At 38.4% G+C, this 1,153,433-nt stretch overlaps 48 protein-coding genes and 2 long non-coding RNA genes across 73 annotated transcripts; 23 read left to right on the top strand and 27 right to left on the bottom strand.

Moving 5' to 3' along the window:
- Positions 1-12,728: 12,728 nt before the first annotated feature.
- Positions 12,729-17,933, bottom strand: LOC126367167 (uncharacterized). Of its 3 annotated transcripts, XR_007566470.1 has the most exons (4): positions 17,801-17,933; positions 17,357-17,583; positions 12,979-17,071; positions 12,729-12,870 (listed from the first exon to the last, which is right to left on the bottom strand). XR_007566470.1 is itself a non-coding variant. In XM_050010617.1 (3 exons), the coding sequence occupies exons 2-3, from the start codon at positions 17,579-17,581 to the stop codon at positions 16,787-16,789; spliced, it is 510 nt and encodes a 169-aa protein (XP_049866574.1). In that variant the 5' UTR covers positions 17,582-17,583; positions 17,801-17,933; the 3' UTR covers positions 12,729-16,786. The 3 variants fall into 3 exon arrangements, 2 of the variants coding, with proteins under 2 accessions (XP_049866574.1, XP_049866638.1); XM_050010617.1 differs by having other exon boundaries at positions 12,729-17,071; XM_050010681.1 differs by having other exon boundaries at positions 12,729-17,071; positions 17,733-17,898.
- Positions 17,934-121,801: 103,868 nt separating this feature from the next.
- On the bottom strand, positions 121,802-123,027 carry LOC126367540 (piggyBac transposable element-derived protein 3-like). Its single transcript, XM_050011154.1, has 2 exons — positions 122,433-123,027; positions 121,802-122,324 (listed from the first exon to the last, which is right to left on the bottom strand). The coding sequence occupies exons 1-2, from the start codon at positions 122,617-122,619 to the stop codon at positions 122,095-122,097; spliced, it is 417 nt and encodes a 138-aa protein (XP_049867111.1). The 5' UTR covers positions 122,620-123,027; the 3' UTR covers positions 121,802-122,094.
- A 97,406-nt stretch (positions 123,028-220,433) lies between these two features.
- On the top strand, positions 220,434-222,979 carry LOC126366200 (transcription factor Sox-14). Its single transcript, XM_050009243.1, has one exon. The coding sequence runs from the start codon at positions 220,566-220,568 to the stop codon at positions 221,676-221,678; it is 1,113 nt and encodes a 370-aa protein (XP_049865200.1). The 5' UTR covers positions 220,434-220,565; the 3' UTR covers positions 221,679-222,979.
- Positions 222,980-335,094: 112,115 nt separating this feature from the next.
- On the bottom strand, positions 335,095-339,073 carry LOC126367327 (uncharacterized). Of its 2 annotated transcripts, none has more exons than XM_050010916.1 (4): positions 338,868-339,073; positions 337,912-337,995; positions 336,420-336,549; positions 335,095-335,375 (listed from the first exon to the last, which is right to left on the bottom strand). In XM_050010916.1, exons 1-4 carry the CDS (start codon positions 338,943-338,945, stop codon positions 335,245-335,247), a joined length of 423 nt encoding a protein of 140 aa, XP_049866873.1. In that variant the 5' UTR covers positions 338,946-339,073; the 3' UTR covers positions 335,095-335,244. The 2 variants fall into 2 exon arrangements, with proteins under 2 accessions (XP_049866873.1, XP_049866801.1); XM_050010844.1 differs by having other exon boundaries at positions 337,831-337,995; positions 338,868-339,069.
- A 1,283-nt stretch (positions 339,074-340,356) lies between these two features.
- On the top strand, positions 340,357-343,053 carry LOC126366518 (protein l(2)37Cc). The gene is made up of 6 exons (XM_050009693.1): positions 340,357-340,511; positions 341,107-341,196; positions 341,559-341,720; positions 341,844-342,025; positions 342,297-342,521; positions 342,674-343,053. The coding sequence occupies exons 2-6, from the start codon at positions 341,109-341,111 to the stop codon at positions 342,839-342,841; spliced, it is 825 nt and encodes a 274-aa protein (XP_049865650.1). The 5' UTR covers positions 340,357-340,511; positions 341,107-341,108; the 3' UTR covers positions 342,842-343,053.
- A 96-nt stretch (positions 343,054-343,149) lies between these two features.
- On the bottom strand, positions 343,150-344,918 carry LOC126382410 (inactive peptidyl-prolyl cis-trans isomerase shutdown-like). The gene is made up of 4 exons (XM_050008874.1): positions 344,757-344,918; positions 344,375-344,678; positions 344,063-344,259; positions 343,150-343,986 (listed from the first exon to the last, which is right to left on the bottom strand). Exons 1-4 carry the CDS (start codon positions 344,801-344,803, stop codon positions 343,191-343,193), a joined length of 1,344 nt encoding a protein of 447 aa, XP_049864831.1. The 5' UTR covers positions 344,804-344,918; the 3' UTR covers positions 343,150-343,190.
- Positions 344,919-345,584: 666 nt separating this feature from the next.
- Positions 345,585-356,041, bottom strand: LOC126366018 (myosin-VIIa-like). The gene is made up of 11 exons (XM_050012670.1): positions 355,850-356,041; positions 354,668-354,925; positions 353,458-353,642; positions 351,887-353,094; positions 351,565-351,809; positions 350,648-351,487; positions 350,229-350,567; positions 349,930-350,150; positions 347,521-349,850; positions 346,900-347,396; positions 345,585-346,674 (listed from the first exon to the last, which is right to left on the bottom strand). The coding sequence occupies exons 1-11, from the start codon at positions 355,871-355,873 to the stop codon at positions 346,468-346,470; spliced, it is 6,354 nt and encodes a 2,117-aa protein (XP_049868627.1). The 5' UTR covers positions 355,874-356,041; the 3' UTR covers positions 345,585-346,467.
- A 487-nt stretch (positions 356,042-356,528) lies between these two features.
- On the bottom strand, positions 356,529-358,081 carry LOC126366435 (26S proteasome non-ATPase regulatory subunit 7). The gene is made up of 2 exons (XM_050009574.1): positions 357,721-358,081; positions 356,529-357,411 (listed from the first exon to the last, which is right to left on the bottom strand). Exons 1-2 carry the CDS (start codon positions 357,893-357,895, stop codon positions 356,603-356,605), a joined length of 984 nt encoding a protein of 327 aa, XP_049865531.1. The 5' UTR covers positions 357,896-358,081; the 3' UTR covers positions 356,529-356,602.
- A 346-nt stretch (positions 358,082-358,427) lies between these two features.
- LOC126366821 (inosine triphosphate pyrophosphatase) lies at positions 358,428-359,273 on the top strand. The gene has a single exon (XM_050010149.1). It carries the CDS (start codon positions 358,474-358,476, stop codon positions 359,194-359,196), a length of 723 nt encoding a protein of 240 aa, XP_049866106.1. The 5' UTR covers positions 358,428-358,473; the 3' UTR covers positions 359,197-359,273.
- Positions 359,261-371,416, bottom strand: LOC126373834 (protein artichoke). Of its 4 annotated transcripts, none has more exons than XM_050023882.1 (4): positions 371,294-371,416; positions 363,753-363,964; positions 360,982-363,605; positions 359,261-360,903 (listed from the first exon to the last, which is right to left on the bottom strand). In XM_050023882.1, the coding sequence occupies exons 2-4, from the start codon at positions 363,893-363,895 to the stop codon at positions 359,375-359,377; spliced, it is 4,296 nt and encodes a 1,431-aa protein (XP_049879839.1). In that variant the 5' UTR covers positions 363,896-363,964; positions 371,294-371,416; the 3' UTR covers positions 359,261-359,374. The 4 variants fall into 4 exon arrangements, with proteins under 4 accessions (XP_049879839.1, XP_049886861.1, XP_049865245.1 ...); XM_050030904.1 differs by lacking the exon at positions 371,294-371,416 and adding an exon at positions 370,245-370,385; XM_050009288.1 differs by lacking the exon at positions 371,294-371,416 and adding an exon at positions 369,726-369,747.
- Positions 371,417-376,080: 4,664 nt separating this feature from the next.
- On the top strand, positions 376,081-383,472 carry LOC126366261 (L-threonine 3-dehydrogenase, mitochondrial). Its single transcript, XM_050009370.1, has 4 exons — positions 376,081-376,298; positions 379,883-380,407; positions 381,730-381,996; positions 382,463-383,472. The coding sequence occupies exons 1-4, from the start codon at positions 376,199-376,201 to the stop codon at positions 382,597-382,599; spliced, it is 1,029 nt and encodes a 342-aa protein (XP_049865327.1). The 5' UTR covers positions 376,081-376,198; the 3' UTR covers positions 382,600-383,472.
- Positions 383,473-385,754: 2,282 nt separating this feature from the next.
- On the bottom strand, positions 385,755-396,718 carry LOC126367471 (transmembrane protein 18). Its single transcript, XM_050011031.1, has 4 exons — positions 396,492-396,718; positions 394,744-394,861; positions 390,805-390,953; positions 385,755-390,067 (listed from the first exon to the last, which is right to left on the bottom strand). The coding sequence occupies exons 1-4, from the start codon at positions 396,546-396,548 to the stop codon at positions 389,948-389,950; spliced, it is 444 nt and encodes a 147-aa protein (XP_049866988.1). The 5' UTR covers positions 396,549-396,718; the 3' UTR covers positions 385,755-389,947.
- A 209-nt stretch (positions 396,719-396,927) lies between these two features.
- On the top strand, positions 396,928-401,289 carry LOC126370194 (Golgi apparatus protein 1). 2 transcript variants are annotated; one of them, XM_050015298.1, is made up of 7 exons: positions 396,928-397,886; positions 398,039-399,735; positions 399,822-399,969; positions 400,046-400,272; positions 400,499-400,682; positions 400,863-400,969; positions 401,070-401,289. In XM_050015298.1, the coding sequence occupies exons 1-7, from the start codon at positions 397,118-397,120 to the stop codon at positions 401,232-401,234; spliced, it is 3,297 nt and encodes a 1,098-aa protein (XP_049871255.1). In that variant the 5' UTR covers positions 396,928-397,117; the 3' UTR covers positions 401,235-401,289. The 2 variants fall into 2 exon arrangements, with proteins under 2 accessions (XP_049871255.1, XP_049872033.1); XM_050016076.1 differs by having other exon boundaries at positions 400,863-400,973.
- On the bottom strand, positions 401,278-403,103 carry LOC126382114 (DNA primase large subunit-like). Its single transcript, XM_050031907.1, has 2 exons — positions 401,737-403,103; positions 401,278-401,594 (listed from the first exon to the last, which is right to left on the bottom strand). Exons 1-2 carry the CDS (start codon positions 402,965-402,967, stop codon positions 401,338-401,340), a joined length of 1,488 nt encoding a protein of 495 aa, XP_049887864.1. The 5' UTR covers positions 402,968-403,103; the 3' UTR covers positions 401,278-401,337.
- A 971-nt stretch (positions 403,104-404,074) lies between these two features.
- LOC126369414 (endoplasmic reticulum transmembrane helix translocase) lies at positions 404,075-412,108 on the top strand. The gene is made up of 10 exons (XM_050014218.1): positions 404,075-404,526; positions 404,607-404,696; positions 404,774-404,980; positions 405,248-407,197; positions 407,820-408,072; positions 408,314-408,510; positions 408,817-408,959; positions 409,383-409,515; positions 409,757-409,900; positions 411,385-412,108. The coding sequence occupies exons 1-10, from the start codon at positions 404,272-404,274 to the stop codon at positions 411,487-411,489; spliced, it is 3,477 nt and encodes a 1,158-aa protein (XP_049870175.1). The 5' UTR covers positions 404,075-404,271; the 3' UTR covers positions 411,490-412,108.
- Positions 412,109-412,138: 30 nt separating this feature from the next.
- Positions 412,139-414,226, bottom strand: LOC126367075 (adult-specific cuticular protein ACP-20-like). Its single transcript, XM_050010515.1, has 3 exons — positions 414,025-414,226; positions 413,031-413,120; positions 412,139-412,641 (listed from the first exon to the last, which is right to left on the bottom strand). The coding sequence occupies exons 1-3, from the start codon at positions 414,040-414,042 to the stop codon at positions 412,222-412,224; spliced, it is 528 nt and encodes a 175-aa protein (XP_049866472.1). The 5' UTR covers positions 414,043-414,226; the 3' UTR covers positions 412,139-412,221.
- Positions 414,227-430,245: 16,019 nt separating this feature from the next.
- On the bottom strand, positions 430,246-598,639 carry LOC126366887 (LIM domain transcription factor LMO4). 3 transcript variants are annotated; one of them, XM_050010323.1, is made up of 5 exons: positions 598,412-598,639; positions 498,502-498,866; positions 464,318-464,476; positions 463,863-464,061; positions 430,246-431,055 (listed from the first exon to the last, which is right to left on the bottom strand). In XM_050010323.1, exons 2-4 carry the CDS (start codon positions 498,792-498,794, stop codon positions 463,932-463,934), a joined length of 582 nt encoding a protein of 193 aa, XP_049866280.1. In that variant the 5' UTR covers positions 498,795-498,866; positions 598,412-598,639; the 3' UTR covers positions 430,246-431,055; positions 463,863-463,931. The 3 variants fall into 3 exon arrangements, with proteins under 3 accessions (XP_049866280.1, XP_049866347.1, XP_049866220.1); XM_050010390.1 differs by having other exon boundaries at positions 598,416-598,639; XM_050010263.1 differs by lacking the exon at positions 598,412-598,639 and adding an exon at positions 533,464-533,765.
- Positions 461,625-464,280, top strand: LOC126367754 (uncharacterized). Its single transcript, XR_007566510.1, has 2 exons — positions 461,625-462,020; positions 464,087-464,280. It is a non-coding gene; the product is annotated as an uncharacterized LOC126367754 (long non-coding RNA).
- A 20,179-nt stretch (positions 598,640-618,818) lies between the features above and the next one.
- On the bottom strand, positions 618,819-645,294 carry LOC126381889 (sodium-dependent multivitamin transporter-like). 2 transcript variants are annotated; one of them, XM_050031486.1, is made up of 13 exons: positions 644,846-645,292; positions 639,012-639,233; positions 633,303-633,462; positions 629,890-629,955; positions 624,671-624,722; positions 624,416-624,483; positions 623,553-623,707; positions 622,690-622,830; positions 621,894-622,118; positions 621,458-621,639; positions 620,242-620,483; positions 619,655-619,930; positions 618,819-619,068 (listed from the first exon to the last, which is right to left on the bottom strand). In XM_050031486.1, the coding sequence occupies exons 2-13, from the start codon at positions 639,209-639,211 to the stop codon at positions 619,039-619,041; spliced, it is 1,797 nt and encodes a 598-aa protein (XP_049887443.1). In that variant the 5' UTR covers positions 639,212-639,233; positions 644,846-645,292; the 3' UTR covers positions 618,819-619,038. The 2 variants fall into 2 exon arrangements, with proteins under 2 accessions (XP_049887443.1, XP_049887531.1); XM_050031574.1 differs by lacking the exon at positions 633,303-633,462 and having other exon boundaries at positions 644,846-645,294.
- A 47-nt stretch (positions 645,295-645,341) lies between these two features.
- On the top strand, positions 645,342-650,648 carry LOC126381994 (uncharacterized). 2 transcript variants are annotated; one of them, XM_050031780.1, is made up of 10 exons: positions 645,342-645,529; positions 645,820-645,927; positions 646,236-646,624; positions 646,988-647,201; positions 647,481-647,581; positions 647,981-648,172; positions 648,605-648,785; positions 649,142-649,359; positions 649,808-650,002; positions 650,512-650,648. In XM_050031780.1, the coding sequence occupies exons 2-10, from the start codon at positions 645,831-645,833 to the stop codon at positions 650,638-650,640; spliced, it is 1,716 nt and encodes a 571-aa protein (XP_049887737.1). In that variant the 5' UTR covers positions 645,342-645,529; positions 645,820-645,830; the 3' UTR covers positions 650,641-650,648. The 2 variants fall into 2 exon arrangements, with proteins under 2 accessions (XP_049887737.1, XP_049887659.1); XM_050031702.1 differs by having other exon boundaries at positions 647,433-647,581.
- Positions 650,649-650,902: 254 nt separating this feature from the next.
- On the top strand, positions 650,903-656,876 carry LOC126367370 (sodium- and chloride-dependent glycine transporter 1-like). The gene is made up of 13 exons (XM_050010873.1): positions 650,903-651,198; positions 651,280-651,411; positions 651,496-651,650; positions 651,726-651,793; positions 651,979-652,111; positions 652,246-652,380; positions 652,717-652,820; positions 653,207-653,318; positions 653,622-653,747; positions 653,978-654,106; positions 655,404-655,604; positions 655,951-656,079; positions 656,757-656,876. Exons 1-13 carry the CDS (start codon positions 651,075-651,077, stop codon positions 656,874-656,876), a joined length of 1,668 nt encoding a protein of 555 aa, XP_049866830.1. The 5' UTR covers positions 650,903-651,074.
- Positions 656,877-668,219: 11,343 nt separating this feature from the next.
- LOC126367621 (uncharacterized) lies at positions 668,220-669,063 on the bottom strand. The gene is made up of 2 exons (XM_050011271.1): positions 668,579-669,063; positions 668,220-668,492 (listed from the first exon to the last, which is right to left on the bottom strand). The coding sequence occupies exons 1-2, from the start codon at positions 668,893-668,895 to the stop codon at positions 668,465-668,467; spliced, it is 345 nt and encodes a 114-aa protein (XP_049867228.1). The 5' UTR covers positions 668,896-669,063; the 3' UTR covers positions 668,220-668,464.
- A 3,203-nt stretch (positions 669,064-672,266) lies between these two features.
- LOC126366672 (uncharacterized) lies at positions 672,267-695,410 on the top strand. Its single transcript, XM_050009906.1, has 5 exons — positions 672,267-672,475; positions 686,328-686,478; positions 689,075-689,266; positions 690,395-690,595; positions 695,166-695,410. Exons 1-5 carry the CDS (start codon positions 672,327-672,329, stop codon positions 695,220-695,222), a joined length of 750 nt encoding a protein of 249 aa, XP_049865863.1. The 5' UTR covers positions 672,267-672,326; the 3' UTR covers positions 695,223-695,410.
- Positions 695,411-696,064: 654 nt separating this feature from the next.
- Positions 696,065-700,292, bottom strand: LOC126366337 (uricase). Its single transcript, XM_050009485.1, has 5 exons — positions 700,137-700,292; positions 699,545-700,053; positions 699,192-699,315; positions 698,721-698,907; positions 696,065-696,890 (listed from the first exon to the last, which is right to left on the bottom strand). Exons 1-5 carry the CDS (start codon positions 700,157-700,159, stop codon positions 696,717-696,719), a joined length of 1,017 nt encoding a protein of 338 aa, XP_049865442.1. The 5' UTR covers positions 700,160-700,292; the 3' UTR covers positions 696,065-696,716.
- Positions 700,293-705,821: 5,529 nt separating this feature from the next.
- On the top strand, positions 705,822-728,705 carry LOC126381187 (protein PALS2). 4 transcript variants are annotated; one of them, XM_050030905.1, is made up of 12 exons: positions 705,822-706,021; positions 709,914-710,011; positions 710,776-710,925; positions 711,376-711,570; positions 716,085-716,315; positions 716,504-716,602; positions 716,709-716,867; positions 720,782-720,992; positions 722,385-722,555; positions 723,064-723,209; positions 724,827-724,901; positions 725,927-728,705. In XM_050030905.1, exons 1-12 carry the CDS (start codon positions 705,937-705,939, stop codon positions 726,101-726,103), a joined length of 1,797 nt encoding a protein of 598 aa, XP_049886862.1. In that variant the 5' UTR covers positions 705,822-705,936; the 3' UTR covers positions 726,104-728,705. The 4 variants fall into 4 exon arrangements, with proteins under 4 accessions (XP_049886862.1, XP_049887244.1, XP_049887166.1 ...); XM_050031287.1 differs by lacking the exons at positions 705,822-706,021; positions 709,914-710,011 and adding an exon at positions 710,504-710,621; XM_050031209.1 differs by lacking the exons at positions 705,822-706,021; positions 709,914-710,011 and adding an exon at positions 710,504-710,633.
- Positions 728,706-728,737: 32 nt separating this feature from the next.
- Positions 728,738-732,324, bottom strand: LOC126367695 (tubulin polyglutamylase complex subunit 2). Its single transcript, XM_050011387.1, has 5 exons — positions 732,101-732,324; positions 729,746-729,905; positions 729,483-729,669; positions 729,235-729,408; positions 728,738-728,900 (listed from the first exon to the last, which is right to left on the bottom strand). Exons 1-5 carry the CDS (start codon positions 732,174-732,176, stop codon positions 728,739-728,741), a joined length of 759 nt encoding a protein of 252 aa, XP_049867344.1. The 5' UTR covers positions 732,177-732,324; the 3' UTR covers position 728,738.
- On the top strand, positions 730,044-732,106 carry LOC126380452 (tRNA-dihydrouridine(47) synthase [NAD(P)(+)]-like). The gene has a single exon (XM_050030271.1). It carries the CDS (start codon positions 730,168-730,170, stop codon positions 732,025-732,027), a length of 1,860 nt encoding a protein of 619 aa, XP_049886228.1. The 5' UTR covers positions 730,044-730,167; the 3' UTR covers positions 732,028-732,106.
- Positions 732,325-732,691: 367 nt separating the features above from the next.
- LOC126368614 (uncharacterized) lies at positions 732,692-738,672 on the bottom strand. Of its 2 annotated transcripts, none has more exons than XM_050012677.1 (7): positions 738,492-738,672; positions 737,258-738,388; positions 737,110-737,171; positions 735,775-735,834; positions 735,429-735,662; positions 733,890-735,308; positions 732,692-733,700 (listed from the first exon to the last, which is right to left on the bottom strand). In XM_050012677.1, the coding sequence occupies exons 1-6, from the start codon at positions 738,503-738,505 to the stop codon at positions 733,897-733,899; spliced, it is 2,913 nt and encodes a 970-aa protein (XP_049868634.1). In that variant the 5' UTR covers positions 738,506-738,672; the 3' UTR covers positions 732,692-733,700; positions 733,890-733,896. The 2 variants fall into 2 exon arrangements, with proteins under 2 accessions (XP_049868634.1, XP_049868640.1); XM_050012683.1 differs by having other exon boundaries at positions 735,105-735,308; positions 738,492-738,671.
- Positions 738,673-738,960: 288 nt separating this feature from the next.
- Positions 738,961-746,424, top strand: LOC126368601 (polycomb protein Asx). The gene is made up of 7 exons (XM_050012671.1): positions 738,961-741,223; positions 741,308-741,376; positions 741,507-741,580; positions 741,748-742,175; positions 742,529-742,748; positions 743,142-743,249; positions 743,830-746,424. The coding sequence occupies exons 1-7, from the start codon at positions 739,222-739,224 to the stop codon at positions 743,974-743,976; spliced, it is 3,048 nt and encodes a 1,015-aa protein (XP_049868628.1). The 5' UTR covers positions 738,961-739,221; the 3' UTR covers positions 743,977-746,424.
- Positions 746,425-747,217: 793 nt separating this feature from the next.
- LOC126368632 (abhydrolase domain-containing protein 2) lies at positions 747,218-767,461 on the top strand. Its single transcript, XM_050012708.1, has 7 exons — positions 747,218-747,513; positions 749,867-750,039; positions 758,112-758,279; positions 761,866-762,049; positions 762,587-762,781; positions 763,445-763,599; positions 764,108-767,461. The coding sequence occupies exons 1-7, from the start codon at positions 747,359-747,361 to the stop codon at positions 764,392-764,394; spliced, it is 1,317 nt and encodes a 438-aa protein (XP_049868665.1). The 5' UTR covers positions 747,218-747,358; the 3' UTR covers positions 764,395-767,461.
- Positions 767,462-767,475: 14 nt separating this feature from the next.
- On the bottom strand, positions 767,476-774,460 carry LOC126368624 (plexin-B). Its single transcript, XM_050012695.1, has one exon. It carries the CDS (start codon positions 774,340-774,342, stop codon positions 768,658-768,660), a length of 5,685 nt encoding a protein of 1,894 aa, XP_049868652.1. The 5' UTR covers positions 774,343-774,460; the 3' UTR covers positions 767,476-768,657.
- A 268-nt stretch (positions 774,461-774,728) lies between these two features.
- LOC126368748 (transcription-associated protein 1) lies at positions 774,729-803,161 on the top strand. 2 transcript variants are annotated; one of them, XM_050012903.1, is made up of 48 exons: positions 774,729-775,100; positions 775,256-775,561; positions 775,759-775,953; positions 777,964-778,130; positions 778,320-778,555; positions 778,940-779,144; positions 779,759-779,950; positions 780,333-780,600; positions 780,760-780,978; positions 781,057-782,865; positions 782,948-783,146; positions 783,364-783,599; positions 783,716-783,956; positions 784,333-784,534; positions 784,833-785,166; positions 785,454-785,615; positions 786,113-786,364; positions 786,493-786,692; positions 787,273-787,343; positions 787,693-787,898; positions 788,248-788,418; positions 788,731-788,925; positions 789,372-789,521; positions 789,892-790,140; positions 790,301-790,612; positions 790,967-791,080; positions 791,279-791,478; positions 791,811-792,049; positions 792,386-792,617; positions 792,813-792,999; positions 793,279-793,409; positions 793,669-793,819; positions 794,062-794,205; positions 794,479-794,749; positions 794,938-795,149; positions 795,516-795,731; positions 796,084-796,363; positions 796,710-796,918; positions 797,582-797,746; positions 798,178-798,315; positions 798,665-798,829; positions 799,499-799,679; positions 800,173-800,359; positions 800,594-801,034; positions 801,116-801,224; positions 801,346-801,580; positions 802,214-802,353; positions 802,544-803,161. In XM_050012903.1, the coding sequence occupies exons 1-48, from the start codon at positions 774,954-774,956 to the stop codon at positions 802,838-802,840; spliced, it is 11,568 nt and encodes a 3,855-aa protein (XP_049868860.1). In that variant the 5' UTR covers positions 774,729-774,953; the 3' UTR covers positions 802,841-803,161. The 2 variants fall into 2 exon arrangements, with proteins under 2 accessions (XP_049868860.1, XP_049868852.1); XM_050012895.1 differs by having other exon boundaries at positions 800,134-800,359.
- Positions 803,162-803,799: 638 nt separating this feature from the next.
- LOC126368086 (fibronectin type-III domain-containing protein 3a) lies at positions 803,800-863,797 on the top strand. 2 transcript variants are annotated; one of them, XM_050011973.1, is made up of 10 exons: positions 803,800-804,106; positions 844,305-844,546; positions 849,654-849,841; positions 858,235-858,433; positions 859,936-860,129; positions 860,376-860,536; positions 860,618-862,568; positions 862,657-862,899; positions 863,241-863,447; positions 863,622-863,797. In XM_050011973.1, the coding sequence occupies exons 2-10, from the start codon at positions 844,384-844,386 to the stop codon at positions 863,706-863,708; spliced, it is 3,393 nt and encodes a 1,130-aa protein (XP_049867930.1). In that variant the 5' UTR covers positions 803,800-804,106; positions 844,305-844,383; the 3' UTR covers positions 863,709-863,797. The 2 variants fall into 2 exon arrangements, with proteins under 2 accessions (XP_049867930.1, XP_049867938.1); XM_050011981.1 differs by lacking the exons at positions 803,800-804,106; positions 844,305-844,546; positions 849,654-849,841 and adding an exon at positions 856,462-857,160.
- Positions 819,141-820,794, bottom strand: LOC126368104 (uncharacterized). Its single transcript, XR_007566529.1, has 3 exons — positions 820,364-820,794; positions 819,737-819,867; positions 819,141-819,609 (listed from the first exon to the last, which is right to left on the bottom strand). It is a non-coding gene; the product is annotated as an uncharacterized LOC126368104 (long non-coding RNA).
- Positions 863,798-866,268: 2,471 nt separating the features above from the next.
- Positions 866,269-879,756, bottom strand: LOC126367361 (protein eyes shut). Its single transcript, XM_050010860.1, has 21 exons — positions 879,570-879,756; positions 878,551-878,699; positions 877,587-877,817; positions 876,604-876,717; positions 875,706-875,874; positions 874,200-875,109; positions 873,803-874,116; positions 873,265-873,454; positions 872,925-873,076; positions 872,669-872,805; positions 872,233-872,484; positions 871,781-871,954; positions 871,408-871,621; positions 870,928-871,085; positions 870,218-870,418; positions 869,693-869,878; positions 869,084-869,212; positions 868,521-868,793; positions 868,057-868,235; positions 867,603-867,903; positions 866,269-866,671 (listed from the first exon to the last, which is right to left on the bottom strand). The coding sequence occupies exons 1-21, from the start codon at positions 879,698-879,700 to the stop codon at positions 866,514-866,516; spliced, it is 4,722 nt and encodes a 1,573-aa protein (XP_049866817.1). The 5' UTR covers positions 879,701-879,756; the 3' UTR covers positions 866,269-866,513.
- A 2,358-nt stretch (positions 879,757-882,114) lies between these two features.
- On the bottom strand, positions 882,115-891,831 carry LOC126368914 (uncharacterized). Of its 3 annotated transcripts, none has more exons than XM_050013159.1 (3): positions 891,562-891,831; positions 891,022-891,336; positions 882,115-883,000 (listed from the first exon to the last, which is right to left on the bottom strand). In XM_050013159.1, the coding sequence occupies exons 2-3, from the start codon at positions 891,289-891,291 to the stop codon at positions 882,470-882,472; spliced, it is 801 nt and encodes a 266-aa protein (XP_049869116.1). In that variant the 5' UTR covers positions 891,292-891,336; positions 891,562-891,831; the 3' UTR covers positions 882,115-882,469. The 3 variants fall into 3 exon arrangements, 1 of the variants encoding a protein (XP_049869116.1); XR_007566641.1 differs by lacking the exon at positions 882,115-883,000 and adding an exon at positions 883,050-883,090; XR_007566642.1 differs by lacking the exon at positions 882,115-883,000 and adding an exon at positions 883,050-883,090 and having other exon boundaries at positions 891,202-891,336.
- On the top strand, positions 886,280-891,960 carry LOC126368907 (uncharacterized). The gene is made up of 2 exons (XM_050013146.1): positions 886,280-890,532; positions 891,825-891,960. Exon 1 carries the CDS (start codon positions 886,301-886,303, stop codon positions 888,563-888,565), a length of 2,265 nt encoding a protein of 754 aa, XP_049869103.1. The 5' UTR covers positions 886,280-886,300; the 3' UTR covers positions 888,566-890,532; positions 891,825-891,960.
- Positions 891,961-893,815: 1,855 nt separating this feature from the next.
- LOC126369105 (MKRN2 opposite strand protein) lies at positions 893,816-896,765 on the top strand. The gene is made up of 4 exons (XM_050013400.1): positions 893,816-894,143; positions 894,227-894,304; positions 894,560-894,767; positions 895,389-896,765. The coding sequence occupies exons 1-4, from the start codon at positions 894,019-894,021 to the stop codon at positions 895,620-895,622; spliced, it is 645 nt and encodes a 214-aa protein (XP_049869357.1). The 5' UTR covers positions 893,816-894,018; the 3' UTR covers positions 895,623-896,765.
- Positions 896,766-896,806: 41 nt separating this feature from the next.
- Positions 896,807-910,723, bottom strand: LOC126369115 (putative defense protein Hdd11). The gene is made up of 5 exons (XM_050013410.1): positions 910,627-910,723; positions 905,162-905,334; positions 904,219-904,386; positions 898,035-898,135; positions 896,807-897,082 (listed from the first exon to the last, which is right to left on the bottom strand). The coding sequence occupies exons 2-5, from the start codon at positions 905,318-905,320 to the stop codon at positions 897,010-897,012; spliced, it is 501 nt and encodes a 166-aa protein (XP_049869367.1). The 5' UTR covers positions 905,321-905,334; positions 910,627-910,723; the 3' UTR covers positions 896,807-897,009.
- A 6,017-nt stretch (positions 910,724-916,740) lies between these two features.
- On the top strand, positions 916,741-918,233 carry LOC126368543 (transcription elongation factor S-II). The gene is made up of 2 exons (XM_050012557.1): positions 916,741-916,930; positions 917,220-918,233. Exons 1-2 carry the CDS (start codon positions 916,862-916,864, stop codon positions 918,015-918,017), a joined length of 867 nt encoding a protein of 288 aa, XP_049868514.1. The 5' UTR covers positions 916,741-916,861; the 3' UTR covers positions 918,018-918,233.
- Positions 918,234-918,269: 36 nt separating this feature from the next.
- LOC126368530 (zinc finger protein 91-like) lies at positions 918,270-945,175 on the bottom strand. The gene is made up of 5 exons (XM_050012549.1): positions 945,074-945,175; positions 924,422-925,309; positions 921,876-923,296; positions 921,624-921,789; positions 918,270-921,512 (listed from the first exon to the last, which is right to left on the bottom strand). The coding sequence occupies exons 2-5, from the start codon at positions 925,301-925,303 to the stop codon at positions 918,993-918,995; spliced, it is 4,989 nt and encodes a 1,662-aa protein (XP_049868506.1). The 5' UTR covers positions 925,304-925,309; positions 945,074-945,175; the 3' UTR covers positions 918,270-918,992.
- Positions 945,176-947,518: 2,343 nt separating this feature from the next.
- Positions 947,519-952,472, top strand: LOC126368880 (uncharacterized). 2 transcript variants are annotated; one of them, XM_050013096.1, is made up of 6 exons: positions 947,519-947,739; positions 947,925-948,125; positions 948,205-948,351; positions 949,200-949,311; positions 949,835-950,053; positions 950,572-952,472. In XM_050013096.1, the coding sequence occupies exons 1-6, from the start codon at positions 947,593-947,595 to the stop codon at positions 950,664-950,666; spliced, it is 921 nt and encodes a 306-aa protein (XP_049869053.1). In that variant the 5' UTR covers positions 947,519-947,592; the 3' UTR covers positions 950,667-952,472. The 2 variants fall into 2 exon arrangements, with proteins under 2 accessions (XP_049869053.1, XP_049869044.1); XM_050013087.1 differs by having other exon boundaries at positions 949,835-952,472.
- On the bottom strand, positions 952,467-983,024 carry LOC126368892 (uncharacterized). The gene is made up of 5 exons (XM_050013111.1): positions 982,918-983,024; positions 971,054-971,162; positions 954,439-954,618; positions 953,884-954,020; positions 952,467-953,157 (listed from the first exon to the last, which is right to left on the bottom strand). The coding sequence occupies exons 2-5, from the start codon at positions 971,160-971,162 to the stop codon at positions 952,912-952,914; spliced, it is 672 nt and encodes a 223-aa protein (XP_049869068.1). The 5' UTR covers positions 982,918-983,024; the 3' UTR covers positions 952,467-952,911.
- Positions 983,025-997,032: 14,008 nt separating this feature from the next.
- On the bottom strand, positions 997,033-1,004,833 carry LOC126371239 (NHL repeat-containing protein 2). The gene is made up of 11 exons (XM_050016517.1): positions 1,004,546-1,004,833; positions 1,004,290-1,004,456; positions 1,003,479-1,003,638; positions 1,002,689-1,002,867; positions 1,002,045-1,002,192; positions 1,001,376-1,001,543; positions 1,000,655-1,000,837; positions 1,000,087-1,000,212; positions 999,655-999,759; positions 998,453-998,562; positions 997,033-998,043 (listed from the first exon to the last, which is right to left on the bottom strand). Exons 1-11 carry the CDS (start codon positions 1,004,700-1,004,702, stop codon positions 997,261-997,263), a joined length of 2,286 nt encoding a protein of 761 aa, XP_049872474.1. The 5' UTR covers positions 1,004,703-1,004,833; the 3' UTR covers positions 997,033-997,260.
- A 418-nt stretch (positions 1,004,834-1,005,251) lies between these two features.
- LOC126368844 (cysteine protease ATG4B) lies at positions 1,005,252-1,013,661 on the top strand. The gene is made up of 9 exons (XM_050013014.1): positions 1,005,252-1,005,516; positions 1,005,624-1,005,819; positions 1,006,150-1,006,296; positions 1,007,150-1,007,229; positions 1,008,233-1,008,381; positions 1,008,785-1,008,919; positions 1,009,330-1,009,428; positions 1,009,945-1,010,110; positions 1,012,288-1,013,661. Exons 1-9 carry the CDS (start codon positions 1,005,396-1,005,398, stop codon positions 1,012,344-1,012,346), a joined length of 1,152 nt encoding a protein of 383 aa, XP_049868971.1. The 5' UTR covers positions 1,005,252-1,005,395; the 3' UTR covers positions 1,012,347-1,013,661.
- A 62-nt stretch (positions 1,013,662-1,013,723) lies between these two features.
- LOC126368836 (uncharacterized) lies at positions 1,013,724-1,017,978 on the bottom strand. The gene is made up of 3 exons (XM_050013001.1): positions 1,017,861-1,017,978; positions 1,016,305-1,017,434; positions 1,013,724-1,015,917 (listed from the first exon to the last, which is right to left on the bottom strand). Exons 2-3 carry the CDS (start codon positions 1,017,313-1,017,315, stop codon positions 1,015,531-1,015,533), a joined length of 1,398 nt encoding a protein of 465 aa, XP_049868958.1. The 5' UTR covers positions 1,017,316-1,017,434; positions 1,017,861-1,017,978; the 3' UTR covers positions 1,013,724-1,015,530.
- Positions 1,017,979-1,018,767: 789 nt separating this feature from the next.
- On the bottom strand, positions 1,018,768-1,079,054 carry LOC126370717 (dedicator of cytokinesis protein 9). Its single transcript, XM_050015780.1, has 32 exons — positions 1,078,871-1,079,054; positions 1,078,152-1,078,271; positions 1,074,414-1,074,586; positions 1,072,235-1,072,529; positions 1,071,804-1,071,978; positions 1,070,711-1,070,918; positions 1,068,670-1,068,973; positions 1,068,102-1,068,319; positions 1,067,688-1,067,878; positions 1,067,169-1,067,413; positions 1,066,561-1,066,760; positions 1,065,954-1,066,074; positions 1,065,264-1,065,536; positions 1,064,905-1,065,021; positions 1,064,183-1,064,365; positions 1,051,450-1,051,587; positions 1,050,806-1,051,072; positions 1,050,143-1,050,302; positions 1,049,408-1,049,647; positions 1,048,996-1,049,116; positions 1,048,349-1,048,492; positions 1,047,713-1,047,930; positions 1,047,088-1,047,324; positions 1,046,448-1,046,608; positions 1,045,944-1,046,160; positions 1,045,561-1,045,691; positions 1,044,834-1,044,975; positions 1,029,066-1,029,478; positions 1,026,616-1,026,832; positions 1,023,811-1,023,976; positions 1,021,631-1,021,756; positions 1,018,768-1,020,945 (listed from the first exon to the last, which is right to left on the bottom strand). The coding sequence occupies exons 1-32, from the start codon at positions 1,078,916-1,078,918 to the stop codon at positions 1,020,732-1,020,734; spliced, it is 6,183 nt and encodes a 2,060-aa protein (XP_049871737.1). The 5' UTR covers positions 1,078,919-1,079,054; the 3' UTR covers positions 1,018,768-1,020,731.
- LOC126373401 (venom acid phosphatase Acph-1-like) lies at positions 1,029,898-1,035,642 on the top strand. The gene is made up of 7 exons (XM_050019595.1): positions 1,029,898-1,030,187; positions 1,030,858-1,030,965; positions 1,031,550-1,031,789; positions 1,032,412-1,032,594; positions 1,032,670-1,032,790; positions 1,033,160-1,033,368; positions 1,035,291-1,035,642. Exons 1-7 carry the CDS (start codon positions 1,030,041-1,030,043, stop codon positions 1,035,453-1,035,455), a joined length of 1,173 nt encoding a protein of 390 aa, XP_049875552.1. The 5' UTR covers positions 1,029,898-1,030,040; the 3' UTR covers positions 1,035,456-1,035,642.
- Positions 1,035,913-1,044,190, top strand: LOC126373231 (venom acid phosphatase Acph-1-like). Of its 3 annotated transcripts, none has more exons than XM_050019317.1 (10): positions 1,035,913-1,036,013; positions 1,037,880-1,037,995; positions 1,038,480-1,038,547; positions 1,039,082-1,039,189; positions 1,040,919-1,041,000; positions 1,041,377-1,041,534; positions 1,041,851-1,042,033; positions 1,042,270-1,042,390; positions 1,042,547-1,042,794; positions 1,043,933-1,044,190. In XM_050019317.1, exons 1-10 carry the CDS (start codon positions 1,035,985-1,035,987, stop codon positions 1,044,077-1,044,079), a joined length of 1,260 nt encoding a protein of 419 aa, XP_049875274.1. In that variant the 5' UTR covers positions 1,035,913-1,035,984; the 3' UTR covers positions 1,044,080-1,044,190. The 3 variants fall into 3 exon arrangements, with proteins under 3 accessions (XP_049875274.1, XP_049875444.1, XP_049875362.1); XM_050019487.1 differs by having other exon boundaries at positions 1,035,916-1,035,987; XM_050019405.1 differs by lacking the exon at positions 1,035,913-1,036,013 and adding an exon at positions 1,036,045-1,036,634.
- Positions 1,079,055-1,085,259: 6,205 nt separating the features above from the next.
- On the bottom strand, positions 1,085,260-1,139,823 carry LOC126372117 (tyrosine-protein kinase transmembrane receptor Ror-like). 2 transcript variants are annotated; one of them, XM_050017740.1, is made up of 8 exons: positions 1,139,468-1,139,823; positions 1,092,188-1,092,266; positions 1,091,417-1,091,560; positions 1,090,242-1,090,330; positions 1,088,091-1,088,297; positions 1,087,306-1,087,522; positions 1,086,939-1,087,097; positions 1,085,260-1,086,845 (listed from the first exon to the last, which is right to left on the bottom strand). In XM_050017740.1, exons 1-8 carry the CDS (start codon positions 1,139,522-1,139,524, stop codon positions 1,086,076-1,086,078), a joined length of 1,722 nt encoding a protein of 573 aa, XP_049873697.1. In that variant the 5' UTR covers positions 1,139,525-1,139,823; the 3' UTR covers positions 1,085,260-1,086,075. The 2 variants fall into 2 exon arrangements, with proteins under 2 accessions (XP_049873697.1, XP_049873784.1); XM_050017827.1 differs by having other exon boundaries at positions 1,087,306-1,087,468.
- Positions 1,139,824-1,153,433: the final 13,610 nt, after the last annotated feature.

Here is a 1,153,433-nt window from a genome sequence, read left to right as displayed (position 1 = left end):
TATTTCGAAAAAACTAATATCTTCATTTTAATATGGATTATTTCTACTAATTTTGAAAGATTACTGTTAAAGCATTGTTGAAAAGATGGCAACATTGAAAATCATTGGATGTGATTTGTTGTGTGAACTTAGCGTGAAGTGAACGTTACTTTGCCTAATTGAACAAAACGTCAAACAATAAAAATTAAGTAATATGATCAATTGATGACAGGTTTAAAAGGCGACTAGGACAGAGCAGTTCGAGTGACAAGCACAGTGGTTGTGAATAAAATATCGGCTGTTAGTTGGAAGGTTGAGCATTTGTTCACACACGGTAAGAAATGTCTGTTAAACACCTTGAACGCTAAACCAGTTGGAATCCCGATCGCATCAGTTTAACCACAAAGGAAAACATTTCAAGAAAACTTAATGCCCGATAAAAGTATTTTAGGAAACATTTCATCCTACCCTATAATAAGATTTTGTCTCAGATCAGATGCACAGAACAGAAATGGACGGCTAGTAGTTTCTATAAACATGTATTATAATGGCCCCGATTCCTGGAGACACCGCCTAATTTTATTTTAAGTTATATCCGTCATTTTCATATCCGTCGAAAAGGAAAGGGACGGATGATTCACAGCTCTTAATTTTAGGAAGAATGAGTAAATTAATGTGTCGGGTTATTGACTGACGTAAAATTTTTAGACGGTTGGTTTAGATTTGTGCTTAAAATTGACGTGTGTTCCATAAATTTTATGCTTGTCGATTACCCGTCCCTTTCCTTTTCGGCGGATAAGAAAATGACAGATATAACTTAAAATAAAATTAGATGGTATTTACAGGAATTAGCACCAGTGACTTTTATTTAATGGATAAAAAATTACATTAACAGACTATGAAAACCATTACCAATAACAAAAACTGTACGCAAATTGCATATTACGGCTACTATACGAATGTACTATCAGCGAATCGAAATCATAACCGTTGAAATTCAATTTTAATATTGCAGTCGCGGTGAGAGATTGAATTTTGATACGTTCGGCCAGGGCGGCATTCAACGCCGCCCGAGCGTGTTGCACAGTGGGCTCATCGCGGACTTTTGTGGTCAAAATTGCGTTTTATTCGTGAAAATAATTCATTACATTTATCGACCGATAGAGTTGTGGAATTATTCAATTCTTAAAAACATTTATAAGTACCTAATGTGTTTTCTTTACTTCTCGGACAACTTGATCGTCTAATTTTTGTCTATTTACTTATTTATTCAACAGCTTAATCTGCCGTATAGTAATCCATGTAATGACGATAATCCATTGTTATTTCGCTAAACAAACACAAGTATCCCATCTTAGGCAATGAAATACATTTTTTACTGATTTTCTTTAACTAACCCCTTAGTGTTGCTCATTTGTCTGACCAAGTTGCGGATTCTAACCAAGGCAAATCTAGAAAAAGTCATGCCAAAAATTCGCCAAAAAATATTTGCCCCGTGAGAACGACAACGCACCCACTGTGCAGTTCGCCACGGGGTCTGTAGAGAGAAATCATAAAGGCGAGAGATCAAACGACTGACTTGCGGCCGATAACGAAATGATACTCTTTGCAGTATGGTGGGTGACCACGCTCAATGTGATTAGCGACGTAGTTATACGTCCTCGAATAAGTGGACCTAAGTGTACTTATGTCAGACTCTTGTAATGTACTCGTATATTCTTATATACGAGATATTTAGGTATTTGTAATAGGGATAAACTAATGAGGATTACTTATGCTACACAGGGTGTTAGTGACATCGTAACGAATACTGAGGGAGATAATTCAGACCATGACTCTGAGTTAATATCAAGTGGAATTTTCCGTCGCAGAATTCATGTTTTTTAGTTTTTTTTTAAACTTAGAATTGAAAATTTCTATACTTTTGCAATGGAAAATTCCACTTGATATTAACTTAGTGATATCAAGCGGAATTCCCTGTCGAAAATACGTGAAAATTTTAGTGTCTTTTTAAATTAATTTCAGTTCCATACTTTTGCGAGGGAAAATTCCACTTGATATCAACTCAGTATCATGGTGTGAAATATAATTTTCATGTATATTTTCATGTTTAATTTTAATATATAATTTTCTTCTTTTTTTACGATTCAAAAGGAGTAAATAGGTTGTAGTAACAGTGATTGCGGTTTACAATGGATGATAAATAAATTTGATTTTGGTTCCTGGCCATACAACGTATATCTGCTGCTTGCGGGCTATGTATTTTAATGAGATGTAATGTAATATTTTTAACAAATGTGTTATATTGTTGCAGATTTGACGGAGCATCTTGGTAAGTTACTGTCAATAAATCTTGTTATTTTACTCTATACTTAAGGAGTATTAAGTATACTCGCCATCGAAAATATGTGTAGATTTTGTAATGAAAGTTCACTGTAAATATGGAGTTTTACCTACTTATGTAAAAGTGTAATAAATTCGTCACTACCTATGTAGTGACGAATTTATATACACTGAGGCGACATGTAGATTGTCTTGATTGACATATTGTCTTCTTAAAGACACAATGAAGTGTTGTTGTGAAATAAGAACTACGTTGAGTTTCTCTGAACTGAAATAAAGAGTTTTTATTAACTCATTTCTTTTATAAGTAATTAAATTATTTCTATACTTAATAACTAAATCTCACCTGAAATAGATAAACAACATTCGAAGCAAATAATTTCATATTCAGAATCTATCTAGTTTTACATAACCTCTTCTAGAAAATAATTGTATATGTGTGTTGTGGTTTGTCCGATATAATCGTTTTTTATTATTATTTGTATGTCGTTTGTATGTCGTTTCCATATCTCGGATATGTGGAGTCCCGGACTTTTGGAAGGCCTGTGTGGGGCCGAACTGAACACGTAGAGGCCGTTAAGATAATGTAATCTATTTAAATGTTATTATTATATTATATTAGTACGAGTATTAATAAAATTCTTCAAAGTCGTATTGAAAAACGGTCTCTTAGTATTTCCTGCGTATGCAATAAGGTTTTAGCTATGTTATGTTACGTTGAAAGGTTAAGAATATGAATTGACTTTACTTTAGTAATAAGTGCCTAGTAGTAAGTGTGAATCAAAAGTCCAGCCCACTTAGCCGGCCAGCTAGCCGCAGCATCCTAGTGACGTCACAAAGCCGCAGCCGTCACCATGTCAAGTTCGTACCACGTACATATTTCGCTAAAGCGCTGCTACAGTAACAATAATGGCTCAGTCTCTATTGTTTGGGCCCGTGGCACATTACGCTTTTGTCTCTGCCCTCCTCCGTTCCTCACAATGCGGCCAGGAAACAAGTGAGCCTTTATTTCGCCTCTTTTTGTCTCGGAGTATCGCTGCTTATTGTCTTCATTCGATTGTTCGGGGCTCTTCACAGGGCACATTGTTGTGGACTCCAGTTACTGCTGAGTCGGCGGATGTGCATGTACCCCTAACATTTTGTTGGACACTGCAGTTTTTGTTTGACGGCCGAACTGGTGTATAAGTTTTTTATGATGACGTAATAATTCTAATATAATCTTATCTTCTCTAGCCTATTTTTATCCCACAACTTACATCTATAACAATAAAAGAAGAAGAATATACGTGTCTTATTTGATTAGAATCAAGTAGTGGTTTCCAATTATAATATCAAAGTATTTATTTCAATATTCGATGATATCATTATCAAAAGATTATTTAAATTAAATGATCGTAGAATACACATACACACATAACCAGCCTATATACGTCCCACTGCTGGGCACAGGCCTCCCCTCAGTCAACCCGGGGGGATCGTAGAATATCTATTTGGAAATCACAAAAAAATAATATTGTAATTTTATTTTATTAAAATAAAATAATATTTTCAAAATGTGAACAACTTGCACCTTACGCAGATCCTGCCGTGTTTCGCACCCCAATTTTGGAGTACGCTTCCTATTGTAGTGGCTGTTATAAGAGTTGCAGCGGGCACAAGACTGCATGTTTGACCCTATCGATCCTCTTTATCTGCAAATGATACAAGTTGCATCTCCTCTAGTTAGCATTGTTCGCGCGGGCCCATTGTATGGGCTCTTTGTCCCGGCACGCCCCGTTTTTTCCTTTTCGCTTTCGAAGCGATATGGCGCCTGAAAACTAAGGGCCCGTCTTACAAGGGCTGCCATGTAGCTCTTTGTTTACATCTTGCGGCTTAATTTTCTTTAAAATGAAAATAAAGGATATAAACTGAATTTGTTACTTGAGCCCTTTTCCTCATCAACAGGGAAAGCGCAGAATCTACAGCATTGTGCTGTCAGTTGCTCTACCGTGCGACGGTGGAATATTTGAAAATGTACCGGTCTTACATTTCTTCTCGTAATCTTTCCCTTTGTATTAAAATGCATATTTTTTAAAGGAAACTGTAAATAAAACAGTGTCATAGACCCCTTACAGGATTCAAACCTGCACTGTAAAGCACGCAGTCTACCACTGAGCCATTACCTACGTCTTTTCTTCGCTTCAATACGTGACAGAATGAAAAGTTAGCAGCGTTACACGTGAAAGAAACGAGAAAGTCGCTTTGATTTCCATGCGGTAAAAGCAAACAGTGGACTAAGTTAAATATTTCTTTAGAATTCTATTCATATTCTTCGCTATAAACGCATGCACATCGCTAAAATATTCTTGGAGCGTCGTCGTCGGCGGAGGTCTTTTGAAAATCGCCCTCGCGCGTCCCTTTCGCGGCCCGTTCATATTTCCCGCATTTTCCATACACAATATTGCGACTGAGGCGCTCCTCAAGTCTCCAAATAGTCCATTGACGAGCGCCGAGCAAACTCGCTATAGCGAATTAACACTATTCATGGGAAGTTTTCAAAGAGGACTACTCTCATACAATTTGGTGGCATTCATAAAGATTCACTCCTTAGCTAGCTCGATGAATGGCTTTATGAATAACGCTCCGTTTTAGCTAGAGCGTTGATGTATTCTCGTATTGAAGATTTAATTTCAAAGACTACTAATTTCTCATTCGTGTTCACAGGCGGTTTTCATAAGGCGTCGACCGGCGAGCCCTTTATTAGTATCTATAGATATTGCGAAAGATATTGTTTAATGTTTCTAAGCGAGAGAGATTGTGAAATAAGAAATAAGGGTAAGTACCTACGAGTAGTAATAGGATTTCGATAAATGATTAACGATTATAAAAGTAATTTCGTTCGTGATTAAATGTATGGGCACGATGTTCGTATTTGTTTGACATGGCAATACAAAGCTGAATAAAGTATTAGAATTATACATTACTTAGTAGTTTCAGTTATATTGTAGAATAAATGTTTGATAATATAGCATAGTAATAAATTATTAACAACTTATGACGCGTTGCCAGATCACCCGCTATCACCTAGTGTCGTAATTGAATGCTCTAAACAGGGTGTTAGTGAACGAAAACTTTGAGGGATGATTCAGATCATGATTCTGAGTTGATATCATGTAGATGTCACTACACCAACCACTACACCCTGTACAAAAAAACGATAGATATGATATATGAAGTAAGTACTATAAAATAATAACCACCGTACTTCAAATTACCGACAAGAGCACAGTACAGCACTTTATTTACAACACCGAATTACAGTGCCATTAGCTAGCCCTCGACGAGGCTAGGAACAATTACATCGCGACAATACCGCGGCGGCGCGGGCGCGTGTCGTAAGCACAAGAGCAAGTACATAACTAGCAGGAAGCTATCTTCAGAGAACGGCAGACTCGGCTTGTTTTTGGGTTAATTCTTTCACTTACGCTTATGCAGTGCTCCCGACGAACAGATTATTCTAGCCATAGCGGCTAATCACCTCGCGACAACAAACACTTCAGAAATCCCGATGCGGACCCCGCCGGCGTGGTCGACGATTTCCTCCATTCAGCGCTTCGGCCTCTAGGGTCGATTAAATCTTTCACATATAATCCTCTCAGATGACGCCCTCAGCCGAGGTTCGCGCCCAACTGGGCACCCTGTTGTCTTAAATTTGTACCGGGTGAGAGCCCTCAGCGCTCCTCATTAGTCCGGCTAAGTAGTTAATGCCATTTACGGAAAATCTACAATAAAGTAAAAAAGCTTACGCACTGCATTAAGCCTTTCAACACCGTAGTAAGTAGGTACCTATGTATTTCGACCACGAATGTTTTTGCCTGTAATACAACTATGGTCAAATTGGCTAATCAATCTGAGGAAAAATATCTACTGACTGCTATTAGTGATGTACTAATCAACAAAACTCCAGCAGGTAGTGAACTGGGGGCGAACTAGATTGCATCTTATCACTACGCGTGAGTAGCTATTTCTCTAAATGTGTTTATTCTGTATGAAAGTAGGTACGATTAGAACTCTAACATAAGCAACCGCTTGCTCCAACAGTGCCCTAACTTGCTAATAAGTGAGTCTAGTTTAGTGATATTTGCGAGTGCACTGACTCTGTTGCTGCTTCTCATCTGTACTGCCGGCCCTCCTAGACCGAGATATTGAGCTGTTGTACATACGCAAACACACGCAACCTGTATTCAGTAATGTCCTACGAAGATAGCTTACTTGTCTTTAGTAGGCAGTCGCTTCCGAAACAGTTGTTACAGCCGATGAAAGAACTCGCCGAACAAAAGCGTCCAATTGTGTTACTACCCAGCTTTGTCTCCCCACGAATAGGGAAATGCCTTGAATTAAGAGTAGGACGGTTTATAGTTGACATATTTTTCCATATTTTGTGGCTATAGGTATCAATCCGGCTACCACGATTTGCGGGTAACAAAAAAACGACGCGATCTTTCAGTTTCTAACCTCAATTGCCTCTAGTTTAATTATACAAACCCATTTCAACAAAAATATTGTCGATTCACTATAAAACTTCCCACCGCTAAGGTTTCACTATAGAGCACCTTCGAAAGAAGGCTAACGAGCCCGTACAAGCTTTTCAACGGAGTAAGATTCATGAATTCACATCCTTAATAACAAATCATAGTCACAGGACCTTTCAGCCATCTTTCAGGCATCTGAATGGTGTTAATTTACTGCTGAATTGGCACAACTCCCGGGTGTAAGCCTTCAATGGGAGATTCGGTCGACACAGGCACGAAATTGTATATGGAAAATGTGGAAAACATAAATAGAGGCTGCGAAAGCTCTAAAGGAGGGTGATTTTGTAAAGGCTTCAGCTGTTTTCAATGGCCCACTGTTTAACATTGCTCATTGAGCGATATTTTCTGTTCCCTTTTGAAAACACGGGACTATAGCCACTCTAGGCAAGGGAACTTTTTAAACATCTTCACTTGCCGAATAAACTTGTTGTTTTCCATTTGAAAGAAAACGAAATCTTACTTTTGAATGGAATTCTCGACAAAAAGTGCACAACCAGAAAGGTTTGAACTTTTCGGATTTCAAAGCCATTGTGCTACCACTTTGTGTTTTATGACTAGGATTTTTTTTTTCATTTTTTTATATTCAACTCCATGATTGAACTCAACCTTGAATAGAATGAAATTGTGAAGAAAACTTTATATTTTTTATAAAATCTATGGAAAGTGGTTATGGTAAAAAAATATTATGGTTCAAAAATTTGACAGCATCCTTTTATACTTACAATCAAAGGTTAAACTTACAATAACAAATCTTTTATTCAAAAAGCATTCACGACATTTTTGGTGTTATCATGAATTTGAATGGCGGTGTTTCTAAAACGATATACAGTTATTAGTTTATCACTCCTGGGCAATCAGGTAAGGTGGTCAAAATAGGCTGGCCTCATAAAGTTGAAATACAAGTGATAATCGTCAATGAAGTTTAAAAACGTACTGAGGCCGACACCGCCACCGCCGCCTCCACCGCCTTTACCTGTTAGAGACTACAAAAGTTCCAAGATGCCATATTTAGGCAAGAGGCCTTTTAAAGCGAAATTGCCTTTTAAATTCAAAAACCCTAGGCGTGTGGAACCTCCTATAATATACAACGAGATAGCATACACATTGGAGCCTAAGCGCTTCGACTGCAGATCCTGCTTTAAACACATAACTGCCAAATGTGTAATAAAAGTGGTAGCAATTACGGCTTTTGTGCTTCTTCAGATAATTGTCATTACAATGTTCGTCAGCGCAGGCGACTACAAGGTGTTGACTCTTACACCAGAACTGGAATTTTCATTTTGAAACTGTTTATAATAAAGTCGATCAGCTGATTGTGATGTTTTAATTTCGGAAAGCGCACAATTCTGTTTTGTAGTGCGTTTGACACGATTTGGTTAGGAACAATCTTTTATCATCGTTCTTACTGAGGATAGATAAGCATCACGCATGTTTCTCCGAAAGGGTAGGCAAAGATGTACATAAAGTCGTATTCAGTGGTTCCGAATTAACCAACTAATGTTGGGAATTTATATTATTATGCTAAATTGTAGACCAAAGATAGCATAAAGTCACGGTAGTCAAGAAGAGAGTCAAGAAGTCACGGTACATCCATCGCAAGATGAACTGAGTACCCACGCTTCACCAAGCTTTAGAACCCAAGCCAGGATCCAAACCTGTGACTCTAACTATGACACGGATTCTATTGGTCTGGTTTTGTAGCCACAACTGATCTTGATAAACCTAGTCATCATCTTTTCACAGAAGCGACTGCCTGTCTGATCTTACAACCCGCGAAGGGAAAACCATCACATACCTCCGAAATGCATTTCTCGGGAATGTAGGTTTCCTCACGATGTTTTCCTTCACCGCTGAGCGCGTGATAATCATTTATGATCCATACATGAATTCGAAAACAAATTCGACAATCATTGGTTTAGGCCTGTGCTGGATTCGAACCTGCGACCTCAAGATGCCTCTTGAGGTTGCAGGTTCGAAGCGTTCTACCAAACTGGGCTTCCACGGCTTGATGTTGATAAAGCTAGTGGTGACCAATATATTGCTTTGTATTAGTGAGAACTTAGTATTTGGACTCGTACGTTTTGGGGTAGATTTTATTAAATACATGTCCAGTTTTCCTTGCAGCTAGTTTTTCTTAGCTATACGAGTTGTGAGAAGCTGCAGCAGCTTTAGGCATATGAGACGTTAAGTAAAAGTTGACGATTCAAAGTGTAACGTTACCAACTGAATAAAGATATTTCTGAATTTGAATTTTTGAATAAGCAACGGAAGGCGTTCATGTTTATAAGTAATAAGTGTAGTATTGCAACTGATGAGTGTCTCATATCTGATAGAATAAGCTGCGCTCATGAATGTCAATAGCAAGCGCCTTCAATTTCTGCCCATTCAGCCGTTTTGCCTACAGTATCGCCAATCGCCATGCTGTATCATTTCCGAATCCGACGCGTGATGCCTGTTCGAATTTCATAAATTAAGTGTAGGCACGAAAAAAAGGTGCGGAATAGGTGTATATTATACAGGTTGTTACTGACATCGTAACGAAAACTTTGAGAGATGATTCAGACAATGATTCTGAGTTAATATCAAGTGAAATTTTCCGTCCCAAAGGAATGGAACTGAAAATAATTTAAAAATGCACAAACATCGTCATGAAATTTCCGTACGGAAATTCTACTTGATATCAATCATGGTCTGAATCATCCCCCTCAGTATTCGTTGCAGTGTCACCCTGTATACTATACACTTCTGCCTATCCCTTTGGCGACACACATGTCGTTGTGTTGTGTAAATACCAATAATAATTTGCAATGAGTCCCTTTTTATTATAGTGTTGAAAAAATAGAAAGCTTTTTTGGGATGGGTGGTTTAGTTTTAACGGCAATGGGGTAGTAACCTAGTACTAGTTTATCATGTCAAACTTCACAAGACATCAGCCAATAGTGACTGCTAATTTGAATCTTTATTAAATTCTTTTGACTTCACTCTCAGCTCCACCCACCTCAGCAAGGGATTGAGTAGATATACAGCGTGTTAGTGGTATCGTAACGAAAACTTTGAGGGATGATTCAGACCATGATTCTGAGTTAATATCAAGTGGAATTTTCCGTCACAAAATTCATGTTCTTTTTTTGTGTTTAAATTATTTTCAATTCTATACTTTTGCGATGGGAAATTCCACTTGATATTAACTCAGAAAAGTGTATCGTATACGTTAGGATGTCACTTACACCTCGTACAAGTACGTACAGGTAGTCATACATGTGCGTATGAGTGTTAGTGACACTGTAATAAATACTGACCATGATTCTGAGTTGATAATATCATGTGGAATTTCCTGTCGGTAAATTCATGAAATTTTGTTAGTGACTTTTTATTTATTTTCAGTTTCATACTTTTGCGACGGGAAATTCCACTTGATATCAACTCAGAATCATGGTCTGAATCATCACCCTCAGTATTCGTTACGATGTCACTAACATCCTGTATACTCGTGTACCTAATTTACGCATATTGAATTAATATTCCCTATGGAATACACAACATCAAAAAATAAATAAAAAACAGCAACAAAGATGTCCCGAAAGGAATTTGTAATTCTTCAATCCTAAAGGAATGATAAATGGAAATAAAGCTTTCAGCACATTGTATCTATTCAACAATAAAAATATCAAACAATAGAATCAAAATCGCGTCTTTATTTTACACTGTAGCACAGCGGTCGGTGAATTCGTAATTTCTTTGATTCCCGCCCATTGTGCGACTGATAAAAGCGACACTTTCAGTCGCTCCCGTCTGAATGAACACCATTATACCGACACAAAAGTGGATATTCCAAACAAAAACATCATTGCCGCAGTTATTACGCCGCGTAAAAAACAATTCGGACTATATTCCATTATGATTCGGAACAATGTAGTTGGTGGAAATGTATTTTGTCGCAAATATCGCGGGATGCCGGCTTTGTTCACCCCTGACGAATTGAAGACAACAAAATTACCTTTCAGTACTCATAAAAACTTGGAAAAAGTAAAGCTAGGAACGTGAAAGCTTTACATCAGCAACATACAATAATGATATTTGAATCTAAGCAAAATACATATGGAGAAGTAATTATAAACTATTGCTCTAGTACTAATATTTCTCAAAGGAAGAATAAATTAAGTAATGCGTGTATGATTTTTCAGCAAGTAGTTCAAATTAAAATTTAAATTCAAAAATATCTTTATTCAATAGGTAACATAGTTACACTTTGAATCGTCAATTTTTACATAACGAACGTCTCATCCGCCTAAAACTACTGCAGCTTCTCACAACTTGTAGTAATTATAGTATTCTAAAATGTCGTGACAATAAACTTGACAAAGGCAACTTATCTTTACATGACATAAACAGCCTAAGACGTCCTACTGCTGGGCACAGGCCTCCTCTCAATCACCCCGAGGACTTATGGAGCATAATATTCCACCACGCTCCACTGTGGGTTAGAGTAGTAGAGTTACCTTTACTTCATATAAAAGACATCAACGGGATATTTTTCCTTATACGCTAAATGTAGAGTAAATAATTGCAAAACTTATGTAATGTATTACTATGAGCTTATAATTAATTAATTATTAGGAAGACAAATTAGTGAAATCCAAAAATTACACGCTTTATTTCACTTCATTAGTTCTACACATACAGCAACACGGGCATCAGCTTAAGTGTTCAAAAACAATGACAGATTGGTAGGTAAGTCCAGAGTAGGTCCAGAGGTTGTTTGTAATCCAGTACCTAATAAAAAGCTTTTAGGGTGGTATTAATAAACGAATCTCAGCTGAGACTGCCCTCAAGATCATGCTCAAGTCTTTGTTTTTATATGAGAACTGTCACAATGACATGATCTTGAGGGCAGTCTTGAAGCTGAGATTAGTTTATTAATACCACCCTTAGTAAAGTTCAATGTGGTGAATTTATACTTTTTTTTCACGCGGGTAGCGCCATCTAGTACAGATTTTCAGGTCTATTTAGTTCCCTTTAAGACCACTAGGTGGCGAGTTGTAGCCATCCATTCGTACTGTTCGGCTCCGGTGAACCAAAATTGTGAAGGAAGTTTTAGTTGAGGAATACAGATGGCGCTTTTGGCAATTTTCCTCTTGTATTTTATCTAGTCCAAATCTACCATCTTTATCCATCCGCCGCCAATTTGATAGGTTTTATTTTGTTTATTATAGGTGCCTACCTTAATTATGAATCTTTTAAAAGATTAATGTGATAATTGTTATTAGAATTTATTAACCTACGTAAGAAATGGCAAAGGGCAATGACATTGTAAATACCTACCTACTTGTTCGATATTCACGTAGGTCGTGCGTAGGTATTGTCTACTCGATCGTATAATAAACAATTTATATACTTACCTACTAGGTACCTGGATAATCAAAAGATTGTTGATTTTCCTTCTCTAATATAGCGGTCTCATTTGCGTTTTATGCAATCTTGGCTGCAAGTTTTACTAACTACCTACCTATTAGCGACAGGTCAATTTGCTATTTATCAAAGATCGTAGGTAACCAATTCCTTTGTTTTTGGCATGACGCCCGCAACCAAAATTGTTTTCGACACGAAAACGTGACGCGATCAACTTTATTATTTACCGCCGTGTTGCTGACAAAATTATCACAAACACTTCGCAGGCAGGACTAAAAACGTTGTCTATTTTTATTTTTTTACAACTCACGAGTTATTTCCAGTCAACAAGTAGGCGTTTATTACTTGCTGTGTTGTTCGAAGCATGATTAGCACGTTAGTTAACTCGCTTCTTTGTGGAATGGAAATGTTTTGAAATAAAAGAGCTTTCTACATATAAAAATATTTTATTAAAAACATTTTGGTAACATTTAATAAGAACACTTAGGTAAAAATAAATCGACCTCAAAATTATTTCAAAAGAACAGCCTGGACTGGAAGTTCACGGAGGAAGCCGGAACAGCAAAAACTAAAATAAATAAAAACAATGATAACACTCTAGGCAGAGACATGTCTAATTGACAACCAGAATTAAGGCATCGCAAGAATAATTATTTAAGTACGATAAAATACCTACGGCTATTATTATAATTACAACAAATAAACGTCTAGTGTGTATCGTTCAGTTGCGTGTGCACCGCAGCCGCGGCCGCAGCCGCAGCGGCGCACACTGTCGCGACCCTGTGCACTGTACACGTCTCTTGGCAGGGGGCTTACATCGAGTATTATTGCCACTAACATTATTCACGTCACTCACGAGACAGTTGCTTGCCACTACGCCGTTATTATACACTACTAAATACTAAAACATCCCAATTATACGAAGCTATGTTAAAATTTTACCTAACTAATAATAATATTAACATCTTCGGCTAATTTTGATACTAGAATGATATAACATCATCTCATATTGTACTCTTAAAATTACGCTGGATTAAACTGAGGAATTAACTCGTTATACATAATATTGCAAGCATTACTGAGATTGTGCACGTTACGTGAATTCATTAAATAAAGTAACAATTTAAACTTAAGTGTTAGGAGGAAGATTGCTTATACTGAAGTAAACAGTAGTAGTAGGAGGTGAGCGGGCGCCGAGTGGGGCCGCTCTCACATTATGTAGCTACGATAAAGGAACAGTCATAAAGATTAAATTACGAGCATTGGCACTTCATATTAAATCTTAATTACACTCTCGAAATAGCACTGCATATCAATAACCAACTTAAAAACTAAATTCAGATCAGTCATTTATGATATCACATCAAAATAAACAGGGAAATACATAATTATGTGATTATCGATTGGATATACTATATCATATATATTATATTCTTTTCAAAAGAGGTAATTTTCTTAAGGGTTACTAAAAATATTGAGCTCTGCGCCGCATGCGGCGCACTATATCACGATAATACGAGAACAACATTGAACCAATAAGTTTTGGTACTGGAGTTCGTCTCCGAGTTAATCTATTTCGCTAAACCTACATAATGCTTATCAGATATACATAATACACTCAGGACGCGCGGCCGGGCCGCCGCGGCCAGGGCGGCGGCGGTAGGGACGCCTCGTCTAGGCAAAAAACCCTCATTCCTATACAATTTTCTTTATAAAAATACTGTCATTTGACTACAGTTCATGAGAAAAAAAATATATCATAAATATGAATGAACAATAGATAAAATACAACATATAATATTATGTATAATATCGTGTATATGATTTGACTAAACAAAATAAAATGCATAAAATTGAAATGATTTAAACATTGTAAAATCACTTGAAGACACTTATCAATGGAAGGTACTAAATTGATATTTTAGAAAATTTTGTTAAATAAATAGCACAACAACCAAAATATTTGGCAATGTGGATTAAATAAACATTAACAACTACTACCCTCGGCTGCTAACTTAACACAAAACTGGAATGCAAGTATTGCATCGCACCTCGGCCTGTGAGTGGCTCGGGCTCCCACGCGGCCGCGCGAGCAGGGCCAGCGGGTTCACTATATTTTAGGAGACGTTCACAACAAGAGCTACTCGTAGTCTATAAAACTGTGCGTATCGCTCCGAATACTTTCTTTGAACTACATTCGATTGCAGCTTTGTCATAATATTAAATCTTAGTAAACTAAAAATAATCTGAATGCAACATTTGATTTTAAATAACCAATAACAACCATTTTGTGAGTATGTGTGACTGAGGATATAGCACACTTGTAGGCATTTGAAGACACCTCTCAGTATATTGTTCGACCTTGTGGGGTGTCTCCGTCACAGGCAACATAGAATCATAAATAGCTGCATTCTGAGATCCATGCTATATGTTCAGTCATAAGTATAACCCACTGAATCATAAATACATAAATAATAATTCTGTAAATATTTACCTAATTGATTACGTTTTGTGTTCATAGCCCAGAAAATTGATAACAGACAAACAGAAAAGTTGTGGCGATGACTAAAGATAAAGCGGTTGATAAAATGCAATGTAAATTTAGATCACGATAAACGCACCGGTTGGAGGTGACACAAGCTATTGACAAACAATATTGCAACAAATCAAACGTGGATGTTGGTCCCTTCCAAAATTTGCCAAACCTTAAGCGAATTCCGTATCAATATAAAGGAAATTTTGAAAACTACATACTGTATTGTCTCATATCAACATTATTTTATAAAAATAACTTTGTGGGAAATATGTCAACATTATTGTGTACAAATACTCCAGTTCCAATTTAAAGCTGATCACAACGTAGCAGAACTAAAGTTGCACAAAAGGACAGTATCAATTGTTATAGTTAGTAGTATGTTATACATTACTTACACATATCCAAGAGACTCATACTATTAAATATCTTGACTAAATTAAGAGACCACGAATATTACATTTTATATATGCACATAGATAGAGATATTGCCAGTCTGTTAACGACACTTACTATAATTTCACTAGAAACCCAGCATCTGGGCATATCAATGACTCAAACGTTTTAAAACGGTCTGTAACAACTACAAATACCTTACAATATCTAATCACTGCATTAATTTGTGATGATATGCACTGATAACCCACGTTGACTATGTTCCATATGGGCTCGTCGTATAATTAAATGAGTTGTTCTTGCCTTCGCGTTCGATCTATAGAAGTTCAATTTTTGGGCAATGTGTCAAGATTGTATCCTCTAGATTATATGTCATCACTATTATTATGTAATGCTCGGACGGTACATCCAACAATCATATTTATACCTTAAAATTATCCTACAGCTTGGCTTTAAATTCGTGCCTGTCTCGTCAAATCGTAAATTTAAATAACATCCGAGAAGCAGCCTTTTGGTTCAAACAATGACGATCCTACTGATAAATGACTGTGGAATATATCTAACTTATTATTTCTACAGACTAAAGAATATCATAAAACAATATTTAAATAGTTACTGTTACGATGTAATGTAATGGTGGGAAGAACTAGTTCATTATTTCTAAGTAATTGTCCATAATTTAAATATTGCTTTAAACTGTAACATAAAATGCAAGCTCCAAAATGATCAATCACTTGCATTTTACAGGTACTACATTATGATATATTGTGTAAACTAACATTAAAGTTAAATATGCACATTATACAAAGATTCTTTGGATAACAAACATTATCAAGTCTAAGAGGAACTAAGTGTAGCATAATATTTTACTTGTAATGGTCTTTAGTTTCACTAAATAAGTAATTGTCGACTCAGTCAATTTTAGAATGCTTTTCGTTCGAATCGTCGTTTCTTTTTCGATTAGGACCTAGAAATGCTGATTTGGAATAAGTCTGCAATTTTATGGCATTGCAAATTATGTAATAATTAAGCCTAAATTTATCACACAAAATAAATTAAAACAAAAACGAAATTAAATATCGTCACGCATGACATTCACAGAATTTGTCAAAAATTGCCTTGATTAAATTAAGATCACAGTATTAAGTCACGTTAAAATGTAACTCTACGAATGCGCGAGACGATAGCCACATAAATATTCCACAGTCATCTGTAGAACTGGGCCACAACAGGGAAACATACTTTATGTGGAATCTGCCTTGGCCAAAGTACCTACTCTTTTATTTGTAAATAATTTTTTATTTTAAGTAATAATCTATGTTAAAATAAAATAGGATTAACTATTGAGTGGAGAATTAATAATATTTGTACCTTAATACTTTTTGTGAAGATTACAAAGTTACTGTTTAAGTCATCAGCTTGCTTGTTAACTTATGATGCAAGCACCTTATTGTGATAGTTGGATTGGATTAGGTGTTGATATGCACCCTGATGTGTCCCAGTCGTACCTTTTCAATGTTAATTTGTTCAGAGTTTATGCTGACACATTGTCACATCAATCTGTGGCAGCAACAACCCATGAGAATCCGCATGTGCGGCAAGTATCCTTTACGTACTGTGTGCGAGTCCCATATGGTCCCAGCCGATGGTACTGGGAGCGGTTGGCAAAGAACAGTGCAGGGTTGTTCGGCGGCAGCACTGTGGCACGGTAGCTCCATCGCGGATCCGTGAGGTTAGCCATCAGGTTGAGGACATCACGTCCCTCATAGGACACTTTAGTGTCATCAAATGACTTTTCCTTCGGACGTGGCTGCGGCTGCACCACCGGTTCAAATATTTTCTGAAAATAATCAATACAATTTTAGACTGAATAAAATACTGCATTATGTTCACAGATATCTTATCTACTTAATCTATTTTGGTAACAACCTTTGTTTTTATTTGCAGTTAGTTGCTAATTGTGCGAAATCATAACACATGTGGCTCAAAATTTCCATTATCACACGTCAATATTGTACACAACATTGATAGCGTAAGACATTCGCCATTACGGAATATTATGAAAATAGCGAGGTCAAGGCCAGGACGAACGCAAACAAATGCGATTTTAGTGATATTAACTCACCTTCTCTGTTGTTTGAGGACTAGACGGGAGGGAGTCACTGTTGACTGACTCCGACTTGAGCGAACCCAGCGAGCCGATACCGCTAGATTCACTGGAGACAGACGGACTCGGGCTCGACTGAGACTGCGAAAGCCCCGCTATGTCTATGATATGCCCGAACGAGCTGAACGAGTTGAAGTTATCTGTCTCCAAGCCCGCTAGAGGTAGAGCAACGCTCAAAGCCATGTCTGCAAATGGAAAATCACAATTTAACTTCAATTACACGTGCATAATAACGCCACTGCGTGTGAACATTTATTAGCTATGTTGACAGAATCAAACGCGCCAAATTTCGGTCAATTATGATCACTTCACAGTCACTGATCGCAACACTCACCTCGCAATTAGAATTCGAATCAAAAATTACAAAACGACACTGAATGCAATGAGAAAAACAATAATTACCGAAAAGCGTAATCCCAAAAAGTACAAGCCTCGACGTAGTTGTAAAAGATCGAACATTTATGAAGTGAAGTTAGCTGTAAATTCTCGTTTGCGTGTGCGTGATGTCGGCGAGCGGCAACCGGAAACTGCTCCGTCGATAAAGCAGTTTACTGCGCAACAAACAAACAATGATAAAAATTAGGTAATTTTGTTGGATTTTCAATAAAATCATTATTTAAAAATAATACAGCATATGTAAAGCAAATATAGACAGTAATTATTTGCGATCTTCAATTTTGATATAAAAAGTATTGTGACCATTTTGACCTCTAACAGCGCCACCTGTACATCGTCATAAATAACAAGTTACGTTCAAAACTTGTTAATAGATGGCAGCACAAATTGTATGAGTTCCAGTGAAAAACATTAGATGGCGCTTTAAAGACTGTTGGCAGTTTCAACATGTTAGAACTACATCTAGTTCTAAAAAAAGTTGTAGATGGCGCTTTTTAAAAATGTTTAATCTACCAGTCAAATTTCATCTTGTTTGCGGTTTTATGAGTGGAAAACTGTAACAAATTATTCTTTGTTCTTTCAAAATGAAATAACCATTATTGTTATTTCTTGTTGCGAAGGAACTGTGGCTAGCCGTTTGCCTACTTCTTTCTCCCTCTTCATAAACTGCAAGGTAGAACAAAGGTAGCAGTGTCGCAACTAAAATATTAGTCAATCAATAGTTGGGAAACAAACGACTTTAGATGCCCAGCAATATCCTATCACATGAAGTTTCTAAACGGGCCCCATAACCACCCATCCAATTATAGGCCGCCCCGAATTTATTGAGCCTACCTGTCTTTGGATTCTTTAGAATAAAATTTTACAATGCTCGGGAAAGATGTAATCTTCTTCAATATTAATAATATAGATAATTAGAAAGGCTAAAAAATTTGTATTACTGGGGTTATGTAGGTACCTAAGCACCTAGAAGTCACCACTTAAATAAAACTATACTAAAAAATAGCGTTTTGTTCGATATTGTGGAGGTACTATTAGTGTATAGTAGATTAGTGTAATCAGTACTACTAATCAAATCAGTTACTTTTTACTAAACGTCAAAACACGAAATTACTATGGAATTTGTATGACAGAGCACACTGTGACGTCATAGAAACACGTGATAAAATGTCTGACATCACAAATTAGTTAAGTACCTAGTTAAAAGAAAATGTTTTTCGTAGTTTCAGATCTGTCTTTATTTAGTAAAATCAGAATTTCATAATTTATCTTGTACACGACCCAATTGTCCGTATTCTGCATGGTGCTGTTGATCCCGGCTACTATTTAAGTATTTACTTAAATATCTGCGTAGCCATTACAATGGGCACGCCATAGACCCTGTGGTGACTCAATAATAACCCGAGGAGGAGTCCAGAAATAACACGTACAATCAAAGAGCGAAGTGTAGTCACTGAGCCCAGTGAATTATTTGTAAACAGTAGTGAAATTATGAACCATTAGTTATGTTGTCATAATTATAAAATTTATGTTTTTGTAGGTGTTTTTGGTCTGTTACAGACACAGAAACGACATGTAACCAGGAGGTCTTAAGTGCAACTAGTTAATTTATTACTTTGCAAGACACTGATTGGACTTTTGCACCTTATCGTGCATTCGTTGGTCGCTGCCTACTCTAAATGTTAGTAAAGGCGTGTTCTTAGTATATGTAACTTATTTACCTCAACGGACAAACGAATGGACAACAAAGTGATCCTATAGGGTTACGGTTTTCCATTCGAGGTTCGGTACCTTAAAAACACTTTGTAGGACTGTCCCTTGAGGTCAGGACATTACAAGCTGAAATCAATTGATTATATTATCCGAATAATAAGATGATTCTGTGCTTCGGAAGGCACGCTAAGCTGGCTACTAGGTAGGTATTATTGAAGTAAGTTTAATGTCAGACTTACTATTATTAAACAGAATGACCAGTTCAGTATAATTATTAATTATATTTCAATAAGATAACATTTTACAATCGTCTCAATGCGCGGTAAGAATAAGATCTTTTAAAGTACGTAAGCTAGTGTAGTGAGGTTCATTAGCATAGTGATGTATCAGTCGATATTAGGCCGATCGATTATTTTCTATCTGACACCATAGATACAGATCATACAGCTGTGGAGCAGCGAAAGGATCCTGACTTGGCTCATTTATTTATTTATTATTTATAATATGGTAACATTTGTCTATGGTGTTATAAATATACCCACTCTTAAATCTTAATTTAACATACATAATTATAACACTTAGTAAATAATAAATAAACATAAAATAATTTATTATAAAACAAATAGATTGAAATTCAAAGCAATAGGCATATTTAGTATTTACATCCTGTTAGAAAAGAATCAATCAACATAATATCGATTGATAGGTACATCCCTATGCTAATGAACGTCACAACACTAGCGTATTTTGACAGATCTAAATGTTACCGCGCATTCGAGACGATTGTAAAATGTTATCTATATTGAAATATATAATCAATCTTCTTCTATCGTGTGGTTTGTGAGGTGGAGTACCAATCTCATCAACCCTGGTGTCAGGGTTAGGTACTATTGAGCCGCCAAAGGTCCCTAACATGGCTCATGTAACGACTAGGTACCTAAACACTTATTGTACTGAACTGGTAGTTATGTTTAATAATACTTAGGTAGGTATGTAAGTATTGGTTACTTTGACGATTCTTTTTTAGAATTTACTATAGCTCAATGGTAAATATAGGTAACCAGGTGCCTGCCGGTGAAGGTCCGAAATGAACGATTAATGAAAAACAATTTGCGGACTTTTGAATGAATGAATTATTTTTATTTCCGATCTAATTCTTTTACCATCACCACTTTTAGCTTTTACAGTAGGGGCCTACATAAGTACACATTGAAAAGAGTGGCTTCCATGAACTTTTTTAAATTAGGTGAGTTAGGGATTTATAGATTTTACTCACCCGATCTATAGGTAGGTACCTACTCATTGGAACAAAGAAAGTTAAGCTATAATAATAGAAAGAAATAGACGATTAGTTTCTTGTTAGTATGATGATGCAAACGACCAAAACATTAATTCGTATTCGAAAGTAATATAGTCAAAAACATATTGATAGATAAAATCTTTATTACTTACGTATAATAATATATTATTAACTATCAAAATAATCTAAAGATACTTAGGTAAACCTGCCTGTAGTCATTATAGGTACCCTACCTACTAGGTAGGTAGTTAATAGTAAATAAGTTACAGAAACCATAAACCTACCTGTTTATTCAAAGAAGATTCTTCTTAGAAGAAAAAGATTTATACCCAATTATATAGGTAGGTAGTTAGTTCCTAAATCTAATAGATAATAAAAGGTCTAATATGCCTTACTGGGTAAATGAACTTAAAGAATTTTACACTTAAATAAAATTAAATAAAGCCTAATAAGCGTAGGTGATCTAGGTAATTAGGTAGGTACCTAATAAATTGGTAGGTACTAAATAAGCGGTAAGTTAGTATGATCTTACAGCGCTCTGTTCTAAAGCTCGGAGGGTCGCGCTGGGTGAAAGACACTAGAGGTGTGCTAGATGCCTGTGACTTGTAAATACTTCTTATTCGTCACTTAACGGCGTCCGTTCAATAAAATAATAATAGTAAACAAGCGTGCAAATGGCCGGCGGGCGCGGGAGGGGCGCGGCGGCGGCGGGGGGCGGGCAGGTTATCGATTCGCGCGCGCGCGACACACTGTATCTATCCTCTCATCGATGCCCGGTGGCTGGCCCCACAGAGAAAGAGATAGGTTTCGCCGACTTTGATCCTTTTGTTTTTGGGCAGCGTCCGGCGTCGGGCGGGGGCTGAAAAATGTGAAGGGCTGCTGATTGGCCGCGCCGGGCCCGCCCTCCCCCGGCCCGCGCAGGCTTCGCGGCGCCGAGCCTCAGTTCAAGGGCGGTTGCCGACGAACACGCCGATTTGTTTGGGTTCCGTCTATTTATAAACCTAATAAATCCAAAGAATACGGCGATCTATGATTGCTCTCTGGCTCGTTTGCTTCACGATCACTGAATGTTCTATTTGGTGATGTAAACAAACCTTTAACAATAAGAGCTTTCTGTAATTGTATGAACTAAACCTTGTAACAAAAAATGTTAAGCCATATAAAATCGTTTTCATGAAAAATTTCAGCTGGAAAACTTTGAACTTTCGAACAATTTGTATGAAAACAATTAGGTAAATACTTTTGTACTTACTTTAAGATTTTAACTGAAATAATGCGGTTATTAGTCGTTTCATTTAATTTATTTATTAAGTATTTGAATAACGATAGCAGCTGATCAAAATATGTGGAGGTATACCTAACTTTTAGGATGACTTATTTGATATTGTTGCTTTATTCCTAAAAGGGTAGACTAGACACTCTTATATTTATAAAATTTATCTTTATAAGTAGTACCTAAGTGAATAAATTATTTTAGACCCATCGATCTAAAATGACCTTAACGCGACTCATCGGGTGCGATGCGTCGGGACGTATGGTGGCAGGGTACATAGGGTGTGCGGGACGATTTAGACATACCTATAGGTATATTTTTTACTTTTATGGTGTGGGTTGTGAGGTGAATTACCAACTTCATCAATCCTGGTGTCAGGGTTATTATTGAGCCGCCAAAGGCTCATGTAACGACTACTTACTTAACTCAACTTAACTTACTCAGTAAGTAGTAGGGGCGTAACGTGCCTTCCGAAGCACGGATCATCTTACTTTTTGGACAATCAGGTGATCAGCCTGTAATGTCCTAACCAAACTAGGGATCACAACGTGATTTTTGTGAATACGTCCCCACCGGGATTCGAAGCCGGGGCCTCCGGATCGTGAGCCCAACGCTCAACCACTGGACCACGGAGGCCGTATTTTTTACTTACACCGACGCATTGTGCGAATTATAAATCGCATAATGTAATAAGGCATTAAATCCACTATGACTCAAAGATTACCCGTTATACTCACAGAACCGACAATAGTTAGGTACATACTTACCTACCTATTTAGTAACAAAAAAAAACAAAGTATATTTTATGGCAGTGTGCTCGACTTGCCGGCTAGTGTACAGTTAGTCAAGTTCAGGTCATTGGTTCATGTGGATGAGTTGTGAACACTATGACAAGCGGAGCGGGAGCGGGGGCGATTTTAAAAATATTTTGAGGGGTCAGAGTAAAGCCATCGCAAGGTGAACTAAGTATCCACACCTCACTAAGCTTTCTGCTAAACGATGAGCTAGGTATATTATACTTAGTGCTACTGTCCTGTACTTGAAAAATGTTAAGCAAAAACATATAGGTAATACGTTGATCTGCTTATTATCTTGAATATGTCTTGGCATTGGCCTGCGCGATTTACACGAAAAATATCTACTTAATGCATAAACATAAATGTTTGTTTATATTATGATTTCAAAGGTAAAGATTACAGAAAATATTACAGGGAGAATATATATTACGCAGAAGTTAAATATGACAACTGAACGCGGTTGTAACGTGGTTCCGCGTTGAAATTGCTCCCACGTTGCTTTTAACCTGCTTCTACTTTCTAGTTGTGCCGAAAGCCTTAAAAGCGAGTTGTTTCTGTCTGTTTGCATCATGTTTGCAACTTGTCTACCTTATTAATCGCCTAATTTTTTCCGCTACGCTTTTTCATTTCCGCTTCTCGATGTTCTGTATATCCCCTTGTTTATATTTTTTTAAACACATAGGTGTGGTGTAGAGTATTATACACATAAGCTGCATATAAAAAAGTGTGTGCATTGTGCGCGTATCGTAGCATTGTTGATAGTGTTGTGGTAGTTTAGGCCGTTCGTTGGCTTAGCTTGATTTTTAGTCGTAGTGTGAGCAAGCAAGCAAGACCGTGCACGCTCTTATACTCCGGACTTAAGTATCTCTCATGGCGAGGTAAATCAAGCTCCCTCCAAGCTCTTATTGGTGTTCGGCGGAGTGTCCAATGTCCATCTAGTATTACTTATTGTTTATTCTATGCTTAAGCACAAGACACGCAGAGGAAATAAAGGCAGCATTTTGGATCAGGAAGCGAGATTTGTATGAAACCGTTGCATCGCGCCCATATTACCTACTAAGCGTATACTAACATTAAAGTAGTAAGAAAAACTCCCTCTTGAAACGAATTCCCGGTTCCGCCTATGAGTGTCTAAGGAAACTTGTTTCCATAAACTTTTGAATTGAAATCCTTAGCTTTCGTTTTTTAATATTTTAAGACATTGAATTACTTATACTCCTGTGTTTTTGGATGTTGAAATATATTTGAGGTAATTGTTTCAATAGTCAGAATATTTGAGGTAATTGTTGTGTAGTTGTAGTACATATGACAGTCTCGTGTCATTTATGTAAAGAATTTATATACTTCGATAGAAATTCGCAAATCTGATCTTATGTAGAGATTAACATTATAATTGGTAAGTACTTTATACGTTTATCTATGGGCTTTATCTTTACAATCGGGAGTTGCGCGTAGTTTTCATGGTTTAAAACAAAAGAAAAATCTAATTTTCAACTGACGTCATTGATTGTCATCTTATCTGTCAGACAAACGTTTCGAATTGCGCAAGGAAAAAACCGACAACATATTTGTTTGCTATACACTTTGAATGTATTATGCATGTCAGTCAGATAACCTTAGCTGATTACTGTGGTATAAAATACAAAGGAGCAAACACGTTTAGTTTATTTATAGTTTCAGTAGTTACGTACCTATATCGTGTATGTTGTATCGATACCACGACACCATTAGCCCGTGAAGCTCGGTCGCTAAACGACGAAATATTTAAATAGGTATTCGCGGCTATCTTCAGATAAAACGCCCCAATTCACATGCGTGAGTCCGGTGATGGATGAGTCCAGCGATCAAACCCTTGTGCCCGTCCCTCGCAAATTTGCCTTCCCCTCACCCCCGCGGCGCCTGCGCCCACACCCCGGCCTAAGTCCTGTAGGTGATCCATTACACTGGCATTTTTACGTAATCCCCGTTTATAAATATGAAATTGAAGGAAGACCTAGTGATGCTTAATCGACTGGAGGTCGGGGTCAGTCGGCCCTCTGTTGCGAATAATTTATGTGCTGAAAAAATTTATGGCCGCAATGTGTTTTCGTTTTTTCAAGCCTATAAATCTTGCGTGTTTATGCTTGGTAAACAAAAGTTGTATGATGTTTTGTGTTAGGGCTAAGGATTGGTAGCCATTTAATAGCTGTGGTGTCAGGAGACTCGGCGAGGTTCCTCAACGCGATGCAATTTGTGCGATATCCGAACAAATGACGATTTGACTGTGTAGGGTAGATGACAGCTGGATGTGACCTATCTACTTTTTATAAATTGTCAAAAATGTCTGTGAAACTTTTATGAAATAATCAATTATAACGTCATCAAAAATAGGTATAGGTACTTGCTTACCCTAAAATCGCGCATGCTTGCGATATCTTATCCCGATCTGCTTTAGTTTCTAAACTGACATTTGAATCACGATGTTACAAAAGCGATTGAGTTTTCAGTTATTTGAAACGCCCGTGAAACTGTAAGTTTAGAGGTATATAATTCATGTCAATAGAGTTGACAATGGAGTGGATTTTAAAAGAAACAAGTATGTCAAATTATTATTTTACGAGGTGATTTATTATACATGTGTTTTGGCAGAATTTGAACTTTAAGTTGTATACAAATAATATATACGCATATGCCTAGCGCAGCAGAGAGACATAAATACAGACAGTTCACATAATTACAAATAAAAGTAATGCCTGATTCCGGTTGCAATCACTACCCACTACCCATACGCAAATCAGTAATTTTGATTATAGACGGGGTGTATTCTGATTATAGATAATTATAGTTAGGGGAGGGCCTCTGTCGGCCTCTGATGAGCGATTTGGGTATTATTTGCGCTTTATTTGGGTATTTATTGCGCTCGAATGACGGCGCAGATATTGTGCGCGTAACGTGCGCTCCCCTGAGCCTGTACCCTTCTGATGTTGACGTTAATTCGGTCATATTTTGAATTTAGTATCACGATATTTGATTTAAGAATATACTTTTAAAATCAACTCGATTTTAAATTGCTAACAAGATATTTATTTTCGTATTTAGGTAATATTTTGAAGTAAATAAATACATTTTAGTGCAACTATGTCACTAACAAGGCAACTTGCTATCAGTTCTGATTGAGATTTTGCTTCTTTTTCTCTCGTGAGGATCGTGAGATCAATAGCCGACCGCATCAACTCAGTGTCACTGTTACTACTCCTGTTACGACGATATATTTACTTTTAAGTTAATAGTAATCTGTAGGGCTGACATGCACAATGTGATAAAATGTCACAGTGATTTTGTCGATTGGTGCTAATATGTGAATCTAAATAAGTCATGTCGTTCTGTCAAAATACGAACAACATCACAAATTTATCGAGTTCGACAAAATTTATTGAATCGATCGATAATTTTATCACGTTGCGCATGTTAGCCCTGCTGTACCGACTGTTTAACGTGCCCTCCAAAGCACGGATCCTTACTTTCAGACAGTCGGGTAGTTCTAGTATTTATTTATTTAAGTATTTTTCTTTATTTGGGATAACAACAGCATAATTTATTTTAGGTACAATCAGTAGATTACAGTTATTTGCCAAAAAAGTTATCCACTTAAAAAACAAACATGAATGAGAGCAGCAGCGTTACAGTTACAACATGTTTTGATGCTTATACAAGTACCTAGTTAAGAGTCTTTGGTAAATATTTCCTTTTATATTGGTGCAATAAAGTACATTTGTATTGTATTGTAAATCTGTCTGCAATGTCTTAACCAAACTGGGGATCTCGAAGTGATTTTTAAGATATGTTACCACCGCGATTCAAACCCAGTACATCTGAACCGCGAGTCCAATGCTCAACTACTGCACCACGGAGGCTGTTAGTGAGTAGTACGGCCTCCGTGGTCCAGTGGTTAAGCGTTAAGCTCACTATCCGGAGGTCCCGGGTTCGAATCCCGGTGGGGAAATACCACAAAAAATACTTTGTGATCCCTAGTTTGGTTAGGACATTACAGGCTGATCACCTGGTTGTCCGAAAGTAAGATGATTTGTGCTTCGAAAGGCACGTTAACCCGTTGGTCCCGGTTACTACTAACTGATGTAAGTAAGTAGTCTTTATATGAGTCATGTCAGGGGCCATCGGCGGCTCAATAGTAACCCTGACACCAGGGTTGATGAGGTTGGTAATCCACCTCACAACCCATACGAGAGAAGATGAAGTGAGTAGTATATAATCTACCTACCGAGATATTTCTGTATCAAAATATATTTTTTTTATTATTTTTTGTTACACAATATTGTTGACTAATGGTATCTAATCTAATCAACAAGATCCCACTATTGGGTTTGCCCAACAAAAAGCCAACAACAAGACAAGTGATAGTTTGTCTTAAATCAGTTGTTTTTTGTTTTTAAATGTTCTTTATTTCATCATAAATACAACTTAATTTGATAACATGACACTGTCTTGTTAGCAAAAATATTAAATAATTAACAACGTTTTTCAGGCTAATAACACATATTAAAACTTATACTATGAATGTTATCAATACATTTACGATGTTGTGGTTTCTAAATTTAAGGAAGACAAATTAAGGGATTTGCTAACATAAGCATTTCAGATAATGTAATGTCTGTAAATAGTAGTAATATAGGTAATAACAGGCAAATCAGAATGTTAACCGTTGCTATGCGACCCCATCTCCACGGTTCTCCACCGCTCCCCACCGCAACAATTATCAAGATTACGTCAATTCGACCATCGTACCGAGTACACAATCAAAATGTATCGTATAACTACATCACTTTATTGCTAGCACTCGGGTTGTGAATATTTTCGAAAAAAGTGAAAATTTATTTAATTTAATAAAAAAATATTAAGTAATAATTTATTTAAAAAGTGTAGTTTTAACTGCTTTTTTAGAATAAAAAATAGTGCCCGTTGATGTCTTTTGTTTTTAGAATTTATTAAAGTATTTTTTTTCTCTAAAAATGCCATAAATGTAAATATTATCTACACAATATTTGTTTTTTCACATGAGTTATTTATTGGTTTAGCTTTTTCTGTTGGTGCAATAAAGTATACACTATACTTGTATTTATAAATACACTTAGAACTTTGGTTTGTTTTGTTTTTGTCGTGACTTATTCTAAATTTGCCGGCGGTGGCATTATCTACTTGGCCGGACAAATGGGGAGCGCTGAGGGCACCCGGCTCGTACAGCTAGATTTGAATACGCAAATCATTTTGACTACACGTCACCAGTTTGAAGTAGCAGTGGTACAGTACCTGGGGCAGTATTATATTCATTAGCCACAATCTCTCCGCCCACGGGGATCAGTCCGCTCAGGCGGCGGTAATCGCTTGTTTGGGGGCCACACTTCTTTCTCTGCAAGGGCCTGCGCATACCTATCGATAAAAATATACGTCCCACTGCTGGCACAGGCCTCCCCTCAATCAACCGGACGGGTATGGAGTATGGACCGAATACTCCACCACGCTGCTCCACTGCGGGTTGCTGGAAATGTAACTATTACTGATCTGGTTGACTCAGGCCATGATTCTGAGTTAATATAAAATGGAATTTTTCGTCGCAAAATTCATGTTTTTTTTTATTAGTGCCAATTCTATACTTTTGCGATGGAAAATTCCACTTGATATTAACTCAGAATAATGAGCTGAATTATTCCCCTCAGTATTTGTTACAATTTCACTTACACTCTGTACAAGTACATAGGGTGAAAGAAGGCTGGAAGAGATTGCTACTATTATTTCTCTTTTGTTTTGTATTTAGTTTTTTCCTGTTTGTGCAATAAAGTATTTCTTATGTTATGTTATAGGATGTTAATGACATCGTAAGAAATACTGAGGGGGATGATTCAGACCATAATTCTGAGTTAATATAAAGTGGATTTTCCTGTCGGAAATTCATGAAAATTTTAGTGTTTTTTAAATTATTTTCAGTTATGGAACTGTGTATGGAAGTCCATACTTTTACGACGGAAAATTCCTCTTGATATCAACTGAGAACCATGGTCTGAACTATCCCTCAAATTTTCGTTGCAATGTCACTAAGACCCTGATACAAAATATCACGCATTTTTTCCCGTTGGGGTTCTTCCCGGAATTCCCGGAATTCCACTTAGGTACTACGATCATATTTATTATTTATCACATCACTTTCACTTTTTCCATTCTCATCAAAGGTCGGTTTTGTGTTTGTAGTTATTTGTGGTTTACATATTTATTTTACTTTTTAAATGCACGCAAGGTCTGCGGGGACCCTAACTTGCTTGTTTGATAGCCACACTTCTCCAGTAATGCCAATTATTTTAGACAATATTGCGGATTCGCCCTCCTGTCGGATATCGTTATAGACTCACCCATGCGGAAGTGGCAAAGGGTGATACTGAGGTTTTTTGATAATTAGTTGCATTTGTGAAACTGATATTTAGTTTTTTAATTGGTTGCGTTAGGTACTTATTGTGTTTTATTGGTTTATGTTACACGCGATGTCTTCTTTTTTCTTGAGCAAAGTAATCTAAATCATTCATGTATCAATCAATTAACAATCAATGATAATACATTACTTTAGTACCTATTTAAACTTCGTATGCCTGCTATCATCTTGGAGTTAGTTTGAAGCTCCCTGGCGGGACCAATTTTTGACGTTCAATAAGCGTCAAGCGTAAGCTATGTACTTAATTCAATTAAGAAGAATAAATATATTTGATTTTTTTTTAACTTTCTAGACCACGTTCTTTAAAAAGATAAAGATATTGGCGTTGTTCATATTTAACGCGATAATTTCCTAAGTTCTCATTGTTCGGGGTACATAATTATTCAAAAATATAATGTAATGACAGAGGTATATATAAAAATAATTGTTGCTTGATATTGGAACAAATACGTTTAGAATTATGTTGCTACCTATATATCTTCACTTTATTTTGATCAGAATAATAACTGGTGGAAGATATGTTGCGCATGGGTGTAATAACAAGGGTATATTTATACCCAAAAACAAAGATAGAAGTTGCTTATGTTGGTTATCCATGAAATTAGAAGGTTAAACGCAGGAAAATGGCGCCACCTATATTTCATATAGGCGAACAACCGGACAGAATTAAGTTGACAGCACACGTCAAACGGGTTGAATATGAGCGAGATGCCTATTTTATTCGGCCGGGTTATTCAGTCATTTTAAAATTAACAGTTGTCAATCATCCATCACTGTTTCAATACGCAGACAAAAACTACCAATGTGAAGCCAAACAAACCTCTAAAATTTTATTGGGATAAATATTTTTTTTAAATAGATAGTAAGTATGAAAGTTTGTATGTAAGTGGAGGAATCTTTTGCCCAGCAGTGGGATCAAGCAGGCCAGATAAGGTAAGATCAGCGGGCTTAGCACCGTAAGTGCGCGACTCTTTCTCGCCTCGACATATGTCACCCGCCACTCTCACAGTACTGCACAGAAAGAGACAGTAGATCTCGGTCGGGGCGAGAAAGAGTCGCGTGATTACGACGCTAAGCCCGCAGAAGTATTTATAACACATTCCTGCCACAATGCATTTTCGGAGATATGTGACCTAACCTGTATTCGGCCGGTTTTCTTCTCGCGCGAAAGTCAGACAGGCAGTCGCTTCTGTAATAAAACCGGACCTGTCAAATCTTCAGGTTCGGTAAGCGGACCATGTTAAATCAGAATAATGCTAGGGAGATGATGACACCTCAATGGATAAAGGAGTGATTCTATTTGTGTTGTTATAATGTAAAACAGTGGTTTTAGATATTCCTATAGACTGTTTATATTATGATCCTACTCAAATCAGGAGTTATCAGTTCTTTGTTGCATCGAGCAACATATATCACTATACTAATCTGACGTACATGATGGATGGTTCAGCCTCCGTTCCTTTTTTACGATACAAGTGCGTATTCTCACGATTTTCTAAAACATTCTCCGTATTAATAATTGCGTTATATCGTGTTGAATAAGTATTAATGTAACTAGGGGACCACCCTTCTGTTTAATTAGAGAATCTCGTTTGTCAAAACCTGATGGTAGTTTGAGTTATAACGCTAATTTATCGTTATCTCGATTGGGATCGATAAAACTAAAGTGGTAATTTGTAAATAAGTTGATTATGTGAAGACTCTGCGTCGAGCGGCCGTCCCGAACGGTCGTTTGTTCAGAGGTCCCGAGCTGCGCCCCGCAGCTCCCCGCGCTGCGCCCCGCAGCCCCCCGCCGCGCGCCCCGCGCCCCGTGCCGCCATTGTCTGCCGGCTACCTGCTGGCGTGACCCTGCCGCCATTCATTGAGTCAACAATAGTTCTTCTCAGAACTTGCTGGCTTATCTAAGTTTCAAGGATAAAATAACGACTGTTATTTTACAGTTGCATCGATTTTAATTTTAAAACCACAGTTTCGTGGTCCTCAGTGGATACCTTGCGGTGTTAACTAAGCTGAGTGGGACGTGGCCCTGGGGCGTCCGCTTGCCTCACTTTGAGGCAGGCACATTACCCGGACGGGGCTAGAACCACCGGCCTTGGGGTCTACCCTAGTCGACCCTAGCTGTCACCCGGGGTAGAGTGACCAATCTCTACCCCTTATATTTTTCTCTTCGTGTTTCGGGGTGTAAAAACCCTCCGCACTTAGAGCATAGGAACCCTCTTGCACAATAAGATCGGCAAAGGGATACCAGCTTAGGGCACACCATAAGCACACATCTTCTTTGTTAACCCCAAGCAAAGAGGCAAAACTCACTCTTACACACCCTCGAGCAATCCCACTCGAGTTGCGAAAGTTAGCCAGCGATCGCCTCAGAGTTTCTTGCGCCGCTTATTCTCTGAGGAACGCTTTTGCGAAGCGGTAGTAATTATTATATAGCAGATTGGCCGTCCCTTAAAAATGGCCGACAGCTCCGAGCTGTGGGCCGAAATCGGTAAAATCATTTTGACGCATATCCTAGCGGATAAAAGCAGCGCGCTTTACGCTGAGATATGTCGATTAGTACCGCAAGTTGCGGCGTTAACCTTGCCTTCCGCGCCCCGCATTGATAGTGCTCGTGCCGACCGCGCGTCGTCACCCTGTCTCCCCGCGACCCCCGGCCCCGCCGCGTCCCTCGCTTCGCTTCCCGGCACTGACCGGCCTACTGCGTCTGCCCACCCCACCGCGTCTATTGCATTGTCCCAATCGCGCGCTTCTTCCCCTTCCCCTGCTACCCTCCTCACCGGTGACGATGAGGAATCGTGCGATGTTCTTATGGACGTTGCCGAGTCCGATTCGTCGTCGGAGTGTGTGGAGTCGTCCTCTTCGGAGGACATATTCACGCTCGTGGAGGGCCGTAAGGGAAAACGAGCCCGCCGTCACCGCGAATCTGAGCCTGCTAAGGTCCAGAAGACGTCCTCGGGAACGTCGATTCCCTCTGCCATCCCCGAGGCCCGTAAGGCCCCTTCCAGCCCTTCTAAGGCTCCCAATGGTAAGAGTGCCATCAGCGGCACTCAAGTACAAAAAGGTCCCACCCCTCCGCCCTTGTATATGAGGGACAAAAATAGGTGGAACGAAGTCTCCCTTCGGGCGAAAGAGGAGAACATCGTAATCACCAGCGCCCGCACGACCCAAGATGGGATCAAAATTCAAGTCCCGTCATCTTCTGAGCATAGAAAGCTCACTACAATTCTGAAAGGTAGAGGAATACAATTCCATACCTACGCCCTCCCGGAGGAACGTATCCTCCGTATCATCATAAAGGGAATCCCTAAGGAGTGGGAAACCACTCTTGTTAAGGAGGACCTTGTTAACAACGGTTTTCCGGTGCTTGAGGTGCACCGTATGCATCGCGGTCGTGGCCAGGTCCCGTATGACATGGTCACAGTCATATTAGAAAGGACGGATGAGGGCAAGAAGATCTTCAACCTGAAGACTTGTTGCGGTCTATCTGGCCTTAAAGTCGAAACTCCCCATAAGGGAGGCCCCCCAACGCAGTGTCATAGATGCCAACTTTACGGGCATTCTAGTAGGCATTGCCATGCCAAGCCTAGGTGCGTAAAGTGCCTAGGGGATCACGCTACCTCGGATTGCCTTAGAGGCAAAAACGAGGTAGAACCCCCTAGTTGTGTGCTGTGTGGTCAGCAAGGTCATCCTGCGAACTATCGCGGATGCACCAAGGCTCCACGCACCCACCACAAGGTAGCCCAACGAAGGGCAGCCCGAGCTGCAGCTTCCCAACCCGGTCCCACTAAAGCCCATATGGCCCCTTCCTCGCACTCTACTCGCGATTTCCCGGCTCTGCCACTCACGCAGACCAAACTCGCGCCGCAGCGTCCATCCGCATGGACTCGTCCCCCGTCAATCGTCCGACCCACAAATCCGCCCCGCGCCCAACCTAGTAGCAATTTAGGTATTCCTGCAGCCTCTCTCGCGCCTCGTCCGGTTCCTGCGATGGCCCCTCAGGCCTCTGCATTTCCTGTCAACCAGTTTAGGGAATTTAGTATTCTCTTTAAGTCGGCCCTTAGTCAACTTGACAGTTTATTAGACTCCCTGTCCCAATTTAAAGCCTAATAATGGATTGTACGAATAAAAGTAGAGTCAAACCGCGTTCCCTTACAATAGGTTTTTTCAATGCTGATGGCATCTTAGGTCAACGTGCAGAGATTCACGAGTTTGTAAAACATCATCAGGTAGATATTTTATTAGTGCAGGAATCTTTCCTCAAACCCTCAAACCGCGACCCCAAGATGGCAAATTATAATCTAGTGCGAAACGACAGGACCTGCGCGCCCAAAGGGGGCACTCTCATTTATTATAAAAAGTCACTTCACTGTATCCCCATAGACCCACCTGCCCTCACTGACATTGAGGCTTCGATCTGTCGAGTAGGCATGACAGGACATCAGCCGATCACATTAGTGTCGGCTTATCTATCTCCTAATAACTCTAAGAGGTTACTTAGAAGTGACCTCGAAGCCCTCTTTAATCTCAGTAATTCAGTCATAATTGCAGGCGATCTTAACGCTAAACATCTTTCTTGGAGTTGCTTAACAACAAACACAAGAGGCAGGGTATTAGAAACTCTAGCCGAGCCCCTCTATTATGATATAATAACACCATTGCAGCCCACTAGATATCCCCCTGACTTGAACCACAGACCAGAAATACTCGACTTGGCGCTTCTAAAGAACATAAACTTACGTTTATGTTCTATAGAAGTACTACACGAGTTACAATCCGACCACCGACCTGTTATATTAAAACTAGGCTCCCGTTTAGACGCCCCTGATAATCCAGCACCCCCTAAGACAGTGCTGGACTGGGAGAAGGTGGCCGAAGGCCTCCAGTCTTCCAGTTCAGTGTACTTAGATAGTATCCCAGTAGAAATAACCTCCTTAGAGGAGGCCTCGACAGCTATTAACTCCCTCACGGATCACGTGAGGTCGGTTTTGAACGAAAGTTCAAAACAGGTTCCGGAGATGGAAGACCATCGCTGGAAACTGCCTACCGACATCCGTGATCTGCTAACGGAGAAAAACGCAGCCACCCGCGCATATGATTCCAATCGCACCGAGGAATGTCGCCGTCATTTGCGTCTCTTGCAGCATACTGTAAGAAAACGTATTAATGACATGCGACAGAATCGGTGGGACAATCTTTTGAGCGGCATTGAGCCCCACCACCAGGCCATCTGGCAGCTGTCTAGGTCTCTTCAAAAGGATACGGTTGTTCCTACTCCTCCTCTCAATAGGCCTAACCAACCCCCCGCTTTCGACGATGACGAAAAAGCCGAATGCCTTGCCGACAGTCTCGAAGCCCAATGCTCGCCCAGCACTCTCCCTATCGATCGTAGGCACCTCTCGACGGTGAACTCTGAAGTTCAGCGTAGGGCTTCTGTACCTCCCACCGATCCTCCTCTTCCACAGGTAACTGAGGAAGAGGTCCTAGGTATTATCAAAAGATTTCATACCCGAAAAGCCCCTGGCTCAGACGGTATCACGAATCGTGTCCTTAAAAACTTCGGTGCTCCCCTCATCTGCTTACTAACGGCAATATTCAACGTCGCCTTGAGCAACTGCGTCTTTCCACAGCAGTGGAAAGAAGCAATTGTAATTGGTATACCAAAGCCTGGGAAACCTAAAAACGAACCTTCGAGTTACCGCCCCATAAGTCTCCTCAATTCCATGGGGAAGGTTTATGAGCGGCTCATATTTGCTAGATTACGGGACTACGCCGAATCCAATAGTCTTATTCCACCAGAGCAGTTTGGTTTTAGAACCAAACACTCCTGCGTTCAACAAGTGCACCGTATTGTTGAACATATCTCTAGTAGATTAAACTTAAAAAAACCTGTCGCTACGGGAGCGCTCTTCTTCGATGTGGCGAAAGCGTTCGACAAAGTCTGGCACAACGGCTTGATCTACAAGCTTTATTCACTGGGAGTGCCAGACCGTCTCGTGCACATCATACGAGACTTCCTCTCAAATCGAACCTTTCGCTACCGCGTGGAGGGGACGCTCTCGTCACCGCACCCGATACATGCCGGAGTCCCACAAGGCTCCGTCCTCTCCCCTTTACTATTTTCATTATATACTAGTGACATTCCCAAATCCCCTAATACCGAATTAGCTTTATTTGCGGATGATACAGCCATCTATTCTTCGTGCCGTGGTCGAGTTATGATGACCGGAATCCTCCAACGCGCGGCCAATGCCTTGGGCAAGTGGTTTCGCAAATGGAGAATCGAGGTAAACCCGGAGAAAAGTGCAGCGGTGTACTTTTCAAAGGGCTATTATAACACGACACGGTCACGCCGTCAACTTAAAGTCATTACGATGTTTGGCAAGCCGATCCCTTGGGAGGAGCAAGTCAAATATCTCGGCGTAGTCTTAGATAGACGTCTTACTTTCAAGGCCCATATCAAACGAGTGCGCGATCGCGCCGCGTTTGTAATGGGCCGTCTTCATTGTCTCCTTAACAAGCGAAGTAAATTGTCCCTTAGGAATAAGGTGAAAATCTACACGACTTGCATCCGTCCGATCATGACCTATGCAGGGGTAGTTTTCGCTCACGCGAGCCCCTCTCAAATTCACCGTCTACAGGTAATACAAAATCGTTTCATGCGGAAAGCCACGGGAGCTCCGTGGTTCCTTCGCAATGAAAATCTGCACATTGACCTAGGTCTGCCAACCATTGCCCAATGGCTCAAATTAGCTTCCAAACGTTTTTTCGATTCTGCTCCGCACCACCCAAATCCCCTGGTAGTTGCGGCTTCCGAATACATCCCGCTTAGGGACGGTACTGAAAAGTATCGGCGTCCGAAGGACGTAATATACGATCCCGACGACCCGATTACCCTAGCCATAGAGGCAGCCAATCAGCTCGCGACACCAAACACTTCAGGACCCCGATACCGACCCCGCCGGCGTGGTCGACGATTTCCCTCATTCAGCGCTTATCGCTATCGACCCACTAGGGTCGATTAATTCTTTCAAATATTTTTCCTCTCAGACGACGCCCTGAGCCGAGGTTCGCGCCCAACTGGGCACCCTCAGGCCTGTTGTCTTAAACGTTGTACCGGGTGAGAGCCTTCAGCGCTCCCCATTTGTCCGGCCAAGTAGTTAATGCCATCTGCGGCAAATCTACAATAAGTCACGTCAAAAAAAAAAAAAACAAAAAAAAAAAAAAAAAAAAAAAAAAAAAAAAAGATTATGTGAAGTTGTTCAACTAATGTCTATGCTTGACTCTCACTGTGATATCTCTCACGGTAGCAGGTTCGAATGCAGCATGTGCCTTAAACCAATATTTTTTTTTTAAATTCAAGTTTAGATCATACCTAATTGTTATTACGTGCACCGCGGCGAAGGAAAACACCGTAAGGAAACTCACATTTTCAAGAAATGCGACCTAACTTGTATTGGGCTGGATTTCCCTTACCGGGTTGGAAGGTCAGGCTAGCAGTTGCTTCTGTAAAAAACCGGACCTGTCAAACTTCAGGGTAGGTAAGCGGACTTGTGATAACCGGATAACGTTAGGACGGTGACGTCAGTCGTTTTAAAACATCGCTTGCTAATTTCATAATGCGACTGTCTGTGTTTGTTTGGATGGTAATCGCAACACGACGGGTTTGTATTCCCAGTGGGCAGCGACTGGCGAGTCCGGGGGGACAGGCATTTTCACGACCCACTGCCTGGCCTTTCTGCCTGCAAGGCTCGGGGGCTTTAGGACAGGCCCGCTGAGGGGCCCAGGCCCCGCTGTCTAGTATTTAACTCTAACCGGTAATCTCTACTGCCATTAATAATTTATTATAATATTATAGTAGTTTAGAGGCCGAGTCGTGATTCGAGCCCGTGACCATACGATGTAAGATGTAATTCACGCATGTCTCGTGTGATCGCTGCCGTTGGCTCGTAAAAACACCTTCTTCAACCCGCAGAGGAGCAGCGTGTTGGGGATATTCCATACCCCCTCCGGTTGATTGAGGGGAGGCCTGTACCCAGAACGTAAATAGGCTGTTTATGTTTAGTCTAACAGGACAGCTGTAGAGATCTACGTGACAGAAAACTATGACTCAGATTCTTTTTACAGATTATCCTTAAATGCCCCCCATCTTGTGAAGAAGGGGATATCGCAATTTGTTCTTGTTATTATTAAAATATGTGTTAAGTACTATTATTATTTGTATCATCATCATCCTAGCATTGCCCCGTTTTTCACAGGGTCCGCTTACCTAACCTGAAGATTTGACAGGACCGTGTTTTTACTGAAGCGACTGCCAGTCTAACCTTCCAACCTGCGAAGGGAAAACCAGCTCAATACAGGTTAGGTCACATACCTCCGAAAATGCAAAAGCAAATTAATTTCTCGGGAATGTGGGTTTCCTCACGATGTTTTCATTCACCGCTGAGCACGTGATAATCATTTACGATCCCAATATGAATTCGAAAACAAATTCGACATGCACTGGTTTTAGGTCTGTGCTCAGATTCGAATCTGCAACCTCGAAGTGAGAGGCAAGCGTTCTACCAACTAACTGGGCTACCTATATCACGGCTTCATTATTATTATTTGTATGTCGTTTCCATATCTCGAGTCTATGGAGTCCCGACTCTGTCCTCATTCATAAAATAACAATTTTAATTCGTTATACATGTGAACATTGAATTATTATTATTATTATTAAAAATAAAATAATCTTTTTTATTTATAATAATATTTTTTACCACAATATGACCTGATGGTAAGATGTTGACTACAGCGGCAAACGCTTACCTAGTATAGGTAACATATTTTTCTGTTAGTATAAAAGAGGGTCCCAAATGCCCCTAGAACCGGCCCCGTGTTGGGACTGTCCGGGGACCACGCGAAATGCCATCATGTTTTCATTTTTTCCGTCGCTCGACTCGACGACACTCGATTAATTTTTCACGGTACGCTTGTCAAAATGTGATTTAATATCGCGAGGGTTGCGCTGCGGAGTTGCTTTGACGTGTGATGCGTGCTGCGCCCGCGTCCGTGGACGGTCGGACGCAGGGATCTGCGGGTAGTGGTAAAGTCAATCTTTTGTCTATTTATGAGCAGTTAGCGAAAAAAGTAACAGACATTTTAGACTGTCATTAAAACTAAGAGAATTTTTGACGTAACTTAAATACTTGTAATAATAGTTGTACTTGTAATACTTGTTAATAGTTTTCACTAATACAGTTTTCAATATATAAATAAAGCTTAATGCTTTTGTCATAAAACTTACATATGACGTACCTGACGTGCGGGGCGGAAGGCAAGAGGGAAACCACTGCCCTATTTTCCCCTAAACAAGTAGCATGGAAAATGCTGCACCGACAAGAGCGTGGCTCTTAAATTGATGATGATGACCTACTGAATCTACTACTATGTCGCACGACCAATCTACTAAGTATAGTACTAGATCTACTTGACCACGTGTATAGTGCAATTCATTATTAATGAGTTATTAATTTATCTTAAGTGCAGTTTTCACTAACGCAGTTGGCCCGACCATTATAGACGCAGCGCTGAAGGTACCCACCCGGTGTCCCTTAACCTCTTGCGGCCGAGATTTCCAGACACAGTAGTTAAACAATGTAGTTTGGATTTTAAAAGGACATTCGGTATCACGACTTTAAGCAGTTCACGTAAAAAACTACTTGTAAAAAAAAGTTATTTAGATACCTGTCTATTTGTATCGTAGTTATATGCTATATACATGTTTGTATGTTCAGTTTGCGAGCAATAAAGTATGTTTTATTTAATATAAACTCACCTCTGTATGCTAGTTGGGGTAGTCAGAAGTATTTTTTATTCAAAAACTTTTATTTATACTTAAAACTTACTTACTTTTTTACGTTTTTCAGCGTGGTGGATTATGCTCCATGCCCCCTCCGGTTGATTAAATGGAGGTATGTGCCCAGCAGTGGGACGCGTATAGACTGTTTATGTTCTGTTTATGTTATACTTAAAAGAATTCCAGACACAATAGTTTACAATGGGGGATTTTAAAGCAATATTACTTTAACGTAGGTCCTCGGCGGTAACTAGATATCCCAGTCATACATTGATCCACTTCGCATCCCATCTTCGTGCTCGTAAGTGGCATTACTTATCAATATCGCCCAAAAATAGGTACCGCAATTTCCAATTTGCCGCGTCACTCCGGATTCCAATAGGAAGCGCGAATAAATGGAGTCACATTCCAATATGTCACCGAGCGGGGCCATTCGGCTTTTCGGCATTCGGATGTTCGGATATTCGGCATTTCGGTCCGCACGTGCATTCGTTGGATATCGCATACCGGACCCGAACCTAAATGAGATTCTAAATGTTTGCTTGTTGAATTGATTAATTAATAATTATTAAGGTAAATTACATACGTACCAATAATTTATCTTATTATGTTGTTAGTTTTGATGGCTTATTAGAAGTTTACGTTTTTGAAAATAAAACACATTATCCCTATCGTCGTACTGACGTAGGTACGTCTCTGTAAGTTATGTAACTATACATTTGAAGAAAAGGCTAATTTCCTGTTAGTCACTTACTCTTCACTATCAGTTACAAATCAGTTACTTTTCACTAAACGTCAAAACACAAAATTACTATGGAATTTGTATGAATAAGCACACTGTGACGTCATAGAAAAACATGATAAAATGTCGGACTTTTTATTACGTTTTCATTATTAAAATTCATAAATAAGTTAAATAGAAAAAAAGGAAAAGTTTTACGTTAGTATTCGATCTGTCTTTTTTTATGCTTGTTGATTACCAGTCCCTTTCTTTTTTGGCGGATAAGAAAATGACAGACATAACTTACAATAAAATTAGATGGTGATTTCAGGAATTAGCACCATTAGCACCACAAGTATGTATGTTAGTAGGCATTTGTTCAAAAACCTTTCTTACAATCGTGTATCACGTATTCGCGACCTGTACTGGCTTCACCAAAACACAGACGTAATAAATAGGGCGAGAGGCCGAGTGAGCGGCATTCACCGTCACATTAGGCAGTCGGCACACGGTGCATGCGTGTCACGTCAATCGTTATTGCCTGTATACGGCATAGCCGCGCTGATTTGAAATATTTCCACGGAACCACTTATTCGCACCTCGGAAACAGGAGGATGGGTGCGTCTTGATCGACTCCCCGGCGAAATTTCGAGTGACAAAATGAGGATGAAGTTTGTTATGTAAAAAAAAACGAGTAAAAGGTCTTAGAGTATTTATTTTGAGAACATACTCGTACGTATTAATCAATTTTGTAACATGAATTGTAATTCAGTTGAATCAAAGACAAAAATATAAGTATCTTCAATCATCACCAGCCCATTAACGTCCCCACTGCTGGGGCACGTGCCTTCCCTATGGATGGATAGGGAGATCGGGCTTTAAACCACCACGCGGGCCCAGTGCGGATTGGTGGTTATTAACGACTGCTAATGCAGCCGGGACCAACGGCTTAACGTGCCTTCCGAAGCACGGAGGAGTTCGAGATGAAAACTTTTTTTTTTGTGGTCACCCATCCTATGACCGGCCTTTGCGAAAGTTGCTTAACTTCAACAATCTCAGACCGAGCGCGTTAACCGCTGCGCCACCGAGCTCCTCTTCAAATTTTTCAAAGTATCTTCAAATCTTGGAGTATTATACTCGACTGCGGCGAGGCAAAAAGGAGAGTTATGTGTTTGACCGCTGTGTATGTATGTCTGCATGTCTGTTCCAATCTAACTTCTATACCACCTGTCAGAATTTAACAAATGAGGTGTCACTAGAAGCGTCTTAATTGTCCGGTGGTTATAGGCTATGTGACGTCACGCTAAATTCAATGTGGCGACCTCTAGAGGACATAAAGTGAGGTTTTTTTTTGAAATGTTATTGTGTTGGGTGTCAAATGAAAGGGCTAATTCGCACATGTCTTAAGATAGCCGTGGTCGTATGCCAATTTGTCATAAGGGTTTGTAAACACTAATATTCGGACGAAATTCAGAGAAATTTAACTATTTTTCTTTGTTTCATACTTTTCTTCTTCTAAAACTGCCATCCGCCACCGCAAAGTCTTCCCCATTCTGAGCCAATCTGGAGAGCGCGGCTGCGTCCCTATTTTCAGTCCATTTCTTAATATACTTACTACTTAATATACTTAATATACTTTTCAGAGCGTGATTTTTCCGTAGTCTGGATATTACGCGCGCTGGATGTACCTAAGTATCTTAACATCGTTGAACAGCATTAGTGCTGTTCCGACAGAAGGATCAAGTAAAACAGATCAGGCTACAGCCGCGATATTCACGAATCCACGGCATGCGAGTCTCAGAGAGGGTAATCGTCCTGTAGTGGCGCGTTTTGTCCCGCATTGTGCGACCCGATGCGAGGCAATCGCGGTCGCGCATTCCCGTCGCGTACCCATTCTAATGGGGTACACCGGTACACAACTGTCACGTATACCCTACAGCAAGCACTCGAAGCAATCAGAATCCTTCACGCGTTATTATAAATGTGACTTTTAAATCATATGCGAATGTCGTGAATATATTATTAGAATGACTGACGCGCTTTGACGGTGAAATGATGTCAATTTTCATATTAGATTTTCAGGTGCTTTGAAATGTGTATTTTGTGTTATTTTTTTACAAGGCTTTCCTTTCAATAGCTTAGACGTTTCCTTCGAAGTTATTTTATATGTACCGCGTATGTTTGATACGCTTGATAGTAAACATGACGCCTTAAAACTTTAGTGTAAATAGACATTTGTCGCATAAATGCTATCATGAAGTGATAGTGATATATATGAAGTGTAAATTTTCCGTTAAAAGAAAAAACAGACAGCTGCTAGCGCCCCGGGAAGCCGTTAGATTGGCGCGAAATACCTAAGGAACTGTCATCATTTCGGTCGAAAAAAAACGATTAAAATCTTGCGCAAGCCGACACAGCGTTTTTGTGTTGGCAGATGCGCGCGTGCGCCGCTCACCTGCCTCACGTGGGCAAAGATAATGGCGACTATTGGCGACTACAAAAGACCCCGAACTTGGCCATTGTTGTGCATAGATTTAAGACGTCATCCCGAGACGTTATGGTTATGATACCAGTGACACCTGTCCGTGATTGAATGCGATGACATTGTCTCGAATCTGCGGATTTTTTGTTTCGTGTACTTGGGGTACTTTTGTGTTAAAGTCCAGCTGGTATAGAAAAAAGTATATAATTAATAATGTTCGACCATATAAGTTGTTTTCCAGCCAAGTAGTGCCACCCGAGGCAAACCTACAATAAATCACGTTGAAAAAGAAAACATGTAAGTTGACGCTCTGACTAGTCAAATCAGTAACTTTTTACTAAACGTCAAAACACGAAATTACTATGGAATTTGTATGAAAAAGCAACCTGTGACGTCATAGAAAACCGTGACAAAATGTTGCGACATTACATATTTCTTTATTAAAATTCCTAAATAAGTTAAATAGACGAATTAAAAGGTTTTTTTCACCTCTAGATCTGGCTTTATTTAGTAATCAGAATTTCGTAATTTATCTTTGACCTAGCGAAGTATCATTTGCCCTGTTCTGTGTTAACACAGATATTTTAATATTAATATTATGAATCATTAAACATTTTAGAAAACCATGTTAAATGTAAGTACGATGATATCTCTCATGTACTTAGTCAACTAATTTAAGAGTCACGATCTTGTCGGTGTATCATTCTCTATTTTTGTCTATCAAAGGCCAATTCCTTATAACTTCCTTATAAGACACGACGTTCACCTTCTTCTTGATCAGTTCCATGTAAGCTCTTCTTGGTCTTCCCCTTCGTCTCTTTGTTTGTAGCTTTCCTTCTATGATGTACATACTACTCGTAGTATTTTAATAATTCATGCCACTCATTATTCAAGTCTACAAAATGATTACAAAACTAGTTAACAATCACACTCAGCCGGAGGTATACCCAAAGCCAATGAAATATTGCACAAAATTGGGAATTCTACCGCATTGATACCTGAAACTCATTCATACGTCACGCTTAGCGACAAAGCACCGTCCTCTTTACATTAGTTTGTACATTTACCTGCTAATGATTTATAAGTAAGTGCCCTACAAAATTAGGAATACCCTTTAAGAACCCTTATTACAACGGCACAAGTTTCAGTAACATGCTTTTTTAATTTGGTCATATTAAAAAGAGCGAAGACCATTCGACAATTGCCCTACAATTGAACATCTCTCGATGTCGTATTTCAAAGATTTTACGATATGTCGTATTTTAAGCGATTTCCATTCAATTTTAGAGACAAATTAAAGTTGAGAGTAACAGTTTAGTAGCGTTAGTTGAGTCTTTCAAGGTGACTGCGGATCAAAAGAAGAAATTGATTTATGTGTACTCTTGATAGCCTTCTGCGTATTCAAATGAGTTTTCCAATTTGGTATCGATGCAAGTTTATGATTCGATTCTAGAAGTGAAATTACTACGACGTTGTCTATTGAAGAGTTGATTGAAAAGTTTAAGTACGTTCTTATATGTGGAGTACATTATGACTTTCTCAAGTTACAATCAGATATCGCATGGTTGTGCAATTTTAGGGTTTTAGGACACAATAATAGACGTTTGACCATTTTTTGATGAAGTTTTAAAGACATTGTTTAGATAATTAGTAATAAGTGTATCTTCTAGGTTGTCATCTATCTTGCACTCGAATCGTGTCGCGTCATGAGAAAGCTTGCAAACTTTTTTTTACTTGTTATTGTATTTTTATGCAAAAAACCTGATATGTCATAGTTTTAACGACATGATAAGCAGGATGAAATATTGTATCTATTCTTTTTCATCCCTGCACGGAAAGAAATTTCACTCCAGTTTGGGTAAAACCATGTCAAGTTTGACTCCGTATTTTATGTCACAGTTCTGGTAAGTACGTGTAATTTTTACCGACTTCAAAAAAGGAGGAGGTTCTCAATTCGACCGTATATTTTTTTTTTTTTTTTTTTTTTTTTATGTTTGTTCGGGCATATCTTCGTCGTATATGAACCGATTTTGATAATTCTTTTTTTGTTTGAAAGGAGATATACCCAAGGGGGTCCCATGTCAAGGAAGTCAGGATCTGATGATGGAAGACCAGAGAAATCGAGGGGAATTTTCAAAAATCGTAGGAGCGACTAGTGCGTTTGTAAAGTCATATTGATCGGATCGATCTTTAAGCTTCGGGAAAACTTCCCGACCTTCGAAAACTGGTCAGCATCAGGGAGATACCCTATGGCCTGGCAAAACTATACAACCTGGAGCAATTTTTCTTTCACGAAACGTATTTAAATCTTGATCAAATTCAATCGCCGGTGCAAAAAAACAAAATGGCGGAAAAAAAAGATGGCCGCCATACAAAATTTTGTCGATTTTGGAAGAAGCCCGTTTGGGTAAAAATAATGTATGGGGCGCTTACTCAAAACGTCATGTAGAGTACGGAAATACTTTCTGGTCACCAAAAACTGCTCCGCATCAGAGAGATACTCTACGGCCTGGCAAAACTATCGCACGTGAACCAATATTTCTTTCAGAGCACTTATTTAAATCTTGGTCAAATTCCATAGCGCGTAAAAAAAAAACAAAATGGCGGAAAAACAAGATGGCCGCCATACACAATTTTGTTTTTTCAGAAAATGTCTCGGGATATAAAATATATATCGGGGTTGTGATTGGATCGTCATGTTAAGTATGGAAATACTTCCTGATTTTCGAAAACTGCTCCGCATCAGGGTGACACCCTACGGCCTGGCGAAACTATCACACCTGAACCAATTTTTCTTTCACGAAACCTATTTAAATCTTGGTCGAATTTAATGGCCGGTGAAAAAAATACAAAATGGCGAAAAAACAAGATGGCCGCCATACAAAATTTTGTTTTTCCAGAAAATGTCTTGGGGGTAAAAATGATGTATAGGGGTGTGATCGGAACGTCATCTTTGAAAACTGCTCCCAATCAGGGAGACATCCTACGGTCTGGCAAACCTATTGCACCTGGATTTTGTTTGTTTCCACGACACCCATTTAAATCTTGGTCAAATTCTGTCGCCGGTGAAAAAAAACAAAATGGCTGAAAAACAAGATGGCCGCCATACGAAGAGGGACAGTTTCGAATAAACAGGACACGCGAGCTGCTTTAGCAGCGAGCGAACCACGCGAAATCTACTGTATCTATATGTATGCGTGAGTGTGTATGATAGCAGCTTCCACTGACAACCACATGTGTGTATGTACACATACACATGTGTGTGTGTGTGTGTGCGTGTGTGTGCGCGCGCGCGCGCGTGTGTGTGTGTGTGTGTGTGTGTGTGTGTGCGTGTGTCTGTGTGTGTGCGTGTATCTGTGTGTGTGCGTGTGTACGTGCGCGTGTGCTCGTGTGCGTTAGCGCGTGTGTGAGTGTGTGTGTAAACATGTTCATCAATAATAATTGTGATCACTACTAATAATATATTATATTATTATATATGAATATAAATCAGAAAATCTGTCTGTCTGCATCCTTGCTCGGTCTAACCATCACTTAAAATCGTAAAATAAAATAAAATTTTTAACAAAAAAAAACCGACTTCAAACGCAAAACTAAAAAGCAATAAATAAATTTACTTCGCACAAAGTAATTAGTACGTATTTTCAATTAGTTAATTAATTTATAATTCTGAAGTCGGTGCCAAGTAAATGCTACAACAACCCTACTACAATATCAAATTACTATGTACACACAATATTGTTTAATACCTATATCAAAGCAATTACAAAACAATGTCAAACAAAATATTACAAAACAATCAGTATTGAAAAATATATGAATCGGTACTTCGTTGTAGCATTTCCTTGGCACCGGCTTCAGAATTATAAATTAATTAACTAATTGAAAATACGTACTAATTACTTTGTGCGAAGTAAATTTATTTATTGCTTTTTAGTTTTGCGTTTGAAGTCGGTTTTTTTTTGTTAAAAATTTTATAGAGTTACCATAAATCGCGGCGGCCCAGGCAGGTAGGCTTGCAAGCGCCGCCGGCTCACTACGCAGAACTACAACAATGCATGTCAATTTTTTTCTCAAATCCAACTTAAAGCGCAGTTTTTCGGTGCAAATTCCAAAAGGACACCTGGTCGGAAACGGCCCCCGGGGGTCCTCTGATTGATAGACCCGAGGCCCCGTCGATTTTCGTAGGACAATAACCAGAAAAATCAAGCTTTGACTCGAATCGGGCGGCGTCGCGGAGTCTGTGTCTGTTTAAAACAATCAATGATCGAGATTTGTGAATGGATCGTGAAACAATATCTTTTTGTGTAGACGTAGTGGGTGGCAGGACGTCAGGTGGATTGGAGGTACACGACGACAATGGGCGCATAGGAGCATGGAGTTTGACGCTTCAATGATTCACTTCTAAGTCAAGTATAACTGATTGAGAATGATGCCTATGGGCAATATTAGTTCACTTTATTGCTGTTTAAGTAATCTATACGAGTGGCGGAACTAGTCCTATTTGCATTCACTTGATATTGACACCCTGAATCACTCTTAGTCATGACCGATGAGAAGTAAAGTGGCAGTGGTGACATGTAACCTGGAACCTTAACCAAGTTGCAAACGATTACGGAAAACTACAGAGTTATCGAACAAATAGTGTACGTATAGGAATAAACAGTAGATTAACATAAAGTGACATATCGTTTACATTGTTGTTTTTGGTAATCGTTTGCTTGGCTAAGGCCCAGCCTATCCCTTTAATTGATCCTCATACATACATTAAGATCACGCATATTTGCTCCCCGATACCGACCCCGCCGGCGTGGTCGACGATTTCCCTCATTCAGCGCTTATCGCTATCGACCCACTAGGGTCGATTAATTCTTTCAAATATTTTTCCTCTCAGACGACGCCCTGAGCCGAGGTTCGCGCCCAACTGGGCACCCTCAGGCCTGTTGTCTTAAACGTTGTACCGGGTGAGAGCCTTCAGCGCTCCCCATTTGTCCGGCCAAGTAGTTAATGCCATCTGCGGCAAATCTACAATAAGTCACGTCAAAAAAAAAAGCATATTTGCCGTTGGAGTAAGAAGACGCACCTAATTAATCCACCTTCTTAACTTTCGTTTCTAAAATATACGAAACCAATTCCGATCAAGAATGTTTATACCATGCAAGAAGCTAATGAACTCAACATCCATTACTCAACCTAACCGCGACCAAATCCACAACACATTTTAATCCCGCGTTCGAAATCCAGATTTATGCTCACGAGATCTCGACGCGTTGAGAGAACAATTTGATTGATCTCTTAATGAATATGCAGATATGTTAAGTGATGATAAGGCTCCGCAAATAAAGCCATTCCCTAAGGAGTGATTGCCGGCGCCTCCTGCGCGTAGGCACCTGATTTTAATCTCAGATAACTGGAACGAGCTCAGAACAGTTTACATAAATTCCGACTTAGCACCTTGTTAACAAAGTGCACCGTTTGATTATGAGATTGCTTGATAAAGTGCGTGTCCTGGGTTGTTGTTTTATGGTTGTTGGGGTCTGTACTTTTTTTGGGGTTTTGCCGTGGCCAGTGCTGGGTTGGCTTGAAAATATCATTTTTGCGAGTCGCAAAGGTTTGGTAGACGATTTCGTTCAGACTACAGAAATAATTATAGTACGTATAGAATAGTTACTCTTCGCCCCGCACCAATTCGTATTGGCCGTCGACGCCCCCCCCCCCTGATTATTAATTTAGACTTAAATGCGGCTAGGGAGGAAGGGGGTGAACGCGAACTAACTGTCTTGCTTGTACTTACGCGTTAGGCGGTACACGGTAAGAATACAATTTATTTTAAGGATTATTAGGGGCTGATTAAAGGGAATTTTCGATGGGTATGGATTACTACTAAATTGTCACAGGGTTATACGTTTTTCTTCCCTAACTATTTATGGCGTTGCGTGGCCCATTCCAATTCTTCTTGGATGTGCCTTAAGGTACGACTAGAAAGCCTACCTACTTTCTTTGTTCCTCCACGTTCATCAATCGTTTCAACCATGCACGCCGCCGGTTCAAAGTAGACCGATAATTGTAATAACTTCTGAAATAAATTAATGATATCCTGTTCTCTTCACTTAAAATAACACAGTAGTACTATTTGTGTTGCTATACTTTAGTTTATAAGGTTCTATAACTTTAAATTACACCTAACAATGATATTTTTTGTTGGTGCATTGTTTGTGTAATACATATTATCCAGGTTTGTGTAATACAAATGATGCATCTGTTAATTTGGGTTTTGTTGTTGTGTAACTTGTATAACTAGATGCCGCAACAAACATTCCGTATAAGCTTCGTCCCATTTGGGTAAGCTGGCACACGTATCTTGTGCTGAGATCTAGTTGAAAACAATTATTTTGTACCTATTTTTAATGTTGTAAAAAAATAAGATAAAGATCGTACTAAGCACTTTTTTTTAGGACATCCCCAATTTAGTCGATGTACGTCTTTCTAGCAGCCCTAGCTTCCTCTACCAGCCGTTAAAGTTACGTTATTTTATGAAGAATAAAATTCTACTAACGGCAATTGAATAATGTATTTGTTACTTATTGAACTAATAAACCCTAAAGTAATCTAGGTATTCAATGGTCCACGTAATTTAACTCACGCAATTTACCTCGACTTTTCCGTCCGCTACTCTCTTGGAGTTTACGAACTCGAAAAATGGGAAAGTTGTCGACACAAAAAAGGGTGAAAAGTAAAAAAGGAGAGAAGAAATAATGAAATATCTTCATCCAACCCTTCTAATTAATGGCCATCACTGTCTCTTCCACTCGCGAGGGTTGACAACGCGACAATTTTACAGTTATAGGGTTCCGCATGTAAAATCAAATCAAATATCAAAAGTTTGAAAACAAACTACAGTACGAATAGGCGACCTCACTTCTCTGAAGTAATCAAAATGGCAAATACCTAGGTACCTAAACCTTGTGGCTGTTTGTTCAAATATCTGTGTAAATAGTAGAGAATAATATATAAAAAAAACTACCACAATAAATATATTTCATTTCATTTCAACTAAATTATGAATTAAATATATTTATATTTCATTGCAACTAAATTATGAATTAACGAGTACCTTTAAGTAGAGGCACTAACCACAAGTAACTTGGTTACTGTGCTCTGTGTTAGCGAATATACCTTAGTACAGTGGGTACGGCAGCTCATTTATTAGGTACATTATTTTAAGTATGGAACCCTAAGCGTGTAAGTCTGATTCTCACTTGGGCAGTTTTGTAATATCCTTCCTCACCTCGCAAAACAGAAAGGATAATAGGTTTTTTCCTCCATGTTTTGAGTTTTCCCCTGGCGTTAATCTCGCAACAATTAGACAAGTTGCCTAATGTTTCGACTGACTATTTTTAGACGGAAGTATTTACATTGTTTTTGGCAAATTTTGTAAGATAATTAGTTAGATTTTAGGTAGGAAAGAGACAAAAATATTTTTTTCTCACTTTATGGTAAGTGTTATCTGTTCTAAGAGAGATAGATGGCAAATATAATTTTAAAAAATCGGAGTGGTGATGTCCACAACCTGCCTCACTATAGGTTGGTGTTACCTCACTAATTATGGTAGGTAAAATTTTTCATAATATGTGTTTTGATGTCATGGTTTACTCTAAGTACCTACTTATCTAATTGAAACTACAGCAACACATTATAATGTACAGTCATGAGCAATATCATGTACCCACTTTAGAACCCTATCGCACTAACATGTTTGACAATTAGTGAGACTTACAGTTCAATTTGTCAAAAAAGTTAATGTGACATGGTTTCAAAGTGTATAAATATTAGTACTCCTGACTGTATACCATATATACGTATTATTATACCGAGTACCATCTTGGAACTACAGCAACACATTACAATGTATACAATATACATTATTATCCCTAGTACCTTCTTCATCTCAATCAACTTTTTCCTCGTCCAGTTCGTCATATTCGCCAAAAAAATAAAGAGAAGCTAACACAATAGATCTCATAAGACTTGCGGTATCGCCGCAATAACTGCTTGTACGGATCAGGGTGAGATAAAAAACCCAGTCCCGGCAATCCTTTTGGCCTGAAAATTGAATAGTTGGATTACCCGACCTACGGGGGCCGTAGGGGTGACACAATTTTATTTTTAAAAAAGATTAGATGTAGATTTATAATTTATTGTAGAAATAAGATACTTCAGTTTTACTAGTTTGTTCTAAATACAGCGTGTTATTTATTTATTTATTTTGTTAGTGTTAGTGACATCATAACGAAAACTTTGTGTGATAATTGAGACCATGATGCCGAGTTGATATCAGGTGGAATTTTCCGTCGAACTGAAAATAATTTAAAAAACAATAACATTTTCATGAATTTTCCTAAGATGATTCCGTGCTTCGAAAGGCACGCTAAGCCGTTGGTCCCGGCTATTAGCCGTAAAAACACCTCAACCAACCCGCATAGGAGCAGCGTGGTGGAGTATGCTCCATACCCCCTTCGGTTGATTGAGGGGAGGCCTGTGCCCAGCAGGGGGAACGTATATAGGCTGTTTATGTTATGTTATGTACTACTAAATATACAATTTATCAATGCCCTGCAAAACTGTTTAAAAAATAAAATAAACTGTTTAAACAGTTTGTCTGTAGGAAAGAGTCTCTACTAATAACAAATACATGTAATAGTAATTTGTACGTATATCACAATTAAATAAATTAACCAAATAAACAATTAGTAGCATGAATTAGCCAGGACACGAATCTAAAAGCTATTGTTTAAGTAGTTTTTAAACTTTTGTTTGGTTCGAGACGGATGTTCTTAGGCAAACTATTTAGTATGTAGGGTAGTCTCTTTTTTTAAGATCTATCGCCATAATAATTATTTACTCTAAGTTATATTATTTACTGTACTATTCAGATGTTAGTCTTCGTTAAAGTAAATAAATAAATAGACCACCAATTGCAATGAAGGACTGTCAACAAACTCAAGAAAAATCCGGGTCCTGACAACCCTACTGCGTACAGGGTATATTGTTGGTCTCGCGGGCTGATTACGTGGACCATTGTGTGGACATAGTACGCAATTAAGTATTAGCCAGTTCATATACAGATTATACTTGTATCTGAAGTATCTCCATGCTTATAGGGTAGCACCAAGGATTTGTGTTTGTTATGATTTAGCTTTATTTGAATTAGTCGAATGAAAGTGAGTAAAAGTTTAAATATTACGTCACGAATGTGCAGTAATTATAAGTACTCTTTAATAATAATAGCCCACTGCAAGCCACAGGATGATGGCTTGTTCGGTGACTGGATGTAGCTATTGACTACTTATATAATTTAATTATGTATATTATGCCAGGCCACTTTTTTATGTGACTTATTGTAGATTTGTCGCACAAGGCATTCAATATTGGCCGGGCATAAGGGGAGCGTTGAGGGCTTTCTGACTATAATGACACTGATGAGGACAGCAGTTTTAAATAATTCCTTATAAATATAAACTTAATCAGTTTAAGTTGTAAACCTCTAAAACTAGACTAGAAAGACAATAATATGTAGCAAACTTATTCGGTTTATTAATATTTTTTACCAACAAACACAGAAATGAGAACCACTTTCCAACTAGAAATTTTAATAAGAAAATTCCCCACAAAAATAGAAGATAAGTAAGTGCAACTAACAGGTGTATCGCGGCACTTAAGTGGTAAATTCGAGGAAGTCGCACTGCGGCGTGGAGTGGTCTGCTAACGAACACGCGTGTCAAAGCGAACACTTCATTAGAGCGACACCCTCACGGCTCTACTACCCTGGTACTCCTTCGCTGATTCTACGGGGTGAATTTGGTTTTTCTATGTACACCAATTTGGTTTTTAGTACAATTTCGTTTTTAAAAGTAGAATTTATACGGTTTCCCCCGATTGGCTACCTAAATAGTTGGATAGTTTTTATAAAACCTATGCTATCATGTAAACGTCTTGAAGGCATGGAGCTGTCTACTTCGTGTCTACTAACGAACACTTCATTAGACGAGGACACTCTCGCAGCTCTGTCGCCCTGGTACTTCGCTAATTCTAAGGTTTGGATTTGGTACTCTGTACCGATTTTTTACATTTTGACGTAAAATAGCATCACGCTCTTATCCTTGAAAGGGTAGACAGGGTATATACACTACTTGTTAGCTATATTTAAGTCCTATATAATTAAGAGGCGATGCGGGTCATAGGTTTTTCTAATACTTACCGACGCACAAGTGATGTAAGTTGTAGACTACTTCATAATATCAGACATACCATATTTATAATATGGAGTATAGTTTAGTATGTTCTCGTGTTAAACCCGCATATAAGTATTGATTCAATAATTTCCACACCAAATATAGAAGTAATTCACACCCAGATCTGTCGACTTTCATTAGGAAATTAATTGGTACGATTTGCCGGCGTGACACACAGTTAGCGAGCAGAAATCCTAGGTATTCCACAAAGCATGGCCTCCCCATTCACTCGTCTGTTTAGTGGCGTCTTACTGCGCGCTAATTAGACCAGCCCGACTCTCTTCTCATTAGTGGCGAAATTATGCAGTTTGCGCGATCCGGGTTAAATACCAGCTTGACTGCGACTTTCCAGAAAAAATACTGAATCGCCACGAATATTTTACACGTACAACCGTCCTTAAGGAAAGTTCCCCAGAATAATTATTTCGGACATCCCCAATTTTCCTGGAAGCATCAATTAGCACCAGGATAATATTTTGCAATTAAATGTAGCTAATTAAAATTTGAAGCAACAAAAGTGTGTTCGCAAAAGCGAGCGATAAAAACCCCACGCATTTTAGGGAAATGGGCGAAACCAGCATATTTGTAAGTGGGGCCCGTCTTTCGGGCAAACAACGTTTATCTACAGTACATTGGGTTAATGAATGGGGGAGAATGAAGTAGGCATTATTTTAATTAGGAAAAATGCTGCGGAACTCACCTAGGGGCTCGTGGGGGAGCGAATGGGATTGTAGGTAGGCGGCGGACGAGGCATGTAGCACCGAACAACTCGTAAATTGCCCCTGATTAGACTCATCGCGCACGCCTACTTCTGGGTAATCAATGTGTTTACGCTCCAATCATTACGCGCAAAGTACCTACCAAATAAACTAGTGAAACACTTTTCAGGCTAAGAAATATCGGGAACGCAGCAACCTGTCCAGTAGATAATAAATAAACACAACAAAGTGCGAAATTTAGCTGCGTTAACGTCGCTCCGCCCACCTCCAACAAAAGGCCGCAAGGTAGCGCGCGAAAACGCCGCATCATACTCAAATCATTTACGGAATATTGACAACAATAAACGATTGCCCTGTGCCGAGGACTTTAAAAAATGCCTGTTATTAATATTTGCTTTTTTTTCGGTTAGGACCACGTGTCCCCACACCTGAGCTCTGCGAATGACATTGCCGAAAAAAAATTGCAAAAAATATCCGACGCTTAGGTGGAAAAGAGCAGAGGCGCAAACAGACAACAGGCAGTTTGAATGATTGCTTCCCTGGAAGAGCGGCAAGTCCATTTTTCACAAGTGCCATTCACCGCTTTCATGTTGCGTACTGTGTATCTTTATATATTTTTTATTTATCGGACGGGTCCCCCCCCTCCTCGCCCCGTCGCGTTGCCAAATTGATATTCGCCGAATGCGAATTTACGGGGCTCGGATTCCTCACTGTTTTATTCATTTAGTGATTTCGTGATGGTAAACACGCAGGTAGGTGTGTTTAATTTGGAAATGAATGTTTATTGCCGCGTTTCCGTTTCGTTTCCAATGATGCATTCGTTGTCTGTGAGTGGGGATGTTTTCTGACTGCGATGCACAATACATGGACCACATGGATTGTTTTTATATACTTACCAAATCAAATCAAATGTACTTTATTGCACACAAACATTTACAAAACATTTAGCAACGGTAAAAATGGGCGTCCTTATTGTTCTGAAGCAAGAGCTTATACATATATGTGTTTATATTATATATGAAGACGTGAATTTACGGTTTTCATTGTGGAGTATAGAGGTAGTTCTTTTTCAATATATAAAAAAACTCTTCTACTTAGTCCGAGTTACAATTACTTACTACGTAAACGCATTAAAGCAATAAATCTAGAAAATCAAATGAAATCCAGTAATCTGTATTTTAAAATAAATCTTTCACTTCTTAAATCATAATCAAGAATGCGACCATAATAAATACATGAAATCAATATACAAACTCTACCACAAACAAAAAAAAGAAAAATGTTACGTTCGAAACTCAAAAGTCAATAATGACAGCACATTCAATAAAGTATGGGGTATTTTCCCGAGTCATAAGGCACGCTCCACACTGGCGGATGGCGGCGATAGAACGATGCGGTAACCGCTATAACTGATCTACCCTGATCCACCCGATGTCTAATGACGTAAAAAGTATGTCCCCGCCGTAATGCCGGGGATGTGAAGAGTAGGTGAGTTACAGACGTGACAAAAGGCTGGTTAAATGCCTACTACCTACTTGATAATTTATAATCGGGTAAAAAAATCGTTGTGTTGTAAGTACATATTAGTTCCATTTTTGTATCTGTTAGAAATGGTGGATACATTGTATTATATTTCTAAGTTGCCTTTTATAGGGTAATAAAGATTAAACATTATTATTGTTTCTAAAGTATTTTTGGTTAATGTAGTACTTAACTCTTACGATCTACAAACACTATATAGACATAGGTAAAGTGTAAATTAGTGCGTCTCTCAGAGGCTTCTACTCTTTAGGCACAATGTAATTTATACATATCTCTCCTAATCGGTGTCCTTCGGCCATAGACAAGCCAGGGGTCGCGAAAGCACGCCGTCATCGGTTGGCAATTTGAATGAGCGCTTAGCCGTTGACGTCCGTTATGACTGATGAGGGAAGGGTACCGATCGTGCCATCATGCCATTTTGCATGTCGTCTATGTCCGACATGGGGTTATGGTTATTAATAGATATTAATATTAATATTTTGCGCGCAGGTGGAATCTTGTCTCGTAGTGGCGTATCTGTTTCGTGCTTAATCTATTTGCATTTTATATTTTGTTATTAACATAATTATATGGTGTTAGTAATGTAAATAAAGGGTGGAATTATAGTGTTTGTTGCTCGTGTACCATCACCTACAGAAAGTAGTGCTGCTCGTTGGTTGAGAAACACGAGTAGTTGCGCGCCAATTAGAAAAGTTACGAATTGTTTTACATGTTGATAAGTCTTATTTGTTCGGGAAATTGACCGGTCGTAAATCATACTTTGGATTAATGTATAGCATGTCCTGTCCTTGATCACATCGTCACTTAACATCAGGTGAGATTGTAGTCCAAAGCTTACCTCATCATCTCCCTAGCATTATCCCGATTTCCACAGGGTCCGCTAACCTAACCTGAAGATTTGACAGGTCCGGTTCTTTACAGAAGCGACTGCCTGTCTCACCCTGCCACCTGCGAAGGAAAAACCAGCCCTTAGGTCTTAACCTATATGTGACCTATCACATATCTCAGAAAATGCATTTCTCGTTAATGTGGGTTTCTTCACGATGTTTTCCTTCACCGTTGAGCACGTGATAATCATTTATGATCCAAACATGTATTCGAAAACATATTCGACAATCATTGGTTTAGGCATATGCTGGAACCTGCGACCTCAAAGTGAGTAGCAAGCGTTCTACTAACTGGGCTGCCACGGCTACAAAAAGCTTACCTATCATCACTAAAAAATGAAATACGTAACAAAATTAATAATCTTGAAAAGTTAATAGGCCAGTGACCTCAGTTAGATCAGTTAAATCCTATAAGCGTAGAGCATGCGTATCCGGTGCTGAAATCATAAGTTGGAGTCTAAAATATTTTTTTTTTCATAAGGGGGATTAATAAAATATTCACTCATATAGATGTGGTTTACGACTGTGTAAATACTGTCAGGTCTTCAGAAGCCAATTTGCTTAATCTTTGTCTTAGCGTCATAAAATGGATGTTGATGTGGGGTGTAAAAATTACCACACAGATTTTTTTTTTGACGTGACTTATTGTAGATTTGCCGCAGATGGCATTAACTACTTGGCCGGACAAATGGGGAGCGCTGACGGCTCTAACCCGTTTAAGACAACAGGCCTGAGGGTGCCCCGTTGGGCGCGAACCTCGGCTCACGGCGTCGTCTGAGAGGAAAAATATTTGAGAGAATTAATCGACCCTAGTGGGTCGATAGCGATAAGCGCTGAATGAGGGAAATCGTCGACCACGCCGGCGGGGTCGGTATCGGGGTCCTTACCACACTGAAGCAATTTATCTATAAAAGCAATATTGCTATTTTGTTTGTTGGCATTGAGCATTTATTTTTATAAGCCAATTTGTCAAATTACAATATTGCTGTTTAGATTAATGTATTAAATGTGGCCTTTTTAAACTCCCTGTATGATGTCATTGCTTGTAATTAGTCTTCTTTAATCCGCTTCTTCGTTTCCCAGAACCTAAAAATACATTTATTCTGGGTATATTTATTTATACTTCCATTTTAACGTTTAATACGTCTCTTTCAAGACGGCCTTACGCTTGCTGTCGAAACATTTACCAAACCAATCTGGTGCTATTTGAATGCTTTGTGGACTCAATCTGTATTTCCAAGAAGTGTCGAGATTGGCCGCAAATATATACAGGGTCGCGAATTTGCGAGCGCCGTTGAATCGGCAATGAGTCGTGCCGACAATCGGTCGCGTCCGACCATCGGCGGCACAGCCTCTAGACTCCTAATAACATACAAATGACATCTGTGTAATACATTTGTTAAACAGGACAGACATAGATAGATAGATAAAATACTTTATTAAGCACAATGTACACAATATAATAGGACAACATATACAGAAAAGCACAACAGGCGGCCTTATAGACATAGTTCGGCCAATCGCGACTGCTTCCGTGACCTTTCGAGGACTTGGATTTTTAATGAGCCAATTAACGCAATTCCCTACACCTCGGCAAATTGACAGAATTAATTCTAGTCACTTTTAAAGATGCACCCATGTATTTTATACATACTTAGTAAATTAAAAATGAAGTAATTGATTGTTTTTTCATTTAATAAAATGATATTTTTTGTTCATTAGTAATATAAATATTTACAAAAACTTAACAATAAACTAAGCTACTAAAACTAAAAAAAAAAGAAACAAAAGTACATAACTACAGACCAATTGCTTTTAGTTTATCTTATTTTTAATCACGCATCACGCAAAATAGTTTACTAAGAAGTAATTCTATGCGGAAAATCAAACAAGGCATCTATTTGGTTGGGTCATCGATGCGTCCGACTGTGTCGACGGCATTTCGCATTCATTCATGGGCCATTGCCGCCGACGGTGCAGCCAACACTGGAATTTAGAACAAATGTGGAACGTATTTTAGACACCCTGTATTGCGCAGTGAATTGATGTCGGTGTATTCTTGTTATGCTGTTGCGAGCCTATTTGGTAGTGGCTTTAGTAATAGACGAATTCATATTTAATTATAGTATGGTATTTAGAATATGCAACACTCAAAGTGTCAACTTCGAGAGTCGCATTCGATCACAAATATTAATCGACTTCGTTGTACGGAAACATCACGGGTAGTCGTGCAACTTCTTGGGAAATCTTGAGTTCGGAGTGTTTTGAAGTATCTGTTTTCTCCGTTTATAAATAAAAACACGATAAAATTTACATTTAAGTAATTTAGGAATCCAACGCGAGCCAAAAAGCCAAGAAAAGCACAAGCGAGACTCATCGCCGCGATTTCCTTCCATTACACCGTTATTATCTAACTAAATATTAACGCGCAAAATTTCGCCAAGGAAATAAATTAAAAACGCAACAACAAGCTTGTAACGAGGGCGAACAAAGCCGTCCAATAAATCAAGGAAGGCAGGTGAGGCAGAGTGGTGTTTGTGCATTAAGAACGCCAGGTTTCCCTCGGCCTCGGCCTTTCTCCCGCCTTTCTTCGCGTTTTAAAAAGGAGTCGACGCTCGATATTTTCGCCAGTCATCGACAACACATAAATATTGGAAATGGGCCGCCCCTTTCTTGTCTCGGCGAATAATTAATGCGGTATCGCTTGTGTCGCGACTTGTTTTGTTGTTTAAGGAAATTGCGTACTGCCAGGTCCGCGGTATTAGTATGCGCAGCTCGTTTCGTAAGTTGGACGAGTGAAAATGTTTTCAAAATTTTCAGAAGTCACGGTGGTTCACGTCAGAGTACTGCCGGGTGGAAGGCAAAAGGGAAACCACTGCTCTATTTTTCCTTAGAAATGTACCATGGAGAATGCTACATCGACAAGAGAGTGGCTATAAAATTAGTGATGAAGAAAAAGTGGTAAATGTTTCTTTGGGGTAGTAGCCTTCTTTTATCGTATGGGTTGTGAGTTGAATTACCAATCTCATCAGCCCTGGTGTCATGGTTATTATTTAGCCGCCAAAGGCCCCTGATATGACTCATGTAACGACTACTTACTTACATCAGTAAGTAATAACCGGGACCAACGGCTTAACGTGCCTTCCGACGCAGGGATCATCTTATTTTCGGACAATCAGGTGATCCTATATATATGTCCCCATCATCGATATGTCCCCATCTGGATTCGAACCCGGGACCTCCGGATCGTGAGTCCAACGCTCAACCACTGGACCACGGAGGCCGCTAGTTAGAAAGTTTTTGGGGTAGTTAGACAGTTTTGATAACTAGGTTAAGGGCTTGTTTAAACACGTAGTTATACCTCTAGAACAGTTGAGTAGCAATATGGCGTATGCTGTTTAAATTATCTGGTCCCAAAAATAGTTCATCTGATTGTATGATACTTGTACGGATTTAAAAGAACATCTACATACATATATGGATAATTCAGTAGTGATGATTTGCGTTTCATGTATATTACGATTCATGACTACAAACCTTAAAAGTCTTGGTGAAAGTTTCGTAGTAACTATTTATTTACCTGCGATAAATGTGGCGTTTTCATACTATTGGTATCTCTGCTTTTCAGAACTCGTTTTAGAACTCTGTTCTCTTTAGAACTCTTACCTTTTCAGAATAGGTTGCAAGCATATGTTTATCAATGTACGCAACAGCTATACTTATAACACGTAGTCACTGAAACTGTATCGCAAATTCGAAAGTGAGAAACTTTGGCAAAGTTGTCTACAGAGACTTACGTCGCCGTTCTAGGCAGAACAGATAATGAAGTCGTCAACTTCTGAAAACCATACTAAGTAATATTATAAATTCGTAAGTAACTTTGTCGGTCTGTATGTTACCTTTTTACGCTTAAACCGCTTAACTGATGTAAATAAAGTTCCATATGGCGATAATTTGATATCCAAAAAAAACATAAGATATTTTTTATCTCCGAAATCATACCTTAACGGGATGAAAGGAGGGTGGGAAAGCACGTTTAGCTAGTTTTCTCAATAATGGATCATCATCATCATCAATTTAAGAGCCACGCTCTTGACGGTGTAGCATTTAATGCAATAATGGATACAATTCGTAAAATCCGACACAGGGATCCTTTCTAACATGATGGTCAATTGTTATATGTGATAAGTCGATGCCCTCACCATAATGTTTATCATTCTATCTTAGGATTTCATATCAACAGTGCCTGCAAATTGTCTTTGATTATTTGTGTTTTCTTTTTAAATGAAATAGGGTCGCGTATAACCACAATCTTACCTGATGGTAAATGATGATGTGGTCTGTGGTGTGAGTAAATATATTTTCTAAGCTTGTGTTATAACATCAGACACAACAATTTAAAGTGGATATTAGGACCTTGCGGGACAAACTTATAATAAACTCGTAGAGCGTCCGACATGAAACTAACATTTAAATAAGTTGACGGTAGACTGGACACTACCTGCCAACCGCCAACTTTCAACGGGACACTCTCTTTTTGTCTCTATCTATTATGAACAGCGATAACTGGCGAATGAGTTGGCTAATAGCATACCCCGGACACTCCATACAAAAATATCATTACTATGTGCCGCCTAACGCATAAATACAAGCGAGACACAAACAGCGTGCTATCCTTCTTACTCCTTAGCAGCTTAGGGCCTTATAAGACTAAAGTAAGACCCAAACGGCAATACAGGACGAAAGAAGCGAGTCACAGGGGATGTAACCTGGAACCTGATAGCGGGCAGCAGTAACTGTCGGTACTATTCAGAGGCGGAGGACAGGAGTCCTATTACGACTTTAAAATATACTACTCTAAGCGCCATCTCGCGTCAGACAGAATACTGCGGGGCGGAAGGCAGGAGGGAAACCACTGCCCTATTTTTCCCTAAAAAGTAGCATGGAAAATGCTACATCGACAAGAGCGTGGCTCTTAAATTAGTGATGAAGATCCAAACGGGGTAAGGTAAATTTAGGTCGGCATACGAATCGAATGGTGCGGAACGAGGAGTTACCATTCTATACGCGCAGTATTATTTTTTAATTGTTATCTAAATTAAAAGAGATTTTGTAATTTATTGTAATATTGTTTATTTAGGTAATGTTTTTATCATACCAATATCCATTTTATAACGAAATCCCATTTTGGCTTATCTACCCAAACAGAAATTAACTTTACGCTTCAAAAAAGTTATCTTCAACGAATTTCTTTTGGAACGAGGAAACGTCAAAAACAAAGAGCCATGGCCAAAAAATCAACGTCTTTTCTTTAAAAAAGTGTGTATTGAACATATCTATGATATGGTTCCGTAGCTTTTATAAGTGCGTTTGTTTAAAACTTAATGTTTTAATTAGTTATAATCTTAAATTGTAAGTTTATCGTTTAAACTTGACAATAGGTAATTGGTATATTAAGAATTTCGTATAGACACGTTGAACCAATAAAACGAGTTAGAAAAGATTTTTCAATAGTTACTATTTATGGTAGCAAACGTACATAGCAGGGGAAGAATAAAATTATTTTTTAAAGCGGCTATGCGGGTCTACAAAAAGCCGGAAATTATATAAGATTTCTTTCAGCAATTTTCAGAGCAGAACCCTAAAAAACGGGCTTATCTCACACACGCAATTTGCGTCGGCAATTTCGGGCGCTTCCTCTCATTACCCGTCGTGATATATTTGCGTGTTTATTACTGCAATTACTTAGAGTAAATCTCACGTCCGTCCCTCCCCGCGCCGGGAGGGTCGCGCCCTCACCGCCATGCGCCATTTTACCCTCCTTCCGGACGGCCCAGCCCTTAAGTCTTATATACCTCGTAAGTTTCTTACGGACTCGCTAGCCGGATTCAAATTGGGGCGAATTTACTAGCAATTAATTACAAAGCGGGAAATATTCGAGGCCAATGTTCCTCGACCCGCGCTCCTAATTAATAAATTACGAATAATCTTTGATTTAGTACTCCGACCGACGTTTAGTGTTCGCCGGAATTTACTAGTTCAAACTAGATTAGGTAATTTCAACTCTCGTTTTAGTTTATGGTAGTTATTGAGTTGGTGCGCTAGTTTATCGGAATCAGTTTTACTCAACTAAATTTTATTACTTAAACACACTAAAGTACTATAAAAATTATAACACTCATAATAATTTTAATAACGCCCAAGACAGCTACATAGCGGCAGTGCAATATTAAATTGGCACATAGCGCTATATAAGGCAGTACCCTCGCAGTCGACTTGGCTGTAATTAATTAACGAGCTTAGTTTAAAAGCAGGGCCGTAAGACACCCCCAACCACCCCTAGGAGGCACTGGGCATTCTTCAAGGAAGGGGGGTCCGTGAAGAAATTTGGGGAAAGTTTATCATATTTAGGCGCAAAATGGCGAATCCAGCGCTTGCAAGATTAATATCTGGGTTTAACTCGCGCGATGAATTTTGTTGTGAGTAATGCTGATGTAACTTTGCGATTTAAGTACGTTTGCGGTTTGGTTTATGGTGGTTTTTAGTTTATGCTAAAAGGAATAGACGTTTGTCGGGTTGGTATTTTCGATTATGTTTTTAGAGTTTTGTTTTTTTTTAGATTTGGTTGGATATAGGGTGGTATTAATAAACTAATCTCAGCTTCGAGATTGCCCTCAAGATCATGTCAATGTAACAGTTCTCATATAAAACAGAGAATTGAGCATGATCTTGAGGGCAGTCTTCCCTTCCCTTAGTTAGACTTTTGATATGGTTTAGAATTTATTGATGAAATGAATTAAGCTTCAAATATCAACATTTCCACAACATTGAGCTCATGGCGTGACGGTACATGTTCACTAACATGTGACATCATGATTCGTGTAACACGCGTGCAAACGCCACGTCCCCGCCACGTGAAGTGTAGTACGTGGCATACGTGCTAGTTCGTGCCGAGTACTTGACAACTTGACGGCACGTCGAAGTGACTCGTTTCACATGAATATGTTAAGTTTTAACAGCTCTAGTGAGTGTTTGGTTTGTATATGGTTATGTATAATTGTTGAAAGAGAAAAAATAGAGAATTTTCCACATTTTCAATTGTTTATTAAATGTTTTTTTAGTCTGAAAGAGCTCGACGAAAAACGCCAAACACGCGAGAATCGTCCCAAACCCATCTATAGCTACACTTTCAACTTGGATGGATAGCTATTCTGCCTCCAATGTGACCGGGTTTTCAGAACAAAGTTTGGCTTTGTCAGTCACATTCGAGCACACGAGCGAAGAGACTGAGATCGCCGTTGTCGGATACGACAAGGACTGAATATAATGTTGTTGTTATGTTTTTTTTTTAATGAACATTTTCCACATTCTATAATATTATTACAATCCCCATCGTAGTTGATTATTGCGCGCGTGAGTTATGTCTAGCTATATGTGTGTGTGGTATGTATGTGTGACGTATTTAAAAAGAGAATGTTCGACAGAACATCTGTTCCGACAGCCATCTCGAGTCAAGTTTCAGTATGAGTCCGTGTTTCAGCGCCGCGGTAATAAACGTTACATGAGCGGTACATATGTCGCGATCTGCCCGAGGTAACAGCGCCTCCCTTCGTGTTCTCATGTTGTACTACATTTTTATCCCTGCCAAATGTTGTTGGGAATATAATAATATATTTCATGTGTGAACACAATTTCTTAAATATGCATGCATTATCGTGAATATTCATAATAATATTATAGTTTTAAAACTCGCTACGTATTCATAACTTAGAATAAACAAATAAAAAGAAACTATTTACGTTTGTAAATTATGTCTATGATAATTATAAGAGTTAAAAGCGAATTTTTTTCGTATTAATTCGTAACTAACTGCAGAATCGTATACATGATACGTCTGAAAAGTTGGCGAAAATACAGCAATTTCACTGTGAGACTACGGCGTAGCTATGCTACGAGCGTCTACGTCGCGTAGTAACGCCAGCGGCTACGGCTAAAATATGAAATATCTCAGAAATTACGCCCCGCGCCCCGGGCGCAGCGCCTACGCCGTGTTATTTTATTTTTCGCTCTCTTGAACGCAAATCGCGTTGTATTTTATTTTATTTTTATTTTTAAACTGGTTCACGAGTTGTTGGGTTTTGTTTTATGTATGTATACTCGCACGTAATGGAGGGGTTGGAATATGTTTGGGATAGACAGCTTGTTTTGCATAATGGATGCCATTTTGCTTTCATTCCATATATCTAATGGAATAAGTGTACTGAGTGGATTAGTTTTGTGTCTTGGCGGACCGCGACGCAAAGGTGAATGAATGGAATAATACAGAGAACGACTTCATGGAAGGGTCATTAATACCTGTAGGTGTTTAGCAACAATTAACTAAAATACGTATGGACGCAAATAGAGTGTGTGTGAATGAAAGGTTGTCCGAACATAATGTCAGTGCCCCTGTGACCTCCGGATCACTTTCCATTGTGCGGTACATAGTAGCAGAACTTGCACTGGCAAGGCTGCCCCACTGTTATGTATTATGAGCCAAATAAGGCGAGAATTGTTTCTTAGAAGCCTGACACGTGTGCCGGCGAGATTAAACAACAAAATTTTGTCGCAAAGGAAAAGTTTTCCCAAAATTATTCTCTAAATTTATTTAACACGTCTTTGCTTCTAGCGGTATTATGATTGGAATATTAATAATTGTGAGCTGAGACTTAATGACACGTCACGCAAGTTTTAATGAAACTCGCCTCTGAGAAGTTGGAATTGAAGTTTATTTTGCAAAATGTATTTCGTTCTGCTAAAGGTCATGACTTTCTAGGAAAAATGATTTTTGAAGGTGTTGTAAGTATTGTTGAATTTGGAATTCGTGAAATGTTTTTTGTTTAAATGGCATTTTATTGTAATGTGTGCACGTTCATCTTTTTATGTCGTGGTTACTTATTTACTTATATACAAACTTTGTAAGTATATAGGTTTTTTCTTCATCCAATGTGCTTATGATTCTAAACATGGCCGTATAAATCATTAAGTTTACTTACCTATGATAGTACATTTTGTATGAGGGACAAAAAATATATTTGAGATTTGAAATTATGGTTTCTTGTTGTTCAGAACCATTGATACGAGCAAAGCGAAGATTCCAAATCAATATTTTGATTTCGATTCACCTAAATTCCTTCTTGTGATTCTGTAGCTTCCTTTGTGTGACAGACGTACGCACTCGCAGCAAACATGTTATGCCGAAATGTATTTTGCATCAATATTTTGACTTCTAAGACTTTCTTAACATACATAAACTCACGCCGAGGTAAGCAGAGTCTATAGCATTCAGCAATCAGGCATTCATAATTTTACACATTTTTTAATTAGACACTAAAACTTTTTTAAGGACATCCCCAATCATCATCATCAGCCCATTAACGTCCCCACTGCTGGGACACGGGCTTTCCCTATGGATGAATAGGGAGATCGGGCCTTAAACCATCACGCGGGCCCAGTGCGGATTGATGGTTATTAACGACTGCTAATGCAGCCGGGACCAACGGCTTAACGTGCCTTCCGAAGCACGGAGGAGCTCGAGATGAAAACTTTTTTTATTGTGGTCACCCATCCTATGACCGACCTTTGCGAAACTTGCTTTACTTCAACAATCGCAGACCGAGCGCGTTTACCGCTGCGCCACCGAGCTCCTCAAGACATCCCCAATATAAAGACAATTTTAAGACTTACTTAAATCTCCTTCTTTCCTCGATCCTCCTAAATTCCTCAATTTCTCCGCCTGCGCTACTGCTTCCGTTGCGTGCCGGACGACGGACGGCCCCGGACGCACGCAGGAAACCTATTACGCCCAAATGAATTCCGCGCCGTTTCCGGACGGCGACAAATCCGACCCGCACTCCCCGCCTGCGTCTCTACACCTCAGGCCCTTCTTATTTCACAGGGCTGCTAGGTAAAAAATACTATTTGAAATTTAATAACAAAAAAAATATGTGAATCAATACATACAATCTAAGAAGATCCGAGCTTTGGAAGGCACGTTAAGCCATTGGTCTCGTCTAGTATGCAATGGTTGCATGAGCTACGTCAGGAGCGTTTGGCGGCTCAATAAAGGGTAGCTGAGCTTGCTAATCTTCCTCACAACTCACATATTAGAAGAAGAACAGTTGTTAAACCAAGTCTAAACTTTAGTTTGCTTTTATTTATTTCTTGCTGCACCATCCCGCGTCCAAGTTTAGTAAATGTTTGTTTCCTGGTAGTGGTTGTCTGGAAGAAATTGCTCTGGATTAATGAGGCCGCCCAAATTGTACTGTATTCATGTATTACGTCTGATTGTTAAAATTAAGTTCTATGCTATAGAGTGTATTTGATTTGATGTGATCGAAGGCATGTAGGTAGGTATCTTGACATAGTTATAAATAGGTATTTACCCCAAACACGCAATGAGACCAGGGATATACAGTCCACTGAGTAAATATATTTTTTTTATTCTCAGTATTGTCACAACATGACTACTATGGTCGAACACTGCTTTCTAAGGCACAGGTAAACCTAGTTTAACGGGGGCAAAGCGTATCTTTTGTAATGTCAAAATGTAGTAAGAAATTCTGTAACTTGTTATTTTTGGTCAAATAAACATTTATTATTATTATATCCAGTGGCAACCCTATGAATCGCCTTCGGACTTGACGAAGCGGAATTTTAATGAAATTTCTAGAAATTATTTTCTCGTCATCGTATTAATATGACGTGTAAATAAAATTACTAATGTTAAGCTAAGATTTTACATCTGTCTGGCTAATAATGTACAAGTATTTTGTGGAAGAAGTTTAAGAGGTGATTTCGCTTATTAACTGAACAAAAATAAATTTTAAAATTATAACAGTGGACCACAGAAAAACCTCACTGAAAAATGAGTAATTTTTGAGTCTTTTTGTAATAATTCTTTTTATTTTGGTGCAATAAAGTATATTTGTATTTGTAGTACTTATGTACTTCGCAAGAGTTTTTCTAAGAGGAAGCTCGGTAAGTTTCACTTAGTTCATCTAGCGATGGATGTACCTTTGACTACCCCGATTGGGATGTAGTCATCCGTAAGCTTATGTCTTTTATGAGTTTTATTACTTGTTTGGAGAAATCACGGGGAATTATACCTATGTTTACAATACAATGAGGAGCTCGGTGGCGCAGCGGTTAACGCGCTCGGTCTGCGATTGTTGAAGTAAAGCAACTTTCGCAAAGGCCGGTCATAGGATGGGTGACCACAAAAAAAAAGTTTTCATCTCGAGCTCCTCCGTGCTTCGGAAGGCACGTTAAGCCGTTGGTCCCGGCTGCATTAGCAGTCGTTAATAACCATCAATCCGCACTGGGCCCGCGTGATGGTTTAAGGCCCGATCTCCCTATCCATCCATAGGGAAGGCCCGTGCCCCAGCAGTGGGGACGTTAATGGGCTGGTGATGATTACAATACAATACAATACAAAAACTCTTTATTGAACTTATAATAAATATTAAAAATAAACAATTATAATCAATTAGATAACGACCTCCGTAGTCCAGTGGTTCAGCGTTGGCCTCACGATCCGGAGGTCCCGGGTTCGATTCCCGGTGGGAATCAGAAACATTACTTTGTGGTCCCTAGTTTGCTTAGGACATTACTGGATGATCACCTGATTGTCCGAAAGTAAGATGATCCGTGCTTCGGAAGGCACGTTAAGCCGTTGGTCCCGGTTACTACTTTCTGATGTATACTAACATCGTTACATGGGCCATGTCAGGGGCCTTTGGCGGCTCAATAGTAACCCTGACACAAGGGTTGATGAGGTTGGTACTCCACCTCAAAACCCACATGATAGAAGAAGATCAGTTAGATAGTATAACAGGCGGCCTTATTGCTAAGGTAGCAATCTCTTCCAGGCAACCTTTAGGTATAGGAAAAGAATGTCTAGTGTCAGGCTGTTTTATATATAGACCTTTGGTATTTAATATCGATATTTATCGTTTACATTGAAGATCTGTCTGTAGCGATACAATGGCTCAGCATTCAGCAGGTCGGGCGGGGCCGTGACGTCATCCTATTGTCACTCGCTCGCTCACAAATCAAATCGTTTCCCTTTCGGTCGGCGCATCAATCTTGCCGATATGATTTATCGAATGCTGTTAAATATGGCCGTGGCTGCCCTCTCATTAATTGTGCCAACAGGTACAAAATGTCACCGAAGTCGAATTGAGTTTTTTAAAAAGTGATTTGTGGGATGAAGTAGGCTGGTCGTGTTTAATGACGTAGCAGCCAGTTTAGTCACTTTTTTGTTCTTCTTTTCACTTTATTTTATTTTTAAGTTAAGTATTTATATATTGTAACCCTCAGAAGCAGCGTGGTCACTCCCAATACGAGCATATTAAATTGCTTACTGGGAGGGCCACAATTTCGATATTGTAAAATACTGGAGAAAAAATAAAAAATATTTTATTTTATTTTTTTATCTACCTAGTTGCCTGTATCACTGTATGTTGAATAATAATTATATTCTTACTGAGCTAAGGATACCAGCTATCTAAAAGTTAAGAAAAAATGTCTATGTTCAAGGGCGCGATCAGCAATTATAATCTAAATACCGGCCGAAAGAGTAACAAACGTCCAAACATCCATACTCACAAACTTGCATACATACATAGATACATACATAAACTCACGCCTATTTCCCACCGGGTTAAGCAGAGACTATACAATTCCATAAATAAATAAATTCCATTTGCTTCGACCAAACAAAACTTCGATAAACTTTCACATTTATAATATTAGTAAGATACATTGAAGATTATAAAGTTACAGGCTTGTTCACTTCACTTCACTTTTTAAAGTTTATGGCTGCATCGTTTAGAAACGATGATTCTGCCAACGTCAAGGTACCGAAGAAAAAAAACAGTAAAAAAAAATTAAATAAATAAAAAATATAAAAATAGTCGGTAGGTACATTTAAATTATACTGAATACCAGGGCTCGTATCAATCTCATCTTGGTTTTGATACCGATTCCTCGTTTCTTCCAGACGTTGTTTAAACGGTTCATAGCATCCTTTGCCATAAATTTAGTCGAGATCAATAAGTTTTTTCCCCTACATGCATACTACGTGATTTTGTTCGTATTTTGACAGAACGACATGACTTATTTGAGTTCACATATTAGCACCAAACGATGAAGCGACATAATTATATCGCCAATATCGATAAAATGATCGTATTTTTTTTATCACGTTGCGCATGTTAGCCTTACAGAACATGCCTTTGTGAGTTATATTTTGTGTTCTAGGAAAACGTGTGAATGCCACGTCTAGATGGATGAACAAAAAGCCGATAGAATTACGAAGTGGCAAGAAAGACCAATAATTCTGATGATCTTATTTACATAACCATAACGTATATGAAATCGTACCTTTGTTACAGGTGTTAAAGGCTTTAAAATTGATTCGTCGACATCAATATCGTTTATTAAAACGTTGCGTTTTATTTTAACGATCGGCCGGAGAGCTTGCGTTGCTATGGTAACAGAGGGGAGGCATTGTCGGTAGGCTATTATAAGTACATATTTATGATATATATCTATTATGAAAGCTGTGATTGCTTCCATATTATTGTATACTAGTGAGGAGGAACAAAAGAAATATATTATGACGTTCGTATTGAAAAAATCGTTTAAGAAATTCGATTTTGGACATTGGCCTGAAAAACAAGTGTGTCTCGTAAATTCGACTTTATGAGTTTGGATTCATGTTTCGACCATAGATAATTCTTCTTCTATTGTGTGGGTTGTGAGATAGATGACCAACCTCACCAACCCTGGTGAACCCTGGGCTATTATTGAGCCGCCAAAGGCCCCTTACATAACTCAAGTAACGACCATGTACTAATTACAAATAGATAGATAATTGATACCACGTGTTTTCCAGAATTATGTGCTCGATTAATGGCAGTAAAGTCGCGAGGCGTGGCGAGGAGTTGGAGTATATACCATAAACCTTTACCTATGCTATGTTATGTTGTTCCTAAAAATAATTAAACAAATATAAGTAAAATAAGTATTTACTTATAGGCTTTATATTCTGACAGCGAGCAAAACAACTCATGTACAAAAACGATTATTGGCTCGATCAAATCGAAAATCGTTTTCCTGGCATGAAACGTAAAAATCCGCTTATTGGCAATCTTGAATTTTAATACAATTGCTTTAAAGGCATTCATTGCTGCTTAATAGGAAAACTTGATGTGAAGAAAACCATTTCCATAAGCCCACTTAGAGTGGCAGGTGACAGAAAAATAAATAGGTATTACTGTAGAAGGAATCGACAGTTTGTAATTTGTTCTCCGGCGAGTGAAAATATCAAATGAGTGGATACGGCACCGGTACGATTGGATTGTGGCAGGGAGGGTGTTAGGGTTCAGCGGGTCATGTGGTGGGTAAGAGCATGGCCTCATAAAGAGGACCTTCTTTGTAGCCATACACTGAGTATTTGAATGTTCAGCCAAATGTTGTTATTTAAATTTAGAACATACCGAATCCAATTTATAAGGAAATCAATTATAGGGTTACGCAAAATCTTCATTCGATTTCTTAGATCCACAACCTTCGATATATTACCGCGGGTTGGTGCTTGGGTTAGTAGCCAACTCATTCGCTAGAGTTTATAAGTTGTTGGTCTAGGCTACTACTTACTGATGTAAGTAAGTAATCGTTACATGAGCCATGTCAGGGGTCTTTGGCGGCTCAATAGTAGCCCTGACATCAGGTGGGTTGGTGGGGTTGATAACCCACACGATAGGAGAAGATAAGCCACTTGAATTGGCTTAACATGTATTTCGTTACCTTCTTCGCGATCGACTATTTTCGTTACGATTTACACGCGGACATTCTCGAAATTAATATACTATACGGTCACTCATCCAATGGGTGACCGATCCCAACATTGTTTGACTTTGTCGATCGGTATCAATCAACACGCACCACTGGGCTACGGATTCCATCATCCACCCACTGATAATATATTACTTACTTACTTTATTTAAATTTGGAATCAGCGATAGCCCTGTTCAGAGAACAGTGACTTACAACTTGGTGTAACGTGTACGAATCCCGGCTCGGGCCACTGAAATCGACTTTCTAAGTGTGAATTTATGTTTCTATTATGGATACTGCGTGGTTTCAAGGATTTGTGTCTGGTTAAAGGCAATAGGGTCGCCCCCTATTACATCTTCTCTCGTGTGGGTTGAGAGGTGGACTACCAACCTCATCAACCCTGGTGCCAAAGGCCCCTGACTTACTTACATCGGTAAGTAGTAACCGAAATCAACGGATTGACGTGCCTTCATCAAGCACGGATCATCTTACATTCGGACAATCAGGTGATCAACCTGTAATGTCCTAACCAAACTAGGGATCACAAAGTATTTTTTGTGATATTTCCCCACCGGGATTCGAACCCATATTATAATGAGACTTAAATATAGCTATGTTATACTATACACTTCTGCCGTATCCCCAAAGCCGTGATGCTGTAGATGTTATTTTACATTTGCAACTAAATCTAAGTCCCACAAGTCCGTCCCTGTATTGAACCTTTTCATGCGGGCAAATTGGTTTTCTTTTTTGGCCGTCGCTGCCTCGGCTGACGAGGTGGCCGACTATTTTTTCCCACTTGTTTCCTTTTCACGTCGCTCTCTCGTTTTATGGGTCATACGACTATGTGCGACTATTTTTAATGGACCCAACAGTTTTCATTTTTCCCCCGGTGATAAATTGACTCCACTCTCAGGATGGATGGCCAGCCTTTCGAAATTGAAGTGATAATATTTTCAGGTGGGGTTTCTGTCTTGCTTAGACCTTTGTGTTTGAAAGCTTAGTTTTTTGTAAGAAAGTGGGGGTTTGTGGTGTTCCCAATTAGCCTAATGATACTAGAAGATATCAATGAAAGTTTCTAGAAGACTAGTTCAGTACGGTTAGTGTTTATTGATAACATTTTATAATAGCTTCAATGTGCGGTACGAATTAGATCTGTCAGAGTACAAAAGCCAATGTTGTGACGTTTGTTTGTCCGTTTGTAAACTCTTTATTGCTTTAAAATATAAAGGACACATAATATTTATCTTAAGAGGCAAATATTGAGAGTTATTGAGGACAGAGGAGGCAAGATGATTGGACACTTAATAAGACACGACGAATTTATTAAAAACATCATAGAAGGAAAGCGATAAGGAAAGAGAGGAAGGGGAAGACCAAGAAGAGCTTACATGGAACAGATCAAAGAGAAGGTGAATGTCGTGTCTTATAAGGAAGTGAAGGAATTGGCCTTTGATAGAAAAGAATGGAGACTGCTACACCGACAAGAGCGTGGCTATTAAATTACTAATGATGAATATTTATCTTAACATAGAGCATAGGCGAGTTTATCCCTAGTTGAGATTTCTTCCAGCATAGTTTATTGGCATAGTGATGTATCAGTAGAAATTCTTTTGACGTGTTCAATAGTCACTAGGTTACCACTAGGTGAAAAATAAACTACCCATTTTTGACCCTTCTTATACAACTGTTGCATAAAATACTTATGCAACAGTTGTATAAGAAGGGTCAAAAAATGCGAGTGGCGTGAGTTGCGATGTGAGCCTTGGCGAACATCGCAATAAGAGACGCCACGAGCATTTTTTGACCTAGTTATACAACGTTGCATACAATACTTTTTCTACGACGACGTAATTTTAAATGAAACAAAAATTATACAAAGAAAAATTTTATTTATAAAAATTATTTTCCAACGCGCGGGAAAATGGCGGCAAATGTATACTTTTTTTTTATAGTATATCTATGGCACCAAACAAAGTAAAGGTGCCAGTTTCCAGGTCAAAAAAAAAAAACAACAACAATGCTTTTTTGGCGACATTATAGTACAGTTACACTTTGTAAACAATGCTTTTATAGGCCATAGAGCGTACACTTTTTCAAAGAGTTTAATTATGTATGTACTTATATTAGACTTTTTGGTTATTTAAATGCCAGATTAAAGTAGAGGAGTAGAAAAAAGTATTTAAGACACCATCAATCAACTAAAAACTTCCTTAAGTCATTAATGTCATCTACGGTTAAGTGACGTCAGAAAAGGACGTGAGAGTATGTATACACATAGACTACAGTAAGCCTCAGAGAGTACTTACACGCTAGCACAATTTTGTCTCCAATTCATATGCAACAGTTGCAATCCGTATGCGCCGGTAGCTCCTTCCGATTTATTAGTTTAGCGCTAGTGATTGGACGCCGGGGCCACTCCGGGGCTACGTGAGGGAACTACCAAATAGAACACTACCGGGTGCTAATGCTATGTCTTCGTAAAAGGGTTTCGTTTAGTCCACGGACATGAGTGGAATTTTCCGCGCTGAATAATGCTCGGGTATTTTTTACTTTTACAATTCGGATGAGATTTTTTTGGGTTTGCGTAGTCGAATTGTCGGGTGCAAAGTAAAACATTATCACATAGTTCTGTTAACAGAACTAGTGGGAGAAAAGTCCCTTATCCACTCGCTTGTGGAAGTCAAAGTGGCGATAATAGTATGTATTGCACACATATTACTAAATACTTAGTAGTGTTGCAACTTTACTACGCGGCCTAATGAGAGACTTTCCAGGCTTCGTTCACCAAAAACAATATAGATGGCGTTGTTCAATTTAAACGTGATAATTACCTATTTCCTCATTACTCGGGTACATACTTATTCCAAAATACAATGTACTTTTTCTACTCCTCTACTTTAATCTGGCATTTAAATAACCAAAAAGTCTAATATAAGTACATACATAATTAAACTCTTTGAAAAAGTGTACGCTCTATGGCCTATAAAAGCATTGTTTACAAAGTGTAACTGTACTATAATGTCGCCAAAAAAGCATTGTTGTTGTTTTTTTTTTTGACCTGGAAACTGGCACCTTTACTTTGTTTGGTGCCATAGATATACTATAAAAAAAAAGTATACATTTGCCGCCATTTTCCCGCGCGTTGGAAAATAAATTGGACAAAATACCGATCTACATATCAACACTGCAGTAAAACCTACCAATGTACCCAATATTACCATATCACACAATACCATTCAAAATTTACATCTTCATTTTTATAAATAAAATTTTTCTTTGTATAATTTTTGTTTCATTTAAAATTACGTCGTCGTAGAAAAAGTATTGTATGCAACGTTGTATAACTAGGTCAAAAAATGCTCCTAGCTAGCTATGCTTTTTGACCTAGTTATACAACGTTGCATACAATACTTTTTCTACGACGACGTAATTTTAAATGAAACAAAAATTATACAAAGAAAAATTTTATTTATAAATTTATTTTCCAACGCGCGGGAAAATGGCGGCAAATGTATACTTTTTTTTATAGTATATCTATGGCACCAAACAAAGTAAAGGTGCCAGTTTCCAGGTCAAAAAAAAAAAAAAACAACAACAATGCTTTTTTGGCGACATTATAGTACAGTTACACTTTGTAAACAATGCTTTTATAGGCCATAGAGCGTACACTTTTTCAAAGAGTTTAATTATGTATGTACTTATATTAGACTTTTTGGTTATTTAAATGCCAGATTAAAGTAGAGGAGTAGAAAAAATACTATAATAGCAGCATATATAAAAATAATTGTTGCTTGATATTTGGATCACATTGTGCGTGATATAGAAGCAACGATGATAATATTCACAAGGCTATAGTAACCCTGATACTAAAGTTGATGGGGTTGGTATTCCACCTCACAACCCACACGATAAGAAGAAGAAGGCCATAATAATAACACGAAACACAATTTCATTCACATAACTTCAAAACCAACCCTGCTGTACATTTGAGGAGCATCTCCCTACACACATTATCTCGCTGAGTACACGCGATCTTCCCTACTCGAAGCAATTGTAAAGACTATCTGTAGCGGTGTCCTGCAAATTGATAAGATCAACGAGGGTCGGGATCCCGCTGTTTTATTCCGCCATCACCTCTAGTACAGGAGCTGGTATTTTGGTATTAGTTCCTGGGAGTGAATTGTAAGGAAGGTAGAAGGCGGAAGAACAATAGTCATTGCCACAGAAGACGGGATTGGAAGTCATAGTAATTAAACTGTAAACCATAAGGTAATAAAAACGGCAAAGTTCTGTGGATAAATCTGTTCCAATCTATTTGTTAACCAAAAATACAAAATATTCAATTGCAGAGTACGCTAAAGTTGGAAATCACACCTTGAATATATTTCTTGTTGCGTCGTGGTATTATTTTGTCATGCTAATACTACTTTATCTAGTACAATATTACCTGTACATCGGTTCCAACTTTCGCCCCTCTATATGAACTCGCGATTTGTTCGTGGTTTGTACGACTGTCTTGCACCAGCCTACAGCCCGCAAACTTGCCGGCGTTATGGCAAATTTATGTCAGGTATTAATTTACGTAGTTGTCGCCTCAAGTTTCCAAGTCCCGCCCCCCGCCGATGTGCCCGGTGTAAGTTTCTAGACGTGCCGCTGACGGTTTCTTTACTCGGATTAAATATTTATTCGACTTTCAAGAGTGGCTCGGAGTTGAGCTGTCACTGTAACTTGCAGTTGAATGTCACTCGAAGCTTTGTCCCGGATTTGTTATCAACTCGCAAGTTTATATTTCGTAATTTGTTCCCGGATTTGTGAACACCAAATCTGTTTTACTCGCAACTTTGGTGTCGTGGAACTACTAACAAGCTCCTGATATCACGTAGGTGGGGGATGCGCTCGAGGGGTTATTAGCTAAATAAATTTGCTCACCCAATATGCTCGGTAACTCGATTTAATGGCGATAGAATTGATTCATTCAATTATGAGGAATTTTTAGTGCCCCACAGAGGGGTTACTTTGTTCTGGGGGAGCGCGGGATTGTTTTCTCACGAAACTCTCTGCTTATTGATTTATTATCTTTTTTGGATTGTTTATTTATTTTCGCATCACGCGTTGGGTTTCCCCTTGAGTGTGAATCAGAATGTGTCGAGGAGTACCAACTTGTTTTCATAACATATTTTACGACTACTTGTGGAAAATAGTAATATGTGAATACACTTAACTTGTCTATTTCTTTTTACATGTGGTGAAAATATTTTATCGTAAGACAAATACAAGCTTATGTATAATTTTTATTTGACAAAATTTACATAGTTCTATGAGACATTTCTTATTGAACTAAACACATTTTCATCAGATTCGAAATAATTACCCGAACACGTGCCCATAAATACGTATACATTATACCAACCGCAAGGAGCCGCCTGACTATACATCTAGGCTACAGGCCCGTCCCAAATTTGACAGAAATTTATGTGTTACGTCACCGGCCACAGCCATTTAGTGCTACTAATGCCCCCATTACGGGGAGGGGGCCCCCCACGGCATCTGTCGCTTGTTTTACGTAATTTATGGGCCACAGGGCCCCACCCAAAGGTGAGAGTAGAACTGGCTGGAAGAGGAATTCTTGTTTAAAATATTTTGCGATCGTCTTTACAATATCTGTGGGATATTTTGTTTAAATGTCCTGGGGCTTACCCTGGATTCTGAAAAGGTTTTTTCACGTTTGTAATCTTATTAGGTTCTGATTTGATAGGACTATTAGATATGTTCTATTTGCATGCACTAGAGTGTATGATTTGAGTTAATTTTGCCACAGAATTTGCATTTTTTATTACTCTTAAATACGTTAGGTTAGGTTACTAACTAATTGAGAGAAGTTTCAACTTTTCCTTAGTGTGAGACTACTTATAGTTAAATCCAACTTTTTTGTAATAATTAGCGGTGCTAATTCATTTTGTAACTCAAAATTCACAACAGTTACTTCCAGTATTCTACACATTTGTAAGGGCAATCCTTTCATCGGATCGTTCGGGTACGTGATATATGTAGGCCGTAGTACGTGTGGCTTGTGATAAATACCGTACATGTGCCAAGTGATGAATACCACACGTGGAGCGATAAATACTGAGCCTGCGATAAATACGGTGGGCGATGAATACAATACGTGCTGTATTTTGGAAGTTTGACGTGTTTTGGTAAGTTTCGTTTATTTGGATGGTTAAGTTTATGGCGCCGCCCCTAAGTAGTACTACTGACGATAAATAAAAAAAAATATTTTTAATGAGTACTAAGACAACTGCGACAGATACGAACTCAGATACCTGCCCTATCCGTAAAGGAACATTGAAGAGGAGTACGCTTTATATTATTTTCAGTGAAAAGTATAATAATTGGGAGGTTCCTCTTGAGACAAGCATTAATTAAAGATTATTGTGTAAGGTTTCAACAGACAAAAATAATACTTTTATAAAAAAACAAGACATGTGGGAGTGAATGTAGTTGGCAACTTTACACCTCTGCCTACCCTACCCCTTTGGGGATATAACCGTGATGCTATTTAATGGTATGTTGTAAAAAACAAGAATTTTGTAATCTTCTCGTTAACAACCCAACATAGCACATCTAAAACGGGAACCCGTCCAGGGCCGCACTTAGGAAGTTTTATTTTTCAATTACAATTGTTAACGGCATAATCAGGAGATATCGCGGACAATCGCAGCGGGGCCGGCTAATCCAGATTTATACGAACAGGGCCGGATTAAGGTGGCGTGAATTACACGTTTATAGGCCATAAAGAGTGATCCGGTGGCGTGTTGTACCTGTCGCGAGAATATAGTTATGACGGGGATTTGCGCTGGCTTCACCTCTACAGGGTGTTTCTGTCTTCAAGATATTACATGTAAAGGCACTCATCATTGGCAGCTTCACGATTGTGATCGTCAGATGACCTATTTATTCATGGTAGGCGTAGGTAATTGGCGAAGGATATATCGAATGATAACAATAGACCGTCTGTTTACCATTTTACTTCACTTAGTATAGGATTCCCTTTGGTCTTGGTTCCATACAAAACCATCAATTCTTTTTCTTTCTTTCTTTCTTTCAATTCCTGTTCAGCGCGTTCTTGTCGAGGGGTGGGGGGACTTGCGTCAGACAGAGTACTGTGGGGTGGAAGGCAAGAGGGAAACCACTGCCCTATTTTTGTCTAAAACAAATGCTGCACCGACAAGAGCGTGGTTCTTAAATTGATGAGTATAGGATTCAGTTTGTCAACAATAACTTTTTTTATATTATTTAAATAATAATAAATAAATAATAAAAATTCTTTATTACTCAAACAAGGTACAATTTAAACATTTTAACAGCGAGCCCTGCACTAGTTGGCTCGATCATTATAAACGGCGATACGGCCGATCACGCTGGTCAAACAGAAAGCTCGATGAGGTGTGGATACTTAGTTTACCTTACGATGGATGTACCTCTGACTACACCAATTGGGATATAGTCGTGAGCTTAAGTTATTGTAGATTTGCGCGTATGGCGTTAACTATTTGGCCGGACAAATAGAGAGAGATAATTATGAAAACTTCTTCAGTCTTTGTCAGAGACAACTACTAACGGCCTCCGTAGTTATGTGGTTGAGCGTTGTGCTCACGATCCGAAGGTCCCGGGTTCGAATCCCGGTGGGGACATATTCCAAAAATCCTTTTGTGATCTCCAGTTTGGTCAGGACATTATCAGGACACCTGATTGTCCAAAAGTAAGATGATCCGTACGTCGGAAGGCACGTTAAGCCGTTGGGCCCGGTTATTACTTACTGATGTAAGTATGTACGTAGTCGTTACATGAGTCATGTTAGGGGCCTATGGCGGCTCAATACTAACCCTGGCACCAGGGTTTTGGGGTTGGTAATCCACCTCACAACCTATACGATAGAAGAAGAAGAGGCTACTACTTAGCTCACGTTGATTGGAGGTAGGTATAAGTTTGTTTGCTACTGCTTAAGCGGTTATTGTACCACCCAATCCAACCTCCACAACGCGTATGTCACGGGCGCACCAAGATCGGGAAAATTGATGCTATTGGGCTCGCTCCAGATCGTGGTTAACACGGTTACGCCAACCAATTTGCTATTAGACTACACGATTCCGAACACCGAGCACATGATCTTGACGCTTTGGGCAGGATGGATAAAAGGTAATGACCGCTTTACTTACCTTTTATCGCGAGTATTCTCTGACCACCCTGTACCGGCTAGTTAGCAGTGCGTGCGGCGCGTGTCGTTGTGCGCGAGTTATGTGCCGCCCACTCGCGCCGGCGCCCGCGCCGTAACCTGCGCGATGAATGACATTCACAGTCCGATCCCGGCGCTCTTGTCCTGGTCATTATGATAATTGATAACGTTTCTAGGTTTTGGAAAGTATACCCATTTGGAGTTAAAAAGGCCACATTGGAGCGATTCATAGAAAAAGAAATATTGCTATTTGGTATTTGTTCACATAGCATAGCGCGCTTGCGCTTTAGATGTGTAAATGTCAAATTGCCTCCTAGTACACTATTATTATTATTGCGTATGGAAAAAGAAAATCCTGCGTGGATCATATATCTAGCTTAAGCTCGCTCAACCAAGTTTCTGCTGCATCCGTCACACGATGCAGCTCGGCTATGCCACCTGGGATATTTAGCCGCAGATAGTCCTTCCACGTGTATACACCACACCACGGCTAGTAGGTACACTAAAAGATACACCTACATACTTACCTAAAGTCACGACTGTAATCCATCACGGGGTTGGCAGAGTCTTCTGTAGAATAACCCGCAGCCACTCCTCTCTGTCATATTTTGTTCTTGTGGATATTTTTATATTCCATATAAACTCATACGATGCGAAGCAATTTTGGTCTGTTTTTGGACACATGCTCAATTTACAAAAAAACTGCCAAACACTAAGCTGGTTTTCATACCTCCATACTGCCAGGTCCTCATCAATAACCCGTGTAAAGACCAATAAACCCGGTGTAGCGTGCAAGCAAGGCTACTGCAGAAGCGAAGACATATTTATGCTCTCATATACAATGCTGTCTCCGACCAATGTTGACCGAGTATCGATAGTACAAATATCGATAGTTGAGTTTGAAAATTATTTAAGTACAATATCTATAGTCTCCCCCCTCCCCGGTGGATTAAGGGGAGGCGTGTGCCCAACGGTGGGGCGTATAGTACAAGCTGTTCTTACATAATGTATCGATACATAAACATGGTATTTGGTATACCTATATAATTATATATATAGTATTACACAGGAATACTATCGAATCCTCCGAGTTATACTGTCTTTTCTACTGTCTGATATTGTCTGCACGATCGATAGTATTAACAATATTAATTTGTTCCTTTAAATATTTGATAGTATAAAATAAATATAAACTTGTAAGTATATTCCCAACAGGGGTTGTAGGTACAGCTATAGCATGAGGAACTAAATACCTGCGATATCAATTGTTTTATATCAATACTATCGATAACTATAAAAGAATTATCGACACTATTATTTTCGTCTCGATTATCGATAGACTTTCAGTAGTGGAGAATGGTCAGTACTACCTCTGACCATCAGCATTTATTTATCCACCATCGTCACGCTCAGTCCATTATGGATGTCGGTAATGTAATCTTAATCGCCTCGGTCGAACATTATTTATTTTTAATAACCTCACGGCTATGTAATGAACATCGATGAGCGCCACGGTTTAATGAGTTGATTAAAATTTAATTTATTGTTCTTTCTTGCAAGGACGTTCAGTATTTGGTCAGCTGTTTACGATTCCGAGCATTGACATAGGTGAGTGAGAATCTCTGTGTATGTACTTAAAGATAGAAATGTCTCCTTAAATAAAATTTAAGTACTTTATTATGACACGAGCAGTAGGAGTCTGCTCGTTGTCAGCTTAGAGTCATGTCACGTCTGAATCAATTTGTGTAGTCTTTTTCTAAGTAAATAATAGAGTGACCAAGAATATTTTTGTATTGAGATATATCCTGTTTTACGAGCCAATATTGTATGGTGCACAAAACATTTTACTGAATTCTATTTCCATAATATCGGTACCGTCCGTGGGAGGGGGCTTGCTCGAATCTCCGGCCAACGAGGAAAAATAAAGAAGTAAAAATGACAAGACGTTATTTGCATCCCGCTAATGGCCACCGCCGTCGTAATGCGGGGGTAGATGAACAAATATTGCTTTATCCAGTCGCACAATTTATTCTTACTCGGCTTTATCCGCCGCCATTCCAACGCCACAAGTCGGAGGGAAGCCGGCGAACGGTGGCATTTGGATTTTTAAGTGATTCGCAAATCATTCCGCTTAATCGATTAACCTTATTTGTTCGGGGATTTTCCTTGTTTTCCTTCCTATTACCGATGCCAATTTCACTTTACAAGAAATGTCGTAAACTCACGAGTTTGTAGACTTCCAAGAAAATATCACAAAATACGCTTAAGTTCTTATCGACGGGAGGGAGTGGGGTCACGAGAATGCCCTTATCTAAATAGCGTGACCGCGCGATACCAGGCTCACCTGCTGACTTTATGCCTTTCCTGGGGAAGACTAGCGCCGCATACAAACGACCTCCACTCTCGACGCCGTCCATCTAATACTCGTATTTTTTTCTAAAACGAACACGTCGCGATTTATCTTGAAGAATGCCACACAGTTTTCCCGAATTATACGAAAAATGCAAATTAAAATAACTCTCAAATCCCAACTCAACCGTGTCGGAGCTTAATCCGCGAAGTGACAACGGCATTCTGACGAGGCGCCGGAGCTGGGAATTATTAAAACGAACGCCAACTTTTTCACTAAGCCCCGTCGCAAAGCCGTTTCAATTGCGCTGCGCTGAAGATAATTCCGACTGACGTCATCTTTTTTCAAATTCTCGACTCTGCTACGTTCTCTGTGCAGCAATTATAACATTTCCAGCGACTAGGAAAACAGAAACACGTGGAGGAGAGAGCGCGTCGAATCGTGCCGTTCGTAATTTAAATTTAGATGGAAATTTAATGATGCATTCACAAAGGGCGCTCATAAAGTTGGTTGCGAGATATTTTTTACGAGGATCTCGCGAACTATTGCGCGCTTAACGACTCCGAAGCAAGATCGCCCTCGGGTTTAATGAGGGCCTGATAAACGTGCTAACTGCCTCGACCTTATTTTTATGCCGATGTAAAATTGTTGGAAAACGGATTCATTACTCTGATTGCGGGAAAGTGGTGTTATTATATTTGTTTGCTACGTTATCTTTAGATGTTGATCAAGTGTTTTTCTCATACTTATATATTGAAGTGGAAAGTTTCCAATGTATTCACTGACTTACTACATGAACGTAGTGTACATAAGACAATAAGCGCATTTGCCGTATTCTTCAAATAGTAATATTGTGTACTAAGGTATATTAACAATGAAGGAGACAGTATAAAGTAGTTTCCATAGCGTCGTAGTGGGTCCAACACAGCCTTAAGCTAAGGTGCACTGTTTCTAGCAGCATGTATATAGAAGCAGGTAAGGTGGGCAATGTTTAATATATGAGGGCAGGCGACGCAGAGCGGGTAAACACGAACCTTGGGCCCAATGTTTGCCCACCGCTCTGGTCTCATGAGAAAATATGTTTGCATTGCATACCTAACCGCTTGGCTTGTGAACGGGCCCTGTTTTTCTTGACATGTTTCCATAGAGGCTTTAAATATTACGTGCGGTGCGGTATATTAATCTTTGCGTTTCTGAAATATTGAATGTGTTAAAGCTATTTTTGGGATATTGGTTGATTGCGCTGAACTTATTAAGTTGAAAAGTTACCTTTGCGTTTATTTTAGATATGTTTGTTATCTTCTTCCTTGTTTTTAAATCAGTTTAAAATCATGTACTTATACGTATTCAGAATATTATTTATATCAATTTTTTTTTCTTTCTTTATTACCACAAACTGATCTTATGAAATACGCAGCAAAATAATTATTTTAGTTTGTGGTAATAAAAAAGTATTGGAAAAGATAATTATGTCAATTTTCGTATACAAAGAAAACAGGACGAGAAAGGCAAATAAATATACAGCATCGATTACCAAAATTCCCAATGAAGATTAGGGGCTTTCTTCTAAATATTCTTTTTCACTTTTACATGGTACGTTAGAACGTAAAACTCATGTCAAACTTATCAAAATATCTACTCGAAAGTTACTAATCTAGGGACAAAATAAGGTACGGTTGCTACAGTTATCATTATCACCCATTTTACTTACACAATAAAGTCGTTAAAATTCCGGAATCGATATTAAAAATCATAAGCAATGTTTGTTATAGTGCTGAGCTGCAGGCCATAATCCTCTCGCTGCACTTAACAGTGGTATAAATAATATTCACCGGGGGAACATATTCGAGGGTCGCTCGGGGTAGTTTGACTGCGTAACGAATCGAAAAACCAAATCATCGAGTGGCACCCCTACTCGCGCCGCTATGTGATAGTTTACAGAGTGCGATGTAGAGTCGCTGTTTGTAGTAAAGATTTTGTATTTTTAATTGCCATTTTTATTGTTTGGTTTTGTTATTTAAGTTATAATTGAAATTTAATTTTCTTTTCATTTTAAAAAAGTTTCTCGATTTTAGGATATTGTTTTTTATTTTAAGAACATAAGAATGTGTAACATATTTAATTATCAATGAAATAATTGTTTGTATAATGGGTAACTTTATACTTAATAGTATTATTTACTTATATTGTAGTTTATTTATATTTCGTGTATTTAAAATAACATGTCGACTCTACGCATTTCGACACTGTTAAATCTGTAGGGCTGCCCCTCAGCGGTCTGTCGAGTGTGCTCATGGTTTTTTATATATTTTAATTTTAATTTCATATCGGGCGCTAATGGCAGTGCAGCCCTGCGTGTCGAATCGGGCAAATGTATTCATGCCGTAATAAAACCCAATGTAGCGAGTGAACTAATATTGTCTTATTCAATATTTAATTTTCAAATATTTTAAGCAATTTTTGCGTATCATAAATTTTATTAAAGGAAAGGGACTGGGGGTCTGAATTTTAAGAGATGTTTCCGCCCTGTTTTTTCTTTCTTGAATATTTAATTCCCAACTCTTTGAAGATTATAGATTTATGATTTTATCGCGTAGGAAGTGTTTGTCGTCTTTCAAGAAGGTTTATTTAACATTGTTGTAAGATAAGCCGCTTTGGATATCTTAGTATTCTTTTCTTCTTCTATTTCTAGCTTGACCCTTCTTTGCATTTGCGCAGGCCTTTCAAGTACAGAATGAATGCGAATGCGACACAAGTGTAGCTCTATACTTACGTGTTTGTTTTGGAACTCTAGTTGTGTGTGTTGTGTATAGACGCGATGTTAGTCCGATACTGTTTGAAATAACCTTTAAGCCCCCTTCATGTGCTGAACAAACAGTTGAAGTCAAATCAGCGCCAAGTTAATCCGTTTAGGTGCGCGAGCCCACTTGATTAAGTTTAATTTATTTTAAAAATCAGCGCGAGCGTCGCCTCGGGCGCGCGTCCCTCCAAATACATTATTCAGTGTTTTAGAATAATTTTCAAATTCGATTACATAGGCCGACCCTCGGTGAGTGGGTGGGCCGGGCGCGGCGGAGTATTTAGCCAACATGGGGGTCTCGCCGCGTGCGATTCTGATTTGAATATACCCCGCACGTGGCTGCGCCCTCGGGACTCCGCCGATCATATTTCAAACGTCACCAGCGATGTCTCACTCAGATACTATCGCCGATAAACGACGAGATACCACCGGCAAGGGTGGAAATAGTTCGCGGAGAGGTCTGGGAGCTATTTTTTACCCCGCGATTATCGCCTGCAGTTGACACCTAAATATTACTTTTCGCTCGGCGGCGTGTTCGCTATACAGGCATTTTGCAGTTACCTCGCGAGAGTACTTGAGGTTTATTGGCATGACACTTTACCTAGTGAATTTCCCCGAGCTTATTATGATCGTGTGGTATGAGGAAAATGCTTTCTCACCTGAGGCTGTGATGCGTCGAGTGCTCCCGACAACAGTCGAGCGTGATTGAGCAGATAAAGTTCCCGAGATAATATATTCATGGTTGACATTATTTGTTAATCCTCTTCCTTTTTAGACATTATATGCGGAATAATGTAAAGCTATGTATTTAGGCACGCGTCAAACGTGGGCACGCGCTTTTGTACACGATTTCTGTTGTAGCTTCATTGGATTAGCAGTTTTGCGTGATTTCTGAAACATAAAATAGCTTTTACGCTGCTAGAGGATGGATACTCATTCACAAACTGACCACGTAGGTATAATGTACAATCAAAGATCAAAAGTGTAGTCACTGAGCCCAGCGAATTATTTGTAAACAGTAGTGAAATTATCAACCATTAGTTGTCATAATTATAAAAATTGTGTTTTTGGTCTATTACAGAAACGAAATGTAACCAGGAGGTCTTAAGTGCAATCAGACTTTCGCAATACTTAATTTAAATTCGCAAATAGGCGAATACTTTAAGTTTATAATGATTAAACTTTTGCAAAAAATTCTCACGTGGTGGCAGCGTATAATCGGTGGGAGTGTGCGCGTGCGGCGTGCGCGGGCGCAGCGCGTGCCGCGCGTGTCCGGCACGTGCCGGCACCGGCACTCCATTACCGCGACACCGCCGCTCCTGAACTCATGTGCCAAAACACGAGCAAAGAATAACGAGAAATGGTAGATTCGACATTCAGCTTCGCTTTTGTGGTATTTTGTAGATTTGCCATGGACAACAGGTAGGTAGGACAGTGATGGGTTATATAAATAGTTATTGCCTTGTGTACGGAATTAGCAAACCCTTAGAATATTGTCAAAAATTTAAAATTTATAATGTTTTGGGCGATAATTATAAGAGAGAAAAGAAAAATACAGTGTAAGTTACATTTTATAATAAATCTTATAAACATCAACGGCAGTTAAATAAAGCAAAATTTAACAGCATAAATATCAGCTATGCAATAAAGCATCTCTGCTGGATGCAACTGGTGGCTACCAATTCGCGATTTCATCGGCGCGGCTGATCTGTGCTCGTTCTACAAGCTTAGTCTATGCCAAACGTCGGCCAAATTTGATGCGATTGCATTGGCAGTAGCAAATCGCTACCTAATCCGCTACTTATATCGCCAAATCGAGATATGACGGAATTAATTTGGACCGCTTGCTTGGTAATTGAATGCGAAGACCTAGCGTGACAGATGTAAGCCAGATTGAACTCAGCTTAAGATCGGAGATAAAAAATTCATTGACTAAAAAACGGGGCTGATTAAATGACCCGGTTGTGAAGGTCAATGAAATGTGCGTCCCAAATGACGTGATATTTTGCCAGTGAGTTGATCAGGAATATTTTAATAAGTAAAATAAAAATAAAATGAGTTTATTTCGGACATGATCCATAGAGGTCAGTGCCACAATAAACAACTTAATCTAGTGTTAGTAATAGAACAAATAAGGTTGACATATACGCACGACACTTTCCAATAACAGCAAAACATAACCTACCTTATCAACTCTGACTATGTAACGATTACATACTTACTTAAGTAAATAGTAACCTGGACCGACTGCAGAATTTATTTTTCGGACAACCAGGTGATTTCAGCTTGCAATTTACTAGCCAAACCAAGGGACAGTCTCAAATGATTTTCTTAAGCGTGTCCCTACTGGGATCGTGAGCACAACTCTCACCAATTAGACCACAGAGGCCGTTCATTAATAACATATAGGTTTAGTAATAGACACAATAAAATATGAGCTTAAAATAAAAATATAAGTTTAATAACTAATACCCGACTACGGAAAAACGACGCTCTAAAAAGTAGGTACTCTAGAGGGCGCCATATTGAATTTGCCGTGATGTCTCAAAGCCTATAACCACCGGATAATCAAGACTCATTCATTAAATTAATCACCTCATTTATGAAATTCTGACAGGTGGTTAAGAAGTTAGGTTGGAACAGACGTGCATAGCGATCAAACACATAACCCTTCTTTCTGTTTTGCCGCAGTCGGGTAAAAGTACTAAACCATCGCGCAAATTTTAATCGCAAACAGGATCTTCTACGTACTTAGGTATACAATTATGAATAATAATAATAATTGCCGAAATAAGTTATTTGTAAAAAAACACTGTGGACCTGTAGTACGGTCACGAGCATTAATATGTATTTTGGTACTTTGGTACCATGTCACATTAACTTTTTTGACAAATTGAACTGTAAGTCTCACTAAATGTCAAATATGTTAGTGCGAGTCCTAAAGTGGGTACATTTTACTGCTCATGACTGTACACCGACTGACTTCTCAAACGGGGAGCCCCGGACTTGCACCAATGAGTTATTAGTTTAGTGCAGTCATCACTATCGTTGGCTCGACCATTATATACGGCGATACGGCTCACCACCTATCACGTTGGTCTAACAGAAAGCTCGGTGAGGTGTGGGTACTTAGGTCTTGCGATGGATATACCTCTGATTACCCCGTTTGGGATATAGTCAGATGCTTTGTCCAGAACAAGCGTGGGTAAACTGGAGTCCTATTTGTGCACCAATGCGTATTGACATTCCCCATAGGATATGCGATCGAACGGCTGCCCCTCGTCTATTTTATAGCGATTCGAGACATGGACTCGAAACAATACGTTCTTTTGAACTAATACTTTGTTACGGTATTTAAGTACGAATTATTTCTTGAAAATAATATACTTGTAGAATAATATCAGAATAGGACGCTTATCTATTTACAAGTAATTCAGACTTGTTATTTTTATTTTCAAAACATAAATAAATATTGTTACAATAAAAGTTTGACCAAGCTAAAAAGGGCGAGTGGAATCTATTGAATTATTCAAATTGTGATTGAGCAACAAACCAAATGAAGACAAATCAAAAATTCAAAGAAATTCAATAACCGTCTACGATTCTTTGGATTGTCACCCCAACACAGGGAATGCTTTTGCCAGACTAATTCTGCGATTGATAAACTTGAGAGAAGCTCTTGTAGGTAAGGAGTTAGGGTTTATTTTCCCATGATTTTTAGTAGAGAAAACGCAATAGCAAGGTTTTATAAGTACAAATCCGGGAGATTGAGTACGGGACATCGCCGAGGGTTCGATTATTACTGGAGTTGCGATCGCGGTACTCGAACCAACGGGAGCTGCAGTCGAGTGCAGTGCTCAGTAGCCGCTGCCGACTTCTCCACTGACAAATCTGCTGACAAATCCGTTAACAAGTCCAACTGGAACACAGTTCGCAGTTCGAAAGCCAGTCAATGGACTGCTAGAGTGTTGTTTTTGTTGGAACTTGTACGGTTATTATGCAACAAATATGAGCTAAGCTTATCGTTACGTGTTCAATACGTCTAAGTTTAGTTTGGAATGGGCTTTGTTTCTTGTTTTTTTTAATTGTGATTTATGCATAATTATTTAAATTATCCTCAAATCGCAAAATATGGTGCTTTAACTATCCATACAAATATAACTAAACACAAATCCAAATATCAGTGATTAATACATTTTGGACTATAGTAAAGCAGCAAATATTCGTCGGTACAAAATCCGCCAACTAGTCGTGCAATTCGTACCCTACCAAGAGCAATCCTCGAGCGTCTGTCTTGTGCCATATGTTGCGTCGAATTCATTATTTTATTATGTTTTTATTTACTTAATATCCGCCGAGACGAGTGTTTAAGCCGTCGTTTATGATATTCTCCTGTGGTTTCCATCGAGGGTGAAGTTGCGTTGATGCGCCATTGTTTCTTCCCACCCCTGTTATGCCAAGTTGATTCAATGTCTAACTTGGTTCATCAATTTTATTGTAGGTATGTGTCTTTGGAAAGTTGGTTTGTGTGACGCGCTCTGTAATTAAATTCACGCGTGGATTTATATTTGTACATAGCAAAGTTGGTAAGTAGAAAAGCTTTGCGAATGTTTCTAGGATTGCAATGTGAAGTGAATTACTTATTATTATTAATAGTGTCCCTTTCCAGGGCAAGGGTTCTTTCTTTGTCTCTCGTTTTCTTTCCTTTTTCCTCTTTCCGGTTTTTTTTTATTCAGTGCATTCGGTTCTGCAAACACAGGATCAACTATTAAAATGCTAATAACTGAATGCTCTATATTTTACTGCTCTACTCGTATTTTGTGTACATCTTGGGAAAGTCTCTTCTTTTATCGTGTGGGTTGTGAGGTGGAGTACCAACCTCATCAACCTTGGTGTCAGGGTTACTATTGAGCCGCCAAAGGCCCCTGACGTGGCTCATGTAACGACTACTTACTTACATCAGTAAGTAGTAACCGGGACCAACGGCTTAACGTGCCTTCTAAAACACGTATCATCTTACTTTCGGAAAATCTGGTGAGCAGCCAGTAATGTCCTAACCAAACTAGGGACCACAAAGTAATTTTTGTGATATGTCCCCATCGGGAATCGAACCCGGGACCTCCGGATCGTGAACCCAGCGCTCAACCACTGGACGACGGAGGTCGGAGGTATCTTGGGAAAGTGAAATCATTTTAAGAATACAAATTGATTATTACTATGTTACCAAAAAGATAGTCAACTCAACATGTAATATGCAGTCTCCAAATATCTTTGGCCAGAGCAATATCGATCCTGGACTCAGTACTCTTCCAACCAATACATTTATGATTGCTGCTAGGTAAACTTTAAACTGTTTTCAATATCGCAAATCGTTGCCATTGTTATGAAACAGATGGAGATATTGTGGAGTGCATCTCCGATGATCCGCGGCTGGCTCGATATTATTTCCGAGGTTGCTTGTATGTAGGTGAGGTTAGAGATAGGTTCTTTCGTAGTTATACCAAGTTACGAGTATCATGCTAGGTATCATAGTGATACCTAGTGATAACACCGTAACGAAAGTTTGAGGGATGATTCAGACCATGATTGTGAGTTGATGTCAAGTGGAATTATCCATCGCCAAAGTATGAAACTGAAATTAATTAAATTAAAACACTAAGGGTGGTATTAATAAATGAATCTCAGCTTCGAGACTGCCTTCAAGACCATGCTCAAGTCCCTGTTTTTAAACAAATACAAAAGCATGGTGTTATAGGTGATAGGCTCATCTCGTGTCACCATAAGGTTTAACGTATCTTCCATCTCTCTCCATTTTGGGTTGATAAATTGTAAATTACGTTGTTCGACTTGTCACCGACGAGACGAAAGAAGAAGAAGGGATAACGAGTGTGAGATAATTAATGTATGTATCCATATCAGAAAGCATTTTAGAGAGCGTAGGTGGGTGTTCTGTCCAATCAATTGGTATATTTTGATAACAGCTATCCAATTTATTCAAAATATATATGAAATACTTGGTGTCTGCATTAACTTAATCGTCTATTTTTTGTTCCTATGTAGAACAAAAAAATGTTCTTGACAGCCATGTAGGTAATGACCGACAGAAAGATCCATAGTTTTGGAACCAAAGACAAACCAAAGATTTACAAAGCATTTGCGCTCACCTAATCTGCTCTTCACAACACGGGCTCTATCTGAAACTTTCAAACATTTTTTTTAATAATGAGAGTTTCATTACAAAGCCCCATACTGTTAAAGGGCTGAGTAACCAAAGAAATCATAGGGCTGTCATAAGCAAAATTGGTAGGAAGAATATATTCATTTGATGATTGACGCGGGCTGCGCTGAGCGGCCGGCACAGCAGGGTTGCTCAAGGGTTATTGAAAAAACTACTGCCACCGACCCGCCTTGTTTTACCGCAGATTGGGGTGGATGTGATTTACACCCCACTACGGGTTAAGAGGTACAGGATAATATTATACTGGCCAGTTTTAGTTCTTATTTTAAAAACAATTTTGTGCGCTGTCATTGATATTGGTTTGTTATTTTAAATCTGGAATGTTTTATTATTATAAACCGAGTTCTTACGGTTTACCGTGTAGTAGTCAGTCGACGGAATCTATATTTAAAATAAGAACATGAAACTGTTTCTTGCTTAATAAAAATGCGTACTTAAGTAATGTCTTAAACCGTATTTTGGTTAAAATAAATAGCTTTGTATTTTGGTACCTATTAAATTATAGAGAAATTTTAATGATCTGAAATTGAATATCAATGGGTTACGCTTTTTGGTAAGATTGTGAATCGTGACATTTAAAACTGAATATCTGCCGAAATTCAAAGTCGTACGTTATAAAGCGAGCCTAAATCCGCGTAGGGTCGACATAGGAGGGTCTTACAGATGGAAGTGATAGATAATGGAACAAAACATGTCGCCGTGCTGTTAATAGACGAAGCCTTATTTGAATACCGCCGATTGGCGGGGGGTAGCAAATTAAATTCTACCTACTGAGAAGGTATGCATATTGCATCCGCTTTTAGGTATAGATTTAAGTAAATATCGTTAATAGCTGTCATTTGGAGTTTAGAAACCTTATCTGTGTGATGGATGACTGGAATGAATTTTGTTTGGATAATAACATTTTAGAGGAAAGTAACTAATAATCTGCCTATGTAATGCATTAGAATAAATAAAATCATTCGTTATTAAAACTTGACTACAATTCGACTTTTCAGTCAGCTAGGTCGTGTTGACACGTCGTTTTAGAGATAAGGTTTAACCCTTGTTATTATTTTCACTGCTCATAATTAGAAATCAGAATCATTTATTCAACATAATTATCATGGATAAACTTGTTGAAGGTCAATGTAACATTTTGGAATTTGCACTGTGTATCTACTTATATCAAAAATAAATCATTTCATTCTTCCTTCTTTTAGTTACTGTAATTAGATAAGTCATCATCTCCATTATCCCGTTTTACAAGCCATCCGCTTATGATTGACAAGTTTGTTTTTACGGAAGCTACTAAAGCTACTAAAATCAGCCCAAATACAGGTTAGGTAACATATCCCCGAAACTCAGGTTTCCTCACGATGTTTTCCGTCACCGCTCAACATGTTCTTTATAGTCAAAACATAAATTTAAAAAAAAACTTTTTGGAGAATCATTGATTTAAGTGCGTGATGGTTTCGAACCCGCTACGTCACAATGAGAGTCAAGCGTTCTTCCATCTGGGCTACGACGGCTCACTGTTATGAAATAAATTTTGTAGTAGTGAAGAAACTGTGTGTGTCACCAAAATGTTTGTCGGTCACTATCTCAAATTCACAAAATCTACATTCCACTAAACCGCGCGTAGTACCCGTCAAATCCGACATTATTATAAAGGGCGGTGTACACCGCGCGGGTAGAGTGAAAAATGAGCGGTCGCCGGCGATAGCGTGCGCGCAGCCTAATGAACTAGAAGCGCGATAGCGTGACCTGTGTGAACGCGGCTTTACATCGCGATGCACACTGAATTAGTTCAGTGAAAAAAACAAAGAGCAGTTTGTTTGTTTAGTACGCTGTGCTTATGTAATGGAAACGTCAGATAGAAAAGTAAGTAAGTATTGTACAGGTAGTTATATAAGATTCGTTTGAAAGGATAAGTGTATAGAGGGCAGTCAATGTGAACAGGCTGATCAAATCAAATCAAATGATATATTCTTTATTGCACAGAACTAAATTTCAACAATCAGACATAACACATGAATACAGTACAATTTGGGCGGCCTTACTGATCTGAAGATTAATGAGATACCCCTACTTAAATGGAAAAAGCGAAAAAACAGAAAGCTAAGAAAAGTTTTTGAAATATTGGTACGTGGTAGGATAATGTTGAAGATATTTGACAAACGAAAAAGCAAAGAACAACGGAAAAGCAACGGAAGACATGTTAGTTGGTCCTTTGTACGAATTCTCACTAATAAATGGAAAGAAATATATTTATTTAATGATAAAATACAGTAAATAAATAATTATTTAATTGTCTCTCAATGAACAGTTGTGTCATAACAATATAAAACCAATGTAAGTAATTATGTAGGTTAAATACAGTCCATACTATGAAGCAAGTATTTGGTTACATAAATAAAATGGTCCTTTCCCCCGAGCTTTTAAAGCATTTGTATAAAGCTCTCCACGTGCACAAAAACACCTTTAAAGTAGGTTAAAACTTTACTAAAACAAACCTGAAAAGAGAACCACTCCAAAAGTAATTTGGCTAGAAATGGCCGATTAATGAAATGGAAAGAGTAGCGGACAGGGAAAAAGTTGTCAAAATTAAAGCGCACATGAGCCAATAAACCAAATTGAAATACCTCATACCTTTCAAAGTAATTGGTTGACGGGGTTTGCGATTAGGGATGCCATGAGACGTCCTTACCACTGAACGAGTGGGTGTTTCTAGTAATAACGATTTTCTGTGTCTATGACACAGAAAATTGTGCTAATTAGTATCCTGGTTTGCTTGGCTTGATAAGCGGGCCCGATGAAAACGGGATGACGCTAGGGATATGAAGATGATGTTTATCTTGGTTTGTAGTTCATTATATCAAAAAATGCTAAAAAGTGATTTATGTCGCGTGCTGCAGTGTATGAATAAATCGATTACTTATAATAATTTTCAGGCTTTGCTAAGATATTCATCGTGTAATAGTCAAGCGGATTGTTTGAGATTTTTTGTTATCCTTCTCTCATGTGGGTTGTGAGAGCAATGACCTACCTCATAACCCTGACAGGGTTACTATTTAGCCGCCACCTCTGATATGGCTCATATAAAGACTACACTGACAACTTAAAGTATAACATGCTTAACGTATACGGTGTGTTTTTTGAAATTTAGAAGATGAATATAATATTTTTTTTCATTCCAACTATCGACAGCAACATCGACATTCGGCCATCCCGACATTCCCGACTCATTCGGGACTCCTCCACTCGGTCGTCGATTTGAATAGAAATACCTAACATTAAAAATATAGGGGCTTTGAATGGCAAGGACAGCGCAGTCCGGTATTCATTCGCTAAGTGAACTCCGAGATCGTTCTAACTCACGAGTGAATCATGATTCAACTTGAAAAGGTGAACTTTTTGAACACGTGTCTTTCCGCTTTGTAATGAACTCCCTCACGTTTGTAGGTTATCTTGTTTTTTACTTGTAAAGTTGTTCAAGTGAGGAGATCGTACGTTTGTGCGATTAAAAGTACATCGGATATCTTATGCTTTTATAACGCTTTTGTACGATGTTAGTGTGAGAGTGACAGAAGAAGCATTTATTTATATGCAACTTCTTAATAGAATGCTGTAGAAATAACAACGCTGAAGGAAAAATTAAAAGATAACGGTATATTATAACTTTAATTAAAAATACATTAAAAAGTCACGTCAGTAATGCCTAACGGAGGGGGTAGAGTCTAATGATTATATTATGTAATGTCATTGGTTGGTACTTAGATGACAACGTGCATGAGAAGTGTTGCATGTTAGACTATTGATGAGACCCTATCTATCGGGTCGATAAGTGATTAAAGGTAAAACAATTATGTACCTTTTTAATTTGTTTTTCGCGGCGTTTCGGCTGCAATGCAGCGACAGTGGTCACGGGATTACTGGTTAGGTTTGGCCAAAATAGTTTACTATGTATAAAGTACGGCCTCTGCGGTCCAGTAGTTGAGCGTTGAGCTCACGATCCGGAGGTTCCGGGTTCGAATCCCGGTGAGGACATATCACAAATATCATCTTTGTGATCCCCAGTTTGGTTAGGACATTACAGGTTGGTCATTTGATTGTTTGAAAGTAAGATGATCCGTGCTTCGCAAGCCATGTCAGGGGCCTTTGGCGGCTCAGTAATAACCCTGACACCAGGGTTGATGAGTTTAGTAATTCACCTCAAATCCCACATGATAGAAGATTTATAAAGTGCGTGCATCTTTACAAGTGACATTTACACTATGTTCCGAACAAGTCGCGATTTGTGTTCTAATGCGTACGAGACATAATACCCTCGAATATGGGTAAGCGCACATTAGAAAGGACAATACAATTAATTCTTTTTCGATGCCATCGAACTGATTGAAAGCCATACGAGGGTGAGCAGTGAAGCATGCTCCCGACGTGACGTGACGCTTCATCACGCCATGTCACATATGGGTGAGCACAGGCCTTCGGGCGACGATTATCATGAACAAGTCATTACAGAATTTGAGAGCGACTGCTATTAGATTCTTTCAGTCAATTGTCGATTGGTACCTACCTACCGTGTTTTTATTTTCATTTCGACTTGTTGTAAGGGGTCTACGATTTTTTAAGATTTAGGTAATCTCTCTACATAGCCCTGGGCGAGTGGGAGTTAGAGAATAAATTGTAGCCTTTTTGGGTAAAGTGTATTGTAGATTTGCCGCAGATGGCATTAACTACTTGGCCGGACAAATGGGGAGCGCTGAAGGCTCTCACCCGGTACAACGTTGTCTTAAGACAACAGGCCTGAGGATATACAGTTGGGCGCGAACCTCGGCTCAGGGCGTCTGAGAGGAAGAATATTTGAAAGAATTAATCGACCCTAGTGGGTCGATAGCGATAAGTGCTGAATGAGGGAAATCGTCGTAGGTTTTGTCCCTATAAGGTTTCTTTGAATTCTAATGCAAACAACCTATGGGCGACGGGCTGATGACTTGTCACAATACGGTTCAGATATGATGAATTATATCTATTGCTGCAACTTAGTCAAAAAGTCTAATATGAAGTACAATTAAGATGAAGTAAAAACCAACAGTTTTTCAACAGCATAAAAAAAACTACAAACAACACACACAACAAATTACAAACTTGTTTGTAGTTGGCAAACTAATCGCGACAGTCTTAAACTATTAAGAACAGCCGCCATAGTCTGTCTACCTTTTTAGAGGTGTCAGAGAAACACAAAAATAATAATTTTTTTTTTCGGATTTTTAAGTACACATTCGTACTAATAACATTCTAAATAACCAACCAAGCAGCTCAACCTCGCACTTTTCCTCAATATCTGTACTTGATTAACTCCATCGTAATTATTCCCCGGATCGCCCGGGGGATTTGTATAATCCTGATTGGGTACGTATTGCGAACCGATGGAGTGTACTGTCGCACGTGCCGCGACGCTGGGGATGGTGGATAGTAGAAATGGTGACTTTTGGTGGGGATGATGGTGACTTTTAGTGGGGGTCACCGCTCCAAGCATTGATGTATATATATAATAATATGTTACTCTCTTCTTCTCATCGTGTGGATAGTAAGACCGATTATCCACCTTACCCACCCTGGTGTCAGGGTTATTATTGAGCCGCCTAAGGCCCCAAAACCCCTTACCCCATATGTTATTCAAAATCCAATTGAAAAGATTAAATTTAATATGGACATATTTTAATATTGTTGTACTGTATATAGTAAGTTGTGTTTTGCTAGATTAGTAGGAGTGGTGACTTTTAATGGAGATGGTGGTAATGCCACTTGGTGGGGAGAGTAACGATAGGTGGCAATGTGATTTTGTGTGGAATAACTGAGAAAAAGTATAAAATATTATTTTAGAAGCATTTTATTGCGCTTTATTTGTAGTAAATGCAAAAAAGACGAATAAGTATATTTTCTTATTCAGATTTTGCAACAAGTAAAAGTAATTTACCGGTTTTATTATTAAACTATTAATACTTGTACCTAAGTACTGAAAGTTTTATAAAACATTTATTAAGGCCTTTATAAGGCTTTCAGTCTTATTAAAAGTGCCATAGCATTTTCTACAAAATAAAATAATTTAACGAAGTAAAAAAAAAACCTGTCCATTTGTTTGTTTAAATGTTTTCACAATAAAGTCTTCGCTCAAAATAAATGAACTTTCAATTTATTGTCTAGCAAAGGTAACTAAGGTAAAATCTAGAACAAATTAAAAATTCGCCTAGTAGACGGGAATTAAAGTTGCCTGTCGACATTCTTCCTGGCGGGGCATTCCTGTTTCCACCATCATGTAACTTTATTTATTTTTAGTACAACATTGTACAATATGACAAAGAATTGAACTGACCAGCTGCAGGAGTTGCATGACATTAGTCCCACAAATTAAAAATCAAATTCAAATTTTCAGTAGGTATCATACTTTACACTTTGAATCGTCATTTTTAAATAGCGAAAGTTTCATCCGCCTAAAACTACTGTAGCTTCAACCTGTATAGCCGGGGAAAAGAAGCTTCAAGAAAAACCTCAGCGCGGGGCCTTAGACGTTGTTTTTAAACTCAAATCTTTTTTGATGACAATTGCCCATCTTGTTTAAAACCCCGCTAGATAAATTATATTATATTATTATCTGTAGTGAAGTGAGTGATGGATATGAATATATGAAAGTAGCTTGACAGCACACTTGTATATCATTGTATAGATATTCGTGTGCTAGCAATTGCTGGTTTTGGTGTTTTATGTTCGACTATAACTACTGTACTTCTGTGCCGGATTAGCAATAACTTGCTAGTGAACTGAAAAGCCCACGAATCCTAACCATAATGTAAAGCTTCAATCTCTCTTGTACAATCTCTCTGTTGTAGCTGTGTGCACCTTAATAGGGAATACGGATTATTATTTTATAATACAAGTACATAATATCTTGTAAATGTGCTTTACATTTAGGAATTAAAGAGTAAAATAAGTGCAGTAGAGAGTCACCCGAGCCGTCTGCGAGTGGAGCCGGGCGATAACGTCACAATAGGAATTTGCAGTTCGCACCCACTGCCCAGGCCCAACTAATTACCACTCACTGCCCCGGTGATAAGGCCCATAATTACCTGACGGCTGCCTCTAATTTCTTTCAAAACGTTTCCAAGAAAACTCCGCGATTTACCTTCTTATTTCACTTCTGGGTGATTTTGAAATTCGAATTTGTGATGTAATTAATGAATTTGCCCTAGGCAGACACAACTCACGCTTGTGATTTCTATTGGGGTGGATAAACCATGAGTTACCAGGAGACAAGTTCCTGCCTAAAGTACACCCCAGATACTTCATACCAAACACATTAAACTCTATGTAGATGATAGGCTGATTAAAACGCGAAAACTTTAGGAAAACCGAAAATCGCTGGTGCGAGCGGTAAGCCAACCCGACGGCGGATATTGACATAAAAAAAAGTATTCGAGGGTTATTAAACAAAAAATATTATGTGTTGGCTGTAGCTACCCACAAACGATTTTATAAATTTATTTCAAAACAAATACACTAGATGGCGTTACATGTACCAAAAATACTATAATAGGTTTGCAACATAACATAAGATCACGGCCATTCCCAACCAGGGCAGCCAATCGTGATATTTTAATTTTAGTGAGTAAATAATTAATGTGCGTCGCCTACATTCCACCCCCTTAGTGATGACTAGTCATCACTACAACCCTCAGGCGTGAGGAGGGCGACGCGAGTGGCGGGCCGCCGCAGCGTGCCAGTGCGAGTGCGCACATCTACCACGCGGATGCGCCCGTCATCACCGGAGTGTGTCGCACTCACTATACCGTGCCGCCATGTTCCACGTTCTATGTTTGGGTCTACTATTAACACGTAGTCTCCTACGCGTAAGGACCTATGCTCCCTAGTCCATTTCTGTCGCGGTAACAAAGTGGGTAAATACTCCCTAAGCCATCGCGACCAGAACATATCCGTCAGACGTTGCGCAATTCGCCACTGCTTCCTTAAGTTGAGATCCACGTCCTCGTATTTTCCAAAAAGTGACCCATTTGAGGAAGTGCCAATCAGAAAATGATTGGGCGTCAACGCCTCAGGGTAATTTGGGTCTGTTGACACGTGGGTTATGGGCCGACTGTTGACGAGGGCTTCTACCTCGGCCATGAAGGTTGAGAGAGTTTCGGTGCGGGGCGCACGTTCCTTCAGTACAACACGTAATGCTGTTTTAACTGTGCGCACCATTCTCTCCCAGGCTCCTCCCATTTCAGGCGCGCCTGGGGGTATGAATCGCCACTCAATTCCTCTCACTAGGCCATCAGCGCGCAAAGCGTCTGCGTCGAGGTCAGCAATGCTGCGTTTCAGTTCGGTATCTGCTCCCCTGAGGTTCGTTCCATTGTCGGAGTAGATCACGGCGGGTGCTCCTCTTCTGGCTATCATTCTACTCAAACCCATGATGGTGGAGTCAGTGGTGAGCGTCTCTGTTATTTCAACGTGCACAGCTCGAACCGTTAAACACGTAAATAACATGCCGTAACGTTTGTGCCTTCTTCGACCTATTGTGACCTCTATGGGACCGAAGAAATCAACACCAGTAAATGTAAATGGACGACGGCTGTGCTGCAGGCGGGCTGATGGCAGGTCGGCCATGCGCTGCGGTTGCGGTGCTGCACGGCGATGTCTACAGAACAGACAACGTGCTGCTACCGCTCGTACGGTTGGTCGCAGTCGTAAAATCCAGTAGTTCTGTCTCAATTCGTTAACTACTAGCTCATGAGCTCCATGGAGGGCTCGTCTGTGGTAGTACTGTACGAGCAATATGGTCGTTTTATGCTTACCGTCGAGGATGATAGGTCTCTTGACAGGCCCGTGTACTCCTTCAATTTTATTAATACGGCCTCCAACTCGCAGTAAGCCAGCACCGTCAAGATAAGGGGTTAATGATAACAAACGACTATTTTTATCCAATGGTTTGTTTTGCTGTAAACAGACAATCTCATTAGAAAAAGAATCATATTGACTCTTTTTTATCAATATCTCCTCTGCGGTTTTTAATAATTCCGTATTAATGTACATATTTTTACGCTGACATTTTTTAATAAACAATAAAACACGTGCAGTTGTCATGAGCAATCGAATCCATGATGAAAATCGAGATTCATCAGGTGCCGGTGACTCATTACGGTCCGCCGACGATATAACATTAACATGTTTTTGTTCACATGTTACGTCACCGAAGGACTTTGAACTTTTCAAATCTTTAGGCCATTTATTTTCAGATTCATATAAAAAGCTAGGTCCCTGAAACCATGCATCCTTGAAGTTCAGCGGGGGTGATTCCTCGCGGGTCGCCACGTCGGCCACGTTTAAGCCGGATGGCACGTGCCGCCACTCCGATATAGCTGTCAGCTCATCAATCTCGCCAAGTCGGTGGGCTACGTACGGCTTATAATTTCTAGGGTCGCTGCGAATCCACTGCAGCACTGTATTCGAATCGGTCCAGAAGTATCTCTTGGCAGGCTTTATATCTTTATGTTCGTCCTGAACCATATGGGCGAGTCGAGCAGCAAGTACGGCTCCCTGTAGTTCGAGTCGCGGTATCGATACAGGGCGCAAAGGCGTAACTCTGCTTTTGCTCGATACAAAACATATTAATATTTTGCCATCGGAACGGATAAAACGCCAGTACACAACTGCGGCAAAAGCCTTTATGCTTGCGTCACAAAATGTATGCAATTCGGTTGTGATGATGGTAGGCTCGATTCCCTGGTTCTCCGTAATGTCATAACATTGTGTCCAAACTCCTGCGTTCGCATAGCAACGTGGTATACGCAATGAGTTTAAAAGTTTTAACTCGTCAAGCCACTTTAACCATTGTGCGTGTTCGCTAGGTTGGATGCGGCAGTTCCAATCAATGCCACTTCGATGGACATTCTGAAAAATAATTTTACTCTTTATAATAAGAGGTGACAAAAAACCATGAATATCATAAACAGACATGATTACACTTAGCATTTTTGCTTTAGTAGGGGACTCTGAACCATTTAATATAGCTTCGGATACGCGATTAAACGACACCTTGAAACCAAACGTATCATCTGTAGGATGCCATATCAAACCTAATGTGCGCTCAGTTGTATTCATAGCTCCGTCCTTGAATTGCACAGCGGACTGTGCGAGCGCATCGGGATCTATGTTACGTAACACTTGTTTGTCATTACTGGACCAACCTCTTATTTCGAACCCGCCGTGTTTATGTATTTGAGTAATTTCTTTTATTAATTTAATTGCATTGTTAGCGTCGGGGGTCGAATATAAGCAGTCGTCCATATAATGATTATTTACAATAACTTGTACCGCTTCTGGATATAAATCTTCATACTTTGATGCATTTTTATTTTTAATATATTGAGCAATGAAAGGCGAACATGTTGCGCCGAATATTAAACTTTGCATCGCGCATGATTTAATTGGTGTGTCAGGTGATTCCTGCCATAAAAACCTAAGAACATGTTGATCTTGATGCCTGATTTTAATCCTTAAAAACATGTCCCTAATATCGCCAATAATAACCACTTCATGTTCCCGGAATCTCAGCATAATTCCCAAAAGTGAATTATACAAGTCCGGACCTGTTAATAAATAGTCATTCAAAGATGAACCCCGTACCTTTGCTGCGGCGTCAAATACAAGTCGCAACTTACCCGGTTTGTTTGGATTATGCACACCAAAGTGCGGAAGATACCATATGTGGTCAGCGGAGGGTTCATTTTCCCGTAGTTCTCGCGCATAACCACTGGCAAACAATTTGTCTACCTCGTTTCTATACCGATCTGCGTATGCGTCATCTTTTATGAATTTACGCATTAATGTCTGCAGCCGAGAAAGTGCAGGTTCGTGTGAATCAGGCATAGTAAATACGACATTCTTGAATGGCAAGCCGACCTCCCATTGATTTCCGATAAGACGTGACGTATTATCTAATATTTGTATCGCTCTTAAATGATCGCTATTCTCTCGACGTAAAGTTGAAATTCCTATCGAGTCCAATGAAAAATATTTTTTACATTGTTCGTTTAATTCGTGAATATCGACATCATTAGAGTGAGCGAGATGGAACACATTGGCAACATTAGAGTGAGTGCGACCACAATAACCGTGAATAAACCAACCCAATATACATCGTGATGCATAAGGTTCATTTTTATTTCCGTTAATTATCTCAAGGGGTGCAATTAAACAATAATTATCCTCGCCGATAAGTAACCGGGGAACTATACGACTTTTACACACATATTGCTTAATATCAGATAAATGTTTACAATCCAAATGATTAATAACAGACAAGTTCTGTTCCGGTAAACGTAACTTAGACAATTTACGTAGTTTAATATCGTGATAATCATTATAGTTCTGTCCACTTATCTTAACATGTACGGTCGGCGTATCCGATTGAAATACCTCCAGTCCGAACGCGTCGATGAACTTTATGTCACTTGATTGTTCACACTTGACACCTAGTTCGTTGGCTAGTTCTGCGTCGATGATTGACACCGAGGCCGCATCGTCTAATAGTGCGTAGGTTTTCACTGTGCCGTTAGGTCCACGTAAGTTCACTGCAACCACCTTTAACATGACATGATCCGTAAATGTGTGTTCATCACTAGTATCACCATTAGATACGACGTGTGCCACGGTGCTGTACTCCGACGGCTCGGGCGGCGACGACGGCGGCGCTGTTCGCGATGACGACTCATCGGCCGGCTCAGCTGATTGTGATGACGTAGGCTTTGTCCAGTGTAGCATCTTGTGGTGTGCTAGACCGCAACCATCTATGTCGCACACAGGCGCACTGCATGCGTTTCTATCGTGTCGTGATGTTAAACAACAATAACATAACTTGTGTAGTTTTATAAACCTCCATCTGTCGCGACGCATTGCTCGTTTAAACATGCGACATTCCGGTAGCGGATGATTAGCCTTTTTACAAAATGGACATAGTTTACTCTCTTCTACAGTAGCTGTTGCAAGTATAGGCCTATTAGTACGGAATTTATTGTCATCCGTCCGTTTCACCGGTGCTGATAACTCCGTCGGTCTCCGTTGGTCGCGTATATTTGGTATGCCAATCAAAGATAGCATTTCTGCCTCGTGCTTAAGAAAAGCTCCGATTATTTCCAACTTTGGCTTGCTATCTGTCCATTTTTGGTAGGCAAAATCGGTCCATTTACCAATCAGGGTGCTCGGTAACTTTGATAAAATAATAGATACGAGCTCGGGGCTACGAAGATAATCCTCTTGTTTTAGTGCGCGTATAGCGGCTATGCTGTTATTAATTTTAATTGAAAAATTAATAAGGTCGTACTGGTACGAAGCAGGTAACACGGGTAACTTTTTCAGTTGACTTGTCAGATTGATTATGATAGTGTCTGGACGACCAAATCTCAATTCAAGGGCTTCCATAACGACCGCAGGCGCGGTGTTACCGATAAGCAGGTCGGTGACTGCCTCCTTCGCATCGCCTCGCAGTGCTTTACGTAATCTCCACAGGTTTTCAGACTCACTGAATTTACAGACTTGTGTGGATTCGTCGTAAGCACACTTGAAGTGCAACCACTCAACACAATCGCCACTGAAGAAAGGTAACTCACGAGGCGTAGACATGCGACTGAGTAGACGGCTCTCCTGCTGGGTGGAAGAGGTCATCATCATGTCCTTTAAGGTAAGCGCTAGTTGCTGAATACTGTCACTAGAAACACCAACATTAGCAGCGGGCTGCTGGCTACTTAATGGCGCTGCTGGCTGCTGTAGATGGATGTGGGTGCGTTCCGAGTGACCTTGATTTAGCCATTCCTCGACGTGAGATTGCACTTGGTTACGAGAGTGGCCAGTAGCTACACTGCCGTCTTCACTCTGGGACTCTTCAGCATCTACTTGTGCCAGGTCAGCTTCCAGCTTCTTATCTATAAGTGCCAGCTGAATCTGTGCTTTAGCTTCAGCGGCCTCAAGTTCCAGTAGCTTACGTTTAGCGATTGATGACGATGTAGATCGCTTTGATTTCGCTGACGTAACAGATTCACTTTTCACAGATGCAAACGGAGTCGATCTAATTCCAGTTTCCACCTGCAATCCTTTAGCGTCCTTCGACTGTGTTTGACTATAGGTGCCGAGGACTGAATCTTTCACTATAGGTTCCGCAAGATTGTTGGCAGACGTGCTCGCTGCCATCTTCAAGTCGATTTCCCTTTGTTGACGGCGCGTTATTATATTTCGCGGCGGCGTTGAATACATCCCGCCAGTCGCGATCTGGCTCGAGGGACCAAACTTTTGTAGATGATAGGCTGATTAAAACGCGAAAACTTTAGGAAAACCGAAAATCGCTGGTGCGAGCGGTAAGCCAACCCGACGGCGGATATTGACATAAAAAAAAAGTATTCGAGGGTTATTAAACAAAAAATATTATGTGTTGGCTGTAGCTACCCACAAACGATTTTATAAATTTATTTCAAAACAAATACACTAGATGGCGTTACATGTACCAAAAATACTATAATAGGTTTGCAACATAACATAAGATCACGGCCATTCCCAACCAGGGCAGCCAATCGTGATATTTTAATTTTAGTGAGTAAATAATTAATGTGCGTCGCCTACACTCTACATGTTCACGTTATCAATCAATCAATAATTATTTATTGCACAAAGACATAAGTATAGGACATGTACAAACAAATAAAAATAAGAACAATAGGCGGTTTCATTGCTAAACAACAATTAGCAGCTATTTCATGAAATATGACCATTTCATGTAATGATCGAGCACATCATGAAATGTTCAATTCTAATATCTGACCACGACATATATATATATATATATATATATATATATATATATATATATATATATATATATATATATGCGGATTGCACGTCCGAGACAAAATTAACCACGACTGCAGTACATGTCTACAAAAAAATAAAATTAAAAACTCCGATTTAAAAATCTTTATATCTTAGCAGCCAGCAGCACAAGTATCGTAAAAATCAGCATTATCGAAATCGATACTTATATTATCTCTAACAGTGATGTGGCGTTCCTGTGGACGTTTTCAAATTAGGAATGTTTCCGTTATAAAAACTCTTTAATAGTAAGGACACTGGCTGATGGTTTTCTTTTTCAAACTGTTCGTTCTTGTGCTCTGGTCTTATCTGCGCAAAGGTTAGGTAATAAAGCCCTGTTTAAATAAGTTTTACGTCTTTTTACTGGACATTACTGTCTCTAACACGATGGAACACGATTCGGCTTCTCATATCTTGGGATTCCAATACCATACGTCTGGTGATAGGGCGTTTGTAGTAGACATTTAGGATAGATAATACAGGTACTTGATAAAGCATTTAGCTCTAACAACTCACAACATAACACCAACACCCTAATGAGAAGCCGGAGTTTCATGCCCTATGACTTTGGCAAACAATTTCTGACCTTTCTTGTACCCTCTGAAAGGTCAATAATTATATGTGTTTTCTTGGTTTCCTCATTGTTACAAGTTTCACTGTAGATGGCTTCAACCGGTTTAGCTCGGTGTGTTAAGTAAGCAAGATTATTATATTACATACTCATATAGATACGTGTACAAAAATCCATGCCCTTAATCCATGTAGGGCGGGCAGTTCATCTAGTCGTCTAATAAAAACATACTAACTCTTTATACATATTAGTATCAGAATTGAGCTATTCATTCATCAGTATGAGAATCTATTATGAGAAATTGTTTAATAAGAAAGCCTTTACCACCATATCGTTGTTATTAAGTAGTCCGAGCCCGAAGCGTAAAATAAAGAATAACAATAATACGTACACGGACATTCTCCCCCCGCACCAAGTCGTATCGGTGCCGAGCTAGATTTACCTCGCCTCCCCAATATGTCTCAATTTAGTCTCAATGGCTGTATGCAAGGAGTGCGAGAGCGTGAGCGGACCGTCTGTCTCGCTCTCACTTACGTGTTAGGTAGCACGTGGTAACAACGAGGTTTTTGTATGAACTGTCCGCGCTGGGCCCTAAGTTAACTCCAAATCCATGCTCATAGAACTTTCTTTTTATTTTAAACTCTGACCATATATGAAACGTTACCACCACAAACTAAGGAAGATCGCTTCAAAAGGTTTACTCTACACCAAACTTACTTGACATTAAAACAACCCTATTACCCCTTAAGGTTATTGTGCACCGCAATGGTGAGCGGCCTTTAGGACAGAGGCGGAAACGACAGCAATGCGCCTGTCCGCAACACCCCGGACACTTCATACAAGAAACATTGACGTTATCGTTCCCGCGCATCTTTGTGGGTGACGTCTGATGCCCATACGATTGGAGACTAAAGTAAGACTGAGGGGGGGGATGAGGTAAATCTAGCTGAGCCGCTGGTGGGGAGCGGAGAGCTGCCGTTCTATACGTAGTTTTATTCTTTATTCTATGCCTGAGCGCTCCTATTTGTCCGGCTAAGTAGTTAATGCCATATGCGGCAATCTACGATAAGTCCCGTAAATCAACGGGTGCATAAAAAAAAATACAAAAATCCGCGCCTCTGGAACGGTACCGCCACAGCCGCTGTGTGCATTGCGGTTTATTCCTAGGTAGACTTATCGAGTAAACTCTTCCTGTGCTCACTGGGGTAAAACAGAACCCATTTATTTTTCCTTCCATTAGCTGCGAGGGTTATGCCTGTTGCCTGTGTCTTTTAATTTTATTGCTTATGAGGATTAATTAACTTTTTTATTTCGTATTTAATCAGGTGTGATGCTCGAGTTTTATTTTTCTTGTTTATTGGTTTATTTTATTACGGGTGGATTATTATATTATTTTGTTTGTAGATGCTGTCTTTTTTGAGGTATCTAAGAAGGTCGGAGTGATAATTTTGAAAGCAATGTTGGAATACTAAATAGGCGGTAAGGTACATACATAAACTCACACCTATTTCCCGCCGCGGTAAGCACAGAATATTGAATTTCATTTGCTTCAATCCAGACACACTTCTCTTGCTTTCTCCTCATTTATTAATTACGCGGTAAGGTACTTATTGAATAAAAAAAATGAGAATTCTTTGGCTTTGGTATGTCTGGTCACTAGATTACTGATTACAGTGACCATAACATAACTATATTTCCAATTAGGGCTTATTCAAAGGTGCTATCATCGCATAACGAAATAAGTACAATCTCACAGAGCATTTTAAGCTCGAATAAAATTTATTATAAACTGTCCCTAGTAGTATTTTCTCATTAATTTTCCATGCTGAGATTATGTGCTATACCCTCCACGGGAGTAATCAGTGCTCGATGCGCCCCCTTGCGGTCGTCAAAAACACTTCTCTCCCTTTCCCTGTCCAAATGAAAACGTACAATCAAACCACTAATTATTAGACCCTGTCAAACAAATAATTATAACCCTGATTGTACTAATACGTTCCAAGTATTGATGTTGATGTCAAAAATGGAATGTTAGAATGTTTCACGAAAGTGGCGCTGCATGATAAATGTGTCGCCATTTTAATGGACAAAGGAATTTCCTGACTTGATCAGTATTCGTCAGACCTTAGGACTCTACGCTTTTTTTCTAGTATGGGTTGTGAAACCAATGACCGAGGACTACTATTGAACCGCCAAAGGCCCCTGACAAGGCCTATGTAATGATTACACAGTTATTTAAGTAAATAGTAGCCGGGAGCGACTGCTTAACGCGCCGTCTGAAGCCCGGATCATATTACTTTCCGACAATCGGGTGACGAGCCTGCAACTGTAACAATAAGCTGATAATTCATGATACTATTATTTACATATATAATTATCATCATCAGACCTCATACATCTTTTCTAGATGATAATAAAATATGCCTAGCATGCATTGCATGACAAAAGTGCCTAGCTCAGCACTTTTTTCATGACAGAGGGACAAATCTACCACATTATTATGTCTATATTTATACAGACACGTTAACTTTGTTTAGCTGCACGCGGTGCGACCAAAGAGATGCAAAGTATTGTACGCAACATAATGCGTGCATAAAGTGCCATGCACGCAGTCGCACGGGCTGGTTCCAAGAATCGACACAACCTCTCCACGACTCGCTGATTTCAAACACCGTTTACATAAAACCCGTAATACGTAATGGAGCAGGGCAGAGGCACAAGTAATTTGAAGACTTCTCGCATTCTATTCGGTACTAAGATCGATATAAATTGATCTGATGAACCATATTGATGACAGACATAACGGACCGGACCGGTTATCTCAGTCCACTTTTTCGACCTACTACGGGGTCGTATCGGCAGGTCGTATAAACACTTTTCTGCTAGCAGAAAAGTCTATATACTTAATTTTTAAGTAAAACTCTACACTATACCTCCCCTCAGATCCAACTAACTGAATTACACGAACTATTTGCAATCGAAACTAGAAACGAGACTTCAATAAAGTGAACGAGGCGCTCGGAAACATTTTCTTTCGTTTGTTTCCTTTCACATTATCGTAGAAAGGGGATGAGGCGCGCGCCGGCCGTACGGGTTTCGCATTTAAAAGCGATATAAAAAACTTGGGCCTTTATTTCGCAGGATGACCTAAGTGGCCGGTCGGACCGTACAAAAACCCCTCTTGGACTTACCTGTATTTTTCCACTTATTTATCCAACGTTTTTTACATTCGCACTGTCTGTTGGTACCGGCCGCTTTGTCTGTTCGGGAAGATCTTGTTTTTTAACGAGTACTTAGGGCCTAATTAAAAGGAAAGCTCCGCACGGACATTCGAGGCCTTTTGATGCCTACTGTTATTACGTCCGTGTATGAATTTAATTTGGCTGGATGGATCCTCGAGTGGGTAGCCCTATTTTGTTATTTTTTACGATGTGTTATTCAACATTGTCGAGTGGTTTATTTTTTGGGTTTGATAGGAAGGGAACACGTTGCTCTTATTTAAAATTTTCAGTTGGGTAAACTTGGCTCGACAATTATCGTACGATCTACAACTATACTTGAGTGTGTACCTAAGTATGTTCAAGGATAATCCGCAGAGACACGGCTGTGATGCGGAACGACGGCAAGGTCAGTGCGTGTGCGCACATCGCCACACTGAATTAGACGCCCGTTCCAGGCCCGCGTTAATGATCGCATACATCGCGACGTGGAAAATTAAAATCCAGGAAATGTACTCATCATAAAAATCGAGATTTAAGGCCCCACCAAGTTATTTGCAAGCATTAAAATTTTCAAGTGAATATCAAGCATATTGGAATTGTCCGTAATTTCCGATGTTATTCGCTTATTATTGCCGTACCTATAAATATTTATGGAAAGTATCTTAACATCTGAGTGGTCGGTAATGAGGAAAGCAGGCATTAACAGTAACTCCTCGCCTCGTGGACTGTAAATGTCAGCGGAGAATGACGACCTACGAGACTCCTGCGCAGCCTACATTACCAGTTTTATCTCCTGTATGACAGATGGTGCTATAAAATTTATTTATTTTAAATTAAGGACTGGGAATAACTTCAATAATGAGAGAGAGCACGTGTCCTTCGGGATCATTATTGCATTGCGCTCGATTCGGCCGAGATAGCTGTTTGATTTACTGCCTGACTTTTGAGCGCACTAAATCATTTTTGTATAGAACTCGAGAAAACTATTAGCTATTATTATTGGCGAACTACGAGCCCCTTTGTGTCTCCGGCCCGTCTCGCACTCGGCGCTGGCCACTTTTTATGGGGATTCTTATGATTTGCGTGGAGAAAGATGAATGTTCAAAACCATTTATATAAGTTGTGAACTATAATTTATGGCAAAATGTTTTTATAATGGCCAAAAGGCTGCGTCATTGCAAGTTTTCTGTTACTTGAAGTTTTCTATGAATTTATGCTATCCGCAAAGTAATCGGTTGACATTTCTATTATTACAACCGCGTAGTAGGAATAAATTGCGCAGTGGTGTGAGGTACAACGTATTTCATACTCTAATGTTTATATTTTGTGTTTTCCACGAAATAAGACTATTTGATACTTTTTCTGTTCGGCCTCAAAGCTCTACCACGGATTACCCGCGTAGGTTTACTTATGTTTAAGTTGGGGATCAACCAGGTAGTTCATGACATCTGCAGCAAACAAAAAAAAAAAACAAAAATATATGACTTATGTATCCGTGTATACTAAGTTTTCACTACAACTTATCTCAATGCTTATAAACAAATTAATAAATGTAAATGTAGGTACCCAAAATATTATTAGAACTTAATCAATCCGCCAATTCCGCCATAAAAAAGTAAAATATGAATATCCGAATGTTTCGCAAATTAACACGTCTACTCTTTTATCTCGCTCTATTGTGTCGAAAACGAAAGAATGCAAAGGCAATATCGCGCGTTTTTGTATCTTTTGGGATAATATTTACGATGCCCATTAATTATGAGAGGTCAAGATTGCAATGTTAGCGCAAACGTTGGGCCAACGCTCTTGAATGGAGCCTCTTTGTTTCAAAACCATTGGCGATAGTTGGGCCAACATGTTCCCAGATGTAAAGATACGAGGTGCCAAGCAGTCTAGCCGTGTGAGGTCCGGTGATCGATTATAGACTTTTTATGGCAAACATTTTGGAATTTATTATGATCGTTATAGAATTGGAATGTTTGGGAAAAAATAGGTGTGGATAGTTTTTTGGAGGGCGAACGCCCATCTTGTTAATATTTGAGGCTAGGACTTTTGATGGTGACTGCTGTTAAGGATGTCGGTATATGTCTATGATTGTAAGCATTCATATTGCATACAACGGTAGGTATTTTTTTTAATATGATGTTGACTTAAGCAAGATCATTATTTGATATTTTTAAACAGAAAGCTTAAACGCGAACCATGGTAGCCCAGTTGGTAGAACGCTTGCCTCTCACATTGAGGACGCAGGTTCGAATCTAGTAGGCCTAAAACAATGATTGTCGAGTTTTTTTTCAAATTCATGTTTGGATCATAAATGATTATCACGTGCTCAGGTGAAGGGAAACATCGTGGAAGAAACCCACATTCCCGAGAAATGCATTTTCGGAGGTATGTGATCTAACCTGTATTGGGCTGGTTTTTCCTTCGCAGGTTGGAAGTTCAGACAGGCAATAGCTTCTGTAAAAAACCAGACCTGTCAAATCTTCAGGTTAGGTAAGCGGACCCCGTGAAAACGGGCTAATTCTAGGGAGGTGATGGAATAGAACACTTAAAATTATAAATGTAAAATACGTTACTTGTAACTATGTTAAGTTTATACTGTTGTAATGTAACTCATCGTAGAAGAAACATAGATTATTAGCACACTCACAAACCCACATACCTAACTGCATCAATGCTGCTATTGCGAAACAAAGGAGGTTAAACAAAACACGGCTCTGCGTTTATTTTTTTTAATTGGTGCATAGAGGGCAACTGCGGGCCATGCGTAATTACAGAGGTCATTGACCTCACTACAATCAACGAACAAACAAATCTATGTTGATGTTGAACTTGTAGTGATTGTATGCGTCACCAATGTATGACGTAAACTGTTCTTGAACTTATTATTGGCTCTTCTACGTCATACGGGGTGGGTTGTTTGTGACTTTTGTGAGGTGATAAGGTTTGATTGATTGAGTAATGAATGATATGAATGACAGTCGTCTGATGCTGATGATTAATTGTGACTAGAACAGTTGGTTATGTATCTATAAGCCTTTTAATACAGCGCTCCATATTAAAAGGCTTAAGTTTGAGATTCGGTTGGACAAGTAAATCACTCAATAATAATGCATGTGTTTTTGATAGTCTTTCTCTGTTATTTTTGACGTGACTTTTTCTAGGTTTGAATCAGATGCCACTAACTACTTGGCCGGACAAATGGGCCTCACCCTCTTTTACAATACAATACAAAAACGCTTTATTGCACATAAAAACACAACATTAAAACAAATACAAAAGTGACAAGAGAAGCACGATCGGCGTCCTTATTGCTAAATAGCAATTTCTTCCAGGAAACCTTAGGGTGAAAGAACTTGCTATATATTGAAGTCGGGGACGGTGCAATACAGGTATAAGTAAATAATGCAATATAACTTAAAACTTAACTTTCTTTTGTATCTTATCTTATCACACATACTCAGGATACAGGAAATTCTAATGTCTTAATGTGCCGTCAAAGGTGTGCTAGTTATCTTAATTTAGTCGACGATATAAAGTAAGGTAAGAAACCATAAAATTAGTACCTAATCCATTTTGACAAGGAAAGTTTAATCCCATCTAAGCCTCTTATAGTCGTTAACAAATAATCAACGGACCACGACTCACCACGACTCCCAACAAAGTGACAAAGTAAAGAAACCCACCCACGACCATAACCCATTCACCATTGTAAACGTTTATGTTCCCTATCGAATTACAAATATGCCCAATAAAACTCCAGCATTTCATTATCAATAATTTACTACACTGTGCCGACGAATGTAGAAATGAAATTAAAAACAAACCATTAAACCATTTTATAGGAGAATCCCTAACAAGGACGCTTCCCTTAACCGGATCGGGAGCACACCTGGGTACTCGAAATTGCCCTAAAAGGTCCCAAACGACAACGGTCCCAAACTTTAAAAAAACGTAAGTTACATTTTCTGTTTTTGGAATGACGTTCTAGTAGAGATGCGCATAGGATTGTAAATCGTGGATCGTTTAAGTTCGGTGTTGGTAGCGATTGGACATAAGTCGTTCCGGAAGCAAGGAGTGCCGAGATGGTAGATTTTAAAAATGGAACGTTTGATTTGCATTTGAATAAGAGCCCCCGGCGACCCAGGTGCGCGCGGGTACAGTCGCCGGCAAAAGTTTCACGTGTCCATACATTTTTTTACACACATTTTTTTACACACATTTTTTGCCCGTTGGTGCGAGTACGAAAATGTATATGAATGGCCACTGGCAATGGGTTGGTATAATTAGCATACGTGTTAAAGTTAGATGTGAAATGTAAAACAGTAGGTAACTGATTCAGAAAGTTTTTAAAACTGGTGGAAATCACTTTTTATTTTCATGCACAGGCGGACGCATTACAAGTATTCTGTAAATTGGAGCTCTCCTCGGTTGTTTGTCTATAAATAAAATAGTAATTCAAAGTCAAGAGTAGTTCGTATTATCACAACACTCTTGAAGTCTAAGATTCTATTCTTCAATCCCATTACTCACTAGAATAGTTCGCGTAGTGTATATTATTATTGTTAATGGTGAGATAAATAGCGCGGCGGTTTTTGACAAATTCCTAATTATATGATTGCCTCAAAGAAAATTGGCAATATCGTTCGTTCTATAAGAAGAAACATACATACATAAACTCACGCTTATTTCCCACCGGGGTAAACAGAGACTTTGGAATTCCATTTGCTTCGATCCTGACATATATCACACATATATATATCCTTCTCTTGCTTCCTCCACATTCATCAATCGTTTCATACATGCACGCCGGTTCAGAGTACGGACTTTTCTAAGGACATCCAATTTGGTCAATGTACGTCCTTCTAGATGTTTCTGCGCCAGCCCTACCACCAACCTTCGCTTAATATACTGCTTTCGATCCTATAAGAAGAAAATACCTTGAAATTTTTTTGGTATTTTTTTAGATATTGTCACCTCTTTTGCGTTTTATATATGCCAGTACATTCATTAGGTCTGGCTCCATGTGATTTTTACGCACGTAACGAAACGTAGAGGGTGACACAATGTCCGTGTACTCACTTATTTGAATACCAGCACTTAGGTTTCTTAGGTCCTGAGGTAATCTCCTTCGAGTTACGTTGAATTACGCAGCCTATTTGAATGATCACAGGTGTTATTATGAAGGGGTGAAGGTAGGTAACGGTCGAAGTTTTTGGTAGGTACGTTACCTACTATAGTAAACTAATCTGATTCTTATAGGTAGTAACTTGACTTTCTGTTTCCTTTGTGTGCAATAAAGTATCTGTTATGTAAGGATTATTAGGCTATTACTACCACCACCAGGACTTCATAGTTTTTAATTGTCATTTTGTTTTAAGTTTTTGTAATGTTACTGTGCGTCAACACACATCCTCTTCATCATCAGCCGTATGCCGCCCACTGCTGGGCATAGGCCTCCCCCAAGGATCTCCACGACGATCGGTCCTGCGCTGCCCGCATCCAGCGGCTTCCCTGTAACAAATAATTTACTTACTTATATATATTTTTTACTTCCGATTGAGAATCGATGTCACCTCTAGTTTAGTGTTAAAAGCTGTCTTGTCAATACGGCATAGATACCGTGAAAACCCAGAGTCCATAAACCCATAGTCTATAAACCCACAGTCCATAAACCAATTAATCAGCGTTTGGAGTACCTCCGTACGTTCTGAGAGCGATGCTGCAGAAGTCTGGAATACATAGTGTTTATGTTCTTGTATATGTTAAAAAACAACCAAAACACAGCCCAGGCTGGGAACGTAATAAGTAAAACGAGTCCAATACACGATATTTTTTATCTGTGGAGTGGTTAAGCTTCCATTGTCTGAGTTTTTATTACTCGGCCGACAATACGCGTAAGCGGGTAGCAAGTTATCGGGCCTTCTGATCAAACTTATGCCATCTTATGTTTTTTTAATTATAGTTTTTTGTCTGAAAGCGGAGACGCATTGTGCGCGAGCGATACGCGATACGTTTCGCGCTTCGTTGTAAAGCTCGTGTTCCTGCCGATTGTCAGATTAATTTCGTGGGAATACTTTAGCTTTAGAATAGAAAAGTGTAAGTATGTAGGTATACAGGGTGTTAGTGACATCTTATCGAATACTGAGGGGGATGATTTAGACCATAATTCTGAGTTGATATCATGTCGAAATTTTTCGTTCTTTTTAAATTATTTTCAGTTCCATACTTTTGCGACGGAAAATTCCACTTGATATTAACTCAGGATCACGGTTTGAATCATCCCTCAAACATTTTCTTTACGATGTCACTAACACCCTGTATGCTAATAAGCATCAAACTTTTCATAGTAAAGTAAACATAAAAAGAGCTTACTTTGTTTAGATGTATATTACAGATGGTGGTAGTGGATGGTTAAACTAATATAAGTCGCTTTTTTCTCGAACGGGGAGCGCCCGGTTCGATCCCGTATCTTCTGTCTTACTCAGTTGGTAATATACTCGTGTGCTTATGTTAAATAACGTAGAATTATCTACTAAGATAGTAAGGATCCTATATCACTAGGACACCATAGTATAAACACTACGCGGTGCCAAGTCCTGTATAAGATAATCAACGATATTTTCGAGTAGTATTATTCGATCAACTTTTTTTTTGACATGACTTATTGTAGATTTACTGCAGATGGCATTAACTACTTGGCCGGACAGATGGGGAGCGCTGAAGGCTCTCACCCGGTACAACGTTTAAGACAACAGGCCTGAGGGTGCCCAGTTGGGCGCGAATCCTGAAGTGTTTGGTGTCGCGAGCTGATTGGCTGCCTCTATGTCTAGATTCGATCAACTATGAGTAAGAGTTTGAAAGGAAAGTAGAGTGATATACATGTGAAAGTAGATTGCTTTCACCGCTTTCCCTTGAAGTTTAAAAACTATATTCGTCTGTGGTCAGTTCTAGCTCTCGAAGTCTTCTTCTTATCGTGTGGGTTGTGAGGTGACGTACCAACCTCATCAACCCTGGTGTCAGGGTTACTATTGAGCCGCCAAAGGCCCCTGACATGACTCATGTAACGACTACTTACTTACATCAGTAAGTAGTAACCGGGACCAACAGCTTAACGTGCCTTCCGAAGCACGGATCATCTTACTTTCGGACAATCAGGTGATCAGCCTGTAATGTCCTAACCAAACTAGGGATCACAAAGTGATTTTTGTGATATGTCCCCACCGGGATTCGAACCCGGGGCCTCCGGATCGTGAGTCCAACGCTCAACCACTGGACCACAGAGGCCGCTCTCGAAGTGTTCTGATACAAGCGTAACTTATATAGTATTGTTTTGTTGTTTATATGGATTCATCATCGTCATTATCATAGATTAAATTTTATCTGCTGGCAAATTGTTTTTTTTTTTAGAATTTTCCATAGATCTATAATGTCGTTAATATGTACTCTGTAGTCTTCTGTTGATTTTCTCTGCTGACCCCAATAGGGATTAAAACAACACAAAATCGCAAGTTTATAGAGGTATATGTAAGGCGGGTATCAAACGGCGCGGTCGACCGCGCGGTCGTCGGTGCGGTAAGGTGGTTCTCGTGTGTTAAGAATCATGGGTTTACATACTTACAACTCAATACTATCTTGCCGAACGCTTCACCGCTAACCGCGACCGCGCCTGCAGCGTGTGATAACCGCCTAAATACATCTTTCAAAACTTCACCTACAACTCACGAGTTCACATTGCACATTTAATTACAGTAAACAGCGACGAACAATTAAAACACAGCGATAGAGACGTCCTACACTATTGACCTCATTAGCGGTAACAACCTGCAACCCGCGGTAAAACAACCACCGACAACCTCGGCACAAAACCACTTGTCTCGCGCCTTTTCCTCTCAAATATAAGCGACCTTCCCCACAACGCGACGCGATTCGTTTGATTAAACAACCAACATTTGAATATAGGGTAAATGAACTAAAATTCCTTGCTTAAGTATATCTTTTTAGCACTTAAATACACTTTATCGACGCGATTCGTGCAGTATTGAAACTAGATATAGGTCCCTTTTTGGGGTGATTTGTTGTATATTTGCCATATAAGACATTAACTACTAGATTGGAAAAATGGGGAGAGGGTTCCTATCCAGTGAACGTCAGAACGTGTGCATAGAATTTATACGAAATAATGATTTATGTATGATTTTATCAAAAAATGGTCAAACGTCTAACCTAGCCAACTTGGCTCAGCGTTTGGATCGGGCGAATCAGAGGAGTAATAATGACATCTCACAGGTATGCAAGTAAGGTGTTCATTTAATTTGGACGGGTTATGCGCGCAACCGACTCGTTCGTTCGAAATGTTAGCAACTTGGCTATGGCTCCTTGATACCTACTAGGAAGGTCTTACCCTAGCCTATAAATTACTGCACAGTAATTTCAGTAACTCACACGAGTTACTGAAATAAATCTCTAGCCATACAGGTAGCCTCTAAACATAGAGGCAGCCTATCAGCTCGCGACACCAAACACTTCAGGACCCCGATACCGACCCCGCCGGCGTGGTCGACGATGTCCCTCATTCAGCGCTTATCGCTATCGACCCGCTAGGGTCGATTGATTCTTTCAAATATTTTCCTCTCAGACGTCGTCCTGAGCCGAGGTTCGCACCCAACTGGGCACCTTCAGGCCTGTGTGGCCATCTGCGGCAAATCTACAATAAGTCACGTCAAAAAAAAACTGAAATAAACATTTTTTTACCTTATCCTAACATCGCAGATCTATGCGATATCGTATCGTGCGGTGAGGAAGATCACTTACTCATCGTGGTTTTTCAGCCGGTGTCATTAATTCCACCGGCTTTGTGGCCTCGTTGCGCGGGTGATCTACTCTTGTTTTTTACCTCATTAACAAATGCCGAGTCGAAAGGTCGGAAGATCGATTGGAGAAATAAAACTAATTTTCGTATTCCCGCTTCTGCATAGCACTCTTTTGCTGTTAGTGCTCTAACTAATAAATAAAATGAAATATGAATGTATGGATTATTGTCCGAGGCATGTTGTTATAGAATATACTGAGTATTTTACTGGTGATGGTGTTTCGGTGTGGTTACAGAGCATTTTATAATGTTTTATAGAATAGAATATAATACAATTGTTTTACTTTAAAAAGACGCCACACACAAAGACAAGACAATAACATCACTTAAAAGTTGTTTTCAGAAACAAAGTGTTTTTGTTACGAGTACTAGGCGCGCACAGTTAATAAGCACACACAGACACAGTCACAGTCACAGTTAGTGATATAATTATGTGTAATGAATAATTATTAATGCTATATTGTTATTGATAAATAACATAAATATTTTATTCAGTAGACCACAGTGCCATTTGAATATATAATATTTTTACCTAGTGCGAATTTATTGTTTATTTTAATCGACGTCTACATGATCAATCTTCAAAATTAGTGTGGCATAGAGTTTGTTTTCCTATATTATATATTCATTTCCTACATCGTGCCAAATACTGAGGGGAGTGATTTTGACCATGATTCTGAGTTAATATCAAGTGGAATTTTCCGTCGCAACATTCAAGATTTGTTTGTCTTTTTGTACATTATTTTGCAGTTCCATACTTTTGCGATGGAAATTTCCACTAGATATCAACTCAGAATCATGGTCTGAATCACCCGTCAAATTTTTCGTTGCGATGTCACTAACAGCCTATATACCCTCCAGTGAAATTCATAATAAAAAGGGACAAAATATAATTTCGATTTCCTCAGGGTTTCGCCCTCGGGACTCCGGTCTTTAATTACTCCCGGGATACTCGCCGCGTCCGTTCCAGCCTTCATAATTACTAATGAGCTTTACTTAAATACACACGAACCAAGGAAAATACGTCCAGTAATTAAAAAATAATTATGTACAGTTTTTCCAGTCAAGCATCTATCTGAGGCGTAAAAATGGGAAAGGAACATAAGATGTGGTTCTTTCAGGTTGGTACATATTATTGTTACAATATTTACGAGTGTGTACGCGGATGTTTTCTTGTTTATGTCGTAAAAAAATACTTGGGAGATAATGGCATTCCATAGTCTCTGCTTACCTCGGTGGGAAATAGGCGTGAGTTTATGTATGTATGTTGGTGATAAGCGTATTTAAAATTGATAAAATCCACGTATTAAGTAGGTGAATAACAAGGCTCTTGGGTAAATACATTCAATAGATTATGACTCAAGATCGTTCTAAAGTCAATTTAAATAAATGATGCTTATGTGTACCAGTGTTTATTATATTTACAGTATGCTATAAATACGTAGTACACATTACATTACTTTTTATATAAATCCACCTTTTTTAATAAACGCACTCTAATTTAAGACGCTGCCGTCGTCGGGGGCAACGGAAAAATAAGAAAAATTCCCGGTAGCAAATTAGAGGCCGTGGTTCCGTAATAAGAGTGGACCCAGAGAGGCCTGATACCGAGGCCCATATTGTTGTATTATTTCTCATCTTGCCAGCCAGATATTTTGCGTTCCGTTTCCGACGCCGGAAAATGCGGGACGGAATTTTGCGTTAGCAAATCGGGTCGCTCATTAGATGAGGAAAATACCCGTATTTTGGGGTGATACGTTTGGGAGAAAGTTAATCTGCTAAATGAATGGGCCCTCCAGAATTGAAATACAATTTCAGTAATTATTGTTCCAGCCAAACTTGAAACAGACCAACCGAAAGTTTTTAACGCGCCAAAGTTCTTACGGCCGTAACTCATCGATCGGGCACTTCACATTAATTTCGTGGCAATTATTAAATACGAGCAATTCGACAATTAATTGGTGCAAAAAGCGCCGGGGCCCCGGCGTGGAATCGCAACGGAATCGCGACGGGATCGCAGTAAATCACGCGCGCACAATGCGGCAGGTGGCGGCGGCGGCGCGCGATAATGCTCGCGTTTAATTACGCGGAATAATTAGTGAACGGAATATTTTCCGGGCCCTAACTATCTCCGCCGTCTTCCGGCGATAACTAGGCGGTAATTGCGGATTAACCTCGCATTCAGAATTTAATAGGTGCTCGAATAAACGCCTATACGAGCCCCACCAGAACCCCAATGACGCTATTTGTTTAGTGACGCCGAATTAATTGTTTACCGGTAAACATGCCGCCGACACGTCGTGTCGTATTATTTGCTTATTCATTTCGTGCCATCTGGGAGTTTACACGTGTTGAATTACACGTTTCAGTCGATGGAAAAATTTGAAACAATAGCCGGAATTTGTAGTGGATCGCGCTTTAATCGTTTTAATGTAGCGAGTTGGTTTCCAATATTTTAAAATTCAGCTCGGGTGGCGATTGTTTAGAGTGCTCGGCCCGCGGGACGCAATATTGCAGGCACGTGTTGCGATGTAATTTGCGATTTATGGCACGTGAATAATTCGCGATAATCCCGCTCGCCCCGCGCCCGGCGTCCCCGAGCGCCTTGGCAACCTTTGATCTCCGTAATACAAGGTGAAAAATAATAATATAAGCGCATTTGCTCAGGTGCTCGCTGTGTAGTTATTGCGACCTGCCCCCGGGGTGGCTAGTTGAGCGTGAACTTTTGATATCGCGCGAAATATTAATTTCCCGTCACCAATAAACAGCCAGCGCACGTAATGCTGGCAAATTAAAATGAGTGCCTTCAATATTACTCTGTTGGGAAATTTTAATTATAAAGCAATATTCTTCTTTAGACAACGTTTATAAGAATTATTATTTATCAATGTTACCTGTATGTTTATAAAAATACATTAATGCTTTCACATTTTTACGTTTGTTACTTTTTCATTTTAATTTATGAAACCTGAATAAAGGTGGATTAATTTTGCGACGGATTTTTTTTTACAAAATCATGATGTGAGATAATTGCAAACACTATGGAATTAATATATTATAAGTGAAAAATGTTGATATAAAACTCAGGCATCAAATTATTTAGAACGCTAAGTACTCGTTTTTCTTTGGATAATTAACATTAAGTAATCTTTCATTCGTATTACAACAATAACCATTGGAATATTGTTACCTTATTTATGTATATTGTCGGTAATGTCCCTAAAATAGGTCTCGCCTCCACCAAAATCAGGGAATCGTAAGACAACCTCACACAAACCTACATTTCCCGTATACCTATCTGAACAAAATACCTACAGACTATTCCATTTCCGTGATGATGAGAATCAATTACCGATATTGCGCGCACGACGCCAGATGGCGGGGCGCACAAAAATCACTGCACATTGTTCCCGGGAACTAATTGCAAGGGGCTATGGACTCCCGTACTCTCGGACTAAATCATTCTCTAATGCGAACCCTCCTTTAGCACTGATTAATTTTTATTTCGCCAAAAATTATTGGGTTAGCAGTTAATTGGAGTTTATATGAGTAGTTTGTGACGCAAATGCTTTGGAAAAGGGGGTTGAGATTATTATTATTTTTGTTGGTGGTTTATTAAATTAGACTTTTTTTGCAAATTAATGTTATTTTGAGTAACGTATCTGAGTCTATATTCTTAGTGTAGTCTTTATGTTTCTGGGGTAGTCCGTATGTCACGGTTTTGAACTGTGGCAATAAGTGGGCCCATATTACCATGTGACTTAAACATAGCTAGCATGTAGTGGGTATATATACTATACCTACTTCTTCAGGCATGATGTTATGTTGTGTGTTATAATATATGCTATATTGACAGTATTTGTACCTAACAAAGGCGTGGGTCTTTTTTGTACCTGACTTGTTGAAATTTCCCAATCATAATATACTTTATAATACTTTATTGCACTTAACAATTAGTTACACCACAAACAAGAAATGGACGTTTACAAGGGTGGACTTATCTCTAAGAGAGATCTCTTTCAGCCAATCCAGAGGTAGTATTAGAATAACTGCGGAAGAATAGGTGCAATATATTAAATACATTATAATAATTATATCTACATAATAATAATCATATCATCTTGATAGTAAATCTTTAGCCCGAATCTTGAAGTCAAACTATTCTATTATATATTTTTTTATCATTATTTTCATATATATTTATATAATGTATATTAAAGACAGGTTAATGTACTTGTTTCATATACTTAGGTAGTTCTTTTAATTATTTATTATGTTAGAATGCACTAACCCGCTTCTATTAATATTTTTTCAATTTTTTCCTGTATCCAAAGATTGCCTGGAAGAAATTGCTGCATGAGCAATAAGGCCGCCCGTTGTGCCTTTCTGTATCTGTTGTCCTTATATCTGTATCTTGTGTTCATTGTGCTCAATAAAGTATTTTATCTATATATAACTAGACCTTATAATTTAACCCAGTTACTCCTGAAACTATTTATGGTCTCCGGATTTCGTAATTTTTCAATATGTGTTTTATTGTGGTGCCAAAGTCTTCGGAAAAATAGTGAATAAAATCTATCTCTTCTGGGAAAGCGGGAAAATCATGGCCGTTTAAACGCCCAGTAGGAATATCCACTACTAACATACACAAGGAAATATAGCTGTATTAAAATACAATTTAAGCTTTCTTGCGCACTTTTATTTGCAACATAAACATTTTAACTGTAATATGATAATATTTCTACTATTCGGCAGTGTGATGTGTAAGAAAACATGCTTTGGGGTGCAGAGAAACAGTACATTTTTTACAAAAATAATTAGTTTTTTTCTTGCATACAGCACACCTCAGCTGATTTTCTTTATATTCCACCAGATGCGCTCCATTCTGTCATAACGGGACGTTTCACGGTAGTTTCTTGACGTTGGACGTGGACCACGCTTTTCCGTTTTTTGATACGTCACCAGAGTTCTCCAGTAAGCTTCTTGCTACCGCCCTGCGATAAGTCAGATGATAATATTCGCCACTATCAGCCTTGTACAACTGCCAAGCATTGTGAACAGCCATGTCGAGGCAATGACACAGCAATGGAAAATACCATTTTCCCCCCTGATGCTGGTCCTATATTTTGGTCAGCTCAATCTCGATTTTTTGCCCCTCTAGGAATCTATGTGCATTGTGACGATTCCTTCACTGATATTTTTGATTACGTGGCACTGTCACGGCTATAAGAGGTGTATCACATTCGGTAGGTGCAGTGACATTTGATATAGTCTGTTCCGGGGGATCCGCAGCTTCATCAATAGATACAATGCCTGTACATCTTCTTTTGGCTATCGTAGACAAAGGCAATTCATGTTCAATGTCAAAAGATTCGTCGTCTGAATAGATCAGGTCCGCTTGAGCTTTCAGCTGAGAACCTGAAAAACCCAACAATTTGAATCAATATATAAAAACTAATAAATAACTGTGTAATGGTAATAAATGTATTATGAACAAATGTATAACTATTTCGCTTACTAGCTTACCTAGAAGATTATGCCAAGTTACAACTTCTTCGCCTCCAGAATCCTCATCAGTTACATCAGCGTTCGCATTTTCAGGTGGTAAAATAGCTACGCCACTTGGTAATTGATCGTTATCGTCAATACACTCCAGCTCTTCGATAATTTCAATCAATCTCAACGGTTTCATATAGCGCGGCCTGAAAAACATAACAGACGTTGATTCTCCTACTGGGCGTTTAAACGACCATAAACTTTCAAGATCAAAATTGATATAAAAAACTCTTGTAAGATACTTTATTTTCCATTTCTTGACTAATATGTACTTACGTCTCAATAAAGCTATAAGTAATAAACAATAATATCTCGAAAAACTAATAAAAACTTACCTCTTAGAAGCCATATTTCGAAATATTTTATTAACTGTCACTTAAAACCGCAAAATTAATTGAAAATAGGCACACAAATAGCATTAACAAGTTACTGTCATGAAGTTTAATTAACACTAAGGAGAATAACGCAGAGATAACTAGGGTAGAAAACATTAATTCTACAAATAATCGAGGGTAGATTTGATAAGTATTGGCGGGCGTTTAAAAGGCCAGTAGGGGAATCTGGGTTAATGTCTAAACTTTGCTTATTTACTAATAAGACGATTTTATTGTTCACAGGAATGGATTTACTATCAACAGTAATTAAAATCATTTGGGTAAGCTTTCAGAAATATATATAACAATTTTATTCTCTAGGTAATACAAAAAGTACACTCAACGAAATAAATCCATGTAATTATGCAAAGTACAGTGAGCGTAGTTAAAACTGACCATGACTCGACCGAGAGTCACAATGGCGCTGGCGGTCTCAATTGAATCAATGTCCTACTTCCTGTATATCAGATTCATTTCCTTTTGATACACTTGTGCAACTGCTGGCGAGAAGTGACTTACATACTAGAGCACAGGATAATAAATTATTTCATTCTTATTCTTATTTTAAAGAAAGGGGTGGCAAATTCGAGGACCTAGACAAAATGCGTTTTACTTTCGAGACCGCTATAAGCTACATATAATATTATGCGATTAATTAAGCAACTAAAATCCATATATTTGTATTCTATTCGAAGGGTTATAATGGATATCTTTATTACTTAGTTAAAAAAAGACCATTTCATGTTTCTAGTAGTTTCATTGCGTTATTGTCATAAGTTTTTCATATCTGAATTTAGTAAATGCTATTCGAACCCTCAGAAGCTTGGTAGCCAAATCGCTAGTCGCTCCACGCCAGCAGTCGCACGGACGGTTTGCTTATTGATGCTCATTTGTCAACTTTTCGGCTCACACGCCCAGAGACGGTTAATTCAACGATTGATGTTAATATTGTCGAGTGTACTTCATGTTATTACGTATAATGAGTAGTATTGACGAGTATTGAAAGATTGAACTAGTTACTATTACAATAAATATTAAGTACTTACTATTGAAGTACAATTAGGGATTATAATATTTCAATATAGATAACATTTAACAATCGTCTCAATGCGCGGTAAGAATAAGATCTGTCGAATTACCTACGTAAGCTAGTGTTGTGATGTGTATTAGCATATGATAGCAGTCGATAATAACAGTAGTTAATTTTATAAATCTGTGATTCTGTAGTGGCTATCGCCATTTCATAGTTTCAGTATTTCTATGGTGGAAAGACGAGAATGGCGTGAGTTAACTAACTATTTATTAGTTACACCATCAACAACCCACAGTGGAGTAGCGTGGTGGAGTATGCTCCATTCCCTCTCCGTTTGATTGAGGGGAGGCTAGTGCCCAGCAGTGAAAAATATATAGCAGCTGTTTATGTATGTATGTTGTAGCATTTACCTCGGGTCTAGATAAGACAATATTTTAGAGGGTTTAGAATAAGTCAAATTAAGTGTTTCGGTTACGTTTTCGATGGAACAGGTATGGGATTGACATAAGCTGACAAAATGACAACAGATTCGCTTATCTTAATGCCATACTTACTTTTATCAATCGATTCATTCGCCCTAGCTTAGCTGGCACTCTTTATAGAAAACATTTAAAAAATATAAGCGTGTTATTATAATATTATAAATAATTGTGTAAAATAATTTAATTAAAAATGTCATGTCTTTCATAAAGTAACATAATGGGTACTTTCGTTTCTGCTTCCACAATAATAAAATTACAATGTCGGGACAAACATGGTAGAGAATTTTTAAAGAGTGTCTTGTGTCATGTGTGTGTGTGTGTGTGTGTGTGTGTGTGTGTGTGTGCGTGTGTGTGTGTGCGGTTTAATGAATTTGTATTGAAAATATGATATAAACAAATGAAACAATATTAATTTGTCACTTTTAATGTCTGTTGATTCATTAAGATTAGTAACTACTTAGTTACTAATCATTTTTAATCAACAGATGTAAGTACTTCGCCATTAAAACTTTCGAAGTACCTGGCAGCTAATAAAATAATCGATGTTTGCCATTTAACGCCTTAACTGTTCGATCGACTTAGATGAAAACTGACACATATATAAATCAAAATTCTAGTCGGACAAAGTCGCTGGTGGAAATCTAGAACTCAACATAAGCTGACGATTATTATGCCTACAGGTAGTCAGAGTAGGTACGTTCATCGCATGATGAACTAAGTACCCACACCTCACCGAGCTTTCTGTGTGTGTGGGCTTTGTGTGAATTTAGAACTCAATATAAAAATAAATGTATGACCACACATTTCCACTCCATAAATGATTACAGGCCATTTCCGCGCGACAAATCTGTGTTCCTGCTGACCATCTCAAGATAATTTACCATCTAGATAGTACGTATGGTTAGAAATTTCCACTCAGCTTCCGCGCCATCGCCGTCCGAACGGTTTTTTAGCCAAAAAGCTTTATCACTTCCGTAGGGATGTGGAGCCGTGGACGGTGGGCAGGTTACACGGATGAGGGTGCTTCTAGAAGTGGTTAACGGTGATAGGTGCGCTCAGATTTAAAAGAATGCTCAATTGTAAGTTACAAAACGTAACAACTTCACGCTCGAGGCGTCAGAATATACATATTTTTAAAGCTTTCTTAATTTTTGATTAATGGCCTTGTACTTAACTAATAATTATTTACTAATTGCTAATAAAAATATTCTGAGGGGCGGAATTCAGGAGGGAAACCACTGCTCTATTTTACCCTGAAAAGTAGCATGGAGAATGCTATAACGACAAGAGCGTGGCTCTTAAATTAGTGATGATGATGAATAAAAATATTCTATGCTATTCAATTCTACCATTGTGTTTTTAACCATTTTTGTAACAGTTTCAATTTCATTTGCAGCTTGCTTATTCTTGGTTATTTGAGTTAAATTTTAGACACGTATTACTACTTAACAAAAAAATATTTTTTAGGATTAAGCGGTTTTTTCATGTCTCTTCCAGGACTCAATATATATGTATCTTCGCATGAGGACCGTGAGTAACGCTGCAGAATGCAGCAGTGGATCACTTTTATGGCCGGACGCCGTAAAATAAATGTCGTGGCCCATCGTGTCTGGCTAATGATATCCTACACGTTATACCGTAGTAAACATGCCCCTATATCGAGGGAGAATGAGGAAAAAATCCTGGTAGTTTCTTTGATATTTGATGCACTGGTCAATTGTAGAGGTACGGTCATATCAGTATTGATTTTTATCTTGGCCAGTGGTTCTTAATTAATACTTTCTACGCACTTGGTCTGGCTAAACTTTTACTTAAGGCCTACTAGGTATTACAATTTCCATGGAGATACCCTTTAAGGAAACAGTTTAAGTTTTAAAGAATATCGTAGACACAACTTATTGTGGTGGTGGCAGTAGGTTTGTAACTGTCACAATTTGCTACAACTTTAATGTAACAAGCTACATTTTTTTTTACGTGTCATCAAATACTTGGCAGGAGTTATAAAATTAGCTTGTCAACATCGAAAGTGTCACGTCTATAAGCGATTTGTTTGGTTTTAACTAATAGTTCTTTTCATACATACGTACATAAGATCACGGCATTTCCCGTTGGGATAGGCATGAGATCACGCATATAGACCACAGATAGGCAGAGACAGTTCGTTTTTGAAATTTCCTCAGTAGATAGAGAGAGAAAGACAATTATCCGTACACAAATCACCGTGGTTTCTGTTGAGGGCACACGCGCCTTATCGTCCGGTATTTACGGTGTCCGAGATCGCAATATATCGCCGATTTCCGTCCGTGCTGGCGAGTAATACGCTTCCGTTTTCGGAATGCCCCGCCCTCTAAGCGTTACGCGTACAGTATGCGTTATATTTAATCCGGAAAAAAGGAAAATCGTAATAAAATTTGTGGAGACGACTTTGTAATTACAATGATTTAAAACTGTCATGATAATTTAGTGAAGTCTATAGTCAACATTAGAGGTAAACTCTTAACTATGTAAGTAGTTACAGTTTAGTCGACGAAGTACCTACAAACGTATGTGGTAGCAAAAAACTACCACTTGATGGAACACAAAACCTAATTGGGGTAGTCAGACGTACATCCATCGCAAGATGAAGTACCCATATCTCACCTAGCTTTCTTTTAGACCAACGGAAAACGACGACTTCGGGAACGGGACGGGACTTTTTTGAAATATAAGGTGTATCGGTAAAAAATATTCGCCACTCAGAGTACACTGTAAGTTGTGAACCTACTAATAACAATATTTATTTTCATTCTATCGTGTGGGTTGTGAGGTGGATTACCAACCCCATCAACCCTGGTGTAAGGGTTACTATTGAGCCGCCAAAGGCCCCTGACATGGTTCATGTAACGGCTACTAACTTGCATTAGTAAGTAGTAACCGGGACCAACGGTCTAACGTGAAGCACGGATCATCTTACTTTCGGACAATCAGGTGATCAGCCTGTAATATCCTATCCAAAGTAGGGATCACAAGGTGATTTTTGTGATATGTCCCCGCCGGGATTTGAACCCGGGACCTCCGGACCGTGAGCCCAACGCTCAAACCACTGGACCACGGAGGCCGTTCAATATTTATTTAAATATCAATATTAAAATGACGAGCACGTGAATAAGATATTCCGTAAACATCGTAAAGGCCTTGACATCTTTAGCATTATACCTATTAGGTAAAGCGTCCACATATATTCTCTACGCACAATAACCAAAATATTATGAAAACTGAAACCGGACCTCAACAAAACACGCCTTGCGGGCACAAATTACGTATGTACATAATATAATACCGGAGCCTGCCACAGTCGTCCGTAGTCTACCGTGGTCACACACACTCGTACAATAGTCAAAAGAAAACAGCAGGTACAAAAATCTGATTAAAATCTAAAGCCAACACACGAGCGTAGGCGCGTGTAACACACGATAATAATATAATAATATAACATACCTACAGGGTTGTACAGGACTTTTAGTCACCAGAAATCAACTAATGTCACCTCTTTGATGTAATTTAATATCGTGACGATATTACCGAGCGAATCAAAGCTGACCAACTCATTATTAACTCATAATAAAGAGTAAAGAACACAAAATTATGATAATATAAAAATCCTTACTTGACGCCCCCATATGGCAACGGGGGTTGCCAGATCTGACGCCAACAGATGTCACTGTGCCCTTGCAAGGCATCACACTATTTACCACCTTACAATAAATAATTATGAATATGAGAACCTGTAAGCCATACTTGGTAGTTATGTCCTAAAATGGGTAAAAGGAATTTAGTAATTTTCTGGGAACACGCTGACTTTGACATGTTCGAGATGATGAGCAGCTGAACGCAATTTACTTGGTTTCTCCAACCCATTCTAGTAGAATAACGCTTGTATGTAGGTAACTTAGTCTACTGTTATATTTTTACTACGGCGTGGGTTTGTCCAAAGTCATTTTTCACAGGACACATTAACCGTCGACCGACGGAACCCTAAATAAATACATTCCACGCTTAATCGACGGTGAATTCGAGCAATGAGGGTTTGGACTCATTTGGCTCGCGAAGAAAAACAAAGTGGAAATATGAGGCGGGAGTTGGGCAGGAAAATAAGTTGAGTACCTACTTAGCGGCACGTGGAAAATAAAAGGTTCTTTTAGAGATCACGTTATCGCTTTTGAATCTGTGTGTTTTGGGAAGGCGTAACTGTGTTTTTTTTTAAATGTTTTGGGTAGATACATAATTAGTTGTGTATGTTTATAAAAAGAAAGGTTCAAGTTGACAATATCGATATAATGAGTCCCGCTTGAAGTTACGATTGGTACAACATCAATATCCCAGTGAATAATGTACTTTATATTTAAATTTACAGAGTTCTTCTCAAAGTTTTGTTGTGAATAAATACCTACCTACATTTCGGTCCATGGTTACTATATTCGATACAAAATAACCGGCCTACAACACTTGAGTCGGCCTAATTTTCCGGCGTGCATAGCGCTGGCGGTGTCACGCCGTGCCTTGAGCGTGACTCGCAGTCCTCGCAATTTCCGCTCGCCTATTAATCATTTTTAGCCAGTCTTTCTATCCATTACTTCATTTTCATTAGCTCCTCCATCTGTTTACACTAAAAGGTTTAAAATATTGAAACACCCGAGTCATTTGTTTGATGGAAAATTCTAACCGTTTCGTTTCGAGTCGTGCAGAAGTGAAAATTGATTTGAGCATGCCATTGATATCGGTAATGTAGGCGTGTTTGATTAATTTGTGAAAATGTAATACGGCATATTGAATTGGACTCTAATTAAATATATGTAATGATTGTAAGAAAACTTGTTCAAAATCATTACATTATATTTAATTACTTACAATAGATAGGTAATTGCGTGAATTTAAAAGATACAGTAAATTGAAAAGAAACAAAAATAAACTCAAACATAATATTTATGATTTTCCCTTTAAATAAACTCCAAAATATGAGCATTTTCCACACCAAAAATATTCGTTTAGGACCAGTATCCTTGTCAAGCTACAATTAGCTATATAAGGGTAGGCACGTGTACCCTCGAGAACTTTCACTACTGACCATCGCCTGCAGGTTCTATGTATAGTTACGGAGAGAAAGAAGCATCTAGAATGTTAAGTAATAGAACATAATGCTACTATATTCCCAATTGACGTAGTCAGAGGTCATCCATCGCATGATGATCTAAATAATTAGTGCTTGTAGTAAGTGTATGCGGTAAGTGTAGATGTAGTAAGTGTATGTGGTAAGTGTAGATGTGGCAAATGTAGATGTAGTAAGTGTATGTTGTATGGGTAGATGTGGTAAGTGTGGATGTGGTAAGTGAAGATATGGTAAGTGTAGTAGTGGTAAGTTTAGGTGTAGTAAGTGTATGTGGAAAGTGTAGTTGTTGTAAGTAAATAGGTTGCCTAGTTAAATGCTGCTTTCGCCCCGAATGTCGAATGTGTAGAAACTGCCTAAGGGATAACGTCCTGTCTAATGTATTGGTCTAATTACTTCACTTTAGACTTAATCACTTCGTTCATAAGACGTCAATGTCAAAAGAAGCTGCAAGCTGAAATCTAGTTACTGGGTTTCCAAATACAGGTTTCAAGCTTGAGTTTTGTCTACGTATTCACAGTAAGGTTTTCAAACAATATTCGTCCCAATTATTTCGGCCAGCAGTAGTGCAGCTACAATTAGCGGTATAAGGGCGGACACGTGTACGCTCTAGAACTCTAACTACCCTCACTGGCCATGACGACGCCTGCGGTTCTTAATTGCCCTATTGATTATTGCATGCACTTAGTTTTATCACTAACAGCTACGCGGATAAATCTGTGTTTACTTCTTTAGCGCTTATTATCCCGGCCAGGTAGTGAATAAGTTGAAAAAAAAAACGTAATCCTTAATGGGGTGGGCAGAGCCAAAAGTAATCAAGGATGACTTTTAGCCATTGTTGTATACGAAGTTCTAAGACGGATATGATGAAGGATATGGTGACAAGGGATCAGCCCAAATCACCATGCTATTTTATTTATTTATTATTTTAATAATATATCGTACACACAAGACACGACAACACGGATTACGAATGTAGTATATAAAGCGAAGGTTGGTGGTAGGGCTGGCAGAGGAAAACCTAGAAGGACGTACATTGACCTTAGCAAAACGTTCAGTACGATCTACTCTGAACCCGCGTGCGTTTATGGAACAATTGATGAATATACAGTTTCAGGACCGAAGCAATTGGAATTCCATAGTCTCTGCTTACTCCGGTGGGAAATAGGCGTGAGTTTATACATGTATGTATCGTACACAGCAGAACACAGAAACAGAGTATAACAGCAAAAAGTGATAAAAGGCACTTATTTCTTACAGAACTTTCTTCCAGTGGGTATTTATCTCCTAAACATCAACTCAACACCCTATAACAATTCGTAATGTTAATAACAAAAAGACCGACGCGGTATAGCTTACCATCGCTTTACTATGATTGATCGCAAGCCAGATGATCGTGCGGACGCGAGTGATCCACAAAAAAAAATACTTCCTACCACAGACTATGAAATAAACGAGCCGCGTAGAATAGCCAAATGTTACAGCGATAAATATGTTACAGTTTAGGCACCGACTACTGTGTTGAATTCGGTTGAATGTAATGAAGCACATAATAACGAGTTCTTACCGCGTTTAAATGGGACTCCCATAGGGAGTCTCATATCCCCCCGTATCGAACCCGTTATTATGTGCTTTAATTATGATAATAACCGCGTAAACTTAAAACAATGTATGAATGTAATGAAAACCATAGTTGAATAAATATAAGTTTTATGTCGGTGAGGTACGTACTTAGTTGATCTTGCGATGGATACCTTTGTCTGGGATGTAGTCGTGAGCTTACGTTATGTTACTTTTATATTTATTGGAGACACAAATGTCACTATTTAACAAATCGTAAGGTTGGTAATGTAACGTAGTCTAAACAAATCCAGAAAAGCCTATCTCATCGTCTTCACAAACATACAATTTCAAAAAGCTTCAACTTTATCGGTTACAGATTTTTGACGCAATAAGCTTATTTTATAGGACACACCTCCTAATTTTATTTTAAATTATAAGTAAGTACCTGTCATTTTCTTATCCGCCGAAAAGAGAAGGATGATTAACAATTGTTAATTTTAAAATGAATGAGTGAATAAATGAAAAACCCAGGCGAATAAGATAGGCATCTCGCTTATATGCAATCCAATTGACGTATGCTATCAACATAATTCTGTCGGGTAATTGGCCAATGTATCATTTTGGAAGGGTTGTTTAAACTTACACTTAAAATTTACATGTGTTCCATAAATTTATGCCTGTCGATTACCCGTCTCTTTCCTTTTCGGCGGATAAGAAAATGACAGGTATAACTTAAAATTCTATGATGTATACTGGAATCAGCACCAGCAAGAAAGAACAAGAAAAAAAGTAGTACAGTGATGCATTCCAAGAGAAAAATCAATGTATTTTATAATAAATACTTGCTACCCACCCCTATCCTATCTCATAACAGTTTATCGTTTTATTTGACACTACTAGCAGTTTTTACCTAACCTACAGTTTCTATTTCTTTCGTAGCTTCTAATGACGTCTTTTAAAATAAAAAATATACCCTGCATCACGTCGTCACCTCCACAGGGTAATGGAGTCGATATGTTACCTGCATCAATCGTCTATTCTGCTCACGTCGCTAGGCGGCATCTAATTAATTATAGTAATTAAACAGCTTGATATACGCGGACGTGTGAATACCCACGCGATTGAGTTTAGCGGCTCTGTAGATAGGCAGTGTGACATTGGGACGATATTTACGGATATCCCTCGTGACTTAGTAAAATACGTTGTTGAATTTCAAGAAAAAAAAAGAATTGAACAACTGAACAACGGAATTTGGCAGGCAGTTTAGCTAACCGTTAGACACAGGCTAGACAACATCCAATTTAGTAATAATCGTCCTCGTATAGAAGAATTACTTCTGGATCTGCATTTCCAGCTAAATTTATAAAATTAATGAATTGCAGATTTGCCGCAAATGGCATTAACCACTTGGCCGGACAAAAGGGGAGCGCTGATGGCTACAAAATTTAAGTCAACAGGCCTGAGGGTGCCCAGTTGGGCGATCCTGGGCTCAGGGTGTCGTCTGAGAGTATAATTGAAAGAATAAATTGACCCTAGTGGTTCGATAGCGATAACCGCTAAATGAGGGAAATCGTCGACCACGCCCGCGGGGTCAGTATCGAGGTTAATTCCAATGTATGTATGTAAAGGAAAGGAGTTAGTAAGCAAGTCCAAGCTAGTACGGTGCGATCCTCTTTCACGTTTCAAGATGGTCTAAAATGGAAGCAGTCAGCGATTTGTACATTGCTATTTATTTTTGACATACATTTTCCTTAGGCGGTATCTACTACTTCCAATGCAATCATACACATGAAATATCACTCTAAAGACATATCTTTACATGGCATACCATGGTTACTCGCTTTAGTTAAAGTTATATCCTTTTAAATAAATGTAAGGCTTCTTACAAACGAGCAGCACTTGCAGTCGACTTTGCTGTCGCGTCAAACGTCAACTACAGGAGTCGACTATTGTCGACAATTATTAGAATTATATTCTTCTAACAGCTGTCGCTGAACCTGCTATTTCACCTATACCCCTCTGCCTACCGCTTCAGGGATACAGGCGTGATGTTATGTTATGTTGTTATCTATAGAGCCTAATACTTCAATATATTTTGTGCTGATAATGATGATCGTGTAAATGTTCTGAAGTAGGCTATCGAAAACCAGAATTTTCGGTATTGAGTCAATATCTAAAGCCGTTATTTTCAGTAATTACTGGAGTACCGAAAAGCACGGTTTCTCGACACTATCCCGAAGTAGGTAAGTATATTTTGTGCCATCAAAACTACATCTCTTTAGGTTATCGGGATGAGATGGTTTAGGGGACCATGTTCACTGCTTTTTATCCATCATCGTAATTCTAATAGTCACAGATTACTTAATATGTGAATAATGCGGTTGATTGTACATGTACTTATGTGAAAATATTCTACATCTATTGTTAACATATCATGTATATTTGTTTATTATCCCGTGAAAATAAATGAATTACGATATTCAGTTTAGCAGGAATTCAGTCTAAAAATCAGCATAAATTGTCATAAAATTTTCTTTTTTTTTTGCACGTCGCTTTAGCTGTAACATTTGTGCCACATCAACACATTCCTGACGAAGAATGATGCTTTCGGCTGCTCGCGCGAGTAGGTAGTGCTTTGTTCGAGTGATTAAGTGGCTCGCACGGCGTTCCTAAGCCCTTCAGCTAATGACTTGAGAGTCAGTATTAATCATTGGATGACGAACGGTCCGACTGACGGACACTCGTGGGTGGTTGCGGTTTCAAATGGGCTTACATTAGACTAGAGGTAAATGTGACAGTCGTCAAAGAGACTAAGGGAACCGAAGTTAGTTTTCGGGGAAAATTCGATTACGAATCTGTCTGTCTGTTGGTTGTTTAATGTTATTAGCTTAGCTAGTCTTACTCGAAATCATTACAAAAAACATTATAGACTCCGTAATTATCTTTCTATTCAAATTCTATGAAGAAGTAAATCTTATGCCGGCGCGTTTCTCGCTCCAGCGATCAAAATCAAATTGTCATTAGTTCACGCGTGGAGAGCTAATATCTTTGGTAAAGTGCGCATTGAATACGTCGAGACGTGTTGCCCGCCGACACACGCGGATGACTGATCCGTCGCGCAAACTAATGTTCCTTTTTTAAATCCTTTTTATTTTTTCCGCCGCACAAAAGGCAACCCATGAGTTATGCCGACTTGTAGTTTTTACGATACACTTTAACTTGGATTAAATATTTATGCATTTTTATTCCTTTTAGACGAGGCTCAGCCGGGGTACGTGACGGCATGTGACATTAAAATGACAAATTGGCTAATTATTCTTAATCCGTTGAATGCTTTGATCGCAGTCCGTGGAGTGATGGGCCGTCACGCCGACGTCGTCGCTTATTTGATCGCTTGATACTTACTGGCTCGGGGTCATTGCCATTAGGCACTGCAAAAAAGATTCCATTGCCTCACATGAACTTTGAAAACTCGAAAGTTTTGTTACTACCCACACGAGTTGACTTGCTTCAACTTTAGACATGAGGACACTGAATTGCTGAAATACTTTATCATTATAAATGTCGTTGTGAATACCCTGGATGCTCGAGTTGGTAGGAGAATGGCTGCGGATGGGTACGCGAAAAATTGCGGGTTCCACGATTTTTTGCCGTGTCGGGTCTGTGCACATTATTATGATAATAACGAGCAGCATTACCCGTTTAGCCTGCCACGGATGCGCTTATTTTTCGCTGCAGCCGAACCGGGGGCGAACTGGGGGCGGCTACCGCGACCGACTTCCCTTCATACTAGCTTCTATTTCATAGGATAAAGATAGAACAATTGAAAGAAGCATATAAATATTTTTTTAATTACTTTGCGCATTGGCTGTTAAGATTCCGAAGACTGTGGTTTGAGCCGTTGTAGATGAATAATTCATTTTATCAGCCAATTCGCAGTGGAGTTGGGTGGTGGTATTGATAAGACCACAGAACAGAAAAGGTAGGTTTCTTGGAATAGAACGGTTATGAACCGGAGCAGGTGTCGCCGATAACTGTACCACATAAATCTCGAAGACATACAAAGCTAGTAAAAATATCCGTCTTAATTCCGCAGTTTTGCCCAATTTTGCTATCTTCTTCCCCTTAAGTTAAAACACACCATCTACTATGAATAGGACTCTACATAGACCTAGTGCGAAAGTTCTTTACGTTTACATCTGAAGTACTTAATACTGCGAATAAGTTAATTTTAGGTCTGCATTGTACCATGAGTACGAGTATCAAGACTGAAACCAATCCGCTAATTAATACATTTATGTAGAAATAGGAACAAAGTGTAAGTACACATAAAAAATATAACCTCTAACGAGGTGAGCAGAGCTGCAAATCAATAATACAAAACGCAGCCATTCTTGATATTCAATGATTGTGACAGAGCGCATCTTGACAGCGTAACTATTTAGTATACAAAAAAAACTAAAGTATCAAAACCGTTAAATCTGAGTGTAGTCGCATACAATAGATAGGTACAAACATCAAAACAGTCGAGGAGAATCCACGTCATCTCGGGAAGTTGCCTCGGAAAAAATCTTCGCAAATATGAGCATAATTTGAGATGCAAGTTTAACTAAATATTTCCTTGCAATTTTTATTTACTTGCAATTTGTACAGTCTACATTAACATAAAGAAATATAGGATAAACGTGATTATCAAATGATATACTTAATTAGGTATTAAGTATATTATTTACTTCTCTAGCACGACAACGGTGGTTCACGCGCGTGGAACAGTGAGAAAAAATGCATAGTAGCGTAAATTGCGCTATTGTCTTAAAAAAGTCAATATTTAAAACAGATACTAGTAAACGTCAATTTAACATCACTTACTTAAATTTAATATGTTTGGTATTAAGTACTAACATAAAAATGATACTTTTAAAATACCTAACAAACAAAATAAACTTATAAAACAAAATGGCGCGAATCAAATTTCAATAGTTTTTTTTTTCAGTATTAGGTTATTTGAACTATTTTGCGGCCAGTTATGAGGACAGTTGTCTCCAAAAGTGTTGAGAAAACAGGTCTGTAATGCTAAAATATGTAGTTGTAACCTTGTGTGATTCATACATTTCCCATTGGTGAAATAGCACATATTTTATATATTCCTACCAAAATAAAACCAAATACTTACCTACCAGCTAAAATCTCCATCCAGTATCCTACAAAACCAAGCCTACTTCCCAAGATAGTCATATAAGCACAGTCTACAATGGCATGCATTAGGTAGCTATTAATTAATCGCTGTACGGTAATTATACAACACGAGTGCCTACACGACCGGCCAACTACACAAAGGGCCACAACCACCCCGATATACCCAATGTATGGGTGAAGTGGCTTGTGGTGTACGAGATATAAGAAATTGATTTAATTTTCATTTGATTTAATAATTAAAAGCACCTGCGTTCAAAATAGAAGTCCAGGAGAGAAGGAACTGCCAGTCCAGCGGATCAGTAAAATAAAAATCAACATGTGTCAGTGCCGAGCTAGATTTACCTCACCCCCCGCCGGGTTTCACTTTGGTCTAAATGGCCGTAAGCCGTTAAAGAGTAAGGGAGCGCGCGCGAACAGTTTGTCTTGCTCACACGCGTTAGACGGCACACAGTATGAACGAGATTTTTGTATGGAGTGTCTGGGCTGTGCTATTACATAAATCTCCAAAACCGCGGTCACTAACAGCACCACTTCCCTTACAGACAACATACGTTGTTTTGCTCGCACAACGGGTCATACATCACATGGGCGGTATTGACGCCCACGTAGGTATTGAAGACATTGATCTTCAGGCACAATGCTTTGTCCTCTGGTCACTAACTGGTGAATGGCCTGGCTCAATAGGAACTTGCATACACAACTGTATTTCTGAAACAAAATTACAAACAATTCACGTTACATATACATGAATATTCGCAGGAGCGAGCCGTGCGCATAATTAGGGAGTCGAATCCTATATTTTGTTTTCGTTTTAGGGGTATTACAAATGAACACTGAACTGTAAGTCAATAGGTGCAAATATAACTACAACTTGAATTTAGTTTTTGTGTTTAGACGGAATTATAACTGTCTGCATCGGATTTTTTTACCAATTGTTTGTGAACGTCAGGACCGCGTATGTAGTATCACAAAAAATAATGCAGAAAGATAGTACGCATTTTGTGCTGAAATGTGTTTTAGAATATGAAGATTTGTACTTAAAAGCTTCGAGCGCTAAATGGTATATCTCATACACCTTTAGGCGTTCATTGTCTACAGTGTACTACACAGTGTGACCTGGGGCCTGTTTAATAAAACTTACAATTGTAAATTACAATGATTTATTTATAATTCAGGCAGGCATTATTTATAATTCTATTGATAATTACTAACTACCATTTAACAATATGTAATTAGGTATGTATTTTAAGCCGAATAAATATTTTCTTTCTTCTTTCTTTCGTCTGTAATAACCCTAAAAAGTTTCCAAGAAATTGCAAGTTTGACTAATTAGACATTAATAGACATGTTTAACATACTCTAGAACTTCACGCGAGTTGAAACGTCTCATTCATTTCAATTTTGTACTGCTTGCTCTATGCATGTGAATGCATATTGTTCTTTCTTTAGAAGCACATAGTAATATAAATTTCGGCCAAGTCATCAATATCGTTGGAGGTGTAACCTATACCAAACATGTAAATAGATAATCTTCAAGATTTCAATGCTAGAGCAGAATATTTAAAAAAGAAAGAAACATTTGTAATTGAAATACGCCACACTACATAGTGCTCAATATCAAAGACACACAGAAAACTAGGTACTACTGGTATTTCCCGGGAACATTCCCGAAGTGGAAATGTTTACGTTGTAAAACTCTTTAATGGTACGGACACTAGCTGCTTTCCTTTTTCAAAATGTTCTTTCTTGTACTTTGTTCTTATCTGCTTAAAGGTTAGCTAAAAAAGTTCCTTTTACATAAGTTTTGCGTCATTTTATTGCCGGGAACAGCATATTAGTGGTAGTAACAAGTAATTTGTCACACTTTCAATATCTTATATGTATAGGTAGACCTGCCTACCGACATAATTCCATTTCTTTATACGGTGGAAACGTGTCATTGGTTTAGTTTCTAAGTATGGTTGTTCGTTGTAGTTTTTAACCTCGTAAGAACCGGATTTCCAGAGACAATAGTCAAACAATGGGATTTGAATTTTAAAAGGAATCTGGCCCTCAGGAGGTTAAGAACTGTTGATCCCCCAAATATTAGATAAATAAATAAGTCTACACAGAACTATAAAAACAATTGACCTCTCAATTATTGCCAGTAGTCCTACAGAGCCGCCAGGCAGCAATAAAGATCCACAAGTCGTAATAAAGTCGTAATCCGGGCACGGGCCTGTTAATTCAGAGACACCCAAACAAACGCTTTGTCAGATTCACCTGTTGTTGGCTCAATAGGTCAATGTTACACTGTTACAGCACAAGGAGTTTAGCAAAACAGACTTTTGTGGCCGCTGAATGGCGTAGAGCCGGCATTGTACCCGGACAAAGGGACGTATGCGCGATCCAATCGTCTGGTTCGATGCGACTTGCGATTTAAACGGAGCTATGCTGTAAACGCGTTTGGATGAATACGAATTGACTGTATCCGTTTATTGGTGAGCTGAGGTAAGAGTTGGGGAATAAAAGATCTAATGGTGAACATTGGATGGGTTTGTTTTCTAACCTACTCCATTATAGGTATATACCTTAGCAATACGGTTTTGGTTAAGATGAATTTGTTAAAATGGATATTATTTTGTCGATATAGATTTAGATATATAACACAGGTATAGTTCGCAAGCGATTTAAGAGTCCTGCAGCTTCAAAATGCAGCAAAAGAATATTGATTTTAATCTAAATAAATATTCGTCACACTGCAATAATGTTAGATCAAACCAAACATACATCGCTATTATTCCCACGAATTTGTTGTAAATATTCTCAACACAAACATTTACCAAGAAAATACGCTACTGGATATCCGGACAATGGTTCTATGGTTCCCTCAAAACCACTTAACATGGGCCTGACAGGTTAGTTCAATCACTATTATACGCCCCGGGCCAAATATCCCAGATTATTTTTTCCCTCATTTTTTCTAATTCAGAAAGTCATCGGCAAGAATTTCTCACGGCACAATTGCAACAATACATTATAAAAGCCATAAAACATTATGAAAGCCAAACAAACGTATTCCTTTCACCAATGTTTGAAAGTTATTACCTAAGTTAAAAAAATACAGCTAAGCAATAAACAAAAGTCCTGTAAATAAAAGGTTAAACTTGTTGAAATAAAAACGTGACGTTCGAGACTCGTATCGTAACCAAATGCTGATGAAAATAACCGAGTTGTTCCGAAATGAGTACAAAGGGTGTGGAGTTGGGCTCGAGCAATGAGGAAAACGCAACCGTTAGGTATAAAACGCGCGACGTCACGGGAAGGCCGGCTAATCGATCGCGAGAACAATGTGACGTAATAGAGGGGGGCGCGGTTCTGAGTCCTGCGGGAGAAGGGCGGCCAAATATTTGCCCCGGCATATGTTTGGTTTCTTTTCCTTCGCCTCATATATTTTTACTTTGATCCCGTAATGGCCCCGGAGGCGGCCCGATTTGTCCGAGATTAATTTCCTCGCTCCGGTGATGTAACAATCGTCAGCCAAATAAACTGTTTTGAGGCCAAACTTATGGTGCAATATGAGGCTACTTACTTAATTTAAATGTATTTGTGACTCTTTCAGTGTTTAGCAACTTTCACATTGGCAGTGGAAAAATTACATTTGAATGCTGAAATCTTTGTTACTTTCTTTGAAATTGTGTAATACTGTTTCTGTTAATAAACTCGTTTATTAATGTAACATAAAACAAATACAAGAATACTTTTTGTTTTAAGTTTTCGCGGTTATTATCATAATTAAGAGTCTCATATCCCCATTTAAACGCGGTAAGAACCCGTTATTATGTGCTTTAATCAAGAATAATTTTATTAAATAACAAGTTCAGTTGTCTTTTGATGACTTGATTCTTTATTTACCCAAATTAATCTTATATGAGCAGGTTACCTTTAGAAAGTGCTCAAATCGTTGTAATAAACCTAAGCCCTTGTCCACTTAGATAGTTACTATATTTGTTGTAAAACTAAGGACGTAATATACGATCCCGACGACCCGATTACTTTAGCCATAGAGGCAGCCAATCAGCTCGCGACACCAAACACTTCAGGACCCCGATACCGACCCCGCCGGCGTGGTCGACGATTTCCCTCATTCAGCGCTTATCGCTATCGACCCACTAGGGTCGATTAATCCTTTCAATATTCTTCCTCTCAGATGACGCCCTGAGCCGAGGTTCGCGCCCAACTGGGCACCCTCAGGCCTGTTGTCTTAAACGTTGTACCGGGTGAGAGCCTTCAGCGCTCCCCATTTGTCCGGCAAAGTAGTTAATGCCATTTGCGGCAAATCTACAATAAGTCAAGTCAAAAAAAAATAAAAAAATGTTGTAAAACTTGTAGTTGTATTTTTTTGATACTACTAAAGGTAGTTTTTCCTTTTTTCTACTCACAAAGGAATCACTTCCGATGTCAGGGTAGATGTTGATGCAAAGTATTCGCTGGGGGCGAGGGCAGTGCACTTGAATTGCACGTTTAATGAATTGCATTAATATTGCATTAACTGGTAACTAGCCGTCCTCCCAGTAAACAATCATTAGACGCCCCTGTGCTGTTTGCCCCGCCGGATTTGTTTGTGAATACAAATTGATATTAACGTGTTTGACAAGTCACTCGACGCAGTCTCTTTGCAACGTTTTTCTTGCAAACTGGAAAGAACTTTTCAATACAGGAAACTATTTCCCGTTTCTCGTTTAGCTTTAGAGCTTTATAAATAAAGCGTTTAGCTTTTTAAGTTCTTTTGGCGATTATGAATTCAGTGTAGAAACAGGTAGCCCGTCAGTTGCCAGGCGTCCTCTGTCCAACTAATGCCGGCCGTCGCAACCGGAAAATTGGACAACGCCGTCTGCCCAATCATACGCGACACTCAACGCAGATTAGCACGCTCGACCACAGCCCAGTTTACCTCTCACTACAAAACCCCCTCACAATCACGAAGCTCCACTTCCATACACATTCCATTGAATTCTAAACTCGCCATTCTACGCGACATTCGTAAACCAACGCAGAATTGTACATTGTAATCAGACACACTCGAAACTGACGCCGAGCATAGAGCGTAGGTATTGAAACCATATACGCCTTTCCGACCCTCTGACTGTTCTGAAATGATATTAGTGAGCACCCTCGTTCATCGGTCTTTCAGCGCATACAAACAGATTTGTTTTATGTCTGCGTTTATCCTGTAGCTCCAAAATTTCAAACAAGAAACTAATAAAGTAATCGTTACAAAGCGTGTGAGATTGTGATCATAGAGCTCATTAATCGATTCCACTTCAGACTGAAAGGAAGTCTCCAAGCACGTTCGACTTTCAAACCAAAAAAATATCCCACAGACGTGACACGGCTAAGTCGACATCGTGTTGCGGAGAGCGCTCCCCGCCATTCAAATCTTTACTTAGCATTCCAAGTACTGTCGGCGGCTTTAATTTTTGAGGCTCACTACAACGCCCATCCGTATTCAGCTCGCGTTCCCACCACACTTACAGATATGTACCTAGCTAATGGTGGCTCGCGCCGCGAGATCCGTAAGTCGTATCTCGTCTACTAGACGGTGACCGCATTTTATGCCCTGAATGGGAGGTGATAAAGTTTAGATTTTATTGAGGGATGCCAGCAGATAGATTGTTATGTGTAGCGGTTGCGTAGAGCGAAGTAGTTTGCATAGTTATGTGTGCGTTTATCTAAGCTATATCGGTGGATAAAGACGACGTGGACCCGGCACGTCGACCCACAGTTTACGGCTTAACAAATGTCTGAAACAGCAATCGGCTTAGAAATCTATAACTACGCATGTAAGGAGAACTATTGACAGAAATCGATCAATAACACGCAAACAGAAGGATTACGCAGCGCTTGCCTAACGGGCTGCGTAGTTACTAAACTAATTACTCAATCAAAGGTCTAACTTCGCGAAAATTATACAATGTCGTGCTTTGTGAGTTGAATATATTAGAAGCCATTTAATGGTGTTCGCGGTTTGGTCCTCTGTACAGATCACTTGGCAATATCCAATCAAATTTATATAACGTTAAATCCTACTAGAAAGCGGATACCAAAACTTTGTATACATACAACATACAGCGTTTTTCTTTTACAAGAGGCGGCGTTACAAAGTTTCATACTGGTAAAGTTACAGACTTATTAACACACACATTGTAGCTAATCTCCGAACAAGAAGTAAACTTACATCGGGTACATACAAATTAAGGAGGCTGGTCGTATTTACTCCGTTACCCGCAGCAGGCGGTGGTATCAACTATTTATAGTGTTTGAGGCGCTTCATAAATATGCGGCGGCAACTCGCCTTGCCGACACCAGCTATTCAGCTACTAGTGTTGCGACTCTAGGTGGAAGAGGTAGCGAAAATATTTTTTGGATAAATAGGTTTTATTGTTAGCTAAATGATAACTTTGCAAAACGAAAGCAGCCCAAGAAAAACGATTTCTTCCAGACATGTTATCGTGCGCCGGAATGCACGGTAAGCTTTTCGCGACGGCTCATAATCTCCGTTTCACGGGGTCCGATTACCGAACCTGAAGATTTGACAGGTCAGGTTACTAACTGAAATGTACTTAGTTATTATATGAGTCAAGTTCAGAGGCCTCTTGGTGGGTTAATAATAACTTGTACACGGATGGTAAAAATATCGGGCTGACAAAATGTCAAAATATGTAAACATAGTTATGTGATAATATAAGAAGTGGAGTCCCTATTACATTGGACTTAAACATGGCGAGGAGTGGTTGTACTAGACGCCTCTGCCTACCCCTTCGGGATACAGGCGTGATGCTATGATATGTTATGAAAGAAGTGGAATGTCCTATTATTATCAGTGTTCAGAGGGGTTAAAATGGCCACATCGAAGCAATTCATCTAAAAAAAGCATTATTGTCATTTGACGTTTGCTTGCATTGCGCACTTACTTATATATGCGCAAATGTCAAATTGCAATATTGCTTTTTTAGATGAATTGTTTCGATGTGACCTTTTTAATACCCAGTTCGTAACTTGGCCCGTTTCCTTAGCTCTACGGTTGGTTAGTTGCAACGCTCCGTGCGTTACCTCACTTTCAACGGAAACTTCGCGATGTATTTTCCAGTGCATTTTTTAGAGTATCGCTTTTGTAGGCTTTGCTTGTTTTAAAACACTGAAGCTGAGTTTTTACGATGCTACCACTAACAAAGGCATTACATGTATTTTATTTTGCTTAAGCTTAGATTGTAAGTCGAATTGCCTTTTGAAATAAGTGAAACAAAAATTCTGACTGAAAGTTTTCTGAAAAACTTGTGATATACTTAGCGGAATATGTTTTTTTTGGTTATGTACAGTCATGAGCAATATAATGTACCCACTTTAGGACTCTGTCGCACTAACATATTTGACATTTAGTGAGACTTACAGTGCAATTTGTCAAAAAAGTTAATGTGACATAGTACCAACATACACACACATACATAAACTCACGCCTATTTCCCACCGGGGTAAGCAGAGACTATAGAATTCCATTTGCTTCGATCCTGACACACTTCTCTTGCTTCCTCCACATTCATCAATCGCTTCATACACGCACGCCGGTTTAGAGTAGATCGTATTAAACCTTTTCTAAGGACATCTCCAATTTGGTCATCGTAAGTCCTTCTCGGTCTTCCTCTGCCAGCCCAAAGTACCAAAAGTGCATACCGTAAGTATGGAATTTTAAACACTATTAGGTACAGAATAAATAAGGTCGATTTTTGTTTAGTTTATTTAGAAAAAATCTGTGCGTAATGTCAATTAAGGTACACTGGGTGACATCCTATTTTTCCAAATAAACAAATTAATAGTCGACCTTATTTTTTCTGAGATAGTGATAATAATTCCATTTTCCAAGAATCTGTATCTTCTTTCAGCATTAGTTCCTTGCATACTATTCAATTTCTAATTTAAAGAATATGATAAGTAGCACGATACGATTATGTTCATATTTATTTCAAAGATGGTGTTCAGACACCAAAAGTAGGGGCGTGAGTTTATACAGGGTGTGAGTGAGATTGTAACGAAAACTTCGAGAGATGATTCTGACCATGTTTCTGAGTTGATATGAAGCAAAATTTTCCGCCGCAACGAATGGAACTCAAAATAATTTTAAAAAATCATGAATTTTCTAACAGGACTATCCACTAGATATCAACACAGAATCATGAGCTGAATCATCCCTTTCAGTATTCGTTACGATGTCACTAACACTCTGTATAAGTGCGGTACATAACTGAATATGTAATTTTTTCTTAAATATCATATCTCATCTAGCCCTTCGTAACCCACAACTGGGCTGATGCTGCTGCAACAATTTCTCCACGACTGGAAAATCTAATATCTCTAGTTGTTGATGTATAAATTCTTAAATAGTAATAAAGTTCTAGGTTGTTAGTGAGGGATATGTTGCTACCATTGAGCGTGTCTACAATTCTCTACTTACGCCGTTCAGCGGTCACCTCATCTGTCTTACGTCAAGATTCAAAATGGCCGCCTCGTTCGTTACTACAGAGCACCAGTTCCACTCGACAATCTTACCATGAGAACATCTCATTATTTTTGTAATTAAAAAAATATTTCACATGTATTCTATGCTTCGAAAAGTATATTTTTGGTATGTAATACTTTTACACGCACAAAAAATGTAAGAAAAAGGCATATTGACCGGATAAAAATCATGTTTGTACTAAACAACCACACAATACGCGGTAAAAGGGCTACCTGTACCTACCTCTTTAGATTAACAAAGAGTTTAACAAGCACCCACTATCTTATCGGGTCAACTTACATAATGCTCCCTAAACTATTGAGTCAACGTCACTCCATTCATGCGGTTGACATCTCACCTGTCAGTAACCTCAGCCTTCCACGATAATCATCTAAAAATCCATTCACAAACCACCAATTGTTCACAACCCGCCCCCGAAATCTAAAGGGTTGATAAACATATCAAAAGCACTTTTTTATATTTAACTTTTATTTCATGCGACACCTGTTTTTTAAATATCGAACAATGTACGTCACCGAGTGCATTGTGATAGCACAATCGAGCACAAATATCGATAATCATTCGATATCGATTGTGTACATCTTCATCGATTTCACAAAGACCTCCCGTGAGTTGCGACGCGACAATGGCAGGATGACGGAGTGAATTGATGTAGAGCGATTTAGAAGTAAATAGGCTATGATAGCGCACCTCGCGCCGCTGCAATATTTTTTTTTATTTATTTATTTATTCATTCATTACAAAAGATATTATAAAATTCTTACATTACGACACTGAAACCCATAATGGGTTTAAGATGTGTCAAATTCACGTCAGGCAGTACAGGTATAAATTAACCCTTAACACAATAAATTTAAGGTTGAAAAAGTAATATAGGTACAATACGAATGTATCCGCGGGTAGTAACTCGGTAATCAATTAACAAAATATAGTTGGACGGTCGGACCGGTATATTGGTAGGCACAGGCGAGTGCAAGTGAGTTTTACATTCGCCTGTCCTTTACATAGTGCTTTGGTGATAAGACATACAGGAGGCTCCTTCTTTGAGAAAAGATTTTATTTTATTATTAAATTTTGCAGTACCGAATTGTGTTCTTATATTATGAGGTAGTTTATTTAGCAATTTAGGTAAGATAATTTTGGCAGTCCTTGTTCCGTAGTAGTTGGTGCAGGTAGGAACAATGTATTTTTGTGCAGTCATAGCGCGGGTGGTTATCCTATGGGATATTTTATTCAGATGAACGTTACTGGCAGAGTTGTTATTATATTGTTTTAACAGTGTTAATTCAAATTGTTCCGTTATTGGTAAAGTGTTGAAATGATGAAAAAGTTTATCGGGATTATTTTTATATTTATTTAAAAGACTCAACGGTGAAATAGTTTTAAGTACTAAGTTTTAAGTAATAGTTTTAAGTAATAGTTTTAATACTATAACCAGTCTATAAAGTTGTATCAACATTTTCCTTTACCAACAGTTTTGTTTTTAAAGACATAACTTACAAACAACCAAGTGGTATTTCAGTCGCGTAACCTTTTATTTCGAGTCAGCATTACGATATTTAGCGAAATGTCCCTGATATTAAAAACATTTCGTAACGTTTACCTAAAACTAAGAGCTCGCTTCCAAGTAATGTCGCAACGTGTCAAAAATACTCCTTAACTTCAAATGGAGAAACTCAATTAAAAGTTAAAAATGTTTACGAATGGTTCACGTGAATTATGTAATGAGATTTCTGATTAGGTAAGTTTACGTTATGAATTCACTTTGTAATCCTGGTCAGGGTTCGAAATTAAAGGCTGTTTCGACATTTGTATTTTTCCCATTGAAATTCATTGTTTACACTAATTGGATTTTGTCCAATGACATTGGTATTCAAAGGCTATGAATTACCTGCCTAGTTGTATTTGTGAGGTAGGGTTATTTTTATAGGTAAGGTATTTTATTTAAAAATATCTTACAAATTATACTAAGCTTTGCCTGAAGCGTTATTGATCTCTTCTTGTTAGTCACGGGCATTCAACGCCACATTCTTTAGTACAGAAAAAACATTATTATAAGTACAAAACAACATTTATTGAAAACAGGTAAAGGAATGGAAGGTAAGTTATTGAAAAGCCCACCTTAATACCAATACTAGTTGTCACTTTTTTACCGACTTCAAAAAAGGAGGAGGTTCTCAATTCGACCGTATATATTTTTTTTTTTTTTTTTTTTTTTATGTTTGTTCGGGCATATCTTCGTCGTATATGAACCGATTTTGATAATTCTTTTTTTGTTTGAAAGGAGATATACCCAAGGGGGTCCCATGTCAAGGAAGTCAGGATCTGATGATGGAAGACCAGAGAAATCGAGGGGAACTTTCAAAAATCGTAGGAGCGACTAGTGCGTTTGTAAAGTCATATTGATCGGATCGATCTTTAGGCTTCGGGAAAACTTCCCGGCCTTCGCAAACTGGTCAGCATCAGGGAGATACCCTATGGCCTGGCAAAACTATACAACCTGGAGCAATTTTTCTTTCACGAAACGTATTTAAATCTTGATCAAATCCAATCGCCGGTGCAAAAAAACAAAATGGCGGAAAAAAAAGATGGCCGCCATACAAAATTTTGTCGATTTTGGAAGAAGCCCGTTTGGGTAAAAATAATGTATGGGGCGCTTACTCAAAACGTCATGTAGAGTACGGAAATACTTTCTGATCACCAAAAACTGCTCCGCATCAGAGAGATACTCTACGGCCTGGCAAAACTATCGCACGTGAACCAATATTTCTTTGAGAGCACTTATTTAAATCTTGGTCAAATTCCATAGCGCGTAAAAAAAAAACAAAATGGCGGAAAAACAAGATGGCCGCCATACACAATTTTGTTTTTTCAGAAAATGTCTCGGGATATAAAATATATATCGGGGTTGTGGTCGGATCGTCATGTTAAGTATGGAAATACTTCCCGATTTTCGAAAACTGCTCCGCATCAGGGTGACACCCTACGGCCTGGCGAAACTATCACACCTGAACCAATTTTTCTTTCACGAAACCTATTTAAATCTTGGTCGAATTTAATGGCCGGTGAAAAAAATACAAAATGGCGAAAAAACAAGATGGCCGCCATACAAAATTTTGTTTTTCCAGAAAATGTCTTGGGGGTAAAAATGATGTATAGGCGTGTGATCGGAACGTCATCTTTGAAAACTGCTCCCAATCAGGGAGACATCCTACGGCCTGGCAAACCTATTGCACCTGGATTTTGTTTGTTTCCACGACACCCATTTAAATCTTGGTCAAATTCTGTCGCCGGTGAAAAAGAACAAAGTGGCGGAAAAAGAAGATGGCCGCCATACGAAGAGGGACAGTTTCGAATAAACAGGACACGCGAGCTGCTTTAGCAGCGAGCGAACCACGCGAAATCTACTGTATCTATATGTATGCGTGAGTGTGTATGATAGCAGCTTCCACTGACAACCACATGTGTGTATGTACACATACACATGTGTGTGTGTGCGTGTGTGTGTGTGTGTGTGTGTGCGAGCGAACCACGCGAAATCTACTGTATCTATATGTATGCGTGAGTGTGTATGATAGCAGCTTCCACTGACAACCACATGTGTGTATGTACACATACACATGTGTGTGTGTGTGCGTGTGTGTGCGCGCGTGTGTGTGTGTGTGTGTGTGTGTGTGTGTGTGTGTGTGTGTGTGTGTGCGTGTGTACGTGCGCGTGTGCTCGTGTGCGTTAGCGCGTGTGTGAGTGTGTGTGTGTAAACATGTTCATCAATAATAATTGTGATCACTACTAATAATATATTATATTATTATATATGAATATAAATCAGAAAATCTGTCTGTCTGCATCCTTGCTCGGTCTAACCATCACTTAAAATCGTAAAATAAAATAAAATTTTTAACAAAAAAAAACCGACTTCAAACGCAAAACTAAAAAGCAATAAATAAATTTACTTCGCACAAAGTAATTAGTACGTATTTTCAATTAGTTAATTATTTTATAATTCTGAAGTCGGTGCCAAGTAAATGCTACAACAACCCTACTACAATATCAAATTACTATGTACACACAATATTGTTTAATACCTATATCAAAGCAATTACAAAACAATGTCAAACAAAAAATTACAAAACAATCAGTATTGAAAAATATATGAATCGGTACTTCGTTGTAGCATTTCCTTGGCACCGGCTTCAGAATTATAAAATAATTAACTAATTGAAAATACGTACTAATTACTTTGTGCGAAGTAAATTTATTTATTGCTTTTTAGTTTTGCGTTTGAAGTCGGTTTTTTTTTGTTAAAAATTTTATTATGATTGATACATTTGATGACTAAATACTTATAATTAAATTTTTCAGATATTTAGTACACTTATTAAGATAATAAAGTTTCCGGCCAAGTAGGTAATGCCATCTGCGGCAAATCTACAATAAGTCACGTCAAAAAACAGAAAACAAACAAAAGATAAAAATGTTCCCATTTTTAAATAAGTAATCTTTGAAGATAATAAGAAAGTACCAACTTGGCAAAGCTAAATTTTCTTAAGTGTCATTACCTACTATTAATAATATTGTAAATACCAACTACTTTTATTGTTACCTATAGTGAATTAGCATTTAAATACTTGCAATATTATTGTAAAATAGCATTTAAATGAAGCAATGAAGTGAGGGTGTGTACCGGGGTGGCTTCACCGCAGCACGTGGCATGGTCTGGCGGTGACAGGGTGATGGAGTGCGATTAGCCAGTTCAGCCAATTGGATGTTATGTCACTACCGGAGAGCCCTCGGCGCTCCCTGGGCCAGCCAAGTAGTGCAAATGTTCATCAAAGCTAAAAAAAAACAAAAAATAACTTTTTTTTCTACGTCACTTAGCCAGTATTAGTATCTTGGGATAAAGTAGGTCCAGAAACTTTTAAATGCCTCTCAAACGTCTGCGAATTAAAATGTCAATATTAAATTACATTACACAAATAAGCTAAAAGTAACTAGAAATTAAGAAACTATGGAAAATAATTAATAAGACGAACGGCGTACTTACACAATAATAAAAATCTACTTTTTACAGTAAAAATAAAAGTAAAATAAAATTGTAAATAGTCCAACTGCTAATAGGATTTATTTACAAAAAATCAGTGTAGGATTGTTATACGAAGAGAAAGCATATTCTGAGAAACAATTAGGTATAATTTTAATTTGTAATGCGATTTGCGTTTTTGTACGCATGCAATATTATTGCTAGTAGGTAGATAGAGTAAAAGATTATAATATCGGAAACAAACAATGTTTGGTACCGTATTACAAGTAGGTACAGATTAAAATAAGTAGGTAGTCGTTTTCCTTAGTGTATTTTTTCTGCTTTCCTCGACCCTTTAATACTCGTAGTATTATTGATGGTCTTTTCTTGTAGATAATTGTGTTGCAATAACATTTTCGAGAGCGAAATATTCCATATACTTAGGTAACTATTGTAAGAACATAACAGCGTAGATTTTTCTATGCTACTCATCATTTTACCAATTTTCTTTATTTAGGTAGGTATATTTTTATTTGAAATAGCTGATGAAAACTGACTGCAGACTAAGGCAAAACACGCCTGAATACGTGTAATTCTTGGCAATACCTTCTCAGGTACAGCAATATAATGTACCCACTTTAGGACTCTGTCGCACTAACATATTTGACATTTAGTGAGACTTACAGTTCAATTTGTCAAAAAAGTTTATGTGACATAGTACCAAAGTGTATACATACATATTAATGCTCGTGACTGTACACCTGACATTGAATTAGTTACCTACAACTAATTCAGTTTTATTACAAAACCAAGTCTAAAGGTAAAATATATACGAGGTTTAAATCCGCATCACGAAAGAAGTCGACGGATTTTAATGAAACTAATTGACAAGTCATAATAGTTCTATCCAGAATCTGCGACAGTAGCGCCGCGGCTGGGGGCTTGTTTTGTGACACGAACTATATTTTAAAGTTTGTCTAAAGTCTGTATTTTGTAATAACACTTATTGTATTTTTAGATGCATTGCGATGCCTTGACCATTTTAGGCTCTAGTTGCTGGGGACTGGCATTTTTTGTATGGAAATCGGTAGCGGCAACTGACCACACGTTTTCGCGAGCAGGGATTTATTTCACATTTATTTGTATTAAATAATTGTATTGTATTTAATTGTATCGTCTCATCGAGGTTTGGGGGGATGCAAGGCCTGGTAGTTATTTTTGTCAAAGAGTAAGTCTGGCAATTCAGAGAGGCAATGCTGCCAGCTTGTTGGGTTCTTTGCCTCGATATGACACATTGGAGGAGGTGTTTTATTTAAAGTTATGCGTTTGTTTTGTTATCAATTAGTTGAAATATTTTTTTTATTTATTTGATTATATTAAAATAAAATATTCATTGGAACTAGGATCGCACACAATAGATATGTTGACGCAGCGTCTTTTACATATTAATATATTATTTTGATATATCACTTATTGCATTTTGTATATTCATATACGGTAAGTATATTATGGTTATTACCTGCAAACAATGGCTCGCTAATTTGGACTTAAATGTTAAGCTTCTATACTACAGATTCATTTAGCTAAAGGACTAAACACACCGGTACACCTGTGCTGGTGACAGTTGCGATGGAGTGAGATTAGCCTGTCGCTGCCTGCCGCGTGTTGTCACGTTGAGTTGCTCACAGCCTGCAGTCAGGCACAGACCTACCCTCTCTACTAGATATACCTAGGTAGAGCCGACAGAGGGATAGCGGTTTCTAATGTAAATAAACTCACGCCCTCCTATCCTCATCGGGTGGGTAGAGCCTTAGCAATAATGTCTGTTTAATTTTTATAATCAGAAGACCACTTTTTATTATGAAATTTAGCAGCTGAATGCGTTCTGTTTTTTTTTTGCAGTTTGGCATAGATGTGACTTGTTTGATTACCAATCAGCACAGCTCGGATACTTCATATAAAAATCTTTCGTTTTCGTTGCGGCGTAGTGTCACCTAGAGGGGGTAAGGTAATCCCAGCTCAGCACCAACATGAATTAGTGCGGGGCGGAGAGTGTCCGGTCTATACGTAGTAGGTATTCCATAGCATTAGGTATTCTTTATTATAATTATGCTTTAGTGACAGTGAAAATGGCCATTAAATTCCATTTAGGAATACGGGCGTAGTTATGGAAGTATGTATATGTATTTATATACCTAGGAAGAATAACAAATGACTAACTAATTTATTGCTCTCAACTTACATACCTATCTGATTAATCTATATTCAATCAATATTTTTTGAGTGAAATCTGTTATTGATGGATTTAAAATGTGTCGATTAACTAAGGCTATGTAGAGCATTATGACATCATAGAATAACTAATAGCTAATAGTAATAACTTAATTAACACGCAAAACTGATATTGACAAATATTTGGTTTGTTATGTAACTCTATGATAGTTTTGCCATATGAAGTTTCTTGTTGTTTTACCTACATCCTCCCCTACCCGGCAAATACATATAATTCGATAAAATCAAAATTCCGGACGACCAACTCCGAGCGAAACAATTTGCAAACTCGCGGCAACTCACGAAATAGTTTATCTTAGACGAGCGCCGCACAAACATAGTGAACGAGCAAAACAAGCAACTCTGACACCTACCTACCGTTTTACACACAGGGATCCGTATCCTTAACTACACACTTCAGTAGCTGCGTCTCTCTCACGCTAAGAAAATGAAACGGACCAATGAGGGGGTGGGGTGACACGCATTTCCGGGCCCGGCTCCAATCAGCTGCTAGAACAAAGGAGTCGCGATAGCTACTTACCTACAAGTAGCTACAGGCAAGGGTCGAGTATAAGCGGTGCTGTGTTTGTTCACACACGTGCGCTCGACACACACAGCAAGCATTTTTTACCTGCGGACGAGTTTTTGTGGGCGTACGTCTGTTTGTGTGGCGGCGTCTAGCCGGTGATCACTTGGCGAAGTAAGTTTGCGTAAGTCGCGGGTGTAATGGCTAGAATATATCGGCTTTGAGCAGTCCCTCGAGACGCTTTTGTGGCTGCATCGACATCAGAACGCGCGTTCCATTGAGTAGCGGGTTAAAATAGGAGGTAGTACCAGTAAAAAGTTCAAGGATACTCATACGATCGTATGATATATTATGTTATGTTTCTTATACGCATACAGGTACTACTTATATTATCTATCAATAAAAACCCTACTAATTCTAATGAAAGAATCTATCCTGAACATAGGATTATATTATGACATCATAGGCTTAGGTAACTTCTGAAAAGAAAATAAAACGAATGGGGCATTATCCTGAACGACATCCTGTTACGGCTTATTTCTTCTCTCGACTCTCAGAATCCTCACGTCGTCGTTAAAGGTACATTTTTCTTTTGCAGTCCTCATGTGACGTACCTGCCGGATCCCAAGGACCCTTCCTTGGGGCTCCGTAACGCAAATGATGCCTTATCCCTTCAGTAACACAGTTTCAAATGTAATGATTTAATAGTAACACACCCAGTAAGACTACAATTTGACTATCGCGAATTTCCTGTATGTATGCGGCTCCGAAACGGTTGATGGGGAGGTGTTGTTATGAGCCGAAATGGAGCCTACGCACGTTGTAAAGAGTTTAATTTGGATTGGAAGGGATCGAGACGGTGAGAAACAAATCTGCGTAAGGCACGGGTGTCGAGTAACTCGTGTTCTTACCCTCTCTCCTTTGTTCGGGCCGGAAGAGTGCGCTAGAATTACATGCTCGAGTCTGATGTGCGCTTATTTTTTACGGCGCGATATTGTGTTTCATTCTCATATAGTTATGCAGTTCAACGACTGAAGAAACGAGAGGGTGTTTGAGGGAGTAAACAAACATGTTTACCGTTTTGATTTACAGAAGCTTTGCGGCTTCGTCACAGAAATGAAACTCTAAACAATGGATACTCACCTATGTGGCCATTCACATCGGGAGGACCGTTGTGTAGTTTTGGGTGAGAGCCGGTATGTAATGACATAGCCCTTATGTTATGACATAAGAGGCAAAAATGCTGTGTCAAGGGCGTGTACGTATACATTGTTCGCACACTAATCTACATATACATTTTAATAAGCAACAAGGGACTTTAAATAAACAAATACCCGAATCTCCACTCCTCCAGTACACAGCTCGCGCAGTATTCGTCTCTTGCCGACCTCATTGGCTCGCGGGGCTCGTCGGCGTTCGCGCGCCGCATACTGATATCTGGATTAAATTACTCTCCGAACTATTTTACACAAAACCAGGAGCCATAATTAAAGTCCCGGCGAAAATGGGGGAAATCAAACGTCTTATCTGACCAGCGAGAAATAGCGTTTCTTCCCTGAATAGTTTCCACCGAGTCGGATGGCGAGTGAGCGGAATAAATAATTATTGCTGCAATCTAAAGTTGCCGGTTGCGGCCACCGCCTCTGCGGAGATAACTAATGAACATAGTTTATATTGGCTTGCTTTTGTGATCTTCTGTATCTCAACTGTTTAGTTGGAAGTCTACTTTATCCTCTATAACTTGTATCCGTCGTTTCAGGGTGCTACAAACAGATGTTTATGGGATTAACGTCAACATTTCCATTCAACACTACATTGGTATCTAAAATACGAATATTACACAGTACCAAACATTCAACTACATAATCTACTCCAAAACTATAGCATAGAACGGAAATCATAATCATAATAATCACACGAGGTACGTGAGCGATCCCGATTCTGACCCGAGACAAGGTACTCCATAAAATCAATAGCATAAGGAAATACAATTCACTTTCACGGTGTCTGAAATAAACCATTCTTTGCATTGAAAGGGGAATAATCTCGCGGTACCAGCGGGGGCTTAATCAAAATCGGTGAATTGCTTTAAATCGGGGAAAACGCAGGAAATATCCTTTGTGTAGGCAATTGCGTGCGTGGTGGGACCGAACCATCGGCGGTAATGACTTCCTTAATTAATTCGCAATATTGCCTCCAAGCCTTCCGCACTACTTGTGTTGGGGAACACCTTCGGAGCTGGAATGAATGATGGGTAGGTTTTACATGAGGCTCAAGACGCGAGTTTTTCGGGTTCATAGGATTATTTTTGGCAATAAAATGTAGTCTAAGTATTAATAATAATTCCTTTAAAATTTTAATATGGGTGATATACATTTTATGAGTTAGTTTTGTAGATTAGCTGGACTAAGTATATGAACTGTCTGTTATTCTTTGTTTTATTCGCTTATTTGTCCTACTGTGAATATACATAACTATTTTATACATAGCATACATAGCATTTTTTTTATTAATTTATTTGATCCATAAATTATACATTTTTGCACATAACATTCTCTCGCCAGACTGACACCAGTTTGTTGGCAAGTACGCTCTAGCAATGTTTGATTATACTATGTACGGCCACGAGCATTAATATGTATACACTTTGGTAACATGTCACATTAACTTTTTTAACAAATTGAACTGTAAGTCTCACTAAATGTCAAATATGTTAGTGCGACAGAGTCCTAAAGTGGGTACATTATATTGCTAACCATTTTATATCTTGGTTACAACATATTAAAAATGCCTGCGCATACCTATATGAGAAACTATGAATACCCACTTTATCACTCCCAAAGTATAACAACCACTCTCTAAAACATACCCTCAAGTAGCCCCTAATTTTACATAAGCAAGCTGTAGGTACGACGCGCAATAACCGATCGAAAGAGGAAGCCGGGTACCTTGGTCGCTATGGCACCGGAGGCAGTAAGAAGTTATTTTAGGGGGATATTACGCGACATCAGAGGCTTATCTTTACGGCAGGTGTTACCCCACCCCCGGCGGACAAATTTACGAAATACGTCCCGACTTATGCGGATCAAGCTACGTATAGCTCGGTTTATGGTGCACCTCTAATGGAAGATGCTTCTGGCGAAGGTTTTAGAAGCTGGAGCAATATGGTCGTGCTATATATTTTGGAATTTCATACTTAAAGGAGTTTTGATTCGTCGCTCTTACGCTTTTGTCCATTAGCGTTCGAAAATTTTCGAAAATCGTCTTCTCTGCAGTCGTGTAAATTGTGAGGTCAATGATCGACTTGTTCGATCCTAGTGTTAGGGTTAAAGGGCCGCCAAAGATCCCTCGCATGGCTTATGTAATGATTACGTACTTACTTAAGTGAGTAATAGCTGGGACCGACTGCTTAAAGTGCCCTCTGAAACACGGATCATGTTTCTGTTAATATGTGATTTTGTGTAAGTTTTTTTTTCTACTGTGTTTGTATTGTTACTGTGGCGTCCTCTAATAATAAATACTTTCTTTCTTTCTTTTTTTCTTTCTTTATTTCGTGTCGAGGTTTAAAATGATCATGTTAATTTATTTTCTATTAAAATATTTTAGGCATAATGTAGTAAATAATAGATAGGTATTATTAAAAATAATAAGTGTTCAGTGTAAGTATTTTATAAGAACAATTACGAAACAATGACCCGCCAATACTCCCGCCATCGCGAACAGGTTAAACGAACAGGTTTTTATCTGGAATTATAGGGGTCTGGGTTATCGTTTATTATCGGGTTCAAATCGCGGTGGTATCACAAAATCACTTTGTAATCCCTAGTTTGGTTAAGACATTACAGGTTGATCACCTGATTGTCCGAATGTAAGATGATCCCTGCTTCGGAAGGCACGTTAAACCGTTGGTCCCGGTTACTATTTACTGATGTAAGTGAATAATCGTAACAGGGGCCGTTGGCGGCAGAATTGATGGGGTTGGTAATCCACCTCACAACCCACACGACAGAAGAAGAAGATCTAGAATTTTGTTTCCGGTCATGAAATTAATTTCCCACAACATTTCGTGAAACGGTGACGGATGTTCGAGTAGGTACGTGTAATGGTATGTAAGACTTTGCCGAATGCTTAACGCATGTCACGGCACCCCTGATCAAAGCCACGAGGCAATTCTCATTACTCGTAACCCTCTCACAACGCTAATAAGCAATTAAATAGATTAATAAAGATATTTACGTCATTCTGCCAATTTACCATTGAAGCTATAGATTTCAATAAACCTTTGATCTGCTCTCGCGTGCCGATTTGTAATAATTGTTTGACAGTTCTAAGACACTGAGCAACGAGTTCGATTGTGTTGCGAATGTTACTCGGCAATGAATTATTGTCGGAATAATAATCGGCCTATAAGGATTGTATTGGAAAAAAAATCGAACAAAAACTTTTTGACATGAGAATTTATTGCTATTTTACTACTTGCTAGTGCCTGTTCAGAATGCCTCAGGTTTTATTTCGATAGTATTTAGGCTAGTTTTCATGATATAACAAGCCCATACGTACTATACCTTTGAGTGTTCCATTCATAAAATAGGATTCCACAAATATAACAAGGCATTTAGGTTTTATGAAGATAATAATGGCGTTTCGTTTCATGACAATAAACACGTCCTTAACAGAAGTATACAAATAAACTGTTGCTCTCGTCTCAGTTAAATAAAAATTACGCGCGGTCTGGAGGGAGCGTCATTGTGCAGTCACAATGAGCGTTCCTGATTGGCGGAAGGATGTTCTCACTAAATAAAAATATCGACGCGTCATTTCGCGCAAATTTCGACGAATTTTCAAACGATAAAACCTGTCATTTCGCTGTTGACGCGCCTATAAAATATTCATGCAGGCGGGCGAGAGATGAGCGATTTTTTCTTCGATTTACGCCTCCAAATAAGATGTCATTTTCCGTGTCATTAGCGAGAGCTCGCGCCGCGACGCCACTATTTATACGCAAATACGATAAAAATGATGCCCAACCAATCGACTGTTTGACGCGCCATTGATAAATTGCGACCTTTTCAAATTTCTTATCTTTCTTGACGTTTTTTATTCCATTTCGTACAATATAGATAACATTTTTAGGGTTCTTTTAAATATCTCGTCGGCATTTGAGTGATGATGTCGTAATGATAAAGAATTTTATGTCATTTGGGTAATTTATGTTTTATTTACACGTTTTTATTGTTGGTGATGTGGTCTGTTTAGGAATTTAGTACAAGATAATATAAAGGGTAAATAGACTTACAGCAAACGGTAGCTAGGTGATATTTTCATAGCTAGTTGAATTCGATTGGGAAGAAACTCCGATAGAGCCGGTGTTGAGCCCTCTCTTTTGCGGCGAATCGCTTGAAGCAGTATATCTCGCCGCTTGCGAACTGTCGACAAAGGAATCTGCTATGATAATCTGAAGATTTACTCGATAAACATCAAAGTATTTTTAAACTTGGAGCAATTTTTAAGGATAGAAATAAACAGACCCATGCTGGGCGCCAGTTTTGGGAAGTAACAAGAAAAATATAACATTATTCAATGGACTCTACACGTCTGCAAAAAAAGTAGACCAAATAACATAGGTATTCAAAAGTTACATGTACAAGAAAACGAAAGCTGATTCAGACTAAACATAAAGCACTTGAATTATCACACCTACCTCTGAAATTGCAAAATTTCCTAGATCCTGTAATCTCAGCTAAAAACGTATATAAAGCGAAAGTAGTGTCCTGCAGAAGGTCGGCTTATGACCGGCCCCGCGCTGGGCGCCACTGACAATATTGCGCCGCTCCGTGTCCCGACTAATCCCTGGATTCATTTATTTTTGACAACGCAATACGATTTTATCTCCCGGCTTCTGATGCTGTTTGCCTCCAGTTATTATGCCCCTGCCATATTCGGCCACTTATTTATTTATTTAGCGTCCCCTTATTGGGGTGATTTGACTTTTAATGTGCCGCTTTTAGTAGCTGATTTTATTTGGCGACGAATTTTAGGACGATTTACAGAAGTAATTATGTTTGGAACTGATAAGTTAAATGAGTTTCTTTTTTGGTTTATGTAATACCGGCACCGCACTTAATTAATATTTAAGTTCAACACACGCAGAGGCTAGGAGCTATCAAGAGACGGTGAGGTTTGTAATGTTTGAGGTTGGTCGATGAGTTGCAGTGTACAGAAAAACCTGTCGATAGGTTTATGAGACACTGTTTGAATAAAAAAAAAGTATGTGGGAGCTTGCATGCTTTTGTATGACGTACCTCAGAGCATTAAGTACTTGGCCGGAGAAAAGAGTTTGCATGCGTTCACACAAGAATCTTGGCTCTTCCCAGCCCGTAACGCTTTCCGCCTCTGTGTACATTAAGCTTTAGTTTTTCAAATAAAAACAACGCTCTAACTGTACGTATATAGATTCTGTACTGGAATCTACGAGTGAAGATTTCACGACTCAAGTGTAAGCCCACCTTTGTACCTATTTTTAAACCGACTTCAAAAAAGAAGGAGGTTGTCAATTTGTGCATTGTTTATTTTAGTAATGTGTGTACAATAAAGAGTTTAAAGAGTCGATCTAGATTGTCAGACGGCCTACCGTATTGAAGCTGTTTAAAAAAGATGACCTTTAAACATACGGGTACTTACAACGCGTTTTCCCCTAATTTTTGCTACGTGTGTACCTACAAATCTTTGTCTGAAATCTGTGACCTCCTTGGTTAAACGTCTGCCAAACAAACACGTGTACGGTAAGCCTATTCATTGCGTCTGCTTCCTATACAGACTTTGTAATAAAATAAATACACGATATAACATGATACCTACGAACGTCTGGATATTTGAATACAATGTACAAGGTCATAAGGCTCAGATACATTATGATAACGCTTAACATCGGTAAGAACTAGATTTAACCCTAGGATGGTAACAGGGGTGACTCAACACCCCACGCGAACAATCACGTGCCGATTTATTGAAAATTATTAGCTATCCCGCTCTAGCATTTTGTGTATTCTTTTGTTTTACTGTCAGTCATCAGTAGCCGTTGCGCGGTGGGTGCGGCAGCACGCCAATTTCGTTCTGCAGGTATGTGTGGGGTGATGCGTCACCCCTGTTACTATTTACGTAGGTATTTTGTTTTGTTCAAAGGTGAACAAATCGGAGATATTGCTATCTACTATGCACAATAAGGAAGAAGTTAATCCCACAACGCACAAGCCAATTATAATTGAGGACTACAATGCGATATACCTTTGACAAGATGATGCACAATTATACGACTGCAAGGGGTACTCGACGCTGGCCTCTTAGATTTTTCTTTGGCATGTTAGATCAAGCAGGGATCAATTCTATGATTCTCTATCTAGAAGTTAAGCATCCGAATACGCCAGCTAACAAATTCAGAAACAATTTCCTGAAAAAACTAGCAATACAGCTAGCCGAGCCGCACATGAAACGACGTTTGGAGTCAAATTTACCTCGACTACTATCGGGAAATATAAGGGCTATTCTAAATGTTCCCGAAGAAGTTCCAGCAAGCGAACCCCCCGCCAAATTGCCAAAGCAAGCTCGATGTGCATTGTGTCCTCGAAAAAATGACAAAAAAGTAAAGATTTTTTGTTCCAAATGTAAAAGACCTGCGTGCCCCGAACATCGCTTGGAAATTTGTCTTAATTGTGTTTAAGTTAGCAAAAAATTTTTTTTTCTAATATAATTTCGTCTAGTTACTGATAGATCTCAAGAAAAGTGTTCCTTTAGTTTGTTTTAATAATAAAAAGTTTTATTTTTCATTAAACAAAAGTTTTTTACTCATTTAATAACACGCGTAGTAGCAGGGGTGACGTGGCACCCCTGTTACTATGCGTGGTCATTTAAATTATGTTACCATCCTAGGGTTAAAACACATTTTTGAGTGTTTTTGCTACTACTTATTCAGATAGAAGACAAAAAATATTTAGATGGGTAAATTAAACTTTATATACTTACCATAAGTATACAATACTCATTACGCTACATAAAAAACCAGCAGCTTTTGATTCATTTATTTTGCAGAAAGCTCGGAGAAGTGTGGATACTTAGTCTTTTCATCTTCATCTTTCTCAGACTACCCCAATTGGGATATAGTCGTGAGCTTCATCATTATCAGCCGTACGACGCCCACTGCTGGGCATTGATCTCCACGACGATCGGCCCTGCGCTGCCCGCGTCCAGCGGCTTCCCGCGACTTTCACCAGATCGTCGGTCCACCTTGTAGCGGACCTACCCACTGAGCGTCGACCGACACGTGGTCGCCATTCGAGAACCTTTCCGCCCCAGCGGCCATCGATTCTCCTCGCTATGTGTCCTGCCCACTGCCACTATCGCGCTAGGTACGCGTAAGTAGCAAAATTGAATTTGCCAATACATAAAATAAATCTAAGCAGTAAAACAGAGGCGGTATAACTCACGTGGTCGCGTTCCCCACTCCATTCAAGTGATAGAACTGGAAGTGACAGACGCCGGTTAGTTACGACGTTTTAATTAATTTTATGCCTATAGCCTCGAACATGGATGTAGGAATAATATCATCATCTCCCTAGCATTGTCCCGTTTTCACCGGGACCACTTACCTAACCTGAAGATTTGACAGGACCGATTTTTTACAAAAGCGACTACTTGTTTGACCTTCCAACCCGCGAAGGGAAAACCAGTCCAATACAGGTTAGGTCACATACCTCCGAAAATGCATTCCGGGAATGTAGGTTTCTTTCCTTCACCGCTAAGCACGTGATAATCATTTAAGATCCAAACATAAATTGATTGCTCGTAGGAATAATATTGTTTTTGCCTACATATATTGGTTAATCGACTACGAGTTAAAAGGTTGGTGGCTAAGCATAAAGATACATAGACTACTTTTCTACTGTAAAGCATTGAAGGGATATGAAAGATATTCCACTACGCTACTACAAAGACAGAAAGAAAACAAAAATATTTTTAGTAATTAAATTGACCCGAACTAATTATATATAATATTTTGTGGTTTGTGCACTTATTACACCGATAGGTCGTTTTAAACGCCATTGCAGGACCAATTAAAGGCTACATGGAAAATTAAACAAAAAAGTATAAGTATAAACAGAAAAGAAAAAAAACAATAACTTAAAAATACAGGTAAATAAAAAGAAGCGGTTCAGTTTTCCAGCGATTGTTAGCAGCCCGACGTTTGACAGTCACCGCGTGTCACTAGAATTTGCATATCTTATTAAAAACGTCGACGGCGAAGATAAAAATGAAAATGAGACACGTCAAAGAAAAAAATAACGGACAAAATGCTCACGAGACAATGGATATTTTGGCGATACGAAAAAACGAAGGTTTTGTCATGGAAATTTCGGGTGGACGTTTTGCATTTTCTTTATTTCCCCCATTCCTTGGAGAAATCTGTTTTTTTAATTATCGTGTTTGGTAATTAGTTTGGGGAAACGATCTTTCTCTCGACTTCCTCGGGCGAAGGCAACTTGTCTCGGTTAATGAGCTAATTTATAGTCTAAATATACGTACTATCTTTGAATTCCTGAAAATGAATTAACTTTGAAACTGCGTTTAAAGGTGCTCTGCGGATAAGTAGGACTTTGCAGGCTACACGAATGTACGTAAGCATAAAGACATAATTAAGTACATAATTATGACATATACTCAGAGTACCTAGACGCTGTCGAGTACCCCGAGTGTTACGTAGTCATACGATGCATCTATTGGTCGAAGTCTTTATCGTAATTATCGCGTTAAAGGTTCTGAGGTAATGAGAATGTGGTCAATCAAACTAGCATTAAGTTAATATTGCAATCCCGGACCATACATAGTAGGCTTTATCGTCGAAAATTAAAGAAGCCAGGTTCTAACAAGCTCTTTGGATGTGGGCAAACAAATTGTATAGGCAATTGACAGGATTCTCTGTCCCCAAATCTCTAAACGACACGGGGACACTGTGTGGATTATATCGATTGAAGCCCACGCAGTATTTACGCAAAAAAATGATTGCGGATTAGTTTGATTGCTTGCATCTGTATGTTCTATTTGTTTCGGTTTCTGTGGAACATTTTATTGAATTTGGGAGGTTTTATCGGTGTTTTATGAAGAACTGTCTTGAACTTGACCCATGATTTATATTTCTTTACATACCCACATTGTTTTGACGTGAAATATTGTAGATTTTCCCTGCCATCATACTCGCGTCAGACAAAGTACTGTGGGTGGAAGGCAAGAGGGAAACCACTGCCCTATTTGTCCCTAAAAAGTAACACGGAGCACGACAAGAGCGTGGCTTTTAAATTAGTGATGATGATATACTTTCATATAATGGCACTTAAACATACATCAAGATCATTACTACAAAAGTCATATACGACTATTCCATATTAACTTTGTTCTTATCAATAAATCATTTTACATAGCGCATATCATCGCACGAACAATCAATCTTACTAAACCAATAACGCATGAATTTAAATTCGCAATAAAACCCGTAAGTAGTGTGATACATTGACCTCAACCCCAGCTATTAGCGACGAAATGTATCACAGATGCTTCAAGTGAGGAACTCTGAACTATAGGGCCGGGGTACTGACACGATTGAGCTATAGAACCATAGTCCACCCTCTTGTTTTTTACCAAGGGTCCTCTAATCCGCGAGACATAAGCACGCCTTTAATGCCAAGTAATTTCGGCCCCGGGTGTTTGTGGCGTCGGCCTCCCACAGGCTTAGTGCACGGTGTAAAATACACGTGACATGTGGTTTAAAGTGTTAACGGAAAGGGACACTTTAAATTGAATATTAGATATTACAATGTGCACGTTGAAACTTGTATTCTTATTATGAAAATATTGTAGGCATCATAATTACCCTTGCATGTTTCTTTCATCATAAGTATCCTAAACTTTTTTAAATATTCATTACTCTTTCGAAGTTTTCGTTGATATATAAGGTAATGTCTATAATCATGTTTTTTAATGTTCTAAATTCAAGTCATAATGATATTATTTCGTTGAATACTTGAAAAGTCTTTCTAGATTATTACGTACGTTTTCATTGCGCGATAATGTCTCTCGGCCCCAAATCAAGGAAATTAAAATTCCCGAGCGGGGCAGTTTCAACAAATCTCAGCACTAAAACTCCTATATATCCCGGCGAATGTTGTAAAAAATCATTGCCTCCGTCTACCCTCGGCCCTCGGTGAGGGGAAAAATCTAATCTGTGCATTTTTTGCGGGACCGCGATGCCACAAAGAATTTCATTTCCCACTGTTCATCTATCTCTATTTCACTGACGTCTCTTGTTCTTCGCTCCCCTCCTCGGCCGGCTCTCAAACCCCCTCAGCCGTTTTTTAAGACTTCCTCGATCGCAGATAAGGTTAAGCGAGCTCTTCTTATTAGTGGTTTGTACGCGACATTCCCAGCCTCATTTTAATTTATTATGGTCGTATCATTCCTCTCCGCCTTTGTCCCTTATTTTACCCTGATTATTTCACAAATGTGAAATCCTCGTCGGCATTAGTTTTCTCCCGAAATTGCAAGGCGTTTTTTGTTGGCCTTAATTTGAAATATCGATAACGGAAGCCAGGGATTCAATTGATTGACAATACCCCGATGTCATGTTTATCATAATAATGAATGTAACAAAGGAATGAGACGGGCGAAAGTCAACTTATAATTGTATTACTAGTGTCACAATCAAAATGAGCCTCCACGAATCCAAAATTACACAATTGTGTACAATTGACATTCAAATCTGTGGACATTGCCGCTTTGTGCTTTTATTGCCACTTATTGACGCGTAATTGTCAATAAATTCCTACGGGATCGGAGTTTAATGTGGGTTTGGGTGGAAAAAGTTATGTTTTATTAATATTTTTACGAGAACGTTTAGGACGGACGATAAGATCTGCCGTTTGGGAAGTTTTTTCTTTCAATTTCCGTCACGATTTGTAGAGTCATTATTGGTGCGTCGATGGGGGCGATAGGGGCAGTGGTCGCATGCCATCGGCGGCGATACTATCGGCGCTCTTAGCGACTTTCATCGGGGCTTTCGATTGTCCCCGGCCCCCCCTCACCACTTGTGAAACATGATTTCAATGACGTCGCCCGCGCCGTTCGTTATGATTTATTTCCGAGGAAATTTATTATACAACGCCGTTCCATGTAAGACAAATTCGTGACTTAATCATTGTAGATTTAGCTTTGATAAATGGTGTTTACCGCTAGGTAAAAGTAAAGTGTTAGGTACTTTCACATGAGAGTCGGAGCACTCGTAAGTCTTCGCGTGTTGGTATCGTTGACTTGTGAAGTTCAAAGTCACATTCGAAAAGTTATTTCAAGATGATTATATTGTTGTAAAGCATCTGTAAGTTTTGTTTTTGATCATGTTGTTTGATAAAGTAATTCTTATTTGATTGTATTGATAATTCCTCCATTCATTGTCAATTTATAGATGTGATATACAAAATTTATCATTGGATTATGGTAAAAGGTTACTAGCCGAGCTATAGGACATTTTAATTCATTTTACCTTTTTCAATTACACCTAAAATCAAATCAAAAATATGTATTTTGATAATGTAAATTTATTGTAGGTAAGTCACGTGGAAACACATGAACGTCGGAGTTGAATCAGTCGCCGTAGCCGAAATCGGCTGGATCATATCATCATCATTTTATTGTATATATATTCATTATATATTATAAATATATCATTATATATTCGATGTACGTGTATGAAACGATTGATGAACGTGGAGGAGGCAAGAGAAGTGTGTTAGGATCGAAGCAAATGGAATTTATAGTCTCTGCTTACCCCGGTGAGAAATATGTTTATATAAGTCTCTCTCTCTCTATTTAAGAGCTGCGCTCTTGTCGGTGGAGTAATCGCCATTCCTCTCTTCTTCCCGCCTAATCCTTCACCTCCTGATACGACACGACCTGCACCTTTTTATTTGTATATATGTATGTATGTGTATTCAAATCTATATACATTCATTTTTCTTGCCACGTAAGTAATTCGTAACTGCCTCTCGCGCAGGGGTATTGTGATGTCACATAGATGAATTAATTCATTTCACGTCGCCTGGTATCAGATCTCGGGTTCCGTAGGGTCGAGAACTTTGATACTCAGTTATTGTTTTCCCGTCTGTGTCTAGGAGGTGTAGGTGCTTATAACAAAATAATAATTTGAATGTTTCGATTGTTTGAGCTGAAAATAGACCTGAATTTGGTATCTAAATATACATGTCTGGTAACCTTCTTAACATTATAAGCTCTACGTTGTCTCTGAGTCGTATACAAATATACACACACATATATGGGTAAATAAACTCCAGGACACGTGATTAGTCGTTAGGGCCTCATGAAAAACCTCTTAGGACTATAATAAGTCTGTTTCAGCCAGAGAAGCTTCCATCGTCCCTGCTCCACACAGCGCTGCTAGTAACAGCCACCGTCGTCGAAAATAACTTTGTGAGACAGTCTTTTGTTTGGATAGGACATTGCAGGCTGCTTCACCGGTTGTCCGAAAAAGTAAGATGATGATGATTGAAGGGACGCGTCAAGGCGTTGGATACTAGCCGGCGTGCTTCAACCAACCCTAGTGGAGCAGCGTGTTCGAGCATGCTCCATACCCCTCCGGCTGATTGAGGGAAGCCTGTGACCAGTAGTGGGACGTGTAAAGGATGTTTATGTTAGATATGTATACATGCTACGGAAAGACGAGCTAAAATATTGTTTTAAATTCTTTACTAACAAGCTATAGGTACACACTTCAATAGATATTTGTGTACTGATAACTAGTATTCAGTTTGCGGTCGACATAAGACAAGATAACGCTTATTAAACACGTCAGTCAGTGACACTATCTACCCCACATCAGCGCTAGCGCGGGGGTGGAAAAATATTCTGACGTCATTACACATGTAGATCTTAGTTGGTTGAAAAGAAAAGAGAAGGAAGATTTTTGATGAAACAGTCGTGGATTTAAGATTACGTGAGACGGGATGTGTTTGAGAATACCGGTGTGTTGTGTGAAGGAGATAGGAAAATGATTCGGAACTCTTTCTAGCGAGAAACATTCTAGTGCAAAATACTTACAAAATGTATATAGGCACCTATTCTCAAACTCAAACTCGTAGGTGAATTCAAAAGCGTCACTCCCGCTTGTCCACACGAAGCCTCACGACATCAAAAAGTCCGGATTTTTTGCAATCATCAAATTGATCTGCCCGTACGCCATCTGGCCCGTGAGTAAAAGGCTTTCGGAAGCCCTCAGCCGAAGAATTAATTCATATAAAACACACATCGTTTCGACTAGGGGGTCGATTGCGTTGCGTACTTACCAGTGACAACGCCGGAAAGTAGTTTTCTTAAAGTTTATTTTCAAATTCATATCAAAGTATGGGCCTTTTTGGTATTGGACTATGCTCTTAAAAAAAATACAAAAATAAAAGATTTATGGCATACAAAATCAATGCACTCGGTAATAGGTCAACTCACTGGGACCACGGGTAAACAGGGCATTTAAATAAAATAGTAGACATGATGTTAAAAGTTTGACAATAATTTTCGTACACTATAGGTAATATACTAAATATAACTATGTATTATTCTCATCGACTGATTTTGTAGTTGGTCCTCTACCTATATTCGTTTCCAGGTGAAGGCGCAGATCAAAGCGAGCATCGACAGTAGAAATAAGTTGTTAACTTTCACATACAGAGATAGGTTATATTGGAAACAAGGGATGGAAAAAGGTTTAAAGGGACCGATAGAGCTCTACTTAACAGGATTTACACTACAGTGATCATTTCAATCCGACTGACACACATATTCTGTTAAGGTCAATGTATAATGGCCGTTTAGGGAACAGGAAAATACAAGTTTTCAAACGATTTTCACAATGTTTGAAAACTTGTATTTTCTAAACATCAAAATATGTAAACACCAAAGTTCTCCCGGAAAATTCATTGTGCGTGAAAACGGTAGTTTTTGCGAAACATTTTTAACAGTAAGCTTCAAAACATTTTCATATTGTAGCTGAAAATTGTTACTTTTCCCGGCGCACGGTCGCGGCGCGCGGTACGTAGCGCAGGGCGGGATACGTGCGCTCATCAACTAATGGTCCGTGCGCGGCAGTTGAACCGAGCCTACACTTACAAAACCTGCACTAGCCGAGCTTTCGGCGCAAAATTATAACGTGTAAAACACGGCCGCTCCTTGCATTCCGCGCGGATTTTTATGAATGCCACGATTATTATTCGCATTTTAAACTCGAATACAAGTCCATTCTCCGAGACGTACAGTAGGTATAAGTAATATTCGTAACGAGTTTCTCGGCGCTACCTAATTTCATGTAGAGTGAAGTGGCACAGCGTCGTATGTACTTGTAGTATGGCAGTACGGAGTCTGTAGTCCACTTGTCCCGAGTAGGGTAAACGTGCCGATTGTCGACGCTGGAATCGAACGCGATTGCAAATTTATTAGCGGCGGTCGCGGCGGCCGGCTGGGCGGCAGGGCGCGCGGCGGCGCGCACCGGCGGCCGCGCAGTTGTTTTTACTCTTCGCGTATTTTTTTCTCCGCGAGGCTCGGTCTCCCCTTTTGTTCTCAAGTGGACCAGCTGTCATTATACGCCATGTTACTGTTATTTTTTTCGACGTTTTTATAGAGTTTTGCGTGGAGAGGGCGTTCCGTTCGGAAAAATGTTCGTTTTGCGTGCGTCCTGGAGAGTTTGCGTGTCGAATGATGTCGACGCCGCCGATTGAGAATGAATTATGGAATTTTGTTTCAGTTCTCGCTCTAGTTGCATTTCAGACCAGGTATAGTTTGTTTTGTAATGTTACCTTATTGTTGCTGAATGTTTTAATTATCTGTTACCAATATACCAATACCAACTGTCTTTTGTTTATGTTTATGACTGATCTATATCAGACATCATTATTATGAATGGAGTTCAGGTACGGATTATAAAAGTTCAATCACTTCATATTTGGGTGTCATCTCTCCCTATTGGGCCAGCCCAGACCCCAGTAGATAATTTACGAACTTCTTATACGACTATTACGAACAAAAATGACATCAGTAAACAAAGAATGTATTTTTTTTTACTGAGCTATTATTTGTGCAATGTAAACGAATAGTTATATACTTTTAAATGAAAACTTAGTTCTGAATCGAATATAACTCCAACCTTTGCAAGTGACAATCTATATTGAATAAACTACTACAAATCGAAAAGTTCGAGAATATCACACGGTAGCCGACTAGATATTAGTAAAGCAACTAGTCAACCAACCAGTCGTGCGACTACGCAATCATTCCGAAATGTTAACATGTGTCATTGCAGTTTTCAAGTGGCTTCTGTTTGATAATTTGAACGAACCCTTTCAGCTTTCCCCTGAGTGGAAGATCAATGAGAGATATAGTTTGCCCACATTTGCATTACGCTCTGCTTAACGTCAAATTTGTCAAAGAGGCCACATTAAAAAAGTTATTTACTTACTAATAAGTAATAGCTGTTAACCAAAAAGTTTTATATAGAAACACTGTCCATTTTTGGGAAAAGAACTGCAGAAAATGCCATTAATGTTTTCTTTTTTATTATTTTTCTTTTTACTGTAATGGCTATTTCAAAAGTTTTTGAGAATATGTGTCCAGTGCAGTGTCTTACTCTATCGAATATTTAATCCATTTTTTTCGTCTAATAATGTTCAGCTAATGTACATGTTCTTTTTTAATTTTTGAAATTCGTCGAATGGACTTAAATATCTTTAGTTGATGAATGTAATTTTAAAATACTTCTAGGTTCTTTTTGAGGTAAAACATTAATATTGCCTTCTTTTGCAAAAAATAATATTATTATGCCTTATAGAACTAAACCAAGCTACCCGTCTGAGAATCTCGTACAGCGTAATACTCTCGACAACAAGATGTTCCTGCTATCATTATTAGTCAGATAAGACGGTTCGAGAGGCCTCAGACAATCCGTGCAGTTGCAATATTACTGGAATACCACTGGTCTAGACGGCGCTACAATGGGGCTTGAGCGTTTCATAGTGAACAGTGCGCGGGTATAGCCAGACGTATTTGTACGTTATGTTGACGTGTATACACTACAGCTGTGTACTGGTACATCTCTTAGTAGTAACTCACATTTGTATCGGAAGAAAAATATTCAGATTAGAAGAATAAAAAACTTGAGTAATAGAATAAGAAACAGTGTGATGTAAAAGATGATGTAGTGCCTAAAATAGAGATGAGAATGAAGACCTCATAGAACGTATATTGACCAAATTAGGGAAGTTCTTAGGAAAAGGTTTCGTACGATCTAATATGAATCGGGTGGAGAAAACAAGAGAAGCCAATAACGAAGCAATTCCACTGTCTCTGCTGACTCTCAGATCCTTACCCTTGTAGAAAATAGACGATAGTATGTATGTAAAAACTTAGCTGCTCGAAAAACCAACCAAAAAATTATGGCCTCTACAATACAACACATTTCCTTCGTAAACAGCTTCTACAGACTGTTTATGAGAGAGATACTTAAATTGGTAGTGTGTCACCTACATAAACTATCTAAGACTTCATTATCAAGTTGCCCGTTGATGACATTTGGCCCTGGTAGAAATATGTTTGCCTCCTCGGCGAAACGGAATATTTTTTCAAACACAGTATCTACTTACCTATGTTTTTGGTTTGGATCCTTGATTTACCCAAAGGCAAAACGTCTCTACATTTCAAAATAAAATAAACTCAGTAGGTACTATACTAAATAAATCCAACCCTTCAGCCGTATTTCTCCCATCTGACCCGACTGTAATAAACTAAATTGACGTCCCTGTGAAAACTACTCAAATCTACCCGAACGTACACCTGTCCCGTCTCAATCCACTGCATTTTAGGAAATTATTTCTCCATCACATTAAGAGCGTATTTGTGTGCCTTCGAGCGCGCCCTCTGCCCGTGCGTGAGGGAATTTGGACCCCTCCCCCCACCCCTTTAAGCAATAGTGTCACTCATCTTCCCGAGTACCTTACCTTACCTACCAACTCATCTATCTATATACTAACCTACCAACCTCCTACCCGGATGCTCGGATTTTCCGACAAATTGTATAGACGTCCGAAAATGACAAGAACAGAATGACGGCTTTCAGCTAACAACTAATTTAATAGTTATTGGAAAGGGAATTACGTACTTCGTCATTCCGAGATGGCGTAGTAATAAGTATTATGATGTTTTATTTATAAAAATTCTTAGTATCTGTCGAGTATAATACTCGCTTATCAATGACGCATTATTATAAAAAGCTTTTTAATATCGCATTAAAATTAATGTGTCTCGTTTTTTATTTTCCTCTCGACAAAATTAACACCAAAATTGTTTATAATATCTACACAAAAGATAACATAAGCACGCGAGTATATAAGACTATCACTGTGCGACACTCATGTCCACCAGGGCGTGAAGTAATGGTAGAGCTCCCAACTAGTTCATTCGGAGATATTATGAGCGTGACCCTGATTCGGAGAACTGACCACTGGGTTCGGAACACATAATATGCTTTTCTACTATATTTACAGGTTGGGATATATACGTGTTAGACCGATTGAACCCTTTATTGTAAGGATGAGCGGTTTGTAATTTTGAAAGGTTTAGAACTGGTGAATTGTAGTGTTGGATGCCAAAACTGAAAAAGGAAGCTATTTTCGGCATAGAAAATTTAAATATGCAATTTTACACACATCACATCTAGAATGAGTCACGTCAAAATGGTGGCTGTATTATGCCGTATTAGCTATTTATGAGAGTACAATTTCGGTGCGTTTTCATGTTATGTTTTGTTGGAACAATCCGTCATAGATAACTGGAAAGATAATACCAAAATATCGCTGAAGTTTTTATCTGCTTCTTCTCGTGTGGATTGTGAGGCCACCAGCCTCACCAACCCTGGTGTCAGGGTTATTATTGAGCCGCCAAAGGCCCTGACATGGCGTGTAACGACTACATACTTACATCAGTAAGTAGTAACCGGGACCAACGGGTTAACAATCATCTGAAGCACGGAACGGCTGAAGTTTTTATGAGATAATATCAAAGATATAAGTTACACCTTACCTACCTATAGTCAGATATATACTTACACGTAGACTGGAAACATTTTGCGTTTGAGACATACCTCAGCGTGTACGAGAGGCGTTCTACACTATGGATTGCGAAATACACAGACATATACACAGATTATAGCATATACATAATAGTATATTGGTCAAAGGTGTCTCTTGCAAGCTGATGCGATTACGTCGTGCCGAGACGTGCTGGTTCCTCAGCTTAGACGTGTCCGCTACTAGAGTACCGTATGTGATAAGTTATAGGTAGATTTTTAGCTATATAAATACTTTCAGAACTTATTTACAATACACAAGTAAGTAAAGTTTTGTCCACATCTGATAAAATAATGTTAAGCTTTCCATGATTACCGCTGTGGTAATATACTATACGATACGATATGCCTATGAAAAGTATGAAACGTACCTTTGAACACTAACGAACTATGTTTTACTAGAAATAGATTTCTTTCCCTTGCAGCAACGTAGTACCTAACGGCCTTCGCGTTGGGCTCACGATCCGGAGGTCCGGGTTCGAATCGCCGTGGGAGCGTGTTACAAAAATCACTTTGTGAGTCCTGGTTTGGTTTGGACATTACAGGCTGAACACCCGATTTTCCGACGTGAGTACGTAATCGTTACCGTCAGGGACCTTTGGCGGCTCAATAATAACCATGACACTGAAGTTGCTGAGGTTGGTAATCCACCTCACAACCTTTTTTTTACGTGACTTATTGTAGATTTGCCGCAGATGGCTTTAACTACTTGGCCGGAAAAATGGGGAGCGCTGAAGGCTCTCACTCGGTACAACGTTTAACACAACAGGCCTAAGGGTGCCCAGTTGGGCGCGAACCTCGGCTCAGGGCGTCGTCTGAGAGGAAAAATATTTGAAAGAATTAATCGACCCTAGTGGGTCGATAGCGATAAGCGCTGATTGAGGAAAGTCACCGACCACGCCGGCGGGGTCGGTATCCACCTCACAACCGTCACAGTAGAAGAAGTACGCCAACCAGCACATTCGTTGTAACCAGTAACAGAATGACAGTTCACTGCCCTACCGAGTATCTGAAAACATAGGTCAATAACAGTCTCAACATGTCGTTTCACGTCCGTCACTAATACGAGTCGTAAGTGGAACATTATACGGCGGGTGATGTCCGTGCGCTCCGCATACTGATGACTGACTTGCCTGAGTCACTCTTCACGCGCCACTAAGTACTAATTTATGTTAATTGTGCCCCAACGTATAAGTATGTGCTGCACGTACTAGGCTCGCTTGGAAGACCTGTCACCTGATTGGCTGAGACGTTCCATTGCTACTCTGTAAGATCTTCGAAGATTATCCCGTATATATGACATGTATCATAAACTATGTAATGCTTCCCTGTTAGTTATCGCTTTAGTTTCATAAAGCTATTTAAAAGATAAGTTTTTCGCTAAAGCACAGCCCGGGTACTCAATACAATAATCTCGTTCATACACAGAGACACTTTGTGCTGCCTTACCTCGCGTGTGCGAGCGATTCAAACAATCAGCGCGAACTTCCTTACTCCTTAATGACTTACGGCTTAAATAGACTAAAGTTGGTCACTTCAGTCTATTTCTTTACCCAAACGGGGGATGAAAAGTCACTAGTACTAGTTGGAAACTAGTCAAATCAGTTACTTTTTACTAAACATCAAAACACGAAATTACTATGAAATTTGTATGAAATAGCACACTGTGACGTCATAGAAAAACGTGATAAAATGTCGGACTTATTATTAAGTTTTTCTTGATTAAAATGTATAAATAAGTTAAAATGAAAGAATAAAAAAAATGTTGTCGTTAGTTTTAGATCTGTCTTTCTTCAGTAATCTGAATTTCATAATTTACCTTGACCCAATTGAAACTCGTATGGCGGCGGCGGAGAGTGTCCTTCTGTACATAGTATTTATTACCGTTTATTATATGGCTAAAGAAAAGCACCCTAACTAATATCGCTTAAGCAGATGATAAAGTAGAGCTCACGTCTATAAAATCAAATTACACACAGGATCATTGTGATCGAGGCCGACACGCAACACGCGACGCTACCCCATTCACGACGTATTTGTCCACGCTCGTGACGTAGTGACGTAAGTTGGTACCTATGTAGCTAGCTGACGATAGAGCGTGAGTTTTAGGACTACGATTTTCCACATCTCAGACAGTGTAGTGTCAGTAATACAATGGAGCATTCCCGTCGAGTGGGTGGCTCTTATCGATCTACGGGAACGTCATCGGGCGATAGCGACGCAAAAAGCGTGTCACTGTGGCGGCTACAAAGCCTTTGTGGCGGACCGGACGCCGCTCGCCGCCGTCGCTAGCTTTGTTTGCTGTTTAGTGCTCGCTCGGCACTAAAAGTGGCGATTTTAGTGTCCGTAAAGTCTGTTAGTCCAACTTATTTGGAGGAGCGCTAATGGCTCGCCGGTGTCGCGGTGGTCGTTCGGATAATCTGCAGTTTGTTGAGATTATGCGCGTATGTGACCTACGCTGTTTTTGTAGGAAGTGACTTGTATACAATAATTGCTTTTGCAATTACCTGTAACTGACTAATAATTATAATTACGTAAACTTAATTGATGAAATATTTAGATTCTGAGCAGTGGTGTTTTTCTAACCCGAAGGCGAACTCGGTGCGACAAAACTCGAAGATGTTTTCACTCAAAATAATAAGTTCCGAATATATTTTTTTTGCGAAACTCGGTGTAATGGATTGTTGGGAAGTTCGATAACTTTCGGAAGTTGCTCTTCGATTTTATTTTGCTAAGGAATTTTTTAGCCAATTTCTCCCGGGAAAGTTAGAAATCTTCCAGTCACCCCTCAGTAAACATCGCCTGCGGAGGGGTTCGGAAATATTTATTAGAAAACTCATAATTTAACCGCAAATTTCTGAATTTCATCCATCATTACGTTCTTGCTTAAAAAAATCAAACAAAAAAAAACTACTGACCTTGGTGAAATGCACGCTTTTTAGTAGAATTCTTGTTACCAGTATGGACCCGACATGGGGTAGAGAAAACAGTCTTTATACATTTCTTTACTTACACAGACAACATTACCTATAATGCAATTACGTATTCAAACCAACTAGAAATAAACACTTTAATGAGTAAAACAAATAGGGAACAAAATACCGTGTCACGCACATCCAGAGTAATCAGTCATACAACCGCTAGTGCGGCGGCGGCGGCGCGGGCGCGGGTGCCCTCGACAATTTCTGTCCGTGGCACTTTGATGACGCGTAAAACAAATACTACAACACTCCATCCGTCAGGGGGCGAAAGTTAATAAAATTCATGTATCGGAAACTTATAGCCGTGAAACATTGTTTGCGGCAGCGTGAGGAGGGCGCAACCCTTCGGCTTCTTGCGAGAAATCAAATTATTTCAAGATTTTTGAAGTTTTATTAGCTTAGAATAACTTACGCTTAGGTGTTTTACTGTTGCCCTGTTCGTCATATTCATAATTAAGTATCTACATATTTTTCTCTAATAGAACCTAAAGCTTAGGAAAAATGCTTTTCATTACCGCTGGCAAATAAAATTAAAATGCGTATCACCATTACGTTAGTAAATGTCAATCGCATACATTTTACTTTTTTTAATGTAAGCAAAAAAGACTACGATAGGCCCTCGAGGCAATAGCAGCTTATTTACAGCCTTATAGCCTAAGGTAAAATAGCGGTCAGTATTTACTCGTAAGGAAACGTAACGCAGTTGAAAGTTTACGTTCAGCGATAGGGTGTCCAGAAGATTAGTCAGGAGTCGAGACACGGCGGCACCGGTCGCATCAGCATTAAAATAAAAATAAGGACGGCCATAAATAGCCGCGGACAAAGACAAGATATACGGTTATAGCGACTGCTGGACCGCGCTGGAACTTACCACAGATTATGTAGGAACGAACGCAGCCGCAAGAATTACACACTTGCTTACACGGGAAATTAATACTCATGTGAAATGTCTGGCGAAGGAAATATATAAATAATAGTCTGTGTTAAAATATTAATGAGACAAAACTTTATTCATTTTGGATAATTCGCAGTTACAATAATTATAATGTAACGAATACCGTATCTGTGCTGCCAGTCGACATACGTCAGGATTAAAACATTTTTTAACCAATTTCTACAATATTGTTATAATAAAAATAGTAGCTTTTCTTAATGTTTCCGAGCATACTTAGAGTTGTAAGCAGTATATAGTAAACCATAAAGCAACATCTTCACCAGCGTAACCTAAAGCCGACGTCACATCAGACACACATCGCAAACTTCATTTTTATCACCGACCTCTCAACAGAAGGTCTGTAAAAACATACTCATAAAAAAATCACTAAAGCCAAGTTACCTGCCCTATCGGTCATCGTAACCCTCAGTTCCCTGCAAAGGTCACCCCATATTCTGGAGGGCCGAGGAATAAATAAAGAAAGGCTTCAATCGCTTGCCAGTCCTGCCACCCTTTAAAAGCCAAATGATAGATGAACGTTGTTTGTTATGGTGGCAGCATTGACGGTGACTCGTTCAGCCAGGTGATGTCCGAAGAGTGATATTTTCTGTTGAAAATTTTCTTTACGTAATGTTATATTGAAAACAGTGAACATAGCTTTTCAATTTAAGTACAATTACGAAAAATAACAATAAGTAAGTGTATTTTAAATCTGCTTTTGTACTGATAGGGAAATATTCTTATCACCTGTCTAACTAAACATATATTATTTTATTTTATGTCAAATGTGAAACATAATTCATTATTATTATTTCGTCTTCACATAATTTTCACATTTTAATAAATCCACTTGTCCCTCCAACGCGAAAATAATTAAGTAAATAAATAATATTTAAAAATGAACTCTCTGTATTAATTTTAAACAGTTTAAAATTAAATAAATGTTAAACATTGGAATAAAATTTAAATTGCTAATTGAAACATCCCCGCGGAGCTGTCGGTCTAACCCCTTGTTCCGAGTCCAAATGGATATTCCGTGTCGTATGAAAGTCAGTTTCCGCAGACAAGGATCGACCGGAGGAATGCGTTATTGTGATGCAATGTTTGGGGTTTCATGTTTATTTATTTTTATGATTCATATTCAACTTTATTTTATCGAGTTTGGTTGCTATTTGCGCGTTTGGTGAATTATTTTATTAGGTTTCTCGGAATAGCCGCTTTTAAAAAGGAAGACTAATTAATTTATTATAACGTCTTTGTAATATTAATTATTTCCGTAGTTAAAATTAAAAATGAGTAAGTACCTAAAATTTGTTACTCATAAAAATGGGAATGAAAACTTTGACTACGTACGACTACAACTTAAAATGAAATAAAAAAAATGTATAAAGTACTCGTAACTTCTTCTGTATCCATCCAAAATCCTTTACCGCCAGTAAATTCGGTGGTGTAACTACTAAAGACTATTACCACAAGTGGTGCACTCCAAGTCTAGTCATTAGGGCACTTACACAAGAGTCCTGTAAAAACGCGGCGCTTCACTAATCGTCGGAAATTGCTACAATCATCGGCGCACTCGCTCCAACTAAAATTATTATTGTTCACGCTAAAAGTAGCCATTTAGCTGCCGATTGCTGAGTGGTCAGCGCAGGTTTCCTTGAAAGTATCCTATTGAATTGTTACTGTGGAAAATTTCAGCAGGAACTCACGAGAGTACTTGTAAGGAAATAACAGAGAACGAAACTTAAGTAAGAGAAAAGAGACAAATTTTTTATGTTTAGTTTTCTATTTTGAGAAAAAATATAGAACAGCATATTGTTCTCGTCTCGGGCATGTTGAAGAAGTCAGATATAGTACGTCCTTGTTATGAATTTATGCTTTATGAGTCTTGAACACACACGACGAATTTATTAAAAACATCATAGAAGGAAAGCTAGAAGGAAAGAGAGGAAGGGGAAGACCAAGAGGAGCTTAAATAAAATTAAATAAAAGGTTAACGTCGTGTCTTATAGGGAAGTCAAGAAATTGGCCTTTGACTGGAATGTAAAATGCTACACCGACAAGAGCGTGGCTCTTAAATTGATGATGATGAGTCTTGAACATAGACGTACACATAAAACTGTAAGTGAATTTAATATTTTTGCTCATACCTGCCTTTGCAAAGAATACACGAGAAGAGTCAGATACGCAAAGTATCACGTATATCAACAAAAGGAAAAAGACGGAAAACATAAGGTCACCTCAGTAATGAGGGCGAGCTTCATCAAGAGATGTTATTAAAAATTCCAACTGGGCACGTGCAATCAGGGCCGCGGGAAGAAACTTAAATATACCTCGCAGTTGACATTACCCTCCGTCCTCCAGCCCTCGGCATCCGGTTATCGCAACACAAAGAGGACCCTCCCGCCCCGCGCAGGAACCGGAAATACTACCCTTCTATCGCAAGGTCTACCCGCGTCACTCTGATTTACTGACGAATTTTAAAAGTATTTTTTAGTGCTCCTTCAAATATGGCAATGACAAATTGTCCGGACGGTCTCGTCACACTGTTTTAAGACATTCTTTCTGCGTTACTTGAATACTAATTTGAGGAGATCTTGGAACCAATTTGTTTATAAAACATGACCTTACCAACTAATATGTTGTAGTCATTTTCATGCTTCGTACTTATCAAGTCTTATTTCGTTCGTTATTTATCTAGTGGTCAGTATTTCTCTACATACATGAATAATATGATGACTCGTATTTACTACAGGGTTAGATAAAGATCAGATACCTAAATGCACTTAAATTTTTCTACATATTTGGTCATTCTACTACTACAAAAACGAACATTAATACCCCAAATGACCAGAACATTATATCCTGCTATTTCCATCAAGACTTATTCTCCCTAATGCTTAAATATTTGCTCCTTCAGTAAGTGCGTATGGAAGTGAATGCTCCCCGGAAACGGTGCTAATGCATCCGAATGCACCGGCGCCCCTGCACGCGATCAATTCATTAGCTATGCATTGTGCGAGTATCTTTACGGGAGCTAAATATTAGCTTTATTTTTTCTTTTTATTTTTGAATAATTTCGGACAGTAATCGAAGGTAATTTGAAATTGGAATTGCCTATTTGGATTTACTGATGAACCTACCGTGCTTGCACCAATGAGTTAGTATTTATATATTATAGTTATTATTACATTTAGTTCCGTCGTTATAGACGGCGATAAGGCAAGCTATCACGTTGATCTAACAGGAAGGTTAGGTGAAGCGTGAGTACTTGGTTCATCTTGCATTTTATGTAATATTTAAGTTGTGCACTGTATTTAGAACAGATACAAATACAGGTCTACTTTAAATCTGTCAACAAGTACCCTGGTATTATGTTCATAGTATAATTGAAAGCTGCGATGTCGCACGTAGAACAAAATGTCCGCTGGCGTACAACTCGTCAGCCGTGGTTGGTGATGTAGGTACCTTGATGTGTCGATAAGTTGACGTTTTAACAAATGAGCCAACTGACATAATATTACCTCCGGCCAAGTAGTAAATGACATTTAAAAAATAATGTAAGCATACAATACCAGTACAAATACCTATGTATAATTAAATAGAAAACAGTTTACTACACATAGTACAATTTTAAAATGACGTGACGAAAAAATGGAAAGCATAACGGAGGTCTTCGTGTTCAAAGTAGCAATTTATTTCTGACAACCTTCGGGCATAGGATCCTTTACATCTTTTTTAAAATGTGCTGTAATATTTTTATGACAACGGAAAAGTGCAATAAGTCAACATTAAACAATATGTTTATAAATAAAATATTTAGAAGCACTATCATTCTCAGATAAAATATTTTTAGGAGTTGTAAGACAGTTAATGTTGGGGTGTGAGTTGCCCCTATAGAGGTTGTCTTATAATGAGATATTAGTTTCCCAGGGCGTGGAAATAGGCACCTAACTCAGAGAATAGGGGGAGAATAAGATTAGAATGTTGGGCGCCGTATAGAAGATCCCCTCCTATTACAAACAAAGCCAAGGTATTGGAAATAATAAAGATTTCACTTTTAACAATGGTATATTTGGTTCAACAATTTCACAATAAAATAATATGAAGTCAGTCGGTTACAAACCATCCTAATGTAAATTAAGAAATAAATCTATTACTATAACATGATATCTTAACTTAGTATTATTCCTATGAGGAAAAGTAAAGTGTCAGGACGGCAGGTCCTGACAAAAGGCATGGAGTATGTACTGAGGATAAATACTCCATGTATTAGTAGAATACACCTTGAGAGAAAGGGCACTATCCATAATAAGTTAAATTAATCATGAAGAAGAGATATCTAGATGGTATCCAGAGACTTTAACACCAAACTGGAATTATGTACATTCATGACCGCAGCAGGAACTGACCCTGACGGCAAAAGCAGATCATGAACACAAATGGTAGTCATGGCTGGGGAGCTAGACCCTGAAGAAAAGCCTTGAAGTTGATTTTTGAAGTTAGACTTTACAGTTGATCATTCTAGATGAACTTTGACACTGGACTCTGCCGGTGGACTTTGACCCCTGTAACAAAATGACATGTTACAGCTCTGTCAACCCCGTTACGACGCGGAATTATAGGTAAAAACACTCACCACATCACGTGGGACGATATTATAACAGCATTCCCCCTAGTCGATGGACTAAACCATTGTTTTTATACTGAAAGAAAGAACGTGAGGTTAGGTCATTGTCATGAACATATGAAGCTCATAATTGCCAACGTTCCACGATAATAACCATCAAAACACTCACCAGAAGACTTCACCATCCTTTCATCATTATATATGTGGCTTATACACCACTTTAAAGAAATAATCGCGACGGGACTAAATTGCCATCGTCATCGCGTAAACGAAATGTCAAACGAACATAACTTTTTCCCGGCGCGTAGGCACACACCTGTATGCCATACAGCCAAGTGGGAAGTGTAAAAAAAAAACGTGTTACAGTTCCGTTTTAGTTGAGGAAGAAAAATTTTATTTAAAAATTTTAAATTTTTAAATAAAATTTTTCGCTACACTCTAGTAACGAAAGAGAAATAACAAGCGACTCCTGATGAGTTAACTTGTTATGAACGTACATTTACCTTACAAAGGTAAAAGAATGGAAAGAAATAAACATGATCACCATGTATCAAACTTGAAAACACATCTCCTATAATCCAAGGGGAAAAGGATTAGTACATTCCGCACTAGCCTTGTGCTTACCAGAGTTAAAATTTGGGGATTCTCCCAAGAAAACACATTGCACATAGGCAACATATGTTTGAAACAAATCAAAGAAACACCCTGGTGGTGTCAGACGACAACTCAAAGAATTAAATCTAACACTGCTTAACCTTACATAAACATACAAACATCTTGAATATGGTCAAGTTAAAGGAAAACCTACCTAACTTTTAAATTTAAAATAACAGATTAAACCTTATGCCTACGTTTTACTTAGTCATGGCCATGACACTAAACTTATACCAAGTAAAAACTACTTAAGTACTAAAAAAAACTTAATCTATTTTCTTTTTATTTAATAAGAGTGAATATCCTTGGCGTCATTTGGGTGGCAATCAAACGCACACCAAATGCATAAACAAGGCCTACGGATGTTACTCGAACGAGGGAAACCTCATCAAATGGATCACCTTCCTATAGGGATGACCACTTAACAGGTAATGTCCTTGAACACAACCTTGAAAGTGAGAGAAGACCTAAACTTCCTCACTAGGACCTCGAACAACAAGATCTTTAATGTGGAAGGAACCCAAAGGTTTACCTTCTAAGGTTTTCAATGAATAAACTACCTTACCTAGCTTTTTATGCACTACACATTTTTCAAACTTAGGGGCTAGTTTAGCAGAAAAGTGCTTGGGAGCGTTGGACAAAGGAAAACATCTTTTATAAATAATTTGACCTTCCCGCAATTCCAAAGGACGCTTCCTAAGATTATAATATTTCACATTGTGTTGATATGCCTTCTTAAGGTGACATTCAACTTTCTTGAAGACTTCAGCCATACGAGGCAACCGAGAAGCAAAAGTTTGGGTATCTACTACTATGGTAGACCCATCACAAGGTGAAGAATCTTTTGTATAAGTAGCACCATCGATGACCATCTCTCTACCATGATTTAGATAAAAGGCAGTATATTTTGTACTTTCGTGGACCGAAGTATTGAGCGCACACTGGATTTCCTGAATGTTCTGATCCCATTTACGATGATCAGAACGCACGAGGGAAGCAATGGCACGAACAACATCACGATTCACGCGTTCAGTTTGATTACACTGAGGATGGTATCGAGGATTATAAAATATATGAGGTACTCCGAATGAAGTTAAAGAATCTCTAAATTCTTTAGAAGTGAATTGAGGACCGTTGTCGGTATACAGGATACGACATACGCCATGGACTAGAAAAACATGTTTCTCAAGACATTTCACAATGGCCTTAGAAGTTGCACTACGCAAAGGGAATAAAAGAACATACTTACTGAAATAATCAGAGACCACGAATAAGTATTGATTGCGAGAATAAGAAGAAGGGAAAGGACCTAATATATCGCATGATATAGCCTCCCAAGGTTTAGTAACTTGACGGGGGTTACCCATCAGACCAGGCCTAGCAGTATTGACCGGCTTGTATGAACGACATACCTCACAATTGTCAACATATGATTTTACATCTTTAAATAAGGAAGGCCAGAAATATATGGAAGAAATTTTCTTGTGGGTCTTAGCCACACCGAAATGACCGGAAGAAGGCTCATCATGATATTTTCGAAGAACTTCTACATATTTTTCACGGGGAACAACGATTTTCCAATCGTGTTGAGAAATAAGATGATATTTATTTTTAGATAAACGACATAGTTTACCATTTACTACCGAGAAATTAGGATAACGACGAGGATTTTTAGTACAACCGTTAAAGACTTTAATATACCAAGGATCAGAAATAGTGTAGGGATCAATCTCAATTGAGCCAATCTTGATTCTAGATAAAGCATCAGGTATCACATGTTCTTTACCTTTCCTGTGAATTATATCAAAATCGAACTGACTCAAACGACATGCCCATCTATTTAGACGACCACTCGGATTACTAAGATTCTGAAACCATTGCAACGAGGCATGATCGGTTATAATATAACATTTGCTACCCTCAACATAAGGACGGTATAACTCCAGAGAATAAATCACAGCTAACAGTTCTCTTTCTGTCGCTGAGTAATTGATTTCTTGGGCGTTTAATGTTCTGCTACAATAAGCGATAGGGTGATCAATACCATCGACCCTTTGAGTTAAAACAGCACCAATAGCAAACGAGGAAGCATCCGTATGGATGTAAAATGGCTGAGAGAAATCAGGACATTGTAGAATAGGTGACGAGATAAGAGCAGATTTAAGTTGGGTGAAAGCTTCTTCAGCTTCCGGAGACCATGTGAAAGGTACCTTCTTACTAGTAAGTCGAGACAAAGGTCTAGCAACATGAGAGAAATTTTGGATAAAACGACGGTACCAACCCGCCATTCCCAAGAAACGTTTAACTGACTTCGCGTCAGTTGGCGTTGGAAAATTTGCAATAACATCTACTTTAGAAGGATCGGTCCTAAGACCATATCGATCAACTACGAAACCGAGATATTTAAGTTCAGATCGGCAGAAAAATGACTTTTTCATGTTAACAGTGAGATTAGCGAATCTTAGTTTTTCATAGACCGCCTTTAGAATTTTCACGTGTTCTTCAAAAGAACTGGTACAGATAATGATGTCGTCAATGAAACAAAACACTTTGTTATCAAATTGAGAGGAGAAAAGATTATCCATTAGCCTTTGCATAGTAGCGGAGGCTCCTACAAGACCAAAACACATGACCTTGTAATGAAATAGCCCACGGCCAGGAACCGTGAAAGCTGTTTTCTCTTTCGAAGAAGTAGAGAGAGGAATCTGATGATACGCAGCACTCAAGTCAAGAGAAGTTAAGTATTTAGCATCGCGAAGATTGTCCATAATATAATTAATATATGGCAATGGATAGGCATCAGGTTTTGACACTGAATTTAACCTTCTACTATCTAAACACAGACGAATATCACCATTGGCTTTAGGTACCATGGTTACTGGAGAATTCCAAGGAGAGAAAGATGGTTCAACAATATCATGTTGGAGCATTCGGTTTAACTCGCCGTCTAGAAGTTTAAGTTTTTCAGGACTAATACGATAATATTTTTGTTTTATGGGTTTCGCATCACCTGTTTCTATAACATGTTCTATTAAATGAGTACGACCAAGGCCGACTAACTCTGAATCAATATTAGAGAAAAGTTGTTTAACGTTATCAATTTCTTGTTTTTGAAAATCCGAAAGAGAATCTAAATTGCGCAAGCCATTTTCTTTGACACTTGCTACATTGTATAAATCGACAGGCTCTATTGCAGGTAGACACGCCAGAACTTCTGGGGCTAAGTTAAATGATTTCCAGAAATTAATTCCGAAATGTAATGGAAGTTTGATTTCGGGTTGAATGTAAAATTGAATGAGCTTAACCTCATTGTTATATTCAATAGGAATATCCATGTAAAATTGGCACATGTATTCGTGACCACTCGCCACTTTCAAAAATACAGGGGACTTTAAATTACACAATGGGATACCAAGATTTTTAAAGAATTTATGAGCATTGTTTCCTAAAATAGAACAAGCGGCTCCACAGTCGAGTAGACCAGAAATTTTAATACCATAGACTTTAACAGTTAAATAAGGGCGAAAGTCTGTAGAATTAGGATTAAATATCGCCTCCCTGCAGGATTCAGATCCCAGAGAGACTAAGCAATCTAGTTTTTTGAATTAGAATGAGGATTACAATTTGGGCAAAGAGGAGTCTTTACCCCCTTCTTACCACATTTAAAACAAACTACTTCCTTAGATGCATTACACCGATTTGTGGAATGATTCGTTCCACCACAGCGAAAGCAAGTCGAAGAACGATTAACAGAAGCGACAGGAATGTTTTTAGAAAAATCCCTAGAGGATTTAGGTTTGCATTTAAAGTTGAAATCCGGAGCTACGGAATTTTTAGAGAAATTTGGTTCTATAAAGTTGTCAATCCTATGTTTTGACAATTCCAAACGTTTACCTATCTGTTGTAATTGTTGGATGGTAGTGACATCAATCATCCGAATTTCCCTACTATATTCAGGACGAATATTCCGCAAGATGATGTCGAGTTTATCGCTCTCAGAAAGCTCTTTACTCAAACGAGACATCATACCTAGTATGATGGACAAATATATGACAATGGATTCATCTTTCGCTTGTGTTCGCGAACGAATCTCTTCAAGAAGACGAAAGTCGTAGTCAGGTAAATCAAAATCTGATTTCAAAGCAGAAACCAGTTCACTATAGTTAGAAAAACGACATTTATTGGCGCGGTACCAGCATAAAGCGGGACCATCCACCAAGTCAGTAAAACCAGTGTAAATATCATCAACAAGAATGTTCCGTGCCGAACACAGCTCCTCCAAGCGAGCCAGGAAAACGCGAACACAGGAATCACCCTTAAATTTCAAATTCAACGAGTTGAGGTTATATTTCTTTTCATGAGAAATAATAGTTTCATATTTGTTAATACACGACGGACGGTTTAATTCATGCTCGGAATCTGAAGATGAATCGGAAGTGATATCATTATTGGCCAATGATAACAATAAAGAAGTTTTCAATTTTTCAAGGTCATCGGTCGGACGTTCTATGCGAGACAACCGCCAAAGCAAATACTGAGCACGGCCTAGAATACGCTGATGGGCCGAAGGAGATTTGTCAGGACTCGATAAACAAGAGATGATTTCATTTATTTTTGATGTCAAAGTTTTATGTTCATCATCAAGATCACACTCAAAACCCTCAGATGGTACAACTATACTGCCGCGACGGGCTTGTTTACAAGTTTGTCTAAATAATTTTCGTAATTGCTCAACAGTATTATCCCGGTCAACCTTTACATTCCGAATAGAAAGTTCATAAATAAGTTCATCTTTCAACAAGAAGTTAATATTAGCATTGAATTCCGCCATTCTGAGTAAACAAAGTAAGAACAGTATATCAGATAAGTGAAGAAGAACTATGGTTATGACACTAATGTATGTGAATACAGTTATAGTACTCTAAGTACTAACAAAATGTAATGAAGAAAAAAAAAATTATAAGTAACACCCCTATAGAGTACTTATCTACTATGGTCCTATGTATCAAATTTATGAATACTATGTTCCTATGTAACCACTGACAAATAAAATAAGATAAAAACCCACAGTCTATTACTATGTCTATGTAAGAACTTCTATGTGCTCTGAGTCACTATGTTTATAATTGTATAAATTACTAGAAAAAGGAATTGTGTCACTATAGTCCTATGTGATATTAAAAGTATATGACTATGGCCCTATGTAAACTAACTCAGCTTAAAATAAGAAAAAGAAAACTGAGAGATACTATGGTCCTGTCAATAAAATTATCACTATGTCCCTATGCAACAACAACTGGAGATATGCTAAATTTCAAGTTTAAACCATACCTACTTATAAATAGAAAAGTAAAGTCATAAATGAGTACCTATTAAAAGAAAACACACCCTATTTGCTATAAAGTTACACCATGTGCTTATAACTAGGTTATGTTACAAAGAACAAAGAAAGTGAAATACCTACTAATTTCCAACCTTGCTTTTCTGAGCCAAACGTTGGGCGCTTACTGTAAGACAGTTAATGTTGGGGTGTGAGTTGCCCCTATAGAGGTTGTCTTATAATGAGATATTAGTTTCCCAGGGCGTGGAAATAGGCACCTAACTCAGAGAATAGGGGGAGAATAAGATTAGAATGTTGGGCGCCGTATAGAAGATCCCCTCCTATTACAAACAAAGCCAAGGTATTGGAAATAATAAAGATTTCACTTTTAACAATGGTATATTTGGTTCAACAATTTCACAATAAAATAATATGAAGTCAGTCGGTTACAAACCATCCTAATGTAAATTAAGAAATAAATCTATTACTATAACATGATATCTTAACTTAGTATTATTCCTATGAGGAAAAGTAAAGTGTCAGGACGGCAGGTCCTGACAAAAGGCATGGAGTATGTACTGAGGATAAATACTCCATGTATTAGTAGAATACACCTTGAGAGAAAGGGCACTATCCATAATAAGTTAAATTAATCATGAAGAAGAGATATCTAGATGGTATCCAGAGACTTTAACACCAAACTGGAATTATGTACATTCATGACCGCAGCAGGAACTGACCCTGACGGCAAAAGCAGATCATGAACACAAATGGTAGTCATGGCTGGGGAGCTAGACCCTGAAGAAAAGCCTTGAAGTTGATTTTTGAAGTTAGACTTTACAGTTGATCATTCTAGATGAACTTTGACACTGGACTCTGCCGGTGGACTTTGACCCCTGTAACAAAATGACATGTTACAGCTCTGTCAACCCCGTTACGACGCGGAATTATAGGTAAAAACACTCACCACATCACGTGGGACGATATTATAACAGCATTCCCCCTAGTCGATGGACTAAACCATTGTTTTTATACTGAAAGAAAGAACGTGAGGTTAGGTCATTGTCATGAACATATGAAGCTCATAATTGCCAACGTTCCACGATAATAACCATCAAAACACTCACCAGAAGACTTCACCATCCTTTCATCATTATATATGTGGCTTATACACCACTTTAAAGAAATAATCGCGACGGGACTAAATTGCCATCGTCATCGCGTAAACGAAATGTCAAACGAACATAACTTTTTCCCGGCGCGTAGGCACACACCTGTATGCCAGACAGCCAAGTGGGAAGTGTAAAAAAAAAACGTGTTACAGAGTTTATGTAACGATATTTTACACTAATATTCAAGCATCGATACGTCGAAAGCTCATCCCTCGGCACGCATCCGAAGCGGGGCTGCGTTTTGATAAATATTTGCAATTTATTTTATTCCAGGAGCCATTTTTTGAGAACGGCCGTAAAGAGGCAGAATGGCGGCAGTGCTCACCAGAGCGTCACTGAAGTTTCGGCGGGAAAATAAAAACGCGTTTAACTTTGTGTTAATATTATATTGTGCCATTATTGCGCCATTTATTATAATCCCACTGAAGGGATGGGGTTGAGTTCGTTTAATGTGCGTTTTGTTTGGTGGAAAACAATTTTTAACCAGTCTAACGTTTTCGGGTAAACCTTTTGGAAGGGAGATTTTTCTGGGTATTTTATGCACACGTGTAATCTGCATTTTGACGAGTTTTGTTTTGATGACTGGAACGAATTGAGGACAGGAGGGAGAAGAAAAAAATTACGGACGTTTTTAGATAAAAACACAGATGTGCATACAATGATATTAGACTGTTTGTTTAAGTAGGTACTTATAATATTTATTTACGCCTAATTTTCCGATGTTTTAGCCAGAGAATTGAGCAGCAATTTTTAGACTTTCCAAGTTTAAACCACATTAAAAAAATGAAAAATGTTAATGTACTCAACGACAAGATTATTCCGCGTTAGGTACCTACAGTACGAAAAATTATTACATAAATGTCAGCAAAAAGTGTATATATTTGTAGCTATGTCTCTGTCCTTTAGGGAAGTCCTGTCTTTTAGGAAAGAATCGCAGACGTAGAGCACATGTGATGTTATTAACTTATGTGGAAAAATAGAAACAAGAACTATTTTTTGCCCTACGCATGACCTTATCTCGTATATCTAGTTTACCTTAATGAAGATACTCGCGCTCTAACTGTAGGCGCAGTATAGACAGCGCACAGGCATGAATAGTGATGGGCAGGGAAAGAAAAAATTGGGTGGGAAAGAAAAAATATCGGGAAAATATGGGAAAATAAAATAAACACCCGAAAAATTCCCGAATCATGGGAAAATATTTTTTATTTAATTATTTTTAATCTTATTATTATTTGTATCTCGTTTCCATGTCTCGGGTCGGGTCTGTCATGGAGTCCCGGACTTTTGGAAGGCGTGCGTGGGGCCGAAGCCAACACGTAGAGGCCCCTTAAGACAATTTACTCTAAATGTGTTGTGACACCAACCGGCGATTATCCCTGTATGCACTATGGGAGTGCACCCAAAGACAATCCCTGGTTCGTGTAGGACTATTGCAGATTATGGGAACAAAAGGAACTGGGCTATTGGGTTGGGGGTTAGTGAACCGGGATACTGGGGCTATGGGGGACTATGGCGCCTGCTCGACCAATGTTAATAACAGAGATATATTGGGCAGGCGGTGACTCGTCACTCACTGGTTGGGCCACCTATCTAGCCGACGCGACTGGACGGCAAGGCAGCAACATGGTTGTGAGCATCTCTGGGTGTCAAGAGGTGTACACCGCTTTCTGCGAGGCGGTTTACCCGCCTTATCAACTCGCGACTTATGCATCTTTCACTTCCACCCTGCGAGCGTATAGCTCTAACGCCCCACTCTGGCTGGCCAATGAAGGCAAGCCAGAGGTGAGAGTCCTGCGGCCCCCGCTAAGGTCCACTCCGGCCAGCCAGTACTGTCACCATCTTTGTTGCTCTTCTTTGGACTCTCTCTAGTAGTGCAATGTCCTTCCTATAGTAAAGTCTCCATATTTGAAACCCATGTTCTAACAGCCATCTGACGTAAGTAAGTTTTGTAAAGCCTAAGAAACAATTCCGTATCTATATGATAAAAAGCTTTTCTAATTATGTATAAGAGGGAGTTATCCTTCTTAGTGATTCCAATAATGTGTTCGTCCCACTTTAGATTATGTGTTATCGTTATGCCAAGGTCATTTTGTTTTTTAACACACTCGAGAGGTTTTGAGTCAATGGTGTAACTCAACGTGGGGTGGTTACTGCCAACATGCAACACAGTGCATTTGTCTACGTTTAATGTGATTAGCCAATCTCGGGTCCAAGCAATTACTCTATCAAGATCATCTTGGATTATATTATGGCTAATAAGTGGATTCCCCGTTATTTTCGTATCATCTGCAAAGAGTGATATATCAGACATGATACCATGTTTAAGATCTGTAAGGTAGATACTGAATAAAATAGGTCCTAACACCGATCCCTGCGGCACACAGCTGAGGACTTTTCTGGGAACAGAGTATGATTCTCCGATGCGCACAGAGAATATGCGATTTGACAGGAAGTCTAATCCACTTCACGACATTGCCTCTAATTCCAAAGGGCTCTAATTTAGCAATCAATCGTGTGACAGGAACTCGATCAAAAGCTTGTTCATAGTCCAAGTAAATAATATCTGTAGGTATTCGTGCCTCCCAATTTCTTGCACAAAACCATGTTGCTCCTCGATGATGACATTCTCTCGTGCCAAAAGCACCCTATATATCCTATAATATGTAGATATCTTTGCATGGAATTATTAAAATTGAACATTCCATTCAAAATATATTACAAAGGAGATCGTCGGCTTTCCATACTTTGGCCGGCCCAAATTTGAAAGTGCCGGTCAGAGAAAAAAAATGTGTCAAACTTTTCGAGTAGATTGTTCTGAACATTTTTTACTATGACACCAGACGTGTATGACCATTAGTTTGGCTTTAATTGGATTTTAAAAATCTCGATTTTTCATACATTTTGTAAAAAATAATATTATGTCCGTTGGGAAAAAGAGGTATACAGGCGTATTACAAAGGACCGTTAGAACATTTATTAGTATAGCGCCAAACTTCTATGACCATTATTTTGACTTTTATTGGAATTTACGTTTTAGTTCAAATGTGAAAAATGCCGACCAGCAAAAATATCATGTTGAGAGTATCGAGTAGATGCCTGTTAACATTTTTTTCTATAGCGCCAAACTTGTATGACCATTAGTTTGGCTTTTAGTGTATTTTAAAAATCTTCATTTCTTATTTATTTTGTATGAAAATAAAGTGCTTTGGGTAAAAAATGCGGTACGGCGGATTAAAAAGGGCCTTTGGAACATTTAATAATCTGGCGCAAAACATTTTTGACCGTTATCTTGACTTTTTATTCGTCTCTCTTTCCGTTTTGGTTCAAATGGGAAAATGTCAGCCAGCGAAACAAAATAAGTCAAATCTTTTGGTAAACGACTTGAAACGTATTTTTACTATACTACCAAATGTCGACTTTGGCTTTTATTGGACTTTTTAAAAAAACTTTTTTCTATACATTTTAACAATGACAACAAGCAGAGCTTTCCCAATGACTAGTTATTAGTCAGATAAATACTTTGTGTTTTTGTTTTGAGTGTTGTTAGGTGAACTTCTATATTAATATTATCTGATTTTAGATATGACGTTGGCTGTAGTTTTTGCATTCGACTCAACGTTACGGCCTAAGTTTAGGTTGAATTATGGTATTGATTCACCTTGACCGTAAATGGTTACCACCCTCCAAAGATAAGCTTGCCATCTAGTGACGAAACTCGTATTTTGGCATGACGTCTGAAGTATCTGTTAGGGAAAACAGGAGTCGGGTAGTTGTACTTTGCAAGTATGCCTATCACAATGTCCTGGTGCTACTCGGCCGATAACATAGTACCTCTATCACCCCACTGTTTATTCCTTGTTTACACTTTTCTTTAAAAAAAAGTAGCTTCTTAAGCGTGTATCACCATCAGGTAATGTAGTGGTCAAACGCAAACCTATTTTTCAAAAGACGACCACCATATTACGCCTTTAGCAAGATAGTTCCATTATCACTAGATAAAACTTTTTTTTTATTTTTGAAAAATCGAATTAAGTTCAAAATATTGGTCATAGTCGTTTAATGCCATAGTAATAAACATTCTGACGATCCTTTAAATAACGCGCCTGTTATATTTTATTTTGAATTATACAAAATGAAACAAAATTCAAGTTTTTTTTTAAATCCAACAAAAGCCAAACTAATTAATGGTCATACATGTTTTTGTCATAGTGAATAATGTTTACAGGTATCTTCTCGATAGCTTTGACATGTGTTTTTTGCTGACCGGCACTTTTCACACAGAAACTATAACGTAAAGTCCAAAAAAGTCAAAATAATGGTCATAGACGTTTGGTGCCCTAATAATAAATGGTCAAATGGATAAGTTCTAACGGGATATACAAATATTGTTCCATGGCCGGCACTTCACATTTTCACCAAAAATGTATGAAAATTCAGTTTTTTTTTAATTCGAATAAAACCGAAAATATTGACCCTACAGCTTTGGTGCCATAGTAATAAATGCTCAGACGGATAAGTTCTAAGGATAATACCATTATTGTTACTTGGCCGGCACTTTACATTTTCACCATAAATGTATGAAAAATACAGTTTTTTAAAATCGAATAAAACCGAAGATATTGACCCTACAGCTTTGGTGCCATAGTAATAAATGCTCATACGGATAAGATCTAACGGAATATAGCAATATTATTTTTTGGCCGGCACTTTGACTTCTGGGCCGAAATCCGATGATCTCCTTTTAGTTTTTTAAGAGTTCATACGACACTACGACAGAAAATAAATTGGGCATAAGTAGGCATACATTATATTTAAATGGTCTTTGTTGGAAATCCTTACTTTTAATACAAATATATGCGATAAAAAATATTTTCCCTTGAAATGGGAATTTTTCGGGTTTTTTCCCTCAGAATTGGGAAAATTCCCAAAACGCGGGAATTTTCCGGGTAAGAACCCAACACTAGGCATGAATGTGCTGCGATGGCCCTCCACCGACTCGAGAGAGCGTCGAGCACCATCCAGAGACGAGAGCAGACGTGTCAATGTCGCCAGTCCCCACTGGACACGGGAAGGTTATAGCGGTAGTTGACTTACTGCCTGTATCTGTATGATGCAAAATAGAATGAAATTAAAATTGTTCGAAATTTAAATTATTTATAAATATTTTTTATACGAATTTAGTGTAGGGGGCTAAAATGGCCACATCGAAGCAATTCATCTAAGAAAGCAATACTGCAATTTGACATTTGAATTTGCGCATATAAAAGTAAGTGCGCAATGCAAACAAACGACAAATAGCAATATTGCTTTCTTAGATGAATTGCGTCAATGTGGCCTTTTTAACCCCCCAGCGCTCTGTATTAGAACTCAATAATGTTTAGTATCATGAAGGTTAAGTAATAATTCATTAGAACAGGGGGGTTAAAATGGCCACATCGAAGCAATTCATCTAAGAAAGCAATATTGCTATTTGACGTTTGTTTACATTGCACACTTACTTTTATATGTGCAAATGTCAAATTTCAATACTTCTTTCTGAGATGAATTGCTTCGATGCGGCCTTTTTAACCCCCCTGTTTTCCTCGTAGGTGTAGTGTAAGTACCTACTATAAGTACCTAATATATATCACTCGAAAGAAACTACGATTCTCAACTCGTGCAGACTAGGTTCTCGGTGTACGGTATTATTTTAATTATTTTTTTTATATTGCTTTTTCAAAAATTTGACTATGAGTAAATTTATTTTTAGAGAAGCTGGAACCGAATGCTTAACGTACCCTCCTTAGCAAGGTTCATCTTAATTTCGGACATACGGGTGATTAGCAATACCCTAACGAAACTCGGGAACATAAAGTGATTTTTGTGATACGTCCACCGAGATGCGAACCCGGTACCTCCGGATCATGGTTGGACAATAATGAACGGGTAAGGGTTAGGTAGGTATAGATAATAGTTTTTATACAACAAACCACAAACTAGGGCACAAACTTGTGGATATAGTTTTTGGCAGTAAGTATATTTTTTGTAGCACAACTGTTGCCTTTATTGTAATGTACCTATGTACGTATCTATAGTTCTATATCAGTGACGTCCTACTATAATAAGTGATTCGTGTTTTTTTTCTTTAAATTGTGAGCTAAGTGAGAAGAGTGAAATACCAAAAACTTATACGTATATGCTGTTATTTATGTAATACACATATAATACCTAATAACTCAACATACAACTTATCTACAAAACACAAGTTCAAAATCAAAACAGCTTGAACATTTCGAAGCTGGGGTGTCGGCTAGAAAATAAACAAATGAACGTCGGGAGTCTCTATCGAGACGTGTAGCGGCTAAGCTAATTCATCGGGGTTGCGATCTCGAGTAGCCGACAAGATAAAGGATGCCTCCCACCGCCGAACACTCCCCTCACACCCCTCACTCACCCCCACACCCGTCACCTGCGGAGTCGTTAATTGAATAATCCCACTCATTAATCATAGCCCCTCGTCTGGAGGTGAACTTGAATTATTTTCAGTCACAAGGAGTGACTGCTGGATCGACAATTCCAAGCGAAAGTTGCTGATTGACTGCGTTGCGTATTTAATGAAACATTATAAATAATACTGTGAATACATAATTATAATATTCCGGTAAAGTATTCGATTGCTATTAAAGTAAAATAAAGGGTCAAATGAAGCCTAAGGCTATATGTTGTTGATTCCGTTACACATCATCTAATTTTATTTTAGATCATTTTCTTATCCGCCGAAAAGGAAAATGACGGGTAATCGACAGGCATAAAATTTATGGAAGACATGTCAATTTTAGGCAGAAATTTAAAAAATCCCTTCCTAAATTTTATATTGGCCAATAACCCGTCAGAATTAAGTTGACAGCACAAATCAAACGGATTGCGTATGAGCGAGATGCCTATTTTATACGCCCGGGTTATTCATTCATTTAAAATTAACAGTTGTCAATAATCCGTTCCTTTCCTTTTCGGCGGATAAGAAAAGGACAGGTAGATATCTTACAAAAAAAAAATAGGAGGTGTGTGCAGGAATCGGGGCCACTACCTGCCTGAATAGGCAGGTAAAATCTGTAAAACTGTAAAATCTTGGAAAGTAACTACCTCTACCTACCGTTTACATTTATATCATAATATTTATTCATTTATTTAAGTACACATACACTATTTAATATTCACAAGGACCTAAAAACCATTAACTCACGTCTTCAACCAACATTCACTTTACAAGCCATCCTAAAAGAAAAAAAATGTCCCACTTTTTCTCTTTAAAGGAAGACTCAATATTCAATTAAGGTGAAGTGAACCCTATGTATCTACATACGGCGAAGAAAAAATAAGCAGTCCACTCCTTACATACACGAGGCGAACCTACATCAAAATCAGAATCCCGGGCACGTAGGTACCTACGGCACTACCCACATGACCCCGGCCCACGTTCACCTTGTACATTCACCCCCACAAGTCGGAACACGCCTTTATAAAACAAGACAGCGGCTTAAGAAAACCTAGTGACAGACATTTTCTTGCCCGTTTCCGTAATTAGTTTTATAATTATTACTACTACTTTGGAGCGTAAATCTGAATTCGTAATTCTTATAAATATTGTACCTGCCTACTGAATTTAAAATAGTTTCGTCCTTGACTGTACTTACATGCTAACAGGAAGCCCCGGCTCCTTAACACACACTACTAAGACAAAACATACACACAAACTAAATAGCACTCACACATTAAATCGCCCCTTTGTCTTAGCTAAGTGTCAACCAATAAAAACAAAGGATTCGAAAATGGAACAAAAAGAGTCGGCCAATCGCGAGGCGCGTCACGCGTGTTGATGCGCGGCTATTGGTTTAAAAAAATCCGTTTAGCTCCGATGACTCCGGCTAGACGCCGAGATTGATGCCACCGGTTGACTTTATATTTACCTCCAAGTATTTACATAAGAAATCGTTCTACAAGTTCAATAGAGAAACCAGCACGAGGAAAACTTTGATGCTCTAAATAGAATTCAAACTTCGTTTTGAATGTTTAATCTCAAAGTCATGTCTAGACAACAAGCTTTTATTTCAGCTGAAAATTACAGAAGTTGTAAAGTTAAAAACTTAGACTGCTCGTAAAACTTATGACCAGTTTCGAAGTATCTCAAAACTAGTTAGTGCTAGGTAGAGTTTGAGCTCGTGCTTATAGAGAGCTGTATTAACTTTGCACGTTTACGATATCAATATTCGTCACGAGTTCTTTCGCCATTGAAGCGGTTATCACTTCTCGGCATTCACGGCGTAGACTTAAGTAGATATCCAGAATGAGGAGAATACCTCACGGCGTGTGTTCACGTGTGAAGGGGGTGCGGCGGGGGGCGGGGGCGTTCAGAGGGTCATTTATCATTCATATCATCTTCGCTCCACTTCGCTCGCCGCACCGCCGTAAATAAATAAGAACAAACTCATCTTTTACAGCCGCTTACGATGTCCACAGGGGAATAACTCCACTACTATGTATAGCAGAGAGGTGCTTATGTCTTGCGGTCAACGTTGGTGGTTGTTACGTTTTGGTTTGTTTGTATTCAGCTAGTGTGCGTGTGGAGGTAACTATGCATGTGTTTTAGATGTGTGTAGATGATAGAAGCTCGGCTATATAGGTACCTGTGCTGCATAAATATAAACTTATTTGTCACTTTCAGATTCAAGTCACATGCCCGATGAAGATTATTAGGCCCATATTTTTTTTGTACTTTAAGTTGTAGGTATGTAGCAAGGAAACTTATGATATTCTGTGTTTTGTGAACACCTAGTAGTCACAAAGTTAATCAAAGTACACTTATGAAAACTCATTAATAAATACAATCATGTTCGTTTAGATTAAAGATCTTATCATGCAACTTCGTTAAGTTTTTTCTGACAATCTTCTCTTCTTCTTCTATCGTGTGGGTTGTGATGTTATTTATTCTCTGCCAATTAAGTACGTATACTAGCTAGCTTAAGTAACATAAATATCCAGGAGAGAGGCATGATAGGCTGTAATACAAGTATTCTTATACTTAATCATCTATGGTACCTACCTAAAATGAAAGAATTATACCCACTTTTTTAGCAATAAAATATTATTATTTTTATTATTTAAATATTCTAATAAGAACTAATTAGTTCGTTATAAACATTTATTTGGTTTTTTCTTTCTTGCTCTATATCCACAAGAACCAAAAGATCCGGATGTAAAAACATAACAAATCACGCCTTTATCCCCATAGGTGTATAGTTTATACACTCACTCCTCCCGACCTATGTTTAAGTCCCATGTTTAAGTCCCATGTAATAGGTAGCGAGCCTATTTCCATTAACAGAGCAGAAATCATGGAAACCACGCGAGCTTAGATCTCAATGAATCGAGTCGAATTCAGTGGTTTAAAGCCCGAACCGGACTTCGAACCCGTGAGTCATTCGCTACCCCAAAAAGTATCTCCAACTCCAACTAGTTAAGAACCACAATTTCCCATACATATTCCTTTCATCTTCCAATAAGCTTGATATTCCAGTACAATATATCGTACACGTGACAGGGCCGAACAATTGCGAAACCTTTTATTATCTAAGCATATTAGGTGGTTAGATTCCAAATGATTCCGGCTCTAAGAAGATTAAGAGCGATTGGATGTTCTCAGAAGGTCGACCACATAATGGAGGACAGAGTATATAGTACAGGCTTAGCGAATGTCAATCTGAACACACTTCGCAGATCGATGGCTGACCGTCCGGGTTTTAGGAAAATTGTGTGTAAAGTAGTTTTTTATATTAGGTTTTAGGATTTCGAGGGTAAGGTGGGAATTTTAGGTCAGGGAAGTAAACTACTTATAGCTACTACTTATAAACTTACTTGGATAGAAAGGAAATAAATGGTATGATAGTTATCGCTCCGCCAGTTAGTAGGCAGACAGGTAGTAGGTAATGTTAGTCAGTGCTCTGCGGTGAAGGAAACCCACATTCCCGAGAAATGCATTTTCGGAGTGTGACCTAACCTGTATTGGGCTGGTTTTCCCTTCGCGGATTGGAAGGTCAGACAGGCAGTCGCTTCTGTAAAAAACCGGATCTGTCAAATCTCCAGGTTAGGTAAGCGGACCCTGTGAAAACGGGATGATGCTAGGGAGATGATGATAACTACCAAGTTATCGCTCTCTTTTAGGTCAGCTGAAAAGAAATATCCTTGAAATGATCTGTAGTTTTTGACTGTATTTTTATGTGCAAAATAAACGAATATTATGCGTTATCTTCCTAATTGTGACTTCATGCGTTCAATCAATTCAATCTAAATTGTTCTAAGTTCAATGTTGTATAGAGACTGTCGTGTCAGAACTTCTGGTCTCGTTGCTTTGTAAACGAGCACCCGTCTCACGTGGACGTCCCAAACTCAATTCCGATAGTTTGTAAGTCAGTAATTGAAAGGTTGTATCCGACCATTTGTTTAGTGTGTCATAATTGCTCGGCTGCACCTCCGCTGACGAGTCTCGGCACAAAAACTCCTAAATCCAGTTCATTAGGGCTCTATTCACGGGCTCCCCTGGCTCAGATACGCGGTGATTACTGCAACCGCTCCCGACGGCTCACGAATAAAGACTGCATCATAATTTCACCAGATACACCCTCCACGCAACCCCAAAGGAACGCCAACTCTACTTCTGTCACATAAAGTCACTTTTTCAGCCATATCGCGGCATGTCACTTGCACAATGACATGTAAAAATAATGAACAAACTTGGCTGCGAGTCGGAGGAAGTGAAGTCTTATGTTGAATGAGTAGGATTCATAATGCTGTGTGTGGATTTAGCGGAGATGTTTTGTAAATTAATAGGAGGTAAGTTTGTTCGCACCGGCGGCACGGCAAGACTGTCGCAGTTGTGATTCAATTTGGACGCTAATTTAATGACGTTGTCGCCAAGGCAAACAAATTGATATTCATATGGGACCTTTGCTGGTTTGCTGTTATTTATATTTTGGCTTCACGCTGATTTTGCTTATTAGTTGTGAAAATATGTTAAAGGTACTTTAATGGTGGTTGAGATTTATTCTGCGGTGGTGACGGAGTTGTTGAACGTGGTCTGATGTCGAATTTCGAGTGAGTGCGTTGGGTGCATTATTAATTATAATCTAGGTGGGTATATTCGTTTATCTGTGGAGTATTTTTCATTCTCTCTCTCTCTCTTTCTTTAAAAGCTGCGCTCTTGTGGGTGGAGTAATCGCCATTGCTGTCTTCTTCCCGCCTAATCCTTCACCTCCTAATACGACACGACCTACACCTTCTCTTTTATTTGTTTCATAAATGTTCTCCTAGGTCTACCCCTTCTCTCTTCCCTTCAATTTTTCCTTCTATGATGTTTGTCATAAATGAATCGTGTCGTATCAGGTGGCCAATCATATTTCCTCTCCGGTTCTCTATAGTCTTCATTATGGTTCTCCTTTCTTCAACTCTTAAATTTTTCATTAATCATAGCGTTATTAACAGCTATCGTAGCTGTGACTACTAAACTAAAAATACATATTTACATACACTCACGCCTATTTCCCACTTTGGTAAGCACAGACTATGTACCTCCAAAACACTAAACTAATAACTATTACTAAAATGAAAGTAACGGAAAATATACCAAAACCGTTCTAAAACTCCCGAAAAACAGTACCTAGTTATAGAGTAAACATCAAAGCTTGGAAGACACGTTGTACCATGAGAGGCGTGTGCATTCAGGAGGTATTTAGGGCTGAGCCGTGCTGTAAGGTGCAGATAAACCGTCCCGCAGTAATCCTCTTTGTGTAAAAATGTCCCCTCACCCGGGACTTTATTAAAAAGCAAGTAATCCCCACTAGTGGACTGGGTAACGCGATTACAGCAACAACTCAATACTGCCGTGATATGAAATTGAATTTAAATCCGGCTGTGTTGAGTTGATGACTGGTCGATGTCGCTTAATGTAATTCTCGCGTTAATAGTCGCGAATCAGTCTTGTGTTAAAACTGAAATTAGTTTTGGTTGGCAGTGTTTACGGTTTACGGTTGTATATTATACATATACAACCTATACAATATTACACATGTAGTTTTCATAGCTTCCGGTACTAATCAGTTTTTCTAAAGATTTTGATGAAGACTAAATTCCAATATTTTTAAACTTAAATGTAGAGACTTTACATTTTTGGGGAAAATTGTTTACTTACCTACTAACAATATCTTTTTTTTTGGTGGGGTTGGAACAAATGTACCTAATAGGTAGGTATTAGGGAATGCAATCCCGATCTCGCTGGATCCCGACCTGGCAAAATTTCGTCAAATTTTTCGGGATCAATCCCGAAGCATAATATGACGAGATCCCATTCGAGATTGACGGGATTGGGCGAATATCCTTGAGTTGTACTTTTTGTTTTGATTATGCTGATTTCCAAAGAAAACTTCATTATTTAGTTAGTAATATTGAAGAATAAAGGCTTTTGTTTTCTTTCAAAAAATATTTTGTGTTAATTAACCTCACTATCACAAACAAGCAGTTTTCAGCCATCCTAACTTTACCTTTTATTTATGAATTAGACGAGATCCCGAAAATTCCGGTATCTCGCGGGATTGATATTTCCAATCCCGCGGGTCGGGATTGCTTTCCCTAGTAGGTACCCTTAATTTGCCAATGCTGTCTTTTTCTGCTTTCACTCCCTTCATAACTTTCCAAGAAAGAACCACACATACCTAAAAACTCAAGGATAGTAGGTAGATTAGCCTCAATTCGTGAACGAAACAAGGCACGTCTTGGACTGCGCGGGCGCAATTGTTGAATTGGATAACGAGGGTGAACCGACACCAACAATAAGACGGGTGCAATCATCTCGTTGTGGCGTCGCTGGGAACAAGTGGGGTGCGCGAATGTTGACCTACAACTCTATATGGCAAACATACGTCGCATACTTATGTGTTGCTTATTTATATATTTATAAAGTACAGCCACATCATATACATTTCAAACATTTTTAAATATAGCAGGTTACGGTATTGTGACTAATATCACAATTACGGCGTACATAACTTATACAATTAAGCGTAAACTCAAGTATTTAAAAATAAAGTAAAATTAAAACACGTTAATATACAATAACAGTAAACTTAAAAATTAAAAAGTAATAAGGTAATTACAAGCTGCTTCTTCTTCTTACCATGCGGGTTGTAAGGTAGAATACCAGCTTCATCAACCCTGGTGTCAGGGGGTTATTTTGAGCCGTTAAAGGCGAAACGGTACAATTATTCACTTACATTAGTAAGTAGTAACCGGGACCAACGGCTTAACGTTCCTTCCGAAGCACGGATCATCTTACAACTACAAGCTGCTAAATATTAATATAGTTTAGGCGTTTTTTTACGTGACTTATTGTAGATTTGCCGCAGATGGCATTAACTACTTGGCCGGAGTATAGTATAGGCAATTTATTTATTTATTTGTTTTTTGTATGAAGACCCCAAGCTTAAAACCTCAGTCGCTGAAATTGTGCTAGGTTATAATATAGCATTAGCTGAAACCTGTATATAAATATAATAATATAAATATGCGGAAGTTAGGTATTTATACCTAAAAATACAAATACCTCAACAGAGGTCCACTACCTTCCTTTCCTACACTAAATAGCTTTTAGGCTGGAGTTAGAGCGAACAAAAACCTTTGTAGGCACGCGTTCAGCTGCTAATGCCTGTTGTCGCAGGTTAGATTCCCAGCACAGGCTTAATAATAATATAATCTTTATTTCCAGGCCTATATTTTAAAATAGTCACAGAACAAGTCACAGAAAAAGGACATCGCAAACATAGTAAATGTAAAAGGGAAATTACACGCACAACACCCAAAGTAAATTTAAAACTATATACGCGACAATACAAACATTTGAAGTTTTATTTTTGGTTCTCGTGCTGATACACTGAAATTCAGTGCCACAAAATTCTGTTCTTATGTATATCGCCTGATATAAGCACATCAGCAGCAAAAGAAACATATTATATTCTGCGCTAGCAAAATCCTGCCACGCGCCTGTGTACAGGTTACACTGTAACTTAAACCAATGATGTACGAATTTTATTTGATGTTTAACAGGTATAGAAATGATTATCACATGCACAGTGGTGAAGGAAAACAACGTGAAGAAACATACATTACTGGACACAGACAGAACAGGGCAATTACGGAATTACAATCACGGCATGCAATTTATGCTCGGGAAACATTATACAGAGACATATACATAAAGGGGTGTTCCCACCGTACAAACAGGAGGTTGTCACGTCTGTCTCCAGTGACACGGCGGCGGAGGCTCCACCGTGGCACACTTCATTACTCGCACATCAAACAATCGCCCGCCATCTTGCCGGAAGTGACGTCAGAGCGCGATCGCTTTGATCCCTTGCAAAAATAACTTCGCTTCAAACATTTGTTCTTTGATTCGACGCTGCGCGCAATGTTTTATGTGTAATAAGTAATTAAGTTGGGTACATGTAATATTTAGATAGCTACCAAAATAAAATGTAGGTACTTAACGTAAGATAATTATAAAGTATTCACAGACTGCAGTGGAATTATTGTATCTATACGCAAATCATCATCTCCTTAGAGTGTATACTGTTTTCCTTCCAGAGAACTAATGTGCTAGATGACTGGGTTAAAGATAAATTATATAATGCTAATATAGAAAAAGAAGCCAGCCTAGGACGTTTTATCTACGTGAAAATATCTTAAATTTTGTGTAGAACGCAAAAAGTAACTTCATTAATTTGATTTCTTATTACAAATTAATAGTAACTAAATAGATACGATTTCCAAACTTTCATGTTGAAATAGGAGCCTTCTACTCCTACTCTCGGCCCCTATAGTTAGCAACAACAATTCCATAATCAGTGTAAATATGATTTGTCTCGTAATAACCGACGTTTACAATATAGTTTTATGCAATAAACGCAAATAATTTCATTGGGGAGAATATCGAATTACAGCAAAAATCAAAACACCCGGCGTCGTTTCATCTCTCGAGGGTCTATTTTCATAGAAACAAGAAACGACATGTCGACTACTGTGGGTTGTAACCAACGAAAAAAGTCCTTTGATACCTTTTTATTAAAACCAAAAACTTTTTACCAAAACCACAAGACCGTCTTATTCAATTAAATAAAAAATCTTGACACCAATAAATCGCCAAAACAAGGGACGAGGCTAGTAAATCATGTTACTATTCAAAACTTTGGTGAATACTTTTTAAAATGTCTCATGATCCGTCAGAAGACAAAGGGTGATTCTTAATTGACGTTAAAAACGGGTGGAGAGTACAAAGGCGTTAGATGTCATGCCTTATCAACGGCATTAAGGGCACATTATGTCCGATGAAAGGATTACACAGGTGTCCTGTGGCGCGTCGTGTTACGAGAAAAACGTGACCATCTTTGGCGATAGTATTTTGACTTTATCAGGATTTATAGCGGCTGCTTTGTTTCTCAATTCTACCAATGAATATTTTATTTTCTTCAGTAACATTAGTATCTATATCCTCCGTGGTCCAGAGGTTGAGCGTTGGGCTCACGATCCGGAGGTCCCGGGTTCGAATCCCATGGGAACATATCACAAAAAAGTTACTTTGTGATCCCTAGTTTGGTTAGGACATTACAGGCTGATCACCTGATTGACCAAGAAGTACGATGATCCGTGCTTCGGAAGGCACGTTAAACCGTTCGTCCCGGTTACTACTTACTGATGTAAGTAAGTAGTCGTTACATGAGCCATGTCAGGGGCCTTTGGCGGCTCTAGTGCCAATAGTAACCCTGACACCAGGGTTGATGAGGTTGGTACTCCACCTCACAACCCACACGATAGAAGAAGAAGAGTATCTACATTGTTCTTACTTCTCTCAAATTTATTCCATGACCACATGTTGAATTTTCAAACATTATATTCTTACTTTTTATTCCCAATAAGAAAATCAACCATTCAATATTTCATAGAAGCTATGTTTGTATGACATATTAGTATCGCCACAGCTTCCCTCGCCCTCGCAGTTAATGTAACCAGGTACCATTAACCTCAGTCTGGCTCCACGCATGTCGTGCGATGCACTTTGTCTCGCATCTCACATTACCTGTCACTGCCAGCTATTAGTCCTGACCTCGCGTTCCTACCCTCTGAAACTTACCCCACGTCTTGGCAATACGCCAACGCCATTGACCACTCGGAAAATTCTTCACACCCTTAACCGATCAGATACAAAGCTGCTTTTCGATAAAATTTACAGTCAGAAATGGTAAACACAAATTGGTAAGACCACGTAGTGACCCAAAACTTCTCATTTGCTCCGTGATTACTCGCACCACTCGATCTGACAGTTGACAGTCGACATCAGTTATTATTTATTGGCAAGTTTCAGTGACTGTCGTCGATTTCTCGCTGTTTGAGTCTGCCATACTCGCTCGCAACCCCACTTATTGATTCTCCTGTCATGTTACGTTCCACTCGGTTATGAAGAAAGGTGTTTCCTTGTGTACACTGAAAATGGTTCCACACTGATTGAAGATTACACTGTGCATTATTCTGAAGATTCACCCCGAGGGAGCTTCACTCGTTGACTTTGATTTGACGTTGCCGTCGCTCATATTTGTGAAATATGTCACGACGCGACGATAATGAGAGACTCGGAAACTATTAAACACCCGGAGCGCACTCATTTGCGTCATTTAAGTCACGTGTAATCGACGGGAAAGTGTTGAAAAAGTCCAGAATTCTTTTTTAAGCGACACGTCGGCCTGTGCAATTCCAATAACAATAATTCGTGGCTCTTTATGTTGCTTGCCGCAGGAAATGACAATTATTTTTGGTCCAATCCTTAGGGCGAAGAGAATGGCTCCTCTTTCACACGCGCAAAATACCTTGAAGGACTCTTTTGTATGCGCGGACACGGCGAGACAAAAAAATGTCCATTCACAAAAATAGGTTAGTCGCGAAACCCATGCCGCTTGCATATTTGAAAAGAAGCTTAAAGTCATATGCAATTTACATTACATTTTAGTCTTTATTCCAAATAGCTTCAATTGGAAATAACACATTTGTTGTAACGTTTCTAAATCCTTTTAGGAATGTGCGTTAATATACGTAGTGAAATTAATTTCCAACCAAGATGTCATATTGATTCATTGACAGTCACAGGTAGACTCTCGGCTCATAAAGCTACATGTGTTAAACTAACATAAACTGGCATTCTTCGGAATCTATTACAAGCACTTTATATCTAATAACCATTATTAAACTTCACTCCAATCACGATCATAATGAACGTGAAAATCTGTTAATAACCTAATTCGACCCTATAAATTAGTGGAGCCGTAAGCGATTAAAATTGTAATAAGTAGGTGTAGGATATAATGGTATGGTACACAGAAGACTTTCACGTTGGTTTGAGGCGTTCAAAATTGAAAAAAAAAATGTGAGTAAAGGAACAATGCCACGCTGTCTGGCGGACAGGTATATGACGGGCACATTTTATTGGTTTTCCGAAACATTCCCTGGCCTATTAATAAATGAGCGAGGGAAAAAAGCCGTAGAATCCATTTGTCAGGAGCGCCGTGATTTATGAGTAAGGACTTTCGGGAATTCCTAGAAGAAGGACGTTTTGTTCTATTTGCTTACCTGTCAACTTGATTTAGATGGGTAATGGCCCCCGGCCTTCATCCCAGTTTTAGGAGTAAACCATATACCTAGTTACCACACCTTAAATAACCACATGATAAATTTATGCTTTGCCCTGTTTGTCACGAATTCAAATTCAAAGTCATTATTGTTTATATTTAAAGTTTCACGGCGCATTGGCGCCTCTGCACTGTAAAGTCGTGAAATAAATTATTGGTCCTCACATTTACTACACATATTACTTGGTATACAGACTCACGATTCTTTGATACCATTTATAAATTATGGAACAGCATTTGTTTTATTGTTTTGCTACTCTTAGTAGGTACCTACGCAATCGTGTTAGATATGCGTTTGTGCGATTTGTTGTTTGTAGTATCCCAATTTCTAATTATACAAAAACAATTATACTTAATCTGAATTGATATTATTTTATCGATGTTCTTCATTGTCAGCGCGTATCGTCTTCCATTTCATTCTTCAGCATCTTGTTTTATAGATCTAGCAAATTTGTAAGTTCTATAAACTCATCTGTTATTTCGCATTCTTTTTTCAACGTCAACTAATTTAGTAAGCTATAAATTCCAAGCATACTTTCCAGGTAGCATCATGACATAAAAACTGTGGCTTGGCATACCTCGCATACTATCGACACCGACAGAATGACTCGTCGGAATGTTGACGAATGCATTATTGTTATTTATTAGGTTATCTATTTATCTTTCTTACTGTTGTGTCGTAATTAATTTATAATTAATAAGCAAAATGTGTTTTGGCAGGGTACGTATGGAAAACCAATTGTTCTTTGTAGACGTGTAAATTGCTGTTTTGGTTTTGTAAGTTTTGATAATTTTTAATAATGCAATAGTTATATTAAATTATTAAAGATGAGTAACAAAAAATATATACTTAATTTCAAATTAATCACTCACATACATGTTACATTTGCTTTAGTTACACAAACATTGGATGAAATGATGCTTATGTTCAATGAAAATTAAATATGATTCACGTAATCCGTATTCTTTGTCAAACAAGTTAAAAATATCAGCAGACTCAAATATCTCAACTCAAGTATCGAGATGATTTGCTTTTATCCCGCCATAGACCAATCGGCGTCATACCGTCTCTATGTACATAATACCTTAAAAAGCGCTTTACGATCGCGTCTATTCCAAAAGCAAAAGCGGCGAGGCGCTCAAACGCTTTTTTAAAAACAAACCCAATAATGACAGGTCCGATATGAAATTCCCTTTCTTCATAAAACGTGGTGTTCATGACTGTTCGAATTACGGATATCGTCGATATCGCCTCGTCACTGCGATACGATCGATGCTGGTATCACACTGCGATCGCGCCGCCAATTCTGCTGACCTCACCTAGGTGTTAGTTGTCGGTTCAGAATACACCTTCCGCCGCGGAATTTTGATTGCTCGCTAAAATTGGACCGGTACAGTTCGATTGGTTTTCGTGTGCGCTAATCCTATTTTAGAGTAGGGTATTTGACTGGGTCAAAGAAAAATTATGAAATTCTGATTGCTAAATAAAGACTTTTCTTTTGCTATTTAACTTATTTTTTAATTTTAATCACGAAACACGTAATAATAAGTCCGCCATTTCATCACAATTTTCTATGACATCACAATGTGCTACATACAAATTCCATAGTAATTTCGTATTTTGATGTTTAGTAAAAAGTAACTGATTTGACTACTTGGAAACTAGCTTATTGTTAGTGCGTATGTTTGGAATTTTTAAGTTTTACCTGTCTTATCCACCGGAAAGGAAAGGGACGGATGATTGACAGCTGTTAATTTTAAAACTAATGAGTGGTTGAAACAATAACCCGGAGGAATAGAATATGCATCTCACTGGTATGCAACCCGTTTGAAATGTGCTGTCAACTTAATTCTGTCGTGATATACGAAAATATTATTTTTTTGATAGGTTTGTTAAAAAATTTACAGGTGCTCTATAAATTTTTCGTCAATAGAAGAGATGGACCCTTCCTTTCCTTTTTGGCGAAATAGAAAATGACAGGTATAACTTAAAATAAAATAAGGAGGTATCTGTTCGAATCAGCGCTATTGTGCTATATTAGGTATACAATAAAGAGTAGTGAGTTTTCAGAACTGGTTGTAGTAAGTGTAGGTACAGTGGATTATGACAGTTCCCAAGAAAAACTTGATCTCAGCTTATCTCCAAACGCAATATCTCGAGAGCAACAGTCCCCGGAAGCCCATTGTTCGCGAACCCAAAAATATATCTGGATGCGCCAAATCTCTCGTTAAATCGAAAACGTTTCACATTTTGCACTAAAAAAATTGCTAAAGCTAATCCGCGGCTTCTTTGATTTCAATATTAGGATAGAATATTTGTTTCCGAAGGCATATCTTAAAAAGTTCGGATTATTGATTCTGGGAAAGTCGGTGGGCCATGGATAATGTTCCCTTACGGGCCGGGAACGAATTACTCGCTCAGGGATAAACTCACCTTTAATTTTAGCAAAAATATCGGGATCTCGTGTTCGGTTATCCGAGAAGAAATTACCTGGAGTAGGCGCGCTTAATCTTTGTTCGAATCATTATCACAATCTCAACCAATTCCAAAAAGATGTGGCTCGATCAAAAGTTGAAAAATGAAATGTGGCATCATTACAAACTGCACAATTAATTAATGCGATACGAACAAAAATCTAACACGGGTCCTAATGAAATAAGACGGTGCGTGATCGATCAAAATAATAATTAATAATAGATCGGCGCTCCGACTGTGATGGATCCCCGCACTTAGTCATCGCGTTTAATTAAAAATGGCGGCGTAAATTAACGGTTACGTTTGAAATCTTAAACGCCATCTTGTCATTAACGTGTTATTTTATTCCTAGCGTTCGTTGGTGAGGCTTGCTCAACGTCTATCGTGTCAGTGGCATCGATTTGCTCGGACAATCGATATTGCGTATTTTTAACCATTAATCAAGTGAATGTTAACATCTATCGTATGCCTGCACCGGTTGACGTATTGATGAGTTTCGATATCGGAATAATGAAAGTTGACAAATCCCGCGCGATCATAATTAAAGTTCACATCTAGGTACATTTGCCGTGTTCCATTGTAGTCGTTTTGCAATAATGTGGATATTTTACATTTATCTACTTGAGTAATGTCTATTTGCGTAGTAGATGTATAGCTAGAATATAATTATATTATAACTTCAGACCAATTTTGCAATCACACCAACGTCAGGACGGTAATAAATTGAAGTTCAGTAATAAACATATCATTATATCGCTATTACTTGATATATAAACAATTTACGATTTCTATGAAATTAACTTTTAGATCCGCTTCGATCAATGTCACGAGTCGTTTTCTCTGCAATGTAATCAAATTAAGAATTACGGAACGATTTGTCACTAAGTTTTCTATCAGTCAATTATCGATTAAAGACAAGTGCGATGGGAGTTGCATAATTGGATTAGTAGATGGCGCGATAGGAGTTTAATTGCGGTGCGCCCGCGCAGCGTGATCGACGCCGCTGCGGGGGACTTGTGCGCGCGCGCCGCCCAATTATATCCACCTCACATAAGCTGGATAAGACTATAGACATGCAATGCAATACTATTATCAAGTGGATATCACTTATTATGATACTGTTTTCCGAATAGGAAATATAGGGAAACGAATAGTTTCATTAGCAACGATCTGTTCTAGTAAGAACATTTTTGTTTATCTTTTGATAGCGTCATTCCTACTGAATAAAGATATTTTTGAATTTTGAATTTGAATTCGTCATCAACGTCACAGAAAATTATACAGTAGTTAGCTATACTTAGGTATTTTATTAATCATTCAAATTCAAAATTATCTTTATTCAGTAGGTAACATAGTTACACTTCAAATCGTAATTTTTTTACATAACGAATACGTCTCATCCGCCTAAAACTACTACAGCTTTTCACAACCTGTATAGCCAGAGAATAGTAGCTGCGAGACAGCCTCAGCACAGGGCCCTAGACGTTTTTTTTTTTAAAACTTAAAATATTGTTATAAGTACAATTTACTAATATTCTGTAATATCAGTTCCCAGACAGTATATCCCATGCCTTCAAATCTTTTTAATAACCACTAACCTATTGGTTGACGGAAATATCGGTGAACATACATAAAAAAAATATACATATAAACAAATTGAGAACCTCTTCCTTTTTTGAAGTCGGTTAAAAACAAAATTACACTGACCTGCAAAATTAGGTATCTACTACACTTTTAGTTACACAAGATAAACTTTCGAAATAAAAGGTACAGGTGTTACTAATGTTACAAAGAAAGTTGTAAAAATTATCTATAAAACAAAAAAAAATGTAAGTATATTAGTTAAGAAAAAAATAAAATTTTAAAAGCCAGTGTAGAAGTAGCGAGGTAATATCCATAGTAAGAGAATGGCGGCAAGCAATCTATACGTCGGCGGGAGGTGTGATCCGTCCGATGATAACGTAGAGGATTATTACATTAAACCCGATGTTTTATCGACCGCCACTTCACACCTCAAATGGCGAAATTTAGCTCGCCGCCGTATGAATCTCAGGCTCTGATGGTCTTTTTATTGAACAGGTATGGATTTTATTATGGGAATAAGAAAAATTGTCACGTTTCGCACATGAAACCTATAAAGCTAATCTATGTCAAGAAGAAATTTCTATGAAACAGTCAGTTCACATTTCTTCTCTCTTTACCAGGTGAGAACCCTCACCAGTTGTCTGGCCAACTTGTCAAAGCCATATGCGGCAAATCAATAAATACAAGTCACCTCAAAAAAAGTTATCTCGTGTGTTGTTGAGATAGCAATGACTGACCTCATCAACCCTGGTGTCAAGGTTACTGTTGAGCCGCACTAGGCCCCTAACATGCCTGGTGTATCGACTATATATTTACTTAGGTAAACAGTAGCTGGGACCGATTGCTTAACGTGCCCTCCGAAGCACGGAAGGCAGTTCACTAATATACAGGGTTCCTTACGAGTATGTCAGGACACTAGCTTTACAACAACTCATCTAATGTGCAGTTAAGCAGTTGTTCCTGTATAAGCCCTAAAATATTCACCGAGAGAGATCGTCAAACTTGTCTCTCGTATGCAAAGCATGCATCTTAAGATAAAAATGATTTTATTCGCTGTCCATGGGGATAGCGAGTACAATAGTGTCCTTTTGTTGTTTACCTAAAACGGCGTCAACGGATCAAATAGTATTTACTAGTATACTAGTGCGGTGGCAACAATGTAATAAAATGACATTTTTTTGTAAAATTATGTCATTTCGTTATAAGCTGAAAGAGTTTAACGACCTGTACAAACTTTATTACATCTAGATTGACGTTGAAACTCGCTCACAGACAAGGACAATGTCCGACGCTGTCAGCCGCGTACTGCGGAATGAGCCTTAAGTCTATTCAAATTGGAGTGTTCCTGTCCATAAGTCTGAAAATATTGGAGAGAATCGTAGTTGATTAGCGTCGCGGCGGCGATGAATGGAGAGGGCGTCTTGGCGGGGCCGAGGCCCACAAAGGCTCACGCACGCCATCCGCAGACAATCCGCCTGTATCGATCTCTCGCGACCCTTCGAACGAACGCCGAGGCTAGCACAATGCCGCGGCTCTTTATTATAGCATCTCACATTGTTGTCATTGTTATTATTATGATTCTTTACCGCTTTCCATTGTCGGTCGTCGTTGTGGCGGTGCTTTTTCACGGCCCGCGTTTAGTCTGGGCATTGGGAGCGCGACGCTCGCACGTTTAGTCGCGGAAAACGCGTGTTTTCCCCGCGGAAATTTTGTCAGTTTTGTGCTTTTTCGCGTGCTGTGCGATGCGCGCGCACGGTGTCGGCCGCGGCTGCTCCGGAGGCTGGGTGCAGCCAGCTGACCGTGATATAACCGCCTGACTGTGTGCTTCTACTCTTATACATATACATGTTATGTATACATCGTGGCTGTGACTGTGACGCGACGGTTAGTTCCAGACCGAACACGTTGAGTTATGTGGACTTGTTAAGGATTTTAAGTGTTTAAAGGTTATGTAGTGTGTAAGGTTCAAGTATGTACAAATATGTTCTTGCATAAGTCGATGTCTGTAGTAAAATGACGCACAAATCTAATTTTAGATTTTTGTAACAGTAGAATAAGAGTTCACTAAGCCGTCGCTTCAGTATGAAGCATTCTGGTTAGAATAACTGATATATTCAATTCCAATTAGAAATTACGCACTAGCTCTTTAAATCCGAACCTAATCTGATAGAAAATCTACTAGGAGCATACCTATTTACTATCTAAAAACATTTTTAATTATTACGAATTCAGTTGTATTGTCAAAATGTTAATCTGTTGACTGACACAACGGTATTTTATAACAGTTTTAATAAATATGTTTATACATTTATGTCTGGTGATGGCTTTATCCAATAAGTATCGACAAAGAGTATAATTGGCGGTGTCAAAGGTCCAGGTTTGATTCTCAGACGTGAACTTAAAAGCAAGTTCGTAATTACCGCTTTCTTGTTTTGTTCTAGTGTCATACAATTAATGTAATTATAATAATATAATAAATTAGCACAAAATGGAACATTATGACAATGGGTATTTAAAAAAAATAGTTTCGTAGTATAGTTTAAAGAAATTTATTTACATACCTAATATATATTTTTCCATCGTCATTATTGCAAAAATAGGGCGTGTAGAAAGATGGTTGGCCTAATCGCCTTTCGTCCCGCAGTACACCGACCAATTTCTCAATCGTCGATGTTTTAGCTAGAACCCTACCAGAATCCATTTCTTCGGCCTCCAACCAGTATTGATACCGCCGCTGCCCGCCATCAGGGGGACGCTTTTGAAGCGGCGCCTACTCGCTACGACACAAGATCGTCATAGAACCTAAGGAGCATTTTATTTCTCTATAGATACCTACCAGTTAAATACGATCTAGTATATCATCTCCACGACGATCGGTCCTGCGCGCGCGCGTTTGATCTAGTATATATTAGCTACTTACATAGATATTTCTGATTCTATTCAGTATAGTATAGATCATTGTAAGTTTCAACTATCCGATTGATAAAATCGATTATATCTTTAAAATAATAAACTACATAAATTTATAATATTTATGAATTACAAAGTATCAAGTTCAATTGTGTCAAAATCACACAAGTAGACAATATTCCATCATTCCAATTTGGCTATCCAAGACTCCATTTATGGTTGTTACATAAGGGTATGTGCCGACAGAAGCGGCCGTACGTTACTATTTAATTTGCGGGCGGCTCGCTTCCAAGATAGGCCTGATGAGACGGAGACAGCGGACGGAAGTGGACCCACCCCCCGGGTGTCACCCCCACACCACCTACATGTGTACTAGGCCTATTCAAGTGTGACGATCGAGTGTTCAAAGTGCCCGAAGTTTGAACAGGTTCCATTTATTTTTAGTTTCGGACGAAGTTTATGTATGTTTAATGAGATGGAATTCTGTTTAAAAAGTTTAGGTTAGATATTCGTGTACTTATATTTATATTAAGTTTTAAATTTTAAAAATGCGTTAGAATAAATGCTGATGTAATTACGAACTTAATTTAGGGGAGAACAATATTTTAATACAAAAAACTGGAAATATTTCTGCTCTTAAAAATAGATACTTCCTATTATTCTTCCTATTATTATTAGTACGTAAAATAAGCATAATAATATATTTTTTAATATTAATACTAAGTAGTATCTTATCCCTGTACTATTCTAAGGCTTATCGATGTCTACAGGGGGAGGTAAGACCCCCCAAGGAGATGTGATGATAGCTCTCACATATGCGGTCTTGTTTGTGTCCATCCAGGCCAGCCTACCCCCCAACTCCCACTGCCTAATACTGCCTTTCAATATGATGCACAGCCTCTGTACCTTCCGTCTTCTGACGTATGCATTCCCTGAATATGTACAATATGTGAGACATTCGTGAAGTTATTGTGTGTTATTTTGATTAAGCATTAAGGAGGCGGTGAAGGAAAACATCGTGAAGAAACTCAAATACCCGAGAAATGCGTTTCGGAGGTATGATTCTAACCTGTATTGGGATGGTTTTCTGTAAAAAACCGAACCTGTCGATTCTTCAGGTTAGGTAAACGAACTCTGAGAAAATTCAACAACGCTAACAAAAAAATAAATAAATAAAAACATTAAATAAATAAATAAAAATTGACAATGAAATAACATACATATTTAAAAATATGTTTTTGTAATTAAACTCGAATACGAAAAAACCAAACTGGGGTCTAAAATATTGATTTTTAAATGAATCGATTGAATGTGGCGTTTCTAGGCCCCTTGAAATCTGTAGGTACTTAGTTCTAAAGCTTTTCAAGGTAATAGGGAGTAAAGAGTGTGACGCTCCCCGGCCGGAAACCTTAGATTTGTTTATATTAAAATAAATATTACAGTTTACTTAAATAAAAACACGAAAATAGAAGATACTGAAATAGCAGAATTATTTGAATATACAAACAATACTATTTTTTTTGTTTGAAATTATGAGGGTTAGGTTAGAAAAAAAAACTTCTTATTAAAGCTTAGATGAATAAGGTTGAAGTATAGGATATACTTCGTAAATGAGTAGACTTTCCACATTTTTTTCTATGTCCTTATTGCTTGAATACATACTGTAATCTCTGAGACTCAAGGTGGCGCGGCTGGGGAGAAATACTCCCTGGTCGGCCCTTTTAACATCATTTTCTTTTAATGTTTTGATGTACTATTTATTTCTTGGTGTACACGTGAAGGTACATATTAGGTAGATTTCATTGATATACTTAATAAAAAAATGTGTACTGAATAGTGGTCCGACCGGGGAGCACCACACTAAAGATAATGAGAAAGAAATTCAATTGTCACTAGGAAAATATTTTCAAATTGGTGTTTTACGCGTTGGTTACCTTAGAAATAATACCTTTATGTTTCTTGTATATTGTAACTCAGTCAACTGATTTTGCCGTAAAGATAATTTATTGTAAGTACATTTCATCGATCACAATTTACTCTAACATGTTTACATACAAATGTCTAGAATTCCTAGTACCAAAGACACTTAGCACAACAATTATCATCCCCATGCAATAAACAGATATCATCAAATTGTACTAGCGATATTCGCGCCAACACCGCCGCCATGTTGCGAGTTGCGACGTCACTGTGTTGCCAGGCACGATAATTAATAAATCCGCGCGTTCCCGCCATCATTAGCAACACCGACACCTCCGCCAATTACGGAGCCTAGACTGTTTGATGCGCACTTTTTATTTAACGCAAGCATTACACCGGCATTTATTTGATGACTCCCGATGTGTAGTGCCATTGTACGGAAGTGCGAGAGGATGACATCGCGACACTTTGAATTTTACGGGTTGCGAACATATTTAACAACTAAACTTACCTAGTGTGGAACTTTTCGACTCTGAACAAAAGTACCTCAATCTTTATGTTGAGTAAAAGATACAAATATATAGTTATAATAATAATATAGATCTAAGTATATAAAGTTTATCTCTTACTTCTATATAATATCTTTAACAGTAAGCATTGGTAAGGCCAAATAAAAATGCTGTTGGGACAAATTAGGAAGTTAGGTACTTACTTCAAGAATATGTTATTCTAATTATGGGTAATATGGCATAAGCTCACGACTATATCCCTATTGGAATAGTGAGAGGTGAAGATGCATCGCAAGATGATCTAAGTACCCACACCTCACCGAGCTTTCTGTTATCTAGGTAGGTATATATTATCTAGGTACTATTGTAGCACACCCTGGAGTCTTCATACAAATAACCTTGTTTTGTACAGACACTACACATTGACGTTATCGTACATGCACAATTGCGTGTTTGACGTCTGAGGGCTGCCAATTACAATACCTAATTTAACCGTCATTACGTACTTAGGTAGGTAGTAATACTTACGAAAGGAGCTTTTACAATCATGAGTTAATATTTATTTATTTATTTACCTACACAAACCATAATTAAAAAAAATCAAGGTCCACAATATAAATATATAGGCTTTACACTTGACTTCAAAATTCACAGAACGAATTAATTGCATTCACATTATTTCTACATTAAGCCCTTGAACTAGGTTTACTTTTATTGCAAATTATAAGCATGGTTTGTTGAACAATCACCATGAAAAATAAATATTTATAGGCGCCACCCAGGCGCACCGACGCGCACAATTACTATAAGATCAAATATTCAAATTACACGAAAGAACGTCGGCGTCCAAATCAAAATTCGAATATATAAACTTTACAATTCCAGTATAAAGATGTCCGAGGGGGGTGAGGTAAACCAAGCTCAGACGCTGGTGGGGAGCGGAGAGTTACCTTTATATACGTAGTATTATTCCTTATTCTGTACTTGTAGTACAAATAAATTAGACTCAAGATTTCAAGAAGTCTAAAAGGTTTATGAGTTTGGTGAAACCGTTGGCTGTAATAATAACTCTTTTGTTATCAAGTACCCATCTAGATGAATTCTGTTGGGTTTAGTACCTACCCAGAGATCAGCCGAGAGCGTCGGGGGCATATTTAACGCAATACCGGAATTCATTAAATAGAAACTGGAGCAAAATGGCGTCGACGAAGGCAGAACCGTTTCGTGCTCTGCCAGTTTTGTTGTCTCAATGTGGACTGGACCTAACCTATCTACGATCTTCGTAAAAGGTGACTGCGAATTTCAGCCCGAATTTTGTTAGGACGCTTGATTTGGGCAGGTGACGACTGGGGAATGATTATTAAAGAAGATAAAATATAGATATCAATATTAAGTTAAAGCATGTGTATGCAATAATAGTGTACATATAGATAAGGTCCCATATGTACCTCTACGAAATTTTAAACCAACACAATGCTTAGCCAAGAGTATCAAAACTCATGATTTCAGTTATGTGACTTAAGTACATATATATAATTACTATGGCTATAATTTATGTAATGTATAATTTATCTGCCAAACCATGTCAGTTCCGTACTCTCTCCAATCAATGAGGGCCTATGCCCTTTTATTCTCTCATTATGTTTATTGATGAAGAGCCAACTAATACCAGTTACCTATAATTGGGTATGTAAGGTATTTTTTTAATAATTTAAAATAAATGTTATGCTATTATAGTATTTTATGCAACAGTTGTATAAGAAGGGTCAAAAAATGCGAGTGGCGTGAGTTGCGATGTGAGCCTTGGCGAACATCGCAATAAGAGACGCCACGAGCATTTTTTGACCTAGTTATACAACGTTGCATACAATACTTTTTCTACGACGACGTAATTTTAAATGAAACAAAAATTTTCCAATTTATTTTCCAACGCGCGGGAAAATGGCGGCAAATGTATACTTTTTTTTATAGTATATCTATGGCACCAAACACAAACAAAGTAAAGGTGCCAGTTTCCAGGTCAAAAAAAAAAAAACAACAACAATGCTTTTTTGGCGACATTATAGTACAGTTACACTTTGTAAACAATGCTTTTATAGGCCATAGAGCGTACACTTTTTCAAAGAGTTTAATTATGTATGTACTTATATTAGACTTTTTGGTTATTTAAATGCCAGATTAGAGGAGTAGAAAAAAAAATAATTTGCACTTTTTTCAATTAAAAAAAAAATATATATCTCCTAAGTATAGTAAGCTGAATGTCGTTTTACCTTTGCCTTTGCTTAGTTTGTATTAAAATTTCAATATTGACATTTTGTTAGGGTAATATGCCCAAATTGTGGGCGGTCCCTAAGAGTACTCAAGCGTAATAAATTGAAATAACAATTTGTATTTTTTCATTTCATTAATTAAGTTTGTGTAATTTATGCTTCTAATGAACATGATGGGGTTTAGTGATGCTCATTAAGTCATTTCAAAAAGCTTGTTAACCGCAAACTCGTAGGATACCTTACCGTAGTGATGACTATAGATTCTATTAAATTCTATTTATTATAAACGACGTTTGGCAACGACAATCTAGGTAAACAGAGACCTTTAGAGGTCTTTGAACTTCATGTTCAAATAAATACACAATTATTGCTAAAATAAAAATAAAGCTAATTAAGACGAAATCTCGAAATGGTTTTAGAATTAAGTAGCGTTTTATTTTCCCCTTACATACTGAATTGTAATGAGAATAGGTACAATTATACGTATATTTAAATATCAATTATAAGTTTCAAATATTTTATTTTGCACACATGTTATTCTCATTAACTAATAATTAAACCTTTACGTTAATATTGTTTTGTATTAACTAATGTAATGCACTTGTTAAGTACCTGTACAAATAAAGATTTATGATGCATATTTGTTAATATGTTTGTTATGTCCATTATTTATTAAAAAAGAATATTAAATGTCATTACAACATAATATATGTTTAATTAATTATCACACCCCTTCAACCCAATAAGTGTATCCATTTTATCATCACTAATTTAAGAGCCACGCTCTTGTCAGTAGGTATAGCATTCTCCATGCTACTTTTTTAGGGAAAAATGGTGCAGTGGTTTCCCTCTTGCCTTCTACCCCATCCATTACCGTATTCATTTATGTAATTTAAATTATAAACAGAAAATTACCTATGAAAATAGGATCAACAACAGTTAAAAAAACAATTATTTTAAATTGTCCTCAGCGGGAATCAAACCTAAGTGTTAACCGCTACATCACTGAATAAACACCACGATATAATAAGCAGAAAGAACTGCTTCTCAACCACATAACAATGACATAGAAAAAGCCCATACAATAGTAAAATCTAGGGCAATAAACTAAAAAAAGAAATGGCCTAAGAACAATGGGTACCCGAGGGCCTAGCTTATCAGTCTTAAGGGTAAAACAAAACATTCCTCGAAATCTACCTGGGAAACAGACTGACATTGTTCCTTATTTCAAAGCGGCTTAATTTGTTGAAAGTTCGACTAAGTTTATTCGTAGAAAAAAAGGCACGCTGCACGCTGAGAAAAATATAAATTATGTCACTAACCCGTAAATATATAATTATCATTCTATATTTGGTAAGTACCTAAACATCTTAAATAGGTATGTAACATCCTTCACTGTTATTGAATGTAATAAAATATTCTTTAACTTTTCTGGAGGTATTTTTTATTCTGGTGTTTTATTAGATACTATTATTCCATCCAAATGAATAGAGGTTTTCCTGTAAGCTGTAGGTACTTAATTATCTTATAGGCATGCCTTATATACCTACGTATACTTCTTTACTGAACTGAAATTAAAGATTAAACATTTAGGGTTTAAACATTTTTGTACAATCATTCACCACTTATAATATTAAACCAAACAGCATGACTTACTTTATTAAAACAGATCACTTTTTGTCGAAAAGAATTTATGTTGCACTTGTGTGGTCTCTGCTCAAACACTGATATAGGTAGGTACCTAATATAACACTGACACAGAAACTGATAATAAGGATAAATATAAATAATCTTCTTTCCAAAAATACCTATATCCTTTTATTCCCTAGTTATATATTTCCTAGATGTGGATCAATGTTTAAAAATGCGCATCAAACAAGACATAAGCTTAATAAATATCCCATAACGAAATAAGTGTTATAAGTATATTTAAAGAAAAAAAGAAACACTTATTACTCCCAGACACCACAGACACAGACAGACAGGTACATTACATTCAACACAGGACAGAAACCACACGGAAATCAGTACACAAATAAAATCAAAACAAAAAGAAAAACAAACCAAAATCACAATTTTCTTTTTCATATTTTCAATGCCCTAAATATAAGGAATTATCATAGATACTAGGTAGGTACTCATTCTAAAACTAGGCATCATTTATTCTGTGAAGACAATACAAATGAATTTTACTGATTTATGTAAATAAATAATTGGAAAAAAATATATAAATATTTGATTTAACAAGCAGTTTCAGTTGTATATAACTCCTGTTTTATAGATTCAACAATATTACTGATAAATTATTTTCAATTAGCAGGTACCTATAGTACGGTCACGAGCATTAATATGTATACACTTTGGTACCATGTCACATTAACTTTTTTGACAAATTGAACTATAAGTCTCACTAAATGTCAAATATGTTAGTGCGACAGAGTCCTAAAGTGGGTACATTATATTGCTCATGACTGTACCTGCCTAATTTACTTTAATAGTTTAGATAGGTATATTACGAATATAAACACAAAGATATTTGAAATGGTAGGTACCTACTACAGATTAACATTCATGCTAAAATTAATGAATATAACATATTATATATAACATTTCTGCAAATATCATACCTAATAGATATTAGTAAAATAAAAAAACATGATATTACTATCGTTTATAACTTGTTGACACACATGAAATCGAAATTGTTATCCATAACCCGGAACATTATGGCTATTGTCTTTCATATAAACACGTACCTACTTATATATCCCACTTATTTATAGCATGCTTTCGGTATTGTTATACAGTTAGCTCTAGTCAATTACTGTTGCTAACAGAGAGTGTAAAGATATGATCATTAACTGTTTCATATGAATTGTTAGCGGTTTTCTTTAGCACACACCATTGTGAGGGGGCCTTGAACTTATGTAGGTAGGTACACCAGCTGAACAAACTCTGAGGATGCTACGCAGGAGCTGAATGGTTTGTATGAGAACACTTAAAGATACTTAATATTTGAAGAAAATTGTGTTGATTATGCTTCCAGCAATCTATGTTCCTGATGCAGGGATGTATGTAGGTACCTATTTCATGAGAAATAATTAAAATATGTAAAGTATAAAGACGTATAGTGGGTTATACGAGAATATGAAAAGGTGAGGCACCTATTGTAGGTACCCAAGCATACGTTGTTTACCTAGAACATAAACTATGACCGAGGTGAACTAAGGTGCAAGCACCGTCGGCAAACAAAATTGAGATTTCCATGAGGCGGCGGCGGCGAGGAGCACGCTCGGCTCGCTTGCCACGCGATTAAAAATGCAGGGCTGTGCGGGTGGGAGCGCGCGGGCGGGGCGGGGCCGGGCGCCGCGCCGCCATTGGCCACCGCCACACCGCGCCGCCCCGCGGGGGGGGGGGGGGGGGGAGCGCGCCAGCCGCCGCGCCCGGACGCCGAGCCTCCTCACAACGCACGTAGCCTCCGCGCCGTACGGTCCCGCGAGACGTTACTCTGACGCGAACCGTCGCGAGTCCATGTGAGCGACCGATAGTTCTCTTGTTGTGTACGGTGAACGAAGGAACGGCAAGCTGTACGCGCCGCAGGAAGACGACATGCTGACGATGGAGACGGACCTGAAGGGCGGCAGCTTGCACGCCACGGTGCCGCCGCACCACGCGCTGCAGCACGGCTACGGCTCGCTGGGCGCGCTGGGTGGCATGATGGCGCTGCCACAGCAGCAGCCGCTGCAGCACCAGTCGCTGCAGCAGCACCACCACCAGCCGCTGCCGCAGCACCACCCCCAGCCGCAGCAGCAGCATCACCAGCCACCCAATAATAACAACAACACCACCAACAAAAACTCCAACACAGATCGTGTCAAGCGTCCCATGAACGCGTTCATGGTGTGGTCGCGAGGGCAACGCAGGAAAATGGCCTCCGATAACCCTAAGATGCACAACTCCGAAATATCGAAACGTCTTGGTGCACAGTGGAAAGACCTCTCGGAATCCGAGAAACGACCGTTCATCGACGAAGCTAAGAGACTTCGGGCCGTTCATATGAAGGAACATCCGGATTACAAATACAGACCCAGGAGGAAAACGAAGACTCTCGCCAAAAAGCAAGAAAAGTACCCGCTCGGTGGAGGCTCGTTACTGGGTGCGAGCGACGCACAGCGGGCGTCAGCGCCGTCGGCACAACAGCCGCGCGATGTTTACCAGATGACTCCTAACGGATACATGCCCAACGGGTACATGATGCACGACCCAAGTGCCTACCAGCAGCAGGCGTACGGATACCCACGTTACGACGTGTCACAGATGCAGCAGGGCGGATACGGCGGGGGCTACTACGGTGGCGGCGGGCAAGGTTCACCGTACCTGCCGCAGCCGCCGTCGCCTTCCGCCTACGGGCTGGGCCCTGGCTCGCCGGGCGGATACGCGCTGCCTCCTTCCTGCGCTTCACACTCTCCCAGTGGTTCCTCGGCAAAATCGGAGCCTGTATCACCCGGCCCGCCGGGCATGAAACGCGAATACGTGCCGCACGAACCGGCGGCCCAGCTGAAGCGCGAGTTCACGCCGCACGCGCACGCACACGCACACGAGCAGCTCGCCATGAAGCGCGAGTATGGCCAGCAGGACCTAAGCCACATCATCAACATGTACCACGTGCCGGATGAACAGCGGTACGCGGCAGCCAACGAACGCGCCATGCCGCTCATCTGAGAGTCGCCGTTCGCGTGCGATATCGACATCCCGCCACTATGAGGTGTTGCTGTGTCGCGCGCCCGGGCCACAGGAGCCCGTCAGTGACTCTATGCTAGGACAGTGATCGTTATCTGCAGCCGTACATACTGCTGGGTATGTCCATTTATTTGTTTTGTCCGCGGCTCGCCCGCGCCTGTTAGTGTTACGCGAACTGTTGACTTTAGCGTGTTCTCGGCTCGCCGACGGCGATGCCGAACGTTCAATTAATGTTGTTGATGAATTTTCTGTATTATATTACAATTATTGTATTTTTTCATGGTTTAAGTTAAATATTCTAAGTTGTGTCGTGCGGAAGTATGAAAGATGTGGCGTGAGGCTGTCATGGAAGATGACGAGTGGTTGCGGTAATTTGAATACCAAAAAAATTTGAACAATTTGTAAATATAGTGTTAAAGACTAGAGTTGAAGTTGGAGTTAGTCGATAAACGTAGATAGATAGCATAAGCTGTGCCACGGCGCCACACTCGTACACGTCGTGCGTTGTACAAAAATATTTGTTATATGGAAACGAAAAAGTTATAATAAAGCCTCGAAAGACTAAATATTGTAATACGAAAATGTACAGTGAGTGTTATATAGTCAGTGGACACAAAAATATATTGAAGAGAAAGATGAAGTTATCAATAAACGACGCGTTAAAATTGTATATGCTGTTTTGTTCCAAATACCCCACAAAAATTAGGTAACCTACCCCAAAGTGCAATCAATCTATGGCAAATTGTTTGGTCTTTATCAATTTGAGTTAGGAATTCGCCTGAGCTTATCTGTAATATTTGACCGGTGACTCATTGTCATTTAATGTTGGATTATCAAATTTTGGTTTTAAAAGGTTGAACAGGAAGTGTTGATAAGAAATACATGGAAATGTCTTAAAAGAAAGCCAACCGATGACTAACTTCCGTGATTTAAATATTTTCATACAAAAGACATCAACGTGTAACACACTTGTAATTTTGATTTGTAAAAAATAAACATACGAAAATGTGTAACTTTAACGTTCTTGTGTTTATTTGAATGTTTAAATACCTATTGAATTATATTGTATTAAAAAAATACAATATTCCGATTTCGGAATCCAAGTCGTAAAATGTATAATCTAAGCTGATGTATCTGCTGTATTCATATTTTTATCACTGCTTCTTGACAAATGTTAAGTATTTTTGATTGAGACAATTGAGACACTTCTTGTTAACAAATAAACGATGTATTTAATTTTCGTTATGAAAGGACAATTTAAATAAAACACAATTCAAAAATTACCCAATAATCTTTTTCTATTTTTCCTCAAAAAAAAATACACTTATTATCAGTAAACATTATGAACAATTTTGAAAAAAGTAGCTTCAGCCATAATTATTAGAATTACCTATAAAGGCTACTATTCACTATTTTTATTATGATCCTTTAGAACACATGTAATTTAACAAAAGCATTACCTTTACCTATGTTACTTGTAAAACATAAATACTCCTTGCGATTTGATTTACCATCATCGTGAAATTACATTATAAAACATATGTTCACATTTAACAATAGAAACACAACAGAACACACACACACACAACTAAGACACACACACACAACAAAAATACAAAGCCTAACAGAAAGCTCGGTGAGGCGTGGGTACTTAGTTCATCTTGCGATAGATGTACTTCTGACTACCCCAATTGGATATAGTCGTGAGCTTATGTCATGTTATTAAAATTAAATAGATCACCAAATATTAAACGCGCCACCACATTTCAATTCTCACAAAAAGGTCAAATCTTTAACCGTGGCACCTACATAATACCTACCATCTACAAAGTTTTGTTGCTTTGAAGCTGGTATCTCAATCAATTACTGTCAACACGTAAGGGTGAATTTAATCAAATGGGCACAGTAATAGAGTTCTTTCCTCCCAAGAGGGCCGGGGTTCAATCCCGCCCCAGTGTTTAAGTTGCGTTCATTTAAACACTATTTTCACTTATTGCGTGTTGGGGGATTTTGACAGGAATGCCGGATTAGTAAATTTAAAAGGACTTTTGCAATTAAATCAGACTGAATTAGATATGAGAAAAAAGATTTTAGACAAGTTATACACAAATAAATTAAAAGACCACCAAATACAAGAAATATATCAAAATAATGAGTACTTGTATAATGAGAAAGGTGTAATAGGTAAAATAACACAAACATGTAACTGAGGGGGAATGGAGCATATTCCACCAGACAGTTTTACTGTGGGACAAATACTCACACTCAAGACAATTTATAACATTTAATTTCCTAAAAAGACCGAAATCGACTTTGGAACTTTTGCGTTTCAGAAGTCAACCTATATCACAATTGAATATTATCTCTAATTTCAAACATAGACCAGAAATATATATCCCACTGAAACAAAGGAACGCGAGCGGAGTCCCCTTTGACCTCACAAAAAATATTATTAATTCTACATTCCGGATGTAGGAGCGATCATTTCGCACCCGCCGTTCCGCGCTGTGCCCGGGTCAGACCGACCTCAGTGCCAGGGTGCAATCACGTGTTCCCACGCACGACTCTCACGGTTCGCGACATGTCATTGCTCTGATTGTATGCTACCGCTTTCTAATCATATATTGCCTGAGACAAAAGATTACGTTCAAGATTCTCTTGCTGTCATAAGAAAGGAAAAAGAGAAGTCTGAAAATAATGTCTCATAATTCGATGAAATAATGATAAGGATATGAATAAAAGGAATTTATTACCAATAATAGTTTTATTTTTTCTTTAAGAACTAATCCCATTTATATTATTAATACGGGCAAAATGATCAGGGCGACTTTTTGAATATGCCTTGTTATTACAGTAGCGCAATTTCTTTTATAATTATAAATCTACTGTGGATACCTTTTTATCGGTCGAAGCGAATGGCGTATGATACCCTTATTTAGACAATACTTTAAAGAAATATTTTGCAAAATATACGCCACCGAAATTAGTCAATTTCAATAATTCACGACATACCATTAAGAACGACATTTCAAAAGTTAAACACCATTCAACAAATCAAATCAAAACCAATTTTTTTTTATTACTTATCAAAAATAATTCAGTAAATAAAGAAGGCACATGAGTGAGGTAAAGTACATAAGGTAAGTATACAATTTTGGACATAGGTGTTATTACATCTAGAAGAATGTATTTACAGTGAGTTGGATGACACGGAAATCACAAGTCATAAAATATAGATTTTCTAAACAGGTGTATGGCTTTTAATAGTAAAACACGGTCCTTTACAGTTCCCCATGTAGTTCCTCATATCAGCTTAGGACGCTAATTTCAATAATTTGTGCAAATTTGTTAATAGTCTTTAAAGACTAAGTCGCGACTTGCGAAATGAGTAGTCAACTTATTTTACTAAAAACAAACCTTAAAAATACAAGAAAAAGTATAGAATGCAAATGACGTATTTTGTCTCGGTGCACAGGGAAAGTCACTACATAACACTCTATACATACGAAATTTAAAACAAAAATTTCTACATTGTTATTAAGAAATCCGGGAAAAGATGTTTTGTATATTTTAAAAAATCTTATGGATAGTCGACGAAATAAAACACGAATGCAAAAAGCTTAACACTAGCACTTTTTGATCAATATTTTTTATTTTATTACGAGTTATGTTATATTCTTCGTCGGTGGAAGAAAATATAATCTTGCTTATGTACAGGGTACCCAACACTTTCTTGGCAGACAGTGAGGAAAATTGTGCCAACTGTGCTCCATTATATGCACCCGGTATATGTTGAGAGCAAATATATTCTGTTTTAGTTTATGATATATCACTCTGTAATACCTAGTATAATATAAATATCACTTACAAGAAATATCTATTATAAAAATTATTATATTCACATACAAAATACATTTATATATAAATGTATTTTTGTTACAGTAATATTTCAAATTTAATTTTGTGTCAACCAATGAAATGAATGACTTTTGCGGTTTTCTAAAATCTATCCATGTTAGAATACCTATATATTTAAATTACTGCATACATTATTTTGCAAATATTCAGTAAGATTGCTTTAATAATACTAACTTGCTCATCGAAATAACTACCTAGTTTTAACTTTTCTTTATTATACTTTTTTTTTTCAAAAATAATCCATATCGAATTGCAAACAGCCTGGGAAAGCATGAGTTTCGCATCTGCCAACCAACCCACCGGATCACATCCGCCGACGCTGGGCCATTTTTTCCACCGTGTCGCAATTTACCAAACTCCAGTATACTACACGACAAACAAACTAAAGTTGTCACGTAATTCGTTCGTCAAACATTGGTGTTTGTTCTTGGGATTGACACCAGCCCGCCCCTGCGCGGCCCTTTTGTTTTTATGTCGCACGGCGTCAATATTTGGGCCCATTTGTCACTGAGTTTAAACGCCGATTCGTCGGTCTTGAAGCTAAAAGTGGGTGGTGCGATGTATGGGATTTACACATATGTAGGGACCTTAATCTATTAGCGTAGCCCTCTAGTCAGAAAAAATCTATGTAAACAACAGTGTGCTATGCACCCGCTTTTAATATTTTATGTCTTAGGATATATGGTCGATATATGGTGAAACTGCAAAAAAAAGCTAAAAGCATACTTACCAACAGTTTTTGGCATCGTACATCACTATCACAGAACTGATACGATCGATATTTCTTTTGTTTATTTGAAAACTCTGATGACGTCATCAGAAACATTTGGCGCGTAATGTTTCTGAATTTCTCAAATTAAAAAAGTGTGCTGTAAAGTACTATGTGGTAGGTTTCAAATCTATTAAAACTACTATATTAGATAAACGTAATGAATTATGAAAAAGTTTCATTTTCTGATAAACAATATTGTTAAAGGAATCGCCCCACTAAAAATGATTACCACGGAGATCTTATCACAAGCTTAATCTCAATTCACAGTGTAGGATTTCAGATAGCTAAACACGTAAAAATAAATAATAAACGTAATATACAAATACATACATAAAACATATAAGCACCCATACCGCTTCCGCTGAGTGAACTTTGCCTTCGAAATTTAAATAGGCATCGAGACATCTTATCGCATGAATATTTGATCTGTCGCTGAAGAGAACAGCGCTCATGAAACTTATTACCTATACAGCATAATGCGTGAGCATGGGGCCACAGGTTCACTTGGAAAGATTAATAGCTATTTTAATAGTTATTTTAACAAGCACGGAGCGATATTGAAACGAATGAGTAGATAACTACTTATATAAAGATTTTCTTTTTGAAGCAATAATAAAAATTAACGTTTTGTGATTTATTTTTGAAGTAGACAATGTTTTGAGGTAAAAAAATAAATATTGTTTTTAAATATATCCTATCGTTAAATATTTAGAAAGAAAATCTATCAGTAGATTTCCTCTAACCAAAAATGCATTTCTACTATCTTACCAACTAAATACCGAAAAATACCTACATAGACACAAACTGAACTAGCTTCTTCGCCACCCCGTAGTACCGAGAAAAAATGCAGCCTTGGCGAGAAGTCCGAGTGGCGGAGCGGACGAAGCAAAAAAATAAATGGAATTTTAGCTTATTTTACTGCGCATGACCTTCTAAGAATCGTTAGTTGTAACGGTACTTGCGCCGACTCCCTCAGGTAAGCCTGGGCTGGCCACATTGCCCCTCGCCTCACCACATTTACAAAATTGTTAGTACCATAACGAACTCGGTACATTTTGTAGGTTACAAACTATTTATATTTACTGCCTGCACCAACATTTTATTACGTACTAGGCTTACTTTGTTTTCAGACGCATCAAAATAGGTATGCATGTGTTCCCAACCACAGGAACAAAGATTTCAGCACCTTATTTTAGGAATAATAATCTCGATGGTTTAATTAACTTTAGTAATTAATAACTTCTTTTGTTGTCCTACTTTAATTTTTTTAATTCACATAAATAAGTCTTCCATATATATAGATAGTTAAGACACTACCATTCAAAATGATCTAGGTGTAGATCTAGGCTAGTTTTCAACTAGTCTCATCAGTTACCTACTTTTTACCTAACGTCAAAAGACGAAATTACTATGGATTTTGTATGAAACGCTCACTGTGACGTCATAGAAAAATCGTGGTAAAATGTCGGAGTTATTATTACGTTTTTCTTGATTAAAATTTATAAATAAGTTAAATAGAAAAAAGAAAATGTTTTCGTTAGTTTTAGATCTGTATTTGGTAATCAAAATCTCATAATTTATCTTGAACCTAGTGCACAACCCAAATTACTTATCACCCTTAAAATCCTTAAAGTATTTCTTCCCATAATTTCAACACGTGTGAGAACCAAATATTAGCAGTCCTTTGTGAAAATAAATAAAAATAAAGCAAAGCAGTGAAGCGGTAGTCGTTTGAAAAAAAAGCCGAGGTTGTAAAATGTTTTGGGAAAGTTATATGACTGTAAAGGGGTACCCAGACGGCAATGGTAAAACAATTACCTTTGGGTCGTTTATGACCCAAAGTGTTATCTGTACCTAACTGTAATAAGTCCTGTGTATCGGCTCGAGAAACTATCATGTTTTTGTGTCGCCAGCCGTTATTACTTTCGTTTTTCTCTTAATATGTTTTTATGTAAACATAAAATAGCCTACGATCCGCTTCTGAGGCCTCCCCTCAATCAGTCGGAATTATGAGGCATACTCCACCATCCTGTTCCATTGCAGGTTGGTGAAAGTGTTCAACGGCGAAATATTTTTTTTAATATTTTTTTAATGGTTATTTTTTTACCCTCTTACTATCCAGTGGTCAAGATAAAACGCTCTAATCTGTGCAAAGCAGCGTTAAATATCACTCACCTAGAACAAACCAGGCAAAAGTCTATCACCAGACCAACCTCTTACAGGCCTTTAAGCTTAGTTTGGGGATCAGAGTTCAACAATTAAGTTCTACTTATATTATTTATTTGTCTTCTGTTTAATCTATGTCTACACACTTGTACAAATCTGTTTGGAAATAAATGATTTTTATTATTTATTATTACTCTTATATTGTTTCATATTCAGATATTCTTTTGTCGAATTTGATCCAACCTCAGCCCAACTGCGGCATTTGTAGCTAAAGTATAAACATATAGGCTCTCACCGGAATGCTAAAAGTATGCCAAATATTTATTATAAATATTTCAAAATATACCTGTTCAAAATACGAAAACTTATCAGGTAAAAATTCCCAAAAGATTATCGTACAATTGATCGATAAGCTTTGTTTTAACGATAACGTTATCAGGAAGTGACTCCAGTAAATTATCCCATAGTCTGCCAATCTTAATGGTATTTATGCAAGTATATTGTTAGACAAAATTATGGAAGGAATATTATGGCAATATTATGGAAGGAATTATTAAGAAACCACAAATAAAATACAGAAAAAATACTATCTTCCGCATATTTTTTGCGGTATTTCCGTTTTTTAACATTGATAGGTATCCCGGTATCTCAGTTTCGTAAAACGTAATTAATACTTTAATAATTTTATTTTAATAAGGTCGCCTTCTTTACTATTAGTACTGTTGCTGTGTTTTATAAATGTTTGTATGCTTTGTTTGTGTACAATAAAGTATATATTTGATTTGATTTATTAAACTCAATAATGGAAAATGGAACCTAAGGTATCTCAAAACATGGTCTTATCACAACAATCACCTTCCCAGCCAAAAGCTAAACTACCCTAAGCCTTTAAAAAAGAAAATTCGTTGCGCGCGTATCTTTGGAAGAATTTAAAAAAAGTGATAATTGTCTGTTAAACCATCGTCGCATGAAAAACACATAGAAAAGTTCATCATCAGGCTCCAGAGTATCCCGGAGTAGGAGAATGACAACTACGGAAGTAATCCTGTAAGTATCCTTTCCTTTAATCGGTAATTTAATCAAAAGACAGAAATTTGGGTGGAAAACTTCACTAAACCTTTCCAACAAAACTAAACTAGGGTACCCTGGAAAACAATAGACATAATGGCAAATTTTATTATCACGATATCAAATTATGATATGTCAGCGACCCGACGAAGACGTAATATTAGTAGCAATTATAATCTAAAATAGCAAAATTCATTAGAAATATCAAGAAAATCGGAACGCGCCCAAAAATTTACTATCCGCTAGCTTTTGCTATCATGAACGTAAAACTGGAAAGTTTGGTAGGTTTTGCTACCAGTGACATGTCAATAAAGACAAATAAATGTCAAGAACCATCAAAAGTGGCTGCAAGTTGCTAGTTATCTTCCGATTACTTACATGTATATACGTAGTTAGTTAGTCATAATGCTATTTAGACTATTTGAGACCAACCCTTGAGTGTGAGTTTACTTGTCTATGATGGATGTACCTCTAAATAAAAGGCCACGAGCCGTCCGAGGTAGGTTGTTGAAAAAAAAAATAGGTTAACCAAGTTAACCTCTCAGGTTGCAGTTCCGTCCAACGCACGGCAGGTTGCGCGTGCAACCAGCTTTTGTTCTCGGGGAAAGTCGTTACTAGTTTTCGCAGAAGTTACGCGACTGTGACGTGGTGAGTGGCAGATATGTTCCACCCGGTCGTCGGTTGTTTGGAAACCTACAAAATTGAACAGTTACATACCTATGTAACGGTACAGTAGGTTTCCAACTGTGTCATACTGATGAGATATAAACTGCAGCAACAGTTTCTTTTGAAATAAATGGCTAGTGATTTCAGAGTCAGCAGCCTATCATGTTTATGTCCGCCATTGTAGACCGGATGCTAACCAATGAGACTAAGCTACTCTGTCGTGTTTGAGGCTCAATACAAAATATTTAAAAAAGTAACTAATGGACTATACGTCTCACTGCTGAGTTCCGGCCAAGTAGCTAATGCCATCTACGGCAAATCTACAATAAGTCACGTCAAAAAAAGCACTGCTAACCACGTCCCCTAAATTAACTAAGCATACTTACTGCACTACTTTGTTCCAGTGAGGGGTGGTGGAAGCGTTCGGGCTAGTAGCCTGACTGACTTCCGAAGCACGGAATCATCTCACTTTTTCAGACAATCAGACGATTCAGTCTGCAATGTCCTCGCCAAATAAAGGCAGTCCATAACACATAAACAAATATAACCTAGTTAAGAAAAAAATACATAATAATCACGACCGTATCCCCGAAGGGGTAGGCAGAGTCATATAAGCATATTAATGTACACCCACACCTGCCTGCTATGTTTAAAAAAATACATCTATCAAAAAATTAACACGAGGCTAGTGATACAACGTTTTTTGTTCCGATAAGATCTTTCTAATTTTATGGCCGCATAATAACCATTAAATTGACCGAAAACGCGTAATTTTGAAAACCAACGTTGTACCTTCTCAATCAACCACCAAGTAGGTGGGTTGCTGGTAGAAAAAACAAAGGGCCGAGGGGCACTCGTAAATCGCTCGCGATAGAGTCATTAGCCGAGGGCGGACTCGACGCTGAATAATTAAAAACAAATAAACTCGACACGGATTACGGTATCGCCACTACGATCTTGATGCTCGCTTGTTTTTGTAGCTAGCCGTAACTGCTGTGAGCTTACATGGATATCGAGATTTTGGGGAGTCCCACACACGAGTGAATGAATCACGACTCACGACACGTGTTTTTGTTACTAGCGACCCGCCCGGCTTCGTTCGGGTGTAATGCTGAGGAAAAAATGAAATTATTTATGACATCACATTAAAAACCTCAAATGTAACAGTATATCTCCACTATTTAATGGATGTCATTATATAAACCTTCCCCTTGAATCATTCGATGTATTAAAAAAAAACCGTATCAAAATCCGTTGCGTAGTTTTAAAGATTTGAGCGTACATAGAGTTATAGGGACAGAAAAAGCGACTTTGTTTTATACTATGTTGTGATTTACGCTCGTGACACACCCCGGACACTTCATAGAAAACACCTCGTTTTACACAGACACTACACATTTACATTATCGTACGCGCACCTGTGTGTGTGACGTTACACGCCATAAGCTTCAAGTCTTTAAATAGACTCCGCACACAGGTTGGCCGAAGTAAAGACAACCTGTCCAGGTGGGGTTTTCTCATCGGGTCGGATCTGAGCTGCGTGTGTGGTGTTACGCCACAGACTATGGCTCATCTGATAACTTGCCCCGCGTGCCCTGATACCTGCACGCGAGAGGGACTGATGAGTGCCACCGAGGATGCTGTTCGAGTGGCGGAATACTGGGCTGAAGAAATCTAATGCCATCGAAACGACAAGAAGAAGAAGCTTCAAGTCCGGGGTGAGGTACACCTAGCTCAGACGCTGGTGGGGAGTGGAGAGTTGCCGTTCTATACCCCATCAACCCTGGTGCCAGGGTTATTACTGAGCCGCCATAGGCCCCTGACATGACTCATGTAACGACTACTAATTTACATCAGTAAGTAGTAACCGGGACCAACGGCTTAACGTGCCTTCCGAAGCACGGATCATCTTACTTTTTGGACAATCAGGTGATCAGCCTGTAACGTCCTAACCAAACTAGGGATCACAAAAGTGATTTGTCCCCCCAGGATTCGCACCCAGGACCTCCGGATCGTGAGCACAACGCTCAACTACTGGACCACGAAGGCCGTTAGTATTATACGTAGTATTCCTTGTTCTATGCTCGGGAGTAATTATGTTTCTGGTAGATTCTATATCACACATGTAAACACTATGTAGCTCTGACTACCCCAATTAGGATATAGTCGTGAGCTTATGTTATGTAAGAAATTGGGACAGACCCGGCTCTCGATAGAGGTGGCCGTGTCTCGCATCTGACAAACGAGTGTTTGTTCAATTTATACGAGGCCGAGTGAAGGACCCTCCAGTCTGTGGACAGACACGCAGGCGCCATCTCTGGCAACAGTTTTTATTTTTAATTCCTTCTAACACTCCTAACATGATGGATTAATATGGGCAATACATTAGAATAGAATCCCCTGAGTTGGCAGTGCTGCTAGGAATTAAAAAAAACCTATCACCTATTACTTGTCACGTGGCTTCATAATAAAATTTGCACGGGTAAGTAACATAACATAAACAGCTTGTATACGCCCCACTGCTGGGCACAGGTCTTCCCTCAATCCACTGGAAAGGGCATGGAGAATACTCCACCACGCTGCTTCACTGCGGGTTGCATAGGTAAGTACATACGTAAACAGCCTATATACGTCCCACTGCTGGGCACAGGCCTCTCTTCTATCAACCGGAGGGGGTATGGACCATACTCCAACACGCTGCTAAACTACGGGTTGGTGAGGTGTTTTAACGGCTAATAGCCGGGACCAACGGCTTATCGTGCCTCAATCAATGAATCAATCAATCTTATTTTTTCAGACAATCAGGTGATTCACGCCTGTAAAGTCCTTACCAAACAAAGGACAGCCTCCCAAAATGACTTCGACAATGTCCCCATCGGAAAACGAACCCGGACCTCCAGATCATAAGCCTAACGCTCTAACCACTTGACCACGGAGGCTGTATTGGTAAGTATTAGATATTAATTTCAATTTTATAGCTCCACACGTGCTCGAGAAAAAGGGTCTTGACAGACGGACGGACGGACAACAATGTGACCCTATAAGGGTTCCGTTTTTCCTGTTGAGGTTTGGAACCTTAAAACACGCCATAGCACGTAATAATATTAGAAGTTTCCTACCGCGGTTCTCTACCAACATGTCACATCATCATCAATTTAAGAGCCACGCTCTAGGGCAGTGGTTTCCCTCTTGCCTTCCGCCCCACAGTACTCTGTCTGACGCAAGGTGGATGGCGCCCAGAGTAGTCTATTACAAAGCCAACATGTACGTTTGACAAAATTAATTTATAGAACGGTCCGTCCTAACGGTTTGACTAGACACTTCTTGGTCTCACCGACTATATCGAACTACATGACCCATAAAAACTCCCTACGAAAGTAACTTCTATTTATAAAACCATAAGAACCTTTTTGTTCGAACAACAATTCCACATCAGTCCTTTAAGACTAAGAACTGATAGGTAAATAAACAGTTGATACGACAACGCATCATTACATGAAAGAGATGAATGGATTGTTTAACGACAATGCACTTCACCGTGATAAAAATAGGTGCTAAAATTAAGTGGCGTTTTTAGTTTCATCACAGTGGGTTAGTGGTTAACACACACATAGTTCCAGTCAAGGTTTCAAAGTTGCGAAGTCACATACAAAATCAACTTTGAAATGATAAACAGCTTCTAAACGTCCTTCTGCTGTGCACAAAGTTATATTTCTGAGGGTATAATCCACCATACTAGTAGAGTAGTCTTTATTTTGACGAGGAACAGAAAACAATTGAGAACCTAAAGTTCGTTTTTCAAAATTTAGGTACCTACTTACCCACCTACCATAATGGAATTGATCCCGGACTTCTCTTAAGTGGCTCCTTAGTCTATTTGATAAGTGATAGCTTCATTTACAAGAACATACATAGAAACTAAAAAAAATAGAAAAATAAGTTGCTCTTTCAACACTATTTAGTTCCGTCAACGCTATCTGCTTGAAGTTTTATATAAGTGTACTTAGTTTGTTTATTTTTCATTAAGAGTAATAGGAAAACATTGGATGACAGAATACCTATTACAAAAGTTTACATTGCAAGTACGAGTCATAACTGAGTATTTTACCAGGTAAGTAAGTATTTTGTTGCACGACGTGCAAAGATAAATAACTCAAAGTAATCCAAGCTTTAATTGTCAATTAAGTATAAAAGTTGTCGAGTCAGCCACCGCGGCAGATCTCAGCCTTGCTGCCTGATTCAATTACATTACAGTGACAAAAACTCGTAAAGAACAATGTAAAATTATGAGAACAACGAACCGTAAAGCCAGATTGTTGCTATCGTTTAACAAAACAACTCGGAAGCATCTTCGGATCAAACCCAAAAATAATCGCCCATCAATCAACCGTCCGAATCTATACAAAAAACTCTTTGTGGCAGCAAAGCCGCCCATAATTGGTGGAGGGAAAAAACAAAAGTAGAAATTTTCTAACGAGACGAAACTCCCAAATCATTCTGTTTAGTGCAAAATTATAGCGTTTTGAACGAGGCGTTTAGGTGATTTGTACGTCTGTAATGGCGGGGTATTACGTAACGCCGCGCCTCGGGACGGAAAAGTGCGCTGCAATCTATTAGCCGAACAAAAAGTGAGCTTAATTTCACACCTGTTTACCTTTAATTCCATAATGATGCGGGAGCAATGGGCTTTTTGCACGCGTCTCTGCGATCGCTATCGCTTATTTGTATGAAATTCAGACGGGAAATTCATTAATACGAATCACGAGTCAACGGTTCTTTTGTTGATTCGAAAAAAATACTCATTTTGGGTCACCGTAAACTATTTTAGTGACAAAAAGAGATTACACACTCCCAGGTGAGGTTGCACGCGTCGATAAGTTAACAGTTAATGTAACTGAATTACATTCCTAACCTAGATACCTTATTACATCTCGCTAAGACTGAAATTGGAATAAATTTAAATAGACTAGATTGATTCTAGGAATTAGATTGATTATATTTACGTACTACATACTAGATGATTTATAATTAAATTTGAAGTCATTTTTTTAGAATTTATGGTATTACTACTCGATCCTAATGATACTATAGTATATCAGTAACAAAGTAGAATATGCATACTAGATGTATTCATGTAAATACGAGTAAACAAGTTATGCTATATGATGCTACCTATCTGATTCACTAATACAGATATATATTTTGCCTGAAAAAAGGCAATACATATTAATTACTATATATCTTAGAATACATTTTAAATTATATTTATACCTGACATATATTTTGCAAAAATATGCGCATATTAATCGAGGTTTTCCATCATGTAATAATACCTATTCAAAAGTTTTCAGGCAGTATTGCCAATCTTTTTCACTTCGTTCATAACATTGTGTCTATTTCTGGTTGTTTTATTTTTATAGGTAAGTACATTGTAAATTATTCTTTTGATAATTAAATATCATGCATATTTCGTTTTTTCGTTAATTTTTTGACCTGCTTTTTCTCTCGTGGCACGCGCATAATTAATACTTGCGTAGGTTCAGGTTTTATAATAGTTTTTTCTTTATTTTATGACTATTTTATATTCACCTCGGATACTACTTAGCTAGACAAATGGGTAGCACTGAGGGCTGATTCTTAATAAGTACCATATTTTAGCTTATTCAGAAATCAGAAATCGGAATCATTTATTAAACGTAATTATCATGGATAAACTTGTTGAAGGTCAATGTAACATTTTTGAATTTACGTCATTTCGCAAGGTGTTATGGCTGAGGAGAAGAAATGACAAGAAATTCGTAGTTTCAAGCAGTGTTCATCGTACCTAGTAGTCTGATCAGAGGCTGCAATTGCCGAGGGTCGGTGCGGGGAGGGGGGAGGGGGGTCGTGACGTCACGGCGTGGGTGCCGACACGTCCGCGTCACGCTCCACAAACAGCGAGGTTAGCGCAGCCTTGACGCCGCCCCACATTGCGCACCGGCAGAGAACAAGGCGATTTTTTGATCTAACTCGCCGACCGATGGTCAGTGCAGAACAATTCATCTGAGTCTTCCGGAACCACTATTAGAACTGGTGACATTAATTATGCAGATTTTTTGGCCGGTTTGAAATCATTGGTCGTAACTAATAGTATCTACAAATGAACGATGTCAGAATCATCCGTTTATTATAAACCGCAAATTCTGTTTTGGAAACAGTGGGTGTTGATCACCTAATTCACAGATAAAATATATCAAAAATTCTGGATCCAGAGGGGGTTTGAACCTGCAAGTCAATTCTTCGATCTTGCCTCTTTGTAAGAAAGTACTATAAACAAAAATAATTTACTACTAAAACACGGCGAATTTACTTACTTACATCGAAATATGGCACTTGGCGACAATACAAACGTATACTATGTCGGTCCCATAAACGGCAACAATATATAAAGTAACACCACCCACCAAACGTTCCAACCTTTTTTGTTTTCCAGCAAATTGAATTGTCAAAAAGCAGTTACGCCAAATCTTGTGTTTGAAAGGACGCCTTGGAGTCCTGCGAAGGCATGGCTAATCAGTCCCGAGACGTGAGACAATGGTATCAGCGTGAAAGCCCATAAAACTACGAGCCACACTTGGGCTTGTAAAACCCTGTCCAAAATATTTACAACGCGTGACAAACTGAGGGTATTGTCTCGCGAGATGTCTCGCGATTCGATGCGCCATATCTCGGGTTAGAGACACATCGATATAGGTATGTATGTAGGTACTTACCTACACTTCAACCACGTCCGAGACATAGAAGCAGGCAATCTTCGTCGAACGGTATCGAACGTGCTGTGTACGTGTCAACCACAAATGGAAAAAAAATCACACTTATTTGCACTGGCTGTGGTGCGACTAGGCCCAAACCTCACCTAACAATTTTCTACCATGGCAAAATTCGGGTTGACTAGTTGATATATTGGGTGTTATTTTTACATTTGTATGACTTCAGATAGGCTTACGAATTAAGTTTTCTGAACCGAGCTATCTCAGAAGGCAACAAATTAAAAAAAAAATTGGTACCTAGTTTAACACGTCAGTAGAAGGGCAAAATACGAAGCTTTTTATTGACTATTTACGTCTTTATCCATCCTTATCAGGAAAAAAATCAATTAAAAAAAACGCTGTTTTAATCGTCAGTATCTACGTATTATAATACGTAAGTAACAAGTCGTCCTAAGACTGTACCCACTGTTTATAATACCATCCTAAGACAGATTATAGCCAACTTTATTTTATAATAATGTTTCCACCCCAGCACCTGTCAACTAGCCAAACTCTAATGCAACGATATTACGGAGATTTTAAACAGCATCATAGAATAAAGAATAATATTACGTAAGTACCTATAAAACCCCTACTTACTCTCCACTCCGCATCTATTAGTATTGGTGTCCACCTAGAAGTATTCATTTTCATCCCTGTCGAATCAAATCAAATATACTTTATTGCACAGAACTAAATTTCAACAATCAGACATAACACATGAATACAGTCCAATTTGGACGGTACCTGTCCATGCAAGGAACGATAAAAGTCACAAATATATCGTGGTTCATCTATTAAAAGTAAAACCCCTAATAGTAAGGACGAAGAAGCGTCTCGTCCTATATACAGTACATCGATTCATAACACTATCTGACAATATAATAAACAGGATTTCTAAAAGTTTTTAAAATTTCGCTTAGGATAACATACCTAATTGATTTATAACTAATGATTTATCGCAACCGGTCGGCGAACGCAGATGGCAAACATTCTTTACTGGTTTCGACTGCGTTACGGATATTTATCCATTCATATAATAACTCAATTTAGTGTTATTCCAAACCCGTTTCTTGTAGCAATCTTAATGCTCTAAGTATCAAAATATCCGCTAGACGTGCTAAGTTAAATTCTCGAATACATAATGGATAGCAAGGAAGCGCATCGCCTTTACGATGGTGTAATGTGTAGATAACAATTAAGAAATCGTCCGATATAAACGTTCAATAGCACGTGCCGACGCACAAAATGATTATTACATTAAAGTGCAAGTATGGCTCGCTAACAAAACCCTGCGTCTGTCGTTGTGAGCTATAAACCCGCGCGGGCGCATCTGGTCGATAACTGTGAAAGTTCACACAACAATTCAGAGTTTTAACACCACACTGCTGGGTTCTCATTAGCCGACCACGGGCCAAGTCCCAACATGTCGCTAATCATTTTACTGGCATCTCGAATTAAAGGAAAAATTATAAGACGTGTCAAGCATCTGGAAAATATTTATGAGCCAATCCCAGACGATGAAGCTGGAATTCCAGTTGGGTCTAATCAAAGAACAGACACATAATATAACGTAATAGAGTTACATTAAAAATAAGAAGACGCTTACGATCATTTAGATTAGGAAAAAGATGTTTAACACTATCATACCACATCATATCGAGTGGATAACAAAATTACACAATAACACGACAACAACTTTTGATTTCATAAGGTTCTTTTGATCACCTCAAGAATTCAAACAGCTGACTATTTAAAACTAGACATACAAAAGGCGTTGTTAATCTAAAGTAACAGGCAGAAACAAATAACACACATGCTTACACGCACACACATACGCACACGTATCAAAATTAAATTCGAAACTCAAAATGGCAATGATAATGATCATTATGAATACCTACAAATGAAGTTCGACGACCTATAAATAAACTACACACAATACCGGAGTAAATAAAATTATTATTGCTCATGGTTAGTGTAATAATCGGCATACTATATTCAGCGTGTTTCATTCATAGTGTTTAATGTCTTCCCCGCTCCATTGTGCTGAGGCTATTTCTTGATTAATCAATTGGACAGCTGATTGTTGACTGTACGAGTATTAAATGAATACGGTGCAACTTAGTTTCCGCATAAAGTTACAGTTGTATTATCATTATTATCAATATTTTTGGAAGTGCCAGCAGCTTTGTTTGTTAGACAGTTATTCGACCGACTAGTCGGTTGATATAAGTTCTAAACTAAACAAATGGTCTAATATATTTTTTGCTTCTTTATGTGTTTAGAAATCTGCGATAAGTACCTACTTATTTTTTTTTACATATTTCTAATTAATACTGTATCCTTCTTCTTTTTCTCCTCGACGTATTATACAGCAAGATTAAAAATATCATGCTACTAGTACAGTTACTTCTAATTGTCCTATCTAACACACCATACGTTGTGACTTTAGAACACCTGAGCTTGTCCAAAAACCTGTGGTGCCTGTCAATTATCTATCGAAACTAAATACTCTATCGGCTACAATTTTCCATCTACTGGTAAAAAAACGGCCTCCATCTCGAATGTCATTTGCACGGCGTGCCGTAGAAAAAGTAATTCTTTCAATATCGGCCCGCGTCGCCGCGGCACCCAACAGATGACAAAAAGTGGCCATCGCACGCGCACCGTGACTGACCGACAAGAAAGTTTGAGGAGACGCGAGGACTACAGAGATAGATGGTGATGGAAGTGATGTAAGTATTGTAAAAGAAAAATTACAATGTATAGGGAAAAGTGTATTCAAAAAGTAAATCAAGTCAGAAAGATTGAAATATGGTACACATGCTCCCAATACTGTGTGGAACCAATGGTACCAATGATTTGTGGGTTAATGTTTAATTATTTAATTGAAAATCAGATTCAATTTAGGAAGACACTAAAGGAACCCTGTACAAATCTACACGTGGATGTTGCGTCTGGATTCGATCCGTTACGTTTGAGTAAGGTCTCAAACCACAATAAATAGTAATAAAGGAATAAAACCAGGCAAAACATCAGCGTCGGTTTCCACTCTGCTGCCTGGCACAAGCACAGACAATCGAAACAAAGAGGCTCTAAACTTGTTTCCGCTGATCAATTATGTTTTTATTCTATAAAAAAAGTAAACGTCTCTCGCAAGGTTTACTGGCCGATTAGACACGTATAAAATCAAATAATTTTTACACGTTACAAACCGCAAAATATTTTTGTCGTAATCTATCGCTTGCAACACTTGCATTTTCAAAACATGCATTTTGCTGATTGCTATTTAAAATTAAATAATGTACCTACTTTCCTATTCAATTGGCATAAATCTTGCAATTACACATCCTATTTATAGTAACACACTCTGTCCTCAGTCTTCTTCAATTACTGAATCGATTTCCTGTATTATTACTTTTTTCATTTCATCCATACATGTCTTTGCCAAATTTAAAACCTCGCTCGGCTGCCGCGTAAGATCAGAACCGTATTAAAACATGAAAAAAATACATAGGACTAAAATATTTCAATATATATATTTTTATGACATTCTATTTTTGAATCACTGTCAAGCGTTTCTTCGTCCTTATTTCGTTGGAAACAAGCGTGTAGTAGTGCGGGCTCTTTTTGTGGAGTGGCAAACATTTGTGACTGTCACTCGAGTGACAATGCAGACATCGAGTGGTCAGCCGCTCGTTGCCTCTACCATTTGTCCACTCGCATGAAGATCAGCTGTCATGGAGTGGAAATCGTTTACAATTGTTTTCACGGATTTTACCACAAGTTAATAATAGTCCGATAATCGAACCACGTGACTTATCGTGTAACTCAGATTCTATATAGACAAACAGAAATCCTATCCTGTGATTGGTTGAAACTGACAGCTTCTGTTAATTCATTGATATTTTAGCCAATCATAGGATAGTAATTTATCTGTCATCTGTCAGTTATACGAACACCCCCCAGAATAAGCTTACTAAATTTGTCAAATAGTAGAACTCCTGTCAGACATTTAACCATCAGATAGGTTATCTGTCGGATTCCTAACAAAGTCTCTTGCCTAATAAAGGATAACGGAAGATGTCGTGCCTCATCGTTTCACAATCTTGTTAATGATTGAGTTAATTCGATAGAAAGTCAAATGCTAAAGGATATAACCTACCGCCACGAAATTGAAGAATAAAAAAACATAAGAATTGTCATAAAAATCATAACATAATAATAATATTATCAGATACATTTCACAATTCGATTTTATACGACAATGAACTCTAGAACGAACATGAAAAGTTTCCACTAAAACTGGCTGATGGTAGGACCGCCACGTAACGGTACGGATTGCAAGTGTGTCGACCGCCAATCACGAGTGTCGCGTTCGACTTCTATGTGCTTTAGAAAGTACGCGGTGCCAACTTATGACCGTTGACACTACGCACTGCCTCTTTACCAGCACAAATTGATTTCGCATGTAGGTAATGTTAAAATTGTTAAAAAGTGTCTTCTGAGAATGGACTCGGAGATCAACATTTTATATTTAAAGCATTGCTTAGAACATTTTTTTCGTCTAAGAGTGTTGCAGTTAGAAAACAAATTATCTTTCCTTCATACTGGATAATGACGTCAATTCTTCTTTTTTTTAAGTAAGTACTCTTTTATCCAACATTGTCCCTTATTCTCTTCCTTCATTTGAGCAAACAAAGTTTCTGGTATTTGGATCACACATACTTGTGAATAAGTACTGGTATCTTGTTAATGAACTAGACTGGTCTTCTTCTTATCGTGTGACAGGTGGAATACCAACCATATCAACCCTGGTGTTAGGGTTATTGTTGAGCCACCAAAGGCCCCTGACATGGCTCATGTAACGACTTCTTACTTGCATCAGTAAGTAATAACCATGACCAACGGCTTAACATGCCTTCCGAAGTACGGATCATCTTACTTTCGAACAATCAGGTGATCAGCCTGTATTGTCCTAACCAAACTAGGGATCACAAAGTGATTTTTGTGATATTTCCTCACCGGGATTCGAACCCTCCGGATCGTGAGCCCAACGCTCAAACCACTGGACCACGGAGGCCGTTACTAGACTGGATAGAATACTCTATCCTACGGCACAGTATTAAAATCCTCAACATGTTGCACGTTTCTGATATACTAATAAGTCTTGCTTCAACAATGGAATAAAGCAAGCATCTTAATCATAGGTCAATTCACAAATTATGAAATCGCAAAAAACCTTAAAAAACGCGAAATGTTTGTCAACAATAATGCAGAATGCAGATTCCGAAAACGTGTCAAAATGTCTATACCGACATCAAAGGTCAACTTAGACATTTTTAAATACATAGTTCGTAGTCAGCTGGCAAATAACCGTCGATGTGAAAAAGCAAAATGGTAGGTAAATACGGCAATAAAGTGGTTGTGGAGTTAAATCGCTGTCACCTCAAGAGAAACCGGCAGACGTCGAACGCTGGAATATGATAAATGTTGCTACAAGCATTATGATGCGATAACCATCGATGTTGTACACTGGATAGGTAATCGAATTTTATGAAGTAAAAATTTAAGCATTTTCTTTATTATACGTAGTGATGAATAAGCAAAAGAACAAATCGTTAAAAAACTATTGGAGTTCCAAGATTTACAGCTAAGTGATGTAATATTTACCTGTGATTAATCTACCATGTTAGACCTAACAAAAGCAGAATGAAATCAAGTTTTCCTTTCCATGCTGAAGAAATTCATCTAAGAAAGCAATATTGCAATTTGACATTTGCGCATATAAAAGTAAGTGCGCAATGCAAACATAGGTATGTCAAATAGCAATATTGCTTTCTTAGATGAATTGCTCCAATGTGGCCATTTTAACCCCGCTGTATCTAACAACGGGACATGTGTCAGCTAATTATGTGTGATTAGTATGTATGTATCTATGCCTAGTCGAAACGTTGTCGTATGATATTTTCAAAAGCTACTACCACAAACATTTCTTTTTGTTTTGGTTTTCCCTGAAGGGCAAGGCAAAGGGAACTATGCCCATACAGCCATGTCTTGTGTATTTTTTTTATCTTGATGATTATTAATGAAATGATGAAAGGTGATGACGATGAATGATGAAACCTAAGCCCCCACCCTCGGAGCAGACTCCTACTCCGAACCCTTAACGAATTAACTCAAAAGTCCGCGTAAACTTTCGAGTTATGAAGCGGCTTGTTGGCTCGAAGCGAAAATAGATAGGTACACTTTGTTTATTGAATATTCCGATATAATAGCACTATCTCGAATGTTTTTCGCCAAACTTAATGCGATCATTAACCACAAAACACCACGTCGTATTAATTATTTAGATTATTCAATGAAGCAGCCGTCTGGTTTCCGTTCCCGCCAAAAAGTCCCCCTACCACAAACAAGAATATCCAGTGTATAACATATCATGCGGCTGCCAATCAGACGCGTTGCAGGTCTGACAGCGAGGTTAGAGCTTGCCGATTCCTTAATTGCCGTGACGTTTTGGTGTCGCGTCACATTCCAGTGTGTACGCTACCTAAAGTAGTAGCGTGTATACTTGCCTTTACTTTCGAACGTTTAGTCAGATCAGTGCGAGGTTTTCGAAGTAGGCAAGTAAGTGTAGGTAACTTTTTTCATGCTCTTTTGAGACAGGGAAAATACAAGTCTGTTTTCTTTGTACCTACCCCCACTTCCCGGGTTTAGATAATATACCTGAACACTTGATTTTAGTAACCAAGAGATTATTCAAAACAATATGATGTCGTAACAGAAGAAAACAAATCTAGAAACCTTTCATTTTTTTCCAGTACATTTTTTTGGTATTTAACAAGTTATTCACACAAAGAGAAAATAAAATCGAAACAAAATTCTGACTCGCACGGGATTTGAACCCACAGCGCTTGTCAAGCCGGGACGAGTGTGTTAACTATTACACTACTCACACAAATTTACAATTGAATGCTAGGGAGTATTCCCTAGACATGCATACACTGAACATCAAGGATTAGATAGATACCTCCGTCCAGCCTCTGTACACCCATCAAGTATCAAGATTATGGAGCTGTATTGTTTTTTTTTTTGGTTTGGTTTTCCCCGAAGGGTAAGGCAAAGGGAACTATGCCCATACAGCCATGTCTGACGTATTTTTTTTCTTGATGATTAATGAAATGATGAAAGGTGATGATGATGAAACCTAAGCCCCCACCCTCGGAGTAGACTCCTACTCCGAACCCCAAACGAATTAACTCAAAAGTCCGCATAAACTTTTGAGTTATGAAGCGGCTTCCTGACACGAAGCGAAAATAGGCAGATACACTTTGTTTATTGAATACTCCAATATAATAACACTCGCGAATGTCTTCCGACTAACTTAATGCGATCATTAACCACAAAACACCACTTCGTATTAATTATTTAGATTATTCAATGAAGAAAGCAACTGTCCCGTTCCCGCCTCCCGCCAAAAAGCCTGGAGCTGTATTGTATACATCGAGCATAGATTTGTACTGTTTGAGTTCGATCATGGTAGATCGAACGTTCGTCTCCATTCCTTGTCTACAGGCTTACAAATTGAAGATGGAAATTTTCTTAGATTATTACCCATGCTGACGTTGAATATATATTTAGTATCTGTGCCTAATATATATTTAGTATAAGACGATCAATTTTTAAAAGACAGACCGTCCCTGTCGACATTTTGACCCAATGACACTAGCATGAATTTAAAAGCTATTGTGTTTACGTTTGCTGTGCTGAAAAGTGTTTTCTTTTAGTTTTGTTTTTATATTTTATTGGATTTTCAGCAAACTAAATTCGACTATCATTAGAAAAATAAATTAAAACAATGTAATGCTAATTTACTGTTAACTTTTTACCTTACCTTTGAATTTTGTTACAAATTCAAAGTTAAGGCCTATGCCTTAACTTGATTTGTCTATACAAATCTACATTCATAGAAGTTGTTCAGTTTTATTAATTTCAATTCAGGTTGTGTTTATTTAAGACCCAGTCAACGAGACCAGCTAAAGAGGGTCTAAAATCTAAATATAAATTATGTCAGAATCTATAAAACGTATTTCAAAACAAAATTATTTAGAAAAGGGTTACCTCATTCACACATTAGTGACGCTACTCGCCGCGACAGACGGCAATTATTAAAAAGTTACGTCCATGGCTCCTTTATTTTTTTATGATAATTTATTTTCTTTTTTTGTAATTTTTAAATTTGGAGTGTCGTGAGCGTTAAGTAGTATTTATGCGATCCCCAGCGGCGCGGAGGCGGTTTGGCCGCAAAACTAACTTTGTATGCAACCTTAAATGAGCACGGGTAACTTTTTTAAGTACTCCAGCAAATTATTTTTGAGATATACCAGGATTTATTGGCAAATCACTTCTAGAATGCAGTCTCTTCAAAAAAAATAAATATTTTTGAATACTTTCGTAAAAACTTTTTCTTTTATATTGCCAGAATTATTAAATTATTGGGTCTACACAAAACCCTAGATGGAAGCCAGGGTACATAACGTCCAAACTAGTGTGACAAAGAAGGCCATTACAAAATACTTAAAAAGAAAAAAATATCTAAGTACATCTCTGCACTGGCCAGTGATATAAATTCTGAGTGGACAGTTGGGAGCGGATCGCTAAAGCTAATTCTGTTGTGATTAATGCTCCTTGCACATTTCCACGACAATAAATACCACGATGACCCACAAAACAAGCCATTTTAGACATTAGAGCTAAAGAATAAAGGCACTGGTACAAGACTTCGCGGTTCATAAAAACCATAGGTGCATATTTCTAATTTCGGAAAGTATTTAAAGAAAATGTATCGAATTTCATCCTTCCTCCTTTGTGATAGGAGCTGAATGAGATAAAAATGCGTGAAAATAAAATTGGTCACGTTTAAAGTTCGCGCTACTGCGTTCGCGTTTCTCACGCAACTACTATAAGTAATAACGAATATAAGGGGAGGTGTTATAATATTAAAACAGTAGTAAAGATTTATTGTAAGTATTTTGTTTGCTATAATGTGTGGACTAGATTACTTCTTTTCCCCGGCTATACAGGTTGTGAGAAGCTGCAGTAGTTTTAGGCGGATGAGACGTTCGTTATGTAAAAATTGACGATTCAATGTGTAACTATGTTACCAACTGAATAAAGATATTTTTGAATTTGAATTTGTAGGAGAGGTTTAGAAGATATTTCAATAGATAATCATTGAAGCTACTAATATCGTTACGAAACAACTTTAATATTACAGTGGAATGCCTGAAAATTTACTTTCTGTCTATGTCTATTAACTTCTTTACCCAAAGGTTGCCTGGAAGAGAGTGCTACTTAGCAACCAGGCTACCTGTTTTACTCTTCATGTCTCTTTTGTTTTGTAACTTTTGTTACCTCTTTTCAGAACGATTATACTGACTCAACAACTAGAAATAGAAGTAGGTAATATCGATATTTGTATAAGTATGTCTGTTATTTATACATATTATAGTTGTTTCTATATATTTCCCTGTCTCCAATATAAATAATAGATACTCGTATCGAAATTCCTCAACCTATTTTTTCCGAACTCCAGCATTTTCAAACCATCAGACTGTGATGACTTGACTTTTTTAACATTTTATATATTTTTTAGTAATGACGATTGAAAACAATTATTATCACCCAAAAAATATGCTTAAAATAACAGATATGAACAATTAAACTTATAAAATAAATACATAAATATTTACTGAAATAAATCAACATGTCCATTGTACCGCGCCCAACACTAACAGAAACTAATTCAAAAGCTTCCTGTGCAAATCAAACCACTTAAGTCAATTTACACCTGTAAATCAAAGGAAACTATTTGCATAAGTATGGAAATTATAATTGTAAGCCATGCCCTATTATGTAAGGCCGTTAACAAGCGTGCGCCCCACAGCCAGCGACGAAGCGATTTCAAATTCAATCAAAAACTTCATTTCAGGAGGGACGCTACATGAGGTCAATAGTGCTATTTATGGTATTTATAATAATTTATTATTTTATTAAAATTATTATATTTTTTGCAAGTCATAAATAGTATAAATACTTATAATTAAAGGATTTTACAAACCTGTATAACCGCTAAAAGTGTGATATGCAAAGTAAACTATTTTTAACGGGTCGATAACTGATTAAATGTTAAATAACGAAAAAAAAACCTCATTAATTTAAGCTGACTCGATTTTTGATCCATTAAAAATAGTTTAATGCTTATGCATAAAGTGCATGAATCTTTAAAAGTGACTAAATAGCAACCAATAAGTAGTGACTTCAACCATATTAAAAAAATACAAAAAAAAAAAATAAGTGAGCTCAGGAAGCGATTGAAGCGTGTGTTTTTAAAATGACTCAAACCTTGTTTCTAGGTTTTCATCAAATCGCTTATCGCGTATTGTGGAACGGATACCGTGCAGGGGACAGCGATCTTACGATAACACAAAATACTAGGGTACGAATAATGAAATTATTAGCGATACTGTCGCGTTTTGTTTCATTAATGAGTAAAAATCAAGTCATTAAGTTTAAAAAGAAATTCGTGAAGGGTTCGCGGGGTATGCAATCTTTTTCGTTAAGTTATTGCTGACTGGTTGGATTTTTAAAACTATCTCGGTCATATTGGGAGTATTTTAAATAACCATGATGATTGAAAAAGGGCGGGAAACGTCGAACTTGGCGGTCACGGTTTTTTCATTTCTCTATTTTTATTAATTTTATAACTTGTTTTGGATCAGTTAGGTAGTTAGTGTATATATAGTATATCTATTAGTGTGTATATAAATTAGTTTGAGTGTATATATTCCGGGATATCTCGGTAAGTGAACTTTTTCTTTTTTCTCTACAATGGATCCCCCCGAAGACCCGGGGGGAACTGCTCCCGATATTGCTCTCACAGTAACAATATCTAATAATGAGGCTAGTATGGATACTGATTGCTCCCTCACACAAAACACTGGTGGACGTAAGAGAGCTTCTGCTCGTAGAATGTGCAAACATTGTAATAAAAGACGTAGAAAGCATCATGAAGGTAAGAAGGTCAGGGAAAGTGACTGTCATTGCACAGTAGCTTCCTCCCTCCCTCAAACATCACCAAGTACGAGCGCTCACGACCATGGCTTTGATGATAGCATATCTATTACTCCCAATGTTGAGAATATTGAAAAAATAAATTCTTCCCCTCCTCAGCCCTCAGTGGCAAGATTGGTTTATCAATCATCAGATGCGGCTCCTTTTGTCATTCACGTTCAGAAAAAACAAACATTACCAGACGATAACACCTCCTTACATCCAGTCACCTTTGGTCGTTTTCTGAAAAGAAACGCAATCAATAACCTTATAAATGGTAGCCTCAAGAGAATAGGAAGAAATAGGCTTTCAGTCTCTTTCTCAAATTTTCAAGATGCTAATTCTTTCTTAAACAATCCCAATATTGAGTCTGAAAATTATAAGGCATTTATTCCTTCATTCAATGTCACACGTATGGGAATAGTTAGAGGTGTCCCTGCTGAATGGTCAGATGAGGAAGTACAGGAAAATATTTCTGTCCCAATAGGTTGTGGCAAAATTCTTAAAATAAGAAGGCTAAAAAGAAAGATAGAGGTTGACGGTAAAAGTCAACTTAAAACTACTGAATCAGTTGTGGTTACATTTGATGGTCAAGTTTTACCAAAGCGAATATTCATGTGCTATACATCATTAACGGTAGATCTTTATATATACCCAACTATTCAATGCTATAATTGCTGTCGATTTGGTCATGTGAAGGCTCAATGCCGGTCCAAGCCCAGATGTTACAAGTGTGGCCAAGGTCATACTGGTGATACTTGTCATATTCAGGAGGATGATTATAGTTGTTGCCTTTGCAAAGGTTCACATTTTGCCATTAGTAAAAAGTGCCTGGAATTGGAAAGACAAAAAGCTATTAAAGAAACTATGGCAAAAAGCTGTGTATCCTATGCGGAGGCATCAAAGTTTCATCCGCCTATTTCTCGTAAGTCATATGCTGATGCTTTGCTCACTTCCTCTAATGTATCCTCTTCTACTACAGCCTCTCAAAATGAATTCCTGAACACCAGTCATTCTATTGCAAATTCAACTCAGCAGACATCTTATAAAAAAACCGTTTTTATAAAACCCAAATCGCCTCCTAAACAATCACATGGCTATGACCGAACTGCTCATGAAGCTCTGATTAAAGATTATAATGTACCAGAACCATCTAATGGTTGTGCCCTAAATTATAAAGATGACTCATCAAATGTTATTGCACTTAACAACTAGTTACATCACAAACAAGAAATGGACGTTTACAAGGGTGGACTTATCTCTAAGAGAGATCTCTTCCAGCCAACCCAGAGGTAGTATTAGAGTAACTGCGGAAGAATAAAAAGAGGTGCAATATATTAAATACATTATAATAATTATATCTACATATAAAACCGTTTAAAAAAATATATATACACAAACATATGCCTAAGCCTCTATAAATATATACACATATAAAATATACTATACCTACATACATACCTATTATATATATAACAATATACTTAGACTACGAATACTCTATGGATAAAAAGTGCTCTTTGACTCTCTTCTTAAAAATTAGGTAAGAGGAACTCTCCTGAACTACCCTCGGCAGCCTATTCCAGAGCATGGCTGCACGGACGGAAAATGAGTGAAAGCCAAAATTGGTATTGGTCCTAGGCATCTCCAGCATCTTAGTAATACATGGACGCCTAGAGCGTGAGGGAGGGGGCAGGAGGTGGAAGCGGGACCGTAGATAGGAAGGGGTACCAGGATCATAGAGAATTTTGTAAAGGAAGGAAAGGATGTGCACATCACGGCGAAGTCGGATAGGGAGCCATTTTAACGACGCACGAAACTCAGAAATATGGTCATACTTGCGTAAGCCGAAGATGAAACGTATCGCCAAATTTTGAAGACGCTCGAGTTTGTTAAGCAGCTCCTCGGTTACATCCAAGTAACAGACGTCCGCGTAGTCGAGAATCGGGAGCAGGAGAGATTGCGCCAGCATAATCTTGGTGTGAAAAGGGAGGAAGAATTGGAGACGCTTGAGAGAGTGAAACGTGAAGTGCATACGCTTGCTCAGCTCATTAATATGAGAAGACCAAGACATATGACAATCCATTATAAGCCCCAAATTTTTCGCCTTCTCAGAATAGGCAATAGGGATCCCGTCGTAGACAAGCGGAGGAAAAGACTTCCAGTCAAGCATACTTCTGAGTCTACTGCTACCCACGATCAACGCCTGTGATTTAGCGGGATTGACAAGGAGACCAAAAGTAGTTGCCCACGATTTAATGGCTGATAGGTCAGAATTTAATGCGTCAATCGCTTCAGAGGCATCGCAATCCAAACGAAAACGATTGTTAGTAATATACTTGATTTGATTTTATCTCTTATTAACTCTCTGTTTCAATCTAACGTTTTATCACCGTCCCACGCTGCCCCTGTAATTAATGCAATCACTCAGTTTTTCAACAAACACAATAATGGACAAAATCCTTCAGTGGAATTGCCGCAGTGTAACATCTAAAAAATCTGATTTAATATACTTAATTAATAAATATAAGCCTCGTATTCTTGCCTTACAAGAAACTTGGCTTAAGCCAAGTTATTCATTCCGAATTCCTGGTTATGCCTGTCTTAGGGAAGATCGCTCTGATGGGTATAATGGAGTTGCTTTGCTTGTCAAACATGCACTTCCTTTTACACATTTTCCTATCCCTAATCATTCTAATGAATTCTCAGTTATTGCAGTTTCCATAGACAACATTTGTTTTGTGTCTATTTACATCCCACACCCTTCAGCCCACATTATTCAAGAAGTAGTGGACATTTTCTTAACCCTTCCTAAGCCCTTTATTATATTAGGTGACTTTAATTGTCACCACCAGGCATGGGGAAGTTCACTATGTAATAGCGTAGGTAATTTACTTTTAGACCTTCTTGATTTTCAAAATCTATGTATTCTTAATTCAGGTTCTCCTACACGTCGTTCAGATCCAGGACAGTCAATTAGCGCTCCTGACTTGTCCATTTGTTCCTCCAGTTTAGCACCCTTATTCACTTGGGAAACACTTTCTCTTACCTATGGAAGTGACCACTTCCCAATTATACTGTCATTTACATTCAATTTCTCTATTAATAAACCATATCCTAAAAAGAAACCACGTTTAAAATATTGTCTGACCGACGCTGATTGGCGTCTTTTTGGTGAGCGTTTGGAAAGCAGAGCTACTGATTTCCCCAATTTAAATCAGGGCGATGAATCTTTCTGTGCTGAAGCTCTGGCTAAGGCAATTATTGAGGTAGCTGATGAAACGTTTCCTCATAAAAAAGAGATGACGGATTTTATTCCATCTCCTCCATGGTGGGATAGTGAATGCACGATTGCGGTCAGGAGGAGAAAGGAGGCTGAATTGAGATATTGTGAATGTTCTACTACGGAAAATTTTAATTTGCTTTCTGAAATAATGTCAAATACTCGTAAACTTTTTAAGACCAAAAAATTTGAGAGCTGGAAATTATTTTGTTTATCCATATCTCCTAGTGTTAATCCATCTCTTGTATGGCGGAATATTAGGAGATTTAGATACGGTTTCAAGGAAACGTCATCTACTTTCCTTCCTCCTTCCTTGACTGATCCTTTTTTAAATAGATTGGCTCCACCATCTGTCCCTGAGAAAATAATAATTCCAATGTCCCTTCCTGTTGAAATTATTTCCAATCCTATTGGTCTTAATAGTCCATTTTCATTATCGGAACTAAAAGGAGTGTTGGAGAACGTAAAGGATTCAGCCCCAGGGTTAGACGGAATCCCTTATTCCTTTATTGCTCACCTCAGTGATGATACCCTGTCCTATTTTTTAAGTTTAATTAATTCTATAATGGTAACGGGTAATATTCCTACTTCATGGAAAACCCAGCTGATTATTCCCATACTTAAACCCAACAAAAATCCCTCTGATTGTTTCTCTTATCGCCCAATAGCCCTCTCTTCTGTTTTAATGAAAATCAGTGAACATTTAGTTAAAGATCGGTTGGAATGGTTCATTGAAAGCAATCAATTGCTCAGTGAAAGTCAATTTGGATTTAGGAAGAGCAAAAGCACTATTGATAGCATTAGTATTTTTGTCACTGATATCCGTATAGCATTTTCTAAAAATCATTCTTTAGTTGCAGCATTTCTTGATATAAATGCTGCTTATGATAATGTTATTGTGAGTATTTTAAAAAATAGGCTTAATGATTTAAACGTTCCGATAATGCTGTGTAACTTTATTGTAAACATGTTATCAGAGAGATTTGTTAATATTTCCTTAGAAGATGGTGGCACCAAGTCTAGATATGTTTGGAAGGGTCTGCCTCAAGGATCTGTTCTCAGCCCATTATTATACAATATTTATACTTCAAACTTGGAGTCAGCTTTGGATAGTAATGTACAAATATTACAATACGCTGACGATTTATTATTATACTATACACATCAATCCGTGCAAAAAGCTTGTTCTTCTTTATCTTGTTCATTAAACCTGTTAAAGAAATGGTTGGATAGTAACGGTCTAGAATTATCCCCTACCAAAAGTTCAGTAGTACTGTTTTCTAGAATGCGATTACCGCCGCCAATATCCGTTTATTATAATAATACTGAAATTCCTGTTAAGACCAACGTCAAATTCCTAGGTGTTATACTAGATTCCAAAATGACTGGCATTCCCCACTGCGAGTATATTGTAAACAAATGTGAACGCTTACTGAATATTCTAAGGTGTCTTTCAGGAGTTTGGTGGGGGGCCCATCCATTCTGTATGAAACTACTTTACAATGCTTTAATAAGGAGTTTACTGGATTACGGTACTTTTTTGTTGGAACCTGGTAGTACAGTCGCATTCAAAAAACTAGACTCTATCCAATCAAAAGCTCTTAGACTAGTCTCTGGTGCCATGAAATCAAGTCCTATTAATGCTCTCCAGGTAGAGTGTGTAGATCCCCCTTTACAACTTCGACGACAGTATCTTTCCGATTCCTTTTTATTTCGTTCCTTTCAGTTCTCCAGTCATCCTCTTCATTCTAAGCTCAGATTACTGTCTGACTATGCTTCATCTGCCAGTTATTGGTTACACAAATCTATACCGTGTCTCGTTAACAGTTTTAGGAAATTTATTAATTTTCAGGCTCCTACCCATCAGTTTCCTTCTTCCCCACTTTTCTGTACAAATTTTGAGGCATTAATAATTTCCCCGGATGTTCGTTTAGATTTAGGAATAGCAAAGGATGACCCATTTGCTAACATTACTTTTAATAATCTGTTAGAAGAAAATTGGCCGGATTGTCATTACATATTCACTGATGCCTCTAAACATTCCTCTACTGGCTGTGTAGGGGTGGGTGTTTTTCATTCTCAATATGATATTGTACAAAGAGTAAAACTTCCTCCTGAATCTTCTGTGTTTACAGGCGAGTGTTATGCCATATTTAAAGCCCTTGAATATATCTTAATTTTTAAACTAACTAAATCAGTAATATTTTCCGATGCTAGGAGTGCTTTGCAAGCTCTAATTAGGTTCCCTTTTCGATCTAAATCTTTCCCTATAATCATTGATATTCGGGACAAATTGTTTAAATGTCAACAATTAGGATATTCAGTTTCTTTTGCATGGATTCCTGGCCACAATAACATTCCTGGTAATATAAAAGCAGATCAACTAGCCAATAGGGCTGTTGACGATGGTGACTTGTTTCCCTATAAGAATTACTGCCACGACCTGGGTTCTCTGCCAAGGGTATATCTCCGAGATCAGTGGAAGCAATCTTGGATAAGGAGCTCTGAGTCAAAAGGAAAATATTACTTCTCTATTCAAAGAGACATTCCTGCTAAACCCTGGTTTTTTAAATTGAAGTTGTGCAAACGTGCTACTAGTACAATCATTAGAATGCGATTGGGTCATGTTTGTTCTCCAGCTCATCTTGCCAGACTTCAGATAATTCAGAGCGATGCTTGTGAGTGCGGTACAGGTGTAGGTGATATTAATCATCTATTTCTTTCGTGTCCTCTCCTTGACCATACCCCTTTATATACATTTCTCCATTCTTTAAAAGTTCCTCTTCCTACTTCCATCCCTGTTCTGTTGCACAGTATGAATCCAGATATATACAAATATTTATCTATATGTATTATTAATAATGACCTTAAACTATAAATATCTCCATTATTTTATTCTAATTATTTATATAGAATTCCTGTTATATTTATTTTATCCTCCACCTTTCTGATCCTTTTTCTTTCCAAATTCCGTTCCTTGTTTTTCCTACGAATCCGTTTCCCTATCTTTGTCTGTGGCAAATGCGCAAGCCGCGCGAAGCCAAAACTTAAGAAAAAAAAAAAAAAAAACCATGATGATCTTGTTTTAAAAGGTGTTGAAAGAAATTAATATTTTTTCCTGATCTTTTAGCATTTTTTAATAAGAGGTACTTTGCTTTTGTTGCAATAATAGTCGAGTCATTAATTTGATCGTCATTAAGCTGGTAGCCGAGTTTTCCAGGAGATTTGAAACCTGCTCTTTCCGAATTTCAGTATAGTTTTTGCCAATATCTAATTAATTTTAAAATAACCGACCTTGAAGCGAATAAAAGAGTTGTATTATCACATCTAAAAATTTTGTGTGTAAATCGTTTCGTATGCGGCCGAAAGGTACGGGCTCTTTTTTTCATTCTTTGAAAGGTTGCATTTTTTGAGCCGTAGTAGGTGTGCAGTTGTAATTTTCACACACACTATGACCGACCGAAATTAAAAGTACTTATACAAAAAAAAAACAATATTTTTCCACAATTTTTGTTTTGTTTTTTTTAACAAATAATAAAATATCAAGAAAAAATGCGTTACAACGTGAATTATTTTCGTATTAAGCAGTTAGGAACAGACAAATGGTCCAATCATTAGCATAGCCGCGTCGCGTTGATTGCCTAAATCAAATATTTACAATCGATCCAGCGATATCATTTCTGAGGTGATTATGACGCAATCGATCATTCAATCTCGGCACATATCAGTCGCATTTATCTGCCTAATCGAATAGAAAACGAACATTTATCAAAAGCGCCCTTCGGCATCCCTTCGGCCGAAGTTTCACATAATTTCATATAAATTACTTAAAATCAAAAGGGAAATTAACTCTAATGCTCGATTCGCATGACGAACAGTCGCCTTTACCACAATGTTATAATATACATGCAGTGTGGCCACTAAATATTGGTTCATCAACAATAAATACTGACTGACTATTACAATAACACCTGTCAGTATAATTTAATCATATTTACTGACATACACATACGCACGTCTGTATCGTCCCTATCGGGAGAAACAGGTCGGCAGAGCTATATAATCCGCAGACATTCGCCACAAGATGAATATGATGAACCATATCTTAACAGGTTATAGGCATTTGTGGGACAAAAATCAATGCTAGCTAAGTATGAAACTCTGAGTGGGTACAACGTGTACCGCGAAGTTAACAGGTATGTACTTCGAAGTGCTGCGTTCAGTGTTTCATTCTCTTATTGCATAGAGTAAGGAATAATACTACGTATAAAACGGCAACTCTCCGCTCTCCACCAGCGTCTGAGCTAGGTTTACCTCACCCCCCCTCGAACATAGTTTAGACTTGAATCGTATGGCGTCATACGTCACACGCGCAGATGCGCATATACGATAATGTCAATGTGTAGTGTCTGTGTAAAACGAGGTTGTTTGTATGAAGCGTCCGGGGTGTGCTTATAGTGATTATGACTTCGAGTACCTAACATAGCATACTGCTTGTATTTACACATTTTATCTTTATGTAACTTATTATTTTATTCGATATTCTCCCCCATAGTGGGCGGTGTGCGTTTAAACGGGTAACGTCAACGCAGGGATGGTTAGGTTGAGGTAATCGTTTTTGTAATTATCAGAACTTAATGACCGAGTGTGGGATAGTGGCCTAGTTCACACACTGGTCTGAGACCTAAATGTACTTGGAATGACAAAAAAGTTAAATGAGGATGTCAAAGACGAAGACAAAGTGTTTTCGTTCCTAGACGTGTTAATGTGCAGACTTACATTGCTCCTTAAATAGGTCCTAGAACAATCCTATCGGCTATAAGAAGATATATATGCATATAAAGGTAAACCACCTAATTTTATTTCGAATGTTTCAAAGTGATATCTCCATTTACCATTGACATATCATAATTCGATTCAATGTATTCAATTTTTTTCTGCGGTTCATAGCGTTCAACTTTTGACTCGCAATTAAAAGGGTAGGTACATAAAAACAAAATCAATGCAGTAGGTGTACTCCAAACACTTGGTTTCATCATTTATTTATGTCATTATTTCTCATTCGATTACCAATCTCTGTATCGCATCGCATGCCGAACAGATGTAAGGTAAGCTGCACACGATGTGCCTATTTAAACTCGAAACGATTGCGACTAAACTAGCTTCACTCTATGATGGCCGTCTTGACATTAATTTACTTATGTCCCATTATTGATGAAGAGCTACATAATAAGCAATAAAATTTAGTAAATAAGTTATAATAGTTATTCATGTTTCAATCATAACTGATTATCACGTGCTCAGCGGTGAAGGAAAGCATCGTGAAGAAATCCACATTCCCGATAAATGCATTTTCGGAGGTATGTGACCTAACCTGTATTGGGCTGGTTTTCCCTTCGCGGGTTGGAAAGTCAAACAGGCAGTCGCTTCTGTAAAAAACCGGACCTGTCAAATCTTCAGGTTAGGTAAGCGGACCCTGTGAAAAACGAGATAATGCTGTGAAAAACTAGGGAGATGATGATGAGTAATTAATAGCTACATTAATCTTTTAGCTTTCAATACTTGCTTCTGCAAATACATGTACTTTATTGTGTCAAAACGGGTCGTAGCGTAGTGGACACATTCACAAATCGCCGACAAAATTACATACAATCAAGGCATACATAATTAAATTTTTAATTATCACATTACAGGGCATAGGCTTTCTCTTCATTTCTTCACTCTTCACGGTATTTTCTTGTTCGGAATACACGGTGGCTCGAAGATTGCCTCGCCATACTACCGTTTGTTAATGGAATGATATTGTCATCAATATTACTATTGTAAACAGCTTATAGACGTTCCATTACTTGACAGAAGCCTCCCATCAATCATCAATCTAGTAGTGGTTTGAGGCACGATCCGTCGACCAACAGAATTATGACACAGAACTGCAATTTCCATACGCAATTATGTTATTAAAAATGCAGCTTTTTACGTGACTTGTAGATTTGCTATATGACATTGACTACTTAGCCGGACAAATGCGGAACGACGAAGGCTTTCACCCGATAAAACAATATGAGGTATATGTTCACACTCTATAAATGAAAAAGCTCTCTCTCAATCCTCAATTCAATTTCCTGTGTGCAGAGGACCTAACCCCGCAGTGCGCCCGCGCGTGATTGACGTCCGATTTGGAACGCGTGCGCAGCTACTAATGTAATTACGCTAACGGAATCTTAATAGACAATACTCCACGAATGGACCCGTCACTGTTTCTCGTTTGCTCTGTATTTGTACCGGTATTATCAGATTTACAGGATTGTATCGTGCTTGATAACGTGATAGGCATAAGCCTAAGTTCTGTACTATTAAAACAATAGGTGATGGGCTGAACACCTCATCATCTCCGTTGCCATATCCAGTTTTCACGGGGTCCACTTACGTAACCTGATTTATCTATAACAAAGAAAAAATAAATCAAAACATCTGACTCGAACGGGACTCTTTCGATTTCATTTTCGTTGTGAGTTTCCCAAAGCACAAGTGGGTGCTGTAAAAACAAGTCTCATCTAAGGTCGTCATTACCAAAAGTGACAACGTAAAATAGAAACTATTTTTTTAAAGTTTGCTTTACTTTTATTAATATCTAATTGAAATTGTAATTTAAATATATTAGAATTAAAATTGTACACCTAGACTGGTATGCTGCTGTGGATGTATGTATTATTGTTTAAGACCTTCTTGACCTGTAGCAATGCAATAAATACATTTGATTTTTTTTTTTAAATACTAACTATTATTGCGCGCTTAAAACATATATTATTAAAATAAAAGTACATTATTATAATTTAATAGGTAGTACAACAGGCGGCCTTATTGCTAAGATAGCAATCTTACCCACGACGAAATAAAGTGTGTTTTTTATATAAATTGTAATATCTAAAATACACTGTTAAATAAACAGATAAGTGACGATAACAATTAACGCAAAGGGGAACTTACGCAAATACCAATACAATCGAAAGTTTGACCACTTCTTTCAAAAGACCACCCTTTGCCATTTTTCTTCTCATAAACTACCATTCACGAATCTATAATTATTTAAACCCAAATATAACGGTAAGTACACTAATACATATTCAAAATCATTACGCCAATTTTACCTTCAATCATTTAAATACAAAAGAAAATATTAAGAAAATACGTGGTGTTATTTACAAGAACGTAAAGTATACTTTCGTTGGGAATAATATTCGCAATATCATTGCTGGTAGAAATGCAAGCAATTTGAAGGACAATGGAGGTTGAAAAAAGTTGACTACCTGGTCATACCTTCCTAGAACACGGTAATAGGGAACTCGGTAATCCTCTTCCATGAAACATGCGATCGCCAAAAGATAACTTGATAATTTCTAACCGCGCATAGGGTTGCCACTTACGCCACATTTATGATTGATATTTTCTATTGTTATATTTTCTTGTTTCAGGTAATTATGATGTAGTATTTAGTAAGCATCAAATAATTAAAATCAGTCTTAACCATGTGTTGCTGATAAAAAAAACATTATTTGCTCTTTTTTGAGTTTTAGCTAATATACCTAAATTACATACATATATATTGAGGAGCCCGGTGGCGCAGCGGTAAACGCGCTCGGTCTGCGATTGTCGAAGTTAAGCAACTTTCGCAAAGGCCGGTCATAGGATGGGTGACCACAAAAAAAGTTTTCATCTCGAGTTCCTCCGTGCTTCTGAAGGCACGTTAAGCCGTTGGCCCCGGCTGCATTAGCAGTCGTTAATAACCATCAATCCGCACTGGGCCCGCGTGATGGTTTAAGGCCCGATCTCCCTATCCATCCATAGGGAAGGCCCGTGCCCCAGCAGTGGGGACATTAATGGGCTGATGATGACATACAACTTTAACTAAAAAGTATGTATTCCTACCTCTGAAACTATTGTCCTAAATATACACACGAAACTGCAAAAAGTACAAAAATGATTCTCTGTCACCACAATATCAGGTATCTAACACCAAAAGAAAACACAATTAATATTATATTATGGCCCCGATTCCTGCAGACACATCTTCATTTTCATTTTCTTATCCACCGAAAAGAAAAGGGACGGATAATTGAAAACTGTTAATTTTAAAATTAGAGAATAACCCGGACGAATAAAATAGACATCTCGCTTATATGCAGCACATTTGACGTGTGCTGTCAACTGAATTCTGTCGGGTAATAACCCGACCCAATTGGCCAATAGGCCAATATAAAATTTAGGAAGGGCTTTTTAATTTCTTTTTCATAAAATTTAAGCCTGTCGGTTACCCGTCCCTTTCTTTTTTAGCGGATAAGAAAATGACAAGTAGTATAACTTACTATAAAATTAGGTGGTGTGTACAGGAATCAGCAACTCCCAACCCTAGCCCGAACAAATCTCTTTGTCCCACCGCCATCGTTCACCAATCACCACGCGGGCTGCGCGGGCGTCGATAGGTCTGCCGAAATGATGCCGCGCAGCCGGAAGGATTACTGCCGCTTTCGGCTTAACACGGTTCTATTTACCTGGCACATGAGAAGGTGGTGTTTGCTTACTTTTGTAGTTACGATTGAAAGATAAAGTGAGTTTTAGTTGACATTTACCCAAGTCCATGATTCGTGGCCTGTGCCGAGGTTTTTCTTGCAGCTAGTTCTCCTCAGCTAAACAGGAGCAGCTGCAGTAGCTTTAGATGGATGAGACGTTCGACAAAAATCCTATATTTTATAAAAAAAAAAAATGGTTTAGGGAGACATGGCCTATGATCCTAAGACCACTTTATCAATATTCGGTAATGAAATAATGTTTTCAAACACAAACCTGTCGAAAAAGAAATAGAAACAAAGTATTTTAGTGTAGCAACTGGATGACGAACGAATTATCATACCTGAATTCCATAGTACCCACCTACTTTATTGTGTTACATAATAATATATGTAACATACATAAGTACCAACTATTCTTACCTATAAATTATATTTTCGTGTATCTTTTCACTTTAAAGTAACTAACCAGTTGATCAAATATATTAACAGTAATACTATCTGTGTTGTCACGAGATACAGAAATGGCCGGAATATTTTCGATATCTCTGTAATTCTATTATCGGCCATGCTTTTCAATGTAACTTTATTGTCCCCGTTGAAAGAATACAATTAATTCGCCAATATTGATATAAATTGGCTATGTCAAATAATTTGACGCATTATCCGGATGTAACTGGTTTTATATGCAAATTCATTTACTTTATGAAGTCAGTTGTTTACCGTTTTACCTGCCTACATAAGTACCTTGTTAAGCAGGTTGCGTTAGTTTCCATGACAACCACATATGAAAATTAACAGTTTCATATCAAATCAAATGTACTTTATTGCTCATAAACAAAACATACAAATATGTTTAAAACATTTAGCAACAGTACAGATCCGCGGCCTTATTGCTCTGAAGCAATTTCTTCCAGGCAACCACCACCAGGAGGAATCAGCCATAAAAAACTTGGATGCGAGACGGTGCAACAACAACGCGTATAAACTACAGTTAATATTTATACAAATACACTACACATAATAATACATACTCAATATTAATACATATTAACCTAATAATACCTAACCATACTATAGATAAAATAATAAACTATACAAAGACACAATAGAATAAGTAGGGTAATATATAGAATACATCATAATAGTAAATACACTAAAAATAACTACATTGATATTCATAATGAGCTCAACGGAATTTATGGAAAGAAAAAATAATTACAACTTCAGACAAAATAGTTTTCAATAATTTGGTACCAAAATGTGCAAAATCTTGTATTGTATACTAATATAAGTTCTTCAATACAAGTTATAAGTAAATAATTAACATGAAAAAAGCAACATTCAATAAATAAATTATAAACTGATTTTATCTATCTTAGGACAGTATTTTCCTTCAGATTAATTTTTGTTTTTGTTTTTGATTATTTTTTGTTTTTATTTGTTTTTTGTTATATCCTTTTTAATCAGTTTTTGTTATAAAAGTTTCTTTTTAGTATATACTAATTCTTAAATATCTTAATTAGTCACGTAGCGCGAACGGACGTCACAACATGAAATGCGCATGTTATTCGCAAACACAATTTAAATGACAAACACGTTGGAAAACACTTGAAATCATAAGCCAAGTATACAAATAACTGCTATGCAAATTATTTGTATACCTGCTAAAACATGCTATATTCCTCGGTAGAACGTTAGGGAAATTCAAAGTTATGAAATAAGGAATAGTATAGTAGATAGCTTCGTTCTGAACGGGGGTTAAAATGGCCACATCTTTTTTTTTTTTTTTACGTGACTTATTGTAGATTTGCCGCAGATGGCATTAACTACTTGGCCGGACAAATGGGGAGCGCTGAAGGCTCTCACCCGGTACAACGTTTAAGACAACAGGCCTGAGGGTGCCCAGTTGGGCGCGAACCTCGGCTCAGGGCGTCGTCTGAGAGGAAAAATATTTGAAAGAATTAATCGACCCTAGTGGGTCGATAGCGATAAGCGCTGAATGAGGGAAATCGTCGACCACGCCGGCGGGGTCGGTATCGGGGTCCTGAAGTGTTTGGTGTCGCGAGCTGATTGGCTGCCTCTATGGCTAGAGTAATCGGGTCGTCGGGAAATGGCCACATCGAAGCAATTCATCTAAGAAAGCAATATTGCTATTTGACATTTGCTTGCATTGCGCATTTACTTTTATATGCGCAAATGTTAAATTGCAATATTGCTTTCTTAGATGAATTGCTTCGATGTGGCCATTTTAACCCCCTAAAGTGAAACCTGGAATTCCGTAATTTCGTTTCTAACATCATACATAACATCCATAATGAAAAAGTCGATAACAAATAATTAAGAAATTTAGTTTAAAACCGTTCCGTTTTAAAAAAAGATCTCAGCGGACCCACATATAATTACTTATTGGTGCAAGCAAGAACATGTCAAACTCATTATTACCTTCGTGGTCTTTCCCAACTGATGAGACGTGTTAGTTTGAAGTCTTCTAGAATTGGCAAATAGCTCGTATGCTGTTTTACTGACAGCATCCGAGGGCCAATGAACTCTCAAACAAATTGGCTAAACCTCAGGTTTTAAGCAGCTGTTTTGGCTTGTCATTCTGACATCCAATTCAACATCATAACATTCAAGTTTCCATTAAATATACTTACAGATGTGCAGGTATGTAACTACATAATATTATAATATGAATATTACAATATTTGTGTTTTTTTTTTAAGAACGTCTTGGGCCCTCTACCGAGGTTTTTCTTGCAGTTTCTCTTTCTTGCTGGTTGTGGAGAAGCTGCAGTAGTTTTAGGTGGATGAGACGTTCGTTATGTAAATATGTTATCTCACGTCATCACTAATCTAAGAGCCACGCTCTTGTCGGTGTAGCATTCTCCGTACTTCCTACTGTTTAGGGAAAAATACGGCAGTGGTTTCCCTCTTAATACTCTGTCTGACGTGAGTGGGATGGCTTTGTTACCTACTGAATAAATATATTTTTTTGAATTTGAATTTACTAAACCAAACGAAATATGTAGTTCCACCTCTCGACGACATTGTGGGCTGGTACAAGTACAAATGACAAGATAGTGACCAATTACAACTCTCGCGCAGTTGTTTATCGCGGCAAGCTTACTCATCGCGCGCTCAATTCACACCATCATCTCACAAGTGTCGGGGACGGACGTCGGCGTCGTTTTTTAAAGCACTGCTGCAAGTCACAAGCTTAGGCACAAAATGGAAATTACAAAAATAGGCTGTCGAAGTATAGAAAGGTAGAAAACCTCCCATCGAAAAGTCATTAGTCAGTCTTCTTCTATCGTATGGGTTGTAAGGTGATTACCAACCCCATCAACCCTGGTGTCAGGGTTACTATTGAGCCGCCATAGGCTCCTGACATGACTCATGTAACGACTACGTACATACATCAGTAAGTAAGTAGTAACCGCGACTAACGGCTTAACGTGCCTTCCGAAGCACGGATCATCTTAATTTTGGACAATCAGGTGATCAGCCTGTAATGTCCTAACCAAACTAGGGATCACAATGTGATTTTTGTGATTTGTCCCCACCGGGAATCGAACCCGGGACCTCCGGATCGTGAGCACATCGCTCAACCAATGGACCATAGAGGCCGTCAGTCTTAATGCATGTATGACAATAAAATTCCTGAATGGTAGTCGAATCAAACGGAAACGACCCAAGACCGACAGGTCTGGTGACGCATAATTAACCGGAGACAGAGATAATCTTTATTATGTCATCTATAGAAATGCCGTGTAATTAATAGTAATTCTGCAATTCTATAAGCGACGTATCAACCCTCGAACCTCCAATCCTTGGACCGCAAGATGTCTGTGGTTGTCGTTTTGTTCGCTATCGGACGGTGTCGAACGTCGGCGCGCATCAAAGCAGAGGCCTGCGCCCGCGCCGGTGACTCGGCGATTTGCTCTTGAGTACCCGCCACGAGCACCAGAGGTTTTCCTCGTCCCAACACTATTTTTATTGGAGATATAAGTTTAATTTCGAAGGGTCCGACTTTATTGACATCGGTAAAAAGTGACATGGATGTTCGGACATGGAGTATTTTTACCTTTGCTTGATTATCTTGGAGATCCGTAACGTTATTGCTTCTTCAATGCTGGACATTGGCTATGGAATAGTATATTTTCAATCAAGTTATGAAACACACAATTCTACGGATTTTATTCGAAATCAACGGTGTATTGAAGGAATGAAAGTCGTGCAGTGCACAAATCAGCCCAAAAATTGGTGGCCCATTCCCTTTGAGTCTCCATTAAAGCGTGAAAATGAATATATTGCTTCAAATATAACTATTATTACCTTTGCATCTGACTTCAAAACTTGGACTTCAAACATGAATATTTTTCTATCGTAAACGGCATGAGAGTGTTCCACTAATCCGTGATAGCTCTGTTCGCACTTGCATCGTGATGCCATGGGCTTGGTCTCCCGGCTCTAAATGACTGAATTCGACTTTATGAGCCCAAATTCATATTTCGATCATAGTTAATTGATATCACGTGGTTCCAAGATTTGTGCCCGGTTAATAGCAATAGGCTCGCCAGGAGTGAGTGTACTTATACACTATATACCTCAACAATGCTATGTTATGTTAGGTTAAATAATGATCGCAAGTAATCAGGAAATAAAAACAAAATAACGATCACGCTCAGTTCCAGTTCCATTTCAGGGAATATTCCCGTTGATACTGTAGATTTTTTTTAACGTGACTTATTGTAGATTTGCCGCAGATGGCATTAACTACTTGGCCGGACAAATAGGGAGTGCTGATGGCTCTCACCCGGTACAACGTTTAAGACAGGCCTCAGGGTGCCCAGTAAACTCTCTAGCAGAAACTCTTAAATAACAAGGACACTGGCTGCTATTCTTTTAAAAAATGTTCATTCTTGTACGGTCACGAGCATTAATATGTATATATTTTGGTACCATGTCACATTAACTTTTTTGACAAATTGAACAGTAAGTCTCACTAAATGTCAAATATGTTAGTGCGACAGAGTCCTAACTAACCCGGTTATTCCCGGTTCCCGGGAATATTCCCGAAATGGGAATATTCCGACGGCACATCACTGATCACGCTCACATCGCAATAATAATTTCACCCATACCCTACCTGATCCGTATTTAAGACATCCGTTCGGATATCCTAACACAATAATAGGCAACTTCCTACCGTTACAAACCAACCTTCAAGGATCAAAAAACACAACCTATTATTACCTCTAATCTAAAGACACAGATTCGGGAGCGGGTTGAGTTTCCGCCCTTTTGTACCCGGATTTACTTAGTAATACAAATCCTTAGCCGAAGTCTAACTTACATTTGAAAGTACCTCTTATCTCTATCTTTGATAAATACTTTTCTTGCTTAAAAACAAATAAATTGCGTTTCATGTATTGTTAAATATTCTATGTAATATTCATAACATCATATTACGTATGACTATAAACATATAAGCCATAAAAAATGGGTAAAGGAATACTTACTCTAACTAGAGGATTGGTTATTTTATTCAAAGTCCCTTATACGTGCGTACGTACTTTTTCAACTGGCCGAAAGTCTGTATCTTGATACGTACTTTGTATGTAAGTACATAAAGTACGTACTGTACATGCCTTCGGCAAAGCAGATAACATGAAACATAAGCTAGCTAATTGTGGTGACTAAAACTGATGTCCAAAGAAGACAAATACACATATTCACCCTTTTATATCATAATACCGATACACAAATATAAGTACTTATCTACATAATAATATATTTAACGTCTAAACATATGCCGTAGGTATATAAGATATACGAAGCGAGTTTCCCGCAAGTGTGAGCAGTACACACGTGCAGGCCGGTGTAGACTTTCAGCCGGTAACCGGACCCCGCCCCGGCGGCTGCGCCCGCGCAGCTCAGGCAAAAAATACCGGTAACATTATACCGGTGGGGGGAATAGCAAATAGGGGATTTGGTATGTAAAATGTTTGTGTGAAATTTTGACATAATGTAAAGCTGTGAAATTGGCGGCAAAACTGTTTTAAAAACAAAATTCGGGTTCTATTTTCTTTATTTTTTGTAGCTAAATAGATACGTATAGTATTCTTTTTCGTCTAATATAGCTATATTAAAACAACTTCACTAAGTTCACGTGGGATGATGCAATATACATAATATAATAGCTATGTGTAGTGGTAGCTACTTCCCATGTAAATATAAAAGTAATAGATTAGCAACAAATTCATGCATTAGCATCTTACTACTAATGAGGGAGTTCCCAGCCTACGTTCCCCAAAACAAATATAGATGGCGTTGTACAGTGTTGCCTTCGTTTAGCCATATAACAGATAACAGATATATGCATCTTTGTTTTTGGTTATAAATAATGACCCATTATTATTCTGATCAAAATATTAAGCAACAATTGTTTTTGTATATACCTCTGCCAAAACATTATATTTTTGATAATTATGTACCCGAGCAATGAAAAGTAAGTAGGTAATTGGCCCCGATTCCTGCAGACACCGCCTAATTTTATTTTAAGTTATATCCGTCATTTTCATATCCGTCGAAAAGAAAGGGACGGGTGATTCACAGCTCTTAATTTTAGGAAGAATGAGGAAATGAATGAATAACCCGGGCGAATCAAAAAGGTATGTCGCTGGTATGCAATCCGTTTGACGTGCTGTCTACTTACCTCTGTCGGGTTATTGACTGATGTAAAATTTTTAGACGGTTGGTTTAGATTTGTGCTTAAAATTGACGTGTGTTCCATAAATTTTATGCTTGTCGATTACCCGTCCCTTTCCTTTTCGGCGGATAAGAAAGTGACAGATATAACTTAAAATAAAATTAGATGGTATTTACAGGAATTAGCACCATTATCACGTTAAATCTGTACAACGCCATCTATCGTGTGTTTGGGGAAGGTCCATTGGAAACTCCCTCATTAACAGAATCATCAAACCCATTATGTTTACAACTCTAACTCCTTATTTAACCTCCCACTATTGTTTTATTATAACTACAGTCAAATTGAATGATTCGAATCAAATTATTCTAATAAAACCATACAGCCTATTGTACAGTGACCGCATGTTTGCCATACAATAATTACATTAATCGGCCTCACAAAAGTACACACTGCTGACAAAAAGTCCGCGACTATTGATATTACAACAATATCATGCTTTAGAACCTATCCAGCTATTCTTGACCTCCCTCGCCCCTCGGCAAACCAACTAAAGAATACCACGGAAGGGTGTTTGATTTGAGTACAGTAGGTCTTTTTAAATCGGCTGTATCATAAAGAGCTATCGCGTGAATCGTACACTTGTAAACTCGCTTTGTTAAGCGGCGCCTGTTATTGTACACAGACAATACAACTTGTAAGAAACGTTTTTTAGGAATCCTCCATTCATGAAACTGTTAGATGCGTCGGTTTTGTGGCAAAAGCTCTGATAGTAACCTGTTGATCGAATTCAATGAAAGTGAGTTGAATACAGCCATACAATATTCTGATTCTTCACAAAAATGTTTAGGAATGTGTCTTCCTCCATTTTGTACCTTTAAATAGTTTAAATTTTTACGATGGCTTTAATGTCTTCAATAGTAACGTATGCGCATACATTTATTGACACCACACATCACAATTCTGTTATGATGAATGAATTTGGAAACATACACAATATCAAAGCTTTGTGATTTATTAAACGTCTCTTCTATCGTGTGGGTTAGGTGGATTACGAGTACCAACTTCAGCAACCCAGCAGTAGCAGTAGGCTTATTTCCAACTAGTCAAATCAATTACTTTTTACTAAAGGTCAAAACAAGAAATTACTATGGAACTGGTATGAAAAAGCACGCTGTGACGTCATAGAAAAACATGTAAAATGTTGGTCCTTTTATTAAGTTTTTCTTGATTAAAATCCATAAATAAGTTAAATAGAAAAAATAAAATGTTTTTTGTTAGTTTTAGATCTGTCTTTATTTTGTAATCAGAATTTCATAATTCATTTTGATCCTATTACACGACCCAGTTGATTATTAGTGAATAAGAAAAATATAACGACACTGAAAAATCATAATTTTTTTTTTCTTTTGAGTGCATTTAATTCATCTATAACGTTGCTATGAAGGAAATTTCTGATGATGATAATTTCCAAGCTTTTCTTCACTTCAATGTTAGTAAGCTTGTACGAAGGTAACTTCCTTCTTCCGTAATGTAAGTTCCTCTTAAACCTAATCAAAACTAATAAATTTCATAACATATCGACTCTTAAGTTGAACGTAAATATAAAACGCTCAATTTAAACTCAATTTCTAGATTCATCATGCAACGTGCGCTTATAGTCACTGTGTAGTAAGCTATTCGTATGTTGGTACATTATCACACGTAATTTGCACCTACTGTACATAACGGTTAGATTATATAGGTACAATAACGTGCACAAGTCGTACATTAGATTATATAGTACTCCGTACGCTCAAGTGTGTGTATATGTGTGAGTGTGTGCGCATGTTCACGCATGCGCGGCGAGGAAGCTGCGCGTGAGATTTGCCCGCGCGCAGCTGCGTCGGCCAGGTGTGCGCTCCCCTGCCGCTCAGACCCCACCACTCCCCGCCCTGTGGGACAGTCAAGCGCATACGGTGCTGAGATTTATTTAAAAAAATCTACTTGCTAATATTTTGGCATTAAAATAAAACGTTCTTAATTCCCTCTTCACTCTCATGGGTTATATTATTATATATCTTAAATTTAATAAAATATTTATAAAAAACAATATTTACTTAGTTAAGTATTATAAAAATAAGTCAGTACTTACAAGAAATAAAAGCCAAAAATAATGTGTTTAATCGGTATAAAAACGTGATAATTTTCGTATTTTAACAAAAGTTTTAGAATGCTCACGCAGAAACCGCCTTTGTCAACAAATCCAAACAATAAACCATTTCTGTGTGCGCCAGTACATGCTACCCCATCGAAATCTGTGAATGCTTGCGCAAACCCGCTTCCATGACATAAACAGTCCATCAAGTACCATGTTCTTGCCATTGCAAGGCCTTAACAATACCATTTGTGAAACTCCATACTTTATGGGCGAAGCCCTTATGGGGCCAGCTCCCTGCGAGTAATTATCCTACATGTTTTTATATCTGATTTTTAGTGGATTATTATTCACGGTTTCGGACGATTCTGTACTGGTATTACAATTATTCGATCCTTACCATATGTTGGTATTTTATTTAGATATACTTACCTACCCTTTAGTACTGTTAGATCTGATTAAAGATAAACACTGTATTTGGTTGCAGGGTTAAATTGAAAATATCAATTATTAATTTTAAATACTTATTCGAAAATTTCCGTGGACCACAATATGATAACTTAAATTTGGGATAAGCTCCAAAATTTTCTTCTACTTTCAAGTTTCAATTGACTATTTTTCTGATTTTCAACTTCTACAAAACATAATTTTCACATAACATTTATGTTTCATATTTCAAATAAATTGAACCAGCAAAACAAGTTGTAATCAACAAAGATCTGTATTAACCTTTAAAACCCATCTTTATCTTTAACACCGAACTAGCAAATTGCGTAATTCCCATTCTCCAATAAACTTTTATACAGCACCACGATAACTAAAGCACATTATATCATTATCATATAAATTCGATTTTTAAACGGACCTTTTTCTAAAAATAATACTGTAATGAGAGGTCGGTCGCGAGGTGACAACTATGACAAAAGAGTCGTGACTTCTGCGCGTGAGTCGCGACTTTCCAAACACGAGGAGTGACGGTAACGGGCGCTTCGGTGGAATTTCATTTTTTGTTCATTTCTTCCTTTATCTGTAAAGCTGGTTGAGCGGCAAATTTTTGCTTGAAAAGGTTCCGTGAGAAATGAGAAACTTTATTCCACTTAATTTTCAGTCACATCTACTTTGTAAGCCGGAGCACGTCAATAACTGAGCTACTTGTGAAGAACTTGCTATGAAGAGAAATTATGAATTGCTTTAAAAATGTACGAATATAATTATGAAATTCAAGTTGCCAATAGGAGTAAATTATATTGTCAATATACAATCGTTAAATACCCAAAAATAATGATTATACCAGTCTAATAGCTTCTAAAGCGAGATTCTAACAAACGCGAATCGACAAATCTGAATAATTTCAAGTATTTATATCTTGTAAAAATCTAAAAACCTACATAAAGAACTATAGAACCCTGTAGCATCGACTTGTATATTATTCGACTTTTCCGTCAATGTTCCAAATACTTACTTACTTAAAGAGAAAATGTTCCAAATTATTGTGGAGGCAATAATTTTTTACTTAAATACTTATTAGTTATATTTAGTAAGTGTATTTTATTTAAGTATACCTATTAAAATATACATAAGCTAAAAAACAGCAAATAAAACCTCCAACCAGAACTCAACAGCACAGGTCAGCTCTACTTTCTACATAATTTCACTCTGGGCTGCGCGGGCGGCGCGCGGTGACATTAACGCTTTATTTGTGTAATTATTGCAGAAGCCCTAATCCTCAGAGCGATTAGGAGCGTGTGAGTGACCATCCGTACTGGTCACACATGCTAGCTTTCGTGGACATTAGAGGCTTTTTACAACGGACGATTTTTGGCTTTGCAACAATTTTTAGGCAGTATAACATCGCGAGAAGCGTCAAACGTCGAAAATTTCGCGTGAACGTGATGAGGTCGAAAATCCGGTGGCGTAATGGTTAATGCGCTCGTCCAGGCTTTACAAGAGTGAAGAAGACTCACTTCAAGTCCCAAGTTAGATTTTTCGTATTTTTTTTTCTTTGTATAGGATAAGTCGTAGGTAGATAAGTCGTGAAAACGGGATAACGCTAGGAAAGATTATGCCGTCAAACTTGAAATACGAAGTTGTGAGCCATAGAACTCTATTGAGACAAAACGTATCTTGCACTCTAAAGTCGTAGTGAGCTCATTACCTGAACTTGTTTGTTCTTCTCTGAACTTGTTTTCGGATTTATAGATCTTTGAAATTGCAAGGGCGCTCGTGGTAAAGGATGTCGCTCTCTTTTATATAAAAATATGAACTGCTACTCTTACCTTCATGAAAGACTCGGGGTTAGAGCGTTGGGCTCATGATCTGAGGGTCAGGGGACATAGTCCATATCACTTTGTGAGACTGTCCTTTGTTTGTGGGCACGTTAAGCCGTCGGTCGCGGCGTAAACACCCCCACCAATCCGCAGTAGAGCAGCGTGGTGGAGTATGCTACATACCTCCTCCAGTTGATTGAGGGAAGGACTGTGCCTAGCAGTGAAACTTATATAAGTAGTCTGTTTATGTTACGTTAACTTCATAGCATCTTTGATACCATGCCGTCTTCGTTGTTGTAAAAGTTGGAATTATAATTAGGTTTTAGACTTCCGAAGTCAACGACACTTTCTCATCTCTGTAAAATCGTAAAGCCTAAACCACCCCTTAGTAAACCACGGCAGTGCGATGCGCGGACGCACGGCGATTTGCCGGATTTCACGGCGCGGCCGCGGGTCACGCCGAGAGGTCACGCCCTGGTGTCACGCCGCTTTCCATCGACCACGGAACGAAAGTTTCGGCACTCACAACACGACTGCTACAGTTTCCAATTACATTTCCACGCGCCTAATTAACCTCGATCCAGCGCGATGATTTCGGGGATTTTAGGATTCAATTTTCCAAAAGTTGCCATAATAAATCAGAATCATTTATTCAATGTTACCTAATTATCATGCATAAACTTGTTGCAGGTCAATTTTTACATACTCACTTTGAATCTACGTCATTTCGCAAAGTGTACGCCAAACTATCTCAAGAAAACTGAAATTTCTTTAAAAAATGGTAAATTACTTTTTTAAACTTACTTTTTTAAAAAAAGTAGAAACTTAGTCCTTCTAAAACGTAGCAATTTCTTTTAAACCGTGTTACGGTGGATCTCCTCTCATAACCCATTTCAGAACTAACATATTCATCACAGAATATATAAAAAAATAATTTAAAATAACAGATACTTCGTTAAGTAGCAATAACAAAAACACATTAGCTCATACGGTGGGTACTGGTCCAGCCCAGCAATCTAACGTGGATCCGTTTTCCACAGCTGAGCGCGCGAACGCGCCCGTGACTTCCGTTTCCGGCGGCGCGCCCGCGCAGCGTCCGTAGCCACCAGACCGGCGCGGCTCGATACTGTGATGTGAGTATGCTCCACTTTCAGCTAATTTACTAACACTACATACATACATAAACACACGCCTGTAATCCCAGGTGAGGTAAGCAACCTGAAGGTAGTTTTGATATGTCCTCAGATGGATACGATGTCGTGAATCTTATAGTCATAAGTGATCAGACTAAACGAAATAGACATTGACCGGCGTGCATGTATGAAACGATTGATGAATGTGAAGGAAGCAAGAGAAGTGTGTCAGGATCGAAGCAAATGGAATTCCATAGTCTCTGCTAACCCCGGTAGAAATAGGCATGTGATTATGTATTTAAATAGCCATTTTTTTATGTGAGCCACAAGCAAACAGAAGCTGTCGTCTGTCTTTGCGGCTGTCATTTTGAATAGCAATGACACTATGATATTGACTTCTTGTGTTCTGGAACCCACCTTTGCAGGTCCATCGTGGTAGAAAGGATTGGAAAAGAATCCCTTGGCGGTTCTCATGACATGCCTCGTAAAAGTCTCCCAGATGTGATCAGATCGATGCCAACTGAGCTTGTTAACTCTCTCAGCTAAATATGTCAAAATAATATAAGCTCACGAATAGTCGTTTAAAATACTTATTGAGGTATAGATCCCAATTGGGGCAGTCAGATGTACATCCATCGCAATATGAGGCACCCTCTGGGCGAGCGAGCTTCATCTTAGGCCTCGTCAATGCCTTGCGGCGAGTCTGGGGCCAAGAGCAAACCCATCAACATACATACATACATACATAAACTCACGCCCGTAATCCCTAATGGGGTGGGCAGAGCCACAAGTAATCAAAGACAACTTGCAGCCACTGTTGATACGAAGTCCAAAGATGGATATGATGAACCTTATGGTGATAAGGGATCAGCCTATCGCCCATAGCATTAATCCATCATGTTAGAGGACACAATCCCTCTGTCGGTTAAACCCATCAAAGGTAAAAAAAGATGAACTAAGTACCCACACCACACCGAGCTTTCTGTTAGACCACCGCGATAGGTGGTGACGAGCCGTATCACCGTCTAATAATGGTCGAGTTAGCTGTGTTGGTGTATATCAAAATATGTCACATAATCGTAGCAATTTTGCAGTCTTATGCAAGGAAACATAAGCAAATTAGTATGACACAACAAGTGCATAATCTTTTAACAATTTGTGTCGACTGTGACATGTTGCGTAACAAAGGATTAGCTCGTGAGGGAGATATAAATGCAGTCATAAATTACGGCTTCAAAATCAGCGTTAGATGTAAAATAAAGTTATATTAGTTATAGGTAAATATACTTTAAGCAGGAATATAACAAAAAAGAAAGTTATTGGACACCCTAAAGATGATGAAGAAATAAAACTGGCGTAATATGTAACTTGCTAATCTTGCTGAAAAATGTAGTTTTAAGGTACTTAATCAAAATAAAATCAATCATTAGCTATCTTTTATCTTCCAAAATGATAATGAAAAGCCACATACCTAGTATTTGAAAACTGCCAAAAATGTCAAAAACAATACAGAAATATTTAAATTAAAATACCAATTTGATACTCAGGTAACAGATACAAAACAGAAATATTAGCCGCAAAGTACACACTCACCACGATTACCACGGCTCGAATCACCACCTATCATCACATTGGTCTAACAGAAAGGTCGTTGAGGTGTGGGTACTTAGTTCATCTTGCGATGGGTGTACCTCTGCCTATCCCATTGGCATATAGTCGTAGGCTTATGTTATGTTAAGTACTCTCTTTACTTACCACAACTCCCTCCCCGCCAACTTCTTAGCTCTCCGCGCATGTCAAAGGTTCTGCAACTGCAGGCGCGCGGGCGCACCGTGACGTCAGCTTGCGTCGGAAACTGCCATTACGGCCGTCCGCGCCGACGCATCCGGCACCGACACGGAACGCGAAACAATGTCGCGATACGTTGTGTTTATTGTTATTATTATTTTTGAGTAATTTTAACGTAGCATTCAACAATTAGGCAAAAATATATTTTGAATGACAGCAGTTAATATTGACCGACGAATTATAAAAGGAATACAACTTATCGCGCGAACTCTTTATGTACCTACATCCTTACTCTATCACCATTATTACCTGTTATAATAACCCTGACACCAAGGTTGATGGGGTTGATAATTCACCTCACAACCTACAAGATAGATAGATAGATTGCTGATACTACACTTATCATCATCAACCTCACCGTTATCATATTTTAAAACCCGCTCTATCCGAAAACTATATTGATAAGTTAATAGCTCTAAAAGAATTAACTTAGCATTTTCAATGACAGAGATCAACCAAAACGTAGACATTGCAAATTTTACTTGATAATGTTCCTTTTTATCCAACTTCAAAGAAGAAGGGTTATCAACTTGGCCCGTAATATTGTTAAAATTGCACAATAATGGTATATGTTAGAATACTTATATATGTTTCTAAACACGTGTGACAAATTTCACAGATATGTATGTGTATGCGACATACCTAATAGGCTACCATTTATGGTCAGTCACATCTCTAGTGCGAGCAAACCAACGCGTCAATGTTTGGATCTTGTAATTTAATATAATATCCTAAGTAATACAGTTCATTCAAATATTTGTCTGCGGCTTTATTATAATTACCAGCGCTCCCTACAGTATGTTTGTCCACGCATTTCTCTAAAACTACAAGTTTTGGATTTAGTATCATCCAACTTAGGGAATAGCTCAAGTACCATCAAAATCGCCTCAGTAGTTTTAAAGTTATGGTCAAAAAATAATTGTTATGGAACAATAACAATTAACTCGTTGATGTCTTTTGTATGAAGGAAGCCCTTATTAGTGTTAGTAGATAATATTGAGCCGTTAGATGATAGGATGTCAATTAATAAATTTTAATACTTAGTAGGTATGTATTTCAATAACAATTTTACTGATCGATTAACTATTATTCTGTACTATATCATTTACTTGGGTAATAATTTTGACGATTCAAAGTGTAACTATATTACCTATTGAATAAAGATAATTTTGAATTTGAATTAGAATTTGAATGCGAGTTTTATCAAAACTGGTTTCGGTATTTCATGTTAAGGGTCAAAAAACGATAAAAATTGGTGTGTCGGACGCATTGAATGAATTATAAGGCCTGTTATATTTTAGTGTCTTTGATAACGTACCTAAGTACCTGGTTATTGACGTAATAATATTTTGTCACCTACTCAAGTTTACATTGACTACAGACATATCCTAACATTGTATTTAACAAAATATTATTTCTTACTTTATATTAGGCAGACTTTGAAGTCGGTATTTTTTTCGAATTACTTTTATCTTCTAATAATTGTAACCAACAATCTAACTCTCGTAGATACAGCTGGTACAAAACAGTTAATTAAATAGAAACCTCGAAAGAAAATAGCCACAAAAGGTCATTACCACCTACCACACGAGCCAGTAAGAGGATCTATCATAGCGGTGAGCTACCTGCCCAGTGCCCACGCGCCGCATCCTGCGCGAGATGAGACGCGCCTTCCTGCGTATGCGCACCCGATGCCGCGATGGTTGCACGCACCGTCGAGCGCGACCGGGGACCACGGGGGAATTCATACCACAGTTGGATAATTAATTAGGAATTGCTGTGTTTCATTTTGTTTGTAAATTAATATCGTCTTTGCCCAGCAGTACAAGCTATTGAGGCGCAACTTGCATATTCCATTCAAATGCCCGAGATGATAAACAGATAAACACATTGTATGACTGCTTCTTAAAAAAAACACATCTTACTCTTACTCTTTAGCGGCTTACAGCGATAAGACCCAGAGGGGGTGAGGTCGTCTCACCCAATACGAATAGGTGCGGGGCGAGGAGTTACCGTTCTGTATCAGAAGGAGAAAAGGCAAGTAGTTAAGAAGTCAAAAAATATTTTAAAAAATACTTTAAAACAATAAACCATAGTGTTCCATTTAACCTGCTAGTCCCCCACGTGCGCGCCCGCGCCGGTAGGTATTATATTTCGACCTGCGCTGCGGCCGGACATCGCAATCTGGTCGTCATCTACTCTATTAATTGTTTACACTGGCCACGTTAGTACGTATTTGATGTAAGCAGTAAGTACCTATTCATATTTTGCGATGATTACCTACTTGCTTTTTTAATCGGGAGGATAAAGAAGTTTGTGTTGGTGTTAATGTATTTCGTCTAAGGTCCAAAATATTTTGATTTGATAATATACTAAGCTACTGGTTATCCCTAGCATGTCGCAAAATAACAGAATGTCCACTGAAACGCGGTGGAGTAATCACCTGTCACTATTAGTATATCCATCAAGGACTCTCTCTCTTAACGTGTAGATTGTGAGGTGGAATACCAGCCTCATCAACCCTGGTGTCAGGGTTATGATAGAGCCGCCAAAGGCCCCTGATATGACTCATGTAACGACTACATACTTACAACAGTAAATAGTAACCGGGACCAACGGATTAACGTGCCTTCCGAACCATCATCTTACTTTCGGACAATCAGGTGATCAGCCTGTAATGTCCTAACCTAACTAGGGATCACAAAGTGATTGTTGTGATATGTCCCCACCGGGGTTCGAACTCGGGGCCTCCGAATCGTGAGCCCAACGCTCAACCACTGGACTACGGAGGCCGTTAAGGAGTTTTATATCAAAAGTAGCTGCACATTGTCTTCTGATTACTTGTGGCTCTGCTCACTCCTCTTCAGGGATCACGAGCTAGATTGTCATATATATATTATAATATAAATATATATGTAATTACAGTAGCCTATTTCAGTACAGATTCATACTTCCATTACTACTCTTCCTATACTCTATTTCGAAAGTTCTCCCGTCGATGTTTTTACAACTGTCAAGTGACTACTCAAAAACAAAAGGGACCTGGACCCAAAGGGACCTGGCGACACTCGGTTCATGGGAGCAAGCTACAGAGGGTGCAAAAGATTACGAGGAGTGGAAATCTGTTATTCGAACGCTACATCCCAGGGGATAAAATGATTAGAAGAAGAAGAAGAAATTACTTCTATTTACCTGACTACATTATTTCATAATCTGCACATCTTTGTTTAGTATCTATTTTCCTAGGCTTCAAGCTGTTACTGTTGGTAATGTTATGCTATAGTTGCATTAAAGCAGAAGAAGTAAATAATAATTTAGAATTATTAAAATCTAGGGGTTAGAATGGCCACATCGAATCAATTCATCTAAGAAAGCAATATTGCTATTTGACATTTGTTTGCTATGCGCACTTACTTTTATATGCGCAAAATGTCAAATTGCAACACTGCTTTCTTAGATAAATTGCTTCGATGTGGCCATTTTAACCCCCCTGTTCATTACAAATCATCATCGAGCAAGGAAGTTATCTTCCTTCTCTTGACTCTAACATCTATTCTTTTTCTTTCCTCATGTGGGTTGTAAGATCAGAGTCCCAGACGACTAACGACTACATTACGAGTCTTTGAACTAAATTTTACCCGGGATCATCTTACTTTCGGACAATCAGGTGATCAGCCTGTAACGTCCCAACCAAACATTTATTTACCTATACAAATACATCTACATATCTATTGAGTAAAGTTGCTTTTATCGACTGTAAAGATGCATTTAAGACCCGTCGCAATATGACATAACATTATACAGTTCCAATACAATCGATGACGAATGTTAAGCTCGTGTCAACAGTTTGATTGAGAGGAAAATAAGCTTAAGTTCCATTTTATGTTAATTTCTATAAGCACGCGCCTTAAGAATGAACCACTCCATAGAATCGCTGCCATCTTTCCATTCATATCTATTATGATATAAAAATTTACACATAAATGTGACAAATCCAATAGATATGCAAAATTTTATTTCACCTGACGATATTCAAATGTATCATCGTTTTATAATGGCGGTCACTGAACTTTATATTATGTACAATCGATGACAAAAATGATAGAAGTAGTTAATTAAATATCATTCTTGACGTTTTCGCTTTTTGTCACTCAGCTTTAGAAATTAGATACAAGGTCCTAAAAATGAATAAAAATAGTGACAATATTGGTTTCTTGACCTTGTTAATGAAAGACGTTACTATTTTCTACGAATTAGCTTTTTAATCCAAAAGCATGACGAGTTCAACACTCCGTAATTAAGTGAGACAATAAACAGAAACCTAGCTTATTGTTCCTTACATTAGCCGTGAAAAGATCAACAGGTGATTCACAGACTCTCAAAGGGTCATTGACATCATAGCCGACGCATTTACGTGCACGGCTGTACAAAACACTGTTCTTTTCAAATACAGCATTGAAAAAAGCCGTAGTATTGTATCTGGTGTAAAGTATTCAAGATAAATACAACGTTTGGCCGCGCGGCTTTGTTCGCGGCTATTATGATTGCCTCTGATTATCATAAGATGGTGATACTGAAAGGTTTTTATGTAGTCATTGTTGGTTAATTAAGACGTCGTTTGAAGTGTTTTATTAGTTCTGTGGGTCACCAGGCGAGTGGGCGTGTCTGTTTGGGTGTCTCATTGTTGTTCAACGCTTTTGTAACGAATGCTCTTGATCATTGAATGTAATTACAGCGATTTACGTAACGGATTGAAATTGGAGTTCGGTCGAGCTTTTGTTGCTCCTTGCGTAGCCGTTTATTTTTTGACGTAAGGTAAATATAGCGCTTTTATGTATGAGGAAATCAATATTATGTATCTTAAAGCTAGGTGTATCGCGGTCGAAGCTAGTGAAAGTGTAGTATGGATTTAAGACACCCTTTTCGTTAAAGAAACAATATTTTGCGGTCACTTTACGATCTTGTATATTGCGTAAGCGTATGGCGCTTCAGCGATATCCAAGGGTACAAATGAGTACAAGTAAGTACCTACCCATAAAGCACTCGCTCGATAAAACGTAACTGCAATGTTTTATGTATTTTAAATCCCGACACATAATAAGAAGGGCTGTTCCACCGTAAAAACACGTGCACGGGTTTCGCAACTGACAGTCCGAAAATAATAAATAAATTCCGACGCGCACCGAATTATTTCTGCCCTGAATAATTTTATACGCATTTTAAAATATCTTTTCACAATAAACGTGGGATTTACGATCGTGAAACCCGTTCGAAGGGTGGTCCGCCCTTGCGAGGGGTCTTGTAGACGTACCGTCATTCGTTTTCTTACAATTTTTTTTCGTCTTGACAAACCCCAGCTGCTATAATACGACATGTTATAAATAAAATCGCGATTTTGACCCGTCACGCGGATAAGGGATGCTCGATAGATTGGCGCTGGTTACTTTGCCGTTAGTACCCAACAACCGTCTCTCATATTTCTACTGCATAAAGTTTAGATTTCTTTAAATTAGTTGAATGTAAATAGAAAAACTAAACTTGTGTATATGATTTCGATTCGACACAGGACGTCCTGTCTGTTTTGCAGCAATTATTATTACACCGAAGTGGAACTGTTTGAATACTTCGGCTTCAAGTAGACACGCATGATTTTGACGAATTGAATGTTGACTATACAATTGATAATATTGATGATTATTAAGTCACATAAGCACAATTTTAAGGTACTTATTGAATCTTGCGGCTTTTGTGATGCATTTCACGAGTAATTTGGATTTAAATTAGGAAGTTACACGTAAACTACTTTCATTTCCTTTTAGAAAGGAATATGTGTATTTTAATAGTTCCATCCATACTTCATGTTACCTATACGTAGTAATAAATAATGATAAATAAAATGTTAGCCTTGAAAGTTTTAGTTAGCCAATCATAGTGCATTGAGTCACAATAGAGCAAGAAGTGACCCAGCAAATCAGTGTTTTTTACAAATACAACACAATATTGCACTGTGTAGAAAATCTACTTACTTATAACTTAAAAACTAAGAATACTTATCTTAAAACAACATTTATAATTCGTACAATCCTAAGTTATAAAATCCGTATGATCTCTGTTTATAATTAGTCTATTATATCTATTATTTTAACACATACATACATACATAAACTCACGCCCGTAATCCCTAATGGGGTGGGCAGAGCCACAAGTAATCAAAGACAACTTGCAGCCACTGTTGATACGAAGTCCAAAGATGGATATTATTACTATTACTACTATTACTATTATTTTAAATTATTCCATAATTTGCTTTTGATTCTATAATTTAATTATTTTGCGGGTTTTTAATACTCTTTCGTAAAACATACTTCGTAAATACAGTTCTAAACTGATGGCGTAAGCTCAAAAACCTTTCTGTATTACTTAACAAGCTTTGCTTACCTTCGGAAGGAACTCTAAGCCGCTGGTCTCGCAGTGGAGCAGCGTGGTGGAGTATGCTCCATACCCCCTCCAGTTGATTAAGGGGTCTGTGCCCAGCAGTGGGGCGTATATAGACTGTTTAGGTTATGTTTATAATGTTGCTTACCTATGGAAACGGAAAGGGGTCTTTGAAGATTTCTGGTATATAAACAAATGCTGGATATATCAAAAGTGATATGAAACAAATGCTGGATAGATTAACGTGTCCTAGCCCTCAACGTCTCAAGGCCTACCTAGGTAACTTAGTACTTGTAGTAACACGTGAAGTCGTGCAACAAACCGCAGGCTACCCCACCGTGGGAACTACCCCCCGCCCCGCACCCCTCTTTGCCCCCACATACCCCATATAAGCGATTCGCCATGTTCCTCATGAATGTCGATACACGCGCAATTGAGTATGTTGAGTTTTAATTTATAACTTCTTGCGACTTTGATTGAAATGTTCACTGATTTTCGATAGTTTATTTGTGTGAGGAAGGGGTGATGCTATTGATATACAGGGTGTTAGTGACATCGTAACGAAACTTTGAGGGATGCGTCAGACAATGATTCTGAGTTGATATCAAGTGGAATTTTCAATAGTGAAAATATATATAATTAAAATAATTTAAAAAAACTAAAAAACATGAATTTTGCGACGGAAAATTCCACTTGTTATTAACCCAGAATCATGGTCTGAATCATCCCCTGAGTATTAGTTACGATGGCACTAACAACCTGCATGTGTGACACAATTAATGGGACTTTTTAGTTGCAAATTATGAGTCCTGGCGTCTTTAAGCGCTCATGCGTAAGCTATTACGACCTTACGGCTAATGAAAGTTGTAAAACTTAATTATTTTAAGGCAAATAAAATTTATAAAAATAAAATCTCATACCAAATCGATCTACACAGTTTATTTAGTTTATTTATTCAATCATTCGCAAATGTTATTACCTGCCATTGCAACAAGACCATCGCACAGTCGATCAAGTGTGAAATCAAATGTACGGCACAAAATTAACAATTATTACGCAACATCTCCGTTACCGTAGCCGGAGTAACGACAGGCGTTACAAAACGTTAGTGCAATAACGACAACGTAACGACGCTAACGGAAATGTAATGTTACATAAAATATCGTATCACAGAAAAAAGTTGCGTTTCACAGAATAGTGTAACGAATCATAAAAGATACGCTCAAAATAAATAGAAACTATTTCTTGTACCGTCTGATTCGAAAAAATACTCATTCAAGTTTTGATAGGATAACTTTGTACAGTAGCTAAATAAAGTTGCTGAAAGCTTTCTAGTCTAATTGAAAGCCCAGAAACGTTTAGCAACTTTTGTTACCGACTGTATTTGCTGCAAATTCGAAACACAAACTTCATCTTTTGTAAAACTGTGTACTTGTAAAACTGATTGTGTATTGCACTTCCTAGTCACATAATTATTCTGCAAAATGCAAAATTACAGTTAAATAGAACACAAAACTGTCATTAAGTCTCATCTTAGTCAATATTAAATCAAATATACCTTATTGCACAATTACAGAAATATACAATAACACATTTGGGCATATTCGGTCAAGAGCTGGTAAAAGGAAGCATTCTTAATTGAGCCTTTAGTTATGTACTTACTTTTGTTTTAGTTTAGTTTTAATTATTTGTAATGTTAAGTTTAAGAATATTTAATTGTTGAGTTTTTGTTAATAAGTAAAAGTAAGTGTAAATAAGTATATTTACACATCACAGATAAATGTGGTAAAATTATGGTAGAAATTAAAAACAGAAAACAACATCAAATTTAGAGAGTTGTTTTACGAAAATTGACGTATGTCCCATAAATTGTATGTCTGTCGATTACCCGTCCCTTTATTTCAGTGGATAAGAAAATGACAGGTATAATTTAAAATAAAATTAGGCGGTGTCTACAGGAATTAGCACCATTAGCATACCTAATAATACATAACCTAGGGGTGGATAATGATATCAGCTGGTTTGACATCAAAAGCTCCTAAGGTGAATGACCATTGCTCTTTTCCTGCGAAGTCATCGCGAGATACTGCTTTCAATCAGAAATAAGATTCCCTTTTATCCTGATATTTAAATTCGATCAAAGCCATCGCACCTACCAACGGTCACTACTGGTTATACAAGTTTTGTTTGCAAAATTATTGTAATTTAATAACCCGAAGCTCCCTTTACAAGTCATTCACTTGCGAAATAGCACAATTGATCACTTGTCAACCATTGTGCTACTGAAACGATATGCAAATTCTTAGGGATAGTCCATTTAATACGTGACGCCGTTCCCAGAGTCCGAAAATGGGGGTTATTGATTGTTTGGTCCTTGTACTTGTGCATATGACCAAAATTTTATAAAAACCACAATAAAAAGAAAGTATGTAATTCTTATACCTCCACCCGCACTGGAGAAGCGTGGTGGAGTATGCTCCATACTCCCTCCGGTTGATTGAGGGAGCCCTGTGCTCATCTGTAGGTAACGTATAGGCTGTTCATGTTTATGTATGTATTTAATTCGTTTACCTTATTTTATAAACGGCTTATTTAAGTTTTTTAGCTTCTACACAGCATGCATAAGATTTAGAAAATACTTTTGAAGAGAAAATCAGCGTAATCTACTTAATTTTTACATGCTCTTTGAAAATATAAAGGACTTGTGTTACCGATGCTATTTCATAGAGCCCAACCTTTAATTTGAGGAAAGATACTCGTTGAAATAACTTAAATCTAAAATGTCAAGCTTTAAAATCCTCCCCTCTTCAGTTGCAATTAGGTATTATTTATTTCCTATACCATAACATTAGTCACCATACACCATAAGACACCAATCACCATACCCCAGCACGTAGTAACTAACCGTACCCTTCCGTCATAACTTTACACCCGTGGAAAAATATTTTGGCTCGTAAATTCCTGTTCTTTTCACGACTTCAAAATATATGTAGATGCATATCGGAATCGCTACACGTGATCACACCTTTATGTCTGTCATACCATAGACATAAACTATGTAGATGCATTCTTTGTCTTCGTAGATACTGGCTAAAGGGTTGTAATAGCTGGTAGTGGCTTGTTTAACTTGATAATCGTTCAGGTTGTTTGATACAAGATAAGGCACCCGAAACACCTGTCTATGATATTTATTTTTCTCTTCAGACTTTTAGGGACATAGAGACACTTACTTTCTTTATTCATATGCTTTCATTTACATAGGTAATAAACAGGTTATGTGTTTACCTTGTATTTGCATCGGTAGAAAATTTTAATCGACTTCTGAGTCTATCACAAGATGAAACACATATTTTTATATTTATAAATGCTTACACAAACCGCCAATTTTCCACCGGAGTAAGCAGAGGCTATGGAATTCCATTTGCTTCGATGCGGACATACTTGTCTTGCTTTCTCAAGATTCAGGAATAATTTTAATATATCGTATTAAACCTTTTTTTAGGACATCCTCAATTTATTTAGGTATTTCCATATTTTAGATTTTGTACAAAATATATATCTGTAAAACAATACGCTACTATTTTTTACGGGTTCCAAGAAACAGGCTCCGCCTAGTTTGGAAACCTCTTTTCATTTGGTTATATTTTTAATATAATTAGGTACCCACCCTACTTTATCTGCCTTATTGTATTGTTTTCTGATAAAAAAACATTTTTTTTTTCATACAAACTTATTAGAAATGCAAAAGAAATTCTGGATTTTAAGTATTATCTTTACGGATCATGAAACCCCGTTAGCATAGCCTACTAGGTCATTATATATCTCGGGCAGATGATTCCTCCGAAAGGGTACAACGAACTTATGAAGGTCACGCTGAATAGAACATATGATAGCACAAAGGAATGACCTTGTATGATAAAAAAGGTTCATTTACACTGCAACTGTTCGCCTCTATTGTGCGAAGCGCCCACATGACGGGGCACAGGTGGTGCATTGTTACATGCAAATTACACTTTCGCTCTTAAACTGAACTGTTTTAGGGCTAGGTTGGTGACGCGGAGCGAATTAGCGCTGCGACAAAACAAAACTACGTGATTTATTCTTCTCACGTGTGGGTTGTGAGGTGGATGAACAACCTCAGCAACCTTGGTGTCAGTGTTATTATTGAGCCCCCAAAGCTCCATGAAATGGCTCATGTAACGACTACGTTCCATCAGTAAGTAGTAACCGGGACTTACCGCTTAACGTGCCTTCCGAAGCTCAGCCGCGACTCAGTGTAGCTTTGCCTCAGATGATTGTAGTAACTACTTGGCTGGATGTGTGGCCTGCATATGCCTAGGTATAACAAGGTAAGCTTACGTTATTTTCCTGGTTTGCTGTAATTGTATGAAGTAACAGCTCTGAATTCTGTTCGCGTGATTTTCAATTCATTTTCAGCATTATCTTTGCACATGCCTGCAATAACATAAGTACATCTTATAACAAGTGTAACGGTCAAATATCGTAAAATAATTTATACGTGTTTTTCTTTTCACATTGTTCTGTTAGTAAGTACTTCATGGTTTGAATTGCACGGTCTGTTGTTTCTACGTATTTCAGTTTTAAAATTAAGGACGATATCTTTTAAACACTTTTTACTTCCCTACCTAACAAAACTTATACTTTAAGTATGTATAGAAACTAATCAAAATAACTAGCACAAGTGTGATAGCTTCAATTTGTTACATATAAGCAGATCTACATATACCAGAATCTTCTTATATTGTGGTGATTAATAACATTGCCAAGTTATGAGGTCTAGACCCGATTCCCATTTCTAAGTAAATACAGTTAGGTCCCGTTTCAGTTGACGATAGCTCAATGAGCAACTGTTCCTTGTCGTTTGTACCGACTTCGAACAAAGGACAGAACCAGCTTGAAGACGAGTGGGTCATAGATCAGGCCCAGGAACCAGTCTGAGTCAAAACTAGTCGTGAAAGGAATGACAAACGGCTTGTTAATAGCCTTTGTGAACCGTAACACAGTACGTGCGAACTATCGAATTAAAGGGATTCGAATGGATTCGAAGATTACGAATATTCGCAACACACTTACATAGAACTTCCCAAAGGGTCAATCTAGTCGAACCGCTGAATAGTAGCAAATGAATGATTCTATTCAAAAACTGGAAGGTCAAACACCAGCCATTAAATGTAGTGGACTAAGTGACAATTTTGCATTTTTTGCAAACCGTTACAACATCAGATAGCATTGTGTGGATGAAAAATGCCGTTGTAATTTTTAAAATGCTATAGTGAAATGACGGTGAATGATTATTTTAAACATCGTCATATGTTATTGCAAATGTAAAGCGCAAAGATAGGAAAAGGATTAATAGGTTTAGATACTTATCTGAACTTATTAATCCTTTTTCTTTGGGTACATACCCAGTTGAATGTTTGAACCGTTTCTCCTATTATTGCAATGGTTACAAGACATTTCCTACCTAAACAAAACCTACCTTAGACTACCTACCAACTTTTACAAATACAAACTCCAAGGATAAAGTAATAAATTATATTTTTATTAAATACCTATGAATTCCTCTACAGTTCTTACCCGACTGCGGCGAAGCAAAAAGAGGGTTATGTGTTCACCGCTATGTATGTATAGTGACGACCACGGCTATCACCTAAACATCACTATTCGGAAGAATTTCTGAGTTATATACCTATTTTCTTGTTTCATAATTTTTAGAGCGTGATTCTTCCCAAACTCGGGTTTTAGTTTTGAAACTTACATTTTTTACTTGCTACTGTGATGAACCTTATTGACTGAAATCTTTAAGATAAAGCTACCTAAACTGTATAACATGTATAGATAAAAAACATTCTAACCTCTACATCAAGCAATTGCCAAATTAAAATTATATAAAGCAAAGAAAATTATATAAAAATATTCGACAAACATGCGTATGCGTTTGGAAACGTCCTAGTGACGTCATCAGTTGGTTCAGGTGCGCTCCACATACACTATGTTTGTTCTTTGATGATGTTATGCTGCATGCTGACAACAAGATATGCCTAGTTCTGTTATACCAGACAGAAATGGAACACGTCAATATTTTACGCCTAGAAAATTCTTTGAAATACTTCTACGCTGGATTGAAAGCGAATAAAAACGTAATAGATGTTCATCTGTTTATCCTCCTTGGAAAGGTATTGGTGTCCTTTCTGAAAAGTCAATTATTATGGTAGATGGGCTGACCAGCTGTTATCATACGGATCATCATACCCATCTTAGAACTTGGTATCAAACATGGCTGCAAATTTTATTCTGATCGTTTGGCTCTGGTGATTCCATTAAGGATCACGAGTGTGAGTTTATGTATATAAACTTGCATATTAAATCGTTCACTACAGATACCTTCTTCTATCGTGTCGGTTGCGATGTGAAGGCTTAACTTGCCTTCCGAAGCACGGATAATCTTACTTTTTTGGACAATCAGGTGATCAGCCTGTAATGTCGTAACCAAACTACGGATCACAAAGTTATTTTTGTGGTATGTCCCCACCGGGATTCAAACCCGGGACCTCCGGATCGTGAGCCTAACGCTCAACCACTGGACCACGGAGGCCGCAACTAGGTACAGGTACCTAATGATAGGGACTATAAACAGAACTATTATAAACATTTAGCAAGAGAAACCGAATCGCTATTAAAACTCATCTCCAGTGTGCTTCGTCATTGTTCTACGTATCATACGGAGTCAAAATTTCACGAACGTCAATTAATATTAATAGACACCTAAGCCAAAAAACCGCGTGATCGACACAGCGGCTCGGCTTGTTTTTTATTTTTTGGGTTCCGCTGATCGAAATGCAAAAACGAAGCCGTGCTATTCATTGTACGCTAGCTGTGAACTGATTACCAACGCTTTAATACCACAAATAAGTAATGGAATTTAAAGCCGTAACAAATAAGCGTACGTTTGTAAATAAATTGTTTATCTACGGAATTCTTGAGCTTGTTTTAGGAATGCAATGTGCGCGAGGAGCATCGAACACCTTTCAAAGTGATGGTCTGGATGTGACCTCGAGCGCGCGGTCGACGAATCCTCGAAATAAATTAAAAAATGCTCACTCACCATCAATCAAACTGGTCGATTCCATCGATATAATTTACTTTTTGTAGTTTTTACCCAAAAGCACCCTCCGTGACTCGCAAGTTGAGTGCCTCTGCCCGCCAGGCACCGATTCAGTTTCGACTAACCTAAAATACTCGTAATTATTCCAAATATACTTTAGAAATGTCTACATATGTCGCATGGTTCTTTCAGGTTGCCCATTTAGTAATTGATTTCATACAATAGATACAGTTGAATCCACATGTCGACTGCCGCGTGAAAAGAAATTAATTTTTATTTGCTAGATAGTGAAAGTGTTAAACATGTTCAAAATCATTTTACGTAAAAAAGCGTTCTTAACATCTAATTAGTCACTCATGTCACATGTCATATTATCCTAGATAATGTGGCCTGAAACCCGACAGATATCCCAATTACAAGTTAAGTAACATAATGCGCCACCAGAAATATTTTTGAATTATTTTACAACGTTTTCCTTCACCGTTCAGTAGGTATCAAATTATGATCCCTACTACAACTTGAATATAACATAACAGACACATATTATGTGTCTGTAGGAATCATATATATAGTGCCTCAGGTGATCAGCCTGTAATATCCTAACCAAACCAGGCTCACAAAGTGATAAGTCCCCACCGAGATTCAAACCAGCTATGTCTGTTTAAGTCCTATGTAATAGAGGGCGAGCCTGTTGCCATCCCGGCCACAAATCCTGGTAGACCCGCGATATCTATCTACGATTCAAATATTCAAAGTAGTAAAATCAAATTCTGTGGTTATGAGCTCGAACCGAGATTCAAACCTCTGACACTACGATGAAAGTCGCGCGTGCTTCTGAACTTCATGAACCTGAAATAATTCGAATTCAATAGTATCTCTTGACCAGGGATTCAAACCCACAGCCTTCGAAGTTGAGGGTGCGTTTCCACTATTCTATCACGCACGACACTCATGCACATACAGATATTTGTAGAAACTAAAAGTACATAGAAACACCTCACGGCAACAGTGTCTAATGCGTTGTAAACACATTATATATGCACAGCGTGGAGGTACAAAGGTATGTTTGCATAAAGCGGTATTCTTATTAAAACTAGGATGGAGAATGATTAAAGTACTGCAGCGTTGGCTCGTGAAACGACTTCTAGATAATAATTGAAATCGCCGTCTGGTCACGACCGTAGCACGTACAGTCGCGAAGGAAGTTGTTTACGCGCTTTATCTTATTAAATTCTAACACCCGTATCTACTATCTCCACTCGACTCCACCTCAGCTGTGCATTTTGGCATTGTAAATTGACATTTATATCCTCGACTTGAGGACTTTACTCACTGGAGTCCAACATATCGTACTGCCAACATAATAATACGAAAATAATGACGTCATGTCTCACTGGAGAAAACTCAAGGTAAGGTTGAGGCGCCGTCTAAGATACGATTACCGATTTTTAAGCTGAGTTCGAGGTTTTCCTTATTAGTCAATGTAATAATAATATGCCCACCATGTTTGTATGCGTGAGTTATCGTAAAATTTCCTCAATGGTATTGTAATGGTATATATTACTACTTGGCCGGACAGATGAGGAGCGCTGGCTCTCACCCGGTACAAAATTTATGATGACAGGTCTGAGAAAAGGCACAGAAGATTATATTTGCAAGAATCAATCTAGCCTAGTGGGCCGATAGCGATAAGCACTGAAAGTGGGAAAACATCGCCCACGCCGGCGGGGTCGACGTCGAGGTCCTGATGTGTTTGTTGTCCAACTCACCGTGGGCGACGAGTCTGGTATTAGTAAACTGTTTCACTCAATAACTCAACTGTTCAACCGTAATACTTACTATAGAGTAATACGCATAAAAACTCAAGTCTCCGCTCTCCACCAGCGGCTGAGCTAAGTTTACCTCACCCCCTCGGTCTTACCTTAGTCTTCAATCGTATGGGCATCAGACGTCATACACACAGATGCGCGTGTACGATAACGTCAATGTGTAGTGTCTGTGCAAACGAGGTTTTTTTCTATGAAGTATCCGGGGTGTGCTTTTACTGACTGGCTCTGAACCACCTAATTACGTGCGTAAGTAAAAAGTGTCTGTAACCAAGCAACCTCGAGCGAACATAGCGTTTTAAAATTGCCATTTTAAGACTCGGTATCGGTTTTGTAATTCGAATATCGAATAAATATTCGATTTGGCACTGTGTCAGCCACTATGCAAGTATTGGCTTGTGTAGACGAGCGTCCAGTGGGCCGGGCGTGCTGACGCCGGCGCGTCTAATCGCCGTTTATTGGAGAAAACCGATTACTGCGCCACGGCCGACACCGTTTCGACATGTCACCACACCACGGCCCGGGAACGCTTACCACTTCACTAACAGCTGATTGGAAATAGACCACGATCAGAATACATGCATAAACTCACGGCCCTAAACGCTAATAGGGTGAGCAGAGCCACAACTTGCAGCATGATTTTCTTCACCGCCGAGCATATGATAGTCATTTATGATCCAAACATGAATTCGAAAACCATTTGTACTGGATTCGAACCTGCGACCTCATAGTGAGATTCGAGCATTTATTCAACTGGCCTATCACGGCTCACATAATAAAATGATTTTAATATTATGAAATCAAATAAAACAGTAACAGAAAAAACCGTAATTGAAAACGCGAGATTCCACGTACATGTAACCGTTAATTAAAAACGTATTTTTAAACTATGATGCAACACAAATGTCACAAAATTAACATCCCACGGACTATGTTTACACACTATATTAAAATAAAAAGAATATTTCTACTTTACACCTCATCGTGGTGTAAAAAACACAACATTCCATCTGTCTTCTCTAAGCCTTCCAAAACGATAAATAAACACTAGACCAACTCGTGTGGAGTAAGTTCGAAGGCGACTATTCTTATATCACTCGAAACAGTCCCTCGAAATTGTATCTATTCGAATTTAGTTGATATACATATTTGATCATTTTTTTATTATATAAAGACTGGAGACAGATGTAAGTCATACTTTAACTAGAGAGCGTTATTTTATTGGGTATCCTTTTACAGCAAATTCAGCAAGAATCTACATCCACCATACTTGTTAGTGTCTTGCCAGTCTTCCATAACTGCAAAACATTGCGTAAAGCTATACCAGAAAGAGCGTTGTCAAGAATAGTCCCCGCGTTTGGTAGTTGTGTCGGACTAGCGCAGCCGAGTCGGCCCGAGGTGACGGCGCGACTCAAAGCTTCGACAGCCGTCCAATGCGGCTCATAATTAAGAACGGTGACTGTTGAAAAATGGCCGCCGCCCCCGGCCCGCCGTGAATAATCGACGTAATTACGATTCGGAATAATTTCCAGCCAGTCATAGCGATGCTATCTAGAGGTGTTGACGAGCGCTCGTTACGCGCACGCATCGACAAAACTCACTTTTGTGGAAATTGCAATTCCTATTTCCTATTTTAGTTCGTTAAAAACATACAGAAAGATCCATGAGGTGTGGGTACTTGTTCATCTTGCGATGGATGTAGGTACCTCTGACTAGCCCAAGATATTGTCGTGAGTAATCGTTACATGACATATGTCAGGGGTCTGTATTGATGAGATCGGTCATTGATCTAACAACCCGCACGAGAGAAATTGGTTAAGTAGAAAAATATGTTGTTAAGTCCAAGAACCTCCACTGGTGAGACTTGCGTGAAATGAAAGCTTTCTTTCCCTATGATTCTGAAATCTTCTTTATCTAGACTTAGTTATTCAGCAATAAACTTGAGTCGATTTTTGTTCACTAATGTAAGTAGGTACGTATTCACATTTATAATCAGGCCAAAAATGACTGTAGAAAATGAACCCCGGGACAGAATTTGATAGAATTTTACCAGAATCATAGGGAAAGCACTGGCTTTCTCATTCTCAGTCTCATCAGAGGAGGTTCTTCGACCAAGTTCCATACATTTTTGCCCATTGTCATTTCAGATCCAAAAGTAGAAAGCTAAAACCAGGAAAATGCTCTCGGCCTTGCCAAGAAATTAGCAATGAAATCTTCCAGTTTTCGACTTCATCTAGTTCTAAACCAATTCTACCGCTATTCGAAATTTGAAGCGCATATTCTTAGCTATGTAATAGGTAGTGTAGAAGGTACCCATGATGCGCGAGTACGACGCACACTTGACCAGTATTTTAAATCTAAAGAATATCACCACATCACAATATATCACATGTTACCAGCTGATCTCCGAATACTCTAACACTTAAAAACTTTAAAATATGCCAGGAATTAACTCAAATAATCTTATTTTGAAGACATCTGTACTCCGCAAAATCTAATAATCAGCTTAATGCAGGTATCAATCCTTTCTCTTAATTAAAATAACGTAAGCCTCACGGAGGCGTGCCGCTTGCGCCATCTATGTGGGTTATGGGCTATGTGGTTATTTAATTAGTTGTAAATACTTTTTTTTTGCGGTTGCATCAGTGCTCTACGGCGGCGCCTCTACGGCGGGATTTTTACACTTTACGAAGTTTAAAAGGTGCCTTGGTTTTGTTTCTTGGCAAAGATTCTTAAGATTGTAAGTTTTTCGACTAAGTCAGCTTTGTTGAAGATTTTACCTTGAGGTGTTTTCCCGCAAAATACACATAGGACAGGGGGATTTATAACAGAAAGCTCGGTGAGGCGGCGGTACTTAGTTCATCATGCGATGGATGTACCTACTTACCTATGATATTTTCTTGGCGTTTTATCTACTTTTATTTATTTACAGATTTAGGTGACCTGTAAAAAGTAGGTAAGTATATTATAATTGAATAATTGGTAATTATTGGTTATTATATTATTGGTTATTGGTAATTATATTACCTAGTTCTTAAGATAGTTAAAAAAAAACTGTTAGGTAAATTAATAGTGAATATAAACTGCTACAATGTTACACTCTCAATAGATTAGATTGTTGCTTTTTGTGACGATTGTTGTTTTCACTTACTTGTAATTTGCTTACTCATTAGTACTGTCTCTATTCAGTTTAATTATGTCTTTAACTAATGTTATAATGTGCATAGCCGTAAATGATCCCTTAAATAAATAAATAAAAGCTTTACACGGTCGACTCTCTGAGGTATTATTAAGAAAAAACAATATCGGTCCACTCATACAACGTTTTTATTTCAATCATGTTTCATAACGTAGTATCACGCCGTGGCCCTGAAGGATTAGGCAGAGGTATTCACAACATACATACACATCTGTATACATACATATCTGTAGAGGAGTGAATTGGCTTTTGCATTGGGCACAAATCCTGGAAACCACTCATGAAGTCAGTCCAGTCGTTTAGAGCTCGCGCCGGGGTTCGAAGCCGGGTTTATCACGAATGACGGATCATTTTTCAATTCACACTTTTTTTTATCTTACCAACATAATAAAGAAAGGCAGTATAATCTTAAATACCTAAACTACTAGTAGCTTATCACAACATATCGTATCGTTTTTTAGTCGAATGATATAAACAATCGGCTCCAAACAGCGAAAGATAATTAGTTAGTGAGTATGTACCTACAGACCTCGACGGACAAGTTAATGACCCTGTAAAAGCATAGCCTAATGGACTCAGTTCGTATTACGTGTATACCTAAACAGTTCATACCTGAACTATATTTGTGACAGACTGTAGGCGTTTGCTTATTTTGTTAATAGTTGTAGCCTAATTTACAAATCTGGGGGGTTAAAATGGCCACATCGACGCAATTCATCTAAGAAAGCAATATTGCTATTTGACATAATTTGTTTGCATTGCGCACTTACTTTTATATGCGCAAATGTCAAATTGCAATATTGCTTTATTAAATGAATTGAAACCCCCCTGGTTTGATGATATTTACTAACATCAATGAGGGAAGTCCCGGAAAGTAGGCTACGTTCACCAAAAATAATATAGACGGCGCTGTACAGGTTTTCCTTCGTTTAACTCATTAAACCAGGTACAACGGTATTAAAATTTACTTCGTCAGGTAAAACTACTTACGTGTACAATTACCTGGTGTAAGATACGAGAACATTATATTCTAAAGAACGCAGTATCACTAGCTTCTGTACTTTGACACATTAAATCGTACCGCGCGTTAAAGTTATAGTAAAACTTTAGGTATAATGAAATATAATCATTAATTGTACTGGACTAGACGACCTATTTAATACTAGTGATTGTAAGGAAATAATATCCACAGAAATAATAATAGATGCGGTGTCACACCACATTTAGATTAAATTGTCTTAAGGGGCCTCTACGTATTGGCTTCGGCCCCACGCAAGTCCGGGACTCCATAGTCCTGAGATATAGAAACGACATACAATAATAATAAAAATAAATCTTGTATACTTTGCGTTTTCTCTCCTTCAGGGCTTGACATTATCGGCCCACTTCGGACCGTCACTCTCAGACATCGGGCACCCGAAGAGGTCCTAACTAGGACACCATGGTGCTAGTCGCGCCACCAACAAATACAACAAAATGTATCAGTTGCCAGCTGGTGTCTTGTTGGTTGCGCAATCAACACCCAGGTGAAGTAGCGTATATCACCCGTGGTTGCGCCGAAATAGGACCCTTAGGCATAAATAGGTTATATATACTACACGAATTTTCAGCAGAACTAAGCGACTGTAATTATTAGCAAAGTGAAAACAACTAATTAGTATCGCGGAGAGAACACATTAGATGGAAATAATAACAGTAGCGTATTAAATTACAAGTCTTCATAAAGACGTCATATTTATTAGCAAGCCTGTACCTAAGGTACATGTTAATAGGTATTTAGTATTTCATAAATCATGACTACGTATAGAGTCTAAAATACAATTTTATAATATGATGAATGAGACAACTAAACGTCCACAGTCATCGCTGGAACTACTCAAAACGTATAATTTACGACATTTCATTAGTTATTCGTGTCTATTCTCGATCCTCATAATCAGAGCTGTTAAGTTTTTTAAAAAGAAGATTTAAAATTGAGCTGGAAATGATATTGTATGTTTTAGTAGACCTTCCGAAGTATACAATTTTGCTTAGATAATAGTCTAATATTGAATACAATATTGTTCATTGTAAGTACCTGTTTTGTCGTAACCCCATCAACCCTGGTGTCAGGGTTACTATAGAGCCAGAGACCTGTGACATGGCTCATGTAACGACTGCTTACTTACATCAATAAGTAGTAACCGGGACCAACAGCTTAACGTGCCTTCCGAAACACGGATCATCTTACTTTCGGACAATCAGGTGATCAGCCTGTAATGTCCTAACCAAACTAGGGATCACAAAGTGATTTTTGTGACATGTCCCCACCGGGATTTGAACCCGGGACCTCCGAACCGAGAGCCCAACGCTCAAACCACTGGACCACGGAGGCCGTCATGACCAATGATGAATCTTTAAGTAAGTACCAGGGTTACAACTTACAAGAACCCCACAAATTTCATGTCGCATCTAGAAAAGCAAACATTCTGTTTCCAAAAATGAGGTAGCGGTGGACGGCGCGTGTTATTAAGCTGGTAATTTAAAATGGACTCTGGATTTAATTGAGTTATACCCGTGTTATGACCATATACGCGCCCATTACCATCGGCAGTATAATGTTCTGGTAACCAGTGGGCTTCCGTGAAACAAATTGCTTGTATAAGCGATACCATGATTCTTGGGCGTTAGTTGGTGTTAGTAAGGTTAGCTCGCTTTAATGTTTCTGTCAATCAACATTACGTGGTAGTATTTTCATGTCGAAGGTCGCAATCAACTACAAAGTCTAACATCGTCTGTTTTAAACTTGGTAGATGATGCTTGGGTTTGCGTAAGTGTTGGTAATATTTCGTCTCCAAAACAGAATCTATGAGTTGGGCCTTTTGGTTCTAAAAGGAAGCTAATATTAACCCTAAATAGGTGCGTACGTATACCTATTATCTACTATATTTGTGTCGTTGCGGACCTCGAACCAAAGGACGAGTGATTATTTATCATTATGCCTCGTTGATTGCTGGATATTGACACCTCCCAACACAGTAATCTTTATCATCAGCCATTAACGTCCCCACTGCTGGGGCACGGGCTTCCCTAAGGATGGATAGGGAGATCGGGCCTTAAACCATCACGCGGGCCCAGTGCGAATTGATGGTTATTAACGACTGCTAATGCAGCCGGGACCAACAGCTTAACGTGCCTTCCGAAGCACGGAGGAGCTCGAGATGAAAACTTTTTTTTTTGTGGTCACCCATCCTATGACCGGCCTTTGCGAAAGTTGCTTAACTTCAACAATCGCAGACCGAGCGCGTTTACCGCTGCGCCACCGAGCTCCTCACACCACAACCTCCTCCTCCCAACAAAGTAATAGAAACATACATAATTTACAAACATACGTCTCCAATCTTACTGAACTATATATAACTATGAACTCTATTTTATATGAACTTATTGTATTAATTGGCTATAAGTACCCAAAAATGTACGCAATTCAGGAATATTGGTAGATCGTTCGGCATCAATTATAGCTCTAACCTGATCTTTGGTTTTGTGTAAGCCATCCTTGTCAATAGTACGTCGGAGGTACTTGATACTTTTTTGAAGTTACATTTCTCTTTGTTCAGGTTCAAGTTGCTTTCTTTCAATCTCTATATACGTAACAATCTCAGTCCTCCCCTGATCGATCACAACGAGCATACCTGTTCCACCACGCTCCACTACATCCTGGAAGAAAACACCTAGAGCAACTTTAGCCAAGTTCTTTACTTAAATTGAATTGATCGAACCCGTTAAGTGTACCTCGGATATGATTTTTTCAGCCCCGTTACCATCCGATACTGTCGACCTGACCGGATCCCTCAAACTATCAATTACACCAAGACAGCATAATATCAAGCCTGATGTTTTACATGTCGCTAATATCCCAGATTACATGTCACCCAGACAATGGTTCTCACGGGATAATGTACGTGAATTTCGGCGTATGTGTAATAATTTAATGATATTCCACTCATTGTGAAGAAAGTGTGTCCTTCCCACGGAAGATGGTGGGTTAAAAAGTATGATATTAATATTTAATGCCAAGTATTTTGAATTGGAATGGCAGGGTTGTTGGTGGTTGGAGGACGTAGGCTAGGATGTGATGACGTAGCGCTATTTGAGAAAAAATGAGCCTGAATCCTGGATTATCGATGCGTTGCCGCATACTGAGTCGCAATCGCAACGCATCGTGTGGCATGTTCTGTGATTTGTATGTACAACGACGGAACTCCGAAGGCGCAAGAGCGGCTACGCCCGTACGTGTGGCATCTTTCTATTGATTACTTGTAAAGTATATAATTGGACACTAATCAAACTCAGTAGCAAATTGACAGACAAAAAACCAAAAAGTACCTTCTGTAAACAAATAAAGGACAGATTGTTGTGAACGCTTTATACCTATGCAATTATCATAATGATTTTGCAAGCAACAGAACATTCATTAATTGTCATCAAAAACTCAACTTCCTTTGTCCCTTAGCAATATTCAACCCCGTAAATTGCAATAGTATTCTATCTCCAAAGCCGTCGAATAGTAATTTTGCAAATAAGTCACGTCGCCAAAATATCAGCGGACAGTCGAATAGCGACGAATGGCGACCTCGCTTCCGAAAGCCATCAGACGCAGCGCGCTGGAGACAAAAAGGTGCCCCGACTGCACTTCCGATTGCAATGCCAGCGGTGAAAAATTACGAGGGCACCCCTAACACGGTACCAGTAAATTACAAACACCCCCACCAAATTTGGCTGGGTTGTTTTGCGACAAAATTATGCTGGACCTGTTTTTACGCGACGGTTTTTTAGATCAAGATCTATCTTTTACAAGTTGACTTTTATATTGAGACGGCTTTTCCTGCGGTGTATAAGTAATGAGGTTTCCAAATAATAACAGGTATTAAATGCAATAAGAAACAGACGTTCACGATAATGTTCCCAATTTTTCACGGACCACTAATAAGTCGGCGTCAACATTGTAAATAATGTCCAAACCCTAATGAGTTGCGCTCGACAAATGTTCCTTGTAATGCACTAATTTTTTACAGCCTCCGCTCACCTTCGGAACGTCCTTCGACCTTCCGAGAATCACTGACGCATTGTTCTAAAAAAAATTGACGACAATTACAACTTTGTTGTGGAAACGTCCGGGGAACGGGACGACGACTTTCTTTTGTTTTGACCCAGTTGTCCCGCAGCGCGCCGAATCAACGCGGCGACACTATTTGTTTTTATACAGCACATGTTTTGACAATGTCGCTGTTGGCAACATCTTTTTTCTAAAACCACTCGAGTTTATCGCAAATTGTATCTTCGAGCCATAAAACGCGCCTGTTAACAACTTAACAAGCTAATAAAGTATAATATCGAATACAATAGTAACTAGTAATAAGTACTCGGACCTGTGCATTATTGCTGTCGCTAGTAACGTATGTTATTATATCGAATGCCAACATTGTAACGCATGTAAATACTGAGGACTAATGCCGATGGTAAAACATTTAACAGTCAGCTATAACAGCGTTGGGCATTTTTAATGCCTCCCAATTACAGCTTGCACTCGGTTAACGATTTCGCCGAGCATTAACTATTCCAATTTTATGTTCGTGACGGTCGAAATGCGAAATTCTTGGAGCTACCAATGTATTATCGGTTTTCTGAAATCAATTTATAAGTTTAAAATCTGGAGTAAGTACTAAATTCGCAATCGAGATTGTCATCCTTATCGACCTAATGTGCAGATACTTACATGTTTTTTTTGAATTTATTTTGTTTGCATTATATTAGTTGCATGGTCTACAGAAGCAGTATAGCGCGCTCGCAGGCTACCGTTTCCGCGGCGATTTAGTGCGAGTGCAACCATGTATCCTCGACGCACATAATCCTCGACGAGCCCTGCCTCGCCGTCGCACTTTTGTCTCGGTCTTGGTGACTTACCAATTTTATTATCTATGGCTTAGAATGATATATGACCGCTCTTAACTGGAGAATCATAAAATATTTTCTGTTTGTGAAATATTTCTGAGGCAATAAAGCAATAATTCACTACGAGACTACGGAGATGGCGAGCTTTATTTGCCGTCATAAACGGACTGTTTATGATGTACTTTTTTGCTGTTTCTTGCCCGTAGAGACCGCTTCGTACGCGCTTGCACATAAACTTTGCTTTTATCATTACTGTGATTGAGCAACTCGTCCTCCGTTCACCGGCAGAAATTATTTTACCTCGCTCGGTATATCTGTGACCTCTGTCGCCTGCCTTTCAGAGGCCATCTATTTACTTCTTTTATGCCTATAAGTACATTTCAAAGACCATCTACGTACCCTATTCGTTTCAAATCTTCATTCTCCTCGTATGTTCAATTGAACTTTTAGGCTTACAACACCGATGTCATTCAACATTGCTATTTCTATTAGCTTATATCAAACCTTCAAAAATACTTTATAACCCGATGTAACTTCCGAAAAATCATCAAACAACCCGTTTAAGCCAAGGCTTGATACACAACAGTGGGTGTTGTAATTGATAAGCATATTAATCACAAAGCAGATCATTCGTTCTCGTCAGCTAAATCAGGGCTGGCGGGAGACGTCGGCGCAGTTAGGTAGACATGTCGGCGATTCACACGAACGCACGGACACACGAGTGTGAAACTTTGGAAGTGACGACGGGGGGTTCCATTAGTCAATGTGATTAGTTCTCGAGAGCGTTAATGTTTCAATGAGATGAATAATCGCCGGCTACAGTGACAAATGCGCGTCAGTCGTTGCGTGCGCGCACCTGACTCCCCCCACAAACGCGCCGCGCCATCACTCAGGCTCGCGAGGCGTTATACGTGGTAGATGAAGAGATTTATATTTATTATTGCTCTGGTGGCCACGGGTTTTTACAGTTTCAAGACGTGCTAAATCTGTACTCCACGAGTTAATTCCTGTTTTATTCCAATTGAAGCTAAGTCTTTTGTATGAAAATCTGTTTCTTACGTTGAAGTTATAGGAAACTCTATATTCAGTAAACTTGAACTGTCCATACGAATGTGTCTACTCATGACCAGACCCTATGGTCACCCTGGCACTTGATAAATGACTCAGCTTACGTATTCAGAGTCAAGGGTTAAAGTCGGCCGCGATCTAGTGTCGGAATCTTTTTCACATTCTCGACTCACGCCTTCGATTTTTTTCGACATCAAAATGGGCGCCCGACATGTATCGACGTGTGTCACGAATGCTATGATTTAGCATTGATTGCATCCTTTGAGATCGACCGCGGTGCGCCGGCGCATGATTTACAACCACTGCAATAGCTACCGCCCGTTATTGCAGGCATTTCAAGACTTTCAGACAAGAATAAGCACAGATGCACATTTTCTTAGAACTCTAACGTTAAGTCCTTGCCGAAGAAATTATAGCGGGCTTATGTTTACCCTAGTGCGTAGGATGGATGCAAGAAAGGTTTGCGTACGTTTTAAACTTATATTTTGATATTTTTCGCCTTGAATTTTGCCTGTAATTAGGGACTTTCCTAAGCTACGTTCCTTAAAAATAATATAGATGGCGCTGTACAGAATTTCATCGAAAACAGACATATTTATGCATCTTTTATCTTTGGTTTTGGATATTACACCCAGGCATAATTACATCTTCCATCCATTATTATTCTGATCAAAATAGAGAGGAACAATATAGACAGCAACATAATCTTATCTTTAAATATATAAAAGAAGAAACTGACTGACTGACATATCTACGCACAGCCTAAACAGCTAAACGTAAGCACTTGAAATTTGGAAGGAACGTAGCTTAGGTACCGTAGAGGTGCACTAAGAATGAAATTCCCAGAATTCCCACGGGAACGGGAATTAGCGGGAAAATCCTTTTGTATGAAAAATCTAAACCGCTTAAGTTAGACGCTTGAAATTTGGCATGCAGGTACCTTAGTTAACTTAAAGCTTAGTTGCAACATGATATTGCAAAATTCCCACGGGAACGGGAGTTAGCGGGAAAAAACATTTGTATGAAAAAATCTAAACCGCGTAAGATAGATACACGCGACGCGGACGAAGTCGCGGGCTTAAGCTAGTGTTATACAAAATGTGATCCAAATATGAAGCAACAATTATTTTTAATGCTTCTGCAATTACATTGCTATTTGGAATAAATACCCGAGTACTCGTAATGAGAAAATAGGTAATTATCACGTTAAAACTTTACAACGCCATCTACAGGGTGTTAGTGACATCGTAACGAATACTCAGGGGGATGATTCAGGCCATGATTCTGAGTTAATATCAAGTGGAATTTTTCGTCGCAAAATTCATGTTTTTTTTTAGTCTTTTTAATTATTTTCAATTCTATACTTTTGCGATGAAAAATTCCACTTGATATTAACTCAGAATAATCAGCTGAATCATCCCCCTCAGTATTCGTTACGATGTCACTTACACCCCACACAAGTACATACGGTAGCCATACAAGTAGGTATGGGTGACACCGTAACGAATACTGAGGGGGATGGTTCAGACCATGATTCTGAGTTGATATCAAGTGGAATTTTCAGTCTGAATATTCCTGAAAATTTTTGTGTTTTTTTTAATTATTTTCAATTCCATACTTTTGCGACCGAAAATTCCACTTGATATCATCTCAGGATCATGGCCTCAATCACCCCTCAAAGTTTTCGTTACGATGTCACTAACACCCTGTAACACCCTGTATATTGTTTTTGGTGAACGTAAACTTGAAAATCCCTCGTTATGATTGAATGAAACGTAATGTTTATGTATTTTTGTTTGTGTCTAAAGAATATGTTTTTTTTATTATCTTTACCTTTTTAATAATAATAAAAATAACCTATTCCACTTCGATCATTTCTAACCAAATTACAGAAGAAGCTACTAATTCCACCAGATGACTATTCAAACAACCAAGGAACGAGCTTCGAAGGCATGCCAATGAGACAGACGGACGGACGGCCAGTGACTGGACGTCCATAAATCAAAACATTTGAGTTGTAGCTATTAATCACACCCGACGAACACCGATGTACAGTCATAAGTACGAAATCTAGTTAAGAAAATAGTTTTACAAAAATATTATAATGTTGAAGTAAGACAGAATAAAGAATAATACTACCTGATTGTCCGAAAAAGTAAGATGATTTCGTGCTTCGGAGGGCACGTTAAGCCGTTGGTCCCGGCTATTAGCCGTAAAAAATACCTCCATCAACCCGTATTGGAGCAGCGTGCTGGAGTATGCATATTTATTTCTTTCTACGTTCTTACTTACAGAACATGTTGAGCTGCTTGTCTTCCCGAGATTGAGGGATTGTGTCCTTTATGGGCGATGGACTGACTTTTAGATAGTGTTATATGCATTAAATTGGATATTTCATACAAGGATGCTCGCCGCGCGTGATTCTATTTATATCGAGGGCTTGGACCAATGGACGCAGCGAATGCTACCTACGTGGATAAAAATCGTAATGCTATTTGTTGCTCTGTCCATCCCATTAGATTGCGAGCGTGAGTTTATAGTATGTATGTGCCTTTGCCAACCTCGATAAGGCTGTGTCTGTCAGAATATGATTCCATAGCTTGTGGTCAATACTCAGACCGTCATCGTTAGAGCACCGCCGCACGCGCACCACAGTGCGATGATGTGGCGTTTTCAGCCGCGGTCTCATTTATAAGTCTGTGTTTTGTTCCCTTTGCGTATCAATAAATATTTTTATGATACATTTCTCAGTGCCAGGGTCGCTTGCCATCGAAGGCTGTCCCACTTTGATTTGCATTTTTGTTTTTGTCCTTTAAATAACAACCAGGTATTACATCTTTTTTTCATAAGGCCTACCTAACATACACATTAACAGCTCCGTGTGAGAGTATTTGTCCGGCCAAGTAGTTAATGCTATTTCACTACAATGGTGTCGATTCGGGCAACCATCAACTTAATGTGTAAAGACTAAAAGTAGCTGCGTCTCTTTTTTCTCGTATTGTAAGGAAAGGACGGCACTAATTTAAGAACTGTCAAACTAAAATTAGGGACCCGAAAAGGGACCATTGTAGATAATGTCTAGTGATAGGCTATCACGCTATCAGCCCATATAACAATACATTTTATACATGCATCTTATGCTAAATTTCTCTAATGTGAATGTGTAATGTGGTTTCTGTAATGTATTCCAAGTTCAGCGCCGTCTATCCAGCAGCTAGGAAAAACAGAATAATATTAATTACACAAAGGTACAAATAACTTCTGAAGTAACTTTTTTTAGGTCTTTTTAGAAGAAAACTTAAGCCTTCAAATTACTTAGTCGCGTTGCAACGCATCTGTCGCGGGAAGGTCGCGCTGCGGAAAAGCGTCAAATTTAAAGGCGCTCTACTTTGCAAAGATATTTTGCTCTGCATTCATAATTGAGCAACAAAATCCATACGAGGACACGAAACAAGAATATTTTCTTTCTTCGTAAACAGTATGAATGGATTAAAAAGTTTATTTAAATACAAAACTAAATTTATCTTTGACAAACAATCTCAAAATAGATCCGTTAATACGGTTAGATATGACTTACCAATTTGTAGGTAAACATGACTCTTAATGCAACGAAAAAACCATATTTTTTTATTGTGAATTAACATGTTTATACTGAGCTTCATTTGGCCAGTGGTCTTGTCCAAGTGGTTTTTTACTTCGCATTCTTGAAGGTAAGCTGGTTTAAAGTAAGTTTTATTCTTAAAGGTATAAGAAAGAGTATTGTCTGCGGTTGGTTATAAGCTCAAGTTAGGTTCAAGCAGTCTGGATGTCAAAGTTATGACGTGTTAGATTGATTATCGGATGGATGTTAAAATTCGTTTTATGACTTTTTATGGCAAGCTTGCGGTGTAAAACCGCCTTAACAGATTCGTTTGTGGTCGTAGGGGTTATGCCCGTCGAGAGGATCACAAGTACGTTAATAAGTTTATAGGAAAATGCACTTAGCTAACTGTAGCTTAAATGTGTGTGTGTGTGAATGTTGCAATTAAAATTAAATAACAACATAATGACTATATTCCTACACTGTACGCATATAAGACCAAGGAACCATGGTCTCAATGAATAAATGAATTCTGTTCAGCGGTTGAGTATCTCATTTGACATGGTATATCTGCCAGCTGCCCGATAAATACCTCTTTTTAATTAGTCTTTTTCTGTTGGAGAATCAGTTACAAAGTGATGACCCTATATCATAGAACTAGCTGAAATTCAAACTGGATAGGACTTGAATCCTAAGAATCCGCTCTAACTTTAAATATGGATTGACTTAGTACTAAGGTACCTATTACAGACAGACAAAATAAGATCGACTAAATTCAATTATAGCAAAGGGCAAAAGTAAAAAGGTAACAATAATGATAGTAAAATTACACAAATGACGATTAATCCTATCCATTCGAATGTTCAACACCATCAAGTGTCGATAAAGACTTTATATTCATTCTAAATTATGTACCTACTCAATTTGTAATCACCGACAACTCTCTACTAAACTCCAGTACACCTGTTAACACAAAAGAGCAGTGTGAAAATATGTCCAACTTACCTGAATATCGCGTGCAGCATGGTACAGTTCACCCTACAAATCTGGCTGGCTGGTAGCGTGACCAGTACCTGTCACACATCCGGAACAATTACGAGGGTTCATTGCTCGGGGGCGGCGGGCCGGAACGCCAAAACATCGTCTCTCATAATGTGACTGACCAGTCGATTGACAATTAAATGACCGAGCCATGTTGCAAATGTTCCTATTGCTATTAATTACGACGCCTCGCTGGTCGTCATCACACATCGCCCTCGAAGGTGTTCAATTAAATTAGAAAGTATTGTAGATACAGACATTGTAGACACAAAAAGAAGGTAAACTAAATTCTCCTGGCGAAAGCCTTTAGCGCTCCCCAATCGCAATGTAGTAAATGCCATATTATCCGAGGCAAAACTACAACCACGTGTGTGTATGACTTCTTGCCTGAAAAGTTATTAAATTTCCACATCTACGAATCAAATGCAAAACAGAAGAAGTCCAATTCGAATAAGTCTGACTATTTATATTTCCTGCCTCTGTGTGTAGGTATCAACTACTTCTAATATTTAGGAAATAAACCCCAAAAAGAGAACATTCTAGGTAACCAAGTACCTACTCCAACCTCGTATAATAACCATTTGTTTCAAACCTCAAAATAAAATTACGAAAATATTTCGAGTTAACATACCGTCACGGTAGAGCGTCCCTCCAAATTACTGGCGTAGCAAGTGTGTCAGGTCGGAAGCGGAAGCTGCTCCCACACAGGGGGAGGGAGGAGGGGGAGGGTGCGCTGGCGCAGGTCCGGCTGATCTCCATGCGTGATGTCACTTCCTGCGCGGCATGAGGTAACGGTGAACACCTGTGATTTACGATGAAAGATTTGCAATTTGTTTGTTGCAAGTGTCGTTGCGACTGCGACGTACAAATTGTCTTTCACGAGATGAAGTAGTAATTAAACCGTTAATGTGTGTGTGTGTGTGTGAGAGAGAGAGAGAGTCTTTTTCCATACCAAAGAATATATTTAATAATTAATAAATAAATATTAAAGTTAGGTAAAATTGATTTCACAGGCTAGAAACGAAATACTTCCACAAATGTACAGTAAAAGCGTTCGGTAGCAGTCATAAACATTAAAAAAGTGAAGAGTGTTATTGACACAGAAATCCAAAATTAATTTCCTGCATGTCTACCTGTCAATCTCATCAGTGTTTACCCAATTCGTTGCCGTGTCGTGTCTACGAAATATTTACGTTGTCTCCAACCTACGCGTCAAGCCGAACTTTCTGCTGCCCACGACTCGACTCACAATCAAACGCCATTGTTCATCTAATTACAGCTTGTCTTAAGCGTAATATAATTAAACGTTTCGACTTACGCCGACGCGCATCCATCTCACGTAAACGATACCAATTCATTTTCTCCACAGGTACTTAATGCCCACTAAATGACGTACAACAATTTCCAGTAATGATTCTTGTTATCTTGAAACTTAAGCTTTTCGGAAACTCTCACGTAATGCACAACTAAATGATGTAAACGCACGAATTAGTATAATGAGCAATAACCAATTGCACGAAGCTCACGTCGGCTTAACTCGTTCAATTTTCGAACGTTTTAAACTTGAACGGAACCACAATGACTCGTATTAGCCGCCAAATGGCGCGGGACGATCGGGGGAAAAAATCTAATTACAATAACGATGCACGCTATAGCTACCGATAATAAATACTCAAATAACGGGTTGCGTCTAATTTATAACAGGGAAATTGTAGGATGCCCCGTGTGGCGTATACCGTGTCATTAGATCGGGCCCACCTTATAAATTATGTTTGGTCAAGTTTGTTCAATGCTGATTATATAAATTAGTGTCCCTGATCAGTCAGCCGGATGTAGTGTAGATTCCTATTTTAAACCGTATTCATTATGTGGTATTCAATAATTTCTTCCGTAAGTAGATATTTTTTTTACTTATGTACAGCCTTATAGAACTTTTAACGTATGGACTTGAATGACGGCTTCCAATTTTGATTTTGGTTAGACTAAGCCATAAAGATAAATTAGGCAATAAATTTAAATAAATAGAACGCCGATTGGTGTAGAACCCATAATGAAACTCTTATAAAAGTATTATTGTTTTTCAATAAAGAAAAAACTTCGGAATTCTCATGGTTGTTTTATGTTACTTACATACTTACAAGTGCGTTGGTGTATTTTGGGAATATTGTGTGGGTGGAAACTTGTTATAACGAAATGTAGGATTCAAGCTTCGAATACCTGTGATTTGACTTCCTGTATTGAAACAACGCAGAACCTTAGCACCAAGAAACAACCAACTTCAGAAATCGACATGTTTTAGTTGTGTTAATTCCACATTATCAGTTATACTTATGCCACAGATCACATAAAAGTCACTTGGTGTATCTCACCAACTCATTTATTCAGTAACCTTATCCTAAATATTAGATACTTCATCACTTAAACACAGCAACTAGAAAGTCGTGCTGTGTTTATTATTTAGGGAATTCTTCTTCTATCGTGTAGGTTGTGAGATGGATTACTGGCCTCACCAACCCTGGTGTCAGGGGTATTATGGAGCCGCTTTTTTGCCGACGAGGGTTTGCTGCCGCCAAAGGATGATGTAGGGCATTGAAAATATACTTTAAAGTAGGTAGGTGTACCTTCAAGATACTTTCGCAGATTGCTTAGACTACGCCAGATGTATCGCCGATATCTATTAGCAGTATTCATGACTATTACTGGAACTCTAAAAACCAATTACCGACCATCGAGTGCCAATTTTGCCTAAGAACTTTAGAAATGGAAATCTGGACTCAACTTGAGGATATCTAAAAGGTTTTTGTGTTTTAAAGCACTTACCCGTGCCCGTGTGAGTTCCCCCACAAAAAGAGAAAATTTAAATCGAAACAAAAATTCTGTCTCGGACGGGAATTGAACCCGCAGCTCTTGTCAAGCCGGGACGAGCGAGTTGACCATGACACCACCGGGTCCTCCTCCTGTCCATAGGAAAGTGAGGATATCTTCAATCAAGTCGCAGTTTTGGTCATCGAATCCCCAGATCACATGTCGCGCTAGACACAGCGTCTAGCCTTCCAACATCGATCGCTGGTCCAGGTATCAGGTAGGCATGAATGGGCCGGCGCCCCGCTGCTCGTGAGTTATGTGCGCCCCCGCGGCGCGCGCGCTGCCTTCACACCTCCGCCCGCGTGTGGTCTGCGCTTTACGAGCCGGCTGCTGCGCGCGCGCTTGTCCGCTCTATGCGAGATCATGCCAGGAATGCCTTTAATTCCTGTATGGATATATGGAGATAATGCCCTTGTGTCTTGATGAAAGTTGCCTCTGATTTGTTATAAAAGATGAGCATTTTTATAATATGTAGTAGTGTAACCTACTGCATATGAATTCAATCTTGTCGGTATTCTGCTAATCATAGCATGCTCGGGTAGGGCGTCCGCCATTGTAGTCATCAAGAGGCTAATCTTTAATTAGTTTAAGCCAGGTATTAAGGTCTTCTAACACTTAATGGTAAATGTTAAGCGTATCATAAGAAAGGGCATCCCAATTGAGTGCAACGTGTGATATTTAAAGAATATTTTTAATTGGATATTCAATAATTGCTAAACTTCTTTTAACCGAAAACCTTTGCATTAGAGTTTAAAAGATCACAAATGTAAAAGTTCATGGTACAATAACTATCCATAAGTATTAATATTATAAATGGTAAAGTGTGTGTATGTGTGTGTGTGTGTATGTTTGTTTGTTTGTCCGTCGTTCACGGCAAAATGGTATGACAAATCGACGTGATTTTTAAGTGGAGATAGTTGAAAGGATGGACATAGGCTACTTTTTGTCTCTTTCTAACCCCACCCCGCACTTCCCTAAAATGGGGAGTGGATGTTTGTATGGAGTATTCCGCCATTTACAAGGTAGAAAGCTAAAAATTGGTTTACAGACTATTTGAGACTAACAAGAAAATCGACAACATTTTTTTTTTAAACAGGCTTCTTGGCTTATTATGGCACATCTAACCAGAAGGTAATTTATGCCAGGATATTGGCTGTAGGTATTTAGATAGGACATAAACAGCCATTGGAACCACACTGCTCCCACTGCGGATAGCTGCGGGTTAAGATAATTAGAAAGTTTTGAACGAATCTCTTTCATTTTATATTCTTGGCTACTTCCTACATAGCCGCATCCGTGGACGACACCTAAATCTCCCGGCGTTGCTAGTAGATGTCCTGCGTGCAAGATATTATAATATTAGTCACATTAGTGTGTGTATTTCACTCGGAAATTATTTTATTCGTTAGACTTATTACGACCTGCCTGCCCGCAACATACGATACGGTCGCCTCCGTTTTTATTGGACAGGAAGGAAATTCTAACGTTTAATATATTCTAACTTAAACAGTTGAAGTTTATTTTATACTGAACAAGTGCTGCCGGCTGGTTCGGATTTCGAAAGGTTGTGTATCGCACGGAACAGATGGTATTACTCAGAACTTTACTTGACTGTGATTCTTCAAGCCGCACTGGAGTGAAATGGATTATGCTCCACATTTGTTCGGCCAAATCGTGAGTGCTATCCAAGGGTAATCCATACTAGTTGTTATAAAGTAACTCTGTCTGTCTGTTACCGCCGCTACACTAGTTCGACATCCAGAAAAGAACAGTATTATTTTTATTATCTCCGTAACTTAGGTACTCACTACTTGTAATCTCTCTCTCTTTATTTAAGAGCTGCGCTCTTGTCGGTGGAGTAATCGCCTTCATTACTCCATAGATAGGGCGTGTAGTAAGGTAGTTGCCCCAATCGTCTTCCGTTCCGCAGCACACCTACCAATTTCTCAATCGGTGATGTTCTAGCTAGAACCGCTGCTGCCCGGCATCAGGGGTGCGCTTTTGAAGTAGCAGCGCCTACTTGCTACGTCACAAGATCGTCATAGAACCTAAGTAGCATTTTATACGTTAGCCCGTCCCAGTGAGCTACCCACTACGTTCTGCTAATCCTGTCGCTGTTTGGTCGGGGACTGCTTATTTTTATATTCGCAGCTAACCATCATATATGATGGCCGTTCCACTATCCGCCACATGTGGACCCCGTAGATGGCCTACAGCTCAGCCTACTACAACTACTTGTAAAACTAATTCTAAATCCAATAACTTACAGATACTAGTCGCATAACTATGTTTATTATCTCTTCTACTTTGTTTATTATGATATCATCCGAAACTAATTCTTTTCCGTGTCTTTTCTGCTAATTTTATATCCGTGTTTCCCTAACTTTGATGATTGAAAAAAAAACTTCTTCTGGAATGTGTCAAAATTACCATCACAACATGGTACTACATACGTTCGATTTCTACTGCTTACCAAGGAATGATGAGCATTATGAAGCATTCATAAAATTAATGAAATGCCACATAGTTATCATACCCACAGTTTTAGTCGAAAACCAGAATTCCCGCAATAATGATCACGGGCGCGTGAATTTATGTATGTATGTAAGCATCTACATGTAGTAGTCGTGTTAGCACATATAATTTCGTATAACCGGAGGCCTCCCGGCAGCCGGTGAGCCTGATTATTTATCGCCGTCCCACTGCCCAGGAGATTTATACATCCACCCGTTGCCATGACAACGCTTTTTATTATTAAGTACGGTGGACATTATTCCACTGCAGTCGCTGGAAAATAGTAGCTTTGCTAATGAAGCCACGGAGTAATGTCTGTTTATTATATATATGTCATTTTGTGCAACAAGGACAAGGGAGTACCTAGTCATACGCAGGCAAAACTACTCCGTATCCTAGCAAACTGTTTCTATCCGAGCGACGGACCTTATCACGGAGCGATAGTGTATAGTTTTGTAGATAGTTAGCGATAGAAAAGAATCTACATATACAAATATATAGCCTTGCCGATTGTACACGAAATCACACAAAAATTAAAGTGTTAAAAAATTAATAAATAATACCTAAATAAGTAACAACCATTTATCGTCATATTTTAATTTCCCAAAACGACAATTAGAATTTATCGATAAATGTTTCTATCAACTGTTGATATACCAAAGTGACGTATCGTTAATCGTTACCAATAAAAAACATCAAGTCAAAGAATAAATAATATATTAGTAATACGTATAGAAAGGATCACAGAGTTCTTATTACTGTGATCTATGGAAGGGGCACTGTCTGCCCCGCTCTAATACGAGCTTGGAGCGAGCTTGATTTACCATACACACATAAACTCACGCCTATTTCCTACCAGAGTAAGTAGAGATTATGGAATTCCATCTGCTTCGATCCTGACACACTTCTCTTGTTTCCTCCACATTCGTTTCATATACGCAAGCTTGTTCAGAGTAGATCGTACTGAACCTTTTCTAAGTACATCACACCATACCCCTCACTAAACATTAAACAATAAAGGAATTGTTATCAGGACTCGTCACGTAACTTACGTAATAAACACACAAGATAAAAATTGAATTCTTACGTAAAATATTCTATTTTTAAACAAATCGATGAAAACTAAAACAAAGGCTCCCAAGATGAATGAAAACGTGACGGTTATATAATTTGGTTACAAAAATGTAAACAAAATATTGGGAACGAAACGCAATGTTTCGCGAAGAAATAGGGTTGTCATAATCTGAAGGGAAGTATATCAATAGGGAGGTATATCGTAGGCATATCATGATCTGAACAGTTTTTATCTCTAAACTTTGCCTAAAATATTATTATTATGCAATTCAGAGCAATTCTTATAAAAATTGTATCAAAGTAAGCTTGGTGAGATGTGGATACTTAGTTCATCTTGCGATGGATATACCTATGACTACCCCAATTGGGATATACGCGTGAGGTTGATGTGTTATGTTATGTTATATCAAAGCAAAGCCGGGTCGCATATTAACCTAGAAATCCTACTCCAGTTCGTCAGTGTCCAGGGCGTATTGAAGTAGGGTTTACGCGCGTTCTGCGCTTGGGAATTCTACTCCAGTTCATCTCGGCCGGCGCGGCGGGTACGTATTGAACTAGCATTTCTAAATTCGCAGCCGCGTCTAATCACTCTTCGTATCGTACATGAACTTACGCTCCAGAAATAATATCTGCTCACTGCCGATTTTGTAAACCTGATGCCCATTTGATTTCTACATAAGTTGAACATAATTATGAACATTCTATAAATGTCATGTTCAAACTTTTTTTTATTTGACAACCCTTAGCAAAACATTCCTATTTCGAAACGGACTTAAGTTCGTTAAGTCCCAACTTCGTTTTTAGGGTTTCGTACCTCAAAAATAAAAACGGAACCCTTATGAGGATCACGTTGCTGTCCGTCTGTCTGTCCCTCTGTCTGCCAAGACCCTTTTTATCGGGAACGCGTGGAGATATCAAGTTGAAACTAACAAATATTTATGTCTGCGGTCCTTTGAAGCTGCAAAACACAAAGCTACTAAACCAACCGAAGATACGGCCATTTGATACGGCCTGTGAAGTGTTAGAAATCAAGGGATAAGGAGGAAGATTTCGGTAAAATGTCCTCCACTAACGAGACCTACCTATTTACGGAAATCTTACTTATCTTACAGGATATTATCTTTGTTAATTTACAGTTACAGCAGTTTGTACGGAACCCTCAGCGCGCGAGTCCGACTTCCTTAGCAAATAATTTCTAATAAAACATTATAATTTCAAAACGGACTTAACACAAGATCATTAAGGGTCGTTGAAAACATAAATTATGTAACCAAACCTGAAATAATGTGAAGTATATATAATCACAAACTCGGAATTACCAACTGAAGTTTATTTCTTTGCAACTTTTTTGGTAACATTTACTTATAAATAACTGAAACAATACCTGTTTCAAGTTGTTACATTTTTCGCCGAGTACTTCAGATGATAACTTCTGTTTACGCGTAACGTTATGAAACCTTTAAAGAATACTTAATTATTACCTAACACAACCATATTCTCACGCCTGGATTTTTTGTTGTGTAAGCAACTAAAGTACTTGGTTCAATTGTGTAGGTATTTAATTTATATAGATATATTTGTTTCGTAGTTTGTCTGAAATTAACCTTTTCATTATTGTTATTAAGCAAACGAGTCGCTAGACACCTAACTAGCAGCTGTTTTCAGTAATAATATCATAAGGTTCTCTCACAAGACGTAAGGATAGGCAAGCCCCAATTTCCTCTAAGACGACACCATGAGCTGAGATTCGCATCTACGTAGGCCCTTCCGGCATGTCGTCTTAAAAATACCGGGTGAGAGCCCTTAGCGCTTTTCATTTATTCGGCCAATTAGTCAATGCCATGCGTAAAAAAATACGCATTCCTACTTACTGAATATATTATATATATCAAAAATATGAATTGTATTCTTAAATATGAATTATTTTTAAATAAATATGAGTTTACAAATATAATGTCACAGCAGTAACCAATCCAAAGCTTGAACATTTTTTAAGTTCTAAACTTTATTGATCGTTTCAAATCATTGTACTTATATAAAATACTTTCAAATCGACAATCATAATGCGTGTGTATGTGACCATCTCGTCTAGAACAATAAATCGCAGTAGTTTTTCAAATTATGCCGATGAAGATATAACTTCGTCTTAGCCGGTAGCCCCCCAGATCGGGTTTGTGATAAATGGACGCCGCTGGTGTCGGAACACTGGATATGTGTGACCAATACAGCAATCATTTCTGATATAACGTTTACGTTTTTTATGCTTCCAATAATACTATTTAGATATAGACTTGGAAACATCACTAAACTTATAATCTGCATTGGTTACACTCTCTGAGGGAGCTGTTTAAAGAAATTAATATACTAACTGTCACCATCTAATTTTATTTTAAGTTATACCTGTCTTTTTCTTATCCGCTGAAAAGGAAAGGGACTGGTGATGGATAGACATAAAATTTATGGAACACGCGTCCATTTTAGGCAGAAATAAAAATAAAATATTGGCCAATAACACGACAGAATAAAATCGACAGCACTCATCAAACGGGTTGCATATCAGCGAGATGCATATTTGATTCGCCCGGGATTTTATTCACTCATTCATTTTAATTTTTTCAGCTCTCGGACTGATGACTATCCGTCTCTTTCCTTTTCAACGGATAAGAAAATGACTGGTGAAACTTAAAATAAAATTAGGAGGTGTCTCCAGGAATCAGGGCCATCATGTTCTTTTGTACGTAAAAATATATCCCTCCTTCCGAGAAACTGTGAAAGACATACAATATAAGGAATAAAAATAAAATTGGCTTCTAAAATTATATATTAAGCAAATTAAATTCGTCTTTTTTTGGGTCTATGTACGTATAGGTATATACGTTTTTACAATAAGATTCCAGACAATATTTTGAACTTATCAGCTTAAAGCTCATTTAAAGCTTACTATATCTAAAAAACTTATAATAAGATTAATTGCCTAAATGATAAAAATGACTGGCATTAAATGTGTTCCACTAATTCTTTTAATAACTTGTAATGTATACCCTCATTGATTTAAAAGATGACGTGTTGCTGTTGCAGTTTCTTGTCATTTCTTCTCCTCGGCCATTACAACTTGCGAAATGACGTAGATTCAAAAATGTTAAATTGTCCTTCAACAAGTTTAAATATCTATGATAATTACGTTACATAAATGATTTTGGATTCTGATACTTATTACAAAAAATCCGGACAAGTGCGACTCCGAATCGTGCACCAAGGGTTCCGCAAAAAACTGCCGTAAATTACCAAAGATAATCTAAGGGAGTCTTTGATTTTGCCGTTGAAAAACTATTGTATCCGCAGTTTACCAACTGCAAATCAGTTTGTAATCACACTAACAGCAAAGTGATCCTATAAGGGTTCCGTTTTTCCTTTTGAAGTTCGGAACCCTTGTAACTGGACCTCCAAAATGGAGTCCACAGATTCGACATCCAGTCGGTTCAATTTAGACGATTAGCTTTTTATTGATTATATCACAGTTATAAGAAAAAATAATATTTATTGTGTACATCAAATAACTCGTCACAATTATAAATTAAAGCTTTGGGCGTTTCTCCACTAAAACATAACAATATGATGAAGTCTGCTCCATTCCATACTGTAGGTGAGGGGAGACTTTTGCTCAGTAGTTTTGCTTTTATACATATAATAGAGTAAACAGCCTCTACTAAAAATGTACCTGTTACGAGAGTAAGTTGAAATTTGTATACAGGGTGTTAGTGACATCGTAACGAAAACTTTCAGGGATGATTCAGGCCACGATTCTGAGGTGATACTCGTATCAAGAGGAATTTTCCGTCACAAAAGTATGGAACTGAAAAAAATATTAAAAAACCACTAACGACGACAACTCTAACGACAGGAAATTCCACTTGATATCAACTCAGAAACATGGTCTGAATCATTCCCCTCACTATTCGTTACAGTGTCACTAACAGCCATACTTACTTGTATGGCTACCTGTATGTACAGTCATGAGCAATATAATGTACCCACTTTAGGACTCTTGTCACATTAACTTATTTGACATTTAGTGAGACTTACAGTTCAATTTGTCAAAAAAGTTAATGTGACATGGTACCAAAGTGTATACATATTAATGCTGTACTTGTACGGGGTGTATGTGACATCGTAACAAATACTGAGAGGTATGATTCAGCTCATTAGTCTGAGTTAATATCAAACTTAAATCTCATGAATTTTGCGACGGAAAGTTCCACTTGATATCAACTCGGAATCATGGTCTGAATCATCTCTCCTAGTTTTCGTTACGATGTCACTAAGACCCTGTATAGGTTATGTTCTTAGCATGGGTTGGTTGTGTTAGGTTATGTATATAAAGCACAATATTCCAGGATTCTCAACGAGATTAAGCAGAGCCACCTCTAAGTACATCGTTTATCCGCATTTCACTTTCAAGAAATATGGCGCGCGCGCAGCTAAGTACTACTATGTCCAGTTGCGGGGGCGTCGATTGTCCGAGATTTATTGAACGGCTACCGGACGGCGACGGTGGATGTTGGACGGTACACGGTCAAGCCATATTTATTCTGCGTTCGAAAATAATTACAGCTTATTATTGTGACTTACAGCGCCAGTGGGCGACGGAGCGAGTCAACATTAAATCGAGTTATTCGCAACTTTAGACACAACAGATTATTCATTCTACAACTAAATTCGTGTAGGTATTACCTATTTTTCATTCGTGTAGTATACATTGTTTTAAGTTTACGCGGTTATTATCATAATTAAAGCACATAATAACGGGTTCTTACCGCGTTTAAATGGGGATATATGAGACTCCCGATATTTCGACACTGTTGCAAGTGCCATGATCACGGGATGACTGATCATGGCACCATGTCATCCCGTGATCATGGCACTTGCAACAGTGTCGAAATATCGGGAGTCTCATATATCCCCATTTAAACGCGGTAAGAACCCGTTATTATGTGCTTTAATTCGTGTAGTAGTCAGAAAGCGTTGAAGCGCGTTTGACTAGATATTTCCTAGAAAATATGGGTAAAATTGAGGAGCTCGGTGGCGCAGCGGTAAACGCGCTCGGTCTACGATTGTTAAAGTTAAGCATTTTTCGCAAAGGCCGGTCATGGGATGGGTGACCACAAAAAAAAAGTTTTCATCTTGAGCTCCTCCGTGCTTCGGAAGGCACGGTAAGCCGTTGGTACCGGCTGCATTAGTAGTCGTTAACAACCATCAATCCTCACTGGGCCCGCGTGATGGTGCAAGGCCCGATCTGCCTATCCATCCATAGGGAAGGCCCGTGCCCCAGCAGTGGGGACGTTAATGGGCTGATGATGTGATAGGTAAATTAGTTAGTTCTTAAGAGGCATTCAGGCAACTTTTCTTATTGGCTCAGTTACTGTTAACACGTCTGTTTGCAAACCGTTCCTCCCATTAAAGTATAAAAAAAGAAAAACGAAATATAAATTAAAACGACACTGACAACACTCGGTTGCAGGTAATAAGCATAATCACTCCGAAACCCCATTACGATGCGAATGAGTTATAAGTTTTGAAATGTCATTCCAGCTAATTACTAATTTGCACCTCACATGTATTTTTATTGGAATTGTGAAATTAAAGTTATTGCCATTTAAACGAAAATTCTTTCAAAAATACAATTAAAAAATTGTACGTCTATTACATAATTAGCTCATAGTATCATCATTACAATTTCAGAACGGATTATTAGAGTCTATATTAGAGTCTATCTGGGAAAAGTGATTTTTGAATGAATACACACCTATAAATACCTATATGCGTCCCACTGCTGGGCACAGGACTCTCCTCAATCAAGAGGAGGGGGTATGGAGCATACTCCACCACGCTGCTTATTAAATATTTAATATTATTTATCATTCGACAATCGTGTCATCAGTTCTACTGAAGTTTTAACATTACAACACCGATACCAAATATCTCGCCTCTGATTTTCAGCTGTGGAAGCTCAGTTGAAAGAAAGTTTGACTCTCACTGTGTGGTCTCAGGTTCTAATCCCAGCACCTGCCTAAATCAATGTATTTCGGATCCATATTTGAGTCAATGATTACCACGTGCTCAGCGATGAAGGAAAATATCGTGAGGAAACCCATATTCCCAAGTAAGGCGATTCGGAGGTTGTGACTTAACCTGATGGGCTGGTTTACCCTTCGCCGGTTGGAAGGTCAGACAGGCAGTCGCTTCTGTAAAAAGTCGGACCTGTCAAAGCTTCAGGGTAGGTTAGGTTAGGTTACGGACTCTGTAAAAACAGGATAACGTTAGGGAGATATTCTGTTCCTAATTCTTTCAAGCAACAAATCCCTCTTCATATCATAACCTCATTATCTACCACTACAATCCGACCTAAAGTTTCGCTACCAGTTTCGTTTTGATTAGCTCCTATCGATTTCAATACCGCTACCTTTGGTTTAATGAGATACAAATTGATTCGTGATTGATATCAAACGTTACTTAGTTATAAAGTACATTAAGCTACGTAGGTATCGAAGTCAGACATTTTATTTTTGATATGTAATTATTAGATAAAAGTTTGGGGTAGGTACTTTGGTAGAGTTGTGCAAAGTCCGGTTTGTACCGTAACTCTTTTGTTTTGTTTATGACTCAACTCAGGATAAGCATGCACCTAGCACGATTATATTAGTTACAAGTCACAAATAATAAATAAAATATAAATAATATATAAAGGTAACAGGGGTTTAAAATGGCCACATCGAAGCAATTCATGTAAGAAAGCAATATTGCAATTTGACATTTGCGCATATAAAAGTAAGTGTGCAATGCAAACAAGTTTTAGTTTAGTACTTGAGCATATCCCCGAAATCTTCACACAAAAATCTCATTCTTACCGTTTGCCGCCTTACCCCGAAAGTGCAAGTGAGACAGAGAGTCCGCGGGCGCTCCTCCTTACTGCCTACCAGCTTACGGTCATTTAGGCTAATTTGAAATGCTAGCTGTCAGTTTTGAGCATACCTGATCTTTTTATACCATGAGGTAAAGTAAGACTCAGAGGGGGTGAGGTAAATCGTCGCCTGATACCAATGGGTGGTGGGCGGAGAGTTACGTTATTCTGTATCCTATGCCTAGGATCCCTTTTTGAAGATTTGGATCAGACAATTATCCTAATTTCTTTCAAAAGATTCTTCGAACACATCTAAGCGTTCAATGACGCATAGGACCAACAAAACCCCAGGTTTCCAGCCCAAATTGATGACTACCGACTTGATAAAGACTGAACTTGCAAATATGCAAACCCTTACGAAACATGCCCACACATTCTGCACGAGCCCTAACATGACGGAGAGCGCTGTCGAGTAAATAAACTGCAAATATTATGATTCGTCTGGATATCTGCGGTGTAAGTTTACACAATTATTTTTAATATATTTCCGTATATCTTCATTCTGGTTGTTCATACTTATGATATTTCTGTAAAATAAAAGAATACGTGTCCTGTCCTATTCTTAGTAAGTACGAAGTATGTCTTGTAAATTTGTAACTGCTTTTGGAATGAAATAGAAAATTGTATCAAGAAATAGAGAGATACTTTCCCAAAAATAATTTAATTGGCTGAAACATTTTTATAATACGAGCTTATATGATTAGAAGTATAGCATCTGCGATTAATTTTAAAAATAAACCTTTGGGATTTATTTTGTCTTGTGACGTCATTGAGTCACAGTGATGTCTAATAACTACTTATAGAAAAAAATAGACCCAGTACTTTTTGGTTTTCGTGGTCTAAAATGACATAAAAATCTAAACATGTGTTCTCCATTAAGTTTCATCGTCAGTTTTTGATGAGGCCAAAATACAAAAAACAAATCAATGTGTAATAGGTAGTGTAGTAATGTATAAATGAACTAAATTGATGTGTGATAGAATTTTATGAACATGTTTATGTCTTTATGTAAGCAAATTAAACATGTTATTATGTTCTAATATGTTTTATCTACTTACTACGTATATTTAAAAGTTGAAAATAGAAATTGACGTCATTTCGACTAGATACCTATCTATAGAAACGATCATTTTATTCCACATAACGATAACGTGGGTATTACAATTTGGCCCACTGAACGACTGTAACAAATCGTACTACAAGGAAACAAGTTTCCTCGTAACTGCGGTAGGCTGTGGCATATCGTGTTAAGACATTAAGCTACTGTAGGCGAATAACTGGGTGCGCGGGCGCAGCAGATCCAATCTGGACGGGAACAAATCGCGGCGAGCCCGGCACTGCGATTGAGTTATTATATCTTCCTGTTAGGCTACTTGTTTTTGTGGCTCCCGTGTGTTTTTATTAATTACAAGCGATAAATAATAAATATTTTATGTGTAATGTGATACCATACAGGTTGCTCATGCGCCGATGCGGTCGCGATACCCGAGGTATCCAGTGTACAGTTATTATTCTTCGAAGACTTTTTATTGTTTCTCTCGGAAATTAATGTTCTTTTGTTAGTATCACACATTTATTACGATGGTCAGATTGTTTACATGGTATTTGTTGTCAGATGTTTAGCTACCGAATTGACCTAAATTATTAACAATAATGGCCGGTCACGTGAGAAAATGGACAAGATTTCTTTATAAATTTTCATTTTTGATTAATTGACTATCACTTTGTGACCTCTATGGGGCCTGTTTATTATAATGTAACTACTTGCCTAAATATCAAGGCGTAGATTTTATTGTAAAATTTGGCGATTACATCTTCCATATGATGAACTATTTATATGGGCGATGGCCTAGTTTAGTTACCTGTTACTGTGATGGGCAGGGAAAGAAAAAATTGGGTGGGAAAGAAAAAATATCGGGAAAATATGGGAAAATAAAATAAACACCCGAAAAATTCCCGAATCATGGGAAAATATTTTTTATTTAATTATTTTTAATCTTATTATTATTTGTATCTCGTTTCCATGTCTCGGGTCGGGTCTGTCATGGAGTCCCGGACTTTTGGAAGGCGTGCGTGGGGCCGAAGCCAACACGTAGAGGCCCCTTAAGACAATTTACTCTAAATGTGTTGTGACACCAACCGGCGATTATCCCTGTATGCACTATGGGAGTGCACCCAAAGACAATCCCTGGTTCGTGTAGGACTATTGCAGATTATGGGAACAAAAGGAACTGGGCTATTGGGTTGGGGGTTAGTGAACCGGGATACTGGGGCTATGGGGGACTATGGCGCCTGCTCGACCAATGTTAATAACAGAGATATATTGGGCAGGCGGTGACTCGTCACTCACTGGTTGGGCCACCTATCTAGCCGACGCGACTGGACGGCAAGGCAGCAACATGGTTGTGAGCATCTCTGGGTGTCAAGAGGTGTACACCGCTTTCTGCGAGGCGGTTTACCCGCCTTATCAACTCGCGACTTATGCATCTTTCACTTCCACCCTGCGAGCGTATAGCTCTAACGCCCCACTCTGGCTGGCCAATGAAGGCAAGCCAGAGGTGAGAGTCCTGCGGCCCCCGCTAAGGTCCACTCCGGCCAGCCAGTACTGTCACCATCTTTGTTGCTCTTCTTTGGACTCTCTCTAGTAGTGCAATGTCCTTCCTATAGTAAAGTCTCCATATTTGAAACCCATGTTCTAACAGCCATCTGACGTAAGTAAGTTTTGTAAAGCCTAAGAAACAATTCCGTATCTATATGATAAAAAGCTTTTCTAATTATGTATAAGAGGGAGTTATCCTTCTTAGTGATTCCAATAATGTGTTCGTCCCACTTTAGATTATGTGTTATCGTTATGCCAAGGTCATTTTGTTTTTTAACACACTCGAGAGGTTTTGAGTCAATGGTGTAACTCAACGTGGGGTGGTTACTGCCAACATGCAACACAGTGCATTTGTCTACGTTTAATGTGATTAGCCAATCTCGGGTCCAAGCAATTACTCTATCAAGATCATCTTGGATTATATTATGGCTAATAAGTGGATTCCCCGTTATTTTCGTATCATCTGCAAAGAGTGATATATCAGACATGATACCATGTTTAAGATCTGTAAGGTAGATACTGAATAAAATAGGTCCTAACACCGATCCCTGCGGCACACAGCTGAGGACTTTTCTGGGAACAGAGTATGATTCTCCGATGCGCACAGAGAATATGCGATTTGACAGGAAGTCTAATCCACTTCACGACATTGCCTCTGATTCCAAAGGGCTCTAATTTAGCAATCAATCGTGTGACAGGAACTCGATCAAAAGCTTGTTCATAGTCCAAGTAAATAATATCTGTAGGTATTCGTGCCTCCCAATTTCTTGCACAAAACCATGTTGCTCCTCGATGATGACATTCTCTCGTGCCAAAAGCATCCTATATATCCTATAATATGTAGATATCTTTGCATGGAATTATTAAAATTGAACATTCCATTCAAAATATATTACAAAGGAGATCGTCGGCTTTCCATACTTTGGCCGGCCCAAATTTGAAAGTGCCGGTCAGAGAAAAAAAATGTGTCAAACTTTTCGAGTAGATTGTTCTGAACATTTTTTACTATGACACCAGACGTGTATGACCATTAGTTTGGCTTTAATTGGATTTTAAAAATCTCGATTTTTCATACATTTTGTAAAAAATAATATTATGTCCGTTGGGAAAAAGAGGTATACAGGCGTATTACAAAGGACCGTTAAAACATTTATTAGTATAGCGCCAAACTTCTATGACCATTATTTTGACTTTTATTGGAATTTACGTTTTAGTTCAAATGTGAAAAATGCCGACCAGCAAAAATATCATGTTGAGAGTATCGAGTAGATGCCTGTTAACATTTTTTTCTATAGCGCCAAACTTGTATGACCATTAGTTTGGCTTTTAGTGTATTTTAAAAATCTTCATTTCTTATTTATTTTGTATGAAAATAAAGTGCTTTGGGTAAAAAATGCGGTACGGCGGATTAAAAAGGGCCTTTAGAACATTTAATAATCTGGCGCAAAACATTTTTGACCGTTATCTTGACTTTTTATTCGTCTCTCTTTCCGTTTTGGTTCAAATGGGAAAATGTCAGCCAGCGAAACAAAATAAGTCAAATCTTTTGGTAAACGACTTGAAACGTATTTTTACTATACTACCAAATGTCGACTTTGGCTTTTATTGGACTTTTTAAAAAAACTTTTTTCTATACATTTTAACAATGACAACAAGCAGAGCTTTCCCAATGACTAGTTATTAGTCAGATAAATACTTTGTGTTTTTGTTTTGAGTGTTGTTAGGTGAACTTCTATATTAATACTATCTGATTTTAGATATGACGTTGGCTGTAGTTTTTGCATTCGACTCAACGTTACGGCCTAAGTTTAGGTTGAATTATGGTATTGATTCACCTTGACCGTAAATGGTTACCACCCTCCAAAGATAAGCTTGCCATCTAGTGACGAAACTCGTATTTTGGCATGACGTCTGAAGTATCTGTTAGGGAAAACAGGAGTCGGGTAGTTGTACTTTGCAAGTATGCCTATCACAATGTCCTGGTGCTACTCGGCCGATAACATAGTACCTCTATCACCCCACTGTTTATTCCTTGTTTACACTTTTCTTTAAAAAAAAGTAGCTTCTTAAGCGTGTATCACCATCAGGTAATGTAGTGGTCAAACGCAAACCTATTTTTCAAAAGACGACCACCATATTACGCCTTTAGCAAGATAGTTCCATTATCACTAGATAAAACTTTTTTTTTATTTTTGAAAAATCGAATTAAGTTCAAAATATTGGTCATAGTCGTTTAATGCCATAGTAATAAACATTCTGACGATCCTTTAAATAACGCGCCTGTTATATTTTATTTTGAATTATACAAAATGAAACAAAATTCAAGTTTTTTTTTAAATCCAACAAAAGCCAAACTAATTAATGGTCATACATGTTTTTGTCATAGTGAATAATGTTTACAGGTATCTTCTCGATAGCTTTGACATGTGTTTTTTGGTGACCGGCACTTTTCACACAGAAACTATAACGTAAAGTCCAAAAAAAGTCAAAATAATGGTCATAGACGTTTGGTGCCCTAATAATAAATGGTCAAATGGATAAGTTCTAACGGGATATACAAATATTGTTCCATGGCCGGCACTTCACATTTTCACCAAAAATGTATGAAAATTCAGTTTTTTTTTAATTCGAATAAAACCGAAAATATTGACCCTACAGCTTTGGTGCCATAGTAATAAATGCTCAGACGGATAAGTTCTAAGGGTAATACCATTATTGTTACTTGGCCGGCACTTTACATTTTCACCATAAATGTATGAAAAATACAGTTTTTTAAAATCGAATAAAACCGAAAATATTGACCCTACAGCTTTGGTGCCATAGTAATAAATGCTCATACGGATAAGATCTAACGGAATATAGCAATATTATTTTTTGGCCGGCACTTTGACTTCTGGGCCGAAATCCGATGATCTCCTTTTAGTTTTTTAAGAGTTCATACGACACTACGACAGAAAATAAATTGGGCATAAGTAGGCATACATTATATATAAATGGTCTTTGTTGGAAATCCTTACTTTTAATACAAATATATGCGATAAAAAATATTTTCCCTTGAAATGGGAATTTTTCGGGTTTTTTCCCTCAGAATTGGGAAAATTCCCAAAACGCGGGAATTTTCCGGGTAAGAACCCAACACTACCTGTTACCTATCTGTTGTATCTAATCGAGAGTCATTTCTTCATGTCCTTTATCAAGTTTATTTATGTGTTACTTGACTACAGACCCCTCATTCCGGCTCGGTACCTCGTATACGTACTGCGATAGGAGGCGTGGAACATGACTGCGCGGAATCCGACGCACGCGCAACCTAGAACCTCAATTATACGTATTACCAGCACAAGCCCATCTCGCACTTTCTTATCACATTATTAGAGAGAGCAAACAGCGAATAAATTAGTATGGATAATTATCTTCAAAGTACCCTTTGAATGTATTGAAAGTGTAAAGAAAATGTAATTGCAAATTACTTAGATCAAAATGAAGTTCGCTACGTAGCTTAGCCTTTGATTGATTGCGGTTTTCACTTGACATACACCAGCCGGGTCTGTATGACAACCGCGAATTATATCGAGAGCTTGAACCAATAAACGATACGAATGCTGTCTACGTAGATGGACGTCAAACGGCTATTGGTCGAAGGTCTCGATATAATTCGCGCCGCGCTCGGCGCGGTTGTCGTGCAGAGCCTACTGGAAGGGCTAGCAGCGGTCAACAATGCGATTCTCTAGGGCAATTCTTACACGACACCGCACTCCGAAGCGGTTGGTGATGAGGCCACCACGAATCCTCCCGGTGAGTGACCGCCATTAGAGTCCACAAACGATCAGCTGTTTAATATTTATTAGCTGTTTTTTATTTAATGGTATATGCATTCCGATCTTCTTCTATCGTGTAGGTTGTGAGGTGAATTACCAGCCTCGTCAACCCTGGTATCAGCCGCCAAAGGCCCCTGACGTGGCTCATGTAACGACTACTTACTTACATCAGTAAGTAGTAACCGGGACCAACGGCTTAACGTGCCTTCCGAAGCACGGAGCATCTTCCTTTTTTGGACAATCAGGTGATCAGCCTGTAGTGTCCTAACCAAACTAGGGATCACAAAGCGATTTTTGTGATATGTCCCCGGGAATCGAACCCGGGAGCTCCGGATCGTGAGCCCAACGCTCAACCACTGGACCACAGAGGCCGTTAGTGCATTCCGATGGTGCGCGTAGACTTGCAGGCGCTTGTTACAGGTCGTGACTGGCAATCTGCAGACTCGTTATTCACATCCTTTAAGATAATCGGCGTTATGTTTAACAGACCTTTGGTTACGCCCTCTAAGACTAGGAAGAGCTCGAATCGACAAATAATAGGTAAACGGGTATGTGCATATTTTATTTATTTACAACTCTTTCTATTTCTCCGCACGTAGAGTTCAGAAATTTCTTCGAAACAGAGAAAACAAATCATTTAAGTAGCAGTAGTGAGTGACGTTTGCGCGCGGCCGAAGGCGCCGCCTTGAACATCGCTAAAATGACGATAATTTAACGTTATTTATGCCATTAAAACTCATTACAACCACTAGTAGCACACGACACACGACCAAAATTGTTTCACCAAGCTGCCAAGCCGTCGGCTAAATGACTTAAGTTATGCCAGAAATGTAAAAATTGCGTGCTGTCGCGAGAAAAATGTTCACGACTAAGTGATTTGTTTATTACACACCTTAACCGAATTGGTGGAACAATTTGTCATATTTTCATCAAACCAGTCACGTGTGCTTCTTGAATGTTATTCGTTTCATATGAATTAATTTAAAGCCTATATGAATAATCATTCCATTTGATTTAATTTGCTTTTCCGTTTTTTTATTAAACTCGAATTGTTTCTAGATTCGTCACAAGTACCTACGTACTATACGACAAAAGAAGAACCTTGTAAAACCTTGTTTGGTCTCTCATAAAACTGACTTACTTGTCCAGTTAAAGATAAAAACTTGAATAGATATTCGGCGTTTAAGTAAAGCGTATAACATCTTGACCAGGCCCTCTGCACTTGCGGCACGGAAGGCTTTAAAGGATAGACGCAGCGAATGCTATCTACATTGATAAACGTATGTTGGTTATATCTATTGGTTAGGTTATCGCTATTGGCTGAAGCGGAATCCGCGGGCACGGGAGTAGCGATTCCATGTAAACCCTTATGGTGCGTAAGTATCACTGGCACTTCTAATAGACTAGGCAGGATCTAACGAAGAAATAGACATAACAATGTTAAAATAAACATTCATCACAACCACATCGAACTCATTAATTATCAAAGGATCTACTCGTATTAGGCACGTCGCATTAGAACGGGAAGAGGCCGGAAATCCAAATCGTATCATAACTAACATACTTATGTCGATTTCAATCGTCCTTCGCGTTCACGGCTCAATCCCCCCCCCCCCCCCTTCCTCTTGATTACTCTTTTGATTTTGTAATCGTAAATTAAAACGAAGGCGTAGAATAAGGGATAGAACGGTAACTCTCCGAACCACACCAATTCGCGGGGCGCCGACCTTATCCCCTCTTACTTTAGTCGTACCCCGGACACTTCATACAAACAACCTCGTTTTACACAGACACCACACATTGAAGTTATCGTACAAATGCATAAGTGTGGACGTCTGACGCCATACGATTCAAGTCTAAACTATGTTCGAGGGGGGTGAGGTAAACCTAGCTCAGACACTGCTGGGGAGCGGAGAGTTGCCATTCTATACGTAGTATTATTCCTTATTCTATGTTTTACATACATACATACATACATAAACTCACGCCCGTTATCCCTAATGGGGTAGGCAGAGCCACAAGTAATCAAAGACAACTTGCAGCCACTGTTGATACGATGTCGTAAGCTGGATATGATGAACCTTATGGTGTTATTCTATGTTTTAGTTTTAAATATCCGTAAGCCGCTAAGGAGTAAGGGGGAGCACGTGAAACGTTTGTCTCCCTCGCACTTACACGTTTTAGACAAAATACGTGGTTTGGCCGTTTCGCTACCATCACATGAGCCATAAAAGGTGAAAAAAAACTATTTTGTTTCTATCACGTGAGCGTAAGGCAATAAATTTACTCACTGTTCATTGTCATTCTATTACATACTTCTTGTAGCAACGAAACGTGCAAGGTCCATATTTTGCCTGACGTGTAGAGTTTGTGAACTTAGTGTTTGTATAGTTAGGGCCTGTAGAGTTAGTAGCTGGTCTCTACATGAGATCTGAACTTTTTGACATTGCGATCGATATGATCTCGCCTTGACAACATTTTACATGAAAATGTTCTTATTGGAATTATATTTATATAAGTATAGTTATTTGTCTTCAAGTGAACGGAAATTTTCGTTCCCGGTATCATATTTTTTTGGATTTAAGGGCCATTTTCCACAAGTTTCGTCCCAGCCGCCAGCAAACCAGAGGACATTCGTCAAACAATTAGTCGCGGTGGTGTTTTGTCTCAGGCTCGCCAGTATCGCTTCATCACCCTTTGTCAGCCATATCACGTACGATGACGGCAAATGACGTAAAAACAAAATAACTAATACCGCACTTCGTCACGCCTGTCGTCGGCACGCCTATTTATTTTAAGTTTGTAATAAATTAGCCTGTTGTTTGTGGGAAATTGAAACAGCAGACCCTTAGGATTGGACAAAAAATGCTAAAACAAGGATAGCTCATCGCCTAGGAAAAAATGATTTATAGAGAATGCTGTGAGACGAATCTCTCTTCGTAGGTGCGTGATCCAAGTGTTTTTTTTTTTTTTGACGTGACTTATCGTAGTTTTTCCGCAAATGGTGTTAACTACTCGGCTGAAGATCCAAGATTATTACCTGTAGCAACCAGGGGTTCCTAACGTTACCAAGAATCGTTGAAAATAAATTGACTTAAGGTCACTGTCGTAAAGTTACCATGGTAACGATAAAATAAATACCGGTAATTTAGTAACGTAACGATAAGGTAACAATAATAAAATTAACGATACTATTTACTACGTTGCCACTTTTCCACTGTCTTTTGAAACGTTTAAGTAATACTTATGTTCGTTTGGAATCTATACTTATTTATGTCAACTAAGGCCGACTAAGGTCTCCTACCCGAAAATATACACCACAATACTGGCTATCTAGACACGCGGGAGCGTGTCAAGCCAAGTTCAAGAAACAGAACTGGCGATCTCACTTCTTTTGTCGTTGAAGTCAACAACCAAGGCATTTATCATAATATTGAACTAGGCTCTCATTTTACATTTATGTTTTTAATTGGATAGAATACCTACAGACATAAGTTACGAAAACGTACCAAAACGTCACAACCGCACTTAAATCTAAATAAACACTTACTTGTCTTTATTTTTGTTTCAGGTATCTGTATACATTTGCGGATTAGACCCTGGGAAGCTATCGTGATTAACGGCAAATGAATAGATATTAATAAATAATAAATATTTTAAACTCAAATTGTCATTATCTTTAACAATAAACATATAAACAAGTAAATTGAGCTTTTCTCTTTAATCCTATAGGATTAATTAATTCAACATTCATTCATTTTCTTTAAAAAAATATGAGAAAATAGGAAAATAAAATGGTTAAAACTCGACAGCGCCATCTATACTATCTTTGGAGAACGTAGCCTGGAAAGTCGCTCATTATGCCATTCGTTTAAGAAATTAATATTACTGCTCAGAGCATGTCCTTCGGTATAAGTACCTATTAAAACTTCACACATGTTACGTAGTAGCTTGATCAAAAAACAAGGGCTTTTTAAAAATGGCGTCGTGGACTATTAACGATACTAGGTATGTAACTGCTACTGTTTGACTAAAAAGTATAATTTGTAAGTATGTCAGGATCGAAGCAAATGGAATTCTATGTTCTCTGCTTACCCCAGAGGGAAATAATAGAGTTAATGTATGTGTTAATGTAATATAATGTATGCATGGGATTAACTGCCTCGAAACTAATATTAGGCAGCCAAATTACTAAATTGTAAGTATAACAATATTTAATGTTTATCTTTAAAAGAAGTTTTTCTTGCAGCTTCTTTTCCCCGGCCATACAGGTTGTGAGAAGCTGCAGTAGTTTTAGGCGGATGAGACGTTCGTTATGTAAAAAACTATTCAGAGTTTAACTATGTTACCTACTGAACAAAGATATTTATAAAATTGAATTAAAACTCCGACGTTACATGTTTTCTCCTTTTTCTGTGTCCCATATAAATATATTTAGCATTTGCTTAAACATACATTTTAGATTGAACTCCTGTCGGGGCAAATATTCAATTTAGTCGAAACAATATTTTTTGTAATTTTCCGAACGCATTTTTCTAGTTAATTTAGAGTTTGTAGTTACTAATATAATTCTTCTTCTGGAATTCAAATGAAATTCCATAGTCTGCTTACCACGATAGGAAATAGGCGTGAGTTTACGTATTTATGTATTGTATGTACTTACTTCCATCACAATGTATGACCACATTTACTACAATAAATATTTCATTTGAAAAAATACCTGTAATATCAATGTCCATCAATGTACTTATACGATGAGGAATCGCGTCCATAACGCCCACAAAGAACACACCTATCTGCCAGGAAACTAAACCCAGAACCTTGCATGGTGCCATGCATACCATAAGTTGTATCGTGGTTGTAACCATAAGTTGTGGATTGGAAGCACCGTCTTAGTAAAAGGATGCGTTGCGTGCGCCCTCGCCCCTGAGCTGATGTGGCGGCGTGGTCTGGCCGACATATGGACATGACGTCAGGTGGCAAGGCACCTGTCAATATTATGAAATTGTAGTGTTCAGTAGATCTGCTGTTCTACGCCGGCAGCAACCCTACGGAGCTAGTAAGTGTAAACTCGTACGGTCATGAACAATAATAGGTAAGTAAACACTTTAGGACAGCCTCCGTGGTCTAGTGGTTAGAGCGTTAGGCTCACGATCTGGAGGTCCGGGTTCGATTCCCGACGGGGACATTGTCGAAATCACTTTGTGAGACTGTCCTTTGTTTGGTAAGGACTTTTCAGGCTTGAATCACCTGATTGTGCGAAAAAGTAAGATGATTCCGTGCTTCGGAGGGCACGTTAAGCCGTTGGTCCCGGCTATTAGCCGTAAAAACACCTCCACCAACCCGCATTGGAGCAGCGTGGTGGAGTATGCTCCATATCCCCTCCGGTTGATTGAGGGGAGGCCTGTGCCCAGCAGTGGGACGTATATAGGCTGTTTATGTTTGTAAACACTTTAGTACCATGTCACATTAACCTTTTTGACATATTGAACAGTAAGTCTCACTAAAATGTCAAATATGGTAATGGCACAGGATCTTAAAGTGAAAATGTACAAGCACCCGTAATTAATAAGGCTGCCCATATCGCACCTTCAAATACCTCACCAGAAGACAATTTGCACCCACTTTTCACAAAAAAAAAAAAAACAAAACACAAAACTCTTTTGATTTTTTGACTTTTGATACGAATCATGATGCACTTAATGGTGACAGGTCATCAGTCCATCAGAGGTCCATTGTAATAACACGGAATAGAAAGAGGTTGGAAAGGCGCGCATTTTGTAAGAGAACCGCTTTCGCCGGATGAACCTAACTCTGTTTTACTACTACTCCTGCAACCAGATAACTACGATAGCTCTACTGCTTCTTAAATTCCATAGCGATTTTACCGAAAATTTATATTTATCAGATAGGCTGCAATTTTATCATTGCTTTTCGTAAAATACTGCACACAAAAGTATTTTTTTGATAAATTGCCGATTATACTAAGATTTTTAGCTCTCCTAAGCTGTGGACCTCCTTGCAGAGATTCCAGAGATCCAAGCATAAACTACAGAAAGTTAAAATAAAGATTAACCGATGTCGCAAAAGTTTACATAGTGGTCACTCGACTCCTGTCCGCCAACGAAATATGTACGTTTACTTTCTCAGTAAGATAAGGACGTCTCTCACACGGACACATGCTTTCAATTGTCGCGAACGAATTCATTCCGCTAAACTCATCTTGTGACGGCAACGACTGACATTACACGGATATTTACAAATGGACACGTGAAGAGACAAGAATTAAGATTTTTAAAAAAAGAACGATTTCTTTTTTAAAACGATGCCACACACACAGTAACAATACAAAAATCATAATTATCATCATCATTTTTGACGTGACTTATTGTAGATTTCCCGCACATGGCATAACTTTTTGGCAGGACTAAAACGGAGTGCTGAGGGCTGTCACCCGGTACAAAATTTAAGACAACAGGCCTGAGGGTGCCCAGTTGGAGAGAAAAAGAAAATCTTTCTTCTTTTGCAATTTTAAAATTAGAACAATCGTAGGTTCAGCATCAGATTCAGATGTCAATTCTAAAAGTTCTCTGTTTAATACAGATACCTAATTAGACATTGAAATCACTCGGAGAGAGAATCCTGGAACAAAAAGAAGGGAGGCCTTTGCCCAGCAGTGGGACACCTTAGGCTAGACAAGACAAGAAAACAATTAAACACTAAAATATGGCCTACTTAAATAATAATACCACTCATCACATGATGAACTTATCTAGCAAATGTAAGTCGGCGGAAACTGCGGCGGCGACGCACGCCCGGAAGCGTCACGGCCGCGTGAAGACCGGAAATGGGCAGGATGACCGGATCCTATCTCCGCTGCTACCTGGCCGCCATGTTGTGACGTCACCCTCGCTGCCCGCACAATATCAGATCGGGATTTCGGACGTTGACGCAGTGTTGTTTTCTTAAGTTTTCCATAATATATGTAATTTTTACGCTAATACTTATAATTAGATAGTATAAGTTTCGAGTTATTCCAAAGTTCGTATTCACGCAACTAAAAAAGCATATAGCGTAGATCAGTATGACCTTAGTAGCATAGATCGATAGCTAGGAAATAGCAATCAACAAAGTTAAGCAAATAACAACACTACAGTGTGGAATCCATAAAATTAGTAAACGAAAATGGTCACTAAAATCATACTTCCTGAAACTCTAACTCTGAAAATTAGGATATATTTGTTCGTAATACAAGATTTAGGTTATTATATATACCTACATAAGGGACAAACGATTTTCTATACTAACATAAAATACGTTTGGCATCACGAAATATACGGCCACATTCATGTAAACACGATATCCCGCCAAATACTCAGTTCAAAAACCCATCTCCTCAAGACTCGTCAGCTGAGCACGTATTTATCTCCACCCGAGTTTGCCTAGCTAGAACATCCGCCAGTTATCATTGCGAGAGTATATAATTGTTGGCAATTTCGCGTTTCCATTCATTCCGTGAATGGCAACCATTAGGTAGAACTCTCAGCGCGCCCTTGCTAGCTAATAAGTGCATTTTACCAGGACTTTTCCTTGCCTTGGTTCCAACGTTGTAGAAAAAAAAACCGCGCGCCGCCATTTGCGGAATATTCGCATCTGTTTAATTGTCGTTATTAAGCAATTTTGTTAATTAATAAGTGCGAAATGGTCTCAATTTTGTTCTTTAATTATTTCCTGAGGCATTACTTTTTTAATAACACTTTTTCTTTGTTTGGACTATTTTAAATAAGGTTGTAATGACGCGTAAATAATGAGAGCATGTGTATTCAATGTGGTACTTATTACTTATTAGGATACAATTAATAATAAGGAGTATATTTTTAGAGTTAATAAAAAGCTTAAAAAACATACATTAATATAATTCATCAAAACTGTATGGTAAGGCATAAAATAGTATTTGACGTGTTTTCATTTTTGGCGTCAAAACCCTGTTAATTAATGATTAAAAACTAAGATATTGTTACACTGCATTGTTGTTGCTGAACATTTTCAACAGTGTATATCAAACCATCATAAAATAACAAAGGAAGCGCAAACCTGCAGGTGGATTTAAAAAAAATACATTAAGTATTTAACAAAAAATAGCATTCCTCAATATTCCTCATGCTGTCCTTCAACAGTTCTCGTGGTCTTGCCCCACCCACTGTACTTCTGTGGCTTTTCACGCTTTTCTCATTCGCACACCATCTGTGCTCGTACACACATACACAGGGCGCATACCAACATACATAAATATCGTCTGTGGCCATCGGTTGATGTTTGTACTACCAAATTACAGTAATAAACCTCACTTATTACCGATGCATTGAAATTAAGTATAATAATTATAATTATTAGTCTTATATTTCTGACTTTTTTTGTATATAATTATGAGGTACGTACATAAAGTTTGTTTTACTCATACTCAAGCCCGTAATGTCGAATGGGTCGGGAAACTTGCAGCGACTTTTAATACTTTTTTTAAAACATTGAGTTTCAGAAGATATTACCTCGGGCATCACGTAAAACCTGCCTCAGGAATGGAATATCAATCAATATATTACACAACATAACATAACATAGCATTAGTAGGCGAAGGAAAACAGGGTGAGGAAACCCACATTTCCGAGAAACGTGTCTTCGGAGGTATGTGGTCTAACATGTATTAGGCTGGTTTTCCCTTCACCTCACAACCCACACGATAGAAGAAGAAAAAGGAGAGGAATATGAAAATAACAGTTGCGTATCATATATCTCGTGAGATCTGCTTAACACAATAATCAGTCGCGTGAATGCTCTAATTGTGTAAAAATTACTTATTTTGTTCGAATGGCATTCTGAAAGCACTCAAAGAGCCGCGGGCGCACGATCAGAGCGCGGTAATGGTGCCGAATTATTTAAAAAAGCCTGGTCAAGTGCGAGAGGGAATCCTGACCAAGGGTTCCGTGCGCCAAATACGATCATAAGGAAAGTGTGAGCAAAACTTCCAATTAGTCACATGATCACATCAGCTGGTTGCAATTCACCTTCACAAACCATTGTGAGAAAGTAGGTACATTAGTTGTAGACGGATGATACGTTCGTTATATAAAAATGACGATTCAAAGTGTTATTTACTGTATACAGATATTTTTGAATTTGATTTTTTTGAATTCAAGATCTTCTAAACAACTTTCCATCGTCATCAAACTGTAATTGTTTTACAATTGATAAGTCTACTTCTTGAAGTAAGAGTTATTAATTGAGCTGCCATTTTAGCCCCCACTACAAGTCTTGTACCGAAACAACACCGTGACGCCTTGCGAAGCACGGAATCATACTTTTGGACAATCACAAAGTGTATTTGACATGTATGTACTCCAACCACCAGATATCGTCGAGAATGTCGAGATAGAACGTTAGAACGTACTATACATAAAACTCAAACCTAGAATCCCTAATGGGGTGGACAGAGCCACAAGCAATGAAAACAACTTGCTGCCACTTGCTGAACTTGTCGAACCTTAAGGTGATAAGGGATCATCAACCTATAACCCATAACAATTGTCTATCATGCATTGTTAGAACGCAATCCCTCTGTCTGATTTTACGACAAAGAACTGAATGTGTTCTATGTTTTTAATTTACTCCCTGTCCAGCAAAGAAGCTAGACGGCCTCCGAAAGTAAGATGATCCGTGCTTTGGAAAGCACATTAAGCCGTTCGTTCCGGTTACTACTTACTGATATAAGCACGTAGTCGTTACATGAGTCATGTCTATATTGCCTATGTCAGGGGCCTTTGGCTGCTCAATAATACTCTGATATACCAGGGTTGATGAGGTTGGGTAATCCTCCTCATAACCCACACGATAGAAGAAGATAGAATCTACATAAATCTCGACATAGGGAAAGTGAGCTTATAGGCCATTTTTTTTTGACGTGACTTATTGTAGTTTTGCCGCAGGTGGCATTAACTACTTGGCCGGACAAATGGGGAGCACTGAAGGCTCTCACCCGGTACAACGTTTAAGACAACAGCCTGAGGATGTCCAGTGGGGCGCGAACCTCGGCTCAGGGCGTCGTCTGAGAGGAAAAATATTTGAAAGAATTAATCGACCCTAGTGGGTCGATAGCGATAAGCGCTGAATGAGGAAAGCTTTTAGGCCAGGAACTCTAAAAATGTAAAGAAAAGAATGATATAATTTCCACGTAAGTGAACCTACTTCCTCGGACGCAGGTGGGTGCCTTCGGGACACCGAGTCGTGACTTACTCCTCGGCCGTCTTTGTCCAGCATGTTCATTGAAATAATATGGAGCACGGCTTAAGTGGAAACAGATATTGTGCTCCAAATTGGCAATTACAGAACCGCGGTATTTGCAAAAGGACGATGAATGGACATTGATTTTGTATGTATATTTTAGGGATGTGAGATAATTCTATCAGAAACATAATTATGATAGGTAAACACACCTATTGGATATTGTTTTGCATTAATGAAGTATAGTCATGAGTCCTGAGCAATATAAAGTACCCACTTTAGGACTCTGTCGCACTAACATATTTGACATTTGGTGAGACTTACAGTTCAATTTGTCAAAAAAGTTAATGTGACATAGTACCAAAGTATATACATATTAGTAATGCTCGTGAGCGTACTTACCTCTAGTACTGACAATGTATTTGTATGTGCTTATTATTCTGAAGATTGCCGCCTAATAAAATATGACTTAGGTACGTAGTTATCGTTGGTCATTCATATTTTTTATACTTTTTAATGACCATCTCGGCCATTTCAATACGTGGTCATTTTAAATGTCAAAATAATTATAACATGTAAGTAAATAACCTTTTTATAAACTTTATTTAACAGTAAAAATAGTTATCAATATAAATTAATTACTCCTCAGGAATTAATGTTAATTATGTTTTGCCGAATAAAAATTTTTCTTCCTTTCTCTCTTAAATATGTTAGAGTAAGTATTATAATTAATAAAAAATATTTTAATTAACATTATCATATCTCTAATGAGGACTTGTGTTAGAGAAATATCATCATTATATCAGCGAATCTCGATCAGGCACATCAATTTGCTCCGCAGTAGAGGTATCTTGACCACGTCTGGCTGCCTTCGACTTCAGTTTCAGGATCGTACTTCTAACCAGCACTACGACGTAGCATTGCATCACTAAGGACAGAAATAAAAGACGAAATTATTTTAGATAATAAATCTTCTTCTTCTTTCAGTATTAAAATATACCTCATCATCATCATCAGCCCATTAACGTCCCCACTGCTGGGGCACGGACCTTCCCAATGGATGGATAGGGAGATCGGGCCTTAACCATCACGCAGGCCCAGTGCGGATTGATGGTTATTAACGACCGCTAATGCAGCTGGGACCAACGGCTTAACGTGCCTTCCTTTTTTTTAAAACATACCTAAATGGTGGTTTTTCGTTGGCTGTGTTAGCACTCGTGAACAGTTTTCGTAGTACATTCCTTTGAATGTATTTACTCCTCTTCATGCAATGCATCCAGTGGGTCAGGTTGATAAATGAAAGCCTACTCCCAATAGTCAATCATTCGTATCTCACCAACTCTAGTGTCAGGGGAAAAGTTATAATTGAGCCGCCAGGCTCTTAAAATGGCTAAGAAAATCCAATGGTAGTGGTATATTGTTGTTGTCTTCCCGATGTCGTAAAATCCGACAGAGGGATGTTCTTTCTAACATGATGGACAATTGTTATAGGCTGTTCCCTAGTTTACCATAAGGTTCATCATATCCATCTTAGGACTTCGTACCAACAGTAGCTGCAAGTTGTCTTCGACTGTGGATCAGCCCAAACAGATATAGGCGTGAGTTTATGTGTGTCAAAAATTCAAAATTCAAAAATATTTTTATTCAGTAGGTAACATAGTTACACTTTGATTCGTCAATTTTTACATAACGAACGTCTCATCCGCCTAAAACTACTGCAGCTTCTCACAACCTGTATAGTCGGGGAAAAGAAGCTGCAAGAAAAACCTCGGCACAGGGACCTAGACGTTCTTTAAAAAAATAAATAAAGATAAAATATTGTTATACAATTGAGTAATTTAGCTGCCTAATATCAGTTTTCAGACAGTTAATCCCATGCATTCATATCTTCTAAATAATCACTAATAACCTTTTTTGTAAAGTTTCTGTTCAACTACTGTCTTAAAACAGTTATGTTTATGTGTACTAGTACCGATAGCAAAAGCGGCTGCACATACAGCAGCAACTTGCAGCCGCGACAGCAGAATGAAGGTGGGCACCAGAGAAGCGACGATAGTGGCTGCTGCGTAGTAATTATAAAGCCTCAGCATACTGATGTCTTTCTGGAATTAAAATGAAGGTGATGTTAGGCTGGGTGAAATCGATCGACTTGGGACATCACTATTTTTTGTCACGTCTACATCACATCACTAAACGTGTGTTTGACAGGACAGGTCTACCGCTTAGTATTGAAGTTGTTGCAGAAGGCGGTGAGCCTAACAGGATAACGTTGGTCTAACAGGAAGCTCGGTGAGGTATGGTATTAGTTCATCTTGCGATGGATGTACCTCTATTCGTGAGCTTATGTTATGTGTAAAATATATCATAATATTGTTATGAATAAGAATAAAATAAATTTATTGCCAGTAACAATTTACATTTGCTATATAAACTAAGTAATTATGAATATTGCGAATACGGGCAAAAGGAAATGGCTCAGCTTGTGCTGCGATGGAGCCATGTTATGGCGCCATCCAGCGCTGGTTTTCAGTCATTTCCTCTTCCTGAGATATTGTGCGGAAGTAATTGTTATAATGTAATATGGTAATCTTAGATAGGTAAACTCAATTTACCAATTTGAGAAAAATATCAAGAAAACTTACAGCCACTTACTGCTTTACAAATAAAAAATAAAAAAAAGCAGCGAACATGTGTATATACAGCCAAGCAAATTTAAATCGAGTTATTTGATAAGTAATTGGCTTCAATTTTGATTGGCTGGAAAATACTTAACACACGTTTACCACTTGTTTATTTTTTATTGGTTAGATAGGTAGTATTGATGTCCTATAGATATGTTGAACTACCTATCACCCAATATGTTTGTCGTCACTAATCATGGCCTTGGCCAGACAAATAGGTAGTGAAGAACGCTCTTACCCGTCTTGAGCATTCTAAACATGCAATATTAGGGTCATAAATACACCATGTTCTATATTTATATCGTACAACAATCCAGTAGATAAGTACTAAGATAGACTAGAATATCAAGTAGATAAAATACCAGATAATATTTTAAATTTGTCAGAGAATAAATTTAAAGCTGACGTGAAGCTTACTTAATGTAAAAAAGCTTATTATAAGATTAATGATTACCTAAATGATAAAAATGTCTGGTATTGAATATGTTCCTCTAGTTATTAAATAACTTGTAATGTACCCTCATTGATTTAAAAGATGTGTTGCTGTTGCAGTTGCTTATCATTTCTTCTCCTCAGCCATAACACCTTGCGAAATGACGTAAATTCAAAAATGTTACATTGACCTTCAACAAGTTTATCCATGATAATTACGTTGAATAAATGATTCTGATTTCTAAGTGATATTGCTATAATGACACGAACATGGTACCCAGCAAACAGAAGCATGACGTTCAGAACCACTCCCATTCCCAGGATAGTGAAGAGCACGGTAGCCGTAATGACCTCCAGGGACGCTTCTCCAGTGATCTTCGACTTGTGCAGCTCCGTGGTCACCACCAGGCATGCCATTGCGATTAGGAAGAATACCTTTAAAAAGAATAACACGCATAAATTACGCACGAGCATTAGGTAACATTAACTTTTATGACAAAAACTATGTGTAAGCATAGAATAAGGAATAATACTGCGTATAGAACACCAACTCTCCGCTCCCCACCAGCGTTTGAGCTAGGTTTACCTCATAAGTTATTTGTTTATTTTAAATATTAAATGTGTTAATAAGAGGGTTCTAAAGTAGGTAACTAAGTACATGATATTGCTCATGACTGTACATAAATAAACTTAAGGCTGTAATACCTAGGGCAGAGCCAGAAGAAGCAATCGTTATATAAATTGCAGATACAGTTGGATAAGACAAAACCGCACGCCTGTCGCCATATTATAATGGTCCAACACAATTCCGGGAAGATAAAACAGCTGAACACGTTGTTCGTGTATTATATAAAGATAGGATAAAATGCATTAAAAGATGTCTAGTGATCGCGGTCGGTCGCGAACAGATTGACTACCTCTACGGTCCAGAGAAAATGGATCTTCAGAAGGACTAATATTGATAGAGTTGTCGTAGCCATCTCATAAACAGACACGGCATTTTCCTCTAACGACTGCGTTTTTGGTTCGAATGCAATTGTATGCCTTTGTACGTTAATTAGGTACTTTCTATGGGTCTTATTAGGGTTTCGTTCGTGAATATAATTAATAAGTGCACTGAGTTTCTGAAAATGTAGATATTGCAACGGAATAAGCGACTTGCAGCATAATATTAACTAATTATATTTTAAAGCTGAACCGACTAAACCAGCTTCTATAAACCGATTTTTAAATAGGTACCTCGCATTCCGCAATTAAGCAGTCGTACTCAAACAATTAAAAGTTCACAACTGAAAATTACCACTCACCACATTAATATACGCAAACAAAATTATTCCCCACCGAAGCGAACAACAAAAACAACACTTATTCACTTTACAATGCATTTTTAAAACTTTATTTTTTATTTCACAATTGCTCGATGCGACTTAATCGCTGAGAATAAATTGAACCGATCAAGTCACTGCAAATATAAACATTTTTATTGATAACGGTTATAAACTTGGCATAATACTCCAATGTCAGAGCAATTCATTGACTTCTCATCCGAAAGCGCATTTAGATATGACTAATTCATCGATGTGCTAGTAGACTAATATTCAGTTATTGAGGACAGAAGAGGCAAGATGATTGGACACTTAATAAAAACTAGAAGGAAAGAGAGGAAGGAGAAGGCAGGAAGAGCTTAAAAGAAACAAATTAAAGGGAAGGCGAACGTCGTGTATTATTTAGTGAAAGAATTGGTCTTTGATAGACAAGAATGGAGAATGCTACACCGAACAGCGTGGCTCTTAAAGTAATGATGATGAATTCATCGACATCGAATTGTCTCCTACAAGATATCAAAGCCATTAGCATTACTCGTGTAGTAAGCAGGCAGGTTTGTGTGTAGTAAGCATTACTCGTGTAGTAGTAGGTAAGCAGAGACGGTAGAATAGAATCTTAATGCTTCGTACAACGTTGGCCTAGGTAGGTACCATCGTCATTCGGGAAGGGAAGTCGGCCACCAGTAGTAGAAACTATGGGTGGACGTATCCTTGTAAGTAATATCTGTTATCAAAGGATTTACCGCCAAACAGTAGCAGCAATACGAATACGACCCATCATAATCATATCGAGAGTAATCAATTCATTGCACGTTTATTTGTTGAATCCGCTGTACACCGAGTCATTACAAATGGTAAATACTAATGTTGGTTATAAAATGCTACTTTACGAGATAATGAGTCGGTTATTGGCAGTTATTGCATAATTGAGCGCGCCACCCAGCACGACCCTCAGCAGACACCGATTATCCCCTCGCTTGTTGTTTATTTTTCATTCAATTACCATCTGTTTCCCGCCATGCGGTATGTTTGCTGATTTGCCTAATAGACTGCTGTTTACATACGCATCGGCCGTTTCAAAATCTGGATGAAATGTTTTGGGGTATCTACGTGGAATATTTAAACCATTGCAGTGCAACAAACTAGAATATCAAACACTTTCGATCTCGTTTTCGAATACCTCGGAAAATAGTTTCTATCATCCTGCAAAAATATTTCTGGCCAAGTTTCGTCAAAGACGATCTGTAAATTGCCTTATATTTATGACAGGCGCGGAAAAAAGAAATAATCACGTTCCATTTTAGGATCACAAGCACAATTCACGGATTTCATAATAAATATCGCTATATTTATTCGAATATTATATTTTTTTAATAATCATTTTAAATTACAAAGGTTATTTAAAAATTAATTAAAACACTTATTATGATAATTTTTGACCGTATGTTTGGTGAATCCAGAAACTTGTATTACGCGTTTGCTTGAAACAGAACGTTCCATGCCGCTTTATCTTTCTTTTTATAATCTGTGTATTCGTCCCCGATCGTGAGGATTTTTTTGCCGCTTACACAACAATTACAACAAATTAGAGTGATAAATACGACAATATTTTAATAAAATAATAAGGTAAATATTTGTATTGTTGATACCAAACGATTATATTCAAGATATTCCATTCCTAGTGTCAAGTATTTTTTTAGGTTAGTTAACATAATCATGCTACTTAGATCAAGAAATTTTATCTTTTTCTTGTATTTTTATGACAAAATAGATATAATTTTACTTTTGCTGCTAACTTTAGTATAATGTTCACCTAAAATTTACTGCTAAGAACATCACTTCGAGTTTCCGAAATGTTGCAATGATTTCATACTATTAACACCTCTTCATGTGTTATCCCATCAGTATTCAAGTTAAGTCTAGATAGCATTTAGCATTCAATAAGTCATTCTGATTTTATTACGGAAATCTTTTTAAGTGAACTTTATATTTCCTAGATCATAATTCTAACCTTCGTAATTATGATAAGGTGATAAATGGGTTTTATGCTTCTTAAGCATGGTGACCATTATAGAAAATATCCTTGAATTTGCGATATAATATTTTATAACACCTTTTCATTCAGCTAAAGCAGTTAATTGCTGATAGTGAATGGTCCCTCAAAAATTTATCATTATTAATTTCCAAACCATTAATTTATGTTTCTTTTTTTTTTTTTCAGAAATGGCGGCGCAGCTTTTCAATCGTATTGGTCAAGTTGGTTTGGGAGTAGCACTTGTGGGAGGTGTTGTCAACTCTGCTCTATACAATGGTAATATTAAAACAGGCATAAAGATAATAAAAACCCTTAGTAGTAAGAAATCATAAATATAAATAATTTTCTCACTGCAAGTTCCAATTACAAACACATATTTTGCTCAAACTTACTATGTGGGTACCTACCTATTTTGTTCAACTTATTTTAAGTAAATATACTCTCAGGCATAACCTTTCCCTTGAAGCAGAAACCCCAAGACAGCAACTTTTGGTTAGACTTGTTGAAATGTTCAAGTATTTGTTGCGAAAACTTTTTGATTGATATCATATAAAATAAAGCTTAAAGAAAGAAGCCTATCTATTAAATGAACACAGCTCAAAAGATATAATATATTTAGTACTCACTTTCCCTTTCAGTTGACGGTGGTCACAGAGCAGTCATTTTCGACAGATTTCAAGGTGTCAAAAATTTGGTGGTTGGTGAGGGCACCCATTTCTTCGTTCCTTGGGTACAAAGGCCCATCATCTTTGACATAAGGTCTCGGCCCAGAAACGTTCCCACTATCACGGGAAGCAAAGGTATGTGTTAATTATAATAAATGTGTATAGAAACAAAATAATTTTAAAACATTTTCAAACCTATTGTTCATGTTACAGAAGATTGATATTAGAACCTAATAAATTAATTTCTGTAATTTCCAGATCTCCAGAATGTAAACATCACACTACGTATCCTGTTCAGACCAGTGCCAGACCAGCTGCCCAAGATCTACACAATCCTTGGTGTAGACTATGATGAAAGAGTACTTCCATCAATCACAGCTGAAGTACTAAAGGCAGTTGTTGCACAGTTTGACGCTGGCGAGCTTATTACGCAGAGAGAGGTACATATTGAGATATTATATCAACACAGCATCACACTTGTATCTTTGACTATACTATATATCATTATCAAATTGCTTGTTTATGTATAATTTACTTTTCAATGCAGTTCCTTTGTAATGTGGGTAATCCTTACCAAATGAAAGGTAGCTCTAATTCATAGGAAGACAATGACTATCCTGTAGCCACTATTCACTGATGGATAGTGGCAGTTTACCACCTCATTATACTTTGTGATCAGTTATTTTAAATATATTTAATTATTCTTTCCAGGTTGTGTCACAGAAAGTGAATGAGAGTCTGACAGAGCGAGCGGGCCAGTTCGGTCTTATCTTGGATGACATTTCCATCACTCACTTGACATTTGGCAAAGAGTTCACACAGGCCGTCGAGTTGAAGCAGGTGGCACAACAGGAGGCTGAGAAGGCCAGATTCCTGGTTGAGAAAGCTGAGCAGCAGAAGAAGGCTGCTGTTATTGCGGCTGAGGGTGATGCACAGGTGAATATAGATATAGAATCTGAGCTATAACTTAAGGTTGTCTATATAGCATCAGCTGCTTTCTATACTTGAGCCAAATTTTAGAGAAAAGGAAGAAATTTATATATTTGTTGCATAAATCTGATGATTATAAATTATGTTTTTGTTTTCAGGCGGCTGTTCTTCTGGCCAAGTCGTTCGGCAGTGCCGGCGAGGGTCTCGTCGAACTGCGTCGTATCGAAGCCGCGGAAGACATTGCCTACCAACTATCCAAATCCCGCAACGTTACTTACCTACCCCAAGGACAAAATGTCCTCTTAAACCTCCCCACGCAAAACTAAAATGCCGTTCAAATATAACTGAAATTATTGGATAATGTACAGTAAGATAGGGGTTGGTTTGGTTCCGTGCAATTGCATTTTTACTTCCACAAAATAATTTAAGTATGTTGCATTTCCAAGACTAATGGTATGGTTCCACCAATAGATAGTAGTCATTTATTAGTTTTATGAAAAATTGTAATTACACATTACTATACTTTTGTTGAAAACAATTTGTTTTTATTTCAATTCAACTAACCATATTCCCCATTCATTTGTGTCCTTACTGTTGCAACTATTATTATTATTGCTTTAATTAAATACTCAACTTATAACAAATTGATTATATTTATAATTAGTCTTACAAGTCTCAACTCTTGAGTTCTAATTTCTCAACGTCTCTACCTAATTCATCATACAATTTGTCTTCATTAGAATCTTGTGTTGTGTCCTCACTAGCTTCGCTGGTCCTCTCTTCTTTATCTAAAGCATAATCCTTATTAACTTTATTAAAAAGTAAATGTTCTCTCACACAAGCTTCTCTTATATAATCTTTTTCAGCATCATTAAGACTGCCTGGAATAGTTAATTTAAATAATTCAGAGTTTTCTTTGAAATTCTTAATGAGATTGTCAACTTCCCTTTTAAACTCATGACTTGCTTCTTCCTTTTGATTACTTATATTTTTCATGATTAATTTAGATTGATTACAAGATTCTCGGGTCTTTTGTATAAGTTGTAATTCTTCTTCTAATTCTCTCCTATCTGGACACAGTTTCATTGCCCTTCGTAACCTCTTTTCTGCGCCATCAAATTCCCCAATCATTCTTAAAGCTTTGGCATTTTGGAATAACACTTTTCCATTATTCCACAGATTGTTTAACCTATTTAGTTCATTGCAAGCTATACAAGCTTTTTGTGGCTGTTTTATTATGTTGTAGCAAACAGCCAAATTAGTGTATAATTTTAGAAGCATCTTTTCCTGCTTTTGCTCTTCATTTTCATCAGCTAGACGACATTTGTGCAGCATAAATATAGCCTTTCGGAACAGTTGTATAGCTGCTGGAAAATTCTTTGATTTATATAATACAGCTCCTGATGCATACAGCATTTTAACCTCATGGTACACCCTATCAAAGACATTTGGTTCCCGTAAGTCAAGCTTCCTGAAAAAAATTATAACACATTAGAGTACTGGGAATAAAAACAATAAGTTAATGAAAATGGTCATAATATGCATACTCTTTCGGTGTCACTGTGCTTTTGATCAATTTGACGTAGAATACACAGTTTGCTTTAGGTTTGATTCGTGGAGGAATCCCTAACTCTCCATACATAACCAAATATGTGAGGAGAAACACTGACATTTCCCCCACTAGCATTGATTCTATTGCCATCTGTAGACCAGGTAACAGCCCACTGTCATTCATATCCACTATCTGAAATAATAAAAAGACAAGTAAAATTATACTGTGGTATAGGTTTAAATTTAGATAAAGCAAAAATAATAGTGATTAATAAAATAAAAACTATTGAAAGTTAGCATCAACTTACCAAGGGTTTATCAGATTTCGTCACATCAAACGGTTCTGGATCATTCTCCCAGTACCCAGAAAACGCAACATGCACTGTGCAGCCTCTGTGGAGTGGAAAACCGCCACCTTCTTCTAGTATTTTCTTTTTGACGAATCCAGCTGCATCCACTGGGGTCAACTGCTTTTCCAACTCGGCGAAAGATTTCACAGGGCACCCGATAAAATCAACTGTTTTAGCTCCACATCTATCCGGTTCTAGTTGAATTTCTGACTCGTCATAATCAGCGTTAATTTTGAGAGTGGAACCAGTGGTAAGTATTTGCCTAAAAGGAAAATAAATCATAAAAACTTTGCCTCGATTAAACTTGATTTTGAAACAGGTAGGTACCTTAGACACTCACTTCAAGTCTAAACCATCTTCTAATGCGATTGATGGCTTTAAATCCATATTTTAGATCCAATCTATGCGTATATAAACAAATTTAAAATATGTTTTTCTCAAAGAAAAATAATGAAATGAAACAACAATAAACTTCTTATTTTGCAAGCGAAAAAAAGTTAAAAGTGAAATATGAATGAATGAGGAATGAACAGTGTTGCCAACTTTATTTTTACCAGCCCACCAAATGCGGCCGTGCAAACCACCAGAAACCACTAAAACAGCGGTCTCTCAAACCACCAGAATTTCACTAGATAAACCAAAGCCGAATCAGTGCGGTCAGATCGTGGGATGTTTTTTCCCTCTCTTTAGCACCGCGTCGTATGTAAAGACGTGATAGAGATAGAGACGGGGTAAATTATTCAATTATTATTAATAATGATTCCTTAATAATATACCGCATAATTTGCACTTAGCAACTGGACCACCAGTGCTTACGACTATTTGCAACCAATCCTTTAAAACTGGGTCACGTAACCAACAATCACGAAACTTTTGGGTATACTGTGGCTTAGGCATCTTGATCTTACTCAATATGAAACTCAATTGTATGTATTACTAATAAATAAACTTTATATTGGTTCTTTCGCTCAAGTAACTCATAAACCATATTCGGTTGTGTTAGTGGTTAAATTCGTCACTTACCGCTAACTGAAATGACTCTAATCCACAAAAAAATCCACTAGCCACTAAAACTAATGTTTTTTCGCCGAACCACATGTCTAAACCAACAGATTTAGTGGAAAATCCACTAAGTTGGCAACACTGGGAATGAATGATAAAACAAACATCAATTCCATTTTTTTTATTATTATAAGTTCCAACAACAATTCACTAAGAACTCGGATACACATCCAGTCACGCTTAACTTTTATATTTCTGGCGGGAATTCAAGACGAAATGTTATAGGTTTGTTCTATTTATTATTTGGTCCATTGCGGTATGTAGCGTAAGGTTTATTCGTTACAGAGTCATCATCATCTCTCTAGCATTATTCCGCTTTTCACAGGATCCGCTTACCTAACCTGAAGATTTGGCAGGTCATGTTTTTTTACAGAAGCGACTACCTGTCTGACCTTCCAACCCACGAAGAGAAAACCAGCCCAATACAACTTTATTCGTTACAGAGTACCTATTCTAAATTCATATAAATTTTACGCTTTTTAGTATCTTTAACAAAGTGGGCAAAGCCACAAAAACGGGTACATACACTCACTTTACCACATTGCTAAAGGTTGGGCTAAGCCATAAGGTTAAGGGTATTTCTTGCAACCTACTCCGATTCTTCTTCAATCCGTAGGGTAGCTTGTAGTAACTACTGTCCGTCTTTCTGTCCTAACTGGTAACATATTGTCTCGGTAGCTGTGATAAATGTAGTACCTACAAGTTACATATTGATTGGATCCTCTCTGCAGCCACCTACCCGTAATACCTATATTAATTAAATCTTCATACATCATAAACAGACTCGATTTACTTACTTAAGTATCTTATAATAATTAAAGATTTTTATAAATTATTTTTTATTGCTCGATTTAAACTAAAGATTTTTATAAATTATTTTATATTGCTCGATTTAAACTATTTAGTTTCAAGTATACCTATACAAATCAATATTATTCATGCTGTTTTAATTTTGCTAATTATATCCAAATATACACAAGGACTAAAACTTATAATCTCTCTTGTCGCGATTTCTCTCTCATGTTTTGCCGAAGTACTGCAATGTAGGAAGATATGAGATCGTCCATTTTGTATCCCAGAGAGGTTTCACAGAGGATCTTCGTGCCTCGCAGTACATTGCCCATGGTCATATGGAAGAATGTATTGCCTGACGACCAGTTCGACAATTGAGAGAATGGATGCGTCACTAACACGTCCTGAAACAAGATATTTAGGATTTAAAAAGGGCGTATGGTATATTATACACAAACTATATTTGGACTACCGGAATGTGCAATAATTTTTGGCGAGTTTGACGCTTCTAGCATAAGAAAAATATGATTAAGTAGACGAAATCTTATGATGCTTTCATTTCATTATATTCTCACTTCCGAATGCCGTAACGTACCTTCATAATTAAATGTGATATAATAGCTACTTACTCTACTCTGAGGGTGTATCACACTAACGCCATTTTTATTAATCCCAATAACGACCATCTCTGGGTACGAAGGATCAGAAGTCTGCTTGACTTCAAAGAATGCAGTACCAAATGTCGGTAGTTCGTATATTTTCTTCAAAAATCTTTCCTTTGCTTCCTCTTCAGTCATAATTCCGTGTTTCATGTATGCTGCACTGATGGACGATTTCCATAAAGAATTTGACTGTATTCTGAGCATGTCTGGAGGAATGAAGTCTTCAAGCATTTGTGGAATTTCAGGCAGTAAAGATTGATTATTGCCAAATCTTGCTCTGTAAATAAGAGCGGCTAATTCGATTAGATCTTGCTTGGACGTCTTGTGGTAACCACGTAAGTATTTTGGCAACTCCTGGGGGAAATAAAATATTTGGTCCGCATTCTTGTCTCTACCGGGAACGGCGTTTATCCAAAGTTTCTTCATGAAGAATATTTGGTAGTTCATTTGCAATTGGCTGCCAGCTGAAAAAAGAAGGAAAATTGTAGGATATTATTATAATGATTAGTAGGTAATAGTAATACATAGTGGTAACCAGGTATGTTTTTGAAACTCCTGGAGGAAATAAAATATAGAATTTAAACTTACCTCCACGTAACGGTCGCGTTTGTTTCATCCATTCTACAAGTTCGTGAATGAAATCGAAGAAGTAGTACGTTTCAGGGACGGAGAATACTTTGTCAGCAATCTTTACGAACAAGCTGAAACCGTCACTGTTCTTCAAATTCAATCTGCCAGTTATTTGCTCACATAGGTCCCTTGCTTTAGTAGACGACTCAACTTCAAACGCTTCATCGGTGTCGTCAGGGAAGTATACCTTGTGATAAATCTGCATACTTCTGTGCTGTATAGCTTCCACTTCAACGACATAGGGAGCGTATATTCTTGAGCCGCTCTTCTGTATCCTAAAGACGCGCTTCAAGCATTCTTTAGCGATGGGATGAGGCCGTGTCTTAAGGAATTCTACTAATTCCTTCATCAGTAACTGACCACAAGCAAACACGCCGGTCGCCAACCACATCAGTTCCCAGCCTCTTTCCTCGCTGAGTTGTATTCTGTTATTCGTCAGTTGTTTCATGATCTGACAATATATTTCGTCTCGCAAAGTGGGCTCAGTTACAGCAGCTCTAAATATCTCGTCCGTATATTCTGTTACTGATCTTGCCTTTGGTGCTGGCATATCTCCCATGTATTTCAGGATTGCGAAGAATGCAGCGACCGCGTTCTTACCAAGTTTCTCGTCACCTTGAAGTTTTTTTAGTAACGGTTTACGGATCGGATCACGAGTGTGAGCCCACAGATCTCCTGATACAGATTTTTTTGCTGTGACTAAAGTGGACTTCCTTGATACAGAAGAGTTCATATCGTAATCTTTGTCCCTGAAGAATTCTTTTGCGAATTTCTCCAACGTGTACATTCGTTTTCTCTGAATAGTGTTGTATTTTGAATTGTTTTTCTTGTCATTACTAATATTACTTTTCTTGAAGCTTTCCAGAATAGCACTTGATGGTACAGTCATAGTTGGCAGAATGTATACCTGCTCTGTGGGGAATAGTCCTTCTTGCCCGTTACATTGGCCATGACCCCATGTAGAGTTCAGTAGGGTTTCACCCGTGCAATCTTGTAAGAGGGTAATAAGATCGCCTTTTTTATATTGCAAGAAAGATGAAGCGTCACTATACCCTTGTGAATCCATCTGGGCCACAACGTAAATTGATCGCCTTTTCAGTCCATCAATGAGGTATATGACCAGCGAAGTCATTTCACGAGCGTCTACACTTTGGAACACAAACTCCTCCTGTTGTATTGTTCTAATAGTTATTCTACCGACGTTATCAAATTCTTCATCTTCACTGTATGCGACGTAAGTTACTTCAGCGAATGACATTTCAAGTAGAATGTGCTCTAGTTGGTCCACAAAATATATTCCAGTCCAGTTCACAGCGATTATGATAAGGTCTTTATTTATAGTATCACCTTTAATTTTCATCGCTTCAAAGAATTTTGAAAACAGCATAGGCCACTTTAGTTTTGCAAATATGACAATATCCTCTTTACACCTCATGGGGTCCACTTTTGACTGTATACTTGAAGACTTTTCAAACGCCTTTGTCACTAGATGCTCCCACTTCGTTAGAGCAGCGTCATTTGATTGAATGAATTGATTTGGTATATAGTTTACGATTACCTTTCGCAATACATTGGGTTCAAGACGTGGGCCATATTCGATATAGTGTTGTTGAGCTGCAATCATAGCCAAGTCCCTTTCTGCGTCACATCGATACTCGCCGAATTTCACTCCCTTTGCAACCTGGTGATATATTAAATTGGTCGCCACATTATCTTCAGTTGGATTATGCCACGGAGTAAACACTTCTTTACGATAGAACAATCTCCACGGAGCACTTTTCTCTGGAGTGCCTTGTTCCTTAGCAAATTGTTCGCATTGTGAAATTGCATCCATAATATGTTCTCCATCACTCCCCAGCGAAAGAACTTTATCGTATAGAGTTATGTACAGTGAAAATCCAAACATATCGGTCAAACTGATACTATCTGCAATCTGTTGGCATATTTCTTCGGCAGTAGTTGCTGAGTCTGATTGTATAGTTTTCATTGATTCATCCATTAATGTGACGGTTAAGAGGACGGGCTTTTTAGTTTTTGTGGCTTGTAGTTCTAACCAGCTGGGTGGTTGAGTTCTTGGACCATTTTTGAAAGTCCTGACAAGTCTACCTTCACAATATGGAGCATATCCTGGTGGGCCACTGCGCAGGAACGCGCGCAAGTATTTCACAAATCTTTCTGAAGGAGGGAAACACCCAACACAGAGAGATAGCAATATCCAACCACGTGCATGTGATGCCTTTGAAGGATTGTTAGTAAGCTGCTTACACAACTGGCAGAAGATTTCGTCTCTGTGAAAAGAAATAACAGTTAGATAGGTACATTTCGAACGATGAAGATAGTTTTAGATAAAAAATATCTAAAATTTACCGTAGCTCTTTCCTTATCAATCCATGTCCAATTATGAAATGAAGCTTTTCCAAATTAGTGCTTCGTCTTTCATTAAGCCAACTGTTGTACATTTCATTTGTCGTTTCATCATTCACGAGGTTTCTCACTAGTTCTTCGTTTAACTTTGTTTGACGTTTCAAGGTCTTCTGTATCATTTTCTGCTTACTGCCCTGGTAATTGTTGTTGTTTGCTAAAAGTTCCTATCAAAATAGAATATTTATCATAAAATCGTACATCATAACATAAAACTGTTTCAGGAATAAAAGCACTAAACATACCTCAAATTCCTTACTCTTCTGGAAAGCGCGACCGACAGTATCAGTCAGTTTGGTCATAACAGGTACATTGTCAATCTTATCATCCACATATTTAGGTTCTGCCATATCTCCCATGAACCTTAATATAGTGATCCACAAAGCCTGAGCTGCAACAGTATCCATGAAAGAGGGTAGTTCCAACAGGGACTGTTTTAAAGGTTTCCTCGAATATTGGTGACTTGTGTTGCCAAGGAAATAGGTTGCAGCGAATTTCCTGAAGTTATATTCGTCGAAAGTTTCTTCTTCTGCGTCTTGTGGTATTGGTATTACGGAAGACAACTGAGGTTTCGCGGTTGTAGTCTGAAAGAATTTAAGCAGTTCACTGAGTTAGCTAACGCAACATTCTACAGTATATAGATGGTTATTGAAATGTAACTCACCACTCCGAAACCTGTTCCGCGTACCGTGCCAGCCGGCGTCGCAGTGTCTTTTAGGAATCCAAAAACGTCGTCCACGTATCGGTCGTCTATAACAGATATGTTCTGTTCGTTATTTGGTGGCGCTACTGCCTCTTTAACGATCCATATAGACCTCATCAGTTCAGTTACTTGCTTCTCATAATTCTCTTCCACAGCTTTAAGATCTTCACCCGAACGCAAAAGCTCTTCTCTCTCCTTTTTGAATTGAGCAAATTTTGCTTTCATAATGTGACCTTTCTCTTTTATTAACTTCCTGACTAGGTAACCTTTGCACTGAGCTTGAAATTTTCTGAAGAAAATTCTCAAATTCACAAATGTTTTTTTCAACTCTCTAGATCGGATGACTGCTTGTAAGCGCAGGTAACCTCTCCTCATGACCAGGTATCTGTTTCTGAAGCCACGCGCGCGGTAATGTTTCTGTACTGTAATTGCAGCAGCTCTCATTCTCAAGAACCTCCTCCGCAAAATAAACCTTCGCGCATTCGCTTGTACTTTGATTACGGCTGTTATGAGCACTTTATGTCGGAGCTCCTCCAGGATGGCGTCATGAGTGTCTTTCAAGAATACTTTTGTGTGTCCGAGGCGGAATTCTTGATCCTTTAAAACTCGTGTACAGATTTTCTTCGTAGCTTCTTTGCAATCTGTCTTCTCTGCTGGAGGAATGTCTGGTACCACAAGCCGATACCGATATACAAACTCGGCATACGAGTAACGTATTGGATATCCAGCCTGTCGAATTTTTGCTGTTTCCATTAAACCGGCGTAACGCAATTGACGCACACATAAGGCGCGGTCTAGAAGCTGCAATACAATAATATTATTAGTGAGGATCAATTAACTGGCAGTTTGGATTTGAAAAATAGTTCTGACTTAGATACCTTAGGTTTTTTGAACTCATTGGGCTTAATACATCGCACAAAGAAGGGATGTCTCGCATACAAAGTTTTCATAAGAGCCTCTAAAGAGGTCTTGAACTGGTGACTCAATGAAACAGTTTTCCTAGTTCCACTCGGTGACGGAGCTGCTTCAGTCGAAAACAAATCTTTCAAAAATCCGTTGCTGGATTCCATAATCATTTCCTTGACGTCGACTGTTAACATGTCTCTGTTTTTGTCAAGGAAACCTGAAATTTAAATCTTGTTATACTTACTTTTGTTATATCACTTAGAAAATGTGTGCGATTAACAAAAAAGTACTTACCTTTAACTTCGTAAAATACGTCCCCAGCAAAGTGTTTCACACCGAACCGGTGCTCGTGGGTAGACTTCGGTGTGATGTAACAACCCTTGTTTGAGTGGTTGTTGTGCAATTTCGACAATAATGTTATGTCAGTGCCTTTAGGGAACTTCGACTCTTCGTCAATAAGTGACAGAAGGTTCATCGGTTTCAATCCTATTACGTCGAGGTTTTCCTGGTTGTCTATGTAATTTATATTGGTCCAGGTGATACCTTCCTTCTCATACTGCTCTTGCTCAAGCTTGAAAATATGTCTCACGAAGAACTGCTGCAAGTTCTCATTTGCATAATTAATACACAACTGCTCGAAACTATTGCTGTCGAAATTTTCAAATCCAAATATATCCAATATTCCAACAGAACCACTGGAGAGATGTTGGTCTTTGTACAAAGTTTTGTTGATCATCTCAACGATGTATTCGAATATGTGCCCATAAATCGCTTTGACAAGAGCATCTCTCCCTTCGACAGCTGCTGCCGGAGTGATTGTGGAGACGACCTTGTCCCCTTGTACAACTAAAGTTTTTCTAGTCAAAGCCTCACAAAACTTTGTTTTGTTAACCCCCAACAGATTTGCTATTCTGTTAGCGTTGGTGGCGTCGGCCACTTCAGAAGATTCGATGTTATTGAAATTGTACGACTTGAATTTTAGGTTTCCTAAATGCAGAATTGCTGCCAGAAGACTGAATATCCCCCAGACGTCATTGTCGGAGAAATTGAGAACCTTGAAAGCCGATCGTATATCGGCAAACTCTAAACCATCATTTCTTCCATCGCATGTGAGCATGTTGCCCGAGTTTAGATAAGCGTAGTCAGCTGGGTGTGTTAACTCCAGCTTCCTTTTTTCCTCAGCTGATAAGCCAGCGACCACCGAGTAGAAAATGTGATAGTTCCTTTCTCCTTTGTTTTGGAAAACAATACGGGATTTCTCCAGAAGATATTGTTCTATGTTTCCTCCCTCTATAACTCCTTTTTTACTAAAGTAAATGTTGATGTACTTTCCGAATCTGGACGAATTGTCGTTCCTCACAGTCTTAGCGTTGCCGAACGCTTCCAAGACTGGATTTGTTTCCTGAATTTGTTGTTCAATCCATGAATGTTTGCCGCTTGCCGCTGCCAGGTATTGAAGAAGCAACTTGGTGCTTTCTGTTTTTCCAGCACCACTTTCGCCACTGAAAATTAAATATTTTTTACATACATTCCTTTCCGACGTCAAAATAATACAGCGTGTTAAATTATTGTACAAGATATAGATATCAACTCATGCCGTTAATCCCTAATGGGGTAGGCAGAGCTACGAGTAATCTGAAGACAACTTTTACGATCGTTGAAGATGAACAACATGTATGGTAAGATCAATTCCATAATGGTGCATCAAATTTTTCGTCATCCGTCTGTCGGTTTTACGACAAGCGGGAAAATAAGCAGCTGAAGGTGTTATATGATGTACAGCATAAAAGATCTCTTTTACATGCTGAACTCCTCTCCTTTTCTCCTCCTCTCCTACACATCTTTATAGGATATCTACAACATACCTGATGACTATGCACTGGTTGGAAGTTGTGTCCATCAATTCCCTGTACGAACTTTCTCCGATAGCGAATATGTGAGGCGGCATATCCGACACATTTTTATCTTGATAGAAATGTATTTGGTCCATGGTGTAAATGGGTAGTATTTCGTAGGGATTAATCGCAATCAACATGGAGCCTGTGTATGTCTGTAAAATAATCGAAATAATTACATACGTATATAAGATCACGCCTATTTCCCGTTGGGGTAGGCAGAGAGAGACTTTCGCTTCTTCCACTCTCATCAAAACACTTCATGCATGCGCGTCAGTTTTGAGTAACCTGGACCAAGCCTTTCTTTAAAAATGGATCGGATCGCAGCATGTACGCCTATGCCTTCCTCTTCCAAACCAAAACTTATATCCGTATCATAAATCTTTTAAAGAAATCAATGATATGTATGTTCTAATAAACGAATGATAGGTATGTAATGAAATGGGTTTCAGTCTATGTTGTCGATACAGATTCAAAATACCTAATCATATATTTTTTTTAATACACAATTAAACATTCTATAATGTCCCACCCACTGGGTCATAGCTAGGTCGTACCGTCTTTAAACGAATGGCCTCGCGGAGCGTACTCAACCACTGCGGGTTGGTATAAGTGTAAGAAGTAGGACAGTCAACACAGTGATGGCCTGCCAGTCAAAGGGGGTAAAAACAAGAAGAACCCCTCCCCCCTTCAGCTTATAGGCAAAATCTATTAAGCGCCTTTTTGAAAAATCATTCATTCAATAAAGATTTTATCTATCTACCAAACAAAACGCTACTTTCATTCAAGGTAAATTCTGAGACTACCTACCTACTTTAGATTGAAACTACCGTAGACACGCCGCGAGGTTTTATTAACAAAAATCACAGTATGAGCATGTGGTTTTTTTTTTTTTCAAAAAGACGCTTGCGAGATGTTCACTATATGGCGACGATGGAGGTACAATCAAAGAGCAATAATTCAGTCACTGAGCCCAGCGAATTATTTGTAAACAGTGGTAAAATTATGAACCATGTTGTCATATAATTATAAAATTATGTTTTTGGTCTATTACAGAAACGATGTGTAACCAGTTAATTTATTACTTTGCAAGAAACTGATTGGACTTTTGCAGCTTATCGTACCTATATTATTATGTTGAATCTTCTTATAACTTTTGTAAATACGACAAATAACTTACGTAAATCAACTGCTTGAGGTATCGTATGTGAAGATTTCGCAGGATAGTGTACTCCTGCAGTTCTCCCAACGTGATCATGTCTTCCACTCCATTAATGGAGGTAACGTGAAGCGGTTTGATCACATTTTGTATCGATGTAGAGTATACCTTCCCGTCATCATCTTGGACTTGTATCAAGTTACCTGAACTGTTTAGCACTTTCACTGCCACTGGGATGTCGAATTCCGACTTCCCTTCTGGCTTTAGCCAGATTAAATCCTGAAATAAAAGAAAGTATTTCAAAAACTGTGGGTTTGGGATACCCCCTAACTATATTTTATACGCAAAATAAAGATAAGGGATAACATGAAGTTCTTTATTACTAACTGATTATTGTTGCTTGGTTCAATGTAGGTAATAAATAAGGGCTGGGTTTCCAATAATAGAATGTAATATTGCAAGTTCCTACTAAAATGTTAAAAGTGGAAATATAAAGTAGGTAATGTAGTAATCATAGTCATAGTACTTACCTACTCTTTCAATTTAGGCTTACATACTACTTATCTATTCATAATTCTTATGAATCACTGATTCAATTTGATTTCATTTTTATTAGCAACTACAAAATAAACAGCATCAATCTAAAAATAAATCCTAACCGGAAACGGAAATATTATTGTAAATAATCGTCAAATTGGTTAGTTGACCTAGGTCAAAGATAAATTATGAAATTCTAATAACTAAATAAAGAGAGATCTAAAGGTGACAGAAACGTTTTTTTTTCTATTTAACTCTTTATGAATTTTAATAAAGAAAAATGTAATAATAAGTGCGACATTTTGTCACGTTTTCTATGACGTCACAGGTTGCATTTTTATACAAATACAAGTTTTGACGTTTAGTAAAAAGTAACTGATTTGACTAGTTTGAATTGAGTTTGAAACTACTCTATTCATTCAAAGTTTGAAATCTTTCTCGAACCATATTTTAGCTCTCGCGGACAACTGGTTGAGAATCTATGATAAAATATATCTAAGCAGGTACTTACACAATTAAGTAGGTTGTAATCCTTCAATAGGCATTATTAACTACAGCATAGAACATGTGAAAAGATAAGGGTGCGCAAGTACCTACCTACCATACATAAATAATAATCTTTTATAAGATCATCAATTTACACTAATTAATTAAAACAAGACTCACCGCTAAGCGGACTTTATCAGCCATTTTGAACCACTTTTGAGATTCACCTCACAAAATACCAAACTCTTTCACTCTACATTCTACATGTAAAAACAGTGTAGCAATCATGTCAGTACTGTAGCAGGTTATCAATATTAACAACGTCTTATCACAACTCGATAGATACAAATACACCTTATCACAAATATTTCCAGATAATTGTATTGTATGTGTTCGAATTTCCGCTATTACCACCACAGATATATTAATAATGCACACTAATAGACTAAATATGTAATCTGATTAACTATGTCAAATGAATTTTATTGTAAATCTGATAAACTTATATAGAAGGCATGAATTCCAATTATTGATTAGGTGGGTTTTTATTATAGGTACAGTTTTCTTGTTCTTTGTGAATTTTGTATGATAGTGTATTTTTTTGTGAGAGCCAGCTTCAAGTACAAAATGAAATGTATAAAAATTTATGCTTCTTTTGTTTCAAGATAATGAAACTCCAATTTTAGAAAGGATATTGCATAAAGACAAATTTAACAGAAGATGCATATTACCTATGGAGGCAGTCTCCATTCACCAAACCTGACTATTAAATATCTAAAGATTTGTTATCAAGAGCTATCAGGCCAGGATAAAAAACCTGGATTCAATTTTGAGGTACAAATACAATTCATACAGTCAATTGAAGTTAGTAAATACAATTTATTTAAAAATAATTCAGCATTACAAACAACTTAAACTAATGACGATTCTAAATTACTTTTTCTTCTCATCTTTTTCTTTCTTTTCAGCTTTCACTTTGTCTTCTGTTTTCTTGTCATCTTTGTCGTCTTTTTTATCTTTCTTATCTTTTGCTTCTTCTTTCTTGCCTTCTTCAGCATCTCTGTTTGTAATCTTATTGTTAATGAGGTTGTGGAGGGCTATGATGGACCGGACAAGAGCTGCCAGGTACACAACAAGAGACTGATCATTAGTCTTGATGTACAGGTTGTCAATAAAGTTGTCACTGGCAATGTCAGGCAGTAAATTGAAGATATCCTGCAGCTGGTAGATGATCTGGTGGTTCATTGGCAAGGAGCCCTGGCCTACTTGGATAAGGTAGTCTCTGATTTCACTCAGCTGTGAGTGCAAGCCTCGCAGACCAAGCAGCTGGTTGGTGATGCGCTGGGAGAGGCTGCCAACCGTCGTGTCCTTGATATCTCTCAACAAATGTTCTACACCAACTTCCTCTGCCTCCTCAGCACCAATCTCACTCGGTACATGCTCAAAAGTCCTAGTGGTTGGACTGCCATCATCATGGACCTCTTCAACAGCTCGGTAAGCCTCAGTGGGCAAGCCAAGGTCCTTAGGCTTGGCATCAATTATGACAAGGACAGAGTTAGGGCAGTAGCGTCTGATCAGCTCATTAATGGCCACATCATTCTGGTGGAGTTTAGGACCGGTGTGGTACCAGCCCACAACCTTCTCCCGGGCATTCACTTTCTTGAACATGCCATACATGTTTTCTAAGTAATCGTGATCCAAGAACCACACACTTTTGTCTTTGTCATCCTCATCAAATGGTACTGAAATGAGAAAAAACATGGTTGAATGAACAGAATAGGAGTAAGAAAGTTAGACACACAGTAACCTCATATTTGATCTATATGTGGAGTTAGTACACAGTTAGACAACAAACATGATTGTTGTATTTCTTTCTAAATTACTTTAATGTCACTGACCTCCATTGTTATTCAACACCTGCAGTAATCATGACAAGGAGTTTCTGTATATTAATTTCACATTTCACTGGAATTTGCACTAATTATGCGCTACCTTTATAGCTCACTTACATCATAAAAGTACGATTAAACTTAGAATGTATAGTAACTAACCTGCAAAACTGTTTGACACGTCTAAAACTCCTTTAGCTCTCCAGCAGCCTAGAAGAACTCCCACAACTCGCTTCTGGTTGCCAATTTTGCCCATCCGATTGAAATGGTCCACGACGCTAAGTAGAACCAATGGATGAACCACTACTTTCGTAGTCACTACCTCTTGACTAGGCATTGTTAGATCGGTGCTAAATAGATTACTTCTAAATAAAACTACTAAACTCTAATTGAAGACACTACAGATAAACTAAATTACCACCAGAAATATGTTTAATTTATTACAAGTTTCTACAATAACGAAGTTAGATTCGCCGATCAAAATCGAAACCAAAACTAAAATTTGACAGTCATTTTCTGTCTATGATCGTGTAAGAAGTAAAATGCGTTTTACTTTCATCACATGCTACCGAGTTAAAATGAGTACACAACAGGTATTTTATATAGCATTTTCTCTTTCACTCTTATTTTTATAGCAAAAGTGAATTCAACGAAAACACTTTGTATTGTCTATGAAAGAATTTCTACGTTGTTTCTACGTGTATCGGTGTATCCGTCGGATACACCGATACACGTAGAAATGTATCCGTCGGATACCATGTTCGGATACTATCCGAACATCCGAACGTTTCCAATCATACAATGGCCTAAAGGTCTTTGTAACCAGGCCAAAAATTAAAAAAATGATAATCAAACAATCATTCGTTCAATTGCATTCAATAATTCGTTCTTTTGTCATATTCAAAATATTGTTGAATGACAAATTTACCAAAATTCAAAAGTTTTGTGGTTAAGTTAATGCTAAAAACCACGATAAAATGCTCACAGTCTCGCATTTTTACATCATTTGCTAATAGTTGTCACTTCAATTTGTACGTCTCACAGAGAACTATACCAAAAATGTCTGATAAGTGTCATGATATAACCTTCGTTACTGGTAATGCAAGGAAGTTAGAAGAGCTGCGAGCCATTGTGGGGAACACCTTTCCGTTTCAAATAATTAGTCACAAGTTAGATTTACCGGAGCTCCAGGGAGACCTTGAGGAGGTTTCTGTGAAGAAGTGCCAAGAAGCGGCGCGGCGTCTGAAAAGTCGCGTTCTCGTGGAAGATACTGCGCTATGCTTCAACGCTATGCAAGGCTTGCCTGGCCCTTACATCAAATGGTTCCTAGAAAAGTTGCAGCCAGAGGGAGTTCATAGAATGTTGTCAGGCTGGGAGGATAAAAGTGCTGAAGCAGTGTGCACATTCGCATACTGTGATGGAACATGTGATGATGACAATGTTATGTTGTTCCAAGGGAGAACGAAGGGTACCATCGTGTCTCCGAGAGGCTGCACGGATTTCGGCTGGGACTGCATATTCCAGCCAGAAGGCTATGACAAAACATACGGTGAACTACCAAAGGAAGAGAAAAATAAAATATCTCATAGATACAGAGCTTTGGAGAAGTTAAAAAAACATTTTGAAAATTGTAAGTAGGTAGTTAATTTACTATTTATGTAATGTTGTTGAATTGTCTTCTGACTGGTGAATAAAAAAATAGTAAGTTTATATAACACATTTATTTTAATTCAAACCCATTCTAAAAGTCAAACATACCTACTGCACTAAGGATTGTTTACAGTACATTAACTCATGTGATAATGTATTATTCTGTTTATATAAATCTACAAATTATATAACAGATCATATGATATAATATAACAGCTGATTTATTAATCTGAAAGCTTCTATTGGTGGTGTGCACCCCAGGGGCAATGTAAGGCTCTAAATTAGAATTATTATAATTTTTGTAATACCAGTCTTTTCCATCGGATTGTTTCGTTCTTGTGTTCACGGGGTTTAAAGGTTCTGTAAATCTAGTTTTCGCTTCTCTGTTTATCACTGGTGAGTAGTTATCTCTTAAATCATAATGCTCTACATGAGGCATGTTTACTTTGGTGATAGTAGCTGGTCTCTTACTGTAGTTTCTTCTTATTAATTCTTCATTATTTGGCACCAGAACAGCTGATAATGCTGTAGGCTGGTTCTCAATGTTATCCACATGTTTTTTGATAGGAGGCTTAGAAGTCACTGGAGTGGAAGATCCATATGACACAGTACTAGTCTCCATCCATGCTTGTAATGACATATCATGGCTTGTGTCTGTAGTAATCAGTATTCCTTCCTTCTCTGTCACCTGAGTTATAGTAAGGTTTGACTCCATCATATTGTATTTGCTCAAGTTGATAGGATCACTCTTCTGTTCTTCTACATTTTTAGTTCTGTTGTAGGCAATATGTGTACTGTTATCGTCGTCCAGATAAGCCTGAAGTTCGTGGATTTCGCTCTTCATCTTTTGATGAGTTGTGTTACTTTGTACTATTTTGACTGGTGGTTTTGAAGAGTCCACTGCTATACTCTGCTGAACATTTCCTCCCATGCTATAATTACTTCCACCTTGACTGTTAAGAATGTTGTGTGTCATATTAATGGCAGGGTTCAATATTGGTGTGAACCCACCAGCTGTCGTTGGTAGTACTGGTTCAAAACCTCCAGTTTCGAACTTAGGTGTATCTGGTGTATGGTATTTATTTCCGTTTTGGTTCTTGTTTTCAGTCCAGTCTGCTTTGCGACCAGTATTCAACAGCTTCCCCATGTCAATGGAAGGTAAAGGCATGCCGAAGAATGTGAATCCTCCAGTAGGAGGCTTGCTAGTGGTCGCGACTGTGTTTTTATTTCCCATATTATTCTTCATACCGGCATAGATTGTAGGAGTTTGTCCAAGAGTTTGCGATCGATTCGTATTCTGTATCTGATTGACTTCGTTGTTAAGACCATCGATTAATGTCTCGTTGTAAGGATAATCGACGTACTCGTCATAGAAATACTCGGATTCTTCAGGTGATGGTCTATTCGTAATTTTATTAATCTGATAGTTATTTCTGATTTGCGTTGCATAGTCTTTTATCTTATCCAATGATGAAAATACTTGCGACGTTGCCAAGTTGGGGAGCAGTGCTTCATTTTCGTGTGTTACGCACGACCTTAAGTCTTCATTACTAACTGGTGCATTTACACAATCGTCTCTTGAAAATGGCATTCCTTTAACGTAGGTTCCATCCGCACATTTCGGTCCAATAGACGATGATTCAGACAGCCAAGATTTCAGCCATATTATTCTGCAGTTGCACACGAGAGGATTGCCTGTTAACAAAATAACAAATGTTAATTAACAAAAAGTGAGAACAATAATTTATTTACGAAATAATATAAATCACTCACCATCCATGTCCAAAATGGCGATGTTATTTCGCAACTTCGCAAAAGTTGGCTCAGACACCGTTGTTAATTTGTTATTACGTAGTGACAAAACTTTTAGTCTTGGCATAAAATCGAATGGCTGACCACCAACATGACAAATGTGGTTGTTATCTAAATTCAATTCTACCAACCACTCCATGTATTGGAATGTGGCTCTCGTTATTTGCGTCAGTCTGTTAAGACTCAGATCTAACACTTCCAAAGATGACAATTGCCTTAATCCCGAGCTATCGATGTTAGTCAGCTGATTATTGCTTAAATTCATGTACTGAACCAATGGAATGTTCTCGAAAGCTCGAACTGATATAAACTGCAGTCGGTTGCCTTGCATCTCTATTATCCTCAACTTAGGCAGATTAGAAAACACGCGGTCAGGCAAGTCAACGATGTGGTTTCGACTCAGATGAATTGCCACCAAGTTTGGAAGATTTTCAATCGCTTTTGCGTGAATAATTTCAATTTGATTATTGTCTAAATCAATCGTTTCTAGATCTCTCAGATCTCTGAAAGTACCAGTGCGTATCTCAGTCAACTTGTTGTTAGGCATTTTTATACCTGTTAAAGAATGTATGTTGTTTATCGTGTTTCCATCAAATCGCTTAATATGATTGTAACTGGCATCTAAAATCTTCAATTTAGGCAGCATATTTAATGTCACGGGTAATTCGTTGAGATGATTTGATGAAATATTTAAGACTTCGACATCTAAAGCTTTGTTTACAATATTTGGACTGATGCTCTTCAGTTTGTTTTTACTGAAGTCTAAAGTTGATAACACAGCATTATCTTTAATCGCAACAAAGTCAAAGTTTTCTATTGTATTCCCATGTAAATTTACTTGCTTTAAATTTGCCATGTTACTGAAGCTTTTAGGGTGAATCGAAATTATTTGGTTATCGCTCAAATCTAGTACTTCTAACTGGCCTAAGTCCGAGAACGTTGTGACGTCGATTTGCCTTAAACCATTTCGTTTCATATAAAATCTGCGTAGGTTATGAAGTGTTTTCATACTATTGTGTGGCACTTTTTGAATTCCATTGTTTGAAATATCTAAAGTTCTTAAAGAAGGCAGATCTAGGTCTGGTGATGGTGGCATGGGCAAGTTTGTTATTTGATTCTTCTGTAAATAAAGTTTTTCTAATCCTCTAGGCAAACCAGGAACAAATTCTACTAGTCTGTTCGAACTAACATCCAATTCGTAGAGATTCTCCAAGTTTCTAAATGTCGCTGGATGTGTAGAAACGAGAGCATTTGAAGAAATATTGATAAACTCTAACAACGGTGTTTGCATGAATGTTATGGGGTCTATAATGGCCAGCTGATTGTTACTAAAGTTAATTCGCCGTAGAGATGGCAGGTTGAATAACAGTTTGGGTTGTAATCGTTGGAATAAATTGTAAGACAAATCTAAACCTTTTAATGCTGGCAGATTCCAAAATGGACCTTCAATCATGTCAGTGAGCGAATTATTTCTCAAGTGTAACTCTCGCAACGCAGGCATAGTCATAAACGCGTCTGCTTGGATGAATTTAATGTTGTTTTTGTTCAAGTGTAACCGCTCTAAATTCGGATGGCCTCGTAGAGCGCCTCTAGGAATTTCTTGCAACAAGTTATCGCTCATATCAAGAAATCGCAAGCGAGGTAATGCATCAAGTAACGCTCGAAATTCTGAAATATGCATAATTTGGTTCCCGATCAGAGTAAGCTCTTCTACGCCACTACCGGATTGCTGTAAAAATGATTCAGGGTGTATTTGACTAATTTGGTTATAATTAAGGTCAACAATTCTGAGTTTAGGGACTCTATGAAATGCTCCATGGTGTATAATATTTATGTTGTTGTTTGATAGATATAGTTTCTCCAGCATAGGCTGATCGACAAAAGCTCCTTCGTTTAGTTTATCAATAAGATTATGATTGAGATTTAGAAGTGTGAGATTTGGCAAGTCTCTCGTAGCACGGCCGACCATTGTAGCATCGTTAATTTTATTGTTACTCAACGATAGTTCCGATAATGTAGGCAGTAGAGACAGAGCCCTCATGTGTATAAGATTGATGCCACAGTCTGTTATTTCAAGTCTACGCAGTTTAGGTAAGTTATACAGCGCATTTTCCTTCAGAATTCTAAGGTTTGGACTTCCCCTTATAAACAACCTTTCCAGAATTGGTAGATTTTCAAATGTATGCTCATTTACAGCAATCAAACTTTCCGACTGTATGTTCACATATCTTAGTTTTGGCATGTTTAGTAGAGCTGGTATCCGTTTCAGATTTTGTGATTCGATCGTAACTGCTTGTAGATTTTGTAGTTTCATTAGGCTCTCAGCGGGTACATTTCTCAAATCATTTTCGACTATGTATATTTCTACCAAGTTTGCTTCTTGCGTTTCCAACCATGCTGCGGATACTCTTTCGAGACCATTGTGACGTAACATCAAGCGGAGTATTTTCACATTTTGGAATATCTTCCCTGGTAGCGATGGGAGGTAATTATTTTCAATTATGAGTTCATCTATTGGCTTTCTGATGTAATCTCCAACTTTCTGGACTCCCTTGACAACTTGCGGCAAATCGCTGTGTGTGCACCTATAACAAAACATTAAAGGTATAGTTAGGTAATTATAAAAAGTACGTAAGTAAAATTGCTGTCGTGTCCGTGAACAGCTGGAAACACGACATATACTTTGTTATTGGCCATGTCTAAAATTTAATCAAGTAATGGGTTTCAAATACCATATCTGAATATCTTCGTTTCTGTTCGTGCATATGCATGGAAGTATCGTTTCCGGAATCGGGCATATTGTGGATTGTGCTGTCACAAGTGCATTTATCACGAGAATGAGCCATAGGAGCGTCGTTTCCACTTTGAAATCCATTCCTCTGCTTCGTCTGAGACAGTCATTGTAGCATGCTCAATTAGGAGATTGCCTTCTCCGATGGTACACCTGAAAATTAATGTTTCTATTTTAGAACATTTCGGTATTTTTGTGTCTAAAAGAAAGCTCGGTGAGGTGTGGGTTAGTTCATCTTACGATGGATGTACCTCTGTACAGCTTAGAACGTGGACTTATGTTGTTATTATTTTATGGTACCTCGTTTGTTGCTGATGAGTGTTACTTTTGGACGAGGTCTAAAAAGAATAATAGTTCGGCGGTAGGTAAATCTTGTCTCCTTAATAAACCGATTGCCAAAATGTAGTGCAGAACGGCTAAACTGCCGATGTTTTTCTTCTAGTTCATCGTCCGTAGGGAAATTGAGCTCAATCTTCGCTTGTGCTTACAACTTCAAAAAGGTGTTTTATTTTTACCTATATCTAATCTAACTACTTTCCCCACATCAACACAGCAATAACTACAATCAAAACAGCGGCTTCTTCAAAATCGATTATCGACACTTTCGTTCGAAATATCTAGTGTTAATTGACGTTACTAATTAATAGGGAAGCCGGGATTCTAATCGTGATCCGGTTGCGTCAAGGACCAGTAAAACAATGACTCCACAACAATAGAGGAGGCACAACGGTCCGGTGGTTAGGTTGCACTTTCACTCACTCCCATTGTTCCTATTGGCGATTTATTGTACTCCATGCAACGTTATTTGCGTCATTGTCTTAGATGTTACACAATCTCGTTTATTTTTGGAGGTTTTTGGGTCCTGTTATGTAGGTCATTATAAACAAGCGTATTGGTGAGGGTACGCTATAGTCTAAGGTAGTTTAATAGTATTTACATTCGATAATTCTTTGATAATGAAAAACTTAGTGTGGCTGTAAAATGTGTTCTGGGGACTTCTCGTTCAGCTCTAATAGGGATTACCAGCGCAACTCCAGCAGGCTTTCCGATTAGTGATTACGTGGCTACGTAAAATCTAAGTCAAAGAAAACTTCATAATAGTAAAGTAACAATGTATCTGAATCGTTTAGGTAATTTGCACATATTTTTCACAGTTACTTAATGATATTCTTTCTTAATTGAATTATAAACTTTGTAATTGTAACACCCGGCAATTAGGTACTTAGAAATAAAGCTATGTGATCTAATATTCAGATTACGTACCTACTAACCTGCATTATATTAGTATGGTGAAATATTGCGTTCCATAAAATCACCGCTTAAGACACCTAACATACCATAACATCACGCCTGCATCCCTGACGGGATAGGCAGAGGCGTAGTATACTTATACTAGTTATATTCCCACTCCTCACCAGCGAAGTACCATGTAATAAGGAGCGAGTTAACCGGGGACAAACCCTGGAAACCACGTGACATCAGTTATCTATGGTCCAAATATGAATTCAAACTCATAAAGTCGAATTCAGCGGTTTACCCCCAGCCGGGATTGGAAACCGTGACTCTGATATACCTAATTCATGCGTTCTCCGAATAGGACTATCAGGAGTTCTGATACGTATCTAATACTACTTTTTCGAATAATTTACTTAGGTAAAACATACATACATACATAAACTCACGCCTATTTCCCACCGGGGGAAGCAGAGAAGAATTCCATTTGCTTCGATCCTAACACACTTGTCTTGCATCCTCCACATTCATCAATCGCTCCATACACGCGCGCCGGTTCAGAGTAGATCGTATTCAACTTTTTCTAAGGACATCTCCAATTTGGTCAATTGAGGAGCTCGGTGGCGCAGTGGTAAACGCGCTCGGTCTGCGATTGTTAAAGTTAAGCAACTTTCGCAAAGGCCGGTCATAGGATGGGTGACCACAAAAAAAAAGTTTTCATCTCGAGCTCCTCCATGCTTCGGAAGGCACGTTAAGCCGTTGGTCCCGGCTGCATTAGCAGTCGTTAATAACCATCAATCCGCACTGGGCCCGCGTGACGGTTTAAGGCCCGATCTCCCTATCCATCCATAGGGAAGGCCCGTGCCCCAGCAGTGGGGACGTTAATGGGCTGATGATGATGAAGTCCTTGTAGGTCTTCCTCTGTCAGCCCTACCATCAACTTTCGCTTAAAACAAAACAATAATTATGTTTAGGTAAAACAGATGGTGAATAAATAAACAATCCCGGATGTAGCACTATTTTAGAACTGTCAAATACAATGATGTGCGGTTTGGGAACGTTCCCTGCAGTAAAAAGCGAAAAACTTAAGTATAAAGAGCATTGTTACCTAACTTTTAGGCAGATAAGACCAGAGTACAAAAAAGAACAAATTGAAAAAGGAAAGCGGTGAGGGTCCTTTATTAAAGAGTTTTTACAACGGCAACATTCCTACTGGGAACATAGAGAAATGCACATCACTGTCAAATAACACCACATTTTCTCTGTCCCCCGATTGTACCTATGTCAAACCAAGTCCAATTCCAACCAAAGTATGGAAGTACTTCTATCAACGGAAGCACCCATCGAAACGGTTATCATTATGGTACAGTTACACACTTATCTGTAACTGTCGCTGTGTCATCCTGTTCCAACTCGCTACGGAGGTAGGCCAACCTCATCTACTTGAGATACTGTGTCTATATACCGTGACGTTGTGGTAGGTAAGGTACCAACGATCTTCTAGAGCCTAAAAAGCAAGTCTAAAATTTAGGCGGTAGTATGAGTAGTAGGTATACGAAGATCGAGCGGTTTGAGGTCGCAGGTTCGAATCCAGCACAGGCCTAAACCTAAACCTATGATTGTTGAATTTGTTTTCGAATTCATGTTTGGATTATAAATGATTATCACGTGTTCAGCGGTGAAAGAAAACATCGTGAGGAAACCGATATTCCCGAGAAATGCATTTTTGGAGGTATGTGACCTAACCTGTATTGGGCTGGTTTTCCCTTCGCGGGTTAGAATGTCAGACAGACAATTGGTTCTGTAAAAAACCGGACCTGTCAAATCTTCAGGTTAGGTAAGCGGACCCTGTGAAAAACGGGATAATGCTAGGGAGATGATGATGGGATAAAATAGGAGGTATGTCTTCAAAGTACGAGTAATAGGTACAATTATTATGATAATGTATTGTCGCTTTCAGTCGAAACGACGACATTCAACTGCAATTTTATCTAGCGTTAAATAATAAATAGGTATTTATGATAAGTAATTGCAAACATAATTATACTTTTGGTACCCACTTTGTTTAAGATGACGTCATGCATGTGTGTTTGACGTTTCGTAATTCCACGGGAATGTGGGTTTCCTCACGATGTTTTCTTTCACCGCTGAGCACGTGATAATAATTTATGATCCAGACATGAATTCTATAACAAATTCGTCAATCAGTGGTTTAGGCCTGTGCTGGATTCGAACTTGCGACTTTAAATTGAGAGGCAAGCGTTCTACCAACTGGGCTACCACCAAAATAACAAACATTCACTCTACTCCTTTATCCCATTTTCTATTATTAAAAATAACGTTAGGTATATTTTATTGGATAAGTAGATTAAAGAAACATAATAGATGGGGTGTTGAATCATCTTTGCACGTAAACCGTTGCAGTTGTCGCCACTGATTTGACGTCTATAATGCCAAAAAAATAGGCTAAAACTTTGGATTTAGAACAAAATTTTTATAGCTTTTTACACATGTAGTCACGAATCTTTCCTCTTTATAATGTTGGTGTAAGTAGATGTATATTTAGTGATGCCATAGAATAAGGAACGACTACGTATAGAACGGCAACTCTCCGCTCCCCGCCAGCGGCTCAGCTATGACCCCCCCCCCCCCCGGTCTTACTTTAGTCTTCAATCGTATGGGCGTCAACGTCACACACACAGATGCGCGTGTACGATAACGTCAATGTGTGGCGTCTGTGTAAAACAAGGTGTTTTGTGTGAAGTGTCCGGGGTCGGATTATGCTATACTAGCTCCATGTTAAGCCCGGTATTGATCACTAAGTACCTAGGTACTTAAGTTTATGTTAGATATGCGTATAGATGATCTAATTATGATGGTTCTATGTACTATGTGATGATCTATATGTGATATAGTGTACCTAGGTTTTATTTATAAATATTCATAGGCTATGTGCATGTGCAATATTGTTGAAAGCTGGGTCAATGCGCTTGCGCATGCGATCCTTATCACGATGCATTTCACTAGGTATATCGTGTTGCACCTTCTGATATGAGCTGTGACTTTTTGCATTGAACAATAAAATTAATTTATTTTTAATTTCACTATGTTCTATGCGCTCGATAAAGAATACCTACTATTTGGGTATTTGTATTGTATTGTTGTGCAGGAAGTGGTAGGAAAGTACGTGCTTAGTATTGAAGTCATTGATGTGAATAAAATGACAGTAGGTAGGTTCGCATTCATATCGTATTTCGCAACATAATATATAATTTTCGCATTTATTTCGCTTACAACAGGGATAATATAAGCAACTTTTCGTTAACAATAGCTACTCTTTAATGAACCTACTTCGAAAAAAAAATAGGCGAGCACCGCTGGCGCCCCGCGGGTCTTCTTTCGTATCGCAGACTATAATTTTAATCCTGCGATTTTACCCAGCAAATGAAACGATCCTAAAAAGTATCTAAATTCAGTTGTCCGTAATAAATAATTAAGGAAAGCAGATTAAATTTAATGGGGGAAAACTTAATAGATTTATTTGACGTTTCCTTAACGTCACTGTTAGAAGGTTTAATTTTCCTCGTTTATTATGTGTTTGGGGCTGTCAAATGTGATCTATTAAATTTGCCCTATTTAAGTTTTTTCCCAGAAATAGTTTGTCGACGGAAACCACAATTAGGAAATATTATTTAATAGGTGAATGTATCTTTTTTTTACTATTCCTTATCTATAATTGTGGTTGTTTGTTATCAACGCTGCTTATCACTCCAAGCATAATAGAATGAAAGAAATAGGCAATGTTCTATTCTATCAATCCCAAAGTACTTAAAACATGAATCTAAAACTAAAATATCTATATAAAAAATCTAAAAGTTTTAATTTTAATACACACTTCCTCTCTTCCCTTCAACGTTGCTGTGCCCTACAGGGTCTATGTTTTAGTTTTCATATTATGTAACACCCCATTGTACTTCATGGAATGCAATAAATAATTGAGTATTGAATGTGTGTACCTAAATTAAGAATCATTTGCCGATACGCTGGCAAAGTATACCTATAGCCTACAGCAAGACCTTCTCTCCTTCCTTCCTTTTTCCTTTTCTTTTTTCTCTTTTGTTTTTTCCTGTTTGCGCAATAAAGTATTTGTTATGTTAAGACCTAAGTGAGCATAACATGGCCTTATGGTGTAAACCTCGTAAATTCACATTCTGATGTGATTTTCAGTAAAAATACCTCGATTTAATTCAATAAATTTTATTTGTGGTAATAATTTAGACAAAAAATAATCGACCTGGATTGATACTTGCGTGTATATATTATTGTTTACTGTTAACAAAAATCATATAACATAACATGAACAGCCTATACACGTCCCACTGCTGGGCACAGGCCTCCCCTCAATTAACCGGAGGAGGTATGGAGCATACTCCACCACGCTGCTCCACTGCGGGTTTTTGAAGGACCAATGGCTTAGCGTGCCTTCGTGCGTGCACGGAATCGTCTTACTTTTCGGACACCTGCAATGTCCTTACCAAACAAAGTACAGTATCATAAAGTGATTTCGACAATATCCCCATTAGGAATCGAACCCGGAGCTCCAGATCGTGTGCCCAACGCTCTAACCACTACTTAGACCACAGAGGCTGTTCAAAATATATTTTTTCAAAAAGTTGCTTACTGTCGCATACAGGTGTAGTGCACTGGCTGGTGTGTAGATGGTAAATAATGCGGCGATTGAGTTGACCACGATATTGAAATAATGCCATACAAAAATTACATGTTACGTTGCAGTCGATCGTAGAAGAAGAGAGACAAAGTGTTGCCATTTGATACATAAAAAATATAATTAGTTGGATATTGCCAACACTTACGACGTCTTCACTAAGTTTATAGCGACGATAAATAGAAGATGGATGGTGTCCTCCTAAGTTATGCTCTACCTACTCCAATACGTAGGTACATATGGATGGGTGCATGATTTTATACTATATGAAATCGTAACAAAACAAACTTATTAGTGAATAAGTTACCAGGGTTGATGAGGTTGGTAATTCACCTCACTATCCATACGATAGAAGAAGAGTAAGTTTGATTTAAGGACCTACTCTAGAATCTATTAACTTGTTATCCCTTATTCCTTCCTCACTACATACCACCACCAACCTCTCCAACCAAAACAAATGCCAATTCCATTTACCACGTGATCGTCGATGCAACAGAGACACAACTGCTTTGAGCTTACAATAACCGCTAGTATTATACTATTACGTAACACCTGTTCACTCTATCCAATCCTGGACAAGCGTGCCTTGTGGTGGCCAAACGCGGACTGGGATGCGGAGTAGATTTCGCATGTAAACACCAGACTTTCGGTTCACAGCTCGATGCGCACCAAGTAACTTATCTTTCACCATTGTGGCGCGTGCGCAAGAACCTTCCGTGCTACTATGCAGATGGGAGAGTAGGTAGAAAATGTATTTCTCTTTTGTTGTATGACAGATAGGTAGTAGATATGAGCAAAGAAACGCGTCTTTCGATAATTCGTATAGTTTTTAACGTGTGCGTTAAAACGCATCGTTTCTAATACTCTCCTAACTGTACGCGTAGATAGGAGAGAAAAATGAAAAATCCACAAAACAGTACAGTCATGAGCAATATAATGTAATTAATGTGACTTACTGTTTAATTTGTCAAAATGCTATGTGACATGGTTTCAAAGTGTAAGTATCGAAACTTATTAGTCCTCGTGACCGCACAGCCAACCTGCTCGTTTAAGCTTTCGTTATTTTTCGTTACTATTAAGTATTCGTGGTGAAAAATACAATACTTACTTGGGTTTTTGTGAAATTATGGGTACCTTACCTACTTCGCTACCCTTTGCTCTACCATCAAGGAACATGACTCATTGATCAACCCGTTAGTATTGGGTGGGTGGGTATTCTTTCCTTACCGAATCTTCCGAAATGTATGGTTTTATAGTATCTAATTGTTCTACAAGTTTATATCAATCCAGAAGATTGCGTAGGTTTATAACATTATTGGATAAAAAAAATATTGATTAAGTACCTGATCGTGATAATGATGACATTTTTGGATTATGAGCCTGAATTTAACTTACTACAAACGTGCGAATGTTGCCATGCAAGTTAAAGAAACTAAGCTACCTTCAAGACAACTCTGCGGACTAGGTTATATATTTTACTAATCTTTGATGCCAAATTGCAAAACAAAATGAAGAGCGCTTACCGCACATCTCGATAAAATCTAGTTTACCATGTGGTAACAAGGAAGCACGCGTGGACAATGAAATTGACATGTTTTGTCTAATTATTATGAACAATTGAACAAAATGGAAACACTATTATAAAAGTTCCATTATTTATAATGAGGTTCTGTTGTACGTTATTTGTTGGCGTGTTACATTGAAAAGATAATATTTTATGAACATTCCGAGCCCGTCGTTCTAGGTTAATTAAAGTGGTACTTAAGTACCTATATGCATTTACTACAAACGCCTGATAACTAGGGCTCACAGCCTGTAAGAAACTCAAAAATCCCTTGTCCCGGAAACGTGCGTGCTTCAAGATTCGCAAGTTTCTGAAATTTCCAAAAACAAAAGAGGCATAGCTTCAATGGGGCAAAACGTGGTCTTCATTTTTACTATCACACTTGGCTCTACCATTAATAGTCAATAAAGCCAGAGCTTTCTACCTAACTTCTAATTTGCCAGGGACAGGTCCGATTTTGATGGTTTTTTTAGTAGGGGTTGTTTTTTATATTATCATTTAAAATCAGAAACATCGTGAGTGGCGCAAATAAATATTCAAATTAAAAAAAATATTGTTTTTATAAAGTATAAAGTACTTTTCAGATTCTGTACAAGGACTTCTGTTTAACCAATAAAATAAATAAGAATAAATATAAACAGCCTATATGTTCCACTGCTGGACACAGGCGGCCTCCCCTCAATCAACCGGAAGGGGAAAAAATGGGAGTTAATCGAATAAATAGTTTATCAAAAAGACGGCGAAATGAATGTTGATATTGATAGATAATAAATATTTTTTATTTTTAAATAAAGACGTCAAGTCTACTATTATAACTTACATTATTATTTCATTATCACGCGTTTTTAAATGCTGGTTAATGGATATAGGCTTAAAGATAGCTGGCGAGGTGTGGGGGACAACTTTGCCTACCACTTCTTGTTATGTTAAATGCTGGAAGCAATTTTGTATGTGCAGAATTTACCTGTCAATAAAAATCAAAGTAAAAATAATTCATAGCATTCATTGTCAATATAACGGCCTTTGTGGTCCAGTGGTTGAGCGTTGGTCTCACGATCCGGAGGCCCCGGGTTCGAATCTCACAGGGGACATGTCACAAAAATCACTTTGTGATCCCTAGTTTGGTTAGGACATTACAGGCTGATCAGCTGATTGTCCGAAAGTAAGATGATCCGTGCTTCGGAAGGCACGTTAAGCCGTTGGTCCCGGTTACTACTTACTGATGTAAGTACGTAGTCGTTATATGAGTCATGTCAGGAGCCTTTGGCGATTCAATAGTAACCCTGACAACAGGGTTGATGAGGTTGATAGTTCACCTCACAACCCACACGATAGAAGAAGATTAGGGACGACAGGCGTCAATATAATATGTAAGTACCTACCCGCCATAGCCACCCGAAAGCCTTCGATTTGACCATGAATGTGGAAGCCTGATGGTTATGATACTCCATTTCATTCAAAATAATTTTGATTTGTTTCGAAGTACGGGAAAGCCCGACGAAATAAATGTTACTAAACTAAACATAAGCATAAAATAAAGAATAACTACCAAAAAGAAAAATAAACCACTAGTAGATAAGGTAACTGACCATTAAGTTAAGGGAAAACGTTCTAGAGAAAATTATTATATAAGATTTACTTGGCTTGCTTATTTTTATAACATACAAAAATATTTAAAAATAAACTCACACCCGTAATTCCTAATGGGGTTGGCAGAGCCACAAGTAACCAAAGACAACTTGCAGCCACTGTTGTAATTTATATATTAATTTAAATGTTTGTAGTATCGTTGTCATAGTAGGTGAGATAAGTCAAACTTATCACAACGAAAAAATGATATGCGAATTCGCTGTATTTATTTATCGTCTATGAATACCAGTTCACCTTGAAAATTTGGACTGACATTTAACTAAGGGCACAGGTAGTAGGTAAAGTTCTAAATATAAGTTAAAATTGTAGTACACTGGTACTGATTCATGTACACACCATTTAATTTTATTTTAAGTTATATCTGTCATTTTTTTATGAAAAAGATCTCTCTCTTTATTTAAGAGCTGCGCTCTTGTCGGTGGAGTAATCGCCTTCAATACTCCATAGATAGGGCGTCTAGAACGGTGATTGCCCCAATCGCCTTCCGTTCCGCAGTACACCGACCAATTTCTCAATCGGTGATGTTCTAGCTAGAGCCCTACCAGAATCCATTCTCTCTATTCTCTTTTTCTCTGAAAAAGATAGTACCTAAATAATTCTTCCAACTTCGACTTCTTCTATAAGAAGAAATGATAAAACTGAGTAATAACAGTAACATGTTTGGCCTTATTAAGATATAAGTACTCTTCCATACTAATACCCTTTCCTTTCCTTTAATATCTATTAGTTTTTTTTTTGTATTAAAATTACGCCGCGCTGTCTACCTACTGAATATTTATGTCATTGTTTTAAGACGAAATTTGTAGCTAACCCTATCACATGCTTCGGTCTTTTTGGGTTGCTACTGTAACACTGCATTAAAAACAATTTATCGCGTTAACACGCTCTTTGGGTCTGTTTTGGATAGTGGTGTAAATTAGGTATAAGAACTTGTAATAATAATACATACATACATACATAAACTCACGCCTATTTCCCACCGGGGTAAGCAGAGACTATAGAATTGAGAATAATAATAAATAAATAAATAAAAAAAAAACATTATAAATGCGAAAGTGTATGTGTGTGTCTGTCTGTTTGTTTGTCCGTCTTTCACGTCAAAACGGAGCGACGAATCGACGTGTTTTTTTGACAGTTGAAGTGATATTTGTCACTATCTAACCACCAACGGCCTCCGTGGTCCAGTGGTTGAGCGTTGGGCTCACGGTCCGGAGGTCCTGGGTTCCAATCCCAGTGGGGACATATCACAAAAATCACTTTGTGACCCCTAGTTTGGTAAGGACATTACAGGCTGATCACCTGATTGTCCGAAAGTAAGGCGATCCGTCCTTCGGAAGGCACGTTAAAAAAGCCGTTGGGCCCACTTACTACTTACTGACGTAAGTGCGTAGTCTTTACATGAGTCATGTCAGGGGCCTTTAGCGGCTCAATAGTAACCCTACACCAGGGTTGATGAGTTTGGTAATCCACCTCACAACCCGCACGATGGAAGAAGACTATTTAAGGAAGTTAGTATGGAGCATTCCGAAATTTTCAAAGTAGAAAGCTAAAAATTGTGATTGTTTTTTTGGAAATCTGCCCGCTACTTCTTCACGGAGGGGGTGAAATTTTGTATGGGACTTTTCACAGTTTTCAAGGTAGGAAGCTAAAAATTGGTAAGTACATAAGGAAAGGAGAACCGTGTTACCCCGAATTTAACGCGAGCGAAGCCACGGGCAAAAGCTAGTTATTTATATTTACAGTAGGTGTGTGCATAGTAACACACACACACCTGATGACGTCATCATTAGCGTATCAAATTCAGTGCAACAAATCAATTATTGCAAGTGCATTATGTTATCTTGAAACTACTCGGCACCTTATTACTTAACACACATATTTGATATTGTAGGTGCGTATATGTTTAATATTTCTACTTTATTTTGGTCATCTGAAGATAGACCCGCATTGAAGAAGAGTAGGTGGGTAGCGAAGGGAAAATCTACATGCAAAAGTAAAATACCACGTAAAATCTCGCTACAAAAGTACCTATTTTATGTAGGTAAGTGCATCAAATGCATGAATAAGTAGGTAGGTAACAAAGAGAAAATCGTAAAATATACGTAAAATATCTCCAGAAAATAGATAAGTAGGTATTACCCAGTTTCATTCACGTTATATTATCTTACCCTAAACTTACAAAAATAGGTTTATGCAAGTGCATTGAGTAAGGCCAAAACTATATAAATACCTATATATTACATATTCGTAAATTTTGAAAGGTCCTTGAAGGGACTTTTGGTAGATATATACCTACCTTAATACAGTTCAGATTGCCATACTTATTAAGATTTTTAACTTTTTTTTAGCATCCATGACCATCAACTCTGAAGTTACTAAGGTTTCATAAATTTATTAGGGTGTATTTTCGTCAATCCGCAGTGGAGCAGCGTCGTGGAGCGTCTATACCCCGTCCGGTTGATTGAGGCTTGTGCTCAGCAGAACACGTTATATCCTATTTATGTTACGTATGTTATGATAGAGTAGGTATGTATAGAATGGATGATAAATAAATAGATAGATAGATAATATACATACATAAACTCACGCCTATTTCCCACCGGGGTAAACTATACAATTCCATTTGCTTCGATCCTGACACACTTCTCATGCTTTCTCCACATTCATCAATCACTTCATACACGCACGCTGGTTCAGAGTAGATCGTATTAAACCTTTTCTAAGGACATCTCCAATTTGGTCAATGTAAGTCCTTCTCGGTCTTTCTCTGCCAGCCCTACCATCAACTTAGATAGATAAATTATTTATAAATACATATATAATTATATACTTATACTTAGGCTGTTTATGTATGTTAAAATGAGAATAGATCCATTACATTCTTTGACTAAAATCGATTCTCGCGTCTCTACGGTATTACTTACTGCCGTGTCTTACGTAACAAACAGGTCGTGTGTGAATTTTCAATGTCATCTTGGCGAAAACTTTATTCTGCGAGACACACCTACCTCTGCCATCTGTTCAAACAAAATGTGTTAACAAGCCATCGAATTAAAGTTCCTATTCGAATACAGTTCAAGTTAGAGCGCACGCAACCTGCGCGCACGCAACCTGTTTGCTTGGTTCATAATTTTAGATTCTAAGCCATTGATTCCAGTTACCGCTTGTTCCACATACTGAGTTATCGTGTTAGAATTTTACCTTTAAGTACGCTATGTTTTTAAGAAAACTATGCAGAGGCTCGGGGGCTCTAAATATAAGGACTTATAGTGTGGGTGTGATAGACAAAAGACCGCCAAAAATTTTAATCACTGGTAAGTCATACGGTCGTAATTTACGATTTCATCTGTGAACACGTGAACTGTAATGAAAGCGAAAGTGGATACTTTAATAGTTTGTTGATGTAAGAAGTAAACTTAGAGGAAAGTTCTCGTACTTATTTTATGTATTTTAACATATACAAACTCATGGTTAATGATCATAATGGGCTAAGCAGGGTCGTAAAACAAACCGCTGTCCATCTTCTTCCTAATAATGTTTCACACGCTGACTTTAAATAAATACTTAGATAGTGTTTTTTCTCTCAACCTTCTATGAAACATTTTGTAAATAAGGTTATCCGCGTGACTTCCATCGTAGTGTCACGGGTTCGAAACCCGGTTCGGGCTCTAAACCACTGAATTCGACTTTTAGAAATCATGTTTGTATCATAGGTAATTGATATCACGTGCTTTCCAGGATTTGTGGTCGGTTAATGGCAATAGGCTCGTCCCCTATAACGCGGGACTTAAGCATAGGTAGTTGGCGAGGAGTGTATGTTTATATATAATACACAACTCTGCCTACCCCTTTGAGGATACAGGCGTATTCGTATGTTATTTAAATAAGTATTTAGATATCTAGATACGTAGGTATGTTCTAATGTGTTGACAAAATGTGGACTTGAACTCGACACCTCTTAAATAACAGGCACTGACATCTGAGTTGCTGCGTCATCTACTTTTCTTGCTTTGAATAACATGAACGAATGTGGAGTGAGCAGCGCCATAAATAAATAACCGGAAGACAACTTGCAGCCATTTTTGATACGAATTATTTTTGATGCTCTTAAAATTAAAGAATGCAGGTAGCACATGGAATAACTAATTACTAAATGCTGAATAATTTCAGTAATCATTATGAAACTGTTATAGGGTATGTTTCAATTACAGTAGCTAATAACTCTTCGAGTTATCACGTTTTCAGGGTTGCATGGCCTAAGGAAAAATCACCTTTTGACTTTGGGCAAATAAATAAATAAACATTTAAAGGGCGCTACCTGTGATTGTAAACTGCAACCTTCGAAATTGAATTCTCGTGCTACCATAACGATTCTTTACACGTGTAGTAGAAATAATTTCATCCGTAGTTGCGTACGTTTTGCGCAACGTAAAATACGTAAACATGTTTATTTACCTTTATTAGAACTACGTAATACAGATTGTTAGTAAACAGCTATCAGGTATATATTATTATGAAAAACCCATTCATAGTATGATTATTAGTCAGTATGTTTTTCTACTAAGTAGTTTACGATTTGCCCGCGTATAGAATGAGGAACTGTTCAGGCGCTCTCTCTCTTTATTTAAGAGCTGCGCTCTTATCGATGGAGTAATCGCCATTTCTCTTCCCGTCAAAACCTTCACCTCCTGATACGACATGACCTGCACCTTCTCTTTTATTTGTTTCATAAATGTTCTCCTAGGTCTACCCCTTCCTCTCTTCCCTTAAATTTTTCCTTCTATGATGTTTGTTATAAATGAATCGTGTCGTATCAGGTGGCCAATCATATTTCCTCTCCGGTTCTCTATAGTCTTCAATAATTTTCTTTTCTTCAACTCTTTCCAGCACTTTTTAATTTGACACCATTTCAGTCCAGCTTATACCCTCCATCCTTCGCCAACACCACATCTCAAACGCTTCCAACCTCTCTCTGTCTCTCGTGTGTCATAGTCCACGTTTCACTTCCATAGAGTACAATGCTCTAAATATAAGATTTAATAAACCGTTTCCTTATTTTTAATGATATGTTTTTGGTTTTCAAAATGTATTTTTTCCTGTTAAATGCTTGTTTGGCTATCGCAATTCGCAATGTTCAGGCTACGTTCCTCATAAACAATATAGATGGCGCTGTACAGAACTTTCTTCGTTTAACTTACTTACTAATTTCATGGATAACAGACATAATAATATGCATCTTTATCTTTGTTTTTGGGTATAAATGATGACCCTTTTTATTACACCCAGCACAAATACATCTTCCACCCGTTGTTATTCTGATCAAAATAAAGAGCAATATAGGTAGCAACATAATTCTATAAGTACATAATGTAATCCAAATATCATGCAATAATTATTTTTATATATGTTTCTGCCATTATATTGTATTTTAGAATAATTATGTACTAGAGTAATGAGAAAATAGGTAATTATTAGAATAGAATAGAATAACTTTATTCCCAAAACAGTGCAGTACAATAGCAGAGAAGATAAAGATAAGTATACAAATCAAAAATACACTGCCAGGGAAAAGGGACTGACTCAGCATGTTGTTGCGAAGAATAGTAGAAATACCACTCTTAGCAACACTGATATTCTGCCAGTACCTAAGTTACGCTTATAAATACTTTGAACTATCGTGCCAACAAAAAGTGTCGGGATTTACTTACAATAAATAAGAAAATAAGCAAATATAATTATGAAGAAAATATATGAATTAAGGGATTACGAAAAATATGAAAGTATTAGTCAAAGGTAGATAGTATGCCAAGGGGTTAAAGTATACATAATAGATACGACAAATAAACAGATGTGTAAAATAAAAGCCACAGATAAACAGATAGCGAGAGAGATTCATAAACAATATATGACAAGTAGATGTGTATAACATAATTATGAAATAAGTATAAGTATAAAGTTATTACGTTAAAGCTGTACAACGCCATCTTTTGGTTTTGGTGAACGTAGCCTGGAAAGTGACTGATTCTAAAAACATGTTTCTCACCTTTACCTCTAAATATATTATTCCTTGTCAAATTCCGCGGTACCTACCAATCTATTGCGATTATTTCAGATGACCATGAAGGGATTTTAAAATGTTAAATGAGTACTGTCATGAGCAATATAATGTACCCACTTTAGGACTCTGTCGCACTAACATATTTGACATTTAGTGAGACTTACAGTTCAATTTGTCTATAAAGTTAATGTGACATGGTACCAAAGTGTATACATATTAATGCTCGTGACCGTACAACTGTGGCGTATGTCAAGGGTATTATAATTATTACGATCGTATAGAAAATAGTTTATGTGACTGAGAACCAGTTCTGCGCGCCATTGGCCTTTTCATCCTGTCTTACTAGGTCAGGGGTGATAATAGGAATAGTTATAGGCAGGTCCTTATTGAGGCATTGCATTGGTGCCGATTCGGGCAAGCAACTTATAAATGATGGATCGGATGGTCTGATCATACGGTTAATCATTATCTTCGTATCTAAGCTGCTGCAAGCTGCTCTTTTGAATACTTCTGGCTGTATCCACCCTTTAAGGGATTATATGTGTGAAATTATGTGCGTCATTAAAATGGTCAATTATTTTAAAAATCGGGGGGATTTCCATTTTAACACTTTCAAGGATAGAACGTCTAATGACGTTCAGATTCCAAGGTGTATCTATTATGAACCATCAATGACCCATGGTATTTGCCCGTGAAAGGATTAATTATACATGCGAAGACACATACACCTCTGCCTGATCTCTTTGGTAATGCAGGTGTGATGCTATGTTATGAATACGAATAAGAAATGTTTTATTTCGACCATGACTTAAAATGAAATCCTTCATTTGTATTTTACAGGAGGACTGGGCCAACTCGGCGTCGAGTGCGCGAAGTACCTCCGGGGGAAATACGGAAGGGAGAACGTCATACTTTCAGACATAATCAAACCGACTACTGAAGTTGCCAATGACGGCCCCTACATATTCGCCGACATTCTAGACTTTAAAGGACTGCAGAAGATCGTCGTAGACCATAGAGTCGACTGGTTGATACATTTTTCCGCCCTACTCAGCGCTATTGGAGAACAAAATGTGCCTTTAGCCGTAAGAGTGAACATAGAAGGAATGCATAACGTCATTGAGCTAGCAAAGCAGTATAGACTGAGGATCTTTGTTCCTAGTACTATTGGAGCATTCGGTCCCGACTCTCCGCGAAACCCTACACCTAATATAACTGTGCAAAGACCTAGAACAATCTATGGCGTGTCTAAAGTGCATGCAGAGCTGCTAGGAGAGTATTATCACTACAGATTTGGACTGGACTTCCGTTGCTTGAGGTTCCCTGGGGTCATCTCCAGTGATCCGCCCGGTGGAGGCACTACGGGTATGTAGCTTAATATCTACCTATAACAGAAACACTTACCGAAACTAGCGATTTTTGACATAATGACGGCCAGCAACTCGCGCCGTCAATATACAGACCATAATTCTCAGTTTATATCAGATGGAATTTCCTGTCGGAAAATTCATGAAGATTTTAGTGTCTTTCTAATTATTTTCAGTTCCATATTTTTGCGATAGAAAATTCCACTTGATATCAACACAGAATCATGGTTTGAATCATCCCTCAAAGTTTTCGTTACGATATCACTAACACCCTGTACTTATAAATGAATACGAAACTTGATGAACGCTATAAAGTACATCTATTTGCTCCTTCAACGTAGTTATGAGCGGGACAAACGTCAAAACGGCCGTCGTAGTGTGCCGCTAGTTTAATATAATTTCGCAATTATGCTTATTTTTAATGTAAGTAGAGATTACGTGAGACCAGAAAGTGGTTAGGTGCCTACCGATAGTAACATATTATTATACATCAATGGCATACCGCATGAGACACAGAATAGATACTTAGATGATGACAGTAGAGAAAAAAGAACGTACGGTACTGCGCAATAACATTAAGTTTTATTTACAAAAAGTAAAAGTACCCACTTAAAATTAATTAAAAAGATAATTCTCTCTTAGTGTCGTAATTATAATCCTCTACAAATTATCATCTAAATTGCCGAGAAAACTCGTTTTCCCCTCCCTTTATTTTTTTCTCGATTCGATTATAGTCAAACCACGCAAAATAAATAAATAAATATGTATTGCGTTCTAAATGGCCATCAGAGTGAAATGTTACGTTGTTTTTACTGTTACACAAATATTGTTGATTAATTAAAGTGTGACGCGTTGATGTCTTTTGTTTGTACGAATTTATATACGATAGCTATGCGAACAAATGCTTTTAAATAACAAATCTTATGTTCCTGTGTCTGTCATGTGTAAAAAAAAATAAAAAGTAATACAAATATGATCAACTAAACACTACTACATAATTAGAAATCGCAAGATATTTCGAGTTTCGTACATTTTATAAGTGCCTATGTATTTTTTTGTAAATCAATTCACAAAAAACATTATTAGTTAATTTAGATATGCGTGTGTTAAAAATCTAATAATAGTTTACTTAAGCAATTTACTTTTTTTTAAGTACCTTTACATTTTAATTATCAGGCTGGGTAAGCGGACCCTGTGATAACGGGATAAGATTTTTTGGCTTGATTATTATTAGATTAATTTTGACCTCCCTAGATAGCTAGATAGGGAGATGATGGTAACATGTGGTGATCCACCTAAAATCCTTGTTCAATATTCCAGACTACGCCATAGCAATCTTCCACGACGTGTTGCGGAAGGGCCGCTATCAATGCTACCTCAAGCCTGACACCAGACTCCCCATGATGCACGTCAGGGACGCCCTGCGAGCCCTCTCAGAGTTCCTTGAAGTTCCTAATGAGAAACTCAACAGACGGGTCTACAATGTGACCTCTATGAGCTTCACCCCTGAAGAGTTGGCAGAGAAGATCAACCAGCATCTAAAGGAGTTCCAGATCACGTATCAGCCCGACAGCAGGCAGGATATTGGTAAGAGAATTTTGGTCTATTATAGTATTAAAAAATATATATTTCGGAAACTAGTCCATATTATGTTAGTAACAGAAGTGCCTTTTTAAAAAATCATATTCTGATGTGATTTTTTATTAACTTCGACCAATATACCCTACGACGTATATCCGCATAGACAGCAATCGCTTCGTCTCTTGGTTAAAGCCCTCGATATAATCAGTAGTTTTTAGACAGTTATTAAAAACCCGGTAACAGAATTTGAATCCATTTATTTGTCCACCAATGTAAACTTATAACGTAAGCACGTACGGTGTAAGGTAAGGTGCCGATTCTGTCAATACACAAACTTGACTCTGACGGTTCAAAACTAGCTCCCTATCCCATTCTTGCAGTTGGTGTAAGTGAGAGACGACACTACTTTTGTAGAGTAACTTATTATACATCAATAAGGTAAGAGCTCTTACCAGTATGTTGATTGTTTCAGCGGATTCATGGCCACAAGTGTTCGATGACAGCGAGGCGCGACGAGACTGGCAGTGGAACCCAGAAGTGGACCTCGACAACCTGGTGTCTCTCATGATAAAGGAGGTCAAGGAGAAGATAGCCGCTAACGGCTACTGATTTGGTACCTAATACTTTAGCGAAAGTATTGAGTGCGTTTCCACTGGAGCGGAGCAGAGCGTAGACGAACGGATCGAGCAATCACAGCGTGCGAGAGAGCAACAGAGAGAGAACACGGTCGCTCTATCCCTTGCGGTGATTGGTCGATTCCTGCACATCTCCGTTCCGCTCAGTGGAAACACACCATTGAGAACCTGTTTCATCCGTAGTACTGCTAGCTGCGCTGTTGTGTGTGCTACTGCTATTATAACTGGTGAAACAGGCTCGTAACATTTGCTACAACTCAGAAGGACTATTCTTATAGTATTTTATAATTTGATACGAAATATGAGTACTAGGATTTCAATAGTTCATTTGTTTATATCAATCTAATCGAAAATAACTAGAGTTCCTAAGTTCGCTTAGTAAAAACGTTTCAAGAACGCAAACTTACGTATTTTTGAGGATAAGATCATTATTTACTATTATTTCGTGAGATTGACACCTCGTACATACTTAAGTACACAAATGTCCCTTATACAAACCTTCTGAGTTGCATTGCAACATTCCGTCCTCGCAAGATCTGCCATTGAAAATTAGTTTTAATTGTATAACAAAAAAGGAATAGGTAATATTAATAATAAAGGTGCTACTTACATATCTATGACCACTTAATAGAGAGTGTGGAAATTTTAAAAATTTTTTCTTGTACTTAATACGAAAGATTGATTTAAAAAAATAATGAAGAATAGACGCAGACTTTAAGACAATATTTTTAAAGTTTGTAATTGTAAATCATTAAAGGTACACTCTATTGAGTAGTCGACTTGTTCTATGTTTTCTATAAAATAAATGTAAGGAAAAATAATAAAAAATAAAGTTTTATTGACTCAATTCCTTTATTGAAAGCGTCCGTAAACCAAAACTTAATTACTTACAGACTGGTAAGGTTGCTATAATCTGCACTTAGGTTCTATTTAGATTTCTGATAACACTTGCCACGAGTTAGATTCTTATGCAATACTAGAATCTTATCTGCATTTATCACCGCAACCACTAAACCAAAATTTTGTACTATTTACGTAGTATCCATCATGGCCTTAAGTTGAATATAGTTTACCGTTTCACTATTGTTATTTAGACGTTTCCTAAATAAGTTATTAAAAAAATTTAATTAATCATGCCGATGTATAAAATCTCATAAACTACCCTTTTTTACCTTGCGTAGTAGGGTAATAAGTCAACCAGAGCAGAGAACTAACAAAAGTTGCCTGGAAAATTCCACTAGGGCAATTCTTTAGGTGCTTGTGGCGTTACTAGTAATTGAATGTTCTTTTGTCTTCGAAATTCAAATTCAGGTGACATGAAACTTGTGAACGTTAGTTAGTCTGCATTCAGCGTCCAGCTTATTGGAAAGAACAAGTCTTCTTCTTCTATCGTGTGGGTTGTGAGGCGGATTACCGACCTTATCAACCCTGGTGTCAAGGTTATTATTGAGCCGCCAAAGGCACCTGACATCATTCATGTAACGACTACGTACTTACATCAGTATAAGCAGTAAGGGACCAAAGGCTTAACGTGCCTTCCGAAACACGAATCATCTTCCGTTCGTACTATCGGGTGATAATCTTGCAATGTCCTAACCAAACCATGGCTCACAAAGTGATTTTTGTGATATGTCCCCTCGATTCGAACCCTCTGTTCGGTTCCTCTGGATTGTAAACCCAACGCAACCAATGGACCACGGAGGCCGAAAGAACTAGTCAGATACAAGCTTGGGTAAGATGTATACAGAGTGTTAGTGAAAGAAGTCGCAAAAGTATGGAACTGAAAATAATTATAAAAAAACAGTACTTTTCATTAATTTTCCGACAGGAAATTCCACTTGATATCAACTCAGAATCATGGTCTGAATTATCCCCCTTAGTATTCGTTACGACGTCACTAACATCCGGTATAAACAGGGTATATTCAGACCATGATTCTGAGTTGAATGGATTTTCCTGACGGAAAATTCATGAAAATTTTAGTGTTTTTGATATTATTTTCCGTTCCATACTTTTGTATGGAACCATTGATACTTGATAGAATCATATCTGAATCAACCCTCAAAGTTTGAGTTACGATGTCCCTGGCAGTGGCGCTGGTATACAGATAGGACTGTAAAACTCGTGGCAAGTACCGCATACCGCAAAGACACCTTCGGCCGCCGTCGCAACCACGTTCCGCAACCAGTTGTAAAGGAAGAATTTTACTCCTTTGTTGGCAACTAGTTGCGAAACGTGGCTGCGATGGCGGCCGAAGGGGTAAAGACGCTAAGTAGCCGTGGGACTTAACATTATGACTTCCAGATCACACTACATACTACACAGCTCAGTCTTCCATTATTACTCAATAACAACTCGAGTCCCTTACATGGTTATCTACATAAATATTCTATATTCTACACTTCGTCCTATGCGACGTATGGACGTACTCATTTCATAGGCCGTCGCTAATTATCCTATAAATAATGTGATTCGCTAAGTACTGCAATATGGTATTTAAAATGACTCTAATAATGCCCAAATCTACTACGAGGCACAATAGTGGTTTATTGTTATATGTATGTTTAATTGGTGAGGGACTATCCAGGTTACGTTCCCAAAAAAATAATATAGATGGCGCTGTACAGATTTAACGTGATAATTTCCTACTCTCGATGCTCGGGTACATAATTCAATAATATAATGTAATGGCAGAGGTGTATATAAAAATAATTGTAGCTAGATATTGGAACTGTTATGTATATGTAGAATTATGATATCTATAATGCTTCTCTTTATTTTGATCAGAATAATAATGGTTGGAAGATGTGTTGTGCCTGGGTGTAATTGGGTAGTTTCCTAGATCAAAGACAAATTATGAAATTCTGATTAGTAAAAAAAGACAGATCAAAAACTGATAAAAACCTTTTTTCTATTTAACTTATTTTTTAATTTTATTCAACCATTTTCTATTACGCCATAGTGTGCTTTTTCATACAAATTCCATAATAATTTCGTTTAGTAATACTTTTTGCTAGTAAAAAGTAACTGATTTGACTAGTAGGAAAGTCATCTGTATATCCAAAACACAAAGATAAAAGATTCATATGTCTGCTAGCCATGAAATTACAAGGTTAAAAATAGTCAACATTGAACTGCGCGATCTATTTTTTTTTTTTTTTTGAGGAAAGTAGCTGGGAAAGTCCTTCATTAATAATTAAGGCGTTTGTTTGACTGTACGCGAAAGTAGGAGAATATAAGAGAGAGAAAGGAGAACAGAAAATCCTTTGAACCTGTGCTACGCACTTCAGACAAAATGACAAGCATAACATAAGCTCACGACTATATCCCAATTGGGTTGGGATAGTACAGTAGATACATCCATCAGAAAATGAACTAAGCACCCACACAAACAACCACACCGGATCGAATGGACCAACGTGATAAGTAGTGAGACGTGTCGCCGTCTATAAGGGCTCAAACTGGATGACAGCGGCAGCGGCGCGGAAGCGATAGCGGCGGGGAGCAGCGCGGCGGCCGCTGTTCTGTTCTCGATGCCAGCGGCTAGATCGCGCGGTGTTGCGGCGGTATAGAGTTGTGTCTCAAATGAACGCGATGTCGAAACGGCGACAACGCATTTTCGATTATAGTTCTTTTGTTTCGTACGATTTATTACGGCCAAAAGAAGATCAAGGAAACAAAAAGGCGAGTTTCAAACGCAGAGACTCCGCTCGACTAGAGCGCACCGCTCGTACCCCGCTCGCCGCGCCGCTGCCATCGAGAACACTTCAATATAAATCTTAGCATTTAAACGCGCCGCTCCCCGCACCGCCGCCGCCGCCGCGCCGCTGCCGCTGTCATCCAGTTTGAGGCCTAATGGTCGAGCCAACTGTGTTAGTGTAAAACTGCACTTAAGACAAAACTAATAACTCATTGGTGTACGTTTGATCAAGAAGCAGTTGATAACTACCAACTATGAACAATAATTTACTCCACATTGAATAGTTTCCTTAAAGTGAGTTTTGTATTAAAAGTCCTTAACACAATATCTCTTGTGGGTGCATTGAGTGAAGCTTCCACATTTCACAAGCAAAATAGGTTCACTAACATCGACTGTAAAACAAACGCCTGAAAGTGCAAAATAAAATATTACAATTAAAAATCTTCCCCTGCAATCGTAACCATTTATACGATAATTTATAACAACAGATAATATTATATTCATTATAATTTTATTTAAAAAAACTTTATAAAATTGTAAATTATAATGGCGCAGGGTCAATATTTTGAAAGCATATATTACAGGCTCAGAACATCTGTTGGTAAGTCGACAAAATATAACAATAAAATATACCTTGCAGTGAGACAGGTAAAAAATACAATTAAAATTGGAACCACGATTGACCAGATCACCTGTTTACCACTTAATACCATCCGCTCACGTCGCAAAAGTATTTTAAATATCATGTGTATAGTGGCTATTATCTAACAGTGAGTAATATGTTGATTTTACATTACACAGTCCATATAAATTACCGTAAACACAAAAATGGTTTTAAGTAAACACATGTTGGCTACTTGTTAGCTATTTATTAAAATCCAGTGGTAAAAACGTGAAAGACAAATAGACCGCAATAAATCACGCATTACGAAAGCATGAAAAAAACAACTGGTTACTATGACAACGCAAATAGGTACTATCAGTTTATCATATCAGTGTGTATGTAGGTATATCGAATAAGATACCTTACCACGCTTTTTAGCAGAATTTGGGACGGCTAACTTGATTGAATGGTAAAATTATTCTGTGTAAAATTTTGCAAACTAAGTCTCGAATTGTGTTATTTTATATTTAAAGAGACTCCTAAATGGTAATAAGTTGGTATGGTGCCTATTTCGTAGCTTCTTAAGAAGTTGTCTTTCTTTCCTTATTAGAAATATTAGAGTTTTATGTCCTAAACGAATATTTAATATATAATGTATAAAATTGAACTTGTCTCACCGCTTGTATATTTACTTGCGCACTAGGCCTTGAACCAAAAAAAATATTATCCATTGCGCTGCGCTCAGCTAACATTATCTTTAAAATAAGAACAATGAAATATTTTTGTATTTATCCTCGAATTACGCCACGTAAATCTTGTGTTTTAAAACGAATACTCATTTTATTATAATTTCTTTTTTCATATTTGTCTTCTTTATTTGAAATAGATAACTTTTTTATTTTCGATCTATTTGAATCTGGACAAAGACAAGACACGTCTTTAAAAATCAAGATAAACGTACTAACGATATGAAGTCTGTGGCATTATAAAAAAAGTGTGATGGTATCAACTATAATTCTATGCGAAAGCTATATATATAATATTTAAACTATAAAAAATAAAAGGAAACGAGTTGTTCTCTAAGTTTCATTATAATGACTAACCTAGCCAATTCCTATTCTACGCAACTAAACCGTATATATATAATGCACCAATATAAAATACCGTGTCGTAACCAATATATATAAAAACCTAATAAATATAGTATCACATGATATTAACAATCAACATTGCAATCTTTGTTATGTATTGAAAAATGGCACTGTATTGTTAGAATTTTTTTTAATCAAGATGTTGCAAACGGTGCGAAGCGCCAAGCGTGAACAACACCATATATTGTCATATGTTAGAAATATCCGCGAAACACGCTGACCATTAAAAAAGTACAAGTAAAGCATGATATAAGACCAGGTATGCTCAATCCTATGACACGCCATTGCTAGCCCTTGATGACGTAAGTGTGATCATTAAATTGGTATCTCCAACATTCCAAGGATGTAAATTTTATTATTGAAAATTAATTTAATCACTATTATTTATCACACATATAAAAATAATAAAACTGTACGTAAATCTACGAAAAAAAGTACAAAACCTTGCAAAATTTTAAACATTAGACGTGGGTAATTTATTTTTTACAAAATGGCGACGTAGTTTGGGATCAGCTGAGCTAACCTTGAAATGCTAGCTGTCAGTTTTGAACATGCCTGAATTAAAGTAACCTTTAGAAATTGTTATCTTTCTCGTCATTTTTAAGTCAAACGTAACCATTATTATGGTCCAATACATAGGTACCTAGGCTAGGTTAGAATTTATCACATAACGTGCTTAACATAACAGAAACAAATTAAATATGATATTATGTTAGAAAATCGCTAACAATTTAGAAAAAAAAAAACTAAACTACATATACACAAAAAATAATGTAATAAAATGCAACAGTTGTATGTGAAAAATGGCAAAAAACAATCTTGGCCAAATTATTAACGAGTATAGTTAAGTACATAAACTTACACTTACAAAATAAAGTACAGTTGAAGAGAAAATGCAGGAATTGGAATAGTATATTTCGAAAATTAAATTGTTCAAAATTTTGAAGTGTGTAAATAGATTTTTGAGAGAAATAGAGTTAATTTTCTTGTACAAGACTTAGGAACAAATTCTTTGTCACTAATTTTCCGTTTTTGTGATTAAAAACAAACTCAAATTCACATTATATCTGGCAAGATAGCGTAAAATCATGACACGAATCAATTTTGGTGTTTACCTGAAAGCGATAGTGATAACGTGACGTCATTTTGTGACTAATTAATGTAAACCTGATTAAATATACACATACCTATCAATCATTATGTTTCAGACTAAAAAATATAGACGGATCAAATAGAACGGGCGAATGAGATCTTTAAAGAATACACAATAGCAAAGATGTGAGGTGCACCGTAAAAGTACCCTTTATTCCGAGCTGACATCAGTATGGTACGCTTTCTTCAAAATCATAATCATTGAGGTCTGTTTTAAGTCAAAATATAATCTTTTATACTATTTTTTTTTTTCAATTAGAAGTCTTCACCTTTGCTATTCGTACTTATTTACTGCGCCATCATTCTAGTTCGTCGGATTTTATATCTTTTTTAGTCTGAGATTAATTCGTCCATATAGAAATCCTAACGATTAAGACCTAGAACATATGACAGAAAATCTGTGGTGGTGTTTTAGTCCTTGAGAAATACAGATTCAGGCCACTCGTCTTTTTTATTACACTTTTAGTGTGAAATTACGGTCGTCAATAATTTTCTTTGGTTATTTTCAAATCAATTTTGAAATATTTTCGGAAGTTCCGTAAATGATTCTATATTACACGTTTCACATGGACTTAAAGGCAATACTAGATTGTCCATCAGATGCATTAGGTCTTACACGGTAACCGTAACAGTCTACATCCATCACTCCAACAGCAACAATAGCAAAAATATTACCTCTTCACTATGATCACAATCTTTATAATTGACATGCGTTTCATTCTGCTTTGATGTGCTGTTGTTGTTCCTTGTGCATGTTGAGTTCTTTCAGCCTCTGCTTGAGCTGTGCCGTTTTCAGTTTGGCCATCATCTGCGTTGATTGGTACAGCCATGATCCCTGCAAGTGCAAAGAGTATGGGAATAATCACAACCATATCCAGCTTTTGGGGAAACATCAACTGAAAAACATTCAAGCAGTATCTAAATACATTTTCAGTTCTACTTTACCAAAAGGGTGAATTTCAGAGCACCGCATGTGAATATCATTCACACATATGTATGTTACGAACTTACGTAAGTTCTAACAGGATATTAGCCGCTAAGCAGTAAGCGGGAAGGAGCGCGCGGGCAGTCTGTCTCGCTCACACTAACACGTTAGGCGGCACACGGTGAGGATGAGATTTGTATATGGAGTGTGCGGGGTGTGGTGTATACTTCAATTTAAGTATTGCGTTAATATAAAAAAGGGGTAAAAACATTTTCCTACAAGCTTTCTTTTTTTGTGATTTTACTCTGCCTATACCAATACTTCATCATTTATACCTATCAAGGTTTACTAATAATATGATTACATTAGCGACTATTACATTACCCTGTTCATCCGGCTAGATGCGTCAAGGTCACAGGTTTGCCGATCAGATCGTGTAGTCTAATAGCAAATCGGCGGAGCATATCCATGGTAGGTAACCACGATCTCGGGCGAGTTGGTGTGGAGTAACCATGGTAACCACGATTCCGAGCTAGTGTAAGAGCGCCGATTTTCCCAATATCGATGTGACCTTGACACATCTAGCCCGGTAAACAGGATAATGTAATAACCGCTATAATTATAATGAAAATTTTAAATCAACTTACCACCATTATCATGCAGTTGAGGAGTATAGGAATGGAGAAGACGACAGATATAAACAGTCCTTTACTGTCGAAGTACTGTTGTCTGGAGAACAGCGCCCAGTTCTTGGCCGCCACCTCGTTGATGCTCTCAGAGAAGTACACAAGGAGCACTGGAAAGTAGAGTTGTTAAACTTTAATATTGATTTTTATTATCATTAATTTTATTTTATTGTATTGCTTAGAATAGCAAGACAGAGATATAGTTCATCGCCTAGCGCGAAAGAGACGGGAAATATCTCTTTCGCACTAACGGTAAACAGCTTAGTACGAAAGGGACGCGAGCTATGTCAATCTAATCATACTACGTTATAAGGGGTATAGTTGCCTTCCTTCACTTACGATAAGTGCTGGAAAGAGATACAGAAAGCTTTAGAACTGCCACACTAAATTAAAATGAAGTTTTAAGTGTCTGCCGGAATTGACAGCAATTGAGTTATTTTTTAAATACCTACTTGGCTCAAAATTGTAGCAATGAGGTTGATTAATGATTAATAACTTTTTGATTGGCGAATTTTCAAAAATGCTTTATACGTAATTTTGATGGCTCGTTTTTAATGTATTTTATCAAGCATTTTACCTTCGTATCGCAACTAAGTGTTATGAATAAAAAGTAAAGAATATGTAGTGATTTATTGTGAAACTAGATATGAAGTTCTGAAAAGTACAAAAAATACCATAAAAAGACACAATATTACATAAAAACTACACATTTTTACGTATATCCTTTTACGTATATACTTCTAGTGATGTTTTTGAAACAAGAACAAAAATATTTCCAGAACAAAGTTGTAATATCAAGAACTACAAGCGTAGGAAATACGCAGTCATTCATTGTCATTGGAAATGATTCTCTACCAACTCGTGTAGAGGCTATAATTACGCCGTTAAGTGGTCATTTATCAGGCAGAATTACATGCTAAGATTATACAGCTTTATAATACCTATACGGCAGGTCCGGACTGGGGCCTGAAATCGGCCCGGGCATTTGAGAGACGAACGGCTCTCTACGTTAGGTTGGAGGGTGACAATAAATCAGGACACCCCTTGTGTGGCCTACTAACGCTAGTGGGATCGCTAAAGTTAGAGCTAAACCACCCCAAATTTACTACATAGACTGTACACTGTGTGTATTTGTACTGAAATGATGTAACGACGCGGATCGATTATTTGCATTTTTTTATAATTATAGCAGAAAGTTGATTGAACCAGCTAGAGCAGATAGAGCCAGCTGCCAGACCAACCTTGCTACGATTATACAGCGTCCTGTCCATCGGTCATTTCCCCGATCTGCTCTATGGCCAGTCCGAGCCTGCGATACTGTCAATTAATTTGAACGAGAGCATAGTAGCACAGTTTGGAGCTCTACGCACAGAAATCGTAAATACGATTTCGCTAATTCCCGTTTTATTATTCGGTCAATATATTCTATTTATATTCGGCGAGTGTACGTTAGGGGCCGTATACTGTGTTGTGCCGCACGCTTAGATTAATAAGTATGTAATGAATACCATAATAATATGCGCATACGCTCCGATGAGATCATGAGATACGGGTTTAGGTACGTAACGTGCGGATTAAAAAACTAAAACCCGACTACGGAAAAATCGCGGTCTAAAAAGTATGAAATAAGATTTTTTTCCGAATTGTGATGGTTAGGAGATAGCCGTGGTCATATGCCGTGGTAAGCAAACCCTTAGGACAGATTAGCATATTCCACTCCGGAACACCGTTGGTACAGTCATGAGCAATATCATGTACTCATTTTAGAATCCTGTCGCGCTATAATATTTGACATTTAATGAGAGTTACGGTTAAATTTGTCAAAAAAGTTAATGTAACACGGTTTCAAAGTGTATACATATTAGTACTCGTGACCGTACCTATAAAGAATATAATTCACTACGTTTTACTGGTATCTACCGACACACAAGTTTAACTTTGTTTTTCAAGAGACTACCAAGTTATTTTCAGAATGAGTGAAATCGAAATGGAAGCCGAAGTAATAGGTAATCTAATTATTACGTAGGCATTGCGTTATCACGTAATTACGGGGCGGGACCGTTCGATATGTGTTCAAGGTAATGCTGTCTAGAGATGTCATTCTTTATGATTAGGTTGTTTTTATTCTTTAATGCTAGATTGGGAGATTTGGGCGCAAACAAAAAACACACAGCTGCTTGTCTTTCCGCCCGCTAATTTCATAGTCGACATTTTATTTTAAAGTGCCGTCGTCACTCTATAGGATAAAATATACTTTTATAATAACGCGTCTGCCAGCTAGGATGACGTGCCTTGAAGAGGTCACATCATCACAAAAGTAACTTGTCACTTATTTTGTATGTTATTTCGTAAGTAATTTTCTACTATCTGTCATTCTAGAACTCCAATCGAATGTAGTGCGAGCGAAAGCCCTAACTTCTTATACACCTTAAAACGTAGCATGAAAGAATGACGGAGATAAAGTACCTACATCGCCTAGCGCAAAAGAGACGAGAGATAGATATATCTCTTTCGCACTAAAGGTATACTGCTTAGTATGAAAGAGACGAGGGATAATGTGTCACTTTAATCATGCTACGTTTTAAGGGATGGATCTAATAAATTCTACGACATGTACATCATTGATAAGTACGTGCTTGGGAAGGCACGTTAAGCCGTTGGTCCCGGTTACTATTTACTGATGTATTGTAGTCGTTACATGAGACATATCAGGGGCCTTTGGCGGTTCAATAGTAACCCTGACACCAGGGTTGATGAGGTTGGTACCTCACAACCCACACGATAGTAGTAGTAGTGGTAAGTACATAGGTACTTAGGCGGTTAAGAGGCACGTACAATTATCCAAATCTTACTCCCGACCCAAATCTTAATCGTGGGTCTCTAAAAATACAAAAAGGAACACATGTTGTCTAGCCAACAATTGACCTCAGCGTCTGTGGCATGGAACGAAACAGGGGGAGTTAGGAGGTCATTCTAATTTCGAGGTTGTTTTGAGTTCCATAAGGTTACCGCGACTAAGGCCAAGCGGAAGAAACATTTTAAGAATACGGGTGTGTCTGTACATAACGCGGCAGATTTGAGTAGGGAAACATTTGGAATAGATAGGTAGGTACCTTACCTATATGACAAGAATTAGAACGTTTCTACGAAAGTAAAAAAAGAACGGGATTTTTCTGGAACTTGTATGGCAATACCTACCTAATGAATAACATCATCCATAAACATGGTCAAATGTCGTACCTACTCTTAAACAAAAATTGTAACTAGGGAACACATGGGGGGTTACTTAGGTACCAAATGTAAAGAATCATTTTTTGGTCACCTAAAGACTGGTTCTCGACTGGCGTCTATTTTTAGATTAGCTTTTGTATAATATATCTTTGACTCAGTCACATACCCAAATCAGCCTATACCTATCTTCCGAATCCTTATCTGTTTTTATTCCTGACGATTTTTTTATATAAAGTAGGTCTACAATCTAAAGTCGCATATAATCTACAGTGACAGTAACTACAATCAACAGTCACATGTTTGAAGCCATCATAGATTTTGCTCTTAATTAAAGATATGAAGAAAGGTAAAAATAGCAAAACAATAGTAAACACTTGAGGATGTACATATAAAGTGTCTGCAGGTTGTTTTCTGACAATAGTTGTCTAGTAGTTTAACCTACTATTACAATAGATACAATAGCCTACTCCATTTTACTCCAATATGCACTAACAAGCGTGGGTAAGGCGTTTATTTAATATTTAATGTCCATTTTGCTCCAATAGGCAATTACAGGCGTGAGTAAGGCGTTTATTTAATATTTAATGTCCATTTTACTCCAACAGGCAATAACAGGCGTGAGTAAGGCGTTTATTTAATATTTAATGTGTTTTTTGTAATAATACTTACACAATGTTATGAAGAGGATGACTTGAAAGTTTCCATAGTTCCTTGTGGAAAAACATGTGAACGTTACTAGAACGTGAAATGACAAAAGCGCAATCAACCACGGGTCGCGCCATTCAATCTGAAACAAAACATAGCACATCATATACATTACTTTTTAACATAATATTTATACATCAATGCTTTTTAATATTAAAATATTCATTTATAGAACATGCAAATATGATATAGGTATGTCACTATTATAACGGCAAGAGTATATATATGATTTAAAGCTGTAAAGAGGTTGTTCCTATACCTTGGAAATATTTAGATTTAGATTTTGAACCCATTTAAACTAGTGTGTTTAAATAAACTTTCTATATCTACATTGTGTAAGCCAAAATTTAAAATGAAACAACTGGATAGATATTAATGGTAGTTTTATACATTACAGACTGACCCAACATTTGCAATAGGAATCATTGTACTATATACATATCATTATTAACGTTAAGATGTATATTGTATGGGCCATGTACCTAGTCTGATTTAAATAAATAAATATTCTATTAGGAGCAGCTTAGTATTACGTGGATGGAGTAACAGGAAACAAGTCACTAATATTTAATAAAATATTATTTTTTATATTTGAAATATATAATTGAGCCCAGAAGATAAAACTTAATAATCAAAGCAGAGACCCTGACTTACCCCGGTGGGAAATAGCCGTGAGTTTATGTATGTATGTAGCTATCAACTCTATCATTGTGATGATTAATTTAAATGACTAAGTTGTTTTATTTTGCCTACTTCTATACCATGAGAATAATTTTCAAGTATTGTTTTTAAGATTCAAAAATTCAGCCCACTTAGCCACTGTAATATACCTAGCAGGTACCTATACTACAATAAAGAGACTTCACTTTAAAGACATAAGACAAAAGACATAAGGGAATCAAACCCTATTTTTTATTAATTATTGTGTCTGGAAATCTGGACCTTAAAAGCTTGAATTGAACAGGTAATTAAGTAGGTAGGTATATTACATATTTGGCAATGAGATTTATACTTATAAGGCTACCTATTGTATATTACTTATGCATGGTGGGTATAATGAACTCCTACTAATAAATTCTTCTTCAGGATTAACACATATATAGACAATAGTAGTTATTATTACTTAATCATGAGTACCTACATAACAATGGCAAGGGGAAAAGAGGAAAAAATATGTCAATTATGGTTATCATAGTAAGATATGTCCTTGATTTTAAAAAAATAACAATGTTAATATAATGTTGGAAACCAGTTTTTAATCACAATCCAAGATTTCAATGCTTGTGTGTCAATTACATAAGACAATTATATGTAGTATCATCCTTATAATAGTCGTTTTTGTCCTTATTGATTTGAAAGACGCATCAATTTATTAAAATGTAGCTATGTAGGTGAAGTATGTAGCAACTATAAATTGAGTTTGGTAATTAAAGCAACATGCGATAACTGCAAGGCAGTGTTCGTTATTCCACAATTTAAATATCTGGCGTAAATTCAAAAACGAGATAATGAACTAAACTTTCGATTTATTGAATACAATAAGTGTCAGGGTCACGATATGCGGCATACGGAATAACCGCTTTTAACTTTATACATTTGCTTGTATAGGTAACTACATCTCCATATATCTACACAAAGTAAGGCCACGTTTATTTACTCCACGAAGAAACATAAAAAAACAAAGTAAATACAGAAATAATTCCAAAACTTACGCTACGGATGTAAGAAATGAAATCTGATATTTCGTTGACTTCGATGAATCCCTCCATACTTTTAAAATATAAAGCACTAAACAATACACTATACCAAGATTTGAATAGTTATAATTGGATTGTAAATACAGTCTTCAGGCAGAAAATACTAGAAAACTTAAACCTTAATCAATCGCACCGTCATAGACGCAAACTCACAAACGCAATTAACGTCAAATAAAACCAGCTGTCACCCATTGTCACCAAGGACCAAGGCTGTCACGATGTGCACAAACCTCAAACAACCGTACACGTTATTCGTTCTAATGTTCGGATACACGTATAGACAAATTTTATACGAGAAATTGAAAACACCGTGACATGTAAACCGGCCAAAACGAATGAACTGAATGATTTCACTAAACCAATCAGTCAAAAATCCGTTCAATCATTCATTTCATGTTTTTGTTATATTCCGTGTGGTGATAATCGTGAAGTTTTTTTTTACATATTTACAATGAATTTCCTTTAATTTCTTATAAGACTAATCAATTTACGCGAGTTTCTTAGAATATTTTCGAATAATGTTAATACTGGTGTGGTAATCACTTATAAAACTGTCGACCGATTCTCTAGCCGGCAACGAAATGCTTACAAATGGGTTATTGTTTTATGCGCTGTGGATTTTAGCTGCGTTGACAATAAGACATGTGGAAAGTGCGCAAATACCGAATGACTCGATAAAGTCGCCAAAGGACAGGTATATTTTATCGACGAGCGGTTGCGGACCCCTGGAGAAACAATGCTCGCATCTTGATGATGACCTCGCCCTTCTTTCGTGCGCCCTCAATGCCTGTCACAACAACAAGACTCAAGTACCGGTCAGCTGCCAACACAGAATATGGACTCACCAAGCTGAACTCATTGACAATAGTTTCCTGGATTATAAACTGAAGGACCCCTGCCAAGATGAACTAGCCATACTAGAATGCTTAAGCCCTACAGAGTTTGGTATCGACTGCATATTGAAACGTAAATCTAGTGTGAGAGACAAAAGTTGTTGGAGAACTATCAATAAAATTGAGTCTTTAATTCTTAATGATTGGCAAATAACTAATAACTTTTTGAGGAACTGCTTGGATGATATTCAGGGTCACACCTGCGGCAGGATACCACAAGATGTGAGAAGTCTGTCACAAACTCAGACATTGAAATGTCTTCTGACCAAAGAACCATTATTGAAGCCAGAATGCCAGTCTGAAATGACTGCACTCAATGAAATGAAATATGCTACACTGCAACTGGATAAAATAATATTTGCAGCTTGTAATTTGGATCAAAAAAACTTCTGTCCAGATGAAGTTCCAGGATCATGGCTAATGTACAAATGTCTTGTAAAACATAAATTTGAGAGTGGTAAGTTTCATTAGTTAATTGTTATTCACCATTCTGTATTGAATCAATACTTTATACCTACTTAACCCTGTTACACTTCACCAGTTATCCTGAAAAATACCTTACTATTTTAGACCATAATCAATGTTTTTTATGTATGTTTTGTCTTTCAGCTATGACTAGAAGATGCCAAGACCAATTGTTTTATGATCAAAGAAGTATGGTGATGAATTATAAAAATAGTAAAGGTTTAGTCAAATCTTGTAAAGAAGACATTAGAAAATATCACTGCAGAAAAGGAGTTGTGGATGATAAGGATGTGAGACTTGCACAAATCTTGCTCTGTTTAGAGAATGTCTCAAGAAATGAAACTACTAAGTTGTCACCAGAGTGCATGTCTGAAATGACTGACCATAGGAAAATGCTCATGGATGATTACAGGTTGTCTCCAGAGTTAATGCAAAATTGTGCCAATGATATAAAAACACTTTGCAGAGGTATTGAAGCTGGTGGAAAAACAATTCATTGCCTAATGGCTCATGCAAGGCCAAGAAAAAGGAAAGAAAAGCGGATAAGTGTGGTATGTCAGAAGTCTCTGGAAACTCTTGTGCAAGAGGCTGATCCAGGTGAAGACTGGAGAGTTGACCCTGTACTGAGAAAGGCCTGTAAGCCTGTTGTAGACCAAGCATGTAGGGAAATCAATGGTGGTAATGGCAGGGTAATGTCCTGTCTCATGGAAAAACTTGGAACCAAATTCATGACTAATGATTGTGAAACAGCTTTATTGCAAATTCAGTACTTTATATCTAGAGACTTCAAGCTCGATCCTCAGTTATACAAAGCATGCAAATTTGATGCAGTCACTCAGTGCAAGGCAAAACTTCAATGGGCCGACCCTAATGAACACCAGTCTGAAAAGGATCCTTTAGTTTTACCATGCCTATACAACTATGCATATAACTCAGACTTGAGAGGTAAATTGAAACCTGCCTGTGAGCAACAAGTGAGAAGAGTAATGAGGCAGAGAGCAGTCAGTGTAGATTTACTGCCAGAGATTGAAGACTTTTGCATAGATGACTTAGCTAATTTGTGTTTCGAAAATACTGGCAAAGGGGAAGAGATTTTGTGTCTACAGAACAAAATAAAAGATTTATCACCCAAATGTAAAGAAGTTGTGACAAACTTTACAGAAACACAGAGTGGTCACATTGAACTCAATGCTGTTGTAAATATAAATTGTAGAGTTTCTATAGAGAGGTTGTGCTCTTCTGAGCTGAAGAGCAAGAAAGACGAAGATGATGTCATGGAGTGCCTGATCTCCCACAAGAATGACCCAGAGATAAAGGCAAACCCCAAATGTCGCGCAGCTATAGAACATGAACAATTGATCTCATTAAAAAATTATAGGTTTACAAGGAAATTCAAAAATGCCTGCAAGTCCTATGTTGTAAGGTATTGTCCGAAGGCACAAAATAAGAGTCAAGTGGTTGCATGTTTAAGTGAGATAGTAAGAAATGACACAATCACAAGGAAGAAGCATACAATATTCAAAGATTGTAGACAGCAGCTGAGAAGTCAACTCTTTCAACAAAAGGAAAATATAGATTTGGACCCAGAGCTAAAAGAAGCATGTCAGAAAGATTTGCTGATCTACTGTGATAAGGTTCCCAATGCAGAAGCTGCAGCACTGGAATGTCTCCAAACAGCTTCTGGCAAATTGTCTGATGGATGCAGAAGAGCAATTTTTGTGGTAAAAAAACAAGAGTTCATAGATAATGCTGTTGACTACCACTTAATAACAAGTTGCAATGACATGATAGACATGTACTGTCATAATACTGAAGCATCCAAGATACTTGACTGTCTAAAGGTGAGTATTGAGTTACTACTGTTTTCCATAAACATTGGTGTATTTACCCTATTTCAAACTTGTATTCATTAATAAATTATCCACAGGCCCATCGTCAGAAACCAGACTTTAATGAGAACTGCAAGATTGTTATAGTGAACAGAATGATTGAACAAAATGCTGATTATCGTTTCAATAATAATTTGCAAAGTGCTTGCAAAACAGATATAAAGAAATTCTGTACTGAAGTAATTGGTAGGTATCTTTATTATTAGCTTGACATTATTCATGAGCTGGCTGTCTGTATCTAACATGAGAATTCTCTTTTCAGCAAATGAACCACAAGACATCGAACTTCAAGGCAAAGTCTTATATTGTCTCAAAGATAAGTTTAGAGAATCGAAACTGACAAAATCATGCGAGAATGAGTTAGCAAATGTTTTAAAGGAGCAGGCCCTGAACTATCGCCTTGATCCACTTCTAGGGAAATTGTGCAAAGCAGAAATACAAACCATATGTGCTGTACCTAATGACTCCATAACTAACTCTGATGGACAGGTGAGCTTTGCTCATTTCTCACACATATTTTTATACAGCAGTCAATTTTTTTTTAATATGGTATCAGTTACCTATGAGAACTTTTCCCACCTTATGATAGCCTGAAAATTGCAAAATTTATTCATTAATAAGCGTCTCTGTACTTGTGTCTTATTGATGCAGCAAACCATATCTCAGATCAAATACTTGGGAACTTGCTGTTGGTATAAAGCAATTATAATTTCAGGTTGAAGAGTGCCTGAAGAATGCACTTTTGAATCATAAAATCGTATCGGCTGAGTGTGCACGAGAGGTGGTCCAAATAATAGAAGAAGCAGAAGTTGATATAGAGGCTGACCCACTTCTTGAGCGTGCATGTGCACAGGATTTGCTCACATACTGCTTAGATCTGGAACATGGTGCTGGCAGACGTAAGTCACTAGAACTTTTTAATAATGTCCAGACCAGTAATGGCACTTGATAGTATGTTTGTCTGCTCTGCAAAAGGTGGTCACTGATTAAATTGAAGTCTGGTTGACCTTTAAAAATATTTTCTGTTCTGAGCTTTAAACAGTGGAGTGTTCTAGGCTAATGATTGTATTTGTTTTCAGGCCTCAAATGTCTGAAAATAATTTTAAATGATAGTAATAGAAAACTGGAACCTGAATGTGAGAAGGAACTGTCAAAAAGATTAGAAATGTATAGATATGTAGCTGCTGTAAGTATGTATATACTAATAATTTAAATATAAGTCATGTCTTTTATGTACTTAACTATTTATTTGAAACTAAATAATAATGATAAAATGTTTTTTGCAGGTAAATGTGATAGAAAACCTAGGTGATGTGTATAAGGAGATATCAATTTCACCAGCAAAAAAATACTTCCTAGTTGTAGGCATGTCTATTGTAGGTTTAATTTTTATATTTGGTTTATATTGTGGCCGCTTGACTAAGAGAGCTATGTATGTTAAGAGAAAATAGAACAAATTTATCTTTATATCAAATCAATAAATAAGTCAATAGATATTTTAGTTTATGATTAATATTTTATTTCCCTTAATCTTATACAAGCTTATAAAACAAATCATTCATTCCATTCTTGAATGTCATCGAGATCCATATCTTCAATGTTATTAAGTGGTTCTCGTTTAATGCTTGTAGTTTTTTCTTTCTTCGGTTCCACTTTACTGTCTCCTGTCAAAAGTTTTTGACTTTCCTCGAAAAACTGGTTGGGATGATTGATGCCCAAACTAAGGTCGGCATTGTGGACTGTATCAAAGTATTTGCTGCAAGCAATTTGGAAGTGTCCTTTCTTTGCCATATCCACAACCTCATTAACAGCTGTAAAATAGTTTAAAATGTTATTCTTTAAAGTTACCTGATAAAAAATTGTATGTAAACAATGCAAGTTATTTTCTAAACCTTGACATAATATTTTTATAAATGATAAACAAGAAACCATAACAGATGTTAGTGACTTTACCTTGTGACTCAAATCCATAGCCTTGTAGCTTATTTTTCAAATTACTAGCATCACAATGCTTGAAAGGACATCCATGACAGTCTCCTGGCCCCACTGATGTGCTAATGATCTTCATACAGCTAAATGGGGAATAGTTTCTCTTACTCCCTTCCTTACCATAGTTGTATCTCACATTATAAGCATATTGCTTCTCAAATTTGTCCAAATCCATAATTTTAGTAAATTCTTCTCTCCAGAATCTCAAGGAATCCTCTAGAGTTACTCCAATGCCTTTCAAGAAGAGACCGTACTGAAGTCTTCCTCCATGCTTTAGGTGGTGAGCTAATCTTAGTTGCTCATGGAGTTGTCTCATACAAAGAGGGAATGATTTTGCAGATAGTGAATCTAAACTTTCAATTGGTACTACTGATTTTGTATCAGCATAGTCATTACCAGCATATGATTGATGAAGACCACGCAACAAAGGCACTAGTCGTTCATCTTGTTCAATCTCACCTAGATGGTGGGAAGCAACGGCTAAACTTTGCTTCAGATGAGATCTGAACTGAGCAGAGAGCACAGATATAAAGTCTTTGTGTGAAATATATGCATAACCACCTTTCAGGTAAACTTTCCTTGCCTTGACCAAGTCTAGAACCTCATAGAACTTTACTTTGTAAAATTTCATGTTGTCTATATTTGAGTGTGGTGTAGACTCTCTTAACAAATAGATGAGATCATTTTTCTCTTCCTCCGATATATTGGTGTAGCACAAGTTATTCAATTTGAAAAAAACATCAACTGTTTCACTACCCATGTTTATAAATCTCAATTTAAAAAGTTCCAATTCTCTTGCGACGAACCAGCGCCGGAGTTCCTCGGTCCTGCAATATGCTAGACGAAGTATGAAATGAGCAATGTGATCTTTACGTCGTGCCTGTAACTCAGCTTCTTGAGTACTGCATGTAGTATCCTTGCAAAGTTTGGCGTAATATTTCAAGCCTTGGTTTCGCATGTCTGATATCACATATTCTTTCCATTCTTCCGAGTATAACCTATATCCTTTCAAAGTTGTTGCTGCAGTCAAACACCTTAATAATTTCAACCTCTCTAAGGCTAAACTTTCAAATTCTTCAAGGGATATATTATCCGTTGGAGGAACTTTATACATCTGCAGATCATGAGGATAGGTCTCGACTAGACTACCTGATATTGGTGCCTTCGTAGATTTTCTTTTTATCTGAAGATCCATGTTTGTGGCAAATTCTTAAAATTGTACACCACCGACTAATATAATAATTTCTTCATGGACTCTACAAAAACATAAAAATTGAGGAAAATGCACGAAAAAGCGGTTTATCAGAGAAACTGTCAACTATTCGCGCCAAATCTCGATTTGACAATGACATTAAACATTTACATTTTTAAATTTCATTGATCGGATACTGTATAGATGGAATTTATGGAATCATTCATATAATAAATAATCTTTTATTTTTTTTGTTTTGTAGTTTTTTGCATCAAATTAAAACAAACAATAACGTAACGTAAGTAAACGATAACGGTACATACGTTATAATTATAATTTTTTTTTTTTGTTTGGTTTTCCCCGAAGGGTGAGGCAAAGGGAACTATGCCCATACAGCCATGTCTGACGTATTTTTTTCTTGATGATTAATGAAATGATGAAAGGTAATGATGATGAAACCTAAGCCCCCACCCTCGGAGTAGACTCCTACTCCGAACCCCAAACGAATTAACTCAAAAGTCCGCATAAACTTTTGAGTTATGAAGCGGCTTCCCGGCACGAAGCGAAAATAGGCAGATACACTTTGTTTATTGAATACTCCAATATAATAACACTCGCGAATGTCTTCCGACTAACTTAATGCGATCATTAACCACAAAACACCACTTCGTATTAATTATTTAGATTACTCAATGAAGAAAGCAACTGTCCCGTTCCCGTTTCCCGCCGAAAAAACAAAAAAAAAAAGTATATTAAATGCGAAATCCGAACACTAAAATGACACCTCATTCTACGCATCTACGTTGCTTCGTTTAGAAATACCGGAATAAAAATATTTTATATATAAATTTTCCGGTGTCTTGTTCTTATATGATGCTACGTAGAGAAAAGCGATTTAGTAGCAATAACTGTACCCTAAAATATTGTAATGTTGTGTAGACCGCTATTAAGTAAGACAAGATTGTTTAATTTCAAATTTTTCTGAGTTAACCGAATTGAACGTGACACGCATACTCGTAGCTTTTTCTCTTTCGCTCTCACGTGATGTGATCATCTTCTTGCCTACTCCCTCCACGCACGTCCTCCTTCCATCCCCCTCCCCCATATCTTCCTGTCATGTCATTCACACCGTCTGTCAATTTTTCGAGCAAATTGCAAAATTATCGGAATACATTTGATCCTTATTGAATTATAAAAAAGAAAAATGTTCAATGATATTCACTTACTTATTAAATAACTAAATATAGATATAATTACCAGTAGCAGTCGGGAAGGTATCATTTCTTCGTATTCTGGTGTTAACTAAGATGCAGTCGTCACTAGACGATTTAGTGCAATATACACAGCTTTTCAAGCCGGTGCCACTGGTTCTGCAAGGGACTATATTACCATTTTTGATAATTTACCCGGTAGTGTTTTATTCATGGATATTCGTATATGGTTTCGAGGAAAACTTCGAAGCTGGATTTGTGACGGTCGCTGTGGTTGCTATCATACAAATATTGATATGTCTGTGCTGTTATTGGAGTGTTCACATTCATTGTTTCCTTTCGTTTTCAGCGGTAAGTCATTTTTCTATTTTAACAATATTAAAAACTGTATGATATGCTAATTATAACCTCTCATTCCATGCATGTTTCAGGTTAAAGATCCTATACAAGCTGAAATAGTGAAAGTAGTTCCAACTTCTAACAATGGCTTCTCTGAAATTGTTAAACTGCATCACACAAAGGTAATAAGCATACCCCCCTATCTATGCCTACAGCTTTTACTGTTGGTAACTTTACCTCATATTTGTGTGTATTTCAGTCTGCAAAAAGGGACAGCCTCAATCCAGATGTTTGGTTCATGTTTCAAAAAAGCAAGTATGCATATGACTGGGATAAGAAAACATTCCACACAGTTGTATTCCCTGTCAACAAATCTTATGAAGAGTATATGGAATCTAAGGGGTACGGAGATGATGAAGCTATAGAAGCTGCAGAAAAGGAATTTGGGAAAAATGAAATGGTTATGGTGGGTAAAGAGTTATATAAGTGCAGCAGGGTCTGCGTGACAACTGCACCGCGCGCGGCGCCAATTATATTGAGGCCAATAATCACAGTGAATGCTATCTACATATATAGACGTCGAACGGCTATCGGCCTAAGCCCTCGATATAAATCGAGCCGTGCGCGGCGACAGTGCATTGAAAAATGAGTTGTTATTTTTTTGAAAGTTCCAATTGCAATCTTAAAGTTTAAACTTTTGAACATTCTGTCTAATATTTTTGTCTGATTTTAGGTTGTACCAGAATTCATGGAACTCTTCAAGGAGAGAGCCACAGCTCCCTTCTTTGTGTTTCAAGTCTTTTGCGTTGCCCTGTGGTGCCTTGACAAGTATTGGTACTATTCAATATTTACTCTCGTGATGCTTGTCATGTTTGAGTGTACATTAGTCCAACAGCAACTGAGAAACATGTCCGAGATCAGGAAAATGGGTAACAAACCGTACAATATAAATGTGTACAGAAGTAGACGGTGGCGGCAAATTATGAGTGATCAACTTGTGCCTGGAGATATTGTATCCCTCACACGCTCCGTCAATGAAAACCTTGTCCCCTGTGACATTGTGCTACTAAGAGGGTCTTGCATAGTTGATGAATCTATGTTGACAGGTGAAAGTGTTCCACAAATGAAAGAGCCACTTGACAATGAAAAGAGTCTTACCCAAAATCTTGATCCAGAGGGTGACGGTAAACTTCACATGCTTTTTGGTGGAACCAAAATAGTACAACACTCATCTCCTGGTAAAAATGTGTCATCTGGCCTGAAAGCACCAGACAATGGCTGTGTTGGTTATGTCATTCGTAATGGGTTCAACACATCACAGGGTAAATTGTTGAGGACTATTTTGTTTGGTGTTAAGAGAGTTACTGCCAATAATCTTGAAACATTCGGTTTTATATTGTTTTTATTGATATTCGCTATTGCGGCGGCTGGGTATGTTTGGATTAAAGGATGTGAAGATCCAGAAAGAAACAGATATAAACTATTTTTGGAATGTACTTTGATTTTGACGTCTGTTGTGCCTCCAGAACTTCCAATTGAGTTGTCACTGGCTGTTAACACATCATTATTGTCATTGTCAAAATTAGCGGTATTTTGTACAGAACCCTTCAGGATACCTTTTGCTGGTAAGGTTCAAATTTGCTGCTTTGATAAGACTGGTACATTGACAAGTGATAATCTGGTGGTAGAGGGTGTAGCTGGTATAGGAGATCATAAAGATGCTTCTGTGATTCCTCTTAGTGAAGCTCCTATGGAGACCATTCAAGTTTTGGCATCTTGTCATTCTTTAGTCCAACTTGATGATGGGATTGTTGGTGATCCTCTGGAAAAAGCGACCCTGAAAGCAGCAGAGTGGAATCTTACAAAAGGAGATGCAGTGGTGCCAAAGAAAGGGAAGTCACCAGGCTTGAAAATTGTTCATAGAAATCATTTTGCAAGTGCTCTTAAAAGGATGTCTGTTATAGCGGGCTATCAGATAAACGAGCGCGGTTTTATGGAGACGCACTACATCAGTAGCGTGAAGGGTGCGCCTGAGACTATCAAAACCATGCTGAAAGAGGTCCCTAGTCATTACGACCATGTTTATTTGACATTGTCGAGAAGAGGCGCAAGAGTGCTTGCTTTGGGATACAGGAATTTAGGTAAATTAAGTTCACAAGAAATAAGGGACTTGTCGAGAGAGGATATCGAGTCTGATTTGACGTTTGTTGGATTTGTGATCATATCTTGCCCATTGAAGAGTGATTCGAAGAGGGCAATAGCTGAGATAGTAAATGCTTCACATTCCGTCGTAATGATAACTGGTGACAACCCACTGACAGCGTGCCACGTAGCTAAAGAACTAAAGTTTACTTCGAAACCTGAAGTGCTCATACTGACGCAAGAAAGTGAGAAATGGGGATGGAAGTCGATTGACGAAACATTTGATCTTCCAGTAAAACCATATAAAACTGCAAATGAACTAACTAATAAGTTTGACTTGTGTATAACTGGTGAAGGTTTAACGTATTTGAATGAGCATCATCATAAGTTTTTGATAGACTTGATGCCGTATATTAAAGTGTACGCTAGATTTGCGCCAAAACAGAAGGAGTTTGTCATAGTGACGCTGAAGTCTCTGGGGCATACGACTTTGATGTGTGGAGATGGAACAAATGACGTCGGGGCATTGAAACATGCGGATGTAAGTATCTGAAATATTATTTCAGTTTAAGACATAAAAATATTGAACTATACCTACACACTTTACACTAAATCACGTTTACAAAGGTGTGCCTTATTAATCTGAGAGGGTAATATGGACTACTTAAGTTCAGGTTAGTGGAGGTGTCCATCTCAACTGAAGACAATTAACAATTTGCAGCCTAACTTGGCATTGTTCAGAGTCAGATAAAGCAAACATTTATTTTCCTCAGCTATAAACATTCTATAACCATGTTACTATGGTGGTAGATTATATAGAGTTCTCTGCTAATGCTACCTTTGAATTAAAAATGTTTGATTGACTTTTTAAATATCGAAAATAGACTGAATAGGCATTTAATAAACCACTTACTTACTTATGAGGAGCTCGGTGGCGCAGCGGTAAACGCGCTCGGTCTGCGATTGTTGAAGTTAAGTAACTTTCGCAAAGGCCGGTCACAGAATGGGTGACCACAAAAAAAAGGTTTCATCTTGGTCTCCTCCGTGCTTCGGATGGCACGTTAAGCCGTTGGTCCCGGCTGCATTAGCAGTCGTTAATAACCATCAATCTGATGATGAAACCACTTACTCATCAGTTGACATTGTGGTCAAAAATCTTCCAGGTTGGAGTAGCAATATTAGCGAATGCCCCGGAGCGTCTGCGCGAGAGGCAGCGTGAGGACCGTCCCGTTGAGCCGGAGCGTCGGCCTCCCGCGGTGCGAGGGGACACACGCGCCCAGACGCGGGCTGAAGCCGCCGCGAACCTGCGCCGCGCCATCAAGAAGATGGAAGAAGAAGACCAGCCGCAACTCGTGAGGCTCGGCGACGCCAGTGTCGCTGCGCCGTTCACGAGTCGGCTGTCTAGTATACTCTGTAGTGAGTGCATTATCTGTAGCCTTTGTTTGTTGTTAGAAGATGACTTGAAATTCATGTTGGTATATTTTATGATACATATTATAACAAAACTGTAACTATTCCGGGATTTGTTCGCGCATCACGCAAAAACCACTGAACGAATTAAATGAAAATTTTGACGGACGAAATTTTCCCTCCAGACCCGTGGTACAACTGCAATGTCCTTGCACTTTTGTATTTTTTTGTAATTTTGTGCTTCCAGTCTGCCACATTATCAAGCAAGGCCGCTGCACGCTGGTTACCACGCTGCAAATGTTCAAGATCCTAGCTCTGAACGCTCTGATCTTGGCGTACAGCCAATCTGTGCTCTATCTCGACGGCATAAAGTTCAGTGATACGCAAGCAACACTGCAGAGTTTGCTGCTTGCTTCCTGTTTCTTGTTCATATCCAGGTCTAAGGTATGTGAAAATGTTTACCTTTTTACAATACAATAATCCTGATAACTTACACACACAATAAAACTTTCAAGAAGAAAGGTTTCTATCACTACTTCTATCGTGTTGGTTAAGAGGTGGATTACCAACTTCAAGGTGATTTTTGGTCTTGTATCACTACTACAACATGGTAAAAGGAAGGAAACATCTCATTCTTACAGTGTGCCGCTTAACGCGTATCTGAGTGCGAGCGAGACACAATCCGCGCGCCCTCCCTCTTACTCCATACAGCTATTTAAGACTCTAATAAGACACTAACTTTTCCGGCAGCCATTGAAACAGCTGTCGAAGCAGCGTCCACTGCCGAACATCTTCAACGTGTACACCATAATGACGGTGTTGTCGCAGTTTACGGTGCACTTCCTCTGCCTCATCTACTTGGTGCACGAGGCGACCGTACGGTCTCCCGGCAGGTGAGACATTCACTGCGTTTTGTACAGCCCTAATATATGTAACCACTTGCTCTAATATGGTGTATTTGACCACTGAGTATTGAAAGTACTGTCGAGATAATGACGGTGCTCTGCCTCGTCTACTTGGAGCACGAGGCCTTCATACGTTCTCCTGACAGGCTAGACGCACTAACATGCATGATAAAATAAAACATGCAGAAAGTACCTTACCTATTTGGGCTGTTCAGCCAAGTTCGTAACCAAAATTTTGTGACTAGTTATGAAAGAAGAATTTTAATCACCGTTTCGTAACCAGTTTTGAAACCACACATTATTGACGGAACACGTAGAAATGTATTTTTCAGCGAAATGTTGTCCCGTTCCCTAATATGATAGAATACTTCTTTAAATCTACAATTTTGTATTGTTTTCCTTTCATTACAGAGACCCGAGGCCTAAACTGGACATGGATTTAGCGGAAGATGAAGAACGGGAGTTTGCACCGGATCTTCTGAACAGCACTGTGTACATCATTTCTATGGCTTTGCAGATATCTACCTTCGCTATTAACTACAGGGTGAGTCCCAAAAAATATACATAATAAGCATATTATTTTTTGTTTTGATTAAAATAAGCAGCTTTAACAGTATTTAACCTGTGCAAATTACCCGCCGAGCAAGGTCGCATACCAGAGAGATGACCAGGGTACATTCTATTCAACAATATATTTCTTACTTTTTATTAGATACATTTTCGTCGGTTTATATTTTTTTTATTTTCATTACTTTTTTGAGCCTGTGATGTCTATTCCTCCCCAGGGCGAACCCTTCATGGAAGGACTCCGGGACAACAAGCCTCTTCTGTACAGTATTATGATATCGGGCGGCGCAGTACTGGCGCTGGCAGCCGGCATCATCCCCGAGCTGTCCAGCATGTTCGAAATCGTCTACTTCCCGCCAGACGTGAGTAAAGTCTTGAGCAATATCATGTACTCACTTTAGAACCCTGCCGCACTATCATATTTGACATTTAATGAGACTTACGGTTTAATTTGTCAAAAAAGTTAATGTGACATGGTTTCAAAGTGTATACATATTGGTATTCGTTTACCACCGTTTATAATGTCTAAGACCTTTAATGAACAGTCATTGCAAGTCTAGATTAATTTAGTTCTATCTCTTACTGTCCCTTCCTGCTACCCAACCAACCCATATACCCGAGAAATGAATTTCGAACCTAACCTAACCTAAGCTGTATTGGGCTGGCTTTCCCTTCGGTCGCTTTTGTAAATAACCGGTTCTGTCAAATCTTCAGGTTAGGTAAGCGGACCCTGTGAAAATGGGATAACGCAAGGGAGATAATGACTTACTATCTCTTCCATAGCTTTTAGATTCAGTACCAAAGCTCGCCACCGGCGCTTTTTTTTTGTAGTACGGGCAGGGACTGTTGTATGTTATTACTTTATTTCGCTATGGAATACCTAGATGTCGCTAAACGTATAAGCTGTCATATGAAAATAAGTGCCACCTAGTGACAATATGTCGTATCATTATGACACTGATAGTTAGTTCAAATACCTACCACCGGCGCTTCATTTGCGCCCGTTTTACTGGCATTTTTTCTAGTATGACTAGTACGTAGTATATTAGTTACTCCATGCTACCAAAGAGAACATTTAAATCGAAAAAAATTCAGACTCAGACGGGACTTGAAATCGCAGCTCTTGTCAAGACGGGACGAGCGTGTTAACCATAACACCACCGGGTGCTCCTCCTGTCCATGCGAAATTATTTCGATCTATGTATCATCATTTAGCCGACGCCATGCTACCATTTCAGAATGCGCTTTGTTGATAAAAAATGTCTGGAAAATCATCATCATCATCAGCCCATAAACGTCCCCACTGTTGGGGCACGGGCCTTCCCTATGGATGGATAGGGAGATCGGGCCTTAAACCACCACGCGGGCCCAGTGCGGATTGGTGGTTATTAACGACTGCTAATGCAGCCGGGACCAACGGCTTACCGTGCCTTCCGAAGCACGGAGGAGCTCGAGATGAAAACTTTTTTTTTTGTGGTCACCCATCCTATGACCGGCCTCTGCGAAAGTTGTTTTACGTCAACAATCGCAGACCGAGCGCGTTTACCGCTGCGCCACCGAGCTCCTCATCTCGTCTGGAAAATAAAATTTGTTTTTTAATTATTTGTGTCAACTGTAATAAAAAATTTGGGCCTTCATTTTATATAACATTAGAGAGTCTATATACATCTCATTGCTGGGAATAGGCCTCGCCTCATGATATAACAGAATTGACAAGCTGTTCCTTTATGGATTAGTAGACATGGTTGGGCTAGTATCCATTTGCCAAAGTTTACAAACCCCACACGTATATATTTTTTGCTAAATAGGTGCCATATTTTGACGTCACAATATTGTTTGTTCCCAGTACCGGCTGATTTTAGTGCAAGTGCTGATCGCAGACATGGTGTTTGCATACTTAGTGGACCGCGTGTGTCTCTGGCTCTTCGGCGAGGGCAACCCGCGATCATAGTAACCTACGATCGCAGCAACCCGCGATCGTAGCAACACGCGACTATGCCAACCTACAAACGTAGCAACAATTATTGCAACCTGTAATCGCAGCAACTTGCGATCGTTGCAACCATTGATCGGGGCAACCTACTTACTACACGTTCCGAATCTTATTCCTGTACTAGCCAATATTATGTGTAAATATTGAAGAACGGGCGTTGGGTCTGATGCGTTAAAATAGTGTCTTATAATTCGATGCAAAAAAGTAAGCTTTAGTCTATCATTAGCGACAAATTGAGAGATAGGTAAATAAAAGGTTTTTTTGTATAACTAAATCGTGATAGCCTAAATCTATATACATCTCTTGCATGGAATTAAAAGACAGATACACGTCTAAAATGCATTCCATAGTAATTTGTATGCCATGGCCATGGCGTGTTAAAAAATGTACCTCAAATCGAACTGTCAAGTCGGTGAATTTGAATATTGAATACGATATTTAGGGACGCAATAACCGCTCAAATATTAAATGCATTTAAGTATGAATGTGTCAGTGGTATTTTATTTATAAATGTGTAGTAACTTATGTGTTGTCTTTCAACAAATTGTCTAAGAAATAAACTGAAGTATTCTGTAAATGGATTTATTTTACTTAAAGCTCCTTACACTATAGATGTTTTCGCTTATGAAATGATTGGCGTTCACGAAAACACGATAGGTCGTGATAACGTTATTCGGTGGGGTCTCCCGATTAGTGTTTCCATCCGCCGAGTCCTCCTAGTCCGAGGCCATAACCGCCGAGTCCGTCTAGGGCTCCGAGTCCATAGCCGCCTAGGCCGATGTTACCATAGCCGATGCCTCCGAGGCCGATACCGAGTCCGACGGGAGCGGCGAGGACGGGGGCGGCGGCGATAGGGGCGGCGAGAACGGGTTTGCTTATAACGGGGGCAATGAGCTGTTGCGGGTGTGCGGCGGGGCCCACTCGCTTCACAACAGCGTTGAACCCTGACACGGGGTCGGCAGAGTAGTCTACCACGCGGATGGTGCCGTCGGGCTCGGCGAGCGAGTAGGAGCCCTTGACGACTCCGCCGTCGCGCACTTCGGTTTGAGCCTTGTTGTCGCCAGTCGACGGGTCGCTCACGGCGTAATTGAAGTTGTAACGAGGTATCGACTGGAATTAACATAGTACGTCTTTTTAAATGCCTACAACACACAACCTAACGTGTGAGCGAAGAAAATCCACCTAACTATGTGGAGAGAGCATGAAGTAAAGCACAAAAACCTTTAAACTAGGATTTTTTATACCTAACCTACTCACCCCACATGACGTTTTTTTTGACGTGACTTATTGTAGATTTACCGCAGATGGCATTAATTACTTGGCCGGACAAATGGGGAGCGCTGAGGGCTCTCACCCGGTTCACTCCACATGACAGAAACAACTTATTTAAGTAAATATACTTACCACGTCAACCTTAGGCGATGCAATAATAAGAATAACCCTGATATGCACTGAGGTCGGTTATCTCACACGGATGATAGAAGAAGAAGGATACTCACAACACTGTCAACTCCTACTCCGATGGGTGCTATGCCACCCAGTCCGAGTCCGGAGGGGGCCGCGGCAGCCGCTCCTAGGACGCACGCAATCTGGACACAGGAAGAAAATATTAGGTAGGTGTTTCCACGTGTTCATAATTATCATAATACATACATCATGCCTATTTCCTGTTGGGGTAGGCAGAGACCACTTTCTACGATTCTGACACATCACTATCACTTCTCCCACTCTCCTCAAAGACTTCATGCATGTTTGCCGGTTTAGAGTAGGTACTCTTGACCTGGCCTTTCTTTAAAACGTCCTGGGTCTCACAAACATAAGTAATATTCGTCAGAAATGTGGTAATCTATGAAAAAAGTTCGCATTGTTACTTTTTTCTAAACGTCAAAACACGAAATTACTACCTACTTATAGAATTTCACTGTGACGTCATAGAAAAACGTGATAAAATTGAACTTTTTATTAATTTTTTCTTGATTAAAATTCATCATAAAGATCAACTTAAAAAATAGAAAAAGGAAAAAATTTTTTCGTATTTAGTATTTATCATAATTTCATAATTTATATTGAACACGACCCAATTGTTAAAATCCATACTTATCTACCTTCCGAATGCCGGAACGCAGATCTCGTCCAGACACAATGTAAAATTTATTGTGTCTGGTATCTCGGCAGATAAGAGGTTAAGTTCTGTCGCACATGTTATACTTATTAGGCAGGCTGAGTAGTGTTCCATGCATGATATGCATTATATGTGCAAGAAAAATCCTTATTCTTCCTAGACTATGCACGCTCCCGTTGTCCCAAAAACACGTACGAAATGCGCGCAACTTTGCTCGTGATAACACATACTTACCTCTAAGAAAGCAGTGGAATCCGCGTGGCTTCTGAATACACGGTTCGTACCACTTAGTGGTCCATAATCCAGACGGCTTACATACCTAAGAATACACTGAACACTAAAGCTAATTTACAAAAAGCCAAGTTCCTTACCGCAACATAGAAGAACATTTTGCTTGGTTGATTAAAGTATCAACGTTATCACTTGAGCTGTTGAAGCAGTATGATGTCCAGTGCAGTCGCTTCACCGTTTTATACGCACCGAGTCCTATTAGTTAATCCTTTTTCCTCCAGCTTTTCACGCTTATTGACTATTCGCATAAGTTTGAACGTATTGCTGCGCCATTTTCGTAACATGTCGTTCAGTTGCATTGGTAATCACTTAATTACTTCGCTTAGACATATTCATAATTTGTTTCATCAGATTCCTGTTTATTAAGCTGAAAATCGACGGAAAATTATCAAGACATTACACTCATTTGGTAATTGGAATGCGTATTAGGTGATTTGTTTCCGATGGCCTACCGGATGCATCGGAGTTTCCTTACAACTTGGTAGTGTTACAAAATGTCATACATAATTCAGTGTTCTATGCACAGCCACAAGTTATCAGAAGTCGACCCCCATTCTAATACGTTCCTCACGTGGTTTTACTCGACATCCATACGTCATACCTATTAGGTTATTTTTACTCCATTTTTACGCGGCTGTTATTGTTACCATAGGAAAATACGGTTATTATATCTCCCAATCGTTATCCCGTTTTTCACGATATCCGCTTACCTATCCTGAAGATTTAACAGGTCGGTTTTCTACAGAAGCGACTGCCTGTCTAACCTTCCAACCCGCGAAGGCAAAACCAGATCAATATAGGTTAGGTCACATTTTTCGAAATACATTTCTCGGGAATGTGGATTTCCTCACGATGTTTTCCGTCACCGGTGAGCACGTGATAATCATTTATGATTCAAACATGAATTCGAAAATCATTGGTTTAGGCATGCTGGATTCGAACCTGCGACCCCAAATTGAGAGTCAAGCGTTTTACCAACTGAGCTACCACGGCTCCCGGTTATTTTACCGGTTTATATTGTAATAAACAAAATGAAGTTGATCCTAATTAAAAACCTTTAAAAATTGTTTGAAGTAACAGGCATATTTATATTAATTTTACTGCGCTTTCTTGCTTTAAAGAACGCCTTTTACTTATTTAAATATTGACGCACATTTACAATTTAAATTTTACAAACTGACCAGTCATTTCTCATTACGAAAATATGTCGTTGTCGAACGTATTCATGTATTCATAAATGTTTACAATTGCATTAGCTAAACAAGTGCTTACATATTTAATGTGCTGTTGCATTGTGTTTCATTGCGGCATGCCATTATAAAGCGTACGGTATCCGCCGAGAAAGAGTAGTGTACAACCATAGGTACGTCCGAAGAGATTGTTTTTGGAAGGGTAAATTAACCCGCGGGTTTTATTTCAGGCATTCACAGTGATGATCGTAAAGCACGCAATTTGGTCTGCGAATTGTAATTTGGAGCGGCGCAGTTGCAACTAATTCTGCCCCACTCGACCGCCTCATTACCCCTTTTCAGAAACACTCTTTCCACTCAGACTTACACAAATTCACATTTGCAATCAGAGCCCGGAGAAAAGTTCCTCCGGCGCCCTCCCCCGCCCCACCCCACGCCGCCTTTAATTAACAGAAAGTGGTTCATTAGAGCTTATTCATTAAAGCAAGGAGTAATTAGCGAACTCTAATGAATGCTGTAATAATGTAAGAGCGGCCGCGTCGGACTGCGGCCCGACTTCTAGATTAATCTAGAAACTGGGAATAATTTAGTAATGGCGTTAATATATTACGCAGCTGATTGCGGGAATTAACGAGCTACAACGCTCAGCGAGTACCTACATGGGCGCACACGCCGCCTAATGTATCGATGGTGCGCGAGTTTCATAATTATAAGCTCGTCTCGTAAGTGCTACTTACTTCCGGACGCATTTGCGGCGGCTCACAACGTTTTACGGTCAGAATTCGGCTCCACACTTTATTAGATTGTTACTAAGTAATCAGCGGTAATGTTCTATAAACACAGCAAATAACGTTTTGCTTAATACTGTATCTTATCAAAGTACATAATCCTGAATTATTAAACTTTTTTACATTTCAGATACGCTCACGCTCAAGTCTGGTAGCATAGTTAGAGACCTGAGTGTAGAACGTGTGTAAATAATATGAGTTCGATATTAGAGTTGTTGGGATACACCGTTCTTACTAGTAGAATGTTTGTCTATGTGGATATAATTTACATAAAGAAAACACTGTTCGACGTGACTGGGTCCTTCATTAGTATTCGTCAAAATAGGATGGTTGTTGGAGAAATGTTCTTGGTGCTCGGGGATGTTTCACATGCCTCGCTGGACTACGAACACGCATAATGATGTATGCTAACATTATTAAAGTGTATCATAATAAGCCCAGACTGAAAGAACAGCGTACGGAGGCACCAAAAGGTTTCGCCTTTGTCGTTGGAAACAATGTTGTGTGTATGTACTTACCCTTGAACGGCCTCCGTGGTCCAGTGGTTGAGCGTTGGGCTCACGATCCGGAGGTCCTTCGATTCCCGGTGGGGACATATCACAAAAATTACTTTGTGGTCCCTAGTTTGGTTAGGACGTTACAGGCTGATCACCTGATTGTCCGAAAGTAAGACGATCCGTGCTTCGGAAGGCACGTTAAGCCGTTGGTCCCGGTTACTACTTACTGATATAAGTACGTAGTCGTTATATGAGTCATGTCAGGGGCCTTTGGCGGCTCAATAGTAACCCTGACACCAGGGTTGATGAGGTTGGTAATTCACCTCACAACCCACACGATAGAAGAAGAAGACTTACCCTTGAGAAGCTATTTGTTTGAATTTGAATATTTTTTGTCTTAAGTTTTTTTAGGTGCGTATTATGTAGTAATTAGAAACTAAAAATAAAAATTACAACTCTATCAACTGCTTATCTAAACAAGCATGTTGTAAAAACCAACTGAGGGATTTTATGCCCTTTATAACATGATGAGCCTTATGGCAGGGAAGGTCTTCTTCTTTTTGAGTCGATGGCAGACTTAGATGGCACCTAGTATATGGATAGGAAAATTACATTAATAGTAAATTACATTACTAGTATGTAGCCGCAGTATCAAGACCTTCCGCTACCAGGACAAGGACGAGATATGAGATGTTCCATCTTCTGAGGAACCGTTCCACACTCACTCCAAAATGTTTATCACTTCCATATTTAGGGACTATAGAGACGGTCACCCTACTGGAAGGTGTGTGTGGGGCCGAAACCAATAGATAGAGCCCCCTTAAGTAAATTTCATCTAATATGACGATGGCACCAACAAGCGGTGTCTCTGTTATTAATATTATTCGGATATGAGGAGCTCGGTGGCGCAGCGGTAAACGCGTTCGGTCTGCGATTGTTGAAGTTAAGCAACTTTCGCAAAGGCCGGTCATAGGATGGGTGACCGCAAAAAAAAAGTTTTCATCTCGAGCTCCTCCGTGCTTCGGAAGGCACGTTAAGCCGTCGGTCCCGGCAGCATTAGCAGTCGTTAATAACCATCAATCCGCACCGGGCCCGCGTGATGGTTTAAGGCCCGATCTCCCTATCCATCCATAGGGAAGGCCCGTGCCCCAGCAGTGGGGACGTTAATGGGCTGGTGATGATGATGATAAGAGATCATGAATCCCCACTAAGTAGAAAAGAGCGAAGGGCTGTTCATTATGTCCATCGTTAAGACTTCGCTCGTATTAAGAACGAAAATTTTCATTAGTACAAGAATGTGTTTATCAAAACTACACATGTAAATTACATGTTACAAAATCCCTCTACTTTTTTTGATAAACGTAAATTACACGTACTAGTGAGAAACTTGTAGCTTGTGAACGTGTAGACTTGTAAGTTTTGATGAGCACTGGTTACCTCGATAGGGATTTCGGGTATTTGTTTAATAAAATTTACATTAAGTAATTTAGTAAAATTTTCAAGAATATAGAACTTGTGGTGCCTTGGGTACAGTGGACACAAAGTACCGAGTGACCCTTAGTGGGTAACATACTTATTACATACTACATACAAGTTACCGGGACTTGCGCACTGTCTCCTAATGAGATTGTTTTCGGACCAATTAACTATCCCTTACTCTTATAAAATGGCGTACCTACCTACGCAAATATTGTGTTTTAATGTTGTATTGTACATATCTTCCGAGAAGGAAAATGTTGGTATGAAAAAATTTGGAAAATCAAATTGATTTTTATTTAAGTTATTATACTTATTTAATTTATTTTTTTATCTACGGCCCATCTATTTGTTATTGCCTGGGTAGATAGAAAAAAAAATCACAGAGAAATGCAAATCATAACAGTTAAAATCTTATATGCAACCAATTATTGATGGCAAGACATATAAAACATCCTACCTGTAAACTATATACTTACATACATACCTATATACTATGTACATTTATATTGTTTGGGCACTTTTTTAAAGTTATTATGCATAGTCAAAACTAATGAATCAAAATCAGGGCGTTCTAGGTTCAAAAATCGAATTCTAAAACTGGGTAACCTTTTTCGGCTAACTGATATCTGTCTGAAATCTACCTTCATTTTGGACCGTCAGGCCGGTTTCAGGTTTCGCCCATTAGCACGTGAATATTGTAAGGGCCTGGGGCGGCTCTATTGATTAGCGGCGTCACCATCCGGCATCATTCATTCATCGTCTGCACGCGTCATCGCCGACTCCAATACTCCATGCCCGCCTGGTACCGTCCGGCGAATGTCGCGTTTTCGTCAATTTTCACCGGTTTTTTCCATTTTTCGCTGACGGACGTGCCATCAAATATTAGTGGCACGGAAGACGCACGTAATTGGACCCGCTAGGGGGTTATACGAGTGTACGTAACACCCATTTAAAAAAAAATACTTTATAGTTTATTTGATTACTGGTCGCACCTAACCTAATCATTAGTAACGAAATAATAGTCTGCTTAACAAAAATTTCAACTATTGATTCCTGAATAACGAACTAAAAAGACCGACAAGTCCACAGTATTAAATAACTCATTCTTTAATTCAAAAATCTACCAATACTGAAATAAGAAAATGAGTTTAGCTCTGAAATACTAAAATGATTTCAATATTTCAGACAAATTTCATTTTTCTAGTTTCCATTTCAGTCTAAGTTTTTTTACAATCTAAAATTAAACATTTTTCCCAATCCTACCTACCTACCCTGCCCTACTATACTTACTACTTATTCTCCTTTTGAAAAAAAAAAAAACTTTTTATCGTTACTTATTACCAAATACGAAACTGCCTACCTGCTGCAATTCTTGCACATTTAAGTACATGCAAATCGCATAATTACATTAATTACACATTTACATAAATGTAAGTACATTTACCTACTTACCTAAATTGTATCAGTCTTCACGCCGCTGTTGTATTCCGAACTCGTTCCACAGACGAGAGAAATTCTTCACTTTTTCTTTTTGGTTAATCATTTCCTTTACACAGCATAAAGTGCTGTGCAATATAAAGTGTTTATTAGAAGGTAAGATCAAATAATCTGTCAGTCTTTACTACCTTCTCTTTCATTGTCTTATGTCGTAAATATAGGGTGTTAGTGACATCGTATCGAATACCTACTGAGGGGGATGATTCAGACCGTGATTCTGAGAGAATTTTCCGTCGCAAAATTCATGATTTTTGAGATTTTTTTTAATATTTTCAATTATATACTTTTGAGATAAAAATTCACTTCCTGACACATTTTAGCTTTCTGGGTTCTCGATGATTGGGGTAGAAGTTAACATTAATATCTCAAATGCAGGGACTATTGAATACTTGTAAAGTTAACAACGTTCCAATCTGGCGGTAGTTTCTCAATTTCGCCGTAATCCAATTGTTACAATGCCCAAAACTCGCGGTTAATAGGCGTGAGAGGCGATCAACTGTGTTTATGTTCCTACTATAGGTTGTCGATAACAAACTGACTTATTAAGTACTTAATTACGCAAACGATCTTGATACTTATCGTATTGGAGGGAGCTTACACAATACTTTGTGAAAACAGAGTGGAAAAAAGCCAACTCTAATTGATTTCTCAATTTTACTCGCCTTATATAGTGTACTTACCTACTATAAGAACTTTCCTTTCAGTAATCATAGCGTTTGTTCAACCCGAACTTGTATTCGAACTAAATATGATTTGTGGTAGGGATATAAAAACATAAAACGACTTCCTGTTCAATTATATATAACTATAATGGTGGTTTTATTTTAGTTCCACAAAATTAATTAATTAAATTCAGTGAAGTTGATTACAAAACTTGGGGGTTAAAATGGCCACATCGATCGAAATTGAAATATTGCTTTCTTAGATGAATTGCTTCGATGTGGCCATTCTAACCCCACTTATCTACGTATGAGGAACTTAAAATGTGGTTAGCATAAAACGATATAGACATATATACGTAGTTCAAATAATAAATAATACCAGACTTCAATAACGTGTCCACAGGATGATAGGGATAGCATCACGTCTGTACCCCATGGGTAGGCAGAGGTATACATGGTGTTAGTGACATCGTAATGAATACTGAGGGAGATGATTCAGACCATGATTCGGAGTTAATATCAAGCGGAATATTCCGTCGCAAAATTCATGACATTTTTGTGTTTTTTTTTATTATAATTTTCAATTCTATACTTTTGTGATGGAAAATTCCACTTCATATCAACTCACAATCATAATCACGTGCTCAGCGGTGAAGGAAAACATCCTAAGAAAACTCACATTCCCAAGAAATGCGTTTTCGGAGGTATGTGACCTAACCTGTATTGGGCTGGTTTTCCCTTCGCAGGTTGCAGGTAGACGGGCAGTCGTTTCTTCAGGTTATGTAAGCGGACCCTGTGAAAAACGGGATAATACTAGATGATGATCAACTCAGAATCATGGTTCGAATCATGCTTGAAAGTTTTCGTTACGATGTCAGTAACATACTGTATAATATAGTGAATCCACTCCTCGTCAGGTATATGTTTAAGTATCGCATGTAAGGGCGCAAGCCTATTGCTAATAACCGGGCACAAATCCTGAAAATCGAGTGATATCAATTACCTACGATCCAAAAATGAATTGGGTCGTGTACCAGGTTCAAGATAAATTATGAAATTCTGATTACTAAATAAACACAAATGTGAAACTAACGAAAAGCATTTTCTTTATTTTATTTAACTTAGTTATGAATTTTAATCAAGAAAAACGTAATAATAAGTTCGACATTTTATTACGTTTTTCTATGACGTCACAGTGTGCGTTTTCATACAAATTCCATAGTAATTTCGTGTTTTGACGTTTAGTAAAAAGTAACTGATTTGACTAGTTGGAAACTAGCCTATTTAAACTCACATTTTTTTTCGTCTCTGACCATGCATATAACGATCCTTAGTAGGGGACTATATCATAGCGACAAACGCTACGTGTATCGCGGATTACAGACAGTGCGCCCAATTCGGGAGGTTTTATACGGAACCACTGGATGGAAGAGCCGATGGGACGTTCGAGAAGATTTGCCTCGTTTTATGATTTTTTTCCGTGTGAAGCACTGGTCAATTTTCACGGAGGGTTGAGATGTTTTGTAAAGATCAGGGGGGTTAAAAACGCCACATCGGCAATTCATCTAAGAAAGCAATATTGCTATTTGACATTTGTTTGCATTGCGCACTTACTTTTATATGCGCAAATGTCAAATTGCAATATTGCTTTCTTAGATGAATTGCTTCGATGTGGTCATTTTAACCTCACAGGAAAACGTTGTCCAACATTGGAATTTTTAAATCATTGCCCACTGGTGGTCATTGCAGCTCTTAGTTAGGTATATTTTATTAATTTTATTTTTATTAGTTTTTTGTGTCTTCTTTTGTTTATATAACTATAAATATGTAGTTTTCTCTCACTTCTCGTAAACTGTTATGTGTGTTTATTATTGTTGGTAATACACGATTTTTCTAAAACCGAACGACTTTTGAATAACATTACCAGCTTGTCCTTCAAATAAGTGTTTATTTATTTGTACACAATAAAACAGATACAAGGAACATACAAATAAAACAGATAGTACAGGTAAGCTTATCAGATTTATTCCAGGTGACCTATGTGACGAGAGAGACATTCAACGTATCCGTAACGTATTGAAACAAAACATTTACAATATGATTAGACGACACGGTACGATACGATTATTATTTTTTTTAGATTTATTTTTGAGATTTCTTTTTTGATATTTTTTTTGAGGCTCGTCTGGTCAGAAATGCTTTGTTACAGTATCGTATACAAATCTTAAAACTTTATTATTATGTAAGTACTTTAGTAATTTTTTCTGTGAATCCGTAATAGCCCTATTCGAGGAACTCGTGACTTACATCGTAGTATCACGTGTTTGAATCCCGGGTCGGCCACTGAATTCGACTTTATCAGTTTGAATAGATCACATAGTTTGATAGTTCGATAACTAATATCACTCGATTTCTATGATTTGTGCCCGGTTTGATTGAGGAGCTCGGTGGCGCAGCGGTAAACGCGCTCGGTCTGCGATTGTTGAAGTAAAGCAACTTTCGCAGAGGCCGGTCATAGGATGGGTGACCACAAAAAAAAAGTTTTCATCTCGAGCTCCTCCGTGCTTCGGAAGGCACGTTAAGCCGTTGGTCCCGGCTGCATTAGCAGTCGTTAATAACCACCAATCCGCACTGGGCCCGCGTGGTGGTTTAAGGCCCGATCTCCCTATCCATCCATAGGGAAGGCCCGTGCTCCAGCAGTGGGGACGTTAATGGGCTGATGATGATGATGATGTGCCCGGTTTATGACAATAGCCTCGCCCTCTATAACACGGGACATAAAAACATACTTGGCGAGGAATGAGTATATGTATATTACTGTACATTTCTGCCTACCCCTTCGGGGATACAGGCGTGATGCTGACTCTTGTTGTTGTTATATTTTCTGCCTTTTTAACGGCCCAAGAAATAGACACGATAATAATTTATAACTTCGTAATTTTAAATATTCCAATCAACTATGAAATGAAACGTTTGGTTTCACCCTTGGAAATAATTACAATAAATTAACTTTAAAGGAAAATGTTATTCAGATTTTTTCCTGCTTCGAACGTTGCAATATTAAATTGAAATATTTTTGAATACTAATTAAGCATCTCAGCCACTTATTTTGTCATGATGCCGTCAAAAAAGGCTTCGTAAAGGCTTGTTTACATAATCGTTCAATTTGCAATGTTAAACAGCAAGCACCGACTGCTTTCTTGCTTTTTAATCCAACACAATGTCATTGTGTTTTTTTGTAAAAACAATAAACCCTCTCACGGACGGTAATAAATTTAAATAAATTTGAAATATTGCTTTACGAAAACAATAATGGTAAAAATAAAATGCCCTTTCGGTTTCGACAGTGCAGTGACCACATGGACATAATAATAACTACGTTTTGTATTTAAGTTTAAGTATCTTTAACCAATAAAACAGATAAAGTTGAAAAACAGTAGAATTCATTCCTCTTGAACTGCGAGTTAAAAAAAACCTGTGATGAGTTCAGTTTCATCATTAGACTTTTACTAAGTACTAAGTATTTTCCAAGTAGTCTTACCGAGTAGTTACTAGTTGAACTACTGGGAATTTCCTTCCCAATAGACTACTACTATACTGGTAGGACGACTGGGAATTTTGACTTCCCAGTAAAACTACTCGATAAGACCACTGGGAATAGGGGAAAAATAGACAAGCAATAACTTTATTCATAACATAAGCTCATGACTAGTCAGAGATACATCCATCGCAAGATGAACTAAGTACCCACGCCTCACCGAGCTTTTCTGTTAGACCGGGTGATAGGTGTCTATAATGGTTGAGCCATCTGTGTTAGTGAAAACTGCACTTAAATTAATTAATAAATAATTTTGATGTTTTTTTAACTCATTGGTGCAAGTCCGTCCGTTTGAGAGGCATTTCATTCATTTTTGTTATAAACTGCTTTGTATTTAAATGGAGTAGATACGAAGTTTCTTTACCAGTCCTGTGTCTACTCAGATTAGTATACTTACTTCTAGATACTTACATAATAAACTGCCTATATACGTCCCACTGCTGGGTACAGGCCTCCCCTCAATCTACCGGAGGGAGTATGGAGCATACTCCACCACGCTGCTCCTCTGCGGGTTGGTGGAGGTGTTTTTACGGCTAATAGCCGGAACCAACGGCTTAACGTGCCCTCCGAAGCACGGAATCATCTTATTTTCGGACAATCAGGCGATTTCGACAATGTCCCCATCGGGAATCGAACCCGGACCTCCAGATCGTGAGCCTAACGCTCTAAACACTAGACCACGGAGGCTGTTATCTAGATATTTACTTACAGCTAGAGTCGGGGTCGTTAAGGATAATGCCCACTAAAATCCGTCTGCATCGACTGTCAAAATCTTATTTTATATGTAATTATGTATTACTAGCTTTTGCCCGCGAGCGTGGCGTGTTATATAAGAGAGAGATCTTTGTGTGTGTGGGAGTGCATATCAAATTTCAAGCATCTAACTTATGCAGTTTAGATTTTTTCATACAATTTTTTTCCCAATAACTCCCATTTTTCAAAATACAGCCAAAAATAAACTTTATATTTACTAAGGTATGCATGCATGCTAGATTGAATCAATTGATTGAATTGATTTTTTTTAATTGATTGTTCATTGAGTTTTAATTTTAATACACACTTCCTCTCTTCCCTTCAACGTTGCTGTGCCCTACAGGGTCCATGTTTTAGTTCCTATGCCTATGTAACACCCCATTGTACTACATGGAATGCAATAAATAATTTAATTGAATTGAATTGAAAACATCTATCTTACGCGGTTTCGATTTTTTCATACAAATGTTTTTTTCCCGCTAACTCCCGTTTCCGTGGGAATTTTGCAATATCCTGTTGCAACTAAGGTTTAAGTTAACTAAGGTACCTGCATGCCAAAGGGTATAGCGAGGTAAGGAAGACGAAATGGCCCCCATGGCCCATGACGGAATTATCATTTGTACTGGTATTGGCACTCTAAAAGAATACGAAATGTAAGGTCGTTGACCCCTGACCTTGACCTGTCTTTGAGATATTCGAGAAAGTTCGTACGCGCGCCGAGTTTTTTCAAAATTTTTTTTCCGAAAAACTATAAAAGCTAGAAGGATGGGACCAATTGCGTATAATTAGGGATACTTTGAAAAATATTCTGAATTTTTTTCAGAGTTCTGGTGAAATGACAACTGTGCAAAATAATTAAACAAAATATAAATATATTTTTTTAGTACTGTTCTATTATGTTTACCGCGCCAAAAAAAATATATAATACTCTTTGATTTATATACTTACACCACACAAAAACTGATTAAAATCAAAGAGGCGCTTCTTGAGTAATTATGAATTTACTTAGTGTGCGTACGGCTGGTAGGAACTAATTAAAGAGGTCGTTTTTAGATTAATTATTATAATTACATGTTAAACATAATTTTAATCATCATCATCACTGTTTTCATTTAGTACAACATTGACTGCATCATTTGAAAATATTTTCGACAGAATTTCAGCAGGACGTAAAATGCGAGATAGATATCTCGCATGAGCTAAGTAATATAATTATTACACTTGCGGCATATGAAAATCGACTTGCGAAAATCGTATTTTGGGCAAAAGAAAACCTATTTATGCAAACCGTTTACAATTTGTACTACGAACTAGAGTTTTAAGTTTAGCATCCTGTAGCACTTTCTTCATAATAGTGGCATCATTTTCCGTACCATAAATTGGCCCAGCAAAATCAACTATAAACCCGTTCGTAGTACAGATTGTAAACAGTTTGCATAAATGGGTTTTCTTTTGCCCAAAATACGATTTTCGCAAGTCGATTTTCATATATCGCAAGTGTAATAATTATATTATTTAGCTCATGCGAGATATCTATCTCGCATTTTACGTCCTGCTGAAATTCTGTCGAAAATATTTTCAAATGATGCAATCAATGTTGTAATAAATGAAAATAGTGATGATGATGATTAAAATTCTGTTTAACATGTAATTATAATAATTAATCTAAAAACGACCTCTTTAATTAGTTCCTACCAGCCGTACGCACACTAAGTAAATTCATAATTACTCAAGAAGCGCCTCTTTGATTTTGATCAGTTTTTGTGTGGTGTAAGTATATAAATCAAAGAGTATTATATTTTTTTTTTGGCGCGGTAAACATAATAGAACAGTACTAAAAAAATATATTTATATTTTGTTTAATTATTTTGCACAGTTGTCATTTCACCAGAACTCTGAAAAAAATACAGAATATTTTTCAAAGTATCCCTAATTATACGCAATTGGTCCCATCCTTCTAGCTTTTATAGTTTTTCGGAAAAAAAATTTTGAAAAAACTCGGCGCGCGTACGAACTTTCTCGAATATCTCAAAGACAGGTCAAGGTCAGGGGTCAACGACCTTACATTTCGTATTCTTTTAGAGTGCCAATACCAATACAAATGATAATTCCGTCATGGGCCATGGGGGCCATTTCGTCTTCCTTACCTCGCTATACCCTTTCAAGCGTCTAACTTAAGCAGTTTAGATTTTTCATACAAAAGGATTTTCCCGCTAATTTCCGTTCCCGTGGGAATTCCGGGAATTCCTTTCTTAGTGCACCTCTACGGTACCTAAGCTATGTCCCTTCCAAATTTCAAATGCCTACATTTAGCCGTTCAGGCTATGCGTTGATATGTCAGTCACTGAGTCAGTCAGTTTCTCCTTTTATTTAGATTTGATTTTTTCATACAAATGTTTTTTCCCGCTAACTACCGTTCCCGTGGGAATTTTGTAATATCCTGTTGCAACTAAGCTTTAAGTTTACTAAAGTACCTGCATGCCAAATTTCAAACGTCTAACTTGAGTGGTTTAGATTTTTCATACAAAAGGATTTTCCCGCTAATTCCCGTTCCCGTGGGAATTTCGGGAATTCCTTTCTTAGTACACCTCTACGGTGTCTAAGGTACCTGCGTGCCAAATTTTAAACATCTTACTTGAATGGTTTAGATTTTTCATACAAAAGGATTTTCCCGTTAATTCCCGTTCCCGTGGGAATTTCGGGAATTCCTTTCTTAGTGCACCTCCACGGTACCTAAGGTACCTGCATGACAAATTTCAAACGTCTAACTTGAGTGGTTTAGATTTTTCATACAAAAGGATTTTCCCGCTAATTCCCGTTCTCGTGAGAATTTCGGGAATTCCTTTCTTAGTGCACCTCCACGGTACCTAAGGTATCTGCATGCTAAATTTCAAATGTCTAACTTGAGTGGTTTAGATTTTTCATACAAAAGGTATTTCCCGCTAATTCCCGTTCCCGTGAGAATTTTGGGAATTCCTTTCTTAGTGCACCTCTACGGTACCTATGGTACCTGCATGCCAAATTTCAAACGTCTAACTTGAGTGGTTTAGATTTTTCATACAAAAGGATTTTCCCGCTAATTCGCGTTCCCGTGGGAATTTCGGGAATTCCTTTCTTAGTACACCTCTACGGTATCTAAGGTACCTGCATGACAAATTTCAAACATCTAACTTGAATGGTTTAGATTTTTCATACAAAAATATTTTTCCGCTAATTCCCGTTCCCGTGGGAATTTCGGGAATTCCTTTCTTAGTGCACCTCTACGGTATCTAAGGTACCTGCATGCCAAATTTCAAAAGTCTAACTTGAGTGGTTTAGATTTTTCATACAAAAGGATTTTCCCGCTAATTCCCGTTCCCGTAGGAATTTCGGGAATTCCTTTCTTAGTGCACCTCTACGGTATCTAAGGTACCTGCATGCCAAATTTCAAACGTCTAACTTGAGTGGTTTAGATTTTTCATACAAAAGGATTTCCCTTCACTACTCTGCTCCTATTGATTGTAGCGTGATGAAAAGTATACTATGACCTGTCCAGGAGTGTGAAGAATAATTGTACCAAGTTTCATTAAAATCCGTCCAGTAGTTTTTGTTTCTATAAGGAACATACAGACAGACAGACAGACAGACAGACAGACAGACAGACAGACAGACAAAAATTTTACTGATTGCATTTTTGGCATCAGTATCGATCACTTATCACCCCCTGATAGTTATTTTGAAAAAATATTTAATGTACAGAATTGACCTCTCTACAGATTTATTATAAGTATAGATAATCACTAACTTATTTTGGAACAGTTAAGGTCGATTTTTATTGTTAAGTAATTTGAAAACTTTCAGAAACATCATGCGCCGAATCCTTCCGATAAATCGGATTCACTTGTTAGCACGATGGTGTATGACAGTATAATTTTCTAAGATTCATACTTAAATTATGACATAGCATCACGCCTGTTTCCCGGAACGGGTAGGATGAGGTACCTATATACAACCACCCTTCGCCAGCCGTGTGTTGGCAACCCCAACATTAAATTTATATTTTTTAGTGTGACAACATTTTTGTCTCTTCTCTTCCGTTCTTGCTCTCCATTTAACTACTGTAATGTAAACATTTTTTGTGCGAATTTTAATTAAATTCAGTGAGTTTTGCATACTTCTGGACGTTTCAATCTCAGCCTTAGCCTCAGATAACCACAGCCCTCACAGACATTAGGAACCTTACACCCCAAACCTAACACCGTGTTTAATACGTCTACACGATATAGAACTTTCTCATTTTTTTCATTAATTTTAATCACAAATAGGTTTAAAGTCCCGTAATAGTAATGGCAAAGATGTAGACTATTATGCCAGGTATTTCGAAAACTGGGTTGATAATTTTGAGCCTTAGCTGTACTTACCCCTAATTCATTAATATAGTATTTAAGGTGGGATACTTAATTAATCCCCCCGCCCCCGCTCCGGGTCTTACTTGGCTCAGAGGTTGTCCGTGGCAATCCAGCGCGGTAACGCTGCTAGTGTCATGGGCACTTTTGGGCCAGGTCTGACACGGAGTGGGTTCTAGGTTAAGTAATTTTAAGTCGGATTATTTGACTTATTGTAATTGGATACTTAATTAAAAATAAAAAAAAATATTTTAATTTACAAAATTTTATTTTCTCCTCCTGTCGCCGGCTTTCTTAGGCTAGTTATAGTTGCAAAGTTTCTCTTTGTGTAGGTACTGGTAACACCATAACAGCTGTCATTCTCTAACTACTGACCGGGTCTGAGGCGTGTCATTTTATGGGGAAATCATATTTTCCAAGTAAGAGAGAGGCCACAGCGGCGTTGTCGCTTTAACGCGTTGTGATTTCAATGTAATGAGCGCTATGACGTTGCAACGCATGGTGTAACATGTCGACGGAGTGTCACGTCGGCGGCGTCGCAACGGACTCAGAATGAATCGTGTGGCCTCACCCTAACAACTGTGTGGTCTCAAGCCCGTTCAGTTTTCCATAAATTAAACATATCGTAGATGGCAAGATTCACTAAACGCTAACATTAATCTGTACTATGTTGGTAAGGTCACAATCGAGTACACGTATGAAATAACTACACGTATTTACTATAAAAAGTCTGTAAACATTAACTATTTGTCGGAGTATGAAATCAAATAAATGAATCAGTTTGATCAATATTTCAATAATCTCATGTTTCGTTACATATTTCATATGGTATACGAAATACATTATACGACTAACTTTGATAGGATACTATACACGAAAAAGGAATGTTAGCGTTTATAGTTACTTACAATACATTAACTGTATACATTTAAAATTGATTTGAACAACTTTATTCGACGGTAAACATAGATCAATATATACAGAGACCGTTAGTAACGTGAATTTTAAACTTCAAAGATGTTGGCATCGAAATTATTGCTACGAAGTTTTGCGCCTAAAGTTTTAGGTACAAGATGTGTCTACTTATGTCTAGAATGTTTATGCTAATATTTACACGTTAAAAGAATAAAATTAACGGGCCGTTGCCGATGCTGGCTCAGCACGTTGTTTATATACGAAATAACAAATTTATTCGAGAAAATTATTTACAGAGCAAGATTGCGAATCACAGAAGGCGTGCGCAAGAGTCACTGACGTACGTCCGAGACTGTAGTAATGTAAGGTACACACTGGCAAGATACAATCAGCAGTAATCATTACGAAGTTCTGATGTGCGATTTTTCGCAGCCAATAAAACACGAAGCTGCAAACACTTTAGATACTTACTAAAGTATTTTATTTCTGTAACAATAAAGCGCGACAATTCACTCGCTTTGTGTGTCTGTATTTAATTAGAGACCTTGTAATTTGCATATTCCTCACATTGCGCACGTAAAAGGAAAATATAGTCGGAATATTTTACAAGTGGATTTGTTCGACGATTCTACAGCAATTTTATTTTTTAAAAAACATAGAAACAATAATTTATCAAAGCGTAGTGACTTATTTTCAGTACAAGTTCAATACGATATTAGGATATGCTCACACTGACACCTCATTATCACTTTAAACAGAACATTAACACGCTTGTGTTTAACACATCTCATTCTGTAACGCTTAAGTACCAGAACTTATGGTAATTTACATAGAGCAAATATTTTTTACGTAAATTGCCATTTTTCACAACCGAAATTAAATATGTCATAGGTACTAAAGATTACTTAACAGTTCACTGAATTACTAGCCGTTCGAAGTAAAACGATAATTTCCTCCTAAGGATCTTCGCTGGAAGCGGCTAGTAATAATCACGGAGTGTTTTTAATAGTTCAGGGGTCCATAGCACACATGTCACTCAGAGTCGTCGTCACTGGGTGCCGGCAGGCGGGGAGCTATCGGCGCGGTGGTGAGGTCCAGGGCTGGCTCTGAGGCTGGCGGGGGGACCACCGGCTGCGATAGTTGGACCGCTAGCGGCGGTGGTAGTTGGACCGCAAGTGGCGGCGGCAGCGGGGTCACGAGCAGGTCTGGTCGCAAGTACGGCGGCAACCCCGACGGACCCTGCAGCTCCGGCCCTGGACCGACACTCGGTGGCGTCCAGCAGGCCGCACTAGGCCCTGGTACTTCAGGCTTTATCCCCGTCGCTGACAAGTACGAACACGCCATCATCTGAGAACAAGGAATTACGAATATTGAATACGGGTAGGTTTTACATCAGATAACGTCAGATTATTTATTAAATTCTCCGTTACGGACAGGACAACATGTGTTTCTATTAGAAATAACCATAGTCATAATGACCGATGGTCAGTAAGACAGGCTGAAAAAATTGTCGTCCGTCCATGGCATTCGTTCTTACACAAAATGACCTAAGGGCTCTACCTTACTAAATGTATGTAGTTGTACAAACACTACCTCACCTGGGGCCATAGCCAAGTTGATCAGCAAGGTGACTTGTTGGTTGCGCAACCAATAAGACACCAGAAAGAAAGCAATGTTGCAATTTAACATTTGCGCCTATAAAAGTATGTGCGCAATGCGCATTACAAACAAATGTCAAATAGCGATATTGCTTTCTTAGATGAATTGCTTCATTGTGGCCATTTTAATTCATTGTGGCCATTTTAATTAAATTAGTAAATGTTATTATAATATTACAGAATTTTTTAATGATGATATAAATAAATATATATAGTAGGTAGTTATGCTTCAATTGCTCTAAATATATATTATAGGTTATTAATTTAAGTGTAAAGTTCCTAAAGAGTAGATTTAAGATATGTTAGTTATAGATTCCTTTTTTATTGTTATTATTTTTAAGTAATCGGCAACTAGTTGCCCCTATTGTTTGCTGTGCCCTAGCAGGGCGTCACATGTACGCATATTTATTACAACACCTTGTATAACTTGTGACTTGCAATAAACTTCTATTCTATTCTATTCTATTAACCCCCCAGGTTACCATCATACATTTCGTTGGTGGCACGTACTAGGACACTAGTGAGATATAGTCCTAAAAACGAACTAATTCAAACACTAATCATTATTTAGAATGAGATGAGCTCGTATATCGTACAAGTAATTTCCCGCGGAGAAGATTGAAGTAAAACAGAGCTTACATTACATAAATAATGAAATATGTAGTATTATGAGATGAGAGGCCTAAAGAATTCGCGGGTGGAGGGGTGCTCTAATCACGCTAATGGCCAATGCGCATCGCTCGAGGAGGCTTTCACGCTAATGCGGACTGGGCGCAAGAGCAGTCCCACTAAATCGTATCACATGTCCGATGCTCCGCTGTTTATCACAAAACTACTTCGTATGTAAACTATTAGTGGTCGTGACGTATTTAGAGTGCATTCAAGTGTCAAACCGGGGATTTGAATCGCCACTTGTGAAGCAGCGCTTATTTGCCCAAAGTGATTTAAAATAAATATATTTGGGGAAATAATGAGAAGAAAGCCTTTATCTTCAGTAAATAAAAGCTTGCTATGTGTAATACTCAAAAAAGAATATGCAATGCGCCGTTAAGTTACATTGATCTATAACTTTGTAACTCAAATGGTAGAATAAGGCCAAAGCAAAGGTCTTTGGCTGAGTATATTCACGAGGCTTCAATTCTTGGACTTTTGTGGCAGTCGTAAGTTTGTGGTAGTGCTTCACGTTCTATACATCTTAAAGGAATTATAAATACAGCGTATGCTGCTATATATCATGGACCGGTGCTGCCGCGTCCATTTTTCACAATTCGCCAGCGGAATGTACTTACGACGTGTGAGGACTAAGGAGCGAACGCCATTGCCATACTAGTAGTTTCCTAAGTCAAAGATAAGATATAAAATTATGATTAATACTAAATAAAGATAAATCTAAAGGTGACAAAAAACGTTATCTTCTTTCTATTTAACTCATTTATGAATTTTAATAAAGAAAAATGTAATAATAAGTGCGACATATTGTCACATTTTTCTATGACGTCACAGGTTGCTTTTTTATACAAATCCCATAGTAATTTCGTGTTTTAACGTTTCGTAAAAAGTAACTGATTTGACTTGGAAACATCCAGGGTTACAGTCCAAAAGGTTGAGTTAATTTTCTTTTTCTAAACTATTTCATCGCCTACAGACATTTCGTATGCCTTTAGAGAGTTTTAAAATGTTGTCTCCACAGCTAAGTAACCTGTATACATTAATATACCAATTAGACCACAATTTCGATTCTACAAATCGCTAACAATACAGGGATGAAATGATTCAACACGGAATCAATTGATTTCCCGATGTATTGTAATAGTTTCATAGTTAATGCCGCGAACAAAGGCCTCCACACAATTGACATAGTTCGTGGTAACAGCCAGTACAGTGTGGTGTTATAACAATGATATTATAACTTTAATATTTATTGCACTTGATCAACTAACGGCGACTAGTGCTGTATGAGACGCTCCACGTTATTATGTAAAGTCGAATTAAAAAGTTCATGCATAAATTAAATTTACTGTGAAGCTGCAATAAACGTCTTTAAACAATGTGCACAACTTAATTAACTTGACGCCATTGTACGCTCCAACGTAAAGTGCATAATTAAACCCTTTACGTAAACGCTTTTGGGTAATGTGTTTAGCGGCGGTATTGCTTTGGAAGACCTAAACTCTCCTATGAGAATAAACAGTCGCTGGAGGCGCCTGGACGAGGCTCGCCGCACAAATGAATTAGTGGTGTTGTGACCCCCTCCCCCGCGCGCGCCCCCGCTGGCCCACCGGCGGGCCCTCCGCGCGCCGGGCGGGGGCATGTTGCGATTAAAATATAATTAGGCGCTCGGCAATTGTTTCGCCATCGAGCCAGGTGGCGCAGCTAGGTAAATTAAATAGCCGTATAGGGTTTCCAATTACGTGCGCTCGCCGGCCGCCGCGCGCCGGCCGCGGAAACACGCTTATTGCCTAATAATAGAACCGGGAACAATATGAGGATCTCGTTGCTGATTAATTATTTCGTACCACACCGGCCAGCCGGTTAAAAATGTACCGGAAACAGTTACCGGGTAATTGATACACTGGCAGGATCCGCAGGTGTAACGCGATATTAATTACGATCAGCAAGACAGTGCCACGTAATAAATCACGCTCACCTAGCTAGAGCATACTTTCGTCGGTAATGAATTCAAACGGGCCGCGATAATTGCGTTCCTAATTACGGGCGGACGGAGCTGTCTAATTTATCACTGTCGGATTATGAATTAGGAATGGCGTTAATTAAACATGCATAATATTTGTGGAGGCGACGTGCGAGTGCGACGCAGTGTCGCGGCCCGCTCGCGCCCGCGCCGCGCCGCACGCCGCGCGCCGTCCGTGCCCGGCGAGCGCTCGGCCGCAGTGAAACAATTAGGTTTCCAACTAATACGGACGCCATTGAAACTTACCCGGCCGAATGTGCCCTATTCTCCGAGGACGAAACACCGCCGGCTATTGCTCGTAACAATGAAAATGTCCCGTGAATCTATGAATACTTATTTGATTAGTTAGGCACAACTCGATGAATTATTTGCGTGTAACACTTTAATTAATTTACATAATAGGTCTGTTTCATGGGCGGAGAGAGCCTGGGAGACCAGTAGAGTGTGCGCAGGGTAAATTGTGCGGGACGGGACAATGTGTCGTGTAGCTATATCTACAGTTTATCCCCATGAAACTATCAGAAAGCAATTAAGACGACAACGTGAGAAAGCTCCTTATTTTGAATGTCAATTTTGCAATATTGCTCTCAGGAGTTGAGTTGTTCTATTGAAAGTTGGCTTGGCGGTCGTTGTAGACGCCAAATGTTCGATATTCTCGTGAAGTATTTGAAACATACTGGTAACTTCTCAATAAAAGAAAAAATCTTATCAGAAACTTTCTTCCTTACTCTCGTGAAAAAAATAAAAAGTGTACGGAGCAGCGTGAGGCTTTTGATTTATATATAAAGTACCTATGGTAAAAGTTTTAGTTATTCAAAATGGTAATATTGGTAATTGATTCCATATTATCCAGGACAGGTTTTCTAAGTTTAATTTAGGGGCAGTATATATAGGTTTAGAGCTTACAGCGGAATTACAAATTACAGCCTTTTGAAAGTCACGCGTTCTCATCTCGTCTCTACATACTTTTACACGTAAACCTATGTAAAGCAAAATTCCTCTTTCCCCAGAAACTTGTAACACTAAAATCTTTGTGCTCTAACCACCTAACCGTGTGCATGAGTGACCTTAAGGTAACCCGTGCAATTTGCAAAGGTCACGGTTCGGACTAGCCGGGTCGGGGTCGTTTCGACCTGGTACATGGCAGTATTATAATGACCGATACGCGATACTCAAGCTGTAATAACAAAACTGTAATAATATAAATTACAGTAATACGTGACCAAGTAAACTTGTAATTATTTATGATCGTGCATATAGTTTGTTGTGATTAGATTGTGGAAGCATTAAAGCTTCGAATGATCTGGTTTAGGAGGCCTGATTTCAAAGTAGGCTCGTTATTTTCTAAGTAGTAATCATTTGAGAGCTTGCGTAGATATTACTTCAGAAGATGGAGTAGAAATTTATGATTAGAAGTGTTTATTTTAAGAACACCTCAGGAGAGCTTTCAAAAGCTCACTAATCCATACAATATTACAAGATAAAGAAGATATTCAAATAACGTAATAGATCATTTATAAGAATTACACAATTTTACTCCGCATCCATTATTGTCACGCTCGTATTTTGTCGATGGAGTATTTAACACATATACCTAAAATCTGAATATTGGTCAAAGTGTTTCTCACGCTATTTCCTTTACAGAAAATGCCAGTCACAATTTTAAGTAAATCCATTGAATCACTGCTGCTAGGGAATACTTAATATTACTGTACATTTACAGTTTGGACTCTTGAGTCCCCAATGTACACAGTGTACATACACACTACAATAATCGCTTACTCATACCTCAATCGAGTCTAACGGTACCTGATTGTTTAACAACATCCCCTCAAGAAAGATGTGTACACATAACGTTCAATTTAATGTTGGTGTTGAATAGAAAACGCGTCTACGATCACAATACTCCGTATTCCATTAACTACTAGAACAAACACACCGGACGCATCCGGGTACACGATAGGGCTGCCCTATGTCCCGTAACGAGGGGACTATGGGACGCGTATTGGCTTAGTTTGTAGAGGTGGTTTGAGTCGCAGTTTTCAAAAATATTATTCGTTGTAAGTAAAAATCAATGATAATCCACCGTTTCAAAATCTACCATCAATAGCCCAATGTCCCATCCCATTAGTCATCCATAACATTACGACACTTATGCCAACCCTATTGATACAGTACGGTTCCTAGCCAGTGATACACATTCGGCTCAGGGCTGTAACTGTAAAGGAACCAATAATAATCAATTGACCGACAATAAGATGAATTAATTTATGATAATTCAATTTTGTGTATTAAAATTTACTTACTATTATTATATTTTGTGCTCAAATTATAATGAAAAATATTAATCATTAAAAAGTTATATCGTTTTATGGTAATAGGTAATTGTAATTAACGCATTATGTTCTTGGGTTTCAGATTTTTTAGCCCGCCACTTATGTCATCGAAAGAAATTTCAGCACTACATTTACAAACTTTATATTTTTTAATTATTTGAAGGAGGTTGGTTGCGTTTGCTGAAGTTGAAATAATATTTTTTGAATAGCTTTTTATCTTTTAGCAATATATAACCTCAGTTCCGCCAAATTGTTTAAGGGGCAGCCCTATCTATCGGGCCATTCCTATTCGATTGTAACGACTAACGACTGTTTATATTGGCGCGGCGTCGGCGACAGACCAGCCGACTTTCGCGAAACAATGCGCTCTGGGCCTAAATAATTTAATAGTTGTGCGCGTTGAGCGCTCGGCAAACAGAACTTACGTGCAACGGAATTGAGCTGGAGAGGCTAGTCCTAGTCCGGTATTAGAAATAGGACGAGCGGGATCTCTTATGCTCCATGGGACGGGACCGATAGCGCATACGCAAATACTACAGGCCCTACGTCCATCCTTTATTGTGTACGGTCACTGGTACTAATATGTATACACTTTGAAACCATGTCACATTAACTTTTTTGACACATTAAACTGTAAGTCTCATTAAATGTCAAATATGATAGTGCGACAGGGTTCTACTCATAATGTTTTCTTTGGAGTTGACGCTGTAATCTAATAAATGCAGATTGGAAGGAATACAAGTACATGGCGTCCAAGTATCGATGACAAGTCAATAATTTTAAAAAGGTACACATTATTATTTTTCCATTTTACTCCCTTGTAAAACGTAGATCCAGCTCAACTGAAACAATTAACTTAATAATACTTAAGCTTTAAATGGCTGAAACTTCGTCTAACTGTAGAGCTATAAACTTGGGGTTAAGGAAGGTTGAGATATGGCAAGGTAAGATATAAGAGTGATAGTGAGGCTCGGGCGGGCGGTAATAAATTAGGGTGTAGGGTGAATGGTGCAGTGAGGGCGGGAAGGCGGGAAGGCGTCGCGTGCGCCGCGGCAGTTTGTCGCGTCGCGTGCGCCCGCGCTCATTCCTTATTCATGCGCGCGGGGCACGCACTGTGTCCGCTTACCCTGCGTTTCGTGGCCGCAACCAACTCCGTCAAAAGATTCATCACACTACGTCACCGCATATTAATGCTTATCCTGCTGAAAACGACGTCAGCTAAAGCACACGTCGATGACTGGATGATGTAGAAAAACAGTAGCAATCCTAGCATTTATTATGAATGTTATTAAGGTAAACTTCAGAGTCAAAAAGCCAAACGAACTACTGTATCAAATGTGTACCATTCAAAACGTCACAATAATGATCAAATGTAATCTTTGAAGAAAACGTTTGTAGGGCAAAGGACTTTGCATAATTCCCGATAACGAGCATTCGAGTCGAGTTGTAACTTCAAAGCCGTTTCAGTTACAGTTTATTATTAATAAAATTTTGGTCGGGTTGTCGACGGCTCCTGTAACGAGCGTGGTCCGCGCTCGTTATCGGCCGCCACCGCCCGCCGGTCAGCGCCGCGGAAAATTCGCCCGAAACTGACGCGCGTGAAAATTTAATGAACGGCCGGACGCTAGTTAACTAAAAGGTAAAGTGCACCCTCTTGACGTGTTCGGTAAATATTAATAGTGAGTGTGCTAGCGTGCGCCATTAAAAATGCACGATTCCGCGGACACGACGCCCGCACCGCCTGCGTTCATTAGCCTCTTTACCGCGTCCGTTACCAAAATTAGCTGTCTTCGGACCGGCGCTGCAACAACTCAATTACCCGCGACAAACGTTCTTCTCGTCGCCTAACTGCACTGCTGCGCGATTGCCTATCGAATTTGTCCAATAAAATGCGACATTCAATACCAAACTTTGTCCAACTTCGAGCTTCTGCATGGGCCGCTGCGAACACTTTCAGGAACAAGTTTTACTATCTGAGCCATTTTAAAACTCTTACTGACGCTATTAAGGATAATAGGAATTGCCTAGTTCGTACGATAAGTCTAGAAATTATGTGTACAATAGGAATGATCTAAGTTGGACTTTAATGTGTATTGCGTTGGTCTGGAAGATGCCGCGTCGTTGTTGGAAGTTGTGCGACGGTGTCCGGGCTCGGGAAGTGAGCCGCGTCGCGCGCCAGGGGCGAGGTGCATTGTAATATTGTTACGCAGTAATGAGGATCGTTAATTATGTATCGCAAGGTGCGTTGCTATTTCAATTCGGAGCGGTTCAGTGTCGCGGCTCCTCGAACGAGGTCAAGGGTTCGAGACTCTCAACCCTGAGGCTCGAGGGGCTGCCAAATTAATGAGGCACTCCTTTGTAATAAAGAAATAACAAGAATTGCGCACGCAAACTCCGGTTGCTTCGATGTCATTAAAGGCGTTGCGGAGGTCGTCAGGAGTCGTTATTGCGCTTGGGATAAACAACGGGGGAAAGGAGGTTTCTACTTAAAAATATGAGTTGCCAGTTGTTGGGTATTTGAGTGATTTTTATGAGTTGTTATGTTGGTTGGTGGACGACGGCGGAGTGGCGAGGTAGATTAGACCGGGGTGAGTCCCGACGGCCTGCGGGAGGGTTTCTAAGTCCCGGCTAATTGGATGAGCCGCCGGGCCAGCCCAATTAGCAGCACCGTTGTGATTCATTTTAATCGGGCGCCCTTATCAGTGCACTCCGCGCAAGTACTCCTCGATATACCTTGAGAAACTTGAGAGAAATTTTCGCGAATGTGTTTTTTTTTTTTAGAAACTTTTTAAGACAATTTTGTCTTTAAATACCTTGTGTAGACCTTGTGTTTATACGGCCAGATGTTAATAAAGAGACAGAGAAAGGTAATGGTGCTAATTCCTGTAAATACCATCTAATTTTATTTTAAGTTATATCTGTCATTTTCTTATCCGCCAAAAAGGAAAGGGACGGGTAATCGACAAGCATAAAATTTATGGAACACACGTCAATTTTAAGCACAAATCTAAACCAACCGTCTAAAAATTTTACATCTGTCAATAACCCGACACAGTTAAGTAGACAGCACGTCAAAAGGATTGCATACCAGTGACGTACCTTTTGATTCGCCCGGGTTCTTCCTAAAATTAAGAGCTGTGAATCATCCGTCCCTTTCCTTTTCGACGGATATGAAAAAGATGGATATAACTTAAAATAAAATTAGGCGATGTCTGCAGGAATCGGGGCCAATGTCTACCTACTTCATCACCATATAAAAGACATCAACGTGTTCATCCATAAGTACCATTTTTCCTAATTAAAAAATAATAAATATTTTTTTTTTCATTTTTATTATTAGATGTATCGCTTCATTAAATCCAATAAACAAGTTTGCCCCAACCTTCTAGGAAGTGCCGTGAAGTTCCATCGTTCGTCGGAAACCAATTACACGGCCTAAATTAAAAACAGAGCCTCTATCAGATACGCGTTACCTTAAATTACTTTCTCACACTTTAATCACCTTTTATCTAGCACCTAGCTAAGTAAACGGGAATTTGTTGTTTTAGAAGCTTCGCCTTGAAAGTAATTTAGACAATATTTATTAGACTCCGTGGTCCAGTGGACAGAGCATTGGGCTCACGCTCTGGAGGTCCGCGTTCGATTACCGATGGGGACATTGTCGATATCACTCTATTAGACTGTTTGGTAAGGACATTGCAGGCTATTATTATCTGATTGTCCGAAAAAGGAAATGATTCCGTGCTTCGGAAAGCACGTTAAGCATTTATAGGATGTATGTTGTGCTATTTTTAGACTAGGTACTTCTCAGCTGGATTCGAAGTAGAGTAAAAACAAAACCAAGTAGAATTCTGTTCACCACGGGCATTTCGTAAAAGTCAATTGTCTGTTCTGAGAATCAGATGCACGGATATTAGAAAGATATAAATTAATATATAGCAAACTTTGCGTCAACCTTAGGTACTTACTTCTACTCCAGTATTGACTGCTTCCCAAGTCATAGGCTGCGCCTAGTTTGGGAACCTCTGTTCATTTGGTCTTTCTAATTTACCTACTTCATTCATGTGCCTTCCTTATTGTATTATTTATGATAATAAACACATTTTTTATTTCCTCATTTTCATAGCGTGTTACTATGCTGTTCGTTTTATCCATCTTGGGATTGCGCGTCAAAAGTGGCTGCAAGCTGCCTTCTGATTACTCGTGGCTCGGCTCATCCCTATACTATTTTTATTGCTTATTATTTTTCTCACCATATGGTTCCCTGGAAGAAACCGCTTTAAGCGATAAGACCGCCAATTGCCCTGTATTCGACCTCTATAATCGTTCTTCTAAAGAATATTTGTATGCTTTGCCAATGTCTTTTCAGTTCTAGTCCTAAAGTTCTAAATACGCAGTTAACGTTTAGTCATTAAAATTAGTAATTAATTTCACTATAAGTAAAGTTTTAATCCGGGTTTAAGGTGAAATGAACTCCCGTAATCCTAACTAAACCAACTGAAGTAAATAATGAAACACTGTAGGGTGACCACAACTTATGGTACTTATAGGAACAAAGACTATAGGTTGTATTTTAGGCTGATGATGGTGACTGCGCAAAGGCAATCATTAAAAAGTTAAGTTTGTTGCAAAAAGTGATCATTAAACTTGTTAAGTATTCAAATAAGTATGGTGACAGAAGAAAAACAATTCCGGTTTTATTTTAGCATTCTCAGAATTAAAATTTAAAATGTCCTATAAACAATCAAAAAAATAATAAAAAAACTGAATTGTTCCACCTCAAGTTCCTGAACAGAAACTTTCTAAATAAACTTCCCAATTTATTTGAGTATTGGAATATTTTTCATCAGTGGGAATGCATTCGATCGCATATCAACCAGTGCTACATCCATTAACGCGAGTTTACAAAACAAAGGCAGCGCGAGAGCGGGACGACACGAGAAACCACTTCCGGAATGAGATGGCGCACTTCCTGTGATTGAGGACGCCGCCCAGGCAACGGTCCTTGCCGCCCAAATCCTAGACCGAGATTTTTTCATAACAGTTTTAGTTTTCAAACGTATTTTTCGTTTATTGGTCAATTTTTTTGAGGAATTTCGGGGGTAGTTTTGACCGAATTTTTACTTTTACGCGAAACTGCGGTAAGTAAAGTCAGAGTTTTTTAGTAGGTCAATAATGTTTTTAAAGTTATTGAGGGGTGTAAGCAATATACTCCAATAATAAAAAAAAATAAACCCACATTTTCGTTTTAGAAGAGAGGAAATAATATGATAATTATTAGAGAAGGGACATATTGTGCAGATTAAAATGACATGCTAAATGGAACGTCGCATAAGTTTGGTCCAAAATAGTGGCAGTAATTACGGCAGTTAATGCTCGTGATAGACGAACACATGCGACGTACCCGCCGGCACTGAATGACGGTACCTCCCTGTGTAATTTCCACTGCAACCATCCCATCTCTCTCGCTCAGCTAAGTAATGACTTAGATCCATTCCCGGATAAATAGCAAATTGAATGTGTGCCCGTCCTTGTGTGCGACGGGCACCCCGTCCGTACACGGCGCGCCCGTGTGCGTCTCTACACTTGTTTGCAATGTCTTCTGTGTGCGCCGCCACGATAATAGAGAGATGTTTCGGTAATTAGTGATACTGTGACTCCGTACAATTAATACAGCCTCGCTGACAATCCACTCGCCTGTTTTAGAACGTGAATAAGCGCCGGATTAAGTTAATCGATAAGTTCTGCTTCCGCCGGACCAAATTAGTTCAATTTATTTTTACAGCACGACAGCGCCGCTCCTTCCAGGCACTAAAGCGGAAAAACCGGTAATTTCGGGTGCAACAAGCACAGTTAAAACTATGTTTTAAAACTAATTCTCGACCCGTGATGGTGCCCGCGTCGATGGTCTGCCAGCATTTACAATGTTTTTCGTCGGTCGTATTTTTTGGCGTGGTTTATGGTCGGGGAATATGAAAAGTTTTGAGAGGCTCTCGTGGAGAGGCGTAAAGGCGGTTTACGATGCGTCTTCAACTTGAATGCGCCACATGTTCGCGTGTTCTGCTGAATTTCCACGCTCTACAAGCGCATTACACGTGCTTATACCTGACCATGAAAATTTTAAACTCCAACTAAAACGAGTAGTGCTCTACGGCGGCGAGCAAGGCGCAACTTAACACCGCAGCCCCACACCGACAGAGATATTTGGGGATTTCTGTTAAACCGGGATGTTTTTATACCTCTAACAATGCAATTCGGTTGCGACCAGCTGCAAAAACTCTCGCAGTCCCGCGACAACAAAGGGACGTTCTTATAAATTCTCGATTAAATTTTGGATACGAGCGCCAATGAACACAAATTCGTAGAGTCGGTCCAATAAAGGACGGTGCAGCCGCGTTAGGAGGCCATAAACGAACGTATTATCCATGTAAGGCGGAATAGCCGTTGCACAATTAATTGTTTCATTTTGGGAAACAATTCCCGCTCCTCATTCAATTAAGAGCGGCGAGCGCGGGGTGTGGGGCGGCGGGAGGGGCGCGCGGGGGGGCGCCCGCTCATGAGACGGACGTATTAATAGCGCCTGCAATATTGATATACTCGTATCGTATCCTACGTACCGCTTCGAATACGATATTGTTTGTTAGCAAATTCGATTTGTGTCGATCATAAATCTTGTGCCTTATGTTGAGTTTGAAACTGATTGAATTCCCAAAGGACGGAAGAAACGTGTCGTACCCGTGGCGCCGTAGCTTTAAGATTAGCTATTCACATATGTTCATCAGTTGCTGGTAAATGAATAATATATCTCCTGCAAGCCTGCCGGTGCTTCTCAGGTGATGCCGAAGCGGGACTCAATTAGCAAAAACACACAGAATTAAGAGATACAAACATGTCGGGCGGGACACGTGACGAGCGTCCTCCTCAATCCGAATTTTATATTGCGCATTCATTATTCATTATGTTTGTCAAGAAAATTACTCAGGACCTTTTAATATAACTTTCCGAGTCGCACAAACGTAGCTACAAATTGGAGTTGGTGAACAAGTCGGCGGGAAGTCGCGCCTTAACCTTGGCGATTAGTGCCCGCGTCCGCCGCCAAACAAATTTAATTTGGTGCCAAATTACGGCGGATCATTGAACGTATTATGGCTGCGGATTAAATTGAGTTATGCTCGTTAATTAGTGTGGAGTGATACGCCGTTTATCGGGCGCGAGAGTGCGTCACACGTTGGGTCTTGGTGATATTGCCGCCGGTTTGTCCTCAATACCTTTTAGTGCGAGTGGCGTATTTAATTTAAAAGATAGGAGCGTCGCAGGGGAAGGCTTTCAAATCAGCAGCGGCTGAAGATTCGAGAGCAATCTGTTAGATTGGTTCATTACGGCCTCCATTAGTGGAGTAATGAGTCGCGATGCATGCCGAGACGAGCGCACCTACACGGGCGATTGTCCATTACCATGATGAGCAGGTCATGTGGGGTTATTTAGATAATTAGCTGACTGTTACCTGAAGTAACCACATCATAAATATCCTCTCATCAAAACTAAGAGTATCTAATACCGATCTAAGCTTAGACCTAATAATCTGCAGGGGTGTAAGTAAGCTTTTTCCTTTCTAGCACGACAAGCCTCACTCGCTTACCCTCAGTCTTCCCACTATTACATTAAGGTAGCTAGGTATAGGTTTTGTTCTGCTAAGTGGAATTAAAACCAGATTTTCGATTTTTTTTTAATTTATCTTTCGAGTTGAGTTTGTATTGTATTCCATATATTTATGTTCTAGTAGATCAACACTGAGTGTAACTAATAAAATTAAAAGTAGACTAGGTTGACAATCCGAAAATCGTACTAGCTTCACAACCCTATGGTAGAGACCGTTTCCCAAAGTTGGTTAAACGGCAGGTATATACGTGAAAGAGTAACAAACAGACAGCCATACTTTCGCATTAATAACGTTAGTTGAAGTTCGTAACTCCCGACTAATCGGCACACAAGTTAGCTGCGCTAACAGCTGCAGTCGCGTCGCGTCAAACGTCCGTCTGCACCGACGTGACGTTTAAGGCGAAAATTAGCTGCAGCTTGGTGTGGAGGATTTCGAGTATGAATGCAGGTCGAGTCCATTAGCCTAATTGGACAGGGTTGTGGAGTGCAACCCTGCAACCAGCGCCCCTTGTCATCACTCTACGAATCACTCACTATTCTATCTACTTTCTACAATTAGCTCCATTAATGTACATTAAAACGCTGATTAATCTAAGAAATGAATAGAAAGCACAGACTTGAAACCCGACTAATGAGAAACCTTAACTTGCGCTAATTCTCGTGGCGTTACGACAAAAGGTGAGGGGCGGCTGCTCCTAATTAAATGGTAAACTTTCATGAGCCCTCCCTGCTAATTAATGTGCGGAGCTCGCTCGGACGCCTCCGCGCCGCCGCGCCGCCACCGCGCCCGGCTTCCCGACACACTGCCTCCATGCACTCGACAATATGCACTCGCCTTCAGTTACCTCACCATGTCAACCCAATTTGATTCCCTATTGCAACCATTCATTTCGATAGGAAAGTTTAATCAAAAAACTTTCATAAAAGCGAAATGTTTTCAACTAGAAGAACTTTCATACTTCGTTCTCGAGCGTCGATACGAACACGGCAATCCTTTTAGTAAGCGCTAAAAACTAAAGCAGGGGAAGTCAACCCACGAGCCGCTGCAGGTGCCCGCGGCGCGAGACGCGCGGTCCGCGCCGGGCCCGGCGGACGGGCGCCGGCGCCGCGCGCTAAACGTATTGTCGTGTACTCTCCTGATGTGGTCCAAACTAAACCCCAACTACTTAATTGAAAACCGTAATAGAGATCCAAATACACGGTAACCCTTTCGATCGGGATATCGGTGGTGTGACGCGCCTAATTAATCGCTATCCTGTTACTTTACTCTTGCAAGCGGCTAAATTTGCTCATCTTCCCAAATGGTAACTAATTTTGTCTTTGGAACGACTTTCGCGGAAAAGCTTATCATTTTCCACCAAAATAAAATTTAAATTAATTCAAATCACTCTTAATAATAACGTCTGCGCTAGAGCCACAGCATCTTCTGGGAGCCCGAAGAATACGGCAAAATGTCCCAAGTTTCTTCAAGCAATCAAGGCTTAATACCGTAGTGAAGTTTCAAGTTGGGAAATTATAGGGCGCGGGGAGAGACGCGGGGGGCGGACGTCCGCCGCGTGTCATCTCGTAACATCAAAAATGCATTTAAATTCCGCGCAATAAAAAACAGCGGGCGGGAAGTTTCGCAGCGGGCCGGGGATTGAAGACGCCTGCCTCAACCCGCGCACTACCACCTACCACACTTAGCAATATACTATTTCTGTCCATCCTCTACTGCGACCTATATTTACTTAAAAAAATGCTGCAAAAATATATAGCTAACGAACAAAAGTTGAGAGGTGGTCGGAGTTCGCAGAGGATTGTTAGTGCAGGCAATTGGCTCATTGTGTCGAGGACTTCCAGCGAGCACTCGATAGATTGTTGGGGCCCTCAGTCTCCTTGTTTAACTTTTAACGGAGTTAACGAAATGAGCTAAAAGCAATTGCTGGTGCAATTGTAACTCGAGATCAATTGTCAGGTGGGAAAATATTTGCGCTGGCGTTTATATTATACAAGTTTGAACGGTAATTTACCTTCAACAAGAACAAAAATCTTTTGAGCTTTTAGTGAGGTGCGAATTTGAGGCGGGTGGGTTTGTGGAAATTGTGGATAAATTTTCCGTGTTCGCTCGACGGGCCGGCCTGCTGCGGTGTAATGTGAGCTTGATGCGATAATTACCCCGCCCACAGACGACTTGCTCGAACCCGGTAATAACTGTCCCGAACGGCGAACGATCTTCTAAAAGGAAAACCCATTAATGGAAACCTAACAATAAAATACCACGCTTATCTGATTTAATAGCCAATTTATAACGAAGTTTATTTGCCGATCCGCCAAAGCTAATAACAGTTTATGTACTCGAATACTTACAAGCTAATAAGAAGCTTTATCAAACACGTGAATACGACAATTTGACAGGAAATTAACGTCGGCGGCGCAAACCGCGGATGTCATTTCGCAAATAGTTGGTCCAATTTATCAGTTCCGAGAGCCGTTCGGAAATAATCGTAATCGAAGCGAGCTGCGCCGAACAATATGGGCCGATGTCGGCCTCTCTAATTGGCCCTTACCTGGAGCGCACTCGAGAATGATAAAGCCCCCATTAGCCGCCCTATTATTTACCTACTCGTCATTAGCGTAGACTTCATTAGGATAACGAGATAACGGAGCCCGACTCGAGTACTCGGCCCGTGCAGCATTTTCGGAGTTTCTGAACAAAATTCAAGGAATTTCGACGAGCTATTATCAAGTGCGGGAGGAGAAAGAATGAGCTAATTATTTCCGAGTATTCTATTCTGAATGTCTGCAGCGTTCGAGGAAGAGAGCTCTAGCTAATAATGAGCTGCGAAAAGCAATGGACTAGACCACCGGGGCGGTTGGGCGCATATGTGTTATTAAGATCGATATCGAGGGTAGGAAAAATTGATGTTGCAGCCAGCCCTCGGCGTTCGACAAAAAACATACCGAATTTATTGTTAATTATAAAAGTCCGGCGTGGAGCATTAACGCGGAGATGCGACGCCGCGATACGGCGCGCCTATTTATTTATTATTTAGATATCGGCCGGCGCGGTCACGACTCCATATTGTTTCGCTGTAATGGCATTAATGACCTCGGTTTAAAGTTGAAGTGTTAATTTGATTTAAAATTATGCTCGCGATTACAATCTTCACGTTCAACTTTCGCCCTAAATCTTTAATTACGGCGGTGATCCCCGATGGAACGGGTGATATGCCGCTTCATGTAATATTGCTCGACGGTAATAAAGGTTAGCCGTAGAAACGTATCGCATACCACACAGCATCGGTTTAATGTAACACTTGACATTATTGAACAAGAACACTTTTAAATTAATCTCATTAATTTTATTGCTCGCCCTACAATTTTATAGAGCGGGTGTTTTGTGGGTTTAACAAATTATGCAAACTGTCGACGATATTATGCAAATAACCCTATCAAAGTTAGTATCTGCTGAAGGATCATAATTATTATAGAAGGATATAAAACTTTATATTCATTTAATAGCTATTGCACTTAAACTTTTTATTGTTGACAGTACTTTTCTTTCATAGCACAGTAGATAGTATTTTAATAATTTTAATGCCGTTGCTGCACTTAAGAATATAAAAACCCTGATTACTTTTAGAACTGACAAATATAAAACCTAAAATTGAATATGCAAAACAAAATATGTGTTAATAGGACATGGTCATACGCAACCCCATCACAGTCCGTCCTTCGTCCCAACGCGTAGCAAGTATGTCCTACATTCTACGTCCTGCGTACCAGAAATACCAGTGAAATATGGCCGTTGGTCCTCGTAAACGTCACATTAATTAGCGACCTCTAATGAGGACTTATGGCGCTCTAATGAGAGACTTGTACGCGACGTATTTATTATGTTCCGTGTATCGACGCGTTGTGGCCAACCCTGATGGTCGGTGATTTTATTAAACATTAGGGTTGTACAAAAGATAATCCAGGAAACATTGTAGACACACTTAGATAGAAGGAATAAATAGAAAGTGTACGTGGAAGCGTACTCAAAAGGTAAAAGGATCTATTGCATTCATCACAAAAATATAAAAATATTATTCATAAATAAAGCCGTCAATTGCCATCTAGTTAGGTAGATTAGTATAAGTCTTATTGTAACTTACCGACAAAGTGTATTTGTATAAATAGAGTAATGCTCGTAATTCTTATCGAGACAGGCAGAGAAAAGAAAGCTTGAACTTAAAAGTCTAAATACAAATATAGAATATGATGAATTGTGGTAACACGTAACCATTACCAACCTAGAATCTACTCATTAACAAACGCCAATTACGACCAATTTTTAAACGTAAGTAGTTTATATTTAAATAATAAAAATAAATAATAAATATTTGTGATGATTTTAGTATTCATAAATCTATGAGTATAGTCAAACCTTAGCAAATATTTCAATTATTAAATCCTACAGAACTTCATTCTAATGTAGCCAGTACAACAAAAACATTTTAGCTGCAGCAATAAATCTAAATTAGTTTAGGAAACTACACAAAAAACGTATTAAAGAATAATTTATGCGGTATAAATATATATAACCAAACCGATAGATACAAGGAAGACGTAGCGCACTCAATCTCATACTCAACTCGTTGTTAGGTTTAGATAAGTGTGATTCGATGTTACACAAAACCGCGGGAAAGAACAAAGCGCGTGACGCCTCCACAAAGGAGGGAGCAAAAAGACGTTAATAATATTCGTCAAAGCACTCTGGTTACATTAAATCAATTTGCCCTTTCCGCACGGTAAGTAGCGAACGGTGTAATTGATAAGTTGAAACCCTTGTAGCAGAAGGCTAGAGTTTGGTACTGCGCGGCCGCGACGCAAGATCCTGCCTCTCTTTCTATGACGACTCATTCAATCATTGTGCTTATGGCATATTTTCTTCTTTTCTATGTTTTATGTCGGTATAGGGTTGCGGTGTAAGGTATGCTACGTACCTCCTCCGGCTGATTGATGAGCGGCCTTTGCCCAGCAGTGGGTTGCATATAGACTATTTATGTTATGTTTATAACGTTCCTTTGAATTTGTTAGACAGTGAACAAGTCTTAAGATGAAAGTAAGATGTAGGTCGGCGTCATGGCGCCATAATAGAAGCTTGTCTGGTTTTCTCTGAACATTCGATAGAGTTCCTCTGTACGGGATAGGTAGGAATAATGTTTAAAAGCCAGGTCAAGACTTACGTCTGTTTTATTGACTCAAAATTATTAAAAAAGTTTTATTTAAGTACAAATAAAGGTATAAATTCACGTAACATTTAAAAAGCTAGCTCGTTCAATCTAACCTAAATGAAAGGTACATTTACACAGCAGTTGTCAATATAAAAAACCGGTCAAGCGCTAGTCGGATCACACACTTAGGGTTCCGCACCATTTCTTATTTACGTTTACCGAAAAAGTGACTCTTTCATCCGTCATTTTCTGTTTGGATTATTAGTTACTTACTTAGCTCCTGTTTCGGTACAGAATCCTAAACGACATTCATAGACACTATAGAACAATTCAATACTGATAAGTAACAGACAGACAGTAAAAGTGGTGTAGATGACAGAACAGTGACGATTACATCTGGCCCCGCTAGGAAGTTTATAGAGAAAGCGAAAGCTTGTGACCCAATAAAAACCGGCTGTTAAACACAATTATTATAAAGTCTATCTAGTCTGCAGCCTTGGAATCTAGTACTGAACCTCAAGACGTGTTTTACTTCTTTAGTGTCCACGACTATACCCCAATGGGGTAGTCACAGGTACTTTCATCGCAAGTTGAACTAAGTACTAAGTACTCATGGTGAGCCGTCTATAATAGTCAACCCAACTGTGTTAGTAAAAACTGCATTTAAGATAAATTAATTTACTTGTTTTAATGATTACTTATAAGTAATACAAAAGGTATACCTGTTGTCTTAAATTAAATTTTGTATCGGGTGAGAGCACTTAGCGCTCCCCAAATGTCTGACCACTTATTGTAATTTACCGTATATAGTCACTTAAAAATATAATAATTATTGGTATTTTTCTTTTGTATTAAGCTGCACTTTGTATTTCGATCCTGTTGTCACAGTCATGCATCATGTTATAGTGCATTTTTTTCTGTAAGTAAGTAGTAACATTTTGTAAACAATTATAATTATCAAGCCTTACATCTAAACTTTAAATGATTATTAATTCAATCTCTCATACATCATAGATGGGAAGCTACAAGGAAAGAGAAGAAGGTGAAGACCAAGAAGAGCTTACGTGGAACGAAGCGTCGTGTCTTATAAGGAGGTGAAGGAATTGGTCTTTGATAGACAAGAATGGAGAATGCTACACCGACAAGAGCGTGGCTCTTAAATTTAGTGATGAATCTCTACTCTACTAACAACTCTTCATCCTGAAATTGCAAGAGATCTTTGCGTTTTGTGTACTAATATTTTGTATTATTAATTTTTAGTACTATACTGCATGATAAAAAGACTGAAAATATTTTTCATATGCACATGACCGATGTTTACCTACCATCACATCCAATAAATTTAATTAAGCTTTCAAATCGGATCATCGTGTCTTTAAACTAATAATCAATCGAAAACCAATAACATTACAATATCAATAACGTCACTAAAGTCCACAGTCCCCCTTATACTCCGAGTAATTTTATTATTTTGTCAATATTTAATCACATCTTTACTTCACTATGGGGGACGTATAAAGGAGTGCACCGGAACAGATCCTACGACAATATCCTAATTCACTCGCGTGAATGTAATCCATTAGACCCCCTTACTCCCCCTTTCCTATCCCCCCCCCCCTCTCCTGATCCTCGCCGTCTGTCATTCATAAACCTCCATATCATTTGTATTGGCACATGTTTCATATGACTAATGGAAGGGCACGTTAAATATAAATTACGTAAATTGCACTTTATGTTTTACAGTGTAGGGTATTTTTAATGATTGTTGTAAATTTTGTGGGCCACAGTTTTGTGGAGGGTCATGTAAGAAAAGCTCGGTGCTTTTCTTGAGAATTCAATTTTAATTTTTTATGCGTGGTCTTCGAGAAAAGGGATAAGGCATAATTCTGTGCGGCTTTTCTTTTAAGGATCATGAGTTGGCAATGTACTTACTTAACAAAATAATAAAGTAAGTACTTAATAATTGCAAGTATGTACTTAAGTAAATGTTGATCTATGTACCTATTGTTGTCGTATAATATTGATAGCGTATTTTAGTTTAGTAAGATGAAATGGCCATTTCGAATTACATATTTTCCCATCTCGGGACAATGAACTCGAGTTTACAATTGCACGTTATGTTTACTTGAGTGAGACTGCGTACTCAGTGAGAATACTATTAGCTTTTTTATCATTCTTTTCACCCTTCCACTCTTAACACTTGCCTTAAGCCGTTCCGAAACCTTGAACAATAAATCTGTCCTTGATTTTCCCCTGTGAAAGTTAATAAAAAAGGAATGTATTTTAGGAGTAATTAAATTAAAGTTAACGAGTAATAAAATTATGGGGCGAATGAATCACCGGGCGCGGAAGACGGGGCCGACCTGTTATAACGTAGTATAACGTGGAATAACGTAAAATAACGTTACGCCCCCACCAGGGTTTATTCATTATCGAATTAAGGACTATTAGGGTCATTAATACAGCCACAGCGGTGATGGATCAAAATATTGTTTAGGTTGATAAATCTTTTGAGAGAATGTTACTAGAGAGGATGAAAACTTACGTCTGCCATATCGTTATAGGATAAGGAAGAGATCTGAAATTGTCAAACGACAACTTGTCCTTATAGTAAATATTTTCTTAAGGCAAAAAAAAATAGGTTTTTACTTCTTCTATCGTGTGGGTTGTGAGGTGGATTACCAACCACATCAGCACTGGTGTCAGGGTGATTATTGAGCCGCCACACACCCTGATGTTATGACTACGTACTTACATAAGTAAGTAGTCACCGGTATCAACGGCTTAACGTGCCTTCCAAAGCACGATATGACAAAACCAGGTACCTATGCTCAGTCCTATGAAATGAAAAGCCACCATTGCTAGTCGTTGATGACGTAAGTGTTACCACTGTGTTACCATTCAGTTGATATCTCCAACATTCCAAGCACGTACAAATACAAAAAGCAAATAGCCTCTACAAATATTATTAATGTTCATGTTATAAAATGATTGTAAACAAGTATAAGAACAATGTTATTTGTAGAGGAAATAAATATATTAGGTACTTACTTACTTACGTAAATAATTGAAAATTGAGCGAATTGCTGACTAATGTATTTAATAACTATTACTTGTCACATATATAAAAATCATTAAAACTATAAGTAAATCTTTTACTAAAAGTTCAAAGTTGCCTTGAAAATAATTTAAAATCATTGGTCGTGGGTAATTAATTTATTTTTACGAATTGGCAACGCAGGGTGGGATGACGTCAGCTGGGCTAACCTTGAAATGTTAGCTGTCACTTTTTTGTTATGCCATGGATACAACAAAAACGTATTCATAAACATATCTGTGAAGCCACGAGCACTTTATTTAACTTTTCATCTATTTGCCGTTCCCGAAGCTTTAATACACTTAACTATATACACACAGCAACGAATATACGCAACGTTTTCAGAAAAATTAAAGAATGTAATCAGTGGAATTACTCTGGCTACTAAAATATGTATTCGTCATAAAAGTATGCGCCGACTTCTTTAGATAAATATTCATTATGACGGATCGCCTAGCGTTTTAGCTGGATTAAATGCTATTAACCCACGGGTCGCGATGCTCTCAGCTAAATCAATCAAGTACCTACATACATCTATCTCCTTCTATCCTGCTATATACCACAGGGTGGTTCTGTCTATAAATCTTTACAGTACTTACAGCATGTTTTGCTGGACTTACTTGCGATTTTTATTATTATGAGTCTTATGGAGTGTTTTTAGAGACGTTAGAAGTAATTAATATTTTCTTCTCACTTCTCTACGCCTGTGAAGCGTATCATATGTCGTATCGTAAATCTTCACCATTCAATATGTATGAGCGTCCGTAAATTCGTGGGATGGCGTGTTGAAGCGTGTGGAAGCATGTGGCCACGTCTGGTGGCGGGTAGCGGCCCGCGGCGACTGCACGCTTCATCCGCCCGGGAGCTTTCATTCACTAATTAATTACAACTCGGTTTTCAATTAAATTAACTCGAGATCGGGGCATCGACACGCAACGAGCGCCCGCGATTCTATTAAGATCGTTAATGCCGATCAATTTTCCTCGTTAGCGATCAATAAAGTTATTAAATGCGGGCGTCGATGCCTCCATGCAAACACGCAGGCGCGAGTCAGCATTCTTCAAATTGTATCGCGAGCCGTGCACGTGGTGGGGCTTCATTGATACAGACTAATAATCGCACAAATTGAATAATTCATCGGGTAATGTTTTCTCGGAAACAATGAATACATTTATTGTCAATAAAAAGCATAATCACAATTTAGTTAAGAAAAACTACTAAGTGCAATTTAAAATTTGTATCTCAAACACGGAGTAACAGTAAAACTAAATTGGCCACTCGAAACTAGTGGGAGCGAGTTTAAAACTGCGCCCTTAGCGGGGAGGGGACGTTTTAATTACGGCGTTTAAGTAAAAGCGACGCGAGCTGCATTACACGGATTCAGCCACCAAAAGCCTCCACTTAGCTAATGAAACATGTTCGTGTATAGTGTTTTAAGCGTCGCAGAGAGCTGGTAGCGGCAGCGCGCCGCATTGTGCCGCGCCCGCGCCGCCGCGCCGCGCCGCCGAATCGGGCCTCGTCTCCGCAAATCCTCATTTACTTGCATTATTTTAATGGAGGCATTGTGGCCGGATGTCCTTTGTCGTGTGCGGATGCGGATCCGGTGCACTGGGCTGTGGGAAATGTGCCGCTGCATAAGTGCATCACCGCTGCCCCAAATTGCGTCCGATTCATACTTAAAATCCCTCTTAGCTTTGAATAGATTCTCGGTACGAGTAAATCTAGGTTTATTGTGGTCGTAGGACCTATAAAATAGAGTCAGGCAAGAAAAACAACGTATCCATTTAACTAATTAACTGGGGCGAAGTCGTTTCGAGGTTACGCGCGTCCGCAGAGAAATCCCTTGGACCTCTAATAACTGGCTTCTCTAATAAGCTAAGAGGTTGTCTTACTCGTATAAAAATGCAATCGGCGGAGCGAAGGACGGTCGACGTCGTACAAACTTTTCAAATTTTCCACCAGCTCCAGCCCCAAAGTGGTATTAATTTTAAATTAGAACCAGAGACGTAAATTGTCCCCACATGTGAACGGCTAGCTTCATTAAAGTTTTGTCTGCCTTATCAGATTTTATTTATGGAGATTGGGTTTGTAAATTAAAAAAGTAATAATGTGCGAAATAATTAAAACCTTTGGGATTTGCGGCTTATTAAACATATTGTGGAACAAGTAAAGGAAGGAAAGTTAGGTACTCCAAGCAAGTTCATTGAAATATCAGTCAAATTCGTGCACGTGGGCTTATTACAATGACTTTATTTCTCCGTACACGTGTTACAAAGTTTAATGTGAAGTAAAAAGATCAAATTTTTGATAAAAGTATTAATTTTCGTGATGTACCCACACACCGTTACTAAGTTCGATTGGAGACACGCGTTTGTACATAAAACCTGAAGATAACTGAAGTAGGTAGTTAAACAATTTAGATGCATAATAATAACGAAAGGAAGCCTCCGTTCCTCCATGCTTGTCTCATAAACGATATCCCTTAATGACACGCAACTATACATTTCAAGTGACGTTAATGGCGCTGAGTTATACAATAAATTCAATATGTAAAAAAAAAAAACATAAAATAACAGAGCAGCAAAATTAGAAGAGGTAGGTGTGTACCCACTCCTTCAGTTTGCTATGTTAAAGTTTAGACCCTATTGCTATTAAACAGGCACAAATCCGGGCACCTCTATGTCGTCGGCACCTCTATGTCGTCGGCACCTCTATGTCATCGGCACCTCTATTTAGTCGAAAGCTCAAACTGCGGTCAAAAAGCTGGCCGTTCTCAACAAGATTAAGCGCTACTTCTCTGCCGTCTCTGTATTTCCGAATGCATATAACCCGGGTGCTTTCAAGGCCAGAGTGAACAGGCACGTTGTGGACGAGCTCGCTCCATGTTAGGCCTCGTCAATGCCTTCGGGCAAGTCTGGGGCTAAGAGCAAACCCATAAAAGGTAAAAAAAAATCTATGATTCAAATGAGAAACCCAACTAATAAAGTCAAATTCAGTGGTTCAGAGCCCAAGCCGGGATTCGAACCCGGGACACGTGTAAGTCCAAACAGGGCTATCGCGGATTGTTTGTTAATTTTATGTCATTATCCGGTGTCTGTACCTATAACAGCCAACGTGGTCTAGTGATTAGAGCGTTAGGCTCACGATCTGGAGGTCCGGGTTCGATTCCCGATGGGGACATTGTCGAAATCACTTTATGAGACTGTGGTAAGGACTTTTCAATCACCTGATTGTCCGAAAAAGTAAGATGTTTCCGTGCTTCGGATGGCACGTTAAGCCGTTGGTCCCGGCTATTAGCCGTAAAAACACCTCCAACAACCCGCATTTGAGTGGCGTGGTGGAGTATGCTCCATACCCCCTCCGGTTGATTGAGAGGAGGCCTGTGCCCACCAGTGGGACGTATATAGGCTGTTTATGTATGTAATGTACCTTTATAAATGTGGAAGCAAGAGAAGTGTGTCAGAATCGAAGCAAATGGAATTCCGCAGTCTCTGCTTACCCTCGGAAATAGGCGTGAGTCTTACGTTTGTATGTATTATCCGGAACGAAACTATCGAGATTAGGTATAGGCATCTAGTATAGCATTAGTAGAATCTACTAGCGTACTAACAGGTACGTATCAGACAATAGACCGCGTGTGTTCGTGGAGCGCAGGGCCTTATTGTCACGACTTGATTAATTTCTAAACCTCCCGACGCCTTAACTACCTCCGTAATAACTAAACTAGACACGAACCCGGGCCAATGAATAAATTAAACACTAATTTCTTGACATACTTCGTGTGAGCGGATTGCCTTGATTGTGTACTCGTCCCAGTTTTTACTTTTATATTTATAACTCGCTACTTTTACGCCTGGTTTTACAGATTTTTATAAATAGCCTATATATTTAATGGATTGTAGAGTGGAGAAGTGTGTTAGGATCGAAGCAAATGGAATTCCATAGTCTCGGCTTAACCCGGAGAGAAATAGATGTGAGTTTATGTAAGTATTTGGAAGAATTTGTTAAAAATTATAACTCTTTTGGACTAATAGTCAACCAAATTATCAGAGTGTTTATATAATTATAATAACTATGATCACTGTGATAATTAATTGATGTCAGGATCACCTTATAGGTATAAATCCCAGATTTCCACACGCAATACTAAATGCAATTCTACGATTTCAAAATTAACTTACAGTACTTATAAATATAACTTTAAGTACCTAACATAATCCTTGCAAATAGGTACCTAACTAAGTCACAGTTTTCGCAGAAATAAATAAAATTATTCCAATTAATGAGTACAATAAGACCTAGTGCAATGTAATTGTATTATAATTATACCGAGAATAACCTAACCAGTATTACGTAACAGTAGATTATTTAGATACTAAAGTTATACGAGATCCAATTATGAATGCTAGATACTGAGAATTAACTCTTTTTATAGTGATTTAGTATACAATGTTGCTTGCTTATCTACTAACTAGCACTTAGAAAAAGCAGTGCAGTCTTTATGAGATTAATTTTGGTATTTTAATTCAACAATCTAACGAGATAAGTATCATTTAAACGAACCCGCATTTTTCAGTAATCTCTTACTAAGCACCGAAATAGTTATTTTTTTACTAGCTCGGTTGGAACTGGTAATTAGTACAAGAGTGATTAGAGGTGAGAGCACTTGATCGTTCTCGGCACGCAACGGTAGCCGGTTCGATGCCCGACACGCTCTCACGAAGGGCGCCATTACTACTCCGAAAAACTGTACACTTTTAATGTAAACGCTCAACCATTCAGAAGAAAATACCCTTCAAACAGCGATTAAAATAATAACAGACTTCGATGTTTGTTTAAACGTAATGTCTGCTTTTAACTATACACTACTTACAATCGTTAAGCTGCATTCGTATTTACTAAATTCAAGTTTGCATGTCGTGCAGTGCAGTGTAAACGAGCCGGGCTCGCGTGCTGCGATCGCTTTAAGGCCGATTGAATTAGATAGACAATAGATATCGGTCATCAATCAAAATGTCCGAGACTGGGACACGATTGCCCGAGGATTGGTGAAGTTTCAATAAACACTTTATAGTTATCAAGTATCGGTATATAGCGCTCGCTATAAAGCTGAAGGCCGAGAGTTTTCCAACTTTGACAAACAGTTGAAAGATCTCACCTGTCTAGTGCACTGTATTAGCCGGAGATCAGAGGCGTCGGACCTCGCCCGCAGCCAGCCCTTTGTGGAGAGATTCGCAAAGCGAGTGCGAGGGCACTTTGATGTCGAGCTCGCTAGGTAATTTGGAAAAACGTTATTTAATTAACTTTCGACAAGTCGGCGTAATCGTGTTACAAAGCCGCCGGGTGAACGGTCAAGTCTTTGAGCCGGTGGCGAGGGGCACTCCATGCCCGACTTGATTTTTACGCCAAACATACGCGCCATAAAGCCGCTGTCATTTGCAGGTGCTTTCCAATTAACATTGCGCCTTTGACCACCGCCATCCACACAAAGTAATAGCAACTACTCTTTGTTATTACCTATAGTTAACCGTGCAGCTAATAAAGGCCAGGCTGTAATGGAGACTCGCCTTTGACGTAGTGATAAATATGTACTGAAAACTTAATTAATCGGCAGCTAAACTGTTGCGACTTGTTTGTAGAGACTTTCATTTACTCGTTTAGTTCGGAGACAGGGCTGGACAATAGTTTTATGAGTTGCCGAAATAAGTTGGAGTGTTTAAACTTCGGGATCGGTTAGTGCATTTTGTGTGCGCGCCGTAAGCAAGTCCCGTTGTGTGAAATGAGCGAGCGCCCGCGGGCGACGACGGCGGCGGCGGCGGCGGGCGGACCGTGGTCGCCTCTACGAGATAATTAACTCTATGAACTACGCTACGCCAAGTACAATTAGGAATTTGCTTTAAAGCGCTAATAAATATCATTAACGCTGTTTGAGACTAACTTTAGTCGTTTTGGGAGTGTTGGCCAGTTTGACGTGCGAGCGAGGGTGTGTTGGTGGTGAGAGTATATTATGATGCGGTGTCCAAAGTTGGCGCGTTCCGGCCGAGTGACTCGCTCATATAAACAAAGCGGTCTTTGTGCGGTGTTCAATGAACAGCTTAATTGCATTTCTTCGCCACTTCTCTTTGCGGTATTCGCACGTCTCATAATCGGATTAATTCTTTAAACTCTCTCAAGAGGAAAAATACCGAGTGTCGTTTAAATATATGCAACGGCTGTAGCGTGTTTGGTTAAATATTGGTGCATTCTGACGGGCAAAATTTTATTTTATTTTGACTGCTCTAAAAATGGTAACTCCAGCAATAAGTACAAGAAAAAAATACTTAAGTAATTTTAGTTCTTTCAACCTAAAATATTAAGTTTGTGTTTGTCGGAATAGGCACTCAAATGATTTTGAAATGAAAATCTGCGTAAAACTTTGACCCCGTACAAAAATTTCAGAACGCTGTCATGCTTGTGAGTTCATAAATATGTAGTGATAATGTTATCGCCTAATATTCGGAATGGAAGCAAATGGGGGACCCCCCTTTGCCATCGTTTCTGTTTCGCTTATGATTCGTGAATTTTTAACATCCTGAAAGGACTTGCAATACGTGCAATGGGTGTATTGTGCAGCGTGCAGAATGTGGAATGCTTCCAGCAGTGCTCAAGTAATGGGGATCTAGTAAGTGCTCTTAGTGGCGTGGCTACCGGTAAAAGTATTTATAAGCGTTTTTTATTGTTTGTATTCTTCCAAATACATATATTTTATTATTATATCAACCAACTTCTCAACACGCCAAGAAGCAGAAGCAACATTCGCATAGTACATAAGTTCACGCCTATATCACAATCCATTAAGCCACAAGACACTCAGAGGACAACATGCAGCCACTTTTGATACGAAGACCTAAGGCGGATATGAACAATATTATGTCTATAATGTTAGAAAGCCCATGCCTTTGGCCGCTCAATAATACTGAGGTTAATACGGTCTGTCATTGAAATCACGCACAATCTACACCAGAGAAGAAGACGTGAGAAACGATACAATATGAACAGTGCCCATAATATTTTTATTTTGAATAGCATAGAGTCTGTTGCTGATAATTGTTTTGTTATTCTTCTTCTTATCGTGTGGGTTGTGAGGTGGAATACCAGCCTCATCAACCCTGGTATCAGGGTTATGATTGATCCGCCAAAAGCCCCTGACATGGCTCATGTAACGATAATTCACTACTACTACTATTACTACTACTACTATTTATTGATGTTTTGTTATTAGTTTAATTTTTTTTTGGATTATTTTTAAGGGTCTGGCTGAAAATCGGCGTCGTCGTACCTCCCATGTTTGTCGATACGACATCCGCCGAGCTAGTACCCTTTTTAGTTTTAAGTCTTACATTTCAAATATGCTCAATATCATTGTGTCGAACCCAATTTTACCACATGCCCTGGAAAATAAGCAGCTGATAGCGTTCTAAATGTTTTATCCGCTTCCTGTCCAGCATAGAATCAAACAAATCAAATCATCCAGTATTTATAAACAATAGAAGAGTTACAAGTAGTCTTCATGACCATACTTTCACTTTTGTCATTGGTTACGAGAGCACCTGCATAACTAGTGACTAAGTGACGCGTTAGCCTTGCTTCATCGTTACAAAGCTTAGGGCCATATCTTACTAGGACACCATGCTTGTTGACAACATCAAAGTCTTAATATCAATTTTTATTGCAATATATTTTACTCTGGCAATTTCTTGTTTCTTTAACTTATGTAAATAATTTCCTAGTTTAACCATTACAGTCCACTTTAACACCATCTCAAAGGAGTTTTATTTACCAGAGCCAACACCACGTCCAACATTGATCCCTCGAGTGTCTCCGACAATGGTGGCACCACCACGGTCGCGCGGTTGAGGTCAGGGGTCACGCGTATAAAAGTAAGTGCGCAATGCAAACATATGTCAAATAGCAATATTGCTTTCTTAGATGAATTGCTTCGATGTGGCCATTTTAACCCCCCAGGTATACTTTAGCTACAGCGGCGGCCAATCAGCTTGCGACAACAAACATTCAGGACCCAGTTATCGAACTCGCCGGCGTGGTCGACGATTTTCCTCATTATGCGTTTATCGCTCGCAATAGACAATCTAGTTTCAATACAGATAAAGGTTTGTATTATATTTTTTTACCCGGAATTGAATTAAATGCAAGATATTGAACTGTTGTTGAAGAAAATCACATAGGAATGTCTTTTTTTAAAAAGGGGCTTCCGTGGTTTTCATTATGTCGTATGAAATTTTATCAATGTTAATTAGGTGTAGATTATTTACTGGGCTGGCAGAGGAAGACCTCGATGGACGTACATTGATCAAATCAGAGATATCCTTAGATAAGGTTCAGTACGATCTTCTCTGAACCGGCGTGCGTGTATGAAACGATTGATGAATGTGGAGGAAGCAATGAGAAGTGTGTCAAAATCGAAGCAAATGGAATCCCATAGTCTCTGCTTACCGCGGTAGGAAATATTCATTACTACCCTTTCTTGCCAGTCTACCCTGGAACGGCCGTAGCGTGATATTACACTGAAAATTGCTGCTTTATTATATTTTGCTGTACAAAGGCTGTACGTTACATATTACGCAGTTTACGAGCACAGTTTTATCGTCCCCGTAGTTGACAATAGCTAATTACTTTAGAGAGACTTAAGTACATGCATATATAAATAAACTCACGCTTATTATGTCTATTGGGGTGGTCAGAGCTTCTGAAGAAAGAGAAGTAATAATAATTAAAGCACATAATAACGGGTTCTTACCGCGTTTAAATGGCTTAATTATGATATGGCTATGTGCTTTAATTATGATAATAACCGCGTAAACTTAAAACAAGAAGTAATAATGTCAAGGTGGAAATCTAAGTTTCTGCTTACCCCGGTGGGAAATAGGCGTGAGTTCACGCGTGTACCTATAAGAACTCGTTTCCCGATAGTTGACAAAAGCAATTTATTTTAAACAGTAACTAGTGCGACTAATTAAACGTTATCCGTGAAATTAGTTTTATCAATGAACTAAAATGTGGTTGGTAATGTAAAATGTTTATGTTGGAATATCTATTCTAGGAATGAATAGTTTCTTTCTTACTATCTACACGTGTTTCTAAAATATGCGTTTAAAAATTCTTAGTACTTACCTACCTATGTAATATGTTTTTTTTAAAGTACAACTTAGACTTTGATGAGAATATAAAAAGCAGTATTTCTATCAGTATGTTCATCATTTCATATGTCAAGAACTAACGGAAAAGGGTGTAACCACACTTGCCTATCGAAGTCACGCGCGGGTACCGATTACAGTAATTAATTAAGGTATTTCCTAATCAAGTCGATCACGACTTGCGTTAATAAAGTCGGTAAAGGTCAGGCATATAGTAATAGAGTATAATAAGGCAGTAAGTTAGTATAACATAAGTTAGTTGGCAGTAACTGTCAGTACTATTGAGAGGCGCAGGACAGGAGTCCTAGTACGGCTTTGAAATAAAGAAATAGACTCTGGGCGCCATCCCACTCGCGTCAGACAGAGTATTGCGGAAGGCAAGAGAGAAACCACTGCCCTATTTTTCCCTAAAAAGTAGCATACAGAATGCTACACCGACAAGAGCGTGGCTCTTAAATTTGTGATGAATTTGTTAGTAAGTACATACACATCATCATCATCATCACCAGCCCATTAACGTCCCCACTGCTGGGGCACGGGCCTTCCCTATGGATGGATAGGGAGATCGGGCCATAAACCACCACGCGGGCCCAGTGCGGATTGGTGGTTATAAACGACTGCTAATGCAGCCGGGACCAACGGCTTAACGTGCCTTCCGAAGCACATACACATACTTGAATAATTACGGTTTTTTTTTAATTTTGGATATGTGCCCGGTTAATAGCAATAGGCTGGCCTATGTTACATGAGAATTATATATGAGTGGGTGCATATACTTAACACCTGTCCGTTTACCTAACCTGAAGATTTGAGAGGTCCGGTTTTTTGCAGAAGCGATTGCCTATTTGAATTTCCAACCCGCGAAGTATAAACCAGCCCAATGTAGGTTATATCACAACGCATTTCTCGGGAATGCATATATTCAGTTTATCATAGAAGTGAATAGAATTATATCTTTAGTTACATGATTACGTCTCTCCTTATCAATGGGTGTTAGTATAGTTATGTCGATTGGGCATAGAAAACTCCAGATGTAGTTGTATCCATAAGTAAGCCGTTACTTACAACACGTAATTGAAGACCACAAAAACATTTTAATAGGTACCTATGTGTTTTATAAAAAATATTAAAGTTTAATGATTAAATTAGAAATAAAGCTTAATTACGTAAGTTGTAATTACCACTATAAAGACCTAGTCATGCAATTTAATTAAATAAAATGACTCTTTAGTTTCAACCTTTTGGTGTAGACCCCACCTAATAGTTTTTGCGACCACATAGTAAGATAATTGAATATCGCGAGTAGAACATAATAGCTATAATCAATTGTAACTGATAAGAATCAATAGTTTAACCAACAGAGAACTATTAACTATTGCGCTTTAGACCATTACATAAACTCACGCCTATGGTCTCTTTTGTGGTAAACAGTTGCGAATGTCGTAGAGACATGTAATATTGCTAATACTTCAATTAAACTTAGTCAACACAAATTATGACTCATAAGTAGTGAAGCCATGTCTCTAGCTATGTGGTCTACATGATGTGACATCAAACGACGTCGCCAGAATTCGCCCGATATGTAATAGTCATATAGTTAAAAGAGTCTTCTTCTTCTATCGTGTGGGTTGTGAGGTGGAGTACCAACCCCATCAACCCTGGTGTCAGGGTGACTATTGAGCCGCCAAAGGCCCCTGACATGACTCATGTAACGACTACGTACTTACATCATTAAGTAGTAACCGGGACCAATGGCTTAACGTGCCTTCCGAAGCACGGATCATCTTACTTTCGGACAATCAGGTGATCAGCCTGTAATGTCCTAACCAAACTAGGGACCACAAAGTAATTTTTGTGATATGTCCCCACTGCGAATCGAACCCAGGACCTCCGGATCGTGAGCCCAACGCTCAACCACTGGACTACAGAGGTCGTTAAAAGAGTCACTGTGGTCCTGTGATTCACCAGCTTTAACCCCGGTACCGTACTTGCACTAATGAGTGAGTGCAGTTTTCACCAACACACTTGGCTCGGCCATTATAGACGGCGATACGGCTCACCACCTATCACGTTGGTCTAACCGAAAGCTCAGTGATGAGTACTTAGTTCATCTTGCGATATTATGTATCTATCTCTGACTACCCCATTTGGCATATAGCCGTGAGATTATGCTATGTTATAGTTGGAGAATCGGGCAAAGTCTGACGACGTCGACAACCACAAACTTGACTACATGCGTGAGTTTACGAGTATGTTATGTATACAAACGATATCAAAAGTAACGTACTTGAGGGAGTCGAAATTAGTGGATACTAACCTCCTCATAGTCCCTGTGCGAGTGGTGCGCGGGCGGCGGCGGTGGCGGCGCGGGCGCAGGCGGCGGCGCTCATTCGCGCGAGCGACGCGGGCGCCCCACCTTGCCCTTGCGCACGGGCGCGCCGGGCGTCGCGTTCGCACTCTTCATCAACTTCTGCCAGTCTTGTTCGCAGACTAGTGACCCCGCCAACATGTAGTACCTAAAAAATATTTTTTCATTGTTAGATTAACGAGGGACGAACTGGAGAGGGGCTCATGTAGCAAATGGAGGGGAGAGACATTTGGGCTATTCAAGACAAGACAAGATTATTACACAATGTTATTTAAGGTGTGTTTACTCAATTATAATATCAACTTACAGATGAGTTAACGTCGGCTTAATTAGTCCATCATTTTAGAAAGGTCATGGGGCACAATATCAAGTATGGACGATAGAAGAAGGGGTAAGGTACATACCTATCTCCCTGCATAAGGTGTGAGCCGCACTTGGAGCAAGCGAAGCACTTTATATGGAACACGTGTAGCGGCTGCTGCGGCGCGCTGGTCCGCATCACGAACTCACTCGCCGGTATCGCCTGTCCGCACGCCGCGCACGCGCCGCCCGACCCGAACATTCTGCAACAATTGTAGAAATTGATTTATTAAAAATATTGTACTTCCTTTTCAACGTAGAATTGTTCAAAGTTCGTACAGGACCGGGAAAAGTGAAAGGAAGGCAATGCCTTTGGTCAGTAGTGGAATCAGTTAGCCCAAAAAGATAATTTGTTTCATTTGCCTAAGGAGATCATCGGCTCTCCATACTTTGGCCGGCCCAAATTTGAAAGTGCCGGCCAGAGAAAAAAAATGTGTCGAACCTTTCGAGTAGATTGCTCTGATCATTTTTTACTATGACACCAAACGTGTATGACCATTAGTTTGGCTTTAATTGGATTTTAAAAATCACGATTTTTTCATACATTTTGTAAAAAAAATATTATGTCCGTTTGGAAAAAGGGGACACAGGCGTATTACAAAGGACCGTTAGAACATTTATTAGTATGGCGCCAAACTTCTATGACCATTATTTTGACGTTTATTAGACTTTCCGTTTTGGTTAATATGTTAAAATGCCGGCAATCGAAAAGAATACGTCGAATCCGTCTAATAGTTGCTTCTCAATATTTTTTAATATGACACCAAACATATATGACCATTATTTTGACTTTTATTGGAATTTACGTTTTAGCTCAAATGTGAAAAGTGCCGACCAGCAAAAATACCATGTAGAGAGTATCGAGTAGATGCGTATTAACATTTTTTTCTATAGCACCAAACGTGTACGATCATTAGTTTGGATTTTATTTTATTTTACAAATCTTGATTTCTTATTTATTTTGTTTAAAAATAAAGTGCTTTGGGCAAAAATTGCGATACGGCGGATTACAAAGGACCTTTAATACAACTTTGAACATTTAATAATCTGGCGCAAAACATTTTTGACCATTATTTTGACTTTGGCTTTTACTGGACTTTTTAAAAATCTTTATTATTTTTATACATTTTAACAATGACAACAAGCAGAGCTTTCCCAATGATTAGTTATTAGTCAGATAAATACTTTAAGTTTTTGTTTTGTGTGTTGTTGGGTGAACTTCAATATTAATACTATCTAATCTTAGATATGATGTTGGCTGTAGTTTTTGCATTCCACTCAACGTTACGGCCTAAGTTTAGTTTGAATTATTATGACCGTAGATGGTTGCCACTCTGCAAAGATAGGCTTGCCATCTAGTGTCGAAACTCGTATTTTGGTATGACGTCTGAAGTAGCTGTTAGGGAAGACAGGAGTCGGGCAGTTGTACTTTGCATGTATGCCGATCACAATGTCCTGGTGCTACTCGGCCAATAACGTAGTACCTCTATCACCCCACTGTATTTTCCTTGTATACACACTTTTCTTAAAAAAAAGTAGCTTCTAAAGCGTAAACGCAAACCTATTTTTAATTTACAAAAATGTGTCAAAAAGACGACTATATTACGCCTTTATCAGTATAGTTCCATTATCACCAGATAAAAGTTTTTTTCGCCAAAGTGCAGGTATCTATGAAAACACCAGATTTTTGAAAAATCGAATTAAGTTCAAAATAGTGGTCATAGACGTTTAATTCCATTTAAATAACGCGCCTGTTATGTTTTATTTTTTACAAAATGAATCAAAAATCAAGATTTTTTTAAATCCAACAAAAGCCAAACTAATGGTCATACACGTTTTTGTCATAGTGAATAATGTTTACAGGTATCTTCTCGATAGCTTTGACATGTGTTTTTTGCTAACCGGCACTTTTCACACAGAAACTATAACGTAAAGTCCAACAAAAGTCAAAATAATGGTCATAGACGTTTGGTGCCCTAATAATAAATGGTCAAACGGATAAGTTATAACGGAGTATACCAATAATGTTTCTTGGCCGGCACTTCACATTTTCACCAAAAATGTATGAAAATTCATGTTTTTTTTTAATTCCAATAAAACCGAAGATATTGACCCTACAGCTTTGGTGCCATAGTAAAAAATTCTCAGACGGATAAGTTCTAAGTATATATATCATTATTGTTACTTGGCCGGCACTTTACATTTTGACCAAAAATGTATGAAAAATACAGTTTTTTTAATTCGAATAAAACCGAAGATATTGACCCTACAGCTTTGGTGCCATAGTAATAAATGCTCAGATGGATAAGATCTAACGGAATATAGCAAAATTATTTTTTGGCCGGCACTTTGACTTCTGGGCCGAAATCCGATGTGATGAATCTCCTTTGAGTATAAATAGCAGTAACGTTTATTAGATATTCCTTTTTTATCCCAGAGAGAGTCAACCACAAATAAAGAGTAAACTAATAATGCAAACTTTTTTAAACTGTATATACCCAGGTTAAGAAAACATAACGCAGTACGTACATACTTAATATTTGTAATAGATTCCACTGCGCGGCACAATAAGTATAATTTCTCCTAATTGTGGCAAAAATCAGGCAACTTGCGTTACCCGTTCGCTGTTAAACTATTATAAATCCTTGCGAAGTTGCTTGTTAGACAATTACAACTTTTACTAGTTCTTAAATGGCGTGTTTTAATCCGCCGGCATGCAGCGATTACTATTATTGCTCGTAAAACGTTGATAAATGGTTAATAAAGGCAAGTAACGACATGGCGATACCGACAGGACATAAATCAGTACATTCGTGAGGTAGGTGCTGTCACAGACCTTGGAGATTCTATGTCTATTAGGTTTTCACAACACGTGACGGGATTTTGAGACAGGAATGTCTTTTATCTATGGGTTATTATAGCTCTAACTTGGGGCTCAGAAAGGAGGCAGCGAGTGAAAATATCGAAAAATTCTTGACGATATTGTCTAACATTATGGGCTATACGGTCTATAACATCATTCTTAGGAGTTCGTATAAAAAAAATGATTGTTAGTCTACTAGAAGGTTAAACAGGCCACATAGAAGTAATTAATTTATATTATTAACGCTATATTACACTTTCACATTTGCGAATACAAAAGTAGGTGCGCAATGTTAAGAAATGTCAAATAGCAATATTGCTTTTTAGATGAATCGTTTTCATGTGGCCTTTTTAACCCAACTCACTGTTCGTGGCTCTGCCACCCCTTTAAGGATTACAAACGTGAGTTTTGTATGTATGTTTGTTTGTTACGATCATTTCTAATCGTTTACCGTAACACTACTCTACGCACGGAAGTCTTGACGATACGATTAAAAAAATACAAGTTGGTAGTTTCCTAGGTATTGATAAAAATACTGTATTGATACAAAAATATATGTCCAATTACCCTGGCACCTATAATATATCGTGTGCGGCGATACAATTTGAGTTGAAATCTAATACGGGTTGAAATCTCACTGCAGGTTACAAGTTCCTTGAAAGATTTATTCCTCACGTTACAGCAATATTTATGTCTTCTCTGCGGAGTGAAAATTTAATAAAACTTAATGTTTATTTTGTAGTTATTTATTACAACATTAAAGTGTGAATCGACCTTAAAAAGCTTTTAGATTAAACAAACATAAACAGCAATTCAATTGAATGATATGCGTGAACCTTTCTACCCGATAAGATAAGGTTTACGATTCTCAAAACTGACAGTTATGTTTATAATTGCGATAACGATCAATAATAACCGGCTTTTAATTTAACATATCTATACGTGAAATAAAGCGACCAAATATAAGTGAGAACATGCATTTCTTTGCACGCATACATAAACATACCTACAGTTATGCTGTTAATAAACTTGTAGACAGTGTGTTGACAATTGCAACATAAAAAATCTTTTAAAAAAAGGTATTACCCTTATTAAAGGTATCCTAAAACTAGTAACCCGTCGTCCTACTCTCACTATAGACCTATTTCTATCCTGCCTTTCCTTTCAAAAGTTTTAGAACGTTTAGTGCACCATCAACTTTCTTGTTTTTTCTCTAGTAATATCCTGTTAAACCCTTTTCAGTCGGGTTTCCGCCCAGGGCACAGCACTGTTACGGCACTCATAAAAGTCACGGACGATATCAGATATGGTATGGAAAACCAGGAGATTACACTGCTTACCTTACTAGACTTCAGCAATGCTTTCAATACCGTCGATTTTGATATTCTCCTTGCTTTGCTGAGGACGGTAAATGTGGGCTACCCTGTGGTCGAATGGTTCCGTAGTTATCTGTCTGATCGTCGTCAGCGCGTTCGTGTTGATGATAGATTTTCCGATTGGTGTGACGTTACTGCTGGTGTGCCCCAGGGCGGTGTTCTTTCTCCTCTTCTTTTCTCCGTTTTCATAAATTCCATAACTTCTTCACTTTCCTCTTCCTTTCATCTTTATGCGGATGATTTACAACTGTACACCAGGGTACCCACTAGCGACTTCTCGCAGGCTATAAGCTTGATGAATTCCGACTTGGCAAAAATTTCATCATGGTCTGCCGCTTATGGACTTAATGTTAACCCTAGCAAATCGCAGGCTATTATTATGGGGGGTACCCGGCAGTTAGCTAAGATTGACTCGTCTTCTTTGCCTTCCGTGGTATACAATAACTGTGTTATACCATATTGTGCCACAGTGAAAAATCTTGGAATTTATTTTGATCAAAATTTCTCTTGGTCTCGACAGGTTGGTGAGGTATGTAGGAAGATCTTTGCCTCACTGAGATCACTTAATCGTTTACGTAACTTCTTACCAACTGCAACAAAAGTCACGCTTGCTCAAGCTCTGTTGTTACCAATTATAGACTATGGGGACGTCTGTTATCTGGACCTTTCGGAGGATTTATTAAATAAATTGGAGCGTATGCAGAATGTGTGTTTGCGTTTTATTTATGGTTTACGAAAATATGACCATGTGTCTGAATATCGTGCTAAATTGAAATGGCTACCAATTCGATTGAGGCGTAACACGCATATTCTGTGTATGCTCTATAAGGTTCTTAATCATCCTACGGCTCCTCACTATCTAAAAGAAAGGTTTCAGTTGCGTACCTCAGTGCATGGTCGCCAACCCAGGTCCAACACGCAGATGATTCTCGATTGTCCGGTTCACTCTACGAATTTTTACACCAAATCTTTTTCCGTGTACGCTGTGAGACTGTGGAATTCTCTGCCACCCTCTATTAGACAAGCCAAATCCTTGCATATTTTTCAGAATCTTCTTCGTTATTATTATGAACGTCAGTGTGGTTACTCATAAATTATTATTTTGTGTGTACTATTTATATAAGTAGGTATATATGTTAGGTTATGTATATAGGTTAGGTATATATTATATTTGTAAGTATGTTATATATATTTATTTGCATGTATTTTGTTGGTGAAATTGTACTTTATTGGTAATAAGTTGTACTTATAGTTTGTACCCGCAATCTTTCAATTATTTTTTTTTTTACATTTTACCTCACCTTATGGTTGCCTGGAAGAAATCGCTTTAAGCGATAAGGCCGCCATTTGCCATGTACTTAATTAAGAGACTTTTTGTAATTATTTATTTTTAGTTTGGTGCAATAAAGTGTATTTGTATTGTATTGTATTGTATTGTATTGTATTTTTTTTTATTAATTCTTTACTATTTTAAAATTAATTTTGTATTCATCGAACTTTTCTTATTGTCGGACGTGTTTGTAACCTTTGTAATTATCTACTAAAACCGAATTATATACGAAGTGGCAAAACAATCAGCGTTTCTTTTAATACAGTCTGCGAGTGGTGAAATAATCAATCCACACACATTTTAACACAGTGTGTTCAAGTATTATTATGTACATACATAAATTTGCTCGTATTGCCTACTAAGGAAGGGCCACACAAGTCGTTGAAAAAACTTGCACTTTTGATAATATAATGAACACAGATGTAGTAACGGTTTCTGGTTCCCATTCCACAGGAACATTAAGACAGACTATTTAATTCATAGGAACAACAACTTAATCGATTTTTTAAATTGAATTGTACTAAAAACTATATTTTACTCCACCCACACCTTTTCGAAATCTCATTACATACAGCTGTCTAATTGTCCTTGCATTTCAATAGTTTAATAACCATTATTTAATGCTTAATGAGCCATTATAGCGTCGGCTATTAGCGATGCAGACGAACCGCCATTATTTACAGTGGAACATTAATAAATACAAGCAATAACAATCCGCAACCAATCAAAATTTAATTACCTGCGCGTCTTCGGGATATCCAAGACCGAGGGATGGGTTTAAGATAAATTTTGAAAGTCTTAAAAGATAAATTCGCTTCAATCACTCGGAGCAAATAGGATTTCGTTTCATTTACTCCGGTAAGAGCGTTTTCAATTAAGGAACGCCGACAAACAGTATCGGCGTATGAAGGTAAAATTAATTAAACGGAGCCAAGACAAACATGTACGAATCTATTTGTGTTGGACGCTCGCGGGAGTTTGCACCAACACCGGCAAAAAATGCTTCCTACGCCAACAATTCGGATATTCCGAAATGAATAGAGGAAATTCTGCCAACACCACTTTCCATTTGAGATTGAAACACATTTCAATACGTCGAATTCATTAATTTTATATACGAGATTCACGTGAACTTGTTTCGCTTATTCGTCCCCTGTCCTTTCAAATTTCTGAACTCCAAAGGGTTTGCTGATAAAGCAGTTAGTTTTATACTTTTCGGGTTGCAATGTAACATGTCCATTAAGAATATGTAATCGGGTCCAGCGGGACAAGTTTAAGGTATCCTTTCATGTCGACATATTAATTAACGAATGTTTGTTTAGCGAGTTTAATAAAATGGGAAAGTTGGGGCTGTCTCGCCGGGGTGTGCCTCGTCGAACTTTATTTGCCTTCGTTACGTGTAAAATTGAATACGTCGTGAATCCTCATTAATTTAAGATGAAGACTGTATCTTGACACGTTATTTTATTCATTAAGGGAGCGTCTTGACGCGCCCGCTGCGAACGTGTCGACTTCGGATTGTTGTATAAGGAACATAATTTAAAACCTCTCGACGAGATCATTAGAGCACAAGGCACCGCCCTGAGGTAAGAGGGGCGCCTCTATCTTCCAAAATCCTCAAGGAACATACTGTGTGAGCAAAGGCTCTTTAAAATTTATAAACACATTCCCCTTTAAGGTACATCATTATACAATTTCCGTACATCTTTACATCGTTATGTTATTACCGTTCATATAATACTGAGGACGAACATAACGTAAACAGTAAGTCCATATGTATAATAAAATGGGCACAGGCTTCGGGTCCTAACGCTGGGCACAGGCCTCGCCTGAATCAGCGAGAGGGGTTATGATGCATACTCCAACCACGCTGCTCCATTGCGGGCTTAAAGTGCCTTTCGACGCACGGAATCGTCTTACTTTTTTGTACAATCAGGTGAATCAGCCTGTAATGTCCTAACCAAACAAAAGACAGTCTCTCAATGTAATTTTCGACAGTGTCACAATAACAAAAGTGCTATATTCTGTGATGTGGCTTACGTGTCTTGTTACTCTGCCCACCCCACCAGCTATTAGCCTATTACAGTGGTGAGTTTTGTCTGTCTGTCGGTATGTGTACCGCATCTAACTGTATGCTGACGGGACACAAACTTTTCCAGGAAAGGCTTAACTCTAACAAGTGATTGTTATAATCCTAACCCGTGTATTTAAAGTTTCACCTGAGAATTTTCCAGTTCTATCCTTTTGTTAGATGAGGAAGACTACTTAACGGTATTAAACTTGCTTGCGTTCGTGCGAAAATCCTTTTAAAACTTACCAAACTAATATCAGAAGGATAGGAGCTTTTATATAATATGAAAATTGCTGTGAGAAGTAATAAGTAGTAGGACGTGGGGTGGGGGGTGGACGGCGATCGGTCCCGGAGACGAATGGCTCTCAATATCGGCGAGATGCGTCCGGGCCGGGATATCTAACTTGTTGCTTCGGCAATCCTACGAAAGCCGAGATAATAATATTTTACTTCCTCCTCTAATTTGTCGTTATTAGCAGCCTGTCGCAGTAATAAGCGAAACCATCGCGTCATTTTTAATAACAGCTAATGAAAATGATATCGCCATTTTAAATTGTGCTGTGACGCGAAGTTGTGATATTTCTTTAAAGATAAAATTGACAGCGTAGTATTTTATTTTACGCCAATGTGTCCTAAGGACCTATTTTACTATTTATACATAAAATAAACTCACTCAGGTACGTTCTCATTGTACACTATGCTTTTAAAAGTATTTCGTCTTGTATTTTATTAGGCTAGTTGTGCGAAAACTGAGATGTACACAGCAGAACATTTATAGCTTAGTCGCGTGGTGTGCTTAAGATAACAGGGAACAGTGTCGAACTATGTCAGAGTGTCGGCGCGGTTCGGACACTCGTTACTTTTTCAACGCCGGCGTGTAATAGTTTCGCTAAGCGGCGCGGGCGCGGGCGCGGTGGCCAGTGGAGTAGAACAAGGCGTTTAATTAAAGGACGCTCACCTCACGCTCGCGGCCTCAGCCTCACCGGCTCCCGGCCTCGCGGGCTCACAGACTCACCGGCTCACGGACTCACGGGCTCACGGACTCATCGCATGCGCCTTAATTAGTTTCAGACCGCCCTAACGGGCTTATTTTGTTTTTCTCGGATAATTTTTAATTAAACGCTTGATTAAAATGAAAGTTTGCGTAAGTAGCGAGGAACAATCGAGCCAGAGTTTAGGATAATGAATTGATGGTGTTACTTTGCTCGTTTGCTAGGGACTTAATTAAAAATCGCCGATAGAGTGTGTAGAGCGGAGTTCGAAACGAGTTTATGGAACTTACCCGGCGCTGTTGTTTTACTACGTCAAATTTGAATACGAGCTAGCTCTAGGATAGTTGTTTTTGAATCTAGGTGCGCCGTAATTGAACTGTTAACTGTAGAAGCTTTTTAGGGATAAGTATAGATTGTTACTAGCAGATTCAGTTGATTTTACATTGCTAAACATTACGGTTTTCAGGCTTCATATCATTTGCATATAACATAATAAGAACTCTTCACAATGTAAATTCAAATATAGATAAAGACTTACTTTCAACTTTTATATTAAGTACATAATAATTTCTTTTGATATACACACGGTTGAGGCAAACCAAGAAACCTGTATCATCCACATAACTCCGCGCACACTTTTCAAAGCTTACACCAACACCAGCCGAATTTCCCGGCGTGACGTAGTTAATAAACGTCATAATGACATAATCACAATGCATGCGAGGCGGTGTATCAAGTTAGCAGGTCGTTAGCGGGAACTCGTTAGCGCGGTGAGGACAAGCCAAGAATTTGCTAATGACACATGCTTCGCGCGACACAGTCTAGGGAAGCCCTTTGCTACACTAGACGCGGGATTTCGTGTAAGATACTTAATTGCATTATTATTCAGTATTTGGTACCTTCCGTACCTATAAGCATTTCATGCTTTTAAATTGCATAGTACGTAAGTATACGGCAAAATTATCGATTGGTTCACATTTATTTTGCTTAATGAGTTAATGACACAAACTTCGCGCGCAGGCTAGGTAGCCAAACAGTGTGAAGGCTGATAATTGCATCATTTTGAGGTATCCTACAGCTTTTTGATACAGTTACTTGGTAACACTAAGAGTCGACAAGTATTTTGACAGAACGGCTTTATCGTATTTTGATTTATTTGGATTCACATATTAGCACCAATCGACAAAACGGCATAATTATATCGTCAGAATCGATAAAATGACCGTGACAAAAATTTATCACGCTGCGCATGTTAGCCCTATAGGACACCATGGTGGCGCCGCCAACAAAATGAATGCAGTTGTAAAAGGTACCTAACCTGGCTGCGTAACCAATTTGTTTCTGGCAATCGAATCCCGAATAATTTCACGCCACCAGCGCTACCATAGGCTCCTAGCGAGATAGGGCCATTAGTTGTATACTTTTTCCTCTAAACATTTCGTGGCTGACTTTACAATCTGACGTAACTGCAATATTCTGCTGCTGTTTTATTGGAAATGCAAAAGGCGCAAATCACATTCGCCAAAAATTTCAGATAGGTTCGTCAGTTAGTGACGTCAGCGACGATTTATATAAAACCAACTCTATCATCAACGCTGATTATGGGTTTGACACACATCCTTCGCACGTATTCGCGCCACATAGGTCAGTGGGGAATCCATCAACAGGTAACCTGTTGTTGTCCACCAAATCTATCTTACGAATCCAATACAAAGTGTTGCTGCAAGTTTTCTACAGTGTTCTGTCCACCCTGACGTACAGGTGTATTTGACTGGATTTAAAATTATAAACGCTTCAATCCAGCTACAGTTATATTTTGTCTATATGCATTCATTATGATTAAAACACTTAAAGCGGCCCAGAAAGCTCAAGTTTTCTAATTAACGTTTATGTCAATATCAATTAACTTGTCCTAAGAATTAATTATGTCGGCATTACGGCTCCTAAATTTATTACTAAACTTTCACTAATCAATCTTTTGAAGTAGCCTACAACCAACTAAACACTATTCAATTAATATTAGATTTCACGGTTCATTTTCGAAGAGAACTGCCATAATGCAATTAGTATATTTTATAAACATTTCTAATAATTATTGTCCTTTATTATTATTAATATAATTTAATATATCAACGTAATATAATTAATTAATAATATTTATTGTCATTAAATTGCCGTTAGTAAAGCTTATATCATGTAAAGGACTCCAGTATAACAATGGGCGAAATAAAATATGTCGGCTGGAATTACAACCGTATTAATTAGTCCAATTACCTGTAACACGAATAAATAATAATTTATTAGTGGAAACATTTGTCAAAAGCCGCACTCGCACGATGAGCTAATCGACTATCACCGCTAATTGCCCCCGCCTGTACCCCGCCGGGCGGGGGGGCGACCTGCCTCGGGGCGCCCGTGCCCCTACCCGCGGGGCGCCCTGCCCCTAACTAATTAGATAAGTTTGCAACTCTACTGTACTTCTGGAGCGCAGCTCTACCGGTAAGCATCAATCTTTTTAATTAAACATTTTTGACACCGCAGCGATTAGCCATCGAACCCATTTCTATGCTAATACACAAAATAGTTTTAATTTAAATGCAAAACGTAGGCGAATATGCTAGTTAACGTGGTAGCGTATGGTGGTTTTGACGACTTATTAACGTGTTATTTATGGAAAATATTTTTTATAAATACTTATAGGGATCTTAGAATTAAGATAACACTATATTCTAATTAATTGATTATTATCATTTCCTGTTATTTCTGTGATTTTTATTATCCCAACATAAACTCGATTAGCGTCGTGACTGTAGAAAAACTAACACTTCAAAAACCGGCCTGATTGACACTGATTCAGTGGCGGATTTACCAGTAGGCTGAGTAGGCTGAAGCCTAGGGCGGCAGATTTTAGGGGGCGGCAAATTTGGCCCAAATTTCTTTTTTGTCTTACAGAAGTAAAATAATAGACAATATATAGGTACACAAAGAAACAAGTAACAAGAGTTATAACATTTTAGTAATGCACAGTATACTGAACATTCTTACGTCTGTACGGGCTTCAACCGAACATATTTTGCTAACTTTGCGCCGTGTTTTTGGTAGCGCTGTGCACTCGACTATAATTAGTATCGAATTTCAGAGGTCAGTAGGGGCGGCAAAATTTGAATAGCCTACTGGCGGCAAATTTGTAAATCCGCCACTGCACTGATTATTAGCTAATTCTAATGGAGCTTCAAAATGAAATATTTAAGCTATAAAACAAGTATTCAGAGAGGATTTGTTGTACAAATGTTTAAAGAAAATAATGAGCAATTAATTTCCTTTGCACACGCCTTATCTGTCGGTACAAGAATCGATCGAGTCCATTATAGATGTGAGGAGGACAATAAATCAGGGTATACAATGGCACATTGTCCGTCGCTCAGGATGATTAAATAAATAAATAAATAGGTGCCGATGCGACTCGCCGCAGATCTTATCAGGTCGCGCGGGACATTAGTCAAGTTGCACGCCCAAATAACCCCTTTGACGACTAAAAAGTATACATAAGTAAGTATGTCTAAACAGTATCAGCTTTCAGTGATGTTTCTAAATGTTAAAATGCCTGCGACTGCTTTTCATCATCATTTCCCTAACGCTATCCCGTGTGGGTTCCGCTTACCTAACCTGAAGATTTGACTGATCCGGTTTTTTACAGAAGTGATTGTCTGTCTGACCTTCTAACCCGCGAAGGGAAACCCAGTCCAATACAGGTTAGGTCACATACCACTGAAACACATTTGTTGATGTTTTCCTACATGCTGCACGAGATATATTTTGTATACGTAATCCAAACATGAATTCAGCTGCGGTATGAACTAGTAACTCTACTTAGTACGTTAACTACAGTAGTGACGTAAAATCAAGTGCTGAATTTTGGTTCCTTAAGTGACCGCTAGAGGCGCTGTAAAATAACTTACGTCAGGGAGATGCGTGCAAACGAGATGTCTACTAAGTTCGGAAAATAAATTAGTTAACATCACTATCTACTGTAGTTATGTAAAGCCATGCTAGCCCTACTGGTCAATATACAGTTTATCGTAGAAGTCTAATATCAAGTTGCAACTATTGCAAGTTATCTTAATGGTTCTGTGCAAACAAGAATTTCGGGCGTGTGTTATGTAACTATGTATATATCAGGTTTCAATTAAGTAATTTTGAGATGTGCGTTACGTGCAAGTTGATTGGCGAATGGCTCGTTTAGAATGGCGGAGATGGATGGTTTAAAGTAAACGAGCCACCGTACGTTTGCACTCCATCACTCATCGTTGTTCATGACGTTAGTATGGATATGCGCCGTAGTCCCTATCGCTATCCCGTTTTCACGGGTTCTGCTGACCTAACTTGAAGATGTGACAGGTTGGTGTTTTTTTGACCAACGTTTGAGGCGACTGCCTGACCTTTAATGATCCAAACATAAATTCGAAAATTATTGGTTAAGGCCCGTGCTGGGATTTGAACCTGCGATCTCACTGTGGCAGTCTTCTTCCAGTACAACTACTTGCATCTACTAATTCCGATACATTTCTAAGACTGGTAACCACATTTGTACCATTCAATTCATTTCATATTTACTTGCTTACTAGCCTTATGAAGATGGTATTTTGACATTGTGAGACAGACAGACACAACTTACGCTCATAATCGCTATCGTAGTGGGCAGAGCCCCAAGTCACCAAGATATAAAATTGTGCAACACTTGATATTAAGCCGTATGACAGTATATCAGCCCACCGCTCATATCGATAGTCTATAATCATCACATTTAATAAGATACGACTAATTTATTAAAAAACATCATAGAAGGGAAGCTACAAGGAAAGAGGAAAGGGAAGACCAAGAAGAGCTTACATGGATTAAAGAGAAGATGAACGTCGTGTCTTATAGGGAAGTGAAAGAATTGGCCGTTGATAGACAAGAATGGAGAATGCTACACTGACAAGAGCGTGGCTCTTTAATTAATGTTGATGATTATAATCAACACATAAGATAGCATAACGCGTGTATCCCCGAAAGGGTTGGCAGAGGAGTATATTAAACCTCCTCGCCAGTAGTATGTGAAAGGGGTCTATTGTCATTAGCTGGGCTCGAATCCTAATAACCACGTGCGTTATAGTAATTTATAATAACGAGAATGATAATAATTTGTGTGACAGTTCCACAGGTAGGTTGTATACTAGGATCAAGATAAATTATGAAATTTTGATTACTAAATAAAGACATTTTCCAAACGAAAAACATTTTCCTTTTCTATTTAACTTATACATTTATGAATTTTAATCAAGAAAAACGTAATAATAAGTCCGACATTTTATCACATTTTTCTATGACGTCACAGTGTGCTTATTCATACAAATTCCGTGGTAAATGTGTTTTGACGTTTAGTAAAAAGTACCTAACTGGTTGAAAATTTGTATATTTATAGTTTATCCTTTTAGATGACAAAGAAGCGATGAGAAACCGCGAACAATATTCTATATTTTTTTCTACAAACCCTATTTGGAACTAAATAAAAACATATAAGTACATACTTACATTCAAGATATGAAATTACTACACGTGGCGAAAATACTCTTCGTTATTTAATTAACAAGCCATTGTCATCATACTACTAATGACATAATTATCTTGTACAATATAGACTCTATTGTTATGTTACATAAAGCAAGGTAGCGAGAAATATAAATTAATATTCTTTGAAGAAAATCACTAATAAATAATAATAAAAGAAACAATAACACTGCTACACACACGCACGTACACACACACACACACTACACTACGCACTACTTTGATAATAATACTTCAAAGAATATGAATACTTTCGCTTCAACATCGTTCGCGTGGGCTTCGGCACTTTTTTTCATTTCCTTTTCATCCCTGGGAGGGGTAAAAAGTATCCTATGATCTTCCCTAGGTCTATAGTAACAGGAATCAGTCTATCCCCCATTACAATACGGTCACGATCTTTGATAAAGTATCAAAACCATCTACAAGTTCTTTTATGGATAACCTGTAACATTGCCTACCAAAAAATGTGATTTATTTTCAATAAATAATATAACATACATACATACATACACAAACTCACGCCTATTTCCCACCGGGGTAAGCAGAGACTATAGAATTACATTTGCTTCGATCCTGACACACTTCTCTTGCTTCCTCCACATTCATCAATGGCTTCATACACGCACGCCGTAAACAGCATTAAATATGTCCTACTGCTGGGTATAGACCTCCCTATCCCACTAAGAGTTACCTAGTGGATAAATACGTACCTACTGAGTTTAGAAAAGTTCGTCTTCCAAATTAAGTATCTCGTCTTGGAACTCCACTTCTGAGTATCAGCGATCATCTTTTCCAGCCATTAAAAAGTACATGTAGTCACGTACATACATGTGTAATATTTTCTGATGAATCTCTTCGTCAGTGTGTCCTGAGTGAATCGTTGTATGTGCTTTATTTAGGGTAAAAGGGGCAGTAATTGGACGGGCCGGAAGCAGAGCACAGGTGTTTCGTGCGTGCGCCCTCTCGCGGCCATCGCCACGGGAAATGAGAGCCAATTTGAATTTCTTCCGCGGAGAATCGATTAATTGGGACGCTGTTAAATCGAGATTTTTGAATCGATTTTAGTTTTAGCTCTGTGAAATGTGTTTTAGGAATGGTAACGGAATTTGTAGGTGCTTATTATTTTTAAATCTGTCGCACAAAAACCTGCTGTTGGATTAAAAAAAAATAGGCATTTGGAAGTATTTTAGGTAGAAATATTATTAATAGCGACAAAATATACCTAGAGCTTTTTCAGTCCTGTTTAAAGTATAGCAAAACGCTAAGCTATTTCTTAGAAAACGAATAGTTCATTCCTTTTAAGTAAATAAACCCGTCCAATAATAACAACTTTCGTATGTTTATTTTCGCAGAACATTTTTCCACACTTAACCCATACAGTTCTTCTAAACGGCTTAGACAAACTTTTAATAAGTTCAAAGGCTTGCGCAATAACTATTTCTAAGTATTAATAAAGGCTAAATGTGAACATTTTAGTGCCTCACTGGAGCATGGCGTTGCATTTCGTGAAATACAAGGATATTAGAAACTTAACGTGTTCGGAAATAAAGCAATTATTAGAAAACAATCGCGGCGGTGGGAGGGGTGCCGGGCGCGGAAGGAAGGGTGCCTAATTAGGGAGCGGGGGCGAAGGTAATGAGCCGCGATCGCCGCTCCGATATAACGAAGGCTATTTACGCGGTGGCCGCTCTGAAAATTGCGAGGTTTTGTTTTAAAAGCGGTTACCGTTTGAGTTTCGCGATTAAGGAGTTTAATTAGACAGTGTTGTTTACAACCTCATTACTGTAGGTAACAGAGGGAAATAGCCCCAGATATCGGCCGATAATTTATGAAGTTGAAAAATGAGCTTCTTGTCGTTAAGTAGATTTTGTTGTAGATTATAGCGAAACAATCGGTGGGTTTATGAATAAACATAAACTCAGTATTCTCGCTTACTTGGTTTGATACAAACTTCAGTGGACCTTATTGCGTTAAGTTAGAGGTGTTGCGGAGATAAAAATAACAATCCTGACCTTCAATTGTTTAGAATGGTGTAATTATCGTCAATGTTATTTTGAAATACCCATTATAGTACCTTCAGACCACAAAATTATATGTTTATAAAATTATTTACTACTAGGTATTTACCAGATCGACTATTTATACGTAAAATGTAGAGTCTACAGGAAGTCAATTACCTTGATAATTAATTTTAACCATTAATTATATACCTATTAATTTAGAGCCCATCAAAAAGAACACTAATTGAAAGTAAGAACACAAATTGGCTAATTCAGTGTATAATTTATCTATATCCGATACAAATCAGCCAGTTACCGGAGCGGCGCAGGCGGCGGACGGACGGCGCGCCACAAAAGGGAGGTTTTTTCCTCCTAATAGACATCCAGCCCACATCATTAACGTATCGAACTTGCAGCAGATATTCGCTAATGTGACAACAACAGAGGCCCCGCCACAAATGAGGGCCATCTTTTCGGGAGTTAGCCTTGGGCACACCGAGATCCTTTCACTTTCTCTACTTTTTTTCGTTGTATTTTAAATTCGCTTTAGGTAACGGAATTTGTGCTTGATACTTCTAATTCGTTTAATTGTGTGATATTTTGATAGTGTTTTGGGTTTTTAACTGGACTGGATTTCAGGTAAGTACTTGAACTGGTTTGAGATTGAGGACAAAATAATATTTACGAATCTGATGGATTGAATATAATTTAAATAAAAAAAAAATCGAACTAATAGATAAAACAGATTATTTTTATAAAAAAATAAGTAGAAAGTTATAGGTATGTACGTAAGTAATGAAATAATGTACGAATCCCACAATTTTGTATTTTTGAAAACCTCTATTTGAAAGTGTCCCGATGAAACTGTAACCCCGATGAAGCCAAACCATATTCATAGCACCACCGAATGGAAAATCAGACGTCAGCAGTCGTACGTGTCTGTATGAAGCTATCGATGAAAAATAAAGTTGCGCTCCGACTGTGCGCCGACGGGGGTGTATTCTAATCGCGCGTTAGCGGACCGTTTTTGCGCTAACGAACAGGTTGCGTTAAGGCGACGTTGGCGTCGACAGCAACGCGAATCCAGTCCGACGACGGGGAATTTCGCCTCATTAAAAGTTGCGACCTGCGGAGGAGGCAATTTGGAGGCCCGCGACTTCGCCCGTACTTATTAACGACCTGACTTTACACTATCACCCGAGTTTCGGTCTTCGGTTGTTCTATATCTAGTGCCACTATTATTATTAGCGGCAACGCTAGCACACCAGCATCCCCTGGTCTGCCCCACCTGCCCCACTCGAATTAGTAAACAAACGTCTTTACGAGCGGTTTTACGAGCCCCGCGATATTTCGGTCTCGCGCACGCTCTTTTACGACATAATGAATTTGTTGATGAACTAGGTATTAGAAAGTTTGGAAATAGCTACGTCTGGTGACCGGCAGTGGCTTGCGGCCGCTTCTCGTTATTATTGCGGAAACTGTTTATGGGTCATATTATCATCCTTTCATGGGCTGTTAACCAGGAGACCGTGTCTAAACTAGCGAACTACGTGACAGCGTAGAATGCTTCAGTTGCGTACGATTCCCATGTCAACTTAATCAAGTGATAAAGATTTGATTACGCTAATTAAAAAAAAAAAATATGTGTTATTTGAATTTTAAATCGTCCATAAATGGACGTAGTACGTACTAGGTACAGTAGACATAAGATTTGTTTTTAATAAACATAATACTTACAAAATTTTGTCGTAAATATAAAACCCAAAAAAATGTTGATTTTAATCACATTAGTAAGTATTATGTATTTATATTACAGTCGTAAACATTGTAAAATATTCATAAAATCAATAGGTATGTACGACCAAATCTATTTCAAATACATCAATTTAATTTAATGACTTGGTAACTTCGCGGAAAATAGTTCGATAAAGACGTATGTGACAAATTAAGCAAATTATAGGCGAATTATGTTCGCTTTGGCTCGTAATTAATCCTCCCTAAATAAGTTAAGCATAAATTTACATATCAGCACTAGTATACGCCTGTTATTAATAGCGTGGAGTGCAGGAACGCGTTTCACTTATACCGAGGTTAACACATGAGGCTAATTAAGATCAGAACGCGACCTGTAACTAGCTAACTCCGCACTACAGTTTGCCAAGCACTCCCCCTTAATTGATACGATTTGATCGTCATCCTAAGCACTCGCTAATTGGCTCCACATTATTTTAATTAATGCGCTACTAATTTGAAATGTTTTGCCGTTTCAAACCAAACACGTGCAGCGACAAGCAAAGCTAGTGAGCACGACGTCCAATCAAAGTACAAAGGGAATGCACAAAAACCGGATTTAACAACTGCCAATAAATATTTGAGGTATCGCAGCAATATCTTCCGTCAGATACGTGATATGACAAGTGGAAGCCGCGTCCAGCATTGACTGAATCTCCGCTAGTAAACATTATTAAAAATTCCTTTCACAACGATAGCTAACGAATAATGATTTGTGTACGTCACACCAGCTCGCTGTCATACTTGCGCCGAATTTTCACCCGGAGGTGTTTTTTACTATTTTTTGACGGGCTGCCCGAGCGGCGGGCACTGCGTTTATTTATTAACAAAATTCATCCGTCTATCTAACACGTGTGAGAGTTTTTTAATCTGAGCTTTATGACATTGGGATAGGGGTAAAGATTGGCGCTCGGCGTGGGGGGGTATTACGTCGTATGGGAGTGCGCTTGCATCGTTTACGAGGCAGCGCGCTCCACCCATATCAATTTCGAATAGGTCCGAATAGGTTTCCTATTCGCTCCGTTCGGCAGATTGCGTTTTGTGTGTAAAACTGTTACCCTAAATTAAACGTTTTAATAATAGAATAGAAATAAAAATTGGTCCGTTCTGTTGACGGACGCATCGGCCTATGAACGTTAAAATGTCGAACAATTTTATTAATAGTTAATCTAGTATGTGCCTATTGAATGAATCGGTACTCTAGTTTTCGTTTGAATTGTATGCTATGTAGTAATTTTCTCAGTGAAATTGCAACGTAGAATCATTTTTGTACAATTTCAACTATCATAATATTATTAATTCAGACTATTCTTCCAACATATTAAGAGTTACGAACTCTCATTGAGGGACTTTCCAGACTATGTTCCACAAAAACAATATAGATGGCGCTGTAAAGATTTTCCTTTTCTTAATCTTCTAATTTCATGGATAACAGACTTAATAATATGCATCTTTTATCTTTGTTTTTGGATATAAATGATGACTCTTTTTATTACACACAGGCACAATTACATCTTCCACTCATTATTTATTTATTATTTATTTATTTATAAAGGTACATACAACATTACAGTGTAATCCAATGCGCTGTATGACGAGAAAAAAAGACAATATAAAAACTAATATAACACAAAATAAACAATGAATGAAAAAAGAAACAAAAAGAAAAATAAGACTATGAACATGAAAAACAATGAAAAATAAAATATTACAATTTCAAAATTAAAAGGTAAACTATCACACAAAAAAAAATATTAAAATAATAATGTAAAAAAAAAACAAAACAGTAAATCATTAACAAATCTTCTCGCAAAAAGCCATGATACTGATTATGATACTGATCAAATTAAAGAGAAGCAGTATAGGTAGTAAGAACATAATTCTATACATAATGTGGTTCAAATATCAAGCAACATTTATTTTTATATATGGTTCTGCCATTACACTGTATTTTTGAATTATCTATCTAAGTAATGAGAAAATAGGCAATTATGACGTTAAATCTAGGCAGCGCCACCTATATTATTTTTGGGGAAAGTAGCCTGGAAAGTTCTTCATAAAATAAATTGGTGCTCTCAGTTACTTCACACGAGGTAAGGACAACAGAATGAGCAGGATAGAACACGATGATGATTATATATGGATAGGTCTAACCTCGTAATAGCTGGACATCATATCCTTTCCGAATCCCTCACAGAGCGGATGTCATCAATTTCAAAATTGCCAATTACTGATAGAGCATTCATCACGTGACTCCAGTTACCGATTTCTGGCGTGACACAAATTATGAAGCTGTCGAGTTTCTTCGTTTTGAGTTTCTTCATCCAATTATGTCGCTATCTTAATAAGCAGATACTCATCTACCACCCTCGGGGTAGTCTCTACTTACCCCGGTGGGAAATAGGCGTGAGTATATGCATGTATGTAGATATTCACCTAACTTAATTAAGACATTTGACTCTTAAAAAAGTAAGAGAAGGACCAACGTCAGGAGAGCAATATAAATAAATTTAGTAAATCTTTATTTTAACATCTTATTAATCGAACTCCACTCCCACAGACAAACCGAGGAATTGGTTTTGTGGGGTTTTTATTGTACCAATATTTTCTGTATTTTTTATGAAAAATAAACATTTTACTTACCTGTACACAGTTATTTCAAGACGTCTGACTCTATAGCAGTAAGTAAGTACACAATTCCCGAAATATTCTTTTGAAGAAACACCAATCAGTATTTCAGAAAGCTCGTCATCCAATCCGAGCTCCCGTCCCGTCCGGAAACAGTCATCAATTGTAACTAGTGCCAATTAGCGATAGTGCAATTACAAATCAAATTGAATACGACCACGTGACTCCGGTTACGGAAACCCGGACGTTTACGGTTTACGTTAAAGTCTGTCATCGAGGATAATATTTAGAGGTTTCCACAATATATACGTATGTTACAGATCTTCTTCTATCGTGTGGGTTGTGAGGTGAATTACCAACCCCACCAACCCTAGTGTCAGGGTTATTATTGAGCCGCCAAAGGCTCCTGACATGGCTCATGTAACGACTACTTACTTACATCAGTAAATAGTAACCGGGACCAACAGCTTAACGTGCCTTCCGAAGCACGGATCATCTTACTTTTTGGACAATCAGGTGATCAGCTTGTAATGTCCTAACCAAACTAGGGATCACAAAGTGATTTTTGTGATATGTTCCCACCGGGATTCGAACCCGGGGCCTCCGGATTGTGAGCGCAACGCTCAACCACTGAACCACGGAGGTTGTTACAGATCAATTAATAAGTATGCATGAGTGAGAGAGACGTAACGAAAAAGGCGCTTTTTATTTCAACAAAGGTGCCGATTCCTGCAGGCAAACTAAAATTTATCTTAGCTAAGATTACGGTTTAAATTAATTAATTAATTTAAGCTATCTCAGGACGCTTACAAACAGTTGTTCACTGTAATAATCATCTGAATAAAATGTATTAGATAATGATAATGCTACTTAAGGCCAGGCGCGCACTACGAGTTTTCGACGCGCGGCAGAAAAGAGCATCGGCATAATGTAAAATGTAATACTGCGCCGCTGCGGTGGCTCTGCCGTCAAGTGCGCGCAATACAATTTAAAACTGTTTGGCACAGAATTACAGTGCGACATTATGCCGCTGCTTTTTTCTATCGCGCGGCGAAAAACTCGTAGTGCGCGCCTTGCCTAAAATAGCTGTATTGCCGTCCTTGGCAGACAGGGTGAATTTGAAAGTGCGCTCTAGACGTAAGTAATCTCAGTGGTAATGTTTTAAAAAACGTAACCCTTATAGGATCACTTTGTTGTCCGTCTATATGTACGGTCACGAGCATTAATATGTATACACTTTGGTACCATGGCACATTAACTTTTTTGACAAATTGAACTGTAAGTCTCACTAAATGCCAAATATGTTAGTGCGACAGAGTCCTAAAGTGAGTACATTATATTGCTCATGACTGTATGTCTGTCTGTCCAAACCTATTTTCAGTTAGGAAACTAATCGCCACCTACGTCGAAGTATGGAGTCAATACTTTTTCAACGACAAAATCAAAGCTTGCTCGGAACTCTCAATGCGCGAGTCGGACTCTGTATGTACGCGGAGCAGCTGAAAAATTATGAGCCTAAGGTGTTAAAAATATTGATAGAGGTGTATAAAAACATTTATTTTTCTATGTTATCTCCCTCTACTTCAACACACTTCTTACATTTATTATAAAGCGCTTTTAACCCGGTCAAAAAATATTCGCTGTCTTTGTCTTCGTAATGTTCGTTTACGGCCGCCTTCATTTCCTCGTCGTAAGTATCTGTATACGTGACTCTGTGTGTCTCTATTTGTATGTAGGTATGTGAATAAAAATATTTTGACTTAAATTGTGGTGTCGTGGTTTCGAATGCCGGCTTGGGTTCCTAACTACTGAATTCGGATTCATGTTTCAATATACGATCCCGACGACCCTATTACTCTAGCCATAGAGGCAGCCAATCAGCTCGCGACACCAAACATTTCAGGACCCCGATACCGACCCCGCCGGCGTGGTCGACGATTTCCCTCATTCAGCGCTTATCGCTATCGACCCACTAGGGTCGATTAATTCTTTCAAATATTTTTCCTCTCAGACGACGCCCTGAGCCGAGGTTCGCGCCCAACTGGGCACCCTCAGGCCTGTTGTCTTAAACGTTGTACCGGATGAGAGCCTTCAACGCTCCCCATTTGTCCGGCCAAATAGTTAATGCCATCTGCGGCAAATCTACAATAAGTCACGTCAATAAAAAAAAAAGGATTCATGTTTGGATTAAAGTTAATTGATTGTGGTTTCCAGGACTTGTGTCCTGTTAACGGCAATGAGGTCGTGTCTTAATCGTATTACACGGGACTTACCTAATCTACTACTACTATGATGATGATGATGTGATCCAGCCGATTTCGGCTACGGCGACTGCTTCAACTCCGACGTATATGTGCTCGCATGTGGCTTGTATAGCCAAACTTATACATACTACTACCATACATATCTACTAACTACACTTCTGCGATACAGGCGCGTTGCTGTGTGTTATGTTAAAAATATTTTTACAATTCAATATCCTCGTAAAGTCTAGCATTGGTCAACTAATTAGAGAGCCGCTTTCTGCGAACTATGATTAGTTCCTGTCTATATAATACAGCCGTGGTGGCGTCGTTAGCGCGTTACACGTTATTAATTAACATTACTTCGGGTGCACCCACGTCGGATGCTGTGTGGTATGTACAGTCATGAGCAATATCATGCACCCACTTTAGAACCCTGTCGCACTATCATACGTGACATTTAAAGAGACTTACGGTTTAATTTATCAAAAAAGTTAATGTGACATGGTTTCAAAGTTATACATGTTAGTAATCGTGACCGTATATGAAGAACCTCAAAAATAATTATTATTTAAGTACCAGCAACCATTATTATACGATTATTATTTAAGTAACAGCCTCCGTGGTGTAGTGGTTAGAGCGTTACGCTCACGATCCAGAGGTCCGGGTACGATTCCCGATGGGGACATTGTCGAAATCACTTTGTGAGACTGTCCTTTGTTTGGTAAGGACTTTTCAGTCTTGAATCACCTGATTTTCCGAAAAAGTAAGATGATTCCGTGCTTCGGAGGGCACGTTAAGCCGTTGGTCCCGGCTATTAGCCGTAAAACACCTCCACTAACCCGCAGTGGAGCAGCGTGGTGGAGTATGCTCCAAACCACGTCCGGTTGATTGAGGGGAGGCCGTGCCCAGCAGTGGGACGTATATAGGCAGTTTATGTCTGTATGTATTTATTTTTGTTATACGACTTATAATTCCGGAGTTACAATTAATTGATATGAACCGGGCGCTTCTTCTTGTCGTGTGAGTTGTGAGGTGGAATACCAACCTCATCAACCGGGCGCTGAGTTGCCACGAATAGGTTCGTGACGTCACATCACTCTAACCGGCCACACCGAAGCATTTTAGTAGCGCGTATTCGCTTTTTCATCGTAATTTTTGAAATATCTGTCCCAATTACGTAGTGTAAAAAGAAGTTTATCCACTTTACATGCCTGAAGAGAAAAGTATTTATTTTTAAAAGAATAAATTAGTTACTACATAACTCGCATTGGAAATATAATAACATGTTTTTTGTCATGTTATTTTGACAATAATGGCCTTCACATAAAAAATTAACATACGCTATTGCGGACTTTTTTTTACAACTGTTTATAAGAAACGTTTTCATCGTACATTACATTTGTCTAACTCTCGTGGTTTTTGCAGCTCACGCCATAATAGCTCTTAGATTGCCGATTTTCTTCCGACTTACTTGACCAATTTGACGTCTGTGATTATGATTTATCTAATTTTCATCAAAAATTTCTTTATTTACTTACCAAAAATCAACACAATCGTATGTGATACATAGATATTGGCAATCGAAATCGAAAGTAAACGTAAAAGAAGTACACAAAGAATGAACAATACTTACATGTATGTGTAAATTATAGTTTAATGTATGAGCTATATTATTCATTGTTTTAAGTTTACGCGGTTATTATCATAATTAAAACACATAATAACGGGTTCTTACCGCGTTTAAATGGGGATATGAGACTCCCGATATTTCGACACTGTTGCAAGTGCCATGATCACGGGATGACTGATGAGTCTCATATCCCCATTTAAACGCGGTAAGAACCCGTTATTATGTGTTTTAATTAGCTATATTATTGTTAAGTTTCTTTAAAATCAATTTAGTAGTTAGTGCGTAAAATAGTTTCAAATACACATACACCCATGTAGGTATCCTTACATCCGCATATCCATATCCTAACAAAACATATTATTAGGTGGATTATGGACTGGACTAAATAAAGACAGATCTAAAAAATACCGTCGAATTGAGAACCTCCTCCTTTTTTGAAGTCGGTAAAAACTGACAAAAAGCGGTTTCTTTTTTCTATTTTTAAGTAACTTATTTTTTTAATTTTAATCACGAAAAACGCAATAATAAATGCGACATTTTATCTCGTTTTTCTATAACATCACAGTGTGTTTTTTCATAAAAATTCCACAGTAATTTCGTGTTTTGACGTTTAGTAAATAGTAACTGATTTGACTAGTTAGAAATTAGCATATTGTGTGTCGTAACTAGTAGCTGTAACTTACCGTCTAGCGCCCTAGACACCCTTAAAGCCATATTATGGTCCGTCTCATTCGAGACCGTGGCGGAACTCTAACTAATATGCAGATTGCAATGACAGCTACTGCGCAAAATGGAATTACATACATAAGTTCACGACTATATCCCAATTGGGATAGTCAGAAGTACATCCAGCGCAAGATGAACTAAGTATCCATGCCTCACCGAGCTTTTTGTTAGATCGAATTTAGTAGTGTTGGATTTATATAGGCCGCTTTGTCTCACTATGAGGCTAATGCCTCCCTTCAATTCTCATATTAATATATTTCGAAGTTTATTAAAATACGATGTTAATAATACCAACTATTAAAAACTTAATAGCTGTGCCAATACATATTATGTTATGAAAGAATTTGTGAATAATTTGGTTTCTGTTTTTAAAAATAAATAAATATGATGTACATAATATTGAATGTGTGTCATTGCAGTTATGTCTCATTTTCTTTTTGCACGGGTTTTTAGGTCGTCAGTTTACATTTTAATTTTAGAGACGGCAACCCTACAAAATAAAGATAATAAACGGATAAGAATATAAAACTAGCCAGTTGTAGATGTACAAACACTAGTAGTAGCAGTAGCCAGGAATTTGTAACGATTTTGACGTGAACTGAATACCCTGACCTATCTCAATACATCTCTTTTAATTCTTATACTGACCATTACGTTTAGCTTAACAACAAATACACCTCACACCCGTATATACCTGTCACTGTGGGTAGAGCCACAAGCTACCACAAGATGCTTGATGTTGAAGTTTTTTATCAACTACAAGATAAGATTTCAAATTATTCTAAATCGAACAGCTATTTCAATCTCAGAACTTGTAATACAGAACTTCCAATTAAGAAGCCGAACTATCAATATCTGTAACAAAGACTCCGCTTGGGAACAAGACCGGTTCATCGCAACTCCTCGACGTCGTACGAAATTGAACGTCGTAACAGGACTTATACGTTCCTATACGTTTGACAAAACACGTCCGGCGACGTTTGACGAAACGTCGTGTCGTACGATGTCGCCAACGCCAAATTGATGACGGCATACGACAAATATCGGCACATATCGGGCAAGATGATACGACACAAGCGATGTACTGTCCACATAAAAGCTCTCTATTCAATACGGAAGCACAATAATTCAGAATATTGAAGCAAGAAACTAAGCCGGTATACGAGTATTTTTAATTACAACGAAATGAAAAGACCTAGCCAAGCTGCAAATATTGACGTTAAAATTAAATTTTACTTTAATGAAATGTACTTAAGCAAGTAATTTTCATAATTGCTGTAAAGCAGGAAAAAATTAAAACAATATTTTAATTTGAAAGCGATATGTTATTATCGTTATATTTCTTTACTAGCTTTTGCCCGCGACTTCGTCCGCGTGGCGTGTTATATAAGAGAGAGATCTTTGTGTGTGTGGGAGTGCATACTTATGTAGTTTAGATTTTTTCATAAGTACAATTTTTTTCCCAATAACTCCCATTTTTCAAAATACAGCCAAAAATAAACTTTATATTTACTAAGGTATGCATGCATGCTAGATTGAATCAATTGATTGAATTGATTTTTTTTTAATTGATTGTTCATTGAATTTTAATTTTAATACACACTTCCTCTCTTCCCTTCAACGTTGCTGTGCCCTACAGGGTCCATGTTTTAGTTCCTATGCCTATGTAACACCCCATTGTACTACATGGAATGCAATAAATAATTTAATTGAATTGAATTGAAAACATCTATCTTACGCGGTTTCGATTTTTTCATACAAATGTTTTTCTCCCACTAACTCCCGTTTCCGTGGGAATTTTGCAATATCCTGTTGCAACTAAGCTTTAAGTTAACTAAGGTACCTGCATGCCAAATTTCAAGCGTCTAACTTAAGCGGTTTAGATTTTTCATACTAAAAGATTTTCCCGCTAATTTCCGTTCCCGTGGGAATTCCGGAAATTCCTTTCTTAGTGCACCTCTACGGTACCTAAGCTATGTCCCTTCCAAATTTCAAAGCCTACGTTTAGCCGTTCAGGCTATGCGTTGATATGTCAGTCACTGAGTCAGTCAGTTTCTCCTTTTATTTAGATTAGATTTTTTCATACAAATGTTTTTTCCCGCTAACTACCGTTCCCGTGGGAATTTTGTAATATCCTATTGCAACTAAGCTTTAAGTTTACTAAAGTACCTGCATGCCAAATTTCAAACGTCTAACTTGAATGGTTTAGATTTTTCATACAAAAGGATTTTCCCGCTAATTCCCGTTCCCGTGGGAATTTCGGGAATTCCTTTCTTAGTGTACCTCTACGGTATCTAAGGTACCTGCGAGCCAAATTTCAAACATCTAACTTGAATGGTTTAGATTTTTCATACAAAAGGATTTTCCCGCTAATTCCCGTTCCCGTGAGAATTTTGGGAATTCCTTTTTTAGTGCACCTCTACGGTACCTATGGTACCTGCATGCCAAATTTCAAACGTCTAACTTGAGTGGTTTAGATTTTTCATACAAAAGGATTTTCCCGCTAATTCCCGTTCCCGTGAGAATTTCGGGAATTCCTTTCTTAGTACACCTCTACGGTATCTAAGGTACCTGCATGACAAATTTCAAACATCTAACTTGAATGGTTTAGATTTTTCATACAAAAGGATTTTCCCGCTAATTCCCGTTCTCGTGGGAATTTCGGGAATTCCTTTCTTAATGCACCTCTACGGTACCTAAGGTACCTGCATGACAAATTTCAAACGTCTAACTTGAGTGGTTTAGATTTTTCATACAAAAGGATTTTCCCGCTAATTCCCGTTCTCGTGGGAATTTCGGAAATTCCTTAATGCACCTCTACGGTACCTAAGGTATCTGCATGCCAAATTTCAAACGTCTAACTTGAGTGGTTTAGATTTTTCATACAAAAGGATTTTCCCGCTAATTCCCGTTCCCGTGAGAATTTTGGAAATTCCTTTCTTAGTGCACCTCTACGGTACCTATGGTACCTGCATGCCAAATTTCAAACGTCTAACTTGAATGGTTTAGATTTTTCATACAAAAGGATTTTCCCGCTAATTCCCGTTCCCGTGAGAATTTTGGGAATTCCTTTCTTAGTACACCTCTACGGTACCTATGGTACCTGCATGTCAAATTTCAAACGTCTAACTTGAGTGGTTTAGATTTTTCATACAAAAGGATTTTCCCGCTAATTCCCGTTCCCGTGGGAATTTCGGGAATTCCTTTCTTAGTGTACCTCTACGGTATCTAAGGTACCTGCATGCAAAATTTCAAACGTCTAACTTGAGTGGTTTAGATTTTTCATACAAAAGGATTTTTCCGCTAATTCCCGTTCCCGTAGGAATTTCGGGAATTCCTTTCTTAGTGCACCTCTACGGTATCTAAGGTACCTGCATGCCAAATTATAAACGTCTAACTTGAGTGGTTTAGATTTTTCATACAAAAGAATTTCCCTTCACTACTCTGCTCCTATTGATTGTAGCGTGATGAAAAGTATACTATAACCTGTCCAGAAGTGTGAAGAATAATTGTACCAAGTTTCATTAAAATCCGTCCAGTAGTTTTTGTTTCTATAAGGAACATACAGACAGACAGACAGACAGACAAAAATTTTACTGATTGCATTTTTGGCATCAGTATCGACCACTTATCACCCCCTGATAGTTATTTTGAAAAAATATTTAATGTACAGAATTGACCTCTCTACAGATTTATTATAAGTATAGATTACATTTTTTAATTTAGTATACCTAATACAATAGGTACTGCCCACTCTATTATTGTTGACGAGAAAAACTGTGCGACTCGATTACAGACTTTCAACTTGCGTTTGCCTCCACCTCGTCTATTCCATCTATTGAATAATTGAAGTAGGTCATTTTTAAGTTCTTCTATCTGGCAGATAGGGCAACCTGAATGAGGGACGTTCCCCAAAAATAGGGCCCTTTGGCGGCTCAATAGTAACCCTGACACCAGGGTTGATAGGGCTGGTAATCCACCCCACAACCAACATGACAGAAAAAGAGAAGAAAGATGGCGCTGTTGAGATTTAACGTGATAATTACCTATTTTCTCATTACTCGGGTACAAATTATTAAAAAATACAATGTAATGGCAGAAGCATATTTTGTAAATAATTGTTGATGATGTTTGAATCACATGTTGCTACGTATATTACTTCTATTTATTTTGATCAGAATAATAATGGGTAGAAGATGTGATTGTTCCTGCGTCATCATTTATACCCAAAAACAAAGATTAAAGATGCATATGTCTCTTATCCATGAAATCGGAAGGTTAAACGAAGGACAATCTTTACAGCGCCAACTTGTTTTTGAGAAATGTAGTCTGGAAAGGCCCTTATTGATTTACATAGACAAAATTTGTGCAATGATTTACTCGGGGTATACTCGTATGCGTTGAAGGCACGCCCGTCGCCGGCAGGGCACTAAATCGTTCCTGACTAATGTCCCGACAGTCTGCCCCCTCCCAACGTAATGAATATCTAGCCATCTAGTACACTAATTAGGGATTAGTGTCCACTAATAATCGTATAATTGGCGTGGCTTTCCGGAACGATTGTCCGACATTGGCGAGGTTAACCGGAAAATGTTGTAGGCTGCCGTAACAACTAGATGTGATGGATTGCGTTGCTTATATCATTGAACACTGTGTCGCTACTACACATTTCAATTGCTAAATTACAAGGTGACATAAATGAACTTACGATTACAGATTTTCCTTTAACCATACTTACATATTTCCTGCTTCTAAGTTTTTTTTTTCAGCTAACTAGTGGAGTAACTTAACAGTGTACATTTCGTACCCACTTCGTAGTTAGAAAGCTATTATTGAACATTATTGAGAGATCGTATTGCATCAGAGTGGGATAGCAGGAGGATGATTGAGATATCGTATTCCACTAAATAAGCCACTACATTGTATACACGACTGATGTTCCATAGTTAATTACTTATTAAGTAAGTACTCATAGAAATTAATGAAGCGATGTCACTAAAGTTATTCTATATAGTAGTCCAGAGACCGAAATAGACTAAGACTTTGTAAAGATCAAGTTATAACTCGGCGCTTGACGTTTAACGTCGCTTAATACGGCCAGTTGGATGTCAATAATCGAATCCGGACCAAATATTGCTTGCTCGTTTGCCGGACGCTCTTTAGTTTCGATTCAGGAGACGCCGGATGGACGGACGACAGACGGACAAAGAGACAAACGAAATTAATTGGGGCCATGCGCCCAGGGCTAATCCAATCGGGGCGCATCTCGCTGCACCGGGTCAACTGCTGCGGAAACTTAACTTGCACTAAACTTGGCGAAGCATTGCTTTTCATTATTTTGAAATCCCTGTGTCTCGGTTACATTCTATCCTTTATATATCGTAAGTATTACTTCACATCAACAGGTACCATTACTAGCACAAGGAACAGAATAAATGTACCACGGTTTGATCAACTCAGATAATTTCGTTGAATAAGCAAAACGCCGATTTTCAATTACATCATAACATTAATAAGGGCGTTTTCAAAATATGAACGGAAGGCGTACACGTATATTTTTATGTGCATGTTACATACATCACTTTTCATATACTTACGCTACATTTCTATATGCAATACAATTATTTTAAAATAATTAATTACCTTCACTCGTATTGAAATAACAAGGGCATTATTTCTAAAGGCTTCGCTTCTTCAGCGTTTCGGTTACAATGTCAATTTTGCGCGTCGCTGCTAGGGCCTCATTAGAGGCGTGGTTGCAATTAAAGTGCGCGTCTTTTGCGCGTTAACGAGCGCCCAAATTGGACGCCTGGACATGCGTTTTAATAAACCCGGGTGACGACACGCGCAAATTAAAAGCTTCCGATATTGTAGTTGGAATATTGTCATATGTTCGTTGTGGTTGTTAAAATATATGATGGGACGTATTTTTTAGTATCTGTACTTTATTTGCCCCGGACGGTCTAAGTTTGGACCGGCTACTAAAAAAGCTGTAAGAAGTGCGGTAGGACCTAAAACCCACTGTCATCTGTTCTTAAAGACGTGCTTGGAAATAAAATCACAAATGTAAAAAAACCTAAGCTGTAAAAAAGTTTACTTCTCCAATAAAACTTTTGGGTATTCATTCAACCATAATAAATGTCCATAATAAATAAATAAATAAATAATAAATAAACATGTTGATTGATCCAAAAAGATTCACAACTACATAAAAAAGGCATGTAATTCGTACCGTTTAACGTCGTTAAAGTCATTATTACACATTTGAAAGTCTTGCAAAACCTCGTGGGGGCACGTCCACACTGAAAGCGGGCTCGTTAGGGCGCGCGGGGGAGGTTGCGGGCGGGCGAAGCAGGGCGCGGGGGCGTCAATCAGGGCAATTGCTGCTCAATCGGCAATCAGCCGCCGCTAACGAGACCCAGAGAAATGCCAATTTCTTACCCACTCGCACTAGCACTTCACAGGTGACCCACTGAATTTTCAACCTCGAAATTTAAGGTGCTAAAGATGTTTTGAAAGTGGTTCTAAAACTATGTTCAATCCTAGATTATTTAGCTTACAGTGGGTAGTCCACCACAACTAAAATAGACAGTTGTACGCCAATGGTAGTAGTTAGAGAAATAGCAAACAAGAACTGTCCCTTGATTACCGCAGGTCGTAGCAGTGCTACGAGCTACGTAAGTCGCCCGCGCTGAGTCGGGTAATTTGCTCCGAATGAAGTTGGAACCGCTGGGAATTCGATTCATCCGAGCTAGGCAACTGTATCGCGGCAGGATGCTAATGTCTTCATACAAACAATGGGCGTCATAAATCATTATAAAATAGGAATTAAGACGGCTTAATGTTTATGTAACGCTTCCGCCGCCTTTGTTGCGGCATGTGAGATACGCGAGCGACATACGAGTAGAGCGCAAACGCCAATCAGCAGCACGGAACATCATCAGCGTCTATATGGAGCGACCGCAATCCATCATATCGGAACAAAAGGCGGGTAAACGTCGCGGTTGTTTGCGCGGGAGCAGCGTTAATTTTATTAAGGAGTCTCAATCAGAGAAGACGTGTAAGTAAAGTCAGGCGGCCGCCGCGGGAGCGATTCGAGCGGATTACCCGTACCTGGAGGCGCGGGGCCGACTCGTTAGTTGTTGTTTGCCGAGTGACGCGGGTCAATCAGCAGAGACATGCACGGAACCGCACTTCTTCGTCCCCCCCTCCCGCCGCCGCCCGCGCGGCCCCTTCGCCGCTCGTTAGGCCCGCCGTCTCTGTCAACTGTGAGACGAGCTTTATCGAATCTACGACGCACGACCCGCGCCGCGGTCGGCCCACTCTTCGCTCTAGTTTGGCTCGTAACCACCGGTAAACAAGTGAAATCAGTGTAAAACGAATTTACATTTGCTTCATGCATGGGTTTAGTTGCTAAGATATTATGTAAACGAGTCGAATCATTTCTGTGCGACAGGATGTATGATTAAAATCTGTTTCTAAAATTAACAATCTTGTTTTAGAATAATCAGGAGTCTTGTTTGAAGTTTAAAAATGCGACATGTAAAAGCGGGACTGGGAGGGACACGGGGCTAATTGGGTCGGATTCGTCGCGTTTAGCTAATTAGCGAGTGGCGCCTGAAGGCAGATGCGGTCCACGTGTGTCGGCGGCGCGGGCGCGGGCGCGCGGCTCTACGTACCACCACCTGGATGTTACTCGCAAGGACTACACTGCAATTTACACTTTTGATTTTTTTAAGAAAGAAACGAACTCTTGCAATGGTTGAAGGTTCTTTTTTATAAATTATTATGAACAATATTTATTAACGAAATTAACCATGCGATATCTGGCATGCATCTTATGTATAATTGCGGTTTTATTCATAGCAGTGCAGTATAGTTTTTTTAATACGTGCGTTCTTATAAATTCTCAAGTGTTCAAGGCTATTATTACAAAAGATTTAATTACTACGATATTTTCCTATAATGTATATAAATCTAATATGAGTATTAAATTCGTTACCAGTTACTCGTTATAATTTTTAATATTTGAAATAACCAGAACCGTGGATATCACAAGAACAAATCGAGAACCGCGCAATAAACCATTTAGCATTTTCACAAAGTTTTATTGGCGGACGCCGGCATGATCACAGAAACGCATTACGTATAAGGAAGATAGAACATTTAATAACTTTAATGCACTTTTATTAATATTTAACATTTACTGTAAATAATACATCGTGCTGCGCCGTTTACCATCAATTAACTTTATTACTACAATAAAAGTTTCAAGAAAACCTCATACAGTACTTAAAGTAATTGCTCATTCGCTTGTTCCTTACGAGTCTTCAACGTGAAATTCTTTGGTTCTACATTAGCAAATGAATTGCAAATAACACTGTCTATTATTAAGAACAGAGAGCCTTTATGGTTATTCATTAGATGGCGCAGAGACATATAATTTCCATAATTGTTGACATAGCCGTGGCGTAGCATACTGGTAAATAAACACTGGCGCACAATGACACACAAAAGGTTTAATTAGTGAACGAGTTGAAGTAAAAACTTTGTTATCTACTCTCTAAATTAGTCCTTAGCGTTTAACGAAGCCAATTTAGTCGGTCCCCGAGATGCCGCTGATCGGTTGTGTGCAAAACTGACGGTTTTTGTGCGGCTGCAGGTAGAAAACAGAACGGTTCGAAGCATTTTCATAACAATGCGCCCGCGGCTCTCTCCCTATGCTTTTTTGGACGTTCGATTCGTTTGACAGCCACGCTATTGTCATCGTTAGATGACGAGACAAAAACTATTTATCGTTAATCAATGAGAAATAACGATCGGATATTGAATACACGGTGTCACCTTCAAACAATCGTAATGACACTAATTGGCTTCCTACCAATTTAAAACGTTATCGTGACACTAATTAGATGTGCTTTGAAGTTAAATATAGAGCGTTACTTCTGGAAGTTTAGAAACTTACCTGGTGTAGTCGCTTTTGCAGAGTATCATGCCGCCTTTGAAGTAGAAGGATCTGCCCATGTCGGCCAGGGCCTGGCCGCAGCAGGTGCACTTGAGGCAGCCGTGGTGCCAGTATCGGTCGAGGGCGTGGAGGAGGAAACGCTCGACGATCTTGCCGCCGCAGCCGGCGCATTCTTTGAGGGCTGGGTTGTTGTTGTTGTGAGGGTAGTCGTGGCCGTTGGCCGCGAAGGCCGCCTCGGGCGAGGGCGGGTGCGGCGAGCTGAGCTCCGCGTACCCGTGGTAGTGCGGGTTCATACTCAGCGCGCTCGCTGCCAGCTTGACGGTTGGAGCGGGGACCGCTCGCACCACGCACCACAACTACACGCCCTGAGGACAAAATTGTAGTATGTTAACACGTGTTTGTTATGTTACAAAAGCAAGATTAAGATGGCAAGAAGCAAAACATTTGAAAGAAATCTTTTAGTAGATAAGGAAAAAAAGGGTGGATAGTAACCGTAGCAATCTTTCAATTAATTTCCTTAAGCAAGTGACCTCAGAACGTGTTTTGACCGGTTCACAAGAAATTTCCCCGAAGTGCTTGACCCTTTGAATTAATTTTTCTTGACAGCCTTTGGGCGGTACACGCGGATACCGTAGGCCTGCGGGCGGCCGCGTTTATAAAATTTTCCAATTAGCAATTTCATACAATTAGGAGCGGGGCGAGGGAGCGGGGCAAGAGCGCGGGTAGTGCGGGGAAGCACGTCAACCCGATCCAATTACCCGGCGGCCGGCGAGGCGGCGGGACGCCCGCGCGCGTCGCAGGCCCTGTCGCCATAAAACTTAATTAAACGTTTTAAAACAAGTATTCATTAAAGAATAATCAAGCTTATGTAGTCATAAATAACCGGATTGTCCCGCGCAGAACGGGTGCCGTAATTAAGACTGCACAGAGTTGATCAAACGCACTGATTTCAAACTACCCTTCGTTAAGAGCGAGCGGAGCTTCCGCTGCGGTGCAGAAACTAATTAAGAATAACGGACGCTTTAAAAGCGTAATTAATTTAGATTGTAATTCTATTTCTCCGAGAGTAAAGTAGACAATTATTTTAGTAGCCCTTTCTTTTGGAGCGATTTGCTTTGGTGGATGTAATTTGGTTAATTTCCATGTCGGACATGATGAGCTTTGAATGTGGATGGAATTTTGGAATGTTGCAGCGTTGCATGGCGGGAAAGCGTGTGGAAAGCTATTACCTGTTGTCGGGCATGTCTAATGAAGGCTATAAGGGCCGAGGGGTGGGGGAATTGCGTGCGTGCTAATGAGCGCCGCGCCGTCGCGTGCGCAGATCGCAGTTCGTTAAATCGCACCCGGAGTACGCTACGGAACCCGTATTAATGTCTTTGTTTTGTTAATTTTGCGAACACGCGTTCGTATCGCCGAGGAAATGTTGCGGTCCGAGATCTTAATCGCCATGTTGCATATCGATGAAAAAATACGTAGATCGTGTTAGCGTGTTCGAAGTTATTGTTTTAGTGGAAGGTTTCACAACAGTTTTCTTTATTTAATGAATTCATTAGATACTCTTACCTATTTCTAACAAATTTTACTGAGAAACTGAGTTTTAAATACAACTGTTTGAAGAAAGCATATTTTCAGGTGATTAGCATTAAACGTAGAGCAAAAGACTTCAACGCGTTCGCACCTATTACGACACTTCAATATATATCTTTTTATATTATCATTGTTCTTAAATGAATTTATAGCCGTTATTATCATAAAGCCCGACCAATTAAAACATAGCATTTGCATAAGGTTTATGAAAAATTTAAATAAATACTCCATTGCACAAAATTGAACCGAATAAAGAAATTACGATATCTTAAATGGCTTATCTTAATGCATAATAACTACGAATATATTAAACATTTTATCTTAAAGGCTAAAGCTAATGTGCTGTCTTTAATACTATACTTAACATACATACAAAAAAAACGTTTAAGAAAATAATGTCAGGGTTCCGACACGAATACTATTGTACATAATTACTCAAACTTATGTCTGTTTTATCATTCAAATTCAATATGTAAAACAATGTGAAGCGAAGTGAGTTTTAAAAATAGAGAAATAGAGACGTAATTCGCGTGGGCAGGTAATGCGGTGCGTGTGTAAGTAGCGGGGGAGGTCTGGGAACCAAGCAGGTGCCGTATTCATTATTCAAGCCCCATTGATTGGATACTTTGTTGCCGTTTAAAAATCTTATTAGCAACCACCCGACAACAAAACGCCAAGGAAAGCCTCAGCCCTCTATTTGCCTGCTAAGTGATTTTTTTTCAATTACAACCATGAACTGCATGTTCCAATGCTCAAGGACCTAAAACTGTAAGTCATCTTGTTAGTGAATGTTTTATTGCCCCACCTCTCCGCGCCCCACGGCCGAGTAGGTATTTGTCAGCTGCAATAAGCGCGATGATTCTACGATTTTCCTGTCAAAATAGGCTTCATTAAAAACTTGGTGTTGGCGAAATGGGAGCGCGCGAAACTCATCCTTTACGTGGATCCCGTGCGAAATTTCAAAATTAAAAATATGTAATATTCTATGTAAAACCGACAGAGGGATTGTGTCCTCTAACATGATGGACTAATGTTATGGGCGATAGGCTGATCCCTTATCACCATAAGGTTCATCATATCCAGCTTACGACATCGTATCAACAGTGGCTGTAAGTTGTCTTTGATTACTTGTGGCTCTGCCCACCCCATTAGGGATTACGGGCGTGAGTTTATGTATGTATGTATGTAATATTCTACGTCTGAGTTCATCGTACGGTCACGGCAAATTAAATACGTGGTGTTTTTAAATAAAGGTATCGGTCACTTGTTTTTAAGTGCAGGGTTCCGCAAGAACAACACCAGGGCGCCCGCCCGCCGCGAATAACGTAATTAAGGCGAAACCGCCGGCGAAATTAAACGCGAAAACGGAATGAGAATGTGAGCCTAATTAGAGCCAGAGGGAGGGGGAAGACGGTGCATCCCCCTCCCCGCGCCACCAACCCCCGCCTGCACCAGGGGACGGTACGTCAAGTTACAGACAACGTCTTCACTCGTTATGCGGTGATATCGACTCCTTAACATCATTTGCATAAAGACAATGTTATAAAATTAACCCGTAGAGAATCGAACACGATCGCTTGTTTCACTCCGTGGTCGCTTCGAACTAAATTCGTTAAAACAATGTTTAGAACGAGCTTGTGTAGATTCAAACAATGCTACAAGGGGTGTTTACACGTTATATCGAGTAATTAAAGCGCATGAGCGTAACGCGATCTTCTTTTTATGTAATAAATATAAAACGTTTCAAATTTTATACCTCACGGACTCGCTGTACGATCGGACGAAAGCATAAAACCAATTCGTTTTCTCTCGCATTCATACTAATTAAAAAAGTGCGGACAAATTGGGGCCCACTTCGCCCACGGGAACATAAAATATCCATTGCATTGACGGTCGGTTCGCCATTGATTAATTTTATCCAATCGGTTGCGATTTCAACTTTTTCATTACTTAATTGTCACGCTTCATTAAGTTGAATAAAGCTTTTGGTGTTGAATTATTATCTCGTTCAATTTTATATAGGTTGACAAGAGTGTTCGGAAATTGAATGAGTTTGCGTTCCAAAACTATTACGGTAAGCCGTATTGCCCTTTTTTAACTTGTCGTACTAAACGGTATACTACAAGTACGGTACGGTTTATTTAAATGACTTATTTGTATGTAAATTGCATATTTTTTACAGAATAATTTTGTAATGTTGTAAGTCTTGTTGGTATAGGTATGGTATACAGAATGTTAGTGACATCGTAACGAATACTGAGGGGGAGGATTCAGACCATGATTCTGTGTTAACATCAAGTGGAATTTATTCGTCTTAAATATGCATGTACCAACATTAAAGTTATAACTCGTCCACCATGAACATTAAGCTCATAATCCCTACAACATAAAATAATATAGCATCACGCCTGCATCCCCGAAGGGGAAGGCAGAGAGGAATGTATACGTAGTACACCCATTCCTCGCCAGCTAAGTAATCATTATATATTATCCAGTGCAACTTCTACTTTAATAAACCAGAATAAATCGGGTAAGGATTAAATATGTATTCACGAGGTAATCTTGTACGGTCACGCGTACTAATATGTATACACTTTGATACCATGTCACATTAACTTTCTAAGTCTCATTAAATGTTAAATATGATAGTGCGACAGGGTTCTAAAGTGGGTACGTGATATTGCTCATGGCTGTACCCCTTTAGGCCGCATCATAATTCACATATGGAGTAAGATTGCAGCTAAATGCGAACTGAACAAATAATCAAGCTCATCTCTTCACAGACCAAGCAAAGAATGTGTACTTATATGAAAGTCTTTATAAACGAGTACCTAATATACTAAGTATGAGTACGTACAGCAACAGAGAGTGGTAAAACGCGGCTAAAATGTAATATTATTTGCATATAATGACCACTAATGGGCTTGCTTTATTCATCGACCTCAAAACATAAGAACCGTTTGATCGATGTAGCCTCTAGCAGAACGCTTGCATTCGAAACCAGCTTTTATTACACACGGCTACAACATAAAATATATTATTATTTACTAGGCTATACATTTATTATCTGAAACATTATTGTGTATTTAATACCTACTTATTTATGAATTAAATAGAAAATAAGTAGCAATGGTGATTTACGATCAGTTGTCGCTAGGACTAGGAGCGAATTCAAATTCAAAAATATCTTTATTCAGTAGGTAACATAGTTACACTTTGAAGTCAATTTTATATAACGAACGTCTCATCCGTCTAAAACTACTGCAGCTTCTCACAACCTGTATAGCCGGGGAAAAGAAGCTGGAAGAAAAACCTGGCATAGGGCCCTAGAAGTTCTTTAAAAAAAAAACATAAAATATTGTTATACAATTGAGCAATTTACCTGCCTAATATCAGTTTTCAGTCAGTTAATCCCATGCATTCATATCTTCTAAATAATCACTAACTTTATAATTACCTTTTTTGCTAAGTTTCTATTAAACTACTGTCTTAAAATTTAATACAAAATGTAGCATCACCCCTATATCCCCAAAGGGGTAGGCAGACTTGTATAATAAAGATTCACCCACTCCTCGACATCTACGTTTAAATCCCGTGTAATATGGAACAAGCCCATTGCCATTAACTGGGTAGAAGTCGTAGAAATCACGTGATACTCAGAAATCAGAATCATTTATTCAACGTAATTATTATGGATAAACTTGTTGAAGGTCAATGTAACATTTTGAATTTACGTCATTTCGCAAGGTGTTATGGCTGAGGAGAAGAAATGACAAGAAACTGCAACAGCAACACATCTTTTAAATCAATGAGGGTATACATTACAAGTTATTTAATAACTAGAGGAACACATTCAATACCAGACATATTTATCATTTAGTTAATCATTAATCTTATAATAAGCTTTTTTACATACTTAAAGTAAGCTTCACATGAGCTTTAAATTTATTTTATGACAAATTTAAAATATTATCTGGTATTTTATTGTAAAAACGTATACATACGAGTACGTAACCCCAAAAACGATGAATTTATTTTACTTAATCTAGAATTTTGAATAGTAATTTTATTTTTATTCCTTGTATTGTAAGTATGCCTTTCACAATTTCTCGGAAGGAGAGATATCCGTATCAATTACCTGTGATCCAAATATGAATTCAAATTCATAAAGTCGAATTCAGCGATATAGAGCTCAAGCCGGGATTCCCGGATTCCGGGATTTCGGGATTCGAAACCGTGACGTAGTGTCACGTGTTCGATTTAAGTCATGCTTTCTCCAAACAGAGCTGTCACGGACTCATCACGGATTTATAGAATCATCTTCCCGGTTATGTCGTAAAAATCTTAGGACTTCGTATATACGGGTGACTGCTAGTTCTCTTCTGATTATTGTAGGGTTTTGGATGTATGAGTGCTCATGACATATATAATTTACTAGCCAAATCCGTTGCGTAGTTTTAAAGATTTAAGGGTACATAGGGATATAGGGACAGAAAAAGCGACTTTGTTTTATACTATGGAGTGATAGGTGATTAGGTACCCGCCCGCGACTGTGTCCGCGTGGACTTTTCATCCCTTTAGGGGCTGATTTTCGGAATAAAAACTATTCTTTGTTTTTCCCTAGGTCTCAAACTATCTCCATATCAAATTTCATTTAAATTGGTTAAGCGGTTTAAGCGTGGAAATTTAACAGACAAATAGGCAGAATTACTTTCGCATAGTGTTGGTTGACTGGGACCTGTCTCCGTACAGATCGCTGCTTCTTTAAAGTTTTACACACGTACGTAAACTCACGACCGTTATTCCCAATAGGGTGGGCAGAGCCACAAGTAATCAAAGGCAACTTGTAGCCACTGTTGATACGAAGTTCTAAGATGGCATAACAACACCAACAGCATAAACATGACTTAATTAAGTGTTTTAGCTATCAATATTCCACTAAAACTTTCGCCATCAATCTCATAAACATAAAACTCTTACATCTTTAATCATAAACATAATACCTATATAATTATTTACGCATTATCTCGGATGTTACTTATCTTTTTTAATTAGAACTGTCTTTATATAATTATATCATAAGTCTTATTGATAGATTAATTCTATCTTATGGCAGATAAGCAATTATCATAAGAAATAGAACGTGTAACTAATATACTTATCCAACTACCTACGCATGATTAACGTATCGACATTTAATTTGAAAATATATGGGATGTCGTGTCACCAAGCCTTATTGACTTACGATTTCAGATAGCCAGAGGCAAAAGTAACGCCGCATGCATTTAAATTAGTCGCGCAATGTAGTTTATACTTTCAACTAGCTGATGTAAGTACGTCCCTCATTCAGCGCTTATCGCTATCGACCCACTAGGGTCGATTAATTCTTTCAAATATTTTTCCTCTCAGACGACGCCCTGAGCCGAGGTTCGCGCCCAACTGGGCACCCTCAGGCCTGTTGTCTTAAACGTTGTACCGGGTGAGAGCCTTCAGCGCTCCCCATTTGTCCGGCCAAGTAGTTAATGCCATCTGCGGCAAATCTACAATAAGTCACGTCAAAAAAAAAAAAAAAGATGTAAGTACGTAGTCGTTACTTGAGTTATGTCAGCCTTTGGCGGCTCAATAATAACCGTGGCACCAGGGTTGATGTGGTTGATTATTCACCTCACAACCCACACGATAGAAGAATAGAAGATTGGATTCTGATAAGCCGTGACAAGTAGTTGTAAAAGGAGATGGTCTGCATAACCGTGTATTTAAATCCGTTTTGTATGTCTTATGATAAATGCGATCAGCTGTAACCTCTACCAACAATTATAAAACCCGTGTGACAGAAAACATCCAAAGGTATTTCAGATATCTTGTAAACGCTACTTGACTTAAATAAGTGGATCGTACGAATGGTCGACAATTTGTCATTGTTGTCGAACAGGTGCGTCGTGAGGAATAACATATATTTCCATGTAATGGTGTACAAGTGAACACATTGTTTGGACGGCCCGCCGCAATTAGAGGTCCGAGGAGCGAGGAGTTACGAAGGCTTGGTCTTTGTTTTAAAAGTAAGAAGTATTTTTTAAAATATTCTGGAATGTACGTACGGTCACGAGTACTAATATGTATACACTTTGATACCATGTCACATTAACTTTTATGACAAATTAAACCGTAAGTCTCATTAAACGTCAAATATGATAGTGCGACAGGGTACAGTGGCTACATGATTTTACTCATGACTGTACAGTGCAATGTGTGCATAGTTCGATCGACAATGCCTTATAGATTGATTTCCTTAGAAACTAGGAGATTATAAATGAAACTTATGTAAAATCAAAGGGCAAAAGTGCAGTCACTGAGCCCAGCGAATTATTTATAAACAGTGGTGAAATTATGAACAATTAGTCGTCATAATTATAAAATTTATGTTTTTGTAGGGTTTTTGGTCTATTACAGAAACTACATGTAACCAGGAGGTCTTAAGTGCAACCAGTTAATTTATTACTTTGCAAGAAACTGATTGGACATTTGCAGCTTAACGTACATCTCTGCAGAGCAGTATGGTGGAGACGATTCTTAAAAATTGCCATCAAACAGGACGCATTTTTTTATCTTTAGCTTTAGTTTTTGAAAAACAGCTGACAAAATATTCCAATAGAAAACCTCCTCTATTTTGAAGTCGTTGAAAAGTCCATCTAGAAGTTAGAAATAATCAGTAACATAGTTCAGGATCTCGTTTTCATAGTTATAAATGTAGCAAAAGTATGACACTGTGGTGTCGAAACTACAATGGAAATAGAAACATAATCAGAAGAACATTTAATGAATTATATATAAATTGTCGTTTGCAGGCGACTGAACTGCAGTCACGGTTAATAAAACCGTTTGTCAAGATGCAGTGTGCTGTTAAACTTTATTGACTCTAAACTTGTCAGAGTTTTCACACCCGTGACGATTGGCACACTTTTTGAGACTACAAACGTTGGGAAATGTAGTGTAATAATATATTTTAAAAGATCGTTTATCTGGTAGACACATTTACACATACTCAAATATCTACTACCACAAACTTCCAATACTTCTAAATCCTTTAAACGTAGGGAAGGAACAAAATACATTGTTTATTTAAATTGTTTTGTATGGGGGCCTTTGCAATTCATTTTTAAAAAGGACATTATAATATAGTTAGATACAGATGACCGCGAGGTATAATAATAGTAATAGTGTAACACAAGTTTATGTCAAGAGACAAGAAAGATCGCTGCCGACGCGGCAGTGCGTACGCGCGTGCGCATTCTAAAGTTAAATTATTTGCAAACGGCCATTAATAAATACAATCACATGCCTCATCCACGCACAAGGTGGGAGATTTCGCGGGCAGTGGAGCGGCCCGTCACGGTATCTGCCCATAATTGTGCGCGTCCAACAAATATTAAGTATTCGTGATAAAGCTACCGGCTAGTGTAATTTTCGGCCGTTTTGTTGCGCGGGAGTAGGTACTAAGATTCCATCAAGGATCGAGGGTTATATTTATTTTCTAAGTCTCTGTTACTAACCTATTCTGAACAATTTAAATAGAAAACAAATTATTTTTTATCAGCCTATCTACCTATCGATCTGGAGGTCCCGGGTTTGATTCCCGGTGGGGACACGTTACAAAAATCACTTTGTTATCTCTAGTTCGGTTTGGGCATAGCAAGCTGATCACCCAAATGTACGTTAAGTAAGCGAAGATCAATTAATTAATTTTGGAGCTAAGTACTTAAATAATATTGATTGTATAAATATTATAGATTTGAATCATCGATTGATATAATTATGTTTTATCTATGTACTGAACTGTGTGATTATAAATATGGATGGATATATGGGTAGAGGATGACCTAAGGAAGTGCGGATGGATGGTGTAAAAAAGGATATGTGTGTGAAAGGTGTGATTGAGATGACAACTGACAGAAATGAATAGAAGAGGACCCCACCTAGAGTGGGATTTATTACTTGAAAACATATCATATTTTTGAATAAGCCACGTTTTATACGTTTAAAGAAATCCTACGTTAAATTGGCCAGCTCAGCGCTTATCAAAGTAACTCGTGATTACAATGTACAAACACTGATAACGTTGCACTATTGTCTTCAGTCAACGTACTCTGTCTGTCAAGTACTTTACGGGAATACCCGCCATGCTTGAATAACACACGACATTCTCCTTATATGACGTCATCGTTACCACACATGTGACGTCATCGGCTGTAATGTGGTTGTTTGAAAATGGAATGCGATTTTTAGTGCTTTTGAGCCATGTCAGGGGCCTTAGGCGGCTCAATAATAACCCAGACACTAGGGTTGATGAGGTTGGTAATTCACCTCACAACCCACACGATAGAAGAAAAGTTTGCTTTTGTTTTTTTCTTCACCAACCCATACCTAGAGTTAGAGTAGTGAAGTGTGTCCTCTCTGAACGAGGGGAAATCGCGACTTCGTTAGCGTGAAACCTTACTATTAAAATTATAGAAGTTTCATATGTCACCGTAAAATTGTAAATAACGTTAGATTATAATCTATCTCGCGAGATTGTGAACTGTCGAAAAATTGTGAAACGTAATATACTGCTTACAATTTAACGTATTATTATTCGTCAGATTATAATCTATCGAAGTAAAACTGTTAAATCACAATCTTACAATTGTCAAATTGTCAACTGTCCGACGGCTGTCCCTGATTGGTCGGCCTTACAGTAGACCGTTCTGTGTCCATAGAGTTAGGAATAAAACACAGGTGTCAGTCAAATAAAATAAATGCTCTTCAAGATTGTGAAATCAAGTACGTATTTATTAATTATTTAGTAAGTAATCAATAATTCTGACATCACATGGTAAGAAAAAATGTATCAAAATTAAAAAAATCTGAAACGTATCATTCAGTATACTTTTCGTGTGTAAGATAAACATGCTGGCGGCATAGGGGTGGCCCAAGGGCCACCCCCGCCGCACCCTAACCTACTGTTATGCCTTGTAAAAATTATGACAAAACACTATTATTCTAAAAAAGAATTATGGATATCTATTTATTAATCCCAAAAATAAGTTATACCTAACAAACCAGTATTCCTAGATGTTATTATGGGAAAGTAAAACTATTATGCTAAAAAACGTTATGCAAAAAGGATTATGATAATTAAAATTATGACAAAAACATTTATGCATTTTAAGAGAATCCCAAATTAACATTATGCTCACTCTAATAGTTTTGTAACTCTATGGTATAGCACGCGAGGTGCGTTTCGTATCACAATTTGACGGTTTCACTTCGATAAATTATAATCTACCGAAAAATAATACGTTAAATTGTAAGCAATATGATACGATTCATAATTATTCGACAGTTCACAATCTCGCGAGATTCAAATCGATAGATTATAATCTAACGTTATTTACAATTTTACGGTGACACATACAAACTTTGCTATCCCTTTTACCCCTTAGGGGATGAATTTCGCAAAATTCCGTCTTAGTGAGCAGTCGTCCTAAAAGGAACCCTCCAAAAATTTTAGAAAATTACAAAAGAGTCATCTAGGACTTGTAGTTTCTGAGCTGTTTTGAGATTTTGTGATAAGCGAGTTTTTATATAGAGAGATTGATACAAACGTTAGTAACGTCATGTGTAGGAAAGCAAAAAGACCTAGAAATGTTTGAGTTTGAATTGAACTCTACTAAAAATTTCGTCCTGATAACGTGATGGTTTAATTATAAACGACTTGGTAAGTACCTACTATATATTGTAACAAGATAACCTGTCATTTTACAGGTCATACCAAAACCAAAAGTGGTTGCGAATTTTTCGCTAACAATCGGTCGACTCCAATAGATAATATTAAGTATGCGTGCGAATGTATGTATGTATAGTAAATATTTCTACTTACTGGCCTTGACACGTCTTTTGTTATTTCTCTTGTTCTATTTTTGTACAGATAAAAATACATCGAATATTGAACACAAAGCGAGTAGCCACGTGAACATTTGATTATTTTTTATATATAAAAATATCTAAAACGTGTCTAGGTTTACGTCAAAACACAAACAGACTTACACCTTTGACGTCATTGTCAAGCACTTGTGAGCGAATGTATAGTTTTAAATATTTAAATGAATAAATTATACTTTTGTCTCTAAAGTTTACCATATCTATAAGTACCTATACCAGTTTAATTTGAATTTTACGTCAAACACAATGCTGTGAAAATTTTGATTTTCGTCTTTTTTTTACATTACAATAATAATATTCATCCAAGTCGTGTCATCGGGCCTCGATTACTTAACACAATATTCCATTCCATGTTTTGTTTAGGTTATGGCTGTAAAGCATAACTTAGCATAGGTTCCTACTCAGTTTAGACGCAGAAGATCCAATATTTAAATATTGGACCTCATGCTAATTCTCACAATGTCCAGTTCTCAATTCGGCACAAAAAGGTTCTCATACAGCTCCATTGTAAAAATACCTAACTAATAACATTTGAAGTACTGAGATATCTAATAACTAGCCGTTTTGAGCATTAGGCATTATGAGAATTCGATATTCTGAGAACTAGGCCTTCTGCGCCTGAAGCGAATAATTATTGGTTCCTTCCTTGTTTCTTATCATCTTGGACGTTTTATAAACAACTCTCTGCGGTCAATATTTCAGCAATGGTCTATCCCGTCACTTGACAATTAATTAATTAAGTTTTTTGATACAAATAATCATAGTATTTACATGATAAATGAACTTCAAAACTGTACTAACTACTAATATAACTCAAGATTTTATAGGCTCAGCATATTATAAAATAAAACGTACATACGAATTAATTAATTAACGAAACACCCTGTGGCGCAGCGATACCTTTTCATTGCAAAAAAACATAAGTAATCAAAATAGTTACCATGAAGAAAAAATTTAAGAAAAAATATTGTGTAAGTACGTACCTCCATTATTTTAATTTTAAAGTTAATTACTTATACGTATTTTAATTAACATGTTTGTAACGAACGCACATTTAATTAAAAGTAATTATATGGTTTTACGTTCTGTCCGGAAATAAAATCAAAGTTTACTTATTTACCAACCTCTTTATCTTGACTATTTATAGGTGTCCCGGGTAATTTAATTTCTGAAGTAACAATAAGAAAAATACGTTGAAACTGTATTTAAGTGAGAATGTGCAGATAGAGACTGCTAGGCGGTTATAAAAAAAATAAATGGAGTAAATAAACAGCCTAATAATGGTCCACAAAAATCCTAAGGACATCTCAATTTCTGAAACTGGGAACTATAGATGAGGCCCCCTTGTAATAACGGTGTTAAACTTATTCGTTGACCTCACGGAAGAGAAGAAAGACATGTGACATGTGAAATGTCAAGAAACTGCAACAGTAACACATCTTTTAAATCAATGAGAGTATACATTTACAAGTTATTTAATAACTAGAGGAACATATTCAATACTAGACATTTTTATCATTTAGGAGAATTATCAAGAGTTATAATTAAAATCAGCTACTTTTTACTACGATTAAAATAATTGATAATACATTCTACTTGAGTTTCTGTTTATTTATTATTTGAAAAGAAGACAAGAATAGCGTTAGCGTTTCTTCGTCATGAGGGCTTTCCGCCTGTGATAACCTTTTTTCCAAACAGCATATGATGTTAATGTTATGTATAGAAGATACCTAATTATATGATGCCACAGTCAACAGTGAGATTGTATCAAGAATTTGTGTCTTTGCGTTTTTTGTGGCAGTAAGTACCTAACTGTTTATGTTGAGCGGTAAACTGATGGCCCACCGTTAGTCTGCGCATGCGATGTCAACCGCAACATTAAATTCTATAACCGGACAATCCGTGTTTTTTTATTTCTAGTTTATTAACTACAGAAAAAAGGCGAGGCCTTTGCCCTGCCGCGAGGTACTAGAATAGGTACTTAAAATTAACAGTAATCAACATTATCTTTCCATTTTATTAAAATAATTGACTTTCCATTCTGTCTGTCAACCCTGGAATTCCTGGCGAGTACAATGATGAAAATATATAATTACCAAAACTTTACTTTTTAATTTATTACGTTCCGTTCCGTTTATAAATGGCTGGTCATTAATAACGCTCTTTTATCAATCTCAGAGATGGCCCGAGGCGATATTGGGAATATAAAAGGATCAATTATAACAAAACGTGGCTAATTTCAATCAAATAATGGTTCTAATTAGCAGACATCGTGGGGCTTTGTGCGGGCCGCTTAACAAATGACTCAATTGATGTAGTTAATAGTGGACGGTCCGCCTTATTACGTCGAAGTCATTCGGGGTTCACGGGCAGTCACGATGGTTAGCTTCTAATCGTCTCTTAATAGAAATACTTAGTGTATGTATCTGGTGCAATATTAGTGGAACGATTTCATTGCAGGAATAAAAATAATATACGTAAGACTTTTAGTAGTTTCTACATCTAATTGGATGAAATTTAATCATAAATAAAAAGTATTAATTAACCATCAAAATTTTATATTTACCATCATTATAAAATAAAAAGATAATGCTAAGCCAAACCAACAGAAATGTAACGATCATTAAAAATAATTATAATTGCCAAGCAACAATTTTAAAATACTCATCAAAAGTAAATTATTAAGTTAAAAACATATTAACAGCAAAAATTCAAGTAATCATCATTAAAAATGGCTACACAAATCGGTTAATCATATTTTAAGCTGGGAAATCATTAGTATTTGATGGCCTTTGATATTAATTCTATGGCGGAATGAAAAATGTATAACATAAATAGTATGTATAATGTATAACATAAGTGCCACTAATGAGCGCGTGCTTCGCTTCATCAAACGAAGTATGGAGCCTGGTCCACCATGTCGCTTCGCAATGAGAATAATCGGTGTCTGTGCTAGCAGCGTTCTTTGGTAGATGGTTTTTTTACGTGACTTATTCTACATTTGCCGCAAATCCTATTAAATACTTGGCCGCGCTGAGGCCTCTCACCCGGTACAAAATTTAAAACAACAGGCCCGAGGATGCCCAGTTGCGCGCAAATCTCGGCTCAGGGCGTCGGAGAGGAATTGGAAGAATTAATCGACCCTAGCGGGTCGATAGCGATAAGCGCTGAATGAAGTTTTTGGTAGATAGGAAACTTAGACTGAAAAAAAAAACATAAAATGCGCTTAATATAATCCCGGACATATCTTTCGATGGAACTATAGAGACGATGGGCTGGTAACCCTTTGCCGTACGGCCATAGAATGAAGATTAATACTACGTCTAGAACGGACACTCTCCGCCCCGTACCAATTCGTATCTAGCTAGATTTACCTCAACCCCCGCTGAATCTCGCTCTAGTCTCAATAGCCGTAAGCCAGTAAGGAGTAAAGGAGCACGCGCGAACTGTCTGTATCGGTAGCACTTAAGCATTAGGCGACAGATGATAAGACCGAGATTTTTGTATGGAATGTCCAGTCTGTGACGTATCACAGGAATCCGAGATCAGGGATTTTTGTATGCTGACCTACGGATCATGGATTCCAGTATAAGCGTGCCTATGAGTTGCCATCTTGTAGCTCCGTCTACTTCAGCCCCGATTCGATAGGGATGAGTTTATGTAGGTATGTTAGTCTGTATATACATAGTAATATCTATACATATGTATAGCTCATTACGACTCATTATCCGCACCCTGCGGCAATGATGTCATCGTATTCTAACAAATACCTTTGTTTTAAACTAATTAAAGTAGCGTTTTGTTTGCTTACAGTTTCGGATTTCTCCTTTGTTAATTGTTACACGTGTTTTTTTTTTCTTTTTTAATCTCATCGGTGTACAGTTGCGTAGGAAAAATAGCAAAATGGGAATCTCTATTGGTTTTTTCAATGATTAGTCTATGTTCGTCTGTCTGTATTTTTTACCTTTCTTAATCCGTATTTTTGCGCCACTTAAGATACTTAAATGTAAGAGAGTATATTACATGAACCGCTCAATTATGTCTAGACTATTATATAAAGCAGTTCACTAGCACCAAATAAGAACATTTAGAAATTCGGGAATAACTTTAATAGAGAGAAGAACATGGATAGTTTTACAAAAGCTACTGTACCGAAAATAATGTGCTTCGCTCACGCTTACTTAGCCGATTTTTTTCGTCATGAGGTTTAGATAATTATTATTGGACGTATAGAAGATTATGGCCGAATGCGTGGATGAAATTAAAAAAGAAAAAAATGGGGGGATTTTTTTTAAGAAATCATCAGTGACATTGATAGACATGGGCTTGAAGAGCAGTTAGAGAAACTGCGGGCGGTCCGCGGTGGTATGGTATGTGTGAAACAAGATTACTATTGGAATTAAATAAATTATACAGACCACTGAAACACGGTTATGGTTACGATAGAATGCTAAGCCAACTTCAGCATTTCGATCCTAACGTTATATTCGACAAAATATTATTTCTTACGAAAATAAAATCTGTCAATTAAATATGACATTTTGAAGTCGGTTTAGTCTTAAAATTACTTTTTATGGAATATACTTACTTCTTCTTCTATCGTGTGGGTTGTGAGGTGAATTAGCAACCTCATCTACCCAATATACTGAGAAACGCATTTGCATTAAAATGCTATAAAACTCTAGTTACATAATTAAAACAACATTTAGTTAAAATATGTAGATAGGTTGCTCGATTCAAACATGTTGAGAATTTCGTCTTACATATTAGTTACACATTATAACATGTATTTTTCTTATAAAATTACTTTCTCATAAAACAAGGAATAATTACTTACTTATGTTAATTTAAATTCTTTGAATATCAGTCAGACTTACTATAAAAGCGTACCTACTTATTCTTTTAACAGGATTTCAATTTAATGTCATCATTTTTTACATTGTATGTTTAGAAGAGTAGAACATTTAATAATAAGTAAATTAATAAAAAAATACTACAGCCTTTGTGTCCATTAAAATTAAGTCCAAAACACGTCATTTTTTTTACGAAGCACTTCGCAAAACATGGACTTTCATTGTAAACGCACGCTAATTTCGACAACACGTATTTATTCGCAAAAAATTTACGACACCTCCTCCCTATGGTTTCTTGTAATTTCCTATTATGTAGCTATTTTATATTATGTACTCTTTCTATTTACATTGCAGGTGTTATTCTCAAGCGTTAGTATTTATTTTTTGTTATTTCAATGTTTTCTATAGTGAAAAATAATATATTACGTAAAAGTTATACGTAGGTATTAGACAAGTTTGAAAAATAAACGAATGGCTGCATCGTAAACGTCATACTCAACACGTATTTGACGCGCGTAGGGTTTTTATTATAACATCAGTTGGTATAATAAGCCGTCCTGATTGACGGTCGAATGAGCCACACGATAAATAATAGCAGTGAGACAACTCTTTAGAAATGGTTTGTGGTTCACGCACACAGCCACAGTCATGCACACGCATATCTACATGTTAGATTAATGCACGTTTAATTTAATAGCTTTATTTCAGACTAAATAAGCGATTTAAGAATAGTTGATCATTTTAGGAGATACGGCTCACTGAGCTCACCACCTATCACGATGGCCTAACAGAAGGTTCGAAGAGGCGTGGGTTCACTTAGCTCATCTTGCGACGGATGTACCTCTGACTACCCCATTGGGATAAAGTCGTGAACTTATGTTAATGTAATGTTAAGAATAGTTACAAACAACACTATGCAGGTACACAAAAACGACTGCACTCTGCACATCTGCAAGAACGATCGGTGTGATTATGATTTATACGTGATCGACCATATCTATGTGTACCTCATCTTGTTATTGTTATAATTTGTTAATCTGTTACCTATTAAATTCGACGAATCTGCAGTACACGGTAAAACTTTTTAAGTTTGTTATGTACTGTACTACACGTGATAATCAACCATCAATCGTCTAAAACCAAGGTTAGGGATGTGGTAAAAGTTATTGCCGAACGCAAGTGGAGATGGGCGGGACACATTGCTCGAATGAGCAAGGAAAGATGGACCCGGAGATTGTTAGAGTGGCGCCCACGAGCATTCACAAGACCGAGAGGAAGACCACCAATGAGATGGAAGGACGACATTGTCCGGCACGCAGGATATGGCTGGATGTCGATAGCCCAGGATCGTCGGAAATGGAAAAACATGGAAGAGGCCTACGTCCAAAATTGGATATAAAATTAGGCTGATATAGATAGATAGACACGTGATAATGTACTTTGCAATTGTTTATGATAATAAAAAAACAACAATTTCCCTATTACTAAGTAACTTTATACAGAGCTTTGAGATGATTTTCATTAAAATATCCATTTAGGCATTTTCTGTTTTTCGACGTCAAAAATCCATGTGATATTTATTGTAAACTACTCGTAGACAGTATTTCATGTTATTATTCCATCTATACGTACCTACATAATTACTCGTACCGTTAGCCTATTGCTCGACTAAGTTGTCATACTGATGTAAATATACTGCAGACCGAGCCACAGCCAGGTGGTCCCCCATTACTATTGTAAACCAATTTTTGAACGCCATTTTAATTCCTGTCATTATGATTTAAAATGTAATTGTTGAGCTCATGACTGAATGGACGGGACGACTAGCGACTGTTGGTAATAAAAATAATATTTTTGAATGTTCCAATACGTCGTCAAACTTTTCTATCCATAGTCAAGTCAATTTTTTTTATTTAAATACGCTCTGGACATATTTTTTTAGGTAATCAAATGGAAATAAGCTTTTAAAGATTATTTTTTTAGTCATGGATAAATTGATTTGCATTTGTTATTTTCATTGTACTTATACATAAACTAGGTGACAACGTCGTAACTGGACTTACTCGACATTGCAAACGTCAAAAAAGCGTATTCCTCACATCATAAAGCTCAATAGGCCTCATAAAACTGTCCTAGGCAACGATCCAAGCAGTTAGTTCCAGCCGCAAAGTTAACATCTTGCCACTGGGGCCAGAGCAAACAGTCCGTCACACATACCTGGAGATGTAAATACTTGTAATGAAGCGTTATTGGAGCGATAATAAAGCTAAATTGATTAGCGGCTTGGTCCCGCGTCCACTCCTGCGCACAGGTACGCGCCACATTCCTGACCTCCCTCCCCCTCTCCGCACCCGGGCCCGGGAATGTTTGTCATAACGCTCGCAGGTGAGGGATTAATAAAAACTCTAATACAACCCACTGTCACACTAAAAAGTTCCCAAACTTGGTTTGTTATGACCCATTTCCTTTTATACTCTTTTTTTTGGCTTGGACATTTTTGGAATGGACGTTGAGTTGGTATGGATGAAACCTTCAATGTGGTAAACATCATTATGAAACATATTCATGTTAAACGCTGGGCTAGACGAGCTATTTGGAACAAAATATATATTATAGTGCTTTCTCAAAATTGGGTTAATTTGAAGAAATTAAATGTATATTTATACTACAGTATGTTTATGTAAAGATACTTATTTTGCATCAGATGTGATAAGATTAAAGGAATTAGATACCGTCGTTTTACCAGTTGGCTCCGTACCAGAACTACAAGTAACGTATGAAGTCCAATAGTCATTTACCTGGAACAAAAACAAATAAAACTTTATTACAAGTCATTAACGACAACCCTCAATATGAATGCTATATTTATAAAGCAAAACATGATTTATATGGTTTATCTAATAGGTACTTATATGCAAGTTATCTTCGTGAAAAAGTCGCCAGGAAACCCAGGTACTCGAGAAATGTATTTTCGGAGGTACGTGACCTAACCTAACCTAACATGTAATTGTATTTCCCGCGGGTTGGACCGGACCGGACCTGTCAAATCTCCATGTTAGGTAAGCGGACCCCGTGAATACGGAATAACGCAGGCACCTTTTAACGACTCGTGATTTTTGCCCAATTACCCACCCAATTAGAACACTGGATTTATACAGTATCCAATTTCATTAATGAATGTTTTGAATTATTATTATTAATAGCCCGCAACGTCTCACTGCAGGGAAAAAGCCTGTCTTCCCTTCTTCCACTCCTTATTATTATTATTTTAAGAATAAATTATAACATTTCATTTAATAAATCTAAATATACTCTAAGTAAATGGATCTGTGCACGCGCATCGCGCTTAGAGGCCAGGTGCAAATAGGCGGAAAATTAACATCACATCAGAGATGTCATTAAATTATGTTTTGGCCGCGCATCTTGAGCTCGTTTTATATCGAACAAGATGTAAGTACCTACATCTTCTCACTATATATGTGATGGTGATCTATCTTGGCTCTCGTTTAGGAAACGCCCAGATTTTTCGGTCTCGCCGGCGTCTCCCCGGTATTTTAATAAAGACAAATGTCGCCTAATGAGAAGCGAACAGTATCATTAGTCATGCGATTATTGAATAAACGTCCTTGTGTTATATTTATTTCCCAGCGCTTCACCCGTGAACATCATTTCATTGGTAAGCGGGAGGCTGCGTGGGCGCATCCGTACCTACCGGCCATAAATTTTAATACGGCCGGTAATAAAAATACAACTAACACATTTCCTACTCTTTGATTTGACCTGTTTACACAGATCAAAGCTGGGAGGAATAAAGTTTATCAAATCTTCCATCATAACTTTATTTGTAGAATTTATTATGGCCTAGTTTTTACGGTACATATGTTTATAATCACCAGCTGCACACGCTTCGTATTCAATACAAGACTATGATATCCATCGTGAACACAAAGTATGATAATAGTATGTATGATAGGCTAATGGGAACATAATGAGCGAGGTGCGGGCGTGCGAACAGCTGATAATTGCAAGTCAAGTGGATGACACATCGGTAGCTAATTGACAATTAATAAGCGGTGTTTGTAATAAGGCGCGATCGGATCGCAAATGAGTGCGGCGTAGAAATGTGCGGAAAGCGACCGCGGCGGCGGCGCGGGCGGCGGCGGTGGCGCGCGCGGCCGTGCGACCCTCGCGTGATGGCATCCCGCCTCATGAATGAACGCGATCGGACTTCCATTCAACCAGTTTGGTCGCGCACTGATTACCGCCTGCCCGTTTAATCTTATCTACTACACGGTTTCGTATCGGACCGCCACACGGACACCGGCGACAATCCGGCGAGCGGCGCTGTCCCACAAAAACTGCCCGTTGCCCGCCTCTGATGAGTTTCCTCTCTCCATTCACACCTTTTTACGAGTTTTTTCGTGAATGAAGTCGTGTTCGGGATAATTATTGAATTTCGACGATTCGTTACGAATATCGATGAGCCGGAAGCCTATCGGCGCGGGTGATTGCATCGGGTGATCAAATTCCGTCGTTCAGAAAGTAATTTTATGGTTTTTAAACTGAATTTTTAGTTCGATCGGAAATTACGTGTGCGGCAGGACGTCTCTTATAAAATAACCAATATTTCTCCTCATCATTGTGGGTAGCATTCATGTTAACAAATAGAACGTGTTATGTCATTTAGGCTGTCAACGCAGCATTGTTTTGTGGAAGTAGGGAAAATAAATGTTGTTATTGTAAGTTTGCTTAATCGCTCCAATAGTTATTCAGATCATGTAAATAGCAATTTCTATTGTAGCGAGTGTCCGTATAAACGTACGGGGACAAATTGTCGCCAATAACAGCAATTTAAAACGTCATATTAATTGTAGAGTACAGCGGCGCTGTGGATATTAGAGCGGCATTACAGAACGAATCAGTGGTAATAACGCAGGGGATCTAATTAAATTGCCGCCGATAATAATGGCACTCGGCTCCCCTCGCAGCCCCCTTCACATTTATTATTCCTGCCTGCAACACTGCCCGTACCTGGTCTGTCGAGTGCGCGGTCTACTCACAATGTTATCGTTAAAATTAAGACGTACTCAGTCCGCTCTCGCGGCGTGACGCGTAAACTGGAAATAAGTTTCTCGCAAAAGAGTTGCAAAATAACAAATGAATTTCTAGACGAGTTCAACGTTCTGCTGTACTGATAGAGTATCACAGGAAAAACAGTGATTGGATCGACAGGAAAACGAGAATCGATTTCCCTAATGTCGTCTCCCCGCGTCTCGCGTCGCGTCTACTATGTCGGATTGCAATTCACGGCAATTCAGACCCACACCTTTATATTGTTATATCTCCATTTCATTGGTCGCAAGGGACTACATCTGCCCCCCTCGCCCCGCGCCCGCCGCTCCCCACGTCCATTAGTGTTTTGTGAATGATTTAAAAGCTCTTTCGGATAACTACTCTGTAAGTGAGTAATTTAAGACTTACTCTTCCCGTTTTATCAGTGCTCCCTAAATTTAAGTGCACATTAAAACATTATACGCGGTGTATTGCTCCGAGGCAGCTGTTAGCAGAATGACTCACTTAGCGGAATGTAATTTTCTAATTCATTTCATTTCAGATAAATTGTTATACGTCTTTAGGAATACAATAAATGATAAAAGAGACGACAAATTTGAGGTAGAGCTCAGTAAATCAAATGCCTAGCGAAAAGAAGAAAACTATTTTAATTAAGAAAGAAATATTACGCTGAACCAAAGTATCCAATTCAATATTAAATTACGTTTGGGTCAAATATTCTCTCGGCTCAGAACATGGCGCCATAAAGTGTTGTAACGCGTCGCGATATAACGTGGTATGAACCAGTATAACGCAGTGAAAGCGGAAGAAAATCCGTCATCTCCCGCTCGTAAACAATGCGCACCGGTGTAGGTACAGGGAAATGAGAGTTATGGTAATACATGCGGGGATGGGGCGGTAATGATAAGATAACGCGGCCCGCCCGGAGATACGGCCCGTGGACGCTCGCGGCCTGCGCGCACACAAAACTTGTTTTTTATTTCTGAAAATTTACAAAACAAAAACAAGATTTTACACTTAGGCGTTTCACAGGATGGATGCGGCCTGTACGGTGAACGACCCGTCATTTGTAGCACAAGTTTTTGTTTCTCTGCATTTAAATTGTACAATTCCATCATTCGAAAAAATGCTTTCTAAATAACGTGTTCGAAACACTTAAATCCTAATTGTATTTAAAAACAAAACGATGCAATTGTCACAAATGTTTGTTTTCGTTAATTGCGATAAAGATAAAAATCTGGCTCATTCTATTCGTGTCGTTCGAGTGGGAATCCCCACGATTCGCATTGTCGTTTTGTCGTCAAATGATAGCTGTCAGCGCGTTTCAACAATGGAGTAGATTGGGGTAAATTGGCAGATAAAAATAATTCATCTATCTAAGAGTAGTTAACGAGCACCAGCGGGGTTCTCCCGTTCCCCCATCTGTTCGCTACAGACAGGGCGACGCCACTTACTATTATTATTGTAATCCCGAAACATAATTTATGAGTCAAATAAATTTTTTTTTCTTGTATTAAAAAGCAATCACAATTTATTCTGACTAGCTATCCGAGTTTAAATCCTTTTAGATTACAAGTTGTCGTTCGCAGGCTGATATCACCTTACGTAGTTATGTCTCGTTATATGAGCTACGTCAGGGGGCTAGCTTTGGGGGCTCAGTAACCATCTTGACACCAGGGTTGATGTCGCTCATTGATCCCAGAACCCACATGAGAAAAGAAGATAAGTTGTTGTAGGATAACATTATATTCCATCAGTTATAATATTAATAAATTATGTAAACAGACATTCCAAACTCGGTACCCTAATCTGCACTTTCAAAGCAAGCGTGGCTGCAAGATATATTCCCTTGTGGTTTTACACACCTCGACAGCTTACGACGAGTATGAGTTAGGTCTGTCTCTTATTAACTAAATATAAAATACTAATTATGCACTAGCAAAATTCATATTTCTTGAAAAAACATCGCAACAGCTCCCGGAGCGTGTATGTGCGCACGCGCAGGTCAGTTACTCGTATTGTTTTGATGAGCGGAAGCACAGGGCACGGAGTCACGGACACGCGTGGTTTAGTCGTATTTTAATATACTTACCTACATAAAATAATAGATAATTATTTACGCTTATTTTACAGAAAATTTTATTTTTACCAAGGATTTAATCGGACTGCCTTTTTTATTTTGACGTGACTTATTGTAGATTTGCCACAGATGGCATTAACTACTTGGCCGGACAAATGGGGTGCCCTGAAGGCTCTCCCCCGGTACAACGTTTAAGACAACAGGACAGGAACCTCGGCTCAGGGCGTCGTCTGAGAGGGAAAATATTTGAAAGAATTAATCGACCCTAGTGGGTCGATAGCGATAAGCGCTGATTGAGGGAAATCGGACTGGCATTAATGAATGTGTTTTAAGGAAATAAATGTTTCAATATTAAGTGTTTTTTAATGCTAGAGTAGAGATACTTATTATTAGTTATTGTCAATTAAAAGAACACGAAACATTATTTTCTTAAACTTTAAAAACGAAGTATATGTTTCCAATAAATACTAAGGAATTCAGATTGTGTTGGTACTTGAGTAATATTTTTTTAATACAAGTACGTTCTGTCTGACAATGTCCGATGGACATATTACAGGTGAGCTGTTAATCTGTCATTGTATATTAAAACCCTCATTACAACTTTGTTCTTATTCATACGAACTTGTTAATGGGTCGACTTTAACACGACAATTTAACGTCATTAATTTTACACGTCGCGCGGCCTACTCAAGATTACCACGTAATGGAACAAATTGTTGTACCGTTTTGTCTTCCAAGCTCTTGGACTAGAACTGCCCTTCACCACATTAGGCTTCATTATTTTATGTGTTGTATTTCATGTATTGCAAGCGATAGGTAAGCGATAAAGCCTGTAAAGCAGTCGTGTATCGTAGTAGGGTGTCTCCGGAAGATCGTGGTTGATAAGCCTCGTACGGAAACGCATTTCACGGCAGGAAGAATAGCAGGTAATTGTAGCACCACTCCACGAGTACAGCACCTTATACATTGGAAATAAAGGTCATTGTACAATCGCTTTCGTTAGTGTGTCTCGGTTGCTAATGCATGACAAACATAAAAAGACCCCTGAAGTTTCTATGCTTCGTAATTTAGGACGCGGCATGCAACTTTTCAATATGGAATACAAGATATTTAGGTATTTTTAACAAGTAAGAGTGAAATGTTGCGGCTCTTTTTAAAATTGCCAGTTATTTTGTAGGGTTTGTGTGTGATAAAACACGTTACGGATTTTCAGAATTAGGTATGTGTATCATAGTTGTACGCTACGGTAATAGAGACGCAACGAGCAGTTGTAATATACATTGCTTAATTAACTAAAATTAATGGCAGGAACTCACTGTTTGTGTTCTAGTACCTACAACTCAATAAAATTATCAACGCGGCATATTTTTTTAGTATTTCGACTGGTGGTTATACATATTTCTGTATTAAATACTTTGTGTTGCCTTCGTTTTAAAATACTACTTAATTACTTCTTTGAGTAATTAATATAGTCTGCTAATTATTATTAATACTATTAGGTACTTTAATTTTGTATCAATCGGCTTATTGTAGAAGTGTCTGGTGTAAAATTTAGTTCTCGGGAATTTCTGAGTAAAAAGGTAAACTGGAGAGTCCCAAGAACGGTTGGGGAATCCCAAAACCTATTTTGCACAAACAGGAAAAAACAAAATACAAAACAAAAGAGAAATAGAATGAGTACAATAGGCGGCCTTATTGCTAAGTAGCAATCTCGTCCAGGCAACCTTTAAGTATAGGAGATATTGAATATTATGTAATATAGCGTGATAGTGCAGCATGGGCATATTTGTACGTATAAAAATAAATACACTTTCGACTACATAACAATCATTAAATACTATGTTACTAATTGCATTTAATAAATATTGCAGTGACTAAATGTAACAGTAAATTAAAATCCGAATAAATTATAATGATTTTTTACGAAATAAAAAAAATACTTAAATATAAATTGAGGCAATTTAGTTAAAATTCGAATAAATTTCACGAATATTTTTGACAAAATAAAAAATAATACTTAAAATATAAATTGAGACAATTTAGTCTTTCATCGTTGACCTAGTGAACTCCGTTCCTCTCGTCACCCCAAGCTGGTAAAAATATTATGTAATTGATTGCACCGATGCGAGCTCATTTGGCTGATTGTATGGCGCTGGAATGGCGTATTTAACGTATGGGAACAACTCTCGGGGACTGCTGCCAATTTGGACGGCACCCTTCAAGGGTCCCGACCTCGAATGTTTTTATTGCGCCTCCATTATTTATTTTTATAATTCCTTAGCGCTGTATGTTTTCTTCAAGTAAATTTATATCAAATACTTTTTCGAACAATCAGGTGATTCAGGTTATAACGGCCTAGACAAACTAAGGATAATCTCACATAGTAATTTTCGATCAATCGGGAATCGAACCCGGACCTCCAGAACCTGAGCCCAATGCTTGAACCACTAGACACTAGTTGATTAGAGGTTAAGCTTGTGCCCCGCAGTAAGATACATAATGCCATTTAATGTTATATTTATTTTACAAAGTCAAAACTTAGTTTTGATCTACTGTGAAAAAATACGAATTTAATCTTACTTTTTTTGTTACTGTCTCCTTAATGACGCGTATATTCTTCGCAAATTGCATTCATTTGCGGACGTACAATCGGCGGTGGCGACCAAGTTAAAATTTTTGTGAAATGGAACGTTGCAATATGGCGGATATGAAGGGCCTCGTATTATCGTCGTGCAAATATCCCGCCCTGTAGATTAGATAACCTGAAGACATCACGACGTGGGAACTACCAAGAATGTGATGTAAACAACTGTTTTAATTGCAAACGTTTGTGTGCAAATTACACGCTCCCTCATATCTTCATAAAATCATCTGTAGAAAAATTCCACGAATTAATTTTAGTTGATAGAAATCTACTTTGTTCTTGCGTCATTTAATTAAATGGGTCTAGAAAAATGCGCGTGCACTGATAGATGTAATAGTTTACAGTAATAGTTTGTTGCAATGAAACTCACAATTTAAAGCGATGGGTAAACGTATGCGCATAATTTGATCACAACTGAGGGATTTGCAGGAAGCGCGCGTATCGGAATCCCGGATCGACCGGTATCTATGCAGATCTAAATTTAGGCGTAATCGCTTGTTTAATAATATATGCTGCCAGCACTCGGCCACTCTATTTAGCTACAGACGAGCTAAACTGTTCTGTGATATAGCGTGCAGCTTTTTTTTTTGGGAAGAGTCAACACGATTGTTGATAGCTTTTTCTCGTTGACCATTCTTTAATTTTCTCAATCTTTGGAGAATACTTATGACTGTCGTATGTCATGCATGTCACAGATGCTTCTAATTCTTAGGATTTCGTTCTCATGTGTGTATGTATGCTTCAAGTCGTAGTTCGGTTTCGCCAGCCACATCAGAGCCCACCACAACAACGACCCGGGATAGATATTTAGGAGTCGCCGTCATCGGATACGGTTTGGACGACATGATAATGACGTATGCTTCTAATATCATTTGGAATATAGTTGTTTGTACATGTTTGATGTCTTAACCTCCTGTCATCCAGATTTGCAGACACAATGTAGTTTAACTTCGGGCCTTAACACAACGTGACAAAATTTAATATCGCCTAAATGAGTCTATAGGACGTGGTTTTTTAATAATAATATTTAAAGACCATGTTTAAGGTTTGCTTGTCAGTAGGTCACGGATATCGTCAGTCGTCGCCAAGTAACAGATGGTGCTTTGTGTTTAGACAGAGATAAGCCATGCCTTTCCCGGCCATCAAGTAAACGATCACAGGCAAACGCACGTTACTAGTACTACTTCATTCAGATAAGTTTGCAGTAATGATTTTTTTTGGATCGTAGCAAATGGAATTCCAGTCTTTTTTCCCGGTGAGAAATAGGCGTGAGTTTATATATTTTTAAACTGTTGTTTTTTTTTACTATAATCCCTAATATTGGGTTTAAAACTTGCATACTCTATTGAGAGTTGAATACCAATGTATGGGAATTAAATATGTGTCATAACTTCGCTTTACTCGTCTTGGCGGGGGCACTTCTGTGCCCCCAGATAGGTATCATTGGCTAGAGTTCATGATGTTAGAACCAACATACTTACTACTTAATCATTATTAATTTCTGCGACGTGCATAGGACGATAAGCAATATGACACATTTATAAGTTCTGTCTTTGTACTAGCAATTTAACCGCAGGTATATATTTGTTTTATTATTAGGTACACAATATTTAATAATAATTCATTCATTGTATTTGCATACGATAATTGGGTTATCAACGATGATTCAGCTTAACTGCCGCGTAAACACATCATTGTCTTCGGCAAGTCTTCGCCGTTATAAAATTAATAACAACAATGACTCGGTTTAACGGATAAATCAAATTACTTCGCCCACTACGTCGTAACAATGATGCGGTATAAATATAGCTATTATTATAGCTCTTATAATATAGCGATTAGTAGAAGACAATGCGGTAGAAGAAGAGACGCGAGGCACAAAACTGTTGAAGTTGTCGGGTGATCAATCAACGATCATATCCCTCAGACACCCCCCCTCCTCTATCTTTGCCTTACACATAATTAATCACTGTATATAATTAAAATTCCCGATGACAAGGCCCGATCTGCGCAATATTCGTTAGACAAGTATAATAAAAGAATTCGCGCCCAGAAGAGTTAGATGACACATTTTGAGACCGAAACTTCTGTTCAATTGGTATTTAGAAAATTAATAACAGATGACTTTGGTTATTGAAACTTACCGAATAAAGAATCGAAAGATTTCAAGATACCTAAGTACTGGAAATTATTGTCTATAATTACCAGGGTAATCGACATATCGTAGTGACACGTTTTCATTGTTTGTACCTCGAGATACATCTTCAAAACATAAAGTTAATTTTCTCATCTTTTTTATTTAAAAGAAAACCTTACGCTACCCAAGTAAGTGCAAGATAAATATTTGACAAGTAACTTATTAAATTTGACTTATCCTGTAATAGAACTTAAAAAATATTTAATAGAAAATATTGAATCCAAAGACACTGAGAATGAACGCGAAGGTAATGTCGTCAGGTTAACACGTCATCAAAGAGCACAGAGGGGCAAGATAATACTAGATTTGAAGCGCCGCTGGTGTAATTACCTAGTGAGTCAGCACGGGCTTTGTTCAGCATAGGATCCGCCAACAAACTTGTTTTAATTAATTTCGTGTCTCGAACAAGCCTTCAGCTGATTGTTATCTACTTAGTTGCTGTTAACGCCGGTCGCCCTGATAATGAAGCAACATATTGTTCTAAACTAGACTTATGTCTTCACATATTAGTTAGACAGCACGTTCCACTGTTGAGCAGTATTTGTCTCAGTAAAAAGACAAACTTACAATAAGCTTTCAATCAGCAACTGGTTGATTTGATTTAGAATATAACATTACTTTATTACGGGTTAAATTAGCACTGCCAATTTTATTTTGACCAGTAAAATAATCAATTGCACCCGAAACAAATCTCCCATAATATAAGTCAAAGAAGCAATTTATATTTCTAATGACATTACATAGGATTAAAGGGATCTCATTTAAACACCTTGTATGAATCTGTGAGGTCTTCTTAATTTAACTGATTGCCAAACTAAAACTATTGGATTCCCTTCACCTTGTTTATGGTTTTATTGATTACATTAATCAACTTATAAATTGAAATGTCAATTACGTACTTATATGCTTGAAATAGTACGCGTACAGTAAGTTCGACTTATGAAGTATTATGTTAAGTAGTTCAAATTTCATTATAAGGATAACCCCTACTATTACTACCTAAACTAATTTTCCTCAGTGCCCTTTAAAGTCCTAATAATATTTGTTAATCATGATTAAATATCTGAATCTTAAACATTTCTAAAAAGGGCTAAATTTGAATTTCGTTTAGATATTTGGTAAAAAGACAGATTAATAATTTAAACAGATATACTTACTACTAGAGACTCTCATTGTCAATGTCCTTTCGTTGTGACCTTTGCAACATTATGAAATAATAATTCATGTGTTGGAAGCATGAATCAGCTAAATGTGTAATGTTATTGTCGTATGCAACTAACAACATTATTATTTAAATTATGTGTTAATATTGTGTTAGTCGAGCAATAATTAATTTTCCAATCATAAAGTGTCGTAAAAAACGTCCATACGAGAAGCAGCTCCTTGTTTGGACGTGTTGTTTGGCCCGCACGTTGCTATGGCAACCGGTGAAATATGGGCCCTGTCTTTACCTCGCTTATTGCCGTTATTAGCTAAGGATAGCTATTAATTTCAACCGTATTACAATACTACGTGTGCAATCGTATTGTTATCGTTAAATCTTTCGGTGTTATTGAACCGCAAGTTTTGCTGCACGAAATAGTTGGACTATTTAGATAAAACGTACTGCTTTAAAGCAAACGAAACAAAAAGAGTAGTTTTTTTTTTATTTCGTCATTATCCTAAACGTAATCAATCGGAATAAATCCATTGTTCGTTTGGAAATCCACAGTTTTAAAAGCTATATAAATAATAAATATATACATGGTAATGGTAGGTACACCGACAAACTGGGAGTTCTGACGGTATAGATTTTCTAACAGTTCCAAGACCCGTTGATTCCACATAATAACTTCGACGGCGATTAAGACAACACGTCGACGTTATAACAGTATGAAAGGCGGCTTTCAAAACAATAATTAGTACCAATTACGAAACGAAATTCTCTCCACAATCAAAGAGGATGACTGGCACAAGTTGAGTGGCCGCACGCGGTGAGGAATTAAGGGAACACCCTGACTCTCAGAATCACAACGGGCCAAGGTATACACTGTCCCTTTTGACTGATCTTCAATCACATCCAAACTTTTTTCATTCCTCAAAAGTCATTGGTTTTGTTTAATGCCAAATGTTTACCTAGACGTTAAATAACCCGAACAAAAGTCGTTACGTACTCGTATTTTGTAATTTATTTGTTTACGACCAATTCAACGTTTACGATGTTTTAAAAAATTAAATTATAATCGCTCATAATGGGTCATAATTTTAAAGCTACTTTTGTGCAACATTTCAAATACACTTTGTGCTCGTTAAAACATCACCTTTGCATTATTCGTGCCGTCACATATTTCCTTCGGAGAATTCTCTCTTAATAATTTAATGCTAGGTAAAATGTCATTCGAATGTCTCCAAATTCTTCAAACAATCATTAGTTTCCGTAGCCGTCCCGTCTTCCCCACAAGGCAAATAAACTGTGGGTGACTTTGTTTATTTTTGTATGAGAGTTGAATTGCTTCTTCCTGGAATAGTGGGTAACATGGGTAATCGTTCTGTAAATAGCACCGCTTAAATAAACGTAGGTATTAATAATCATAACATCGTATTCGAAATACTTATTTTAGTCATGGGTGAAGTCAGTACCTACTTGACATTGACTCAAACACGTTTACTTATTGTTATAAAGATGACGAAGATAGAGACAAAGCTGCCTTGAATGGTATTGTACGAGATTATAAAAATATGCACAAAGAGCCGCGAGAAGTTCTTTTCCGCCAAACGGATAAGTAGGTAGCTATAACCTGTAATCGAAACCGGTTTGGCCAATGTGGACTTACGGCCGGGGAGAGGGCATGCGATATCAAAGCAGGTGTTCCACTATGAGCCTACTGCCTCAATGAGAATTCCAACTCGATCCTTAAATGGTCTGACTGAGATTTAGTTTACAGTCTAACTATAATTTAAACGAACAGTAAACCGACGCAATTGGATTTAGCTCTGGCTTCAAACTGTTTAAAAGTTAATCCGAAAGAAATAATGTTGGAAGGAGAGGAAACTTTGGGTATTTGCGAAGTAGCTATCGCCAATGATTCTGCCATCAGCGTGTTCTGAAGATACTCGAAGAAGACGAGTTGGGGGCGGCGTGTTTATAACGTGTGTTTAATAATTTACCAGCGCCGGCGCGCGGTCCCTTACCGGCCTGTACGCTGAATAATGGATGCAAGAATAATATGAGCAGACTAGACAGTCTCCGTGTATTCAATACGAAAATGCATACGTCTACCCCATAAATTTAATATAAGCAATTTCATGTTATTGAATTCGGAATTTCTATGAAAGTGAAGGTTTGATAATAACGTCCATTCTTGACAGTAATCTTCTTATCGCAACAATCATATTTTATCTGAATACAGTCTAAATTGTTGCGTTTATAAGAGAAGCATGGGAATGGACACCTGTCGTACTCTGCATAGAAAAGTGTCTGGCCGTAGCATTAAGTGTGGAGGTATATAATTCGTGTGTAAAATGCCAAACAAAGAGATTTTTACCTCGTTCAAAATAAACTTTATCACTTATTGTTTTCACGGACAATTTACTGAACATTAAACACCTACAATTAGAGATAAGAGAGCTTTCTAAAATTCTATGGCAGCCGGCATAACCTGCTATATACAAGCTTTATTTGCATAGTAAGCGAGTTGTTTAGTTGCTATTTAAATATAAGGAACTAATGTGTAGGTAGAGAGTCAGCCGAGCGGAACTGGTTATGTTGTACTGTAATGTTCTCACTAAGTAAAATACTTAATGGTTACTTGTGTATCGCTTGACATACCACTTGTTTCTGAAATGTCTTCAAGTGAATCGTCATTAGTGTTGTCTTTGTATTTTAAATTATTATTATTACATTGTACAAATTGCTATTTTTGTTAGGGTCGTTTTGGAATTTTCAACTAAAAGAGTGACGGTGTCTGTTACTTTTATGATGCTAAGATTTTAGTACCAAATATTCTTAGCACCTGATTTTGAATGTTTACTGACTTGCTGAAGTTACAATTATTTTATTGTCTTATCTAAAGTTTAGTGAACTCTCTTTAAAGGTTGGCATGTTTCATGTTCTATGACTAAAGCTCACTAAGTCTTGGAATTATTTCTTATAAAATAAAGTAAAACCACTAGTTTTTAATAACGTGATGACTTTTGAAACTAACTTAAATAGCTAAAAACTTTTCACAAAATAACTCCGTACAGCTTTGTTCAGATTTGGTTCCAACCCTAATGGAGGATGTAACATTATATTTTGCATAGACTATCGGTGTTTGCATGAGGGTGCAGCAGTATGCGTTTAATTCGTTAATAAATCAGGCTGCAGGGTGGTGTGGGTTCATTAGACAGCTCGCCCCGAGCCTTCCGGGTACACTGCCCACTCCAGCTTCAGTTGCTTGATGAATTTCATTCGGCACTGCATGATGGATGCGTCCCTAATTTGATTCCCCGGTTACACAGGCTTCAATGGCTCCACTGCAGTGTCATGGTGCGTTGTCAATAAATAAACTTAATCGAATTAACGTCACTAAAAGTCTCACACAAATTGGATAAGTGGTTTTGTTTGGACTATATTATTGTTTGCACTAAACACTTTCTCGATAAGAGATACTTTAGTATTACCTAAAACTTCAATCAGACTGCATTCTCTTCGAGAACTATCAAGTCACTTTAAAATAAGCTGAATCTTAATGGAAGTTTTACGTGAAATAAGTAATTAATTGGCTCTCATAACTTGAGCTTATCGCTGGCATAAATTAAGGTAGATATTCGCGCGCCGGTGCCTCGGCCACGCACGTTCTGAAACTTTTAATTGCATTGAGCTCTATCACTGTCGGCGTCGTCAACAGTGCCAGTAATGAACGCCCTCTGAGATTCCACTCTTTTATCATCCCTATTAGCCTTATTATCATACTGCTTAACAAACTTATTCAACTCTTAGCTCACAACACTTCCTTTGTCAGTGACTCTGGCAATTTATTATACTTCGGTCTTAATTAAAACGGAAACATTTCTCACAGACGTATATATTTTTCTAGTAAATTCACCAACTCATAAAACAAACAATATGTAATAAAATTATATTTTTTCCAATTACAACTGTCACCGTGTATCCGTTGTGGCTTGCTTGCATAAACATAATACAAAAAATAGAGGCCAGGACCGGACGAGAGGACTCATTAATTTAGATGATTGTACAATTATCTAAATATAAGCGAAGCGGGACGCCCACGCCGGCGCGGGTGCGGGGCGGGGGGGTACTCCAACCCGAAAAGGAGGGAGGGGTGCGGGCACTCGTTTTTAATTAAACCAGCGATGAAATGAAGTGGTCCGTATAATATTGCTTAGACATGTTTTAAATTAATTTCAACCCGACTTATTACAAACAAATATAGTATACAATAATCACAGAAAGAAAAAAAATATCTGAATGAGGAACCTTCTTAAATTTTTGGATTCGGTCGGCTCTGTTCCGATTATATCCATAGAATCATTGTGTAGATTTGACAACGAATTACATAAACTGGGGCTTTTAATAATTGATTCCTTACGTCGAGTAATATTTGAAATTTGTTTACTCAATTCAATCTATTTCGGAAATTACTTATTCATACCTCCGCATAAAACAAATTATAAGTCATTCTGATGTATAAATTGGCTTAAGGATTCAATAACAATATGGTGAAACCCTCTGACGGAAGGCTCAGAAGGGTTGTTCTCCTCTCCTCTATTTGTTTTTCGTTAAAGCTTTAATTAAAAGTAGGTTTATTTTAAAGAAAATTGATGTTCAAAGTAAATAAATCCTTGATGGTTTAATTATCTCTTTGTAATTGAGTTTCACCTGACGATAAAATAATTAGCGTTGTGCTTGAAAGTTGCTTATTAATTAATATTTAGAAGAGTCGTTGTCTCTATACGAGATTATTTGTTACGAACTGGGTTGTAACCGTGGTTGGAGCCCCTTTCTGTTCCTCCTTCTTCTGCTGCCACATCCTTAGTAAACTTTAATTTTCTAGATAAGTAGCTACCTAGGTAGGTACCTAATTTCATTTTTTAATGATATTTTATTTTGATTCGAAGATTATTAAATCTCCTTTGACACCACGTTGCTTTAAACTTAGATAGGTACCTACTTCTTCAAGAAGTATTGAAGTATCATCCTTGACCACAATGTATCACTATTGTTCAACCAGCGAAAAAGAGTGTACTTTATTTTTATGAATAATGAGATTTATTTTGGGATGAATTTCAGTAGGTAAACACAAGCCGGTTGACAGGCGCGCACGTGGCCTCTCGCTCGCTCCGTCGCTAGGCACGCCGCTCACCGGCCAGACAACCATCTCCACCGAGCCAATGTTTCTATCACCACAAGCATAGTTATTATCATAACACGCTTCTGTAATAGTATACTACATGAATTACATCTGTTTACAAATATCCAGCATGGCAAATCGGTACCAGGTAAGTTTTCGGCGTATACCGGTCGCCCGACCGGCTCACATTATCCTCAACGGTTCTTCCAAATAGTTACCTAAAGGCTTTGTCCTTTTGGGTCTGTCAGCCACGCGTCCAGGCTCGGTGCCTCGCTAGGACCGCCCGGTCTCCGGACCGGCACGATGCACCAAACAAAAAAACTCAACAATAACAAAAAAACACAACCAACGTAGAACTTAAGAAACTTCACCGCAAACAGTCTCAGACCCTTTTAGTTCCAGGGAATAAAAGACAGAACACATAAAACTTCCTCTCGAAACTTTATAACAAAAACTGTATGGAGAACTTCGAAAAAAGTAGTAACGATTGCGGGGATCGACGACACCTCCCCTCGTGGCGTTTCGGTCGCGACTGAGCCACACGGTCGCCGGCGGGTGGCGGGGGGCGCCCCTCCCGCGCCGCAGCGGTATTATTTGATTAATTCGCCTCCCCCTTGTATACTCGGTGAGTCGTTACGGCGAACGACGTTAAGTTTTTAAATTTCAGTGAGAGGACCGCAACCTTCACCTACTCCTTAATACTTTAATTGAATTAATTAAGATCGACGGACGCGAACAAAGATTAGACGTTAATAAGCAAACTGAAGGATCCGTCTCGTTCTTGGTTAATTACGACGATCGTGGTACGCCCGCAGGAAAAAATCCAACTTGGAAATTAATGAGTGGTACCGAGAAACGTAAAATCCCGCTAATTGGAGTGCATTTGCATACTGAAGTAAAACAAAGTCGGAGTGAGTTATTTTGATGAAGTCAGATGCTTGCAAACGAGACGGGCTAACAATGCACCTTACTACATCAGAGAATATGCCGAGTGCGAAGGGTTTTTGTTCAACGATATTGTTATGCTTTTGTGAAACATAATTGGAAAGGCTTTAATATCATAATAAGTTATTATGATCAACAGCTTAGCTAAAAATAATACAAACATAATTCAGGTCATCCTACCTATAATTCCTATTATTTAATCTAATTAATGTTCTAAGCATCTAATTACCTAAAGTGACAATACCAATCAAATATAAACACAATCAAAACGAAATTTGAACACCACAAAATTATTCCTCTCCATAATTCAGCCGTTCCCGATTGAACCCCATTTCTTGACGTTCCCACGAGCGAAGACGACCCAATGACGAGTCCGCGACTAAACGACCGACTCGGAAAAGTAAAATATCTTTATAATAGGGTTCCAAAAAGGATTTTGTATCAGAGCGCGGCTGGCATTCACGACACAACAGCAAAAATCTCAGTCAACGTAGGCTGCCACAAACAAAATCATTTGCTCTAGTGTGCATCAGTATCTAGAACGCACACATACAAGCCGCGTCCAGGACCGTTCTATGAAGATACGATACTGTTCTGGTTGCATCATGACCAAGGTACAGGAAACTCGTTACAGGTCGAGCGCAGGTTACAAGGAAGAGGTCGGCCCATGGCCCATCGGCCCCAATTTCGACTTAATTCAATATTTCTAGATGAGCCATTATCAGGCTAATTCGGTTTAAGCCGATCGATCAAAGCTGCGCGAGCGCAGGTGTTCGGTTGTCTGTGCGCGTGCACTTCACCCCGTACTATGAGATTGACAGGGTTCTCGAAGGCTTTTGATTTAAGTAGTCTATAATAAACCTTCTTGATTCGACTCATAGAATTTCTCTAATTAACCCAAGACTAGTATCTGTAACGGCTTTAATTTACGATCAGTAGAAACTTATGTTCAGAATTTGTTTTTTTTTTACGTCTTTGTTATCTACAACAATATTCGCTTTCATTAAAATTACATTATTTTTTCTTGACAACTTTAGCTACAAAGAAAAAACATATCAATTTTCAGATATTATTTGTAGTAAGTATATTCAAAAATAAGTTCCATAATTACGATTTCAACATCAGATCTCGTGGTACGGGCTTAATATCTGTTCCTGGCCGCAGTGAGTCCGCTCTGAAATTAATCTTTGTTTAAAGTTAATGGGCCTTATTAATCACAGGCATTATGTCTAGATGAATATAATGTGGTAATCGGTGACTCAGCCGAAAGATATCGAGGCTTTTATTACGAAAACAAATGCACCGTTATACAACCTCCTCAAGAGATCTTCCTGCCAGTCCAATAACGTCTGTAACACAATGGAACAGAGCCTCTCTGAACTCACGGATTACTACAGCCAGATTAGAGTGACAGGTGAATGCGAGTGTTATTAATACCACACGTTTTAATTGGGTGCCTGAATGTTATTAGGATCGGATTTGGCCAGGAAGTTTTAATATTTAATAGCCTATTATGATACATTAAATGTTATTTAGTTCTCGTAAAATCTTTAATGAACTTCGTCTAGTCATAGCAGTGTAATTTGATTACGTTTCAAATTACTCAAGTGAAGTCATAAATTAATTTTATTAATGTTAAAATAAAAATAAAGATGTCGACAAACTTAATGGAGTAAATATTTGTTCAAGTCATTCATCACTTATTTGTCAGAAGTAAAGGTTAAGTAATCTATAAGATAGCCTTGTGGTTGCACTCCACATTAAGCATCTATTCTGTGCGGGTAACGTACGGTGACAACGAAACAAGGCTTCAAATTAAGGTGGTGGCACACTGCACCTCTGCAGTTAAGGGTGGGCCTTCGTCGGTCACAATGCGCCAAATGACGGCCGCCCGGTACGCAAATGAAGAATATTGTCGGTCGCTGTGAATGCTCCTTAATGACGCAGTCGCATCGCCTGCTAGAGACATCACCCACACTACATTTGCACGATTGTCAACTGTTAATTTGTAATCATTGTCTGCTATGGCAAGTCTCGAAGGCATAGTTGCTCTATGTGCTTTGAAATTGAAACATCGTTGTTCACTCGTTTTTGTGCTTGTTTCGAATCCCAGTAAGCTGATATTTTGCTACCTCTGTATTTAAATTACGTATCAATTTGAAATGTAAAAGGCCTGTATTGATAATATTCCTTAAAACATGGCATCATTGTATAATTAGATATGCTGTTGATAAATGTCATAAGATTTACTTTCATTTTACAACAGAGTTCGAGAAATAATAAGAATTCCAGGTACAGTTTAAAGCATGAATGCTCGACGGCAGTGTTTCATTCTAAATCGTGTCGTACGGTTCAGAATGTGACCATTCGTTATAAACCAGTGTGAGACAAACGGTTATTATAATGTACGTTATGAGGGCACTAAATGTCGAAAACCGTGACGATTGCCAGCACTAGCTGCGAGAGTTCAAACACCATTCTCAGAAATCTCAGAAAATATTAAAGAATCTGATAATACACTCAACATTGAACGTAAAATACGTAATGACAAAACATGATTTGACACACGTCGTCGATCTCCCGGCCCTAATGTATCGTTAGAGGCTCCGCCGTTAGTTTTGAGCCCTCAATATTTACACGTCAGTAGAGAATTCAGTAGAAATTGGAAACGTGCGCGAGCCATTCGATTTGCCTGCACGGACGTAATAGGTTTTATAAATATGCATCCGGGACGTGTGCCAAATGCCCTGTACACGTATAACTTTCGATCCCATAGTATTTTTCACATTTTAATTGGCTCTGTTAGTTGGTAAATTTAGATATTTATTAGTTTCCTGCGTGGAATTAATTAATTAGCTAGAAGCTATATGGTAGATTCGTTGGCCGATTTCATAGATATATTATTATCATGTTTATATATGTGTTTTTATACTCTATATCATGACTTTTTCCTTATCTTTCTTTTTCTCTTCCATTCGTTCTTATTGCGATGGATGTACTTTTTTACCTTTGACCACCCCCAATTGACAATATTTTTTTTATCTTTGTAAATAACATGTGTCTTTTTTATGTGTGATAAAATAAGCTTCCTACATCCAACTTATGATTCCTTGTAAATATTGTGTTCGTCTTGTTAATAATTTTCTTCATGTTGAGCACATCGTAAAATTCGCTTTTAACTTTAACTACCACATCATACAAGCACTTCATCAAACAACATCGAGATAGCTATATCTGCACCTTCAATCTAAGACATACATAACTCAGCAATTTATAGCTGATTATACGACTGTAATTCCTCCAAGTCATTAGGAGTTTATAGTTGGTAGGTACAGCTGTGTCGTGACAAGCAGGTGGAAAGATTTACGGTGCTCGGTTGACCCAGACCTCACAGCAAATTGTTGCACAAAGGAGGCGATGACGCGACGCGACTTCACTGACCCCACAACACTTAGCCTCGCAGCTGTCAAAAAGAGCTTTATACAGCTACATACGCTATTATTAAGGAGCTGCTTTTGAAACACGCGGAACAATTCGCAGCCCTTTCAAAGGAGAAAATATTATTATGAAACATAGATAGCTATTTATGAAGAATTCTGGAGTTATTAAATACTTTATATTAGTTTGTTAATGCTACTGTCGCACGCGAAGTCTCGCCCGCTTCATATGGTGAGGTTAAAACCAAATGTACTTATTCATAAATTACCATTAACATCAGGTATTGCAAGAGTGTGGATTGGTAGGAATCCGTGTGGAGCGGGACGATGCCGTCGCTCCTGCCTCTACCGAACGAGCGCATTACGTTCGATTGTAGGGCCAAGCGCGGCCTAATTGCCAGCATTGTGTCGGCATGCAGATGTGAATGGGCTTTGATTTGGGCCCGAGCGGGGGCCGGGGCCAGGGGACAAATCGCTCGTTACGGCTGCAGGTAAACTTTCATTGAGCGTCGGAAGGCGTCGGACGTGAGAGGCGGCCGACAAAATGCCCTCGTTATTCGCCGCCGAATCACTCGCTCATTGTGCCCGGGGAAACGGTAGACGCGGTCGCCGAATCACGAAAAAGACTTTAATGAGGCGTGAGAACGCTCCAAATGAACGATTGTGTCGAGGGCTCAGTTTAATGAAGGATTGATACTAAAGTGGCTTCCCAAGTAGCAACCGATTGTCTTAAAAGAGAATTGTAGATATCTTGAAGGCAAGTAGACTAAATCAAACCCTTGTCTTGGATAAGTCTTATATGTCTCCAAGATATCCCTCAAGATATCTTGAAGATACAGTTTAGTAAAAGTGGGCACATACTTTAACTCTTATACAAGACAGACTTAAGACAACGCTAAGTCAGACTTAAACCCTACTTTAGACAATGTTCTTGCGTATTCTAAACTTAGAATTCTTGTAGTATCACTTAATACCAAGAATGTATACTTGAAGATATCTACAATACTTAGTTAAGACTATAGGATTGAATTGCACTGAGTCAATTGTAACTTAACGAAGTAAAACTTCAGATCATACTAAAACGATTTTTACTTCACGCGTCTTTATTTTAGAATATAATGGCGAACATTTACATTAACACAAGAAATGAAGTCTGTAAGAAAATGGCGTCTAAAATATTTGTTAAGTTGTTTTAACAAAAGGTTATTCTGCCGTTTCACATACAGGAAATTATAAACGCATGATTGTTTCTCGTGTAAAATCGATAGAAAGTGTTAAAAAACAGAAGGGCCTTTAATATACCAGAAAAATAATAATAAAATTTGGATTGATTATTCAGCAAATAAAAAAATGGTGACATATAGTATAGAGAAATTCATTTTCTATTAATATGTGACAGCTGAACGCAGTAATTGTTACTACAACAGAAATATATATTAATTTACTTCAGTTTTTGACAATAATATTGTCAAAAAAATATTACATGTTTTCTTCCTGTAAGTGCAAAATGGCGTTAAGTAATATTTTTCTAAATGAAGTAAGACTTTAGAAACAATTGATTTCGTAAGAATCAGTTTAGAAAAGTAAAGTCAAGTTGCACTTCATCAAGTACTAGTTAAGAAAAATTTTACTTCAATTGTCTAGGAGTATACCAACTTAAGACAAAAAGTATTTAGTGAATTCCTACTTAAAACTCTTATATCTAAAGTGATCCTCTATTTTGATTTAGTAAAGTAATGTCGTAAAATCATGTTTGTTTATTCTGTGCCAGAATCATTTATGTAACAAGTAACAATTAAAATCGAACAAGCTTTTAAAACCTATGGAAAGTATGTTTGTTTGAGAGGTAAGTTTTTCGACTCGTGGAAGATAAAAAAATGTTGTTATGCTGAGTTCTTACTTGGATAGGAATGTGATTTACTTAATTATTTCATATTTATCACAATTGGAACTAACAAACATAAATTCAATTTGCTAATGAGTCTCCGCGCATACATTCTCATAGGTACCTACATGGTTCGCTGATGCAAAGTAGGTACGATCACCGCGCTTCTAATTGCCAACGGAAACAATGTGATTATTGTAAAAATTAACGAGTATCCGTTGAATATTGTATATACGAAGAACCCTTGCAATTTGATTAACGTCGTGTGTGTGCGCGGTAGTTTCTAATCCCACCAAAAACATTATTGTTAAAAAAGGCGGCCAAATTCCCGATGACTTTATCAAGCTAAAAAAATAAAGGAATCGAATCTAATGCCCACTTTAAATTTTTTACACGCGGTAGCGTGTCAAGCCAAGTTCAAGAAATAGAACTGGCGAGCCGCACTGTGTGTAATATTACACGAACCATTTGGAGCCACTCATAAATCAAAAACTATTTCACATAAACGTATCAAATTTGGCTCATATATTGAGACTTGTGAGATACATATAAGTGTTCTAAATTTCATAAGCTTATCTCAAACGGTTATTTAGATATTAATGTACAAAAATCCTCATTTTTATCATTGACTGACTGACCTATAGATCAAAACTCTAACCCAGTTCCAGATGACCTAGAGAGTTAAAATTTGGTATGCAGATAGGTAATTAGATGAATATAAAGTAAAAAATAAAAAAACTGGCAACTTTTAAATAATTAGATTCTATTATGAACGCTTAACATAAATACCTAATTAGTGCCTGTACCTAACTATAGATATAAGAATCAGTAAGTAATCAAAACTCATGACAGCCGGTATTTTTGTGGTAGGTATGTAGATTAACTTAACATAACATACAATCACGCCTATATGCCCTATCGGGGTAGGCAGACCACTAAGTGATCATAAAACCACTTGATGCCACATTCGACAAGTACTTTAAGGGTAGGTAAGCAAGTTGGAACATGTGTTTAGCGGTGATAGGTTGTCAGCTTTTTGCCCACGATACAACAACTCTTATCCATTTTACTGGCATATTTTTTTTTTTAACTTAACGTGAATCTTAAACGAGTTTAATAGGTATTCAAATGTTTTATATCTATAAAGTCGACTTTTAGTTTTGAATTTGTCCTTTTAAAACGACCCACGCGTTACAAGGATATGTACTTACCTACAATAAGACTGACCTTAGGCTACAATTTATTATCTTATGTTATAAGAAGATATGATATTGAACTTGGCTCTCATTTCACATTTAAGTTTTTGATTGGATTTATTTATTATTAGACTAATAGGTACCTAATTTTATATTTGAACTTAGCAGGTTTTAATATAAAACTCGATTTTTCATGGTGTAGTGTTGCCGTGCGCTTAGACCAGGTTAGACTAGCTTAGTCATTTTTGAGAAGATTTGTGCGAGACGTAGGTACCTGGGCCGCCACACGCTGGATCGGATTTGAAAAACAGGAACTTACGATTTTTTTGCCAAAATGAAATGGTTAAATGGTAAAAAAAATGATGGCAATGAAGAAGATATCGCATCGCTAACAAAAACAGTGGGATGTGCATTATCACAGGTTAATTTTCTGTATTTAATATTCTGCCTTCGAAAACCACCAGATCCTTTTATTATTTGGACTTCATCCATCTTTCTGCTTGCTTCTATTTCGATTTTATCGTCCATTGAATAGACTTTTCTTATGTTTTACTTATTGTAGTCAAAAACGAATAAAACAGTCTTGTATAAGAGCAACAAATAATCTTAATTAATCTATTCTCAAAGCGTAGTATTAAAATTGCCTTAAGTATATCTAGGCAATTCATTTTTTACTTTACAAGACTAAACTGATACTTCAGTAAATCAATTTAGTATTAAGTGAGCCTTCAAATAATCTGAGTAAAGTAAAAATATACTTATAGACTTAACAGTAGGCTGAGATAAGACTAAATAGTTTTGAGAATACTTAACTTGGTTTTGTGTATTCTAAATTATCTAAAGTAGGATTTGTTGAAAACTATATAGTATTAAAGAAGGAAAAGAATTTATGAAGTCCTAATAAGTCCTTTTTGATTTGGATAAATCTCACTTTAGCTAAAGTTTAGACATATATGACTTAATCACAATTCTTGTTTGCTACTTGGGTTATATTAACGCGAATTATGTCGCATTGTCTGCGAGGGAGTAAACATGATGGCAACGACGGAACTTTTCTAATGCAATTAATGCGGAATATTAAGGTTCTTTGTGGCGATACGGAGAAGTTATTCTGTTTCGGATATTTCGGCAGTTCATTTAACCACCTGTTGCGAAATAGAGGGTGAGAGAAAAACTGAGTGTCGGGCCCTCGCCCCCCGCGCCCGCGCCCGCCGCACTCGACAGCACGCCAATTAAAACCTGACTCCTGGCGTTTTGTCATGTTCGTGTCTAAAATACAATAGATGGTGAGTAATTTTAGGAAGTAGGTACCTACTTGGAAAACTTTATTAAAAGTACTAACAAGACAACCTCGTAGGTAGTTGTCAAAAGTTTCAATTCTCATTAAAATGATATTTAATTTCTCGTTAGTTACACGCATCTCGTTATAAGTAATCTAAATCAATTTGTCCCTCAGACTTTATACTCACAATTGGCCCTGTTAATTCCAAAGGGAGAAATAATGCTCGGACCACATAGAGTAAGTATTATAATAGATAACCCTACAGCTAATGCAAGCTGTGAAATCGAACAACTTTAAATTAATTTTAAAACTAAAAGCACTATAAAGTTAAAAACTTATACAGCTGCAATTAGCTCTACGTCGTGGTCTACATCTGAATTTCTCGTTTACATCCATTCATCTACAGACTGCTCGAAGCTTGACGAGATAATTTAGAACCTGGTGGTTTTGTAGATAAAGTTGCTGTTGTTTGGGTACACTGTGGCCGGTTGCAACAAAGGGTACGATTTGAAAGGATATGCGTGCAACGTGCGTTCGGAGACAGGTGGCGAGGGTGCTCGGGGCGAAACGAACTCATGCTGCCTCGCACCTATTCGTATGTAAATGAAAAATTTAATTAACAGCTAAAAACACAAACATTTATTTCCATTACGAGGGCTGTAAAAGTAACAGCCTAACAGCAGTACCGCCTCAGCCGTTAATTTTATAGTGGGATTTAAACATTCAGTTGCGTCTTGGCCTACGAGTATATTTGTATTTCTTTTAATACGACCGACTCAGTCTATTTTTAGATTAAAAATATAAACTTAGAATGTTTATGTTGCTCATCATTCCAGGCATGTCTCTATAAAATTGATCATGGGTTTTTCTTTATACTTTGATGAGCTATCTATAAGTACTTAACTCTACAATAGGCAAGAGGACAACCTAGTCAAATGCCAAAAATGAGATAACCGGGTGAGAGCCCTCTGCGGTCCCCATTTGTACCGGGTGATAGCCCATTTGTCCAACCATATGCGGCTAATCTACATTAAGCTACATCAAAAATCACATAAGGTACTTTTATGAAACGTCGACTATGTATTTTTTACAGAAATACACACGTCATCATCAATAAATATGGTCAAAAGTCGTACTCTTTGTTATGTAAGTCTTAATTAAAATTCGTAAATCGGTTAAAAACAAAAATGACATTGAGTTTTGGTTAGATTGGCTTCTCTTTAGTTTAGCATTTTATAATTTACTTATCTTTGACTCCGTCATCTAGCTTCTACCCTAAGTACTAAAATTGACCGAAGTATTTACAGCCAGGCGTGACTTTATGTTCGTATGTTACTACAGAGCAGTTGTTTGAGTAAAACAATAATTTCCTTAAACACACAGGTCGGTATCCACTCTACCAGTACAATAGCACAAACCTACATGTATGTACGTACATTGAACAAACAGTAGTTAAGACCAACGAGGTCAAAAGGTGAAACGTTGTAAGTCAAAAAAGTATAAATTTGACACCAAGTCACGTGGAGATTTTTTTGAGTGTGACTCGACCGTGACGTCGGTGTCAAGTGTCGTGTGCTTTTTTGTTGTAATTGTTTTCAAGTCATAGTCGTTTGTTACGAGTGTTGCGAGAACTGACTACTGATGTTTATATTGGAAAATTCCTCTCTAGCTTGAGATACTCCCAATTGCTCGTTAAAGGTCACAATTATCTGTTACACCTTTTGTCCATTTTCCACGGGTAAAGGTGTATAATTTTAGATTCATACCGCTGAGTTCCTCGTACTTCAAACTATCTAAGGCTGCATTCACACTGCGGTCTGGGCCTCACGCGCTCACTCCTGCAATTACGCGCTTGTGTCATATTTACAGCCCAGGTAATTGCCATTCAATTACGAAGCCAGCCCGCTGTGCGAGCGAGGGAAAGGTCCGGTGGCTGACGTATAGCGCTGTCCCGCTCACTCGCGGCGTGCAACCGACCAGCCATCAATCATCGGACACCCCCCGCCGGGCACCGTAGGGATGGGATACGTCACAAAGCGAGTATCTCCGTCCAACAATGCTCGATAAGTGGACAAACGCCACGCTAAATTGATTCGGAACCGCTCCAACCGTTCCGAATCCAGCCTTGTTTAGCTGTATTAATTCGGCTCGTCTGTCATAATGCCCGAAGCGTATAACTTGACATAAACGCCGATTAGCCACTTAATTTTATTTTTGTCTGCCATAAAGCGATTTTCCTTAATTATTCGTCTGTACTTTTACAAGGAAATGGCTTTGTACTTTTGGAAAATGCTCCTAATTGCCTTAAAAGCTCAGTCTTCGCAGATCTGTGATTCTAAGAAGCTGTATAAGAGATAGTTCTGGTGTCATATGCACATGAACTGCCACCAATAGTGGCGTAGTTACTAGCCATTAAAAACAAGTTGCAAGACATCTTTGCTATTTAGGTTATAAGATAAATTTTGCCTATAAATTGTCTTGAACACGTCCAGCTTATTAAACGTGATGTCGTTGACCTCAAGCAACTGGTCGCTTAGGATAGATAACAATCACATTCGCTTAATATTTTACGAGTACTAATCTCAAAGTAAACACAGGAGAAACCATGGTATAAAAAGACCAAGTATGCTCAATCCTACGACAAGCCGCCATTGCTAGCCCTTTAATGACGTAAGTGTTACCACTGTGTTACCATTAAATTGGTATCTCCAATATGCCAAGGACGTAAATTTTATTATTAATACTTGTCACATTATAAAATCTATTTATTATTAATACTTGTCACATTATAAAATCTTTAAAACTGTAAGTAAATCTTTTACTAATAGTTCAAAATTTCCTTGCAAAGTAAATATAAAAACATTGGTCGTGGGTAATTTAGTTTTTACGAAATGGTAACGCTGGGTGGGATGACGTCAGCTGGGCTAACCTTGAAATACTTGGTTTTCTTATACCATGGGAGAAACATTACTGATTAATCCTATTAGCAAATAAACGAAGTGTATAAGATAACAGAGTGGATCTAGAATGAAGTCTTGGGGTTATTAAGACAAGTTTTGTAGGTCAAAAATCTATCGATAGTTGCATTTCGCCAACCCTTTCTAGATTGAGTGCAGGTACAGGCTGCAATGCAATCTTTCGTCTTTATGCCTCGCCCTATTTCACTTGGATTCGATATTCCGTTCAATCTTTCAAGTGCAACATTATCTAATGCTCTTCAATGTGAACCATTACCTGCCCTCATTGTATTGGCATTTAAGCTAGAATGTAGTCTGGATTCTTGTGCATATTAAATTTGATTTAGAAAGGTTTGAAATATTTTTAGAGGAACATTATTTTGACAAGGATACTTGAGTACTTATTCAAATGAGATAAGGGGAGTTAAAAAGGTTACATCCAAGCAATTCATCTATAAAAACAATACTGCAATTTGACATTTGCCCATATAAAAGTAAGCAATGCAAACAAATGTCAAATAGCAATATTGCTCCTTTAGATGAATTGCTTCGATGTGGGGTTTTAACCCCCAAGTAAGTACTTTAGAAACGTCAAAATAAAAAAAATGTAGGTATTTGGAATTATTGGCGTAGTGACGTCATCAATACACGCGGAACAACAAGTGAAGTGATATTCCCAAAGTGGGAAAGTTCTTGTTGTAAAAACTCTTTAATAATAAAGACACTGGCTGCCTTTTTTTCAAATTGTTCTTTTTTTTTATTCTGATCCTATCTTCATAAAGTAAAGACTAGGTAATAAAGGTCTCTTTACATAACTTTTGTGTTTTTTTTCGGCACATCAATGGGTACAACGTCGTACTCATTGTTACTTAATTCATAATTAAAATTCGCAAATCAGTCCAAAAGAAAATATCATTGGGTTTTGGTCGTCTTAGACTGGCTGCCATTTTTAAAATAGTGGTTTATAATTTATCTTTGACCACTTCAAATACCTATAGAGCCAAAGCTAAAGGTGCATCTACTATGAAACTGACTTAATGGTAATTGGGCCACCAGTAAAATTAAGTTTAATTTAATTAAAAAAAAGCTATATTTTGTGTTCCATATTTTATTTTGATAAAATTTTGATAAAATATAGAACACAAAATATAGCTTTTAGACAATGTTGCCCAAATCCTTGAAAGTTTAATAAAAGGGAATATAAAAAATAGGCACGTAAGTGTATCTCATAGTCCATAATCATAAATATTCGCAAACAACACAATTTCAACCATATTGCAACTGATATAAGCAAATTAAATCCTGGCAAAGTCCGCCACTTCAATTAAGGTCGTTAATGAAACTCCACTAATTAGCCAGTCACCAATTAATCCACCTCACCTCGATACGTGAGGTGATATTGCGAAATTACAGCGCCATTAAGATATATCATTAATTACAACCAATTTGGAAAGAAATAATCAATCAATGAGCTAAGCTGACAGTTGGTGGAGTGGCTTGCATTCTAAAGGTCGCTGGTTCGAATTCGTATAGGTTCCTTACATGCATACAAATCCATTATGCTGCTTCTTCTTACCGTGTGGGTTGTGAGGTGGAATACCAACCTCATCAACCCTGGTGTCAGGGTTATTATTGAGCCGCTAAAGACCCGTTAATTAAAAAATTGCAAGGATCTGACATGGTTCATATAACGACTACATACTTACACCAGTAAGTAGTAACCGGGACCAACGGCTTAACGTGCCTTCCGAAGCACGGATCATCTTACTTTCGGACAATCAGTTGATCAGCCCGTAATATCCTAACCAAACTAGGGAGCGGAAAGTGATTTTTGTGGTACGTCCCCACCGGAAATCGAACCCGGGACCTCCGAAACGTCAGCCCAACGCTCAACCACTGGACCACGGAGGCCGGTAATGGGATAGAGAGCCGCAAGTGATGAGAAAATAAAGAAAGAAAAACATATTTAGCCGGTTGTCACATGAGTAATTAATTTATCTTAAGTGCAGTTTTTTCACTTGGTTCCACCATTTACAGACAATATGGCTTGCCACCTATCACGTTGGTCTAACAGAAAGCTCGGTGAGGCGTGGGTACTATGTTCATCTTGTAATGGATGTACCCCATTGGTATATAGTCGTGAGTCGTCGTTATGTTATCACGCGTCGAGGCGGTGCTTGCGTGTTAAGAATCGACGGTTTACATACAACTCAATACTACCTTGCCGACCGCTTCACCGCTAACCGCGACCGCGTCTGTGGGGTGTGACAACTGCTTTATTATTTTCGGACGTGACAAATAGGTAAGTACATAAGATCATCTGGACACCAAGACGAGCAAAGCGAAGCGCAAGAGTAGGGCCTACCTTTTCTCTAAACGTTTCGTCGATTTTTTTAAACCCTCACGAGGTTTGGATTCGACCAGATAATCGAAATTCTCAGGATATGTTGTCAGGAGTAGACTTATTAAACTTATTATACACAGGGTGTTAGTGACATCGTAACGAATACTGAGGGGGATGGTTCAGACCATGATTCTGAGTTAATATCAAGTGGATTTTTCCGTCGCAAAATTAATGATTTATTTTTAGTTTTTTAAAATTATTTTCAATTCGATGGATAATTCCACTTGATATTAACTCAGGAAAATGAGCTGAATCCCTCTCAGAATTCGTTACGATATCACATACACCACGTACAAGTACATACAGGTAGCCATACAAGTAGGTATGGGTGTCATAGTGACACCGTAACGAATACTGAGGGGGATGGTTCAGACTATGATTCTAAGTTGATATCAAGTGGAATTTCCTGTCGAAATTCATGAAAATTTTTGAGTTTTATTTCAATAAAATATGTGTGTTTTATATATATTTTACTTTTTTATGTATTTTTTTAATTATCTGTTTTTTAATTTTATTATTTAGTTATCTACTAAACGATTACGTTGTCTTACTTTGCAAATGTTGTGTGCACCTATAATTGGCTTATGTAACAGTCTAATTCCTGATGTAACTTTTATTTTATTTAATGTTTTATTATATAAGCTGTTGGTGTACCTTTTTTATAAATAAAGAAATAAATTATTTTCAGTTTCATACTTTTGCGACGGAGAATTCCACTTGATATCAACTCAGAATCACGGTCTGATTCATCCCTCAATTTTTTCGTTACGATGTCACTAACACCCGGTATACATGAGATCTGATTACTTTATGACGTTGCGATCGATATGATCTCGTCTTGGCAACATATTACATGAAAATGTTTTATTTGGTGACATTTACAGAAGCCAAAAAGAAATATACAAAATCTGCATCCGAACTTCGTATTCGGTTTCTAAGATGGATATGATGAACTTTATAGTGCCAGTGTAACTGTCTACCGCCCATCATGCAGTCGCTAACTGACGTATCGGAATTTTTTGGCGAATCTGATTTGCACTCTTTGCTATTGTCAATAAGACAATAGCAAAAATGCAGATACGTCAGTTTCTAAAGTCACGCACGACGTGGGAGACTGCGTCCAGTCCTTTGGTCGATATAGGCGATAATAATAATACCATCAAAATAATAAATTTTAGACTATAAAGTTTTAAATGTATGGATGTATCTCTGACTACCCCAATGGGGATATAGTATGGAGTATGAATGTAATGTCACCTTGATACACATAGTGGTATTGCGACATCACAGCCGCCATTACGATAAATCATTCATTAAGTGATTAAGTGTACCAATTTGGAGAGCAATAACCAATCAATACACTCCAGCGGGTGCGTTGATGGTCTTCAAAATACTTCACTCATTATAAGTTATTTAAAGTTATCAATTAGTGTATGTTGACGACTTTGTTGATTTCAAAGTGAAAGAAGCTTTATAAGCTGGAAATCACACTCGTCACTTACCATCAGGTGAGGTTGTAGTCAAACGCAAGCCTATTTTATATAAAAACATATATGTATATATACCATAGCAACAACACGTAGCTTCACGCCTGTGTTCCGGAAGAGGTAGTCAGATGTGTATAGTACACCCACTTCTCGCCAGCTATGTTTAGGTAATAGAGGGCAAGCCAATTGCCATTAACCGGGCACAAATCCTGAAAACCACGTGATTGTTTATGATCGAAACATGAATTCAAACTTATAAAGTCCAATTCAGTGGTTTAGAGTCCAATCCGAGATTCAAACCTGGACATTATGTTGAAATATTTATAGGTACTTGATAATAACTTTTCTGATACCTAAAATTGAAACTTTTAGGTATCTAAAATAGATCTGCACGTTTCGTTCTGAAGACTTGTAGGTCTACGCACCCCAATAGGGATTAGTGCCGTGAATTTTATATCTGTCTGTCATCTTTGAAGTTTACATAGCCTCAACTGTCATTTCCAAAAAATATGAACTATATCTTTGGCCGAAGAGTTGATATCTCTCACCATACTGTTCATCATATTCTTCATGGATTGTCTTATTGAGGACTTGTGGATCTGTCCATACTGGAATGAGTCTTTTATATAGATTATTTGTCGACCTCCGTGGTCCAGTAGCTAAGCGATGTGCTCACGATCCGGAAATCCCGGGTTTGAATCCCGGTTGACATATCACAAAAACACTTTGTAATCCTTAGTTTGGTTTGGACATTACAGACTGACATCACCCGATTATCTGAAAGTAAGACGATCCGTGCTTCAGAGGGCAAGTTAAGTCGTTGGTTCCGGTTACTACTTATTGAGAAGTCGTTGTCGTTACTTGCCTTTGCCCATGACCCGCATAGCAGAGTTGCTGTGGTTGGTAATCTACCCCACAACCCACTCGATAGAAGAAAAAAAAAGGTATAAAAAGTACTATATATTCCCAACACTGGCTGTAATCACTCCACAATAACACTGAGCACTTATTAAAGAAATTAGAAAGTTGTTTTACCTTTCTTGGTACAAAGTTCCAAAGAAACGGGTCTAAATAACATGGCTCTCTTAGGCGTGCATTACAATCATTAAGTTATCCAATTAAGTGCATTACAGTTATCTTAGAAGCTCATTATTGTAAGTGATGGCGTGGTAGAGAACACGACTGATAGGGCCCATTATTTACCGGCTGGGGAACGGACCATCGGTTATAAGTAGCACGAGGTACTTGACAAATCTATCATTCATGAATATTTATATAACGTGATACACTATCACGTTGGCCGTACAGAAAGCTTGGTGAGGCGAGGGTGCTTAGTTCATCTTGTGATGGATGTGCTTCTACCCCAAGGGATATAGTCGTGAGGTTATGTTACGTTATGTTATTTTTAATTAAAAAAAAAATATTACGGGTAACTTGGACCCAGGATGTTAGTAACAATGATTTCTTACTCACTAATATTAAGTATTACACAGATACTCACACATACACATTAAAAATAAGACGTTTATATACAGCTCCTGTCCAAGTGACTCATGGAGCAATGAGTCATGTACGGATAGTCCAGCCTAATTACAATCATGCTCAGGATACTGTTGGGGCTGGCGCGGATCCTACGAGTCAGTGATGTGCATAGTTTACGCATTGTGGTGTAGAAGCAGTCGACCCGCGCCTCAGCGAACAACCCTGACGCGCTGGAACGCCGCGGCAGCCCCATCAGCACCCTGACCGCGTTGTTATATTTTACAGACTTCGAAATTACATACACATTTTCAGAACTCTTATTATAGAGATATACCGCGGGAGCATAGTTGGTGGCATTGAAATATTATTATGCACAAAACGATCATATTATATGAGGCAACGATCATTAGCGTCAATATGGCGGGACTAATTGCTTAATGTTGAAATTGCATATTGTTAGATACTAACTATCCACTACGAGCCATAGAGGCCAATCAGCTCGCGACACCAAACACTTCAGAACCCCGATACCGGTCGAGATTTCCCTCATTCAGCGCTTATCGCTATCGACCCACTATCGACCCACCCCATTTGTCCGGCCAAGTAGTTAATGCCATCTGCGGCAAATCTACAATAAGTCATGTCAAAAAATATATAATATCCACTACTACTTGATACCTAGACTATAAAATTTAGTACCTATTTCATTCAAAAGATATACACGTTAAACACTGGTCCCGCCATCTTGACGTAAACAATATGCAATTTCAACAATAAGCAATTCTTCCCGCCATTTTGACGCTAATCAATTATTTTATAAAACTTTCCACGTCATTCATTGCTTCTTTGGTTTCGCGCAACCACAACTAGCGCTTGTAACTACGCAATGAACGACAAGTAAATAGATGTAGCGGTCCAATGTTGTCACATTCTGTGGACGACAAGGAGACTTAGAAATTTCCTTGTTATTTATGTTGACTACTTATAAAGTGATGTTCTTCTGTCACCTGATGACCGGTGATGGGTGATGGGCTGTTGAGCTGTCATAAAGTACTTACATCACAAATATGTTAGACCATCAATATCAAGTAAGTACGTAAAAGTAACTTATAAAGATATTAATTAGCTCAGACCATAGAGCAACACGGATCTCCGCGGAGCGGAGGGCCAGACGTCTGTCCTAGGCCTTGGTAGAGCAGTCAGTACCTACTACAAGTAATTCTTATTCTTCTGTCATGTGAGTTGTGAGGTTAATGGACGACTTTATCAAGCCCGGTGTAAGTCATACTTACTTAAGTAAATAGTAGCAAGGACCGAGTGCCCTCCGAAACGCGAAAACGCCTTATTTTCGGGCAATCAGGTGATTTCAGTCTGCAATGTCCTAACAAAATCAGGGACCGTCTCACTAAATGTTTTCTTTTGTTGCACATGTGTCACCGGATTTTGAACCCAGGACATCTAAATTGTGAGACCTACGCTCAACCACTGGATCACGGAGGCCGTTTTACACAGAATATGACTCATGTTAAGATTCCTAGACATTCGTAAACAGTTCATCCAAGCTCTAAGTTCTAAAGCTCTAAGCACGCAAACAAAACTAACTCGGTTTAAATCACCGCTATCGACAATCTTTAAATCAGGCTTCAAAGTTAATAAGGTTATACAAAGCCCATGATTTATTCTCAGATAAAGAATCTATACACATTATTAAACGAAATTACGCGTCTAAAGGCCGAGAAGACATTCCTAATCGGATTGTGTGGAATAATGAGAGTGGGGGTATCAGCGCGGCTGCGATAGGATCTACAGATAGCGAGTCTCGGTGCGCCGGCGCAGACAACTTCATCAACCTTCCCCACAGCCTCTCCGTATAAGGTAACCGTTTAATTGTCGAGTCGTGATGTAATTTTATGTCCTTGCTTAATGCTCAACTTTATGGTTTTCAAATGAGGTACATTACAATGGAATTTCATTATTTTTTTTACATTGCATTGTCATACACGCTACGGCCGTTAAGTCGCGGTTCACTATAGGAAAGAAAGTCTCGTATGTAACATAAAGAAGTAATTTAATGGTTGTTTTATCTACCCAAGGAAATGGATTTACATAAGCAGATAAGTAAGTATTTCACTGATATGCCTATTTAAATAACATTTAAAAACAGAAATGTTTTCACGTGTTGGAACCGACTCGTAAATCATATGCGTATACGCATAAATTCCTAGCTCTATCGCCTTTATCTATTGTTACCGTACAAAAGACACAGTGGGACTAGACATGCGTCCGGAGACCTCGACTCAAAACACCTATATTTAAGGATCAATATGAAGCGTCTAGAATGAAATATGTTTAAATTAATATTGATGAATTATAATTGATCATTGTTAGTGATCCATTATCTTATAGAGTCATCTACATTCCTTTGTGTCGCCTTATTTTAATTTCTTTTAACAAGTATCATTACTAGCTCTTTTGAGCTGTTACTTGCGGTGTTATCAGCATCGGAATATTAAGTAGAAACCGGCGAGTACCTTCATTACTAAGAACTTAGTATGCGTAGTATTTGTACATAGACAACGTTTTCTAGAACCTAAAGACTTAGATAATTACGCACATCATTTGCATATTGAGGAAATATTTCAAGCGAGACCAGTGTTTGGTTGCCGTAATTAAACGTAAACTTTAACTATGGTAATGGAATTCAATTAAAAGGAAATTGCGCTTGGTTACTCGTCGATACTAACTTACGATTGGTTTCTTACGCTTGTGAGAATATATTTGAATAAACATTGGTGGCGGGAAGCTGATGCGCGACGGCCGAGTGCCGAATGTCGCCTCGTGAATGTCGCCAAAGCCAATTGGCAAATTAGATTAACATAAGGCGTCCAGATAAGAACGCCACACGGGTGTAGGGCGCCCAGAGCGGCGGTGGCGGCGGTGAGCAGCGCGTGGCGGTGCTCGATCGATGGCGCCCCCTCGTCCCCCAATCAGCTCCATCAAAACTCGAGCTCATTACTCAAAATCAATTAGCGTTATTAGTGCGGCGCGTCTTCGTTAGCCCGTGATGGAGGGTAATTTATTGGCATCTCTTAATTAGGGATAAGTCTAATTGGAGGCTTAGTCGTAACGAGGCCCTCGAAATCTGACGTCCCGACGAATAAATTGGTCGGCCGGGGCACGGCCTCGGCACGCACTCACCCGCTCTATTACCACTGATATTTTGACGTGCCAACTCGACTCCGGCTCGTACTTAGTTTAACGAGTGCTCTAATAAGTTCCGAATGGATTTACGACGATCTCGGAGAGTTATGATCGCAATGCGCGCCGGTGGGATCACGATGCTTCGACCGCTGTGTGTCGATCAGTGGAGACTAACTATTTGAATTTACAATAGCTTTCACCGCAAGAGATGTTTATCGTAAATGGATATTGATTTTAAAGATGGTTTCAGATTATGGGGTCTACTAAAGCTAATTCGCTGGTCTGGGTTTGCGGCGAGCGTTAAGCGGTGCGGTCGGTGCGGTGGCCGCTCAAAGCGGGCGGACAAAAATAAAGGAAGGCATAAAGCGGACAAATAAAAGAGGGCAGACAACGGCATGATCAAGTGCACCGCGCGATGTAACGCGATACTTTGTGGTGTGCCTTATTCCGAGGATGCGCCCGCGCCGAACTGGCCGCCGCTATAATTAGATCGCGCCGTCACAATGCGAGGATACCAACATAGCGGACACTTTTAATTAAAAGTTATTGTGGCGTCAATACGTTTTAGTGTCTTGAAAGCATACTTTTTTTAAACTACCTACTTATTACTATTTTTAACAAATACAGTTGAATGTAGTGTACAGTCCAAGTTAAAACAAAACGAGTTTTGAAAGTGCGTATTTTATTTATTCGTGTAATTCAAGTACTTACGATATAATCTGTTGGTTGGAAACGTTCGCTCGCTCTATATCCAAGTTTTGCAAGCCGAGTGCCGAAAAATTAGTTTAATACGAAACCAAATTACTCTCCTACGAGATGGGTTGGGTGAGAATATATGTACATCCATATCTTACATCCTTCATGTATAGGATACGAGCCTATTTCCATTAACCAAAGCACAAATCCTGCAAACCACGTGATATCAATATCGTGATATATATAATATATATATAAAATAAAAAATAAAAGTACAGTACTTATAAATAAATTATAATAAATGCCAAACTATAAAAAAGGACCATTACCTACCTACACTTATCGAATACATGAGCTTTCAAGCACTTTTTTACAATAACCCAAGACGTGATACAAACAAAACGACTATGCAATATGAACAAAATACCGAGAAACCGACGCATTGGATATGAAAAATCGCTGGCTATAGAACAATTCGCCATTCAAAAAGGCCATAAAGATCACAACGCTAATCCCCGAGCTTTCAAGTTTCAAACAAAACGACGAGGAGGTCCGCGGCCATACATTATTTCTTAGGACGACGTCTCGGGACTAATGCCTACAATGTGTATTATAGCATTTAATATAATAATAACGTAATGAAACGTCTCGCGAGGGGCGCGGGCGCAGGCGGGGCGCGAGGGGTGGGGGGGCGATGGAACCGGTCGCGGAGGTCATCGCCTGCCTTCCGCGAGTGTTGCCCACTTCAACGCTCCAATGACCATATCTGTATTTTTGAGCAAACTGGGACAAATCGCCCTTTTAAAGACAACTATTAATCTTAGCAATAACTGTGCCTTGGTTATGCTAGAAATGTAATTCTACTGCAGCCCCGAAATAACTATGTGAAACAGGCAGTGAGAATTGAAATGAAATAGGTTTTCATTTATACACGCTTAAACGTATTTAAGTTAACAATCATGAATAAAATACTATTCCATAAATTATAACACAGGGCACCTACCTGAACAACTAGACGAAACCATATGAAAACACGTTAAAATAATGTAATAGGTATAATATCATTATACATATTCTGTACGTAAGTATCTAATGGAGAATTAATTAGAACCACAAAAAAGCTTCTCAAAAAGTAAGTATATTAGCTCTGGCAATACCATGACTGGCATGGTAAAGCTCCGACGCGCCGCCCGCGCGTATGTTAATGCTCCATTACGATTATACTAATTGAAAGCCAATAAATACAACGGCTATGAATATTAATTTTATTTGGCTTCGCGCACTAACCCGGACCGGATCAAGCTCGCGTGCGCCGCGTCGCAATCTTCTCTGGCCATTTACTTCATAGTAAACATCTGTACTTCTATACTGGAAACCAATAAACAACCAAGTATGCAACAGGGTAATTTAAAAAAAAGAAACTAAAGAGATGCAATCGACATTCACGTGAGTCAATCAAGGCCATCCGATGTCAGTAAGTTACGCTTAACTAGCGCAGTCCCTAGCGGGTAGCTTTCCGTCTCGACGTTCCTGTCAATCCCGTCGATCTGTCGATTACGCAGGACAAATCAATTACCGTTCGCATTCCACCGGCAGTCGACCGACGAATTCTCTGTCACGATCCTATCGCCGAATGTGGAGGCCTCTCGTGGGCCGGCGCCGAGGAATGCTGAACATTGCGGAGATCAGCCCGCAAGCTGCACCAAGCCTCGCTGGACACACGCCTCAATCAATTGTCAGTAAATTCCTCGCATTTGGACACACGTCTAACCTCGGCCCAGAGCCTCAAGTATGGCTCCGCTTTGCCCACGCCAAGAATTTCGTGTTCGAATCCTCTGCCGGAATGTTATCGGCGGCCGTATCGCCCGCATCGAACATGTCAGTCTACATCGCACTACGTTCGTAAACCACTATTTAAATTGAGTTAAATTAATTGAAACGCCGAGTGTAATAGCAGTATCACGTAACTGCATCCTGTGGTAATCAGCTAATTGGATATGAATTATTGATCTCGCAAGTGGTAATAATCGGTTTGTGTGGCGGGCCGGATGGAAATTGCACAGTGGCGTGTAGTTAAAAAGTCTTTAGTTTTTTGCGCTGCGAGTACCGAGTTGTGGAGTTGGGAATAAGAAAATGATGCACCTCCAGATAATGTCGAATGCCGCAACGTGGTGTAGGCGTCGCGCGCGCAGGTCAATGTCACTCTCGTGCGGTTTTCCTTCGCCGGGACGCGAGGTCAACTAACTGCTAATTATTTTTCGACTGACGTTGCGACATCACTCTGTTCAAATGATGACTAACTGACTAAACACGGTTTAGCGGTCGCGAATAATTTACAATGATTGTCCTGGTACATTATTAGTGTGGTTAGAGGAAATAACGTGGCTAATTAGTTTGTTTTGTACGTTTATGGGATTGTTTGCTTTTCGTGTTGGAGGTAGATTATGAAGGTAGATGCGCGAGGTGATGCGCCCACGCAGGTCGCGAGTGCCGTCTCGGTTTTATGTTAATCGAAGAGCCGTGTCCCTCCGGTGTACAGTCACGCACACCACCACGCCGGCAGTGTCGAGCCCTCCATTTAAACGCGCCATCACCTCACTTGTGGACAATTTCACCTTTACGACTTTACACTGACACGTCGTAAATATCGTTTATGTATTTTCTATTGCATCCTTATTTGCACTTAAGTCGATAGGAATCGAATTTTGTAAGTGAATAAAGAGCAATCCAACTTTTATTGATACTCGTATCATTGTTACTCGGAGCCCCAATGTGAGCTGGTGTACAATATATGTGGATAAGGATATTCAGTCATATTTAGGAAAAAATATCATTGTCAATGCGGGGAAGATTGTTAGTGGAAGAAGTCCGTTTATTTACGATTTCGGCGCTCGTAAAGGTCTTACAAGCGCCTAAAAGTAAAGTTCTTAGACTGTTATTAGAAATAGGAAAATATCGTCGACTTTTCGAAACTCTTAATTATAAACGTACTTACCCCCGCTGACGAGATCGTCAGAGCACGGAAGGGTCTCCGCGTTGACCATAGTAATTGCTTTCGTAAATTTACTTACTCAAGCTGACATGCATAAGTCACTTACCTACCTGAAACAAAAAAGGACATTATTAATTAATCTAGTCATTTGTAAAACAATCACACAGAACATGCAATATCGTAATTAGGTAACCATCCATAATCGTTTATTCAATTATGGATTCAAAGTTATAGTCCGAAATTTTCTGGACATAAAACAGGCATTTGTCGACAATCAATCACTAATTCGTTTGTTTGTTTGTTTGTATACTCTTTATTGCTTTAGAATACAAAGAAAATTTACATATAATTTATCGTTAGATAAAGCATAGGCGAGCTTATCCCTAATTGGGATTTCTTCCAGCTAACCTTGGACAGCCTGAAAGAAACTCAGTGGGCCGGTGTGATCACGCAATAAATGGGTTAATATCTATGAAAGCAAGTAAACTAAATGTATACTTACTACTAATATTACTAAATACATTATAGACTACTTATTGATAATTACATAAATACGTATATAACAAGATAAGTATATACATATATAAAACAGATATAATATAATAAATAGTATAGTTTATCGTCATTTTAATTCGTCAATTACAGTCAATAAAGTAACATAGAACAGCATTTTTTTAAGTAAGACGTGTTACGATATCCTATTTATCTTTCATTGTCTCCCACGCAACCGCCTACTCAATGCTTTCCTTTGATAGCTTATTTTATTCATATATTGATGTATGACCTACTATGAAGTATTACTGATTACGTAACAGCAATACAAATACTCAGAACTAATGTTTTAACACGAATTAGCAATGAAACAAAACAGCGGAGGTATGGGAGCCTGCTAAGCACAAGTATTAATTAAGAGGGTTGAACCACTCCGTCTCTAATTAACCGAAGACCCAAGCCGCATTCAGTGTAATAATTAGTTTCCTCCGAGGGCTGTTCTCACGCTCTCGGACCTGTGAAATAATAGGAATTTCATCGGTTTCAATTATGCAAATTACGCAAAAATTACAACTATAGTTACGTTTAATACTGGTCCGCGGTAAAAAGTTGATCATTCCGGTAATAAGGTGCAATCGAACGGTAAAAGAGATGTCATGCAGGCATACAGCGCGCGGCCGACGTAATTTGTGCGCGGACGTGGCGCGGTTATTAATCTGTCGCCACAATTACCCGCCAATCATTGCATTAATTGTATCCCTTATCCGGCAAATTCACTCGTCCACGTCCCTTTTATCACGATGAGAACTTCTTGCCAGTTGTCACAAACACACGTCGTGACATTTTTATTATTGCAAAAACAATCGAATGTGATCCCGCGCTCTTAATGTCGACCACTTGTCATTGCATCAAAAAAAAACTGTACACTTACTTATACTTATTTTATTGGATTACTCGACTCCGAAAGGAAATCATAATGTGCTCGATCGAAAAGCCGTCGACACTGAAATAAATGCTTTCGTCGCCGCGGTAATAAAAAATCTTAATAAGGATTTTTAAAACAATAATACTCCAACGAGGGTGGTCGGGAATCTTTATTAAAATCTCGAGCGAGTAATAAAAGCACAGTTAAATGCGGAGAACTCTGATGAAAATATTAATTAATGTTTCGGAATGGGAAACATGTTGCTAATTAAATGGCGATATCGCGTAAAACGTAATTAGAGAGTGGGAACATTCGTTTCTCGTGAGGCGGGCGATGGTTCGCCCCGTGTGCGGTACTGGACTGAACCCCATTTTTTTTTTTCAAAATATGGTCTTAAGTTTTGCTCCATCTCACCTGATTGAAAGCCGAGCCGAGGCTAAACGCGTACCTGAGATGAAACCTATTAATTCTCTTTACACATAAATTGTTTGATGTAGAACAGCACCGGCTGTTAGTTTTACGAAAAATAACTGTATAGATACTAGATGTCGGCTTAATGACGATACACGTCAAAAATTTCGCAATGACAGGATGAAGACTCGGTGGTGTAATGGTTAACACGCTCGTCCCGGCTTCACAAGAGCTACGGGTTCAAGTCCCGTCCGTGTCAAAAGTTTTCGATTTCATTTTCACTTTATGTATAGATACCAGATAGGTACATGGGATATAATCATGTATTATGACAATGTGTGTTTGGGTAGTTTACATAATCCTTATCGGGTTGAGCAAATCCACACCTCACTAGGAGATAGCTTGCAACCACACGTGGTATTAAAGAACTGGGGGGTTAAAAAGGCCACATTAAAACAATTCATCTCACCTCTTTCTATCGTGTGGGTTGTGAGGTGGATTACCAACGTGGATGTGTGTTACTATATTGAAAGTATGTACTATGTAGAATATTTCACTCTTATTGAATTACTTATTGTAAAAAAATTAAATTATTTGTCATTGACATTTTTTGTGGACGCAGAGGCAGTGGCAGACCCAGGACGCGATGGAGAGACGACCTGAACGCGTTTCAGAAGGATTGGAGAGAGATCACTTATGAAGCTCAGAGGGGAGGCCTTTGCCCAGCAGTGGGACAATCCAGGCGAAGTAAAAAAAAAAAGTTTTTAAAAAAATCTGTGTGAGTCTTTGCAGGCGTCGTGTTGTATTTGGTGGTATTTAATTAATTAATTATATAACAGTTGTTTGTAATGTAGAATTTGCACAGAAATAATTTTTATTTCATTTCATAGACTATGAAGCTTAATCGCCACTAGTCTCACATTATGAAGCTTGTATGCATGTTATGTATGTGCCCCACTTAGATAAAGTATAGGGGTAGAAGGCATATATCCCGCCGCCCGCCGGCCAGTACGCTTGCGCATCACTCGTATGAGTATTTATGAAAGGAATGCACCGCGCACGCAGCACAAAAACAGGTTACAACTTGGTGAAGTCATACTGAATAAATATCCATCGGTCGCGACGCTAAGTATACGCTTAATAAGAAGCTGTATAGTTTTTGTTGGTTGCAAGTAGGTACTTCAATGAGACAAAATATTTGACGAGTGTTAAAGCCTTTTTTATTTCGTCGAAAGAATGCGAATCTTCTTTTTATAGGTACTTTATTCCACTTAACAACTAGTTACATCACTTTACAAGGGAGTACTTATCTCTAAGAGAGATCTCTTCCAGCCAACCCAGAGGTAGTATACGAATAGCTGCGGGAGAATAAAAAGAGGTGCAATATATGAAATACATTATAATAATTATATCTTTATAAAATAATAATCATCAGCTCATTTAATTTTTAATATACTGTTGAATATTTGGTTCAAATAATATTTGTACGTTGAGTTTAAGAAACTCCACGCACTTGATGTTTTTTTGACGTGACTTATTGTAGATTTGCCGCAGATGGCATTAACTACTTGGCCGGACAAATGAGGAGCGCTGAAGGCTCTCACCCGGTACAACGTTTAAGACAACAGCCTGAGGGTGTCCAGTTGGGCGCGAACCTCGGCTCAGGGCGTCGTCTGAGAGGAAAAATATTTAAAAGAATTAATCGACCCTAGTGGGTCGATAGCGATAAGCGCTGAATAAGGGAAATCGTCGACCACGCCGGCGGGGTCGGTATCGGGGTCCTGAAGTGTTTGGTGTCGCGAGCTGATTGGCTGCCTCTATGCCTAAGCACTTGCTGACTGCTAATATGTAATGCACCAGTTGACTTTAGTAACGGCTTCCGCGGTCCAGTGGTTAAGCGTAGAGATAACGATCCGGAGGTCCCGGATTCGAATGCCGCTGGGGAAATATAACAAAAATCACTTTGTGATCCCTAGTTTGTTTAGGCCATTGCAGCTGATCACCCGATTGACCGTAAGTAAGGTGATCCATGCTTCGGAATACACGTTAAGCTGTTGGTGCCGGTGGTTGCTGATGTAAGTACGTTGTTGTTATATTAGCCATGTCAGGAGCAATTGGCGGTTCAATAATAACCCTGATACCAGGGTTGATGAGGTTACAACCACACGATAGAAAAAGAGTAATTCTTTTCATCCAAGTTGTTTGTAAATGTTTGTTTCCTTTTGGTGGTTGCCTGGAAGAAATTGCTCTAGAGCAATAAGGCCGCCCAAATTGTACTGTTTTCATGTGTTATGTCTGATTGTTGAAATTTTAGTTCTGTGCAATAAAGTATATTTGATTTGATTTGATTTGATTTGAGTAATTAAGGCCTTTGGCGGCTCAATAGTAGCCCTGATATTAGGGTTGACGGGGTTGGTAATCTACCTCACAACTCACACGATAGAAGTAGAAGAAGGGATTAACTAAAACCTCGATGAAATAGATTCAGCGGGAATTTTATGGTAGTTTATGCGTGTTTAAATTTCCTTAGGTATTTGTTGAATGTCATTTACCAACAATGGTAGAAAATGTTGAGTGGAGTTATGAATTGTCAATGTATCCCTTCTGTCTATCTCAAGAGGGCAAAGCGTGAAGGGACTTAAAAGACTATTATGATAAGTACATTACCCTCATTACCTTACTCTCTGTTCGATTATGGACGAGAGCCCATATATGCATCACTGCAGTGGCCTACACGCGCCCAAATGCATCATACGCTTTTGATATTGTTCTGTTCTTTTTATTTTATACTAACTGGGTATTTGACTGGGTCAAAGATAAATTATAAAATGCTAATCTAGAAATAAAAGCCATTTTACGCTGATCAAAAATCAATCTCATTTTACTTTACGACTAATTTTCGAATTTTATTTATGGATTAAGTAACAATGAGTACGACGTTTGACCGCTTATATTGATGACGTCACAGGATAGTATTTCCATACAAACTCCAAAGAAAACTTTCGCTTTGACGTTTCGTAAAAAGTATCTCATTTGTCTAGATTGTCAAGTAGCCTATTAAGTCATTTAGTAATATGAGTCAATGGTTACTTGCAATAAAGAGTATATTTATTTATTACTTTACTTACATTACACTAAAAGATACATCAATTAAAATCCGTATAAAGCAATTTTCCCAGGCAGAGCGATCGATGGAAAATTAATTATCAATGCTTAATGCCTAGTTTGGGAGACAGGGTTTCAACGAGAACTGTAACTGAGCTATATAAAAAAGATAAAAAAAAAAAAAAAAAAAATGACTTTCATAGGTCTCAAATAGGATTCGGCGAGCGAAACCAACATTCCTCTGCCGTATTAAGAATTATTAAGCGCACTGACTGGCAACTGCAGTGATCGACGCGTGAATGGGCGGTGTAATTAAAAAACTTAATGATCACTTATAATAATTAGCGGTATAATCTATTGGACAATGCTGTCGTAATTGTTTTTTTGTTTCCGACGACGCCTATCAATCGTGCCTTCAATGAAATGACGAGCGCTCGTCTCTACTTCACATGGCTTTTGAATACGAAAATACATGAATAGTTATTGTGCTAGCGTTGAGATTGCTTTTAATTGTCGGATTTATTTTCTAATGTTAAAAGCTTTAAGTGTATTGTCTATGCGAAGAAAAAGAAAGTACTTACGAAAAGAAAAGCTTTCCTAAACGGTTCATATACAATAACATAATAACATGTTACGTGTGAACGGTTCCACATTTTAGAAAGAAATGAAAGATATAATATTAATTATACATACATACATACATAAACTCACGCCCGTAATCCCAAATGGGGTGGGCAGAGCCACAAGTAATCAAAGACAACTTGCAGCCACTGTTGATACGAAGTCCTAAGATGGATATGATGAATATTAATTATGATATTGTTTTTATGTGTTTTGTGTTATTTTATTGTTACCTTTTTTGTTTGGTGCAATAAAGTATATTTTAATTTGAATCATACGTTTCATTATTATCGATCTTAGGTTTCTGTACTTATACCATAAGTAACTGTTAGGTATGAGGCGACGATATTTAGATTATCAATAAAATTAGCTACTTGTAGTTTTGCACCCTAGTAGCTGCTTACGTCCGAGTCGTAATAACACTTGAAGGTGCTAAGTGTAGGTACCTACAATAATATTTTACAAACTAAATTCTGATTTAACGACTGTAGGTAAACATCAATCAATCAATCAATATTTTTTATATTGCACAATAACATAATCACAGGACCTGTACAGACGAATAAAATAAGCATAATAGGCGGGCTTATTACTAAACAGCAATTTCTGCCAGGTGATGCGCGGGAAACATTGCTGGCACCTTCATAAATCAACAGGCATGGATGACGAAAAACTTAGGTAGGTACCGACACACAATAAATATTATATTAAGTACCAAAATAAATACATACACAACCTCACGCCTAAGTACCAAGTAAATAGTACTCGTATTAAGTACCCTACCTTAGAGCAAACTAGGTACAAAATCAGTTATCCACAAATCGAACAAACAAAGAAGCGTATTTCATAATGAGGTTATTACCGAGCATTCTATAGCGTTATCTCGCCTATTCTCGGGACTATTTCGAAGACTCGCCAATTTGGCGTGGACTGCGCGGGCGCAAGATCGCGCGCCCGATATAGTTAATTAAGGGTCTGCCCGCCGATCTATTTGGTGGGATCTAGCCGCTGACGTGTGAAAATACCCAATTAATTACCGTGGCCTCACCCGATCGGGGCATCGCTCCTCGCGTGCTAACTCCGTACCCCTCAATACCCCACAGTACTCCTCAGTACTCCACAGTACTACACTAATGGCGGATCCTATTTCCACTTTAATTTGAACCGTTTCCCAGTCGAGCCTAAGCGTTGCATTCCTAGCGCGTGTTGTTGTCGGCGTTCATCTAGTTTTCACATTGCGACTTTTACATTCATTAGGTAAAGCCGTTAATTCGATTTGTATGGGTGCAGCGAGTGGAAACTGTTTTAGTTATACTTACAGATATAAAACTTTGCCGTTTACAACAGTGCTCCTACTTTGGTCAGGACATTACAGGCTGATCACCTGATTGTCCGAAAGTAAGACGATCCGTGCTTAGGAAGGCACGTTAAGCCGTTGGTCTCGGTTACTACTTACTGATGTAAGTAAGTAGTCGTTACATGAGACATGTCGGGGGCCTTTGGCGGTTCAATAGTAACCCATAGTGACACCAGGGTTGATGAGGTCGGTAATCCACCTCTCAACCTACACGATAGAAGAAGAACAACAGTGCTGTATGACACCCGTTGTTCACTGTAAGCAGAAAGTTTTTAAACTTGTAACTCATATTTACCAATTTAGCGTATTATCCTGATGTTCAAATAAACTGAACTTGTAATAAATTACAGCACTTACTTAATAAACCCATTACGAAACCACAAGAGTATGGTGAGAAATACCTATTTGACGGGCAGAATATTCGATCACATATTGTTCGCAGTGGCTGTCAGTAGAATATTTGGCAATAACTACCATCTAAAGATACGGTTCATATAAATTGGTTACCCCTCTGTCGGCTGGGCTATGTAGCGGCAGGGGCGGAGGGGCGGGCCTGACTTAGATCGGTCGTGTTGCAACAAGCGAATAGATGGAGGTAAGCGATGCTCGCGCGGTGTAAAGCGAGTGTTAATGGGCCATTAGCCGGTGGTGCGGCGCACGTCTAATTGGCACGCGGGCACGGAGCGGGCTAGCCGGCACGTCGCACGTAGCACGGGACTGCACGCTACGGCTGCACGTTCCACCACGCCGCAGCACGCGCTAGATACAGCCCGGATACCACGCACGCCACGCTAATCATTAGTGCACTATTTTCGGCGTCCCGATGTTTAATTGCTCGTATTTGCAAGGTAGCACGAACTCTTAATGAGATAGAGATTAGATACATATTCTCATTCCAATTACGGTTTGTGTAAGTTTCAGTGTATGTTCTTTTTAAGAGATTTTCCTCAAATGATTTAAAGCAACTTAGTCGCCGTGTCTAAACGTGTAAATGGCCAGGTGTTTAGACAATAATTGCTGTCTTAAGATTTAAAACTTGCAACACTTACAAGTAACTTGATTGTAGCATACCTCCTATACTTCATGTAGCCCTTACTTATCGAAAACGGATCAAATGAAACTAGGTTTATGATGAAATAATAATGAAACAAGATAGAACAGCATTGAGGCAAGTTCGTTCTTCTGCAATAGACTTGTGTGTACAATCGTCGGCCGCGTCGGGAGGAAATTAAACGCGCGGACAGCGGCTGTGGAGCCTCCTCACGTCATGACGTCACTCACTGCGGCCTCTACTAATGGATTTTGAATCTGCACTGCCTATTGTACAGCACCAAGTGTTAGGCTCAGTCCGGGCTCATAAAGTGCCGGAGTAAAAGCTTGTTACCGGTAGTCGAAACAGTTCGAAAATCATCTGCGATGTTGTAACCTTTGAGCAATACTAACATACATATATCGTACCTATCCTACCTATCGTAGTCGCCTTTTTGAAATGTGACTTCGGATGTGATTTTTGTTAGCAAAACCTCGCAATAGACAAGCAAGTATCAATCCAAGAAAAAAAAACTGTGGTCTCAATTTTCCCCGGATTTAAGTAATTGAATGTTGTTGAAGAAAATCACGTCAGATTATGATTTTTAAAAATAGAAGCGCTTACGTAGCTATCTCTGTAAGGCAGCGATATACTGTTACTTAACAATTAACATTGCGGCGAAGTATTAATTACCATCCAGACTAATACCTAAAAAAAGAATGTCAAATTAATATAAGATATTGTCATCGCTCAAAAAATGCACCGCAACAAACGCGACACTGACTTTCGCCAAACAATATTTTAAAAGGATATATTATAATATCGATTTGGCTTTTTCTAGACATATTATCACAATAAATTCATTGCTACTTCGGAAAGGGTTATTATAAAGATACTAATATTAATATTATCTTACCCCAAGACGTAATTGGCCAGAAAGAGACCACAAACGGTCGTAGCGAATCGGTAAAGACGTTGTAAAATAATTTTCTATGGAATAGCTTGTAACACGTGTTAATCAATGGCACGTGTCAAATTGGATGAAAATATTGACTGATTTTAATAGGTACGTATAATATGTAGACGGCAATATGTATATTCATAGACTGGAATTAATTTTTAAAGATATCTTAGGACCCTAGCTCACTAGGACATCATGGTCATTTTTTATTTTTTTGACTTATTGTAGATTTGCCGCAGATGACATTAACTACTTGGCCGGACAAATGGGGAGTGCTGAAGGCTCTCACCCGGTACAACGTTTAAGACAACAGGCCTGAGGGTGCCCAGTTGGGCGCGAACCTCGGTCAGGGCGTCGTCTGAGAGGAAAAATAATTGAAAGAATTAATCGACCCTAGTGGGTCGATAGCGATAAGCGCTGAATGAGGGAAATCGTCGATCACGCCGGCGGGGTCGGTATCGGGGTCCTGAAGTCTTTGGTGTCGCGAGTTGATTGGCTGCCTCTATGGCTGACATCACTGACACACCACGGACACTTCCTACAAACAACCTCGTTTTACACAGGCACTACACATTGACATTATCAACACGCGCAACTGTGTGTGTAACGTCTGAGGGCTGCCAATTACAATACCTAACTTAACCGTCATTACTTAGGTAGGTGGTACAAGTTACGAAAGATGCTTTTATAATAATTAGTTAATATTTATTTATTTACCACTTAAATTACAAACAAGAAGTTTCTTTCAAATATTTTTCCTCTTTCTTTCAAATATTTTTCCTCTCAGACGACACCCTGAGCCGAGGTTCGCGCGCAACTGGGCACCCTCAGGCCTGTTGTCTTAAACGTTGTAGGCTTTACACTTGACTTAAAAAAATCACTAAAGCACTTAGTCTAGGTTCAATTTTATTGCAAATTACTAAAATATTTTGATAAACAATCGTTATGACAAATAAATATTTATAGGCGCCGCGCAGGCGAGCTTTTTTTTTTTTTTTTTTTTTTTGTTTTGTTTTTTTTTGACGTGACTTATTGTAGATTTGCCGCAGATGGCATTAACTACTTGGCCGGACAAATGGGGAGCGCTGAAGGCTCTCACCCGGTAAGAAGCGCAGGCGAGCCCGCGCAGGCAATATATTTGAATCAGACGAAAGAACGTTAGCGTCCAATTTCAAAATTCACGCACTGCCTTCACGATTCAAGTTTAAACTTAGCTCAGCTGTTGGTGTCCTAGCGCCGCAAACATGATGTCCTAGTGAAACAGGACAATAGTAGATTAAAATAATTCAGTAGATTGAATCAACTATTAAATAATAAGAAAACTGATTAAGAGATAATTAGTGTAGGTGTAGAGCTAACGGAAAGGGGGGCAAGGAGGTGTGTGTATAAAGGCCCTTTTTAGTTTTTTGTTTGTATCTCAAAAACTATTAACAATAGATTTACTACTACTTCTACGTTAATTTTATACATTATTACCGTCCCGTTAGCTCCCACCCATCAGGACTTTTAGTAAGTATGTTGTTATAAACACCATTGCCAAAATTCGCTTTTACATGAATTTTATTTCCTAAATTTTTCCTTCGTTGGGACTACATAGTAGTGATATCCGATATACAGATACTTAGGTCATGTATACAGTATATCAAGTACCTAGCTCTGAGAGTACAGTGTCCGAATCATATTTGTAATGTAAATAATAAAGTCCGGTACAAACTAAACACGTTAATTGAGTGGAGTCCGACGGCGTACTAAGTGTTGCCGTTTAATTATCTGAGCTCCGGTAGAGTAGGTATATCATTTATATAGAGTATTTATGTAGACTACATGTATATAGAGTATATAAGTAGAGTATGGTGATAGTGCGACCTCAAATCACAATTTTTTTTAAGGGGCAATGTATACGTTTTTACTATAAGATTCCCATTAACATTCAGAATTTACCTTTGAACAGTTTTAAGACAGTAATTAAACAGAAACTTTGTAAAAAAAGTTATTATAAGATTAGTGATTATCTAGAAGATATGAATGCATGGGATTCGCTGTCTGGGAACTAGGCAGCCAAATTACTAAATTATATATCAGTAAGTATTTATAGAAAAAGAACGTCTAGGGCCCTGTGCTGAAGTTTTTCTTGCAGCTTGTTTTCCCTGGCTATACAGGTTGTGAGAAGCTGCAGTAGTTTTAGGCGCATGAGACCTTTGTTATCTAAAAATGACGATCATAAGTGTAACTATGTTACCTACAGGAATCGATATCATTATGAGCAAACCCACAAATCACTAAAAGACCTCTTGCAACCACTTCAAATTAAAAAAATAAATAAAATAAAGTAAAAGTAACTGCAAAATTTGCAAGTTGTCTTACGCCATTACGTATTACGGGCATTTTATGTGATATGTTCAAAATGATAAGAAATATATAACATTCATAGCATCAGCCTGTATCCTCGAAAGGATAGGCAGAGATGTATAGTATAAAAAAGTGGCTTTTACCTACTGAATAAAGATAATTTTGAATTTGAATTGAATTTGAATTACACAACTACTCCTCGCCAGCTAGTAGCTCGCTAGCATGTATTACATGGGATTTAAATCCCATGTAATAATCGGGTGCGGGCCTATGACCATTATTATTAACTAGGCCACAAATCCTGCAAACCACGTGATATCGATTACCTTCTTCTTCTTCCTAGCGTGAATCCCGCCGTCTTGCGCCGGGGTCCGCTTTCCTACTGTTCTTCCTCCACTTTGCCCTATCGTGGACATCGTCTTCGGATAACCCGCAACTCTCCATGTCTTTCTCCACGACACTCAACCATCTCAGCTTAGGTCTTCCTCTACGTCGCTGACCAGTAATACCCAAAATAATGAATAATTAAATAATAATAGTAATGTAGTAATGACCTATGAGCCAAAAATGTAATCAAACTCATAGAGCCCGATCCGGGATTCAAACGCGTGACACTACGTTGTAAGTCACATCTTCTCCGACCAGGGGGGTTAAAATGGCCATATATAATATTGCTATTTGACATTTGTTTGCATTGCGCACTTATTTTTATATGCGCAAATGTCAAATGGCAATATTGCTTTCTTAGATGAATTGCTTCGATGTGGTAATTCCCCCCCCCCCCCCCCCCCAAGAGCTACCACGGATTCACGAAAGATGTTTCATCGTCATCAGCCGTACGACGCCCACTGCTGGGCATAGGCCTCCCCCAAGGATCTCGACCTTCACCAGATCGTCGGTCCACCTTGTAGCGGGCCTACCCACTGAGCGTCGTCCGACACGTGGTCGCCAAAGATGTTTATTGTATGTCAAATAATGAAGTTTGCTCATTCTGAGGATATTAATTGACTTGAGCGAGTGTGGAACAGCACAACGTGTTGGCGTTTAATTTCCGCGCAGCTTCGAGCGCACAACGTGCTTTGCGGCGAGCCTGTACACTACAATCATTCATTAGCTAACGATCTATACTACTGTAATTAGACCTAGCAGAAATAAACATATTTCTTTTCGAAATCCGGTCAACTAATAAGTTATACCCAAAGCGATAAGCCTCGCCAAACATAATAATTTCAAAGACATTAAAACATCGACTCTATCTTTCAAACTAAAACAGAGGATCTTCTGTTTCACCAACCCAATGAGGGACTTTCCAATCCCCAAAATCACGATAGATGGCGTTGTTAAGTTTTGTCTTTGTTTAAACTTCTAATTTCACAATAACAACATAATGACAGACATAATATGCATCTTTAATATTTGTTTTTGGGTGTAAATGATGACCCTTTTTATTATACCAGGGTACAAATACAACTTCCACCCATTATTATTCTGATCAAAATAAAGAGAAGCAATATCTATACATGACATATCAAGCAACAATTAGTTTTATATATGCTTCTGCCATTACATTGGGGTACACCCCAGCAATGAGAAAATAGGTAATTATCACGATAAAAGTGAATAACGCCATCTATCGTGTGTTTGGGGAAAATAAAAAAAAAAGAAACTCATTCGTTCCGCAAAAACTTTTGACATATTTGACATATTATATTTATGTACTTACTTACGTGTAGTTGGAATAACGTGATATTATACTGTCTGTGAGTAGTTTACAATAAAATTTCACTTGGATTTTTGAAGTCGAAAAACAGAAATAATGGCATATTATAAGATTCTACGTACAAATCTCACCTGATTTTATAACGAAAGTCATCTAAAAGCTCTTTATAAAGTTACTTAGTAACAGGGACATTATTGTTTTATTGTAACTATTCTTAACATACTTACACATGTTGTACATTACTATTCCCAATCGGGGTAGTCCGAGGTACATTCATCGCAAGATGAACTAAGGACTCGTATCGCCGTCTATAATGGTCAAGTGTTTATTAGTGAAAATTGCATTTAAGATAAATAAAAACTCATAAATTAATAACTCAACAAGTGTACGTATCACAGGTCCTTATAGAATTAGGTGATAAGATGCTAACAATAATCTAATTCACCTGCCTATACTTATAGCAAATTATCTTTTCACCCACAATTCCGTCGGCGTGGTTATCGGTTATCGCGCGCGGCATGTTTATTCAACCCCTAAATAATATACAACCTACTTTATGTTCTCTCTCAGGGTATAATCTGTCTCTGTACCAAATTTCATCAAAATCGGTTTAGTGGTATTGGCGTGAAAGCGTAACAGAGTTACTTTCGCATTTATAATATTAGTAGGGATTATATCACATAAGATATTATACAAAAGTAGACTTAGAGAGCTATCGTTTTAGTACAATAATGATCTGCAGATTAATCTACATTGTGTTAGGAAGAAAGTGTCGGAATGACGTTTAATTTCCTACTGACCGCCTTGTTGCGATCTGATGGGGATTCAATTAGCACGCCCAGCACCCAGCGCCCATGGGAACAAGGGTTTTATTCCACAGATCTAGATCCAGTCTACAGTATCTGGAAAGAGTACCTACGTAACACTATAAATGTTGCTTTTGAGCTTCAAGTCATAACACCTTACGAAATGACTCATTGCGCTTTTAAAATTTATCTTTGATAATACAATAATACATATTTTACATTATACTTTTTTTAATTTTTTTGAATGACTATAATGTAAATTCGGCAAAGTATCCTTTATTTTTTTGACGTGCTAAATAATTGAATTTCCTTTAACTTTATGTTCATCATTTGCATCTACGGAAGAATATCAGGAGATGCGACGTGTTGAATCGTCTTATTGATAATTTTACCCATCCCGATATGGCAATGCCCTCCAGAGCTCATAATGATCTTAGTTATAATATCTATTAGTGAATAAATGTACGTTGTGAAATGGAAATAAAGTTATTGAATTACAATTCTACTGTTTACGAGGCTTTTCGACAACGTAATAGGCAGGGTAACCGTATCCAATGCAAAACGAAAAACCGTATTTTGAAACAAAATATTGACGGAACAATTTTCGGTAGTTCATACAAAACACCGGAGTAGGTAATACTGGCGCCTACGTGTTTGCTAGTTAGAATTCGGAGGCAGTTGGGAAATTAATCAGGGCCCATTGTGGGTGCTTTGTCGCGAGCCCTGGTCCAATTATTGGCCGCCGAGCCGCGGTAATTGAACCTACCGTCTAGTTGCGTACTCCAAGCGCCCGCTGAAAAAGTTACTGTTTTATCAAACTTTATGTGCCTGCTATGATGGGATTGATTTTGAACTTATGTTGGGTGGGTTTTGTGACACTAGCATAGGATTATTTGGAAAAAATAGCGATCGGCACATTGTTAATACCCGGAATAAAAATAAACCTGCTTTACAAGTCAGTCGATTACATAAGATCAGTACTTAAATTTTTTAAGGGGCAATGTATACGTTTGTACAATAAGATTCCCATTGACATTCAGAATTTGCCTTTCAACTGTTTTAACACAGTAGTTAAACAGAAACTTTGCAAAAAAGGTTATTATAAAGTTAGTAATTATTTAAAAGGTATGAATGCATGGAATTAACTGTCTGAGAACTGATATTAGGCAGCTAAATTACTCAATTGTATAACAATTTTTTATGTTTTTTTTAAGAACATCTAGGGCCCTGTGCCGTGGTTTTTCTTGCAGCTTCTTTTCCCCGGCTATACAGATTGTGAGAAGCTGCAGTAGTTTTAGGCGGATAAGACGTTCGTTATGTAAAAATTGACGATTTTTGAATCGTGTAATTATGTTACCCACTGAATAAAGATATTTTTGAATTTGAATTTGATCTGAACTCGACCGTGTAATAACGCTAGGGCAGATTCTGCAGCCATATTATGCTACTGGATCTCTATGATATTATGATGTATGGTAACAGGTTACTATCTATCGCAACATAGTATATTCAAAGCTGGGGTAATCTATTATCATTGGGTCGTAATGCTAGCTGTAATACCAATTGTAACACTTTAATATAAGCTGTTGATTACCTAAATATATATATAAAAATCACACTACACAATCCCTATATTGTCATTTTGCATCGTTTTATTTTTGATTAGATACTCAGATTAGTTTGGAGCAGAACGCATTCTATTTTTCAACAGACTTCAAATAAGGAGAAATTCACAATTCGGTAGTATTTTTTTTTTTACAAAAAATAATGAAAACGCACCTACAGATATTATTTCCAATCTATCTTAACGAGTTGTTTATAATGCATAGGTACGAGAAGTTTTAAGCAAAATAGCGACCGAAGTAAATATCAAAATGCAGTTAACAATCACATCATAAGCAATCACACGCGAGTGAATGAAATAAATTGCACGTTCCCATTTACAATATTCGTTTTTGAGAAAAATTGGAATGAAAACACGGTTCATTCGGCAGCTTCGCAATTTGGCGGGCTTGTGTCGCACGCGAGGCCACCTGGGATAGATTGTGGGAGTCACTATTCGTTACCGACTGCAGTATTTTAGTAAATAAAATGTTATTGTTATCTGCCGGACTGTGAGTGAAGACAAAGCATATATGATACGTACATATTGGTAAAGATTAAAGAGAAGGTGAACGTCGTGTCTTATAAGGAAGTAAAAGAATTGGCCATTGATAGGCAAGAATGGAGAATGTTACACCGACAACAGCGTGGCTCTTGAATTAGTGATGATGACATATTGGTAAAATGTAACATGAAATGTAATGTAGCTTTTTTTGACGTGACTTATTGTAGATTTGCCGCAGATGGCATTAACTACTTGGCCGGACAAATGGGAAACCCTGAAGGCTCTTACCCGGTACAAAGTTTAAGACAACAGGCCCGAGGGTGCCCTGTTGGGCGCGAACCTCGGTTCAGGGCGTCGTCTGAGAGGAGAAAATATTTGGAGGAATTAATCGACGTGATGACGATAGTGATAAGTGCTGATTGAGGGAAATCGTCGACCACGCCGGCGGGGTCAGTATCGGGGTCAATGTAGTGTAGCGTGTGCGTGTAATACGCAGTTCGCGCAAGGTAAACGTTTATGGAAGTAACTCGTATCTTTTTATTTACCGTATCCAATCATAGGAATTCATTTATCAAAAGTGGCTGCAAGTTGTCTTCCGAATACTTGTGGTTGAGACCCAGTATGTACTTGTGTCGTAAATGAAATGAAATATACGTACCTATTTGATCTGGAATTATCACTACACTAACAAAGTTTGCTCGATCATTACAAACAGCGATACGGCTTACCACCTATCACCGGTCTAACAGAAAGCTCGGTGAAGCGTGGGTATTTAGTTCATTTTACGCGATGGGTGAACATCTGACTTAGACCAATTAAGAATACAGTCATGTGTTTATGTTACGTTATTTGGTTTCAATAGGGGTTTTGTTTAGTAGCCTCTTCTATTCAGCGAATATAACTCTAATTAAGTACCTCTATCTAGCGTTTCTCTCGGTTTAAAGTCAGTTAAAACACTATCGGCGCTCCTATAAAATCCTTTTCCATATACACGTAACACCTCACCCCGCACCGCGCAATCCGCTGATTGATTACAATCAAATAATTTGTGTGAAAGGGCAAAGTTTGTCGCGCCATTGTCCTTTTATTTTAAAACAACCATTTTATTGTTGTCAGCTCTCATAAAGAATCTCAATATTCTCATACAACAGTTTGTGAATTTTTAACTTTTATTTATATTTGTTTAGTTTTTACGCCAACAAGCGGATAACGTAAATAGAAGTAACCCAAACTCCACCACTCCCAAAAGTAGTAGGGTAACTTATCTGTATCTCTACCGGGGTAGGCTGTTGACAAGCCACAAATCATCAACGACTACGTATAATGTGTATGTGAAGTAAACATTTAGAATGGCTTCCGTAGACCAGTGGACCTATACATGTTGTACCTACACACATTGTACCGCCTATACATGTTGTACCTATACATGTTGTACCTATACACATTGTACCTATACATATTGTACCTATACATGTTGTACCTATACACATTGTACCTATACATATTGTACCTATACACATTGTACCTATACATATTGTACCTATACATGTTGTACCTATACACATTGTACCTATACATATTGAACCTATACATGTTGTCATTTATGTAGTTGTCCTATTTGTTATGTTTATACCACACATAATATAGAATCACACCTGTAACCCCGAAAGGGTAGGCAGAGGTGCATAGTATACAAACCCACTGTATACACTACTCGCCATATTTATCCTATGTTGAACTCCTATGTAGGAAATAGAGGGGAAGCCATCAACCGGGCACTAATCCTAGAAACCACGCGATTTCAATTATCTACGATCCAAACATGAATGCATACTCATAAAATCAAACGCAGTGGTTTAGATCCCGAGCCGGGACACGGGGCGTATATGTATATAATGTACCCACTTTAGGACTCTGTCGCACTAACATATTTGACATTTAGTGAGACTTACAGTTCAATTTGTCAAAAAAGTTAATGTGACATGGTACCAAAGTGTATACATATTAATGCTCGTGACCGTATGTATGTACGTAAGTATTTAGAAAACAACAACCACATAACAATGTAGCTTTGGAGCGTTTAACAAAATAACAAAAACAAACAATAGAGGTGCAGTCCTAAAGACTCGCGTTATTCGCACAGGGTTAATGAATTTAAGGTATAAAAGTGGGGTTTAAAGCGGCGGCATTAAAACAATGGTTGGTTGGCGGTAACCGTCGGCAAATTTGCATTCCTCATTGCGAGAGAACATAAAAATGGTCTCATTTACCTGGGGGGGTCAAAACAACCCCACTGTCCTGTGTGACGTTACAACACATCCGCTAAAATATAGTGCGACTTTTAGAAAGGTAGAATGGGAGAGAAAATTTAAAATATGCAAGAGTTACCTACATAAATGTTTGGAAATAAAATTACATTCTGATAAAAATAAAAAGGTTTTCAAATGGAATGTATGTTGAAACGCCTTGATGCCTGTTCTATTAAAATTGTTACTTTGTGATTTTTTTCAATAATTGTATTGAAGGTATATTTTGATTAAACCTAATTTTTTAAGTTCTTCCACCAATAAAGAACTATATCTTCTATATACATATTTATTTGATAACCGAAGTTCACATGTCCACATCGCTGGCAGAAAGTTTGTATAGTAATAAACTATAAACAAAAAATAAAGTATATTTATTTTGACACACAAACTTACAAAAAATACACTAAAAGCACGCACCTAACTTCGCCGCACGACCCTCCACATACGGGGTGTCGCAAAGATCGTACTAGTAATCGCGCGCCGGTTTTCATTACGACTGTTTAACATACCGGCAGTCGGCTTCAGGCATTCCGGCTGCCATCCGGAGCCGTCCACACCCGTCCGGAGTCGTCCGGACCAGTCCTGTCCGGACACATTGTTTTTATTGTCCACTGTTTATAGCCCGTGCCACCGCGACTCCCGTAATGTGCCAGTAATTGCATATTTTACACCAAATGTAGGTACATTATACATTATTCTGGAGTATCTTTAAAATGTTTTGTACGTAAAATTAAGGGTAAGTGCTACTGTTATTTTAAAATGTTAAGGGATGAACATGTCAAGATGCAGAATACAGTCGTACGTAGCGTTTTATGATTTGTCTTTTTTTATAACATTGATGAATAACGAGGGACTATACAGGTTGCGTTCCCAAAAAAAAAAATTGATGGCGCTAAATATATAAGCCTTCATTTAAGCTTCTAATTTAATGGATAAAAGACATAAGAAACATTTTTCTTTATTTGTGGGTATAAGTGATGACCCACCACATGAGTGATGATTATTTATTCCGATCAAAATAAAGGAAAGCAATATAGATAGCAACAAATTCTATATGTATCTGATTTATACGCTTTTGCCATTAATACAAAATATTTGCGTTACTTATACTAAGAAATTATGTATGAACCCTGTTTTAAGTAAATAAAGTTTTTTTTTTATTTTGAATAATTATGTACCCCGAGCAATTAAAAAATAGGTAATTATCACGTTAAATCTGAGCAACACCATCTACATTTGTTTAGGAAACATAGCCTGGAAAAAAGTCATAGAAGGGAAACTACAAGGAAAAAGGGAAAGGGGAAGACCAAGAAGAGAAGGTGAGATTAAAGAGAAGGTGAACATCGTGTCTTATAAGGAAGTGAAAGAAATGGCCTTTGATAAGCAAGAATGGAGAATGCTACACCGATAAGAGCGTGGCTCTTAAATTAGTGATGAACTTGGAAGTCGGTCATTGGGTTTAATTCTTCGTAATTTTATTTTTGATGTAGATATTATTTGGAACCCCAAATAAATAATTATGTACGTAAATTTATAATCATAATTAATGATTACAAAAACAATAGCTTTTATTCTGATGTCAGTGATACAATTGAAAAGCGCCATTGAACGGAGGGTATCAATTAACATTTTTTAACAAAACCAGTTGGTGAATTAGAAGGAAGTACATAATACTTTTTGTAATATATACTATTCAATAATATATTTTTTTGGTCGGCTTTTTCAAATTTTGTTTTATAATGACTAGTCTCCTTGGAGGTTGTGCAGGTTCACCGCGGTAAACTGAGCCTCGTAATCTCCCGGTTCCGAGGGTTAGTCTCGAGCCGCAATGGCAGCCATTGCTCCATTAACACAATTTTACGCCCGACATATTAAAATAATAAAAACTTATGCCTCTCTTAATTAAATAATTTAGCAGCGGGCTGAGCGCAGATATGTAAATTGTTTTAGGGGATAGATCAAACAACCCTTTTTTATGACTTTAATATGCGGTCGCGGGGCCGTGCGGGCTGAGACACGGGCGCGGGGGGCGAGGTAAGTTATGAAATATTTAATAACGGCGCACACGATTCCATTTGAATTACTTTCGAGGAAATGACGACGTGTAAAGGAGGCGACACACCGCGAGCCGCGGCCGGCTGCCCGCTCTGCGCCGACGATATGAACCACTTTATCACTGCCTTTATTTGACCAAAGACTCTAGCGGGCTAGTAATAAAGCACTGCTGTCTATTATTAAAACTACGTAAGATTAAAATGTTGGAATGTAAGTATTAAAAATGTTATACATTCCGTCTGACGGTTGCAAAGTTTGCACTCGGTGTGGTGCGCTCGCGAGTCGCTTCACTGTCTCAAATACCGAGGGAGTGTTTTAATTAATGTTTCCAGACAAATTGCGAAAAAAGCGGCGTAATGACGTCATAACGGCATGTGTGCGTAATGAGCAGCATGTAGTGGTGTAATGACTCGTATTACCTCAATGATAGCCATCAACTTCGCCAGCTTCTCAAATGACTGCCAAAGTACAGAAGCCTGTCGGAATTTTGTTAAGGTTAATTAGGGTTAATTTCATACAATGACCTGGTTGCTTATTTTTTGGACACTTTTTATATTGACAAGCACTTTTATTAATATCTCTTTTTATTACGTTATCAGGATGGCAGAACGCTAAGTAATTGCTTTTTTTTTAGCAGCTTGATGCTCAGTGATTATGATCTATCGCCTTATTACAAATCATTATTTAATGTTTATACTGTACTGTAACTAACAATTAACAACTTTGGGCAAAGGTAACTCTTAAGGCAAAAATGTACTCATGGTTTCAGTTTTTTCCTAACCCATACAACCAAAACTTAAAAAAAATAAGTACTTACTACACGTTAACATTATTTGTACAACGTTTGAATACAATTGCGGGTAATCAATGGCTATAAAGGTAATAACAAACACGGCCCTCAGATGGGGAATGTCTGAGAATTGAGAGCGGCTCGCTTCTCACGCGGACGATGTAGCTCGTGCCGTATCCATAACCTGTGTGTTCCCGCCCTAAACACACTGCACTTCACACAGTGTAAACTAGACTGATTGTTAATTAATTGGAACTGGTTATAGTGTATTATTTACGTCAATATTGGACGACGCTGTTTAGGTATATAATTATGATTTATTTTTGGGTTTTTCGGACTAGTTTGTATTTGTATGCTTTTCTTCTGAAATGGGAATGAATAAAAATAGAATGCGTTCGGCTGCTCACCATGCCAGCACCATTGAGGGGCGCACTCCGATACAAAATTACGAATGGACTAATGGACAATACGCTAATTACTTGACTCCATACGTTACGGATAATATGGTCCATCATGTTCATCTCAGGATAATATCAAAAGCTGAAAGCTGATTTGCTCCTGAGTTCTTATCATCGAAGCAGGTCATTTTTAAATCTCGTCATATCCCAGATTAGTTCTTTTGATTATTTACTTATCTCTGATAATTCAGATTACGCGTGCGATATACTAATTAATGTATATCGCACGCGTAATGGTAAGTATAATTATTATGTAAGTCCAGTAAAGAAGTAAAGTTTGAACAAACTTTTTGTCTTTGCTTTTTTGAAGTGGGTATATTAGAATTGAAGCAATTAGAATTCCATACTCTTTGCTTACTCCGGTGGGAAATATGCCTAAGTTTATGAAGGTACTTACGTATTTTTTGCCTTTAGATTTTGTAAAATAAACGAAACTTCGACGAAACATTTACCCATGGTCGTGACGAACATAAATAACTATTAAACATTTTCAAAGACCGTAAATCACAAACACATTTTAGTTTAAAAAGAAAATTACCTGCAAATAGCATGATGATTATGGTTTCATCCGTCACAAATTATAGACTTGAACATCTATATAAATATTTATATGATTAGAGCGTAATGATTTATGATTTTAAGTTGTTATCATTATTAATATATAGAGGTATACATACCTAACTTAATTTTGATAATTGATAAGTAAGTAGCTGCTATATTTTAAATTAGCCACAAAAGCTGATACATCCCAACAGGGGAGAGCAGGATTAAAAGAAGGAAGAAGAAGAATATTCCGATTTTCTAGTAATAAGATATAGAAACTCGTGAGTAATAATCACGTCGGACTTTCGGTCTCTATTTAAAAGCCAAATGGTACACATAATTATATATTATTTATATGAATCCCGATAATGGAATCAAGCAGACATAAAATGGAACATTTAGTTAGAAAAGGTCTGGGGGTTAAAAGGGCCACATCGAAGCAATTCATCTAAGAAAGCGATATTACTATTTGACATATGCGCATACAAATAGCAATATTGCTTTCATAAATGAATTGCTTCGCTGTGGCCATTTTAACCCCATACAAGACGAAAATAACTAAACGCAGATAATACCTAGTTTAAAGTGCGCCCTATTAATGTGATATTTATTTTATTACCTATTACTACTCCGTGAGGTTCCCATAACGTTCCTACGAAAGTTTCCCATAATTTGTCATATCATTTAATTTATTATTTTATTGTACTGGGTACTTCATTCTTAGTGTTTTCGCATTCCTCGCCGCGAGTGGGCGGGGGAACCGAAACGGCGTCGTGAAAACCATTTGCAGATAAATCGATGGCTAATTCCAAATGGCTTATTGTTGTCTGCATCTATACAAAGGCACACAACTTTCACAGGTCTCTTGCACAATACTACGGACACTTAGACAGCTCAAAATGGCAAAGGGTTGCCTCAAACACACCGCAGAATCGTTCTAAACTTCCAACTATTCATTGCCCCACAATTGTCTTAAGTTTCTTATACGTGTTATACAAGTTGGTGTGTACTATTGAATAATAAAACTACTAATTTCAAATTGACAAATCGTTCTTTCAATTATCTTTTCGCATAGAGAAAGGCGTTATTTTGTATTTAACACCTTGAAAATATGTATATATACATTGTAGCCCGAGCAATGAGACTACGTCGACTCTATGCCTTGAGAAAGTCCTGCAAGAATAATAACCTTGTAAAAACTGTCTTTGAAAATTTATCTACGAAGAGTAAAGCACCGGTAATATTGGGAATACAAGCGAGGTACAAGGCTGTGACTTTGTAAGTCAGAAAACATAAGGGCGGGAACACACTGCAGCGGGCACGCAGGCCGGGCACGCGTGGGCCACAAACATGGCGGCTGTAACAACTTAATAAGCGGTTGCGCGTGATTTACGCGCGCTCGCGGCGCCGGCGCTCTCGCCCGCACCACCTTATTTATACTAATTTATGACAGATAAACATCGATTTTACTTAGTGATACTGCTCCGAGGACTAAAAATGACTAACTATTCTGTTGAAGATAACTTACGGCTACAACTTTAAACAAATAATTAATGTCTAGACAGAAAGCGAAAGTAAATATTAAATTTCTCCATTTCAATGCAACAAGTTGCAAACCAAATCTTATTGAAATGTTCTTTATTTAAACGAGAATATATCTTGAATATTTGCAACAAACATATCGCTTTTCACTAAGGAATTACAACCTCTGCAGACATTCTTCACTCGTAAAAAATAAAGCACGCACCTCATTAGAACACAACAACCACTATAACTCTCTCTCACCAAATCGTTTTATAAATCTAAACGCGTGCTAATTACGCGGCACCCAATAAATCTTGTGCATTATATAGGCCGTAAATATACCACAAATATACCATAAATGTACCATTCCGAGCGTAGGCCATAGACCTCACTCGACGCAGCTCGACCGAGTTATAGCCCCTACAACGACCAGGCGGCCGTAACAATCGGTGTGAATCGAAAATAACCGGAAAATTTCCAACAACTTGTCTAATGGCTCATTGTTGTACGATTGTTGTTGTTACGACTAACAAATTGTCGTGTTGCGAGTGTATTCTAAGCATTATTTAGTGCGCCATTTCTGAGAAAATGAACGCATTCGTACATAACGCTCTGTCAAGAATTTCAACTTGAGAACGGGTTACAAGGTTTTAGTGATTTAGTTTGAAATTGTTAATAAAAATATACATACGTCGGAGTGGCATAGCTTCAAGTAATCAGTAGGTAACTTATACAACCACTTTTTTTGCGAAGTCCTAAGATTGACATTGTGGTGCACTGGATGTTGACACATATTTTTAGTTTTATGCGGGTATCTATTGTGGGAAACACACACATATTATCTTAATTTCACTTTGATAGTACTTACTTATTTTATTTCTTGCAATTATTTTATCTGAAGTTTTTTATTAGAAGTATGAAATAAAATTAAGTTTCGTCCGCCAGAATGTACACTTACCTACTACTAAATAAATATCATTGATAAATATAATTCCTCCAAATAATTACATTAAAAATATTATTATTATTCGCGTGCAATTTAAATGAATGTAAGGAACGTCCGACTGAATGAGAACCCTCACGATAATAATGGCGGCCGCTAACGAGGTGACTCTGCTCGAGTGATGCTCATTAATGGTCACTTCACTCCTGTATCGATTTGTGGGCAACTTGCGAAAAAGTGGAGACATTTAGGTTAAACTGACTTGATGTACAGTCATGAGCAATATCATGTAACCACTTTAGAACCCTGTCGCACTATCATTATTTGACATTAAATGAGACTTACGGTTTAATTATCAAAAAAGTTAATATGACATGGTTTCAAAGTGTATACATATTAGTACTCGTGACCGTACGTGTAAAAATCTCTTCAGAGCAATAAGGCCGCCCATTTTTACTGTTGCTAACTGTTTTAGAAATGTTTGTATGTTTTGTTTGTTTGTAATAGAGAATATTTGATTGATTAATTGATGAACGTTTTTAAGGATTTTTGACGAGTATTACTGTGTCTGTGTGTGTTATTGTGTGAGATCTACTTACTCTGCGATTTATGACATACCCGGTATAAGATAAACAAATTATAAACTACAATCCAGTGTAACATGACAAAACAGATGTAAATTAACTTAAATCACACCAATCCAACCAAACCAATCAAATCAATCTATCTCCCGACGACTCCTCTAAAAAACAGTAGGTACTGATTGTGTACGCTGTGGTGTCACGTGATTGTCGAATGACTGATAGAAGTGTAAAGGTACGAAAGAAGAATGTTTGAATCATCTGTAATACATTATTAATGACACCCTCATCAATATAAATGTTTTATGTAAATAATCTATTATAATAATTATTATTAATAACCCATCATATTTATTAAGCCATTACTCATTACCATCAAAGAAAAATGCGTTTCAAATATTACTTATTAAAAATGTATTTGCAAATACGATCTCCGTCGATAGTCCGTTGGAGAAATGTCCCGAGGCGAGGAGACTCCATAATTAACATACATTATGAATTATCCGAAATGACCGTCTGGGTACCCTAATTATATGGTGCCTCTGGTACCTTCGAGGTAATGAATAGGTTCTCTTTTCATTAATATGTGTTCCGACCTTTATTAGATATCTTTGTTGGGACGCATTCTCGGTTATTACGTATTAATTCGATTTATTAGAAGCTGTTTTTCTTTTGTTTACGATTTGATTGCTGGGGCGTGATGTTATTATATTGGGAGAGATTGCATGACCAGGTAATGTAAACCTTATATAGTGTGTTTCTGAAACTTTGAAATGGTATGTACGATTTAAATATTTAATTTTGTGCTCCGTTCTAGGAAAGACTACGACTATCATCAAGGAGTTGATCGACGAGGGATTAAATGATAAGAGTAACTGTAATCGAATTATCAAGATCGTATATCACGCCTTCAAGATCAATTAGAAAAGATTATTAGACAAGTAAACAAAGTACCTATTTATAAATACATAGAGACGACCACCGACACACCTCTTATGCCCCGATACATTTCTCTCTATTTCGAGTTTATTCATACAAAAATATATTTTTAAGGAATTTACGTTTCCGCTCTGTTCGTTTTCTTGTATCGTGCGGGGTGGAATCAGATGGAATAAGTCGGATGAAGCGCGTTCAACGCTTCTGCATCGGCGAACATTCTGAAACTCAGTACCTATCAATACCTTGTAAACGCTGGACGGTTTCATAAGCTCTTACTGAAGGTATTCGATCCACATGTGTTTATATTTGCTTGTGCAGGCAGTGAAGAATAAACGTACTTAATATAGACTTGATTTACACTAGACCGTTTAGAGTGACATATTTATCACATTTCGCGACTTTACAGTGCAGAAGCGCCAATGCGCCGTGAAACCCCACCCATAAAGGATATGCCTTAAAGGAGGCGATACATGCATTAATTAAAATTGCTTTAATATGATTTTTCCTTTCTATGTCTCTAACAGTTAACCCGAAGTACCTAGTTGTTACTAGGTACTTCGGGGGAGCTAGGTTGTTGCCTAGCTCACATTATGCAACCAAAGACCGCCGAGAAAACCATTATGAAGCTTTAGAGCTGCATGATTTAAAGATGCCGCATAATTTCGGTTATTCAGCCTGTACGCTAGTGGCCCTCAACATAGCCAGACCAAATTAATTACCCAACCGGAACTACGCACGATCTCTATCGAGCCACGAGCTAACTATTCACTCACAACACTTTTGTGTGTTTTTCACTGGCTCAACGAGCGCGATACTGAAAAGCCTCAGGCCCCTAATTAGGCTGAAGTCGGACGTGCCAATTAATTCAAGTTTCACTCGGAAACTTTGCTGCGTCAATTAATTTCATAGTTAATTAGCAAGGCGGACAAACCGCGTCTGAAAGAAAGGCTAGCGCTAACGACGCCCGCCCTACAATGCGGCAATTACACTGCTTTGTTGCAAAATGCATTCCTATCACAGATCCATTCAGTGAGTGTTCTAACTGCCGAGTGGCAGGGCCGTGCACGTGTGTTGACTTTGCATCGTAAACTCTTTCTGAATCAATCGGAGAGCTTTTCCAATATGATTTTAAAATGTATTCACGATTAATTTGATTGTCGCGCCGATAGGAAGCAGTGGAAAATATCGCAACCTATTCTAGAATCCCAATTTAACATTTTGTCATTGAATCCCACAAAACATAACTTTGTATTTCCGTTGAATACCTCAATTTAATAATGCAAGAGGATTATATTTTATTATCTTTGAATCCTAAAACTTGTACTGATTTTAAATACTTACTTATTTAAAAAAGTTGACGCGTGTGCTTGAGACGTTTAACAATAAAATTGTTCATAAGTAATTAAATCAGGGGTATGTTGACTTGTAATATTGCTGTTTTATTGTCAATCAGTCCTTTTGGTTTCATAGAACATTCTGCTTACGAGAAAAGCAACGAATGAATTAACTGTTTTTGCAACAATATACCTATAAAAATAATTTTCTATAGGATTAGGAACATTGATATTTAGTAAGTACATAAAACTAGGCATTCACGTTATTGTACCGAGGAAAAAAAAATGTAATACGTATACTGTAAATAAATGAAATGTAAATTAAAACGTGTAATTACTTGTCCTGGATATACTTAGGTAGTCACGAGCTGCCCACATCCTCGAGAGCCAACTCGTGTCCGTTTAACACGCCAAAAATCAATAAAATGCAAATCTCTCGAACATAAACTTATAACAGTGAAAGCAAACATTCGTAAAGTTGAAGATTTGAAGTTCGCCAAACAGTTTCCGTTCGCCATAAAATTAACGGATATCAATTTTCTATGAATGGCTATTTACATCACGACGTGGAGCGAGTAAAAGTCCCCTCGATGTTCTACGAAGCAATAAATAAGGATAAGTATTTTGTTTTATTTGTAGGCATTGTTTTACATCAAGCAATAATGGCCCACGAACGAGCTCGATGTACCGAGGAGAATGTTACAACATCACGCCGGGAGACGGCATTCGGGCAATAACTCCGCGCAAATAAAATTTTAACCTCTGCTTAATATCTGGCGGAACATTTCACGAAGTGAACCTGGCAAATTGACAGACAGTAAAATATTTTATTCTCGCAATAATTTCATTTGTAAGAAAAACAAGGCGGGCGGCGCGCGGTGCCGCGGCGCTCCGCAAACATCTTCCACGTGAATTAACCTATTAAGCGCCGAATTCGGGAAATAAACTTCAGCTACTGCACTCGTAAAGTTGTATATTCTGGAACCATAAATCTATATTGACTGGTGGTTCCGCTCTCTGCGTGTTTAATGAGCACCTACAAATAAATTAAAGTCGAGTCGGTGGCGCGACCAAACGGCCCTCCTTACTGGAGTTTGCATGGATTTTTATCGGCATCTTAAACTCTTCTCGGTCGTGTACGGAGCACCGGTCTTTGTTTTCCCGCGCGATGTCATTAGTGGAAACCCTCGATTTTCGCGAGCATCGATTATTTTTAATGGGCCGCCGCCGGCAGAGGCACGCCGCACGTCGACTTCACGCTTGTCAAATATCGTATGCCTCTATTATGTCTGAACAAAACGAACCGGATGTTTACTATGAAATATATAAATTCAGCTTCAACTATCGCTTATTATTTGTTTAAGTCTTTGAATTTTAGAAAACTTGTTTTGATTTTGTTACTTCTAAACGATATGAAAATTCCCGTATCTAGGTATCTATATTAAACAATTTATGGATCTGTATATTTTTTAGTAATTTTTGCATCTGCATTTCAATTTACATTGAAAGGAAAAGTCAGGTTCGTAGTAAATGGAATTTCGTGTCCGCTGCCTACCCCAACGGGAGATGAGCATAATTTTAATTTAAGTATTTCTTATAAGTATTTCCTAATTTAGTACCAATAAGTACGACATTTGACCGCGGTTATCGATGACGTCACTAGGTACACTAGTAATCCCATACAAATTGAATAAAAAAACTCGATTTAACGTTTCGTAAAAAGTATCGCATTTGATCAACTAGTCAAGTAAAGTGCTAATGGTCCTGTCAAATTGGTCTATAACAGAAAGCTCGATGAGGTGTGGGTACTTAGTTCAGTAATTTACCTGTGGCTACCTACCCCAATTAGGAATAAGTCATTGTGTGTAGAGTGCGAAAATTAATATACTTATTAAAATAAAAAATAAATGAATATGAAGCTACAATTTCTCGAGGAATAACTGCTATCCATAAAAGCTCCAAGTCTTGTCGCTATAATATATTTTATATTTATATTTTATTAATTCGGAGTACCAACAACTATAACTATACAATGAATGCTTACAAATTTAATTAAAACAAAGTCATTTAAAGGTATTCGCAAATGAAAACATATGATGTTACAGACTTATCATCTAGGAAGTTAAGAAAGAGTGTAAATAATATTCAACTATTAATTGTTGCGTTCACACTGGGACCAAAAAAGTTATTAATAAAGATACGTCTTATCTCTGCAGCTTTTATACAAAATAGATCTAGATCTTTGTGTTCTTTAGCCAGCTCATTTAATAATTTTGTAGTTCTTAAGATAAACGAATTACGACGGTAGTTTGTGCGTGCATGCACACTCACCAAGGGTTTACTATATCTTACAGGTAATCTAGCAGGTACGTGTATATTAATATTCTCCAACAAAGTTGGGCAGTCTATTTTACCATTTAGGATATTAATTAAAAATATAACGTCAGCTGTTTGCCTTCGTATAGATAAAGGTAAGAAATGATACCTTCTACATCGAGTCTCATATCCATGATCGCGTCTCTTGCATTTGTATTGTAGGTACCTAAGAAATCGTTTCTGAATAGATTCTATTCGGTTAATGTGTATGTTGTATTGCGGGTTCCATACCACGGAAGCGTACTCAAGAATACTGCGCACGTACGAACAAAATAAGACTTTAATCGGTTTTAATGTTTTAAACCTAGATGTCGTACGAATAATAAAGCCCAAGGTTTTATAAGCCTTTTTGACTATATAGTCAATATGGTTATCATAAGCGGTTTTAGTGTCCTGCATTATTCCCAGATCCTTCATTTGGTGGGTCCTAGCAATGGCTGTACCATGCAGGCTATATGTGAAATTAACAGGTTGTGGCTTGTGAGTAAAAGTTATAACAAAGCACTTTGATATATTCAAATCAAGTTTGTTTTTCGCGCAATATTGTCCGAATCTCTCTAAATCGTACTGTAATAGCTCACAGTCGTTAACATTTTTGACAGATCTGAAAATTTTTGTGTCGTCAGCGTATAATAGAAATTTAGAGTGTGCAAAACACTCTAAATTATATTTACAACCTCATTTGTTTTAAAAAAATGTTTTCCATTAAATGTAAAATAAAATGTATAATTACTTGCCCTAGATATACTTAATATGCGTTGACCACATCCTCGAGAGCCAACTGATGTTCATTACGCAAAAAAAAAATCAATTTCACCGTCATTATAGGTGTTACCTTTATTATAGGCGTAAAGCTAGTCTTCCAATGAATACGATTCGGTAGCAAGGTTGCCTGGGATAATATTATTTTTTTCAGAGCATAAGCATGAGCTTTGAGGTCGCGGGTTCGAATCCAGCACAGGCGTACTTAAATCAATGATTGTCGAATTTGTTTTCGAATTCATGTTTGGATCATAAATCATTCTCACGTACTCAACGGTGAAAGAAAACATCGTGAGGAAACCCACATTCTCAAGAAATGCATTTCGGAGGTATGAGATCTGACCTCTATTGGGCTGGTTTTCGCGGGTTGGAAGGTCAGACAGACAGTTGCTTCTGTAAAACATCATAGATAAACTTGTTGAAGGTCAATTTAACATTTTTTAACCACGTCATTTCGCAAGGTGTTAGGTTTTGTTACTCAGACGACAACTAGAGCCGTGGTCGCGCTCACTTGGGGGGTTAAAAAAGTCACATCGAAGCAATTCATCGACAAAATAAAAGTAAGTGCGCAATGCAAACAAATGTCAAATTGCAATATTGTTTTTTAGGTTAATTGCTTGCAGTGATGTGCCGTTCCCTGGAATGTTCCCATTCTGCGTAAAATGGCACAAAAGCAAGAAACCCTTATTACTTACCTAGCCTTTACGAAGCTAAGATCGGAGTACAAGAAAGAACACTTTGAAAAAAATGCAGCTAGCATCCTTACTATTAAAGAGTTTTACAATAGGAACGTTCCCGGTAACGGCTCGTCACTGCTCGCACCGCATGCGCAGCCGATGGAGAAGTGTGTTAAGGCAGTATATATTCGCGTGGTGGAACGCACTGCCCGAGGCTCAATCATTAAGGGATCATTAAAAGCCGCGTTGCCGCACTCAACCGATGCCCTTTCGCCACTCCTGCCCTATTTCTTTGTCTGTTAAAGGGTTTTAGAATATCATTATTTTCTTTTTTCTTTTATGGAAAGACTATGTTTACGTAAAATAATAAAGTAAAATAGCAGCTTACAGCGCACTTTAAAAATACTTCCTACTAATTCAGTTTCCATATTTTTGTATTTTGTAACTTGGTAAACTTTTTGGTGTGTATTCAAAACAAAACCATTGTAGATGTTCACTATTTTGGTTTCTAAAAGAATGTTCTAATTCAGCGGGGCGTTATAAACAAAAAGTCACTTTTATTATCACTTGTTATTATTTATACGATAGAAAATAGTCACAAACACAATACACGTATTAACGCTGCGGAGGTTGGGCGAACAGAGAGAGAATGAAGGAAAGAATGAATTTAGTATGAATCCTCAGAATGAATACTAAACATTTGACATTGGCTAAAACATAATTTTAAGTAGAAGTAAATAAATCTAATTAATTCAAGGATGAAACGCCCTTTATAAACACTTAAACATGTTCATTGTGTCGTTATATGTATAGGTACACGTATCCAAAACCATTATTTTATTTCGTCCAAAACAATGGCTGCGATGATTTTAACGACATAGATTTATCACATTACAGGATAGTTATAAGTGTTGGGATGAAAAGAGTGGTAACAAAGTCGCGGCGCGGGCGGCGGCGCAAGCAAATGAGGGGCGACGCTCACTGCTAACTAAACCAATCGGGCGTGCTACAACCGCAGACGGGCGGGCCAACCGCGAGCTATGACGAATCCAATTACTGTTATATATTATTATATACTACTAACATACACTATCATGTACTCGTTATATTACTGTTATTTATTAAATGTGGTGTGAAATGGAGGAGGCCTATACCCAACAGCGGGATTATGCGGACTGATTGATGATAATTATTAATATCTATTTCCTACTCCGAATTACTGGTATTTAATAAATGTAACATTTATCAGAGTCGAGTCTAATATGAATGAAAATGAAAATTATAGTTGTATATTTTCTAAGAACTTACTACTTTTATTACTTACTTAAAAGGAGAATGGGCGAATCTGGTCCAAGAACCTCCACTGATGAGACTTATATGTAATGAAAGCTTATGCTTTCTCTATGAATCTGGCAAAGTTCTATCAGATTCTGTCCCGGGGTTCTTTTTTTACGGCCATGTTTGTCCTGGCTAAAAATGTGATAAAATACAGTGGGAGCTAAAATCGGCTCAAGATTTGTTGCTGGATAACTAAGTCTACATAAATAATTATGTATCATATTGTATATCATTTTAAAGAGGATCTTTTCCAGAATCCGAAACATAAAAAAAAAACAAAAAAAGTCTTTATGTAAGCGAATTATAGTCAATTTGCATCTGCAGCGCCATTGTTTCTCGGTAGCTAAGTTCAAGTTTCATGCCTTTTACCCCTTCCAAAAGTATCTTACCGATTTTTTTTATATTGCTTCCGGAATTTGATCTGAGTGATAATAACAAGAAAAATAAATAGACACCTCTCCGATAGAGACCGCCTAAGCTATTGCCTATTGCAAGAAATCGTCATCATTAGCAAGTCATTACGGTATTGCATATTATAAGCTTATCAGCAACTTGGAACTTGGTCCAAGAACCTCCACTGGTGAGACTTGCATGTAATGATAGCTTATACTTGTCCTATGATTCTGGCAAAGTTCTATCAAACTCTGTCCTAGGGTTTTTTTACGGCCATGTTTGTCCTGAGTGTACAATAGTGGACTGCAAAATCACCTCAGGATTTGTTGTCGAAAAACTATTTAACTAAGTCTATATACATAATTATATATCATAATGTATATCAATTTTAAAGGGGAAGGTTATCAGAATCAGAAACACAAATAAAAAAATGCATTAAGTATGTAAACGACTTTTAGCCAACTTACGTCCGTAGCACCATTTTTCTCAGCAGCTACGTACGAGTTTCGCGCCTTCCAACCTTTCCAAAGAAGCCCAATCATTTTTTCCTTCTTCTGATATTGCATTCTTAACCTGACAAGTGACAACAACAAGAAATAAAATAGATACCATTCCGATAGAGGCCGCGTAAGCTATGGACCTATTGCAAGATGACGTACTCAAAGGCTAGTCATTATAATCCAACAGACGTAACATAATTAGAATGCGGGAGGACGCAAATGTAGTATGTTTTCTTTCACCACAATCTTGTTTTATTAATCCAGGCTTATATCTTGTCTTATAAACAATGCCGAATGGTACAACAAACGTATCGTAAACGTAAGGTTGCCTGGTAGTAATTGCTACCTTGGCAATAAAGCCGCCTTTTGCACCAGTTATTGCCTGAACTTGTTTAATAAATGTGTTTCTTTTGTATACAATAGAGTCATTGTATTGCATCTTGATTAGAATGACTTATTTCTTGTTTCTCTCGTACTAAGCTGTATACTGTTAGTGTTAAAGAGACACATATTTCGTCTCTTTCGCATAAGGCGATGTACTACATTTCCGTCCCACCGCATATTAATCATGTTACGTCTGTTGGATTATAATGACTAGCCTTTGAGTACGTTATCTTGCAATAGGTCCATAGCTTACGCGGCCTCTATCGGAATGGTATCTATTTTATTTCTTCTTATTTTTTTTTTTCTTTGTTGTCACTTGTTAGGTTAAGAATGCAATATCAGAAGAATGAAAAAAAGAATGGGCTCCTTTGGAAAGGTTGGAAGGCGCGAAACTCGTACGTAGCTGCTGAGAAAAATGGTGCTACGGACGTGAGTTGGCTAAAAGTCGTTTACATAATGCATTTTTTTTATTTGTGTTTCTGATTCTGATAACCTTCCCCTTTAAAATTGATATACATTATGATATATAATTATGTATATAGACTTAGTTAAATAGTTTTTCGACAACAAATCCTGAGGTGATTTTGCAGTCCACTACTGTACACTCAGGACAAACATGGCCGTAAAAAAACCCTAGGACAGAGTTTGATAGAACTTTGCCAGAATCATAGGACAAGTATAAGCTATCATTACATGCAAGTCTCACCAGTGGAGGTTCTTGGACCAAGTTCAAAGTTGCTGATAAGCTTATATGCAATACCGTAATGACTTGCTAATGATGACGATTTCTTGCAATAGGCAATAGCTTAGCCGGTCTCTATCGGAGAGGTGTTTATTTATTTTTCTTGTTATTATCACTCAGATCAAATTCCGGAAGCAAAATAAAAAAAATCGGTAAGATACTTTTGGAAGGGGTAAAAGGCATGAAACTTGAATTTAGCTATCGAGAAACAATGGCGCTGCAGATATAAATTGACTATAATTCGCTTACAAAAAGATTTTTTTTTGTTTTTTTTTATGTTTCGGATTCTGGAAAAGATCCTCTTTAAAATGATATACAATATGATACATAATTATTTATGTAGACTTAGTTATCCAGCAACAAATCTTGAGTCGATTTTAGCTCCCACTGCATTTTATCACATTTTTAGCCAGGACAAACATGGCCGTAAAAAAAGAACCCCGGGACAGAATCTGATAGAACTTTGCCAGAATCATAGGAAAAGCATAAGCTTTCATTACATATAAGTCTCATCAGTGGAGGTTCTTGGACCAAGTTTCATACAAAAGTGCCCATTGTCATTTAATTGTAGTCAGTTTGATAAGCTCTTGTGTATGCCGGAAAAAAATAGTAGAAGATAATTATTTCTTTTCTTCTATTAAACGTTGTGCCTAACCTTTAGCTCTTGACAAAAACTTTTAAAAACAAATCCTTCTAAATTAGGTAATTCCCGACCAAAATAGCGTTTTTCAAACCTTACGATTAGCGTAAAAATCGTGAGTTTAATATAGAACAAGATGTGTAACATAGATATACTAAAGATATATACAGATAACCGCGCCGTCGCGCTTTCATAGTGGGAAGGTAGCTTGAACAGAGGGTTACGCGGTTGAACCGCGCGTCTGCCCCGATCATTTACCATCATTTGCGGGACTGCTTTTTAAACCTCATCTGCTTTTAATGCCTGAATCCTTTCGCCTTCGCTTGTTATCCGGAAACAATACAATACTCCGCGATTTCAGGCGTCTAGTTAAAACGAACTCTTTATCGTCTTTGCTCTTTGACTATGAATCTATACTACTACAGTCGTTGTTATTGAAAGTTCTGAATTGAGTTTATTATTATTAATTGTAGTGAGTGCATTAAATTGGTGGAAAATAAAAATTACCATCTGAGAAAAATACATTGTTCGAAGTGTCATCCTTGTGGTGATGGTGATCATAAACTGGGTAAGCAAAACGACAAATCGTCGGAGGACAACTTGCAATAACTTTACCTAAATTAATTGTTTCTCTAAGCTGTCACCTACCGCTTTACTACGAAATAAGCTAGTGCCGTACGTTTTTCTATGACGTCACAGTGTGCTTTTGCATAAATTCCATAGTCATTTCGTGTTTTGACGTTTAGTCATTAATTTTACATAATTTTTAAATACTTACCCTTAATTGTACCGATAACTTATGTATGCCGTAATTGTCATATATATTAGTCACAATACCGTAACCTTCTAAATGTAAAAATGTTTTAATGTATGTGATGTGGCTGTACTTTATAAATAAATAAATAGTAAAAAGTAAGTGATTTGTCTAATAGGAAACTAGCCATATGTTATCACCTATTAAAATTCGCGAACTTCTTTCGTGGCGCGGATTATATGTATTTGAAAATTGGGGGGTTAAAATGGCCACATCGAAGCAATTCATCTAAGAAAGCAATATTGCTATTTGACATTTGCGCATATAAAAGTAAATGCGCAATGCAACCAAATGTCAAATAGCAACATTGCTTTCTTAGATGAATTGCTTCGATGCGGCCATTTTAACCCCCCTGGTATTACTAAAAATAAATACCTTCGTTTTATTATAAGGCGGTTATTGATATTTTGTCGAAATATTAGGTACTTATGTGCCTACATAAAAAAATCGTAAGTAAGTACCCCATTAAAAGTTTTAGAGACATTAAGAGACTTTATCAGAATCTTACAAGTTGTTAATATGTTAGAAAGTGTTTTAATACCTTAACGTTAATTTTAGCTTGTTGCGGGAATATAAATAGAATTTATTGAGTCATTACTTATTACTAAACTTTTATGTGTTGTAAAACTCGCGGGAACAGGTCCTTTAATAATAATGTGTAAGAGTTAATATTATAACAATTTATTAGAAAAAAATAAATATATCGAATACTTAATTACTTGTTGATTGATTTTTTTATGGACTGTAAGCCAGAAGGGGATTAACGTTGAGTTTAAGGTAATATTACATACTTATACCTATTTACTTACGATCTACAACAATGATTAATGTTCTAGAAAAATTTGGCAAATGCCTGGAATCTAAAATAAGTTAAAATTAGAGTTGCGAATTATTAAAAGAGCTCTTTCCATATTCACAAAAATATTTTTTTATTATTCTCTATAGATTCATGTCTACGTCTAACCACAATAACAACAAATCGATACTGATAAATTACCAATCTCATAACTTTTTTTTGACGTGACTTATTGTAGATTTGCCGCAGATGGCATTAACTACTTGGCCGGACAAATGGGGAGCGCTGAAGGCACTCACCCGGTACTCGAGATACATCAACTGCACTCGTATCAAACCCGCTAAATAAGATCAAAATTTAGTAAAGGAGTTGCCATAACTAAGCTAAACATGAATATTACCCAGCCAACTTTGAAATGTAGCCAACTTATTTAAATTGTACCAGTTTACATTACTTTATCATACGGTAAAAGAACAATGTTCAATTTTATTGCTAATAGGAAGAACTAGGTATAGAAATGTATTAGCTACAAAAATAAAGCTTTTTCGGGCAGAAAAGAAAAGCTTTGAACAACCAGGCACCACGTGCTAGAATATGACAATAGAATGCAATGTCATTGTTTACTTATACGTAGTCTGTTAGGTTGGTGGTTAACAGTAGCTAGGTAATTATTACGAATACTTATTTTAATAATGTGCTTTATCTTTATTGTATGTTTGGCGTTTTTGTCAAACTAGAGGAACTTGGGTAAAATTAACCCAATCAAAATCTCCACTGGTATCTTTCGAAACAACAACTATATCATCAAAAATTTCATCGTAAGTAATTCTTTCTACAACATCTAGAAAAGTCGGCGAGCAAGTCTAAACCCCGTTGTTCTTTTGTTTTGTTTACCGCGTAATTCCCACTTTGATAAAATTTTTGATACCAAATAAATCAGAATCATTTATTCAACGTAGGTACTCGTAAATATCATAGATAAATTTGTTGAAGGTCAATTTAACATTTTTGAATCTACATCATTTTGTTCCTTGTATTGTTATGTCTTTCACAGTTTCTCGGAAGGAGAGATTAGAGGTAAATAAATAAATGATACCTACATATGACGTCATATTTAAGAGTGTCTCTAATCCGGATGGGTATCGCTCGCTCGTTATCGTTACCGTGCGCTCATTACGTCACGATAGAGCTCCGCTGCGTGAGCTCTGCGCTCACTCGTGTAATTGCTGCAGTAACTGATGCACTAAATGTTCTGTCAAGTGTTGTATGTGACTGTGTGACACAAAGAGGTTTTCTTTGTACTTTGTCGACTTTTATAAACATTGTAATAATTTGTTTGATAATAAATAAGTAAGAGATTTCCATCGTATTTTATCCAGACTATTTTTTAATATTGGAAACTTCATATATGTGGAAAATTTTTGTAAGCATTTAGTTTCTTATAGTGTTATACATTTGTGCTATTTTGCTGTTAATTTCCCTAAAAAAAAATAAAAAAAAAATAAACGGTATATGAGCCCTATAAAATATGTAAATTTTTTACTGTATAATATTGAGAATCTGAGTCTGTGACTGAGGTTAACCTCTAATCTGGTTCTCGATCGTACCTTCCTTTTGTTATCGTTACCGCGCGCTCAATATGACACGATATAGCGCTCTGCTGCGTGAACTCTGCGCTCACTTATAATTGCTGATACAGAGTTTGCATAACCGAAAAAATATCATTTAAAATAGTTAGCGCTATGACGTCACGTATTATATAAAGGCACTGTTATTTTATACCATAGTCTTGACGACTATAGTAAATACCAAGATTTTTTAAACGCCGCAAAGATCTTCCTATTTGCGTCATAGAAAAAGATTTTATTTTTATTATTTAAGAAAAAAGAAATAAATAAAAAATAAATTGGCCTACTTATATCTAGACAGGTCCTACATTCTTCTAGCTCGTTTATGTTATACACATCAAAGTTTATAATCAACTGCCTAACATATTAAAAGAAAAAGAAAGTAACAAAATAATTACTTATTAAAACAATAAATAAAAGAACTTCTAATTAATAAATGTTACTACAGCACTAGTGAATCATTAAGGCAAATGATACTGATGTTACTATTTCAAAAGCTTCCTTCTCTCTTTTAAACTTCTATTTTGTTGTGCCTGAAAGCGTCTATGATGTGAAACTCAAATGTAACTTACCAACTTGTACACCATCATAATATGCAAATAAAATATATTTAATTGACTTTCAAACCCTGGATTTATGCACTATTTTAGACGATATTTTATAAATAAATTACACTGTTTACGTGCATATCCTAACATTTTATGACTTTCAGTATAGGTGGGTAATTTAATTAATCACTTACAGACAAGTTTCACCCTTAGATAAGGATGTTTTAATTTTTTTTTAGATATACTTACCAGTAAGTATAGTCTTAAATAGCAATACAAATACTATAAAAACCCTTATTTAGCTCAAAACAATCCAATCAAACCACAAAATCGACTACAATCATCGCTTCCAAAGTTTTCGCATCAAAATTCACTTTGTGGACAAAAAGTCGCGAATATAGAGCCGGAGCGAGAGCACCCCAATCGAAATGGAAAAACGATCCTTGCAATAGCCATAAAAAGATCGCGGCTAATAAAACGAGTAGAGGTTGTCAGCGATGATTTGAGTCGCGCGGGGGGTGCGCGGGCGCGCGCGCCGCGACAGCGGGACGGGACACGGTTTGGGCGGGCGGACATTTTTATCTCGCGATAGGAAAAGTATGTAGGGCTGCTGCACTTTGAGGGGCATTTATAGTAGCCGGATTATGTTAAGGTAAAATGTATAATTTTATAGTGAAAGTAACATTATAAACATACAGTATTGATTCAATTAATTTACGATTATTCTGTTTACTTTTTTCAAAAAACCTACTTGTCTGTAGTCTACGTACAACATGCACTGTAAACATTTTTTTATATTTTATTTTCACAATTTTATTTTGACTAAAAAAAAAATAAGAAAGTGGACTTAGTTACACCAATATAATTCAAGTGCCGCTGTACCGCTTATTATGACTATTGCTTATTGTTTTTTTCCCACCCCGAACACATATGGAAGTTATTTTGAAATATGCATTTTTTTATAGCAGAATAATTATTTAAATTACACAAAAAAATTAAAATAGCATATTTTTTTTTATTATGCCCTCTTCAATTTACCTTTAAGCTATTCGCGGATTAACGGATTTTCATTGATTATTTGTGTATTAAGGGAGTATTTTGAATTGTAATAATATGACATAAGTAAATAAATTTGGTGATTGATTTTTAATGCCAATTTTATTAATACTTAATAACTAAGACAAGAAAATAAATTAAAATAAATCGAAGAAGTGACAACCCTGCGGATAAAGGAAAAGCGATCTGCAAGCGATACGTTCCCGATGAGAACTGATGTGTTTCCACCAAATCAGTTCCAACAAATGCCGCCTGGTTCTTTTTTGTCGATGAATGAATAATAAATTTTACCTTTTTTTCGTTCGGAATGTTATGCTGTTAGTAACTTAGTATATATTCAAACTTGATAATTTATGTTGCAGGTATGTACTTTGTGTTCAATTCATACTTTATAAAATAAAACATTTTGTTAATAATCAACTGTTGAACGACAGGGGAAAAAATCTTTTCTTTTTTCACAGCCCACTATATAGAGTTGAATAAAGTTGCGTGGAGGAAAGGGTCTGAGAGGCTTTTGCCCTACAATGGGATGGTACAGGTTGAATATTTTCGATAACATGTTTTGAGTCATTATTACTTAACTACCTTAAGCACCTATCACAAGACGCTATATTAAATTAGTGAAAGGTGAAAAGAGTTGTCACACATCATATACACAATCTATCTGGCTAAGCACTCCGATACATATACATATAACATGTGTCTACAATTTGCTTTCTGACACCCTGTGTCTCTAACCACCCCAACATCAGACGTAAGTTATGAGTGATAAGTGAGTATTTCGACTTTCTCAAATTTTTGTATTTTAGGGCTGACACAGTCATATTTTTAATTATGAAAAGTATGTACGTACTTACGGGCGAATTGACAAGTTTTTATTGTACTTATGCAAACTTTTGTCTGTGAACTTTGACAGATCGATTTCAAATATACTGTTTCAATTTTATTCTTACTGAAAATCTTAAATTTTATGAAATTATGTATAGGTACTTAAAAAGATTTATAAATTATTTGTTTCTATAGAAATAAAATGCAGTTTCGTAAAATAAATATTTTTTGCAAAATGTAGAGGGACCTTTTATGAAAAATCGATCTTACAAAACTTTTCAAGACCCAAGAAAACTTACGTTTCGTGCATCCATTATCATTCGACAAAAGTTTCGAAAAAAGTTTTAGCAGTTTCAAAACTTACTTGGCGTGCGTGTGTGGGGTGCGGCGAATATCAGAAGCACGTGGAGCTTTCACACGCCCACCTCGACTCTACACCACACCAGGACCGGCCAACAAGCGGGTAAACAGTTTCGACAGAGTTCAGTGCCCAAAGGGAAAAGTTTATAGACTTCCAAAGTTTAGAGCATATCGTAAAAATGAGCAAAGTTGTAAGATATCCGCGCGAAGATGAGCGGCGGAGGTCGCGTCGAGAGCCCGACTGAACGTGGTGCCGGGCCGAGCGGCCGCGCCGCGCGCTGGGCGGAGCCACCCGCGGCCCGCCTGGCCCCGCCCACCCGCAACCACGCCCACCTGAATTAATAAAGGCGGCAAACACCGCCGGACACGCGGACAATGCCGCATTGTCCTGTGCCCAAAATAGTTTCAATTAGAATCGAGGACAAGGCACAAAAGCGCCCACCAGCGGATCATTCACGGCGAAATTGGCCGGTGCATGAGCGATTAGCGAACTACAACAAAACTACAGTTTCAGTCCCAATAACGAACAGAATCACTGTTCCAGATGAGTGACATTGTAACGTATGCTTCAAATTATCTATTCCAGTCATACCTTAACTACTTTAGAACTAGTTTGAACTGCGGTCTTGTTAAGATCAATACATATTAGAATTGCCACATTAGTTTTCCGGCCAAGTAGTTAATGCCATCTGCGGCAAATCTACAATAAGTCACGTCGAAAAAAAAGCCACATTAGTTCAAAGACTTTTACTTAGCTTGGAAATTGACTTTAATACCCTTAAGGTGGGACGTGTGATCAAAATTTTGAGTACTAAGTATCTAAAGATAAAAACTTAAACTTCATTTCGTTTATGAAAAATAATACTAGGTAATGAACGCTTTTGAATATCTAGTATTTAATCTTCCCGGAGAAGCAAAATCTGGTAACCATTCACGATTGACTGCGCGGATACTAAATTTTGATCCAAATAAGGTAGAGTCAATTTATCCAAATCCATCGTTTGCTTTCCTGACCAAAGGATGGAGGGAAGAAGCTGTCCCTTGAATAAATATCGACTTCTCTCCAAATTCCAGTCCAATTTCTGCACAATACTACAGATACTTACTGCTATATTTGCAAACCAGTCTAAAATACTGAACGTTTCTATTAGACTATATAAGATAACCATAATAGATTTGAATTTGTCCTCCTTTACATAAGATTAATTTACGCATTATAAAACTTGTATAGAATGAACAATGGAATAATATTTCAGAATTTACATAGTGAATAAGGTATATGCAACAATTATTTCGCCTCATTATTAGTACAGATGCAGCAATAGCAAGTCCGATCAAGCAGTATTTGCCATCATACATACATAAACTCACGCTTATTTCCCACCGGGGTAAGCAGAGACTATGGAATTCAATTTGCTTCGATCGTGACACACTTCTCTTGCTTCCTGCACATTCATCAATCGTTTCATACACGCACGCCGGTTCAGAGTAGATCGTACTAAACCTTTTTTGCCATCCGTAGCAAATTTATAAGATAAGTGGTGCCCAGACTCGTGAGAGATTTGATGTGTTGATAATAAGTAGCCAAACGTGATCTTTGAACGAAACTGATACTTACATACATTTATTATTATGTAAGTCCAAAAGAAAGTTTTCGTTAAACATAGCAAACATTATATTGATCATCCGAACAAAGAAAGAGACAGCGTACTCGAAACTGACGAGCATGCATAAAGTCCTTGATGAAAGCAGAGGAAGCGAAGATGGTGTGTCAGAATTGTAGTAAGTAGAATTTCGTGGTGTCTGCCTACCCTAACGGGAAGTAGGCGTCATCTTGGGTATGTCTATATTATCCGAACATCTGACGTGAGGAGCCATTATATTCATAAAGATTCATTCTTTATCAAAATAATGTAGGCATCCAATAATGCTGGTTTAGCACCACCCAACAGGTCATTGTGTAGCATCTCAAGGGTAAAGTGATGTATGAATGTGACCCTACATAAAATTGTAGTCAGCCCTACTCGGATGTTTCAAACCCAAACAGAAACTATGTGAACTGGCGAGTTTTCACTTGACAACTCCTGGCACTTGACATGGCCAAACAAAAGCTGGTTCTCAAAAACTGAAAATGAAGTTTTACGTGCATTTCACAGGATTACATAGGAACGCAAATTAACAGGCATCGAAAACATATACAGGCGGTGTTAGTGACATCGTAACGAAAACTTTGAGGGATGATTCAGACCATGATTCTGAGTTGATATCAAGTGGAATTTTCCGTCGTAAATTTAATCATTTTTTTCATTTTTTTAAATTATTTTCAATTCAATTTTTCAACTTTTGTGCGTACAGAAAGCTGGGTGAGGCGTGGGTGCTTAGTTCATCTTGCGATGGCTGTGAGTTTATGTTATGTTATGCTTGCTTGGAGCCGACACAAAAGAAGCTGACGGTTGGTTGGTACGTTTTGTTTACTTGAAGTCGCAGGCCGATGTTGCGTTTAGTTGCCCAGCGCAGTATTGCGGGTTAAACGCCAATAAAGAAAGCTTATAAATATTAAAGAATGAACATGGGCTAAAGACTAATTTTAAAACTCATGCAACGCACGTATTTAACAGGTAAGTCGACATTATTAATTTGGCCGTACTACAATTATTATACTTACTTACCTACTTAATTGAAGTTCTATTCACCTGTTTTTATGGGTCTTGCACTGGACGATACAGGTTGTGAGAAGCTGCAGTAGCTTTAGGCGGCCGAGACATTCGTTATGTCAAAATTGACGATTCAAAGTGTAACTATTAACCTACTGAATAAAGACTTTTTTGATTTTGTATTGAACTTTTATAGTGAAAGTTGATGAATAAGTACTATATTTGATTTTATTATTATTAGACTCGTAATGTTTCAATATTGAGAAACATGAGCCGTATTAGTTACGTACTTAAGTAGGTATCCAGGAATGACGGAGGTTTACGAAAAAATGATGATTTTTTAGCGACTAAACTGAACACGATTTATTGACGTATGTACGTCGAATAATAAAACGTGCCCTAAAAATCACTTTGAAATTGTTTTTAATTCGTAAAAAAACATGAGAGTACTTATGTATATTTTTAAATTACAAAAATCAGGTACATTTTACTAAACTTTAAAATCAGAAGCGTTGTGACGTTATAAAAAAGCTTGATAATTATTTTTTTAAATTATTTAGGGGCAAGTCACGGGGACTGTAACGTGGATTCTGACAAAGGACATCGGCAACTGTCAGTACTATTCAGAGGCGGTGGAAAGGAGTCCTAGTAGGGCTTTGAAATAGTCTACTCTGGGCGCCATCCCACTTGCAAGAGGGAAACCACTGCCCTGTTTTCCCTTAAAACAGTAGCAAGAAGAATGCTACATCGACAAGAGCATGGCTCTTATATTAATGATGAATATAATGACTTATAGGAATATTAACAGCTGAATAGTACAGTAAATTAAATCACGCGTATACCTATGCTCATTATAAATAAGAGTTGCGTTTTTCTTGATTAAAATTCGTAAATACTTATTTTAATTTGTCTGTTTTTCATGATTCTTTAATTGTTTAATATTTATTTTTAAATCTAACATTTATAACATCCGTTTATTTAACACCCTCAATAAAGATTTTTTCACAGTATCATACCTTAACCATAGAGCAACACGGAATTCCGCGGAACGGCTTCTAACCAACGAAAAGCTCATATTTTCATAAAATTTCAACAAAAGCTTCGCCAATCCTCATTCTACCTTTCCCAGTAATAAAATCACCTTCGTTTTTCCACTTGAGGGCGAATAGATTCCGAGTTAACTCACTAATGCGTTAACAAGCGCGTTCTAAGTGAGTTTGTTTTACTCCACCGCCGGCGCCGGGCGGCATGCAAAGCGCCCGATTGACATTCGAGCGGCGAGCCAATCGCCCGGAAAATACACTTGTCATACATTTAACTTGGAATTTTTATGATTTCATTCATAGGGGAGGAATTATGGAGAGTCTATTCAACGATTCGCACTCCGTTTTGCAAAATATTTTACTTCGTTTTGTCTATGTCGCTTTGTTTTGCTTTGTCATTTGATTGTGTTCCGATGATGCGAAGACCCTGTGTTATAATAGAAAAGCAAAGACGAATACTCTGTAAGTACATACTCTGTAAGTATTGGGCAGCAAATTGTCGGTTCTGTGTTCATTTACGTGTTTATCAGTATAATTGTAGCCGGCACCGCCAGTTTCATGTACGGCCAATTAGTTAATGCCATCTGCGGCAAATCTACAATGAGTCACGTAAAAAAAAAACACCAGTTCTATGTGCCCAAATGATTACAAATGTAGTTATTACCCTTGCCGAGATTCCCTTAACTCCATAAGAAGTTACATTAATAAATAAATCATTATCATATCATTAATTCATGTTAGTATACTATTGAATACCTCTTCCAGCTTGCAAGCGACGTGACATTCGAGCAGCAACCCAATCGTGCACTTTCACTTGGAATGTTTATTACATAGATAGGTTTTATTTTTTATTACACCAAATACAATTTTACTTGGAATCTATTATATTTATGCTAGTTGTACACCTATCAATACTTTTTTCAGCGATGTTATTGAATTCTGAGAGTATTTTCAAATAGGCTTCATTTTCAACCATCTCTTCTTCTTATTGTGTGGCTTGTGAAGTGGAATACCAGCCTCATCAACCCTGGTGTCAGAGTTATGATTGAGCCGCCAAAGTCCCCTGACATGGCTCATGTAACGATTACTTACTTACATCAGTAAATAGTAACCGGGTCCAACGGCTTAACGTGCCTTCCGAAGCACGGATCATTTACCGTATTCAACTATTATGCCGCTTTTTTTTATGCCGCAAATGTTGATGTTTATTTATTTATTTATTTTTGATGTTTCTGAGACTGCTAGATGACATTTGATCAGCGGGTTTATCAAACCCTCTAAGCAACTTAAATAACCTACTACTATGTTTCAAACAATTACTAAACAGCCATTCATATCCGACTAATATTCGCGAGCCAATTTGTAGCTATTTAGAAGATAAATTGAAGAAAATACTGCATAAATAAACTGTCTGAAATATTCCTTTCTATAAAAACCCTATTTTTTATAAGAAAACCTAAATATAACGGAATATCCTAATTTTCATACAATTCCCGACGGGATTGACTTACCTGTCGGAGACCCGTCGGGCCGTCGGACGGATCCTGTCAGCCGACAGTCATCGTCGGAGGGATAACTCTACAAAAATACGAGTGTACGAATATATTTGTACAAGTATATTTGTCCGGACCTAATTCCTACTCCCGATGCATGTCGTTCTTCGTCAGTCAAATTTGCGATCAGGGTTGTACGCGAACGAAGTGACGGTCTAAGTTTATTTTGAAGTACTTATTGACAGTATAGCATTTAGTGGAGCAGCGTGGTGGAGTATGCTCCATACCCCCTCCGGTTGATTGAGGGGAGGCCTGTGCCCAGCAGTGGGTCGTATATAGGCAGTTTATGTTTTTTATTGACAGTATTACAATTACGTATATTTATTAGATATTATTTATAGTTAAAAAGATCGCTGCAATAAAACACTTAGATCTTTTCACAGACGTTTAAATATCTGTGGATCTGTCTGAGATCTGAACAAGAATCGAAAGGATTTTATTTTAAATGTTGTCTGCGTAGAAGAACTCTCCCCTTTCTGGAGGCTTTTCGTTATTTGTATTTATAAGAACTAAGTTCTGTGCTGTTCTCATAAACAGGTATAATTCACAGACATTTAATACTCCACTGAAAGTATTAAATGTCTCTGGTATAATCAAATATATATATTTTTTAATTCGACTCATTTAGACATTAGGGAAATGCATTTATATTATATTTATTTTTGACGATTTACATTTTCTTTGAAATACCGAATGTCATGATGTCAAATAAACTGCCAATATGTTGTCATGTCGCGTGTAGCAGCCCTGCCCAACAGTGGAGGCTCACAGACAACGTCTTCCTCGGAGTGACAGCCGGCGACATATTTTATTCACGACGCAGCGCTCGTAATTCCGTCGATGCAGATAAATTGTTTTACCGCGGGAGCAAGCCACGTCCCACGACTTTGGCGTTTGCATGATGAGCCCGTTTTTTATGCTCGAATAAAATTGTGTTAGCCACCACCGCTGGAGCGACGTGTGAACGCCGGGAGGATTCCCAAGAAATTGTTTTTCGGGAAGCCTGCTTTGATATTTATGAAACTTGGCATCAGACATCCGTTTGAGTGAAGGGTACGCGGTGGATTTGCGGGATCCCCTGGACGTCGCTTTTGAAGTACTTAAGTAATATTTTTTAGTAACACATCAGTGTTACTCCTGAACCGCGTCGTAGCTAGTTACCTATTTATTTGGTGCATCGAACCGCCACTAGTTGCGATTGGAGCGTTGACACAGTTGCGTCATGCAGCTCCTGTATCGCTATAAATATTGAATTTGCCGACAAGCAAACATCTGCAAGCGACGGCAAACGCGCCAGTTTAATCACGGTGGTTCGATTAGCGCCAACTAGCGGGGTTCCTTGTCGTGATGCGCGCTTAGTTTGTAGTTACTAATTCCATCTACTTCGGTTAATTAATGAGTCAATTCAGCATGTTCAGGTCTTCCCCTTTAAGTTACTAATCTTCTAGTAATATAAGCTCATTGTTTGTATAAGCTGCAGTAGCAAGACTCTTTGAAATCCGTAGCTGTCGCGTGCATTTCGTTAAATGTAATTTACGGTAAATTTACTTACCTACTCGCCGTCAAAGAGAGCTTTTCCTAAAAACAGAATCAGCTTTGACCTTTTGGCTGGAGTGGATGGATTATGATTGTTTATAGTGAAAATAATGCGCGGTTGCGGGTTCGGGCAAATATTTGTAGACGGAGTCAAAGGGCGGGTTTTTGCGGAGGTCCTTTGAGCCCGCGGTTGTGGTCAGCTAAACCGATTACCCCGTGCTGCGGCTGCAGACCAGGAACCCACTACTGAATTCTTCACATAGTGAAGTGAACCTTTATTATATTCTGTTAATATTTATTTATTACCTATCAAATTTTTGGTCTCGTGGAAAAAAAACGAGTTCGACCATTGTACGGAATACCGCTATTGACATGGGTAAGATACGTAGTTAATTTAAAGTAGGTAGGTTAGGTATAGTTTTACATATTTATTGTGTGAAAATATAAATTAATAGATAACAATTTCCTCACTTTCTTTGGTAGGTATCTATATCCCCTTTGAAACGATTTAAAATTCTCCACATTTCACGTATGAAGACTTATTCTCCAACATAAAGTAGAAACATACCCGTCTTTACGACTGACTGACACTAAAATGTTCTCAAATAAAATTGTTGTCCATCAAAATATCGCAAGCGCCTGCCCGCGGTGAATGCAACGTCAGCCGCCTACAACTTTGCTCAAAGATATAGAGAAGGAGCTTAGTTCTTGATGTTATTAATTTCACCTAAGAAAATAAAGAAGCTACAAAACAACAAAGCATTAAAACTGCATTTTCGGTGTATGTTGTTTGGGCCCCTTACTTGGGCCAAATTTGTTTCTTTAGTCTACTTAAAACTGTACAGAGACTTTTTCTATAAATTAAGTCTTGGGTAGTAAAAAACTACAAAAACTGAAAAAATACCAAGTAGCAAGCAAGTGGTTTTGTGGGGTTTAAATTCTAACAAATTTTGTATCTTTTTCATTCTTCTTTTCTTGTTTGGGTTGTGAGATCAATTACCAATCTCATCAACCCTGGTGTCAGGTTTAGTATTGAGGGTCAACCCTCAATAGTAAACCCTCAAGGGTTTACTGGTTAGTACTGTATTCAACAAAGTATTATTTCTTACTTTTTGTTAGATAGATTTTGAAGTCGTCTTATTTTTTTACTGACTTCTTAATTAGGTACTTTTTATTTTGTGCCGTGGAGTGCGTGTGTGAGAGGAATATGCGAGGTAATTCATTTATTTATAATTAAATATAACAGTAAAATACGACGAGGTATTTGTGTAACATGTGATGTGCACTATCTAGCACAATTTATCCGCGTCCTGTTGACTTATTCATCATCCCCAGCAAAGGCTTCGCGGCACTCCACCTGTGGTTAGGTGTAACTTAACGAACCCTCTCTGAATCTTTAATATAGTTTCATTTAATGTAAGCTAGTTGCCGACTTTGCGAACGGTCCGCTGTTTATTCTGAAACGCACAGTTTTAGGGTTAATGAAAATTAGGGCGGACTGTTTGAACTACCGTCATGAGCGCCAACTAGCTGCTTTAATATTAAATCTACATATTTTATTCAAAGAGAACGTTTTCATATTCAATGAAGCTTGTTTTCAGACCCTTAGTACGTAAATTCATTTCATTGTCAACATAAACCCGTTCACGACAGAACATTTTCAAACAATATCTTCTCAGCCAACCGACCCAATTCGAAATTAGATTTAATTTGTTGCCAATACAAATATCTACCTGTTCGAGAGCTCTCCTCAAGCGAAGCTTTCAGTTCCCTACTTCGCAAATTAGATTTCGCATAAAGCCTATTTTAATTTGCGCCGTCGCTAAACATTGTGAGCTCTTTAATGTTTAAGCGGGCGCACAAACTCTGGGTATTGACTCTGCGAGGGCGGCGGCGGTGCGGCCGGTGACATTCGTGAACAAAGCAAATATGTTCTTGGGCCGCGGCCGGCGACCGGGCGCGATAATAAGCTTACGGCGGGGCGGCGCCGGCGTGGCCCGCCCCGCGCCTAGCCTCGGACTTATTAAATTCTTTTGTTGGTCCGCGCAACCGGAATGCCCAGTTATTTACGTGCGGTCCGGCTCTACGGGATCAACGTAAATATTCCCAGGGTTCCATCTTTGAACTCGCGCAGATCGCAGAATAAAACGAATTATTTGCATCGCTCTTTTCCAACGTCCACCCAAGAATGACGCTCACCGAGGAATGTAACTGGATGTAGCAAGAGTTTACTCAAAGAGTTATTTTAGCAATTTAATAAGAAAAGTTATAATCTAAGCGGCAGGTGCTCCGAATCCCATCCGCATGTTAAATCGTCGGTGTGTGGAGAAGGCAATCATAAAACGAGCTGCATAAATTAAAACGCGAAAATCCGCGCTCCCACATGAATGTCTAAGCTGTGGTGCGCTTCATTGCGGGAACATTACTCTCTGTTCAACAATAAAACTCATTAATTCGCTCGTGCGGTGGCGTTTTATAAATGTTTCACGTATTAATAAAATTAACAAAGCGGTATGGGGAAGGCTATTTCCCGACAAAACGTCGGAGCGAAGCACAATGGAATCTAAAATAAATACCAGGACTTAGCAAACAGGAGCACACAAAGAGTCCACCTGGCGGACAGGGCAGTCTCCGAGCTATGGAAAATTAAGTGACTACGACGGACTTCACATTAATGTCCGCAAGGCGCTCAGGCGGAAGCGACGGTAGACACACTTGCTAAACAGACATTAGGGGACAGTCAATAATATAGTTATCTACTTGACGAATCTACACAGTATAATAGACATCAAAGCTAAAAAACCAACATCAATACGTCAACAGCGCCCTAAACAAACAACAGACACTACTAGGAGAACAGTAATCCTGTTTATCTGCGTATAAAAATCGGGTTTCTCTCCACGCTCAATTGCCACCCCATTGCCAGATCCGTATCAGCCGCGTCCGGCGTACGGTCCGGACAAACCAACGCTTATCTCGCGAATTACACCGCTTTACCGGAGCCTCTCAAAACTCAGGATGGCACAACTTTTTGTGTAGATTAGGAGAGCCCCTACCATCAGCAGCGTGGTAACATTTTACGACTGTTTGAACGCTTTTCGCGCTTGCTTTTCCGTTTAGAATCTACCACTTTGTTGCTGCTATCTCCAATCGAAGATTTCTTTGTATTTTATTACACAAATCAAGTAAGACGATTTCAAACTACAAAAAAAGGAAAGTCTTCAGTAAGTAAATACTTCCCCCTATTTACATTTTAACTTAGGAATATTCCCCACACACTCCTTAAAACAGATATGACGACCTTATTTATAATAAACAAACCGCATAGTAGGGGATGAGCTTCCCAATAGCCATTTGAACCCTCGAGGATTTTATTGCCATTCGTATTGCCGACAGAGATTTACTTTGACATGTTGGAAATTCGTTTGTTGACTTGGCACTCCTATTTGCCACTGTTTTTGTGCACTTCGCACTGTTCTTTATTACGAAAGGATTAATCAACTGAAGGCACCCATTAGCCCAAGAGACTAAAGGAACCAATCTAGTGGAAGCTTTTCATTCTGTTGTGTTATAACATATTGTGTTATATTTTTTAAATTGGGTTGAGCTATACTGCAGGACCAAATAGCTGAAATTTGTATTTCCTAATAGTAGGGGTGTACTATTTATTTCAGCCCTAAACGTCTAAACGCATAAACGGCTAAATAGCATTTATGTCTCCTAGTAGTATTAAATTGACAGAATTTCATAAAATCAAAGATTCTGTAGCAAAAGTTTAAAGAAAGATGACCGAAGAATGCAATAGAGTAGGAGTTATTTTGATTTGTTTTGAAGACTACGCAAATGAAGTTAGTCACACCATAATCACTCGATGTCTATTGACAATGTGACCTAACATGGTGCAAATCTACTTAAATCATTATTGTCAGTAAAAGTACATAAATACGCTTATTTATTTACTTATTTATTTATTGCCGCTGCAAAGAAAGAGGGTAGACAGATATGTCTGCCCGTAGAAAATTATGGATCTATCTACTCCACTCCAATCTCATCCGTCATCCCGTGATCATGGCACTTGCAACAGTGTAAATATCGGGAGTCTCATATCCCTGCTTTAAACGCGGTAAGAATCAGTTATTATGTGTTTTAATTATAGTAAAAGTAAAATCTAAATTCCGGATACACTTCGTCAACGACACTTAGGTACTTTATCCAAAGCAAATTTTCCCCCGCATGCAACCTGGCTCGAGTGTACGGCAACCAAAATTCGTGGCAATTATTCATCAGTTCCCTGCAGCGTAAAACCAGTAAAACGTTGAGACGTGTACAGGTATGTCAGACAAAATGCATGGGTAACATATTAACCACGTTCCCTAGCCTTTGTCTGCTACAATTGCGGGGAAAAGCGAAAATTTAAATACCCAACGCTGTTTTACATGTGAGAGATGCACTTTGCGTGTAATGCGCCATTAAATGAGGCGACAATGTTCGTAGAGCCGGCTGGTATGCGAGAAATGCGAGTTTTTTTAGTTGGATGTTTTAAAGCTGCGAAATAAGGTAAAAAGTGACAGTACAGTGCAGTGTACTACAGTGTACAGTGATGCTTGTTGTTGTGGGAGAGTGCTGAGTGGGTACAGAATGGTACCTAAGTATTTACGTAAAGTAAAACATTCAAAATATCGAAATAGAAATTAGGTATACAAAAATACGAGTATTATAGCAAAAACAAGGTCTGCTATAGACAGGCCGCAGGCAGGTCTGCTTTAGGTACTGTTAAAACTCTTTTGTTGTAATCTACAATAAGATCACCAACATTTTTATATTGACTTATGTATATACTTTTGTCTTTGTAAAAACTGTCACTACGAAATATACGTATTTACCACTATGACCTATATTTTCTCTGCTACAACAAGTGGCACTTACTGTATGTTGGTGCCGATTTTAGCAGACAAAGCTGAAGTAATTTGATTTTAGCCTGACAGCTTTAAAAATCCGTCCTTTACTTACGAGTGTAAGACAGAGATGAAGCTATTTTTAAACTGTCAAACTAAATAAATGCGTGACTATCACAAAACAACCGTAGTAGACTTCTGCGAATCCTGCCTGGGATAATAAACAGTGAGGAATATTATAAGTCCTCTCTCTAGAAACGTACGTACTTAAAGTATTTGGCTTGTCCCAAAGAATAGCATCTCCATTTTTCCGCTCTTTCCAGTTGAGTCTTCATCGCTCAGGGCTCAAAGGTGATATACAAAGGAAGGGAACTCAATTAAAACAACGTACTGACACTCTTGCTCACGTTACCAGACGATTTACCTCGGTGCATCGCATTATGGCTGAAATAGGGATGCCAAAGTTTCAAAATGCAAGAACGTTGGCAACACCACCTAACATAACATAGCATCATATCATTCTATTTTAATACAGCCACTTCTCAGCTATGTTTAAGTCCCATCTCCCTTCTTCTTCTATCATGTGCGTTGTGAGGTAGATTACTAACCTCATCAACCCTGGTGTCAAGGTTATTATTGAGCCGCCAAGTCCCCTGTAATAAAGCAACGCCAACCGGAATATACTAGTATATTCCTTGCAATAATATTAAGATTGTTTTAGGTTTAGAACCTACCATCTAAGTTTATTTTAAGTTATACCTGTCAATTTCTTATCCGCCGAAAAGAAAAGGGACGGGTAATACACACGTTAATTTTAAGCAGAAATTAAAAAATACTTTAAAATTTTATATTAGCCAGTACCCCAACAGAATTAAATTGACAGCACACGTTAAACGGATTGCATATGAGCGAGATACCCATTTTATTCACCTGGGTTATAAATTAATTAATTTTACAATAAACAGTTGTCGATCTTCCGTCCGTTTCCTTTTCGCCGGATAAAAAAATGACGGGTAAAACATAAAATAAAATTTGGAGGTATCTGTAGGAATAAGAGCTATTATGTGTTGTAATTATAATATTAAGATAGCAGGTAACATTTTTCAGTAAACATCGCTTCTTGCTGTGCAACGATAATACAGAGTGCATAGTTATTTATGAGCCCAGGGTTGTATTTGTAAGAAACCCAGCGCTTTCCCAAGACACATAACACTTCAAGGAAAGACACATAACCGATCAAGAAATCATTTATTTTTAGAATGAAATTGGTCTAAGTAAGTATATATAAAGATTAAAGGTATATGCCAAATAGTTTCAGTAACTGTATTCTAGAATGAGCATATTATAATCAAAAACACTTACCTCTTAAAAATATACTATTGAGCTTGAATCATTTTTTATTAGTTGAAGGATAGGTACCTGTAATCAAACATTATTATGGGAAAACTTGAAAGTTTTATAATGTTATAAAAAATGTAACGCTTGCTTTGTTAGATAAATCCTAAGATAAATTTACAATATAGCTTAAAACCTAGTGCTTTAGACATGAAACTTTTTGTAAGGTTTTACTAACTTGTAACTAATAATTTTATATCTCTAAGGTTTGACAACCCTGCTTAAATGTGGATAAGCTTTATGACTTCAGTGATCGTACAAGAACTTATTTTGACAGAGAGCTTTTTTTAATTACTAGAGCTTTTCCTGACTTGGATGCATGCATTACATTGCATGCATTATAGCGACCTCGTGGACGTGGTCGATTTCCCTCATTTAGCGCTTATCGCTATCGGCCCACTAAGGTCCATTAATTCTTTAAATATAATCTCTCAGCGTGCAATGCGCAGGTAAACATAACAAATATACTGATTTTATCAATAGGTTCGTCGAATGCATAGTGCTCTAAAATTCACTTTACAAAAATTCGCTCAATTATATTAAAATATAATATAAAATATTATATTAAAATATAAAATCGTAATATAAAAATTCCAAAAACGATTCTCATTACAATATTTTCTTAACCTTCTCCAAAAGCGTTAGATAAAGTTTTATACGAAGGTAAACTGTAGGGAGCGTAAAAATCCCTCTTGTGAAAGTCTTAAGTCGGGCAAATGGCATTGTAAAAGTGGTGACAATTCTTTCTGAGGGGGCGTGAAAGTGCGTGAAACTGACCAATGGCCGTCGACCAACACCTCCTGATAAGGGGAAGTGATAATGTACCGACTTAAGACGCGGTAAGAATGTCATATTTTCGGAATATCGTTTGGAATTGAGTACCAAACGGCAAGGTTTTTTTTTGTAAAATTATCAAAGCTGTCTGTTTTCTTTGTACTCTTCTTTTGTCTGTTCTATTGATCACAAATTAAAAATAAATATTAAAGATTTTGAATGCTGATATTTTCGGGGATTGATAGATGTAAAGTGGTAGGTACCCAGATTTCTGTTGAATGAAAATTCATGTTTTTAAAACATGTTTATAACACGATTCATAATCCAGTTTTTCCCCATTCGCCCGGCCAAGTAGTTAATCTATAATCATCTGCGGCGAATCTACAATAATTCACATAAAGAAAGGAGCTAAAGCGCCATTGGGAGAAATGATAATAAATAACAAAGAAAATGTCCATTACAGTAAGACCTATCAAGAAATGTCGTTATAATTTACTTTCTTTCAAGGCTCCTTTGTTAAATTAACGAAGAACAATAAAGTTTTACGTTCAAGTGTCTTGTCAGAACGCAGTACACCTTCAGTCCCTATAGGGTAATTCGTTTAAGAGTTGGCTCATTAATTAATTGGCTTCTACCGCAGGCTTTTTACGACGAACGTAAAGATAGGGTAACACCGCGGGTGGTGGCCAACGAGACGACAAAAATAAAATAATCATTCACAGGGACAATAAACTGTGCGATATTAATAGTCGATTCATGTCATTCGAACTGGTCACTATCTTATTTTGAGACTAAACATAGAAGGTTCTCGTAGGTAGTTATATAAAGTACATAAATAAGTATCAAAAAGAAAAGCATAAATTAAGCGAAACTTAATTGTCTGAAAATAAAAGTTTATTATACTAATCGTAAATAAGAAACTTGATTAATTATATGAAACCAAAGTAGCCTTAGAAGAGTAAACTATGAAGACTGCATGTGAAAACACAAGTTATGATATCCATCTCAGGACTTTGTAACAAAAGTGGAAATTAATTATGACAATGTGTAGCTCTGCTGCCCGCGTCATTAGGGATCGTGGCATGGGTTTATGTATGTATGTATGTAGGAAAGTGAGAATGCTATGTAAGGATAATGAATGGGAATTTTATTGTTTATGGTATGAAAAGAGGATGGTTAATGAATGGGACGTAAGGCAGTTTTAAAAAGTAAGAGGATTTTGTTTAAAAATAAGGAGTGTGTAAAATAAAAGGAGTAAAATATATCCTGTGTTATTTCTATATCCCACATGTAGTTGTATCGCACGCGAAAAAAAGTAACTTGAGGTCAGACCGAAAGGACGAAAACCTTAAGTGAGACTAAATCATGATTCAGACAACGCATGTAATATAAAAACTTCTCGTTTTCTCTTACAAAAATATAAAAGTTACAACTCTTGTAAGAAATTAAGCAGATTAAGTTTAATTGACTCCATGACGATGCCTTCGTTAGAGGCTTTTCGGCGCCGCAATCACTTTTACGATGCTTTTATCGAATTCGCCATTTTATCGGTAGGCTGATTTTATTGTGCTCCTGCGCAAAACGTAAAAGGTTTCGAATTTCGGAATAATACCACGAAATTGTTTATTTTATGTAAATTACTGAAAACAGAAATGGGGAGTGGTGAGCTCTGAAACAGTACAGCATTTGGAAAAAGTACTTGTTCTTTCTCAAAACCGTTTAAACGCCTGTAATAATCTACAAGCGAGACATAGAATCCACTTACTTGAAAATAATTCCATAATTCTGTTAAAACGCATTCCGTGAACATCGTTCAAGACAGGAGTTCTGGCCCGCAATTCGCGTTCTGTGGGACTTTTAATCCCACAATGTGCACTGAATGTAAATCAGCGACTACACCTGACGACGAGCATTTAGACACCGTCGGCAGAAAAAGACAAATCACAATAAATAATAATATAATATACTTAAGCGACTATATCCCAATTGCGACAATCACAATGTCGCTACTTATTGTTTTGGTGCTTGTATAGTGTTTGAGTTGTAGGCGACGTTGGCCCCGGTAAATAAAACTCCTTGGAGATGGTATAAGTGGAATAATAAATAAACTAGGAAATTATTTACATAAGTTAAAGAAACAAGAAAAACATGCCTCGTCGGCTAAATAAACACATATTGCCAGAGCAAATAGCAGTCGCCGTAGCCGAAATCGGCTGGATCTCATCATCGACAATGTTACATTAAAAATATATGACTTTGATGTTGCCAACATATAGTTAATGCCAACTTAACTTTTTGACGTGGCTTATTTCGGATAACATTCAGTAATAACCTAGCAAATGGGGAGCACTGACAGCTCAAACCCGGTACAAAAATTAAGACAAAGGTCTGCGAGTGCTCAGTTTCTCGGACATTAGCTCAAGGCGTCGTCTGACAGGATTATATAAGAGAGAACCGGCAGGAGGTGGGCCGATCGATATCGATAAGCCCTGAAAGAGGGTAAATGTTCATCACGCTTGCTAGGTCGATGACGTCCCGTAGTATTAGCTATCTTGAGCTGATTAGCCGCCACTACTGCTTAATTGTGTAGCTAAATATACATAAAACATTAACAGCCTATATACGTCCCATTGCTGGGCACACATCTCCCATCAATCAACCGGAAGGGGTATGGCATTATCCATCACGCTACTCCACTACGGGTTGGTGGAGGTGTTTTTTTTCTCCGAAGCACGGTATCGTGGTGATGATCATGGTGTGATGAGGTGATTCAAGCCTGCAATGTCTTTACCAAACAAAAGACAGTCTCACAAAGTGATTTCAACAATATCCGTGATAGACGTGAGTTTATGTATGTAGTAAACTAGTAATTAAATAATAAGTAAGTATATGGCAAATATACTTCACAGTGTGTTGCCGACTGTACGTTTTTCTTCTCTACCATCGTAATTTTATAACTTGTACAACTTCGCCGTCGGATGGCGGCACGTTGCACAAATAATTCCTTTTCGCCGAAAACACCCGAAGACAAATAAAATTAGATATTACGTCATTCTTATAACCATTGATGTATAAAACGTTACTTTGCTTATATCTGAATATTTACATAAGTATATTAAGTACATTAACACGTTGATAGTCCAGTGACCCATATATGGGTCATGACGGACTAGCTCCATACGTCCGTGACCCATACATGGGTCACTAAGAAACCTCCAGGTACGCACTAAAGGCGAGTCCTTCACTTAGATCCCGGGTAACTAAGCAAAAGTTTATATTACAGTATGTCTGATGAATGCTACTGTCCACCTGTTTTAAGGCTGAGTATGATAAATTATATCGATAAACTTATATTACCTTGGCCAAGTGGCCAAGTGAACAAGTGTTCAGAGCTCTGAGTGCAGCCCTTGAAAGTTCTTTTTTTTTTTAATAAGAGATATGGTTTACTTCCTATTGCACTCAATAAGCATTGTGAAGTGTTTAGAATACATTTATTATTATTTGTCGTAATCATTATAACCACAGTATATCACCCTCTCCGGTTGATTGAGAGGAGGCCTGTGCCCAGCAGTGGGACGTATATAGGCTATTTATGTTATATCACAGGGGATTAAGGCCAAACACAAATTACTATGACAAACTTTACGTTTATTACTTTTAACAAAACATAATCATTTATGCCGACCATCGTCAAACATAGGCTGAAAACACAATACCATAGAGTTCCTACCATAGACTTGGTTTTTTTCGCACTTACACGGGTTACTACACTCTTCTACAGTCGGCTGGGTTGATGAGTGTGGAGGAAGCAAGAGAAGTGTGTCAGGATCGAACCAAATGGAATTCTATAGTCTCTGCTTAACCCGATGGGAAATAGGCGTGAATTTATTTACGTATATTGTCTGTTAGGTGATTGTATTACGAAATGGTCACACCTTAATTGATGCACGCTAGATAAGGTGGGAAATATACATTGGTAAATATACAAGTACGTACCTAAGTAAGGTAACTTCTTCAGAAAATGTTCTAATTCTACGTTTTCTTACATTTCTTCTTTTACGTCTCATCCTTTGTGGAATGCGCGCAGGTCGAATATTATTTGGTTGTCGTGTGGTCTATATTATTTTTAAGGTTGACTCTTATAGTAAATAAACATGGCGTCTTTGACAATTATAATGATGGAAATTAAAGCACTTTTATCAGTTCGGGCACTACGTTTGAGAAACACGCCGCGCCGGTGACACACAGCACCACAGTCTTCCTCTTTTATCATGTCAATTATGAAGTGGATTACCAATCTCATCAAACCTGGTATCAAGGTTATTATTGAGCCGCCGAAGGTCCCTGACATGACTCATGTAGCGACTACTTACTTACATTAGGAAGTAGTAACCGGAACGGCTTAACGTGCATAAGACCACATTGATAAACGAATTATAGCTATAATACAGATAGTTCATACTAATAGAAAGGCCAACATTTGCTAAGAAAAACCAGAAGAAATATTTTAATGAGAAATATATTTCTATTGAAAATACATTAACAAGAATTACTGTGCTACTTCAATTATTGCAAGTTCAGGTACAATAATAAATATAAATACAAAATAATAAAACATCTGTCTGTTTGTAATTTGCTACTAGTCAAAAATACTATATAAATATTTCTATACGTACACGTTACGTATGTACTAAACAGTTATAATAATAACTACATGTGTGGCTGTACAGCCAATTGTATACTGTACTATATCACTAACATCCGTATAATTAAATATAACATTTAATAATCTACTTCTAACTACACGATACGGAGTCAAAACTTCTATACAAGTTTCACATATTTATTTTGGGAGTTGATTCGAGCTATTTTTATAAAGTTCTTGAACTTAAATACATTTTAACACTGGTAATTAAGTACGTAAATTTATTCCAAACGTTTTTATTACTTTGTGTTAATATTATTAATGTAAAAACCATTATACCTAATTTGACTTGAACGAGTAAAATAAAATAAAAATATTATGTTACATAAATTAGAAGTTTTCAGTTTTGTGTGTATTTATTTAAATAAATTCAATTATGTTTATTCACAGATCATGATACAACAATCAATATAGCACAAGTTCGTTTTTAAGAATATAAAATGTTTATAAATTAGAAGTAAATATGTGATTTAATTTACAATTTGTAAATAAATATGTTTAATTATACTTTTTATTCTTTTTAAAATTTTAAGTAAGTACACCAAATATCGAAAAATACTGATTTTTTTTAAGTACTTAAGTAATAAAACGTACCAGATTTATGCATGAAATTTTCGAGATAAAACATCGAAAATACGGATTTCAAATATAACATTGCAATGTTCCTGATTAGTTCCATGGGTAATTATTATAATATAATTAAATTATTATTTTTAGTGCAAGTAAACTAGAAATTCCATACCCATTTTCGCTTTCCACCACGTCTCACCATATTACCACAGTAAATACCTATAAAATTGGCACATCTTAATTCGCGGTACGACATGTAAATAGGTAAGTAATTGGTCCCGTTCTCAAAATCGGTTTTACTATTCTAATAGACAATGGTGCTAATTCCTGTAGACACCATCTAATTTATTTTAAATTATACCTGTCATTTTCTTATCCGTCGAAAAGGAAAGTGACGGGTTTTTTTTTGATTAACAGCTGTTAATTTTAAAATAAATGAGTGAATTAATGAAGAACCCGGGCGAATGAAATAGATATTTCACTGGTTTGCAACCCGTTTGACGTGTGATGTCAACTTAATTCTGTCGGGTTATTGACCGATATAACATTTTTAGAGTGTTGCCTTAGATTTCTAACAAAAATTGACGTGTGGTCCATAAATTTTATGCCTGCCGATTACTCGTCCCTTTCCTTTTCGGCGGATAAGAAAATGACAGATATAAGTTAAAATTCGATGGTGTCTGCAGTAATTAGCAGTAAGTACTTATAACTAGTAAACTACAGCACCATAGAATAAAGGCTTTGTAAAATAATACTAATCACATACCACCTACATTCTACCTATGTACAAATTCACTATGAACAAAACATAATACTTAAATCTCTACTATATACTCTCTACTATATTCTATTATATCGTAAAATTTTTACGCAACATGTATTTTCTACGTCATATTAACAACACAGAATATTTAATCAGTTAATTTACTTACAAACGAATGCCAGTAAGTTCGCCGCTTATGTCACAGTTTTCTATATAAATTGACCTCTAAATGCTTTAACACGACATTGGTTCAGCTTATAGAAGGATAAACGGATCCCAACGGTGAATTTAAAAATCAAATCCAAATATGTTGTCACGGAACACGCGGAACAAACAACCTTGCACTTGTTTGATATATATTTTTATTCGTGGCATGTTCTTTTTCCAAAATATTCGAAATATACTTACAAATGTATGCTTGTTACATAAGTATATGGCTATTTTCCGGATATTTATCATATTACAGAAATTGGCATTTGTGCAGTAGTGAGGGAGTGCGGGACGTGTAAAGTCTATAAATACTATATTTCATGTTTTTTTATTACTTTCATAAGTTCTGCCTTATAATTCAGTTATCGCAGTAAATAATTGTAGACAAAGATCTCAATCACAAAATCGCCTAAAATATATAATGACAAAAATATACTTTATTAACTTATAACTTTATATTTATCTAAATCATCACCATTTTCTTAGTCTCAAAAATAACTATCAAATCACAACAACAGACGTGATCGCCTCACCTACTGACTTCGCCGTTCATTTCGATCTGAAACAGATAATAAATTGTTATTAAGTACTTGAATTCATAATCATAACTACACTTGCTTGAAAAACTAAGTACTACACTTTTAAAATTTTATTTTTTCCTAAACATAGATTTAAAATATTTTTTTTTTTTTTAATTCTTAATACTAGATATACAGTTTATCAAAACTGTTTAAACAGTTTGTCTGCAGGAAAGAGCTTCTAGTAATACAATAAAATGTAATTATTTTTCGAGTCCTTTTTATTTCGAAAGTTTATCTTAATTATTTTAAAAGTGTGACACTTAGTTTTGCAGGCTAGTCTATAACTAACTTACTTAGTCCTATAATATATTATGTTCTAGAAAGCCACGCTTGATATATGGAAATCCTTAGTGGTTATAATGATTCTCATACGTAGCCTATAATGGATGTATAGCTAGTTTACCTTGTTGAAGAGAACATAATCCCTTAATCCGTTTTTAATTAAATAAAGTATTTACGACAAGTCCTGTCCATACTGTGTGTTTATATTCAGATCAGCAGAGAGCTAAACTACAAATAACTAAAATAATAAATCTTTACACAACCGACCAAGACAAAACTAACCTTATCATTGGCTGTGATTATAAGTGGTGAAGTCGGGGCACGGCGCGCCTCCTTGGCGGCGAGTGCTTGTCTGACCATGCCAGCATGCGCATGGGCATCCGCAGGCAGCAACCGCCAGATGACTGGGGTGAACAGCTCAGCGTCCATTTTCCTTCCCCCCTCCATTTTGTCAAATAGCCAGCCCACTAGAGCACCCACTGTCAGCGTCGCAATAAGACCAAGCGGCGCTATCCAGTGGTATGACACGCGAAACAGCGGGAATATTGTCTCTGGGTCCTGTGGAGAGATATTTGGTTGGGGTTAATCGTGAAGGACACAATTCTTGGGTATAAGCCCAAAGTTTACCAGAAATAGGAGCATTTACATTAGATACTTTGCGACTTTTCCCAAGTGTTTTAAATACAAGGTTTTCAAAGAAATTATCTTGAAGCCCTGAAACCAAACCACTGAACCTAACTCTGGACCTACGAACTGGACAGTCGCTTTGCATTTTAAATATTTTTGTTTTTATCTAGGTATCTTTATCAAGATGAAAAGCGGAACGGTAAAAATGTTTATAAGTCTACAAATAATTTATCTGTACTCACTATATTTGTAGAGTATTTGAACGTAGCGTTGGCAGCGCAAGTGGTGTTGAACGGCATGGCTGGTGCTCTGAGGCCTTTGGCGGCGGCGGCTTGGGTCCCTAATGAGACGGTGCCGGCCACTAGGGCCCCCGCTAGGGCTCCCGCGATGGCCCCTCGAGGGCCCACCCACCAGCACACCATCCCCAGAGTGAAGATGCCGCAGGTGGTACTCGCTGCGATTGCTGACAACGCTGTTGCTACACCTGTGTCAATGTCCGAATTAAGTAAGTAATTAAGTAAGTACAGTCATGTATCCATTTTAGAACCCTGTCGCACTATCATATTTGATATTTAATGAGGCTTACGGTTTAATTTGTCAAAAAAGTTAATGTAACATGGTTTCAAAGTGTATACATATTAGTACTCGTGACCGTTACGGCCTAATATTTTATGCCCATTGATCTACCACTATCGTAAATATAGGCCGTCGTACAAAACTTGTCACTGACTAAGTTATAGGTACATTCATACACAACGATATGTAGATTCAATATAGTAATCCATTTAAAATTAGGTAAGTAAGTAGGTATTTTTAATTATTTTCGGTTTCTTATACATATGTGTAATATCCTTATCCTTATATAGAGCGTTCCTTCTTCATTCATCCAATAACTATAAGTAAGCCTACCAGATCGTCAGTATAGCGCGTAGGTGACAATTTACAGAAAAAAAATACAAACCATTGTCATGAATGAAACCATACTGTTTTGACTATTCTATACACTGTAGTAAGTTGGTGAGGAAGCAACGTCATGTCGCCTAAACACAGTAATTCAATTAGGCCCTCATTTTCAAGAGCGTTATCGATCGCCCAGTTTGGTCAACTATGTTTGGATTGTACTTAAGTACCTGCATTATTTACAATAGACGGTGAAATGACGTCACGTCTGAGACAAATGTTCGAGTATTTTGTTCTAAATATTACATGTAAAATATCCGCTTGAACAATGTTATGTTTTGATAATGTACTTATGCGTTATGCGTATTCTGAGGTGTAGCATGCGTAGTCCTACTACTACAACAAGCTGGTCCCGATAAGTGAAGTAAGTACTTATTCGGCTACCTTTGTACTCATTTATGACTTACGATGCAAAACTCTATGTAGTACACTCCTACCCCAATATACCTGTATATGTCAGGACATTGACAGTACTACTCTACTACGTGTATCACTCACCGAGCACTCCACCGAGCTTGGAGACGACGACGAGCATTATGACAGACACGACGGCGAGGACGACGGTGAACAACCGCGCGAGGATTCCCTCCACAAGCGGCTTCAGGCGCAGCCGCAGCCAGCCGCGCATTATATCCTCCACGCAAACAAGCGCGCATGCGTTTAGCACTGCTGATAGGGAACTGCAACAAGAAATCGCAAAGAAGATTTAGTAACGCTAATCTACTCCTCGCGATTTATCTGCGTGAAATCTGAAAAAATCGAGTCGGTACTGTGTAATGCGCGAACAAACACGTAAAAGTTAAAAATGAAATATTGCAAAATTGCTATGCTACATATTGTTCTTGATCAATCCTCAATAGATCGGTCACCATTTCAACCAAGAAGACATAAATATAATTTAAAAACCCACAACACATATAAAATTAGAGCTCACCTCAATCCAGCCCCGAATACTCCAGCCAAGAAAACACCAGGTAGCCCAGGTAACTTCTGTACCCTGGAGACGTAAGTGACGAACGCTGGTAGCAGCCGGTCGGCAACGATAGGAGCCCCCGAGGGCGTGCAACCAGTAGTAACCCATGCGGTCCATGCGGCCAACCCACACCACACGCATAGCGATATCGCCATGATGGCTCCACAACAGAATATCGCCAAAGCTCTGAAAAATGTAAATATTGTCTTTTCTACAAAACATCTGAATACCACTTCTATGCTGGACTAGGAGCTAAGACCTTTTCTAACTGCTCGCGGTACGTTCTACCGATAGGATCCTAGGACGCGTCTCCAGAACAGGTCGGAGGATCGGATCGCGAGGGTATTTACACCGACAATCCATTCTGCAAGAATATATCCTGATCCTGATGGCATCGGTGGATGGATCACGCGCTGTTTTAAAGGGCCTTATGAAAAACATAATACACGTTTAGCTGCTTATCTTCTGAACATTTCAACAAAGGTTCTTTCTAACACGAAAACCACAAGCCATCAGTTAGACAACCCGTAACGACTTTTTGGCATTCGTTCTTTAATTTATATTTCCTTGACGTCTCTTTCGCACTAAAAAAATATAAGTAAGTAGATTATATATTTTTCTGGCGTGCTGTTGCATTAATTAAGCTATATTACTTACACAATAAATATATACTACATACATACATATTCAACAGACTCGCTAGGATGTAATTGCCTTGGCGCGACGTTTGTAGTCAATTCGCAAGGGTTATACTTACGAAATGGCTTTCCTCTTGGTGGGAAGTGAGAGGTACCGCTGCACCATTGTCTGGTTGACGGAGTTGAAGCAAATCCAGTACATCATGCCGCCAAACACCGCGCCCCAACCCGTCTGACGCTCGTACGGGGAGAAGTTCCAACTGTATTCAAAATACATCGCCATTACTAGTCTGTACTGTCTCACTGCTGGGTCTTTAACATTTTGCTAAGGGAGATTCTTCTTTAAAACGAAAACTCATAACAGAATATAATATAAGCTCACGATTTTATCCAAATTGGGGTAGCCAGATAAGTACCCACGCCTAACCGACCTTTCTATCATGTTTGGTCTAAGTTTCTAAGCTAAGGTGCTCATATTTGGTCACTCACTGAAAAACAGAAATCTCAAGGTTTGCCAGAGACCTGTTCAAATTACCACATTTTTAAGTTGAATAATTCATATTAGGTGTATTCCACAACTGGCTGTTACGGTGGCTTCGTGTTCGTCCGCAAGGAATCGTTTTCACTTCCTTCGAGTACAAGCCCTCTGGATTTCGTAAAAAAATAATTTGCACAAGCACAAACTTGCCTACACTAAACAATGGAACTCTTAATAAAAGAATATAACCCTGACACCCGGACGCCCAGGCTGATGAGGTTGATAATCTACATCACAACCCAAATGATAGAAGAAAAGTAAAATAATATAACAGAAGCATTGTATAATATGTTACTACAGAACTGAAATAATGGAATTCGCAACTTCGCAGCCCCAGCAATTTGGGTTGTAGGTGTGTGACATATCAGCATATGTCAGTCAGTAAGTTAATCCTTATATATTTAGATGAACCAACTAAGAATCAGTATAGGTATATCAACTCACTTAGACAAGTCGAGCCTGCCGTTCTCGGCGCTGACTTCGAATATGGTCCTGACTCCACCGACGGCGACGGTCCCCGCCGCTGCCACTAGTATCACGCCGATAAACATCACGCCCGTCTGCATCGAGTCTGTCCACACCACTGCCCGGAGACCACCCTTCATGGACAAATTGGATTTTATTAAGAACCCAAGAATAAGGCCTAATTTTACTCTAAGGGGAACTTTGCATACATTTTAGATTTAGTACCAGCCTCTATTTTCTCGCTACCGGTACTTACTATTTTTGCATGGGTAGGGGCTGTAATAATATTATCGTTATTCTATATCTCCTTGGAGTGCCTGGATGTCGCTAACCGCATAAGCTTAGATATGGAAAAAGTGTCATCCAGTGACAGTCGTATCATTGTGATGAACACTTTGGAAGTTAGCGCATTTTAACGCCTACTTTTCTAGTATGACGAGGGTATTATTTACTCCATGCTCAACAACACTTCGTTCCAGGCTCTGATGAGTAGGATATTAATGAAATGACATCAAGCTAAGAACATTCCATCTGATGGAAGTTTCTCCTGCAGCGTGTAATGGAATTTGCTGCTCGAGAACTGGCTTGCACAGGCTTGAAAAAAAGTGTATCACTTCGCGACAATGATTTCATATCGTGAGAAACAACCCAAACGTTTGTTTGATGGTGATAATATTCTTAAAGCTATCAGTTTCAGAGGCGAAACCACGTTTGTTGCGGGCCGGAAAGCAGCTAGTATTCCCCCGCATCACGGCAAATATTTAAAGTGCACGCTTGCACACAAACTCAAATATTACAAAATATTCGGCCCATAACGTCCGCGGTGTCTTCTATGTACTCACCAATGCTGTGTAAAATCCACATATCAACACCATAACACCACCCACAGCATACACATTGAATCCCGTCACTGTAACAATAAAACATATTCGTACCTATAACAATATCTATCCCACACTCTACATTTGAAAAGAGAGAGTAAATTATATCGAAAGCATGAAACCAAAAAGCTACAAAGCGGTTAATAAGATACATACTTAAAAGCAGATTCGTGTGAAAATCTCATGTAATCAAAATCAATCGAGCACAGTACTTACATTGATTAAATGCTAATGCAGGAACATACACTATCATAGGAAGGAACAAAACCTGAAAATAAAAATGAAACATTTCAATAACAGTGCTCGTTCTATTTTAAACTAGTAAAAAAGCTATGCTACCAAAATGGGTTGGATTAAATTAAAACAAAAATGCCAGGAGTTTCCTTTTTTCTTACGACTTTTGACTCTCACCGTATTCTCTCACATTATTGAATGTGAAAACTCATGTGTTTTCAGAACAATGTTAATCTGCCTAGATTCCTACTATTAAAACTCTCCTCGAGTAAAAATATAAGTGATATTCCTTCGTAGGTATCTCAATAATCTTATGTAATGTAGAGGAAGAGCCAGGTCAATTGGCCTAGCATAGCGTATTGTTGTCGTTGAGCACATGCAAGTCGTCGACTCGTACAAAGTCCACAACCGACACAACCTTGGCCGTCGTTTAAAATGTTCCATTCACATGGCAGTTCGCAATATTCAACCCAAACTAATCAAGAGCGGACTTTGTCTGCTTTTTATGAAGCGATCGATAAAATGTCTTGTTATTATTAGCGAGCGACCTGACACGTTGACTTTAATTGCTGATCAGTTCCCTAGAGAACATACGTAACATACCTACACTACATATGCCAGAATGGAAGTCGCATCTGTAAGAAACCGGATCTGTCAAATCTTCAGGTTAAGTAAGCGTACCGAAAACGCGATAACTCCAGGGAGATAATAAAGATACGTAACATCATAACAATACATAACTGTGCCCGATATATATTTTTTAAATTTTATATTCCTAAAGGTAAATATTGAAAGGATTCAAAGAACAATGTGCTAATAATTCTGAACCACACTGCCCAAGAAACGTTACATGTCAAAATTTTTCTTTTTTTATTGGGCGCTACATCGCCAACAACGAATGAACGACGAAACCAGTTCTTTATTGAATAATCTTCAGTATCCCTTGGAAGTTGAAATAACTCATAAACATAAAAAAACATTAGCAGCCTATATACGTCCCACTGCTGGGCACAGGCCTCCCCTCAATCAACCAGAGAGGGTATAGAGCATACTCCACCACGCTGCTCCACTGCAGGTTGGTGGAGGTGTTTTAACGGCTAATAGCCGGTACCAACGGCAGAACGGGGGGATTACTTACTTCTATTTTTTATGTGCTACCTATTTTACTAAACCTACCTACCTATTACCTTTTTTTTAGAGGAGACCTATACCCGACAGTGGATAATGCGGGCTGATTGATGATGATGATGAAGACCTATTTTACTATTGTATAAATAATATTAACGATTGTCTTTTTGGAGTTTGTCAAGAAAACTATGTCCAGACAACTGACAACGGTAACCTACATGACAGTCGACATTGTTCTATGGAACTATGAACTTGACGCAAGTTTATTAAATATGCACAATGATAAACTTCTTTATCGCTATTATTATAAATCAAGGAACAATGCGACTACCCAAGCTAGTGCATGAATCACGTAATACTATTCGATAATCGATCGCAGGCTTATTTCAGTTATCTGAATATGTTCGCGGAAATTCATCATAAAAAAAATCAATCATTTATTGCTTCTATTTTCTTAGTGTCCATCAGTAACCATCGTATTCCGAAATACAAACGAATGATACTTAATTCTTTTAGATTTTGATTTAAAATGAAAATGTTCTAGAATGAAATGAAGGGATCAGGGATTATCATTAAAATTTGAATGCAGAACTAAGTACTTCAAAAACAATAGGTTCTAATTCTGATATTCGATAAATAAATACAGGAGGATAAATTGGCTCGATAATATTAAGAAATGGACTGAAATCAGGGACGCAGCCGCGCTCTCCAGACTGGCTCAGAATATGGAAGACTTTGCGGTGGTGATCACCGACACCCATTAGGGCATGGCAGTTTTAGAAGAAGAAGATAATAAATTAATAAATCTAATAATTTTATTGATGAATTGGGAAATTAGCATTCGTTTGTATTCGGAAATACGATGATCGATGATATAACACATCAGAATCTCTGCACCGCGGCCAAGTTTTCATCTAACTGACTTGTAGTACTGCTTACCCTAACAGGATGTGAACTAATAGTTACATAGAATATGATAATAATGATGTGATCTACACGATTTCACGCTAACCGCATCCACTACGATTTTCATGTGCTCAAACACAATATTAAATTAGTAGATATAACAAAACCTGCGAATAGCTCTATATTTTCAGCAGCTTATTTATCTTTCATTATTAATATGGGTCAAATTTGACAACTGACTTTTGAACTTGTTGGGACACAACTTTTTTGGCGTGACTTGGTCGGATTAGAAACAATCAATCAATCGAAAATCAGTGATGCGATTTGGTGTAACGCACATTAAACGCATGTAACAATAAGCAGAAATGATTAATTTGTTTGTTTATTGAACCCTAAAAAAGAATTCTATCAGGACTTCGTTTGACGATTTCAAATTATGATTCAGTAGGTAAGTAATTTATCCACATTTGCAAACGTATAATAACGGTAATAAAAGAAGAAATTCTAAAAATGTAAGCGATTACCTTTATTCAAAACATAAACTAAGTACTTATCGTAGTTTCAACACACGTGATTGAAAAACATACAATAATACAACTGAAATACAATTTGCTATAACTTTGATTTTCATTTCATAAAATAAATCAGGATTATTCATTGTATTTGTTCATCTTATTAGCCGAAATCACGTGAACGTCAATACCAACACTCAGAAATATTATCACAAACGCTGTTACAAGGACTAAAATTTCGAACCCGGGATCTTTCAGTACTTGCAAAATGTAGGTAACGTTGACGTGCATAAATCTATCGCAGACAATTGATGTTGATAATGAATTGACGCCACCGAGCGAAGTCCGCAAATAACGAAACGTGCTTACACACTCTTCGACCGAAATAAAATGAATGGATATAATTTTATCAGATACGCATCGGGGTATAAGAGAAAATTTATTGGTATATTTAGGTAATTTTAACATTATTTTTATTTCTGTAGTAACTAATTAACATCAACATTAAATCGTTCGTTTGTTCGATCGTTCTCGGTAAAGTAGGTATAGTCAATGTGAATATGAACTCCGTTACGTAGGCATATTTAAATCGGGTGACCTCGATGACATGAAAAGTAGGAAGTTCTACATTTTTTTAAAACTACTGTAAAATAACAACACAAAACATCGTCGGAATTTCCTCTTTGAATATACAGGGTGTTAGTGACATCGTAACAAAAACTTTGAGGGGTGATTGAGGCCATGATTCTGAGATGATATCAAGTGGAATTTTCCGTCGCAAAAGTATAGAATTGAAAATAATTAAAAAAAATAAAATAAAAAAAAAAACATGAATTTTGCGACGAAAAATTCCACTTGATATTAACTCAGAATCATGGTCTGAATCATCCTCCTGAGTATTCGTTACGATGTTACTAACACCCTGTATTTAAGTTATTATTGTCATCTTTATATCTTCATATCACAAAATAAACATAAATTATCTGTCAGGTATACAGGGTGTTAGTGACATCGTAACGAAAACTTTGAGGGATGTTTCAGGCCATGATTCTGAGTTGATACCAAGTGGATTTTTCCGTCGCAAAAGTATGGAACGGAAAATAATTAAAAAAAAAAAAAAACAAAAAAAAACATAAATTTTCCGACAGGAAATTCCACTTAATATCAACTCAGAATCATGGTCTAAATCATCCCCCTCAGTGTTCGTTACGGTGTCACTAACACCCATACCTACTTGTATGGCTACCTGTATTACTGGTAAGGGGTGTAAGTGACATCGTAACGAATACTGAGGGAGCTGATTTAGCTCAGTATTCTGAGTTAATATCAAGTGGAATTTTCGATCGCAAAAGTATAGAATTAAAAATAATTAAAAAAGCTAAAAAAGAACATGAATTTTGCGACGGAAAATTTCACTTGATATTAACTCAGAATCATGGTCTGAATCATCCCCCTCAGTATTCGTTACGATGTCACTAACACCCTGTATAGTTATACTGTTTGACAGTTTCTTTGTTTATTAAAATATAACGTCACTGAGCAAAATGTCATGCGACAAACCGTTTTCACGCAAAATTTAAAATTAATGCATAATAATATGTAAGAAATATTTTTTAAACAAAAAAATATATAAAAATAAATAAAAATATTAAAAAAAATCAATAAATAAAATAAAAAAAATAATAATAAAAATTATAATAATAATAATTTATAATAATAAATAGAAATATTGTTTTTATATAAAGCTTTTTCGGGAAAATCAAATATTTTAAGATGCTTGTAATTTTTAAAATACTTATCAGAAAACTGTCAAGTAGCCAATTGTATGTAGGTATTACCACTATGTTAACAATTGTCAATGTTAATAGGTATTCTGTTGACTATCTAATCTTGATATGGTAATGATAGTGCCAGTGTCAATAGTTTATTTTATTTAACAATGTTTAGTCTTTGCGTTTATCTATAGCTCTTTGTCCTTTATATACTCCACATTCGGGTAGATAGAGTCAACTTGTAGCCACGTTTAACAATCATGCCGAGTTTAAATTGTTTTAAATGTACATAATATATTATATACCATTTCCATAAAAAAAAAATATTAAAAAAATATTATCACTATCATTTCAAAATACTATAAACATAAATCGTGGTCTAAGAATGATGATGAGAAAAAGTAGAAAGAGATTGTCGTGCTGTGGGACACAATAGCTTAGAAAAAAATTACGGAGCTCGGTGGCGCAGCGGTAAACGCGCTCGGTCTGCGATTGTTGAAGTTAAGCAACTTTCGCAAAGGCCGGTCATAGGATGGGTGACTACAAAAAAAAAAGTTTGCATCTCGAGCTCCTCCGTGCTTCGGAAGGCACGTTAAGCTGTTGGCCCCGGCTGCATTAGCAGTCGTTAATAACCATCAATCCGCACTGGGTCCGCGTGATGGTTTAAGGCCCGATCTCCCTATCCATCCATAGGGAAGGCCCGTGCCCCAGCAGTGGGGACGTTAATGATGATGGTAGTTACCCAAATCAAGGCCTCTAAAAATCGAGTGACTCAGTAAACGCAGACTACTGCTGTGTAATGCAAATAAAGATCAGAAGTCAAACACAAGCATGTATTTATAACTAGACAGTACTAATACAAATAATACAAAAAAAAACTCACCTCATCCAATAAAAAAAGTAGTGACGCTACTGCTCGCACGTGTCGATTGAATCGTAACTCCAAATACTGCCAAAAAAAATGTTGATGACATCACTACTGTTTAGGCCAGGATTGATGAGCTCGGTCATCGACCTTACAACCCACAGGAAAACCATTTGGCCTAGTGGTAACATTGTATACATTGTATAAGAATGTGACTTTAATGTTATTTATTATGTAAGTAAGTTTACTTATGCATTTGGTTTAACACGTTGACATTCCACATACAAAATGTTTTGACTTCCTTGTAAGTCCCGCATATTACTTCAACCTTTGCTACGTTACCGTGGATCCAAGTGGAACACCCGCCCTTAGTGCGTACTTGGTCGTTTCTTAGTGACCCATGTATGGGTCACGGACGTATGAAACTAGTCCGTCATGACCCGTATATGGATCACTGGACTGTCAACGTGTTAATTAAAATAATATAGGTACTTGCAAACAAACAAGACATGGAGCTGTGGTAACCTAGTCGAAAGAACGATTGACACGAGCACGAAATAATTGCATAATGACGGAAAACATCGTGAGGACACCCACCAGCGTTGCCAGATTTTTTTTTTGCCAAGTCGGGATTTGGAACTTTTTGAGTGAAAAAGCGGGATTCTTTCGTCGAAAGCGAGACATAGTAAAAAAACGTATATAATAAAAAAAATTGAATATTTATATTTTAATTTGAGTTCAAATTACGTTTACGTGACAATAGATAGCAAAAATATCCATAGAAAATGTATTTTAATAAAAATATGATATTTTAAATCAGATTTATCCTATCGTTAAATAGTTGAGTCTTATTCATCTTCTGAATAAAAAAAACGGAAATCAAAATCAGAATTTCCAGTCCACACTTGTCTGTGCCATCCGCCCGCGCTTTCTCAGTACGTTACACGCACGGTCGAGTTATTCCCGAAAAGCGGGACTGAGCCTGTTCCGCGCGGGACATTAAATGATTTAAAAATCGGGACGTCCCGCCAAAATCGGGACGTCTGGCAACGCTGACACCCACGCACCTAAGAAATGTGTTTTCGGAGGTACGTGACCTAACTAAGCTTGTAATTGAGCTGGATTTCCCCTACGGGTTGCTTCCGAAAAAACCGGACCTGTCAAATCTTCGGGTTAGGTAAGCGGACCCCGTAAAGTGGGATAACGTTAGGGTAATGATGAGACAAATACAATTTGACGTAAGTAAGTACCTACTTTTTTATGAAGCAAATAATTTAAAAGTCTTTAAAATCTTATCAAAACATACTGAGCAAATAAAGACTTCAAGAGCACAATTTACTTTTCTTATTTGTAGGTATAATAAAACCAGTCTCCAAAACAGTCTTCCTTTCATGTACAGTCTGCATGTAGTTAGTTAATTACAGTAGTATATTAATTATTTACTTAGGGCAATGTCCAATCGATGTTTGTCAGAGTATGGCATGAGAGTGTATTGTATATAGTTGTGTGGGTATTTATGCAGGATGCACGCGTGATGCTCTGTTATTTTTGACACCCATGATAAATCAGATATAAGTAAGGTAAAATCTGCAAAACTGGTGAAGCATATGAATTAGGTACTTCGATAAAGCAAAACTTTAAACTGTTTCTTGCTCACAAAAGAACTAATAATAGACAGTTTCCAACTAATCAAATCAGTTACTTTTTACTAAACGTCAAAACACGAAATTACTGTGGAATTTGTATGAAAAAGGAACCTGTGACGTCATAGAAAAACTTGATAAAATGTCGTACTTATTACATTTTTCTTTATTAAAATTCATAAATACGTTGAATAGAAAAAATAAAACTTTTTTGTCTACTTTAGATCTGTCTTTATTTAGTAATCAGATTTTCATAATTTATCTTTGACCTAGGAAACTACACAATTGTCAGCTAGAAGGCTTATTGTCATACACTCACGCTTGTAATCCCAAATGGGGCAGGCAGAGCTACTAAAGTCCTAAGATGGATATCCGTATGATAAATTTTATCGTAACAGATTCAGTCTATCGCCCATAAAATAATTATGATACTCCATTATCGTCGTAAGGCCCGGATTTCCAAACGCAACAGTTAAATAATGGGTTTTAAATTTTAATAGGTATCTGAGCATTATGTTAGATTACACAATTCCTTTGTCAGTTTTTATGTCAAGCCCGAGAAGATAATATGCGCTTTGTTCGTACGCAGTGCAGCATAAATGACAGTATTAATTATCAAGTAGGTATAATAATAAAGTAACCTCAATTATCATCTTTTTCATAACTTTGATTGAGTATTTACTTTATACAAGATGTCGCACCGTCCCGCACCAAATTGTGATAAATATTTTCTTGCCACTGGTTGCCTGGAAGCCGCCAGATTGTACTGTATCTTTCGTCCATGTGTGTAAAACTATTTTGTACGTTGTGTGCAATAAACTATATTTGTATTTAATTGATTAATATACCGTTTATTACGTTCCTTATCATTAAAACTGAAGACAAATAATATCGCGATGTAAAATATTAAACGACCTTCTTGCATTTCTGCAGTGTAATTAATAAGTACAAGGCGTAAAACAAGGAATGGTAAGTATCATAATCGATGAAGAACATTATATCATTGCCGGTACTCGGTTTGTCCTCAACTACGTACAATATTTTCCTTGAAAATGTTCAACAATGAGTAGTCAGAGAACAATTTAATTACTTACCGTGATAAAGTACCTACATCTATCAACGGATTTAGGTTCAGACATGCTCAAACATCGTTTTAGTGTTTACTAAGATTCATAAACGTTTACGCTTCAAGTATTCATTTTGTATTAACTATTTACACTAAACTTTACGTATATTTGTACAAAGTCTACGTTTCTAGTTCTACTACTTTTTTCTTCTTTCCGATCTTTAGAGAATAAATATACCATAATATTGCAGTTAAACGCTGCGCAACAGGTTATAGTGTAAAAGTTAATAACCGAAGCAATAATGTTTCTTTACTCAAATAGTTTGGGGAACTATGAAAATTTGAGAACACTCAACATTAGCGTCACCTGATGGGAGAAATAGGTACTTAGTTTTCATCCTTATTACTTATTAAGTAAAAATTTAAATCACACGCCTGTGCATTTTTAGTTCTTTGAGTTATGCCACTACAATATTCACCGCAAAATATCACGAGCTCATAGCTTGCGTAACTCAGAAACCATTTGTAGGAAATGAAAGGACTTAAACAAAATTAAGTATTTTGTATGTGCCTTATTGTAGTGTTTATTATCTCACCCGGTACAAAATTTAAGACAACAGGCCTGAGGGTGTCCACGTGGGTGCGAATCGCGGCTCAGCGCGTCTTCTGTGAGCATTATATTTGAAAGAATTGATCGAACGCAGTGGCCTGATTATGCTCACCTCATATGACGAAGACAGCCTGAGCGTGCAGAAGACGGGCAGGTAGACCACGGAGACCACGAGGCAGCTCAAGGTCACCCCCACCACAACCAGCCAGTACTGCGTGCCGTAGTTGTAGATTTCCGCCGGGGTCCCCAGTATCGTCACCCCTGAGACGTAGCTGTTTGGGATTATAAGCGTCAAATCAAGGGAAGGGGAACTGGTATTAGTGTTATAACAGTGTTTTGTGTTTTTCTCCCAATGCTTAAAATGTTCTGATTGCTTTACTCTTTATTGTTCTCATGTGCTCTGTGAGGTTTCATGATATCATTATACTCGTAATTGTCGCCTACGCAAAGTCGTACCGAATACTGAGGAGGGTGATTCAGACCATGATTCCGAGTTAATATCCGTCGCAAAATTCATGATATTTGTGTTCTTTTAATTATTTTCAATTCTATACTTTTGTGATGGAATTCCACTTTATATTAAGTCAGCATCATGATCCGAATCACCCCCTTAGTATTTCGTTATGATATCGGAAAATTCCACTTGATATCAACTCAAAATCATGGTCTAAATTATCTCTCAAAGTTTTCGTTACGATGTCACTAACACTCTGTATAATAATATGATAACACTCAAAAGAAAAAAATAATAAATAATAGTAGCCTCGAGAGAGTAATTCTCATATGGAAAATTGAAACTCTTAACGGATAAATAAGATATAGAGGTATAGACTGGATCCTAATATTAGTTATCCTAGATAAGTAATTGATTATAGATATGCTAGGAAGATATAAAGTTGAAGATAATAATGCAGGCACACCTACTATTTTTATCCGTTAAGCATCAATATCATCATATTTATCTACTCATGATTGATGTGGTAGACACGTTTGTAAGGAGCGCTAGTAATTATAATAAAACCCCACACAAATAATTGAATGAACTGTATTACTTAGGATTATATATTAAACTAGCTTTTGCCCGCGACTTCGTCCGCGTGGCGTGTTATATAAGAGAGAGATCTTTGTGTGTGTGGGAGTGCATATCAAATTTCAAGCATCTAACTTATGCAGTTTAGATTTTTTCATACAATTTTTTTCCCAATAACTCCCATTTTTCAAAATACAGCCAAAAATAAACATTATATTTACTAAGGTATGCATGCATGCTAGATTGAATCAATTGATTGAATTGATTTTTTTTTAATTGATTGTTCATTGAGTTTTAATTTTAATACACACTTCCTCTCTTCCCTTCAACGTTGCTGTGCCCTACAGGGTCCATGTTTTAGTTCCTATGCCTATGTAACACCCCATTGTACTACATGGAATGCAATAAATAATTTAATTGAATTGAATTGAAAACATCTATCTTACGCGGTTTCGATTTTTTCATACAAATGTTTTTTTCCCGCTAACTCCCGTTTCCGTGGGAATTTTGCAATATCCTGTTGCAACTAAGGTTTAAGTTAACTAAGGTACCTGCATGCCAAATTTCAAGCGTCTAACTTAAGCGATTTAGATTTTTCATACAAAAGGATTTTCCCGCTAATTTCCGTTCCCGTGGGAATTCCGGGAATTCCTTTCTTAGTGCACCTCTACGGTACCTAAGCTATGTCCCTTCCAAATTTCAAATGCCTACATTTAGCCGTTCAGGCTATGCGTTGATATGTCAGTCACTGAGTCAGTCAGTTTCTCCTTTTATTTAGATTTGATTTTTTCATACAAATGTTTTTTCCCGCTAACTACCGTTCCCGTGGGAATTTTGTAATATCCTGTTGCAACTAAGCTTTAAGTTTACTAAAGTACCTGCATGCCAAATTTCAAACGTCTAACTTGAGTGGTTTAGATTTTTCATACAAAAGGATTTTCCCGCTAATTCCCGTTCCCGTGGGAATTTCGGGAATTCCTTTCTTAGTACACCTCTACGGTGTCTAAGGTACCTGCGTGCCAAATTTTAAACATCTTACTTGAATGGTTTAGATTTTTCATACAAAAGGATTTTCCCGTTAATTCCCGTTCCCGTGGGAATTTCGGGAATTCCTTTCTTAGTGCACCTCTACGGTACCTAAGGTACCTGCATGACAAATTTCAAACGTCTAACTTGAGTGGTTTAGATTTTTCATACAAAAGGATTTTCCCGCTAATTCCCGTTCTCGTGAGAATTTCGGGAATTCCTTTCTTAGTGCACCTCCACGGTACCTAAGGTATCTGCATGCTAAATTTCAAATGTCTAACTTGAGTGGTTTAGATTTTTCATACAAAAGGTATTTCCCGCTAATTCCCGTTCCCGTGAGAATTTTGGGAATTCCTTTCTTAGTGCACCTCTACGGTACCTATGGTACCTGCATGCCAAATTTCAAACGTCTAACTTGAGTGGTTTAGATTTTTCATACAAAAGGATTTTCCCGCTAATTCCCGTTCCCGTGGGAATTTCGGGAATTCCTTTCTTAGTACACCTCTATGGTATCTAAGGTACCTGCATGACAAATTTCAAACATCTAACTTGAATGGTTTAGATTTTTCATACAAAAATATTTTTCCGCTAATTCCCGTTCCCGTGAGAATTTCGGGAATTCCTTTCTTAGTGCACCTCTCTACGTTATCTAAGGTACCTGCATGCCAAATTTCAAAAGTCTAACTTGAGTGGTTTAGATTTTTCATACAAAAGGATTTTCCCGCTAATTCCCGTTCCCGTAGGAATTTCGGGAATTCCTTTCTTAGTGCACCTCTACGGTATCTAAGGTACCTGCATGCCAAATTTCAAACGTCTAACTTGAGTGGTTTAGATTTTTCATACAAAAGGATTTCCCTTCACTACTCTGCTCCTATTGATTGTAGCGTGATGAAAAGTATACTATGACCTGTCCAGGAGTGTGAAGAATAATTGTACCAAGTTTCATTAAAATCCGTCCAGTAGTTTTTGTTTCTATAAGGAACATACAGACAGACAGACAGACAGACAGACAGACAGACAGACAGACAGACAAAAATTTTACTGATTGCATTTTTGGCATCAGTATCGATCACTTATCACCCCCTGATAGTTATTTTGAAAAAATATTTAATGTACAGAATTGACCTCTCTACAGATTTATTATAAGTATAGAAGATTACAAGATCCAAACATTGAGACGCGTTGGTTTGCTCGCGCTAGAGATGTGACTGACCATAAATGGTAGACTATTAGTGTATGTCCCATACAAAGTTTATCACGTTTAATAACCAATACACATATTGCCTTTTTGGAAAAAACATATACTGACGTGATTTTTGCTAACAAAACCTCGCAATAGATAAGCTAGTTTCAATCCAGATAAAAAATTGCGGTCTCAAAGAGGGACTTTCCAATCGGCCTTCCCCAAAAACACGATAGATGGCGTTGTTAAGTTTATTCTTCGTATAAACTTCTAATATCATGTATAACAGACATATGCCATATTATGTAAAAAAGCTTATTATAAGATTAATGACTACCTAAATGATAAAAATGTCTGGTATTGAATGTGTTCCTCTAGTTATTAAATAACTTGTAATGTATACCCTCATTGGTTTTTAAAAGAGGTGTTGCTGTTGCAGTTTCTTGTCATTTCTTCTCCTCAGCCATAACACCTTGCGAAATGACGTAAATTCGAAAATGTTACATTGACCTTCAACAAGTTTATCAAGTTTGTTTAGTTTAGTATTTATTATTTTATACAAGATGTTGCACTGTCCCGCACCAAATTGTAATAATGTTTTCTATACACTGGTTGCCTGGAAGAAATTGCTGCTTAGCAATAAGGCCGCCAGATTGTACTGTATTTATCGTCATCTGTGTTAATTTGTTTTGTATGTTGTGTGCAATAAAGTATATTTGATTTGATTTATCCATGATAATTACGTTGAATAAATGATTCTGATTTCTGATTTCTGGTGCATCTTTTATCTTTGTTTTTAGGTATAAATGATGACCCTTTTTATTACACTAAGGTACAATTACAACTTCCACCCATTATTATTCTGATCAAAATAAAGATTTATAAGCAATATAGGTAGCAACATCATTCAATACATAATGTCATCCAAATATCAAGCACCTATTAGTTTTATATATGCTTCTGCCATTACATTACGTTTTTGAATAATTATGACCCCAGCAAAGGGAAAATAGGACCAACCTTGGTGTGTTAAAAGTGAACTACGCCATCTATCGTGTGTTTGGGGACCGTCGATTGCAATATCGCTCATTTTTACCCGGAATGAAATTAATTGGAAGAAAACGAGGTTTTGTGGAAGGAAGCACATCAGAATGTTATTTTTCATAAACGCGCTTACGTGGTTTTCACTATGAGGCGACGAATATTAATGTGTATAGATCAGTAAATATTAATAGCTTTTTTTTTTACGCGACTGGCAGAACTCACTATTATATTTAGATAACAAGTTTCTATGTACCTATCTGCATCTTATTAAATACCGTTCTGTTCTTCTATAGTGTGGGTTATGAGACGGATTACCAACCCCATCAACCCATAAAAAACAACCCATTAAATACAATTATGGACGCATGTAGGTACATTAGGCTCGAATATTTAGAAATATATTTAGCAAACTTGTTCAAAATGTTACTGACATAACGCATTCAAGGACATTTTTGTGGACAGGGGGGTTAGATAAACGTTTAATCGCATTGCTATTTGATGGAATTAGATTGATATCTAAAAGATTTACACGTTCAGTCTAGAGTGCTTATCAATATCATTGAATTTATCATCGCAGTATAACTCTCTTGGGTGCAATAGTATCTTATCATTGTAAGTATAATATCCCGTTTTGTTATTACATAATAGATTTTTTTTTTATCTACCGTACACATCATATTCTTGATAATTTTGGTATTACAAGTATATTTTTGCTACATCTTCTTTTAAAGTCTTATGACTCGTGCTTTTTAATCAGTCATTACGCCCAGTACATTAGAATCTTGACCGCAGCGAGTAAATTGTAGACTACTTCGCTAGTTTGTAATTTAAACACGAAACTCGCACACGATACGTAATTTTCCTCTCTTGTTGACAAATAACTATTTTCTATGAGCCTCAAGACTATAGTAAAGAAGATGAAGAAGAAATTAATCGAGTGTAGAGTCACCAAAGTACGTTGAATTAACTATGGCAGTTATTATTCCTAGCTATAAATGACGTATTATAAATTATAACTGATTTTTTTTGCTAGTCAGCATCCAAATATTACACAAAACCACAAATCGCATATTATCATCAAAAGCTCTACAATACACGTTTTAGCTAATAATATTTTTGCATATTATAATTATTTTTATTCTGACCTACTATACCGCATCTGGGTTTCATCCACTCTGACTGTCACCCGCATTATTCGAACTAGTGCTTTCGATTTCCCTCCTCCTGGCCACCCAAGACGCGGTACAGCAGCGCTAGCGGTCAGACCAAGCTCAAATACCTCACAAAGAAAAAAATATCTAAACACAAACAATTCTGATTTAGACGGTATTCGCGCTCTTGCATGATGCAAGTTACATATTGAAAAAATCATATAACAGCATGATGGCTCGGTGGTGTAATAGTTAAAATGCTATCCGCTCGCCTCGGCTTAGCATGAGCTGCGAGCTTGAATCCCGTCCGAGTAAGAAAAGCATCTAAGTATATTATCTTTGCGAGTTTTCCATAAAAATGTATATAATAGCAAAAAAATATTATACCTGGCTATTAGCGACATGGCGACGGGGAACGTGGACATGGTCTTCCCTCCGAGCAGGTAGTCGCGGATATCGACTATGGTCTTCTTCCGCGAGCCGATGGCGCTGTACCACAGGCCGCCGGCGCATGACGCCACGCACAGCACGCCGAACGCCACGTAGTCTGACGTCGCGAAACCACCCTCCTTCACCGTGAACGGCATCTTGCACCGTTATCTTGCACACACCTGGGAAAGAATGTTGAAAGAATGAAGTAACTATAGCATAAAATATCTTACCTCAGACCAAAAAAAGCTGCAAATCTAATCTAAATATATAAAAGGAGAAACTGACTGACTGACATATCAACGCACAGCCTAAACGGCTAAACGTAGGCACTTGAAATTTGGAAGGGACGTAGCTTAGGTATCGTGGAGGTGCACTAAGAAAGGAATTCCCGAAATTCTTACGGGAACGGGAATTAACGGGAAAATCCTTTTGTATGAAAAATCTAAACCGCTTAAGTTAGACGCTTGAAATTTGGCATGCAGGTACCTTAGTAAACTTAAAGCTTAGTTGCAACAGGATATTGCAATATTCCCACGGGAACGGGAGTTAGCGGGAAAAAACATTTGTATGATAAAATCAAATCCGCGTAATATAGATACACGCCACACGAACGAAGTCGCGGGCAAAAGCTAGTCAAAAATAAAAATCAAAAGTAAAATAACGCGAGCGCGCGCGCGTAAAGCGTGTTAATCGCTTCTGTAAAAAACCTGTCAAATCTTCAGATTAGTTAAGCGGACCTTGTGGAAAAGGGATAATAACATATATGAACCAGGGATATGAACATAAAATATCTTATCAAAGTATAAATAATATTAAGCAGCCCTACATGAATATGTCCAGTGGTGTGCCGATCTCGGGAATATTCCAATATTCCCATAGTAGGAATGTTCCCGTTGTAAAAACTGTTTAATTGTAAGGGCACTAGCTACTTTTCTTTTTCAAATTGTTCTTGCTTGTCTGGTTTTATCTGCCTAAAGGTTAAGTACTTAGGTAATAAAGCTTTTTACATAAGTTTGGGAACGGCACATCAATGATTGGGTCCCACACAGGTATAAATTGGAGCGTGTATTTTTTTTGTTGCTTTTTGATTTTTTTTTGTTTTATTGTATTTGTCAGCCCAAGTAATTAATGCCATCTGCAGCAAATCTACAATAAGTCACGTCAAAAAAAATGTTTTATTGTAATGGTCGATGGTATACAGACTACATACCTAAAAATGTGTACTTAGCAAAATATATTTGTATTATAGTCCTAAATTTTCCTGTCTGCTAAAGAACCTTCCATTAGACTAATGCGAAATTGTATACAGAATACAATTTTAGCAAAACGAATTTCGGTTAAAATTAGAATTAACATGTTTTTGATTTTCAAATGTCATCCGTTCTACACTTAAAATGCTCGCTGTTGCATATCATTTATTTACTTATATTTTGCATGTCATATGGTAAGTATGGTAGTTCTTATAAATAAATACGCACAAATCAAATATGAGAGAGCGCTATCTAGGTATACAAACAATACTTATCTTAACAATAATTTAAAACTAAGTTATTTTTAAGTAAATACTTTAAACATTTTTGAAGTTTAAGGGGGTTTCTCATAATTATTATATCCCTCTCTCTCTCATAAGTATATTAAATTTATATATATTTATTTTTACTTATATATCATTCCGGATATATGAATTGCAGAAGGTATCTAACTGATCAAAATATATACAAATAATCTGTACCATTATACTCAGAACAACTCATCTTCTCTCGCGGTTGTGAGATCGATGACCGACTTTATCAACATGGGTGTAAAGGCTACTACTGAGCCATTAAAGGCCTTTGACATGACATATGAAACGATTACATACTTGCTTAAGTAAATAGTAGCCGGGTCTGCGATTTTGTTGCAAGATCGAACTGTGTAAAGTTGCCACGTGATCACATTATACCGGTCGGAGTCGCCCAGCTACTCGTATCACCCGGAGTTTTTAAATCAATATACCTACTAACAACAGGGTACCTATTTGACTGGATAAATGGGATGAAGGAATGGAATAAGCTGCCGGCGTTGGTGTTTCTTGCATCTTGTAACCTGGGGTCCTTTAAGTCTCGGCTGAATAGGCATCTGGATAAGCTCGCTCCACCGTCGACCCCTTCTTTACCTCGTGGAAGAGTGAGGTCAAGAGCAAACCCATCTTAATTTAAAAAAAAAAAAAAACTATAAAACGCTAATCTGGAAATAGAAGCAAATCTAAGATGATCAAAAATCAATCTCATTTTACTTTTCGACTTATATTCGAATTTTATTTAAGAATTAAGTAACAATGAGTACGACGTTTGACCGCTTATATTGATGACGTCACAGGATAGTATTTCCATACAAACTCCAAAGAAAACTTTGGTTTTGACGTTTCGTAAAAAGTATCTCATTTGACTAGGTTGTCATGTAGCATATTACTGCTCCTACCAAGTAGCAGACAGTTGAATGTCAATGACAATATTTAATACTAAACAAAATATCCAGTCCGTAACCTTTAAAGACATACATATTAAAACAACGAAAAATGTATTTTTAGTGACACTAAAGTTGAATAACGTCATGGAATACTTAATTCTAAACTAGCTGCATCCACTTCGCTCAGCTCTTGCTAAGTTTAATTAGAACTAAGACTTTATTCGATAACATAATTTTATGGTGCGTATTTCTTTACAAAAAAACATTGATGTATAATTAATGAGTAATTTTATTGAAAAAATATGATGACCAGTAATCAAAGGTACGGCATTATTAGGAGCTACATAATATTAAAAATTTTAAATAAGGTATACGAAATATAATTAGATATTATGAGCATTATACCAGTAGGTAGTATAAATAGTAAATGAATCGGACTCGGAATCAAACCCACTGTAATTAGCCGTAGAGGTATCTTAATGTATAAACAAACAGTAAATAAAACAAGTTAGGTACTTTAATACAGTGTAAAATTGTCTCCAAAGGAATGTCACCTTGGTAAATGTGAAATGCGTGGGTACTGAAATGTATAATTTAGTAATAAAATCACTTGTGTTCAAAATAATCGTGTTGTTATGAAGTTTGCTATGTCGAAATCTTAAAGTCGTTTATTTTCAGCCCCGTAGACGGTAAAGACGGTAAAATGTTATGCAATGTCGGCTACACTACACGATGTATTGTTGATATTTATAATTTTTTATCATTTTATTTTTGACCATAGGAACATAAACAAACAAACGATAATAAAAACATTAGCAATTTATAATCTTTGACCCAGTCATCTGCTTAATTGGGCGTCTCGTGGAAGTCTACAAGTTATCAGTCTCCCCCAAACAATAATTATAAATAATAAATTCGATGGAAACTCTGATCGGACATGAGGAATAGTACTTTAAGTAATTTTACATTGTGACAACTTACTGTTTTTACTGCAATTACTTACTGTTTTTATATTAATTTTAGTCTACGGCAGCGATTCCTAAACTGGGCTGCGCGCAACATAAGTGTTCCGTAAAATCACAGGGCTCGGCGAAATTACTATTTTTTCGATAAAACAGTTTCATTCTTCACATTGCAAGTTAAAGTAAAGAATAAAATTAATATAAAAAAAATCACAGACAAAAACAAATCTAAAGAAAGTAAAATGCAATAAAGTGAAAAAAGAGTGTTTCAGTTTTAAAATATTAATAATATGCATATTTATTCTTATTTAATTAGGTATAATATCTTTGATTTGATAGGTCCTTCTATCGTGTGGATTGTAAGGTAAATCAGCAACCCTCGTGTAAGGGTTATTATTCAACTGCCATAGGCACCTGAATTGCTCATTTAACAACTATGTACTGTACTTACATCAGTAAGTAGTAACCGGTAGTTTGGTGGGTGTACCGTTATCTTAATAGTTGGAACTCCTAGCCTACGGTTAATATAACTGCCGTAGCCTTATAATGAAAAACACGTAAGCGCCTATTTGAAAAATCGCATTCGGATGTGATTATTGTTCTCAAAACTTCCAATCACAAGACAAGCTATTTTCAAACTAGGTAAAAACTTGCGGTTTAAATTTTTACATGGAATAAAATTAATTAAATAACCCGTAAAAAACCGAACCTGTCAAATCTTCAGGTTAGGTAAGCGTGGCTCCAATCCAGGCGGCAAGACGAACACCGTTGGGTTTTAGTGGGTAGGTGGGATTGTAGAGATCCTGGAGTCCCCCATGGCGGCGAGCATGCGTAAATGCATTTCCCAACGTAAAAAAAAACGGCAGATTTTGAGAAAAACGGGATAATGCTAGGGAGATGATGAAATCTGCAATTAATTAAAAGGTTGTTGAAGAAAACCACGTCAGAATATGAATTTTCAAAAGGCGCTTATGTGGTTTTCACTATGAAGCGACGATATCGTGAGTCGTAAATGCGATGTATTATTACCCGACAATTATATATAGATAAACTACAATCTAGTTGATGTTTCAAGATGCAAGAATCGTCTTTTTTACGCCTTTAACATTGTGTCACGATATTGGACCGTCTCCAGAGGCGTTTCGTACGTCCACAGGTCTACAATTACGAACATAATTATAATATGACACATCAACATTGATCGTGTATTACGTTTGATTGATGACACCATCAATATTTGTGTTTACTGTTAATTTTTACGTAATAGAGCTGACGCTGACGTCAAATAACACTTTTAGTAACGACAAACCAGGTCAATGTTTCTAGTTTTGATTTCTTCATCTGAAATAACATTACCTTGGCAAAACGCTATAGATCATTAAAACTGTATTGAATAATATTATAATTCATTCGATTGATTTACGGATATATTTAGTTTGGTATATATGGTATATAAATGATGTACGATGAGAAGATCTGTCCACTTTCTAAGTCATTGGCATCAAGTACTTATCAATAATATATCATTTGATACTCCTTCGATCATTTTTATTTGCATATCTGTAAGATTATTTATTTCGCTAGCTAAACGAACAAAAATAAAAAAAATTTGACCACCGACATTAAAATTCCATATTGATTCTGGTTTTGTGCGAATATTTAAAGTTCGCGTGGATAGGTTATAATATAGTGTACTTACGTACCTACAACTTTACTACCCATACAATGTATATTGTATGTATAGTATGTATAGTATACATATAGGCATGCTAAACGAAAAAAAAGCCAAAAAAAATATGACCTATATCTACGTGTTGCAGTTCCGGTGGAAAATAATAACATACATACAAACCGAATACGTACATTAGGTACCTACATTGAATATTCCTTGGTATTATATAACCTATAATACCTACATGAAGTGGAAAAAACCAATACCTAACAAAAAAACCATGGTCCTATACAGTTTACTAACATTGCACGGTATTTTATGAGTTGGATAAAAAATATTGCTCTATAATGTTATACATGTTTCTATGTCTAACACCAATAAAACCAAATCAGTATTTGCTACTTCGATTTAAAAGTTAACCACTTTTCATGACCGACACTCTCAAAGTTCTTAATGTTTTCCTGACCTGTTGCTTCCTACAGCGACAGCTCCCGAATCTATCTACTATTTTGTTCTATAAATGCTAAAAAATATAAAGTGCAAAATTATTGCCTCCGACGGATTAAATTAAAGGTAATAGTTAAGCAACATAGTCTAGAATCATCTATATCACAAGTAGTCCTAAACACACAGCGTTTATGTGGAAAAGCAACCGGCTCTACCCAAGTTTTAAGTGACAAAACTGTAAAAGAATGATAGTTTCATACCTCTTAAGACAATAAACTGTAGCAAACTTCAAGCGGAAGTAAACAGTGTTGAATTCCTTGCACATATGGTCTTTTGCCAAGCGCGGAGGCGCGAGGGCTCGCAAGTCTTGGCAACCTCGCCGCTGCACAACCGCATTGCACACCTTACTTTCACTTAGCACACATTCGCGCGACTCTTGACTCTCCGACACACCGCAGATTTACTTCATCCGCAAAACTTTACTCGAAATTCCCGCGCACTGCATGTCAATGTCAACCACCACGAACAGGAGTAACGCGAACTTCATCTGTCAACTAGACAGCACGAAAATTTTATACACGAAAATATTCAATAATAAAACATGAAACGGATGCTCGTGCCCTGAAGCCGAGCTTGAAATAAATCAAATGTCTTATGATCATACGGAAATGTAGTGGGAGGCTTCGAAACGTGCCGATTTATTGACTAAAGAATTACAATACTCTCTCAGCGGGCTAATACCGGACTTTGGACCATGTCAATCGCGAACACACGCGAATCTGTCTGACATAAGTGACGCGAACACAGCAAACTGTGACCTAAACATGTGTCGCACAGCGGCATCTAGCGGAACACAGCTAAACAGAATTTACTGTTTTACCGACGCCGCGCGGAAAATGGAAAAAGAAAATCTTGATGAAAATTATGACCACTCCTCCTAATAAGTAATAAGTCGAATCTCATAACCTTATTTTAATCAATATTATAGCACAGACATTTAATACATAGTATTTCCGTACATTATAAGCAGATTGTCGTAGACACATAGGAACCTCCTTTTTCTGAAACATTGACTTTTTATTTTGGTTTTTACTTTCATCTGTCATATTCATGCAAAATTTTGAAGTTATACAATATTATGTTTCTTGTTAGACAATCTCCAAGTGGTTTAAATGTATACAGGTTTTTTTAGTTTTTTTAAGTACTTACGTCTAATTTAATCAATCTCTCCAAGGAAATATAAGAATGCCACCAAAAGCTGCTGCCAAAGTTGCCGCCCCTGCAGCGCGACTCCAAATAAGTGACTCAAGCCTGGTTTATCTTGCTGAAGATGCGGTGGAAGGTAATTCTGAACATTATCCTGTTAATTTCCAGAACCTGAAATCATATTTTAAGAGAGCCCTAGCCTTAAAATAATTAGAAATATGGCGTAGGTATACTCAACCACGCTACTCCATTAAAAACAACCTATATGTATAGCCAACAAAGCTTTCAGAGTTATCAAGCCTCTTTCTTTGATTTGGATTAAAACAACAGGCAGTCGTGTACTGATAGCTGTGTGAGTGCGGAGTTCCCGGTAATGGAGGTTTTTGTGTATCCTCCCATTTTCCATAACAATAATGCATAACAGTTTAAAATGTTTGATGGCAGGTTTCCAGGATCGGTTAGACCAATGTGTCGACTGGAACATCCGGGGTACAGCTATTCGTCATCACCTAGAGTTGTGCCGTAGAGAGGACATACCTACACTCAAATTCACCGACGCTCTAAATAATAAAATAAAGAACAGCATACTCCATGGTTTTCTTGACGAACACTCGACGCTCACTCTACAAGAACATTGGGAGACCTTACTGCCTATGGCTATATGGGATAACGAAAACTGCGGAGTGGAAGAAGCGAAGACGTGCTTCCGAAGTGTCAATAACATTACTGACAACTTATTGCACTTGATCAAGGATGCAGTCAAAGCCAATAATAGACAAGTGTTGAAAAAACATTTGAAAACAGTACATGTATTAAGGGTTAATGATATTCAGGTAATCTCTACTATTTACTCAAGAACTGTATCTTCAAGAACCGTGCAATTAATTTTGGAGGTTTCATTAATGTAGGCAACTTTCAAGAACAGTTTATAATATTGATGGGAGTTTAAATGCACCTACTAAATTATAAATCGATAAACCAAACATAAATTCAGGAAAACGTGTTAAAATATAAAGTCAATATAAAAATAATAATGTACCAGTCGTAGTTATATAACATTTAAAATGACAATTATTATGACTTGATGATGATTTTAAATGTTATTATATAAGTATAAGTTATGAAGTATGTAGAAAGTATAAACTGAAAGGTAATGCATAAGAAAAGCGAGGTCTGACTCTCATAATTAATTTCAGATGACAGATTTGGACAGAGGTGTAAAGAAGTACCCAAAACTGGTGACTCTAAATCTGTGCGGCAACTATATTTCAAATGTCGACGGAGAAATGCTAGCCAAGGGAATCAGACTTCTAGAGATGCAAGCGAATCGTATTGCGACATTGGAAAATGTCCGCGAACTACCTCAAGATTTACTTTATTTAGGACTAGCCAAGAACATGTTGACCACTGGTAGGTAATATTACCAGAATATGATTCACTAAAAACAAATACTTACTACACTTTTGTAACCTACCTACTAGTTGATGCGGAAGTCATCCAAAAATACATAGCAAAAGAAACGGTCGCAATGATGGATGTTATTGCTATATGCAATCAATAGTAAAAACTTGACACCAACATAGTGAGATAATTTTTAAAAAATAATAATTTATTAAAAAATGTTGATACTGTTGTTTACAGAAGGAATATTGCATATTTCAATATTACCTAAGAGCCTAACTGTCCTAGATTTGTCTGACAACGACATCTATGATCTGGAGCCGCTATTAGAACAGCTGGCACTCTTACCAAACCTCACCGGTCTACAACTTGCAGGGAACCCCTGCTCGGTACGTTACTTTATCAGTTTAGTAAGTAGTCCACAGTGCTTTTCATAGATGGCATTAATATCGCTAAACTTAGCGCTCTCATGGAGGCTGAAAGGGGTAAAGTAAACTTTCAGAAAGACCGTCTGTGCATAATAACATGACGGCCTGAACAATGGTAAACAGTTCTATAAAAGCTAAAAAGACTATTGCTTAAAGGTTTATGAAGTTGGCGTATAACTTAATGAGTAAAAATAAGGGAGTTTGGATTTTCAGGTTTGGAAACAATGTGCTTTATCAGTACACTACGTCATATGGATACAATAAAATACAACAAGTCTCGAGGTTCTGGACTGGACAATATATTTTTAAATACTTTACTAACTCTCTATGGGATCTATTTATTTGCTTGTTTTCCATCAGGTGTGTTGTGCGTATGCGCGAACAACACTCACAAAACTCCCCCGTCTAAGGTGGCTTGACAACCGCCAAGTCTTGCCAACGGACCGAGCTGATGAGAACTTTGAACCCCACCCAGACGACTTACGGTCTGCCTACTTCGTCTTCACCGTCATACGAATTATGTCTGCTCCTATACCACCTAAGCCTGATAAGGTTTGTAAGAACGACCTCTGCAGTAACATTTTTGACTACGACATAGGTAATCTAAGTATGTAACTGAATCCCTTCAGATTTCAAAAAAACAAAACAAAATAGACAAAAAGGTATTTCTATAAGGTCCAGTCTTTTAACTCATTTTACCTGAAATTTTGTAGTAATGTGCAAATGCAATCTAAGATTCGCTTTCGTTAATGTTATTAGCGTGAACATCCAGGGTCAAGATCATTGAATATTCTTATTTTTTTTAAAACATTAGATACTTTATCTACTGACCTAGCAACCTAAAGTGGACCTTTGTCAATGATACGAAAATTTATCACACTGTCTCTAGAAATCTCTAGTCAGACGATGACCTTGTAGAAGACCTCAGGGAATATAATATACATATTGTTACGTAAGATGCTTTAATTACAAATAAACCTGTAGGGAGCGACCGGAACTTTCCACGTCAGCCTAGAGCTGCCTTTATTCGACTCGGTGCGAAGGAATTTTCTGATGTTCCGACGATACGAGTCCCTCACGGAGTTACTGCCATCTCCAGAAGACGACTTCTATGAATCCATACCCAGCTCAGTGATCAGCAGCAAAGAGAAATCTGGCATTTTTGGTGAGTCGTATTTTTAAACTAATAAATACCTTATGATTAATATTTGTTATTTTGTGCTCGTGTGGATTGTGAGGTCAATAACCGGCCTCATCAAACCTGGTGTCAGGGATTTCCATTGGAACCTATGAAATAAAACTATGGATCAAACTTCTTTCATTTCGTCGAAGAACATGTAAACAAACGTACATTTACATGATCTAGAACCTATAATTGCAATCCTATCAATGCTACGATGATGAAGTTCTCTTAAACAATGCCCTAAAATACTCTGTTTTGTCCGAATGACTGCCTTGTATTATAGCGGAAACAACAATTAAGTGAGTGACGAAGTATTTTATTTTGTTTATCCTTTATAGAAGGTGAAGCAATGAGCGAAGAGACTGACATATTTGCTCGATTGGAAGCGAAAAGTTCTCGAATAATAGAGCATTTTACATTATTCGAGAGCAATAAGGTGCCGTGGAATAAGATAATGAACTTCCAGGAACCGACTATCAGAATATTCTGCCCGGATCTGACCGCTCTCAGGGACACATTCCGATCAAACATCACAATCAAACTCATCTATTCCTTGGTAAAACGATTAAATGTTATTATGTCTATATAGCAAAGAAATTATATATAAAATTTTAGCAGTCTATGTTATTCTTTTTAACGTGACGTATTGTAGATTTGCCGGATATGGCATTAACTACTTTTAGTTTTAGTTTCTTAGGAACTATATAGCCTTGCTTAATACATCGTTCATATTGTGCGTAGTGCTATGTATTTTCGTAATATTAGTTTACGTCCAGCAGGGATAACATGCGAGAAGTTTGTGTTTTCCATCACATGCGTGACACATGATTTTGTTCGTATTTTGACAATACGACATTACTTATTTGGGGTCACGTATTAGCACTAAGCAACAAAACGACATAATTATATCGTTAGAATCGATAAAATGTCCATGACAACATTTTATCACGTTGTGCATGTTAGCCCTACTGGTACTAACAGTTTACCACTTGTTGTATACATAGAACACGCCGACGAAGAAACCAGATAAGAAGAGTGCTATGGCGATAAAGCAGCCTCCTGCTGACCAGCAAGTTACAATAGCTACCATCAAGTGTAGCCTCCAGACCCTGGACTGGAGTCAAGTGGCGCAGCACTTCTACTGGGATGACTCACTCAACACAAAAGAAGCTATGCATTGGGGTGACGGAGATCTTTCCGTTAGTTTAATATATTTTAATTTTTTTTTTGCAGCTTTTGATATAGCAACCTTAATTTACCAGAATCATGCTGTTAGATCCTACGAATAGTAGGTTAGATCTGATGTTTTTTTTTTCTTTTTTCATTTTTATGGATTTTTAGCAGCCTTAGTAAAGCTTGGTTAATTGGTTAGTTTGCTAGGTCAAAGATAAATTATGAAATTTTGATTACTAAATAAAGGCAAATCTAAAGGTAACAGAAACTTTTTCTTTTTTCTATTTAACTTATTCATGAATTTTAATAAAGTAAAACGTAATAATAAGTGCGACATTTAGTCACATTTTTCTATGATGTCACAGGTTGCTTTTACATACAAATCCATAGTGATATCGTGTTTTGACATTTAGTAAAAAGTAACTGACTTGACTAGTTAGAAACTACCCTATTGCAACGACTTCTGAAGGAGCATTCAATTTCTTTCGTAATTAAAAAAAGTTCTTGAAATAAAATTAATATCTTAAATTTTCAGGTGATACAATACCAACTGACACCTCTTAAACCCACTAAAGGTAAAGAAGATGCTAAAGAAGTTGCCAAGCAATCCATTCCCGAAAACCTCACCTGTCATTTTGGTTTTGGTATCGAAACTCTGCGCTAACTTGTTGAAAGGTTTGTGTATGTTTAAATAATTACATAATTTACAAGTGTAATATTAGACGAATAGATATTTGTATTCATTGAATCCAGTCTTTGAACACATGCAAATAAATATATCCCCTCAAATTATTCTATTGTCATAGGAACTAGTTGTCCACTTGTCTCGTATCAGATACGATCACAAGGCCTCGGCAAACCCCTAGAACCCAATTCAAACACTTAGCGTAACACTTCCTCGTACGTACTCGTAAGAGAGCGTCGCCATACTAGATATTTGGTAATTCTGATTTGGTCGGCTTGCAGTGAATCACAGCAAATTTTCTCTTAAGCCCTTTGTAGAGTTTAGATGCAATAAACAGTCACATCCTCAATTCTGATCATTGATAGGGTCAGTCCGATGCTTGTTAGGATCCTAAACGGTTAAATAAGTTGTAAATGGCGGGAGCACCGCACGAACGTTGGGCCAACCCAGTTGAATATCTACTGTCATGCCTTGGTTACGCTGTTGGTATCGGAAACCTGTGGAGATTTCCCTATTTGTGCTACAGGAATGGAGGGGGTGAGTTAATAACATATAAGTATGTTTCTGTAATATTTCATTTATTTTACTTAAACATGTTCGTATTTTTGTATATTACAGGAGCCTTCCTCATCCCCTATTTCCTCACAATGTTTATATGCGGAATTCCTCTCGTTTACCTGGAGACAACATTGGGACAGTTCGCTAGCGCAGGATGCATTTCTGTCTTCAATATCAATCCTTTATTTAAAGGTATCATATTATTTTCTAAGCAAGCAATATTTCAAATATTTAAAATATAATTTTCCCCTATGCCCCTGTCTAACTTATTTACAGGAGCTGGTTACGCCGTAATCGTTTTGAATGTTGTCTGTGTAATATACTTTGCTGCAATAATGGCCTACCCTGTACTTTACATATACCACTCATTCAGCTCGCCTTTACCCTGGAAAACATGCGACAATCCTTGGAATACCGAAAAGTGTACGGAGGTAAGTATACAACATAAAATCAACTTAATAAATGTTTATATCACCGATCACTATTCCTGTATTGTTCTTTTGTAGATAACAGGAAACTCAAGCTTTTTCCAATCAAATGGTTCAATCACTACTCCTGAAGACGAATTCTTTCAGTAAGTTTAATTATATCTGATCTCTAATTTCCTTATTTTGTTTTCTATTGCCTTATTAATCGTGTGTAGATGTAAATTGGTTCGTATTTTTATTTCTATTTTCAAACGTAACCTGAAAATATTTTTAAGTAGTTTATTTACCTTTTATCTTGCGTACTTTCATACCTATTTCATTTTGTTTTCAGTATTCGATTACTGCGCGTATCAGCTGGCATACATGAAATTGGTGGAATAGTCTGGCCTGTATTTTGGTGCAATGTGATATGCTGGATTATAGTTTACCTATGTATTTGTAATGGTGTCAAGAGTGTCGGAAAGGTGAGTAGTTAAAGTAGTAAGCATCATACCACATTCCTTTGGCACTCTGCCGCACTGTCAACCACCGCACCGAGAATATATTTTTCTTCGAATTTAGAATTCTCGGAAGTCTGAATATACAATTTTGTTTGCAGATCGTATATTTCACCGTTTTATTTCCGTATGTGGTGCTCTGCGTACTTTTGGTTCGAGGCGTGACTCTCCCTGGCGCTTGGCAAGGAATCAAGTACTATATTCTACCAGATTGGGGGCAACTGATGAAACCGAAGGTGACAATAATGCAGCTCTTTATTTATCTTTGAGACTTTATTTAATATTCCATTGTGGTCGGACCTACCGCCAAATTAGAATATTATGAGAAGTTCCTGCTTAAGTTATGTTACTTTCAGGTCCTTTTGAACAGATAAATAGGCGTAAGTACATTTAAATTTCGTAATGCTTACAATTCCAAAAGAAAATTCCTAAAGCTATATTGACAAACCAAATTTTAATTACCTATGTTCTTGAATAAGAATCTTCGTACTTTTTTGTGCGTGCGAGTCGTTTTGGTTAGCGACACTGATAAATTTGACTTTATACTATACAATTTTATAATTTGTCTACAGGTTTGGTTAGATGCTGCAACACAGATTTTCTTCTCTCTTGGCCCTGGTTGGGGAGGTTTGGTCAGCATGGCCAGTTTCAACAAATTTCACTACAACAACTTAAGGTTTGAGCACCCTCAGGCATGTTATCTTATTTATTTTACCGGTTGAAAGCCTTCAGCGCTCCCGATTTATCCGGCCATGTAGTAAATTCCATGCAAAATAAAAATATTCTATAGGTCATGTCAATAACCAAAAATTTATTCAGATTTATTAAATAAAAATCCAAAAATTTTGTAATAAATCGCTGTAAGCTTCAGAGGAACCTACTGTAGCCTACCGAAGCCTACTGGAGATTTATGCATTGCATTTGTGAGGTAGAGTACCGCTGCTAACGGGACCATCTCTGAACCCCCAGCATGACTTCAACGTATCATGAAGGAATACAAACTTCTACAACTAAGTACCTACTTCCTAGATTTTATCTATATTCATATTGTTCATTTTTCAGATCGTCAATAATAATCCCATTCGTCAACTGCGGGACGAGCATCTGGGCAGGGTTTGTGGTATTCTCAGTACTGGGGTTCGCAGCCGACCGTGCCGGCGTGCCGGTGGGAGAGGTGAGAGAGGGAATATTCTTTGTCAACTTTTGACTCTTTATTTACATACGGATACGGATCAACTAATAAAAAATATGCATATACTTAAACAAAATATTTATATTCATTCTGTAAGTACATAATTCACAGAGAAGGATCATGAAATGAACTAAGCATTATGTCCTTTTCTGAAGAAACAGACGCTGTTTTTCAGTCGCTAATTACTTATTTTTCCATATAAGAGCGCATCTCAGGCGCTCCTAGATTGAAAACTTGTCGCCATGGTCGAATACGGCTGGAAAGGATATATACTTATTTTTCCAGGTGGCCACTGCCGGCCCTGGCTTGGCCTTCGTCACGTACCCTGCCGCCGTCACCATGATGCCTGCACCCAATCTATGGGCTGTCACCTTCTTCGTCATGCTGTTCTTCCTTGGCATCGATACTATGGTGAGTTGTGCTTATATGATGTGATATATTTATAATGGCCCATTGTTTATCTAAGTATACCTATATCAAATCAATAGGATATGTCCGGGATGACAAACGATTCAATGCACTCTATGTTTTTGCCATACTTCAAGATCCAGAAAGAAGAAAAGTTAATTAATTCGATTCTTTATGAAACAAATCGCTCTCATTTTGAAATGCACTACTTATTATTAATTTCAATATTTCAGTTTGTTACAATAGAAGCAGTGATAGCGGGCGTGCTAGATGAATTTCCAGTGCTGCGTGTACGCAAACGTCTTGTTACCCTAGCTACATGCCTAGCTCTTTTTGGGCTCTCTATAATTTGCAACACTGAGGTATATAATTAATTCCATTATCCTAACTCCTCATCACTAATTTAAGAGCCACTTTCTTGTCGGTGTAGCATTCTCTATTCTTGTCTATCAAAGGCCACAATTCCTTCACTTCCTTATAAGACACGACGTTCACCTTCTCTTTGATCTGTTCCACGTAAGCTCTTCTTAGTTTTCCCTTCCTCTCTTTCCTTGTAGCTTTCCTTCTATGATGTTTGTAATAAATTTGTCGTGTCTTATTAAGTGTTCAAACATCTTGCCTCTTCTGTCCCCCTAACTACTTATTTATATTTATGTTGTTTCTTCCTATCTTCTTTATAGAACTTCCTCGTGTTATTCAAGGCTGAAATAATAAACAACATGATTGAAAAACGTTGTTTTAACCGCGATGTATTTTTTTATAAAGGCTACAATCACTTTTTTAAGAACCTACATACTTATATTTCCACATTTGAATATATTTTGCAAGCATAACATTCATATTTCGGCTTGTAAAATAACCAAAAAAATGTTATTTGTAGAAAACAACCAACTTTCTTTGGAGCTGGGATCGCGTGACTCGTTTTCAGTTAAAGTTTCCTTTCAAACATGTTTCTAGCTTTTGATAACACTGATTCACCCTAGATAAAATAGGCAATTGAAAACAGAGGCACTAAATATTGCACTTTGAACCTCATCAGTAGGTCGCAAATGGGATTTTACTTTACATTATTGCGATGACTAAGCTGTACCTAATATGTTTTTGTCCTCGGAAAAAAGAAAAACCAAAAAAGTACCTACTGGTACTTTTTTCCCGTTGTGTTGTCGAATTCCTATCTACTTACATACCAACAGTTGAGATTTGATAATGGTTAATTACCTCAATCACTCTCTGTAAGGAACGAACTTTCCGACTTGGAAAAAACAAATGACGTATTGAGGGAACAGCCTTCTCACGAGAGATCTAGTAACTTATGATTAACAGTAACATTTTGCCCAGTGACGTCACATTTCAACAAACAAAGAAACTGTCAAAGAGTATTACTTAAAACCTGTCAGTTCTTGTTTATTTTGAAAAATGTGACGTCACACGAAGCTCAATCATGGCCGCCCGTGTTTCGGGTTTTGTAGTAAGTACACAGATAAAAAAACGCATTCTTATTTTATAAAAATAAAATATTTAAAAATGATCTTAATAAAAAAGAACTATTGGATAATTATTGTTAAATGATGAACTGATCCAACATATTTCATATTTTATTGTTACATCCGTCAAGTAGCCAATTAGAGCTGGCGCAATGTGTAATACCTATCTCCTCAGGGTGGGCTCCACGTGATAGGGCTACTGGACTCCCACGTGGCTATAGCAGCGGTGCCGTGCGTCTGTCTGTTGGAGATCATCGCAGCAGTATACACGTACGGGCCGCGCAAACTGAGTGCCGACGTACTCTTCATGACGGGGCAGCCGCTGAACAGGGCCTGGCTGTGCCTCTGGAGATATGTTCTGCCCGTCATACTGTCGGTAAGATTGTGTACAAACATTACATAAGTACCTAACAGTCTCAAAGTGCGTATCTTATTTAATGTGGCGTTCATAAGTAGTAGACGTGTCTTTTGATCTTCTCAGCAATCCTGGTGTCAAGGTTATTATTGAGCTACCAAAGGCCCCTGACAGAGTCATACGACGATTACGATCCAAATACTGTCATACATAGATATGCCAGCCTTTCATCATGGTAAAGAAGTCTTAATCCCTTAATCAACTTACGCATATTACCGGGATAATAAGCATGTGAACGCATTTGTTATATTATTTTTTCGAGAAAAAGAAAGTCTTATTTACGTAAGTATGTTTGTATTCGTTACAGGTCATAGCACTATGCACATTAAGCCAAGCCTCGGGTGTAGCTGGGTGGTGCATTGCCCTCATATCTGTAGTTTGTATACCAATACACGCTGGGAAGATGATCTACCAAGCCAGAGGACCACTACTTGATGTAAGGAAATACAAAACGTTATAATAGTATAATGTAACAACCCGTAGATGAACGGCAAAGTTAAATAACAGCTCAGCGTATACTACTGGTATACAGGGTGTAACAGAACGAATCAATTCTGTGGTAACAGACTTGAGTTGAGCAAAAGGCTCCAAACACTATTCGATTAATAACGGAAGGCCGACCTCCATTTGTGGATTATAGAGTACTTACTTACCATTCAAAAGATTATAGGTTACCTTTTTTTGACGTGTCTTATTGTAGGTTTGCCTCAGTTGACACAAACTACTTGCTTTTCAATTCAAGCTGTACGACAAAGCAATAAAACAAACGAAACATACCTACACAAGGTGAAATATGTGTGGTTCTTACGTCACTCACTAAATCCCGGCTGTCAATTTGAGTTGTAGTCAATCCGATCCATCATTATCAAAGAATTTGCCAGTCTGTAGTTATTCGATGTTCTCGCAGGTTTCCAAGAATATAAATAAAATAGCATTTTCAAATCATCAACAGCCTACCGTCGTCCACTGCTGGACATAGGCGTCTATGGCACGCCACTGAGTTTGGTCCTCGGATTCTGTCCTCCAACCGTTGCCAGCCACCTTACGGATGTCATCATATAATTTTCTGAGTAAAATTAAGTAATAAAAACTTTCATCACATCTCACTTTCAGCGCATCAAGGAGTGCAGTCAAGCAAATAGCGAGTGGTGTCCATCAGAACCGGAGATCCGCCAACAGTGGCTGGCGACCACGCACACCAAAGACGTGCCACTGCACTACACCAGGTCATGACAATACTACATGTTTATAAATAAATATAGAAAATAATATTAAAGTAATGTATTTTTTTTATATTTTTTACTGTAATAAACACGTATGTTGCAAATCGAATTGACTTTTTTATTTAAGTAGTACCTACTTGTGTAATAGACTACTCTGGGCGCCATCCCACTCGTGTCAGACAGAGTACTGCGGGGCGGAGGCAAGAGGGAAACCACTGCCCTATATTTTATAGAGAATGCTACACCGACAAGAGCGTGGCTCTTAAATTAGCGATGATGACCAGTTTGTGTAGTTAATAAATATCGCCATTTGAGGCTGTAGGTATCAGCGCAGGCGTAAGTATAATCTTTCGTTTCGTTTTTTAATTAGGATGACATCAACAAAAAGGTATAATTTCATAAATGTCTCTGTATTAGGATATTCTGTATTGCGCTGGTTTTAAGGTCAGACAGGTAGTCGCTTCTGTAAAAATCCGGACCTGTCAAATGTTCAGGTTAGGTAAGCGGACCCTGTGAAAAACGAGACGATAATGACTGTGTACTGGATCATCAGCTCCGATTACTGGCTCTCTCATGCCTAGAAAGTGTAATTCTTAAATCTTCGGAAGTCTGTGATTGTTCGTGTTGCTGATTGTGTTGTCTCGCCATTTCACAGGGTACAAGATCGTACCACAAAATTACACTTCTCATCGATTAAGTATAAGTAAGTATGTGGTTTCACAAGTTATACAGAGATGCTGCGGGGGCACAGCCGGTAAGACCGATATGTACAAAACGATAATATTAATGAGGCAATGATCGTAATTTAAAACTTTCCACATCGCTCAACCACACAAATGTTTCGCGAGTAAAGCAATTTCTTCCATTCCGTGGTAGCGATCCAGCCAGAAAAGGCTTGTTGCGGCCGATATGAGTTAACAGGCGACATGCGGACTCGTGTAATTTAGTGCTAAGGGTATATATCGCTTGACCGTCACCGTCACCGAATCATCACCGTTCTATGATCCGTGGTGGGTGCCATAGAGCATGCCTCCGATGCCTCCGGCGAATCCATCCACAGACAGGACATTTATTAAACGTCTGTGGTTAAATGTCGAATGTCTGCGGCTCCATCCCTCTGCTGTGACCATCGACAAGTATGACTCAACCCCGAGAAAATTCGTATCAAAGTATTTTATGCAAAAATGATACCAAACTGACATACCTATTGTCATTTGGCTGTCATATATCTTGACAGTCAGAACCATCCGAAAATTCCAAATTTTTTGTAACATTAATTTAGATCAAAATTTAAAAGTACGCTTATTCTAAAGTCTATTTTTCGATAACTGCTAAATTTCAAAATTGTCTGTGTGATCATCAGATCTTTAAATAAATCAACGACAATTTCTATAAAAAGTGAAAAATGGCTGATAATTCCGGAAACGGTGACAATGGGAAAGGCAAACGAAGTGTAAAAATAAACGTAAGTACTTGTATTTTATTTGTATCCCGAAAATAATATAATCAAGTGATGGGCTCGTAACCTGTTACTCTGTCATTTACCTGTTAGCAACAATTTCATAAGTAAGAGAGGCATGTCGAGGTCGTTGGCAATTTGGCAACAGGTCTATTTATCTTTAGGAATAATTACCAAATGTGGCTACAAATTATACACACAAGTCGTGTGTGTGCTTGCGTTACTCAAGCAAGGGCTTGAGCTAACCTATCTATTATGTTTTATAATAAATCAGGACAGGCACAACAAGCAGCCTTATTGCTAAAGCAGCAAATTATTTAAATTATGAATTCATTATTTCCTTAGATGTGATCTTCTTCTATCGTGTGGGTTGTGAGGTGGATTAGCCGCCATAGGCCCCTGACATGGCTCATGTAACGACTACTAACTTACATCAGTAAACTGTATTAGCCAGGACCAATGGCTTAACGTGCCTTTCGAAGCACGGATCAATGATTAATTGATATGATTGATTGTGATTTTCTATAGACATTTGTATTGCATGTACTGACGTGTTATAAACAAAATTGCATGTGTTCAAATTGTTATCCTCTTATTGATCAGGTGGAGGGAGAAGATGAGGGCGTGGAGGGAGAGATGGGACACAAGAGGATGAAGAGGTTCCAGCTACCGAATCTGCCGCGCTGGTGGCAGGCGAAGGTCATACAATATGCGTAAGTCATTCCTGATTATCCGCTTTCCTAAGCCTCGTTCTCACTAGGAGACAATTGTCGCGCGACATTGTGTCCTCGGAGACATCGGATGATACCGGATGACGTCACCAGATTTCGCCTGATGACTGCGTCTCTCTCCAACTACTTATATGGCTAACATGCGAGATAAAGTGCGGTGTGCCCGATGTCTCCAGGGACACATGTCGCTCGTCAAATTGCATGTTCCCTACAGGCTTTAAGTTTTTTTATTTAAGTCATGGGAAATTGGCGAACATTTTAAATATTTTTAATAAATAATTTTTTTGATCTTTGACGAAAGACATTTTCCACCTTCCACCACAGAATGGTCCAGTAATCCTGCTACATACCTACTTGACTATTATGTCATCTGTACCACTATCTCTCTCACCCTCTTAACCTATGAACTGGTTGACGCAACAAGAACCACACCACAAGTGTTTTTAGTTGATAAAGCTCCTGATAACCCACAGACAACGCAAATTGATTGCAGATTATGTCGTCTCCAAATATCTAAAAATAACTTGTCGAAAGCAAAAACTGTTCTTAAATTAAACATAGTTATCGAGTGGAATCTGTAACATAGATCCGACAAACAAATACACGACAATAGTTATGCCGACAGCACATTGTATCGACCATCAGGATTTCGACATGACATCAGCTCGACAAACGACAGCATGACAGAACGTTAGCACGATGGAATTTTTGCCCGACGAACAATAGTGCGACACAACATTTTATCGACAAAATACATAGGATACTTTCTATGCTACAATTCCCTCGGGCAAAACCGCGGAAAACAACTAAGTAGTAAAATTTATTACCAACAAAGTAAACACAACATAATCAACAATCAATGATTTATTTTTAACATAATTTTGTTACAATTGTATATTTTTAATACTTTTATAAAAAAAAACAAAATAATAATAATGGCCTACTTTTACAAAGAAAAAGCAAAATAATAACAATAATGATATTAATGATAGGCATTTTTTTCCGTAATAGGTACTATTTTTTTATATAACAAATATAAGCCAATCCTGACAAAAAATCTTTTAAATTCATTTCATGTTTTTGATTCAAATGTTGTTGTAACTTTTTATAAAATCTGCTTTTATTTTTCTTCGTTATCAGAATCAGAATCAGAATCATTTATTCAACGTAATTATCATGGATAAACTTGTTGAAGGTCAATGTAACATTTTTGAATTTACGTCATTTCGCAAGGTGTTATGGCTGAGGAGAAGAAATGACAAGAAACTGCAACAGCAACACATCTTTTAAATCAATGAGGGTACATTACAAGTTATTTAATAACTAGAGGAACACATTCAATACCAGACATTTTTATCATTTAGGTAATCATTAAGCTTATAATAGGCTTTTTTACATAAAGTAAGCTTCACGTGAGCTTTAAATTTGTTCTCTGACAAATTTAAAATATTATCTGGTATTTTATTGTAAAAACGTATACATAACCCCAAAAAAGATGAATTTAATTTACTTAATCTAGAATTTTGAACAACAATTTTATTTTTATTCCTTGTATTGTAAGTATGCCTTTCACAGTTTCTCGGAAGGAGAGATACATTTTTACGCACATACATAATGTTTTCATAAATATATTGACTTGCGACCGTCAGTATATTTATTTCTTTAAACAGCTCCCTTAAAGAGTCCCGACAACGCAGATTATAAATAGCGCGAACTGCCCTTTTTTGAATAATGAAAATAGTTTCTACATCAGCGGCTCGACCCCACAATAAAATACCGTAAGACATTATGCTGTGGAAGTAGCTGAAGTAGACAAGTCTAGCAGTGGGTACATCTGTGAGTTGTCGGATTCTTCTGACGGCATATGCTGCTGAACTTAGCTTGCCCGCTAGTGATACAATATGTGGGCCCCATTGAAGTTTTGAATCTACAGTAATTCCTAAGAAAACGGTGTGTTCAACAAAATCTAGTTTCTCGTCGTATTTCTTGAGCGTTGATCCTTTCTACATAAAATTCTGTGTTTTTCTGTTCTTTTTGCAATTCTTGAATTGTTCTGTAAATATTCATTTTTTTTCGACCCAGTAGACCATTCCACCTATTGTGCCAACTCTCGACAGGATTTTGAGTAATAGGCAAACCCTTATCCAAACAATCTGAGATTGACCAAATGCTCGGTGGAAACACAGGGCGCACTTTTTTCATTGTTAGTTTTAATAAACCATTCTCATTCTTTTGTGGCATATTTTTAAATGATCCTATATAATATTTAGAAAACCACTTCGTCACTTCCTCAGCATCCTTTGGGAGAATTTTTCTTTTTATGAAATCAAACGCAGCCGTGATTTCTTCAGGTGGTAGAAAAGGTAGTGCAGACAAATGACGTATTCGATGTGCATAATCACAATTATCTTTATATTGTGTTGCTAATCCAGCAGATTGGACGTGTTTCCATATGCTCTGTGTGAGATGAAAATAGCAACATTTTTGTTCACTATTTGGGTACACATTTTTGACCGCATTAATAGCAGATTTCTCAAAATCTGTCATGATAATCTGTGGGTTCAAGGTTATTCTTATTTTGTTGTAAGCATATCTGTTGATAATTTCGAGAAATTTGCAGTATATATTCTCTGTTTTGTGAGACAAAAGTCCATAAGCCAGCGGTAAAATCCGGTTGGTTTCGCTTGGACCCACAATACCATGAATCGAATAAATCTGTAATAAATTTTGTGGACAGCACTTAAATGTACCATCCATTATCCATATTTTTGACGAATGTAAAAGAGATACATTCTCTTTCGTGGAAAATACTAAAGCCGTCTCGCTATCACAGTGGTAACGTCCGATCAGAAATTGCTCTCCATCTATTGTTTGGTAATTATCGGGTAATACCAACTCCTCCAGGTCATGTGGAATTTTAGGCATCATACTATTTCTCTCTCTGTGAATAATCATTCGCATAGCATCTTTTGACGGCATATACGGTGCTACTTTGGTAGGAGTAGTCCGAATATGCTTCTGAATTATTTGAGCTGGGCTCTCCAAGGAATCAACAGCTTTGCGTTTTAGAGACGCCCTTACATTCAAAACTTTTTCGCGTTCTTGGTGAGGTTCGTGAAGATGCTCAATTTCATTAAGTTTTTTTAAAACATGATCTTCGCCTACCTTAGTCGTAACTGCGCACGCGCCACAACTACAATGTTTCTTCTCCACACAACACCAATAAAACAAATCACCTCTATTTCTGTTAAAGCAATACAGATATCCATTATGATATAACTGCTTCTTTCCGTTTTGAGATGTTTGAAAAATACAGCGAGAATCCATGGTGGCTGGTGAGTTCGCATTAGCATAAAGAAGTATACAAAGTCATATTTGTTAGCTCGATGTTAACTCACAACAAAAACTATTTTAGGCCTACCCACATTTTTCAAAGAATTTATGTTTTCTAAACAAAAACATTTTCAATTTAATCGCTCGCCAAAACTAAATTCGCTTGAATGCAGGGGCATTTTATTAGTTAATTTGCGAATGGTATTACATAAGCTTAACGCAAATTATCTTTTTGAGTGAAAATTTTGTGCCAATTAAACACTAGGTAAACTACAAAGTCACTGTCGATAGATGGCATTACAAGTTGTGTTTTCTTTGTTAGTAATAAATTTTACTACTTAGTTGTTTTCCGCGGTTTTGCCCGAGGGAATTGTAGCATAGAAAGTATCCTATGTATTTTGTCGATAAAATGTTGTGTCGCACTATTGTTCGTCGGGCAAAAATTCCATCGTGCTAACGTTCTGTCATGCTGTCGTTTGTCGAGCTGATGTCATGTCGAAATCCTGATGGTCGATACAATGTGCTGTCGGCATAACTATTGTCGTGTATTTGTTTGTCGGATCTATGTTACAGATTCTATCGAGTGACCTGATTTTTAAAATAAGAAGTACCTACATTTATAAATGATTAAAACATTGACCGCTTGATCAGAAAATAATAGGTGCGGATTTACCCCGAGCATGTTGTTGAATTCGACTACGATACGTGCGGTTTAACTTTCTTTTTTTTTTTTTTGACGTAACTTATTGCAGATTTGACTCATATGGCACTAACTACTTGGTCGGACAAAGTGCGGCTTAACGGATTGGTTAAAATGCCTGTAATACTATAGAGTTCGTCATACTATCTTTCCACGCATTAAATTATTTTCCTATCTTTTAAGAATTCGTGGTGGTATAGTGTAATAAGACCACGGTAACATGATCATTAACTAACATACGGATACCTGGATATACGTAAAGCTGCCTCAGGTACATGCTCTATAAATAAAACAACCATTGAAATAATAAATAATAAGTATATTGGTTACTTACTCTAAATTTCCAAAACGCACGCGTGCTCAAACACAAGTGTACACGTGTTCAAAATGGTACGTCTGCCTTCGATGCGTGCTCGAATCAAAAAAAGCCCCAATGAAAGACAAACACGCCTTTTTATACCCTTTCTCCTAGTGTTGCCATATGAAGGCAACACAAATTCGCACAAAATTACAGAAAACCTAACATTCGTCCATCCTGACGTCGTGCATGTCCTCATGCACGTAGACAAAACGTCTAATGTTCAAACCTAACATTCGGCGGGCCAAGTGATTCCACACTCATCGAGAACAGTTACAAAGCTTCACTTAAAATCTAAAAGTACAACGACATATAATCACATTTACGGGGTGAAACATCAGCTCTTCTTTCTAATCATTAAAGCTATTCAAGTTGTCAATAGTTCGCAAACCCTTCCTTCTCACGAACCATTGCAAAGCAATTGAGTGTGAACCTTCTTTCTCACACTTGTAATTATCGTATACAAACCTTCCTTCTTATATACGATAATTAAAATAATCATAATATAAAGCTACTCAAGTTGTCAATAGTTCGCAAACCCTTCCTTCTCACGAACCATTGCAAAGCAATTGAGTGTGAACCTTCTTTCTCACACTTGTAACTATCGTATACAAACCTTTCCTTCTTATATACGATAATTAAAATAATCATAATATTAAAAAGCTATTCAAGTTGGCAATAGTTCGCAAACCATTCTTTCTCACGAACTATTGCAAAGCAATTGAGTGTGAACCTTCTTTCTCACACTTGTAACTATCGTATACAAACCCTTCCTTCTTATATACGATAATTAAAATAATCATAATATTATAAAGCTATTCAAGTTGGTAATAGTTCGCAAACCCTTCTTTCTCACGAACTATTGCAAAGCAATTGAGTGTGAACCTTCTTTCTCACACTTGTAACTATCGTATACAAACCCTTCCTTCTTATATACGATAATTAAAATAATCATAACATTATAAAGCTATTCAAGTTGGCAATAGTTCGCAAACCCTTCTTTCTCACGAACTATTGCAAAGCAATTGAGTGTGAACCTTCTTTCTCACACTTGTAACCATCGTATACAAACCCTCCTCACAAAATTGAAAGTCACCTTAACTAAATAGCTATGAGCCCTCCTTCTCAAGCTATTACTAAATACACATCTTACAGTTTCATCCAACAAACAGTACCTCTACTTACTTTCTTTTGATTGTATATAATAATGACACAATCAGTCATCTTCATCACTACTTTCTTTATCATCATTAACGTGAATCCAGGGTGACATTCGATTTGTTAAATGAAGTAGTCATCAATCCCAACAAATTCAAACTCAAAAATATGTTTATTCAGTAGGTAACATTGTTACACTTTGAATCGTCAATTTTTACATCTTTAAGGGATTCCCGAACTGACAATAAAGTATAATTTTGCGTTTCGCATACTATTTCGTTCAACATAGGATTAATTTCCGCATCCATCTGAAGTCCAAACATTACCTCAGTCCGTCCCGTTGTCTTCCGACGGGTGTTGTTCATGCCCCATTGGACTCTACCTATCTTGTCATCCCAGACGTTCTTGTCAAAATTAAGATTTTGCGCAGTTAACGACCCTAACATCGTGCGATTACACTGCTCTACTTGTCCATTGGACCTAGGACTTGCAACTGCGTTCAACACGTGTCTAATACCTTTATCCGAGCAAAACGTTTGAACACGTACGATGTGAAGCAAGTACTGCGGTCGCTAATCATTCGATCTGGGTTTCTGAATGTATAGAAAATATCTTCTAATTCTCGCGTTGTTGTAACTGTTTTTGGTATTTCTGACTGGCCTGATAAATTTAGATTTCGTAAAGGCATCTACGACTACCAATAGGTAAGAGTTTTCCTCTCTTTGATCGCACAAAAAGGTCCAAGGTGATTGATGTACAGGGTGTGAAAAGGCACCTCGACTTTTCGTTTACGTGGAATAGGCCCTCATTTGAATTAGTTTTCTGTTATGTACTTTGACCCATCTGCATCAATATCAGTGGTAAGAAATTCCCGAATGCGACCCAGTTCACTATCACCTAATTGAAGAGTCTACAACCTGTCCCCCTCATTGATTGACATAACCGTCGGGTAAAGACCAGCGTCAATTTCCATTGAACTAAGATCCTCAATTGGGTTCCGAAATAGAAGGTCCACGTGCGACATTTTCGTGCCAGCACGATATTCAAAAAGCAAAAACAGCCACCAGCGGGCAATACGTCTAACCAAATCACGTTTGGAAAGCATGGAGCGCAACGCACTACAATCGGTCATGATTTTGAAATTCTGACCCAGAAGATAAACCCGAAACTTTTGAGCGAACTTACTATAGCAAGAGTCTCAAGTTTATAAACCTTTTCTCTTCTGGAGATGTCTGGCGACTATAGTACGCTACGGGATGGTAGGTGTCGTTTCCATTACGTCGCTGCATCAATATTCCACTGACGCCCACTTCACTGGCGTCAGTGTGCAACTGTGTTTCGGCGGTCGGGTCGTAAATGGCTAAGATTGGCCTATCTATCAGACTACTCTTGAGATCAACAAATGCGGCTTCTTGTTCCTCAGTCCAACACCATTCCACATCCTTCTTGAGCAACTTATTCAACGGATGTGATAAAGACGCGTAATTCCTTATAAATTTTCCGAAAATATCCTACTAGTCCCAGAAATTGGCGGACGGAATGTGGACTGGTGGGACGAGGAACATCAAACACTGACTGTGTCTTTTTGTCAGCCGGCCGCACCCTAGTAGCGCTAATATCATAACCCAAATAGTTAATAATTCTGCTGTAAGAAATTACATTTTGCCAAATTCAGAGTTAGGCTTGCCTTTTCTATCAACTGTAAAACCCTTTCTTACCTATCCAAACACTCTTCTACATCCTTTTCGTAAGTTAATACGTCATCGATGTAAGCAGTAGCTTCTGAGAACCTAGCGGAAACCAATACCTTATTCATCAGCCTTTGAAATACAGCTGGTTCGTTAGCCAACCCAAACGGCATACGATTAAATTCATATTGGTCGTCTGGGGTGATAAAGGAAGTTAAGGGTTTCGATTCTTCTGCAATAGGCACCTGGTAGTATCCAGATGCCAGATCCAAAGTTATAAAGTAGGCCTGCCCCACTAATCGAGCAATCTCGTCTTCAATCACTGCCATCAGGTACCTTATCTTAACTGTCATTGAATTCAGAAACCTATAACCAACACAGAGCCTTTGTTTACCGTCCTTCTTACGAACCAACATAATTGGACTCGCATATTCCGATACAATTTCTCGTACAATCCCCGCATTCATCATCTCACCAACCATTTCTCTTACTTGTTGTCGTTCCTTGTGCGACAATATGTAAGGCCGGTAAACCACAGGACGCTCAATATTCAATTCAATTTTCATTTCAGTCATATTTGTACATCCCAACTCCTCTAATGATTGCGCGAAGCAATGCTTGTATTCGTTCAAAATGTTAAAATAGACGTCGTTTATGTGGCTCTTCAAGCGTTTTTGCTAAAGTTAACATCTTTAGGTTCTATACCTAAATGCTCGCCAACGAGGTCTGTGGGTGATGTACAAATATGATTGACAATCTGAACTCTATTTCATCTACCTATAATATCACCTTCATCAATATAACAAAAGCTGACAATGGGGTAATATGAACAAAGAGCTGACCTTCCTCTACTTTGTATAACCCGCCGGCTATCGTGAATTCTCGGTTTGGCTTCCCCACGACTCTTCCGCTAAGCCTAACATATCAATTAATCACAACATCAGTACGAGCTCTGATAATCGCCTCTCCACTCAATCTTGCGCATGAAGCGGAGACGACCTTTACACTCGCAGTATCACCACTACCACCGTTAGCAAAAGGGAATTCATCATCATAATAAAACCTCAATTCGTTGGCATTCTTGAATACCAGCACCTGCTTCTGTTCGGTGAAGGACTGTCCTACTAATATCGGACAATTGAGCAGATTACTGTCAACCACGTGACACAAAACATCCGCACTAACACCGTCGATGCATAAATTAACCTGTGTCCTGCCCATGGACAAAATAAAATCACTACCAAAACTTTTAGTGGAGTCGGGGGTTGATCACAAGTCTACCCCAAAATCAGTGTCGTTGTTTGTTTTATGAGCGAAACTTCGCTACCGAAATCTATAAACGATATCATAGAGGTGTCATTTACCCTAACTGTATTGAAATATTTTGAGCCCGACTTAGAGGTAAGTATGCGCATGATTTTAGGAATGTTACCTAGATTATCACGGTTTTCAAAAAAAAAGGGACTGCAAGTTTCCATTTTATGACCGAACCTACGACATCCTGTACATTGGACCAGAGGTTTGGGGCATTTAAGATACGGGTAACCTTTTTCCCTACAGTTAAAACAAAATAATTTGTAACTTGAATTTTTTTTTTGAAGTCTTAACTGATTTATCCCTATTGTCATTATTACTTCCCGCTGTGGATTCAGTCGACTACTTTGTTTTATTAAAATGAAAGCGATCGGGCGGCGGTTGGTTCTCCTTATTACTCATCAGAAAATGGAGTTGATCAGGCTGCGTACATCGTAACGCTTATCGCTGGATCTAATTGTCTTGTCACTTAATCCGTGGATAATGCAGTCCACGGCTCGTTTCCCTTCGATGTCACACCGGTTCACGATGGCTAATTCTTCATAATAATAAACCTCTAGCGGTTCACCAAACCTACTCTTTCGCCTAAGCGTATCCTCCAGGGATTGGCCATAATCATGTTCAAAAGGAAATGCGTCTAACCACTTTTGCTGCCATTCTGCCTAGCTGTACAAAATAGAATTGAAGCTTTCATACCAAACTCTGGCCAACTCCTGCAGTTTCTGCATTGCGAAGTGGATAACGGTTGTTCTCATCCCATCCGTAAACAGTGGCACACTCATTAACTTTCTTTAACCAAGTATCAATCTTTTGACTTTTCGATGAGGGTCCAAATTCGGGTAACATGGTTCATAATACTACTGGAAGGATGTGATGTGGCGACTGCTTTCGGATTAGGTTAAGATCTTAAGTTAACTAATGATTCAACAATATTAAGAACATCTATAGATGAAAATGTAGGGCTATCTGACCTTTCTATTCCCTTAGCTGCCGACGAACGTCGCACCTCCTGCCCTTCGCCGCGACGTCGTTGGCTGTGTCGCTCGTTGTGCCGACGCGTGAAGCGACGTCTCTCTCCGGCTGCACTCCCGGCTCTCTCTCCGGCTGCGCTCCCGGCTTGTATCGGCTCGGCTCGGCTGCGCTCCCGGCTTGTATCGGCTCGGCTCGGCTCGGCTCGGCTCGGCTCGGCTCGGCTCGGCTCGGCTCGGCTCGGCTCGTCTCGGCTCGTTTCGGCTCGTCTCGGCTCGTCTCGGCTCGGCTCGGCTCGTCTCGGCTCGTCTCGGCTCATCTCGGCTCGTCTCGGCTCGTCTCGGCTCGGCTCGGCTCGTCTCGGCTCGTCTCGGCTCGTCTCGGCTCGTCTCGGCTCGGCTCGGCTCGGCTCGGCTCGGCTCGGCTCGGCTCGGCTCGTCTCGTCAGTCGTCTTCGTGGAACGATCTCGTCTTCAAGAGGCATAATCTGGAACTCGAAAACATTGGAACATGTAAATATTCTTCAGACAACCCTATATGTATATATTTATACAGATATATTTCCAAAGTAAAATATCTCAAAAACGGTGTATCCTGATTAACACATATGGATACGATCCCACTTCTGAAATGTAATAAGACCACGGTAACATGATCATTAACTAACATACGGATACCTGGATATACGTAAAGCTGCCTCAGGTACATGCTCTATAAATAAAACAACCATTGAAATAATAAATAATAAGTATATTGGTTACTTACTCTAAATTTCCAAAACGCACGCGTGCTCAAACACAAGTGTACACGTGTTCAAAATGGTACGTCTGCCTTCGATGCGTGCTCGAATCAAAAAAAGCCCCAATGAAAGACAAACACGCCTTTTTATACCCTTTCTCCTAGTGTTGCCATATGAAGGCAACACAAATTCGCACAAAATTACAGAAAACCTAACAATAGGTACCGACAGGTATTACATCATAATTTTCTATCGTTTAATTTATCATATTCTATTAAAAATTTCCTTCTGATTTAAGTTTTAAGTACATTTACTTTGTTTCTTTCAAATATGATGGAATACCTGTCGATACCTATGCGCCCACCAATTCTTAAAAGATAGGAAAATAATTTGATGCGTGTCAAGATAGTGTGACGAACTCTGGAGTATCACAGACATTTTGCTACTTACCGTTGTAAGTAGGTAAATTATTAAGTTTGCTTATTAATAACGGCCTCCGTTGTCCAGTGGTCAACCACTGGGTTCACGATCCGGAGGTCGGTTCGAATCCCGGTGGGGACATATCACAAAAAACACTTTGTGATCCCTAGTTTGGTTAGGACATTACAGGCTGATCACCTGATTATCCAAAAGTAAGATGATCCGTGCTTCGGAAGGCACGTTAAGCCGTTGGTCCCGGTTACTAGTTACTGATGTAAGTAAGTAATCGTTACATGAGCCATGTCAGGGGCCTTTGGCGGCTCAATAATAACCCTGACACCAGGGATGACTAGTTTGGTAATTCACCTCACAACCCACACGATAGAAGAAGAAGAATAACTTTTAATTTTTAGGGTTGATGAGGCTGGTATTCCACCTCACAACCCACACAATAAGAAGAAGAATAACTTTTCATTTCATTCGGTTCATACTGTCGAGGTCGTTGTGCCGAGTACCCTTCCGTTTTATCTTCAGAACCTAGCAACAATGTAATCAGGATCACATGTTAGCATTATACTGTGTTATCAAGGGCTAATACATACATACATAGATACATAAACTCACGCCTATTTCCCACCGGGGTAAGCAGAGACTATAGAATTAGATTTGCTTCGATCCTGACACACTTCTCTTGCTTCCTCCACATTCATCAATCGCTTCATACACGCACGCCGGTTCAGAGCTAATAAGGGCTAATAAGTTTCCCTAATTAGTTAGCCACTTTGCATTTTGTTTAATTTTGGTTTTATAACAAAATTTGTGACCTCAAAACAGATGCGCGTACATACATACCTGTCAAACACATAACCTTCCTTTTTACTTCGCCGTAGTGGTGTAAAAACTCCAGATTTTTTTTTATTATTTTTCAAGGAAATAATAAAAATTAAAACAGTGAATTGACTAAATTGGGTAATAATTTCTTATGTTTAGTTGATCTCTGACATTTTATGGTGATTAATAAAAAACTTATCGAAACATAAACATTGGTTATCTTTTACAAACATTTCTTCAGTTAGAATACTATGCAAGATAAAATAAATATTTAAGCTCATGAGGGCTGACGTGCTTGAAGGTCGTTTGTTGCGAATGTCTTCATTCCGGACATGACATGCAGCGTGGAAAGTGAACTTTTCGTGCTCCTGCCCGCGATTTATGAACCACACCTCCATTTTCAACCATTCAATTTGAAATACTTCTCACACCGGGTTTATCACTTTCTTCAGAAATAATATAGTTAATAAAATTTATTTGATCGTTTTTATTCCTTATTGAATTGGATATTTTATTCAAATTGCCTTTCTATATGGGGACTGATTATACTTACGGTTAGAATATTGTTTTCTAATTTTAGGAACCTATAGGAGAACGAAAAAAAAAGAAACAAAACCAAAAAAGAAGAAAAAAAACAAATAAAAGAAAGAAAAAGAAAGAAGGAGAAAAGTAGCATGGAAAATGCTGCACCGACAAGAGCGTGGCTCTTAAATTGATGATGATGATGATGATGATAGGAGAACGCGTGACTTACATAGTAGTATCACAAATTCGAATCCCAGCTCAAACTCTTAAACCACTGAATTCGACTTTGAGTTTGAATTCATGGCAGGATCATAGATAGATATCACGTGGTTTCCATGGTTTGTGCCCGGTTGATGACAATAAGCTCTTCCCCTATTAGATGAGACTTACACATAGCTGGCGAGATGTGGGAGTATACTATATACACTATGCACCTCTGCCTACCCCTTTGGGGATATAGGCGTGATGCTATATTATATTATGTATAATTACACCTAAGACATTTAATTTTACTGTAAATAATAGTTCGAAAAGCGGTGAGTACCTGCTCACTCCTGGTAAAGTTTCTACTCTGCTTTACTTCTTTCATATCAGAGGGTATTAACCAACCTTTTGTTTCCAGCATAGACAAAATCCTTGTCCTAGTTTCGTTCAAATCACAGTAGGTACATTAGAGTAATAGCTCGAAATGACACATGAATTAATTTGGCAACATTACGAAGGCCGCCGAGAAAGCATCCGGCTGACCCGGCCGCGACCGCGACGTTGGCGCCATCCGGGTCACCCGGGGGGGAGGGAGGACGACGGGGGACGGGGTGGCACACGCCATGTGCGGGTCAGGGTATCCAACAGGATAGGTCAGGATCTTGACAACAGCCAGACAAGCAATCGTTTCCCAAGTAGTTAAATGAAAAGCGAAAATACAATTATCATGAATCACCAACCTTCAAGTTCACGATTGCTCATCAAAACTACAATTAACTCCCATCAAATTCATATTCAAAGAATTAAGTGTTCACCGATACGATGTTGAATGAAAGAACGCGAAATTACAGTAGAAAAGTGTCGGGGTAGGAGATTAATGTTCGCGTGTGAGCACGTGGGGTGTACGGGGTGGCGAGAGTGGCGAGACCCGACAATGGCGGCGGCAGTCATTGCAACTTCGACCGCGGGGGAAGCAACGTGCACCAAGAAACTAGTCATTAGTGCAGTGGGCAACCTAGTCACGAGTACAACATGGAGCGGACACCGTCCAGTGCGTCGGAAGGGTCCTTCTGGACGACCATAGAGCTGCTTGCGGACCGCGGCCGGCGCCGACACTCCGCCGCCGACGCCGATGACTTCATCGGCATCGACCTTCCCATCAGGAGAGCGTCAACGCTCAGGTGCTTATAGGCATAATTAGTGTCCTTATTTGATAAAGACAAACTTATTTTATGCTATACGCATAAACGCATGGTTACATTTTATACCGTTAGTGCACTTTATATTTTCTTGACACCAAGACTTATCTACCCAATCCCACTTTAAACAGTAAATTATAATACTTAAAATAATTAAAAGAAAAGCTTCGAAAAAAGAAAACATCGCACCTACGCTGTATCAACCTAGTTCTGCATTTTAACAACCAAAACCCATAAAAAGCTTCAATTTTATGAACAAATAGATCAAACTGTTTACTTGTTTACTTTAGACTTTTGTTTTTTCCTCTTATCTGTCTATACAGAGAGTATATCGTAAATCTTTTGATGAAACAACATCGACTCGTTTACAATCTTTGTGTAAGTACTTTAATTCAGTTCAAAGTGCTAACAGAAATAGCTCATGTGACTTCGGCCATTTGGCGTCATTCGCACTCCTGTATATTGGTTTAAAGATAAACATAATGACTGTGCCGACTGTAACTGCGAGTTCTGGAGATAATAAATTGATTGTATAATGTTTACATTTTGTTCTTCGTCATTTTTAAACCACTTGCATAGGTACTTGTCACTTTATGATTTTCACGAAATATGAAAACTTTGCGTCATAAGCTTATCAGTTGTCGAGTTTGAGGAAATAATTATATAAGCATTAAATTTATGTCAAATTTACATGGAAATGATAAAGTTTTCCTGCTTATTTTTAAAAAAATCTGTAATATTTTGCTAAATAATTTTATAATAGATAAACTTTTTGGGTACCTATTTGAAATGGGTCAATCTGTTTGCTCTCAAATAAACATGTTCTAAGAAAACATACATTTTTACTGCCAAAGTAACAGACGTCAGTTTATGCAGCTTTTGGAGGTTCCGTAATTGAAAATGCTAAAACCGTATGTTTCTAAACTCGTCATATCTTTTCTTTCGTCTTTATAGTTTACGATATTTTAACCCAGTAGTCGGTCGGTCGGTCATCGACACAACTACATACTTATTTATAAATTTTCTCATCACTAATTTAAGAGCCACGCCTTTGTCGGTGTAGCATCGTCCATGCTACATTTTAGGGAAAAATAGAGCAGTGATTTCCCTCTAGCCTTCTGCCCCGCAATATTCTGTCTGACGCGAGTGGGATGGCGCCCAGAGTAGTTTATTTCAAAGCCGTACTAAGGACTTCTATCCTCCGCCTATGAATAATACTGACAGTTACTGCTGCCCTCTGTCAGTTCCCAGGTTACAGTCCCTGTGACTCGCCTCTTCCGTCCTGCATTGCCGCACCGATGGCTCCCATCTCCGCCTCTGCAACCGTTGAGGTCTTCACCCGTATCCCCGGGCAAGGGCTCTACGTAATACCTCGTAGGTCTGGGTCCCTATCCGAACTCAGCCACCATCTTACTCCAGCGTACTTAAGTAAGAGGCGCCCACCCCCGCGGCAAGGACGCCCCGAACAGGAATTACCCCAGTGGAGGGCAGAGAAGTTGGGTCTGTCTTCCCTGGGGCCGGGTTAATGGTCTTGTATGACACCAAAACCAAACCAGAATTTCTTCTAGGCGACTAAAATATGAATATTTAAATATTGAAGCCTTTAATCGTCTACATACTCGTACCTATCACGTGAAATATGGAACCACAGCAAGCCTGTCTAGCACGCTTATATTCGTTTTTGAAACACACTTTAGAGGGCCGCTTAATTTTATTACTCTGGCTTGCAAAGTTTATTGCCTAGCAACCCGAAGTTTTATTTTAACGATGTAACGTAGTTCACACCGGGTAATAACTAACAAACTACCCTTCGGTAAAGGTCGTCGACCTCTCTGAATAAATTGGTTTCGTGCACGACTGTGTCCTTGTAACTATTATGTGAAATGCGAATTCTATTATCCGATGATACACGGATATGTAGTCATGGAAGGATATTTATTGCTTGATACGAGCAGTAAGGGAAGCGACAATAATTTATTTACTTATATACGTTTACATAAACATGACGTAGCTTCTTGGCGTGACTTATTGTAGATTTGCTTTTGATATTGTTGATTTATTATACCTACTAACGTTTATACTATCTTACCTATATTACGTCTAAACAATTATCCCAAAAGTTAAGGAAAATGAGACAAGAACGTAATTTTTATCATAAATAACATGTTATTGGCATTAATTTTCTTAGAACTATTATCTGTTTTGCCTATCATTCGGTATTTATCTGGAAAATTGGTGAGTAACATTGAAATGATTACATGTTGAATTGTTTACCAGTCTATAAGAGCAGACATCGCCGACTGAATAGATTCGTTGTGCGAGCCAAGGCCGACAGTTTAGTACGGCGGATTTCAGAGACGAATCTAGAATTTGATACGATACCTATAGGTAATCTGTTACCCAGCAAGCGTGGTCTAGTGGTTAGAGCGTTACGCTCACGATCTGGAGGTCCGGGTTCGATTCCCGATGGGGACATTGTCTAAATTACTTTGTGAGATTGTCCTCTGTTTGGTAAGGCCTGAATCACTAGATTGTCTGAAAAAGTAAGATGATACCGTGCTTCGTAAGGCATGTTAAGGCGTTGGTCCCGGCTATTAGTCTAAATAACTTTGTGACTCTATTCTTTGTTTGGTACGGACTTTTCAGGCTTGAATCACCAAATTGTCTGTAAAAGTTCGATGATTCCGTGCTTCGGAAGGCATATTAAGGCGTTGGTCCCGGCTATTAGCCGTAACCAACGGCTTAACAACGGCCAACCCGCAGTGGAGCAGCGTGGTTGAATATGCTCCATACCTCCTCCGTTTGATTGAGGGGAGGCCTGTGCCTAGCAGTAGGACGTACATACGCTGTTTATGTTTTATGTATGTTTTTTTGACGTGAGATCTATTAAGTAAGTCAGATAAGTGATACAAAAGGCGGCCACGTATATAACACTTTCCGAGGCAAATTTACAATGCGGCATATCAAAAATGAGACAATTTATTCTATCTATACCCTGACTACGGCCCTTCATACTATGATGCACAAATTGTATAATCTCGGATGACGCCGATACTACTGTTAGAATGACGAACGTTCTCTATAAATAGAGGCCTAACTTTATTGCACATTTTCTATTATTATCGGGATTGCGAGTTACGTATTAGCATAAGCGTAGTTCCATAAATTATCTCGTGTGTTAGACAATGAACGTATTTATAATAGCAGCTAAAAGTTGAAAGTACGTAACCTAGATTTTATAAGTTTTTATGCGTAGCCGGAGACGAAAAGAATAAATTTTGAATGTTATCTGTTCCTATCGCATTGGTCTAACAGAGAGCTCGGTGAGGCGTGGGAACATTGTTCATCTTGTGATGGATGTACCTCAGAGTATCCGAATTGGGATATAGCCGTCAGCTTATGTTATGTTATACTGTTATCATCTTAAACATTTTAATTGAAATCGTCTTGGGAGTTTCGCCAAGTTGAAAGTGATTTCTAAAAGCAACAGTGATATTAGGTTAACACGTCACCTTCATTGTCGAAATCACTTTATAAGACTGTCCTTTGTTTGTTAAGGATTTTGCAGACTTGAATCGCCTGATTGTCCGAAAAAGTAAGATGATTCCGTACTTCGGAGGGTATGTTAAATCCGTTGGTCCCGGCTATTAGCCGTAAGCAACGGTTTAACAACGGCCAACCCGCAGTGGAGCAGCGTGGTGGAGTATGCTCTATACCCCCTCCGGTTGATTGAGGGGAGGTCTGAGCCCAGCAGTAGGACGTAAATAGGCTGTTTGATGTTATATGTCACCTAATCAATCCCACGTATTTTTATCACTGTCTGCGTCGTTTTTTGTAATCGTTTACAATTTAGCTAAGGCGCCTGGTTCACTTTGGCACACTCACACACAATAACACGACACACTATCAATATCTATGGGATGGGCAGAATCACCAACATGGTAACTCGCAGTGACCAAAAAAAATATTATCAAAACCTCAAGTATAATATAAATAGGTATATTTTCAATGTGCATTTTCAATATCACGCGTACAATATACATTTTATAGGCGCATAGAGATCACTCGAACTACATACGCAGCGCTATAAATATTTATAAGTAACTCAGCAGCCCGTATAACTGTCGGTAATAAAACAAAAAGCCGATATTTTTAAAACCAAAGTCATGACGTCACCGATACTGAAATATTTCAGACGCTCCAGTTAACTGAATGCTCTGTGATGTAAAGAAGATTATCTTCAATTGATTTCATATAAATAACGATGACTTTCAGTGTAATTTTACCAATAATGATTAATGAATGCGGTCAGCGGTGAAGGGAAACATCGTGAGGAAACCCACATACTTACCCGAAATGTATTTTCGGAGGTATTTGACCTAACCTGCATTGGGCTGGTTTTCCCTTCGCGGGTTGGAAGGTCAGACAAACAGTCGCTGCTGTAAAAAACCGGACCTGTCAAATCTTCAGGTTAGGTAAGCGGTCCCTGTGAAAAGCGGGATAATGCTAGGGAGATGATGATGATGAATGCGGTCAGCTGCGAAATCCCTTACATGTCTTTTGTCCTCACCAACATGATGGATCATGAACAAGGAACACTTTATGGTCGACATCCAATTGAGGGCTTAGATAAGCAGCTGAAATTTTTATTTTTTTTATCTACATCACCCTATTTAATACAGTAAACCGGAGACAAGAAACTCGATACCGACTCCGCCGGCGTGGTCGACGATTTCCCTCATTCAGCGCTTATCGCTATTAATCCCCTGGAGTCGATTTTTTTTAGGTAGCCTGGATTGTCCCACTGCTGGGCAAAGGTCTCCCCTCTGAGCGTCCATTTTTTTTCCTAAAGTCCATTAATTCTTTCAAATATTATCCTCTCAGACGACGACGCCCTGAGCCGAGGTTCGCCCAACGGCTCACCCTCTGGCCTGTTTTCTTAAATGTCGTACCGAGTGAGAGCCCTCAGCGCCATTTGTCCGGCCAAGTAGTTAATGCCATTTGCGGCAAATCTACAATAACTCTCGTCAAAAAAAAAGGCTAGCTAGAAAGACTTGATGAGAGTGGGTGAAGCGAAAATGGTGTATCAGGATCGTAGTAAGTGAAATTCCGTGGTCTCTGCCTACTCCAACGGGAAATAGACGTGATCCTCTGTCATCATCATCATCAGCCCATTAACGTCCCCACTGCTGGGGCACTTGCCTTCCCTATGGATGGATAGGGAGATCGGGCCTTAAACCATCACGCGGGCCCAGTTCGGATTGATGGTTATTAACGACTGCTAATGCAACCGGGACCAACGGCTTAACGTGCCTTCCGAAGCACGGAGGAGCTCGAGATGAAAACTTTTTTTGTGGTCACCCATCCTATGACCGGCCATTGCGAAAGTTGCGTAACTTCAACAATCGCAGACCGAGCGCGTTTACCACTGCGCCACCGAGCTCCTCGCGCCACCGTGACCTCTGTATGTGCATGTTTTGAATCCTTATGTGGATATTCTTAGGATATTACTATTATGTATGATGTATTTTATTTATTTCAATACCTGTCTTGTATGTGTACTTATGTATAGTCTATTATTTATTATTATAGTTCTTTAGATTATGGTTAGGTATATTTTTAGTATATATGGATTATATTAAATTGAGTATTTATTAATATATGTACGTATAGTATAGAATATTTATTATATTAACTTTAGTTTTACTTTTAGGTATTTATTTATTTATTTTTTGTTGCACCATCCCGCATCCAAGTTGTAAATGTTTGTCTCCTTTTGTTGGTTGCCTGGAAGAAATTGCTCTAGAGCAATAAGGCCGCCCAAATTGTACTGTATTCATGTGTTATGTCTGATTGTTGAAATTTTAGTTCTGTGCAATAAAGTATATTTGATTTGATTTGATTTGATTAATACTGTATATCATAAGACCAAAATATACGTCTTTAATAAGAAATGAGAAAGGCGTATTGTTTACTACAGTCGACAACCATGACGTAAATGCTGTGGGCGTGTCTCATGTCGTCTTGCGTGATTAGTATCCGCGTGCTTGATCATTATGTGCGCCTTAATTAAGTAATTAATCAGTGTTATTTCCTCCTTAACGAACGTACGAGTAACAGTAAACATTATTACGTTATTTATAAATAGAAAATACATAGGATAATCTATCAGAAGATGAACTGAGTACCACCGAACTTTATGTAATTAGAAAATGTGCGTAGGTATATTAAAAGGATTATTATTAAAGTTTAATTGAGTAATTATAATAATAGTACTTAGTAATAACAAAAATCAAGTGTGACAAATCTCTCAAATTCAAATTCCACCATTGACTCGTCATTTTCATCGACTTTTTTCCTCAAACCTACAAAACCTACTTACCTTTTTTTACTTTTTCTCTACCTTTTTATATCCCACCACCACACCATATCGTGATGTAATTTGATAAGAAACTTTAGGTACTATCTCACACCGAACCAAGCGTAACGAAAACCAAGCATTATGTTTAAAATGTACCTTACTTCTGTACTTCCTTTCTACAGAGATAGCACTTGCCACTTCCATCCGATTTCAATTTGTTTACTTCGTGAAAGCTTTTAGTGAAATTGATACAATTTGACTTTACTCTCTCGGATGCTTCTTGAAATTTAACGGCTTGGAAAAGAAACACTCTAAAAGGAAATTACGTAAATTGCTTGACTCATAAGTTTTTTTTAAGTGAGGGAAAAAACAAAATCATAAGTTCCACACAACTTACAATCTCGGTCGTGAACGGTAACTGAGTAATATTTTTATGACTTTCATTGTAGGGTATAGATAAATTATAAAATGCTAATCTAGAAATAGAAGCCAGTCTAACATGATCAAAACTCAATCTCATTTTTATTTTTCGACTTATTTTCGAATTTTATTTATGGATTAATTAACAATGAAAACGACATTTGTTTGAGCGTTTTTATTGATGACGTCACAGGACAGTATTTCCATACAAACTCCAAGGGAAACTTTCGTTTTGACGTTTCGTAAAAAGTATCTCTCTTGACTAGGTTGTCAAATATAATATTATTAGTTTATTTTGTTTTATTTATTTTATTTTATTTTTATTTTATTAAACTTCATTAATTATAAAATAATAAGGCATTTAGTAGGTAAGTACCACAACCGGCTGCATGTTGTTGTGTTACAAGTTGCAATTTTTTTTTTTTTATAATATTATAATATTCTTTATTTTAGACCTTATGCCCGTATACTATTAGTACAAAAGACATACTTACACATTTTAACTTTATGTGTCCAGGTTATATACATTTGGTAAGTACCTAAATGCATTGATAAGGTAAATAACAACGTCAATAACAAACCGATAGATAATTATTTCACTTTTACCTCTCTATATATGAGTAATCGTTAAACTGAAGTAGTTACTTTACCCAAAGAAATAAAATGTAAACCCCCTTTTAAATAATTAAATATCATTTGTGATGAAATGCATATTATATTGCAAACAAATATTACATGCGCGTTGCATGTTTAATATTGAGTATTGTTTGATGTTAAGATCTGGTCAATATCTGCTCTATATTATTTACAAATTGCTCTATAAACCGTTTTACCCATTGCTGCAATAAAATATTGATTCTATAGGATCGTGAATATGAAAATGTTAGTTTATATATACGTGTAAAATAATGTAATGTTGGCTATACTTAGTGTTATAAGTAGGTTCGTAAAACTTCTACGCACTTATAAGGAATTACGTCCTCCTCAACTTGATAATAATATAAGTATATATTCATCATATTATGAACTGAGGGGTTATACCACATTAAAGCAAGTCATTTAAAAATGCAATATTGTAATTTGACACTTGCGCATATAAAAGTGCGCTGTGCAAACAAATGTCAAATAGCAATATTGCATTATTAGGTGAATAGATTTCATGTGGCCTCTTTAACACCCCTGGTTATCTTAACTGCCCATCGTCATAGGGTATTTGACAGGGTCAAAGATATATTATAACATGCTAATATAAAAATAGAAGCCAGTCTAAGATGACCAAAAATCAATCTCGTTTTACTTTTCGACTTATTTTCGAATTTTATTTATTAATAAGTAAGTAAAATGAGTACGATGTTTGACCACTTTTATTGATGACGTCACAGGACAGTATTTCCATACTAACTCCAAAGAAAACTTTCGGTTTCGGTTTCGTAAAAAGTATCTTATTTGACTAGGTTACAAGTAAACTTTTGTAAGTTTGCTGCGAGCCTTCTCACACTGAAAGACTAACGTTTGTTGCTTATTGATATGTGTGAAAAACAATTTATCATCTACAAAACAGAACATGATTTGTTTTTAACTTATTTTGTACCCAAAAGTAGGTATGTCATGTCTATAAATATGTAAATTAAATATAAAAGTTTAGAAGCATGTCGCATTATCTCATTTGATAAAGAATCACTGTCTCACTAAAGGTGCTCCCTCACTGGGAGTGTTCGCCTGTAATGTAACATGTATGATTCGATTTTGAGCATTACTTTACAAGACTGCTTATAGTAGCGGTTTTCAACCCTCAATGATGCAATTCTCGGACGCTATATGAATACCGCAGAATATCAGCAGCATCGTGACTCAGCTTATGCTGACTAAGGTCCATTTATTGAGGCCATCCACCACCGCCACATGACTATAATGCGACCAACATTTTACTTTTTTAATCATTTTACGTTTATATTATGTCATGTTGTTTATGTATATTTTTTTCTGATGTTTTTGTGTTGTTAATGTGGCGTCATGTAATAATTAATACATTCTTTTTCTTCTTTCTGTATTACATAGGCATTCTCCTCGTAGATCGTATACCAAATGTCGAAATTCGGCAACGCACTAAAGTCAAAGATGTAGGTATACGAATCACTAGGCTTAAGTAGGCTTAAGTGGAGATGGGCTGGGCACTTGGCAAGACGGGGAAGACAACAGGTGGACTAAAGTTGTTACTGAATGGTGGCCAAGGGATGGTATGCGATATCGAGGCAGACCACCAGCCCGGTGGTCGGATGATATTGTGGGATACGCCGGAAAGCAATGAGACTTGCACAGACCGGAAAGGGTGGCGTAAAAGAGGGGAGGCCTATATCCAGCAGTGGGTGGATACAGGCTGAGTAGATAGATAGTATTACAAGCGGAGACTCTCGTTGAGGAAGCACCTCTAATGACAAATATGTCAAAATAATATACCTAAATACTTATTATTGTAACCGTACATGTGTGACCTCATGATTGCTGTTTACAAAAGTCGCAACCCCAAGATAGTCAGCTAGACCCTCGAATTCACTTACGAATGATCACGTGTCGTTGGCTCGGAGACAACTGGCTAGAGACAACCCCATCTGCCGTGTCATCGTGTTTGCTTGAAATGGATGCCTACAGTTATTTCCTTATCAAATGTTTTGTCACCCATAGCAAACATCCGAACTTTCTAGTTTAGGCACTTAAACTAATTTGGCGCGCATTTGACCGCATTCTTATCTACATGATAACATTAATAATATGTTTAGGAACTAGTGAATGTCAGAGCCTCATTTAGAAGTTACGTAAGTTATATCTTTAAATATTTGCAAAAAAGACAAGAGACTAAGTACCTACTCATTATTTGCTGCATAGTTATGGACTTCCATAGAGGAAAACGGACCTCCGCGGGCCGGGGACTTCCGATGCTGTGGTACTAACCCGAACCATAGACAGCGGCAGGTTGTTCCAGCCGTTATAAGTAGGTGGACCTACTAACATAAGCCTAGTATTTTTATACATAAACTCTCACGTCCATTTCCCACTTAAAATTTACTATATGCAAATACTCGGATATAATTATAAAAACTATACTTAATAAAAAAAATGCTCCCATACATCCTAGTAGCTGCCATGGGAACCCCAGTAAACGATTAAACAATTCAAGGGGAAAATGCCCTTTTTACCATCAATCAATTAATAGGTTAGGCGAATGTGACAGGTGGCTCCACGAATCTTAAAAAATCTCACTGAAAAAGTACTTGTACTTACTGTAAAATTCATAACTACTAACACTCACTCTTGACATCCTCAGAAATGAGTTAATTATTCAAAACGCGCCAAGTATTATATAATACATTTTTTTAAATTAATTTATGCTCGTATTTGTAAAATAATAGCGAAAATCGAGCGGAGTTATGGAATAATTCCTAAATCACGTATGGCATTCGCGGTAACATCCTCCAGTCACGAAAATTAAAGGAGACTGCTCAAATAACTTATAATATTTTAACAGATATTCAAAATTCAAAAATATTTGTTTTTCAAAATTGGCTTACAAAGTTAGCGCTCTTTGAACGTCAAAAAATAAATTACATATTATGTAACTAGCTGTAAACCTACTACCACATCGGAATCTGTAACGCTGAGGGAAAGAGGTGGCTAGAAAACCTCCCAGCACAGGGCCCTAGTCCTACTGTTTCATGTTTTTCTTTCTTTTTTTTTTTAAATCCGTTTGTATTACATAATTTATATACTTAAATACAATGGTATTCCAATTGCAGTCGCCTATTATTTTAGGGCTCATTGCACGGTTTACTGACAGAGTATGTCAGCTTATCTACAACTTTTCTTCCTCATCTTCTTCTCTCCTGTTAATTATATGTGAGCACAAACCACTAGTCGACACCAGTCCCGACGGACTGTCAGGGTTATTATTGAGCCGCCAAAGACCCCTGACATGGCTCAAGAACGACTACATACTTACTAAAGTGAAAAAATAGTAATCGGGACCGACTGCTTAACGTGCCTTCCGAAGCATGGAATCATATTCTCATTTATGGTGACCACACTGGGGACACAAAGTGATTTTTCAGACGTGTCTCCACCAGGAATCGAAGCCACTCATCATCTGGCTGATATGATACTATACTGATATTAGACACTTAATATACTCGCTCCTTGTTCGAGACGGTTAACAGTGTAGTCTACGTCTTATGCTTCAGCATCGCAAAAATCTCAAACAAGGAGCTTCGTATAATTGAGTTGAGATAGAACTTCACTTACAGGTAAGTTTGTTTAATCTCGTAATTATTCGGCACGTATACTATGTAGACTGTATATTAGCGGGTAGTAGTAAAGTGTGTTTATTAATGAACCATAATGAATAGAGTTAAAGTAAATTGGAGTGTCGTCAATCATTGGATTGTCCTTACTCCTTAGCGGGTTACAGTTACATAACGTAGGTAACGTGTTTCTTTATTCTATGGTCCACGACATAAGCTTCATATTCGGCCACCAACAAATTAAAATAAAATCAAACTCGGGAAGTGACCTAGGTTAAGGTCGTGATATTGTAAATAAAATTTATTTAAGTGTTTTAAAATAACACTTGCGTTAATAAATATTTGTCAGATTGGAATCCTCATGCGAGTCACCCTTGACACACAAAACTCTGACTGAACAAATTCTTGAGACAGATACCTACTTTAAATAAAGATCTTACTTATGTATGGTGCATATTGAGTACTGACTTTAGGTCTCTTTAAAAAAAAAGGTTTAGGTTAGACACTCTTGTACTCAGATATACCGCGATATACAATTGATACATCACATCACTAATTTAAGAGCCACGCTTTTGTCGGTTTATTATTCTCCATGCTACTCTTTTAGGGAAAATAGGGCAGTGGTTTCCCTCTTGCCATCCGCCCCGTACTCTGTATGACGCGAGTGGGATGGCGCCCAGAGTAGTCCATTTCAAAGTCGTACTAGGACTCCTGTGCTCCGCCTCACAGTTGGCACATACCCGGCATGGAAAATATATCAAATCATCCGTGTACATTACAGTTGTTAAAAATAAAGGTTCTTACGTAAACACTGCATACGAGTATTTCTATTCGAAACGACTACGCCAACTACAAAACAAAAGAATTTCAAATCTAGACCTTTGCAGACTCATAAAAAACCCAAATAACACCCGCGACCACATGAGTATGGCACCTTATACGAAATTCGGTACATGTGGTGTTTGGTGGGGGTGGTGCCATACCGTGCCAGGACCATCGTATACCGCGATAAAGGTCTCAACTATGACACGGGGCTCGTAGCGTCAAAACTAGTAAACTTTACGGCGGTAGACATCCAGACATTGCCCGCCACGACGAACCGGGAACAACACGCGCCTACGCAGCGGTAAGTGAAGTGAACATTTCGTACTTTAAGTACAGTTTTACAGCACTGTTATGTAACTGACACCTTAGAGTTGTAGGTAGGTACTTAAGTTCGATCGCAGAAAACGGCAAGCGGTGAGCTAGGTGGTGCGAGAATGCATGTTTAATGTCCTAGACGAACAGACAACCACTTGTGGGATTGTATTTGATTTGTAAGTGTGTAGTTTCTGTAATCTTGACCTACATTTCACCTTGACACTCGTAGGCAGCTAACATTTATTTCATTTAAAAACATACCCGCATGTACAACATACCCACATTACCTAACCTGTATTGGGCTGGTTTTCCCTTCGCGAGTTTACGCGGGTACAGGCAGTCGCTTCTGTAAAAATCCGGACCTGTCAAATCTTCAGGTTACGTAAGCGGGCGCTGTGAAAAACGGGGTAATGCTAGGGAGATGATGATGATGAAAAATATACCCCCATGTTAAGTTACGTCCATTTTTCCAATTTCAGTCTGGCTCATAATATGAACGTAATTTGGGGATTAAACCGATCAGGCCCTTAGGGTTTTGTGGGTTGGGCAGAGCTTCAAGTATTCAAAAGGCAGGTTGCAGCCCCTTTTGATAGAAGTCCTAAGATCAGCTCATTGTCCATTATATATTTTTTTAATTTATTTGAACCATAAAATTATACATTTTTGCACATAACATTCTCTCGCCAAACTGACACCAGTTTGTTGGCGAGTACGCTCTAGCAATGTTTGATTATACTATGTATGTGTGTGAATGTGAGTGTGTAATGGTCTACTATGTTAGCACTTTCGAGGACAGAACGTTTAATGACGTTCCAATTCCAAAGTGTCATACTATCTGTTATGAACCATCAATGACCCATGGTCTCTGCCCATGAAAGGGTTAGAAAGGACACAATCCCTCTGCCGGTTTTTACGACATCCCTGGAAATATTAATAACCCTAAGGTTTCTATGTTTTTTTTATTTACTCCCATTCCAGCATAGAAATAGCGTAGTAAGCACCTACCTACATAAGTTTTAAGTCTAATGTTTGTGTATTGTTGTTGTGTTTGGCGTCGTTTTATAATATACAGGGTGTTAGTGACATGGTAACGAATACTCAGAGGGATGATTCAGACCATGATTCTGAGTTATTATCAAGTGGAATTTTCCGTCGCAAAATTCATGTAAATTTTTTAGTTTTTCTTAATTATTTTCAATTCTATACTTTTGCGATGGAAAATTCCACTTGATATTAACTCAGAATAATCAGCTGAATCATCCCTCTCAGTATTCGTTACGATGTCACTTACACCCCATACAAGTACATACAGTAGCCATACAAGTAGGTATGGGTGTTAGTGACACTGTAACGAATACTGAAGGGGATGATTCAGACCATGATTCTGAGTCGATATCAAGTGAAATTTCCTGTCGGAGAAGTCATGAAAATTTTAGAGCTTATTTAAAGTATTTTCCGTTCCATACTTTTGCGACGGAAAATTCCACTTCATATCAACTCAGAATTATGGCCTGAATCATCCCTCAAAGTTTTCGTTACGATGTCACTAACACCCTGTATAATTTATTTCTACTTAAATAACTTTTTCTTAAGGTTTTTAACAACATGATATTTTCCTCAGCTTCGCGCATCCCCATGTGCGGGCGCGGCTGGAGAAGCACATGGGCACGAACCTGGTGCGGCTGACGGACAAGAGCTACATGAGCGACCTCGAGGACCGCATCCGGGAGGTCAACGAGGAGCACCTCAACAAGAGGATCACCACTAGAGTGGTGAGTGTATATGCTGCTTAATATAACTCTGTTCAAAAACGTGACAGCTACACAGCCACTGTTACTATCATCTGTCAAGATGTTGTGGCCAGTGATGATGATGATTATGCGTGGCTAGGGATGGGCAGTGCCAACGATAGATAGTGAAAACAATTATTTACTATTTAATCTACAGTTAGATCAACTGTATCTGCCGTGTATTCTCCTTTATTTATTAGTAGGATAAATACAATACAAGATAGGACAATAGGAAGCACAAATACACCCGAACACATGCAATAAAACAAACCTTTCAGACGAACAAGCGAAAATATACAGATACTTACAAAAGAAAATACAGTTTTTTCATTCAACCCAGATTAAAATAACATTCTTAACGTTGTCACGAACCCTTGAAATCTTTAAAATACTACTCCTAACTAAACTTTCTTAAACCTCTATAACATCTAAGTAAGTAATCCATTTTATTTATGAATTTAAAATAAGCAACAAATAATATGATAAATGTAAAAAAAAAAAACATTTTTTAAACAACAAAAAACATGTTTTTTCCCTAGAATAACAAACTAATCCATCTAGAGTTTACACTTTGCAAAATACTAACTGATTCAAAAGGAATAAGTAGTAAATTTTCTTTGCTGGAAAACGTATCATTCGGATTGAACTGACAATCATTCTTCGTCAATTTTACGCTTCATTTCCCTGACGCATTAATAGCATCCCCGATCGAGTTTCTCGTAATTATACGATGATAACCCTATTGTTTCATTTTCACGTCTGTTATCGGACTTTATACGCTTTTCAAATCAAGTTTTCAGTGTTTACTGCTTCAAACTCAAACCCAAAGAAAGGGTATTATGTATATTACGACATTAGGAAGTCTCTATGTCATCCAAGCATTTGATGCGTCTTAAAATAGTTGTACCATTTCACCTTTCGTTTCGACAACTCGTCATTTTTATCGCCTCGAAATTTCAGTCATTTGCATTTTATTATTTTCCTTCCATTTTACGAGGGAAGAAATGACTGTCTGAATGGCACTTTTAATACTGTAAGTAACTTGAACTGGAATTTCATTTCGTCTGAGTGATGTAATCTACCGATTCAATGAGCCGTCTCGTAACTTCCAATTCTGAAGATCACGAGTTCGTGACAAGGGCAAATATGATTCTTGAAAGGTTAGGTCAAGGGTTGTAGGTTTAGTACCAACTGATTTATATGCACTAAGAAACAGGCAATACTTACTTAGCATGTTTCATACAAAATTTAAGACGACAAATGTGATTGTGGCAATTTGTACTAGTAGGTAGAGTGTGCCGAGTTTTCATTGATTTTATGCCTTGTTAACCGGTAGACCACAAATACTTATAACTCCAAAATATAAGTCCTTCAAAATGAACTGTCTGAGGATTTACTTACGTATGTTTCTCTGTGCAATTGTGTCATGAAATTTATTAGTCTTTCATCATTATTGGTGCCGATCGTGCGTTATAAAGAAAAAGAAAGAAAGTATTTATTTTTTATTTATCTAGATCAACATGCAGAAACATTATTTCATAAGGATTTTATTTCCTCATTTGCCTTTTGCTATTATTGCTCAAATATCTGTATTCATAAATCACCCCTTGTCAAAGTTAAATCATTCAGATCATTTCAGTAAAGGATATCGATCGGCCAACTAGCCTTAGTCTACCTAATTGAGAATGCAATAAATAATAGAGTAGAATAGAAATTGTTTATTATGAAAGGATGCCACACACAAAAACTAATCAATAACATCACTTAAAAATGTTCACAAAACTATTACAAAAAGCGTAGAAAATGTTCATTAGAATGATCATAAGGTGGTGGTGGACGTCCTGAGATAAAAGGGCCTCAGCACAAGTTGCGGCGTGACCCACCACGCTGGTATTACGTGGACTCTGCTGGGTGAGGCACGAAAGTCTTTATGTACTGTAATAAGTACCTATTTTCTGTACCGCCATGTCTGAAATAAGTACTGCCCGTATGGTCGCAGTGTTATAACATTTACCTAATACCATACATTTAATATTTCCCACTATTTATACTGAATAGATAACCTTACGATATCATCCAAGTCTTCTTATCTATTGACCGGTGAGAAAATGCATATAAGTATAACGGGGTTTACCCTCCTTTCTATCAGTTATGATCAGTTATAATTACCTACTTACATAATATTTCCTCAACCTACATTTCTTTTTTTAGACATGATTTTCTCTGGATACGTTACTTACGTTTAATGTAGTAGTAGTAGTACTAAATGTAGTAGATCCACTACATTTAAGTAACGTTCATTTAGAAAAAAAATCTTGATTTGACGCATAATTCACGTTACAATACAAACTTATTTATTGCACGAACACAACAAAGTAACAACATAAACTTACGACTATATCCCAATTAAAGTAGTCCTACATTCATCGCAAGATGAACTAAATACCCACCTCTTACAAAGTAACAATTGCATATATACATACCTCTATAAGCTCCTAGGGTCTTAATAACCGAATGTTAGCGATTTTTGAACAGTTTAAAAGTACATGTTTATGAAAGAAATATATTATTCCTCCAGATGGACGAGATGGAGCGTCTAAAGCGGCTGATCCTCGTGGGCAAGACGCCACTGAAGGAGTGTCCCCCGGAACTGTACCACCACCCGGTCTTCGTCTTCTGGAGGATGGTCAACAAGGAAGTTGCGAGAGCGTCTAAAAAGCGAGCAGACGCTTATTACAGGAAACTCAAGGCCTCACAGAAGATTGACCAGGTAATTTATTCTTCTCTCCTGTGGGTTGGGAAATTAATGACTGACCTCATCAATAAATTTATTTAGTCACAAACATAAGTCACGTTCGTATAACTATGGGGAGGGGTGGAAGAACCACAAACATCAAGAGCAGCAACTTCGAATATTTCATCTTAAGAAGTAAATTATGAACCGAGAGGTGACAGGACCTAGCACCCAGATACCGACCCGGCCAGCGTGGCGACAATTTACCTCATTCAGCGCTTATCGCTATCGATCCACTAGTGTCGATTAATTCTTTCAAATATTATCCTCTCAGACGATACCCTGAGCCGAGGTTTCCAATTAAAACTACTACTAACAAGAAATCCAGCTAGGTTTTCCTTTCTACACTGTTTTTTTTTGCAAATTTTTATTACAAATTTGCAGAATTTTGAACTTCAACTGTCATTTAGAATTTCACCTGTATTACAGAGTTTTTCACAAAAGAGAACTAAAACTATAAAGTTACATGAAACTAGCATAGCCCAAAACTATTTCCATTAAATGTAGATAACATGACATTTACCAAATACTTCCGCGAAGAAAATCCTTGAAACAAAACTTGATCATGTTCTCTTGTTTACTTCCTTTTACAAAGTTACAAACGACTACCAACGAACGTCATACCAACCTACAAACGACTAGATATAAGAATGTTTCAGTATTGATTATTACCAGCTCCTTAACATCACCGTCATCAAATCATTACAGCTCGAATTCAAACTCAAATGATTATATTTTTTTTACTACGTCATTTCTAGATATTGTTGGTATATTATTTGAATGAAGAATCAGCATCATCAGCCGTACGACGCCCACTGCTGGGCATAGGCCTCCCCCAAGAATCTCCACTGAATGAAGAATATATATAGCAATTATTATTTTTTAATTTTGATCACCATATCCAACACAAGGTTACGGTAGTTTCCATTGAGCTAGGCAGAGACCGCAGAGTCCACCTGCTACGATACGATCCTCACACCACATTTGCTTCTAGTCAGATCAAAGTTCTCAAAAATCCTTAATTCCTCGCCAAATTACGGAAAACGATGTGGCAACACTGACATATAATTTTCCTTGCTCCACTCACATGAAACTCCTCTGCAGTTTATGGAGGAAGACGTGGAAGAGGAGCCGGAGGAGGACGCCGGGGAGAAGCTGACGTCCGAACAGCAGCTCGCGAGGTGTAGGGCAGAGATCGAGGAGCAGAAGCTAATGGACATCGAGCGCGGAGTGCGCTTCACTGATGAGCAGTACGCGCAACTCAAATACGAGACCGCCGATATCAAGCAGCTCAAGAATCTTACTGTAAGTCTTCTTATGCCATACATAGGATTAGGTTCGTCTAAAGGTTCAAAGCACAGGGGGGTTTCACAGTTCTGTTACACGCTGTTCTATAGGAAACAATCATCATCACTAATTTAAGAGCTACACCGGACCTCTCAAATCTTCAGGTTAGGTAAGCGGACCCTGTGAAAAACGGGATAATGCTAGGGACCTCCCTAGCATCATCACCTGATGATGATGACTCTTGTCAGTATAGCAGCTCTATAAATATAGGGTAGCGGTTTCCCTCTTGCTTTCCGTCCTGTAGTACTCTGTCTGATGCGAGTGGGTTGGCGCCCAGAGTAGTCTATTTCAAAGCCGTAGGTACCTACTAGGACTCCTGTCCTCCGCCTCTGTACTAACAGTTACTGCTGCCCTCTATCAGGTTCCAGGTTACAGTTCCTGTGACTTGCCTCTTGCATTGCATTGCCGTACCGATGGCTCCCATCTCCGCCTCTGAACCGTTGAGGTCTCCACACGTATCCCTGGGCAAGGGTTCTACGTTACACCCCGTAGGTCTGGGATGGCGGCTGACTTCGGATAGGTGATAGTAAACAATACAGTGTACTCAATTCCGGTCTAGAGGACGCGCAACTTTTTTCTCATTAAACTGTAGTATATAATATGTAATATTGCTAATATTACCGCGAGCATATCGCGACTTTTGCATACTTGCACAATTTCATCGCCATAATATAAGTTATCTAAGTACCTAATCCAACACGTCACTGCTAAGCTATACTTCTAGGTGAATAGATAAGGCTAAAATCAACCTTCAAGACACGTGTTCAGTACATATCCACTCGAAATCTGGATGCGTCGAATTATTATATCAGCACATATTACTATCAATAGAGTCGCCTTATGAACTCGTTATTAGTTTAGAAACATCGAGTAGGTTTATTGATAATAGAGATGTGCATTGGATACTGTTATTTTATATTCCTTTAATACGAGTATCCCAAAAAGAATATTTTTTTTGTAATAACATAAAATACATAAACTATATACTGTTGACGACAGGTCGACATGGCAATCGGGGCATGACGTGAGCCGCGGAGGCGGGGTCGCCTCGCACACCCGCACAGTCCCCGCGGCGGCGTCTTAGTCTTAGTGTCGCACGAGTCCGTATCGACCGCGTTTATCGATTATAATCTCGCTCACATAATTTATTGAATTAGAAATTAACATTAACACAAAAGAAAAACAATAGATTTAAAAGAAATCTAATCTAAATATGTATGGTCAATCAAAATTATAAATATAGCAAGTATATTTTACATATAATTGAAAACTAAGAATAATATTTTAGAAATAAAATTAACGTTAGATGATTCAGCTGAATAAATATTAACTTAAATGAAAACGTGGTATTATTAATTTATTCACATTTTGTTACATACATAATAAAAATATATCGATATTGAAAACGTCACGTCACTAGAGAATTGCCATGTCGACCTGTCGTCTACTATACCACCAATAGGCATAGGCGTCCATTCTACTTACCTGCTTCATTGCTTCCTAATTAACAGAATGAATGAGTCACTATCTGTATTGTACCTAGCCGAATTGTACCACTTGATCGTAGCTGAAGTAGTTCATATTTTGTTCAAACAAAATAACGGCTACCTATTACACAAAATCATCCCTGCTACTTAGTATGTGTCCATCACTAAAAGATAATACCGAGTCCTGGTTTTGTTTACATAGACGTGGAGCTCGTGGCAAGCCGGTTGTAACCGCCTGCCGACCAGCTTCGTCTAACCTTTGGCACAGTTCGTCCAATCATTAACATCTGTTGGGTTTACGCGTGCAGTATGTACGTGAGGCGCACGCGCAAATCATGTCATTGGAATACTGCACAGTCACGCCGATGATAAATACTAACACATAGCTAGGATCCGAAGTTCTTTGAAATGAGAGAAACTATGTATGTAACTTTGTACAGTATACTATTGTATAGTATAGAATACTGTTTTTGCTAACATTGCGAGAAACATATTTGGCAGGAATCGACTTATAACACGTCCTTACACGTATACCGACACCCTAAAGCTTTGTTTCAAAGCAGACAAACGTCTGTGGAATCTAAATCACATTAAAAGTAGTAACATAGTTAGTAGCTAATAACTACACTACTCCTTCTTCAGTACTTATTAATAAATGCCATGTCAGTGCGGCTCAGTAATAACCTTGACACCGGGGTTAATGAGGTTGGTATTCCACCTCACAATCCACACGATAAGAAGATGAAGAAGTATTACTAAAATATTGACTTTGTTTACACAAAAAACAATGTTCACATCATAGGTACGACTGGGTACGGCGACTTGTTGACAGCTCGAATCTTATGTTTATTACCAATTTAAATTATCGTGTCAGTAGAAAATGAACTGTCGAAGAGTCATTTCATATGAGCACAACGACCGCAGAGGTCGTTTTTAAGAATAAGAATAAGAATAAAATAAATTTATTGCCAGTAACAATTTACATTAGCTATATAAACTAAGTACTTAATTATGAATATTGCGAATACGGGCAAAAGGAAATGGCTCAGCTTGTTTTCACGGAGATTTGGTCATTTACATGTGCATTATCAGGTTACTACCTATATTATTATCTAATATGATTATTCATTTCATTAATTCCGTTTAGTCGCTTTACAGGTGCAATGACCGGAGGCACGGAATAACGGACGATAGTCGTTGTAACGAGACCTTATTACTTAGATACCAAGCGAACACCCGATAAATAATGATTAACAGGCGCAAATCTTTAAAGTGACTGTAATCACCCTAATGGTCTGCATACACACTTCGATCCACATTAGGTTCGACGATATTTACCAGTGCAAGCCGGTCCCTTATCATAGTTTACCAGTAACCGGATTACACTGGTTAGATCGTGGACATTAATCGAGTTAATTAACTTTAAGATAAGTATAGACCTCGCGACTACCCTGCGACACTATGATGATCTCGAGGTTTAGGTAGAAACACGTCACATTACCGGGAAGGTTATTCTTTATAGTCACGTAGACCACTTAAGCTTATATACACAGAACCGGATAACCGGAACAAGTGGGCTGAGGCGCGGGATTTTATTTGCATCTATGCAGTCTGCAAAGTGACGCTCATGTAATACATAAACGGCCTATATACGTCCCACTGCTGGGCACAGGCCTCCCCTCAATCAACCGGAGGGGGTATGGAGCATACCAATGCGGGTTGGAGTTGCTTATGTAATATTTAAATAAAATTCAGGTTGACGAGATTCGTTAAACACTCAAACCTAACAATATTATATAGGTACCTAATTTAATTATGTATTGTTTTAAGTTTTGCCGTTTACGTAAGATAGTAATAATTACCTTGTAATAAGTATTATACTAATGATGCACTTAAGGACACAGACCAATTTGTTTAAACTTTTGTTTAAAAATATTTGTGGTAATAACTTCATTATCTTTTATGTTATGACTATGACAATGGCCTAGTCGTAAATGTAAATAAGTATACACAATATTGACAATGAAAAATACTTAAGTCTCATAAAAAGGATTGTTCTATCCGTTCAAATGTTTGTGTTCATTTCAGAGACACGTTCACATCACACCAACATTTTGATTAAGCAAAGCGAAGTACCAATTAAGTACGTAGTACAATAGCGAGTCTTGAACAGACACCAAATATTTATACTCTAATTTGCATTTCTCCGAGTTGATTACAGGGTAAAAAGGCCCGAGCGAAACCGAGTTTAATAGCTACTAAATATAAGGTTCAATCCATTCATACACTAGAGTATCTGCTCGTAGCATGTCTAAACCTATTTCATGACCTACTTTCTTGGTTTTTTCTTATTGGACGAGCAAAGGAGCACCGACTTCGTAGTATTTTTGTTGTTACTTCAGCCAGTTACGGCCCGGTCAGTTAAGTAACATATATAAGGAAAGCTCGCTTCGCTTTAAAGCGCTCTAAATCGGTTAGAGATGGTAAGTGCTCAGAGGCTGTGGAGTGCTTGCTTTTGAACTATTTCAAAACACATTAGATTCGGCTTTGTCCGACCAAGTAGTTAATGCCTTCTGAGGTAAACCTGCAATAAGATACAAAAAAAAACGAAATATAGGGTTCGGTTAGGTTAGCCATATTCGTCGATAACTTTACCAACCCCGAGGAATGATTCGAAACTCGTTTCTAATCATAATAAATTAGCAACCCACAGATGAATGTTTATATTAGGTGTAAGACATATCTTTTGGTGTAGAAATCCGGCCAAGTATTGAATGTCATCTGCGGCAAATCTACAATAAGTCACGTCAAAAACGTCGACACGTAGAAAATAGATAAACACACATAACAGTATTTAATATTCGTACACTACATGGTTGAGTCACGGACCTTTATTGTGCAATGCAATACATTATTTAATTACTTAGATCTGTATTTACCACTCTAGAACGAATAAATATATTTCATTTCTATCAACACGCAAGTCGTCAAGAAAAATGTTATTTCCACAGAAATACTGATTGTATCGTTATTCTTTACAGACAGTGGAGGAACTGTACGCGATGGCCGACAAGATCATCGGGACGAAACGTCTCTAACCGTTTATTTCCTTTAGTTACTAAGTTTTACATAATTATCGTTCCAACTAATTTGTCCAGTAAGTTGAAAGTTTTTGGTTGCCGTCCAGTGACAGGTCCGTTTTCGTTTAAAAACGTAGCATTATTAAACTTGTAACATAATTGTAAAGTTGATAACTGTAAATGTAGGTAAGCAACATGTTTTTGTATTAAATGTCCCAAAAATAGATGTGTGTTTTCATTGCCTTGTTCTGTGATAGTAATATAGAATATGTGCTATTTTTGTTCAAAGCTCCGTGTACTTGCTTAATCTTATTTGCACACAAGTAAGTATGTACGGACATGAGCACTGAGTACTAACTCAGTGCATAAGTATACATAACGTACATAAACTGTCTATATACGTCCCACTGCTGGGCACAGGCCTCCCCTCAATCAACCGGAGGGGGTAAGGAGCATACTCCACCACGCTGCTCCACTGCGGGTTGGTGGAGGTGTTTTTACGGCTAATAGCCGGGACCAACGGCTTAACGTGCCCTCCGAAGCACGGAATCATCTTACTTTTTCGGACAATCAGGTGATTCAAGCCTGAAAAATCCTTAGCAAACAAAGGACAGTCTCACAAAGTGATTTCGACAATGTCCCCATCGGGAATCGAACCCGGACCTCCAGATCGTGAGCCTAACGCTCGAACCACTAGACCACAGAGGCTGTTGAACTCAGTGCAAGTCATCTAAATTCTGACATGGGTCAGAGTTTAATAGTTTAAAATATGGGTCGGAGTTTAGATGACCCATTTACATATTCCACATTTACTGTGACATGGTTCTAAAGTATATCATGATAATGGAAGAAGAAAAGAGTAACCAAAGACATATTTTCCTAAAAGTAATTTTATTTATAATAGGTAGGTACAGAGTAGTCCTAACAAACCTAAATAAACTGTCACTTTTATAACTTTTCCATTGATTACCTTGACTAGATATAACTGATATAAATCTACGAAAAAGTCATAAATGTAACAAGTGATTTCTCTTGTATAAACTAATATAATACATCTCTATTGTTCTTAAAATTAATAATCGCACAGTGTTGTATCGATTCTTACAGCCATTCAATTCCCCCACAAACCCTTCGTCTGTTACATGGAACTAACAGCATTATAACATTAGTGTACACATACACTATTGATAACTGTATTGACACTATACAAAAACACTTACGTTTTAGAAAACAATCAATAAAAAGTACCTATTGCAATTTCATGAGCACTAGTGTTCGCCTTCTATAATTTGGCAAAAAAATCATAATTCTTAGTACCGGATTAGGTTATTTCATTCCGTGTCCTAACTGTATTTCCACATTTAAATATATTCTTTGGCACTGCCAACTTATAGAAGGCGACCTGTAACATTGTTCCATTAAAAGTACTGAAATGACTCAAAATACCGATACGGGGATCTGTACCGCGTTAAGTCGTAGAGCCTGCTACGCTTCGTAGCCGTTACGATGTCGTCACAAGCGGCTTTTGGGTCTACGGCGTAGCTGTGCGTAGATGAGGCCTGCGGGTTTGTCTATGGGTTGGTAAATATGGTGACGTGGGTCTCCTTTAGTCACGTTGGCGGGGAATTTGGACATGTCGATGTTCAGGTAATGCTTGTTCGGCATCGTCATCTTGATCCAGTTAATCTGTTGGCAAAAGAAAATAAGTATTAAAATTTGTTGGTTAGAGTCTGTTGTTGGTTTTTTTTTTGAGGAGCTCGGTGGCGCAGCGGTAAACGCGCTCGGTCTGCGATTGTTCAAGTTAAGCAACTTTCGCAAAGGCCGGTCATAGGATGGGTGACCACAAAAAAAAAAAAAAACATCTCGAACTCCTCCGTGTTTCGGAAGGCACGTTAAGCCGTTGGTCCCGGCTGCATTAGTAGTCGTTAATAACCACCAATCCGCACTGGGCCCGCGTGGTGGTTTAAGGCCCGATCTCCCTATCCATCCATAGGGAAGGCCCGTGCCCCAGCAGTGGGGACGTTAATGGGCTGGTGATGATGATGATGATTGATAATGGTGGCCTTTCGTAATTTACTTTAATTCAATAAATTATCTTTTGAGTAAATATCTGGCATGTTACAAAAATTTAAGAAGCAGTCAGTGATTCCAAACATTTCCTATTTCATTCTCTAACTGAATTCTCTCTAATTATCTTATTAGCCAATATCAAGTTAAAAAAAAACAAGTGAAGCTGATATGCTGGCGTCCGCCTTGATAATCTCTGACCTAACATGACGAGAGCTTCAAGTCACCGTCACGTGATGCGATAGTTCTGACATCCCTGACATGGTTCCGCGTCGGCATGACAAATATATTGTGCTTTGTGTCCTATCTATTAGATAATACAATTATATTTACGTTACTATGTGCCCTTCATTGATTATTATTCTCTGCCAACTATCTTTCAACTAAAGGCTTGAAAAGGCAAACGATTTTTTTAAAGCTTTTGGTAGCAAATTAATGATCGTCTGTCGCTGTAAAAACAGTAAGTACTCAGGTAAAAATAAATTTTATAACTTACCGAAATACGATTTCACATTTAATTTAATGTGGACACATAAGAAAAACCAAGATTAATAACCGCAATTAATTATATAATTTATTTTCTATTGAGGTCAATATTCTACCTATCAGATTTTTATTTCAACATTATAAATCCTTAAGTGATGAAAGAAATTCCTGTAATTTATACATACATACATACATAAACTCACGCCCGTAATCCCAAATGGGGTGGGCAGAGCCACAAGTAATCAAAGACAACTTGCAGCCACTGTTGATACGAAGTCCTAAGATGGATATGATGAACCTTATGGTGATAAGGGATCAGCCTATCGCCCATAACATAATAACATAATTTATAGCTCTATAAATATCAATTACTGCAGCAGAACTTCTTGGCTTTTGATTTAGAATGTCTATTGATAATCGAGACGAGTAAACACGGATGATGGACGATCGTCAGACACCCTTATCGGCGCGTGCGCCGATACGTAAACTGATGTATAAACATGACTTATTTATTTGATTTATACTAATTTGGTGCTGACAAGTGCGTAGATAAACAAGCACATTGACCAGATATATAAACTGTATAAATATATTTACATGTACAGATCACTTTCTTGTTTGTTTACAGAGAAATTCTGCTTATCGCGTTGTAATACGAGTAAGTACTTTGGCCGAAAGGGAAAATAAACTGTTATTTATAACAGTGATGTACTTCAATTTACGACGCCTATTTGTCATGTGAATTTTCTCGTTACTAAACTGATACGAATTTACCATGACAAATGTGTTTTCCTAAAGTTTATCCTAATATATACGTAAGTATATAGCTTTTTTTTAAAAGACAGTCATAAGCACAGCACTTTGTCGATGCAATACTTTAGTTTAATGTAACATTGAGCTTAAGTCACATACGAGTGGACAGCTAAGTTTATATAACACTGCATTAGAATTTTCAATACTAACCTCGGATACTTTCTCCAAAACCACCTTCTCGGCCTGGTATAGCGTGTGTTGCACTGAAGGCGAGTAGACGCCGGTGTCTGGTGGGCCCGCGAACTTATCCAGAATGGCGTCTTTCACTGTCAACCATGCGTTGTCGAAGTTCGCCGTTCGCATGCTGTCATACGTCCACTCTGCTTCCACTACCGTACTGTAAATAATGAGAAGGTCAGTTTATAAAAGTTATGAACGAACACATGTAAGAGGAGGGTGTAGACGCAAGATTTCGACCTGATAAGTAAATAAACTTTACTAAGATCTTTCTGTTAACAATGATGTTAAAGAAATAACTCTTCATGGCTAAGTGATGCCTTTGTCGCTTTAGTCTCGATATAGTTTTTCTAGAATTCGCAAATGATTAACTCGCTTATCAGTTATTCCAAGTAGTTCTATGTTCTATGTCTAATAATTCAACGCATTAGTTATGATATTTACCTGAATATTCTTTCCGCAGCGTCTGCTAGTGTTGTGTACTCGTCTTGCACGAAGTCCACGAACGCTGATTGTGTGGTCTTCAACACTCGAAGGTTTGACAAACCAGATTTGACTACTACTGCCTCTGTATAAACAAAAACAGCTGATTAGTATAGTCGCAGTTATAAATTCTTATCGGAATATGAATAATATGAATGCGTGATATATACAAAGAACGTTAATTTTGACTGTTAGTACAGGCACTCAGAACGTTATTATTAAAAACTTATTTTTGAAAACACTTCTTTTTCTGTCTATGGTACAAGGGGTTCGAAATTGGAAAATGCGAGTGATACACTGTAATAAGAACATACCGTGTCTGGTCTGTGACACTTCACACCACCTAGTGGCCGTGGGAGAGAAGACAAACGCGTGGTTGTGAGGTACTCCGGCCTGCAGCCGCTCCCACGGGTACTCCTCCACGCGACACTTGGCTTCCACCACTTGCTTGTACATGTACAGGAAGTGATTCACCACCACCGCGCCGAACTCCTCGGGTGTTTTTACACCGTGTTTCTTCGCTAGTAGATACACGGTGTTTTTCTGCGAGTCGGTCGCCACTACTTCCTTGTTGTCCCCGAGAACGTAAGCGGATTCAGAGGCTAGTTTGAGCTCGGTGGAGACCTCAAACTCGCGGATGGTGTGATAGTCCCCGTCGCGGTGCACGTGGAGCAGCTTGACGGAGCTCTTGCCATAGCCGTGGTCGGCCAGCTCGAAGCGGCCGCCGCTGTCCGCAGCCGCCGTAGGCACGGCGCGCGCCCCTGAGGGCCCTCCCCCTGCCGGCCCCTCCACCGATTCCGTATTCGAAGGCTTCGCGTAAATTCTGCAACCAATACCCCACATTACTAACCTATCAATCACAAAAACATCACAAGACCCAGTTCTCAGACGAGAAAGTTAAGTTACCTGTTTGTGCTTGTCCACGGCATTTTGAGATGTAATAATTCACTTGATCTTTAATGTGTGTAAGAAACTGCGCCAACGCATCAGGCACTCCGCTCACACAGTACTGATTGGGACAGAGTCAGTAGCTACTTATAAGAGTCCCCCGTGACCCTTGTTATCGCCGCCGAGCACGCGCCCACTTGTAACTGAATATTATCATAACATTAATTAAGTACATGAAATAGTTAAGTAGGTATTTATGATGATAAACAAAGTATCATGGTAAAACTTAATTTATCTTCCTGTTCGTTGATTCAGAAAATTTTCATATGAACAGAGCTTTTATGTACTTAGGGTGGTATTAATAAACTAATCTCAACTGAGACTGCCCTCAAGATGATGCTCAAGTCCCTGTTTTTATATAAGAACTGTCACATTGACATGATCTTGAGGGCAGTCTCGGAGCTGAGATTCGTTTATTAATACAACCCCTTAGTCAGTAAAATATCGCTTTTCTCCTACTTCTCTTTAATATGAAGCCTATATATTATTACTTAATATCGTTTTATTTATAAACATGAAAGTTCAGTAAGCATTGCAATATCTCGTATGGTAATTGAATAATGAAAGTTGATTATAAGTAATAAGTAGGCAATTAAGTAGATAATACATTTTAAAAGGGGTTGAAGTAAAGCACTAATATTCGTTACAAATGACAGCACTGGAAATTCGGATCAATCCACCACGACAATATCTAAGGATAAGTGATTAAAAGAAAAAAAAGAAGGAAAGATGATCCGTGCTTCGGAAGGCACGTTAAGCCGTTGGTCCCAGTTACTATTTACAGATGTAAGTGAGTAATCGTTACATGAGCCATGTCATGGGCCTTTGGCAGCTCAATTATAACCCTGACACCAGGGTTGATGAGGTTGGTATTCTACCTCACAACCCACACGATAAGAAGAAGAGTGACTTAAGTTAAAAAAATCCTCTCAAATCAATCAGAAATAATAACAAGGAAACCCGCAGCGTATACGAGTACCAAATTTTATCGCATCTCGCACTTACATACTTGTCTTGCCAACAGACAATAGAATCGTCATCACGTGATTTGTGGCAGTATTGAGTTATTTTAGGCAATTGTTTAGTGTTTTTCATTATGTGTGCAGAAAATAAAAATATGATGACGCAAATACCAACAGACAAACAGGGCCAGGGGTTATCGTTGTCAATTTACTGAAATTTGCAAATATTTTAAACATGGTGATATGTTAGTTTTTTTTAGCAATGACTATCTCGATATGTTTATTTTAGGTCGTTACACGTGTAACACATTGAAAGCTATTCATAGATCGAAAAAAGCATTAAGTAAGTATCTAGTAATTTTACAAAACTGAAAGTTACTTTGTCACTTTAAATGAATACCAGTTTTATAAACGTTTAAGCGTGAAGTGGCTTGTAAAAGCACAAACTTAACATGACATAACGCTATATTCCCGAAAGGGTAGACAGAGGTGTGAGAGTATAATATAATACTGCCATTCCTCGCCAGTTATGTTTAAGTCTCATGTACAAACAAATAAACATTTTCTTCAAATGATTTACAAAGAAACTGTTTTTGGCTTCGTTGTAGGGAAAATAATTCTAGGTTTGAATATACCTATAGTTTGGTTGGTATGTTATGTACCTATAGGGTTAGAGCATTCAACTCAATATCACGTTGGTTGGCGGGGAGCATACGGAACAGGGTGGTTAAAATGGCCACATCGAAGCAATTCATCTAAGAAAGCAATATTGCTATTTGACAGGGGATTCTCTTAAAATGCATAAATGGTTTTGTCATAATTTTAATTATCATAATCCTTTTCGCATAACGTTTTTAAGCATAATAGTACTTTCCCATAATAACATCTAAGAATACTGGTTTATTAGGTATAACTTATTTTTGAACTAATATTTGTTGGTATAAATTTTATTCGCATATAAATAGGTATCCATAATTCTTTTTTAGAATAATAGTGTTTTGTCATAATTTTTTCAGGGCATAACAGTAGGTTAGGGTGCGGCGGGGGTGGCCCTTGGGCCACCCCTGCGCCGCCAGCATGTTTATCTTAAACTCGAAAAGTATACTGAATGATCACCAACAGCATGAAATAGAGTCAAAAAATATAAAAAGTCACAATCATGAACCAAATGCAGCCAAGGAAAAAGTAAGTTTCGGAAATGTTCAAAGTTGTGCCAAAACTTTTCTTATTCGGAGTATAGTTTTTATGCTTATAATACTTATGCTTATATGTCATTATTGTCATTAATTATTATGCTAATGGTAGTTATGAGTTTCAAAATTATGCTTAAAAAGTTATGACAAATTAATACTATGCGTAACTAATAATAGGACAAGTAACATTTATGCCATGGTACATTATTACATAAAAAAATATGCGTAAAAATAGAAAACCATTTGACAGTTGTTTGCATTGCGCACTTAGTTTTATATGCGCAAATGTCAATTTGCAATATTGCTTTCTTGGATGAATTGCTTCGATGTGGCCATTTTAACCCCTCAGTACTTAATTAGAATTACGCAATGCCAACTTAGACTTGCCAGCTTTTTTATAAGTACGTTATCTTGAAAAGTTCTGTAGTTAAATTAGTTTTGATAAGTTTATCGCTAAGTACATGCAAGACTTTAAAACCTTACAACAGGAAAAATGATAAGAATATATAACCTTATATACATTATAAGAAATATTTGATACCTACCCTTGTCATTTCGTGTAACTTAAATTTCCTGTGTTTTTTACTACCTACTGGATCGACATGCCGCTTTAAAGAAATCATACACATTCATAAACTCGCGCCCATTTCCTTTTGTAAGCAGAGACTATGGAATTATATTTGCTTCCAACCTGGCATACTTCTCTTGCTTCCATCAATAGTTTCATTCACGCACCGCCGCCGGTTCAGAGTAGATCGCACTGAACCTTGTCTAAAGACATCTCCAATTCGGTCAATAGGTATACGTTCTAATAAATGAAATCATTCGGATGTTTTAAAGAAGTGACAGCGGACGAGCGGAAATAGTAGAACAGGATCTTAGAAAGTGGGATTCGGTGGTCTCAGCCTCTACTTACCAATGGGAAATATCGTAGATAATACGCATTAGTCACAATATGGGGACCCAAATTTTTCTTATCATCGAGGGTGCCTACACCACGACCCACATTCCCAAGGAATGCATTTTCGGAGGCATGTGACCTAACCTGTATTGGGCTGGTTTCCATTCGCGGCTTGGAAGATCAGATAGGTAGTCGCTTCTGTAAAAAACCGAACCTGTCAAATCTTCAGGTTAGGTAAGCGGACCCTGTGAAAAACGGGATAATGCGGAGATGATGATGATCAAAGGTGACCATCACAATTGCGTGGATGGCAAACGAAACTAAGTGGGTATTTAGATTTTGTTGTTATTGTTGTAAGTAAAACTAACGATAAACTTTACACGCGCACACTTTATTCTTCAGAGTACAACTTATCAAATTAAAACAAAAATGAAACCTGTATTTTTGGAAAACATATCAAACAAATATTTAAATTATGATAAGTACTTAACTAATCGGGAAAATGGACTATAAACTGGCGCACTATGGATTTTTAGAAACATATTATTGTCCTATCGTGGAAAACCAAATTTCAAACGCAATATAGCTATCGACACGTTATATATCATCAATGGCCCCGATTCCTGCAGACACCGCCTAATTTTATTTAAAGTTATATCCGTCATTTTCATATCCGTCGAAAAGGAAAGGGACGGATGATTCACAGCTCTTAATTTTAGGAAGAATGAGTGAATGAATGAATAACCCGGGCGAATCAAAAGGTACGTCGCTGGTATGCAATCCGTTTGACGTGCTGTCTACTTAACTGTGTCGGGTTATTGACGGATGTAAAATTTTTAGACGGTTGGTTTAGATTTGTGCTTAAAATTGACGTGTGTTCCATAAATTTTATGCTTGTCGATTACCCGTCCCTTTCCTTTTCAGCGGATAAGAAAATGACAGATATAACTTAAAATAAAATTAGATGGTATTTACAGGAATTAGCACCATTATATTGCTTCTCTTTATTTTGATCAGAATAATAATGGGTGGAAGATGTAATTGTGCCTTGGTGTAATAACAAGGGTCATCATTTATACCCAAAAACCTGCCTGAAAAGTCCCTCATTAACTATTCACAAAGTTGATCCGGCCAAGTAGTTAACGCCATTTGCGATACAATAAGTCATGTCAAAAAATAAAAGAACAAAGTTGATTTGATGGGATTATTGTATAACAAAAAGGTACCTACGAACTTTTAAAGATACCTTAATAACGAAAAAATGAAATAATAAGAAAATCAATACAAATAGTAAAACAACACGTGACGTTGTCCGCAACCAAATAATTTAACTGCAATTTATCAATTCAAAAGCCCAAATCTAATCGTGTAATGAAAAATTATAACAAAATATTATGTGTTTGGTACTTTTAGGTACATTATTATTTTTTGACGTGATTTATTGAAGATTCGTGTCACTTTTACAAGTCGTACCTTTTTTTTACGGACTTATTGTAGATTTGCCGCAGATGGCATTAACTACTTGGCCGGACAAATCGGGAGCGTTGAAGGCTCTCACGTGGTACAACGTTAAGACAACAGGCCTGAGGGTGCCCAGTTGGGCACGAACCTCGGCTCAGGGCGGCATCTGAGAGGAAAAATATTTTAAAGAATTACTCGACCCTAGTGGGTCGATAGCGTTAAGCGCTGATTGAGGGAAATCGTCGACCACGCCGGCGGGATCGGTATCGGACAAGTCATACTCCAAAGCTGTATGTAAGTATTCCATTCTAGATACATTTTTAGAAACCGTCTGGAAAATTCAGTCATTATAAGTAATATCTGGGTATTCTACGTATATTCATAAGTTCCGTGAAGATGCGAGAATTAAGATACGAATATTATGTAACAGCATAATATGTAAGTACTTTACTTATACACAATAATTAATGGGTTTCCTCATAAGATATTAACATTTGTATGATAGATAAGTAGGTAAGTATAAAGATAGGACATTTCTAAAGAACTCATGCAACGAGAAAAATGACCTTTCGTACTTATACCTACATAAATACATAATCATTAATGGGTTTTATAGTTCTATTAGTTAGAGCAATAATGTTCATCATCTCATTCAGATTTCAGATGATTTAAGTAGCGATCTTGTACATAACAAAACTTTTATTGGCCGCCTGATATATATTGTACCTCTAGTTATAACACAACATAACAAATACTTTATTGCACAAACAGGACATACAAAATACAAAACAAAAGAGAAATAGAAAGAGTACAATAGACGGTCTTATTTTAAGTAGTAATCTCAAACGCATGCTACATAAAATGTACTTACCTAAAATAAATAAATTTAGTGTAGCATGCGTTTTATTATCTCGCGTAGCGTGCATTAGTAGCTGAACAAAGTGGATACGTGATTGTTTACGCGATCTGAAACTTCAGAAGAGTGTAACATTCTGAAGACGATAGAGGCATTCGTGCACCGGTTGCGAAATAGGCTGGGCGGGCGTGAGACGTGGGAGCGAGTGCGCGTGCGCGGCTGAAGCGTGACGTAGACACGTCTACGCACAGCTGACGGCGCGGCGGCGGCGGCGTGACGGCGCGCGCACGCCCGCAATACTCGCCGCGGCATGCCCGGGCCCGCTCGCATCGCGCCGCGCATCGACTAGACAAACCAATCTTCCAGTGTTTACCTCTGCCTCCCAATGATGGTGCGACGCAGCGGACGATACACCGTCAACTGGCGCGGGTTCAAAGACTTCGCGTTCGGAAACAAACCGCCGGACGAAGGTAAGATCCAATCCAACTGTACGCAATAATATTGCAATGGAATTCCCGACATAACCTCAAAAGCTCACTGAAACCACTGAAATATTATTTCAGCGAGTGCTTTCAGAGTATGATAGCGGACTTGAGAAAAAATATACGAGCTTTTGACGTGACTCACGAACGAACGGAGCGACGACTGTCACGAACGTTACCGCATAATATATGCCTGCCGTACATAGACTGTACATTACATTGTATTGAATAATAATTAGCATGAATAACGAATACCTGCTAGTTAATTTGCATGAGGTAACTTACGGAGACCACGTCCTCCGTTTGTAAGACACCGTTCCAGCTCCCATATTTTTTAGTTCATTGTAACAAAGAAAGCGTTAAGAGTTAAGACTAGATACTCGTATTCGTTCGATTACAACAGTGATTGTGCACATTAAATTTGCCACAATGCAAAACAGGAATATTGTATTAAAATCGATGGGATTCCAAGAATTCCAACCTATGACTCCTAAGCAAGAGCTTTCCTCTATAGTTTTATATCCAGCACGCAGAGCGCAGCCCAGCAGTGGAGAAACTGAATTTAATATTCTCAGATACCTACATATTAATATTATGAATATTTTTCTGTTCTTAAAGCACATCAAAGAGTTTTAGAAAGTTATTACCTCTCACATCACTAATTTAAGAGCCACGCTTTTGTCGGTGTAGCATCCTCCAAGCTACTTTTTAGGGAAAAATAGAGCAGTGGTTTCCCTCTTGCCTTCTGTCCCGCAGTACTTTGTCTGACGCGAGTGGGGTGGCGCCCAGAGTAGTCTATTTCAAAGCCGTAGGTACCTACTAGGACTCCTGTCCTCCGCCTCTGAATAGTACTGACAGTTACTGCTACCCTCTGTCAGTTTCCAGGTTACAGTCCCTGTGACTCGCCTCTTCCGTCTTGCATTGCCGTACCAATGGCTCCCATCTCCGCCTCTGCAACCGTTGAGGTCTTCACCAGTATCCCCGGACAAGGGATACCTTTACCTAAAAGTAAAGAAATTAGTTTCGTACACAAATGGTGTTTGTCGGTAAATCTTCTCGTAATGACATAAATCTTATAAGTAATATTATTAAGTACTTTTATAATAAAAGCTGTTACTCATCTTTTATTAAATCTCTGCTGTTCTAAACTATGACATGACATAAAAGGTTCACGCCTCCTCCGTCGACGTCGCTAATGAAGTTTGATTTGTGAGCGGGTGGACACCGATTAACCTTGTGGGCTTGTGGACACAAGTCACGCACGAAAAAGCTTTTAAAGTCTCCTTTTGTATGCCTTTCAGTCTCGCCTTATTGTATTGGCTGATTAATCTCCGTCCAGTCAGACGATTTGTGCTATTGTCTTTTCATCAACATCGAGAAAAGCACTAACAGATTTACCGGGCATCTTTTCTTACCAAAAAACCTTTCATTGGATGACGGAGAGCAATAACAATAATGCTAAGTCAATCCAGTCATCATGGCTTACCAACCAACAGCAATATCTTTATTTTAATAAGTTACGGAAATCTTATGCCTAGGATTAAGTCGTTGGTCCCAGCTAGTAGCCCGTAAAGCACGTCCACCAACCCACAGTGAAGCAGCGTGGTGGCATGCTCCATACCTCCTCCGGTTGATTGTGCCTCGTAGTGGATGATATAAGGCTATTTACGTTATGTTAACCTACCTAGATTAAAGTATACTATAAGTTTTTAACAGATTGTAATATCGCTCCACTAGCGAACTATAAATCACTTATTATGTGACATTACACCGCAGGGGAATACTTCCATTGACATTTACGACTCTCCAGCGTTTGGTGGATCTCAAACTTACACACTGTAAGAACTGTTCCATATCTAATCTGGGTCACTTGCCACGACACGACATGACACATGGATATAAAATTATACAACTCACTGTTATGGGAAAAGTTGTTCGGTTCTCCCAACGGGTACTGACGACTTTTCCAAGAAATATGGAAAACACAAAAAGGGGAATATCTACATGACAGATATGAGGTTTTTTATAACACACACGACACATCATAATGCGCGTGTTTGAGGCGGTTACGGGTTCTCTCCCAACTTTACCATAATCCGAAAAATCTTATAAAGCGGAAAGATGGATGAATTAACAACTCATCATTATGGGATAAGTTGTTCCATTTGCCTAACGACATTTTCAATAAAAATTATTTACACTTAGGCTAAGTCCAGCTAACAAGCGTGACGTGTTTCCTAAAGTGCATAAAAGTTTGAATACGAAACATGATAATGCCTGTAGTAATCCGTAACGTGCGTAACGCACTAGAGTTGAGCTATTTAATATTCTATTTAATATCCTCTAGCCCTCGTTGACAATTACTTCCGCACAATATCTCAGGAAGAGGAAATGACTGAAAACCAGCGCTGGATGGCGCCATAACATGGCTCCATGGCAGCACAAGCTGAGCCATTTCCTTTTTGCCCGTATTCGCAATATTCATAATTAAGTACTTAGTTTATATAGCAAATGTAAATTGTTACTGGCAATAAATTTATTTTATTCTTATTCTTATTCTGTGATGAACTTGAACCAAAAATATTATACCTAAAATTATGCGCAATGGTGAGTCAACTCTGGCTCATACAGAACCTTCTTCAGAATAAAACCCCATCCCAACCGTGATTGGAGCTACGGGTACGTAGTATTATTCCGTATTCTATGCTACGGGCTTCACTTTGCACATTGTCTAGGGCTGTGTTATTTTTGTGTAGGTACCTACCTACTTAATTAAAGCCAAATAATCGAGGAACGATAGTGATTAAAATATTCTCTTTGGAGCCCTGTGGACGTCCACAGTGAAAGTTAAATAACTTTTCCGGTTCATAAACGAGCATAAAGTAATCAATCAATTAATAATTATTTATTTACAACAGCCTCCGTGGTCTTGTTTGGTAAGGACTTTTCAGGCTTGAATCACCGGATTGTCCGAAAAAGTAAGATGATTCCGTGCTTCGGAGGGCACGTTAAGCCGTTGGTCCCGGCTAATAGCCGTAAAAACACCTCCACCAATCCGCATTGGAGCAGCGTGGTGGAGGTGTTGTATGCTCCATACCCCCTCCGGTTGACTGAGGGGAGGCCTGTGCCCAGCAGTGGGACGTATATAGGCTGTTGATGATGATGATGATGATGCACGTAATACAACATGTTGCTACAGATGGGCAAAAGAAACACAATCGGCGGCCTTATCGCTAAACAGCAATTACCTAACTACGGAGCCATATAACCACTATTATAGTTTATATTGGAAAATCCTGACAGAAAACACGTTTAGTTATTCTGTTCGTGTCGTATGAAAATATACTGTACCTACCTACGTTATTTTTTTCTTTTGAATTAACCCCACATCTCCATCTACCGGTACGGCAGCAGCGGCAACCCTAAAGCCATATTTCATGGGAAATGTACTAGAACCCTACTACACGATCCCTCACTCACACACAAGTGACACAGTAACCCACCATAAGTTCAAACACAACGGCGAAACATACTCAGACAAAGTTAATAATGTCACGGTATTTGGGAAATGATCGTGCGTGCGTAATGGAGGCCCCTCCATTATTACCAGATTGGCGACCGCAATTTTGACATACAACCTTATCCATATTCATAGACAAAATCATATTACGGGCCCCGGGGGAAATGTAACCAAACTTCAGTTGTGTTATTCCTGTGTAATAATAATAAATCACAATGTGATACCTACATCAAAATCAAATACCTACTCGTATTTAGAATTTTCAACAGCCCTTATTTACATACACAAATATATTCTTGATATATTATTTTTTTATCAGTAACGAGTTTACACTGTATGTGGCTTATTATTCCTTTTCAGAAAAAGAAGAAAAGAAACCCGAAGACGATTTATCTAACCATGAAGTGATATTTTTGAGAAGCATAGTAGAAAGCCCAGATTTTGGAAGGAAATACGAGGTATAATAATCCTATTAATATAGTTATTGTTTTACTGATTTGTATTAGGCCATAGTAGACAAAAAATAAGTAACGAAGAAAAAAAACTTTTTCTTTTCACAAATGGCTGCTATTTTTTTTTTAACAATATACGGCCATGTAAAGGAGACCGCGTAAAAAATATTCAAACTCCGCGCGTCATGTAACTATGACAACTCTTTGAACACAGTCACTGTGATTGGTAGATATTATTGTCGATGGTATGGTCTTGCTGTCTCGCTCATCCACCAAAGTTTCTTATATTCGCATCTCTTTCTATAGCTGTTGACGTTGACAGTTAAAAAATTCGGATGTCGATGGTTGACCTCATTGCCTACGTAAATAAAGATAGTAACCGCCAAATACGATACGCTATATTTATCTTTATGTTTATTGGCATAGATTTTTGAATTCATTATAGTACATCTGTTTTTATGTTATAAAATAGAACGCCCATGAATGATAAACATCGTGCCTGATGCCTGTCAAAATTGGAAAACGGTGAAGAATATTATATTGGGTGTGTTCTTCCGTAAAACGGAACAAGTTTTTCGAAAAATTAAGTGATATAGGTTTTTATAATTCCATAATAGTACGTAATTAGGTAAATAACTATTACAGCATTCATGTTGTGTAACAATCGAGTATATTTTAATATATTTTCATTCAAAAATTGCAAGGAGTGCCACGCCTTACGCTTCCCGAATTTTACGCGGCAGTTGTTAATAATCGGTGGCTTGTTGCAGTCGCTTGATAGTGAGGAGGATTTGATCGTGAAGCCCGTATCCTTGGACAACGTCAACACAATCCGGTTGCTGAGCGAGTATCGAGGCAATAACATAAGGACTATCGAACAAGCTGAACTTGCTATATTACTATCTAGAGTACACTTAAGGGTAAGTCGTTTTTCTTTTATTCGTAAGTTCTTTGTTTACCATGCTACATTGTTTACATAATTCATGTCTGTCGAGGAATTAATAATGCTAACTTGCAAAACAAGGTTATTCCAGCAAGAATCTGATTAGTTTCAGTTGACATATCATTCAATGGAATGCAATTAAAGTAGTTTCTTATCACGCCATGTTTATACCTTGGTTATGCTTTCTCATATTGATATAGTGCAATAACCTGTGAAGAATTTCATAACCTTAAATTATTTTGTTTTATTGTACATAATTTTTATGCATTTTTTTTTAATCTCTATTCATTAAATCCACTCTCTCTGTCTGTCTGCTGAAAAACACTTCTAGGAACAAGCTTTGCCTATATCATGTCTATCTTGTATTTATTTATGTACACATTAATGGATTGAACAAAAACATTTTTAAAGCAACATAATTTTCCAGGCTTTAATAGATGCACATGACCAAATAGGTGCCATCTGGGTGGAACGAGGTTCCGGTATTGATGAGAAGGCATTGAAGGAAACAAACAAAGACATAGCTGAAGTTGAGAGCCCGGAAGAGAACGGAGACATGCCTGTAGAGACTGTGAAAGTTGTTGGCCTCAGGAAAGTGCCTGGGCAACCACTAGGACTGACTGTGAGTTATGAGTATTTTTATAAAAGTAATAATAAGAGGAAGTGATTAATTATATTGCAGCAGTGAAAATTTCAGCATATTAATTTATTATTCTTGTATCTACTGAACTATTACCACCACAACCACAACCACTGAATTCAACTTTTCACGTTTGGGTCATAGATAATCAATTATTATTCTTTTGATTATCTATATTCTAAATATGAATTTCCATGTTTGGATTATAAACAATTGATTATCTATGAATGAATTCAAACTCACATGATTGATATTTTCAATTTCATTTTAAAATTTAAATGGCTATAAACTCATATTTACATGGGTCTTAAACATCTGGCGAGGAGTGGGTGTATACTATACATCTCTGCCTACCCCTTTGGGGATGATGCCATGTTATATTATGCTATTCATATATATAATGCAATAAAAGGGTATGACCATGTATCTGTTTAAATTACTTAAATATCTAGCTATGTCCTAGGGTTAGCGCAAGTACAAACACACACACACCGACACACACACACGCACACACACACACATACACACACAAGAACACTTTTATTTTTATTTATTTTATTACTTATTGTTTTATTTTAATACCGCATTGTCACCACTGTTATTGTAGCTAATAAGTACGTATTTGGGAAGGCACTGCCTTCCAAAATACAGGTTCGCCTAGTTTGGGAGACAGGGTTTCAACGAGAACTGTAACTGAGTTATTCAATAAACATTATTATTATTATATTATTATTATTATCACTGAATGAACGAAATTGATGTTCTTGAAGCTCTACCCACTCTAATAACTGTTAATGTTTTAGTAAGTGTCATTGACATTTATGCTAAAAGGTTTTCAACACTCTAAATGTTCTTATTGCATTCCGCAGCTCTTAGTCAGTGAACTGACTTTACCTAATTAGTACAGAGAGACCCACAAGGTGACCTTACTGTAGTTTTTGTTTGCAATATGTTTTATCTCCAATCTGTATAATTTATTTCAGCATGCTTCCCTTATTTGTAACAATTATAAACTAGTATGATGATGATGTTGGCAGTATGATTAATCTTTTTCTATAATGTAAACACATAAGCTCAAACACGTAAGATGAACTGTCTTGTATGGTCACGAGCATTAATATGTATACACTTTGGTACCATGTGACATTAACTTTTTTGACAAATTGAATTGTAAGTCTCACTAAATGTCAAAAATGTTAGTGCGACAGAGTCCTAAAGTGGGTACATTATATTGCTCATAACTGTACGTAGTCGGTCCCAAAGTTCTGTCACAGGCACATTATTTTTAAATTTCGAACATGCTTTTAGAAAAATTTTATGGCGTTCCATTTTTGAATGTTTGACAATTATTTTAAAACAAAAAATGATCATTTGCCGTGATTTATTACGATGGAGTGGACCTTGCGTTGCATCGCTGTGGACACTCGCCGAGTACCATTTTCAAGTTGCTCAAAAATTTGAAAATAACACTTAGGTTTGTGTATCGTACCATAAATAGGTATAATGAAGTCTCAAGTGTTGAGGACAAGAAAAGAACTGGCCGGCCTCGCTCCGCAAGAACACCAGCAGTGATCAAAGCGATAAAGGCGCGCATACGAAGAAATCCTGTCCGAAAACAGAAACTGATGGCTTTGCAGATGGGGGTCAGTAGAAAAACAGTCAAAAAGGTATTAAACGAAGACCTTAAGTTGCGAGCATACAAGAAAAAGAGTGGACACTTACTTAATGCCCGCCTGAAAGCAATTAGACTCAAAAGATCCCGGTTGTTATTAAAACGGTACGCGAGAAACCGACACCGTGACATACTTTTTACAGACGAAAAAATTTTTGATATAGAAGAAAAGTACAATAAGCAAAACGATAGAGTGTACGCAGAGAACTCTGAAGAAGCAGGAAAAAAGGTTCCGCGGGTTCAACATGGGCATCATCCATCTTCAGTGATGGTCTGGTTAGGTGTCTCTTACTATGGGCCAACGGAGGTTCATTTCTGCGAAAAAGGTGTCAAAACCAGTGCAAAAGTGTACCAAGAGACGGTTTTGAATCGGCTTGTCAAAGATCTGCCCAACACGCTATTTTCAGGACATCATTTCGTGTTCCAGCAGGATTCTGCGCCTGCACACAAAGCCAAAACTACTCAAGCCTGGTTCGACCATCAAAAAATTGACTTTATTAGACACGAAGATTGGCCTTCCTCCAGTCCGGACCTTAATCCTCTGGATTATAAAATTTGGCAGGTCTTAGAGAACAAGGTCTGTGCTAAACCCCACAAAAATTTGGCGAGCCTGAAGTCAGCCATAATTAAAGCCGTCGCTGAAATAGACATGAATATGGTGCGTGCTGCGATAGATGACTGGCCGCGGCGTTTGAGGGAAGTTATTAAAAACAAGGGAGGTCATTTCGAATAATTTTAAGTTATTTTCATTTCTTAATAAATATACTTTAAATTGATATATAAATTTTTATAAACTTATTGGTACTTTTTATTTTATCACTATTTTCATATATGACAGAACTTTGGGACCGACTATGTATATGTTGTAAATAAAGTATGATGATTGCAGACAGAGGGATTGTGTCCCCTCTAATAAATACATTGGACCATTATGAACCTTATAGGATGACACCATACGGACTCTGTGGTCCAGTGGTTGAGCGTTCTGCTTGCGATCTGGAGGTCCTGGGTGTGAATCCCAGTGGGGACAAATCACAAAAATCACTTTGTGATCCCTAGTTTGGTTAGGACGTTGCAGGCTGATCACCTAATTATCCAGAAGTAAGATGATCCGTGCTTCGGAAGGCCGTTAAGCTGTTTGTCCTGGTTACTACTTACTGATGTAAGTACGTAGCCGTTACTCGAGTCACGTCAGGGGCCTTTGGCGCCTCAATAATAGCCCTGACACCAGGGTTGAGGTTGGTCATCCACCTCACAACCCACACGATAGAAGAAGAAGACCATACGGTTCATCATATCCATCATAGAACTTCAGTATTCTAGTAACTGGCTATGTTGTCTTCTGCTTACATGTTCCTCTGTTCACCCCTTTAGGGATTATGGTCATTATTTTATATTTATTTATTATTTATTATACCTTTTACGTACACGACATTACAGTGCCGAAGCGCTAATGCGCCGTGAAAGTTAAATAGAGGCACACGCAGGTGCCATTAATAGAGCATTACAAAACAGAAATGTGGCCCTGATTTCCAGACACAGTTAAACAATTTCAGGCCTCAAGATCATAATATATCTGTTAAGAAGTATTTGCGCCTTAAATCCTTAAGGCGATGTCTATAGTTTCGTAATCCCAGTAATTGACACCTCAATTAGGTAATGTGTGGTCTGACATGCAACATAGCCAATGAATCATGTTCTAAAGAGCAGTCAAGCAAAAATTGTAATGCCATTGTTTAGAAATAAATGTGATTCAATGTATTTTTAGACTTCAGATTGTTATTGTTTATTCACCTTGTATGGAATTTGTCCTTCAGGAATTGTATGTTTACGGTCATCAGAAAAAGATGATGAATTGCTATAGTTTTATGTTAACACATCAATTTATATAATAGTGTTGAGTAGCTAACAAATTACACAAGGATTTCTTGACCTAAGTAAACAGCTTATAGAAAGTTAGCAAAACATTCTTGACATTCTTATTAAGGTCCATTACCAAATGCTGGAGAGCCAAGTGGGTAGGTGGCTTGATTGAATATGGTCACGAGTACTAACTTGTGTACACTTTGAAACCATGTCACATTAACTTTCTTGACAAATTAAACCGTAAGTCTCATTAAATGACAAATAATTATGATAGTGCGACAGGGTTTTAAAGTGGGTACATGATATTGCTTTATGACTACGTACATTTACATTTTTGTATGTATTGTGTACAAACACAAACTTCATTTAATATAAACATGAATAGAAACTCATATCCACCTTAGGCCTTGATCAAAAATGGCAGCAAGTTGTCTTCTAAGTACTAGTGGCTCTGCCTAGTCCAATAATGAATACGAGGTTAAATGTAATTGTGCCTTGGTGTAATAAAAAACCGCATCAAAATCGGATCATTAGTTTAGAAGATAAGTAGTAACATTACTTTGCACAAACGCACACACAAACATCTCTCTCCCTAAACGCATATACCTGCTCCGTTCCGTCGTGGGTAAAAAAGGGTCATCAATTATGCCCAAAAACAAAGATAAAAGATGCATTGGTCTGTTATCCTTGAAATTAGATGGTTAAAGGAAGGTAACTCTATTACTTTTATTATTCCAGTGCCACCTATGTCTTTTTTTGGGATAACATTGTCTGGAAAGTCCCTTATTTAAAACATAGTTTAAGATTACGACTTCAATTATGCTCGAAAAAATCACGTCAATTCGCCACTGCGGGCTGCGTTTTGCCATGAAAGACGGACAAACACACACATACACTTTCGCATTTATAATATTAGTAAGTATAATCTTAAACAGCACATAATCTACGCTCATTTTAGGTAACAACCGATGAACATGGCCAACTGATAGTAGCTCGAATCCTAGCGGGCAGTGCGGCCGCGAAACAAGCGTTGCTGTCTGTAGGAGATGTGTTATTAGAAGTAGATGGGGTGCAGATAGACTCTGAAGATCAGCTCAAAGAAGCCGTCAGCAAGCCCAACGACCGAGTCACGCTCAAAGTGGGGCCCAACCTTAAGGAGAAAAGCTTGCAACTCGCTAACAAACTTAGTGTGAGTAACTATGATAAATACATTATTTAATTAATAATTATGTTATACTGAATGGTAGGAAATATTAACTGCTTTTTTTGTAATGTTTTAGAAGAGAAAAATATTTGCTAGATGTTACTGCCGACTCTGTATACAAGATAATTAGGAAAGAACCTTAGATCCGTACTAAAAATATTTTTCCTTTCCAGTGTTATATGAGAGCATTATTTGATTACGATCCTACAGACGACACATTACTGCCATGCAAAGAAATCGGATTAGAATTCAAGAGGGGAGATATATTACAGGTTTGTATAAAAATATTTTTAAACCTCAAAAGCCCAATCTTAAAACAACTTACATAATATAACACTGTGTAATATTTAATACAATTTATATAAAATTTTATTGCAGGTGTCAGATAGAAAAGACCCTAACTGGTGGCAAGCGAGCCACGTAGAAACCCCGGACGTGGTCGGCTTGATACCGTCGCCAGAACTTGAGGAGCGACGCAAGGCTTACGTCCCACCGGAGGCAGACTTCGTTCATAAAATCAGCATCTGTGGGGCGAGGGTAAGGATCACCAAATATATTTATTACTAGATGACCCGACGAACTTCGTATCAAAGAAAGAAAGAAACACTTATTACTTCCGGACACCACAGACACAGACAGACAGGTACATTACATTCAACACAGGACAGAAACCACACGGAAATCAATAAGTACACAGAAAAAAAAATCAAAACAAAAAGAAAAACAAACCAAAATCACCCACCCACCCTTTCACCCTTTTCTATATTTGATCACTGTTTATACATTTCTTGGACTTCCACGTATATTTCAAGACTAGCCTTTAGCCAAATCGGTTCTACCGTTCTCGAGTTCTAGTAATACTAACAAACAGCAATTCATTTCTTCTATAGGTAATTAGGTATACATATAGATAGCAAATGTACAATGGTTATAGGTCTCGTTTAAGTGTTTTTTGTAACAGAATTCTGTAAAAAGCAACAAAACAAGGATTGGATATATTTACAAAGAGATTTATGATAAATCCGTGAAACAATAAAATACCAACTATTCAAATTAATAAAGGGCAAACTTAGACATACATACACAATTACAAATACAAATGTAATGTCGCAGTTCACCGAAAGGAAAAAAACAAGGTTCAGCATTATTTGCCCAATAAAATTAGTCACGTCAAAACTAAGCAGTGCCTATCTTGGAACTACAGGCGCAGTTAACACATATGGCAAAACACACCAATGAGTAAACAGGCAAGACGACGGCCTACGTCATGACATTTTCAAGGAAATACGTGTGAGAATGAGCTTGAAATTCAAAGATCTCTCTTACATTTTGTCCAAAATTAAATTAGACATATTCTAAATTCTATTTATTGTTCAACTGTTGTATTCCCAAGATAACATATTGTTCTATTGCAAACAATGGACAATAAGAAACAATGCACCTTCAGGCATCTGTGCCCAACATGTCAATATTATAACAGTGAAATACTTACAACACATAGGTACTCTATTCCCAATTATATCGAGGGTTTGGGCCAATTCAAATTCAAAAATATCTTTATTCAGTAGGTAACAAAAGGACACACAAATATAAGAATATTGATCTCAATAAATTAAAGTATACCAAATATCAAGTGCAATATAGTAATAAATTGAAAGATAAATATTTAGAATATAAGAAAAATTGTGATTTAGAGGTAAATAGTGTAGAAGAGAAGTATAATAAGGTTAGAGATATAATTAAAAGTACCGCAGAAGAATGCTTAGAAAGCGAAAAGTTAGTCCCAAGGAAGAAATGGCTAAGCCAAGATATTATTGATATTATGATAAAAAGGAGAACGTTAAGAAATAAGTCGGATGACGCCAGTATTGTTGAATATAGAAAACTTACTAACAGAATAACAACACAATGTAGGAACCGTAAAGAAAAAGACTTAGAAAAGGATTGTGATCTCGTTGAGCATTATATGAAAGCAGGTAAAATGGATCTAGCATATAACATAATAAAAAGTTTAAATAGGAAGAAAAAGACAAGAAGTACAGCAATACTAGATGAAGATGGAAAGATTTTGATTGATAATGAGGATATAGCTAACAGATGGAAGAGATACATAGAAGGATTATATCAGGGAGATGGACTAACCGAGGACGATATAGAGGATGAACAAGAGGTGGAAGAGAATGATCGTGGCCCGGACATCTTGAGAGAGGAATTTGATAAAGCTTTAAACAGTTTAAAAATAAAAAAGCGGCCGGAGACGACAAGTTGTTTATAGAATTGCTAAAATCTGCAAACCCCTTAGTTTTGAACGAAATTTACGAATTAATCAATCTAATGTATACAACTGGCAAAATACCAACAGACTTTCAAGTTAGTAAAACTTTGGCATTACCAAAAAAACCAAATACTTTGAAATGCGAAGAACACCGGACACTGAGCATAATATCACAGGCTTCAAAAATTTTACTTAAAATCATTCAAAACCGACTGAGACCTAAAGCTGAGGGATGTCTGGGAGATGACCAGTATGGGTTCAGGGAAAAGAAAGGTACAAGAGAAGCAATATTAGCTTTAAGACTGATAATTGACAGGAGATTGGATTTAAGCATGGATACCAGCGTGGCTTTTATAGACCTTGAAAAGGCTTTTGACAAGGTGAACTGGAGGAAAATGATGAGGGGGTTGAAGGAAGTAGGAATGGATTATAGAGACCGAAGGATAATATACGAACTATATAAACACCAGGAAACTGTCGTAGAAATAGGAGAAGTGAAGAGAAAAGCTAGAGTACGGCAAGGTGTAAGACAGGGCTGTTCCTTATCTCCACTAATATTTAACATTTTCATAGAGGGTGCCATGAAGGAAATAGCTAAAATCAGTAACGGAATAACAATAAATGGACAGAATATAATTAGTATCAGATTTGCAGACGATATTGCGGCACTGGCCAGTAATAAAGAAGACCTAGAAACCCTACTTAACACAATGAACACAGTTTTTGAAAAATACGACCTTAAAATTAATATAAGTAAAACCAAAATTCTAACAATTTCCAAAACTCCAAAAATAGACAGCCAAATAATTAAGTTAAATAATATCCCGATTGAAAATGTAAAGAACTTTAAGTATCTAGGCAGCATAATAACGAATGACTCAAGATGTACTTTAGACGTTAAAACCAGAATAGCAATGGCAAAACAAGCTTTCCATAACAAAGAGTGCATATTCAAGGCTAGGATTGCCAAATCAAAAAAAGATGTGTCAAAACCTTCGTATGGAGTATAGCCCTCTATGGATGTGAAACTTGGACACTGACACAGAAGGACAGAGAGAGACTCGAGGCCTTTGAAATGTGGTGTTGGAGGAGGATGGAAAGAATAAGTTGGACAGAAAGGGTTACAAATGAGGAAGTGCTAGTAAGAGTAAGGGAAAAGAGACAAATACTGAGAATTATTGAGGACAGAAGAGGCAAGATGATTGGACACCTAATAAGACACGACGAATTCATTAAAAACATCATAGAAGGAAAGCTAGAAGGAAAGAGAGGAAGGGGAAGACCAAGAAGAGCTTACATGGAACAGATTAAAGAAAAGGTTAACGTCGTGTCTTATAGGGAAGTCAAGGAATTGGCCTTTGATAGACTGGAATGGAAAATGCTACACCGACAAGAGCGTGGCTCTTAAATTGATGATGATGAACACAGTTACACTTTGAATCGTCAATTTTTACATAACGAATGTCTCATCCGCCTAAAACTACTGCAGCTTCTCACAACCTATATAGCCGGGGAAAAGAAGCTGCAAGAAAAACCTCGGCACAGGGCCCTAGACGTTCTTCAAAAAAAATAGACGCAGCGAATTCCTATCTACGTGGCAAAGAGACGGTGCTAAACAATGATGCCAGGGTATGCGGACCCGAACCAATCCTGCCGATACCTTTCAGTCAGTTACGTACGTAGGTACGGGCCCAAACCCAGCAACAACACAACGACAGATGGGCACAGTTGCCCACCTGCAGACAGTTGGATATCATTCCAATGACATCCAAATGTTTAACCTCCTCGACTGCTTTGCTTAAACCGTAACAACCTCCGAATAGTAGCGGGCAACATTACGGGTCACTGTCCACTTAATAACCATCTATTCAATTTAGGGCTAACAGACAGCCCACTCTGCAGTGGATGCAGAAGAAACTGCCTCCCATGTAATCCAGGTACAAATCCTCAAAGGAATGGGGTCGCTCTGCGAAGCCTGTGAAAAACCCAGGAGGTTTTTGAGCTTCTTGGAGGAGTTAGGTTGGCTTACATAGTCAACAATAGCACGCATAATGGACCATCTTAGAGTCTAAATACGGAAATCAGAGTCCACCAACATAACAGCTATTTACGTATCAATCATCTGTCTGTGTCAATGATGTCGATGTTACCCTCATTTTTCGATTTTCACCCACAGATATCAAAAAAGAAGAAAAAGTTCGTATACGAGTCGCGTTCCAGCGTGCAGCTGGAAGGCGCGGAGCTGGCGCTGTATGAAGAGGTGGCGCGCACGCCGCCCTTCCTGCGCCGCATTCTGGCGCTGGTGGGCACGCGCGGCGTGGGCCGCCGGACGCTCAAGAACCGCATGATACAGGAACACCCTGACAGATTCGGAGCTGTTGTACCACGTGAGTACTTACACCATATCATACAATAGACAAGCATGCTACGGTAAGTCTCCGCCCCGCACCATACCGTATGGAGGGCCGACCTCACCTCTTCTAGGTCTTTATCATACCCCGGACACTTCATACAAAAAACCTCGTTTTACACAGACACTACACATTGACGTAATCGTTCACACGCATCTGTGTATGTGACGTCTGACGCCCATACGATTGAAGACTAAAGACCGAGGGACTTGAGGTAAACCTAGCTCAGCCGCTGGTGGGGAGCGGAGAGTTGCCGTTCTATATGTAGTATTTCGTTAGTCTATGCTTTAGTCTTAAATGGCCATAAACCGGTAAGGAGTAAGGGGTATAGCGCGCGAACTATGTCTCATTAAGTAAGCGGCATATGGTTTCTCCAGGGTGTGACTATAGATAGATGGATAAAATACTTTATAAATGATTTTTGTTTTTTTTTTCTTTTAAATGTTTTTTTTGTCTTTTTATTTTTTTACTCTATATGTATATACCTATCTAAATAAAACACTATAAAACAGACAACTAAAAAATATTAGGCACGTAAATAAAGACTTTCCCACAAAATACCAGACATTGTACGCACTAATTCTCTTTTTTTTTATTACTTTCTAATTCTGTATTTTGATAGGATGTTAATTAAAAACAGTCCGAGTCACCGTCATTTCACAAAGCTCATTGATGCGCACGGTGTGGAGCATTCAGAGCATGACGGTGTTAGTCAATCTATTGTTGTTTTTTCAAGTACTTTTATACATTATATTTTTGTTTATATTCATTTCCACCACCACCACTGAATTCGACTGAATTCTCACGTGAGCATTCACGTGGTTTCCAGAATTTGTGCCCGGCATTGTGATAAAGCAATATGCTCTATTATTACAGGAGGCTTAAACATAGCTCACGAGGAGTTGGTAAACTATACACCTACAATTAGATATGGATGTAGGTATAAAAAGTCCCTGCCTATCCTGCGCGGCAGGGGTACTAGGATTAAAAAAAAAAAACTATACACCTATCTATATTTGTTTATGTAAACCTTAATTCTATTTAAGTATTTTTTTATTATATAATCTATGTACACTATTAACACATATTTATTACGACGTTCGTGCCTCACCCAGCAGGGTCCACATAATACCAGCGTCGTGGTTCACGCCGCCACTTGTGCTGAGTGAGGCCCTTTCATCTCAACAAACATCCGTTTTTGTAATTGAAAATTTTAAATCATATTATTGTCTTGTTAAAACAAGTTTGTGGGGCTACGTTTTATAATAAACAATTTCTATTCTATTCTTTGTTTAGCTTGTGAAATTGTAGTATAGCGATGGCTAAAATTAAAAGAAAGACAAAATATAACTCAATGTCGTCCAACAGACACGTCGCGACCGCCGCGGCCTCTAGAAGAGAATGGCGTGTCGTACTGGTTCGTGTCGCGCGAGGAAATGGAGCGGGACGCCCACGCCGGCCGGTTCCTCGAGCACGGGGAGCACAACGGACACCTCTACGGCACACACCTTGACTCCATACGGGCTGTCATTAAGGAGGGTACGTTACATAATGGTGCTAATTCCTGTAAATACCATCTAATTTTATTTTAAGTTATATCTGTCATTTTCTTATCCGCCGAAAAGGAAAGGGACGGGTAATCGACAAGCATAAAATTTATGGAACACACGTCAATTTTAAGCACAAATCTAAACCAACCGTCTAAAAATTTTACATCCGTCAATAACCCGACACAGTTAAGTAGACAGCACGTCAAACGGATTGCATACCAGCGACGTACCTTTTGATTCGCCCGGGTTATTCATTCATTTACTCATTCTTCCTAAAATTAAGAGCTGTGAATCATCCGTCCTTTTCCTTTTCGACGGATATGAAAATGACGGATATAACTTAAAATAAAATTAGGCGGTGTCTGCAGGAATCGGGGCCATTATAATTTTAAAATAACCTAAAAATCTATATTATTTTTCACGAACGTAGCCTGGCAAATCCCTCATTACATCCAATAGAAATGTGCTCTCCATTAAAACTGAAATTTATCTTACAGGTAAAATGTGCATCTTAGACTGTGCACCGCAGTCCCTGAAGCTGTTACACAATAGCAGTGAGTTTCTGCCTTACGTGGTAATGGTGGCGGCGCCAGGCATCGAACACCTTCGGAACCTCACCTATGCATCCAATAGGAACTTGACGGTTCGTATACCATATCGCTTATATCAGCTATAGAATTTCTGAATGTTAGATTGTGCTCATATCATCATGCGTTGCTAAAAATCATGGTACAAGAAAACCAGATATTTATGCTCAATTCTATGACATGCCATTGCTAGCCCATTGATGACGTAAGTGTTACCATTAAATTGGTGTCTTCAACATTCCGAGGACGTAAATTTTACAATTGAAAATTAAGGGAATTACTGACTAATGTATTTTATTACTGTTACTTGTCACATATATAAAAATCATTAAAACTGTAAGTATTCTTTTTTACTAAAAGTTCAAAATTTCCTTGCAAAGTAAATTAAAGACATTATTCGTGGGTAATTTATTTTTTACAACGCAAAAACGGCAACGCAGGGCGGGATGACAACAGCGGGGCTAACCTTGAAATATTAGCTGTCACTATTGAACATACCTAGTTTTCTTATACCATGCTAAAAACGATATCTCGTTTTGATGTTAGTTACTGACCAAAATATTTTTTTTGCGTCATGCATTGTCTTATATGAGGTTGGCCCCGATTCCTGCACACCTCCTAATTTTATTTTAAGTTATACCTGTCATTTTCTTATCCGCCGAAAAGGAAAATGATGGCTCATTGACAACTATTCATTTTAAAATGAATAAGCAAATGAATGAATAACCCGGCCTAATAAGATAGGCAGACGCCTATCGGTGATATATGCAACCCGTTAGAAAGAAAGAAAGAATCGTTTATTATAAAGGGACACCACAGTAACAAATACAACAACAAACGTTAAACATGCTGTCAATATAATTCTGTCGGGTTATTGGCCAATGTAAATTTGAGAGGGCTGTTTCAATTTCTGCCTAAAATTTACGTGAGTTCCAGAAACTTTATGCCTGTCGATTAACCATCCCTTTCCTTTTTGGCGGATAAGAAAATTACAGGTATAACTAAGAAAGTGAAATTAGACGGTGCATGCTGAAATCAGCACCAATATTTTGAGAACCAGTTGCCTGACATAGATACTGTCATGATCTTAGTCTAGATAGATTATATGAGTTAGTAATTAGTCTGCATCATGATTCGGCATGATTTATATTGTTTGAATTATACCTGAGGGGTAAAAAATCAACATCGAAACAATTCATCTAAGAAAGCAATATTGCTATTTGACATTTGCGCATATAAATTTAGATGAATTGCTTCGAAGTAGCATTTAACCCCCCCTGATTATGAATTCGCGAATGACTTTGGCCGATACAAACATAATTTTAAGTTTATTTAAGTTCTTAAACTAGCTCTGTCTCATTCTTGCTCTCATATTAAGACAAGGACGGCACTATTCTTAGCTGTCAAAACAAAATTAAGTTATGCCCGTCGGAATCGGCCCCGTTATATTCCCATTACTGTTATTTTCATGATTTTAACATAACATCACGCCTATTACCTCGAAAGGGTAGACAGAGGTGTATAATATATACACCCCCTCCTATTTTCGTGGTTTTATTCATGTTTTATTTTATTTTTACCGACTTCAAAAAAAGAGGAGGTTCTCAATTCGACCGTATATTTTTATTTTTTTATTTTCATGTACTGATTGTGTTATGGCATGCGTTGTGTAGTTCGACAGACAGAGTTCGATCCGCTTCAGTTCTCGGCGCGCGCGCACGCTCGAGTCGCTCGCATCCTTGTATGAGGTAAGATACACTAGATTGATGAATTATTTACTTTTACTGGGTACAATGCTTTAGTGTGCGTCCCCGATGAAACAGAGTGAAGTGGAGACTTGCGGAATTGACCACAAAGAAACTCAAAGACAAACAACAGAAGGAAAGAGAGAGAGTGTTTTCCCGCTCGCTCTTTCTTCTTCTTATCGATTGCTTCTATTGTCCTATACTTCTCTCTTCCGCTCCGCTTCAGGGTGAATCTGCTTACTGCATCCAGTTTCTACTTTGTTACCAACCATAAGTAATAGAATGAAAGTACCTTAATTATGTCTTAGAGCATGCTATCTTTAAAACCTGTGAATAATTAATTTAAACGATATTTTTAATTAAAATCTTAAAAATTAAATGACTTTACCGGCCTTTAGCGTAAGAAACATACATACATAAACTCACGCCTACTTATGACTGGGGTAAGCAGAGACTTTGGAATTCCATGCGTGCGTATGCGTTGCATTATAGCGTATAAAAATTGAAAAAAAGATCTCATTACAAAATCTTCCTTAATAATTGTTATCCAATATCTATAAGGGTGTGTAATCACTAATCAGTACAATACAACACATTAAAAATGCACGTAACGGTTTTCGCTTTGGAATTTGCATAGCCCATACCCACTTCCCAACCATGGTAGCCCAGTTGGTAGAACGCTTGCCTCTCACTTTGAGGTCGCAGGTTCGAATCCAGCACAGGCCCAGACCAATGATTGTCGAACCTATTTTTGAATTCATGTTTGGATCATAAATGATTATCACGTGCTGACCGGTGAAGGTAAACATCGTGAGGAAACCCACATTCCCGAGAAATGTATTTTCGGAGGTATGTGACCTAACCTGTATTGGGCTGGCTTTCCCTTCGCGTGTTGGAAGGTCAGACAGGCAGTCCCTTCTGTAAAAAAATTCAAATCTTCGGGTTAAGTAAGCGGACCCTGTGAAAAACGGGATGCTGGGGGATGATGATACCCACTTCACAACCAATAACTTCCTTGCTTCCAACAGGAAGAAGACATGAAGCAGACACTAGAGGAGAGCGCGCGCATCCAGCGCCAGTACGAGAAGTACATCGACCTGGCGATCACCAACGTCAACTCAGACACCACCTACTCCAAGATCATGGACGCCCTACACAAGCTGTCCACCGACCATCAATGGGTGCCCGTCAGTTGGATCTACTAGCCAACCTAAATACAACATGGTGGAAGGAAACCAGGTATCTTTTATACTATTTTGAGGTTATGCCAATGGAACGCGAACAGTCACGAATACTAATATGTACACACTTTGATTCTATGTCACATTACCTTTTTGAAAAATTAAACCGTAAGTCTCATTATATGTCAAAAACGGCCTTTGTGGTCCAGTGGTTGAGCGTTGGGCTCACGATCCGGGGTTCCCGGGTTAGAATCCCGGTGGGGACATATCACAAAAATCACTTTGTGATCCCTAGTTTAGTTAGGACATTTCAGGCTGATGTAAGTAAGATGATCCGTGCTTCCGAAGGCAATTTAAGCCGTTGGTCCCGGTTACTACTTACTGATGTTTAGTAGTCATTACATGAGCCATGTCAGGGGCCTTTGGTGGCTCAATAATAACCCTGACACCAGGGTTGATGAGGTGGGTAATCCACCAGTGCGACAGGGTTCTAAAGTGGGTACATGATATTACTCATGACTGTACGTAAGGTTCTTTGAAAGGGATAAATCTGTTAATATCCTCTCTCCATACGCTTGTGAGCGGTGATGTGCCGTTCGTTAAGAAGGCGCAAAAGTTATATCAAAGAGCTTTATTACCTAGCCGGTAGCAGACAGGACCAGAGCATAAGAAAAATTTGAAAAAAGAAAGCAGCCATTGTTCTTACTATTAAAGTTTTTTTACAATGGGGACATTCCCCGGAATGGCACATCATTTGTAAGGCCACGACGACGTAAAGAAAAGGCATTCGCCGCAAAAGTCATACTTTCCCAAAATTCTGGTGTAAATCCGTAACGGTTAAATTACCTTAGAAACCAGACAAGTGCGAATTGACACCGTAATTAGACCTCAAAATAAGTAATGTACCTTGTTTTCTGATACCATGTGCTCTAGCAAGTAATACACGGTCTTCCCGCACTCGAATTAGGAAGCTAGTTGATAGTGTAAAGAGTTATTTTGCAATGGCCGAATATGAGTTATGAAATGATGATGTATTCTATCCACGGGTATTTTTATGTTCACTTTACTACCTTAGCATCAGTATAAAAATATACTTATAACAATTTACACTTAATTTACACATCAAACCAAACAGCGTTAGAGCCAGTACAAAATAATTCTATACAAATCTATTTGTTTGTCACTAGTGTCTGGCTCAAAAACTTTTATTAAAATAATTATATAATCGCTCATATATTATAACATAAGACGTCAGAAGGACAAAGTACCTACTCGTGCGATCCTTTAGCTAAATTTGCTTGATATAAAAATTAATACTAGTTTCTAAATCGGTGTGAGAGACCAACATTTAGGAGGCGGGAAAGTATTTTGAAATTATTTAATCGGCCTAATAATCGAACGCATTTTTTTTATATGTTTAAAGACAATTTATATTTACTTTTTTACAACTGTTTTGTATTTAGTTTACATTAAAATTTTATACTTTATATCGTATTAATATACATCACATGTATTACATTTCAATTAATCTCCTTGCCCGCTAAATTCGAATTTATTACAAAAAGAGGTAGTGCGGGTTATGTAGTAAATAATGTGCCGCATGTTGCAGAAAAGATATATACTTATGAAAAAAGAAGTTAATTCCAGTGACGCATTAATGTCACATCATATAGAGCAACATGGACCTCATCAAATAACCACACTTTTGTTACCAACTTATGTTGTGTACTATGTCAAATGTCACAGCTTCTTTTACCTTTTCGCAAATTTAGTATTTCTACTGAAAGAAATTAGGGTTAAATATAGTGTTCAAAAGAGAACTACCCACCTAAAACCCCAATTGTGGTTCTTACCGCTTAGCATACAACTGCGCTGACCTACAATGATCTTATATTAAGAGAGATAAAACATAGATTTAAGTGAAAAATATTAGTTTTAAGTCTTTATTATACTTGGCAACTCCTTTTTTAATATGACAGTGTAAGATATTTTTAATATTTTGTAGATCTCCCTTTAGGTATGACGCATTTTATAAAATTGTCTAATTACCTAGATTTTAAGTAAGATCTTTTATGGATACTTAAGTCTTTAGCCATCACGTTTTCAGTATTAATGAATACAGTATGTTACAGAAGAGTTGAGATATCGTGAAGACATCATGACAACTTAAGTCGTTTTGCACTCTTATGTAAAATATTATGCATACTATAAAATTCTACATCACATTTTTATAACAATCACATAAATTAAGTTTATTATAAAATCTCGAAAGGGAGGAAAATGTAAAATAAATTAAATACCTGCAAAAACATGGTTTTCGAGGTCATTAGAAAAAAGTGTTTTTCTAATAGCAATTATTTTCTTGAAACTTGCTTGAATGCTCTCTGCCACTGTATAAGCTTGCGTCTTAATATTTTGTACTTCATAAGTATCCCACATTCCGTCCATTTTGTTTTGTTAGTTAGCTATAAATTTTATTGTATCGATAATGTTCAATATACATTGTGTAACTGCATTACCTTATTTTATTTTATTTCAACATAATGTTGCAAATGTTCAAGTATTCATTTATAATTAAATTCAATTATAAGGAAATAAAAATAAACTGATTGAACTTTTGTTACAATTTTTTATTCAATCGAAATGTGGAAGGTACTGTTCACTGATTACTCTGACGATTGGAATTCTTGTGGTGTCGCACTGAAGTCTTGAAGATGTTGGGATCAATATGGTTGAAGCCTGCGTCGGAGCCCATAGATAATACGTTCACTTCCGGTTCCACTTTCTCCAATAAATGTGGCGCCAGTAACAGAAACAATTGCTGTAACATACAGATTCAAATTTATAAACATGGTAACTACCACCAGATTTTAGGATGTTTTTGCATGGTATTGATATGGCCACCGGTGTTTTTTTTTTTAAATGAACGTCTAGGTCCCTGTATCAAGGTTTTTCTTGCAGCTTCATTTCCCCTATATACAGGTTATGAGAAGCTGCAGTAGTTTTAGGCGTTCGTTATATGAAAATTGCCGATTCAAAATGTTCCCTACTGAATAAAGATATTTTTGAGTTTAAAATTTATATTGAATTTGAACTATTTAAGTTACAGTTTAAACCTGGTTCTATAAAACAGGTAAACTGGTCTTAAAACTGACCTCTGCCCAAGGTATGAGCGGCAGGTTGGCGAAGGAGGCTTGCCACCCGGGCAGACCGAGGTGCACCAACGACATACGGAAATACTGCGTGAAGGAGTCTGCTAGCCACCCCCATGTACCCTCACGCGTCACCAGCCAAACTGACCACGCACCGCCCGTGTAAACTAGGCACACCTGAGGAGAATAAATGACATCAAATAACTCTCAAATAAAAAAATAACTATGTATGGTTAATTTTATGAATATACCTTTCCTATTGTTCTACAACTATCCAACTCGAAAACTTTACTCTTCGTGTTTAGTACGGGGCGAGGGCCTCCATTTTGCCTTGTTAGAGAGAAATCTAGAAGATCCTTCAAAGCCGGCGACAGATACAACTCATTCAGCGAATTCACATGAATGGACCCCACTGACAATATTTCATCGGCTGTAAATGTAAATAGAACTTTAGATACATATTTTAATGAAATAAACAAAAATATCATACTAAAAGTAATACTCCCCAGAATATTTATAGGACCAAGAGAGCTGGAATCCATCGCTTGACGCATAAAAATTCCTGAGATCTTCAGGTAAGACCGCAGAATGTCTTTGTTCCCAAGTCGTAATAGCAACTCTATCACATGGATATCTTCTTTCAACATTTACGTTGCAAATTCGCGGATCAGATTCTGAAATCAAATATATTTCATTTGGCATGCATGAAAGTCGAATGAACCGCTGTTTACAATTTCGTGAACGCGACCTTTATATTATGTATGTTGGCAGCAATGCAACCATGTCAAATCTAAACGTCAACGTCAAACGCGAAAACACCGCGTGAGTGATTATAACCTCGTAAATTAATTTTACTTTAATAAATTTTAATTATATCGTGAAGTCCTGTGATTTTATCGATATAATTACGTTAACAAAACAAGTTAACTAATAAACATGGCCAATGCTAGTGCCGGTGTGTGTCCTATTAAGGAAGAATTCGTTATAAAGAGACCAGATAAGAATGTTTGTGATGATAGCAATAATTTACTTGGAAAACGTAAGCTTAATGATAGCACTGAAGCTGAAAATGATAGTGGTGAAACTAAAAAAGTCAAAAATGAAGATGGCAATTCGCAAGTGTTCAAACCTAAAAACAAAAACAGAGGGCAGAACAAGGCTAGACCCAAAACATATCAGGATGAGAAACAAAACAAACCTTGCCCTAGCATTATAGACGTGACGTCAGTGGACCAATTGCAGTCATGTACATACAATAATTGCAAATATATCCATAATCCATTAGACTACTTAAAATCCAAACCAAAGGATATTGGGGAAACCTGTCATGTATTTAGCCTTCGTGGTAAATGCGCCAGAGGCATTGCTTGCAGATTTGGCTCTAGTCATATTACAGAAGAAGGCTACAATGTTATCAATGAAGAAAAAGTCAAAGAATGGAAAGAAGATACCAAAAACACACTCCAAGCATCACTTCAAATTCAGCTGCAAAAGAAGAAATATAATTTAAGTTTTGCTGAAAAACTAGTAAAAGCCATGGACACTAGAAACAAAAAAGGAAAAAGTGACAGTAAAGTGTCTGAGCCTGATGATGAGGTTTCAAAAAATGATGCTGTTTCTGAATCTGTTGACACAGATACAAATGGATCTAATGAAAGTACAGCTGCTAAAAAGGTTTCACCTATAGGAGCAATAACAGATGAAGATATAATTAAATTACTACCAAGAGAAAGAAAAACAATTGACTGGAGAGATAAACTATACCTTAGCCCCCTGACTACAGTGGGCAATTTACCATTCAGAAGAATTTGCAAAGGATTTGGTGTAGACATCACTTGTGGGGAAATGGCATTATGTGAATCATTACTGAAAGGCCTAAAACAGGAATGGGCTTTAGTAAAAAGACATGAATGTGAAGACATATTTGGTGCTCAAATATGTGGTAATAATGTGTATACTATTACTAAAGTTTCACAATTATTACAAGAGAATACTGAGCTAGATTTCATAGATTTAAATTTAGGTTGTCCTATTGACTTGATATACAAACAAGGAGGTGGCAGTGGGATGATGCACAGATTGTCCTCACTAGAAGCCTCAGTTAGATGTGCTTCAACATTGCTCAGTGTACCATTCACAGTAAAAATGAGAACAGGAGTGTATCAGAATAAGAAGATAGCACATACAATCATGCCTAAAGTAGCAGAGTGGGGTGCCTCATTGATTACATTGCATGGCAGGTCCAAGGAAGGTAGATACACAAAATCAGCTGACTGGGAATACATTGAAACATGTGCAAAAGCTGCTGCACCTTGCCCTGTATTCGGAAATGGAGATATTATGAGTTACGAAGACTATGTACAAAGAAGAGAAACTGCCCCCACAGTACAAGGCGTCATGATTGGTCGTGGGGCTCTTATTAAACCATGGATCTTCACTGAAATAAAAGAACAGAGATTATGGGATATTAGAAGTAATGAGAGATTTGACATTTTAAAAAAATATACCAATTATGGTCTAGAGCATTGGGGATCTGACACCCAAGGAGTGGAGAACACACGCAGATTTTTGCTAGAATGGCTATCATTCTTGTACCGATATGTTCCAGTTGGATTATTGGAAAGACCACCACAGAAAATAAATGAAAGGCCACCATCATACTTTGGGAGAGACGATTTGGAAACTTTGATGGCTTCAGGAAACTGTGCAGATTGGGTAAAAATTAGCGAAATGCTGCTTGGGCCAGTACCCGATGGATTTAAGTTTCTTCCAAAGCATAAAGCTAATTCTTATTGATAACATTATTTAACAGAAACAATATGTAATATTATTGTACAAAAATGAAATTGTACTTTTAAATAGAACTAACCCAAGAGTTTGGTCACACCCAAAGTAATATTTTCATAAAAAGAATCTTCTGAAACTAAATCAACACAAAAACTCATAGTACTTCAAATTTAGGAGATCTCAAAAAGGAATTTTACAGAATTGTAATATTATTTGGACTTTTACGTCAAGCATAACATTGATGTAACAGTTGTCATGGATACAATTTACTAGTTTTAATATAATGTTACTGTTTTAAAAAAGTTTTTTAACAATCCCCCTTTGTCACTAAATAAGTTAAAGCATGCAGTTTTATAATTCCTCCTTCCTTTCCTTATCCTTTAGCTGCTGATTCTTTGTTTTTAGCAACAATACTGTCAACAACAAACTTATTAGTATAAACGTGGCTACACTGGAGAGTGTACTAGTGTTCAAAGGCCTGCTCCTCAATCCTCTCCACTTATGTACTAACATAAGTTGCTGTTTTATAAGGCCGTCTTCTGTATGTTGGCCTCGGACTAATTTCGATGATCACTATTTCCATGAAAACTAGGAAACCCTAGTGGAAAACCAGGTGGAAGTAGCTAGTTAGTATAAATAAAAACCAAAATTTTGTGTAATTTTTATTAGCTTATTTTATATAAAAGTTCATGACAAAATTATAATCAGTTTGGTTCAAACAGGCTCTAGAAATTGAAACAGAAGTTACCTACATTACAGGGTTGATTATAAAAGTAAGAAACACTTGTTTACTATATAGGTGAATTAGAGCTCCAATATAAAAATTTATACATTACACACATGTACTTAAGACTTGCAAATGAAACTTCTTTCAATCACAAAATGCCATCATTCACTAAAATCTATATTTTAAGCATAATAATAGATGAATGACATCAATTTCTTCATGTATACAAAACATTCTCCATTAGGTGGTTAGAGGCGCAACCAGGCTTTCACTTAAAATAATCAATGTTATGAGTGATTCTCTCAAAGTCAATTATTCATCGATTTCTCTGGCAGGTTTTCTGCATTATTTTAATTTAATATGAAGACCTTGGGACTTGTCGTTACTGGGCGAATTACATTTATGTATTCACGAATGCCAAAGAAAAGCCTGCCAGTTAAACGAACCAATAATTGACCTTGAAAGAATCAACTTTTACACTATTCTGAATTGAGACATTCATTTACACTGTTTTCTGTTACATTTAAATCCTGATTACACCCCCATGATCCCTTATGTACTTATTACATTACATATTCTTAACTTATCTATCAATAATTAATTAATGTTTTCACCAGTGTATATTCGAAATGACAAAGTCAAGATAAATTACCGCTGGGTTACTAATTTAATGATATTTACAATACTGAATACAGCTAGATAGGTGACTCAAGAGTAGTACAAATATTTTAATAATTGTAGGTCAGAAAAAGAACGTTAATTTTAATTATAACTTTCTAGTAAATACTTGTATGGAATGGAAATCTATAGACACGCTAATATTCTTATGTACCTATAGTGTACCTAGCTAGTCGTCAACGGGCGGCACACTCGACTCTGGTTCCGAGGGTTGCGGTCATACCGCCAACTTCTTATCGCCTCCTGCGTCGCCGCGAGTCCCCATTGTACCCGTTTTCTGTAAGGAAACAAATATGTTCACACTAATGTAAATGCATTCTAAATCACAAAATGAAAATTCCAGCTTTGTGTATTATATATAGGCGATATTTTTCTTAAAATACCACGTGTAAATAAAATGCGTATGAGTGGCACCTTAGGATGTTAATAAGAAGGGTGAATTTTCATTGGTTTGAATACCACAAACCTCAAGTTCACCGTCGTTGGCGATTCCTCTGGCGGTCAGCTTGGTACCCCATGGAGCCATTTGCCAGCGCATTGCTTTGATCCTGTACCATACCGGGTCCAAAAGGCCTGCCAAAACCCATGTTCGGCATGCCGTTACACTGTAGCCCATTTGGGTATCCAGGACCTCCAAAAGTTTCATTTCCTTGCTCATTGCCTCTTTTGTTTTTGGGCCCATACGAACCAAAAGCCGTAATATTAGGCCCTTGCACGACTTCTCCTGTATTCTGGGGGAGCATGCGCGGCACGGGGCCCCCATGGGGCACTCCGAGACCGCCAGAGGGGAAACCGTAGCCAGGGGCGGCAGCCAAGCCACCGTCGGGGCCGGAGCCACCGAGTCCAGCGGACCCGAGGCCACCCGTGCCCTCGTCGGGGTCGTCGTCATAATTCCGTCCTCTTCCGCGACGACGTCGGTCTCGACCTTTCGAGCGCGATCCGCCATCGAAGCCACGGCTTCCGCCAGAGCCGAGGCCTCCGTCGGAGCCGAGGCCTCCGTCGGAGCCGAGGCCGCCGCCGGAGCCGAGGCCACCTTCGGAGCCGAGGCCCCTGCCAGACCCGAGACCTCCGTCATAGCCGAGACCGCTGCCGAGGCCCCCGGAGCCGAGGCCAGCGGAGGCCGTACCGCCGAGCCCGCCGGAGCGCGGCGCTCTCTTCCTGGAATCTGACTCGAGGCCACCCTCTCCCGAGCCCCGAGCAAAGCTGTGAGGCCCGTTATTGTGCGCCACGTCGGCGGGGGGCGGCGGCGGCGGCGGCGGGGGCGGCGCCACGGGGCCGCGCGCCCAGCCGCCGCCGGACATCATCGCCCCGGGGGGGAACGCCGGCACCATCATGCCGTACTGATCGGCGGGAAAAAACGGTGACATCACGAAGGGTTGCCCATTCATAGGGGGAGGGACGCACATATTCATTTGTGGATTTAGAGCCATCAAAGGCGGGATCGGATCGGGAGGCTTTTGCTGAGTGAAATTCATTGCATTATTTGTAATTTCATTTTTGTTGGAATGTAAGTCGTTTCTATGAGGTGGAGTGGAGGGACCTTTGCCGTTCAATTTGTCTGAATTTCCAGAGGGTAGTTGCGGGCCGATGGGGGTGGGTAGAAGCGGCTTCGGCGTGGGCAACAAGCCCTGGGGGGCAGATTGCCCGGAATCCGTAGCGGTCCTCTGCGGGCTGCACTTGCCTGAACGAGATCGGCTACGCGAATGGGAACGACTTCTCGACGATCTGGATGACTTGCTCCTCGACGAGCGCGTGGAGCTGCGGCGGCGCCGGCGGCGATCTCTGGAGCGCGAGCGAGAGCGCGTGCGGCTGCGGCGGCGACGCGAGCGGGACCGCGACCTGGACCGCCGACCACGACGATACCTTCCACCGCGACCACGATGACCTGAACAATTTACATAAACATACATAAACATAAAACAACAACAATGAACAGTTTAATCAGTTTTATAACGAATGTTTGTAAAGTGGTTTCTTGACTCTTTCAAAAAAGAAAACTACTTACGCCTGCCACCGCCACCACCTCGTTCTGCCAGTTCCTGCAACTTGGGGTTGACAACTTGTTTGGCTTCTTTCAAGACGGCAACGAGATCGCCAGCTTTTGCGGCATTGGCGGGAGTGAAGAACGTGTAGGCTGTTCCAGTTTTGTTTGTTCTTCCAGTTCTTCCAATCCGATGTACGTAATCCTCCGAATTGCTGGGATAGTCAAAATTTATGACAAACTTGACATCATCCACATCTGAAAGAAATAAAAGTATATTACCTAAAACTTAGAATTTTTATGATGAAAGTGAATATAATCTGAAGTATTGGATACTGGGAGAAATATTCTTTTTAATAAATAAACTTACCTAAACCTCTAGCAGCAACGTCTGTAGCTACAAGAATAGGAGCTTTTCCAGATCGAAAATCTGTAATTTAAAAGCATGAATTACATTCACAACCCTATTTAACACCTAACACGAATATTTCGCAGGTTGTTGTGACAAACGAGTGTATCGATTTTCTTTACTAAAATTTGACAAATACCAATATAAGAGTAATCAATATCAGGACATAAATAAATTACATACATTGAAACATGAAATACATATATATAATTCAGCCAATTCCATCATACTAGTATACTTCCAATGTGTTCCATTTAATTAATCAAAACCTAAAAACCCCATGACATTGCTTTAATGGTTCTGAAATTCTGTAAATCTCTAATGAGTAAAATAAGTAATTTAATGACCTTATATCACATTACATTACCACCTCCCATCATACCTCACACTGGCTTTTGACATATTGTAATTTACACTTCTAAGAAATTTCTAATAAAATATAGATGATTAAAATTATTAAGAAGTAATTATTAGTAAATATATACACACGCACAAACACATGTAAATACATAAGAATATTTAAGTTCAAAATTCAAAAATATTCAGCCCTGAGGTGTAATGAGAGATGAAAAGCAAAGCTGTGTAATCTTGCACGTGACTTACTAATAATCATGATTCCACCAGTATAATCATGACGAATAATGCATATATGAAAATATAATCAAGAGCAAGAGGAGGCTCCTCTCCAGCACGAGAGAAGCGAGGCCGAGAGCGGAGTGCGGAGGCCGAGGGGCGCGGTCTGGCTCCGGCGCGCGCTAGGGCCGCGTGCGGCGTACGCAGCAGCGCGTACGCCCGCGGCCCGACACGGCGGCGGTGCGCGCTGACGGCGAGGGGGCGAACCTCGCCGCGCCCACACAGAGAAGCGGCTCAGACAAGCCGCGGCTAGTCAGACTCATAGGGCTTAGCCCCGACAACTAGAGGCGGCGCGGTACGGACGCGGCCGCAGGCGCGGCGCCGCCGCGTGGTGCTTAGCGGCGACGATCGCGCGCATGCCGCCGCCTCCGCCGCCCGGCCGCAGCTCTCCACGGCCTGCACATGCAGACAGGTTTCAGACACTGGTCACTGTGGGTTCATGAAGCCCCGCGCGGGCCACACCCCTCACCCGACGCGCTCGCGTCTCCAGTCCGTTACCGCTTCTCGACTCTTTATTACATTTAACTTTTTGTGGAATTGCTGTTGCGTTTATGACATCTTATAAATTGTGAAGCAAATAAGTTTAGGATCATAATACTTTAAATTTTGATAATACAAAATAAAATCAATCCAAAATATATACTCTTCCTATCTAGGCCATACCTTGCAACACCCAATCACGTTCATTCTGAGATTTGTCTCCATGAATACACACTGCAGGCCATCTGCAAAGAAGCAAGGCTTGTTATAGTAAATTTCTGCTATTAGAATTAATCCACACAATACATAATTGTTATTATATTATACTTGCCCATCTCTCTTCATTTTTCGGGTAATATCATCAACACGGCGTTTGGTTTCAATGAAAATTATTGTCTTGTTTTCTTTTTCAGCCATAATTTCCTTCAAAAGTGTGCTTAACTTTGTTTCCTTTTCATATTCCATACAAACATCAATAATTTGTAAAATGTTATGGTTAGCTGCTAACTGGAGGGAACCAACATTAATTTGAAGATAATCTTTCAAAAATTCTGAAGCAAGACTTTGAACTTCTCTTGGCCAAGTAGCAGACCACATAAGGGTTTGTCTGTCTGGTCTGATTTGTTCAATAATTTTTCTAATCTGTGGTTCAAATCCCATGTCCAACATTCTGTCAGCTTCATCAAGCACTAAGTAAGTGCATCTCTTCAGATTAGTTCTTCCACTCTCTAGGAAGTCTAGCAATCTTCCAGGTGTCGCTATGACTATCTCTACACCGGCATCCAGATCCCGAGCCTGGGGTCCTTTAGGAGCTCCACCAAATAGACAAGTATTATGAATCTTAGATGTGTTCGCAAATTTATCACAAACCTCTTGAATCTGTTGAGCCAATTCTCTGGTCGGAGCTAGCACCAATGCAATAGGCCCATCTCCTCTACTGGATTTAGGCTGGTTGTTAATATGGACAATGGCAGGTAAAATATATGAAAGAGTTTTACCAGAGCCAGTAGAGGCTATTCCAACCATATCATGTCCACCGAGAGCTATTGGCCAACCTTGAGCTTGAATAGGAGTGGGCTTCGCAAACCCCATTTTATCAATTTCATCCATAACATAATCAGGGAAACCTGCCTCGTCGAAGGTTAGCGTTGGTTTTGGTATATTACGTCCTTTTAGCGTTATATTATTATCACTTCTCCAGGCTTCAACCTCCGATTCAGATCTACTTTCAACATCAGGATGTGGAACATAGAAATCTTTTTTGAAAGGCTTGAGTCTGCTAAGGTCCCACTTTGGCTTACGAAGATTTGCACCGGGATTATTTCTGCGTCCACCGCCGCCGCCGCCGTAACCACCGCCACCACCGCCTCCGCCGCCGGATCCGAGACCATAACGGGGACTTCGACTACGACTTCGACTCCTACTCCTGCTCCGACTACGACGCCTATCACGACTGCGGTCTCTGTTAATCATAATTAAATAACACGAAATTAACACAGGCTTGGTTTAACAATTTACACCTACGACAATGTAGCATTATCTATCACGCATTATCTATAACTTACCTTCCTCTACCCATTATTCACGAGTGCGATTTACAGAACTACAATCTTTATGAAGCACTAACAATTGCACACAATAATTTAATTTGCGATAGCACTTTTTACAAGCGAGACGTATTTCAGTCGGCGTGTGAGCCCAAAAACAAAATGGCGGAAGGAAACGAACTAAAGCAAGCAGAGAGAACAAAGGTACTACCATAGTTCAACCAAAGACTAATAGAGTTATAGACCAATAAAGCAATATATAAAGGAACCGATTTTTTCTCTATGAATAATTTACACAATAGTGTGTTTTTTGTATTTTTTCGTATAATGAGTTAGTTGGTTGAAAAATTTTATTTATGTATATTATTTAATCGTAAAAAAATTGTTAAGGGTCGGGAGGTGAATTGCCATCCAATAAAAAAATTCGGTAACACCGGTTTTTCTATAGATGTGAACAACACTATTATTAAAAAAAATTGGAGTCCATTTTCTGCGTTGTTGTGACATATTATTTTTGCTCTTTACAAAAGCAATTTCGCATAAAAATTCAATAATTTTGATTATATCCCGTCCTGTACGTGATGATTGATACACGTGTATCATTAATTTAAAGAAATTTCACAAATTCTATACTATGAAGTTACATACAATGGGTTGAAATTGTGATTGCTATCGGCAAGTTCATCAATGTTGGTTTCGAGAATTCGTTGGTATTAAGGAAGTAGTCGGATAACACGGTAATGTAACAATGGAACTGGAGGTGTCGCCCGTTAATACTGAACAGAACGACATGGAATACTCCGACAATTCATCGGAGAATAAATACATAGCGTGTAACAACAATGAGCATTTCTCTGTGATTCGTATCCCTGAAGATGGCGAGAAAACCAGCAAACACTCCTCCAGGAAACAGTCAAAAAGGCGGAAAAAGAGTTCTAACCACTCGAGACCCTTACCCAGAATAATAGTGAAGCCATTGCCACCTCCTCCTCCGCCTGAAAATAGAGAATGGATGGCTGCGTCATCATACTCAGAACCCAGCACTAACTCCAACAAGCTATCTACAATGCGAGAAGTTCTAGCTAGCATACCAGGTTTTAGTATAAAGCCTAGAAAACGAAGTGGCAAAAAGTTATCCACAGCAGCCCAACTTCAACAAACTAGAGAAGGGTGCATCGATTTAGAAACTCCAGATTCTATTTTAGTGAACACAAATATTAGACAACTTTTGAACAAGCACACATTTTCTCTTCTCCCTCCTTTATACCAGTACAAACTGGGACAACTCCTTCCTACTGTGGACCGCCCCAGTCCTTCGGGGCGATTAAGCTCATCTAGTCTTAACAATGAATTTTTTTCCCGTGCCTGTTTGGAATGGCAGGACTGCCTCTCTGGAGGTGAGTTTACTCCAGAAAATCAGCAGAAAATGAAGACTGAAGCTGAAAAAGAAAAGAGTAAAATTGACCCATGGAAATTAAAACACTTTGAACCATTTTGGGGTGAGAAGTTTAGAAAAGAAAAGTCTTCTATTAACCTAAATTCAGAGAGACCATCATTGAAAACTACAATTAAATTAAGACCCACAGCTTCTATAACCAGCAGCAGCACTGTTCCAAAGATTAAAAAGAGTAAATCTTCAAGTACTAAAAGAATGCGTTCAGTTGGTGCAGTCACCAGGTCATCTGCTAAAGTGGACGAAGTTCTGGATGAACCAGTAACTGTTAGTATAAAATCTTCAGTACCTGTCCCAGACCTGCTCCCTCTCAAACATGTCAAGGGTTATGTTGACTGTCAAGGAGATTTTAGTGATTCATCTTCTGTGCTCAGACAAGATGATTCAGTGTCAACAACACCTGTAGATCCTTTACTACTTCCTGATGCCGAGTCTGGCAATGAGTTAAAGGAAGAATTAGATATTACTGTGGTTACTATTGAGGAGTCTGCAACTTTGAAAGACTTTGAAGAAGAGAAGGCAGACATTGATAGACTTGTCCCTGAAACTTCAAAGCGATTGAGTGGTAATGAGTATTATGGAACAGCTAAGAGAATTAAGTTTGAAGAAGATTTTGAGTTAGATAATGAACCATTTATAGCACATAACACAGATGGACCTGGCAGCAACAATGCTTCAGATATTGAAACAAGTTACAATAATGAACATATTTCTCATAGTGATGAACTGCACATTTACTCAGAACAGGAGCATGGAGATACGAACAGTGAAGACAGTAAAGCAACTGCTTCTGTTTATGAGTTTGATGAAAGAAGTGTGTCCAGCATGTCCAGTTTAAAAATAGAAACAACTGTACACAATACCACAGTGACTGACACTAATATGAATGCAGAGCCTGCAACTTATGGGAATGCACTGATAAGTCACCCAGAAGTAGAAACTGTACAAGAGGTAAAAGAAGACATCAAACATTCTCCTATACATGAACACCAAAATGACTTTGTACCAGAGGTATTTCAAGAAAGTATTAAAAGAGATTCCAGCCTAGATTCTCCACAGGATAGACCTTCAGATGTAGAAAAGATGATGGCATATCAAAATGTGGAAATTATGGACGAAATTGATTGCCAAGTTCCTCAACCAACCGAAAATTGCAGTCTAAAAACTGAGGATGACATTGAAAAATGTGATGACAAAATTAGATCTACGGATAATGTTCAGAATTTCTATGATGAACATTTTAAGGATGCAGAGTCATTTATCATGGAGACAAGTGGACTAACCATACTTACTTCTCGTAAGTTTCGCACTTATTGGCTTTATTGAATATTTTTGTTAATAGTTTTAACCATTTTTAAATATTATTTGTTTTATTTTACAGAAAGTGATGATGTCAAATATACATCACATCCAAATTTAATGGAACTGTCATCATATATGAGTGAAACAAGTATGTATCGAAAAGTGAGGGTATTCTAAAAATTAATGATATCTTACCTACTCACATACATTTGACATTTGTTGCCTTGATCACACAAAAGCCATCAATCAATAATTGAATTTGAATTATTTATTTCCAGATGTGACTGCTGTTGTTACGATGCCAATGACACAAAACTCATCAATTCCCATGATGGAGGTTACCAATACATCTGTAAGAACATTTTCTTCTTTATTTCTTTATTTTTATACAACTTTAATATAATATACGGTCAAGACTATTCCCAATTAGGGTACATTCAATCCAAATAATACCGACTGACACCTCACCTTACCTTGATGATTTTATGACTATAGTAATAAATAATTATTTGTGTACAGATGGTTTCCTATCCTGATGACAACATGCAAGATCCAGCAAAACCCAAAAACTCTGCTGTACTATGGAAGAACGAAAATGATTGGGCCCAGAATGAGAATGTAATCACATTGCATACATTTCCAAATGTTACAACTACAGATAACAACAAATATGTGAATGAAGACTCCAAGAACAGCATGGAAGATTCTAATATAAATGATGAAAATTGTATGTATAAAGAGGACAGGGATGCTAATTTTAATATGGAGTCGTCAAACTCTTCAGAGAGTTCACAGTCAATGAAGGAGGTGTCGATGAAGCAGGAAGAGCCGGCGACGAGTCTGGTGTCCAGCACTACTGTCACCAACCCTCCCGTCAACTCCACATCAATAGCTCAAGGTGTCAGACATTCTGGGAAAAAATCTAAATCTGGAAAGGAATCTAGCAGGTAAAGTATTATATATATATATATATATATATATTTATGCATATGCATTGGGCAGAATGAGTATTAAATAGCAATGACCTCTAAATAGTACCTTTTTATATACCCATTAGTATTTACATAAAGGTCTCCCGACACTGCAGGCGTGATAGCACTCCTAGCAGTCATAATATTCAGTATGTTACTGAAGTGTTGTCTGTCTAGCTTATAAAATGAACACAATTGCATAGAAAGCTCGAAGAAGCTACTTTATTCATCTTGCGATAGATGTTTGTCTTGCTATATAGTAGAGAGAGTGACGCCTAAAATTGGGCCATAGTGTGCCACGCGGCTCATTCTCAACTGTTATTTTTTAGAAGTCGCAGCTCGAACAAGGTGCCGCCGGGCGCGGTGAACCTGGAGCGCAGCTACCAGATCTGCCAAGCCGTCATCCAGAACAGCCCCAACCGCGACGCGCTGCGCGCGCAGCTGCGGCCGCCGCCCGCGCTGCTCACGAGGCCCGCGCGAGCGCCGCGCCCGCCGCCGCCGCCGCCGCCCGTGCTCGTGCGCCCGCTGCCCGCCATGCCGCACACTGAGGTACCTGACCGTAATACACATCGAAGTAGTTATTCGAAAGTAACAACCGATTCTTGCCTAAACCAAATTTTGATAAAAATTTATACATATGTATAGATCGAAAACTACTATAATGGGCCATCTTAGAGTCTAAATGGAGAAAACAGAGCCCACTAACATAACATAAAATAAGATCGAAAACTAGGACTAGAGGGCTACCTTACGTATTAACAGTAAGGCCGCCTATTCTACTCTTCTATATCTCTTTGTTTATAAATTTGTTTTTTCCGTGTGTGCAATTTATATAAGACTTTTTACATTTTCATTTCTGATGTTATGTTAGACATTTTACAACGTGCCTAGGATGAATACTAAAAGTGCAGAAAAATAAAACAAATATTTTTGTGTTTCCAGGCGGAGAACCGACCCAACAACGTAGGCCAGTACATCCTCGTCCAAAGAACACCCAACGTCGCGCCGCGGGCCTCTAGTGCCCCACCGGCTAATCCCAATACTAATGTTGTAAGTATTTTATTTTCCTGTGTTTTACAGTTGAAATCTTTCGAATACTAAATTTTATATGATAATGAGTCTATGTTCCATTTTGTTTTGTCCATGTCGCTATATCCTCCGTCTATTCGTGTGGTAATTATATATATATATATATTATAATATGTTGTAAATAATAAATGACGTTGTGTTATTCTTGTGTGCGCCGTCCTTATATAATAAACAATTTCTATTTTATTTCACAAAAATGCTACAGGACCTAGATTTTTTCTTTGAAAGATATGAAGGAAATATTACATCATCAGTGTTTGTCATATTCGAAATATTTAGTTTCACTTTGGTGCTAATTCATTCGCCCGGGTTATTCATTCATTTACTCATTTTCCTAAAATTTAAGAGATGTCAATCATCCGTCCCTTTCCTTTTCGGCGGATAAGAAAATGACAGGTATAACTTAAAGTAAAATTAGGAGGTGTCTGCAGGAATCGGGGCCTTTATGGTGCTAAACCTATATAACATTTTAGCCCATGTGTTAACAAATAAATGGGCTAGGTCATTCGTATTAATTGGAATTTTCTTTACTTATGTTTAGAGTGTGGCGAGATGTCGAAGCGTAGGTGCGGAGGACTCATGCGTGTGCAACTTACGGGCCATGATCCTGTGCAAGAAATGCGGTGCCTTCTGTCACGATGACTGCATCGGCTCGGCCGAGCTGTGCCTCACCTGTCTCATACGCTGACCCTACACCTCAATCCGCTGGCCTCTCGCCCCGTACGGCTAGGACACACGGGCCACAATAGGCCACACAAGGTTTCTCCTCCTAAACTTTGTTTATACCCAAGTGTGACCGGGCCTTTTCCTGGCAGGTATAATAGCTTTAGCTTAAGATTACGGATGTGAAAGAAGGACAATGTGGTTTGGAATGGTGGTGCTATCAGAATGTATCGGACATTGGACAGTGTTCCCGTAATGTAGTGTAAAGCCATTCCCGTCTCTAAGACAGAATCGTATCTCTTAATAATAGTGATGTATATAACTACGAGTATATTTACCTAATTAGATATAATGTATAGATGCCAGTGCAACAATATATTTACACAGGACATCGTAATTGATAACAGAAAACATATGGTATAAAAACAATGAGCAATAACATGGCTTGCTGCCTTTAAATAATGTTTAAAATAGCATTGTTGAACGTTATAGATTCACTATTAGATACTGGTCAGATAATCCCGATTAGGGAATAAGGCTTTATGGTAAATAATTATCTATTGCGAATATTCAGGATTCTCCCTTTGATTACAGGAAATTATTTATATATCGCTGCACAAGTTGCCATTGATTATCAAGTTTTATGTAGTGTACTGAGTCGGCATCCAGCTCAGCTTAATTTATAATGTAAGTCATAAGCGTCGTAACTTATTTATTAAGCATAAACATGTAACTTTAGTGTTTGTTAAAGTTTCTTTCGGAAGTATCTTAGTTGTTGTTAAGTACATGGATGCTTAGTGAGTTATAAGACATTGATTTCATTTTTGCCATTATTTTTATATTTAAGATATCATCACAATTTGTTTTATTCTCTTACGTTTTAATTTGAGAGTACTGTAAGCGCCTTAGCTAGTTTTAGGGTAAACAGACTAGTGTTGAGAGTTGACCGACGTTGCGCGTCGAATAGTGCTTGCGCACCGTCTTATTTCCCATCTATTTATATATTTTTTCGATTTAAGGTTACATTTGTACAAATATTTATTGACACGAGAAGGCTGATGGATGAAACATCGGATGTACGTTGGGTGTTATTTTCTACAAAAAAGGGTTTCAAGTTTTCCACATTGCATATAAATTAGTATGAAACTGTAACCACGCAATATTCATAGTTGTCTATAATATTTTTGTAAGGATATTTTACAATTGAATGGCGTTCGAGTAACGAAGCCTCGTTTAGCGTTGTATCGAATTTTATTATAATTTACTTCCTGATCTCTTCTTTTTAGGCCCCTTGATTCCATAGAATCCTTCTTAGCTCATATTTATAGTTATTGGCTTTAATAACAATGTTAAGACAACTGATTATCAACAAATAACCTGAATTTAGATAGATAGGTGTAGCCCAGTATATACTTCATTGGTTTGGCATTCTAAGGTGGATTTAGACCAAACAAGCGAATGCTCATTCTATAAATGAGAGTCAGAACCAGATCATTCTTCCGTAGCAAGAATACAAGTAAAGAATGTTTTGGTTCTATGTTCGTTAATTGTAAACCCATCTTAACGATAAACTGAATTGGTACAGCCGGCAACGAAAGTTGAATACTTTTTTCTAATGACCTTGAAATTGTTATAAAGTCACAGCATTTTAACATTTGAACTAAGGTTCAATGTCGACTGTATGGCGCCTATCGACTATGAAGGTCCTTGTGCTTTATTAAATACTTTTATATCGGATGTTTATTTTCACACGTCTTGATTTTCTCAATGCCGCAATGACAAGCCAAGTTGAAGAAGTATATATCGCTCCAGACAATGCCTCACATAGCAATGCCTTATAAATATGATCAAATAATATTACAGACGCTAGAAGATATATGTATTCGTAGATATAGATTGTTTAAACAAGCGTTGCTCATCACAAATGTATAAATATAGGTACAAGAATATAAATAACAGTTAGAACTACCACAGAACACAACTTCCGACAGTAAGTAAATGTAAAATGGTATCCTAGTTAGTAATAGTTCAATTTAAACTTGATTACACATGTTATAAAACGTATTTGTGAAGGAGTCGTCGACAAAGTAAGACCCTTTGCATCATAGTTTAACACAAGTATAATATTCCCTGTACTTACGCATAAAGCTATTATTTTAAAAGTGGTTCTATGTAAGATTTTTATACGTGTTTAAATATTTGCTATTATTTAAAACAAGTTATTATATAATTCTTTAATAGTTAAGATCTTCATAATTCAATCACTGACGCAATAATTAAATTAAAATTTATATCAAAATTGTATGTATGACCTGACACACCAACGACTACAGACTGCGAATTTGCTTTTACAAGAATTTTTAACATTGGACTTTGTTATTGCAATAATTTAGCATTTTTGTTATTTATTGGTAATTAGTTATTTTAGACACGTGAACATTTTCCTCTAATAAAAATTATGTTCTAAACTTAATGTAGTTTTTATCTTTAAAACATTCCCTGTTATCTAGTAGCTTTTACCAAAAACACCGCATATTGTGTTATGTTTCCGAGAGTGGTAAGGAACGGCCTATCTTATTTAGCCTCTGCTTCTCTATATTGCTTCTCTCTTTATTTGGATCAGAATAATAATGAGTGGAAGATGTGTTGTGCCTAGGTGTAATAACAAGGGTGTATACCCAAAAGCCGATAAAAGATGCATGTCTGTTATCCATAAAATTAGAAGGTTAAACGAAACAGCAACTTACAACCAACTCAACGAAGGCAATTCTCAAGAGCGTCATCTATATTTTTGGAATTGGAATTCCATTTGCCTCGATCAGTACTAATCCTTTTTTCTGAGGACATGCCAGCCCTACAAACAACCTTCGCTTTATATACTGCTAGTAGGTATATAATAAAACAGAGTTATTAATACTATAATATATTATATGGGATTTTCACGTCGAAGGCATTTGTTATCATGAGTAGCCACTTTCTCTACGTACGCCATACCACGCTGTACAATTTTGCAGAAGGCGCTTTTACCAAAATCCTTTTTTTTCCACAACATCCAAGAGTATTTTTTGTTAGGCTGAATAATGTCAGTCCCATAACGAGAAAAATGTACCGATTAAGAAAAAAGTTGTCAACTTGACATATATTTTATCCAATCGGAATGAAGCGTCAACGAAATATTCACCAATAGAACAGTAGCATCAAAAGTTTATTTCTTTTTATAACCAATCATATGGATGTTTTCTCATGTTCTAGAATATATTTTTTTAGTTTCGATTTTGTTGTGGTGTAGGGTGGATGTGTTATTCAAATTAATAAATCCCGTACGGTTTATTACAGAGGACTTAAACTTTGCTTCTATTATGTAGATATACTTGATAAAGGCTACTCGTTAGTCCAGTTCACAAAAAATGTCGACGGTCCTTTTAGCTGTAGTCGCTGTAATACTATGCATTCTCTTCCGAATTTTGAATGTGAACAGCCAACCTCAGAAACCAGTGATTTATGGAAGAGATAGAAGCTTTATTGAGAACATCTTGTTCATAACACCATTCTTAAATGAACCGTAAGTATCTAGATATAACGGGTAAATTATTCTTATGGGATTTCCAAAGTTTACATTGCTCATGTGTTTGGGCCGTGTCGGATGATGTCATAATAAAATTAACCTACGAGACTCGTTAGATCTTAAATCTACCGATTTGCGAATGTTTAGTATTAGTACCTACCTAGGTATCTCAACCTGGTATATCAACACAGATTTGTTTTATTCTTCTCTTGTGAAAGTAAATTCTACAAACATCATGTGACTGTGGAAGACTTCTGCTGAGAGTATTCTGTGTATTTAATACCTTACACATAAATCTCTCGTAAATTCAAGGGCGATTAGAACTAAGACCCTACTTGGTATGATGATGATTGCCTTCATATCAATAAGAATATATCTTATACTTAGTGGTAGCTTTGTATAGCAATGTTTTTAATTTTAATGTTTTCCTGTTGATAATATAAAAATCTAGTGATTTATAAAAGTCGACAAATATCTTTGGTTGGTAGGTAGAACCTAGTACCCTAATTAGGTACAGTATAATTATGCTACACTGGATTCTACTTATCTAGGTATATCATTATCATATATAACATGACCCTAAGATAAATTGAATGATTGAACTTTATTAGATTGTCTCACTCACTAGACCGTACCTGTGACATTGACCTTGTCTCTATTGGCTGACATATACCTACTTTATAGATGTTCTGCTCTGATAAGGTGACTCAGGTAAATGCAAAAATTCAATGATGAGATTGTCCCACCGTGTCACCTTTTTATAATGTCACCTATTTTTTTTATCTATTATCTATATAACATAAAAACAACTGTTTATTGCCTAAACAGGTATAGCTATCTTACAAAGTGATTCATAGGTACTTGTTAACTTAATCATTTCACAGACAGATGCAATGATGATGGTAATTTAATAAGACAATTGATTTGACTGATTATCGAATGATTAAAAACTATTACTGATTATTATTATCTTTGTTTTGTTTACTATTGGATATTTGTTTAATTTGAATAATATTTTTATGTTTATACAATACAAGTCTATAATATTAGAAGGAATACACTTCTCAACACAGATTATTATTATCAGTCTAGACTAGATAATAAATATTTATAGGTACCTTTTCAAGATGTAAGAGTATCTTTGTACTGATTATAAATTCAATCCATAATAATAGATAACTAAACATGTGACACTTAGTTCAGGAATGGACCTTGTAGATGGATGAAAGACAAAAAGGTACTATTAACTAATCATTCAAACTAGTGCTTAAGTTATACTATAAAATATTAAATAATATAAGGTACCTAATTTAGTTGTCATTCTATCCATAAACTGAAGAGTATGAAAAGCATAATGGAGCAATAAAAACATTTCTTCATTTCTCTACCTCTAATTCAGTCCCTTTAACTCTAATTCAGTCCCTTTAATTTAAACTTTAATGGAAACTTAAACACTAGTTGGACTGATTAGGTAATTGACTTCCTTCCTTTGATCAACTAGATTTATAAGTAGCAATTGCAAAGGCAATTTAACTTTTTATAGCAAGTCACGGTAATTGATTGCATACAACTGTAGTATGCAATAGATACTATACCATAAATTGGTAGCAATGAGGAAATGGGCGAATTATAGATGTGCATCTGGATGTAACTGGTTGTTCTGTTTAATACCTAGTCCAGATATTTGTCGTAAAACGGACATATCCTACCCAATAAACCAAATGGTGCTGCCTTAATAAGTTATCCACAATTTTGGAAAAAGCATTTCGTCGCCTTATAACGAAAACCAAAACAGAAAAAAACGAATATTTTTTTGACTCGGATGGGAGTTGAACAAAAAGTTGTCAAGACTGGACGAGCATATTAACCATTACACCACCGGGTCCTTCTCCTGTTCATGCGAGATTCTTTCGATCTATGTATCGTCTTTAAGCCGACGACGGCGGGGGGATTCTTTACGATTTAAATTTTCTCTTTGTGAGTTTCCCACTTAAAGTGCTATAAAAATAATGTACCTACCTAGGTTCCTAGTACCTTTTTGAAAAATAATTTTGGATGTGATTTTTGTTAACAAACCTTCGTAATAGACTTCGCAATAGTTTCAATCCAAGTAAACAATTATGGTATCAACATTTACATGGAATTTTATTAAAAGAAATTGAGGTTTTGTTGAAGAGTAATGAAGAGAATCACATCAGAATTGAGAATGCGATTTTTCAAAATAGTGGTTACTTACTAGGCAGGTACGTCGTGGTTGTCACTGTATGACGACGATTTGCGGCTACACTATGCTTGAAGTATGACTCCACTTTGGTTGAGGCAGACCATAATGTTACAATCTTTCCATCAGCTACATCCCGACACGTCTTTGGGGCTTCAGTGGGCATGTGCAGACGATCCTCCATAGCCTGATAGGGCGAGTGAGGTGCCCCTGGCCCATCGGCGGTCGGATCTCCCTAGTCTTGCCGGATAAATCCACCCTCACCTACGACTTGTACGAGTCGGTTGGAGCCGAACATGAGGGTAAGTTTCCATGTGTAACAATTATGTATCATCATCTCCCTACCATTATCCCGTTTTTCACAGGGTCCACTTACCTAACCTGAAGATTTGACAGGTCGGTTTTTTACAGAAGCGACTGCCTGCTTGACCGTCCAAGAGTAAACCAGCCCAATAGGTCACATACCTCCGAAAATGCATTTCTCGGGAATGTGGGTTTCGTCGCGATGTTTTCTTTCACCGTTGAGCACGTGATTAAATCATTTATGATCCAAACATGAATTCGAAAATAAATTCGACAATCATTGGTTTAGGCTTGTGCTGGAGTCGAACCTGCGACCTCAGTGAGAGACAAGCGTTCTACAAACTGGAATACCCGGCTCTCTCGTGTAACATATGTATGGTAAATGTATTTTTATCTTGAGTGTTGAACAACACTGGAAGCTCTACTCACCATCACAGGAAGTCTACTGATGTCTAGATATTTTTTTCCTCCACATTTTCGTTACGGCCTTAAAAGTGTGATGTCGTTTGTTTGCGACTGATTTCCGTTACTCACGATCATTACCCTACATAACTCCTTCCCGGAAAGAAGGGACCATGTTTAAAGGTGAAAAGTAATGAAACTAAACAATCTACCTAATTAAGAATTAAGATATTTCTCTTACAAGGCTTACCTATTATTTAAAGCTTTTATCAGCAGCGCAGTGGGCTCTTTAGTTCCGCAATAGTACCTACCTATAACGGTATCCGATATGCCTCGATGTTCTTAAAGAAAACTTCAAGACTAATTCACAAGTGCTTAACTAATAGGTATGTAGTATCCACATTAGAAAATATGTAAAAGAAGAATCTACGTATCCCAATTGGGGTAGACAGTGTTCATCGCAAGATGAACTAAGTGCCCAGTGCTTTCTGTTAGACCAAAGTAAAATACGTTACGTAAAATAGCACCTATTATCTTTAGCTAAAATTCCATTATTTCCGTATCACGAAGGTACACGCGCGTATTAAAACTACGTGTTAGTTAGGTAAGCAAACGCTGCAAAGAAGCGTACCTATGCAATTGTTCGAAGAGATTGTTTGAAACGATGCAAGAGCTGCTATAAAAATAAAATTTCACATTTTATTGTTCACGCGTTCCTTCAACTCTCAACATTGTTTATGTACCTACGAAGGTAGGTTTGTATTCGTTGCTGTTAACTGTTATACCTAGGTATTATAACACTGTCGTAAACTTGAATCGTAATTTTCTTCTCACATTTTTCACAAAGAAGGGCGTCGATGATGTAGTAAAAATACGGAAGAACAGTAATCACACTTATTTATTCTGGTATCAAGTAAATAACACTTAACTTGGTAAACACGTCCGATGTCGACAAGGTCCCCAACGCAAGAGAGCGTGTATCAATCCGTCCGATTTGACAACCCCATTCTTGTGTTGCCATTTATAGAAAAATGTCTTATAACTGTCGACGAACAATTCAGCCTAACACTCGTCCATCCTGACCGCGTGTATGTCCCCATACACGTCGACAGATGAGCCTAACACTCGGCTGATTGATGCACGCTTCCAGCTTAATGTACCTAATTAACAAAGTATATTTAAGTTAATCACACAATAAATGCACAGAATAAATTTCATTTCATTTCATTTCAATCTTTTTATACAGTTTCATAGAGCAGTTAAGTTTTTGAATAGACATGAGGTTGTTCATTTTGAAATTCACTATACAAAGATTTTAATCGTAAGACCCGGTTGTCTAGACGCAATAATTAAATGATAGAGATTCGATTTAACTCAACATTGGGTTTTACGTCCATTAATGTAAAAGAAAATATTTATATTCAAATTAAGAATGTTGGTAATATATAATGACCGGTAATAGGTATAGATTTATATGAACCCACAAAAATGCTTTCTAGCCGTGGGTAATAGCTACCGATTTATGGTGGTACAAAGGTAATTTTAATTAGCTGCACAGAATAACAATTCAAGATATTTAGATATAAGGTAATAGATTTTGTTTACAATTAAATTAATCTATATTACATACTAATGAACCAATCACATGGTCCATTCTATCTCAGTTCTAACGAACCAATCACATGGTCATCTGTTTCTCAAATATTGCCTAACCAATCACATGGTCGCTACCTTAACAAACTATTGTCATAATACCTTTAATCTTATCGTATCGTGATACCTTCATACACATTTCACACATATTGATATTTCTACTAAATACAAATTATGTAATATCGTTGATTTAAATTTGATTCGTAACTCTAAGTCATGATCAACAACAATAAACGCTGTTAAAAATCATGTTCACTGTCAATATTTTCAAGATCCGTGTCTCTTTCATTTATGAACCCAGGACAACATAACGATCGGCAGCGACTGTAGTTTTACGCTTATGTCTACTATTACTTAAACCTGGTGTCACCGCGATTTTATACCGGTCATTACCAAGTACTGCAATAACACGATATGGACCCGAATAATTGTGGTAGTAACTTTTTACTTTTTCCATCATTTTTAAAATTTGTAGATGTAATCTCTACTAATGCGCATATTCTTAGAATATGCGATCATTCCCAGAACATGCGCATTCGATGCAAGCATCCACATATATTTTTTTTCACGAATATTGACATCTTAGGAAAACCAATATGTCCTCTTCAACCGATCCAGTGTTCTCTAGGCCAAAGTGGCCTATGTCGTCGTGGTTCATACGACATAGCTGCCACCTTGCCCCCTTCGGCACCACCCAACGCAAATCAGATCTATTACAATTAACACACCTGTATAACTTGTTATCCTTGATAACATAATTTTCCTTTATTTCTTTTAATCCATTAGCATCTAAGTCAAATGAAAGTATCTCTCGAATCCGGCATAATTCACTATCGCCTAACTGCAGGGTGTGAAGCCAATCGTCACCTTCCCTAACGAATAAACAACTTCGTTGCCAAATCCCCTTAAAGCTGTCGTTACGTTGTTGTGTTGAAGGCCCAAATGTGTTAATTCTGAATTTGCCAAAAGAGAAATCTCACTGCCGAAATCTACAAAAGCTTTCACTGGAACCCCGTTAATAAAAACTTCTTTATAGAACTTTAAGTTCAGAGTAGACGTGGATATGCACATCGTCTTTTGAGAATTGGTAGCCTTACTATCACGTTACTCGTCGAGTTTCATAAAACAACTGTCTATTTTATGGCCTACTTTGTTGCACCGAGTACATTGAATAAGTCGTTTCGGGCACATTCGAAATGGGTGACCTGATCCCTTACAATTAGAACAAAATATACCGGTATCATTCGGTACTGATTTTATCTTGAAACCACTAGCTCTAATACCATTGCTGCCGCTAGTTGTATTGAACCCTACGTTTGGCCTATTCCTAAAATTGAAACGTTCTGGGATATTTGTCTCCTTATTACTCATTAGGAATTCTAATAACTGTTCAGGTTCTGTGCACCGTAACGTCAAAGCATTCGACTTTGTAGTTTTGTCACTCAACCCGTGTATCAGACAATCTACCGCGCGTTTGCCGATATTGCACTGGTTCAACATTGCCAATTTCTCGTAAAAGTACACTACGATTGGTTCCTGGAACATACTTTTGCGCTTTAGCATGTACTCCAAGGACTGGCCATAGTTTTGCTCAAATGGGAATGCACTACACAACTTTTGTTGCCATTCCACCCACGTATAAATTATGGTTTCTAGACTATCATACCACGATTTAGCCAGTCCCTGCCGTTTCTGGCAACGCGAAATGAATTGTAGTTCTTTCGTCCCAACTGTAGACGGTGGCGCACTCATTCACCTTTTTTTAACCAAACATCTACTCGCTGTCCTTTCGATGACGGGTCAAAATCTGGAAGTATATTCTTAGGATTCGGGTTATTAGAGTGACTGGGTGCGCCTGCCGGCGTCGGCTGGGGCTTTATTGAGTTTAGTATGTCTATAACATCCTTGGACGTGAATGTAGCACTATCTATCCGTCTAGACCGATGCGCGGTATTAATTCCTTCGTCATGTGCATCTGTATGCGGACGTTTCATCCCATGATTGACGTCATTTCTGTCTGGTAGTCTACTACGTTCACGGTCACGTTGAAGTTGATCTTAAAGGGACTGCAGCCGTGCTCGCTCTCGCGCTTACAATTGTTCTCGCTCCTGTATACTCGAACTATTCCTAGTTCTACTTTATTGGCGACTTACACTGCGATTACGGTGGTAGAGAGTGGAGCTAGGACTACGTCTTCTACTTCTGCTTCGCGTCTTACTGTGACGATAAGAACAGCTCGATTTACGTCTACGACTTCTACTTCGCGTCTTACTGCGGTGACGATGACAATAGCTTGGAATACGTCTACGGCTTCTGGATCGGGTTTTGCTGCGGTGACGACGCGAACGGCTTGGACTACGTCTACGACTTGTACTACGTATCTTACTTCAGTCATTGCAATTAGAGTGAAGTTCACCCTCGATATGCACATCACGGTCGGTGCGCCTTTCACGTGACTGCTCGGATGTCTGGATCTCGAGAGTTGTAAGGCTCCGTCGCCTCTGAGCTTCAGATTCATCACGTTGTTGCATATCTTGGTAAACAATTACCGCTCCAACGGTAAAAACAAACTATTCAACGCCACGTGGACTAGCCAAGTTCCGTATACTTTCGCCGCCAACCTTCGAATGCCCAATTTCTGCATTGCGAAATGCACTACTGTCCTGTCATCCCAGCCGTAAACCTCCGCGCCCTGATTTACCTTTTTTAGCCACATGTCTATGCGTTGGCTTTTCAGAGACGGATTAAATTCCGGAAGAATATTTTTGTAATCCAAATTTTTATTTACTGATGGTGCGCTTTGATTTAACGGCTGCGATGGGAGAGCATCTTTAATAGTTTTAATTAGTTCGACAACCTTCTCCTGCTCTCTTCTCAAAGCCAGCTCGCGATCAAGCAAGCAGCGACTGCGGCTGCGGCTGCGGCTTTCACCGCGGCTGCGGCTGCGTCTGGCACGTGGACGGCTCCTCCTAGGAGTCTCCAGACTACGGACTCCGTCTCCTCCGTCCATTTCCTAGAACTCGTAGAATAAAATTGTAACCATTAATTTGAATTTTAAAGAATCTAATTTTACTGTTTTTGATGATAACTCGAAAACGGTGCGTCCGGGGCACGTAATTATCCGCCAGATTCTACCATCCAGATAATAAATTCGAAGAACAATCCGGAGTGTTCGGTCGTCCGGATATCCGGACAGCATGCCCTAGGTGCATCTAGAGAAAATAGACAATATGTTTGACCCCTTTCATCAACCTCCGTAACCTTAACCTGGTATCATCATATGTGCTGTTCATATAGGATCTACTATTGTTACTAAAGAACACCCAAAACCTGCTAGGGGATGGATAATAAGGCTATGTATGATAACATTTTATTCACAAAAACGTAAAAGTTAAAAATATTTGTGTAAAAATCTCGTAAACTATGCATGTGACCTTACAAACGACATTTTCAGTAATCCCTTATAACCCTCAATACCAGCAAGTTCTACTTTATGACAATAAATTACATTTAAGTAGTTCTACTTTATGATAATAATTACAATGACTCATAATGATATTAGGCCAAACAAAATAATTACATTTTATAATTTAGTATCTAAATAAAGATTCAATTACTGAAACCAGATTTACCGGACCATATTACATATGTACATACATACATATACTCACGCCTGTAATCTCTAATGAGGTGGGCAGAGCCACAAGTAATCAAAGACAGCTTGCAGCCACTGTTGATACGAAATCCTAAGATACCATACATACCAAACCACCATATTATGTGGCTTATAAGAAAAAAATGTAAAAACAACACATAAATTATCTTGTAAACTACTTATATGTCTGGCCGCAATAACAACGAAATTTTTGTTACCGCTGTATTAATTAGTATTAATCTTTACCAAACATAATAACCCTTTACAACAAAACTTCACTATTATTTCCTTTTATATATATATTTTTTTTATTTTTTTAAATGTAGGTATGTACGTAGCATTGGATTAATTAGGTCATTCATTGAAGTTGAACATATCAAGAGTAATACATTCATTTTTGTTTATTTTCTGTAATCCGTACGTAATGTTTAGAATGTGGGTAACTCTTCGAAATAAAGACAGGTTAAATAACTATAGGTACCTACTATTTGAAATAAAAGTTGACTATGCGTAATTGAAACAATTCTAATAATTAAAGAATAATTATAATTCAAACAACACTTTTCCACAGTTAAACTTACAAACTATCCAGCTTGAAAAGTGGTCACGCGTGGCAACAAAACATTCCAAAAACGTAGGTACTTACCACTTCTGATATGTAGTAAAAATACGGAAGAACAGTAATCACACTTATTTATTCTGGTATCAAGTAAATAACACTTAACTTGGTAAACACGTCCGATGTCGACAAGGTCCCCAACGCAAGAGAGCGTGTATCAATCCGTCCGATTTGACAACCCCATTCTTGTGTTGCCATTTATAGAAAAATGTCTTATAACTGTCGACGAACAATTCAGCCTAACAATGACGTCATTTTGAGTCTCTTGGGAAATTAGTTTTGCTAGATTCATGCGACATCCTGTAATTCTTATGTAGTTAAGCTACCTAACCTACATCGACGTTGGCACTCAGTACGAGTGTCAAAACTTGTCAGTGTACAAACACGTGTAGTACCTAAGACTGACCCAATGCTATTAGGTACATATGACCTAATTAAGACAATCAATTGCGTGGTCGGATTATACATTTTGCGCATTAGCTTCTGCGTTATTTGTTAGGGATGCCAGGGGAGGCTTTTGAAAATTAGGGGTCGTCATTCTGATAAATTCCACTATTACACATAATGTTCTATTTAAAACATTTGCTTCTCGCTAATAGTGTAGAATAATTTATTTTTAGTCGCTTTTAGCCATTTATTATTCAACGTAAAGTAGGTACGTACTTACTACATTTATGATTAATGAAGTTAAAAGTTAGAATTATACGGTTATAACATGAATTTTTAATTTATTGTGGGTTTACCTACTACCTACCTAACTGAACGAATAAAATTATGTTTTGCTTGAAAACTAGTTATAGGTAGGTACTTTTCTCATTTCTAGCTAATTATAAGTTCCAGTCTGTGGATTTCGTATGTTGTGAACGTATTATTAACATGCATTAGAATGGCGAAAGTCTTACTTCGATGTTGTTGCGACGAAGGTCGACAAGCAGTTGATAACTTTTTAAGAAATACCTATAACCTGTACCACGTCATTAGAAGATATAAATAAACAAAGTTATTTAAATTCAATGATAAAATCGGATGGACTACAAAATCTGCCTGCGATTTGTGTGTCAATGCACTTTACGAAATTTTAGGCTTTTCGGAACTCGGTTTATTATTTTTCATAGCTACTCCATGCATGCATTTGTGCTAATATACTTACCCTTGGGGTAGTAGGCACATGCATAGAATCGAATATATTTTGTAAACATTTTCATAGCGTTAGTGACGCTGGCCCAATTCTTCTAATTTTTATTTCAGATTCATGTTTGAAATCCCCATAAATAGATGTCATGAAAATTTAAGGGAAGAGGCGTTCAATGATGTTGTTATTGTTTATATATAAAATAGTTTTCGGGTTTAAAACACCGGCGAATGCGTGGGCTACTAGCGATTACCTCCACCAACTCGCAGTGGAGTATTCACCGTACTTCCGGTAGATTGAGGGGGAGGCCTGTACCCAGTGTGTTATGTACATGTACCTATATTAAACAGTATCATCCCTGTTTGCAACATAAAAATACCTTTTAAAAAAAGGTTGTAAAAAATATTAATTCTTTACTTTTTTAATTAATTTTATATTCATCGATCTCTCTTATTGTCGGACGTGATTGTAACCTTTGTAATTACCTACTTAAATTGAATTATATGCAAAGTGGCAAAACAATCAGCGTTTCTTTCCTACAGTCTACAGTACCATGTGACAGCAAATAAATAAATAATCAATCTACACACATTTTTCACAATCCCCACAGATGACGTCACGGTGGCGATATGTCCGGGCATCGGGAACACGTCGGAGAGCGTGTACATACGCACCTATGTGCACTACTCCCAGTGCCACGGATACCGCTGCGCTGTGCTCAACCACATAGGCGCCTTGAACAGCGTACCCGTCACTGGCAATCGAATTTTCTCGTACGGTGAGTCATTCTTCCATTACCCTCCATACACATACACGTGCCTACCTAATAATCTACCACAACACATATTACGTATAGTTACTTACTACGGCCTAACCAATAAAAAAAAAACGCGCGGTTAATATGTGTCACACCCCGGATAATCCTTACAAAAATCTCATTATTACCATGGTATAAGAACTAGGTAAGTATGCCCAATCCTACGACAAGCAAGCCGCCATTGCTAGGCCCATTGATGACGTAAGTGTTAACATTAAATTGGTATCGGTTTGTATCTGTAATTACTGACTAATATATTTAGTTAAAACATTATTATTATCATTAAAACTGTAAGTGAATCTTTTGCTAAAAGTTTGAAATTTCCTTGCAAAGTAAATTAAAGTCATTGGTCATGGGTAAATTATATTTACGAAATGGCAACGCAGGGTAGGATGACGTCAGCTGGTCTAAACTTGAATTCGTAGCTGTCACCTTTGAGCATACCTGGTTTTGTTATACCGTGATTATTACCATGTACGGTCTAACGCGTAAGTGCGAGCGAGACAATCAGTCTCTCTCTCTCTCTCTCAGTGAGATCCAGAGGGGGTGAGGTTGGCGCCCGATACCAATTGGTGTGGGGCGGAGAGTTACCATTCTATACATAGTACTATTCTTTATTCTGTAACAGCCCAGCAATTTTCGAAAGAATTAGGTATTTGATAATTGGATTACATATATCATCATTACATATATGAATCATTAATTACCCCCTGCTTCATATATCTATCTACATAGTATAGTGAATTTTATACGTTTGCTATTGTTATTATTGCGTATAGCAGACAAAAATAAAATATCCTGCGTGGATCATATATCCAGCTTAAGTTCCCCTAACCAAGTCTCTGCCGCATCCGTCACACAATGCAGAACCGGTGTAGAGGGCACTCGTTCACTATGTGAGATGTGGTTTGATCCGTGTGACCACATTCACAGTATGGCGACTCCTTTACGCCCCATTTATCTAGGTGACGGTTTGACTTTCCACGGTTGGTCCTACACGTTAGCTATACGTGTAGTATACTCTCCCCTCTCCCGAAACAAAGCAGTCAGTCTGCTGCGCACTCATTCGGAGCTCCCCTTCGACATTCGCATTACCGGCAAACGTGTCTCATGCCCTCCGGCTGTTTATTATAGCTACATTATACATACCTACAAGAATGTACAATAGTCGATAACTCGCTATACGTAACATATACATTCTATTCTATTCTAAAGGAACGACTAAAATAAACAAAGGTAATTTGAAATGACCGTTATATTAGTAACTTGTGAATAAAATGTAAACACCCACAGATATACCTGTTTTTACTTGACACAAGAAGGTTTAAAATATTACCTACTGGTTTGGAAAGATAAAAACAGCGGCAGTTAAACAGGGGTCTCCAAACTAGGCTAGGTGGAACCAATTAGGTTTTCTTACAGCGCATAAAAAGTTTACCAAAGACATTAACTAAGATCATCCCCCTAGCATAAGCCCGTTTTTCACAGGGTCCGCTTACCTAACCTGACGATTTGACAGGCCCGATTTTTTACAAAAGCGATTGCCTATCTGACTTTCCAACCCGCGAAGGGAAAACCAGCCCAATATAGGTTAGGTCACATACCTCCGAAAATGCATTTCTCGGGAATGTGGGTTTCCTCACAATCTTTTCCTTCACCGCTGAGCACGTGATAATCATTTATGATCCAAACATGAATTCGAAAACAAATTCGACCATCATTGGTTTATGCCTGGATTCGAAACTGTGATCTCAAAGTGAGAGGCAAGCGTTCTGCCAACTGGGCTACCACGGCTCGTTAAGACATTATTAACTACGTAAATAGCCTATATAGGTCCCACTGCTGGGCACAGGCCTCCCCTCAATCAACTGGAACTGGATTATTAACTAATATAAAAAAATATGTATACTATGTGAAAAATAATCGTAAAAAGAAATAACACTTCGATTTTAATAGCTCTTCTGTACATTCATAGTCTCGGAAATTACGTTGGTAATCCCTAAAGGGGTGGGTAGAGGCACCGGTCATCAAAAGACAATCTAAAGCCACTGATAATTTGTTTTAAGTTGAATATGATGGACCGCATGGCGGTATTATCAGCCCATCGCCCTAGTCAAGTCCATCAATTGCTAAACTGTCACCTCTATTGAACATGACTAATAAATTATTAAGGGTAAAACCGAAAGCACTCAAGCGTGTAAACTACAGGTGGTTTGTACCTTGTAAGTATTTATCGACTGAACACCATTCAGTCTGGAATTTTCTACTCATAGTTTTACTGTGCGAGCATCTGGTTTTGTTCAGTAATAAATAGTTTATCTTGGTTTTCTTCCGTAAAAATGTTTATCTATACGTACCTACTATCTACCTACTCTGATAACGAAACTATATACAAAAAATGTGCCTATCGTCAGAGAATAGACATGGAAACTTTTTAGCTTCGAACCTATACCATAATACAGTAAAGTCTTGAGAAGTGGGTTTGGTATAATGTCCCATTGTTCGCCTCATACATTTCGTGCAGCCGTCGGTTGCATGATCTCCCCTAGTTAGTTTTATTAAATACAATCGAAATGCATGCCGGTCTCTTGATGACTCAAAGTGACGTCAGCCTTTAGTCACCTTGTCGTTTTAGTTAGCAACATTTTAAACTATCAGTTCCAAGATCTACAGGCCAAAATTAGCTGACGTCTTTTTATTATTCGACATCCTTATCACGCACGGCATGAGTGTGCTCTGCTCCGTAACGATGCTTGACCTTTGGGCTAGAAACTAAAGGCACATGAAAACTTAAAACGCTTATCTTGTGTCGTCCAGGATTTTTGACGTGTCAAGAAATACTTTTGCTGACCACCTTATAACTAAAACGTAGATACATAAGTTTACGTCCCAAAGGCACCCGTAAGTCACAAAAGACAACTTGCAGTCACTTTATGATCGGAGTCCAAAGATACTTAATACGATGAATTGTGTGACCAAGTAAAAGAGCCGTGATAGTCTTCTAGTTAGAAGAACGTTTGACTCTCATTGTGAAGTCCACATATCTACTCGAGAAATGTGTTTTTGTAGGTCGGAACTGATTTTCCCTCCGGGTTGAAAGGTCAGACTGTCGCTTCTGTAAAAACCGGACTTACGCCGAGTAACAGTGTCATCTTTTATAAAAATCGATCTTGTTAAACGGGATGTGATCGATGACATACTCGACAAGAACGAGTACTTGAAGGATAATTCCAGTTGTAGTGCAACTACAACAAATTGTCCAGTCTCAGCAATCTTAACTCTGCTCTGGAAAGAACTTTATTTTCACGAATTATTATTAGCGATTTGATGTTTTATAAGTACTTAATAATGTTTTATGTTTATAACAATTAATACTACGTATAAACACGTTGGATAAAAAAATCGTACACGAGCAATAATCGGTTCTAGTTTAATAACTGCTAATCATTAGGTTTGTTTAATGTTAAAAGTTATCGAGAGAGGTCAATAGACTGTAACTGTGTAGGTAACATTACGTCCTCGTTAAAATCCGCTTAATATTTTTCAGGCCACACTGATGATTTCAATTATATGCTCGAGAATTTGTTGGAGAGGTACCCGAATACAAAGTTGATTCTAGTCGGCTTCAGTCTTGGCGGCAATTTGATTACGAAATACCTGGGCGAGGACAGGAAGAGACCCGCGAACATAATAGGAGGCATTTCCATATGTCAGGGATACAATGCCATCGAGTAAGTCTAATTACATAGTTATAAATGTCTAATTATTCCGTCATCCGCCCTTTTTGTTCTGCAGCTACTTGATAATTTGGAAATTGCCAAACTAAGCTTTGTTATTCCGAGCAATGCCATATCTGTTGCTTATTGTTGAATACATTAGCATGCCTACTAAGTAGTTATGTATTCCCGTAGCTTATAACTTTGTGTTTGTTTACATTTAAGAGTCAGACAATACTTTATACAGAATGGGAAACTATTTTTTGACTGTATAGGCACCTTTTGTAATTACTATTTTGAGTCTGGATTACCTAACTACTAAGGTATGCAACTGGTCATTTCCGATCGTTGCACAACCTAAAAATACTTAAAATTTATAGTTCTGTTTTTGCTACAGTAAAATTATCTGTACGTTTGTTTGGCTTTGAAACTGAAAATAAATGTGTCGAAAAGAGTTTGTGGGTGCCTGTGTCAGTGTCTGTAACCAAAAAAAAAACTATGTTTCAGCTTCATTCACGCCCTGGATGTCTAAAGTGTTTTCCTGTGTTTCAGTACCATGGTATACTTGCTGCAGTGGCAGAACTTCCGTCGGTTCTACCTTTACATCATGACTGATAACTACAGAAACATCATCACGAGACATAAAAGAATGCTTCTCTGTCCCGAAATGAAGAACAGATTTTCGCTGGACGAAAATATGATAGTGTCCGCCGGTACATTGCCAGATTTGGACGAGGCTTATTCTAGGTAATTTATTCTTATTGCTAATGTACACGTTCATTACTACACAAAACATGTAAATTAGAGACATGCCGACTACAGTTTTGGCCGACTAACCGATTATCCGGCCAATTAAATCGTCTAGTACTACTTTGTAGGAAATTACTGTTTCAAAGTTGCAAATATGTATTTTCGTCATCTTCAAAGATTTTTGACCGATGATGTTCGTACCTTATGGCAATGGATATTGAATGCGAAATGGATAATATATTTATTTTTCCTTCGTGTTCATGTTCTGATCATTGTAAATATTTTTTATTAAATGTTCACGGAGTTCTTATTTCAAGTATTTTCTGAATTTTGAAGCTCTCATAAGTAAGGACCGACTAATCACCGACTTCTATATTGGCCGACTGCTTGGTACATCTCATAAATTATTTATTGCACACAAGAACCATTTAATCAACTGGGAATAAAAAGAAAAACATTGTTGATATCATTAAAATGTGTAGTTAAAGCAATGTTTTGTGGTAATGTTTAGATCAGCATGACAAATATCGCTGTTCACCTTCAATTAACGCTTAACTTTTGCTAAGTGATGCGTGAGATGGTGTTTACGCGAAGTTTATGCAGTAGTTACCTACTATAAATTATAAATTCGTGTTTAATTTGGCAATTTTGTATTTGCAGAAAAGTACACGGGTTCGAATCCGTAGCGGACCTTTATAAATGGAGTTCCTGTGCTTTCTACCTCCACAATATAAAAACTCCAATGATATTTGTAAATGCTCGCGATGACCCCATTGTACCGGAACCTCTGCTGCCAATGATTAGGGAATTTGTCAGTAAGTATCTATTTTGATCCGAATGACACATGTTCATTGACTTTTAATTCTTGGCTTAAGGTCATCAAAAATATGCAAATTCGGGCATATAATTTGCACTGTACGGACTAACGAATTGGTCAATTATATGCAATTTAAATGTTTACTTTGTTTGTATTATCGACTGCATTACGTAATTGAAACGTCTGGTCATTACCATGTTCAATATTCAACGTCACCTTAATCGAAGTCCAAGGTCGCAGCAATACCATATATTTTTGTTCGTTTTAACGTTCGCTCATTAATCAACTTGAATCACCATATTTATCAAAATTACGAAAGCAGGTAATTTTTGTGTGGTGATATTATTGATTAGGAGTGTCTGGTTCATATATTTTTTCTTATTGTAGGTATTTATTATATAGGCTTTTATTATACTGAACACCTCGTAAAAATAACCTAGATTCCGAATGCATACGAGTTTCACTTCACGGCCGATTCATAAAGCAAACTGTTTCCTTATCAACAGGTTCGCACGACAAAGCGATGTTCCTAGAGCTAGCTCATGGTGGTCATTTAGGTTTCTATGAGGGAGGTCTGGTGTACGCCAACCCTGTGACTTGGCTGGACCGGGCACTCGTCGGGTTGGTCGGCGGAATGCTCATGGCGCACAACAAATGCGCCCCAAAGGACATGCAGGATCAAGACAGCTTAACCGAGGATGAACCGGACCTCATCAAGTCCTCAACTATTGTGTACCGAGACCCTCTCGACAAACCCATACCGGTATACTCATCCTCGTCTTCTAGAATATAATCGTAATAGATTAGAATTTTATACTGACAGCATAATACGTTCATAGCGAACTTTTCTATGATATACAACTAAACTAACATTATCAGATGAATAGTGAAGTTTATCAATTATTTTGCCAGAGTTGGTGAAAATTGATCGGAATTTGAATAATTGTTAAATAACAAAAATATATTAATTTAAGTTGGGCCTGAAAAAATCGCGTGTCTCCTACAATTGCCTTATTTACCTACGACGTCGTAATTCTTACGAGGCATTTAACTACATCGCACATGTACCTCATTTTCACTTTGTTCTTTTACTGACATTTATAATTTTATCTAAAGTATTGTGATAATTTATAGTTTGCTTTTATTTATCATATTATGCATTTATGCTAATTATATAAAGAAGTGGATTTACACATTGACGAAATGTAAGTAATTTATTTTTTGTTATGTTTGAAGTTTTCAACTTTCACTACTAGAGTGGCTTTGAGCCAAAAATTAAGGTTGTTGCTTATTTTATTTAGTTCCCGTAATTATTTTAGAGTACAAAAAGTTGCTTCTATTCAAACACAATTATTTGTGAATAACTACAGACAGAGTTACAACATGTGATAATAGTAATGACTTTTTTAAAAGATGCACAAATCTTACATGTGCATAAATAATAGGTGCATTTGTTCAAATTGTAGGTAGTATCAACTATTTAATGTTCCTTAAGCTTCTACTAGTGCTTCTGACCATTTTTGTAAATGAATGGTCTAATGACAGGAGCTTAGGAAATACATCAATATCAAAATATACCTAGATAGGTTAGGCTTATAGGCTGGGCCTAAGTCAGCTTACGTGTATTTATTGCGTGTGAAATGCATTACAATAGTAATTTCTGATATAATTTTAAATGATTCAAATTAAAGAAAGTCAATAAATCTATGTATCGACTAAGGCATGAATGACATTCCATATCGGATTTAGTTTTGTAATGCGTTTGGCATGATAATGTACCAAAAAGCTACGTTCCAAGCTGATATTATTATAGCACAGCTTTTAGATGTTAAATAAAACATATTTGCCTCACGAAGTACGCCGTAAATTGTTTATGACGGGTATAAGAAGACTGCGAACAGTTTGAGACAGTTAGGTAGGTGTTGAATGCAGTGTCCAAATAGTAGAGTGCATCTAGTTTTGAAATTTTCTTGGTCGCCGAAGTATTTCATCAAAATTGAATTTAGTTCTTCAGAAATTACGTCGTTTGTTTTTTGAGATTTTTACGCAAGAAAAATGTGTCGTATTTACGTTAAAATAAACACGTAGATTTGGATGCTCATTGGCAGAAAAACTGACGATAATAAAGCAAAATACGGTGTATTATGAGACAATACTTGTGATATAAGATGTTAGATATATTCGTCCATGTGTGTATTAAGTTACTATTGGAATAGAAATGCTGAATGCACAAAGCTGTTTTATCTGCAGCTTGAGATAGTACTTAAATGAGTACTTATTGCGCGTACGTATCAAACGTTACGGACCAAATTACGGATCTCAAGTTCACGTCGGTTATTTTGTTTGTTATTTACCCAAAATCTTTGTAGGGCGTGTAACCTTTCGAGTCTACAGTAAAAGCATAAGTAGACTTAAGGGGTTGAGCGACTCTACTAAGGTTGGGAGTTGGTATGTTGCTTGCAAGGGGCCTAAAGAATCAGTGAGAAAGAGGAAATGATGATTGACTTATTTTCTCTGCTTTTTGGCGATACTTTCCAGTGACTTATGCAAAACTTTGGCATAGCCAAAAATACTTTAATTTTAGAATAAACCCAAAAGAGATTATAATGGCTATGAGAATTGCAGTTAGCTTAGATACTACTAGTGCCTATATAATTGATGTTCATTAAAAAAGTTGCGTAGATAGTATATTCGTTAATCCACCGGTAGTTGTCCTACCAACCACGATCTGTTCTGACCACCAAGGGTGTGTTGCTGAACCAGTTCTTCCTTTGCACAATAGTCGACAGAGTACTCGCCCCATTGTCTTAATTTTGGACCGGGTGAGCGCCGTCAGCTCTCCCCATTTGTCCGGCCAAGTAGTTAATGCAATCTGAGGCAAACCTACAATAAGTCACGTTAAACAAAGTATTTTTTTTGAGCGAGAAAATAATCCTTCGCCAACCGTCGAGTGATGGTGGGACAAAATGTTGTAATTGCCCGTCATACAGTGAAGATGCTGAGAGAAGACTGTAAGTCATGCTAGAGAGAAAAAGGTGATGTTTTTTTCTCACTCGCTCTCGTGCCTAATTTACAGTTTAAACTCACTAAAATATTTATGCCTTAGTCTCTTAATCATATTAATGTATGTATGTTTAAATTAATTACATTGTTCTGATTATAAAACTTGTCGTTAATAGGGAGGAAAACCAATATATTATGTGTATTGAAACCAATAAAAACCTCTGGAATTGTCGTTTTGTACGTGTTTATATAAGCGTTAATTAAATTAGATTATCATTCCGCTGCATGCCTGGATTTAGTTGTCTGCGAGGACCATTTGTGTTAAGCCCATCACACACAGTGAGGATTCTAGAATATCTTGTGTTGGATGGTTGTTGTAGTACTTTATTCAAAACAAAATATTAATGCAGATTTGCCGTATGCAATGGGTTCCTTTCTTTCTGCTTACTCTGATAACATCATGCTTGACATCTGGTGGATAATTACCAGAATAAATGTAACCATGTATGTAGATGTAATAATCTAGGTGGTGCTCATCAATGTTGTAGTAGTAGCTTTGTGTTCATTATATTAAAACACAAATTAAATGTACACTACACGATTGTAAGTTTTTGGTATTTTTTTAAAGACGCTTCGTCACTAACGGCCGGAAGGCATTAAAAGTACAAAATCTTATGAGATGAGACAGGCAAATATTAACTTCATTACTACTTAAAATTTAGTGTCATGTAGCTTTTGCCAGTACTAAATTGAGATTGTGAAAGCTGAACTAATAACCATGAATGAGCTATGTGGTAAATCGCCTAAAGATGTTGAATATTTTATTTATGAATAAATGTTGATATCGAAATGAAAAAGCTTTTTTTTTAGATTTATGTTTATCCCATTCATATCGAAATTATTCAATACAAAAAGATTGATAAATAAGTATATTTCTAGTCAATAATATAAAACTTTAAGAGACGGGTGAATTTACGCTGCCTTAGATTCTAACAAATTATATCTAATGCTAACTTACAAAATATATTGTAAATGGAATATTATTAATTATTACGTACAACTGAGTAAACTGGCGCCCATACGAACAAACGGATTTGAGCAAAGAAAAATGAGATCAAACACCTTTCTATTAAATAATTTATTATCATAGATATTTATATGTCTTCGATTTAATCATGTGTTCACTCAGGCAGTACAAATTTAGATTTCAGGGAAATCAATTGTGAAATAAAACAATAAAGTTAGGCCTTTGAAGCGTGGGCCGTGAGGATGTTAATAATATCTTGGAAATTGATTTAAGTGGAAACACGGTGAGCAACAAAAAGTAGTTATTAGATTTTTTATCAGTTTTTTTTGCTAGGTACCTACCGAAAATGTATGGATACCTATTCTAATTATTGTTGTGACTAAATATTTCCAGATATGAACCTATAAGAAACCGGCCCGCGCGTCGGACATTTAACGATATTAAATATTCCAGATACAAATATCACAACATTTCCTTAACTTAATACTCTTTACAAATTACAAATACATCTTAGAATAACAATACACATCCATAGTTAAGTATTTCCAAATACATACAATAATGCATAATTTACAGTAATCATTATCACTTACTTAATTCCAGATCATACAGAAAATAAGATTCATAAGAGAGCAATTAATATTTTTTTAATACTAAAATTATAAAAATAGCATGGACACTAAAATATGGCCACTAGGAGAGTATTAAATGCACACAGACATCAGATCTGAGATTCGTTTTTTTACATAGGTATACGCCGATATTAAAATTTTATGTGATATACTTACAATATATTACGTACATTAATCAAAACTTATGCTTATTTTACGCATCCATTGAAAAAAATACTTTTTAACCCTTCTAACTAGATTTATGGAACTGATATTTTACAGTCTTTTTACATTTCTGTTTCAATCTGAGTACTTTAAAGAATAAATTAAAGCTTCTTTTTACAAAATATATGTATAAGAGTATATAAATAAATTACGTAAATGCAATTAAATCATAACTTTTAGTGTCATATAGTCAGCAGATAGACGAAGGATCGCCTTCCATAGTGCACGCTATATTATCTAATTTATGAGCTAAGTGCATTTTATTTTCTAGACCTAATATAATTTGTTCTCTATATTTACTGACGTAGATGTACAATTCTTTCAAGGCCGACAATGTATCGAATTCGTTTAATTGTTCCACCGAAAGTTGCTGCATTGACGTGCTCAGTTCTTGGTCTGACACTTGAGGTAATTGGGAAACTGATTGGTAAAACTGAATGACCATATCTCGGTAAGTGGGCAAGTCTTTAGCGAAAAGTAATTTATTTGATGGGGAATCTTTACAAAGACGATGTTCTGTTAATGAACAAGCGTCCATAAAAGTTTGGGCGATCACAGATAACGACGAGTCAACTGTAGCAGTTTTATTGATGTCGAATATAAAGTCTGGATTTTTAATGAGATTCACCCAAAATCTCAAAGGTAAACTATTTGATTTCCAAGCGTGCACAACTTCCGGGTTCAGAATTCCATGAGCCCTCGCTGCGTCATCAAATAGATCAAAGAGCCATTTGACTGCTGGCGGCAAAACTTCATTTACAGTGAGTATTGTACTGAAAAAATCATCAACAAACTTATGTACCGTTCCCTTAGTGGATAACAATCGCGTGAGAAATATTTCTGGTATTGCTTTATGACTGTGTTCTGAAGATTTGTTGACAATATGCTGATATTCAATGGGTTTTACTAAATGATAATAATGAACATTTTGATCTGTTATGTCACTGTTGTACACTCGTATGTGTGAATTAGAACAGTAAATTCCTGTGCAGTTTTTGCAAGGTATTTTGTAGGGAGTGTTAAAAGTGTCATTTTGGCGAGAGATTAGAGACATAACGGCAGATTCTTTGACGCCGTAGTGAGCGAGAGTATTTAATTTCCTCCATCCATTGAGGGTTTTAGTTGTCACATCTTCATCTTGGAGAGTAACGTGACCACCTCTTCCATGTCGCCATTCTAAATCTACCTCGTGTACTGATGGACGCATAGAGAATGGGGTATTTTTAAATAGAGCATCAAGTATTTTTGATTTTACTTGTGATATACTGTCGCAGTCCAACACTTTGCACTGTACTTTTTCATCAAAATCGTCTTGCACTATATGCAAAGTAATTGTCTGATGATCAATTTGCTCTTTCAGGAGTTTTTCTTCTGATAAAGAATACCGAGCTTCGTGAGTGATTGCATCAACAACACCTTTTTCAATTTGATGTTTGATCGCTTTGAAGAGTAAGAACAGAGAGGAACCTGCGTAATCTTTTAAGTAATAGTACATGCACAAAGCCATCCAATTCGTCAGCATCTTCTCAACGACACTTTCGGTTCTCCGTAACATTAATTGAGGATGTTTGTTACAGACTGATTTGTCAATTAGACGTAATAATAAAGACTTCAATATATCAGTGGCGTATTCCATTTTCCCCATTAATATGACCATTAATAATGACGCCACATTCACTTTGTCCCTAATATTGAAAGACTTCTGAGATTCTAAAGTGTCTATAAATGACAGAAGGAAACATTTGTTATTTAAAAGTTGTTCAAATTGAATCATCGCGGCGTCGTAGTTTGTCCTAGGAGTGTTTATAAATTGGCGTTGTACGTTTAAAATAGGATGATCCGACACTCCTGGGAAGAATACATTCATTACGTAATTTACGTGATCTAAAGTGGGTATTCCAGAATGTTCCAAATCAGCTGCCAAGTCGGACATATCAGTCTGCAATTCTGCAAAAGCTAATTTACATTCCAATCTCACATTACTTTCCAAAGTGTCCATTTGTATCTGAATTCTTTTGTATTCTCTTTCGGCTTTAGTACTGCGGCGTCTATATACTACTAAAATAATCATGAAAAATAAAACTAAGAAAAACGTTCCGGCAGCAATTCCAGCAATTACTTCGGGTGGAAAGTTGTAGTTTCTGAGTAATTCATAATGAAGATAGCCGATGGGAAATCGAAGGTTTCGGCCCACTTTAACTACTACAAGAGGTAAATTGATATCTGTTATTTGTACTCCATTTTCATCTGTATTCGCAGGTTGTATGACAGGCGGTGTACATAGTAACTGTTGCATTGTTAAACTTGTAACGTTGCAAGGTTCGGTGCCAATAGTCACCACAACATCAGATTCATCACTTCCTCTTTTTAAATTTTCTCCTTCTATAACTAACGGGTCCCCTGTATAAGATTTAATTCTATTGGGGAATTGATAAACATGTGGATCTTCGACAAAAACCATGTGGGTTCGAGGTGGATTAAAGTACTTTTCTAAGTCGTGCATCGTCTCAACGTTATCCATTACAAAACCAACTTTCATTGCAATTTGAGGTGTGCTAGTTTGAGATTTAGTTGCTTGTAATATCTCATGATATTTTTTGTTTATAGCAGGACTTGGGCATTCCATTTGATTAGAATTCAGTACTACACAAGCAGTGTGGTTTACTGGAAGTACTTCATTAGCATAATACAATTTCATTAACGGTTTCTGGATTGTGTGTAGATTTGTGCCATGTACTGTAATCATTCTTCCACCAGAAACAAAGCTTTTTAATGGTTTTATTTCCATAATAGTGGGATCTGCTGTATAATTAAATAAGTCGCCATTTAGAGTCCTATTAGCATTATCAATAGACACTGTCACTGTTGTAATTACACGAGGCGTGTTAGCTTTCGGAGTGATGCATATCAATCTGCTGTTTGATGTTTGCGTTTTATTAACGGAGCAAGGTAAGTCATCTAAATAAGCAAAAACTGTAGAACCAATATTGAGATGCTGTCCTCCTATAGCTAACTGTGTACCCCCCGATACAGGCCCCAGAGCAGGGTAAATCCCTTGAAGTTTGATGTTTTTATAGCTGAACAGTACAGATGATTCAGTATATCCTGAATCATTTTGCACAATTACTGGTGCTACTGCAGATCCGTTAGATGGTCCTGTACGACATGTAATGCTAACGGATACTTCAAAGTCAACTATGTCGCAAGGTACATCTCCTATTCTGATTTTCCCCTTCACTTCTTCCACTCTTAATCCAAGATTACTACCTTCAATGGTTACAATAGTCCCTCCTTCTATAGGACCGCTTAAAGGTTTGATCATATCAATTCTAGGTTTAGGACATTCCGTGACAGGATTTTCAAGACATGATTCACTATAAGAACAAGAATTACCACACCAAGTACATTGATAAATTGAATTGCGCGTGATACATAGTGAGCAATCAGCATGTTCTCTGTGTGAACCAAGGATTTCACACTTGTACAAAGTAATGGTGATGGTGTCAATGTAGTGTTTATGGTTCCAGACCACTTTGACACTGACATTATACTCTCCAACGTCTTCTTCATATGAATAAGTAGTCCTATCGCACACAATGTAATGGTTAGATTCTACCCTTGCTGGCAATATCATGTTTGCTAATTCAATACTCACTATACATTGAAATCCTGTATGACCTGGTTGCAAATGTGGTAGATTTTCTACTTCCAATTCCAGCTCTTTGGGTACATTATTTGGCAATAAAATAGGTTTCTTGTACTGCCTAATTCGGGGGCAGTGTCCTATACCATGGTTGAGTAGCTTTGTTGGATTATTTTCTCCACTAATGATGGTTCTCTGACACACAGAAGTGTCATGTGTGCATCGATTATCATAAATACACCAATTGCACGCCCACTCGCTCATTATGCATGAATGACATGTTGTGTGTTTAGAGCAATCATAAAACGCAAAGTTCCTGGAAACAAAATCTTTGTTGGTTTCAGATGAGTGCACAGATAATGGTACATAGACGTGGTCTTGATTTTGAGAAATTTTAGGTCTGTGTTTTATGTCTGGTGTGGGGCAAGCTAGCCCATTGGATGTTACTGCAGCATCTATGGCAGGAGTATTACCAAAAACGCATTTGTATTTTGCACCAAAAGGAAGTTCTGGTAAAGTTCTGATAACAAGTTGTACAGTGGTAATTTCATTCATTGATATTCTATCGGGCAAAATCTGTTCAAAATCAATACATTGTTGGCCTGTATACTGAGACAACCACCTAGGAGCACTTTGTGTACCTTTTTGACACATGTTTTGAACAGTGCAGCGTTTTTCTAAGGAACACCATCCACAATGGGGATCATTGGATTCTAAACATGATGAGCAGTTTCCATGTTCAGCACAACGCTCAGTAGGTATTTGTACTATAGTATTCCTTCCCAAAACATACAAAGTTTTTTGATATGGTGACAAAACTGTGTCAGGAAGAATTTTTTGACTAGGGAGGATCTCTTCACTGGAATATTCTAATGATTTTTCAGCATCAATTAATACTTTCTTTAAAGTACCATCACTAGTGCCTAGAAAACCTACAGTGTGCAGACCAGTCACAGACATTGTAACTGATGATATTAAAGTGTCATTCCAGTGAATTACAGACATAGTTTTAATGGGATACAGTCCACTTATTTTTAAACCTACTTCACAAAAATTTAGTATATTACCAACAGATCCAACACTTGGACATTTACCATCTGATATCATGCCTGATATATAGCCCATGTTTCGAGCTTTAGTACTACCATTAAAACACATATGAACATTCTCATTGAACTTAATTTCTATTTCTTGTAAAGAAAACACGCATATTGCTGACTTGGCCATAGGTTCATTAGTTATACCCTTTGAAGGGCTAAATGCTGCCACGAGTATTGCATCACCTATTTCAATACCAAGTTGTGAAGCCAGGTTTGCACCAGCCCTCGCAACTTTGGCATCCTGAATTAAATTATAATTGACAACTTCACTCTTACCATTAACAGTTTCCTCTCTGACGTGACACTCCAGGGTAACTTCTGTGTAGCTATTATAGTTGTCATCATTAACACAGGTCCTAGCCAGGCGAGACACATAGCCCAATTCCTCATTCCCAGCAAGATGAGAATGTTTCTGGATGATGACAAAGTAAGCATAATCACTGGCATTAAATCCATACACATATTGCACTAAAAAGTTGTCCCTGTATTTGACATCTATCTGGATCAAACTTTGCTTGGAAAAAGTGAACTGTGCCAGGTCCAGAGTCATGAGATCTCGGCTGGCGATGGCAGGGACGTCGTGTCTGTACTCCCCATTGTTGGTGAAGGTGGTGCCCACATAGAGCACATTAGACCGGTCCCAGGAGTTGTAACGTTCTGGGCCAATGAATGCGTATGTAGAGGCATCGGCATCGTTCGCTGCGACGCTGATTGCGATGAATTCTGGCTCCGCCGATAGGTCGCCCAGTTTGTACTTGAAACAAGAACCCTGGGCGATTGATCCGCACGCAATCACCATTCTTGATTCTTGATCTATTACTAATATTTTGTTCACGTTGTCGATCCATGATGTTTTTATGTCGGGCGAGGTACAACCGCTCGCATGGCACATAGGATTATCGAGTTTAGGTCCCGTCCGTATTACATGTATGGGTTTTAAATCGGGACTCAATTGATGAAGCCAATTTAGTGACCCAGCGTACACTTGTCCACTGGCTTTGTCCACTGCGAGGTGATAAAAGTAATATGTTTCGTTCTGTTGATTAGGATATTGTGATATAAACTCGTATCCATACAATAGTGTGCAGCGAAGCCAGAATGTTATGACTAACACAGTCCGAAATGTAGCCATGATCACATTTTACGTTTATTTCCAATATTTATTTTATACTTTTTCACAACCGCTATGCACTTTTTAATTCATTTCAACCCATTTTACATTACAAAAATATTAGTGTAAAAAGCGTTCATCGATGCCATTGACATGGAATAAACAATAGACCTTTTTTATAGAATCTTCATGGTCTATGTACCATAGACGAATGTAGTGTTACCATTGTGTACAAATAATTACCCACTTTTCGACTTCGACTTTCGTGTGAGTGGGGGGCTCGCAATTAACGCCACCTATCGGCTTACCTCTGGAAAAGACGGTTACCGGTTTTTATAGTTCCGGTTTTTTTTGATCTGTTGTTTTACGAATTAAAAAAAAAACAATTTGATGTTTGATTGCTTTGCTCGCGGCTTTATTTCATTCTCCCTTACATTTTATTAATAATAACTCGGAATGAGAGTCTTTTATTGAGTGTAGATTTAAATAAAAGTTACTTTGTTAAGGATTCGTTAGCTATGTGACAATGAATTAATATTTTCTCGTTGTGATTAGTGCATTTGGGGCCACGAACTCCACGCTGTGTACCATGAGAAGCTCTGTGTAGTAGGTATAAGTAAAGAGAATCAACGATGATGGCTTCGATGTCGGCCGGCGGGCCGGGGGACCCGCACACGCAAATGAACACGTACCGTAGCTACGTGACTATGCTGGCGGACCCCGGCGCTAAAGATGAGATCAAACTCAAGGCGGCGCAGGAACTGAGCGAAAATTTCGAGGTAAACTCCCTGAGTCAAATTAAGTATGGACTAGTTACTTTGTTTTACTTAACACACCAAAGTGTGACAATAAATCTATTTTATTCCTTTACCTTCAATTTTAATACCTAATGTGAATTATGATGTTGAATAATTAACATGTGATTTTGTTATAGGTCATATTGAGTTCACCTCAATATCCTCAATTCCTGGACCACTCACTCAAGATATTTCTCAAGATACTGCAGGAGGGTGAGCCTCACTTCATAGCAGAATACAATATTCAACAAGTGAGGAAGCTTATACTAGAAATGATACACCGTCTTCCTATCAGTGAGACACTTAGGCCTTATGTAAAGAGCATACTGATTCTTATGTTGAAACTGATGGAGATAGAGAATGAAGAGAATGTTCTAGTTTGTTTGAAGATTTTCATGGAATTACACAAACAGTACAGGCCTCCATATAGCACTGAAGTTGATGTAAGTAATTTATTTAAATAATAAATCCTTTTAATACCTATTTCACTTTAATTAAAAATTAACTAAGCAATTTTATTCACATAAATATCTTAGAAATTGGGCACATTGTTTATAAGCATGTATGTGTGCACAGTATTGGACATGAACTAAATTTACTGAATATAATTTTTTTTTAATAATACATTTTATTTTTCTAGATACACAAATTCCTACAGTGGGTAAAAGGCATTTATTCAGATCTGCCAAACCATCTGCCTAAAATATTTGAGCCCAAACCAACAATAAGGGTGAAGGACCTCTCCGAAGTAAACATTGAGCAGCTGCTGCAGGAGACATACACCACCACACCCATACACACTGAAAAGAAGTTGCTTGATGGAAGTGTTGTTACTGTAAGTATCATAAACTGAAAATTCATTTTTGTCCTAGTTTTCATGAGGAATAAACGGCATAGTGATTTGTTAACAAAAAGTTAAAAGTTCTACTTTCGAAGTATATCATAACATTATGCAATAATACACCATTTGTTAATTGTTCCAACAAATTAGTAATCAGATAGACAAGCTTCTTGGAATGTAAAATATTTAAATACAAACACTGTATTTTGATATAGAAATTAGTAGGTACTGTTGTTTGGCAGCCAGCAATTTAATGCCTTATGATTAAAACATATTATTATTATTGTCTGCCAATATGAGTACCTGTAACATAGAAATGGCCAAGTATGGCGAAACACCTGACATAAAGTCCTGGGCAATTCATTTAATTATAGGTGGGTGCTTTCATAATTATGACAGGTGGGTGTTTACAATTTTATTTGGGTTCTGACGATATTAATCAAACAACAAAGCGTTGTTATATTATTATTTTTAGATGGTTCTTTTCCTATATAATAATATTGATGTAAAACACCTAATTCCTAATTCCCTACCTCTTTCCGGTAATAAACCATTTAAATTATTTCATTGGCTCGCCTGATTTTGCTCGCGCGCACTCCTATTGGTCGCCAGTCGTCATACGAGGTTGAGTATAGGAAGTAGCGGGGTAGTGGTGGCGCATCCATAAATAAACGGACAACACAGCCTTTTTTGCTCCTGCACTACATTTCGGAAAGAAAGCCTGGTGAGGCCTCTCCCGCTGCCGAAGTTGCAGCTCGCGTGGTCTTCTTTGTTCCAGTAAAGATGTTCGTATGCTTCCCTGAATACTCGTCGAATGAAGGAAGGCCTGTGAGTTGATAGTGGGTCTCCTGGAGGGTTGAAATTAATCACCGCGCGAGATCCGGCGAGATTATTGTCCTCTTCAGGAAGCGTCTGGGTAAGGCGGTTGACGTCTGGGTGAGGCGGTTGTCGTCTGGGTGAGGCGGTTGGCATTTGGGTGACGCGTTTGGGGGCGCCGTTTGTTGTGTCGGTACGATGAAGTGACGTGCGTTGAATCAGAAGTACGGCGAAGTTCCTACCCCGAACCCCTGGATCCCAGGAAGAGTGCGGCCGCCGAGCCACGCACCGTCGCTCCCCTCGACTGGCCAAACCAAATAATATTTTTTAAACATTCTTCTCGTCTCAATTTTTCCTTTTTTTTAATTTAATTCGGTCGGGTAGCCGTTTCCTACCCGTGGCGCCCATTATCATTAATTCTCTTCTAACGATAAACCATCGCAATACTCCAGTACCTAACTACCCGCTTAAAATAATCTGCGTGAGCTAGCTCGTTATTTTTTATATTGTGGTCACTTTCTCAGTCTACCCCGCACGAGGATGTTGTGTTAGATCAATATTTAATCAACAGTTTTCTTTCTTTGTATAACGTATGAACTTTGGCTCATATTTCCTTAAAATAATAAAAGCATTCACCCTGTTATATCGTTTTAATTACGTCATTTGGGGTACTGATATTGTACGGCTCGATAATCCGGGTCGCGACAATTTATTTGTTCCCAGAAAATCCGTTACAAGTTATACATTGTAATTCGGAAGATGTAGAGATCTTTTTATGAAGTACACTGCCAATCATTTTAAATTATAATTAATAATGAACAGCCTCAATTCATGATGGGGACAGTGTCGAAATCACTTTGTGAGCCTATCCTTTGTTTGGTAAGGATATTGCAGGCTCGAATCACCTGATTGTCTGATAAAGTAATATGATTCCATGCATCGGAGGGCACTTTAAGCCGTTGGTCCCGTCTGTTAGCTATAAAACACACTGCGAGTTTGCTCCATACCCCCTCCGGTTTAATTAGGGGAGGCCTGTGCCCAGCAGTGGGATGTACATAGGCTGTTCATGTTGTTTACTCTTCGTCTATTTATATACTATGTACAGTATAAAGTACCTCTGCCTACTCCTTCGGGGTACAAGTGCAATGCTATGTTGTTGTATAATAAAATATTTACAAATTCTTTCAGTACAATTTGATACCAAGATCAGTGCTGTCATTGAAAGTGATACAAGAGTTACCAATCATAGTAGTTCTAATGTATCAATTGTACAAACAGAATGTACATCAGGAAGTAAGCAATTTTATTCCTCTCATAATGGAGACAATCACTTTGCAGCCAGCTGCTAACCACAGGTAGGTCTATTAAAGTCTATTTATTAAATTACAAGACTTAACAATATGCTATAAACTTTGTACTAAAGAGATGAGATGCTACTTCTCCGTTTTATGTAAATCATTTATATCGTGAATTTTTTTAACTCTTTCAATTTGACTTACTCAACCAACCTTTTATGACCATAATTCAGTTCCTTCTTTTTTCAGACAATCAGCGTCATTCAACAAAGAAGTGTTTGTGGACTTTATGGGGGCTCAGATAAAGACGCTGGCGTTTCTTGCGTACATTATCAGGATATACCAGGATACCATAGCTAACCACGCCAGTCTCATGGTGAAGGGCATTATCGGCCTGCTCACCCTATGTCCGCCTGAGGTGGCGCACCTGAGAAAAGAATTAGTTATAGCTACTCGACACATCCTTGCTACGGATTTGAGACTTAGTAAGTTTTCAAAGTTATTTATAATAATTTATAATACAACCACTATAAACAAGGCATCTGAAGAGATCCTACACTTGGAATAACCTGTAGCAATCTACTATAATCTAATGCCCTCGGCCTTGTAATGCCTTGTATCTGCTACAGATAGATTGTTAATTGAAATACCTACCACAGGGTTAAAAAGTATCAGTTTGGTGGGAAGCCTATGATTTGTATAATTCTATTCTATATTCTCTAGAAAGTTACCAACTGAGATTTCCAGCAAGTTCAAGTAGAGCGCCAGTATCTACCTCTTTACTTGGCTTTAGTCACATTTACTTTATAGCTTACAAGAAGAAGAAAAAACAGTATAAAATATGTTCATATGTGCCAAATAAATTGCAGAGTTTGTCCCATACATGGAGCGCCTGTTCGACGAGGATGTCCTATTAGGCGACGGATGGACTGTCCACGAGACACTGCGCCCGCTCGCATACTCCACACTAGCTGACCTTGTGCACCATGTGCGACAACACTTGCCTCTAACAGATCTAGCCATTGCCGCTCATCTGTTCTCCAAAAATGTACATGATGAATCCCTACCGACTAGGTAAGTGATCAATCTGTCTCTAGACAACGATTTTGCGACTTGTGGGAATCTGTCATAGTAGCTGAGATCTATGTGTACCTACCTATCTCAGGTTGGATAATTAATAGATTCCAAACGGGACGAGTTGAAGGCCCGTCCCCCTGCCGCTATTCATTATAATTACCGAAACAGTGTGCTCACGTGCTCACACTGCGTGGGAGTTCACTGTGAAGATAGGTTACATAAGCCAACTTCGGGCGCATCAGCTTCGTGCCGACTAGGAGTTGAAGAGGTCGCCATGGCCAAAATCGGTCGGAGATCATCAATTAATAGATTATACATAATATTTTTGTTCCCATGTTCCAACCTGCAATTAATGCGGTACACTCATTCGTATAATCTACTTAGTTTTATAGTATACTAAGTAAAGCGCTTAAAGCTGAGTGGCTAAAGAAGAAGTATACACTAAAATAGTACAAATATTCTTCCGCCGGCCGAATCACTTACTACTATTCTCTTACTTTTGTTTTCTAAAATGTCACGTAACCTATCCAGTCGTCAGTATTTAATAATTTTATTACCTGAAGTGTCCTCTACTCACTACAAGATTCAATGACAGCTTTTATTTCATCTAGCATCCAAACAATGTCCTGCAAGTTACTACTGAACCTCGTGGACTGCATTCGTCAGCGGTCTGAGAGCGAGGGTGCAGCAGCGTCAGGCGCGCAGCCGCAGGGCCGACAACTGCTCATGCGCATACTTGAGGTATTTGTGCTCAAGTTCAAGACCATCTCCAAACTCCAGCTACCAGCACTTATGGCAAAATGGTGAGACACATAATATCCAAGTAATATTATATAAGCGAAAATTTGTGAAGAGGGACGTATGTTTGTAACTCTTTCACGCATAAGCCACTGAACAGATAATGAAACTCCACAGTAAATTGGAATATCACATAGGCTATAATTTATAAAGATACTCTGAAGAAGCAGTCGCGGGTGGCTGTTAGTATTAATACAACTCTCATACAATCCCTCTACACCATAGAACAGATTCCAAAAACAAAACTTGCAGCCACTACGAACCGTGCAGTGACAGTACTTGAAGTAATAGACATGCATCAACTTAGTAATGGTTAACTGTTTTGGTTTTAATTTTTTGTCTTGAGCTCTTGGGTTTATCTTGTTATCTTCGTGTGTATTGTTCTAGTAAAATGACGCCTGTTGCCACTAACGGGAATGGCACTACTCCTAGCACACCCACCATTCTAGCACCGGTTACTTCCAGTGAAATAAAGTTAGAAGAGGAAAAACCCACTCCAGATCTATTAGATAGTCTCTCCAAACCCGAGGAGAAATCCAAAATTGGATTTCCATCTTCACAGTTGAATAACTTAAATGTTGGAGACTATAGAACACTGGTGAAGACTTTAGTGTGCGGTGTGAAGACTATTACATGGGGTTGTGCATCTTGTAAGGTAAGATATGACTAAGTATTATATTTTATATAGAACGATTCTATAATGCGATAGTTTTGACTTTTATCAGCTCATTGACGCGCTATACGATTGAGCAAAAAACGACAGCCTCTTTAAATACTCTACAATCCAACATAACCACCTACCTTCGTTACACAGACTGCGCCAACGACCGAAGGTCAACCAGCGACTACTATAACTGGTCAGAAGCAACTAAGTCCCCGAGAGACGCTGGTTTTCATTAGACTGGTGCGCTGGGGCTTGCAGTCTCTGGATATTTATACTTTATGTGCTCCTCGGGCTCCCGTCATGCCTCCAGCCATGCCCCACGTACGATCTAAGGAAGAGAAAGAGGTTCTAGAGCACTTCAGTGGTGTGGTAAGTACTAGAATAGTCTGATGTATCAGAATTTTTATGTATTAAAAAAAACTTATTGTTTTGTAATTACTTTTTCAGTTCTCCATGATGAACCCGCAAACGTTCCAAGAGATATTCACCGCGACAATTTCTCATATGGTAGAAAGAATCAACAAAAATATGACGTTGCAAATAATTGCCAACACATTTTTATCGAACCCCGCGACGTCGCCCATATTCGCGACTGTTCTCGTCGAATATCTCCTCAAACGAATGGAAGAAATGGGCACCAATGTTGAGAGATCTAACTTGTATTTGAGACTTTTCAAACTAGTGTTCGGTTCAGTTAGTCTGTTCCCCACTGAGAATGAGCAAATGTTGCGTCCGCATCTCCACAGTATTGTCAACAAGGCCATGGATTACGCCATGACTGCTAAAGAACCTTACAATTATTTCTTGCTCTTAAGAGCTCTCTTCCGTTCCATTGGCGGCGGCAGTCATGATCTCCTATATCAGGAGTTCTTACCACTTTTACCCAACTTACTAGAGGGTTTGAACCGCCTACAAAGTGGTCTTCACAAACAGCACATGAAAGACCTATTCGTCGAGTTGTGCTTGACCGTACCCGTCAGACTTAGCAGTCTATTGCCTTATCTACCGATGTTGATGGATCCGCTAGTGTCAGCTTTAAACGGTTCTCACACGTTGATATCTCAAGGCCTGCGAACTCTCGAGCTCTGCGTGGATAATTTGCAACCTGACTTTTTATATGAACACATACAACCCGTCAGAGCGGACTTGATGCAAGCGCTCTGGAGGACGTTGCAGAACAATGAAGTTGCAAGGATAGCATTTAGAGTGCTCGGGAAATTTGGTGGCGGCAACCGTAAGATGATGATCGAGCCGCAGAGACTCGAGTATCGCGAGACGGATGCGCCGCCACCCGCCGTTCAAGCCTATTTCCAAGATCAGTCAAAACCGTTAGATTTCGAAGTAGATAAGGTAATTGAAACAGCCTTTTCTGCGTTAAAGTCCAGCACAACCGATCCGTTCTACCGCCGTCAATGCTGGGAAGTATTGAGATGCTATCTTGCGTCATCACTTAATTTGGACGACGATAAAGCCACCCTGCAGAAACTTTTCAACCATCCGAGCTTCCTTGATGGTAAAATCATAACACAAAATGGACCTTACTACAAATGCACAAATACTATCGTTAGAAATACCCATCGCACAGCGTTGACTGGAATGTTTGTGGCAGCTGCCATCAAAGAATTACGCCATCACGTTTTACCAACAATGGTATCACTCGTGCGACATTATACTCTAGTAGCCATAGCTCAAGAGGCAGGACCGTTTGCCGGTTCCGGAACACCCAAAGAAGGTCTCGATCCACTGGTTCTCATCGATGCCATTGCGGTTGTGATGGGGCATGAAGAAAAAGAGCTTTGCAAGCCGGGACATCTTGCTCTGGTGCTGATGATAGAAACCGCAGCAACCGTACTGGGAGGTAAAGAACGCGCATGTCGCCTGCCCTTGATGGAGTACTTAGCGGAACGAATGTCGGCGTTGTGCTACGAACGCGCTTGGTACGCCAAGTTGGGCGGATGCATCGCCGTGAAATTTATGTTTGAAAAAATGGCTCCGGAGTGGGTTTACAAGCACGTGTTCACGTTCCTGAAGGCAGTTCTGTTCGTGATGATGGATTTGACGGGCGAAGTATCATCTGGAGCTATAGATATGGCGACGGTGAACCTGGAGCGATTGGTTCGCGTGTGTGTCACGGGCCCGGCGGGACAGGTGGAGCCGGAAGGAGAAGTAGCCGCTGCAAAGGCTAGGGCTCTACATGACGTGCTTCAAGAACTTGTGCTGCAAGTGACGAGCCCACATCTTCTAGTCAGACAACAGGTAAGATATATGGATTAAATCCATCGCGAATTTGATTTATGACTTTGGTTTTTGCAATAGTTTAATGTATATTTATTTTTAGGCAATGAAGTCTTTGGAGCTAATAGCAGAATTACAAGGCAAGACTGTGACAGAAGTGATGGATCCTCACAGAGAGGTGTTGGCGGACATCATCCCTCCGAAGAAACATTTGCTTCGTCACCAACCTGCTAATGCCCAAATGGGACTCATGGACGGAACTACATTCTGTACTACTTTGAAACCAAGACTCTTCACTATAGGTAAATAACAACATTGTATAATGTTGTACTGTCGAGCTTTCTTTTATTACTTGTTCTGTCATAGAAGATTATTCGTGGATTCGGAATTTCGTTTATCAAACCCTTATTCTTCGTGGTTACAGCTCATCAACAGACTGTCTGTCAACAGAACATGATGTCTTATTTGTATTCCAACAGTTTGACGTTGTCAACTTGTATAATTTAAATTTTATTTTAGATCTGAACATAAATGAGCACAAAGTATTCTTCCGGGAGTTGTTATCTCTCTGCGAAGCGGAAGATGCGATGTTAGGCAAACTCCCGTGCTACAAGGGTGTCAACTTGGTGCCGCTGCGAGCGTCCGCCCTGCGCGCCCTCGCGGCTTGCCACTATATACAAGAGAAACACTGCCGGGAGAAGATCTTCCAAGTGCTTTACAAGTCACTAGAGAAAAATGATACGGAGTTACAACAGGTAAAGAAAAAACTCATACTGCTTTTATTTGGTATAAAACGTTGACAAATTCTTGGCGTGTTGAAGTAAAGATGTCGGGACACGAACAGACAATACATTTTCCTTTCATATTGCAGGCTGGATTTGAATGCATGCAGAAATTCCTATCCGGATTCCAAATAGACATGGAGATGGTGCATCCGGTGATGCGACCACTCCTCCTCACACTTGGAGACCACCGAAACTTGAGCGTGAATGGCGCTAAACGACTCTCATATTTGACTCAGCTGTTTCCCTCAACATTCAGTGAGAAGCTATGCGAACAATTGTTACAACTATTGAAGAAACTTCTAGATTATTCTATACAGACTAATAGAGGTGAGTTTAGTTGGAGCAGACTTACGAAATTGTTGTGTGTGTGAGTGAGTCTCTCTCTCTATTTAAGAGCTGCGCTCTTGTCGGTGGAGTAATCGCCATTCTTCTCTTCTTCCCGCCAAAACCTTCACCTCCCGATACGACACGACCTGCACCTTCTCTTTTATTTGTTTCATAAATGTTCTCCTAGGTCCACCCCTTCCTCTCTTCCCCTCAATTTTTCCTTCTATAATGTTTGTTATAAATGAATCGTGTCGTGTGAGTGAGTAATCATTGGTAATTACTTTGATTTTTATGATGATGCTGATGGATCGCTAAAAACAGGTATTTTCTCTTGGAGTATTTCATGACAAACTCTACAATGACCATCATTCCTCAGGTGGAAACTTCCTCCAAAGCGTGTCAAAGAACATGGAGAACGAGCAGAAGATAATAATTCTGATCGGCATCTTCCATCAAATCCCGGCGGCGTCCCCGCGGTTCATCGACGTACTGTGCCGACTCATCTTCCACACGGAGAAGTCGCTCATGGTGGAAGCAGGCTCGCCATTTAGGGAGCCGCTTGTGAAGTTCCTTATAAGGTAAGAATGGAGGTTAAGTTTTGGGTCTACTTTTCGTTTGGTTATCAATGACTAGATTGTTGCGCTGCCTTTTCTTGCTACTAAGTGATAAACCGCATCTTACAATTAGAACCAATAGAAAATTAAACTTAAGTACGCCGAACGTATTATTTCTTTGTAATATTTGGTTTTATTCAGCCCAGAGCAACCAATTTATATAACTTACACCATCAATATTCTCTATGTAATGTCTAGAGAGACGTAGTCTCACGTAGATCACGAAATATCTCACCTCACTTTGATCCTTCCCTATACACAGGTACCCAAAAGAAACACTAGACTTAATCATGATGGACAACAACATCAAAGACCAGCAGTGGAGTAGATTCCTCATCTTCCTCATCAAGCACCCAGAAGCCGGCGGAACATTCAGGGAAGCCTTGCAGACTTCTAAGAAGCCCCGTCTTATGCAACTGTTGGCTACTAACACTGGGGCTGCCGCGACCACCCTACCACAGGCAGATAGGGCAGAGATGCAGTTCCAAGCGATCAGAGCCGTATCGCTATTGATTAAGTTCGATGATCAGTGGATGTCGACTCAACATGATCTCATGGAAATGATTAAGCGGATTTGGTGCAACGACCAGTATCATGTAAGTTGTTAGTAGTTTAAATACAAAATATCAATGGTTCAAATTGGGAGAGTAATTTTGAATCTGATAATCCTTAAAAAATATTGTGCTGTTTATTTACTGTGTCATGTTGACTCAAAAGTGGAAAAAAATGTCAGGTAGCCTAAAACGACAATAATACATCAAATGATTTTTCTATGCCTACATGCTGTGATACTGGTGTGTGATATTTCGTATTTGTTCCGTTCTTAGTTACTCAAATATCAATTTCATACTAACATAAAACTTATCTCATTGTTGTATAATAGGAGAGCCACAAAAAAGTGGAGAACATAGACTGCACGCATTGGAAGGAGCCTAAGCTGATCGTGAAGATCCTGTTGCACTACTTCTGTCACCATCCGAACAACATAGAACTCCTCTTCCAGCTGCTGCGAGCGTTCTGTGATCGATTTATACCCGATTTCCAGGTTTGACACAACTTTCAACTCAATATCAAAGTTATTTAATTATCTTGGTAGTTTTTCAAGTATTATTTAAAATAAACATAAATATTATTCCAATATACAATAGGTTATCTCTGACAAATGGATTAGTTACTAGTCTTAAGACCGCCTGTGATGGAGCAAGGTGAATGATTTATCCCGTCCAGTTGATCGAAGGACGGCCTGTGGCGAGCATGGGACGTATTTCGGTTTTTTTATGGATTCAAACACTTCACACATACAGACCAGATTAAAACATACAGTTTAATCTCGTCCAAGTCGCTTCAACCAGTCCAGTAGAATACGCAAGGCTTTTCCTAGAAAGTAAAGTTGTTGACAACCATTTGTCATTTGACGACCACGAGTGTGTTATAGAGCATAGAGTAAAATCGTCATATTGTTTCCATAAAGTTACAACACAGAATGTTTCGATCTTTTCGGTCCCTAAGCCTCGATTTATATACAACTTATTTTTATTTCAGTTCCTCCGCGACTTTCTAGAGAACACGGTTGCGCAGAACTATACGGTGGAATGGAAACGGTCGGCGTTCTTCCGATTTGTGGAGCACTTCTCAGACGACAGCATGTCTCAGGAGTTGAAGGCAAAGGTCCTACAGATGATCCTGATTCCTTGCTTCGCCATCAGCTTCGACAAGGGCCAGAAGATCGTCGGTGGAGCACCCGCGCCTTATCATGATAGCCCTGATAATATCGTCTCTGTGTTTATCAACAATGTAAGTCTTTTTTTTAATTCTGTACTGAAATGACGTGAGACTTTTGAACATTAGACACTATTTGAAATTTTATTCTAATTCCCAAAGCAACACATGAGAACGCAACATAATATCCCGTTGTCAAACAGGTGATAGATCCGGAGAATCCGTTCGCGTGTTCGGACGCGGTGCGCATATCATTACTCCAGTTCGCGTGCCTACTGCTAGAGCAGGCGTCCGCGCACATCCACGACGCGAACAACAAGAAGCAGGGCAATAAGCTGCGCCGGCTCATGACCTTCGCCTGGCCCTGTCTGCTCGGCAAGAACTATGTCGATCCTGCTACTAGGTATAAACACACTCATAATGTCACCTTGCCATATTTTTGTGGGTGTAGCCTTCCTACCGACCACGCCGGCGTGGTCGACGATTTCCCTCAATCAGCGCTTATCGCGATCGACCCACTAGGGTCGATTAATTCTTTCAAATATTTTTCGTCTCAGACGACGCCCTGAGTCGAGGTGCCCAACTGGGCACCCTCAGGCCTGTTGTCTTAACCGTTGTACCGGGTGAGAGTCTTCAGCGCTCCCCATTTGTCCGGCCAAGTAGTTAATGCCATCTGTGGCAAATCTACAATAAGTCACGTCAAAAAAAATCATCGGTGTAGCCTTCCGTCTCTATCCATAGCAAATTTTATGATACGCGAGGTCCGCTTTCTCTTTTGCACACATATGACATCATATCATCTACTCCTGTCAAAACAAACTATTTTCTAGTTGTAGAGTATAGTCCTAGAATCGCGACGATTACTGACGTTGGAATCGAATCTGAGCAAAAGGACCGCACGGAATTCTCATGTCAATGGCTAATGCAGATTTGCCGGGGAAAAATGTATTTTTATTTATGTTTAACCTTGTTATCTCTGTCAGGTATCACGGACATTTGTTGCTCAGTCACATCATCGCGAAGTTCGCGATACATAAAAGAATCGTTCTGCAAGGTGCGTATTAAATTTATTATTTCATGCCTCTATTATACGTTACTTCTAATAGCCCTTATGTTGCCATTACACGCTGTTGCTGGTGTGTATTATTGTTTATTATTACAGAAGCGTGTAATATTACCCTTTACCAATGCTGGGGTTGAGAATAGTGATCTCCCCGCTAGTGTTCCACAACCTACTAAAACAAGGTTGATGGTGCAACAAACGCAGGAGATCCTCACCCCGGACATACCCCACGTACTCACACACAATTACATACTCTCCCCCCCCCACAAACACACACACACACACACACACACACACCATCCTCATTTCCTTTATTAATATTGAATATTCTCTCGTCTAGTGTTCCACAGCCTACTAAAAGCCCACGCTGTAGAGGCAAGGTCGGTGGTGCGACAGGCACTAGAGATCCTTACACCGGCTATGCCCCAGCGGATGGAGGACGGTAACACGATGCTCACGCACTGGACCAAGAAAATCATCGTCGAGGATGGTCATTCGGTGCAGCAGCTCTTCCACATACTACAGCTTGTTGTTAGACATTATAAGGTGAGTTAACAGTTATTACTTCTTAAGTAGTGTTACCAGCAAAACCCCTGGGTTTCAAGGTTATATATAGGTTCCGTGTCACTTTTCCGGTGTTGTGCATCTTAATTAAAGTCTTGTCTAAAGATTAATACGAGATTTTCGGATAAACAGACGTTCTGCTTGCTAACCTTATACTTATTGAAGTATAGTTATGTATATGATTTATTTGTGATTTGAATCCAAAACAGTAAACCGATTTGGCTCTTTTTTAAATATATTTATAATTAGTTAAGTTATGGTTGGTATACACAAACACCTAGATGCGAGGTTATAACTAGAGTTTCTTTTTTAATTATTCGTTCATATGTAGGTGTATTACCCGGTACGTCACGCGCTGGTCGGCCACATGGTGGCGGCGATGCAGCGGCTGGGGTTCTCGGCGACGGCCTCGCTGGAGCACCGCCGCCTCGCCGTCGACCTCGCCGAAGTGGCGCTCAAGTGGGAGCTGCAACGCATCCGCGATCACACGCATGATGATAATGTAAGCATTCACAGATTTCAAGATGTGACTTTTATCGGCCTGTTATGGTTCATCATACATTTATTTTATTCCATTTTTAAAACGTCAACGCAAACATGCGTCGGAAATATAACGTGTCTATTTGTAAGTCTTTGTCACCTAATAGCCCTTACTAAGTTATAATACAACTCTCGGAAACGAATCATAACAGATCACTCATCAATAAAACCATCAATATTTGTACGTCCGTATACATTTCAAAATAATTTAAACAACTTATGGAACTATAATGTATTCTTGCAAAAAACTAATGTGAATAAAACAACCCATCAGGTGGCGACATCGCCAAGCGGCGCACTGAAGCGCATATCATCAGACGACAGCATGTCGGAGCCACGCAAGGCTCTGAACACGGGCTGGGCCAGTCCGCAAGCCAGCGTGTCGCGGCTCGAACCTGACGCCGCCAAGCCGCTGGACCGACAACACGTCGACGTCGTCGTCAACCTGCTGCTACGCCTAGCATGCCAGGTATGTCTATAGATAGGCATTTGTTTATACTGAACTATATTTTATAATTATGTCCAAGGCACACAAGGCTATATTTTCTAAGCCAGGCCGCAACGGGCTCGAATCGGATATCTTACATACTATAGTTAGAAATATACTACATGTGGCCTTTTGTGACAGAATTTATTAAGGAAATTACTTAAGAGTTTATCAATAGCATACATGGTTTATACCATGTATCTTAGATCATAGTAGCAAAGATCTTACAGGTCTTTGGCGCCTATGAAACATGTTCCTATGCAACTGTTGCTATTGTCATGCCACGATAGACGTGTGTTAGGAACATTCGCTTATAATTCCAAAGTTTTTGTCGAGTTGGCGTTGCAAATAGTCGCAATGATGCAGCTCGCCTAGAGCTGGCACGCCTGCAGGCTGGTTATGTTACACATCGTTGTGCGGCGGTGCAGGTGAACGAAGGCGCGGGTGCCGGCGGAGGCGGTGCGGCGGGGTCCCCGGGCGAGCAGCTGTCGCGCCGCTGCGTGCTGCTGCTCAAGGCCGCGCTCAAGCCCGACGTGTGGCCGCATCTCTGCGAGCCCAAACTCGCTTGGCTTGATAAAGTACGTTCTTCATCACCACGTCCAAAACTATTTAAAATTGAAGTTCAAAGATAAGTGTTAATTTTTAATTTGTTTTCTCAAAAGTAGAAAAGATATAATCTATGACTCTTTTAATTAAGTTATGCAAAAGCATTATCGTCTTCCCTTTTAAATAGTGTAAGACTTAATTTCTTTCCATTCCACATATAGACTGGCTATTCACCCCGGTTTTTATATTGGGTTTATACTTGGTGCTTGGATAATAGCATGATGATCACACCTATGGTCGATACCCGGCCCAAATACATTTCCACATGGTGGTTTCGTGGAGTGTGCTGTCGTCGTATTTTCTATGGTAAGCAAAAACTAACATTTGCATTGTATTCTTCAGGTATTCGCAACAGCAGACTCGAACGCCGCAGCCTGCGCGAACGCATGCACGGCTTTAGAACTGCTAGTATTTCTTCTAACTGTGCTAAGACGCGACCAGGCACTTGTGGCACTCAAACCGCTACAACGCGGGCTAGCCGCTTGCGTAGCCTCTAACAATGCCAAGATAGTGCGGCTCACCCATAACTTGTTAGCTAAACTGACCGCACTATTCCCTACTGAACCCACCGGAGTTGCCCAAGTTTCTAAGGTAATATTGAGTTTTTCTTTTTAAATTTGAATTGAATATGATCCATTATTAAATATGAAACTGCTATAACGATTTTCATACTATTTTAACTAACTGTAAAAAAACAAGATTTTAATTATTTTTCGAATATTCTCACTCTAAATTGAATTCTTTCTTCCAGTACGAAGAGCTAGAAACCCTGTATGCTTGTGTAAGCAAGTATGCGTTCGAAGGGTTAGCTACATACGAGAAATCAGCTCCGGGGAACGCGGCTACAGCTTTACACGGGCCGCTGATGATGTTGAAGGCGTGTTGTTCTTCCAACCCTGGGTACATCGACCGGCTGGTGTTGCCCCTGATGCGGGTGCTGCACCGCATGGTGAAGGACCACGTGTCGTCGGCGGGCGGCGCGGCGGCTGGGGCGGCGCCCGCCGCGCCCGCCGCCGCCAGCAGCGCCGCGGCTAGCCAGGACCCCTCGCTTTCTGATCTGCTCGTGAGTTTGGATTTTACGATAGTGATATATTGTTTAGTGGACCTGGGAATCCTGAAATACAGTTCGGTGGATCTTGAACCGGATAATATAAACCTACCTTACCTCTTCCCTCTGTGACGGTCCTCAGGTGTCCTGTGACTGCCTACTCGGATAGGTTCTCGTTTGTGTTGAAATTGACTCAAATCGATCTCTTGCGAAACAGAGCATCTGTAAACGGTTTTTTAGAAAGTAAATGGGGTGGATATATAATATTTGGAATGGTGTCATCTCGGAATGCATTAATAAGGACAAGCATCTCGTTACTGGGTACCTTTTTGTGGGTCCATCTATACACACATGAAACATTATTTTCAGATTCTGGCGCTAGACCTGCTGAAGGGCCGCGTGTCCGTCATGGCGGTTGATACTCGAAAGACTTTCATTGGCACTGTACTAGTCGGGCTTATTGAAAAAACTACCGATCCCAAGGTAAGTCTATTTTTGTTTTACATAAAGTTTTTAAGAACTGTTGTTTGATTTTAATGCAATAGGTAATTCTTTAGTAAAGAATATTTACCCCTCCACAAGACAGGATGGTGATCATTATCCGCTTATCGGTATGACTGTGTCAGGCACATCTTTTATTGCGTCCTGGTTTATCTATAAATATTGTATTACCTTGTCCAGGTGATGAAAGCAATAACGCGCATGGTAGAGGAGTGGGTGAAGTCTCGCAGTGCCAGCGTGGCACTAGGCGCGGGGGCGGCGCCGTCGCTCAGAGAGAAGTCCATACTACTGGTCAAACTGATGCAGTACGTCGAGAAACGCTTTCCGGACGATCTGGAGCTTAACGCGCACTTTCTGGACATCATCAACTATGTGTACAGGTATTACTGAAATATTATAGTTCGTTTACTAATGAGGTTAATTTAACATCTTGTAAAGTGGCCCGTAGCAGAATGTATGCCCGATACTGTCGAATGCGGTTTATGGCGATCATGCAATGATGATTTAGTAATCAACATTGCAATTATTTATTTTACAATATTTTAGGATTTTTACTTGTTAAATATTGTGTTTACTTGACAACCCACAGTAAGGGCCCGATTCCTGGCATGCAAATTTAGCCTTGCGCAAACACAGATTTTCATATAAGTATTCAAACCGTCCTAAGAACAGCATTAATTAAACTTATTAAACTTACTATTTACTTCTACAGAGACGAACATCTAAAAATGACAGAGTTATCAATGAAACTCGAACCAGCCTTCCTCGCGGGCCTCCGGTGCCCTCAACCACACATCCGTGCCAAGTTCTTCGAGGTGTACGACACGAGCGTGCGCCGGCGCATATTCGACCGGCTGCTCTACATCATATGCTCGCAGAATTGGGAGCACATCGGACAACACTTCTGGATCAAACAGTGCTTGGAACTCCTGCTTGTGTGCTGTGTCTCTAGTAAGTTAGATAGATTTGGTTGGAAACCAGTAGGACAATATAACGGTTGTTGCCATCTTAGAAGATCTTTTTAGAAGACCCATTACTATTCCAATGTTCCTTTTTATTCACCATTAGTAATAATAGTAAATGATCTTCCGTATATATAATGTTCCAAATATGTTTTTATGTACATGATCCTCCGTGATAATCTTCAAGATTCTTAGATTTATTATGAGCTCTGATCGTGTCCTTAGGCTACCGATCGCCGTTGATTATGTCGAAAACCTCTTACCTTCGCTATGTAACCACACAGCCGTAGAGTTCCATACTAGTTAACGAGTCACATCATTTCAGACTCCCAAATCCGCCTGTCGAACACGAAATACCTTCTACCAAGTATCACAGCTGTAATCAACTGGGCGGACAGTGAGGAGCGAAAATCTTTCGTCATCTTCAGCTCGGTTAAGGAAGAGTCCAGTGACGGATTCAGTGACTCCCTCGACCCGGACAAGGAAGATGTCCTTGATATGGACCTCGATTCCAACTCTACTCATAAAGAAGATCTCACTAAGAATCAACCTAACAGGTGAGTTCTGGAGTTGATTGTTAATATTGTTTTAGTCTTCTAAACTCTGCATTTCCAGACATTATATTTAAGGAATGGAAGAGATTGACGGTTTCAAATCTAAATCATTCTGCCTGAAAAATCCTATCTCGATAATACATTTCAGTCTTTGATAAATCATCAAGACAAAACTTCCAAAGCATCTATAAATTGCAGGCAACGCGCAATAAACCAGATAGTATGCAAGCAGTCTGAGTTCCTGGAGCTGGCGCGACGCGTGCGCACTGAGCAGCTGGTGGCGGCCGCGGCACAGTTGTGTCATATGGACGACGTGCTGGCCCATCATACCTGGCTGAGGCTCTTCCCTAAACTGTGGAGCACCCTGGATGATAGGCAGCTTGGAGTGAGTTTTATCTTGTTATCTATTATTGATTGATTTCAATATCCATATTCGAAGCAAATTAACGCTTCGTGAGGACCGCACATATGAGAAGTATGTGCTAGTTCTGGCAGTGATGTAAGGAACAGTGGCCGAACATCGACGACGCGATAAATATACGAATTCTATTGTTTCAAATATCGCGTCGCGCGCGATACACGAGATCCATGTTACGGTTACTGGAGTTCACATCTCCTCTCATAAATCCTCGCCATTTCTCTCACACACGTCGTGTTGTTGCAGACCGTAATGAATGAGATCGTGCCGTTCATAATATCGGGTATCCACGTGATACAACGCGACCAGCCGCAGAGCGCACTCAATAGCTTCATCGAGGCGCTCGCTCGCTGCAACCCGCCAATCACCATCAAACCGTAAGTATACGATACTTCAGAGCAGAGACTCTTCAGAGCCATCCCAGAGGCCTTTAGTAATAATTAATAGTTGGAACGTTGTTGAGGTAAATATCATATAAATCATTCATAGTCGATATTGGAGCAGTCTTTTTACGGTTGTCAATATTTATTACATCGAATGATGTCAAACTGACAACTCTTGTTAGAAAAACGTGTGAAGGCGTAATTATATTCCATTGCCTATAATAGAGTTGATTTTATATTGTTTCCCTCGCAGGCCTATGATGAAATACCTCGGCAAGACTCACAATCTGTGGCACCGAATGACGCTGAATTTAGAACAAATGGCCATAGACCAGGCTGCAGGTCGCACGCCACGCGACCAACTCGAGATATATGATTATGACACTGAAACTACCACACCGACGGTAAGTTTGGTACTGTCTGAGCCTATTTGTCGGATAGGGATTTGATAGCAGTATTAATATCTCTTGGATAATTTCTGGATATGCTATTAGACAGAAAGTGTTAACAGGACCTTGTCACGCACTTCTTTCCTGAATAGTTATTTGATTCCTCATAAATAATAAATAAATATGGTTGTGAAGATCTTACTCTGTAAAATCTTACAAATAAATGATGCGTTATGAATAAAATTGTTTGATGACAGGAAACACTCGACTCACTTAGTGACATGTACGAACTGCTGCAAGAAGAAGACATGTGGTCGGGATTGTGGCAGAAACACGCGCGGTATCGCGAGACCAACGTCGCCATCGCGTACGAACAACAAGGATTCTTTGAACAAGCACAGGTGAGACTTAGCTGACTATATTTTATAATTTTGATCCCTCACAGTTTCAGTCACAGTTTGTAATCCAAGACATGCCTGATCGCGTTAATAGTGTTTTTTAGAATTTTTAGTTTTTCCGCCAGAATCTTCGTGGAAAATAAATTATTTTGGTCTATAAATTGATGTCAGACGGCACTTAGACAATTTTCTAAGTAGTTCACCGTTTTACCCCACTTTTTGTTTGCAATATCGAGTTCATCACAGAAGCCACTAATTTCCTGACGACTCTTCCAGGCCGCATACGACGTCGCAATGGCTAAACTAAAGCAAGATTACACCGCCAACCCAACAACGTACAACATACACAAGGAATGCACTCTCTGGACTCAGCACTGGATCAAATGCGCTCGAGAACTGAACCAATGGGACTCGCTACTAGACTTGGGACTCACTCGGGGCTCGCGGGACCCATTCCTGATACTGGAGAGTTCATGGAGGAACCCCAATTGGCCGACCATGAAAGATGCTCTTGCTGAAGTGGAGTATAATTGCCCTAAGGAATTATGTAAGTGAACAAGTTATTTAAGTCAGCGTTATCCATGGGTGGGTGTAAGAATTATTTGTTTTTCTTTCATATTCTGAGGGGAGTTATCTATCACCATAGCTAGTGGCGTAAACGTCATGAAGTTTCAATTTACGATTTAAAGGGCAAACAACTAGTACTTTTTGGCTATATGATGTTATCCATTCCAGCATGGGTCGTGAATCTGTATCGCGGCTACCTGTGCATCTGCGCGGGCGGGGAGCAGCAGGTGGCGGGCGTGGAGCGGCACGCGGAGGCGGCGGCCGCGGCCTGCCTGCGGGACTGGCGCCGCCTGCCGCGCCTCGTCAGCCACGCGCATCTACCGCTGCTACGCGCCGCGCAGCAGCTCATGGAGCTCAGCGAGGCCGCGCAGATACACTCCGTGAGTGCACGCTGTGATATCCCTGCACTGTTGTACTAGCCATCTGCTGTTAGATCAGCACGAGTCACCAAAATGCTCAGTTGCTCTGTGTGGAAATGCCTTTCGGTGAATTATTTTACTTAAATTATTTTGCATTTTTGAATGCATTTACAGAATGCTCAGGTTGCGCCGTACTAACGTAGTATGGAGATACCAGATTTTGAAATCTGGTACAGACATTCGCATTTACGTTCACGAACACACGTCTGAATAATGACTACTGGGTTTAGTACATATTTGTTGTCGTCCGTGGCAAATCTGCAATAACCGGGTGACAAAAAAAATAGTCCAACACTCCAAACCATTAAACATACCATTACTTTCCAGGGCTTGCTCCACAGCCGTCCGACCTCCTTACACGACATGAAGGCAATAGTGAAAACGTGGCGTAATCGGCTACCGGTCGTAGCGGACCCTCTATCGCACTGGGGCGCCATATTCACGTGGCGTCAACACCATTACCAGTTCATAGCGTCGCACTACGACTCGCAGACCGAACACGCCGCCAATCACAGCATGTTAGGCGTGCATGCTAGTGCGCAGGTGAGTTTGATGTGTTATTTGCCCTTTAAGTCATAGTTCTGTATGGTTACGTTATCTTGCGCGACGCGAAGTATATCACAGGCTTCGATAGCCGTACAACGTTTATCTACATAGACAGAATTCGCTGCATCTGTTGTTCAATACGCGCGCTAATTATCGTGTCACACCCAATAGCGCAACCCATGCTGCTAATGATTTCGATCGCTTGCCTAATGAAAGTCTATTTGCTTTAGCCGCCTAGCCTTAAAAAATCCAATCTGGTGAACGAGACTATATTAAATCCGAAGGCTGGTTACTGATGGAATGAATGGTTGGAACTTTATACGAAAACTTGTTTATTTTTCGTCCACAGGCCATTATACACTTCGCAAAGATAGCGAGAAAACACAATTTGTCTGGCGTGTGCCTTGATTCATTGCATCGCATCTACACGATACCGAGCGTGCCCATAGTAGACTGCTTCCAAAAGATTCGGCAGCAAGTCAAATGTCATATACAGATGTCCTGGACGGAGGGGAAGGACGAACTGCAAGAGGGCTTGGACATGATAGAATCTACCAATTTCAAATACTTTACTAAGGAAATGACAGCTGAGTTCTACGCATTCAAAGGATTGCTTCTAGCTCAGTTAGGTTAGTATTATTGTATCTACGTAAGTGATAAAGTTGACATGTACTTCTTTGTTATATTTTTCGATTTGCCGCATAACATATCTCTTACTTTCACTTTCACTTTTTTTATATCTGTGAATATAGTATAATACAAACATACAAAAAGTTCCGTCTTTAGAGGTGTGGAGAAGTAAAGCTATAAGATAATTCGCAACAACTCCTGATATTCGTTGTAAGATGCATAATGACGAATCAACCAGGCCATCGCCTGGTAACCGATAGACCACATTTGAGAATAGTCATTTGCTGCTATAAATGGATAATAGTCCTAAGATGGATGAGTTATAAAGTATATTATTGTCATTAGGACGCTCAGAAGACGCCAACAAGGCGTTCGCGGCGGCGGTACAGCTCCACGACACTCTGGTGAAAGCGTGGGCGCTGTGGGGCGACTACTTGGAGCAGATCTTCATCCGGGACCCGCGCCAAGTGCAGGTCGGAGTATCCGCCATGACCTGCTTCCTGCACGCCTGCCGCCACCAGAACGAGTCCAAGTCCAGGAAGTATTGCGCCAAGGTAAGCTGCCTTAATGTTATTTATATTTTATTTTATTTTATTTGTATGTACAGACTTGATTTAATTGATCATAATCTATTTGAGCGAAGCATGCCTATTATGTCTATTGGTTTGAAGATGAAATATAGAGATATGTAATTTTAAAATTTCCTTAAATTCAGCAGGTCTGACATTTTCACTATACTTTTGGTGCTGTTCAATATGTATTACTTGTAATTCTAGTTATCGTATGCGAACCACCACTCGTCGTCGTAAATGGATGGTTTGTCATAGTATATCGCATCCACGTATCGTATTATCGCATAATTTGACATAACACATGATTCTGAGCCAGATTGAAGGTAAGCAAGAGGAAAAGCACCGATTAGAGAGGTGGACTAGGTCAAGCAGGTAGCAAGGCGCTTATACAAAGCGCTGAATATATAGCAACCGAGTGGAGAGGATTACATATAATCATGATCCTCAGCAGTGAGGGAACGACAAGGAAGATCGCATCCACCACGCTAATGCAACCCCCTTTTTCGAAGAGTTATTTCTCATACCTCCGGTTGATTGAGGGGAGGCCCAGCAGTGGAACGTATATAGGCAGTTTATGTTTATGTATTTCTCATACATACAGGTTATATTACTCAACTTTCACCTATCACTTGTAACTTCCCGCAGGTACTGTGGATGCTGAGCTTCGACGACGAGAAGAACAGCCTGGCAGAGGCGCTGGACAAGTACTCGGTGGGCGTGCCGCCCGTGCAGTGGCTGCCCTGGATCCCGCAGCTGCTCGCCTGCCTCGTGCAGTACGACGGAAACGTCATACTCAACCTGCTCAGCCATGTACACACTATTCCACCTACTAGCTATATACTTTTGCTATCAAGTTGGTCTAAGAGAAGGCTTGGTGAGGTGGGGGTACTTAGTTCATCTTGCGATGGATGTACCTTTGACTACCCCAATCGTGAGCTTATATTGTATTATGTTGATGTATAACGCTTGTATGTTGGACTGGGAGTGAATAAAAATCCTAGAACGCGTTTAAGCATCTTTCCTGGTACGTCTTTAACCGACACAGGTATTGTGTTATTTCTAACACGATGGATCGTTATATGTGCGATGGGCTGATCACCATATCTTAAGACTTTGTACCACGTCTGGCTGCAAGCTGTTTGCTCTTTGCTCGTGGTTGTGCCCACACCTTCATGGATTGCGGTGGTGTGATTATATACATGTGTAATTAGACGTCATTGACTTTGGTCTATGCTCTACAGGTTGGTCGTCTATATCCCCAAGCCGTATACTTCCCCATCCGCACGCTATACCTGACCCTGAAGATAGAACAGCGTGAGCGACACAAGAGTGCGGAGACCCTAGCCTCGCATGTACCACACCAAACTGCCGCCACTGCCGTGAGTATATCGAGTTTAACGAGATTGACTTTAGATCATTATGATTTTAGGCGTTCGCTTTTTAAACAATCATAATAGTGATTTTCTACATATGAAAGGTCCTCATAATCTTTTCAACATAGCTTTAACCAATCTGTAGCTCAATAATTTCAGTTGTACCTGAAATGTATTTTTTGCACAAATAGTAACAGATTTTGTTAACTGATAAAGCGTGGTGTTACGGTACTTTTTTTTTGTTATTAACTATAAAAGTCTTTTCTCTATTTTTCTTAAAAATCCTTGAACTTTTTCGCGGATTATGAGACACTTACTCTAAGAAAGAATGTTCCTTAAATGAATTCACTTACAGTCCCACAGCAAGGCCAACGAAGGCGCGTCGTCTTCGTCCAGCGGGTCCGCGGAGACTGGCCCCATCAAGGCCACGTTGCCCATGTGGCGCTGCTCCAAGATCATGCAGCTGCAGCGCGAGATACACCCCACCGTGCTCTCCTCCCTCGAGGGGATTGTTGATCAGGTTAGCACCAACATTACATGACATGGTAGATACCAATACTCCAAACAAAAAGGAGCCAAAAGAATACACAAAGTTTCTCAAAGATCTTTCTCACCTTACTTGACGGATGTTATGGCAAGGCGAAATTTGTCGGAATAATAGTAAATGCATACATCCTGTTCAAAAAAAAATAATGATGAACTACAAATATCTGGGCGCTGTGTTGATTATATACCTGACGCTTCATCATGTCTAAAGCTTATTTTCTAAAGTAGCTGAAAGTTGTCTTCTGATTGACTTATGGCTCTGCCCTGTATAGAACTTACGAGGGTCAAAATCTTTGTCGATTAATAACGGTAATAATTAAAATGGTAGAGTCGTAAGGGGAAGGACGAACTTGGACGTAAGCGTGTACGGTCGAGATCCCAGACACAGACACAAGGGAAATGTTTACATACGTCTTACATCGATATATAAAAGCGAAAGGTCACTCACTCACTGACTGACTGACACACTCATCACGATATCTCAGATACTCCAAGTGGTAGGAGTCTCAAATTTGGCATAGGAGTTCCTTTTAGGACGTAGGTGCTCACTAAAACGGAATTTTGCGAAATGCAACCACTGAGAGGGTAAAAAGTTTTTATACCTAGTTTATAAATACATGTATGCATGTCGCCTGTTCCGCAGATGGTGTGGTTCCGCGAGAACTGGTACGAGGAGGTGCTGCGCCAGCTGCGCGCGGGGCTGGCTAAGTGCCACGTGGTGGCGTTCCACCACCGCGCCGCCGTAGCCGACGCCACCGTCACGCCGCATACGCTCAACTTTATCAAGAAAGTCGTCTCCACATTCGGCATCGGGATTGGCATCAGTGAGTCTTATATGCTGCATTTAATTTACAATATCTTATTTTTATATATGCTCAACGTCTGGGCGTAAACACATACCTACGTTGAATTTTAAGTATGCCTGTTTCTGTCCGAAGCGTTTTGAATTTGGGTATATCAGATACAATGATTAAATACGATAGCCTATACATACATACTGCTGCTATTAAACAGATTGAGGTCTTTGAATTGGATGTCGATTGGATATCAAGTCCTCACATCGCCTCGACTTATTCAGGTAGTTCGACAGTTCAGGTAGTATTAGATAATTACCGTTTTGCTACGCGATTGTAATCAACCGTTTGCTTTTTTTTTGCAGGTTTCAGCATGAGCTTGCATTACTTGATGAGTTTTTGTCTTTTATTAACTCGGGCTCGAAGAGTCCAAAGCGAATGCGACCGTTATTATATAGGAGCCCTCCATTTTGTATGTCTACAGAAAGTGTTTCAAGTTCTGTAAGTGGTGCATTCTCTTCAGCTGCATCGGAGAGCCTCGCGCGGCGAGCGCAGGCCACCGTGCAGGACCCAGTCTTCCAGAAGATGAAGAGCCAGTTCACCGCCGACTTTGACTTCACCCAGCCCAATGCTATGAAGCTCCAAAACCTCATACAGAAGCTGAGGAAGTGGGTCAAGATACTAGAGGCCAAAACAAAGGTGTTGCCCAAGTAAGTAGACCGCCAGGGTTGTGATTCCCGATGACGCAAACAAGGTAACAGTCATGTCATCATTTGTGCCATCCGTCTCTATTGTTCTTTACCATCTCTGTTTACTTCGACTATCTCTTACACTGTTCTTGCAGTTAACTATCATCATACTTCAAAATCGTATTTCATAATCATTTCACTTTTCGTTATAATTGTTACTTGAAGGAAGGTCTGATGATAAAATTTCGTTCGCAGATCGTTCCTGATAGAAGAGAAGTGCAGGTTCCTGTCTAACTTCAGCTTGAAGACGGCTGAAGTGGAACTGCCAGGCGAGTGCCTGCTTCCCAAACACACTCACTACCACGTGCGGATCGCTCGGTTCATGCCGAGAGTTGAAATTGTCCAGAAACACAACACGTCCGCACGAAGACTCTACATTCGCGGGCACAACGGGAAAATATACCCTTACTTAGTAGTAAACGACTCAGGGTTAGGAGACGCGCGGCGTGAAGAAAGAGTGCTGCAGCTACTGCGAATGTTAAACCACTATTTGGGAAAACAGAAGGAAACGTCTAGAAGATTCTTGCACTTTACTGTACCGCGCGTTGTGTCCGTTTCGCCGCAAATGCGTCTCGTGGAGGACAACCCAAGTTCGATATCTTTACTGGACATATATCGTACTGAATGTGCTAATAGGTACGTAATTCCCTTTTATATTGTTATTTTAAAAGTTGTATGATAATTCTTGAATAGGTAAATACATATTATTTCTTGTAGGGGTGTGGAATACGATGCTCCCGTGGCGCGTTACTACGAGCGATTGGCAGCCGTACAAGCTCGCGGATCACAGGCTTCACATCAAGTACTGAGGGACATCTTGCGGGAGGTATGACTTCCTATTTTTAGTATATCTGATTACTTATCGCAAAAAAATAAAGACTTTTTTGCCTGTTGTACTTTTATGAAGTATTATTAAGTTTTGTTTGTTTATTAATATTTTTTTAAAGGTGCAAGCCACAATGGTGCCAAAGGGCATGTTGCGAGAATGGGCGGCAGCGACGTTCGCGGCTCCGACAGACTATTGGACGTTCCGTAAGATGCTCACCCTGCAGCTGGCGCTCTCGAGCTTCGCCGAATACGTGCTCCACTTGACCAGGCTCAACCCCGACATGATGTACGTCCACCAAGATTCCGGACTCCTCAACGTATCATATTACAAGTTCGACGTCGACGATACCACGGGTATGTTTAAATAAATGTAAATGGTCTTTGGAACGTGCACGTTTTTTTCCAACTAACAGTGGCATCGGTTGCTCCTTTTTTTACACGCTTTAATACTATTAACTTTTTTGGTGCCCGACATGTTTTTGCATGATCACTAAACGTTTCTTCGCATCTTTTCCTTGTTTATATCTTACTGCTTATTCACGGAAACATACTGGCAAAGGTCGTGATTGGCGGTTTTTTTTTTAATTTGTTGCATTGGGATTTTATTGTTCAATGGATAAACCACAGTAGTCGATACCTGCAACAGGGAAGCGCAATTTTATTTAAAACTGCTTATCTATTATTAATAAAATTAATCTCATTTGCATGCGCTGCGCATAAGAATCGTTGCATTTTGGCTGTGCTAACCTGCTAACCTTGGCATTAAAGAGCATCTGCTTTATCTATATGGTTTGCAAATAACACTGTGTGGCTTTGATATGCATTATGCATGTTTTGTATTGCAAAAAAACGTTGTTCTGTATGTCATCTCAATAGTGTTGGTGTATTTGACTTTTGAATTAATGAATTTAAATTAAGTTCCTTAGTGGTATTTAATATATTTTCGGATAAAATGTAGACTTAATTGTCGGTTGTATGATTGTCCAGGCGAATTAGATGGCAACCGGCCGGTGCCGTTCAGGCTGACCCCTAACATCTCTGAGCTGCTGACCACTATAGGTATCACCGGCCCACTCACCGCATCCTGCATCGCCGTGGCTCGTTGCCTCGTCACGCCCAACTTTAAGGTAAACATAACAATATTCTGAAAAAGCTGCGTCTACATTATATTATGGAATACTTTGGAATTTTGCGCAAATTCCTTTATGTGCGACAAACCTGTCATCGTCCTTTGATGTTGCTAACTCAATAATTTCGCAATTCAATAAATTGTGCCAAGTATTTAAGTATTAAAACCGTCGACGTTTTCTTTTTCAGATCCAATCCATTCTGCGCACGATCCTTCGAGATGAAATGGTTACCGGATACAGAAAGCGTTTGGAAGACAAATCAGGAATGCCTTCCGCGGGTACATCAGCCGAAAGCAAACCAATGGAGATGGACAACGAGACCATCATCAACATGGTGAACAAAGCCGTGACGGTCATCATGAACCGGCTCAATTCTCTGGCGCAGTTCGACGGGCCCGACAGCAAAGTCGCCACTCTTGTCACTGCCGCCAACAGTCATGACAATTTATGCCGAATGGATCCCGCTTGGCATCCTTGGCTGTAAACATTTTGGTCCTTCGAGCCGGATCAAAAACTGATCAGTTATTTAACTTGGTCCTTTGAAACTCGATATTTTTAATCACTGTTTGTCAAAAATAGACATGTGTTTAACAATTAAAATGTATTTCTCATAATGCCGTATGACTGAAGATTTGTTATTGACGTGTCTTAGATTAAGAAGTTTTACATTAATAGTGATGTTAAGTTAGGAATTATGTTGATAGATAGTACGAAATTGTACATCAGGATACGGACTACGTTTATAATAAAACTGTGATCTTTGGTATCCGAAGGGTATTAAAAATAAAATATGATGTATAATAAAGCTGTGTTTTAATTGTAAACCCAATCCCTTGGTAGAGCGCTTTCGATATAGTTACCGGTGACGCATCTGCAACGAATGTGATTGCATGTGCATGAGTGACAGCACGGTACCTGCATAGGTGAAAGTACCGGGCCAGCATCAAGTGCGGCTAACAAGCGCACTCGCGGCCTCCGCCTGCCAATCTCACTCGATTGCTAGAGATAGTAAAACTGATTTCATCACGCTAACAATGGGAAAGAAAGTGCAGTAATTGTAGGATTGTACAGGAACTGTTTGTTCATTCAGACGAGAAGAGTTATCGAACTAAGTATGGGGGTGGAAAGGTAATGGCAGCTGAGAGTTTATTTAAAAAAAAATATTTGGAAAACTTTTCAAATGAAAAACTGAAAAAAAAACATGATTACGTTGGTTGCGGACTTTTTCGCTTCATACAAAGTAGGTCATTAAATAAAACCATGAATTCAGATTATAGTTGTGCCACCTCGTATATCAGGCGGGACTCTGCGCCAGCAAGAGTCTGGAGGATGTTCGGCGACGTCGGCGTCGCGTTGCTAAGCGGCGGCGGCCGGGAGCCACGTCTCACGGCGGCGGCCCCCGCCCCGCGCCGCCCGCCGCCCGCCGCCGCGCGCTCAGTCCGCTCCGCGCTGTCGCGCTGTCCTCCTGTGTGCCGCTCCAGTCCGTGTCACGTCGCCAGTGTCCGACCTCTCGAACCGACCGTTTATGACTTTCGACAACCCCGCCCTGTGCATTTTCCGAGTTGCATTTCGATAAGTGCGAGCAGTGAATAGCCCTCGACCCGTCCACGCCAGAGACGGAGGCCTCTCTCGCGTTTATTTATGTTGTCGTTTTGGTGTGGTGCATATTTGTGTTGTACGGACGATAACCGTATTATCTGTGCGATCGTGTCGGTGGATATTTTTAACCAACGACAACTTTTCCGCTAAGGTGAGTGCAATTCCAATTCGACGAATGTTAGTGTGGATGGGACGTCGATACGCCGCGACGTGGCGGCCGCCGCCGTCTTGTTGATACGCCCCGGAATGTCGAGACCTATGTGTCGTGATTGGTGGCGAAATTCTCGATATGCTTACCGAGATCCTACCGACGTACCTACCTCGCATTGTTCCTATATTTCCCTTGTGTTGATATTTACAATGTTCTATTATACCCTGTTTCGATATGACGTCATCTGAATTGTATGTACTGCAGATGCCTATACGATTCTCGGAACTAAGCGATTCGTTTTCCGGTGTCAAACACAAGACTAATTAGAATCTGATTAGAATCGGTCCTATCCCACTATTCCATATGGTGGACGGAAGCGAGTGAATAAGAAACATGGAGGAGAGCGGGCGTCGGCGCGGGGCGTGCGCGGCCGGTCGGCGGTCGAGCGACCGCATTCCATATGGAATGCCGGATTATACGCAATGTCAGTGTGACTCGGGCTTGCACTGCCCGCCGTGCACTGCCCACTGCATATTTGCAACAATGTATGCCCAATATTTGAACTGTCTAAAACTAATATAGCGCATGCTTCACAATTTGACGCCCACGCACCGTTATATTTAGTTGAAGCAACCAATCTGATTTGTATCTATATAACTTTATTATGCTAACACCTTGTTTATAAGCTGGCGTTAAACCACTAATTTGTTAGAAAGCGTTGCGTCTACTAGTTAAATAATATTGGAATGGCATCGAACGTTGGATGAAGTTTTATTTTTCACGTTCGTTCACTTGCGTACAATCGATTGTATTTCTGTGGGTGCCTACCGCCTTTTATGCAACTTTCCCTGTCACTAGATTTCACTAATCAGCTGTAATTCGGTTTAAGCTTATTGCGTGTATACCAAGTTCATACCTAAAATAAGTATATCGAGTTGGTGACATTCTCTTGAATTGATAGTGAGTAAGTGTAATGAGCTCGATAGTGCGTGCTATATTTCGAAACGCGTCCGTCGCCGCTTCCGTCGTGTGACCCACAATTTACGAATAACTTTTAGTTGTCTCTACATCCATATCTAGCATTTGCCGATAAATATCAGATTATACTTACTTTTATTCCGAAAGCCATTAGGTATATAAATACAAACGACACTCCGATTTGCTATTAATACTCTAACAAAGTATAATTAGACGCGATCAGAGAATAGATTTACAATTATTCAAAGTTATCAAACAATTTAGATCATTCCTGATACCGTTTATGGCTGACATTTTTGTAAATTACTTAGTTTCGTAATAATAGTGTAAACTGTAACGTCCAAAATTAAAACCTCCCCGTGATATAGTTTAAAATTTTCTGAAAATTACAAGTACCTATATATGTGTTTATGTTATACTTATAGTTATTATCTATTCTTTCACAAGATACAATTGACTTTAAACGAATATACATTCGTATCATGTCCAAATTCCCTTTATCAAGTTATCACGTAGCGTCCGGGTCTCGCTCGGGTCAAATTTACACAATCTCTGTGACCTTTAATCTCATTTCAGATAGCTAAAACACGTTCCTTTGTGTTAATTCTTGGAACTAGTATCATATCTTATTGTTTATTTTATTTACAGCTACAATAACTATTTTTACCAACTTGACCGTTTGAACCACCAACCCTTTTGTGGTACACGACCATACTTGTTTAATATTTAATTTAAAACGTTCTCGGACGTCAGTCGTTCGTTCGAATCTTCTTTTTCCTTGAATACCTGTTTCAATATGAGACCTTATTTAATCATTTCTGATCTGGCAACCAGAATTATCTTTCAAAAAACCCAGTTCACCTTTGCGTATCTTTAAAACGCAAAATACCTTCCTTTTTATTTTTATGAGTTGTTTAGTGCGTAGGTACCAGTGGTAGTTACACACAGAATATATTGACTCTGATACTTCTAGATATATATTATGGAATATTAACACTTTTCAGCTAGTTCTCAAGGTTTATATCACTTGCTAGGTTAATAATAATTGAATACATTTGAATTTATTTTATGTACTGGAAATTTCGAATTTAATCGCAAAGGAAGTAGGTACCTTTCTACATTGTTAAATTGATTTTAAACAAGTTTCATTTTCATATTATATAAGAGCCACGATCTTGTCGGTGTGGCATTTTCCATCTGTCTCTATTCAAAGCTAATTCTTTGACTTCTGTAATAGACACGACGTCCGCCTTCTATTTTTCTAAGTAACCTATTTTTGAGTCTTCCCCTTCCCCTCTTCTATTACGTTTTTAACCAATTCATCTTGCCTCTTTTGTTTTCGGTATTTTTTGCGGATTTCCCTCACTCTTTCTTATCTACCCATGCGGGAACTATACAGACAAACACAAATAAACCTCACTTAATGTAACACATCTTGCTTCCAAGAAAGGGGATAATTTGTAATCATTATTTGACTTTCTTTAACATTGATTTACTACTTGTAAGCAGCAACGCTCTTCGATTGAGTGGACAAGAGTCGCATCAGTGGCGGTGGACACATTCCAGATTGAATCACATTCAATTACCAACTAAATCGGTCAGGATGTCAGCCTCACGATATGATCATATAAGTAGAAGGATGTACTCCCGACTTGTTTGTTTGTTACCTACCGTTCACGTTTTATCTCACTCTGCGCGGAACATGCATCGTAACACGTATCAACGCACGCCATGAGTATTTTTCCATCAAATCTGTAACAATCATGTCGTTACAACAAGTTTAATGCGTTTATAATGTATGAAAATATTATGGATTAGACATGAAATTAGATTATAACTAAGTGATTGACGAATTTCATATTCGTTTCGTTTCGGTGTATATATAAAAATAATCAAGTTGTAGGAGTACGTAAAATACTTGAATCTGTTTTATACAAAAAAAACTTCCATTGTGGGTACTTCTAATTCTACGTGATCGTCATTAGTTTGAAGGTAGTTCTCTGCAAGCGCTTCATTCGTAAACTTTTAAGTTTTCATCACTTTTTGTAAATAATTGTGTCGATACCAACCACGTTGCAAAGCGAATGAAGAAGCTAGACGCTCATCTGTTCTAGTGTTGAAATCGTCAGATATAATCGCATTCCGCGGTGAGCCTCCCCTCCTAGACGGTACCTAGAGCGCTTGTTGACGTAGCTGAGCTCTCAACTGCGTTATAGTGTAGTCTCTAACTGCTACACTTGCGCCTTCTAAATCATACATTTTATTGACTCATTCATTTTAATATTTGCAACTTTGTTATCGGTTTTGTTTATACAATTAAACGGTTTAGAACCTGAAAATTTACGGTCCATCGATGAGATTGGTCTGTAGAAGATAATGACATCGGTGGTGGTTGTGGTGGCGAGCGAGGCCCTGGTAGGTGAGGTGTAGGAGCGTGGCGGGTAACGGTTCCGCCGTGTTTGCAGAGGCGCGGGTGAGGGCTCGTGTGTGCGTGCGCGCCGCTCACATCCAAACACAGCCGCAGAGCGCTCACGCCGTAGCGCGGCCGTTGAACCGAATACTCAAGGAATTTCTCCAATGCCGCCGCCGCTTCATTTGCAGACGAAGAAGAAAACTACTATAAATGGTGGGGAGCCAAATCTGAAGGCGGCGCAAAACTACGCCTCGAATTTGATATTTGTTCACTCTGTATAATATAAGACAACTACACTTTAAAATACCTACTATTTACGGCATTGTTAAATGTACATGTCGATACGGTTACATTGTTAATGAGTTTGCAAGCGGCGATTTGTCGCAGACACGTGTGCCTCGGGTTTTGCAATAGTCGGCATACCGGAGCAGGGCGCGGTCTGCCGATAGGTCTTTTTTTCAATTCAATTCAAAAATATCTTTATTCAGTAGGTAACATAGTTACACTTTGTCTATGACTTGAATCACGAATAAACTAAATATGACACATTTGTCAACCTTTAGTTGAACAAACATTATTCAGCAGACTAATGGCTCCTGAGAAGTTTAATGTCAAAAAAGGTAACGTAGTTAGCTCCGGGGCTGGTGAATGTATGTGGTTTTTATTTTAGTAAAAATCGTGCCCGTGGTGGAATAGAAGCCTCCTCCGTAAGACAATGGACAGGCAATTAGTCAAGCATCGCCGTAAGTCGCTGGGGCAGGGGCCACCCAAGCCAGCATTGTTTTTATAGCATTGCGCAGTCTTATTCAATTTATAAAAATCACTTTAATAATACGTTAATGTAACGTTTGTTTTTATTGGCAAGATTTCTTCAGTAGTGTTTATGTCGTTCTTGAGGCCCGTGTTCTATGGCTGTGGTCTAAGATATTGAATTAAGTTACCTAGCGAAGAGATTAAAATTCATTTTTATGACTTGAATTTTATGATGTTATCGTAAGCGCAGTTTGGTAAATAAGTGATTGCATAAAGGAGCTGTACGTTAATTGCGCCGCACGTCAAGATTCTAAAAGTTTTGCATCATGACTTGGTACCTTTCTAATAAAAGATTGCATCACTCCGCGGCCATTTTAGAGTTTCGACACTATGTGCATGAGTTGCACGTTGCACAAACATCCGGTTCGAAAGCCTAACTAGCCAGATGACAATCAATATTTTTACAGGCTTTCTTCGTTTTTGTTCCGTGCCTCGGTTGACACGTGCAGGCCTACTTATTAAGCAAATTGAGTAATTCAATTAATTCATAATAGGATACCATAATGCTACAAGTGTGACCGAAATGGGTTGCATTCGTAGTTTTTGTCAACCAATTCGATTGTAGAAATTATTCGTGTGTCTTTGCAGTAGGAAAACAAAAAAAACTTCATAAATTATACACGGTTTGGTGTTCGGTTCCAAGAAACACAGATTACTCATCGTGTTTATGTAAATTTGAATAGTATAAATACTTACCTTTATATTGTATGTACGCTTTAAAGACAAATCTTATAAAAATTCTTGATATGGTAACCATCTAATCTTCTGCAATTAAATATTCGGTAATATATTTTTTATGCCTGTCTCTTCTGAACTTGACTAATCAGATTTAATGACTAGTTATGTCAAACAAGAGTGACTTAACTATTTCTTGTGGTTTTGCCAGCCGGTAAAAGGAAAGGACTTTGTTCGGACCGTCAAGATTGGTAGCCAGCTTGTATTAAGTTTTCAGTTTGTTTGTTTTGTAACGCATTCGGAAGAGTTGAATATTATTTTAGATTTTTAGTGGAGGTTCGTAGGTGTGGAGCGAATCTGGTGGATGTAGGATGCAGTCCCGTGTGGACGTGGCGTGCAGTGTGTCGGGCGAGTGAACGCCGCGACCTTGGGCCCGTGCCTGGCCGCGGACGTTCGTTGAACGCACTCGCGCCCCCCGCCCCCGCCCGCCGCGCCGCCACCATGCCGCGCCACCACAACTCGTTTGCGACCCGATTTCTCGTAAATTAAATTTAGAATTAGGTACGTTCTTTATTAACATAGAATAAAAAAGACTGAAGAATTCCTTTCGATGACTCAACACCAGAACCAGCTGGAATAGCTATGAGTACTAGGGGTCCTAGTGGGGACGAGGCTTCAAACATTTGTGTATTTATTATTCATCCATTGTTAAATGCTAATTACTCATTGAGTGAAATACAATAAACGTTTAAAGTTCATTGAATAGTCGCTAGAGAGTAGAGTTACAATACGGAAAGAAGGTAGGCCTAAATACATATTAAGATATTCCTTCTTCTGCGTTTGTGTTTTTATTTGCTTTTTGGGACAGGTTTTCGGTTCTAGGTAGGTGTTTGAACAAATCAGCTTTCAAATAAGTAAAATGATTGTTGCTTCTTTGGACTGTGCATTAATTAAAGTTATGTCCAAAAAAGGCGCGTGACGTGAGATTTGCGTGCAATATTCGGCGGCGCGGTGCCGGGCCGGCCGGCGACGCCGCGACACCGAGCATTGACCGGGAGCACCACGCCGCACCATACATTATATCAATATAATGTCTACTACCTACTTAGGAGAGTTGCAGCACACTAGAGTTTGTATATTTGCTGCAGAACCATTGAACCTGCAATATGCTCAGTATCAACTCTTCTCCAAACAAATCGCTTTGAGCTTTGGCTCTAGTAACATTTTCGCTCACAATTTCGCAATAGAATGCATGTAAATTTAGAATATAAACAAAGTTCTCGAGTAACCATATATTTTCCGGTTTATAGTAAATGACATTAATAGCGGCGGTGAAGTTGCACAGACAGATCGCGAGTCCAACTTTGTTTCAGCAGCGCTCTGATAAAAAGTTGTCTGTAATTATAATTAAGTATGTGTCATGGGTACAAGAACTTAACATAAATATAAAGAAAACATTGTCAGCAATTAAGATGCTATGCTGGGATATAGGAACGTTGCCTTGGTTCTGTATTATTGTGTTTGTTGCCAACAATAGCAACATTATGACGTGCATGGCGATTTATTGTCGAGAGGGTCTTGTCTCAATCTTAAGACGTCCTTTAAAATAGCGACTCATACGCACGCATGCATATAAACAGGATGTCGGAGGATTTTCCTCGTTTGCGGTGAGCAATCACACGTATGCGTGCAGTACTTATAACGTGATGTATCGCGATAGTAAATGATGCATCGGGAAACTTGTCTGAACCTTGTTATATCCTGTATAGTATAATTGAAATCTTAGTTCTGGTAGCACTTGATGCAGTTCTAATTGCGGGTTGTTATGAATAACTTACAAGCTGGAGAAGGCATTTCGCAAATCTCTGATTTTTCCTATCGAAATATTTTTCTCCGTATCTTACAATAAATTTCTAGTTTTATTCGAAAAGTGACGCGTTTTGTTGGAATTACATTTATAAGTAGAAAAAGACGGCATACCGACGTAAACACCGACTGCTCTGTTCACTAACTGCATTAATCGCAGATGGTTGCGTCTGATCTCTCTCAAGCAGCACGAGCTATTATCACTGGGTACTTTCTCCACCTGCAGTGGTGGTAAGCAATGCAATCACAACTTCGTAATAAAACAAGAGACACCGCGTCCATCGCATGATGCAACTTACATAACTAGAGGTATAAAATGTTTTACGCAACCTATCGCTTCGTTTCCCTATTCCTACATTAATTATGCGTGGCTTGGCACAATTTTCTTATAGCGGTGCGGTAGAGCAACAAGTCTCTTGGACGTCAATATTTATATGTTGTACATTCTGTCTTTGAAGGTAGCCGTGGAAGCCCAGTTGACTCTCTCTTTAGGTCGCAGGCTCGAATCCCAGCAAGGGCCTAAACTATGATCTTTCGATTTTATTTTCGAATTAGTCTTAGGATCCTAAATAGTTAACGCGTGCTCAGTAGTGAAAGAAAACATCGTGAGGAACCCCGCATTCCCTAGAAGTGCGTTTCGGAGGAATGTGACCTAACCTGTTTTTCCTGGATTTCCCTTCGCGGGTTGAAAAGTCAGACAGGCAGTCGCTTCTGGAAAAATACAGACCGAACTGTGAAAAACGGGGTAACGCTAAGGAGATGATGGCATTCTGTCTTCGAATACTTATGCACCATTATTAGTACTTTCTTTGATAAAAAAGGATGCTTTCACCAATGACGACATTCGTCTTTCTTTTTATCTATCTACACAAGTACTAACTATAATTGTTGGCTAATTAAGCCACGATACCATATAAAGGAACATTTTATTCTTATTATCCTTCCGCTTATCAGCCAGCCGTATTCGAAAACTATAAGGCCTGATTTATAGGTCTCGACTATGAGACCCCTCCAGGCAATAAACAGCGGTTAGCGACTATCGTAGTTCCGAATGCAACTGGCAGTATGGACACTGGTCCTAATCTTATCGGTGCCGTTACGCCGCCGCCCGCGCCGTCAGACTCAACTAACCACTTTCTTATAACATGGCCAAACGTCACTATCTAAACTAAAGTTACAAAGTTTGGCACTTTGCCACCAACTATTTTTGAATATTCAGTTTTCAATATCGAACTTCTGGGAACCGAATTTGTTTGGCAGTCGTGTTGATCTATTATTTAATACAAAAGCGTCATCAAAATAATATTAGAGTAAGTACGATGCCTTCAAAATGCAATTTCGATGTTATTATATCGCTCGTCTGGAAGTCTCGACACGATACTACATCGTGAGAGATGTAACAAGTGGTGCATCGGGGAGGCGATCGATAGGGGAGCCGGGCGGTACCACCCTCCCCCCCGTCAGCTGGGGCTCGCCAGATCTGTCTTAACAGTTGACACGCATCTACCTTCAGGGCAGGGTAAGGATAACCGGAACGAGACCTCTGCTCCAGGATAAACCTGGGTAGGTTGTGGCTTTTATATGAGTATTTTTAGCGATGGGGTTTTCCTAACCTGTTGTTGTTTTGCTCGCTTATCGGAATTTCCAGTTTGTTTTGGTTGTTTGACGCTTGCTTGTATCTGTTATTTAATAGAGATGTTTCTAATTATTCTTGGTACAGCAGTTTGTATCTGGTAGTTTCGTCGAAATATCTTCGCGTCGTCAATTTAAACTGGTCGTCTCGAAAATAATGTATCACGTGACGGTTGCACTCATTTTCCACGAAACATTCAACATTTCAGTTTAACGATGCGGGGAAAGTCCACATGATTTATATCTGTTTTCTATTCACTCATGACATAACTGGCATCATTTGAATAATGACGCAAACAGATTTCCTTGCATGCGGGTTTTTAGAATTGTTTCTGATAACAGAGCACCTACTTTTAAGTAGGTATTCTCATTATTTATGTTTTTGTTATAACAGATAAGACATTGTTTCTAAGAATTAATCATTATGTTATAACAACAAGAGATTATTGGAAGCTAACGAGTGCCGCTATCATTTTAAAACAACAAATAAACGTATCACGTCAGCAACGAAGTATAACATATAGGTATAAGTACTTTTTATAATCTTATCACTTTAAATTCATATATTGGATGTGATTTACGTAACTTATATCCAGCTATCTGAAATATGCAACAGATAAGTTTGTTTACTCACATATTCTTTCACTGTATTTTATTCATTCCTTTCGTGACCAGTAGTACCCACCTACTTCAGAGTTCCGCGAAATAACATATATCTTGGTTTCCTTTCTGGCGTAGTTACAAATGCGAATATATCCTCATGAGGCACAATTCGTCTTACTCATGTAATTCTTTTTAATTCGCAGGTACGTACGCGGATAAAATTGGTTCGTATTGGTAGTCATCTTGTTGTATGGTAATGTAGGTACCGACAATTGCAATGTCTCGAGCCAGCGCGGCCGCGTGTTTTAAAAATCAGCTCATTGTTCCCGGCGGGCCGGCATCATGCGCTGCTCATGTGTCGCTCACAATGCCACAAACAACTATCGGACATTATTTCTAACGTGTGTGACTCGATAAAATCAACATTGCGTGCATATCGAGCTGTACATTTTTGAATAGACGGCTTGATCCGACGATCTACAACTTTTCCGTATTATGAATTCGCTAGCCTCGTTCAACATATTATACTATTAGGAGCGATTAGCTATCAGAAAAGTGAAAATAACTAATGTTGACATGTAGTGCACGGCTCTATCTATAAAGTGGTTTGCAGTTGTTTGCTTACGATATCACGGGCATTTATCTACATTATCATCATCATTATACTCCTACGCTGTGTCCCAGTTAACTGCACGATGTCTTTCTGCCACAATTTACTATTCAAACTGACACCAAATATTCAAATTTTGTCGTCGTCAAAATCAAAGGTTTGTCGTTAGCATGACCGTTCATTACATGACTTTGCTTTTAAAACTGAACTGAAATATAATCACTTTTGCGAATGAAATCATCTTTTTTATCTGAGCTCTCGCTTGTTATTATTCGAGTTTATAACAGTAAGTAGGTACCTACATAATTGTATCAATGGGATAACTACGCTCTCGTTATCACTTGCTCTTTAATACTCTGTGCAAAATAGCGCTAGTGATTCACCTCTTTGTTACACATGAGTTAGAAAATACAGTCGTAATAAAACCATTAATATGTGTGATGTGGACATGTGTAGGCCACGTGTTGCGCACCTCATTAATGAGGTAATCTAGAAAATTCCTTTCTGTGTTGATATTGTTTATACCCTGCTTTACATACAGTGAAACATTTCAACCCTTTATTTTGTTTACATTTCTCTTTTTCGTCTGAATTTTACTGAAAATTTTATTCGATAACCTGTTGAGGTGATCGTAATCTGAATGTAGATAGACCCTCGATTAGTTGGAGAAGTATTATACCGGCAGTATAGACGGTTCACATAGTTGCGGCGGTGTTTGTTTAGGATGAGTAATGCACTCGGCAGTTATTTATAATGTTACTAACAATAACAATGTTATCCAGGAATATACATATGCAACCTACGTACTGTGCGAGTGGAGAGCGCCGCGCTAAATGAATGAATGCGTGACTGTTGATGCAGATCCGTGAATGTTCGACTCGAGACTAGTCGAGACGCTCTGCGGATTCCATTAGCATCCAATACGTACCCGGTTCTTTCTAGATTTGTTTGATTTGAGCTAATCACGTTTAATTTAAACTTTCAAATTGGTCAATATGAACACTGAATATATGAACAACATGATTGAAGGCTGACACAAATACTCACCGATTAATAGTTTAAATTTTGTAATTCGGTAGGTAAGTTAAAAGCAGTTAGTCATATGAGGCAACGTAATTGCAGTGCCAGCAATCGTGGGAGGTGGTCGTTTGACTGTCAAAACATGAGCCGGCACTGATGAGTGTAACAGCTGAGCGTCAGCTGGTAGCGGTGGCCTCGCGCCGCTACATCTAAATATCGCTACGGCTGAGTTCATCGCCTAAACTATCCATACTACACTCCACTAGCACGCTACTGAAACCCGGCCGCGACTCGTCGCCACTTGGGCCAACGTGCGCTCACAATTGAAGGGCCACGGCTATTGGACAGTCCAGAGCAAACTTACTGCGCACATTCTAATAAGATTCGTCGGTCAATCAATGTTTCTTTGCTTTAATCATAAATTGACGTTTTCGCGATACTTTTTTATTAAAATCCCTAAATCCTCGTCAATATTGTTTATAAACAAAATGCACGAACGTTTCTTCTAATTTCCTGTTATTAACATACCTACTTAGATTATAATGTATAAAAAGCATGACGGCACTGCGTCGGAAACTTAGTAGCTGAGAGTATGCGAAAAAGCGAGTAATTAAAAGGTTGACAGCGAAGGCCGTCAGTTCCGCGTAGTGTCGCAACGCGCCGACGCAGGCGCAGCGGGCCGCTCACCTCGCCGTCTACGGGTCACGCGCACCTTCGATTCCTTTCTAATGTACTTTCTATATCTTACACACTTGAATCGTCAGCAGTGTGTCAAAACTTCATTCTACATTTACACTTTTCCGTAGTTCTCGTTTCTCTGGCAATTCTTATCGAATTACATCCAAGTTTTCTAGTACATGCTGGTCGCGGATGCAGTCCCTCTCTACTTGCGCTTGCGCGTCGCGCGGTCCAGTTATCTAGCGTTGTGTGCTGTGCGTGCATTCTACATCAACATTCCATTGGTGACGCGTCATCCTCGATTGTGCTTCGATGCGTTAGGCATCAGACGTTTAGGATGCAAGCTCGTTAATTTTATCCCTTTGTTCTTTTGACTATTTGGCAAATTAATATTTTCTTTGCGTGGGCTAATTAATCTAGGTACTGATGGTTGATACAACTGACACAATTTATAATGAAATGGAAAGTATACCGGTGTTGCACAACGCTATTGTTTGTCCTGTGGTACTCTGGCTGTGTATGACTTGAAGCATGTAATTCATCCGCAGTCTCGAGCGATATCAAACTATCAACTCCCGTCGGACGGACACTTTAATTAGAGCCGACGGCGATATAAATCCTACCACGTCGTCGACGGCTGTTAGAAAGTGCGCGTGATGTAACAATGCAGCTAGCTCCGCTGCGGATCAATCGTGACCGATCCCCCATACTTTAGACGAAACTATTGCGTATGTCAGCCATAGAATTATCATTATTTGTCTATTTTGATATCATTCGTAATAACGGCATATTACTGTTATATTCCTTCTATTTATCTATACAAAGCTCTAACGACCTTGGCCTTTAAAGGTATTTTTATTGGTTACCTTTATAACAGTCATAGCATGCCAGACGTTAATAAAGAATGTACCTAGTAACACGTTGAGTAACCTTTTCACTGAAAGGCAATTAGCATACTATAAGTACGTTTTGATTATACGCCGGTGGTTCTCGTAGGTATGTGAAAACTATTCTCTAGACGTTTTTTATTTGTTATTGTACATTTGCATACGTTGTGACGTGCGGGGTGTGAAGGGACCGTCTCGTGTGTCGGTGTGTCGTTCGACCCAGTGATCTACGCGTGAACGACATGATCCGAGCTTCCGGGTTCAAGCCCTAGTAGTACGACAACGCGCAACAGGTGACGGGCGATCGTACTTGCGCCTACGCAGAAACTCGCGACACTCATTCTTTACACTAAACAGTCTGTCTCACTCAGGCTACTCATAGACACATACATGACACTCGTTTCGTAGAATACATCAAACCTCTTGTCAATTTCACCGACTATTGAACCCGTTAAACTCGAGTGCGGAAACCTTCACCTCTCGATTCAATTAAATATTGTCGTTGCCAATTTAAAAGCTCTTATACGTCGCCCTCACCAAATTTCTTTTTTGTCAGGATCGAATACTATTTTGCTCTTAAAACAATGAGTACAAACTCTTATGTACGTAAATATCAATTACCTTTTAATATTTTTAACACACAGTTTATACAAAAAAAAATCAGGCGGAAGTTTTTTTTAATTTCTGTAAAATTTTCCCGATTGCACATAATAGATTTTAAATTGGCAACGACGATAAATTTTTCTTATTAGACATTTTAATTTTGCACCTACAATGTAAATAAGGTACTATTCAAAAAACTTTTTAACTTTCTTGCTTAACTTCTACGATGGAAGCACTACGTATGATCTGTTTAAAAGAAACGAAGTAAAAGTTTCAAGGAGTGGCTGAAACCCTAAAATGTTAAAAACTGTTTCTTCGAATTTATTTTAATTCTTAACTCTTTAAATTCAAAAATCTTGCTTAACTCGTGCAAGGGAAGCACTTCGTGTGCCCAAGCTTTTTTTTAAATAGCTGTTCCATGTTTCAACAAGTGGAAGGCTTTAAAATATAACTGTTTAATTTTAATTGTTGATGTTTTATTACTGTTATTTTCCAAACGAATAAATGATACATTAAAGTACGAGTACATAATATGTAAATATATGAGGGAAATGCAAACACAGGTGCAAAAATATACTAATAGGTAGAATAATCACGTAAAGTTTAACTAAACATATAAGTATCATAGGTACTTGTTAAATTGATAACAAATAAGTAAGGGTTAATATTGACTCAATCAATAGAGTAGATCGTCTTTTATACGGCTACTGTAAGTTACTTTCTTACATTCATGTACCTACCCTACTATAAAGTATTGAGATCTTACATGAGTTGCTTGGTCATGATGACTGCAAATCGCTGTGGCCATAATTGTGGTACCTATGCATCAACTGCATTGTCACTTACGTTCAAACTTCGTAATCAAACTTATATAATCAAATTCACTTTCTAAATTGTAAACATAAAAGCCAATGTTCGCCAAATAATCCGCGCAACTAATTATTTTGCGTTATTGGAAAAAAATACATGAACGTATGTGTACGAGTATTATAGGAAAAACACATGAAGCAATACGCGAGCGGCGTGTGGGGCAGGCTTATCTATTGTAGATAATGGTGTCGTAAGAGGCTTGTGTTCACGCCGCACGCCTGTATTAGCACGCTAAATATTTTCGAATGGTGCCTGCGCCAGACAGACGTGGCAGTGCGCGGCGGGGAGCCACGGGTGCACGCGGGCCGATAATGTCAAGGAGTCGCCGCCGCCGCCGCCGCGCCGCCCGCCGGCCGACAGCCCAGACGTGATCTACGATATAACATAATAATACACTTCACTCGATAGAGGTCAGATTACTTGATAACATGAAAGTACAAGCCGTTTCAAATAAAGTTTCGACACTACCAAAATGTGTGTATTTGTAACCACCTCTTCGATAACATACCGTTTAGCTGGAACAATGAGGGAAATTCGCACATTATGTCAAAGCGATGTATGGAGCGCTCTCGCAACGACTCGGCTGGCGGATAACAATGTTAGTGCTAAACTAAATAATGGTTCGATATTACACAACACTAAATACACAGTCGGTACCACAAGATATAACATGATAATATGTAAATAGTAGGTATTTAAACTACAGCACGTCGAGAGTTGGTGGCATGTTTTCGAAATTATTTCGTAGTTCTATAGTGTCTATATTTACATAAGTAATATCGGTATTTGTTCTTGGCTGTGATTTTTGATCTGAAATTTGCATAATATATTAAAAGAATAAGTTCTGGTACTTACCTATTCAATTCAATGACCAGCTGTACCTACGTATTTCCCCACACATAAACTTGTTCGTTTTCGTAGACATGATTAATTGTCATACCGTCGCTCTAAATCAAACTGGTGACACTCCTTCTCTGGGGGTGCTAACTGGTTTATTGCATAGACATATAAGAGTATGGACTGGAAATACCTACAAAAAAAACGTGCCACTTCGTCGCATAAAATGGCGGCCTTTACTAGGGCTGCAAGCTGTTTCAATACTAGGATTACCATACTCGTACCTACTAGGTATAGCATCTTCTTCTTTGCGAGTCGATGGCGATCGATACTAAATTTTTGCTGACCAATAATAGGTATAGCATTATAATAATAAGTATTCATAAGAGAACAGAAAGGGAAGGTAAAGGGTAATTAGGTGGTGTACTGTATTTTTCGCAAATTTTTCGTGTATGTTTTGTGTAAAACTTGTTCTTTTTGGTATGTTGTGTGCAATAAAGTATATTTGTAAAGGGTTTAGTCAAGATTTATCTAAGTAGTTTCCTTAACAACTCTATAACATTGATTACATTCTTTATTGCGCACAATTCGAATCCACCTGGAGTGTATAATGAAACATAAATTATAACGTAAATCTGTTTATTAGTAAGTATTCATTTCACACATTATTTATTATGTAACTACATTATATTTACAATAAATACAAATCTAAACAGTGTCAATTTGTTTAGAAATTGTCTTTGTGATACCCTGTCACATTGCATATATAATTATTATACGCTTTCGGAGAAAGAAAATGTAAAGTTAAAGCAAACTTTCTTATTTCTTGGGAATACTTCTTTGGCAAAGGTAAACCTTGAAATTTGTTTACCTGCCTTTTCAAAAAGTCTTGCGGTCCTGCCAATTCTTCCATCAATACACTTTGCCCTTTATTATTTGATTTTTATTCTGCAGATCTTCCATAATATTCTTCAAATTGGCTATCTTTTAATTTTTTCATCGCGTCTTCTTGAACAGACTGAAATAAAGTTTAATAATAATGTTAAAACAGTGTATGTACTAAAATATATCTGATTTAAGTGCATTGTGTACCTGGTTGAATTATACTATATCATGTTAAAAATATAAAATTATTTGATAAATACCTTTTCATGTACTGACTTATGAGACAGACGTACGGGCAATGGCAGCACAGACGACGTTGCAGTTGTGGATTAGTTTTCCAATATCACCTGTTTCAGTAAATCCAGTCGACAATTTTGGATTGAAAGATGGCCTGAAATGAAAGATAACATTCATTTATTTATATAAAATTTGTACAACTCATAATTGTTTCGACATATAATAGTTACAGACTAAGTATATTAAGTACATAATATGTAGTTGAATGATAGATAGTATAAACATGTTGTGATAACATGATACAAATATGTTATCTATCTAGCCAGTAGTGAGATGATGCAAGCTAGGCTGAAATTTAAATATAAATTTAAACACAACAGCCTCTCTCTAACCATCGTCTTCTCAAGCTTTTATTTCTTGGAAACCTGTTAACGTAAAAATAATAACTAGTATTCTTAGCCAGTATTATTGGCGCAACACTAATTTGACTATGACGAATAAAGATATTGGAAAACAAAGAAAAATACGGTTTGTAGTATGACAATTACTCAAAATATATAAAGGTTTAATACAAATTCATGGCTCAGTTGCGTTGTAACATCAAAATCTATAGGATTGTTTGTATTATTCAATGAATACGGGGTACTAACCTATGAAGTGACAAATACGGTTGATTTCTGTCCTTTCTGGCACCACACTGTACAATACAATACACGGACATGTTGAATAACACTTTTTTCAACTTCAACTTCGATTTAGCAAATCAAATCCTCGTAATTTATCCGCAAAACACAAAATACGATCTCATAAACAGCTACTTGACAGCAGAAGTACCACAAAACACAGCGCATAAAATGGCGAAAAATGGCACGCACCTACAGCTGTTGTGACGTCATCACAAAATGTTGCCATAACTAGAAATAACAAATATATATTTATCTCTTTTACCAAATGAAATTTTGTACTAGTAAAAAAGAGACAAAACGATTATTGACGACCTGTTTCATAAACTACTCATATTTGTATAAGATGATGTTTATATAGTAGAACAGGGCGCCTCCATATAATTTCCTATCTCTATGGTTTATTGACATTCAGAGGATCCAAATGACTTTTAATTATTCGTTGATGATTTCAAATGAGTGTGTTTAACGCCATTATCACATTTTTAATTTTTAGCCAATTATTAACAGATTCGGATCAAGCGTGATATACCTATGTCAAACTATTTGTTTAAAAAAATATTAAAAAATAAATATTTGTTTTTAAATAATAATATGTGTGAAATTCAAATTAGCTGCAGATTGGCTGCAGCGCGCATGCAGTGCGAGTGGTGGAGTGAACCATCCACATTGTTACCAAGGAGCCTTATCACGGCATCTTTCTCAGACTGAGAACTTGCACCTGTGTTACAACTCAGAGTCAATTCTTTCCATATAGATAACTATCATTAAACGGAGCAAAATTAGTAACTAATTAGAACTGAAATGGTTTCACTTTAATAATCTTTTTATGCATAATTATTTTGGATAAACATCTGGGAATCAGCGGTCTCGTTGGTCTCCGAGTCTTGTTTTAAACTTGTCGTCACGTAGTGGTAATGTACGCTTTAAAAACGTGGCGAACACACGTTAGTGTCATTACGAGGGCGGTGGCGGCGGGCGTGTGGTCGTTGGTCGGTCCCTGGGGCTGCGGGCTGGACCCTCGTTCTATGCGGTTGGTAATCACCGCGCTGATTGCACGCCATTGCCCACTCGGGAGTAACGCTTGTTGCGTATTACATTTCAACTATTCACGCTTAGCTACTTCGAACTTAAATTTCTTGTAATTTTACTTCATATTGTCGGTTTAATTAAAAATGCTTTTCCGTTTGTTCCGATTAGTACTTCAACTAATCGGTAGCTAATGCGGCGGTACATGTAGGATCAGATATCACTTATTAGCTTTCTCTACAAATGACAAGATTTACGTGCACGAAGAATTTACACGAGCCCAATTACTGGAGCGGGGGACAGCAGTGAAATAATTGAGCTCGTGCATGGGTTGCGCTGAAGACGGCTGCGCTGCGCGGGCGCACGGGGCGCGGGGCGTGTAATCGCAGTTGCTTTCGCGTGGGAGCCGCACCTGCGGCCGTCTTTATTTAGACGACGGAGCTACAATTACGATAAATTAACATGTTCATGCGTTTTTGCTTATTGCGTACACTCTACGAGACGTTTCTGTCACACAGTTTATGATGTTGTCATGTGCATTTGCGGGGCAGATTTGTCTCCTTATAATTTGGGTTTTCTAACCATTGAGCGTAAGTTTTATGTCGTCTTTCCATCATCTTGTCCAAACAAGACATTTAAACTTTTCCAACTTCCAACTTAAAAAAATAATACAATAAATAATTGAGTATTAACTTACTACATAAGCATCCTTTTTAATTATTGTAACTATAATTCTAATTGATTCTAACTAAAGGAATATGTATCATGAATTCCGCAAAAACATTAATTAATGTAAGGAAAAGCCATAATATTAATTCATCTCTTTGTTTAATTCTGTCATATTTATTTAAATCCCATACATTTCTTAAACCACAAATACCTACGGACTGACTCATCCAATCTCTTCTTTTATCGTGTGGGTTTTACCAACCTTATCAACCCTGGTTATTATTGAGCTGCCAAAGTTTTTGACACGGCTCATGTAACTACTATTTACTTAACGTACCTTCAGAAGCATGGATCATCTTACTTCCGGACAATCAGATGATCAGCCTGTAATGTCCTAACCAAAGTAGGGATCACAAAGTATTTTTTGTAATATTTCTCCACCGGGATTCGACCCCAGGACCTCGGGATCGTGAGCTTTATGCTCAACCACTGGCCAACGGAGGCTGTTCATGCCATAGTAATATATATTATACATAAACGAACTCATCGCGTACAGCCATGCCAATGTGTGCCACAACGTATAAAGCATGGAGATAAGTGCTTAAGTAGTATGTTTAGAAGCTCCTCAGATCAGGTTGAACATCCTCATTGTTCCGTAATATCCCCGACCGCAAGATATCTCTGCGGTTCGGGTCTTGCCGCGGCGCGTGCGCACTCCTTTGTGCTGCTACTCTCGCCCGGAAGTACTCTCAAATTAAACTATCATCGTGTGTTCAATGTGTCAGGAGACAGCTTGCAACCTCTATGGTATATGGACCAGGGTATCTTATTGCTTGTCATATTCTAAGTACATGTCTAGTGTGGAAACTTTTTATAAGGGGTACGTTAATCGTTCGTCCTATCTACTACACAATAAGATCCACCTCTGTTCACATAGGTTTGTCGGTTCTGCGATCATTCCCGTAGACAGATTTGATTCCTAATACGTATATTGGGTATACCGTTTGCGTCCATATTGTTGTGTATTTTCTTACACAACACCTTTATAAAGTTTTGCACTATCGGTCGCTCCACATTACAGAGCATCCGTTCGGAAATGTACCCAAATTAAACTATATAAGTGATCGTGCTTTAAATGTGTCGAGTCACAGACAACGGACACGTCAAACTTTTGGAACATCTATCTCAGTGTAATTATGAACTGGTAGAGTACTATTTACTAACAGCCTCTGTGGTCTAGTGGTTAGAGCGTTAGGCTCACGATCTGGAGGAGGTCCGGGTTCGATTCCCGATGGGGACATTGTCGAAATCACTTTGTGAGACTGTCCTTTGTTTGGTAAGGACTTTTCAGGCTTGAATCACCTGATTGTCCGAAAAAGTAAGATGATTCCGTGCTTCGGAGGGCACGTTAAGCCGTTGGTCCCGGCTATTAGCCGTAAAAACACCTCCACCAACCCGCATTGGAGCAGCGTGGTGGAGTATGCTCCGTACCCCCTCCGGTTGATTGAGGGGAGGCCTGTGCCCAGCAGTGGGACGTATATAGGCAGTTTATGTATGTAGAGTACTATTTTGTCAGTGTCTGTTATCAGAGTACTATTATGCACGTTTGTTTCAAAATTGATTTATTATTTTATTTATTTACATTATCTGTACAGGTACCTAAGTATACCCGATGCGACATTGTAACATAAATGCGATTACATATTTTATAAAACACAGTATAGATAACATCTAGTACCCACTGAAATAATTTAGAGACCGTTCTGTGAATTTCGCCACCGAAAAAGTAAATAAGTCGACTAAATGTTAAAAAGATTGGTTATTCAGTTATAATTTGTATTTTCATTAGTGGATCAGTGCTTGAATCACTGAGTACGCAACAGCCGTCGTTGAGGTGATTGAGTTGAGATACAAATCAGCCGTCACGCCGTGTTAACAAGAAGGGTTGTTTAATTTCCACCGCTAACTTGCTGCTGACGTACTTTTCTGCCGCCCCCGTTCTCAGTCCTCAGTGAATGGTGGGCTACTGTAAAATGCAGCCGTGTATTAATAATTCCACATGAAGTCCGCCTTCATTCATCGCTGTCGCGTGAATGGGCTCCATTAAGGGCTGCTAATTGACCGGCACGAGTACAATGAAGTGGACACGCACTCCGTATTGTCGAACAATACATCACTGGTTATGGATTAGTATTAGAAATGTCGGTGAAAAGACACATTATGGTTCGTCTAGTTCGTTGTTGGTTTATAGGATTAGGTATTTCATTACTATTTGGATTCGTGTTTGTGTCCAATGCTAACGATTTATCATTGAATAGTCACGTTTTTTAAGCTACGCGATTGTATCGAGATGCGCGGCGAGAGGCGGGGGGCGTAGGTGCCGCTATCGTGGTGGCGCGGCGGAAGAGGCGCCGTATCCTGGGGAAGATAAGCGCTCAGCCTCATCTGCTACATTGCGGCGATTCCATCAACAGCTTAACTAACTTCATTCGTGATTCAATGCCTGCTAGAGACCGCGTGCAGATAAGTACACAACTTCGAATGGAAATCGATTTCGAAACCTCTCAGACAAATGCACACTGACACTTTAAAACTAGGTGTAATGCTAATGACATTTTTTACATTGACTCTATGTGGTTGCGTGTGCGCATTCCACGCTGCACATTGTGAATAATGTATGCGGCATAGTTCGTGCTCCATTTACGTTATCACGATGGTAAAATAAAATTATGCTCGTTATTTTACGACATTTGCGAGATTATTATACTTAGATAATATTAGAGTTGGGCTGGAGCACTGCATATTATGAGCATTTAAATGGGCCAAACAGGCAATAAATCACGTCTGGATAATTACCGATAGCGCATCCGTTTGTGCGGTTTTATAATGATATCTGATACCTCAAGAATCGTGAAGCGCTATAGATCCTGTTAGACACAAGTTGTGACGGTTCGTCTTTAGGACACAATGGTCTGCCTGTTAAGTTTAAAGAGGAACTTTGAGCGTCGGTAATTTGGAATGATTCGTCGCAAACGACCGTTACGTGTCTGTCTGTACATTGTGTGTGTACTTAACAATTGTGACGAGAATTTACTCAATTGTTATTCAGTTCAGCTATCGAGCGAGACATGATGCCGGGCGACGTTAGCGGCGGTCGAGTCGTGCCGGGTATCTGCGCACGAACCATTCGGAGGTCGATGCTCGGCCCGACCCCTCCAAAACCAATAGACTTTTTAACTTGTATTTTGAGACGGAAGATAGCCATACAATGATGATTGGTCACGTTCTAATTGTATGTGTAAACATAGACTATTACCAAACATTGTTGCTTTCGAATATTTCAAGAGTTTATCCCTTCTAATATCGGTTCATTAATTTTATTATCAGCGGCATAAGTAAGAACCAATAAAAAATATGAGTACTTATTTTATTGTTGATTATAAACATAAACCACAAATAATTAATGGTTATTAAGTATATTTTTTAACAGGATAATTTTAAAATTGAACTTCATTAATTTATTAGGTTTAGTTCAATTAGTGAAGCCATAGCCGTTATGGAAAACAAGTGGCAAGTGGGATTCCATAGTCTCTGCTTACCCCGGTGGGAAATAGGCGTGATTTTATGAACGTATGTAGCCGTATAGCCGTTATTATACGTTCAACGTTCGTGTCCATGGGATGTGAACTTTGGTTCCACTTGTGTTATCTTGCTCTAATAACAAGATGACCACGGTTGACCAATTCCATTCACTGGTTCACGTTTATCTCATCACTATCTTGCCCTGAATATAATTGACAATTGGTGGAGTCAACTATTGTAAACAAAGTTAGATATGAATGTATTTCTTATTATTAATACATACATAAAAAGTAAATAAAAATAATATGATATCTCATATCATTATGACTGGATGCTATAGTGAAATATTATACACACTGCTGCAGAACATCTCATAAAGAGATATGACAGTGCACCATACTGAAATTTAGATTTAGACCACATTGATTCACATCAAATAAGGTTGGCTGAAAGAGATCTTTAGAGATTAGCCAATCTTATGTTGCTATTTTATATATGACTAGCTTTTGCCCGCGACTTCGTCCGCGTGGCGTTATAAAATAGAGATCTTTGTGTGTGTGGGAGTGCATGTCAAATTTCAAGCATCTAACTTATGCAGTTTAGATTTTTTTGATACAACATTTTTTTCCCGCTAACTCCCATTTTTCAAAATACAGCCATAACTAAACTTTATATTTACTAAGGTATGCATGCATGCTAGATTGAAAACATCTACTCGTATCTTACGTGGTTTAGATTTTTTCATACAAATGTTTTTTCCTGCTAACTCCCGTTCCCGTGGGAATTTTGCAATATCCTGTTGGAACTAAGCTTTAAGTTTACTAAGGTAACCTGCATGCCAAATTTCAAGCGTCTAACTTAAGTGGTTTAGATTTTTCATACAAAAGGATTTTCCCGCTAATTCCCGTTCCCATGCGAATTTCGGGAATTCCTTTCTTAGTGCACCTCTACGGTACCTAAGCCTCACCCCTTCCAAATTTCAAGTGCCTACGTTTAGCCGTTAAGGCTGTGCGTTGATATGTCAGTCAGTCAGTTTCTCCTTTTATATATTTAGAAAACCGAAAACGTACTCCCGAAACACTGATAGGTATTAGATGTAAGTACTTAAGTAGTTACTAAATATGGGAGCCAATCTGCTTAGATGTTGCAGATTGTATACAACATGATTCTGAACTGGATCTCTCAAGAAATCCGATAGTCGGACTAGTTCGATAGTCCAATGTTTCGATGATTTCATTTGCGATCGGCCATCCATCTTTGCTATTGATGCAAACGATAAATCCACTACTTCTTAAATTACTCTACATGATGAGTACTTATTTAATTATTTATGATTGTTTAATGTGTAGTGATGACTGTGACCGAGTACTTTAACCTAATTTAATTATGTGTCGTCATTGTGCCTACTCGTGTGTACGTGGAGATGCAATCATACAATTAATAGTCGTCTCGGAGTGTCGTCCCCTCGCTTATCTGTTAATTTCGTCAGGCGCTTGGCAAATCTAAGGACTTGCGTCACGTCTAGCCTAATTTGACGACTGATAGAAAAACAATCTGTCAATATTTGTGATTTGGGTCAATGACTAGCTTTATTTGTGAAATTGATTGATATTCTTTATGTCTGAGTAGACAACATGGGTACACAGTTACGTTGTTGATTATATACTTGAACTCTTAAAATACAATACAAAAACTCTTTATTGCAGTTAAATCACATTAAAAATACATTAGTATTATATTTGAAATTAAGTTATCATCTCGAGCTCCTCCGTGCTTCGGCACGTTAAGCCGTTGGTCCCGGCTGCATTGGCAGTCGTTAATAACCATCAATCCGCACTGGGCCCGCGTGATGGTTTAAGGCCCGATCTCCCTATGCATCCATAGGGAAGGCCCGTGCCCCAGCAGTGGGGACGTTAATGGGCTGATGATGATGATAATTAAATTGGTAGTACAACAGGCGGCCTTATTGCTAAGGTAGCAATCTCTTCTTTGTTTATGTCCTGCAATAACGCAAATTGTTCTGTTCTTCAGTCGTTATCAACTTGACTCTATAGGAAGCTCACTTGACAAGGGCTGCGGGTTCAAATCCCGTGGGACTCTGACTTTTTCGACTCTTTGTTGACTTTACGTTACTTATCGTTACATTTCGGCACACGAATATCTTCATAAATTGTAGCCTATATGTTAATCTGATCTAGGAGAATGATCTATAATAAAGTTTCATTAAAATCTATTCAGTACTTAGTTTTCATCCACATATCCTCAAACTTTTGCGTTCGTATCTTTCACCATAAATCTTTCAAAATACGGAACACATAAACATATGCACCACAGTAGGTACCATAGTATCATCTTCTTAGATTTAGGCATCGTGTACTAAGAACCAGGTAGGCGGCAACACATTTCGGTGTGGGCTACTTTTATCGTTTATTCTGTATTTAAACTTTTTATGATATTAAATACTTAGAACGCGATACAAGACATTTTGACACACGTAGGTACCTAGTTAAAGTCCTACCTCAGTTGGCAACTCGTTGGTGGTCCACGTGTAATGGAATTAATCCGGTGAATACCTATCTCCTCAATTTTATCTTAACTTGCTTTTGTAACGCCTATTGGAAGATTAAGCATACTTGTTTACTACTGTATTTAATTATATTAATTCCTGTACCACCCACAGTAGATAAGCTACCCATTGGCTTTATATTTTATTAGTTTGTATTTATTAAGTAGGTATTAGCATTAACAACATGGATGGGAAAAGTTTCTAAATTGAAAAGTTGAGCGAGTTATAGATGTGGTATAATGAAATAACTCGGATATTTTTTAAATGTCTTTAGTCCTTTTTTATACACACACACCTTATATTAAAACCATAATCATCTCACCCGTCCGATATCGCACCAAAGACTCCCCTTTCTTACTTTTTAAAACTGCCTTACGTCCCATTCATTAACCATCCTCCTTTCATACCATAAACAATCAAATTCCCATTCATTATCCTTACATAGCAGCCTCACTTTCCTACATAGATTATATTAACGTACTTACTTACTTGCTTACGTAAATGTCATTGTGTCGTTAGTAAGGTAGTGGTTCGGGAATTTCATGCATACCTTAACCTTTACATCACGCCTACACTTCACTGAAACTTCGGCATCTTACCATTGTCATCAAACCCTTACCTGCTTTATACGTACTTTAATGGTTCTTAAAATTTTGTTTTTTCTTCCTTCCTGTTTACGAAACGAGATGGAAATCGGCAGCAAAGTACTCAAATAACTTATAAAGTAATTTTTTAAAAACGGATTCCATAATTCATGACTGGTTCTTTTTCGAGTGTTTTATTAAAATGACAAATTGATCTGGTTTTATTGTTAATTATATGATATTCAAAGGTCAAGCAAAAATCCCAGGAGCTCTACTGACGTGGCTTATTGTTGGTTTGCCGCAAGTGACATTAACAACTTGGATGGGAGCGCACGACTAAAAAGTTCCATATACCTAGGTACATACATAAAAGTATCTCCATCTCATGAGTCCTAGTGGCGGTGAGTTGTCTTATTGATGTTTTGTGGCTCTACCCATCCCCATTACCCATATGGGCGAGACCATTAAATATCTACTATATGAAAATAATAGGACAAAGCTGAATAAAGCGGAATTTTCCCCGAAAAAGCATCCTTCCATCTAACTACACAGATAATCTGGGCCGGATGCCGCTGGCTTTTTTGTTTGTGGAGGGTATGGCGCTTGTAGCTCCAAGCTCCAATGAGCAGCAGCAGTCACATTGGCCCCGATCCAGGAATAGGCCATCCACAGTTCAAGTGTACGTCGCTTCCGGCGTCTGTCGGCGTAGTACGAGTACGAGTGGGTACCTATATACGTTTCTCAGTGCACGCGATCGATGCCGCCTGCCATGCCGCTGGTTTATGAAGCTCTTTGTGATCGGAATATGATCATAACAAGCAGGCACTAGAGCCGCCTACACAGTTTTAAGTTTGAAGTCTACAGAATTTCATATATTTTTCTAAATAATAACCCATAAGAACTTTGTCAATGGAAAGTTTTTCAGCGCAAGATCTAATTTAAAAAATCTAAGCCGTTCTCCACGTTAACAAATTCAATTAAGTATGATTGGGCAGACAGATTATTTTATTCAGACATTTATATTTATTCCAAGGAACAACAATTTCTCTATTACCATTTAACATTATTCGGAGAAAACAATTTTAATCCAGAAATCCTGTAAACAATTTTCTTTAAATTATTACGGGCGGTAATCGCGAATTCTCATTTTCTATAGCCGTAGGTGAATCTAGAAACAGTATTTCGCTGGAAAAAGCTTAGCAGCTGATATCGTGAGCGTAGGCGTTGGCGGCCGCCCAGTGGTGGGCGTTTGGGCGCCTCCCCTGACCCCACATCCCAGAACAGCCTTTCTTGTTGAAGCTTATTAACTACCTATTGCATTTATATTTCAGGAAAATGAATAAGTACACAGTTTAACGTATCAAAGCAGACTCAAACAGATTTCGGGCCTGCTTAACCACATAAAAATATCTGTCTGGCCGATATACCTATACTAGATAGTACCACAGTAAATATATAAGACATTAGTACGTCCTGTACAGTAAGACACTATCCGATAGTCGGGTAAGGCTTTTAGATTATTATTTTTTCTTTTGACGTGACTTATTGTAGATTTGCCGCAGATGGCATTAACTACTTGGCCGGACAAATGGGGAGCGCTGAAGGCCCTCGCTCGGTGCAACGTTGAAGGCTTTTAGACAATTTATCAGCAAAAAAGGTTATTTTAATGGCATTTCTAATAATCCCAATAAACCGGAGCTACAAATTATTCATAAAATTCAATGACTTTTGTTTGATACACATTCATGCAAAAAAAGAAAAAAGGTGGAAAGGAAGAATCCTAACCACTTGCGCTGTCTCCATACCCTGAAAATAGCCCAGCTCAAAGAATAAGGGAAACACTTACGTGATCAGCTTCTTCACTCTTTTAACCAGGCCTGGTTTTTGTTGACAGCACACGCAATCACAGCAGTCTATTTATTATTATTCACAATGATGTTTGCAAGAATAAAAACGTAATATATATAAGCAGGCAGAAAACAAAGAAGAAGAACAGAAACGTCACTAACACCGTCGGGGTTCACACACTCAAGCAAAAAGTTTTTAATTATTTGTTTTTAATTTATGAAGTCTTTTTGGTGTTTCCCTTGGGTAGCTAGGCGTATTAACAGAAATAAAAAAGACAGAACAAGTGGCTCAAACACCATCCCCCACCTTGAAAGGTTTCCTTTCAATAAAGCAGAAATATAACAAAATAAAAATTAACTCTAAGTATAACAAAAAACAATAAAAGAAATGAAAAGCGGTGCGTTTTTAAGTTAAATGAGGGAGGGGGCATAAACGAACCACAGGTCGTTTGAATGTACCAGTTTTAGTTTTGACTAATGCAACTCTAACTTGATTATCGTCTCCGTAAAAAGTGCGTATTATAATACCTAACGGCCAATGCAAGGGCGGTGAGTTGTCTTTCATCATAACAACTACCGTTCCTTCCTTTACTGGACACGTATCTGTGTTCCATTTGTCACGAAGCTGAAGTGTATGCAAATACTCATTACTCCATCTTCGCCAGTACGAGTGCACAAGTCTGTCTAGTAACATCCATCGCGATAACAAATTCTGACTCACTGCAGAATCATTAACGGAAGTTAAATGAGCCAGTGGAGCGGTATTCAAAAAATGAGCAGGAGTTAAAGGTAAAGGTTCACTGGGGTCTTCACTTAATATTCCTAGCGGTCTGGAATTCAGCAAAGCCTCAATTTGACAAAGAACTGTCAATAATTCTTCGTACGTTAAAATTTGAGAACCAATTACGCGAAATAAATGCGATTTAAACCCTTTAATCGTAATTTCCCATCCTCCTCCAAAATGAGGAGCGTTGGGAGGGATCATTTCCCAAGCAATGCGGTTGTTAGCCAAAGTGGCTTTAAATTCAGTATCAAAAGCGTCAGACTCTAAAAAGTTATAAAGTTCGTTCAAATATGACTTAGCACCTATAAAATTTGTGCCATTGTCCGAATAAAGTTTTTCTACTGGACCTCTTCGAGATAAAAATCTCTTAAAAGCATTCAAAAATGATTCAGTGCTCAAATCTGTAGCCACTTCAATATGAACTGCTCTCGTAGTAAGACAAATAAATGCGCATAAATATGCCTTTTGGCTTTTGACACCGCGTTTCCTATTTAGGGTAATAAACAGCGGTCCACCATAATCGACGCCCGTATGAGCAAAAGGTTTGGACATTTGCAAACGACATAAAGGTAAATTAGCCATAACAGGCGAAGAAGCAAGTTTAGGGCGTGCCCTAAAACATGGAACACATGAGTGCACTCTAGCACGAACAGTGCGGCGTGCGGAAAGTATCCAAAACCTTTGCCTGAGCAAACACAACATGTGTTGCGGTCCAGCATGGCAAGCAGTGCGATGAACAAAATCAATAAGTAAATCAGTAATCCTATCTTTGTTAGGCATAAGCATAGGATGTTTATGATCGAAAGTCAAGTTAGCATTTTCCAATCGTCCTCCTACTCGTATAATTCCGTCGACTAAGAAAGGCCTTAGTTTTCGAAATGCAGCTGGACATTGCCTTTTAAGTAGCAACGCCTTTAATAAATCTGGAAAATGTTCTTTTTGAATAGCACGAACTATGATCTTTTCCGATGCGTTTAAATCATCAGTCGTAATATGGCCGCGAGTTTTTAAACGTTTCGTGAATCTTAATACGTAGACGATTGTGCGGAGCAATTTCGACCATTGGGAGACTCGTTTGCTTAATAAGCGTAGAGGCGATTCCTCTTTATCATCAGAGGGTACCGTAACATTAGATAATGTTAGGATTTTAACTTCGGGCAGATCATTATCATTTTGACTAGCCACGTAAGCTTTAATAGGCCACTCCAAAATATCATTGCGGACCCAATAAGGCGCGTTCATCCACGTTGGATGATCAACTAGCTGTGCAGGTGTAAGTTCTCTGGATAAGCAGTCTTGTATCTTTGTGACTCGATTCGCCACGAATGTCTTCAGTCTGTGTGGACTGGAATGAACCCACGTAAAACCAAAAATATTATCAAATTGAAAGCGGTTCGAATGTGAAACATCATTGAGAGACAGACAAGTGTCTGTGGGCGCACTAGCGTCCAACATCATGCGAGTCTTTGTGGTGAGTCTATCTTTGAGATCTTTTTTAGAACTCGTAATTGAGTCACCTAAAACAGAAGGATCTGTTTTAGACGGCAGTGTTACGACGTTTGTACATGTCGAGTCGGGAGTAGTGGTAGACTTATAAATCTCTTCACAGGCCTGTTCATCTTTACTAAACGTAGCAGAGTGCGGGGTAGAAACTTCTTCTATTTCCCAAAATTTCTTCATCATGGTATCTAACGATTGTCCAGTAAAAGCACATAACGTAGTATTATGTGTAACCTGTGCAAGATTGCAGGGAGACCGATTATGAATCGGAGCTTCACCCATCAAAATGAAACCAAGCGGGGTTTGAACTGCATCAGGTGTCCCTTGTGGGCCCTGAATATGTCCCGAAAGCAGTAAGCGCGGAAATAACTTAGCACCAATTAACATTTCAACCTCTCCAGGATCAGAAAATGTGTCATCGGCGAGCGGAGTGCGAGATAAATAGTGTAACATCGACCTATCAATAGGCAATGTCGGTATGCGGTCAGTGATTTTATCAACAACCAGCGGTTGTAGCGGAAACGATACTTTACGATCAAAACGCGAGTGAATTACAACATTAGTAACCCCTTTAACTTGTTTTGAAGACCCACCAAACCCATTCACGGTAATTGGGCCGGGGAGCGTATGCATTTTTAAAGATAAGCGGTTGCATAGCTCAACTGTAATAAAGTCATTCATTGACCCATTATCAATTAATGCGCGTGCAATATATTCGCTACCATCAGCATTTTTTATTACAACGCGAGCGGTAGCAAGCAACACCGTTTTAGCGCTTTGATTAAGCAGCGATGTTTGCGAGCAAAGCGACAACTGCGAAAACTCGTTCGATGGCGGTTGTGCAGTAGCAGGCGCAGTGACAACGTGAGGTGGAGCAGGAAAAGGCGACGTGACTGCAGGTTGCGGCAGAGGCTGCGCGAGCAACGGCTTAACGTCACACGCTGCGGCTACATACACAGCACTCGACGGACCGGGTGTCTGTGCGGACGCGGGGGTGCAAGTAGTCGAATCATTTTGTTGCGGAAAATGCAATAATGAATGATGCGTTTTCGAATGGCAAATATTACAATTTTTATTAGAATTGCACGATAAGGTTCTATGACTGAAACTAAGACAATTGCAACAACTATTATGTTTTTTAACAACACCATAACGATCTCTGGGACTCAATTTCATAAATTCAGGACATTTATAAAATTGTTCATGACCCGATTTTGAACACAAAGGGCATACTGCGTTTGCATTATACGAAGTTACAAAAGATTTCGTAACTTTTGGGTTGTTAATAATTTTTGGAATAGCTGGCGATTGGAAGCGATTATTATTGTTTTTATTGCCATAAATCTGACATGGTTTGTTACTAGTGCGATCAATTATTTTAATTTGCTCTTTAATGAACCGAATCAAACTATCATAAGTCGGCAGTTTCTCTGATCGTACGGAATTTTCATAAAGGCAAGCAGTTTCCTTGTCAAGTTTTTCCAAAGCCAAAAATAAAAACATAAAATCAACTTTATCTTTGATTTTTAATCGATCAAATGCACAAACTGATGCGGCAAACTTATCTAAAAAGTTATTAAGCCCATCAGCTGACGCCAAAGTCAGCGGTTTCAAATTAACTATCTGTTGTAAATAAGTAGTTCCTAGCGTGCGAATATCTTGATATTTATCAACCAAAACAGAATAAATTGTACTATAATTATCAGCAGTGGGAGGAATGTCAGCAATAGTAGTTAACGCAGATTTAGACAAAACTCCTGTCAAATAAAAGACTTTGTCTGAGTCAGTTAGACTTGTGTTGTTATGAACTGCGTTGTTAAAACATTCAAAAAATGTTGGCCAATTTTTAATGTCTCCGTCAAACGTAGGCAAATTAATCGGCGGCAGTTTAAGACGCGGTTTTTCCATTGATGTTGATCTCAATTGGTCTACTGAGACTTGCAGTTGTTTCAAACTGTTTTTAATAGAAGAATAAATATCTTCAAAAGCGAGAAAAGATGAGTAATCAGGCTTATAAGTGGAATCATATTGTATTTTAGCGATATTTAAATTATCTAACGCGGTTAAATACTCAGCGCGTAATTGCTCTATATTTGCAGCTGAACTTATGAAGCGATTTTGCAATTCTTTTGTGGAAATATTCCGTGAAACGTCATAAATGCTTTGTAGTCTTTGAAAGAAAGCTTGCACTCGAGCTTCATTTATAAGAATATTAGGTGGCATGGGGCCCTCGACATCCTCGTCAACAGGTGCCTTTTTAGACATTGTAAATAAAATATAAAAAATGTATCAGCAGTAAAATTATTAAATAATAAGGAACAATTTTTATATTAATGCGATGCGATATAGAATTGGTTCTGCGCTCAATACGTAAGTAGGATGAGTATATCTAGTTAGTAGAATAACTTGAACACTCGTAACAAAATTGTAGACAAAAATGGGACAAAGTAATGCGTTGCGTTTTATTTTATTAACAAATCACTACTGAATATTATTAGCGAGCAGTTTTATTCAAAAAGAATGGTACATTCAAATGCAGATGCGGTTAATATGCGGTAAAATAATCAGCGAATAGAGAGAAATTGAGTATAGAAATGCAGTAAGTAATAAAGCAGTATAGAAGTAAATAACTACAGCCCCATCGGTCTGTAAGCTATTACCATTTGTTACTTATGGTAGAGCAACAAATTGCGGAATCAAAGAATGCGATTTTGCGGTAAGAAATTACTGGTTCACGGATATGAATCCGGCTCGAAGGACCATCTTATGTGTTTGATACACATTCATGCAAAAAAAGAAAAAAGGTGGAAAGGAAGAATCCTAACCACTTGCGCTGTCTCCATACCCTGAAAATAGCCCAGCTCAAAGAATAAGGGAAACACTTACGTGATCAGCTTCTTCACTCTTTTAACCAGGCCTGGTTTTTGTTGACAGCACACGCAATCACAGCAGTCTATTTATTATTATTCACAATGATGTTTGCAAGAATAAAAACGTAATATATATAAGCAGGCAGAAAACAAAGAAGAAGAACAGAAACGTCACTAACACCGTCGGGGTTCACACACTCAAGCAAAAAGTTTTTAATTATTTGTTTTTAATTTATGAAGTCTTTTTGGTGTTTCCCTTGGGTAGCTAGGCGTATTAACAGAAATAAAAAAGACAGAACAAGTGGCTCAAACAACTTTGTTATATGTGCATGTAATTCGCTTCCTATTTGCATAGGTTCTGGTAATATGGGAATTAAATCATCGCCATATTTAATATGTATGACGTAAATAACATTATGTTACACAACCTGTGCAGGCCCGAGGATAATACAATTACCAACAGGGAGATGCAAGTGCATATACAGTGGTGTGTGGATGAGAGGTCGGCCGGGCCTGCGCTCTCAAACTCCCGGGCCGACCAGCTATATTAATAGAACATCGAAAATGCAGGGCGTTTGTCTATTACACGTTTATCGATTAGGTAGTCCTGCGTTCTAGACGGGGCTATATAAATTAATCTTTCGAACGCCGGAACGCGGATCTCGACCAGACACAATGTAAAATCTATTGTGTCTGGTATCTCGGCATATGAGAGGTTAATACGCGCTTTAGAGCGGCGAGTTGATAGTCTATAGTTTCAAAATATGTACCTACATAGCTATAGCTTGTAAAGCTCCGTTGTCAAAGGAAAATACTTAAATGTTGAGTCGCCGATAATTGCAACTGTGAACATAGGTTAACGTATTCTATTGATTATAAAGGTAGCTTCTGTAAATTATATCAAATTACACGTACCAAAACTGAGGTTCCTGATTTCCACGATTTGTGCCCAGTTAATGGCAATGGGTTCGCCCACTATTACTTACATGGGACTTAAACACAGCTGGCGAGGGGTACACCTCCGTACACTTTTGCCTACCCCTATTGGGATACAGGCGTGATGCTATGTTATGTTACCAAAGCAAAAACAAAAAGTACTTAAAGAAATTAGTATTGTCACGTAGGCTTACCTATCAGTTGCTAACATCAAATTCATCATTTATTCTCCAACGAGAGCTTGATTGATTTTAAAATAACGTCAAAGTTTTAATTTCGCGTTTGTACATTAAAAAAGTTGTCGATTTGTACAGTTTAGCATTTAATGATATTTTGCGTTCCCTCCCACACATGGAAACTGACCGATAGCATGATATATAAGTACCTATGACATTTAGCGTTCGCTTGGAACACGGCGGCGTGGGCGGCGGCGGATAGACGCTCAATTGAGCGCGAATTTAGGACCGCAGTGTTCAGCTGCGTAGAAAAACATAAAGCACTAACTGACATTAAAGGTCCACTAGACAAATTACTGGTACGACAGGACAGCTGACGCCGCCGTTATGTTGTTTGCGTAAACCAACACCTACGAGTTAGACCAAACACCCACCTAATAAACGTGCTTATAACGTGACACTTGCGAAATAAGCATATTTTATCTATTATTCTTGGAAAACTATTGCAAGAGGTTGTCGACCGTGTCGCCACTACATGGATCACAGAACAAAACAACTTAGTGCTGACGTGTTTCTTTAAATAATAAGACTTAAGTAATTAGCTCCTTTGATAAATACCCAGACGAAGCTAAACTTGGATAAACTGTTATACCTATTATTTTAAAGATTGATTAAAGTTTCAAAGATAATGTTTCTTTAGGACGAGTAGTGTCTGGTAAAATACCTACTCAAGTGTCTAGGCTAAAAAAATAATCATTAAAAGGACACCATTTTTTGCGAATGTGAGGGGCCAGTTATTGTACCGCTCAGCGTGGGGGGCGGGGGACGGTCAGGTCTGATCTCGAGGTCTCGCTCCGGACGCCAGTCGCTCGCTTCTGTCCTCGCATTGACTATACAAATTAATTCTCAGAACGTCTGTGCGAGACGTCCGGATGAATCTTCTTTATTTTTGGGATTCCCGCGGGCCCAACATTGCAATGATTTGTTGTAAAGTTTGAGCATACGAAAGGCTGTTTATTGTTAAATTGTTCCGCGATGCTTCGAATATGCTTTGAATGATAAATAACTACTTACACCATTTGTAGCTATTTGGAAAAAAGGCTTAATAAAAAACTGAAAGATTTTGGGGATGAGGTGACGCAATGGACAGGATTTTTTTAGGAAGCATTGAACGTATGCAGACAATAAGGTCAGAATTCAGCTAAAATTTTATTAAAAAGAAAATTATTTATTCAAACGAGAACTTGTTTTATCGTAAATTATAATTGTTGGACCGATGGCTCGATGCGAATGTTTGTGCGTCAGCGGCGAGATTACGTTTCGTTTCAATTACCTACCCACCGATAGGAAGAACATAAAAATGTATTCGCTAAATTGGCTATGACCTAACATGAAATCAATAGAACCAGTGCTGCTTTGCGATTTCTATTTGTGTTATTTAATTTCATCTTTATTTCTTCCTTTTGCACAGCTTTTTTATTGAGTATTATCGTAAGAGCAAACGAAAAAGGGCAATTGAAACTTCTTGGTACCTAGACCGATAAAATACTTTGCCCTTTGAATTGGCGAAAGTAGGAAGAAGTGACTAGGTAGCCTGCTGCAGTGATTGTGGTAGAACTGCAAAGATAGTAAGTGGGTATAGATCGTATCGAATCTATGATAGGCGTTATTAATGATAATGAGCGAGGGCTGCGTACGGTGCGTGTGAGGGCATCGCGCGTCCGGCCGTGACCCTGCGCGGGCGCGGCTGGGGACTCGGCCCCGCGCCGGCGGCGAACCGCGCTCATCCGCGGCCCTATTTACATGACAACGCGGACGATCCGGCGTTAACTAAAGCTGCGCCACCTCCGTGTTTATTCAATTGAACATGATCGAGAGCGATGAATAATCGTCTCGAGAACTGTAGTGCCCGCCAGACACGGAACGGGGCGACTGTTGTAGAGAGAACGATCATATGCCTTTGTTTGAACAGTCGTCAGACAAAATAGCTTATAAGACTGTGTATTGTACCTTTGCATTTTTAACTTTCAAATTCATAATGTGTGAGAATAGGGTCCAATAGATGTTGCATGTATCGAGACATAACTCCGACTACGTGCCTGTTTCCGCGTCCACCCAGAGCACCTCTGTCTATACAAGTACCACACAGTCGAGTGCTTCTAGGAATATGCAAGGCCACACCAACATTTAGACTGACGCGGATATCTTTCCATCAGGAAATCATGAATGCTAATTAATAACGCAGCAGACGAAGATCAAGGCTAGCTAATTGATAATATCCGACAGATCTTTAATTTTGAGCCGCGTCTATTTTGCTGACATTTTACCGAGGCTTTTATAGACCATTAATTAGTACAGGATATAGACGTCATTACGAAGGACATAAAATAACTTTACCATTATCACCCTAACATGTTATGTAGGTAATCGGTCACGATATGGAGATTTTATTTTGCGTAGAAACTTTTTAAAATTTCTGGATTCCGATAGCTAGTTCCTTATTTATATCCATGCTCCCATCCTGATGCACCTATATGCTTTTCCCTTCAATGATCGGAGGCCTGTGGGTGTGGACATATGGGACGTACAAGGCTGTTTAAATTATACGTCCTTCGTTTTGTGTTCAATATGATGAGAGTATTCGATGGGTCTTCACCTACGTACTGTACATTTCAACATATTTGCCGCATCAAACATGGATGTAGTTTGGTATTCTAACGGCTTATGCGTCTGCTTATCCTAATAAGGATTGTTGGCGTTATGATACATTGGGAGATAGTAACTACTAAACGAAAATGCTGAGTTTTGGAATGTAGCATATAGCGTATCCTCTATCTAGTTAGTAACCAGAAACACAAATGGATCTAATTGGATCTAGTTGTCCATTGTCAGAGTGAGACAGACAATAAGAAAGGGAAGCGAGTGGCGCTTTAATTTTTTGCCATCCAGACGATGCGCGTTACAATAAGCTGGCAAGATATGCAGCCGGGAAATCCCCGTGTAAAGTGCAGTTGTTTGCGTTGGTGTCGGTTCTCTTTCCACGAAACTATACCGTTGGTTGCTATCTGACACAAACAGATAAATAATAGTTACGTTTTCCTAGCAGTGAGTAATAGAATACCAATAGATTACACTAGTCTGAATATTGCTAGACATGATAAAAATAGCGATCCGGTTTCTAGTATTCACAGTAAGATTTACATAATTATCTTTTAATATGAGTCCTTATCAAAAATGGCTGTCAGTTTCTCGCGGGAATAACAAATAACATCGAATTAAATACTTAATTACTTATCTTGATAAAAATGGATTGGGGAGAAGCTTATGTCATCAGCAGATAACTTGCAGCCACACTTGATGACACATGGTGACAGGACCAGTTGACGGGGTGCGAGCTGCCGCTCTCTATTTGTCCGGTTAAGTGCCTATTGAATGCCATCAGAGGCAAAACGATGACACAAAAAAAAAGTACTTACTGACAACACTGATCCCTCAGCTGATCGAATTGTAGTCCTTGAATATTTTTATAATTTATTTTATAATTATTTTATTATTTTTTGAGCCGTGGTAGCCCAGTCAGTAGTAAGCTTACCCTCTCACTTTGAAGTCGCTGGTTCGAATCCAACACATTAGCCCTGTGCTGGATTCGAACCTGCTTTGAATGCTTGTCGAATTTGTTTTCGAATTGTTTGGATCATAAATGATTATCACGTGCTCAGCAGTGAATGAAAACATCGTGAGGAAACCCACATTCCGAGAAATGCATTTTCGGTGGTATGTGACCTAACCTGTATTGGGCTGGTTTTCCCTTTGCTAGTTGGAAGGTCAGACAGGCGGTTGCTTCTGTAAAAAACCGCACCTGTCAAATCTTCAGGTTAGGTAAGCGAACCCTGTGAAAAACGGAATAATGCTAGGAAATAATTTTATAATTATTTTATCTATCGATTTACGTTTTTTTTTGTTGATTGAGGGTAGGCCTGTATCCAGCAGTGGGACGTATCATTATGTACACACATCATCATCATCAGCCCATTAACGTCCCCACTGCTGGGGCACGGGCCTTCCCTATGGATGGATAGGGGAGATCGGGCCTTAAACCATCACGCGGACCCAGTGCGGATTGATGGTTATTAACGACTGCTAATGCAGCCGGGACCAACGGCTTAACGTGCCTTCCGAAGCACGGAGGAGCTCGAGATGAAAACTTTTTTTTTGTGGTCGCCCATCCTATGACCGGCCTATGTACACACATACATACATACATACATATACAGCCTATATACGTCCCACTGCTGGGCACAGGCCTCCTCTCAATCAACCGGAGTATCATTATGTATTGGGTTACGTTTTTTATTTGCACATTTTGGAAATATTTCGCGACTGAGCTGACCGTTTCGTTGTACCTATAATTCTCTGCAACTGCAAGAATATTCGTGTTGAAGACGTTTATGGCCTGAGTATGGTACTTATACATACATATACATAAACTCACGCCCGTAATCCCTAATGGGGTGGGCAGAGCCACAAGTAATCAAAGACAACTTGCAGCCACTGTTGATACGAAGTCCAAAGATGGATATGATGGATATATGGTACTTATACATATTCAAAATAATAGTACCTAACATTATATTTAAATACCCATAATATCCAAATAGCTACTCCTGTGTCTGCCTGCAATTATTGATAAGCAAAACCCCCCTTATCGTGTCTTATAACTTTATAAGTGTGTGTTTCCGGCGTTTATGACGTATACCTACTTACATAGTTCTTCCAGTTATTATTATGACCGCATACTTTCTCAGATAGAGGAATTATATTTACAATGAAAATACAAACAAGATTATGAAGAAGTGTTATTTACTTACCCTACCACATTACGTAACTTCCTGAACAATCGGTAACATAATATTTTATTTGTCCAGATATCAATCCACCGGCGTTTGCAATAGTTTTTTTGCATATGTATTTACATAGGTAAGTATATCTCATAGTCTAACTCGGATGTTAGCTGTTTCTGAAAAAAAAAAGAAAATAACTTGTTTATTAAAAAAGTTTAGACTTTACTTAGACTCACTCAATCCAGCTTACCAATCAAACTTATAGGAAGCGACTCAAGAGAAAAGATATACTCGAGCATTCAGAAGAATGAGTGGTCATAGATTAGCTAATTATGAGTAGCTGTCCTCGCTGGAAGACACACTCTACCTGACACTTCACTTATACCAAATCTGCTCATAGTAAACAAAAAAAAAAGATACTGATTGCAGATATAGCCAGGAAAAAAAACTTAGACTCACGTATAAGTACGGTCACGAGCATTAATATGAATACACTTTGGTATTAACTTTTTTGACAAATTGAACTGTAAGTCTCACTAAATGTCAAATGTGTTAGTGCGACAGAGTCCTAAAGTGGGTACGTACATTATATTGCTCATGACTGTACCTACCGAGTGTTCTCGTTGATGTCTTTTATATGAAACTAAGTCTAATAATGGAAAATGGGTTTTAATACTTTTCTTTAGAATCATACATACGATCATGCCTATTTCCCGTTGGGGTAGGCAGAATCAATAACTAAGGAAATATTTTACTGGATTTATCAACGTTGAATTAATTCCAGTAGGTTAGGTAATTTGTCTGCTTTTAAACCATATGACAGATTGCCGACTATTGTGGTTCAGGTAGATAATATCGACTGTCGCTCACACAATTGTTATCGTCAGTACAATTATCAATGTGATAATGATCACCACGTTATTAATTCAGTTATATTCCATTCTCAAGCTCTCATTCAGGTAGCGAAGAGAAAATTTGTTTACTTACGACATTCATTAAAATAATTTCTATCCATTCATTTTAGGCAATCATCATTTCCTTAGCTTTATCCCTTTTACCTATGTAAAAGACCCTATGGTCTGCTAAAGTCCGCTCACCTAACTGAGGATTTGCTAGATCCGGCATTAGGTACACAGAAGCGATGCCAATCTGACTTCCTAACCCGAAGAAAAATACGAACCCAATACTGGTTAAGTCACGCATCCCCGAAAACATTGATTGTTTAGGCAATGAAGACCGGTGTTAATACAACAAATGGTCCAATCCAAAAGACTTAATCGTATTTCAGTAGGACACTACGGTCAGCCGCGCGCCAAACGTTAATTGGAAACACAGTAATCTAGATTTAGTAGGTACCTACATATGTTATGGCTAGGCCAAAGGTGTTATTGTTAAAACTAGCGACGACATCGTCGAATAATAATAAACAGAACTACTCAGTCGTGTTGCCTTGGCAGAATGCTTTGAATGGCAACAAAGGGACCCGAGTTAGATTGTCTCATCTCGCGGTTCTAAGGCCGAAATGTTCCCTCATTAAATGTTCGAGCTGAACTTTCGAAACTAACACCAATTATGAGAGATTTCTAAGCATCTCAGTCGGCGTTCGCTGACACAGATTGTGGTCAGGTCCGTAGCCAGGATTAGAAGCTGGGTGATTTAGGTATGTGAATGCAGGTTCGCTGGCTGTTTGTCCTTCATCCTTTAAAGATAAAATATTAAAGATAACATGTTTCATTAAAACCTCCTGCTATGTTAAACTACTTCTTCCTATAGTTTTATAATTTTGCAGTTTCAGTACCCACACCTGATGTTTTGATTGAAAATCGTGTCTACTTTGCAGCGTCTGTATGTTTAGTTCCTTCCAAGTCAACCACCCTTAGAGGTCTTGATTTGATCAAATAATTTAGCAAACTTTTATCTTTATACCTTTGGTAAACTTCATCTGAGTATGACTTCCTCCGGGCCTGCCTGTGGTGCATCAATGCACTCGTGACGCGCCGCGACAGCACCCATTTACAAGGCAAGTGCGGTCACGATGCGCCCGCGCAGATACGTCGATATCTTGACGATTGCTTGTGCAACCTCGCCATCACATATTGAATGTACAACTGTTTTTAATCGTTCTCCTATAAAGTTATCGGAAATAATACTTTTTTGTACCTAACCTCGAAAGTGAAATTGAAAGACATTTTCTTCCATGTCTTACTTTAAAAATCTACTATTTTTAAAGATGGGATACGTTTTTCTTTTGTCATTGATCAAATCAAAATCAAATCAAATCAAATATACTTTATTGCACAGAACTACATTTAAACAATCAGACATAACACATGAATACAGTACATAGTACATAGTAGTAGTGTATTGATCTGCAGTCTTCAAAAGTTCATGCTACGCGGTCACGTTGATATAATCTAATATCACGCTGCTGGTCATAGCTTTTCCTATATTAAATAGAGGAGGTACCGATTGCTCCCAAATGATTTAATATAACCATTTTAACACTACTTTTCTTTTGTTACAGATTAAAGGCATAAAGGAGTCGGGGTTCGCGTGCGGTGCGCAGCGCGGACGCAGGCGTGCCATGCGCCACTAGCGGCGCCATGGTCGGCGTGGGCGTCGCGGAGGGCGGCGGGGGCGGCGGCGGCCCCGGAGACAGCTACTACGGCGAGTACTACCCCCCGGAGCAGTACTACGTGCCGCCGGAGATGTGCCCCCAGCAGCACCCGCAGCACCCACACATGTGCACCGTGCACGCTGAATACGGTTAGTTGCTTGCCGCTATTCCCATGTCATGCACTTCGTTTACCACAATACATCATTGCAATTAAATAAAACTCCCTCAAACAACCTGTGTTTCGAGCATACTTAATACGCTTTTCCACGGTTCCACTAGCGTTTACCATAAATTTTATTAATTTCCCTCGACTTAGATACAAGTTCTAAGATATCCTTCATGCCGTTATCTGAATAAGGTATTGTATAGATCAGTCTAAACGAGGAAACTTTCGAGAGTTACGGAGATGATTATCTCATACTCTTCAAATTGTTTTATCCTTGTAAGGCCCAAATTTAAAAGGCCACTGAGCATTACAATCTTTTTTAAAAAATATGCACAAACTAATATTTCAAATCAAATCAAAATCAAATCAAATATACTTTATTGCACACAACATACAAAACAAATTAACACAGATGATGATAGATACAGTACAATCCCCAAGTAAACCCTAAAGTATATGTAGTGTATGTAGTTTCCTTAAGTATATGTAAGGTCAGGCCCCTTTCATCAGACTTCCGGCCTCTGTGGTCCAGTGGTTGAGCGTTGTGCTCACGATCCGGAGGTCCCGGGTTCGAAACCCGGTGGAGACAAATCACTAAAATCACTGTGTGATGCCTAGTTTGGTTAGGACATTACAGGCTGATCATCTGATAGTCCAAAAGTAAGATAATCCGTGCTTCGGAAGGCACGTTAAGCCGTTGTTCCCGGTTACTACTTATTGATGTAAGTACGTAGTCGTTACATGAGTCATGTCAGGGGCCTAGGGCGGCTCAATAATAACCCTGACCAGGATTGCTGGGGTTAGTAATTCGCCTTACAACCCATCTGATAGAAGAAGGTTCCTTAGGGTACTTACCAATCAATGAATGTTTGAAGAAGCAAGCTTTATACACTATTGACACATACACGTACGGAGATTAAAATGCAAGTGATATTAACCAGTGCCACTCAACGAAAAAAGTTTATTAAGTAAGTGAATTGTTTAAATCGATTAATACGGTTGCTGTAATGCAATTCCTTTGTTTTATTTAATACGATTCTGTTATTACTACAATAAGTAACGCCTGGCAAAGATAATAGAACGAAAGTGGTCATGGTCAGGACGTTTTTCAATTAAGTACATGTAAGTAATCAAATATTTTTTTATAATTGATAAGCATAGACAAAGATTATTAAATTATGTAATTGATTCAGTTTTCTTAATCAAGCTAAACGCGGACAATAAATAAATAAGTAAATTAATTAATAAATTCATTTATTCCAGCTTAACATATCCATATCTAATAAATTAAATTAATGCATTTAGCATTAAAAAATATGATTATCAATTGCAATAAAAATAGTTATTTTATCCCAACTGGGGTGTGGAGGCTTCGCCAGAATAATAATGTTTCTATTTTATTTGCTGCTAAAACTGAAAAGTACCTGACCCAGGAATCTACGATTTAAACCCAATGCACACGGAGACCGCAGTGAGAGCGTTGGAGGCAAGGTAGCGAGATGGTATGAACCCACGTTGCGCCGCGCCACTTTTCTGTGTGAACTTTACAAGATAATCCCGTGTAATCCCGATCCAGACGCTCCCGGTGTCGTATCTGTGTGCATCGAGCTTTATAAGTGGGCACATGAGACAAACTGCCGCGCAGCTATAAAAGTTTATCTTTTTTGAGGTTATGTATAGATATGTTTTTATAATAAAATACCAGATAATATTTTAAATTTCTCAGAAAATGAAGCTTACTTTTTTTACTTTATGTAAAGAAGCTTATTATAAGATTAATGATTACCTAAATGATACAAAAATGTCTGGTATTTAATGTGTTCCTCTAGTTATTAAATATAAATAACTTGTAATGTATACCCTCATTGATTTAAAAGATGTGTTGCTGTTGCAGTTTCTTGTAATTTCTTCTCCCCAGCCATAACACCTTGCGAAATGACGTAAATTCACAAATGTTACATTGACCTTCAAGAAGTTTATCCATGATAATTACGTTGAATAATGATTCTGATTTCTGATTTAGTATCGCACGTGTATTCGGTGTTTAGGTACCCTCGGCACACCTACAATAGTTACATAATTAGCTAACTCTCAGACATAAAAATAATATAAGTATTATTTTTAAATTGTTGATTATTTTTGAATCCGTGATAGCCTTGTTCGGAAAACGCTGAACTTACATCGCAGTGTCATGAGTTTAAATTCCGGCTTAGGCTCTAAACCACCGAATTTGACTTTATTAGTTTGAATACACGTTTGATTCATAGATTATAGGATTTGCGCCCGGTTAATGGTACTACGCTCGCCCCTTTACATGGGATTTAAACATAGCTGGCATGGAGTGGGTGTATATATTATACACTGCCTATCTCTTCAGCAAACGTAATGCTGTTATTGTAATTTTTATTGTATTTTCAAATTATGAAGGTTTTCCCCATATCTGTTGGCTCCACGCGGCGAGCGGTGTGCTGCCGTGAGTTATAATCACACCATCCACACCTACAGACAAGAGATTGTCTAAGTTATGAAAATATTTTATTTTATTTTATTATTAGGGGAGCTTACGGTCTATGTCTACCAATTTGATAAAGATTCATTTACTTACTGGTAATTTATCTTCAATAGTTTTCAGCTGTTTACCAACAGCATTTATGAATTAGATAATGCTTAAATATTTTAAATAGCATAAGGCAATTTGTCATAGGTATTTAAATAATAGCAAACTGGCTTCAAGGACCAATCTAGGTAAAGGTCCTATAAGAAGTTAATTCGTCTGCGCTTGCGTTAACTTTGCAGTAAATCGTTAACATTTAAAGGCGATATTGAAAGAATTCGAAAAAAATAAATAAACATAATCAATTTTGTTCACTATAGCTTCGTAAAGGCGTTTTAAACTGTAAATCCTTTTTATTTTCTTGTCAACATTCCGCAGAGTGGTAAGTTCGCAATTATCGCTCAAAGTGCAACCTTCACATTTTTTAAACTGCTTTACTTACGCATGGCTTTGCGGCATCGCCATAAATTCACACTGGATAATTAACGTTTTCACGTGTTGTTGTAGTTAATTTTATGATTTATTATATTAACTAAGTATGCATTTGTGGTTATAAACTTGCTAATAAAATTTTATAGTTTTAGCAAATTATTTAAAAAAAATTTTCGCCAGATAGGTAAGTACTCGTAGATAGAAATGCAAATAAGTTTTATGATTCATTCAATAACATTACTAACGATGTAAATATTATGTTTACGAGCCTAGAGTATAGATAAGCTGTGCCTTCTAACTAAATCTAAACGCCTCGTGGCAGGTAGGGCGGCACCATAATCTATTGAATCTTCACGCTGGTCGATACCATCTGACGCGACATACAATTACTTTATCGTCTCCCTACATATTCGTACAATTTCTCATTCATATTTATTATGCATCTCAATATTTGCCCAGTTACTGTTGGGCCGCGTCGTAGGTACTATGCAGAAATGACCTACTTCACATATTAAGACTAGTAGCCATTTGCTTCTAGGTATTTTATTAGTCTCTTAGCCTAAGCGGCCATAAATTGTTATTATGCAAAAACAATAAAAGTCTAATTTATTATTTGATTTATGTTCGAACTAGTTACAAACATTGACCCATATGCAACTGCCTTTACACACGTAATTTATCTCTATTGACAATCCTTTACAAATGCATCATCCCGTTTTTCACAGAATCCGCTTACCTAATCTGAAGATATTAACCGGCGCTGGGACTAAAGTCCAAACAGACAAAGTCGCGGACTATAGATAGGACTTAATTTCTGAAATCATCATCATCTCATCACATTATCCCGTTTTTCACAGGTTTCGCTTATCTAACCTGAGGATTTGACAGGTCCGGTTTTTTACAGAAGCGACTGCCTGTCTGACCTTCCAACCCGCGAAGGGAAAACCAGCCCAATACAGGTTAGGTCACATACCCCCGAAAATGTATTTCTCGGGAATGTGGGTTTATTCACGATGTTTTCCTTCACCGCTGAGCACGTGATAATCATTTATGATCCAATCATAAATTCGAAAACACATTCGACAATCATTAGTTTAGGTCTGTGCTGGCTTCGAACCTGCGACCTCAAAGTGACAGGCAAGCGTCCTACCAATTGGGCTACTACGGCTATTAAAAATATCCTTATAATCCTTCACAAAAGCATTCCGTCAAAAATATTGTGTCACGAAGTTATTAAAAGTTGTAGAACCTTCTATTTCGGAATGGAAACAAAGAGATTCAAGGCTTCTAGCGGGTTGGTGCACGGTGCGCGTTGCTCAACACCCTGCGGTCGAGTTGCATCGCAATCCGGTCTGCAGCTATGCGCACGTTTCCGCCGCGAGCGGTTTCTCTAAAGTGGATGATCCTCGGGTGATCTCACGAACGCAGAATTCTACGAATGCCCAAAACGAGTTCATTCATAAACCGCAGGGTTACGGGCCGGAACGGACGGCGACGATGTCAAACCAAAATAAAGCAGAGCCAACCGCCCGTGACGCGCGCCGCTCAGCCCTCGAGCGCTCGTTCGGCATTTGTCCGTTGATGCGCAAGGCCACAATGCGCTTCACTAAATTTCACAACACCCGTTGTTAGAATCAATGTAACTTTTCCTGTTTGCACTCTTCACTTTTGATGTGTAGGTATGTCGGGTATTGTTTACAGTAATTTCTGCTATGATGCACTGTTGATGGGTACCAACCAGTTTACTGCCTACACGATACGTCCGTCATGTCATGTTACATACCTACAATGACCTACTTGGCATCTAACTTCTGAGGTCCGAAAAGTATTCCATGTTAAAAATGCAACCCAACTGTATCCGCAATGTCTGTTCATAACATGATGAACAGTATAATTGAGTGATGGGCTGATAACCTGTCACCGTTCGATTTATCATCTCTATCTTAGTGCGAATATCAGGAGTGGCTGTTGTTTTATTAATGGCTTGTGGTTCTGCCAGATAGAGATACAGGCGTAACTATAGCATATGAAAAGTACCTACCATAGCAAAATTAGATTTATCATGTACATAACACGTAATGTTGTTGGTGTACTTGTGTTGCAGGCGGCATGCCGGTGGTGACGTCAGCGACGATGATGCCGCCGATGCTGCCGCCGGTGCTGGACGAGAACATGCGGCACTACCTGGTGGCGCACCCGCAGCACCCGCACGCGCACCACGCGCCTCATCACCAGCAACACCACCAGCCCCACCACCAGCCACCGCCGCATCACCAGCCGCAGCACCACTATGTAAATACCATCTACGACTACTAACTCTTACGCCGTGCTAGTCACAGTATGAACTCGTATTCGTACGAATTTGACTCGTACGTTCACATATGACCACTGCTGTAAGATGACCACCTGGGATGATAAGCAGCATCCGTTTAAACAAAATGCTACGAACGTTGCTACCTAAGGTAATAACTGCGTTGAATAACAGCAAGAGTAGTTAATATAGTATAGGTCGTTTTAATTTTGTAACGTTATTTGGCAAGAGGCATTGTCGTCTCGGATATTTGAGTTCAATGGTCTATCAAGGTTGCTAAAGAATATAAACACAATACATTGTAATAATACATAGGTATTATAAGGTACCATAATTATCATGTAATTTGAATTATTTATATATCCTTTCTAATTAATTAGACTACCTATAGGCTGGGCTATCCATTTTTTAAATGTTGTAAATCGTACCTACTTACATAGGTACGCTAAGGCAAGGAATACAGTTAGGCGAACTAAACCGTTTCCTTGTTTGATCAAGCAAACATTGCTCTATGATAAAACAGAATGTACGACAAAAAATGAAATCAAATCAACTCTAGACGTGGCTGTATGCGCAAAGGAAATGCCAGGAAAAAAAAACAGAAAAGAATAATCTAAAAAACTGATTTTTTTTTTGGCGGAAAACGGGAACGGGACAAAAAAAAATACGTAAGACATGGCTGTATGGGCATAGTTCCCTTTGCCTTACCCTTCGGGGAAAACCAAAACAAAAAAAAAAATCTAAAAACTGACATTTGCCATGACATTGACATTTTCTTTATTGTTTTGAAAAAGGCTTTTTGGCGGGAGGCGGGAACGGGACAGTTGCTTTCTTCATTGAATAATCTAAATAATTAATACGAAGTGGTGTTTTGTGGTTAATGATCGCATTAAGTTAGTCGGAAGACATTCGCGAGTGTTATTATATTGGAGTATTCAATAAACAAAGTGTATCTGCCTATTTTCGCTTCGTGTCAGGAAGCCGCTTCATAACTCAAAAGTTTATGCGGACTTTTGAGTTAATTCGTTTGGGGTTCGGAGTAGGAGTCTACTCCGAGGGTGGGGGCTTAGGTTTCATCATCATCACCTTTCATCATTTCATTAATCATCAAGAAAAAAAATACGTCAGACATGGCTGTATGGGCATAGTTCCCTTTGCCTTACCCTTCGGGGAAAACCAAACCAAAAAAAAAAAAAAAATGTTTTGAAAAAAAAAGCGCGGGAACACTTGAAGAAGGCGGGCGATTTTAATTTTGTAAATTCGTAATAATACGGAAAAAGTTGTACATACTGTTAATTTTGTATATATTTACTTAGGATAATTAATTTAATAGCGAGTATAAATATTTTTACTGTATAAAGTGTACATACGTGACAAGTGGGGCTCGTCATAATGACGAAGCCCCCGAAGAGGAAAAAAGGAAAACCGCCTCCGTCGCAAACTTCGGGGGCGGAGGAGTCTACCGATTCGGACTCTACGGAACGGGGCAGCAACTCCAATGAAACACAGCCGGATAAGTACACCCCTTACAGGGTCATTGATTATAACAGGCGATATCCTGAGGACAGTGCAGCAGGCAGTGAGTTTGTTGTATTTATTGAGAGCACAGATCCGAACAAAACCATCGGTTCGAGAGACATGATGTACCTAAATAACTGTTTTGTACGGTCAATTAAAGGCATCAAATATCTGAAGAAAGTCAACAAATACAAAATGGGAGTAGTGTTCGACAGACCGAATATGGCCAACGCCTTCTTGGAAAATACCACTTTCTTAAGAGACCAATGTTTAAAGGCCTCTATTCCGGCAGGGAGTACCGAGCTCACTGGAGTTATCACCGGTGTGCCCGCCGAAATGAGCAACTATCAAGTATTCAAAGCCTTGGAATCGAGCTCCAAAAAAATTATTTGTGTGAGACGTATACTAAAAAAACAAAAGGTTGATGAAGGTTTCAAACTAGAACCAACTCAAACTGTTACCATTACTTTTGCTTCCTCGACTTGCTTGCCTGACTATGTTTTCATCAAAATGTGGAGACTTCCTGTCCTCCCATATATACCACCAGTTAAGCAATGTTTCAATTGCCTCAGATATGGTCATATGGCCAAATTTTGCAAAAATGCTCAACGTTGTTCGATTTGTTCTGACAAACACAGTTTTAGAGAATGCCAAGTTCCTGCTGAAAAGGCAGTATGTGCTCATTGCCAAGGAAACCACATTTCTATTTCAGGCGAATGTCCTGTCAAAAAACTAAAGATTGCAGAAAACAAAAACAAATATACTAAAGCTAAATTCTCAGATCTATTTAATGCTCAAAATTTCCCATCACTTAATAAGGCTGAACAAACAAAAAATTTGCTTGACTTATTCATGTCTGACAAAACTATATTGAATCTTATTACAGAAACTATAATTAAAGTTATTCATTTAAATAAAACCCAGAACACCAATATAAATTCAAAAACAATTACAGATACCATAAAGGAAACTTTTGAGTTTAAAAATAAAAATAATCAAAATTCACAAATCAAGTCCTAAATATTATGCAATGGAATGCACAAAGTTTGCTAAGCAATCAACTAGAGTTACAAAACTTCCTTTATGAAAATAATATACATGTATGTTTAATTTCCGAAACATGGCTTAAGCCACAAATACAATTCTCAATGAGAGGTTATGCTATTGTGAGAAACGATTGTGGTAATGACCACAATGGTGTAGCTATCTTAATTAAAAATACATTAAACTATAAAAAAATTGAATCATATTTTGATGATTCATTACAAAACATAGTTATTAAATTACAAATTAATAAAAAGTTTATTTCTTTCGTTAGTTTTTATAGTCCAGGTAGTACACACTTTGATAAAATTAAATTTAACAGTTTGTTAAACAGTATTCCCAAACCTATTTTTATTGCTGGTGATTTCAATGCTCATCATTCCATTTGGGGTTGTTCTAGTGTTGATTCTCGGGGTAGATCTATCGTGGATTCTATAGATGAAAATGATTTGGTTCTTCTGAATGATGGTCAGCCAACTACTGTTGGTTCTTATGATCGAAGGGCTAATGGACTTGACTTAACTATTGTGTCTGCTTCATTAGCATTGTCTTGTGATTGGAAGGTACATTCGGATTCTCTTGGTAGTTATCATTTGCCCACTCTTGTTAAGTTAATTGTTGATCCTGTAGTCAGTGCTCCAATGCACTCCTTGAACTTTCCTCAGCATGTCAATCTGAAATCAATAGATTGGAAATTGTATAAAAAAACTGTTGGTGAAATGTTTGTTAATTTTCAAGTAGATTTTCTAAATATTCAAAATTCATATAATCAATTCTGTTCATTTATTTTGACTGCTGTGCAGAAATCTGTAATTGGTTCAATTCAAGATAGAAGTTATGTTGCATCTGTCAGTAGAACTTTAAAAAAAAAAAGGATACCTCTAGTATGGTGGAATGAAAAATGCACCAAAGCTGTTAATGACTGCAAACAAGCCTATATTACTTTTAAAACAAACCCAGGCTTCCAAAATTTTATTAACTTTAAACAGGCCCAAGCCTTAAAGAAACGCATTTTGAAAGAGGAACGTCGTAATAGTTGGAATGAATTTTGTCAAACCATTAGCAGGCTCACACCTATGAAACTAATCTGGCAGAAAATACGGAAATTTAATAGGACTTTTTCAGTAACGCCAGAATTTTCTGATTCCAATTGGCTTGAGGGATTTCTGCATAAATACACCCCTGATACAGTTCAAAGACATTTTCAAATTGATAATAATTCTGTTACCATCACTCCTCACAATAGTTTTCTTATTGAACCCTTTACAATAGTAGAATTGCAGTCAGCTCTTCGATCCAGAAAAGACACAGCTTGTGGCTTGGATTTTATAACTTACAGAATGTTTAAATTGCTAAATATATCCATCCTCCACATATTATTAGATATACTTAACTGCTTATGGCTTAATTCCGTTATTCCAGATGAGTGGAAAACAGATTGCTTGGTTCCCATTTTAAAATTTGGCAAAGACCCAAATAATGCAGATTCTTATCGTCCCATCACACTTAGCTCGTGTGTGGGGAAGGTATTTGAACAATTAATTAAACAACGTTTGGAGTTTTTTGTAGAAAGCAACAATATTTTACCTTTTAATCAATTTGGTTTTAGGCGTGGTCGTTCAGCTCGGGAGAGTCTGAATCATTTGAATCTGGATATACATGATGCACTGTCCTCTAGAGGAATCCTTTGTTGTGTGTTTTTTGATGTTGTTGGAGCTTTTAATAATGTTAATATAGAAACATTATCGTCTATTCTTGGTTCTCTGCAAATTCCTGCAAAAATGATAAATTGGATTTATAATTTTTTACATTGTAGGAAAATTTTTGTTAAATGTAACAATCACACTTTAATTGGTCCCAGGTACTCATATAAAGGAGTATCTCAAGGTGGGATTTTAAGTCCTTTGCTCTTCATTCTGTACATCAATAAATTAAATTTAATCTTAGGTAATAAGGTACAAAACTTACAATTTGCAGATGATCTAGTTGTGTACACCTCTGGTAACAATAAAATAGAAGTCCAAGACAAATTAAACTCTGCTTTATCAAAACTAAAATTGTATTTTGATCAACTAAATCTTGAAATCAATGCTGAAAAAACAAAAGTAATTTTATTCTCCAAATCTAATGTAACAACCATAAATGTAAAATACAATCAAAACATACTACCAGTAGAGAAAAACACAAAGTTTCTGGGTGTAACATTTCAGAGCAATTTCAAATGGAATAAATATGTTGATTGCTTGATAAATCGTGCAACCAAAGCTGTAAATATCTTGAGATCTTTGGCTAGTACTTATTGGGGAGCGGACCCAAAAATACTATTAAATTTGTATAAATCTATAGCTAGAAGTCACTTTGAATATGCTTTTTATTGTTTTGGTAATGTCTCATATTTGGTGGAAAAATTGGAAAAAATTCAAAACAAGTGTTTACGCATAGTTGTTGGAGCTATGAGGTCTACCCCTATAATCTCATTGCAAGTGGAATGCAACATCCCTCCGTTGAAATTAAGGTTTTCGTTCTTAAAATCCAAGTTTATCCTTAAACTTCTATCTATAACTAATCATCCTCTTGTCTTGAAAATAATTCATTGTTTTTCCTCTGGTAACAGTTCTAGCCTTCCTTATATAGCTCAGGAATTGTCTGAAATTATAAATTATAAAGAAAACTATAATTTATACGAAAATTTTAAATTGTCATGTTACTTAGGTTCCTTCGAATCTAAATTTTGTTTAATATCTATAGTAATTGATAAGTCTTTAAAAACTAAGGAAGATGTATATTTAGCTCTAGATTCTTTTAAAGAATATAGACAAATCTATACGGATGGTTCAAAATCTTCTAATGCTGTATCTTTAGCTTTTTATGATATGAATTGTAAAGGAGGGTGTGGGTTTAGTTTACCTGAACTTGCTAGCATATATACCGCTGAAGCTATGGCTATTTTAAAGGCACTGGAATATATAGAGAAACAGGAATATAATAACTGGTTAATTGTCACAGATAGTATGAGCGTTCTTAGTGCCCTCGATAATCCCAAACTAAATTCTAATAATAATTTCTTGATTTACAGTATAAGAGAACAATATTTAAAATTATCCCAAATGTCAAAATCAATCACCTTATTTTGGACCCCATCTCACATAGGTGTTGTTGGAAACGAAAAAGTAGACTTTCTTGCCAAAACAATCGCAAATATTCCTACCAATGTGACTTCAGCTTGTTATATCCCCGATACTGACATTTTATCCTTGGTAAAAAAACAGCTAAAAGTTGAATTTAAAGCTTTTTGGGTAGAAACCGTTCAGAATAAAGGCAAATGGTTTGCTGAAGTTAAGGATAATATCTCACAACCTTGGTTCACCCAAGGTAACACATATTTGAATAGAAAATTCTACACAATAATTTGCCGTTTGCGTTTAGGTCACTGTCGTTTTAATGCTCATCTTTTTCGTATTAATATCGTATCGTCCCCTCTTTGTAATTTCTGTCAAGATGCCATCCAAACTCTGGATCACATCTTTTTTGAATGTCGCTGTTTTTCCTTACAAAGATTGCTATTCATTGATCACCTCATGCAAATATACCATACTGCTGAAGAAATCCCGCGCTCCCTTCAGCAACTTTTAAAGAAAAGAGAATGTTTTCTCCCAATTTATAACTATTTAATAACAACTACTGAAGATATTTAAGACTACTCCTGATTTAAGACTTCTATTCCTGATTTTAGACTCTTATTCCTGATTTAAGACTCCTATCCCTGACTTAAGACTCTTATTCCTGATTTAAGACTTCTATACCCGATTTAAGACTTTTATTCCTGATATTTGACAAAATGAAGAATGGATGAAGACAAATAATTAAACAAAAGAAATGGCTCCGGCCTTCGAAAACAATTTACTGAAGACAAAGAAAACAAATTCAAGAAATAATACATGAAGAAAAACTTCATCTGACCAGGCTGTATGGCTATGTCCCTTTGCCTGCTCCTTCTCGGGGCAAATTAAACCAAAAAAAAAAAAAAAAATCTTTATTGTTTTGTTTACATCGCTGTCGCTGTATGATCGTTATTGTGTTATGTTGTTTGATCTTTGCGAAATATCATATCATGTCTGCATCTTAAACTGTAAAATAAGAAATATATATATACTTAGTGATTGATTAGAAATAGGGTAATCCAGGTTCTGTATCACCCAAAACATTATTATAAACAAAACATACGCGCATTTGTTGTTGTACCACTAAAATTTTAATTTCTAGATAAATTTTTACGTATTTATTTCTCATCTTTGTTGTTGCCTTCACACAAAATAAATATAGATATGTAATGAGTATCTCACAAATGACAAAGCTGATAATTTAATCGGAGGAAATATATGGGCATGTGTTCACCTTCTGTGCAAACAATTTCCGTTGATTTATCGATTGTTTCGCTTGTAAATTTAAAACGCGCATATACACGTTTCGAGTTCAGACGCAGGTGTATGGAATAATCCGGCTGTTTCTAGTGAACACTTAAATTGTGTGGAATGTGAAGTTGCTCCGTGTTTATCTGATTGTGGCCGCGTTGTATTGGTTAGCCGTGGTGCCGCGTTATCATCGCGCGCTAGTTCGCGGTACGTGGCGCTGACGTGCTCTTTCAATAGCCGGTTTTAATAAATGTCCCCAAAAAAACCCAGCAAACATGTGTGACGGTGAACCAGTGAAGGAAAATACACAGAAGGAGACCAAGAAGGTCAGTGTTTATCTCATTTCACATTAACTGATACAATTAGATAAACATTGCATTAAGCATATGGTGGCAATAACATTGAACATGTCCTTATCAGCCAACCAATAAATCAGGTATTGAAGTGTTTACATTCCATGTGAAATTGTTTTCATGTAGCTTAAAAAGTAATCTAGCAAATACAATAAAGAAACCTACAATATGGTGTTGAACATAATTGCTATGCTATATAAAAGAAAATGATAAGTTCCATGAAGTTCCATTATAAGAAATGCATATTACCTGTCCAATTAGATACAAAGATTCAAATAATTTATTGTGATACGTAGGTATTGTGGGTAGATGTAAAAATATAATAATAAAACCGCTGTGTTCTACCGGACATACACAAACACAGATACATACAGATACTTTCAATATTAATCTGATATAGTCCAAAATATCTTAGATATTTTATGTTGGTTATCATCCTGGTATTTCATAGAATTTGATTGAGGGTTCTTATATTGTTTAAAATGGTATATACATATGTAGACACATATAGGGATTGTGACTTGTCACCAACAATACAGTGCAGTATGTAGCATATGGTGTAAAGGTAGTTGTAAGTTTATCTTCTGTGGACCTCAATAGGGATTGTGGTTGTGAGTAAATTGTTGTTAAGGGACTTATACTTGAAACTTTTTATTTATATAGGTGGTGTAGCCTATTCTCTGGTGTAACATTGAGCAAGTTATGTCTAACATGATTTAAACACAATATTGTTGACAGTAGTTAAGCATTTATAATTACACAATTATTCTCATACTTGACACAAAAAACATGATTATAAATTGACTTGATTGATGTTAACAGAAAATGGGGAATCCCTTTATTTTTGAGAACAGAATTTGTACATGACTGTTGGCAGACACAACTACGTTGAAAATGAAATATAAGATAAAGTGATTGATGACAAAAAAGTGAAAAGTATTATCTAATTTACGAGTAGCGAAAGCGGCTATGGTTTGTCTCATTGATTGCACAGTGTTGATGTGACTTTAAGTATGTATCTAATGTAAGATGATGTTTGCGTGTCAGGGCCCGGCTAACGGCGGCGGCGCGCCGCAGCACTTCTACGGCGCGGGCTACCCGCCCCACTTCCACCACGTGCCGCCGCACCACATGCAACACTCGCCCCCGCCGCCCGTCTACCAGAAGGACGAGCGCACGCAGCGGCAGTACTCCAAGCTGAAGCAGAAACTTGAGCGCAAGCAGACTAATAGGAATAATGGAATAGGTATGTTTTTCATATCATTCACCAATTCTATTCTATCGTTTTTTTTTTATTCTTCCTTTAACTGAAGAGAGAAGAGATCAGAATCTCTTTATTGCAGAACAGCTAGTTGCATATCAATAAATAAATAAATATAAAATGTGGTACATAAATAAGGTAAATCCATGTATATTCTGCCTACAAGGCATGCACGCTACGCTATGGTTCATGTAGCTTTTAATAGACACCTCCCTCAAGAAAGAAAAAGATACTTACTACTATTTTACGTAGGATCTGGGGAGTCTATACTCAACCCCTTAGGAGACGTGAGTAGAATCCATTACAATATACATGTCCTAGGAAGTAAATAAAAACTGCTTCCTTAAATGTGATTTTGTATCTTATGTCTTGCAGGCAGTAGTATTATTTACATTGTAGGACTTTTTACTTTTTTATCCAAGCAGCTAAGTTTATGATGATGTTCATAGGAAGTGTTCAGCCATAACAAGACACAACGAGAGTTATTCAACTATAAACAGGAATAATTACTTGCATTAAAACGAAGAGACTTCAGTATTTACGATGGTAATAAAATCTTAATTAGAAAAGGCCAGAATAAATACTCCTTTTAATGTATTTTATTCATAAAACTGGATGAGCATCCATTTTAAATTCTGTTACAGATAACATATTATAACATCAATGCTGCAGATGGTAATGACCAGTACATTCAAGTGGAAATGTTTAAAAAGAATGTCACTGGGGTTGGTGTTACTAGTCTCAACAATGATGTTGATTCCAGCAGACACCTAATTGGCTACTTGACAGTTTTCTGATAAATAGAAAAAAAATTCAAAGCTTATTTTATACCACTTCATATATTTTATTTTCTCGAAAAAGCCTTATATAATAGAAAAGTACATGATTTAAATTCATAAATAAGTTAAATAGAAAAAATAATTTTTTTTCGTCAGTATTAAGTCTGTCTTTATTTAGTAGTAATCAGAATTTCATAATTTATCTTTGATCTAGGAAACTACCTAATTCCTTTTCGGCGAATTAGAAAAAGACAGGTATAACTTAAAATAAAATTAGGAGGAGTCTGCCGGAATCTAAAAATAAATTGTAGCTAAGTATGTAAAGGACCCTCACTAGTATTCACGACTATCTTCATATAACAGGTTACCGTTATAGCTATAATCTAAAGGTCTCCTTCGTTCGCTTGAACACTGGTCCACGAAGACGAACTCGCACCCAGTGTACGCGCTGCCAAAGCACTTGGCAGGTTGAGATTGTTCTTGCGTATTGGTACTTACGATAGTATATCTCATTCTAATTAAAGCACATAATAACGGGTTCTTACCGCGTTTAAATGGGGATATGAGACTCCCAATATAACCGCGTAAACTTAAAACAATGTATGTCTCATTCTAATTAGTACGAACATGTGTTATAAGTGCGATCGGCTTTAAAAACGATGATGAACGACGAGCGAAATAAACCAATATTTTTGTGAATAATTTCAGAAGTAAATTCCGGCGCGAGCACGCCGTCGCTATCTCCGCGCAAGGAGGTGAACGGGCGCGGTGGCGGCAGCGGCGGCGCGTCGTCGGGCGCCTGGTCGGAGGGCGAGGGCTCCTCGGCCGGGGCCTCGCTCACCGGGGACGACGACGACACGCAGGCGCTGCTCGACCTGCTCTCCGCCACCAGGACGCCGCAGGTACATTTACTTATTATTATTTACCATTTTCAAGCCTCGTTGGATACATTTCCTACGTCAACAGTACTTTAGGATTAGGATTAGAGGTAGACAACTAGTTCTAAAAAGACAAATATTGAATCCTGAATCCTCCCTTCTTCCTGTTGATCGGCAACAGCACCTTTCTGTATCGATTTGCTTTGACATCCATCTGAATGACGTATTAATTTAAAGTTATGCTTAAGTTAATTAATTCAATGTTTGCAGGTCAGCGACATGACACCGACGAGTGCTCTAGTACAGTGGAACTCGCCCCTGCCGGAAGGCGTGACGCTACCTAACGTCGAGTTGACGTACGACCTGTTGTTGGGCGACCGCGGCCGCGGTGGATACAAGGCCATCTACAGCGGTCCTTCGCTCTCGTGTCGGTGAGTATTGATTTTTGTGTCCGGTGTTAGTTAAAATCATGAATCAGAGTTAATCAACGTTTTCCTGTGTGTGCGTGGCAGGGTGCGGGACCTGCGGCCGGGGCTGGAGTATTCGGTGTGCCTACAGATCCGCGCCGGCGAGCTGTCGTCGGGCCCCAGCGAGGCGGCCACGTTCCAGGCGCCGCCCGCGCCGCCCGAGCGGCTGCCCGCGCCGCGCGTCACGCAGCGCGCGCGCACGTCGCTGCTGCTGCGCTGGCCCGCCGCCGCCGACAACGGCGCGCGGCTCACGCACTACGTGCTGGAGATGGACGCCGGCGACGGGTTCGCGGAGCTCACGCGCCCGCGCACGCGCCAGCACACCGTCAACAACCTGCGGCCGCAGACCTGCTACCGCTTCCGCGTCGCCGGCGTCAACGAGTGCGGCCGCGCCGACTGGAGCGACGAGGCGGCCGTGTGGACGTGCGGCGCGCCGCCCGGCGTGCCCGCGCCGCCCGCGCTGCAGGACGCCGGCGCCGACGCGCTGGCGCTGGCCTGGGAGCGGCGCGCCGACGAGGAGTTCACGCTGCAGATGGACGACGCGGCTCGAGGCCACGGCTTCCTGCCCGTCTACGCAGGCCCCGACCGCGCCTATGTCTGCACCGGCCTGCGCCGCGCTACCGACTACCGATTCCGTCTGCGGTGCGAGACGACCGAGGGGCTCAGTCCCTGGTGTGCCGAAGTGACGTACCGAACGCTGCCCGAGAGACCCGGACCGCCCGGGCGGCCCGCGCCGCGCGGCAAGATCCACTCCCGCGCATTCCGCCTGCGGTGGGACCCGCCGACCGACGATGGAGGCGCCGCCGTCGAATCCTACACGCTCGAGCTCGACGGGGGCGAGGGCTTCCGCTGCGCCTACCAGGGAGCGGACAGGGAGGCTCACTGTGAGCGGCTGCAGCCGGGCACGCCGTACCGCGCGCGCGTGCGCTGCGCCAACGTGGCCGGAGACAGCGACTGGTCGGCCACGGAGACGGTGACGACGGAGGCCACGCAGCCGGCCGCGTGCGGCCCGCCCGAGCCGGCCGCCGAGCCGCGCGCCACGCTGCTGGGCGTGCGGTGGCGGCCGCCCGACTGCACCGGCGGCGCGCCGCTCTCCGAGTACCGCGTGGAGCTGGCCGGCGCCGACGGGGCCGCGCGCCTCGTGTACGCCGGGCCCGACGCCGAGTGCGTCGTGCGCGACCTCACGCCCGGCAGCGCCTACGAGCTGTGGGTGACCGCGTGCAACAGGGTCGGGGCCGGCCCGCCGTCGCCGCCGCTGCGGTTCACGACGGCACCGGCGCCGCCCGACGCGCCCCCGACGCCGACCGCGACCGTCGAGACCCCCCGCTCAGCCCGGTTGGAGTGGACCGCGCCGCGGGACAACGGCGCGCCGGTGCTCGACTACCGGCTCGAGATGAGCGCGACCAACGTGGACGACGCCTTCTCGGAGGTGTACTGTGGGCTGGAGACGAGCTGCGTAGTCGGCGAGCTGACGCCGTTCTCGCCGTACTTCTTCCGGGTGTGCGCCCGCAACGCGGCCGGGCGCGGCTCGTGGTCGGGCGTGCGCGACGTGCTGACGCCGCGCGCGCCGCCGGCCGCGCCCGCGGGGCTGCGCCACGAGGCCACGGCCGCCTCGCTGCGCCTGCACTGGCGCGCGCCCGCCGCGCACGGCGCCGACGTGCTGCGCTACCGCGTGCAGGTGGGCGACGCCGCCTTCGACACGGACGGGCCGGCGCCCGAGCGGCTCGTGGAGGGGCTGCAGCCGGACACGGTGTACCGCGTCCGGGTGGCGGCGCTGTCGGCGCTGGGGCTGGGCGCGTGGTCGGAGGAGACCCGCGCCCACACGCGGCCGCCGCCGCCGCTCCCGCCGCAGCTGCGGGCGCCTCTACCCGCGCACAACCACATCAAGCTGGAGTGGGCGCCGCTGCCCGAGGGCACGCAGTACTGCGTCGAGATGCGCGCCGCCGACGGCCGGGAGTTCCGCCCCGTCTACCGCGGCTCTGCGCGCTCCTGCAAGGTGCGTTCTCGCTCTCGATCGATGTCATAGATTAATCATATCGAACGGCTACCGGTCGAATCGTCTAAACAAAACTCGAACGTTACAGGTGAAGAAGCTCCGCGAGGCGACGACGTACCAGTTCCGCATCCGCGCGAGCGACGAGCGCGGCGGGCGCGGGCCGTGGTCGGAGCCCCTCACGGTGAGCACGGTGGCGGCGCCGCCCCCCGCGCCCCGCGCGCCCGACGTGGCGTTCCCGGCGCCCCGCCAGGCGCTCATCAGCTGGGACCCACTCGACGACGCCACCTACGTGCTGCAATGCGCCAAGACCAAGGACAACGTGTACAAGCAGGTGATCAATTCGGAGATTCTTTAACCGAGTGTAGAACTGGAGGTTAAAATGGCCACATTCATCTAAGAAAGCAATATTGCTATTTGACAGTTGTTTGCATTGCGCACTTACTTTTATATGCGCAAATGTAAAATTGTAATATTGCTTTCTTAGATGAATTGCTTCGATGTGCGCATTTTAACCCCCCTGATCTTCAAGGTTGATATAGGTGGTATACCTGCGTGATAGTGCCGGGGAGTCTTTTTTATCATTCACGCGAACAGAGTTGCGAATGCATTTATCTAGTTCATGAATCCAAAGTTATAAGTTCAGCCGCTAAATAGTATGTATTGTTCCGACAGGTGTACGCGGGCAGCGAGCCTGCCTTCCAGCTGGAGGAGCTGGAGCAGGGTGCAGAGTACGTGGTCCGCGTGTGCTGCGTGCGCGGCGGGATGGCGGGCGCGTGGTCGGCGCCGACCCGCGTCAGCGCGCCGCCCCGCGTCAGCGCGCCGCCGCCGGCTACCCGCGCGCGCCGCGCCCGCGTGCAGCGCGCGCTATCGCACACGCAGGTACACACGAATATGAAGTAGTCTTTACAGCACTTACTCATGCAAGGAAAACATAACAAATTCTGACGCGATTGTTTCGGGACCATCTAATCTAACCACCGACCCAAACACGCCGCATCGTTCCAATAACATCAAGTTATAACACAATTTTAAAAAATATATGTTTGTTCCTAGACGGCGCTGCTGATGGCGGGCGGTTTCCTGGTGCTGGCGGTGGTGGTGGCGGTGCTGGTGGCGCGGCTGGTGGAGCCGCGGCCGTGACGCGCGCTGGCGGCGGCGCTGCCCACCGCGCTCGCCACGCTGCCCATGTAGGCGCCCGCCCGCCGCCCATGTAGGCGCCCGCCCGCCGCCCACGTAGGCGCCCGCGCCCGCCCCCGCCGCCCGCCCACCGACCTATGACGGACGGTATGACTCGTTCTACGATCTATATTATACTGCCACGTCTTTGAACGATCTTCGGAAGTCAAACTTTTTAGTGAATGTAACCCTCCCGACCTCGAGGGCTCGGAATATCGCACGGCCGCGGACCGATGTCTCGCCCGCCTGCCGCTCGAGTGAAGGCCATGCGGTAATGTTGAAATTGTTAACGTAATTTGTATGTACATTGTGTAGATAAATCATATCGGCGATCGCGCCGTGCCACCGCATTGTAATGTTTAGTGGCACCATAAATTGCTGTCTATTTTATGTAAGTACTTCTTAATGAATGAAGAGCTCGTTAGATGTAAAGCGCCGATACGGTTGGGTATTTAGCGAGGTTTATTTTTGTCAGAATGTATTTAGACGACGGTGCTCGGCGCTCGACGGACGACGGCCTACCACACGGTTATGACGATTGTCTATGTTTATATTAGCTCGTAACTGTGTCCGGCTTCACATGTGTAAAATGGTTTATGCGTAAATGTGAAGTTGCCATTTTTGTAACGTGTAATATATGTAGTGCAGTGGGGCGTCGCTGCGTCGCGCCTCCCGTACGTTATATCTTTGTATTTCACAAATCTTCACGTCTAGTCTGTGCTTGTAACTTGTTGTTTCGTTTCCTCGAACGAGATACGCCATTCTATTTATTTATCATATTATATCGAATTGAATAATATATTTATTTTAATAGTGATAGTATTGTACTTCCAATATTTTTATAATCTGTTTGACTCTCTGTAAGTTTCCATACGTTATAATATGTCTGTAGTTTCCAATCTGTTGCATGTTTTATCAGATTTAAGTATAGCGAATTAGCGACCAAGGTGCTCTATTATTATTGTTATAGTTCCGTTTTAAGAGGGACGTGGCCCCTCGCTCTGCAACGAGTTTCCAGTGTGTGTGCTGTGATCACTTCCTTATGCGAATGAGACTGATTTTAAAATAAAAAATAAACTTTCTTTCTATTGAAATGTTTCAAAATACTTTCATACTTTGACGACGTACGTCTGCGCCGCCCGGCGGGCCCGCGCCGGCGGGGCACGATCCGATATACATATACTCCAATTACTTAGTTTTTATTCATATTACATGACTTTATTAATGACATTATGTAATTAATTATAGAATAATTTGTTTATAAATCTAGAGATTACGAATTATTGAGATTGTTACCACCCGGTAAAACATAAGGAATTGTTAAAATCAATTTAGAGGTATTTTTTAAGAAATTATGTCTTGAGTATAAGCATTATGAGAAAAACATATTATAAATCCCATATATTACTTCTACACCTTAAAGCGTTATAACGATTGTTAAATGATTTCTCTCATCTATAAATATAATTTTAAACGACATTCTTCATTGTAGATAAGTGAAATCTTTTATTATATTCATTTATTTAAAGTTAGCGTAAATTATGTATTATTGTATGGGATCTACATTTTAAACTTTGACGTTTCTAGTATCATTGTTCACTATATTGAATGTTATGGAAAAGTTTCTTGAATAATAATATGCATCATAATAAATTAAGCATCGTCATTGTCACGTAGTACCACGCATTCAGTGTCGGCTGCCCGCGGCCGCCCGCGGCCCTCTGCGCGGGCGCTAGTGGCGCACCAATAGGATTAATTACTTCGTAAATATCTAATATTTACTTCTCCTGTGATCAGCTTATATCAGTTTATCGTTCCTTATTATATTATTGTTGTCCGAAACATTCCTAGGGTTTGGTTCACTTTCAAGAAACTTCTTGTTTTAATTGTTGCTAATTTTTATAGTAGCCAAAAATTCACTTCGTGCCTGTATCTAATAAGGCATCTAAAGAAGGCGCAAGCACAGCTTGCAGCTACAAAGCAAATATTTAATTTTCGAAAATTTTATGGTAATAATAATGTGCAATTAACAATTTATTTATTCTTTATCGCTTAATATTATAATATTTATTTTTTTAGGAATTTATCGATATTCTATGATGTCGTATAGTAACTGTGAAGGAATCGATGTTCCTAACGAGTTTTACATGTTGTACAATACACCGATCAAGCTAAATTGTGTACTGCAGTCAAGCATTCCAACTTTATTCCACTTGTAAATAGGCCTAATGAATTCTACAACTTTTATAAATGTACATCTTGCTTTATATTGAGGTGTAAATAAATGTCACGTCGATGAGCTTCGCGTAAGGGCATGTTTGGGTACTGAACATGTATGCCAAGGAAATTACTACAGTGTTGAGACTAAACATTTTAATGGTTATAATGATTAACGGGGATAACATCTCATATTGTATTTGTGTTTGAATTAGTGACGTATAACGAAATGTATATGTTTATAATATAATATTTGATGATGTTATGTATACAATTTATTAAACATGAATATATCAATAAAACTATATTTTGTGTACGAAGAATGTTTAATTTTTTTCTACTAATACCAAACATCAGTGATAGATTCTACTAGTTTTTTGGAGGACAGAGTTGTACTTAGGCACATTATTTACAATGGTAGACAATAAATCTAAAAATACACAACTAACATGGTACCAATTGGTCGTATAAAGACTAGAAAAGTTTTGTACTTTGAGTATTTGAAGTGTTTATAACGCGACAACTTAATACAAAATTACCTGAAACGCAGGCTCACGGGAATAGTTGGCACGACTTAACATTTTCGCTATAAATATCAATATAATTAGTGATATAGGAGTCCTCTTTCGTGGATATCTGGTCGATGCAACCCTTGAAGTTGTATGGAAATGTCTTCTTTGCTGTGGCACTGTCTTCTTCGGTTATACCGCCTGTAAACATTAAAATTATTATTTACTGGCTTTCCGTCCGCGTGGACTCCGATTATCAAATTGTAGCCTATGTCACTTAGGAATATAAGCAGTCTTACAAAATTTGCCTTTTTTAAAAAAATAGACCACATTTGACAGCGTCAAATACCTCAGTGTCTCAAGACGAAAGTCTGACCAGTGCGTGTTGCCAGTGATGACCTACGGCAGTGAGACGTGGCCGCTTACTATGGGTCTCGTGAGGAGGCTCGGTGTCACTCAGCGGGCAATGGAGAGAGCTATGCTCGGTATTTCCCTGCTCGATCGAATCAGAAATGAGGAGATCCGCAGGAGAACTAAAGTCGCCGACATAGCTCGGAGAATTGCAAAGCTGAAGTGGCAGTGGGCAGGACACATAGCAAGGAGAACCGATGGCCGCTGGGGTGGAAGGGTTCTGGAATGGCGACCACGTGTCGGACGACGCTCAGTGGGTAGGCCCGCTACAAGGTGGACCGACGATCTGGTGAAGGTCGCGGGAAGCCGCTGGATGTGGGCAGCGCAGGACCGATCGTCGTGGAGATCCTTGGGGGAGGCCTATGCCCAGCAGTGGGCGTCGTACGGCTGATGATGATGACGACAGCGTCAGGCTCATAATAAATGGGAGCCATCATGGAGAATTACACCTTAAACTGTGATGACCTCAGAACAGAAAATGTGATGACAATGACGCTAAGGAAACGTAGATTATTTCATACATGGTTATAGTTAGAGACGAAAACTATTGAGTTCATGCTGCTTAATACTATTTTGGGCATTCTTTAGGGTTAACGTTTACGTTAGTATTATATGATCTGCGACGGCGTTAAGTAGTTATTTGTACGAATCCGCAATAGTAATCAGTTTACATGTCAAAACTGTCTGCAAATTCAGTAATTCCTTATTGTATCCAACTTACCTATAAATAACTCTACATCGTCGTAGTCAATTTCCGTCGCTAAACCTGGCTCTTCGACGTAAGCTACCAGCTGATCAACCATTACAGTTATGTTTTTCCTATCGAACCTCACAATCACAGTATGCCATTCTGCATCACCCAGGAAACCCGCATGCGGGGCCATTCTGGAGAGATATCTCGAAGGTTCTGGAAACTTCGTTCCTTTCATATTAAATACTTCAATGGAAGAGTTGTCGTGATGGAAATACCAGGCCACTTTTAGGTATCCGTGCTCGAGGCCGATACCGAAGAAATTGGCACCCTGTGAACAAAAACAGATTTGCGAAACCGTTAAGCGAAAAAAATAGTATGTAGCGATAATTTTGCCTCGGAAATCGTTTTTATAAAACTACTCACAAAAATGTTAACTTGACAAGTTATCAGAGAATGTTTTGCGTTTTTATTTCATACTGACCATATTGTACCACATTAACAACCCGTTGGGTTCCGCTGTAGTAAAATTCAAAGCAATATAGGACGGCTTCGCCAATGTCGGACCAATACGTTGTTCACCAGTTTGACGTTCTAGGGAGTTCCGTCTACCCACAGATAATAATCCGTCTCCATTGAACTGAGGTATTGTTATATTGATCTCTGAAAAATAAATAAATTAGGATTTAAATAATACGCTACAAATGGGCACTAATCGGTTCGAAGATTGTAATATGGGAACCACTTATTTTGACTAAGTATTCTAAAATCACCTTCCTTAGACGATCACATAATTAAAAATTTCGTCTTCTATGTCACCTCTATTGCGCAAACATTTACAGGAAATTTACCAGTAACTAAAGTGTACAAAGGCGGCCTTACTGCATATTGCTAAAATAGATCTGTTAACCGCCAGTTTTAAAGCTACACACAGTACAGTATACTAACTGGTGCGGCAGTTGTCGCCGGCGTGTCCGGCGGCGCACACGCAGGCGCCGGCCCGGCAGCGCCCGCCGGGCGGCGCGCACGCGCCTGCGCTGCAGCGCGCCGCCCGCCGGCAGCGCGCGCCCACCGTGGCCCCGGCGCTCTCATCGCCCGCCGGGCCCCCGCCGCTCAAAGCGCATGCGCACCGCGCCACACCGTCCTCGACTATACACGCTCCGCCGCCACAAGTCTCGCTTCCGCAAGGTGTGCCGTCGCAGTCGCCCAGGTTTTGTGCCCCTGGAGAACATTAAAATCTTTTCATAATACGGCGAAAAAGCGACCTTTTTGCTAAGGTTGCAAAGGCTAGGTAAGGTCGGCAACCATATTTTTCCATATTCACACTTTCACTTGTTGTTCATTATATCATGTATTACTACTAGTGGACTCGGGTTATTTAATGTAGATAGCGAGTGAAACAGGAGTAGGGAGGTAAAAGAGAACAGGGAAAACTTTTTTATTATTATAATTATTAATTATATTAATGGAAATTGCTAATTACTTACCAATAATCGTAAATCACTACCTACCTTCAATGTTATGCCTTTCCAAAGGCAGCAGCACATTGTTGATGTGAAGGTTTCTGATGCAACCGGTGAAAGATTCTGGAGCTCCGGACATTGCGTCGAATGGTAGAGACGCTAAATCTTTTGCTCCTCCTGAGTCAAAGTAATGTGTCAAAGGGATAATTTTCAAATATTAACATTTAAGTACTTACCATAAACAAAAAAGCAAAAAAGTGGAGAAATTAAAGTAAATATTTTAGGTTATTTGAAGATTTTTCCTATTAAACTTGATACTTACGCCTACTTAGAGTCTCGACCTAGATATGATATTATCGTACAATAAATCATAGACGATTTACCAATCATCTCTTTATACCCCTCATTTTATTTTAATACGCAATAAGGAAGAAGAAAAATAGAGAGGATGGGGCTTTCCATCACTGGGTTTAGTCAACATCATCATTTCCCTAGCATTATCTTGATTTTTCACGGGGTCCGCTTATCTGACCTGAAGATTTGACAGGTCTAGTTTTTTACAGAAGACCTTCCAACCCGCGAAGAGAAAACCAGCCCAATATAGGTTGGCGACGGCAGGCGGGTTCAAGACCATAGTATACCATAAAATTCACTCACCAATCAGTACAGTTGCATTCGTCTGTGTATGGGGATAAGCATGAGCTAACATAGCTTCAGTACTAAGGGAACCGTCTGCCCATACATATAGGCGACTCCCGTATCTACCCGCTTTCACGTTATGCCATTGAGACATGGATAGAACCACGCTACTGCGGACGAGAGATGTCACTCCAGACGATTGATCTGAGAAGTAAATAAAAGATTTAGGTATGATTTGAATTTGAGATGATCATATCCGGCTCGAAGGACGTAATGAAATAGCAACAACGTAGTTTATTCTTAGCAAAGCCACAAATTATGTACAAGAAAAAAAATGTATAAGTACCTACTTTTTTTTTGTTAAGTATGATAAAAAGTTAGAATTTCTTTAACACAACAAGGAATATTTATCGACTTCAATTAACATTTTACTAAATGTATCCGGCTCGAAGGACGCATTAGATTTTGACGAATTAATAAAGTTGTTTTTAAACTAGACTCCTCATAATAGTCGTAATACAACCAATTTAAAAAGCACATTACCCGTCCATCGATACTCCAACATGCCTCCTTGCAGCGACAATGACGTATAGAAGTGTGGCGTCTGCGCAAATACAATCAGCCCGCGTTCCTTGGCAGGTTTGATCTCCACCTCGAACGACAAACTCACGCTGGACATGAGGCGTGGGAGTAACTGGACGAAGGACCGTATGCCCGTGAAGAGAACGTCCGTTGGGATCAGGTCTGGTAATCAGAAGGCGGAATTATATTGCTCGCAGCAAAATTGGCAGTCTTGGATTACTTATGTTATTTTAGTCTAATTTGTAGAGACAAATCAGTCAAAATACATAGAGATTCTCGTGTCTTTTTCTTTTCAAGTGTGTAGTTTTATAAGACATCCATATCAGTATTGTACAAACAATAACGTCAGTTTCTCTTTGGGCTACCTACATAGATATTTCCTACGGAAGATTTGACAGGTCCGGTTTTTTACAGAAGCGACTGTCTGTCTGACCTTCCAACCCGCGAGGGAAAACCAGCCCAAACCTCTGAAAATGCATTTCTCGGGAATGTGGGTTTCCTGACGATGTTTCCCTTCACCGCTGAGCACGTGATCCAATCATGATTTCGAAAACAAATTCGGCCTGTGTTGGATTCGAATCTGCGGCCTCGAAATGAGAGAAGCGTTCTACCATCTGGGCTATCACCTGCTGAGACATCCACTTATGTTTTTAAAATATAAAATATCGTACCTAGTTCGCAATTGACTCCTGTCTTCCCATAAGGACAGTCGCATTGCGCTTTATCAGCCGTGAGGATGCATTCGCCGAGACATTTTGTTACTGAGCGGTCACATGGACTCTTCTTAGCGGAACACGTCGGCCCGAACCACCCCTCATTGCATATGCATCTGTTGGATTATGTTAAATAAGTAAATAATCTCACTTATTCACAAAACTCACACTCCTTTTTGGAAGAGTCAAAGCCTGAAACCAAACGTAAGGATTGACAGGTTACATTTTGCTACCCATCAGTCATTACACGTGGCGTGAGTTTCTAATAGCGTTTATCTTAGTCGACATGTTTGATAATATGAATGGGGACAGCCGTTGTCTATTATGAGAGCTCATAACCATCATAGGCTTTCTTAATAAGTAGTATTTGAATAACTGATAAGTAGGTAAAGTACCTACCTTACTGATCAAATACTACCAAAAGTAATAATAACTTACCCATAAGTAGCAGGAGAATGTATACAAACTCCTCTCGGCGCGTTGCAAGACTTGGAAGTACATTGCGCCACACCACACTGGCCCACTCCTCGGCCTGACACGGCCTTGCCCGAGCCTATGGCCTGCCCTGACACCTCCCAGACGCAGCCCCTCCACCCCGTGTGCAGCGGCAAATCATGAGGCAGCTCGTGGAAGTTCTCAGATGGGTGTCCTCCTGAAACATGTTGATTTAAGTAGGTATGAGGAACATCCGAACATAAGGCGGTACCTATCGCAAGCGATACCGGCTGCCGAACGTGAGTTTACTTATAAGGTCAGTTACTTTGCTCTCTGGGTCTAAGTATAAAGTAGGTACTTAAACTGATCATCTCACCAATATAAATATAAGGTAACAACGCCATCTTAGCGTCACTGGTAGGCGCGTTGCCAGTGACATTCTGGCGGGCGTCGACGCTGAGTCCACCAGAACGACCTCGCCGCCACACGCGCACTGTGTGGCCTCCTCGACGGGGGCTGAGAGGGCGAGACGTAAATATGCGTCGTGGACCTGAAAACGAATTAAAATACCCGATACAGAAAAATAGGTGGTCATATAAAAAAAGGAACGTGCGGTATGGAAGTGCTGCCGTGGATCTTGAGTGCTTTATAACCACTAAGTACTGGTCATTTTGCGTTGGCCACACTTTTTGAGCCGAAGTTTAGGTGCCACCTATTGGCATCATCAAGTAAAAATTTTGACATTTGAAAGTGATCGAGCTTGCGCTTCTCTACCAACTTCTAAGCAAAACCCGGTTTACAGCAGACTAATAGAGAATTTTCACTCACCACTTCCCATATTCCAGGTTAGCATCAAATACCCCTTCACAAACGTTAAGGCTAGATGTTGACTGCGGGAGTCATGTCGTCCCTTCTGCCCGACAAACGCTAGCAGTGCGATCTGATCCATGTCGGGAGTTTGGAAGCGCAGGCGCAGATCAAAACGATCAGAGTTTATTACAGAGGGAGACAGTGGGTAGACGAGAAAGGAAGACACTCCTGTTGTTATTGGGGCGAGTGATGGACGAGTTATTTCCACGTCTGAAATAGAAGATAATTTAAAAGGTTTAGACCATTCAAAATAATTGCACACACAAAATATTCATGATCCTACTCTAGGCTCTTTGCCTGTATTTTTTTATTCGATCGATAATGATGTTATTTGATATAGAAATATTGCTGTGAGTTAATTGAGTAGGTACTTACTATAACTGTTAACACTTACTATATTCACAGAATATTCCATGTTTGCCGTAAGGACAGAGACAGAGGAAGCCGCTTCCAGGATGCCTCACGCAACTGCCTCCAGACTTGCAGGGATTATGATCACATACGGATTGTTCGCAATGATCCCCAGTCCAACTGAAAGAAAATAATTAAGTAAGTAGTCATGTTTGCCAAAATATTCGACGTGCAAAACCAGCGATGAAGAAAGATGAGTGACATTGTCATTCTATCACTTTCAGGTTTTTAAGACGAACCCATTAGCACAGGAGCAAGTGTATCCATCGCCGTAGTCGCTGCAAGATCCGCCATTATGACAAGGACACGATAGACAAGATAATGAAGAACATTCAGTTACTTCACTTGCATTTATTGCGTCTCCGAATACATCCCGATTTTCATCGTTCACCTGAAAGAAAATGATATCACCTTTAAGAATCATATCTAAGGTATCCCTCTCATACGGTAGAGTGGATGTCAGAATACAAATCCATCGAGATGATTAAGCAACGTGGGAGATATGTTTCGATTTTTCCTATTGAAAGTAAAGAATTCAAGAATCATCTTGCACAAATTATTTATTTTCGAAAATCATACCATAAGGTCTTTGATACATCCTATGAAGGGTTTACTTTCAGCGTCTCTGCCTTCTGGTGAGTTTCCTAAATAAAACGTCGTGTTGTAGTCCAAAGAGGAGATATTGGCGACTTGACCCCCGCTCATTGCCACCGTGTCGTTGAGGCGAAGAGTTGCGTTGCAGTGTTGCTCGTTCAGATAGAGGTCCAATCTAGAAGAGTCATAAGTATCAATGTAAGTAAGTACCTACCTAATAGCGATAAAGACTTGATTGCTGTGAATTGTTGAAACTGCGTAAAGTTAAAGTCACGACTGTATGCAGTCCATATCGCCTGCACACGACTGCAGTCAACCGCGTGAAGTTGAAGTCACACTGCATGTAGTCAAACGTACAGCTGCATGCAATTGAATATAGTGATTGCGCGCGGTTGCTGCTGATACGACGGCGTGCGGTTGCTGCGGTGCAGTCCGTCTCATGATAGCCTTAATAGTAGAGAATGCCACGGAAAGTCAGGAAAGGGTTTCAGTAAGTAACAGGAATTCATTACCACTTACTTACCTTGTTTCAATTTTCATCTGATACCCTTTATTAACGAACGTCTTCAGCTCACTTAAAAGCATAGTTTGGTAGCCACAGGAGAATTTAAACTTTAAAAGGCCAGAATTCATATAAAGTTGCATGTACACTCCTTTTGCAATGTCCACATGCATTATTTGGCCGTCTGTTATTAGTGTCTTCGCGTTGAATGCTATGGCTATCGTGGTTGTATTCTGAATTCTGTGAGTTATGTACGAGTTGCCGCCGAAAGCTGCTGATACGATTGAAATTTTCTCGTCACAGAATCGTCCTCTATAATTGAAGGTGCAGTGGCACTGAAAGATAACAACAACAACAGTTTGGAATATTATCTCTATAATACTACGTACTTACCTGAGATTCTTATTTTTATACTTACTCGAATGCCATGTGCTGTACTAGTACATGTTCCATGTTTATTGCAAATAGATTCAGTACAATCAGAAGGCGTAGTAGTATAAAGATATGTAGTATTGTCTAATCCTGTAGTAACATCCATAGCTTCAGTAGTAGTCACTGGTAGGGGTATATCTGTGGCAGCATGTTCCGTTGGAGTATCCGTGAACATTTTTTCCGTTGTCGTATCAATTTTTGGAGTTGATGTTACTTCAGTTATTGAAGAAGGCGATGGCGAGGTTGATGTCGTTTCTGATACAGTAGTTCCTGTATCCACTACTGTAGGTACAGTTGGCTTTGGGGGTTCCGTTGAGGTAGACTGTGGTTGTGTTGGTTCAGTTGCAAAACTAGTCGTAGTGTCTTCATCAGTTCGAGGCAGTTTGGCTGTAAATTCTGTACCTTTAGCACAACCTTCCTGACATTCTGTCGTTGTCTCTCCTTTATGGTCATCAGTTTCAATCGTTTCTCTAGACTCTGCTTCAAACGTTTCCGTCACATCTGTTAAAGTTGTAGGTTCAGTAATAGTAGTAATTTCAGTCGCAGTAACAATTTCGCTTTGAGCTGTAGATATTTCTGTGGCTCTTTCTGTTGTTCGAGGTTCAAATAACGTTGAACCTATAGTAGTTTCAGTGTCAGGTATAAATGTGGTGGTGGGTGGTATAGTATCATTGTATATGGCATAGGTAGTGATTATTTCTGTGGTTGTAAATCCGTCTATAAGCGTGGTGAAAGTTGGTTGTGTTGCATTAGGCGAAGGCGTAGGGCTGACGTACTCGCAGTCGTGTGTTCCATCGTCTAGTATAAGACATTCGCAAAGAGGGCCTGTTAGCTGCGGCGGGCACGAGCAGGTGAAGTTGTCAACACCGTCGATGCAGGTACCACCATTCATACACCTATAAAGAGCATGTAACAAACATATTAAAATCACAATCATTTTATAAGTAAGTTTTCTAAAAAATCGAATGTGTTTGTTCATTATTACAGGTAAAAATATTCCCCTGTGCCAAAATATACCAGTGTAACACAATGTAGCTAACTTGCACGCCGTTTTCCACCTACATAAAACATGGCTTCCTATATCTATAGGATTATACTAGGGATTTTTTTTTGTACACTTAGTGCCTTCCCACTTTTATTGGCCTCTCACGCCATGTGGAGTTGGCTGGAAGAGATCTCTTAGAGATAAGTCCACCTTTTGTACCTATTTTTGTTTTTTTTTGTCATTAATTTAATTATTGTGTACAGTAAAGGGTTGATCACCTGATTGTCCAAAAAGTAAGATGATCCGTGCTTCGGAAGGCAGGTTAAGCCGTTGGTCCCGGTTACTACTTACTGATGTAAGTAAGTAGTCGTTACATGAGCCATGTCAGGGGCCTTTGGCGGCACTGACACTAGGGTTGATGAGGTTGGTACTCCACCTCACAACCCACACGATAGAAGAAGAATAAAGAGTTCAATAAAGTATCGATAATAGTATGTTTTAGTATACCTAGGTCCCAGCAAGCACTCGTCGTATTGCAGCTCGCAGCGCTCCCCGTGGTAGTCGGGCACACAGTAGCAGACGCGCAGCCCGTCCTCTACCACACATAGCGCGTTGTTGCTGCAAGTGTCCGTCGCGCAAAACTCGATTTGCACTTCGCAGCTTTGGCCCGTAAAACCTGGATGGATGGGATATTCACGAGGTAGATATTATAGTTATTATTATGTTTAAGTAAACGGTTTTAGGTATAGTAAACAAATAAAAGAGAAGGTGCAGGTCGTGTCGTATCGGGAGGTGAAGGTTTTGGCGGGAAGAAGAGAGGAATGGCGGTTACTTCACCGACAAGAGCGCAGCTCTTTAATAGAGAGAGAAACGGTTTTATACGTATATGTAGATATATTTATTATAATGTATTTCATATATTGCACCTCTTTTTATTCTCCCGCAAATATTCTTTTACTACCTCTGGGTTGGCTGGAAGAGATCTCTCCTAGAGAGAAGTCGTCCCTTGTAAATATTCATTTCATGTTTGTGATGTAACTAGTTGTTAAGTGCAATAAAGTACATTATATTAAGCGATTTATTGAAAATGTCAATTTTAAGAGGTTGCATTATTAAAGATGTTTTTTTAATCCTACCACGTTGGTCTAACAGAAAGCTCGGTGTGGGTACTTAGTTTATCGCGCGCAGGATGTTCTTCTGACTACCCCGATTGGGATATAGTCGCCTATGTATGTTTTTTTTTTTAATTTGTTTTAGAAACTGCTCATCTCTAAGGGACGAAGATAAGTACTTTGTAAACTAAAGAAAATAACTCCTGCGCGCGTTGATGTCTTTTCTATGAAAATATAGTAACCTCGTAAAGTACCTGTAATATCGAACTTTAACTAAAGTTATAGGTACTCACCATAAGTGCAGGCGCACATGTAATCCGCGTGCATGTCGATGCAAACGCCTCCATTCTGGCAAGGGTTGGACTCGCATTCGTCGATTTGGTCTTCACATTTCGATCCGGTCCATCCTTTAATAAATCAGTCAATCAATAATACTTTATTGCACAACGACATATACAAAGGACATTAACATACGAATAAAAACATAAGCACAATAGACGGCCTTATTGCTAAACAGCAATTTCTGCCAGGCAACCTTAGGGTAAAAGAAGATTATGTATTGGAGCACGAGCTGGTGCAATAAACATACTTATAATGATACCAACATAACTAAAAAAGAATAATAAATGATATATACTTTACAAAGATTTGTTTTTTTTTTACTTCCCCTGAGACAATTTTGAAGCACTCTTTTCTACGGTTATTCTATAATATTCACGTTTGGTTAACCGTCAGGGTAGACAGACTAGAACCACGTTTTACATCTCCTTCATAATACAATAACAAGTAAACAAGTACTATTTATTAGGCCAAACTGAACTATAAGTTTAAGTACAAATAAAATAAAATAGAACACCGGATTTCTAATCCACTGGGCTTTGTAATGCGGAAGCAAATACAAAGCAAAAGTAAAAGTTCTCGAGTCAAATCACTTTCCTGCTTGTCAAGGTTGTTTCACTTTTTTGAACTAAGTTCTGACTCTGTAAATCGATTTGTTGTAGAAACATCTTTTCAGATTCCGTATAAAACGTAGATTACTGGATTAAGATGTATACCTACGCATCTTCTGCTTTTCGTTTCGACAGCAAATGACGTACATTACACAAATACATAAAAATAAGATTAAGTAGGTAGTTTTTGTTCCGTACCGCTCGATGGACTTATTAGAAAAGTCTTATAGTAGGTACTTAGTAGGTAAGTATACTTACTATTGTAAATTAGGGTACCTATATTATGGTACGAAAATTGGCAAGTAAATACTGACGTTACAGCATACCTGAAGCACACTTGCAGTAGAACTTGAACCCGGGCCCCTCGATGCACTGTCCGCCGTTATAGCACCGGACCTCCTCCGTACTATTACACACAGCGATGTCAACCTCGCAGTGTTCCCCGGAGTACCCGGGCACGCAGGAACACACGTAGCCGTTGGTCAGGTCGATGCATGTGCCGTTGTTCATACAAGGGTTTGACTCGCACTCGTTGTAGTTCGTCTCGCAATTGTCGCCTGGAAGAAATATCTAGGTAATAGAAATAGAAATGTTTTATTGCGACCATGTGTTCGTACAAATTGTGGTGTTGTAAAAATACAGAAGTAAGTATTATAGTATCAACATAGACCCCGGTAAGAGCACTGCAACTCGTAGAGAGGACAACATAGGTACTTAATTATTAGTCAGTGATACAATTTATATTTATCATACTATATTTTAACAATATTATATGTAAGTACTATGATTTTTTTTTTGACGTGACTTATTGTAGATTTGTCGCAAATGGCATTAACTATTTAGGGCTCTCACTCGGTACAACATTTTAGACAACCAGTCTGAGGGTGCTCAGTTGGGCGCGAACCTCGGGTCAGGGCGTCGTCTGAGAGGGTAATATTTGAAAGAATTAATCGACCCAAGAGGGTCAACAGTGATAAGCGCTGAATGGGGGAAATCGTCGAACACGCTGGCGGGGTCGGTATCGGGGATCTGAAGTGTTTGTTGTCTAGCTAGTAGTCGCGGCTAGATGATTCGTAATCGGGTCGTCGGGGTCGTATATATTTTACGTTCTTCGGGCACCGTTACTTTTCTGTATCGCCGCAACTACCGGGGATTACTTAATATGAGTAGTTCACATCACAGGTTGCTTTTTCGTACAAATTCCATAGTAATTTCGTGTTTTGACATTTGGTAAAAACTTAAAAAGTAACTGAGTTGGAAACTACCCTATTAGATAGGTATTCAACAAACCAATAAATCCATCAGGACAGGTGCAATTGTAAGTAGCGATCCCGTCCACACACGTGCCTCCATTCTGGCAGGGGTCTGACCAGCATTCGTCCCAGTTCGTCTGGCACTGCACCCCCGTGTACCCATCCACACAGTAACAGGCATATGTGCTGAAAGCATGTTGGTAATAACAGATCTCGGTCGTGAGTTATGTAGGTATGTATAGTCTCATATTGGCAATAATAAAAATGCCTATAGTAGCTATACACACATCTAAGGGGAATTATACTGCTGGACAGAGACACCTCTACTTTTTGAGGAGTACAGAAAAGTAGGGAGATACTCTACCATGTTCCACAACAGATAAGCTGGAAATGAAAGAACTCTTAGTCCCGAGTCTCAATTTATTTCAATAAGTAAGTGTTTTCACGGCAATATACCACAGTGCCTGCTGTAAGTAAGTACCTAGGATTTTGTAAGCATCATTGTAATTTGTAAGTGAAGGCTAAACTGTAGGTATAAATTGTTTATTCAGGGGCAATAAAACAGGGATAACCTTTATGTAAGTAATGGAATAATTTACCTTAGTTTAAGTAGGTACCTAAGTCAATTTACTTATATGTATTTATTTGCTACAATACATTATTACTTATACATTATAATAGTAGATATATATTTACTTTTCTTTTTACCCAAAAGGAGGGTTATTCGATATATTTATTAAGACGGGTAGTAGTGGAGAAAAGGGATGAAGGAGGCGTGTGCACTGCAGTCGAATGGTGTAGGCTGATAATAACATCACTAATTTAAGAGCCACGCTCTTGTTGGTGTAGCATTCTCCATTCTTCTCCATCAAAGGCCAATTCCTTCACTTCATTACACGACTTTCACCTTCTCTTTATTTTGTTCTATGTAAGCCCTTCTTGGTCTTCCCCTTCCTCTCTTTCCTTGTAGCTTCCTTTCTATGATGTTTTTAATAAATACTGACACAGGCTATAATAACATATAATAATAATTAAATCTATATTTAAAATACTTACCTATTAATATCATCGATGCATATACCATGAAGGCATGGATTGCTGAGGCAGGCGATCCCAGCGTAGACCATGCGTGTGAGCGACAGCACCCACCAGACTGTATTTAGGGCTCCACCCTTTTCCATCACCATGTTTGATATTTCACTCTTTTTGAACTTTCACAGATCCCATCTTAATATTTACTCTAACATACCTAAAAATAAGTGCCAATTTAATTGAATTGAAGAATTTAATAAATGTGCTTTTGATTTAACAATAATTTAAGTAAGTACCTACTTACTGTCACCAAAGGTTCGTGAAATTATGATTGAACAAACACACACAGAGAAGTACTTGTCACAGTCACAACTAAAATAATTTATTCCACTAACCCACCATTCGCTATCAATACTTAAGTACTTAAATGTAATTTTACTATCTATACACCATTTGGGGCATTTTAGTAAATTAAAGGCGATATTATAAACAAGTTAGAAACCTGCTAGCGTATTCAAAAGATGTTATCAGTAGCTGCCACACAGTGACAGCAAGTTAATTTTAATAAAAATAAACTTTGACCGTGTTAGCGCTCACTGGAACGAAAAATTGGGGCTGGCGACTAGGTGTGGTTTACCTTTGTTGTCATGGCAACGGATAAACATACAATACCGGCTGCCGGAGCGCTCTCAATTATTGACAAAATTCCAACACCATGATTCGTGATACCTACCTTCAATAAATAAAGCGCAAGTAGACATGCAACATCGGGCGAAAGGGACCTATTGATCTTCATTTATTTCCGTTCCTGGATATAAGTACAATTCTATTATTTTAAGGTGATGCGTGTCAGTCAGCTAGGTAACGCTGCGTCAGCAGATGGCGTTACTTCTGCATTTTTCGTATTTTTTTCCATTTATTCGTTTAGTGTTGAGTTCTGACCCAGTGAAACGTTAGGTGGCGAAATCTTACATACATTATCTTTAAGTTAAGCTACAATTTTGAAGTATTTACTGCAGATATCATATTAAAACATTGCATCAAAAGTTGGTGTCATTTCAATTTGTGTACAAACACGAAGCTGTCACACACACATGCGAACTAGGTTAGCTATTAAAAGAGATGCATAATTTGAAGTCTACTTCTAACTTCTAAATGGCGCATTTGGTAAAGCAGTCGCCGCCATTCTTAAGTTTCACGGTTCAAACCCCAAGTGCATGTTTTAATTGTTTTTACTTTTTGTATTTTTTTTTACAATTGAATTTGGCGAACCCGTTTATTTGTTACGGAATTTTCAAAAAGTATCACTTTTACCAGTAATATTATAATTATACAATAATGTACTTTGCACTAAAGTACCTTCCGTAATTTCCGTATTTTTTATTTTGTAAAATTCTAACAGGCATTAATCGCATCAGTGAACATGCGGCTAACTAAAAAACTACTGAACGGATTTTCATACGGTTTTCACCAATGAGTAGAGTGATTCATGGGCGTGCTTTAGGGTATATAATTTATACAAGTATTTTTTGTTTGTATAAAATGGTTCAAAAATGATGATGAATATCAAACATAATTATCGTTACAAATATAGCCGACTTGGAGCTTTCGGCGAAAACGCTGCCTGAGCCCATTGAGATATAACAAAACAACGTATGGTTGAATTGTTCCATTTTTGTAGGTCTACCGGAAAGTCCACAATATGTCATAATAATTATATTGTGTATAAAGAATTGTGTATATGTATTGTATGATTTTACAAATAACGATCACAGTACAGTAATAATAAGGTAGATTTTTCCTAAATTGCGTCGGTTCAAACTTTGACGCATCGCGTTTGAAAGATGTAATAGCGCTTCAGGACGTCCCGCAAGCACGGCGCTGATGTCGCAGTATCCGCATATAATTATTATGACTTGTCATTTAGTTCCAATAAAATCCGCAGGACTTCATACGTATGTCAGTGACAGCTGGTGATAGCATGCGGGACACTTAGCAGCTAATCGAATTTTATGTTGTTTTCGCGCCCAGTCCAGACGACTTGCAGCGCATTTCTGGACTTATATTTACGCGTGGTGTTTATTGTTAGGTTAATTAGTTCAGGTTAGGACGTTTTTTTTAACGAGGACGTTAAAAAATGACGAGGCTGGGACGTGTTGAAGTAGTATTTCCATATATACGCGGCCTGAAATGGGCTGTTTCGGGGACCTGAACTGGTTGCTGTCGAACTTATTATCACGTTTTCTCGATTAAAATTCATAAATAAGTCAAATAGAAAAAAGAAAAAAGATTTTCGTTAGTTTTAGATCTGTCATGATGTCTGTGATGTTTGTTTATTATACATTTTTTTTTTTTTTTGTTTTGGTTTTCCCCGAAGGGTAAGGCAAAGGGAACTATGCCCATACAGCCATGTCTGACGTATTTTTTTTCTTGATGATTAATGAAATGATGAAAGGTGATGATGATGAAACCTAAGCCCCCACCCTCGGAGTAGACTCCTACTCCGAACCCCAAACGAATTAACTCAAAAGTCCGCATAAACTTTTGAGTTATGAAGCGGCTTCCCAGTGTCGTGACGATGAGTCACGATTCTAAATATGGAATGTCACAAGTAGCAACACCGAAACGGAAGCCCGCTAATTTTTCTATCAGTAAGTGAATCTTGTCTATGTCTTAAATCTTGTCTTGACAAGCTAGTTTTCTAAGAAAGTAGTTAAAGTGAGTTTAACTTTTATATGAGTGAAAAAGTGCAGAAAGTCCCGCTGATGCTGTTACCAAAGCTACGTAGTGGTGATATAACTCCCTTTTATTAATTTGACTATAATTTTATTAACGATGATGCCAAATTCTGTTTAATAACTTGTGTTTAAAATGGCCGGCCGGCAATGCGACTTTTGAAGATAGATGAGTACACTTTAGGGGCATCAATAAGTAATGCCCACAATTAGAGACGTTGTCTGTATGCATAGCTTGCAATTGTAGAAGCCTTCCTTGGCTACCGTTGTCCAAATGAGTAGCCCGCAATCGAAGAAGTATTTCTTGGCCAGGTTGCATCTAAGAGTATGGTGCACCAATGTAGAGGCTTTCTTGGCCACGTAAGTGCTGGCGTGCACAATGTTATGAGAGGCTTTCTTGGCCACGTAAGTGCTGGCGTGCACACTGTTATGAGAGGCTTTCTTGGCCATGTAAGTGCTGGCGTGCACACTGTTATGAGAGGCTTTCTTGGCCATGTAAGTGCTGGCGTGCACACTGTTATGAGAGGCTTTCTTGGCCATGTAAGTGCTGGCGTGCACACTGTTATGAGAGGCTTTCTTGGCCACGTAAGTGCTGGCGTGCACACTGTTATGAGAGGCTTTCTTGGCCATGTAAGTGCTGGCGTGCACACTGTTATGAGAGGCTTTCTTGGCCATGTAAGTGCTGGCGTGCACACTGTTATAAGAGGCTTTCTTGGCCACCTAAGTGCTGGCGTGCACAACGTTGAAGAGGTCTTCCTTGACCACCTAAGTGCTGGCGTGCACACTGTTATAAGAGGCTTTCTTGGCCACCTAAGTGCTGGCGTGCACACCGTTGAAGAGGTCTTCCTTGACCACCTAAGTGCTGGCGTGCACACTGTTATAAGAGGCTTTCTTGGCCACCCAAGTGCTGGCGGGCACACTGATGAATAGGGCCTTCTTGGCCACCCAAGTGCTGGCATGCACACTAATGAATAAGTCTTACTCGGCTAACTAAGTGCTGATAAGCACACCATTGAAAGGGTCATGTATAAGAGGGCAATTAACTGACATAAAGTAATACCTAAGAGTAACTAATAAGATCACATACGCTGGTGTTCAGCCAGAGTCATTAAGAGAGATAAGCTTACATTCTGCAGGGTGATGTGTCACCAAGTAGGTGGTAGTTGTATCACCAATCAGTAGTTCATTTATGTTTCTTAAACTTACAGATGGAGAAGTAATCCGTATCCATGAGGTGAAAGGAAAGGTGTAAGGAAAGCCATATTGAGGATCTGATCACTGACATAGGAACCTATGAGTGAGTAAGAGTTACATCCTATCTACACATACTGACTGGTATTCGCGACGTCAGTCTAGTATGTGTGCATTCACATCCCTACAATAGATTCATAATTCTTTGATTATATACATAATTATAGATAGATATACACAAGTGTAAAAGAGTCGTCGCGACATGGAGATGCTGGGATATTAATGTCAGTCAGATCTAAGAGTGGTAAATGTGGCTTTCCTTCTCCTTTATTTATTCTGATATGATGATGTTTACAATTCATATGTGATAGCATTATAATTGGCATTTGCTTGGTTATAAATAAGAATATCCATGTGTAAATGAGGCTGTAAGCTACCTAAATAAAATGAGTAGAAAATAATATACATGACAAGAGTTGTAAAGGCATATAAGACAAGTTTTATGATGAAAATGAATAAATGTTCAAAATTGGTCATCTGACAGTAATACTGTAAAAGGGCACTAGATGGCGGCACTGGTCTATATTCGTGGTTATTACGAACGAAAATGAAAAGAAATCTGAGGTGAATCCATAATTCTAGACACGATGACATTCTAGAATGATTACGAAGATTCATATTTTGGTTAAATATGTGCTGTCTGACAGAAAAGGTACGTAAAAGAGTTCTGTTGTAGAAAAATGATACGAAAATTTGATGAATGAAACGACGCCATTGTGGTAGAAAGCGGCGAAACAAGTTATGATCAAATGATGTTTTATTTACGAGATATTGTGTTTGTATGTGTTGTAATTCATTATAGAAAATGATTTTATGATTTATAATGCTGTTTACATTTATTTGTGTTCCCAAATGACGTGAATTTATGATTATTGGTGTGTAAAGATAATGCACCGGAAATACTATTTCTGTTTCGCGAGAACGAGAGAGAAAGAACCTCAGTGTTGCTGTTTAATAAAATGATCCCGATAGTGGGTAAAATATTTACGAGTGGGTAAATAATACTAAGTTGAAGTTCATAATTTTGTATGAAATTCTTGGTTGTTGTAAACTGAATTACGTATAAATAAGAAGAAAAAATTGTGTGTATTATTTAATGGTATACGCTATTAATGGAGAGTTAAGAAATCAACATAATATTTTTTAAGGTATATTCACGAGAGAGGAATATTTTAACGTGATGTTGGCAACATTACTTTGCTCGTTTTCTTTAGAAAAGTTTGACATACAGAGATTGAAAAGTTCTTATTTTAAATAAAATACCTTGTGTTAAGAGTTAAATAGTGAATAGTTTCATAGTTTGTGATTGGATTTACTTGGTGAGTAAAAGAATTTGTTGAGATATCGTTATATTTCGAGATTTTCGTAAGATAAACTGTAAGATTGTAATCATGGCTGATGCAGTAAGTTTGTGTATCTAAATATCGTATAATCAGTTTTCATGAGTGATATTGAAGTTGTTTTACATTGTAAACGCAAGTAATGAGCTTGTTTTATGATGGAATATAGTCGGTACATACATACGTACTTACGATAATTATTTTTGTCGAGTTTTCTCTGTTATGGACCGACGCCATTATATTTTGAATTTTCTAGCTAAAAAGAATTATAAGTTTATGAATGTACTTGTCGTAAAGAGTAATAATAGAATACTTACCTGATTACGATTAGAGAGAATCTATAGGTTTGACGTTTGAATACTTACTGTGTGTAAATATTTTCAGCTAAGAATCTTGTTGGCATATACCGGTCTACTTACGAATGATGGAGTCATTGCTAATTTCTAGACTCCAAGATATAATAAATCATATCGAGATTGTGACGAAACAGTGCGAAACATTCTTACAAAAGGAAATAAGTGATATTGACAAACAGCAAGCAGAAATTGCTACCAAGAAATTGGAAAATCTTCATTCTCGTTTTTCAACTGAATTAAACAATTATTTTCGATTAAGTATCGAACCATCTGCTGATGACATCTCAATGTTTAGTGCTATTCAATTAAATTCCGAGGAAATTCTCATAGAGTTGACCATAAAGTTAAAAGATTTGCGTGAAGACCGAAGTGAACGGTCAAATAAAGCTACTTATAGTGAATTACCAAAATTGAACTTACCTGAATTTAGTGGTGATGTGTTGCAATGGCAACAGTTCTGGGACCATTTCACATCAAATATTGATAGTAGACACTTACCGGACGTGGACAAATTATTGTACTTGAAGGCTTCATTATCTGGAGATGCGAAGAGAGCTGTTGAAGGATTAGAAACTACAAATAGAAACTATGAGATTGCTGTATCGATTCTTAAGGAACGATATGGTAAGGAACATTACATAATTGATGCTCACTATGCTGCCTTATATAAAATTAAGGCTGCGGACAAGACTGCTGAAGATTGTCGGAGAACTCTTAATGAAGTAGAGCGGCATCTACGAGTTTTAAATTCACTTGGTGAGAATACTAACCATAACCATCTGCGGTTTATTATTATTGAAAAGTTTCCTGAAGAGATAGTGTATGAGTTAAAGATGTTGTTAAAGACAGACTCTATTGAAGATATGAGAAAACAATTAGAGATTATTATTTCAGCAAGAGAGGATGCTAATAGAATTGCTCAAGAGAAAAGTCAAAAGGAAATTAGACATTACACGGTTGAGACATTCCACGGTACAGATAGTGTGAACCAACATAACCCGTCAAGCGGTTCAAGAAGGTTTAAGATCCAAGAATGTATTAAGAATTTGAAGGATAAACATCAGGATTGGAAAATGAAAATGAGATTTGCTCCTAACTACAAGAATAATAATTACAATAATAATAGAATGCTTCCTAATAAAAGAAAATTTGAAAATTCATATGAGAAAGATATAAACATGAAAAAACCAAGATTAAATTGTATTTTCTGCTCAGGAGCACATTACAATGATCAATGTAAGACTGTAAGAACTATTAAGGACAGACAAATTAAATTAAAGGGCCGATGCTTTTATTGCTTTGTTCAAGGTCATTGGAGTAAGACATGTAAAATAAATAAAAAATGTATACATTGTGGAGGAAGGCATAACAGAGCTTTATGTCCAAAAGTTTGTGATTCTGTGAAAGTGAAAACATTGCATACAAATACTTCAGTCAAATCTGGAAATTCTACAACGGTGTTACAGACAGCAGTAGTTACTGTATTAAATGAAAATAAATGCGACAAAGTGAATTGTCGGATCCTTATGGACTCTGGCAGTCAGCGTTCATATGTAACAAAGAGGATTGCTACTGAATTGAATTTAGCTGTAATAGAAGAACACCATCTTTCCGTCTTCACCTTCGGAACTGATCAACCATTGGAATATGATAGTCCATTAGTGAAATTAAATATACTTACCAGAACTAACGAAGAAGTCGTACTGTATGCCAATGTTGTACCAACCATTGCACAGCATGTTAGTTATCCTGGAGAAGAACTTTATCATTGGAAGAATGAATGTATCTTGGCAGACGATGGTTCACTTGGTGACCAAGTGGACATCCTCATCGGCAATGACTATTATTTCACGGTTATAGACACAACAAAGAAACGGATAAGTGAGAACTTATTTTTAGTGGATTCTAAATTTGGATGGATGTTGACAGGGAAAACAGAAAAGAAAATTATAGATAATTTATCAGTTATTACTTACTTTCAGTCGAATAAAGAAACAAAATTGAATAAACCGGACTTACCTTTAGACAACATGCACCTGAAGAACTTATGGGACCTTGAATGTATTGGAATTACTGACTCTCCCAACACTACTAAAGAGGAAGAAGCTATGAAGAACTTTAATGATAACACAAAATACAAGGACAAGAGATATTTTGTATGCTGGCCATGGAATAATAATGTTTCTACTCTACCTACTAATCTTGGACTAGTGACAGGAAGATTAATCAATTTATTAAGACGAATGGATAAAGACACATTGAAGTTATATGATGAGACAATTAGAAACCAACTTGAAGATGGAATCATTGAAGCTGTTCCCTCTGATGAAATAGATCACAGTATACATACCATACATTACCTGCCACATCATGGAGTAAAGACACCTGGAAAATCTGTTCGTATTGTATATGATGCGTCAGCAAAACTGAAACAAGGAGTTAGTCTCAATGAATGTCTTCGAGCTGGACCAGTATTACTAGAAGATTTAACAGGATTATTGATAAGATTCAGATCTCATAAAACAGCAATAACAGCAGACGTTGAAAAGGCATTTTTACAAATTGGACTTCAAGATGACAGTAAAGATGTTACTAGATTTCTATGGCTCAAAGATATAACGAAAGCAGCTACTGATGACAATATTATACACCTTCGCTTTTGTCGAGTACCGTTTGGGGTCATATCTAGTCCATTCTTGTTAAACGCTACTATCAAATACCATTTAATGCAGTCGGCTAATAAGGCTGTACAGCAAGTTTCTGGTGACATATATGTAGACAATTTGGTTACCGGGACGAAGACGACATTACAAGCGATTACATTATACAGCAGTTTAAAAAGAGAATTTGAGAAGATAACTATGAATCTAAGAGAGTGGAGTTCCAACTCGAAAGAATTTAAAGAGAAGATACCAGATGTACTTGACAAAGAAGTTGTCAAGGTTCTCGGCTTAGACTGGAATACAAACAAAGATACAATTCAATTGAGACCAAACAATGTTGACTTACAAACTACTAAACGAGGAGTCTTAAGGACAATTGCTTCTACTTACGATCCATGTGGATTTGTTGCACCATCGTTGTTGTCACCAAAATTGTTCATGCAAGATCTGTGGAAAAGCAAAATTAAATGGGATTCAAAGTTACCAAAAGAATTATTTGAAGAATGGAGAAACATATATAATAATTTAGAAACTGAACAGGAAGAAATACCCAGATATTATACAAAGGACTTTGAAAGTAAAGAAAATCAGTTACATTGTTTCACAGATGCATCAACGAAGGCTTATGCAGCTGTAGTATGTATAGTAAATGAAAATGGCAAAGAATGTTCATGAAGTTACAAAGTCATTAATTAATAATAAAGAAGAAAGTAAAACTAGTAAACACGATAGTAAGTCAAAAGAAATAGAAGAAATGAAAAGAATACAAGAAACTTATTTTCCTGATGAGGTTAATATGAAAGAAACTGCTTTAAGTCGTAATCTACGATTATTTAAAGATGATGATGGTTTGTTAAGAAGCAAAGGAAGATTTGAAAATACTGAATGGTCGTTTGACATGAAATACCCAATTTTATTGCCCAAGAACTGTGACTTCACAAATAGTTTAATAAAGAGAATACATGAAGACAACTACCATGTTGGAGCCAATCATACATTGAGTTTAATTCGGAAGTTGTACTGGATACCACAGGGTAAAGCTCAAGTTCAAAAGATTATAAGACAGTGTTCGAGCTGTATCAAGCATGGAGGCGGTCCATTCAAACTTCCGCCTACTCCTGCACTTCCTGCTGAAAGAGTGAACTATAGTTCACCTTTTACATTTACTGGACTTGATTATTTAGGACCAATATTAGTAAAGACTGAAAATGGAGTTGCCAAGAGGTGGATTTGTTTATTCACTTGTTTAGCTGTAAGAGCTATACATCTAGAAATGGTACAAGATTTATCTGCTAAAGAAGCGCTACTTGCTCTAAGACGAATGATTTCTACAAGAGGGACTCCTGGTTTGATAGTTTCAGACAATGCTTCACAATTCAAACTTATATCAGAGCTTCTAACCAATCCATACTGTAAAGAGAATAAAATTACATGGAAATTTATACCACAGTTATCACCATGGTTTGGTGGTTTTTATGAGAGACTAGTGAGTCTAGTAAAGCATTGTATGAAGAGAACATTGCATAAACATTTGTTAAATGACAGTGAAATCAATACAGTTATTAAAGAAATTGAAGCTATTTTAAATACAAGACCACTTACCTGTGTCGATTCAGAAATGGTGCATATACTGAAACCAGCTGATTTTTTGATGATGGGTAAATGTATCAGGACAGAGACAACAAATAATAAAGACATTCTTATTGAAGGCACAACAACGAAACAAGATTTGATTCAAGGCTGGAAAAGAGCTTTAGTAATTCTGGATGAGTTTAAAGACATGTTTATGAACCGATACCTTTCTAGTCTTCGGGAAAGATTTCAAAATTCATTAAAGGAGCCAAGAATTAAGTCTCAGTTATTACCTAAAGAAGGACAGGTAGTACAAATAAAAGGAGATACAAAAAATAGAGAAGATTGGAAAGTGGGTAGAATAGTCTCACTTACTACAAGCAAAGATGGATTTTGTAGAGTAGCTAATGTTAAAGTTGGAAACAAGATATATACGAGAGCAATCACTCAGTTGTATCCGCTTGAAGTTGAGGATTTTGATAATGAGAATATTGAGAATAGTTCTGAAAATATTGGTCAAACTCTAAAGAGAACAAGAATAGTTGGTTCTGTGAATGATTCAAGGCCTATAGATATTCCTGAAGAGGTAATTACTAATATACAAAATAAAGATAATGATATAGAAATGGAAACTGTAAGAGACAGCACTAAACGAATAATTGATGGGGTTACTGAAGTTGTCAGTGAACCAGAAAATGATATTACTGAAGTTGTTAATGAATCAGAAAATGATGTTAATGAACAAGAGAATGATAATGAGTCTAGACCGGTGCGTGCCGCTGCCACGAGAGCCCTGGAATAGATAAGGGAATGGACGGCCAACTTGGTCGCCCTACTATGACAAGTTCTTCGTTCGTCGGGAGTGTCGTGACGAAGGCTGGTTGACGCCGTCACGATGTCCCTCAAATTCTTCGTTCGTCGGGAGTGTCGTGACGAAGGCTGGTTGTCGCCGTCACGATGTCCCTCAAATTCTTCGTTCGTCGGGAGTGTCGTGACGATGAGTCACGATTCTAAATATGGAATGTCACAAGTAGCAACACCGAAACGGAAGCCCGCTAATTTTTCTATCAGTAAGTGAATCTTGTCTATGTCTTAAATCTTGTCTTGACAAGCTAGTTTTCTAAGAAAGTAGTTAAAGTGAGTTTAACTTTTATATGAGTGAAAAAGTGCAGAAAGTCCCGCTGATGCTGTTACCAAAGCTACGTAGTGGTGATATAACTCCCTTTTATTAATTTGACTATAATTTTATTAACGATGATGCCAAATTCTGTTTAATAACTTGTGTTTAAAATGGCCGGCCGGCAATGCGACTTTTGAAGATAGATGAGTACACTTTAGGGGCATCAATAAGTAATGCCCACAATTAGAGACGTTGTCTGTATGCATAGCTTGCAATTGTAGAAGCCTTCCTTGGCTACCGTTGTCCAAATGAGTAGCCCGCAATCGAAGAAGTATTTCTTGGCCAGGTTGCATCTAAGAGTATGGTGCACCAATGTAGAGGCTTTCTTGGCCACGTAAGTGCTGGCGTGCACAATGTTATGAGAGGCTTTCTTGGCCACGTAAGTGCTGGCGTGCACACTGTTATGAGAGGCTTTCTTGGCCATGTAAGTGCTGGCGTGCACACTGTTATGAGAGGCTTTCTTGGCCATGTAAGTGCTGGCGTGCACACTGTTATGAGAGGCTTTCTTGGCCATGTAAGTGCTGGCGTGCACACTGTTATGAGAGGCTTTCTTGGCCACGTAAGTGCTGGCGTGCACACTGTTATGAGAGGCTTTCTTGGCCATGTAAGTGCTGGCGTGCACACTGTTATGAGAGGCTTTCTTGGCCATGTAAGTGCTGGCGTGCACACTGTTATAAGAGGCTTTCTTGGCCACCTAAGTGCTGGCGTGCACAACGTTGAAGAGGTCTTCCTTGACCACCTAAGTGCTGGCGTGCACACTGTTATAAGAGGCTTTCTTGGCCACCTAAGTGCTGGCGTGCACACCGTTGAAGAGGTCTTCCTTGACCACCTAAGTGCTGGCGTGCACACTGTTATAAGAGGCTTTCTTGGCCACCCAAGTGCTGGCGGGCACACTGATGAATAGGGCCTTCTTGGCCACCCAAGTGCTGGCATGCACACTAATGAATAAGTCTTACTCGGCTAACTAAGTGCTGATAAGCACACCATTGAAAGGGTCATGTATAAGAGGGCAATTAACTGACATAAAGTAATACCTAAGAGTAACTAATAAGATCACATACGCTGGTGTTCAGCCAGAGTCATTAAGAGAGATAAGCTTACATTCTGCAGGGTGATGTGTCACCAAGTAGGTGGTAGTTGTATCACCAATCAGTAGTTCATTTATGTTTCTTAAACTTACAGATGGAGAAGTAATCCGTATCCATGAGGTGAAAGGAAAGGTGTAAGGAAAGCCATATTGAGGATCTGATCACTGACATAGGAACCTATGAGTGAGTAAGAGTTACATCCTATCTACACATACTGACTGGTATTCGCGACGTCAGTCTAGTATGTGTGCATTCACATCCCTACAATAGATTCATAATTCTTTGATTATATACATAATTATAGATAGATATACACAAGTGTAAAAGAGTCGTCGCGACACCCAGCACGAAGCGAAAATAGGCAGATACACCTTGTCCATTGAATACTCCAATATAATAACACTCGCGAATGTCTTCCGACTAACTTAATGCGATCATTAACCACAAAACACCACTTCGTATTAATTATTTAGATTACTCAATGAAGAAAGCAACTGTCCCGTTCCCGTTTCCCGCCGAAAAGCCTTGTTTATTATACATTAGAATTTTAAAATTTATCTTATTTTTTTTTCCCAAAGGGCAAGGCAAAGGGAACTATGCCCATACAGCCATGTCTTGTGTTTTTTTTTCTTGATGATGATTAATGAAATGATGAAACCTAAGCCCCCACACAGACTCTTACTCCAAACCCCAAACGAAGTAAGCGGCTTGCTGGCGCAAAGCGAAAATAGATAGGTACACTTTGTTTATTGAATATTCCGATTTAATAATACTATCGGGAATGTTTTCCGACTAACTTAATGTGATCATTAACCACAAAACACCACTTCGTATTTATTATTTAGATTATTCAATGAAGAAAGCAACCTTCCCGTTCCCGTTCCCACCAAAAAGTCCGCGGCAAAGAGAATATAAATAAATCTGTATGTTGGATGGAAAAACAATTAATTATAAATGACTACTATTTAGGCCGGCAAATGCAACAACTTTCTTTTTGATTTGGTTTTCCCCGAAGGGTAAGGCAAAGGGAACTATGCCCATACAGCCATGTCATTTTATGTATTGATTTTTTATTATAATATATGTCCTCCTTTAAAACACGGTACTTACCCATTATTTAAAAATGTTTAAAAAATATGCGTTAAAACAAAAATATTTTTCCAATATTCCTTTTCTCAGATTGTAATATTTTTAGTTTTTTATTTATTCATACAAAATCTCTTTATAAATTGTCACTGACATTCTATTACACTTGTCAAGTAGTCAAAGCCTTTAGAGAAAAAAAAAACTATCACGCACACACACTAACATTGACACCACTACACGCTCAGCAAATACACTGTAATCTGCACCACTACAAATGTAGAATTGATCAAAATTGAGGGTCGGAAATATGGTACTTCTCGTATTCGGGCCCTAAATTTTTGTTAGTTTGCGAAAATAATACACCAAAATATTACTATTTATCGGTTTTATAACAATATTCCTCTATCCGTTTTCCTGTAGCACTGCATCAACTTTTGTATGGAAAACGAATCACCTTAACAACAAATACTATACATACAAACACTTACCATGACATCATCGCAATTTTTATGTTAGATATAGGTACCTATGTGGTATCAGAAAAGGTTAGTAATTTATTGACAACTATCTGTTTTCACGATCTATCAAGTTTTGAAAATAAGTTGAAAAGTTCGCTTCAATTTTAGTTAACTTTTTACACTCATTTACAATGCAAAAAATCTAAACTTTTTAAATTACCCCGCGTTTATAGAAGTAATATTCAACCAATAGTCACAAAGTAATAATGTTCATCAACCAATAGCAGCCGTGATTCAGTATCATCTGTTTATTGCTGTCACTTCGACCAGCCAGGTCACGGTACGTTCGAAACTTGTATTACAGATGCAACTTAATGTACTTTTTAGAGAAAATAATCTGAGATTATACTTACTGAGAAGTGTTTCTTTATTTTCAGGATACTTTAATTTGTGCTTGATTTATAAACTTGTGTTTGTTTAGAATATTTTTAACTTTTTCATCTGTCAAACCAAATGAATACGTCCACTCATGAATCGGTACTTCAGAACGCAAAATAAAAGTGGCTTCAAGATGTGAAAGGTGGACCTTACGAGATTCTAATTAGCTTTTGCTTAGTGAATGAGTTATTTAACTTTAATTTACGGGCTTCGTTTGCCTAGGGCTTCCTGGATAAGTGGTGTTCAAAGAAGCACTGTTAAAAGTTAGCGTTTCATTGAAAATACAGTAATATTATACATCCAAAAATGGATCCGGGTATCCTTTGTTTCCACCATTGTGATCATAAGGTATTTTGTACTATTATTCCCGAACAATGCCCTGTGTGTAAACAGAAACTTGATAGGTACGACTACAATCTGTTGCCGTTTAGGTAAGTCCATCGTCTTGTTACATTTGTTCAATGTGTGAAGGTTAAATATAAGGTTGTTGCTAAGTGCTCCGTTTCTGCTGCAGGGTGCCGTATCCTTTCGTGAAGGCGTCTCAGCACCCTCGGGCCATAGTCATGAAACCTACACATGGAGATTTCCTCAAGTAAGTACTGAAGTAATGTGAGATGAAAGTTCTTTGTACTGCTATCAACAGGAAATGATTCATTTCTACAATCATAAAACATTGACATAAAAATGAAAGTGAAATCGATTCTGATAAATTTTATTTACAAAGTAGTAAACTTTGCTTAAAAAGTGTTGTGCAATAAATTTTATTATATTATTTCTTTGAGACATGAATATGGGATGATGAAATATTATGATAATTCTTTCAGAACATGTTTTGTTTATGTTTCAGTGACTATTATAACTCGAAAGACTTACACATAGGTGTGACCAACTCTCATGGTTGTGTGGTGGAGTTCAGTGAGCAGGGCATCCGTGGAGTGGACCCCACCACTGGGAAGTGGAGCACTTGTGACACCACTGCCATTTGGGACCAGTGTTTGCTCTTAGAGCAGTTTGATGAGCTGTGGAATGAGATCTGGGACAGTGTGCTGCTGAAGGTAAGCTACTGTTACTATCACATAAATTATACCTATTTGTGGTTTTCCTGTTCATGATGACAAAAAATCTAGAATGAAGTAAAAATGAGTGTCTTGTTCATCATATTCATCATAAGAAACATATTGAAAATATCCACATGTTTCTCTTCTAGAACATTGCCTTTCTGTCTACCCCAATAAAAATATGGAAATTATTTTTTATGGAAACATTGATCTGGTACTTTACTTGCACTTACAAATGATTAAACACTATGTCAATGTCCTGAAAGCAAATGTTTCCTTGAAAATTGAAACATGCACTTTACTAATTGACCTCAATTACTCAAGCATGCATTGCAATTTTTTCCTTTGTTACACATACAATATACATCAACTCATGTTCATATTCCAATTAGAGTGAGTTGTCCACAAGTTACAAAACTACTTGCAGCCACTTTCGGTATTGGAGTCCTGAGATAGACTAGATTAGCTGCATAGTAACAGGCAGAGAGAGACATTAAACAGTGCATCCTTCGCAGCATACATAAACAGAAATATCCCTATTGGATTCTTGATGTTTGCTTTTCCCTGAAGTTTCTCAATGAGGAGTAATTCAGTAATATAAACATGCATTGTTTTCAGGTGGGATTGAGTCCGCTGTGGGAGGCAGGGAGATATAATGAAGAGCGACACAACTGTTTCACATTTGTTCTCGCTTTTCTGCGTGCCTTGGACTGCGGGGAGCTTTCTGAAAAAGCCCAGGATCCGAAGCTGTTTTGCAAGCAATATGTGGTTCCTCGTACGTCCGCGGCAGGGAAGTATATATCTCTCTACCGGCAGCTCAAGAGGCAAAACTACTTCATCCAGAACCAATGATAGCCTACATTAATGTTCATCTTAATATTATTGTATCGTATCTATTTATTCAGTATTAACTGTGATGTTTAGTGCTAGATATAAGACTCTTTAAATTCAAGTGCATTTAATTTAGACCAAAAGATAATTTAGTTACTTCTACTCTTATTTCTTTATCTATTTAATAGATATATTTTGAAGTATGTGTCTTCTATCAATATTATTTAATCTATGATTGTATTCTATATTTAATTCATAGGTGTATATTAAAAGTGGTCCATGTGGAAATGACCTGTCTTGCCAATCATCTTAAGTCATTCCATTAATGTAAGTAGTTTTCATTTCTTTCTCATACATTTATCACATATCCTTGCTATAGTAGATATTGGTGAATACTTGTGGCTGTATTAAGGGATTGATGTAATTGTCAATTAGTGTACTCTATACATATACATACCATTGCTCACTTAATAATAAATGTGTCATTTTCATGTCATTTCTCATCTCCATAATTAGTAACCATAATCATTGCTGTAGATACTATATACTACTCCTTGGAAATCTCAACTGTACAAGCATGCATGCTATCCTATGCCTTTCCTATCTAAAGTTTCCAATCTGTTGGTATATTATAAATATTGTAGTATATAGTTTTCTTTGATATAATTTACAACTACATGGTTGTAATTAATTGATGAGCCAAGTCACATCTGTATTTTAGCTGCTTAATAGATGTTGTGGGCAGTTTCAGTAAAGGTGTGCTTAGGAATGTAGAATTTGTAACCCCATTACTGGCGCTGGAAGCTCAAAAATCTCAAAATGAAAACCGAATCTTACTTATTCTATATATGGTTGTAAAGATAAGTGTTGCCGTAACAAACTTTGTGTGGATGCAATCAAAGTAGAGGCTAACTTCGATTTCAGTTAAACTTATTCAAAGACTTGAGTCATCTCATATAAACACTCGAATATCACTGCATATCTTGACATCAAAACCATCCAGCGAAAACTACGCACAGCTTTACGTGGCTTATAGAATAAGTCTTTGAATGCCATTAGTAACTGCCCTATTCATACTTAATGAGACTTGAATTTTGTAAAACGATCTCGAAGACAAATTTCTAGGTGCTATGTTTAAAATAAAGTGTTTGTTAAAATTGAAAAGCTTTTTAATTAGATGGGGTGACGTAATAAAGTAGCCTGGGTTAAGTTAAAAATATTTATTTCTTATTTTGTATATAACTAAATAAATTGTAATTTAATTATTAGTAATGTGACATGTAGTTCTTAGATTGTGAAATACTGATATAAATCCATTTATCTTGAGTATTACATGTGATGTTGGTAACAAAGGAATAGGCAAGTAGAAATAGATGCTACGACCGTAATACCTAAGATATAAATTAACTTAGAGGGTTACTTTGACGGGGGCAGATTCTAGGCCCACCCAGAAGACGGCGCCGTTGTGTGCGACAGTCGCTCTGAAATAAAAAATATATTATTATACAATTAGCTTCTTGCGTGATCTGCGTACATAAACAATACCTTACATTGCTCGTAGTCACGGGCATAATGGTTAGGATAGTCTTGACTGTCTAACCTAGTACGGCGTGCGTGTATAATACAAATATATTTCAAATTATTCGTCTCATCCTCATCAATTTAAGAGCCACGCTCTTGTCGGTGCAGCATTTTCCATGCTACTTTTTTAGGGGAAAATAGGGCAGAGGTTTCCCTTTCATTATTTATTATTCATCTAATAATTACAAATGAAATAGGCAATAAATAATAGTCTGAGCTTTCGTTATAAATATAAAGCTTAACGATGAACTTGAATGTCATTCCCAAAAAGCATAATATAATCAATAACATTGCAATGAACTTATGTGCCCTTTCTAGCTCGACATTAAACGCCCTTCAACTCGTATTCTGCCAACCCGAGCAAACAGGCTACTGCCTACTTGCTCAAATGTAAAGCAACTTTATAACGTCATATTATAAAATAAAAAGCATCTTTTTGTCAACGTGACTATTTGTAGATTTATATCAGAATAGCGCTTTTATTCGGAATTAGTTAATGATAATTTCATCCCATATCACTAGCATAAACTGACAATGATCGACCGAAAGTTTGTCAATACAATACTGAGTCGTGGTGGTAGCTGGTCATGGCTTTAGTTTATAAGGATTTTCTGTCTCAGATCTGGTCGAAATTTTGCCCTATTAAAAGACAGTATGTACCTAATATAGCTATACTTAACCTATGTTAAAAGTTTAATTGAGTTTGAAGGGATTTAAACTTGAGAATAAGTTCCGAATCAATTAGGATCCGAATAAGCAAGAAGGCGCGTGTTCTGTTTTTCACCAGTATACGACTACTTATTTTAGCTTTATCAATTCGTTAAAAAGTTTCCAAGTAAATGACATTCTCACCTGAATTTGATTTCGTCATCGAAGTCCTTAGGAGCAGTCCACAGGAACTTAAGAGTTTGCTTCTCAGCCGACAACTCGTGTTTCTTGTGGGTCACAGCGTTCTGAAAACAAATTTCAAAAATCATTTGCGTCGTTGCATCAAAAACATAGGCTCACTACCCTAGTCGGAGTGAACACAAATTAATTACGACTTACAGTCAAACTATACTAAGAAAGCGCTCGTTGATGTCTTTTGTATGAAATAAATAAATATTTTTTATGTTACTTATATATTTCCTTAATACCTAGGCAGACATATTAAAATTAATCACTTGACGGCTATTATTTGGGTTGTTGGCTAAGAGTCTCCAGATATCGAATGAAAATATTACAGTTACATGTTAAATTGCGTTATGTGCCTAAAATATTAATTGTAAGTAAGTTAATTAACTTTAGACCAAATCTTATTTAACTACGTATTTTTAAGGAAAGTAAAATTGTATTACGCCAATATAATATCCCTACCTTATATGACAACTACTCTTTCCCAACTCTAGAACGAAATTAGGGCTCAAATTACGTCAGGTACCATTCGCTCCGGTCTAAAATTTAAATTCGCGAGAGTTACCTAGTAATTTATGTTTCCATAGCGGTGGTAATTTATGATATCCTGCATTTAGATAGGTAGCTACTTATTATCTGCGAAGACAGGTAGGTATTGTCGCAATTACGAGTGTGGAGGGCTAGTTTCCAAGTGGTCAAGGCTTTGGTTCTCGCCATGGGAACATAAGGTCTTACGCAGACAAAAGGCGAACGCGACAGCGGGTACGGTCAACGCTCTGTTATGAGCGTTAGCGGAAACGGGACGGATTTAACGAGAGTGATTCATTCAGGATCTCGGTGGCGCAGCGGTAAACGCGCTCGGTATGCAATTGTTGAAGTTAAGCAACTTTCGCAAAGGCCGGTCATAGGATGGGTGACCACAAAAAAAAAGTTTTCATCTCGAGCTCCTCCGTGCTTCGGAAGGCACGTTAAGCCGTTGGTCCCGGCTGCATAAGCAGTCGTTAATAACCATCAATCCGCACTGGGCCCGCGTGATGGTTTAAGGCCCGATCTATCCATAGGAAAGGCCCGTGCCCCAGCAGTGGGGACGTTAATGGGCTGATGATGATGATGATTCATTCATATCGTTGTGTGTCATACATGGGTAGGTAACAGGTGAATCCAGAAAGGTTTCGTTCCTACTGACGCATATGTACGCTACGTTATTAACACTACGTGACCGCGCATTTACCTAGTTAATTTTTATATCCGCCTTTCGAGTTTTTAGCAGCTTTAGTCACACGTTGGACCCATTTGAAATGTAACGGTTTCAGCCCTACATTTGGGCCACTAATAAAAATCATTGGGCGACTAATGAAAACGCGTGGGTGACTATTATCTTTATCAGTAAGCCGTACTAAAGACAGTATCCAATTCAATATCACTTGTTTGCAACGTCGCTGTTGCATCCGCCTTTTGCCTGCTCAAGGCTTTATGTGTGTGTTGCCGACAGATAGTCACGCAGTTTGCATAATGCCGGGTTGACAGTCGTGCAAGTAGGCTGCGTACGAACTGAATCTTATCCTTTGATTCGTTATAAATGTATACTATGTACCACCGACTAGTTGATCATTGCCACTGTCGATTGCAGACATGCAAGATAAGGCATAAAAATAAAATAGCTCGTGCCTTATTCGAAACCTAGCGATTTTTGCAAGCAAATTGCTTTTATGACTCAACATAGAAGTCTTTAGACTACAGTCATACTTTATTAAGTACCTACCTAACATTAGAAATGTGTAATCGGATATAAGGAATGTCATTCATAAAAGGCTAAAAATTTCCGTTTTCTATAGTTGCTTTTCTATGTTTACCATTACAGGGCCATAGGTCAGTAAGTAGAGGTAAATATGTAGATAAAAGAACTTCATTATATCAGGCCTTGTTTGCACGTATTGTTATTACAATATAACTATGTAATTACATTTAATATCCGGTGTCTACAAGGTAAGTTCAAATAGTCATAATAACGAGCCTAACAGTAATGAGACTGCCTACATTAATACAGGCATAGTATTATAAATATCTTCCTACTAAAAGAACTAAAACATTTAGCAACTTTAGTAAAACTTACGTTCAATATTAAGTATATCCGGTCATTAGTATTTATTAAATGTGAAAAAAGGTCAAGAGTTAGAATACAATCAAACCCAATATAGGAATAAAACCGTTTAAAAACCCAATGCGTATGCGGTATGGGAAGCGTTCCAGTTCCGAAAGCGGGAATTTGTATGAGACAGTACCGCGCTGCATCGAATATCCTGTGTGGACGCGCGAACTGTACGTGCATTGAACTTACAATATACTTAACCAGCTTGGGACGTTGCTATGGCAACTCCATAGTCGTCAATCATTTATTAAATGTTTATGACAAAGATTTTGCGAAAACAATTGTAGCGACCACGAGGTGGCCACAATGTTTGAGTGAAGGGACTCTAGACAGGCCCTGATCGAAACGTCAACCTCAGTTAAGAAATAAAAAGTTTTATGTTGTCCGAAAGTGACTTAAGTTATTAATAAATTATGTAGATCAGTTAAGAGTTGTTGCAATAATGGTTATATAATTTAATTCGATATGGAGTTGATGGACCATATAAATATTTATAATTTGTAATAGTTTTCCGTGCATGGTCAGGGACGAAAGGAGCTTAGAATTTATTAGTGACAAAGCGAAACTTATTTCGTACCTACGTAAATGTAAATACGAACTGTGGTTTGGGTACCTACTTGATGAAGTATTTAGGTGCCTATTTACACGAATAAATTATTGTAATTGGATGTTAATGCAGAAGATAGCCTTTGCAAGCTTTGGGCATTCATTAATTTCATGTTAATTTAATAACAAATGAGTACAACTTTTAAAATAATATCTTCTTAGTATTTTTTGATGTCATTCAACCTTAATGCATGGAACCTTGTAAGATTGAGATGAATAACATAATAAATCATCTTGTACTCATACGCTGGAGTAGCGGCGACCTTTTGCCCTCCCAGCACTCGGCCTCGAGTGATGCAACCCATCAACTGTTAGGAAATCTATCGCCTGCATACTACTAACAATTATTCAATACAATACACTGCTTATTGTAATAAACATCACTATTGTAACCGGCTTAAAGAGGGTATTGTTTTTATAAGCCTCAAGTCTTTTAGAGATGCGAGTTTTTTGTGAATTGTATGTATTTACAAGCGTACAATAAATTCATGTACATCGCACAAGTTAGATGTATTAGTACAATCAAAAGTAACCGATTTGACTAGTTAGAAACTAGCCTATTGTGAATAACGGGTTCGATTCCCGACGGAGACCTTGCCGAAATCTCATGAGACCGAAGAGCAAAAGTTCAGTCATAGCCCAGCGAATTATTTGTAAACAGTGGTGAAATTATGAACCATTAGTTGTCATAATTATAAAATTGATGTTTTTGTAGGTGTTTTTGGTCTATTACAGAAACGACATGTAACCAAGAGGTCTTAACCAGTTAATTTATTACTTTGCAAGAAACTGATTGGACTTGTAGCTTATCGTACATTTAGTTGCCCCTATTAGGGTGGGTAGTCCTACAATTCGTTGAAACCGTTCAAAGACAGTTAGCGCCTACTAAAACAGTAACGCTTGCACATTGCCTTCTGCTACAATTAATTTTATTATGTGTTTTAGGACATCCGTAATATTGATTCAATGTCAATGGTATAGGCATATTTCATCTAAAAAAGCAATATTAAAGTACGCAATACAAACAAATGTTAAATTGGTCTTCTTCTATCGTTTAGGTTATGTGGTGGATTACCAATCTCATCAACTGGTGTCAGGGTTCTTAATTAAATCAAGTCAAAATAGTAATATTGCTTTTTATAAGAATTACTTCCATGTGGGCTTTTTAGATTCTCTTCTCTCTTGTCGGTTGTAAGGGTTGTTGACTGGTGTCAGGGTTACTGTTGAGCCGCCAAAGGCCCCTGACATGACTCATGTAACGACTTACTTACATCAGTAAGTAGTAACCGGGACCACAGCTTCACGTGCCTTCCGAAGGACGGATCGTCTTACTTTCGGACAATCAGGTGATCAGTCTGTAATGTCCTAACCAAACTAGGGATCATAAAGTAATTTTTGTGATATTTCCCCACCGAGATTCGAACCCGGGACCTCCGGATAGTGAGCCTAACACTCCACTACTGGACCACGGAGGCCGTTAGACTCTCTGATGACTTGATTCGCTCCTCTAATAGGGTTTACTGGCGTGAGATTATTTGCGTTACATATATTCATATACCTACAGGGAATGACGGCAATTCGACCGGTTTTTTTAGGTCTTATGACATGCACGTAGTTGAGTGTCGGCATGTCAACCCGTCATTCCACGAGATTTATACGGCGTTTTATATTGATTAATTTGAATACTAATACAACTAATACTATTAACTGGGATGTCTAGAATACCTGCAGATGTTGTTTCCTATGGCAATATCGCGTGACTTTGATTCTAATTATTCATTGTTGTCAAGTGATTAATATCTTAAGCTTGTCGGAAACGAGTACAGGATTGAATCAATAGTTATCCGCCACGAGTAGGTACGTTCTACATCAACCCTTCCAAGCTTAAGGGGCCTCGTGAATCAAATTCTATTTTGTTAAGTATGTAGAGCAAAAAATGCGCAGGAGATACGGCTTTAGATACGCTAAAGTCTAACAAAACATTACATTAGTCATACAAAAACATTGACATCCACGTCAGTAGGATTATATGTATTATGTAGTGTATTACTAGCAGTCAGCACACGACTTTGCTCGCGAAATTTCATACAAACTTTCAACCCTCTTATTAACCCCTTGGGGGTTGAATTTCGCCAAATCCCTTTAAAAAAGGACCCCCATGCGAAAATTGAGACTGCTAGCATTAGTAGCTTCTGAGATTTGGTGATGAGTAAGTCAGTGATCTAAAGTTTTTGACGTTATCGTTTGAAACGTAAGGTAAGTTCGTTATTATAATAGTTGTAGATAAATTATAATCGTAAGTAATGTCTATACTCACAAAAAAATTGTTATGAACAAAAAATATAATTGTAAAAACCGTGCATTTAATTCTAAATGCTTATTTTTTATTACCTTGATACAAACATTATGTCTAATAGAGTTAACTGCTGTTTAGTGGAAAAAATACATTGTCCCGGTAACCTTCCGTATCTTACCTATTGTATGATATTCTTATTTTATATTTGGTTACTCGTATATTCAGTGCCAATCTCTAGTTATAAAGAGGAAACAAAAAATCTCCCATAGAACAAAAGTAATTGTTTTTTTTATTACTATTTATATAACCACACATAAAGTAGGTATTATTTTGAAGACGTGTTGTATGTATGCACAACGCCTTATCTATTAATTTGTAACTTATATGTATTATTCTGAATCCTAGTTACCTATGTATATGAAAGAATACGTCCAACTTTATATTTTTCTAAGTATTGAAACCTACCAATTATAAAATCTTGATTTCAAAAATTACCGCGATATTGCAGTGATAGCCCAGTTGGTAGAACGCTAATTGTCTCTCATTTTGAGGTCGCAGGCTCGAATTCAGCACAGGCCTAAACCATTGATTGTCGAATTTGTTTTCGAATTCATGTTTAGATCATACATGATTATCACATGCTCAGCGGTGAAGAAAAACATCGTGAGAAAACCCAAATTCCCAAGGAATGAATTTTCGAGACGTATGTGGTTTAGCCTATATTGGGCTCGTTTTCGTTCGCGGGTTGGAAGGTCAGACGGGCAGTCGCTGCTGTAAAAAAACCGGACCTGTCAAATCTTCAGGTTAGGTAAGCAAACCCTGTGAAAAACGGGATAGTGCTAGACAGATGATAATTTTAAAAATTAAGTCCTATGTATAGTCCGCGACTTTGTCTGTTTGGACTTTAGTCCCAGCGCCGGTTATAGTTAAAGATATGTATTTGGAAAGTACTCTATGTCCTTTTTTGTCCCTGTGACGACGTGTAGGTAAAATTTAATAATGATCGATTAGGTAGCTAATTCACTTTCACATAATACTACCTACTTATTATAATATTGCTTAGACTAAGATAAATCGAATGGAATACTTACGCCAGGGCTGCCACAGTTGAGGGGTTTCGCGAAGGGGTCGTTGGGTAGCACGGTAAAGGTTCCTACGGGCTTGTTACCCTGCCGAGCCTGCAACAGCAGACCGCCGATGGTGTTCGACTCCTCCTTGCCCGAGATCACCACCTCGATCGGATTGCCAGACTTCACCGTCTGATGGACAAGGATATTTATTATTACTAGAACTTTGGTAGAATTGAATCCGTGAATCTGAAGGACCTTAAAATAATAAGCGTACCTACTTAGAGTGTTTTCAACTTATCATTTTGCATCGCATAGGCGCAGTCTAAAAAACAAAACATCTCCACCAACCCGCAGTGGAGCAGCGTGGTGGAGTATGCTCCATACATCCTCCGGTTGATTGAGGGGAGGCCTGTGCCCAGCAGTGGGACGTATATAGGCTGTTTCTGTAGGCGCAGTCTATGGAGTAGTGAAGGCGATTACTCCACCGATAAGAGCGTAGCTCTTAAATAAAGAGAGAGAGAGAGAGGCGCAGTAAGCATCTTATCCAACATGATGGATAAATTATGTGTTTTCCTTTGTATTTTAAAGCAATAAAGAGTATACAAACAAACAAACATGGACCAACTACATTGATGGTAGGTCCAAGTCAACATACGATTCATATCCATCTTTAGACTTCAATAGTTGTCTTGTGGCGACGTGTGGTTCTGTCTACCCCGATAGATTACATGTGGTAAGCTTCTTCCGTTGTTCTCTTATTCTAACACGACTTATTGTAGGTTTGTTGCGGATGGCGTTCATTTGTCTATTATGTCTGTATGGTTCTTAAAGAAATAGAAATACCCTTGATTTGCTTTTGAAAAGGGTACATTGATAAAGTTATGTTTATAAAAGTCCCTCTAACATAATAGCATGCAAATATTGTTACAGTTTAGAAATAATGTAAAATAATGTAATATGATACCTTGGCGCTGGTGGTGATGATGTAGGGTGCGGGCGTCTGCTGCGGCGAGACGGGGTGCCGCGGAATCATGTCGACACAAGCGCTCTCCGGCGCTCCGCTGGAGTAGGCCTCCGCGCACACCGCCATCGCTAACGCTACCACCACGTACTTGCACCACATGTTTATAGGGTTTTCTGAAATAAAATATCTTTGTTAAGTATACTATTTATGTTACGTTGACGTCAGCAGTAGATACATTTCCTTGGTGAGTCTCTTTCGCGCTAGCTAATATTTCTCTCCTGTTGTCATAATGCACCATGCTAGGCCGCTAAAGGTAATTACTTAGTAATAATCACAAAAAATCAGACCTCCGTGGTTTAACAGCCTCCGTGGTCTAGTGGTTAGAGCGTTAGGCTCACGATCTGGAGGTCCGGGTTCGATTCCCGATGGGGACATTGTCGAAATCACTTTGTGAGACTGTCCTTTGTTTGGTAAGGACTTTTCAGGCTTGAATCACCTGATTGTCCGTAAAAGTAAGATTATTCCGTGCTTCGGAGAGCACGTTAAGCCGTTGGTCCCGGCTATTAGCCGTAAAAACACCTCCACCAACCGCATTGAAGCAGCGTGGAGGCCTTTGCCCAGCAGTGGGACGTATATAGACTGTTTATGTATGTTTGTATATATAATCACAAAAAAGTGTTATAAAAGTTAATATTGATAATAAAACTATGTTGGGACTAATAGAAAATACATAACATCATAAGCTCACGACTATATAGTCGTGAGAGACTATATTGGGAATATTACCAATTGGGCTAGTCAGAGGTACATCTATCGCATGATGAGCTAAGTATCTACGTTTCAAGGGAGGTTTCTGTTAGACCAACGTGTTGGTGAAATCTGTACTTAACATATATACGTAACGTATAATAAGCAATGATCGGAATAGGTAGTGCAATTTAGGGTCAACGACCTCAAACATTATATTAGTGTGGATACGCCCGGCGGGATTGCGGGATTGCGGGATTTCGGATATTTTCTATCTATACTGGTATTATAAAAGAAAACAATTATTTTATAAGTATTATATTTTAAATGTTTATCATTTCTAAAGTGAAAAGTATGGAAGAAATAAAAAACATTGGTCCTTTAAATATTTTTTTATTATTGTAAAACGTGTAAGCATTCAGTTACGAATAAAAGTGTTCATACAATGTAGACAACAAGTTAAAATAATCATTTGTTAATTAACAACATAATCAGAGAAATACCATTAGAAAACATAGAAGTATAAAATACCCACTCCTCGCCAGCTATGTTTGAGTCGCATATAGGGGGCGAGCCTATTGCCATTTATCGGGCACCAAATTATGAGCACATGATAATCATAATGAAATTTAACATTGTTGATTAATATTTAATTTAACCTTTGCATTAAATAAAAACAGTAATTATCGTAATTTATTTCAATTCGACAGAAAACGAACGAACGAACGATTGAATTAAAAAGTTTGTTTCCTTCAATCGTCATCTTCATTTTCACTATCAATTTCTTCAACATTTGAAATAGCATTTTCGTTTTCTGTGGAATTGAAATAAATTACGATAATCTTTTCCATATTTGCCAACTTTAATCTATTTCTTTTAACATTTAATATCCATTTATATGTCGAAAACGTCCGTTCAACTTCTACTGATGTCAGCGGGGCAAATTTCCAAATTAAAATATCGTCAGTTGCTGAACCGCTTGCGATTTGTTCTGAAAACGTCCTGATAATATCAATATCCGGATTGCGAGATATGACTGCTTCTAATTTATTTTGTATAGGTGAACTCATACTCCAATTTACTACTGACCTTACTTCATCAAATATTTGAAATGATTCGACTATGGATCTATCGCGTTTTTGTAAATTTGTCAACGCTATTTGTATTATTTTAAAATTTTCGTCGATGAAATTTAAATCATTTCGAATATTGTCTTTATTAATAATATTTTTCGCATTTTTTATTGAGACTGCTTCTGAACTTCTCAAACATGTCAAAATATGTTTAATTTCGTCAAAATATTTCACATAATAAGAGGCTGCTGCAAGCCAAGTGCCCCACCGTGTTATTATTGGTTGAGGTGGCAACGGTAAATTGGGATACATGTCTTTTAACAATTTTACTCTACTGGGAGACTTCAAAAAAATTTTCATTCCGTTGGCAATCAGTGTGTCTACATCCGGATATTCAGAACGTATTTTTTCTGCTACCCGATGGAGAGCATGAGCTAAACAAGTGACATGCTTCATGTTCGGAAAATGTTGTTTTAAAACTCGCCCCGCTGTCAACATGTACGCAACACTGTCTGTACATAACAAAAGAACACTTTCCACTTTATCTTCATAGGAGTCACCCCACAGATTTTTCAAACAATCAATGACAAACTGAGAAATTGTTTTTCCATTAATATTTTCTAATACTTTACAAGCTATTAGGTAAACTTTTTTTGATGCTGTAGAGTTCAAAGGTTTGACCAAAAAGTGCACTACATATCTTCCTAAGAAATCAGTAGTTTCATCCAATGAAATCCATATTTTTTCGTCCACAATCTCGCTGTGTATTGTAGCAAGCTTCTTTGCATAAATTTCGTCCAAATATTTTTTTCTGAGTATTGATTCACTGGGCAGCTTTTTTCGATTAGAACAAGCGCAGCACATGTATTTTTGAAAAAAGTTTTTAAAAGATGGGTTTTCAACTTGTGCCCACGGAATATTACAGAGAATAAGGAACTCTATAAAATCAAATAAAAAATCATTTGGAGACATCGACGGTGTTCCCTTATGCACAACTCCCTCAACATGTCTCTTGATGGTGCTCTTTCGACATCCGATGTTAGTCTCACATTTCGTACAGTAAATTGTATGATTTGTGGACTCGTACATCAGTTCAGGATAGGATTCAATCCAGCGTTGAACAGTCTCTTCCTTTGCTCGCCAACTCATGTTGTCTGAGCTGAGTAATCTGAAAAGAAAAAAATCGTTTAGACTATTATGTAAACATGAAGTACATGTTTATAAAAAGTTAGTCCTGTTGTATAAATAGCCATATTGTATTTATAGTCAATACTAGATAACATTACCGTTCCCGCGATATTCCGAGACTTCCGAGGCACCATAAAGTTTGCATCGAACTGTTTGTACTTTTAAAAGTAAATTACGATGGCCTCTTAATTTTTCGTAGACTATAATATATATTTATCATTCAAAATATCTTTAAAAAAGCAACCTAACTATGAGCCAAATATTATTCAAATCCTATTAGCTTTTTTCTTTGTGGAGAGACCTTTAAGCATTTTAATATCCTAATCTTATTTAAAACTTTACAAGTCTTCATAGCTAAGTATTTTAAAAAAGGGCTCGGGATCAAACCTTGTTGCCTTTTATATTTTTAATACTCTTAAGTACTATTTTGAAACAATAGAGACAAATCAAGAGAACTTAAATATGATTCAAGTATAAAACCAATATCAACGAAGTAACATTGATAGACTAAAACTATTTCTAATTGTAATTTTCTAGGTTACAATCAAACAAAACCTTACACATTTAAATATGAATGTTAGTACTTACCGATTTTCACCCAAAAATGGTCCTTTTCATAAACAAATCCAATTCAGTCACGCAAAAATCAGAAGTCCGGTATACAAGAGCCAAATCATCACAAATGCAGAGGTTCGTCAGTCCATAAAACAAGCCAAGATGTCGTCAAGATAATCAAATAAGTAACTCGAACTCACAACGTATGCACTCAATGAACCGAAGAACAGGAGTGAACAAACACCGCCGTATCACCTCATCATCCCTTTTGCAAAAAAGAGACAGAAATATGGGATTTATTGTCTCTTTCTCCCATTTACACTTTATGTTAGTACTCTTATCAGTCGTTGCCTTTGTTAAGCAAAAACAATAATAAGTACAGAAGTTTCACTCTTTTATTGTTTAGCGCATGCCGCCGCCACTTGAAAGGCAAATGCCGCCAACAAAAAAAAAGTAGAACACTGCATTCATTTCAAATTGGCATCTTATCGCTAATCGTACAAGAGTGCAATTTGCGTGCCTTTGTATTCGTACAATACATTTTCTAAGAATTTTAGTTGAGTTTGAAATAAGGAAAAATATGGCGGTCAATTAAGTTAAGTCGCGTTAAATTGCATAATAATTTAATGTAATATAACATTTTTAAACCCTAATAATCTTTATTGTGACCAGCTCGTATCGAAATAGTAATCCCGCGCGGTTGGCATGTCCATGTTAAGATTTCGTCACGCAATCCCGCCAAATTGCACTACCTATTCCGATCACTGATAATAAGTCACTGGTGCAAGTTCAGTGCCGGGGTAAGAACCGGCGCTCCCCGTTTGATAAGCAAGCCTGTGACACACAATACCACAGTGACTTCACAAAAAAGGATTTCATAGAAAATACATTGCACCTAAATGTCATTCAAGAGTTATGGGATTGGTATTGATTGAAACGTCTTAAAAAGTTTAGAAAACATTGAGTGCTGTTATTAAAAATAATTTCTAATATTGTTCCAAGCTATGTTTCAATTTGGCTGTTATCCTAATGACAACCTTAATTGAAACTAATTTTGCATGGGATTTACATACTTCAAAATTCTAAGCAAAGGCGGAGATTAATAATAAACTTAGTTGAAAGTAGGTCATGGTCTTTTGGTCTTCAGATCTCAAGTTTCAAAGCTACTCGGGGACGGCCGGCATGTCAGTGGCGTAACTTACCGGTCGACAAACGCATTCGGCGACTGATTGCACAAAACATATGTAAAATAAATAAAAATATCGTATCAATTTGTGAAAGACATCCAATGTTAGCTGGTTGATCGCCGTGACCTTTTATAAAAACATAGTAAACATAAATAAATGCATCTATTCAGCATTGCCGAGCACGACGCGACTACATAGGTAAATAAAGCAATAGGTAATACAGATTTATGAGCCGGCAAAAAGTTATAAAATTTCAATTATACGCATACTTGTATCTAACACGTTCTAGAGGAAATAATGTTTGATGGGATTTAAAATTATAACAAAATTGTCTATTGCACGTCTGAATAACACCAAAACAACACAAAGTGCATAGTGGCCTTATTGCAACTAAGCAATAAAAATCATGCGTTACTAATTTATGATCGTTATATGATAATTATTAAAAATGGGATATGCGTAGGAATACTAGGGGATATATTATATTATATAATTGTATTTGTTAACTAAAATTAATAAAAGTTCAGTAAGTAAATCACTTTTTTTAAGCTTGATACTTATAATTATTTATTTAATTAATAAAAAAAAACAAAAAGACCAGGCATCAACCACAGGTTTCGTCATCATTTTGTTAACTGACTCAAGTAGGTAAACTGAAGGGCTGGAAGTTTCGTTAATACCGAACGGTAATTATGATATTAATTATTGCATTTACCTTAATATTTACGAGTGCACCGGTGAATCAGGCGACGTGTGTCGTGCTGTGAATGTCTTCTAATGGGTCGCCAGCCACATCACGCTCAAGGTTTATATCTCCACCACTCGATCACACCTAGGGTAGGGCGTAAGGAAACTATCGCACGACGCGATTAAACGCCGCGGTCGGATATATTCCTTAATATTTGATTTGATATACCAACCAACATCATCTCCGTAGCGCTATCCCGTTTTCACAGGGTCCGCTTACCTAACCTACTAAACAATGAGTTATTAATTTATCTTTAGTTTTTACTAACAAACTCAGCTTAGATACGGCTTATGTTAAAGTAATCAATTATCAGTTAGCACTTTAAATCTCCCGCTCTTTCCCATACATCCATTATTCGTCCCAACGAGCCAATTCGCTCTCTTCCGAAGCGGTCGTCAAGTGTGCGTACGGACATCATAACATATTGTGTTAAAAAATTATAAAATCTACTAAGTGACCATCTCCAGCTTCTAAACTTCACCGTGAACAAGTAATAAGGGGCGCCCCTCAGGAACAGCATTCCAGCCAAGACAAGTTCAGAGCCTCATCACATGTGAGTCCGTTTCCCTTTTCCATCTTTTAAAGTGCTCACAACCCGACAAGGCAACCCTTTTGGATTTACAGTCGTGAGCTATCGAAATCATTAACAGCTTGTTTTAAGTTACGTAGTAGATACTGAAAAGCAATTTGGAATTTAATAAACGCTTTGCGACTTGGCTAAGACAAAGGCTTTTAATTTCTTCTTAGTTTGCACTGGTAACTGAATTACTGAGCACTCGACCCGACCCGTGATACGGTCACTGGTCACGTCGTACTTAAGTACATAATTCTTCGTAAAACGATGTTAAAGTGAATTTGAGGAACTATTTCACAACTGTCAGACAAGTAACCGGTCATTACGCTATCAAGCATTTTACTAGCTAATAGTAAAACGCCCTAAACCGCAGACCGCGGCAGTTTGCAGCATCGTGTAGCGGCAGCTTAATCAAACAAAGAGTTAGGCACGTAGGAGATTGAAAAGACGTAACTATTATGTAGGTATTGGATATTCCATGCCTAAATATTATATTGTTATTCGAACAAAAATTATACGTATATGACTTGCCTAGACTTGCGGGCCAACAATGCCTTAAATAAGTATTTAACTTTGTAGGGTGATGATGAAACTTTGCATGTTCTATCGATGTCAATTAAAAAACAAAAAGTTTCAAAACTCGACTACGGAAAAATCACCCTCTAAAAAGTATGAAACAAAAAAATAGGTATACTTATTTCTTTGAAATTCTCCCGAATAGTGATGTTTAGAAGATAGCCGTGGTTGTATGCCGTGATAAGCAAACTCTTAGGTCAAATTGGCATCTGTTAACTCGGATTCCTCATTTTTTTTGTTTATTTATTAAGTACAACCACATCACACACATATATATATATTATAACATGATTTATACAATAGGTAATGGTGTTTTAACTGATATATAAATATGTTTGGATATTAGATTAGATTTTTTTTCGATTATCAGGTGTCCGGTTAATGGCAATTTAAGGCCTTTGGCCATGGGACTTAAACATAGCTGGCGAGGATGGATGTTTATAATATAGGCAGGTACTACCTTCGACTTTGCGTCTTAAGACATTATTATCATATATATATATATATATATAGATACGATATAAAATATATAGGTAGATACTTAACTTGCGGCTCTGCCCACTCCAATAGGATAAGGGCGTTAATATAATATGCGTAAAACATAACAGCTGACCAAACTCATACCAAATAAATGGTTTATACGGGTTAGTATAACAAAGTAATACCAGTGAAGGTTACTTAGTATTTGTTAATAAATCATATTTTAACTAGTAACTAGATATGTAAATGAGTTTTAAAAAAGCATTCTAATACTAGTTAGAGGTTTTTGCGCCAATTCATTAATAATAATAATAATAAAATCATTGTGATATGATAACGTTTGGGGTATTTTTTTAAGGACTGCTTTTTCTTATGAATAGTCATTATTTGCCATTGAAAGGGTAGTACCTACTACGGGGTAATTTATTCATCAAAAAAGTAGTACTTAGTTACCATAATTGGGTGTAGGTAAGTTGGCTTATGATTACTTGTAGCTCAGCCCATACCGTTAACGGATCACCAGCATGAGTTTACCTATGTTTGGTATTATATTTACATTGATTTTTTAATCAAAAGCTTTTAATGAATTATTCCTATGAAGTAATTATTTTTTCGATGCTTCGTCATAAATGAATTTATTTTTTTATCAATTAAACAATAATTTTGCTGACTTCTCCTCTTCTATCGTGTGGGTTGTGAGGTGGATTACCAACCCCTTCAACACTGGTGTCAGGATTACTATTGAGCCGCTAAAGGCCCCTGTCATGGCTCATGTAACGACTATTAACTTACATCAGTAAGTAGTAAATGGGACCAACGGCTTAAAGTGTGCGCCGAAGCACGGATCGTCTTTCTTTCGGACAATCACCTGATTGTTAACTAAACTAGGGATCACAAAGTGATTTTCGTGATGTGTCCCCACCGGGATTTGGACCCGGGACCTCCGGATCGTGAGCCCAAAGCTCAAACCACTGGACCACGGAGGCCGTTACTATATGCAACGAAAGCGCTTGTTGATGTTGGCTCGACCAGTATATGCGGCGATATGGTTCACCACCCATCACGCTGGTCTCACAGAAAGATTGGTGAAGCGCGGGTGCTCGGTTCATTTTGCGATGGATGTACAACTGACTGGCCCAATTGGGAATATAGGCGTGATGCTATGTTATGACTTCATAAAATAAGTTAATAAAACTTCAGTACAAGTTCCAAAATATCGCTTTTGTTATGACTTCTTGTCTCCTGTGTACTTAGATTGTTATTGTATAATTCTAATTAGAACATCTATTGTATTCTGTATTAATTAATAAGTACTTTCGTTTGTTAGATGTAGCGAGCGCTCGTCCCACAAATGCTTGCTGTGATTATGTTATTCGATTCTCTACCTTGATACTTACTATCCGCTAAGTTCCTGAAATTTTGAGGTGTCCAGTAACATGCGAGGTGAATTTCAAAGCTTGAGCGATGGGCTGAACAGTCACGATTCAGGTCACTAAATCCGTCAACTGCCTCCGTGGTCCAGTGGTTCAGCGTTGGCCTCACGATCCGGAGGCCCCAGGTGCGCATCCCGGTGGGGACATATCACAAAAATCACATTGTGATCCCTTTGGGTAGGCCATTACAGACTAGTCACCTGATTGTCCAAAAGTAAGATGGTCCGTGCTTCGGAAGACACGTTAAGCCGTTGGTCCCGGTTACTACTTACTGATATAAGTATGAAGTCGTTGCATGAGCCTTTGGCGGCTCAGTAATAACCCTGACACCAGGATTGACGAGGTTGGTATTTCACATCACAACCCACACGATAAGAAGAAGACCAAATCCATCCATTCTACGATTTCGTGACAACTGCAATCTGCAACTTGTTTTCTATTTATATATGGCTCTGCCCATCCAACTAGGCACGGATTACGAGTTTGATTTTGAGTACCTGTTTAGTTCTGTTTTTCTTTATAATTAATTATTATCATAGTATATACGTACATGGCTAATTCTTTCAAGCTAGATGACATAAGGCGATGTGTTTCCTAGGCTGAACGTCCCCCAAAAACCCTTCGAGAACTTGTATAAAAGCAAACGTTTGATACCGATTAGATTTCCGGTTGCCGACTCCGGTGGGTCGGTGATTTTCCTCCTTCAGTTCTTATCGCTATCGGCGTGGGTACATCGATAAAGAGGGGATCCGAGGGTTCCTTACTTCTGACGTAATACAGTTTTACTTCCCCAACAAACATGGAATTTGTACACTTTGTGCCTTCCCACTTTTATTTGCCTCTCTTGGGTTGGCTGGAAGAGATCTCTTTAGAAATAAGTCCGCCTTTTGTACCATTTTTTGTCATTATGAACTATATTAAAAGTATACATTAAAGAATTTAATAATGGAACCGTCATGGGACCCATACTTTTTAAACTATGAAAGTAAAATATTGTGGTTTCAATTTTTACCTTTATTTTATGTTTTTGAATGAAATTTATTGAAAGAAATTGAGCTTTTGTTTTGGCAAAATCATATCAAAATCATAATCTTTTAAAAAAAGGCGCTTACGTGGTTTTCACTTTAAGGTGACGTTATTTTATTAACATCGGCCTCCGTGGTCCAGTGGTTGAGCTTTGGGCTCACGATCCGGAGGCCCCGGGTTCGAATCCCGGTGGGGACATATCACAAAAATCACTTTGTGATCCCTAGTTTGGTTAGGACACTACAGGCTGATCACCCGATTGTCCGAAAAGTAAGATGATCCGTGCTTCAAAACGCACGTTAAGCCGTTGGTCCCGGTTACTACTTACTGATGCAAGTATGTAGTCGTTACATAAGTCATGTCAGGGTTCCTTTGGCGGCTCAATTATAACCCTGAAACCAGGGTTGATGAGGCTGGTATTTCACCTCACAATCCACACGATAAGAAGAAGAATTTCATTAACATGGTCGAAGCGCACGGGCGAAGTTTGTGATAATTTGAGTTTAGGGATAGGTTATTTACCTATGGTTATTTATTCTGCATAAGTTAATCTCTCTCATCAACCATGGAGGATATGCCGAATTCTCTACGATCTACGAGACGACGAACGGCGAATGGATGAAAAAATTAATGGCGGGAAAAAACATTTTAATTTTTTATAACGATTTGACACAACCGAAAAATCAGAAACTTTTTTATGTTCATTAAAAAGGTTATTCCTACTCATAGAAAAATATTCAAGTACTTTTAATTTTTTCATCCATTCCCCATTGTGCAGGTTTCAGAGCTACTTATTAGTCAAACCAAAAGTGTTACATGCACAATCGTACGACAATACGTATCTGAAATTAAAATTGCTGCAAACTAAGAAAATGTAAGTAAGCAAAAGTTGCCGTCGTTTCGTAAGTACATACTGAAATAAAGAAGTATAAAAGCTAGGAAGAAACAGTTGACGAAGACTTTATAATGGAAGTTTATTTCTTGAAATGGATAAAGGAAAATATAAATCCAGGTGCTGATGTATGAACAATAAAATATAATTTTCTGCTTAACAATTTATCCTGTTGTTGAGGTGTCGGTATTTCCCGAGAACTAAAAATATGAGTAATAAAAATGCATTTGGGTTACTTATAGACCCGCATAAGCACCAGTACGAATTTTAATGGCAATAGTCGCAATAACTTACAAAAAATATACTTAATAGAAACACAATTGGGATAAAACTAAATAAAATACGCAAACATCAATTCAGGCCTTAGCCCCTAATATAGGGTGTTAGTGACATCGTAACGAATACTGAAGGGGATGATTCAGACCATGATTCTAAGTTATATCACGTGGAATTTTCCGTCGCAAAATTCATGTACTTACTTTTTTGAGTTTTTTAAATAATTTTAAATTCTATATTTTTGCGATTTAAAACTTTCACTTGATATTACCTCAGAATAATGAGCAGGAGTGGGTGTATATACTACACCTCTGCCTACCCCTTCGGTAATACAGGGGTGATGCTATGTTATGTTCTTGAGTGTGCAAGAGAAAACTTGTGAAGTTCTCTATCAAATAGATAGTTCTGTTTCGAAGGTAGTGCATTAGTATTGCTATGTCTAATGTCAAACATTATGATAAAGAACATCAAAATCTCCCCAAATCCATCTGTGCTAAATTTTATGAATTCAAGATGAATTACATTCACGTTTATTTAACTAAACCTTGCGTTAGTGTAATAAGTATGTTTCGGCTGCATGCATCGGTCTTCCAACTTGACTGAAGCTAAATTACTTATAGGACTGCTACACGAGTATTATAATATTTATTTATTTATTATTATTAACTAAACTTCCTCCGCGGAGGTCCGTGTTGCTCTATGGTGTTAGCTAACTTCTCAAAAAACATAGATGAACACAAAGACCAAGTACATTCTATACTTGGTCTTTGGATGAACACAAATAAACGCAACTGGCCATAGACGCTCAAAATTAAAAGTAAAACCTACGTTTATCTATGGTATAGTGGCGTTCGTTTTCGGTGTGGTGGTCGATTTATCAATATTTTCCATAATATTCTGATTTTAAGGCGGGAACACGTAATATTCAGTTAAACCGCAAGCAAAATGAGCGTCGAAGAAGATGTAATGAAAATACAGAAAAAACTAACAAAAATGACTTCGGACGATGGAACTGTAAGTCCAGAAATACATGGAACTGAATTAGGGCCCTCTGGATATCATTGATCGTAAACTAAATTATTTCGACGTTGTGCTGAAACATGGTTACTAGCTTTATATCTACATGTTTCTTTAGGTCACACAGACAACAATTCATACGTGAAGTAACTATTCTATGACTGAGTTGATGTAGCTTTTGTTTGTTTGTTGGATGGAAGCCTAACCATGCGCATTGTTATTCACTAATATTAGGAGATTGATGATACAGAACTGTCTATTTTTAATATTATCGTACTTCTTCCAGGGTCAGGAGGAGGCGTTAGAACTTCTAAAAACTCTTCAAACCATGGCCATCAACCTGGAGGTCCTTACCAAAACAAGGATAGGTATGACTGTCAATGCTCTACGTAAATCTAGTAAGGATGAGGAAGTAATATCTTTGTGTAAGACTTTGATTAAAAACTGGAAAAAGTTCTTGTCAACACCCTCTAAGGACTCTGGAAGCTCTTCCAAATCTAAAAAAGATGGCAAGGATAAGGAGAAGAAAGAAGATAAGGACAAAGAGAAGAAGTTGCAAGCATCTTTCCCACCCCAGTCCAACACTACTGATGCTGTAAGGCTGAAGTGCCGTGAACTTCTCACTCAGGCTCTCAAGATTGATGGTGATGCCCCCAATTCCTGTGCCACTCCGGAAGAGCTAGCTGAAGAACTTGAAGAATGCATTTATGCTGAATTTAAAAATACTGATATGCGTTACAGAAACAGGATTAGATCACGAGTTGCAAACCTGAAGGATCCTAAGAATCCTACCTTGCGCACAAATTTCCTAAATGGTGTTGTTTCAGCTTCACGTCTTGCTAAAATGACTCCTGATGAAATGGCCAGTGATGAGATGAAAAAACTGAGAGAGAAATTCATTAAAGAAGCTATTGATGATGCTCAGCTTGCTACAGTCCAGGGTACTAAAACTGAAATGCTCAAATGTGGTAAGTGCAAAAAGAAGAACTGCACTTACAATCAATTACAGACAAGAAGCTCTGATGAGCCGATGACTACATTTGTCCTTTGTAATGAGTGTGGCAACCGTTGGAAGTTCTGTTAAGACTGCTTTTAAACAAGAGTATAATGGTGTATTCATTGTCTGAAGTGATACACTATTGTATCCAGTTATTATACTATTCTATTTACAATGACATAAAATTTTGTGTTTCTGTGTTAATTGCAATATGACCTTACTACTGTCACTGACAATGGAATCATGTTGAGTAGACAAGGAAACCTTAGTTTAACTTAAATAAATTAATCTGCTTTAAGTGAATTTATAACTTTTATTTAGACAAAAATTAAACTGCCATTAGTTTACAATCATATTTATTAATATTTTGCCCCTTTTCGATAGGAATGTGTCCTAAAGGACTTTATTGGAATACTTATCAAAATGATATTGAATATCTATATTAATCATCTAAAATATTCAAATCCTTTTTTGTTTGGTCTATCATTTCAGTGAATAACAAATGAATAATGATACCAGAACTTGTGATTATGGCTTGAAAACATAAATACAATTCCTAAAAGTTATTTATTAAATCTAACAAAAAGTTGACACTTTAAACTATCTACATTAAACCTAAGTAACTTTAATGACCATTGATTAATAAAAGCAAGTGCTGGTAACAATTTTCGAAATTATGTATTTTTGAAATTTTGAATAATTTTTTAATGTTGCTTGGCTGGTGTAGGCGAGATTAAAATAGAATAAAAGTAAGCCACTTAAAAATTACTTAAAAAAATATTGGTTTCATGTTTATTTTCATCTCGTTACATACAACAACCTCGGCCTATCAATGAACCGTATTTTAAAAATACAATAATAATAGAACCAAAATGGCCAGGATTGATACAATCTAATATGGCAAGCTACACTTTGGTGAATATCAACAGTTACATTACTTTTTGGCTTATATCTATAAATGAATCTACATTGTAATCAAACTTTAATAAAATAATATACCCACTTAGTAGTATGTGTTCACTTATACATACATTTCTTAAATCAAATATACGTACATTTCTCTTATTCTACTAAAAGTTCTCCTGTTTTAATTTTGACAAATATCTTATCGTCATTGCACGAATAATTTTTACTGTTCATATCTAGTTTGAGATCAGTCGACGACACGTTTTCTTCGTCTACGTTTGTTATAGTAAAACTGACGTCTTCATTGGCTACAAAGCATTCGGGAGTTAAGTTCTTCTGATAACTAAAATGAGTCTTCAAGTGATCACGAAGGAAATGTGATTGAATGACTACCAGATCACAGTATGAACATTTGTGGTTGCCTGTGTTGGTGGCGTCTGTGTCATCGTGTCTTCTATAATGATTGTTTAGAGCATCGAGACGTTGATTGGTATAGGGACATAGCAGACACATATGTAATCTACGATCTTTGTTTGGGGATTGATCAGAAGTACTTAAATCTTTACCAGAATTCATAGATCGCCTACGTTGTAGCAGTCTCAGAGTTTGTTGGTCACTAATTGAAAACTGTTGAAAGTCGCTCTTGGGTACTCCTTTCGGCATAGTTTTAATTGCTAATTTAATATTTTCCGTGCTGTCTTCCTGTTTGTCTTCTTGACTTTCAGTTTCAACAAATTCACTACAACCCTTCTTTCGTTCGGCTTGAGCTTCATCGTTCATCTGATGTTTACGCATGTGCTGCACATAGTTGGCGTAATACTTAACCGAGTAATCGCACAGCTCGCATTTATACCTCTGTTTCGAACCATGCAATGATAAATGAATTTTGTATTGTTCTCGTTTTTCAAAAGCTGAAGGACATTTGTGACACTTATAGCGCTTTTCTTTTTGTCGACCATTTTTTAAGTATGTTGGATATATGAATTCAGGATTACCGTGCATCAAATATCCAAATTGTGGATCGGCTTGGAGCACGGGAGGAAAGTGATCGTTAGGTTTCACTAGTTTGTCTTTGTCTGTTAGCACGCGTTTCTGTGCTTCAGTTTTACGTTGAAATAAGTCAGTACCCGACAACGGAATATTTTTAAAATCCATGTCGTCTCCGGAGTCATAATCGCAATTTGACGGTTTACCTTCATTTTCATGTAACAACTCGTGTTTCGCTAAATTACCCATATTTTTTACAGCATAACTGCATTTTTTGCATTTATGTTCTCCATCTCCTCCATGAAGTCCCATGTGGTAACTGAGTGCTGAGCTCTTAAAGAATTTTGCTGGACATTCCTTACAGCTATATTGTTTTGCATTGTGTTTTGTTTCATTGCCTTTTTTGTTGAAAGTATCACCGAAGTTTTTACTAGGATTAGAAACTACCCATGTGACTTCAGAAGTAGTTGGACAGTGTACTAGTTCTAAAATTGGCTCTCTGTGAGCTGCGTGACTGGTGTGAATGAATTTAAGCATTTTTGTCTTTGTGTGATATTCGTCTGAATGTACAAAGACATGTGCGGTTAGATCTTTCTCCAGCGGCATTGAAAATTCACAACTTTTGCACTTATTGTCAAGGGTCAAATCATGGAATCGGTCATGAATTCTTAAATCGTCATCACTGAAAAATCTAGCTGGACATTTGCGACAAAAATACAGAACTTTTATTTCTTTGTTTTCTATTATACTCTCCTCTTTGGCTGCATCTTCAGGGGCAGTTAACCTTTCGTTTTCAATTACTTTTCGTAATTTAGCAATCTGATCGTCGTCAGGGACGTCTTCTTCAACGGGGCAGTATATGCGGCCGTATATCTCTGCATGTGTTTTCGAGTGTTCAGCTAGTCTCCCAGCGTTATCACAGGTGAACTTGCATTCCAAACATTTATAGATTGTTATTTCAGTATTATCAAATACAATGCAATGAATTTTTTCATGGTTAGGAATTTTGCATTTTTGAGAATTTACATAGGAACAATAGCGGCACTTGTACATTTTATGAAATTCGTTTTTAGCGGAAACCCACACGAAGGGAATTTCATCGGGAAACTCTGTTTTTATTTCTGGTTTAGCACATCCAGAAGACGAAGCTTCTAATTCAGCCTCCATTTCACTTTTCTTGGGGAATATTCCATGTACTCTCAAATGTTGATGCAGTAAATGTCTCTTGGATACACTGTAATTGCACTCCGGGCATTTGTATGGTGTGTCTGCTGGAAGCCTGTGAAACTGCTCATGATACATGTACTGAGATTTGCTGTTAGTTTCATACGGGCATTCCGTACACTTGTGTCTCTTCGTTTTTGCAGATGCTTCATCAGGTGTCGGAGACTTGGTTCCCAAAGTTTTTGCTATATATTCTTCTGGATCATTTATACCGTGCAAAGTGAGATGTTGTACTAATTCCTGTTCATCTTTTACAAAGAAAGCACAAAAATAACATTTGAATATGGACTGCGGCGAAGGCGTATGTTGCTGTAGGTGTGCTAATAGAGTATTCTTGTCTGGTGATTTGTAAGGACATTTCGGGCAGCAGTCGGGACCCATGTCGGCCGCCGATTGTAAGTCTGCTTTTGGTTTGACTGTTGTTATGACTTTTATTATTCCATCGTGCTTCAAACGGCAATGTCTCTGTAAATTGATAAAAAAAAGTCGTTTTATATTGGAGTAGTAGCTTTTTTAGGAACTTCATTAAATAATAATTGTTACATCGTGCTGATATAATAAATAAACCATGTTTACCTGAATAACATGCTTCCAGTTTGACAATTGATTGCAATGACCGCAGCGGTAGGCCAGGTCAGCCGGATCCGGTGTGTTATCGGCTTTCTTTTTGATGTCGTCCAGTGAACCATCGGCTCTGGAATGTTCACGGACGTGCTCCAACAGCGCTTCCTTTGACGGGTCCCTGAAAGAATTAGAAACAGCAATGTTAATAAGGATACGTAGTTATGGAAAATGTCATCAATTTTAAAGTTTAACAAAACAACTCACTTGTAATTGCACTTTTTACATTTCCATAAAGTTTTCTTAGGTTTCTTGTACTCGTCACCTCGGCCATCTAAGTTGTAAGGCTTATGACCGGCAAGTTGAGTCTGAAGATTCAGCGGCTGCGCCTCGAAAACTGGGTTACCACTGTCATTTACGTCGTTGTAAGATTCATCGACTTCCATACCAGAGTCAACTAATGTGTTCGGATCTATGTAATGAAATTCATTTTCGCCATTTTCATTCATTACGGGCATGGCTAAGAATTTGTTGTATTTACTGTAGTTCCGTCTTCCAGTTTCATCTGTCATTAAAACCTTTGCGTCGTTGTGTTCCGGGTCTCTAGCAGATTTCAATTTTATATGTTTAGTTATATCCCATCGCCAATTAGATTTATATTTGCATAATGAACATTCAAACGGCTTTTTATTCAAGTGTCCAACTATATGAACATGAAATCTGGAAGCAGTTGTAGCCCAGAACGGGCAATGTGGACATTTGAAAACTTTCTTCCCAGCCGCTTGACTTGGTGATAAATTCATACTTTCATTTTCGTCTGCGATTTCTGTGTCATAGTTCTTATGATGTTCTGGCATAGTGGAATCATCGTTGATGCTAATATCGAGCGGCATTTCAAACTTATTTGAGTCGTGGTCAATGTTATTCCAAACAAACACGACATTTTCCATTGGATGCGGCTCTGCTTCTTTCTCAGGATTCACAAGTATAACATCGTCATTTTCCTGATTATTAAGTTCACATTGTTCGTCTTCTACTTTTTCCGCCTTTTGACATGTTTGCATGTGGATATACAGATCTGCGCTAGATTTGCACCTGTGTCTGCAATGTTGGCACCGTGTAGAACTCATACTAGAAACAGAAGTGTTTGATGTAATACGATTAGGGAGCGGAGTGCAATTTTTTTCATGTACGGAGTGCTCTGATAAACATTTGCTTTCAAAACCACAGTTTTTACACGTAAGCGATCCATCTTCCCCAGTCTCTGTCAGCAGTCTTTCTTTTAACTTGTCGAAAAATGAATTGTTCTTCTTACGTCCGATTGATTCTTTTGCATTAGAAGTGTTAACAGGTATCAGAGTGATGTCTGCAGGTAAATTTTCGTATTTCTTATTGGAATTATTGTCAGATTCGTTTTCCTTGAATTTTTTCGCGGGTGGTTCTGAAGTCTTGTTTTGATTTGGCGTTGAAGCGTTAAGCGGTATGAGGGGCGGCGGGGGTCGGGGAGTTTTCCTGTTCTGTTTCTGAGATTTCCCATCCTCCGTAGTGGCATTGGGGGACTGCCGACTGTGTACATCTTGTGCCAAGTGCAAGTCGTCTTTTTTGGCAAAAGCTTCGGACGCGCTGGCGTCATTAGAATCACTGTTGCAGCTAACCACATCTCGCTCTGCGTGCTGCAAAAACATGTCCTGAAATAGACGAAAATACAAGTGTTATATTTTTGTCTAAAGCAGCTATATTTATTATATATTTGATTTTGCAATCATGCGTAAAATTTTGTAATGCTCGTTACGGTAGGTATATAAATAGGTACCTAACATTAGGTAGGTTCACAGACGTTAGCCCAAAAATCATGGAAAATATAGTCCTCTATTTAGGTATCGTAAATTAAAGTAATTACTGTTCGTTGCCCATTGTAAATAACAGAACACATAGATAAATAAGTGCATAAAGTTACGTTTACCATCCCCTACACATGCAATCAGAGACACAAGTAAATATTTCACAATTTGAAAGAAGAAAGTAAGAAAGAATTATAAGAAGTAAGAAAGTCTTCTTCAGCCACTTATAATACTACATCCATTTTAGAAATGTATCTTACGCAGCGGATTATAATAATGTAATAATCATTTTACATTTTCTAACTAACGCACGTGGGTGTCTGTCGTAAGGATGGTTTATCATAATTATTGAATTTAACTAATAAGTATCTATCCATTCAGTGTATTTTACTTATGTAAACATAGATATACATACGTACATAGATAAATACATTTGGCACAATCACACTACATGACAAGAAAGCTATAGAATCAGATCAAAATGTACCTACGCCCAGGCTACAGGTTCGAATTCTGCGAGGTACAAAAACGAATTACTTGGAATAAATAGGTCACAATTTTTCGTAACATTATGGGGCTGATAAACAATGTTATCTATCAGTTTTTAGATGCATTACGATTTGGCAAATTCAAATACGACTGCAGGGTGATACCTATTTACCCTAAACTGACACTAAACTAAATACTTTGAACTAACATTTATTTCTGTAAAAAAGTTCTTAATAGCTTTATCAAGTTTTTACTAAATAATCGATTCAATATTAAAACTGAATAGGTAACTACTAATAAAATTCACGCTTCGAACGCAAGGCATGTTTGAGGGCGACATGCAAGTATGAAAGCATAATAAGAATGCGCGAGGGGCCTAAGTGGAGCGGCGCGGTGGTGTGGCATGATATGATAACAGCAGCTGTGGAGCCGCGTGACGTCAGCCGCCGGCCCCTCGCGCACCGCACCGGAGACGAGACTCACCGAAGCCGCGAGTGAGGAGCGTGAGTCGCCACTCCCTTCTTCCTCCTTGCAGATGAGCGCGCTCGGCACGGGGAGCGCGGAGTCGCTGGCGCCCACCCGGTTGCGTCGACGACTCGCGCCCGATTGGCCCGCCGGCGGCGTGTGATGATTCATTTCGTGCACCGTCAGACTTTGCTTGATGTCCGCCGTGAAGTTGCACATAGAGCAGTGGAAGCAACCGGTGCCGCCGTGATTCTTATTGTGGCGATCCAAGTTCCATTTGTAGGGCGTGCGAAAGTCGCATATGGTGCATTTAATCATCGGCATCGAGTGGTATTTCACATGCTTCGTAAATCTTGCTCGAATGTGAGTCACATAATTGCATTTACTGCACGCAAAGAATTTGCTCTTTTCCTTGATGGGTTCTGAAGGGATCGCCTCCTCTGCTCTATCCGCTTCGACGTCGACGGAGCGCTCGAGTGACTCTTCATTACAGTCATCGATGTCGATCTGATCGACCTCGCATTCCTCGACTTCTTCCAAAAAATCTTCAATACGCTCTATCGGTTCTGTCTCAGAATCCATTCTCGTAGAATTGTGAATTTTCATATGTCGTACTAGTTTTTGAAAATGTCGACAAGCATAAACGCAGTGTGGACATTCATGAATCTTCAACTTCTCAAAGTGAACCTCCCGGGCGTGCCAGAGGAAGTCCCGCGGGTTGCACGTGTGGAACGTGCACTTCAAGCAACTGTAGTTCCTTCTCTTCTTGTTCTGGGGTAACACCGGTTGAATAGTTTCTACGGAAGAATCGCCGCTCAAGCGGCCTTCGAAGGGGCGCACGAACAACACGACCTCGCCGGCTTGTGCACTCGGCGTCGGCGAGGACATCTGCTGTAGCATACTCCGCTGCAACAAAACAATGCTCGATGTCGGTTAAACGTTCCGAGACGCGGCGGGTGCGGAGCGCGGGGTGCGGAGCGCGGGGCGCGGCACGGCGCTGCTCGACACGTGTGTAGTGCGCGAGAGCGTCGCCGGCTGAATGAGGCGGCGGCGGCGGCAGGCGGCGAGGCGAGGCGAGCGACCCGCGACCCGAGGCGGCAAGCGCCGGTGGCGGCTGGGGCCGGCCCCGAGGGCGCGTGGGCCGCGGCCAAGGGACGGGCGCGGCGCGCGGCGGAGGGTCCATACTGATGCTTCGTGTTTTTCATCCTCCTCGGCGACAGCGGTTAGGGGAGCCGACGCGGCGGGCGACCGCTCTGCCTAATGACAATATTCTTCTCCGCTTGTACCGTACCAAATGAACGCAACAATTATAATTATTCATCTAAGATTATACGGCTCTATGTGGTGTAGGTATACGCCTACAGGCTAAGGTCGTCACTCTTGTTGACGTCTGCATACGGTTGTAACGTGGTGTTTTCTTATACGTTTGGAAGAGCTAAGTGTAATGCGTATTCATTTTCCATAAAATTAACGCAAAAAAATCTAATAAAAGTTTACAATCTGGACAGGACGTGTATTCTGTTTAGATGTAACAAGGCGATGTCTTGTTTAATTTATTAATAACATTAATTCAGTAATTTCCGTCGAAAAGTTATTTATGACGGGTCAACAATCAGCGAACTTTAAAGAGACGAACAACACCTAATCAAAGTTTACTAAGTAGGTAATAGCTATCTATTTAACCATTTGTCAAATTATCCCACTTAAGTAATGATTTTTCGTATTCGTACTCGTTGATGTCTTTTATTCAAATGTGTGAGTAACCATTCATTTAACCTAATTAACTTATAAAAATCGACAAACATGTCAATATGTGACTGGTATTATTTCTTAATTAAGTAAATAGTTGTGGTAAATATGTTCGGATAGCACATTAGCCACGCTCCAGTAGTTACTTATTATAAGCAAACGATAATCATAGAGGCAGGTAGAAACTTCTGGGATACATCTTGACGCGTTTGACAATTTACATCCACGCCTTTTAAACTGCCTAGGGGTATATTTATTTTTCGTTTATCTGCTGTGTAATTAATGCAGAAAAGTACAATTTACAGTGGTTTCAGCGGCACAGACATTAGGTAGCTGGTGTTTTTGAGCTTTTATAGAGATTAACTCAACAGCGTCTCAGAGTTTTGTCTCATTAGTCGTGCGCGCGGTCTGTAATCGATTCTTTTATGTTTCACTTTTGTCACAATTATTGTCTTATTCATTGGATACATTTAAACCGCTAGTAAGTATATATAGAAATATTATTAGTTTCTAGACAAAAGCGAGTTACTGTGTATTATTCATCGTCGCTCCTATTATTGTTTACCCCCATGAATACCATTTACCACTTAATAATAGCATAATATATTCGCTGATGTTGTTTGTTAACTTTGAAGTTAACAGGGCTTGAGCCCATTGCATTATCAGTTTAGCGAAAATAAAGTTGTAATGCTAATTAGTAAGTGCGAGCGTTGTTCCTTAATTAATAGTAATTCGTTACGTTAACAGCTTTTACGTAGTATCTGGCCGAATTAAGTAGAGTAGAATTGCAATGTTAAAATGATTAAACTCAGTGCTGCATTCGCGTTGGGTCGGCAGTCGTAGCGGGTATCAAAAAAACAAGTGTGTTCCGAGTGGCCGTCCTCGCCGGGAGAATGTTTTATCGTCGTTGTGCGAGCGAAGCACTTATGTAGTTAGGCAGCTGGCGGGCGGCGGCCGGCGGACGGGTCCTGGTGGGACCGGTGGCGGCGGCGCGGGGAGGGCGGGTGTCGACAGACAACTCGGCCGTGGCAGGAAGCGGCCGGAGCCGGCATCCCAGGCAGGCGAGCACAATGGAGGCGGCGCGCCGCAGGGGGAGCCCTCGCAATCGATATGGCGTCGCTAAGGTCCGCTGGCCGCTGCGAGCGGTTTGGAGCGCTGCAGAGGCGGATGCTCCCCGCGCCCCGCGCGCCCCGCTCGCCGCCACACCTGCTGTGTATTTATAGAGCGGCACAGCCCGGGGATGCAGGGATGTCGACTCTACCACGGCCGTCGACATCTACTTATGTAGAGTAGCTGCGCCCGTAGCCACACACGCGACGCTCGCACGCACAGCGCCCGCCGCCGTCGCCGCGCCCGTGGTCTGACGCCCGCGTGTTGTTATTTGACACAATGAATATAAAAATAGCGTCCCTCGTCAACCGACCTACGTACATGCTGTTTGCAAAATTTCACTTTAATGGCACAAAGCACTATGCCTGATACTGACACGTTTGGCGCGGACAAAGTAACAGACGGCTGCACCACGCGATTTTGGGATGTACTTATACGTACCGTGCTGTATTACACACAAGATAGGAATTTGAACGTTTTATTTTGTTTATGCCAGAGTCATTCACTTGTAGTGCTTACACGATAGTAAGAAAGTTAAGTAAACAATCCTACAATTTAAACAAAACAGAGTGGAAGCCCACGTCCCTGTCACCAGTTGCCAATGTAGAGTCGACCTAAAATGCAATGCTTAAAAGTGTATTCGCGCTTGCTTGGCAAAGACAAAAAGCCCCATGTGCTATTTTAGTGCTTCATATTTTTGAGAACCGCACTGCTATAATATAATACCTATAAGTATCTCTATTGTGGTAAAAATAACATAAAGGGTTGTAATGGTCAATTCCAGGTAGTTGTTCATAAGTCATAATCCTTTCACTCTCTTTTGTTTCAAGTCGTATTCCCAACACCACCGCCCGAGTGTTTTGGCGTTATCGAGGACGCACAGACTTTTGCTTTCGTTCGTTATAAGTAGTTGCCACCTACTTGCATTGGTCGAACTGCCGTAGACGCGGTCGCCGAGAAGCCAATTCCAGTTTATAACCACAACGTACTCTATATCATATGGAAGAGACTATTATAGTATACCGATTAGCCGTAATACTCGTTGCTGAGCGTAATTAAAAAAAAATAGATTACCAAAATATGAAAAATAGTCACCTATACCTATAAATAATTAAAATAATGTTGTAGGTACGTTAACTAATGATGTTCTAACAACTAACTAACAACATATATTCTCGACCTAGTAGGATGACTTTGTAATCAAGTTATAAATCTATATTTCGTAATCATTAATAATTGTGAAGATAATGTAAATTATAGGTAAATATAATCATAGGTATCAAACGATTAGAATTTTATTATTATTGCTCTGCATGGTGCATTGAACTCACATTGACCAGGTGTATGTATGCTCCTCCGTCAACAATACAATACAACATTGCTTTCGACGCAAATAAAAAGAATGTATAAATGAAAGAAGATGAAACACGTCATTCATTGCTCGCTTTCAACACACGTTGATTTATAAAGGCGTGCCAAAATAGCCAATGGACTCGGAAACTTGCGATTACTTAGGTAAAAGAACATGATTTACTCGTGCAAGTTTTTAATTATTCAAATGTATTGCAGGTACTTACAAAATTACGTAGATCTATGAGCTCTGTTAAATTATTATAATTTCAACTTAAAATGGTATGACGTGTTATGTCGCATATTGGATTGCCTGTCTGTGACCTGTTTTGCGTTTTTAATGAGCTCAAATTAATTCAACTGTTGGTCAGTTTCCTAGCATGAAGTGGAGTCACGCCCACTGTCACTACCGAGGTTGTCAGAGCTCGAACTCGATAGAAAAAAAAAACCCGCAGTTTTTTATTTATGTGTTATGATTGAAGAACTTTAGGTGAACTTGTCGCCATAATACTTATGTCCGTAAAGTTAGACGTAAATTGAACCCTGTTTAGGAAGACATCATTGTGATATCCAACGGAAGTGTGGTTTGGTATCGATTGTTGACTTTGGTTTAACTTTTTGGTAGTGTTATTGTTATGCCCTTTCGTTGGAAAATAGGTACAACACAACTACGTGTTGTGGGGGGATTGACGAGACCTTTTTGGGGTTTAAAACGAGGTTTTTTTAAAAAATACATGTTACTTAGATCATGTGCATTCGAATGCCGTAGTAGCTATTGACGTGGAAACGTGATATTTGCATTGAACTTAGAGAAAATGGGACCATAAGTAAGACCTTTTGGGAGTGATTTCCCTGTGTCAGATATTGCTGTTCGGATAGGGTTGCTCATGGTATGGTTTCATTTTCTGTATATTTGTACTTAAGTACCTACGTTTTGTGTACGTACAGTAGAGTACATTACGACCTCCGTGGTCCAGTGGTTGAGCGTTGTGCTCACGATCTGGAGGCTGGAAGTCCCGGGTTCGAATCCCGGTGGGGACAAATTACAAAAATTACTTTGTGATCCCTAGTTTGGTTAGGACATTACAGGCTGATCACCTGATTGTCCAAAAGTAAGATGATCCGTGCTTCGGGAGGCACGTTAAGCCGTAGGTCCCGGTTACTACTTACTGATGTAAGTACATAGTCGTTACATAAGTCATGTCAGGAATCTATGGCGGCTCAATAATAACCCTGACACCAGGGTTGACGGGGTTGGTAATCCACCTCACAACCCACACGATAGAAGAAGAGAAGAAGTACATTGTATTGTATATCGGCGTTGTTTAGTTGTATGTAGCTATAGAGTTCGCATCGTGCGCACTAGTGTGGCGGTTGGCGTCATTTGGTGCGTTCTTGTAGGAGTTGGCGTAGGCATTCCGAGCGTGACTAACCGCAGCCGCAAGTAGGTAGGTACCTTGGTGAAGCGCTCACCTCGCTGTGGCCTCCACCGGCGACTTCTTGCATGCAAACCCGTTCTGTTCGAGTAACACGGCACGGCCCATGCCCTCGCAGCAATTGCAACGTTGCACCAGCAATCTACCAGCAACACTGTCAACGTACACGCTAGTGTGCGTGCCCGCTCACCTACAATGATTTCAAGCACACTCGTACTCAGTACGTTGTACATCGGCTATGACGTCTGATAAAGAATGCGCAGCGCCTCTCCGCGTACGATTCAATGATGTCTAGTATGTTCTAAAGACGCACTGCTAATCTAAATGTGGTACAATGAATTGATTACGTAACGAGCCAGTATTTAAGAGTTGATAGCGATGATAACATAACATAATGATGTTAGTGTGCTGTATCAACGTTATGGTGCAGCGACTGCGGATTTTGCGACGCAAATAATTTGCGCGCCAATTGACCTTTCGTCGGTCGCCGTCGTCGGAGCAGAGGCGGCGGCGGGCGCGGTCGCACCGGCTCCAACCAACATGCGCTATATATAGCTTCGCGACAACACGCCACGCCGAGCGAACACCCGCCAGGGGCCGACTACGTAGGCAGTTTTCCTTTATCACCCGCCCGACAGCCTCTAGCCTGGATTTTACGGAAACGTCGGCGTCGAGAGCCGCCGCTGCGGAGACGTAGGCGACGGGATGCCTCACACCACCCTCCCGATCGATACCGATGGTCGCCGTAAGAACACCCTACATCAGCTACAGATGATACCTACCTACCTACTAGTCTACCGACATAAGTAGGTATATATTATGCACTCTATAAGTACATGTAAGTAGGTAAGTAGTTTTATACATTTTGTATCAAAAGTGTGAATGTCCAGCAAACAAGAGGTTCTCACTGTAAGTCTGCAAGTGCCTAAGAGACTGTTTATACAAATGACGGATGAAAGAATAATTTCAACTATTCAAACAACGCAAGAATAATACCATATCGAAACAAAAGTTACTCAAGACGCTATATCGTCGAATGTTGTTTACGAGTATGCCAGCGGTCCGACTGGTAATAATTAACATGACCTTGGTGGCGTCGTCCGCTAACGATGCATAGCATTCGTCGCACAATGAAAGGAGTGCAGTCGTCGGCCGCGGCGGCGGCGGTCGCAGCAACAGCCACGGAATGGAATTCGTACCGAGTGGCGGGTGGCGTGAGCCGTGCTCGTTTAAAGATGGCTGCGATAAGGCGCAATGACGCTCCTCGGGCGCGGGCGTCGTGTGGCGGCCGAGCGCGGCTGTGTGCGTGGCGCGCGGTGTGGAGCCGCCGCCGCTCCCCGCGCCGCACGTTCCGCAACATGTGCGCTCCTCCGCCGCACCCGGCCAACACCCGGCCGCCGAGTCTCCCGCACCGAGGCCCGCTGATAAATATGCCTTATCAAACCACCAGATAGCAGAGGTGCTGTCGCTCGTTTAGGTGTCACGGACGCGCCGCGCTGACCGCCGACGCCCGCGCCCGCGCGTGCATGGATGCGATCACGACGACATGTTTGTGTTACATTAGCGATGTACTCATGAGTCAATACTTCAATGGTAGGTAGGTATAAATCGGATTACCTACCTAGAGGCATATACTTGACGCTCATGTTTCAACATTACATAGGTAGGTATCATCCATTGTCTGTCGACAGCACTTTGCCTGGTGCGGTACTCGATAGATACACTGTCGTATCTAAAATTACAATGAATGAGTCTCGCAAGTATCGACTGCAGTGTCCGACGTCCTTCCAATATCGTTAGAAACACAACCCGTAAAGATGTGTAAGTATAACGTTGAGTGTTGGACGTCTACACGCGGTTACCTACCTAGTTTAAATGCGCTGTAATCGCAATCCTCTATGTTACCATGATGATCCTCATTAATTGCAGATGCCTAGTTATGCATTAGGAAAACAACATTAGGGATATTACAATACAGGAAGTAGTTATACAGAAACTTTATTTTTAAAAGTTGTGAGCAGAAGCGTGTTAATGCTTCTTATAGCAGTAACCGCGCGCTCACCTACATGGAGTGTAGTGCAGGGTGTAGAAACCCAGGAAAGCGGCCACGGCGGCGTGTCGCAAGAAGCCGTTGAAGTAACATAAGCGCAGCAAATTATCAGGGTCGTGCGACGGTGCGACGCCGCCGGAGCCGCGGGCAGCGCGGCGGCGGCGCGGCGGTCGCTGCCTACGCGCTACCTACCTATACCTACCGCTACGTACCTACATACTAGCTCGTGTAAACAGCCACGGCGAGGGCACGTTGCCTGTTCGCAACATCTGACGGAAAAATACGATCACGGACATGCTAAAGGACAACCGCTCGACAATGCGCGCCGACAACAAAGCGACCCAATACACTTCTTAGAAACGGCCGCTATAGGGCCGAGAAGCATCATTATTAATATTGTTATTGTTACACTTGCATTCGCAAACGCATGCGTAACAATAAACCGTTCCATTTATGTGAACAGTCGCTTGTGTTATATCATCGAAGGTGCTAGGACCAACGTGACATGTAAGATGTTAGTGATCTAATGATACCTAACTCATTATTCCGTCACGCAGTTGGTGGTGTTCGGCCATATTGGACCGTGTGCTTGGAAACAAGTTTCGTTGTGCGCAAGCGCAGGCAGCCGGCCGCCAGCTGCTCTCGTGTCAGGTGGTGCGTAGATGCGCGCACTGCTATAAGAACTGTGCTACCTCGCTATCTGCGCGGCTCCAGTGCGCACTCACCAACGCTAATTAAGGTATACCGGAGTCAATTAGGTGACGGCCCCGCACGCCAGTTAACTATGCCGCTAGTCTCTGCTAAATATATAATTACTTTTACATAATCTACTTAACAATTTTCAATACCAATTTCCTACAACTACTTTTTTTTGCATTACAACAGGAAGAAATTGCGACCGATTTATAATTGATTTATTACAATAACATCAAGTCTTCTAATTCCCTAGTGCAAGATGTAGACTGCGTCGTAATTAACAGCGGCGAAGCGCAGCGATAAACTCGAATAAAATTGTCAGCGCGTTAATACAATATCGTAACGCGTATAAATTACACTTGTGTTGATCATTATGACGTCAGTAGAGTAGGAAAACGAAAGAAACATCCGACGCTAATGTTCTTCGTCGAAGTCTAAAAGGAGTTAATTACAAGAAGTTGTTGTGAACTTGTTATAAACAATGGTTCGAACGCGGTGTGGTCGGGTGAGGTGGTGCGGTCTGAGTGAGGTCACACTGGAGTGCGTCGTCCGTCCGCCAACAAACAACATGGATATTGATACGGGCGGAGAGCGCGCACGCTTACATGACGTGTCAGTGCCACCTACTGCTGCCTATCTATACAGATTACATTCAACCGACGCTGGCAAACGCGCAGGCCGCTGTTGGCTGCATGCGACATCATGCGACGCCCGCCGCACGCCGCGCACAGGCGGCGACCTCTTTTCGTTTCAGTGACAACACACTCCAGAGGGGCCGCATTACCAACACAACCGTATAATATACCTATACAATATACGACAACGAAAGCGTCCTGTACAAAAGCAGTAGCGCGCGTGACTTCAGGACTGCGGTTGCGATATAGTTTCGTTGATTCGTTTGCCATATGCAGCGAGCGCTGACGTAATGGGAACGCGACTGCACGAGTAGTTTCGACGACCGACGCTATCAACCATAATTTCTTAAATTACTGTTTTAGCGATATTTGAAATTGCAAACGTGTAGCTAACCGCGAAAAGATTCTCGATTTCTTTCTCGATTAGAAACTATCCGTCTAAATAAAGAAGCGGAGTCTAAGCGGACACACAAAGAGAAAGGCAGCACGTACAATCGCAATCGTGTGCAGCGTATGTGGCTGTTCACAGAATCCCCTCAGCAAGGCTATCGCTGATAACGTTATCTGTGACGAGCGCCGAGTGCCGGCGAACCAGGCAAGTCGGAACCACATCTCGCGGCAATCGATGACTTCAGATCGCTTCCACTTACTAGTGATAATGGCCAATTCAATGCTAAACGCGAGATTCGTGTTTGTAAACGATTCTACTGCCTGATTACTGACGTACATCCGCCTTGAAAAGTTGGTTAGGAATCCTAAATTATATTGAATTACTTAGGTCTAACAATGCTATGTATGTACAGTTGCTTAGTAACAAATTGTCTGACAAATTGCTCTGCCTGCCCCAATCCATGAGAACTGCATTAAAATTATTCGAAGCCGTCGGTCTGATTACACAACAGATGAGATGTCTGACGTCTGACCTAATTGTAAAGGCTAGCTAGGTGTTGCCAGGGTCGAAGGGTCGACGAGGCTCCGACTACAAGTAGGTACGTACTTGAAGGCAAGGAAGGACGTAGCAACCCCCTGCCAGCGAGCGACGGGAGGGCAGCCGCCCGGCGACCTCTCGCAACCCAATCTCTCCGCCATACAAAATATGTATACACATTTATATACCTATACAACTGCTGCTTATTCATAACATTTTGGTAGGCTATATTAGGGTACCTGCCTACTTAAATTATGTTAAATCTGGGGGCACAGGGGTGCCGCGGCCAAGATGAGCATACATATTTACATAAAGTTACGCCCGTGGTCCCATCATCAAGTAAGGGCAAGACAACGTGCAGCCGCTTTCGAAAACTATATTTTTATTTTCCGATTTACTTGTAATAAATTATTTTATAAGAATAGAGTAATTTACCTACCATTCGTTGCATAACGTAAGATAGCTTCACGCCTGTATCCCCTTAGCGGTAGGCAGAGGTGTATAATAGATTAGTAGATATACTTAGTTTACATTAAGGCTATATTGCCCCAAATCCTCTCCAAGGATTGGGACGTGATATCAAAATATCTATGAACCAAACGTGAATTCAAACTCATCAAGTCGAATTCAGTGGTTCAGGGCCCGAATCAGGATTCGAACCCTTGACACTACGAAGTAAGTCACGCGTTCTCCGATCAAGGCTACTACGGTCACGAGCATTAATATGTATACACTTTGGTACCATGTCACATTAACTTTTTTGTCAAATTGAACTGTAAGTCTCACTAAATGTCAAATATGTTAGTGCGACAGAGTCCTAAAGTGGGTACATTATATTGCTCATGACTGTACACTATTCGTTGTCTAAGTACATAAAAAAAATATTCCTTCTCCAAAAAGATAACATAGTTCTCGAAATTGACTGCTTTGGGTAATAAATGTATTTCAAATAAGACCTTTTTAACCCCCTGCAGAGACTCGGGTCGTAGTAAGTATTGTTATACCTACGTTGAAACCTGAACTTCAAACACGTGCTTTAAACTACAAACTTGTATGCAAAAAGTTGCATTCAAACATGACTATGTCTATTTGTACTGTACATAAACTCACGCCTATTCCGCACCGGGGTAAGCAGAGACTATGGAGTTCCTTTTACTTCGATCCTGACACACTTCTCTTGCTTACTCCACATTCATCAATCGTTCCATATAGGTACGCACGCCGGTTCAGAGTAATTCGTACGACGGCCTATCTGTATTTTCGGACTAATTACAAAACTACCGAGGCGGTTTTAATGTTTTACTGAAAGAACAGAATTTATCTGTTGAACTGTGACTGGAAACATAAGATAGGCGGCCATAAGTACGGTTCATCATACATAACTCATAGGCGCTTCTAAAGTTTGCTAGTTGACTAATATGAATATCACTTTTGTGTTTAAAAAATGCCGCGTAACAGAGATTCACATGAACCGGTAGCTTACATTAATAATTTGTTTTAGGGAAACCTATATAGAAACCTGATTTTAGACAATATATTGCAACTTTTTGATCGGTCCCGGGGTTTTTATTATCAAAATTAATTGTTTTAAGAAAGCACTTCCACACTTTCATAGCTTTCGTAGGATTTTAGATTAATATGCGCAAGAATACCAGTCACTGTACTTACATAACCGTATTAATTCAGTACTTCAATAGGTACTGTACGTAAGTATGCATGTTGTCTTCTAGGATTAACTACGTGGGTGGATCGTGTTTGTTCAACATATTCATTGAAGATCAGTTTCGATCAATAATGAATAATATAACACAGTATAATTATTTCTGAAACTTACAGCGAGATTCAGGAGACTTTTTCAAGTTGGTAGATTTATTTACATTTCATTTCATGTCATGATATATGTATTTAAATGTACGTTTATGTACACGTAAGTCGAGAGATATACGAACTACGAACTCAAAGAGCGGTCGCTGCGCCCGGCCTTCCCACACGCTCGGCATGGCACAGCGGTGGCTATACACTTGCATATAGCTGCTATAGGAGTATCTATAGAGATACGACGCCGTGGCGTGTGCAGGATTTGTCCGTCGGTGCAGCAAAACGAGCAAAACCCAGCGGCAGCTGCAATGCAGCTGGCTACGCAGCCCGGCGAGGTGGTTGGGTACCTCAACGCGACTTCCACGGGAATTATTCAGCCGTGTAATGCAGTGGTGGCTTACTAGGACGTTCACAACGTAAATAAATAACTAGCATTTACTATTGTTACTTATTTAAATTGTTGCATCATTTTGGAACTTTTTAGAACTTATATTTATAAAGTACCTTTTTATTTGACGTGACTTATCGTAGATTTACCACATAGGGCTAACTACTTGGCCGGAAAAATGGGGAGGACTTTTACCCGGTACAGAATTTAAGACATCAGGCCTGATGGTGCCCTGTGGGCTCAGAGCGTCGTTTGAGACGATTATATTTGAATGAATTAATCTACCCTAGTGGGCGGATAGCAATAAGCGATGATTAAGGGAAATCGTCGACCACGTCGGCGGGGTCGGTATCGTGGTCCTTACTTATATACCCTATGTATAGGACCACAATACTATATTGAACACGTTTTTGCGGAATGTTAGGCATATAGCCAGAAAGACTGGTTCTGCCTACTCCAGTTGATATCACAAGCGTGAGCTTGGATGTTGGTTTAAGTATTTTTATTAGTGAATTTATTGACTAATGCAGATTTCAGTTGAGAAAGGGTTAAAAGTACGAGTAAGTATTTATAGTTCGGTATGAAAGTAGCACGTATGTATATCGTTCAAGACAGATATAATACGTATACGCTTAGCTGAGAATCATAAGTGTGTACTTTCATTAATTCAACAGACCAACAGTAACAACACATGCAGATAACGCACACACGCATACATACACCTCAATATACCGACAAGGTACCTGTACTCGTACCACGGAATAGAAGAAGGAGCTTGGAATGGCCCTAACGCGTATTTTATATGAGAACCGCTGTCGCCGGTTCAACTCCACACTCTTTACAGATAACTACGACAGCTTGACTGCTTCTCAAGTTCCATAGCCACTTTACCGGCTATGTATATTTTACGTGATAGGCTGCAATTTTATCAAAACTTTTCGTAAGATACTGGTACGTCCGACATGGACATGCTGTTGAGACAATTTTATAATTATTGACGCCTGCATGCATGAATCTACACAGTTTCTCAATAAATGTTTCTTGTTTCTTGTTTACAAGAGTATTTTTTGATATATAGACGATCATACTAAGGTTTTTAGCTTTCCTATGATAAGCGGGATCTCCTTGCATGATAGTCGATATTTGATTTTTTGCCCTGCAGGTTATAATGCACAAGACGACTTTTTAATATACTATCGCGGAGCTCCGTATGTCGTAAAGTTTGCGGATGAGTGGAGTGCAAAGTGGAAGTATGAATTTGCTCATACTTGTATGGCGGGCGTTCACGCTTACTTGGGCCTTCCAACCTCTTTCTTATATGCCGTGTCTCGTATTTTAAAACTGTTTGTGTTTCTTAGGACACGCAAAACATTTGGTTCAGGCCTTTACTTCCTTAGCAACATTTCCTAACGATGCTATTTTTAAGTACCTTTGTGTTGTAAAAGAAATAAAAGCAGCAATAAAACAGCGTGGTGGCGGTAAGCATTTTTACCCTTTAATCTTTGTGCCTAGCAGTGGGACGTATACACAGGGTCTTAGTAATACCGTACCGAATACCGAGGGCGGTGATGCATCATTCTAAGCTCATGGTTCTAAGTTAGGTATCACTAAAACCCTGTATTGTAAGCAGCTCTGGATTATAATAATGTGCTCGTAAAACTCACAAGCTATCGTGCGTACTTGAACATAATATAGCATTACGCCAATATCCCTGAAGGGGTAGACAGAAGTGTATAATACATACCCACTTATTTCATTATCAAAATGCATGTGTAACTAAGGTATTACGAGAAGGTTGTCAACAGCGAAAGTCACTTTTAATTAAACTATACCCCAATGAAACTGAAAATCTGCAGGTTGTGTAGATTGGCTTATTTTTCAGCCCTTTTAATTTGTTACTCAATCAACTACTTACAAGGCGATCTACTATATCAAACAAATTACCTAATTTCCTACATTACCTAAAAAAGCTTCAATCATTTAGTTTTAACATAACATTGCAATTTTGTTGTTTGTTGTCTTGTTGTTGTTGTTAGAGGGTAAGACATTTAAAAAACGTCTAAAAAATTGGCTAGTTGATAAGGAATTTTATAACTTGAATGAATATTTTCAACAACAATGATATTTAAAATTGACAAATGTTTATAATGTGACTATTATTAGGTACTTAATCAATTCCTTGATGCTTAATACTGACATTATTTGTAATATTGTACGTCTGACATGGGCATGCTGTTGAGACAATTTTATAATGTTTGACACCTGCATGTATGTACCTACACAGCTTCTCAATAAATGTTTCTTGTTTTTCGTTTTCGTTAGGTACGTACGCCGATGGCAGAGCATACCATAATATGATATCCTCCGGGATTTGATTTGCCGTCGTGGTGAAAGGATTCGCCAACCCGTGTTTGATGTTTTCACAGATTACCAAGCCTGTGCCCTGAGTCCTTTGAGTAAAATAGTACCTACCTACTTATAAGTCACACAGGCAGGGCATTTACTTTCTTGCACATTTAACATATCTATAACTAGAACATCAAATGTCTTATGGACAAAATACGATATAAAGTTAATCTTTATGTCAATTGTTATTTTAGAATTCAAATAAATAAAAACATAGAACTTATTTTTGCAATTTTCGTTTTCAGTTCGGTTCAAAAATCTTCAATCATCAATAAACTTAGGTACCTACACTTTTAAAGTTATATACGTCTAATTATTTAATTGAAACGTATGTAGCTATCGGATTTTCATTGATTTACGGCGAACTACGTCTGTGGTATCTAAAAAGATTACAAGTGATAAGGGTTAGGGCAGCTACTTGGTCGATTGGGGTAAGTGGTAACTTTAATAAATTCCTAAGCACGCTACCAGTAAACAGAATTACGGTTCTAAGAAATCTCTGGTCTCGGGTTAGACACGCGACAGGGTACGACGTTGTACGACGTCGCAACCGACCGTGTTCAAAAAGAGGGTGTAAGCGTAAAGGGACACTCGTTGTCTGGCAGACTCCCAGGCCCAATTACACTGCGACCGCTTTCGTTCAGCTACACGGATGCTTGCCTTTCCCGTACAGTGTATACAATACCACGTCGAGCAACACTGTTTAACAGAAAACAGTAACGAAAAACGCTTAATAGCGCAATCTTCTTCTATCCTGTGGGTTGTGAGGTGAATTACCAACCCCATCAACCCTGGTGTCAGGGTCATTATTGAGCCGCCAAAGGCCCCTGACATGGCTCATATGTAACGACTACTTACTTACATCAGTAAGTAGTAACCGGGACTAACAGCTTAACGTGCCTTCCGAAGCACGGATCATCTTACTTCTTAGACAATCAGGTGATCAGCCAATAATAGCGCAATGATAGGTAAGTACTCTCTATTCGGGACGAAAAATATAGAAACATTAAGCGTATTTGTTTGTTGTAAATTGCACTAAACATTATGGTTGTTTTATAAACAACAAACATTTTAGGACGCCGATATCGACCCCATCAGCTTGGTTGACGGTTCCTTCATTCAATTTCCTCGTTCCATCTGCGACCAACCTTTAATAAATAACGTTAAATGCTTATATAAAGAAAGTTAGTTTTAGACAACCTACGTCCAAACGCAATCCCTTTTGAGTACACGTAGCGACAAGTCATCAAACGACAAAAAATGCAGTATTTTTGGGTACGGGGCGTCGCAACTCGCGAGATACATCGAAAATATTAGATACTTATCGATTGTATAAGTAATTAACATTATGACTGTATGAATATCAAATTGTAAGGCTGAAGGCGTCTATAGCAGACTTACTACCTAATGGAATGATACACAAAGCAGTATGAGACCATGAGACATACTAAAGTTTAGTATTCGTCTTTTCGCTCTACGTAACATACGTTTGGCTACTGATAAATAAATTTGAAGCCGCGGTCAACATCTGCGGTAGGTAAATCTTATCATTAATTATTCATGCTATCTCTCTGGTCAATTGTACAGGAAGAATACTGTCGGCAAACTAGATTTTTTTTACGTGGCAAGTTGCAACTATTATTTTTATCAGATATCATTTTATTCATATTATTTTTATCTCAGTCACGTAACTTTTTAGTCCGACGAGAACATTAATGAATAATTTAGAAATATAAATATAATTTAGAAAGGGTTTATAACTGTCTCGGGTATGATCTTTCAGAAATTGTAATCGTATTTCTGAGTTAGAAGCTCTGTGGTTGTGCCGACAGACAAGCAGATTAAAGAATCGATTGCTTCATTTTACGGCTAACTATGACGTCATCGATTGACGGAAATTTAATACTTAATTAATGGTATCTGAGACGCTCAGTAGGGGAAAGGAACTAAAGCAAACCACACACTGAAATTACAAAAGTTGTGCTGTAACTACTATGTTACTAATAAGTTATTAACTTATCGCAAAAGGTGCGCATCCACACACATTATATAATTAATTTATGTGTAAATATTAGGTAATTAAAACTCATAAACAACTATTATGAAATAAATGTTATTAATATATGAATACTTACTCCTGTGTATTTTTCGTGATTAGTTGAGGTTTTTTTGACACGAGCTTTGCAGATTTACCTCGGATCGCATTTAATACTTGGCCAGACAAAAGGAGAGTGCTATTCACCGAGACAAATTTACGCAAGCAGGCTTACTCTTTAATCTGCGTGCTTAGGTGCTCTTAACGAAAAAATGTCTTAAGTACCTAGTTGATGCATTGATCAAATTATAGGCTAGTTTCCAACTAATTAAATCAGTTACTTTTTACTCAATGTCAAAACACGAAATTACAATGGAATTTGTATGAAAAAGTAACCTGTGACGTCATAGAAAAACGAGACAAATTTATTATAAAGTTTTCTTTATTAAAATTAATAAATACTTAAGTTAAATAGAAAAATAGAAAACGTTTTTTGTCACCTTTAGATCTGTCTTTATTTAGTAATCAGAATTTCATAATTTTTCTTTGACCTAAGAAACTACTCAATTACGCCAGGGGTGTGCCACAAACACAGAAAGGAAGATTTTTAAGATCTAAGTGCTATCAGAGAAGGCTCGGCGAACAATTCAAACGTGGGTCGCACCCAAAACTTTGCAGGAGTTGGTGTTATGCGGTAGGTGATTTCAGACATAATGCTGCGGGTAGTTAGATCGGTTCTCGACTACATGGTACTATTTAATTATTAATTATAGATCTAAGTTCGATAACAATGTTTCTGTGATATGATAACAATGATAAAGTCGACGGAAGACGGATCAAATGTTGCAGTTACGGTTCATCTGTAGTTTATCAGCGTTATAGATATATAAGCATAATCTCCAGCTATACATAGTATAATTAACTGGGTTTACATAAACAGGCTATATACGTCAGCAGGCAGGCTTGTATCGACCGGGTGGGAGTGACCGCAGGCTCCACCACGCTCTCCACAGAGGGATGGTGGACACTCCATCGAACCTAGGTATATAAAATAAGTAATGAAAAGTGCATCAGTTTCAGTACGAGCCTGAGTTTATGTATATGTACGTTTTATTCTAGTACCAACACCCTGTTTTCCTATACATAAGCAGAAGAGAAAAGCTTTGAATCTCATCCTACATGCTGCTTTATCCCCCGGACGTAAGTGATCAGCTCAAATTCGCCAGATGCTAACGCAATGGTGGACTATGTGTAAGCGATAATGAGCTGGTATTTTTTAACGTTGTCACCCCAAAAATGATAACGTAAACATACAAAAACTTTGTATGTTAATATCAGTTTTATACTATAAGTGATTGCGCGAAGTTTTCCTATAATGTACGTCTTTGCCTACCCTAGCACTTTTACGTACGTTTGTAAACTAAATACTTAATTCATTCAGCAACACAATAAAGCAGTCTTGTAGTGAGCGTTACTCGTGCACACGATATTTCCAGAGATTTCATTCCGGTAGAAAAAACATCCTCCCTTCGACGTTACTTACGTCACGTGCCACGTAACACGGCAGATAGTAGCCTTGCTTCTGAACAAATCTCTTCTTTCATAACTAGAAACTTCAATGGTTCTTAATATTATTAAGGCCTGAATCCTTAGAGAATTTGACTACGTATTTGAAGCTTTCAATTTGCCTTTAAAAACGGCGCAATCTGTATGCTTTTAGAACCGTCCTGAATAGAAAATACTAGGTATCTAACTGGTAAACTGCGGTCTTTTTACGTCGCTTTGGCTTTTAGGTCGAAGAGCACATCTTGGTGCTCCGTTCTTTCCCGCCTCAAGTAGGTCAACGTATTTATTTTCCACATAATCCTACGACTTTCCGCTTGGGACCGTGCCATGTTAACTAACATTATTCTTTGTGGTTTGCTAGCGGTAAGACAGAATTCAATTATAAGGATTAATTAACGTAACATTACCTGTCTCTATTTGGATCGGCAGAGCAATAGGCTGAAGACGGTTTGCTCGCTGCCACATTTGGTAGGTATTAGATTAATTATAATGTTTTGTATATGGAGGGGTTGTCATCCCTTCGAATACAAACCTACTAATACTACGACTACTATTAATATTAGATTCAACGTAATCACACCTTCAACTTCAACGTTAAAGGGACGACCGCATGGTTTAACTCTATTTTGTAGATAATTTATAAATGACGGAATCAACCGGATTAACACCGCTTGTGCACTGATATGAAACTTAGCAAGTGCTCAGAGCTGGCCGCGAGTAGCACTAATTAGGTTCTTGAACTCAACGGCTTCGCTTGTTTTCAGCGGTAGGAGAAGTAGTAAGCAACTTTACTGTGTTTCACAAGTTACCGTATGTTATTTATTTCATCAAGTACGTACGAGGCACTTGGGTACGTTCATGCAGGAAAACATAAGAACTTTTCCTAAAACGTGGATTAGTTAAGTACTTAATTATTGGTAAGTTTTGAAAATTGTTATAAGTAGCATCTAGTTTCATTTTAGTGGATAAAAATTACTTTGAAATAATCACACCGTAGGTCTGACCGTGACAAGGGACCGATCTAGAAACTGCGTAATGCGATCTTTCGACGGCATCAACGTAAAAGCAGCAGATTTAGCAAATCCTCGGCGGCAGCCCCGGGTCGGCACTCCTGCGGGCCCCGGCCGCCACCCCGCCTCTACCCTCCCACTTTCACTCTCTCGTGCGTCGGGGATCTCCATCACCTGCACTAACTACGAAAAACTGTTACCGCCCCGGAGGCGACACGCCGTAATGTTCCTACGGCTATCGCTTTAGAGCCCAGTTTGGAGCCAGCCGCCACGCTCGAGGTCGACAACGCTGCGTCTAGGGGGTAATAAGACGCGGCACGTGAGCGCGCAGTTTTGGGGCGAATTGCGTGCTCAGTAAGGGCGAGGTTCGCGTGCGCCACAGCTGTTACACGCACGGAGCGCCGCTGCCGAAGACGCCGCCGGTCCCTCGTCACCGGCAACCCGCACACATCGCTACGATATTTCAATTCAACGCTGCTGCGACGGAGACCAATTTGAGAGTGCTCCAGTGCCAGCCGCGATAACGACTCGCCTCGTTTTCCAAGTGACACGCGCGCAGATATTAGACGCCTACGTCATTGCAACAAACACCCGCCGCTGCCGCGAGAATGTTCAACAGCTAATAAGCTTCAATGGATAAGTCACGTTGCTATTTGGCACTCTATATCTGAAACAGTCGATACGTCTCGAGCGGTTGGTGTAAGAGTGGCCTTGATGTGCCGACGTCGCACTTTAGAGCCGTCAACTGATTCAGATGCATGGCCAGAATTTTATATTTCCTGTGTTAAGTACTTGTACCTATATTCAGGTAGCAACGACGACCGGTATTCTAAGCAGAGGGGAAGCGTACCCTCACCGTCGGAGCGCTTTTACTTAAAGGTGCCGCTGTTCAAAACATACTACGATTTTAAATAATCTTGTTAGGTCGAAAGATAACGAACTAAGTGCACAGACGTCAATGGTGTTTCTAATTTGTATCTGAGGTTGTTGGGAGTAGCCACGTATCGCGTTTGTATACGAAGAGTATGTAGGTAGGTATATAGCAAATAGGAACGACGCAAGAGCAAAGACAGAGTAGAGCCCGAGGCCGCGCTCGCGTCGCCGCCGCAGCGGCCCCGGCGGCGGCGACCCTACGGCCCACATGATAAGGCGCACATCGCCGCGCGCGCTCGCTGACCTCACCGCACCGCAGCGCCCGGCAAATAATAAATATGTAACACTGATAAAGCCGCAGAAGCGATGACCGGCGTGTATTTAGGAATTCTCGTCCAGCGAATAAACGGCGGGTCATCGCGCCCACTACCGTGCCCGAGGCCGCCGGCTCCGAAGAGGTGGCGCCGGCGTGGTCGGACACCGGCTATTTCTGGTCGCCGACAGCGAAGTCAAAAACGACGACCAAGCGAGACGGGCCGCGCGGCGCCGAGGGCCGGACGGACGGTCTCGAAAGAGCCGCAGGAAACATAACGAGTGTCACGTGTGGTGTGTGTACGTACCTGTGCGCGGCGGAGGTGTGGTGCGCGCGGGTAGAAGCACTCGTGTCGGCGGCGCGCGGTGGACTGGCGCGCGGGCGGCGGCGGCGCGAGGCGCGAGGCAGCAGGAGCGGCGCCGGCAGCAGCGGCCAGCCCGCGCCCGCCCCGCCCCCGCTGCATTCCAGCGCCCGCCGCCGCCGCCGCTTCCACTGACATCAGCGCCGCCGTCTCTGCCGCCTCCCCGTATCTCACGCACGCCACATGCCGCGACCGTCGGCCGCTCGCTCGCCTGTCACCTCTACATGACCCTCTCGTTGTCCTACCCGCCCCGGTTGGAATATACCTACCTAATGTTATATAGCTATCGACCTAAGCGAAGTTCTCTGTTGGCGGTGTTGCTTCAGCAATATCATCATGCCCTCATGTCCTCGGAATGTAGGCTAGGTACGCAAATGCACTTACTTGGCGCGCAGGGCAATCATAAGAGATGTAAAGCACTATAAGTATTGCTACAATCAATCATTTTTATGCAGTTTACACATTCAGTCAACTCTTATTTAACAATCAACACACAAGAAATTCAATTATATAATCTAAGAAAAAGTTGCTAAAAGTTTCAGCAATGTACGCAACGGATCTAGATAAGAAATCAAATCCTTAGATTCTTTTAAATTTATTCAATACAACATATTATATCATTAGGTATACTTATCTATTACGTTATATTTACGTATATCTACGTAGGTCTGTACCTATAAGTACCTACTAAGGTACGTTTTATTAGGAACACTATATATACCGCACTACTTTACTAAATCTCATATGTATAGTTACCTATAATAATATCCTTTACGTTATGTTTATGTGCAATAAAGCGTTTTACATTTGTTATTTTTTTTTTTTACCTTTGATGGGATTTCTTTTGGCCCCAGACTTGCCCGAAGGCATTGACGAGGCCTAAGATGGAGCGAGCTCAGAAAGTGCCTGTACACTCTGGCCTTGAAAGCACCCAGGTTATATGCATTCGGAAATACAGAAGGCAGAGAATTCCACTCCTTAGCAGTGCGCATAAGAAGGACGAAAAAATGATAATTTAAAGAAAAAAAAAATACGAGCTATCTTGTCACGTAGGTCAGCTGGAAGAAATCTCTTTCTTAGATATAAGCATTTCGTAGATGAAAAGTGGGATGATGGATGAATAATCCTGAATCAGCATCATGAGACGCTGAGAACGTATTCATGATATTCATATTAGGATAGCTATAGTCATAAATTATTTAAAACTCCTAATGGCGGGTTAAAAACGCCACATTGAAATATTACGCGCATGTCACGCAAATACGCAAATGTCGAAATATTGCTTTTTATTGTTTTTATTTTGTTTTTTTTAGGCTCCCCGAGACATGAGTACAAGTATTTATCGTCCTGAAATCTTTTAAACTCAACAAGTCTCAGTGGTCACTTGACTCTTTTACCACTAGGCATAGAATAAGGAATAATAGTTAAGGTACGTAAGTACACTAGGTCAGGGCGTTGGGCTCACAGTCCGGGTTCAATTTCCGATGGCAACACTTTCGAAATTACTTTGTGAGACTGTCCTTTAGGACATTGCAGGCTTGAATCACCTAATTGCCAGTGCCAGAAATAATAAGATGACTCCGTGCTTCGGACGGCACGTGAAGCCGTTGGTTCTGGGTTAAGTGGGAAAGTAGATATTTATTATAATAGTCCAAACACCTCCACGCACCACGCACCTCCAAGCATCCTCCGATTGATTGACGGTAGGCGAGTGCCTGCCCAGCAGTGGGACGTATATTAATAGGCTATTTATGTTATGTGAAATATGTAAAACCTGACGAAAGTTAGGTAAGTAACTGAATCTGTTTATACCAACCTTATCATGTTTTGTAGACCATGGACATCATTGCGCAGACACTTTCCACAGGCAGTCTTTCAATTGAATATGGATAGTCTAGGGTTCGAGTCCCGTTCTATGACATTCAGTTCATCTTTATGTACAGACCACATACAGACAGATTCACACGTTTGTTTTAAATATTTAGGTGTTATTTATTATGTACCACAGGATTTTCTAGGATTTTAAAATTGAAAATTGTTTGAAAATAAATAAGTACTTACTTAGGTAAGTAAACTAAAACAAAAAGATGCTCTTTTGATCGCCTCAACTTGTGATTTCCGTGGATTTCCGACTGTGATGCTAATAATCGGATACACGTATTACTTACTACTTATCTACTGTTCAATGAATATACAATATCGCATGCAAAGTGTGTATACACAGGCAATTCATGCCGCTGTTATAATATTTCTTATTAGAAGCGCTTAATTTTACAGTATTATAGGTACGAGACTCGACGAGAGCCACAAAAATATATTTTGGAAATTATTTACTGGTCTTTGATTTATGCGTACATCCGATTTATCTAATAAAAAAAAATATCCGTCAAAGTTATGTCAAACGAAAACCGCGGAATCGGTTTTTTATTTTACTTTTGAAAACTTATCAGTTAGGTATTATAAACATGGAAATAATACTAAGCACATTTGTTAGCCCATTTTCATTTTTCTGCAGAACAGAAAATGATGATATTGGTGATATCAACTTTGAAAGTCATTCTTCGGAAAATGTTCGCATTTCAAACAAGGTGTCGGATTTCGTTCATGGACAGGTAAGCATTTATTATATAAAATTACTTAAAGAGTTAGTTAATTATAAGTATTTATTTCCTATACTTTACATACAATATTCAGTATTATACTGCACAAGAAATAAGTTGCGTCATTATTTATTATTTGATTAATAAATATTGTTTTCATCTACCCACTACTTTATTTTAATTAAGTATCTTATTAGTATGTTGCAGTTATGTGGAAAGAAAGATGGGTACGAGGCGTAGTTACGATGGAGAATCAATTTTTGATTTGGTTGGTTGATTATGGCATTCATTTACGACCAAATGATAAAACAGTCATTATTGATTTGCCAGCTGAATATAAGAAATATCCAACAAAAGTATTTGAGGCGAGCATACATGGGGTGTCTCCTCTTGATAAAGTACGTTACATTATCATTATAAATTTCAAGTACGTAATAAAAAGGAAATATATTTTTTCCATTTAAAACCTTCTTTTAGGAATTAACACATGATGGCCAGATGAAAAATAAGTTATCCACTACTTGGAATAACGGAGCAATAGACAAGGCAAAGGAACTCATTGCTAATGCTTCAAAGAAATACTTTGTACCCATTGCAATACTGTCCACTAAGTATAATGATATTGTAAGTACCGATTATGATGATATTTTAGTTATCTACTGTAAAAATAAAATGTAGTAGAGAAGCAATGGTTTGATGATAACATAGCATAACTAAAACTGGCAGTAAACTGTAGTTTATTTTTCCTGGCTAAATCTGCAAACAGTATCTTCTTTTTTTCTGTTTACTATGAGTAGGTAGATTTGTTATAAGTAAAGTGTCAGTTAGAATTTGTCCTCCAGCAAGGACAGCTACTCATAATTAGCTAAGCTACAACCATTCATTCTTCTGAATGCTCTAGTATATCTTTCTATTCATCATCATCATCCTATTTGAGTTTGATTTCGTTGAGTTTGATTGGTAAGCTGGATTGTTTTTTCAGCCTTGCTTCATAGTTTAGGACTGAGCCCTTGATTTCTTCCTTCACTTGTTGTATTATAGTATACCTATTTACAGAGAAAAGAATGTTATTTATTAAAATTCACTTCATATATACATAAATTCCTCTCATAATCCCTGCTAGGATGTGCAGTGTCACAAGTTATGATAAGACAATCTACAGCCAACCCTTGGTATAAGAGTTAGTATAAAGATAGGATGGATACTGTGTTCTTGCTTAAAGCTAATTTGTACCTACGATAAACAATGTAGTGACAAGTTACCAACCTAAGTCCATTATCAGAGTCCATCTCTCTGTTGATAAGCATGTAAAGTCCATTTTGAAATAGGTAGAGCCACAAGACTTCAGAAGATTTGCCTTCATAAGGCTGTGGAGTTATTGCTGTTATGTATTTATTTATTGATATTAGTAGTGTTTAACCTTGTTTAATTAATATTTCTTATGTAATTCATTCATATTCAATTTATTGTAGGTGCTTGGAGATTTATACCTTGTGACAAAAGATAAGGGCACAGTCAACATTGCGGATGAATTGCAAGTCTGGCCTGTTTTCTTGGAGAAAAATGCTGAAGATTACATAAAAAGTAAGTCCTTTTTTATTATTAGTATTTTACCCGCCGATCCTCGCCGCAAGCAGGGGTAAGTGGCTTGTTTATACACAGCTTTACATGCCCTATGTAGTAAGGAGTGTAAAATTAAAGTTAATAAATGGTCAACCATTACCAGACGCTGCTTAGCCTTATTGTTTACATTCAATCAACAAGTGCCTGTATAAGCTTCTTAAGAATTATTTAACATTCAATGAGACTTGTAAATAAATGAGATGCAATTACAGCACCATCTAGTGAGACTTCCAGTATGTGTGCTGTTTTGTACTTAGTTGGGATTGTTTGTTTGTGTTCATGTGTTATTATTTTAGATAGTTTGATTTAATTTACTAATGTGTGTATTTGTAACACACATATCGCTATATTAGTATATTTAAATAAATTGGAATTTGGAGTTTGTGTTTGTTAAAACATTTATGTTGCTACATACTCGCTAGGTGGCGCTACTTGTACTTTTTATTTAATATATTTGTACTTAATTTACCCGTTTATTTTCCAGAATTGCCGATACATTACACCAGTCGTCGCAAGCACAGGGCTTCTTTGTTAAAACCAGAATTTTCGAAAACCATACCAACAGTTTATGAGGATCTTTCTATGGCACAATATAAAAACATTTGCGCTAGTGTTCCACCATTCGAGCAAGCTAACGAGTACGATGGTACATCAGAAGATGGCAGCACGGTCGTCACTATAGTGGGCCGCAAGAAGAAATACGGTGAGTACAAACTTACTCCCGCCGAAATTGAAAAATACTCACAAATGTATGTGACTGTGTATGGAGAAGAGTACAATGTTTTAAACATTTTGTTAAACAAATTGAGGGATTTGAAGATCTGCGAGAAATATAAGGACTACGATAAGAGGGGTCTTGGTCGGGCAAATTCCCGCAGGATGTCTTTAGATGATTAGGAATAGATAACTTGTACCAACAGTATTTTTTAAGTAACCTCTGGGAGAATGATGTTTTTCTGTTTTCTATATATTTTTTTTGCTTTTGCTCGAACTCTTGCGTTTGTTTCTGAATTTTTTGAATTGTTTAAAAGTCATACAGGTTATCTATTAGGGTTAACGAGGTGCTGTTAAAACGTTTTTACTTTGCATGGTTAAGGTTTTTAGTATGCATGGTATTTTTCGTAATTGAAAACAAATCGTGCATAGACTGTGGGACAGAAAAACACAAGCTACGGTTTTTGTTTATTTTTGTTTTGTTAGAATTTTGCGGGTTGTACACAGATCCAAAGTGCGCGGGATTTTACAGGCGGGAGGCCTGCTTACCCCACGTCCCCGGGTACAGACCCGCACACAGGTGCAGTCGTGTGCATCGCTGAGCTTAATGCTTCCTGTACACCTACCATCGGCGATGATAGTTGATCGTGTTGTCGACACGATCATCGTGCAATCATTCATCGTCGATCAGTGTTGCCATAAAACAGATTACCTAAACAGATTTCGGGACACTAATACACATCACAGATTTGGGTCCATTTTTATACAGATTTCAGGATAACAACACGACAAAATAATAAGCTAACATTTTTTCTATTCATTATTATATAATCGGTTAGGGTGATTTTCTATTAACACATGTTTTTCTAGGCAATGTATAAACGGGCTAATTTCGTTTTTGGCAAAATAAATTGCTGAATAAGTACATCCGAAATCAGTTAGATGTAGCGACAATGTCGTTAAATGGCAATGCTATTGGGTGATCGTATGGGGCACCCTAACGCAAACACCCCGGATTTCCTTGATGCGTGTTCGATGCGAGTGCACTAAAGCGAACATGATCAAAACCGATCGCAGGTAATTAAAGACGATGTTCGACGTGCTCGTCTGTAATCACTAATTGTGTAGAGGAATTAGAACAGGGTGGTTAAAAAGGCCACATCGAAACAATTCATCTAAAAAGCAATATTGCAATTTGACATTTGCGCATATAAGAGTAAGTGCGCAATGCAACCAAATGTCAAATAGCAATATTGCTTTTTAGATGAATTGCTTCGATGTGGCCTTTTTAACCCCCTCAGAAAATAATATCTGTGGGTACGACGTTTGACCACGTTTATTGAAGACGTCATACGTGTGTATTTCTTTACAAGTTCCATAGAAAAGTGTCGTTTTGATTTTTCGTAAAACGTATTGTAACTTGACTATGTTGTTCTCTTGTTTATTTATAAAGTTTATGTCAACGTTAAAAATATTGTGATAGCGTTAGAATTTGTTTGTTGAAAAGACTGATGATAATATACCTAATTATTTAGAAATAGATATGTTAAAAATGATAAAGACTAAAAAAATTTGCAACTCAGGTTAGGTATATGTATACCTAATAATCAGTATTGATTTGGATTACTTGCATGACATTTTTTGAATTTATATTAGTAGCTACCTACATATGGTTTGCTTTTAATTATTTGTTATTTTAAAATTTCTTTTGAATCACCTAAGTGTTGTTACGGGTAGTAATTCCCAACGTGTTTTGAAAGTAATTATAGTTGAGAGTAAGTAGCTGATTATCGTTGTAAGAGAAGCAAGACTGTTTTAACGTAAGTACTTTTTTTGAATAATTTACACTATTTGATCTATTATCAGATATTAATTACCACAGAATTTATATCGCTAGCGAAGCGTAATAATATCTGCCGACGTTAATATCACCCACACTTAAAGTTGGGTATATTACTAAGTATGTTATTATGCGTAAAATGTAAAAATGAACTTCGATAATGTTATTGACGAATTGATATGTAAGTCCTACTCATACATATTACATAATAGAGTAGATACATTTAGAAAAATGTGATTTATGTTTCTGCTAAACTAGGGGCACTCTATGATGGCCGTTTTGATGTTTGTCCGCTCATAAAGTTTCGTATTAATTGATAACCGTATTGAAGGAACGAATTGCTGCACTTTATTGCCGTCATAGCGTGCCGCTAGTGTAAAAGTACGGGTTATCTAGTAATAATTGACATACCTAAATATTTTTTTCGTAAACCTAAGTTCTAAACTAATTAGTTTATAAAGCTAATTTGGAGTGATGGACGAAGATTGTGATAATTATTGCCATTCTCAAAGATTTTTTCTCTAAGAGTAACTTTCGATTGTATCGAAATAAAACAATGTGATTATAATGTTTAGTTTTATTTACATACAAATATAAATTCTTCCCTTAGGCGATATCCTAACTTATATAAGTCTTAAAACTATTCTGTACAAAGCTTGTACGACGGATTAAGGGCAGTGCGATGCGAGAGGAGTCCCGACAGTTGGGGTTATGGCGAGTTCGGAGAGTGCGTGCGTTAATAAATACTGTGAATAATGTGAAGGTTGATGATCATATAAATTGTAAATCGACAAGGACCTTAGAACGTGACCATAATTGGAACTAACGCCCCATCAAAACATAATTTATGACAGTTGTTATAAATAATGTACGGAGATGTTCTCCAGGCAATTATCTAAGTGCAACAAGACCCTTGTCGACCATAGTACAGAGGGTAAAGTTTTGTACGACTAAAGAGAATTGGTAATTAGCTGTCAATGTGAAGTTGTGCATTACACTAGGGCTGATCACAGACGGAGGCCGGGGTTGGTGCTGGCTACATAGTTGAGGAGTTCCTCTGAGTCCTCGCAGACGACAGGTTTCTCGTGGTAGCAGGCGACGTCGTGCCACGCGATCCCGTCGTTGTACACGTTGTTGAGCACGCTGAGGCAGGACTCCGCAGTTCCGTTGATGTCGAACTCCGCGTTGTCGGGCTGACGCTGCTTCTTGTGGCCGGTTTGAGACCACGGGTTGTAGCCCCAGCCGTTGGGGATCTGCAACGGGAAATCACCATGATTAAACTCTTAGAATATTCGACCTTGTACAGTCATGAGTAATATCATGTAGCCACTTTAGAACCCTGTCGCACTATCATATTTGAAGATTAATGCGACTTACGGTTTAATTTGTCAAAAAAGTTAATGTGACATGGTATCAAAGTGTATACATATTAGTACTCGTGACCGTACGCAGCGTAAACCTTATTTATTGGTTTTGGACACAAACAAACGACTTATAAATATAACAGAAATGAGCATGTACAAAGGCGAGTTTAACTAAACAGTAAACCTTAACTACGTGTTAAACTAGATATGGTTTTTTACGCAACCTAAACTAGCGTTTCGTGGGATCTTAGGTTCTTATACTACTTAAGGACATTGTAAAGTTTCACCTTATCTTTTTCATTGTATTTAACTTTTGTTTTATCTAAGTACCTAAAGTTTATGATTTAGTAAGTGGTGAAAATGTGTTGCTTCTAAACGCGATCAGTTCCAGAACATTAAGAAACTCCATAATACCACACCCCGAACATGCCAGCATACTAAAATTTCGTTTTTACACAGACTCTACACAGATGGAATTTCATACACGCCGTGTGTGTGTGACTTTGTAAACTTGGTACGTTTCGATTATCGTGAGTGTAGTGAGATAGATCGGTGCGGAGCGGAGAATGTCCCTTCTACACGTAATATTATTGTTTATTCTATTCTAATACTAACCTGGTTGGTGGGCGAGATCTTTTCGCGGTTGGCAGACCAGAACCACCCGAGGATGTTCTTCGGTTCCAGGTCTTTGCGGTTCTCACAACCCTTGAAGTCGCAGAGACGACCTGATGTCCAGATGTAGGGTACGTCGTCTGCAATAAACGAGAATAGGCGGTGATTATCAATCCCACCTTTCATTCCCCCTCCTTCATTTAATTTGTTCCTCCTGGCCGTCAATCGTTTCCTTTTGCAAGAAGAAAAGGAAAGGCATGTATTTATACGGTTCAATATACGGAGAGTGAAAAATCGCTTATGTATGTTCGTTTTAGGTGACGAAAACTTTCTATAGTATAAACAGTGTGTTGAACAATTCTCTCCGAGCAACAAAAATATGTTCAATGCATCACAATCAGTAGACAAATATCCGGTTACTACTTATTGAAGTAAGTGCATAGTCGTTACATGTGCAATGGCTGCTCAATAATAAACCTGATGGGGTATCAGTTTATTAACTTTAAAAATGAAAAAAGGAAGAAGTAGACAGACAACTGGCAATAAAAAAAAACTTACTCTGCTGGATTAGTTTGAAGATTAGATTATTTTCCTCCTGTGTCTCCATGGAGACGAGGTCCATGCAGTACTCGCGGCAGATGTTACGGCCGTCGAGCCAGTCCACCTTCCTATTGGCGAGTGCAGGCACGTGTCCGCTGAAGAAGTAGTGGTGCCCGCGGTAGAAGAACTCCTTTGGTCCTGTAACATAGAAGATATGGAATTTGTTTGTAGTAATATACAGGGTGTTAGTGACATCGTAACGAAAAAAAAAATGGAACGCCTATTTTATTGTACTAAAAACGATGGTGGGTGTTTTTCTTGTCGCAAATGTTTAATTAAGATTTTCAATTTTTACTGTGCCGCAATGTAAGTCGAACAACGCGCCACACAGACGCTAAACTTACGCGCGGCTACGTTACGCGTGTGAGATACGATGTTGATATCTAGATAGGAGTTTTCATTCTATTGTATTTAGATGCTTAGTAGTGGTTCAACGTTTAAAAATGTTGTTTGTTGAAGTAGAACACCTACTGCCACGATTTTTCACGCACGGTACCTACCTACCAGTTATTAAAACGTTCCTAACTTATTAACAATAAAAACCCTACTCTTGCCTTACCTTAATTGTTATTCCTTCGGATGAAGTACCTAGGTAGGTACCCTAGAACATGTCACGTCACGTAGGTATGCAACATCGCGTTTCCTCCGCGGTAGGTAGGTATCACACGCACTCACAAACACAACACCTTGCTCTTTAATAAACATCAACAATCTTCCATACTTTTGCGCAGTAAATGGTCTATGATCTATCATCATAGTCGACACTACTCATTTACAGAATGAAACAAACACTCACAAACACGAAAAAAATATCCTCGAAAAACATCACGCGATTCGGGTCAAGCTTAGTATTCGACTGAGCGGAAGCGCGCGGCGGCGTTAGCGCAAAGCATCAAAGGCGCCGACTAAGGGCGCCGACGACGCACCGGCCGCGGCCGCGTCGAGCCGACGACTAGAGAGAGAGAGAGAAGTATGTTTATGGTGCAAGTGACAGAGAAAGAAATAGTATCTGTTCGTATGCCTACTTTATTGGCGAGCGTTGCCCTTGACCCGTGCGCCGGCTATTCACCTGCGCATAGTGTTGGGTTCTTACCCGGAAAATTCCCGCGTTTTGGGAATTTTCCCAATTCTGAGGGAAAAAACCCGAAAAATTCCCATTTCAAGGGAAAATATTTTTTATCGCATATATTTGTATTAAAAGTAAGGATTTCCAACAAAGACCATTTAAATATAATGTATGCCTACTTATGCCCAATTTATTTTCTGTCGTAGTGTCGTATGAACTCTTAAAAAACTTAAAGGAGATCATCGGATTTCGGCCCAGAAGTCAAAGTGCCGGCCAAAAAATAATTTTGCTATATTCCGTTAGATCTTATCCGTATGAGCATTTATTACTATGGCACCAAAGCTGTAGGGTCAATATCTTCGGTTTTATTCGATTTTAAAAAACTGTATTTTTCATACATTTTTGGTGAAAATGTAAAGTGCCGGCCAAGTAACAATAATGGTATTATCCTTAGAACTTATCCGTCTGAGCATTTATTACTATGGCACCAAAGCTGTAGGGTCAATATTTTCGGTTTTATTCGAATTAAAAAAAAAACTGAATTTTCATTTTTTGGTGAAAATGTGAAGTGCCGGCCATGGAACAATATTTGTATATCCCGTTAGAACTTATCCATTTGACCATTTATTATTAGGGCACCAAACGTCTATGACCATTATTTTGACTTTTGTTGGACTTTACCTTATAGTTTCTGTGTGAAAAGTGCCGGTCAGCAAAAAACACATGTCAAAGCTATCGAGAAGATATCTGTAAACATTATTCACTATGACAAAAACGTGTATGACCATTAATTAGTTTGGCTTTTGTTGGATTTAAAAAAAACTTTAATTTTGTTTCATTTTGTATAATTAAAAATAAAATATAACAGGCGCGTTATTTAAAGGATCGTCAGAATGTTTATTACTATGGCATTAAACGACTATGACCAATATTTTGAACTTAATTCGATTTTTCAAAAATCAAAAAAAAGTTTTATCTAGTGATAATGGAACTATCTTGCTAAAGGCGTAATATGGTGGTCGTCTTTTGAAAAATAGGTTTGCGTTTGACCACTACCTTACCTGATGGTGATACACGCTTAAGAAGCTACTTTTTTTTTAAAGAAAAGTGTAAACAAGGAATAAACAGTGGGGTGATAGAGGTACTATGTTATCGGCCGAGTAGCACCAGGACATTGTGATAGGCATACTTGTAAAGTACAACTACCCGACTCCTGTTTTCCCTAACAGATACTTCAGACGTCATGCCAAAATACGAGTTTCGTCACTAGATGGCAAGCTTGTCTTTGGAGGGTGGTAACCATTTACGGTTAAGGTGAATCAATACCATAATTCAACCTAAACTTAGGCCGTAACGTTGAGTCGAATGCAAAAACTACAGCCAACGTCATATCTAAAATCAGATAGTATTAATATAGAAGTTCACCTAACTACACACAACACAAAAACACAAAGTATTTATCTGACTAATAACTAGTCATTGGGAAAGCTCTGCTTGTTGTCATTGTTAAAATATATAGAAAAAAGTTTTTTTAAAAAGTCCAATAAAAGCCAAAGTCGACATTTGGTAGTATAGTAAAAATACGTTTCAAGTCGTTTACCAAAAGATTTGACTTATTTTGTTTCGCTGGCTGACATTTTCCCATTTGAACCAAAACGGAAAGAGAGACGAATAAAAAGTCAAGATAACGGTCAAAAATGTTTTGCACAAGATTATTAAATGTTCTAAAGGTCCTTTTTAATCCGCCGTACCGCATTTTTTACCCAAAGCACTTTATTTTCATACAAAATAAATAAGAAATCAAGATTTTTAAAATACACTAAAAGCCAAACTAATGGTCATACAAGTTTGGCGCTATAGAAAAAAAATGTTAACAGGCATCTACTCGATACTCTCAACATGATATTTTTGCTGGTCGGCATTTTTCACATTTGAACTAAAACGTAAATTCCAATAAAAGTCAAAATAATGGTCATAGAAGTTTGGCGCTATACTAATAAATGTTCTAACGGTCCTTTGTAATACGCCTGTATACCTCTTTTTCCCAACGGACATAATATTATTTTTTACAAAATGTATGAAAAATCGAGATTTTTAAAATCCAATTAAAGCCAAACTAATGGTATATAGTAAAAAATGTTCAGAACAATCTACTCGAAAAGTTTGACACATTTTTTTTCTCTGACCGGCACTTTCAAATTTGGGCCGGCCAAAGTATGGAAAGCCGACGATCTCCTTTGTAATATATTTTGAATGGAATGTTCGATTTTAATAATTCCATGCAAAGATATCTACATATTATAGGATATATATGATGCTTTTGGCACGAGAGAATGTCATCATCGAGGAGCAACATGGTTTTGTGCAAGAAATTGGGAGGCACGAATACCTACAGATATTATTTACTTGGACTATGAACAAGCTTTTGATCGAGTTCCTGTCACACGATTGATTGCTAAATTAGAGCCCTTTGGAATCAGAGGCAATGTCGTGAAGTGGATTGAAGACTTCCTGTCAAATCGCATATTCTCTGTGCGCATCGGAGAATCATACTCTGTTCCCAGAAAAGTCCTCAGCGGTGTGCCGCAGGGATCGGTGTTAGGACCTATTTTATTCAGTATCTACCTTACAGATCTTAAACATGGTATCATGTCTGATATATCACTCTTTGCAGATGACACGAAAATAACGGGGAATCCACTTATTAGCCATAATATAATCCAAGATGATCTTGATAGAGTAATTGCTTGGACCCGAGATTGGCTAATCACATTAAACGTAGACAAATGCACTGTGTTGCATGTTGGCAGTAACCACCCCACGTTGAGTTACACCATTGACTCAAAACCTCTCGAGTGTGTTAAAAAACAAAATGACCTTGGCATAACGATAACACATAATCTAAAGTGGGACGAACACATTATTGGAATCACTAAGAAGGATAACTCCCTCTTATACATAATTAGAAAAGCTTTTTATCTTAAAGATACGGAATTGTTTCTTAGGCTTTACAAAACTTACTTACGTCAGATGGCTGTTAGAACATGGGTTTCAAATATGGAGACTTTACTATAGGAAGGACATTGCACTACTAGAGAGAGTCCAAAGAAGAGCAACAAAGATGGTGACAGTACTGGCTGGCCGGAGTGGACCTTAGCGGGGGCCGCAGGACTCTCACCTCTGGCTTGCCTTCATTGGCCAGCCAGAGTGGGGCGTTAGAGCTATACGCTCGCAGGGTGGAAGTGAAAGATGCATAAGTCGCGAGTTGGTAAGGCGGGTAAACCGCCTCGCAGAAAGCGGTGTACACCTCTTGACACCCAGAGATGCTCACAACCATGTTGCTGCCTTGCCGTCCAGTCGCGTCGGCTAGATAGGTGGCCCAACCAGTGAGGGACGAGTCACCGCCTGCCCAATATATCTCTGTTATTAACATTGGTCGAGCAGGCGCCATAGTCCCCCATAGCCCCAGTATCCCGGTTCACTAACCCCCAACCCAATAGCCCAGTTCCTTTTGTTCCCATAATCTGCAATAGTCCTACACGAACCAGGGATTGTCTTTGGGTGCACTCCCATAGTGCATACAGGGATAATCGCCGGTTGGTGTCACAACACATTTAGAGTAAATTGTCTTAAGGGGCCTCTACGTGTTGGCTTCGGCCCCACGCACGCCTTCCAAAAGTCCGGGACTCCATGACAGACCCGACCCGAGACATGGAAACGAGATACAAATAATAATAAGATTAAAAATAATTCAATAAAAAATATTTTCCCATGATTCGGGAATTTTTCGGGTGTTTATTTTATTTTCCCATATTTTCCCGATATTTTTTCTTTCCCACCCAATTTTTTCTTTCCCTGCCCATCACTACCTGCGCATAGCTGAAGTTGTAGATACGTTATTATTATTATTGATGACATTGATAAAATTTAATAATTAGTAATTTTTATTTGTTTATTTTAAATATGCGTTCTATGCAGCTTAAAACACAATATGGGACTGAAAAAAATCTATTATTTTTATGAATTTGGCGACAGGAAACTTCACTTGATACCTATCAACTCAAAGAAATACCTAGTATCTGTTCGTAATGCCTACTTTATTGGCGCGCGTTGCCCTTGATCCGTGAGGCTATTCACGTCCGAGTATCCATCAAGACAGATCAAACAAGCCCTAACTCGGAGGTCTTGCGTCCCAGGATCCTTTAATTATGTCTTAGAACCTTCTTGGCCTATGTGGTCCAGTGGTTGAGCGATGGGATGCGGAGGGTCCGGGTTCGTATTCCGGTGGGGACATATCACAAAAATCTGTTTATAAGGCCTTTGGTTGGGACGTTACAGGCTGATCACCTGATTGTCCGAAAGTAAAATGATCCGTGCTTCGGAAGGTACGTTAAGTCGTTGCTCCCGTCTACTAGGTACTTATGTAAGCACGTAGCCGTTACATGAATATTGTACACAGAACAGGATAGGTTTAATTAGTTCTTTACTGATGATTTAACAATGAGATTTAAAACTACGAATAACTTAGTACTTAGTACCTCGGTACGGTACCAACATGTAACAAGAAAAATAAGATCACTCCACTCGGACAATTTTTTTCTTTGAACATGCCGACATTGCCTACGCGGCGGAGTTGCCGAACTATCGATAGGTAGATTATCAATTGTTGAACTTGAAAATTGTCTAAACTATCGAAAGTAGTGATAGTACATTTAGATCGATACTAGCGATAGTACCGATAGGTCTTGCTTTGTAACAATAATGGGTATTGATCTAAAAGATTTATTTATTTTCGATTTTTGTGTAGCGAGGTTTTGGGTAGGTACTTACATACTAAGTTGGTGGATGGTTGACATAGTAGGTAACTAATTACCTAATCTGTGGTGGTTGTGTTAGTTGGTTGTTAGTTATTCTAATGACAACAAAGAATACAATTATTTACTGTTTCAACTGTTTTAGGTAGATAATGGCCCTGATTCCTATGAGTAAATGAATGAATAACCCGGTCGAATCAAAAAGGTATCTCGCTGGTAACTTAATTCTGTCGGTTGTTTTAGATTTCTGCTTAAAATTGACGTGTATTCCATAAATTTTATGCCTGTTGATTATCCGTCCATTTAAGAATAAGAATAAAATAAATTTATAATTTACGATAGACAGAGAAAGAAATAGGATCGGTTCGTAGTGCCTACTTTGTAGGCCGCGCCGCCGCCGCGCCGGCGTGCGGCGCGGGGCGCGCGGAGCGGGGCGTGCGGAGCGGGGCGCGCGGCGCGGTGCGTGTGGCCGTTGACCCGTTCGAGCAGCTGTTGTCTCCATTACATCGAAAATTTTCGATAATTTGTCATTATTGTTTTTTTTATTGAAATTTGGGTTCTATGCAGCTAAAAGCACAATATGGAATTGAAAATAATTAAAAACAAAACTCAAAATTTCATGAATTTTGCGACGGAAAATTCCACTAGATATTAACTCAGAATCATGGTCTGAATCATCCCTTTCAGTATTCGTTACGATGTCACTAACACCCGGTATACTTAAAAAACAACATTCAGGCATTCTTTTCGTCGCCGTGTTCGTAAGCTTGGGATGACAAGGGCCTTTCAACACTCGTAAATTGTACTCATATGTTCAATTTGTAACATGTACGAAAGTCAGAAAGAATGGAATATAAGGACAGTTTGTTATCAGCCTTCCCAAAATGGTGTTACTGTAACTGACGCGTAGATTGTGATGTTGTACCAAACACCAGAACAACGTAACTAGACAGTTCCCGATAAGTTGAAATCTACATAAAACTGTAGACTTATCGGTCTAAGATTTATTAGTAATCAATATTCTAGGTAGATGGCGCCGTCGTCGGCTTAATGACGATACATGGATCGAAGAAATTAGCATGGACAGGAGGAATCGTTTGGTAGCTACCAGGCTCGTCCCAGCTCGACAATAGTTACGGGTTCAAGTCCCGTTCGACTCATATTTTTTTCGATTTAAGTAATTTTCTCTTTGCACGAGCATACCCGAGAGATCGACTCGTTAAGGTCCCATTACAATAGCGACGAACTGCGACTCACTAGGCACAAGGTTACGTGTATGCAATGAATAATAAATTATAATGCAACACTCGCAACAAAATAATCAATAGTAATCTCTGACACAGGCCACACGTTCTAACCTCACGTATCCGGCTGCAACCAATGAAATTAACGTCGGATGAGGCGCGAGACGCCAAGTGCAGCGCTAATTGCTGGTGACCCTCGCGTCCCGCCGTGGCACACACCCCATCACGGTCGTGACATTGACGACTCCTTTACTCGAGTATCAGAGCCGTGCTAAATTGACATAAGGCTGCGCAATATCGAAGACCTCTGTTACATAACACCCCCGACCTTTCCGCTCCAAGTAATGTCGATAACATTTATCACATTCTGGCCATAAAATGTCACCAAAAACAACCAAACATGGTTTCCCCGAGCTATAATTCATTCAGATATAAAGGAATTTCATTGTAAACTGCTCGTCGTCCTCATATTTTAAACTAATGATGTGGCAAACTTATTATTCCTAGAGTTAATTGATTATTCTTGTAAAGTGATCGCATTTAAATGCTTACTTAAATTAATCAAAATATTTTGGTTCATTTTGGTTGGACGCCGAGTAGATTTGGATGGATGTTTGACATTGATCTATTTTTTATTGACTTATTTTCTTGTCTAAATTCTTATATTATGAGTTAATTAAGCATATACTGATATTGGAGGACACATATGACGATTTGTTCAAAATTAAAGAAATTTAAAGAACGTATATCAGTTGTCTGTATAATTTCAAGTTATACCTACTCGTAGCACGGGTTTTGTTGATGGTAGACGCGGTTTGCGGCGTCGTCGAAGCAGGCAGATGAGTCGGTCACGCCTCTCTGAATCTGGGCCAAGGATAGTCCACACCGGATACGCTTTTTGTATTTAGACAGTTAGCAACTTTGTCTAAATTGTTAACTCATTGTTGTCTTCCGTGCACACTTACTGCATAAAACAACAACGGATAGAAAATCTCGTTCAGCGAACAATAGATTCGCTTTCCTGCGTTTTTAGAATACAGATCTTGTGCTTGATTTAAAGGATTCTAATTACATAGTTGTGCAAGTAGCATAATGAGTGTGATCGTAGTGTGAATGCGTTAGAATTCGCACGGCAGCGACGCGGGGCAGTTGCAATCATTCCGGCGCGGGCGCAGACCTTGCGCGGTGACAGACAGATGTGCGATTGTTTGCCCTCCAGGTACGGTAGGTACTCGACTGGATGCTTATTGTAAAAAAAACATCTTGTACATTTTGATGTTGCCATCAGCCAATATGATTGTCCTAGAAGGAATAATTGTAATCTTCTTATTTCGATCATTGTTTGTGAATCTGGATTAACGTGATTTTCACCGAACTATTTACTGTAAATAGTAATATAGTTTAGGATCCCGCCTGTATCAAATATGATCTAGATCAAGCCGAATATAGCCTTTAGTGAAGGCCAATAAAATACTCCACAAGCGCTCTATTAAAGATGAACACGAATAGGATTGGTCTGTTATTGAAAGGCTGAATTATTAAAATGAAGGCTGTCTTGCAAAACTTAGGTCTTATGTTTTTATTATGCTACCAATACAAGCCAGACTTTTAGTATTTAGTAGCTCTAAAACTTTATTAGTAATTTCTAAATATGTTTACAAATTGATAGCAATTAATTAACAAGATTTTCGGAGAAGCAATAAATGAGATTTAAGGTATCGTTGACTGGAATAAACCCTATTTGGTAATCTTAACGCAGATTTAATCAAGTGAAAAAAGTTGCGCCACGATGATGGGATCACGAGTCTGCATTCCAGTCGGAAAGCTCGCGCGTCGCTCGCGGCGGCGGCGGCGCGCGCGCAGTGATGAAAGCTGCACTCGACCGCTTATTGTCCATTGGTATTAAACGACCTCAGCTGACGAAACCACACCATCGCACATCGACACCAGCCGGCTACACTCGAGGTTACCCGATGATATTTAAAACCACAACATCAAAACAAATATTTACACGCGACCGCTTTGTTATAAGGAAGATTATTGGAACGCGGAATCTTCTTGTTCCGCATATGGCGCGCGACAAAAATAAGGCTTATTAAATTATTTAGATATAAAACAGCATATAATTACAATAAACCGGCGTCTTCTTTATGAATATGTTAAGGTGGCAACGTCCCGCGACCACGGCGGGCGGCCCTGAGCCCAAACGAGAGGACTGCGCTTACTTATCACAAAATTATTGATTCAGACTTAATGAATCCCCATTAAACGTACAGAAGCACAGTAAGTTGTATCGACTCGTCAAGGCAGCGTTGCAAAAGTCGTAGATAAATAATGTTTGCCAAGATTATGGAATTTATGTTTACAAATGTCTGAGTGCACTGCGGGTTTGCGCGATTCATTTATCTACTCTTATGTATGAGAACTTGTAACATCTTTCAACAAGTATGATTTAGTCAACTTATTTTCTTGGTTCCATAACGAACCTCCAAATAAAGTTTAATTTTAAGCAGTTTATTAGACGTCATTTTTTTGACGTGACTTATTGTAGATTTGCCGCAGATGGTATTGACTACTTGCCTGGGCAAATGGGGAGCGCTGAGGACTCTCACCCGGTACAAAATTTAGGATTACAGGCCTGAGGGTGCCCAGTTGGGCGCGAACCTCGGCTCAGGGCGTCGTCTGAGAGGAAGAATATTTGAAACAATTAATCGACCCTAGGGAGTCGATAGCCATAACCGCTGAATGTATATCTAATGTATCGGGGTTCTGAAGTGTTTGGTGTCGCGAGCTGATTGGCCGCCTCTATGGCAATCTTAATCTTGGAAATAAGTATTGTTAAAGCTAAGTACCTACCTATACAGCGTAGGTAGGTCATTGCCGTCATTATGTATGTTGTGAATGGGTCTGATAAGTCGCTACCAAATAAAATAAACACACGTATATCTATCAGTCATGGCCATGAGTTCACCTCTGAACTCCAGCTCTTTTGAAATCCATTGACATTACGCTCGTAACCCGGGAGACTTGTGAATAATAATAATTTATGCATATACTGTCAATGGGCCATCGTAATTTTATTTCCTAGTCATGCACGACTATTTTGGAATTTCGTGATGAGTTCACACAGTAGGATTTCTTATTATTTTTACCTATTTCTTAATTCGAAGAACATCAGTAAATCGGGAACTTGATCATATCGTATCATATTTACCTAATAAAAATATGGGCAGTTTTCTTCCGTTAATTGTAGCTTTTAGGAGGTCTTTACCGCGTTTGAGGATTATAGGTGATAGATAGCTTAACAAAGATAATATATAATGTATAATCTGTAGATATACTTATCGCAAAAATTACAACGAAAATTTTAAATGCATGGTAATAATTTAAATGCGTCTTCTATATACAAACAAAACAGACAACAGCTCTTCGGTAGCCAAATTCACAGATGTGACATTTCGCAATGGCGAAATAGTTCTAGTTAAAACAATAATCATTGTTATGTCTCATATGTGTTTGTTTCAGTCGAATTGGTTTTTACTGTAATGGCTGAATGTAAAACTGTAGAAATAAAATAAATAAAACAAGGTATAAGTACATACAATTGCTTACTCATAGTCAAAGCTAAGTAGGCCTATGGAGCTGTTTGTTTACTTTGATGTAATTATGTAAAGCTTTAAGAGTCTGCTTGCATTATGTATGATTTTGTAATTAAGTAAGCATCGTACTTGATCGCCGGTTTTGTTCTTTGTCTATCCATTTGTAATTATATAATTAGTATGAGTAGTAGGTAACTGTAGGTGTTGTGTCACAGCAAACAGATGTTATGATTCTTCTTTAAAAGGTATACCTAGCTCTTGTGTAGGAGGTAAGTAGGTAGGTATAGTATAATATGGTACATTAATGCAGCATTTTTTGTTATGGTAATAATAATAATATAATATAATTTCTTTATTAGCATAAAGATTTGTACAGGTGTGCGCTTAAGTACCTACATAGAAAGTGTACAAATTATTTGTTGAACTCTGATCTCCAAACTAAGCTTATAGGCCTGTGTCTTGGGGATCAGCGTTCGGCCAGGCAAAGATTGAACTGGTTGAGCTTATATGATTAGTTAGGGCAACACATCTTATGCAAAAGGTATTAATAATATAAAGATATATAAGAGGCTAGAAGACCGACACGCACTGGACAGAGGGCCTTAAAACACGTATTCGCTGAAATATTCGTTTTACATTTGTCTCATTCATTCAGAGAAGTGGTCAGGACCCCAGTGGGAAATCTGTGCTTCTTTTATCGTGTATGACGTGGATTACCAACCTTTTCTACCATTGTCATATAATCAGAGAGGAAAATAAAACTATGGAAGTTCCACGCTTATCTATCACTCGTGTCGTCGTATCGTAGAAGTCGGCTAGTAAGGAATTATGCCTTTGGTAACCTGTCACTTATTCCACTTTACAAATAAAAAATAAACCAGGGATGAACGTGGTTTTATCTATTTGACAGCCAAGCAAAGTTCAGTCGAATTGTATAATTATTGGATTCAATTTTGCTTGCTTACTTAAACCCACGTTCATCCCTGGTTTATTTTTTATTTGTAAGGTGGATAGAGTTCGTGGGGTCTAGGGTATTAATATTAAGCCGGATATGTGGCAAATCTACAATAAGACACGTCAATTTTAGGAATATATAATAGTTTATTTGTTTCCACAAAACTACTAGTTCTGCCCATGCTAAAAAGGATTCCGGGCTTGACCTTTGCATAATATATTTCTATGTAGTATCTAACCAACTTAGCAAATAGATTGTTACATTCAATCCTCTATTTCCTATTTTCTCCTAGCTGTGATTGTTCTTGCGGTTTAAACGAAACTCCGTATTATCATGAATGAATGATGGACGACACGGAAATGTTAAAATAAACGACAATGTAAATAACTAAGTGCGCTTACAGACAAGCTACGATAGTGTCGACGACGTCGTCGACAGTCGTCGCGGCATATCGACGACGTTGTCGACAGTAGTCGCGGCATATCAACGACATCGTCGAAAGTGGTCGCGGCATATCGACGACGTCGTCGACAGTGGTTGCGGCATATCGACGACGTCGTCGACAGTAGTCGCGGCATATCGACGACATCGTCGACACCATCGTTCGTCTGTAAGCGCCCTAATGTCAACGTCTTTGACTAATTTTAAATTTAAATTGTATTGTATGTTAAATTATTATATAATATTTTTTAATTAAATGCAACTGAATATATTCAAATTACCTCACTATATGACCATAAATCACGTTATATATTTTGTTATGAAGTATTTAGATTTTTTATAGTCTCTATTATTCTTATTCCATAAATTAGGGAAAAATTAACCAAAATTAGATAGAACCTTACAAAAAAGTAAAAAAAAATATAATCTATCTTAAAACCTTTGAGGTAAAGCTGTGCGCAAAAAAATCGTATCTCAGATTGACAGTGTTCGAAAGATCTGAGCCTGAGATTATGAATTGTCATTCAATTCGTGAGAATCGGCTTGCAGTGGACAAAAACGAAAGCCTACAAAACATAATATATATCGCTAAGATTATACTCATACAAACATCAGACTCAGGCCATTACTATATACACAGCTATAAACCATCAGATGACAAGTTGCAGGCACTTCGGACTTTACGACATGTCAGGGATAGCAAGCAATATGCATTTTCAGTTTTTTTTTCTATTTCAAGCAAGGTTTCATCAAGACTATATATTGATAAAGAAAACTTACAATAAACTGCACTTTACTTTGTATTTTTACGTCTGTTCTGTTATATATATAAAGTAATTATGCTTGTCTAGTCGATTATACATAGGTTTCCGGTTTTTTCCGCGAGTTACGTGAACGACTCTCATTTTCGTTTGTGCTCATTCGATTCACACAGTTAAATCATCTGTTAGTCATAGCCGTATTTAAATAGTTTTTGACTTAAGTGCAGTAAAAAACATAGTAAGTCATGAGGTATTTTGAGTCATATCCAGTCCGTGTTTTAATAAGCGTAGTAGTTTAGAGTCAAGCTACGGGATCTCCGTGGTTCCTTCGCAATGAATATCTGTACTTTGACCTAGGTTTGCCAACCAATGGCGGAAATTAGCTTCAAAACGAGTTTCGATTTCGATTCTGCTCCGCACCACCCAAATCCTCTGGTAGTTGCGGCTTTCGCATACATAACGCTTATGGACAGTACAGAAAAGTATCGGCGCCCAAAGGACGTTATATACGATGCCGACGACTCGATTACTCTAGCTAGAGATGTGGCCAATCAGCTCACAACAACAAATGCTTCAGGACCCCGATACCGACCTCGCCGGCCTTGACCGAAGATTTCCCTCAATCGGCGCTCACCGCTATCGACCCGCTAGGGTCGATTAATTCTTTCAAATATGATCCCCTCAGACGATGCCCTGCGCCGAGGTTCGCGCCCAACTGGGCTTCAGACCTGTTGTCTTATGTGTAGCGGGTGAGAGCCCTCGGCGCTCCCCATTTGTCCGGCCAAGTAGGTAGTTATTGCCATCTGCGGCAAGTCTACAATAAGTCAAAAAAGAAGCTGATCTAGCCTCATGAATTATGAGATTAAAAAAATCTTAAATAATATTTTTGATAGTTACCTAACATTATAATAATTTTATTAAAGTCTTTTAAGATGTACCTAATTACATATAATATAAAGTCACGCTCCCGTACTGTCTAATGGGAGATAGAACCACAAGTAATCACTATTGACAAGAACTCCTAAGGCAGAGCTATCTACGATAAAAAAAATATATTAGTAAAGTTTTTAGTAAGTACAAATATTATTTGCCTCGGTAGAGAAGGAAAGCGGTGTCATATACACGCGTAGCGCGGACGGCGGGGTGAGGCTAGACCAGGGTAGGGGGAGGGGAGGTCGTCCTCCGGCGCGACCCTGACCTTGAGAGGGCAACGACCCCGCAGCTTTTCCATACCTATAAGCTAGATACAAGTAGGTATATTGTACAACTTTGAAATAGTTTAGAAGATGATCGTAACTCGTAACGGATGTCGTATTATCAACATGTTTTGAAATGTAGGTAGGTAGTACGTTTCTTTACCTGAGGTGATGATTTTTTCTTGATATTGGGAGAATATTTATTTTAATCGAAATACTCATCTCACGTTTTTTTTTGTATATATCTAGTGAGTTTAAAACAATTAGCATTCGGTCAGAGATTAGCAGAGATCATGTTTTTAGAGTTTAATCATCATCAGCCCATTAACGTCCCCACTGCTGGGGCACGGGCCTTCCCTGTGGATGGATAGGGAGATCGGGCCTTAAACCATCACTCGGGCCTAGTACGGATTGATGGTTATTAACGACTGCTAATGCAGCCGGGACCAACGCCTTAACGTGCCTTCCGAAGCACGGAGGAGCTCGAGATGAAAGCTTTTTTTGTGGTCACCTATCCTATGACCGGCCTTTCTGAAAGTTGCTTAACTTCAACAATCGCAGACCGAGCGCGTTTACCTCTGCGCCATCGAGCTCTTTAGAATTTAATATGCCGAGAAAAAATATAGATACATTTTATACAACAAATTTTTCGAAGTTTACCTAATGGAGACAAATTGTTTGAATATTTTTATATTTAAATATACACACAACCTTGCTAACGTCAAAATGTTTATTCTAGTAATCATTAAAGTTCACCTCTCCTTATTTAATTAATTAATTAATCAACTGATTTGAACTTAAAAATGTTATTTATAGGTACTTATTACTAAAATTTAAAAGGTATCGACTTTAAGAATATTTTTATATTCAATTATGTATCTTTGAAGTTCAATTAAGATTAATTTAAGCTAATAAATAACGCATCAAAATCACTACAAACTTCTGTTCAAGGGAATTCTAAAAAGCATATTATTATTAAGTTGTCTTTGATCAGGTACCTCTTCCCTTCCACTTCTCCTCTTTGGTTCTCTGCCCATCCTATTAGGCATTATAGGCGTGAGTTTATAAATATGTAAATAGGCTTGTGATCATGTAAGAAAATAATGAAAATCAACTGGCAGCCATTTTAGGTATCTACCAATTTGTGTAGTGGCGCAGCGGTAAAACGCGCTCGGTCTGCGATTGTTGAAGTTAAGCAACTTTCGCAAAGGCCGGTCATAGGATGGGTGACCACAAAAAAAAAGTTTTCATATCGAGCTCCTCCGTGCTTCGGAAGGCACGTTAAGCCGTTGGTCCCGGCTGCATTAGCAGTCGTTAATAACCACCAATCTGCACTGGGCCCGCGTGGTGGTTTAAGGCCCGATCTCCCTATCCATCCATAGGGAAGGCCCGTGCCCCAGCAGTGGGGACGTTAATGGGCTGGTGATGATGATCCATAGTATTACCACAACGCAAGTTACCTAATTAATCAATTTCTACATATCCAGGACAGCATAATACGTCCTTTGCTAGAATCAGCTAAATCCAGTTAAACTGCCAAAAGTTTTTTTTTATTCAAAACGATAAACTATTGCCATTAATTATAGCATTTTTACTTATTCCGAATTAGATATAGTTTTCTATAATTGCTTGACGACACTTCGATAAACCTGTTTTTGAGAAAACCTGCTAGATTCCGAATATATTTATCTTATTAAAAAGAATACGATCAATAAGTAGTGGTCCCTAGAGACTAAGAAATCTTGTTTTGTCTACCAGTTCAATATATATTTTTTAATTTATTTACATAATAACCTTCGTCCGGTCGTTTCCCTATCAAATAATAACGATGAAAACTAAAGAAATTGATTCTGGATTTTGTTATAGGTACGATAAGCTGCAAAAGTCCAATCAGTTTATGCAAAGTAATAGATTAACTGGTTGCACTTAGGGCCTCCTGGTTACATGTCGTTTCTGTAATAGACCAAAAACACCTACGTAAACGAAATTTCAGGTTCATAATTTCACCACTGTTTACAAATAATTCGGTGGGCTCAGTGACTGAACTTTTGCTCTTTGATTGTACCTACCTTCTAGATTTTAACTATTTTTTTACTGTCACTAAATTTTATTAAATATGGGGATCTAACGAAATCCTCTCACGTGTTTTATATTTACGCAGTAAATCAATAATATACTTAGATGCAAAAAATTAACGAAACATTTCGAGAAAAGGAGGCGTCCTGCCCTTGCGCTTCGCTTTACTCGTCTTGGCGGAGGCACTACCGTGCCCCCAGATAGGTAGATAAGCATTCACTGACAAATAATCGACTAACAATCCTACCACATTCCCTTTCAGTTATTTGGACCGTATTAAGTAATGTGAGCAGCAAGTATGAGCGATATTACTTTCTTAAGACCCCCAATCATCGATTGCCTCACGTATTACAAAGGGACGTAGCTGGTTTCCCTTTTCTGTATTCAGTATTCCGATGACTATGTAAGAAAAAATACTCACGGTTTGCACATTTCTGTGGGTTGGGCAGGGATAGGAAGCGGCCGGGCTTCTGCGCGCTCGCAAGCGCGGCGAGCACCGCCGCACACGCCACCACCAACCACGCCTGCATCTGCAACGAAATAACATACCACATTAATTCACATATATATTCAGGCTCTAAATGGAGAGCTGGCATAAGAAGTTCGTGAGAGTCTCTTCTTCTTTGTCCTCGCCACTCCCCGTTACGCGGGTTCGGCTTTGTCAATCCTGCGGCGCCAGGTATCTCCCTGGCAAGCATCGTCTTCTTTAAGACTAGCGTCTTCATATCCCTCTGGACATTGATCAATCAAGGATAAAACAATTTAAATCTTCCCCTCTTTCTAGCAACCATGGAAAGGAGTTTTCCACTACTACTTTTACGTCCGTGACATGTCTGTAGTTAAATATATTTTCCCGCCCCTGGAATGTTCTGTTATCTGTACCCCTGACAATGTTTATGCAAAATTTCGCGATGATCGTATGACTAGTTGAAGGCGTAACAGCGTAACAAAGCAGTGTAGCGTAGTGCTTCGAAGATCGAACTTTCTTAGCGTTACCAGGTGAATAGGGGACATAAAAAAAATGAGGTTGGCTTTTACTGCTCCTTTTGCTTTTGGGCAGCCGAATTAACATCGAAGTTATTGTTGTTACGGAACATCATAAAGATCTTTCCCTCTTTGAACCGAAACTAAGTAATACAAATGAATGAATTTCATAATAAACCTTTGCTAACATCCAATTAAACGCAACAAGAAAGCAAAGCTAATAATCCTAAAAATGTTTCATAGTAAGATGTTGGTAAAGCGGATTTATTGAGTGTTTGAGAGGGATATCCTTGTGTCGGAGGATCATGATTTAGCTTAATAGCCCCCGTCGTGCGGCCCTGTCTGACCCGCGACACGTGTTGCGTGATGTCGGTATGTGTAGACACAGTAGAGTCATAAGCAATAACATGTGTCCACTTTAGAACCGTATCGCGCTATAACATTTAGTAAGACTTACAGTTCAATTTGTCAAAAAGTTAATGTGACACGGTACTAAAGTGTACATATACCAATCCTAGTGACCGTACATCCTCGTACAAGATACATTATAAACCATAGTGCAAACAATCCCTATTAATCTAAAGGAACTGCCTACTGGATCTACCTACTCCACTCCAATCTCATCAGTCATCCCGTGATCATGGCACTTGCAACAGTGTCGAAATATCGGAAGTCTCATATCCCTATTTCAAACGCGGTAAGAACCCGTTATTATGCGTTTTAATTAATCTAGGGAATGCCAAGAAGAGAATATGCTACAACTTTTGGTATTGACGACCTAAGGACCGGTAGATTAAGTACGTCTACCGAAGTACCTACCTATATATTATAGTTAATTGCTTACCACTTATTTAGTGCATCACGTTCATATGACTTAGTCGACATCTACGACAGGCCTTAGATGATATAACCAGTAAAGAAAACTCTTCTCGTCCCCGACGAGGAATGGTACGGTGAATCATTCAAAAGACTATTAGTTTAGTTTCCCAATGACAGTTGATATTTAAAGATTACATCAACTAGATTAGTGTAGAGAATGTTGAAAAACTCTTAATACCTGCCGCATTGCACGCTATAATTTGCGAACGGAAATATAACCGCTGTCAGTGCTAAGTGGTTTACATAGCTGAGACGACTGGGACAGGATACTTTGCGTAAGCGAGTCTTGTGACGAAAATGTCTTACTCGGGACTAGGTCGGTGCCAATCCACCGCGTGAGCGAATGAATCTATTAGGGTCCTCCAAATGCCAGCTCGGGGTTAATAGATATTTAATAGCAACAGATAATCCAGCGAATGATGAGCAGGATGCAATCGCGGCGCTCTCACGAGTGCCTCCACTCCACTCAACAGTCGTGCGCTGGTGGCGCAACACATCACGTCGAGTTAATTAAAAACTCAATATATCCCACAAATTTGAAGCCCTTTCGAAGCCCTTCAAATTTTATGTGATTTGGCAATTCTGTGTTATAATAGCGAATACACAATTAAGCTTTAACCACTAAGCAATAAAGACATCGTTACGCCACATTATTATGATACGACTATAAAATATTTTTCATGATATGCATGCAATACGAAGGTTTGTCACTCACGGGCGTGGGAGTGATAGACTGGGCCGCGGTCTGACCGCAGCCGCAGCTACGTAATGTTGGGTAATTTATCCTTTTTTGGAAAACTCGATTAGCAATTATTGGTCCAATACTTAAATATCGGCCATGTATTATGCGACTACATAAGCATCATAATCGCTAGCTAATATCGGTAAGTATGTCAAATAAATACGCACAGAAGGTATGCGGAGTCGTTTGCCTATGAGTGATGTCACTGGCATGTAAGTGACAAGCGAAAATAAACGATACGATTGTTTTTACGACGGTCAGTGCCGTAAGTTAGGCTGGAGGCACATTGGTCAACCTGTGTTGTTCATGTTACGTAAGGCCGCGTGTGAGGAGCGCGCCGGCCGGCCGCCGCCCCACGATCGTTACTCGACTGTGTAAAGAGACATTTCGACTAAAAAAGAGTAAAAACTATGTCACACGAAACCGCATTCAGAGATAACAGGCCCTTCATAAACGAGTATTTTTTGCGCGCGACATTTCTGTTTAATCATTATCCTGCAGTGAGTCGTGTCATGGAGCTAAGTTCGTGTCCCTCGCCAAAAAACTGACTATGGGATTATCTGAGGATAAACATGAGCATCCGTAAGCGTCGATGAAGTAAAAACGTGTGTATGAGCGATGTCGTGAAGCTTGCTAATGCTACCCGGAAGCGGGCGGTCGCCAGGCGGAGGATCACGCACTAGCCGTAGTCACCAACCGCGACCTTGACACGCTTGTACTGATCTTAACTGATGTAATGACCGTAAGCGGATAATTGCGATCCCACCTCATCAATAAAGCATAAGGAGCACGTCATCGCGAACACTTTAAGGCAACGATGCTTGTGCGCTCAGGGCTGGTGTTTTAATACCAACCGTGACCGTGCTTCCTCCACCATACATGGATATTTGTCCAAAGTCTCTTTAGTTCCGTTTCTAGCTAGTTTATCTATCATAAATCATTCACACGTTACCAAACAATGAAAAGTTCAATGTACCTAATTTTATCTTTTCGCCCTTTCCCTTTCAAGCGATTGTGCAGCTGCTGTCGGAAGCACATCAGTTAGCGATAAAAGCTGTAGACTGCGAAATGTTCACTTGTTTCCCTTTTTACGTGCACCGCAATAGGTTCACACCACGTTCATTGCATTTAAAATGTTAGCGCGTAGACAATGCGTGTAACCGTGCTAGTTACACGAGTTCAATGGTATTCTTCGCGGATCTGTGTGCCAATCGCAAATTTAGTGCGGGTCTCTGTCTAATTTAAACAATGTGTTTCCACGAGGGTTTCGCAAGCGGCCGAGGCCGGGTCCGCGGGGTCGGTCACGATCCTCGCCAGCACGACTCGATGCTGCACCGCGCAGCCGCGCCGCGCCGCACTCCTGCGCCGAACGCTACACTACCCTAACGTCACGCCGCCTTCATTAAGTCTAGATCAAAATATTTGGCATTGCGTAAATTTATTACAACTTAATATCCTCGATCATAGCCGTAACTTGTACTCGTAATATGCTATTGTTTTAAGTTAAGTAACTTAAAATTGATTAAATATTCAATTGATCACTATTGATTCATTGCAATAACTGGTAATGTTTTGCAAAGAAATGCGTGTGTAGTCAATGCAAACAAGCTATATTTAGGCTCGGGTGTTTCGTAAGTAATAAAATAAAAGCGAAAGCTTGTTGTGGCCGTATGTTGTTTGTATTTCAGTCACGTGGCGACAGCATTCAAACGTTGCAGTTGAATTCGTCATTTATTGAGTGTGAGTTCGTCAATGTAATACTTATGAAAGTTAAAATGACGATGGAAATTATCTATACTTAGTGTTTTATTTAACTAGTAAATAAAATTATTTTTAGGATATCAAACTAGGATACTCTTGATTTTGGTTGGAAGATTATCTGTTGCATCAATAATTTCTGCTTAGGTTACGTAAGCGGATTCCGGATGAAACAGGATAAACGCTGTGTGGATTTATAAGGAAGATGAATTACTTAAACTATGATTGGCTTATATGATTATGTGTAAGTTAGTAGTCATTACATGAGCCATGTCAGGAGCCTTTTGGCGGCTAAATAGAACCCTGACACCAGGGTAGATGGGGTTAGTAAACTACCTCACAACCCACGATAGAAGAAGAAGAATGAATGTCCTATCTATCTATCTATTCAGCCTGTATCCACCCACTGCTGGGTATACTATAGACCTCCTCTCTTTCACACCATCCTCAAATCAAATCGAATGACCATACATAAAATTCCAAATGATTACTTACAAGAATTTCAACAAAATATCTGTTTGACGCACAGTTTAGCTGTAGCTTGGCCATCTAAAAGGTTACACGAAATTACGATTTAATCGTCGCCTCAGCTTCCTATGAAGAAGCCTTCCTCAAGTTCAGTGTCATTAATATCAACTAACGTGAACAGGATGTTCATAATTTGAGTATATTTTTCACGTGATTTTAAGGTTTAAGATACTTTATATTCATATGAGTAGTTTTAAACAACATTGGAATTGGACTAATTGAAATACAAAAAAAAATATTAAAGAAAAAAGACTTGTGCATCGAACGCATGCTAAAAGAAGAGAGGTAAGGGTTCGTACTTAAACCAAGTGAGAGCCTTCTGCGCTCCCCATTTGTCTGGCCAAGGAGTAATAGATAATAGTCACCTCAAAAAAAATTACAAGATAATTTACGGTGGTTTGTTTACCTAACTTGACATTAATCCGAAGGGAAAAACCAATCCAATTACATGTCGACGAAAATTTTAGAATTTGAACATTTTCAAACAACCAATTTGTGACTAATAATATTTTGTGTAGCACCCTGTATTTGTGGCGTGATGTACGGAACCTCCAATTATTTGCTCTCGGAGACCTCGGAGTCACATCCTAAGCGGACCTTGCCATCTGCTAAATGAATATTTAAATAAACACTACAGATACATTATTCTTGTAACAGTTATATCACTTCTAGGATTAAGTTTACTACTTGAGCAAAATGACGAATCTACACACTACATAAATTCCTGACAGTGGTCGCTAATGAAGAAAAATTTAAGCCACTTATAATACTCCAAAAAACACTTTAGTTAACCCCACCGACTTAGCCGACGATTTCCCTCACTCAGGGATTATCGCTATAGGCATACTGGGGTCGATTAATTCTTTCAAAAAAAATTCCTCTCAGACGACGCTCTGAGCACCCTCAAGACCCTCAAGCGTGTTGTCTTTATTTGAGTTTTCAGGGAGACCCCTCAGTTAAAAACGTTATAAAAAAAGAAACTCCAAAATGAATCTAATTTGACGAACCGTATGGGGCCATCCCTGTAATAGGTATTTACCTAAAGTGGCGGCGGTACGGCTCACCACCTATCTATAGAATATCTATGCTATAATGTTGGTCTATCAGAAAGCACGGCGAGGTGTGGGTACTTAGTTCATCTCGCGATGCATGTACCTCTGACTACCCCAATTGGGATATAGTCGTGAGCTTAAGTTGATGCCAGGTAATCAGCCCATCGCTCGTATACCTAATCATCCATAATGTTGAAATGGACGCAATCAGTTTGTTTTGCCGACGGCTTAACTAAGGAAGTTAACACCTTCACTGTGTAGGAACCACATATGAGGCAATCAATTTGAAACTCACAGGTGCGTGTCCCATATGTGGGGCACACTTTTTCCTGGCATAGCGTCTATGTACAAAATTTCCAATGTGTTTGTTGAAAAATAACATTGCACGTGAGAGGTTGATGTCTAATTTTCAGTTAGTGAACGTGTTAATTATATCCCACACAAACCAATTTTGTATTTACGTTACTAATAACTTCATAAAAGTGCGGTAGCTCAGACGACCATAAATCGATAAATTTCCATTTACATCTTTATTGAGGTAAAAAAGGTGTCGTAAAACCTTTCAAACTCACTTTATAAAACACGTAAGGAATGAATAAACTTCAAATTACGAACTCATCTCTGAAGTCCGCGGAGGTCCGTGTTCCTTTATGATGTAGATGTTTAATCGAGATAAATTAGCCAAGAGAGGCTTTTATATGTGAGGAAAGCTTCGGCAACGTCGAGTAATCATCGTCACTTGCAAAACCAAATTATCTAAGCAAACATATAACATAAGTTCACGACTATATCTCAATTGGGGTAGGCAGAGGTACATCCATCGCAAGATGAATAAAGTACCCATGCCTCAACGAGCTTTCTGTTAGACCAACATGTATGATAATTCAAAGCAGCTGATTAGACCTTTTTCTAAGAAATTATCATCAAAAATCCTTACTCTCACTAGGGGGCAGGTTAGGTTGTTGATACTGCTATGCAGCTGTGAGGCTCTCATACATAGTAGAAGCCGTACACTTGGGGGCCACATAATGGACCCCCAGGAAGTCATGGAGCTTTCTCCCAAAAAGACGTTGGATCTATTCGAACGGATCGGTCTAGAGGAGGATATTTAAATGTAGGGATTTAGGGTCACAATAGATCTGTCAAGGTCGCAGTGACCCCGCGGGCTGCATTCGGTCCGGCCCTCACAACTTTCAAATAATAACATGTATGATAGATTAGATATTATATGGAAATTCTATAGATAGGTGGTGAGCCGTATCGCCGTCAATAATGGTTGAGCCAACTGTGATAGAAAAACTAAGCAAAAACATGCGCATTTACTAAGTCCAACTTTGGGTCGGTCCACAAATTGACGTCGTCTCCTTCTTATCGTGTGGGTTATGAGATGGATTACCAACCTCATCAACCCAACCCAATTTACGTCGTGATGCGTTACGATACCGATTTCTGTCAAATTGTGCACCGACCGCCGTGAGTTTACGTTACGTTACGACGTCGTGACATGCAGATGTGGTCCTTTGTCCAGCCAAGTAGAGAATTCACACGAGGTGAATGTGTCTTCTAACTTGATGGACCATTTCATAGGAGATGCGGTGATCACTTTGGAACTTCGTATCAAAAGTGGCTGCAAGCTATCTTCTAGTTACTTATGACTCTGTTCACCCCATTACGGATTACCGGCGTGAATTTACGTATATAAGTATAATATAAAATTAAAAAAACACATTCTAATCCAGTAGCTAAAGTACCATACAAAAGACATCAACGCGCTCAATTAAACTTTTAGTAAGTACCAGTTATTTCCGGCTATTATTAAGTAAGTAACTTATTATCGTTAACAAAAAACTCGGATTATTAACATCCTGCTAATTGTCATCGCAACAACCGGGCACGCTAACTCATACACGGATCCTCGAAGATGATCAGCGTAAAAACATAATGACAATCGTATATATTCATGAGCCAGAATGTCGTTTCGCTATAAAACATCTTTGTAGTAGCCTTGAACTGTTGCGCAACTCTGACATTTTGTAGACATCAAGTGTAGGTATTGTCAGTGTCCGCGAGTGTCTTGTGTGCCTTTCGAAAACGGGCACCCGATTTGTTACGACAGGGAGATAAGCATCGCCGAAGATATGATCGGGTTGTCGAAGTAATTCGCGGGCGGTTGCCCAAGTCGTCCTTCGGCACGTGGCCCCGCGCCGACAGTAATTACTTGACACCGAATAGAACATTGTGTACCTCGTGGGACTGTCTTTTTGCCGATGAAAACGGAGCCTAATGAGCTATGATTGAGTGCCGATATAGGCAGCGGCAATTTATTGCGATAGTGAATACGCCCTCCAACTTGTATTACTCGCGGTAAGCTCTCGGCTCATTAGATCCGACTGCGAAATAATCGAATATCCATTTGTATGCCGCTGAAATGTTAGCGCCATTGAATTATGATTGCGTGTCATCAGACACTGGCAAGGTTGTAGGCCTACTTAATGGTTGTAACTAAACATTAGTCAGCTGAGTTTGATGAGCTTTATTACCTTTGATAGGCTCGCACACTTTTACGTGGGACTAAAACATACCTGACGAGGAGTGGGGGTGTATGTCTATATACTGTACACCTCTGATTACCCCTTCGGGGAGACACGTATGATTCTATGTTATGTTTTGTTAGCTGCTAAACTGAAGACATTAACCGAAATGTCGCTGTATTTAAAACAAATGAATTATAATTGAAGTAACGGCCTATGTTTTCCAGTGGTTGAGCGTTGTGCTCACGATCCGGAGGTCCTGGGTTCGAATCCCGGTGGGGACATGTCACAAAGATCACTTTGTGATCTCTAGTTTGGTTAGGACATTACAGGCTGATCATCTTATTGTCCGAAAGAAAGTAAGACGATCCGTGCTTCAAAAGGCGCGTTAAGTTGGTCCCGGTTACTTCTTATTGATGTAAGTACGTAGTCGTTACATGAGTCATGTCAGGGGCTTTTGGCGGCTCAATAGTAACCCTGACACCAGGGTTGATAAGGTTGGTAATCCACCTCAACCCACACGATTTTGAGGTTTGTAACGAACGTTCATTGTGAAAATCAGCTTGATGTGGTAAAAGCTTTGTTGACGATAGTCTTAACTAAAATAGGTTATATCGAACTACATTCTAATAATTTTAAAAATAAAAGCTATAACTATAACTCTCGTTTAAAAATATACGTTTATTGGGCCACAAAATTACTTGTCAATGTACGTATCTATCACCATCTCCTATATAATTATGTACTTAATTAAATTATATTTATTTATTTATTTATTAGAGATGTGTGTCAGGATCAAAGCAAATGGAATTCCATAGTCTCTGCTTACCCCGTTGAGAAATAGGCGTGAGTTTATGTATGTTTGTATGAAAGTATATTTTTAAATGTAAGTAGAGCGGTTATAACGTGACATAACCACACTACACAGGAAATAAAAAATACAATACAAAAGAAAATTATAATTCTAATGCATATCACAAATTATGCGCATGCGCATATTATAACACACCAACGGAAGTTTTCTCACGCTAAATGCTTACCGGGGATAGCAGTCAAAATGAAACTACTAATGAAAAAAGAAGGCGCACAAGTTACTTAATTGATGCTATTATATATTTATTTATATTTTCTATGATTAATATGAATAATGACTATAACAAAATAGATTTAAAAAAAAGACCAAAAAAGGAACCTGAACTTGATGGGCAAACCAATTAAATCTAAAAGTACACAATCTTTCAATTTTTACATTTTTCCTTGCCTTGGTTGTCTAGAAGAAATCGGTTTAAGCGATAAGGCTGCCGTTTGCCATGTACTTAGTTAAGAGTCTTTTTGTAATTATTTCTTTTTTATTTCGGTACAATAAAGTGTATTTGTATTGACATCATCATCAGCCCATTAACGTCCCCACTGCTGGGGCACGGGCCTTCCCTATGGATGGATAGGGAGATCGGGCCTTAAACCACCACGCGGGCCCAGTGCGGAGTGCGTATTTGTATTGTATTAAATCTAAAAGCTTTAAAGCCTTGATTTATGTGGATACTTAGTTAATCTTGCGATGGATGCACCTCTGACTACCCCGATTGGATATACTGAGCTTACGTTATGTTTGTTTTTAACTAAACCAAAACTCGAAGCAGTAACATTTAAATAAAGCAAGTCATAGAACGAAACATAGTAAGTGCGTCTTGTCAGCAGCTAAGACAACTACAGCCCGCGGTTTTCCTGTGACACAGATACATAATGCAGGCAGATGCGCCGGCGCCGAAGGTTGTTACGTATGTTTGTCATAGGGACAAAGCGCGCGTAACACAGGTGCTTGGCAGCCGTGGGTTTTTGACAAGTAGATACCTAACTAGTCTATACATGTCAGTTTGTACTAGCGAACTTATGGACGTAGCAACACGCCTGGATACAGGCCTATGCCTACCCCTATGGGTAGGCAGTGTAATAGTATATCCATTCCTCGCCAGCTATGTTTAAGTGCCGTATAATAGGGGGAAAGGCTATTAGGCCCTTAGCCGGACACTAATCGTAATAACTTATGGACGAAGCTAGAAAATGGAAGATTACAGGTGGCGAAATAGTTTTTTTATGATTGTAAGGTTTAATAGTTGACGACAAATAGCGAGTGTTCCAGTATACAGGTGGCCAGTTACAAATATTCTGAATTTAAGAATGATTATTTAATACTTATAGGTTCGCACTGTAACTCATATATAATGTTGGAATGTCTATGTATAAATACCTACCGTAATAGAATCGTGAAAAATAAATATAATAAACTGTTAGGAAGCTTATAGTTTTAGCAAACTCAATAAATAACACGCATAATTAGTAGAGCAGTCTCCTTATTTAGGTACCCAGTTTTTAATGTCAGGTAGAGTCGGTGTTACCGACACAAAAATAAACCTTATTAAAAATATTTTCTTATATAAGAAGTAGCTAACTGGTTTTTAAAATTTTTTCTTTATTCAAATTATTTATAAGCTCGGATCTTTTACATTCAAAAATTACATAGCGCGAATTACCGTTTTCACTCGAGTTTTTTGATGACAGTTTTATTTCTAGAATTTGAATACAAATGCTCTATAATGCAAAACCTGATTTTAAATCCGAAAATTAAATGTTTGTCATTGATACAATAAATGTCACAACTTCGCAAGCGAACTAAAAGTATTTTGAAACAAGTATAAGTATTCTACTACGAGTATATTTCATTAGTCCAAAAATGCACATAATAGTGTAATAAAATTACTTCATACGAGAAGTTAATACCTTATTCGCATTTCTGCGAAAGATAAGTTATAAAACAGATTGCTTAATTGCTAACTCACACGTTCGTTTTATATTTAAGCTCAAAAGATTAATATGGGGATAATTACTATTTTAAATTGCAATTAAACTTCAAGGGGTTATGTCCATAATTATGGAGTGTATGTAATATGTATTTGCAATTATAGATCCATCAAAATCTCTCCAGTTTGACACTCGTGACACTTTCAATTATGCACTAAGTACGGCCAAGAACTGGTTTTTACCACCATCAAGTGACAGCTATTGGATTACTCAACTCAGTTTTAACTTTTAATCACTCCAAATATTTTAAAAGTCTAACTAGTATATTTTTTGTCTATCTTACTGACCTTCACGTGTGTGACCATTTCGTAAATGAGTTGAATGAATTCGCTGGCATATCTCACTGGACGTGTTCGATTGATGACTTGGATTTTGTAATTGAAAGCAAGCTTGGAAGTTTATAATAGAAGTTTACTGTTTGAGAGTATTCGTGAATGGGTAAAGGTTAAATTATAAATTGCAGGCTACCACCCGAGCTGAAGGCACGTGATGAAACGCCATAGAAAAGGGCTCTCAGTCATAATCTGAGAATCAACGATGTCGCAACCGCGTCTTGACACACATAGGCTGCTCGCAGTATCGCGCGGCCAACAGGACACACGTACACAAATATTTTTCTATCACACACTCAACCCTAAGCCAGACTACACAGAGCCTAAATCACCGGCTCATTACTCTCGTATTATTCTTGACTGTCGCAACCTCGCACATCTTTTGACGGTTCAGGTCAGGGGTGCGCTTGAAAAATGGCTAATTATTCTTAGATCCTATATCGCTAAGAGATGATTCGAGGACTTACAAAGTCTGAATATTATAAAAATTAAATTGTTTCAATTTATGAAAAATATATATAATATTTAGTATTTTTAAATTAATTAGCCACTGTTAAATAGTGAAATATGTAGCGCATCCCGAATCATCCCTTTTCGTCCGTACACTCGAGTTCACTTACCTTTATATTTGTTGAATTAAAAAATAAGTGACGGCGGGAAAAATCACAGAGGCACTGTTGTAATAGCGCGCGGCAGGTTTTGACGAAGTCTTTTATAGTCGACGTAGCGGGGATGCGCGCGCGCCGCCGCCGGTCGGGGGGACCGCGCACTCAGACACGTACCTACTCCACTGACCAATTAAATTGACCTCCGGCTGGCCACTGAGGACCACAATTATTTACAATTTCAAAACACAAGCGTAAGAGGCGCAGGTCTCGATAAGTGGTCTCGGCAGCTCACCCCGAGCGAACTCACGTGAGCTTTTGTTTTTGTAAATCAATCTCTGCTGTAATCGATCAAGCCTTGTTTGTTTATTGTTTCCTTAGAAGTGCGGAAATGAAAAGATTTTATTGTTGTTACGCACGATGCACGAAAATTGTGGTATTTTTATAATTATGACATCTTCACTTATGTAAGTACGTAGTCGTTACATGAGTCATGTCAGGGGCCTATGGCGGCTCAATAATAAATCTGACACCAGGGTTGATGGGGTTAGTAATCACCTCACAACCCACACGATAGAAGAAGAAGAAGAAGACCAACCCTGATGTCATGGTTACTATTGAGTCGCCAAGGCAGCTGACATGACTCTATTGACGACTAGCGCTTAACGTGTCCTCCGAAGAACAGATCAGCCGGTTGATCAGTCTGCAAAATTCTAACCAAACTCCCGGTCCTGGGGATCATATACCCTTACAAATCGAAACCAGGATCTAACGGGACGTAGCATCGCGCCTGCTTCTCCGACGGGATAGGCAGAGGTGAATAGAATATACTCACACTCCTTGCCAGTTTTGTTTCAGTCTCATACAGTAAGTACTAGGGCGAGCCTATTGTAACTGAGCACAAATAATGAAAACCACGTGATATCATCTGTGATCCAAACAGGAATTCAAAAAATCGAATTCAGTGGTTTAGAGACGAAATTCGAACCCGTGACACTATTATTATGTAACTCACGCGTTCTCCAAACAAGCTATCACGATTATTTGAAGGCAATATGTATACCCATGTAGAAAAAAAAACTTGTTTGCACTCATTTCACTATTTAAAAGATATCAACGAACTAAACAGCTTAGGAATTAGATGCTTACTGCATTTCAGTTCAAATTCCATGTTAATGTTTACAAATAACTACAAACTTTAAATACCTATATAATATAACTGCGACTTGAATACCTGTTAAGTAATGACGGAATTTCCAGGCTACGTTCCTCAAAAACAAAATAGATGGCGCTGTACAGATTTTCCTTCTCTTAATCTTCTAATTTCATGGATATTAGACATAATTATATGCATCTTTTATCTTTGTTTTTAGGTATACATGATGACCCTTTTTATTACAGCCAGGCGCCAGGCACAATTGGATCTTCCACCCATTATGATTCTGATCAAAATAAAGAGAAACTAGTGATGTTCCGAATATCCGTATCCGTATCCGCGGATATCCGAGATAAAATAAAAATCCGTATCCGTATCCGTGTCCGTTACTTTTCACGCGGATCTTTTACGGATCTTTTTCAGGTGATTAAGTAGAATTATTAAATAAAAGGGCTATAAAATTCCATTCAGATTGTTTTTATTTCTTATAATCAAATATTTGGCACCTTTATATTGCAAACATTTAGATAGATAGATCTTTATTATGAAAGCAAGATAAAATATCACTTTTATAACAATGAAATAACTAAAACTTGAATCTTTTTGTTTAAGAAAATAAAGATCCGTATCCGCGGATCTTTACACTAAATATCCGTATTCAGATCCGTATCCGCGGATATACATTTTTAACGATCCGGCACATCACTAGTAGAAACATACCTAATTCTATACATAAAGTGATCGAAATATCAAGCAAGAATTATTTTTATATATGCTTTTGAGGTTATATTGTATTTTGGAATCATTATGTACCCGAGTAATGAGAATACAGGTAATTATCACGTTAAAGCTATACAACGCCATCTATATTGTTTTTTTGTGACCGTAACCTGTCAAAGTCCCTCATTTGAAATGTATGTGGTTCACCTATTGAAATGTTAGATATACCTATCTACGTATAAAATACATTAAGTTCTTACTTTTAATATACCGGTCATTAGCACTATAATACTGGGTGTTAGTGACATCGTAACGAATACTGAAGGGGTTGATTCAGACCATGATTCTGAGTTAAAATCAAGTGGAATTTTCCGTCGCAAAATTCATGATTTTTTTTTAGTTTTTTTAAATTATTTTCAATTCTATACTTTTGCGATGGAAAATTCCACTTGATATTAACTCAGAATAATCAGATGAATCATCCCTCTCAGTATTCGTTACGATGACACTTACACCCCGTACAAGTACATACGGTAGCCATATAAGTAGGTATGGGTGTTAGTGACACCGTAACGAATACTGAAGGGGAAGGTTCAGACCATGATTCTGAGTTGATATCAAGTGGAATTTCGTGTCAAAAAAATCATGAAAATTTTTCTTTTCTTTTTAATTATTTTCCAATCCATACTTTTGCGACGGAAATTTCTACTTGATATCAACTCAGAATCATGGCCTGAACCACCCCTCAAAGTTGTCGTTATGATGTCACTAACACCCTGTATGTTCACAATCCTGTCGCTTTAACATATTTCACATTTGATGAGACTTTGTTTTAATTTGACAAACAATTTAATGCGACATGGTTCTCAAGTTATAATACATAGGTTTATGCCACCATAATATAAATACGTACTCCCATATTAAAGTTAAGTATGTATCTTACTTAAAAATAAGGAATACTGACTATATAATAATGTTTTAAGTGCTTTAACTTGACTTTAAATAGCTTATTATATAGAAGTGGCAGATATAAAATAAGTTCAGGGATGTCGGAACAATTTTGTATCATTTTGCATCGATTCATTTCATTGTATTTTAAATATTTTACTAAACTCGATATTCATACTTAAATAGTTAGGTATTACTTCAATTTTCCTTTCCTGTCAGATTATATGGTTGTTGTGTGTGACAACCTGGTGTGACCACGAGTCCGGAGGGGATTTGTGTCATTGAAAGGGAAAATTGTTTCAGAAGCGTTCTAAAATTTAAAATAGGTAATGGACCTAGCTATATTCACATTCAAAAACAACGAACATTTATTACTTATTAAGTATACCTACTCCCATACGGACATTACCTATATAAGACGTTATTGTATTAGATACATTGTGATTAATTGATGTTCCATTATAATGTATAAGAGTATTATTATGTATTAATATTAAGTGTTCTATATGTATACTTAATATATTGTATTTCTTAAGTTGAGACTTAAATGTATTTTGCGCGAGATCATAGAGATTAATATATTATAGATGTAGATGTTTCTGATATATTACAGAACATTCATATAAAAAAATATCAAGTCATAAAGTGACAATTACGTAATCATAATTCCCGGAATTTATAATTATACTTACAATGTAACATCTTCTGTGATATAGTGATTTAAATATCGTAAACTGGTTTTATACACATACATCTTCTTAAGACCATGTTAATGAAATGTTTTGTGCAGAATATCATCACTTTTTTTGCATAAATTAACATTATTCTGCTAGTATCATGTTACGGATATGAAATAATAGGTACGTTTATTAAAATTAGGCGGTATTTAAATATGACTATATTTAGACTATATCAGATATGACTATACCTACTTTTAAACATTTTGTTTAAGAAAAGAGGAAGATAGAACCAACAGTCTAGAAACAAATGTCAAAATCAAAAGAAAAATGAAAAGTCAAGTTTTATTGTTCATAGTTGTGTGTACATAATGTTTACACAGCAAGGTTCTTAATTTACATTGCAAATAGTAGGTGCGTTGGTGCCCGTACTAGTAGTCACTATGTCTTTGCCCAACTGGGCACCCTCAAATTTAAGACAACAGGTCTTAAATTGTGAACCGGGCGAAAACCCTCAGGGCTGCTCATTTGTCCGGCTAAATATAATGCCATTTGCGGCAAATATACGATAAAACACGTCAATAACTTATGTCTTTGCTATAACTATCAATTTTCTTGAAGCCATTTTTTTCTCAGGCGAAGTCCGCGGCGTCCCGTATACTTTCAGACATGTTGCCGATTATGGGATCCAACTGGACACCCTCAGGCCTGTTGTCTTAAATTTTGTACAGGGTGAGAGCCCTCAGCGCTCCCTATTTGTCCGGCCAAGTAGTTAATGCCATCTGCCGCAAATCTACAATAAGTCTCGTCAAAAAAAAACGATTGTGGGATGAGAGGACATTTTTGTCGTGTTAGGTAACGTAGGGTTCCAAAAAAAATAGCCTATTTACTTTCGTAGTTAAGTTTACCACATGACACCTGGGTGTCGTCGGTTTACGTCTTTGGAACAAATTTTATAAAATGTGCAGAATGTTAAGGAATGCAATTGTCTAATAAATAACTGAATTAATGTTATGTAGGAAAGTGAGAATACTATGGAAGGATAATGAATGGGAATTTGATTGTTTATGGTATGAAAGGAGGATGGTTAATGAATGGCACGTAAGGCAGTTTTTAAAAAAGTAAGAGAGGCGGGTCGATGGTGCAATGATTTGTGTAAAATATAAGGAGTAAAGACATATAAAATATCCCGTGTTATTTCTATATCCCACAGTTATGTAATAAATTTTCCAAGATGTATCATACATACAGCCTCCGTGGTCTAGTGGTTAGAGCGTTAGGCTCACAATTTGGAGGTCCGGGTTCAATTCCCGATGGGGACATTGTCGAAATCACTTTGTGAGACTGTCCTTTGTTTGGTAAGGACTTTTCAGGCTTGAATCACCTGATTGTCCGAAAAAGTAAGATGATTCCGTGCTTCGGAGGGCACGTTAAGCCGTTGGTCCCGGCTATTAGCCGTAAAAACACCTCCACCAACCCACAGTGGAGCAGCGTGGTGGAGTATGCTCCATACCCCCTCCGGTTGATTGAGGGGAGGCCTGTGCCCAGCAGTGGGACGTATATAGGCAGTTTATGTATGTATGTATCATACATAAGAGACGTTCCCAACTTAGGGCTTGGGTATTCAAGCTTATACATTTAGATTAGGAGTTGTTGACGGAACCTAGCAGCTATAATTCAACGCCCACGTGCCATCATAAACCGGCGCTCCTGACATTGATACTCTGAGAGATCTCCGATCAATATTGACATGTTGAAATCTCCCATTACGGATCTCCGGTTCATCACTGACTACCTGCCCATTATTACAAAATACGTAATGCATAAGTAGCATCATTACAGCTCGCTGCGCTTTGTAAAGTAATCGCGGGTAATAAGCTCGGCAGGTGTGGAAATCGTTCAAATAGATGCAGTAGCTAATTGAATTGATGTTTGAAAGCGAATAGATAATAATGATCATTTATTTAAGTAATTAAAGGTACCTATGATACTTCATCGATGCTTCAAGGCAATCATAATAGGCTAGTTTCGAACTAGTCAAATCAGTTACTTTTTACTAAACGTCAAAACATGAAATTACCATGGAATTTGTTTGAAAAAGCACATTGTGACGTCATAGAAAAACGTGATAAAATGTCGGACTTATTAATACGTTTTTCTTGTTTAAAATTCATAAATAAGTTAAATAGCAAAAAGAACCGTTCTTCGTTAGTATTAGATCTGTCGTTATTTAGTATTAAAAGTTTCATAATTTATCTTGAACCTAGTATTCCAACAAGAACCAATTGGAGGTCCGTGTTACTTTATGAATCATAATACATGATGGGGTAAACAGCTTTTTTTGACGTGAGTTATTGTACGTAGATAGCATTAAATACTTGGCCGGACAAATGGGGAGCGTTGAGAGCTCTCACCCGGTGATAAATAAAGCCATAATCTACATAGTGGCAGAAGACTAACACTTGCAGCCACCATTAGGTTAGTTCCGTGCTTCGGAAGGCACGATAAGCCGTTGGTCTCGGGGCTACTAGCCCAAACGCCACCACTAAACCGCACTGGAGCAGCTTGGTGGAGTATGCTCCATGCCTCCTCCGGTTGATTGAGGGGAGACTTGTGCCCAGAAATGGGACGTATATATTTATGTAATTATTAGTAAGTATGTATGTTTTAAGTTATATGTAATGTTAATCGTATTAGACCCGATGACGTCATTCCATAATTGATTTCTAGACGGCATGGCTGTAATAATGATAGCCAACAAGGAACATTATTTTTCAGTTCTTGTATGTCTGACCGTCCGTCGTGTCTTATAGGAGGTGAAGGAATTGGTCTTCGATAGACAAGAAAGCAGAATGCTACACCGACAAGAGCGTGGCTCTTAAATTAGTGATGTGATGTCTGACCGTATGAAAGGATGACAAAGTATGAATCTTCGTTATCAAAAGGAAAAACACGAAATTAATTCATTGACAAATTGCTGGATAATAAAGCGCAAGCGCATCAATTGACATGAGGAATCTGCGGTCATATAACATGCAGACTACCAAATCGAAAGGACGTATAAAGTCTCGTGCCATTGCGTAACGTTACCCGTGTAAATAAAAAAATGGCTTCAGCCCAATCAATCAAACAATTTGGCGCCAACGTTGCTGCAACAATAATTATGTCAGGGGTGACAACTTGTAAGTACATTCAAATGTCGCTCTTATTGTACTAGTTTTGTTACATAGCTTCTGTTGAAAAGTACCTTTGTAAATAAGGTACTAAGTAAGTAGGTGCATTTAAATTACATACAAACCTCGCCCCAAAGCAATAAGCAATATTGATTATGTGTAAGTAAGTACATTGATATTCCTTATTCCTTACCTTATGATCCTTTATTTCAAAATTTCGTTCCTATCCAAATTCCTTTCTCCATAAACGTTTCCTAAGTTTTTATCCTCTACATTAATGGCAAATATGCAAGTCGCATGACGCCAAAGAAAAAAAGGCAACCCTATATCAAAAAAAAATTCTATGCCTAAACGGATACTGTGACCAAAATGTATAACATGAGATACGTTCATAACGGCATGTATCCATACATACCACTCATAGAAGCCTGCTCTTATGAATCGGAGGTTAAAGCATACTCCACCACGCTGCTCCATTTTGGTTTGATGGAGACTATTGGAAACTCCCCTAAACCAGAGTATAATAAAAAATCATTTTCATAAGTGACTCGTCCGGGAATCAAACCCGGGACCTCTTTTTTGTCAATATGTCAGCCGTTAAAAACACTATAGAGGTTGCTTAGGTGCTGTAAATTATATCAATTAACACCACATCATTTTCTGTTCCGACTGGCAGTCACAATTAAGTCCCTCAGTCAATACTAATCTACACTTTTCAAATTAACCATAATTATATCTCTCGACGTAGGTACCGCACCCTTACATAAAGATTACAAAGTTAATTACAATACTTAATTATCATTTATTAATTCCTTACCCATAAAAGGATTTTAATATTGCAATAACTAACGTTGAATGGTCTATCACTCATATAAAAAATGTCAATGACATTTTATTAATTTATTGAATAATGTATTCCTATTATGAACTAGTTTTGTAGTGAATCATAAAAATATTCATCTTATTTATGCGCGTCATTTCCGTAGGCATAGAGGGGACGAGTTGGCAATTTCCGGTAAGCTATTCTTTTTTTTTGCAGATTTTGGCGTAAAAAGTTTTATAAGTACTAAAGAATACTAAAGAAGTTTGGCATACACTTATTAAACTTTTGTAAAATGAACTGGTTGAATATTAATAAACAAATGTAACTTTAAAGAGAAAAAGAAGTAAAAAAGAAATAAATTTAAAAGGCATCTATTTTTTCGTGATAACCAGTGTATCAATAATAAATTGAAAGAAAAGGAAACCAAAAAGTTTCTATACTTACTTGCTTTAAATAATTTACCTACTTATTTATATTTATCGCGGTAACGCGTGCATACAAATTCGAACATAACAAAATATTCCCCGGCCAGAACGTCGTAATGCTATCACTACTCTTCGTGCTGCGAGCTTAAAATTGTATGTTCTAGAAGCTTAGTTCGGTGGGTGTTTCGATCCTACATCATGACGAGAGCACGCTTCTATTTAAGTAGGTACTAGGTACTTACCTGTTCATTACACAAAACCTAATAATCCTAGGTACATTCATGCACACTAATTTAACAGCCTCCGTGGTCTAGTGGTTAGAGCGTAAGGCTCACGATCTGGAGGTCCGGGTTCGATTCCCGATGGGGACATTGTCGAAATCACTTTGTGAGACTGTCCTTTGTTTGCTAAGGACTTTTCAGGCTTGAATCACCTGATTGTCCGTAAAAGTAAGATGATTCCGTGCTTCGGAGGGCACGTTAAGCCGTTGGTCCCGGCTATTAGCCGTAAAAAACACCTCCACCAACCCGCATTGGAGCAGCGTGGTGGAGTATGCTCCATACCCCCTCCGGTTGATTGAGGGGAGGCCTGTGCCCAGCAGTGGGACGTATATAGGCTGTTTACGTACGTACGTACATTCATGCAAAAAGATCAAATAGATGCAAGTGCAGTATTTTTACCTACATACACACAAACATAAAATACTTATAAGTATGTATGCTCATCGGTTTTCTTGCATACGAAATTATTTAACTACTCCAAACAATTGCCAAACGCAACCTATTGTGTTTTAAAATAAAAAAAATATAATACGCCGTGGGAAACCATTGTTAGACAACGAGAAAACGCATTGCCAGTACGTAAACGTTTACAGGTCGCATTTTAATAAGAAGCTAGACCCATTTGTGGGGTAGATAGCTGATTTGTTTTGTCTTGTAAGCTGTTGGTTTTCCAAGAAATAAATAAGTTAAATAATAAATTAAATACATAGCTGTGTAAGTTAAGGAACATTACATTCAGACCGTTCGCTATAAAAGGTACTCCCATAAACCGTTCTCAGACGAATGTCTCTAGCGACCATGTAAGTAAAACTAACCACTTAATTATGGAAAAAAAAGTATCTGCTTAAAAATATATATCTCCGTTAGAAGCGCATAACAGAAGTGGCTGCAGGGTGTCTGATTCATCGCTTGTGGCTCTGTCTACTCCGATAGAGATACGGACGCGACTTTAAGTATATGTGTCGTCAGAAGCCCGATTAAAGATAAGCATTATCGATTTCGACTATCTGACGGACATCGACGCAGCAGTCTCGACTAACTTCATAATTAGTTCACCTTCGTATGATGCTGATTTCAACCTTCAACTGCCATCAACATCACATGGTTTGACTAAACGTTGAAAGGCCAATGAATATTGAAATATAGTGTTTTACCGAAGCAATTTAGCCAACGTGTGTTTATTGTTTACAATGAACACGTAGTAACTTATGTTTATTCCGATGAGGAGACGCATTGATTATCGCTAAGTATTACCCTCGATGGCTAGTGGCGGTAGGTGTATCTATTGAAGCATCGCCCGTCGTGGCTGCGCCGTTACAAAAGCCACCAGTTTTTGTGTATATTCAATATTTACTGTGATTCTCAGACTGAGATTATAGAAAATGACTTTTTAACGCACGATCGCGAAGGGTCTAATTTGCAACCCACGCGGCGATTGTTTTGGGATGCGCATTGAAGCGGTAATGATTGAGGCGACCTTAGCCTGCTTGTTGCCGGCAGGATCCGACTGAATTATCTCATTTCGAATGTAAGAATCTGCCATAGCACCACTTGGCGGCCATAGATTGCGGTTTCAGCAAAGGTCACTGCACTATATGATTTGATCGCCGTTTGTTACTTACATTGCGATCTGGAGGCTCGACTTTTAGGTACCGTTTTAAAACAAAGGGAGGAAGATACGAGGCTAAGTTAGATAAACAACAACTGTTGATGTAATTCATATAGTATAGGTAAGTACCTACATCATCATCACCAGCCCATTAACGTCCCCACTGCTGGGGCACGGGCCTTCTCTATGGATGGATAGGGAGATCGAGTCTTAAACCACCACGCGGGCCCAGTGCGGATTGGTGGTTATTAACGACTGCTAATGCAGCCGGGACCAACGGCTTCACGTACCTTCCGAAGCACGGACGAGTTCGAGATGAAATCTTTTTTTTTTCGTGGTCACCCATCCTATGACCGGCCTTTGCGAAAGTTGCTTAACTTCAACAATCGCAGACCGAGCGCGTTAAGCGCTGCGCCACCGAATTCCTCAAGTAAGTACCTACATAAGTAAGTTTAATATGAAATAGGTTACCATGTCAGTGTACACTGGTTATTCTCAATACAAATGCAATACTTAAGTACTCTCATCTCTAGGCCTGCGGAGGTCCATGTTGCTATATGTCTCTAATACATCACCCATCTATCAATCATAATCTCGTTATGACATGGCCTGTTAATCTGGTCAAACGCCAGACTTGTTTAATTGAAAACATCAAACTGATATATCGATAGTAAATAAGAGTTTGTATGTTCTAATTTAAAAAAATATTGAGATGAGAAGTTGAGGTTACAAGGTTTTAATAAGTATTCAGGGTCCGAAATTACATGCAGTCTAGACACGACATGTTTCTTGAATGTAGCTTCAAACTTCGAAGCTTCAAAAGCTTCGTGAGTTGTGTGTGAGATTAAATTATTTTTTTACTTTATTTTGTCACAACATTATTAATGAGCCGTGGCAGCCCAGTTGGTAGAACGCTTGCCTCTCACTTTGAGGTCGCAGGTTCGAATCCAGCACGGGTCTAAACCAATGATTGTCGATTTTGTTTTCGAATTCATGTTTGGATCATAAATGATTATCACGTGCTCAGCGGTGAACGAGAACATCGTGAAGAAACCCACATTCCCGATAAATGCATTTTCGGAGTTATGTGACCGAAACTGTATTGGGCTGGTTTTTCCTTCGCGGGTTGGAAGGTCAGACAGGCAGTCGCTTCGGTAAAAAACCGGACCTGTCAAATCTTCAGGTTAGGTAAGCGAACCCTGTAAACAACGGGATAATGCTAGGTAGATTATGGTAAAATGCATGCATTTAACTAAATAAAAGTAATCTTCATAAAACCAGTGCGTAAAAGCCATACAACAGGATGCAATAGGCCGAAAATTGCATTACTGCATCCGTGTCAATTTGTGCGAATTATATGGACGATCATTAAACAAGGTCGGTTTTTACGATGTTGGTAAGGTGAATACTCGGTCGAGCTCAAGGTGGCAGCGACCGTTATTTACGAAATTAATCGTACGGCTTTGGGCCTTGTAGTTTTTCAAATTACGTATAATTTCAATTCGCGAGCGATATGTCTCACGAGCACATCTCCATCGTTCTGCGGCCTTGTTTGAGGTCGGTGCGATCATGATTCAAGTCGACGTGGTACACTGTAAGCTCTCATTATCCACACGCGAATATTACGACGATCAAAACCTACGTCTTCATCCGGTTGGGGGCCTAATTGTTTTCCTTTTTCTTCTATCGTGTGGGTTGTGAGGTGGATTACCAACCCCATCAACCCTGGTATCAGGGTTACTACTGAGCCGCCATAGGCCCGTGACATGACTCATGTAAGACTACGTACTTACATCAGTAAGTAATAACCGGGACCAAGGCTTAACGTGCCTTCCAAAGCACGGATCATCTTACTTTCGGACAATCGGGTGATCAGCCTGTAATATCCTAATCAAACTAGGGATTACAAAGTAATTTTTGTGATTTGTCCCCACCGGGATTCGAACCCGGGACCTCGGGATCGTGAGCACAACGCTCAACCACTGGACCACGGAAGCCGTGAGATGATGTGTCAATATCGAGGTTACAGTTTCGACAGACGTTTTCTAGATTTGTTTGAACTAGTGCTAGGCAAAGGGCTCATCCACTCAAGTACTACGCTGCTCTGCAGTGGCGACCCTAACAAAATATTTAGGTGGTGCGAGATAGAGGCACCCCTCAGCTCCTTAAATTTCAAAATTTTTCATTAGTTTACGGCTACCTAAATTTACCAATTTAAAACTTAAAAAAAAATGTTTACGGTCAACCGGTATGACTTTTTTGTGGCCGCAATCTAACTTAAAAAAAAGAATTATCTTGGTTGATTTTGGCGGATACCACCCGAAATTGCTTAACTTTATAAATTAATTCATTCAATAAGCATTCTGTTACAGACTGTAGGGTAAGATACACATGGGCATTTATGTACTACCTTCGGGAATCATAGCAGGTAACAGAACGTTTTGAACGTTCTGAGGAGCTCGGTGGCGCAGCGGTAAACGCGCCCGGTCTGCGATTGTTGAAGTTAAGCAACTTTCACAAGGCCGGTCATAGGATGGGTGACCATAAAAAAAAAGTTTTCATCTCGAGGTCCTCCGTGCTTCGGAAGGCACGTGAAGCCGTTGGTCCCGGCTGCATTAGCAGTTGTTAATAACCACCAATCCGCACTTAAGGCCCGATCTCCCTAACCATCCATAGGGAAGGCCCGTGCCCCAGCAATGAGGACGTTAAGGGGCTGGTGATGATGAACAGAACGTTTACGATTTAAGATGCGTTTTATTACTTCAGTACCAACGAGGGACTTTCCCGGCGACGTTCCCCTAAAAAATATATAGATGGCGCTGTTCAGATTTTACATGATAATTACTTGTTTTCTCATTGCTCGGGGTACATAATTATTCAAAAATCAAAAAGATATTGTAATGGCAGAGCTGCAGAGGCATGTATTCATAATAATAATAATTCATAATCATTTGCAATAAAAATGGTATTAATAATAATAATATGAATTGATATGTTGCTACCTATATAGGTAGCAATATTGCTTCACTTTATTTTGATCATAATAATAATGGGTGGAAGGTGTGTTGTGCCTGGGTGTAAAAACAAGGGTCATCATTTATACCCAAAAAGAATGATAAGATGCATTCATTATCCATGAAATTAGAAGGACAAATCTGTACAATGCCATTTATATTTTTTTGGGGAACATAGCCTGGAAAGTCTCTCAGTGAGGTTGCAAGTTGTCTTCTTACGACTTTATTACTTTATTTCCGTTCATCACGTTTAAGTAGACCTCAAGTCAAATGTCAAGGTGTAAAAGTTCACTTTCCTTGCTAATGTCAGCACGTCTAATAAATCCGGGTGCAGTCGTGTCTTCCGATCTGTGATAATACCCGTTTACACCCTCACACGATGACATTGACATTTGGTTGGTTTCCGCCCGTTACACAATAGGTGTTGCTACGTTACGCTTAATTACTAAATTATCATATAATAAATAGGCGTATTATAAACAGCTTGCATTCCAGTAGGTTCACGTCCCACTCCTGTGCATTCCTGAAGCGGAATGAGTAAAATACTTGCGCTATAAACCATATAAGAAGTCAAAACTTACTCTACTATATTATACTATACGTACAGGTCCAAAAAAGTGAGGATATGTTGGTCATACGTGCGATGTGCGGATGAAATAGGGTATTTGGACGGGTCAAAGATAAAATGCTTATCTATAAATAGAAATCAGTCGAAGACGATCAAAAACCAATCTCATTTTATTTTCAACTTATTTTCGAATTTTATTTATGAATAACAATGCGTTCGACGTTCGGCCGCTTTTATTGATGATGTCACAGGACAGTATTCCCATAAGTACAAATTCCAGAAAACTTTTGACGTTTCGTAAAAAGTATCTACATAACACATAAACAGCCTATATACGTCCCTCATTTTATTTTTTGATTGAAAAAGTATCTCGATCTCGATTGACTAATTTGTTAAGTAGCCTATTGTGTTGTATAACGCTTGTTTGTTATCATAAAACTAAATATGGCTCCACCATATAAACCTTTGTTTGCAAAATGGAAACTTTTTAATATGCATATTATTATAATGGCAACTAACGCCTGTTGGTATATGTTCCCATGTTAGTATAGATGTTCCACTATTGCCTACGTTACTCATGACTGGACGTTACGTTACATATAACCTGATATGAAGCATCATACTGAGTATTACGTCAATAGTCAATTATGTGACTTTTTTGATGGAAATAATGTATTTAATTTCACCAACGAATTTCGATTTATTGAAAGTATGAAGTAGAAGTAAAAATAATAAGTAACCTTATAAAAATATTTTATTCATTGCATATTTAAAACAACAAAACTGAGCTTACAACATCATTACTGAGTTTAACTTAAAATTAGTCAGGTTACTTCATTTCAAACTTAAACTATGTTAGCATCGTGCTTTAGGTACTTATTTGTTCTGTTGTGCAAAAAGATAATATTTATACCTATTGGTAAAAATTTATATAAACAATTGTTAGACAGAATTATTCCACGCTCTATTTATCCCTGTTTACAGGATTCACTTTACAAGTAATCTTGTAAGACTCAACCATTTTGACGGAATCTCTTACTAGAATAGTTGATCTTATGGTAAATGCGTGCGAGAAGCATACGGATGCGTCGCACAGCGCGGTATGGAAGCTCAGGTACAAACGATAATGGGTTTTTTCACTTCTTTGTTTAAGTTTCATTTCCACGCGGCCGGGCAGCTTGTTGCCTTTATGCGAGCTGCCGACGAACTCAAAGTCGTCTAAGGTCACATCCTTGTTATTATCATCGCGTATGCACACGTGCCAGTTCTGCGGCGCGCCCGGCGTGAACTTCACGTTCTTCGTGTCCACATCCAGACTCACATTGAAGTAAATTATCAAATTCCCACACTTTCTATTGACGAACAAGTCATTTTTATAGAGAATCAAGTTTTCGGGCTCGGTAAATTTAGGATCTGGAAGACGTACTTTGAAATCTTGGCAGACGTTTTTGGCGAGGTTAAGAAGCTTTATGCTGTGGTTGTTGGTGTCGGCGATGTAGAGATATTTGCCGTCGGGGGTGATGGCTAGGCCGGACGGTTCATTGAACTTGACCGGGTCAGGGCTTTCTATCATTGTGGGGTTGACAGTGGTAACTTTTTGTATGCCGACGTCGACTCTCTTGATCTTGTGGTTGTATGTGTCGGCTACGTACAGGGTCTTGGTTGACTCGCAGTACGCGACGCCTAATGGGTGCTGGAACTTTGCGTCCACGCCGATATCGTCGACGTCACCGAACGCGAACAGATTCTGAAAAGGTATTTTTTGTCATTTATTTTTGTATTTTCGATATCAAATCTAATCCTGAACTGAGACATCTGACATCCTTACAGGTGTGACAAATTAGACTTTTAATTACTTCGCTTCCTGATGGTAGCAAGAAGAATTGTGACCAGAGATAATTGGGTCGTGTTCTAGGTTCAAGATAAATTACGAAATTCTGATTACCAAAGACAGATCTAAAACTAACGAAAAACATTTTCTTTTTAACTTATTTATGAATTTTAATCAAGAAAAACGTAATAATAAGTCCGACGTTTTATCGCGTTTTTCTATGACGCCACAGTGTGGTTTTTCGTACAAATTCCAGAGTAATTTCTGTTTTGACGTTTCGTAAAAAGTAACTGATTTGGCTAGTTGGAAATTACTAATATCTCACCAACGGATTGCGATCTCCTCCGCACAGGGTAGTTACGATTCCCGTAGAGAGCGCCAGTCGTCGGATGGAAGAACTTTCCGAGTCCGCGATAAACACCTCGGGACTGTTCCCTGTCATAAGAACATTATATCCAAATAATTATCAAAGACCCCCACCGACATCCATTGCCCTGTTTTTGAATTAATTAGAATGCTATACCGACAAGAGTGTGGCTCTTAAATTAGTTATGAATTATCAACGTCCATCAATAGTAACCCTGACACCAGGGTTGATGAGGTACTCCACCTTACAACCCAGATGATAGAAGAAGAATCCGTTAGTCAAATCCCGGTGGGGGGACATATCACAAAAATCACTTTGTGATCCCTAGTTTGGTTAGGACATTACAGGCTGATCACCTGATTGTCCGAAACTAAGATGATCCACGGATACGAAGCACGCTTCGGAAGGCACGTTAAGCTGTTGGTCCCGGTTACTACTTAATGATGTAAGTAAGTAGTCGTTACATGAGCCATGTCAGGGGCCTTTGGCGGCTCAATAGTAACCCTGACACCAGGGTTGATGGAATTGGTAATCCACCTCATAGCCCACACGATAGAAGAAGAATCCGTTAGTGTGTTTGTTCATAACAGTTGCATGCAGAATACACTCAAATAATAAAAAAAATAGTAATTTTTTTCGTGCTGTTGTTCTTTCATACAAGTTATAACATCATAAGATAGCCTCATGCCTGTACCCCGAAGGAGTAGGTATAGTACATAGTACCATCATGAGCAATATAATGTACTCACTTTAGGACTCTGTCGCACTAACATATTTGACATTTAGTGAGATTTACAGTTCAATTTGTCAAAAAAGTTAATGTGACATGGTACCCACTACTCGCCAGGTATGTTTAAGTCCCATGTAATGGACGAGCAACATACACCACAGATGGGTGACCAGCAGATCTGTCCAACTCGTAAAAAAAGCAACATCTACATCATTTTTTTATCGAACACACATTGAACCAAAGACGAATATTATGGTATTTAAGACTTTGTTATTCCCAAATATGTGATACGTTTCATTTACCTATAACACACAACCTAAGCTCACGACTTTATCCCAATTGGGGTAGTCAGAGGTACATCGCATAGCAATATGAACCAACTTATAACTGTGATATAAGACTGCCGCTAAATTAACTCTCCAGTACATACCTGACCGTAGAGCGAGTCCAGAGGGCTGCGCAAACGCCGCGGTGTTCGGATACGCGCTGTTACGAGCGGCCTCCACTCCCGACCCCGCGATACACACGCATGTACCTAGATATAATAATTCGAGTGTAATCTGTTTCACACTTATAGTCAGACGCAAAATATTTTACATAGATAATTCATTCATAATAAAAAAGTAAAAATCACGAGAGAAGTTCATTTTGACGTTTCCATAACATCATAGTTGTTTAGTTTTCCATACGACATTTGTTTACTATGAGTCTGAGAGCTGTCAAAATGGACTACTGTCGTCATTTTTTTAACGTAGTAAATTAATTTTAAAAGTTGAACACCTTAACAATAGATCGTATTAAAAGGTTTATAATAAAATGTTGTTAGTGGCTATTTTTTTAACTAACGGGGTAAAGAGCTTACCTTCGGAGAATGATTTGTACTTCCACCAGATGGTGTTGTCAAGGAACACCGCCCAGATCTGGTGCGAGCCAGCGCACGCGATCAACAGGACGCGACGCTTCTCGTCTTTCTTATCTTTCTCTTTGTCTAGAAAATACATGTACATACATAAACTCACGCCCGTAATCCCTAACGGGTTGAGCAGAGCCACAAACAACTTGCAGCCACTGTTGATACGAAGTTCTAACCTTAAACCTTATGGTGACAACAGTTCAGCCTATCGCTCATAACTGTTAGAAAAGACACTATCCCTATTTCGGATTATACGATAAAAAAAAATCCGTTGTCTATAAAATCATAACGAAATTCTGAAACGTTCAACATTCTTTAATAAATGGTCAGTTTTAACAGTTATTTAATATGTTTGGTTCTCCATCCATTATTTTTATGCAAGTACAAAATCTTGGTAGAAAGGACCGGACGACCCATACGGAGCGTCGGCAATTATAAATTGCTATGATTTGTCATAGAGATATATTTTATTATATTGGATACTGTACAGAAAAGATGGGTACTGTAACTAACTTACCTTTGCAATCCTCCTTTTCCCCATTTTCCTTGTTTTCGGTATCGCTGGGTGTGGTCGCGGTGGTGGGGGGTGGTGGGGGCAGCGGGGGCTGCAGCGGCCGCACTGACATGTCCATGTCAGGGGTCGTGTACAGCACCACGTCCCACGGGGACGATAGTTGTTGCAGGGCTAGGCATTTGCCTCCTGGAGTAGCATAGTAGAAAAAAAAAATATTTTTGGGCATTTATTTCACACATAATTAAATTCGAAAACTCACAGCTTTTGAGTTAATCGCTACTGGAATGGGCAGAGCTCCAAGTAATTAGACGAAAATTAGGAGCCACCCACGTACGATGCGTATTCGTAAAATGGGTTTGATGAACCATATAATGTCAGGTGATCATTTCGCCCATATGGTCCATCATACTTGTTATATGAAATGTCCGGGAAGATAACAACGCGTTCAAACTACGCGTATGACTTTTTATTAATTGCCAGTCCAGCATAAGAGCATGCTAGTTTGCATCTTGATCTATTCAAATAAGTTACTTTTTACTAAATGTCAAAACACGGAAATTACTATGAAATTTGTATTAAACAGCACACTGCGACATTATAGAAAAACGTGTTAAATAGAAAAAAGAAAATGTTTGTCGTCAGTTTTAGAAATGTGTTTATTACCTAATCATAATTTACCTTTGACCTAGGATACTACCCAATTTGAATAGTGGTAATACAATACCTGTGTCTCCATGCGCCGCCTGCGTGCCGGTCCCAGCGAGAGTCTCCACGGACCCATCGTCTAGGTGCAGCGCTCGCAGGGCGTGGTTGTCCGTGTCGCATACTGCTAGCACTCGGCCAGAGAGCCAGCACACCCCTTGTGGCGAGCTGAACTGCGCTTCGTGGAACTCTGAGGGATATTCAAGTGTTTTTAAAAATGTATGTCTTTAGATGACCATTAATGTACAAAAAAATATGAGAAGGATTATAGTTTGGTGGTCCCTCGAATTAGGTGAGCAGAGGCGGGAGGAAAAGTAAGTTTAATTTACTCTTGGCAGACAAAATGCAGCGGACTACTGTCGCGTGAGTGACGCAGCTAGCGTCAGCAGAGGTTCAAGCAAAGCGGGGAAGCTCAAATCGATAATATTTTTAATCGATATAACCATCAATAATACATAAAATAAGCACATAAGTCTAGAAGGGTTTAGGATTCCCACATCTCTAATCCCCCATGTCACGTTCATACATGTATTCAGTGTATTTTTTTAATAACATTAAATCAAGTCCAAGAAGAAAATCATCAAAACAATCTAATCAAATCGTCTTAAACAGCCATCAACAGTCATATTCTATCTAATCAGTCATCTTTTGATGTAGCAAAGTAAATTTTGAATCATCAAGATATACTTACTGCCATCCTTGAACCCCGGTTCAGGTCCGCCGATGATGCGCAGGATCAGCCCGGAGCAGTCTGTCAGCATTATACGATTATGGCCGGAGTCGCTGATCGCTAGGAACGGCTCCTCCGACCGCCCGCGGTAGTACGGGTTTAATGCCACCTGAAATATTTACCTTTTGACATCATGCAGTCTGTCTATGTAGACAGTTGAACAACCAACGAGGAGAACATACTGCGTCTATCGGTTGAAACTTGTTATTTGGCGCGTCATTCGTAGCAGCAGATAAATGAGAAGTATAAACTGCTGGGCACAGGCCTCCCCTCAATCATGCGGAGGGGGTATGAATGGAGCACCATAGTGCTCCAGGGCGGGTGGGTCAAATGAGACAAATCAATAAAAAGCTCCTAAAAAAATCTCTCTAAATGACTTTAACCACTATCATCACACAGAAATGAAAGTTTCTGACAGAAATAAAGGTCACCAAAGATTGCTTGACACTCTCTAGAACTCATTAATCTTCTTTTTTATGTCCTTACCCTGAGAAAGGTTAAGAGTTTGACAACAGATCTAATTGGCCAAGCTTTCTGTAGTAATTGGGCAGACACATCTCAGACTGAAATGTCTAAAAACCCTTTTCAAATGCCTGAATACTCACCTTGCTAGGGTAGCGCAAAACATCATCTTCCAATGCCTTCAAGTGAGTGCTAGGTGAAACAGGCAGAGCTGCATTCGATATTCGAGAGCCAAAATGCTTCAGAGCCGCATCCACATACATGACAAGCGTGTCTCGCTGACCTTCACCAGTTATAACGAATAATGGCCTATTGCCTGGACCTGTCAGGAAAAAGAAAGTATGGTAAGATACAATCAAGCCTAATATGGATTCCCTTAAGTATCTAGTCACATTAAGAAACGTGGTTTCACAAATCAAATACAAAACAAATATTTTTGTACAACTCAACCCTATGTCTTCTAATTAGTTACAACAAGTTACAAGATAACATAAACATAAACTGCCTATATACGTCCCACTGCTGGGCACAGGCCTCCCCTCAATCAACCGGAGGGGGTATGGAGCATACTCCACCACGCTGCTCCACTGCGGGTTGGTGGAGGTGTTTTTACGGCTAATAGCCGGGACCAACGGCTTAACGTGCCTTCCGAAGCACGGAAAGTTACAAGATTAGATTATTAAGTTACAAGATACAATTTCGTAATTAACTTCTAACTTTCTTTAGTGAGAATATTAAGGATTATGAAAAACATAATTATTGAGTCAATAATATCTTTATATTTTTAAGCTATAGCATAATAAAGATATTAGAGATTTGACAGGTATACAAAAATCTTGATTCTAAAAAAAAAATGTTTTTGACAATATGTTATAAGTAAATCTTTCTTCATCTTATACTTATGAATAACAAAAACTCTATAAGTAAATTTACCAAGTATGAGCAGTGTGGGCCAACATTTGATTCCCAGTGCCTCCCACACAGTGCTGTCAGAGTCATTTACCACTGGGTGATTTATGTTGTACCTCTCAACAGCTGCCAGAATGTTTGCCGAATCCTTCTCATTGCTGAACTTAGCACAGTGCACACCAATCTGTATATAATATGATATTTACTTATTAAGAGGAATATTTTTTTTCCTCTAACTTGCAATTTGTTTTCCAACCATAAGCAGTGTTGGCATGTAAGGCATGCCTGCCCATTGTTGGGATGCCTGCATATAGATTATTGTATACTGCTACAGGTTATCCCAAGTGTAGGATCTCTTCAGACGTCTTGTTTGTAGTGGCTCACTTAAGACTTGGGCAAGTTGATTTTTATATATGATCATTTCCTCTAAAGCAGCAACAGAACATAACTGGCCACAAGTCTTATAACAAGAGGATAGACAACCTCAATCTATTCCATTTCCAACTGAGTGAAGTTGTGATTGACTAAAGCAACATTTATAAAATCTATGGAATATTCTTGGAGATAGAGTAATCAGTATTGTATAATATATTTTTATTTTTTTGGACAGAAAGCTTGGTAAGGTATGGGTACTTAATTCATCTTGCGATGGATGTAACTCTGACTACTCCAATTGGGATATAGGCTAAATTTTTGCTATGTATTACTTTACTTTACTACTACTACTACTCAGGCTGTATCCACACACTTTTGTTACTTTACTATTTATAGTAAAAGTTTTAACATATTATAAAGTACAGAGGTGACAGGTTTGTAGATAACCAGAGGTACTGACCACAACAAGTCCATCAGTAACTTTGTGCAGTTTCTCTAAATGTGCCAAGTCTGGCAACACATGGTAACAGTTGATGCAGCAGTACGTCCAGAAGTCCAGCACAACAATCTTGTCTGAGCAGTGCTGCGACAGAGAAATCGGCTCCGATACGTTTACCCATTCTAAATCTGGAAAATTTAATAGGCAATAGAATAAAAATGTAGGAGGTAAAATTTGAATTTATTAAATAAGCTAGAAATTCCTTAAGAACTCTTACTTTTCTTGAAGTCCTCTACGGGAGGAACGGAACTCCAAACTTTCTTGATATGATTTATTACCAAAGATTCTTTATCTGCTTCACCGTTAGGGCCATTTAAGGCCTCCGTTAAATCCATACATGCTTGTGCCACAAAATCTAAGTTGCTTGATTCCATTCTGAAGAAGTGCCTACCTACTTCAATAGAAAATTATTAGTTAATTTTAAATATTTATTTACGAAAAAAGAATTCTCTCAGCAAATGACATCTTCTAAAACATATGTCGCCTTTTCGTTTAATGGTACACATCGAAGCAAAGTCTACTACTTTTGAATGAATATAAATTGATTATAACTTTGTATCACTATGTTTATTGTTGATAACTATTAATATTGATAATAATATTGTATATTATATTTATGTAATAGTAAAATATGAATTTATAACTTTTTTTTGCTTTGCTTGTCTGCTTTCAATATAAAAAGGATTTGCAGCGATGAAACGACATAGTAACCATTTTCGTACAATTTGAGATGTGTTTTTTATATCTATGTTTAGCTTCATACATATTTTATGATATATTAAATAACGTTTGTAAAATAAAATATATTCCATTTTATATTTTTGACATATTCAGCAGAAAACTCACTACGAGTTAATTATTTTTATAAACACGAGTTCGTTTATACTATGAAACGAACGGACCAAGCTGTCAAAAATTTGACAAGATTTGTTGTCATCCATAGAAAAATTGTTTTTGTTCGTCAATTCGTTCAATTTATAAGTTTATTCTTTGTTTAATTGTTACTAGTTAGCATTTAATAATATCACAGTTGATTAACTTGCATTGTCAACAAATTATGATCGAACATGGATGCCATGTTTGATATTTGTTATTTATCATCAGAAGGCAACAACGTTGAACCTGATGATATCCCGAAAACAAAGGAAAATGTTTGGGTTTTAGGCAAGAAGTACAGCGCCATTCAAGGTTTGGAAACTTTTATTTAGTTAAATTAGTTAACAAGGACTCAGACAGTTATAGTAAACAAGGACTTGTTTACTTTGATGATTAATGCTGACAATGCTCTTTTGTAGATTTGGATCGTATCAGACGCGACATATCTTCAATCATCTGGTGCACCTACAGGAAAGGATTTGTGCCGATAGGGGATGAAGGCCTGACATCAGATAAGGGATGGGGTTGTATGCTTCGATGTGGCCAGATGGTTCTTGGAGTAGCTCTTATCAGAATCCATCTATCCTCAGACTGGGTTTGGACACCTGAAACAAGGTTAGTGATAATATCAGTCCCTAATCACTTGTCCTGGTGTTACAGTACTGGCCACAATTGTAATTGTAATAGGTACCTACTGAAAGATTTGGAGTACAAGTAATAATAATTAATAATTACTACATGCATAATTTGCATGTGGTAGGTATTTATAAAATCTGTGTTTCATAGGGCATGTTAAGCCATTGGTACCTGCTGTTAGCCATAAAACAATTCTACCACCCATAGTGGAGCTGTGTGGTGGAGTAGGTATACTACATACCTGGCCTATGCCCAGCAGTGAGAATATAGGCTGTTTATGTTATTTATAAATTGTGTATGGCTTTCCAGGGATCCAACATATTTGAAGATAATCCAACGCTTTGAAGAAAGGAAGCAGGCTCCATACTCAATCCATCAGGTGGCTCTGATGGGAGCTTCTGAAGGCAAGGAGGTGGGCCAGTGGTTTGGACCTAACACAGTTGCACAAGTATTGAAGTAAGTTTTGCCAAAATATCCATTTAAAAGGATAGATTCAAATTTTGATTGGTTATTCATCATTCATTCTAATCATCAGCTCATTTTCACTTACTGCTGAGATTTCTTCCAATGTTTAATACAACCTTCATGCCTTATAACTTAAATGTCCTCTTGTGGTATTTGGAACCTATGTTTTCTGTTTCAATACTGAGAAAGTTATTGTTAACTTAATTGAGTATGCTACTTCCTTATAAGGTCAGAGGCTAAGCACTTACCAGAGAGGAATAATAATCTTAATTATATATTTTAATTATTTTAAACCTCATTATCATCTCTAAATAGTATCATGAGACAAACATGTGTAAAATGATCTCATTATTGTTAAGATAAGAGTTACTCTAGTTTGTCTTGTTTTATGACATAAGATTACTAAATAATGACCAATGAATATTGTGTAACCCACTTTCAGTCACTGATTATTTCATTAGATGAACCATTAAATTAGGTATCTACCTAGTTTGCTGCTTATTTATAATGTCAATGCATGCTAATTACTATTGTGGTTTTATAAATAATGATAATTATTTTAAAATAGCAATCATCACCATCATCATCAGTGATAGTATAGTGTATGATACCTTGAAGTTTTCCTTCTAAAATAAAACCTAAAAAAATATACAATAGTTGTAACATAGTGAGTCATGTCAGGGGCCAGTAATAACCCTGACACCAGGGCTGATGGGGTTGGTAACTCACCTCACAATCCACACAATAGAAGAAGAACATAGTGAACCACTGATAGTTCAGTAATATAGAGCTTTTCATTGACCAATCTATTGTTATGGTAAAGAGGTCACCCTTTTTTTTTCAGGAAGTTAGTAGTGTATGACAAATGGAGTTCTCTGGTGATACATGTGGCTTTGGACAATACTGTTGTACGAGAAGACATATGTAAGTAGAAAAAACAGCTCAGCAAAAACATCTTTGTTAAAAATAGCAACTTTAAAAAGTAGCCTAGCTCTACTTGCTCTGCCTAGAATTAGGGGGATTATTGATTATGAGTTTATATAATATGTTATATTATATCCAATATCTGTGATTCCAAGGACTACCTATTATGCAACTTATGCAATATGCATGTTAGACAAAAGATTATATCCTTAACAGACCACTTAGGAATCTAAATGCGGAAAACAGCCCACTAGACCAGCTACTACCATATTTGTATAAACCCTACGTAATATCTTGGATACTTTGTACTAGAGATGCGCCAAATAGTGATTTAACCAAATAAGAAATATTATTCGGTTTCACTATTACTCATCTGAATATTCGGCCGAACTATTCGGTTTCGGCGTCGTCAGTTCTATATATTCATATATCTCTGAAGTTAAATTATAATAAGTGTGATTACTTTTTATTAAAAAAATAGGTTTGTTTGACCACACACCTTATCAGTTAATGAAGATGTGAGCTAAGGCAGTTCAAAATATTGTTCAGGTCAGTTAATAATTTTAATTAACAATCTATTGTTATTTTCATTCTATTCTCACATGATGAATAATTAATAATTTATAACAATATACCAAACGCAATAAAATAATTACTTCAAAATTTAAAAAAAAAATATATAGCTGGCTTCTTTACCATAAATTTTATAGCGTCAAAGAATTTTTATCCCAAAAATATTGAATTGGAAAAATGTGTTGTAAATGATATAAATGATAAATTATTATAAATGTTTCTAAACTGTAACAATATTTGCATGCTATTGTTGATAGCTGATAAGGAGGGACTTTTATTAACATCCAATTAATGTACCCTTTTCAAAAGCAAACAAAGAGTATTTCTATGAAGTTATACCTAATAATCGGCGCATTCTACTTTGTAGGTTCGTTTACATATTCCCATAGTATAGATGGTCATGTGAATATAAGATCATTGCCTATTCCAGTGCAGCAGTGTATTGTGAACAACGACAGGGGAGACTGCTCTAGTGCTCCGGACAATCTGATAGTGACTGACTGGATGCCTTTGTTGCTGATAGTGCCATTGAGACTGGGGCTCAGTGAAATTAACCCTGTTTATATAAATGGACTGAAGGTAAGGCATTTAGCTTTCAAGCTTGGCAAAGAGGGTGTGCGCTTAACTAGTTTTTTTCATATAAGGTGATGTTATATAAATCGATGACAATACCTAAAATAAAATGTTTCAAGTATAAATCCCCTGCTCCTTTGGGTCTTTTTACCCACGACGGAACGGAGCAGGTATATGCGTTTATATAGTGCAAGCTTTGAGAAACGTGAATAGCCATCAGATGACGGGGAGGTTAGGTGTATGCGAAAAATTTGTTATTTTTAGCGACTCATTGAAATTATGTACGTCATACATATCATAATAAAATGTAAAAAATAAACAGCTAAACTATCTTCTTTCTAATGTAAAGAAAATTAGAGTCGTCAATCTGCGCTTATTTTTTTTTTTTATATTCATAACAATTTTTCAGATGTGCTTCCAATCCCCTCAATCTATCGGCGTTATAGGAGGGAAACCCAACCAGGCCCTATACCTGATTGGATGTGTAGAGGATGAGGTGATATACTTGGATCCTCACACCACACAGAGGTCGGGATTAGTTGAGGTAATATTACTCTTTACTATTTTAACACACTTTTATTAGTTTCGCTTGTAACTTACCTGGGCACCTTCAGGCCTGTTGTCTTAAATTTTGTACCGAGTTAAAGCTCTCAGCGCTTCCGATTTGTCCGTCCAAGTATTTAATGCCATTTGCGGCAAATCACGTCAAAAAAAAAGAAAAATAAATTTGTAACTAACCTAACCTAACAAATTATGTAAACAAAAGAGATTTTTAAGTTTCTTCTTCTAATTAAAGTAACTCCTTCAAACTTTTTGACAGTATAATAATTTGATACCACCGAACTGATTTAATCATGCAGCCAGATGGCGGATAGTGGAGCTTTTCAATGCTTACTAGTAAGCATCCTTTTGCACTGGTTGTTTGATTTGCTTCAATTATTGCCTTGGTTTCAGACTAAGACTACAGATGAACAAAAAGAAATGGACTGCACCTACCACTGTAGATTCGCGTCTCGAATACCCATGATAGCTATGGACCCTTCTGTTGCTGTGGTGAGTTACCTTTATTATCACTATTGACAAGTTAACAGAGAATCCTCTCTCTTTTTCCCTGCTTCTAATGATTTTTTTATCCCCTGTTGGGATATAGGGCTCGAATAATACATTTCCACTCCTCTGATCAGGGATCAGAAATCAGAATCATTTATTCAACGTAATTATCATGGATAAACTTGTTGAAAGTCAATGTAACATTTTTTGAATTTACGTCATTTCGCAAGGTGTTATGGCTGAGGAGAAGAAATGACAAGAAATTGCAACAGCAACACATCTTTTAAATCGATCTTTAACAGCCTCTGTTGCTTGTTCCCATGACATGCCGAGAGGTTTTAATTCTCGGTCAACCGAACGTCGCTGAGCTCTTCGCCCTTTTTTGCGTTTTCCACGCACACACCAGGTCAGAGCTCGGGTGGCTGTTCCATAGGTCTTCTTCCAAAGGGTTCGTTCGTTTTGACGTTATGTAAAGAGACCCTCATTTGACTAGGTTCTCAAGTAACCTATTTTTTGCAGTGTTTCGTGTGTCGGACAAGGAGTGACTTCGAAGAGTTGTGTGATACCATACAGAACAAGTTGATGGTTGAGACGCAGCCGTTGTTTGAACTGTGTGAGAAGCGGCCATCGCACTGGGGGCCGAGCAACGCTGATATCGACTTACAGAACACTACGCTTTTCAATGGTAATTTTAATTATGTTGTATTTTTGCATACTTTGGAAGTTTTATAACACGTGTTGGTCTTAATGTTGTAAAGCGCGTTTTGCATTTTAAGAACTCTTATCACTATGTTTGAAATCTTGCTAGCTATGCTAGGAGTCTCGAATTTCCTTTTAGGATGCGTAGATGCTCATTAAGACGGCATTTTGAGAAATATAACCCCCAAGGGGTTAAAAAAGGGGTTCAAAGTTTGTATGAAACTTTGTTTTTTTTAAAGTTAGAATCATGACGCGGACGAAGTCGCTGGCGGACAGCTAGTCTAAAATAAAATCGTATTCAGTTCGTGTTGTGTTACAGATGTTTATCGGCAGGTACAAAGAAGTCGAGTAAGCTATAATGTCGTGCCGTGGATATCAGTTATGGTTTTTATTCCGACGACTCGCGGGCCAAAATACGCCAGTAATTGTAATTCCTAAATGGAAGTTATCAGAGGAGACAGAGGAGAGCTTGCTCTCTTGATAAGTACGATATGATAAACCGTATAGTGGCTGGTGGCCAGCCTTCGTGCACATGATATACATTATTGGACAGGACATAATATGTTAGCCGGTTATTACGATATGGCCGTCCCGACAAACATCTGAGCGCATTTACGGTTTTTCTTTACTAAGTTCAGCCCTAAATGCCTCCGTGGTTAGACCGTTGGGCTCACGATTTGGAGGTCCGGATTCGATTTCCGATGGGGACATTGTCGAAATTACTTTGTGTGACTGTCTTTATTTGGTAATTACAGGGTTGAACCACGTGATTGTCCGCAAAAGTAAGATGATTCCGTGGTACGGAGGGCACGATAAGTCGTTGGTTCCGGCTATTAGCCGTAAAAAACACCTCCACCAACCCGCAGTGGAGCTGCGTAGTAGGAATATACTCCATACCTCCTCCAGTTGACTGAGGGGAAGACTGTGCCCAGCAGTGGGATGTATACAGGGCGTTAGTGACATCGTAACGAATACTCAGGGGGATGATTCAGACCACAATTCTTAGTTAATATCAAGTGGAATTTTTCGTCGCAAATTTAGTTTTTTTTCAATTATTTCGATGTCACTTACACCCCGCACAAGTACATACGGTAGCCATACAAGTAGGTATGGGTGTTAGTGACACCGTAACGAATACTGAGGGGGATGGTTCAGACCATGATACTGATTTGATATCAAGTGGAATTTTCAGTCTGAATATTAATGATTTTTTTTGTATTTTTTAAAATTATTTTCAGTTCCATACTTTTGCGACGGAAAATTCCACTCAATCGTGGCCTCAATCACCCCTCAAAGTTTTCGTTACGATGTCACTAACACCCTGTATACTCTGTTTATGTTATGAAAGTTAAGTCTAGCGGATTATAGGCGTGTGTTTACGTGTGTCACCGGGGACTATTTGTTTCGTAGCATGTAAAGACCAGACGCCGTGTGGGCGGCCATCCCACGCTTTAGTTACGTAAGTTCGAAGCTTGACGTCAATATAAACGTAACATTTTTATATGGAACACGTGCATGTTTACCGGTTGATTGAAGTGACCGAATAATTTATTATACGCCTGTTACTCTGTGTCGGATTTGATATCCGCCCACGAGGAGCTGCTTTTTAATCTAAGCACAGTTTTGTTAGTCATAAAGACTGCGGCTGCCGCGGGCCCAGTGCGGATTGATGGTTATTAACGACTGCTAATGCAGCCGGGACCAACGGCCCCGAACGTGCCTTCCGAAGCACGGAGGAGCTCGAGATAAAAACTTTTTTTTGTGGTCACCCATCCTATGACCGGACTTTGCGAAAGTTGCTTAACTTCAACAATCGCAGACCGAGCGCGTTTACCGCTGCGCCACCGAGCTCCTCTAACTGAATTTAAGTTTAAATACAAATATATATTTCATATTTGAAATATTTTTATTTTTATATATTTTTTTTTATTTATATTTTTTTACTATTGTAAAAAAACTGTTATTGTAGTCTATGTTATACTCCTTTAAAATCCAATCGTTCTCTGTTAGTTTTGCACCTGTACCAGGTCTCCGGCTTTGAAGACTGTGGAACTTTTCATTCTTCTTCTTATCGTGTGGTTTGTGAGCTGGAATGCCAACCTCATCAACCCTGGTCAACTTTTCATTAACTTTCAACTTTAATCGTATGTATATTTGTTCCAGAATTTGAGGATGTTGACAGACAGTTCGACGACTCAGATGACGAGTTCGAGATACTATGAGCGTGTAGTATGAATATTTTACTTTATTATGAAGAATATACGGAATTTGTTGTTTTATGTGAATAGTACATAATATATAAACATAATAGATTTACGAGGATACTCTTATGTTTTTGTATAATACTAAACTTATGATATTGTGGGAAACTGTGTAATGATTGCATTAGGCATGTTTGCTTTTGATATTATGTAATAGCGATTGTGCCTACGACGAATGAGCAACTGAATAAAGCAGCTTGCATCGAGTTACTTCGACTGGGATAGTGTAAGAGTTGCTTTATATATTGCAGTGCCTTTAAACAATATTCTTATTTCTTTATCAATGTGTAATTTTTCAGATTGTCTACGTTTTAAGTAACATTCCTAAAATTGATATACAATGGCTCCGATTCCTGCAGACACCGCCTAATTTTATTTTAGGTTATATCCGTCATTTTCGTATCCGTCGAAAAGGAAAGGGACGGATGATTCACAGCTCTTAATTTTAGGAAGAATGAGTAAATGAATGAATAACCCGGGCGAATCAAAAGGTACGTCCCTGGTATGCAATCCGTTTGACATGCTGTCTACTTAACTGTGTCGGGTTATTGACTGATGTAAAATGTTTAGACGGTTGGTTTAGATTTGTGCTTAAAATTGACGTGTGTTCCATAAATTTTATGCTTGTCGATTACCCGTCCCTTTCTTTTTCGGCGGATAAGAAAATGACAGATATAACTTAAAATAAAATTAGATGGTATTTACAGGAATTAGCACCTATGGTGACTTGTTTGCTTTCAGTTATTAACTTCTAGTCATAGTAGATAGGCACAAAATCGAATATTGGGTCGAATGTCAATTGAGTCCTTATACAAATCATGATGTGGCTTTGTTGAACATGATGATCATTTGGGATTTTATTTCACGTCACACAATCGCCATCGTATGTGCTTTTCTAAAAATCTTTTCGTATTTATACTTTGCATAATACTTCACGTATGGCTTCACTTGTAAGATTGTTTTATCATCTTCGGTCTGACTCAAGAGATACTTGTCGGTAAGACAGCATTTGTGAAGATGAGCCAATTTAATATGCCATTAGCGTACTGTGTATAGATAGTTAAGTTTAGATAGAACCATTGACAAAATAGACATCACAACAATTCGTAATAAGTCTTTGTAAGCTTTATAAATTGCAATCCAGATGTCTGGATGACTCGGTATTTTGTCTTATGATAATTATTATGAGAAATGTTTATTTACCCAAAATTACAGTTCGAATGGAGCAGCCAAAGACTCAAATACTTATTTTTATAAATAAAAGTATATATAATTAGCTACTGTCTTTGAATTTTATTTCCTTCAGCGACGTATATATGCAAGTAAAAAATAATACAATATTTTCCACATCACCATTTAATTATTTACGCACAATAATATATCATACTTTGGTAGTTTAAACAGCAAATGATTAGATAAGTTTAACTCGTATGTGAGTTTCCAGTTTGTTAGAAGATAGTTTGAGTTGATAGATAGTAGTAAAGATTACAATATTGTAGGAACAATGCAATCGTTCAAACGCACTTTTAAGTCTAACTGACTAATAACTGCGCGTTTAAACTTGGCAAGAGTATACTTTCTATTGTAGAACTAAACGTGGCGACTATTGGCAAAACCAATATAATTTGGCACTTAATTTAAAAATATTGTGACAACATTTTTTACCACTTGACCAGATATAAAGGTCGATAATATTTGGCCCCAATTCAATGAAGTTTACAAAAGAATATATAGATGGAAATATTCTAATAGGCCTAACCATTTGGTGACTTAAAAATTAACAAATACAGAAATTTTAAAACCAGGTTTATATATAGTTTAAAATATCCCTCTAATATTTCTTGTCAAATAATGAGCTAATCAACACCACTAGTGTGACCAAACAATACATAAAATACAAAATACTTTTTCTTAATACATAGATGTGCTTATAAAATAACTAATATTAATTATGCACAAGTGTGTAACATTATAAAGAACGTTTTTATAAAAAATCATGACTAGCACCAAGAGCAAATTGAGTGATGCACTGTTTCTTGCAGATGGTTGCTTCGGGATTTTATAAATCCTGTTATCAAACAACTATACACACAGTATAAGCAAGCAAAATCACTTGAAATGCATAATAGGTAAATATAAGATGAACACGCCAATTTAGTAATTCTTATTCATAGATAAAATACGATACATGGATTAAAACTGTCCGTTACAGTTTGAACATAGCCACATGTTTAGCTACATATCAATTTGGACAACTATCACTTTCCTTATGCAACAATGGAACTAAAATATATGTAACAAAACACAACACTCCATCTACATACAAGCCTGCAAGGTAACAAATAAGTTGCAGATTGATAAACCTACTTAAAATACAATCAGGACTATTTTTTTAACACAATATTACTTGTGAAATTTTATGTGTTCACAATCACAACCATCCATAAATTCAAAATTTTCGATTTCAAAAATATGACACTATACATAGGTAAGAATATATGTATAATATTTAAAAATATGACTCTTTTTATCTATGCAGGTAGATTTTCTACTGGACAAAACTACTAATTTAGTGTTTAGGTAATATAGGTACTGTCTGAGTACTAATATGTATACACTTTGAAACCATGTCACATTAACTTTTTTGACAAAATAAACTGTAAGTCTCATTAAATGTCAAATTTGATAGTGTGACAGGGTTCTAAAGTGGGTACATGATTATTGCTCATGACTACATTAAATTTTATATCTACTGAATAATATCAATATTAATTAGAATACAACAATGAAGTTAGTTTAAAAACAAAACTATACAAATTATTAATTGTTCCATAACACAAATGCATACTATTATGCAATGTCTTTACATTTAAATGTAAACTATGAAATATGTAAGACATAAAATGTCATTCATGCCATAAATGATAAAAAATAACTTGATAAGAAGATATGATGTAATCTAATTCATCTGTACTGTACTTGCTTGTACTTTTAACATTATTAAATTATGACGAATAAAAAATCTACACAAATCAATTATTATTATCTAATGAATGGGGCAGTCAATTTAGTAAAAAAATATTTAGACCAAATATGGACAGATCTTAAGGAAATTCTCAATTTAGATTATTGAAATATATCATTATTACTGTGAGATAGACGCAGAAGATATTTGATTGTTTACAAAATTTATTATTATAACTGTTATGTTGTCTGCAGAGCCTCTGTAGTAAGCTTGGAGTGTTAAACTTTTGGCTCCGTAGTCTGGTTCGTCTAAGCGTTCTTTGATAAATTTAATGGCTTCCTCATTAGAGAATAAGTCCCAAAGGCCATCAGACGCTAGGATGACGAACATGGGTTTGTGGTCATTGAGGTTAAAGGTGAGGATGTCAGGGTCAGCGATGACGAACCTCTTGTCCTTGAGCGGGTAGTCACCCATGGCTCGAGAAGTTGCCAGGATACCTGCTACTCTCCACACTCCATTGAATGCAATGTATCCCCCAGCTGCTTCAATTCTTTTCTGTTCTCGCACCTGCACAAATATGAACATTATTGTAACAATTATGGAATATACTGATATTTATTTATTTTTTTTTGTTTTGTTTCATAGTTTTCAAATATTTTTGTTCTATAACTTTTTTGTTTATGGTGTAAATAAAGTATTGATATTTGTTGCTTGACTTGTAACAAAAGAATATCTGAATAAAGTTTTGCACCTGATTGCATATAAAACAGAAAAAAATGTAAGTAGGTATGTGTAAATGTACATACACCTAAACCATTATGTACTATGTTTTTATTGCACATTAGTTTTTGCATTCAAGAAACAGACCTTGTTAATTAGAATTTAATAACTGATCTAGTAGTATCCTAATTGATGTTTTTCAAAGCGATAAAAGCCATATGGTAATATAAATACCTGCTGAGGTTTGTGGTCGAAAGAGACAGGGATAGCATTGCCTCGAGAATCACACATAACTCCTCTAGAGTCACCAACATTGGCGACAGTTAGATGATTTCCCTCCATAATGGCAATGAGAGCCGTAGTTCCCGCCACATTCATGGATCGCTTGGCAGCCTCCACCAGCAGTCGGTCTGCTGCCAACACCTCATCAGTCAACAGCTTCCCATAATTAATCTTTCCTTTGTCCATGTAACTTGTCAGTGGAACCACAACAGTTTTAATTGGAGTTGTTGTTGGCCTCACCTCCCTTGTAATGGGCCTTGCCTTTGATAATTGAGCTAACAGTTGAGGATCAGTGATTTCTTTCTTTGAGGTATCTTCGGCAGTACTTGCAGACTTCTTAAAACTAGTTTTTCTTTCAACAGCAGCATCCTTCTCTTTACCCTCATCTTTTTTCGATTCATCAGCTGTCTCTTTGGGAGTGGCGATTAATTTGCCATCCTTAAATGCATTTAATTCTACTATTTTATTAAATAGATTTTGAATCAAGTGGTCCTTTGCGTAGTTGGCGGCAAACTCGCCGCCGTGCCCATCGAATATGGCAAATAAAGATATGCCCGTGTTGTTGATGTTCTCATTGATGATAAATCTGTCCTCCATGTGCATCCTTCGGCCTTTGATTGCGTAAGCTGCACTTGCCTCACCTTTTAGCTCCCAGCTCTGTTTGTCTGCTTCAGAGCCTTCCATGAACTTCATACGTTGTACGGCGCTTATGGGACTCATAGCTTGGGACAATCGGCTTAGCAAGGTGCGACTCCATAATTCGATCGTTTGTAGATACATAAAGAATATAATAACTCCTAGAGTGAACACTAGAACTTCTGATCGTAGTAAATAAAGACGCACCATTTTCCATAAATAGCTCACGGGAGTATCAAAGGGAACACTGCTTGAGAAACGACTCACAATTTTCATAAAAGAAAGATAAGTCTGGTACAGCACTCTGTCCTCTAACTCGTCTTCCATGTCCTTGGCGAAATGTTATTGTTAACGGTAGTAAATTTCACGTTATAAATAATAGCGATAAAGGACACTTTTATTATTATTATTTTATTTAAGACGCGTAAAGTAGATTTACAAGAGAGGTTCGTTTCTTTTTTTTTTTTTTTTTTGTTTTGGTTTTCCCCGAAGGGTAAGGCAAAGGGAACTATGCCCATACAGCCATGTCTGACGTATTTTTTTTCTTGATGATTAATGAAATGATGAAAGGTGATGATGATGAAACCTAAGCCCCCACCCTCGGAGTAGACTCCTACTCCGAACCCCAAACGAATTAACTCAAAAGTCCGCATAAACTTTTGAGTTATGAAGCGGCTTCCCGGCACGAAGCGAAAATAGGCAGATACACTTTGTTTATTGAATACTCCAATATAATAACACTCGCGAATGTCTTCCGACTAACTTAATGCGATCATTAACCACAAAACACCACTTCGTATTAATTATTTAGATTACTCAATGAAGAAAGCAACTGTCCCGTTCCCGTTTCCCGCCGAAAAAAGCCACCGGAGGTTCGTTTCGTTCGTCGACTTTTTCTTTCATTCAATGTAAATTGCAAGGTTATGTTCACAAAATCAAACATCCGGATCTGCAAAGAACGAATTCATTCATTTCGTAATTTGTTTTGTTATCTCTGTTATTGTATACGAAGACTCATGTGCGAGGGAAAGAGAAAACTACATACAGACTGACGTATTTAGATCATACAGTGCAGTCAAAGACCTTGTAACAAAACACAAATTAACCGCACCCACCACACGCAATTAAAAACAATTGACGTAAAGGTATAAGTGTTGCTATATTAAGCCTTATTACAAAAATGGGGTAGTAACATGCTTAGGTATTTAGAAAATAATGTGTCTTGCACGCGTCATTCATTATAATAAATAATCATTGCTTTAATTATTTTTTCCGCGTGAATTTATGGGATGATGAGGTGCCCTGGAGGACATGATGTAATGAATTATGTAGGTACGGTATATAACGCTTCATACGGTAGGTATAAGGTTTAATTTTGCTTACAGGCTTCCGTTTACTATAGACTTTCTCTAATTTAGTTGTCACATATTACAAATTTGTTTTTATTGTATTGTAGGGTACTTGAATATTAAATTTATGTGGAAGAATCGTTCAAAAGCTTGGTGTAATATTGCTTGATCCTTTTGTTGTTGTCTCGCCAACAGATTTCTTCGTTAAAAATTGAGGTAAGTATATTGTACTGTATGTTGAGACAAGGTTAACAAATAAAAAGCATAGTATTTTTTACAAAATAAATTTATGTGGAAGAATCGTTCAAAAGCTTGGTGTAATATTGCTTGATCCTTTTGTTGTTGTCTCGCCAACAGATTTCTTCGTTAAAAATTGAGGTAAGTATATTGTACTGTATGTTGAGACAAGGTTAACAAATAAAAAGCATAGTATTTTTTACAAAATGTAATAAAACAGTGAAATTCAGATTACAATCGAGTAGACGATACAAAATTCTCGCTTAATATTTCGTGCACATATTTTAACAATAGGTAGGTAGGTAAGTATATAGATATACTGTAACGACTACAAGGATGTATCACTATTAATAAGCATGTTTTAAATGGCATTACTATATTCTCACAATTGTAAACAAATCTTTATTTACTCCAATCCATAAAAAAAAACATCTTGTCATTTAAGTACCTACTTAATACACAATAGGGATGAATAAAGAAAATGAAAAATACATAACATCAAATCTATTACGTTTGTGAATGTACTTATTTTACAAAGCAAATAGTTAAAAACAAAATATCTTTACTGACAAAAGAAATTATGATAATATAAAAAGAAACACCAATAAATAATCATGGAATGAATGAATGAAACACTTAACTCATATTAATTAGTTTTAAGTTTGTGATAGATTTGTAAAGTAAGGCTTAACTCGACAATCAACAAATAAATAAAACAGACAATAATATATTCTTAAAATTTGTTCATACAAACTAATACAAGTATTTTATTTACCATAAACTACCTATTTTCATTATGCAAGTTATGCATGTTGAAAAACATATTTAGATTTGTGAAAAGCGCAATAAAAATAAGTATCAGGTCCCAATTTTCTATTGTAAAACAAAAGATATTACCATCCCTTTTTTCTTTGTAATAATTATGAATGACAACAAACTTAAATAATTACGTAAATAAATGAATGAACAGTAGTAGTATTTCAACAATCAGAAAATAGTAGGAAAGTACAAAAAACTTATTTATGTATGAATGAATGTATGAAAAATGGGACACGCCCTCAGACTGGGACAAGAAACCGCTTAATATTTATAAATGGTTCTTAGGTTCGTTTATGGAGGTATAAAATCTTACCTAAATCGTACTAATAATGTAATTTTGTGCTACATTGTTGTTCCGTTCACCTAACGCCATATTTGGCGGTACTCATGGCACTCATCAAAATTCCAATAGGTATCAAAGGTAAGTGAAGGAGGATGGAACCAGTAATTGACTATTTGAAATACTTTTGTGATAAAATCCGATTTGAAATGCCTTAAATGGCTTTCGTCTTATCCCTAATGTGAATAAGTTACAATTTATTAGTAAAGAAATGAGTGAATGTGTTGGTTAATCAATTTCACATTGACGAAGTACTTGAACAGTCTTTGTAAGAAAATAAACCCGTAGTACTGATACCGTTTAAAGATCATTTGATAGAAGAGTAATCTTTAACAGATTAATTTAGAGAACATATTGGACTAATTGGTAAATTGGCATACTTTCTTACTATTGTATGCGCTTATAACGTTCTAAGATAGAAAGCTTATAATCCTGCAGGGCTAACATGCATAACGTCATGAAATTGTCGATCGATTCAATAAATTTTGTCGAAATTGATAAGTTTTTTTTCCGTAACATGCATACCACGTGATTTTGTTCGCATTTTAACACAACGATATGACTTATTTGGGTTCACATATTAGCACTAATCGACAAAACGACATGATTATATCGTCAGAATGGATAAAATTACTGCGACAAAATTTTATCATGTTGCGCAAGCCCTACTGACCAGATTAAAGCGACGTTTCCAAAGTGTATTATAATATGGCGGACAATCTTTCTTACGTCAAGTTCAGTGATCAGATATTACCTAAACTTTATAAAATCCCACGAAATGCTATGAAAGCATGGAAGCGGAATAATTTTGATGATGAAACTCCCGGATCGAACAAAACGTTAGAGTTTCTTATCAATCCGTTTCGAGGGATTCTTTCAATACAGCTATGCACATTAGTCAACTGGAAAACTTCAGGTATATAAGCGCCAGAATATCCGATCACTAGCTATGATGTCATTACATCACACCAGTTTTAAACCGTTTCGTTGCCCATAGTTCAAGCGTTGCTGGATTCTAGTTCGACACCGGTGACGGTGGTACTAAGACTCCCGTTGACCAGTATATCTTGCAACGGCTGCCCCAATATGCCGGCGAGTGAATCACTCAGCTTGTAGTAGTTGGTCTCCAATGCCTCGTGATAGGAAACCTGGTCGGAACTGATCAGTTTCGCGTTCAGCTGAAGCGCTGAGTGGCAAATAGTCAGGAACTCTCTGTAAATATAATTCAAAGTATATTTGAAAAAAAAAAAAATGCATTTGTTATTTTTAAATGTGAGTCAGAAAGAAGAAGAAAATGTTTAAATATTAGAACAAAGTTACGGTCATCTATCTACTCTACTATCTACTCAACCTGTATCCACCCACTGCCGAGTATATGCCTCCTCTCTTTCACGCCATCCTTTCCGGCCCTGTTCAAGTCTCATCCATTGCTTTCCGGTTATAGAAGGAAGAATAATACTATGTATCTATAGAACAGTAACTCCGCCGCACCAATTCGTATCGGGCGCCAAGCTAGATTTACCTCACCCCCTTTGGATCTCCATCGTGAATTAAATACGTTCATAAATAACTTACTTAACAAAGAGAAAATTAAATCCAAAATGTCTGACTCGGATGGGACTTGAAGCCGCAGGTCTTGGCCAGGCGAGCGTGTTAAGGCGATTCTCACACTGCCCCGCATGATGCGGTATAGAAAACCGTGCGTGTTTTCTATACAAATGGAGATACTTACAAGCAACGGAGGAACACGCATCCACGCGCTACGCTGGATCATGAGGGGCAGTGTGAGATACGCCTAACTATTACATAACCGGGTCCTCATCTTGTCCATGCGCACTATATCGATCTGCATAGTCTACACTATGAGTGCTATAAAAACAAAAAAAAAGTAACTTACTTAAATATGGCTTTGAGTTTGTCGACCATCTCTTCAGGGTACATCTGTGCTAGTGTGGGATCCAGGAAAGCGTTGGCGTACGCTAAAGGCCCGGCGTTCACCTGCACGCATACACTGCCTTGTAATCTGAAAATGCATATGCAAATAACAATGTCAGTTTTTTAAAAATGGAAAGGTGTTCGGTCTAAGGCGAAACCCGTGTAAATAGGAGAGAGGTCCGGGCAGTTGTACTGCGCATATACTGGGCCTATAACGCAGTACCTCGCCCAGGAAGAAACATTGCTTTCTTCTTGTTTTTTGCTTATTTCCTATATAATTTTACAACTGTTTAATAAGCCAAGAGAAACCGATGGGACTTTAGGCCGCGGCATCATTAACCAGATGAGATTGTAGTTGATTACGAGCGTAATCCAAATAAAAAAAGCACCAAGAAAACATTAAGCTGATCAAACTAAGTCCATAAAACAGGTTTAAGCAAAATACTGGAGATCCGTCTAAGTATTTTACAATATAAGACTATAAAGCCGTCTTAAGCTCGTAATTTTATTACTGGATTCCAAATAGCATCAAAAAGGCAAAGGCATTTAAGGTCAAGTTAATACGCAATAAGAACAATATTTCTTTATTTTTTTTTTTAATAATATTTATTGTAGATTTGCCGCAGGCATCTATCAGTATACACATACAATCATACCAGTAATCTATCTTTAATAGGGTGGCCACTATTCATTGGAAAAGAAGACAACTTGCTAACCATTTTTTATTTGAGTCCTAAGATGAATGACACATATGTTGTCGCCCACGGCAAATGGTAACACTGGGGACGTATCAAATCATTATTTTAAAAAGAAGAAAACGGAAAACAGTGGTGCCATCTGCCGTAAGTGACAGGTATCTCGTTTAGGCGCGAATACGAAGTTTTATTAGTGGCAGTTATGGCCGGCAGCGGCCTATTTGCTTTGCCTAGGAGTCAACTACATCTTGCACTAGGTTTTGGGTAAAAATAAACTGAAATATTAATGTAAGTGTTGATTTTGTTATAATGTTATTTAAAATTGGTATTGTAATAAATATATTTGTAATTTGGTATTGTAAAAAATAATGTTGTTTCTTTTATACATATCGTGTCAACCATTTGTGTCTCGTGTAACGTGTGCGACCTTTATAGGCGGCGATACGGATCACCATCTATCACGTTGGACTAACACAAAACTCGGTGTGGTGTGGCTGTGGGTTCGTCTTGTGATGGATGTACCTCTGAGTACCCCATTTGGGATATAGTCGTGAGCTTTTGTTTGTTTATCAAGGAGGACCTTTCCAGGCTACGTTCCTCAAACAATATAGATGGCGTTGTACAGATATTACCTATTTTCTTATTACTATGGTTGATAATTATTCAAAAATATTGTGTAACGACAGAGGCATATAGAAAAATAAATGTTGCTTGATACTTGGATCAGATATGTATAGAATTATGTTGCTACCTATATTGCTTCTCTTTATTTTGATTAGAATAATAATGGGTGGAAGACGTGTGGTGCTTGAGTGTAATAGTAATAACAACATCATTTACACCCAAAAACAAAGATAAAAGATACATATGTATGTTTACCATAAAATTAGAAGGTTAAACGAAGGCAACTCTGTAGTTATTATTATTAACTCGCCATCTTGTAGTTATTATGGGGAACGTCGCATGAAAAGTCCGTCAGTGCCAATCAGCTTTATAAATGTCCACCACATTAAAGAAGATAAGGGCTAGATAACAACCTATTCAAACGAGATGCTATTTTCAAAACGTCAAAACGAATCGATACGACGTTCTTATTCGAGAATATAAAACTGTGACGTCACCAATACACGTGACCAAACGTCGTACTCATTCCTAATAAACTGTTAACGCGTCGATACGTGATTAAACGTTACATAAGGTGAAAAACAGTTATCTTACTCTGTCGCACTCATTCTTACGTAATACATTAAAACTCGTAAATAATTCAAAACGAAAAATGATGTTGATTTTCGATCATCTTAGGCGAGCATTTTAATTTATCTAGCTAACAATAGCTAATTTCGCTGGCTAAGTAGTTAATGCCATTTGCGGCAAATATACATCACATCACGTCAAAAAAGTCGGTATTTGCGTAGAGTTAAGTTACCTAAGTTTTGTAATGGCGTACCTGAGTTGCAATTTCTTAAGATCAGGCGCTTTAGCGTTGACTATCTCGGTCAGTTCGGCGACTTGTCCCTCCATCTCGGAGACGGCCACCTCAATAGGACTCTTCTCTTCCACCTGAGTTTCGATGACAGGCGCCCGACGCTTTACGTATGGGAACCAGGTTTCCGCTGTTGAGAAATATATCGGTTATTATCGATATAAATATTATACACGACTATATTCACGGTAGGTTAGGTTAGAGGTGTATAGTATACACACCCACTCCTTGCCAGCTATATTTAAGTTACATGTCATTGTTATTAACCGGGCATAAATCCTGAGTATATTATTATAATAATTAAGAATAATTGAATGACCAAGAGATGATGAATAATTAATTTCTATACTATTAATTATTAGATATTCTATGTTACTATGTTACGAGGTAAGTTGGCCATAAAAAAAATAACTTATTGTAAATTCCAATGATGATCAGAAACAGGTTAAGTTGGATAAATTTGTTTTTTTTTTCAACTTATCTGTTTTTTTTACGTCTTGGTAATCTTGGTATAGTGACGTCTGCGGTTGCATCGGATCCGTAATCAATAAATACTCGATAGTAATTAGTGTAGTGTCTCTGTTTGTATGGTTTTCATGTCTAGACTAGATCGAGATGAACTTTGCTAAGATTACCTTTAAGGCTTAAGTTGTGGACACGCTTGATGGATCTCTTGTAGGTAATTAACATCATGGTGTATAAAAGGGTGAATCTCAAAATTTCAAGTTCGGTGGTGAAATTTCATATTATTTTTTCGCGAAAAATTGGGTTCCGATATGAAAAATATCCAAAAGGACCCTGGGTTCCGACATGAAAAAGTAATTTTTCAATTCCCAATTTCCCCAATTTTTCACGAAAAAATTATATGACAGTCGCCACCAAACTTGACACATTTTGATATTCACCCAAAAAAATCTAGGTTTGCTCAAAAGTGACAGCTAACATTTGAAGGTTAGCCCAGCTGACGTCGTCCCACCAAGCGTTGCCATTTTGTAAAAAATAAATTACCCCGACCAATGATTTTATATTTACTTCGCAAGTTATTGAACTTTTAGTAAAAGATTTACTTACAGTTTTAATGATTTTTATATACGTGACAATTAATAGTAATTAAATATATTCAGTAATTCACTCTTAATTTTCATTAATAAAATTTACGTCCTTGGCATGTTGGAGATACCAATTTAATGGTAACATAGTGGTAACACTAACGTCATCAAAGGGCTAGCAATGGCGGCATGTCATAGGATTGAGCATACCTGGAATTCTTATACCATGGTTAACATGAAATTTTGTTATACTGAACTTTATCAATGAGATGCGTAAGTCTCAGCCGCTGATATTGAACGGGCCTGAGCACGAATCACAGCACGTTTTGAGCGTGTTCGAAGGAAGGATCTGGGGGGCTAAAATAGCCACATCAAAGCAATTCATCTAAAAAAGCAATATTGCTATGACATTTGCGCATATAAAAGTAAGTGTTATAATGTGCACAGCTGTAAGTGATCCATAAATAAATAAATAAATAAGTGCGTAATGCAAAAAAATGTCAAATTGCAATATTGCTTTCTTAGATGAATTGCTTTGATGTGGCCATTTTAAGGAGGAGCTCGGTGGCGTAGCGGTAAACGCGCTCGGTCTGCGATTGTTGAAGTTAAGCAACTTTCGCAAAGGCCGGTCATAGGATGGGTGACCACAAAAAAAAAGTTTTCATCTCGAGCTCCTCCGTGCTTCGGAAGGCACGTTAAGCCGTCGGTCCCGGCTGCATTAGCAGTCGTTAATAACCATTAATCCGCACTGGGCCCGCGTGGTGGTTTAAGGCCCGATCTCCCTATCCATCCATAGGGAAGGCCCGTGCCCCAGCAGTGGGGACGTTGATGGGCTGGTGATGATGATGATGATGGCCATTTTAACCCCCCTGTTGTTAACGCGGATAGAAGGGAAGTTCTAGGACATTTTAACGGAAATGAACTTCAACTGAACGTCTTCATTTAATTTCCGTCAAAATATCCTAGTACTTCCCTTCTGTCTCCGTTAACGACAGATCAACTTTCATGTGAGATGAGTGAGAAATGAACTTTCATGTGAGTAGTAGTAAGTCTTAGCCGCTGACAGTGCACGGGCTCGCACTTAGCTCCGTCTCTTGAGAATAGAATCTCAGGCATAGAATAAGGAATAATACTACGTTATCATCATCATCATCAGCCCATTAACGTCCCCACTGCTGGGGCACGGGCCTTTCCTATGGATAGGGAGATAGGGCCTTAAACCATCACGCGGGCCCAGTGCGGATTGATGGTTATTAACGACTGCTAATGCAGCCGTGACCAACGGCTTAACGTGCCTTCCGAAGCACGGAGGAGCTCGAGATGAAAACTTTTTTTTATGGTCACCCATCCTATGACCGGCCTTTACGAAAGTTGCTTTACTTCAACAATCGCAGACCGAGCGCGTTAACCGCTGCGCCACAGAGCTCCTCAATACTACGTATAGAACGGCAACTCTCCGCTCCCCACCAGCGTCTGATCTAGGTTTACCTCACCCCACCTCGGACATAGTTTAGACTTGAGTCGTATGGCCTCAAGACGTCACACACACAGATGCGCGTGTACAATAACGTCAATGTGTGGTGTTTGTGTAAAATGGGATAGTTTGTATGAAGTGTCCGGGGTGTGTCTCAAGCACACATCGCCGCGAGTTATAAACGCGCTCGTATTTACTCTTACGTTGTTAACGCTGAAAGAAAGAAATTCTTTAGGACATGCTTACCAGTGAGATGCGTAAGTCTGAGCCGCTGATGGTGCACGGGGCCTCTTGCTGCCCCATCCCTAGTGAAGGGCGTCTCGAACACGAAGCGCCGCACGTTGTGAGCGCGCTCGAAGGACCCCTCGCTGGCGGTGCTCACGCTGGCTACGCCTTCAGGCGCCGCCCGAACCCACGTCACTTGGATGTGCGCTAGCTTGCTGTCTAGTTCGTCACGATTCACCTGCACATATAGGAATATTTATCTAGTATTTTTATGTAATAGTAACTGTCTGTTTTACCTATCTGTTGTAACAGTTTCACAGTTCACTAGAGTCTATATTTCTAAAATTTAAATAAAACAAAAAAAAAAACTTTGAAACTAATACAATTTACATTTAAAACATTTGTGTACTAAAACTATTTACCTACATATTTCTCTAATCACAATCTATTGGTGACACAAAAAGGGTTACACTGTAACATCGTTAGGGCTCCCGCTGGATCGATTTAGAGTGCTCGATGCATATGTGGGATTTTTTAAAATTAATATAATTAATTATTATATTTTTTTATAATATAATTAATATAATTATTAATTAATCCTTCGCTGTTTGCATCAAAAAGGAAGAGGCAAAACGTTTAGTGCGGATTGGTGGTATATCCACAACATAGGGATGAAATGCCCGCCGACACCTAAGTGTCCGTAGGAATTTGCCGTTGAAAAAAAAACATCCATAAGTAACGGTAAGTAAGTATAAACGCTTCCTGTTTTCAGCGCTTAAAATTAGAACAAGAACATCTCAATATACCTAATATTTTTTTTTTAATTATTGTTTCACTAGTTTTACGCCCGGCTGATTATAATTATTAGTGAACCTGTCCTATCATAGGCTTGTTAAAGTGGGCATCATTTCGACAATACACAGTATATCTTAGGTTGAAAAGGAAACCATCAGTATGAATGACTTACAGCCATCTTGGTAATGATTTTAACATTCGCAGTACGAAAAGGCACTTAAGGTAGATAATGATTCACAACAATGGTTGAGTTTCAGAACACCGGAAGACAATTATGATCAGTGTCGCCGCAAAAATACCCTACATCTTTTGTCTTTTAGGAAATATCCGGCAGGAACTTGTATTTGAAAATATACAGGGTGTTAGTAACATCGTAACGAAAACTTTGAGGGATAATATTTTTTCTGCAAAAGTATGGAAAATAATTTTGAAAAACACAAATTTTTTTATGAATGTTGCGACAGGAAATTCCACTTGATATCAAGTAAAAAAATATATACATTCATTCGTTACGGTGTCACTAACACCCATACCTACTTGTATGACTACTGTAAATACTTGTACGGGGTGTAAGTGACATCGTAACGAATACTGAAGGCGATGATTCAGCTCATTATTCTGTGTTAATATCAAGTGAAATTTTCCATCGCAAAAGTATAGAATTGACAAAAAAAAATCATGAATTTTGGGACGGAAAATTCCACTTGATATTAACTCAGAATCGTGGTCTGAGTCATCCCCCTGAGTATTCGTTACGGTGTCACTAACACCCTGTATATATTTTTTTTTTACATAAAATAGCTTCACGCCTATATCCCCGATTTCTTTAATATAATATTTTTTTTTAATATTGCGTAAGTAGTTGTAAAAGTAGTTGTAATGTTAAATCGTGAAATCACAATTTCTCTTACATGATTTCGTGTATCAAATCATTATTGTTTACTTTGTGAAGTATTCGTTTATACGTAACATTTATAGCAAGTGGAGAATGGTATTAAAAGTTTTTCAATATTGCTAAGGGAAAAATAAAGAGTGCTTGATAAAAAATATCTTGAAACTACATAAAAATGTGTTGTTCTTAACAGTCCTTACTACGTCTGATCTGTATTGGGCATAAATTCTAATAAAAATTAACATACTTTTCTTACCGTTCGTTTCGGGACACAAAATAGTATCCGAAATAGCAAGAATTGTTTGTTAATATTAGATTTGAAGGTATAAGTCGTATGCCTACATTTTTAATGTAAAAAAAGTTAAAGCATGAAATATGACTATTGAAATATGGCAGCTTGCCTGTACTATCTGTTTTCTTTGTATGTTTCTTGTGTCTGTTTCATTGTGTACAAATAAATAAATAAATAAATGACTTGGAAGTTAAAGTGTGATATTACAATTATATGGACTTTAATGATGTGACTAATTATAAAGTAAGTAAGTAAGTAAGTAAATTTATTTTGTTGTATAGTGTGGAATAATGTAGACTACACTAAAGTATGCATTGTAAAATATGTATTATCAGTACGCCTATTAAAATATTGTTGCTTTTCCTATGTTTGTATAATTTTTGAGTCTATAAATGGAAGTGGATGAGGAATTCATTTCATTATAGTGAAACAAACGTAGCTAATGTATTACATTGAGTGAAGTCTATAACAAATAATAGTCGTTAATCTTACCGGAGCCGAGTCCATAATCATTTTGACGTGTCCCGCGCCGAACTTCTGTTCGTAGAAGTTCTGTAGCTTCTCTGATATCTCGCTAAGTGACGTCAGCTTCGGTTCCTTGTAGATGAATTCTACACCCTCTTCGTCCTCGCCGAAATACGCTTTGCCGTAGAACGCGACCCTGTAGAACCTGCCGAGGAGCCGTTTCCCAGAGTTGGTGACTTCGATCACTTTAGCGTATGCTTTGGTGAGGTGCTGGTAGCAGGTAAGGAGAGCTTGGTAGTCCTTCCTTCGCTCGTAGATGGGTATGATGAGACGATACAGAGGCCCCAGTAGTTCGTATCTCTCGGCCTTGTCCACGAACTCTGTGCATATCATCAGCTGTTCGAGAAGCGCCTGCTCGTTGTAATGGACATCCGCCATTCCTGTAAATGTAAAATACTTTACTGCATATTGTTTGTGACAATGTAATCTTTATTAGATATACGTCTAATAAATAGACAGTTCATATGTTTATAACGTTGGTCACACAAAAGGCATTCACTTTCATAGCTGCTACTTCCAGGCGTAACTGATTAAGTTAGAAGGAGGAGAACAATAGATATAACAGAATTTCTGATTAAGTAAACTTGTATTTCTTATTCAGTTCATTACACCTAATATATAATCGACTTTTTACGAAACGCCATGCATAAAATGTGTATTATTTATACTATAATTGATACGATTTGAAATGGGTACACCAGGTTTCTGTGACTCGTTATTTTGTTGCAGGTGACATGTCTACGTATGGGCACAGCGATTTCTAATCCAATTTGTGAATGAGTCGTTGCACGGCGTGATAACTGGCAGGACAGCTCCGGCCTTCTTCAATAGCTATTCTATGTATCTGTATATAAATGGAGCGAAGGCTCGCCGCGTTACAGTCGAAAACTGTCGCGGGCGCGCGCTGACGGCGGCTGGCTGTTGTCGCGAGAATATACAAACATGGGCCACGTGTGTATGTTTGTTAGCTTGCTCTGTGTCGCCGTCGCCAGCGGCATAAGGCCCCTGGCGGACTCAGTGGACTCCTTCCAAAACCTGCGCGCGACAGACGACGATATCAACGACACTGAACTGAAGCGCGTTTTTGTGGTACGTTCCGACTATTTCTTTATACTTCATTTACCAGCTCATACGTCGAGGATTGTTACCAGTTTCCGTGGTTGATGCAGAGGTCATGCGCGATAAACGTGCTTTGTGGACTTCCTATACAAATCGCATATCATTCATTGAATAAGGACCGCGGGTCACCGCGCGTGTCACACACAAATCTAATCACATTTGATTAAATGATAATAAGAAAAACGGTGTGTAAATTCATGTGTTTTTCTACGTGTATGCAAATAAAAATACAGGTAGACAAGTTTTATGACTGACAAAGATAGGGCAATTAAGATTATTGTAAAGGTCGTGGTGTAATTAGATAATACCTGCTCTAATGTTTGTTTTTATTTGTCGTAATCTGGTCTTTATCATTTTAGCGAATGATGGGTACAAAGATTATTTTTTATCACTTTTATTAGCTTGTCTTTGTATTAATTTCAATAACCGGACTCTCAGCATACTTGTAGTCTGATAGGGTAAAATGATAACACAACCACACGACTATATTTCCAATTGGGGTAATCAGAGGGTAAAACAATGATGCCTATTAAACAAGAAAGACGTTTATGTCCAAACATTTCTCAAAAATTGCATACCAAATTCAACAGTTCCTTATGACCTTTTTATAATAACTTATAAACAACGAATATGTTAACAGATATTCCGGCATGGCGATCGGACACCGGACGAAGAAGAGCTAGCATTCACCCCGACAATTGATTACACCAACATTTTCTTCCCATACGGGCCGAAAGCTTTGACTAATGTAAGTGCAAGTCATATTATCATACTAACATTGCATGTAACTCCTGCGAATTAAGTAGATCTCCTCGCTATTCGCAAACCTTTTGACGTGACGCCTAGTTAATTTGCACAGGTTGTACTCACATCGTACACAAACTCGCATTCTGTACATAGAAACAAGTCTTAAGAAAATTACTTTTCGCTATTCTTTTGTTGTTGCCATCCAAAAATAGATTGAGGTGCTGGTACATTGACAGGTTACCAACCATCGCCTATAATTAGTCCATCGCGTGACAACACGTGTTCCCTCACTCATCTTCTACGACAAACCCGTGATGATAAGCAACATGGAACGTTCTTATAATAATCAGAATCTACGTATCAATATGAAAATCTTTGCTGACTGCTATCCTATGCGCCGCTAACATTTCCATATAATAATTCTTTAATGTCAGAGATACCCATTTAATAAGCGTGTAATGTCTAAGACAAAATCGTCGCAGGCTACTTATTTCAAGAAATGCCGTTGTGGGCACAAAAATGAACAGCAAACATCATCATCAAACTTGGCGTTAAATTGTTTAAAACCACTGAAATTTTATTCAGAAAGGTAAGGAGCGTGCGTACTACGTTGGCCTGTACCTGAGGACTCGATACAACGGGTTGCTCTCCTCCTTGTATTTGCCAGAAGAGATCACAGTTCGGACTACAGACTACGCCCGTACCAAGATGACAGCTCTCGCCGCCCTTGCAGGCTTGTACCCGCCACAGCAAGTCCAAAAATGGCACCCTCATTTGGCATGGCAGCCTATACCATACAACACCCTGCCCTTTGACGAAGACGATGTAAGCAAATTGAACTATCTTATCCTATCGCAACGATTCTCTCCATTATGATTCGATTATTTTTTTTGGTTCAATCTAAAATCTCAACAATGAATACTCATTGTAGTGGGGTCAATAAAGCAGAAGCTTGCTCAATAATCAAATAAAACATAACATAAACAGCCTATATACGTCCTACTGCTGGGCACAGGCCTCCCCTCAACCACCGGAGGGGATATGGAGCATCCACCACGCTGCTTCAATGTGGGTTGGTGGATAAAACAAAAACAAACTAAAAAATCTTGCATATAAGAAGAACCCTTCATTGATTCACTGTTAATGAACATGCTTTCAATGAATAATCATTGTTGAGATTTTAGGGCAATCGAATCATAAAGCTGTAAATTAAAACAACGCGTGCCTACGCGGTTTTTAGATAGACTCTTATCGCAACGTTGCATAAAAGACTCATAAAGTTGATAGTTTTGTTATCGAACAGGTGTTAAATCATCTCATTTGTCATGGTTTTCAACATCAAAGTTTGAAGACTTGTTGAAGATTTGTCCATTAGTAAAATTATACGAAGGTATAGTTGTCTTATTTAATCGTTTTAATAAATTGGACAATATATATTTTTTCACAGCTACTTTACTATTACAACTGTCCTCGGTATTTATGGGTGAGGGACCAGGTCTACGACTTGCCAGAAATGCAAGAGAAGATAAAACCTTACACTGAATTAATGCATTATTTGAGCGAACATTCAAAATCTCGTATCAAAACGACAGAAGATGTCTTCTTTATGGACAATCTTTTTAAAGCTTTGGTACGTACTTAAAACACATTTATTAATTCAATTACGAATTTATATACATTATTATATTTAGCTTTATTAATTTAGGACAACGTGGGGATGAAAATTCCTCGGTGGGCCGCGGAAGTGATGCCGAGAATAAAAGAAGTAACGAAAATAGAATACGCAGCCGAGTTCTATAATTCTGAAGCTATACGGCTGGCATCAGGTAGTAATGGCTTTGATTTGTATAACTAATGTATAACTAACCTGTGCATTTATTGCAATTAACAGACCCTTAAAGGTGGGACGTGTAATAAAAGAAACATGCAATTCAAAGGCGTCAGCGACCAATAAAACAAATGCGCACCACTTGCTGCTATTGATAAATAATATGTTACTACTGCTGCAGTCAGTAAAGCGGCACAAACTAGGCTAACCCCAAGGCCGGAGCGCGGGAATTTGTACGAAACCGCATTGAGAGCTATACCCGGTTCATTTCTCTCGCTTTTTCGTCTCTGTGTGTATGACGTTTTATAGTCGCCACAGGTCCCTGCGTCGTCCAGTTTGCAGCCTAATAAATATACATGATTGACAGGTGTACTAATGGGCGAGATACAGAAGGCAATGGCTAGCGTTGTGTCTGGGAGTAATGAGGGGCCCAAGATGCGGGTGTATTCCGCCCACGAGAACAACGTGGCAGGCCTAATGGCGGCATCCAGGGTGTTCGTCCCCCACCAGCCGCCGTACGGGGCCACCTTTTCCTTGGAACTGCGGAGGAAGCCGAACGGGGAGTTCGTTGTAGCGGTAATATCACCACCCACATGTCATCTTTTCCCTCGCTTTATCCTATTTTTTTCTGAAGATTTTATAGGTTCGGCTTTTTACAGATGCGACAGCCAATCTGACTTTCGAACTCGAAGGGAAAACCTTCTTTATTATAGGTTAGACACATACCTCCGAAAACATATTTCTCCGGTGTGTGGGTTTCCTCATCCTATACACAATAACACGCGATGCGAGAAATATCGCGGGCTTTGACCAATAGACACAGCGTACGCTGTCTACGTAGATAAACAATTTGCAAATAACTTAGTAGCACGGTAGTGGTTTCTATTTTCTGCATTTAGAGTCGTAAATAGACCTTTATGTGTGTGTGTTTTTTTTATATATTTAATTTCTTCGACCTTTTAGCTCAGAAACGTCCTAAGGCGTTCGCATGCTTCGCGGAGCCACCTCGTTTACTTGAGGATTTATGCTCATTGTGCTTCAACACCCACGCACTCCAAGTGAGATGATGAGTTCCTTCTGCAAACGGCCACAGACAGTCCCTCTAGATAACATACGCTTCGTCTATTGGTCGAACCCGGATTTCTAATGCCGCGTATGTCAAACCGCGGTAGCTGATAGCACACGAAGCGTTGTTTCCCCGTGTCGATTGCTTGAGTTATTTAGAACATGGTATTGTCATCAGGTGAGATTGTGGTCAAACCAAAATAAATCTAATTGAAAGTCAAAGGACAATTTACTTATAGCCAGGAAGCTACTGAAGCGGCAAATTGAGTGTTTGAATAGTTTATTTAAATTAAGCTGATAGAGAGAAAGGTGAATGCCTTTTCACGTCATTCTACTGAGGCATAAAATTAGGATTAGGTGAAAGTATTTATACGAGTTACTTACTGACGATAAATACGGTAAAGATATGTTATGTATGCACGCGTAACATATACATAACTTGTCATTTGGTTCAATTGATACTTGCAGAACAACATGACATAGGCTCACGACTATATCACGATTTGGGTAGTCAGAGTTACTACCATCGCAAGGTGTAAGGTGTGCAAGGTGGTGTGGTATGGTGTCTTAATAATTGCTATAAGACCACATTATTTAGCCAATCTACGGACAAATATGATCTGATTTATTTTTTTATCCAGGCAGATATTGAACCTGGGTCAATCGGTAATTAGGTATATTAGTCAGGTGAAGGAACCAAAAATCTTTTTATAAGTATTGAGTTGTGATAAGGGTAAGTCTAGGAAATGTTGCGACTGCTATATTTGACTGGATAGGAATTTTAACAACTAGATAAGATTTGTTAGGTGCTAAGGCCAACATCACGCGATGGACTGACCTGAGATAAAAACTAACAATTTCTACTCAATATAAACATTATTAGGTCAATGAAGATAAACAATAACAATCGTACGATTCTTTGTTATGCAGATTAAATTTCTTTGTTAATTTTTGTGTTTTAATCTCAGCAGATGGTAAGCAATGACGCGACCAAAGGCAAAGGGGGGCGAATTAGGACTAAAGGAGAACGCGTTAGGAAATAATTTTATTCTAGCATAAAACTAATGTCAATATTGGTTGGACTTCTCATGCTTTACTGAGACAGAAGATGCTTATGTCTTGTAGTGTGTAGCGCTTAGTTTGGTATTTTTTTTTAAGTAAGTAAGTATAATACAGGGTCTTAGTGACATCGTAACGAAAACTTTGAGGCATGAATCAGACCATGATTCTGAGTTGTAATCAAGTGGAATTTTCTGTCGCAAAAGAATAGAACTGAAAATAATTTTAAAAAATACTAAAATTTTCTTGACTTTTCCGATAGGACATTCCACTTGATATTAACCCAGAATCATGGCTGAATCATCCCTCTTAGTATTCGTTACGATGTCACTAACACCCTGTATAAGTAATTATAATGCATTTTATTTTGACAGGCTGTGTATACGCAAAATGTGGGACCAACGGCAACGGTTCAGATTCTGCCGATAGACGGGTGTGGAGGCAAGGTGCTCTGCGACTTTGACACTTTCATGGCCCTCGTTAGTGAATACGCTTGGACCAAACACGACTACAAACTAATGTGCCCTAAAAAATTCTAGTGAAAATTACTAAATAGACTAGGTTTTTAGATTGAATTAAATGTGCGAAATTAATATAATAAGAGACTGTGACGAAGCAAAGTACAAAAAAGCTCGATATCATTATGAATTTAATATAAGTTAATATACAGTCATATTTATGGTTGACATTGATAATGAGTGAGATGAATAAAGGCTGTGATTTTTACTTCACCTTGTTTCTTTTAATCCTGACTTATTTACCTGACGTAAGCCCTGAGACTAAACTGATTATTTTAATTAGAATGTCAATAAACATAACAAAGAAGTTACAGCCAAAACTCTGCTGAGCGACCAAAAACAAATAAACGAGCAGTAAACTCATCATGCTATTTATCTGACAGATTTTATTGTAGTAGTTAATTGTACTGTGATTAGATATTACAACAAACGAAGTTAGAGACAGAAGGCTTTATCCCACAAGATCACACTTCAGGATAGTGATTACACTGCAACTGACGCGTGCGCCGAGACTATTGTGCAATTTTAAGTGAACAACACCGCGCTGAAGATGGTACGACTCATAAGTATTTGCATTCAGTGAGTACTTCTCAGATTATATAACAGTTTCAGATCCATACGTCAAATATTGAATAATCGGAACGAGGAAATTAAACCTTTTGTACGCAAGACAGTTTTATGACGTCGATACCACACAATGCCGCAGCTTTTTATAAACATTTTCTACAACTGAAGGAAATGAACATATGTAATCTAGTATTGTATGCAGTTGAAATGCAATTTTATACAATTGTACAAAATAGTTGTGGATCGACAATGCAGTCATGATAAAATCTGAGTCTGGTATTGATAGTGAGATGGACAAGGGCGTTACCAGGATCCGAGTTGAGTGCGAGCACACAACAGCGGTGCCGGAGGATGCGCGTTTGTAAATAGGTACCGCGGCACAATCGATTGGACAAAGTCAATCATGTGAGCGCGGGCAGGTCGCGGCGACCGTGAATCTGGCCGAGCGTCCCGAGCGAATCAGTGGCTCCCTGCCTCGCGCGCCGACCACTTCCTGCCTCCCAGCTCTGATTGTGACTTGTGATAGTGATTGCATGGGATGATTGTAAACATTGCGATTATGAGCAGTGAGAGTGAGTGACGCGATTCGAGACCAGACCACGATGTAGAGCTGCCGGTCCGCCAGAGAAAAATGTGAGTCACGTTGCGTCCCAAATTAGGCTTTACATTAGCAAACCCAAGACTATTAATGAATTGTGCAGGTAATCTGTTTGCCCATCACCAATACGTGTGTTGCGTTAAAGAGTAATTACAAAATAATTGATCAATTGGTGAATCACTAGGTCGATAATAATTTTTAAAGGTATTAAAACTAAATCAACTAAGTCCGTAAGTAGATTACTGTAACACCGAATGGGAGCATGTATACTCGTAAGTGACTTACACAGACATAGGTACATACATTACTGCAGAAAATGTAATTGGACCTCTGTCGTTTGCATTGGACCTAACTTATTACTGACAAATTCCTAATAGGCATATCAAAAGGATGCGAATAAGATTATTTTCCTTCGCATAAACACTTGTTGTAAGTATGTATGAGCTAAGCGAATAATAAAAGATACCACCAAATAGCGAAAACGCAACGGTGTTTTACAACATAAAGAAAATAATTTGAATATTTTTTAAATTGTTTTTGTTTATCACGAGTGGATCAGGATTACCTAGCAAATGCCTATTCACTCTAGACTTCAACTCCAACACCCAGATTATAACGAGTTGGAAAAACAGACGACGGACACAGTTCCAGTCCTTCGCTGTTCACATCAAAAAGGAAGAGGCAAAACGTTTTGTGCTATCAATCGCGTGTTCTTAAGCTAAGATATAGACACTGAAATCGAGTTACTGGAGTATTGTGTGCAGTTGTGGCATGTAGGTATATCCTCGTAAGACCGAGATTTCCAGGCACAGTATTTAAACAATGGAGTTTGTATTTTAAAAGAACATTTGTTTTTAAGACTATATGGGCTAGTTTATTATGTGCAATGTTATAGGTAACTTAACTAGGTACTTGCATTTCGTTTTGCCAAATACTTGCATTTTACACATGAAATACGGGGAGATTTCAGATGTAATAAACAAAATGATAAGAAATATTTTCTGTACGAACAGCGGACTAGCAAAACCATCTATTTTTTGTACAACTTAGCAATATTTAGGCGCTTCGATGACTTCATATAGACTTCACAAACTTGCAAATTTTTAAATCACTTTTCATGAAACTATACTTTTTCAGTTGTTGCAATATTTGGATTTCATGTGTATAGTAGGTTATATTTCGGGTTTAAAAGCGAATGTCATCCAAGGCAACCCTACACTACAACACGACAATAGAAAGCACCTTCCGCGCAGTTGGTCAGTATAGAGGCGTGTGCGCAGGAAAGAGGGCGGTCGCGAGGAGGAGCCTACCAGCGCGGTGGACGCGGCACCGGGCATGCGCACTGAACACACCTGCTGCTGCCTCGGCGTGTTGGTGGGCGTCTCGCTCATCGCCGGTAAGTGGAGCACCAGATGATTACTACTTACGATATGACCACACAGGTACATAATGAGGTGTAAAAATCAAAGTAAAAAAAGTTACATTTATCTATTTAAAGAAAGAAAGAAACAAGAAAGCTGGACATATAGTGAAAACAAAAAACAAAGAAGGAAAAAAAGGAAATGTCTTAAGATGGAGGATTAAGGATTAAGATCTAGATCCAAAATAGGTGCCTATGGTGTTCTATGTATCTGATGGTCGTTGTGTGTTGAAGACACAAAGAGCTCTAATGTGCTCCTGTAATGTAATCATTACATTTATATTATGAAATACCAAACTCAATTTCTATAGTTATTATGATTGAACACAGCCAAATATCAAGAAGATTGCCTTTTTAATCAAGTCACATACGTCGTCCCTTACCACTTATACGTTGGACTATTCTAGACCTTTTTCCTCTGAAATCATCGTTTTTCATCATATTTACTTATTTCCCGTAGCCCTCGTAGCAGTGATCTTGATGAAGGACAAGACAGTCGAGTTAACCGCTCTCAGACAAGTTCACGTGGTAAGTTACACGCAATAGTCTAGTTTTCATCTAGACAAATCAGTTACTTTTTACTAAACGTCAAAACACGAAATTACTATCGAATTTGTATGAAAACGCAACCTGTGACGTCATAGAAAAACGTGACAAAATGTCGCTCTTATTAATCTGTCTTTATTTAGTAATCAGAATTTCATAATTTATCTTTAACCTAGAAAACTACCCAATTATGACTTTTTATCAAAGTAAGTGTATGTAGGCTAAGAAGAATTATCAAATAATTTATAATATGTTATTATAGTAACAAATGATTGTTTAGGCGAAATTATGCCACCTGTTCAAAAGTGTAAAGAGCAAAAAGTGTCAATTGGTTTTCGTCGGTCACTACTTTAAAGGTTATTATGTATGTAATTGAATCAATAAACATCAGAGCTTAAAAATATAATCAAAATTGACAGATGATTGCACTTTTTTGCGAAAAACACTTCGCGTTACATATTAGCGATCTTAAAAAATAAGTTTTTTTAAAGTTTTCAAATTCTTCGGTTTTTGCAGTTAATGTCCCACGGCGAACGAACCCCGAGCGAGCGAGAGTTAGCAATGCTGGGCGCTCCGCCACCCGATCACGTGTTCGCGCCTTATGGAGCCGGCGCCCTGACCAATGTAAGTATAATACAGACGGTCTCATTTATAACATTTGTAAGTAGGTATCGACACTTGAATAATGAAAATAACTCAGAGTTATAGTCAGAAACCTAGGGAGGATACTTTTAATCTCGGAAATCACCCCTTAAGGGGATGAAAACGGGGTGGATAAAATGCCGTGCGTGATTGATAACTGAAGTCCACGCGAGCGGATTCGCGGGCCGATAGTGAGAGTTTTTGACCCTTTTGCCCGATTGTAGACATAAGACGGAATAGGGGCTCAGATGCAAATTACACTAACTACTGACAACATCAAAGTGGGAACAGTAATTGTGGGAAGTGCAACATTGGTACCGGTGGGGATTTATGATTGGGTAACTGCGATCGATGTCAGTTCTGCCAACTTCTACGAGTGATATGCCTACCAACTAACTCTTCAAATTGAGATGATTCTTGGAAAATCGACTAGATGTATCCCCTGTTGCAAGACACTGCTGGAAATGCTATTTTTAATGCTATTACTTCCAAATTTTAAATAGGTACAAATATTACACACTTGGTCCACTATGTATGGTCTGAAAGATGTAGGTATTATTTAGATACGCGTATATGTAACGGTTAGTCTACAATTTATTTCATTCGATAAATGTAATCATAATAAAACTACACGTAGAAACTTGAATGAGATTCATGGGAAATTCACGGCGGATTTATTCAATAATAGAGGCTTTTAGCGTAGTTCCGCGTTCCACCGAATGGGATGACGCGACATCCGTAACCAATTACTGGAGCATAAAACTTCATGAATTCACAACAACATTTCTGATTACGGAAATATCACATTAGATGTATGCCAATATTGGCCTATTAATGTAATATTTATAGTTTAAAAATAGAAACACTGAAAGCTGTTTACTCCAAAGTTAATAGAATAACCAGTTTACAGCCCAAAGCTAATAAGACGGCTATCCATGTCGGGAAATGTTACTCACACTTATATTTCCAAGCGGCATTGAACTTGGAGCATCGTTTGGAGGGACAGGGCAAGAGTGATGAGTTTATAACGAAGCGGCTACTTCCCGGTCCGCGCCGGGAGCCGGGAGCCGAAGGTCGCGAGGTGCTAAACAGGAACGTCGCAGATTGTCGTCCGACGCTAATAATGATTTATTACTCGTCTGTCACACGTAGGGTTGCCACGCGACCTTTATTTCAAAATACCTTCCCATTTTTAGGGTGATGTACGCCTAAAGGATGCTATACGTACAAATCACAACTCTAGTCATAGATGCAGACGATCGTCTCGCGACAGCAGACTTCAGCTCCTGATAACAGGGAGACACGGCCGCCTTTCTCCACTTGTAATTTGTTAACAATAAAGTTTTTATCTATATGCCGGTTTTTATCTATATGGGAGCATTTTGACTTGTTGCAGTATGGGTTTCATACTGCAACAAGTCATTTCATTTCAGTGTTGGATTTCATGTGCAATTTATTGCATTAACACATTTTTATTGCGTTAACACTTGTAATGCAATAAATTGCACATGAAATCTAGGGTTGGGTGACTAGGGTTGACAGCTCCCGTCATATAACCCGAAATGTAACCAGTAGGTTACATTTTCGGTTACAACCCTAGTGGCATGTCGCGTCATAGAAAGCGAAGAAGGGCGCGCGTCAGGAAAACGTGACGCGTGGCCACCTTTATTTATATAACACGCGTCAGTCATTGCAATTATCTTGTTCGCAGGAGGGGAAAATGCTGACGTTCGAGATGGGCGCTTTACTTAGGAAACGATATAACGAGTTTATGGGCCCTTATTACGAACCTGGTAATATATGTTATTATTTAATTAAAGTAATAAACAATTGATGAGACTATTTCATGTCCCTACTTCGTTTATCTGACAAAGAACTTGGCAAAAATGTCGTCTGTGTTACTTATTAACTCTGTAGAGTTGCATAGCGCAGCGTCTGCTTCATAGCTCCTATCAATGAGGAGATACACTATGAGCCTACTACAGAGACGTTTAGATATTACATGTTAATATACTTGTATTATTCAGCCAATAGGATAAACACTCCTCAAGCGTTTCTTATCAGGGTCTTTTGGCAGATAATAGTAATCCTGACACTGAGATGATGAGGTCGGCCATTGACCTTAGAACTCACACGATAGAAGATTAAGCCAATTTCAATGTTGAACAGATACAAGCATCGTGATAGCATCGGACACGGATTTGAGTAAGATGACAGCGTTGCTGATATCCGCCGGGCTGTGGCCGCCGCCCAAAGACCAGATGTGGAACGACACCTTAGAATGGCAACCCGTGCCCTACACTTACCCGCCACGATCTAAGGATTATGTAAGTCTACTGCAAGACTACACGTTGCCAAGCGCAATTGAGTTCAAGGACCTCCAAAGCTCGGCTAATAAGCGACAGTATATTGTCGCTTTACAATATAACATGAAGAACAAACACTGGTTTAAAATCAATGGCTTTTGACAAGTTCTACAAATATATTGGTGTTTAACTTATTCCTAATCTTCGTTTTGCGATAAGATAGACTTTTATTTTTCTCTTAAGAAAAGCAAATGAGCCCTTTGCTCTATCATTTGAAATTGCATTTCGCGTGTCTATCCAACCCCTTTACTTTGTGCTGATAATCGAAATGTTTCAGCTGTTGTATGAAGAAAACTGCCCGCGGTACAATCAAGAGAAACAAAGAATACTCAAAGCATTCGTAGACGAAGGACTCCTCATACCTTATCGCGATCTATTCAACAAAATAGCTCAGATGACCAACACCAACTTCAGTACACCCCAAGAAGCTTTCTATCTTAGCAACCTATTTTTGATACAGGTAAAGTGATTGGAATCAACAAATAGAATCATATAGAGCAAGTACGAATAAAGTCGTAATGACTTGAGGATTAAGTAAATCGGCTTTTAAAATCGACTGCTCTAGTGTCGTTTTGACCTATGCAGCAGCATATAAGAGTACACTTCGTAACCCCACAGAACAATAATAGTAGCAGAATAGTGCTGTACCGTACAGAACAGCTAATAATAAGATTACGATAAGGTTTTAATTTACAGGATGACATAAAAGTGACGAGTCCTAAATGGGCAAAGCACGTCAAGAGAAAACTGATGGACATCTCACGGCTCGAGTATTCTATGATGTTCCACAATAATCTTCTACGGAAACTTAGTGGAGGTAAGAACTTCATTTATTACATTCAGATTCTAATATGTCGAAGATTAAAATTTACTAGACAATTTGTTGAGTAATATTTTCATTGACATAAGAATTTTAAATGAAAAAGACAATTTAGGCGAAATTGCGAATTTAGAATATGCTTTTTTTTTCCAGGAGCGCTACTTCAACAGATAATAAATGAAGCAATATCCATTACAATTGACACGACGACCCCGCGAGTGATTGTGCGTACAGGCACGCCGGTGTCTGTAGCAGCGTTACTCTCTGCGTGTGTTGCGCCCCCGCCGCGTCTGCCGGACCCCGGGGTCGCTATACTCTTCGAACTACATGAGAAACTACCATCCGCGGACAATAAGAAAGAGAAAAGGGTCCTCAGCGACGGACAGCGGTACGGATTCAAGGTATGGTTTACCGTACGTACTATGAGTAGAACTGGATAAGATACGGAAAGCGTGGCAATTTGAACTGCAGTTTTAAACGAGGAATACATGTTTATCTTTGTTTTTAGTTGGAAGGAAGTGAATAAGCGTTTCGAATGTCGGTCTATCTTACTATGCCATCATGCTAAGTATTGTATTGTTCCAGCAACATAAATGTACGATTGGCAGTTATTTTTTGGCGTGACTCAGTATGAATTTGAGACAGTTAGATCAATTGATTCTGGAATGTTTAGAAACAAGGTTGATGGTTCATGTATTACCAGCTGGGAAGTCTGACCCGCATCATGGATTGGGTTTTATTGTTTACGTAGTTCATCTTCAATTATTCGGTGAAGTGCTAAATTATACCCGCATAGAGAACATTTGTATGCGGACGCTGTTTCCTCAAAGTAATATCTATAACACATAGCAGAAGATCCATAATGAGGGACTTTCCAGGCAAAGTTCCCCAAAAATAATATAGATGGCGTTGTACACCTTTAACGTCATAATTATCTATTTTCATATTACTCATGATGAGTAATGGCAGAAGCATAATATCCAAAAATAATTTAACTTGATATTCGGATCACACTATGTATAGTATTTTGTTGCCATCTATATTGCTTCTCTTTATTTTGATCAGAATAATAATGGGAAGATGTAACTGTGACTGGGTGTAATAAAAAGGGTCATTCAGGGTATAAATATACCCAAAATAAAGATAAAATATGCATATGTCTGTTATCCATGAAATTAGAAGGTGTGTATAGCGAACCTCAAAAACATATATTGTTTTTGAGGTTCGTAGTGAGGAACGTAGTTTGAAAAGTTCCTCATTATAATTAGTCCCTCTCAAAGCATGCAAAGACTGATACGATATATCCAGGTGTAGAATAACTTGGTCTGCTATTTTTGTTGATATTGCTTGGCAAAAAGAAACAATCTCCGGCAACGCGGATGTGTGCCGACGCGGTGAGAAGCAGTATTTTAAATACGCAATAAAACGTGGTTATGGACCCGTTACGTACACATCACCTGTCACGTAATTCTATTTGTGTTGGTGGAGTTTGGGCTATATTCCCTTAAAACTTGAAGTACTAAACTGGGTAATTTTCAGATATACTATTGGGACGACGATTCCGCCGAGCCTCGTTTGATGGAGGTGCCGGGCTGCAACGCGTTCTGTCCCTTGGAAACCTTCCAGGAACTAACAAAGTATACCGTATCCCATGACTACAAGAAAGACTGTGAACTCATTCCTTGATATAGACTTGTGTGGTAGCTTAGTGATCAGTTAGGAAGTGATAAAGGCTGTGGTTAATATAGAAACGGATATAATGTGACGACGTAAATAAAGTTTATGTATATTGTGTTATTATTCGGTTTGTTTTCACGTTTATTTATGATGACGTGTGGGAAGAAAAGTTTCCCAAAAAGCGGTTTACAGGTCGAGTTGTTCTAATAATTACTTGTCATAGTTTTGACTTATAACATAATTATGTTTTTGAAACTTTACAAGTTAATTGTCTATTTCGTACCTTTAGATTATAAGACACACACTTACAGATAAATTCATATTAATCGGCATATTCATAGTAATTGTTTTCACACTTACAACTAAACACGTAATTAGAGCACGGGCTCAGTCAAATAAGCTCCCCTCTATCATATTACAGGGCCCCGACTGATTCACCGAACTTCGGCGACTTGAAAACGATTCAGATAAATCGAAGTTCGGCGTTTGGTACCGCGTAATTTCCGATGTTCATTGTAATCTGAATGAATATCTTCTTCTCTCATGTGGGTTGTGAAGTGGATTACCAATCCCTGTTGATGGGGTTGATGAATATCGATCCATAGATACCTTATTTTATCTAGCCTAAAGTGTCCCACAGCTTGGCAAAGGAAAAATGGAGGGAGGCTTTTGCCCAGCCGTGGGACACTTTAGGCTAGATAAGATAATAACAGACGTGTTAGTGGGGCACGTTGTGATAAATAATCCTACCATGCTTACTTACCTTCGTCAATCTTAAGGCCGGTCTCATCCTTGGCTATGTTCATGGAGATCTCTCCGAACACGTCCGCGCCCCACGTCTGCGTGCCGCGCAGCTTCAAGTACTCTGCTATCAGCGCTGCTATATGTAGTTGACAACACATCGCCTGCGAAATGCATAATAAATTAGGCCTTTATATAAATAAAACTATGATGAGTCGATCGCTTGTACCTGTCGATGGAATCGTATAAAGATAGCCTTAGCTTTCCATATAAATAGGGTATTTGACTGGGTCAAACATAAATTATAAAATGATAATCTAGAAATAGAAGCCAGTGTAAGATGATCAAAAATCAAACTCATTTTACTTTTCGACTTATTTTCGAATTTTATTTATCAATTGAGTAACAATGAGTACGACGTTTGACAGCTTTTATTGATGACGTCACAGGACAGTATTTCCATACAAACTCCGAAGAAAACTTTCGTTTTGGCGGTTCGTAAAAAGTATCTCAATTGACTAGTTCGTCAAGTAGCCTTTTGTATCGTGTCGAGTCGTACGTACTACACCGCGCTTGTAAGTAACTATACGGATATCGGTCTTTGTCTGTAATTCGTATAATGTGAACTTGTGCTTCAGTTTTTCTTCTGCCGCACCAGTGTTGCCACCAAAGGCGAGCAACAGTGTTTGCTGTCAGTATCTATCGTAGCAGCTACATGCTACGCCGTAGCATATAAAAACTCAATTTACCTCATCGTGGTCACCCTGCCTGGCGTTGTGCTCAGCTAGTGTGGCCAGCCATGCGTGACGCAGCCGCGGCGTGGCTCGGCAAGACGCCGCTAATGCGTGTTGAAGCTCGGCCAGGTGAACGCTGCCAGCACCTGTTTATTGATCATATTAGTATTTGGTGTACTGAAGGGTTTGGGAAATAATTCTAACTGAGATTTTTAAATATATCCCTGAATTACAACTATAAGATTTGATCTATGTAATTTTCATAAATGTAACGATTAAGTTTATACTTATAAAGTTACGACTTGGTCTTTTCTTTTATGATGGACCAAAACAAAACCTTTTTTTAAACACATTTAGAATCGTAATATAAAACTAAAATCACGACTAATTCAATTTACCTGATCCAGTGGTACCGCCTACACCAGCGAGTCTAGCTCTCGCTCCGACTACAGTGCGCACGCGCCGCATTAGTTCCGCCACCTCATTGGACAGTCCCGTGCCCTTCATAGCCTTGTCACCCGTCGCGAAGCAATTGATCACAGACAATGACTCTTGGAAACGCTTGCAGTTTAGTGCTGTTGAGTTGTCTAGTAGCTTCGATACGGCTATTATGACCTAGAAGAGAGTTTATGGATTGTTTTATAATACGAATGCAAAAGATATCATGGACAAAAGTTAAGATATCGTTTTCTTATTTTCCAGCAAGTAATTGTAACTGGAATATATTAGAAAATATGTGAAGATTCTAGAATACGTAAATTGAATACATAATTAACTATTTGCGAAACTTCACTGAGGTTACGGATAATCATTGTTTATATAAATTGCCTTAACACCAATTTATGGCTAGACACGTTCTTTTTTACAATACATAAGAAATACATAAGAAACACGATGAATACCTGAAGATGCACCCGCGTGAGGTTGCCGCCGGCGCCATGCTGGAAGTTGGCCCGCATGAGCAGGTAGAGCGCCGCGGCCGCCTCGCGGCGCAGCCACGCGGCGCGCGCTTCGCACAGCTTCACCACGGCGCTCACTACGCCTGCGCACAGCGTGCTGCCACCTAGCGGGGACACATTAATCGGGGAGTCCTGAGGATGATTGCCGAGAGGATTAACTCGGTTTCGTCGCTTTATCGACTTACACGTTCATAAGCGTGTAAATGGACCTAAACCTTTGTCTCTACCTATCTACTCACTAACATAGGATATTAAGTGTGTGTAACTACTAACATCTGATAGACAATTTTAGTCTGGTTATTTTTTATCAAAATTTAGTTATTTCGGTTTTTTTATGAGTATCCAAGGACAAAAGAAAGGAAGTTGTGGAGGAGGTTAGCGCCCGACCGTAAAGGATGGTGCAAGTGGACGTGCCCTTTACCCAGTAGTGGGATGATGTGGGCTGATTCTAGGTAGGTCACTTGTAACTCTAAATTATAAAGTCTTTAGCGTATTGCCACAAGAATGTCATTTGCGTCACAACAGGCGAACTCGGAAAGGCTTAACTAAACTTTCTAAGAAATACGAAAAAAAAAATGCTTACCTTCAAACAGCGTTTCAGAAAACTGGTTGATGTAAGCTCTCAACGCAGCGAATACATGTTTATACAGCGTCTCGCTTTGAGGGAATGTCAGTAACTTGAGATAGGGCTTCGCAGCGACCCCGTCTGCGGCTCCGAGGTTTTTCATGAACAGACATGCGCGGTCTATTATGATCAGCCCCACCTCCGTTGCCAGGCAACCGGCGGACAATACTGAATGCTCTGCTACAGATTCCAGTTCTGGAAACAATCAGATGCTTTAAGTCATTAGCTCGTGAAAGACTAAAGCTTAGCGGTGTGGATGTATGTAGTGACACATTCGACAAATTGTAAGTTTCCAACAGTTGTGCAACTTCATCTATCATGTAAATAATTATCACTAGTTTTTTCTGGATGTCCAAGACGTATCCAAAGTTGTAAGTGTTCAACAGTGATGTTATATCTCGAAGGCTGGTTCGATGGTTCTCTGGAGGAGATCGCTTTTAACGATAAGGCCGCCTATGCCAATTTTTAGGTTTTTCTTGTATCTGTGTTTGTGTGCGCAATAAATTATTTATTCATCTATTGATTCATCACGTTGAAATGAAGGTTATAATCTACCTACTATATTCACTATTACGTTACTAACCTGAAGCAACAGTAGCCGTCACAAGATTTTCCCTGTTAACAGTATTGTTCTTCTCCACTATAATAGGAGGTTCTTTTGAGAAGTCCGGAGGACTCATCCGCGCTGGTAGAGTCCTTGCTTTGATGGGTTTCGGTTTGCCGTTGCAATCTGGAGTAGTTGCCTTCAACTCTGATAGGATCTTCTTTCTTCCTACGTATTGGAATTGTTCGGCGCATATTCTGAAAAAGTTGATTGCTGTAACATTCTGTATTAATAGCATTTTTTTTATTATAAATTGTATAGAGAAATAATAAGAGAAGATGATACCAGATAGCTGTGCTTCGCTTACATCACAAGTACTAAGTACAGTATATTGACGATATATTTCAACTCTGAAAACACTCTCTGTTAAATTGCTTAGTTACCTGACTGCAATCATAAACAACATTGTCAATAAATCCGAACTAGGAGTATAAACTGACTATAATATTCTTAAAATTTACAGCAAGTTAGTTTTTAAAACAATAGTAAATTTTTGACGTGAATCGTAGATTTGTCTTGAACGGCATTAATTCCCCGTCGGACAATGGTGCGGCGCTGATTTATCTGGTGAGCAGCAAACTATTGTTTACAACAATTTTAAAGGACGCAACTTACTCTAAAACGTTAAAGAATGCCTGCTGTTGCGCCGGCGAGTGCGTCTTCCACCACTCCACCAGCCTCTCCTCGTCCAAGTACTTCAACACAAACAGGAAACACAAAAGCACATCCCGCACCTCCTCAGCGGACATCACACCGAATCTGGACACAGCACAATTGGAGCTCAAGAATTTGTATTGCGATATCCAATGACCAACGTAACGTTAATACGTTATTCCTACTTAATAGTAGGAATTATAATTTTAATGTACTGATTTGAATTCGAAAGGTTGGCTATTTTAGAGAAAGCGAGTTTCGTTCTTCCCAGAATAATTGAAATAATACAAGTGAAAGATGTTTTTGCATGGATTTCTTTGTCATTAACACATATTCTGATAAGAAATTTTATAAAGATTCATCTTTCTGCTACGTACCCAAAAATGTTACGACAATTTTCAGTAATGTTTCTGGTCATTGGATATGCAACTTAAATACGATGGAACAATCACAATGTGATACTTGGGTGAAGTGCATTTTTATTGGAAAATTTCCTTGTTTTAGGCCAGTAAACAAAGTATAGCCTGGCCATTATGCAAAGACCAAAAATACTAACGAAAACTGGTTAAGCGTATACTTTGCTTATAGTAGATTAAGCATGACCTTACCTGTTTACCTGATCACCAATTTCACTCAAATCCAGCCGCGTCATGTTCCTCGGAAGCGAATCTCCCCCGGACATAGTAGAGACTGACTCTAAAGAACTTTGTGACGATTTGTTTGCGTGATCTACGGACATAAGTGGTGGTGTCACACTAGAATGCTGACATACTATAACACTTAAGCTTATGCTGCGTTTACTAAGTGAGTCCAAGGAGATTTCCTATCTTTATTACTAGTATATAAGGTGGAAGGCAGATACTACGCGTAAATGCTCTTGACAGTATGTGATTTACACAGATTTCAAATGTGAACATTGAAACAAAAGACGAACATTCTATGAATTCCTTCGGACTATAAGGCGCAAACACTGAGCGACAAGAGAAAACCCCACAAAAGCATACAAGGAACAGAACTTACCTTTTATGTACAAATTAGTTTGCACTATTGGTGGGTCCTTGAAATGAGCGGAATTTCTCACAGGCGTGTGGTCGAAGTGTAGTGTTAGGCGGTTTCTTCGAGGCGTGCTGTTGGCTGAGGCCACTTCTTTGGAGGCGTTGTTGAGAATGGATATTGTAGTTGCGTCGCCGTCTGGTTTGTCGTGCCCGTTCTCTATCACAGGACTGGCTAGTGCCTTTGTTACTAGACGATGAGCGTTTTCTGTTTATAGAAAAGTTTGAAATTTGACGAGGTGTAGGTACGAGGTAGGTTTGTAGGTGACCAATAATATTTGACTGAGTGAAAAGCGTATTCAAATAAAGGTTATGATAATAAAACCTGTTATGATTAGTAAGAGATTACACAGCGTTTTTCATTGCATTTATCGATCATCTGTGTAATGAATGATGTATAGCTTCAAGGTCTGACAAATGATAGTTTATTTAGTATCCTGTGATAAAGATGTCAAGTCGTCGATTTCCCTACTTTTTTATTATTTTTATTTATTTATTGTTAGTTAGATTAAGTTTATTGATTCAGTAAAGAATTATTATTCTTTAATAACTTGGAGCAGCGTTTTGGAGTATGCACCATACCTCCCTTCGGTTGATTGAAGAAAGGCCTGTGGCCAGCAGGTTTCGCTGCATTCCTATTTAGGCTTTTATCTGTTATGTTGCTTACTTGGAAAGAATTAGTTTAAAAAAGTCGCCGACTTACCCAGTACAACGGTCAACCACGGCGCATACATCTGCGCAATCCTCGCGCGACTCTGCCGCGTCCGGTATCTATCGTCATGTTCATGCTTCGTAAACAACGCTCTTAGCACGCCTAGAGCCGTGCGTCGCTTCTGTGGCGCTTCGCGGAGGGATTGTTCCACCTTTCGAGTCAACAATTTTGGGTTTCAGCAATTGCTTACAAACTTTCAATCTATATGCTGGATGTGTTTTCGATAAGCTTTAGACAGTTATCAAACTAAAATTACAAAATCAAGAATAATATGGAGATAATTACGAAAACTGGCGTGTATGAATGTCAGATTAGAGCTAATGGTCTTCCATGCTGCGATGGATGCTCGAAGCACCAGACGTATATATGATAATATAGCACTTTTGGCTGTCAGCGAGTCACGTTTTGAAACTCGAACCTCACGACTATATCCCGATTGGGGTAGTCAGAGGTACATCTATCTGAAGATGACTAAGTACCCACACCTCACCGAGCTTTCTTGTTAGACCAACGTGATAGGTGGTGAGCCGTATCGTCGTCTATAAACTGCACTGAAGATAATAAACTCATCGGTGCAAGTCCGCTACCGGGGTTCGAACCGGCGTTCTCAGTTTGGGAAGCAATCCGGACGACAATATAACTAAATAAAATTACCTGTTTCAACAGCGTGCCGGCGAGGAAATGTCTCATGACGAACTCGTCAGTCAGTTTCAACTTGGCCGGGTCTTCCTCCGTCTCTTTAATGATCTTATTGGCTTGCAACGGCAAGTTGAACGGCACGAAATGTTCGTGGGAACAGATCGTTTGTAGGAACGTGAACTTGAAGTCGAACAACGCTTTGGGGTCGCAAGCCTTGAATTTGTCGAGGTACTTCCTTATCTGGCGGAACACGAAGCCTCGGTCCATGAAGGAAAGGCAAGACTGGAAAAAATATAGTTTAGTTATCTTTACGTTAGTATGACGTCACATTAGTGCTGATTCTGGTAGACACAATCTTATTTATTTTAATTTGACAGCTGACTAGTGCTGTCCTTCAATTACGACACGCGCAAGACAGAGATAGAGCTAGTTTTGGAACTGTCAAACTAATTAGTGTCTGCCAGAATCGGCCCCATTGTAATTTTAACCAAAATAATTTCGTGTTTTGCTAGATTGTTAATAGTGAATGTGTTTTTTTAATGTGTCATAACTACTACCATGTTATTTCTTTTGTTCTCGACATGTAATTGCCGCGGGTATTTTATATAAAAAGATGAGACTATTTAACTCATATATGTATCTATAAATTGTTTTTATACCTTTAGGAACGTAGCGAGATTCTTGTTAAATATGTGAGTTTGCATCGGTTGCTGCAAGATGTATGACGGCTCGACAGTCGACACTAATTTGTCAATGTTGTCCAACAAATCCAGTTGGAACCGTTCATGTCGTGACATCTGCAAGCACAAAGAAAGACATGGAAGATATTAGATTACCTTATTTTATTTATTTTATTAATAAATTATTGTACACAGGATATACAGAAACACAATATGACAACATAATGAGAGACAAAAGGCACAACTTATTTCTAACAGAAATTTCCTCCAGTAGGCCTTACTTTGCATATGTTAGCGAGCTTATATCAGTGTATACACTGCTAATTCTGTGTCAGACAGTAAATAAGTTATGGTTGAAGATAAAGATCCAAAAAGGATCTAAATAAGTTCGACTCGATCGCATATTAAAAACCGCTATGTCATGTTTATATATTGAAAATCCTCTAATGATATAGATGATTAATTGCTCTAAAACAACATACTTCAACAGAAATAATCTTATAACTCTACTAGTTATGACATAGCGTTCACATTGCACAATGGAATTACCATGATTCGCTACACTGGGCTATGCCTGTGTAGTAAGACCACGGTAACATGATCATTAACTAACATACGGATACCTGGATATACATAAAGCTGCCTCAGGTACATGCTCTATAAATAAAACAACCATTGAAATAATAAATAATAAGTATATTGGTTACTTACTCTAAATTTCCAAAACGCACGCGTGCTCAAACACAAGTGTACACGTGTTCAAAATGGTACGTCTGCCTTCGATGCGTGCTCGAATCAAAAAAGCCCCAATGAGTCAGTCAGTTGTTGTCTTCTCGACGTCCGCGAAGCGGACGTCGGGGAGGCACCCTCGGGGCTTAGCCCCTTTGGTGCGGTAGCTCTCGCCGCCCGCTAAAACGGGCGGGGCACGGGGGTGGGCCACGGCGGGCGAGTTTCGCGCCTCCGAAGGCCCAGTCTCTTGTCCGGGGTGGTACCGCCGGCGAGTCAGCCCACCGGGTGAGACCCTGTTGAGGGAGGCCCAGTGAGCGACTCCAGCCAGGCGGTACGTGTCTCGTCATAGTAGGTGGCCGGCGAGCTTGACCCGAAGTTTCCAGGTCAGCTCGAGCCGGCGGGGTCAGTCCGGTGAGGTCAGTCCGATGAGTCCGCCGGCAAGGTCGAAACCGTCAACAATGACGGTTGCCCTCAAACCGGCGGCTTGGGTCAGTCCGTTGCTGGGTAGGTATCCTCGTCGAGCTCCTCCACATCAGCCAGCTCGCGAGGATACGGCTTCCAGTCCGGGGGGCGCGCGTGGTATGGAGCCAGATTTCGTAGGTGCACGAAATCTGACTCGTCCGCGCGCGCGAACATCCCAGTCGAGAGCCTGGAGATAAACTCATCCAAGGTCTCGACTTTTAGGTCCCTCCGAATTACTTCGTTGCGGACGAATCTCGGCGCGTCCGCGATGGTGCGCAACGCCTTGGACTGCTGTGCCCGCAGTCTTTGGCGATGGGTCTCAGAGACCAATGCGTACCACGCGGGGGCGGCATAGGTAAGCCGTGTCCTAATGTACGCCTTATACACGCCGAGCTTCATGCGCAACGGGAGACTCGAGCAAAGAATGGGGCGGAGCAGAGCAGTGGCAGCACCTGCTTGTCCGATCACATTCCTCGCATGCTGGGCCATGGTGAGGTGGCGGTCTATGGTCACACCCAGGTATTTAGCCTGCGAGGACCACCCGATCTCCTCACCATGCAGCGTCAGATTCGGAGGGTGTAGCCGACCACGTCCCACAGTGATCGCTTGGGTTTTCCCCACGTTCACCGTCAATCTCCACTTTGCCAGCCAGGCAGGGAGGGCATCCAAGGTTCGCTGCATCTTCTTCGCAGCGTGCTTGGCGTTCAAGGACGTCGCGAAGAAGGCAGCGTCATCGGCGTAAAGCGCCAGCTTGGACCCTCCCTCCACGGGGATGTCATCCGTGTACCTGGCGTAGCAAACCGGAGATAGGCAGCTACCCTGGGGAACTCCCGCAGCGATCCTTCGGACTTGGGAGAGGGCGCCTTCCACTGCCACCTGGAAGCGCCTATTCTCTAAAAAGGTGGCCACAGTCTTAACGACTCGACGTGGAGTCGTAGACGTGGACAGCTTATATACCAAGCCCGGGTGCCATACGCGATCGAACGCCTTCTCCATATCCAAGAATACCGCTACGGTGGTCTCCCTCTTGTTGAGGGCCGCCGTCATATCGTGCAGTACCCTTGTCAGTTGAAGGGTCGTGGAATGTTCGGCTCGAAAGCCGAATTGTTCCTCGCGTGGCATGATGTGTGGGATCATGTGACGCAGAAGAAGTCTCTCAAACACCTTGCTGATGTTCGGTAGCAAGGTGATTGGCCGATAGCTCTCAGGCTTCAGGATATTCTTCCCGGGCTTGGGGAGCATGATAACTCGCCCAAGCTTCCAGCAATCCGGAAAGTGCCCCGTCCGCGTGATGCCATTAAAAATGCGCGTCACCGCTGCGACTGAACGCGGTGGAAGGTGACGCAGCATTTCGTTGGTAATGCCATCCGGGCCGGGGGCCTTCCGGAGCGGAGTCCGTCTTATCGCCCGGAGCACCTGTCCGGGCGTAAAGACGACGGGATCCTCATCAGGGGCTATCGGCTGACCGAAATAGCCCGCTAGATTTCGGGAGACTTCTTCTTCGTCGTGGTCGGCGCCTGGGTTCGGCCGAAATTGGCTCTCCAGACACTCAGCGAAGATTTCCGCTCGATCCTCAGCTCTAAAACGGGGTGTCCCGTCCTGAGCGAGGAGAGGTCGCACTGGTGTCGGCTTCCCGGAGAGCTGTCGACACAGTCTATGGATGCCGGTCCAATCCTCGCCGGCTGAGTCGATAGTGTGTTGCCAAGAGTCGGCGGAGGCACTATCGAGCGCGGCCGAGATCTTCTCGGCCAGCGCATTCAGCCGGGACTTCATGGTGGGGCAACGCGTGGTGTTCCACTGCTTGCGGAGTCGCCTCTTTTCCGCGAGCATATTCGCAATATGCTTCGGCGTGGGAGGAGCGGCTCCCGGTTTGGGAGCTTCGAGCGCGGCATGTTGCAGTGCCCGCTGGACTGTAGAGGCGAACTCGGTTGCCAACTCGTCGACATCCGTGGGGGTCGAGACTGGTCGCATGGGAGTGTTCTCTACCATGTACTGGCCGAATTTATCCCAGGAGTACTTCCGCCGCGGCGGCAGCAGCCTCGTCCTGGTAGGATGGTTTGAAATGACCATCAGGACTGGTTGATGGTCGGAGCCTGTGTGATAGTCTAACGTCTCAACGGTGGGATCGGGCCGGAGCCCCTTGACCACCGCGAGGTCTATCACGTCTGGGAGATGAGCGGGGTTGTGCGGGTAGTGGGTCGGGGTCTCCGGCCCCAGAACCACATACCCGCCCCCGTTGGCGTCATCGAACAGACGTCGTCCATTTGGACAGGTCCACGTGGAATTCCAACCAACGTGCTTGCAGTTCCAGTCACCGGCCGCGATCGTTGGCCCCGGGCTGTCCAGAATTTTCTGAACGTCCGCGAGGACAAGGCGCGCCGCCGGCGGCTTATACACCGCAAACACACGTGTTGGGACGTCTCCGAGAGCAATCTCCACTCCCAGGGCGTAGATCGACTGAAGACCAGCGATAGGTGGCAGAGGCTGGTGCACCAACCTTCTTCTTACCAGGACGGCTAGGCCTCTATAGGCCTGACCGAGGTCACTGAGCTCGTCCTTCCGGTATACGAAGAAGTTGGGGATCTTCAGTCGGTCTGCGCCTCTCAGCTTGGTCTCTGAGATCAGGGCGACATCAATGTTCTGCTCCCTCAAGAGAACACGTAGAAGACCTATCTTTCTAGACAGGCCTTCGGCGTTCCAATGAAGGATTCTTAACGACATAAATTTTATGCCGTTAACAACCTCTTCATCCCGTCCAAAAGCACTGTAACAGGATCGAGATCCTGCTCCAGTGCCTTCAGGACATCTTGGAGTACCCCCATGGCGACCAGTAGTGCCGCCTTCTTGGCGGCGGCTGGATCGCCAGTTCCGGCCGACTTCCCCTTCCCCTGGCTTGGGGCGGGGGGTCGGATGGAGGGGGTTGTCTTTGGAGCAGACGATGTCGCCGGCTCCTTAGGCTGCTGTCGCGGCGGGATTTGGGGCAAGAAGGGACCTTTTCCTTCCCTGCCGCGCCTCCTCTTACGCCGTTTCGTAGGGCCACTCTTCGGGCCGTTGGCCGCCGCCATGAGCGACCCCTGGGCGTTCGACTCGCCTGTGGGCGCGACCAAGACCTTCTTGGTCGCTTGCCCCGAGGAGGTGCGGGCTGTGGTTCCGGCCTTCTTGTTGCGCGCCTCGCGCACGAAGGCCGGGCAGGCCACATGGTTGGCGGGATGTGGCCCACCACAGTTGGCGCAGGTCGCCGGTTGCTCCCTAGGTCTGGGGCAGTCCCTGGCCGCGTGTTCCTCCCCACACCGCACACACGCAATCTTGCGGTGGCACTTGTGCGAGGAGTGGCGGAACTGCTGGCACCGGTGGCACTGCGCCGGTCCCTTTTTGCCCCGCCAGGCCTCTATCTTCACCCCGGGCATGTTGAGGAGTTCCGTGACTCCATAAATGCCCGGGATGGTTGCAGCGTTACGCTCGAGCTGGGCATGGTAAATACACCCGGGTCGTCCGAAACGCGCCTGGATGGCGCGCACGAACTCAGGGGTGTACCCCAGTCGGCGTAACTCGGCCTTAATGAGGGCTGGGTCGGTGTCAACCGGCAGCCCTCGGATGGCAACCTTGAGGTTGCGCTCCGCCGGAAGGGAGTAGGAGAACCACGATATCGTGGTCTCCTTTTCCAGGGCCATCAGGTAGGACTGAATGGTCCTGTACTCCTCCCCTGTGCGCGGGATAAAGCGCACCCCCCGCCCGTATGGTCGGGCGTTAGGGGGGTGTCCGAGCTTCTCCCGGAGGGCTCGGAAGTGCCGAGCCCAGTCCGGGAGTACCTCCACCACCAAAGGGGGGTAACGCTCTCGCTTCGGCGGAGCGGGCTGCGACGCGGGCTTGGCCTGGAGCGGGGAATGTACGTCCCGCTGCGGTATTAGCCGTGGAGAAGTCGCGGGAGGTGTCGAGGCCACAGCCGCGTACGACGGCTGCGTATCCATCGCCTCCGGCGACTGGCGTGGCGCCGGCGTGGGCGCGACCTGTCTCAACCCTCCTCGGAACGGGGGGGGAGATAGGGCTCCGCGCACCGGCAGTCGAAGTGCATGCCTGCCCTCTCCCGAAGACGGGGACTGGGCGGCGAGCACTTTGGCCGGCGGCGGGGACGTCGAGCGGGCCGGGGAGCGGCTCGCGCGAGAGGGGCGCTGCGGCAGCGGGGCTGCTGCTAAGTGCAGCGGCGGCGCTGTCCGGCGCGGCGGCGGCGACGGCGGCCCCAGCTCCGGCATGGAGAGGGACGGCCCCGGTGACGGGGGGCCCTCGCCCGCAGGGGCGAGGGGCGCGTCGAAGTACGTCTCCCCCGCCCCCGGCGTTGAGGGGGGGGAGGGACGCACTGCGTCACGCGCGGGTTGGCGCAGTGACGCCAGGGTCTCTCGCAGGTGCGGAATCCCAAGTAGGGAAGCCGCCGCGCTCCTGCGGAAGACCCTGGGGCGCTTAGGGCGCCGTTTGGGGAGGGAGGGGGGCGGCATGACCCCCCACCACCCCAGTTGACGATTCACCCGGCGGCGGAGTCAGAACTCCTTTCCCGCCGGGGGAACAACCGGGGGACACCTGGCGCACCAGGCGTCCCCAGCCCGCTGGGCAAAGAACTCCCGACCTCTCGGAAGCCGACCGACACCCAATCTTACCCGTGCCAGGCGATCGCTTCCACCGGCTTCCCTCCCGGCCTAACCACACCCGACAGACCAGTGCCGAAGTGTGGGGTTCCGGGAGCTCACCGGCACTTAGTCGCGACCACCTGTCGCGGGTCGGGGTGCAGGCCGGACCTAGCGAGCCCTAACCTAATCTCGAGCTTTGTCGAGAGGTTTCGGAGGGGGGGAGATGCCCGCCACTTCCACGACCAATCACGAGCGAGCGTAGACAGTGAAAGTGCGCACGGATTGCAACTCCGACTGTCCATCAAGCCCCAATGAAAGACAAACACGCCTTTTTATACCCTTTCTCCTAGTGTTGCCATATGAAGGCAACACAAATTCGCACAAAATTACAGAAAACCTAACATTCGACCATCCTGACGTCGTGCATGTCCTCATGCACGTAGACAAAACGTCTAATGTTCAAAACTAACATTCGGCGGGCCAAGTGATTCCACACTCATCGAGAACAGTTACAAAGCTTCACTTAAAATCTAAAAGTACAACGACATATAATCACATTTACGGGGTGAAACATCAGCTCTTCTTTCTAATCATAATATAAAGCTATTCAAGTTGTCAATAGTTCGCAAACCCTTCCTTCTCACGAACCATTGCAAAGCAATTGAGTGTGAACCTTCTTTCTCACACTTGTAATTATCGTATACAAACCTTCCTTCTTATATACGATAATTAAAATAATCATAATATAAAGCTACTCAAGTTGTCAATAGTTCGCAAACCCTTCCTTCTCACGAACCATTGCAAAGCAATTGAGTGTGAACCTTCTTTCTCACACTTGTAACTATCGTATACAAACCTTTCCTTCTTATATACGATAATTAAAATAATCATAATATTACAAAGCTATTCAAGTTGGCAATAGTTCGCAAACCTTTCTTTCTCACGAACTATTGCAAAGCAATTGAGTGTGAACCTTCTTTCTCACACTTGTAACTATCGTATACAAACCCTTCCTTCTTATATACGATAATTAAAATAATCATAATATTATAAAGCTATTCAAGTTGGCAATAGTTCGCAAACCCTTCTTTCTCACGAACTATTGCAAAGCAATTGAGTGTGAACCTTCTTTCTCACACTTGTAACTATCGTATACAAACCCTTCCTTCTTATATACGATAATTAAAATAATCATAACATTATAAAGCTATTCAAGTTGGCAATAGTTCGCAAACCCTTCTTTCTCACGAACTATTGCAAAGCAATTGAGTGTGAACCTTCTTTCTCACACTTGTAACTATCGTATACAAACCCTTCCTTCTTATATACGATAATTAAAATAATCATAACATTATAAAGCTATTCAAGTTGGCAATAGTTCGCAAACCCTTCTTTCTCACGAACTATTGCAAAGCAATTGAGTGTGAACCTTCTTTCTCACACTTGTAACTATCGTATACAAACCCTTCCTTCTTATATACGATAATTAAAATAATTGTGAACCCTCCTCACAAAATTGAAAGTCACCTTAACTAAATAGCTATGAGCCCTCCTTCTCAAGCTATTACTAAATACACATCTTACAGTTTCATCCAACAAACAGTACCTCTACTTACTTTCTTTTGATTGTATATAATAATGACACAATCAGTCATCTTCATCACTACTTTCTTTATCATCATTAACGTGAATCCAGGGTGACATTCGATTTGTTAAATGAAGTAGGTAGTCATCAATCCCAACAAATTCAAACTCAAAAATATGTTTATTCAGTAGGTAACATTGTTACACTTTGAATCGTCAATTTTTACATCTTTAAGGGATTCCCGAACTGACAATAAAGTATAATTTTGCGCAGTTAACGACCCTAACATCGTGCGATTACACTGCTCTACTTGTCCATTGGACCTAGGACTTGCAACTGCGTTCAACACGTGTCTAATACCTTTATCCGAGCAAAACGTTTGAACACGTACGATGTGAAGAAAGTACCGCGGTCGCTAATAATTCGATCTGGGTTTCTGAACGTATAGAAAATATCTTCTAATTCTCGCGTTGTTGTAACTGTTTTTGGTATTTCTGACTGGCCTGATAAATTTAAATTTCGTAAAGGCATCTACGACTACCAATAGGTAAGAGTTTTCCTCTCTTTGATCGCACAAAAAGGTCCAAGGTGATTGATGTACAGGGTGTGAAAAGGCACCTCAACTTTTCGTTTACGTGGAATAGGCCCTCATTTGAATTAGTTTTCTGTTATGTACTTTAACCCATCTGCATCAATATCAGTGGTAAGAAATTCCCGAATGCGACCCAGTTCACTATCACCTAATTGAAGAGTCTACAACCTGTCCCTCTCATTGATTGACATAACCGTCGGGTAAAGACCAGCGTCAATTTCCATTGAACTAAGATCCTCAATTGGGTTCCGAAATAGAAGGTCCACGTGCGACATTTTCGTGCCAGCACGATATTCAAAAAGCAAAAACAGCCACCAGCGGGCAATACGTCTAACCAAATCGCGTTTGGAAAGCATGGAGCGCAACGCACTACAATCGGTCATGATTTTGAAATTCTGACCCAGAAGATAAACCCGAAACTTTTGAGCGAACTTACTACCTATAGCAAGAGTCTCAAGTTTATAAACCTTTTCTCTTCTGGAGATGTCTGGCGACTATAGTACGCTACGGGATAGTAGGTGTCGTTTCCATTACGTCGCTGCATCAATATTCCACTGACGCCCACTTCACTGGCGTCAGTGTGCAACTGTGTTTCGGCGGTCGGGTCGTAAATGGCTAAGATTGGCCTATCTATCAGACTACTCTTGAGATCAACAAATGCGGCTTCTTGTTCCTCAGTCCAACACCATTCCACATCCTTCTTGAGCAACTTATTCAACGGATGTGATAAAGACGCGTAACTCCTTATAAATTTTCCGAAAATATCCTACTAGTCCCAGAAATTGGCGGACGGAATGTGGACTGGTGGGACGAGGAACATCAAACACTGACTGTGTCTTTTTGTCAGCCGGCCGCACCCCAGCAGCGCTAATATCATAACCCAAATAGTTAATAATTCTGCTGTAAGAAATTACATTTTGCCAAATTCAGAGTTAGGCTTGCCTTTTCTATCAACTGTAAAGCCCTTTCTTACCTATCCAAACACTCTTCTACATCCTTTTCGTAAGTTAATACGTCATCGATGTAAGCAGTAGCTTCTGAGAACCTAGCGGAAACCAATACCTTATTCATCAGCCTTTGAAATACAGCTGGTTCGTTAGCCAACCCAAACGGCATACGATTAAATTCATATTGGTCGTCTGGGGTGATAAAGGAAGTTAAGGGTTTCGATTCTTCTGCAATAGGCACCTGGTAGTATCCAGATGCCAGATCCAAAGTTATAAAGTAGGCCTGCCCCACTAATCGAGCAATCTCGTCTTCAATCACTGCCATCAGGTACCTTATCTTAACTGTCATTGAATTCAGAAACCTATAATCAACACAGAGCCTTTGTTTACCGTCCTTCTTACGAACCAACATAATTGGACTCGCATATTCCGATACAATTTCTCGTACAATCCCCGCATTCATCATCTCACCAACCATTTCTCTTACTTGTTGTCGTTCCTTGTGCGACAATATGTAAGGCCGGTAAACCACAGGACGCTCAATATTCAATTCAATTTTCATTTCAGTCATATTTGTACATCCCAACTCCTCTAATGATTGCGCGAAGCAATGCTTGTATTCGTTCAAAATGTTAAAATAGACGTCGTTTATGTGGCTCTTCAAGCGTTTTTGCTAAAGTTAACATCTTTAGGCTCTATACCTAAATGCTCGCCAACGAGGTCTGTGGGTGATGTACAAATATGATTGACAATCTGAACTCTATTTCATCTACCTATAATATCACCTTCATCAATATAACAAAAGCTGACAATGGGGTAATATGAACAAAGAGCTGACCTTCCTCTACTTTGTATAACCCGCCGGCTATCGTGAATTCTCGGTTTGGCTTCCCCACGACTCTTCCGCTAAGCCTAACATATCAATTAATCACAACATCAGTACGAGCTCTGATAATCGCCTCTCCACTCAATCTTGCGCATGAAGCGGAGACGACCTTTACACTCGCAGTATCACCACTACCACCGTTAGCAAAAGGGAATTCATCATCATAATAAAACCTCAATTCGTTGGCATTCTTGAATACCAGCACCTGCTTCTGTTCGGTGAAGGACTGTCCTACTAATATCGGACAATTGAGCAGATTACTGTCAACCACGTGACACAAAACATCCGCACTAACACCGTCGATGCATAAATTAACCTGTGTCCTGCCCATGGACAAAATAAAATTACTACCAAAACTTTTAATGGAGTCGGGGGTTGATCACAAGTCTACCCCAAAATCAGTGTCGTTGTTTGTTTTATGAGCGAAACTTCGCTACCGAAATCTATAAACGATATCATAGAGGTGTCATTTACCCTAACTGTATTGAAATATTTTGAGCCCGACTTAGAGGTAAGTATGCGCATGATTTTAGGAATGTTACCTAGATTATCACGGTTTTCAAAAAAAAAGGGACTCTGCAAGTTTCCATTTTATGACCGAACCTACGACATCCTGTACATTGGACCAGAGGTTTGGGGCATTTAAGATACGGGTAACCTTTTTCCCTACAGTTAAAACAAAATGATTTGTAACTTGAATTTTTTTTTGAAGTCTTAACTGATTTATCCCTATTGTCATTATTACTTCCCGCTGTGGATTCAGTCGACTACTTTGTTTTATTAAAATGAAAGCGATCGGGCGGTGGTTGGTTCTCCTTATTACTCATCAGAAAATGGAGTTGATCAGGCTGCGTACATCGTAACGCTTATCGCTGGATCTAATTGTCTTGTCACTTAATCCGTGGATAATGCAGTCCACGGCTCGTTTCCCTTCGATGTCACACCGGTTCACGATGGCTAATTCTTCATAATAATAAACCTCTAGCGGTTCACCAAACCTACTCTTTCGCCTAAGCGTATCCTCCAGGGATTGGCCATAATCATGTTCAAAAGGAAATGCGTCTAACCACTTTTGCTGCCATTCTGCCCAGCTGTACAAAATAGAATTGAAGCTTTCATACCAAACTTTGGCCAACTCCTGCAGTTTCTGCATTGCGAAGTGGATAACGGTTGTTCTCATCCCATCCGTAAACAGTGGCACACTCATTAACTTTCTTTAACCAAGTATCAATCTTTTGACTTTTCGATGAGGGTCCAAATTCGGGTAACATGGTTCATAATACTACTGGAAGGATGTGATGTGGCGACTGCTGTCGGATTAGGTTAAGATCTTAAGTTAACTAATGATTCAACAATATTAAGAACATCTTTAGATGAAAATGTAGGGCTATCTGACCTTTCTATTCCCTTAGCTGCCGACGAACGTCGCACCTCCTGCCCTTCGCCGCGATGTCGTTGGCTGTGTCGCTCGTTGTGCCGACGCGTGAAGCGACGTCTCTCTCCGGCTGTACTCCCGGCTCTCTCTCCGGCTGCGCTCCCGGCTTGTATCGGCTCGGCTCGGCTGCGCTCCCGGCTTGTATCGGCTCGGCTCGGCTCGGCTCGGCTCGGCTCGGCTCGTCTCGGCTCGTCTCGGCTCGTCTCGGCTCGGCTCGGCTCGTCTCGGCTCGTCTCGGCTCATCTCGGCTCGTCTCGGCTCGTCTCGGCTCGGCTCGGCTCGTCTCGGCTCGTCTCGGCTCGGCTCGGCTCGGCTCGGCTCGTCTCGGCTCGTCTCGGCTCGTCAGTCGTCTTCGTGGAACGATCTCGTCTTCAAGAGGCATAATCTGGAACTCGAAAACATTGGAACATGTAAATATTCTTCAGATAACCCTATATGTATATATTTATACAGATATATTTCCAAAGTAAAATATCTCAAAAACGGTGTATCCTGATTAACACATATGGATACGATCCCACTTCTGAAATGTAGTAAGACCACGGTAACATGATCATTAACTAACATACGGATACCTGGATATACATAAAGCTGCCTCAGGTACATGCTCTATAAATAAAACAACCATTGAAATAATAAATAATAAGTATATTGGTTACTTACTCTAAATTTCCAAAACGCACGCGTGCTCAAACACAAGTGTACACGTGTTCAAAATGGTACGTCTGCCTTCGATGCGTGCTCGAATCAAAAAAGCCCCAATGAAAGACAAACACGCCTTTTTATACCCTTTCTCCTAGTGTTGCCATATGAAGGCAACACAAATTCGCACAAAATTACAGAAAACCTAACACCTGTATAGTAGGAAATCACATAGCTTCAAACCCCCGTATCCCCGAAGGGATGTCAAGTATTATACCCACTCTTCGCCAGCTATGTTTAAGTGCCATGTAATGTAAATCATGATGTGAGTCATGTCAGGGGCCTTTGGCGGCTCAATAGTAACCCTGACACCAGGGTTGATGAGGTTGGTACTCCACCTCACAACCTATTGCCATTAACCGGTCACAAATCCTGGAAACCACATGATATAAATTATCTATGATCTAAATATGAATCAAACTCATAAGGCGAATTCAGTGGTTTAGAGTTTAGAGCCTGAGCAGAGATTCGAACTTGTGAAACTACGATGTAAATCACGCGTTCTCCGAACAGGGCTATCACGGACCGGATATCTACAATATACGTAAATATTTTTATAAAATTATTTGACTATTTAGATAAATGTGACTTAAAATTATATTTATTATTCTATTCTATGACACCAGAACCCGCACCCGCAGTGGAGCAGCGCGGTGGAGTATGCTCCATACCTCCTCCGGTTGATTGAGAGGAGGCCTGTTCCCAGCAGTGGGACGTATATAGGCTGTTTATGTATGTATATTCTATTACACTACCTTTATCCGTCCAGTATTGATCAAATACTGCGCCATGCTTTTAGTGATGATGTCAAAGAAGAAGCCGGAGTACTGCATGAACTTATGCCCTAATAAGAAGTCCTGCTGGCTGGGGTCCACGAACATGTGCAGCGGCGCGGTCAGTACCGTGTGCAGCTTGAACTCCACGCAGTTGAATACGTACTGAAATTAGTAGTAATTGAACATATATTGTTCCATAACATAAGCTCACGACTATCTCTCAATTGGGGCATATATAGGTACAGTCATGAGCAATATAATGTACCCAGTTTAGGACTCTGTCGCACTAACATATTAGACATTTAGTGAGACTTACAGTTCAATTTGTCAAAAAAGTTAATGTGACATGGTACCAAAGTGTATACATATTAATGCTCGTGATCGTACCTATCGCATCTATCGCAACATAAACTAAGTATCCATACCTTACCCAGCTTTCTGTTAGATCAACTATTGGTTAAATTGCGCTTTACTCCTCGCATCGCGTCAACTACGCTACGTTTTATCTATGTATGGTACGAATTTATTTAAAAGTATTGTATTTTTTAAACGCATTAGAGTCTTATCTACTTGAAAAACTATTTCATTAAAATTAAGTTTATTTTAAACTGAGAACAGCAATACAGTATCCACTTAGGACACAGGTCAGTCTCATCTCGTGCATCGATTGGTCTGAATTCAACTATATATCATGTTTTTACCTTGACGTAACTGTCGAGCAAATCTTTCCGGCCATAGTCATGGATCATGTGAACAAAATGCACTATCAATTTCACGATTTGGTACCCCATGTCGTGGGAATAGCTTTTCTCTACAGTCTGAAACAAAAAACAAACTTAATTCCAATGTTTAGCATGTGATTTTAATGTTTTGCCTTGCTCGCTCAATATAAATATTCACTGAAGATTTTCTGTTACGCAGCGACGGCACAACGTATTGGTACTGATAACTACAAGCGATTGCTAACGGAAGTAGCAGGAGCGCTGATTCTTTTTAATTCTTCTTCCATCTCCCAAGTGAATAGCGTCAATAACTAATTTAAAAGTGTGTAGGTAGTTACCATCAACTCAAACAACTGGTTCAGTATAGTTGGCAGGAAAGCAACTAAGGAGCTCAGTTTGATCGCATGTGCAGCTTTCAGAGCTGTGAGCACGTCATTCCACGGTGGTGGAGAAGGCGAGGTGGAGGGCGAATTGGCCTTGATCAGTCTCTCCGCTTGACTGAACAGGTTGTGCAAGTGGGAGTCTCTTGTTGCCACTGTAGAGTCGAGGACTAATTGGCAACGGAACAGCTGTTTCTCGCCCTCTACCCATACCACGTCTGGGCCTGCGTTCTGTTGAGGAAAGAGATGTTTCGAATAACGAGGGTAACAGAGAGGGTATTTCTTTGATACAGTGAGTGTAAGTATGTATGAAAAATGTGTTTTTAACACACAGTATGTGTGTCCCTTATTGGGCGCCAATTTTAAGGTCGTAACGCCGACAGTCCCTTTAAAATCCAAACTTCATTGTTTTACTATTGTGTCTGGAAACCTCGGCTTTATGAGGATATAGAAACTTTCATATGATGTCCACTAGAAATATTTAGATTTTTATGATTAATTTGGATTCACACTGCGCTGTCGGTAACTACGACTAGGAAAAAGGAATAATAAGTTTTGATTGCTGCGTATTTAAGCACTTATAATAAGATATCAATCTTATTAGAAGATTCTTTGTTATGTTGGAGAGTTTTAGTTGAGTAAACTTACCCCTTTGCCAAGACCGAGAGGTTGAATGGCGAGATATCCTGATGGCAAGTGAGTTGCGATCGGCAAGTTTACTATCTCATCGACGATTTTATCGTTCTTCAGTAATGGCACCCATGCGTACCTGAAAAATAAAGTTTTTTATATTTTAAATTATTGTTAAAATTCTCCTTCTTTACGTGAGGATTGTAAAGTAGATGACAGACGTTATCAACATTGGTGTCACGATTATTGTTTGTCATAATTAAACTATTCTACCAGTATCCAGTAGAAGACAATACAGCCTATATTTTTGGATGCATGTTGTTGTGTATAATGTTGTAAAAAAGTAGCATGGAGAATACCTACATCGACAAGAACGTGGCTTTTAAATTAGTGATGAGGATGTTGTAAATGAGAAATTACATTTGTACGCTATTGTGGACACGACATCAATATCATTCCATTAATTGTTACAAAATATTCACTCATTCGTCTTCTTCCTAATCTGTGTTAGGCTGATTATCCCTTCGCAGGTTGGAAGGTCAGAAAAGCAAATCTTCAGGTAAGGTAAGCGGACCCTGTGAAAAATGGTAGGGGAGTTGATGTTTACTAAAAAAAACTAAATTACCCAATACAAGTTTCGACATTGGCGTCGTTCTTCTTGGCAAGGTCGCAGGATATGTGGTGGAAGGTGAACAACAGGTGGTGTTGCGGCGTGATGGTGGCTGGCAGGCGGATCTTGGCCTCGTCGCTCCACGACGGGTTGGCGTTGTGGTGGAGCACTGAGCACCGGTATTGCGTTGTCATGCCCGACCGGCCGTACACCGCCTAAGAATGAAATGTTTACAACCAGTTTATGATAAGTTGGTAATACATAATTTAAACTGATTGAAATGGAACTACAATTGTTCGTTGTCGAATGGTTCGACAATTGATTGGCCCTCGAAAGGATTAAATTACGTGGGACTTTTTCGACACCCCGGATACTTCATACAAAGCTCGTTTTAAACAGACACTAAACATTGACGTTATCGTACACACGCATCTGTGTGTGAGTCGTCTGTTGCCATACGATTGTATGTCGGAAGGGGGGTGAAGTAAACCTAACTCAGATGCTGGTGAAAAGCGGAGATTGTTCCCGTAACGAGGGTATAATTATTATAGCCATATTATCAGACTTCAGGAAGTAAATTAATTATACGTCTTTCTTAAGGATTCTGAAATGGATATAATTACCTGCAAGGGTTTATTATCCCCAGAATCACAATCCCTCAGTTCGACAGAGCAAGCGATATTTCTAGCTCGGACGAACATCTTCTGCGACTCGAAGTTGAGTGATAGAGGGCGTACATACAAGTGATGTATGTACGCTGCGTATGGCTGCTCTGGTTCCCAATTCAGTGTCGCCAGCTCTAGAGTGAGCGGCGATGTAGGCGGCAGTGGGAACGGCTTCAACGCTGCGAATGCGCTTGTCATGCAATCTGGAACAGAAATTGTTAAAGAACTCTTATTGAAAGTACAAATACTATATTAATTTTGTGTTTAATTCTATCACTTAGTACCGCTGAGTCTGCATCGGAACGTAATATGGACGAAGGGAAAACAGTGTACGACACTTGATAACACTTGTCGCTAGACAGATAAGAAGAATATTACATAAAAATCGAAAGAAGATACCTAAGTCCCACATCGGGCGCCACTAAGCGGAAATGGCACCCGAAATATTAAAAAAGACTATAACACTAGCAAGCTTACTTGGTATTTGTTCAGTGCTGTGTTGAATGTTAATATTCAGCCAGCCAGGAATCACAGTGAGTTTAGCCAATTTCTCTGGTTTCCTAAAGTCCGAGAGGATCTTCATCAAGTCTTCGTCGGACATTTTGTTCGGCTCTTGGCGATAAATGGCGGGAAACTCCGGCGTCGCATCCAAATCGTTACTGTATAATCTGTAAAAATATATTTATAAAAGTTCTACTGTCAGTAGGTAAGTAAGCAATATCAAAAAGAGTTGGACATAATGTATGAAGGTGCTCAAAACATATTTTTTATCTGAAATGAATTCATTCAACTTGTACAGTCATATTATTATTAAAACAAGATCAATAGTGTCAATTCAACCGCATTTTGTCGACAAAACGGCGGTAATTAAACACAAAAATAAATACTAACTTGAATAGAGGTTTAGCAGCCCAAGCAAAAGGCATCCTGTAGGTCCCCACACGGTTGGCATAGGCCTGCACATTTTTGTGGACTTTGAGGCCCAAGCGGGGGTCCTTTGTAGCCTTGAGGTAAGGTTCCAGCACCTGACTCACGTGGCCTTGGAGTATTTTGTCGATTCTCACAACTAGGAACAAATCCGGGTGAGGATTGTTCACTGATAGAAGAACCTGGAAAATAAAAAAATAAAGTCGTAATATCGAATGTCCTTTTAAAATCAAAACATCATGGTTTAATTATTGTGTCTGGAAATCTCGGCCGCGAGAAGAATCCGTAAAAGAAGTTGTTGATTTGAGGTCCCGCCCACCATATTATGGATCAAAGGCGTGAATTTGTATAATTAAGTAAAACTAATTTAAATATTCACCTGATTTTAACATAAAGAACACTTCTTTACAATTTTTTGGCTCTCCAAGTAAGCAAAAAACTCACCAATCGTGACGTTACAAAAAAAATATAGGAAGAAAAACAAGGTGCAATTTAACAACTCATTATAATTTAATAAATTAATGCAACATACCTGTTTCTTTGATCGAAACCATTCATCGGGTATTTGTTTAACGTCTAACTTAACATCGTAGCTAAAATTTTCAACTAATGACTTTGTGCACTCTGTATCTTTGACTAGATCCTTTACCGCGTCGTGATTGAGGTCGAAGTGGAAGTTCTCAGTTAGTTTCCTTCCAAGTCTCGCGTCGTATACAGCCAGATATGTGAAGTAAGGCTCCACTTGGCATAAAAGTTCCTTATCGCCATCAATCGGTGCTTGTAACCTAAACTTTAAACTTTCACATTTGAGCAATATTCTTTGGCCAAAATGTTCTCTGGAAAAGGACATTAAAAGTTATATTAGGATTTTAGAACAAACAGTATATATATTTATTTAAATAGGTATACCAACAGTACACATATCGTAAAGCTATATAATTTATATCTTAAGTTTATGTTCATATATGTGGCGCAATTTTTTTTTTTTTCTTTTATTAAATAAAAATAACAACCTTAATCTAATACAATTTACTGTCCACCAAAATGGAGGGCCATTTGAACGTGGACTAGCCATCATCACTGGCGAGACGTACAAAGAAGTATTATTATCCAAAATAAACAATTAGTTGAGTGTAGGTACGCAGCGTGAGCACATCTCGTCACACACACACACACCGATATAACTTACAATAACCTATTATGCGTTATACAATTCAAACTTGCAAACGGGTATCTGCAACATCGCATACCTAATATACCTCTAGAAGAAAACAGTTCAAGTCAGTTTGAGTACACAACTCGACTGATGAGCAAAACTTATACCTCATGTTTTATGTTTTTCATATAAAACTCTTTTATTTTAGTTTTAACGGAGCTATTTTTTTTTCAGATTCTTTAAATGCAGTGGTAAACAGTTCCAAATCTTCGATATAATGTATTTACTAGTACGTTGTCCGTAAAAATTAAGGTAACGAGGTACCCTTAATTTGTCCATATCGACAGATCTGGTCCATTTCTTTTGTACAATCCTTTCCTTTATGTCTTCATTAAAATAGTGTTCTAACAAAATGATGTAATTAATTTTTTTATGGATTGGAAGTACATTACAAAAAGTAAAAATTTTCTCTTCATCTTGTTTCAGTTGCTCTTTAGTTTTATACGGTATAATAGCTTTTAATAACCTTAGTTGTAGTTGATATATATCATTAATATAAGTGAAGAATGTCCACTGAATGAATTACAGGTACACACGGCTACACACGGTACAAACATATTATTATATTATATATATTTTAGCAGAAATACATATTTATAAACCTTAAACATAAATGTACCAAAAAGTGTATTATTTAATAAGATTTATGTCTGTAACCTGTGTTTATTAAATAAATAAATAAATCATCTTCTAAATAAAAACAATCATAAATCTTCTTAACAAACCTAAGAGTTAAACATACAACGTACACATATAGAACAAAAATAAGTCTTGTTAGAAACGAAGGAGTTAAAATTAAAAATGTAAATGGAAAAATGATCGTTATGAACCTATGATGATATGTACGTATATATAGATAGTTAGGTTGTCTGGTCATTCGAAACAAGCCGACGACGTCATTAAACGAGAGTATACAAGGATAAAACGAGTAGTTTTTATGTTGTTGCGGTCAATGGAATTTAAAGAAGCTATTTATAGCAATGGGAATTGTCTTTGAAGACGTTTGACCGCTTTTCCTTATTGAAGTTAGTCTTGCTTATAAGGTGTTTTGAAACATTTTTATGAAACACTAGATTTGTGTTCTTGCCGGTTTGCAAACGTTGAATTTGTATTTATATATTCTTGAGAGGGTCCTATTATTTTAGGGAATATAAGCTAGCGTCTGTAATTAAAAACAAAGAATGCCATCTTCCGATAGTGAATTTAGAGTTCGTAACTGAAGATTGAATTACGAACATGCGAACATCGCTACGGTAAATTGTTGATATATTATGGTGTACAATGTTTTGATGGATTTTCGGAGATTACGTCGAACACAACTATTCTTAAACTAGGATGAATGTAGAAATAAACTCACTTGAATGGTTCTAACTGAGGTTCGGGCGAAGTAGCTCGCTTGAACGGCAAGGTGAAGATGTTAGTCCGGCAGTCGTTCCTTGCCGCTGCGATGGACAGGTCGGTCTCTCGAGAATACCGCATCAAGAGTGGGTTCATGCTGTGTTCCAGACCTTTGAGAGTGCCGTATGTAGGGGGCGGAGGTTCTGCTGTTAGTGACATGTCCGCATCTGGAAGTTATACAGGGTGTTAGTGACATCGTAACGAATACTGAGGGGGATGATTCAGACCATGATCCTGAGTTGATATTAAGTGCAATATCCTGTCGGAAAATTCATGAACATTTTAGTGTTCTTTTTTACTAATTTCAGTTCCATACTTTTGCGACTGAAAATTCTATTTGATAATAACTCAGAATCATGGTCTGAATCTGAATCATCCCTCAGTTTTCGTTACGATGTCACTAACACCCTGTATATTGCTTATAATTTCTATATAAGAATTGCGTTGTTTTTGTATTAAAATGGAAGGAAATGAGCGGTTATGCTACTCGATGGCAGGTAGCCATTAACGCACATTTGCGACACCAGAAATGCTGACTATGCTTTGCCGGCTCTTGAGAGTTCTGTAAACACGCTTTTGAGATGCCATTTAGAGCAAACACTATTATTGTACAACTTAGTATGAGTATGAGAGTACTCTAAACGAAACGAAAAAGATTTTAATGAGAGTGGAAGAAGCGAAAGTGATGTGTCAGGGTCGTAGTAAGTGGAATTCCATTGTCGCTGCCGACCCCAACGGGAAATAGGCGTGATCTTATGTATGTAGTATGAGTACATACAGACATTATTTTTTATGTAGGGCAACTCTCCCGTCAATTTTTTCTCTTCTCTCTATGACACTGCGTGTAACGTGTGCTCTTACCTACGCAAATAAATTTATTCCAAGTAGGTTCGTCGTATTTTATTGTGAAAAAAACAATACACCTCTTCATAGTTTCAGACAGTCACAGACATAATTATAAGTTACAAGCTCAACAACAGCATATAGACAGAAGAAACTTTGATCACCATAAGAATATTTCACCATTAAAAACCGATGTCTACTCTACGCACCTTTGTCTAAAACTTCGTCATTGGGATGACCTCCTTGATGGTCGTGACTTTTCTTTAGCGCTGCTTTGAAAGCAGTGATCCAGTCATTCATTTCCTCTTCATTGTCTGACGAGAACGTATACCCCTTGCCACCGGCCATGCGTAACTCAAAGGCGAATCTACCGCGTTTTGAGTTCTAAAAATATACAAAAACAATCTGTAATATACAACTATTCCCCACTACTCGCAGAGATCTCTTCTTAGTAATCAAAATTGGTAAAGAGCATACTCTAACTCGTTTTATTGCATGTTAGTGCACTCCATAAGCCGACCGAAGGACGCCAACTTGTCTCCAATATATCTTTACGATTACTGGCATTGTCAATTAGTGATATTTAGGTTTACACACGTTCCGGAGACTACAAGGTATCAGAAAAATAAATAGATCTTACTTTAACCACATCCGAACAAAAGTCCATGACAATAGTGAGCTTCGTATCTGTTTTCTTGTCATCTTTGTAAACCTCCAAAATATAAGTTCCGTCCGCTTCTCTAACCATTGAGCAATAGCGTTTCTTAAAGGATTTCGAGGCAAGATTGCTGAAGATCCTCTCTGAGCCGATCTCGGGACCTTTGAGCAAGTACCCCTCTTTGGTACCAACATCCACCTTCGCTTGAGCTTCATTGTCGCTTTCAATCTCCGCGTCTAAGTCGTATACTTCTTCCGGCAATTTATTGTCTATTGTTCTAAAAGGAAAAATAATCATAGACAAAGTAGGGCTTCGTCACCGTTTTACACATACTGGTATGGAATTTCTTATACTTTGTAGAGGAAAGGTCAAACCAACAAGAAATCCCCCACAGGTGTGTAAAATGATGACGAGGATCACTTACGCATTTAAGTATGCAGTGATAACTATATTGGCAACCGATCTTCTCTGTAAACATCACTATGGATACTACAAATGTTTGAACTCAGTATATCGTGCGTACCTATTGTTCTGACACCACCACATTCGTTACAGTACACATTGAAACATTATTATAAACGCCATGGCGTGTTTACAAACAACGAGTAACAGACCTAATCTCGTTCTAAAATTAAATAATGCTAAAATGCATAACTTGCAGTGATTTCGCTACAAATGAATGTTTATTTAATTATCCTCATTTCTGACACAAGCCAGGATATGAATCATATGAGCCATTATGAGCACAATGTGAGTGGCCTTGGGTAATGGTATCAAAGTTGGAAATAGTGGGGTTTCCGCGGCCGTGAAACGTCCCACTAATTGTTTTGCTAATCAGATGCCAGTCTGCATTGGTCGAATTTGAACGCATATTGACCAACACATTATTAAATTAGCCAAGCTTCTCACATGATGAGTTGAGCTTGTTTACCTTATCCGACTTACGTAATACGTGGTGAAGTAAAATGGTTTGTATAATTTTAGTGAAAGTACTATGAATAGTATGAGTATAAGCTATTTCAAACATGTTATCTCGATTTAAAATCTATATTGCAAATTGTTATGGTTGCACTTTTATGTTGCGTGACAATGCTAAATAAATATAATAATGAAAAACTGCGCTTGCTGTTGAAAAATAGCTCGATTAATTATGTAAGATATATAACACTCGCGCATTATATATATTTACTTTCTAAAAAATACCATTTTGATATTTATTAACATAACGGTCGACGATATCAAATATAGTCTCACTTCCCTTGAATGGGTCATAGCAAGTTTTCGGCAACAGATCATTAGTATGCACTATCTAATCTTGACTAATTTGTAGCTATTAAGAATTTAGAGCGCCCTGTATAATCAGCAGTTAACGCGCATTAAGACTGCAATACGGAGCAAGGTTCACAATAAGTCGACGCCGCGCGAACACCAACTTTTAAAACTTAAAAGTTCAAGGCATTCAAGTTCATAATTAAAAAACTATAAAGTCATAAAGTGAATAAAAAAGTTAGATGAAACAGATGCAAGAGGTTTGGGGTTTTAGGTAATGAGAGTAATAGGTTGTGGGAGTATTATATAATAAAACCTGTTCAGGGCGACATTTTTTAATGAAATATATGGAAATTTATTCGTGTTTGTGAATATTTATAGGCAATAAACATTTCAGCGCAGAATAATTTTGACATAAGAACATAATGATCGAGGGAAATGCACTAAAGTAAAACTACCGTTTGGTGTATTCTGCATATTCAAATTGGTGACCTATCTATCACAATTATTTGTCCAAAATTAGATGTGGCCAAAATTTTAAAAAATACAATACAATACAATACAAAAACTCTTTATTGCACTTGAATCACATTAAAAATACATTAGTATTATAATTAAATTGGCAGTAAAATATATATTCTATTCTAAGTGGATGACCCAAGAAAAAGTGAAGTTAGTTATGAGTATGAAAGATGTGAATACTGAGATGACATATCACAGTTTCACAGAGATGAATGGAATAATGTTGTGCTACTTAGAGTGAGATAAGGGAGTGGTATGTGGACGGGTGAGGTATGTTCTATTTATTCCCTCTGTGACAATGCTGTATAAACAATTTAAAAAAATTAAGATTAGAAAATGGAATTTGAATTTTTGCATATTGATACCTTACCTTGGCAAGTTAAGGTAAGTCCCGGAGTAGCTGCTGTACTTGTAGTGTATGAGGTTCCAGCTGGAGGCGTAGCTCAGCAGAGCCTGCCGCGTGAGCAGCGGACAAGTAGCGGCCGTGCGCACGTCCGGCACCGCTGTCGTCACTGTCCTCCATCTCCGCGGTAGGACTACGCTCTAGGTAAAAGACATAGAATTTTACACCTTAGTCGGACACTGGGAAGCCATATAATCGCCCCCAGGATGGCATGGAGCTTTCTCTCAAAGAAACACTGGATCTTTGGTCTTTTAAATTAGGGATTTGGTCATAATAGATCTTACAAGGTCACAGCCATGAGGGGTGTATAAAGCTCGAGCCCTTTCTATCTCATATTGGTCACAGACTACTGTTGACAGTACGTATACAATCAAGTATATAGCATATTATTATGAATGAAAGATATAATAAAAATAATTCGATACACATACATTTGCATGCCTGCAAATCTATATTATGTACCACAATCAAGTTAAGGTACATAATGTAAATATGCTAGTGAATTTTCATCATTAAATTTCTTGATAAAATGAAGGAAACCAATAAGAGTAGCAACTCAAATGCCTTAAGGTTCATTAAAAAAAGTCGAGGACCCAAAATGCTTTAAACCAGGCATAAAGGGGAAATATTTTTTGGTTTGAATAAGAATGGGAAACTTCTTTAGAACAGTGATACTACCTGGGACCGTTGGTCAAAGGATCGAGTTTTGCAAGAACCAGCAATGGCAGGATACAATACCGAGCTGGAAAACTGTTTGTTGTGAGAAATCAAACTCAAATGTGATGAGGATGATAAGGTCTTGTGACTTTTTCTTGTTGAATAAAGAATCGCAATAGATGTAACCCTGGACTTTCATAACTGAGCAAGCGATGACATCATCGCTATTAATATTATTTTTAGTTTTGATCATGAATTGCAGCATCAAAATCGTAAATAGTTCATGAGCACAGGGTTATTTTGTTTATTGCTTTTGTTCCTACATGATTCTCGTTCGCCGAATGCGATTTTTTATAAACATTTGTTGAACCTTTGCTGGGTTCGGCTTCTTCAAGGGTTCTATGTATTCTGGAAGCGGTTTTTATAGTTTGTCGCGAAACGGATTCAGGTTTTGTGGACTGATGGTCTGTGTTGTCGATTTATGTGATAATCTGTCAGATCGTCAATCTCTTTTACTCTCGAGAATTCAAGAGTTCGCGGTGCAACCACCGGTTCCAGGTGCAAGAGCTTTGTGTATTCTGCAGTCACAAGTGAGGACGAGTTGATTGATCTCATCATGGCCAGGAAGAGAATTATATTTTTCTTTTGTGAGGTATAATTGTCACAATTCAAAGCCAAGTTCTTGTGGTTGCAAGGGTTGTTCAATACAGAGACAGAATGCTGATGCTATATTGTGGACTTTTCAGCCTGCAGTGGAACTGCCTTTCACGCAAAGTAATCCTTTACGGTTGGTTTCCACATCCATAGTATGTACATATGATCCTAAGCTAAAAGCTTTTTTGGCAGTACTTTCAATTTTAAGAACATCTTTTGAATATCTACGGGTTTCATATGTGGAATAAGTCCCATAGATGTTTAGAGGGCGATCTAAATAATGAAGATACCTACTGTTGACGAGATTTTTGCTGTGGATGTGCAGGAGGCTATTTGCATGCCCAGGCTAGCTGTGGGGATTGCTGTTTTCAAGAACGTTGGTTCTGTTCATTGAGACGTTTGTCTCAAGGGTGAAATATGATACTGAGGCGAAGCAGGCGGAGGAGGCCAGTTTTTATAGTTTTATGTTCTACTTTCTTCGAGGGTTGTCCCTCGCAATAGAAAACCAAATTTCTACTCTGAAGTACAAACTTCACAGGATCCATTCTTGTACATTCTTGTTGAGAGTGGAGATCCATTTTCAGCAATGATCGTCTTGATTGACTCTTCTACGCTTGTGGCTGCAAAAAGCGTAGGGAGTATGTTTCGAGCCTGTGCAAACTTCCATCGTGTCTGGTACAGTTCGTGCTTGCATAGCAGACAAGTTTTCGGGAGAGGGGAGTTATGCAGTCTAGCAGATTGTGTGGAGAAAGAGTAAATAAGTCGTCGGAAGGTACGACAATGCAGACTCTTGGCCACGAAAACATTATTTTATTTGCGACGAACTACTGGAAGGTGTTTTCAAGGGGGTGTGGTGTGCTGGCCTTGAGGATGGTTGAATTTAGTAAGGGTTCAACAGATGTTTTTAGTAAGGGGTGGTGCATGTGTGCCTATGATTTCGGAGTGATGAAAATTGTGAGGAGGAATTAATCGATTCCTAAAGGTTATGGCCTAAAACATTTTTAGCTATGGCATTGTGATTGATGATTGCAAACATGCTGTTGGAATCCCATTTTTTCATTGTATTGAGAAGAAGTTTGAACATAATTATATATTTCACAAATATTTTTTCTAAACCTTCATTATATTTTAGATTATTTTATTTAAAATGATAAAATTACATAATTCTGAGCTCCTGATTGCTGATTGATGAAGCAAAAAAAGTATATCAGGGTAGAAAAAAAGGAATTCCCAACTTGTACATTAATATTTCCAATTTTGTAGATATCAAAATTAAACTAAGTACTTAATATAAATATTTTCCTTGTATCCATTTCACTTAGTCTACTCAACCCGGGCTACCCCAAAAAGCAGTCCTTATAGAAAGCTTGTAACGATCATCTCTTACAACTAATAATTAGCATAGATAGATTAAAGTTATAATAACAAACCGGCTGCATGTGCCAAACTCTGCTAACTTAATATAGCACAGACCGCGTGACCACATTTCTATGGAAGAGTGGTCATGCACAACTCTTAAACTTGATTTAAATAAAAACTATTATAATAAAGAAAAAAATCAAAAGTGCCTGTTATTCAGAGTACATTTTAGAATATTTTCTGATATTTTGATGACAGATATTTCACTTAATACGAACTATACAGACGATTAACTGAAAAAAACTTTAAAGGCGATTTACTCAAAACAGCATTTTTTGAGATAGCAGAGATTCGTATGACACGGCAGTGGAGTTATATAAGATTATAGTATGACATAAATATCTAAATAACAGAATTATAATCAACAGATAGAATATATTATAATAACTATGTATTAGTAGTGAGACTAACTTTAGCAAGTCTTCCTATCATTCATGCAATATTGTATAATTGTGATGATTGGTATAATAATGTGGTACATAATCAAGTAACAACAGAATAGGGTAGTTTCCAACTAGTCAAATCAGTTACTTTTTACTAAACATCAAAACACAAAATTAGTATGGAATTTATGAAAAAGCAACCTGTGATATTTTTCTTCATTCAAATTCATAAATAAATTAAATAGAAAAAAGAAAATATTTTTGTCAGCTTTAGATCTGTCTTTCACAATTTATCTTTGACTTAAGAAACAACCCAATTAAAAAAACCATTCAACCTAATATCGACTGATACATCACTATGCCAATGAATATCACAACACTAGCCGACATACTTTGATAGATCTAATGCTTACTGTGCATTGAGACAAATGTAAAATTTTACCTTATTGAAATATAGTCAGTAATTGTACTTCAATGGTTGTTCTGTTTTATATAATATACTTTCATTTGACCTTGTTTATTGGTACATAAATAACTTTTTTAATTTAGTCCCTAATAAAAGGCTTTGTTTATAGAATTTATGAATACTTACAGATACATCATCAGATGGATACAGCAGGATGTCTCGGAGTGGGTCATTCAGTAGTAGAGTCTTATTTTCCTGAATGTATCTTTCAAAATCCAATGCTGAACATTTTGTAGGTATTATGTTCTGAAAATAAAAACAAAAAATAGTACCTATATAAAATAAATGATCTAACAAAAAATTAACAAAAATGAATAGGTATTTCTAACATTTTTCGAAAATGAGTAATGACCTTCAGAGGATTACCATAATCAAATAAGAGCATCACTTTCTTATTATTATAGAAAATTCAATTATCAATATTGAGTATTTTACTAAATACTAATTATGATAAAAAATCAATTTTATTGGTATTAGACTTAGAGATGAAGCAGAAACATTTCAACCTTGTTTACTTTATTCAATAGTAAATGTTATGTAAATATAGCTGTCTACAGTGAAGCCACTGTAATTTATCTCAGGCAATACACACGACAATCTCTGTACTCAAATGGGCATATACAACAACATACAGCAAAAACCGATTTCTCTAGCTCTTGACTTGTAAAACAAACATTAGAAAAGCCGTAAATAGGTTGAGTTGAAAATCACTTTCTCTAAAGCGTAATAAGAATTGTATTTCTAATTAGAAAAAATAGCCTACAATGCAAGAGGAACACACGGTTATTTGTGTTTTACTCAATAAATGCAAAATAATATTAGAATAATACTAGAGATCAATTTACCTCATATTCTGCGCCGTTCTTCTTCGTCTTGGAATTGACCGGCGGCATGTCGAATTAAGAGTAATTCACAAAAACAACGATGATTTTACGGTAAATCTTACTTGTTTACATTTTGCAGTAATCAATCTTCAATACAAAACGCCGAAAATCGCAGCCCTCCACTTTACGAAAACGCGATTGACGTTTCGTTCCTCTTCCTCCCGGACCGCTGCGGAGTGCAGTCGTGTTTTTGGTTTATTCCACGAATTTTTGTCGAAATTAGTTTTCGTAATTTAAATCATTTTAAAATATAGAGGTGCTAAGTTATGCAAAAATAAACCATCTGTCCAGCCAGTAAAGTTATCATCTTACCATCACTCAACCAAAACAAGTAAGAATAAAAATTATTTATACTGAACAACAAGAGGAAGACAGAATCAACATAATTTCATACTAACATACCTCAACTAATAAAGGACAGATATATTTCCGCTAGACGTCTTCATTCAAAAATACCAAAATATAACTCAAATTTCTTCCGGAGGTCTAGTGGGACTAGACGGAAAGCAAAATTGTTCCCGATTCTCGATCGACGACCAATTAAGGTGACCTGTGTATTGTAGACTACCGTGTACGACCTTATATTATTCTGTCTGATTGACGTGTACTTTCATGTGTTAATCATAAGTACCATTATGCCACAAAAACGATCGACACCCCTCGCACCCCGCCCTACCACACCTCGTGCGGGAACATCCTATGCACCTGCGTCGGCAAGCAATTTTGAGCGTGATACGGATAAGCTATCCAACCAAACCGCGAATGATATTACTACGCGCTCAAAAATGAAACCTATGGCCCAAGATAGTCAAAATATAAATGCGCTAAGGGAAGAAATGAAGGGTTTATTTTCATCTCTGTCGAAGGTTGTTGAACAGCGCTTCATGGACATCAAGCAACAATATGATGGACTGAGTCAAAGCTTGCAGTTTATGTCGGATAAATATGACGCCGTTCTTAGTGTGATTCATAAACTGGAAGAAAATGGAATCAAGGATAAAAAACATATAACTCTTCTAGAGAACAAAGTGGAGTCACTGGAACGTAAGCTAAAGTGTACCGGGCTAGAGATCCGCAACGTGCCCCATATTGTAAACGAAGATCGCAAGACGGAATCTAAGAATGAGTTATGTGACATTGTTAAACGTTTAGCGAAGTCTGTTGAAGTTGACTTACAAGACCATGATATTAAAGATGCGTATAGAGTCAACACCAAAAAAGAAGCTACTAAAACCATCATAGTAGAGCTAAACAGCGTGATCAAAAAAGAAAATGTCCTTCATGCAGTGAAGTTATTTAACAAAACGAAGGCCAACGGTAATAAACTGAATTCAACCCACATTAATGTTCCAGGACCACCCAAACCAATTTTTGTTTCTGAGACACTAACTTATCAAACTCAAAAACTTTTCTACTTGGCTCGAGAGTTTGCTCGTGAACACAAGTATGACTACTGCTGGACCTCAAAGGGCTTGGTATACCTTCGCAAAACAGATAAACAGCCATTTGTTCGCATTGAGTCTGAAAATGATCTTGATACCCTGAAGAAGAAAGTCTGACTAGTAAATATAGTTCTCTTTTTCATACTGATAATTACTAAAGTTTTATATAATTGTCTAAATACTATCTTATATACCAAAGTTAATTTTAATATAAAGAATATAAAATGCTCAAGCTACATACATAATTCATATACACTTCAAACTACAGTCTCCAACTATAAATATTATAAAACAACATCATTTTGCCTACACTCACTTATCACCACCATTCACAAAAACATACTTACAAATCTTCTACACACACACTATCTAACACTAATTCCTAAACTCGCTCTGTCACTCTCACTAAGGATTTCAAGCAAATCAAAATTGTTTATAAATGGTCTTAATTTTTTGTACACTAATAAGTTATTCTATCACATTCGATCCATTGCTTAATAATGTAAACAACATTGACAATTTAACTGTTTCAACCTGTTACACTTGTGATCCCGAAGACTGTAAAAGTTTAATATCCTATCCTAAAGAATACCTAAAAATAATTACACAAAACATCCGGAGTGTTTCAAAAAATATCCCTGGTTTTCTGACATTATTAGCTAGAATTAATATTACACAAGACATAATTGTACTCACAGAGGCATGGCTATCAAGTAACCCTTTTATACCACCTTTGGATGGTTACGATCATTTTAGTACAAATAATTTAATCAATCAAAACGATGGCGTAGTTGTTTATGTTAATAAAACTTTATCGAATGTGTCGATATCAGAACCCGATTTTATAGATGCTAGCTGTCTGGTTATACAGATTGGTACAGAAATATGCGTAATAGCTATATACAGGCCTCCTTCTAATAAGGATTATACCAATTTTAATCATTCATTGGACCAAACGTTACTAAAATATTCTAACTTTAATAATCTCATGGTAATTGGTGATATTAATATCGATATTTCAAATGGTAGTGTGCATAAAAACTGTGAAGAATATCTCTATATAACTGCTAGTCATGGTCTCCTACCAACACACAACTATACAACACGTCTTAATACGTCCCTTGATCACATAATACTAAAAACCAAATTAAACGCTACTACCTTAGTTCTAAATTCTACGATTACCGATCACAACGCTGTTTTCATGACACTTGGAAAATTTAAAACAGATTACCCTTGTAAAATTAAAACTAAAATAGATTATATTTCACTAACTAATGACCTCAATAAGATAGATTTCTCTAATGTTTTTTCTAGTACAAATCCCAATGTAGCCCTAAAATATTTTGAAAACTCGCTAAATAGAGCATTAATTATGAATTCACAAACATATACAGTCCAACGTCGATTAAGAATAATCAAACCTTGGATAACGCCAGGTGTGCTCAGATGTATAAGAAACAGAGACCGTTTGTTTAAAAAAACTAAAACTTCACCTAATAATGAAACCATAAAAATAACTTATAAAAGGTACCGCAATTTTTGTAATAATATGTTAAAAAAACTTAAGCGTCAGTATGAAAAAAATGAATTAATTAAAGCAGGAAAAAATTCGAAAGAGTTATGGAAAGTCATAAAAGAGGTTACTTATACTACAAAAACAAATTCTAATGCTAATAAATTATTGTCAATTACAGACACTCCTAAAGATTCAGTAGATGAAGTTAATAGGTTTTTTGTCAACGTTGGGAAATCATTAGCTCATAAAATCAAGCCCGTCAATAATCCAAATGATCTTGATACAACATTAACCCAAAATGCACTTAATTCATTTGTTTTATTAGAAACTGATGAAAAAGAAATAGAGCAATTAATACATTCTTTACGTCCTGATTGTGCTACTGGTATTGATGGAATATCCTCTAGTTTCTTAAAGCAATATATAAATATTATTGTCCCTCCACTTACTCATATATTTAATTCATGTATCTCCTCTGGAATTTTCCCCGACGTACTTAAAAAGGCTCTTATTCATCCAATACACAAGGCTGGGCCTAGAGACCGCGTCAATAATTATCGCCCCATATCTGTTTTACCATCTCTATCTAAAATCCTTGAAAAAATAATGAACTCAAGACTCAAGAAATATTTGGAAGCAAACCATCTGCTATCCGATAGACAATATGGTTTCCGTAACGGTCGTTCAACTGATGATGCAGTTCATGATTTCACTAATTATGTTGTCGACGCGCTAGATAATCATAAAAAGTGCTTAGCTATATTTCTTGATCTTGCTAAGGCATTTGACACGGTCTCTATCCCAAAACTTTTAAACAAACTAGAAGCATTTGGACTAAGAGGAAACCAACTTAAACTGTTTGAGAGCTACCTTAGCGATCGCACTCAATGTGTTAAGATTGGTGATCACTTAAGTTGCGAACTACCAGTAGAGTATGGAGTTCCTCAAGGGAGTATCCTGGGGCCTACCTTATTTTTAATATATATTAATGACATGTGTAAACTAAATCTACAAGATGGTAAAATTATAGCCTTTGCAGATGATACAACCTTAATTTTTACAGGGAATAGTTGGGATCATACATATCGCGTTGCCCAAACTGGATTCAACAAAATTACAAACTGGCTCTCTCATAACACTCTCTCACTTAATGTCGAAAAAACTAAATATTTAACCTTTTTCATTAAAAACACAGGATTAGTCTTACCCACAAACTATTCACTATTTGTACACAACCATGTTATGACTGAAGGCAGTGTCTGCAATTGTTACAAGCTCTCTAAGACAGATCAAATTAAATATTTGGGTGTAATTGTGGATGAAAAACTATCATTTGTACCCCATATAGATGCTCTTTCTAATCGTGTTCGTAAACTGATCTTTGTTTTCAAACACCTTCGCCATATAGCAGATGTAAACATTCTTAAAATGGTGTACTATGCTTTATGTCAATCATTGTTGGGGTATTGTATCTCTTCTTGGGGTGGTGCCTGTAAAAGCGAACTTAAAAAGTTAGAGTGTGCTCAAAGAGCAATACTTAAAGTTATTATGTTTAAACCAATTCTTTTCCCAACTGAGGAACTATACAAATTATTTAAAGTTTTAACTGTTCGTCAATTGTTTATTCTTAACATTATTATCAAACAACATAAACATATTGACTGTCTACCAAAGTATCCTTGTTCCTTCACCACTTCTCAGCGTCCTAAACGTTTAAATATGATTTCTCGAACAAACACATGCAATACCTCATTCAGCCAAAGATTTTACTATTTCCTAGGATGTTTCCTCTATAATAAACTTAACAATTCCTTATCTTTCGATTCTAAAACGGTTCATGAGTGCAAAAAAATAGCCATAGGTTGGCTATTACATTTTAACTATGCCGAAACTGAAAATCTATTACACCCTGTTAGATAATAAGATTTGTTTAAATCCGTACTTCACACATACACACACACACATATACACACATACATGCACACAAATACTCACACACGTACATACACACCTTCTCACACTCACATACTTACACATAAGTAGCTTGAACTATTTAAATATATTATAATAATTTTCATAATTTAATTTTCTTTTTTTCACCTCATTGTTAAATTGTATAAAAATATATAGATAATAATTGTATTAGAACTCCGCACAACTCATAAATATAATATTGTACAAATGGAAGATAGCTGGTACTTATAGCACAGGTAGTACCTATTGTAAGTGCCAGCAGTGCTTTAAAATTGTTTTTCTACTCCTCTACTTTAATCTGGCATTTAAATAACCAAAAAGTCTAATATAAGTACATACATAATTAAACTCTTTGAAAAAGTCTACGCTCTATGGCCTATAAAAGCATTGTTTACAAAGTGTAACTGTACTATAATGTCGCCAAAAAAGCATTGTTGTTGTTTTTTTTTTTTGACCTGGAAACTGGCACCTTTACTTTGTTTGGTGCCATAGATATACTATAAAAAAAAAGTATACATTTGCCGCCATTTTCCCGCGCGTTGGAAAATAAATTGGAAAATTTTTGTGTTTCGTTTCAAAACACTAAAAAGTATAAAATAAAAAGGAAAAATGACGTCGTCGTAGAAAAAGTATTGTATGCAACGTTGTATAACTAGGTCAAAAAATGCTCGTGGCGTCTCTTATTGCGATGTTCGCCAAGGCTCACATCGCAACTCACGCCACTCGCATTTTTTGACCCTTCTTATACAACTGTTGCATAAAATACTATAATCTCCTAATATAATCATATAATTGTACCTATTCGTTTTTAAGTTGTTGGAACAATAAATACATTTTATTATTTATTATTTATTGTTGACAGACCGATGATTGCTCGGTTTCCATAGACTACAAACGAATATGTTGCCTGTAGAAATATTGGAGTGGAAGGAGCGTTTTTTTTCACGCAAGTGTACATGATTTGTTAACTTTATTTTAATCGATTATCGATTGTAATAAAATAATGAAGCAAAAAATGTTTTTGTTTAAAATCAAAGACCAAGTACTTGGTCCTTGTTTAAAATTGATTTATTATTAATTTATTTACGATAATTTTTTTTTGCATCGATGACGACATGTGTAGTTTAATCCATTGAAAGCATGTGTGTATTATGTTGATCTTGCTGACTCCGCTATAGTACACAGCCAGGTAATCTACCTTATCAAGAAATAAGTCGAACCCCGTTGTTTTTTGTTTCGTCGCCGCGTAGTTCCCATTTCTGCTTGATTTCCGTTTCCGCGAAGTTCCCGCCTTAATCACACGTTCTATTCTAAGTTTTCAAATAGGTACTCTTCTATTCTAACTTTTTTTCGGGACATTAGGATTGTTTTGTTTTAAAGAAATAAAACAACAGTTAAAATAATGTTTTTTTTTTTAATATTTCGATACACTTCCACTTCAACATTAAGAATTCATTGAAAATTTATTTAAATCTGTATGCAAGTTGGTTTTAGTGTGAAAAGGTAAACTTTGTAATGCTTTTAATGTGAAGTGTATGCCAATACATCTAGGAGCAATAATTTCTAAATGCAGAGGATAGTTTTGCATGTTTATTATGTGATTTATTTATTATTTACAACACTCCATTCGTCTCATAATCTTCAGTCTATCAAGTGCCGTAAGTGATGAACAGTGTTATATAATTACTTATTATACTTACTTATTTATTATTTATTTAACTAATCACATTTAAATTGATTAGGTACGTCCTTAATGCAATCAGTCAACAATTATACGACAGAAAATAGAGGTAAGTATAAGGATTTCCTAACTATCGTAAACTATATTACAATAAATTCACTTAGTACATTACACTTGATTTTTGGTATATGGCACGAATTTTATTATAAACATATACATTTAAATACAACCTTATAGTAGTGTTGTTTAAGGTACTGAAAGGTAACAGTTTCTATTTTGTTACACGTATAAAACATAAAACAGTAGGTATGTATTGTATTACGAAAAATATCACACTAGGTAGAGTATTTAACAATCTTAAAATTGTTATAGATTTGGACCTTCCAGTTGTGTTCCCAGCATTCTGTGTTTAGCAGTCCACGTGCGGTCGGCGGGAGTCTTCAGGCGGCGCAGGCGTGGTCACGGGCGGCGGGAATGTGAAGACGAGCGAGGTGGAGGCGCGGGGCGAGTGGTGCGGCACGTAGCCGGGCGCCGGCGTATGTGCGCGCCGTCAGGTGTACTCCTCGTCCTCGTCCTCGCTGGACTCCGACTCGGGCTCGGGGTCCGGCAGCGCCGCCAGGTAGTCCACGGGCGGCCGCGGCGCCGGGATCAGATACCCTGCTGAGTCTTGCGGCGGCGGCGGCGGCCGCGGTAGTCGCACCTGCGTCGTCACCCCGCTCGCCGCCGTGGCCACCTCCAATTTCCTACATATTTCGTCGAAAGTTATCCTATCCCGCGGGTCCGATCTCCAGCATTCTCTCATCAGTTCGCATGCGAACCGCGGGCAATCCTCCGGAGGTACTAACACTATTCCCTGTAATATTAGTTTCGTTGCACCGTCGTTGTTGTGTCCATAGAAGGGCTGTTTACCTCGGCTGTATATTTCCCAGAGCACTACACCGTACGACCAAACGTCCGACTCGTGGGTGAATCGCGCGTAGACTATGCTCTCTGGAGACATCCAGCGGACGGGCATGGGGCGCTCCCCGCCCATGGTGTAGTAGTCACAGGTGTAGACATCGCGGGACATGCCGAAGTCGGCAATCTTGACAGTGAGGTGGGCGCCCACGAGGCAGTTCCTGGCGGCGAGGTCTCTGTGCACGAAGCGGCGGGAGGCGAGGTACTGCATGCCGCGCGCCACCTGTAGCGCCACGTGCAGCAGCGCGGGGTCATCCAGCGCGGGCCCCGCTCGCCCGCCGCCCCTTGATCCTCGCAATACTCCCGCTAGATCTCCCCACTCCATATATTCAAACACCATCCAAGGACTTGCGTTGATATCATCTGCAAACAACACATTATGCGCTTAGTCTTTAATTACTTTGGAATCTTGCAAATGGCACTATCACATGAGAACAACAAACACAATGTTGCTACCTCTGTAGACGACCCCGATAAGCGCGAGGATGTTGTTATGCCGGAACGCCGACATGATAGACACTTCCCTCACAAAGTCCTCCTCCGCGGTGCGGCCCGCACTCTCTTTCAGCACTTTGATTGCTACTATTTCTTCCCCATTGTTTGTTCTTAGCAATCCTGTTGAAAGACATAATACGTAATTAATTACATCATTACAATATATAGATACTAACCTAACCTGACTATTGAAATACATAAAACACGTTTAAAGACTTTGTTTCCTCTATTTTTCCTCCACACAATTTTACTCTTAAAACTTAGATTTTCATTCTTCAACGGCAACATTTCCAAAAAACTTTGAAAACTAATAAAAACATATACCAACCTTTATGAACCTTGCCGAAACACCCTTCCCCGACCTCTTCAAGGAATGTGAGCGCGTGGCGATCCAGTAACGGCACTCTCTCGTTGTTAGTGTCGTCTCCACCCATCGTCGACCCTGGTGCTGTACTGGCCGTGGGTAGACTCCCCGCTCCGTACACTCCGTACTGAGGGTTCGTTATATACCGTTCAGCTAGCAGAGGTTCGCCTGGACGGACACGCTAAAAATAATGGAAGCAGGTGAAGATGTTGGCAGTTGGCAGTACAGCAGAGACGGTAGAAGATAACCCGTGCGAATTAACTATACTTACCTCGAGCTGATAACACGTAGTAAACTATTATGTACATATACATCATAAACTCATGCCTGTAATCCCTGATATAAAGTTCACGGAAGTGAGACTTCACGTGAGCCAGCGGGAAAGCATCCCAATAAGGAGTTTAGTTAATTCGTAGGGCTGCAGTTACTTGAGCCTTCGAAAGTGAGGCATGCATTAGAATCAAAGTTATCCAGACATTAGTCAAGAGCAGCTAAGCCGATGATGCTAGGATTGAATCGATCGTGGTGTGATTTCTGTCGAGAAACAGAAGTGAATCAGGAGCGTTCTAGGGCGGTAAGGTAATTTTTGACTTTGTGTGTATCCGTAAGTACACATAAATTCGGGCGCAATATGGCACCATATAAATTACTACTTCAATTCTATTATACTTTATTGCACAACGACATATACACCCCTACCCCCTACTTCCTCCCTAAGAACACTCCCGATACTTAAGTGCTTTACTTACCGGCTGAGCCTTTCCATCGACGAGGCCTATGCGTCTTCTGAGGTAGCACATGATGACAGTAGCTAAGACCAGCACGAGTAACAAAGCTCCACCGATTGCGACAGCGGCAAGTAACGCCCCGGAACCTGCGGTAACTGTCCCTGTCTTTGGGTAGTTGTTGGAAGAGGCCTCGGCAAGCATTCCTCCACTCACAGGCGATTGCGGAGACTGAAAAGAAATAAATATTTTCATTAATCTTCAGTCTTTAATACATTTCAAATGATACATTGTTTTAAGTTTATGCGGTTATTATCATAATTAAAACACATAATAACGGGTTCTTACCGCGTTTGTATGGGAGTCTCTCATATCCCTATTTAAAACGGGGTAAGAACCCGTTATTATGTGTTTTAATTTCAAATGATGATCTGCAAACTGTAATACCATTTTTATTGCGAATAAATGATTATGAATTATGTTTTGTTTTTTTTAAGATTTAATAAGAGCATTTTACTACTTGATCCATCATACGTCGTGACTTATAGGTTGACCTACTCCTGAGACACGTCTGTATATTGTATAAGGGGAGGAAGGAATCTCCATCAGTACCATACTACCTACACCAATGCAGATTGGTTTGGATAATATGATATCGAAATGTAAGTAGATAGGTAACTAACTTTTTACATACATACATACATACATAAACTCACGCCCGTAATCCCTAATGGGGTGGGCAGAGCCACAAGTAATCAAAGACAACTTGCAGCCACTGTTGATACGAAGTCCAAAGATGGATATGATGAACCTTATGGTGATAAGGGATCAGCCTATCGCCCATAACATTAGTCCATCATGTTAGAGGACACAATCCCTCTGTCGGTTTTTACGACATGCCCGGGAAGAGAAGCAGCTGAACGTGTTCTATGTTTTTTATATGCTCCCAGAACAGCATAGAAGCACTAACTAACTTTTTAATTAATCATATTTTGCCAATGGTAGTTATTTCATAAACCCACGCATATAAAATTCTTGTAACGAATATTTTATCATATTTTTCTTCGTATTTCCATGAAAAAAGGACGCATATTTGTGCACGTGTAATTTATCATAGCGTCTCTCATTTAGGATGACATCGACTAACGTTATCTCGCCTGCCTGACCTATCATGAATATTTATCAGTTTCCATGGAAAAACACTGATTTGGTTTTCCCTTGTCCTATTGATGGGAACCTAAATCAATACTTAGATTCATTTCTTTCAAAAATGTTGTTATTAATAATCTCAATATTTGTAACTTAATTTAAGTATGTATGAGGAAACTTAGTTGTGCATTCAGTGTAATTTAGTAGTAACTTTTGTGTTTTACAATGTATTAGTAAGTAATAGTAATATTTATAGTAACTGCTAATCTCATGTTATCGTTGAACAATATTTTTTTCGCCGAAAAAGAGTCAAGCTCGATAACCTTTTGTGACCAAAAATAAATTAATCAATATAAAATTATTTATAAGCATGAAATATCCTTATAATAATTGTATTCATTATCTTTAAAACGTAGGCACTTCGATGTCGTATTAGGTAATCGACAAGGAATGTTTACATTTGATAGTACATAAGTAATTTCGAAGCAAATCAATCTTTGTTGGTATAAGACAATACGCCTGCGTTCTATTTACAAACAGGGCTTGTTTATGCGTAGATAATGTAATGTAGGTGGTGAATTTATCTGTAGAAGTGTCGATGGGTATATATACAATGGTTCATAAAAAGAAACAACATTGGCCATGTACGTTTCGGGTCACGCTCAGTACTTGTAAGGTTCCGTAGTTGCTTGTAAAGAGTGCTGCAGGATCTTTTGTAATTGTAATTGTTCGAGTATGTGTTTTGTAGCGAAACCGGAGTGTCAGGATTGTAGTAAGTGAAATAGGAGTGTACCCCAATGGGTCTACCCCAACGAGAAATAGGGGTGATCATATACGTATATGTATGTACGTATACGTTCGCATATAAATTCGTAGCGGTGCGGCGCGGTTTCTTCCAAAATCCCGCTCTCCGATCCATGGTATATACCACCGTGAACCAGCAGAAACCCAGGGTCTGAGAAGGGGCTGGTTCCATGTCGACTACAGGACCCTAAAAAAGGGGTTAATGAAGATAGATGGACTCACGAGAGCGGTCGGCGCCGGTGGGTAGCGGTCGGTGGATGTGTTGGTGCGCGGCGGGATCACGTTGTGGATCGGCCGCGGAGTCACCGGCACTGCAAGGAGATTGAGCATCATTAGTTTTAATTAGCATAATAAATTCTGACAAAAAAGTTTCAATATTAAATAAATAAATAAAATAGGAAAATCTTTATTTTCTCTTCACAAACTTAAGACAAATTATGTACTTAAACTTAACTAGGGTAATGATACACACTATAGTGCCTTTGTGATATTAACATTGCGCAGTAAAAATCGTGAGGATGATTGTTTACAGTGTTCGACTTTGAAAAGGAAGATGATGAAAAGTACGCGTAGAAGGGGTGTTTTCATGACACAAATACACAATACCTCCTCAATCTTTTTACATAATGAGGTGTTTATTATAATAATTAGAACCTATTGTGTGCAAGCATTAAGTTAAGAAACACGACTAGTTAATTACCCGATACAATGCCAGTCATAAATTCATAATTAGGTGTTAGTATTATGGTAAAACCAAATCGCCTATTCATAAGGCCTACTCTACATTATACAATCTCTTGACAATCGACATTCTCTGCCTACAACCTACGAGTACAACCATCAGCTGTTTTATACAATGGACTTCGTTAATATTTAGTTGGATTATTAATAGCTTCAACGGCTTGGTGGAGTACGCTCATACCCCCTCCGACTGATTGAGAGGAGGGCTGTGCCCAGCAGTGGGAGTGTAAATGTAAGTTCTATAATGTTATGTTATTAATTTGGCTTCCGTCAAGTAAAAACTTTAGATGTGATAGTAGTGTAAGGATTTGACCGTTTCATTTGATTCTAGAGATCAATCTATGAATCAATCCGCTCGCAAAGTGATCGATGTTTATGATTTTATTTTTTTTATAAAATACACAAATATTTAACACTTTTTTTAATTATGAAAGAATATTTACACTTGGTACTTTAAAGAAGGGAAGAGCAATTTAAAATTATTTCTTTTTTACAACAGGTAACATGTTTTAATTATAAAATAATAGAAGACTCGCTATTTATAGTAGGGTGACCAACTTAAAGTTTGTTGTAAGACATTTTATGGACAATTAGGTGCTCAAAAGCCTTTTTTATTGTATTTCATACGCTTAGATTAAAATAATGTATGTAATCACCTGTACTCCTAGGGCATTTAAAATCGTCAGTGGGTGGTTTCCCGTTGCTGGTGCACAGGCAGTAATAGAAGGTGTTGTTGTGGGGTAGGCAGGCGGCCTCGGCGCCGCATGACAATGGCTCGCACCCGCCTGGCAAGTATATTGCTGAAAAATACATGTTAGGATATAGAAAATGATCTAGATGACAACATAGACAATATTAAAATATAATTTTATGAAAACAAATGTCATCTTTTTGTAAAATTGACGTGGCAGGTCCACAGATTGCAGTAAAAAACCGAAGAATCGTTGTTTCAGACGTGGTATTAGATTCAATCTGTGCTATTTTTATTGTACGACCGGAGAGTCTAAAAAGGCCACATCAAAGCAATTCAACTAAAAAGGCAATATTGCTATTTGACATTTGTCGACATGGCGCACTTACTTTTATATGCATGCTTTTATATGGCCTTTTTAACCCCCCTGTCCACATCGTAGAGCACCACGGATATCCGCCGGACCGGGTCCTCGTGGACCATTAGTTTGGGATATTGGCTGTTCTTAGACCCACGACGTTTTCTTGACCACGTTTATATTGATGACGTCATTGTTTTATATTTTCATACTAACGTCTGAAACCCCATTGATATGAACTATTTTGACGCTTCTAATAAATATAATTTAATTATAGGTTGTCCACTTGTCACCTAATGTATTGGGTGACGATAACAATCTCCCATCAAGTTTGGTGTTTCCTTTTTATTAATATAAAAATAAAATTATCTATCTTACTAGTAGAGTTTTGTTTGGTCTCGAACCGGGCCTCTTCTCTGGCTACCCTCGCCAGCCTCTCGACATAGTCCCGATGTTTCTGAAACAAACAACACAATATGTAAAATCTTGCAAATTACCTACCTAGTACTAAATGGATACTAATGATACTGAGGCAAATTCACAGATGTGGCTTTTCGCTGCTGTGCGTGTTAAAATAATTTACCTATATTTAGTTGCTTTTGTGAAATAGGAGTACCTATGTTTTTCAGTCGAATTTGTTTTACTGAGTGTAATATTGTATATAAATAATTATTTCGAATAGGTGTTGTTAAGTACGGTTCTGCCTCACTGGGAGTTTGGGAGAAAGAAAAATTAAACAAAGAAGTATTTTATGAACTGAAAACTAAAGGTAAGTAAATAAATGTTATTAAGTAACTATTTGCTTTAGAAACTAATTACTTATTAAAATAATTTCAAAATTTTCGGTGTATTTAGTATAATAACTTTACTCTAAGATTATAATTAATTGTGTGATGCTCTGTCGCGGAGCCACCACCTCCAATTCAGTTGAAAACGATATAGATTACTGTAAAAAGATTTTATGTGTACGTGCTATAATTAGAAAGAAAACAACAAATTAAAGTGGCTTCGCTGGAGAGCATACTCCCCAGCGGAGCCACTCAGTTTGCATACTTCGAGATGTTTTCTTCCTGTAAATTGAAGTATAGTTTGATGTACGTACTACGTACATAGTGTACGTGAAAAGATTTTATGTGTACGTGCTATAATTAGAAAGAAAACAACAAATTAAAGTGGCTTCGCTGGAGAGCATACTCCCCAGCGGAGCCACTCAGTTTGCATACTTCGAGATGTTTTCTTCCTGTAAATTGAAGTATAGTTTGATGTACGTACTACGTACATAGTGTACGTGAAAAGATTTTATGTGTACGTGCTATAATTAGAAAGAAAACAACAAATTAAAGTGGCTTCGCTGGAGAGCATACTCCCCAGCGGAGCCACTCAGTTTGCATACTTCGAGATGTTTTCTTCCTGTAAATTGTAGTATAGTTTGATGTACGTACTACGTACATAGTGTACGTGAAAAGATTTTATGTGTACGTGCTATAATTAGAAAGAAAACAACAAATTAAAGTGTATATGACGGCATGAACAAAACGTGAAGCGCTGAAGATTTTAAGAAACAATCTCCTTGCGAGAACTTTTTATCTATGCACAAACTACTAAGAGAACCTATTTCAGGCGAACGTCTCTCATACAAAACAAAGAGCCTCAGAATTTAGAGTATGACACTTGATTTGACATATAAAATTATATTGCCACACGCAAAAATAATTGTGGGGTTGCCATAGTAATGATATGGCACGGCGTGGCAGTAGTGATAGTTTTAAATTATTTAGATTACTTTAAATTTTGATGACAAGGTTTGGTGACGGATCGGTACGGCACTGACAATTTATGTCAAATCTGTCATAGATACACGGCCGGAAATGTTCATACAAAAAAATTGTACCATAGCGCAAATGTACCGAGTTTAGAAAATGATAGCTACTTCACCCCTCTCCTACTTCATTTCACCCCTCTGCGATCTTCCGCCATCTTGGGACAATCTTAGGTTAGGATATAAACATAGACACAAGGGCAAGCGCTGCCCGCCCGGCGTCCTAACCAAACAAAATCCAAAATCAATCATTGTTTCATTGTAGTTTTATAAATGTAAGTGATCGAGAGAAATTTGCGTTGAATAAATTCCGTAGTTAGCCTCTCAACTAGAAAACTGTGATATCCATACAGTATGAGTGTAAGATAAGTAAGCGAAAAGACGAAAAGACGCTATATTTCACCAGTTTCCTAAAAGTGAGCTAGGAAGAACTCTAGAAGTGCAGAAGTTACAGTGTTTGTGTGATGACAATTTGCGAAGGCTTAGGACTACTGGGAACAATTGTGTTTGCCATGCGGATTGCACAAAGACATTTTTATTAAAAACTTTCCGGGTCTCTCAAGATTAGCAGTGTTATTATAAACAAAATATTAAAGGGTACAGATGTCTCTAGATTAGAGAGTTTAGAGGAAAGTTTGCCATTAATGCAAAAAGGCATATTTAAAATAATAATAATAAAGCTCTATTTCAGAAAAAAAATCCATAAAATATAAAACAAAATTAAAAAATAAAATGTTATACAAGTAAACTGCAGTCTTTTTTTTATAAACCTTGTCATCAAAATTTAAAGTAATCTAAATAATTTAAAACTATCACTACTGCCACGCCGTGCCATATCATTACTATGGCAACCCCACAATTATTTTTGCGTGTGGCAATATAATTTTATATGTCAAATCAAGTGTCATACTCTAAATTCTGAGGCTCTTTGTTTTGTATGAGAGACGTTCGCCTGAAATAGGTTCTCTTAGTAGTTTGTGCATAGATAAAAAGTTCTCGCAAGGAGATTGTTTCTTAAAATCTTCAGCGCTTCACGTTTTGTTCATGCCGTCATATACACTTTAATTTGTTGTTTTCTTTCTAATTATAGCACGTACACATAAAATCTTTTCACGTACACTATGTACGTAGTACGTACATCAAACTATACTACAATTTACAGGAAGAAAACATCTCGAAGTATGCAAACTGAGTGGCTCCGCTGGGGAGTATGCTCTCCAGCGAAGCCACTTTAATTTGTTGTTTTCTTTCTAATTATAGCACGTACACATAAAATCTTTTCACGTACACTATGTACGTAGTACGTACATCAAACTATACTTCAATTTACAGGAAGAAAACATCTCGAAGTATGCAAACTGAGTGGCTCCGCTGGGGAGTATGCTCTCCAGCGAAGCCACTTTAATTTGTTGTTTTCTTTCTAATTATAGCACGTACACATAAAATCTTTTCACGTACACTATGTACATGGTACGTACAGTAATCTATATCGTTTTCAACTGAATTGGAGGTGGTGGCTCCGCGACAGAGCATCACACAATTAATTTTACTTGCTTTGAATAAAATTACTTTTAGTAAGTACGTGTAAATTATCGAATTAAGAAAAGAAAAATAAGAAAAAATTAGAAAAAAGAGAAAAAAAAGAGAGAATTAGTTAAGAAAAATCATGTCTGTATAGTTTTCTATTCTAACACCCGAACTCTAAAATGCTAACACGACTCTTCCTCCACTCCACTCTGCTTAGCATTTTGGTATTATAAGTAGACATTTACGTCCTCGACTTGAGGACTTTACCACTGGAATCGAGCATATTATTATACTGCCAACAAAATAATACGAAATTAATGAAGTCGTGTTTTACTGGTGTAAACTCGAATTAAGTTGTTTTTTCTTTGACGTGACGTAGATTTGCTGCAGATGGCATTAACTACTTGGCCGGACAAATGGGGAGCGCTGAAGGCTCTCACCCGGTACAACGTTTAAGACAACAGCCCTGAGGGTGCCCAGTTGGGCGCGAACCTCGGCTCAGGGCGTCGTCTGAGAGGAAAAATATTTGAAAGAATTAATCGACCCTAGTGGGTAGATAGCGATAAGCGTGATTGAGGGAAATCGTCGACCACGCCGGCGGGGTCGGTATCGGGGTCCTGAAGTGTTTGGTGTCGCGAGCTGAGCCTCTATGGTTAGAGTAATCGGGTCGTCGGGATCGTATATTACGTCCTTCAGACGCCGATACTTTTCAGTACTGTCGCTAAGCGGGATGTATTCGGAAGCCGCAACTACCAGGGGATTTGGGTAGTGCAGAGTTAAGTTGGAGAAGCCGTCTAAGAATACCGATTTTGAACTGAGTTCGGGGAAGAACTCACCTTGAGGTTGCATCAACTAAGGACGGAGTCGCGGAAGAGTTGAATACCTACGGGTGGTAATATTTTAGTGGTCAACTGCACTTGTACATACATACAACGCCTATACAAACTCACGCCTATTTCCCACTGGGTTAAGTACTTGTACAAGTTTCAAATTGTTTCTGGACAACATTCTTTCTAGTCCTCGATCGTTCAATTTTCTCTTCAAGCCTTTACATGGTACATTCACAAGTAATAACATTGAAACAATCATATCGCAGGGCCTACTTTGAACAAACAACATAAACAACTACTTGTGAATAGCCTAACTCATATCTGAACGACGGATCCAAGCAGTTACCTATGTTCGTCAATTGTGTATTAGGTACGTCGGACTATTCAGTAGGTATTCACATAAAATGCTGGACCCATTTCAGTATTTACTTAGGAATCTACACGTGTTCTAATCTTAGCTCGCTCCTTCACTTTAGCACCTGGTGAGAATCCCACATGTAATAGGTTTGTTGTTGTTCTTAATGTGACATTGGGCAAATGCCAGAGTGGGTACTTACTACTTAGTGGGGTGTAATAATCGAACCTTACCGAGTGACATGTTTGCTATGTTTAACCTCTATCACCCTAGATAATCTGAAAATATACCTATCGCGCAGTTTGGGGCACCTGATTGGGGAATTCTTCTAATCTACAGGCTATTATAGTACCTACCCCTTGAATATCACTGCCGCAGATACAGCGCTTGATACAAAAATGCGGCGAAAACTTGGCGCTTGTTTAGCTATAAATTCGTACACAGCAGTATATAGGTACATTCAATAAAATTGTATCAAATTAAGGAAGTACGCATCATCGTATTAAGGTAAACGCTCCTATTAACGCCACCCAAAAATCGACATCGTTTACCGCCACCTTTTTTAAATTGCGGATATTTTGAATTGTGTCTGAGATAGAAAATTGATTCAAATGTCAAAAGATACATGTATTAATTGACCATGAAACGAACATATCCCTGAGCGTGGGCAACAACAGTCTAATTTGTGATTGGTCTGTAAGTGTGCAGTGTCCGCACAAGCAACGCGCTCCATACAAGCCACTACTGAAATGCATAAGCATACAACATTTTTTTCTTAAGGTTTTGTGTCCGATGAAACATATTTTTCTTCACTTTAGTAATTATAACTACTTGTTAATACGTTTAAGAACTGAGAAAGCATGCTATATTTGACATTTGTGTTAGTTTTAACTGATTAATTTGAGTTTTAAAATGTGGCGGTGATAGAAGCATACATTTGCAGTTTGGTTACTATTACCGCCACCTATGGCGGCGATCGATATTTGTATGATATTTGTATTTTTTAGTTATTTAAGGTAACATGCCCAATCATTCATAATGTTATCATCTTATTTTATAGTATGGTTCATGAACTATATTAAAATCTATTAACGCCACACATTTGGTGGAATTCAAGTATCCTGTGCTGCATATAAGTTGACGTATTTTTTTAAGAAATGTATGAACAAGTAGTTGAAGTAATTATGAATTTCTAATTTAAATACTTTATATATTTATTAAAATATGCTTTGAAAATGGTTATTACATACGTAGCTCTCATTTTGAATATTTATTTGTTTTCTTAAGGCTAATTTGTATGTGGCGGAAATTGAAACACAGAAATTACATACATGTTTCTATTACCGCCACCATAGATTCCCTCTTATGATTTATAGACAGGGTGATGCATTATTCTTCGGACTGACAGAGACGGACGGACTGACCGAAACGGACGGACAGATAGAGACAGACGGACAGACAGACCGAAACGGACGGACAGATAGAGACAGACGGACGGACAGGGACAGACGGACGGACAGAGACAGAAGAACATACAGAGACAGAAGGACAGGCAGAGACAGACGGACGGACAGAGACAGACGGATAGACAGAGACAGAAGGACAGACAGAGACAGACGGATGGACAGAGACAGATGGACGGACAGAGACAGACGGATGGACAGACGGACGGACAGAGACAGACGGATAGACAGATACAGACGGACCGGCAGAGACAGACAGAGACAGACGGATGGACAGACGGACGGACAGAGACAGACGGATGGACAGAGACAGACGTCAATTATGTATATAAATTTATGAAACCAAAAGATTTTTCTGTAGTTTATGTCATAATTCATTTAATAAAAAAGTAACAATAATAATAAAGTTTATTGAAAACTCCTCATACAGAATCATTTCGTCAACTCCCGAAATCCTGAGGGAGATTGAGAGTTACTATAGACAGCTATATTCCACGAAAACATCAGGCGAAAGCATGGCTCGAGACCCTCGAGCCAAGCTTACCCGACACTACACTGAAGATATCCCGGACGTCAGCCTGTACGAGATTAGGATGGCCCTCAAACAGCTCAAAAACAGCAAAGCGGCAGGAGATGACGGAATCACAGCAGAACTTCTGAGAGCGGGCGGAACGCCAATACTCAAAGCCCTCTAGAGGCTCTTCAATTCCGTAATATTTCAGAGCAAAACGCCGAGGGCATAGAGCAGAAGCGAGGTGATCCTGTTCTTTAAGAAAGGTGATAAAGCCCTACTGAAGAACTACAGACCTATCTCGCTTCTGAGCCATGTCTACAAGTTGTTTTCGAGGGTCATTACGAATCGTCTCGCTTGCAGGTTTGACGACTTCCAGCCTCCCGAACAAGCCGGTTTCCGAAAAGGCTTTAGCACCATAGACCACATCCATACGCTGCGGCAGGTTATACAGAAGACCGAAGAGTATAATCTGCCACTTTGCTTGGCGTTTGTGGACTATGAGAAAGGGAGACCTGAGCGGTGTTGCAGTCTCTTCAGAGGTGCCAAGTGGACCATAGGTACATCGAAAAGCTAAGGGACCTCTACCAAAATGCCACTATGTCAGTTCGAGTACAGAACCAGAGCTCTAATCCGATCCAACTGCAGCGAGGAGTGAGACAGGGAGATGTCATCTCTCCGAAACTGTTCACTGCTGCATTGGAGGATATTTTTAAGCTTCTGGACTGGAAAGGATTTGGCATCAACATCAACGGTGAGTACCTGACGCACCTTCGATTTGCCGATGATATAGTCCTAATGGCTGAGACTCTGGAAGACCTGAACACCATGCTCGAGCATCTCAGTAACGCATCCCAACGAGTGGGCCTTAGCATGAACATGGCAAAGACAAAAATTATGTCCAACGACCATGTCGCACCCACTCCAGTTCAGGTTAGGAACGTTACACTCGAAGTTGTAGACCAGTACATTTACCTAGGACAGATAATTCAGTTAGGTAAGTCCAACTTCGAGAAAGAGATCTCTCGTCGGATCCAACTCGGATGGGCAGCGTTCGGGAAGCTGCGGAATATCTTCTCGTCCAAAATACCAGTGTCTCAAGATGAAAGTCTTTGACCAGCGCGTGTTGCCAGTGATGACCTACGGCAGTGAGACGTGGCCGCTTACTATGGGTCTCGTGAGGAGGCTCGGTGTCGCTCAGCGGGCAATGGAGAGAGCTATGCTCGGTATTTCCCTGCTTGATCGAATCAGAAATGAGGAGATCCGCAGGAGAACTAAAGTCACCGACATAGCTCGGAGAATTGCAAAACTGAAGTGGCAGTGGGCAGGACACATAGCGAGGAGAACCGATGGCCGCTGGGGTGGAAAGGTTCTGGAGTGGCGACCACGTGTCGGACGACGCTCAGTGGGTAGGCCTGCTACAAGGTGGACCGACGATCTGGTGAAGGTGGCGGGAAGCCGCTGGATGTGGGCAGCGCAGGACCGATCGTTGTGGAGATCCTTGGGGGAGGCCTATGCCCAGCAGTGGGCGTCATACGGCTGTTGATGATGATGATTATTGAAAACAGTTCGTTTACAGTTTTTGTTGGAACGCTGTCTTTCAAACTAGGTGAACCTGTATTTTGAGAGACAGTGCCTTCCCAATTTATGTATCTATTAACTACATTAACAGTGGTAAAAATACGGTATTAAAACAACCTTTTTTTAAATAAAGTATTTTATTGTATCTGAATAGTTGGTTAGATATCTCGTTGGCGGTATTCGATGCAGCAAAGGCGGTAATAGAAAAAACCGCAATTCATGTGGCGGTAATAGAGGCAAGTGAGTTTTCGGACATAAAATTAATTTTTATCCAAAATATTCACTCAAAATTAAAAATTCTTGATGTATTTAGCAGAAGACAGTCATAACAATACAAATAAAATAAATAAGCTGCACTAGCAAATACAGAAGTACTTAATTTCTGAGAGGTAATCAGAGCATAGCTTAACCTGGCGGTAATAGGAGCGTTTACCTTACGTATATTAGAGCGTGGTGCTTCGTAACGCGGTCGGGTTATACTGAGACTCGGATTGACCGGGAGTACTTGTTTTAGTGTATTTTAAACTATTAGAAATAATATGATGTTCCATCCTTAATATTTCGCTTTGAGCTTCTATTTTTGCAAGTTTTTTTACCACGCACTTCCCCTTGTTGCCAGTTTGGAGCCTAATCGCGCATTGAGATAAAGTACCTACTGTCAACTTCTGTCGCTATACTCGTATTAACAACTTTTTTAACTTTGCGTCCTTTTGAGCGCTGATGTTCAATCTACGTTAGTAATAAATCTATGTACCTACCCGATTTCTCGGCCCTGATTTATCGGCGTTTATGGCGAGATCGTGCACTGTCACTATTACACCGCCTTGTGTTTTAAAATCGTCCCGAGAAATTGTGCAGTGTAATAATAGCCTTACCACATTGTCTACCCATCGTCAGCGTTCTTAAGAGTTTTGATTTCCTATCGGCACGAGACTCGTCTCGTGCATAAAATTCATAAAATTAATTAATTTAATTTTATGAAGCAGGTGGGTATAGAAAGTAGTAAACCACACGCTTTGTCATGTACAATTTCTATTCGTATATGTACTCGTAGGTACGGAAGAGGTTATAAATTGGTAACTTGAGATCTAACCTACAAACAAAATAAATTGCCTTCCTACGTAATATTTTTGACGAATAGTTATTTGAAACTAGTTTTGTTGTGGGTAGTAAAAATTACGAAATTGCAGTACCGTTCGTATTATATAAGTATGTAGTATGTATACTTGCAGACACAAGATGATGATGATCTCCGACCGACTTCGGCCATGGCGACCACTTCGACTCCTAGTCGGCACGACGCTGATGCGCCCGAAGATGGCTTATGTAGCCTATCTTCACAGTGAACTCCCGCGCACAGGGAGGGCACGTGAGCACTCCGTTTCTCGCACTGGAGTGTTGCCGTTTAAGAACATTATTGGGCATTTTTCCTTGCTGTAGCAACATTACCCTGTGGTTGACTGAGAGTAAGTATGACTGAAGTTATGGGACGTACGTAGACTGTTTAAGAACACGTGTGTGTGGCTTATCATCAATATTACGTGTCGTGTTTTCTAACTGTTTTCTGCAGTCAGCTTCAGACAACAAGTCTCTCGGTATATCCACGTTAAATTGATAGTCAAGTCGCTTCCATCCCGTCCAATAATTACAATACATTTTCATGTTAATTAGTAGGTAAGTATAAGTAATTAACACTATAGTGTGTGCTATACAGGGTGTTAGTGACATCGTAACGAATACTGAGGGGGATGATTCATACCATGATTTTGAGTTAATATCAAGTGTAATTTTCCATCGGAAAAATCATGAAAATGTTAGTGTTTACTTTTAAATTATTTTCACTTCCATACTTTTGCGGCGTAAAATTCCACTTAATATCAACTCAAAATCGTGGTCTCAATCATCCCACAAAGATTTCGTTACGATGTCACTAACACCCTGTAGATAGTACCAACTAACCATTGAACTGCAATCTGTATTATTTGTTGTGATTAATTAAATCGCGCTCACACATAGTCACGTGTGAATACCTAAGTACTCTTAGGTATTTATTCATCTTTAGACAGTAATTGCCTTGCCCAGGGATTGTGGAGCTCGGTGGCGCAGCGGTAAACGCGCTCGGTCTGCGATTGTTGAAGTTAAGAAACTTTCGCAAAGGCCGGTCATAAGATGGGTGACCAAAAAAAAAAGGGCTGATGATGATGATGAGACAGTAATTGCCTTGCCTTGCCTTGTTGGGATACGGATGACAACCTCAACGGTTGCAGAGGCGCAGATGGGAGCCATCGGTAGGGCAATGCCGGACGGAAGAGGCAAGTCACAGGGACTGTAACGTGGAACCTGACAGAGGGCAGCAGTAACTGTCAGGTACTACTCAGAGGCGGAGGACAGGAGTCCTAGTACGGCTTTGCAATAGACTACTCTGGGCGCCATCCCACTCACGTCAGACTGAGTATTGCAGGGCGGAAGACAAGAGGGAAACCACTGCCCTATTTGTACCTAAAAAAGTAGCATGGAGAATGCTATACCGACAAGAGCGTGGCTCTTAAATTAGTGATGAGACACTAATTACTTCTTTAGGTACCTAACTGTTTTGTGTTAGCAAATAAGTACTACACTATCTATATATTAGAGTAGTGCGTGAAGTGTTACAACATAAAGCGTCGATCACAATAGATCTTAAAATGGCGGTCTTCTTCTTCTATCGTGTGGATTGTGTGGTGGATTACCAATCTTATCAACCCTGGTGTCAGGGTTATTATTGAGCCGCTAAAGTCCCCTGACATGGTTCATACTTACATCAGTAAGTAGTAACCGGGACGAACGGCTTAACGTGCCTTCCACAAAAAAAAAATCGCAGTGATACAGTACCAGTTATACATAAGGCCAGTTATATATAAGGCCTGCATAGACCTCAGCTTAGAAAATAATCTGTTTTGTGTTGGGAGTAAAGAATAGAATAGATAGAAGTGTTCAGTTGCTATCGCTATCGCAGCCAATCGCGGGAAAGTCGTATAACTGATTAAGGGATTATCTCCAACATGATGGATGGTGTGGGTGCTTAGTTCACGTTGTGGTGGATAACATAACATAAACATAACAAATACTTTATTGCACAAACAGGAAAAAACAAAATACAAAACAAAAGAGAAATAGAATGTACCTCTAACTACCCCAATTTGGTGGGAAATAGGCGTGAGTTTATATAATATATGTATGTATTAACTATTACTAATAATAATAATAACTACTTAGCACTTACAATTTGGATCTATTACCAGTCGTAAGTGGTTTATAATATTGAAATAAAAATATAAGACGGTGTTATCTGCGTGCGTTGGAGATGCTCGAGTTATTTTGGCCACCTTATCGCGAGTGGCGCACTCCGCCGGCTGCCGTAACAATAAATCAATAGTATCAATAAATGAATTATACTTATGATTAGAGCTGCACCAACTAGTCGGAAAACGCGACTAGTCGGCCAATATCATAGTCGGTAATGAGGGACTTTCCAGGTTACGTTCCCCAGAAACAATATAGATGGCGTTGTACAGATTTAACGTGATAATTACCTTTAAGTGATAATTACCTTTAAGTGATAATTACCTTTAAAGGACTAGGCACAATGTTTGTTTTAATAACTGAAACAGTTAATTTGTGTGCTTGTCTGTGTTGTTTGGGGATTCGTCTGTGAAATTCGTTTTACGTATGTCTATAGGGTTAATCCTATTCACGTTGGACTATTCAAACGACACGTGCTGCATCAGCTCATTTCTCTTTGCTTACTAAATAAGCAAGGGCTTGGATTTGTTTAACTGAAACGTGCATACTCTGCAATCAAAGTTAGATAGTTTGCTGATAGATTTGAATTACAGCGACTCTCCGAACGGCGCTTCCCGCTACGGCGAGTTTCTTTACGGCGAGTGGCTTGACTTCGCATCTGTCATTTGCTTGTACAGAAACACGATTTTAATCACGGTATTAGAAAGAAAAGAAAGAATGAAAGAAAACATTCATTTCCATATTGGACGCTACATTAACAAACTTACATTACATTATTTATTTTACATTATTACTATTCCAGCGTTTGATAATTTACGTTTTGGTTTAACAGAAAGCTCGGCGAGGTCTTGCGATGGATGCGCCTCTGGCTACCCCAAACGGGTTATAGTCGTGAGCGTATGTTATGTGTATAAGTAACTTATCGATTAGATTTTATAGTCTCTTAATTGATCTACAGAGAGACGAATACTTACTCATAGCTACCAATATATTCTAGTACAGGTAGGTATGAGTAAGAATAAGAATAAAGAATAAAATAAAATTAAATCTTTAGTAGTATTAGGTACGAGTATGAATATAATGTTAACAGTGTCGCGTCACCTACGGGTCCCCCGATGGACAACGATACACAGTTGAGACTCTTTTTCATACATTTTATTGAAACTTGTTACAGAAGTGTCCGTGATTCGCCACTTGTGTTCGCTGCGGGCCATACTGCCCTTCCAACCGCGCGGTTAACCGTTATGCGTTTTACTAATCTAGTCTCTACTTTGCACTACACATAGTGTCTCCTCGCATATCTATCTTGAGACCCCATAGCAGAGGTAGGTTATAAAATTTGGCGGCTTCCGAATAACGATGGCTGTCACGTGCTTCTGCCACTGTTACAAAGTGTGGCGCGCGACAGCAACCGGTGGTTGTGGCTCGTTTGCGCCGAGCGTTAGTACTCTATCTAGCTCGACTGTGATACGAGAGCGAGAATCTGAATAGGAAGGAAAATCAAACCCATTTGCTTCTGCAATAATCCAGTTTGAAACTGATAATACTCATAATCTTGCTTTTATTTCAATCTGTGACTCAACAATTTCACAACAAGCACAAACAAACAAATGCATTTTCCATCTGATCTTGCGGCCCTTCATTGCTTCAATCCTCGAATCAAGTGGTGGGTTGGTGCTGATCAGAGCACGAACCGTAAATATTGCTTTAATGTTGCATTTAGACCGCGATAATACGGATTTACGACTGAATTTTACTCTTTACAGGCTTTTGTAACGGTATTCTTGTTCCTAGACGCAAAGGTTACGTTGCCTCACAACACAACGGAAACTTAAACCGATTATTATATTACAATAAAATACACAATAATGTTTATTATGATCACATTTATTAGTAAGTGGTTACTTACGTAAGTATTTGTATAAGCTTACGATTCATATTGTAAATAAAGTGTATTCTCACGAAAGCGATTAAGTAAGAGTTTTTATGAAAATGATTATAATATTTCTAAAGCATTCGACATCGCTATAATAATACTTTACAATGCACCTACCCGCACACACACACACACACACACACACACACAAGCACACTTACTTCTTTTATATTTTAGAATCATATAATGCAGCTTTTTAAATCAAATAAGTACAACTGTGTATTATTCTGATTGGAGTCGATATCAAAAGTGTAAAATATCATGGAATTATGAAAGATCTCTTTAGTAAGTAGATAAAACATTTATATAAAGTTTTTTTTTTCAGTTTATTATAGACATAATTAATTAAATCCAAACAAATTCAGTCATGTTATAGGTGGATTACCGGATGTTCTATTATTGCAGAGTTACTAAATCCAATTACAGTGAATGATTAAAGTTGGTACCTATTAGCAGAATATAGTTTCATAATAAGATTAAATTAACATATAAGCAATTTATAATGTATAACAAATTCTCAGTAATGATCAGCGGTCACTAGACACGTGATTAATTTGCTACCTCTTCACGTGGGTGGAAAAGTAACAGGAAGAAAAAATATTTTTGGCCTTAGTGTTTTGATTATTCTTGCCAGGAAAGCACTCGCCATTTTTTGTGGAACGATTTCTCAATTCTCAGATAATTAAGCTATACTTAGTTTAATAATTTATATATTGATAATGCATTTTTGTGCCATGCTGTGCACAAAAGAGTGTTAATTAAAACGTGCGCTTACTCACTAGAAGTACGAGTATTAGGACCATATTCCTGTATGAACCTAGATACAATTATTTAACAGACTATTTATGTACCTAACTCGTCGCTTTTACACCATAAAATATAAGTAAATACCTTTACGTCACTTATTTAAAACGTTATAAACACCGATATATCGATCTAGCAATATTCACAAAATGGGAACGTACCTAACCGCAGATCTAAAATCAGATCTGTAAAGAAAATTATAGAATTTCGTGGTAAGGCTTCGCAATGATTTTAGCTAAGGAGGGTAAAGATGGCCTACAAACATAGCGAGGCATGTGCCCCGCACGCCGTATGCCGCATTAGGTGAAATACATGCGTAGCACATGCTTCACCACGGATATGAAGATATTCAAATTCAAATTCAAAAATATCTTTATTCAGTAGGTAACATAGTTACACTTTGAATCGTCAATTTTACATAACGAACGTCTCATCCGCCTAAAACTACTGCAGCTTCTCACAACCTGTATAGCCGGGAAAAAGACGCTGCAAGAAAAACCTCGGCACAGGGACCTAGACGTTCTTTAAAAAAATAAAAATAAACATAAAATATTGGTATACAATTGAGTAATTTAGCTGCCTAATATCGGTTCTCAGACAGTTAATCCCATGCATTCATATCTTCTAAATAATCACTAACTTTATAATAACCTTTTTTGTAAAGTTTTTGTTTAACTACTGTCTTAAAACAGTTGAAAGGCAAGTAAGTACACTACACACATTGTAAGCCGTGCGGCACACGGCGACCGGGCCACGTGCCTCGCTATGTTTATATCCAGCTTAAAACGATATCTAGGCAGAGTAGATCGGTTTACTCTATACTCTTTGCGCCCATGGTAACTGTAACTGAAACTTAGCCGTAATTGGCTAAATATATCTCCCTTATAACCCGAATTAATTGAGTTCAAGAGCATAGGATTACAGAATTACGTGCTTAGCTAAGAATATCTAATTATACCGACCCTGCAATGAGTGCAATCATAAAAATAATTTTGATAGGTAGTATTTTTTTCACAGTGCTTTCTTTATTAAAATGTTATGTACCTTTCTTTTACTGTTTAATATTATGAATGGACCTTCGAAGTGCGAAATGACAGTAATTAGTTTTTTTTCTTGTTTTAGAAAGCTTTCGCCACTAGAGACTGTAAATACAGGACACAGTTTTTCTTTGATCAACTGATAGTTTTTTTTTAACGAGAACGGATTTTTGACGCCAAATCTTTGCAAAACCAATTTACAAAGTATCTAAAGTCATAGAATAAGGAACAGAACTACGTATAGAACGGCAACTCTCTGCTCCCCGTTAGCGGCTGAGCTGGGTTTACCTCACCCCCCCTCGGGCGGGCGTCAGACGTCACACATACAGATAAGCGCGTACGATGACGTCAATGTGTAGTGTCTGTGTAACACGAGCAGTTTTGTTTAAAGTGTCCGGGGTTTGTTATAGTAAGTACATGAATTTATTTACTCATCCAAAAAAGTTTTCTCTCCTTCATAAAATAACACCTAGCGGCCTAAACTCGTAAATTCTGACATCTTAATTCAATTAAGAAACTTTTGTATTGCGTTGTAATATTGCAAAATAAACATTAACATAAATCATCGTCGTGTAAATAAAGACCTATGTTGCGGTAAATCCCACCCAATTAGTCAAATTTATAGTCTTCTCTTGAAATTTTGGTGTTCGTGAGAAAATTTGGCCTTAAAATAAAACTCCGACCCAAATAGATTGTTTGGACGTTTTGTGAAATGTTCCCAACAATAGATGTTCCTAACTTGTGACAGTCTAACACAAAGAATCTAATTAAGTAGTCTACCGGGTGAGACCCTTCAGCGCCCCCATTTGTCCGGCCAAGTAGTTAATGCCATCTGCGGCAAATTTACAATAAGTCACGTAAAAAAATGTAATTAAGTAAATTGTTTTAATTACTTAATAAGATTTTACTTAAGTAGGTACTGCGTAAAGGTATATGTAGAATTATCAATAAATTTATTAATTAGGAACTGAGACCGGAATTATAATAATAATCCATTTGAAATAGAAAAAAATATTATGAGGCTATAAACTTCCAAGTTATAAGTTATAAAATTGTAATTATTTAATATTATTAAATAAATATTTATTTAATTAAGTATGTTAATATATTTTTTAAGTTAATAAGGATACAAATAAACAGTTGTACTTAAATGTGATAATAGCAATCGTAGCTATTTTACGGTAAAAAGAATAATACTTAAGTTACTTTCAACTTTTTTACGTTTTACTTCCTTGATGTTATTTGGCATAGATTGCTTTTAATTTCCAGGCTACGTCCACCAAAAACAATATAGATGGCGTTGTACAGCTTTAACGTGATAATTACATAATTATTCCAAAATACAATGTATAATGTAATGTGTCTCTCATTAAAGTAGGTATTCTTTGTATGTTTTATGTTATGCTTATATTATGAGCAATATTCACTTTAGGTATTTTATGTTACGTTAGCCGTAAAAAACATCGAAAACACATCACACACACACACACACACACACACACACACATAGGTAAAAAATAAAAATAATTTTGTTTTTCTCCAGTATTTTACAATATCGAAATTGTAGACCTCTTAGTAAGCAATTTAATATGCTCGTGTCGGGAGTGACCACGCTGCTGCCGAGGGTTACAAGTACAATATAATTACAATAGGTGAAGGAAAACATCGTGAAGAAACCTACATTCCCGAGAAATGCATTTTCGGAGGTATGTGACCTAACCTGTCTGGCTGGCTGGTTTTCCTTTTGCGGCTTGGAAGGTCAGACAGGCAGTCGCTTCTGTAAAAAACCGATCGTGTCAAATCCTCAGGTTAGGTAAGCCCCTGTGAAAAACGGGATAGTGCTAGGGAGATGTTGAGTTACGTTAGCCGTAGTCTATCTATCTAGTCAGCCTGTATCCACCCACTGCCGAGTATATGCCTCCTCTCTTTCACGCCATCCTTTCCGGTCCTGTACAAGTGTCATCCATTGCTTTCCATTGCTTTCATACCTCACAATGTCATCCGACCACCGAGCTGGTGGTCTGCCTCGATATCGCATACCATCCCTTGGCCACCATTCAGTAACAGCCTTAGTCTGTTGTCTTCCTGTCTTGCCAAGTGTCCTGCCCATCTCCACTTAAGCCTAGCGATTCGTATACCTACATCTTCGACTTTAGTGTGGTGACATTAGCTGTAGTACTTACGTAGATTTTAACAAAGCCCATGACTCATTTCTTTGAAGAATTATGAAGAATAGCTAGTGATTTGGTCTTTTGTTCTTTTTGGCTATCAATAAACTAGAGATTACAAGTAACAAACGTTAGAATAGGACGAACGTTAGAATGGTGATGCAATCTACACAATGGTTATAATTGGAAGTATTGTTTTAGTTAAGATCTTCGACAGGTGTTGATAAATCAGTCCCACGATACAATAGCTCTTTAACTTTCGTTTTGGTAATCATTATGATATTCGCTTCAGAGATAAAGCTTTGTTTATGCTGTAAATGGAAATTATATGTATTTTATACGGCTTTTTGGAACGAGTACGCCACAGATTTTGAACGATTAACAGAACAATTTTAGGTACTTATAGGGTATCCTAGGTCAAAGATAAATTATAACATCCTGATTACTAAATATAGACAGATTTAAAACTGGCGAAAAACATAAAAAAGGCCATATCAAAGCAATACTGATTGTTATTTAATAATTGCGCATATAAAAAAAGTAAGTGAGCCATGCCAACTAATGTAAAATAGCAATATTACTTTTTACCCTCCCCCCCCCCAGACTCAGAAATAGAATCATTCGATTCGCCAATTTACATAGTTTTTCAGGTAGGAACTTAATCGGCAACAGTAGTCGTCGGGATCGGAAAGTTTAATGCCAAAACTTTGCAAAACGACTTTCTAAAGTACGTAAAATCATTCTATTCTCAGATCTGTACTTGGAAGACTTCAGTGTGTTTTCTTTGTAACGAAGCGATACCCCTTTTATTTAGTAAATAGGTTACTCTTTTAGGAACAAAAGATGTGTATGGGGGGGTCCGGTGGGGGGTGCGCGCGCGCACCGTATGCGTACACCTGGCGGCGCAGGCGCGGGCCGATCATTAAAAATGTTTATTTAAAAATCCGACCGCTTAACGCCGGACGCCTGTGTATTAGAGTGAACCATTAGGGCCACAAAATTTAGGATAAGTAAATATTGTATATTTTTTTCGTATGTTACGACATAAATGCATGTCGTCGGACATCGAATGTTTGTTATCCATTTTTGTTCTGTGTCCCTTACTTTGTCTATTCTTTAACTTTTCTTATTATATTCCTTGCGGGTACTCTACATTAAAGATGTATTTTCCTTAAGTGCAATTTCTGTTTGCAAAATTAATGAATTCTTGTGTTTTTTGATTATTTTCAGTTTCATACTTTTGCGACGGAAAATTCCACTTGATTTCAACTCAGAATCATAGTCTGAATCATCCTCCTCAGCTTTCGTTACAATGCCACTAACACCCTGTATGTATACGTAGGTGATGCGTGTTGAATAATGCTCTCCCTTGCCTACAGCCATACGGGCTGTCTATTTTCCTAAAGTGTCGGCACATCAACCGTGCTCAGATCCGACTGTTGCTCGACATAACATAACAAAAGTCTTCCTCAAACTACAACAACATATCAACGAATATATGCTTTCAATCTAAATACTTAACAAAAAAATAGCCCTTTATTTGTGTATTTAACCATATATCTTTCACAACCTTTTGATTACGTTCAACAACCTTCCACATATTGTGCGCCAAAGCATTTTAAGTGCAAATATAAGATTTATAAAGCTCTTAAAGCGTCTAATGCAATTTTTCACATATACTTACCTAAATATTTACTGATAGAAAATCTTTCTATCTGCTCGTTATGTTCGCTTGGTAACGCCGAACCGACGGAGTGTGGCGTACATCAAAATCACAGAAATAACTATAGTGACTGGAAGTGTCAAAACGGAAAAGTTCGTTAAGCTTCGCGTCGACCGCGATAATCCTGAGATGTTTACTCAGCTATAAAGGCGCCTAAAGCGCACTAAACTATGACATAAAAAGTTTAAAAAGCTCTCAGTAGATCAAACAAGAGGAGGCGTCGTCGGTCTCCAGCCGGTGCGGTGTCGGGTTACCGCCGGGTCACATTTGTCCCAAATAATAAACACCAGATTGGTGTCAAAAAGAACACTTTTTATTATCCCATCAACCCGTAAACCCCCAATTCGGTGCTCCGTAAGTGTTTATTTTTAATAAATCTTCCGCGAAGGTTGAGCCGAGCTTTGATCTAACGATCGCACTTTTATGCTCCACTCCGCCCGTTACTGTATTTATTATAGGTAAATCAATTTGACATGCAATTGTAATGCGGTCCACGAAATGGTTTATTCAGGTTTATGTGTCAATAAAACTATGTTTTGAATAGTTTTAGTACGGCCTGAATACCTACTGCTCTTAATGCTATTTCTGCAAGTTTGTTTATTCAGCGGTAATTTGTGCAAATTATATCCAACCTACTTAAAGTGGAGGATTATATCGATAGAGGTGTTGATGGTGAGTAGAGTACTTAGATTACTGAGCCGTTAGGCCGCTACTAATCTAAGACGACGACATTGCACGTGTAAAACTTGTAATATATAGCCAGATACTCCAAAATAGACATATTATTTCGTTGTATAGATACAACTTTCTTTTTTGAACTGACTTATTGTAGATTTGCCGCAGATGGCATTAACTACTTGGCCGGACAAATGGGTAGCGCTGAAGGCTCTCACCCCACACACCGATAGATACAACCGACAGAGATGGAGATACATAATAATAGTAGTATATTGAATAGATAAAGAAAAAAACGTATTAACATAAAAGAACAAAATTTTTGTCGGTATGCTCCTTAAAATAAGATATACTTTATTAAAAAGGACACAAGATACAGAAATAAGGACAAACAAATACTTACTTACTAGATTTCTTTCAGGGATTTTTTATTATGTTAAATGCAAACTTTCGCAGACAATCATATTGTTAAGTGACGTGTAAAGTGACGATGTCTGAGTAGGTGCATGACACGACTGTGATATAGAGCCTAATAATTATTAATAACACCACTTATTATACAGGGTGTTAGTGACATCGTAACGAAAACTTTGAGGGATGATTCAGGCCATGATTCTGAGTTGATATCAAGTGGAATTTTCGGTTGCAAAAGTATGGAACGGAAAATAATTTAAATAAGCTCTAAAATTTTCATGACTTCTCCGACAGGAAATTCCACTTGATATCGACTCAGAATCATGGTCTGAATCATCTCCTTCAGTATTCGTTACAGTGTCACTAACACCCATACCTACTTGTATGGCTACTGTATGTACTTGTATGGGGTGTAAGTGACATCGTAACGAATACTGAGAGGGATGATTCAGTTGATTATTCCGAGTTAATATCAAGTGGAATTTTCCATCGCAAAAGTATAGAATTGAAAATAATTTAAAAAAACTAAAAAAATAACATGAATTTTGCGACGGAAAATTCTACTTGATATTAACTCAGAATCATGGTCTGAATCATCCCTCTGAGTATTTGTTACGATGTCACTAACACCCTGTATAGGTACGTCAACACCATACATAGCATTATTAAGAATTAGCACGTAAACCAAGAATGTTAAGTAAGATATGCTATTAAAAAGCGATTACAGCGGAACGCGAAGATGTTATCCTTCCAATAACTAACTTTATAGCCACATAAACATAATGACGGACTTTCCAGGCTAAGTTCCTCAAAAACAATATTAGATAGACGATAGATAGATAAAAACATTTTTCTACTCCTCTACTTTAATCTGGCATTTAAATAACCAAAAAGTCTAATATAAGTACATACATAATTAAACTCTTTGAAAAAGTGTACGCTCTATGGCCTATAAAAGCATTGTTTACAAAGTGTAACTGTACTATAATGTCGCCAAAAAAGCATTGTTGTTGTTTTTTTTTTTTGACCTGGAAACTGGCACCTTTACTTTGTTTGGTGCCATAGATATACTATAAAAAAAAGTATACATTTGCCGCCATTTTCCCGCGCGTTGGAAAATAAATTGGAAAATTTTTGTGTTTCGTTTAAAATTACGTCGTCGTAGAAAAAGTATAGTATGCAACGTTGTATAACTAGGTCAAAAAATGCTCGTGGCGTCTCTTATTGCAATGTTCGCCAAGGCTCACATCGCAACTCACGCCACTCGCATTTTTTGACCCTTCTTATACAACTGTTGCATAAAATACTATTATTTGGTCTACAGACACACATGCATACAAAAAGAAAAAGATTAGATACAGACAGCCAATCAACAGAGACGAAGCCCTGTATTAAACACGCCAGGTATGTATGTGTGCTGTAGCAGCGCAAATCGGTCATAGCTCAGCGCAAGTTTTCAAAAAATGAAAAGAGGCAACTTATTTGAAAACCATTTACATAAAAAATAAAGTGGGCAAATATTGATGTTACTGTACACATTTTCCTTCTAATTTCATGGATAACAGACATATGCATCTTTTATCTTTGTTTTTGGGTATAAATGAAGACCCTTTTTTATTACACCCAGCCACAATTACATCTTCCATAAATTGCCTATATACGTCCCACTGCTGGGCACTAGCCTCCCCTCAATCAACCGGAGGGGGTATGGAGCATACTCCACCACGCTGCTCCACTGCGGGTTGGTGGAGGTGTTTTTACGGCTAATAGCCGGGACCAACGGCTTAACGTGCCCTCCGAAGCACGGAATTAACTTACTTTTTCGGACAATCAGGTCATTCAAGCCTGAAAAGTCCTTACCAAACAAAGGACAGTCTCACAGAGTGATTTCGACAATGTCCCCATCGGGAATCGAACCCGGACCTCTAGATCGTGAGCCTAACGCTCTAACCACTAGACCACGGAGGCTGTTATCTATTTATCTATATTAAATATAGAGAAGTAATATAGGTAGCAACATAATTCTATACATAATGTGATCCACATATCAAGCAACATTATGTACCCGAGTAACGAGAAAATAGGTAATTACTTATCACGTTAAATTGGTTACTTGACAACCTAGTCAAATGAGATACTTTTTACGAAATGTCAAAACGAAAATTTTCTTTGGAGTTTGTATGGAAATACTGTCCTGTGACGTCAATATAAGCGGTCAAACGTCGTACTCATTGTTACTTAATTCGTGAATAAAATTCGAAAATAAGACGAAAAATAAAATGAGATTGATTTATGATTATATTAGACTGGCTTCTATTTGTAGATAAGCATTTTATAATTTGTCTTTGACCCAGTCAAGTACCCAATTTTTGTGATCTATGTTAAGGAGCTCGGTGGCGTAGCGGTAAACGCGCTCGGTCTGCGATTGTTGAAGTTAAGCAACTTTCGCAAAGGCCGGTCATAGGATGGGTGACCACAAAAAAAAAATCATCTCGAGCTCCTCCGTGCTTCGGAAGGCACGTTAAGCCGTTGGTCCCGGCTGCATTAGCAGTCGTTAATAACCATCAATCCGCACTGGGCCCGCGTGATGGTTTAAGGCCCGATCTTCCTATCCATCCATAGGGAAAGCCCGTGCCCCAGCAGTGGGGACGTTAATGGGCTGATGATGATGAGGGATTTTATATAAATATGTTATACATATAGGCTTTATGTGTTTTTATCTATGCATTATGGCTTGTCAAAAAACAAATTCTTTGCAATAAAGTTTATTTGATATGAAGTCAGAACCACTCGCATTCGTACTAAAATCTAATATTACCGCTACATAGTTACGTACGTATTATACGGATTGTAACACCCAACTTAGTATTTTATCTGCTATTTATCTAGTACTTATAAATGTTCGCTTTCTCGCCTCTTGGAGAAAGCTCGGAGTGTGAGGATGTATCCGCCACTCCACTGCGCATGCGCAGGAATGCAATGAGACATGTCGCATTGTATGAAACACCTCACTACTCGATTTATTCTTCGTTTGTCCCACTGAGTTTTGTCCCACATGAAAAAATCCTAAGTCGTCCCAAACAATATGCTTCCTTCGTCTCAAAATATAATTTTAAATATTTTTTAAAATATTGTTCTGTATATATTTAAAATTATTATTACATTATACCATTTCTGTGATTTTGATTGTGATACTGAATAATAAAAGTGATTTATATTTTAATGATTAGACTTGTTTTATTAGTATTTATATTTAAAAAAATAAATAAGTATTATTTTTATTGACTATACCTTTGAAGTACCTACTTATAATTTGGGACAAAGCAAGACTTCAATAGTAGTAGTAATATAGGGAGAAAACTTCCGGAGGAATTGGGAGTGCTGAGGGCTAGTAAGCGCTGAGGATAATATAATCATTTCCCTACGATACAGTAGAACTTAATAACAGCCTCCACCTCACAACCCACACGATAGAAAAAGAAGAATAACAGCCTATCGTTTCCTAAAGGTTGCCTGAAAGAAAGACGCTGCAAAGAGACTGTTTAATATGCCTATAAAATACCTTAAAAAAGACCCAGAATTCTGTATGATTGGTGATGTCATGTAGCAAACCGTAAATGTAGATATGTCGTGGCCAGATCATAGAATTGACCATTTCATGAAATGATCGACCATTTCATGAAATGGTCGTATTTCATGAAATGGCCAACTTCAACTGACCATATCGTTTAAACGTCAGCGTTTAATGATATTTCCATCCACGTTTGGCCATATCATAAATGTAGGGTGTCCATGATAAGTGGTGTAATAAAAACGCGAAATAAGGTAGGAAATAATGTATTACTCTAGTACAAAGTACAAAAATGTTTAAAAGTCAAATAAAAATTAAAAAGTCATTTTCGATTAACGGAGTGTTGATGTAGTTGACATATACGCCGTAACTGCATCTCGCTTTGAAGTCGTCGTCATATTTTTTGACACTATTTCATGCCATTGGTCATCATTCAGTATACTTTTCGTGTGTAAGATAAACATATTGGCGACGTAGGGGTGGCCCAAGGGCCACCCATCAAGTTTACGTAAAAGTAACTTCATCACCCATGAAGTTACTTTTCCACCGAGTTATAGAACAGCGGGGTTAAAATGGCCCCATCGAAGCAATTCATCTAAGAAAGAAATATTGCCATTTGACATTTGTTTGCATTGCGCACTTACTTTTATATGAGCAAATGTCAAATTGCAATATTGCTTTTTTTAGATGAATTAAAAAAAAACATTTAAGTATTTCCACATTGGACGCACATTAACAAACTTAAATTTACTTACTTAAAAAACAATAAGACAAATAATTAAAAATATATCAAAAACACCTAAACTATACATTTTGGGGGACGTCAAAAATAAAAAATAAAGAATCTCCCTCAGCAGAATGCATTGACACGTGCTTAGCACGGGCCGCGGCGCTGGTTTTATGGAAGACCAATCGTGAACCACGAACATACCAAACTCAATTACGTACCTACTTACAATAATGAAAACATACTTACTTAATATAGAATAGAATAGAAATCGTTTATTTTAAAAGGACGCCACATACAAAGACAAGACAATAACATCACTTGAAAATTTTCACAAAACAATAAGTACGCAAAGCATAGAGGATGTTCATTAGAATGATCATAAGGTGGTGGTGGACGTCCTGAGATAAAAGGGCCTTACTCAGCACAAGTCGCGGTGGGACCCACCACGCTGGTATTATGTAGACCCTGCTGGGTGAGGCACGGACGTCGTGTTCCATAATACAATTGTTTCGATTGTCCATTGGTTTTTAACCATGTGTCAGGGTTACTTAGTTGAGCCCCTAACTGAGTTTGAGAGTTGGGGGCTTAACGTACCTTTCTATGCCTAAAATTATTTTAAATCTGGCATGTATTGCGCATATAGTATATATTTCGAACGTAACATGGCATTGCCAGCAATTCGCGTGCCCCAAATGCGCATTTCCGTATTAACTCCCGCAACGAAACGACAATGATACTTTATGAGCAAAACATAGGATAACTAGTTAGACTACGATTTAAAAATGAAGTGAGCGGGACATTATTGTCTTCGGACTTCTTTATCTATTTATTCGTTTAGGAATACTAGTTCCTTGATTTCTTCATACCTTCTTTTTACGTTGGGAAATGCATTACGGTGATATGCCGGGGGGGGGGGAGACGTGGTTAACAAATCAAATATACACTTTATTGCACGCAAACAACACGTATCAACAGTACAAATGGGCGGCCTTATTGCTCTGAAGCAATATCTTCCAGGCAACCACTGCCAGGAATTAGCCATAAAAAACTTGGGGACTTGCAACAACAACGGTTAATATTATAATAACTACTTACAGTTAATATTTATACAAATACATTTCACATAACAATACATACGAGTAAATAAAAGTACTTACTTAATATATTTTTTTTTTCATTTCATGAAATGATCAATTCTATGATATGGCCACGATAGATATAAAAAAGAGTTCGTTGGAACTATCGTGAATACAAGAGGCTCTACATAGAGATAAAAGTAGTTTGTTGTAGCAATCTAAAATATAATAAATAATACTTACTTTAATATGCTCTACCTATATTGTTTTTGTTGGAAATACACACATCCACATTTGATGCAAATAAATTATTTGGATTTTTGATTTTGTTTTTTTTTTTCACGTGACTCATTGTAGATTTGCCGTACTGTGACGGACAAGATTCTTACCTGGTAAAACATATTGTTACATCATGAAAGTAACACAGGATGTTAGTGACGAATATTGAGGGGCATGATTCCGCTCATGATGATGAGTTAATATCAAGTGGAATTTTCCGTCGCAAATTTCATTATTTTTTGTGTAAAAAGTATTTTTAAATTATTATCAACTCCATACTCCTGCGATTTGCGAAAGTTCCACTTGATATTAACTCAGAATAATAAGCTAAATCATCCCACTCAGTATTTGATACGATGTCACTTATACCCCGTACAAGTAAGTATGGGTATTAATATTCACAGAGTAACGATTACTGAGGGGGATGATTCAGAGACCAAATTCCACTTGATATCAACTCAGAATCATGGTCTGAATAATCTCTCAAAGTTTTCGTTGCGATGTCACTAACATCCTGTATGTAATTGTGTAATACTAAGGTATGCTGCGGTTATAGTACGGATTATATACCTATTTACGATAACCCACGAGTCGTAAATGCCGTAACGAACAGGTGACGTTTAGGTACGTATTCCTAATATTGTTTATATTCTATGCTTAAAGAATAAAAATTCCCATTTTGGGAGCTGAGTTTCTTTTTCAAATTGTTCTTTCTTGTCTCTGGTCTTATCTAACTAAAGGTTAGGTAATAAAGGTCTTTTTTATAAGTGTTGCGCCTTTTACTGCCGGGAAAGTTCCCAAGGCGGGAACATTCCCGGGAACAGCACATCACTGAATCCAATTGAATTATATTAAGTAAGTACTTTTATTTACTCGTATGTATTGTTATGTGAAATGTATTTGTATAAATATTAACTGTAAGTAGTTATTATAATATTAACCGTTGTTGTTGCAAGTCCCCAAGTTTTTTATGGCTAATTCCTGGCAGTGGTTGCCTGGAAGATATTGCTTCAGAGCAATAAGGCCGCCCATTTGTACTGTTGATACGTGTTGTTTGCGTGCAATAAAGTGTATATTTGATTTGTTAACCACGTCTCCCCCCCCCGGCATATCACCGTAATGCATTTCCCAACGTAAAAAGAAGGTATGAAGAAATCAAGGAACTAGTATTCCTAAACGAATAAATAGATAAAGAAGTCCGAAGACAATAATGTCCCGCTCACTTCATTTTTAAATCGTAGTCTAACTAGTTATCCTATGTTTTGCTCATAAAGTATCATTGTCGTTTCGTTGCGGGAGTTAATACGGAAATGCGCATTTGGGGCACGCGAATTGCTGGCAATGCCATGTTACGTTCGAAATATATACTATATGCGCAATACATGCCAGATTTAAAATAATTTTAGGCATAGAAAGGTACGTTAAGCCCCCAACTCTCAAACTCAGCTGAGGGCTCAACTAAGTAACCCTGACACATGGTTAAAAACCAATGGACAATCGAAACAATTGTATTATGGAACACGACGTCCGTGCCTCACCCAGCAGGGTCTACATAATACCAGCGTGGTGGGTCCCACCGCGACTTGTGCTGAGTAAGGCCCTTTTATCTCAGGACGTCCACCACCACCTTATGATCATTCTAATGAACATCCTCTATGCTTTGCGTACTTATTGTTTTGTGAAAATTTTCAAGTGATGTTATTGTCTTGTCTTTGTATGTGGCGTCCTTTTAAAATAAACGATTTCTATTCTATTCTATATTAAGTAAGTATGTTTTCATTATTGTAAGTAGGTACGTAATTGAGTTTGGTATGTTCGTGGTTCACGATTGGTCTTCCATAAAACCAGCGCCGCGGCCCGTGCTAAGCACGTGTCAAGGCATTCTGCTGAGGGAGATTCTTTATTTTTTATTTTTGACGTCCCCCAAAATGTATAGTTTAGGTGTTTTTGATATATTTTTAATTATTTGTCTTATTGTTTTTTAAGTAAGTAAATTTAAGTTTGTTAATGTGCGTCCAATGTGGAAATACTTAAATGTTTTTTTTTAATTCATCTAAAAAAAGCAATATTGCAATTTGACATTTGCTCATATAAAAGTAAGTGCGCAATGCAAACAAATGTCAAATGGCAATATTTCTTTCTTAGATGAATTGCTTCGATGGGGCCATTTTAACCCCGCTGTTCTATAACTCGGTGGAAAAGTAACTTCATTGTCAAAAATCTAGCAAACCGATACTACGAATTGGTGTTTATCTTACTGTCATAAATGTTCATTTTATTTCATTTAAAAATAACTCTATGTTTATGTTTGTGGCTACTAGATTCATCATTATCCATCATAAGACTTCGTAATAAAATCATCTGCAAGTAGTCTTCTTCTAGTTACTTGTTCTGCCCAGTCCGTTAGGGATCACAAGCGTGTGTTTATGTAAAGTCACATAGCAATAAACCCCCTAATGCGTATTAGGTAGGATAATAAATTAGTCTGTATTAGTAAGCTACTCTTTGAATGTATAAATAATATTTTATTTAAGTAATATGATTTTAAAACCAATTAATCTTACCTATATCATATCTTTATGTTATACTAGATATTGCCCGCGACTTCGTCCGCGTGGAAGGATTTTCCAACTAATTCCCGTTCCCGTGGGAATTTCGGGAATTCCTTTCTTAGTGCACCTCTACGGTACCTAAGCTACGTCCCTTCCAAATTTCAAGTGCCTACGTTAAGCAGTTTAGGCTGTGCGTTGATATGTCAGTCAGTCAGTTTCTCCTTTTATATATTTAGATTGTCTTCTGATTTCCAGTAATTCCTAAATCGTTATTATATATAAGTAGTTTACAAAATATTTCTGTGCACGTAAAATATTAGAACGGCTAAGGGATCAATCAAGTGGAATTGAAGACTGAGTTGAGCTTCACATTTGAGTGATTTCTATGTAAATTGAACTCGTGTAGCATCATGTATCTTTAAATTGATATAATATTAGGTACTTAGGTACCGATGAAAATTACAACCGCTTACTGTCCAATTTGGTAATTATTATTTGATTTATTACTGACTGGATTTTATAATTTTAACGCAATATTGTTTTTTATTCATTCTGTTATAGCGAATGAAAAAATCAATTTAAGGTCCGTGGTGCTCTGTGGGTACCTAACCTACAATAGAGCAACGCGAGCCGTCGGCGGACCGAAGGGTAGGTTGTAGCTACGTTTAGAAGAAAAAAATACTATCAAAAACCATAATGTATACTTACATAGTCAATACAAACAATTGACAGAAGCGACGCGACGTCGCGCCACTTACTGTAAAGAAAGTCACCAATGAGGGCCTTTCCAGACTACGTTCCTTAAAAAAAATATAGATGGCACTGTCCAGAATTAACGTGATAAATATTTATTTTCTCATAGCTCACGGGTAACGGCCTCCGTGGTTGAGCGTTGGACTCACGATCCGCAGGTCCCGGGTTCGAATCCCGGTGGGGACATATCACAAAAATCACTTTGTGATCCCTAGTTTGGTTGGGACATTACAGGCTGATCACCTAATTGTCCAAAAGGTAAGATGATCCGTGCTTCGGAAGGCACGTTAAGCCGTTGGTCCCGGTTACTACTTACTGATGTAAGTAAGTTACATGATCCATGTCAGGGGCCTTTGGCGGCTCAATCATAACCCTGACACCAGAGTTGATGAGGTTGGGAATTCACCTCACAACCCACACGTTAGAAGAAGATAGGTCAGGGTATATAATTATTCAAAAATATAATGTAATGGCAGAAGCATATATAGACGTGTGAAATATGAGGTGAATTACCAACCCCATCAACTCTGGTGTTAGGGTTACTATAGAACCGCCTTTGGCGGCCCCAGATTATGTTTCCAGGTATATGATAACAAGCGACAGAGTGACTGTCTTCATGCTGAAGACTAATAGCTCAATAGGACTTACATATGTGTTCATATATACATGTAATTCAAATAATCGGTATTTGCATTTGATCACAGAACCAAGGAATAAATATCCAGTAAAAATAACAAACACAATAACATAAGCTGGTGAACGTCTTTTCGCGCCCATTCCGTTTATTTCGATTTGATACAATTTACGTTTTCTTCGTAACGAATCAAACCCCGCAGAAAGTTATAATCAAAATAGTAATATGAGAAAACTGCATACTGCCCGTAATTTATGATGAAAACAAAGATTTTGTTTTATAAACAAGTCATATTATTAACACAATTAGCGATCGTTACTAAGTACCTACTTAGTTTAGAACGGAAGAGTGTTGGACAACCTCATACAATACGTACTTTGTTAGGTAAGTAAGAACTTCAATAAGAGTCTAAAATAGTTCCACTTACGTCGCTTTTTGATCTTGGGACACTTGAAAGACTTTTGCACAGAAATTCTTTTGATTTACTGTCTGCTATGTCAGATTGTACGACGTTAAGGGTGGTATTAATAAACTAATCTCAGCTTCGAGACTGCCCTCAAGATCATGTCTATGTGACAGTTCTTATGTAAAAACAGAGACTTGAACATGATCTTGAGGGCAGTCTCAGCTGAGATTAGTTTATTAATACCACCCTAAAAGTCATTAGAACAAAAGTAGGTTTAATAATTTGAATTTGAAGCAGAGTTCATTGTAAGTAATTGAACGTCAAATGACTTTAAATGGAAAATACAGAGTACCTAAGGTATTCTGTAACACACAGACATATCTAATGACTCAAAAATAAATTTACACATACATACATAAGATCACGCCTATTTCCTGTTGGGGTAGGCAGACACCATCATCATCATCATCAGCCCATAACGTCCCCACTGCTGGGGCACGGGCCTTCCCTATGGATGGATAGGGAGATCGGGCCTTAAACCATCACGCGGGCCCAGTGCGAAATGATGGTTATTAACGACTGCTAATGCAGCCGGGACCAACGGCTTAACGTGCCTTCCGAAGCAGGAGGAGCTCTAGATGAAAACTTTTTCTTTTTTGTGGTCACCCATCCTACGACCGGCCTTTGCGAAAGTTGCTTATCTTCAACAATCGCAGACCGAGCGCGTTTACCGCTGCGCCACCGAGCTCCTCCACAGACACCACGGAGTAGTATTTAATTACTATTACTTGTCACATAAGTATATAAAAATCATTAAAACTGTAGGTAAATCTTTTAGTAAAATTTCAAAATTGCCATGCAAAGTAAATAAATAACATTGGTCGTTGGTAATTTATTTTTTACGAAATATTATTTAGTAACGCAGGGTGGGATGACGTCAGCTGGGCTAACCTTGAAATGTTAGCTGTCGCTTTTGAGCATACCTGGTTTTGTTATACCATGGCGTAGTATAAGCTAAATTATTGTTGATAGATTGACGTGTATCGAATTTGAAGCTGAACAGACCATCGATAGTCGAAGGAGTTACACAGCGCTTTAATAATTTAATAGTGTAAAAGTGTACTGACCGGGAGCGTAAAAATAATAGACCGTATTACCCTATATTCTAGAGTGAAAAGGCAATGGGGGAATGCGAGTTCACATTTTTCATGAATTGGTAGTGCTACTGACCGGCACCTTCTCCCTTCAGGACCCACGACCACTCCGGCGTGGTCGACGATTTCTTTATTCAGCGCTTATCGTTATCGACTAGTTCTTTCTTCTTTTTCTTTCAAATACTTATGATCTTCTGAGACGACGCCCTGAGCCGAAGCGCACGACTGGGCACCCTCAGGCCTGTTGTCTTAAATTTTATACTGGGTGGGAGCCCTCAGCACTCACATTTATCCGGCCAAGTAGTTAATGCCCTTTGCGAAAAATCTACAGAAAAGAGACCCTTTCCCAGAACAGCTTCTCAGCAGCTCCAATCATTATGCCGCAATACAACTTACGTCGCTTGTACCAAGGAGAGACTAGGACTGAAGTTAGTCGTCATCTCCCTAGCGTTATTCCGTTTTCACAGGGTCCGCTTACCTAACCTGAAGATTTGATAGGTCCGGTTTTTATAGAAGCGACTGCCTGTCTGACCTTCCAACTAGTCAATCCGTGAAGGGAAAATCAGCCCAATACGGGTTAGGTCACATACCTCCGAAACGCATTTCTCGTGAATGTATGTTTCTTCACGATGTTTTCCTTTACCGCTGAGCACGTGACAATCATTTATGACCCATACATGAATTGGAAAACGAATTCTAAGATCATTAGTTTAGGCTCGTGCTGGGATTCAAACCTGCGACGTCACGGTGAGAGTAAGTGTTCTTCCTGATCTACGGCATAGAAGAAGTAGAAGTTAGTCATGCTGGCTTAAAATTAAAGATGTGTAACGGGCAGGCGTGGGAGCTGCACTGACTAAAAAACGCAGGCGCCCTTGAGCCAGCCGCTCTGTTTATTCGACTGTCGTGTAGCACTTAACGCCGACGTCGATATTGGCTATTTTTGCCCGATAACACACCAAGAGAACATCCAGTCTGTGAAATCATAGGCCATTTGTGTTATAATGTAAAAATTGCAAGGAAAATTCGTTTTAATCACATTGTTTGCGATGGCAGTTTTTGTGTTGGTAAGATTGTCTTTGTCCGAGAATGTTTTGATGAGGATGTTTGTAGCATTGTTTACTTTTATTGTTTTTCAACGTTTAATCGGAAACATTTCTAGAAAAATATCAAACTTTATACATATAAAAGGTTTTGGTTTAAAAAAAAACATAAACTGCCTATATATACGGCCCACTGCTGGGAATAGGCCTCCCCTCAATCAACCGCAGTGGGCAGGGGTATGGAGGGGTCCACCACGCTGCTCCACTGCGGGTTGGGTTTTAATAAAGGAGAGCTATTACGATTAATCTTGACTTATTAGGGCTCTATCTCAGTAGGTTGCACCACCATCGGGAAATTATTCGGGATTCGGTTGCCTGCACCAAATTAGTTCTGTACAAGGAATGTTTTGGAGAGCAGGTGAAGTCGTAGGCTATATAGCTCTTGGATGTAGAAGGCCGTTTAACAAAACGGTGAAATTTCCTCTATTGACGTAACCTCGGTTGTTCGCAAGTGACATGATAGCACCATTCTGTTCCGGCACTATACAATTTAGTACTATTTGTATGATTCATTACCTCACTCTTGATTCGAGTAGGTAGAGATTAATTATTTCCTCGAATATCCGGTTTTAGCGTGTTGGTTGCAAAGCGGTGTTGTAACCTACAAAATTGTCTTAAGTCGTCTAAAAAAGGGCAACACCTATCAATCAGGTGTATATTTATTGGTCGACTAAGCAACCGAGACGTAAATGCTAGTCGAGACTATTTTTTCTGATTCCATATCTGGACTAGTGAGAAAATGTACCTAAACTTAATATCCTAGAATGCTTTTTTAACTGTATTTTATCTGTAAAGTTATTTAGTACGATGTCAGAGAATACCCATATTTGTCAATTTATTGACCTCATTATCCACTATTTTGCACCAGCCCTGTGTTGAACACTAATAATGAGCAAAACGCAGGAGTTATGTACATGTTTTCCTGAGATCTACTGATAATTTATAAGTACCTAACACTGGCCTAAAATGTACTCAAGAGTTCTGTTGTCGGGTCTTTAATAACTGTCTACAACATAACATAAACTCACGATTATATAACAATTGCTCAAAAGTACATTGCATTACATACCTCACCGAGCTCGTGAGCTATATGATTTTCTTCAACAAAACTTCGCAATAAACACGCTTTTTTCAATCTACGTATTTTTTTTGTCTCAAATTTTACCCGAAATGAAACTATCATGCGTGCGATTTTCTTCAACGGAACTTCGCAACTGTTTTACTTAAATACTATGCTTAACACCTTTGCTATATCTTTGGAATCTGTTACTAATAAAAGCTTTCTGTTACTAACATAATATGGACTAGTTTCCGAAATAAATATTTTGAATTTGAATTTGATACGAGTTTTTAACAATGAGGCGGCGATATAGATAATCTATCATACTTATTGGAGAAAACACAGTTTAACGCATTATTTCTTAGCTAGATTTTATCGACGTGCCCAGTTCTCACAGACCAAGTAGAGATGCTTAGTTCCAGTTCAGAGGGACTATATAATGCTACACTTTTTTTTATATTATGGCAATGGGTCGCTTATATCAGAAACCAGTTGATTAATTTGAAACTGTAGGTAGAGAGCTAAACCTCGAGTTAACCTGCAACAAGACAAAACTATGCTACACTTTTTATTTTTGTCAAACACGGCCTCATTGGGGTAAATCGTCGCTGATGTCGCCAACTGACGTATCTACAATATATGGCGAAACTGATTTGCACCTCTTGCAATTGTCAATAAGACACAAATCATTTTAGCAAAAAATTACAGATCCGCCAGTTAGCAAAGTCAGCCACGAAATGTTAAATGGTATGTCATGTAAACATTATCAGAAATATTCGTGTTTTGCCTCATATAGCATTGGTATACCTGCAATAAATCACATTGACCTTAGGGTCAAATTAATTCAATACCTTTACTTTGATTCTTTTCCACCTAACGGGAATTTAGTGGCATCGAACATGTGATTAATTTGAAAATTATGCGGGACCCACGGCACACAAGAAGGCAGTAATAAAATATCATAATTTTATTGGGTGTAACTTTATTTGCTTATCGTTTACATAACAATAGGAATGTTTATTGCTGTCGTTAATAATTCTTTTCTCACATGTCGATTTTGGTGGCATTTTTGAATTTCCTAACGGCTGACCTGTTTTTGTAAAGAAGCGGCGGAGATACTCTTTGACCGTGGACGGTAGAAGATAAGATAGATATATTAAGGTATATTGTAAAAGATGTGGTACAAACAAAATTACCGTGCATTTAAATGATAACAATCATGCAGAAATATAGGTACAAAATAATTCAATTATTACTTACAATGGTGCTAATTCCTGTAAATACCATCTTATTTTATTTTAAGTTATACCTGTCATTTTCTTATCCGCCGAAAAGGAAAGGGACGGGTAATGGACAAGCATAAAATTTATGGAACACACGTAAATTTTAAGCAAGAATCTAAAACGACCGTCTAAATATTTTATATTGGCCAATAACCCGACAGAATTAAGTTGACAGCACACGTCAAACGGTTTGCAGTACCAGATACCTTTTTGATTCGCCCGGATTATTCATTCATTTACGCATTCTTCCTAAAATTAAGAGCTGTCAGTCATCCATCCCTTTCCTTTTCGGCGGATAAGAAAAGGACAGGTATAATTTAAAGTAAAATTAGGAGGTGTCTGCACGAATCGGGGCCAATGTCAATTTAGACAGTAGTAATTACATGATACAGGTGTCTAGCAAATTCAAGTCTAGGCAATCAAACTGTTACCTACTAATAGAGTTCCTATCGTTTATCATTATGTATACCCACCTACCTTGACTTTGCAGAGACCCTTGACTCCAACAGTCTAGGTCTTCCCAAACAAGTCCATCCGTTATTCAGCTCTGTTTCAATCACTCTGTATGACTATTGATATGCCTTTCCTGGGAATGTTCCTAAAGTGGGAATTTTCCCGTTGTAAAAACTCTTTAATAGTAAAGACACTGGCTGTTTTTCTTTTTCAAATTGTTCGTTCTTGTACTCTGGCCTTATTTGCTCTTTTTACATTAAGTTTTGCATCTTTATACTGCTAGGAGCGTTCCAAAAGTGGGAATAATCCCAGGAACACCATCACTGTGTATGGCCGTCATCCGATCCCGGCTTGCTATTTAGTTCAGTACAGCATTCATCAACGTAAATCGCGGGAAACATAATACGGGTGTGTATGCTACTTTACAATGCCAACGTTTATAAGAATATTACTTCCATTCCAGTGTAGTGTCGAAGGGCTCAGTAAAAGCGAGCATTGTTTATCGGACAGCTATTACGCGTTACATTGGTAAAAACAATAAAATGTTTGTAAACAGACTGAAATAATATTCTTCTTCTTCTATCGTGTGGGTTGTGAGGTGGATTACCAACCCCATCAATCCTGGTGTCAGGGTTACTAATGAGCCGCCAAAGGCCCCTGACACGGCTCATGTAACGACTAGCGTACCTTTCGAAGCACGGATCATTTTACTTAAAATCTCTAAATAATATTAAAATTTAGTTTCTAATATTTTCAATACTGAATTCCGTGTGTGAACATAAAAAAGCTTACCAAAACCGCCTGATAGGCTAAAAAAACGCGGTAATTACCTTCTCGAACGTTCATTCGGCATGACGCGCGAGAACTTACACATTGATACTTATTTTTAACTTTTGTAAATCATCTGTGGTTATCTCAGGATCATTTAATAACACGGACAAGGTGGTCCGACTCGGGATCGTAAACAATCAACGACAGATCGGCATTCGTAAATTAATGGGCACGGTTGGTTACTCGATGGTATTTATTTGCGTTGGATCCCGAGAGAGGGCGGGCGGTGGCCCGATAGCGGGGTCACGTTCCCCAGATAAAACTCGAGATAACGCGAACGTCTTCACCGGCCGATTGTCTTCTTGAAACGTTTGTATTATTTGGAATCTCTTAAACTGTTCAAAACAACGAGCTGTAAGTTGCCGTTGCTGGCACCGCTGCATTATTATTCCCACTTTTACTACCAACGTGATGTCTACGTCCGAGAAATTCTTGCTAAGGCGTATTATTCTGCTTTTGGTAAGTATGTCCGACACATTCTGTAGAGTTCGTATTTTAAATAGCTTTTTTAGTTTGATGCGCACAAGTTAAAAACTTTACAAAAAATGATTTTCATCCATATGCAGGGTGTTAGTGACATCGTAACGAATACTGAGGGGTATGATTCAGACCATTCTGAGACAGATTCTGAGTTAAATCAAGTGGAATATTCCGTCGCAAAATTCATGACTTTTTTTTTAAATTATTTTCAATTCTATACACGTTAAATTCCCAAACTCAAACATTATAGAAGGAAAAATTGAAGGGAAGAGAGGAAGGGGTAGACCTAGGATAACATTTATGAAACAAATAAAAGAGAAGGTGCAGGTCGTGTCGTATCGGGAGGTGAAGGTTTTGGCGGGAAGAAGAGAGGAATGGCGGTTACTCCACCGACAAGAGCGCAGCTCTTAAATAGAGAGAGAGAGTGACACGTTAAATCTTTACAATGTTAAATCACTGTTAACACTTTCAAGGACAGAACGTCTACAGGCGTTGTTCGGACCTCAAATGTCATACAATCACCGGTGGTAAGTGTCCGTTAGGCCAGGCGCGCACTACGAGATTTTCGCCGTGCGGCAGAAAAAAGCAGCGGCATAATGTCGCACTGTAATACTCCGCCGCAGCAGTGGCTCTGCCGTCAAGTGCGCGCAATACAATTTAAAACTATTTGGTACAGTATTACAGTGCGACATTATGCCGCTGCTTTTTTCTGCCGCGCGGCGAAAATCTGCCTTGCCTTCTTAAAGACAGACATAGTTCTCGCCGGTCCCTGTGAGGGTAAATAAAAAATAATAATAATAAAAAAGTTTATTCAGGTAAAATCTACGACACACATATACATTTACAACATGAAGATATACACACATTACATTAATATTTAGTTGGAAAACATAAAGGTATATGGGTGCCGCAGTTCACCAAAAAAGGCCAGGGTTCAGACTCACAGATGTGGGCAGAGCAGTCACAAGTCAAGACAATTTGCAGCCACAGTTTACGTTAAGCTCTTAAACAACAATATGTATAGAGTAGATCACGCTTCACCTGAGCTTTCCATTACTTACACCAACGCAACGTGTTGAGCCGCATAGGTGTCCATTTAATAACATAAGTCTACGAATGGTAGATACGAAATAAACCAATCAATCAATCAATAATACTTTATTGCACAAGAACATATATAAAGGACATAAACATACGAATAAAACATAAGCACAATAGGCGGCCTTATTGAAATAAAGTGTGATTCCATTTTACCAGACGTATTAGGCATTCGTAGTGACATTCAAAAGCCTTTGTATAGGATTTCACTTCTATTTAACCACCTATCCAATAAAACATATTAAACGTTCCTACGCTTCGCAGAATCATCCTACACTCGTATTTAATATAAAAAGTGTCTGTATATGGTAATAGTAAAACTAGAATGCAACAAGTTTTTGTTTCAGGAATCTGAAGATAACTTATTTACTTACATAATCTATATTTTGCCCATGGAATCTTTAATTAATTAATTATGAGAGTAAATTGCGATAGATAGCAACACGGGCTTTGTTGGAAACAACAAATAATGCATTGCTGGTTATTATATACGAATACTAAAGGGAATGATTCAGACCATGATTCTGAATTAATATCATGTTTATGTTAATTATTTTCAAGTCTATACTTTTCCGATGAAAATTCCGCTGCTGGATATTAACTGAGAATAATAAGCTGAATCATCCCTCTCAGTATTCGTTACGATGTCACTTACACCCCGTACAAGTACGTACAGGTTGCGTTACAAGTAGGTATGGGTGTTAGTGACACCGTAACGATTACTGAGGGGGACGATTCAAACCATGATTCGGAGTTGATATCAAGAGGAATTTCCTGTCGGAAAAGTCATGAAAATTTTAGTGTCTCTTTTAATTATTTACAGTTATTTATAGAAAATTCCACTTGATATCAGCTTAGAATCATGGTCCGAATCATCCCTCAAAGTTTTCGTTACGAATAATACAATACAATACAAAAACTCTTTATTGCACTTATATCATATTAATAATACATTAGGTATTATTATTAGACTGCTAGTATAACAGGCGGCCTTATTGTGTAGTATTATGGTCAGATAACGCCAAAGTAGGTAAGCACTTCTTTTTTATGTTTATACTTACTTATTTATATTTCAGATCAGATGATAATCTGACCAAAGATGTGGTGAGTGTGTATCGTATTCGAGGAGTTCAAGAGACTTTTTTTATAAAGATCCCACTTCGTCGAACGGAGAGGATACGCAGCATACTCTACCATATTGCTCTATTGGTGTTTGATAGAGAAACACCTAGACATGAACAAGTTACTTAATTAAAACACAAGATTCAAATTATTAAAACACATAATAACGGGTTCTTACCGCGTTTAAATCAGGGATATGGGACTCCCGATTACGGGATGACTGATGAGATTGAAGTATAGTGGATTGGTGGTTGGTGTGTTTTAATTATGATAATAACCGCGTAAACCTAAAACAAGGTACTTAATTACAAAAAGGTTTTTCCCTAAATCGAACCCATATTTGGAGGTCAAAGTATCAATTGTAATTGTAGGTTGCAATTGTACAACAAAAATCGTTTTAAAATGTGTAAATTAAAACCGTATTTCCTAAGTCTGAGTAATGAAAAGTGGTCCATACATACATACATAAACTCACGTCCGTAATCCCTAATGGGGTGGGCAGAGCCACAAGTAATCAAAGACAACTTGCAGCCACTGTTGATACGATGTCGTAAGCTGGATATGATGAACCTTATGGTGATAAGGGATCAGCCTATCGCCCATAACATTAGTCCATCATGTTAGATGACACAATCCCTCTGTCGGTCCAGAAAAGTGGTCCAGTAATATAATATCTAAAGAACAAGAGTCAAAGGTTAACGATATGGTTACGGTCGATAGTCATAAGAAATAGAAGTTTCTAAACTATGAACAAGCGAGTAAATAAGTAAACATCTTGCGTCCAAAACTACATCCTAAGCTTCCATTCGTGATAAGAAAATTTTTTCTGCATCACAAATTTAAAAAATACAGAATATTTTTATATGGCAACATTATACCAAATTGAATGGCTGACGCTTCCCGCGAAAGTGTAACAATTGTATAAAATAGATAAATAAATAGTGACAAGGAACAAACTGGTGCTTACATTTGGAAGTAAGAACCCTTGACCTCTCACCATCTACAATATCTTAAAGTCCACAGAAGAAGATTCGAACAGAAATAATAATTGTGGTGGACCCAACTAGTTGGTTACCTAGTTCCGCTCACATACAACAGAAACGCGATATCGAAGTTTACACAGCAAGACGCATATATACAACTTCCAACACAAGACTGTTGGATCGTTGATCACTACCAACTTGTGGCTAGCGGGGTACTATGCTCAGTTCGGTACCCCGAAAACATCCTTTGGCACCAAATAAGTGCTACAGAAAAGAAACTAAACCAATTCCATCCCTAATAATTAGTCCTAAACCTTACAAATAACTAATGTAACAAATATATGTCCTTCAACAGTAAGTACAAAACTCTTCAAAACAGTCACAAATCCAATTAATGATTGAATTAATAACCATAACATACCAGCACCGTGCTTATCTTTTAATTATAATCTACACATTTGTAATAAGTACTTAATTATAAAGTACATACACACACATACATAAGATCACGCCTATTTCTCTTTAGGGTAGGCAGAGACCACGGAATTCCACTTACAATGATCGTGGTACACCACTTTCGCCGCCCAACTGGGCACCCTCAGGCCTGTTGTCTTAAACGTTGTACCGGGTGAGAGCCTTCAGCGCTCCCCATTTGTCCGGCCAAGTAGTTGATGCCATCTGCGGCAAATCTACAATAAGTCACGTCAAAAAAAAACACTTTCGCTTCTTTCACTCTCATCAAAGACTTTATATATGCTCGCCGGTTTAGAATACTCTTGACCTGACCTTTCTTTAAAACATACTCCACCTAAATACTCGTAGTGCCAACACATACATACATACATACATAAAGGGGTGGGCAGCACTACAAATAAACAAGAAACTATTTGCAGCCACTTTTGATACATAGTCCTAAGGTGGATAATGATAAACCGTATAATGATAGGGGATGTGCCAGCACATTCCGGGAAGAAATCAGAATCAGGTTGGCATGGTATGGGTATGTGATGAAGTTGGATGAAAGATATATAACGAGGAAAGTTATGGGTATGAATGTGGATAGATATAGGGGTAGGGGACGAGTCAAGAAAGAAGGACGTAATATACGATCTCGACGACCCGATTACACTAGCCATAGAGGCAGCCAATCAGCTCGCGGCACCAAACACTTCAGGATCCCGATACCGACCCCGCCGTGGTCGACGTTTTCCCTCAATCAGCGTTTATCGCTATCGACCCACTAGGGTCGATTAATTCTTTCAAATATATCTGAGCTGAGGTTCGCGCCCAACTGGACACCCTCAGGCCTGTTGTCTTAAATGTTGTACCGGGTGAGAGCCTTCCGCGCTCCCCATTTGTCCGGCCAAGTAGTTAATGCCACCTGCGGCAAATCTACAATAAGTTACGTCAAAAAAAAGCCACCTAGAGTGGGATAAAGGCAGAAGATAATTGCATTTCGGGAAGAAATCAGAAGCAGAATTTTCATAATGCTTTTCTTATCAAGTACGACGTCTGTATCGTCAAGTCGACTGCAAATCACGCTTCTAACATGCAACGAGAACCATAAAATATAGTACAATTATATGCGAAGGGTGAAAGGTCACTTCTTAAGTTCTATCTATCTAATCAGCCTGTGTCCATCCACACCTGGGTATAGGCCTCCTCTCTTTCACGCCATCCTTTTCGGTCCTGTGTTACTTACTTGTTATGTTACTGTTGTTTAAACAAATTGCCATACTGACGAATTGGCATAAGACTATTTTAACTGTGGGTACTGACTTCTTATATGCAGCCAAACCCTTCAGAAGAAATTGAGCCACGGATAGCATACATAATACATACATAAACTCACGCCTATTACGGGGTAAGCAAAAACTTACTTTTATTTTATTTTATTAGGAGGAGCTAACGGCTTTATTTACTAAATAATAAATCTGGTAAATAATTAAGTGCCAATCAAATTATGGTCGTAGGTGCCAAAAACAAATCATCTCAAATGTACGGGGCACTTTAAAACAGCCTTATATAGAACTACACAGACCGAAGCAATTGAAGAGCTATATACAGGAACTAGCCTAAAAATAAATCAGATAATAAGAGGCGGCGACACCGGACGCGAAGGGGACAGGCGCACGCGCAGATCGATGTGCGATGTGTTGGTAGGCACGTGGGGTTCGCTGCGCACTTGACGCGATCCGCTTAACTACCGCGAGACAGACAGTCTTCTGTCTAGGGGCTATATTATCTGGTTATCTTATAATCATCCAATATTATATACTATTCATACGAATAATAAATGTTACACCGACAAGAGTGTGGCTCTTAAATTAGTGATGTGATACGAAAGAAAGAAGTTAAGCACGTTAAGCCATTGATCCCGGTTATTACTTACTGATGTAAGTATGTCAGGGGCTTTTGGCTGCTCAGTAGAAGAAGAAAAATGAAAGATGTAAACAAACGAAATCTTCACTTCCAATAAGAGTTGTACTTATAAGGATTCTACATGGATGCCTTGGGCCTGTTCACACTAGCGATTTGTCCGGCGATTTTTCAGCGATTTCACGGCGAGGCGAGATCGCGACGCGCACGCGGCGAGCACACAGCAATATCGCGGCGATGGAATCGATGGATAAATCGTAGCGATGTCGCCGCGTGCACGCCGCGATGTGCTCCCCATCAATTAGGTAATTAGTATTTTACGACACATACTTACCTATTTGCGATTCAGATTTTTTAATACATTGGTGTAGAGCGTTGGATCTATTAGTCACGTGCTTTGCAAGTGTTTTATCGTTCATACAAACATAAACTCACGCCTATTTCCCACCGGGGTAAGTAGAGACTTTGGAATTCCATTTGCTACGATCCGGACACACTTCTCTTGCTTCCTCTACATTCATCAATCGTTTCATACACATTTTATTTTTCAACTTAATATAGTATATGAATTTCTATAATAAAATTATTGTATCATAAGTACCTATTATGATGTGTTTCTTTTTACAGTTGCTCACAAAAAACCTTAGTAATTTACCTATTCTGCTAATTATTTAAACTTCTGAATTTAAATAGAAAAAGAAACTGGTCGCTATTAATTTAATAACTTAGCAAAAAAGTAGAACATCGACATTATCGACGTTTGCATAAAATAACGAGATTTTATTGGTAGTCATTTGTTTATGTCAATTTGCACTTTGTAATTTAAAACGTGAAGTAACATAACGCCTTTAGCATTTGTTTGCATTAAATGGGGAGGAATTTATTCAAACTAGGATTTAAACTGAGGCATAGTACTTAATTACTTTTAGTTCACGATATTACGATCTCAACTTCCAACTCTCCTTTTTGTTTTAGTTCTAGCTGGTTGAAAAGGTACGATTACAATTAAATTTTTGCACCGGGATCCAGTAGTAAATATTAGAGCGGTTTGTATAAATGTATCATGGTCATATTATATTAAAAGAATCTGAATCTTATATCGTGTGATCAATTAATTTAATACCGGGTAAAAATTGAGACCACAATTTTTTACATGGCTTAATACCACCGAGTCTATCGCATGATTTGGTTAACAAAAAACACATGCGAATGCGATTTTTCAAAAAAGGCGATAACATAACCATTTAATGTTGTTGGGATCATTATTTTTATTCTTTTGGTAAAATGTATTTTTACAAATCCCCCGAACAGCCTTCGTGGTCTAGTGGTTAGAGGGTTAACCTCATGATCTGCAGGTCTGGGTTCGATTGCCGATGGGGAATTTCATTGTCAAGGCTTGCATCACCTGATTATCCGAAAAAGTACGATAATAAATCTTACTTGATTACCGTGCTTCGGAAGGTACGTTAAGCCGTTGTCCCGGCTGTTAGCCGTAAGAAACACCTCCACCAACCTGCGGGTTTGATTCCGGACTTATGCTAGGTTGATTATGAGTTGAATTGGTTGAGTTGTTTAAGTTGTTGTTGTCTTGGGGAGGTCTTCGTCTGATGATGATGACTTAGTTAAATCTACTAAGTTCACGTGCTTATAAGAAGGTGTATTACGTATGTTAGATATGTATTAGTCAAAAGACCGAACTGTCTATGCAACCAGTCGGCATTGTTCAATAGGCATCTATGACGTCAGATGACGGTTGGGAGCGCAATACGGAAAGTTCACTGATATCGCCCAGTTCAGAGGTCGCAGTACCACCGAACGAAAAGATATCTAGTAGGAAAATCAACATTGCTTCAAATTTATTATAATGAAGAGGTATTGTTCGTTGATGTGCTTGAATAGAGGATCATTGTCGGTAAAAGAAACAAGGCAAACATAATCTTCTTCTATAATGTGAGTTATGAGTTGGATGGCCTCCCTCAGCAACCCTGGTATCAGGGTTGTTATTGAGCCGCCATAGACCATCTCACATCAGTAAGTTAGTAACTGCGTCCAACTGCTTACGTGCTTTCCGAAACACTTAACATCTTACTTTCCGACTATCGGGTGATCAGATTTGACCCAACCAAACTAGGGATCACAAAGCGTTTTTTTGTAATATGTCGCCACCGGGATTTGAACCCGGGACCTCTGGATCGTGAGCCCAACGCTCACCACTGCACCACGGAGATCGTTGGCTAATATAAAGATTGGAATACCTACTTACGTCGTAAGTGTATTCCGAAGTAAGTACGCTTATAAGGATTTGTTACGTTAAAAATAAGTATCTTTTTATTTTTTCTCCTTTCTATTTATTTACGAGTATAACTTGATGTTTTTTCCTGTGACTAAGTTCTGTTTACTTCCTTCCACCCCGTATTGTACATAATTATAGTAAAAAGAAATCAATAGGTACATACTTACTGTGAAAGGAAAAACCTATCACGTTGGTCTAACAGAAAGATCAGGTGAAGCATGGGTAGGTACTTAGTACATCTTGCGATATATATGTCACCGTAAAATTGTAAATAACGTTAGATTATAATCTATCTCGCGAGATTGTGAACTGTCGAATAATTATGAATCGTATCATATTGCTTACAATTTAACGTATTATTTTTCGGTAGATTATAATTTATCGAAGTGAAACCGTCAAATTGTGATACGAAACGCACCTCGCGTGCTATACCATAGAGTTACAAAACTATTAGAGTGAGCATAATGTTAATTTGGGATTCTCTTAAAATGCATAAATGTTTTTGTCATAATTTTAATTATCATAATCCTTTTTGCATAACGTTTTTTAGCATAATAGTTTTACTTTCCCATAATAACATCTAGGAATACTGGTTTGTTAGGTATAACTTATTTTTGGGATTAATAAATAGATATCCATAATTCTTTTTTAGAATAATAGTGTTTTGTCATAATTTTTACAAGGCATAACAGTAGGTTAGGGTGCGGCGGGGGTGGCCCTTGGGCCACCCCTATGCCGCCAACATGTTTATCTTACACACGAAAAGTATACTGAATGATACGTTTCAGATTTTTTAATTTTGATACATTTTTTCTTACCATGTGATGTCAGAATTATTGATTACTTACTAAATAATTAATAAATACGTACTTGATTTCACAATCTTGAAGAGCATTTATTTTATTTGACGAATAATAATACGTTAAATTGTAAGCAGTATATTACGTTTCACAATTTTTCGACAGTTCACAATCTCGCGAGATAGATTATAATCTAACGTTATTTACAATTTTACGGTGACATATACACCACTGGCTAGCCGATTTGAGAATATACTTACGCGTGAGCTTATGTTATCACCATTTCATTATTTATAAGATTTATCACTTTGTAAATCTGGGGGGTTAAAATGGCCACATCGAAGCAATTCATCTAAGAAAGCAATATTGCAATTTGACATTTGCGCATATAAAAGTAAGTGCGCAATGCAAACAAATGTCAAGTAGCAATATTGCTTTCTTAGATGAATTGCTTCGATGTGGCCAATTTAACCCTCCTGGTCGTAAGTTCTTCTAATGAAATAAAATAAATACTTCCAGTCAATAACTTTGCGAAATATCCAAGTTAACGTAAACAATGAGAACAGCATCATATCACGAGGCGATGTAATGGGTAATTTGATTTCAATGACATTTGGATATACGAAAGCGAGAAATAAAATACTTGGCTTATGGAGCTATCGTAAAGTGTTTTGCAAGCAAACTGCATTATCGTGCCATTTACGCATTTTATGTTAAACTTGCGACCGCCCGCGACTTCTTTCGCGCGTAATAAAAACACCTGTCTGTTTTCCCGACGTTTTACTTATTCGTAAAACGTCTTGAGTCTTTTTATTTTGCAGTGTTCACTTTTTAATACTACAATATATGCTAGCCCTTTAACACATAATTAATTATTAATAAACAAACTAGTACGGACGTGCCTCCAAATATATCCATCTTAACACCTAAAATAATACCTAACCTAACATACCTTTGGTTTTAGTTTCATACAAGACCATTAACCCGGCCCCAGGGGGGAAACAGAGACATATTCTTTGCCCTCCAATGGAGCAATTTCTGTTCTTACCAAGGGGTGGGCGCATATTACACCAGTAGGCTGAGTCCGGATAGGGACCCAGACCTACGGGGCATAATGTAGAACCCAGGGTTACGGGTAAATACCTCAACGGTTGCAGAGGCGGAGATGGGAGCCATCGGTACGGCAATGCAGGACGGAAGGGGCAAGTCACAGGGACTGTAGTTTCGCTAAACCGCGTAAGATGTTTTCGGAAATTACCCGGGGTGTGTCGGAAGTGCTAAAAGTACATATTATCATATTATATTACCGCCAGGTTGTACTGTATCTATCTTCATCTGTGTGAATTTGTTTTGTATGTTGTGTGCAATAAAGTATATTTGATTTGATTTGATTTGATTTGATTTGTATATAACTCGGGGTAGTTCTTATTTAAATTATGCTTATGCCCAGCAGTGGGCGTCGTACGGCAGATGATGATGGTAAAACAGTAGTATTTAATACTTATCTAGGATATTATCCGTATAATATCAATATTATAGACTGGACTATGTACGCAGATTGGCTACTATTAGGTATAGTGCAACACGGACCTCCGGAGGACCGGAACTGTTAGGCTACTACTTACTAATTATAACAGATGATGTGAAAGATTAACTAAATAACATAACGCAACGTAAGCTCATGACTATATTCCAATTGGGGTAGTCAGAGGTCCACCAATCGCAAACACACGTAATGTGTTAATTATTGTGTGAATGTGATGTGTTAAGTAAATAAATAAAGTAGCGTACACACAGAGCCAGGAAAGCGGGATAAGCAGGTCAGAGCGCGGTTACATACTAAAACCGCACCCCGACCTGCTAGTCGCATTTTCCCGGCTATGCAGCAAGCAATAAATAAACGAAGTCTATCTAAAACGAAGACTATGACTGTACTTATTTATATAAAAAACCTATCTTAATAATAAAGCAGCAGTTATAGTGGAGCAGCGTGGTGGAGTATGCTCCATACCCCCTCCGGTTGATTGAGGCCTGTGCCCAGCAGTAGGACGTATATAGGCAATTTATGTTATGTAATAATAAAAGGACAAACGGACTGACAACAAAATGATCTTGCAAGGGTTCCTTTTTTCCGTTTGAGGTTCGTAACCTCAAAAAATGATATAACCATAATCAAAAACCTTTTATAAATAAACTTTTAGCCAACTAATAGAAGAAAATTCTGAGAATTTTCAATATTACTCAGACAATTGTTACTACGTCTACCAGACTCAAGAATTAATATAAGTACTCAGATTTTTTAAATAATAACATGTAATAAGTAGTAATAACCTACCTATTCGAAAATATAATATGATGTTACTAATATTAAAGAGAAGGAGTTCCTATTCTTATATCTTTTATTTTAATACGAATACAAAGTACACCTTTACAAATGCGAACAAAGGTTTAATAATGCAAAGGGAAAAAAATAATGAGACCATTGAAAAAACTCACCCTGCGCTTTCCCTTCAATTTTTCCACCCCTTGAGTGGAGTTGGCCTTTCTCCGCATATTGTTGTCTTGAAAACACTTCACCACTAACAAATCCTGAATGTTTTGTATCCAAACAAATCCACAAACGAAAAGCTCACATTTGCCGTAGTCGAGAGATAACACATTTTATCATGGAACTATTCAATTTTTTCGCAAAATAACTCACAGAAATAAAAACACTGTCAAAATCCATTAATCCATGTAGAGTAAACACTAAATATTTACGTAGATTCTCTGGTAACGTTTCGTCACGTAAAGTTTTCGCGCGTTAACGTGGCGCGGCGAGGCGTCGCACGGCCGTAGCTGAGTGACGTAAAGTGGGCATCCTCTGAGCGGCCGCCTCTGGAGCCCCGCACTCCGCCCCGCACCCCTCTCCCCGCCCCCGCCCACACATCACATCCATCTCCTCATAGATAAATCACGCATCTCCCGCGATAATCAAGTCATTTACTAATAACTTAATGTTCTTAACAAACAAAAATAAGTAAGTAAACACAATTATTTTCTCTAACATTTGTGGGTGCTAAAAGCTAATAGCTGTAATAAGAGTCAAGACACAAAAATTCACGCCTCTAATCCGTATAGGGCTGGTCAGATGTGCAAGCCATCAGACACGCAGCTACACTAGGAGTTGAAGCCCTAAGATACCCGTATTCTAAGATGCTAACTCGACTCTTCCTCAACTCCTCTTCCTCTTTCTTTTTTCTTTTCTTATCTTAACTCCGTCCTCAGTTGAGACGACCTCAAGGCCTTCCTCCAACTGCGGTATACTCGAATAGAGTATGACGTCATTATTTTCGTATTATTATGTTGGTAGTATGATATCGACTCCAATGAGTAAAGTCCTCAAATCGAGGACGTAAACTTAAAATTCTGCTGAGGCCGAGTCTTGAATACGGGTGTGAGACTGGACTATGATGACTTGTATGCTGACTCGTTGCCACGCCATCTTTGCATACCTACGGATAGATAGTATCATGTTGGAAAAGAATACTTTATCGTCACGTTATAGTAAAAACCGTCCGTTCCGTGCTTCGGAGGGCACGTTAAGCCGTTGGTCCCGGCTATTAGCTGTTAACTCCACCAACCCGCATTGGAGCAGCGTAGTGGAGTATGCTCCATTCCCCCTCCGGTTGTTTGAGGGTAGGCCTGTGCCCAGCAGTGGGACGTATATATGTATGTATGTAAGTACAGCAAAAACCACCCAACCCGGTTTTTAAAAATCACATTCTGATGTCATTTCCTTCAATAAAACCTCGAAACGGACAGGTTGATCAATCCAGGACAAAAGTAGTCTCAATTTTTACCTGGAACAAAACTAGCATGTCTGTTTTGAAGTTTTTTTAAAGAAAATGACGTCAGAATGTGGGGGCACGGGAGTTCTCCCGCCAAGACGAGCAAAGCGGAACGCAAGGGCAGGGCACTACCTACCTTTTCTCGAATAATTTCGTTAATTTTTTGAACCCACATACTTAACTGTGGTTTGAATTATACCAGATAAACCAAATTCTCAGAATACATAGTCAGTAGTAGACTTATTAAAAATATAAAGTTTCAAACTCATAGCTACTTTAAATTTTATTGATATGCTAAAAACCCCGATTTTGACACTGACTGACTGACTCACTGACGATCATCAAAAGTATCTATAAGGTTCTTCCAGATGTCTTAGAAAGGACAAATAATAAGAAAATCTAAAACATAGAATTTTCACCCTCTAAACAAAGACACATTTATTAATGCGGTCTAGTTTCAAACGTAAACAAACACAACAAACGGAGAAGCCCCATACTTCACCTAACACGTAGAGTTTGTAAACTTAGGGTTTGTATAGTTAGGGTGTGTAGTAAGAAGCTTGGCTGTACATGAGATCTGATAACTTTAGAGGTATATATGTTAGGTTATGTATATAGGTTAGGTATATATATTTGTATGTTATATATTTATTTGCATGAATTTATTGGTAAGCTGTACTTATAGTTTGTACCCGCAATCTTTCAATTTTTTTACATTTTTCCTCACCTTATGGTTGTCTGCAAGAAATCGCTTTAAGCGATAAGGCCGCTATTTGCCATTTACTTAGTTAAGAGTCTTTTTGTAATTATTTCTTTTTAATTTGGTGCAATAAAGTGTATTTGTATTGTATTGTATTGTAACTTTTTGACATTGGGATCGATATGATCTCGTTTTGGCAACATTTTACATGAAAATGTTTCTGTTGGGATGTGATTTATCAAAAAGGTGCCAACGAGTTCACTATAAAACGACGATTTATACTTGACTGTTACGACAAGACGTGAGAATCAGCTGAACGTATTCTACGATTTTCCTTTACTCCCAGTCTACAGAGCTAGCATGTAGCACTAATGTAATGACATACGTAAGTCGTTTGCAATAAACGTCGAGTCGTTTGAACGCGGCTTACAAATTGGTCAGGCTTTTAGTGACTGTCTTTACGACTGCCGACTGTCATAATCATATGCTAACTGCATCTATTGACATAACCTAAGACCCCAGTTGTTAAGTAAACCAACAGAAATTCAAAGTATCAGGCAGACCTAATCTTAATACCTACCAAAGAAATGAAATACAAATATATTTATTCGTGAATGTTGCGTCTTACAAGATATTACAGTGTTGTCATCGGTCTCAGCACATTCAGCCAAGAATTGGCATACGAATTTAAAATTGTCATACATATAACAAACTAAATCAACCTGAGAAATCAACATAATAATAATTTAATAATATAATTCAAATTTTAACTTAATAATAATAATTCCTAAATGTCATGCAGAATAATATATATCAATCATTAATTTCAATTTATAAATAAAAGTAACCAATAAAAAATCCACATAATTAAGAATCAATAATACCTAACTAAAATAATAATAAATATCTCAATATCACAAATAATAATTGCATAATTATTTTAATCCTTGACATCGAAGTCCACGAGACACAACAGACGACATACAGCGACGACACGTCTAAAATAGTTCATATTTTAGACAAAATTATCGTATCGTAAGTGCCTATATAATTTTTTAAAAAGCGCTTACGTGCCTTCTTTATTTATTTTTTTTTTTTACTTTTTTTTGTCTTTTTTTCAGTTGCGCTCTTGTCGGTGAAGTAATCGTCATTCCAAATCCTTCACCTCCTGATACGACACGACCTGCACCTTCTCTTTTATTTGTTTCATAAATGTTCTCCTAGGTCTACCCCTTCCTCTCTTCCCTTTAATTTTTCCATCTATGATGTTTGTTATAAATGAATCGTGTCGTATCAGGTAGCCAATCATATTTCCTCTCCGGTTCTCTATAGTCTTCATTATGGTTCTTTTTTCTTCAACTCATTCCAGCACTTTTTCATTTAACACCACTATATTTACCACCACCACACTATACTTTGGCTTCACTATAGGGCGACGAAAATGAAATGGATTTCTTCCACAGTCAACACAAAACATCCCGCCTGAATTTGATCGCCATCGTAACCTTCGTCCTTCGATTCTACCACTTAAGTACATCGTATGCATAAAAATCTGTTTCGTACGCCTTCCTATTTCACATTTGATTGACTTCATGATTTTTATTTTATTTTTTATGCAATAAGCTCTCATTCGTAATACGAACGTCAATTGATATGAATCAAGCCAATCTGTGTAATTTAATCCGATTATAAAGTGCATTTCGATATCTCATTTATGATTATTTCATTCTAAATTTCGCATGGTATTTTTTATTTATTTAAGTATGTATGAAAGTATTAGTACTTAAGTGCATGTAACGAAGTTGTAATTTCCGTGTCATTTTTATTAAAGTGCTGAATTTTTGAAATAAGGAGAAAACTTAAGGCTACTTTTTCTTTCCTCTTTTCATCCCCTTAAGAAAATTGATTCAACGGTTTAATTGTGAAATGGACAGACCTAGACAGACAGACAGCTATTTTAGCATCTATTTATAATAGTAGTTATAGTGTATATATTTATATATATATATATATATACCACGCCATATATATATAAAATACTTTACCTTCACAGCACAATAATGCTAAGTAAGTAGATAATTACGCTTATAATAAAATTAAGTGTCTAGGTAGACACTATTTTTGCCTTTGCAGACATAACAAAACGTTACTGAATTAAGGACTAGAATTTTGCCTTTATCCATCTGTATTGGACATTGAGTGATTCATTTCTTCATTTATCACATTGACAGCTGAGTAATCAGTGGAATCTGGACCTTTTTAAGATAACAAACAAAGGTCAACTCTTGAACTTATCGGTGCTATTCACTGTTGTTGTCAAACATGAACCTAAGACCGAGGCGTTAGTACTACGGAATAGAAGGAAGGGGTTGAAAACGCTGTAACGAAACGCTTTTCGTTTCAACCCCACTTTTTTTGCTACTACTCGCAAACAGATAACTACGATGGCTCTACTGGGGCATGGATATATTTTATGTGATAGGTTGTTATTATTAACTAGGTAGGTACCATTTGTGCGTTACTGTACCTACTTCATCAGCCCATTAACGTCCCCACTGCTGGGGCACGGGCCTTCCCTATGGATGGATAGTGAAATCGGGCCTTAAACCATCACGCGGGCCCAGTGCGGATTGATGGTTATTAACGACTGCTAATGCTGCCGGGACCAACGGCTTTACGTGCCTTCCGAAGCACGGAGGAGCTCGAGATAAAAACTTTTTTTTGTGGTCACCCATCCTATGACCGGCCTTTGCGAAAGTTGCTTAACTACAACAATCGCAGACCGAGCGCGTTTACCACTGCGCCACCGAGCTCCTCAAGTACTTATACAAAAGTATTTTTGGATTACCCCTGATAAGAAATCCTTCTTGCCCTGCAGTTTATAATGGCACAAGAGAATACTTTATTATACTTTCGCGTAGCTCCGTGGACCGTAAAGTTTGCAGACGATTGCAGTGCAAAGTTGAAATATGAGCTATTTCCGCGCGTGACGCGCCCCCTTGGTCCTTCCTATCTCTTTTTTACTATACTTACAGATATTATACATCAATGGTGGAAAAAAAAATGTATGTAGAGTGATTAAAATAGTGTTTTGAACTGTACATGTAAATAACAGACGTGATGTCAAGCAGTCGCCGTTCGGGGAGTCGCTGTCAATGCTACAATTCGATTTTACCACTACAGAGATAAAGTTTCACGTAAGCCAATAAAAATAAGCCCTTTCTTCGAATATTTCAGTTGATTAGAATAAAAGTTGTAATAGCAATTTTCTTAAAAAGCTCGCTTCTTACAGAAGACAGGGAAAAACACTTAATGAGAGATTAGCAATAATTAAACTGTACCACAGTACAGTTTCACTTCCATTCCACAGAATGGAAGTAAGGGTTACCTACAGCGATTGTCAGCGAAATAACTTTGTACGTTTATCTGCTTTGTGGTTTCCTTCGAAGTGTTTTCATTAAACAGGGTTATTGGTTAAGTTTCCCTTGGAACTCTATCCAACTAGAGTTGAGTACTTATTACGAATTCCTGTTTGTTACGTGTTAGACGTAAGTTAGTATTATAAATATTATAAGTAACTACGTAAGTAATTTGTACGTAAGTAAAATGTCATGGTACAAATGAACGTAATAAATCAGATAATTAGTTCACATAGAGATGAAGTTGGTGCACCGCACATAGAGGTGGTAACTGAGGCGGGAATTTTTCTAAATTACGCGTTTATTTCTCACTGTGTAACCACGCGTTCACACGGAAAAGCGAGACGCGGAGCGTTTTTTTTTTTTACTTTTTCCGGTTTTTCCCTATTCCCTGCAAAGAAAGATTTTATATTAGTTACTTGTTATTTTAGTGCCCACCTTTGTTGAACGATTGTCGGCCATAAAGCGCGCGAATAAGAGTAGGTAGGTAGGTATTACATTGCACCAATTTATCAGATCATAATGAAGAGTGGAATTTGAAGCTGAACGCACGAGTCAGGTCAAATCTGACACAAGTCCGACACAAATACCTTCATAAGTTGTCGTTATGACGATAAATACTCGGTAACGAATCGTTTACAGTCGTTAACGCACTTGTTCGACTGCCAGCGAGAAACTAGTGACTATTCAGCGAGTTATATCGAGAGCCTGTAGTTGTAATGTAAGTTTCGTTGTAGGTGTAACGATTATTGCTGGGTGTGAAGCCAATATTCGATTTGACACGAGCAGATATTTTACAAAGTGAAAACTAATATAAAGCATAGAACCGGGTGTAGGGAGCGCTGGTAATTATAATAAAACCCCACACAAATAATTGAATGAGTATTACTTAGGATATTATATTAAATTACAAGATCCAAACATTGACACGCGTTGGTTTGCTCGCGCTAGAGATGTGACTGACCATAAATGATAGACTATTAGGTATGTCCCATACACCGGGTGCATATAGGTAGATGCCGGGTGCACAAGGGCGATGCATCACGCCTGTACTCTGGAAGGGGTAGCCAGAAGTGTGGTGCATCCTTGTCTTTTTGTTTTCGTTTGTGTTGATATGTGTACAATTTTACTTACACACACTCCTCATTAGTTATATTTAAGTTTTAAGTGCTTTAGAGTCCGAGTCAGGATTTGATCCCGTGACACTGCGATGGAAGTCTCATATTCTGGGCTATCATGGATTTGCTAAGGATTTTCTTTTGTAGTTGTATTTTATGCGTTCTGGCCCTCTTACGAGAACCCTGCAGTCCTGGCCCAGTGTGCAGGTCGGATTGAACGACGAACCCAAAAATAGAACCAAAAATTGAGTAAGCCATATAGATAATACGTTCCTTGGTGGTAAAAAAAAATGGCTAGAACGTTGAAATATGAGGTATTTGCGCGTGACGCGCCCCCTTAATCCTATCTCTTTTTTATTATACAGATATTAACACAAACACACACATATACATCAATGATTTTACCACTACAGAGATAAAGTTTCACGTAAGCCAATACAAATAAGCCCTTTCTTCGAGAACTAAAAATATTTATCGCTAGTTCGCGCGAAGTCAGGCAATTGGACTTAAGCCTGATGGAAATGGCCGATAGAAGTCCCGCGGTGGCAACTCACGATTTATGGCCAAATTGAAATCTATGAGCGTAACAATACGGTGTTAAATTACCGCATATTATACCTATACTTACAACTTAAATACAGCTACATTAGTGCCCATGGAAAATTGGAATATACGACTGTAATTGACAAGTGGGCATCGATGCATTGTTTGAAAATGATTGAATGAACGGATTTACAATACTCCACTCGTATTGTCATTTAACAGTAGGTATTTAATTTTAATTATCTTCTGTTTTCTATACAGTTATCTATAAAGTTTTCTATATAGCGTGAGTTAATAAACTAAAAAGGAGTATTCTACCTACTTACTTAAGCATATATGATATCAAAATGTAGAATAATTTTCATTTTAAGTAGATACTTGACCGATCTCCTTCTTCTTTTTCTTTTTCTTCTTCTTCTTGGGCGAAGATGGGAGCCATCGGTACGGCAATGCAGGACGGAAGGGGCAAGTCACAGGGACTGTAACCTGGAACCTGACAGAGGGCAGCAGTAACTGTCAGTACTATTCAGAGGCGGAGGGCAGGAGTCCTAGTATGGCTTTGTGATAGACTACTCTGGGCGCCATCCCACTTGCGTCAGACAGAGTACTGCGGGGCGGAAGGCAAGAGGGAAACCACGGCCCTATTTTTCCCTAAGAAAGTAGCATGGAGAAAGCTGCACCCACAAGAGCGTGGCTCTTAAATTGATGATGATGATGACGACTTGACCGATAAAGGTTTGTTTACTGGCCGAACTTTGATGGAAAAAGTTCTTTAACTTTTTTTACATTTATAATAAGGAATTATAATGTAAAGTACCTTGTTATTTTAGCTGTAAGATTTGTTTTCATGTACTGGTAGATAAGATAATTAATCAACAAACTATATTGAAAGTATTCACGAATAATTAAGAATGGAAAAGATGAACAAATTACCTACACATAATGTACAAAAGTCACACACACATAAAAAAGCCTTTAACAGTTGAGCAAATGAAGAATGTTCGCTTAATTCCAGTGCAATTTAAATTTTATATTAAACAGGTTTGGCGCTACAATTTTTCAAAAGGCACGTCCTTGTTGTGTCAAAGAGATGAAGACAGCAATCCATCAAGGAGGCAGGTACACTCAATCATCATCACCACAATCATTACTGATCAATCACGAATGGAATTCAATGATTTAATGTGGTAAACCTTGATTCAAGACCATTAGTTTATTATGTCCTTTCTGGAGAATTGTAAAATGGACAGCGGGATACCAATCCATAGGTCTTACCTAACAAGGGAAGTGCTTCTTTTTCTAACGTGTGGGTTGTGAGGTGGATCACCAACCTCATCAACCCTGTCAGGGTTTTTATTCAGCCGCCAAAGGCCCCTGACATGACTCATGTAACGACTACGTACTTACTTACGAGTACATCAGTAAGTATTAACCGGGACCAACGGCTTAATGCGCCTTCCGAAGCACAGATCATCTTACTTTTTGGACAATCAGGTGATCAGCCAGTAATGTCCTAACCAAACTAGGGATCACAACGCTCAGCCACTGTATCACGGACGTCAGGGAAGTAAAAACACATTGACGCAATTCATCTAAAAAGCATTATTGCTATTTGACAGTTGTTGCAAATGTCAAATTGCAATATTGCGTTTTTAGATGAACTGAGTTCATGTGGCCTTTTTAGCCGCCCAGTTCTTTATAGCGGAATACATAACAAAACGCACTCTTAGGCAAAGCACATTCCTATGCACAAAATATGTTAATTGTATCCGGTTTGTTTTTTTTTTCAGTCTTATAACTTCGGTAATCGAACGCCCATGTAAGCATCTTAAGGAAAATATGGAGGGATAATATACTATGTACACCTATAACTACTACCTTTGAATTGCGTCGAGTGCACAACATACGCGATGTAATGAAATAAACTGCTACTCAAGAAAATTAATTAATTACTTGATTGACTATAAATGCGGCCAACTAAGGTAAACACACGACAGTAGTTAAATTGCTAACAGCATACAAATACTTCGCATGTGTAGGTAAATTCTGAGTAGGTAAATTGTTAATAAATACATTTAGAGTACTTGTTGGTTAATTGCTAGTGAAGCTTTTCAAACTCAGTTCATGAGTTTGTATATATAATATATAGGTACTTATAACCTTCTGAATTTAGTTCGAAGTATATACAGGGTGTTAGTGACAACGTATCGAAAACATTGAGGGATGATTCAGCTCATTAGGTATTCTGAGTTAGATTAAGTGGAATTTGGAAAAGTACTGAATCCAAAATAATATTAAAATAAAAAAATGTCATGCATTTTGTGACGAAATATTCCACTTCACATTAGCTCAAAGTCATAGTCTGCTGACTCGTCCCCCTTAGTATTCGTTACGATGTCACTAACACCCTGCATTGAATAAGCTACTTCATAACCTAGTCAAATGAGATACGTTTTACGAAACGTCAAAACGAAAGTTTTCTTTGGAGTTTGTATCAAATGGATTAAGTACCCCCTCCGGTTGATTGAGGGGAGGCCTGTGCCCAGCAGTGGGACGTATATAGGCAGTTTATGCATGTATCAAATGGAAATACTGTCCTGTGACGTCATCAATAAAAGCTGTCAAACGTCGTAGGTACTCATTGTTACTTAAGTAATTCATAAAAAAATAAGTCTTGGTCATCTTAGACTGGCTTCTATTTCTAGATTAGCATTTTATAATTTATCTTTGACCCACTCAAATACCCAATTAGGTTACCTATTTGAGTAGAAGAACCCCTTAACGGAAATTTCCCGCTTGTCATCAATGATGTCGAAATCTCTCTCAACCGGATGTGGTATGGAAGAACAGAGCATACTCCACCACGCTGCTTCACTGTGGGTCGGTGGAGGTGTTTTTACTGGTAATATCTGGAACGGCTTGATGTGCCTTCCTTACCACGGAATCATCTTATTTTAGTCTCGGTGGTCTAGTGGTCAGACTCTTAATAGAGCGTTGGGCTCACGACCTGAAGGTGCGGGTTCGATTCCCAATGGGGACATTGTCGTAATCAATTTGTAAGTCTGCAATTTGTGTGGCAAGTACATAGCAAGCTTGAATCACCTGTTTGGCCGAAAAAGTAAGAATATAGGGGTAATAGGATATAGTAATAGGATAGGGTTTTAGTATTAAGTATTTATTTTATTTCTATAAGCAAAATATATCTCAACATGCCATGTCGGCTGTCAGCAGAGAAGAGGGAAGTGTTTCTTTTTTTTTTATACCATAGACATTTTACATCCAACATCAGTATCAAAAGTGCGTTATTCCGATCAATAAGCTAACGCTACGAGCATCTCCGATGTAGGTAATGGGATACGGTTACACAATGCGAGCTTTGCTTGGAATTCAGCCAAAGAATCAGTAAACCTTCTCACGGCCCTTTGCTATTATAGTTTCTTTCAAGTAGGTTGTACTAATTCCTTTTGATTGTGTAATATCATACATCTACGACTGGGGAAACTTACATCCTGAACACTTTCTAGTCGATTATAAAGTAAATAAAATAGTCATTAGTTCCTTCCCTACCCTATGTGTTTATCGCATTATAATTTCTTTCTTTCACTCAGATCATCGCCAAATAACATTAAAAAAATAATAGTAACTTTTTTTTGACGTGACTTTCTGTAGATTTGTCGCAGATGGCATTAACTGCTTGGCCAGACAAATGGGGAGCGCTCAAGGCTCTCACCCGGTACAACGTTTAAGACAATAGGCCTGAGGGTGCCCACGCAATCGATAGTATCGATTGTTGAATAGAAGCAATAGTACCGAAGTATTGATTTGAAACGATGGTATTGATTTAAATGAGCTATTGATAGTATTGATACATATACAGGGTGTTAGTGACATCGTAACGAAAACTTTGAGGGACGATTCAGGCCATAATTCTGAGTTGATATCAAGTGGAATTTTCCGTCGCAAAAGTATGGAAAGGAAAATAATTTAAATAAGCTCTAAAATTTTCATGACTTCTCCGACAGGAAATTCCACTTGATATCGACTCAGAATCATGGTCTGAATCATCCCCTTCAGTATTCGTTACAGTGTCACTAACACCCATACCTACTTGTATAGCTACTGTATGTACTTGTATGGGGTGTCAGTGACATCGTAACGAATACTGAGAGGGATGATTCAGCTGATTATTCTGAGTTAATATCAAGTGGAATTTTCCATCGCAAAAGTATACAATTGAAAATAATTAAAAAAAACTAAAAAAATAACATGAATTTTGCGACGGAAAATTCCACTTGATATTAACTCAGAATCATGGTCTGAATCATCCCTCTGAGTATTCGTTACGATGTCACTAACACCCTGTATACTATCGTATACATGACTTTGAAGGTCAACTATCGATAGTTCAGCAATCAGTAACCATACGAATGTGTCTCCCAGCGTTCTTGCAACGCGCGCCGCTCGCCACCCCGCAGTATACACGAGACCTTACTATAATAAATCGACAATGCTACCGATGAGGTGTCCACTTGTCTAGTTCACTTTACAAGAGAGAGGTCTTCGTGGATATCCCGTTACCGACCCCGCCGGCGTGGTCGACGATTTCCCTCAATCAGCGCTTATCGCTATCTACCCACTAAGGTCAATTCATTCTTTCAAATATTTTTCCTCTCAGACGACGCCCTGAGCCGAGGTTCGCGCCCAACTGGGCACCCTCAGGCCTTAAACGTTGTACCGGGTGAGAGCCTTCAGCGCTCCCCATTTGTCCGGCCAATTAATGAATACTATCTGCAGCAAATCTACAAAAAGCCACGACAAAAAAAAAAACCTACTATTATTATTTTTAATGTTATTTGGCGATGATCTAAGTGAAAGAAAGAAATTACAATGCGATAAACACATAGGGTAGGAAAGGTACGAAAGACTATTTTGTACTTTATAATCGACTAGAAAGTGTTCAGGATGGAAGTATACACGAGACCTTACGATAATAAATCCACAATGCCACCGATACATGTCTAGTTCGCTTTAAAAGAGAGAGGTCTTCGTGGTCGCTATGCAAAACATTTGAGGAACTGCCCGTGCGGCCGCGGCCACGTTTTGTCTACATTCTCACAGACACGTTTTAAACGTCGTGTACCCAATTAAAATATTACGGTGCACTCGTTAGGCATGCATACAATGCAGTGCATTGCAACGTGCGTTGTGCATTAAACGACACTCGCTTTCCACAGTTATTCAAACTGATTTATTCCGAGCTTCGCCGGAGTTACGAGCGGAGAAGCTAGATTATAATGAATGCATCGTTAACTTGATTTGTGAGCCCGATACCGACCCCGCCGGCGTGGTCGACGATTTCCCTCATTCAGCGCTTATCGCTATCGACCCACTAGGGTCGATTAATTCTTTCAAATATTTTTCCTCTCAGACGACGCCCTGAGCCGAGGTTCGCGCCCAACTGGGCACCCTCAGGCCTGTTGTCTTAAACGTTGTACCGGGTGAGAGCCTTCAGCGCTCCCCATTTGTCCGGCCAAGTAGTTAATGCCATCTGCGGCAAATCTACAATAAGTCACGTCAAAAAAATAAAAAATAAAATGATTTGTGAGAAAAATACACACGAAAAAAGAAACAACCCTGTATCTTTAGGTGCATAAAGCGCCGTGGGGTAGTTTAAAAGTAATTAAACACCGATTTTTTTACACCGGGGTTGCTCTAATGTAACATACGAAACGGTCATATTAGGACAAGCCAGACCCTGAATTATAAATTTCAGCAAAAATCGATAAATAATTAAGTATCTTAATTTAATGAATTGACTAACTAAATAAGAGTGACTTATGAAAAATGAGATGATGTGGATATACACTGTTACTATTTACATACATACATAAACTCACGCCCGTAATCCCTAATGGGGTGGGCAGAGCCACAAGTAATCAAAGACAACTTGCAGCCACTGTTGATACGATATCTGTTACTATTTAGTTTCCAACAAATACCTAACCGTACTTACGAATACCAATACCATACGTAATATTATTATCGATTATATCGATTGTCACTCTGGTTCTTTGTGCTACCGGCTTGCTTCTCAAACAGGAAGCGCGCCCCGGCTCTTACCGGAGTTATTAATTTATCTTAAGTGCAATTTTCACTAATATTGTTGGCTCGACCATTACGGCGATAGGTATGGCTCACCACATGTTGCTCTAACAATAAGTTCCGTGAAGCGTGCACTTTAGAACCCTGTCGCACTAACATATCCGTAGACATTCAGTGTGACTTACAGTTTGATTTGTCAAGAAGTTAATGTGACATGGTACTAAAGTGTATACATAATACCTAATGCTCGTAACCGTACAGAGCAATCTGCGAAGACAGATAAAGGCTGTAACTTTATCATATTGACACCATATATAAAATCTAGGTTAAATTTAATATGTCTTGTTGATTATTTAAGCATGTAATTTAGAGAAGACTTTTAAGGTAATGCGTAGATAATTATTACTATAGACTCATCACGTCATACCTACCGAATAATTTAGTAATAAATCTGATCTGATTTCTTGGAGGATCTGATTAGCGCTCCAGATGGCGCCATACGTGTTGCCAAGTTTTGGGCCGATGCTATTTAGTTTGCCATCGACACGATAAGAAGAAAATTTAGTAATACATATAACTAAAACGTGTGTGACTGATGAATATGAAGCAAGCAAGACACGTACGTAAATCACGATTGAAACGAAGAAAATGGAATTCCAAAGTCTCTGCTTATCCCGGTAGGAAATAGGATGGGGTTTAGGTATGTAAAACTTGTGTCTAAAAAAGCTGCATTTGAAATGTTAAAATCCC

Source organism: Pectinophora gossypiella, chromosome 1, assembly GCF_024362695.1.
Source record: "Pectinophora gossypiella chromosome 1, ilPecGoss1.1, whole genome shotgun sequence".
NCBI lineage: Eukaryota > Metazoa > Arthropoda > Insecta > Lepidoptera > Gelechiidae > Pectinophora > Pectinophora gossypiella.
This window is presented reverse-complemented; position numbering and strand designations above follow the sequence as displayed.

What these genes read in the sequence shown, in the direction of transcription:
- LOC126373401 (XM_050019595.1), top strand. Translation starts at nt 1,030,041, where the DNA reads ATGGGCCACGTGTGTATGTTTGTTAGCTTGCTCTGTGTCGCCGTCGCC. An exon ending in AACTGAAGCGCGTTTTTGTG is followed by an intron (nt 1,030,188 to 1,030,857) that starts GTACGTTCCGAC and finishes ATATGTTAACAG; the next exon opens with ATATTCCGGCATGGCGATCG. An exon ending in TGCCCTTTGACGAAGACGAT is followed by an intron (nt 1,031,790 to 1,032,411) that starts GTAAGCAAATTG and finishes ATTTTTTCACAG; the next exon opens with CTACTTTACTATTACAACTG.
- LOC126369115 (XM_050013410.1), bottom strand. Translation starts at nt 905,320, where the DNA reads ATGTGGTGCAAGTACGTGGTGGTAGCGTTAGCGATGGCGGTGTGCGCG. An exon ending in TCATCACCACCAGCGCCAAG is followed by an intron (nt 904,387 to 905,161) that starts GTATCATATTAC and finishes CTTGTCCATCAG; the next exon opens with ACGGTGAAGTCTGGCAATCC. An exon ending in GATGACGAAATCAAATTCAG is followed by an intron (nt 897,083 to 898,034) that starts GTGAGAATGTCA and finishes TTTTTATTTCAG; the next exon opens with AGCGACTGTCGCACACAACG.
- LOC126368614 (XM_050012677.1), bottom strand. An exon ending in CGAAAAATGAAGAGAGATGG is followed by an intron (nt 737,172 to 737,257) that starts GCAAGTATAATA and finishes GCTTCTTTGCAG; the next exon opens with ATGGCCTGCAGTGTGTATTC. An exon ending in CGTTGCTGCTAGAGGTTTAG is followed by an intron (nt 735,663 to 735,774) that starts GTAAGTTTATTT and finishes TATTTCTTTCAG; the next exon opens with ATGTGGATGATGTCAAGTTT.
- LOC126368543 (XM_050012557.1), top strand. Translation starts at nt 916,862, where the DNA reads ATGAGCGTCGAAGAAGATGTAATGAAAATACAGAAAAAACTAACAAAA. An exon ending in TGACTTCGGACGATGGAACT is followed by an intron (nt 916,931 to 917,219) that starts GTAAGTCCAGAA and finishes TACTTCTTCCAG; the next exon opens with GGTCAGGAGGAGGCGTTAGA.
- LOC126368892 (XM_050013111.1), bottom strand. Translation starts at nt 971,162, where the DNA reads ATGCAGGCGTGGTTGGTGGTGGCGTGTGCGGCGGTGCTCGCCGCGCTT. An exon ending in CCCACAGAAATGTGCAAACC is followed by an intron (nt 954,619 to 971,053) that starts GTGAGTATTTTT and finishes TCTATGTTACAG; the next exon opens with GACCAAAGGAGTTCTTCTAC. An exon ending in CTTCAAACTAATCCAGCAGA is followed by an intron (nt 954,021 to 954,438) that starts GTAAGTTTTTTT and finishes CGTTTATTGCAG; the next exon opens with ACGACGTACCCTACATCTGG.
- LOC126367695 (XM_050011387.1), bottom strand. Translation starts at nt 732,176, where the DNA reads ATGAGTTTTTGTGTTGATTTAGTTTCAGAAGATTCTTTTTATGAAAAT. An exon ending in CAGCTCTCTTGGTCCTATAA is followed by an intron (nt 729,670 to 729,745) that starts ATATTCTGGGGA and finishes AGTTCTATTTAC; the next exon opens with ATTTACAGCCGATGAAATAT. An exon ending in CGCTCATACCTTGGGCAGAG is followed by an intron (nt 728,901 to 729,234) that starts GTCAGTTTTAAG and finishes TGTATGTTACAG; the next exon opens with CAATTGTTTCTGTTACTGGC.
- LOC126367167 (XM_050010617.1), bottom strand. Translation starts at nt 17,581, where the DNA reads ATGGCTTTGAGCGTTGCTCTACCTCTAGCGGGCTTGGAGACAGATAAC. An exon ending in GTCCTCAAACAACAGAGAAG is followed by an intron (nt 17,072 to 17,356) that starts GTGAGTTAATAT and finishes GATTATTTTCAG; the next exon opens with AAAATATTTGAACCGGTGGT.
- LOC126368601 (XM_050012671.1), top strand. Translation starts at nt 739,222, where the DNA reads ATGGAACTGGAGGTGTCGCCCGTTAATACTGAACAGAACGACATGGAA. An exon ending in ACTAACCATACTTACTTCTC is followed by an intron (nt 741,224 to 741,307) that starts GTAAGTTTCGCA and finishes TTTATTTTACAG; the next exon opens with AAAGTGATGATGTCAAATAT. An exon ending in CTAATCCCAATACTAATGTT is followed by an intron (nt 743,250 to 743,829) that starts GTAAGTATTTTA and finishes ACTTATGTTTAG; the next exon opens with AGTGTGGCGAGATGTCGAAG.
- LOC126367540 (XM_050011154.1), bottom strand. Translation starts at nt 122,619, where the DNA reads ATGTTTTTCAGGCCGCGCTATATGAAACCGTTGAGATTGATTGAAATT. An exon ending in AACTTGGCATAATCTTCTAG is followed by an intron (nt 122,325 to 122,432) that starts GTAAGCTAGTAA and finishes TGGGTTTTTCAG; the next exon opens with GTTCTCAGCTGAAAGCTCAA.
- LOC126381187 (XM_050030905.1), top strand. Translation starts at nt 705,937, where the DNA reads ATGATGGTGCGACGCAGCGGACGATACACCGTCAACTGGCGCGGGTTC. An exon ending in AACTCGCTAACAAACTTAGT is followed by an intron (nt 716,316 to 716,503) that starts GTGAGTAACTAT and finishes TTTCCTTTCCAG; the next exon opens with TGTTATATGAGAGCATTATT. An exon ending in ATTCGGAGCTGTTGTACCAC is followed by an intron (nt 720,993 to 722,384) that starts GTGAGTACTTAC and finishes GTCGTCCAACAG; the next exon opens with ACACGTCGCGACCGCCGCGG.
- LOC126366887 (XM_050010323.1), bottom strand. Translation starts at nt 498,794, where the DNA reads ATGAACCCGCACTACCACGGGTACGCGGAGCTCAGCTCGCCGCACCCG. An exon ending in TGCAAAAGCGACTACACCAG is followed by an intron (nt 464,477 to 498,501) that starts GTAAGTTTCTAA and finishes CAATTGTTGCAG; the next exon opens with AATGTTCGGGTCGGGCGGCG. An exon ending in CACCTTATGCAGGGAGATAG is followed by an intron (nt 464,062 to 464,317) that starts GTATGTACCTTA and finishes AATATTTTTTAG; the next exon opens with GTACTACATGTTGGCGGGGT.
- LOC126380452 (XM_050030271.1), top strand. Translation starts at nt 730,168, where the DNA reads ATGGCCAATGCTAGTGCCGGTGTGTGTCCTATTAAGGAAGAATTCGTT.
- LOC126366261 (XM_050009370.1), top strand. Translation starts at nt 376,199, where the DNA reads ATGTTTTTAAGAAAACTATGCAGAGGCTCGGGGGCTCTAAATATAAGG. An exon ending in GCCCGGTGGAGGCACTACGG is followed by an intron (nt 380,408 to 381,729) that starts GTATGTAGCTTA and finishes TCAATATTCCAG; the next exon opens with ACTACGCCATAGCAATCTTC. An exon ending in CGACAGCAGGCAGGATATTG is followed by an intron (nt 381,997 to 382,462) that starts GTAAGAGAATTT and finishes TGATTGTTTCAG; the next exon opens with CGGATTCATGGCCACAAGTG.
- LOC126368836 (XM_050013001.1), bottom strand. Translation starts at nt 1,017,315, where the DNA reads ATGGAAGACGAGTTAGAGGACAGAGTGCTGTACCAGACTTATCTTTCT. An exon ending in TCGACCACAAACCTCAGCAG is followed by an intron (nt 1,015,918 to 1,016,304) that starts GTATTTATATTA and finishes ATATTTGTGCAG; the next exon opens with GTGCGAGAACAGAAAAGAAT.
- LOC126368907 (XM_050013146.1), top strand. Translation starts at nt 886,301, where the DNA reads ATGAAAATGAGATTTGCTCCTAACTACAAGAATAATAATTACAATAAT.
- LOC126366821 (XM_050010149.1), top strand. Translation starts at nt 358,474, where the DNA reads ATGACAAATTTACCAAAATTCAAAAGTTTTGTGGTTAAGTTAATGCTA.
- LOC126367370 (XM_050010873.1), top strand. Translation starts at nt 651,075, where the DNA reads ATGGCGGGAGCACCGCACGAACGTTGGGCCAACCCAGTTGAATATCTA. An exon ending in GTGCTACAGGAATGGAGGGG is followed by an intron (nt 651,199 to 651,279) that starts GTGAGTTAATAA and finishes TGTATATTACAG; the next exon opens with GAGCCTTCCTCATCCCCTAT. An exon ending in ATACCGAAAAGTGTACGGAG is followed by an intron (nt 651,651 to 651,725) that starts GTAAGTATACAA and finishes GTTCTTTTGTAG; the next exon opens with ATAACAGGAAACTCAAGCTT.
- LOC126366018 (XM_050012670.1), bottom strand. Translation starts at nt 355,873, where the DNA reads ATGGCTGATAAAGTCCGCTTAGCG. An exon ending in AGAAGAGTAAGGAATTTGAG is followed by an intron (nt 350,151 to 350,228) that starts GTATGTTTAGTG and finishes CTATTTTGATAG; the next exon opens with GAACTTTTAGCAAACAACAA. An exon ending in AACGCGACCGTTACGTGGAG is followed by an intron (nt 347,397 to 347,520) that starts GTAAGTTTAAAT and finishes TTCTTTTTTCAG; the next exon opens with CTGGCAGCCAATTGCAAATG.
- LOC126368530 (XM_050012549.1), bottom strand. Translation starts at nt 925,303, where the DNA reads ATGCTACAGCAGATGTCCTCGCCGACGCCGAGTGCACAAGCCGGCGAG. An exon ending in GCTCCTCACTCGCGGCTTCG is followed by an intron (nt 923,297 to 924,421) that starts GTGAGTCTCGTC and finishes CGTCTATTTCAG; the next exon opens with GACATGTTTTTGCAGCACGC. An exon ending in ACTGGAAGCATGTTATTCAG is followed by an intron (nt 921,513 to 921,623) that starts GTAAACATGGTT and finishes ATCAATTTACAG; the next exon opens with AGACATTGCCGTTTGAAGCA.
- LOC126366435 (XM_050009574.1), bottom strand. Translation starts at nt 357,895, where the DNA reads ATGCCTAGTCAAGAGGTAGTGACTACGAAAGTAGTGGTTCATCCATTG. An exon ending in CGTGTCAAACAGTTTTGCAG is followed by an intron (nt 357,412 to 357,720) that starts GTTAGTTACTAT and finishes TTCTCATTTCAG; the next exon opens with TACCATTTGATGAGGATGAC.
- LOC126367361 (XM_050010860.1), bottom strand. Translation starts at nt 879,700, where the DNA reads ATGGTGATGGAAAAGGGTGGAGCCCTAAATACAGTCTGGTGGGTGCTG. An exon ending in ACTTGCTCCTGTGCTAATGG is followed by an intron (nt 872,806 to 872,924) that starts GTTCGTCTTAAA and finishes ATTTTCTTTCAG; the next exon opens with TTGGACTGGGGATCATTGCG. An exon ending in CGGCGACAACTGCCGCACCA is followed by an intron (nt 868,236 to 868,520) that starts GTTAGTATACTG and finishes TTTATTTTTCAG; the next exon opens with AGATCAATATAACAATACCT.
- LOC126366518 (XM_050009693.1), top strand. Translation starts at nt 341,109, where the DNA reads ATGGCGGCGCAGCTTTTCAATCGTATTGGTCAAGTTGGTTTGGGAGTA. An exon ending in CAACTCTGCTCTATACAATG is followed by an intron (nt 341,197 to 341,558) that starts GTAATATTAAAA and finishes TTTCCCTTTCAG; the next exon opens with TTGACGGTGGTCACAGAGCA. An exon ending in CACTATCACGGGAAGCAAAG is followed by an intron (nt 341,721 to 341,843) that starts GTATGTGTTAAT and finishes TGTAATTTCCAG; the next exon opens with ATCTCCAGAATGTAAACATC.
- LOC126370194 (XM_050015298.1), top strand. Translation starts at nt 397,118, where the DNA reads ATGCTTACAAATGGGTTATTGTTTTATGCGCTGTGGATTTTAGCTGCG. An exon ending in AAAACATAAATTTGAGAGTG is followed by an intron (nt 397,887 to 398,038) that starts GTAAGTTTCATT and finishes TTTGTCTTTCAG; the next exon opens with CTATGACTAGAAGATGCCAA. An exon ending in ATTCTGTACTGAAGTAATTG is followed by an intron (nt 399,970 to 400,045) that starts GTAGGTATCTTT and finishes TTCTCTTTTCAG; the next exon opens with CAAATGAACCACAAGACATC.
- LOC126371239 (XM_050016517.1), bottom strand. Translation starts at nt 1,004,702, where the DNA reads ATGGAATCAAGCAACTTAGATTTTGTGGCACAAGCATGTATGGATTTA. An exon ending in GTACAAATCATTCTCCGAAG is followed by an intron (nt 999,760 to 1,000,086) that starts GTAAGCTCTTTA and finishes TATTATATCTAG; the next exon opens with GTACATGCGTGTGTATCGCG. An exon ending in TGGACTCGCTCTACGGTCAG is followed by an intron (nt 998,563 to 999,654) that starts GTATGTACTGGA and finishes TTCTTATGACAG; the next exon opens with GGAACAGTCCCGAGGTGTTT.
- LOC126373231 (XM_050019317.1), top strand. Translation starts at nt 1,035,985, where the DNA reads ATGGTACGACTCATAAGTATTTGCATTCA. An exon ending in GGGCGTCTCGCTCATCGCCG is followed by an intron (nt 1,037,996 to 1,038,479) that starts GTAAGTGGAGCA and finishes TATTTCCCGTAG; the next exon opens with CCCTCGTAGCAGTGATCTTG. An exon ending in GCAACCTATTTTTGATACAG is followed by an intron (nt 1,042,034 to 1,042,269) that starts GTAAAGTGATTG and finishes TTTAATTTACAG; the next exon opens with GATGACATAAAAGTGACGAG.
- LOC126367327 (XM_050010844.1), bottom strand. Translation starts at nt 338,945, where the DNA reads ATGCATTGTAAAGTGAATAAGTGTTGTTTTTGTTGTTCGCTTCGGTGG. An exon ending in TTCTGTTTGCTGGGTACCAT is followed by an intron (nt 336,550 to 337,830) that starts GTTCGTGTCATT and finishes TTTTAATTCCAG; the next exon opens with AAAGACATCAGTATGCTGAG. An exon ending in TGCAGCCGCTTTTGCTATCG is followed by an intron (nt 335,376 to 336,419) that starts GTACTAGTACAC and finishes TTCTGTCCTTAG; the next exon opens with TGATGCAATGCTACGTCGTA.
- LOC126368880 (XM_050013087.1), top strand. Translation starts at nt 947,593, where the DNA reads ATGGAAATAATACTAAGCACATTTGTTAGCCCATTTTCATTTTTCTGC. An exon ending in GGGTGTCTCCTCTTGATAAA is followed by an intron (nt 948,126 to 948,204) that starts GTACGTTACATT and finishes ACCTTCTTTTAG; the next exon opens with GAATTAACACATGATGGCCA. An exon ending in CCACTAAGTATAATGATATT is followed by an intron (nt 948,352 to 949,199) that starts GTAAGTACCGAT and finishes AATTTATTGTAG; the next exon opens with GTGCTTGGAGATTTATACCT.
- LOC126369414 (XM_050014218.1), top strand. Translation starts at nt 404,272, where the DNA reads ATGCAGTCGTCACTAGACGATTTAGTGCAATATACACAGCTTTTCAAG. An exon ending in GCTGTCTAGTATACTCTGTA is followed by an intron (nt 408,073 to 408,313) that starts GTGAGTGCATTA and finishes TTGTGCTTCCAG; the next exon opens with TCTGCCACATTATCAAGCAA. An exon ending in ACCGTACGGTCTCCCGGCAG is followed by an intron (nt 408,960 to 409,382) that starts GTGAGACATTCA and finishes CTTTCATTACAG; the next exon opens with AGACCCGAGGCCTAAACTGG.
- LOC126366337 (XM_050009485.1), bottom strand. Translation starts at nt 700,159, where the DNA reads ATGCCGTGGACAAGCACAAACAG. An exon ending in AGTGTCACAGACCAGACACG is followed by an intron (nt 699,316 to 699,544) that starts GTATGTTCTTAT and finishes TTGTTTATACAG; the next exon opens with AGGCAGTAGTAGTCAAATCT. An exon ending in TTTTGGAGAAAGTATCCGAG is followed by an intron (nt 696,891 to 698,720) that starts GTTAGTATTGAA and finishes TTTTGCCAACAG; the next exon opens with ATTAACTGGATCAAGATGAC.
- LOC126382410 (XM_050008874.1), bottom strand. Translation starts at nt 344,803, where the DNA reads ATGGATTTAAAGCCATCAATCGCATTAGAAGATGGTTTAGACTTGAA. An exon ending in CGAAATCTGATAAACCCTTG is followed by an intron (nt 344,260 to 344,374) that starts GTAAGTTGATGC and finishes TTATTATTTCAG; the next exon opens with ATAGTGGATATGAATGACAG. An exon ending in AGCACAGTGACACCGAAAGA is followed by an intron (nt 343,987 to 344,062) that starts GTATGCATATTA and finishes AATTTTTTTCAG; the next exon opens with GAAGCTTGACTTACGGGAAC.
- LOC126368844 (XM_050013014.1), top strand. Translation starts at nt 1,005,396, where the DNA reads ATGGATGCCATGTTTGATATTTGTTATTTATCATCAGAAGGCAACAAC. An exon ending in AGAGGTCGGGATTAGTTGAG is followed by an intron (nt 1,008,920 to 1,009,329) that starts GTAATATTACTC and finishes CCTTGGTTTCAG; the next exon opens with ACTAAGACTACAGATGAACA. An exon ending in GAACACTACGCTTTTCAATG is followed by an intron (nt 1,010,111 to 1,012,287) that starts GTAATTTTAATT and finishes TATTTGTTCCAG; the next exon opens with AATTTGAGGATGTTGACAGA.
- LOC126366672 (XM_050009906.1), top strand. Translation starts at nt 672,327, where the DNA reads ATGGAGCGGACACCGTCCAGTGCGTCGGAAGGGTCCTTCTGGACGACC. An exon ending in AGGAGAGCGTCAACGCTCAG is followed by an intron (nt 672,476 to 686,327) that starts GTGCTTATAGGC and finishes TATTTTCCTCAG; the next exon opens with CTTCGCGCATCCCCATGTGC. An exon ending in AGCAGCTCAAGAATCTTACT is followed by an intron (nt 690,596 to 695,165) that starts GTAAGTCTTCTT and finishes TATTCTTTACAG; the next exon opens with ACAGTGGAGGAACTGTACGC.
- LOC126368086 (XM_050011973.1), top strand. Translation starts at nt 844,384, where the DNA reads ATGGTCGGCGTGGGCGTCGCGGAGGGCGGCGGGGGCGGCGGCGGCCCC. An exon ending in TAATAGGAATAATGGAATAG is followed by an intron (nt 858,434 to 859,935) that starts GTATGTTTTTCA and finishes GAATAATTTCAG; the next exon opens with AAGTAAATTCCGGCGCGAGC. An exon ending in GCTCTGCGCGCTCCTGCAAG is followed by an intron (nt 862,569 to 862,656) that starts GTGCGTTCTCGC and finishes CGAACGTTACAG; the next exon opens with GTGAAGAAGCTCCGCGAGGC.
- LOC126381889 (XM_050031486.1), bottom strand. Translation starts at nt 639,211, where the DNA reads ATGCCGTTCACGGTGAAGGAGGGTGGTTTCGCGACGTCAGACTACGTG. An exon ending in GCCATGTCGCTAATAGCCAG is followed by an intron (nt 633,463 to 639,011) that starts GTATAATATTTT and finishes AATCCCAAACAG; the next exon opens with CTACGTCTCAGGGGTGACGA. An exon ending in TCAAATACTCTACAAATATA is followed by an intron (nt 619,931 to 620,241) that starts GTGAGTACAGAT and finishes ATCTCTCCACAG; the next exon opens with GACCCAGAGACAATATTCCC.
- LOC126368748 (XM_050012895.1), top strand. Translation starts at nt 774,954, where the DNA reads ATGATGGCTTCGATGTCGGCCGGCGGGCCGGGGGACCCGCACACGCAA. An exon ending in TATGTCGATCCTGCTACTAG is followed by an intron (nt 786,693 to 787,272) that starts GTATAAACACAC and finishes TATCTCTGTCAG; the next exon opens with GTATCACGGACATTTGTTGC. An exon ending in ACCAAACTGCCGCCACTGCC is followed by an intron (nt 798,316 to 798,664) that starts GTGAGTATATCG and finishes ATTCACTTACAG; the next exon opens with TCCCACAGCAAGGCCAACGA.
- LOC126369105 (XM_050013400.1), top strand. Translation starts at nt 894,019, where the DNA reads ATGGATCCGGGTATCCTTTGTTTCCACCATTGTGATCATAAGGTATTT. An exon ending in ACACATGGAGATTTCCTCAA is followed by an intron (nt 894,305 to 894,559) that starts GTAAGTACTGAA and finishes TTTATGTTTCAG; the next exon opens with TGACTATTATAACTCGAAAG. An exon ending in GGGACAGTGTGCTGCTGAAG is followed by an intron (nt 894,768 to 895,388) that starts GTAAGCTACTGT and finishes CATTGTTTTCAG; the next exon opens with GTGGGATTGAGTCCGCTGTG.
- LOC126367075 (XM_050010515.1), bottom strand. An exon ending in GAGTAGGAGTTGACAGTGTT is followed by an intron (nt 412,642 to 413,030) that starts GTGAGTATCCTT and finishes TGTTAATTCCAG; the next exon opens with TCGATACCTCGTTACAACTT.
- LOC126373834 (XM_050023882.1), bottom strand. Translation starts at nt 363,895, where the DNA reads ATGGATTTCAAAGTGGAAACGACGCTCCTATGGCTCATTCTCGTGATA. An exon ending in AACGAAGATATTCAGATATG is followed by an intron (nt 363,606 to 363,752) that starts GTATTTGAAACC and finishes GTTTTGTTATAG; the next exon opens with GTGCACACACAGCGATTTGC. An exon ending in CGCCATTTTGGACATGGATG is followed by an intron (nt 360,904 to 360,981) that starts GTGAGTGATTTA and finishes TTTTGTTAACAG; the next exon opens with GCAATCCTCTCGTGTGCAAC.
- LOC126367621 (XM_050011271.1), bottom strand. Translation starts at nt 668,895, where the DNA reads ATGAGCCGAGACGAGCCGAGACGAGCCGAGCCGAGCCGAGACGAGCCG. An exon ending in GCAGCTAAGGGAATAGAAAG is followed by an intron (nt 668,493 to 668,578) that starts GTCAGATAGCCC and finishes CTAATCCGAAAG; the next exon opens with CAGTCGCCACATCACATCCT.
- LOC126372117 (XM_050017740.1), bottom strand. Translation starts at nt 1,139,524, where the DNA reads ATGCGGAGAAAGGCCAACTCCACTCAAGGGGTGGAAAAATTGAAGGGA. An exon ending in CACCGGCGCCGACCGCTCTC is followed by an intron (nt 1,088,298 to 1,090,241) that starts GTGAGTCCATCT and finishes ATTTCTTTTCAG; the next exon opens with TCTCCGCAATCGCCTGTGAG. An exon ending in TCGATGGAAAGGCTCAGCCG is followed by an intron (nt 1,087,523 to 1,088,090) that starts GTAAGTAAAGCA and finishes CATTATTTTTAG; the next exon opens with CGTGTCCGTCCAGGCGAACC.
- LOC126381994 (XM_050031702.1), top strand. Translation starts at nt 645,831, where the DNA reads ATGCCACCAAAAGCTGCTGCCAAAGTTGCCGCCCCTGCAGCGCGACTC. An exon ending in CAAGAACATGTTGACCACTG is followed by an intron (nt 647,202 to 647,432) that starts GTAGGTAATATT and finishes TGTTGTTTACAG; the next exon opens with AAGGAATATTGCATATTTCA. An exon ending in AGAGAAATCTGGCATTTTTG is followed by an intron (nt 648,786 to 649,141) that starts GTGAGTCGTATT and finishes TATCCTTTATAG; the next exon opens with AAGGTGAAGCAATGAGCGAA.
- LOC126366200 (XM_050009243.1), top strand. Translation starts at nt 220,566, where the DNA reads ATGCTGACGATGGAGACGGACCTGAAGGGCGGCAGCTTGCACGCCACG.
- LOC126367471 (XM_050011031.1), bottom strand. Translation starts at nt 396,548, where the DNA reads ATGGAGGGATTCATCGAAGTCAACGAAATATCAGATTTCATTTCTTAC. An exon ending in CATCCTCTTCATAACATTGT is followed by an intron (nt 390,954 to 394,743) that starts GTAAGTATTATT and finishes TCTACTTTCCAG; the next exon opens with TGCTCCTTGTGTACTTCTCT. An exon ending in TCAACTGCATGATAATGGTG is followed by an intron (nt 390,068 to 390,804) that starts GTAAGTTGATTT and finishes TTGCACTTGCAG; the next exon opens with GGATCATGGCTGTACCAATC.
- LOC126382114 (XM_050031907.1), bottom strand. Translation starts at nt 402,967, where the DNA reads ATGGATCTTCAGATAAAAAGAAAATCTACGAAGGCACCAATATCAGGT. An exon ending in CTATGGATTTGAGTCACAAG is followed by an intron (nt 401,595 to 401,736) that starts GTAAAGTCACTA and finishes ACTATTTTACAG; the next exon opens with CTGTTAATGAGGTTGTGGAT.
- LOC126368632 (XM_050012708.1), top strand. Translation starts at nt 747,359, where the DNA reads ATGTCGACGGTCCTTTTAGCTGTAGTCGCTGTAATACTATGCATTCTC. An exon ending in GGTTGGAGCCGAACATGAGG is followed by an intron (nt 750,040 to 758,111) that starts GTAAGTTTCCAT and finishes CAATCCCCACAG; the next exon opens with ATGACGTCACGGTGGCGATA. An exon ending in TTGGACGAGGCTTATTCTAG is followed by an intron (nt 762,782 to 763,444) that starts GTAATTTATTCT and finishes TTGTATTTGCAG; the next exon opens with AAAAGTACACGGGTTCGAAT.
- LOC126368914 (XM_050013159.1), bottom strand. Translation starts at nt 891,291, where the DNA reads ATGGCCAAGAAAGCCTCTCATAACAGTGTGCACGCCAGCACTTACATG. An exon ending in GTGTGCACGCCAGCACTTAC is followed by an intron (nt 883,001 to 891,021) that starts GTGGCCAAGAAA and finishes GCCAGCACTTAG; the next exon opens with GTGGCCAAGAAAGCCTCTTA.
- LOC126368624 (XM_050012695.1), bottom strand. Translation starts at nt 774,342, where the DNA reads ATGGCTACATTTCGGACTGTGTTAGTCATAACATTCTGGCTTCGCTGC.
- LOC126370717 (XM_050015780.1), bottom strand. Translation starts at nt 1,078,918, where the DNA reads ATGCCGCCGGTCAATTCCAAGACGAAGAAGAACGGCGCAGAATATGAG. An exon ending in CCGGCACGCTGTTGAAACAG is followed by an intron (nt 1,050,303 to 1,050,805) that starts GTAATTTTATTT and finishes TTGACTCGAAAG; the next exon opens with GTGGAACAATCCCTCCGCGA. An exon ending in GACGGCTACTGTTGCTTCAG is followed by an intron (nt 1,047,325 to 1,047,712) that starts GTTAGTAACGTA and finishes GATTGTTTCCAG; the next exon opens with AACTGGAATCTGTAGCAGAG.